Source organism: Mastigoproctus giganteus, chromosome 11, assembly GCF_048544385.1.
Source record: "Mastigoproctus giganteus isolate SK-2022 chromosome 11, ASM4854438v1, whole genome shotgun sequence".
Lineage (NCBI taxonomy): Eukaryota > Metazoa > Arthropoda > Arachnida > Uropygi > Thelyphonidae > Mastigoproctus > Mastigoproctus giganteus.
In genome coordinates, this window is record NC_143585.1 from 109,078,620 (window position 1) to 109,964,086 (window position 885,467).

An 885,467-nucleotide genomic window follows, 5' to 3' on the forward strand; every position below is an offset into this window, starting at 1 on the left:
ATTAATACATGCCGGGATTTTACTGTATATTGTTTAATTTTCTCTTTAAATAAGTACTGTATTTTTCTTGTTGTTAATTTTCCATTCATTTTTAGTTATTTATTTGGTAATATAAATAATTTTTGACAAAGTACACATAATAATATAAGCAGGGCTCAGAATGTATCGGAGCGCATTGGAATTGTTCCTGTGTGCTCACATGCACAGACAATGTCATGCGCATACTCTATTATTCGAAATAGGAGCTCATTTCGTCAAAATTTTGCATTACGGTACTTGAATATAAGGAAATTTCTTATATTCAAGCATTCTTGAGTATGAGAACTGTTTGAGGACCCCCACAGAATCTGAAGCTATATGCTGCACCTCCCTTCCGAAGCATGAAGAGACGCACGCAAGCTTTCTGTATCGACAAAAGGAACAAACACGGAAGCCTGTCAGACCTCGGTATTAACACGGCCTTGGTTATGGTAGTTGCGTCACCGTTACATGTGTTCTTACTTAAGCATGCTTTCAGAACCTAATAATTGTGAATACAAATTTGTCGAATCTTTGCATGTTGGCGCCATCTATTGGTAACTATTATAAATTTCCATGTTAAGCACATTATTAAATTTGATAAGAACAAAGTGATCAAATAATGCTAAAGTGACCATACCCTCTTAGACTCTTCACACTTCGCCTTAAATCACCGAGTGGTCCCTTCATCTTGGTCCATCTTTGTTCTTTACCTCACATTCCGACCACTCTACTCTTACTCTAATTTCTAGTGTGCTCTCTTCAACAAAAAGTTTTTTTTTCGGTAGTAAATAAGTTGTGGAGGTCAACAAAAACACAATACTACAAGTTTGCTAATTTTTGAGAATAATATTACGAAGAAATAGCAAATAATGAAAAATTATTAAGAAAAATTCACTTAGGGGAAAAATATATTTAATTATATTATTTAATTTCTATTGTTTTTATTGTTAAAAGAAGTATGTATTTTTATTTATTTATTATTATCATTTCACAGAAATACCTGTATAATATAGGTATTTCTGTGAAATAAAACGATATTTATGAGGGGAAAAACAAAAAAATAAAATAAAATAAAATATATATATTTAAATAATGACATAGTTAGGAAAATTATGAAAATAAAAAATAAAAAAATAATAATTAAGAAAATAAATAAAGCTATCATTAGAGGCAGCAAAATACACAATCCTCCACATGATGCCCAATGCATAACCGATATTAAGCATAAAATTAAAATATATGCCAACAGCATGAAAAAACTGTTGAGCGAAAATTTAAAATTAATAGTTAAATTAACATAAAGGTTAAATCAACGGGGAGGGGAAAGCAAAGGTAACAAGACTAAAATTGTAGCCGAAAGTCTCCGAATAATTTAGAAAGTCAATTAAAAATCCAATTAAAAATAATTCCATTTTAAATTTTAAATTAAAGCCAATTATATAGAAATTTAGCGGCGCCCCCTAGTAAGGTGCAAGTTCCAAAATACGTGAAATATCACCAATAAAGACTAAACAAACTACGAAAATAAAACAAAGTAACAAAAATAACAGACTGACCATAATACCCCATATCCACAGAGGACCACGAGGCCAATAATGGTTATGGAATTGCTGCATTTCAATCGCTAGACAAATCGTCGCAAAGGCGAACCGATCGAAGGACCAAACCACTCTCTTATCTTCCGATCGAACCACCAATGCAGAAGATTTGAATAACCGTGGTCCTTATGCAGCGAAAAATAAACTATAGAACAGACTAGCACTCTAGAGCAGAGCCACACCACTGACATAAAGAAAGCTTAACTAGCTTATATATACAGAATTTCTGTTCATATAAGCTAGTTAAGGTGTATGCTGGTATATACCGCACCAGGCGCGGTATGCCTAATATACACGATGATTCACCAGATAGATTCACAGTCCACCACTGTGCATAAGGACCACCGTTATTCAAATCCTCTGCACTGGTGGTTCGATCGGAGGATAGGTTTGGTCCTTCGATCGGTTCGCCTTTGCGACGATTTGTCTAGCGATTGAAATGCAGCGATTCCATGACCATTATTGGCCATGATAGTGGTCCTCTGTCATTATGGGGCATAATGGTCAGTCTATTATTTTGTTACTTTGTTTTATTTTCGAAGTTTGTTTAGTCTCTATTGTGATATTTCACGTATTTTGGAACTGGTACCTTACTAGGGGGCGTCACTAAATTTCTATATAATTGGCTTTAATTTAAAATGGAATTATTTTTAATTGAATTTCTAAATTATTCGGAAACTATCAGGTACAATTATAGTCTTGTTACCTTTGCTTTCCCTTTCCCGTTGATTTAACCTTTATGTTAATTTAACTATTAATTAATTTTAACTCAACATTTTGCCATGCTACTGGCATATATTTTCATTTCATACTTGATATCGGTTATATATATATATAATGTGATGTAAAAGTTAGGCAAAAGTAATAAAAATAAATAAATATGAAGCTATCATTAGAGACAGCAAATGCACATCCTCCACATGATGCCTAATTATATCTGATAATTAAAATAAATATGATAATTAAAATAAAAAACATCAGCCAGTAGTACGGCAAAAATGCAGAGCGGAACAAAACGCAAAATAATATAAAATAAAATAAACAAACAGGGAAGGGAAAGTAGAGATAAGACAAAAAGGTAGTCGATAATCCCCTGTATAATTTAGTCAATTTAAACCCAATTAATAAAAACGATATAAATTTAAAATAATGCCAATTATATATAATTTAGCGGTACCCCCCTCGAAGGTACCAGTTCCAAAAGACGTGAAATATCACCAAAAAGGGGTTAAAGAAACTACAAAAACTAAAATATCAAAATCATAGACTGACCATCATGCCCCATATCGACAGAGGACCACGAGGCCAATAATGGTCATGGAATCGCTGCATTTCAATCGTCATACAAATCATCGCAAAGGCAGAAATATCGAAGAACCAAACCACCCTTCCATTCCATTCCCCGATAGATCAACCAATGCAGAGGATTTGCATGGCTGTGGTCCTTATGCAGCGAAAAATAATCTATAGAACAGACAGCACTCTTGATCAGAGCCACACCACTGACATAATGCAAGCTTAACCAGCTTATATAATAGAAAGGAATAAAAAGGAATAGAATAGAAAGAAAATATAATAGAATATATATATATATATATATATATATATATATATAATACACACAAAAAAATACACACACATCTATATATATATATATATATGTGCATTTTTTTAAGAAGTGTGATATTTTATTTTATAAGTTTAGTTCGAAGACGTATATGTTTTTAATTTATATTTCGTATGTGAAGATATTTTTATATCTTCACTTCTAGGGGGCACAAAGACGAATCCGAATCACATAGCATTGCAGGGTCCGAAATGCCTTCGTCATGCGGTAGAGGACGTTGAACGGGAGGTCGCGTGAACAGCGATCCCGCTGGAAGTCAGCATTTGCGAACCGTTTCTGTTGAAGAAACCAAGTAGCAAAAGTCCTCCGGAGTGGATAATCCGCAGACTCCAATGATTGGACGCGTTTCAGATGGTATGAACTCATTTGGTTTGTTGACAGTATCCTCCATACAGTGGATTGGGAAATACCCAATTTGCGAAAATCATATGATGAGGAGCACGCCTGTGCGGGAAACGTTCCTGGTACAAGCGCAGAGCGGCATGCCCGTTACAGTCCGCAGCTCCATACGCGAGGTGCATGTCGGCCAGTTCAACGTTTGAATACTCGTCCATTCTACTGCCTCGGGAACCGGTTCGCAAATGCTGACCTCCAGCGGGATCGCTGTTCACGCAACCTCGCGTTCAACGTCCTCTACCACATGACGAAGGCATTTCGGACCCTGCAATGCTATGTGAATCCGATTCGTCTTTGTGTGCCACCTACATCTCCTGCAAGTTTGTCGCACAGGTAGTTAATCACCTTGTATATTTAATTTTCTATTCAGGGTGTGCGCTCGTCCTTTTTTAAGTAAAATAAGGGTGCACGACCAAAAAAGTTTGGTGACCACTGTGAAAGACCATCGGACCACAGAGTAGTTACTACTTTGTGCAACAGACTTGCAATAGGTCCTTCAATAGATTTCAATAGGACTTTGTGCAATAGGTCCTTGAGGTTGTCACAGACATTCTCTCAGATATGCCAGACAAGCTGTACTTGCTACCTGGGAGTCTAAAACGCTGATGGAACTGATATTCGGGTGACACTCAAATCAAGTGGACCCAATTTCGGTGAAGTCCGGACGGTCTGTGACAGCCAAATCCTCTGCTTGCACCTTCACGATGCTGGGACTATTAGTAATCCTGGGTATAACCTCCATGCACAAGTACATGATGGGTGCCTCCCAGGTGCGAACCAACGTAAGCAGGGATCGAGGTGTGGCGCCCACACCACATGGAGGAATGCCGCCCTCTATGTTACCAGGCAGTACTAGGTGGTAGATGACTCTCATCTACTGGTGCAATACCACCACTTTGCTTATTGGAGGCTTGAAGTGGGTGAACCCATGTTTAGTGTGTAGAGCTAAGTTCCGGTCAACCCTTCCCTATCTCTTCCATCATGCAGTATGATTGATGAATTTTAAGGTTATGATGAACATCGTGGCGAGATCCAATATCCCTTACATTTCGAGGGTACAGCTCTAAAACGGTGTTCGCAGGCCGGCCGCTAGTTAATACACCGCACCGAACCTATTGGTAACTCTCTAGGAGGCTTCCGGATCAGCTAGTGTATAATCTTGCTACCTCTACTCTGCCAGATAGTGACTGGAGGGAATCCGAGTAGTGTGTATGTGGGGAGCATTGTCGAGGCCACGTTATATCAAGGATCTGGGTATATTCTTACCATGTGTACGCCATATCCAAAAATTTCATTACATCATACAGCATGTCCCACCCACTTTTTCTTACTATTGAATACACAATGAATTGTCAAACTAATAGAGCAAGCTTATCTGCGAAAAGATCTACACCTCCCAAGCACTTCCTAATTCATTTCACAAATATACGTGGTCTCAATTCTAATCTCAACGATGTCCATTTCCACTTGCAGTCTGCCAAACCCCATGTACGTTTTCTGACAGAATCTCAGTTATCGGTTGATTCAACTGCTGCTCATCTCAGATGCCCAAATGATTCGCTGTATGATTCCTTTCGCCTCAAAGGTGATACTTGTGCATATGTCCATTCTGATATTCCCTGTCAGAGACTTGGCAATTTGGAATCTCCTCTCTTTGATCTTCTCTGGCTTAAAATCTCTCTACCTCATTGTATCAAATCCATCTGTTGTCTCTACCGTTCTCCCAACTCCACTTATCACTTGAAGCTCTTTGACTTCCTCTCTTTACAACTTGACTTTTCTCCAGTCCAACTTTCCTAACAGTGGGGTAATTTTCCTTGGTGATTTTAATGTTCACAACTCCAGCTGGCTTCTGTTTTCTAGTCACACCGACCCAGCAGGTCGAGATGCTGAGGCTTTTGCAATTACTAATGACCTGGCACAGATTGTTCATTTACCTACAAGAATACCAGACAATCCTAATCATACAGCCAAAACGCTTGATCTTTTTCTCACAAACAACCCTTCTAAATACACGGTCGAAGTGAAAGGTCCTTTAGGCACTTCAGATCACAACTTGGTTGTTGTTGTTGTTGTTGTTCGGTTTAACGACACAAGGGCTACTACGGCCAAATTGTGTCTCTTCAAATTGGGCCTCACAACTTGGTGATTGTCTCTTCTCCAATGGAACGTTTATTTCATGCCTATTCCCAACCTCGTGTTATTTGGCATTACAAGAATGCAAAATGGGATGACATGCGAGATTTCTTTTCTTCTTTTCTCTGGTCGGATTACTGTTTCAAAACTTCTGATGTCAATGTTTGCTCAGATCGTGTCAGTGAAATTATTCTTGCAGGAATAGAATCCTTTATCCCACACTCCACTTTAAAATCTCGTCCTGTATCTAAACCTTGGTTTTCCAATAAATGTGCTAAAGGCTGTTCAACAGAAGAATGTTGCATATCGTAATTACCTTGTTTCCAGTTCTTCAGTTTCATTTTCTGCCTGCACCAAAGCTCGCAACAATTGTAAAGCAATTATTAATCAGTCCAAACTAGAGTTTGAACAGTCTAAGAGTAGAAAACTTGCTTCTTGCTCTAATGGTAGCCTAGCATTCTGGTCTCTTGCCAAAGCTATTGGCCGTAATTGTTGCCCATCTCTGCTCCCACCTCTGTCCAAACCAGATGGTTCTGTTGTCACTTCAGCCAAGGATAAAGCTGACCTGCTAGCATCCCATTTTTCTTCCAATTCATGTATTAATGATCTTGGAAAAACACCTCCCACCATTCCCAACACGCTCCATTCAATGCCTCCTGTGGACTTCCCTCAAAAGGATGTCAGAAGGATTTTAATGAATCTCGATGGTAAGAAAGCTCCAGGTCCTGATGGTATTTCTTGTTCTCAAAACCTGTGCTCCTGAAATTACTCCTATTCTTTGCCGCCTTTTTTCACTTTCCTATTCCAAAGGTGTTTTTCCTTCTACTTGGAAATTTGCTCATATCCAGCCAGTTCCTAAAAAGGGTGACAAATCCCTCCCATCCAATTATCGTCCCATTGCAATTACTTCTACTCTTTCTAAAGTAATGGAGAAATCAATTAACCCCCAACTCTTAAACTACCTAGAAACCTTCCGTCTGATCAACAATCGTCAGTATGGATTCCGTCAGTGTCCTTCCACTGGTGATATTCTGGCTTATGTCACCCATTTATGGACTAATTCAATGGAAAGGTTCGGTGAAACACATGTAGTTGCTCTTGACATCTCAAAGGCTTTTGATCGTGTTTGGCATAAAGGTCTTCTAAACAAGCTTCCATCTTATGGTTTGCCAACTGTTTTTTGTAATTGGTTATCCACTTTTCTCTCTGATCGTTCACTGAGGGTGATGGTAGATGGCTCTCTGTCTTCTATCTTCTCCACTAATTCTGGTGTCCTCCAAGGTTCAGTTCTTTCTCCCACTCTTTTCCTTTTGTATATTAATGACCTTCTTCCATTGACTGGAAATCCTATCCATAGTTTTGCCGACGATAGCACATTGCATTCCACTTTCCATTTTGAGAAACCTTGTCCTGCTCAATCAGCTTCAACTTCTCGAAAATCTGCTACCAATTCCTTAAATGCCCATCTTCAGGTAATTCTCCAGTGGGGTAAAGACAACTTAGTTGATTTCAACCCTTCTAAAACCCAGTCTTGTCTTATATCTCGCAAAAAGGATTCTTCTGCTCCTATGATTATCTTTAGTGACATTCCGATTTCTAGGCAAATTTTATATCTCTTTTGGGGATTACACTGACTTCTAATCTCTTTTAACATAGCAGATTACAAAGATTGCTTCCTCTGCATCTAAAAAACTTGGTTTTCTCTTTCGCTCTTGGCGTTACTTTTCTTCCAAACAGCTGCTCACTCTGTATAAATAGCAAATCCGCTCTGCCATGGAATATTGTTCATACATCTGGGGCGGTGCCACCAAAACCTCTCTCAGGCTTCTTGATTCCATTCAGAAGAGGGCAGTTAGGTTAATTAATGATTCATCTCTAACAGAGACTCTCCACTCGCTGTCTCATAGACGTACTGTTTCTGCTGCATGCCTCTTCTACAGATACTTCCATGGGCACTGTTCTTCTGAATTGGCTTCTATAATTCCCACTCCCTCTTTCAAAACAGTCCGAACACGTGCCGCCACCAGCCAACATCAATTTACTTTCCAACTCCAAACTCACAGAACCAACTTCTCATCTTTCTCGTTTATTCATTTAACTGCCGTTTTCTGGAACAACCTTCCTTCATACGTATTTCCTGAAAATTACAGTCTACAGAAATTCAAGTCCAGTGTCAACAAATATTTTCTTTCGTCTTCTCAATCTCCAACCCAAGCACGGTACTAAGTACTATAGGTTCTAATACCTCTCGTGGTTGTGGTTTACATATAAAAAAAAAAAAAAAAAACTAGTCACTAGTGCAGGGGCGGGCCGTTCCCTGGGTGAAAGATGTTCACTGCACCTCATCGCAAATGTTCAAGAGGCGCTTCAAAACCTGAAACTTACATTATTATTATTATTATTATTAGCTGTATGGTGCAAGGAAGCTTGAGGCTTATGCTGCACCAGCCACAAAATAAAATTCCCGAGTTACCTTGAGAGAGAGAGAGCGAGAGCGAGAGAGAGAGAGTCAAAAGTAGAAGGGAATCACCAAGAAGAGAAGAATGATGATATCCAGCTCAAGACACTGGGTGTGCCAAGTCCACAGTCACCAAATGTGACCCCCTGGGGGTACACATATGAGGAAAAATTTAAAGGGGGCACCAAATTTCAGTTGGCACTCGGGCGTCACATACCGTAGTAACGCCCCTGGACTAGTGGTTCCCAAACTGTGCTCTTCGGATAACCGTGAACAGTTCCTACGGGATCCGTGGATAATTTCTCTAATGGCTACTTTTAAAACAAAATCTAAATATTGTTACAGACTGGATGTCCCACCCGAAATGAGAATTCAGTTGTCTAGAATCACTCCCAACTTTAAAGGATTTTGTGAGACTAAAAAGCAACGCCATTCTTCATACTAGTAGCCTATGTACGATTGATTGTATACTCAAATAGTGACATTTTATTATTCAGTGATTTTGCATATTTCGAAGCCAAAAGGAACTGCGAGCAAAAAAGTTTGGGAAACACTGCAGTAGACCATTCTTCAATTTATAAAAAACACACCGTAGAGGGCGCTAATAGCTATTTACTGCTGTTCTGGTTTAATGGCGTTAGCGTTTTCGGAAAATGATGTTGAATGATCATTAATAAATTTGAAATCGTCTGGAGTCTCGTGACAGTATATAGCATATTCACACTTTAATGGGTTTGTTTGGGAAAACACCAGAAAGATCTCCGAAAGAGCAGGTTGGTAGCTAAACAATTTTGACTAAAGTATTCACATTTTGTATCATAACGCGGTTTGCCTACGTACGACATGCTTATGTAATTGGCGAAATCGAATGATGCTGCCATCCAAATACTGATACAACTTTCTATTAGTGTTTAATATTCGCGATTAGTGAATTTCTAATTAAATTTCAAGGTATAAGATGTGAAAAATTTTCAGTTGAGCATTTTTTAAAAGTGAACCCTTTAAAGCAGGAATTATAATTTTTACATTGGAATCTGAATCCAACAAGATTCTGTGTTGATTACCCCCTACAGATTTTTTTTTTTTTTTTTTTTTTTGAATCGTGCCTATTATGGTCATAGCGTCTCAAAAAGCCTAAACTTAAGTATTATTAACCTGGTTCATGTAAAACTTAAATTTGTTCTTAAGCAGTTGTATCGAGAGCTAACGCGCGCCCTGGTGCTAAGTTCTTGAAGTACTCTCCAACCTTGTGTGTATGTATGTATGTATGTATGTATGAGGGTTACAAAGCAAGAAGTCAATTCTTAAAAAAAAAAAAAGACTAGTTTTAATGAAAAAATTATGCTTTAATACCAAATGGTCAAACCAATTTACTAAATATAACGAATTTTGTCATAAAAAAATAACACCATAATAAGTATATAAGTTCAAAGTAAATCACCAACTAAGTAAAACACAAAATTTCTTCAATTTTTCATTTCTTTTTGTTTAATTTTTTTGGTCATACAAAAAATAAGAAGGCTTTGTGCAAAGTTTATTTTTGCTGTGTATGAGATAAAATCAAATGCTGTTACACCACTTAGGTAGTTAGATTTATGGGTAAACTATGGACACTGATATATAATTTTGCACAATATATGCATTTTTTTGTTACTCATTTAACTGGAATTGAAAATATATCATTATTGTCTTAAGCTGAAAAAAATTATACCTTTTTTGGGGGGGGGATATCTATATATACTTACATATGCTTCATTTCATAATTGTAAAAGCAAATGAACTGTTGATCGTGGAACATCTTGGAAATTATGATTACATATGTTTTTTGATTGCTCTAAAAAACTGCTGAAAGAAAAGTTTGAAATAAAAAGCTAAGACTGGAGAACAGTGCAAAACTAAGCACTACAACTTGTGTTGAGTAATTGCTTACAGCTTCAGCTTTATATGCCAACTAGTATTCTATACAATCACTCATCTATAGTCCTTAAGTTTACACTTCACAGAGGTTGAACCACTTAGATGTTTTTCACTATTTGCCATTTCAATTTATCTGCACACCATGCCACTAAAACAACAACTAAATTGAGACTAAAATAAAATATGTCCTTAAAAAAAATTTTTATACCTTTTTCGGATATGGAACATATATTTCCCATATGCAGATTTTCTTTTCCACAGGATTTTTTCCAGTTTATTACTTAACTGAATTCACATTTAATGCATTTAGATGTGAACAGCGGAGCACTTGTGCCCGTAAAGGAGGCACATGATAGACTTATATTCATTAAGCTTTCATTATATGTTAATTGCAAAATAATAACATGAATTTTATTGTCAGTGTCAATCTGTTTCTATTTCTGCTTCTATTGGAATGAGCAGCAGCCTGGAAAACAAGATGCAGGATATTTTAGAGACTGCTGGGAGTCATTGCGGTACAAGTAAACACATGGGTTGTGTTACGGTAGCTAAGAATAGGAACAGGTGCATGTATACTTGCGTGTACACCAGTGCTAGGAGTTTGGTAAATAAATTTGATGAATTCGAGGTATTGCTCAAAACATCAAAGGCAGATATTGTTGAGATATCAGAGATGTGGTGTCACACAGATAAAAGGAATGCAGAACTGGAATTTGGAGAGTACAATGTGTACAGAAAGGATAGACAGGATAGGAAGGGAGGAGGTGTTATGCTATTAGTTAAGAAACACATAAAATCCAAGGAAGTGAAGCCAGTCGACATCGCTGGACAGTTCAGTGTCGAGTCAGTTTGGTGTGACATAAGCACTGGGAGATCAAAATTGAGAGTAGGAGTGTGCTATAGGCCTAATGACTCTGTAGAGTATAATAAGAAACTGTACAGGGAAATAGAGTGGGCCAGTAAATCAGAGTCTTATAATGGGGGATTTTAATTTCCCAGATATTGACTGGATTTTGTGGGTTGGTCACTCACACACTAGCAAGGCTTTTGTGGATTTATTGGATGATTGTTTTCTACATCAGCATGTTCGGAAGGCAAATAGAGGGAATAATACTCTTGATCTGATTATCAGTAGTGATTCTTCATGCATTAAGAATCTGCAGATAAAGGAACCACTGGGTAGCAGTGATCACAGTGTGCTGAAGTGAGATTTACTCAAAGAGGTAACTACCATCAGGGGTAAAGGGAAGGATTTTTGCTTTTGTAAAAGCGACTACGATGGTCTGAGACAGTATTGAAATTCTATACAGTGGGACCAACTGATGATGTTACCAACAGCAAATTCAAAATGGGAAGCATTCAAAGAACTTATCTTGGAAGCTACTAGGCTTTACATACCGACTAAGAAATATTGTTCAAGGTTTAGGCCTAAATGGATGTCAGATGAACTAATGAGACATATGTCAGAGAAGAAAAATGCATGGGATGCATATAAATTAACATGTGACACAGAAGCCTATGATAGATATAAGCTGGTCTGCAACCAAGTTACAAATGAGGTCAGGCAGGCGAAGGCAGATTACGAGAAATCTTTGGCAAAGGATGCAAAGAAAAAGAGCAAAGAGTTCTTCTTTACTTATGTAAACTCTAGAAGGAAGGGGATGAATCAGATTGGTCCACTTGATATCGATGGTTCAACTGTTGATGATCCTGCTCAGGTAGCTAACAAACTAAATGAATATTTTGCATAGACATTCACACATGAGGAGTTATTCAGCGAGGGGAATGCCAGAGGTATATTCAACTCTGGCAGTAAGCTAGATAATCTTGTAATAACTGAGAGTAAAGTGGAGGAGAAATTGTTGAAGATAAACACAAGAAAGGCACCTTGGGTGGATGGGATCTATTTAGCTATATTAAAGGAGGCAGCAAAGGAAGTAAGCAAACCCTTAGCCATAATTATGAGAGCTTCCTTGGACTCATGGGAGGTACCCCTACACTGGAGATGTGCAAATGTGACTCCAATTCACAAAGGAGGATCAAAGGCTTACACAAGTAATTATAAACCTGTGAGTTTAACTTCTGTTCCAGGGAAATTAATGGAGGCACTGGTTAAAGAAACACTGCAGGATCATCTAGTCAAGACTTCAGTTATAGCTCGGACACAGCATGGTTTTGTTAAGGGGACGTCTTGCCTGACCAATTTGATTGCATACTATGATGCAGTCACAAAAGAACTGGATGCAGGGAATAACTTTGATATTATATATTTGGATCTTAGAAAGGCTTTTGATACTGTTGCACCTGGAAGACTGCTGCAAAAATTGGAGCAGTGTGGCATTGGAGGCAAATTGCTGCTATGGATAAAGGGATGGTTGAGGGGGAGAAGACAGAGAGTGGTAATCAATGGACACTGCTCATCGTGGACTAATGTTATTTGTGGAGTCCCTCAGGGTTCAGTGTTGGGTCCATTATTGTTTTTTGTATTTATAAATGATATTGATGATGGTATATCAAGCTTAATGTCCAAGTTTGCAGACGATACAAAGGTTGGCAGGGTTGTTAAGGTCACTACTGAAGCTATGCTGCTGCAACAGGATCTGGAGAGGTTGAGCAGATGGTCTGAGAGGTGGCAAATGAAGTTTAACATTGACAAATGTAAAGTACTACATATGGGAAACAGCAACCACAGAGCAACATATCAACTCTGTGGTACTACACTGACAGTGGTAGAGAATTAAAAGGACCTGGGGGTAATTGGGCAGGCAGATATGAAGTTCTCTGAGCAGTTCAGACAGGCTGCAAGAGTAGCTCATGGTGTCTTGTCAGTGATATACAGGAATTTTTCTAGCAGGGATAAGGAGGTGATTATTCCCTTGTACAAGGCAATGGTCAAGCCACACCTTGAGTACTGTATACAGGTCTGGAGGCTTAATTTCAAGAAGGATGTAGAGCTGCTGGAACAAGTACAGAGAAGGGCAACAAGATTAGTGAATGGAACAAAGGGTTGCTCTTACGAAGAAAGGCTTAAGTTTTGCAAATTACGGTGTCTGGTGACTACGCGCACCAGCGAGGTGATCTAATAGAGGTGTATAAAGCCTTGAATGGTTTGAGCATGCTCAATGCCGATGGGATTTTTCCTCTTGCTCAGAATAATCACCTGAGAAGGCATAAATTCAAATTGAGGAAAGACATGTAGGATAGATGTGCGGAAATTTGCCTTTAGCCAGCGAGTAGTTGGTTGGTGGAACAGACTTCCATCCCTTGTTGTGGAAGTTGATAGCCTAAATAAATTTAAGGCTCAGCTGGACAGGTATTTTGAACGAATGGAGGGGTGAAATGGAAGTGTTTTTTTTTTTTGGCTGATGCTGCATAAGCGTGCTTTCTTGCATCATATGCCTCTACTAATGCTGTTTCCCTTAGCCTTTGTGACATTTGTTTGGCATTTATTACATTAAATGGTTATGTAGCGTAGTCTACTAATTTAATTTAAAATTAAAAAAGCATTTTCTTATATGTGGTCTGAAGATTTATTTTTGGTTTCAGTTCTTCTCCCACCTTTTTTTTTTTTTTTTTTTTTTTTTTTTTTTCCCTCCTGGATCCAGTACATTTTCTCGTGGGAGGAGAGATTGTTAAGATTTTGTGTTTCACTGTCATATACAGTATATGAGTAAATGTTTTGAATGTTTAAGTTTACTGCATATAGCTTTTAGTGGTGAGAGAGAAAAAAAAGAAAGAAAGGATTTGTGCACTTGAGTGTAGTGTTAAGAACTGTATTCATTAAATTTTCACTGTAAGTTAGTTGTATATGATAAATATGAATTTCATTTTCATATTATTTCTCATAGCCTTTAACACCCCTGTTTGGTTTTGTGGCAAATATATATATATATATTTTCTTTTGGCTTTGTTATTATTTGAAATGACTCGTGTATTGAAATCCATAATATTTAATTAAAAAAAAATTTCCAGTTTCAGTTCCCCCCCCCCCCCTCCAATAGCATTTCTTCTCTCAGATTTTTTTTGTATATAGATATGTATAAAATACACACAGCATGGCTTGTTAATTGATATGGAGGAGTTACACTTTCTATTTTGTAGAAACTCAGGATTTTTTAATCCATACTAACAGGTATACCATTCAAAGAATATATTCAATTTACAGGCACAATTCTACAATGCCTCGAGGTAACACTTGAACTAATTATAAATTTAGTTGCCTCAGTGCTGAATTTGAATTTGCATTCTTATAGTAGTAAATAATACAGAATGATCCTTTGGTATTTGTATTTAGAAATCTATTCTTCAGAGTGCAGTGTAAAGTTATCAGAAATGTGGTATATCTTTTTAATTATAATATATCTTTTATAATATATCTATTATAATAAGATATTATAACTGTAGTATATCTACTAATGTAGATACTTGAGCATAAGTTCAGAAATTTTGGACTCTTCAAAATCATAAAATATGGGGTCATTTATATTATATATGGGTCATGTTAGTTTTTATATACAGAGAAAAAATTATGTTTATAACTAAAGTTAATTGAAATTTTTTTTTAAATGTTATTGGGAAAAATCCATATTGTTCTCAGTTATTTTTAGAGTGAGTATAATACAGATTAGCATGTTTTATATCTAGTTGCCACTAATCTATTGCATAATGTTTTGTTGAGCAATTCCAGGTGACAGTCTGCATTTAAATTTTATAGTGTCTACATTTTTTCTTGTGCAGTAGTCGGAAATTGATATTAAAGTGCCATTGTTTTTATCAGAAGTACACTTGACGGTACTGGTAATCATGTAAAACCAGCTTTTAATCCTTTCATAAAAAAAAATTAAAAATGTGAGCTGCAAAGCTCTCATTTATGAGAGCTTGAAGAACAGGGTAAATGCCCTCAAAGGAATTAAATTCAGAGGCCTATCAAGCTCTCAGCTGCCCACATCAACGTCAGAGCTTGCACTTGAACATCAGGCAACACAACAGCAATCCTCAAGGCAAAATGTGCTGGTCTTACAGGAACTAGTTGTTGTTGACTCTGTTGTCAGGGAAATGGGGAGTATATTGTGCAAAAAGGATAGATGAAACAGGACCAGGGGCAAAGGTTGATGATATTGTAGAGTAGATATCATTTTTTAAGGGAACAAAAGGAGATATTGTTGTACATATTGGCACTAATGACATTAAGAGTAGGAGAACAGTGGAATTATTTAACAAGTACAGGTCAAAGTTGAAAAAAAAGCTGCAAGTTAGGGTTGAATTTGAAAGTGTCTGCAATTCTTCCTAGACACGATAGGAGGGAGTATATGAGGAGAGCTTTGTCAATCAGTTTGGCCCTGGAGAGATACTGCAAGGGTCATGGGGTAGAATTTTCTCAGTGTGGTCTGTGCTTGTTAACAGGAGAGACTGGCACCTCTGTAGCCAGGTGGGCAGGAGCAGCAGTGATTAGCACACGCTTCTTGATTAGACTGGGGTTCGAGCCCGTGACCACCAAATACGGAGGATGCGGAAAGGTCAGGAATGACCACCGCATATCCCCGGAGAAATATGGCCTTAGTTGCTAATGCTCCTAAAAACCAAATAACAAACAACAACAAGAGAGAGACTGCTTCTATAGGGATGAGATACATTTAAATAGAAAGGGTGCAAGAATATTTGCTGATGCTATCGAGACAGTGTTAGGTTGGTTGGCAAACTGCTAGCTTGTGGGGTGTACATGGACTAACAGATTAACAGTAGCTGCTGGCAGAGGTGCAAGTGATTGTTGCACTGCTTTTATTGGAATGAGCAGCAGCCTGGAAAACAAGGTGCTGGGGATTTTGGGGACCACTGGGAGTCATCGTGGAACAAGTAAATAAATGGGCTGTGTAAATACATGGCTGTGTGGTAGCTAAAGAATAAGAACAGGTACATGTATTTTTGCTTGTATACCAGTGCTAGGAGTTTAGTATTAAATTTGATGAATTTGAGGTGCTGATCAAAACATGAAGACAGATTGTTGGGACATGATGTCAAACAGTTATAAGGAATGCAGAATTGGAATTCGGGAGTAAAATGTGTACAGAAAGTATAGTAAGGGAGGAGGGATTATGCTGTTAATTAAGAAAAACAAAATCTAAGGAAGTGCATCCAGTTGACATGGGTGGACAGGGCAATGTTGAATCAGTTTGGTGCGACATAAGCACTGGCAAAGAAAAATTGAGAGTAGGAGTGTATTATAGGCCTAATGACTCTGAGTATAATGAACAACTGTACAGAAAAATAGAGTGGGCCAGTAAATCAAACTGTCTTATAATGGGGGATTTTAACTTCCCAAATATTGACTGGAACTTGTGGGTTGGTCACTCACACACTGGCATCAATCACAGTGTGCTGATGTGGGATTTACTCAAAGATGTAACTACCATCTGGGGTAAAGGGAGGGGTTTTTGCTTTTGTAAAAGTGACTGCGATGGTCTGAGACTACTGTAGAACTTTTAATTTCCTGCTGTAGAATTTTTAAATTCCATAATGTGGGAGCAGCTGATGATGTTAGCAACAGTAAATTCTAAATGGGAAGCATTCAGAGAATTAATCTTGGAAGGTTTTCATATCAGCTAAGAAATGTTATTCAAGGTTTAAGCCTAAATGGATGTCAGATGAACTAATGAGACTTGTGGCATAGAAGAAAAATGCATGGGGTGCATATAAATTATCAAGCAGCAGAGATTGGATATAAACTCGTTTGTAGTCAAGCCACAAAGGAGGTTAAGCTGGCAAAGGCAGATTACGAGAAATCTTTGGCAAAGGATGCAAAGAAAAACAGCAGAGTTCTTTACTTATGTAAACTCTAGAAGTAAGGTGATGAATCAGGTTGATCCATTCAATATTGATGGTTCTACCGTTGATGATCCTGCTGAGGTTGCTGACAAACTGAATGAGTGTTTTGCATCTACATTTACACATGAGGAGTTATTCAGGGAGTAGAATACCAGAAGTTTATAAAACTCTGGCAGGGGGCCAAATGATTTTGTAATAACTTAGAGCAAAGTGGAGGAGAAATTGTTGAAGTTAAACGTAAGAAAGGGACCTGGGATGGATGGGATCTATCCAGTTTTTTTTTTTTTTTTTTATGAAAACCCCAAACATGAAAGGTATCAAAACCTATAGTACTTAGTACCGTGCATGGGTTGAAGGAGAAGTATGGGGGATGCCGGAAACTTTGCTCTAGAGACTAAACATGGGTTTCACCACTTCAAACCTCCAATAAGCAAAGTGGTGGTATTTCACCAGTTGATGAAAGTCATCTACCACCTGAGTTATATTAAAGGAGGCAGCAAAAGAAGTAGGCAAACCCTTAGCTTTAATTATGAGAGCTTCCTTGGATTGAGGGCAGGTTCCCATGGATTGGAGAAGTGCAAATGTGACCCCAATTCACAAAGGAGGATCAAAGGTTGACACAAGTAGTAGTAGTGGCATGTGATTCAAGAAAGCAAGTGTATGAGCTTATGCAGCATCAGCTAAAAAAAAAATTACACCATTCCCTCCAAATGCCTGTCCAATTCCTCCTTAAATTTATTGAACCTATCAATTTCCACAACGACAGATGGAAGTTTGTTCCAGCAATTAACCACCCGCTGGCTAAAGGCAAATTTCTGCACATCTATTCTACATCTGTCTTTTCTTAATTTGAATTTATGCCCCCTTAGGTTCGTAATCTGAACAAGTGGAAGGATCCCATTAGAATTCATCGTGCTCAACCCATTCAAGGCCTTATACACCTCAATCAGATCACCACGCAGGTGCCTAGTCTGCAGCCACTGCAATTTGCAGAACTTAAGCCTCTCTTGGTATGAGGATCCCTTCATTCCCCTCACCAATCTTGTTGCCCTTCTCTATACACACTCAAGCAAATCTACATCCTTCCTAAAATGAGGCCTCGAGACCTGTATGCAGTACTCAAGGCGTGGCCGGACCATTGCCTTATACAGTAATTACAGACCTGTTAGTTTAACTTCTCCTCTGGGGAAATTAATGGAGGCACTGGTTAAAGAATCACTGCAGGATCATCTAGACAAGACTTCAGTTATAGTTCAGACACAGCATGGGTTTGTTAAGGGGAAGTCTTGTCTGACCAATTTGATTGGATACTATGATGTGGTCACAAAGGAACTGGATGCAAAAAATAATTTTGATATCATACACAGGCACTCGCTGACTTATGTAAATTGGACTTTATGTAAGTTTTTTGCCGGCCAGTGCAAACCGAAAAAATGTGGAAACGTATTTTGGATTAGAATCCTGTAGGAATAAATGGTATTGTGAAAATATTGTAATGTGAACTCAATAACACATTTTTTTTTTTGGTAATTCATTCCAAGACCTCGGAAATTGAAATTTTCGCTATATAACTAAGCTATTTAAATCTCTAAAAGGTCATTTTTTATAATTTACGTTGTATTAGTTTTATATAAATTTATGTCAAATAATCAAGCACAATACAAAAATAACTTTTAACTAAAGGATTGCAAAAACAAAATACGTGGGCAACACTTTCACAAACGCTACTATTGGCTGAGAGGAAGGGCTACACAGTGTGGTCGGAGAATGCACTACACTTTTGTTGTTATCATATGTTCCATTATAAGAATCAATTTTGAACACCCTTGTGATATTTTTCTAAAGCATATTTCTGAATGTCACTACCATAAAACAATAAAAACAATTTTCACTTTCCAGTTTATTGGGCTTTTTGTTAGTGAAATCTATTATAAAAGGATGGTAAACTCTATCTTATTGCATTTCCAATAATACTGATAACTGGAATTCTGGGGTTTTATGTTATTACAGTGAAATGTGTTTCCCCTTCACTGAAATCTTCAATCATATAAAAAACAAATTTTCATTATCTTCTCTTCATTCCTATTTACTTATCACAATGATGAAGGGAAAGTGCAATTGGTGGCAATGCTAGGAAATGAAACAAAATTGATTTAGAAATGAAAATGATTAAGCAGTAAGAAGCAGGACAAAGTTTGTCATCTATTGCATGGGGATCAGGTCTCACTGCTTCAACAGTGAATACTATTTTAAAGGACAGTGCATGTATAAAAGAAGATGTTAAAGGATCAATGCATTTAAGATCAACGGTGATCACAAAACAGCATTCAGGTGCTATATTGATACTGCTGCACATGGAAGACTACTGTACAAGTTGCTACAATGGATAAAAGGATGGTTAAGTGGGAGAAGACATAGTGGTAATCAATGGACGCAGCTCTTCGTGGACTGATGTTATTAGTGGAGTACCCCAGGGCTCAGCGTTGGGTCTATTGTTGTTTTCTGTATTTATTAATGATCTTGATGAAGGTGTATCAGGCTTAATGTCCAAGTTTATAGACAATACGAAAGTTGGCAGGGTTGTTAATGACACTAATAACAGTACACTACTGCAAGATCTAGAACAGATGGGTTGAGAGGTGGCAGCTGAAGTTTAAAATTGACAAATGTAAATTACTGCATATGGGTAGCAGTAACCCCGGAGTAATGTATCAACCGTGTGGTACTAAACTTAGGGTGGTGGAGAATGAAAAAAGACCTGGGGGTAATTGTGTGGTCAGATATGAAGTTTGAGCAGTACAAAAAAGCTGCAAGAGTAGCTCATGGTGTCAGTGATATACAGGAATTTTTCTAGCAGGGATAAGAAGGTTATTATCCTCTTATATAAGGTAATGGTCAGGCCACACCTTGAGTACTATATACAGGTCTGGCGGCCTCATTTTAGGAAGGATGTAGAGCTGCTGGAGCCAGTACAGAGAAGGGGAACGAGATTGGTAAATGGGAAAAAGGGTTGCTCTTATGAAGAAAGGCTTAAGTTCTCAAATTGCAATGTCTGGTGACTAGGCACCTGCAAGGTGATATGATTGAGGTGTACAAGGCCTTGAATGGTTTGAGCAAGCTCAATGCTGATGGGATTTTCCTCTTGCCGAGATTAATCACCTGAGGGGACATAAATTCAAATTGAGGTAAGACAATTATAGCATAGATGTGTGGAAATTTGCTTTTAGCCAGTGGGTCGTTGATTCCTGGAACAAACTTCCATCTGTCATTGTAGAAGTTAGCTTAAATAAATTGAAGGCAGAACTAGACAAACATTTGGAGTCAATAGATGGGTGAAACGGGAAGTTTTTTTTTTTTTTTTGGTTGATGCTATGTAAGCTTGCTTTCTGGAGGTAATTGTGCCTATGCTAAAAGTTCAAATATGGCTGAAATAATAAATCAGAAAAGTGTCATATGAAGCTGGCTTTGAATTGAAAGTGCTTAATCTTGTAAAAGCCACAAATAATTGTCCTCTACAATTAATCTTCCGTAACTAATGTGATGGAAGATGACACGTGTCATTTGTGTGATACTCCTTTTTGTTTTATTTGTAAAGATTTAAATTAAGGTTTTTACTGAATTCAAAGCAATGATCTATAATTATGATATATCAAACACAATTAAAAAATATTGAACAAAAATAATCAAGAAACCAATTAACAGAATTTTATCATATTTTTTAGAATTTAAGGTTGCTGATTTTCTAGATTGAAACCCAGATGTTCACATGGCATCTGCCAGATGCAATGGGAATGTCTGTATTTTTGTCAGCTGTTTTTGATTTAGCTAGCAAAATCAAAGCTCTCTCTGGCAAGATTAGACACCTCCTGTGTCATAGATCCCATGTGGGAATGGGAATTGCCTAGAAAAATACTCTTTTGTTCACCTGGTATCTGTTAACTGCCACACAAAAAATACAGACCCATTTAGAGAGTATTAGCAATGGCCACATTGTGCAAGGAAGAGCCTATGGCTTATGCTGCACCAGCCAAAAAAAAAAAAAAAAGAAAAAATTATAATAAGAAGAAAATTTTAAAAAATAAATAATTAATAAAAGAAAAGGAAATCTAGCATTTCCCTCCTCCCGTAGGTAATTATCCAGCTGACCTTTGAATTTCCCCAAACTATCAGCCTCTGCCACCCATGTAGGTAACATTCCTGTAATTTGTAACTCACTGGCTAAAATAAAACTTCCTGCAATCCAGTCTAAACATCTCTCCCCATAACTTGAAATTATGGCCTAGTTCTAGAATCATTTATAACCGTAAAAATTTCTTCCTCATTCGTTTTACTTATGCCTTTCAGAGCCTTAAACACCTCAGTCAGGTCTCCTCTGAGGTGCCTAGTTTCCAAGCTCTGCAACCCCCATATTGAAGTCTTTCCTCATATGGATGCCCTTTTGCTGATCTCACCAGGCGAGTTACCTGTCTTTGGACTCTTTCAAGAAGCTCAATGTCTTTCTTTAGGTGTGGTCTCCATACTTGAACACCAGTAAATTAAGGTTACTGTTCCCATTAACCTTAATACCTTACACTTTGCTGGATTAAATCATAACTGCCATTTTTCTGACCATCCCTGAAGTCTATCTAGGACCATCTGAAGAAGCTCTACATTGGCAGTGAGCATTAACTACTGTACTGATATTTACATCATCTGTAAATTTAGACATCATGCTCTCTATCCCTTGATGTCATTTATGAAAATAAAAAACAACAGTGGTCCTAATACTGAACCTTGAGGAATCCCATTTCATACATCAACCCAATCTGAGGAATAACTATTTATCACAACCCTCTGCCTTCTGCTCCGATGCCACCCTTGCTATCCATCTAAGGATTTTCCCTGTGACTTCAACCTGTTCCAGCTTATAAAGTAATTGCTTGTGAGCAAATAAAGTAACCTTTAGAGCTTATAAAGCAACTGCTCATTAGTGGGCAAAATGGCATCTGTCAGACACCCTATTAGCAATTGCAAGGCTAAATATTCTATTCATTTACTATCAAAAATTGTTTTGGATCAAATAATTTTTTTTTTGCACACTTTACCTATTTCATTATGCCGAAATATATCTTGAGCAGCATTGGCTATGCCTCAGAGCATATTTTGTAATATTAACTTGTATCCAGGTCAGTATATTTTCAGATTTTTCAAGGCACAGAGCTAAGAGTCGACTTGTGCTCAAAGTATCTACAGTGTGTTAAATTAATTACAGTATTTTATTTTAACATGGATAACTATTCCAACTTCTATTTTAACATGGATAACTATTCCAACTTCTATTTTAACATGGATAACTAAGTCCAGTTTCCTTTCATATTTTGATAATGATTTTGAAAGTGGATAATAATAAAACAAACACTAGGACATTTGTAATAATTTGAATGATAATAGTAAATATATACTGATGACCTTCAATTTCGCAGACTAATAAGAGGAGGGTTGTCTGAAAAACCCAGAGTCCAAATTTTCTGAATGAATATTTAACGAAACATTTAACTGTATAGTATTCATAGTAAACATGAGTAATATAATAAGTAGTGTACACACAATGCACATACATTACTTATAAGGAATGTAAGTAGTACAATATGTAAAAATATACTAGAATAAATAATATAACAAAAACAAAAATCAAAAACTATTTTCTCTTACCTTGATGGAGATAGAACTGAGTTTGTCATGCCATAATCATACAGTGGCACTCAGAATAATTTATTCTGTGTCAGCAGAGCTCCCTAACTCCACTGAAGTGGCCTGCTGAGATGATCAGGCAGGCTGGGGTGAAGATGGAGTAGGAGCAGCAGCAGGTTTGAAGAATGTGTCCAGCTTCATCTGTTTACCTCCCTTATACTGTTCCCTTATGACAGCCTCTCTTAACGTATATAAATGGTGGTAGTGGGGCTGGATTTCACTGTTGTCTGAGAGGCTGACATACTGAATGACAAGATCAAGTGCCTCTTGTACTGCTGTCCTTTTTGGTGTGTTAATAATTTCTTCCTCTTCTTCATCACTGGACACCCCCTCAATGTCACCTGCTCTCACTTCATTATCAATCTCCTCTGGTGTAACCCTGATATGCATCACTTTCCTCTAGCCAGTCAGTTATGTCCTCCACTGTAACATCTTTCTCCTGCATGCTTAACATTTGGTGGAAGTCGGCAGGCTCAAACCCTTCAAAGTCAGGGTCACTGTAAAAAGCAGCTTCTTTCAGCTATGAGGCAATGTAGTGGTTTTACATCATTCCAAGAGTCAGCAAAGTTGTAAATTGCTGACTTGATGTTATAGTTTTTTTATGTTTTGCAGAGTATGCTGGCCTCTTGTGTCTTCAATTAGGTCTTCTTCCTTCTCAATGATGACCAAAACTTCATTCCAATACTGTTGCTGGTAGAGCCTTTTGCATGAAACCATGACTCTTTGATCCATGGGTGGGGTTGTATTACAGAGGTTGTATTAGGAGGGAAAAACATGATATGGATCTTGCCATCACTGCTGACTAATTTCTCAGCAGCTGGGTGAGCAGGTGCATTATCTAATAAAAGAAGAGCCTTTAAATCACTGGAAGCCACCTTTAAGACCTCTTGCTGATATCAACGTACTTCAGGGACAAAATTCTAGAAAAACTAGTCAGAATATATGCTGATGTTGAACCATGCCATTCTTTGAATGCTGGTAGATAACAGGCAACTGCATCATGTAACCTTTCCAAACATGCTGTGCCCACAACAGTCATCTTCAGGTAATGGAGGCCATCAACACTTGCACAGTATAAAGTTGAAAAATGTTCCTTGCTCATTTTCTTTCTTGGAGTTTTGCTTTTGTTTCTGAAGGCTTGAGTTTTTTTTTTGGTAGGGACCACCAGAATAACCCAGTCTTGTCTCCATTATACACCTGGGATAAGAGCAGGCCCTCCTTTATCAATTCATTGAGGTGGAGTCTGAACGGCTCAACTGAATGTGTTGTAGCAGACCCATCTTCACTGTGCTCTTTCCTGTTATACATGCCATGACACCACAGCCACTCATCACTAGCTTTGAAATTGTTAATGCCCATATGTTTAGCCAGTTTCTCAGCAGCAGTGCTTAAGGTAACACCAGTAACATTCACTCCACATGATCGCTCCTGCACGTACCATTTGTAAACAGCTTCGGCTAAGGTGAAAAAAGCCTGCACGAGAAGCATGCAAAATTTCGATGAAATTTACCAGTAAAAAGTGCTTTGCCGTAACGGCATTTGTATTGTTGCTCACTCGGTAAACAGACTGTGGGTGTTATCGGTCTGGAGTAGAAGTTGAATCCTACGGGAGCTTGAAACCCTCCCATAGTGAAGGTGGGAGTAACCTGACCTTTTTTCTTTAGAATCACTAATTGAATTAACTAATCACTAATTGAATTAATTCAAAATGTTCGTAACGTAGTTTCACCAGTAAACCTTTTGGAAGTTTGCTGTGCTTCTCGTGTGGGCTTCCTTTGCCTTTTTTTTTTTTTTTTTTTCTTAATAAACAATTTATCCACTAGTCCACCAGTGATTCTAAAGAAAAAAGAAAAAAGGTCAGATTATCCCCTCCACTTGGGAGGGTTTCAATCTCCCATGGGATTCAATTTATATTCCTGACCGATAACACCCGCTGTATGTTTACTGAGCGAGCAACAATACAAATGCCGTTAGGGCAAAGTACTTTTACTGGTAAATTTCATCGAACTTTTGGTTGCTTCTCGTGCAGGCTTTCTTTACCTTCGCCACAGCTTCTTCTAGATATTTATCTTTACTTACTTTCATGTGCTTTCTGTCACTCACGGAACCCATACCTTCAGTATTATACCTTAATGCAAAGCTTTGGAGCTTTCCTTTAGCCTTGCGAATATCAGAAAGTTTGCTTTTTAACTGCATACTGCTCATAAACACTGGCCACTGAGGCACTACTCTCAAGTTTTTGACCGACACTCAAATGTACATTTTTTCTTTTAATGCTTGTTTGTTTTGAAGCCATTGCTGGTCAAAAAAATGATTTGAAATAATACTAACAATGGGTATCAAAAGTGCATTGGCCTCTTTTTTTTTTTTTTTTTTTAAATACGAAAACCCCAAACACGAGAGATATTAGAACCTATAGTAATTAGTACCGTGCTTGGGTTGGAGGTTGAGAAGACAAAAGAAGATATTTGTTGACATTAGACTTGAACTTCTGTAGACTGTAATTTTCAGGAAATACGCATGAAGGAAGGTTGTTCTAGAAAACGGCAGTTGAATGAATAAACAAGGATGATGAAAAGTTGGCTGTTTTGAAGGAGAGAGTGGGAATTATAGAAGCCAATTCAGAAGAACAGTGCCCATGGAAGTATCTGTAGAAGAGGCATGCAGCAGAAACAGTACGTCTATGAGACAGCGAGTGGAGAGTCTCTGTTAGAGATGAATCATTAATTAACCTATATGCCCTCTTCTGAATGGAGTCAAGAAGCCTGAGAGAGGTTTTGGGGGCACCGCCCCAGATGTGTGAACAATATTCCATGGCAGGCCGGATTTGCGATTTATACAGAGTGAGCAGCTGTTTGGAAGAAAAGTAACGCCGAGAGCGAAAGAGAAAACCAAGTTTTTTAGATGCAGAGGAAGCAATATTTGTAATGTGCTTGTGCCAAGAGAGATTAGAAGTCAGTGTAATCCCCAAAAGAGATATAAAATTTTGCCTAGAAATCGGAGTGTCACTAAAGATAAGCATAGGAGCAGAAGAATCCTTTTTGCGAGATATAAGACAAGACTGGGTTTTAGAAGGGTTGAAATCAACTAAGTTGTCTTTGCCCCACTGGAGGATCAGCTGGAGATCTGTATTTAAGGAATTGGTAGCAGATATTCGAGAAGTTGAAGCTGATTGAGCAGGGCAAGGTTTCTCAAAATGAAAAGTAAGTGGAATGCAATGTGCTATCATCGGCAAAAGTATGGATAGGATTTCCAGTCAATGGAAGAAGGTCATTGGAAGAAGTCAATGGAAGAAGGTCATTAATATACAAGAGGAAAAGAGTGGGGGAAAGAACTAAACCTTGGGGGACACCAGCATTAGTGGAGAAGTTGGAAGACAGAGAGCCATCTACCACCACCTTCAGTGAGCGATCAGAGAGAAAACTGGAGAAAACAATTACAAAAAACAGTTGGCAAACCATAAGATGGAAGCTTGTTTAGAAGACCTTTATGACAAACATGATCAAAAGCCTTTGAGGTGTCAAGAGCAACTGCTTGTGTTTCACCGAACTTTTCCATTGAATTTGTCCATAAATGGGTAACATAAGCCCGTATATCACCAGTGAATTGACACTGACGGAATCCATACTGACGATTGTTGATCAGACGGAAGGTTTCTAGGTAGTTTAAGATTTGGCGGTTAATTGATTTCTCCTTTACTTTAGAAAGAGTAGAAGTAATTGCAATGGGACGATAATTGGATGGGAGGGATTTGTCACCCTTTTTAGGAACTGGCTGGATATGAGCAAATTTCCAAGCAGAAGGAAAAACACCTTTGGAATAAGAAAGTGAAAAAAGGTTGCAAAAAACAGGAATAAGTTCAGGAGTACAGGTTTTGAGAACAAGTGGAGAAATACCATCAGGTCCTGGAGCTTTCTTAGCATCAAGATTTATTAAAATCCTTTTCACATCCTTTTGACGGAAGACCATAGGAGGCATTGAATGGAGCGTGTTGGGAATGGTGGGAGGTGTTTTGCCAAGATCATTAATACAGGAGTTGGAAGAAAAATGGGATGCTAGCAGGTCAGCTTTATCCTTGGCTGAAGTGACAACAGAACCATCTGGTTTTGACAGAGGTGGGAGCAGAGATTGGCAAAAGTTGCGGCTAATAGTTTGGCAAGAGACCAGAATGCTCGGCTACCATTAGAGCAAGAAGCAAGTTTTCTACTCTTAGCCTGTTCAAACTCTAGTTTGGACTGATTAATAATTGCTTTACAATTGTTGCGAGCTTTGGTGTAGGCAGAAAATGAAACTGAAGAACTGGAAACAAGGTAATTACGATATGCAACATTCTTCTCTTGAACAGCCTTAGCACATTTATTGGAAAACCAAGGTTTGGATAAAGGACGAGATTTTAAAGTGGAGTGTGGGATAAAGGATTCCATTCTTGCAAGAATAATTTCACTGACACGATCTGAGCAAACGTTGACATCAGAAGTTTTGAAACAGTAATCCGACCAAGGAAAAGAAGAAAAGAAATCTCACAGGTCATCCCATTTTGCATTCTTGTAATGCCAAATAACACGAGGTTGGGAATAGGCATGAGATAAAGGCTCCATCGGAGAAGAGACAATCACCAAGTTGTGATCTGAAGTGCCTAAAGGACCTCTCACTTCGACTGTGTACTTAGAAGGGTTGTTTGTGAGAAAAAGATCAAGCATGTTGGCTGTATGATTAGGATTGTCCGGTATTCTTGTAAGTAAATGAACAATCTGTGCAAGGTCATTAGTAATTGCAAAAGCCTCAGCATCTCAACCAGCTGGGTCGGTGTGACTAGAAAACAGAAGCCAGCTGGAGTTGTGAACATTAAAATCACCAAGGAAAATTACCTCACTGTTAGGAAAGTTGGACTGGAGAAAGTCAAGTTGCAAAGAGAGGAAGTCAAAGAGCTCCAAGTGATTATTGGAGTTGGGAGAATGGTAGAGACAACAAATGAATTTGACACAATGAGGAAGCCAGAGAAGATTGAAAAGAGGGGATTCCATATTACCAAGTCTCTGAATGGGAATATCAGAGCGGACATATACACAAGTACCACCTTTGAAGTGAAAGGAATCATACAGTGAATAATTTGGGCAACTGAGATGAGCAGTAGTTGAATCAATCGATAACTGAGATTCGGTCAGAAAAAGTACATGTGGTTTTGTGGACTGCAAGCAGAAATGGACATCGTTGAGATTAGAATTGAGACCACGTATATTTGTGAAATGAACTAGGAAGTGTTTGGGAGGTTTAGATCTTTTCGCAGATAAGCTTACTCTATTAGTTTGACAATTCATGGTGTATTCAATAGTAAGAAAAAGAGGGGGGGACATTTTTGGATATGGCGTAAACATGGTAAGAATATACCCAAATCCTTGACATAACGTGGTATTGCACTGGTTGATGAGAGTCATCTACCACCTCTCATGGCCATGGCCAAGTGTAAAAAAAAACAACACTGCCATTGTGTGCACTGGTGAACATCCCACGAATTACGGTCGGCGTCTGGAAAATGGTGGTATAATGGAATTTTGATTATCCAGAATTTTGTCCAGAAAATCTGAAATCTGAGAAATTGAGGTCTGCAAAATTGAGGGGAAACAGTATATCTATCTAGTTCTCTTAATCTTGGCAACCATTACAGTTAACTTATTCCAATATTTTGCAGTTGCTGCGCAAAGGTGAACTCCATAATGTTCAGTTCTTCCCAGTGTAATGTTCTTCCCTAAGATTTTATAATTGTGCTCACTGGTGATGTCTCACTTACCAGTGAGAATATTCCTCTCTATTCAGTTTGCTAATTGCCCTTGGAGCCTTATACACTTCGGTGAGATCTTCTCTGCTGAGGGTTCAATTGCCAATACCTGCAGACTGCATCTTCTGATTGTTCCTTATAAGGATAATACTTAATGCTCTTCACCATTCCAGTTGCCTTCTTTGCACTGTCTCTAGAAGCTCTATCTTTAGATGCAGCCTCTAGACTTAGATACAGTATTCCAGTCACACAATCCTCTTAAGAGAGAAGTAATGACCTCCTTTCTGTTACTTGCAAAATTCTGAGAAATTGTTGAACAGTGTGTACCCTTGTTGCCTGCTTATGCTATGTGCTGAAGTTCCTGTCCTGTATCATAATCTCAAAGTTTTTTTTATTCTTCCCATTCTTTAATTTGTTTCCCCCCCAATCTGTAAACCACTCGTGTATTTCTATTCTCCAAATGCAGTATTTTGGATTTGATAGTTGCCATTTTTCAGGTCATACTAGTTGATCCAAATCCTTTTTGGAGCAGCATAGCCTGGTTCTGAATATTAACCACTCTCCTATCCTTAAGTCACGCAAACTTTTCTAGTTTTCCCTGTATTCCCTTAGCAGTAAATAATACCCATTTGTGGCCACTTTGTATCTCCTGTCTGCCAATGAACCCCAGTCCACTAATGGATATTCCCTGTCATCCCAAACAATAACCTTTCATGTGGAACTGAAAGTCTTGACCAAAATACATATGTACAATGACAGAGCTGTTTTTTTACATCAACTGTTTGTCATCATGTTAATTTACCAGATTAGTCAGGCATGATCTCCCCTTCTTGAAACCTGCTAAGACTCATTTAGGATACCATTTTGTTGAAAAGGTCCTGTATTGTATCTTTAACTATAATCTTAGATTCCATAATTTTACCAACCACAAATTGGTTTGGCACTTATTGATGGTGGGAAAGATATGTGACCCCCCCCCTCCAGAAAATGCAGAGTAAGTTTGCTTCCTTATAAACATTATGCCATCTTAATACTAATATATGAATTTGCTTGGGATGCGAATGCATCCTTATGCCTTCACCTGGTTGTACTACTGAGATATAAAAAATACAAAAATTAGTAATTTTTATTAAAAAGGATTTTTAATTAGATGCTATAAAAGGTTAATTTGGCAAAATTTGTATACAAAAAAGTTAACAAGATTACACAATAAATTAGTACAACCAATTTTCATACACAAAGTTTTTTTCTACAGACTTTGAGTTTTATCTTTGACTTTTCTCACCTTGCTCCTTTGAGAATTGTTTGTTAGGTAGTTCAGAAAATTTGATGATAATAACTGATGTCAGAAAGATATTTGTTATAAGGTTTAACAAACTTTTAACTGTTAATTTATTGATATAAGTTAGCATCAAACACGATTAAAAAAAGTATCACAGCAGCTGGCAGCTATTTCTATCAGTATATAAATTCACATAGAGATACTGTGGATGATCTTTTAATTATATAGGCTAGAAATATATTTGAACAGTTTTAAAACAAAAACTGTTTTTCTTTATATGCTTTGTTTTAAAGAATAATATTTAAAAAATTAAATAATTTGAAAGCAAGATTTTCCCAATTTTTTGTGCTTGCCAAATTTCTAAAATGAAGTGCACATATGGGAATCAGATCACAAATAAAAATTGATAATAAATCCACAAATGAAATCAGTAATCTTGGATGCTGATATTATAATGGTTTTCTTTATTTTGGACAATAATTTGGGGGCTCACTTATGGCACTGGACAAGCACAGAACTGAAGTGTCAGTGCAATGTTAAGGAATTTGCATATCGGCATCCATCCAGTGACTTTGCAGTGACCAGTGAAATTTGATTGTTTATGTGCTGAATACTAGTACTAGGAAACTGACAAGAAGACTTAAAAAATCAGAATAAGAATTCCACTTATATGATCAGCTGTGATTAACATGTAGTCCATGATTATTATTGTTGATCAGAAGCTTGTAATCTGATTTATTTATCCACCAAGAGAATTATAATCCAATTAACACACTTCAAACTGACACAATGACATGCAAGATATGAAATCAAAAATAAATGATGCTAAATAAATGCCTATGGTCCTCTAGAGGTGATTTACCTCCCCCAAATCTGTAAGGTTCATTTTTGTTACAAAACTTCAATTTTTCTTAAAGAATATCCCTTTGTGCCCTCACTGCTCTTCTTTGTGCTCTTTCTTACAGGGTCTCCAAGCCTATGTAATATTCAAGATATGGCCCAACTATAGCTTTATATAATTGAATAGACACCTCTTTATTCTACTGGCAAAGTTACTATATATCACTGACAAAATCTCATGAGGTGTCCTAGCAGTTTGTGTACACCCTGCAGAAAACTTCATATCTAATTGTATCATTATTCCAAAGGCATTTTAATTATCTACAGCCTTGTTTGGTATGTTACTGTAAGATCTATCCAGATGTAAGATCATAATTTTCCAGTGTTGGAATTTCAGCTGCCCTAACTCATCTGAATAATTTTTCCGAAGTAGCATATCCTGGTTATACTAGCTACCCTGTGCACCTTTGTATTAACAATGAATTTAGACATCAAACTCTATATGCATTCATCAATATCATTAGTAATTGTTGAAAACAGCAATGGTGCTGTTTTCATTAATACTAATAACATTAGTCCATGAAGTGCAATGGCCATTAATAACTGCTTTGTCTCCTGCCACTCAGCCATCCTTTTATCCATAGCAGTAATTTGCCCATGATGCTATCTTGCACCAGTTTACACAACAATCATTCATTTGAAGCATTATCAAAAGCTTTACTGAAAGCCAAGTAAATGATATCAGAGTTATTCCTTCTATCCAGTTCTTTAGGGCAACCTTATAGTAGCTAATTATATTAGTCGGACATAATCTTCCCATAAACTGCGATTCTTTTTTCCATATTTGCTGAGATGATGTTGTATTTCATCTTTAATCTGGCAGTATGAGGTGGTGCACCTCATAAGTGTCCCTCAAAAATAATGTTCATTCCCATATTAACTGCTAATCAATGATGAAAAATCTGAATGTTTTTTTTCCTACCTTCTTAGATATAGTCAAATTTTCACTACAGTAGTTCTGAAGTGATTTTTCTTTCAATTTTCATATAGAAATTTTGTGTGAGAACCTATCAGGTGCTCCTGCCACAGTTTGTGTAACTATTTGGATTCTGTTTGAAGACTGGCATGGTACTGGACAAACACTGATACTGTGCTTGTTTAAAATTTCAATTTATTTTTTTTTACTCTCCCACTAGGTCAGTAAACATCTACCATCTTATCTTAGTTGTTTTGGTAAGATTTATTATAATTTTCGTAGCATAATGATGATAACACAAAACCCACTATTTTCTCAGATGGTGCTAAATTTGAAAAAAAGTTTGAAATAAGCCTGAAAATGGAAGAAACTAATAGTATAAAATATATGTAAGTTTTTGTTTACTTTTTTAATAATATTTATATACATAATAAGCAGAAATATATGTGCATGCACAATTTGAAATTTCACAGACTTAACAGGTTTTTTAAGTTGGAACTAAGAGACTGATGCTTCTATTATATCAAATACATTTTTTGTAATTTTAGCAAAGTTATTATTTATTATTTTTTAAAAATAAAATTACAGTTACACAACAATAAGTATTGAAATACATTAAGAAAAGATAAAATACTGAAACACTGTTCAAGAGGAACTTAAAGAAAAAAAAGTTTTAAAAAAATTAAGAAGGCACCTGTGCACTGTTAGGTGCCTTGCTATTGTTTTTCATTACAAATGTTAAAACGAGGGTGCCACCACTATTGGATTAACTAAGGACTCCATAGTCTTCCCTGGCATAGAGTCTAAACTACTAGCTATGTAGGTGCTTGTTTAACCATTGAGTTGCTTTTGTCAATAGGTGAAGACATTTGCACATCTTCAGCCTGTAGGAACATTGTCTGAATCCAGGAATGCTCTCATTATAACAGTCAAAGATTTGCTTTACATCCTGTAATATAACTAGATATACTCCATCAGCTCCTGTGCCTTGTTCACTTTTAATTGTAATAATTGATTCTGATTCCTTCTCATTCTTCATAAAATCATTTAATTTCCATTAGTGTTAGCTAAACCACTGGTACTTTTAGTTTTAAAACTTTCTCACATGTGAATGTGAGTGGAAAATATTTATGCAGCTTATCAGCAACCAGTTTAGCCCCACCTTTACCACAGTTGTCACAAGTGGATGAGTATATTTGATTCCTTTCCTTTATTTTTACTTCTGATATAAGCAAAGAAATTCTTGTTACCATTCTTTACACCCTTAGCTAAGACTTTTGTAATCTGCCTTAACATCCCTAATTCCTTGAGTAATTTTATTACAAGCTAATTTATATTTACTGCATGATTCAAGGTCTGATAGTAATTTATAGTCATTCCATATATCTTTCTTCTCTGACAATAATGTCATCAATTCTGGTCTATACCGTGAACAATGAAGGAAGACCTCCTAGAAAGGATTCTAAGATGGGAAAGCAGATTGGTGATAGGTGTGATGTTCACATGAAGAACAGCCTAGAAGGTATGGACTGCAAAGTTTGGTGACTAGGCATCTCTGGGTAGACCTGCTTGAGGTATTTAGGTCTACCCAGAGATGCCAAAAATGAACAAGAGAAGTATATTTTCACTGGTAGGAGATATAAGAACTAGAGGTCACACATATGAAGGCTGGATCTTGTGAAGTTTACCTTCTGTATATTGTAGACTGCTGGAATAAATTATCTGCCATGGTAATTGAGGCAGAGAAGTTAAAAGAATTGGGTAATCACTTCTTAAATGGGGAAAGTGTGGGAAATTGAGAATTTTTTTTTTTTTTTTTTGCAGATACAGAAAGTCCCACTTCTTTGCATCATTTTAGTCATTATGATGGATGGTATAAAAAAACTACGTTGGTATCTTCCAAAATAATGTCCTTAAACATTTTCCACTTATCTCTTAAAGTTACCATTTGGTCCTACTAAAAAGAACTTATACAAAACATGAGACCAGCTACAATTGCATTTAAAGTTTACTTGTAATCAGTCTCATGTAATTATAAATTTAATGTAATTTACAAATACAGTTTTTTTTTTTTTTTTTTATGAGAACCCCAAACACGAGAGGTATTATAACCTATAGTACTTAGTACCGTGCTTGGGTTGGAGGTTGAGAAGACGAAAGAAGATATTTGTTGATATTGGACTTGAACTTCTGTAGATTGTAATTTTCAGGAAATACGTATGAAGGAAGGTTGTTCCAGAAAACAGCAGTTGAATGAATAAATGAGGAAGATGAAAAGTTGGTTCTGTGGGTTTGAAGTTGGACAGTAAATGGACGTTGGCTGGTGGCGGCACGTGTTCGGACTGTTTTGAAAGAGAGAGCGGGAATTATAGAAGCCAATTCAGAAGAACAGTGCCCATGGAAGTATCTGTAGAAGAGGCATGCAGCAGAAACAGTGCGTCTATGAGAAAGCGAGTGGAGAGACTCTGTTAGAGATGAATCATTAATTAACCTAACTGCCCTCTTCTGAATGGAATCAAGAAGCCTGAGAGAGGTTTTGGGGGCACCACCCCAGATGTGGGAACAATATTCCATGGCAGGGCGGATTTGCGATTTATACAGAGTGAGAAGCTGTTTGGGAGAAAAGTAACGCCGAGAGCGAAAGAGAAAACCAAGTTTTTTAGATGCAGAGGAAGCAATATTTGTAATGTGCTTGTGCCAAGAGAGATTAGAAGTCAGGGTAATCCCCAAAAGAGATATATCATTTTGCCTAGAAATCGGAGTGTCACTAAAGATAAGCATAGGAGCAGAAGAATCCTTTTTGCGAGATATAAGACAAGATTGAGTTTTAGAAGGGTTGAAATCAACTAAGTTGTCTTTGCCCCACTGGAGAATTACCTGAAGATCGGCATTAAAGGAATTGGCAGCAGATTTTCGAGAACTTGAAGCTGATTGAGCTGGACAAGGTTTCTCAAAATGGAAAGTTGAATGCAATGTGCTATCATCGGCAAAACTATGGATAGGATTTCCAGTCAATGGAAGAAGGTCATTGATATACAAGAGGAAAAGAGTGGGGGAAAGAACTGAACCTTGGGGGACACCGGCATTAGTGGAGAAGTTAGAAGACAGAGAGCCATCTACCATCACCCTCAGTGAGCGATCAGAGAGAAAACTGGATAACCAATTACTAAAAACAGTTGGCAAACCATAAGATGGAAGCTTGTTTAGAAGACCTTTATGCCAAACACGATCAAAAGCCTTTGAGATGTCAAGAGCAACTACTTGTGTTTCACCGAACCTTTCCATTGAATTAGTCCATAGTTGGGTAACATAAGCCAGAATATCACCAGTGGATCGACACTGACGGAATCCATACTGGCGATCGTTGATCAGACGGAAGGTTTCTAGGTAGTTTAAGAGTTGGCGGTTAATTGATTTCTCCATTACTTTAGAAAGAGTAGAAGTAATTGCAATGGGACGATAATTGGATGGGAGGGATTTGTCACCCTTTTTAGGAACTGGCTGGATATGAGCAAATTTCCAAGCAGAAGGAAAAACACCTTTGGAATAAGAAAGTGAAAAAAGGCGGCAAAGAATAGGAGTAAGTTCAGGAGCACAGGTTTTGAGAACAAGTGGAGAAATACCATCAGGACCTGGAGCTTTCTTAGCATCAAGATTCATCAAAATCCTTCTGATATCCTTTTGACGGAAGATCACAGGAGGCATTGAATGGAGCGTGTTAGGAATGGTGGGAGGTGTTTTACCAAGATCGTTAATACATGAGCTCGAAGAAAAATGGGATGCTAGCAGGTCAGCTTTATCCTTGGCTGAAGTGACAACAGAACCATCTGGTTTGGACAGAGGTGGGAGCAGAGATGGACAAAAGTTGCGGCCAATAGCTTTGGCAAGAGACCAGAATGCTCGGCTACCATTAGGGCAAGAAGCAAGTTTTCTACTCTTAGCCTGTTCAAACTCTAGTTTGGACTGATTAATAACTGCTTTACAATTGTTGCGAGCTTTGGTGTAGGCAGAAAATGAAACTGAAGAATTAGAACCAAGCCAATTACGATATGCAACGTTCTTCTCTTGGACAGCCTTAGCACATTTATTGGAAAACCAAGGTTTAGATAAAGGACGAGATTTTAAAGTGGAGTGTGGGATAAAGGATTCCATTCCTGCAAGAATAATTTCACTGACACGATCTGAGCAAACGTTGACAAACAGTTTGCAGTTTAAACTCAATACATCTTATAAACAATTAAAATAATACAGCATACTACTGTAAAAAGATATGTGCAATTTAAAAAAGGCACATTATTTCCTTTGATACACTCTGTCCAGAATATTATACTACAACATCCAGATGTAGTCTGCCAACATACATTAATTCCAGAAACCTTGGATGTGATTTTCCATTGACTTAATGTCTTGATGGAATTTCCTCCTGCTTGTCACTATCCTGCGAAGATTTTCAAGAAAGAATTCTAAATGCAAGAAATGATATTTCATTGACATGCCACATACCATGTATTGATATATCGAACAGTTTCTGAACTTATCTTTGTATGCAGGAGCCCCAAAAGGTTTCCAGAGCCACAGAAGCTTTCTGATTTGAGGTTCTGCTTTCACTTTCATGTCACTGATTTTTGGAAGTTTGTCACTTAAGTAATGAAATTCTCTAATTCATTTTGTCCATCACTTTTACAAAACTTTTCATTATACTTCAAGTTTAATGTGGAGAGGTAGAAGGAAAATCTTCATTGCATCCACTAACGAAACGTACTGTACACTACTGCTTAAGGAACTTTGTGTTGGAATGTACAGCTTTTCAAGTGCAGTACCTTGCATTTATCAATGTTAAGGCTTAATTGCTACTTCTTAGCCTATCTCCCTAATTTAGGTCTTCTTGTTGTTGGGGTTTTTTGTCAGAAGGGCCTCTTGGCTGGCCATATTGTGCTTGTTCATGATATTCTTATCACTAATTTCACATGTTATTATGATCACAGACTATTATACAAATTTATGCCTTTCAAATAGTTAAATAGTTTGAAATTTGCATAATTTCCTAGAGTATGTGTTAAAGTTAGGGGTTCCTGCAAGTTGGTCAGTGAGCTAAAACTGGATTTCCGGGTAGTTGAACATTGGGTACATTCAATAAGAATATGTTTTATTCTGAGCTGCAACTGGCAAAAGAAACACTGAGGAGGATTTATGGGAGAGAATCCTCCCATAAGCAAAAATGGCAAAGGTAAAGAAAGCCAACACGAGAACCATGGGAAACTTTTAGCGGTAAACTGCGTTTCCCAGTACTGCAGCTTTTCCCTGCATTCTTGGCAAACAGATGGTGCGTGTTATCGGTAATGTCAGTAAAAGTCGATAACGATGTATTGATTAGTTTTTTCTCATTATTAAAAGCAGATTATTGGAGTTCGTGCATGTAATGCCTTCGCAGCTGAAATTTACTAATGGGTACATCTCCCAGACTGCCTCAGTCTTAGAGTGTTTATCCCCCCTTCCCGCTGTTTTAACCCGATAGGAAAATGACTTCTACTGATAACATGCACAGTCTGTAGAAGTTATTTTCGTATTGGGTTAAAACATTGGGTAGGGGGGATAAACACCCTAAGAATGAGGCAGTCTGGAGGGTGTACCCATAAGTAAATTTCAGCCCGCTCATGAACTCTGATAATCTGCTTTTAATAATGAGAAAAAACTAATGACTACATCGTTATCGACTTCTACTGCCACTACTGATAACATGCACCATCTATTTATCAAGAATGCAGGGAGAAGCTGCGGTACTGGGAAATGCTTTTGACCGGTGAAAGTTTCATTGGTTCTCGTGTTGGCTTTCTTTACCTTAGCTGAAAAAATAGATGAGTTGGATGGGACTAACCAATGTGGAGTCTTGTCAGAATTGCTTCTTTTCGTCTGCTTCTCCTGAAACTAGATGCTCAAAGTTGTAGCCTTTTTTTTTTTTTATCTGCAGCAGTTTATTTGATTTAAGTTTGGTGGGATTGGGACCATTCTTTCCTACATGTTGTTTTAATAATGGATTTATAGTCAGTATATGTAACTTTCAGTTGAGAGGAAGATCCAATGTTGGGATGTTTAGCAGTGTCATCTACACATTCATCACCTTGGGATGCCGACAGGACCAGGGATCCAGCAGAAGATAACCTTTTGGTTGGTTGTTGTTATTGTTGTGTTCGGATTTAACGACACATGGGCTGCTAGGGCCATATTGTGTCTTTCTAATGGTTAATAGGAAATGCAATTTTAAATACCTGTTATATTTTATGGTATTTTTCTATGTTATTTAGGAAGGTAAACAGTTCTTTCTTATTAGGGACATCTCCAAGAATCTGCAATAATGTTACTGATAACTGTGCATTGGCGTATGATTTAAAACTGTTTGAGTGGATATTGAGAAGGTGAGGACAGTCCACTAATAAATGATGAATAGTCAGTTGCACATGACATGATGTGCATCGAGGAGTGCTGTCGTTCGTTAATGGATAAAAGGTGTGTGAGGCAAGTATGCCCAATTCTTAGCCTTCCTAGAATTACTTCTTCTCGTCTACTGCTTTTCTGAAAGCTGAACAGCCACAGCTTTGGATCTGGTTTTATTCGGTAAAGTTTGTTTCCTGGATAACTTCTCCAGATTATTGACCAGCTATTGTAACATGCTTTAACGATGATGAGTTTGAAATCGGTATATGGAACTTGACAAGTCTTTAAAATAGAAGTATGTGGTTGTTTGGCTGCAAGGTCTGCTTTTTCGTTTCCTGCTATCCCAGAATGCCCTGGGTTCCAGCAGAATGTCAGTTTGGTTTGATTCATTGCACACAAGTAATTTAGAATGGATTTGTTTTATTACAGGTTGAGAGGAGTTGATATTACTATTTATAGCAGAGACAGCACTGAATGAGTCTGTATATTAAAGCAGATGGAATTAGATGTTCAATAATGTGATTCAGAGCTAAGTTTATAGCATAAAGCTCAGCAGTGAAGATACTGGATTCTACTGGTAATGAGACAGAAGTGGGGAATGATGGGAATATTACTGCAGCACCTACATGGGTCTCAGTTTTTGATCCATCTGTGAAGATTTCGCAGGCCTGTGAATGAGAAAGAGAGTAAGCTGCATTTAACTAGTAGTAGTAGTGGCATGTGATGCAAGAAAGGAAGTGTATGAGCTTCATCATCATCATCAGCCATTTTCAATCCACTGCAGGATGAAGGCCTCTCCAGCAACTTTCCAGTTCCTTCTGTTTTGAGCACTGGCCATCCATTTACTACTCAAAAACTCATGAATTTTATCTATCCATCTCCGCCTTTGTCTTCCAGGTTTTCTGCTAGCTCCTCTTGGGTACCATTCTGTTATTTTCTTAGTCCATCTGTCATCATGTCTTCGAGCTATGTGTCCTGCCCAAGACCATTTAAGTTCTTTAGTTTTGATGAGAATGTCCTTTACTTGAGTTTGCTGCCTAATCCATGTGTTTCTCTTCTTATCTAACAGTCTGATTCCCAATATAATTCGTTCCATTCTTTGCTGTGTAGTTCTTAGCATCTCTTCCATTCTTTTGATGAGTGCCCAAGTTTCACTTCCATAAGTCATGGTGGGGAGTATACATTGATTCATTATTTTACGTTTCAGACAAACTGGGATATTGCTCTTCAGTATGTGACTATATTTCCTGAATGCTATCCATCCAAAATTTATTCTTCTCTTGACTTCCAGCCATTTATCATTATTACAGCTAATAACTTGTCCCAGATAAGTATATGACTCCACCTTTTCAATTACTGCTCCTTCAATCATTATTTCCCTTTCCGTGGCATACTTGTTCATCATTACTTTTGTTTTAGCCATATTCATCTTTAGTCCAAAATCCTTACTAACTGTGCATAACTGATTAAGATTTTCCTCTAATTCTTTGGGATCGTGGCTTATGACCACAATGTCATCTGCAAATCGTAAATGGTTTAGGTACTCTCCATTCACATTGACTCCTTTCTGCGACCAGTCTAATCTTCTGAAAGCTTCCTCAAGGGCAGCAGTGAACAGCTTCGGAGATATTGTGTCTCCTTGTCGAACTCCTTTCTCGATTTTAAATTTGCTACTGTCTTTGTCTAATCTAATAAAGGATGTAGCAGTCTCATATATTTTCTTCAAAATCATAATATATGGAGTATCTATGCCTTGTCTTTCCAGTGCCCGAAACATTGCCTTATGCTGTATGGAGTCAAATGCCTTTTCATAATCCACAAATGCCAGGCATAATGGTGTTTTATATTCATTTGCTTTCTCCATTAGCTGTGATATTACGTGAAGGTGATCCATAGTTGAGAATCCTGTCCTAAAGCCAGCTTGCTCTTTCGGTTGATTCTCATCAAGTATTCTTTCTAATCTGTTAGTAATGACCATTGTGAACAACTTGTAGATATGGGATAACAAGCTAATTGGTCTATAATTTCCAATTTCTGATTTATCTCCTTTCTTATGCAGCAAAACTATGATTGCATTATTCCACTGCTTAGGCATCACACCTTTTCTAATGCACTTTGTGAAGAGCCTTGCCAGTTTTTGTGTTATGTCTCTTCCTCCCAATTTTAACAACTCTACAGTAACTTCATCTTCCCCCGGGGCTTTCCGATTCTTCATTTTCTTCAATGCATGTTCTACCTCATCAGGAAGAATATTGGGTATGTTGTATGTGTTGCTACTTTGCAATCCATCTTCCCCACTGCTGGTATCATTCCCTCGCTCCTTGTATAATTCTCTATAGTAGTCTTCTGCTATTTGAATTATGCCTTCTCTGCTGTTTATAAGTACACCATCGCTATTCTTCAGTTTCAGTATCATTTGTCTTTCTGTATTAGTGCTCATGGCTGCTGATTTAAATCCTTTGTTTTCCTTTAATGCTTGTTCTACTTTTCTTGTGTTAAATCTTCTTATGTCCTCTCTGAGTTTCTTTCTAATGGCTTTGCATAACTCAGTATATTCTATTTTCTCCCTGTCAGTGTTTCTCTTCATTTGTCGTCTTTGGTTCATCATGACAAGTGTTTCTTGACTAATTTTTTCTTCTTTGGATTTCTGTTTCCCTATAGGTTTCTTGGGCTTTATCACTTTCAGAAAGTTGTAATATTCCTCGTCGATACCTTGGTCCTGAGCAGTCTGCAGAAGCTCAAACTTGTTCTTAAGTTCCAGTACATACTGCTTTTTCTCCTCCTCTGTTATTTCAAAGACCTTTGTATTATTTACTCGAGTCAGTTTTTTCCTTTCCTTTCCTACATCTATATCAAGTGTACATCTTACCATTCTGTGATCACTTCCAACATTTACCTTATTCAGGACGGTAACATCATTCACAATATATCTTCTGTTAGTGAGGATGAAGTCGATTTCATTAGTTGTTAACCATTTGGACTCTTCCATGTCCACTTTCTGTTTACCCTTTTCTTGAAAAAAAGTGTTCATTACTGACATTCCTTGAGATTCTGCAAATTCCACAAGTCTTTCACCTCTTTTATTTCTTTCACCAATTCCAAAATTTCCTATAGTTCCTCTTTCTGCGCTGTTTTGCCTTTTTCCAACCTTAGCATTGAAGTCCCCCATAATAATAGTGTAGTGGGTTTTCTGCTCATCTAGAAGACTCAATTTCAGTGTACATTTCTTCAACCTCTTCATCATCATGGCTCAATGTTGGTGCATAAATCATTACAATCTTTAGCCTGTACCTCTTAGAAATCTTCAGTATTAGTCTTGTTGACACCCTTGGTGATGTACTTTTGAATTCCAAAATGTTGTTTTTAAAATCTTTATGGACCAGAAACCCAACTCCACCTTCACTCCTTTCACTGTTTCCATTGGTGTACAGCAGATTTCCACTTGATAAACTTATAAGTGATTCATTTCTTCTTCTTGTTTCAGCCAAACCGATGATATTCCAATTCACATTTTCTAATTCCTTTTCCAGCTCTAATATCCTGTCTTCACCGATGAGTGATCGTACGTTATAACAGGCCAAGTTCAATTTCCGTGCATGGCAGCCTGGTCGTACCCAGAGATTCTTAGCACCCTCTGCCTCCACTCTGATCCTCTCGCTGCCGTAAGAGGGAGAGTGAAAGCTGCTGGGGACTGAGGGCCATTTGTATTGTTGTGCTCTCATTGCTGGAGGGTTTGGTCTTTTCCTCTTCACGCTGACCTGGCGTCTTGAAGAGAACCACTCTACACGTTCGTTGCCACCTAAGTGACGTAACAGGGCTTACCATCGAGAAGGTGTGCATGAGTGGATTTTAGGGAGGCAGGCCAACCAGACTTCTAAATCTTCTGTAATAGAGAGATATTGGATCCATCAGTGTTTTAGGCTGAGTGTCTGATAACACACAGGATACCTGTTCCCCTCTAAGCCCCTGTATGAGCTTATGTAGCATCAACCAAAAAAAAAAAAAATTACAAAACAATCCCCTCTAAATATTTGTCCAGTTCCTCCTTAAATTTATTTAACCTATCAACTTCCACAACAACAGATGGAAGTTTGTTCCAGCAATTAACTACCCGCTGGCTAAAGGCAAATTTCCGCACATCTATTCTACATCTGTTGTTCCTCAATTTCAATTTATGCCCCCTTAGGTTCGTAATCTGAACACGTGGAAGAATTCCCTCAGAATTCAGCGTGCTCAACCCATTCAAGGCCTTATACACCTCAATCAGATCACCTCGCAGGTGCCTAGTCTCCAGCTGCTGCAATTTGCAGAACTTAAGCCTCTCCTGGTAAGAGAATCCCATCATTCCCCTCGCCAATCTTGTTGCCCTTCTCTGTACACGCTCAAGCAAATCTATATCCTTCCTAAAATGAGGCCTCCATACCTGTACGCAGTACTCAAGGCGTGGCCTGACCATTGCCTTATACAGAGGGACAATCACCTCCTTTTCCCTGCTAGCAAAATTTCTGTATATCATTGACAACACCCCATGACCTGCCCTGGCAGGCTGTCTGCATTGCTCAGAAAACTTCATATCTGACTGCACAATTACTCCCAGGTATTTTTCATTTTCTACCACCTTAAGTGTAGTACCACACATTTGGTACATTTCTCTGGGGTTACTTCTACCCATATGCAGTACTTTGCATTTTTCAATGTTAAACTTCAGTTGTCACTTCTCAGCCCATCTGCCCAAATTTTCTAGATCCTGTTGCAGTAACACACTGCCATTACTGTCATTAACAACCCTGCCAACCTTTGTATCATCTGCAAACTTGGACATTAAACCTGATATACCTTCATCAATATCATTGCTAAATATACAAAACAACAGTGGACCCAACACCGAACCCTGTGGGACTCCACTAATAACATTAGTCCATGAAGAGCAGCACCCATTGATTACCACCCTCTGTCTTCTCCCACTCAACCATCCTTTTATCCATTGAAGCAACTTGCCCTTAATACAATTCTGCTCCAATTTGTACAGTAGTCTTCTATGCCCAACATTGTCAAAAGCTTTCCTGAAATCTAAGTATATGATATCAAAATTATTTTTTGCATCCAGTTCCTTTGTAACCACATCATAATAACCAATCAAATTTGTCAGACTAAGACTTTCCCTTAACAAACCCATGCTGTGTCTGCATTATTGCTGCAGTCTTGTCTAGCTGATCCTGCAATGCATCTTTAACCAGACTCCATTATTTTACCCGGAACAGAAGTTAAACTAACTGGTCTGTAATTACTCGTGTCACCCTTCGATCCCCCTTTGTGAATTGGGGACACATTTGCACATCTCCAGTCGGTGAGGACCTCCCCTGAGTCCAAGGATGCTCTCATAATTATGGATAATAATTCTCATAATTCCTGGATAACCTCTCCAGATTATTGATCAGCTATTGTAACATGCTTTAACGATGATGGGTTTGAAATCAGTATATGGAACTTGACAAGTCTATAAAATAGAAATATCTGGTTGTTTGGCTGCAAGGTCTGCTTTTTCATTTCCTGCTATCCCAGAATGCCCTGGGTTCCAGCAGAATGTCAGTTTGGTTTGACTCATTGCATGCAAGTAATTTAGAATGGATTTGTTTTATTACAGGTTGAGAAGAGTTGATATTACTATTTATAGCAGAGACAGCACTGAGTGAGTCAGTGTATATTAAAGCAGATGGAATTAGATGTTCAATAATGTGATCCAGAGCTAAGTTTATAGCATAAAGCTCAGCAGTGAAGATACTGGATTCTACTGGTAATGAGACAGAAGTGCTGAATGATAGGAATATTACCGCAGCACCTACTTGGATCTCAGTTTTTGATCCATCTGTGAAGAATTCGTGTGTGAATGAGAAAGAGTAAGCTGCATGTAACTGTGCGATATTGTGTGTGGGGGGGAGATAAGGTGTTCTTTCCCCACTGTTGAAAATAGTCATCATATATAGCACTGATATTTGTCCAGAGTGGATCTGGTGGTGTCATGTCATGAAATATATTACAGATTTCTATATTCCACGATTGAGTCAGTTCCTTAAATCTAAGTGGAGCAGGTCGGTTTTCATTTGGTCTACTATTGTAAAATGACTCCCATTCGGTTTTGTATAAACATCTCCAACTATGATGAGAGGGAAGACTGCAAATTTTTGCATGTTACAGGAGAAGCAGTGGCATAGCTACCTTGTAGGCAGGAAAGACAATTGCCTCCGGGCCTTTTAGGGGCCCGGCATCTTTGGCTGTCTCCTCTTTTTGCAATTTTCATTAATCAAGTAGGGGCCCGAACATGTTCTTTGCCTCCGCCCCCGAAAAAGGGTAGCTACACTACTCAGCAACTCTCCAAGCACTGTGCTGGATGGTATTTAATCACTCTAAAGTACTTTTTCTCGCAGAGTCATACAGTGGCAAACCATGGTCCAAGAGAGACCTGATGAGAGCTCTATAAAGATGGATAAGGGTATCTCATTCAGTGCCCCCATGACAAGAATGACACACACCGGAGGATATTCAACTTCTTCAAACAGATAGTTCGAAGATAGGCCACATGTGCTTGAAAGTTCAGTTTCCTATCTAGTATCAGGCCAAGAAATTGGACAGTGTGAGCAAGAGGAACTGGCAAGTTATTTATCTTTAGCTCTGAATCAGGATGAAGTGACTGAAGTTTGTAGAAATGAGTGGTAGTGGATTTCTGTTCAGTGAAATGGTATCCATTGCTTAAGGTCCAGGATTGAATTCTGGTTAGAGCAATTTGTAGCTGTCTTTCGATAGTATTCATACTTTGCGATTGGCAGGATATGGTGAGGTCGTCAGCATACATGTATACTTCAATCATTTTTGGAACATCTTCCAATATATTGTTGACCCTAATTGCAGATAGGGTTGGACTCAATATGGAACCCTGTGGGACACCCTCTTCTTGAATGTGAGATGCTGATAGCATGTTTTGATATCGGACTTGAAATGTGTGTAATTTTAAAAAGTTCTGAATTATTAAAGGGAGGTAGCCTCTCAGTCCTAACTGATGCATATCTTTAATGATACCATGATGCCATGTGGTGTCAAATGCTTTATGAATATTCAGGTTGACCCTCACTAGATGTTGTCTCCTGACGAAGGCGTTACGAATGTTGGATTCAATTTTTACAAGTAAATCAAGAGTGGACCTGTTTTTACAGAAGCCATATTGTTTATCAGAAAGTAGATTTTCAGAGTCCAGAATCCAGGTGAGCCTCTTATGCACCATCCTTTCAAATATTTTGCCCAAACAGCTCGTGAATTATATCGGTCTATAATTCTGAATTTTAGATGGATCTTTGTCGAGTTTTGGTATGGTGCAAATATAGGAATGATGCCAAGAGAGAGGGTATGTATTTTCTGAAAAGATCTGGTTGTAAAAGAGCAATAATATACACAGATTGGCTTCACATAGATGCTTCAGCATATTGTAGTGAATGCTGCCTGGTCCTGCTACGCTAGATGGAGATTTGCTCAGGGATTCTTTTAGCTCAGCTTAAGTAATGGGCAGGTTATACAGAAGTGAGCGACTAGTTGAAAAATTCAATTTAATACATTCTTCATTAGTTTTAATGCATTGAAAGGAGGGCACATAAGAGGAAGAGGTGGAAATATTATAGAAAGATTCTGCTAAAGCATTTGCAATATTAGTAGGAGAGGATAAGTCCTGCCCATTCCATTGTATTATTGGAGACTGCAACAGTAGAAATTTCCCATTGAGTGCTTGTATTTTTTTTATTTATTTTTTTTTTATTTTCAGATAATCCGAGTGTCAGTATTTTTGTTAATAGTTGAGGCAAAGTTAATCCAGGCATCATGCTTTTCTTTTTTTCTAATTTGTCTTGCTCTGGCTCTGAGTTTTTTGAAAACAGTTAGGTTGGCTGTAGTTGGTAATTTTCGAAATTGGTTCCAAGCAAGGTTTTTTTTCTCTTTTCGCTTTGGAGCAATCTTCATTCCACTACGGGTTTTGGTGTACCCGTTTGCACTGGTTGGGTTTTGGAATGGAAATTTCGGCTGCTGATAATATATGGCTGGTAATGTGTTCGGTTACGTCATCAATATGTTATTGCTGTACATACTGTTTGTTGAGTAGGACACAAGTAGAATAGTTTTTCCAGTCTACTTTGTGGAAATTCCAAGAAGTACAGGCTTTAGAGCATGACACATCCTATTTGAATTGAACTTATAATAGGAAAATGGTCACTGTGGAATAGATCATTCAGCACTGACCATTCCATGCTGGGAAGAAGATATGCTGAACAGATGGATAAGTCTATGGCAGATTTTGTACCTATAGTTAGTTGAACATGAGTTGAAGAGCCAGTGTTTAATACAGTCAGATTATGGTTATCTAGGAATGTTTCATTTAATTGGCCTCTCCTATCCATGGTGGAAGATCCCCACAATGGATGGTGACCGTTGAAATCACCGAGTAAACAGACAGGAGGTGGCAGTTGTGTTAAAAGGTTGTCAAGTTCAGTCTGGGAACAAGGATAATTAGGTGATATATAAATAGATGCAAGGGTCAGTGATATTCCCATTGCCATCCAAACTACTACAACTTCTAAGGAGGTTTCTAGTTGGAAATGTCTTGATAGTATGGTAGTTTTGACAAAAATACCTACCCCTCCATGAGAAGAGTCAGAATCCCTTTCTCGCCTAAACTTTGTATAGTTTTTGAATTTGAGAGAAACTTTTGGTGATAAAAATGTTTCCATAAGCATATGCCTACAGCGTTAGTTTGTATGAGTAAATCATTTAGGTCATGTATATTGCTGTGTAATCCTCTGCAGTTTCATTGTAGGAATTTGTACATTGGTTGGGTTTATTTGAGGAAGACTGATCTGACTATTTTTTCTGAGAATGTTTCTGTCTCCGTAGTTTTGATTTTTCATTTTTGGGAAAGGTTGGGTGTCCTGTGTCCATGGTATCATTGGCATGTAATTCTAGTATGTATGGTCATTCTCTGACTGAACCTCCATTTCCATGTTGCTATAGCGTGGTTTCACTTTCTTCTGGCCATTCTCAGATGGCATCGCCTCGGCATGCCATCTGAGAATGGCCATACTTATGGCACTTAAAGCAGCAAATGGGATTTGGGATGTAGGGCCGAATCTTGCAGTTTAAATAACTTGCTTTAACAGAAGATGGAAGAGTCGGAGTACTAAATGTCAAAATGATGGACCTGGTTGGTAGTAAGTTGCCATCTTTTTCGGTCATCATTCTCCGTGTATAAGTCATTTTTTTCCCCCTGAGTTCTTGTATTATCTCTTCTTCAGAGATGGATAGTAAATCCCATTTGCTGATAACGCCTTTTGAGGTGTTCAGAGTGTTATGTGGCATAACTGACACTGGAATACTGTTAAATGATGTTAATTTTAACAGCTTCTCTGAATGAGTTGCCTGAGGAGTTTCAATTAGAAGGTCTCCAGATTGAAGATGTTTAACCATTTTAGGAGATGCACAAACTGATTCTAAACATTTCTGTATTAGAAAAGGCGATAGTTTGCCAACAGGTTGCATGGATAATGAGTTCATTATAAGAAATGCTGGCATGTCTTTATTCTGATTTTTCATCCGTAGTTGCTTCAGACGATTGGAGTCATGGTCGATATCAGGAATTTCTGATCTTGAGCTCGATGGCTCTAAAGGTGGATAATTATTTATATCCATCATGGCTCCTTTTGGCCCTGAGGGTTTGTTTTTACCACCCAGGTTACTGGCCCCATTGCAAGGAGGCAGGAGCAGTATCTGGTGTGACCAAGCATAAAGTAGTAGGGGCTAGTAATAGAACTATCAGAAAAAGAAAGGTGGCTTTCCTTTCTTGCCCTGTACAAGTACTTTGTAACAAGAAATGTTATTAAAAAAATATATTGCTTAACGAGAGGAATGTAAAAGAACTATATATTGCTTTTAAGAAATTGCATTTAAAGCACAGAGAAATCACTTAGTCACAATCACTTGCCACTTGGGGCCCTGGTTAGCTGTTTGATGGTGATATCATTTGGATCAGATCTCTTTATGAATGGGAGGAGAGGCAGAAAAGGTAGATTGAATGGCAGTGATTGTGCTTAGAGAGTCGATATATATCAGAGATTGCTTCATATACGTGCTTGTTTATGTTATCTAGAGCTAGTTTTATTGCAAACAATTCTGTAGTATAAATACTGCATTCAGTAAGAAGAGATACAGCTACTGAGAAGACAGAAGTAATTGCTGTAGCACCTACAGCTGAATCTTTTTTGAAGCCATCACTGTAGATATGTACTTTCTCTGAGTTTTCCAAGGAATGTGCTTTATGTAGCTGTTGAAAGCTGGTGTTTTATATGGAAGATTTTCCCCATCTTATAAAGAAATTGTTGTAAAGAGGTGAGAACTGAGATAAGGAAAATTCAGTAATAGCACCATCCTAGAAAATATTCTGAAAGTTAATGAATCCCAACTGAGTTTTTAACTGAGCAGGATCTCTTGCAGTTGAAGCCATGCGGGGTGGGGCAGTTTTCATTAGGTTTATTGTGGTATAGTGTGGAATTATTGAGGGTCAAACAGATACTGCCTGCTGGGATGGGATGGAGTGGAATACTCTATCTTTGCTGCATAGTTACATAATAAGGATTTTCTCCTTATATAAAGAGGGGGTTCATTTGCCTCAGTATACAGGCTGTGGACTGGAGATGTTCTGAAGGCTCTCAAGCTATCCTAAGGGCACTGTTGGATGGTGTTCAGACGTAATAGAGAACTTTTCCCAGCAGAGTCGTAGACCAGTGAGCCATAATCCAAGCATGATCTTATTAAAGCTCTGTAGAGATGTAGGAGAGAGCTTCTATCAGCACCCCAGGACATAGCAGCGACAGCTCTTAGGATGTTCAAGGTCTTGTTGTATAGCATACCCTGATTCCTTCCATTAATCACCCTGCCAACTTTTGTGTCATCAGCAAACTTCAACATCACACTTGACATTTCTGAATTTTTCAACTTCTCAAGCAAACTGGAATTTTTAATCTTTTCTGACTTTACAAGATTTTTCTCATTTCTTTATGTAATTAATGAATAGGTGCATCATAGCCAAAATATCTTCTGTGCCATCAAACACCCACAACAACATTAGCATTAGTAGAGGCATTTGATGCAAGAAAGCAAGCTTATGCAGCATCAGCCAAAAAAAAAAAAAAAAAAAAATAAAATAAATAAATAAATAAAAAATAACCACTTCCACTTCACCCCTCTGTTCGTTCGAAATACCTGTCCAGCTGAGCCTTAAACTTATTTAGGCTATCAACCTCCACCACAAGGGATGGCAGTCTGTTCCACCAACCAACCACCCGCTGGCTAAAGGCAAATTTCCGCACATCTATCCTACATCTGTTTTTCCTCAATTTGAATTTATGCCCTCTCAGGTGATTTCTCTGAGCTAGAGGAAGAATCCCATCAGCATTGAGCATGCTTAAACCATTCAAGGCTTTATACACCTCTATCAGATCACCTCGCTGGTGCCTTGTCTCCAGACACTGTAATTTGCAAAACTTAAGCCTTTCTTCGTAAGAGAACCCCTTTGTTCCATTCACTAATTTTGTTGCCCTTCTCTGTACTCGTTCCAGCATCTCTACATCCTTCTTGAGGATCTCCAGTAGGTCTTGTAATACCCTAACATAGTGATTCCTTTCCCAGTGATGCCTAATGCATGAAAAATCACTGTTGATAATTAGAGCAAGAGTATTCTTTCTTTTGTTGCCTCTGTAATGTGTTGATGTAGAAATGTTCTTTACTGTGGGAGTGACTAACCCATTCCACTCAGTATCTGGATAGTTAAAATTTCCCATTATAAAACATTCTGATTTACTAGCCTACACTGTTATGTATATAGTTGCTCATTATAATCATCAGTCATTTGGCCTGTAACATATTCTTCCTCTTTTTTTTTTTTTACAGTGCTTACATCATATCAATCTAATTCAACATTACACTGGTAATCTAACTGGGTGCCCTGTCTTAGATTCTGTGCTTCTTAAGTTTGAATACACATTGTATTTAAACTGCATGTCTGCTGGGATTGGTACCATTTTTCTGATATCCCTGTAATCTGCATTTGATGGCTTAATCAATACTTCAGATTTGTCAAATTCATTTTCTGTATATGTATCATTAGTTTACAAGCAGATGTGTGCTTTTTTTTTAATCTGATTATTCCTAACATAGCATGTATATTTGTTTGCCACATGAGGATCTCCAGTAGGTCTTGTAATACCCTAAACCTTGCTTTCCACACTGCTCTAGGGCATCTGCTCACATTTTTAGTGATTCAGTTTCAGCTAGCATTGTACCTAGTTTTAGATTGGTATGCCTTCACAAGTGGCACACAAGCACAACAACCATCAGTTGAACCAGGATTATCTACCAGATTTGCTTTGGAATATATGCTCCAGGCTGAACAAGCAATGTACTTATGGTGCACAGGGGAATTGTCTTCAGACCTAGTCTGTCATATCTTTGGTTGCAGTATTTGAAGTCAATCTTGTAGCAACCATTATTAAAGTAAAAACTTAGAGAAAATATTACAGAAGTTAATGAGATAACAAAAATTGAAGTGCTGTTGAAACTTAAAAATAATACAGAAAGATAATCTTACAAGAATTAACTTTATGAAGGTAAGAAATTTAAATTGATAAAATATTATGTAAATTAATTTTACAGGATTTCAAAATCATATATACAATATTTACCATTCAGTCTCTCTATCTATATATATAATTGGATGAATTTGAGGTATTGCTCAAAACTTCAAAGGCAGATATTGTTGGGATATCAGAGACGTGGTGTCACACAGATATAAGGAATGCAGAACTGGAATTTGGGGAGTACAATGTCTACAGAAAGGATAGACAGGATAGGAAGGGAGGAGGTGTTATGCTATTAGTTAAGAAACACATAAAATCCAAGGAAGTGAAGCCAGTCGACATCGCTGAACAGTGCAGTGTCGAGTCAGTTTGATGTGACATAAGCATTGGGAGATCAAAATTGAGAGTAGGAGTGTGCTATAGGACTAATGACTCTGATGAGTATAATAAGAAACTGTACAGGGAAATAGAGTGGGCCAGTAAATCAGTGTCTTATAATGGGGGATTTTAATTTCCCAGATATTGACTGGAATTTGGGGGCTGGTCACACACACTAGCAAGGCTTTTGTGGATTTATTGCATGATTGTTTTCTACATCAGCATGTTTGGGAGGCAACTAGAGGGAGTAATACTCTTGATTTGATTATCAGTAGTGATTCTTCATGCATTAAGGATCTGCAGATAAATGAACCACTAGGTGGCAGTGATCACAGTGTGTTGAAGTGGGATTTACTCAAAGAAGTAACTACCATCAGGGGTAAAGGGTAGGGTTATTGCTTTCATAAAGGCAACTCGATGGACTGAGACAGTATTTAAATTCTATACAGTGGGACACTGATGATGTTACCAACAGCAAATTCAAAATGGGAAGCATTCAAAGAACTTATCTTGGAAGCTACTAGGCTTTACATACCAACTAAGAAATATTGTTCAAGGTTTAGGCCTAAATGGATGTCAGATAAACTAATGAGACATATGGCAGAGAAGAAAAATGCATGGGATACATACAAATTAACACGCGACACAGAAGCCTATGATAGATACAAGTTGATCTGTAACCAAGTTACAAAGGAGGTTAAGTAGGCGAAGGCAGAATACGAGAAATCTTTGGCAAAGGATGCAAAGAAAAACAGCAAAGAGTTCTTTACTTATGTAAACTCTAGAAGGAAGGGGATGAATCAGATTGGTCCACTTGATATCGATGGGTCAACTGTTGATGAACCTGCTCAGGTAGCTAACAAACTAAATGAATATTTTGCATAGACATTCACACATGAGTAGTTATTCAGCGAGGGGAATGCCAGAGGTATATTCAACTCTGGCAGTAAGCTAGAGAATCTTGTAATAACTGAGAGTAAAGTGGAGGAGAAATTATTGAAGATAAACACAAGAAAGGCACCTTGGGTGGATGGGATCTATCCAGTTATATTAAAGGAGGCAGCAAAGGAAGTAAGCAAACCCTTAGCCATAATTATGGGTTTCCTTGGACTCAGGGGAGGTACCCACAGACTGGAGATGTGCAAATGTGACCCCAATTCACAAATGAGGATCAAAGGCTGACACAAGTAATTATAGACCTGTGAGTTTAACTTCGGTTCCAGGAAAATTAATGGAGGCACTGGTTAAAGAAGCACTGCAGGATCATTTAGACAAGACTTCAGTTATAGCTCGGACACAGTATGGTTTTGTTAAGGGGAAGTCTTGCCTGACCAATTTGATTGCATACTATGATGCAGTCACAAAAGAACTGGATGCAGGGAATAACGTTGATATTATATACTTGGATCTTAGAAAGGCTTTTGATACTGTTGCACCTGGAAGACTGCTGCACAAATTGGAGCAGTGTGGCATTGGAGGCAAATTGCTGTTATGGATAAAGGGGTGGTTGAGGGGGAGAAGACAGAGAGTGGTAATCAATGGACACTGCTCAACGTGGACTAATGTTATTAGTGGAGTCCCTCAGGGTTCAGTGTTGGGTCCGTTATTGTTTTCTGTATTTATAAATGATATTGATGATGGTATATCAAGCTTAATGTCCAAGTTTGCAGACGATACAAAGGTTGGCAGGGTTGTTAAGGTCACTACTGAAGCTATGCTGCTGCAACAGGATCTGGAGAGGTTGAGCAGATGGTCTGAGAGGTGGCAAATGAAGTTTAACATTGACAAATGTAAAGTACTACATATGGGAAACAGCAACCCCAGAGCAACGTATCAACTCTGTGGTACTGACAGTGGTAGAGAATGAAAGGGACCTGGGGATGGTTGTGCAGGCAGATATGAAGTTCTCTGAGCAGTGCAGACGGGCTGCAAGAGTAGCTCATGGTGTATTGTCAATGATATATAGGAATTTTTCTAGCAGGGATGAGGAGGTGATTATTCCCTTGTATAAGGCAATGGTCAGGCCACACCTAGAGTACTGTATACAGGTCTGGAGGCCTCATTTCAAGAAGGATGTAGAGCTGCTGGAACGAGTACAGAGAAGGGCAACAAGATTAGTGAATGGAACAAAGGGTTGCTCTTACGAAGAAAGGCTTAAGTTTTGCAAATTACAGTGTCTGGAGACTAGGCACCAGCAAGGTGATCTGATAGAGGTGTATAAAACCTTGAATGGTTTGAGCATGCTCAGTGCTGATGGGATTCTTCCTCTTGCTCAGAATAATCACCTGAGAGGGCATAAATTCAAATTGAGGAAAGACAGATGTAGGATAGACATGCAGAAATTTGCCTTTAGCCAGCGGGTGGTTGGTTGGTGGAACAGACTTCCATCCCTTGTCGTGGAAGTTGATAGACTAAATAAGTTTAAGGCTCAGCTGGACAGGTATTTCGAATGAACAGAGGGTTGAAGTGGAAGTGGTTTTTTCCACTTCCACTTCAACATAAGCATAAGCTTGCTTTCTTGCATCAAATGCCCCTACTAATGCTAAATATGCATTTACACATTCCTGACTGTATGTTTACCCTGTAGACTGGGATGTGCAGAAGATGAATATCTTTTCAGAGTTTTATATGAAAAGCAACAAACCATAAGTAAAAGAATGGATGTTACTAATGTATGGGTAAAGTAGTACCGTTATGTGGGTGTCAATGTTTCTGCCGAGTTGCTTGGATTTATGGCCATCTTGTTTACACAATAAATAAATCAGGTGATGAAAAATGAGAAATGTATGCACAGTTCAATAACATACACCATGCAGTAGCATATATTGATATTCCCAATTTCCTGTTACTTGTCTGCAAAAATTTTGTCTTGCGAGAAGGGTTAGGAATTGTCAGTTGATTCTTCAAAGCAAATTTTCTGTATGTAGGTGTGTTTTTTTTTTTTTTTTTTTTTTTTGACTAGATGCAGATATTACAAATCCATTCCAAGAATGGAATGAATTTGTAATATCTACATCTAATCAGATGAAAGCTTCATGCATAATCTTAAGTTGGTTTCTTGGGCAATTAAATGTTATTAGCACTTATCTGTACAGCATTATTCAAGCACTTGGGGGGAGGGAAGAGGATTGTTTTTTTTAGTTATATTATTTCCAACCTAAAAGTTCATTTTCTCCCCTGCCAGATAAAAGAAAAGGTCCATTTGAAGATTGATAGAGAGTTTGTTAACTTCTTTTCTAAATTACTTGTTTTAATTAAATACATGTAGTATGCTTCTATTTATAATATTTTAAATTAAAGTTTCTTCTTCTTCCTTAGGTAAGAGAATGGACCTCAAAGTTACGTAAAGAACAGTTTCAGCTTGATAGACAAATCAGATGTAAGTGAACATTTATCTTCCTGCTTTATTCTTATTTTAAAATCTAATTTAAAATAATCAGTGAAAATGCAGAGATCTATTTAGGTCTCTGCATTTTCACTGATATATGAAGACTGTTCAATAAATAATTATTTTTTTTTTCACAACACACCTTTATTAATCATCTATATTTTGATATTCCTTTTCAAAGTAGTCTCCATTTGATAAAATGCATTTATTCCAACTTTCCTGCCATTCTTCAAAAACATGGTGGAACAATTGTGACCATTCATGTCTCCGATCAAACAGAGAGGGGGAGGTAGTTTTGTAATAATGCATCTAAGTCTTCATAAGAGACATCTTCTCTTGGTGGAATGTATACTGAACATATGATTAATAGGGATCCAGCTGCTATACAAATTGCTATCACCTCTAATCGGCTATTTACATGCAATTTTTGTGTTGGTATGTATTCTGTCATTTACTAAAATAGAAACTGCTACATGGGTTATACCGTCAGTTATTCAGTCTCTTCTATGCATTGAATAGTTCCTGATACTGAGAGTATCTTGCTGTTTAAGGTATGTTTCCTGGAGACAGATACAGATTGGTGTGTACTGTGTGATCAGATACTGGACATCATCAAAATTAGTTTGTAATCCTCAACAGTTCCACTGAATAATTTTATCCATTATTTATATTTGCTCAGCCCCTCGAGCTGTTTTCGTTGGGTGGTTGTCTTTTGTTTTTCTGTCCTTTATCTTTTTTGGGAAAGACTGGTTTTCCGGTATCCATATCTTCTTCTTCGGCATGGATTTCCAATACTTCCTCATCTAACTTTTCTGTTTTCTCAAATTCCATAAATTTGGAAGTAGGTTTGTGATTACATGGTCCTTCATTACTCTTACACTGTTGCAAGGTTGGAGAATCTGAGGGGATTGAGATCAGTGTGTTTACAGTTTTCTCATGTTTATCTTGTTTTGCTTGGAGCAAGTGTTTGACTTGTGGTGAGAAAGATTCATTTGGGGGAACTGAGATTTCAGTTTGACATTCAACTGATTTAAATCTAGTTGCCACTTGTGCATATGTTGGTCTACTGGTTATAGTTGGTTGGACCATTTTTTTTGCTTCTTGGTAAGTAATATTGTGGTCTGTTTTGTATTTCTTTTTCTTTTTTCCATCTTTCACATGTTCTGGAGTAAGCAGGATGTTCTCCTTTACAATTTGGACACTTTGGAGTTGGAGCGTGGCAGTCTTCAATCTGATGTTCTTTGGATCCACATTTGGCACATTTCGGTGTATTTCTACATGCAGTCTGCGAGTGTCCATATTTTTGACATTTGAAACAGTGCAAGGGATTTGGGATATATGCTTTTACTTGGCAGTTCAAATATCCTGCTTTTACAGTTGGTGGTACTTTTGGCATTTTAAAAGTCAGAATTAGGGTTTTGGTTGGTATTGTATTTCCGTTTCTCCTAATAGAAATCCGTCTTACATTTGTCACTCCACTTGTCACTTCAGTAACATGTAAGAGATCCCATTCGGAGATTACTCCCCACAGAGAGTTTAAGGTGTTATGGGGGGGGAGTGACCACTACTGGTATACCCAAAGTTTGATACATTCAGTAACTTTTTTGAATGTCTGGTACTGGACGTTTCAACTAACCAATTCCCAGATTGGAATCACCTGACCATTTTTGGTGTTCCAGCTAGTTCTTCCAAGACTTTTTTGAATGAAAATTGGGGATTTCTTTCCTAATGTCTCCTCTCCAGTGGAGTGAACGATTAGGAATAAAGGCATTGGTGATGGTTTGGTCTGTCCTTTGCCAGTATTTTCTGGTTCTTCAGCAGGTCGATTTAGTGGGATCTTCTCTGAAGTCCCTTGTGAAGTAGTGACTTTACTACTCATGTTTTGCTCTTTTTTTAGCCCTAGGAGTATAGCTTCCTACTCCCAGGTTTTCATCCCACCCACGAGGAAGCAAGAGCGGTGCCACCAAGTGACCAAGCAGCAGCTGTTAATTAGTAGGGTTGGTGGTTAGTTTGAGATAAGAGAAAAAAAAGAAAGGTGACTTTGCTTTCTGATAGTTTGCTAGATCCTTTTAGCAAAACCTACTTATGAAGTACTGAAAAATAAAGATCGCTATAAATATAATAAACTAAATATAATTGAGAAGCACACTCTAGAATCATTTTAAATCACTTGATCACTTGGAAAATGCTTGCCACTCCTGGGGGCTGGAGAAAACTGTGCATGCTTCCTACTGATATTCTCAGCATCTCTGCCAGTTGCCTTATTGTTATACAACAGGCTTCTCACACTATTACAGAAGCCGTGTTTATGGTTTCTGTGGTAACAGCAGTAGTTGGAGCTCCAGGACCATTAATTTTTGTGATTGAATTGCATCCATCTGTAAACATTCTAAACTGCCTGCAAGCTGTGCTATATGGAAGCATAGATTCACCATAAGCTTCTATTAGCATTTCATACACTTCAGCTTATGATATTTTCTTGGAATGGAAACAAAATTTGAGAGCAGCATACTGTTGTTTGTGTGTCACATCCATTGTTATGTAGGTGAAACTGAACAGGCATAAACTTGACTGACCGCCAAGGTCACACTGTGCGCAGTGTGACCTTGGCGGTCAGTCAAGTTCAACTACACAGTTCCTATGCGATGCAACTTGGTTTTGTCTTAAATTCCACAGCTCAGCTATAAATAGCAAACAGCATGGTTGTTCATGAAAAATTACGATCATTCTTTATTGAACAGCCCTCGTATTTAGTTTTATTTAGTCTTTCACATATAATGTGAAATATATGTTATCATTATATAGCAAATATAAAATACCAAATCTTTAATCAATTTCCTAATCAGATACGGTATGAACCTAATGTAATATTTAGAGGTAAGATATATTTTATATATAAGTAAAATGAGAGGATGACCTCCTTGTTCCGTCATGATAGTTCCCTCCGACTGCATATCTCTTTGGATTCAATGAGTTATACTTGATTTTTTGCTTTCCACTTCTGTCAGATCAGCCAAGAAATATATGTTCACCATTAGCATTAGTAGAGGCATGATGCAAGCTTATACAACATCAGCCAAAAAAAACCCCTTCCCATTTCACCCATCCATTCATTCCAAATGTTTGTCTAGTTCTGCCTTGAATTTATTTAAGCTATCAACTTCCACAACGACAGATGGAAGTTTTACCCACTGGCTAAAGGAAAATTTCTGCACATCCGTTCGACAACTGTCTTTCCTCAATTTCGGTTTATGCCCCCTCAGATTTGTAATCCGAGCAAGAGGAAGAATCCCATCAGCATTGAGCTTGCTCAATCCATTCAAGGCCTTGTTATTATTATTATCATTGCTATATGGTGCAAGGAAGCCTGAGGCTTTTGCTGCACCAACCAAAAAAAAAAAATTCTGAGTTACCCTGAGAGAGAAAGAGAGAAAACAAGAGTCAGTAGTAGAAAGGAATATCAAAGAAAGAGAAGAATCATGATATGCAGCTCAGGACCCTGGGTGTGCCAAGCCCATACTTACCAGATGTGAGGTGAACCCCTGGGGTTATACACCTCAATTAGATCGCCTTGCAGGTGCCTAGTCTCCAGATGCTGCAATTTGCAGAACTTAAGCCTTTCTTTGTAAGAGCATCCCTTTGTTCCCCTCACCAGTCTTGTTGCCCTTCTCTGTACTCGTTCTAGCGACTCTACATCCTTCTAAAATGAGGCTTCCAGACTTGTAATGGTCAGGCCATACCACCAGATGTGGCCTGACCATTGCCTTATACAAGGAGATAATCATCTCCTTATCCCTGCTCACAAAATTCCTGTATATCAGTGACATGACCTCATCTCGTAGCCTGTCTGCACTGCTCAGAAAATTTCATATCTGACTGCACAATCTCCACTACCTGAGTGTAACACCACCCAGTTGGTACATTTCTCTGGGGTTACTGCTACCCATATGCAGTACTTTGCATTTGTTAATGTTAAACTTCAGTTGCCACGTCTCAGCCCATCTGCCCAATTTTTACAGATCTTGTTGCAGCAGCATATAATGTTATTACTGTTATTAACAACCCTCCCAACTTTTGTATCATCTGCAAACTTTGACATTAAGCTTGATATACCTTCATTGGTATCATTGATAAATACACCTGTGCTTGCTTCGACGTTTAGGCCTAACTTCCTATACAGGCACTCCTTGACTTATATATTTAATTTTTTTTTTTTTCATGTCCATAAGTGCGTTTTGTACGTAAGTCCAATTTCGGTCTTATAGATACTAAAGACATGTACAGTACAACTCACCGAGATTATAACCCCCAATAAACTTCACCAGACTGTATGTACAGTATTGTTTAAAGCATTTTACAATTTGTAAGCAAATTAAGTGAGGCTGAAAAAACACACTTGAATAAGAGAGAGATAATGCAAGTGCAGTATTTATTCAAAAGTAATTTAATTTAATACCTGTAAACAGTACTGTATAGTGTATAAACAAGATACAATATACAAGAACAAAAATAAACCAAGAGGTTTTTTTTTGGGGGGGGGTCGTAAAATTTAAAACAGTAAAAAAGATAAGCAATCAATTACATGCACAAATTGCAACTAACACAGATGTGCAAGTGAGAAGAAGTTTACAAAGCTTAAAAAATATAAATTAAGAGAAGATTCTGAAAATTTATTTATGTTTTTATATGATTGAAGATTTCATGGAAGGGAAACACATTTTACCATAATAGCATAAAAACCCACAGAATTCCAGCTATTATTAAAGCAAATGCAATAAGATAGTTTAATACCGATTTATAATAGACTGCTAACGAAAAGCCCAATAAACCAGAAACTACAAATTGTTTTTATTATTTTATGGTAGTGACCTCCAGAAATGTGCTTTAGAAAGATACCACAAAGGTGTTCAAAATTGATTCTTATAAATAAATATAGCAATAATCAATGATGGAGTTGTTGGATTAGGGTTTTTTTAAGGAGCATTAGCGACTAAGACCATATAGCTCCATTTATACTGTCTGTAAATTGCACTGCTCTGTGGTCGAATTTCTGTTTGCTGGTCAAAACACCCGAGTTTCTGGGACAATAAATGGTGAAAGTGTGGTGCATTTTAATGTTTTGGATTGGTTTTTTTGAAATTTGATTCTATAAAGCAGCGAATTTTAGTGATCATGTTAACGGCACCTACTTAGTTCAGGGCTTACGATTATCTCCGACTGGACCACGTAGGTTTTCCTCTCAGCCAGTAGCAGCGTTTGTAAACCTGTTGCCCGTGTGTTTTGTTTTTGCATCCTTTAGTTAAAAGTGATTTTTGTGTTGTGCTTATTTGACATAATTATATAAAACGAATACAATTTCCATTTTAAAAATGACCTTTTAGAGAGATAAACAGCTTAGTTATGTAGCGAAAATTTCAACTTCTGAGGTCTTGGAACAAATTACCAATCGAGACACCTTTCCTGTGCTCGCCCTGTTTAGCCCAGCCTGGCAGTTCCCAGCCGTTTTGTGAATGTGACAGTTTTACAATGCGGTAAAGTCTGCTATCTAAGCAATTTCAAAAACACAACATACAAAATATACCAAATGAAGGCATTCATAATATGAAATGTAACAATAATGATGCCATCTCACCTACTTCAGTGATTTACTACAAACAAAAATGATTCTTTGCACTAACTTATTTGTCTATTGTTCTATAAAGTTAAAATCTTAATAATTAATTGATAAAGAGAAAACTATATTTACTTTTCATTCTTGTCAATTGCAGGGGAAAAAAAATTAAAAAACTGTCAGGTGCAGTTCCAGTTTTTGTGGGTCTAATATAATGGATCTGTGCAGGAATTTGACATGGATACAAACTCAAATGTTTTGCCCCTTATTAAGTATAAATTTGTTGATGAGATTATAACAAGTTTATTATCAAATTTTTCAAATTATGCAAAAGTTGAAAGATTGGTTAATAACAGTAATCATGTTTCAAAATGACTGGATGAGTGTTGAGATGTTCTGGAAAATGGCATCTAAAACAATCCTTACAGTTGCAGAAGGCAGTGGAAAAATTTTGGTAACCTATACAGAATATTCCTGTGACCAATGACTTGCCTTTCAGCAGAGTGCTCACAATTATCATTAAGGCTCTTCATATGATCTCACAAGAATTCTTTTTTTGTGTAAACCAGAGTAATTTATTGTTAATAAGAAACATAATAATTAAATGGATAAAAAGTTGGTTATTTGGAGACAGGTAGTACTTATTTGATAAGTGAATTTAGGAAATGAAAGACATTATCCTGAAGCACTTACATTTCAAACGAAAGATAGTATAAATGTTTGGAATAGACTAGTCATAAGTAGGGGGGCTGTAAGTTTAATACTTGATCCATTGCTGGTTTGGTATTTGTTGAGAATATAACAAGTTGATCAAAGTTCACAAATTATACAGAAGTTGGAAGGATGTTTAATAATAGTAATAATCATATTTCAAAATGACCAGATGAATTGTTAAGAAGGTTTAAAAATGGCAGCTAAAATACAATTCTCATAAATTTATTATTTTACATTTAGGTATAGCAATCATAGGTTAACTTGTTAGGGGAGTAGCAAACATGTTACTTGAAGTGGAGAATGAATTAGGGATAATTAAACAATCTCACATGAAGTTCACTCTGCGCTGCAGAGGTTGTCAGACAGTACATGGACTTCTGTGATATGAAAAATTTTGTATTGTATGATAAAGTGGAAGTTATTCCATTGAACAAAGAATTGGTTATATAATTTCTTAAGTATGATGTAGTGGTTTGGAAATTTAAAGTTATTGAGAAATAAGTTACAAAAATTATTGAGAAAAAGATCTTGAAACAATAGCTAATTGCATCCTGCACTTTGAGATCCATCCAAGTGGTCTAAACCAAATTGTATTTTATATATATATAAAATTATTGGAAACCTTTGTCTTCTTTTGTCATATAAGAAAATGATCTTAAAAGAACTATTAACAATTTTGCAGATGTATCAGTGTTTGGCCATGGCCAGATATAAAAATAGCAATTACTCAGCAAGTTTGATCTAGTCTGTAACATGGCTAAATCCTTTCTCATTTCAGCCATACAAAGAGAAGAAGAGAAAGTAAAACGGTCATTAAAAGATGCAGCAAAGAAAGGGGATGCTGATGTTTGTAAAATTCTTGCCAAAGAGGTTGTCAGAGCAAGGAAGTCAATTAATCGCATTCATACATCAAAGGCCCAAATCAATTCAATTATGATGAGTATGAATCACCAGCTAGGTAAGTTAATATCAGGATATGCATAGCTAGCACAATTCCAGTTATTGTGTGGAAATCTGAATTTCTTGTTTGCTGTACTGTGTTTATATAATTGTAAAATAATTTTATTCTTCCCCATTCTTTTATTAGGTAAACTATAGCATTTTTTATTAACTTATAGGTTATACTTATATCTGTTTTTTGAAATTTTTATGAAAGGAAAACTAGAAAAAGTATTTTTGATTGTGGGGGGAAATTAGACTAGAAAATTTAATTTTCTGTTGTAGTTTCTGCCTGTAAAATATTAAGAAAAAAATTTATTGTGCAGCTTATCTAAAATATCCTTTCGAGATATTTTAAATATACTGCATAACCCTCTTCAAAAAGGATTTCTAAAAAAAAAGACCAACACCCTTGCTTGCTTTAGCTGTTTATGTTTATTGCCTTTATCCAAATGCTGAAGTGTACAGGTTTTTTACTGCTTGTTTCTTTCAAGTTTTGTCCACCAACAGTGAAGATAATGTCCAAATACATGCATTAAAATATCTAAAGCACATGAATAAAGCATTGAGAGTTTTTTTTAAAGAATTAAAAATATACAAAATAAGTATTTTCAACATAAAAAAAAAAAAAAGTTTTTCACAATTGTGTTCATAATAGATTGAAAATAAAATAAGAGTAGCTTCAAAAAGTGAAGAATTCTGAAATACAGTAATAATGAAAGCTTGGACCCAGAGGGTTTCTGGATATCAGGTCCTTAGTAAGAGAAGTTAGAACACACATGTGCAATAAAGTACATGTTAATATAAGATTTTTAATTATCTAAAAAGTGTTAGTAATACAAATTTTAATGCTACTAATCAGTAGATCATTATAATCAGTAGAATATAAAAAATTTAATATATTTATTTACAAAATGAAAATTAACAAAGATATGCCATGACTACCGTCTTCATGACAGGGGACCTCAATGTAAAAAGAGATTATTTGACCTAAATTTCATTTTCAGCCATTTGAAGTGAAATATCTGTTTGCATGTTGCCATAACTATTCCAAGTTCTCCCTCCATAGGGTTGGGAAGTTTGGGTTTGGGTTTTATTGGCGCATCAGCAACTGAGGCTATAATGTGCCAAGGTTGGGAAGTGGGGAGTAATTGCCATGTGACACTGTAGCTGTTTATGGCAGTTGTTTTACAGTATGAGTATTTGTCCCCTGACCCAGTTTGTTTATTGGATAAGGGGGGGGGGGGGGTAGCAGTGACCAAAAAGACATCTTACTTTTTTATTAAGGGTGATTTTCTTAGCTATAGCGAGCTATTTTCATTTATTAAATAGCAAACACAAATGAAACATCTCCCTTTTCAATCTCCATTTGATACAGCAAAGTAATAAAGCTTAATTTTAGAATAAAATGTATCAGCATTCAATACTACTGTTCTTTTCAGAAAGTAATTGTTATAATTTTCTTTCAGTAAATAAATTGTATGACATATTAATGATAAGCAGAATTGGACAGTAGTCCTTCTGAAATCCTTTCAGAACTCAGAAACTGAGTCTTGAAAGGGATTTCAGACCAAAAATTGGGATGTAGAGTTTTAATTAACTTTAAAATTTAACCAACAGTTGCAATGTAAAATTTTAACTAAGAAAGAATTACACATTCCCATTACATTACAGAAAAAAAAGCTCTGTTTTTGTCTAAGGCAATGTTCACACTAGTGGCATATTTATTGCCCCTATAAACTAATAATACTTAAGACTTTCATACTTTTCTCCATTCTGCTCCCAATTGCATGCACCAGGAATGAAAGATTTCTGTCTATTACCTGTTCTGTTTGCTATAAGAAGGGTGAGGCAGTTTAGCAATGTTTTACTTAGAGTATATTGATGAGTTAATTCATCCTGTAATGAGCCCATGGCTGTTGGGAGTTTTTCATCTGAATTTTCAAAATACAGTGAGATATCAACATAAATTTGTGCAGGTGAAAACAGTGTATTTGTTATAAATGAAATTTCATTTATAACAAATATACCGTGTATTTTTCATTGAAACAGTAAAAAAAAAAAAAAAAAAAAAAAAAAAATCAGAACAGTAGGTTACAATATTGCAAAATGATTATAATGAAGCTTACTTATTAAATGTAATTTTATATTTTCTTTTGTAAAATTTTCTTTGTAAATTTGTTTTTTCATGTGTTATATTCAATGGGACAAAAAAATTCTGCCTGGAAAAAAAAAATTACATTTATCTCTCCAATTAACAAGGTATTTTTAAGCATGAAATGAATAACTACAGACCTGTAAATGGGTTCTATGACAAGTAACACTAGGGAATCAGTTATGGTTGTAGGCCCAGATCACTAGGATAGGACAGGAATGGAGTTACAAGAAATCACAGAATTAAATATTTGATTATTTTATTATATTTATAATTTATTTAGGCTTTTGGCACAGGCCCACACAAAGTGACTTTTTATGTAGGTTGGATCATTGTAAATGGTTTTTGTATTGAGTGGACCCTGTGTCACCTGAGGAATTAAAAGGGCTAGTGTTGCATTATACAGTTTCTAATGTTTATTAATTCTTTCACAAATGAGGCTTGCTGTAGTTGATGAGCCTCCTTGCAGTAAATTTTTGATAGCGGGGGGGGGGGGGGGGGGGGGGGGGGGGGCTCATGACTAAGTTTCTTTCTTTTTTTTTTTTTGTGAAATTTTTTGAAACTTTGAAAAAAAAAAAAACTTTAGAATATTAATTTGTTCTTGAATTTATTGCCCAACACTAGAGTAAAATTAATGTTGATAATCCAATTGAAATTAGAAAAATTGCAAATAAAAACTTGTTACCTTTATTTATTTTTTTCTTTTTCATGATCATTTAATATTATTGTCCATATTGTATACAATATGGATAATAATACTAAATGATCTATTAAAAGCACTAGGCTTTTGCCTGGCAAAAAATTAAAAAAAATAAATAATTAAAATAATAAAATAAAGCAAATAACCTATACTTCAATTATCCATGGAGGTAATATTCCAGTAATAACTCACTGGCTAAAAGAAACTTCCTGCAATCTAGAATAAACATCTTCCTCTGAAATTTGAATTTATGGCCCCTAGCCCTGAAACATTTATAAGAGTGAATTTCACTGTCACTTGTTTTACTTCTATCTCTCAGAGCCTTATACACCTCAGCCAAATCTCCTCTGAGGTGTCTAGTTTCCAAGCTGTGTATCCATATATATTCAAAAGTATTTCCTCATACGGATGCCCTTTTGCTGATTTCACCAGGCAAGTTATCTGGTCAAATTGGCAAAAGTTGAACTAAACACAATAAAAGAAAAGGATTTGGTCCTTATTATATGGTTGGCTATGAAGTTCTTCAGGCAGTGCAGACAGATGGTAAGGAAGGCCTGTGGTGTTCTATTTCTACAAGCAAATGGCTGATAAATTGCAGAGAGGACACCACAGACTTTGCTTACCACCTGGCTACACTGCTTGAAGAACTTCATGTAATAAGTGTATAAGTTATTCTGAGGTTGCTGTGCCCAAGTGTAAGACTTCGTATTTTGCTACATTAAAACATAGCTACCACTTCTTTGACCATCTAAAATCTGTCTAATCATCTTGAGCAAGCTGTGCTTGGGCTGATCATTACCTACTCTACTAATCTTGATATCATCTGTAAACTTTGACATTGCATCCTTTATCCCTTTATTGAGGTCATCCAAGAAAATCAAAACTTATGTTAGTCCAATCTGAAGAATAACTGTTAGTTGCAACCCTCTGCCTCCTGCCCTACAGCTATTCTGTGATCCATATATGGGTTTTCCTTGTGATTCCATGTTGTAGCACATACAGTAACTTCTTATGTGGAACTAGTCAATTGCTCTGCTGAAGTCTAAGTAAATAGTGTCGGTTATTTTCTATATCCATATCCATTAGGGATTCTGTCAAAATAGCTAACCAGCTTAGTTCATTTCCTCATAGTTGTGCATAATCCTTTAGAGTAATAGAGGTTATTAAATGTAAATAAAAAAAATTTTTCCAGAATGACATCAATATCAATTTTAGTATTTCTCAAATACTGCAATTCTTTTCAATCTCCATCATTAATTAATTTGTTAATGAAGAAGTTTGGCCATAAACGAATAAAATAACATATTTTTGTTAAACTTAATGTGTGCAGTCATTACAGATATGAATTTTAAATTAGCATGGTCTTTGTGTTCAATACTGACAGGTCGACTACAACCATTTGTTTTAGGAGCAACTTGAATAGTTGACACACACCACATGTAAATACTGGCGTCCAATAACAAAAAATGCTGGAGTTTTGTTTTAAATGCAAACATGGAATGCCCATGTAAACAAATTGAATCAATAATAGAGAATATGGGAGTTTTTACAAGTGCTGCGTAAGTGTTTTGCTAATTCTTTTAGCAAAAAATTACTTCTTTCCCAAAGAAGGGAGGCAAGTTCAAATATGAACAAACATGCATGCCCCAATGGTTTTATTTAAAAAAGTTTTCATTATTTAAAAAAATGCATTGTTCACAGGTATGTTTACAATAGATTGAATATATAGAGTGGCCTAAAAGTGGACAGTTTTGAATTATTTTCAATAAAAGGTTTTAAAAAGGTAGCATGTGACAGAAAGAGTGTTCCTACTGTGACGGTGGTGGCTGTGCCTATTGAAAGGTTAAACATGATCTTGTCTTTACAAAACCATGCTGTTTCCTTCAGAATTCCATTTCTGTCTAAATGATCCTGTATTCACTCGTGATCATTACTTCCCTGATTTTCCATACCACCGAAGCCAGATCGACTGGTTGGTAGTTACCCACTTCACTCTTAGAACTGCCTTTATGTGTTGCTGATAAATTGACATTTGCCAATCCAACAATCTCTCCTGAGTCCAGTAGCACCTTCATAATTGTCTTTAATGATTTGATGCACTCTTGTTGTCTCCCTCAAAATTACCCTGTAATTTTGAGGGAGGCAGCAAGAGTGCATTGGAAAACAGATGCCATCAATTGAAGGAGCCTTATGTGCCTTCCAGCTCAAAACTATATCTAGTGAATAATCTTCTGAAATATGCCAGAGTAGGTCATGGGGTCTTGTCAATGATATACAGGGATAAGGAGGTGATTATCCCCTTGTATAAGGCAATGGTCAGGCCACACCTGGAGTACTGTTGTTGTTGTTATTTGGTTTTTAGGAGCATTAGCAACTAAGGCCATATTGCTCTGGGATATGCGGTGGTCATTCCCTGACCTTTCCGCATCCTCCGTATTTGGTGGTGACTGGCTCGAACCTGGGTCTAATCAAGAAGTGTGTGCTACACACTGCTGCTCCTTCCCACCTGATTCGGAGGCGCATCTGGAGTACTGCGTACAGGTCTGAAAGCCTCATTTTAGGAAGAATGTAGAGTTGCTAGAACGAGTACCGAGAAAGGCAACAAGACTGGTGAAGGGAACAAACGGGGAGGGGGGGGGTGCTCTTATGAAGAAAGGCTTAAGTTCTGCAAATTGCAGCTTCTGGAGACTAGGTACCCGCTAGGCAATCTGATTGAGGTGCATAAGGCCTTGAATGGATTGAGCAGGCTCAATAAAAGGTTTTATAAAGGAAGGATCCCATCAATGCTGATGGGATTCTTCCTCTTGCTCAGATTACAAACCTGAGGTGGCATAGATTCAAACTGAGGAAAGACAGTTGTAGAATAGATGTGCAGAAGTTTGTCTTTAGTCAGTGGGTAGTTGATTGCTGGAACAAACTTCCCTCTATTGTTGTGGAAGTTGATAGCTTAATTAAATTCAAGGCAGAACTAGACAAACATTTGGAATGACTGGATCAGTGAAATGGGAATGTTTTTTTTTTTTTGACTGTATTATAAGCTTGCTTTCTTGCATAATGTGCTTCTACTAATGCTAATATCAGTATCACTAATTTCATGATGTCCAGCTTCACTTTCACAAAAATTAAACTTCATCATGAAGCATGTTTTGTGTGTAAATATTAATGTAATGTACCTGTTCAGTTCATCTGTGATATCAGCTCGACTATCTGAGACTTTCTTGCATCATTATAATAGAGTCTGATCTGAGTCATTCGCTTTTATGTATTCACATAGATGAGGAAATTTTGTCTCCACCCTTTGCTCTCTTAGACAGAAATTTATCAATCTGCCATTGACATCCTAACCTTTTGTGTTCTACTGATAGATTAATTTGTAGCCATTATAGGCTTCAGTACTTTTTGTTGTTCTGTAACTTTTCATTTGTTACTTGACATGGCTTTATCAAATTCTGGATCTGAATTCCACAGAAATTCTTCAATTTTGGCTTTTGTAATCCCAAATCAGACAACTAAGGTCAAGCATTATCATGTCTTATGGTTTTCAATTCAATTTCAGTTGCTGCGATTAGTTAGCTTAAATAAAAGGGGGTAGCATGTAATAGAAAAAATTAAAATAATCCATACATTGAAGGACACAGTTTGAAATAATCGTAAAAACAGATTAATTAACTTGACTAGTTAGGTAATATGTGAATTGTATTGTAATTCAGTTGTTTAAATATTCTTCTCAAATATAATTTTTTTATATTACTTCTACTTAATTATTTTTATAATGGCATTCTAAATCATTCATTATGAAATAAGTGATTATAATCTGAGATATTTTTATACTTTATTTAAAATTATTTCAGTTTGTCTCAGTTTTTACATGTTAATCAAAAGTAGATTCCTAGGGTCCTCCAATTTTTTTTTTTTTTTTCAAAAATTTAATGATACAATGATCTATCCAAATCATATCTGGTTCTGCCAGGCCATCTAAATTTATTATACTTTAAAGAATATGCTGTCTGTGACACTCAGATGCACTGCTTGAACAGTAAAATGAAGTGTAACACAAATGTTGTCACTTGGCCCTGTGCTTAAAAAAATAAATTAATTAAACAAAATGCTGTCTCATGATGATTAATGCATTAATATGCAAATGGCCCAACATATCTTTCTATAAGAACCAAATAAAATTTTGCAAGAAAATCTGTTCAGAGTATCCATGTCTGGATGGATGGATGTTATCTGGACAGGCTGAAGCTAATAGTTCTGGTACATTTACAAACCATACCTAACAATAACCAAGTTGTATTTGTTCAACAAGACCTAGATTTATCTAGGTCTTGTTGAATATCCAGGACTAGGTAAGTCTAGTCCTGTGTATTCAATTGATCTGATCTGAAAAATACTGTTTTTTTTTTGTAATACAACAATCATAACTTTACTTATCACCTGCAATATTTAAAATAGTTCTTTCAGCAGTATAAAAGCAACCTATATTATCTTAGTTCTTTATCATTTGGATGCTCATTATTAAATTGTTATAATTTATATTTTCAGTTTTTGTTATCTTTGTAGGTAGTGGTCATTTAGTGTACAGTGTATTAATAAGTATTCGAAAATTAGTAAATTTCAAATATGTTTGACAATAGCTATAAGTATCAGTAAATAATCATACTGTAGTAGACATACAAGTTTGATCCCAAAGTTTCATGTATATTTTAAATGTCAGTGAACTAAAAGTGTAAACTGTTTTGTGCAAGAGATCAAGTTTTGATTTTAATTGAATTTTCACCTAAGGTCTATTCAAATTAGGCTTTTGTCTCCTGCTTGAAATAATTTACTCTTTTCACTACTGGACTTTCAAAAAAATATTACTTTCTTTGGAATTAACATTCTATATAATAATAGAAACAACTACAGGAAAAAATTTTCATATTTAGATCCATCTGTTTCCATCAAGGGTTGTATGTATATGCATTGTCTGTCTGTAATTTCATTTTCCAACAAATCATCTGATTTTTCTTAAAAACATTGAATCCATTGTTGCATGTCTTCTTGCTATAAATCTGTGGAACCTTATATGCCTGAAATATCTGATAATATTGGTCAAAGTAATGCTTGCACGTATCTCAAGAGTTCTTGTTTGTTACTGCAGCAGAACATATTAGCAAGATGTTCTGAAGGCAGAAACTTTCAAATGAGCAGGTAGCTAATGCCAGGGAAACGAGCTTAAATAACTTTAAGGGGTGTGTCAGGGTAGTTAACTATACAAGAACGCTAAGCCTTAATTGTTTATACAGTAATGTCAGAAGTGTCTGACATTATTTGACATCTGAACTGCTGGTTAGGACAAGTAACACTGACATAATAGGGCTTTCAGAAACGTGGTGTCACCCGGAGGGTGACACCACGTTTCTGAAATGTTTCTTTGCCATGGGTCAGGACATGGTATAAAAAACACCTGATACTGAGCTCCGTTAGGTAGGTGATAGATGTCAGCATGCCTGGCACATGGGTATCCCAGCTGAACATCGCCCAAAGCATGACACCCATCTGAAGAACTCTTGTTCTTCATATGGGAAAGGCAGTGGACTTAAGCGAGTTTGACAAAGGCCAAATTGTAATGGACAGTGCGATTCATCCACTTCCTTCTAGTGTTTTCTTAAGTAAAGAAGGCCTTTTTTTTTTTTTTTTTTGGAATCTTTGCCAAGATTTGTGTCATCTGCTTTAGCTTGCCTAACATCCTTTCTGACTTGTTTACAGACTAGTTTATATCTGTCATAGGCTTCTGTATCACCTGATAATTTGTATGCCTCTCATATATTTTTCTTCTCTGCCACGAGTTTCATTAGTTCAGCTGACATCCATTTAGGTCTAAGCTTTGAATGGTAGTGCTTGGTATGAAAAGCTTAGTAGTTTCTATGATTATTTCCTTGAATGTTTCCCATTTAGAATTTGATGATGGTAACATCATCAGTTGGTCCCACTGCATAGAATTTAAATACTGTCTGAGAGTGCTGTAGTCACCTTTACGAAAGCAAAAGCTTTCCCTTTACCCTTGATGGTTGTTACATCTTTAAGTAAATCTCAAATCAATACACTGTGATTAGATCAATACATGTGAAAAGAGCCATTTAGTGGTTTTTTATCTGCAGATTCTAATGCATGAATAATCACTTATTACTCTTTCTTGCCTGTAACATGCTGCTGTAGAAAATAGTCATCAAAAAAATCCTTGTGAAAGGAACAGTATTATGTGCAAAATCTTATATATACACTGATGAGCCAAAATGTTATGACCAGCGAGTTGTTATGCAAATCAAAGCAACTGCAGGTGAACTACAGCGCGTGCATGGGTCAGGACATGGTATAAAAAACACCTGATACTGAGCTCCGTTAGGTAGGTGATAGATGTCAGCATGCCTGGCACATGGGTATCCCAGCTGAACATCGCCCAAAGCATGACACCCATCTGAAGAACTCTTGTTCTTCATATGGGAAAGGCAGTGGACTTAAGCGAGTTTGACAAAAGCCAAATTGTAATGGCCAGATGACTGGGTCAGAGCATATCCGAAATGGCATGGCTGGTGGGATGCTCACAGTCAACCGTGGTTAGTACCTACGGAAAGTGGTAGACACATTTAGAAATATTGTAGCGTCCATGCCTCGCCAGGTATGAGCTGTCTTGGCTGCACGTGGAGGACCAACACCATATTAGGTAGGTGGTCATAATGTTTTGGCTCGTGGGTGTGTATATACATATATATATATATATTTTTTTTTTCCCTTAGTGTCTCATCCACTAATTTAACAGCAGTTTTTTTTAGACTTTCCTTTATCAAGAGTCTCCTGAGCATCCAACTTAGTTTTCATAGAAACAATAGCTCTCTTTCTTTTCTCACCCATATTTAATTACATTACATACTGTAATTACAATAACAGTAAACTTACTGGTGCAAACATGGCTTACTGGACCACTGCCCATAAGCCCACTGCAGTGTGCCATGAGCATTAGACAGTGTGTTTTGAAGGGGGGGGGGGATTGGTTAATCTGGTCAAATTGGTGAAGTGGGGGTCAGTTAAGAGGGCTTCTGCTGTAGGTAATATAGGAGGTGTGACATTAAAGTTTCCTGAATGGTACTATTCGTTGAGTTTGAAAATAAACTGAAGTGGTATGTTGTAGTTCAGGCCTCCTCCGGCCGACCGGGCTAGCCGAGTGGGTAAAGTACCTACCCGGCAACCCAAAGGTCGCGGGTTCGATTCCCGCCTCGGGCTTGGATCAAAGTACTGCAACAACCTTGGGAGGTGCAATATGGCCACAGAAGCCGATGCGCCAACAACTACCAAATCAAAATCAAAATCAGGCCTCCTCCAATGGTTGGTGGTACAGAGATTGTCCAGTAGGCTGACAGGTTGCAAGTAGAATTCAGTTTCATTAGTAGTGTTAATGTTCTTCTTCATGGTTTTGCAATGGAGCAACGGATGAAAATCAAATTCTGCTTTAAACTGGGAGGATCTGCAACAGAAATGTATGAAATGTTAAAAACTGTTTATGGTGATGAAACATTAAGTCATACCAGTGTGTTTGATGGTATAAGCAGTTCAAAGAAGCAAATGAGGATGTTCATGATGATCCAAGAAGTGGGCACCTGTCAACCTCTTGAAATGAGGACAGCATTGCAAAAGTTCAGGAAATAGGGGCAAGAGATTGTCACTTGATCCTCAGAACAATGGCTGAGTTGGATAAGCTGACAATATTAAAATTCTGCATGCTGATTTAGAGAAAAAGGAAGGTCTACAAAACTTGTGCTGCACAGCCTCACGGATGAACAGAAGCAACAAAGAGTGTCATGAGATTATTTCATCCAAACTTATCAAGACAATCCTAATTTTCTTGACTGTATTGTAACTGGAGATAAGTGTTGGGTATTTCCTTACGATCCAGAGACATTGTCAGAGCATGCAGTGGACTTAATCACCAAGGCCCAAAAAGTTTTTTTGTTTATGGCAATAAAGTTTCCAGTCCAGGAACTTTATTGCCACATCTCATATGTAGTGTGTTACATTTCAGGTGCCTTAGATTTTTACTTTAAATTGAATGTTTTCTTTTTCTGTGATTAATAGAAGTGAAAAGTAAGTTAAAACCTAATTACCTTGTCACCAATGAATTACTAATTAATTAACTAATAATATCCAAAAGTAATTGTTTTCACTTTATTATACATATTTCCCTTCCCTCCCCATGTAATATTTGTTTCATGTTTTGTAGTACTTTATAATCAGTCATCAATATCCATCCACCGAGAGTAGAGTTATTACATACAAACAGGGCTGTATACACTGTATACCCTCCGCATTTTTTTAGGTGAATAGCATATACCTTCTGGTTTTCTATCCTATGTGCCCAAAGCGAATTCGATTAATAAGTCTGATATGCACAGTATACTTTCTGCTTTTTGTAATGTTCATAGAGTATATCTTTGGTTAGTTTTATGATTACAGCACTACATACAAATAGATAGATGGATGGGTGTGGTGAAGACAGTAGGCACTTTATGTATATATTTTTATGCTGCTTAATGCATATAATAAAATAAAATGACCAATAACTTAAATTTTGACTTAATTGATATTGGAATTTTGTCCTTCTACCAGTGGGGCATAATAAAAATTATCTCATGCCTTGCTTTTAAATGCAGTATATATTATTCATACATTTGTAACTGGGATTTATTATGTTGTGTGTTAAATAAAATACACTTGTTTAATAGTATATGATTAATTTTATGAAGAAAATTGCACATTTGTAACTAAACAGATTTTATTTCTTTGCATTAAAATATAGTATATAATGTTGCTTAATCCCATTTCAGCAACTGTCCGATTGGCTGGCTCTCTACAAAAAAGCACAGAGGTGATGAAAAGTATGCAACAATTAGTCAAAGTGCCTGAAGTAGCTAGAACAATGCAGGAGCTTTCCAGAGAAATGCTCAAAGTAAAAATTTCTGCATTTCGAAACCTATTTTATTATAATTGAGCAGTTCTTAAATTATTTGTGTTTGGGCCTAGCCCAGCAGTACTTACTATTTCCCTTTTTTTTTTTAATAGGCCTTGCCACTGAAATCCTTGGAAATTAGGTGGTGGAGCCTGCCAGAGTACTTAAATAATCTACTGGGTGCCTGATCTGCCTCCTCATGACAAAGTGTGGACAACAGTGGGTCCTAATAGGGGCTATGTTATGTTATGTTATGGGTTTTTAGGAGCATCAGCAACTAAGGCCATATTGCTCCGGGGATATGCGGTGGTCACGGACTGGAACCCCAGTCTAATCAAGAAGCGTGTGCTATGCACTGCTGCTCCTGTCCACCTGGCTACGGAGGCGCTCCCAGTAGGGGCCCAACAGCTAAATGGTCAGAGAAACAACAGAACATAACGCTACACAATAGACCACTCTCCACACACTTTTTAAATCTCTGGCCTCCACAGAGTTCTGTGTCACTCATAAAGAATACAACACGGAGATGTGGGGAACCCGCGGTGCTGTCAGACAACTAACACACTTTACACTTTAGTACTTACTATTTAAAGAAAATTAATTTTTATTTAAAAAAACAAAATTCTGTTAAATTACAAAAAAATATTTTAGACATGAAATAAAAACATTAGTCTCTCAGTCTGCTCCATTTTCCAATATAAAGGATGTTAAATTCTTTAAATTGGAAATTTCAAACGTGCATGTGCATAATTTCTGCTTATTGTGTATATGCATATTATTTTAAAAAAAAATTTAAAACATATATACTATTAGTTAATTGCATTTTCAAGTTTATTTTAAATTTGAAGCTCTTCACAGTGTGCAAATTTGAAATTGTTGGTATTAATAGTGGCAAATAATGCAAGAAAGCAAGCTTATAAAGCAGCAACCAAAAAAAAAAAAAAAAAAACTTCCCACATCACCTGTCCTCCTCTCCAGTAATAGTCTAGTTCTTCCTTGAATTTATTCAAACTATCCACTTCCACAACAAAAGATGAAAGTTTGTTCCGACAATTAACCACCTGCTGGCTGAAGGCAAATTTCCCTGAATCTGTTCTGCAACTGTCCTTCCTTCCTCAGTTGGAATTTATGCCCTCTCATGTGTGTAGTATGAGCAAGAGAAAGAATACCATTCAAAGCCTTAAGCATTTCAATCAGATTACCTCATTAGTGCCTAGTCATCAGATGCTGCAGTTTTCAGAACTGAAGCCTTTCTTGGTACACCCCTTTGTTCCTCTTCACTAGTCTCATTGTCCTCTGAACCCATTCCAGTAGATCTACATCCTTCCTAAAATAAGGCCTTCAGGCTTGTATGCATTATTCAAGATGTTACTTAACCATTGCCTTACACAATGTGATAATTTCCTCCTTAACACTGTGAGCAAATTTCCTGTAATATCACTGAATAAAACCCCATGTGGCCTGGCAGCCTGTCTGCACTGTTCAGAAAACTTTATCTGATTACACAATTACCCTCAGATCTTTTTCATTTTCCATTACCCTTAGTATAGTACCACAGTTGGTATTTTCCAGATATTGACTGGGATTTGTGGGTTGGTCAGTCATACACTAGCAAGACTTTTGTGGATTTATTGGATGACAATTTTCTATAGCAGCATGTTAGAGAGGCAACAAGAGGAAGCAATACTTTTGATATGATTATTAGCAAGTTTTCATGCATTAAAAATCTGCAAATAAAAGACCTTCTGGATGGCAGTGATCATAGTTTGCTGACGTGGTAGTTACTTATAGACATAACTACTGTAAAGGGAAGGGCTTTTGTAAGGGTAACTACAGTGGTCTTAGACAGTTTTTAAATTCTAGACAGTGGGAATATAATGATGTTACCAACAGCAAATGCTAAATGGGAAGCATTTAGGGAAGTAATCGTAGAAGCTACTAGGTTTTTTACACCAACTAAGAAATGCCATTCCAGGCTTAAAACTAAATAGTTGTCAAATGAACTGATAAGACTTTTGGTAGAGAAGAAATATGCATGGGATGTATACAAATTATCAGGTGATACAGATGCCTACAACTGATATAAACTAGTTTGTAATGAAGTCACAAAGGAGGTTAGGCAGGCTAAGACAGATTACGTGAAGTCTCTAGTGACTAATGCATAGAAAAGCAGAAAGACTTCTTTACTTATATTAGCAGTAGAAGGTAGGGTTGAATGACATTTTGCCAACAAACTGAATAGGTATTTTGCATCCATATTCATGTTTTAAGACTTCTTAATGTAGGGGAATGCTATTTGATCAAAATCTAACAGGGAACTAAATGATTTTGTGATAACTGAGTGGAAAGTGGAAGAGAAATTGTTGAAGCTAAACTTAAAAAGGCACTTTGGGGTAGATGGAATCTATCCAGATATATTAAGGGAGTCAGCAAAGGAGGTAATCAAACCCTCAGCCATTATTATGAGAACAACCTTGGATTCACAGGAGGTCCCTATAGACTGGAAATGGGCAAATGTATTCCTCAATTCCTCATTCACAAAGGGGTATCAAAAGGTGACATGAGTAATTACTGATCTGTTAGCTTAACTTCTGTTCTAGGGAAAATAATGGAGCCACTGGTTAAAAAAAAAGTAATGCGTGACTGTCTAGATACATTTTTCTAGATAAGAATGTGATTATATTGCATTCACAGCATGAATTTGTTAAGGGACAGTCTTGTCCGACCAATCTGACTGGATAGTGTGATGTGATAACAAAGTTACTGGATTCAAAAATAATTTTGATCAGGAAAGCGTTTGATAGTGTTGCACATAAGACTACTGTACAAATGGAAGCAGTGTGACATTAAGGGCAAGTTACTGCTCTGGATAAATGGATGGTTGAGTAGGAAGAGGATAGAGTGGTTATTAATAGACATTGCTCTTCTTGGAATAGTGTTATTAGCCCAGTTCTCCAGGGTTCAGTGCTGGGTCCATTGTTGTTTTCTGTATTAATGAAGGTATATTGGGCTTAATGTCACATTTACAGGTGGTACAAAGGTTACAGTGTTGTTAATTGACAGTAATCAGAGTAAGCTATTGCAACAAGTTCTAGAAAAATTATTAGGCAGATGGGCTGAGAAATGGCAGTTGAAGTTTAATGTTGACAAATGTAAGGTGCTGCATTTTTCAATGTTATGTTGCTTTTTGCAGAGCGGCAGCCATTTTGAGAAAATATGAGGTTTTGTGTTATTATCATCTTTACTATGTGAAGACAATAATATATCTTTCAAAAACAACAAGGGTAAAATGGTAGATGTGTATTGAGTTAGTGGGAGAGGGAAAACAAGTAACCTGAAGCTTTAAACAAACACAGCATCAGTGATTGTCTGGTGCCACGCCAGTCTTCAACTAATATGCTTACGCATTCATTTTGGTTCAATGGGATTTATCCATGATTTTTCTGCAGGTGTAAGAAGAAGATGCATTGTGCACTGTATACTTGCTTAATGTGGCTTTACAACATATGATTTACATGCAAAAAAAACATACAGCTAATTTAATTCATCTCTCACACAAAAATGTAACATGACAATAAATCCTCTGTACTCCCATGGCCACCCAATGCCATACACAATTTCAAGATCTGTTGTGAGAGTTAGGGACAGGGTCTACTTAGAATTGGAGAAAACAAAAGAATAATACAAGATAATCATTTTTAAACAACTTATCCAACTTTTTTCATCATAGATTGTTATTTATTGATTATTAATTTAAATAAAGGAGGGCTTTTCCTACCTCTTTAAAGACATCAACATAGAATAATGCTTGCATGTCATAATTTTATTATTTAGAAGCAGGTTTTTCCTTATTTTAAGATGTATTACAGCCTACATGCATTTTAAAGATAGTTTAAAATTGGACACAAAATTGCGAAACCAACATGAGTTTTTGAAGGTATTTCAAGTGATAAGAAAAAATGTTTGGTTTCTTAATAAGTGAGTTATTAGTAATTAAATATTACAGAATAAATTTTAGGATAATATGATGTATTCTTCATTTTTATTGAAATAATTAATTTTAATAACTAGGTCAATATGATTCAAGATTTCCTTTCTCCACCATGTAGGATAGAGAAAAATGTAAATGTACTATATATACAAAGTATATATCTGATTTTTTCTATAAATCTTTATCAGTTTATATTTTTAGGCAGGTATTATTGAAGAAATGATGGAAGATACATTTGAAGGGCTTGATGATCAGGAGGAATTGGAAGAACAAGCTCAGGAGGAAGTTGATAAAGTTCTCTGGGAATTAACTGCAGGTATGATGAATTTTTTCATTATAATAAATAATCTATTATTAAAAAAAATATATTATTGTTGGAAATCTTTATTAGCTTTGAAGTATAAACAAATGTTTTCAGAATTGATTGGTTAATTTTCAAAAATGCTGTAATTTTTCATGGACTGACTAATATCGTTTAGCACTTCAAAGATTTTTTTTTTGCCTAAATATAGGCAAACTTACCTCAACTTCTTGCACTGTATGCACTATGCAACACCCTATTTGTTGGTTCACACATATAATCCTTTGGTCACACAGCTCTTCTAAAGAATAAAATGAAAACAAAAGTAACTGTTTTTTTTGGATATTTTAATGTAATGAAAAGTATTTTGTACCACAATTTTGTTTCTCTTCTTTTATGCATACATGGAAATAAGATACTTAAAATTGTTAACCAAACTGAATTGAGAAAATTTCCATAGGCAGTTTTATGTAGTACATCTTATTCACATTTTTTTTATTATCTTATGCCATGCTAAAGCTATTACCTCGGTCTGTATACACCTTATCTGTGAAATTGCTTACAGATACATTGACTTATATAGTTTAAACTTTGTGTACATTGTATCTTCCCTCATCCTTACAGTCATTCAAATAATGTTGGTATCTTTTATCTCTTTGTACATGTGGCAATCAGTTTGAGTGTCTGTCAAGGTCGGTCATGTCAAGAACTTTCTGACTTTGAACATGGAATGATTGTGGGGGCAAGAAGTGCAGGTGCCAGTACCTCAATGTCCAGTCAACATGGTTAAGTGCTCCTATTCTGTGGTGTTGCAACTTTACTGTGACTGCCTCAAAAGCAGAAACAACCAGCCAAAGGTTACTCTTGGGGAAGTCACATGTGGTCAATGCCCATCATATGTTTTGTTTCATAACACAGCCTATTACCCCAGCTAACCACCCAGGACAATGTAGGAATAGCAAGAAATCATATAGTCTGTGATAGCAAATGGCTGTCACAGGTACCTATGCCCACTGTGCCTTGTGTGGGCACATTAGCACAAACATGGAACCACTGATATAGAAATCTGTTGCCTTGGCTGATGAATCCCATTTCCAACTCTATCATGCTGATAGCTGTATCCACGTTTGGAGAAAGCAGTGTGAGGCCATGGCACCTGAATGTCCTCTTGGTGTTCAGCAGGCTGGAGGCAGTGGTGTTATGATTTGGGAGCTGTTTTCATGGCATGGCCTGGATCTTCTGATCACTGTTGATTAATAGCTTGATGGGGATGCTTGCCTTTCTATTGTTGCCAGTGCAGTATACCACTTCGTGATGACAGCGTATCCAGACAACTACAGCATCTGTCAACAAGACAATGTGCCATGCCACAAGGCCCTGCAGGTTTTTAACTTGATTGTTATGTTTCAAGAACATCAGGATGTTATGACCATCTGCCTGACAGAATGCAGCCATTACCTGGATACATTTTGCAATGCATGGGTAGTAGTACCACAGGACACCTTATAATACCTTGTAAAACCCATGCCAAGATGTGTACAGACTGTATTGCAAGCAGCAGGTGGCCCCATGAGGTATTAGGTAGTTGTTGCCAATGCAAAGCCATCTCTCTGTAATTTACAAACTTTTATGGTATTATTAAAACTAACTCTAAATTTTAAAAATGTGTTTGGGAGGCAAAAAAGAAAAGAAAAACACACCTAAGTTTTAGCCATAGTGGTGTAGCTGAAAGTTAGATGGCTTATAGAAAATTCAGACTAAGCAAATGTTGAGGAATGGTGCACATATCATGCAACTACCTGATGCAGATAAAATAGAGAACCCAGTTTTCTGTAGATCTGGTTCTAAACATTCTGTGCACTTCTATTCATCAGAAAATTCAGATTTTTCACTCCCAGACTGAACAAACAAGCTTCTATCTTATGAGAGTGATGAAATATCCTGTGTTTTATAAGCATTTGCATTTAATAGGTTTTCTTTGACAATTAGTGTTTTTCTGGTTGTGAGCAGTTTCTTCTCACCAAGTCATTGAGAGTGAGTAATATTGTGGATTGCTTTCTCTTGGAATGAGACATTCTTTTGGCATTTTAAGTATATGTATGGGCAGTACTTTTTGAAACTCCTTGTTAAGAGTGATAATGTGTAGTGTAGTCTTACTTGTTGGATGATTTCCATAGAGGACTGATTATCACCATTTGAACAAGTTAGGTAATGTATACATTTCGTTCCACTTTCAGGTGTTTGATTATTAAATAATATGCCCAAAACCTTCTCTACCACCAGAAGTGTTTACTGGAACATTTTGCAACCTGATTTAAACTGTTGTTAACTATTTACTTTCTATTATTATTATTATTTGCTCAGTGCAATAAAAGCCTTGGGCTTCCTTGTACCATATGGCAAATACTAATAGAGGTGAGGAAGGGGGAAATGAATGTTGCCATTAGACAAGTTAATCAGAATAATGAAATCCCTGTTTTGGTTAGTGAGATTAGCAGTTCTGTTTTGTTGAAGGAGGGACAGGGGAAACATGCAGAGAATATGAATTGATATTATGTTTAGTGCAAAGGTTCAGAAGAATAGTTTGAAATGGGTTGGTTGTTTTCAAAATTTATCCAATGCCTCCTTGGAGGGGTGGGCTGTGGAATTGGACCTTGATCCTTTACAGTGGCTAAAAAATATACTGAAGATTTGGTGTCAATTCCACTTCTCATTTAGTGGTACCCAATCATAAGAAAATGTACTGCCATTTTTGTGTAGAGAATTCATTTTTACATAAAAAAAAAAAAAAAAAAAACTCTTGGTTCAATCTTAGCTAAATTTAGGGTTGGTTCAAAAACTTTCTTAAAGATATGGACAGATGGATGTGAAGCTTTGCAAACACTCCTAAAAATTAGGTTTGCAGGGTTGAAAACTTTGAAGATCTTAATGCAGGAATTCAATCAATTCAAAGGCAGAAGATGAAGAGTTATGAATAATGGTGGTTTACTCTTTGGATTAGTTTAATGTTAGAAATGGGATCCTGCAAGGATCTGTTCTTCGACCACTGTTGTTTCTGATTTTCGTAAGTGACATTGAAGAAGGCATACGGTGTGATGTCAAAGTTTGCAGATTATGTGAAGATTGGGAGAGTGGTTCAAAATGATTCAGACAGGATAGTCAGAAAAGTGGAAACTATATTTTAATGCAGCAAAATGCAAGACCTTCCACTTATGGAATAGCAACTCTAAAATAACTTGCCCACACATGGGGTTGAATTAAAAACAGGTTGAAAGGTATTTGCAAATCAACATATGGTCATATATGAAGTTCTCCAAGCAGTGTAGACAGGCTGCAAAGAAGGCCCATGGTGTCCTGTCATTGGTTTATTGAATATTTGCTTCTAAATCCAGGGAGCTCATAAATGGGGAAGACTCTGAATGTGTGGCCTGGAGAGCCTAAAGCCACTTTAGAGGAGACCTAATTAAGGCATTAAGGTCCTGAGAGGAGAAAGTGAATTGAATGAGAGCAGAATATTCACTGTTATAAATGATTCTAGAACTAGGGACCATATATATAAATCATGAGTGAAGAGGTTTAGACTGGATTGCAGGAAGTTTTCTTTTAGTCAGCAAGTGGAAATTGAAGGAAATTGAAAGGTCTGGTGAATAAGTACCAATGAGGAAGGGGAGAAGTAGTTTTATTTTATTTTACTATTTATTTGTTATTATTTTTTGCTTGGTGCAGCAAAATCCTCAGACTTGCTTTCCTGTACCATATGGAAAATACTAATAGAGGCAAGGAAGGGGAGAAAATGAATATCCTGTTAGCCATTAGACAAGTTAATAAGAATAATGAACTGCCTGTTTCTCCAGTAAACTGGTTATTAGGAAAGGAAAACATGGGTGACCCAATGGAAATGGTCCAAAAAAAAAAAAAAAAAAAAAACTTGTGATAGCTCTGAATAGAATATGAATGTCTAGACTCAAACATAACTCAAAGTGAATTATACAATTTTGTGCATGATTTAAATAAAAGCACAGGCAGAGCTTTTCAGAAATAGCAAAAAAGAGCTTTCTTGATATTTAACTAAGGAAGGTTCACTTTGCCACTATAATGATGTTGGACTACTTGAATCTCTTAGGAGAGAAGAGAAAAAACAAGGTTTTCTTTTTCACTCTTGGAGTTGATTTTCTTTTAAACAACTACTCCTTTTCTGCAAATCTCAAATCCATCCCTATCATGAAACATTGTTCCCTACATCTGTGATGGTGCCTCTCTCTCTCAAAACCTCTCTTAAGCTTCTGGATTCTATTCAAAGGAGAGTAGTCAGGTTTCTTACAAAGTCTCTTCACTATCAGTCTCATAGATATTCACTTTCTGTTGCCACCTTTTCTATGAATACTTCATGTCACTGTTCTTCTGAATTGATTCTCTAAATACCTCATTCATTTCCAGCCGGTCTAAACATTTACCTCCACTTCAGCATCCATTCAGAAGGAATAAATGAGAAAAAGTTAGTTCTGCTCTCTGGAACAAGCTTCCTAGACATGTATTTCCCAAAAGTTAGTCTTCAGAAATTCAAGCCATACACAAGTATCCCCTAATTTCTCAGCCTTCAACAACCCATGTACAGTTTAATACTATGGCCCCGGGTGCCAAGAAAATTGTGACACAGGAGATATATCTGTGTGATTTTTCACTGAGCAGTCTCTGTAGAGAGACTAGTAGTAGTTCTGAAGTTCCCACCTTTTCTAAAACTCTTCATTTGATAGAAACTCTTTTAACAAAATGTCCTTGTAGAGAGCAAGAAAGGAAAACTACTTTTCTTTATATATTTTTTTTTTTGACTACTAATCCTGACTATTTCTACTTAGTACACAGGCACTGCTCCTGCCTCCCTGTGACAAGGCCGGATACCTTGGCAGAAAAATTGATCTGCCAAAGGAAAAAGAGCAAATATGGAACACTGTTTCCCTCTTTAGAGCCAACAAGCTCTTGGCCAGAGACAGAAAATGAACATGACACATCGCAACCAATGAGGTTTAAAACAAATTCCTCAGTGACAGATTTTCCTGCAATTTTTAATATTGCGCTTGCTATCAGACCAGCCTCTGAGTAAACTATCTCCCTTCCTTATCCATAAACACCTGGAAAGTATTGTAGGGTCTCCCAAGATTGTTAAGGGACTGCAATCATGGGACTTACTTGTAGAAACTAAATTGCAAGCATTGGAAGAAGTTGGGACCTATTGAATGTGACAGAGGATGAAGTAAACCAAGGGCTTCAGGAACAAAATGTTATTGCAGTCAAAAGAATTATGATTAAAAAAAAAAAGACAAACTTACACCTACAAGGAATATTATTCTTACCTTTAATACTCCAAACCTACTCTCATTATTAAAAGAAAGCAAATTATCTACTTTGCCACATTCGTCCTTACATTCCCAATCCATTGATATGTTATAAGTGCCAAAAGTATGGCCACTCAAACCACATGCAGAGGAAACCTGGTTTGTCCCAACTGTGGATCATCTGATCACATTCAAAGTGATTGTTTGGTGACAGAAACAATCTGTCTCAATTGCAGAGGCAACCATCCTGTTTACTCTAAAACTTGTGACAGATGGAAGACTGAGAAGAAAAAAAATTGTAAAATAAGTTGAAACAAAGTAAGTTATCAAGAAGCAAGGAATTAATTGTACTCAGTATGCCTAAATGTACCTATGCCAATATTACAAAAAAATATCAACCAATTGCAACTCAAACTAATGTTACAGTTCCATAAAACGTGTCGGGCTGTCCTCTCTCAGCAACAGTCCAATGTTCCTAAGCACTCAGACCAGGCAAGTAATACTCCTCTTACAACACCAGTGACACCTTACCCCCCCTCCTCAGTGATTGCTACTTCAAATAATCCTAGTGTGAATTCAAAAAAAGATTGTTCAGGACATCTCCATAGATACAGATTACTCCTCCAAACAGGAAGAACCAGTTCTGGAAATATATGTAGAAGATATGGATACCGGTCAGCCTTTCTTTCCAATAACAGACAAATCGAAGCCTGAACACCATATGACAGCCACTTTAAAAAAGTAGTTTTACAGCTTCTTCTACTAAATTCAAGTAATGCCTTTTATTTTAGTGGAATTGCAGAAGCTTTCATGGCAATGTTGACAATATTCAACATTGCCATGAAAGTTGGCTAGGAAACATATTTAACTTCTCAAATTTCTGTTTCTGTAAAAATCTGTCCAATCTATCGACGAGATTGCAATACATCAGATTTTGCCCGTGGTGGTGTAGCCAGTTGGCACCTCCATAGCCAGGTGGGAAGGAGCAGCAGTGCATAGCACACGCTTATTGATTAGACCTGGGTTCGAGCCTGTCACCACCAAATACGGAGGATGCGGAAAGGTCAGGGAATGACCACCGCATATCCCAGAGCAATATGGCCTTAGTTGCTAATGCTCCTAAAAACCAAACAACAACAACAAACAACGTGTAGCCAGTTTGATTTGCTTGGCCTGGGATAAAATCCCGGGCCAAGCAAATCCCTCTCCAAACCAAAATTGAAGTATTTGCTGTGGTTTCCTACCAAATCATACTTACTCTTACAGTGATCTTGAAGTGCTTTTCATATACCTTCCCCTGTCTGCTAGGAGATTTCAATGGCCACCACCCTTTATGGGATTCCCTAAATTAGATAGATATGGCCAACTGACTGAAACCTTTCTAGATAAACAAAACCTCACCATTCTTAATACACACACCTATATACAGTTACCTACTGGACAGACTTCTGCAATTATCCTCTCAATTTGCTCCCCGATACTGTTTTCAGTCATGCAGTGGTGTGCTATGGTTGATCCCATTGTCAGTCACCATTTCCCAATTGTTTGTAATCTGCTCATTACACAATCACCAGTACACTAACCCTGCAGGAAATGGAAATTCTCTCAAGCCAACTTGGCCAAATTTCAGTCAGTAATCACTCTGGCAAAAAAAAATTATACAACTACAGCTCACAGATGAAGTCACCGATTATATGAGATCCTGTCTTTTATTTGCAACTAAATACTCAATTCCATTATTAAATCCCCCGACCACCAATAGCACTTCAACTATTGGTGGTCGAAGCGAAGAAGATAAAAATAGAGTGTGGAATTTATTTTGTCAATCTCCAACTGCAATTAATCTTATTAACTGCAAGAAGCTAAGGAAAAAAGTGCATATCATTCAAAGACAAGTCAATAACGATTCTTGGACTCTGTTTGCATCTGCTATCACTAGAAATACTGCCACCAGATTAACATGGAAGAAAATTAGGCAAGTTTCTAACCATCCCTTCCCCAATTCTTTCCTGCAGTGGGCAAAATCTCTCTGCTCTGCTGGCTATAGCAAATGCCTTGGGGAAAACCTTTGCCTAAGTCTCAGCTTAATCAACCTATACTCCAGAATTCCAGAAAAATTAAGATGACCGCTAAACAGAAGCCCATCAACTTTCAAACCTCACTATCACTTCCATATACAGTAAGACCCCCGTATCCACAGGGGATACGTTCCAAGACGTACCATGGATGGTTGAAACCGCAGATATAAGCGAACATTTGCTGACCCCATATATAATGTGATTTTCTTGTACATACATATGTATAATAAAGTTTAATTGATAAACACACAGTAAGACATTGCCAACGTTAAATATGGTAATAATAAAGTACAGCAGACTCTTGATTTACCGGGATTGGATTAATTTTTACTGGGAAGCAGATTAACCGGGACTCTTCATGACTCCAAATTAAAAAAAAAAAAAATCAACCAGAAATCATAAAATTCAAGTAATAGCTAGAATAGGTATAAACAGATATTTTGCGAGTCGTAAATAAGCAACAAGAACCGGTGTTATAAGTCGTCATTGGGAGATTAGCTTACCTATTATCTTGCAACCCCCCCCCCCCCCGCTGTCTTCACACCTACCACTCAGAACAAAAAAAAAAAAAAAGACCAACTCTTTAGTTTGATTTAGTGCATCATGTCGGATTTTTTTTTGTTTAGAAATTGCGAAAATGATGGGCAAACACAAAGTTGTGCTTTCAAATTAAACAAAACTTGAAATTACTCAAAAGTTTGAAAACGGTGCATCCGTTAAATCTTTAAAGAACCATTATGTTAGTGACCAAACCATATGCGACATTTTAAAAAATAAAGGGAAGCTATTCGATTTAAAATGAACATTATAAAAAGTAAAGGGAAGCTATTCGATTTAAAATCAACATTGTAAAAAATGAAGGGAAGCATCGTATTGGACACACAAGTAGTATGTGTTAAGTTTTTTCATTTTTTTTTTACTGTGGTTAACCGCCGGTAACTGAATCAGGGGATACGGGGCACAACTGTAATCAGCCTCTTAATATTGTGAACTTCTACAAGCCACCAGAACAACACACAACATGCCTCTGGGCCAGAGGAATATATTGTCATGTTGCAGCATCTTGATGACAAAAACTTACAACTGCTGCTAGTCTTTTATAACCGAATCTTCCTGGAAAATATTTATCCCACTTCTTGGTACCATGCTACAGTTCTGGCCTTTTTTTGAAACCTGGAAAGGTTCCTCCAGCCCTTATAGTTAAACTAATCATCTGTCTCTGAAAAAAATGATCCATGTTAGGCTTGTTTCGATCATTGAAACTCAGAATCTACCGAGTAATAGTTAACATGGCTTTCGCCAGAACAGGCCTCCTTAGATCTGATGATCAAGGCTAAATCTGAAATTCACAATGCCTTTTGTGAAAAAGGCATTGTGAATTTCTATGGGGACCTTGTTATGGTCCCCATAGATATAGAGAAGGCATTTGATACTACCCGGTACTATAACATTGTCAGTGACCTTCACACTTGTGGTCTACAAGGCAACCTGCCTGTGTTTATTAGGAACTTCCTCCAGAATCATCTTTCGGGGTTCAGTATCAAAACCCCCTTTCTATTTCATTATTTCAGGTCCTGAACTTCAGATATCAAATTCTACCTTTCTGATTGCCAACAATATCAGCTTCTCAAGATTAATCCTTGATAGCAAGTTGAACTTCTTTGAGCTCATTAAATTTGTACTACTACTACCTGTCTCAAAAGCTGAACATGTTGAGAGCTTTATTTGCCCTGTCTTGGGGAGCAGATCATATGACTTTGCTGCTCTTGTATAGAGCTCTGAGTAGATCCCATTTGGATTGTAATGCTCCAGTTTATGATTCTGCCCAGAGTGTACCCTCCTGGCTGGATCCTATATAACACATTGCACTGTGAATTAGACTTGGTGCTTTCAGGACATCTCCAATACATGGTCTATACATTGAGGCTCATGGGGACTTCTGTACCTCCACAGAAGAATGCTATTACTTAAATATGCAGCCAAAATACAAAGTTGCTCACCACATCCTATTCAGCCTTACCTCTTTAATCCACTACTACTCAATCTCTATAGAAATAAACCTAGTAAAATAAGACTAGCAGATCTATGGCTCCTTGAAATATCCCAGAATTGGAATGTTTCCCTTCACAATAGGCATTAGATAAAGAATTACTCTTGCCCACCATGGACTTCCTTCCTCAACTGACCTGTGATACTTATTTTCTTCAATGGGGAAAGAATTGTCTGTCTACAGACTCTCAATGTGCAACAACTCCATGCAAGCTATATTCAAAACTATGCTGACTTCTTGTCAATATGGATGGTTCCAAATCTCATTCAACTGTTGGAGTAGCAGCAGTTTCCCTCTGCTGTCATATTGGCTTCTCTTCCACCTGAGTACAACAGCTGTTCAGCATAACTACATGCAATAAAATTAGCTTAAATAATTTGACTGTACCCATCTGCAAAATAGTTAGCTTACACAGACTCTCTCAGCTCAATTAGAGTAATGCAAAATTCCTCTCATAAGGATCACTCTGTTTTAAACCAAATCTGGAGTTTGCTATTGCAAACTGAAGATTGTCAGCAGCTAGTGAACTTTTGCTGGATTCGAGCACATTTGGGCATAAAAGGAATGAACTGGCTGATATCTCTTCTAAAAATCCATGAATTTTAGACTTAACCTCTGTCCATATTCCAGTCTCCGATTATATCATAACACAAGCAGCATGCATGCATTGTGGATAGAGCTATGGCACAACCAAATGAATAATAAACTTTTCTAATTGAAACAGAACCCAAAATTTTTGGTACTTGAGCATTCAGACATTGTGGTGAGAAGAAGTGGTACTCACACAGATTAGAATAGGACTTACTCGTCTGACTCACTTTCATCTACTAACAGGTGATGATCCTTCTCAGTGTCCACACTGCTCAGAACATCTAACAGTCAAACATATTTTGATTGACTGTCCACAACATCGAACTTCAGTACTTCTTTGGCTAATCTCCAAGAACTGATGACCTTACATCATGTTATTGGAGAGGATGCAAATATTAATGAATTTTTCTGTTTTTTTGAAACAAATTGGAATGTATGATCAATTCTGAATAGGGTTCTGAACTGAAATGGAGCTGGCTTCACTTCTTAATTATTAATTTTCTAACACATTCCTGTGAATAAGTGTACTATAGTCATAGCAGCTTATGCACCACTAAACACCCACATACTAAATACTACAACTTCTAATACCTTTTAAGGGAAAATAAAAAAGTTTAGTGCTAATTTACCCATCTGTCAGAATGTTTTGAAACATAGCAGGATCAGAATTCCCCCTCCCCAGGACAGGTTAAAAACCATATACTGTACCTGATACAGGCTGGAGAAGTTTATTAATAATCAGCTTCTGATTTTGTTAGTTCAGGCAGGCTTTTTGTAGATTGTTATAAATAAAATTAACAGAAAATACCAATACATGTGATTGTACATATGCATCACAAGCACCAATTATACTTTGTCATGGTTACTCATTGTTAACATGTTTGCTGTGTTGACATGTATAAGCATTCAGTAGTAATTCAAGTGCTGCGATGTAATGCATATAAATGTTACAGCACAGCACCCAGCATGCATAGAGATAATCGACTTACAAGTAGTGAAGAATAAAGGCACCTGAAATGAACTGGTCAATTTTGTCAGCACACTGATTGAACTCTGGGATATTAACATCAGTGAGTCGTTTTTGTTTATAGCTTGGTAAACATCTTTATTTGTTTTTTTTGCTTATGTTGAGGTTAGTTTACACAGAATAAAATTTTCAATTTTGTTCTTTTACAGTGCTCAACCAAAAAAGTAAGTGTTGGCTTTTAGCTATGAGCCCTAGACTAACTTTTCAACAATTATTTGTGAATTTGTGGAATTTATTTCTCAATATTCCAAAAATTGTGGCACATAGAATTGCTTCTCAAATATAGGTGACAGCAAACATGTTAAATAGTGATCAGAATCTGTAAAAACAAGAAATATTTTAGCATTCCTGTGTCACAGAAATTTGGGGATATTCTTTACATGTTTCATTTATTGAATTATAAATGTGCTAATTCTTCTGTTTACAGAGGAAAGTTGTATATACAGTTAATTTAATAGTTATGATTTATATTTTAGGGCAGTTAGGCAAAGCCCCTGCAGCTGTATCAGATTCTCTTCCACCTGTGAAAGAGCCCGAAGGTGCTACAGCTATGACACATGACTTAGACGATGATGTCACAGAGATGCAGGATCGCCTTGAGGCACTCAGGAGTTAGGCAAGGGTTGTGGCAGTATTGTAAATTACAAAAACTAAATAAACAAGAATTATAATAATTTTGTAAATTATATATATATATATCAAAATTAAACTTGTTTTGTGTGAGTGAAAGGAAGAATCATTTCTATAAAACCTATGTATTATAGAAATGATTATTGTTTGGGATTAACATAATGCCATGCTATATAAATGCTTTATGCTGTAGAAAGTTTAGTATGACATTTCAGAATCTTTACCAATCACATGCAAACAAGTACTTAGGAAACATTCGGAAATATTATACTAATATTAGTATGCTACAGAATGAATCATTTATGCATATACAATATGAAGTTCATGTGTTATTTTCAAAAAATATGCACATGATCGGTGAATAATGGCCTTCCTATACTGAGTTCATTTAATTAAAATGACTTTATGAAATGAAATATTTTATATCGATTCTTAAAAACACTGTAAACATTAATTTATGTAGACATTTTTTTTAATAACCCTTCTTTTTTATGTATCCAGCTGTGATAGTTTCTTCTTGGTGGAAAAATTAAATTTGAAGATGTGAATCTTTAACCTGTATAACAAATTTCTCTTGAATGTCCTAACTGTATGTAACAGGAATAGTTTGATCAGACTTTAAACTGAAGGTTAATATTTAAATTATTATGGCCTTGCTAAATTTTAGTAGTATTGTGCATCTGTTAAATGCACAAACTACAAATACAGCTTTCTTTTTCAAGATTTTTTTCACTTATTGTAAATCATTAAATTCTCTGATATAGCTTTAAAGTGGCAACATTGTTGTATGATTAAATTTTCACAAGCTACATTTGATCTTAAATAATATATAGAATTTTATTTTTCTTTTAATTTAAGAATATTCCTTCTGAACTTGAATAATTGCTATGCTTCATTTCATGCCATTTTTCAATTATTATTCAAAGTTTCTATCTCATATTTAAGAACATTTCCAAATTTTTAAAGTTAGTGATGTTTATCAAATAAGTGATAAAAATCTATTCCTGTATTTCAATAAACAATAGAAATTAGGCTGTCTCCCCCCCCCTTTATTCTAGGCTTGGAAGGGAAAATGGAATTATGCATTACTCAGGCTTTCTGTGGTGCCTTGCACTTGGATTGCAGTATATACATCAAATGGGTGGGGTCAGTGTAATTTATTTTTGGTTTCTCAAAACATAGCTAAATAGTTCCTAATTTAATGAAATTTATTTTTTCGGTGCTTGAAGAATGAGTATTCATTGTTGGCAGCAGTGTAGTATTCTGGATAATAATTCATGAATTGTTCTCATTACTAGTAATTTACTGGACACTTGTGATTCAGTAACTGTATAGTTTTTGTATCAGTGTATAGGCTAAATGTGAAAAATAAATTAAAATTTTCTATTGGATTGTAGAATGTTTGCATTTATAAGGAAGAATCCTACTCTTAAAATGGCAATGACAGAAACAAGTAATAAAAAAATAATTTAATAACCAAACTGTTTCGTACTTTATATGTATTATCATACTTTATCATTTTTAAGATCATGGTATGTCTAGGACCAGAAATCTGGCTCACCTCTGGTCCCAAGCTTACTGGTCCAATACATGTACATATATTTGCAGTTATCTATATAGTATCGGTGTAAATATGCCATAGTTAACCCATAAATTTGAACTACGTAAGTAGCGTAGAAGGCATCGTTTTAATTGTATCTCATATTGTGGTTGCCTTCACAACGAGATAGTGGTATTGCACTACTTCAAATGAGATACAATTAAAACGATGCCTTCTATGCTACTTGCATAATTAAAATTTATGGGTTACCTATGGTGTATTTACACCGATACTATATAGTTAATTACCAAAACCCATAAGAATTATGCCTTGTGCATTTCATTTTCAAATTTGCAGTTATGTAGTTAGTTTCACATCTTTGGTGCACTATGATGTTATCTTTTTAAATAACTACTGTAATTGTACAAGCTTCTGATCCTTGCACTCAGACTATAAATAAAAAAAATTTATCATTTGTGAGATTAAAAGCTAATGTGCCTTGTAAATGCAAAAGCTAAACAAAGGTTTTTGTATTGTTTTGGCAGTCTCTTACACATCCCTGAATGCATAATCACTGTGCTGATTACACACATTATTTGGTGGTACTTGAGCCCCTCTCCAGTCCAGTTCCAGAGTTCAGTGATGTTCTCATAATTTATCTTAATGATTCAATGCTCTCTTACTACTTTCCTCAAAATCACTGGCTATATGCCATCCACTCCAGAAGCAGCCTTACTCACCTTTAGGCTCAAAAGTTTTTCTAATAAATAATCTGGAATTTCAACATGACCAATTCTATGCTTTCCAGTTTCCCCACCACACAAAGGGTCTTTCACCTGAAAATATGAGGTGATGTACTCAATTCATCTGCAGTGTCAGCTGGGTTATCCAAGACTCCCCAGACTTTTTATGAGTCTGATCTTATTTTTTTTTTCTTTGTATTCACATACTTGAAACTTTGTCTATCCCAGTTCTTCACCCTCTCAGCTAGTAGTAGTAGTGGCATGTGATGCAAGAAAGCAAATGTATGAGCTTATGCAGCATCAGCCAAAAAAAAAAAAAAAAAAATCACACCATTCCCTCCAAATGCCTGTCCAGTTCCTCCTTAAATTTATTCAACCTATCAACTTCCACAACGACAGATGGAAGTTTGTTCCAGCAATTAACCCCCCGCTGGCTAAAGGCAAATTTCTGCACATTTATTCTACATCTGTCCTTTCGTAATTTGAATTTATGCCCCCTTAGGTTCGTAATCTGAACAAGTGGAAGGATCCCATCAGAATTCAGCGTGCTGAACCCATTCAAGGCCTTATACACCTCAATCAGATCACCACGCAGGTGCCTAGTCTCCAGCCACTGCAATTTGCAGAACTTAAGCCTCTCTTGATAAGAGGATCCCTTCATTCCCCTCACCAATCTTGTTGCCCTTCTCTGTACACGCTCAAGTAAATCTACATCCTTCCTAAAATGAGGCCTCCAGACCTGTATGCAGTACTCAAGGCATGTCCTGATAATTGCCTTATACAGAGGGATAATCACCTCCTTTTCCCTGCTAGCAAAATTCCTATATATCATTGACAAAACCCCATGACCTGCCCTGGCAGCCTGTCTGCATTGCTCAGAAAACTTCATATCTGCCTGCACAATTATTCCCAGGTCTTTTTCATTTTCTACCACCTTAAGTGTAGTACCACACAGTTGGTATGTTTCTCTGGGGTTACTTCTACCCATATGCAGTACTTTGCATTTGTCAAGGTTAAACTTCAGTTGCCACTTCTTAGCCCATCTGCCCAAATTATCTAGATCCTGTTGCAGTAGCATAACTGTCATTAACAACCCTGCCAACCTTTGTATCATCTGCAAACTTCGACATTAAGCCTGATATACCTTCATCAATATCATTGATAAATATACAAAACAACAGTGGACCTAAAACCGAACCCTGTGGGACTCCACTAATAACATTAGTCCAAGAAGAGCAGCACCCATTGATTATTACCCTCTGTCTTCTCACACTTAACCATCCTTTTATCCATTGTAGCAACTTACCCTTAATACCATTCTGCTCCAATTTGTACAATAGTCTTCCATGTGCAACAGTGTTAAAAGCTTTCCTGAAATCCAAATATATGATATCAAAATTATTTTTTGCATCCAGTTCCTTTGTAACCGCATCATAATATCCTATCAAATTTGTCAGACAAGACTTTCCCTTAACAAACCCATGCTGTGTCTGAATTATTGCTGCAGTCTTGTCTAGATGATCCTGGAATGCATCTTTAACCAGCGACTCCATTATTTTACCCAGAACAGAAGTTAAACTAACTGCTCTGTAATTACTCGTGTCACCCTTCGATTCCCCCTTTGTGAATTGGGGATACATTTGCACATCTCTCAGGAACCTCCCCTGAGTCCAAGGATGCTCTCATAATTATGGCTAAGGGTTTGCTTAGTTGCTTTGCCGCCTCCTTTAATATAACTGGATAGATCCCATCCACCCCAGGTGCTTTTCTTATGTTTAACTTCAACAATTTCTCTTCCACTTTGCTCTCAGTTATTACAAAATCATTAAGTATCCTGCTACAATTTGATAACCTTCTGCCATTTTCAAACCTTAATAATTCCTCACGTGTGAATGTAGATGCAAAATACTCATTCAGTTTGTTTGCTATCTGAGCAGGATCATCAACAGTCGAACCATCGATGTCAAGTGGACCAATCAGATTCATCCCCTTCCTTTTAGAGTTTATAAGTAAAGAAATCCTTGCTGTTTTTTTTAGCATCTTTTGCCAAGGATTTCTTGTAATCTGCCTTCGCCTGCCGAACCTCCTTTGTGACCTGATTACAGATTAACTTATATCTGCCATAGGCTTCTGAGTCGCTTGATAATTTATATGCATCCCATGCATTTTTCTTCTCTGTTACGAGTAATTCCTCATAATCAGCCTTTGCCAGCTTAAACTTTCTGTGGTACTATTAAAGATCAACTTGTAGCTTTTTATAGACTACTTTTCATCACTCTGTAATTTTCCCATATCATCTCTTTCTAATCTGCTAAATTGGCTAGTTCATTTTTCATCAATCTCAGCCTTCTCATGCTATATTTTCTTAATGGCATATGTGCATTCTTGGCTTCTGTGACTACTGCTTTAAAGTTATGCAATAATTCTAATTTATTCTCCCTCCATTTGCTAACTCTCCTCTTGATGGGAACATATTATGTACAACTACGAGGAGTACTGCGATCTACGAATTGAATCTCAATCGGAAACGGATTAGTAATCTCAATCTTATGGCAGAAGGCTGCGAGACAATTCTAGTTGATAAACAGGAGAACTTCTTGGCTTTCCAAGCCTTTGCAACTGCAATATTTCTTCTGCATCTGGAAGCCTTGGATTTGTAATGTGGTATGGTGTATGCAAAATTACCTAGAATTCTGTGAAATCATAGAGGCTTGAGTCTGCTATATCCACTGCAACTCCAGCTCCTTGTGCTCAATTACCTAAAGTGCTATGAAATCATGGAGGCTTGAGTCTGCTGTATCCACTGCAACTCCAGCTCCTTGTGCTGGCATGTCTGTTTTCGGCAGCTCCTTGTGCTGGAATTTCTGCTCTAAGCAGCTCTTGGCGCTGGTATTTCCCTTCTCGGCAGCTCCTAACTCTGCTGGCTTTTCCAATGGAGTTTGGACTTTGTCTGAAATTTAATTATATGTGTATTTTATTTTTTTATTTTTGTAATTTGATTATTTTTCAATTTGTTCATATTAATCTTTTTTGGTCATGGCAGGTTTTTTCCCTCCCTGTACTTGGGAGTATATAAGAGTACTGCTAAATTATGTGTAACTGACAGAGGGGTTGCCATTGATTGGCTGGGACTGCTTTAAGTAATAAATATCAATATCAATCTTGATGGAGGCCATGTAGCCTTCTCCTTTCCCAAAATTAAAAGCCATTGCCTTATTTTGCTTTAAACAGCTGCTACTTCTTCCCTCATCATCCAGCTTAAACTGTATGGTCAGTACAGGAACTAATGGTTCCTGTTCTGTCAGCTCCATGATGTCATCTGGTTTGTGGGTGATAATCAGGCCTAGATTTGGCAACTGTGTACTATTATGTTAACATTTGCTGAAACAACTATACTACAGATTCATCAAATTTATTAACTATACTTCTGACATATTCACCATACAAACATGTCTGCCTATTTTAGGTTTCTCCTAATGCCAAGGCATTCTATATATTGTACTTTAACACTGCCATAAGTAAGTACTGTGGTATATAGAAATTGATTTACTCAATTCAGATAGCTTGAATTATTGCAAGTTTTTCAGCCCATGCACAATTGCAAATTGCCTTATGAACATACACTTACATAGGATAAAACATTATGATAAAAATCACACCTTGCATCATATGAACTATATTATGACCAAAGTAGTGTGCACTAAAGAATGCCCAGATGGCAGGAAGCCTGAAATGTTTTAATTCTTGGCCAGCTTGAACTCTGAACACTCTTATCTGTTTATGCTGTTGCTGTAATCTTTAAATTAACTTTCTTAACATGTTTAAGGCTCCATTCACTAGCCTATGACTTTCCTGAAATTATTCTGCCAGTAGCTATCCACTGCCCTGAATCTGTCAGTGTCTAAGTTGATCCTCCATTGATCTGTTATTAAAATGTTATTGTATCTATGGATTTGCTTAAGATAGGTGAACAGTTCATCTACGTTTTTTCTAGCTTCAAAAACCTGCTGTATAGTCGCAGTTAAATATATATGAAGGGGAGTAGAAAGCTATGGTTCACTTAATTTGCATGTTCTGGATTTTAAAATCATATTTTAACACTGTATTAGGCTTCATCATGTTAAATTACATAGAATATCAAATTTAATGAAAAAAAAAATAAATTACATAATTAAGCTTAAGGAAATTAAACACAAACATGGTTCTGTCCTTAACTTTTATATAGCAGTATATTTCTTATTTTATTTTTACATAGAATAAAATGAAATATAATTATAATGGCTACATTTATGGGGGGGGAAATCATCCCATCTCATCTTTTAAAGCTTATAAATGTTTATAAAACATTATAAATGGTAGCAAATAGATATTTATTTTGGTAATATTTTTGTGGTCAACCTGCACATGTATGAAGGATATGTGATGTCATTTTCAAAAAAATTGCATTTAATGAAATAAATGACATTCCAAAAGTAACCAGTTTTTTCCCTGTTTCCCTCCCAATTACAGTTATACCCCGAAGTTACGCGATAGGTGGGTCCAACGAAAATCGCTTAAGTCGAATTTGCATAGTCGGGGTACAACTTTGCATATAAATACATATAAATTTTGTTTAATTGGGACCAAGGACTAACAAAAACACTAGTTTAGAAGAAAAATATTAATAAAATTGCAGTTCTTTATACATATTAATACAAAATATGTATTAAAAAAATAAATGACTTACGTAAAAAATTTATTTCGATGTCGATGGCTTCATAAAATCTAACAAATTCGTCTGACGACACAGAGACTTCTTTTTTTCACGCAGAATTTCTTCGTTGTGCTTGTTGTTGTGCTTGGATTTTTCTGGTGCAAAGGCTACTTAGGCCATATTGCACCTATCATAGTAGTTATTACTATGATAGGTGCAATACTAATTGTACCTATCATTTTAGGTACTAATGATAGGTACAATTAGTACTAATTTTACTGGCTTCTACTAATTTTAGTGGCTTCTATAATTGGTTATATAAACCTATTCGTTTCAGAAAGGAAAAAAATTCTGTAAGGTTTGAATTTTCGCCTATCATATGACGAAGTGACAATTCTTGTAAGTTTGACAGAGAAGTGAATGAAATTAGACGGGAGTTGTTATGCAAGGTGCATTCCAGGAGTATGTGTTTTATTGTGAGTGGCCTGTGGCAATGTGAACACTGTGGAGGGTCATTACCTGATAACAGAAATAGATGGGTCAAATGGGTGTGGCCTATTCGGGCTCTGGCCAGTACAACCTCTTCTTGTCTGTTTGTGCGAAAATTGGAGGCCCATAATTGGGGTATAGGTTTAATTTCAAGGAGTTTGTTATGCATCTGCGTTTGCCACTGTAGTGTCCATCGTTCCTTACATATATTTCGTATATGGATTTTGTAGTCACTGAGCGGGACCAGAAAATTCATTGCGGATGTGCTGGATGGATGCTTGGCAGCATCATCTGCAATTTCGTTTCCTGGTATTCCAGTATGGCCTGGGATCCAGCAGAAGACAATGCTTTGCCGATGATCTCGGAGACGAATCAACTCTGATCTGATTTGCTGTAGTATCGGATGACTAGATGGGGAAATCTTTTGCATTGCTAATAGGGCACTTTGCGAGTCTGTGTAGATTATGCTCTTTTCGATTGAGAGATGGAAAATGATTTCCAGAGCAAGCTTTATGGCATATAATTCAGTGGTGTAACTACTGCATTCTGTTGGAAGTGACACAGAAGTGATAGTGTCATGGAATACCACTGCTGCACCTGATCCATTCTCGGACTTTGAACCGTCAGTATATATTTTCGCGAAGTCGGGATAACATTGTAAATGTGCAATGTGGAGTTGCTGGATGTTAGTACTCGTTAAAGAGTGTTTCCCCCATTGGTGGAAATAATTATCACAACACGGCATGATGACAGACCATGGAGGAACGTAATCTATAGGTTCTTGGTGGACTTTGAGTTGTATGTTCCAGTTTTCTGCTAGTTCCATTAACTTAATACCTGCAGGCCTAATTGCTTGTGGTTTGTTTCTATAAAAGGTCTTGAGTGGCGGATCATTAAATATTGACCAATTGGGATGGTTCGACTGGCTTTGGACCTTGGTTGCGTAGTTCAGTAATAACATCTTTCTTCTGATGTTTAGAGGAGCTTCGTAGGCTTCCACATAAAGACTTTGCACTGGTGATGTTCTGAATGCACCTAAAGCTATTCTTAGAGCTGAATGTTGAATAGGGTTCAGACGAGATAAGGTACTTTCCCTAGCAGAATCGAAGACAGGTGCGCCATAGTCCAGACGAGATCTAATTATGGATCTATATAAGTGAAGCAAGGTGTAACGATCTGCTCCCCAGGTTGTTGCTGATAAGGCTCTGAGTATGTTCATTTTCTTTTGGCAAGCTGTCCGGAGATGTTCAATGTGTTTATGATAGTTTAACTTACTGTCAAAAATTAAGCCAAGCAGACGAATACTATTCGCAATTGGAATAAGATGGTTATCTAATCGGAGTTCAGGATCAGGATGCATTTTACGCATGGTGCAGAAATGAATGGCAGATTTCTGGCTGGATAGTCTGTAACCGTTTTGTGTCATCCAAATCTGGATCTGATTTATTGATATCTGCAATTGTCTCTCAATGTAGTTCATGTTTTGAGACTGGCAGGAGATTGTTAGATCATCGGCATAAAGATATGAGTCCACTGTTTTCGGAATAATTTCAGTTAAGTGATTAATTCTAATTGCGAATAGAGTAGCGCTGAGAACGGACCCTTGAGGGATTCCTTCTTCCTGAACAAACTTTTTAGAGAGAGTTCCCCGGTAACGAACTTGAAAGGATCTTTGTTCTAAAAAATTTTGGATGAAATATGGCAAATTTCCTCTCAAGCCAAGAGAATGTAGATCCTTTAAAATGCCAAAACGCCATGTGGTGTCAAAAGCTTTCTCAATATCCAGACAGACCATAACGAGATGCTCCTTTTTGATGAATGCATTTCTGATATTTGCTTCGGCTTTAATCATAAGGTCCAACGATGATCGATTTTTTCTGAATCCAAATTGATTGTTATTGATTAACTTTTGGGACTCAAGATACCAAGTCAGGCGGCTGTGAATCATTTTTTCGAGGGTTTTGCTCAGACAGCTGGTAAGTGAAATTGGTCTGTAGTTTTGAGGAATAGAAGAGTCTTTACCAGGTTTTGGGATTGCCAGAACGTAGGAATGACGCCAGGAGCTTGGGTATGTATGTTCAGTGAATATTCGATTGAGGAAGAACAGCAGTGATGACTGTGACTTTGTATTTAAATTTTTAAGCATTATATAAAATATCCCATCAGGGCCAGCAGCGCTATTCCTTGTGTTGGTAAGAGCATGCTGAAGTTCAACCATGGTAAATGGTTGGTTATATTTTAGTGCACATCTGTCAGTGAAATTCAGTTTGGATTTTTCAGTTACACCTTTAATTTTTTGAAACGACTGGTCATAAGAAGTTGAGGAGGACAACTGGGAAAATACAGATCCTAGTGCATTTGCGATTTCTGCAGGAGTAGAGAGTTCCTGTCCATTCCAGTTAATTAGTGGAGTAGATGTTGGAGGAATTTTGCCATTTAACAATTTTATCTTATTCCAGATCAGTCTGATGTCTGTATTTTTATTAACTGAGGAAGCGAATTTAATCCAAGATTCTTTTTTTGCTTTCCGTCTGATATAACGGGCTCTTGCTCTAAGTCGCTTATAATTAATAAGATTGGAAGTGGTTGGATGTTTGTGGAATTGATTCCAAGCTTTGTTTTTCTCCTTTTTTGCATTGTTGCACTCTTCGTTCCACCAATAATTTAATTTTCGCCTTTTCCTGACTTGGTATTGTGGAATTGCAGCGGTTGCAGCTGTTAGAATTTGGTTTGTAATATGTTCAGTAACATGGTTGATAGAAGAGCACTGTATGATATGGTTGTCGAACGAGACAAGCATGCTATATTTTATCCAGTCAGCCTTTGGAAATTTCCATTTTACTGGATTGTCTGTTGGTAATGAACAGGAAGTTTGAACTTTGCATATTATTGGGAAATGATTGCTGTTGTGAGGGTCGTTAAGAGTTGCCCACTGGATACTTGGATAGAGCACTGGAAAGCAGATGGAAAGGTCTATTGCAGAGGTTGATCCGGTAGGAAGATGAACATAGGTAGGAGCGCAAGTATTTAACAACGTTAGATCCTGTCTATCTATTAACATTTCAACAAGTTTTCCACGCCTGTCTAAGCTGGATGAACCCCATAATGGGTGGTGAGCATTAAAGTCACCTAGTAGACAGAAGGGAACTGGTAGTTGCAACACGAGACCTTCGATTTCCTGAATAGAATATGGACGATTAGGTGGAAGATAAATTGAGACCAATGTAACGGTAATTCCAATTACTATGCGTGCGGCAACAGCTTCTAAAGAGGTTTGCAATGGAATGCATCTGGAAGGAACTCTTGAGTCCAATAGGATGGCTACTCCTCCATGAGCACTATTAGTGTCAGATCTATCTTGTCTGTAAATAGTGTAATTTTTGACTGTAGTGGAAACTTGGGGAGTCAAGTTGGTTTCCTGTAGGCACATAGCTACCGGATTGAAGCAGTGAATTAGTTCATTAATATCATCGATGTTGCTACGAAAACCTCTACAATTCCACTGAGTGATGTGTTCCATTATTTGGTTTTGTTCGTGGAAGGTGTATCTGACTGTTTTTTATAAGTTGACTGTTTATGACGGTCCGGTTTTGGTTTTTCTTTTCGGGGAAAGTGGGGCGTCCCGATTCATTGCTATCGTCCATATCATCTTCTGCATGTATTTCAAGCAGTTCTTCTTGACCGATAGAATCATCCGTATCCATGCTTGTTAGACCTGATACTTTCGTCTCAGCAGAATACGATTTTTGCAAATTTTCTGCTGCCTTACGATGAGGAAGTCTCTGGGTTGGAATTGAGAGTGGCGTGTTATTGCTTTGGTCTATTGAATTCGGTTTAGATGGATGCTGGATCAAGAGTACTGATCGAGCCCAGTCTGATATTGCTATATTTGGAGAGATGGATACTTCAGTTTGACATGCCACTGATTCCTGTCTGAGAGTGGTAGAAGCATAAGTGCGTTTTGGCATACTTAAGTTGATCTGTTTTTTCGCTTCTTGGTAAGAGACTTTATTTTCAATTTTATATTTTTGTATTTTTTTTCCTATCTTCCACAGTTCATAGTCTTTAGAGTAGGCTGGATGTTTGCCACTACAATTAGGACACTGTGGTGTTGGAGCTTTGCATTCTGCTTGTGTGTGATTCTTGCAGCTGCAGTTTGGACATATGGCATCTCCACGGCATGCTGTCTGAGAATGGCCGAATTTTTGACATTTAAAGCATCTGAGCGGATTTGGGATATAAGGCCTAATGCGGCAATTCAAGTAACCTGCTTTGACAGAACCCGGTAGATTTGGAGTACTGAAAGTCAAGATTATGTTTCGCGTGGGAGTTAAGTTGCCGTCTTTTCTGATCATGATACGTTTTGCATGAGAGACATTTTGATCTTTTAGCTCGTGGACAATTTCTTCCTCAGAAATGTATAATAGATCCCATTCAGAGATCACTCCTTTGGAAGAGTTTAGTGTGTTGTGTGGGGTGACCTGAATCGGTATTCCGCTTAAAGAAGTAAGTTTTAGTAGTAACTCAGAATGTCTTGAGTAACAAGTCTCTACTAGTAGATCTCCTGATTGGAGATGTTTAACCATTTTTGGTGAACCTGCAGCGTTTTCTAGGCATCTCTGGATGATGAAAGGTGAGAGCTTGCTCACAAGTTGGGATGACAAAGAGTGTATTATTAGGAAAGCTGGAGATTCCTGCTTCCTAGTGTCTTTTTTAAGTCTCTTTGAAAGAGAGAAGTCATGGTCGGTGTCATTGTCAAGTTCATGTTGAGAGCACTTTGGCTCTAAACATGGAAATTTGCTTGTTTCCATCTTTGCTCCTTTTCGCCCCGAGGGTTGGTTTTTCCCCCAAGTTACCGGCCCCGCCACGTGGAGGCAGGAGCGGTGCCACCAGTGACCAAGCGGTTGTTTGAGTTAGTTGATTTGGTTAGTGATATATATAAAGAATAAGAAAAGAAAGGTGGATTGCCTTTCTGGGTTCTTACTTTTGACTTCTAAAGCACAGAACCACTTCAAGTGAATAAAATAACAGCCGCACTGGAAAATAAAGAAACTATATCACTTTGGAGATCACTCTATAATCACTGGAAGAAAATCGCTTGTCACTATCGCTTGGCACTCGGGGCCTATTTCTTCGTAGCAAGCTAATAATTTTTTTATTCCTTGCTTTGTAGCTATAACGCGTTCTTCGTTGTAGTCTGTTTTCTAAAATTTTTAAGCCCTTTTCAATTGAGCTGAGACCTTCTGTCAAGTTTGCAATTGTCATATGCTTTTTGCCGTTGCCTCATTTAGGCCTGTAGCATGTGCAATATCACATGGTCTTTCATTTCGCTCAAAGCATTTCACAATTTCATATTTTTTCTCTATCGACAGAGGCCGACTGGCCATAAGCCTTACCGGGGAAACCCCAGTGGGCCTGTGTGATTTTGGCCATAAACCATAGTATAAGGCTACTATAAATTTTTGACCCAGTCCGCCTCTGTTTATCAATAATTGCTTTTCTTTTTCTCTCTGAATCTGCAGTGTCTTCACCAGTATGCTTCCTTTTCACACCTTTTAAGTATTTTACTCATTTTTAGGGAATAAAGCACAATTACAAAACAATTACAAAATGATATGCATAAACAAAGCTGCACGCATGTAGCAACTGAATAAACAACACCATAAAGGCAGAGATACACTATTAACACCTCACATTTCTAGGGTTTACTACCATAAAACAATAAAAATCCAGTTGCGTTTCTGCTAGTGGAATCTGTTATAAACTGGTAGTAAACTCGATCTAATTGCATACCGATAGCTGGAATTGTGTTGGTTTTTACGTTATTATGGTGAAATGTGTTTCCCCTAAAACAAATACATTTTCAGAATCTCCTCTTCATTCCTATCGTGTTGCATTCGGTTGGGGTGATTCTGCATTCGACTGCCATTTATTGTAAACACAAAGGCAAATCGTGCATAAGCCAATTCGGTTCGTGTTATATTATAAGATATCATTACCGTATTTATAAATAGTGTATGATCGAATTCGTGTAGTGTAAACACGTGTTATACGAGGACTGACTGTATACGGCTTGACCGATGCGATCCATTTCTCTCGTGAAAAAGATGTAATTTCTGACAAATGTTGAGCACGAATTCGAATGCACACATATAAATATGACAGTTGGAATACAAATTCTTGTATATGTGTGCAGCTCATGCGTAGCAAAGTTGAATTTTGTTCATCTTTCGCTCTCACTCTCCGCCGTCGCACCGTATATCGATAACATATGAAAAACGACCTTGAAGATAGTGGGCGGCAGTGTTGCCAAACGAAAAAATCAAGAACCGCGTAGGTCGGGGTATTACTGTATAATAAATTATAAATAGTCCAAGGAAACTTGAAACTGTTTAGAAAATCCTTGACTTTTAGATTTGTGTTTGCAGATATCATTTGCAAACACATTATCATTTGTTAACAGGTTAGAATTATCATTTGCTAACCTGTTAGCAAATGACAAGTCTCATCTTTACTTTTGCATGTCATATGTTTAAGTGGGCACGTTTGCTTTCAGGGATTAGCAGTGGCATATTATCAATTCATGGGCTAACCTCATTTCTAGCTTGCCACATTTCATCTGTGTAAACAATTTGTTTCCCACTTTTTATATTAACTTATAATTCTCACATTATGTTATTTTACTTGCCAGCTTATGTCATTTTTTCTTTTAAATTTCAAAAATTGGAATTGCATTTACTCCATTTAAATCCAATCCTTTTTATAATCCTTAAACTTGGGTCACCATTTAAAATTGTCTTTCATTGTCCTTTTGTTGGAAACAATTTCTCACATGAAAAATTTTTATAGTTTACATTTACGTTAAAATAAAAAGTTTACGTTTAACACATTTATGAAAAATCATTGTTATTCAGATATGAGATGAATATGATCCTGCATTTTAGGAGATTTAAAAGGCTTGCTGATTTCATCCAACTTTCTTATTTGATATGCTTTGTCCAGACCAGTGGTGCACAAACTATGGGGCACGACCCCCAGAGGGGTTGCGGGATAAATTAAAGGGGTCGCGGCAATTTTCAAATAAAATTAGTTTTTGTGTACACGAAAGACAAAAACCTGTTGTTAAAATTACTTTTTCAATACTCTAAGTGTAGAGACCTTACTACTCGAACGAAGTCTGAGATATGAATGAACCCTATTGCCAGTCTTTATTTTTTAGGATGGTTTCATGCGTGATGCAGATGGCTTTCTTACTTATTGTCCTTGTGGATAATATGGCTTAATTTGCTCACTGGCTATTAATACTTTTCAGTACTACTCAATTGCTGAACCGTAATCCCTCTAGCTTTTAATTCGTGCTTCCTACAGCAAAAATTTCTGAAATTGCCTAAAGGCCAGAGGTGCGAATATGCGGTGGCAGTAAATAGCAAGTCTGTTGCACGCAAACTTTATTCTGCATCGTAATTCGGTGCTTTCACGCAGTCTAGATGTGTTTTTCATTCTTCTGCTACTTTTTATATTATCTTTGTTTTTAAGAAAACAAAAAAATTTACACATTTTTATATAATTTACCATGGACAATTGGGTAATCAGAACAAAACAGTCGAGGAGTGATGACAATAATGTTGCTACAGATACATCAGAAACTAAAAGGGTAAGAAATGTATCATGTGAAATTTTGGACACTAACGTTACTTCAAGTGTAGTCAACTCTTCAACGTGATTCCTATAGCAACCACCAATTTCTGGTAAAGAGCCATCATATATATGCATCCCATTTTTCTTCCAACTCATGTATTAATGATCTTGGTAAAACACCTCACACCTTTCCAAAACACTCCATTCAATGCCTCCTGTGGTCTTCCGTCAAAAGGATGTCAGAATTATTTTGACGAATCTTGATGCTCAGAAAACTCCAGGTCCCGATGGTATTTCTCCACTTGTTCTCAAAACCTGTGCTCTTGAAATTACTCCTGTTCTTTGCAGCCTTTTTTCACTTTCTTATTCCAAAAGTGTTTTTCCTTCTGCTTGGAAATTTTCCCATATCTAGCCAGTTCCTAAAAAGGGTGACAAGTCCCTCCCATCCAATTATCGTCCCATTGAAATTACTTCTACTCTTTCTAAAGTAATATAGAAATAAATTAACCGCCAACTCTTAAACTACCTAGAAACCTTCCGTCTGATCAATGATCGGCAGTATGGATTCTGTCAGTGTTGATCCACTGGTGATATTCTGGCTTATGTTACCCATTTATGGACTAATTCAATGGAAAGGTTCGGTGAAACACAAGTAGTTGCTCTTAACATCTCAAAGGCTTTCGATTGTGTTTGGCATAAAGGTCTTCTAAACAAGCTTCCATCTTATGGTTTGCCAACTGTTTTTTTAATTGGTTATCCAGTTTTCTCTCTGATCACTCACTGAGAGTGATGGTAGATGGCTCTCTGTCTTTTAACTTCTCCACTAATGCCGGTATCCCCCAAGGTTCAGTTCTTTCCCCCACTCTTTTCCTCTTGTATATTAATGACCTTCTTCCATTGACTGGAAATCCTATCCATAGTTTTGCCGATGATAGCACACTGCATTCCACTTTCCATTTTGAGAAACCTTGCCCTGCTCAATCAGCTTCAACTTCTCAAAAATCTGCTACCAATTCCTTAAATGCCAATCTTTAGGTAATTCTCCAGTGGGGCAAAGACAACTTAGTTGATTTCAACCCTTCTAAAACTCAGTCTTGTCTTATATCTCGCAAAAAGGATTCTTCTGCTCCTATGCTTATCTTTGGTGACACTCCGATTTCTAGGCAAAATGATATATCTCTTTTGGGGATTACCCCGATTTCTAATGTCTCTTGGCACAAGCACATTACAAATATTGCTTCCTCTGCATCTAAAAAACTTGGTTTTCTCTTTTGCTCTCGGCATTAATTTTCTTCCAAACAGCTGCTGACTCTATAAATCGCAAATCCACCCTACCATGGAATATTGTTCCCACATCTGGGGTGGTGCCCCCAAAACCTCTCTCAGGCTTCTTGATTCCATTCAGAAGAGGGCAGTTAGGTTAAATAATGATTCATCTCTAACAGAGTCTCTCCGCTCGCTGTCTCATAGACGAACTGTTTCTGCTGCATGCCTCTTCTACAGATACTTCCATGGGCACTGTTCTTCTGAATTGGCTTCTATAATTCCCTCTCTCTCTTTCAAAACAGTCCGAACACGTGCAGCCAACAGCCATTTACTGTTCAACTTCAAACTCACAGAACCAACTTTTAATCTTCCTCGTTTATTTATTCAACTGCCGTTTTCCTGGAACAACTTTCCTTCATACGTATTTCCTGAAAATTACAGTCTACAGAAGTTCAAGTCCAATGTCAACAAATATCTTATTTCTTCTCCTCAACCTCTAACCCAAGTATGGTACTAAGTATTATAGGTTCTAATTCCTCTCGTATTTGTGGTTTACATACAAAAAAAAATATATATATATATTCCAAATCAAAAGGAATGATCAAGAAGAATTTATGAAATACAGCTTTACTTTACTTAGTGTTGTTGATGATGAGCAACGTCCTGCGTGAATAATATGTTATGAAAAACTGGCTAACGAAAGCATGAAACCTATTAAATTAAAAAGACACTTACATACGAAACATCCAGAGATAATGAAAAAAAAAACTGAATCTGTGTTCAAAAGACGATGATGCCATACAAGGTCTGAAATCTGTCATGAAGAAACACTGCAGTTCCTTGTAAAGCTTTTAGAGCATTGTTGGAAGTTTCATATTTAATAGGAAAAAAATTGAAATCACGTACTATTGCTGAATCCCTTGTTATCCCTGCTGCAATAAAAATTATTTCAATTATGCATGGAGAAAAGTACAGCAATGATTTAAATACCATTCTTCTATCCAGAGACACAGTTATCACAAACAACATAAAATTCAGTTTATTAAATCAATTGAGAGAAAGTCCAATTTTTGCAATACAGTTTAGATGAATTCACAGATATTTAAAACCTTACTCAACTATTTGTATATGTCAGATACTGCTACGAGGGAGCTATTTTGGAGAATTTCTATTTTGCAAAGCTTTGGATGGAAGGAAGAATGATGGGAGAGATTTTTGATGTTGTAAACATTTTCTTTCAAACAAATGTTGTCTAAAGTGGAACAATTGCTTTGCGATTTGTACTGATGGTGTGGCTGAATTAACAGGATAAAATAAAGGTTTGAAAGGCATAGTAAAGGAAATTGCTCCAAATATAGTTTTGAATCATTGCATTATACAGTACATAGGGAAGCATTAGTAGCAAACGAGATGCAAACTGATTTGCACAAAGTTTTGAAAGATGCGATAAAGGCGATCAACTTTATTAAACAGTAGAAGCTTAAATAGCAAACTTTTCACAATTCTTTGTAATTAAATTGGATGAAACGCTTCTTTTAGATACGAAAGTGGGGTGGTTGTCCAGTGGACAAGTGTTGCGACGTCTTTTTGACCTTAAACATCAAGTTTTGTTTTTATCTATCGGATAAAAATCGGAACCTTGCTCAATTGTTTACAAATCAAAAATGGCTTGGAAAACTTAGTTCCCTTGCTGATATATTTGAAAAACTTAATGATTTAAATTCAAGTCTTCAAGAACAGGGAACAAATATATTAATACTCAGTGATAAAATAGAAACTTTCAAAGGGAAGCTTAACCTTTGGAAAACTGAATTTGATCGTAATAATACTAAAATTGAAATGTTCCCATGCTTTTCTAATTTTGTTATAATATTGACATTTTACAATTTAGGGATATCATTGCCACCCAACTAACAATGCTAATTAAGAATTTTTCCAAATGATTTAATGTATCTCCAGAAACAAAGTTATTGGATTTGCGATCCCTTTGCATTTGATATTCCTTCATGTCCCAAAATTATTTATTTTATTTGCTGAATTACCATTCAGCAAAAGGAAGATCTCATCGACCTGTCATCTGACGAAGCATCGCGTGCTCTTTTCAAGACTACTTGGGAAAATTTTTGGCATTCTTTTCAAGACGAGTATCCAGAATTATCGAAATTGGCGATACAAACATTGCTGCCCTTCGGGTCTACATATTTATGTGAGGTTGGTTTCTCAAAATTAATAGCTATAATGACAAAACAGCGTTCCAGACTTGATCCTGAAGATGCCATGAGATTAGTAATTTCAAACATTGCGCCAAATATGGACCAAATATTATCAGTTATCCAGGCTCGTCCTTCTTATTGTTTTGTTTTGTAATTGTTCATTTTTTATTGTTTTGTAATCTTAATTGAAGAATAAGATTTGTTGTTTTTGCTGTATTCAGTTAAAATATTAAACAATTATTGTAACGTGTAAATTAAAAAGGAAAATTGTTTTTATTCCTTTATCAGTACTCACATAAAATTTTCTACTTCATAATTTATAAAATGCCATTTTTCTTCTAAAAAAAATCTGGTCATCCTACATCGGGGTCAGTACTCACATAAAATTTTCTACTTCATAATTTATAAAATGCCATTTTTCTTCTAAAAAAAATCTGGTCATCCTACATCGGGGTTTACATTGGGGAGTCGCATTAATTTTATATTTAAGACAGGGGGTTGCCAGCAAAATAAGTTTGCGCGCCACTGGTCTAGACAATCCAAGTTACTCTAGAAGTCTGTTCAACTACTTTGCAAAGGGGAATCTTAGCTTCCTTTTCACTGTTTGTTGCGTAATGCTATTACACAACGAACAGTTTTTCTTCCTTGACTATATAAAACTTAACTTTTTACATCCCCTTTCTTGGCAAGTTAACTTTGGAAACAAATAAGGTACACTTTTAGCTAACACTGGACATCCTGTAATTGCACATCATCCCTTTCAGAATTAATGGACCAGATTATAGACTCAATTCTGATCAGATGAACTTTTGTACATTTACATTTTGTTAAGTACATGCATATTGGCATAGATCGTGTAGAATATTATCAGGCAAGTTGCTTCTTCCCCCATACCAACTGATTAATATGGCAGTGGTCATTCTCCCAATTATAATAAAACTAATTGTATGGTTGTAAACTAAATGTTGGTCACCTGACAGGTGACCAACATTTTTTTTTATTTTTTTTTATTTCGAGAAAAAGTTTTTGTTTTTTTTAATTCTGCTTGCAGTGTACCAATGCTTGACCTTTTTCTGATGGATGGCAAAACTTTTTAAATGTTTTATACATTTTAATTTATAAATGTATTTAAAAGGAATTTTTTTTTTTTTTTTTTTAACACCTGCTATTTTTGGTGAAACCAAACTTTCAATTCTTCTGGAGAGGAGGGAGAGAATGGAAGTGACTATTAGTCATTTCCATTTGCAAGGTCTGTTAACTGCACAAAATTTGGAGAAGTCCTACACAAGAATTGTAACAAAAATGGCTTCATGGATCATGACAGGTGTTTTGCATATATAATTTAGATTAAACAAACTGTCACTTCCAAATTGCTCAAGTGAAACTGTCTATATCTAGGAAGGTACAGAATATTAAAGCCATCATTACTTGATGGCTGTAATATTCTGTACTCAGTCATTCACTTGGTTCCCACCATTTTTTATGTAGTGGAAACCAAGTGAATGACTGAGTTACCTTTTGTTTTTCTCCTTATTTTAACCACACACCTAACAAGTTATATAACTAGTTATAGTTGCAGCAAAAAAACCTTAGCTGTGTGGAATTGAATCCATCATTTGTAGTTACCAGTAAGTTGCCATTTATGGAAGAAATTTGTTGCATATTTAATCAGGCACACATTTTTCCACCTCTACCAACACTGGGCATTTTATATCTCCCTTTGATCTGAAATGTAGCTTTAGCTGTATTACAACTTTGAAAACTCTGATTTCATCAGGTGATAATGGGGTATGGTACCAACAGAGACATTGAATTATTAGAATAAAGTATTAAATTGAAGAGTTTGGACTTTTGGTGAGTAGATCTTTGAAATTGCCATCCTCTATTAATAGCATATGGGCTAACAGAGGAGGAGTTTGCTAAGGAATGCAGTGCTTGTTTTTCAAGGGTTGGCAGATGTGATCATAGAAATTAGATATTAAAAATAAGCTTCAGGATCAGGGACCTATTTGACTACCATGTGCTACAAATGTCTCCATTATGGACGGATGCTGTTATGTGAAAGAAATAGTTTGTTCTCACTGTACAAAGAGGACATTCCCACTATGAGCATTTATATAAGGATATAAAACAGACTTGTGCTAATTGTGTAGTGATGGGTTGTCCATCAATGCATTCTGTTCACAGTATGTCATGTCTGTTGTTTTAGTCTGTGCTTCTGTTGAGTAGAACTAGACCAGAACTGTTTAGTGTTCTTCAATACATACAATGGATGTCTTACTGCTCCTTATTGAGCTTCTACTAAAGTTTCGATGAGCATGGTAGGACATGAAAATTGATATTTTGGATCATCCCAAAGATGAACTTTGTTTAAGCCTAACGATGCCAAGCATTCCTTGAGAGTTTACGCTCAGCAAATTCACATGCCTCCTGCTTCTGCACTGTGCATTAGCTGATGGCACAGCCTCACTGGGGGCACTGAAAAACAAACGTGAAGAGTGGGATTTCTGCTGTCTCATAAAAAGTGCCCCATTCTCTTTTGTATCTCATTGTGATGTAATGCCTTAACTGCAACTGGTGATTTTCCTGCATTTCTTTGTGATGTGGTGATTCCCGTATAGTATTTTCTTTATGTTGTCTTGCTGCAATCATAGTGAGCATCCTATAGTGGACATAGTGTTTTTTGTTATGCGGTTCCCGTGGTTTCCCACAAATCCGCGTTAAATACTCTGTTAACATAGCAAAGCCAGTCAGTGTGGGTTTATGTGTGAGTAGTGTGTTGTTTGTGTTGTTTGACTAGCCTCTTCGTTACTGGGAGGCGCGATCACCAGGAAGGAGCCTCCCAGCATCCGTCCACTGCCACGAGGAGCCGGACCAGGGAGTAAAAGACATCTGACGGGCCGTCCACACTCTGAATTGAATCCATCTTTGGATTCAATTCAGAGTGAGAGTGTTGAAGGCCAGGGAAAGAGCAGAGAAGAGACAGGAAAGTGGAAGACAGACAAGATAGCGAGGATGACAGAGCGTAGGCATCCTCCCAGGCGAAACGGAGCAGGAAGAGTGCTAGGTGCAGTTGTGGGAGTCCTGGAGAAAGACTGTGGGTAGGAAGAAGAGAATAGGTAAAGTTCAAATTAAAGAGTCCAGGATCATCACAATGGAGAATCACGGAGCGGCGTAGACAGGGCTGGCCGCCATTTGCAGTTTCATGTCTGGAAGTTTCCAGTGCCGGTTATCAGTTGCTGTCTAGAGGAGGTTATCCAGGAGTAGTGTTCGGTAGTTGCAGGTGATGCCAGCGACGACGAAAGACCTCGTTGGCATAACTGGTCAGTGCACGGAAGGTATCATTAGATTCCAATAACTTGGTTTCTGGCCGAAGTGATGTAGTGTGGAGGTCTAGGAGTAGTTGGATTCTTAGATCTAAGTATACGTTGCATGAGTGCATCACGTGATCCCAGTCTTCAGGTTCTCCGCAGGTACAGAGGGCATCCTCGACTAGGCTGAACTCTAGAAGGTGTCTCTTGAAGGACCCGTGGCCAGTTAATAGGAAGGAAGCATAGACGTTAGGGAAGAACCAAGTGGAACGTTGTTTGTTGAGTAGAACTAGAAGGAAAAGTTTAGTAATTGCACCAGTTGTGGAGTTATTCCAGCGGGTTTTCCATAAGTTTATCAATTCTAGCCACACACGTTTATGTTCCTGTTTGATGTCCGTATCGGTACGGGTTTGAATAGTGAGGAATTCAGCTTCCTTATTCTTCTTAATTGCATTAGAGAGTCCGATAAAAGCGACGTGGAGGTCCAAAGGGAGGCGGCCTGTTAGTAGCTGTAGGGCAGCAGTTGATGTCATTCTACATGCGCGGGTCATTTGTAGTAGCATAAGTCGTTGAATTTGCTGAATTTTACGTTGAGCATGCACTAAGGTCATTCGGTGGTACCAAACTGCAGCTCCATATGTGACAATTGGTATAAATACTGCTGACTATAAAAGGCATTGAGTTGGTCCTTTAAGACCCCCAGTCCTTGTGGGTAAAACGTGCTAACATAGTGATGTAATTTTTTATCTTTTCTTTGATAGCTTGGATATGGGGGATGAAAGTTCTCCTGTCGTCCAAAATTACTCCCAGGTACTTCACCGATCGGTAGTTTTTCAGTGGGCGGCCATTAAAACGTATGGTTGGAGGTCTGGAGAAGTCCAGTTTGCCTTTTAATAGGAGGGTTTTGCTCTTCTCAGTGGAGACTGAGAGTTTATTTTCATTGGCCCATACGGACAGAGCAGAGAGAACAACCGTGGCCTGGGTTTCTATGGTGGCGCGGGTGCGGCCCTCAATGATGATAACCATGTCGTCGGCATAAGAAAGCTGAGTAGTGTGTGGGTAGTCCCTCAGGAGCCAGTCGTCGAGTATCATATTCCAGACAGCTGGCCCCAGGAACAGCCTCGGGTTAGATGTCGGGTGATGCAGTGATATTTTGTTTTGATGCTGACCTTGCCGGTTAGAGAAGTAGCTTTTGAGGCAGTGGTAGAAATTCCAAGTACAGTTAGAGACTCTAGCCCTCTGAAGAACGCCCGGCCACCACACTGTGTCAAAAGCTCCTTTGAAGTCAATGAAGATTGCCAGTACACAAGTTGCATCCGACTGTTCTGCAACTTTGAGGGGTTTAGATAGAGCATCAATTGTGGAGCACCCTTGTTTGAATCCAAATTGAAGCGATGATGCCAAACCACTGGCTTCATATCGGGGTTGGAAGCGGGAGAGCAACAGTCTCTCAAAAACCTTGCCGAGAATGGGAAGCAGCGCAATCGGGCGATATGCCTTGGAGGTACCTGTGGGATCCTTAGGTAAGAGCCTCAGGTTAGCATGCTTCCAACGTGATGGAAAGTTACCCTCATTCAGACAGGTGTTGAAGAGCTGAAGAAGTATCATTGGAGCTATGGCCCAGAGACGTTGCACAGTCTCGCCTTCAATAAAATCCAGACCAGGAGCTTTACCTTTTTTGATTTTTTTAATTGCTGCATCGACTTCTTCCTCTGTGAATGGTTCCTCCATAATGTCTGGCTGGAAGTTGGAATTTTGTACTGCTATCTTCCTGTGGATGTCATTGTCAGAGTTGGTGTTGTCCTGATATATTAGTTCATCCAGAATCCGGTTGATTGTATCTTCCCAGTGTGTAGTCTCAGACGAGTCATCAGAGCGGACAGAGTGTATGACATCCGTGGATCCCAGCTTATTCCTCACGAGTTTGTGGACCCCAAAAGAAGTAAACCCCACGGATTCCGGTTCCCCTCAGTCTCGACAAGGGAACGCCAGGAGCTTTGCTTGGCATGGTAAATTTTGTTAGTATATTCACGGCGGACTGCTTTGAATCGGTGTCTATACTGTTCTGCGATGTGAGCAGGTTCAGTCCTTCTCTTGCGTTGGTATTCTTTCCGAGCGCGCTTCAGAGAATTGCGCAGGTTAGTGAGTTCCTGCGACCACCATGGAACAGATCTTGGTTTCCTGAAACATTTTTTCATGGAAGCCTCTGAAGCTTTGAGGAGCAGACTCTGCACAAAGTCTGTTTTCTGCGCACTGTTCATTGATTGGTAGAAGTTGCTAGCTGGGTCATGAAGAACATCTTGAATTACATTGTCAAACTGGTCCCAGTTCGCTGTTTTAGTAGAGAATCTTACAATATCCTGGATAGGCACTTGACGAGGGAGGGCAGAATCGGTGACACTGTAAGTGATGAGGCGATGGTCGCTAGTAGTGGCCGTGTCATACACCTGCCAATGGAGGAGTCTATTGCGAAGAGAAGAAGTAGTCAGTGTGATGTCCAGGTCTGTTGATTTCAAGGCCGCGTGAGGCAATGAATTCATCTAACATATCTCCTCTTGCATCGGTAGAAGTGTTGAACTATTGTGTCGACCGGGCATTCGAATCTGCTGCTATGATGACATCAGTGTTCTCCAGGAGGTCAAGAGCTTGTTCTAGTCGAGCTATGTGCGGGAGGATATCTGTACCAAATTGGAAGTATGCTGTTAGGACCGCAATACGGCCGAAGCTGCCTTCTATTGTAGCCCCCGCTAGGTGGGGAGTGCAGAGTGATTCTATCTGTGTTACTACTAAGTCTGGATTGCGGACGATGATAGCAGCGAGGCACAATTGGTTTGTCATCTGGATTTTCCTGAAAGCCAGGGGGTAACCAGAGACCCTTCCACGGACGCAGTATGGTTCCTGAAGGAGAAGAATGTCTAGATTCAACTCGTCCATTAGAGGATGAAGCTGTGTTGCCACTGAGATGGATTTTTGGCCATTGATCTGAGCTATATGAAGTCTGGGAGAGGGGGGGGGGTTGAGCATCCTATTTTCCATAGTTAGTCTTATTGCGTACTATATCTGCTGCTCTTCTATATACAAGGCATGCTCCATCCCGCACAGAGTGATCGTAGGGTTTGTTAATTGCTTTGCAATTTGAGCATTTAGGAGGCGAGGCTTTGTTGGGACAGTCCTTGTAAAGATGCCCTGCCTCAGCACAATGCCCACATATTGGTTGTTTTTTAAGACACTTAGCAGAGGTGTGCCCATAACCAAGACATTTGTAGCATTTCAGGACTGGTACAAAATCTCTGAATCTGTGGGATGACCAGCCCAGAAAAATTCTATCCTGGCTGTGTAGGAATCTCCTTATCCTGGGGGACACTTTTATAACCCAATTAAGTCGACCACGAGTCCGTGCATTGGTGGAAAATTGAATTTTCATCTCCTTAATGGCTTCTTCTTTGCTCATGGATTCAAAGAGATTTCTGTTATATACTTCCTCCAGTAGGTCAACTTTCTGGATTGAGCCATCTACATCAAACACAATTAAACTTGGTCCCCTGAGCGTCCTATAGTGATGTGGACACTGGTTCGCTCATTCTTTTCTTCATGTCACTACACATAATCTACAAGATCTGCTTGCAGTGCAATGGGTTCAAGCCGGACTGTTCTTTCCTCCTTCTGTATGATATCAACTGTGATTTCAAAGCATGCCCTTGCAATGTACTGATTTAAATGCAACTAGCAGACTTATCAGGAATGTACATATCAGAACATTAACACTTCTCTATTTCTTTTTTTTTGTGCATGATACATTTTAGCAGATCCCTGGTCTGGCTAAGTTGATTAAAATTCTTGGCTCAGTGTGCCAGGGATTTTAATCAACGAATGCCAGTATTATTGTATTATATTATATATATATTACATTTATCATTTCTACGGTATTTTATATAGGTGGCGGGGTTGCCAGGAAAGCTGACTGGGACTGCTAAGTTTAATAATAATAAAAAAAAAAAACCTGCTTTACTCTTGTCCAAATTATGACAATCAGAGGAGCATCCTGATCACTAAGATTGGCCCCTCTGCCTTGAGATAATGAACATCTACTAATAACAGAAAGTTATTACATAGCCTTTTTACAGTTTGCCCAAGAGGTTTTTTAACTAAAATGCCACACTTTAAGAGAGACATTAAATGCTGTGGCAGTCGCTGGTGCACTACAAACTAACCAAAAGTGACAGCAACAACCTTAAATTGGCCCTCTGGATTTGGCAATACCAAAATGACTTAACATCTGATCAGTTTTGGGGACCTGTTTGTGCACTGTACTGTACTGTACTATGCTTGCCATAAGTGTGCTGGAAGTGATTGAATATGTGTCTCTATGATTTAGGTGATTCTGGATGCATGCTGGAAATGAATATAAAAAAAGCTGTAAAGTGTGTTTAGGGTTCTCGTCTGAGTGAACAGATGAATGAGTGTGAGTGAATCTTTTGTGTTTTTTATGGATATTTATCTCCTGGAAAGAGTAGATGTAAGGACTATGTGCTAGTATAAAAGTTCCTTATTTTTATTGAGATGTGCTTAATCTTTGCCACAGAATGCCATGAAGTTTTAAAGTTAAGTATAAAAATTCATAGCATGAAATGATGGCATAAAATCCAAAGACAGCTTGTGCTCTCAAGTGCTGTACCCTTTTAATAGTTAGGTCCGAAAATACCTCCTCCTGATGGTTTTAGACCTAGCTTGAGGAATAATTGGTAAGTGACAAAATTAGTCCCACTAGGTGTATAGACTATGAGAACCCCAATGGTACCCCTCATAGATAAAAATGGAACTTCTGGTTCCATTCTAATATGTGGTTATTCTAAAGGGATCCCTTGCTTGGTTCTGGATAGGGGAACCTGGGCTCCCTCAAAATTACAGATGGGGCAACTTTTGCTGCTGATATAGATTCTTTATAGATATAACTTTTGCTGCTGATATAGATATAGGGCCCAAACTTCCTCACTTCTACTTCCAATATGTGTCCTGAGGTTCCCATGTAAATCCATGACATCCGCAGCAGGGGAAAGCATGCTAGCATGAATGTCTCAGGTTGTCTGGATGGGCTAGGATAACTGCCTCTCCTTGTGCAGACCATCATGAATGATTGTTAAATCTGAGTGACCTTACCCTACAAAAAAAAATTGTTTTATTTCCACAGTGCTGTAAGGAGAGGAACTGAATGAATGCTTGAGTGAATGAGTTTGTCCCAGTCAAACATTATAAATGGAAAATTCCTTCCCCCACCCCACAAAAAAACCCATGCAGGCTAAGAAGCATAATTGTACTATGATTTAGTCATGTGTATAAATGTTGTTATGATCAAGTGAGCATGGCAATAGTAAACAGGGGGGAGGGATTCTTTGAAGTGTTATGTTCACATTCAGGTTGCTGTCATTTAGTCTATGTGCAAGAATGAGTGAAAGATGGCAAATGGGAGTGTGAGTGCATATTGTTGTGTATTGTCTGTTTTTTGTGCACCCTGAATATATGTACAAAAAAATAAATAAAACTCTGTGTGCATGTAAGTATGATAGGAGTAGAGCTTGTTTCTGTTGTGCACTTTGTGGATAGCCGGGGAGGATAACCGATTTTGAAAGCCCCTGAACTGCCTTTGCTGATGCCTTGGCATCAGCAAGGGCAGTGTGAGATGCTGGTTTCAGCTGGCCAGTGTGGGAATGTCATATTCTTCTGACCATACATATATTTTCAAGATGGCAACCAGAATTCCCTTGCAGAGCACCTTACTTTAATTCCCTCCTATCCCAAGTTAAGCCCCCCCCCCCACCATGGAGGATAGATTGCCTCTTCAGGGATGCTTTTTCTATTCCCTATTCTCCAATCTCTGGTGGTCCAAACTATCCCCACACTCCTTCCCAACAAAAAACGTTTTTTTTTACAGCTCTTTCTGGTAAGCTTGGGTGAAACCAGGGGGAGGGGTGGTCACCCAGCCATAGGATCTAATCCCTACTACCTGGCCCATTCCTGGTATGTTAATTAGGGATGGTGATTTTTCACTGTCTCCTAGACTAAAAGGCCAGATGAACAACATAACCCTACATAAACCACACATCACTCACTCTATCTGGCTTTTAGAGGGTACTGTATTCAATGAGAACTTATCATGGAGTTGTAGGGGCTGTTGATGCCACTTGACTGTAAACACAATGTACTATACTATATGTTAGCTCATGTTGAGTAACTTCTTTATGGTTGTTTTTTCTGCATGTTATCACTAGAGACTATTTACTACGAGGGACCAGTTAATCTTGAAACAGGCTGTCATAGCAGTCTCATCTTTCAAAAAAAAAAAAAAAAAAAAAAGAGACCATATCATATTCGTGTGGACATCTTTGTAATGAGTTGCCCTGGTAATGCAATACCAGGCAACTCATTACAAAGACAAATTAGTTCTGCTTTAAGAATTAAGACCATTGCATTATCTATGCAGTGTAAATCCTGCTAGTCACAAAAGTCCAACAATTATCTTATAATGAGAGAAATGGCACCTTTTTTTGCATGGATTCTTAAAGACATACAATCATTGATGTGAGTGCCAGAGTTTATAGAGATTACTGTACTACTTTTCATTGAAACATTTTATGTACATATATACAATAAAAAGTTAGGATAATGAATAATTTACCTGCCTGCTGATTTAAATAAACTGGGTGTATGTGTGTGTGTGGGGGGGGTGACTGCACAATGTTAACATGTGCATACATGTTTGAAATTTAGGCACAACTATAATTTGGAATGTTAATAATAAAAATAATAGTTGAGGTACCCTGGCAGCTTGCTGAATGGTTTGAAGTGATTAATAGTTGCATATGATTAATGATATCACAAATTTAAATAACAATTAAATGCAGTGCTGTTCAAAATTAATACTCTGTATAAATTAATTTTTGTCAGTTTTATGTTGATCCATGAGTGTTATAATTATATCAATGAAACATGGTTATAATGCTTGTAACTCATGCATTATATTTTAAGCAAAAATACACTAAGTAAAAAAGAGAAAAAAAAAATCAGACATTTATTATCACCAATTTCTGCTGATCATACGTACAACATAATCTAAAACCACATACTATACAAAAATCATCTGACTTATTTTAATTTTAGAAATCAAAATATTTACTGCCAAGTGTGGTAATAGCAGTAGGATATAAAGAACTTAATCTGCACTGTGACAAAATAATAGCAATAGGCATGTCACTGTGACCAGATTTTGGACAAGTCAGGAAATAAAATCAACAATATACTACATCTACACTTTACATCAGCTGTATCTTAAATAATTTTCATGTATCCCAGTGTGTTTACAGCAGACACCTGTTGTGTAAGAAAAAGTTTATGTTGATGGGACAACAGGATGAGCAAGAAACATGAACTAAATGCAGCACTCAAATGTACAAAAAAAGTTCATTCACATAAATATGCAATTATGATGAAAAAATTACACAAAGCTGAATAATGAACATGTATTAAAAGATTCACATGAGGGGGATATAGGAAATTGATAGGTATTAAATTATGTTCCGTTAGCAATTTGTGAAAATCACTGATTATTTTACATGGACTTCAACTTAAACTATCACATCATTCATGACAGCTTGTTCTGAATCTAAACTGATTATCATATTTGTGACTAATATTGAAAAGTCAGTATTATTCATCAAAGAGATTAAACTGTTGTGCATGGAATAACTATACTACCTTTCTGTAGATCAGAATACTCATTGAAAGTGCAACATAGCTGTAGAAAATAATTTTAGAAGAAATTAAGTGCACATGAAAAATATCTGTTAAGAAATAGGTTTTCATTTTTGGAGGGAAAAAAATAAAAATTCATAACCCTGCAGAGGAAAGACAGTAGTATGTCACAATAAGCTCAGATCAATAAAGTCATTGTTCAAAGATTTGGTTATAAACAAAACAGCAAAAGGTATGAGTTTTTTTTTTTTTTTTTTTTTAAGGTGAGCAGAATTGACAGTACAGATACTGAAAACACAAGCTGTACAGATGCTATTACTTAGCAAAATTCTTTGATCACACAGTGTTATTTGGTGAACTCTACTCTTTCACTCAATTCTTTCTTTTCATCATTGTCCTTTCAGCTTTAGTACATCCATAACAATCTAATACAAAGTATCCTTTTAACAAGCCTGCTGACTGGTTCAAGAATATGATACATCGCAGTTTGTCTCAGCCAGCTCTTTCAACAAGTCTGAACAGACATTTCTCAAAGCCCGTTTTGGGGTATTTTAGGTAGTCTACAGCAAGTGTAACATTTCACATAAACACCACTTATGATACAAGTTTCATACAAGTGGCCAACCAGCCAGAAGTTCTTTTTGTGCATTACTCAAAATATTAAGTAATTGACTTCAGAAACCCCCTTAAAACAGCCACTTTTTTATATACTTATTTCTATGTATATAGAAATCAGTAAACAAAAATTTCATTTTCAATAATGAAAACTACTTTGCACATATTAAAAAAAAACTGTGCTCTTAAAGAAACTTTTTATCTTGAATAAAAGTTATTGTTCTGCAGAAAATAAATTTTTGTTAAAAAAAGCAATTCCTTCAAGCAGTGTAAAAAAAAAAAAAAACTTGGCTATATTATAAAGGAATTGCTTACTAGATACATAACTTATGGTTTTGGGTTATAGAGAAATTGGCATTTGGAAATTGTAATTTCCATCATTGTAATTAATGGATTGAAATGAAAAGTTTTACACGATGTGTTAATCAAGTAAGAACATTGATAGTACCTTCCTAACACTTGAGATTCAAATAACCCCAATTTGAAAGTGAAGTTTTAAATGTATACATATTCACTTTTCATTACTGATCATAGTTCTTACATTTAAAAATGTGCAAAATGAAATATATTTCATTTGGCATAAAGTTTCAGAATGCCAACGTTTCCTTTATCACATTTCTTGTAAATCTTTCGTAACAGCTCTTTGGTTTGTTTCATCCTTAGCTTTTTAAATACTGGGGAGTTCTATAAAGCACATAGTGCTAAAAAGTCATGTATATTAATAGTTGATGAATGTAGAAAATTCATCTTACTGGCCACACACCCCTGCTAAATATATATATATAAAAGCTCTCAGTGCAGTACTAAATCTGTTGCTGGTTTTTGCACCATAAAGTATGCAACTAATTTTGATTTGTAATGAAAAAAAAAAAAAATATCATTTCAAAAATAAAACTGTCTTCTAACATTTGGAAATATTTATAAATACAATTTAACCATAATTCAGAGTAATATGTGCTTGTATATTATATTTTTCAAATAAAAAAAGTGAAATTGCTCCACCATATTTTAGTAAAAAGATATATTATTAGAACACAAAATTAATTTTTTATTTATTAATATATTTATGTTATCCCTTTCTTTTTATCAGATATGGTGGGAATAGTTAAGTAAAAAAAAAAAAGTCGATTTTCTGACATTTCTTATAATTTACCTAATTAAAAAAAAAACTGAATGTTATTGTTTGGAATCAGTGGGAGCATTTGATATTTATCAGATAACATTTAACATATCAAATAAATAACATTACATGTAGTCTGTTTGAATTATGTTTGCAACCTTTAAGAATAGAAACTGGATTAATTAATCCAGGAATATCATTAAAAAACTGCTCTGTAGCTTGTAAACCACTGTTAGTATAGTGATGTAAGAATTCTGTAAAAAAAGTGTTGCTTTTCATCTTGTATGAAGTCATGTTCTTTCGGCTCTGGGAACAGATGTCTTCAGAATGATGAAGCTGGACGCAACAAGATTGGGAGAAACCCTAGTACAACAGCAGGAGAAGAATATTGTACAAAAAGATACATCACAAACTTCCAGAAACATCTGTAAAGGAGTTCAGCATTTCTGTAAACATTTACATTTCCTTATCACCTCTACTTGTGTTGTGTATTTGGTACCATTTGGACACACCATGCGCACACTCCGTTTCTTCGTTCTAAGTGGACGACAACACTGGTCACCACATGATCCAATACACTGGGCTATCTTGAGTTTCTTGGTAGAACGACAACCATTTTCTTCTAGGAATTCCCGATACTGTTCTTTTTGACAGGTGGGAGCTACAGAAAATAAATTTATCTTTTAATTATTAATAATAAAATTTAAATACTTTTACTTGTGCTCCAAGGAAGAAAATATAACTTTAAATTGTTTTTTTTTTTAATGCTTGATGTTTTCAACATAATTTCTATTGGGGGAGCACAAAATATAAACACGAAACTACTATATTCAGAAAATCAACAAGTGATTCACTAGCTTTGCTCTGAATACCCTTTTGCCCATATGATTTGTGGTACAGACTGCTGAAAGTAAGCATTTTCTTCTTTAACTAAGAGTTTATTGATGAGAAGTTGGTGGTATAGTGTGGGTGCAATAAGAAGCTAACGAATGACCTTGACCCACCTGTTGATTTTTCCTGATTACAGCTACTTCCGTTTCAAATTTATAAAATCAATAAGTGCACAACAAATTCAAACTAAATGCATGCACATGCAGTACTGAACTAATTTTTTAGACAAAAAAAAAATTAGTTCATTCATTTGTGAAATACTACATAATAGAAAAGAGAAAAAATTAGAGTAGATGGAATCATTTATATTTCTTGTAGTATCACTTGAATCACCATAGTATCTAGCAGCAACAGGAACTGGTTTGTTAAAGTAGGAGTTAGTGCCATTTGCTCTCTCAAAATGAGCCTTTAGCCTACTCCACATGCCTGAATACTTCAATGAATCCCATAGTTGAGAGAGAGGGTGCACAGTTGGGAATTTTCCAGAACTAGAGGCTTCACAAAGACTCTCTGCTCTTGCAGTTCCATGTGCTCTTCATTGCCACTTTCTTCCATATCCTAAAGCTTCAACTCTAACCTTAATTATTTCAGCATTGCTATGACTTCAGGTGTTGCTGTTTCCTGATTGTGTTTGACATTTTGGAACTCATTTATGAGAATCAAGATCACTAAGATGTTCAGGAGCATTACTGAGAAGTAGCAATGCTTTAAATTCCAGGTCTTTGCTTTGCAATAATTTGTAATAGCAGGCACAAGTCAGTCTATACTTTGGCAAGAGGAGAAATATATCCAAGCATAGATTTTTCCTCTTGAGTGATGCTAGTTCTGGTAGGCATCTTGAATATCCCTGTCTTCTCAACATTGAAGACTTGCTTTGAGGAATACCTTCCCTCTTCAATAATCTTTCTCAGCTTTTCGAAGATGCTTCAGCCACCAAAACATCTCCTTGCTGTTGTTGTTGTTATTGGGATTAACGACACAAGGGCTACTGAGGCCAAATTGTGTCTGTTCACAGTTTATTTACAGGCAACGTATCATTAGAGATGTTAAATTATATGCTCCTGTACAGGCTAATATGTTTTAAATACATGAAAAGTTCTTGTATATCGGCTTCATTTCCTATTATATGAGACAAATTAGATGAACTGTTCAACGTTAAGAGTGACTGGAAAGTGTTTGAGAGAACGGTTGAATATAAGGGACACTCAACCAGAAAATGAAGAACCGTAAGTTGCATCTGACAGGATGAGCACTGAGATGGGTTTTCTCCCAGTAGCAGGAAGAGATGGGCATGGTGAGTGTGTCCAATTCTGAGCCTTGCCAATACCACTTCTTCTCATCTGTTTCGTTGGAAGCTAGAGAGCCACAGCTTTGGATCTTCTTTTATCTGGTAAAGTTTATTGTTGATGTTACCTTTCCAGATCTGTGACCATTTATCATAGCACGCTGACAGACTTCTAGTCGCTGTAAGGAACCTGAGAGTGTTGTGAGAAAGAGGGTTGAGGATGTTTAGCGGCAAAGTCAGCACTTTCATTTCCAGGAATGCCAGTCTGGCCAGTGATCCAGCAGAAACTGATTGATTGATTGATTGATACGCTGGGGCAGAACAGCTGGGAAGGAATCTGTTTCAAGATAGGATGAGAATATGAGAACTTCTTTATGGCAGAGACAACACAGAGGGAGTCTGTGTAAATTATGGCAGGTGAGATGGAAAGCTCAATAATCTTACTAAGCGTTAACTTAATGGCATATAATTCAGCTATGAAGATGCTGCAAGCTATCGGTAGTGTGGCTGAAATCGTACATGAAGGAAAACTGCAGCAGCACTTACCATTTTGTCAGTTTTGGAACCATCTGTATAAATTTTATATGTTCATAGTAGCATGAACTGAGTGTAACTGTGATATTGCAGGGTGGTATAATATTTTTCCCCCACTGGAGAAAGTGCACATCGTGAGAGACAGACACATAAGTCCAAGGTGGAACAGGTGCAATTGTGTCCTGAAAAATTTCATTTAAATTGACATTCCAACTCTGAACAAGCTCTTTAATCCTGCGTGAAGCAGGTCTATTTTCATTTGGCTTGCTCTCATTGAATGATTCCCACCAAGTATTATAGAGATACTCCCAATTGGGGTGCGATGGTAGACTCTGGATCTTAACAGCATATTGGAGCAGCAGTGTTTTTCTATGCAGGTGTAATGGGGGATCATGAGCTTCAATATAAAGACTTTGGATCAGAGAAGTCCTGAAAGCTCCTAGGGCTGTCCTCAAAGCACCGTGCTGTATGACGTTCAGCTGTTCTAATGTGCTTACCCTAGAAGAGTCATATACTGAAGAACCGTAATCCAGGTGTGAACGGATTAGGGACTTGTACAGGTGTAGTAAGGTATAACGATCAGCTCCCCAGACATGGACAAGACTGATCGAAGTATATTCATGTGCTTTAGACAAGTAGTTCTTAAATGAGTGACGTGAGCTTGGACGTTTAGCTTGCTGTCCAATACCAGTCCAAGAAATCTAACAGTATTAACAAGTGGGATTGGAGTTTTGTTTATTTCTAGTTCAGGATGGAGAGCCCATAACTTGCAGAAGTGAGTGGCAGTGCATTTATTTTCTGACAGTCAGTAACCATTCCGTGAAGTCCAGGATTCTATTTTGGTTATGGCTAGTTGGAGTTGCCGTTCAATGGTGTTCATAGTTTTAGACTGACAGGAAATGGTAAGATCGTCTGCATACATGTAGGTTTCAACGGTTTTTGGGATGTTCCGTGTCATATTGCTAACTTGAATTGCGAATAGTGTTGGACTAAGTATCGAACCCTGTGGTACGCCTTCAAGAAATTCTGAATTATTTCAGACAACTGTCCCCTTAGATCTAGATGGTAAAGATCCATTATAATACCATGACGCCAAGTAGTGTCAAATGCCTTTTCAAGATCTAAGTTAACCATGACTAGCTGTTGTCTCATGACAAAGGCATTGCAAATATGAGATTCAGCTTTGATAAGCACGTCTAGCATTGATCTGTTCTTCCGAGATCCATACTGATGGTCTGGAAGGAGATTCTGTGACTCTAGGATGTAAGCGAGTCTTGTATGAATCATCATTTCGAAAATTTTCCCTATGCAGCTGGTAAGAGATATTGGCCTATAATTTTGAACCAGAGTAGGATCTTTGCCTAGTTTTGGTATGGCGATAATGAACGAATGAAGGATAGACATTTTCAGAGAAGATCTGATTGTAGAAAATCAACAGGGTACACAAGTCCTCTTCATGTAAATGCTTTAGCATAATGTAATGAACACCATCTGGCCCTGAAGCACTGTTGTGAGATCTATTTAATGATTCTTTCAGTTCTATTAATGTAAAGGGTTGGTTGTACGGAAAGGAGCGGTGCATTGAGAAGTTAATTTTATACCGTTCTGCATGATCTTTAATGCTCTGGAAGGAGCTTGCATAAGAAGCAGAAGCAGAGCTGATGGCAAAAGATTCTGCTAAAGCATTGGCAACTTCTTTGAGCATAGACATGTCGTTTCCTTTCCAGTGAAGTATGGGAGAGGGTAGCCAAACAAATTTGCCATTTAGCACCTGTATCCTTCTCCATATGATCCGTGTGTCAGTGTCTTTTGTGATGGTTGATGCAAAAGCAATCCATGAATCGCATTTTGCGTTCCTTCTAATTTGCCTTGCTTTTGCTTTAAACCTTTTATAAGCAATTAAGTTAGAGGTAGTAAGATACTTCCGGTATTCCATGCACAGTTTTTATCTTGTTTGGCAATAGAGCACTCTGCATTCCACCAGTGATTTCGATGAGCATGAAATGTCTTGGATTTCGGAACGAAAGCATTTGCCGCAGTCAGAATCTGATTGGTGATGTAAGTAGTTACATCATCAGTATGTTTCTGTTGGACATAAATTCTGTCTAAGAGCATTTGGGCAGAATAGCCATCCCAGTTCGCCTTACTAAACTTCCAATTGGATCGTTGGTTAGGATTTTGAGTTACTGCTGTTTGTATTGAGCAAATAATTGGAAAGTGGTCACTGTTAAATGGATCGGATAATACCGACCATGTCAGGATTGGAAAGATGGATGGAGAGCAAAATGACAAGTCAACTGCAGAAGCAGATCCTGTAGGTAGGTGGATGTAAGTAGGAGATCCAGTGTTTAGTAAATTAAGATCGCTATTATTTATAAATTCTTCAATTAACTTGCCTCTTCTGTCCATTGTAGTGGACCCCCACAATGGGTGGTTTCCATTAAAGTCACCGAAAAGACAAATTGGAGTTGGTAGTTGTGTAATGAGATTGTCAAGTTCTGAATGGGGAAGAGGCAGAGATGGTGGAATATAAACGGTAACAAGAGTAACTGATGTACCAACTGCAATACGAGTAGCCACAGCTTCTAGATTTGTTATTAACTGGATCGACTTGGATGGCACGTTAGAATTAACCAGAATGGCTGCTCCTCCACGAGCAGAAGATTCTTTTCTATCTCAACTATACATCATATAATTGGAGAATTTTGGCGAAAATTGGGGTGGCAAGAATGTTCCCTATAGGCATACAGCTATGGGGTTGAATTGAGCTATTAAATCTTTTAAGTCATCAGAATGGCTGCTTATTCCTCTGCAATTCCACTGTATGATGTTACGCATTCTTTAGGTTTATTTGAGGATGATTCATCTGGCTGTTTTTTGGATGTGGGACTTTTTTCCGGTCTTTTTTTGGGAATGTGGGGGCGACCAGTATCCATATTGTCATTGGCATGCAATTTTAGGATGGATTCCTCATAATCCAGGCGTACATCCACTTCCACACTGTTTGTTTGAGGTTCGGCTTTCTTACAATCTTTAGTAGTTTTCATTCTTTCAGTGTTCTGCGAGACTATTGGGGTATCAGTTGGGATATTAATTGGGGTGTTTGTGGCTTCACTGGTTTTAGGTTTTGGAGTATCTTTTCTGGAGGCTGATAAGGTTTCTTTAACCCAATTTGCCAAAGAGGAGTTCGGTGGTATTGACACGTCTGTTTGAGCTGCAGTTGAAATATAGCTTCGGGTGCAAGACATAAGATTGACTAGGCATGGTCGACATGATTTGTCTGCGTGCTTCAGGATATGTTACTTTATGTTCTATTTTGTATCTCTGAATTTTCTTTCCAGTTTTCCACATATCGCATGATTTAGAAAACGCAGGATGACTTCCTTTGCAGTTGGGACACACTGGAGTTGAGGCTGAGCAATCTGCTTGTGTATGGTCTTTAGAGCCACATATAGGACAGATGGCATCACCTGCATGCCTGCTGAGAATGGCCATATTTCTGGCATTTAAAACAGCGAAGAGGATTCGGGATGTACGGGAAAATCCGGCAGTTTAAATAGCCAACTTTTACAGTGGATGGCAAATCGGGAGTGTTGAAGGTTAAAATGATGGATCAAGTTGGTACAAGATTTCCATCTTTTTTAATCATTATGCGCTTCGCACTGATTACTAAGTTCATGGACTAATTCCTCCTCAGACACTGAAAGCAGGTCCCACTCTGTGATGATGCCTTTCAATGAATTTAAAGTATTGTGGGGAGTAACAGATACTGGCAACCCACCAAAACCTCAGGGGCTCACATCAGGTGAGTATGGGCTTGGCACACCCAGGGTCCTGATCTGGATATCATTATTCTTCTCTTTCTTGGTGATTCCCTTCTATTTCTTTTTCTCTCTCTCTCTCTCACACACACACACACACACACACACACACACGCGCACAGGGGTAACTCAGGAATTTTTTTTTTTTTGGCTGGTGCAGCAAAAGCCTCAGGCTTCCTTGCACCATATGGCTAATTATAATAATAATAATAAATAATAATAAAATGTTTTTGTCTTTAATAGCCACTCAAAACGTTTGGCAGTGGCTGTTTAAACCAGAAGATCTTCTGATTGTAGTCTCTTCACCATTTTTGGTGATCCTGCAATTGATTCTAAATATTTTTGAATCATAAATGGTGATAGCTTGCCCACCAGCTGAGCAGACAGAGAGTGTATCACCAAAAAGTTAGGGAGGTTATGACACTCTACTTCTATTCAAAGTCTTTTAGGTTGGTTTGAGTCATTTTCATTAGACATTTCTGACCTTGAGCTTGATGGCTCTAAAGGAGGAAAATTATTTAAGTCCATCTTTTCTCCTTTTAGTCCCGGGAGAGTAACTTTCTTCTCCCAGGTTACCGGCCCCGCCACGTGGAGGCAGGAGCTGTGCCACCAGTGACCAAGCAGTTTAGGAAGTTAGTTGGGTTAGTATGAATTAAATAAATATATATGTATAAGGAAAGAAAGGTGAATTTCCTTTCTGGATTCTTACTTGAAAGCTTTTAAGTAAAGAATCACTTGAGTAAAACAGGAAGAAGAGACACTAAAATAAATATAACTTATTCGCTGAGTAAGAGCACTATATATATGGCACAAAAATCGTTAGGTCACTATCGCTTGGCACTCGGAGCCACATCTCCTTGTACTCTGATATTTCGGGACTGATAATGTTTTCTGAAATGGTTAAACAATCAAGTGTTTTCTTTAAGTTCCTCTTCTATTGCCATTGACAGTCAGTCACACTCTTTAACCATTTTGTAAAGGCTTAAAGCTTTAGCCTTTATCACTATTAGACTCAAATCTGGTTTCAACACCAGATAAATAAAAGCTTTCCCATTTAGTAATATGTGAATTGTGATTCTTTATTCTTGTCAATGTTATGATGGTAGAATTCTGAATTTCCTCAAGAATTTTATCCTTACCCATATAGTAGCAACCAAACTTAGATCCACATTCAACATGCTTGATATCTCCATATTGTGGGTACTGTTTTCACACATTTCTATGACTGTTTTCTTTATGTTCAAAGGAGATGGCCATCCTTTTACTTGCATTCTCTTCAAGTGGGTAATCTGAGCAAGAGGAAGAATTACTTCAGCATTGAGCTTGTTCAAACCATTCAAGGCCTTATACACCTCAATCAGATCACCTCGTAGGTGCTTAGTCTCCAGACGCTGCAATTTGCAAAACTTAAATCTTTCTTGGTAAGAGCAACCTTTTTTTTTTACTTCACCAGTCATTACTTTCCAAACTAATTATTTTTAGGTGGATATTAAAGGAGTTATTCCTCAACATTTTTAAAATTAGGCCATGGAATGCATTCTCTTAAATACAGCTGGCAGCAAATAAGTAGCAATATACTTTTCTATTGGAGCAATGCTTTTTATTTAAAATGCATTGTGTGATATCAAGGTAACTGTGGTGACTAACCTCCACAATATGGGACAGATGTAAAAAACTTAGTTTGCTCGGTGGTATGTACAAACTGAAGCTATATTAGTGCAATAAAGTAAGACATAATTAGAAACTCTGCACATAGTTGCAATAAATGTATCGTACACCATTTCCTAGATGAGGTAACATACTTCATTAAAAAACAATGTTTAGTAGGGTTGCAGTGGTGTAGACTTCATTTATAAAACATGAATGATAAATATTTGAAAGTAACCCATGGTTTAAAACTGGTTTTACATTTCATATTAACTTGACAATGCTTCTCCAGGAAATATTAAAAATATTACAGTAATGTAATCCAGAAGTAATTTTAAGATACTAGGAATTTGGATAATAAAATACATACACAAATCTTATCTGATCAGTTTGTGCTCGATCATTAGTAGAACTTGTTGGGAAATATAAAAAATGAAAAAAGTTTTCAGCTTGGAAATTTGAAAAAAATTTTCCACACACTTCTTCCATCTAGTTAAAAAATAAAATAATTCCAGTTTTTTATCTTATTTTGTAAATTTCAGGCTAATATTTTTTATTTCAGTTCTTTCATTCCACTTCTGCATTGTTTTCTCACAACTTTTAGTAAATTACCAAAAAAACTTGTCAGGCATGATCTGTATACATTCAATCTCAAATCTTTGAGGTGGAAGATTTGAAATTGAGCTTATACAACATCAACAGAAAAAAACCAAAAAAACCCACAATTGACCTCATCTGTTCATCTCATCTAATACATCAGCCTACTTCCTTAAATTTATCCAAGCTACTCACTTCCACCACACCAGATGGCACTTTAATTTAAAAATCAATTACTCTCTGGCACTGTTCAGAGAACTTCACGTCAGACTGTGAAATTACCCCTAGGTCTCTTTCTTTCTCACCTTGGTATGCTATTCCGTGATTACTGCTGCCCATATGTAGTACCTTGCATTTACCAATTGCCACTTCTCAGCCCATCTGCCTAATTTTTTTTATGTCTTGCTGCAGTAGTATGCCTTGATTCCTGTCATTAACCACCCTGCCAACCTTCATATCATCCACAAACTTAGAAAAGCTTGATATGTCTTCATTAATAAATATTTCTATCTCTTAGATACTTTACAATTAATAAATATTGTAAATAATATGTAGAACAGTATTTGTGTGGAACAGTGGCAAAAGCCACTGTTCCACACAAATGGCTGCTGAAATCTAAATATATGATGTTAAAATTATTGTTTGCATCTGGTTCCTTTGTTACTGAGTCATAGTAGCTAATCAGATTGGTTAGACAGGATCCCACTTATAACAAACCTGTTCTTTGATTTCCATATAATTCCACGTCATTCTCTTCTATATACTATACAATTGTTCTGCAACATAATACAAATAGTATATATTATTTGTTGACCCATCATTGGAGATTTCTCCCCACCCCTCAATGTTAGTTGACACATGGGATGGGATAAATGTTTATCACTTATTCAAATGCATACAGTATGGCTGCTTAGGAATTTTTCTCATTATTATTTATTTTTTTCCAAGTGAACAGCATCGTTAATACTCTATTTTTTTTATTTAATATAAAATTTGATTTGATTTGGGTTTTATTGGTGCATTAGCAACTAAGGCTATAATGCGCCAAATCCAGGTTATATATAAAAAGTTAAAACATTTAGTGACCTAATTAATTAGGCCACCATGTTGAGATATAACATAGATATAAAAGTAAAAAATATATCAACAGGAATAAATTTAATTTTAAATACGAGTAAAAAGTTTACTGATTTTAAATAGCTAAAAACAGCAGACACATTGTCATTGTCGGATAAAATCTGACTGAGTGTATAAGGCTCAGCCAGATGACTAAAAGTGGTAAAATAAAAATCATGTTAGTGTCTAAAACATGGACATTCGGTTAAAATGTGACGTATACTTAAATAGGTGTCACAGTTCTCATACATAGGACAGTCATCTGCCCTCAGCAGAAATGCATGCGTAAGATGACTGTGTCCTATGCGGTAAAATAAAAATCATGTTCGTGTCTAAAACGTGGACATTCGGTTAAAATATGACGTATACTTAAATAGGTGTCACAGTTCTCACACATAGGACAGTCATTTGTCCTCAGCAGAAATGCATGTGTAAGATGACTGTGTCCTATGCAGTGGCGAGCTAAAACAACTTCCTCTCTGCAATTCCTGTGCAGACTAGACTGCCAATGTCGGATTACAGGCTTTATCTGATAGAGCTTGTTTGTAACTTGCTCATGCCAAGATTTTTGCCATTGGGACAGTAACGTATCATGTATTAACTGCCTGTAGTCTGCTGTATAGGGGACTAACAGGCAATAAGTGTTGTGGGGTTCTGGTGACCTGGCCGCAGCATCTGCCAGTTAATTTCCCACAATCCCAATGTGGCTTGGAATCCAGCAGAAACGAATGTCAAAAGAACACTCAGACAGAGAATGTAGCGTCTGCTGAATCCGAGTCACAAATGCATGAGAATTATACCTCATACCCGATAAAGCCTGCAGTGTACTTAGAGAGTCAGTGTACACCGTACACCTTTGATACCTATGGGTTTTAATGTGGTCCAAGGCTAACTCTATAGCATACAACTCAGCTGTGTATATGTTGCATTCTTGGGGAATCTTTCCAGATATAGAACAACCTGGAAAGATAGCAGCAGATACAACAGACAACTCCGACTTCGACCCATCCGTGAAGACAGGCAAAAAGTTGGAATATTCGGCCCGGTGGGCAGCGTAGAGTTGGTGGTAGACAGAAGATGGAGTAATGGACTTACCCCAATTTTTAAGGGAGAAGTCGCATGATGGTAAGCGAGCATACCTGGATGGAAGTGGTTGCCTTGGTGACTGGGCAACATTGTCTACCATGATGTCGAGCTCTTGGACACGGATACCAAAAGGCCGGTTGGCAGTCTGAAGAGTGTTATATAGGTTTTCCCATTGTGGCTTGAAAACGGATGTCCACGTAGGATTGTCTGGCAGGGATTTTAATTTAAAGGTATATTTTAAAGACAATTGCTTTCGTCGAAATGACAGTGGTGGTTCAGTTGCTTCAACATATAAACTCTGGACAGGGGATGTTCTAAATGCTCCAGTAGCAATACGGATGGCTTGGTGGTGAACTGGGTCCAGCCATCTAAGTACACTCTTTCTAGCCGATGCGTACACTTGGGACCCATAGTCTAGTTTAGATCGGACAAGTGCACGATAGAGGCTGAGCAAAGTGGAGCGGTCTGCTCCCCATTTATTGGAGGAAATAGAGCGTAGGAGATTCAACTCTCTTGTGCACTTTGTCTGCAGTTGACGAATATAAGGTAAAAATGTCAACTTGTCGAAAATGAGCCCCAAGAATTTTGTCTCGGGTGCTACTGGAATGATGTCTTGTCCAAGTTTAAGTTCTGGTTCAGGGTGAAGGTTCCGTTTGCGACAAAAGTGAACGCAGACAGTCTTCTGTGGCGAGAACCTAAAACCATTAGTCACTGCCCAAGAGTTGACGTGGTCTATGGCATGCTGCAATTGTCTTTCAATGACCCTCATATTGCACGACTGCAAAAAGATGCTAAAGTCATCTACAAAGAGGGCACTGTTTACGATTGGAGGAAGTTGTTCAGTTATAGAGTTAACTTTGATAGCAAAAAGCGTAACCTTAAAACTGATCCTTGTGGAACTCCCTCTTCTTGGCAGAATGGCCAGGAGGGGGTGGATCCTACACAAACTTGGAAAGACCGATCTGTAAGGAAGTTTTTGATAAAGAGGGCAATGTGTCCTCTAAGACCAAAGTTATATATGTCTTTTAAAATTCCATATCCCCAAGCCGTGTCGTACGCTTTTTACATATCAAAGAAAACCGACACCTGGTGCTCATGTTTCAGGAAAGCATCACGTATAGATGTTTCCAAGCAGATTAAATGGTCAAGTGTTGACCTGTTCCTTCGGAAGCCACACTGTATCCTGGAAAGGAGGTCGTTAGCTTCTAAATACCACAAAAGATGAGCATTGACCATTCTTTCCGGGATCTTGCACAAGCAGCTCGTCAGAGCCATAGGACGGTAATTTTTTGGTATTTTTGGATCCTTATCTGGTTTCGGAAAGGGAAGGACGGTTGCCATATGCCATGAGTCTGGAAATGTCTTCAATATAGATTCTATTATAGAGACGGAGCAAACGATCCATGGATTCCGATGAAAGGTGTTTAATCATCTCATAATGGATGTTGTCTGACCTAACAGCACTCGCCTTGGATAGTGAGAGTGCTGCTTTCAGCTCCCACTGTGTAAAGGGCTGATTGTATTCCTCGCGATTGTTAGAGGACAGCTTCAGGTGATGTTTTTCTGATCTTTGTTTGAGTGCGAGGAACTCTGGGGGATGCGATGTTTCTGAAGACATTTTAGCGAATGTCTCCCCGAGAGTATTTGCAATTGCAGTTGATCTGCAATTGTACATCCATTATGTTCCAGGATCAATGAAGGGCGTGAGTTGTATTTGCCCTTCATTTTCCGAACTTTGTCCCACATGGCTTTGGGATTGGCGGCCCGTGTAAGGGAAGATGAAAATTTGAGCCAAGATGCCTTTTGGCTCTGACGTCTAATGTACCGTGCTTTGGCACGTGCATGTTTGAAAGCTATTAAATTATCTGTGGTGGGGTAGCGACGAAATATTCCCCATGCTTTGTTTTGAGCCTTCCTGGCTGCTGTGCATTCTCCATTCCACCATGGTTTTGGAAAACGTGGAAAGCGGGACGATGTCCTTGAAACTGCAACTGCTGCTGCCTGGACTATACTTTCTGTGATGTGTTTTACTGACTCATTAATTGGCTCCTGGCTGACTATAGTGGTATTGAACGTTGCCATATGACGAAAGGCATTCCAGTCGGCGTGATCGATCTTCCAATGTGGTATTCTTGACTGGTGACATTGTCTCCCATTTGAAATGGTGGATAACACAGGGAAGTGATCACTACCATAAAGGTTTTCTTCAACCTCCCATGTACTCAGATGCAGAAGGGAAGGGGAGCAGATGTAAAGATCAATGGCAGTAAATGTACGGGTAGCCGTGTGGAAAAAGGTGTTAGATCCCACATTTAGAAGGGCCAGATCATTGTTTTCAAGCAATTGCTCGATAATCCGACATCTTCTATTGATGTCAGAACTACCCAACAGCGGATTATACCCATTGAAATCCCCTAATAATAGAAAAGGGGGTGGCAGTTGCTTAATGAGATCAACAAGGTCTGCCTGGGTGATGTCGTTCCCAGGTGGCAAATAAATGGAGCAAACAGTTAAAAGGAACCCTACTGTAAGACAAACTGCTACAGCCTCTAGATTAGTGGTGAGAAGCACAGCTTGAATGGGGTTGTGGTTACCCACAAGAATAGCGACTCCTCCGTGGGCAGGTCCATCCCCCGTTCTGTCTCTGCGAATAACTGAGCAGTTACGTAAGTAAGGGTCTTCATTTGCCTTTAAATATGTCTCCTGTAAGCAAAAGCAAGTTGGTTCATGCTTACTCAGGAGAGCCTTGATGTCATCTGTATTTCTACGAAATCCACGGAAATTCCATTGGAGAAATTTAAAGGTATCCATTATTTTGATTTATTGGGTCCGTCTGGTGGCTTCCGAAGGGCTGAGGGCTTCATTTTCTCAGTCCTGGGTTTATCTCTCTTTGGAAAGACTGGACGTTGGCCAGTATCCATTTCTTCTTCTTTCGCAAAGAGTTCCAGAACAGACTCATCCTGTACCTCCTTATCTTCGACATCCATTGTCTCTTGGATTGTAGATGCCTGTTCCCCTTTCTTTGGAGTTTTTTTAGCACTCCGTTTTGGAAGTGGTGGAGCACTAGGAGGTACGGATATAGCAGTGGCGGCTGACTGATTTTTGGGTGGGCTTTTGAGAACTTAATAAATAACGCGCAAGGGGGTAAATGACTCCCTTGGTGGAATACTCATATCAGTTTGAGTACCAATGGTACTTTTCCCAGAAGCTTTCTGGACGTATGAGGGCTTGGCGCTATTTATAGGTTGGATGCGTCTTCTGGCTTCCTGATAGATGTTTAGCTCTGTTTTTAGTTTTTGAATTTCCTTCTCATCTTTCCACCGCTGTCATGCTCGAGAGTATGCAGGGTGTTCTCCTTGGCAGTTAGTACAACTTGGCTTAGAAGCTAAACATTCCTTGCTCTCATGGTCTTTAGCACCACAGCAAGCACAGGCAGAGGTGCCACGACAAACTGTTTGAGAGTGGCCATACTTTTGGCATTTAAAACACCTCGGTGGGTTCTGGATATAAATCCTCACTGGGCAGTTTAAATAGCCTGCTTTTATGGAACTTGGAGGCTGTGGGGTGTTGAATGTTGCGATGAGAACTCGGGTAGGGACGAGATTCCCATCCTTCCGCATTGATATTCTTTTGACAGCCGTCACTCCTTGGTCTTTAAGTTCAGAGCAGATCTCTTCTTCAGAAACGTGAAGAAGATCCCACTCTGATATGACACCGTGTGAGAAATTCAAAGTTTTATGGGGAGTAACGATGATGGGTAATCCCCCTAACGATGTGGCTTTCAGTATTTGCTGTGCATGGTTTTGGCTTGCAGCCTCAACTAAAATGTCTCCAGAATGTAGCCTTTTCACAGATTTTGGAGATCCTGTCAACCCTTCTAATCCTTTCTGGATGAAAAAGGGTGACATTTTCCCGAGTGCCTACTCTCTGGTGGAATGGAGAATGAGGAAAAGCCGTGTCACAGATGGTGGTGTATCCTCAGTTCTGGCTCTTTTTGCAGAGGTGTTTTCTGTGGTTTCATCTCGATTAGGTAGGGGCCTTGTTGGGGCCCCAGAAGAAATAGAATTTAAATTACTCATATGAGTAAGGTAAAAATTTCAGATGCCCTAAGTACCTCACCCACCACGGAGCCCTACGAGGGGACGCCCACTCGTGAATTAGCAGGTACTGCGTACACGAATGGGACGTCAAGTTAGCTTAGGAGCACCATACCCACGTTTCCAATAAGCCTTGATCCCGCCCCAGGACCAAAGGGAGGGAGACTTATTGGAACGCAGTTGACCCTAGCAGTAAGAACCACCCGCCGATTGATCCCAGTCGGGCTGGTCCGGGCCCACCTGTCTTGTCGAAGCAGGGGCCAAAGTGGTGTATCAAGGCTGGGCCCCTCAACCACCAGGATCCCCCTTTCCAAATTCCACGGGTCGCGGCACACGGCTGTACAGCCGGATTCCAACGATGTAACCCTGGAACCAAGGTATGGGCGTTAGATCCCAGTGATGCTAATCTGGAAAACCAGCAGCATCACTGGGAGGTCCCCTTACACCACGTACAGGTGCCCACGTTGAGGGGTTGGATGAAAGAGTCTAAGAACATTATTTTTAAAAACTTGTATTTAGCTAAATAAGGAATTGTCTAAAACTAAGTAATTTTCTTCTCTTGTTTACAGTGTAATGCACTGGTAAGTCTGGAGGCACTCTTTCAGAAAATACAGTTGACCTCCAACCTCTCTTGTAACAGCAGCTGTAGTCATTATGAAAGAGCCCATATTAATACTCTCTCATGTAAACAGTAGATTAATTATAAATGAACACTTTCCTTAGACCATAAAACTATTATGAAAGTAAATCAAATTCAGTTGTTTTTCTACAGTATATTAAATTACAAATAGCTCTTATACTTTCTCACTTATTCATCCCTTTTTGATCTTTCACCTCTTCCTGTGATTCACCAAAATTTTCAGAAAAATTTTTCATTTGAAAAAGAAAACCACTCCTGGAAAAAATATTTCTGGTTGGCTACTGAAAAAGATTTGCTCTGTACCTTGTTATCACAAATGCTGCTTCCAGTGGTCCAAACATGTAACTATGAGGTGCATGAGAAAAATTATAGCACTTCGTGCCTGGTCTAGCCAGTGCAGAGGTTTCAAGTCAGTCTACAGAATTTCTGTAAATTATCTTCAAACTTCCGCACTTACATATGCAATCTACAGATAACACAACACCATGAATGGTCTCATTCTGATATGGACGTTGACTGCTTAAACTGCTAAAAATCATGTCTTGCATCTCTGCCCTGATGTGACATCACATACTGCCATGTTGAAACTGACATAGTGAGTATGCAAGTACTGCACAGTCCATATCAGCTTTCACAAAAGAAAAAATTAATTGTGGTTTGGACGTGTGTTATAGGAAAATAAATGTTTCTATTTGATTCAGCTCCATACGTGAGAGCAGAGTCTACTTTTGTCTAAACAGTGAGTGCAGGTAACAACACAAATATATCGTGTCCCATGGAACTGTAACCTAAAGTAGATTTTAGAATATACAAATGAACAAACACTTTTTTCTGTAAAACATTAGTGTTCACTGTTAAACTGAAATGCTGTATGCATCTTTGAAATATAAACCAATGCCAGAAGCTATAAAAACAGTGTTCTGAGGTCACCAGTCACTGCACATTAAAATGTCTGAAAAATAGACAGGGTCTCAATGAGAAAGAAGTTTTTGTACAAAAAATGGTTTAAAAAATCTGGAGTAATATTTTATCCCATGCACCCATGGAATTCATTTTATTCTTAAATAATATTTAACTGGTGATTAATGTTTTTGCATATTTTCTCATATTTTATTCCACCCACACCAAATCAACAGTGATAGTCATACCTTGATCACAGAAGGGTCCACTCCAGCCTTTGTGACAGTGACATTCGTAACTGTACCGATTTACTGGAACGCACTGACCTTTTTGACACAGGTCATTCTTGCAAGGCTTGGGATCATCATAATCTGAGCAGCCGGGAGATACTCTCTGTTGCTTTCTGGCTACCATAATATCTAATGGTTTGCCATTCACATACATCTCCTTCATGCAACCTATAGTAAAGATATTTAAAATACATATGTTATATATCAAGAAAGTAGATGACAACATTTTTTTAAATTTTATTTTAATGAGAAATTAAATTTGGGGAGAAGAATAAACCGAACGAGGATTATCAAAGTTTTTTTTTTAGTATAGCCAGTTCTTCTTGGTGTCATAATTGTGACTTTTATCAGATTTTCCAGTAATAATGTATAATCTGCAGATGCATTCTTGAAAATATAATCAGACCACTACAACCTCCCAAAACATAATGTATGCTTACCTTCCTAAATCAAATAATATCAATAATCAACATAAAATGAATATAACATAAATTTGTTGTGTGTGCTCTCTCTCTGGCTTGCAAACATGCATGATGACATACATTAGGAATGATATTGCTTCTTATATATTTCTGATTTATGTTTATTAAAAGGTGAAATTATCTAATCAATACACTATACACTGAGTAGCCACTTTATTAAGCACATGCATCTATCCTTTTTGTGAAATAGGGCATTCCTTCAGCAATATCATGTGTTCATACTATATGATGATGCTGTTTTAATGGGAGTTAGCATTAGCATTAGCATTAGTAGAGGCATATGATGCAAGAAAGCAAGCTTATTCAGCATCAGCCAAAAAAAAAAAAAAAAAAAAAAAAACACTACTCCCATTTCACCCCTCCGTTCGTTCAAAATACCTGTCCAGCTGAGCCTTAAATTTATTTAGGCTATCAACTTCAACAACAAGCGATGGGAGTCTATTCCACAAACCAACTGCCCGCTGGCTAAAGGCAAATTTCCGCACATCTATCCGACATCCGTCCTTCCTCAATTTGAATTTATGCCCTCTCAGGTGATTATTCTGAGCAAGAGGAAGAATCCCATCGGCATTGAGCATGCTCAAGCCATTCAAAGCCTTATACACCTCTATCAGATCACCTCGCCGATGCCTAGTTTCCAGGCTCTGTAATTTGCAAAACTTAAGCCTTTCTTCGTAAGAGCAACCCTTTGTTCCATTCACTAATCTTGTTGCCCTTCTCTGTACTCGTTCGAGCAGCTCTACATCCTTCTTGAAATGAGGCCTCCAGACCTGTATACAGTACTCAAGGTGTGGCCTGACCAATGCCTTATACAAGGGAATAATCACATCCTTATCCCTGCTAGAAAAATTCCTGTATATCATTGACAAGACACCATGAGCTACTCTTGCAGCTCGTCTGCACTGCTCAGAGAACTTCATATCTGCCTGCACAATTACCCCCAGGTCCTTTTCATTCTCTACCACTGCCAGCGTAGTACCACAGAGTTGATACGTTGATCTGGGGTTACTGTTTCCCATATGTAGTACTTTACATTTGTCAATGTTAAACTTCATTTGCCACCTCTCAGCCCATCTGCTCAACCTTTCCAGATCCTGTTGCAGCAGCATAGTATCAGTAGTGTTCTTAACAACCCTGCCAACCTTGGTATCATCTGCAAACTTGGACATTAAGCCTGATACACCATCATCAATATCATTTATAAATACAGAAAACAACAATGGACCCAACACTGAACCCTGAGGAACTCCACTAATAACATTAGTCCACGTTGAGCAGTGTCCATTGATCACCACTCTCTGTCTTCTGCCACTCAACCATCCCTTTATCCATAGCAGCAATTTGCCTCCAATGCCACACTTCTCCAATTTGTGCAGCAGTCTTCCATGCGCAACAGTATCAAAAGCCTTTCTAAGATCCAAATATATAATATCAAAGTTATTCCCTGCATCCAGTTCTTTTGTGACTACATCATAGTATCCAATCAAATTGGTCAGACAAGACCTGCCCTTAACAAAACCATGCTGTGTCTGAGCTATAACTGAATTCTTGTCCAGATGATCCTGCAGTGCTTCTTTAACCAGTGCCTCCATTAATTTTCCTGGAACCGAAGTTAAACTAACAGGTCTGTAATTACTTGTGTCAGCCTTTGATCCTCCTTTGTGAATTGGGGTTACATTTGCACATCTCCAGTCCATGGGTACCTCCCCTGAGTCCAAAGAAGCTCTCATAATTATGGCTAGGGGTTTGCTTACTTCCTTTGCTGCCTCCTTTAATATAACTGGATAGATCCCATCCACCCCTGGTGCCTTTTTTATGTTTATCCTCAGCAATTTCTCCTCCACTTTCCCCTCAGTTATTAGAAAATAATCTAGCTCACTGCCAATGTTTACTTCACCTACGACATTCCCCTTCCTGAATAACTCCTCATGTGTGAATGTAGATGCAAAATACTCGTTTAGATTGTTAGCCACCTGAGCAGGATCCTCAACTGTTGAACCATCAACATCCAGTGGACCAATCTGATTCATCCCTTTCCGTCTTGAGTTTAAATAGGTAAAGAACTCTTTTCTGTTTTTCTTTGCGTCCTTTGCCAAGGATTTCTCATAATCTGCCTTTGCCTGCCTAATCTCCTTTGTGACTTGGTTACAGACCAACTTATATCTATCACAGGCTTCCATGTCACCCATTAATTTGTATGTATCCCATGCATTTTTCTTCTCTTCCATATGTCTCATTAGTTCATCTGACAACCATTTAGGCCTGAACCTTAAACAATATTTCTTGGTTGGTATGTAAAGCCTGGTAGCTTCCAAGATTAGTTCCTTGAATGATTCCCATTTTGAATTTGCTGTTGGTAACATCATCAGTTGGTCCCACTGTATAGAATTTAAATACTGTCTCAGACCATCATAGTCGCATTTATGAAAGCAAAAACCCTTCCCTTTGCCTCTGATGGTAGTTACCTCCTTGAGTAAATCCCACTTCAGCACACTGTGATCATTGCCACCCAGTGGTTCCTTTATCTGCAGATTCCTAATGCATGAAGAATCACTACTGATAATCAGATCAAGAGTATTACTCCCTCTAGTTGCCTCCCGAACATGCTGGTGTAGAAAACAATCATCCAATAAATCCACAAAAGCCCTGCTAGTGTGTGAGTGACCAACCCACAAATTCCAGTCAATATCTGGGAAATTAAAATCCCCCATTATAAGACTCTCTGATTTACTGGCCCATTCTATTTCCCTGTACAGTATCTTATTATACTCATCAGAGTCATTAGGCCTATAGCACACTCCTACTCTCAATTTTGATTTACCTATGCTTATGTCACACCAAACTGACTCGACACTGCCCTGTCCATCAATGTCGACTGGCTTCACTTCCTTGGATTTTATGTGTTTTTTAACTAATAGCATAACCCCTCCTCCCCTCCTGTCCTGTCTATCCTTTCTATACACATTGTACTCCCCAAATTCCAGTTCTGCATTCCTTATATCTGTGTGACACCACGTCTCTGATATCCCAACAATATCTGCCTTTGATGTTTTGAACAATACAATGTTTTGAGTTCACTGGCACAAGGGCAACTAAGGCCAAATTGTGCCTATCACAGTTATTCTGAAAATGAAATAAATTCCCCACCCCCTTTTTTTTTCAGTCATGTGTCAGATAAGTTCATATAAATGAATTTGTTTTAAAAAAATTAAATAGGTCAGACAGATTTACAATTTCACTGAGAATGTGGTTCATCTCTATTGAATTGTTTTGGGTTAAAGCTGATTTAAAATTTGTTAATCAACCAGCATGATTGCGGGGATGCTCGAGGAGGATATGTTTTACTGTTAGTACACTGGGACAATGACGAAGTGAGGAGGTTCATCACGTGCCAACAAGTGAAGGTGCGTGAGATGGGTGTGTCCAATGCATGTCCTTGCAAGGACATGCTTTGGGCACACCCATCTGTTCTTATCTGTTTAATTGTGAACTACATTTTCAGTATTGTGGCTTTTTCTTTATTGGAAGAATTTATTATGAGTGTTGCTGCCATACTGATGCTCATTGGTCAATACAACTGTTTTACGATGAGTTTGCAGTCCATATAAGGAATCAAGGCAAGTGAAGATATGGGGTTGACTGGACTTTTTGCTGCTTGATCTGCTTTCTCATTTCCCAGGAATCCAGCAGAACCTTACCACTGTATTGTATTCTGTGAGATTAATTAACTGTGCTCTGATTTTTTTTCAAAATAAGATGAGTTTGGAAACTTATGTTGTAAAGAAGCTACTGCACTCAAGGAATCGATATAGATTATTATCTCTTCATCAGACCTGTTGTTGACTTGTTCAATAGCCATTTTTATTGCATGGAGTTCAGCAGTGTAAATATTGCAACTAGGAAAAAGTTTTTCAGAGATAGAACAAGTAGGAAGAACCACTGCAGCACCTATACCTGTATCAGATTTGGATCCGTCAGTATATATTTGCAGACAGTGCGTGTTTGCTGATGCATGGGTTCATAATATATGATATAAAGCAGATGGGTATAAACGTGGGGATGTTGTGTGTGTAATTCAGTGCATAAATGGGAAAGATAAAAGATTTAAGTGACTTTAAACATGGCAGGATAGTTGATGCCAGGCAAGCCAGTATAGTATCTCAGAAACAGCAACCCTATTGGGGTTTTCATATACAGTTGTTGTGGGAGTATTCAGATTAGTCCAATAACCAAATAACATCCAGTCAGTGGTGATCTTGTGGTTGGAAATAGCTTATTGGCCTTAGAGGTCAATGGAGATTGAAAAGACAGCTAAGGTAAGGAAACCAACATGGGAACCACGGCAAACTATGGGAAACTTACCGGGCAAACTGGTTTGCCACTACTGCAGAAATCCTTGCATTCTCGGTAAACAAACTGTACACGTTCTTGGTAGCAGCAGTAGAAGTCGAGAATGATATATTGATTGACACATAGGCGTGGCAGATAGTGTAATGGTTAGTTTTTTCTCATTATTAAAAGCAGATTACTGGAGTTCATGAGTGTTTTTGTTATTAAAAAACCACATTACTGATTTCTTCGTACGTTTTTAAGGTTAGGTGTCCTAACCTAACCTTAAAGGTTAGGTTAATCAAAAAAGGAAAGGTTTCCTTACCTAACTTTTAAAGTCAAGTTAGGAAATAATAAGAAAAGAAAGTAGAAGATTCTTTATATATATGGGTATCATAACGTCAATCAATTACTTAACGCTATGATATTATCATCTGTTGTGTTCACATACCAATCAGTACATTGCCTGTTACGTCTACATATCAATTAATATCATTCTTGACTTCTACTGCCGCTATTGATAATACATACTGTCTGTTTACCAAGAATGCAGAGAGAAACTGCAGTAGCAGCAAACTAGTTTGTCCAATAAGTTTCCCGTAATTTGCCATGGTTCTCATGTTGACTTTCTTTACCTTTGCCGAAAATACTTGTGTAGAGCAACAGGAAAGCTACAGTTGGTCGAATAACCAAATAGAACAGTGATAATCAAAGAAGCATTTTGGAACATACAATTTATACCTTGTCACAGATGTTATATTGCAGCTGACAAGTGAACTGGGTTTTCTTGTCAGCAAAAAACCAAGAGATGTATGGATATGGTAGGCTCAATAATGGCAACACTGCACGGGAAAGGATTGGAAAAACGTTTTCTGATCCAATGAATCCTAGTTCCTACTTTTTTATGCCGCCAGAAGGATCTGATGAATACAACATGAGTCTATGGATACATTTTTGCCCCAAAGTCATAACAATGCAGACTTGTGTAGGGAATGTTTCTGTGGTGCACAACTGGTCCCTTGATACCAGTGGAGCAAAATTTGGATGCAACAAGTTATCTGTAAATTGTTTCCAACCAAGCACACTCCTTCACAGCTGCAGTCTATCCATCTGCATATGGGTTCTTCCAACCATGTCACAAAGCTAGGGTTGTACAGAACCAGTTCCAAAAACTAAGAGTGAATTCAGCCTACTGCAGTGGTCTTTCCAGTCACTAGATGTTAGTCCAATTGGGCATTTTTGGAATGGGGTGCAACAAGCTCTTTGGAGTAGATACCTGCAACCATCCAATTTGCAACAACTGTGGGAAGCAGTTGAATCAAATTGGACTAGCACCCTGTGGTATATTTCAACATCTTGCTGGGTCTATGGCATGACAAATCCAGTCTATTCTGTGGGCTAAAGCAGGGGGAACTTTTCACTACTAGGTAGATATACCTAATAAAGTAGCCACAATGTACTTCTACCAGATTGGGTGTTGAGCCTAACACAAGATGAATGCTGCACAGAACTGAAGAGCAATACAAACAATAATGTATTTGGGCAGTGCAGGCACCCCCTGCTTAGTCTTATTAACAGGAACCATAAATGGTGAATCAGTGTTAAGTGGGGTAGAATAATCCATAGGAAATAATGTAAATAATTTAAAACGATTGGCATGACCAGTGGCTGATTTTAATTCAATGTTTCTCTATATAACAATGTTAAATGTAGCAGTAATATTTAAATCATTAAATATAAACTTTAAATTGTGCAATAAAACATAAATACAGTATATGTTCAAGAAATGCAAGAAAACTCCCGTTAAAAATATGGAACCTTATATGCATACTATATTTATATAATTCACAAACAACAGCTTGCAATACTGTTAATTTTCAGATCACTGAAAGTAGCGTAAATTTAGTGCTCTCTCTCTCTCTCTCTCTGTGTCTGTCTGTCTGTCTGTCCTTTTATAATTTCCAATTTAGTTACCAATGACAAGTTTTTACTGATAGCTTTTCACCTTTTTCGCAATTATTAGCTAGCTGAATCAAATCACTTCATCTCTTCAAGGTCATTTTTTTTTATTAAAAATAGAAGTTGAAACTACCTACCCAGTAAACTAAAATCAATCACATGGACACAAAATGCACATAAACAATGTGTAAACCAGAAATGACAAAATGAAAACTAAATGGGAAAACAGTAGTGCTACTGAGCAGTGCAGCTAAAATCAACTCTCTATCGTGCATTGAACAGTTCCTAAATAGTTTTATAAACAACACTTCAATAAACTTCATTTAATTAACATCCCACTGAGCGGGCATTCCCTTACCCAATGCCAGAGTGGGAGGAGGTATACAATGTATATTTTTGTGATATGCAAGAAATGGTATATGTGATTACAGCATTTTACAGCCATGAACAAAGGAAACATGCCAGTACAAACAGCTACAGAAAAGTACAGATATAAATTAATCATGGGCATGAAAAATGACTTTTGGGGAAAGAAACAGAGCTCTCAAAATTTATTCTTGTCATAAATTGAAAATTCTGTGGGCTAAAGCAGGGGGAACTATTCACTACTAGGTAGATATACCTAATAAAGTAGCCACAATGTACTTCTACCAGATTGGGTGTTGAGCCTAACACAAGATGAATGCTGCACAGAACTGAAGAGCAATACAAACAATAATGCATTTGGCCAGCAATTCAGCTGGCCAAACTGGAAATACTGAAAAGTTAACTGTAAAGTTATGTTAATAATATTATATGTATTGTAATATTAATTACAGTATCAATTAAAACTCAATATTTAAATCAAAGAATTTCCCAATTTGAAGGAGCTGTGAATAATTTGTTGACTGGAAAATTGATTAGAAGAACATTATAACTTGTTTTTGATGGGACCTCTCAGGCACCCAAACACCTGCTAATGTCTATCTCCTCTCAAGGTGTTTGGAGTGAATAGCACAATAGCAAACAAGCACTGAGTGAACTGCACTATAGCAGGGGACAACTTCTATAGTCTTAGAGAAAAAACTTAACACAAATACTAATTACTATATTTAATAACCACTGTTATACCACATGAAATTAATTTATTAAGCTTATCGTCCAAATCACAATACATTTCAGTTATCTTACCTATACAAATAAACAGGCTGTTAGAGGTTAAAAAATAAAAAAGGATTACCAATTTGAATTACATTACGATAATTATTAATTGAGTATTTCAACCCCAGAGGCTCACATCTGGCGAGTATGGGCTTGGCACAGTCTGTGTGTGCCAAGAATGATGATATCCTGAGCTGGATATCATCATTCTTCTTTTCATGGTGACTCCTTCCTACTTCTCTCTCTCTCTCTCTCTCTCTCTCTCTCTCTCTCTCTCTCTCTCTTTTTGGCTGGGGTGAACTTTGCTCTCAAACTGTGACTGTGATCATATGTGGTTGTTGTGAAGGCTCGTTCTAGGGGTTGTATGTGGGCTGCTCTTCTTTCTGGTTATCTAGACTATTTTCTTTTCCTGTTTTTCCGTTTCTTCTTCTATATCCACAATATTTCCACCTTGTTGAAAAGGTGGAAATATTGTGGATTAAATTCAACTCCTTTTTTTCTGTTAATTGATGCTCTGAATTGTGCCTCATCAATTTAAAGAAGCCTTCTTCATTTTTATGAATAAAGCTTCTTTAAATTTTCTTCTGTTGTAGTGATTGTCTGTAGAGAGGATTCTAGTGTTGTTGAAATCCCATGTGTCACCATATTGGAATGCATGTAGGGCTCTGTCAAATTTTAGGATTCTTCCATATTGTACATATTTTTTTATGTCCTTTGATTCTGCAGTTGAGACTTCTATATGATTCTTCTACGTATGTACCGCCACACCTACAGTTTATCGGTAAAGTTTTTTTTTAATCTATGAGATTTTTATTGTAAGCATCTGTAAGTATTGCTATGTCTTGCCTGATTTGTTTAATTCTGCTGCGCAATAGTTTTAAAGCGCAATGTTAATGATTTTCACTGAAAAGTTATTTTTAATGGGATCTTTGATGTTAAGACTGGCTGCAGTAAGTTTTTCATTTCTACATGTAACTAGAAGTTTATGTCTACATTTCAGTTTAGTTATTTTTTTGCTCGAATTTTCAAATACACAAATGAGACAGACTGGTTGGTCCATCATCAACAATGATGATATCTTGGTATCATTTGACGTGGTCTCTATGTTTACCGCCATGCCTCTAGATGAAACCAAAATATGTCTCCTTGAAGCAGTAGACCCCTACCAACCTCAGAAATTTTATATCTCATAGATTTTTCAATAGGAAAACTCTACTTCTCATTCAATGAAGAATTCTATATGCAACTTTCTGGCCTCAGCATGAAAATGCCCTCTCCCCACTCATGGCAGAAAACTTCAAAATTTGAAGAATTCCTGGAAAACCAACATAAAAAAACCAAAATTCTGGAGCAGGTATGTTTACAATATAATAGCAATCTGGAGCCATGGAACAGAAAAATCTATAAAAATGTTTTGAAGCACTTAACAACCATCATCATAAAATCAAATTCAAAATGGAAATAAAAACAATAGTAGCCTTCCTTTCCTAAACATCCTGTTCACCAGAAAACCCCCAAGGGTTTATGGAAGTTTACAGGAAGCCTACAGACTTCCTGTAGACAACTGGAATCATCTTAAACTACAAATCCTGCTCAACAAAAGTCTGTGTTTTCAAATCCTTCGTTCTCAGAGCATACAGAATTTGTAAAGAAAAAGAAACCTCCAACAGGAACTACAAACAAAAATCGGGCTTGCCTTGAAGAACGGCTTTCCTCTACATTTATTAACAGAGCAATATAGACATCTCCAAGACCTTCACACAACCCCAACCCAGCAGGGAAAAGAAGAACCACCATATGCATACCTTATATACTAACAATCAGTACAAAAATAGCAAAAGAAGCTAGAAAATATGGAATCACCACCTTTTTCAAAAGTTTCAGCCTCCATTAAGCAAATCCTCTACTTACATTCCAATGTGGTGACACATGGGATTTCAAAAACAGTAGCATCCTCTCTACAGACAACCAGTACAACAGAAGAAAATTTAAAGATGCCTTCTTCATAAAAATGTTCAGAGCCTCATCAATTAACAGAAAACAAGGAATCGAATTTAATCCACAATATTTCCACCTTTTCAACAAGAAAGTAAAAGAAGAAATGGAAAAGCAGGAAATGAAAATAGTCCAGATATCCAGAAGAGCAGCCCACACAACCCCCTCCAAACTCTTAGAACCAGCCTGCACAACAACCACAGATGATTGGAGTATGAGAGCAAAGTTCACCCCAGACTTCTACTCCAACAAGAACCACTAGAAAAACCTGGCATCATTCTGTTGGTTAATAAACACACACCCTCACCTATAAATTAACTGTTGGCAGCATCTCTTGCCATTATTCACATCAGGTTCTGGTAGCAACAGCAAGCAGGAGTGTGTCAGCAGGTAAAAATGTAATCTCTATGTATTTTTATCCGTATGTATTTACTTATTTTAATATTTGTATTCCATTTTAACCAAAATGGAAATTTAAATACTCTAGACTTAAATTTCTCAATAATTATTTAATATAATTTAAATTTGTAACCCTTTATATTTTTCTACCCCTAACAGCATGGTTTGCTGATGAGTATTGGTAAGATGTCAGAAACATCACCTTATGTATAGTGGTTTGAGCAATAAGCTGAGTGTACATCATAATTTAAATTTTACCATCATACTTCTTATCATTACAAAAATTGAAGGAATAATTTTGATAGCATATATTACTGTTAAAGATTATTCATAACAAACCTTCAAAACTGGATGTATTCCACAGATGCCATTGTCTGAGAGCACTGGTTGCCATATCCTCTGTCACGCCTCCAATATAGAGTGGCGTGATGACTTCCATGTATTCCTGGCTACCTTCGTTGACAATTGTGCGAGAAATTCCTCTATCTACTCTCATTGTGAAATTCTTTTGTATCACTAAGAGCTCAACTGTGTGGTATTCTCCATCAGCAACCATCTCATAACTAAACATGGTAGATACTGGATAATTCCCTGCATCATAACTGACTCGAATCCTTCCTCTGAATAACTCAACAGCAAGATGCTGAGACTGGCCATTGTATATCATAACTCCATGTTCTTGTCTGGTAGCAAAAGTGATGGTGATATTAGCATTTGGACGGGTTTGAAGTGGATCAAACTCCAAATACGATCCATCTCTAAAGCTGACACTTGATAATGCCTCACATCGCTTCCCTGTGAAACCTGGAGAACACTTACACTCATAATCAGATGCTCCACTTGGCTGAAAGCAAACACCATGTTTGCAATCATGCTGCTGGCAAGGGCTTGTTTGAGGATATAACATTGCCACCATGGGTGCAAGATCACAGAATGTACCAGCAAAACCATCAGGACATTGGCAGTGATAACTATTAACACCATCAACACAAGTGGCACTGTTCTGACAAAGATGTTCAACACAGTCATCGATGTTCTCAGAGCAGTTCTCACCAGCGAAACCTACAGGGCAGGCACAACTACAAAAGAAAAAGCTGAATTAGTGATGTGAAATAAAATTGTAAAAAAAGTTAAAGATTATACTATAGCTTATTACTTATTCATTTTAAATTTTATTTTAATATTATTTTACTTTTTCTTTTTTTTTTGGGCTGGTGCGCTTAAGCCTTAGGCTTCCTTGCACAACATAGCCAATACTAATACTAAACTATAAATTAAAATAATGTACACAAATTGCGTATGAAGCTAAGCTCACAGAGAGCAAACTACACTAGTGTGAACTAAAAGCCAAAAAATAATTCTATAAAATAATTTTGTCAAGGTGATGGGGGCAGCAAGGATATATATATTTTTTAATTTAGATAGATATATTATATTTGTCTAAATTAATATGACATTCAATGGATATGCAGAATCCAAGCAGATTTATGCTGGTTATTGCTATCTAATGGTGTACGGTTCATTTAGCACACATCCAACTTAAATTAAAAATTGGCAATAAGATTATAAATACTAGGTAGGTTTTATCTTATTATTATATAAGTTAATTTTCCTTGTGGGGTAGACTGGCATCAAAATTTGTGTGGTCTTATTTAGAGGATGCTTATTCACTAACTAGCTTTATTTACTAGCAGCCCCTTTTTTCAGTATTTAAAAAAAACATATGGCTAATTAAAGCCAGTCATGTGGAATTACTCATATAATCAATTCACCTATGAAAGAAAGTTGAAATTTTTTTTTTAATAAAAAATTGCACTGGTTAATTAATGCCCTGCCATTTTATATCAAGGACACTAAAGAAGAATTTGTCAGCTTCACACCTCAGTTATCTGTTTAAACCCCCTGTCTTACATCCCTATTTGTTACTGCTAAGTTGACAGCCAGAAATGGACATACTAGTGCTATATGTGGTCTTACTGACCTTTTATAGGAATACACTACAATTGAAATTCATCTTGGTACTTGGAAATTCATCATCATACTTTACCTGTAATGAGTGAAGTAGTCAATGCATGATGCTCCATTTTTACAAGGATTGAATTCCTTTGAACAGAAATTTATTTTCTTTTCACAATAATTACCTGTAAGATAAATATTTCTCAGTTAATGTATCAGTAGGAAACTGTAAAGGACAATGCTGTAAAGAAATTAATATATGTTAGGCAGCATAATGATAAATTGTATAACTGCTCAATCACATAAGATATGAAATAATTTAGAAATACTTAGTATTAACTATTTGTTGCTTGAAACTAAATCCACTTAACCTTAAATGGAGACATAGATTAAGAGATTAACTAAAGCCACAGACAGAGGCAAGTGTGATTCATGCACTACTTCTATTGTAACATGCAGCAGCCCAGAAAGCAAGGAGTCAGGGATTTCAAGCTATGCTGTGGGTCATCACAAAACAAGTAAAGACTGTGTAACAAGTTTACTTGTTACACAGTCTTTACACAGTCAAGTAAAACAAGCAAGGGACTGCTGTTGTTGTTGTGCTTGGATTTTTCTGGTGCAAAGGCTACTTAGGCCATATTGCACCTATCATAGTAGTTAGTACTAATTTTATTGGCTTCTATGGAAGCAGTTAGAAACGGTTATATAAACCGATTCGTTTCAGAAAGAAAAAGAATTCTGTAAGGTTTGAATTTTCGCCTATGATATGGCTAAGTGACAATTCCTGTAAGTTTGAGAGAGAAGTGAATGAAATTAAACGGGAGTTGTTATACAAGATGCATTCCAGGAGTATGTGTTTTATTGTGAGTGGCTTGTGGCAATGTGAACACTGTGGAGGATCATTACCTGATAACAGGAATAGATGGGTCAAATGGGTGTGGCCTATTCGGGCTCTGGCCAGGACAACCTCTTCTTGTCTGTTTGTGCGAAAATTGGAGGCCCATAATTGCGGTATAGGTTTAATTTCAAGGAGTTTGTTGAATGTGCGTTTGCCACTGTAGTTTCCATCGTTCCTTACATATATTTCGTATATGTACTTTGTAATCCCTCAACGGGACCAGAAAATTCATTGGGGATGTGCTGGATGGATGCTTGGCAGCATCATCTGCAATTTCGTTTCCCGGTATTCCAGTATGGCCTGGGATCCAGCAGAAGACAACATTTTGCCGATGATCTCGGAGACGAATCAATTCTGATTTGATTAGCTGTAGTAGCGGATGAGTAGATGAGGAAATCTTTTACATTGCTAATAGGGCACTTTGCGAGTCTGTGTAGATTATACTCTTTTTGATTGAGAGATGGGAAATGCTTTCCAGAGCAAGTTTTATGGCATATAATTCAGTGGTCTAACTGCTGCATTCTGTCATGGAATACCACTGCTGCACCTGATCCATTCTCAGACTTTGAGCCGTCAGTATATATTTTTGCAAAGTCGGGATAACTTTGTAAATGTGCAGTGTGGAGCTGCTGGATGTTAATACCCGCTAAAGAGTTTCCCCCATTGGTAGAAATAATAGTCACAACACGGCATGACAACAGACCATGGAGGAACGTGATCTGTAGGTTCTTGGTGGACTTTATTGAGTTGTATATTCCAATTTTCTGCTAATTCCATTAACCTAATACCTGCAGGCCTAGTTGCTTGTGGTTTGTTTCTATAAAACATCGTGAGTGGCGGATCATTAAATATTGACCAATTAGGATGGGTCGACTGACTTTGAATCTTGGTTGCGTAGTTCAATAGTAACATCTTTCTTCTGATGTTTAGAGGAGCTTCGTAGGCTTTGCACTGGAGATGTTCTGAACGCACCTAGAGCTATTCTTAGAGCTGAATGTTGAATAGGGTTGAGACGAGATAAGACACTTTCCCTAGCAGAATCAAAGACAGGTGCGCCATAGTCCAGACGAGATCTAATTATGGATCTATATAAGTGAAGCAAGGTGTAGCGATCTGCTCCCCAGGTTGTTGCTGATAAAGCTCTGAGTATGTTCATTTTTTTTTTTGGCAAGCTGTCCGGAGATGTTCAATGTGTTTTTGATAGTTTAACTTACAGTCAAAAATTAAGCCAAGTAGACGAATACTATTTGCTATTGGAATAAGATGGTTATCTAAATGGAGTTCAGGATCAGGATGCATTTTACGTATGGTACAGAAATGAATGGCAGTAGATTTCTGGCTGGATAGTCTGTAACCATTTTGTGTCATCCAAATCTGGATCTGATTTATTGATATCTGCAATTGTCTCTCAATGTAGTTCATGTTTTGAGAGTGGCAGGAGATTGTGAGATCATCGGCATAAAGATATGAGTCCACTGTTTTCGGAATAAGTTCAGTTAAGTGGTTAATTCTAATTGCGAATAGAGTGGCGCTCAGAACGGATCCTTGAGGGACTCCTTCTTCCTGAACAAAGTTTTTAGAGAGAATTCCTTGGTAACGAACTTGAAAGGATCTTTGTTCTAAGAAATTTTTGATGAAATATGGCAAATTTCCTCTCAGGCCAAGAGAATGTAGATCCTTTAAAATGCCGAAATGCCATGTGGTGTCAAAGGCTTTCTCAATATCCAGACAGACCATAACGAGATGCTCCTTTTTGATGAATGCATTTCTGATGTTTGCTTCGGCTTTAATCATAAGGTCCAATGATGATCGATTTTTTCTGAAACCAAATTGATTGTTATTGATTAAGTTTTGGGACTCAAGATACCAAGTCAGACGGTGGTGAATCATTTTTTCGAGGGTTTTGCTCAGACAGCTGGTAAGTGAAATTGGTCTGTAGTTTTGAGGAACAGAATAGTCTTTACAAGGTTTTGGGATAGCCAGAACGTAGGAATGATGCCAGGAGCTTGGGTATGTATGTTCAGTGAATATTCAATTGAGGAAGAACAGCAGTGATGACTGTGACTTTGTATTTAAATTTTTGAGCATTATATAAAATATCCCATCAGGGCCAGCAGCGCTGTTCCTTGTGTTGGTAAGAGCATGCTGAAGTTCAACCAGGGTAAATGGTTGATTATATTTTAGTGCACAGCTGTCAGTGAAATTCAGTTTGGATTTTTCAGTTACACCTTTAATTTTTTTGAAACCATTGGTCATAAGAAGTTGAGGACAACTGGGAAAATACAGATCCTAGTGCATTTGCGATTTCTGCAGGAGTAGAGAGTTCCTGTCCATTCCAGTTAATTAGTGGAGTAGATGTTGGAGGAATTTTGCCATTTAACAATCTTATCTTATTCCAGATCAGTCTGATGTCTGTATTTTTATTAACTGAGTAAGCGAATTTAATCCAAGATTCTTTTTTTGCTTTCCGTCTGATATAACGGGCTCTTGCTCTAAGTCGCTTATAATTAATAAGATTGGAAGTGGTTGGATGTTTGTGGAATTGATTCCAAGCTTTGTTTTTCTCTTTTTTTGCATTGTTGCACTCTTCGTTCCACCAATAATTTAATTTTCGCCTTTTCCTGACTTGTTATTGTGGAATTGCAGCTGTTAGAATTTGGTTTGTTATATGTTCAGTAACATGGTTGATAGAAGAGCACTGTATGATATGGTTGTCGAACGAGACAAGCGCGCTATATTTTATCCAGTCAGCCTTTGGAAATTTCCATTTTACTGGATTGTCTGTTGGTAATGAACAGGAAGTTTGAACTTTGCATATTATTGGGAAATGATCGCTGTTGTGAGGGTCGTTAAGAGTTACCCACTGGATACTTGGATAGAGCACTGGAGAGCAAATGGAAAGGTCTATTGCAGAGGTTGATCCGGTAGGAAAATGAACATAGGTAGGAGAGCCAGTATTTAACAAAGTTAGATCCTGTCTATCTATTAACATTTCTACAAGTTTTCCACGCCTGTCTAAGCTGGATGAACCCCATAATGGGTGGTGAGCATTAAAGTCACCTAGTAGACAGAAGGGAACTGGTAATTGCAACACAAGACCTTCGATTTCCTGAATAGAATATGGACGATTAGGTGGAAGATAAATTGAGACCAATGTAACGGTGATTCCAATTACTATGTGTGCGGCAACAGCTTCTAAAGAGGTTTGCAATGGAATGCCTCTGGAAGGAACTCTTGAGTCCAACAGGATGGCTACTCCTCCATGAGCACTATTAGTGTCAGATCTATCTTGTCTGTAGATAGTGTAATTTTTGACTGTAGTGGAAACTTGGGGTGTCAAGTTGGTTTCCTGTAGGCACTTAGCTACAGGATTGAAGCAGTGAATTAGTTCATTGATATCATCGATGTTGCTGCGAAATCCTCTACAATTCCACTGAATGATTTGTTCCATTATTTGGTTTTGTTCGTGGAAGATGTATCTGACTGCTTTTTATAAGTTGATTGTTTATGACGGTCCGGTTTTGGTTTTTCTTTTCGGGGAAAAGTGGGACGTCCCGATTCATTGCTATCGTCCATATCATCTTCTGCGTGTATTTCAAGCAGTTCTTCTTGACCGATAGAATCATCTGTATCCATGCTTGTTAGACCTGATACTTTCGTCTCAGCAGAATAAGTTCTTTGCAAATTTTCTGCTGCCTGACGCTGCAGAAGTCTCTGTGTTGGAATTGTGAGTGGCGTGTTATTGCTTTGGTCTATTGAATTTGGTTTAGATGGATGCTGGATCAGGAGTACTGATCGTGCCCAGTCTGATATTGATATTTTTTGGAGAGATGGATACTTCCGTCTGACATGCCACTGATTCATGTCTGAGAGTCGTAGAAGCATAAGTGCGTTTTGGCATACTTAAGTTGATCTGTTTTTTCGCTTCTTGGTAAGAGACTTTATTTTCAATTTTATATTTTTGTATTTTTTTTCCTATTTTCCATAGATCACAGTCTTTGGAGTAGGCTGGATGTTTGCCACTACAATTAGGACACTGTGGTGTTGGAGCTTTGCATTCTGCTTGTTTGTGATTCTTGCAGCTGCAGTTTGGACATATAGCATCTCCACGGCATCCTGTCTGAGAATGGCCGAACTTTTGACATTTAAAGCATCTGAGCGGATTTGGGATATATGGCCTAATGCGGCAATTCAAGTAACCTGCTTTGACAGAACCCGGTAGATTTGGAGTATTGAAAGTCAAGATTATGTTTCGTGTGGGAGTTAAGTTGCCGTCTTTTCTGATCATGATACGTTTTGCATGAGACACATTTTGATCTTTTAGCTCCTGGACAATTTCTTCCTCAGAAACATATAATAGATCCCATTCGGAGATCACTCCTTTGGAAGAATTTAGTGTGTTGTGTGGGGTAACCTGAATTGGTATTCCGCTTAAAGAAGTAAGTTGCAGTAGTAATTCAAAATGTCTTGAGTACGATGTCTCTACTAGTAGATCTCCTGATTGGAGACGTTTAACCATTTTTGGTGAACCTGCAGCGTTTTCTAGGCATCTCTGGATGATGAAAGGTGAGAGCTTGCTCACAGGTTGGGATGACAAGGAGTGTATTATGAGGAAAGCTGGAGATTCCTGTTTCCTAGTGTCCTTTTTTTGTCTCTTTGAAAGCGAGAAGTCATTGTCGGTGTCATTGTCGTGTTCATGTTGAGAGCACTTTGGCTCTAAACGTGGAAATTCACTTTTTTCCATCTTTGCTCCTTTTCGCCCCGAGGGTTGGTTTTCCTCCAGGTTACCGGCCCCACCACGTGGAGGCAGGAGCGGTGCCACCAGTGACCAAGCGGTTGTTTAAGTTAGTGGATTTGGTTAGTGATATATATAAAGAATGAGAAAAGAAAGGTGGATTGCCTTTCTGGGTTCTTACTTTTGACTTTTAAAGCACAGAACCACTTCAAGTAAATAAAATAACAGCCGCACTGGAAAATAAAGAAACTATATCACTTTGGAGATCACTCTATAATCACTGGAAGAAAATCGCTTGTCACTATCGCTTGGCACTCGGGGCCACAAGGGACTGTGTTAAAGTAACTATGAATAAGAACAAGTGCATGTACACCAATGCTAGGAGCACAGTTTTGATGAGTTTGAAGTGTTGGTCAAGCCATCAAATGCAGACATTGTGGGGATATCAGAAACATGCTGTTGTTGTTGTTTGGTTTTTAGGAGCATTAGCAACTAAGGCCATATTGCTCCGGGATATGCGGTGGTCATTCCCTGACCTTTCCGCATTCTCCGTATTTGGTGGAGATGGGCTCGAACCCTGGTCTAATCAATAAGCGTGTGCTATACACTGCTGCTCCTGCCCACCTGGCTACGGAGGCGCCAGAAACATGCTGTCACTCAGATATAAGGGAAGCAGAATTTGAATATGGGGAGTACTATGTGTACAGAAAGGACAGGCAGAACAGGAGAGGAGGATTTATGCTCTTAGAAGCATATTAAATCTAAGGCAGTGCATCCAGTTGACATGGTGGCCATTACGAGTCAGTTCGGTGTAGAAAAAGCACTGAGATTAGGAGTGTTATTTTTATTATTATTATTATTATTTTTTTAATGAAAACTGCAAACACAAAAGGTATCAAAACATAGTTTGTCCATGCATGGAGATGGGGGCAGGGGAAATACTATAAACTGCTCTGAAGAAGAAATATGCATTTCACCACTTCAAGCCTCCAAATAAGCAAATTGGCGGTATTGCACTGGTTCATGAGAGTCACCTACCACCTAATGTTAGTATTAGTCTAGTAAGTATTAGTACTATATTATAGTACTGTATTATTAATGTTATTTTATAGTAGTATTATAGTAGTTAGTATTAATACTAATAGTACCATGCATGTGTTGAAAGAGATAGGGAGGGTGACCTGAAACTTTGTTCTGGAGACTAAAAATAGTAGGAAATTTCTGCAGGATTTGGTCATTCTTTGCCTTTAAATACAGGCCTAATGATTGTGATAACAAAACTATACAAAGAAACAGAGTGGGCCAGTAAATCAGAATGTCTTATAATGGGAGATTCTAACTTTTCACATATTGACTGGAACTTGTGGGTTGGTCTCTCACAAACTAGCAAGGCTTTTGCAGATTTACTGGATGACTGTTTTCTATAGCTGCATGTTAGAGAGGCAGGACTTTTACTATTATTATTATTATTAGCCATATGGTGCAAGGAAGCCTGAGATGCTGCACCAGCCAAAAAAAAATTTCTGAATTATTCTCAGAGAGAGAGAGAGAGAGAGAGAAGTAGAAGGGAATCACCAAAAAAAGAGAAGGATGATGAATCCAGCTCAGTACCCTGGATGTGCCAAGCCCATACTCACCAGATGTGAGCCCCTGGGGTTAATTTTTGCTTTCATACAAGCAACTACAATGGCTCAGACAAATTTAAATTCTATGCAGTGGGCCAACTGATGATGTTACCAACAGCAAATTCTAAATGGGAAGCATTAAAGGAAGTAATCATAGAAGCTACTAGGTTTTTCATATCAACTAAGAAATACTGTTCGAGGCTTAGACCTAAATTATATCAGACAAACTGATGAGACTCGTGGCAGAGAAGAAAAATGTGTGGGATGCATATAAATTATCAACTGTTGTTGTTGTTGTTGTGGGGGTTTCATGGCACATAAGCTACTTTGGCTAAAATGAATTATCAACTGATACAGAAGCCTATGGTATATACAGATTAGTCTGTAACCAAGTCACAAAGGAGGTTAGGACAGCTAAGTCAAATTATAAGAAGTCTCTGGCAAAGAAAAGACTTAAAGAATTCCTTGGGGAATTGAACCCATGCCTTTCTAATATATTGCAGCAGGCAACAATATATCAGCTGACTAAGCTGCCAGGGAGGGTAATTTGCAGGAAATTCCAAAAAAAATTAAGTGGAACATATATATATATATATATATATATATATATATATGTTACTATTTATCATTGTATTTGCTTACACAAAAGAAAGATATTATTTAAAGACGAATCTGGTGGGTTGGGGAAATGAAAATTAAGGGAGCAACTTTTGTGAGCAAAAGTGAGAGCAAAACTATAACTCTGAGGGCATAAATGGTTTTATGTACCTCTAAGTAAGCTTATGTTGACTACTCTTTACATTTTTTTTGTTTCATGGATGAGAGGTTTGAGAAAATGAGTTCCAAAGGTATAAGGTAAGATGAAAATGTTAATCAGCACTTTTAACACTGTCACGATCAATATCCAAGAAAATGATACACTGAAGATTAGTTGTTGCATCATTACAAATCAAATAAACAAAAACCAATGGCAAAACTAAATCAGGGCTCTCTCCCTCCAGATTGCCAAATGACACTCAAGTGATCTTTAATACCATGCCACTGACACTGGCAAAAGAAGATTCCCTGAAATTAGGTCATGGGATAACATATCCCACTCATATCCAAAGTTCTTACAGCTTTTTCTAAAGTGAATACTTTCCTGTATGGTTTGTTAAATGAGAAAATGTTTTCAAAGAAATCCTGAGTAGACCAAAACTTGTCAAGTCCAAGAATTGTAAACCATGGATTTATTTTATTGGACATATGTTGTAGTATTGAAACAAGGTATTTTTCAATTTCTTTGCAAAACATATACATTTGAAGCTATGTTTGGCTAGAATTAATAGTAAGAGAGATGTTCAATAAGTAAAGTATGTAGTATTTTCCATCTGTAAAAAGAAGGGTTTATTCAATACCCCCACTGGCGACCTCGCAGTTGGCACTGAGTAGGGGAGAAATCTTCCCTGCTCATGGTCAAGAGACATGTGTTGGCGACACAGTGAGATCAAAGTTTTGAAAGCTGTGATAGGATGAATGGTGCGTGCCCATTGCTCGTAGTGATCGCAGAGTGGTTGTCTGCAGTACTACAACCAAAATTCAACCGGATGTTGGAATCAGCTGATTCCTGATCAGGTTGCAGACTGGGTGAGGTTTCTCACTCTTTGGCAACATCAGAGTTGATTGTGATCAATGCTATGACCTGTCTGCGACAGATTTGCTAATTAGTCATAGCAGTTATTACCACAAATTGTATAGTTAAAATAGCATAGTGATGGTTTTGTTGGGGAGGAGGGGTCTGCTGATCCTAGGTCTCCGATATAATAACAAAACGCCGAAATCATTAAGGTAATGTTATGATGGTTGTATCAGAGTGGGAGACTGCTGGATTGGCAGACTCCTTCTCATGTCTTGGATTCTTGGTTGTGGAGGATCAAAACTGATGTTACCAAAATGACATTCAAAATAGCTTGTCAAGAATTAAGGCGATGCCAATGTTAGAAAGTAGAGACCTACCTCCTCGTGGTGGGGATGGTAACTTGTGGTGGGGGTGTGATTTCTCGTCCTCACCACAAGGCTAAAGGTCGAATTAACAGTTTAACTAACAGTCTATTGTTTGAGTTGATCTGCAGGGTCTTCGTATTTTATTTTAATTGTTAAATTAAACAACCTACCGATTGGTAAAAGAATGTACGAATGAGACAGTCGCATATAGGTGAGATCCCCGGTGGCCACTTGGGATGGAAGCTCACTCAAATGACAAATGACTGGCTTGAACAGGAAGTGTTTATTAGCCACATAGTGGTCACCTCAACAATAAGTGGGTAGGTAACTACCCACTCACTAATGAGAAGGGGTGAGAATAAAGTTTGCCCAGCCAAAAGAGTTCTCTAATGCAGTAATGTCCAACCAACAGCCTGTGAATAACTTTTATATGGCCCATACGGCCACGAAAATGACTTTCTTCAGATCTACATATGTTCGCGAGCAAATTTTTTCACATATGAAATCAAATAAATATTTAAAAAGAAACAAAATAACAGATGAGCATCTTCATTCCATATTGAGAAGTGGCATCACAAATTTTCAACCAAATTTTGAAAAATTATCTAAAAATATCCAGCCTCAATCGTCTCATTAAATGTTACTGTGTATTGTACCAAATAAAATTTTCGAATAATTTCAATTTTAAGTGTATCATTATATTTATTTATTCTTAATATGGAAAAGCAGTGATCCTTTTCTGGTTGCAAATTTTCAAAAGTGCCCATTTAAAAGCCAAAGTAAGGTATTTAAAAAAAAAAAAGTATATTTTTTTTAACAAAGTGAGCTATTTTTTTTAAAAAAACAAAAGTATATTTTTATAATTTTAATAAAATCTGAAAAAAGAAACCAGATTTGTTGCCCATAAGTGTTGGGAATTTGCATTTTTTCTGGCCGCGTTGTTAGCTCGGTAGCGCAATATCACAAGCGTTTTTCCGTTGATCCTGTTCAAGTCCATAATTTGCTAAATATGGTATTGACTGTTTTATTGCCAAAATCATTAGTTGTACACAGAGGCGGATTAAGGTCGGTTGAGGCCCCGGGCGCAGAAGAAAATATTTGGCCCTTTAAAAAAAAGAGAGACAGGGAAAATAAAAATACATGTTAACCATTTTTTTTTAAATAAAAAAAATATTATGTACTATTAATGTTTTATTTCCAATAAAATTTGAATATAATATATGTATAATATAATTAATAATAGCATAATAATAATCACATAGTTTTGAACTAATAGTTGAACTTATGTAAAAGTATAATTAATGATAGTATACGTATAATAGGAGTAACAATCAGAAATTTGAACAAAAAATCATAAATTTTACTTGAAATTAAAATTACAAATGTGAAAATATTTAAATAAATTTTTTTTCTTGCTTTTCGTTTTGCAAACTTATTAGCTATCCCATCACAATCAATAATTTTAAGTAAATCGCTCTCTATATATAAAATAGCCATATTATTTAGTCTTTCCTCTGAAATTTAATTTCTTAGATAATTTTTTACTCTTTTCAGACAAGAAAATGAGCGTTCCCCGATGCGTTTGAAATTGGCGGGGTTAACAAAATTTTCAAATTAATTTCCACATTTGGAAAAGTTGCTTTCATATCTAATTCTTTTTTGTATATATTATTAATTGATCGCTTGTCTTCTTCATCTAAAAAGATTAAAAACTGTTCCAACTCATCTTTAAAATTACTCGAATCAAGGTCATCTTTATTCATTTCTATTAACGCATTTTTTCTTTTCTTCTACACACAATGTAAACAGGAAAAAAAAAACTCTAAAATTACTTATAACATTTTCATAGATTTTTCCGCGTCTGTTCAGTTCTGCTATTATATGATCGCATATTACGTAAAGTACATTATGTAAAAAAAAAATCCTTTCGATTTTCTGTACATGTTCGCTCGCGATCATCTTCAAATGTTTTATCTGTTAGTTCTTTAACTTCTGATTCGATTTCGCTGAAATTATGTCTTATGTTTTCATTAATAAAAATTTCTAGACTTTTTAATAACGACGCACCTTTAACAATTGTGCAGTCAATAGATTGTAAAGATTTACTCGTTGCATTGATTCTTTGCAAAATTTTATTCCATAGGACTGTCATTACAACAGTTTCATAATAATTCATTTCTTTAAGTAATGATTTTGCTTCAATAACAACAATTTTTTTTTTTCTTTTGTGGAATTGCATATCTCATCTAATGCCTCTTTTATATTTTTGTAGCCACATTTTAACGCTAAAACGGAATCAGCCCTGGCAGACCACCTTGTATCTGACAATTTCTTTAATGTATAAGAACCTTTATCCAATTTATTGCATAACATGTTCCATCGAAACGTTGATGCGGAGAAAAAAACAAACAAAATTTGCACGAATAAAAAATATCTGGAAGCATTACTACAACTTTCTGTAGCAACATAACCAACTAAATTAAGTGAATGACTGGAGCACGGAATAAACGTTGCTGATGGAGCATGTTATCTTATTCTTGTTTGCAGACCATTGTACTTGCCCGACATATTTGCTGCATTGTCGTACGATTGTCCACGGCAATATTTTATATCTACTGGCAAATTTTGCAAGGTAGATAAAACTGTCTCTTTTAGATACTCCGCATCATGTCTTTCTATAGGGAAGAACTTTAAAAATCTTTCTTTAACATCCCCATTTGCTGATAAATAGCGCACTACAAAAGTAAGTTGATCCACATGCACAACATCGGGTGTAGAATCTAAAATAATACTTTAATAGTTTGCGCATTTTATTTCCTCCACAATGTGTGCCATAAGATAATCGGCAATTATTTGCAAAAGTTCATCATACATCTGATGCGATAAGTAATTTACATGTCCGCTACCTTGATTTCCATACTTTTGTAAGTGCAACTTTAAAAAATCGTCATATTCGCTCAAATACTCTAAACTAGTCAAATAATTGCCTTTTCTCAAAGAAGTTGCACTCTCATTATGGCCTCTAAAAGAAATGCCCAAACTTGCGAGGAATTTTATTGTGGATACAATTCTTCGCAGAATCTCTCTCCAATAATTTTCTTTTTGCAATGTAATTTGCAGATTTTGAACATCAATGCGATTTATGTAGAGGAGCGCTTGTATAATGTACACATTGAAGCGACGTGCTCTTTTGACATTTCATGCTCGGACAAAGTTATTCCAATATTTTTCCAATTTTGGAACCCTGTAGTCAACTTAGACTTTGAGCCCGAAAACATTTTGCATGGGTAATAAATTGATTTGGATGTTTCGGAAAAAATTAGCCACGTCCTTTCTTCTTTTTCACCATTCTCAATTTTTCTGTAAAAATGGTCTTTACACAAGCCTCTGTAGTAAATGCGATCACTGTGTTTATAGACCGATTTAAGCGTAGTTATATCGCCTATATTTTTTGGTTTATTTGAAATTATAAATTCAACCATTTCATTAGATAAAACGTTAGGCCAGAGAGCAATATCTTTTAGTGCAACTTCGAGTGGGATATTTTCCGTTTGCCTTTCAATATTTTCTAATGGACTTTCTTCTATATTTTTTTCTACTGGTTTTTCACCTGGTTGACTTCATCATTGTTGCTTTCTTCTATACCTTGGTTTTCAACTTCAACTAACTTTTTTTTGTTGACTGATGGAAGCTCCTTGTTCTTCATCGTTGCTCGAATTATGATGGCCTGAATGGCCAGGGCCAGTTATAAATTTGTCCAATGTCCTTTCTGTTGGTTGGCAACTTGCTCGCGTCTTTTTTTAATTTGTCTTTTTTCAGCCCCTGATAGATGTCATTTCATTTTTCTAGCTACCATTGGTAGCCTACCAATGAAAAGAAAAATATAAAATGTAATAGTCTGAATGATTAGAATACTAAAGAAGAAGAGATTTTTCGTTATAGTGCAATAAATTAATGATTAATTAAAATTCAAAAATTATTCATAAACTACGAAAATCCAGGCGCTGATGTAACAACAGGAATTAATTTTATCTTAATATAATTTCAACAATATACGATATACGCGTATTTCGCAAGTCTGCACTGCAGGAAAGCCTTTGTAAGTACAAAGTAGCAAATACGATTCTATTGCTCCGATGAGCGGTAGCGCAGCCGCTCGGGGCCTTTGTATAGTATGCAGCGTAGTAATGAAAATAAGCGAATATAAACATACTATCAGGTTTTGCCGCCGATTGTAAACTTGTACGTAATTAAAATTGCACATATGAAACCAAACTCGGTGTCATTAGAAAAAAGTGTAAAGTTGGGGTTTTGCGGGGCCCTTCAGAAGTCGAGGCCCAGGGCGCCCGCCGTTAAATCCGCCTCTGGTTGTACACTCCAATGACGTGATGGTGTCGAGAGTATAAAAGATTTCGCTAATTATGTAAACAATATACACATTGAATCCCAGGGGCTCACATCTGGTGAGTATGGGCTTGGCACACCCAGGGTCCTACGCTGGATATCATCATTCTTCTCTTCCTTGGTGATTCCCTTCTTCTCTCTTAGGGTAAATCAGAATTTATTATTATTTTGGCTGTTGGAGAAAATCCTCAGGATTCCTTGCACCATATGGCTAATAATAATAATAAGATTAAATACCATGTACGTAAACATCTTAGCGTATTAAAGTTGTATAGATAAACAACTAGAACAATCTGCTTTAGGACGATGTGGCCTGCTATAATAAAAATATCGAGCAATGTTAACTTCAGGCGCTAGTAACAGATTATTACTTTTGGATATTCAAGGCAAGCAAAAAAAAAAAAAAAAAATATATATATATATATATATATCTAACTTATATGCTATCATAAAATAATTTAAAATGATTTACCTGTGTAACCGGGATAACAACTGCACTCATATCCTTCAATAAGATCCACACAAGTTGCATTGTTTTCGCATTTGTTCACAATACAATCGTCAGTGTTGGTCTCACACCTGTCTCCTTCGAAGCCGATTGGGCAGTGACAGCTGAAATAAGTTATTATTCCCCGATTAACAGACGCATCAAACTCTCATTACAATCAATTATTAATTATCCATAGCTTAGCAGAACTGTTCAACTAAACTTTGATTGAAACTGTACTTTAAGCATCAGTACAACATAATGCGTGCGCATGAACGGCAACAGATGTTTCGACCACCGATTATGCACAATGGCTGCAAACCAAGTGGAGGGTCCATAAAGTTTTAGGGTCTGCAACAAAGTCTGAAGTTGAGTTCACACACAGAAACTTACTATCTAAATATTAGCGAACATTATAAGAAAAAAATATATATAAAAATTATTGTATTATGTTATAAATTAACATCAATTTTTCACAGCTGTTAATGAAAAAGGGGGAAAGATTTGAACGCCTCAACGATAGACATAGGCGTTTGTTATTGAATTCTATAGTTTAAATTTTATTCCATGTTTTCTTTTAGAATTCTTTTGTTCTGTTAAATCAAAGGCAAGGAAGCAGTTTTATATGTATTTCTAGGTATAATACTCATCATAGAATGGATGAATAGCAGATAATGCACACGACTTTTCTCTTTTACAAGAGCTAAAGGAACAAAAATCATCCTTCTAATCCAGCGGTTCCCAACCTTTTTTGACTCGCGAACCCCTTTTCACATAATATTTTTTTCGCGAACCCCTAAGCCTATATTCTCTGAAATCGTATAATAGCACTGAATTTTTATTATAATATATTTCCAGTACTACGTTTTTACAAGCGTCATTGCGTAATAATAATTTTTATTATTGAGTATTATTTATACTTTGTAAAGCAGTTATTAATCAATCCAAACTAGAGTTCGAACAGCCAGGTGGGCAGGAGCAGCAGTGCGTCGCACACGCTTCTTGATTAGACCGGGGTTCGAGCCCGTGAGCCACCAAATACGGAGGATGCGGAAAGGTCAGGGAATGACCACCGCATATCCCCGGAGCAATATGGCCTTAGTTGCTAATGCTCCTAAAAAAAAAAAACAAATAACAAATAGTTCGAACAGGCTAAGAGTAGAAAACTTACTTCTTGCCCTAATGGTAGCCGAGCATTCTGGTCTCATGCCAAAGCTATTGGCTGCAACTTTTGCCCATCTCTAATCCCACTTCTGCCAAAACCAGATGGTTCTGTTGCCACATCACCCAAAGGTAAAAGCTGATCTGCTAGCATCCTATTTTTCTTCGAACTCATGTATTGATGATCTTGGTAAATCACCTCAAACAGTTTCCAGTACACTCCATTCAATGAATCCTGTGGTTTTCCGTCAAGATGATGTTGATCGTTTTGATGAATCTGATGCTACGAAAGCTCCAGGTCGTGATGGTATTTCTCCACTTGTTCTCAAAATCTGTGCCCCCGAACTTACTCCTGTTTTGTGTCGTCGTGTTTCACTTTCTTATTCCAAAGATAAAATCTTTCTGTTTGGAAATTTGCTCATATCCAGCCAGTTCCTAAAAAGGGTGACAAATCCCTTCCATCCAATTACCGTCCCATTGCGATTACTTCTACTCTTTCCAAAGTAACAGAAAAATCAATTAACTGCCAACTTTTAAACTATCTGGAAATCTCTCATCTGATCAACGATCGCCAGTATGGATTCGTCCCACTGGTGATATTCTGGCTTATGTTACTCATCTAAGGACAAATTCAATGGAAATTTTGGTGAAACTCAAGCCATTGCTCTTGACATTTCAAAGGCTTTTGATCGTGTTTGGCATAAAGGTCTTCTAAATAAGCTCCCATCCTATGGTTTGCCAGTTGCTCTTTCCAGTTTTCTCTCTGACCGCTCACTGCGGGTGATCGTAGATGGTTCTCTTCACCGAGTGTCTTGGGTGACTGGCACGTTTATTTTGAAAAAATTAGAGTGCTTAAAGCAGGTAACGCCAGAATAATGGTGCACGGAATAATGGAATAGAACCTCGGTTCTATTTTGTTGGTTTTCGGAACACGAGGTAATGATTAAGAGAGACAGACGGGGGAATTCGTATGGTTCTCTGTCTTTAACTTCTCCACTAATGCTGATGTTCCCCAAGGTTCAGTTCTTTTTCCCACTCTTTTCCTCTTGTATATTAATGGCCTTCTTCCATTGACCGGAAATCGAAATCCTATCCATAGTTTTGCTGATGATCGCACATTGCTTCCCACCTTCCAGTTTGAGAAACCCTGCCCAAGCGCTTCAACTTCGAGTATCCACTGCCAAATCCTTAAATGCTGATCTCCGGGTAATTCTCCGGTGGGGTAAAGAAAACTTAATTTCAATTCTAAAACTCAGCCCCGTCTTATATCTCGCAAAAAGGATTCTTCTGCTCCTATGCTTATCTTCAATGACACTCTGATTTCTAGGCAAGATATTGGGGATTACCCTGACCTAATCTCTCTTGGCATAAAGCACATTACAAATATTGCTTCCTCTGCATTTAAAAAACTTGGTTTTCTCTTTCGCTCTCGGTGTTACTTTTCATCCAAACAGTTGTTTACTCTGTAGAAAAAGCAAATCTGGCCTATCATGGAATATTGTCCCCACATCTGCGAGAGGTTTTGTACCCAAAACCTTTCGCAGGCTTCTAATATTAGATTCCATTCAAAAGAGGGCAGTTAGATTAATTAATGTCTCATCTGTAACAGTCTCTCCACTCTGTCTCATAGACGTTCTGTTTCTGCTGCATGCCTTTTCTACAAATACATCCATGGGTACTGTTCTTCTGAATTTGTTTCTATAATTCACGTTCTCTCTTTCAAAGCAGTCCGAACATGTGCCGCAACCAATCAACATCCTTTTACTGTCCAAATTCAATTCCACAGAAGCAACTTTTCTTCTTCCTCATTTATTCATTCAACTTCTGTTTTTTGGAACAACCTTACATACATATTTCCTGAAAATTACAATCTACATAATTTCAAGTCTTCTTTCATGTCAACAAGTATCTTCTTTCATCTTTTCAACCTTCAAACCATGCACTGTACTAAGTACTATAGATTCTAAAAAAAAAAGTACCTACATACATAATGATGATCCTTGAGAATGAAAAAATAAATAAATAAATAGTATGGAAAACATTTATTTTAAAAAGGTTGTTTAAGGCACTTCCATCATTTCTACTACCCAGGTAGTATGCATACATAAGTTGATTATATCTCATATTGCGAATACTTCACAACGAGTGGCAACGAGTGGCCGAGGTATTTGCACAGTTTTGAATAAGTAACTTCACCAGCAGAGAAGACTAATGTTACTCTCGGCGGATACTACCACCCAGATGGCACCGCTTCACAGTTTGTTGGCTTACTGATCGGTGGGTGGGCAGGTACCCTGTTGTTGCTATAGTGACAACCCGGTTATGAAGTATAACTCCACAATATGAGAGATATTTGTTGGTGTGCGTGGTTTAATCTAAAACTATTTCTTGGCTTAATGTCTAAGAGTATGAAAAAGGTTATTTACGCATGGGTAATGCACTTCCATCATTTTTACTACCCAGGTAGTATGCAGGTAGTAGTTTGATTATATCTCGCATTACCCATGTATAAACAACCTTTTTCATACTCTTAGACATTTAGTCAAGAAATAATTTTAGATATTTATTTAACATGATATACTGTAAGATAATAAAGTAATTATAAGGAATTGTGGGAGACGTGGTTTCTTTCTTTGGCAATTGTTTACGTTTTATTTTATTTAATTTTACTTTATTGTTTATTATTAGTTATATTTTGTAGTTTACAATAATATATCTATGTAAATCTAAGCAGACGCCATTACAGAATTTTAGTGCGAACCCCCGGTTGGGAACCGCTGTTCTAATCTATATTTATGATAAACTGTTCTGGAGGCGACACAAAGAACTTCCGAAAGGATTCAAAGAAGGGCAAAAATATGGTAAGGGATGTTAATCGATGCCCATATCATTGGTGAACCCATTACTTCTTTTGGACTTCACTGAATTAAGTCAGCTAACGTGGATTCTTCTTTCTGGTGGCATTTTTGTTAAGTCTAAACTTCATAAATATGCTCACTAAAACGCCATCATTCCATCATAACTGACGGAGTTTTATTAACTTCTTATCTAATGGGGTTATAGTTTCCGAGTCTTTCACTGGACTGGACTAACTGGACCTGTGTATTTATGTATATTGTATACGTGGATTCCTGTATCTATGTCTCTAAGTACGATATTATATAATATTACTGAAATGTCAGTTTTTTGGCAGTGAACGCCTAGTATAATAAAAAAATATAAAAAAAAAAAAGGCAAACGGCCTAGAAGTTACAGGCTGCAAAGTTTGGCAACAACTAGACATTCTGGAAGGGGTCTAAGAAAGGTGTATATAAGGCCCTGAATGGAATAGGTAAAATAACTTTACACATCAATATTAATACTAAAAAGACAGACAAAAGCTTTCTCGATTCCCTGAAAAACATAAAATCGAAATTTTATTATATTTGGTTTAACCATACTAATCTAACCTTTAGACATTTAGTAACTGAAAGCCTTAGCGCTATAACTTTTCACGTTAATATTAATATTAAAAAGCTATAATTAAATGAAAAGCTTCTCAATCCCCTCAAAAACATAAAATCAAAATTTTATTATATTTGGTTTAACCACACGATTTTAATTCACAATCACAAATGGGAATGTATATCCAAATATCAACTGTTAACTGTTTTTAACAAGCGAGACATCCATATCACGACTTAAAGGAATAAACTAAATATCAAAAAATAAAAGCTGCTTTTACCTCTGTTAACAGACAGAAACCATTCACAAATTACATTAGAAAATGAGAGATAAAATTCTACTACGCGTAGGAGTTGATGGAGGGGTGATCCCCCAAATATTACATAATTGGATTATTCATAAAAAAAATTGAGCGACTTGGGGTATTATTATGTTAAATATTAATGGGAAGGGTTGAAGCAGTTGTCACGAAGTGCTAAGGGGGAGAAGGGTAAGTTAAAAAAATTAAAATCGCGCTACAGTCGTAACGCATATTTGTATTGATTTTTAATTATAATCATGATGTATTAATTTCAATATAAACAGTATAACTATACAGTAGTAATTAGTATCACTGAACAGTGGTAGCTGAAAAAAAAAAAAAAAAATTCTAGTAATTTTTATGTCTAAATTAATTTTCGACTATAAGGTAGTTCTTCCCCTTTGCAGAACTTCAATCGACACGTTCGTTGATTTACAGATTTAAAATAAGTCATAAAGAAGCTTATTTTGTAGCTGCTTTATGATTTATTTTAATAATTATGACCTCGAACATTAAGTAACTTGTATAAACAAGTCAAGGCACGTTGAGTTTTTCTTAAATTTATTTTTTTATATGAAAAAAAAAAAGTTCTCCTTGTCAATAAATTACTAAGATTACTTAATAAAACTATAGTTTTACGTTCTCTAAATTTAGACGTTCAGTTTAATTATAACTGTATACTATTTATTACTCTACGCCCGTATAATCTGTGTTTGTATATATCGAAATTTAATATTATGTACTGTATTATGATTTTATTTAAACTATTCTTGTACCTGGCACACTGTTAAAGGGTGCTACATCTGTAATGTGCCTAATTCAAACAAACAAATCTTTGTAGTGCGCGGGAAATTGTTTATTGTGATGCTAGGATTAATTCCTTACCTGAACCTTCCAGCTTCGAGTACTTTGCACGTACCGCCGTTTTCGCAAGGGTTGCCATAGCAAGCATCGATAATGTACTCGCAGTTACGACCGTGATACCGTGGTTCGCAAATGCAATGGTAATCTCTCAGGGGTTTGGGGACGCACGTGGCTCCATTCTGGCAAGGAAAGGTGTAACATGCGTCGCATTTGGCCAACACGTAAGGCTCGAGCTTACCTGAAAAATAAATATATAACGTGCATCTTCGGATCTAAAACTTTAAAAGAAGCATTAAAAATATTCACAACACAGAGAGTGGCGTAAGGATCACTTTCGAATTCGTATTTAAATTATCATTTGCGATTTAAAATAAAGTCAAATAATCGTAACAATTTAATTTTTGTAAATTGATCTGAAGAACAAAACTTTACAATTATTTACCATCAAAATGCCTACGTTGCTAACTATCTTAATTTAATCACGCGTTAATACGAGATTAATCCAAGATATTTAACAATTACGCATCTCACACCCATAGTTTACACTTGCGGGAAGCCGGTAATTACCATCATGGCGACTGTGCTAGTCTGAAATTAGAATTATTATCAGTAATGGCAAATGATGCAAGAAAGCAAGCTTACACAGCATCAGCAAAAAAAAAAAAAAAAAAAAAGGCTCAATTTCTCCCAGTCCTTTCCATTTTCTACTACTCCGAGTGTAGTACAGCACAGTTGGTACGTTACTCTGAGATAACTGCTACCCATATGAAGTAACTTGAATTTGTCAATGTTAAACTCCAATTGCCATTTCTCAGCAATCTAATTTTTTTTTAGATCTTGTTGCAGCAGCATACTTTCATTACCGTCATTAACCACCCTGCCAACTTTCGTATCGTATAATTTGCAAACATTAAGCTTGATATGCCTTCATCAATGCCAAAATACAGAAAACAACAATGGGCCCAACATTCAAACCTGTGGGACTCCATTAATAACATTAATCCACGAAGAGAAATTTCCAACAGTAGTAGTAGTAGTGGCATTTGATGCAAGAAAGCAAGTGTATGAGCTTATGCAGCATCAGCCAAAAAAAAAAAAAAAAAAAAAAAAATCACACCATTCCCTCCAAATGCCTGTCCAGTTCCTCCTTTAATTTATTCAACCCATCAACTTCCACAACGACAGATGGAAGTTTGTTCCAGCAATTAACCACCCGCTGGGTAAAGGCAAATTTCCGCACATCTATTCTACATCTGTCTTTTCTTAATTTGAATTTATGCCCCCTTAGGTTCGTAATCTGAACAAGTGGAAGGATACCATCAGAATTCAGCGTGCTCAACCCATTCAAGGCCTTATACACCTCAATCAGATCAAGGATAACCACTTTCTGTCTTCTCCCACTCAACCATCACTTTATCCATAGCAGTAACTGTCTCTTAATGCCACAATGCTCCAATTTGTACAGCAGTCTTTTATATGCAACAGTATTAAAAAATTTCCTTAAATCCAAGTATATAATATCAAAAATATTTTTTTTTGCATCCAGTTCCATTGTTACTGCATCAAAGTATCCAATCAAATTGGTCAGATAATTGTTGTTGTTTTTGTAATAGGGTTTTAGGAGCATTAGCAACAAAAGGCCAAATTTCTCCGTTTATACTGTCTGTAAATTGCGTGTGTTCTGTGGTCGATTTTGCTGTACGAAAAGCCATGCTACCCTCACCTGACACCTATTACTCAGCCATGTTGTTGAAACAGGCCCATAAAACGTCCTCACATCATCGACGGGACTCGAACTCGGGTCTTTTTCATTGATCAGACAAGATGCTGTAACTGAAGTATAACTGCACTCCTGTCTAGATGGTCCTGCATTACTTCTTTAACCAGTGACTTCATTATTTTCCCTGGAACAGGAAGTTAAGCTAACAGTGTAGTTACTTATATCACCCTCTAATCCCTCCTTTATGAATTGGGAAGACATTAGTACATATCCAGTCCACAGGGTTCTCCCCTGAATTTAAAAATGCTCTCATAATTATGGCTAAGGGACTGCTTATTTCCTTTATTGGCTTCCTTAATATAACTGGATATATCCCATCCAACCTATGTGACTTTTTTTATATTTAACTTCAGCAAGTTTTCATCCACTTTCCTCTTCGTTATTACAAAATAATTTAGCTCCCTGTTAGACTTTGACAAACTTCTGGCATTCACTTCCCTAAAGAATTCCTCGTGTGAATGTAGATGCAAAATGCCTATTCATTTTTCACCAACCTGAGCAGGATCATCAACAGTTAAACCATCGATATTATGTGCACCAATGTGATTCATTCCCTTCCTTCTAGTGTTTACATAAGTAAAGAAGCTTTTGCTGTTTTTCTTGGAATTCTTTGCCAAAGATTTCTCATAATCTGCCTAGGCTTGCCTAATCTTTATGAATTGATTGCAGACTAGTTTATATCTACCATACGCTTCTATATCACCTGATAATTTACAAGCATTTCATGCACTTTTCTTCTTTGTCCCGTGTCTCATTAGCTCATCTGACATCCATTTAGGTCTAATCCTTATTCTTTGTATGAAAAGGCTAGTACCTTCTATGATTACTGAAGACTACTTCTCCATATTCCAACAGAAGCAGTGCAAGAATCATTTTCACCTCTACCTGCGGCCACTGTTAATCTATTATTCTCTGTACCCCCACCCCAAAGGAAAGACAGATGTAGGATAGACGTGCGGAAATTTGCCTTTAGCCAGCGGGTGGTTGGTTGGTGGAACAGATTTCCATCCCTTGTAGTGGAGGTTGATAGCTAAATAAGTTTAAGGCTCAGCTGGACAGGTATTTTGAACGAACAGAGGGGTGAAGTGGAAGTGGGTTTTTTTTTTTTCTTTTTTTTTTTTTTGGCTGATGCTGCATAAGCTTGCTTTCTTGCATCAAATGCCTCTACTAATGCTAATGCAAGCTAGCAGTTTCTGACCCACTTAGCACTGCTTTGATAGCATCAGCAAATATTCTTGAATCCTTTCTATTTAAGTGATCCCGTCCCTGTAGAAGCAGTCTCTCCTGTTAACAAGCTGAGAAAAATTCTACTCCATGAGCCTTGCACAATCCCTCCAGAGCTGAATGACTGACAAAACTTTCATCATGTTCATCATCATCAATTGCTTAAACTTAATTAGAAAAAAATTGATGCGATTCAAGGTAGGGGCGGATTAAAAATTTTAATGCTGTTTTTCCTTTAAACTGAAGATATGTATAAGTTAGAATTTCTTTAATCTCATCAACTTCTATAACGATATGGTTGCTCTACTGTATTTCAATAAAAGTCTTTTACGTTTTCTCGAGTTTTTAAGATTGCTTCATAGAATAAACATCATATTTATTGCATTACAGAATAATAATGGAATACTTCTTAAACCTGAGAAAACAACGGGGTAACAGGGTTCCCCCCTTCATCTTATGCGTGATTGCTTACAAAATGGCTTCTGTGAAGATAAGAGTGGCCGTGAGAACGCGAGAAATTGCGAGTCTTATAAAAGCTTCCAATCACAAAGAATAACTAAGGGGAAAAATGCAGAAGGAAACTGACTACAGAAAAAAAAAAGCAGGATTAAATTTCTTGGAGGAGTTATTTTCTTCAGAGTATACAGCTCAGGTGTTTCAGTCCACCACTTCATTAACTTTTTTCGTCTCTGTGGCGTGCGTTGATCGTAGCTTCACTATCAAGGCGAAGCGGTCCGCTAATTAAGTAGTGGTGGGAAAATTTGTAACTGGCACGAGGTAGTTATGATATATATCACAGCTAGGAAAGAAGTCAATATTCTAATTTGGTTGGAATTCCAGAGGAAATGAAATTACGCGAGCTAAATGGAAGGGCTTAAAAGATAAATGAGGTATCTATCACAGAATGCCTTTTTTACATTTCTCTGCTTGTAGGGACAAATGATATTCTTGAAGTGCGCTATCATCCCGAATTTTTTTTGTTAACACCTAAGGGAGCAATTGGTGAAAACGAATATTTAGAATAACACTGGAGACACAACAAATGTCAGAATATCCAAAATCTCGAATGAAGTTTGCATAAGCTAATTTCTTTCAGGTCTTATTGGTCTTATTATTGGTCTTAATTTCTTATTGGTCTTCAACTTTACTTCCAAATTTCCATTTTCTTCTTACAAACTAACAGTTTGTATTTATTTTACACTCAATACAATTCTTAAAGGAATTTTTAAAAAGATTTATCTGCGATTACTTATGCGCTATATAATATAAATCTAATAGTTGTCTTATGTCTCTTTGACTTTATAGTCCAATCAGCATCTTCCAACAGACGTGTTTGCCCATTCGAAATTGAAAACCTATATGCAAATAAAATTATTTGCATACAAATTTACCTATCGGTTTCACCTGTCATTAATGGTAACCTATCTGGCTTGGGATGAATGTGGCTTCTGTTTTCCATTGACATACGATGTTTCCAGGGACTGATTTAGGTTGTCCCACTTTTTTTGCAATCTGCCCAATGGATACGTCCGTTATGTGATAATTTACCATCACAACCCCTATTGAAGGGATATAACTCCTCTTAAATAAATAAATTTTCAGTTTATACTCCGAGGTGAAAACACAAGGTAAGAAGAGTTCATAAGGCAGAGAGCGAGGGAATACATTATACTGCATTCAGTATTCATACGGGCATTCATTTTTGTACCCTCGCACTTGACCACTCGGCTATGAAGGCCTGTTTCCAGCATGTTCGGGAGTGTGAGGTTCTAAAATCCTAGATATAGTTCTCGCTAAGGAGCATAACTGTGTCAAGAATTTGGCAGTGTGGGAACCAATAATGAAAGTAAATCCACTAGGTCCTTTAAATGGTTGCAGCGGAAGGTCCACAGAAAAGCCAAGAGAAATGGCAGATGAGTTGAACGGATAAATTTCATCGATATTTACGGTCCAAAGCAAGTTCGAAACTTTATGAAATGTTAAGATATCAGACTGCTGATTTTACAGCAGTCTTATTTTAAAGCGATAAAATGATCTCAGATAAGGATTTTTTTGAAAAGCTATTGAGATTACATGCGATTACTTCATTGAATATATATCATATTCAGGGGAGTATGATATATATTCAACTGTAATTAAAAAGTCTGCATATCAGTGTATCAGACTGTTGGAAATATTAATGAGAGAGCCACTGAACTCCCGGAAGATTCTTTCGAACTGAAGAACTGCTAATGTCTCCCAAATTCACCTGGCATGCATCGTCCGATTTCTAACACTTTCCTGCCCTGAAGTCCTTTCTGAGGGGAACGATTTGCTGTTGATGATGAGGTGATTTCTGCTGCCAATTCGTGGTTTGAAGGACTTCTAGAAAACTGACCTTTGGACGCGTATTTGAGAAATGGCAAAAAAATGTCATTTTGTCTAGTGACGATAATAAAAAAAAAAGTGTAACACATGGTGCCTGTTTTTACTTTCCATCACACAACTACTTCTGGGTGAATGCAATTTTTTTTTAACGCCCTCGTACACAGAATCTTGTCTATGATTTACAGAGCCTTTGCAAGTAGGGAAAAGGACATCATTATCCCTCTCTACAAAGCGATGGCTACACCGCATATGTAATATTTTATTCGAATCTATAAAGCATACCCAAAAAAGGAGCACAGAATTTCTGGAGTGAGTTTCAGAGAAGGGCGACCAGTTTGGTGACGAGTGCAAAGCGATGCATATATGAATAACAGCTTAGCGGGAGTGTACTGCTATTTGATAACCAGGCATCTAAGGGGAGATCAGATCGAGGTATAAAGCGTTGAAATAGTTGAATAAAATGAATGATGAAGATTTGTTCTCCCTCGTGGGAGAAACTAGAACTATGGACACAAATATAAAATCTCGGAGAATAACAAAAGATTGTATCTCATGAAGTTCCGCTATGGGCAGCGGTTGTCGAACATTGGAATAAGTTGGCTGGTGGGGACAGAGTTCGATTAAGTTTAAAGCAAAATTGGATAATTACATTGTGGGAATGGGAATAATACGAATATTCTATTTTATTTAATCATTCATTTATTGCTGATGCAGGAAAAGTTCGCTTCCTTGCATCAATTGCCTTAGTAATACTGAACTCCTCTGATCTAATGCGCCTATCCCGGGGTATAAACAAACAAAAATATATATTAGGTGCTGTTCTGTTCGTCAAAAAATGTATGGAGCAATTAAATGGTTAAAAACATTTATTCTTCTTGATTTGTCTATCTATAAGTTTATTATCATGTTTATAGCACACATGTCGCTAGACCAAATGATTGTGATGCTGATGCTCTCAGTATTGGTAGCTCATATCTTGGTGCATGCGGATGCCCTCGAAACGTAATAGATATCAATTTATCTTGAAAAGAGCTGGAAAACAGTATAACCCATTGAGAATACAGTACTTCTAATAAAAGTCTCGGGTAGTGCGTAACACAATCATCCTTTAGTTTTTTTTTTTTATTTATGTTTTTTTCCGAAACATATTTGCTGTATCTTGTTTTCTCAATAAAATCAATACATACAAATGAAACTACTCTAAATTTTGTATATCTTTTCATACAATTCTAATGCTCTTCCTACAATCCTGGACTATTACAATCAAGTTTTAAGACATCTATAAACAAAAGATTTTTTTTTCTTAAAAATTTTTACCTGTGCAGACGAAACTATTTGAAGGAGCCGTCAATACCAATTTATCTTTCAGAATACGTGGTTCTGCACATCGGGCAATCCCAGGTTCGATGTAGTCCTGTTTAATCCAGTCAGACAACCATCTTAACGAACAGTCGCAATACAACGGATTCGCTCCGAGTGCTCTACAAAGAGAAGGAGACAATAAATTCGACTATCATTACTCTCGTGAGGGATCACGTCAATTGAGTGTAAGACAATTCGTCGTAAGAAAGTTCGGTTTACGAGACAATTTGGTGAAAGACAATTGATGGCTACGACAGATTGGTGTATCACATGCAGACCAGAAATCAATTATGAAAATCAGTGAAGTAAAAGGTTAAGAAACAAAGGGAAATTTTGGTCCCATACACAAAAGGAACACAGAAATTTAGAAAATAATATATATATATTTTTTTTATCAAGTTATTTTGTGTAAAAATGTTCAACCCTATCCAACTCGTACGTAAGTTGGAAAGTGGTTATGCGCCACATATCTTCAGCATGACTGTCCATCCATATTTTAACCACAGTACTTCACAATATAGACGAATAGCTATTCTGAAGATAACAGGCATAACTCAATAAATCCATTCTACTATTCTAGGACCGTGCAATGATACCGGGGGCCGGAGTGCCTGGTTGGGTTTGGAGCTCGCTCTTTCTTTTGTTATAACTATGTTACACTATTTAAGTAACTCTTTTGGTGACCCTTCTGTGTCGGAGTCCTGATTGTGTTGCATCGAATCCCATCACGACGTGATTAATTATTATGGGTGGGTGGATAGTTATCCTCCCCACCGGATAATTCTAGCTCTTTTTCTTTTAATCAAGCAAAGAAGACAAATCAATAATACAATATTTTAAATTTATCCGCTGTGTGCAGACATCTCTCGTCGTTAGTTGTTTGGTGGAAAAATAAACGCCCTTTTAACAACTCTTAATCATGGGCATCTAGAAAGTCCGCGGGGCCCTGAGTAAAATGGGGCCAGATTACCTTTCCCTATACTATTTTCAATAATAATAAAGTATAATGTGGGTTGCAAAATGAACGTCAGAAGACTCGTATTAAGCAGCCCGTATCCATTAACGATCTCCACTTTCGAGTTCCGGAACAACTTACCTCCATATGAATTTCTTAAAAATACAACCCGCAGAAACCAAAGTAAAGTAATCGAAAAGAAGGTAATCGTTTCCCAGTCATTAACCTATCCGTGATATATTTTTTTTATAGATCTCTAAAAAAGTAGAATGTGCATTAAAAAATGAAGATGGTTAGTGCATCCTATGACAATTATGAAGTGCACCGTGATCACAATTTTAGATTCCATTTCGGTCTTTTTGCTTTGCTTTGTCATACATGAAATTGTCGTACTCATTAAATTGTCATATACGGCGAAATGTCATGCACCGAATTGACGTGAAGACAAACCTCTCTCTCTCTCTCTCTCTCTCTCTCTCTCTCTCTCTCTCTCTCTTGAAAAAGTGATAAATACAGTTTCTTTTCTGTCTCATATTTTTCCATAAAATGATTACACAGCAACTAGTATAAGCAGAAAGTGGAATCCGAAATTTCGGGGTAAAGAAATCAAAGAAAAGAATGAATCGCATAATTTGCTTATTAAATCGAACTTGGAACAGTGACAGAGGCATCTTTAACGAAATGGAACTGGCCATACAAATAAAGAAAACTTGCTTTTTATAGTAAAAACTGGGATTTCTACATGAAAAGAAATTAAGCCTGAAAATGACTTTTTTTACACTGGCCAGTTTATTCGGTGAGTGGCCTTACTAGTGTACACTTTATAAGATATATTTAATAAGGACTGGCCATTTATTAATAAACTGGCTATGGACAGTTTATTAGGTATACCTCTATCATCCAAGGAATCGATTGCTCCGTCTATGAAGGGGCAGTTGATTCCTTGGTTGATAGGGTAACCAATATTTTCCATCAGCTTGTACTAGACTCGCTTGATGGGGATGCACCTTTATTTAGTCTAGAACAAGAAGGGTACACGTTGCTTGTATTAGACTCGATAAAGCAGGGAGTCCGATACCAAAGGAGTGTTATGTACGCACGCTCATTTCGGCAAGAGAATGGATCAACAGCGCGAACTAAGTGACTATGAATGCAATATGATAAAATAGTGTGTGTGTGTGTGTGTGTGTGTGTGTGTATATATATATATATATATATATATATATATATATATATATATATATACACACATACACACACACTGTTTATAAACAGACTTAGGAAATCTGCGCAAATACGCAGCAGCAAATGAAATCCAACACTGACATTTGTCAAAGATTTTAACTTCAATTTGATGAAAAAACAGACGCATGGAGCATCTATGATGATTGGCAAAAATAACGGATCATTGCTCTCTTAGGCAGAACAGCGATTCTTTTCCAGATGTCATCGCTTTCCTTCGTATCATTCACCAAGAAGTTCTGTTGTAAGACACATAACTTTGACCATGTGATGAATATTTTTCTTCAAAACAATTTTTATTCGAGTGTCATCGTCACAACATTTCAAGCACTTTTGAATTTAGCTTTCTTCATAATCTTTCTTAATGAAATTAAAGGCTTTCAGAAATCTAGAAATTAAGAGACTGAAGAGCTCATATACGAGATTTTGGGTTACTTACAGATTTAGCTTTTCTCACGACTTTGCCCACTGAGTAAATAATTTAAACTGCAGAGAAAAGGAAAACATACATTGCAAAGGATAAGTGCTATAAATTATTTTAGACTGAAAATAAGTTTTACTGAAGAAACAGATTAAAAAAAAATCTTATGGACATTTTCCTCAAATGCAAAAAAAAAAAAAAAAAAAGTAGAGATAAATGATCCTTTGATGCAAACCATTTGACAACGAAAGCTAAATTTTGAAACAGAATTAAAGCCAGCTGTTCGCAATTATTGAATAAATAGCATTTTTTAAACTTTTCACTAAAAATATAAATTAAACGTGGCGTAATCAAATAATGATTTATATAATTAAACACTACTGTAACGCGTATAGGAATTGCAGCAAACTAGAACAAGTAACTGTTGAAATTTAAAAAAATAATAATAAATTAAAAATAAATGAATTAATATTACATGAAATATCAGAAATAAAAGCAAGTGATGGTCTGCACTAGGAAAGCATAGGGGCATTCTGTGTAAAGTATTGCGCAACTGCTGCCTGGAAACACGCAAGGAAATTCCCCACTGCACCAAGTTAATGGGCATATACAGATTCCACTAAGAAGAAATATAAAACGAAAGAAAGTTTAAGGGAAACACAGTGGCTGCTTCTTCATGGAGTAACGGCCCTGTGGAAATGCCCAAACACCCGCATTTCTGTCATGACCTGCCAAACAGTAAAATGTTTTGCTTCTATAAGGTGACAGTTACCACAATCATCTTCAGCATTACTTTTTTCAATTTTCTGCAAATACTATATGTGGCACAATAATTTTTGTATTGAATTCTTTCAACACGATAAACATGATTGATATAGTCACATCTTGTACAAATCTGTAGCTGTTATCACTTTAGGAAATAGAGAAGGGATTTTAAAGCATTAAATTTTTAGGAATTTCAACTATTTTGAATAATAATATCGATTCGAAATTATTTTCTTAAATGTAAATACTCTAATTAAAAATAAATACAGGAAACAAGACTGGCTGATGCTCATTTAGACAACTGTTTACGGGCAACCGTGTTCCTTGTACATTCCCAAATTCAACGAATTTGTACATGACAAGAAGGAACTTCATGCAGCACATGAGATTGATTTTAATGAAATTTTTTGAATACTATTTTCATTAATAAAAGGAACCTATTTGATAAACATGTTTAATTTGATACAGAGACCAAAATACAAAAGAAAGTTAATTATAATTATTTTTTTGTATTTTTAAAAGCGACAAAAATGAAAATAAAATTACATATCTGTTATTTTAAGATTCGCACATATGCCCGCTGCTAATTTTAGAAATGCCGGTGCGCTCATAAACTGTGTTCATCCCTGCATCAAAAGATCATGAAACAACAAACAAAAAAGTCATTAAATTGAAATATATTGGACACGTCCCGTATTGCATGTCGGTTTAGTTATTTAATTATAATGGATAACAAGAATGAAGACTCTCACCAACACCATCGAAAGCATTTGAAATACATTCTCGCATAGCGGACAGCTAAGACAACAAGCAGATATCTGTTACACCACGAACACACACCAAGTCTCATATCTAAACCAGAGAAGGGCCATTAACCCTCTGTCTCTAAAAGCTAGGCAAGCTACAAAGATACTTACATGTGTGTGATGGAGACCAGGTCCCGGAAGGCTCCCTCAGGAATCATCGAGATGTCGTTGCCATGGAGAGATCTGGATGTTGGGAGAGAACAAGTAACGATGATTAACATCGGCAAATGGATGCTGTCTAATGTCATGAACGAACGCAACGATTTGCATGGTTGCATTCATAATCGTAGCACAGCAGCAACCTTCTTCCGGTCTAATGATAACCGTCATCGACTGCAGAATCAAAATACCACAGTGCACTCCCCCTCCCCATCACAGTTGTCTTTAATATACCTAACAAATTGCTGCGTACACTGATGAATTATTTGCTTAATGAGATCATGGGATTTAAAATTCTCGCTCCGCGAAAGCTAATGACTCTAAATATATGCAATTTCTGAATTAATAAAATTTAGTTTCTTAAAGGATTAGCGAATTTGTAGGGGGGAAAAAAAAAAACAAACTTGATACGTCACTTTATATACGAAACCTTAAAGTTCCTTATTTAGTGGTTAAGAAACTTTTTTCGTCGGCTTTATAAAGCTAAATAGCGTGATTGTATTAATGGAAAATGGCGAGGTTTTACTGTTGGCACTGAATGGAGTATCGTTTATGATTCTTTGGTAAAGTGATTTAGAAAGTGAAATAATTATGAGCGTAACAGATATTATGCAAAACTGTTTTCGTATCATGCAAATTAAGTTGTTCGGTAAAAGGCCTGATGTGTAATTGTGCCCATAAATTTTAGCCAATGGTAACTTAAAATCGGGCATTGCATGAAAATCCACAAAACTATTGGATGAAGGTACAAACTTATAAATGAGATTTAAGGCAATGTTTACCCATTGCTGTATTCAGAAGGGAAGAACCCTTTCCATAAGTGGGAACGTGGTTTGAATTATGTTACTGCTGATGTTCCCCATTAGATAAACCAAGGAAATAAACTTAACAGACTGCTTCTTTACGCTATTTTTGGATAAATGCTTTTGTACGAATTGTTGATATCGCTATATGAGTATATATGGGGAGGGGGGCATACTTATGAAAAACCTCACGACCTGGAATTATACAGCTCAGAAATTCGCAAAGAATACCTCGTCTAAGTTTTTCCGGAACTCAGTTGCGAAGACAGAATGTGACCATGTCTTTAAGACTATTGTAGAAAATAGGATGTTATTAATTTAATATAAATATTAATTGAAAGAAAAGAAAAGTTCATATAAGGCAAGAAGTATAATTTTAATTGCTGCATCGATATGTTGTACTTGCTTGGTGGTTTAAAAGCATTATTTTTTTTCTTCAATAGCCTGTCGCGGAACACAAACAGGAATCAAATAAAAAATTTCTCTGCCATCAATAAGTTGTTGCTGCTATGCTGGCTATTATACCCGCCGTGTACCCTTAAAACATAAAACAAAATTTACAATCATAAAATAATTAAACTACTGATTTGCAGTAAGGAATTCTTTTCCATTACAACGCAGTACAAATCTGAAGTAATATTTTAATTTAGCTATCCATTAAGTCAGAAAACTTTGAGCAAGCATACGATAGAACTCTTAGGCTATTCTGCTGAAGCATCACGATTCATATATCTAGTTAAAATTTTTATTGCAAAAGTTGCAATTTTTCATGGATTTCGTTGGTTTAGGTATGATTCGCAGCTACCAATATTTTTGAGGAAACAAATGTATCGTGTTAATTTATTTATATATATTTTTTTGAATAATGTAACCTTTCAATAAGGTATGCCATGGCTGACATGTCCAGAAAAAAGGTAACAGAACTAATATCAGAACTTGATAACTTATGAAATTTATGACAGGCGTTAAAAAAAAAAAAAGTCACTGATAAATCCGAGGAATTTATCAGTGACAATTTTCTTAGTAACTAATATTACATTTATTAAATTTGCTCAGTCATTATCACCTCAATGACATCAAAAAAAAACTTATTATCATTAAATTTAGTATTACTTGTAATACTAGATTTAATGATTATTTTTTTTAAAATGTGTTTAAGACGATATACAGCTAAGAGGATTAATATTCATTTTGTTTTTAAGTTATAATTACTCAACAGCTGCATAATTATGTGCGAGCAGCGATGTGCTGACACGGGCTATTCGAACTTGTTCTCAAAATAGAACAGTTTGTCGATCGGTTGTTCAGACCAGTGTGTCATGAATAACTGGGCTCAGAATTCATTATTTTATATTACAAGCAAGACCATTGCTAACTCCAATGGAAGTATTCAGCTTTGTACATCCTATTATAGGGCTCCACATACAGATTAATCTCCTATATAACTAACCCTAACTTCGTGAAGAATGTACGTGCTTCAACATCCAGCCCAATTCATAATTATCTTCCATTTATTCACTTCCATTCCGATGGTGCACGTAATGTCATCGTGCCCTCATCTTCTTTCTAATCTACTGAAACAGATTAGATACACAAAAAGAGTTTAAATGATCGATTAGGTTCAATTTCTGTTCGTGAATGTGTCACTTTACGGTTAAAATAATAAATTATTTGAGAGAAATAATGAGACAAATCCACATTAAAATACCGAAATAACAAATAGCAATAAAAATAGGGAGTTAAAAATTTTAATTCTAATATTTTGTATTTTGCGAAAACAGTTCGAGGCCATCCTGTCAGAAGTGATTGTAACTCATTGTAGGTTATGGCCTCAGTCGTATCGTACTATTGTATCCACTCCCACTGGACGTCCAAAAACCTCTCTAGTATCAAACAGTACTTTGTCATCATTTCAGAAGTCTCCATCTGCTGAACTGTGTCTCAGTTAAATGAAATTATACAAAATTCTGGGCTACATGATCTTCTAACTTATCACCATCAGGCTTTATGCACAGCAGCTCTCATGCGTAAGACGATAGACATTGACTTACAAAACAAAATTTCCTGTCGTTGAATGACAGGATGAGGAAATCCATAACAAATGCTATAAAAATCACTGGATTCTCCGAGGCGACTTCATGAGTAACCCATTTCATGTGTTCTCATGAAATCTAATTTCTTGCAACCATTTGCAGCCCTGTCCTTTTCAGTGTTACAGGTCAAAATGAGATAAAATAAATAAAATTTCAGCTCATGCTCTAGGACATAGGAGCAGAAGAGTTTACAAGAACATTTATCAGTGACATGGGTTAGATCCACGGGAAATTCAAACTCGTGTACTACTGTACCAACAGGTTTGATTATTTATTCAGCTACGGTGAAATAATTTATGAAATGATTTTCTCTCTTTCTTGGGTTGCTGTTTAACTTCATGCTCTTGTCATCTTCCGTACAGCGTCGCTAAGTATGTGGAATGGTTTTCATTCCTATACCTATTCTCATTGGTATGAAATCGTTATGGACATTCCATTTCAAACTCTTATCTTTTACTAAACTTTGGTTTTCCAGAAAATCTGAAAATGCTATTCAAAATAAAAATAACGGATGTTAACTGATATATATCAAATTCTTCAACTTCTTTTTTGCTGCCTATACTAGAGGTTGCAGCACGTGCAAACAACTTGTGCCCAAGGCAGTTAATATACTCAGTGCGCTACATTTCAGAAGCATTAGCAAACAGTAATTTGCTAATGGTTTCATGATTTACAACAACACAAAAAAACGTGCAAAAAGCAATGACTTTTATGCACGAACCGAGAACATTTTGTTTCTGTGCATCTGCCTTTTCATTCCTCCAATCTGTTCATGGCAACAAAAACTGTTGTACCTCACTGCAATATACAGTACTGTATATGGATAGCCTATGTGATATACACAAAAAAAAAAAAAAATAAATAAATAAATAAAATAAATAAATAATAATTGCCGGATTTCTATTCTTTCGATTATGATGAAATTTGAAAAGGGTTGGCAAATCTTTATGAAAAGTCCAAATGTAAAATTTCATGAAATTCCATTAATTGCGAGTGGAGTTATTACATGTGGACGGACGGCCAAAGAAATAATAATTTTCAGATTTCTATTGGTTCGATTTTAATAAAATTTGGGGTGGCTTCGACAAATCTTTTTTAAAATCCCAAAATATAAAATTTCATGAAATTCATCCACCAGGAATCAGATTGGTACATGCAGACGGACATGGTGGAAACAATAAGCATCATACGCTGACGCACCTAAATCCAAAGTAAATTTACAAAATGTCTAGAAGCATGAAGCATTGCGAAATGGAAAATAGTCAATTTTGGCCCCTAACTAGAGCCACTGGCTGCAATTTCTGATTATCTTTACACCTTTTTCGTGTGTTCTTGAAGCAAATTTCGAGATCCCCCTTTTTTTAATAACGGGCCGAAGTTTTAAGTAAAATGGATATTGTACATAAACTATGTACGAAAGGTGTATTACTAAATTAATTTTGGAAAAACTCATTAATAATGAGTAAAAATAATGAGTAAAACTCATTATTACTTTGAATTGGCATAATGGTAATAATTGGTATAGTACGCGTAATTTAAGCACCCTTCAAAAATAATTAACTAAGCTCATATGCAGCATTATTTTTAATGACGTTTGCATACAATATACTTCTGTACATAATATCATTAAAAACAAGTATGCTTACAGAATTCTCAACGACTTAAGTCCCCGAAAACTATCCACTTGTAGGCACTGTAGTTTGTTATAGCTCAGAATCCTAAAAGAAAGAGGAGGAAGGAGAGAAATAAATAAATAAATAAAAGCAGAACATCAGCTATTGCAAAGAAAACTACAAATATAAGAAGTGCATGATTACAAAGAACTAAGTTTAAAGATGTCGGAAGGGATCATTAAGCAGTAATTTATTTGTGGATGGGCAGCAACCAAGAGAAGGGAGGTCATTCATAACGATTAACTGCAATGGGCGCTTCCATTCATTTCAATTTTCCCCGTGAAATAATTAACAAATTACGCGCTGTCACGAGGTTACGAGAGGCCCGCTTCATTTTGCTGTCATCGTCTGCTCGCGCTGAAAACGTTATTGAGCATTTCCGCGTCCTGGCTCCGTCTTCCTTCGCGTCAACTTTCAACGAGTTCATAAAGCGAGTCCGAAAATTCGTTAAAGCCCAGGCATGTAACCGAAGCAATTTTAAAACCCCCGGAGTGGTTATTTATGAAGAGTTTCCAAGCCATTGGTTGCTACCACAATCTACACTGCGTGATAAAATTATTGCCATATTTTATTAAATATCGCTTTCACTGACGCCGTTGAAGAGGTGAAGTTATTGAGGAGATAAGAAGAGCGCTGCTTCTCCTCTTTAATGCGTTCGCTTGAGCAAAGATCAAGAGTGCCGAAATCATCCTTCGTCATCTATGGCGAAAACGGGAGCTTCCCGAAGTGTCATAATGTCATCATTACAGATGTATAAATATCATAAAGAACCCTTGGGACGACATTACTACAGGAGTTTTGTACGCGCACGATTTTTTATTACTTACATTTAAATCAGCACGGGTTACTAATGGTAACACCAGGTTATTGAATGCCTCTTCATATTCCAGAAGCAAATTCATCCGTTGTGTGTCATCCTCAGCTGGAATAAGCGGAATGGTGACATTCATCGAATAAACTTTCAGTTTCAAGGGCAATGATTTGCAGCGTGAAAGTGCTGTGCTCGGGAACAAGTCGAATATCTTTAATTATTTATAATTTTTAATAAAACAAAAGGATTAAAATCGTTCAAATTCCGAGTTAAGGTTTTAAGAAATCGTGAAAAGCAAACTGAAGCGATTTATCTAGCTGTTTCTGAATTGAGAATTTTGTAAGGTTAGAAGTTTAAAAAAATCATTTTTTTTATTTATTTTATCAACCCCTAATATTTATATTAGGTATAGAATAATATTTATTTTATTCATAAATTTTATCAATAAATTTACTTAATACGTGACCAATTTCAGAAGTCTACTGACCTTCCTCACCAAAACTTTCTATATATCCCAACAGAATATTCTGGAAATAAAAATATATTTTTCTAAATTTAATTGTAGCATTTGAAATATGTAAATATTAGTTTACCATTTTATCTCAACTGATTATAGCGCCCTCCTACAACACGACGGATGAACCGATAAACCTCATTATTAAATATTTTTATTTAGAAAAAAAAAAACGAACATAACGCTTTTGTTTAGGAAGTGTTTATTATTAATTCACAAGTATTTCATAATTAAAATTTAACCATTGGTCGAAGTACATTATTTTATAAAGCCTTTTTCCTTTTATTATATTAGTTTATTGGATGAAAAAAGGAAAAAAAAGTTAATTCACAAAGAGCTTAAAGATGGCTTCTCATCATTTAATATTTATCTACAAATAAAGAACACAATACTTACAAGGTAGATAGCTTCGTCAGGTTGGAGAAGATGTTGTTGGAAAGGATTGTTATCTGATTGTTGCTGAGATCACTGAAAGAAAGACAAAAGGGCCACTTAATAAGCAAAAGATTTTTTTTTTTTTTTATGAGATTACTTACAACACACAAGTTTGGAAATACAGTAAAAACCAAACAACAACAACAGAAATTTCATTATAACAAAAATATATCAAGTCCTGGACGACTTCCTTTATTATTATTAAACGGGCCTTAAGCTTTGTAAATCTCGTTTGAATAAAATAGTTTTGACTTTACTCTACAATAAATTAACAGTATTTTAACTGTACATTAAGGAATATCACTCCCAAGAGTTACAAAAACATTCACACATCTGAAAGTTTTCACTTCATAAACTGAAAACAAAGTGGTAATTGTTTGTGGTACAAAAAATGAAAGGCTTTACAATTTAATATTGTCTAAGTAGATTAAAACAGACGTTAAAAGAATATTATTTGAAGGATATACTTACAGCCTCTGGAGTTCGTGTAAAGCATTAATTTCTTCAGGAATTGCCGAGATCTCATTAACGTCAAGATACCTAAAGAGATGAGAAATCAATTATGAATTATCTTAGAACTGCTCACAGACCTTAAATACCATTTCATTAAACAATTCTTAAGCATTAATAATATTTAACTTGTTAAAACGTTCATCGTGTCTGGTCATCATTTACGAGCTTGCAAAAATTCTTAAAATCCTAACAGTGCACTCCCTTTTCTACGATGTTCCTGCCCATTTAAGAGAAACCAACATGTGATCTGGTTCCGTTAATGGGCAGAAAAGGATTTTCGCATTACTAAGAAGGGATCATATGACCGCTCTTAACTCTGCTATTATTTGTGACCTGCATAAAGATCTTATTGAGATACTCAACTCCGCTTGATTTATTAGCGGATTTGCAGCGCATTATTTATTGGTGTATGAAATCACCTTGGAAATGACTCATAAACCTCAAGTTAAAGTGATCAATGTACTAACAACCAGACAGCTGCATTCTATATAAACTACTATCATTTTTCTATCTATTAAAATTCGTGAAATTAGGCAGCGTTGTTTTTCTTGAAAATGAAGTCTAATAATTAATCCAAATCTGTTTATTGCTGCAATTTCGTTTCACTTTTGAAATTTGAAATTAAAATTCGTGTGAGTTAAAGTGTAATTCTTTATTGACGAGACATTGGAAATTTTCTATGCGAATTTTTATCGATGACATGCCTATATGAACAAATTTAGGTGTTTATAGTTTTAAATCGGAAGTAAATGAATGATCAGCGATCGATAAACTTAATAAATAAGCAGACTTGAAGTGAGCGGGCATAATTAGATAACTGAGCAATACGTTGTACATAAGGCGTTTATCGATGCTTGCTTTAATTAGCACCGAGATCTGATTTTAAAGCAAAATAAAACCTGGGTTCATAAATCAAGCCCATCCCAGTTAAAGTTGAGAAATAGGAAGGCATTTTGTCTCAAACGTGAAGTTGTAGAACACGTTTCTTCATTACATTCACAAAAAGACTGCTTCATCGAGTGGATTTTCACCACTGTCCGTTTGTTTTATAAGGTTGAAAAAAAACCGAAATGTCTCAGTGGCAGAATCCACATTATCTACCTGAAAGGTATTTGGATTTAGATGACCCCCCCCCCCCCATTGATGAGATTCTGACCAGGACCGGAAAAAAACAGCACAATCACCCTGCGAATCTTCACAAAATGTAGGCCGCTATTATTTCAACTGTAACGGTGCCATACACTACAACATAAATAAATCACACAGTATGTATTAGCTCTTGATTATGCGATTAATCATAGCAGTAAATGAAATTTCTCTCATGATGCTCTCTATACAACAGTTCGTGATTGAAGTGGCTTACGTAAACGCTTGATTACACAGGTCCCCTTCAAATATTATTAAATATAAAACTTTTTTATGTATCATGATATTCAAACTCGATGGGTCTAAAGCGAGGAAACTCCTCCGCTTTCCTCAAAAAAACTCTTCAACAAATCCTCCGATATTTTGTTCTTGACCATCAAAACATTTAAAAGTTATTTGCGCTACCGCAAAAAATGAAAACATTTTTTGCGATAGTACGTTTGAAGATTTTATTGCGGTAGAACCAGGGTTTTTGGTTCTTCCTTTCTTGTGAAGATAGTTGCATCCGTAATTTTTTGTTTCTTTAGTCACAACATGGAGAAACAGCGAGTTTTGATTGCATGGTTTCTACAAAATGCGCGAAAATGTGTTCCAATAAAAATTTTCAGGCTACGAATATTCCACGCATTGTTCACGTTTTTTGTTCTTCGCATCGGTTCCAGAATTCATAATTCGAACGTGACTACATTTGATAAGAAAATTTTTTTTCATCTGAGATGGAGACTGACTCTTCAAAATAACAGCTATCAGTGATTTCTCAAGTGCAAATTTCAAAGGCGTAAGAAGGAACCTTATGCTATCGAAAAAACTTAATTGAGGCGTCACACACAAATCTCGCTGCTTGAAAGATCTGCCAAGCATCAACTCCTTTGCCGTGAATTTCATTGGTAGCAATTTCAGTATCAAGTCCATCATTGACGAGTATTCGCTTCGCAGTTGTCTCTCTTCCGAACATAAAATAACCTAACCAAGCCGAACTTTCTCTAACATAAGTAGAGATAGCTTAGGATACTTGAGAAAATTACCTATTCTGAAAACGAAATATTAGAATGACTTTCCTTTTAATAGCCACAACAGCTAAAGGAGTTGACAACTTTTTTTGTGAAAACATACTCAATCTCGCAATATGCGGCCACTCTCAGTGAATATCAACACCAGGACCACACCAACCTATTAATTCGCGTCTAACATTTGGCAAATACAGATTAGGTAGTAAAGATGAGTGGCAGTAGCTATCAATCATACCAATGGAATTCATGATGTACGAAGCTGCAACACAGACGACTTACAACATGCAAAAGTCCGTCTTATCATTCTTTTGCCAAATTTATTTTTGATGTTTTAAATAGCAAAATATTTTGGAATTTTGCATTTGGAACTTATTAGAGGTCCATTACTGCTATATTGATGTTAATCGCAAGCTAGTTATCTAACATTACTATTATATCACTTAAGGGATAGTATTAGAAAGCGCGGAAGTTGGCCGTAGTCTGCGAACTAATGGTCGTGAAAATATAACTATACACCTGGTCGTGTTACACCCATTAAAATTAGATAAAGGCAAGTTTAATGTTTCTTAATGTTTACATAATTTTCTCGGAGCCAACAAGTTCCCCATTAAAATAGGAGCCACTGGTGACGTTGGCATCCATACTACTCTACACAAGTCTCACGGTCTAATTGCTTCGGAAGCCTAAGGGATTGCTTTAGTCATGACACTCCGAGTCTAGGAACTGACTACAAATTATTAATGAAGTGAATTCGCTCAGTAATGTACCACGCTTGACAGCAAGTCAAGAATGACAGTGCGAGTTAACTATTCACAGTGACATATTGCATATCGTAAACATTTCTGCATTTAGAAGATCAAATTCCTTTTGTAATAGTCCTAAAAATCAGATTAATGAAGTTCCACATTAATGACCATCCGATACTAATTTGAATGCTGAATTGAACTAGTAATATGCTAGTCTGTTAAATAGAAGCACTTAACCATGTTAATATATTATTCATACTGTTGTCGATAGGGAGAAAGAGGCGTATGGCAATGTGAAGTACAAAATATATACCAACCCTGCTCCCAACGCATACACTCCTCTCTCTGAATTAAATTTCAAATGCCTAAAATTTAAACATGCAAGTTTCCAGCCTCCCTAGCTTTGAAATTTTATTCGTTTTCCCCAAACTGACAACTAGAATGAATAATATATAATTATTCAAGTGCATGCAACTAATGGGATAGCATATTATTCATTAATAAGGCATTTCAACCGTAATTCGGTACCTCTTCAATCATTAAGCTTCTAAACTCAGAAAATAAGTTGAAAGCTATAACTAATGAAAACAATTTAAAATTATTTCTAATAATAATATTATTCTATCACATTATCTGCGTTCAATTTATTAAAGACACGTTCTTCTGAGTGCCATTCTTGTAAGTTTATTTATATTTATTAATTATTATTTTATTTATTTTCACATATAATGATGCTGCTCTCACTTCCTGTGCTTTTGTTGGATACTGTACGGTAATAAGATTCCTGAGAGATCTTAAAGAAGAACACACATGCTGAAAGAACTTTCACTTCTGCCAAACGTTCAGATTTCTAAAAAAACCATTAATATCGCTTTCTCGATATTAACTTTAGAACGATTGATGAATCGCATTTCACCAAGACTTGCGTAAATCGATCATTTAAAGACAAGCCACTTTCAGCTGAAATAATGCACTTAAATAATGCAGTATCGTTAAGTATCATAAATCATGGCTAAAATATGCTAAAATGATAACTCTCGTTATATTGAAAATGTCACCAGGATACCCGTATTTAAAAGGATCTTTAGGTTTTACAAATAGAGTTGAGCATTATATAGTATGAGGAGAAAACATTTTCTGTACTTACAGTTCTGTTATGGTAGGTGGAATGATCTTCGGTACTACCTTAAGCTTTTGGCGTCCACAATGTACAACTGTACCAGTACAGCTACATCTGGAGGGACATAAAGAGTCTGGTCCACAACTGTCCAGCATCTCCAGCTCTAATGAAAACGATACACCCCATATTATACATTGTATATACATATATAATGTATAATGTGGAATATTTTATATATATATATATATATATATATATATATATATATATATATATAATGTATAACATGAAATATATATGTATAGAATAAGAAATTGGTTGCAGAATTATGGAGACAAAGAGCAAAACCAAGAAGTTTAGTATTAAGAAAGAAACAAATCAAACATTGGTGATACGATTATTTTTAAGAAATGTTCTATTGCTCATCTCTCTCTCTCGATGTGAGAAAAGCAGGTGTTAAGTCAAAACTACAAATATATGGGGAACGCTTAAATTGTCTCCCTTCCCAATATATACTCGTTTCATTAGTCCGTTCCGCTCAATCTGAAGTCAACTGCGCAGCGTGTGATCGTACATTTTTGTGTCAAATGATGACTTCATCATCAAGCAGTTGGAGTTGTTTTCATTTCTCGTTAATGATGAGTTCAATTTCGGAAAAATTAACAGCAGTGACTAGTGTTCGACCATTCTTCATCCTGCAAGTTGTGTTGCATTTCTTAAACAATCGACATAACGAATTTTTTACATATTTTACAATTTTTGACATTGCTGCTTCACCATACATGGCAATGATTTATTTGTTGGGTAGCTATTCATTTCTTCCTTTAGCCCATTACGAAACAGTTGACCACTCGCACTAATTTTATGTACTTGTTTATGGGATAGACCATTTGTAAAACTCCTACATTCCTGAACCGTCAATTTGGAAGTTAATCAGATCAAATTCAGCTCATTTGTCATACAGCTTTCTCTACTTGCTTTCCAATCTGCCTTCGTATTTGTCATCTCAGGGAAAAAATCATATCAAAACGATGACTGTACACATAAACATAACTTATCTGTTTATACTCCAGAACGATTCAGAAGAATTTTCAAGGTAGACAACACATTACTGTATTTAGTAGTTATGTGGTCTGAAACCACGGTAAACTCAAATCCGTGTACTACTACACTTCCGAGTTAATAGCTATGTCCCAACTAAAATCATTGTTATGACAGTACTTTACCATACGTTTCTGATTTTTTTTAAAACTCAAACATCAGAAAAAATGGATTAATAGATCTGTCCCAGAATAGCCATGTTATATACATTTATGCACAATATACAATATTTTATAATATTAAATGAAAGGCTCTCTTACATTATTCTGTATGTAGTCTCTTTTATTCGCACAACTAGATATTTTAAAGGTTCTTTAATTTTCATATTATACTAAAATATTATACTTCATGACAAACAGCCGAACAAAGTTTCAACTGTTGTATTTTTTTTGTATCCATGCTTCTGCTAATGCTTGAGAAAAGTAGTTTATCAGACAGGAATACACTTCAACAACGAATGTTCATTGTGTTTTATCAACGGTCGACTCAAATCAGGGCAAGATAAAAGAAATATAGTATTACTAAGAACAGTTTATAAAAAAAAAAATCTTACCATCACACTGAAAATCCTTTTGTTCCACGTCCTGGATCGGGATATCCCTGAGGGTATTCGGAGTCTGACAACGAGGATTGCCTGTTACAATATTGTGCTTCCTTAGCCAATCCGACAACCATCGAAGGTGACAGTTACAGTTGAGAGGATTTGCAAGTAAGTTCCTATAACAGAATAAATTCAGTTTCTTTAAACATAAGAACTTTATCTTTTGCTATGAAATGCATGCGAAGAGTTGGAAGTATCTTGTTATGTAGAGTAACCAATTACATTTTGATATACATTTTTTAAATTTATTTTATACTTTAACGTAATCATTCCATAAAATGAGAAGCGTTATCAAAATTTCATTTACAGAATACTTACAATGTTGACAAGGCACGCATCCGTTCAAATGAGCCAGGCATGATACAACGGATCTTGTTGTCATAGAGCGACCTGGTTTTAAAAAGAAAAAAAAAAAAAGGAGTATTGATTACATAACGGAATAATATCAATAATTTCTTCATGGCTCAATATAAAATCAAAAAATAACACGTATGTAACAAATAAATTTGTTTGTATTCAACTTTGTGTGCAGAATCCAACGGTATCATTAGGTTTTTCTCTAATATCAATATTTTGGTGGCAACTGAAGGTTATATGTTTTGACGATATTTATATTTTTGCATAAGTACATACTGATACTGTGATACAGTATAAAAGCCTACAAATATACATAAAAGGACTTTATTTTTTTGCAGTTTGCTATGGAAACGTGGTCTGAAGTAGGGGAAGCATAATATCGTTGGCGGTACCAACGATGAATAGCGAGTCTGTTGTAGTAATTGCAAGACAATATTAGAGGGATGGTTTCGTGGAAGTTTATATTAAGTGTATGCCTTTTGTCTCCAATGTGGAGAGAGCTCACAAATCACCGTGACGATTGCTAATTTTACATGATGGACAAATCAAGGTTTAAAATGTCTGCGGATCGAAAAGCTGTAGTGTATTCCCAACATGTCACCTTCTATTGTTCCGATGTCGCACAGTGAAAACTGGCAATTTCCAATCCACCTTCCCCCACAAGTCTTCAGAATTGGATAACCAAATTGGTTGATTAGACGATGAATCTAGTGAACAGAATAAATGGGATTACACCTCAGAGGCCTCTTTAATAAAGCGATACATTTCGTTATCAGCCAGAATTAAATGACTTTGTGAAAGATCTGGGCCCAGCCAAATCCAATGCAAACTCTTACCATCTCATTTAAAAGAGTAGAAACTACAGATCGTTTCATTGCATTTGGATAGCAGCTACTGTTTTTATTTGATTGATCTTTAAAAAGAAATTGTTTTGGAACGTACATACATCGACTTCTATTGAGCACTTTGTTTTTATTAAAAGGGACTATAGAAATATTAAACGTGTTAGTGAAGACCAAGTATGACCAATTAGAATGAGAATCTGCGGGTATTTCAAGATGCTGGGATTCCTTCTGGATTTACAAGGTGATTTCATTAAGTTCTGGGACGGAAGGACCAGTAGACAAGATGTACAGGGGGATAGAGAGGGGGGAGAGATGCCAGCATTGAATTGCAGTTTGTTGAACACAATGTAATAAACAGTCTCTTGATTCCAAGATAGCTGGGACTGGTCAAAAAATTTGAGAAACCATTAGATCCTTAAGGCGACACACCTTCAAACGTATACAGTTGGTTTCTAATATTCTGATGCAAAAGCAAAAGGTTGCATTGATCCAAATGTTAAGCAACTGTTGACCTCACAAGTTCAAAATGACTGATGCTGAGCGAAATGCTTGGGGGTCGTTTTGCTTTGCAGTGAATGACTTTCTTGGTAAAATTAAGAGTAAAAATTACAAAGAAATAGTTTATGTTGATCGAAAATTACGAAAAAGAAGTCGTGTGTGTTGTCCTATGTAAAATGACTTCTGAACCTTAGTTCAACTAAGGTTCGGAACCATAGTACACTCTGAAAATGCATAACTCTGTAGAATAACTAATGAGCACAGTGTTATGTTTGCGTAATGCCCATTGGACACCAGGGAGCAGCTATCACTGGGGTGGCTGCTGGTATCTGTCCACGCCACAAGGAGACAAACCACAACTATACTCTTACTGTAATATAATAAGAAACCCCACAATCGCGTAGAATCCTATCATAAGACAGAAATCTCATATATCCACAGGAGGAAATGCAATTCCAACGGATGCCAGTAGATTCCGTATCACGAGGAGCCTAACCCAGTGGCACCACAAAAAAAAAAAATAAATAAATAAAATAAAAATAAAATGTCTCCAGAAGAGCTAAAAACTAGCCAATTCTGCGGCCAAAGAAGCGATCATTAAAAAAAAAAAAAAAAAAGGATCAACTATCGTGAAAAGACAGTTAGGAATAACTATCCTTTTTCACGATTTCGTCTCCTCGACTCTGTGACTCAGAAGTCACAGAGTCGAGGAGATGAAAACAGAAAACATAGTCAATATCCGTTGTCACGTATCCCTAATCAGTGACTTGCATCTGAGTTCTATCAGAATTCAGTCAGGGAACATAATTTTAAGAGGATGTAGCAAAATTCGAGGTGGATTTAGCCAGAGCAAAAGCCAATCAGCTTCCATTACTTGCACCTGTATTTTTTTATATATATTTTTTCAGACCAAATCTGGGCGCCGTTAATGCAGAGAATGGGAAGAAATTCCACCAGGACATACAGTCAACGGAAAAGAGCCATTAAGGAAGATGGGATGAAAGTCATGGGCGCCTATATTTGGTTCTTCGTTTGTAATAATCAAACTGGCCACAATAAAAAGAAAAGAAAACCGTTCAAACGTATATTTTTAAGGAAATATCTTTTGATTAACCTGAAAATGGTTTATAATTTTTAATTTGCATTTTTTAGCTTACTGTTTAACTGTAAAAAACAGTAATACTCTACTGTGTACAGAAGTTAAACATTATTAATAGATCTGACGAGTATTATTACACATGTATTTTTATTTCACTTCTGAGCAAACCATTGATGTTGTACAAAAACGTAGGACATATTCGGAATCAGTATATCAGAATTCATAAATGAACACCAAAGAAATATGCAGATAAACAAAATCTTCTTGAAAATTTGTTATATAGTGTAATCAACAAAAGCTAAGTAACATTAAATAAAAGCGCACTAAAATAATTAATTACCACAATTAGAATGTTATTTATTATATCCCCGGAGTCCAGTGATTAAATCTATTCAAAACAGCTTATCACTCTCTTCAAAATGAATTAAAAGAGATCTTGGCGTTATTTGCTTACTTTTATATATTATATTATATGAAATTTCCGCGAAAATAAAAAAAAGCCACGATTATTTTAGAGAAGAGTTTTACTCACAGCAGACGGACCGAATCCAGGTCAGCAAAGGTGTCGTTAGTAATACACGTTAGTTGATTAGTTCGCAACATCCTGAAATAACAAGAAACCAGGTGTTAGTGAAGAAAGTCCCTGGAGTTCTCATAGGTATCATGCAGTGAATTTAATAAATCATAAAAATATCAGAAGAACAGATAAGATGCGCTAGATCGTAAGAAAAATATCGAAAATTATCATATGAAATAAATATAGAAAGCTGTTTTTCATGATAGTAAATAAACATTGGATTAAATTTTGATTTAGATAATTTTAGATTTATTTCATTTTCTTAAATATTTAAATTTAAGGAAATTGTTCCATATTGTTAGGGTCGCTTACTTATTTTCTGTATTAGAATATTGTTCTAAATAATATGTAATATCTGGTACAAACAGTTCTATTACTAAAAACTTTGAATAGTCCCCTTTAAAATGTGACAGTAAATTCTCTCTATATATAAAAAGGAAATATTTTCCATAACTGCATAAATTAGTTTCCATAGCTGCGCGAACATTCATGCGCTTTTTTCCCATCCTGCATTTTGAAGTGGGGGAAACCTAAATAAACGCTCTCAATTTTTTAAAACTGTGCTACAATTTGCACATGACTGCGAATAACATTTTTATATTACCCAGAAACTGGGTAAGTAGGAGTTCCTTATTTTAGATAGTAAAATGATTCAGCAGGTGGGTGGGTTTATTACCAAATTTTATCAGAAACAAATAACTTAGTTAATTGGAAAAATGGCATAAAATTGGACGCCAAAATTAGTCTGTCTAGTTGAGATAAGAAAAGCTATTATTTTCGGTATAAGAAAATAATCTCATTACACCTCTAAAGTTGTTCCAAAAAATATTTGTTCAGAAGTTTACAAAATTAGTTGTGAAATACCCGATGCAGTGGCGCCACATTTCTGCTAATGTTCCATCGTAGACAAATCAATACTTTATCCTATGCAGCCAAGATATTCTCTATAAACGAGGACTCATGTTGTAGGGTTAGCAAAACTCTTAACGAGTTTTCATTTTGGTGTTTCTTCGAGTAAGGACATTTTTTGGATATTTACTGTCTTTTTATTAACCGAAAGTAAATTCGGCTTCTTTTGGACTCAATAAATAAAATGATATGAGCAATTATTTCAAGATATTTTCCCTAGACTATAAAACTATTTCTAAAAATAAATAAATAAAAGAAAACTGAAGAGAGCACATTTCATTAAAACATATTTTAAACAAATTTGAACAGATAATTCAAATACAAAACCATGCTGGCTTTCGACGTTTTCATGGCCATTTTAGATTATACAATGGTGACACGCTGCTTTCTAAATGATTATTTAGATTTGTAACCTAGATACGCAACCGTACATAAGGGTTTTAAAATTAATTTATCCATTTAACACCCACTCTTATATGATAAAGATATTCGTTTACTTCAGTTAAGAACAAATTTTAATCCAACATTTTAAGTTATCCTTCGCAGAACAACACTACCTGGATTTGGTGCATTATAGCCTTAGTTCCTAATGCGCCAATAAAATCCAAATCAAATCAAATCCTTCGCAGAACAAGCGTTTACTCCGTTATTTGCGGATAAGAAATTTGTTCTTAAGAAATAACACTGCGATAGTAAATGGCAGTGTTATTTCTTAAGAACTTGGCAGTGTATCCTCGTAATGTTGTCAAAAATAACGATATTGTTTTTAACTTGCTATCTGTATCTCAAAGTATGGTATGAGTGTTATTTACTAATTTTGTTGGTTAGAATCAGCAGTACACAGTATTTTCAAAGATAGCTTAACATTCACTCTTTGCAATGTATGGATGTTTCTGATACTAAGCAACCAATACTTACAGCGTTTTTACATTGGCTAAGCCAGCAAACATCTTGGGTCGTATCTGCTTTAGCTTGTTTTCCGTCAGCAGCCTGCAGGAGAAAAGAAAAGACAGAACAGAATGATTAATGGTAAAAAGAATGCAATCGTACATCAGAAGGGTTTTTCCAGAAAATTAAGCACGCTACTACCCGACGCCATTACGGTCCACTAAACATCACTTGTGTAGGTATTGCCTGAAACGGGTTAAGCGCTTCCAAAAGGTCTCCCTCAAACGACCAACCTTGTCGGTCTGCTAAGGCTCTTAAAATTCTGTGCCTAAATTTTCCTATTACCTAAAGAATGCAGATCTCTTTAACTATGCAAGAGGGAATTACACCGAAAGTTTGGAGAATGTTAAGCGTAATTCAAGGTAATAGGGACTACGGACATTATGCAACTTGGGATCGAGAAAACTGCAATTTTAGTGCTCGTCAACTGGAATGTTGGCAGATTTTGAAGTCTACATTCCTTCAAGAACCAAGAATGGAGGGAAAATTAATAAAAATACTTCGAAACAGGTGTTTCCCTTCAAGTAGCAATTTCTGTTTTAGTAATGGCTTGTGTAATGATCAAACTTTTCCAAGTGTATTAGTTGACTAAAGATGTCAGTCATTTTATTATGAACTTGGGTTTCTAAGAGAGGAAACTACAGAATGTTTACAACTGTTAAATATACGGGTTAAAATCACAATGCTTCACGATGTTACTGATAACTATCTTTTATTCTGTAAGGAATTCACAAGCATCCATCAGATTTATCGGTCTTTAGGCCGATGAATCTGAGCGATGCAACCTTTGGACGATATAACATTTTGTCACTAAAGCACGATTAAGTTTATTTCATAAATCACTATTGGTATAAACTGAAATTCGATGCGTCTTATGTTCTCATCCGACTAAAATCTCTTTGGTAGAAAATTGTACATTAAAAGTTAATGCACAGTCATCAATGCCATTTTCAAAATAAAAAATTCTACGGCAACCAATACTAGTATTCGGTGGTTAAAGGGTCAAGCACTTTTTTGTGGCGGATGTTGTTGTTGTTGTTTGAGAGCTATTGGCGCAAGAGCAGCTTAGGCTATAGTGCGCCTAATCTAGGTTAGAGTTTCATATTTCGACATTTTTTATTATGTTGTTCAGATGGGAAGCCAAGATTTTATTTTATAATTACGTAACTTTTTGGTAAATGTTATACTATTTATTTTTATATGTATTGGTAGTATCCGATTAACTTAAGGAAAAAGAAAACGTCGGTAATATTTGGCCGGTTATCTAAAATTGTTTTGAGCGTTAGGTTGTTTTGTGCGTTCGTGGTTATTTGAAAGGCTTTTATACGTTCTGAAGTAAATCTTGGACAGTTCACCATGAAGTGATGTACAGTGAGTGGAACTTGACAGTTTTGGCACTGAGGAGGGTCTTCACCTCTGAGTAGGTAAGAATGGGTCATATGGGTATGCCCAATTCGCAATCGAGCAAGGATCACTTCTTCGTGTCTGTTGGATCGGCAACTGGTAGTCCATGGTCGGAGTGTTTGTTTAATTACACGAAGTTTGTTGTTACTTTGATCTTTCCAATGTTGTTGCCATTGTTTTAAACTGCTTTGGTGGATTAACGACTTGTAATCGGTATATGGTATTGAGCGGAATGCATAGTAAGAGGTAGCAGCTTCTCTTGCCGCTTTATCTGCTTTTTTATTCCCAGTTATTCCTGTGTGGCCTGGAATCCAACAGAAACTGATCTTGTGATTATTTTGCAATAGCTTAGATACTGTATATTGTACCTGTTGTAAAACTGGGTGTGCTTTAGTATTGGCATTCTGTAAAGCAATGACAGAGCTAAGCGAGTCCGTGAAAATTATGCTGTCTGCTATCTGTTCATGTTTAATTTTGTTTACGGCCATCAAAATGGCTTGTAATTCTGCTGTAAAGATGCTGCATTCTTTTGGAAGTTGTTGGATGAGAGTACAGTCTTCAGAGTGAATCGCAGCTCCTACACAAGTTTCTGTTTTTGAGCCATCTGTGTATATGAAAGTTGAATGTTCATATTTTTCTTTGTATGCTGCATGTAGTTGCTGGTAGTTTGTTCTCGGGAGATTTGTTTTCCCCCAAGATTGGAAATGCAGGTCACACACAGGTTGAATTATGATCCATGGTGGAATAATGTGTGTAGTCGTGGTAGCTATGCTATCATAATTAAGCTCTCGGCATAACAGTAAATCTTTTAGTCGGATGTTGGAAGGGCGGTTTATTCGTGGATGGGCTTGGTATACATTTTCCAAGTACGATGAAAACAGAACCTCTCTATTTGGATGGTCGGTGATGGATTTTATCTTTGCAGCATAGTGTAATAATAGGTTCTGTCGTCTAAGTTGTAGTGAAGGTTCATGGGCTTCTGCATATAGGCTTTGTACAGGTGAAGTGCGAAAAGCTCCAAGTGCTATACGGAGTGCACTGTGGTGTATGGGATCTAACCATCTCAGTGCACTTGGTCTTGCAGAGTCGTAAACTGGTGCTCCATAGTCCAGCTTGGAACGCACTATTGCTCGATAAAGTTTAAGTAGTGTCTGTCGATCTGCACCCCAAGTTGTTGCGGAGAGAACTTTGAGTAGATTTAACTTCTTGATGCAAGAATGTCTTAGTTGCTTAATATGTTCAAGGAATGTCAGTTTTTTATCTAAGAGAAGTCCTAAGAATCTTATGTTTGGTACAACTGGGATCATATATCCATCTAGTTTAAGTTCAGGATCTGGGTGTAGGTTTCGTTTCCTACAGAAGTGTATACATGCAGTTTTCTGTGTGGAAAACCGGAAGCCATTTGTTTGTGCCCATTGACTTATTTTATTTATTGCTCCCTGTAACTGCCGTTCTATAGTTCGCATACTCTGAGAATGATAGGACATACTGAAATCATCAACGTATAAAGCGGTATCAATAGGTTTTGGTATATGCTCAGTTATGGAGTTTATTTTGATAGCAAAGAGGGTTGTGCTAAGCACAGACCCCTGAGGTACACCCTCTTCTTGGGTGAAAACTTTTGAAAGAGTATTCTGCAATCTAACTTGAAATGACCTGTGGAGTAAGAAATTTTGAATATATTTAGGAAGATGTCCACGTAATCCAAGGTGGTATAGGTTTTGAATAATTCCATAACGCCACGCAGTATCGTAAGCTTTTTCTATGTCGAAACATATCATTACGTGGTGCTCTTTTCGGATAAAGGCATTCCGCACACTGTTTTCTAATTTGATCAGTAAATCTAGTGTTGAACGATTTTTTCTGAAACCATGCTGTGCTGGATTGAGGAGGTTATTTCTGTTCAAAAACCATGTTAGACGAGCATTGATAATTTTCTCCATAACTTTTCCCAGGCAACTGGTTAGAGCAATTGGACGGTAGTTGCGTGGGTCAGAGAGGTCTTTCCCCGATTTTGGGAAAGCAAGAATTATTGCATGACGCCAACTGTCTGGAAATTGGTTTTCTAAGAAGATTCTGTTATATAGTTCTAGTAATGCCATTTGGGATTGATCATCGAGTTGTTTTAACATCATATAGTGGATTTGGTCTGGACCTACAGCACTTTGCTTTGTCTGGGATAGAGCGTGTTTCAATTCGTAGAATGTTAAGGGTAGGTTGTACTCTTCATTATTTCTTGTGGAAAAATTCAGTTTATGTCTTTCCATTCTTGCCTTGTATATTTGAAAACTGGGAGTATATGAAGTGGTCGCTGATATTCTGGCGAAGGTTTCGCCCAGTGCATTGGCTATTTCTGATGGCTCTGCAGTGACTTGTCCATTCCAGTTTAGGATCGGAGTTGGGGTAATCGGGTATCTGCCACTCATTTTGTTAATTTTATTCCAGACAGTTTTAGATGGTGTGGAACTTGTTAATGTAGATGCAAATTTTATCCAGGATTCTTTCCTACTGGCCCGCCTAATATATCTGGCTCTTGCCCGTGCCTTCTTGAACAATATGAGGTTCTCTAAAGTTGGATATCTGCGAAAAGTATTCCAGGTTTTGTTTCGCTCTTTCTTAGTCTGCGCACATTCTGCATTCCACCATGATTTTGGATGTGTTGGAAAGTGAGACGATGTTTTTGGGATAGAGTGTTCAGCAGCTTGAATTATTTTATTTGTTATATATTGTACTGCTGCATCTAACGGTTTTTGCTTGATGGTATCAACATTTAGTTTTGCTAATGTTTTATAAGTTTCCCAATCTGCTTCATTTATTTTCCATCTGGGAGTTTTGCGTGACTTGCATGTGGTTCCTAGTGCCATGGTGATGATTATTGGATAGTGATCACTGCTGAGAGGATCACTGTGCACTGACCAATCAAGTCTTGGAAATAGTATTGGAGAACATATAGATAGGTCTATAGCTGTAGTATTTCCTGATGGAAGATGTGTATAAGTATGTGTGCCGTCGTTCAACAAAGTTAAATCATTCTCGTCTATCCATTTTTCAATTTGTTTTCCTCTCCGATCTGTGGTTGTGTTACCCCACACAGGGCTATGCCCATTGAGGTCGCCTAGTATACAGAAGGGGGTTGGCAACTGCCTTACAATGTCTTCTAAGTCCTGTTGTAATAAATTTTGGTTTGGTGGAACATAAATAGTTATTACTGTTATGAGGGATCTAACGGCTATGCGTACTGCAATCGCTTCAAGGGTTGTGTTTAGCGGGACAATCTGGGAAGGAATGCGAGAATTTATTAGTATTGCCACACCACCATGGGTTGTGCCACCTGTTACTCTGTCCTTTCGGTATGCTGTATAGTTCTTTATTAAGGTAGAGTCTTGAGGTCTGAGGTAGGTTTCTTGTAAGCAAAGACATAATGGTGCATACTGTGTAATCAGGTCATATATATCACCTATGTTAGTGCGGAGTCCTCTACAATTCCACTGGATTATGGTTTTCATTATTTGATTTTGGAGAGGTTTTCGGTCTGTTTCCTAGATGCTGTTTTAAGTCTTTCACACGTTGGTTTTTCCTTTTTCGGGAAATATGGTTTTCCGGTGTCTATATCGTCTTCCGCGAAAATCTCTAATACTGGTTCATCTGCTTGGTTGGGTGCTTCTGTCTCCATTTGTTCGGTTGCTTTCTGACTTATGACATTATGTTTTCCTTGAGGTGCTTTCGATTCTGAGTGTTTCTTATCGGGAGGCACGGAAAGTGGTGTGTTGGTGAGTTTCTCTTGATGTTTTGGCTGGGAAATTGTGAGTAGTGCTCGTGCCCAGTCTGAGATAGATTTCTTTGGAGGAACTGTAAAATCTGTTTGGGTTTCTATTGTACGACAATTCGTTATGACCTGCGCGTAGGAAGGTCTGTTTAAGATAGTCGGGTGTATAGTTCTCTTAGCTTCTTGGTATGTGACAGAATGTTCCACTTTATACCGCTGAATCTGCTTTTCTCTTTTCCAATATTCACAATTCTTGGAATAGGCAGAATGGTCTCCCTTGCAGTTTGGACATTTCGGTTTCTCGGATGAACAGTTCTGATTGCTGTGATCCTGGGACCCGCAGTTGGAACAGATAGCTACACCACGGCATGCCATTTGTGAATGACCATACTTTTGGCATTTAAAGCAGCGGAGAGGATTTGGAATGTATGGTCTGATGTTACAATTTAGATATCCGGCCTTCACAGTTGTAGGTGGTTTAGGAGTGTTGAACGTTAGTATGATAGTTCTGGTTGGGATAAGTGTCCCATCTCTTGTAATTTTAATCCTTCTCACAGCTATAACGCCTTGATTTTCAAGTTCATTTTTAATTTCTTCTTCGGAGACGCTGATAAGGTCCCACTCAGAAATTACTCCTTTCGATGTATTTAGTGTATTATGGGGAGAGACCTTTACTGGGATCCCACCAAATGTTTTCATTTGAAGCAGTCTTTCTGCGTGTTTGGCATTTGCTGTCTCGACTAGAATGTCGCCTGATTTTAGTCGCTTAACATTTTTTGGTGTTCCAGCCACACTTTCTAAACATTTCTGGATGACGAATGGCGACAATTTTCCTAATGGCTGTTCTGTCGTAGAATTAAAGACAATAAAGGTAGGTGCATTAAGTGATGCTATTTCCTTTTTTTGCCTTTTGGTTGCAGTAGTCACATTGTCCTCATTTTTCCGACTCAAAGGAGTCAGATCTTTGGGATTCGTGGTAATGTTTGAGTCATTCATGTTTGCTCCTTTTGGCCCTGGGAGTGAGAGCTTTTCCTCCCAGGTTTCCGGCCCCGCCACGGGGAGGCAGGAGCGGTGCCACCTAGTGACCAAGCGGAAGTAGATTAGTGGTTAGTAGGACTAGAATATATATAAAAGAAAGGTGACTTTCCTTTCTTAGGAACCTTTACACTGATACTTTTCAGTAACTATATATATTTACAGAAGAGAATTAACTTTAAACTCTTGATATATCTAACACTCTTTCACTATATGAATCGCTTTAGAATTGCACAGAAATCGCCTGATCACTAGAAACGCTTGGCACTCGGGGCCTTTGTGGCGGATTCGGACATACAACATGCATATCTGTAGATCATATAGTTGCCCAAAGATTACAGCCAAGAGTAACAGTAATAATGGTATTAAATCAGTTAGTTTCCATTCTGGATTCGGGATTTCTGTTTAAATAATAAATAAAAGTGAAACCAATTTTCAACTCACTCATAAGAGTATTTATATATCACTGAATTCCTATAAATGAAGTCATTGTGTAAAATATGTGAACTAGCATTATTATGGGTGGATGGAAGTTCACAAATCAATCTTTAAAGAACTGTTATAACTATTGCCTTAATTATTAGAATTTTTCTCAGAATGGTACGAATATATGGCGAGAGGAAAAAAATCTGAAAGTGAATGAAATCCATTCACTTTCAGATTCTGAATTTTTATAAAAACGTTCTAATTTGGAGAACTGCCTCTCGTTAAATTTTACAGGTTTGTTGGCAAAAGTAATTAATACGAGATTGTCTTTCTTTTGATAGACAATATGAACAAATCAAAACTCAAGTCCTTCATTGATACTGCCGATCGCAATCAATTATATGACCGATTTTTATTCGGGTGAAGCTGGATAACTAATTTCTAAATCAGCTAAGGAGAGTGAATATAAACGGCGGACAGGAATATTATCCAGTTTTGATTTTGTCCAGACACAGAGCACGAAGAGTCTGTATTATGATATCCAAACATTATTTAGTTAATTAATCCTGAGAAGGGGTTCAATGTTTGTTGAAGAGCCATTCATTAAATTTAAGGAATAAAGTATACGGATATTTCATTACGGTTTTCTAAACAACTTCCCTTAATGAAAAATATAATTTAAAAGCCCTTACCACTTGATTGATTCATTCTGATTTTAACCAGAGAAATATACTTAACTTATAATATACAAAATGACGTTAACCACTGTCCTCCCCCACCGGATGGAGCAGGCCTGAGTTCGAAACCCGTTAATGACGCGAAGAATTTTTATGTTTTTTTTCACAGCGTTGCTGATTTAGTTGGTCTCAGGTCGAGGGTTGCATGGATTGTGACCCAGGAACTTGGGTTTTTCATCCAGCAAACCGACCACGCGATTAAAGACAGTACACTAACGCCTCATAGCCTTAGTCGTCTTGGTGCTTAACAAGCATCCAACCTAATTGCTCTTTGAATTTTTATTCTGACTGAACCTTTAGGCTTATCAGCTTTGTTACATCAATATGCATTAGTAACATGGTCATATCTTACTAATATTTAAACTCTAAAATACGTAAGACCATGGCTAGACATTAAAATTTTAAGCATGCATTGACTTAAGCAATAACAATCCGTTGTACGCATGTCAGTAACGCTCAAACTCATTAACGCCGTCTAATTAGGCTCAATGACCTAAGTCTATTTCAGACTTAAGAATGTTTTCAACATCTTTTACATAAGAGGGATGCTGAATCATTGTACCACATGACTAGGTTCACGTGATCCTCCTATTCTAAATCCCCATAATGGTTATTTCATTAGGAAATGAGTCGTGTTGTTACTTGATTTGTCTTAGAACATTAACTAAGATGAGAAACGCACACATCCCCACCGAATTAATCGCCCACGAATCTTACCTAAATTAATGAATGAGTAATCTGCTTGTTTTATCGCTTTTTGATGACCAAAACAATATAATGATAATTAACTTGCCATTAGCACTGCTTGAAGGTGTGGGATACGCGTCCAGCTCTTACATAGTAGATTTTCTTTAGGATAACCTCCTTATACCATTAAAATTGACTGCTATCCCACCTGATTGTATAGGGCGATTCAAAAGTCTGTCATAACAAATATATTTAACACATACAAGTATACTTAATACGGTTAGAACATTTACCTTAATTTCAATACATTTTATTGAGTGAAATTTGAATTATCATTAGTGTGGACTTTTTAATCTCAGCAGAATCAATTTTTTTAACTTCGATTTTGAACTAAAATTACTACAAAATTGGAGTATATTTTAAAGTACCTTAGAAGTATAAATAATTTTAAAGAATTTTCTAAAAACTTAACAATAATCAATGTAAAACTAACGGCGAATAATTTTTAATGGCAGCCATCTTTTGCTATGATTTTTCAATTAAAATTGTTTGATTTTTGTGAGATACCAGGCTGTTGGTTACAATAGTTTCGATCTGTGCAACAATATTTACTGTATTCACTTTCAAATTGTGATATCGATGAAATACGATTAGAAAGAAAATTAAAATAATGAAGGAAATAATTAGAATAAAAGAAACATCTCCAAAAGAATGCGGATATTCTGGATCGTCGGAAAGAAAAAAATGAAGAAAACTGGAAAATGAAACAAGGAGCTTTATGGAGATTCTCTCTTCTACCAATGCATGAATAAAAGAAAGGCGAAAACGCTGAATATAAAATGGAAGGCCATGTTAGTTCTGGTGAACACATGATCGCCAGAAAATATCTAACATAATTAAATAATACTAAATAAACATTTTGGTAATGCCATTTATTTGAAAGTGGTGCAATACTATGGCAACTCGTGGAAATTATTTAGACATGTGATGATTTATAAGATTTTTTTCTACTGCTTTTTTACTTAATTTATAATTGCTTATTAATTAGAAAGCAATCTTACCTAATTTAAGTCAGCTTATATTAAATCGGATCAAGTACAAAATCGTTTTTTTTAAGGTTAAAACAAAGAGATAAAATTGAAAAAGAAACTAAAAAAATTTAGAATAATTAATAGAATTACCTTCCAAAATATTACCTAGCTAAACATTAATTAGGTAAATTTAGATTATCTCTTAAAAGTGTAATAATATTTGTAAAAATTAAAGACATTCTTATAAAAAAGTTTGAAAAGAAGGGATAAGGAATTTTTTTTTTGACTGATTTCAATTTTTGTACACTTTAAAGACAACACACAAATCGTCAACAGAGAATATACAGTTAGATTGTTTTTTCATTCATCGAACCATTCAATTGCATATATTTTTCTAATATATGTTGTCTCGAAATTGAAAATTAAAGGACTCTAAGGTATACGACTTGAATTTATGTTTGCAACTTTGGAAGAAGTGTCCCATTTAACCACAAACATCATGGCAGTTTGCAGCAGAAAGTTTTCATTGTGAAAGCGATTTTATTGAGTTAAAATATGTTCAAGATATGAAACGCGATCTCTCACGAGCCAAATAAGAAAGAGGTGGTGGAACGACGTCTCCACTCACGTCTACACCAGTGGTATTAGGTAATGGCCACCTTGTCATTTATGACTGGGCGTGATGTAAAACAGTCACGTAACGGTGAGATCAGGTGATACAGCTCTGCTCGAAGGCTGTGTGTGGCATGTCTCGCGATGTTGGCTTTGTGAGATCTAAAAGTGGTCACGAACAAACTGACCGTAGGTATCAGAAAACTTAGGAAATACCTAAACAAATATCTGGCTATTTTATTGTGCAGTGCAGTGAGACATAAAAGGTACTTTTAAAGCAAGGATCGGAGAAAAGTAAACATTTCTGTGCTTGGATGGACAAATGTCTGTGAGGACGAATCAAACAGACGCAAGCTTTAAAAATTCTGAGTTTAAAAGAAACAGAAAATTCCATCCAGTAAAGCAGCAATGTTCGTAGTTAATGTGATAGGTAAATGAAGATAAGGTATTCTGAAAAACTTGTTTTATTTTGCCTAATCTACAGATTAGTTATTACAGTTCAGTGTAACATATTTTCGTGTGCATACACGTATTAATCGAAACATGTCAAGATAACGTCCAATAAAATAAAATAACAAAATCTACTTTTCTTTGAGTTAGCAAATATGAAACATTACGTCACTGGGTTGGCTGGTATATAGTCCAGACTGTATATAGTTCAGACGGTGGCCATACTCTTTAACACTTGAATTGAGGATTTAAAAAACAAAATGGCTACAACAATTTATACCTAGCAATAATACTTTATAAAGCCAAAATGGAGAACAGCAACTAATATCTAAATGAGTTTAAGACTCAACTGATATCTTCCCTAAAATTCTTGCATTGTTTCTATATTTCATTCACACCGAGATATATGGACAGTTGTGCGCCTTTATGTGCTATCTTTATTACTCTGGATGTTAAAACGAAGCTGCTAACTGTGATTTTGAAATGACTAAATTTGAAAACTATATATACCGTCTGGGGGGGGATATAACAACTTCTGGGCATTTCAATGCTTCCATCTTCTTTCACTGAAAAACGAACAGAAACGTTCTACAAGATTTTGCAACTATTGCGCTTTAAAAACTATAACGAAATAAAATAGAGAAAAACAGATTTGATGTGGCTGATAAAAAAAAAAATAAGATTACTTTGAAAGCAGAACAGAAATTGATCCAGTAACCTTTAGTTCATAAGAAAGTTCACACTTTACTGGTACTTGAGCCATAGAACTGAGAACTTTAAGAGAAGTACAAGGGTTGACAAAATAATGGAAACACTTGATATGAAAGCAGCAGTTTTTGTAATGGCTGCATGGTGTACGTATTTATGAACATGCTGTGATGATTTATTTTATTTCTTGCAAGTGATACTTCATAGTATCACCTGCAAGAAATAAAAGACGATAAAGGCTGATGTTTATTTAGAGGTGATATAAGAAGGCAAATGAAAAACAAATGACTGAACTGTCTGAATTCCAAAGAGATCAAATTTTGTTGGTGCACCTTTAGCATGGGCATCGGTGACTACAACGGCCTATATATATACATTTTTTTTTAATTTATCCAGCGCAACTGAATTGAAATTGATATCTGCATTCACCAAGCATGCAAAAACAAAATCTGACAGGACGATGTTTGTGGCAGAAAATCGAAGCTGACTGAAAGAGATTGCTGAATACCGAAAAGGATTGTGGCCCGAAAACATAAAACTACTGCTTCAGAATTTAATGCGTCTCCTGCTTGCTTCCAAAATAACTTCAGAATTTAATGCGTCTCAGAAATTCAGTTTCTAGCGAAACAGTTCGGAAAAAACTTCATAAAGCTGAAATTTATGGCACAGCCGCCATTTCTAAGCCACTTGATGCTGGTGATAATACTAGAAAGAGGATGCAATGAGACAAGGAGCACAAAAACGGTCACTTGATGAACTGGACGCACGCAATATTTTCATTTACACTTTTTCCAACGTTACAGAGAGTTTATATTCGGCGAATGCCAGAAGCGCATCATCCTGACTGTCTTGTGCCAAATCTCAAACATGGAGGAGGCTCCACAATGGTTCGGGCAGAAATAACTTGGTATTCTGTAGGTCCTATCATTACCCTGAACGGCGAATTACTGCCACTGATTAACCTGATATTCTGAGTGACCAGGTTCATCCCACGGTGTAAACATTGCTCTCACAAATGGTGCCATGTTCCAATACACACAGCCAGGTGTCCAATCTTGGTTGGATGAGCGTAAAACTGAAGCCAAATATCTCTCACGGCTTGCACAATCATCAGACAAACGTTACAGACCCACCGTGGGCATATTTGGAGAAGAGTGAGAAACAAATTTAAAGCACTCGAACCATTTCTCCATGAAAACGGTCCAATATTCCTCTTAAGACAGTTCAATATTTATTTGTATTTATTTCACATATAATATAAAATGTTTTAAAAGCAAAGGGTGGATTGACACCATATTAGTTCATACCTGTAACACTTATCACAGGCATTTCCATTATTTTATCCACCCGTATTGGTGTAATCTGGGAGCGATTCTTTTGAGAAACACGACGACATCACTATATTCTTAGGAAGTTACTAGTGATAAACTTCGATATTTAAATATCAAGATCCTCACCAGTACATTCTTACTGTATAATACTGATTGATAATTTAATTAAAATAATGAATAAGGATTCATTAATTAATAAAAATTATACCATAAAAAGTTATAGGAGGAGAGAACTATATGAAATCGAGTACATTCTAAAAATTAGAATGTACTCGCCTTTATATAGAAAGGGTATCGGCAAAAGAAAAGAAAAAAAAAAATGGTCTCACCATGCCAAAGACGAGGAGATAGCGAATACTAATCCAAAAGAGGAAACGTTCAACATACCATATCCTTGGGGTCCTCCGCTATTTAGTGGTAACAGCTTCTACCTGTTGTGTGGAATGTAACTGGGTTCGAATTCCAGCCCAACCTTTTTCATTTACTTAGTAAGTTGTTTTCATTGCTGACAAAGCTACACAAAAGCCATGGGATAACGGGTCGATATGTCTGCAAGGTTAGTTTTCTGTTTACATGATGAAACAAGTCAGTTAATGTACGCAGTGCGTCACATTTCAGGCGCCTTAACAAATACTAATAATAATTCATGATTGATAACAAAAAAGGAAAAAAAAATGAACAAAAGTAACGACTTTTGTTCGTTACTTTTGTTACTCTTGTTCCCGAAAAACTTATATACATTTCTGTCCTTGTGTCATGGCCCATTTTTCTGATAGAAAAACAATTCGTAGATGGACCTTTCAGCCATAAAGGAATGCTCCTGGTCGGATAGAATTTCCAGATAACTAACCTGTGGTATCCAAATTCTTATTCACTGGCATCATGGGGCTCAATGTGCGCCACGAAAATATTTTCTCCACATTGTAATACTGTCAAGCCTGCAATATTGACACCTGGCAGAGTGCTCCATAGACTCATGCCGTTTTCAGCATATTTCTGGTCCTGCTATCAGCACAAAACAGAGATTGAGGAACGGAGATTGAGATTAATCAGACCAAGAAGCGTTTTTCCAATCATTTACTATCCACTGATGATCTGCTTGTTTTTTTTTTTTTTTGTTTTTTTTTTGCCGAAGAAGAATGGTGGAACCCTGTTGTCTTTGGCTATGATAATCCATCCCTGAAAAAGTACGAGTTCTGCCTTGTGAAATGCTTTTTTTGGTTACTACTGCTATACTGGGTTGTTACTTGACTGGCTGTAGCCTTTATCTTACCCTGTACAAGTCTTGTGAGCCTCCCTTAGCCTCTCGCACTAATGAGCTGCTTCTGACCACGCGATTTACGTTGTCTAGATGTTATTTGATTATTGGAAATCTTGATGCGCCCGAAACACTGTCATACATGAAAACCTTAACAAGGTTGCAGTTTCCTAGATATTCATAACGCGGCTGACTATAATACCAAAGTCACTTAAGTCTTTCGCCTTGCCCTTTTTTTTTTTTTTTTTGTACACTGAATTGCACATATCCAGCATTCCTAGTTAACTGCCCACCTGCTTTATGGTAAGAATGCGCAATGTTGTTACTGAAGGAGTGCTCCCCTTCATGAAATGGGGGTACCTAATAAAGTGGCAACTTAATGTATATTTAAGCGGTGGTTCTCAAAATGTGACCCCTTGTGTACTCTTTAGAGCTAAAAATTCTATGCTGGAGTCACATCTTTGATAAGCTTGAGACACACTGTTATAATATATCAACAAGGAACTGCACTCCTTGTGTTTTAAGCTATCACCATGGAAATAAACATAACTACATATCTGTCGATTCATCCAGTCGGGGAGTTACTTTGTTCATCTTATTTCTCTACTTATTTTGCATACGAAAGTTCAAAATGTGGATTATTTCATTCATTAAAAAACTAGTTTATTTGTTGGTTTTGTCATCTCGTAGTTACCGACATTCAGCAATTTCCATAACGACTACATGGGATTTCTCTACTTGCATACTGTAGATAAGATATTCATGACTGATCAAGATGAGCCCTCTCTTCATATCCAGCTTGGAAAGAGTACAAAACGGCACGCCTCGTGTCACACTTCTTTTTGCCATTCCCTTGTTGGCTATTTCGTAATGTCATAAAGCAATTTCCATGGAAACAACATTATTGTGTATAACAGGGAATTGGAGTTTGCATTTTTATCACGTTTTGAAGATAGCATTTTTCCCCCTAAGCTCAGTGATGATTTTCTTCTAGGGAAAAAAAGACATCAAATATATATCGAATGATGTTTATCAGAAAGAGGTAGAAGAGAGATTTTTTTTTTCTTAAAGTAATAGCATCAAAAGGAAACTTTCACAGATGAAAAAGATCAAACATGGTATCGAATTATCTTTTAAATGTACTAAGTTTAAGCTAACTTCTGAACTCTCGTCCAATTTAACATTATTTACTCAGAGTAAATGATCTTCATAACGAAAATTTAATATTTATCGAATGCATGAGAAACTAACTTACAAATCGTTGAGGGCACTGGCTCCCTGGAAAGCACCATCTTCGATATCGGTGATATCATTGTGACGCAAATCCCTTTAAATAATGAAAAGCATTTAAAATTTAAGTATTGTCAATTCGTACCTTATCTAAAAAGCAATTCACTCTTTTAAAATATTAATGAAATATGTAATTAATGTGCCTATACGTTAAGAAGGTTGCAAGTGCAGATAGTCCAGCTTTGCGAATGCCAACAAATGTTTCACTAACGCAATGCCACGACTATTTAGCATTAATAATGATCTAGTTTCGAGGCATTGAATAACTAATGGTTACTGCCATAAACTATTGACTGCGACATGCACAAAGTACTCTTAATATCCCCCAAACTATTCGCCTTCTGTTAGTGTATGGGCAATCATTTAAACTATTTTTGAAAGAACTTGGATTGTTGTTTAATATGCAGGTGATCCACTTAATTATGTCATATTTTTATTACGTTCTTTACATTTTCATTTAATTTACCACAATTGGTAACCTTCACCAACGAAATATGGTAATCTATCGTGACGTATTATAAAGACAGATGTCTTGTACTAATTATGTACAGTATTTTATCATACATTTTCGCAGTCATCAAATTTATCAAGGGCCAGAGTTCGCGTACCCCTACAGTAAGCCTTATGAAGCAGTCAACTCTCAGATCGCGCTGATGAATAAGAGTTGCCCCTTTCATTAAGAAATAATCGAATTTTACAATTACCAGTTTAAATGAATTATGAGAAAATGCAGGGAATGTCCTGTTATGACTTTAAAAAATAAATCTTAGAGGGGGAGGGGAAACCCTGACGCTTGCGAGTGCTTTCTGTCGTATAATAGAACCGATATATAATTGTCAGTGTTTATCATGCTGTCATTCTCTGGGTAACATTCCTATAATGCAGTTACCTAAACGTACATTATCGATGACAGATGAAATAGTGCGTGGGGGGAGTAAAAGGGATGAACAATAAAAATTCAGAGAATAAGGGGTTGTCGTAATGAGGATACAGGATGACGAATTGGCTGCACTATAGTTATTAACAAAAATTATTATTAAAACCTCAAAATACTTCCATTCGATTCTATGCTGGTAAGGTTGGTAGCTGAACGAATACTTAAGAAGTCATAATATAGACAAATTACCATCGAGTCTTAATATTCCTAAGCCAAAGTTTATTACTTAATTCAAATTCCTTTAACTAGTATAGGAACATCGCAAAAATGTACTTACAATTTATTTAGGTTGGGTAGCTTCTTAAAAAGTCCATCATTCTTCACCTTGAGGATGATGTTGTCGTTGAGCCGCCTGGAAAAGCCAACAACACCCATCCTATAATTTAGCATGGCAGTAAATTATCGAGCAATTATTCACACGCGAAATAATGACAGAACCGCCCTGACGGCGGTGAAGCAAGAGAGTGTTACATGACTAACTACCTGGCTCGGCCACGACACACGTGATTTACACACACCACTATTATTTAATTTACATGCCAATATTAGGAGGCCCGTAATTAAAAGATGTAATCAAGTCTTGAGCCATTACACTGGTGGCAACCCCAGATCGGGCGAACATAGGGTTCTCTTTGCTTAATTATCTGGAAGGGTTGTGACGGGAATCGTTAGGGGCTTTAGAGATTCACGTATCACTCTTTCTCGTTGTCTCTCTCTGGAATCTCCGAGATGCTGAAAGGTGACATTTCTGTCATCCTTCACGTGAAGAATTATCGCCACTGCTTTCTGTGTTTGCAACCAGCGCCATCTGAAGCAAGAAATGTTAAGGTTCCAAAGTACCAAAATTTATCCCATTTAATTTCAATCGTTTCATTCCAAACACAAAGAAATAAGGATGGTAGTAATCACGTTTGATACCAAAAAGTCAACTCGGGCGTTTACAGGAAATGAAGATGGACGTTTATCTAAATATTTATCTCGAAAAAAATTGCAGTGGCTCTACCACAGATTAATAATGAACAGTGCAAGTAATCCAGCCTGTTAATTCTTTAATGATGAGCCATAAATTAAAAGAACGAAATGTGTAAACAAGACCAAAACCGAACTGATTAACACGAGGTAATTAAAACAGTGATTCCTATTATCTGATAATTTTTTTCGAGCTCATACTGACTTGCGTAAGGTGAAAAAGTAATTAATTATTAGGCCTCCTGCGCGCATTTTTGCGCATACTAATAACGTGATGAAAAAAATAATAATAATAATTACCCATTCAAGCAGCTAAGGATTTAGTTCTATATAATAAAAGAAATATCACACGATCTCCACCAGCAGTTAACACCATTAATTTCCCCCAACCTTTAGCTTGCGATTTTCAGAATATTATCTTAAAATGATGGAAGAATAAAAATAATTTATTCACTAGAATTAAGGATGGAATGAATTTGCTTTACGTTTTTTAACATATTTTACTCCTCTGTTATAGGTATTTCAGGAACTACAGAAAAGGTCCTCTCAGTCCAACGGACATGCTGCTGCTGTGAGACAACGTGTGTGTATCTGTATATGTGGCTTTTCAATTATACTCTAAATAAACTGTCTGGCAAAGAAATTTTCTGGACCACTGACTTTTCTAAAAAGTTAAAAGTCATGAATATGTATAAATCGGGACATTTTACATGCCTACCATGGTACTCTCTGTCTGGATAAGCATGCAGAATGTTCTATTCAATGCAGACATATTCGTGACTTTTGACTTTAAGAAAACTCAATGGTTCATTTCTAATTCTAAACTATGGAAGACTGGTTACCTCCAGACAGTTAGCCAGCTAAAGAAGCTTTCACTGAAAGTTATAGAGATCAGCTTAGCCTTCGATGAAATACGAACGCGAGACACTTTAATGGCGAAAATTTAACGCTCACAGAATTGATTTGAGTGCAACTCTACTTTTTCCCCAAAAATATTTCAAACAACTTTGAATAAGAACTCCTGTATCCAACAGTACTGTAGGTTCTTGGAGATTTTTTATTTAGTTTTTTAATAAAATGAGCTTTATGAAACGAACAAAAGTGTAACACTTACAACTCTGTAGTAAACATGGGGATATCATTAGGGATTTCCCGTAGTCTCTTTCGAGAGCAGTCCACGATTGTTCCATCACAGACACAGTTCTCTGGACAGTCCTTGTCAATGATGCATTCGCCTGCTCGTTGGGTTCGAAACTGTTCCGAACCTAAAAGAAAACGTAATTGTTTAAAATCTTGATTTTGAGATGCCAAAGTGCATGTGCATTTTATTAATTGACACTCTAAAATGCGGTCTCTCTTATTTTTAACTAACTTTTTCACAGAATAATATGATATTTATAAGGATATCTGTAGAAATGATCATATCTTAAGATGAAAATGAACTTCTCGGTTCTATTTCCAGATTTGGAAACAAAGTATTTTGGCATATTGAGTTGAAAGACGATGGTCGTAATTCTTTAAAGATTGCAGTTCTCTTATCATCAAGAAAGAAGACTTTGTCATTACGTATTATCCATTCTCCTCTTCTAGAGCAAAAGTAGCCCAGAATATTTCTGCATTGTTCTTATTGCTAGTTACGCTCAACTGCAGTAACATCTCCTTATCCAAACTTATTCCTAAACATTCAAATCGACCCATACTGTAAAAATAAAAATTCCATCGGTGAACCTTTATTTATTAAACAATATTTACCTTTGCATTTGAACTTGTTCTCCTTCATCTGACCTATCCGACGACGATGCATCCGACGAGGACCTTCGCATCTTGCCCCACTGGTTTCAATCGGATTGGAATGTAAGTATTCTGCTAGCCACTTTAGATTGCAATCACAAATGAAAGGATTCCTCGCAAGATGCCTGTTAAAGAACAGTCATTAAATATATAATTGAGGGTGACCAGGAAGCCTCTGGATTTTCTTATTATGTCACACTTTTAATATATGTACACAGTCGTACATCTCATCAGCAAATAAGTAATTTAGAACATTATTAGAACAAGAAAGAATAATACACAGAAAAATGACAGAATACTGTTGTGTACCTGACTCATAACCATCACTTAACCTGCAGATCTTAACCCTCACTTAACACAAAACTATGTAACTGATTCTCACATCGCTTGCATGGCTTATTTAATAGTTTAAAACCTAAATCTGATACGTCATAATTATGTAATGATTGAAATTTTTACTTTTTCTGGATGAGTATACATGTATATTAGTGAACAGAAATGTATACAGGCTGCCTTGTTCATTAAAACTCCACTGTCAACGATTTCGGTTATAAATACTTTTACTTTGAGATCTCTATTCATTCATGCGAATCACACGAAGCCTATTAAGAAGCTGTCAAATTGGTCAGATTAAATTAAACATTATGTATAAATGTTTTCTACAGGAGGATGTTCGTCTGTGGAGACTTCCACATTTCATGTACTCGGACATCAGTAGTGTTGCAAGAACTTTCAACGTCCGCAAACAACCTTTGGAAACTGAACATACCAAACACCATTTTCTTCCTCTACCTTCGGTGTACCGCTTCACGTGGTAAATCTTGATGCAGCCGCAGCATGCGTCCTTAATCAAAACTGGCCTGACTCTCGGAGAACTACGCCATTAGGTGAGCGTGCTGAGAACAGCTACTCGTTAACCCTTTATCACTATCGCCCACCGCCGACACAGCTGGACAGTAATCCCCTATCAATTAGCACACGCCCTGCTCCCAGTGCGCTTAAGGATTAAAGAGGACGCAGATTCCATAAACAATGACGGCAGAGGTGAACCACCCATCGTCTTGCAACTCGGTATCGAGACACGACTTATTTGCTGTCATGACCATGAACTTTATCCCTCCCTCCATTTGTCTATCTACTCGTACTCTCTCTCTCTCAACCAAAACACCGTTCATATCCAGTCTTCAAGCGTTCAGAATGCGAAGCAAACTCCGCCAACATCACGGAACTCCACAGCAAGTGTCGGCAGGGGACAAGATTTATAACTTCTTTACAGTCCGCGCTGTATTTAAGTACACGAGACGCTCTGCTGTCGCGCTGTTTGGAAACAGCGGGGTCGAAATGTGATACAATGGCTTCGTTTGTTGTTCAATTCGCAAGCGGTACGAAGGGTTAATCGAAGTGTTGTTCTTTGAGCAATTACCGAAGACTGATGAGTTTGACACGAATGCCCTCTGCCCAGTAGGATCGTTCTTTTTCTACTACCGTGTCCAGCACAATCTGCTAATCTCAACCACCGAAGTCGTGATGAGAAGAAAGAAGAGGTTTTACTCCACAAATCTCGCGAAAGTGTGATGGAACAGATCCTACTTTGGGCAGTTGTCTATGGACTGGTGACCTACTTCTTATACTGCTAATATCAGATAATACAAGGAATCGACTTTACGAAAAAAAGAAGACTTCAATATTTCACGCTACTGAAACAATTTTTTTTTTTTTCGAAGATGAACTTCACGTGTTTTTTTTTTTTTTTTTCAGTTATTATAAGATGTAAGGAAAGCAAGGATGTTTTAATTACCATTATAAATATTCTCTAATGTGATGAATAACAGTCTTTGTTTGGGAGAAATTGAAGAATTTCTAATGTTCTTTCCGGGTAGCCACATACCAGCAGATCGCGTATTTTTGTGACGGTGTGCTGATTCGAACACACACGTTATCACAAGACTTCCTTTGGCCTGTTTTACTTTATTTGGCTGGTATGAACACTTACTGGCCCAAGAGCTATTAAGATTAACTTGCACCTGTTGCTCAATTTAGCATAAGTGTCAAACAAACTCAAATAACAACTGTCATCTTGCTCCATCAATGATTATACCATGCTGCAACGATTAGCTACAATTTATGCTCTTATTATTTGCTGTCATCATAGTCGTAATTTAAAAACAATGGGAAGTGTCATAAGATATTTAACCCCCCATATTTTCTATGATGATATGCTTCTCCTTATTTTTTCTGAATCCTCCTACTTTATGCCCTTTTCACTCAAATTACGCTTCAAAAAACCGCACCCAAGTGTCAGAGGTGGGATCAATAAAATATGTCTCTCGTGACTGACCCGTAAATTATGTGATAGATGGTGCCATCCCCTTATCTGTTACGTTATGGGATAGTAAGGGTGTGTGCATAACATCGGGGATGGAGACGTTGAAATATAAGTGAGGGGTGTCTTGCCCAACGGTGGGGGTTGTAAAATATGCATCGCACTCTCGAGCTCAGAAGTGTGGGTTCAGCCACTTTTGCTAACAATCTAATCATGGGATGGAATCTAGTTTTGGTGAACGGACAGTTTGACAAGTTTCAGAGAATGATAAAAGCCGCGGATCAACGAGCAAATGGCGTTACGTCTCTCATTATCTGTCACGATAGGAGGGACCGGAGTTTATTACATTGATCAGCCTTGACAACCATTTTGAAAACTGGACGCTGTTGGTAAGTGATAGCAGACAGTGATTGAGACGTATCCAAAAAGAGATTTAACAATTAGTGGTTATATGCATTTTCAACACTGTACTTTTATCTGTATTTTAAAGCACTCTACTTTTATACAACTTCATGGAACATAAATTAAAATGCTTTTTAATTCATGTTCCACGAAGACTGGATAGTCAGAAAGAGTATGAGGTTAGCTGATATCGTTAGGTCTATGCTTATTTGATGGGCAACATCTGTAAACCTTCTGTGCCTCATAAATGAAAAACAAAACTAATTTAAATTAAATTACCCATCTTCGTAGAGAAATAACAGCAGTGTAGCCAAAATACCCTGATAAAGGTTGTGGCCCTATGCTATGAAAAGCAAGCAGGCTGACCAGGTAGATATCCTGTGGATAGCGTTTTATTAGGGAAGTTCTTTTAAGTTCGAAGTTCTACAGGACCAAATAGAGCTCAAGAAAGAGATTGACCACCTTTGGATATTATAACTCTTGGCCAACCTTGGATGCCTACATCCGGTCGCCTGATGTTGAAATTATCATTCTTGAAACGTTTAAGACTCTAGCCATCATCCTGCCAATAGCCATCCGACCTTACAAACCTAAGCTGAATTCCACAGAAAGAGAAACATCATCATCATATTCGTTATGCATGGCATCTGTCCTGGTTATCACGTTTAGAGTCCCTCTGATTTTCGTGTTCTGGAACTTAATGCGATGCGGTCATATTCAGATTTATTGTATTAAGTTATAACAGGACTTTTCAAAAGTATATTTTCAAATAAATGAAAATTTCATGTAAAATTTTAAAAACTACATTAAAAATGGTTGTATAAATTAACTCGGAGAGGGACACTAGTTTAGCTTAGAAAGTTGGGTCTAGAAATTTAGTTTCAGGAGCGCAAGCTGCTTGGAAGTAAATTATAGAATTAGAGCCATGTTTGCATCGATTAAAAATTAAATTTAAAAACTAATTTTTATATATTAATGCGCTAAAAATAAAATTAAATATTTAAAGCTACACTCTCGCTGACTGTTATGAGAGATTAGAGGCAGTTACAGTTTTCTAATTAATTGGAGATTAATTGATCAAAATTTTATATCTGAATTGAGTCACTCATCTGTGTACACAGGATATGAAGTTGAATCGAAACATACAATCGAAGTTGTAGGGCTAATGTGGGATTTGAACAGACCAGCGAATGTGATCTGAGTCCACTTAGCACCAATCACCGCTAGGAGTAATTGTGGTTGTACCATCAGTGGAGCAATGATTTCCCCCACTTTTCCTAGGGTGTCATTCTGATGGGGAGAGAAAATCGCTTTCATTAGAGGAAGAAGCTTTCCAATAGGTGGCTGGGCCATCGCACTCACAAACACGGATTCCCTTTCTGTATGCAATTAAAAGAGCACTTAAGCAGAATGTCTTGCTTGTCAGGGCGCAATTTAAATTGTTAATCTCAAGAAGACTTTCCTAGCAGGTACACGCCATTTTCTTTGCACGAAAATTAAGTACGCGTTAAGAAAAAAATATAATAAAAATAAAATAAAACGGAGCACATACAATCTACAAGTGCGATCGCCGGTCGTATTGCCGTACTATCCAACAGAATTCCATTCGAAAAAAAGAGAGAGAGAGAGGAGTCGGAGAGCGAGCAAACGCTGCAATCTGATCCACGTCAAGTCTTGACACATAAAGTACTTCCTGGATTACGACCGTCCGCACTGATTACAGCTGTATTTTCATATCACCGTCCGTTGTCTCGCACCATGCCCGGGAAAGCAATGTAGCTTCTGTCAGTCTCCATCTACGAAACTCGAGGTGAAAGCGCAGTTTTTAATATATGCACTCGAAAAACTACAGCCTCGTGTTGTTCTTTTGACAGAGAACTTGCTGACAAGTTTTTTTTGTTCTTTTTCCGTCTTACACTTGAGTCACTCACATCTTTTTAAACGGATCTGATTACAATTGTTGTGTCCTCATATTTTCTTCCACGATAAGGCTCAAAAAAAAATAATTAATAATAACTTACAAGCTGTTTGACGTAATTTGCGCTTGGTAGTAATTTTATACACGAGGGATGTTTAAAAAGTTCTGAGATTGGTCACACTTAAGGCGATGCAAGAGTGGCATTGTTTGCAGTCGGATGGCAAACAATACCAGGAGATAAGGGTACTGAATCATAGCATTCAAGTCATCATTGAACCTAGTTGTTTATCCCTACATCGTGTATAGCGTAAAGTGCGTTTTTCTATGGCGGATGCAAACGATATCGTAGACTGATGTCGAAAATAATTGATGGGTCAAGAATAAATATATTTATTTTGTGGTATCGTGTGGATTCGAACTACCGCTGAAAATCATAACCCTTGGAATCAAATAATGACATCTTACCCATTCCTGAATTCATCTTTGCTCATCAGCTCCCATTCCAAATGTACCTAAGACAAAGAGTTCAAGTGGTAACCTAAACAGGTTACCACCCACAACTGGAGGAGTGATCCAGGGATTGTTATATATCTCCATCTAATTTATTAAAGAATATAATTTAAATACATGTTTTTACAAGAAGTAAAACAATGGAAAAAGTCAGTTTTTAGCTCTTGTTTATAGAGTATAATAATTCGACACCCGTACTCCAAGTCTAATGGCAAGTATGAAGAAATTATTCTCAAGTATAATTTTGAACGAATCACTATAGCACTGCACAACAACAACAGATATATCGTATACTTTGCGTGCAACAGAAAGCGAAGGATGTATTGTTCCCCGTTGAATATATGACGCTTCTTTTATGTCGAACTACTTTATGTGACGAGGTTGGCAGCAGTCTCGAGAGAGAGAGAGAGAGAGAGAGAGATTAAAATAGCAAACTTAAAACAAAAGAAATAGAGAAACCATCGAGCTATACTGCTGGAGGTAAAGATCTCCAGTCGACACCACAGTCTATACGACTTCGCCCTAGAAAGGAAGTTTTTGTTGGTAATTTCTTTGAAATAACGTAATTTTAAATCGATAGGCCTCATCGATCTGTTATCGTAAAGAGCGAGTTATTTCTTTCTTTGATTTCATACTTTATTTCCCTCATGTCCTCGAACAAACGGAAAGAAATCCCTCGAAGGAAGAGATTCATACCATCTTCAGGAAATAGCAGTGCAGCCAAGAAGGGGATTAAGTTTGCTGCTTTTATTATGGCACGAGGAACGGTTGGAAATTTTGACTTTTCTTCTCGAAGCTATGTCACGTGATCGTCGGCCTACCCTTTTACGTTTGTCGCTCTGGGAGTTTACTTACAAGGATCATGCAAGCAAAGCATCGCTGGAAGAGACCATAATATCGGGATGATTTAGTATCGCCGTTCTGCTGGGATGTAGTTTATCTAGACGTGTACTTGGCCGAAAAAATACCATGACTCATCCTGTTGCTTTCTTGACGTCTCTATGAAATGCTTTTCAGACAAATAGCGGCTCGTAAAGTACCCAGTAAAAATGGACGTTATGGCTTTTAATGTCCAGCTTTAATGGACATTGCAATCATGGATTTATTTCCGTTGTGGGAATACCGAGATAGATGGGCATGGATAAGTTTTCGCGTTTTTCAGTTTGGGAACAAGAGGGACTACAATTTATCACGTTATACATTCTTTGAACAAAAAAGAGGCGCTTTCACAAAATTTTAAGCAGATACGCGCGCCTAATTAACCTTCGAGTTCAACTACTTCTATATTAAATTCGCCGAACTTTAAACTTTGAAACCATTTCTTTTAATTTTTATATTTTGTTTTCATTTTTACAGTTAATTGGAGCAACATTCCATAAACGGTTTAATGAAATTCATTCGCATTATTGGTTCAAAAACTCATCGAACGGAGACAAGTCTGTGACTGCTGCTGATTGAAAGTAGAAAAGTGGAGTTTCCTATTAAGCGTGATAATGCTTTTAGGAATTCTCTGCCATCTATAGCCCGGGGGAAAGAAAAGCTCAATTTTTCGCAGCATTGCAGCATTTTAGAGCAAACCTGAACTGAAATAAAAAAAAAAAAAAAATAGAAGGTTACTGTGGCTCGCATCGTTCTAGTTTTACACAACCTCTAATTGGCATTCGGACACCAATGTTGAGAAAAAAACAAATTCTTATTAAAAGAAGCAGTAATGTATGGTGCCAACAGCATTACTGCCTGTTGGAAGCTCTTCGACAAGTTCACGATAGCAACTGGAATTCGTCGTTCGATGCAGTCGATTCTGATCACACTTACCTCATTTGATCCATCCCAAATATGCTTTATGGGATTCGGATCAAGGCTCTAAGACGGCCAGGCCAATTACGAACATAGTTTTTTATAGAACGGAGCGCTATCGTGCTAGAATATTGCAAGGTCCAATTCCACAGAACCACCAGAAACAGCCTCGATTTGTTCTTCCCAAAATTTAATTGTTGAAAAATCCTGTTGAGATCTGGATTTGCGATGTAAAGTTTGTAGGGACATATACAGGGATGATGTAATCATATTTTTTGGGATTTGGTGATCATACCGAATTTTTTCTTGATCTATCGTGTCGCGATTAGTTGCTTTATCATCCTCCATCTTTTCACAACGTCAGCTACTGTTTTCACTTCGAAAGGCTCAAACCGGTATGTTTTAGCATATATCGAACATGGTCATACTGACAAGTATCCATGATATTTCCAGCACATATCAGGCTGCAAGTTTGCTATCCTCGGAAGGCGTCGGCACAGAGAAGATAGCGTATATGTCATATAAAATTGTCTCGAAAGCCCTCCTTTTCTCTTAGAATCTTAAACTTGCTGATCGCGGAACGTAACTTCATTTAGGGACGGTCCTAAGATTTCTAATGGGTGTAAAGCAGTGTTCCAAAATATCCTTTAACCATTATGTAGTAAAAAAAAAATCCACATTATTGTGGATTTTTTTGCCTACCATAGCAACTTCAAAGTGCAATGGCTACAAGTGAAGTGCAGAACAGTCCTTCCGTGTCCAAAGTTTTTCACGTAGTGCTGTTCTTCTGTTCGTGAATATAAAGCGTTCCTTTCTCTATTTTTTTACGTGTGATAACGTTCCATTGTTTAGTTGTTCGGTTAGAATCCAATCAATCACTTGTAGAGGGACGATAGATCAAACAGTTCATTCAGTACACAGAAATTATAAATTGCAGCAGCAACAATCCTCGAAATGACAACTCACCAAGAAAGAACCAGTATGCAGGAGGACACAAATTATGCATCAACCTCAGTTGTATTCCGTGCGTGCGAGTTCCATATAGAACTGTCAAATCTGTTATCCTGACGATGATGTACTGCACGTGCTAGAGCGTGTCCTGATGCGATATAGTTTATTTCCACAAGGAAAAAAAAATAATAAAAATGGTGTTATTTGAATGAACGTAGTGCAAAACATTACGCCCCGGGGAAGGGGAAAGAGAAGGGGAGAATAACGACTACCAAAAGCGGATAAGACAGCCGGGAATTATGACGTCAATAATACCACGTTCTCGGGGATACCATCTGTAGCAGCAACCGCTTCCCATGTTAAGTGAAAACCTATTCACTTCTGGACCGCTAAGCAAAAGCAATTATGTGTCGCTCTACTAACCGAACGAAGCATGAAATAAGGGAGTCATTCATTGGCATGAGTCCATGACACGCGATTTATCACTTGAATGTCCGTTCGTCATTTTGCTGGTGCTTTTCTTAAGTATTTTTCACTTCGTAATCGGTGTGGTTCGAATTCAATATAACTACTTGTATGTGCAAATGGCAACTGAACTGTCATGTTTCATCGGATTAGTTCTGGCGTGAAAGGAGTATGGCGACATGTGAGGAAACGGGCGGTTATATTACAGTTCACACAGGTGACGTCACGGATGTGTAGAACTTCACTGGAATCGAAAGAAATGGCACTTGATTTTATCCTCTGGGAGAGATAAAGAACTCGCGATACATCAGCACTATCAGTGGATAAGAAATGCAGCCTACACTTCAGGAAGGAGGAGGGGATTATATCGTACTATAAATAGTTCATGAGGGAAATAAATCCATATTAAAGCAATCTCCCACCAGTACTGGTCCCATGGCTCATAAATCAGTACCACTAATTTTTGAAGAAAGTGAGTAGAAGTCACAAATTCACTTTTTTTCTGCCTGTCCTCTTCCTGAAACTCACAAGAAGCTTTATAAAACCAGATGAGAGGGCGCCTCCGTAGCCAGGTGGGAAGGAGCAGCAGTGCATAGCACACGCTTCTTGATTAGACCGGGGTTCGAGCCCGTCGCCACCAAATATGAAGGATGCGGAAAGGTCAGGGAATGACCACCGCATATCCCGGAGCAATATGGCCTTAGTTGCTAATGCTCCTAAAAAAAAAAAAAAAAAAAAAAAAAAAACCAGATGGGAGATAACAATATCCTTGCTCTTTCCATCTGTAGAAAAGCAGATTATTTCCTCTCCTAACAGACTCTCCTTCTTTGAACTGAGTAGTATTGCGATTCAAAACATCCCAAAGAACCACTGATGGTTCTACGAAATAATGGAACAGCATTAGGGGCGATCAGTTCACAGAGAACCGTGATATCAATTTATCTGAATAAATACATGGTGGTGAAAGAGTCGTAATCTCTTTGGTGGAAAAACTTAGAATCATTTCAATATTGCTACTGTAAATACTGTTAATTTATTTCAATTTTGAATTTCGTATCGGTGTGACTTAAGTCACTCGATTTGATTTCTGTCCGCCGGCTTCCAACAGCGAGTTATTCTAAGTTCTCCTCTCCATAAATAATCAAACCACCACGAACAACACTCAGTTCAGTGAAAGCAATACTCATTATCATAATAGTTTCAGGCGCACAGTTTTATTTCAAAGAAACAAACAAATGAGCAAAATAGTTTAAGTTCATTCTTTGACAAATAAAATAAACATTTTACATGACATGATAGAATGAACAGCGAGATCTCTTTTCAGGTTGTATAGGAGTACATAATTACTGGATCATGCAGATATCATTTCATAATTCAAGATTTTTCATATTAAAAATATTAACGAGCAGATTAGACAAACAATGACAGCAATTACAAATTTGAATACAATAACTGTTAAGAAAAATTTAAATTATTTAAATGATACACTCGGATTAATTTTCGTAATTTCATATGCTCTTCATTTTCAAGCGTTGCTCAAGAAGTGTTCTTAATTATACTGCGATTGGATTTTTCCTACAGCAGATTGCAATATCATTCAGTTTGCCACCTTTGTCCAATAAGCACTGATGGGCGAGGGAAAAATAGAAAAAGAAAATTTCAAGCTTTTTGCAAGATTTCCACGAATGCCAAGGAAAAATTAATTTATTTTCAGTAGCTCTGAGAAAAAAAAATTATATTCTTACTGCTTATGTATAATTCAACTGGTGACGCATGATATCTTGAATAATGCATAATTCAGGATCAGTTTATTGCAATTTTCCTCAGCTACACACAACCGAGTGTGTAGATGAATAGGCAAATAAGGTCCGAGTTCCACAAAAAGCCAGATCATCATTTTGTGGAACTCGGTCGAAGTAATGGTCCTTGTGTTCATTGGGGAAAAAATGGACCCGAAATAAAATCTAGTTATCATGGCTCTAAGTAGTTTTCTTTTAACAGTCAAGTGGGTCTTCGAGTTGCGTTGCCTTCTCTAAACTCATTAAAGGTCTGGTCTGAAAGTCAATTTATGTGGACTGGAGATGAAGTCCGGTGACGAATCCTGCAAAATCCTGGTAGCATTTATGCCGTGTATTTTATATATGTATATAAAAACTGACAACGTACAACATTGAGATCGTAGTAGGGTTCCGATATCGCTCCCCGATGGCCCCGAGAATCTCTCTCCCCTGCTCCCAGTTCAGCCGTTAACAAGCTATCTGGAGAACATCAAGTGAAGGGAACGCCCGCGCTGGGTTAAGTGGAGCCGTTCATAGTCGTGTCGATGGATATGTCAGCCTCTTTCCTCTCGTGTGGTGAGCAAACAAGCAGATGGGGGGAGAAGGAAAAAATGGGTTTTTTTTTTTTTTTTTTTTTTCCTGCGTTGTTATCTAACTACCGACCACAATCTAACCCTTAGTAAATGGGCGAGCAACACCTACGTTGGAGCTCGACAGACTACTGCTTTAAACTGGTGTGCACTTGATTTAACCTGAACGACAAGTCAAGGAGTTTCCACAAAATAGATGACCTGAGTGCGATGGAATTACTGAAACGTGCACCCCCACACCCGGCGGCTAGACGTCGTTTATTATAGCCTCGTTAACATGAGGTGAACATGTTACTTCCACTTGTAGACCATTTCCATCTTCTTTTTCTGGAGCTTGCTAAACTAATGATAATGAGGTCAACACTTCTTCCTCTACATTTTTTTTGTTTTAATCAGCAGCAACAGCAGAGAGGGCCACGATCACCAGCCATAAATTATTTAAATATTTGGAAAATAATGCCAAGCATCTAAGTGGTTGACAAACTGAAACGGTAATCGGAAAGACTAAGATGAATACAGCAATTTTCGATGTTCGGATGATCAGCAAAAATAACATTCAAAACAAAAAAGGGCAAATTCATAAGACAAATACAGAGAATATTTTTATTTATTTGGGGGAGAGGAAGGAACACCGTTTGTGTATAATCCCCCACATTTGATCTAATCCTCAGATGAGTGGTTTTCATGTCTCAACAAACAAATCAACTGTTTTCTCTTTTTAAACTATCAGCAATTAAAACTGGAAAATAACTATATGATGCAAGCTGGGACAAGGTGACGAGATCATCAACTTCTCCCGTTATCTTTCCTGTAGTCATTTCTTAAAGAAACAAATGCTTAATTACGAAACACAAAATTTATAAAGGAGACAACAAATATCAACTTTCTGTCATAACACGCGCTTCTTTGCAGAAATCTCAAAGGAAACTATTTTACTTTCTGAGCATCCGTTCTGAGTTTCAATTACTTTGGTGTGCTACTTACCGAAAAATATTTTAAAAGCTTGTTTGTAACCTTTTTTTCCGTTTCGTTTAATTAAGAGTAATTTCTATATAGTTCCTGAATTGTACTGCAGTTTTGTTTTATTTCGATTTTTGCAAGTTTGTATTCTCGGACTGTTTTACTGAATCTGTGATAAATATGAATTTTCGAAACGAGTTAGTCTACGACCATAATTTCTCCTAACTATCAATTTTAGAAAAATTATTATAAACTTCTAATTTTTTCAGTGTTACTATAAACAGTGTACGTCCTCATCTGGGCATAGGTCAAAGAAGAGCTGAGACAAAAATATGAGGAGGAAATGTCTGTTTGTCGAAAATAAAATAATATCCGTGTCTTCTGAGCGAATGGAACCTGAGTCCAGAATCCGAGTCAGCTGTTTCATGGTGTTTCTTAAGCCTCACTACCCTTTAAATCTTCCCTGTGATAAAAAGAACGGAAGTGTGTAGCGAAGGCGCCCACCACATCGATATTACTGAGAAGAGACAATTTTAAGTAGAGCAATCACAGATTCTGGAGAACTTTCACTTCCTGTTTCTTTGCAAGATTAGATGCCTCTAATCCCTTCGGAAGAACTAGTGGTGATGGAGTGCTACGTATGTGTGCAGTTGGGAGAAGGCGAAGAAACAGAGAGAGAGACTTACGAACCCTCTCTTATTTCTAGAAGAGCTTAAAAGAACGTGCAAAAGATAGAATACATTCCTGTATTCTACCACTTGGGAACGTTTTCCCATTCCTCCTCAGATGTCTTAGCATTGTAGGTATTTCGTAGTTAGTTTCTTCTAGTTTCCAAAGATGTTTTTAATTCCAAAGAATTATAAACATCTCTTAATTTAGGATGTGCGTTTATCTTTCGCCTGTTGGGTTGCCTTCTGAACTACACGTCATTAAGCACGTTCTCCAGGCTTGAGAGGTGATACTGAATTAAAAATAAAACAAACTCACCCCAAATCTGTTCAGCAAGGGGACATTAGTACGCGTCTACAGTTTATGTTATTTTTTTTTAAACTCAGTCGATCACGTGTTAAAGGAAACAAAGATGGAGTGAAATCGAATGGGCTCAAAATGAGCCAATATCAAACAAAAACTTTATATCTTACTGAATATATTTCGAGAATTTTTACTCTTCCTCAAAGTATTAACAATAACAAGATGGAGAATATCATGACAGATGAATCCACCTTGCTCTGAGTGGTCTAATTAACGTAATAATTACAATAATCATCGTTATTATGACGATTAAATCCTTATATGATGTAAAATGCTTCTGCATCGACGTCCTGCACATTAAAGACATTTTGAAGATCATCCAAGAAAAGTTCATCCAGTTCTGATTGCTCTCGTTAGATGGCGTGTTTGTCACGGAGTGAAAGAAAAGACGCTGGGTGAGATACATACGAAGACGACTTCGCTCATCATCGATTGGTTTGTAACCTACCTGTTGTTATTTCCCGAGACGCACGAGATTGCAGCGGGGAGTTTGCACTCTCAACTTAGATTTACGATTGATTTCCTCCAAAGAACTTCGGCGAAAAAGAGGTGGGAGACAAGGAAACACAATAGATAGGCGTGATGACTTCTCCAAGTACTTATAATGGAGTGATGGCGAGTTGAACTGATGCCCTTCCTAAATTAAATCCTGATTATCGGAGGAAATTTCTTTTTCTTTGAATGTGTACACTGAAGGGACCGAAGAAGTTCTTTGATCAGTCAGGGATAAACAAAATTCATTCTCAAATGAAAGTTTATTCGCAATTTTGTCGCTTTCATTCATTAAATATTTATGATTAAATGATTAGAGAAATTTTAGTGGCATTAGAATATTTGCATAATGCGTCTGTTGTCTTCATCATGTCCGTCCGTCTGTCTGTCTGTATGTAACAACTCGACTCCCACTGAACGGGTTTCCATGAAATTTTATATTTGGACCTTTTAGAAAGATTTGGGAAGCCAGTCCAAATTTCATTAAAAGCGAACTAATACAAATCCGACAGTTATTATTTCTTGGTCCGTCTGTCCGCATGTAATAACTCGACTCCCAATAAATGGATTTCTACGAAATTTTATATTTCACTCTTTTAGAACAATTTTTCGAGCCTCGCCAAATTTCATCAAAAACGGACCAACAATCCAGCAATTATTATTTATTTGTTTCATGCATATCGTATAGGCAATGCAATGTTTGTTGCCATACGCTGGTTGGAGGAATGAATGGGAATATGGCAGATGCGCAGAGAAGTTTTCTCAATTCGCGCATAAAAGTCGCTGCATTTTGCTTTTTTTTTTGTTATAAATAATGAATTATTACTGCACCCTAAAGCACCTGAAATGTAATGCACTGCGTATTTTAACTAAGTCGTTAATACTAATGTTGGCACTGATCACAAACAGTAAATTGACTACATCCATAAGATGGAGGACATTGTGATGCATGTCTTTCTCTGGGTATGCTACGTTTGCATCACCAACGTAGAAAGACAACGAAATGTAAATACCATGAGCATATGCTTGCTGGTGTAATTATTGCTTTGCAAAGCTCACTGTGGAACTGCTCAAAGAGATGGTTGTTTCACAAGATTTAGGTAACATCAATTCATCGCTTCCAAACAATCGCTTTCCCTTGTCTTTCCTCAGATCTTAACCGAGATTCTTGGTGGAGGAAAAGATTAATTCGAAGCGTGCCTTTACTAAATGACAGAGCCACACACTTATATATATATATATTTTTTTTTAACGATAATAAGATTATATTACAATTAAAGCTTACAAGGGATGGTTATAAATGAGACGTCTCTCATATTTTCCTGTAGGATAGAATAACTGCTTGGGAGGGGTGAATGTAAGGTGGGTGCTAATACCCTTTATATTCGGGGAAATTTTCTCAAGGCCATTATGGGAAAAATAAAAGAACATCGGAAACAGATACATACTGGCCACAGCTATCAGTCCCATACTAAACTGTACAGGGAGTTTTTACCAATACTTGATACTTTCCTCGAGAGAGGGAGAGGTCTCATCTATTTTCTAATCAATCAACTCCAATTGCACTCTCGAATAACATTCCTGCAACTCACCAGACAGGCGAATTTCTAAGAAGCACGATCTCAGGTTACAAGAACGCCCCAGTTTGTTCCAATACGCATTTTTATTTTTGGATCAAGGTGAAGGACAAAAAAGGGAAATCTAAATAAACCTTAAGAAATCATTGAAACATAAGTTTCAAAATAATACTAACATTTGCCTCTGACAGGGCTGTGACATGATTAATGAAGTTTCATATGATTCAAGGTTAAAAAACAAAGATAGAAACAGCTGATTTTCTAGTAATCGGTTATTATAACAGTGAATAAGCGATGGGATAAAATAACCCATCGAAGATGGGTTATTTTATGTGACAGCAAATGGGAATTTGCTGTCACAGAACAGCAAATTCCCATTTCAAACTGCATTTGGCGATATTGAACAACTGGCAGAAAACCCAACTGATTTTCTTTTATTAAAGATGTCGCGATGATTTTCGAAACACTGAATATTTGACAACAGCCATAACTTTCCATAACAGTGCAACGTATTGCACATGTACATCCAATCCCTACAGAATTATGATCTAATTATTGGAAGATTAGCGCTTCCAATAATTAGTTTTAACTCTGCATACCTCACAACGTTTCCCATCGCATGACGCTATCGGCCGGATGCATACCACAAGGCTTCGGAGATGCAGGGGGGTTGGGAGGATATTTATCCATTTCCTTAAAGGGGGAAGTTCCGAAATATGTCGAGGTAGGAGAAAGAGTGGAGAGTAAAGGAAGGCAGAGTCAACCAGCAATTGAATATCATTGATGTCGTCTCATATGATAAGCTACTAATAATTATATTGCGACGAACAGGCTCATTCTGGCTAAATGATTACTCCGCCACCACCCATAGCACATGCGTTTCAGTTCACCATGATTCTAGTTATGTGCCAACAGAAGATATTTACTAATTCGTTGTCGCAGTCTGCGTATAGATGTTATATGTAAACAGTTAGGTGAAACCAGGAATGTAATTCCACAGGTTCTGAAGGATGTGTACGAGCGTATTTTAGATGGTTTTCAGAGCTCGTTGTTAAGTCAATAGAAAGTGTGCGAAGAGCAGTTGGCCTTGGGGAGCACACTGTTAATTTGAATGGCAGCTCGGCAAAAGCTTAATAGATTATGTCCCTTATAATTAGCAATGATATTCTCCTTCTTATAGCATTGGTAGAAGAAAGTTTAAGCGTTTGTAGTGCTCGAGGTGTAGTCAAGCTGAGGCATTGTCCAAGTAATAATATTAGTATTTTCGATATAGATAGTACTTTAATTTAACCAACCCAGAAAACACAAGCATACTTCACATTTTTATATTTAATTAAACCAATTGCACAGCAACAACGTAGGACGGATTTCATTTATACAAGCATTTTGTACACATACACACACACAAAAGTTTTGATGGTTACATTTGAACCTGAGTTATATGTCAGAAAATTTTGAACAGTCTTGCTGAAAAGAAAGCGCTTGGTCCTGATGGTATTTCTCCACTTGTTCTCAAAACCTGCGCTCACTCCTATTGTATAACTTTTTACACTTTCTTATTCCACTGTTGTTTTCACTTCTGCTTGGAAATCTTATATCAGCCAGTTCCAAAAAAAAGGTTACAAATCCCCCCCATCCAATTATCGTCCCATTGCACTTCCACTATTTTTGAAGCAATGGGGAAATCCATTAACCAACTACTAAACTATCTAGAAACCTTCCATCTGATCAGTGATCGCCAATATAGTGTCCATCCATTGGTGATACGCTGGCTTATATTGCACATCTATGGACAGATTCAGTGGTCAAGTTTGGCGAAAGACAAGCGGTTGCCCTTGACATTTCAAAGATTATTCATTTGATCATATTTGGCATAAAATTCTTCTAAATAAGTTTCCATCTTATAGTTTGCTAACTGTTTTTTTTTTTTAATTTTTTAATTGGGTATCCAGTTTTCTTTCTGATCGGTCACTGCGGATGTTAGGCGGCTCTCTGTCTCCTAACTTCTCTACGAATACTGGTGTTCGCCAAGGTTCAGTTCTTTCTCTCACTCCTTTCCTCCTGTATATTAATGATCTTCCATTGACTGAAAATCCTATCCACAGTTTTTCTGATAGCACATTGCATTCCGCTTTCCAGTTTGAGAAACTTTGCCCTACCCAAACAGCTTCAACTTCTCGAATATTCACTACCAATTCCCTACATGCCGATCTCCAGGTAATTTTCCAGTGGGATAAAGATAACTTGGTTAGTTTCAATCCTACCAAAACTCAGTCCAGTCTTATATCTCGCAAAAAGGATTCTTCTGCTTATCTTCGAGGACACTCAGATTTCTTGACAAGATCGTCAAGAATATCTCTATTAGGGATTACCCTGACTTGTAATCTCTCTCTTCGCATAAGCACATCACAAATATTGCTTCCTCTGCATCTAATAAACTGAGTCTGTTCTTTCGCTCTCGGTGTTACTTTTCTTCTAAACAGCTGTGTACAAATCTCAAATGCACCCTACCATGGAATATTGTACAGACAATGCGGGCGGTGTCCCTATAACAGGCTTCTAGACTCCATTCAAAAGCGGGCAGTTTGGGCAATTAATCACCCATCCCTTACAAAGTCTTTTCATTCTCTGTCTCATAAGCGTTCTGTTTCTGAGATAGAAACCAACTCAGATATTTCATCTGAGTTGGCTTCTATTCCTCTCTCTCACTAATCAGTCCGAACACGTGCAGCAACCAGTCAGCATCCTTGTACTGTCCAAATTCAAACTTATGGAACCAACTTTTCTTCCTCCTCATTTATTCCTTCAACTTCCGTTTTCTAGAACAACCTCCCTTCACACGCATTTTCTGAAAATTATTATCTACAGAAATTCAATTCGAATGTCAACAAGTATCTTCTTTCATTTTCTCAACCTCGAACCCGCACAGTAATAAGTGCTACAGGTTGTAATATCTTTCGGGTTTTGGGTTTTCGTAATATATATCGTTTAGGCTTGAATTTGGATGTGTCGAAATGCTGGGATAATGAGAAACTGAGTATTTTATCATGGTTTTCATATTTAAGATCATGCTTGTCCTGACAAACAAAATTATATCTCAGCAAAATTTATTCTGTGCATGCGCATTTCATTTAAGTACTTTATCGCGAGAAAATAAAATTGACGTTGAAATATAAAATCCAAGTTTCGCTTTAATTTTTGTTGTCCCTTACGCACCCCAAAAGAGAACAGACTCCAAGAAACACGCGGATAAAGCCTCGTTTTTGTGAAGAGGAAAGAGTATACGGGAATTTCATACAGGAAGTAACCTTCTTGAACCGAGATAATCCATCACTTTATCAGAAACGTCAGTCGTGGAAAGGGTGCGAGGCTTTAATGCCACACTGTATTCCGAGAAACATCCGGGGTTTGTAACGACATATATGTGACAAAAGACAGATACCTGAAGACTAGGGAGTAGGATGAAGGGCTTTAAGGAGTATTCGGAGAAGCTCATTGCACTTTACAAATATCAGGCGATTCATAACCATGATAGCGGCAAAACACTTCCAAAGGTGGCGGGCGCCTCTTTGAGAGGAACATAATGTTCCTCTTAAAGACGTTCTTCATCTTGTTACAAATCATCGATATCAGTAGTTCAAAAATGAAAAAAAAACAAACAGGACAAAAGAAAGTTAATACTCTGCCCGTCTGCAATCTCAGTGTAAGATGGGATGCATCCGGACATATTATTATATGAAAATACGTGAAGCTTTGCTAATAAATAAGGAATTGTCCAATAGAAAGATTTACTTCTTCCTCCTCTTATGCATGCAAAGATTCCGGATGAAAACACACAGGGAAGGAGAGTTATTTATGAAAATTATCATCCGAGGTTTTCTGAAACTTTTCGATTCTTTAATATCTTCATTGTACCTGCTTTGAATCTTCTTTTTTTATCCTTTCCCTTGGATTGTTATAAACATAAGAATTAGTCCAACTCATTTAGATTAACAAAACTGTAAATATCTGATTAAGTTTCACATATTGATCCGGATAGTTGGGCAGCACTGCCTTTCATTGTAGGCGGTCTCAAAATGCGCAATTTTCACTATTTCGAAAAGAAACCGAAGGAAAGGTATGCCTCGTTGAAGTTTACATGTCATTGGATACTAATGCGATTCAAGATGCAAAATTCATATTCCAATATCTTTTCGTTCTTTCTGAGATGGGCGTGACTGTGTAACTAATTTAGGCCAGTCAATTTTCGTATGCGTTGCCCAATTACTGCATGATTAATGTAGGTAAGAATAAAGGTATAATTAAGAAGATTTATTCCCAATTTGTTTAAAAGAAGAAAGTTACAAAATATTGTTTTATATAACGATTTCCTTATTTTGGGAGCTTTGTTATGAAGTATTATTTTGTTGAAGCAATATTCTTATTGGAACCAACGACACAGGAATTGACTTCAATTTTGGAGTAATAAACTAAATGCCTACATAGAAAGAGAATAATAAGAGAAGGAAAATGCCAAAAACTGGTGAGACAATATGTTCTCTTTGCAGGCTTAGGATTTCCAAAAATGAACACCGAATCCCTTCTTCTTCTTTCCGAGGTATTTCAATTGATGCTTCATTGGTCAATCTTCACTTCAACGTCTGATAACTTTTATCAATCAAGGAGACATATCGTCCTTATTTTTAGAGCAGTGCACTGATGATTAAAAGAAATAGAATCAACTAAAAGGAAATCACAAATAAAAAGAAATAAGGCAATTGAAAAAATAACGCAGAAGAATGCCATCCTTTGTAGGTATAAAAGGTACGCTAGAACTACTCAAGTTACGAGTTCGAGAACACGTTCCACCTTTTAATGCACTCTGCGAATCATGTTTCACTTAATGCACATAAATCTGCTACTCGGATCCAGTTCATAGATCGAAAGTAACCGATCAATTACGTCAAACGACAAATAAACACCTCCCTAAATGATTTTCGAAACGGATGACATTTATGACGATGTCTAACGGCGACACTCCTCAACAAGTTCTGCTATCTCCGCGGAACAGTCGTAACCTCCAGTAACCTTGCGGTGTAGGCGCCATCACGTACTTAGGACAAACGAAGAAGAGAAAGACGTGATTTCTTTAAGAGGCCATCGTTGTCCTCATTCTTTTGATGCGGACTGTCGTAGTAAATTTTTGTGCAGTCTTGTCGCCTGTGGCGGGACATGAGGGTTGGGTTAAAGTTCCCTCGCCAATCGCCTAACGAAAGGAATGCTGGGAAAGTGTACGAACTGTCGTGTGGAATCAAGCGTGTGAGTTTGACGCTTTAAGAAATGTCACTTTGTAAAGTCAGAATTGCTACACAGCGCGTGCAGATTTTCTTCAGGAATCTGCGGTATGTTTGTTGTTGTTCGGGGAGGGGGGGGATGACGGTAGCTGACGAATGTGAAAAGCCGATCTGAATGCGAAATGACACACAGGACCGAGTTTTTCAGAACTCGGCATTCCAAACTGAGATGGCAATGAATTTTTTTGGTGGCTTAATGAGCTTGAACTTAACTTGGAATGAATTTAATAATTTTTGCGATACTGTATTTAATAGTAAATACTTTTTATTTCACTCACAGGTGGCAGCACCTGTACAACTGGAGACAAAATGGCCTCCATATATTAAAACTCACTTTAGATGATAAAAGTAGAATGGAAAAATGGAGGCCGTTTTTAATTTTTTTGTCTATAGCTGCTGCAATGCTTGAAATACTTTGTTAAATTGTGGTGTTAATTATAAAAAAGTGCCGGCAGTTTATTTATTATTACTTTATCATGTATGGTAAAATGTGTGCGCGTGCTGTTTCATGCACATAATGTAGGGGAAGATGTATATGCAGGCTGTCAGGAATTAATCTTTGATATTTCTGATCTAATGCGTATAAACCCTTTGGATCTATAAAAAGACGTTCTAAAATTGAAATGGCACACATTGAAATATGTGCCAAACAGAAATGAATTTGGATTGTTGCTGGATTGTTTCTGGCCCCAGAAACAATCCAGCAACATCACTGCGGGATGCAGGGTTATCACCCAGACGGTTGTTGGTATATGATTTTACTGGTGCATTAGCAGCAATGGCTATTGTCGTCAAGACAAGGTAAAAACAGGTTCTGGTAACTTGAAAGGAGGTTACCTGGTCAAAAGGTTATGTATATGTTTAAAAAGTACCCAGATGGAGGTCCCCAATACATGAGAAGTAAGCGCAAAAATACCAGTTGATCAATGAAAGTGTACTGTATTACAAGTACGAACCTCCAGGGCGTACTTGAGACCCAGACTCACAAACTATACTGGAACTGTCCCATAATAATGGACAAGAAGATCCCGCACAACAGACTAGATATAACCCTCATCGACAAGGTAAAAAAATGGCTACCTACCTGATCGACACAGCGGTGCCCAATACCAGCAACAGCCAGAAAACCTACGAGGAAAATATCGGGAAGTCAAAGAAAAGTAGCATATGGAACAAGTAATGACAATCCAATCCGTGTCAACCACCGGTGGTGCAAAAGAGCCCCCATAAGAATCCAGCAGCAACAGGCCTAGCGGAGAACACTTCGATGGAACTTCAGAAGCCGCGATTTTGAACATCTGTAGGAGAATTAGAGAGTTCCTCGATCAATAATAGTAACCGAACATAACAACCACCCCACGTATCTGGTACCAGTACCCGTCACAGGATGGGTAAAAACCCATTGGGAGAAGAAAGAGATAATATTCATCCAGACGGGGGAATTTTTATGAGTATTTTCATACAGTGATGGAGTTAATGGACAATGACCACATATTCCCCCTCCCCAATTTCCGTTTTTTTTTTTTTTTTTCATTCAGAAAAGTGTTTTAAAATATATATCCTTCACCTGGATTGGCCTTGAGTACGACATAACCTTTGGTTGTGTTGTCCTCGGCTTCATCTCAAAGAACTAAGCCTCAACTTAAAACAGTATGGCAGATATACCATAAATTTTCACATTTTTATTCTTTTGCAATGAGGATGGGGAAGATTTAATTTTGTTCACGAAAGAATGTAGCCGAATGCTCAAACGCAAAAGATACGTATGCATTTCAATGGTTTTAAATCACGAGGCTGCTAAATACGGCGATACGCTTATATTATCTTGTTAACTCCTCTTACCCTATGAAGCCAATCCACAGTATAAACACGCTCAGACCGTGTGTCGTCATTTAAATGTCCTCAGTAAAAGCGAAAGATTCAGCAGTTACGCACAATGAAAGGACCCATAGAGGGCATTGGGCGGTATGTTTCCATTTTCATTTTTAGATGTTGTAGAGCAAAACGGGCCCCCCTTGTTGGGTTACCTGTCTAGCGAGACACATTATGGTCTGTTCGTATGAGGAAACTCGATCGGATAACGTTGTTAAAACATTCCTCCACCCAGTCTTGCTATTGGCCATATTTTCTCACACGAGATCTCATTCTTTTAATGCAACTGCTCTTTCGAGGTTCCGTGCAACGGACAAAAAACAAAAAGAAGGAAAAGTTATTTCCGTAACAATCGCGGACTAACGCGCAGTCGTGTTTACTAATCCACGGAACAGGCTCCACCTTGGGCTTCCACTATTAGAGCTCACCCTCCCCCTCGCTTTCGCTACCCCCATCCAATCGCAACGGACGTTTCCAGTTTCAACAATGATGGACCAGACGTCAAGTGCTCGTGCAGCGAAAGAGAAATGGAATGAGGAGGAATTGACATTCCGAAAATGGCCGTCACTTGTTTCAGCGGGAAAATTGTTGCGTCCTGACAGCGTGTCAATCAACCCTCGTTGCACGTGGCAAAGCGGAGCATAACGCGCAACCCCGTCGCTGGCGATGCCAAAACGACAACCGCAATTCTCCCGCGTTGCTTGTCCAGAGGTTAACAATTAATTGGCGGTGGGTCGAAGAGAGTTTCCAGTCACCCTGAGTGTCGGGGCGGGCCCGAGTAAAATGAAGCGTGCTGCCTTCAGTGTCAGACTCCGAGGGTAGTTGTAAGAACTCTCTAAAATTTTAATGGCCCGTAATTTTCGGAAGCAACATTTAACGACGTTCGAGTGCCATCTGCTGAGAGAAATCTGCACCTACTGCGAACGTGTGCTCCATTTATTATGTGGGGAAGGCAGGGCCCCGCATTCCTCTGACCCATCTTCTGATCTCTTACCGAGCAAACGTGATTAATTAGTTGGTCAAAACGTAAGCCAGTTCAGTGCACTTTTGCGCTATCCAGCCGTACTTAGCACACGCTCGTGCAACTGAGAATATCGGCAGAAGGCAGCCTCCGTTCATGCCCCTCGGGTGATAACGTAAGAGTGCTTTCTGAGCATGCAGCTCCTGAGATTTTATTATTTGGGAATCAACGGGAAATTAAACAAATCGGTGAAAGTTAATTAATTGTTCACATACTCGGTTTTGTATGCAGAAATTTAAACAACGTAAATCATTGTTTATGTTGTTTAATGGTGCCAACTACCATTCTTTTCCAACGAACCAACCTCCGTGGCAGTCCAGTAAACCGGCTCAATAAGCAGATTCTCAATTCAAATTTTCTCAATAAGAAGATTTAAGTTAAATTACTTCAACGGAAAGGGTTTCCGTAGCCCAATGGTCAGGAGTGGGAGTGCAGTAGCACATGCTCCTTGAGTAGACCGGGGTTCAAGCCCCTGACTGCTAAATACGGTTTATCTGCCAACCCGCACTGGACCAGCGTGGCAAATTATGGTCCATTTCCCATATATCCAATAGAAGCGTGTGATTCTCCCACTTTTAGCTAAGATATTCAAGGAGCCTGCTAGCTCCTTTATTACTCGATGAGTGGCACTCATGGAGCTGTTGGCTTGCAGCGTACTTAGAGAATCTGAGAAAATTGTACTGTCTTGGATTTGGAGAGATTGATGTACTTCAGGGTGGCCATCTAAACTGCTGATAGTTTTGATCTCGTATGGCAGCTGCTTGGCCAATAATGTTAGGGAAAATTACGGCCATTCCAACAAGAGTTGTATTTGATCCATCAGTACGCACTAAAACGAAGTTAGGAAACCGATCTACTATAGCATAGTATAGTTGCAAGAAAAATTCTTTGGATAGTGCAGATTTTTTTCCATTTTGGAGGCACAAATTACGTGGTGGAGCCAAGAAGCAAGGAAAAGTGTCATCTTAAAGAGTCTTCAGCTGCCCTATGAGATGTTTTTTTGAAAACAGTAATGCTTTGTTTCATCTATAAACAAAACAGTTGAATTTTTTTATCTTTTTTGTTGGATTATGATGTATAAGTTCGCTTCCTTGAATCATTTTGTTGCTGCTAATACGCACTAAAGCCTTTTTTTAAAAGTTAATTTAGGGCAAGGAGATGCTGATGGTGTATAATGCACATTATTAAAACTCAGGTCATCCTGGACTGAGTTTTAATTCCGGAACAACTTAAACTAAAGATGGTATTTATATACAGATTGCAGCAAAACAGAATAATGGAGAACAGTTTAAATTCGAAATGAACGTTTCATGGTAATTTGCAACCTCAAACCGATCTAAATGAAATAATATTCAATAAATCACCAACTTAGATCATAATCAGAGTTTAGATGAAATTTTCTCTCGGAGGAATCCTTGGAACTTTGACCCATTCTGTTTCAGAATGGATCAAAGTAAAACTGAAAACTTCAGCAGAATCTTGCTCTTGTCAAGAAATGTTCGTTGGATTTCTTTTATTAACTAAGAAAGTACAGATGTCTCTACCTTCACTCCATAAAATCTCTTCCTTTTCTCTCATTTCCCGCATAAACCAAACCATAAGTGGGTAAATTTCGATTCAGTATTATGAAAGGTCAAAGGATAAGATGCGACATTGACTCATAAAACAGCCTATTATCATAAGAATCTTTTCTATATTCAACTTATCGCCAATAAAACAGTATTTCTTCCGAAACGGGGAAGCTACCCCACCATTTGAGCTATGCAGCCATCCTTGGTTATAAATATTGATGGGAATTGGAAACTGTGTCCTCTCCCACCCTGACGTTCTTCTGCAAAGGAATGTAACTTAAAACTAGATGAAAGGGACGCCATGATAAAGAAGAAGAACCCAATAAATATGGATTTTTTTTCCAATGCTCTGAGCAACCCGAGTAATCGGATGTAGTCCGAAGGAAATATTCTCAGACGATATTGCGCTATTGCACAACACACGTATACGGTATTTTATAACACCGTGTCGTCTTTCACTGAAGGAAGGCCAGGACAGCGAGCGCCACCTTGTGTTATGTATATATAATAGGAGTCCTTCACAAATGGTAAAGTTCTGACATCCTTTAGAAATGGGGTTTACCATGACGAGAAATATTATTTGCCCGACACTAATATACGAACTCAGCAGCCGTAGTGGGAGGACATCACAATGACTGTCTTTTTTTTTTTTTTTTTTTGAAGACTGGTAACTTTGAATTAGTTTTCAAGAGATAAAGCCCTACTACCAGGGCTGCCACTCACAAATTTTAAAAAAACTTAGATTGCAACTTAAATAAACCCAAAAAAAAACCTAGTTTTCATCATATAGTATAGCAACACAAATAAGATAAAACTTACCATGCAAAAATATCTTTTATTTAATTGTAATCAGAATTTTCATCCCATTCAGTTCCCTCCACATTTATTTTTTGAAGTTCTTTCATTTTTTTCAAACGTTCTTCGTATCTTTTATGACAAGTTCCTTGTATGACTTCTTTTACCAATTCTGATTTAGGTTTCCATGTATAGCAATTTTGATTAGATCTATTTATCGCCTGTTTTGCCATTAGTCGATTTTTCACAGTTTCTGGTTTAAGGGAGTTTGTGGCTTTTGTTTTTATATGGTTTACTTGGGAGAAGATTCTTTCTACTCTTGCCGAAGGGTGAGGTAAAATAGCTAGACTGGTCATAAAGTTAGATAAAATCTCATATTTAGAATTATTAAAGCCATCTTTTACATTACGTAACAGATACCATAACTCAGGGATGGTTTTGTAAGAGAAATCTAAATCTGGATTTAAATGAAATGATCTCCATTCATCATCTAGAAGATCTAGTTTGTCTTCAGAAACAAGGTGAGGGGATTGCATTGCTAAATGGAAAATTGAGGATGGCGAATTGGCACGATCATGTATCACTGCTGGGTCAAGAACATTGAGACTGGCGATAATTCCATCATCATTTAGAGGAAATCTTTTTCTGATTTCCATACAAAGTTCAACAAGAAATTTTAAACAATCATTTTTAAACCTGCTTTCACTGTCACCAAGTGGTGTTGAATTTAATAAGGCCATACAACAGCCTCCCAAATATATTTTATTCAGAGGCTTATGATTTATTGCATTGCTTGGATCAATTTCAACCAGCTTGCACGAAGTAATGACTTCTTCTTTTATGAAAAAACTAAGAATATTTTTATACTCAATTGAAACCATTGAATGAAGTAAGTGCAATCTGAAATGCTCAGATTGAAATTCAATATTCAGGCAGTTTATTTTCTCCAGTACATATCCTAAAAACAACAACATATGCTTGGTTCCTTTGGTGATCATAGTATTGTAAATATTTCCTGCACCATCGATTTTGTCAATTTTTGATTGAGACTGAAAATAAAGAACTAACGCATCCCACTGCTCAATAATAATTTTTATTACATTGCCACGGGATAACCAACGTGTTTGTGCTAATTTGGGGATTTTATGCTTAGCAGTATCTACAACATCTTGAATCATTTTGAACTCGTTTAATCTTTTACTACTACGGGAAAAATGACAAGAGATATCTTTTATAAATATTTCTAGATATGATGGCAGTACCTTGACTGAATGACTAGCACATAATGCAAAAGAATGGCAAACACATGCCATTATAAATACTGATGGTACATACTTTTTTAGCAATGACTGGAACCCACTCTTAGTACCCATCATAGTGGCACAATTATCACTTCCAGAGCCAACGAGATTACTTATTTGAATGTTTTTTTTTCTATGAAAAGATCTTTTACAGCTTGATAAAGTCCTTCTGAAGTACCATTTTCGACACAAACAGTGTCAAGTAACACATCTACAACATCAAGTTTTTGAATATCAAAATATCTAACAAACAACAGCTAGAACTTGCGATAAAGATAAATCTGTACTTTCATCTATTATCATTGAAAACTTGTTGTTTCTGCATATGTTAGAAATGTATATATTTTCATGATAGGCTATGCCATCTTGTATAAGATAAGAGACTTTAGTCGCCTTCATCTGAACTTGTTTTGCAATATTGCTATCATGAAATGCTTTCTTACATGCTTCTATAAGGTAATCACATTGCGCAAATGGAATATTATGCTCAGAAATGAGTGCAGCAATTGTTAACTCTGCCTTTGCTACTTCTTCATTCTCCGTAGGTTTATGTTTTGTGAAGAACGTGTCTAACGTTGAACTTGTCTTAGCAATATTTGCACTTTTTTTTATGTTTAACTGTATTTTTCTGCAATAGTAACATCGATTTATTGGCATTCTTTAATTTCATTTCACAACAAATACAGTAAGACGCACCTTTTTCATTACTGTCTTCTTTCAACCAATCCTTTAATTCCGGATCTTCTAACCATTCATTTCTAAAATTGAGTATACCACCGTTTACTCATCTTTCTCTGTGGGGAACAAGTTTCAGACATTGTGGGCAATTTGTGGGTATGGCTAATTAGCAATTATCTTATTTAAAATGTTCTATAAAATAAAAAATAAATCACTAATCCATTAACATAAAATAGAAATAGTCACTACAATTTAAATTTATTATATCACTATATGTAGTACACGCATAAATGTAAAAATCACACCAAATAATGCAATAATACCACGAACGATCACGAAAGACTGTGCAGTAAAGACCGCCTTCCGCCTGCTCAATAGGCTGTGCATACATGTTAGTAACACGAACATGTATGCTTACATGTATGAACATGTAAGCGTAATTTCATAATGTAGAACCCTGCGAAAACTTTGAAATCCTTTTACATTTGTAGTATTTTGTACAAGCACTTGAGATATTACAAATTATGATCAGTATTGTTAGAATATAAGATTAAGAAAATTGTAAACTGTTATTAAATGTATTCAATTTTATTGTATTTACAAGAAATAAAAATAAATTTTGACTTAAAATTAAAAATTACCAAAAAAACCCAGATAATGAGATATTTTTGTGAAAAAAACCTATCAACCCAGACGACAATCAAAAAACCCAGATCTGGGTGGAAAAACCCAGGAGTGGGAGCCCTGCCTACTACCCAAATGAAAAGGCTCTTCCAGAGATTATCTAAAGGCTGAGAAAGGAACTAAACCTCACAATTCAATAATAGATACGTAAAAGAACTTCATATGAACCGAGTGGGCATTATGATTACGAGCGAAACTTCCAGAATGATGTTGTTGTTGTGGGGGTTTTCTGGCGCATAAGCAGCTTTGGCTATAATGCGCCTATTCCTTTATTGTAATAATATATAAGAATTTCTTCTTATGTCAGAAGAGGCAAAAATCAGAAATGTCTATAAACTCCAATTTTCTTCAGAAAGTTAAAAAATTCAGGGATATTTGCATTGTCACCAATGACATTCTCTAGAGTTATTGGTTTGCGAAGGTTAACCAAAGATAGCAGGGTTGTATTTCTGTCTTGATTATAGTGTGGGCATTCGATGAGAATGTGTTTCACAGTCAGATTTAGAAAACAATGTGGACACTGTGGTGGATCATCTCCTGTGAGTAAATGAAGGTGAGTCAAATGTGTATGGCCTATTCTTGATCTTGAAAGGAGTACCTCTTCTCGTCTTGATGAACGGACACTGGAACGCCAAATTCTAGGATCCTGTTTAAATTGAAAAAGTTTGTTATGTGTTTGAGAGTGCCAGAGTGCTGTCCATTCTGTTAGGCATGCGTCACGAATGATTTGTGGGTAGTCTGATGCTGGAACAGGGATAGTGGTTAAATCTAAGGTAGATGGATTTTTTGCCGCTTTATCGGCCAGTTCATTACCAGAAATTCCAGAATGGGATGGAATCCAGCAGAAGGTGATCATTTGGTGGCGCTCTTCAATCTGCAGTAATAATCTTCTAATTTCATTTAGAAGAGGGTGAACTTTATCTGTGCAGTTAGATAATGCCATAATTGAGCTGAGGGAATCAGTGTAAATAACAAATTTTAGTGAGCAGTCAGAACAGAGGTTTTCTAAGGCTAGTTTAATTGCATATAATTCTGCTGAGAATATACTGAATTCAGGTGGAAGGGCTGCTGAAATAGTGGTATTTAGGAACACTGCTGCTGCTCCAACATTTGAGTTAGATTTAGAGCCATCTGTATAAATTGGAGAAAAGTCAAAATATTTGTGAGTGTGAATTGCATGAAGTTGTTTCACATTTGATGCTTGAAGAACATTTTTTCCCCATTGGCAAAGGTAAGTGTCACAGGTGGGTAGAGGAGTAGGAGTCCATGGTGGTTGAGTGCATGTTACTACTTCTTGTACAGAATGAATGGGAACTTTCCAATCTTGCATCAGTTCAAGAAGGCGAAGACCAGCTGGTTTTACTATACTAGGCTTACTTCTGTAGAGGTTTTCTAGTGGTGGATTAAATAAATATGACTGAATTGGATGCGAGGCACAGCTTTGTATTTTGACAGCATACTTCAGTAGCAGTGTTTTCCTACGTAGTGTTAACGGGGGCTCATGAGCGTCAATGTAGAGGCTATGTGCTGGTGATGTTCTGAAAGCCCCAAGTGCAGTCCTCAAGGCGCTGTGCTGAACTGGATCAAGCCAGCGCAAAACACTTGCTCTGGCAGAATCATAGACAGGAGCACCATAATCAAGACGGGATCGGATTAATGCCCTGTATAGCCGAAGTAAGGAGGTGCGATCTGCACCCCATGTTAGGGCGGATAAAGTTCTGAGTATATTTAACTTTTTTAAACAGGAAGTACGTACACTTCTAATATGGTCTAAGAAATTTAATTTGTTGTCAAGGATTAATCCTAGAAATCTGATGTTACTATTGACTGGGATGGAGAAGTTGGAAATTTGGAGTTCAGGATCCAGATGGAGTTTGCGTTGTCGACAAAAATGGATGGCGACTGTTTTCTGTTGTGAGAGTCGATAGCCGTTTAGGTTGGCCCATTGTTGTATTTTATTCAGTGATATCTGAAGCTGCCTTTCAATTGATCTCATGCTTTGGGAATGGCAGGAAATGAAGAGGTCATCAGCATAAAGATATGACTCAACTGTGTTTGGAAGCTGTTTAGTGATGGAATCTATTCTAAGAGCAAAAAGAGTGGCACTCAGCACAGATCCCTGAGGAACACCTTCTTCCTGAATGAAAGTTGTAGAGAGCTCATTTTGGTATTTTACTTGAAACGATCTAGTGTATAGGAAGTTCTGTACAAATATGGGAAGGTTTCCGCGTAGACCGAGAGAATAAAGATCACTAAGTATGCCATGTCGCCAGGTGGTGTCAAAGGCTTTCTGTATATCTATAGTAACCATAACCAGATGCTCGTGTTTAACGAACGCATTGCGAATGGCAAATTCAGCCTTGATCATGAGATCTAAGCATGATCTGTTTTGTCGAAAGCCATGCTGACTATTGCTCATGAGATGTTGTGACTCTATGATCCAGACGAGTCTATTGTGGACAATTTTTTCAAGGATTTTGCTGAGGCAGCTTGACAGAGATATAGGTCTATAGTTATGGGGATTGGTTGGATCTTTTCCAGGCTTCAGGAACGCCAAAACAATAGAGTGGTGCCAAGAAGCTGGATAAGTTTTTTCTAAAAAAATACGGTTGTAAAAGACCAGGAGGAGGCGCAAAGCTTTGTCATCAAGATGTTGCAGCATGATATAATAGATCCCATCTGGTCCGGCGGCACCATTACGAGCTGTTTTAATGGCATCCAATAATTCAGGATATTGTAGAGGTTTGTTATATGGCAGAATGAGGGCAGTTTGGAAGTTAATAGAATACCGTTCTCGACTGTTTTTAATTCGTTGGAAAGATGTAGTATAAGCTGATGTTGCCGAGATCTCAGCAAAAGTATTGCCCAAAGCGTTAGCTATATCCGAGGGACTAGTTAGATCTCGCCGATTCCATGAGAGGACTGGAGAGGGTATGGTTGGAAACTTGCCAGAAAGCTGTCTAATTTTTTTCCAGATTAATTTGCTGTCAGTATTTCTGTTAATTGTTGACGCAAAACGAGCCCAGGATTCTTTTTTGGCTTGCCTCTGTATGAAACGTGCTTTTGCCCTTACTTTCTTAAAATTTATCAGATTGGCTGTGATTGGATAACGCCGAAACAAATTCCACGCTTTATTTTTTGCTTTTTTTTGCTTTGGTGCATTCCTCATTCCACCAATAATTATAGTGCTTTCGACCCGGTGGGTTTGATAATGGTATTGTATCTTTAGCCACATTTAAGAGATGCGCCGTGATGTAGTCTGTCACATCATCAATATGATGGAAACGGATTTTTTTCTCATCGAAAGAGATTGAGGACTGAAATTTTGCCCAGTTTGCTCTTGTAAATTTCCATTTCCTGCAGGGTTTAGTTAAAGGAGTCTGTGCTATCAATACCTTGCATACGATTGGGAAGTGATCACTGCCCATAGGGTCGTTTATAACATACCACTCTATGGTCGGGACCAGTACTGGAGAACAAATGGAAAGGTCTATTGCTGAAGTATTTCCAGTTGGGAGCTGAATGTGAGTGTGCGTGCCAGTATTCAGTATGGTGAGGTTTAGTGCATCTAAAAGTCTTTCAATGAGTCGACCACGTGTATCCAATTTAGAAGCACCCCATAGGGGGTTGTGCCCATTAAAGTCCCCTAATATACAGACAGGTGGAGGTATCTGTATGAGGAGGTCTTCAAGTTCTTTTAAAGAATAAGTATGGTTTGGCTGTAAATAGATTGAGACTAGTGTTATTGCAATATGGAGAGTTATACGAACTGCAACAGCTTCTATTTCAGTTCGAAGTGGGATATGCTTTGTTGGGATCTTTGGATTTATCAGGATTGCTACACCACCGTGGGCAGTATTTGCTGTATTGCGATCTCTTCGATAAAGGCAGTAGTTCTTTATCGATGGAGAAATTTGCGAGGTTAAGTAAGTTTCTTGGAGACAGAGAGCAACTGGAGAATACTGGTTAATTAGATTATGGATATCATCTGCGTTGTAACGAAAACCTCTACAATTCCATTGTACAATGATGGCCATTATTTGTGTTTAATTGTTTGAGATGAATCTGACTGCTTTTTGAAGGTGATTGGTTTATGACGTTCCAATTTTTGTTTATCTTTTTTTAGGAAAACTGGCCGACCAGTGTCCATTTCTTCTTCTTCTTCTTCGGCATGAATTTCTAATATTGGATCTTCCGGTAGAGTAGGAGATTTTGCTGGTATTGTAAGAGGAGTGTTACTTGCCTGGTCTGAATGCTTGGGGTTACTGGACTGTTGCTGAGAGAGGACAGCTCGAGCCCAGTCAGAGATTGATATGTTTGAGGGACGGTAACTTCAGTTTGGGTGGATACTGTTTGTTGTTTTTGTGCAACATTTGCATAGGTACGTTTGGGCATGGTAGGAGCAATTATTTTCCTTGCTTCTTGAAAGCTTACCTTGTTCTCAACCTTATATTTAACAATTTGTTTCTCAGTTTTCCATCTCTCACAAGTTCTAGAATATGCAGGATGGTTACCTTTACAGTTGGGACATGTCTTTTCTGTCGCTAAACATTCAGACTGAGTATGATCGGAAGATCCACAGTTTGGACAAACTGGGTTTCCTCTACATGTTGTCTGAGAGTGACCATACTTTTGGCACTTGTAGCATCTCAAGGGATTGGGTATATACGGGCGAACACGGCAAAGTAGATAGCCAGCTTTTACTGTTGATGGTAGGTTTGGGGAATTAAATGTAAGAATGATATTCCTGGTAGGCATAAGGTTATTGTCTTTTTTAGTCATGATTCTTCTTGAGGCAATAACATTTTGATCCTGAAGTTCTTGAGTTAATTCATCCTCTGTCACGTTCAACAAATCCCAACTAGAAATCACACCTTTGGATGTATTTAAGGTAGCATGTGGGGTTACTTTAATTGGTATCCCAGCAAAATTTGAGAGTTGTAAGAGTTTCTCTGAATGTCTATTTTTTGTTGTTTCTACAAGAAGGTCTCCAGATTGCAGCCTTCTCACAGTCTTCGGAGATCCTGCAATACTCTCCAGGTGTTTCTGGATGAGGAAAGGAGATAATTTGCTGAGAGGTTGTTCCGAAAGTGAATGTAAAATTAAAAAGGAAGGAAACTCTTTGGTTGTTGAATTTGTTTTCAACCTCTTGGGATGTGAGATGTCATAATCAATTTCAGTATGTGGCCGAGAGCTTGTCGGCTCTAAAGATGGATAGTCATTTTGCTCCATCTTTGCTCCTTTTCGCCCCTGGCAGATGAGCTTTTCTGCCAAGGTTTCCGGCCCCGCCACGGGGAGGCAGGAGCAGTGCCTGGTGTGACCAAGCGAGTAGTAGTAGGGGGTTAGTAATAAGACTATGAAAAAAGAAAGGTGGCTTGCCTTTCTTGCTCTGTACAGGTACTTTTGTAGCAAAAGCAGTTATAAAATAAATAGATTACTTAACGAGAGGAACGTAAAAGAACTATATATCACTTTTTGGAAATCGCACTATAAGGCACAGATAAATCGCTCAGTCACAATCGCTTGGCACCCGGGGCCCTTCCAGAATGACTTACCGGTGTAAACTTTACTCCCTCCACCTGAGAGTCATTAACAATTCCTCTAGGATTCGATGGAATTACAGTGGCGGACAAAAAAAAAAAAAACTGCATCGCTTGTGAATTTTGCATATAATGTGTTTTGCGCTGCATTGTGGGTTGCAGAAATGTTCGAAATGCATTTGTTAGATGGGATATATATCTCTGTGAATGAAATCCGATAAAAAGACTCCACCAGATATACCTAATTGCCATAAATATCTTCCCAAAGGGTAAAATGCGTAATTAATGGAAATATGAGAAATCATGCAAATGGAAATCATCACAACCAAACATACGTACAAACGTATGTTTGGTGTACAAACCGAAATGACAAGTTAACGTAATAGTATTATGTACTGTAAATCAGCAAAATAAGTCCTCAATATTTTGTTGTTCCTCCTCGAAACGAACTGGAATAGAGTTAATCATCTTCAGGATATACGGTTGCCCAATTTTGTGGTACCACACCCTTACAATGCTCTCCTGCAGCTGAATCTTACTTGTTGGCTTCTTCTGAGCCATTGTAGACAACATTATGTACCAGCAATTTTCAACAGGGTTCAAATCTGACTGTTGCCCGATCAGTCCAACACTGTAATGCCAGCATTTCTGAGGTGATTGCACCTTAAGGGAGGAAAACGAAGGAAAACATTGATGTAAATATGTTTTAAGCCTTGTGAGACAAGGCTTAAAGTTTTAAGCCTTGTCTTAAAATATGTTTTAAGACATGTCTTTAAATATGTCTTAAAATATGTTTTAAGCCTTGTGAGACAAGAAGACAAACTCATCATTAAGTAGCATAAAACTTACCAATTTTGCTGTTTGGCAAGGTGTTGAGTTCTGTTGAAAAATGCAGTTTTGGACGTCTGTGTGGTGATCCCTAATAACGGGTTTCAGGCACTCCTCCAAGATAGCAGTGTAGGTTTCTGCATTCGCCATTCCGTTAATAAACTTAATTCTCCCAACCCCTTTGCTTGTTATGCATCCGCAGACATCTGCTTGGCAGGGAACTTTACAGTCCGTGTTATGCAGTCAGGATGGTATGCCTCCTGTCATATTGCTTCCCATCCGAGAGCCATGCAGGTTGAATTTAGATTCGTAAGAAAAGATGACGGTGTCCCACTGCTCTTTTTTGTCCATGAAACATGCGTTTTAGCCCAAGCAAATCGCTTCTTCTTCATGTGTTGGATCAACAAAGGCTTCTTCTTCTTGGGCCGATAGGCATGCAAACCACATTCAGAAAGGCGTCTTTGGATAGACGCCTTTCTGACATTTCAACACCAGAGGCCATTTCAAAGTCCAGTTTTAGATCAGGAGGACTAGCATGGCGATTACGAAGGCATAGGCGTTTCAAATATCGATCTTGGGAAGGCGTAGTCACTCTTACGGCCTGATTCAGGTCTTCTCTTCACATCACGTTTTAATTTCAGCACCCACAGGCGCCTCCGTAGCCAGGTGGGCAGGAGCAGCAGTGTGTAGCACACGCTTCTTGATTAGACCGGGGTTCGAGCCCGTCACCACCAAATACGGAGGATGCGGAAAGGTCAGGGAATGACCACCGCATATCCCGGAGCAATATGGCCTTAGTTGCTAATGCTCCTAAAAAACCAAATAACTAACTAACTCAGCACCCACCCGGGATACTGTTGACTGCTGGTAGCCTATTTTTTCAGCGATAGCACTCGCAGAAAGTCCTTCCTGGGACAGAGAAACAGCTACACTTTTTTTTCTTGGTATCAATTGAACATATGGAGCCATGCTTACACCTCCGCAAAACTGGATACTAATGAGCGTGTATACCTTTCCAACACCATTTATAGAAACGGCTGTTGCAATACCTTGCAATTACTGTCTGATGCAATAGAAGCATTATCTGACGCAATACCTTTGCTTTGAGACAAAAAAAAAAAAAAATGAAATGACTGTAATTAAACAATATGTTATACGTTTCACTACAAATGTTACTTTTTTTTAAGGTGGTGCAGCAGTTTTTTTGTCCGCCACTGTAGAATCAAGTGTTATGTTGTAGGTATTTGGTTTTTAGGAGCATTAGCAACTAAGGCCATATTGCTCCGGGAATATGCGGTGGTCATTTACTGACCTTTCTGCATCCTCCGTATTTGGTGGTCACGGGCTCGAACCCCGGTCTAATCAAGAAGCGTGTGCTACGTACTGCCACTCCTGCCCACGGAGGAGCCCCACACGAGTGACAAGCAACTATATTGTCACTGAAAACAATGCAGTACTGAAGACAGATTGAAGTTTTGCATTTATTTTACCCAAGCTTATAGCATGATGTTCTTTTCGGAAGCTGTGGGAGAGTATAATTTAAAAAACCCTACGATTTAAGAAGTCCAGATATGCACCGATTTGGGTGGACAAAATCGACCTATTGTATGAGGTAATCTGGTTCATAATTTTATGATTTCTAGCGACACACGATCATTGGGAACCTAAGGAATAATTAACTCAATTATTATCGCGTTTCAGTCACTCATCAGAAATAAGGTCGAGTTTGTTGATGAGGTAAAAATGGGGGTATATGCGATACCTAAAATTAACTTTATTGTCAGCCCAAGCATCTACCAACCATCAGGAAAACAAACTCAGCATGATTGATAACCCATGGAGTCAAAATACTGAAATAAGGCGATAAAACAATGCCGTTCACAAGTTTCGCAATTGTCAGTGAAACAAGTTGATCAACATCACATCATTTTCATCTCTTTAGTTGTCTCCTGGTATTGAAATATGTAACTTACAGTTAAATAAGATCTTTTGTTTTCTTTAATGACATTGAAATCAGCCATGTGTCTAATAATCTTCTTCATTACACAGTTATATTCAGTGAAAAATAACCATTCCAATTTGGTAACATGGCCGAACATCCTATTTAAAATAAACATGCAGCCTATTACAGTATAATTAGGCTATTCACTTTTTCTGTTTGTTTTACTTTCATTAAATCTAGTACTAAGAGAGTGCATGTCCTCTTGACTGCCAATATCTCGAGCTAACCAATGGACAAGCAGACCACACTTTGTCAGCCTACCATACCAATAATGGGCAAGAGAATTTAGTCTTCTCTGAAGCTTGATATTTTCAAGCTGTCAAAAAAAAAAGAAAAATTATTATTTTACACTAAATATAATGTTGAAGCCCTCGTGAGCTAGGTCTGAAATCGTAAATGAATCAGTCAGACGCTTCATGAAGTGCAGCAAAAAAGACTCTCAAGAAGCAGCCAATAGTTCTCGAAGCTGTTTACAAATTGGAATTCTTGGGATCGACTTATTATTGAATGTGGGCAGTTGATCAACTTATTGTGATGTAGTTTGTCCAATAACTGAACTTGAAGACCTCAGTTATTACACCAACCCACAATCACAATCGATATAAGGTTTCAACAGTATCAATATAAGATTTCAAAACAAAATAATTCGAGCCTAATCCCTAAGAAACTCAAGAAATGACATGAACAGCCCAAGTTATGTTAATCTTACAGAACACCCACCGACAACTTTCCACCCTCCGGTCATCCAGTTAGCCTTGAACTGCATGCATGAAAAAATAAAATCCTTCGTTTCATCTTTCTCCACGTGAACTCCAAGCCACCAATAACTGCATCGCGTCGAATCTTGGATTGTGTAGAGTGTACGCGAGTAAAGCGACACCATACGAGCAGCGGAGGGGCTCCGCTTTGGGGACATAAAATTTGTTAGCGCTGATCATGTGGAGCAATAATAATGAGGTCTGACAGGTGGGTCGGGTCAGTGCGAGCTCCGATACCAGCTCCTCCTGTAATTAGTGTAGCGGTACATAGCGACTCTTACTCTGATTTCTAGTGTCCTCAGATTGAACTTTTTAATCCCTTCCGAGGCACTGATTGACTGGAAGTAAAGATCTAAATAAAAATTATATATTCTTCGTCTTCCAAAAAGATCATATCGTTTTGTATTGTAGGAAAAAAAAACGAAGCAATATCTGTCCACAGTTTGATACCACATTCCTGCTTCTAAGACAGATATCCATTAAAGCACGTAACTGGATTAAGGACTGAACTTTGTGTCAACCAATGTATGCAATTTTAAAGGAATACTTTCAAGGACCTGGAGAACTTACTACATAAACGCGTACTGGTGCTCTCCAGTCCATTTCTTGCCCTGCTACAAAACTTCATAAAATTTTCTTTTAAAATTTAAAAGAGTGTCACCACCTTGAGAACTGGTGGTCACCTCATCTCAACATTGGTCAAACAGCTGGTTAAAAAAAAATATTTAAATTCATTCTTACGAAAACGTAAAGCAAGAACTACAAAATTACTATAAACGTAGTCGGATTTTAAAAAAAAATCGATATATACTTTGAGTATAAAGGAATGCGTTATCGTTAATGAATTTGAGCGAAAATGAACAAAGAATGACAACTCCACGAAAAGAAATTGTAGATGGTGCAGCAACACAAGAGATTAGTCAAAGAGAAATGAAAAGCGGAAGAAGATCATAAGAGATTACGAGATCATTAGAGAGAAGCCTGTCTACGTGATGATGCAGACAAACAGAAATGGATACGAAGGTGCAGAAGGTTAAGGGATTAAGATCGGTGAGCCTCTAAGCACGTGTTTATATGCACCGTGATGAGCAACGACAGAAGAGACAAGTCCAGGACAGGCGTGTTATCTGTCAGTGGTGTGGTAGACCGTGAAGCTATTGTCTGAGAAGAAGCCATGGTAAGGATGGCAATACAACGATGTGGAAGACCGATAAAAGACTCGGATGTTGCTTTACCCTTAAATATATAAATAAATATTCCATTTATGCTCCGAGAGAGGAAGAAGGGATACAAGAACGTCGTAGTTAATAGCCACCTAGGCTTGAATTATGAAAGACTTAAACTTCTATTACTGTACGCTTATGCTTGGCATCTAGGCTACTGACGCCCTTTAAAATGTTCTGTTTCTAGTCTGGCAAAACTGCCTAGGTCAGAGAAGTCTACAACTAATCATTCTGGAAATAAAACATTCAATACTGTATTTGGCAGTCAAGTGGACTCGAAACTAAGGTCAACTTAAATTTCTGTGTTATTGCTCTCATGCTCTGCCCATTCGGCTACATCATGCCTAAATAACTTAAACGTTCGCAAGCAGAAATGAAAGAAACAAGCCTTATTATAAATCCGAACACGGCTATTAAATATCCCTTTAACAGATACTGTGGGGCCAGAATAACTCCTGCGTGGTTTTAAAGATGAAAAATCGCTAAAATACCACAATTTTATGCATCATTAAATTGAGATAGCGCCACCACCTTGAGGTTTGAGAAAACCAAGACATATAATCTCTCAACTGAATAAGATTACCACCGCTATTAGAGATATAGTCTTATCTTAGTATTCAGGGTCATTACAACTGTCAGGTCGTGTCGTCTGAAAGGATGGCTGTCTTTAATCTATTCCCACCTGTGTTCAGATAGCGAGAACTGGTTCTATACACACCGCAGTATTCATTGTCGGGTGATGAATAGCAACGTCAGTAATGACCCATATCTTCATACTTCTAGTCGGTGGCACATCCACCAGTTGGGTCGGTCGGGGGCGGAAGGACAACATACTCCTAGACCACCACTGGTGACGGATGTCACTGTCACGGATGACCTTGTCGGTATGTGTGCCGATCTCCTGATTGGTGGTTCATCAAGAGGCCACCCGCGAGCCAGAATGTCAGGTGCACGAGTAAAAGATGAAAAATCAATCTCGAAAGATGACCGTGTGTTTCGGCGGTGAACTGAGGTTGATATGTTTGCTGGGTTGACAGTGAAGGAAAGAAACTGACACTGTAAGATGTTTGAAGTAGTTGTTCCAGAGATTTTTGGAGGGAGGGGAGAGGAGTATGGGTCTGGTTTCCTGCCGAAACACTGATTCGGATCATGCAGTAATACATCTGTAATGAATCGAAAAGCTATATATATATATTAGAAGGCTAATTTATATTTTCCATTGCGAAAAACAGTATCAAATTAATTCGGGGGAAAATGAGGCCTAAGCTCAGTTAATTTTATACCGAGTAAAACCCTACAAAAAGTTTCCGAAGCCATTTAAGTGATTCGGTCCCGTGACCAATTGGGTCAATATCTTAAGACGTGCACGTACAATGAACTTCATCCAGGGGAAAAAAAGAGTCATTTCAAACTTTCCATAAGCTAACGAGAATGCGTTTTTGTCTGACCATTCTGTTTGGATACTAAGTTGCAAGAAGAAAGGAACTGGACGCAAAAAATAATTTTGATATAATATACTTAGATTTCAGGAAAGCTTTTGATACAGTTGCACATAAAGGGCTGCTGTATAAACTGGAGCATTTTGGCATTAAGGGCAAATTGCTACTATGGATAAAGGGGTGGTTGTGTGTGTAAGATGACAGAGTATTTATCAATGGACGCTGTTCTTCATGGACTAATGTCATTAGTGGACTTCATTAGTGGACTCCCCAGAGTTCAGTGCTGATACTAGTGTTGTTTTCTATATTTGTTAATGATATTGAAGAAGATATAGGAAGATTAATGTCCAAGTTGTCAGATGGGACAAAGGTTGGCGTGTTTAATGACAGCAATTAAAGCATGCTACAAGAACAAGTACAAGGCAATGGTTAGGCCGCATCTTGAGCACTGTACAGACCTGGAGGCCTAATTTCAGGAAGGATTGTAGAGAAGCGCAAGAACGGTTGTAGAGAAGGGCAACGAGATTGAAAAAGAAAAAAGGGTGTTCTTACCACGAAAGGCTTCGCTTCTGCAAATTGCAACTTATGGAGACTAGGCATTTGTGAGGTAATTTGAACGAGCTATTTAAGACTAAATGGATTGTTGAGAAACTAATGCTGATGGCATTCTTTCTCTTGTTCAAACCACACACGAAGAAGAATGGCTGCAGGATAGATGTGCGGAAGTCTGGCTTCAGTCAGCGAGTGGTTGACAGTTGGAACAAACTTTCATCTGTTGTTGTGAAAGTGAATAAATTTTAGGAAGAATAAGACAAAAAACTGCAGCTGATATGAATTCAATCAATTTAATTATAGACGAGTGAAGTATTCTCAACTTTGCTTACTACTGGACTAAGTCTGTTGGTGGGCATGAACGTTGGTGGGCATATTGAATGTAAAAATCATCACTTGACTGTTTTTATAGCACAATAACGCGAATTTGTTCACTGATTGCATTTATGATAGAGTAATTAGAAGTACGCAATGCAGTTGGTTTAATACCCGGTGGTATCGAGAGAAAATAGCAAAGTACTGGGTAAAGTTACATTTTTCAGAATTCGATTCGGCAAACTGAGTCCGTCCACCACATTGCTAATACGAATCGCGGGGAAGTTTCGGCATTAAAATGCATTCTTCTCACCTACGCCGATTCTTATCTTAAAACAATCTTTAACCTAGTACCTCGTCTTCAACTAAACACCCACGAGCGTCTGTAATCCAAAGTAAGAGCGCGAGAACTCCATCTGGCCGACAGCTATTAAGCGGTATTCAGTAAAATATTGGAGGGCATCTAATTATCGAAGTCCGCCATGTCGTGTTGGCGTGTAAGTGGGTTAAGTTGGGGTTTTCAGAGAGGCTTCACAACTTATAATTACTTTAATTTCTTGGACGACAACATAATCTACCAAACAAGAATAAGAGACTGGATGACCAGAAGATGGGAAGGGAGGGAGATGGTGGAATTGCTAATCATTAATCTCCGTGGAATGCAACTGGAGGATGAAAGGGTATTTAAGTAATTATAAGGATCTTAAAATGGGTTAATAATCAAATTGAAACCTATTAATAGTGTGGGAAGCAACATCTTATTCCAAATATAGTATCAAACTGAATGGAAGGCAGATAGAAAAGTAGTAATTTTTTTATTTTATTTTAATAAAATTAGCAACATTTAATCATAAAAAGCGGGAACCGTTATTACCCTAACGTCATCGGTGTACTTCCGAAACGAACGTAAATCGATTTTATATGAAAGAAAAAACATAAATGCATAATTAAATAAAGGAGAACTTTATTTGGTACTAGAGTATGTACTTCTTTTACGTGGAGTTAACGTATTCATCGGTCTCTTTAGCATTCAACTTTGACTCTATCATACGAAGTAATTTAACAAAAATATTCAGATGATAAATGCTTGAAAATCTTAGAATATTTTCAAAGAACAGCAATGTCATTGTTACCATTGTCGGAAAGATTTATTAGCAAGAAATTGGAAACTGTACACAGTTAAAAACTATTCTCTTCAAAATTGTTCAAATATAGAATTGCACTGTTGTTTGAACGCCTAGTATCACACGCCAAGACAAAAACAAATCCAACTGTAGATTAATAGATGGACTGGACGTTTGAAGCGCTTTGAATGAAAATGCAAGTTAAGGCTATTCGCAGAAATATACGTTATAAAACTATGCTGTCATTTATTTATTTATTTCATTGCTGCATTTTACAGGCATAATCTAAATTTTCTTTCTAATTCAGAATTAGAAAGAAAATTTGCATTTTGTGGCTGCTTACGATTGAAGACAAACCCTCCCACCTAAGGAGAAATAAATATAATATGAATTTCGTTAGTTATTTCAACTTTATACTTTTCTTTTATACTTTAAATTAGTGGAAACAACTGCAGATGGTAAGTTTTTCATGGTTCCAATTACCCTTCCTTGTATTTATAAATGAGGAATCAAAAACGGGCTATTAATGAAGCATCACTAAAGGCATCATGGACACCCTCTACAGGTAGCTTCTTGATCACAAAGGAACCACAACAGCACCATCCCTCTTGTAAATAAACCCCACAGTTCGGAACAGGGCGGGGTACCTCTTAGATCCGGCACTGCTATGGCTATTTAGACTGTAGACCACAAAGGTAATTTGGAAGCAGGGAAGCGTTGCGAGAGAGCGGAGGAATTATTACGTTAGCGGCACTTCAGAGGTCATCCGTCACCGGCAGAAAGGGCAGCCTTAATAACGGTGACCTTAGGGGGCCACGGCCCTTTCTTCCTGTACCTGAGGGTAGCTTGATGATGGGATATCTACCAAATAAGCCAAATTTATGGGGTCGCGTAGAGATTTGCGCGTTGGCGTCTTATGAAGTGTTGGCAGCGGTCTTGGACAGATTATTACGAAATGTTCTTATACTTCTATCAAGAAAGCAATAAGGGCCTTGGTACACAAGTGTTCGAGTCACAGTCATTTTTAGCGTGTCACGCTGTCTGCTAAATTTCATCGATTTATGGCACTTTCAGGGGTGTAGAGAAGCAATACAAATACGGCGTTTCCTTAAAATATCCCCACCAGGCTTAAAACCATTAATTGTACCAAGGAGGAATTCACAGAGACTAATGCAGAATATTTTGGTTAGAACCTCAGAGGATGAATTAGAAAAATTAGCATTAATATGCAATATAAAACAGCAAGTCCGAAATGGCTCTTAAAGGTTAATTCAACAGTCAGCTAATTCCCGTAGGTTGCCTACCTACTGGTTATACGCGCTGCTCGGACGAGTTCCCAGAGAGTGGAAAAATATCAAAATAAAAAAAATATATACATTCATGTCATGAATAATAACAATCTCTGGAAGTAGTCGACAATAATAGTAAATATACTGATTAAAGTAGAATATGTAGCAACCCCTTCCCATTACCAAAATGAGAAGCAACCCCTTCTCATTTTAGCAAGCTTCATCAGGGGCCACACTATGACGGTCCATTGGGGCCATGATGTTTCGTAAATTCCTGGCGATTCAAGTAGAACAAAATAAAATATTAAGAAAAGCAAACAAAACAAAATACTTTGATTTTTAGAATATGCATAGGGAAAAACGGTGGTCCAGACGCTGTGGACCGCATGCTGATATGTTAACAGATAAAATATTAAAATGAGTAGTAAATTATTACGAATTAAATTTGATACAGTACCCTTATAACCAATTTTGGGTAGATTCAGGTACAATAAGAGCTCGGCAGTTGATACTTAGTTTAAATTGTTTTATCACGTGTACTCCTGCATATTTAGTATGGAGGGACACATCTTGAATTCATTTTCCTTGCCATTACTTATTAGTTTGGCATTGTTACTTTATTTAATTTTAACTTCTAAATTCTATTAATAATTCCTTGCTATTAAACCAAAATTTTTGATACTTCCAATTATACATGGAATTTCTAGTATATGTCTTTCTGTTTTATTTTATCTTATGTATTTTTAAAATTCATTCCTTTCAAAGAACGTGTACTAAACATCAGTGTATTAACTTTTCATTTCTTATTAAACCTTTTCTCAGTCAAGGCCTTCACTTGTAGATTGGAATTTACTGGTTATTTGCTTCACTTTTCTATTAATTTCCTTTGCATAGTCTAACTACTTTTTTTCTTACTTACATATTCGTGTACCAATTCTAGGGACTACCACTGGAGGATGGGCTTTATGATCACAGCTTACCCAAGTATAACAATTTTTTTAGCAGGTTCTATCTGTTATTTTTAGCAATATTGTTTATACCAAATAGCTAGATATCGCAGAAATAGAATCTTGCCTCGCATATTATCGATGCAAATCTTAACAGCTGAATTATCTCGGCTCGTTACAGTTATTTCCAAAATGTTGTTTGAAGAAAAGAAATGGATCGAAGTTATTAAACATTCAGTCAACACAATTTATACTTAGAAGGTAGACGCGTTAGATCCTGTGATTCACAGTTCATGAAATTCCCATTATTACGTTTCCCTTTGTCGCCCTGGACAAGTTAAAGGCAAACTGTATGTTTTAATTGTATGGGGCTATCTAGGGAGCAGGAGGAGGAGGGATAACTCTGATACTCCTTTTAGTTCTCCGTATCTGGCTACAGACGAAACAATGAGAGAAACAGCAGGAGGCTAACAGCTTGGGAGGAACTGCTTTGTTCTTTTTAAAATGGGACTCAGCTGGATACTCCGTCTTCTTCCCACCGACTAATATACAGCCAGGAACACATGCCGGATTCTCTATCTATCTCTCCGAGGCGGGCATTCGTTCATCTCACAGTCGTTTAATGATCTGTCACTGGTTAAAGTTGGGCAAGCAGTGATATAGGTTACATCGAACCGTTTCAATCAGGTGTGTCACTTACAAGATAGCAACACCCGCCAAAGCAAATCGAAAACACAATTTAGTTAAGCAAAGAGTCGCTCGTGACTAATTAAGTTACAGAAGGAAAACCGATCCTTAAAATTAAAACCAACCTTTGAACCACAATAATTAATGGCAATTGTGTGCGATGAATCATTTTGGAAAACTCATTGAATCCCAACTCATCAATTGCAACGATACAAATGTTTTGTTTATTCATTTCTATATACAGTGAACACTTCCCCTCCAAGGCCAAGTGCTGCATTAGGAGATAAATCCTTTCTCTCTCCGAAATGAAAACTTAAAATAGATACAAGTTAAGCAATCATTTGCACAATGTCTCAAGGAAATCTCGACACCCCCTTGTAATAGCTGCCAAGGTATTTCTGGTCCTCTCACACTATGCATATTCACGGTTACGTTTGACTTAATCGCATGAGTACTTCTCGCAATGTTATTCCATTTTTTATTGATATTAATAGCAAGCTATAGAAGCAAAATTCTTCAATCTGGCACGTGTCTTTTGTCATCATGGAAACACAAGTCGATTTAGTTATTCAAATTGCAGGAATATAACTCTCTGGGATTGTGCTAAATCGGTCTACTGAAGAAACCCTCAAGAATGCTGTCTATTTTGAAATGACTCATGCAGTAGTTTGTGAAACATCTGCATCCGCATTCTTCGCAAAACCCTTCCTTCCTGCTCTCATTTCATTCACAGTCAGTTGTTTGCAATCTTCTGAGATTCCTTTGGTTTGCATCCAAGAGATTTTATGAACACTAACTTAAAGATGAACCAATTTTATGTGACAAAAATCGTTGATGTTTTATTCTAGTGCTCACTTCTCTTGACGATAGCTTGAAACTTTGGTGAACAGTGAAAAGGAACCCCAACATGAAACCACCTAACGTGAACGGCCCGGGTTCAAATTCTAAGTAACATTACGTGCTCTGCGATGATGCCCGGGGTGACATACTTCCATCCAAAAAAAAAAAAGAATACACGAGAACTACTTCAGAGGCTGAAATGTTCTCATTGTAGTTTACTAAAGTTTCCGTGGGATGATTTCTTATCAGAACCCCAAAGCAGACATCCCCTTAATTAGTCATATCTTATGATACAGGGGAGGGGGGGGGAGAAGAGCCCTCTCGCTAACCGATGAGTGAAGTCATTAGTGACGCCTCCCAGTTATTCCCTGCAGAAACTAAGGACTTTCATTTCAATCTTCCAGTAACAGTTTTTTTCGAAGATAACTTCCACCATTTATTCTCCCCCCCCCCTCCTGGTATGAATTTTTCCATTTCTTCAGTAACCGTTAGCGAGGAAGACAGATAGACAGAAAGAGAGTAAGAAAATTCCTTTAGAATGGTGTTCTGTAGATAATGCGCGCTGTTTCTTAAGTGTGTTCATCCCCCAAGGTGTGTACACACACGGTGCACGGCAAATTGAAGAGATCAAAATCGAGAGCCTCTTGTGCACACCGATGTCCTCCCCGAGGCTGCCTGATACGACACACTGTTAGGGAAACGATGAAATTTTCATTAATCTCTGAGGCGTAGACGGTATCTCTGGCAGCAGCAGAACTCGTCGTTTGCTAGATGGGATATGTCTTATGGGAGAAGAAATGTCCAAAGGTTATGGGGAGGAAGGAGACAGACAACCCACAGCATGTTCGACCTACATAAATCTCAAATGATATTAAAATGCTGCAAACATTGAACGCGTGTGTCGATCCGGGCTACTCAACTTCGTACAGCAATAAGTACAGGGCTGGCAGCACTTTGTAAAGGTAATTTTGTCGGAAAGTGTCGCGCGTGATACAAACAAAAAAAAAAAAGTTACTGATGGAATTTGTATTGATCCCCTGTCGGTGAAAGTTTTGTGATGCGAGGAATGTTTATTATTTCGCTCCATCTTCAATGTGGTTTGCATTTTAAGTGGCTTTTTTAGTTCCTTCTTTTCTTCTTGCTTTCATATTACCTTTGTCAGCATCCATTCCGAATTTAAGTGACGAACAAGATCAGAGCAGAGCCTGCAGATTTATTGAGCACAAATAAATTGTGTACGAGAAAATTTCTCGTGCACTACCTTATCGTGTATGTTACATAACTTATATATAAATATAAGTTATGTTCAAGATTAGGGATTATGCCCACGCATTCGGGTAACAGAAGCTAGGAACATTAAGGATGGACAGCTGGGTTAAAGTTAGCGCCAAAGTTACTCTGGGCCAAGAGGCATCCATGTGAGAGTTTGATCTTTCTTGAGGAACGAAAAATTCCAAGGGAAAACTTCACCGGAAAGAGAAATCTTCCAGGAAATCTTCATTAGGCAATTCAAATCAAATTCCATCATTGGTCACGACGTTCAAATCTATTTGGGAAATTTTCCACAGATTGGAACTTGGTGAGCACTTTGTATAATATTCGAGCTCAGAATATTTTTAAATAATTACTTTATATAAGAAACTGAGAAAAAGGCTGTCGATGTTTTTATTGGTTAGGTTGGCAGGCTGTCAATGAAACCAATCTGCAGTTCTGGGGAATATGAACCACTCCTGTTCTCTTCTTTTCTACATTCAGTTAGTTGTTCCATGAAACAGGTCTCGCCTTCAAATTTTCATGTTTAAACATATTCAGCTATTTTTCTGCTCAATCGGTGCGTTTTTCTAACCAATGCCAGCAATGTCCTTTCATCGGTGGCACTGTTTCCAGATGCAGAATTCGAAAATCCTAATATCCCTCCGTATGCACGCGCAAATACAATAACTCGGCAAACCCTCGTGACGTATTCACGCTGTAAAAATTTCTAACGTACTGTACAATGGATCTAAGTTCAGTACCCTTAAAGGTTAATGCCTTTGTTTAAGAGCCGTTAAAATGGCCGACTTGTAAATGTTGGAGATGTTTCGGAGTCGTTTTTTAAACGCATTTTTAGCAGTGCTGTAAACGGAGTTATTATTATTTTTAGACTTTTTCTTTTTAACTGACGTTCTAATTCTAGAAAGGAAATTCTAATTAGGAATGATGAACATTAATCTAAACAACATAAGAGGATTAATCTAATTTTTTTTTCTCGAAGAGAATAAACAAACATGACTCAAAGGTTGTTAATTTAAGACGTAGAGGCAGTGAGACATTTCTCAGTTAACAAGGGCAACAGACAGTTCTTACAATTACGCCAGTTCGTCTGTTATCCTATTAATAAGACAGCCCCCTTGGCCCGGTTTTTTGCCGGTGCCTCCTTGCGCTATTCTTTGTTTATGCCCTTTGTTATTCTAGTTTTGCTAAATCCCTACAACAACAATTTCAAAAAGAGCACTAATGGAAATTTTAGGAGCACGTGGGATTATTTATTATTACAACTTTTTTTTAACACTCTGTTGCAGTCATAGATCAGAGAAAAAGAGACGGAAGACGTGTTGAATCCTTTCTTTAAGCTACACAATATTAAACTTGTACAAAATCCTAACTATTTAAGCCAGCGTAATTACAAAAGTAGATGCAATTTGGATCAGAGTCCCGAAAACGATTGTAACTGCTTTCCAAATTTATAGTAGTATTTCTGTAAGGGGAAGAACTGAGGGGCTGGCTGTGGAATCGAATTTGGAATAGTTATATTTTTAAATTTAAACAAAAATATTTTATATTAAAATTTAAAAATATGACTGTGAACTGGCTTTAAGCAGTACAAAACATATACCAACGCCTACATGAATCGTAAAAGTTACTCACAACTGAGAACATTACATGAACACCAATTGTATCCATCTCACAGAAGTAGGTGCAGTTACTGTCCATGTAATATCCCTACAAGAATTGTTGTCGCGAGATATGAATAAACGCAGGAACCTTTGTGAGTGGCTTATTTTGCAATGTACACGTGATCCTCATGTTATCAGCCATCTTCTACAAGGAATGGAATGGTCAACTTATGAAACACTCATACCTGGATGGAAGAAAAACCACACATAATTTTTAGTACTCATACAAACATACGTTTTCTTTTAATGTTAGGTGTGGTGTCTTAGAGACAAATTTACTGATTCTCATTTTATCAGTAACGTATTTAAGAAAGGGATACCAGTGTTTTCTGTGATACAGTTGGTTGAAACTACGGGAAGACATTTATCGCCCAAGACGAAGTGAAAAAATCGCATTTTGGAAGTTGCTGAAACCATTAAGAATATGCAGACGTGCATAGAATCTCAACTAAGGCGGCTCCTAAACGCCAGCTAAACTCCGCCATGGTGGAGTTGTGGTTAATGCAGAACTCCGCAATAGGCCAAAAATATGTGCAATGCTATGTTTCTGGCCACTTTACTACCTGAAAGCCTGTCCGGTACCCGTCTAAGCCACGTGGAGGCGGGCCGCAACTAAGCACGAATCGTAGCGAACCTCATGACAAACATGAACTGAATGTAAAGAGCGAGTTTGGAATTATTCAGAAGAATCCCGCGCGTGACGGAAAGCCAATTTGGCGGCACCAGCACGCGCACAGACTCACCCCATTAAGAACAGTTCCGAAACGATAAGTGATACAAGGAATTGTGGATTCGTCATGCTAAATGCCGAATAGAAAAAAAATGGAGGTCATTTTGAACAGCTGCTTTAGATGCTCATTTCTTTTCCTTTTTTATGTTTTGTAAAAAAAAACTTTTGAAACATATGTTCATAGGAACTCCTTTCTTATTCGTAGCTGTAGAATACGCGTCTGCATTTTTTCCCATGCAATTTTTGAACATCTGTTTGTATGTGCTATACTTCATTTTATCCAGAATACTTTGCTTTTCAGTCGCAAGTAAATGTCTTTAGCAATATTGCTGAAAGGAAATGGAATTTGGTAGCTCCTGCGCTATATAGTCTAATAGCCCAGAGTGTTCAAATAAATAGACAACAGAAAACTATAACTATATAAAATGATCCCTTTATGCTCAAGTTTTCGGGTGAGTAACTTCGCGCCATGGGATTAAATTCTTCTTTTATATACTTTAAACTTTCTGTTATCTAGAGCAGGAACTGTGCATTTATGTGCTCAAATCTTTACCTGATTTTGCCTTCATTCAGCATTACTGCTGGATATCTATCAGTAAGCCCATGGAAAAGTTGTTGTTGTTTGGTTTTTAGGAGCATTAGCAACTAAGGCCATATTGCTCCAGGATATGCGGTGGTCATTCCTTAACCTTTCCGCATCCTCCGTATTTGGTGGTGACGGGCTCGAACCCCGGTCTAATCAAGAAGCGTGTGCTACGCACTGCTGCTCCTTCCCACCTGGCTACGGAGGCGCCCAATGGAAAAGTTTTCTAGCCAGACTGAAGAAGATAAACATATGCCACAATAACATGGATTAGAAACATGGTCAACTGCAAAACTTAGCAATTTGGAATGACAAGACAAACCTGTCTAAAAGACAAAGAATCATGAAAATCAGTCGACTAGGAGTAGAGCTTTTTCATGCGAATTACGAACATTTCCTTATATCAGTTTAATCATGAATTGTTTCGCCACTAGACACCCAAATGGGTTTTATACCCAGTAGAAATTATTTAGGTAAATCGCACTGATCAAGGCCAGCTTATTTCTCACCACAAGGGGACCAAAATGTACTCTATACGTTCACCTATGGGTCCCATTACTAATATCATAAATAATGTACTTTAAGAATTCTCCTGAGCAGCGCATGACCATCTGGTGGGCCGTTAATGGGCAGCCCTAGTACAGACAGATCCTGTATCATTATTCAGTGGGAGGCGGGATGTGCCAAGCTCTTCAGGTTGGATTCAAGATTTACTCAGATCTACGTAGAATGGATAACGAGGGTTAGCGAAAGGGGAGCGAAATTTAACGTTGATGGGTGGGTGGGATGATTACTATATTCGCCGTGGGCGCAAGAAACGGTACCACCTCAACTGGTACTGATGGACGCACTCTACTTAATGTGGGTAGCACGTTATTTCCCCCATTTTGCAAAAACAGGAGGTGGATGGACTATCTAATTAAATAATTCAATAATTTTCGAAATCGCTAATCCAGGAAAAAATAAACAATATTAAGATAACAGCGCTGTTCAATGAATCGTTAATTCAGTCACGTTCTTTCTTTCACCATTCTTCCTCCCTGCAAAAAAAGGGGGGGGGGAGCAAACAAGAAAATAGAACACAAGCTAAGGGAAACCAGAAATAACCGGAGGAAAATTTTAAGTCACCTTATTGAGAAACCTGTACACCGTTAGGGGCTGAATCGGGTGTTGTCGTCGGGCATTACGGTATTTACCCAAACTTGCTGAGTCCACTACTAGTGCAACGATGACACGTTAACTACGGCAGCTATTTAAACAAACAGACGCAGTCGTAATTCAGACTCTCCCCTCCGTATTTGAGCGAGCTCTGACATGCCCGTTGGCCAACTGCGCTGATTAGACGTGCCACTAGACTCGCGACATTTGGTAGCAAGATTAGCAGCCGACAAGGTTATGTGAACTTGGGTGTTACGGTCGTGAATCGGTCAGAGGTGACATTTATGGAGAGAGCGAGCATCTTGCTCCGCCCAGCACTACACCGACCGAAGTGACACAAATGACATCTGTCCTAATTGTGGCTCTCCTGAAATGCTGCAGCTTTCCGAGGTCCAATATTCGTGCGGCGCAAGGGACCTTCAGCAAACGATGACCGTAACTCTTTGCACGGTCGGTAATACCGTCCAGAACCCGTCAGCAAGGGCAACACACGGAGGAGAACGTGGTTGTGACGACGGCTTAACCTCCTGGGATGCTAAACTATTCAATCGTAACTACTCCGGTGGCGGTCCGAAATACCTACGTGTGGGCGGACAACGGCCGTGAAAACGTACGACTCGTCGTTGGTGGGGTTAGACATGTTGACGAGACGTAGAGTTATAAATCTTCTCAGACCATCTCTCTCTCCCCGCCCCCTCCGAAGCGGGCACATTTAAGTGTAGCGATATCTCTCCTACCTCTGCTGACAATTTAAGTAGCTGGCAGAGTGACAACAGGAGTTTATTTGGTTTGGTATTCTACAGGGCGCATTGCAGCGCACGAACTTTAATCAGTGTGTACGGTGAATGTAACCGGAAAAAAAAGTAAATTAAAACTGCTTAGTGCGTGCACAAGAGGTGTTTACAAATGAAATTGTTTCTGCGAGTTGGGTGATCATTGCCCACTAACAACGTACACCCTTTTCCTACTTTTATCTACCACTCATTATTGAACAAGAAGCGAAAAGAACACGCCATTATTTAATCTCCAGTCTTACAAATATTAAATTTTATTTAAATTTAATATTGTATTGTTTAATCAAAAGAAGGAAAACATTTAAAACAAAGCCGGCACTGAAAATAGCCTAACTTTTGAAGAACCATCAAAAATGTTATAGGGATTTCGATATAAAGGAATTATTTTCATAAAATTACGAGCTGTTTGCATAATAGAAGAAGCAAAACACATCATACAGAATGACCAAGGTTACCAATGAGAGTAAAGTAAAATCATTTAAAATTAAAAACTTAGTTTTGAGAACAACGTGGAACTTTTAAAGCGATCCGCAATCTTAGGGGATTTGTTATAATGAGGGTAGTTAGACCATGCCACAGTTTAGAGAATACAGCAAATAAGGCTTGTTTCAGAGTGAACAAGATATTCGGCTTTTGTGACGTGGAAGATTTTATTAATAAATAGGGGTCATAACCTAACCAACCACCTAAAACTGTCACCGCAGAAAATCTTTTGGAAACTGGTCGATTGCTTATCAATACTAATACAGCGATCTGACTTTGCAATATACTTAACGGTCAGTTAATCAGGTATACAGACCTAAGAGAGAGTCTCACTTCCTTTAGCCCTCAGAATATCTTCAAGTCACGGGGGGTATGGACTCCATGAGGTGTCAAAAGCGTTCAACAAGGATGCTGGGCCCATGGAGACTTGATTGCATCTGCCTCACAGTGGAAAGCGGATCCCTGCCGATATGCGCAGTAGGGATCATGGATGGTTCCACCTCATCTCACGATACTCATCATCATCTGATCATCGAGAAGGCCAGTGAAGAATAATAGAGTCGCTCCCATACTCCTATAAACAATCCCGAACAATCTGTGGCTTGTGGCATGATTCTTACAATTATGAATGGGCTTGAACTTGTATATTTATGGTTTCAAATTTTTGTCACCATTCACGTCTAATTTTTCGCATGTTATTTCTCCAGTCTTGCATTTTTCCTTTAGTAACTTTGTTCAGGCGCCTTTAACAACTAATACTCGGCTGCCCCCATCTTCTTAATTTTTTGTGGGAAGGATGAAGACCAGATGATGGCCCCATATATCGCAGTTGGGTAAAAGCATATTTTATAACGTGGAATTACCAGATGGTGTTTTGAAATTATAGTAACTCCTCCCTTGACTTGTTAATCGACAATAATCACTGGAACTGTTTGAATTTAATTTTAAAAAGTTAACTTATTAACCGGAACGGCCTTTTATCTCAACTGGAGTATGGAAATTATAATTCCTTAGTTCTCTGGTGGGTAAATAAATAATTTTAGGTGAGCAGGCGCATTGTGCCCCATTAATTTTTTTAAATAAAAGCTTAAAACCTTATATTTTAATTTAATTCCTGACTTTTAACATTATAATAGATATAAAAATAGTTTGTATACCAATGAAGGATATTATTTTAAAATAAATGTTTAAAAAGTGTCTGCTGAAGCACTCTGTGATTTGCGCAGCCGTTCGTAATCACGATAATTTTAACTACGTAACGTTGGGTCCGTTCTTAATTTTTATAGGAAACGTGTCTAAATCAGCTATAATTAATTAAATTATTTTTAACGATTCCTGTAGGATAATATAAATTATTAATTGTATACACACTGATGGAATCTATTATAATACTGCCATGTAGATTTATTTTGATACTGCCATTACTGGCTGCGATTTGCTACTCGAACCAGGTCTCGCTCCATCTTTAGGCCGGCCCTGGCTGTTATCGTGATAATATTTGGAAACTAAAAGAGCATTATAGCAGCCACTCAGCCAGCAGGGAATTTTGAAGGAATATAAAGATGTTGCAACTTATACACACAAAAGAGCACCAGTCTTAATTACAATATAGGTTTATTGCACATTAAAGTCAATATGATTATGACAAAGTATAAACGAGAGCCTGCAATACTTGACTAAAACCAAATTTTCTCACCACGCGACCATGTGATTTTGAACGATTAAAAGGTAAAAATCAATCCAAATAAAGTTTGGTTGTTTGGATTGGAATAAAAGAAACCATAGCATAAACTGCGTGTTCTGCAGGATTATTTGTTTTGCAGGATGAAAATCAGTAATTTGAAGTCCTAGAAAACATCTCTTACTTCATCCACGGGATCCAAACCAGTGATTCGCAAAAATAGTTTTATATACACCCCAACGTGTCACAAAATTATTCCAATGGCATGGCGGAATAAAATTCGAAATAAAATTGAATTAAAATTCTTGAATTAAAAAAAAATATAAATATATATATAATCCAAATTTCACACTGAAGTTTATTTAGTAATGCAGGTTATTGGCAATACTAAATGAATGTTCCTAATTTAATTAAATACTATCGTCGTTTAAAATATTTCATTTTATTTTCCCCTACATTAATTTCAAATTTATTTATTCCGCTTAGGAATAAAGCGGAATAAATAAATTTTAAACTAGTATCAAACCACAGGGTGGACAAAACGTAGGTATACAGTACTGATAGGGCCATGGTATTTTTATTTTATATGGAGTTTTTGAGAGGAAGCCCCACACAGTGGACGAATTGAAGGAGTTCATCTCTCAAGCATTTATCGACATTGGTGCCAACCAGAATTTGTGTTACTGTGTGTCACAGTGTCGGGGACTGGGTCCAGGAATGTTGCAACATTCATGGAGGCCATTTTGAGCACCTAAGAGACTAGATATGACCCGATCAGTACTGTATACCTACTTTTGGCCCACCCTGTAGTTTTCCTATCCCAAACTAGTAGTCAATACTGAAGTGAGCTACTTACAATCTTGTGATATGATTTTTGGTGTTTGTGTAATGTAAATAATTAGCAACGATCTAAAGAAATTGGACTCATGTTTGTTAGCAATAGTAAATTGAGATGTTTTTATAAGTAATGCATTTTCAGATTACTATTCTGATAGTTGCTAATGCAATGAACAAACGAAATGAGATAGAAGCTATCCCAGATATACAAATTACTTAAGTTTATCCAGTATACCTATAGTGGGTCCGCGTCAGTTCGTTGCCGGATGTATGTGACAATCTGGAAGGTGTGAGAATTCGGTGCATGATAAAACAAGCCGAAAATGCAAATTTTAACATGCCATGCTGTAAATGGCCAATTTACTGACTAATAAAATTATGCCGGTAAATTGTTCTGGATTCCAAAGTAAAGATCATTCGTGGACACTGGCTAGTTAATGCGTGTCTTCTGCAACCAACCTGATTATTTCTTTTATTAAAAGAAATTAATCCTTCAATCAAGCTATGGTTCTAGTCTATAACCAAAGCTGGATTGAATGCAGGATAGTCGAGAGGAAGGTCTTAGTTTCCTTGGGCCAGAGAATAGTGGAGAAAAATTAGACTTTCAGAAAATTGAACATTAGTAACTTTTTCTTTCTTGCTATCTGGGTCAATGAGTTTCTTTTAACTTTCTAACTCTCAACCAATCCATACTAGTAGGATAGCATTGGCTTCGGCAATCTATAGGGAAAAAAAAAGCACACCACTTATCATCATTCATCTAGTTCCTGCATCTATAAATTTCTTCTGCCTCAACCATGCTACTTGGACAGCAGGCTTCAAGTGTGTTAGAAAAAAAAAGCGAAAAACATGTTCAATATGTTCATCCTAAAGTTAATAGACTCAAACGTTGGGAACCCTCATCCCCATAAGAAATATCATCGTGATTTACTCTTGCATAAAATTGTCACACGACGAACTGTCTTAGATCCAACTGACGTGATCCTGCTTATAATCTCCGATGGTCTGTTTTCATCTAGTTGCGCAAGCGGTCATGCACGCTTCTCATATTACAGTAACTCTTATCTGATAACGCAACGATCTTTTTTTAACTTACATTTCAATACTTACAATGTCTGGATGTTGTGGAGGGAGGAGAACGTGCCATTGGCTAAAGACTGGATATTGTTGTCATATAGGGACCTGCAAAGAAAAATAGCGAGTGAAAAATTAATTAACTATCACCAGTAATGATAACACTATGCCAAATTTGAGATAAAGATAAAGAATAAGCGTAACGTAGTAATCTAACCATAAAGGTTCAACTTGAGCCTTTATGATACGCAACCAACTAGCCTTGGGAAGATGAAAAAACACTGCTATATGAAAAAAAGGCAATGTCAAAACTTCTGCTCATAGAAAATGATGGCGACGGGTCATATAAGTTTAAAACTACTGCACAGTGGACCATATTTTAGAAAAATCATTTATTTTATGGTAATCATATCATTCTTTCTCCTGTAAAGAACTCGGCAAGATTACTCTACCCCGGCACTGATTAAGCTGTAAGGAATAGTCCAGAATGTACTTTTTGGGAAAAAAACTTGTACAGCCTTCTCGTTCAAAGTTTTCTTAACTTTTAAAATATAAATATCTGATCTATCCTTTTAAGATACAAATTAATAGGTGAAATTAGTTCACGAATCTTTTATAAACATCAGTATTTCTTAATTAAAGGATTTTATTCTTTCAAATTAACGATGCGTGTTGAAGACTGTCTTGTTAACAAGTTGGTACCTATTACCATCCCTTCTTTTTTTCAACTTCTGTTGCATCAAAGGAAAATGATGGATGAGGATGCGTGATTCTCGGGATTCCAGTTCTGGAAAAAAATCTAAAAGATCTAATATGATATCTAATACGGGATGGCATCAAACTTAATGCCGAAGGCAAAAAAAAAAGCTGAAGTTAATAACAGTTAACTGTATATATATATATCAAGATAAAATCTGAAGTGGATGACGAATAAAACAGCACAACGCATGAAAAGCTCCGCTTACGTGGGGATATTTTCCTCCGTATAATTCTCTTTTCATTCCCTACACAAACAAGCGCTCAACTATCGACGATACATCTAACCAGCACCAACTAATCATTTTCTTTCGGCAATTCCGGCCAACTACAAAACCACCAGAGCACAACGGATAAATGACATGACAGCGATGATCCAGCGGGCTGCCATAGCAACGAGAAACATTAAGTCATTGTGGTTCTCTCGAAGGTGGGTCATTTACGAAAGAGAAAGAAAAAAAAAAAAAAAATCCAAAGTGGTTGGTGTGGAAAGCTGGGCTCGGATTTCTTAGTACTGAAGACAAAGATAAGAAAAAAGAAACCATAGGAGCGTTTCACTGAAGTTTGCTTCTAACGATCTGCTGTGCATGTGCAGAAGGGGAGGTGGGGGAAGGGAACAAAGCGATCAGGTAGCGAAAATTCCGAAAACCGGCTCGACAGGACACTTGAGCTTGATAAATAAACTATCAACAACGGAAGAAAAAGGCTCGCTCAATTACTGACGTTGGTGGATCCGCCGCAAAGCAGCGGACTGTCACCATGGCAATCCCATTGTCATCGGTTGACAGAGAACCTCTTGTGAGGTGCAGCGCTCCTCGAGAAAAGATTGTTGTCTCTTCAGAACGTGTCATTCGAAGCCCCCTCCATTCCTACTACAATCAGCAGCGTATAGCGGCTCACAGAATAGCTCTCTGCGTCTCGCTGTTAGCGCGAAACGCTTTACAACCCTCACTTAAGATACACCACTTCCCCTTCCTGTGAATGACCCTTTCTCCTTTTAAATATAAAACTACAGTAATTTTTTTTGTCCACAATTATTTAAAGAAATCGTGATTAAGACTAAGCCTACCCGCAACACCTTTCATCTAGCCCACAATATACTTACAGCAAATTGAGGTTGTGGAGATCCGTAAAAGTGTCTTTCCGTACGCACGTGATCTTGTTGGCATTCAGCAACCTGAAAATAAGGAAAAAATATCTTTTTACACGTTGGCTATTGCATTTAAATAATTATTTTCATCACTTTACTATGGATTGTAATACGCATTGTGAAATTACCAAAAAAAAACTGTTTGAAACATGAACATGTGAATTCAGAGATCACTCGCGAAATTGATACGCTATTAGAAACCTTTTTTCCCTACTCAGTCACATTCCTTGGGCGGTTCTTAAATTTCTGTCACTCGAGATGGCCTTCCATACTCCAGGGTTGGGACTATGTACTAAATAAATTCAGATGGTTGAAGAAATCGTCATAATCCCAATTTTAAAAGTCTTGGAGACGTTTCTAGCCTTTCCCGTGTGTATACAATTGTATCGAGAAGCACAAATCTACGCTAATTATGGCCACGCTGGAGCTAATTTTAATTCAATGCGGTTTTGATTTGCTACTGATTTTGTACGAAGAAGATTTTATAATAAACTCCAGTAATCAGCATGGAAAGAACCAGAAACAAATGCCTGAAATTTAAGCTGCACAGACGAAGTGGAGAAAGTGGCTCGACTGTTCTCATTAGATCCGAAAGCTGTGTTTGGGCCAAGCAGTTTCTATTTTGGTCTCCACGCGAATTATTCTGACACGGGGCTTGATTCACCTAATGAGGACAATACGTTGGAAAAAAGAGATGAGGATACTCCTGGTAAGCAAAGGCCAGTGTGTTACGCATTAACCGCATTTTTATTGTGCTTGAAACGCTGCGTGAAATATTGGAAGAATATTTCTTCCAATTGAAATCGCATGCTTGCAGGTTATTGCGCCAAAGTTTTGAAAACCTGGTCCAGTTCCTTTTGATTTGTGAAAAAGAACTGTACTCACTGAACTGTCGAGTCTCTGATCACTTCGAGTAATCTTTGAATAACGCACAAAAAAGGTCTGATTTCAGTTAAAACTAATTCTGGACACTCTCGCAAAATGACTGGCGCTCATAAATCTAAACGGTTTTTGGTATTGAATTCGCTAAGACGCCCAAAAGAAAATATTTACTTACATTTGAGAAAACTGTTTCCCCCTCTTATCCAGTCCATGTCTCACGAGTCGTCATCACATAAAAAAAGGGAGGGGGACAGCAACGTCCCTATTCCCTCGTCATCACGCATCATTGATTACTCAGTGAAGCACAGCGTCGAGTGCTGTATCGCAGAAGAAGCACAATTGGTAGTGTTTGTCTGTTGAGGCTCGCAACCACGTGATAAAACAAAAGCAGCTTTCCGGCAATCATAGAGATAATAGCAAAGCGAAGTCGTCTGGAGAATAGGTACCATTTAATGTTTAAAGAGTAATAGGGGGATTGAGGAAGTAGCGCACACTGAAAGATGGTTGGGTCAACTGTTCGTAGAGGATCAGAGAATTTATGATGGATAGGACGCTTAAAGTAAGAACACATCCAGTGGAAAGTCAAGACAAATTTCGAACAATAAAAGTTAATGGAGAAGATCTCTCTCTGACACTCGGATTTTTCTGATATCATCATTTGTTGCTCTCTTCTTCGCGTCTCTCTCACTATCCTTCCATCTGTGTATCTACCTAAGAAAATAAATTATTGTAGGCTTATGTGCCAAGCAATTGAATGTATATTGAGTCTCTGCTGTCACTTTGTTTCTTCTACAAGTGCTTATCATCTTTACGAGTTCACCGATTTTATTTATGCGCTCGGGGGTCGCAAACTCACTTCAGTGTTTCTATAATCGTCGCGTGACTTGAGTAGCGATGGTGTCGCGGATTGGATTGGTGTTTTTTTTTGGTGCAAAAGCAACTTTGGTAAACAATGATGTTGCTTAATTACGATTTATATCTGACTGAAATGTTTTAAATAAGTTAACAAATTTTCAATGTTAGAGATATCGCCTATGATTTGTGATAAAGTCAGGGAATCCTAAATATTCACAGGGGGATGGAAGGCTGTTTGTCTTGCCACACACTGTGGACATTCTATAAGGAAATGTTTCACAGTGAGTTGACAAGAGCAGTGGAGGCATTGTGGAGGATTTGATTTTGTAAGCACAAGTGTGTGAGAGGAACATGTCCAATGCTCAATCTTGTTAGAATGACTTCTTCGTGTCAATTCTTATGGAGACTCGAATTCCACGGCTGAAGTTCATGTTTTTTTTTTTTTTTTTTTTTTTTGCAGAAGTTTATTGTTTAGTTGATTTTGACAGATTTTTGACTACTGAGTGTTGAGAGTGATGATAAGTCTGCAATCGGAATGTGTGACTTTATAAAGTAGTAGATTTGTATTTGTGGGATTCTTTGCTGCTTAATCAGCACTTTTATTTTCGTCAATGCCTGCATGTTCTGGGATCCATCAGAAACTTACTTGCCTTCTTTTCTTTTTTGAGCTTCACATGAACGTGTATCTGTTGAAGTATGGGATGAGATGGTGTGTGCTTTCATTGGAGGGCACGAATCTGTGTCACTTAATGAATTTGTGTATATGAGATGTTTCAGAAGAGGAGAGGTTTCAATGCATTTCACAGCTATTAGTATTACAAACAGCTCACAAGAATAGCTACTGCCTTCGTTTGGGAGTAACTGCGAGATGGGTGAAAGGACCATTACAGCACCCACTTGAGTATCTGTTTCAAAGCCGTCTGTATATATTTGAAGATATTCAGAGAATTGTGAAGAGTAGGCTGCTTGTATCTGTTTTATGTTGCCATTTATCACAGAGCTTTTTCCCCACTGTTGAAAATAAATGTCACAGTTAAGAGTGAAAGTGCACCATGGTGGATTCGTCATGCAATTATCCTCATATATTTTGTCAAAGTTTAGGCTTCATTTTGAAACTAGTTCTTGTAGTCGTATTCCAGCTGGTTTTATGTACAGTAAGTTTGTTTCTGTAGATATTCTCCCACTGTGTATTGAAAAGGATACTGCTAAGTAGGATGATGAGTAAGACTTCGGATTTTAATGGCATAGTTTAACAACAGCATTTGCATCCGGAGATACAGTGAAGGCTCATGTGCCTCCGCATATAAGCTTTGTACAGGCAATGTGCTGTATGCACTTTGAGAAATTCGTAAGGCACTGTGCTGTATGGAGTCAAGCCATTTGATAACACTTGATCTATGCGAGGGCTCCGTAGTTTAGTCTTGATCTGATTAAAGCACGGTATAAACGAAGCAGTGTACCGATCAGCTCCCCACATCACTCCAGAAAACTCTACGAACATTTAGGTTGTTCGGAGGCATTTGATATGTTCCAAGAAGTAAAGCTTTTCATCAAGAATCAGGCCAAGGAAACGTATGCTATTTTGCTAGAGCTATCAGCTAATTTTATAGTCTTATTTCTGGATCTGGATGCATTTTTTGCTAGAAATGCATGGCTATTGTTTTTTGTCCACAATTCAATTTTTTAACTGCGATTTGTTCCCGCTTAATACAATGGAAATCCTGAACCGGTTTCAAGTAAACTGTAAAACATTATGCTCCAGCAAGACCCACAGAACGACTATCTTCCAATAGGGGATATTCATGCGTTGTTGAGGCGGATCCCAGGGTTTCTCCCATTAGCCACCGTTGTACATCTTGTGTAGAAGCTTACGCCAAAACCGGCCATTTTTACGTAGTGTGTTGGATGTGTACACTGCCCTACTATTAATATCCAACAAATAACTGAGTCACAACAGTACTAATTAGAACACACAGTCTCTTGCATGCGGTACAAGTAAAAATTTAATTGGAAAGCTTGCCCACTGTTGAAGGCGATCCCAATGCGCAGTTCTCTCAAAATATCTCTGCCGTGGTTTCAGATGTCATTTTGGAGGTTGACTGCCTAGCAACACAACCTTTTTGCTTCTCAGTGTTATGTTGCCATCAAGCACTTCGTGCTCGAAGTTTGGTAAGCTTTACCTGTTGTGGATACCCCTCTTTGAAATACCCAGCATGTAGGACTTTTTTTATTTTTAAACTGTCAATTTTTTTGTATATTTATTCTCTGAGTTGTAATTTTTTATCCTCTCTAGTTTGCACGCTAGACAAGGGCCGATTGTAACTAGCAATCAATTGAATAAATGAATAATTGCCTTTCAATAATGCTCATGTTTTGTGAATGGCATGAAATGGTAATGTCATCTGCATAAGGAACGTTTCAACTGTGTTTGGTAAGTCTTTTGTAATCGAATTTATTTATTTTTTTGATTGCAAACAAAATAGCACTGAGCCCTGAAGAACTTTCTTCCTCTTGACTATATGTTTGTGACAGATTCTTCTGGCATTTCATTTGGAAATTTCTGAGCTCGAAATTTCGGAAGAGATTCCAAGCCTTATTCTTCTTCTCTCTCTCTCTCTTAGCTATACTGCATTCATCGTTCCACCAAGTTGTGGCATGTTTATGACATTTTCCAGAAGACCGAGGTACTGTAGCTTCAGCTGCCATTAATATTTGGTTTGTGACATGAGTTATATAGGCTGAGTAGTGATTATTTGTTCATTTATTGTCGCAAGAGTTGTATATTTTGTCCAGTCAGCATTATGAGATCTCCATCTGTTTTTGGCCATCGTGATGTGTAACATTATTTGTTAATATTTTGCAGAACACAGGGAGATGGTCGCTATTAAGTGGATTATTCAAGATTGTCCATTCAATACGTGGGCATAGGACTCGTGAATGGCAGAGGCTGTTCGTGTGTAAATGGATGTATGTCTCAACACCAGTGTCAAGGAGTAAGAGATTTTGCTCCACAAATAGTTTTTAAATTAATTTTCCACGTTTGTCTTGGTGGCAAGACTCCCACAGAGGATGGTGTCCATTTATATCTCCCATGAGTATATAAAATGATGGACACCAGTGTAACTCAGCTGCCACCCCATTGGTGGTAGCTGAGTTACTAACGCTTTAAGGTCTACATATGCATACTCTTGATTTGGGAGAAGATAAAGTGAGAAGGTTAACTAGACTGAGACTCGTACTGCAATTGCTTCCAAAGATGTTTTCAGTTGGAGAATTTTACAAGGAATTCTGGAGTAGATTAAAATTGTCACTCCGCCATACGCTGGAAGGAAATCAGTGTTGTCTGTAGGTATCGTAACGCTTCACTGCTATGTTCACTTGTGGAGTTAGGTTAGTTTCTTGAAGCAGACACCTACCGGATGACGTTTATCAATCAAATCACGAATGTCGTCAATGTTAGTGCGAGACCCTCGACAATTCCACTGTATTATTGTAAGCATTATACTGGTTTCGTATTTGTCTGTTTTCGAATGGTAGTCTGCTTCTATCATTCAGGCTTCTCTTTTTTGGGGAAAACTGGACGAATATCCATCTCTTCCTCAGTATATATTTCTAAGATCGGTTCCTCCAAGGCTTATTTTTCATATGTATCCATATGATCATGGACAGAAGGTTTATCTTCTGTATCAATAACTTTTACATTTGTGGTTGCTGCAAGAGGGAAGACGTGTGTGGCGGAATTTTAACTGGTGTGTCAATGGCTTGATTGGAAATTAGAGTTACTAAGATTGAGCAAGCCGAATCAGCTATAGAGATGTTGGGAGTAAATGTAACATTACTTTGAACCGCTGTGGTAGTGGTGGCAATAGTAATCTGTTTGCGTTGTTGGAGGTGGTAATAGCAGTTGTCTGTTTTTGTTGTTGGACAGTTGCTGCAATTGGTGATATTTGTTTCTTTGCTTCAAGATAGGTACCTTTTTTATGCTCAACTTTGTACTTCTGAATAATTTTTTTCTCTTTTCCACGTTTCACAGCCTTTGGAATAAGCGGGGTGATTGCCTCTACAGTTTGGACACCGTAAAGACTGTGCAGAATATTCAGTATGGATATGATCTTTAGACCCACACAAAGCACATGTTGCAGTCCCTCAACATACTGCCTGCGAATGCCCAAATTTCTGACATTTGAAGCATCTGACAGGGTTCTGTGTATATGGTCGAACATGACAGTTCAGATATTCGGCTTTTATAGAAGTTCGTGGATTTGGCAAGTTGAATGTCAGTATGTTTCTGGTTTGCTGGAAGTAATGAGCCATCCCTTTTAATTAGGATTCTCTTGACCTGAATAAAATTTTGATCCCAAAGTTCTTGTTTAATTTCTTCGTCAGATTCATGTAGAAGGTCCAATTCTGGTATAACTCCTTTTGAGCAGTTTAAGGTGCCATGAAGGGGACACTTGTATGGGGGAGGGGGTTCCTTCAAGCGTTTTCAATTTAAATAACTTGTCAGAGTGCTTGGGTTGTGTTGTTTCGACAAACAGGTCACCTGATTTTAGTCTGCGAACCATTTTTGGTGAGCCAGCAGCATTCTTTGAACATTTGTGGATCAGAAAAAGGGACAGCTTACTGACTGACTGGTCAGTCAATGAATATTATAAAGAAGTGAGGTCAGATATTCTAGTCTTTATCCTTCTTTTGTCTTTTAGCATAGGAAGAGGAAGATTTGTCGTCTTCCTGCAATCTAGAATGTGATGGGATATTGATTCCGCAAGAGTCAGTATTGGTATGGTCCATATTTGCTCGTTTCAGCCCTAGGCAGATTAACTTTTCTGCCAAGGTTTCCGGCCCTCACAGGAAGGCAGGAGCAGTGCCTGTGGTGTGACCAAGCGAAAATTAGTAGGTATTAGGTAATAAAACTGTGAGAATTAAATAAAGGTGGCTTTCCTTTCTTGCTCTGTACGACTTCTTTTGTAACAAGGCTGTTATTAAACAAATAGATTTCTTAACGACAGGAACGTCAAAAACTATAATTCGCTTGACACCCGGGGAAAGCGATGTCACGGAAGAATATAAATTCATCACTCCGCTGCTAATATGTTTATTAGCAGCGGAGGTCCTGAAAATATTGTACAAATGACAATTACTTCAGCAGCGCAGCAACACAGAGTTCAAGAGAGAGCAAATACTATGATGAGGGAGGAAAATCGATAGCAGGGACACAATTGGATGACCAATAGAGGTCTCCAGCCACAGATAAGCAAATGTGTAAGGATGGAAGAAAAATATAAGGAAATAAGGAAACTAGAAAAATAGAGGGAGAAACAGCTTTTTAAAATAAAGGTGAAAGAATTGGAAAAGAGCATATAAACATTTTTTCCTTCCAAAATGCAATCGGCTTTGCAAAATGCAATTTGGGAATTACAGAAGTGTTTTTTTTTTTTTTTTTTTTCTATATTGTAGTATCAGAAATAGATTGTAGGGGATCGTTATCTCATTCGTTCGATTGATAATATATGTGGAATAACAGTAATGGGAGATAGTATCATTCATCAATAATTTTTTTGACATTAAGTTGTGAAAAATAAATAAATAATACTTCATATGTGCAAATCAATGCAAATATGAAGGACGGCTTAAGAGACATGGATTGCAATGTCTGACAACTAGACATTAAGGAAGAGATCTGATTGATAAGGCGCTTGAAGAGTTTGGGTAAAATGAATGAAGAAGATCTGTTCTCCTGCGTAGGAGGGACGAAATCCGCGGTGCACCATAATAAAATCTCAGAGAATAACAGAAGACTGAATCTCAAGAAGTTCGCTTTTGGGTAGCTGGTTGTTGAAAACTAGAATAAGTTGCCTCTAACGTGGTAGAGGTATTGAGTCTAGTTAAGTTCAAAGAGGAACTGGATGGATACCTTGTAGGAATCGGGATAGCGTGACTATTCCGATTACGAGATGCTACCAAAATTTATGAAAATGGGCACAAAACAACGCTACCTGATAACAATATGCTTGCCCCCTCCTTACCTTTCTGATCGTGTTCCCTGAGACTTCTTTTTCCAAAGATGGAGCTCAGAGGAAAGATTTAATGATCTGTTAGAGATTCGGCAAAAAATTAGGAAAAATGTTATTTCAGACATGCTTCCAACAATGGTAGAATCACTAGGCTCAATAGATTAGGTTCAAATCCAGGTTATTTTGAAGCCGTGATGCAAAATTAGGTTAAGTTAAATGAATTTTTGTTTTTAAATACATTCTCATAACTTTTTGGGAGTTGCTTAAGCGAATCACTTGCAGAAAATTTTCATCAAAATTTCATTATCCGAATGTTCATCAATTTTTATCTTTATTGCTTATTTTAAACTAGAATTTGTTTAAGAGGTACTATTTGCAAGGAAAGTACAAAATTATGTAGGCAGAAAAACATTTCCTTTTCCTGTTTAAATAGTATTTATCAGCCGGTCGTTTGAAAATAATCTGTACAGAAATACAGTAGAAATATACTACAAATCCTATTTCACATCGGGCTATTCCTAATATCTTTTATTCAGCACTGAACAAAAATACCAGGAATAGCGTGATAATAGGATTGTTCAGTATTATTTGCTACGTGTTTACAAGAAAATTAGAATTTGATGAAGAGAAAATTACTCGATTTAAAAGCACAAAGAGCTATCTATCTTTCTACCTTTTGTTTAAGTGATCCTAACCATTCATTTTCAATACGCTTTGTGCATTTGGCCTCTAAGATTTCAATGTATTCCATGTACCGATGCCCCTTTCACGATATTATCTAGAATGAGTCCATTTGTGGTTATTCGTTTTGGTTAGTATGCGTGTAAGATAAACAGGAAATATCAGTAGATCCCTCGCAGAATAGAGATAATATTTTCTCAAACGAATTCCAATGCAATCAACATAAACCCTTTGATCGAATAAAGAATGAATTCGAGCAGTGGCGCTTCAATAAACACCATTATAATAAGAATATCCCTTTTGTGACAGTTAATACACTTTTTCCTTTCTTCTACTAATAGCCCGTCGTAAGGATCCTTACCACATATAATGGGGGCGCTGTCATCGCCTGTTTAGCAACTTGTGTCGCTTAGTTATCGCATCATTATAGCCTACTTCATTATTCATCCTGTCCAAGAAAATCCGATTCTAATACCGTTTTAATAAACTTTAAAATCAGCGAACCACACCTTGTTACCGAAGTGTTGGTGTAAGAGGGGAAAGGTGCGGTGGGGGAAGAGGAGGTTATCGCCGCAAGAAATATTGGCTGCTGCTGGCGGGTAATATTAGAGGTGCCAAGGAGCTGTCAGGCCAGGGACAGAGATCTCAGAAGTCCATAAATCACCATCTCTCTATACGCAGTGAAGATAGCGTGGTCAACAGTGAGAAATGATGCAGCCAACACACGATGGAATGTTCACAGGACGGCGTGGTTCATCCTTTAGACAGTGGTAAGGCCGTCAATCAAAGAAGAAAATCATATTCCACGATTAATACAGTCATTTATTTTTATTTCCCAATAAAGCCCCGTCTCGCTGTTTGATATTCAGTTTCTAAACAAGATAATGTTGCCCTCGCTGGTTCATATTTTTCCGTTTCGTATCTCAACCTGTCTGTTCCGATACTATGGTTAAAACCAGAAAAATCTTGCTGCGAACTGCGCCACTCGTATTTTTATAAATAGCTGGAGGCCTTCGCGAGAAATCTGAATTTAATTTATTTTTGTTAAACTTTTCCTAATTTTAATTGGTAACGAAACTGAAGAGTGGTAAACAATGGTTGAAAACATCTAAGTGCCTCAACTATGGAAGGGCGTTTGCTACAGAAATTGAAAATTCCCAAATGCACAAAGCGTATTGAATCTGAATGGTCAGGATCACTTAAACAAAAGGTAGAAAGATAGATAGCTCTTTATGGTTTTAAATTAAGTAATTTCTCTTAATCAAATTCCAGTCCTCCTCTCAAAACGTAGCAAATAATGCTGAACAATAACGGTATAGTATTTCTACTGTACTTTTTCAACAACCCGAAAAGTCGTAGTTAAACTACTTGTCCTTTGCCACCTTGGACTCCATGAACTTAACAATAAACTTCTTTTGGATTCTTTCTCTACTCTCTAAAATGTTTCTACAGACAGACACACCTTTGAATTATGTCCACCGACAAAGGCCTACTTTAGCAAATCTTGTTCGAGTATCCGCATATATGTGTACCCACTTTGGTTCTAAATCAACGCCTGTGAAATCCACTCTGCGACCGCATCTGATGTGGCATCAATTCTAGGATGCATATTAACATACTCGAATTGACTATCGTAAACAACCATCGCGCTATTTACTTAATGCAAGAGAAATCCAATACCTACCATTAGCTATCATTAATGACTGCTGTAAATTCTCATAAGTCTCCTGCAGGATTTTGCAGTACTATTAGCGATTTTAGCAGTCAGGAGACGACCATATAATTACTGTACGCTTAGACACAGGCGATGACATATCGTTCGCTATTTAGAAATGAAACGAGAGAAGAAAAATAGGTCAATATTTCGTGTTTATTCATTAAGCCCTGCGGGACGCGTACAAAGATGTGGGCGAAGTGGCGAGAGACAGAAATAACAAAAGAAAAAGAAAGCATCAAGCCATGAATCAAGCGGCATGAAGGAAAAGATTTGATTTAGACACTAGATGCCACTAGCAAGGCCATCTAATACCTAGGTGCCAAATCTGGCTCAGATTATGGCATTCTTTTCTAGCTTCTCTTCTTTTAACAAAAGCTGGTCGCTCTCCATCTCTCGGGTTTCAGGTAGTTTCAATAGCTCGAGGAGCTCGGGCTGATTAGACAATAATGAGGCAGCGTTCTTCACGACTGCGAATAGCTCGGCGTCACCTTCCACTAACGGACTCATTTGTCATGTTTGGCAAGCCACACGGTCTTCCGTCTCGCGGTAACATACAGGATTTCTCCCCCACTAGATTGGCGATCATGTGGTGTGAGGGAGACCCTCGCGAAACCATAGCAACCCACGTAACTTTCTTATGATTGATTTCTAAGGTACATTCTCCGGAGAAACAAGTCAGCAGAATTTGAGGGGGAGGGAGGAGGAGGAAGAGAAAGAAATTGGTTTGAAATGATCCAGAAGACTTTTATATGAAGCAGTGGCTGGAAAGAAACATGGTTGGGGCAGCGCTGGGGGTGGAGGACAGGGGAAATAGCGTAGTTTTCTATGGCGACGTATCCTTTAGTGGACTGGAATGAGGGGTCATCTGAACCGATCCAAACTAAAGCTACATCAAACGGTGGGATGTCGTAAAACCCCGAGCACGAACGACAATCAAACTTAGGACAGCTTCGCTTATCTTTAATCTCATACTTAAACTGCTATTTCAGGGTTCTGAAACTGAGGTCGCACAACCTTCGAAAGAAAGAAAACGGAAAACAACCGACTGCAATTACACGATCCTTCCCGGCGAGAAGAGTTGGGTTCTTTCAAATTAACTCAAAGGCAACCGAAGTCACGATGCAGTCATGGCCTCAGTTGCCTTTGGGACTATCATGATAACAGTGTAAATTGCTTGCGTTCACTAGGACGGTTTCTTTGTTTGTTCTATTAAAAAATAGTTTTTTTTTTGGTCAGTCCAAGAAGCATAATTGCTTCTTGGACTGACCAAACTTACTTGGGATTCAGATGTCTGTAACAGAAGTTAAAATGGAAAACATTTAGGAAACATGAGTTTTTTTCTTTTGAAAATCTTCAATTGTAAAGGCCGGTTTCACTGTTTTTCAGCCTGAAAACTCGAAAATTAACTAGTAATTTAATTCATGGTGTTAGGAGACTTGCCATCATTCACCGAATGAAGAATACGAGGAAAATTCGTCCCTTCATTAATTAATCGAATTCAAGCCCACGACTCTTTATGCAAATTGTAAAATCCAGGGACCACGAAGATCTCTTGCCTCAAAAAATCAGCCAATCGTTCATTGGCCTGAAGCGCTGTACAGCAAACTTTATGTATCTGATCAATTGGCTTGGAGTATTAATGGAAAAGTGACACCTGGTGACTTTCTAACATATCAGTGTAGTTTCAAATATTAGCGTCGGGTTACCCAAAATGCAGTATCGATTACGTTATGTTATTTTCGGTTGTGTCATGTCAATTACAAAGATTCAGGTCAATTATAAGAAAGCCAGGTTAGAATTTCAAAGGTAACGAACGTACTGTATCTGTATATTGTAACTTTTATGTGTCCATATTCTGGGGTCATCCAATTACCACTAATTATTTCCCTTTATCCTAATATGTTAATGAAATAAAAGAACAGTCCAACGAATGGCAGTCCAACTAAGAATACTCTTGCTAGTGATGTCACTATGAAGCGAGCCTTATTTGTAGAAGTACGAACAACACCGGCTGAATCACCCCATGGATTTCTGTCTACTATTAGAGACACGAAGGGTTCAAGAGAGCATCGGCAAAAGAAATATGCGAAACGAGGTCCCACAAACGTAATCCAATTAATAAAACTCGTCTCAGCCCACTGTCCAGATCAGTCAACGAGCCATTAACACTTTTTCCAACTTCCTCTCAATAAGAGAGAATATTTACTCGACTCTCCACCTTTGGCCATAAATAAAAATTTGCCGTTTATTCAGGCGGCACGGGAGGTTCGTTCCGTCTGCCGAGACGTCCCAACTTTTAACAAGACCAAATGGAGCGGACAACTTCCACTCAAAGATTTCTTTCGAGGAGCGACATTCATTTCCCACAAATGGCCCCATTTCGCAACCCTCGCGCTTAGCGGCCACACCCAAGGCATACGTCAAAAAAAAAAAAAAAAAAAGGGAAAGAAACGCGCACTCTCACTCTCTCTCTCTCATTACTGCCTCTGCGGAGGGGTATGATTTGTGAACGTGCCATTTGCTGCCGACCAAAACTCCTACTTAGCCCGCTTGCATGTGGAAATGCAATAATGTCGTAATGGGATTCACGACTGACTTGTTCCTTTTTGTCGTGGGCTCTGATTATCGAAATAAGCACCTGCCCCTGTACTTAGAGGGGTTTAAGGCCCCGTTGTCATTACGCGAGGCTGACATGTGCCATAACCCCTCCTTAATCACTCTCGCCACCGAAGGAATGAGAAACTTCTTCCACAGCTTCCTTCAACTTGCCATCCCGCAGCTATTTTTGTCTCGCTCCAATTACGGGGTTTGCAAAAAGAGCGGGGGAAAAGAAAGGCAGACGACAAATGTTCCGAAACATGGTATCTTCCGCGGAATAGCTGTCAAAACACCCAACTGGTAGCGCGTTATCAAAGGGAACATGGCGTAAATTTGGGCTCGTGTTGTTTTTGAAAATGTCATTATTACGTCACTTCCTAGTCGACTCTCGGCATAACCCCCCCTTCCCCCCCAGAAGCCAAAAAAAAAAAAAAAAAAAAGAAAGAGAAAATTGACTCAAAGAGGGGATTGCTTCTGTATCACGCGCTTTTATCCGCGTGACTCTTAATAGTTTCCAGATTTCGAGATCTTCAGATAGACAGGGTTGTAAAGCCGCACGCGATTATTAACAGCAACACTTAGCGTCCCTGGAGACTGTGACCGACCGATAATGAACACATGGCTGAAAATGACATTCTTGTTTCACGCTTCGCTTCCCCAACTGGGTACCCTGCATTGGCAAATCGGGGCGCTCGCAGTTCGCTGTTTCCCGAACTCACGTGCGACATATCACTTTTTCCCGCGAAAACCATTGTGTCTGCGACACTTTGACGGTAATGACTATAAATAGCCTATTTTTCGAGAGGTAGCACGCCATTTTTCAGAATGCTCTATTAGGTGTCGTGTTAGAATTGTGCGCATACAGCTCACATTTAACCTTCTCACAGGTCAATCATGCAGTTCCTTCACTTTCTGGTGTCGGGGTACTTAATTAAGCTGTCCAACTTGGGCGCAAAAAATGCGATAACGATACGAACTTAGAATACGGAAACACCCCTTTTCTAAATATTTTGACATTCTGTGGCGGATCTAACGGACGACAATTGCCGACCGGGCCCCTCAACCCACGGGCTGCACCGAGTTAGGAATCCCAAACCAATTCATTTAAGGAAGTAAATTATATTTTCGACTTTTTATTACCATACAGACTTATGGTGTTCGGGACAAAGTTTCTTCTTTAATGGAAAAATATTACTCGAAACTGGAGTGATCGGAAGTTGAGTTCAAAGAAAAGCGATGTTAACTGACTGCATGAGTTCCGATGTTCTGTCCTGAAAACTAGTCTACCAAATACGACGTCATAGAAGGTATTCGTATTTCTCTGCATAATTCAACAGAGTCGGGAGCTGAGAGAAAGATTATCTTGCGATGTCGAAGTGTCTGTGGTAAAATATTGTCGTACCTTGCACAATACGCGGCACATCAAACGAGTGAGAGAATTTTGTTCTTTGGAAGGTGGAACACATACGCCATAGACGCATTCAAAAACTCGCTGGTTAGATTTATACCAAACAAGCAATCGATTCAGTATTAAAATCTTTAAAAGTATTCGAGGAATATTTTCTTGTAGAAAAGGGGTGCCGAAATTTATTTTAAAATTTCTGTACGGATGTGACCACATAGCGTTCGCAGCTCTACAATACCTTGAAAGAAGTCTGTGGTGATCAGCTGTGGACCAAGGCAGCTCTCCATGGCAGCTTATTCGGCACCATACATCGCCGTCTTCTATTAGTTTCGAGAGGTCTAGGTTCGATCCCGTCGATGACTGGAAGAATTTCCGAAGCCCTCTTAAATCGAAGGTGTAATTATCTTACCTCGGGTGGAAGAAATAGGAATTTTCAGCCTTCACAGGGTGGAAATTAGCTTGTGAACACCTAAAATATACATATAAGGATGGCAAGCCCCAGTGCTGTCAAAATACTAGTTTGAATTTGTGTGCAAAGTAGAGTATCTCGCTTCTCCAAAGGTCTGGATTCGAATACCTATATCGGGAGTATTAAAAAGACGCATGAAACTTTTTATCCGTTACATACTCGCTCAACTGTTATCCTGGTCCTTATAATATCTCAATTTAAATCGTTTCATAGTCATTTGCACAAAGGCATCAATTGCTTAATTTCTGTTTAAAAAGTTAAACAGACTTGAGTTCGCTCCTACCGATATGCAGTAGGTCTTGCTTATATTTAACATTCGAATAAAAACTAGACTCGAGGCAAGATTTTTAATGAGGACCATTACCAGCTATGAATTTTGGATTCGAGATTTCGAACGAAAACAAGTCACAGTCCACATAGTAAATCTCTTTTGTCATCTGGTCTATAAAAAAGTATCGTAGACAACAGCCAAGTGAAGCAAAACGATGTCATTAAAATGATACCAGCATCATCATAGTGATTGATCAACAAAGGATTCTATCGACTGCACACTATAAGAATTTTCTCTGAAACAACTTACGAACAGAAGGTTTATAGAAAATATCGGAACTATTGATGCTTTCCAATGTCATCAAGCTCTATGATTAAGAAACACCTCATGAGAGAACAATTTTGAGGGAACTATTAGAAAAACATGGACGAGAAGTGCTTCTACATCTACCACACACAGTCGTAATATCAGCCAATCGAACCTCATTTCATTTAAGCATTCAATTCGTAGAAAGCTTAAAGAACCACTTGGTCGAAGGCGTTTTCCGAATACGAAGTGAGCTCAGATATCTCAATGTGAATTGCCGGATAACTGGAATGAAGGAGTAGTCCATCACTGGGACAAATCATTAAAAAGAAAGTTAGCTTTGAATAAGAAAATTAAAATTACATTAAAAAGACTTTCGTCTTACTCACAAATAGAATAGAAATAAAGGACTCTACCCATTTCCAAACATAATAAGAAAGAAACACAGATCTAAGTGCGCTGAACTTGTAAACCCGGTCACTCCATTTTCCCCATTTAAGAGCCAGACACCTAACAATTCTCATACAGTTGCTGCTCTTTTAAAGAATTCAGACGGTTGCCCAAAACAGCTTTCCGAAATGATGATCGAAAATAATCTTTAGCCAGAAGTTATTTTAAATGAGCAATTTTAATGCCGTTGGGTTGAAGACTAAGAGAATTCTCTCGTCCGCGAAATAATTTCGAATACAACCGTATCGTAAACAATAACGTCATTTAACATCTTAAAGTTGAAGTCAGAATTTCAGCTCTATATACACTTCACCTCCTCTCTCTTTCTCGCGAGAGAAAGAGCGAGACTTTCTGCGTGAAGAAGTCGTTAAACTACTCCCCTAGCTGAAATTAAAATCAATAAGTAAATAGCTAAGTGAAGGCTATCCAAATACGTGTGCAAAACTCTTTCAAGAAAATTGTCGTCATTTGGCTTTCAAGAAAGTACCCGTCCAATTTGGTACACGGGATTTCTCAGCCATGCCAAACCGTCTATCTGTAACTTGAGCAAACAAGTAATTACGGTGAAAGGTAGAAATATACTCACAGCAGTTGTAATGACGTGAGGCCTTTGAAGATCCCCTCAGGCAGATCGGTAATCTTGTTCCCGTACAAAACCCTGAAACAAAGATAAACTGCCTATAAGCAAGAGTCCAGCTATATTAACCGCTCTGAACTTAATTCGTGACTCGCAGCAACCCCAAGGCAGCAATCTAAGCTCGAGAAACAGCAGCGCTTAAGGAAGTAGAGGCCTTATTCGGTTGGAAATACCCTTAATGGTATGTAGTGGGTAGAACAAACAGAGCTACAGAATGACAGCTAATGAACCAGAAACACCAATAATCTCTCCGATAACTACCTTAAGTTAGATGTAAACAAGCAATTAGACTGATGTCTGCTACGGCTGCTGTTTCCAGACGCTGCAATCAGCTACCTTGAAAGGGGTTTCCGAAGTCACGCGCTACTAAAGTAATACAAAAGTTAAGTGTACGCCAGCGATAACTAATTTAGCTCTTCTCAATAAGTGTTTCCATTTCTCGAATATTTACAAGTGTTGCATAAAAATTAGGTGGATAAATTGTTTAACAAGTTTCAACACAGAAATATTTATGAGGCGCATGGCTGGACGAGTCCTTTGGTATCTCAGAGACTTGAATTTTACCGTTTAAGTGCTCACACAAGGCACGACGTTTCGATACGACTCCACAGTCCTCAGCGATGTCTCAGAGGTGGAGTTGGAGACTAAAATGCAAAAGATAAACAAAACAACAATCATATGTACGATTTACAGAAACACTTGTTTTACTTACAGAGAAGTGAGAGCCTTCAGTCCATTGAACGCATCCCCAGATAGCCTTGCAATCTGGTTGTTGCTCAGATCACTGTTAAAAAAAAAAAAGATGATCTCGTTACTGATGCACATTCAATAAAAATGAAAGAAATCATTAAAACTACTTAAATCAATGTCTTACATTAAGCGACAGCATACGATTAAATTAATAAAGACTCACCTTAACCCAAATCGCAAACTATTATTGAAATTTAAATTAACAGGAAAATTATTCACGAACTAGCAATGAGAGAGAGAGAGAGAGAGAAAAAAAAAAAAAAAGAGAGAGATTAACAATGATGGATTTACAATTCTGATCTTTTCTAAATAAAGTCGTGTTGCAATTACTAGTTCTGCTCTCGTGGCTGTCAGATTAATCCCCAGAGTGAACTTCAACATTTTGTTCTGTTGACAAACAGAAAAAGCAAAAATTCAAAGGTACGGTTTTAATTTCGCTGGTAGAATCTTGTCAAGCGTGGCGCGATATTCTTTAAAATGGAGAAAGCCTCCTGACAAATAATGCCTTGATAAATTGCTGTTAGATAACATCCTCACCACTCACGTGTTGCCAAGGTGATTAATTATGAAATATCACTACGAGTCACTGAGTTCATTCACTACAGTAACGGCCTGCATTACCGGGGCTGCAGAGAAATACAAGAAATCTATCGGGCTTCCCATCGTGACGAACAGCAAGCAATACAGCTCACCTGTTTATTGAGTGTTTCCACTCTGTGACATCGCAAAGATGGATAACTGTAATGGCCCCGTTAGCAATCACTGTAACGAGTAATAGTAATAGAATATTGCGGTACTAAGATTAGTTAGCCAGTATGCAGTTGGGTATAAAATATTCAGGTGTTAGATTTTCCTTTTAATGAGCAATGTCCCATGGTTCTGTGCAGCAAGTGAGACCATTCCAAATGGCATAAATTAACCTTTGACGGGTACAGTAACAGAGCGTATCAAGAATAAGATGCAATATGAGGCAGGCCACAAATCATGAGATATTTTATTTTTGTCATAATATTGTTTTCTACATTTAATGTCTATTTATTGTTTCAGGGAACTTGAAAACATTCTCAAACAGTTGAAAGTTAAATTGAATAACTCAATTATAATCCTAATTGCGATATACTGGACAGAGACTTAAACTATTGAGGGTATGAAGTATTAAAAAGAATGAAAGGCTTTTGCATTTGAATTTAAGCGCGTCCACGTAAAATATATCTTCATATCAGCACAGAGACGAGACTGAATCACAAGTCAACTCAATAGCGAGGAAATCACAAAAGTTAGGTTACTATGATGCAGTTTATTTATTTTTCAACAACGCTGGTGTGAGAAATACTATTTCAAATTACAAAATGTTCAAAACCACCCGGGCTTTAAAACTGCGCAAAAGAACGCGTGTAATTAGAAGCAGTGAATGGTTGTCGATATACCAGAACCTAACAACTGTCAAGAATGGAAATTTCAAGGTTATGAAAACAGTATCGTGAGACAAGAAGGGTCTCTCTGTCAAGCTGGAGGTCGACCAACAATTATATTTCAGGATGACAGGTAGTATCTATTCCTAATACGTGATCGCGGTCAGGCAGCTCTTTTTAGGGCGTTCAGCGTCTGCAGGAATGGCAGTTTGAAGGGAAAGCCTCAAGACAGAAAGCTTCAGTAAAAGGGACTTTATGAGACAAAAACCATGGTTCAAATCCCCCGTATCGCTTTCGCAGGAGTGCTAGCGTAACTTGTTGCAAATACCATCGTCTCTGGAGCAAAGATCAAACGGCCAATATTTCTCTACAAACCAGTCGAGATTAAATCTTGAAGGTAATTTTCAACGTGTTGTCATCTGGACCAGCGTTTCCCAACCTGTCGCCCATGTAACTTATAAAACAGAGCTCTTCTGCGGCTGGAAACAATCCAATAATAGTGATCAGAAATGCAGGTATGCCTTAAGTATTACATTTAAAATGTTTTTAATATTTTAGTATGCACAGCTTAATATTTTCGTGTCCTTGCAGCCTCTATATGAAATGCAGAGAAATATAGTCTATCTAAAAAACAGTTAGGAAACAGTGATCTAGAGAATTTGTTCTTGTTGTTGGGTTTTAGGTGCATCAGCGACATAAATCACGTTGCACCATTGTGGGTTGTCTGTACACATGTGGTCATGAGCCGATTTGCACGTTGTGCGGGATGAAAAACCGGAAATAAATAAAGGGGGAACCCTACTCCCTCCTCCTGAGATTCGTTAACTACAGCCCCGTTTACAGAGGCCCTTAGAAATTTCTCCAGTTTATGAGATTATTATTCGTGCTATTCGTGTGGTGTGACCTGGGCTTGAACCCAGGTCACACCACACGAATAGCACGTGACGAAACCACCATACAGTCATAGAAGGCGTCTTGGAGCACACTCCATAGGAGGAACATACTCGATATGCGAGTTTACTGAGATGCCATACGCTCTAAATTCATATTCACGGACGACGTTCTTCCACAAAGTTCAGCTGGCCAACGATTTTCTTCTGAGATATTCTTCCGGAAGAATGACCAGCCAAATCTTCGGAGATGAATCCGATTGGGCATGTCTAAAATCCGTAGAAAGACGAGCTGCGGAAAGCTGATGTCCATAACCCCACATACGCAAATATCTACTCTAGAAATAGTGGGATATATATTACCACAAAGTTTTATCATCCTGATAACTCTGTATTATGGTTATAACTTAGCCTTTAGAAATATGTACAAAAGTAAAATTACAACTATTAATACCAGAAAAAATAAGTAACAACTGTTGTGTTTGTACATTTAGCTAAGCTTAACAGTAGTAAGATTAAGAAATGCAATTAAGATTAGCTCCTCCACATAGTTGGAGAAGTGGAGGAAAGAGAATGCCAAAAGGGCCAAGAAAAAAAAAAAAAAAAACACCAGTGGTTAAAAGGAAATAACCAAATTAACAATCTCTACAGCGTTTTGTTAAAATTACTTTGGGATTACTATCAGGATCATAACAGGATTCATTCAACACACACTTTTGGCTAGTGAATGCAACAACAGAAGAAGAATAAGAAGAAGGAGGAGAGAGAGAGAGAGAGAGAGAGAGAGAGAGAGAGAGAGAGAGAGAGAGAGAGAGAGAGAGAGAGAGAGGATACTACAGAAGCCAGTTCAATAGAAAATTGCCCATGGAAGATCTATATAAAAGGCTTAATCTATGAGAGAGTGAATGGAGAGACTGTTAGAGATGGATTATTAATTAACCTAACTGCCCTCTTTTGAATTGACCCTAGAAGCCTGGGAGAGAGACGTTATGGGGCACTGCCCCAGATCTGAGAACAATATTCCATGATAGGAAGGATTTGAGATTTGAGAGTGAGTAGCTATTTAGAATAAAAGTAATGCCAAGAGCGAAAGAGAGAACCCAGTTTTTTCGATTCAGGGGAAGCAATATTTGTGATGTGCTTAAGCTAAGAGAGATTAGTAGCCAGGGTAATCCCTAACGGGGATATGTGATCTTGTCTAAAAATCTGAGTGGCATCGAAGGTAAGAATAGGAGAGTAGAATCCTTTTTATTTTTGTTAGATATGACAGGACAGAGTTTTCAAAGAATTAAAATTAACTTAGTTATCTTTGTCCACTGGAGAATTACCTGGAGATCAGCGCTTAAGGAATCGGTGGTGAATATTCAAAAAATTGAAGCTGTTTGTGTAGGACAAGTTTGCTCTAACTGGAAAGTGAAATGTGTGCTATCATCAGCAAATCTATGGATAGGATTTCTAGTTAGTGGAAGAAGTCCATTAATACATAGAATAAGAAATGAGCGGAAGAAACTTGGGGAACACCAGCATTAGTGGAGGAGTTAGAAGACAGTGAGTCATCACCCGCAGCGAGCAGTCGGAGAGGAAACTGAATACCCAATTACAAAAAACAAATCAGCAATCCAGAAGACAGAAGCTTGTTTGCAAGACCTTAGAAATGTCAAGAGCAACTGCTTGAGTTTCACTAAACTTTTCCATTGAATTTCTCCATAGATGTGTAACGTAAGCCAGTACATCACCAGTGAACCGACACTGACGGAATGCATATTGGTCATTGATCAGCTGGAAGGTTTCGGGACAGTAAATATATGCTATAACAAGAATAATTACAAATGTACCTAATTATGTTAAACTATGGAAAGCCAATTTGAGAAGACAAAAGTCGATTGTGAGATTTCAGTGAACAATAAAAGAGAACAAGAACGTCCATAAGAAGGTTTGTTTCTTTGCGGGGTTTTAGGGCACAAGGGCAATATGGCCATAATGCGCCTAACCTATGGTGAGGAATCCTCTGTTCAATCCTCTGTTTTTTTTTTTTATCGATATCAATTGCGGTTGAAGGTTGGGGTGGTTTATAGAGTTGTATATGTTTGAGGAAAGCATTTTAAACGCATCCAAATTAGTCGAAGTTCTGAAATGAAGACGGATTCGAGAAATTGATAGATTTTTAATAAAAGTTTTATGTAATGAGCGACAACAACAAATTTTCACAACTATATAGTCTGAGAAAACAGTAAGTTAAATTCGAATGCTAATTACTGTAATTGTGTTGGTGCAGCTGAAAATATCCACTTTAAAATTTTCTGGGGTTTTATGGGGGGGAATTCAGAACTTTGAGGAAAAGGTATTTATTAAAAAGTTACCTGAAAGTGGATAGGTCGTCAAAGACCAACTGAATGGTTGCCGGAATCATTAGATTTAATTTCAGCAGATGTTTTTTTTTCCCCCTGTGGGATTATTTAAAAGTATAATGCCATGAACCCAGGACTGAAGTCTGCTAAAAACTATAACCGTATTAAAAATAAATGCAATCTAAATTTTAAATTTAGACCGAATTTTAAGTACTAACTTTTTTAATAAATAGAAATCATAAAATTTCAACACACGTTTCATTATACTGCCATAATCATTTTATGTATTGAAATGAACTGTTGTTTATAATTAAAAATAAAATATTTCATGGCTTGTGGCTAATTCTCACTTCTCGAAAAAGAAGTGTGATGCAATAACCATTGCATCGAAGCCCCGGTTGCTTCCATGAAAGATCAATACAATTTAAAAAAAAAGCCACTAAGAAAAATTTAAATTAATGGTAGTCCCACACAATGTATGGGACTAGGGCAAAACATACATCGCTATTAGAGATTTAGAAGCATCAGCGCTATTGAACAACCTCTGAGATGTTCTGAATTACATCAAAATGTAATCCCATAAGAAGTAGACTGGGGGAAAACGGTGTTACACCAAGAAAAATTACTTGTTTAAAATCTGAATTCCTCTGTGTAGAGCGAGTTGATTCCAACGCGCCTCTTATGCAGTGGACTTTAAGTAGGCATGTGTATATTTCATCATCGAGCGCGATTGGTATTCATAGAATTCAGCTGTTTTGCAGCAAACAAGGACACGCAGGAAGGCGAGTACATAACACATGATTGATTGGTAATTTATCTGCTAGGCAACGAACAGCCCGCTGGTATTTGAAGGCTCGAATAGTTTATGCTGTCCAAATATTTGCGATTTCGGAATTAAACCTTCTCACGAGCGACAAGCGCTACGCGTGTGCCATTCAAATCCACACCACATGTCATCAGATGAATTAAATCGACAGATCTATTTTCCAAGTCTGCGGGAAATGCCAGTTCAACATCTATTTGGCGCCTGCACGTGACACCAACTTGCTTCTCAACTCTCTAGCGCTCTCTCTCTCAATGTTTACCTACTTATCTCTGTATCCGGATTAACAGAGGCGATCAATTTCGTGTTAGCTAACAGAAAGTAAGATTTTTGTCGACTTACATCCTCCTCAGCCGCCGATACGGTACGAAAGCTTTGGGAGGTACTTCGGCGATCTGGTTTTGCTCCAGCCTCCTGCAAACAAAGAAAGAGAATAAAGTTAATGACGAGCAAACCGACCTCGGACAGCTTAATTCCCGAGAGATCATCGTTTTCTGCCTCCCTCGTACCAGCAATGATCTCGCGTGTTTTCTTAGGCTTAGCAACTTACCTGAAGTAGTTGAGAGCGGTGCACAAATACAAGCAATTTAATTAAGCTGTTCGAAGACAACAAAAATGAAACTAATTCAATATAAATAAAGTTTGCGCAAAGAAAAAGTCCACTGCGTTTATAATATTAAAGAAATTTCCAGTCATTAATTACTATTAGCTTTAGTTAAATTAATAAAATTAAGTGATTTTTTTTTCATATTTATAATTAATAGTAATTTTGATATTTACTAAAAGTTCAGAGAGAATTTGTGACACGAAATTTGACTCGAATATAAAGAAATTGTCTTTAAACAGCTCACTGCCGAACTCTGCATGAAGGCTACATTTAAGTCCCTTTGGATTTCAAGGTCAAACCCAAGTAGAGTTGATTAAATGATAATATAATGTAATCAATATCATATAATACTTTCTTTTTAATAATCAGAACTTCACGATTAATAAACAATCAGGACTCGATAATCACAATTGCTGCTCAAGAGAATTTTATATAAATTTCAAGGATTTTCCGTGACAATAAAATAGTGTTTAATTCATTATTTAAATATTTATTCAATTAATAACATAAATCGAATTTTTTCAGAATGCAGGCGTTTTTAATATGCGCAGTGCTTGAAGAGAAAATTATTATTTTCTGCACAGAAACAGCGCACTACGAAGAGTTCTTCATCCCGGAAGACTGTAAACTTTTAGATGTTGGAAAATCGGGAAGAAACTGCGCATTTTATAAGCACCTATACATAAAGAAATCCGGTCGATAAATACACCGGATTTTATGAAATACTTCAAACTTTATATTCTGAAATGAGGGGGTTTCTTTGTTTACAGACAGAAATTAATAAGAATTTTTATATGATGACATTTAAACAGCAAAAACATACATACAGTTGATAATTATAATAATCTGCCTTTATTTTTTTAAGTATAATTAGTTGAAAAATAAAGACATTTCAAAACGAGGCAGCTGAGGCGAGAGAAGAGGTTTCAACCCTTGTAAAGGGTTGAAAAACTCCATATGCACATTGCAGTGGTTGAATTTACACTCAAAAAGGTTGACAGAATAACGATGACATGTTAATCGGGACAATTATTACAATTTGATCTTTCATTTTGACTTTTAAGATAGAATGGGTCAACGCCAACATGACTGGTATCCTCTCAGTTCACTGTAGCAGTCACATTTACACGAGTCGTGACATGCGCTGGTATTCAATACTAATAATGGTCAAATATTTCACTTTACATTTGCAACGACTTCAACCAGAGCACTGCTCCATCTCTGTATTCGCCACAAGCGGAGTATTCTTACTACGTCTCTCTTTCACTCAAACGATGTAATATATTTTATGCTGCTTTAAAACAGTCAATTTTTCTTTCCTTCGCGTAAAACTGGCTGTTCTTTATCCCTTCTATTGTTTCTGTATATAAGACCTCATAAATTTATGAGCCTATCTACAAATCCACGAGTGTCTCCTTCATCCTCCTCCGAAAGAACACAGCAAATATTTAACCCACTAGAAACATTCATCTTACAGAACGTGATTGATCAACATTTTATAAAAAAAAGTGGCCATATTTTACTTTTAATGACCGATGCTCCGAGTAGTTGAATCTAGATAACAGCTCAACATGCTGCCTTAGCAACTGATCTAGATGGCAGCTTGTGATGCTTCACTAACTGATATAGATGCTGCCTTAATAAGTGCGATAGATGGTGGGATGCCAAAGGTTGGTTGGGATTGCCTAAACAAAATACACGTAAATTTAATGTAATTTCAAATAAGTTACATTTCTATCGATGATATCGACAGATGTGATAAATGTTTGCTTCCTATTATTGATCCCCTGCCGTTTCCGATGACATCCCCCTCAGAAAAAAAGAAGACGAATAGTTTTAATAATAATGACCAAGCTTCTGCCCAAGACTCAATCACCATCGCATTTTCCTCACGTCATATATTCTTCGGACCAACCCTGGTAACGTGCAAACCATCCAGGAACCTAAACAAATTTCATAGAAACCCGACTCCAATTTTGTCTATTTTATATTGATTTTTATAAGAAGTTAATTAAGGAATCGTAAAAACTAGGTGTAAGTTAGAGGCACTGTAACTATGCAAAATTGATCGCACGCTTCGAAGGTTGTTAACTCTTCGGAGTTGACTCCTCTGTTTACAAATTGCAATGAACTCCACTGTTTGTTGTACTATTAACTCTTCGCAATAAACGAAATGCAGAATTGAATCAGGTGTAACACGAAACTAGCTACATCGTGGAAAAGTATCTGTACTAGCGAATAAGTCTTGTTTTGGCCACAGTTAAAATCAAGTGTTTGGTAGAAGAAATTGTTTTCACTTATCCGATTTGTTTGCTGTATTTTCCAAGCCAGAATCCCCTTTCTGGGGTATAAAAATCAAGTAAATCGTCAATTTTTTAGTGCTTGCGTTTATTTATCAGGTGAGTTATTTTTCCTAAAAAATGATATAAGTCCGCCTTCTTCGTGAATAAGATAGGAAGAGGAATTTGGGCGTACACAAAATACATCGCAGACTTCCAACTGAAAAAATTAACTCCGAAATAAGTCCTGAAAAAAAGAAAGAGTGAGTGAAGTGGGCTCACGCTTGCCAACCTCACACTCTAGCGTGGCTTAACTGCACTTGAGCATGCAATATGTTTCACAGCAGGGAGACCAAGAAAGGTAAAACTAGAAGAAATTTAATCTCAAGAATCTACTGCAAAGGGAAGATATAAATTTTGATGCCATTTAAGGGTTTTTGCTCCTATTATTTTTTTTTTCCTTCAGAGAATTCGCTCTCTACTTACATACCCAACCAACCAAACAGAGAGGGCTGTATTTATATTCACCAGAGCTTTGTTTTTAATAAAAACAACAAAAAAAAAAAAAGACTCTCGCAATCAAGCTTATGAGATCTTTTAATACACAAATCTTGCAAGGACTTCTGAAAGAGCTCACTTAACAAATTCAAGCTTGAAAAAAAGAGAGTTCTTAAAACTTTCTATTGCCGGCATCTTTCTTTCCACAACACTGAATGCACTAAAATTACGTTATTTAAGTTAACCGTTAAACATCCTAATTTAACAACCGAAAGAAGCAGCCAAACTCTTTCATTATCTTGCTTAAGACGAAATCGTGACATAAGTTTGAAAATCAGGTCATCGCCACTTTTTCATTTGTCAGTCTTTTCGTGAATGGAGAGACCAACAAACAGATTTCCTGTTTGTTGGTCTTTGTGATTGATCCATCACAGATGGATCAATCACATGATTCCATGCAGAGGAAGACGGAATTTCAATGGATAAAAGAGCAGAGCAGCGCAGGACTTTGAAGCAGTTAGACATTAACAGTATTTTGTTCTTTGAATACGAATTCTACGCAAGATTTGCAAAGAGACAAACTCAAAGAATCGGCAGTTTTTCACAAACGAGCAGATGTGCTTAATTAGGGCTAATTAATTAAGTGCCGCTGTGACGAAGAGGAGACAAAGAAGAGAGTTAATTTATTTGTTCAACTCACTTCATTTACTTCTATCCTATTATTCGTGTATCAGGTTCGGACGTGTGAAGTGCAAATGGTCGGTGATAGGCGATTTCAGTCCGTTTAATTACATCAGGTAACGCTGATTACTGCCCGTGCAGGCACTGGCTGCCTTTTGTAGTGAGGATAATTAATACCGAACGGAAAAATAGGGCGCAAAGGTAGGGCGCTAAATACGAACAATGGTGGACAGATGGCGTGATAAACAGGGGTGTTTGTGTAATGATGGCACGAGAGGAACCGAGTAAGGAAGGCAGCGTAAGGACAATGGTGGGTTCTAAGAGGCTGGCCTGCTGTGATTTGTCACGGTTCCTTCAGATTCAAGGGTGGGGACTGTATACCAGCTCTTGAAAAGCTAAGAAACCCAAAGACAATATTAGAATCCACTTAAGATAAGGATGTTGCCGAAATTAGGATCGAACGGGGCAGAGTCCTCTTTAATGGAAGATAAGGAAGCCCATCTTTGCTAAAGAGAAACTTACACAAAAGCCTACTCTTTGTTAACTGTTTGCAGTCGGGTGGGATTATTTTTAATGTGGGTTTACTTGAGGGCACACATAACAACACGGGGTAGCTTAAAACGTTACGAATGCCAGAAGCGTGTGACGGAGCATCGAGAAAACTACTCTCAGAAAGTCAAGTTTGCATGATTTGAACCTTCATGTCAGGTATATACGAAAGAGCAAGTACAAGGAATTTTTTTTAATTACAGTCATGTGGAAAGTTTTCTTTTAATACGATGTGCAGTCATCAAACTTTCACGATAAAAAAGCCCTGCAAAATAAATGGTTATTTGTAGCGATTTTAATAACATCTCATCTACATCCAACAGTTTCATCTACCCCTGAAAAAAGGTTGTGGAAATGAACTGAAGTTTCTTAGCTAATCAAATTAAGAAAATATTTACGTTTTATTTAAATAAAAATCATCACATAACGAAAACGGCTGGGATACCTGTTATTAAAAAGGGAATTATGCAGAAGTAACGGCTTCACGGGGACAAGAGTTAAGGATATAATGGTGCAAGTTCATAATTATTATAGTTAGATGGGAAGGAGGGTGGCCACAATTCTGAACAGTTATCCCGAGCGCAGAAATACCTCTTCCCAAATACCGAAGGTACTCAATAATTTTACTGATGTTTAAAAGATTGGGGAATATGTTTCTCTACATCCAGAATGCCCAGTATACCAAAACTAGTTAAAATTCATGACATTTCTGTATCCATTCTGTTATCAAGTCAGAGGAAATATCAAAGCGGCCGAGCTATGAATTCAGTGTGGGACTGACTTGGAGTGGCATAATATTGTATCGTCGTCAACATAAGTTGGTCATCAGACTTAGAGGTAAAAAAATGTCCATAAATAGATGGGGCCCAAAAGAAGAATTGAGATTCTCATCCCAAGAACTTTGGCTACGCGCATTCTTGATTTTACTACTGCTGATTAAAAGTTACTGTTGAGTTAAAGGCGTATCGGAGACTTGGACCATGTTGAGTCATTGTGTAATATTTCTGAACAGGTGTGTGTTCATGGGCCGATTTACGTATTGTGCAGGCTAAAAAACCTGGAATAACTCACGGGAAGATCCTACTCCTTCTGCCTGAGATGGGTCAATTTTTAAAGAGAACTTTAAAAATTTTCTCGGGTCATAGACGGGAATCGGACCCAGACCTCTCCAAGTAGGTAATACGTAGCGAAACCACTATACTACCAGGAGAACTGAAACCTAAATATTATTCTGAAATCCTTTCTTAGTAAAGATGATTTATGATAACTTTTTTGGATTAATTTCTAAGCCAGCTGAACAAGAAAAGTCTGCAATGGCAACATCTGTGAAGCGACTTCTCCAGAGTTGTATCTTCTTATCACACCTTGATGCTCCTTAGCCGCGTGGTCAGGAGCTAGAATGTTGTAGCACACGCTCTTTGAGTAGACCGGGATTCAAGCCCATGATTGCTAAATGCGGTCAATCTATCAACCTGCACTGGACCAGCGTCGCGGATTATGGTCCGTTTCCCTCAATTCGAATCGCTGAGGAGGCTTCCATCCTGCAGTGGATTGATAATGGCTGCAGTTTACCTTTTTTCTTTTTTATCTTATCACATCTAGGAGAGGCGAAGTATTCATTCTTCGCACAGAGCTGAAAATCGGCCAGCAACAGCTCTGGCAGTGTGACATAACGTTTGAAATTAGCCAATCACTGATTATTTCTTTTGAAGCGCGAATTCCTTGTTCCCCTTCTGCAGCCAGTGATGTCCATCATTAATCAAGTCGGTTATTTTCCTAGGCTCATGTTTAACATGGATATTCGATGTCTTAAATATAAATGGACAGAGGGTGTTTTTTTTCCTCTCTCTTTCTTCTTTATTCAGTTAGGTAGAAGGGTTTTTCTGACCATAACAGTGGCGCACACGATATGCAAATCGCACCAGAACTCAGAACTGAGATAAACCTTGAGCACCTTAACAAATTAGTGTACACAATACACACGTCATACTTTCTTTCTCTCCTTTTGATTCATGGCTTAGTGCTATCGTCTGCTTTGAACAGACCCAGAAGAAGGTAAAAATAACGCTGGAGACGTAAGGCACAACTCCGTTTATTAATATCACTGCCAGTTTCGAAGAGAAGCCGTTTTCCCCCTTCTCGTGCAGATAGATTAAAGGTCGCAGGTGCACGTGTTTAATGACGCTAATAAAGAAGAGAGGAAGTGGGAGGAGGTGAATGGAAAGAAACGGTTAATTAAGGGGGAAAGGGTTGAGAGGAAGAGAATCTCTTTAATTGGTTAAATAACCTAAAAACTGCCCTCTGTTCGTCCTTCGTTTGCAGCAAGGTTTTAATGAACGATTACTGTTCCCCCTAAGATCCCTTCCGCGACATTAATATGGTGATAAATAATGGAGTGTTACCGCGAGACTGCTTGCTTTGCACTAAACTTTGTACCGGGGAAGGAGGGATGAAAATTTTAACTTTCTTCACACCTGCATGAGCAACACACGTGCTAACCTGAGGAAGCAAAGTCAGCAGAAAGACAAAGACGCGTTCAACTAAAGGTGCTACTGCGATGTGAAGGGCCAAAAGTTATTTATTAAGCAAAATTTTGTTAAAACAGATGGGGCCATTTAGGTGTTCCGGACATAAACATCGGTTGAAGTATTAATTACACAGGACAACTTCTTTCTGGGGAAGTGAATTATCTAACCATCCATTATCGAAAACTTACAGTGAACTCTGGTGGCCTTAAACTCCAATCTTCGGGTATTAGAAAATCCGACTATAAGGCCATTAGACAGAGGGTTAATACGTGCACAAAAATAATAGCATAATAAAACAAACTAACAATAATTTTCTGGATGAAAAACCTAAAATAGTCGCGCGTCCGATAAGCTGTTGAAAACTGAGATAAGTTGCCGACCAATGGGAATAAACAGCTATAGGAACTGCTTCAATTCTTGCAATGTCCATCTTACTATTAGAAAGTAAACTCCCGCCTCCTCAGTCTATTTCTTTTGCCCTGTATTCACATAGTTACCGAAATATAACCATAAAGTTTTGTAATCAAGACTACCAGACACTGTGCCATATCTTGCAAGTATCATTCAATAAAACAAATTGGAATTCGCCAAGTGGATGAAATGTCCAAAAACTTCCGTTCTGAAAATGTTCCTTTAAAACTCTTTTAAAGGAACGTTTTCAGAACATTTTATTTTGAGCCACAGAACAAACTGTCGAAGTCCATCAGTAGGTTAACGAAATATCCTATGGCTATAGTCAGGCTGATCAACCTGCTATCGTGGTATCTTCCGGCTACTTCAGATGGAGTACACTTCGACATGCAATAATTGTCCTTCTTACTTTGCGCCTTGCCCAATAATTACATCCGATAAAATGCCGCTGTCGTCCGAGAAAAAACAAGTAAAATAATAAGCCAGGTGTCATAGAATTATCAAGCCCAGTCTGGAAAATACGTGTGGGATTTTTATCCAGGTTCTTTATCATTAAACAAACTCTGGCGGCCCAAAGATCGTATCTTCACACTTTCCAAAGAAACTCTCCCTCTTTCTCTCTCTTTCTTTCCTTCCTTCCCCTCCTAACAGCAGAAATAAATGGCTCTCTAGCACGTGCAATCGTTCCTCCACACCCGAGGGTAGTCACGAATGAATACAGGAGATGCGGGATAAGACATGATGCATTCTAGTTAAAGACAGTCAATCAGTCACGCAGTGTTTCAGTTCGCTGTTTGTGGGCAAAGACGGCAACGATATGTAGGGGTCGGTGAGCAAAAGAAGCCATTATTGGATGAGAAATGTGAAGGAACTAACTAACACTGCATCCTTTAATACCAAATAGCGTGCGAACTGCAATAAACAAGTTCACAAACGAACACCAAAAAATCATTCCTGTTTTCAAAGTAGTGGAGCGCATTATCAGTTTAATAAGCACACAAAAAAAGTATCGGTTACGCCAAATATCTCCTGACAAACAGTAATTGGAACTGATGGTTACAGAAAAAAGGTACAGTTACAAACTACAGCAGGGGCTCATAAGAAAACAAAGCGGTAAACGTGTGCACTCCAAGCTTTTGTAAAAGAAAAACTACAAGGTTTTTTGTTGTTGTTTTTCCCCCCTCCGACCAGCATTATCTTCTTGCAAGCTAGTAGCATTTCCTTACTAAACAAATAAGAATTTGATTTGGTGCCATCCCACATGCTTATGGTCCTTTGTAATGGGTTTCATGGCCACGAGAACGTACACGCGGCAAATTATTACACATGTATGTACTGCAATTCTGCCAGGCACGCATATGCCATTCCTTCCCCGGACAGCATTCTTAGGGCAGCAACGCGTCGCACGTGCTCTGCTCTATCTGTCAGCCCGCCTTCTGTAACAACGACAGGGAGGCGGAACCGACTCGCTGTCTGAAATGAATGTGACTCTAAATGCATCGTTATGGTGGAATAAATTCGATTAAATTATGTTGTCTCTTTCTTTCTCTCTCTCTGGCAAAACTTCTGGTTATAGTTTCTCTTTTCTGCGACCTTTCTCAAGTTATTGATACAGGAGTCAATAAATTGAGAAAAGGTCGTAAACAGCCCAGATACTGCCACTTTCTTACCAGCATCCTCTCTTCCTTTCCCTTTTTATAGAGAACTCTGCGTTATTACTGCTCATGATGATGCTACATGTAAAGTGAAAGCCAGACCAATCGTGCCTCTAAGTCCAGAGAGAGCCCAACAGAAAAAAAAAGTTGCTCTCGGTTCATCGAACTTGGTATACAAACTTCCAATCTTAGAATCCATGGAAGTTTATGGTTCAATGAATTCATAACGGTCTACTGAACGTTGCGCATAAGCTCTGTTCATATATGATGCTACCACTGCGTTCTACGCAGACAAGTTAAGAAAAAAAGTGGAACTATTTGATGGACAACGTATACTGCTCTAAAAAAATATTGGGATAATGCCATTAACGTCAAGATGAATTAGAATTGTACGTGGCACTGAATCTCACAAGCCGGCACGAACTTGCATAGAGGTATCCTGGAAGATAATAGCCTTCAGGATTTTCATATTCGTCGAAGGTTGATGTCGATCTCTGGTTCGGTTTTTTTTTTCAAGGTAGTTCTACAGATCTGGATTGAATTCAAATCCCAGAATTCTGAGGAATCCAGATTATTTTAATCGAAGTGAAATTTACAAATCTGCAAAATGCAAATTCAGCCCTGGAACAGCACAGTGCTGTGGGGTAGGGATAAAGCCGCATTGTATTCTTAGTGCGCTTGAAATCACTCACATAATCTTTGCTTTGGGAGCAATGTCATTATATCTCTAGACCATTGCAATGTGGTGACTCGTTTAAAAGATGACCATCGTTCTAGATCATTTGACCGCAATAATGTTCTCGTATCCTCTATTCTGCAAACGTCCTCATGTTGTCATCCCAGAATATAAACAAAAAATGCGAAATAGGATCCATTACCTTTAGATCAGCTTATAAGGACACTTTCCGCGAAGTTTTGCTGTCCTAATTGAACTCAGAATTTGCTCACATAAAGTTGTCGATCCAAGTAGTAGAGTACCTTCATCCAGACTGACTTGCCACAGCCTATATCAAGACATATCACCTTCACTGTTACTTCAAGACTGCTTGTACTGAATGGGCAACGACAATCAAAGCTTTTGGAGAACTCGTTGCTAACCCCTATCTTTCTCATGGGCATTAATGACGAATCGACGGTATGTAGACTTATAAAAGAACCTACCTCGTGTAGGTAAGCCCATTTCCATATTGGAGACAAATGATTATTGGAAAGTACATGTCCATGCTAGTCCAGACATTGCCATATCTGTCAATGCCGACTACATACTTAACGTGGTACGATATTACCAACAACGAACGCTCCATCTGTAGTTGCGCAGTCGATTTCGATCAATCACAACATTTGGTCTCCACTGTCAACGTGTAGAGATAGCAACACCGCGAAATCGTGTAAAACAACCCCTTCATGTTACTATCTCTTAAGTTCCAATAATTATTCCTCGCCTCCACACACACCAAAATAAAAATAAAAAATTGGTTAAAAAGAAAAAAAGGATCTTGGAAAAACGGATGTTTCATCACTCATTTTTAATAACCGTGTCAGGCTCTTCCTACGTGAGGAGATTTCTACGTTGAGACAGTGGCGGAATGAATTCGGAAGGCATGCGATATTTTTGAACACAGGTTCGCCACCCTTTCCCTACCCTCGCTCCCATCTTCCCTCGGCGACAGCTGTCACTGACAGGTTGCTGGGGTTCGGAGGGGAGAACGGACGTGCGTTCCTTAGTGGGTGCATTATTTCCACTCTGCAGCGGCGGAAATGTAGAAATATGCGATTAAGAGCGGTTGAATATAGAATGACGGAAAGATCGTATTTCAGGAGCAGGCATTCTCGAGAGGAGTCGAATTTATCATCTCCTTTGTGACTTCATATACAGTGGAGTGGCGGCCATGAACACCCCTCGTTACAATAAAAAAAAGACCCCGGGATGACGAACATTTATGACCATCATTAAGTGGCTACGTGAAGTATTGCTGGAATACGACGAAATAACATCATTGGAGGGCTTCGTTTCTTATATTTGTTAACACATGCCATTCACATAATTTCAGCCACAATTCTTCGCTCTCTTAGATACCAACTATAAACATTGGAATAAAACTATGGGCTTCGACTCAAAGTTCAGTATAATTTAGAAATAGAGCTGACCCATTTGAAATGTAGGATTTAATTCTTCACTGAAAATTTTTTTAAATATAAAACCTCTGCGCATACGTTAATAAAGATGAATTAGTTTATTAAATATATTTTTTAAACACAGTTAAAATAACATGTTTAATTTAGATTTTATTGGGGAGGAAAATTCATACACATCTGTATGATTCCAATAACTAGAAAGCAGCCTTTATAGAGAATTCTACCATCGGTCAGAGACAAGAATCGAACATCATCTTTTTTTGTAAATGGGTACAGGGGGTGGGACACTGTGTTAACACGAAGGCTGTTGACAAATTACGCACAATGATCCTGTTAGGGAATATCTCTCAAGGTTTTGCCCACACCAGATTCTTCTCAGCAAAAAAATTGCTTAAGAAAAACAGAAAATTTGTTTATAATAATAGTCAAATTACGTACTCCCTCCCGGGGAAAGAAAGAAAGGAATGGAGGGGAATAACGATTTCACAGGAAGGTTCCCTCCCGCCTTTAATTTTTTTCTCCTTAATCTCCCTTCTCCCACTTCTTCTTGGAGTCCTGTTTGTCTGCTACACTAACGATCTGTTCTGGGCCATCTCTATGACCCTAGAATAGACAGTTGTCCGACGCAAAGTAAGCGACTTTACTGGTTATAGCCCTCAGTTCTGCTTAAGATGCAGAAGCAAATTCATTAGAGTAAAATGAATTTCATTTAAGGAATTTCATTTTCATTAAGAATTCATTTTGATGAAAAATTCTTACTTCATATTAAAAAAAAACAAAAAAAAAAAACAACAACCTAAAACCTCCAACTCCTAAAAAACATGGCTATTAACACAAAATCCGATTCATATAAATAATTCTGCTTTAATCTTAAGAAGTACGGTGTTTGTGTACTCTTCCCAATCTATACTGCTCTGAGGTTTGATCTGGTACTGCTCATTTCAATATGAAGAACCTTCTTGGGTATAGCGTATAAACTAAACTGGGCCAACCTTGAATTTGGTTTTGATTACACGATTTCCAGACCCCCCCCCCCAAAAAAAAGCTCCAGACTTGAGTTTATCTGACCCAAAGAAACTGATTATGATGAAATATTTCCTGAAATATTCAAAGAAATACCATGCCCAAACCCTCTCTTGAATAGCCCACCTTCAAAAATGTGTCTTTCTTTGTTTCAAATTATGCAATTTAAAAATGAAGTCTTTCCGTATATCTGTCTATACAGTCCACTCGATACATAATCGCGTGTACCTAAAGGAAAAATCGTCTCAACCAGTACCTGTCGAAATTAGTATGGAGAATAAGCTTATATATTTATTTATTTTTGTTATCTAATACATTTTAGGCACACATAATGAGCAGAGAATTCACCTTCTCGCGGACCCTCATGGACCACAGTTTGGTTGCTACTGTTCCAGAGTACTGTTCTAACCACGAGGGATGCACGAAAAACGATCATTCGAACAAGAGGTGGTCAAATTCTGCCCTACCTTATTGTTTGCAGTTGAACCAATGTCCTCATCGGTTCTTGGGTTATTTTAACGCTTATTGCATAGCGAGGAATTCTAATTACAGAGAACATGTTTTTGGCCAGTCCCAGTTTAAACCTCCACGCTGTACAAAAGAAAATATCCGAGCATCTTGCAGCAGATGGAACTGAAGTACCAACTCGATATTACAGCGCAAAATTGGGTTATGAAATGCTTTATAAATGAATTCCTGTTCGGTCCTTTTAATGCAAAGATGATAATGACTGTTTCCCCCTTCCAAACTCTTCACAAGCTCTTTAGCATCTGAATAGCGGATCTCCTCAGATCGAAGTTTTTTCCTTTTCTTGTCTGCAATCCTTTCCTAAGAGTTCATTAAAATATATTCAGTAGCAGACTCTTTATCTTCTGTAAATGCGGCGGCAAGAGGCAGGGTTAAGTCGATCCCTTTCTCAGTTTCCCGATATCCCAACAAGCTATGAAAGCCCTTCCCAAGCAAACGCTGCTTAAGTCCCTTTGTGAGGTGTGTTTCATTGACACAGTTTCCGTCGCAACCCTTTCACACCGAACTGAATGCTTGTCGGGCGGAGAGAACCCCACTTTCCTTTTTTAATACAAGCAGACACACCACGAGAAGTTCACGGTCTAGAAACTGAATAAAAAGCCAAACCCTGAATAATCATTTCCTGGGACTGCAAGATAGAAAAAGAAAGAAAAAAAAAACTTGGAATATTCACACAAACCTAATCTTTACTAGATTACCGTCACTCGCTGAAGTATTTTAATACATCTGATAGCTTAAAACAAACTTTTGAACTTTCATTGACATATTCATATACTTAATAGTACTAAAAGTACTTTTAGTACTGTTAAGCTTCGCAAGAGAATGAGTTCTGTATGTCCTTTCCCCTTAGTAGACAATCTCTTTCTCCCTGCAGGAGCACTGCCACTTTCTCTCGCACACACACAAAGATAAACCACATCATACGGTTACCATTAACTGAGTCTCAACAACTGGGTCACGAGGAGATACGGAGTCCACATACCCAGCGTCGTTAAATTTATTGAGCCAGAAGAAAAGCTCCGCAGATCAGAAGTATTGATTTTTTTTTGTCCTCTTCTACTCCTGATCCAAGAAATGTAATGAGATGTGTGCTTTAACATCTGGTCCAAGTAACGTGCTCCTGTCTACGGAGACTTAAGTGGGATTAAGTAATAAATTTTAAGACACGGGAAGAGAGGAGGATGGATTTCTTCCACTGAGAGAGGGGCGTATTCAGCACATCACCACAATTTCCTGAATTGCTGCACCGTTGCGAGAAGTGCTCAGCTATTCACAAGTCCAATGAACTACAATACGTTCCAGCTGGCATGACCCTTCATTTCATCTCACTAGCGGATGAAAGCGTTGTGGCTTGCGACACACTGAAAGGGTAAACATATAACGATGATGATTCTTATTGTGCAACAGTTTCAAAGTAAATATAGCACGCGTGTACGAAGAGATATATTTCATTGCGTCTAATTTTTAGATTTCTGCCACTAACTCGGCATCATTTCCGGAAATGAACTGCTGTTTATATTAAAGACAATGGCAGATGTTGAAACCTGCAGTCACTGAAAGCTAAATCACTTCAGGCGATTTCCATTTAACCTCTGGCTTCAAGACAGTCTTCTTCTGCACACATTTGCGAAAATTACCAGTACAAAGTCAGAAATTCAAATTTAAAGTTCTCTCTGTCCAATCAAACGAAAGAAATTTTTGTGTTCAATAATATTTGAACACAAAAATAAAAACAAAACCTTCTAATGCCCACTGTTCTCTATAACTACCTTTAATGGTCACTTCTAGAGGTGTGGATTCGTTCCTCCATTGTGACAAACCAAATAAGGATACTCATTCATTGACACCGCTCTCTTTGTGCAATGATTTCCTGCCAAGAATAACAATGCCCTGGTCCTCCACCCACTCCCATATTCTTCAGATCTAACCCCCCTGTTATTTATTTTATTTGGCGAAGAATTAAATTTTAATTCAAAGAGATATTTAATGATATCCAACAAAAATCGAAAGGGACAATAGAAAACGAAACGGAAATTCCAGAAGTGGTTCTAGGAAGGGCACAATCGATGAACAAACTGCATCAGCTCGCAGAAAGACTGCTAATCGTTAGCTGAAACCATTTTCTTTCTTCCACTATAGTCTGAACTCTTTTGGGTAGCACACAGTACTTCATTCAACTGTGAAATGGTTGTACATCATCAGTGTTTATCACGTTTAAAGTGCTTTCTTTCTATTTTATTCTATACAAGAAATAGAGTCTTGACAAATGATTCCTGTCTCGGTTCATGAAGAACGAGGTCATCTCCTCAGGTGATCTTCACAAACCGGCTTCTGAGCAAACGTGAACTTAACTGAGTGATGCAGCGTAGGATATTTCTAAAAGTATATACCCGTATTAAGTATATTGTTATATTTTTAGGTTTCTTTGATGGGACAGGCATAAATTTTCCCGAGGGATTAGCTTCTAGTTTTGATTTCAAAAGCAGATCACTCATTGATAGACGACTTATTAATTGCGTGTATCTTTGAAAGAATTGGATTTTAATTTTATTCAGCATATTGTGATAATTTTTGTAATTAAGTTTAATTTTTAAGTGGGACAATTTAAAGCTAACACATCGGTGCTTATTTTGACATTTCTGATATTTAAATATTAGTTTAAAGTAATTATTTTAACTGGATAAAGTATGTATGTATAACATGCACAGGAGGTTAAACTGATGGGGGGGGGGGTTTGTCACTCACAATTCATCTCTAAGTTACTGCTGTTTTCTTGTACTCGCTGTTACAGGTGTACAGAACTTCCAGTAGCCGAAGCAGATTCTTTTCTGTGCTACATATAGGGAGTGCGACAACTTAAATTAAAATTCTGTGTGTTGTTGGGCGATATTGAGTCTCTGAGAGCACGAGTTGATGCACTACCAAAATACCGAACTATGAGTTCGACAGAGACAAAGTGTCAAACTGCTGACTTAGTGAAAAAATATAAGGCCATGCTGGAAAAACGGTCGTGAGAAGGAGAAGGAATATATGATGAATTCCGTTTCAAGGCTTGTTGGCCTCTCCAGCGGGTAGGTATCCTAGTGTTGCAATAGTGACAATCTAGTTATGAAGTATAGCTCGACTATATGACAGATGCATGATGCCCATTGGTGAAGCGTTACTTATTTGAGGTAGAACAATACCATGCCAACTCGTTGTGAAGATATTCACAATATGAGATATAATTAAAGCGATGCGAATTTGTCTACTTCGGCAGTTCAGTACGAAGAAAACACGGTGCAATGGTACTAACCTGTCCACTGAATCTTACGCGTAGTCTCATGCTTTATGCATGAAATCACCTTAGTCAGATTGTCAAGAAACGATTGGTTTAATTTGGTGTGTCATCAACGTTGTTCAGTCCAGGATGTTTGCCATTGTTATATATTATTATATGCAGCTGATATGTGGCCACAACTATATAGAAGTTTTTTTACGAGATGAGAAAGTGTGAATTAATAGAAAGAGTGATTTTTCTGTTTGATTAGCCAATTAATTTTCTCTTTTTTTCGTGTTCGGGAGAGATGGAGAGGGTCGAAGAGGAGGGACTTGTTAGAGTAAGCGGGTTTAATGCTGCACGGGCTACTATGACTAAATTGCGTTTTTAGGTAAGTAAAAAGCTCCGATAAATTGGCCTCATCTCCAATAATATGAATATTGCAGAGGTTCGTGTAAGTTATGCAGTGATCTGAAGGTTGCGATTATCCGTCGTATGACTAGCTTGCGTAAGGAAATTGGATGGAATCAAAGTCAGCAGGGTGCCTTGCTGTTTGATCCGCTTGCTCGTTTGCTGGTTTTCCAACAAATTTGGACAGTCAGTTGATTTTCTTTGAGATGAGATCAAGTAACTGAGATCTAATTTGTGTCGGAAGAGGGTAGAAATCCTGCAATTTATTTTGTAGGAACATCATTGCACTTAAGGAGTCCGTATATATTATGACCTATAAACTTAAAAGGTTATTAAGAAGAGTCGAAGCCATCTGTATATATATGAAGAGTTTGTGCATTGGCTGTAACTCTCAAAAATTTTGGCCTGCCAAAACATGGGTGTTTCCCTTCCCCTACTGACAAATAGTTATCGCAATGAGTTATGTAGTGTCCATGGCGGTTGTACTGTGTCTGAGGCTTGAGAGATATTTGTAAGATGGATGTTCAATTGTTGCGTTAGTTGTTATAACCGGATATCAGCAGGTTTGTTTTTATATACGTTTACCCACTGAGGATCGAAAAGATATGTCCAAATGAGGTGAGAAGTGCGGCTATGTAATTTGGCTACATTACATAGAAGCAATACCTTTAACCTAAGATGTGACACAATTTGGCTTCAGTAGCTGTTGTGTCGTTAAGCTTAATACCAACAACAACTTATCCTAAGATGTAGTAGGAGTTCATTGGCATCTATGTACAAACTTTGCGCTTGGGATTTCCGGAAAGCTCCCAGGGCAATCCTGAGAGCACTATGCTGGACTGGATTGATCCAAACCAATGAAGTCTCTTCGTGAGGTTCTCGCCACACTCTCTGCCTACCATCAGTGCAAAACAAAGTGTATATCGTGATTCGTATGACCACATTCTTTCTTCCAATTTCTTCTGTCCAATCAAGACGTTCTTGGCACCACCGCAAGCGGATTTTTCTGTTTTTCTCTGAAAAAAGTGCTTCTGAATAGGCAGGCGACTGCCAATACTCAATTTATTCGATTCACTGCGCATGATGCGGATTGAAATAGAGCAGTTCTGGGCTTGATTGAACTCGGATATTATTTTCTGCACACTGGATGTCCTATTGTTCCGTACAGTCCTCCTTTGAGTACGTCGGCTTCGCTCTTGAAGTATTGTTTTCCTGTCACATTTACGCCTTTGAGATGTGGAAGAACCACTTGCTTCCGAGTCTTTAAAGACCTTTGAGATGAATGCTTCTGAGTTATATCTTTCGTTTCTTGAATCGTGGCGCCTGTTAAACGTGCACCCACAATAAGACCTTTTTCAAAGTCTGAGAGATCACGCGTTTCTCCCATTTTGACTTCAGATTACTGCAATCGAACAGGTACAGTCTTTTACTCAGAAGAAACAGGTAATCACCCCACTTCACAGTTTTCTTTGCACATATTTGCATTTCTTCTACCTGCGGCCGTCCTGATACAAAAGGTTCGTATATTTTTGGCCAGAGCATTTGTAAGTGATAATTATGATTTTAGAGATTGCGCAAGTTGTTTAAAATTGAGAAATAAACTTTACCTTCTAGAATCGAATTTATAATAAAAGGGTAAATTAGCTTCCAGTGGAAAATTCTCTGAAATCTTGCCACTCTTGTTTGGTCAATTGTATTTATATGAGCAGGAAGAAATAAACGTTTGTTCAGAATTGTCTCCACTTCTCTCCTTTGAACATTCATCTAAAGAAAGTAAACAAATTCGGAGAAGCTGGAGGACAGTGGGCGGGATCCAAACAATCGCTAGAAAATGCTGTTGTTATAATGCAATTAAGCAACACAAATAATTAAGAAAAAGTACATCCTTTATTCGCATTTCTCTGTCGCTCTAAATCGTTTCTAGCAATCAGAAGAGTCAAATTCAAACGACGTAGCGTGGACTGGAAGAAAAATTTAAAGAATACGAAATAATTGGACCCAAAGAACTTGGCACGTAAATAAAACAATTGAAGGAAAGAAATACAGTGAACAAGAAAAAATACGTTTTTTTTTTAAATTTAAGGTTTAGTTTAAACGAAGTAGGCAGGCATCCCCACAGACTTTTCATTTAATTGAAAATTTCATGCTGTAAATGTAATCCGCAGAATAAACATCCAGACATTCTTGGACTAGACTAATGATAAGAGTATTCCATTCGAATCCTATTCAATTCACTTTTCGTCATACGTTTTGGGGGAAAAAAAAAAACGATGTCTTGTGCTCCTTGACAAATGCAAAGCAAAGATAATCTTTTTTTTTTTTTTTATCCTTGGAGGAACCAGAGATACAACATGGTATAAGTGACCGTAACAAATCTACTAAAATGCAAACGATTGCTTCTCGACGACAGAAGATTAGAATCACCTTATTCGTTCATATAACTAAAGGGGGTTTAGTTGTTCCATCTTTCCTTCTACTGCAAGAAGTCCGACTTTTGGAGCTGGACTTTCTGGCTAAATAAAGTAGAGCAAAAAAGGTTAAATTAGGTTAAAGGTTAAAAAGGGTAGTAGATTTTTGCAAAGGCACTGTTAGATGAACTCTTCTGTTATGGAGTCGCATATCACGAACACAGATTTTGAAGAATCACGAGTCACAACTGCCACCGAGATCAAATAATATAACTTCATTTTATTTGTGTTACTTCGTTGCTGTATAGTGGTTTGGCCAATTGACACTCGTTTGTTGAAGTCTGGATTCGATTCCCGTCAATGACTGGAGGAATTTCTCAGTTCCTCTTCATTCTGGTTGTAGTTAGCGGATATTGGGAGAGGGAGCACAGTTTACTCCAGTGAATAATTGAGTTTTTCATCCCACACAACATACAAATCGGCATATGAACGAACACTTTTACATAACATACAACGAGGCAATATGATTTAAGTCGTTGATGTTCCTATAACCAAACATTTTATCTGAAGGACACAACGTTTATTCACCTACCAGCATAATAAAATTTAGGACCCTCGAGCCCTCGTGGGTAGCATAGTTGATAGGATTGCCATCCTCCCCACACCGGGTGGAAAAGACCTGAGTTCGAAACACGTCGATGAAGGGAGGAATTTTTATGGGTCTTTTTCACAATGGGCTGAGGTAGTCAGTCTCAGGCAAAGGTAACATAGTTTTATTTTAATTTTATATCCTGGAAACTCGGGTTTTTCGTCCAGCAAACACACGCAATTCATAAATATATTTTAATGGCGCAAAATGACCTCATTGCATACGCCTAAACCACTACAACAACCATCGGTATGAGCATTTCACCATCCTACTGGTGTGCCACAGAAAGGAATGGTCTTTGCCGTCTTTTTCCGGCAGCTCTTGAATCTTTTCTGTTTACCAACTCAAATGTAGAGTACTCGCTAACGATTTAAATTGTTCATTTGCTGTTGAAACCCTTCAAATCAAATGTGCCACAATTTGGCTTATCTGACAGGAGCTTGTTGGAAGACGCCTTAAGCCTATTATATAATGTAAATTCCATTATATGGACCTCTGCCCTTCCCACTTATTCTAAAAAGCCTTTCCACATTTAGTATCTGAACCTGGTGCTTAAGGAAGGTAACCCAAAATCCGTCCAACGTCAAGTGACTACTTGCAAACTCCTGTGCCCACATGGGTCAGAGAAGAACACTAGTTCGTCTTGCATGGCAAAATAGGGCCACGGACATCAACTTGATGGTGGAGGAAAAATGCTTTGCTTTCCTTACGCCGAAACCATGTTATTCTGAGAGTTCATATATGGAGAGGGGTACTGTTAGCAAATAAAACCATTTGTACCTCGCGTCATTGACGGGATTCGAACCCGGACCTTTCCACCCGATGTGAGATGTAATGATGCCACTGTGCTACCGCGCAGACAGTACATTATATGTTGCCTGCGCAGTGAAAAAAGGTCCAGTGTTCGAAAAAAACAGATGCCTCTGCTAAAGAATCCTTTTTTGAGGGTTGAAAGCTCGCCGCCATTCTTCCACAGCTGTTATAAATCAGGGGGACGTTCGTGGTCAGCGTTGATCATCGTGTCTTCCAACGTCTTTCTTGTCTCGTACTTGAGAAACCAAAAAGAAGAATGGGAAAAAAAAAAGAGGCTTAACAACATAGTTAAAGAAGCAACCTGCACACGCTGTAAAGTGCTATCAGAACTTACGATCCACTCGTGACATTAGTCCAGATCACGTGCACGCTACGGGTACAGGGAGGGGAGGAAGAAGTAAAAAAGGTGGCCCAACACTCTTCTCCGAGCTACAGCTGCTCGTCTCAGGTGTGCGTAAAACATTCTCTTTCTTACGCCTCGCAGCCCCGAGATGGGCAGCGAGAAGTCCTTGAGACATCGCCAGGCTGTTTTGCCGCGTTCATATTTCAGCCTGACAGTCAACCTTGACGTGCGGCGTTCAGGTACACACGTAGGCTTACGACTTACGACGTGCAGGATTTTCGGAGGGACTGGATGATTGAAGAGGAGGAGACGGTAAGCCTACACACGTGGGGAAGATGGAGAACCCCCGTAATTAATTGTCGGGTGCACAGATCGTGTAGCGCGGGAAACTGGATACACTGGATTAAGAAAGCTAAGGATTATCTGAGAAATTTAGATGTAAGCCCAAGAAGGATTGCCCGCGTTACTGAGAGGAAGGCAAAATTTATTCTTTCATTTATTACCAAGCGTTACTGACAAGAAGCAGGGGCATGCAGAAGCTCCGAAACGTCGTTGACAGGCAGCATCGGCAATTAAATTTGATAGTGCGAGGGTCAACCTGTTTCTGTTCTTATTACATTACAGCAGTCGAATTTATCCTGATCAGTATTTCATCTTGGTAACAGATCTAAATTTACCAAAGAAATCTGCAGAACTCCTTGGTTCTAGACGTAAGTCAAAAAATCTTCTACCGCATGAGATATTGTTCTCATGGTACAGGCACAGAGAGAACGAAAACTAGTCTCCTACTTTTCTTAGGTCGATTCTATGTTTTTTTTTTTTTTTTGCAGTAATACAAATGTCAATGAATATTTAGGAATTATTTACAATCCTACACAGTGGAGACGTTTTATTGACTCATCAAAGAGAAGTCTCAAAGGTGCGTTGCTCCACAATGGAAATAAATATTGGTTAATTTCAGTAGCTCACTCTCTGCATCTGAACGAAACGTATGAGAACTTGAAGAAGTTGCTGACAAATATTAAGTATGAAGAACAAGGTTGGTTAGTCTGTGCTGATTCAGACAGTAAACTGTCCAAAGATGGACAGTTTACTGTCTGAATCAAAGAACATAGATCATAAACCCCAAAATTGCTCTCCTTTCAACCGTGTACATCAAACTGGTTTGATGCAACAGTTTGCTAAAGCTTTACTTCAGGAAGATCTCTGCCTCAACTACCTTTGTATTAATTCCCATCCATCACCCAAGACAAGATAACACAACGTGTTTTTGTTGGACGTTAAATTTGCGAACTCAAGAGGGACTAAAAAAAATATTTTGAGGGAACTATAAATAAAAGAGAAAAACAGGTATGAATTAGCTTCAGATCTGTTGTTGAGAACTTCTTAGGGAACAACAAGGATCCAGACTACAAGAATATAGTTGAAAATATGTCGGAAAACTTCAAGAAGCTGGGCTGCATCATGAGTGTCAAGGTTTTTTTACACTCCCATATCGACACTTCCCAGAAAATCTGCCCTCGTATTTCTACCACCGGGTGGAAAAGACTCGTGACCAAGTCCCTTCGATGAGAGAAACTTTTATGGGCCTTTTTTACAACGTAGCCGAGTTAGTCGGTCTCAGGTGAGGGCAGCATGGTCTTTCTTCCGAAAACTCAGGTTTTTTGTCCACCAAGAAACCTTATACGCGGAGTAATAGCCTTAGTTGCTGATGTTCCTAAAACCTTACTACAACTACTACCACCAGAAAATCTAAGAAGTGTTAGTGGAAAACAGGATGTGAGGTTTCACCAGGACGTTAAAGACATGGAGATGAGGTAATAGGGGAGGTGAAATGCCAACATAATGGCTGACTATTGCTAAATGCTGAAGAGGGAGTGTAAAGTAGAAGGATCGGCAAGAAAATCAAAAGAAATGAAAATCAGACCCATCGTAGGTTAGTTTTTAAAATGATAGGATAGGCGAGTGTTTAATGGACTGCCCTTTTTAATTGTTTTCAACATCTAGTAAAAGTAACATGTTGTATATAATTTCAGCGCACAAATTCTGGAAAAATTAATAAAAATTCGTGAAAAATCAAATTCTTTCCTGATTTTTGAAGAATCCATCACGCGAAGGAAACAAGTGAAAGTTATTTTTGAAGTCAGCATTAGAAAATGATTCAGAAACACCCTTTTCTGAGAAAACATCGGTGAATTTTTTTCAAAATGCGGGGTAGTGTTATAGTAAGAAAATCAAAGATTTCCAATTGAAATGCGAGGTCTGCACATCGAGACGTGTTTACGACTCATCCCCATTACCTTCAGTCATTCGTACTCAATGTTTGAAGTCGATGTTTTTTGTGATGTATCGTCACGAACCACGTCCGAGAGTAAATGTTACATGAAAATCACTATGGTGACGATCGAAACTTATCGGCAGACACTTGGAGATGCATCAACGAACAGCACACGAATTTCAGAGTGACTTTGACGTTTTAAAGCGAACGAATTTATGTAGACAGCAACTAGCCGCGTGCTCGTTACTGTCGGCACCCTTTAACCTGCATGCACGATGAATTGCTAGTTGAACTATAATTGATTGCGAAGTGGCAGAAAAAAGGGACTATTCGTGAATTCCGTCGAGGCAGGCATTTCTTATGGCGAGTGTCAAGTCGATTATTTTTGAAAGAAGTTCGTCATCGCCAGGTGCACCTGCCAGTTCGGCCCGGCTCTTTTGTAACAAATTACAGCTATAAAAAGGTATTCCACAAATCAGATAGTCCCCCGCTCATTAGATAAGGCCTTCTTCGACTGTTTATTCTGTCCTTTAAACTCATAACCTTGAAAGGCAAAACATTTGGAGGTGGGGAAAGAAACAAATATGACGGAGTAGCTTTTGACAGTTCTAGGAAGTGAGCCAACATTGACAGGAACCGCAGAAAAAAAAAAAATAAATGTACGTCTTCAAAGTAGAAGGCTACTCCCCTTTTACTTTGAAGGGAGTAACCTTTCACCACGATAGTATAACGTTTTAGTTTTCACGGATTCTCAGCACTGTTTTAATCAGATCAGACCCCAATCAGTGACTAAAAGTTTGGTTGAAATCATATTTTTCTTATTATTTATTTAGTTTTGAAACGTAAATGCAGAACATTTCACATAAACCTTTATTATGCCCTTGTGCAAGCTAAAATGATTAATATGTTGCCAAAAAAAAAAAAAACTTGCTGGGGACAGAGATCTGGATAAAAATATCACACGGTCAACCCAGTATATTAATTCAATTACCCAAGTGTATAATGTTCGTGTTCTCTGGTCGACTTGCCTGTTTTATTGGACGAAACACCTGAGACCGACTAACTCAGCCACGAAGTGAAAAAACCCCATAAGAGTTGCTCGCGTCATTGATGGGATTCGTTCCAGACGGGCCTGTTCCAGCCGGTGTGGGAAGGACGATACCATGCCACTGTGCTACACGCACAGACTAAGAGATCGGAATAATGTTTATTATCTGAATCAGAGTTAGGAGTGGGAATCAGGTTGGCTTCAAAAACATTGCGTTACATTATATGGAAATTTCCGTTGAAATTATTATTTTTTTTATACTATAATTACATACAATAATTCTCCTTAACCGTCAACAAGACTCCTTTCTTGGAGGTGAGAATACTTCTTCTCCACCTTCTTTTTAGCAATTAACCAATGATTATCCGTCTGGATTTCTCGTTGCACGGTTGGTTGCTCATCTCCCGAAGCACAGATTGGTATAGCAGCTCCAGTTAACGTTTCTCATTCTGCAGCACTGTTAGGAGTTTCATAACTCGAAACTAAGATAAAGCACCGAAGTCCAAATATCAAAGTGGAGACAGAGCCGCCGCCGTCCTCAGTGAAAGCGCACAATTTAGACTTAGTCCACGGACAGAGAAATCTATGCTTCTCGTTAAGTATAAAGTATTGAAAAGGTTTAAGCTACTGAAGAATCATATTCGTTTTAAGACTGTGCCCTTCTCACATATACGTAAAAGCGTCACCTGGGCATGAATATAGGAGGTGAAATCATACAGCTACCCAAAAGAAAGCCATTCTTGTTCAGCACAGAACGTGAATCAAACTGATCACATCACCCGTCATATTAGGATCACCGGAGATAGAACTCATCTGCCTATAAATTGCTCAGGTTCTCCGGTTGACTGTTTTTGCTGGACGAAAAATCCGAGTTTCTGGGGGAAAACCTTGATAACGACTAAGACCGCGTAACTAGGCCACGGAGACAAAAATTCACAAAAGTTCCTCTAATCGAAGAGGACTTTAGTGGGCTTTTTTTTTTTTTGCTATGCCCTCCAGCACACCGCCTGACCAGTGAACAATTTAATCAAGATCCAGCTGACTTGTCAACAGGTCTATACCCAATTACCGCTCCAAATTCCAACCACAAAATTCATCTCCTTACTTGTCGGCTAAATTTTTAAACAGTTCTGCCTACCCGTAACTTTCATCATCACCTCGTTAATTAAGGCCTTGGAGTCACACGCTTAAAACAGTATTCCTACAGAAAAAACATATTTTTACTCTTCAGAAAACCACTGATGACCACCTCCATATTTTTCAATTGAATCAAATATCGGCATTAAACTTTACACGCATTCAATGCTGGACAGACATCGTAAATCCTAGAGAATTCCTGTTATCTCTTGATTCAAATATATAAGTTGACCATATCAACGAGGTGCTTCATACTAATTGCTTAACTAATGCAGCTTCCAGACAACACAGCCCAGAGAGAGATTCGAAAACTTAATCGTGGGTAGGATTAGGTTTTCGTACATCTGTATTTTAGTATTGTAGTATTTTCAGAAAAACAACTCACAGCAATAATTAACGGCCACATCCCCCTTAACAAGCCGTACAGGCAAACAATAAGGAGCTCATCAAGTACTGCACAGGATTCACAATGACGTCCTGAAGAATAATTAAGTCCTAACAATTGGAACATTTGCTATGTTCAACCTGTTCCCACATGCAATCATCAAGTCTATTGAACACTTTTAGAGAAACTGGCACTCAGACTGGTCCTAACGAAACAATTTCCACCAGATGACCCTCCCTGAATCTACTGCCCCATAACTATTTAATCTTGTGGCCACAACGGGCATGATACTTAAGGCCACAAAGCTGAAATGGCCATTAACTTACCGCAACATAGTCAGCTACGGAGACCGGTGACATTAATGCGCTCCTTCATTCCTGCCAGCGATATCTACCACGTGGAAGGGCAATCACTAGCAGTTCTCAGTTTCCTGAAGGACTTTTCACTCGCGGCCGAGTTAATCGGCCTTATGCACAGATGTAGGATTTACATTAGATTTATCGTCATGATATTCGGCCCATATATTCAGAATATCAAATGTTTCTCAGTTCTCGAATAGGCTTACATAATCTCCTCCCTTCTACACAAAACGTATCATTCACTTTAAGTAATAACCCACACAAACCAGTAAGTACGCTGATCAGAAAGTTATATGGGAAAACAGTTTGTGGACAAGGACATTTTCGTGCTAAATCAATGCTTCACTTTTATTATACCCTTACAGAAAAATACATAACAAAGACTAACTGTGGACCAGATAATATTCATCACTTGTGTTGGCCAATTTCTATTACTTGGCTTAAGGTTCAGAGGTAAAATAAAATTATGTCCCACCCATTTTTTTTAAAACCAAAATTACATATTTTGCCTTCTCTATCTATTGACTTTTTTTGTCTTTGTCTTTTATATTCTTGCATGTGCTGGCTGAAATAATATCCACCATGACAGTCTGCAAATATCAAAAACTAAGCGACTGCATTTCTTCGGACAGCCAGTGGCATCCTTGAATCTCAGTTCTCCATTCTTTCCATCAATATCCCCAAGGATCCCGATATTGGCGCAAGCTCTTATAACCCTCAAGAGAATGCCTACTGTCTTCGCATTTCCTTACTCTTCATTGGCAACTGACGCTGACTGCTTCTCCGTTCCCCTTCATGCACGTGCGATTGTTTCATCTAATCACCTCTGTGGTTCGTGTTTCCCAAAATGCCCAGTCCTCAGTTCACTCGCTCCCAACCTAGAAATAGTTAATATTAGGCAATTTGTCTTTTCGGAAGGATGGCTACCTAATCCAGGACTTCGATCCTCGTCAGAGTATAAATAACTCTAGAAGTTAGAGAAATGGAGTTATTGAAATCACTTGAAATAAAGTGCAGAATAGAAACTGATGTCTTTATTATATCTGGAATAATCTTAACCACTTAAAATTCTTTGCAGGTAGGTGGAAGTTGTACCCTAATTGATGCCACAAGAGGGAATTTAATTCACTTCCTTTGACAAAGAAAGCCAATGAAAAATAACGTCCCTCTAATGGGATTTGAAGTCATAATGTTAATCGTATTAAAAAAAAAAAACCTTCCTTTAATAAACGGGCACGATGGAATTGTTTTTCATATCCCCTGCCATAATGATCCAGCTTCAACACGCAGAAGGGGAAATTACTTCTACTGAAACTACATAAATATAACCCTCCATTTCTTTCACCTTTCTTTTTATTTATTTTTTTGTTTGAATTAAAAATCCTCCCGTTCAGTACGAGTTCATTCCAGGCATTCTTTAACCAGATCTACAGGCCTTAAAGGGGAACCGACAGAGGAAAAGGGAAGATGATAAATAGGGTTGTTAACTGCTCTCTGAGAAAACAGTTTCTTCTTCACACCCACAGCACGAAACCCGATCCCTTAGTTAACACAGGGCGCTGCTTCATTGCAGTAAAATGAAGAGTTTGCTTTTTTTTGCTGCTTCCTTCTCCCCCCCCCCACCCGACTCGTGAGGAGGTCCATATCGATGCAACCAATGACATCCGCCACCGTTCTGGGAGCCTATTTAACGGCCTGTTTATTTTGGAGCATCCCATCTGGTCTCCCTGGAGACTGTCATGTGCCACTCGCGTTCCTTTGTGCCGTGATTTCCGTTCTAGTGGTATGTGCTACTGGCGACTCCCATTTTTTATTTTTTGTTCCCCATAGGCGCCACAGCGTACAAACCGCAGAGGAAAATACCCCACACTTGGAGAAAACTTTTTCGATCAATCACTGGTTGTTGATTAATGACGAGGTATTTTTTTTTCCTGATCCCGTGGAGTACGATCTTCCGGCACTAATTGGACCAATTTCCTGAAGACGATGGGCGGCCGAAAGGCGTTTTTTCTTTCGTCCCATCATCATCACGACGAAGAGCGAACAGCTTACTTAGAATGGATGTCAAAATATTGACTACCATCTGCCAAACTGATCGCGAAGTGGAAGTCCCAGATATGACGTTTTTACCGTTGACACGTGCTGCTGAGAAATACGTAAGAGTGAGGACATAATATGAAAAATGAAATAAGACTTCTCATCAGTGTAATAGCGTTTCGTTTTGCTTTCCCTTCGGACCAAGAGAATCTTCTTCAATACGTTTATCCAGTCCATTCATGAATGAAGGAATAAAGTGACAGTCGGTGAAAGTAATAGTCACAAACTTTCTGCTAGCGTTACTAGTTACTTAAGGGATATATGCCCTTGGCAGTTAAGAAGGGGGTGGCACTACTTAATCGAAGTCGCCGACATTACTGAATGTCCGGAAAAGACATAGTGGAAGCAGTCGAAAGCTTAGCGGACTTTGTCCTGACAGAAGACAAAGTACAGGAAAGAACACGGCTTGTCCATTTCCCGCACCCTCCGGCCATCCGTCAGAGCCGGACGTGTGTGCGCTGAACTGCTAATGGATGTCGGTAAAAACCCTTTCGCTAAAGGCCATTGAGATGAAGGTTTATCCAGTTGCCATAGTCACAGCTTCGAAACGTTGTTTAGTAGGAGAGAATAACATCGAGCTCGAATAATGCGCTCGCGGTTGACTTAATACATGGACGGGGTTGTTTTTTTCAACTAGTAAGTATGCGCATGATAAGTCCAACTTTACATCTGTATGAGAATTCATCCCAAAAGGAAATTAGTACACGGTAATGATTTTCCACCAGATGAACAGTCTTGATGGAAAATCATGAATCCGGTGCATCTACCCGAATTAGACTGAAGGGCCATGGTGCGTGGATAGCAGACAACAAGAGGATTTCGCAAACTGAGAAGTACCATACGAGACAGTTAAAGCTGTAGATGGGTTTAATGGTGATTTCTACTTATCGGTAACAACTGTGACTACTCCTTAAAAGAATCGGTTACTTTTATCGGGGACAAAATTATTCTTAAGCTTAAGAGTGAAGATTAACGGTTGTGGCCATCATATTACATGTTACCGGTTACACATATACATTGGTGTAATTGGTACTGGTATTCATTTTTCATCGATTACACTTCAGCGATAAATACGTGATTTTTGACCCATCTCCAGTTAAAGCACTAAACAAGCCAATGAAAAATTAAGCTACCAAAGCCAAGAACTTCGGAGTTCCGCGTGGATGCAGTTGAAGTACGTATTTCGACATTGTGAACGATAACTCTAGCTGGCAATTAGTAACAGTTCGCTGCATTGCACTCACGCTTATCTATCCCTCTGTCTCGCGCACAACCTGAAAACGTGATCTGGTTTTATCATATAAGCAGATATCGATGCTAAATGTTGATCCGTACGAGTGTGTCCTTGCTGTGTGACTACCGGTAGACGATCTCTCCCACTCCAGAACACAATGGCCGCGTCAAGATAAAAGTAACCGTCGTGTGTGATTACATTGTCGAGTGCGTGACCTTTAAATACGCTTCTTACGCCGCAATTAAGTTTATTTGAGGGGTTGTTGCTAGGAAACGGAATCACAGCAACGCCGATCTTCTTGATAGATAATGAGATTTTTGTGAACAGCAAAAAGTTAGGGATTTCTTCTATAACAACCAGCATTAGAAACTCCTCAATCTTCCCTAGAGGTTGGTTCAACTCTCAAACCACTCCAGCTTGTCTAAGTTGGGACTCGAATAGTTGCAGAAAATAGGGCAAATCTGTGTAATGGTCTTTCTTCCGCCGTGACTGTCTGGTGACACTTTTGTCCCTCCAGTGACAGAGCTTTATGTTGCCATTGCTTAGAGTGTTAAAACTTTAGAACTTGATCACATCTACTGTGCATGAAGGAGTTAAAAATCGAAGCGCTGTGACACAAATGATCTAATACATGATTGAAAGTCAAAGAAATGGTTTTGTAGCTTCAAGAGTTAAGTTCCCAATTAAAGTTCAACTTACAGCTCGGTCGTTGTATCTGGTATGTGATCAGGGATACGGGTTAAACCTTTATCTCGACAGTCAACTACACCATCATAACAGGAACACGGATAAGGACACATTGGCTCCCTCGTACAACCGGTAGGGGTGGGATCTTCAACACCTAGGATGAAAAAAGAAAAGAGAAATTTAGTTTCATATGATGACAATAAACTTTGATCAACTCAGCTTCAGAGAGTTCCTAGAAAGTCTAAAATTAATCACCAAAATGAGGTAATATTTCTATTATATGTATAAAAGGCATGGATCCATTAACAAAATGATAAAAATTGCAAAAATTACATTCCATGCTTTGATATAATGAAGTTGGAATGAAAAAAAATGAGGGTTTGTAACTGGTACAGTGTGTTCTCTACTTTGGTTGTCGGTAAATCCTAATAACGCTACAAACGATATTCCTTTAGTCCATTCCAATGAAAAATCCGGATTACGAGCAACCCATCGCCACATGAGCTATCAGCCATCTCTTAGGTAAATATCATTATCTGAAGCGATAATAAACAGATCGGTTTTTTCCTTAACCAAAACATCACTGATTCAATTCGATGAATACATTTAAAGACGTCGGAGGAAGAGAACGCATCAACTACTTGAAACCCGATATCTTCTAATAAACTTTCATTTCTTTTAATAGTCTTCTGCAGTGTAACGAGTTGCAATGAAAAAAAAGAAACCGCTCGCCTCACCTTCTTCAATGACAGAAAATAAGCGAGGAGCGAGATTGAAATAATGAACATTCATTTTGCCCACTACGTTCATGAGAAATATTACAAATAACACCTGGGGAGGAGGAAGGGGGAGGTCGACAAGAGGTAGATACAGTGGTGCGTGTCGGCCACTTATTATTCCGGTGAACATGAATTACGAGGAGTCTGCAAACTGTGAGCAAACTTCAGCCTTCTTAATGATCTCCAGTAATGAGAATCTAAAAATAGTTTCGTATCGTCGTCTGTTCTTTATCCGTTATCTTCGATAGGACACCACGTGGCTGAATGCGCCGCATCTGAGAATAAATCGGATGTTACGGATGGTGCGTGATCTTTGGAGTTCGTCTTGGGTGGAAGTGCGGAGGTTGGCGAACTTTTCGCGGATGATTTACGAAGAAAGCCGCTCTGGTGGCTGATTAATAAAGCACGGAGGTTTGAAATGTCCCCCAGATATAGATGAAGGGGTTAGTAATATTCAACAGTTCTATTAATATTGCTAATTATTACTAGCACGTTCGCTTTCTTAAGACAAACTTTTTATTGTCTTAGAAACAGCAAAATTTATGGTTTCTTATGAACTGAATACATTGTACAGTACTGTATATTCAGTTAAGGCCTCAATCATAGAGTGGTTATCGCCTTTGCAGGTTTAAATTAATTATATAAGTTATAGAAGAAATGATTTTTTTCCCTACATCACTCAAAAGATCTTCCACGTAACTCCAAGATGGCGTCCATAACTACATACTAGAGATTTCTTCCCCCCCCCAAGGCCCGTGCCACGCCCATATTGAAATACATCGAGTTCGAGTTAGTAGAGTGTCTGTATGGTTTACTATGGACAGCATCGGATGTTGGGATCAAGTTTATTCTGCTTTATTTCAATATTTACAAAACTAAATGAACACGTGATAATATTTATAATGCATATGGCTTATTTACTTAATACTTAGAAGTGGTTGTATGCGTTGGTTAAAATGTAGTTTTTAATGTGAATGCACCCGTCAATGAATGGTTTTAGTTAAATATAAACTGAAGAAGAATGAACATGTTATGCTGAAATTTATCCATCATGGCTTTAAGCCAGGGGCTTATATTAGCAATTATCATAATAATGATAATACGGTGATAATTATAATTAGGATAATAATATAATAATAACAATCGTAAATTTGGACAACGATAACAATCGTAAATTTGGACAACGATAACAATCGTAAATTTGGACAATGATAACAATCGTAAATTTAAACAATAATAACAATCATGAATCTGGACAATAATAACAATCATAAATTGGGATAATAATACATTAACGCTACATCAGTAATACAGTATTATTTACACCGATGGCGAGGAAGACAATCCATGGAACACATCATTTGTTTATACTCATCAATTCTAACTAGCAATCCTGGGGGGGGGGGTCCTATATAGAGGAATGCGCATGAGACGGTTCTAATTAAACCACTAAATGTGGATGCATGTTCCTCTCTTAAGGCGGCACCTAAGTATTTCCTTATAATCCGCCTTGTATTACTTTAATGGGCTTCTTTACATAACCGGTCATATATGTTTATATGTTTAGTGACATCGTTGTTTTGCATGACCGACCTCTTAGCAACCATCCACTGGCTAGTGCCCGTCCTTATTGGAGGAGACGGGCCACGTATTAAGAAAATAAAACTCCGTCGGTTATTCCACCACCGTAGAGTATTGGAAAGTTAGCCATTGAAGATTTTGGGGAAAATAAACAAGGGTGATAACTGAAAAGTGGAAAAAAATAGACGACAGATGGAGGCAGAAAGCTGAAATTCATCCCAAGAGAAATTATACATTTCACTCTTTGAATCCTTTGTTCACTATTAAATTACCATTAGTCATTTGGCTTCATTCGGCCATCTGCACTTCAAAAAAGACAGAAAACGGAAAGGAGAACAGAAGAAGAGGAAAGAGAAAGGTATTGGGGTGAGTATAGAATGTCTATACTCACCCCCAAAACCTGTGGAAACTTCCGAAATTAGTAAAACTCATTGATAAATGTTTCTTAATGGATGCACCTTCTACGTCATACTTTAACAGAAAATATAGATTTTTTTTTTTTTGTAACTCTGCTAATAAGTTTCTTTTCATTAAATATTCTTTCAAGTTTTCGACCTGAATCACTAAATGTAATATCCATTATCTTATTTAAATGGAGCCCAATAACCACTTTATTATAATTAAAATCGTTAATCAGAGTGGCTAAAATATATAAAAAGTATGATCTAAACCCAAGCTCACTATATGCAGCATCAGTCATGTGACTTTCTGTGATGCCACTCTATTGTTTGCTTCCAAACCTCGCGGAGGGCATTATGACACCATAATGGATTACTCCAACGAAACAAAACTGTATGTCATGTCGCTAAGGGTTACTCCAAACATCATCGTTCTTTTGTTTCTGTTGTGTTTTGTGCAGCAAGCTGTCGCTGGTCTCGAAGGATGGCATTAATTATTCAGGTAATTCGGCGTAGACCCAAGTGGAAACCAAACTGGCTCCATGTGTCTGCCGAAATAGATTTCTTTCTCCGTTAGGCTTGTTTTTCTTGGTGAAATTACTCCTTAACGACTTCGACATTAGAAAGGAGACTAGTGAGCTGACAAATCTGCTAGTAATAGACGCTGCCAGGACAAGTTACAATGGGATTGTGGTAGGAGATCGTTACAGTTTCTCACTGCTTCTTCTTTCGGAGTTGTTCAGCCTTTTGTTAACGTAAGAGGCAATGAAAATCGTGAGAGGCCATCTGAGGTTAATCCACGTGCAGAAACTGACTTCCTCTTATTTGTTTTAAATTTTTAAATCTGAGAGAGGAAAATAAGTTTGGTTGGGTTGTTTCAGATTATCACTCTAGTCAACCCAGGGATGTGGGGCATCACTAAATTTTACACTTTAGGATAATTTTTAAATAAATGAATATGTTCATAATTTTTTCTTTCAGTACATGTTTACTGCTGTTCTTTTCCCTCTACATTACAGTTGCTTATACACATGGACGGTTACTTTACAAGTTGGAACAGGTTGGAATCACAGGGAAAGTCCTTAGATGGATAGCAGGAAAGCTTCAGGGCAGGAGGCAGATGTCCGGTGCGTCAATTTGACCGTTGCTAAATTTTGAATGGGTACTTGTAATCTCGTACGTTTCCAGGGCTTAAGGTTGAGGTTAATGTGCAACATCGATCTCGACTTGTGTTAGGTTTGTGCGTCACTTTGTTCAGCCATCTGAGTAGCCAGTTCTTTGCTGCCAAGATCTGAATTTGTTTAGATGTGGCCGATGACCATATAACTGCGTCACACACAGCAACCCTGTAAAGACACCTCTCCATGTACGTAATTATCAATTGGGATTTTGTCAGAGCTGTCAACTTTTGTCTGATAGCCCACCAGGCTTTGTATAAGTTTCTCTTTAATTCCTCTATGCTTGTTGAAAAAGTTTCGAGTCCCAAATAAGGCCTAGATCCTTGTGGTGGGAAATTCTCTTAACAGGCTCTCCGACTACTGTGTGTAGATTTTTATATTTAATTCTCTTAAATAGTTTTACACGCTTTTGACTGTTTGGTGTGGCTCTACTGAAGAACCTTCTGATCTGTTGTCGCTATGGAGGTTTGATGGCGCATAAGCTGCTATGGCTATAATGCGCCTATTCACTTCTGATCTGTATGTTTATCTGAATATATATATATATATATATATATATAAACTGAGATCGCCTGCATTGTTGGTTTGGTTCGGTCGTGGGATGAAAATCTTGACGAGAGGATTTAGCCACTTATGGGGCTGGTACTAGAATCAAAATACGCTGTGGCAACTCCCCCATCGAACAAGTGAGTAGCTTTAAATATCTAGCGAAGATCTTTATAAATAATAATGACCAGGGTACAGAAATCAGAAGCGGAATTGGTATGACCAAAGAGGTATTTAAGAATCTTAAGAACTTCTTCTGTGACACGAAACCGGGTTTCCAGAAAAGATATCGAACGGAGCACTCTCATATATGGTTATGAGACCTGGGTCATGCGGAAGGCGGAAATCGGGCAATTGGCAAGCCTTCGAGATGTGGGCGCTCGGAAGAATGCTCAAAATTCCATGGATAGATGGGGGTCACGAATGCGCGGGCCTTTAAGAAGGCAAGGACCACAAGAACACTACTAACTACAATTGCAAAGAGAAAGACTGCCTACCTCGGACATATTATAAGAGGCCCACAATATGACCTGCAGAGACCAATCCTGCAAAGGGAAGATTAAAGGCAAAAGTTCAAAAGAAAGACAAAGAAAAAAAGTGGCTTGATGACATCAAAGAAAAGACAGAGGTCTTCCGACACAAGAACTATTTCACAAAACAAGAGATAGAGTTGGCAGGAAAATGTTGATCTTCAACGTTCAAATGGCACACGGAACTGAAGAAGAAATAAGAAGTTGCTGGTACCACAGGTTTCAAGCACGAAAGCCATCAACAAATGCAGACAGGTGTGCCCATATTCACATTTAATTTCAAAGTGAAACACCGTTAATGTATTTCAAACACAGAGCTTAAAATGAGCACACCCATTTTTGCAAAATATCAGAAGGCTGTTTAGTGGCACAGAGAACCCCGAAAATCAAAAATTTAAAAATTTTCCCCAGCGACTCCAACTCATATTCAACATCTGAATGAATTGGCATCAAAGTTCACATAATAGCAGAAAGTGATACACCAAACTCTGAAAGGTTTCTGACTCCTGCCGTTGACCAGGGGTCAATAGCAGAGGAACAGCCAACGAGTAGCCCATTCTACATGCATAACAAGTAACGTAACTAATCGATCGTCAAGAGACCCTGTTCATTCCTCCCCTTCCAAATGGTAATTACTTTTATACTCATGAATACTCGTATACAATAACGGTAAAAACTTGTAGTTAATACAGCATTTGATAATTAAACTCTTCAGCGCCTCAACACCATGGTAGTAACTGATTATATGGATGCTTTCCTCTCAGATATCTTGTTAGTTTTATACCAATAAGCTGTAATTACAAGATATTATAGAAAATGTAAACCAACTGCGTTTCATAAGTAGCGTCACATATCATGAAAGGCATCGGTGAATTAGATAACCATAATGTATCTCGGGTAATACTGCATTATTAAAGTCCTTCTTGAATGTTTGCTCACCATTTCGTCCTCGAGTTTTGCATCTAGGACATCTCGCATATTTCTCAAAAACTTCTTAAATGAGTCAGTCTGCTGATTTATTTCTGTATTTATCTCTTAACTACCCGCATTTCATTTGAAAGCGATATTACCATCCATATACACAGTTGTATTGTAATTCAGCAATACGTATCTTTCCACATTACAGAGGATAGGTTTTGTCAAGAATATTTCAAGGACAATAATGAAAACGTTCAGAGAAAAACTTCAAATTCTTTACTGTTGAAAATATCTTTAAACTAATAAGGATGAACCCTTCTTCATCTTCACCAGTTCAAGATGTTCTCAATAATTCTTTCAAACTATTGAAGAATATGGATTTTTTGCATTAAAAAGGATGCAGCTAGGAATGGTAATTTTGCATAGTCCAATATTAATTGAACCTAATGAATCTTCTCCAAAAGTTATTATTATAATGGCTAAATGATATCAGGAGGCGAACTTTTGCTGCATATGCCAAAAAAAAAGTAAAAAACAAACTATCTTCATACCTTCCTCGTCACCAAAAGATGCCTGCCCAATTGCTCTTTGAACTTGCCACCGCTTACCAATCTCGTTGCCCTTCATTTTAAGTTTATAAAATTATACAGTAAAGCAGGCTCCTTTGTCAGAATTTATAATAACTGTTCATTACCAGTGGCAATGAAATGAAATAAACCTGTCATTTTTTGGATAACCCTCAACACTGCTCATATAATAGAAGCGTCAATCAACTGACTTTCCTTGACTCTATTTATCTTCTGCACAAAGGGCAGTCCATTAAGGAAGTTCCAGCGCTTTGCAACCATCGTGATTTTCTAGCTTATAAAATGAGAGAAAAACTGATTTCAGTCTGAGAGACGAAACCCGCGAACACGTGCACAATGAAGTGAGCAACGGTACAAACAAACCGTTGAAGAGAGTGCAGACACGTATTGCAGTTGTGAGCAGACTTGTCTGCTGCGTGTATACGCCAAATTCGTCCTCTATCCGTATACCTAATGACATTTATTTGCCAGTGTGTGGACGAACTCCAGTAGGCTCAAAGAGGTCTGGATGAAGTGAACGTCGGGCCACGATGTAGCAAAAGGAGAGACGAAGTCTCAAAGGGAGTAGGGAGGGGGAGGTCACCGAGAGTTTTTCGCGAACACCCGCGAATGATAAGAATAAAGAAATTTGTTAGCTCTGCCTAGAGTTCATTGTGCGTTCTGCAAGAGAGTTTGAACTTCCCCATCAGGATCCATTCAGTTCGTCGGACGACACACAGGGGAGTATTGTGCTGATGAATGGAGCGTCTCTTAGAACGCCACGGAGGCCCGAGAGCCGGGGACAAGGCTGCATCGATTCAAGCTGTTGCCAAGGCGCACTGTGGAAATGATAAGGAAATGCAGCTTCGCCTCCATAATTGATTATGGAGCCAACAAGATTGATTCAATTAGTACAAGGTTCGAACATGGCATCGCCGGGAAGAAAAGCCAACTGCGGGGGAACGACAGAAGCAGTAAAGGCGGGGGAGGAGAGTTCCCTTTAACAGCGTGTCCTCCGCAAGATTTGAACGACAGACGATCCACAAGAATGTCCGATCCAGATAATCAGTTTACTCGAAACTCAATTTCCTGATAAGCGAAATTCACACTTAATAATTTAGGCTCGTTCAATGGAAAGGGGGACTGTGAATGAGGACGTGACAAGGAGGTGTTCCCGTCTCGCACTACACTACACGCGTTGTCATGTAAATTCGAGGTTTTAGAGGATGACAATCGTCGCTAACGAAGTAGTTGTGTGTGTGTATAAGGGAGAGAGACGCTCCTGTCAATAAACGAAAACAGAGTGTTTTAGGGATAGCGGAGCATATTACGTGCAACGGCGAGCAGACGCTGAAGAGCCTAATTAAAACACGATTAATGTTTCAAGGCGACCGTTAACAGTACATGTGTAAGTCAGTCGGGTGGGAAGACAGCTCATCAAACGTGGCCACGATGGAGGGCAGTGGGAGTTCTTTGTGCTCGCTCTGAGGACGATGAAGGGTGAATCGCATTCAAATGATGCAATTGTACGCCATTCTCCACAGTAGGTAACATTGTCCACGTGAAAACGCGCTGCGAACCAAACGGACTGTCTCAAATGTTCCTCAAACTGAGTTCCGTTTAATTACCGTCTCCACTGAAGGAGACAGTTTGGGTCAATTGGGTCAACAAGCGAACTGCACGCGAGTCTTTAATGGAGACAACAGTTTAGACGCGTCTTTCAGCCAGTTACGTTTATTCGTAATGAGGGGGAAGAGGGCGTTTAAATAAGCACGCTGATTACGGACAATGATGTCTTTCGGTATGACGCTGCATGTTGCTGGAAAGGTCGCAGAGAGGTTTCATGAAGGCGGATGTTTTCATAAAACCATTGCACCACAGCATGATGCAACGCAGCTGTCACAGTGTGGAACCCAGTCCCTGCGCTACATCATTCCATCTGTTAGCCAACAGAATTTGAAATTGAATTGAACCGAATCCCCCCTCCTCCTTTATAAGACCCTACTAGCAAGTTTTTAGCTTAATCCAGAGAGTGGATGGATAAACAGTGACATATTCCTCACGTGGCTTAAGCATTTCGTCAATAATGTTAAATCGGGCAAAGATTAAAAAAAAATTATTTTACTGGAAGGACATGCTGCCCATACTAAAAATATTTCTGCACTATAGAAGCACCTCGAGAAAATGGAGTAATAATGCTGTCATTGCCTGCACATACCACTCACAAACTACAATCCCCTGAAGTTGCACTTTTCCAGCCCCTCTCTTTCTACTTTATTGATGCCACTGTGAAGTGGGTTCGTGCTCATCCAGGCCGGTGCGTTACACAATTTCAAACATGTTAGTTGTTTGGAGAAGCATACTCCAAGTCTGCTTCAATTTCTGTTGCCATGAATGGGTTTGCCAAAACAGAAGTTCGGTCGTATTTCAAGATCACCATTTCTCTCCATCTGCTGTGCTCAGCAATCTAACAGAAGGATCTTCTATCCAAGAGTTTCTCATCGCAGTCTGAACAAGATATATCTAGACCTACATTTCTTGACTGTGCCAACAAGAAGCTTAAATTTGATGTACATACACCAAAAAAAGCAATTTCTCCAACAACTGCTGCTGTTTTTTCAATGAAGAAAAGAGGAGCACTCAGCCTGTTCTTGAACTGACAAGCAGCCCTTACAAGGAATATCTTCAGCTGAAACAGCGAATCATCTGCATTATATATTCCATTGTGTATAAAAAGCAATATTTTATGATTTTAGAACAATTCAACCTCTGGTCCAATCAAGGAGCCAAATTCCTACAGTGGACCATTTCTACAATTTCAGAATTTATTTATTTAAAGTTTTTCTAATACAATTACGCATATTACTATTTGGTAAAAGTGTTTATGATGATTCACATGATAAATTTTCAAAACATTTTACCAATTAGCTTGCAAAATTAGGGGGACCAATTCAGGCAACTTTTCCCTATATCCATACACGCTCACTGCATGCACGTACATGAAGATTAACGTGGCATCCTTCAAGGATGTCCCAAAAGTTCTGAAACTTTGACTCTACTCCATATGAGGAATCCTTGAATTCTTAGTAAGGAAAAAGTTTGAAATCATTTTCTCCGGGTACTCTAGTTTTCCTTCACAAAATAACAACCCCTTAGTACTGTACTTTGTTTTTCTGAAAGTCACAGCATGCTCATGTTGAGCTATTTTATTTTTGCATTTTCTCTTCGACATCAAAATAACCCGAATGCATGTTGAACATCAAATGAACTTTTTGCTCCAAAACACTTTTTTTTTTTGGATTCTAATGCTTAACTGCTGTTGTTAAAGTTTAATGAAGCTACTCAGACCATAGTGCGACTGTCACAGATTGTTGCAATAATGTGCATTTCTTTGTTGTCAGCATGTGGAATTTGATGATAATGTTGGATAAGTCTTGGGGAAGGAAGCCACCAGTAATATGCTATCAAATTTACGTGCTCCTGTTCTTATCTCTCTATTCAATAAATGTTTGACTAAATCTACTTTCCCCGGACTTTGAAAATTTTCTTTACTTAAACAAATCCCACTGTATTAAACAATTGTAAGACCGCACACCTAAAAAAAAGGCATCGTGCTCCTTGAAAGGGACCAAAGATGGGCAACTTGCTTGGTGAAATCTGCGAAAGGGCATCCGCATAGGCAAAGATATCGAATATGTGGACTTGGCAACCAAACACCTTGGAGGGATATAAGGTTCTGAGAGATGGTGTACAAGTCTCTGAGAAGAAAACATAAAGTGAATAAACACGAAATTTTCGCGCTTATAAATGACTCCAGAACTATAGGCCCATAAATACTAATTTCAGGGCAGAGAAGGAAATTTTCTTTTAGCCAGCGTTGTGGCTCTTCAAATGATTGTGAGCATGTGCTTTATTATTGCCCTCTGTACACGGATTTGCGACTAGCTCTTTTTATCTTCCCCAGTGTTATTGTTTGAGGTTCTGAAACCATCTTTCCGAATTCCAAGGAAACTTTCAACTTCAGAACTTTTTTCAAAAGCTTTTCGCCAGGAGAAGACAAGTGTCTATACTGCTGAATGGTCCTCCTGTCCACTCCACTGATGTTGTCTAATGCTGGCACTGACTTTAGTTAGTGCAGGATTTCTTACTTCTTCCTTTCACACTTATTTTCTTTCATTTTTCTTCTGCCTACTGGGGATGCGAATGTCGTATGAGTCTATGGATTTGTGGATGTACAGGCACTGCCTTCTGCCGGTGAGGGATTATTCTACTCTTTCTCCTTACTTTTATTCTTCTCTATTGGGTGTGCAAAAAGATGAATGAGTCTGTGAATGTCAGCACTGTCTAAGCCGGTGCTGGATTCTCCTTGATTGCTGCCTGGTTGGAAGATCAATCCCTGTGTAATGGAGGCCTGTCTCCTCCTAGCAAAAGTGGAATCAGGAATCGAGTACCATAGCGGTTGTCACTTCTGTATTGCTGAGTTGACAACATATTAACATTTCCCCACATGACTAGCTTACAGGATTCTGTTTTTAAACAGGCTAATGGACGCGTTGAGGTGCCTCCCTATCTTAGACACATCCATAAATGCATCTGACAGTGTACCAAATTTACAGTGATGTACGTTCCATTTAATCTGAAAGAAAGAATATTTTTTTGCTAGTTTGGGCCTGCCTATGTTGTTCTTTGGCTTTGCTAATGGTTAACATTAACTCATTTGATTTTCAAAACGCTCTTAATATACAATTTTGGGTTTTTAGATTGTCGCGCAGCATTTCAGCTTCATCGAAGAATTTTTCTTCGGTTTGGCCTTGCCCTTAACACACCTGCATTCGATGTTCAGCCGCGGTCCCTCTAAAATATATTCATTCAGATTATCAGACCTTTCCTTACACGCACCATAGCTTACTGGACAAAAAAAAAAAAAAAAAACTCCAGCATAAGTAACTTTTAATGGGGAATGCTAAAATGTCACCACCGTCCTCCACCTGAGCTTTATTTACTTCTAAGCAATATCAACCTAAGTCCGATTTGCTCAGCGAGTTGCATGTTGATTTTAACAGCTTCATCTCTGAATTCGGTTGTTTGATTATCCCCATGTACCATACTTTCTGCCTCCAGCGTGCAACAGATGAAATTATTCTGATGATTAACCATCTCGGAAGAAAGAACACTGCAACAGCATTTCGTAACCATTGAAACATATAATTTCGTGGTCTTGTGTTGATGTAATACTTTAGTGCTCGCGGCCACGGATCCGGCCGTGTTAGTTGTAGGGATTAGCGCGTTATTTCCACCCACGAATGCGGCGATTTAACCGTACTGTGACTACTACTGAAGCTGCACCTTGACACTCGCGAACACGGATAGAACGTATGCAAATAATCGAAGCTAAGCCGCCTAAATGCCATCTGAACAAACAAATCAAGCACGCGCACTTGTACGCACTTCACGAATCTCCCCAAACTGGCAGCGAAAACAGCACTCGCCAAATCTTTCTTCCACTGGCTACTCTTTGGAAGCTGCCTTTTGTGTTGTAGGCCATTGTTTTCTCAGCTGCTGGAAAATACGGAAGTGAGTGTTTTTCTACCGGGAAATTGCCAAGAATACACGGATAGGCGTCCCCCCCCCCCTTTCCTGCAAAGTAATAAAATGTTCCGTACATCGTACCCGCTTCTCACATAAAACCAGAAATTATGGACAATGATTTTGTAATGCACAAATATGAATATGCATACTATCAATCAGGTGCAAAAATTAATAAATATGCGGCGGGCAAGGGGTTCCCATTCCCCCACCCCATCTCCGCGTTTTATGCATTGTTGTGAGTGTCACAGTTCACTGTTAAGGCCAGAGATTTAAAAGTGTGTGGGCTATGTATATGTGCAGTGTTATGTACCGTTGTTCTTCTGGCTATTTAGCGGTTGGGATCCACCGTTGCCCACACCTGGCCTCGTGAAGGCAGACCAGGTACCCAATAGCTCTATATTTTACTCTGGCAGGCCCTGTCACCTAGTTTCCCACGGTACGATGATCTGTTCGATGTACCGCATACAAAAATCAGTAGTGTCCAATGCTATACTGTGAATATCATCCATACACCATCAAAAACAGTGGTCTCACTGTTGAGATGATGCAGTCTACATGGAAGTATTCTCCTGGGCTGAAGCTAGTAAATGCGGATGTTTCCAGAACAGAGAGCATCCCTTCCAAATCTGTCTGGATAAAGAAGAGTGATACGGTTCCCTATGGATTTCTGACTTCTATAATGAAATATCAAGTGTCGAGGTGTTGGACCATATATCACTTTGGTTCTTTCTCTTTTTGTAGAGGTACCGTATCAGAGTCAACACTAAATTTTCTTGCAGGCTTCGTGGTGTTTATTGAGGCCAGACACTAAATAAAATTTAAAAAATATATTTTATTTAGCGTCTAAGGCATTGTATGGCAAACAATAAATGCGCTCGAGAGTGGGAACACCAGGATTACTCAAGCTCCATCCTGCACATCTTCCAGCCTGAATTTTATCCCTTGGACAACCAAGGGACAAACAAAATTCACTGACGTGTCTGATAAGTCCACTAGCCTATTAATCCTGGAGAGCTACTCCAGCACATCCAGTCTTGTTGAAGCTGGAATCCTCAACTACCAGGATTTCGATTTACGAATTTCCACGGGTCACTGTACATCGTTGGATTCCAGTGATGATACTCTGGGAGATTATCGTCACTGAAATACAATGGCTGGACATACCACCAACCACTCAATGTGAACACAATTCACCATTATCTAGTGATGCTGCTATGCAGATAGCGGCATCACTGGATAATGTGAATTGTGATATCATATTAGAGGCACTCGAGAATTACCTCATCTAACCATGTGCCCTGTCTGTAAATTGTGTGCTTTCTATCCTGTTTGCCTTTTCGTTGTACAATAAAACTAGAATTTCCGAGGAGGTCAACCATGATATGCTCTCCTGAGACTGATCCCAGCCTCAGCCACGGTGTGAAAAACAGTCTATAAAAGTTGCTCGCATAATCGACGAGATTCCAACTCGGGCTTTTCCACCCAGTGTGGGAAGGCCAGTAATTATAATCACGATGCTACCCGCGAACACTGTGAATACTAGCAACTACTCGAGTATCAGTCGCCTACAGAAGGTTCCTTTGGTGGAATTTCTTAGTTGGGAATAAGGGCTGAACACCATTGCAACATGGCTGTAAAATGTGCTCTGTCTCGATCTTTCATGGTTGTTGTAGGGTTTTTTTTTTTATGCGCATCAGCGACTTAGAACATATTGCGCAGTATACAGAGGGAGTATCATAACATATGGCCCACTTCCGGGATGGATTTACGACCTAAAAACAATAAAAACAAAAGTTCATGTTAACATAGGTCTGATTCAAATGCTACATAATCGACCCCCTCACTCGCTCAAAAGTTCCAGGTATCTATTGGATTTGTTGTGCTGATCGGTACCATTATCTGAAACTCACTCGTTTTCTAAATGAACTAGTTTCGGGAAAGGCGTTCATCTATTCTCTAAAAGGTCGTCTTATTTGACATATGAAGTTTTCTGCATATACACGTCTTGCCTCGGCTGCAGCGCATCTAGCAAGCCCATACATGAGATGAATATCTGTCTTCTCTCGAATTGAATAAGCCTCCATTATCACAGCAAATGCACAGGATCAAAACTTTAATAACAAGCTCCATATGTAGTACCCTTGTCAGGAGAACTAACTGAAAACATTCAGAGAACACTACAGCATCTTGTTTACATAACAATAACATCAGCAAAGCCCTCTGTGAGATGTTGAGTATTGTTGTAGCAGAGTTTCAGGACATCACGACTAAAGCCATATTGCTTTAGTGTATATTGTTTGTAAATTGCGTGTGTTGTATGGTCAAAAAACCTGAGTTTATAGGAGAAAAACCGTGCTATCCTTGCCTGAGACCGACTAACTCAGCCGCGTCGTGAAAAAGGCCCATAAAAATTCATCACGTCATTAACGAGACTCGAACTCAGGTCTTTTCCACCCGGTGTGGGGAGGACGGCAATTCTACCAACGAGGGCGCATTGTTTATAAACATTGAATGGAGCCATCTATGCTTATTGCTGGAACACAAAAATGGTTGTAACAAGGCGAAATCAGGCGTATGTTTGCGTGAATCTTTTTGTTTTTAGGTCCTAAATCCATCCCTGAAGTGGGCTCCACTACATGTTTTGATAGACTGTATTTTCTGTAAAATGCTTGTTTACTCTGGTCAATTTGTCTGTTTGCAGGACGAAAAACTCGAGTTTCTAGGAGAAGGGGGGATGGGGGCATGCTACCCTCGCCTGACACCAACTAACACAACCACGTTGTGGGAAAAAAAAAAAAAAAAAAAAAGTCCAGAAAAATTTCTCACGTCATCGAGGCCCGATATTTCTTGATAATTATGTAGTTGAGTACCGAAGGAGAAGTGTCCAGTGATTTGATATGAGGTTCTTGAAGGCAAAGACAGATCGGAGCATATTTGGTTAGAAGATCTCGAATGTCTCCTATATACGGAAGCTTCGATAGTTACATTGAATGATGGTATCTATTGTTTGCTTTTGGCTGCCTTCGAAGGGTTGATATTTGTCAATTTTGAATCTCTTTCTCTTTTATATGGACCGTAGAGTTTCCGACGTTCATTTCCCTTTCTGCAACTATCTCTAAAATCACTTCATCTGACTGATCCTTTCCATCAATGTCCATTTTATCTTGAATGCTGGAGTCTGATGGTATAAGAGTCTCCTTATATTTTGGCGCGTTCGCATACATACATATATGCACCTGTTGTCTTCAACATGTCCATCTGTCCAACATCAGTCTAAGTGATTTTGGCCTTCCTTTCACCCACATCAACAATTACTCGAATCACTAGAGTTGGCTGGGGAATAAAAGGTAAGGCGCTGAACTTGCTATATGAATGTGTATTTATCCCCATGGTAACGTATCGTGCACCAATTTGGTTTGAGCGTGTAAGTGGAAAAATATTTACTAGAAAGCTCAGTTCCATTCAAAGAGTAATGCTCCTTAGGATGTGCATGGCATGCAGAACTGTGTCAACCCCAGCTTTGCAGATTGTGACTGGAAAATTGCCTATTGATCAGCATTTATTGTATTGTGCATTGGCTTACTTCATCCTCCGTGGCATTCCCACGGAGGATGAAGGTGGATATTTTGGCAGATCACAGGAAGGAAAGGACAAGAATCTGGGATGCTTTGGTAAAAGTCTGGCAAGAGAGTTGGAGTGTTTGTGATAAAGGGCAGATTACACAAAAATGTTTCCCAGATTTAAGAAATGCAGCCTCGATAAAATTCAAATGGTTTGTCCCAAACTTACAAGCTATGTTCTTATTAACTGGTCATGATTTGATTAATGCAAAGTTGCATGATTTAGGAATTAATGAAAGATCTAGTTGACATTGTGGCGAAAGAGAATCATGGGAACATATGTACAACTGTGAGGAGTACTGCGATCTACGAATTGAATTGGTATTTCGGATTAGTAATCTCAATCTTACGGCAGAAGGCTGCGAGATAATTCTAGTTGATAAACAGGAGAACTTCTTGGCTTTCCAAGACTTTGCAACTGCAATATTTCTTAGGCGGAAGACTTTTCTGCATCTGAAAGCCTTGGATTTGTAATGCGGTATGGTGTATGCCGAATTACCTAGAATTCTATGAAATCGTGTAAGCTTGAGTCTGCTATATCCACTGCAACTCCAGCTCCTTGTGTTGGCATTTCTGTTCTCGGCAGCTCCTAGCGCTGCTGGCTTTCCAACAGACTGTGAACAGATGCAGATCTTTCCAATGAAGTTTGGACTTTGTCTGAAATTTAATTATATGTATATTTTATTTTTTATGTAATTTGATTATTTTTAAATTTGTTCACATCAATCTTTTTTGGTCATGGCAGGTTTTTTCCCTCCCTGTACTTGGGCAAACAGGAAAGGGAGTATATAAGAGTTCTGCTAAATTATGTGTAACTGACAGCGGGGTATCAATCAAATCACCCACATCAACAACACCTGTTTGACCACTGACCAGGACGCTGATCTGATCACTCGCAGGCTACAATAGTTGCTGTATATTACAAACCAACATATCTGAGGATCGACACACAGGCCCAATACTGCAAGGTAGGATACCTGCCCAGGCCCTTGGCATGCTGTGACTCCTGCTCGTTGTAGGGTCCTAGCCACATGCGACTGCCATAGTATCATCATACAAACTTGTTATATCTAAACTTAGCCTAATACTGTATACCACATTATCAAGCATCTGCTTTAATCGTTGTTGGCTGCTTTGGTCAAGTCGTGCTAACTAGAATTTTCTTTTTCTCTCTCTGTGTCTGTTGTCTGTCTGCTCTCTCAATACAAGCATTTCTTAATCTGTGACACTTAATAGGCTCCATCCAGAGATCACCCCTTTCAACGTGTTAAGTGTCATGTGAGGGTATCAACTGCGACTGGAAGACCTCCAAAACTTGTTTAGTGAGCAGTTTTTCACTGTTCTGAGCTAGTAGTTTATATTAAAATATTCCCTGATCTTAGACGTTTAACTAATTTTGGGATTCCGGCTTTTGTTTCTGTTTCGAAAGGGAGCTAGTTTTCTTACTATCCGTCCGTTGGTAGCATTCGTTGATATCTTAAGCAGGCGCTGTATTTAGGTTCATTTCGCTCTTATTTCGCAAGGATTTTATTAACCGATGTCATTCCTTTGATTTTTCTGGATGATTTCAGAAGACCCAGAGAGTCTTTCAGATGCATTTCATACGACATGTGTTGTGTCTTATGTAGGTTAGCTTCTGGATGTTTGTTGAACTCCGCTGTGGTTCCCTGTGATGATACTGAATTCTATAAAATGGCCAGAAATGAAATACCTAATATGTTTGCGCAGTATTCGTGAGTATGTTGTTGTGTGTTTAGTTATTTCTGGCCAATGAAATGATATGCTTCCCAATATCCATACATGCCACGAAGAGACGGGACACCAAAATCGCTTAGCCTGAAGTTGGACAGATGGACATGTTGTAGACAATATGTATGCACACATGTATGTATGCAAACGCGCCAAAAAATAAGGAGACTCTTATACCGTCAGACTCCAGCATTCAAGATAAAATGGACATTGACAGAAAGGACAAGCCAGATGAAGTGATTTTAGAGATAGTTGCAGAAAAGGAAATGAACGTCAGAAATTCTACCGTCCATAAAAAAGAGAGATTCGAAATTGGCAAATACAAGGCTTCGATTGTTCATATATACTATCTTTAGTGCAATAAATCCTAAATCCATTGGTGGTAAATCCCGCACTATTGGCACCCAAACAATGGTATAAGCAACTTGAGAGAGATAAAATGATACAGAATATGTAAATGAACCCCTTAGACGTGTGCCCATCAAAAAATGAATGGCCTGCAGAAGTTTCTTCAATATGATAAAACGGAAGAATGTTATAAGGGGAAAAAAAGAAAGCCGGCGAATCTGCTTCATACTCCTACGAGAATGAACCTCCGAAGAATTTCAGATAAATATAGCGCATTATAGCCTTAGTAGCTAATGCGCCAATAAAATTAAAACCAAACCAAAAAGATAAATATACAATTTAGTATTTGCATTTAAAATGTTGCAATGTCTGGTTTTCCTGCTTCTTCCATTTAGCAAAGAATGAATCAAATAGACGTCAACATTATTTTACCTCGAAAGATTAAACCTCAGCAGTGGCGTCTGAGTATACGAGTACTGACTATAACGGTTTCAGTTTGGTTTGCCTACTATCATATTCCAAACTGTACGATTGCTCCACAGTTTACTTGTCGGACTGGTTGGCTTTGCGGACAATACGTTTATCTGACAGATGGCATTTAGCGAGAGTACGCTGGAAAATGGCATCAGAGTACATTGGACACAGATGCCATTCAAGATAATTAAAACTAGGTATTAATAATCAAATTACATATCATTCCAAATGTTTGATGGCATATTTGGTGTGTCCATTTCAATTTGTGGGTGGTTTTAGCCTCAATAACATATTTTTTCAAATAATGGAGTATTTCATGGGTACAGTATTTATAGATGCTGGTGATAACGACAAAGCCCTGAACGTAGGTAAGGGATTGTTTACTTGCGGAAATAATATAGCACAAGGTGAAGATTTTATGTTGTACATGATGGGATTTTATGTGGAAATACAAGGATACATAGTTTTTAATTTCAAGGTTTGAAAATCCTAGATGGAGAATCACTGTGTGTCGTGTCAATCAACTGCATCAGTTCTCAAGTCACTTTCTTTGCTTACGGCTAAAAAACGTGCACCTCTGTCTGATATTTGTTGACTCATCCTCTTTGAAAAGGCCTCAAGGCCTGTCATGATGGGTTAGGCAGCATACACACTGCCTACGGTGGACAATGAGAAACTAGAAACAGGGAAGCGTTAACAGTGGCTCACCCACAGTGGGTGATGAAAGAGCTAAAGCTCCTCCCCTCAAGAATGTCTTCATGAAATGACACGTTGGTTAAATTGTGTGTATTATTTTAAGGAAAGTTGGGAAAAATAAAAGCGAAAATACTTTGAATAATCGAATAACCAAAATTCCACTGTACCTACCGTAGACATTTTATCAACGGTTTTTAGTGGAATTGTTTAAGTATTTAATTTAATGTAAATTATTTAAGCACTGTATTATTAAACCAACATATAATTGAGTATTGGCCAACACGGATCAAAAAGCACCCATTGGGTAAACAATGGAAATGAAACTCCATGCGCAAAAGAAATGAGACCAATAAAAACTATCGTGATGAAAGATGGGAAACCATGAAGGCAGAGAAAACAAATGTCAGATGGATAATGTTATTATAAATAAGTGTTCTTCGTTTTAATAAACTGGGTCAGTGTCTCCAAAGAGAAATTCCAATTTTAAAGTACAAAAAAGAAGAAAAATCACCAATACAGGGTCAGCAAACGAGAAGTTCGATCGGGAAAACACTGATGTCAGGGTAAGTGTAGTGTCGGCAAATTGTATCTGTCCATCAAGTGAATTGGGGGCAAATTAGATTGGTCTGGCCAGCGTATTGTCAGAAGCGTATTTGTGGGCTAACAGATTTCAGTCCGAATTGCCTTATGCAGCTAACAATTTCGACTTATAAGGTTAGTCTGTTCGCTCTGATTTTGGGTATTTCCTTGTAATACGACTTTTTTCCTAGCAAGTGTTTATGTCATTGGTGCCGGTGAAGATATTTTTAGCCAATGGAAAAATTAATTTCAGTCATTTTTTGAGACACATCAATTGCCAAATATTTTCCCTTTCAAATCGCTCCGTGAAATTATTATTTGCTGAAGAAGTGATTAAAATATGTAATTGTTAATCAAATTTAATTATGAATCAATTCATTTTAGTTATATTTCTCTTTTTTGGCAACACATTTGAATGACTGACTAGTGCGCAGACTAGTTTGCTCAATGCTTTAAAAATCTGCAATTTCAGGAGCACGTAAATAAGTATGCTGCAGCATCTTGTCCGAACTCCTTGATAAGCGATTTTCAACAACCGAAATCTCCAGTAATCCATGCACAGCAGTTCATCAAGCAATATCAATTGAAAGCGCAAGGGCTGTTCTTGTATGGACTAAACAAAACACTTTCCAAAAGGCAAACGTCTTTTATTATATCGAATATTTTTTGACCTGCAAGTACGCTTAAAGGTATACATAGTAGTTGCTCTAATAGTAGTGATTCCGTTGTCTGATCAATGCCATTAAATTCGCGGTGATGAAAGTGAAGTGATTTTAATTTCATATTCTCTGGAAAATGCATTTCATTTTCATAAGAGATTTGCATAGTTAATACTCATCAAACGAAATCGTAAGTCAAAAGCATGCACAGAACCTTTCTGTGCGTGCTTGTGAGATTTCTTTCCAATAATATTCTTTGTTCCTCGAGGTACTTCTCATTATTCCGAGTGGACTGAGTGGGGTTTGAAATCAATAATTAATATCCTCCGGGACTCTGTTAAATCATGAGATCTCGCTTCATATCTGTACACTTCTGATGGAGGACAATTTTACAATTTCTTATCTTCATTCGTCTAAAAATATTGGTGTCGTTCAGGACTTTTATCCACGCACAATGGCGAACTTTCATTTAACAAGCGGATGATATGAGACAGAGCAAAGAAATTTTAATCCTGTTTTCTCATCCAGATAAGAAAATTGCTTAAAAATGTGATATCTGTACTGTATTCGAGAAATACGTAACTTACACGAAGAACTAATTCATTTATTTTAACATATAGAACGTGAGCGCAAAGAAATCAGATCTTCTTTATAATGTATAAGAAATCAGAAAGAAAGGTACGGTTACTATGTAATAACATACAGAATAAAATGCGATGTAAAAAAGAAACGGGAATTTTTTTAAACTCTTGCAGCACAATTAAAAACAAAGTTTTGTTAAGCTACAAGCAAACAACAGTATGTGGCGGACTATTAGGCTGGATAACCAATCCAACAACAGAATGAGACGATTGGAAACCCTTACACGTATTTGTTTGGTGTTTATAAGTACACTACTCGACAAAATTAGAGCAATAAGATGTTTTTCATGAATCGTTTATTGTGAACAGTGTCGCCAAAAGCGAATATTTCATATAATAGGCATCCTGGCAAGCAAATTCCGAGTATCCAATAGAAATCGATCTACCACTTACAGAGCCGCACATGATGCAAATTATTCATGCCTATAAAAACAAGGGTTGAGACCCCATCACTTCTTTCCCGTTTTTGGGCTTGCTCAGTGAGATAGCCACATCACCAGTATTCAGGGTGGCAAGTCGTCGTCGTTTAGATGATTCTTTGAGGTGGCGGGGCGTTGGACGACTTGAAGCCAGGCACTGCAAGCGGAGGTGGCACCTTGGTTTAATGTGTCACGCAGTGTCGTCTCGGCACTATGGAAACGATTTCAGAGGACAGGAATCATTACAAAAAAAGCTAGCCAATGTTGCCCAAGGGCTACGTCAACCAGAATAGACCGCTATCTGGCTCTAACAGCAAGACGGACCCTACTATGTTCTGTCCTCAACTGTCTCTTGAGGTTGCTGCGGCCACTGTGAAAATATTTCCAACCGAACTGTGTTAAGAAGGCACTTTATAAGTGGATTCTACGCTAGGAAGCCAGTGGTTCGTATCCCAATCACCCCGAAACCACCACAGAGCACGTCGAAACTGGTGCCATAAACATGTGACTTGGAGCCCTGGCAAATGGGATGGAGTTTCTTTTTTCTGCTGAGTCCCGTTTTAGCCTCCAAACAGATTCCAGAAATAGTTTCATCCGGAGAAAACGAGGAATGCGGTACCATCCCTCGAACATCAGAGAAAAGGACACTTACGGTGGAGGCGATGTTCTCGTGTGGAAAGGCATAATGATCAACAGCCGCACCCCCACTTTCATAGGGGTACCAGGAACAGATCCTCTAACCCTATGTGCGGCTTTTCAGGGGATGCGGTTGTTCCACATTTTCTTTTCATCCACGACAACACCACTGCACATAGAGGTGAAGTGGTGGAGGAATATCTTGAAATGGAAGATATCCAATTACTGCGTAGCCAGCACGATCATGACACTTAAATCGGATCGAATATGTGTGGATGCCCTTGGGCGTCGCAGTGCACGTCAACAGTCAACTAACTCCTCGACCACTTGGTCTGCCGTGGTGGAATGATGGTATTTTTTGCCACAGAGTCTTACAGACCCCTTATATCGAGAATGGTTCACCGCTGTCAGGCTTGTTTAGCTTAGAGAGATCATATGCAGCACTGATGTCATGTGACCATATTTTTGAGCACCTTGTATCGACTTCTGTAACCTCTTTGATCATTCTTATGGAACCCCTATAAATGGTCCTTATAGCTGTCTCCTCATTTTATCGACATTCGAAGGTCCACTACGATACCAAATTTTGTCCAGCTTCATCGCAAGCTGCACGAGTTACACCACGTTTTCTACGTGTTCTGTTAATTTTGTTGAGCAGTGTATAAATCAGTGGAATAGGCAAATCCAAGAATCCTCGAAATATAATTCAGATAAAAAGGCAAAATTGGGTATTAAAAACATTTCCAGTTAATGTAGATAAATGGAATCCATTTCGCAGGTAGTCTGAAAGATAAAATAGCCATGTAATGCTTGATGTCATCGGCACAAAACTGGCATTAAATTAAAGGTAGGAATACTCGCTAATAACCTCTAGCACAGCACACGAGGAAATGGATTTTTTTTAAATTAATTATACTAACAAATCATTTTTAACCTTGGCAACATTCTCTACCGCAAACAAATCGAATTAATTCCTTTGTGTTTTCTCAAACAATCCAATTAAAAATTAATCAATTTTACTTCACGAAATGTGTAGCCGCTAATTTAAACGTGCGTTGTTCCATTTTTTATATTTTTCTTCTTCTTTTTTTTTTTGTTTTTCCCTTCTACATTTATCCACTCCTCACACTCGTAGCGCGAGATCCAATGGCCGTTTGAATGGAAACAGTTTTTCCATAACTGGAGGAGGGAGGTTGAGGATGTAGCTATTAAATCAAACGCTCTTTGACGTGGAACTGAAGTGAGTGTCGCTTTTAGTAAAAAGGGCAATACTCGTCATCGTCATTAACGGGTATTAAGTGTCTTTAAATAGCTCGTGAAATGCGGTCTAATCCGTTGAAGACATCCGAGTAAGTAAAGCTTCCAAACGTGCGCTAACGACAGGGTTGATAGCGCCTCCGGGTGCAATGTGGCAGTAACGTGATGTTGGAGAACGAACGAGGCTCTCTGGCGTAGTTTCATTGGCTGGATGTTCTCGAAATTGTAAATGTTTAATAAGTCCCTCTTCCCCTGGATATTTTGATGACTGGCAATCACGCACTTCTAGGCAAACAGTGACTCATTCATAGGCACAGGCCCACGTAAAGGATTATACATGTGGCATGATTGTGCAGCACAGTTGTGACCTCCTAAGGCGTTTACCATTGTCGAAGGCAAAACAGAGCCTCTGGTGGAGTGAAATGAAACTGGCGAACCAATAAGCTGTTCGTCATCTCTCTCGTGCACGACTCCAAAAACATAACAAACTTGGCTTCCACTAGCGACATCTAGTGGTAGTCCGATGATATGATGTACAAGGGAACTTGGTAGTACCGATGTCATCCTTAAACCCTTGTTTATCAATAAATTATTTCATTTAAAACGCTTCCTTAAATGCAATACTTAAATCGTTGTCCGGGACCAAAAAACCAATAAATAAAATAAAATGCCATAAGCTGGAACCTAACTGAAGTGCAAGACAACTCAATAGTCCGTTTTCCTCTTGCAACGATTAATTTTGATGGCAACCAAATAATTTTCATCATTCGTTTCTTGCTGTCCTGTCTAGGATTATTTGTCTTGGAAAATATTTTCCGCAATTTCCTGTTTCTCTGTTATTTCACAATCCAGCCAACCCAGCAGTCTTCCTATTTTTGTACGACTACTTGATCCTGGGATCTGATTCTCAGTTTGTTCGCACATAAACGGATTTTTAAGGAGGCGATTGGGTTACATCTTATCTCATTTCCGTTTCTTTTAAGTTTTTCTGGTAAGCAATTATCTTCAAACCAGTTTGTCATCTCCTGGAGTCAGATAACATCGTTGTTTTAATTACACGAATGCGTCAACAGTTAGTATTAATAGAAATGTGGTTTTAAAACTAAATTACGCATTTATTCTGTATTAGCTTTGTAAGTTTAAGAGATTGCACGCATATAGAACCATCTTCATGGAGGCAAAAATACATATTTTTAACTCGAGGAAAAGAACAAATTTAAGTTTTCAGAGAATTCGAGATAAACTTTTGTATAATGCTTTGAATAGAATAAAGCATATCGGCCCAACTCTTCAGTCATCCTAATACTAGGGTGCCTGAGAACAGAGCTCTTATAATTAATATTTGTAACTTTGTTCGTGAAGGGAGGTTGAGTATGTACCGTCCAATACTCATAATTGGCAAGGTTCATTCACATTTTCTTCATGGATTTTTTCAATCCAACATGGCTGTCATCTTTGACTGAACTCGATTGTTCACTAATTCTCTTGACACGTTCTTAAGATGGAGAAAAGTGTGGAATAACTATTATTACTATAAAATCATAACTATTTCAATGTCCAAGAAATGTCTTCATTTGGGTCATCGTAGCAGTGCATCGGAGTTCTCCAAAATCTTGACGTTGAGATTCCGATGTTTTTAAGCAACACCGATTGGATCTTACATCCAACCATTGTAAAGTGCACGACCACCTGCGATACTTTATATCAGAAATGCACGTATTCTTCGTACTGTAAGAAATTAGAAATTGTTAGTGAAAATGTTTGGAGCATGTCATGTCTCTCTATGTATTTTCAGGTGGATTTAGAAAGGGTGTATAGTGCAATACGATGGCCAAACTTGCAACCCTTTATAACTGTTGCTTCTCCCTTAGGTAAGAGATTCTATTACTACTGCACTGCCGGACACTAAATAAAGATGTCAAAATTTGTACTATTTTGGTGCTACTTGGGCAACGTATTGTTATTAATAGTTAACAAAACACCTGTCTAGGATGCCTGCTCTACTTTGATGAAAATATTTTTTGTATAGGCGACGCTATGGAGGAGCGGTGAGGGGGAGCACACGCCAAGATGACAAGCGGAGGGGAAAGCACGGACAAAACACTCATTACTCATGCAACCTTGAGAGAATAGAAAGATTTCGACTAAGCTTCCAATTCGAGAAGCTTACTTGCGTTGAACTTCAGTTTTTCAACCTTTCGGATATCTCACCGAGAGACACCAACCTTCCGAGTTGCACGGGCCCTCTTAACTTCCCCCTCCCACTTCCCTCCGCGTAAGATCCTCCAGATCAGCAAAGTTCACTCGGTGGTTGTCGACATAAGGAAGAGTGGGATTTCCACAAAGCCTTCCCCAAAGCAAGAACAGCTGCCGCGTGCTGTCTTTCGTTTTCCCAGCTACACTCGGGGGTAATACGGAGGGTGTGGGGAGGAGAGACACAAGATAAATGGCATCCGATTGAAGGATTAAGGCGCTACACAAACATTTCGAATCTGCGCGGCAAGCAACGTTCCCCATCTCCTATAAAGCTCGGTCCTCGAAACGGAGGCAGCTGTTGACGCACTTCACGAGCTGCATATGGCTCTCGGTGCTGCCTGTGAAAATGGTACGAGTGTGCCATTCCCGTGTTCATCCCTTCGCAGTTGGTTGGAGGTGGTGCGAAAGCAGTGGCGGACGATCCCCCTGTGATATTTAGTGATGTTTGCCTTGAGATTCTGTCACAAAATCTCTGCGGCAAAGCTCCAAGGCGAGTTTAGAGGTGTCTCGCTCTGCAGATAGAAGTGAATTCGTTAGAGACCGACGTCCTCGGAAAGAGTAAGAATGTTCTATAAACGTGAACTATTTTTGTGCACTCAGGTAACTCCGCACGTACTGTATGTAATTTGTACAGAAATACTTTCACGCAGGCTTCAGATTATAAATACAAAGAGTAAATGCTGCGGTGACAAACTGTGCTGATGTGGTAAAACATTATATCTTCTATATAGATACAACAATAGCAATATATAGAACATCTGAGTGATTTTAATTCGGCTAATGAATTTATCAAGAAAAGCTCTTCATGTTTTAATGATATAGTTTACAAAAACATTACTTTCAGATCTCACTCTACTTCTGACTCCTGTACATCGGTATAAATGCTCTGTCTTCAAGTTTACCAACCAACCAATCACCACAGTTAATTAACAGTAGGAGAGACTTAAAAATGGCAGTCGCTTTATGAAATTCGTCACAACAAAGCAGCTGTGCTGTAGTGAAAGTTTTTGGAAAATTAACTTGGAAAAATTAACTAATAAACAACATAAAAGTTCACAATATACACCTCTTTTACTTAAATAGCGGTATTTTTCGAATTATGTATATTCGAATTAATACTGACAAATAAAACGGTTTCAAGTTAGGATTATTCTATTAAATTCAATTCAAGAATTGTTAATGTTCGTGGATTATTTAGAAATGGGCCATTTCTGTGATTCCAGCTCGGTATGTGTTTAGCAATTCCAGTTAGGATAACTGTTATGACTATAACAAAATTTAAAGTTCCCAAAAAAACCTGGAACTCCTCATTCTTTTAATAAAAGAACGTCCGCATTCTTGCAAAGCATCATTCATGTTGACAAGGCGAAGAAATGATGAGTCTGGAGAATACTGAGCTATAAAACTTTCTCACAAAGGATGGAGATAAAGTTATATTAATAGAGGCATAAATCATCGGATGACGGGGATCGACACTATTTACCATACCGCTAACGTATGCCTAAACTTCAAAGCATATTTGCATTGAAAAGGTATTTTCCCAAATGCCTTTCATGGTTTATCAGAGTTTTCAATAAATCGGCATCCAACTGAGAAAGGAAAAAGAAATCTCGGAGAAGTACATTTGTTTACTGTTTGTTAGATGTCCGAAACACATGGGACCAAGGATGGGCCAACTGTGACATGTTTTGAACAGAGTGTTAAGTTTTAATAAATTATTAGGAACTGGTTCCCATGAAATCAAGCTTCTCGTTCTAGTTTTTTTTCAATTTCTGTTTAAATCCTTGTAGTTTGTTTAAGACCCCCTTTCTTCCACAATCCTCTTTTTTACTATTTCCTCCTTTATATCAAAAAACATCCGATTCCCTTCTTGTTTTAAGTATTCAGCTCCTCTAAAATCAATTCTAACCCTCATCTCCATATTTTTGTTTAAACTTCCTCTTCATATACTCAAATTCTTGTTCAACTCATCATCATAAATCACTTTTCTGGACGTGATCATTTTAAAAGAAATGGCATGTAACTATCGAACAAGTTTTTTCAAAGCTGCACTTTTGTCGATATCCATCAAAATTTCGCTATGATATTATTGAATGGTTTATTGACAGTCAAATTCTGTGATGCGCGTTTGTCATCCATTAATCCAAATCAGGATTGAAAGCTACCACCAATCAAATCGTACAGACGTAAAAAGCAAACTTCTTTAACATTTCAGAATGTAATGCTATGGCGTTACTTTAGTTTCAAAATACCAATACTATTTCACGTTTTAGGTAACCTAACCTTCTATATTTTAGAAGAAGATTAGCTAATATTTGATAGAATATGGCTTAAAAACAGTCTAGGATAATCCACTAATACGTAAGTGTCAAAATTGTTATTATTATTTCATACTGACACGCATTTATGTCTGTACGAATGAATAATTTATAATTTAAGTTTACGTATTCGTGACAAAATTTATTTAACAAATTAATCACTAAATTTTTAGATAAAAAACGAACAAAAAAAAACTTAGATGATAATAAGAAAAATCTTTTCATTTAGTAAGCATATTCTGTTCACATTTCATCAGCTTTTCTTCTTCACTCGTTCAGTTTTTAATTCAAAAAAAAGCAACAGAGGTTTACCAGTGTTTTCTCAACTCTTTGCTTGTCATAAAATAGATTTTCCTCGCTGACTCCGTTCAAATATTAATGGTTCATATGCCTGGAAAACTTTCGGGCAATAAAAACAGAGATAAATAATGAACGCGGAATACGTACTGATTTATGTTTTTGCAGTGTGTGATTGTAATTCAAATTAGACCATTAAACCTAATTTGATTGTAATTCAAAGTACACCATTAAACCTATTCATCACGTAAACAACAAGGTCGTGTAGGTCTCGAAGCAACAGTGGTTCTTCCAGACGCTCTCTGAACTAAAGTGCTGGAATTCACCACTGCACGGCACTGCTATTCGATGGGTGAGCAGGTTCTGCAGGGGAAATCAATAGTACTCTCTAGCACGAAAAAGAGAAGTACAAATATCTTCGTAATGCGATTCAAAAGCAACTACAAGCACATCATTTCTGATAGCTCAACCAATAACAATTTTAACAAGTCAGCTAGTTGAAGCCCTGATAATTTAAAACTATAAAATACAACGTGTGCTTTAAGAGTCAACAAATTTCCTACTTGTAATGCGCCATTAATATTTATGTTCTGATGTAATTATTAGTGTAGAGAAGCCGATGAAGACGCATCTAAATGGAGAGAGAGAGAATGAATCTAAGCAGTTATAACAACAAAAGGTGTATCAGACACTTACCATTACACCTGAAGTCGGACTCGTAGAGTTCTGCGATGGCTTTATTCTTAAGATAAAACGGAAGAGTGCACTTTGAAAATAGACCTAGGCGAGGATTTCTTCGAAGCCATCCTGCCAGCCAAGACAGGTGACAATCACAGGTAAATGGATTATCGGATATCCGTCTGAAACGAAACCAATGCCACTTATAAGTGAAACATTCCTTAATGCCCTCGTCAGAAACCACTTAAGTGTACATAGAACTATGGTCCTTAGTATAATCTGCTGTACGAACCGATAATTACTAAGAATACAAAGTGGGTACAGGTTTTTGTTTCACGTGTTATCATCAGTTAACGTAAATGGGTGTTTTATGTCAAGCTGTGGTTTCGAAATACTTTGAAAATACATCATTTTCAAAAACGAAATAGTGGTATATTACCTCAGGGTTCTATTGATCCATTTGTCAATGAACACGATGTTCCCTGCCTGGTTATGCATCCAGCGCCACTCCAGCTAAGTTTATGAAGCGCCAGTAAGACGCATCTGTAAATTGAGTGGATCCATAGTCATATCCTGTTTGTGGAATGAAAACATGAGGTTTCTTTTTTTTAGGTAAATTTGCTGGAGTTTTCGTTTGCACATGAATCTGCTCTGGTCAACCTTTTTCATCATATAAAGCGGAAGTGAAAGCTCATTGGAAAATCTCGAGCCAATGAAGGCATATAAAAACTGAGAACTCTAAATGTATTTTGACAGCAAAGATATATAGGGCCCTGTATTTTCTACGCATGAAAATTGAAAAGAAACACGCATTTTTGAATCTTTTCCGTGAGTTTTTGTAATAAACGGCCTAAAAATTTCAAAATTATGTTCGGTTCAAGTAAACTTGATAATCACAGTTTACGACTGGATTAAAATCCGAGCCTTTCCTCTTTAAAGTAGTTTTTCGAATCTCCCACTAACTCAATTTGTTTTTTTCGTTATAAACCAATCTACCAGGATCGCTAAGAGAAACTAATCTTAACAACACTTGTCTAGCTATCATCAACCTCCCCCACCTGCCTTGTCGATATCGATCAACTCGACCTGGTCATCAGATGAAAGTCATCCTTTGCAGTAAGAAGTACGGAGAGAGGTAAATAGAATGTATCGTGGTCGCATATTGACCCACGAGAACAGACCTGTCGCGATGACAAACTGCGCGGGGTTTAAGGCTGGGGGAAAAATGGGGATCACAAATGTTTCTTGAGATACTCAAGGAGGTCAACTGCCCCTATGGGTCGCAGTTTCTAAGATTACCTCCAATTCCTAGAGGGGAAGACTAATGCTGTTTGTCCGTTTTCATCACAGCTGGGAAGATGGGTTGTAAGTGTACCTGGCGCTGAGAAGCACAGACGCTACTTATCAGTAGTGACGGTTGGTGCTTTGAGAAAAAAATCAAACATCGATAAAACAGGAAAGAAAAACAAATATTAAGTAAATGTGTTCTTTTGTTTGTAAGTATTCGTCTCGATACAATTCAAGAACCTCCGTCAGCTGCTGAGGCTGATGGAACTCCTTCGAGATAATGACTAAAACAAACCTTCAATCTCAAGGGTTCATAAAGGAACCGTCTAAGATTGATCAGAAACTTTCTGAGAACATGTTTTTACAGGTATATTTGAATTAGCCATATAGTGCAAGGAAGCCGCAGTCTTTTTCTACACAGGCTAAATAAATAATAAAGTACAAAATAATGAGTAAAAATAAAAATAGAATAAAATAAAAAGAATGGTAATAAAATGAAAATTAATAATAATTAACAACAATAACAAAAGAATAAACTAATAATAAATAAATCAAAAATTGCAAGTAGATAAGAAAAGAGACAAATTATGCGCTTCCTTCTTCATGTAGGATACTATCCAGTTGACCTCTGATTATCTTCAAACTGTCAGCCTCAACTACCTGCGTGGGCAACTTCTTCCAGTAATCAACAGCTTGCTGGCTAAAAGAAAACTTCCTACGATTTAGTCTAAATTGATTCTTCTGTAATTTGAATTTATGGCCCCTACTCCTGAAATACTTTATAACTGTCAAAATTCCGCCTTCATTCATTTTACTAACCCCTCTCGGAGCCTTATAAACCTCAATCAGGTCCCCTCCAAGGTGTCTGAATACCAAGCTCTGTAACCCACATAATCGAAGTCTTTCTTCGTACGGTCGCTCTTTTGTCGATTTCACTATGTGGATTGCCCCTCTTGGATATCTTTTCAAGAAGCTCAGTGACTTCTTTCTAGATGAGGTTTTTATACCTGGCCCTCATGGGTTGCACAGTTGGTAGGATCGCAGTCCTCCCCACAGCGGGTAAAAAAGACCCGAGTTTGATTCTTGTCGATGATGTGAGGAATTTTTATTGGCCTTTTTCATAACGTGGCTGAGTTAGTCGATCTCAATCGAGGATCGCATGTTTTTTTCTCCAGGAAACTCGGATTTTTCGTCCAGTAAACAGACCTCAAAACACAGTTTACTCACAATATACAAGGGGCAATATGGCCTTAGTCGCTGATACTCCTAAAATCCCACAATAACTTTATATCTGGACATTATTCCAGTGCGGTCTTGCAATTTCCTTATACATTGGGATTATAGCCTCCCTATCTCTACAGGATATTGTTCGATAAATTATCGACAAGGCATCATGGGCTTTCCTGTTTACACTGCACATAGACCTTCATATCCGTCCGTACCTTAACTTCTAGTTGCCCTTCTTCCTCTCCTGATTTTAATTTAACCCCATCAATTTTACAAGTTACTTTGGGATTGCTATTCCCCATAAGACCTTGCATTTTGTTGTATATTTTTACTGAGTGTTTGACGTATCCTGCGCATATCTTAGAATAAAAACCCAAGTTTTCGAAATTTGCACTTTTCTGCTTGAGAGCAACTAATTATAGCCCTGAGAAAAAAAAAAGGGATTTTCTAGACAACTCTTAGGGATTTGAACCTCAGGCCTTTTCCAAGCGAAAAGCGGAAGGGATACCTACTACTCGGACGCGATGACCTCGACTAACATGCATGGAATTACTGCTATTTAGCTGTGAATCCCCTCCACAAATCTTCTGTCTGCATATAATACAGAGAGAGAATCTAGAAACCTAGACAGAAAACAATTTGTTTTCAATGTATTTAGCGAGAAGAGGAAAGCTGTATCCACTAACGAATATGAAGTCAGTTTGTACGAGGACTGCTAAGGAGTCCGTGGCGAAATTCTAATCTAACTGTTGAAGACCAATTACAGAATTAATTGCATTAATGGAATGGGTGGTACGAACGTATGACACTGAGTCGCGCCTCTCTGAATGCACATATTAACTATTCATATTCTTTTGAAATGAAACGGAGTCGTCTACAAGCCCAGCAATAGAGGCGGACTACTGGATCGTATCTTCGAAGCGGGACTCAACCAAAAACACTAATGTTTAAACAGTTCGCTGAAGAAATGCAGGTGTACACTCGACAAAATTACGGATGTGCAAATGGAATATTTTATGAGTGGAAACAAACGTATTTTTCGGCAGGATACACAGACAATAGCATTCGCTGCAGTGATGGTGATTAACTACACCTGAGGCCCTTTATGTAACAAATATTATCTATAGTTCATGCAGGTTTACAATTTTAGTAAAATATACTCACAGAACTCGAAGCTTCTTCATACTTTCGAAGAGATCCCTTCCTAGCGTCGTTAGGTTGTTCCGATTTAACGTTCTGAAAAGAAGATGGGTAAAAAGTTAAAATATTCGGGATGAATAAAGGGTAAATGCAGAACGGTGCCATAATATTAAGAACTCCTACCTAATGACAAGCTATCCCTCAACCGGGCAGCCTGACTACCGTACTGCATGAACTTCGCGAGGATTTGAGATATTTGTGCTACTCAAGCACCACTCTATTCTCCAAGTGGAATTGCCATTTAACAGTTGTAATTGGATGTATTCGAAATGGCATTTTCCAAAAAAACCGTGCTAATTTTCAGTACGACTGATAATAGTGGGGCCTAATTTCATTAGACCACAAAGGCTAACAACCGAGGTGTCTAACTTCATTAGACACCTCGGTTGTTAGCCTTTGTGGAATAAACAATTTATTTAATGTGACCCAACATATAAAAATCCAAAGGGTTAAGGCCAGGAGAACGTGGCGTCCAATAAATAGGATCTCCGTGACCAATCTAGTCATTCCGGTAACGATCATTTAAGAATATTCTTAATTGTCACCCAAAATGCAGAGGCTCTTCGTCGTCTTGAAACCACATATGGCATGTATACTTAAAGAAACATATTCCAGAAGAGTTGGCAATATCCTCTGCAAAAGCAGCAAGGAATGAACAGCATTTAGGCAGGCAGGCAGGGAACTTGTGGTGGATAAAGTTATTCGCACATATTGACGCTAAACCCCATTGGAAATGGGATGGAGGATTTTCCACTGACCATGTGTGGAGATTGTGCACGTTGAATATCCCATCTCGTATAACCGTTGCCTCGTCGGTCCACAGAACATTGAAAGAAAATCAGGGCTGTTGTTAATACGATTAAGCAGCTATAAATAGAATTGTTCACGTCCAAGGATCTCCTGCTTGCAATGCCCAAACTGTTTGCACATGTATGCATACAGCCCGTGTTCACGCAGTGTGCGCTAAACAAAGGTTTTGGGATGACTCATCCTTGCAGAAACTCTTCGTGCGCTGGTGGAAAGATCTAATGTCACGATACCCAGTACCTCTTCTTCTTCTTGTATAGAATACGATCGGGACTGGCCTCGGTCGTGAAGAACCATCCGTTCGTTTGGTTTTCATTGAATTATTGTGTCGGTTTGATACAATAAATATTGTATTAAGATACTGATTAAGTTTTATAACATCCCTTTGACAGAAGACCACAAATTGTTTTGACGAAGTTGGGTACTTTAAAGTAGGAGGGAGAGGGTTACTTCCAGGGTTCACACTTAAAGACAGCACCCTTCTTTTATGAAGGTAACTTTTCGATATTTAGTGTCCATGCGATTATTTACACGTGGTGCTTTAGAAGAAAGAGATGAAAGTAATGAACACTAATGAAACTAAAGTTTACTTTTAAAAAAATTAACTTACAGAATTTCCATGTCTTTCAGTCCCCGGATGGCACTGTCGTCTACGCATGTCAGTTCATTGTTGTCAATCTGGCTGTAAAATAAATAAACTTATTTATACTGTTAGTATTAAAATAATTTTAATAAACTGAATAAAGGTAATAGAGCTATGAAATTTTACGATTTATTCACTACGATCTCAAAGTGTTCGTACAACACCAACTTTTCATTAGAACAGACATTCAGAAAGATGTACAGAAAATAATAACATACGACTCCACATCTGTGTTCTGAATTTCAGTTGATTCTTCTGATCAATTTATGGTGGCAGGAATTTGGTATTTTACTCCACTCACCCTCCCTCTAAAGTAATTACCAGGTGCATATTGGCGAGGAGAGTACTGGTCGTCTCCTGATTGGCGTTCTAATTCATCAAAAGATGATTCACGGGAGTCAGGTTATAGCTTTGTTCTGAAGCGTCGCTTTAAAACTAGGCTCCTACAAGCGAGGCTTTGTAGATCTGACCTCAGTGACAAGGCAGTGACAGTTTAACGTAGTAGTTGTTGGTTTATGGACGCATTAGCTGTCGTGGCCATGGTTGCGCAATTCAAAAAAGTTATGTTAAATTTCATTAAAGCGCTGTATAAGCTTCAAGAAAAAGATAAGACGTCAGTAACATAGCATCTTGTATAAAACATACTGGAAGGTCATGGTCATATTCCTCTCTCATGCGAGTGCATGAGAGGGGAATATGGCGTCTAGTCTTCATGTAATAGAAGGGGGACAGAGGAGTCAAGGATAATATGTTTGATAGTAACAACAAGATCAATGGATGATATTTGATGCAAACGGATGCATGTAAGGCAGGTTGTTTGTTCCTGATTCGGCGTCTTGCAAGTATTGCCTTCTTCCTGCTTGTTCAAAGAGCAGTCAATTACAGTGCGGTCATTATGGTGTAATTTGGAAGAGTTTATCCTTGGTCTGATCCTCCCATATCTGTTATCAATTTTTTTTTACCTATTTCGTACTCTGAATTTATAAGTCAGCATATGGAACTTTAAAAGCTGCTTTAATGGTAACAGTTCAACCAGTGTGATCGGCATATTCATGTATAGTAATTTTAATATGTCCAGAACATTATGACAACCTGGTGTTTTCTTTAAAGCTTCTAATGAACGTCTGTATTTTTTCTGATATGAGTAACACTCTTGTGAGGATATAAATACGTTTCGTAGTGTATATCAATCGTGCGGTAGAAATTGCTGCGATAATGAGAAATTTAGAAAAACTGCAGCTGCACCAACATCTGAATCTGTACTTTAAAATTTTATATGTATACAGGATGACTCGTGCGTGGACTGAACTGGTTTCCCTATAGCAGACACGATGGAATAGCTCATCAACATGTTAAATTACTAAACTTTATTCCGGATGTCACCTTCCTCAACAAACGACTTTACAACTGGTTCTATATTAATGTCTACACATCCTTCCTTTTGACTGGCCATGGATCATTTAAAAGGCGCCTTCTCGACTTTGGTCTCACGGAAGATGCTTTTTGCATCTGTGGAGAGCCAGAGGACTGGAACCATGTGATGCACTCTTGTTCGATCTCTCTTGACCTAGACAACCAACTTCTTCTAGCCCTCAGTGCACCGACAATCCATCCAGAGGCTAGGATATTGGAATCAAAATGAAGCTTACAAAGCAATCTCGACCTATGCCACCGTGATCTTCAACAGACGCCGCTATCACTCACAACCTCCAACTGGCACACCTATGACCACAGCAGCTCATTATGTCGACTAGCTTCCCCACTGTCAGAGATACACCAGAAATTAAATACCTTGTCAGCCATAGGGATATACCAATCCCAGTAATTATTCTGTGCTCTACAGGACGCACTATTGCAATTACATCACCAAATCTGAATTATGTGGCCACTCGAGAGCAGTCTCTAGCTTGCCCTGTCCATCCACAGTAACTTCATCTTCTCCTGCAATGCTCCAAAATGTTCCCTGCTGCTCCTAGGAGACCTCACCGGGCGATATTCAACTTCGCTTGACAAAGCTTCCACCAGAGATTCTTGCCGACGCCGACACTTCTCTCTGCAGGGGTTGAACCAAGGGGATTCCTGCCGTCATCTCTTCTCCTTGAAGTTCCTTTGCTGACGCCGCCTCTCCACCGGCGTGGGATTAGATGCTTTCGGGCTCTTTTGCTTGTCTGGGACACTCCCCAGGCGGGATTTTAACCACCCTCGATGAGTCCTCATCGAAGGGGTTCTCTGCTGACTCTGGTCAACTGACAGGCGTGGGATCAACCGACCATTTGGCCCTCTGCTGGGGATAGCCTTTCGCTCTGCCTACCCCCTGCTCCCTTCCCCTTTTATCTTTCCTGTCCAACTGGCTCCGTTCCTCTAACTTGGCCCCCTCTCCTCTCTCGCTTTGCAAGTGGGGAGAGAGCCCGTCAGGCGTTCCTTCTACCTTCCTGGACCGGCTCCTCGTGCTGGTTGACGGATGCTGAAAGGCTCCTTCCATGGTGATCGAGCCTCCATGTAACTAAGAGGCCAGTCAAACAACACACTACTCACGCGTAACCTACACTGACTGGCTTTGCAACGTTGTGCATACATCACAGAGTACTCAATGCGGATTGGAGGGTAACCACAGGAACCGCTTGACAAAAACACTATGTCCACTATATGTATACAGGAGAACCAGTGCAGTCTTCTAGGTGATCCAGCGAGGTCCACCGAGAGGAGGCTCCTGCTTACATGCGAGATACGAAAGATACACAAGGCAGGCAATACGCAGAATATCGTGAAGGATGCGATGGAGCCATTTTAATGCATCCAGCCCGAAAATGAAATCCACATCGTGACACGAAAGCTGTTTTAAACAGAGTGTCGGGAAGATGCACTGTAGCAAGTAGTTTGTTATTAAGAGCATTAGCAACTAAGGCCATATTGCTCCGGGAATATGCGGTGGTCATTCCCTGACCTTTCCGCATCCTCCGTATTTGGTGGTCACGGGCTCGAACCCCGGTCTGATCAAGAAGCGTGTGCTACGCACTGCTGCACCTGCCCACGGAGGCGCCGTAGCAAGTAGTGTTCTCCGGGAGAGTTTCCAGGCTATCTGGTTTGAATGAACCAGTGCGACCCATCACTCGTCGCCATCCATCGGATCAAGGACGACGAATAAAATGCCACTAAAACTGGTGGCGATCCGTATTCATTGGAGTTATCTTGGGCTTTATTTTGATACACGTGAATTATTGTTCTCACGTTTCATGAAAACAATAATTAACTGTTTGGCTATCGAAGAAAATGTTATGGCAGTTGTTTTTTCCCTTATTTTATTGAAGGAAATAACCAACCAAATCATCGATAGGGACCGTAGAAAGTGCTTTATTTATGAATGTTAATTTTGTATCAATATATGTCACAGGGGGTGTGCATTGTGTTAGGTTATGTTAAAATAAAAACAAAACTCTGCTACCACTGTGAGGAAAAAATTCCTCTATGTCCATCCCAACGAGAATCGAATCCAGATCTTCTGCAAATCTGAGTTTGATTGATTCCAAGAAGAGCGATCGTCACCCTGTGTTAGTCTCCGCTCTGTACACCCGTAGACAAAGGAAGATAATCGGTTAAATGAAAAAAAAAATTAACGAATGATATCCAGACGCAATATCTGTTTTTCAATTTGTTAGATAATTTCATATTGCTCCAACACTAAGCAATTAACACGCTAAGCCCACTGAGAGAAAATGTCTAATGATAAGCTACTTCTGAGACGAATTTAGACCTAATAAATAAAGCAGACACAGGAAGTAGTTGTCTAATGAACTATCTGCTCGTGTTCTCTAAATTCGTGGCATACTAAAACCAGCTTAAAACCAAATTAATTCTAAGCACAATGGATTTTGTAAAAATATGAGGGGCTTAAATTTTATCCTTTTTCACTCGTTCGCTAATTAGATCAGGCTGGTATGAATTACATAAATACGATTTCACTTTAAGTAATCCTTGTATTTGAAGTCCTTAGATTGAACACGAAAACCGAATTCAAAGGTAATTCTCTGAAAATTCTCACGAATATGATTATTGATCAGTTTCCTGATCATTACGGATTGTGCCAAACAGTGTAGTTGTAATTATAAATTGTTGGAAATTAAATTGGTACCGTTACCCTTTAATGTTTGAGCATTCTTTCTAAGAAAACGAAGCTAAACATTTCGTATTTATAGGAATAGTTAACAGAATTAGCAACAGCCAAAAAAGTTAATCCCACGAAACCAAATTGATTTTTTTAACAACTTTGAATCGCGAGGTCGCATCAGATGGAAGTTGCTTCCAGCTGATTACAGTACAGATCGAAATCTGTTATTAGGATGGAGTCTCTGCGATGAAGAAAAACAACAGACTTATGCTAATTATCAGAACAAGCAGCGGATGGAGCAGTTCTCTCTTAGACCGGAATACTCTTCATTATCCTGGAATTTAACAACTTAATCCCTGTACTGTGGAAGCAAATTTCCCTAACAACCCCGGAAAGTAAATAATTTCCCAAGAATGTTTTCTCTGGAAAACCGTTCGCATTTGGAGTTCGGTCTTAATGTCCATCGTCGGAGCGGCCTCTTACATTCATCCTCGAGCACGTACACACTCCAACTACCTAATTCCCGACGAAGGCAAGAACGCCCACGTGCTTGTCCGCACATCATCGAACGGCGTGCGGCGTAGGATGTCCATTAAGGCTTATCATTTTGCAATCCAGACGCCTTTTGATGGACGTCTTCAGCGTGAGTTTTTACTTTCCCCCCGCTCTCCCCTTTTCTGTTTTGTTCCATCAAGTCAACATTAAGAAGCAAAGGGATCTTATCCCGACTTAATGGATTACTAATCTAGCTGGAGGATGTAAAGTACTTAATTACAGACCACTTAATGTGTCTCGCAGCGCAAACGGAGGAAGGTTTCTTGCACAACTACCACTAATTGGACATCTGACGGGCACGAGTGCTGTTGAAATGGTTAATAAGAATAATTGGCGGAAAAGTTCTTGTAAGACTGGATCATTAGGTCCAGCTTAGTTTAAGTCGTTTCGTTCGAGTTTCGTCTTTTTTTAAATTCTCTTTATGTTGGTAGGATTTAACCAATTAGACTTGTTTTATTTAAATAATCGTAAAAAAATACTCTTCGCAACTTTCTTAAATCTTTTCCATTACTTCGCTCACAATTAAATTTTCTATAATTCTACAGTACATCTACATTATCTTCCCTGTCTGTCTCCACTTGATGTTACCTATCATATGTTTCTTCCATTTTATTTCGGAATGCCAAACCCTCATATAAAACCCGGATCTGTAGTATTCGTCACAAATTCTTGAACTTGTTTAAAACATGGTCTACAATGAGATATATCAACCAGATCCATCAAGATGTGCATCATACAGTTCCATGAGCCCTTGACTAGCCAAAAGCAGCCCCAATAGTTGAGGATTACTTTATTTTTGCTTTTAAACCAGCGCGTCCAACAATTTTTCTTCGGTTTATTGGACTTAGACAATAGCCGCGGTTTCGACATGAGCCATCCCCATATCTTTAGTAGCGATGGGCATAATCTAATGGTTTCCATAATTGAATTATTACTAATTGAGAGTCAATAATCGAAATAACTGAATGATTAGTACTTAACTAACTACTAATCATTAGATTATATTATTCGAATGATATGAGTATAATCGAAATAATCGATTACGATCTCTCGATTATGCCCATCACAAGATGGCATAGACAATATAAATCCCTCTATGGAGGTCTTGAAGATTCCAGAAATCAATGAAAGTTTTAATATTTATTAATTTAAAGATAATCATAATTTTTCTCCATATCACCAGGAACGATTCAACTGTGAAATACTTTTGACAGGTATACCTATGCTTGTTAGCATGAGCAGGGTCACGTTTACAGTTCCTGCTCCCCAATCTGTTACGGTTCCTGTTACGTCGACACCTCACAGGTATTATAAGAGGATGTCTTGATATATATAACAGTAAAATAAAGGTATCGGTTCGGTTCAGACTTTTCTCCCGATAATTACGGGTTTTGATTCAATTGGATACCTCGATTTAAATGAATATTTATATCTAATGACATCTGGGCAAAACGCCTGTGAACCAGCAAGAAATTTTCATTTACAAATCATTAAAAGGTAACTTGAAACAATTTATTCAATAACTAACAAGATAATTTTTACAGCGTGTATATTAAATACACCCAAAGCCATTTATCTGTAATATAAGCAGGTAACGAATGTTTGGCTCTACTCAAGGCCACTCTATTTTCTGACCAATTACACACGTTAATAGTAAAGTGTGTTCAAACGACAGACATGTTTTCGTGGTAAGGAGCTCTGAAATTACCCGAAACATTCTCTATACGCATTAGCAAAGTTTTTTTTTTTTCGTTAAATGCCCAATTAAACTGAAAATAGATCAATTAGAGTTAATATCGACCATGTAATGGCCCTTAATTACAACAGACGTCAAATGATCATCTACAAGAAATTCGAGGCAAAGATTAGGAGGAAGAAATAGTACTTATTATACTCCTCCCCTTAACGCAGCTTTAAATTTTAACATTTCGACTGTGTTCTAAGGACCACAAATGCCAAGGTGGTATTTATACTTGCAATGAACAAAAAGTCCGAAAGATTTCTGTATCAATTCTTTTATACAAATTCTAATTGATGATCGTCTTTTTCATTATTTTGTTCCTAAAAAGGGCATTTTATTTAACGAGAAATGGCTAACTCATGTTTCCAATTAACCTAGAATCCTTTCATAAAGATTTTACTACACCACTCGTTAATAAAATCCATTACAATTATATATTAAACGTGTATATATACACTACTATTAAATATCACCGCAGTAAAGTTGATATTACTGACACTTCAGAAGCAATGCATTCCAGAGAACACCTTTAACTTCATGAAGAGGAATTTCTAGAGAACGTGGATTATTAAATTAATAAACAATATCAGTTTCCAAAAAGATCAATTATGCTGACATTAATCAAAGAACTATAAATATTCTTGTTTTCAACTTACAGGTTCTTCAGAAGGGGCGCACCACGCAGTGTCTTCCTTCCTATAACTACCAGTTTGTTGTGGCTTAGGTCCCTGCAAGATACATGAAATGAATGAGACTCATCAAACAGCAATTTGGAAGCGCGCAGTACATTTTAATTCCATTACTACAACAGCCCATTTAGCTTCTGCGATAATAAAGTGATTACAGTTATCATCTGATAGGAGAGTTGGGGGATATGAGAAGTGAAGTCTGCTAGCAAATTCACTGGGGGACATGCAGCGTGCAATTGGTGATCGATGCCATTAGAACAGTAGATGGGAGGATCTGGATATCTTGTTATGGGAAATTCACGCAGGAATTAACTTTGTTATAGCAGTGCAGATATTGGTATTACCTTATACCTCTTTATATTAATTTATTTAATTACTTCTCGTGGGACTAAGCTAGCTTATCTTCTCCTGCATTTGCTAGTGAACGTTCCTACCATCTACTAAGATTCGATTCTTGACTAATATTGAAGGTTAATTAAGTATTACTTCTAACAGACTTCAGAGTGAAAATATGCTACGTTGCTGAACTTGGAACCAGCAAACAGACACAAAAAACATGTTGTTTATTCAAGTACTGCGAAACAACTTCATGCATAAAGTATGGGAAAGAAAACATCGAAGGAAATAGTTTAGCTGGAGTTCGAAAGAAGCTACAAAAATAGATTGCTACCTACTAGACAGGTGGCTGGCTTACAACTCCCCAGATAATACACAGGCGCGGATTCCAATACTACTGCGCAGTTTTTGAACAAATCCTTACTTGTTAGAAAATTCGTTTCTTAGAAATAATTTTAAAAGTTTCACAAAGAATTTTTTATTCTTGTCAACAAACTGCCAGATCGATTAAGTCAACGGTCAATCAATTTGTCATGATTATATTATTGGGATGACATCGATGGTTCGTCTTAAAAAATATTTTGTTCCTCAGGAGGTTAACCTTAAATAGAAAGAGGTTCTTAAGGCTGATACCATTATTGAATGAGAACGAATTTAAGTTTTTAGAGTTGGACTGAGTGGTTTTCAAACCATCCAGAACGTAATAAAATTGAGCAAGGAGTATTTTCTTTGTATTTTAAGTTTGACTTAGTTATAATACAATGCAGTGAAGGGAAGGATTGTTCTGGATTGTCCAATCAGCACCGGAACACCAACTTATAACAGACGTAATACAATATGTCCTCAGTTGGTAATATGATATATTGTATATATGAATAGCAGCAGCAAATAATCGGATTAATACTATGCACCCCTGCATAGTTTGCAATCGCTGGTTTAGAAATATAGAAGCGTATGTCCGATTTTTGGACGGAATCGGTCCCTCCCACCACCACCCCCAAAATTGACAATGTCTTTAAACACAGTCATTGACGTGAATTAGATTAGCTTGTTTGTTACATAATCTTTTAGATCCGCGTATCTCTGGACATTTCATTGAATGAAGTGAAATTCAAATACATCCTGGCACTTCCAGTTGCTCAATGACGAAGAAAAAACAAATTACGAATTTGGATGAGATATTTTTTTCGTTTTAACTCATTAAGCTCTCATATCAATGGCAACTCTGAATAATTCTACGCGCAAGTGCGTGCGTTGAAATCATCGTTTATCGACTAAGGGTTAATGCATCTACAAGAGAATCGCGCCACCACCAAGAAGTGTGCATTTCTCAATTTTAAATGCAAAGACATTTAACACAAAGATTAATTCCCATCACTCCAATCAAACTACTGCAGTTCGATTGTCCGGTGTAATTTGACTTTGCTGTTTAGCTGACCCTCGCTGCAACCGTACACTGAAGAAAAAAAAAATGATGCGTAAAAAGAATATAAAAAATAACAATAAAAATAACAATAAATAAAACGCTGTGTGTGCCATTTCCGTTTCACGAGCTACGATCGCCTCCAGGGTTTTGTACTTTAACGTCGAGTCTCCGTGGCTGTTAAACTACGCCGTGTCATTAGACCTAATGGGCCACATAAACCCGCCAGGAACGCGGGTTGTTCTTTCTGTTATAAATTTCGGGACGGCCGGGAGCCTTAATTTATTCATGCGCCCCTAGCCGTATCCATTCAGGAGTCGTGGCAAGATGGAGTCGGGAGGAGAGAGAGGGGAGAGGAAAATATGCCTTAGTAAGTCGTGCACACAACTCACGGGAAAGGTAAACATGTGGTAACGCCGCTTCCCCCCAAGGGAACAGTGTCGAAGGAAGAAAACGAGCCTGTAAGTCTCAATTATTACGTAATGCAGTCAAAAAATGGTCGTTGAAGGCAAGCGAAGAGACAAGGGGGGGCTTTTTTTCATGGGACCGCGCAAAATGAGAATCGAGAGACAGATAGAGTTATATTTAACAGCGAGGTCATTAATATTCACTTACGTTTTCATACAACGACAAAATGGCTTCTCCAGTAATGCTCTCTTCTGCAGTTAAATTCCGATCGGCTAATATATGCCAGCGTTTGTCTTACAATTTATTAAGAAAAGTTGAGACATCTTTTAACCCCAGACAGTCTTAACTGTTCCTTGTTTTAATTTGTGCGAGTGATGGTCGTACGGAGACAGAGCAAGAGGACGGTAGGGAGCTATTAGCAGCGTTTCTTGTGCATATTTCTGGGGTTGGGTGCGTAAATTTACAGTAAGTTAGGAGAGATTAAATTCTCTTTTAATGGCGAAATTAAATAAGACGTGCCGTAGCCGGCTATAAATGAAAGCACGTGTCGCGTCTTACACGGACATTCCTGAAAGTTTTGAGATAAGATTCCTAACAACTCAGCACTGCACTGCGTTGGTTGATAACGAACACTTTGGGACTAATTTTATAAATAATCGAGTTGGGTTCAGTTCCTCCTGGAGTGAACTCGCTTTGGTACGATTTTATTGAGCCTCAATGGTGCGGAATTCGGACAGCCAATGGACATTCATTACTCTCCATGGATGCAGGATTTAGCAAACTAAAAACAGTACGCATGTATACAGTTGGGCCAGCCTCCTGTGGCATGGACTGGTACTGGGAATCAGCCTTCCTGGTAGCAAAGTGACCAGAAACATCTAAAAAGCATGCACTGCACAACGCTCATTTCTGGCCATTGTTATACAGTTCTGTATATCATCACATGGTGATTGAAATTAATGGAACTTTTATCCATTCATTTCAATTAAAAGAAAAAACTTGGGGAGGGAAGCACCGAACGTGTTGCATTGCTGATAAAAATATCCCAAACTCAAATTTTCAGTGTTAACACTGCAAGCTGCGCCTTCGTGTTGTAAAAATTACAAAAGAAATTGCAGATCAAGCATTTCTGTTCGATTATACTCATAGTTTCAAACTAAATGCAGTTTACTTCCAGACTTTCTCTAGAATGCAACACTAGTTTAGTTTCTGGCAAGAGAAGAGAACAGGAATTATAAAATTGAAAGCACAAAAAACCTTAATCCAATATTCTATTGATGCATTTTTCTGTAAAATAATAGCTGGGAACCCTAATCTAGTTTGGAGTGGAATAGAGAAAGCGAGGAAAGATGAATGCACTTATGTGTCATCTTTGATTGGGTCAAAGACATGCACTAAATTTTGCTTCGGTATCCAAATCGCATTAACAGTGGAAAATGGGGCCCCTGAAGGATGGATGTAGAACACATGGAGATTAAGTGACAGTCCAATTTGAATGAAATGTCAAGTGCGATTTACACGTCGTTATATTGTGTGATTCAGCATTAGCAATAAGCATTGAATTTATTAGGATATTAACAGGTGATGGGTTTCTTCAATATAATTTCAGTTCAATATAATTTCCAATTGTTCGTGTCTTTAACAACGACAACAGTTATTGCCGTTTTTAAAGACATAAAAAAGGTGACGCAAAAATCGCCATCTTTTGATAAAGATGACGATTTGATAAAGATGAGGATCACCTTTAAACGCAAAAGATGACTAGAAAAATTGTCATCTTTTGCCTTTCCTAGCTCCATCATACTGACCAAAAAAAAAATAATAAATAATAATAATAATAATAAAATAAATTTTAAAAAAATAAGAACCTTTATTCGGTATCAAATCGGGCCACCTTTGTTTCGAATAACATGAAGTGTGCAGTGAGGCATGGTTTCTATAAGGTGTTTTAGTCTAACTGTAACCATTCTTTCAGCAAAACATCTCGTAGCTGCAACAAAGTTTAAGGAAGCGGAATTCTTGCCGAATAGCGCTCTCTCTCTCTCTCTCTCTAGCATATCCCACACACTCTCAATAGGATTGAGATCAGTTTATTGTGAGTGCAAAAGAAGATGGTGAATCCGTGTCAGGTTCTCCGAACCATTCTTACACAATTCTGGCAGGATGCGCTGTTATTCGTAAAGTGACCACCACCTTCACGATTAAAGTACAATATTGCAGAATGCAGTAGATCTGATACAAAATTCAGGTACTCCATGGATGATATTCAACCTGCCAGCAGTATCAACGGACCCGGTCCGTCCCAACAAAACATTCCCCATACCATGTTACCACTTCCAGAAGCTTGGGTTATCTTAACAAGGCAAGCAGGGTCCATCGCTTCGTGAGATTCTCGCCACACTCTTTGCCTACCTTCAGTGCAAAACAAAGTGTATCATAATTCACTTAGCCACATGACTTTCTTCCATTGGTTCACGCTGCAATCGTAACGTTCTCAACACTACTGAAAGCGAATTTTTCTGTTTTTCTCTGAAAAAAAGTGGCTTCTGAATTGTCAATGCCCAATGTATTCAATTCCCTGTGCATAGCACGGGTGAAATAGGCAGTTCTGGGCTTGGTTCAATTCAGATATTTTACTTGCTGGACACTGGAGTCCTATTTTACCTTACGGTCCTCCTTAGAGAACGACGGCTTAGCTCTTGAAGTACTCTTTTTTTCTGCCACAGTTACGCCTTTGAGATGCGGAAGAACCGCTTAATTTCTAGTCATTGAAATTGTTTTAGATAGATGCTTCTGAGTTCTGTCTTTCATTTCTTGAATCGTGGCTCCTGTTAAACGTGCACCCACGATAAGACCTTTTTCTAAGTCTGATCCATCACACATTCTGGCTTCAGATACTGCAGTGAAACAGTAGTATCTGAGTTCTGTTTAGGCTTCAGATACTGCTGTTCCACAGCAGTATCTGAAGCCTAAAAACACATCCGGAGCAATAAAAAGACAGCCTGTACAGTCTTTTTACTCAACGAGGCAACATGTCATCACCCTACATCACAGTTTTCTTTGCATTTATGTGCATTTATTTGCATGTCTGCGGCTGTCTTATTACAAATGTTAGTATTTTTTTCTCCAGTGTGTGTACACTGAATTATGACCACCCTTATGAAAACTGAATGCTACCCCTTGACCAAGGGGTAGCATTCGGAGTTAGTCGACCTACGAATAGACAAGGTGTCAGTGGTTCAGTAGGTAGTAAAATTCCGAGCGTGATGGGTAAAAGGAAGGGTTTATCGAACTTTGATAAAGAACAGATTGTGGGTGCTCGACGAACTGGTGCCTCGATTTACCAAACGGCTGAACTGGTGGGGCGTTCGAGAGCTGCCGTAGTTAAAGTGTACCAGGACTGGTGTCAAAATGGTCAAAAAACGACCCGACGGCAAAAGTGCAAAGGTCAGTGAAAAGTTTGTTAGAAATGAGCGCCGGGTCCGACGAATCGTACAGGCGCAGCACTGTTGAAGAGTTGAACAGGACTATTATTGTTCGCGATGCCAATCGGCGCTACACCAGAAATATTACAGCTGGAGTCACATAAGGTGGGGTCCTCTCTGGTATCTTGTTCTCAGCTGTTCTTCTGCCTTTCCTGACGGGCCGAACTGATATCTCCTTCGCTGATGATATAAAGCTGTTCACTGCTATCAATCCTGGAGACACTGCTAACTACACAAATGCCTTAATCGTACGGAAAATCCAGAACCTCGAGACCTTGTTTTTTTTTTTTTTTTTTATTTGGTAGTTATTGGCGCATCGGCTTCTGTGGCCATAATGCACCTCCCAAGGTTTTTGCAGTACTTTGATCCAAGCCCGAGGCGGGATTCGAACCCGCGACCTTTGGGTTGCTAGGCAGGCGCTTTACCCACCCGGCTAGCCCTCGAGACCTTCCTCTCCGGCCTTCACAGCAATCCTGAGAAGTCAAAACAGTTGACTTTCTTGCTCAAACTGAACCCAACAATGATGCAACCCAATATAAGAGGATCCGCGATTTCTGCTGTTCAGCAACACACCGATCTGGGCGTTATTTTTGACCAGAAGCTCTCCTTTCTACCACACATAGACCACCTGCAAATAAAGTTCTGTCGACTCCGGTGGATGCTTAAGCAACAACTTATGCATGTCCATGACCAGGCCGTTCGGTGCAGATATATTAAGATATGTGTCTATCCGGCCATACTTTATGGCGCAGAAGTCTGGACCTCAACTGCCAGAACGCATCTGAGACGGATTTTTGCTTCCGAATTTTTATTATACAAGTGAGTCATATGGAAATTTCGGCTTCCCCCTGCACCAAGGACCACCCAGATGGCGGCAGCTCTAAACATCAGACGTCTTCCTGACATTATCCATGAGAGAAGACTCGTCTTTGCTGTAAAAATGATGGTTGGCATTATTTCGGAACCAGACTTCTGGGCTAACTGCGGATGGAGAATCCCACTACCAAGCCTTCGGGCCAATCCAGTCCTTCAGGCCGCTCCAAACTGGTTTAAGTTATCCGATCGGTTCTTACCCGTGCAAATGCTGCAGTACATACGCTCCTTGTATGGCTACCGCTAACAAGTTCACATTGGATAAAAAATATAGGCAGAACTTACTCCATCGACTTCCTTCTCAGGACATTAGAACCTGTTCCCGAGGAGCTGTCCATCACTACCATGGATCCCTCACTGCATTGTTCCAACTTTCTGCTCCTGCTCAGATGACTCCAGCACTGTAAAAGGACTGCTCCCTGGAGAATAATTTAACTTGATAACGTGCTGTTGGGTATATATTTTCATAAGTAAATTTGCAATTTGTTTTCTCCAATGTTTAATCCTACACTTTTATAATTAGTCATAATAATAGTTTTTTTGTCCTATCTTATCCTTGATTAGCCTTTACTCTAAATCCCTGGCTTGTAGCCGTGAAGGGTATGTGTACGGCATGTGCCTTTTGTATGCAATAAAGAGTTCTTCTTCTATCCAATACAACATGGGCCAACCCGGAACAATATCTGGCATGACCATGCATCGCTCGCACGTATGGGCTATACCAGCAGACGACCCCCTACGGCATCCTCTCCTAATCATCAAGGTTCATCGGCGTAAAAGACTCGCCTGGTGCAAACAGCATGCAAGTTGGACGTTAGAAGACTGAAAGAAGGTGTGCTGGTCGGATGAGTCACATTATTTAACTCCACACCGTGGATAGTCGTGCACGGATTTGGCGTCAACAACATGAGGCTCTTCGTCCATCATGCATGGTATCAAAAGTGCAGGCCGGTGGGTGGAGGCGGTTGTATGGTGTGGGGCATGTTTCACTGGCAGGAACTTGTACCCCTGGTGCACGTGGAACACTATCGTCATCTGCTTGCTGACTGTGTACACCCCGCTGTGTTACACTTTTTCCCGAATGGCGATGGTGTCTTCCAAGATGTCAATGCGCTGAGCCATCGGGCACTTGTTGTGCAGGAATGGTTTGAGGAACAGTTCTGACTTCCAGCATATCGATCAGCCTCCGAACTCCACCGACGTCAATCTCATAGAGCACTTGTAGGTCACTATGGAAAGGCACATCAGGCGTCTGGATACACCAATCACCTCCATACCTGCATTGCTGACCGCATTACACGCAGCTTGGTTGGCCATACCTCCCGAACGCTTCCGACATCTTGTTGAATCAATGCCACGTGGGATAGCTGCTGTAATGAGGTCAAAAGGAGGACCTACGAAATATTAGGTAGGTGATCATAATTCAGTGATCACTCAGTGTATATTATATTGCATAATAACTTCTTACTTTGAAAAATCTGGGTGTTCAGTTGTTAGAAGCCCACCATTTAAGTGCTGAGTTTTTCGACCTTACCCTTTATGTTAGGCATGCATGCACTTTGATATATCAACAACGAAACTGAATTTTGTAAAAATTATTCTAAAAAGTAATAATTATTTGAAAGAGATAATGTCTACTGCATTCCTCGGAAGCTGCCCGAAATTCCTTTTTAATTCACGATGTTAGGGTGAAAAATTAAGACTTCACATGCGAATAAAAGAAGGTATCCCAAAATATATCGGGTTACCTCCAGTCCTCAAAGTGTTTTGTCCTATTTTCAGTCTCAGTAGTTACATGACGATTAATGCTGAATCCCTGTGTGTCACATAATTTTTATGTCCCATTGGTGAAATGTAATAACTTTACAACTGTGTGTGTCGGTTTAGTTCATGTTCATATATTAAATTACAGCCAACTTTCATATATCCCACCATTTACTCTTCAACACACGCCTTCACTTATCTTTGTACAGTCATATATGTACGTTCAGCGTACGAAATATCTTTGCTGTAAATTAAAATTAGATTTGACAGAAATTAATCATCTTAAGAGGTGCAAAAAATGGGATGATTAATTTTGAGGATCGAAGGAAACTTTTAGACCCGCGCGTTTTCTTTACTATGAGATATGTAATACTTTAAAATTGGATTTATTCGACAAAATTTTAATAAATCTATACTGAAAGTTTTTAAATACGGATTTGATTTTATTTGTGGCTTATTTTTAATTTTACACCGTTGGATTATTTTATTTAACTATATTTTGGTGTTTCCAGTGAACTCAGTTCCATTGATAGCGGTCGCATTCAATCGTTCCTCGTGTTCCAATTCATTAATTTGGAAACTCTTCGTCAGACGTCAAGTTAAGTATGAAATGCAGAGGCGTGCTGTCCCACTGGAACAAGATATCCATACTTTTCGATAATGCAACACATCAGAGAAGAATTCCTGCATTATAGCCAGATACTTTGCCCGTCACAGTATTGTAGAAACTGTATGGTCCCACTAGTCACCAATCCCATTTCTCTGCTCACACCATTACTCGGTTATGTCTTTTGACACGGCCATTACGATAAAACAAGGTTTAGTCAATAAACAATATTGAATGACGTTCATTATTCAAGAACTCTGAAAAACTGTAGTCCCTTTTGCTTTACGTGGTCACACAATGCTCTTTTTCGAGGTGAATCCAGACGGATGGAATTCGTTACTTGTTGAATGCGATGGATACTACAGCGACTGGTTCCAGCGTTCAGAGAGCATCCTGACGGGCTCTTTGGACTCGTTACGTTTGTCCAAGCACAGCTATTGAATTTTCTTGATTAGTATAACTTCTTGATCTACACTGTGGGAGCGGTCGTGATACATTCAGTTTCCTAGAAGTGCAATGTTCCTTCCATCCTGTCGATGGAAGTAAATAAACACTGGAACAAATAAAAAGAAATTAGAAACTTTACTGTTTTCCCTTGTAGTGTGTGAGATTTTTGGATTAATCGGTATAATACTAAATGCGAGTAGGAAAAAAAAAAACTAATATATTCACACCAAATATTAAATACAATCGTTCTAAAGCAGTAATGTTTTCCTATTTATTCTTAATATACTTCTTATGACCGTGTTATACAACTACCACTTTAGAGAGAAAGAGTAATGCAAAATTCCTGTGTACAGGACCTGGATAAAGGCAAGAAAGACTACCAGCCACAAGTCAGGGATCGAATACATACAGAGTACTCAGCTAGAAAAACTGCCAAAAATGCAGTGGCAGAAACTGCCAGGATGCGTATATTTTAATAATACCGTACAGGACGATTAATTTATTTTTAGGGAAAAAAATGTGGGGGGAAATGTTTGCGAAAAACTCGGAGTAAGTGGAGGAACGGTTGTATTAATTTGCTAGCATGACTAATCTTTCACCACACAATGTCTCTCTCTCTCTCTCTCTCTCTCTCTCTCTCTCTCCGGCAACTGTGAAATATGAAAACATACACTGTAAAACAACGCCATAAATATTTTAAATGCCATCGTTCCTTGGAAGCACTTCATTTGCAGGCACGTGTGTGCAAAAACCACCACCAAAAGCATCCAATTCCTGCGCGCTACAACGAGCTTACGAAGCTGATAAGCAATTTTAATTAACACAAAGCCTTGCTGAGACAGATCTCGAGGGAGTTGCGCAATACAACAGCAGAAACAGATTGCAGTTGAAAATTATGGCAAAACCCAGAAAGGAAGATAAAACAGCGACTAAAATGAGTATCTGCAGTCACGAAGACTGCAGATACTCAATTCTAGAGAGGAATACTTTCACGCATAGTCGTTCAAACGAAAACTTGATTTCCATTGCACGAGATCCTGTTTTATTAGCAGTAATTTATTATTTGCATGAATCCGCCAGACTTGAGCCCACAGAGGTATGTCTGTTCGATGACAAACCTGTAGGCTCATATGGAATTTGATAGGGGAGGAAAGGCTGAACTGATTGGACATACTTTTTTTTTTTTATGTGAACCCCAAACACGAGAGGTATTAGAACCTATAGTACTTAGTACCGTGCTTGGGTTGGAGGTTGAGAAGACGAAAGAAGATCCTTGCGGACATTAGACCGGAATTTCTGTAAATTATAATTTTCAGGAAATACGTATGAAGGTACGTCGTTCCAGAAAACGGGAGTTCAATGAAGATATGAGGAAGAAAAAATGTTGGCTCTGTGAGTTTGAAGTCGGACAGCAAAAGGATGTTGACTAGTCGTGCCACGTGTTTTGACTGCTTTGTGGGAGAGAGCAGGAATTATAGAAGCTAATTCAGAAGAACAGAAGAACGGTGCCCATGGAAGTATCTGAAGAAAAGGCATGCAGCAGAAACAGAATGTCTATGAGACAGAGTGGAGAGACTCTGTTAGAGACGACTCATTTATTAACATAACTGCCCTCTTCTGAATGGAATCAAGAAGTCTGAGAGAGGTTTTGGGGACACCGCCCAGATGTGGAAATAATATTCCATAGTAGAGTGGGTTTCCGATAGTACAGTGAACAGCTGTTTGGAAGAAAAGTAACGCCGAGAACCAAAGAGAAAACCCAGTTCTTTAGATTCGAAGAAAGCAATATTTGAATGTGCTTATGCAGAGAGAGAGAGAGAGAGAGAGAGAGAGATTAGAAGTCAGGGTAATCCCCCAATAGAGATATATTAGCTTGCCTAGAAACCAGAGTGGCACCGAAGGTAAGCATAGGAGCAGAAGAATCCTTTTTGTGAGGACTGAGTTTTAGAAGGATTGAAATCAACGAAGTTATCTTTGCCTCGCCGAAGAACTGCTTAGAGTTCAGCATTTAAGGAAATTGTAGTGAATATTCAAGGAGTTGAAGGTGTTTGTGCAAGGCAAGGTTTCTCAAATGGAAGGTGGAATGCAATGTGCTGTCATCAGCAAAAATATGGATAGGATTTTCAGTCAGATGGAAGAAGGTCATTAATATACAAGAGAAAAAGAGTGGGAGAAAGAAATGAACCTTGGGGAACACCTGCATTACTGGAGAAGTTAGGAGACAGAGTCACCTACCATTACCGGGAGTGAGCGATCAGGGAGAAAACTGGATATCCAATTACAAAATACAGTAGGCAAACCATAAGATGGAAGCTTATTTAGAAGACTTTTATGCCAAACACGATAAAAAGCAGCTGCTTTCATCAAATATTTTCATTGAATTTGTCCATAAGCCAGAATATCACCATTGGCAGAATCTATGCTGGCGATCGCTGATCAGATGGAAGATTCTAGATAGTTTAAGAATTGGCGGTTAATAGATCTCTTCATTACTTTAGAAATGAGTAGAACTAAGTGCAATGGGATGATAATAATTGGATGTGAGGGTTGGTAGGGTTTTACTGTGGGATGTTATCGAAGAATAGATTCCGTTTCAAAACTTATTCTTGCAGTGGTATGCCAACTGCTTTATTTATTGAAGATTTATTTCTGTGCAGATTATCCTATTGAAGATTAAAAAGGTACTTCTAAATAGGATGAATAGGTACGATTTTCACGGCGTAATTAATAGTATCATTTATTTTCGGAGATTTAGCAGTGGCTCCCAGGCTTCTGAATAAGATACGGGTGTTCAATATGCACCTGCGATACTTCATATAAAGCACTATGATGTATAGGCTCAAGCCATTTTAGAAGAGCAGTAGATAGGGGGCTCCATAGCCCAGTCTGTCTGATGAAGTGCAACAGATGATTGATATTCCAAGTTGTTACGGAGAGAACTAGTACAGTATTTTTTTTAACAGGTTTTAGAGAGATCATCCGCATAAAGATACACAAATACATTTCAGTGCTCTTCGTTATGGCTTGATGTGGTTCAGAGTGGCTGTGATGTTCCAACAACCAAATATCCTGATTTAAGTTTCCGGCAACTTAAAGTTCGGCATTTTTTTGGCCAGCAGTATTTCTGAATTAGAAACGGAGAAGGGCTACTGACCAGTTTTTTAGTTAGTGAATGAATCATAAGAAAGTGTTCTGGCCTGCATCCCCTTTTTCCAAAAGATGGGTTTTCTGAACATCTGTCGTTCAGTCAAGCGAGATGGATCAGTGGGCCCAACATATGAAATATTTGTAAAGTTCACGTTTTCCCCTTTTGGTCCTTGGCGTGAGAACTTTTGTTTCAAGGTTTCCGGCCCCTGCAAGTGAGGGCAGTAACAGTGCCACTACACGACTAAGCGGGTATTACATCAGTGAGGAATTAGCTAGAAATGAAAAACTTTGCGAAAGCATTCGGCTGAAAATTAAAACTCGAATATTTACGAACTGTTCTGTTTGTGTATGACGATTTTATTTCTCTACTAGACTGGAACCACTTTCATTTTTCTGAAGCAGGTCGAGTCCGGGAGAAAAAAAAAATCGGCCTAGATTTTCTCATTCCTTTCTGGAAAATTAAAGAAATGGGAAAACCTAGACTGAATTTCAAGTGTGTTTCTAGCTCGTCTGGTTCGCTCTATCGAACTGGAAATACCTTCGAGCAAGGAAAGATATAACGCGGATCGATGTCTAGACTGATGGATTTAATACGCGGTTAAGCACAATTAGAGCCACCCACGGAATAATAAAAGAATGCTTAATATTAGGTCTCTCCACCCAATGACACTGGTGATACGATCACAGCATGGAATCCATTTATTTGGTCTTTTGTTCTTTGAGACATTTTAAAGACTCCATTGAGGAAGATATTTGCAAACAATGCCAAGTCGTTCTTTAATTTTACGAGAGGGCGCTTTTCAACAGAACGATGTGGTTACACGGGCACACGTCCGGTAGGGAGGAGTGACAATACCCTCGGTGTCTATTTGCTAATGAAGCGCATTCTGTCTGGTTACTTATTACAATGACGTCCACGGTCACAATGGATGCAATATCCACTCGCGCGCTACCCAAATGAATTTACCCTTTGATCGGCAGTAAATTGCGATGAAACCAAATCTTTGCTCAGAATGCCACGTTAAGAGAGGAATTACAAATGACAAAAGACTCGGGATAATAAACTATTCAACGCTTTCTTCCACCGCAGGAGATCTCAAATATCCAGAAAACGAGTTAATAATTAGAGAGCCGCAACAATCACCCCCCTCCCCCAACAGCTGTAAGAGTTCCTTTGGCTTCTCATTTACGCAGTTCTTATTCTGTCAGGCACTTCAATAAGCAGCTTGCAAAGGAAGGCGGGAAGTTAGTTAAAATGCATTTTCACACATTCACACACCACCTGTTCGGTACATCCCGGTTTTCCCCTCGCTAATTAATAAACGACCGAGGCACGTGTCCGCTCCTCGAAAATGTTCCACGTCACAGCCCGCGTCTGTCTTCAGCGCGCGCGCTGAGGGCAGACGAAAAGCTTCTCTTCAAAACGGCGCTTGTTACTCGAAAGCACGTGTTTCCGCGTGGCAGCTTGCGCCATGGGCACGCGGTTTGTAAAATTTCACCGCAGAGTGCTTTGCACGTTGCTCGCATGCGAGAAGGCACGAGACCGTGACTGTCGTGTGTTGCCATAGTATCGTCTGCATGCATATTTGTCTCGAGTCAATTTATAACGGTCGGGAGGGGGAGGAAAAAACTCGGAGACGTACAAGACACGAAAAGAAGTGGCAAGGAACAAACATTTGCGACAAATTCTCTCATAAAGAGCCGAAAAATCAATACCATAGGCACGTGCCTAACAACGACAATAACAAGAGAAAACGCAAGATTTATGGACACGAGAAATGAGAGAGAGAGCGTTTTCACTGGCGCGAAGAAAAAGGCACATCCGAAGTTCTGATATTACTTTCATGGACCAGGAGGGATCACAACTTCCTGGAGGGCAAAGTGCAACTGATTACGCGATAGTCAACTGCACAACGATTCCAGTATCTCAATTCCAGAGTCAAGAACTTAAATGTACTGTATAATGAAAGATGGAACTTATTTTGTTTTAAAAAAAAAAAAAACATCTTGGGGCAACTATTTTTCATTCATATCGCAAAAATCACGAGTCCATCTTATAGGAAAGATGATCTTCGTCCACCATCAATTAATAGCCCATAAAAATTAAACAACTTTTCGAAACAGAAGAGAGTTTTCGAAATCAGTACCTTTTGTAATAGAAAGCCGTTATTATTTCTCAAGGTCACTTCGAGATTTCTAACCGCGCTTTTAACACAAAATAAAATACAGCTGGAATGGATATCTTCTCAACAAAAACCTAGGAAAATTGCCCGGTGGCTTCTGAAAAAAAAAAAAGACTTCAATCAAGCTAGCGGATCATGTTACAGATAATCGGAGCTTTGGTGGAAGGAAGTACATTTGGAACAAGTCTACCCCTGGAGGTATGCGATTACCATCGCGCTGAAGTAAAGAGGAGGTGGTGGGTGGGGAAAAAATAAACTGTGGAAAATGGAAGCAGCCTTTTATCTTATAAGTCGTGTCCGATGACAACGTGATGATCGGAAGAAATTACAGCGCCAAGCGAGCAGCGAGGAAGAGCTGCCGTTAATTGTTAACGAACGCTTATTCACAAGACAGATTACGGCCGTGGTTACGGCACGAGCTCGTACATCACCCCCTTATCGGGGATAGCAAGCAGGTTTCTTCCTTACCCTTGACTGGAGCTTGTCATATTCGGCTTCCTTAACCACGCATGAACGAGGCAGTAAACAGCGCGAGCTCCGTCAGCCACTTCATCATGGGGCAGTGAAAACCAACAGGAGGGTCAAGACTGAGGAAGACGCAATTTCTCCGAAAATTAAAAGCTATCACTCGTGGGATTTTACATTACCCGTTACTGGGTATTCCCTAGTTAAAGTATCCCCCATTTTGCGGATGAAATCAGCGCCACCTTATGAAGGCCTTTGCCGAAGCGCTGAAAAAGACGTTCCTAAAACACCACCTCGATTACAGCCTCACACGCGAAGCGTGCCCGGAGTCAGTTCACGAACATACAAATGAGATCTCTTTAGTTGTCACGCTACACTTAAAATGCGTCCAAAAAACAGATTGTCGAATCTTTTTATTAAATGAATGGAGGCAACTTTGCTATGGCAATCTTGTTCGGTGTTTAAAACCACGACTCGATCAGTTACGAGTTAGGATAGCAAGCAATCGTGGTATCTGAGCAAAACCTATTCTTGTTCAGTGAAAATGAATGCAACCTTCACCCGAATGCCACCAGTTTCAATGGAATCAGTGGGAAAGGCGATTAAGACCTCATGTGGGAAAGGGAGGTTTCCTCCCACGCATTCTGGCATTTACTAAGCTGGATAATGAAGAGAAAGTCCCAGAAGACTTTTTACCATGACTTCACTAAAATGGTAGAGAATATACAGTATTTAATTTTTAATGAAATATGCCAGTGCAGCCTTTAATCGCTTGCGCGAATGAGCTTCCGTTAAGTGTGGTCCAAGCATCGACTGTCCGTTATACACAAATATAAACGGCGGTGAAATTAACTCAGCCCTCTGCTATGGGTCGTGAAAAGCTTTCAAGCATGCGGATATTTCAACAGTAATTAAGTTGTATGCATTTTTTCCAGGAAAGATTCCATTCCAGTGTCATAACCTATAAGCCGTCAGATGTTTGTTTGACTATCCTGTGACACCTTCGACATTGCTAATGACATATATTATGAAGTGTTAAGTTAAATCCTAGACAACTGTTGTTCGATTGGGAATTTTGTGGCACAAGGGCTACGAGGACCAAACTGCACAGTTACTTTGGCGTGATGACCAGCCAGTGGTGCATCAGTAGGTGCAAAAATGGCTGTACAAGTTGATCACTTTTCAGATGTGAAAACTCATAAATTGCGTCATCTCCAAAAACGTGACTGAAGTTTTCGTCAATTAGCTAGGAAGTCGTCATTAATCTTCAACGTAAATGCAACACCGCATCAAACAGGAATGTTCAACAAATGTTGCAGACGTGGAGTTGGGAAGTCAAGAGCAACCACTGTATTCCTTATGTGGTTTACTTTTATTGGTTTGGATGGAGAACCACTTCGAGAATACCGGACTGAATCTGCAAATGTCCAAGAATCATTACGTCGTCGAAATTAAAAGCCTTTATCGCCGATGGAAGAACTGAGCTGACATTGGTGGTAATTACGTTGGGAACGGGATAGATGCAGATTGTTGTAGCATATCATTTCTATTTATTGCTTGCATCTATAGCATATACTAATCAAATACAACAAAGCTTTGAAATGGGCCTCCTAATTTTACTTTGACAACCAATGGTGGTTGGCAAGCTAGAGGGACGTTGTCACCAAGAATAACACCTCGTTGGTTCTATTTAAACGTATAACAATAACACACATTATCTTTGCTTAACCACACCACTTATAAAATACGTGACTAACTGAAGTATACAAAGTAAAAAGATTTCTCGCATTTTAGCACGTGTAAAGAAGACGATATTGAACAGATAAAGAGACAAATAAAGCATTCTCATTCAATGTGTGGAATCTCAATTCAGCAGAGTTAATCCATCGTATATCCATGTCAAGACACTTTTCTTTTCACTCCGAATAAAATATTGTTCTCTCATCTGTCTCTTAGGAAAATGTTGCCAAGTTTTCAGAGGTTTTCTCAGTAATGCCTCACTTCCTTGAATGGGTTCGACAAGAGATGGTGTTATGAATCATCTAGTGAATACTCCTAATCTGAGCTACCCCTAATCGTGTTGAAGGATTCATTGACATCAGATAGACTGTCATCTACACCGCCTTGTGAGACTCATATCAAAACAGGAAATTCCGAAATAAATATCTTAACGGTTAAAACATTCTATCGTGTCTGAAACAGGGGAGAGGAAATGGGATACAAAATAAATCAAAAGCATTTTTGAATAATAAAAATTCAGCTTAAATTCTGCTTTATCTTTCAGAAGGATTCGGATGACTTTATTATGAGAGTGGAAACTCTGAGTAATCTTACGTCCTCCGCATAAGAGAGGCTCAAATAATTTGTCACTGATGACAAAATGTGCAGGATGTATATTCATCTATGAGCTCTCTTGAGTACTGAACCCTTCGTGTGCTCGAGGCAATATAATTTGTTTTCTGGACCAGTCTCTCAGCGGCCCTAGCAGTTGAGTTCCTGCGTTACATTGCACTGATGGTGTAATGTTAACCATTACGACGCTATAAATCTGTAGCAAGTTGACAATCGTGTTCGACTCTAGTGGCGGAAGTGTTTTATATCCTGGCTTCCCAACGTTTCAACTGTAAAACAGGGACATGAGTAGGCAGGCTATAATTTTTCTTTCTTTGTTCAATAAATTAAATTATTTTTGCAAAAGTACGTTTGATTCGCATAAAATTACATTTCTTTTCTGAATATTGCCTTCATGGTTGGTTGGTTGGCAGTGGCTGTTATCGCTGTCATTCCATACTGTTTTAAGTTGTGGTGTTTCCAATAAGCACTGTAGGAGCTTATTCTAAACACCACAACCCTTTTCCTTTAATGGGTTTATTTATTAAAATACAATGGGTGAAGAGTTGGAGTTTTGTGCGTGTTCTGCTGAATATTCAAACTCCAGCATAAGGACCAGTACTGGTTTATTCTGTACTTCTTTCTCATTAATTATAGCGTATATCCTAAGTGTGCTTTTATATCGAAGAGGGCTAAATATAAAATGCAAAGAATATCTCCCTCCGAAGAGGGCCTTTTCCAACATCGCGTGCGCGTGTAAGGGCTCCTTCTGGAAGGTTCCCTCGGAAGAGTTCAGCATACAGTTTCTGTCACATGCTGGAGGTTTCAGTTAGATGTTCCTTGCATAGCGGAGGAGGTCCTTTCCGAGGTTATTACTTTTGGGAATTCCCTTCACTCCATTCCCCTGGCCGATGTGTTCTCCTCAACACCATAACTGCGCTCCGTCTTATTCGGCCGTTTTTCGCCGTCTTTCTGATCAGCAGATGATCCGTTAATGTTTTCCAGTAGGATGTTTCAACCTTCATTCCGAATGACTGCGCATTTCTCACAGCCGAATCCGCAACACCTCCCCGCACTCTTTAAAGTGAGCCTCACACCTCGGCAGCCACACTCCTCTAAGTGTGCCGTACAGCCGATACACGAAATGACCTTCCGACACCGTCATACAAAAAGCCCGTCACGCTACTTATATAATGCCAACATCCATAGCAGACAACCACATCTTGGCGCCTATTTTTCATCATTTTCTCTAAAGCGTTACAGGAATGAAAGCTTTCTACGTGTTCGCATAGATCGAGCCAAAAGGAGAGACAAATCGACGCATCAACGGCGTCACTAAGAGATTTTTTTCTTCGTGTCTCTTGGACGAAACCACATTTGGCATTCATTTCGTAGGGAAAGGGAGAAGGTGCTATTTCGATGAATTCAGAGAGGCAGTTTAAAGGAATACATAAAAAGATGGAGAAGCCAACTCATCACAAGCAGGAAGAATATTGTAGGGTACACTCAAAAGACTCCGTACCACCCATCCCCCACTCAATCTGCGCTTATCCTATTTCGTCATTCAGACCTACGAATGCTTGTATTGACACTACTAAAGGGATTTAACGAGGCCTGCACTTCAAATATTACTGTCAGTTTGTTTTGTTTAATATCTTCATTAAACTCGCCAATTCGTTAGAAAATTTAGTTTCTCTGAAAAAGAGTGAAAATCCTGATATTTCTGATGTAGTGGTAAAAGATCTTGATATATATATTCTCTAGAAGAAAAACCATGCCATTAGAACTTTTATATCAAGCGTTTAACACTGTCTAATACACTATACGGAGGAGGCAATCGCAGTTAATTTGAATTTAGAGTGGTATCCTGTTCCCTTCACATTTCTGAATATGGAAGAACCGACAAACAGAATAATTAGACTAATTATTCAAAAAAAGGTGTGTGTGAACACCATAAAAGTATTCTTCTCAGTTGAAACACAAACTTCTGTGCCATGCTTGGAAACATCTCTGGAAATCCTTTCCTTTAAGTACCATCGCTGATCTCCTTTTTCGAAATTAAAGGCATTGTCCATCACAAATATGTGCGTTCACAAAAAAACATTAACCAAGCAATCAACTTTTGAAAAGCTTTACAAACGAATGTGGTTATGATAATATCATTGAAGCTCATAGTTGCTATTTTCCATCAACCGGAAAAGTGACGTCATTGTTGGAAGATTAACCTCCAACAATGATACTTTTAAGAAGGTAAATCAAATAACTATTTTTCTTATACTTTTCTCTTAAGGGTCTCTTGGTTGCTGTTGGCACCGCCGATTTACGGCTGCCTCCAATTCGTTTGTGTTGGAATCCACGTCCTAATCAGATCACTTTTAAGTCTTCCAAATATGGATGAAGGTGTAAACAGAGCCACGACTGACATCCAGCTCCATAACTATTCATCAGATGTAGTACACCGATTCTCCTGATGACACTGTCTGTCGAGACGATTTTCTTCTGTGACAACCGTCTGAGTTTATCCTAGGCAAGGGTCGTCCAACATGTAGAGTATACAGTATAGTATCTTATATAGGGAGAACCTCAACGTCAGTTAACTCTGCCGAAAGAGTCATCCACCAGAGTTTTTCTTAATTTGGTAACAATTTGACCATTGGTACACTCGTGGGTGTGACATACCGTTATTGACGTATGCCGTTCCACACGCTGACGAATTTCTGCTGGAGAGAAACTCTTTGCTGTAAAAAAAAAAACTGAATAATAGTGTACTACAGTAACTTGGACGCAGTCGTCACTATGAACACCATACTGTCTGCTTTCGCGCAAACAGGACAGTTAACGTGGCCTGTCGTTCAGTAAAACGGGGCCGCTAGGAGGCGAAGGTCAGTGAGTTACTGAATTATGTGCTCCTAAAAATACTCAAATACCTAAGTTAAACTGAAAGAATCATAAATGAACTGCATATTGACAGAGAGCTTATGAGAAGTGGAATCTGGATATAGTGTCTACTAATGGAATCCTGAACAGGTAATATGTCTAATCTTGATTTTAAGCATTCATACTTCGTGTAATAGTTGAAAGGAACGGTTGGTTTATAGCGATTCAGTGCAGCGGAACATAGCAATATTCTGCTTAAGGCAATACGGCACCTAAGCTCTGGACAAGGTCAAACGGTGACAAAGTTAGGGATTAAAACCTCCCCCATTTCCACCTGCATATTTCATAGGCTAGTCATCGAACGATAGAAGTGCCCTATCTTGTTGTACTAAAGACTACCTTCCTCGAAATTACTGAAATTCCAGCCCCCATTTGCATTTCAGAATGACAGATTTCAGCGCATCAGCCGTGCCGCTTACTTGCTGCATATGTCTGACCAATGATGACTTCATAATTAAATGCGTTACTTGTCACAAAAACTATTGCAATAAGCCTGATTGTACTTCTGTAGATATTAAGAGATTAAACAAAACTAGAAAACGCAAGTTTGAATGTGACGCTTGTAGGCAACAAACAGGGAAAAATAATGAAGAATTACCTAATGAAGTCATTTGTGAAGATTCATGCACAGAACAGATTAATGACCTTGAACAAACAACAAGAGAAATCCTCTCTCAGACTGACCTTGGAAATGGCATCTTGGGCCATCCTGAAGGATCAATTTTTGAAACCTTGGGATGTGATATTTGCCCGGAAGACTGCGAGCACTCTGAAGGGGCTTTCGCTAGACAGAGGAGCAATCATAGCCCGGATGAAAGGCAGGAGGAGAACCGTAAAGAATATGTCTCGCGTACGGAATTAAAGGATATCCTTGCAGACTGCATCAGCCCCTTTTCGATGCAGGCCTCGCGAGCAATTTCATCCCTGTACATAAAATGCTACAGGAACTGCAGGAAGAGAATTTTCTTCTCAAAGAACAAAACAGTAAAATATTGCACACCCTTAAACGACTGGAGGAAAAGCTAGGATGCTTTGAATCAGTCCTCGTTGCACAAGGTGGCTCAGCGGCCCCCGTAACCGACGAAACTTGCTATGCGAGGCAGAGCTACCCAAAGAAAAGTAGAAGTGGTATGCATGGATTGTACAGGATGACAGAAAGCATTCAAAATCAGAAACAGAAGACAAGAAAAGAATTGAATTCGGGGGAAAACATATCAGAACGAATTGCAAAACTACAAGACAGCCAAATAATATGTGAATTTCAAGCCCAGCCGGGAACTGTCTGTTTGCAGCAGGACCTCGCAAGCAATAGCACCAAATCCAGTGAAACTTTAGGGGCATTACAAGGAAATGGCTCCACACATTCCACTAGGAAAAGTCGAAACCAAAATAAAGAAGTCTCAGAAATATTAGGACAACAGGAATCAACTGAAATGATTGGGGCATCCATGTATTCCAAGAGTACGATCGCGAGAGTTACATCTTCCCCCTCAAATCATGTTCCTGCAAACCCACTCACTTATGCGCACATCACTATGCTACCTAAAAAGCATAACACGTTTGAGAGTAGAAAAACCCGCCCATCCCAAAATTTCATGCCTAGTCTTGCCGAGGATAGCCGACGACATAATCCAGTTCACAGAGAAAGTATTAATGTGTCTTCCTGTAACACACCAGAAACAAACAAACGGTTTTCTGAAATGTACAACATTACTTCCGTTGCAACCAGAGAGCAAATTTTTGTATCAAGGCTGGGACCCACAACACAGCCCAAAAATATTAAAGCCATGTGTGAGGGCGAACATGGGATAACTGTGGAAGTAAAGCAAGTGAAAACACGACACCCAGCTTACTCCTCCTTTATAATCTCTTGTCCACCAGATAAGGCAACTCGCCTACAAGACGTAAGCGCCTGGCCAGTAGGTACCTTAGTCAAGCCCTACAGAGACAGATGGGCCAGACCACTGGTTAAAAATGATGCAAGGAATCGGGCTCAATAGCAATCAAGAAAACTACCCCCAGCTGGGGATGCAGAACATCACATCCACCTGTTTGCACAAAACGTGAGGAGCATCTCAAATAAGCTCCACACCCTACAAACGATGATGATGTACGGGGACCTGGATTTCATTTGCCTAATCGAAACCTGGTTGGGAAATGGAAAACAGTTAGATCGGCTAACTGCGGCAGCAAACTGCAAATGTGTGGGAACCGGAAGAACAGATAGGCGAGGAGGGGGAGTTATAATTTGCTATCAAAATAAATACCAGTCTATAAGAGAACGAAAAACCAATTCAAATAATTTTGAAGGGATTTGCGTTACCTTTTCAAAAGAGCACGTGAAAATACAGATATGCATCATATACCTCCCACCTGAGTACACAAAGGAGACAAGAAACGAACTCTATGCTTGGCTTGCTGCAAATCTAAAGCCATCAGTCGACACAATAATAGCGGGAGATTTTAATTTGCCTCTTCCGAAACACAGGGAGGCCAAGAAAGAGCTGGATGCTACATTGGGTGCATTGCACTTGACGCAGCTTCCGACACCAGTAACAAGGGGAATGCAGCAACTTGACCTGTTGTACCATAGTTCCTTAGACATAAGGCTAACGCAAAACTGCATAAAATTTAAGTCGGACCACAATCCCATTGAAATAGAAGCAGCACTGAAGATACACAAATACATGCAGGGTAACCACACGAACTGGGAAAAGCAAAGTAAGTATCTTTTCTCCGTGAAGTATATTAATGCAGAGGTCATTCTCAGTCACCTGACTAGTTACAACTGGAATGACCTGCAAGAAAAGCCAGTAGACGAAGCTTTAGAAATTATCACTAAAAAGCTATACCAAACAGCATTGGAAGGAGCAGCAAAAGAAATCAAAATATCTGAGAGAACAAAAGAATGGTTTAACCCACAACTGAAAGAAAGTTTCCTCAGGAAGCAAAAACTGTATAGAAAATGGCAAAGAACGGGTCATCCTGCCGATCACATTCGTTATAAGAAAGAAAGAGCACATTTCATCAAAGCAAAACGACAGGCACACTGCAGTGTTATTCATAACAAACTAAAACGAGCAAAAAGAATTACTAGCAATAGAAATAGCACAGAGAATATGACAGAATGCATTTTCAAGGAATGGGCTAATAACACTTTTAGTAACCTGCATGGACTGAATCAAATTGAGAACACTGATAATGGTAACAAAATTTTGGAATTCCTGAAAGATTTAAACAAGCGAAACTATTCGGCAAGAGAGGAACCAACAAGACCTCCATTGAGTGAAATACAAATCACCAAAGAGAGCGTAATGAAAGCAATCAACGATCTGCCCAATAAGGCCACTGTTGGACCAGACAAATTTCCAATGTTCATCCTTAAAATAAGTAGCCCATTTATAATAGATCTATTACTGCACATCTATCAGAAAATCATCAGGTCAGGAGCTTTCCCGCAAGCTTGGAAAAATTACATTGTAACCCCAATACCAAAGATTAAACACCCCAAATTGGCTAAGGATTACAGACCAATTTCTGTTAGTTGCACCCTACAGAAGGTATTCGAAAAAGCGCTTCTTCCCACCATCAATCAACACTGCTTCAGCCATAGACCACCACATTTGCACTCAGTTATTTCGGGTAGATCAACAATAACAAACTTACTGGAAACCCTTTTTCGCGTGCAGAAAGCACTAAATGAGAAAAAGCAAATTGATATTATTTTTTTGGATATCTCCGCAGCCTACGACAACGTCTCAATTCCAGCGCTCATTGCGATTTTGAAGAATTATTTTAATGTAAGAGGAAATCTGTTAACTATAATAACCAGCCTGCTAGAACATAGGAAACTTATTGTTAAGCACCAAAAGCTACAATCTTGCTTTACCATCTCGCAAGGAGTGCCTCAAGGGGGAGTTCTTTCGGCTACTCTCTTCGCGGCCGTCCTGGAGCCGTTTCTTGCACGGTACTACAATTTTATAACATATGCTGACGATGTAAAATTCTTCATCACTTCCAAAGACCATGAATCAGCAGAAAGTATTTGCCAGATGGCAAATAGCACAATCCGAGAATTTGAGAGCTACCTGGATTGCATCGGGCTCCGTATTAATGCACAGAAGTCTGCCCAAATGACCATAAGTTACAAGCAGAATAAAAATGACATCTCAATCTCTGTGAACGGGTCTAGTGTGGAAAAAGTGCACTCTCACCTGGACCTGGGTCTTAAGTGGGATGACAGACTCACCTTTGCTCAACACTTCGCCCATATGAAGACAAAAATATTCGCCGCTTTATGGGCTACTAGGCAGGAACTGGTAGGAATTAGGGATCCTCAGCTAGCGACCAAGTACATTTTAATGTGTGTCCTGCCAATTGCAATGTATGCCTCGCAAATCTGGTCTTCAGCTCCAGATTCACATTATAAGTCCGTCCTTGGGATCGAGTACTGGTTCTTGCGATGGCTTAACAGAGTTGCTGGCCACCCTTTTACTATCTCAAGGGCCATTCTCTACTCAAACCTTAACATCACACCCTGGATGCAGCGGACAATTAACAGGAACATACACACTCTCGCACAAATGCTCACAGGCAGAGTGGATGCTCCAGTCCTGGATAATATTCTAGTTAAACCGCGTGCCACTGCTAGACGTTGCGGAGAACTAAATAATCCACTGCGTTCAGTCCTGAACAATCTTAGTAGCCTGCAAAGATTCTTCCCATCAAATGCAGCGAGAATATTTAACTCACTACAGATAGATGCCGAAAAACTGTGTGAGGATGCAACATACCGGAAAGAGATCTTCCAGGATTCGTACAGACTTACCGAAATATGAATCGGCCGCAAAGTACTAAAGAATTGTGAATAAAAGTGAAGCTTTCTGCTTTAAGAACAATAATAATCTGTTGACTGTAAAAATATACCTTCTGTAACAGTTATGTTAATATGTAAGTTATATGTGGAATTATTAATGAATTGTAAATATATGAGCTGTATAATGTTTGTACACAATCATAAATGTGTAAATACTGTATGTATTAAACATAAAATGTGTATATAATATTTCGGGACGAGACTACGTGTTCAGTATATGTAACCCACTGCACGTAGTATCTCGTACCCTGATATGTACTTAGCACCCTCCTGGCACTTTGCCGTCCCGGGGTGGTTTCCTTATGGAAATAAACAGATAATAATAATAATAATAATAATAATAATAAAAGCATTCATTAGTACAAATGAATATATTTACGTCCATGGTGGAGCGCAATTTGAATTTAGACAACAGAAATTAACCCACCCTCGTATGGATTTTGACCTTCAAGAATAATACGGCTTAACATCACATCATTCAGTTAAGGTCGCACTTAAACTCCGATAATCTCAAATACCTTAATGTTGAGAAGTCGCTCAGAAAGATGAAGAATTGATTATGAAGCCATAACAATCTAAAACTAGAGAATTTAAGTTTATTACAGCAAACACTGAGAAGAGGAGCAAAATTATTTTACATCAATTGTCCAAAGCTGTGAACACTTAATTAGTCCCATATAATGTGCTTCGACATCGTCCCACCTACTCTGACGCAGAAGATGAACACTTAAATCTGCCATCCACTAGCAGAGAAAACGCGGTGTCCTAATCTCTAACAATTTTTTCCTCCCTCCCTCCCTCCCCTCTTTTTTTTTCTTGTTCTCATCAGTATCATTTTCCTACCGGTTAATTCTTGCCGCCCGTAGAGCGTGCCAAGACCGCACTAGCACTTAGCGAGAAAAGAAAAATCCTTTTAATTAAGTGCATCTCCCTCGCGTTGGGTGTGGACCACCTCTGTCTCCTTCATTAGCTTTGGTAAGGGGTTTTTAATTAATTAATCATAACTACGGTTATATTACGCTCTTTGGACGCGCAAAAACTTCCATTTTTAATGCAACACGAGGCAAAAGGTACAAATTGGGGGGCGGTTCTCTTTCATGGCGCAATTAAGTGGACGCAGATTGACCTTCAGGAGTACGAAATTTCCATTTTGTACAGAAAGCGGTGAACGAACCCACGAAAATCGTCATCTCCTCCCCCTCCCCACCAGAAACTTCCAACAAGTTTTTTTCCACTTTTCGCTCTCTCAAAGGCTCGCATTTTAGTGTGTGGCACGCGCCTCGAAAAGAAGTTCCGAAATGAAAAGACATTTGCTGTTGCGTCAAATTATGCAAACGCTGTGTACCGGCCATCGTAAACAGCGAGAGAAAATAAAGCTTCGTGGAAAAGAGGCAATTTCTAGGGAACTTCAAGAATAATCTAGCTAGAACAAGATAAAAAGGAAAAAAAGAAAATTCCTGCGCATTTATTATAACAAAACGTAAAATGTTACAAAAAGACAGGTGCAAAATTAAGGTTATTGCAGACAATGCACCAGAAAAGTGTGCAAAACAATCATTAGTATTATTATTACAGCATCTGATTATTTCCATAACGATAACAATGACAGCACAAAGTAGGCAGCCATTTTGTTCATAATTCGGCTATTGTTGGAATGATGTACTGAAAACTTTTTGGAACAAGAGGAAGACTATGCCAGGTTTGGCGCACTGGCATAGTCTTCCTCAATTCGTACCGTGCCGTTTTACTTCTCCTCCCCTCCCACCCACCGTTATACCCAAGGGATGCTGAAGACACTTTCATATTTCAGATTATCACAAGAGGGTATTACTATCGTGCCGGGAATAGCTCTTAATTAACAAGAATCACGTGACCAGGCTCAGATGTGGACGTGGCAACAAAACAGCGAGATAAGTGTGCTTCGTGGGTGCGGTGTTAGTACAAAGCCAATTGGTTTGTCTTCATTTGCGGGGTGTATTCAAGAAGTTAATTAAGTTCATTAGTTTTCTATCGTAATTTTTAAACCCCTTATAGTGGATAGTGTTAACGGAATTTTCGATTCAATTAATCCTTGGAATTTTATCTGCTTAATTAACTGGCTGACTTTTATAGTTTTGAATTATTGCTTTTATTTCGGTGAGCATATCTGCACCATCCATCTCTGCAGACGAGTACGTGGGGTTTGACCAACCAGAGTTCGTCTGACGTTGGGATTCCTCTGAGGAATGCTTTCAGGGATATTTTTTCCCCCGAGATATTGCGTAGGATGCAAGGTTCAAGGTTGTGTTGGTGGATCGCAGTCATAATTATGAACTGCGTGGTTTATTCTCCTCACGATTATTTCGCGGGGATTTTCAGATTGAAAATTAATTGAGGTGATCAACGACGAAGACCTTAAAATTTACTGGATGTCGAAATGAAAAACAAAAAAGATGCCCTCAGAACCAGAAAAACAAATGCAGTAATTGTAAACTACATTGAAGCTATGTGTAAAAACAAAGTCAATTTGTAATCTGATCCGTCTCTATCTTTAAATCATCCTCGTCTTAAAGAACAGAGAAGCTTAATTAATTTTATTACTTCTTTGTCAATTAGTCTGAACATTAAGAAAATAATCCTGGGATTAATATCGCTGCGAAGCTTTGCGCTAGAAGTAATTAAAGAAGATATCTTTAATTATAAAGCATTATTATTAAAAATGCTATGGAGTGCAGTGTTCGCATATATACGAACACCTTATCTTTCTCCCCCTCCAGATTTCCCCAGGGGGAAAAAAGTTTGCACTAATGACGAAAAATGCAGATACGCAATATTTAACAAGAAAACAAAGAAATTAAACGTTGTTTCTAAGCTAATACTGAAGATTCTGGTAATTGGACAGCGACTTTAAATTCAACGCGACAAAGAAGGTAAAAACATTTTTAATCTTCATAAATATTACATACAATGAGAGTTTAATCACAAACAATGCAGTTCACAAAGATGCAATTAAGAGCTCATTTAGTGGAACTCGCTTGCAATTACCAGGCCATGGTATCATTTCGAATAATGTTGCGCTAAAATTAATATGAATTCAAGCGATTGTCCAATTCAGAGAGCACGAGAGAGAAATTTCATGAATATTGACCAGGAAGGAAAATGTTAATTGTTTTCGCATTGCTGGTTTATATCACATTCAAGCTGTCTTCTAACCATGTTGTAATGGTCATTATGGAATTCCTTTGTATGATCCATCTGAATGAGTGAAAATAGACGCTTCTTGATGAAGCTTGAATGATATGAACTCCTTTATTAGGCCAAAATACAAAACATACATAGCTCCACCCGAAACGAAAACTTCCAGTGGGGTTAATGTGCGTTAAATTCCAGGGTCCACATCTCATTCTACGCCAAATATAAAATTACACGAAACTCCATTCACTGGAAGGAGTGGAATTATTGCATGGAGCAGACAGAGGGACAAAGACATAATTGCCGGATTCTATTTGTCCGATTTTAATGAAATTTGGGATGGTTATACAAATCTTTCTCAATGGTCTAAATATAAAATTTCTTGAAAATTGCGCTCCTGGAAGTCGAGTTATTACATGCGGGCAACGGAAGGACGTGGAGAAGACAATAGGCGCATTATGCATATACGATAATGCACCTAAAAAAAAAGGAAAAGAGAAAAAATCGTATTAGATACTCTACAAAACCAATGTTAAGCCATATATCAAATTTAAAGGAGTTTTTATAATAGTTTTTCTGGAACTTAAACTTCACTACAAGTACAATACAGTGGAAATTATGAAGGCACTGATGTCAACCATGAAAAACGAAATAAAATGGCATTATCATAATTAATATTATTCCAGCAGCATTAGAATAATTCTAGATGTAGATGTAATTCTTACTGTTTAAGAAAATGTACTCTCTCTCCCACAATTTTCTGGGAGAGCAGCTGTTTTTTATTATTTTTCTTCTTCAAGAGGAGTGTTTCCATTTACAATCAGTTTCCTCGGCCTACAAGTTATTTCTTGTTAGGAATTTAAAGTGCGGTTCTGGGTGTCTTGGTCGGTTAAGCCTCGGGCTGTCATGCACTCCCGTACTCCATCCATCCATGTCCTTCCAGGTCTTCCTCTTCTCCTCCTTCCAGGAGGTATCCATTCCAGGACAGCCTTTGGATATATGTTTTCTTGTATCCGTTTTACATGTCCATACCATGTTAGACGTTTTCTTCGATGGTGTCAATAATAGTATTTTTCACTTCCATTTTTTCCCTTATGTCTTCATTCCATTTTCTGTCTCTTCTAGAAGTTCCTGCTGAGCGTCTCCAAAAATCCATTTCTGTGGAGAGCAATTTGTTTTCCGCTCGCCTATTCAATGTCCAGGTTTCCGCTCCATACAATAGAAGACTTTGTACAATCGTTTGAAATATAAGTTTCTTTGTTTTATTTAGGATATTTTTGCTCCACAGAACAGAGTTTAACGTGCCGATAGCTTTTCTGCCATCTGCAATTCTCTTATTGATCTCTGCTTGGGATGATCCATCACTTTGTGAGATTGATCCCAAATATTTGAATTTATCGACTTGTTTGATTTTAAAACCTGCAATATTTAGAACGTGTCCTGGCCCTGAAGACAACATTTCAGTCTTGCTAAAATTGATTTTTAGACCCCTTTGTTTATATTCCTCAAACAATTGACGACATGCATACTATGCCATCTTCTAAGTCTTGTGCTATCACCACCTGATCGTCGGCAAAAAGTAAATTGTAAATATAGTTGTTCTTATTAATCGGCAATCCCATTTTATTACATTTTTTTGACCAGGATCTTAGGCAGATGTCGATATAAATTTTTAAAAGTGTTGGTGACATACAACAGTCTTGTAATAAGCCGTTTGAAGTGTGGAATTCAGGTGACAAAGCTGATCCCACTTTAATTCTGCATCTATTATTCCTGTAAATTGCCTTAATGTTAATCAGTTGTCCATCAATATTTGCCTCTTTCAGTGCTTCTCACCAAAAGAGTTTTCTTGGAACACTGTCATATGCCTTTTTCCAAGGTCAATGAAAATCATAAAGATTTTTTCTTTTTGATTGGCATTTTTCAAATGCCAATCAAAAAGATGTCGTACTGTTCAGATATGGCCTATACATGATCTCCTGGCTGAAAAACCACTTTGTTCTTCTGATATCTCGATTCGGGCTTCTAAATGATTGCTGATCCATTTTCCAAGGATCTTTAACAGCGGCGGGTTCAGGACGCATATTCCTCTGTAATTCGAACAGCTTTTCCGATCGCCCTTCTTACAGATTGATGTAATATATCCTGTTATCATTTCTTTCGGTATTTATTCTCTCAGTATTTAACAGTTTTTGTATCAGAACAGCTACTCCTCTTCCTCCATATTTCAGAAGTTCCATGTAAACTCCTCCAGGTCCAGGTGATTTGCCATTCTTTCCTTCCTTCCTTTAGGAGTTCCACTTCCATAACAGAAACTGTTAAGCCCGAGTCTTCTACACCAAAATCCTTCATCGTCTTGAACACTTCCCGGTCTTCTTTTAAAAGTCCTTCATAGTACCTCATCCTGTCTTTCAAAGGTATTAATTGCAAACCAGCGTTGTGTTTATTCTGTTTTCTCAAGTCTTTAAGGACCTTCCACGATTCCGCTGATTGCTTGAAGCCCAATTTGCTATTAATAGTTGCGCATTTCCTTTCCCATTCTTCGCTTCTACTATCAACCGATTGGCTATTTTCTTCTTTTCAACATAAATGTTCCTATATGCATCATTCCTATCACCCAGCCATTTCTGATATGCAAGTTTCTTTTCCTCTACAGCAGCTCTTACTCTCTCTGTAATCCAGGTCTTTTTTGGTCATTGGCTCTTCTTTTTGCCTAGGAAATCATGAGCTATTTTTTTAAACAGTATTTTTTAAATTTTCGTAGATTTCTTCAAAGCCTTTTATCTGTATGTTAATTGCAGCATCCAGTCTCTGGATGAAGTTGTTTCTAATGCTGTCGTCCTGGAGTAGGTTAACGTTAAATTGATCCACTTGTAGCATTTCTCCTTCCCTGCATTGTTGGTTGTCCACACATATTTTCTTAATCCAGTTCCACCTCAGTGTTGTTTTAACAAGAAAATGGCCAGATCCACATTCGGCTCCTCTATGTGTTTTTTTTTTTATTATTATACAGAAATTCTGTTATTAGTGATCTTCCACCTGAGTTCCTCACCAAACTCTGAAGAAGGTTCGAGAACAATATGACTTTCCTTCCTACCATGTTTTCATTCAATAAAAGAGAGCTGACTTTAAAGTAATTGTTAATTCTCGGGGTAACTGCAGGCGGCCATTTCTAGCAAGGCAATTTAAAATGCTAATTCTTAGCAAAGCCTTTATTGTTATTACGATTAGGAGCCGCTTATTAAGACAATTTTTGCTTTCGAACCTGTCGGGAAATGTTATTTCAGAATTTGTATGCGCGGTCGCCGGCAACAGTTCACACCCTGCATCAGTGCTTAATATGCTATGCCGAAGCTCCCTGTGAACTTGCGAATAATATACAAAAGCCTAAATTCCTCCTCCTCTAAGATGCAAGCTCTTCCTCGCCTTCTCTTCAAATTTGTCGGGATGAAGAGAACAGTCAAAGAGAGCCAAATCACATCTACATATTTTCACCTTTCAACTGCGGCGGCGAATATGCAAGCGTTGGTTGCCAGCACATCAAAGGAATCTTCCACAGAACAGACGCACATGCCCCCCCCTTCCCCAACACATCCATACTTCTAACAGAGATGCAAAATGTAACAAACAGAGCCGCACCCCCTGAGGAGCGGGTTGAATGCTATAAATATTCAGCCCACGGGTCTGCCTGGTGGTCTCGTGCAACTTGTCCATTCCTATTTGCTTCAATAATTCACTTTATCGCCGCTGCCGCTCGTACTGCGAGTGGGACGTGCTGTGGCGCTCCGTGGATCATTACAGCCAAGGAAATGGCTACCGTGGTCGGCCGCTTAGCATGCCCTGCAAGTATAACCCTATCACTTGACATGGAGCGGTTCGCTTGTCTCGTTCCCCACCCCCCTCTTAGTGCGGATGTTTCTAGAGTAGTAAAGTAGTGCACACCTTAAACACCAGGTGTGATAAAGGTTGCCGTAACGAGTCTTGCTAGCGGCACAGGTGTGAATTATTTACTTTCGTACACTGCATTTTAGAAATCATAAAAGTTCCTTTCCCTTTTATGAACACCTTAAGACCCTTCCATACTGATGTTTCCAAAACAAAAAAACCTTTACTTCTTCCACCTGCCAACCTCATTAGGTCGGATACAGTTAGAAAGTATCTGTGCCATGGACACATCATGGACGTATCGAAGTTTGTCCTCATTGGAACGAAGGAAAAGTTGTTATCCTTTTGAAGTAATAAGGGCCAGAAAGGCTCCTTTCCCACGAAGTTTCAAATATGTTTTCGAACCATCAAGAATATTGCATTCCTAACCGAAAAAGGCATTTTTCAAGATGGTTGCGAGATTGAAAAGTTAAATTGAATTGAAACCGATAGTACTTAATATTCTAATATTACATTGAGATTTGTTTCTTTGCAGAACATGTAAAGTGGACTGAGCCTAGAATAACAAGGTTATGGTGAACAGACAGCTGATTTTAAATGTGAGAACATTAAGATATTACAAACATAAATTGATAATCATATTTGATAACGCATCAAATTCATTTATACCCATCAAATTCATGAGAGCAGGTCTTCTCTCATGTTTCCCAAAAAGTATCTGCAACGTGGTTGTTGAAATGTTTAATTAACGCTGAATTCTCTCATTTATTTGTACTGCACATGGAGATGAACGGAGATTGGTAGAGAGAGAGAGATTGAGAGGGAGGGAGATCTCAGCAAGCGTGAAAGTGAAAAGGTGGTTTCGCCACGAGAATAGAACAAAATGAATGCCATCTTCACTTCTGTTTGTTGCTTTATCGATCTTTAATTTGCTGATATATAAAGGGCACGCAATCGAAGACTTTCTTTTAATTCTCTCATCTTAACCGGAAAGGCAAACGTACCATGAAGAAAAGTTTTAATCACAAAGGAAAGACAGGCAGGAATCTTCTGCTTGATGAGTTGAGAAAAGACACCTGAAGATCATTAGAACAGATGAAAGCCTTACTTCGCAATTCTCGTCCCCCTTTCTTTTAAATCCTGCAGAAGATGGCTTTCTTCGTTTGCCCTCATTTGATTCTGTCCGTTCTATTCATTAATACTTCTCCGGTGAGCTACTTCGTTAGCACGAGCAACGCTAACAGCGCAAGTTTTACGCTCGTTCCTGTTTCCTAGCGACAAATGTTACTGTAACAACCGCGTGACTTGTAGTAAGGCTGTTAAGATAGCTGGAGTTTCCACACGATGACTAGCCTCTGTGTGTGTGTGTGCGTGCGAGCAGCCCACATGCCCGATAAACTCGCCAGGCAGGCTTGTCACGTGGTTTAGATAATAGTCAGACATTGCTCGCATTTGCCCTATCTACTGCGGAGACGGAAGGGGGTGGGGAGGAGGAGGTACGAGTGGGGTAATATCAAAGAAAAAAACCAAAGCCCCGAATCTGGGCACTCTATCTACCTTATCTAGCACAGTAGCATAAGAAGGGGATAATGCTGACCCCCCTGACTCTTTCTTTATCCTTCCGTTCCTGCTGCGTGCATCTCCCCCTCCTCCTCTTTAACCTTCCTTCCCTTAGAACACACGCAGTGCGACACGCGTTCTCTCGCACACATACAAATCACGGAGATAGTTGTGCGAAATGGCGGAAATGTTCTAAATGGGCTGAGCGGTACACGGCGACAAGATAGCCACTGCATTTTGGCGCCGTGGAGATACGGTGGGTGACACTGGTCGTTGACCTGCACACGTTGGAGGCACAACAACTGCCTCTACAGAGGTTGCTGTCTAAACGGAGCCTTCTGATGGAGTTATCCCCTAATGGAGATTAATGGGAAGAGAAGGATAGGGATTATGTCCCTTGGCGAGGTAATGGGCATCTTTAGTTTACGGCTGAACTGCAATGACCGTAATCTGCAGTAAGAAACACCGTCTTGTACTTATGGCACTGCTTCAACTCTCCCGACCTGGAGCCTGCAGGGTTTGCAGATGTCGAAAGACCGGTGGGTCATCCCCCCCTTCCCTCAGTTCTGCATAACAACAGAGCCAAGGGGAACAGGAGGTAATCGCTGAGCGACACATTACTGTCATCAGATCACTTCTGGTAAATATTTGATATCCTTATTTACGAGCAAAGAGTTTTTCGTGAAAATCTGGAATTTATTTTTTTTCCTTTAAGCGTGGCATCCGCAAAGTAAATTGACATTGACTGTGATTCGAGAAAACCCGTAGTACATTTCTGCGTGGACATGTTTAATGCTATCTACCCAATGCTTCATTCAAACTGGGTGTACAGTGATGATGATGGAAACATTGATGTATTATGAAAGCCCACAGAAGACCATGTTAAAAAGAATAATGAACTTTATTGCATAACACACGCTGGAATAGCCATTTTGATCTTTTCGAGTGCAACAGACATGGAGTGTCCATTCACCGTAAGCTTGCTGGTACCAGACAGAACTGGATTCGGATTTCGGTACTTATGGCGCTGCTTCAGTTGTAGCAGAGTGTGTTCATGGGCCGATTTGCAAGGGGATGGAGACGTATTTTTATTATATCGTAATAATAAATATCTCCAGACTCCTGATTTCAGTGTTGAAAACTCCTGCTCGTAGAGTAAAAAGAAAATAAAGTTCCAATGGTTCGAGGATGCGATGAATAAAGTTAGTTTTGTAGAGATTCCTTGGCTCATCGACTACGATGTCAACGCTTGGTTTCATTGTATTAGTAGACTGGCTATGTGTCAAAGAGGAAATCGCGGACCTCAAGAGGAACCCCAGCTCCCTCTGTCTGAGATTAGTTAAATTGCAGCCTCGATTAAAGAAACCTTTGAGAACTTTTACAGAATTTGAATCCAGACCTCCCCACATGAGTGGCATGGCGAAACCTCTGTACTCTACTATCAGGCAGGTTCCTTGACTCGTCGACTACAATGGCAAACATGACATATTGTCTGTTTCACGTAAACCAGGCGAGGTGTATCCATCCGTGACAGTCAAGTTTAACGATTTCATGTTACCTTTAGCATTACTTTTCACTAAGAATCCATGATATGATTTTGAAATGTCCTCCAATGAATACTAACTACAAATTTAGAAAAATCAAAAACTTTAAAAAGACTTAAAGGAGGATTCTGTCAATTTTTGGTAGTTCAGTTTCTATTGCGCACTGAAGAATTTCAACAATTCGAAACAGATGCGAATTTTGTACCACTTCGACAGAATATGGCGTTCTTTGAAAAGCTATTTGTTTATTTATATAGCAATATAAATAGACAATTTTGTAAGTTTTAGTCCATCAAAAGTCCAGAACAAAACTGGAGATCAACGCCACAATTAGGAGACTGAATAAAAAAAGGATATTTAAGAGAGACTTCTAAAAATTCAATAAACTATCTCCAGTTCCTTCACCACCGCCGCAAAGCTTATACTGTGGCTATTTATCCTCAGGTTAAAATATGTTCCGGTCTTTGGGTCTGGATAAGGGCACTGTTGCTCTGCAGCCAAAGCGTGACCGCTGTTTACTGTTCCGAATGTGGCAGAAAAAGACCAAAAAGGTTATCTAAAGAAGCGGAAACGACTTTGTAAGCAGCGTTATCTCGATCTAAGTGGCTTTTCCGAATAAAATGATCGCGCTTACAGAGAAGAGAACGCAAGCGATAAATTCCCAATGTTTTGTTCACTGTAGCATGCGTGCATGAGCGTGGCATTGGGACAGTCAAGCCATTTGCTACTAAGGCGAGGAAAGAAATTTCGATTATTTTTTTAAGATCTTTTTTGGAAATTTCAACAGCTTCTCGAATCCAAATTACACTGCTTCATTTTGCCCGAAAATCCCGTGTAGAATCTTTTGTACGAAAAACGGTAAATTATTAAAATTTATTGCAATCTTCTATAGCATGTACGTACGTTGGAAAGGTGGGACTCAGACTGTGTTGAGCCATTGTGTGTTATGCTTGTAGCAGAGTGTGTTCATGGGCCGATTTGCAAGAGGATGGAGACGTATTTTTATTATATCAATCATGTAATAATAAATATATATATTTTTTTTCAGACTCTTGATGTTTAAAACTCCTGCTCTTAGAGTAAAAATAAAATAAATGCATTTTGCGAGCAGGAGTTTTAAACACTTAACCCAGGAATCTGAAAAAAAAATATGGTCAAAGTAGTTTGCATTAATCATTTTGACAAGAATACAATCATTACGGAATTTAGAAGTTATGTAGGCTCGAGCCACAGTAAAGTGTCATATTAGAGCCACCCGAGAACTAACTCATCTGCCCATATGTAGTATGCCCATAAATTGTTTGTGTTCTCTGGTCGATTTGCCTGTTTTGCTAGATAAAAAACCCGAGTTTCCAGGAGAGGACCTTGCTATCCACGCACTCCGTGAGTAACTCAGTCACGGAGTGAATAAAGCCCATATGACGGGATTCGAGGTCTTTCCCACCCACCGGTGGGAGAAGACGACGATTATAACTGCTGTGTTACCCCATGCGGATATAAGTCCTCGGAGTTCATTGTAGAGCTAACTGAAAAAGTCGGTAATTTACATCTAAGGTGTATATATTAGCATTTTGGATAATACTGTGTTATCAGAACTCTTCAAATTCTGTGGAACTGGATCTTTCATGCTCCATCACGATAACTCTCCATTCCATAAAGAAAGCTTCTAGGCATCTGGCTTGGAGCAAACATTCCACAATTAGTTTACTCGTTTCAGAGTCCCAGTCTGAGTTTCAAAGAGCACCTTTGACTCCAACTGGAATATTAGAGTCCAGTACAGCCAGCTTTAGCTACTGCGATGGCGACCGCATCGAAGAGGAATGGTGTGAGATTCCACCTGGTTGTTATCATGAGTTGTTCGGAGTCTTCCGTGCAAGGTCAAGTGTTATTCAGAGCAAAAGGTGGACCAACGCGTTAAAATACATTACTGGCGTCCGAATACTTTTGAGAAGATAGTGCATGACTTGCTTATTGGAACTTTCGACAATTTAGATGATCGACTGAGCCCCTCTCAAAAGTTATGGATAATTAATTGACTCCCCTGCATACCACATATCCATGAAAATCAATGCTCAAGGGAAAAGAAAAGTTCCAAAGCCTGAAATCTGTGTTCCATATTAGAAACTGAAAAACTCGGTGGAAATAAACTGTCTAAGTTCTATTTGAATTAATAAACTGTTTACACGTATTATTTACAGCAGTTGGAGCCCACTAAATGGGACAACACATTAATTACCAATTCCAAATGCTGTATGATATACTCTGACTGGTCAAACTGTTCGGTGAAATAGCCATCCGTACCTAAATTTAGCTTACTAGGAACATATCCTTCGTTGATAGTGCCTCAAAGCATAATTGGTGATGTCTTAACAGCATTGGTTATAATGCTATCCTCGAAATTGGCCAGAATTTAACTTTTTACTGATAGACTTTGTTCCGGAGGCATCTCCGCAATTCAAGTCGCATGGACTGCTGCGCTTATGCGAAATTTGTTTTCGAGCTTTTGCACAATTGTTTGAGTTGACGCGGTCATCGATTAATACATCAGGAAGTAATACGTCACTTAGACAGCAATATGAGGTGTTACACCATCCGACATGAAGACAGATTGTGTGCACATTAACTCTTCCAACGTAAAGAGGTTATGATCGTGGAAAACATGTTATGTTCCATATTAAACTGCCTGGAAAAAGAATGGCCCAATGATGAAAGTAGTTGTCAGCTTGCCCATATAGTAACAAGAAACGAATTAAGCGTTATTTTGAACAACTCGCGATTATAACTTTCCACACAACCAATAATTATGGGTGTTCGTCAACCATGCATAAAAAAAGGAAACGCCGTTCTCCACCTATTCTGCTGGGTCCATGATGTGAATGATTTCTACCATAAATTTTGGAAAGGTGGGCGGCTGACCAAGCCTAGAATCGTGCCCGGTAGATAGAATGATTTGAAAGTATAAAAAAGATTTTATTCATTATAAATTGCTTTGTTTATTTAGAGGAGTGAAGAGTTTTTGGGTTACAAGTAGACACAAATATTGAATTGTGTAACAAAAACTTAGGTTGATTTTTCCGTTTGTTTCATAATTTAGAATAATTCACAATATTTGGAAGAAATCACATATTCGGACTCGTCACCATTTCTGGCATGTACGAATATGTTGCACAGATTCTTTTAACATGAATTTATTCAAATAATTCATCAGTGCGTTGGCCCTCCTTTGATGGCCATAAGGACGGCCTCGCTACTCGTGGAGGACTGCTGGTGGCGCTCTACAACTCCTTTAAAACAAGAGCGCCCACTAATAACTGAGACGCATTAAAGTTGAAAGATTCAAGTAGGGTTGGACAATCCACCTTAGCGGTAAAAAGTTTGTACAGAAAGTATAAGTCGATGTACTTTCTTTTGTTGTTGCAAAAGCTAAGCCTGAGGACATGGCCCATGTCTGAATAAACTTCGGTTTATTATGTGACCTTTTCTGATACTATTCTACTAGTTAGGTTCAATCGTTCACTGATGATCATTTACAACTACTTGGATGCCCATTGAAATAATTGATACAAGGACATCTCCAACTATTGCATTATTAAGCACAATAAATTCATTTGGTTAACAAATCCAATATAGTTTGACCTCCAGTAATTGACGGCTTCATAAGCACAATTCTTGAAGACAGATATAAAACGCACAAACCATATCTCTTATCCGATTATAAAATTCATGATCAAGGATCCAAGCACCTTCCTTACTAATCTACTTCTATTTTCAACAGATGTTTGGCTCAACATCTATCTAAAAAGGACTCTAGACAAAAATGTGATGATGAGATGTCTATTCTGTTATATTTTAGCCATTCTTTTATATTTCATTTTATGTTGATCCAAACATAGAAAGTACTTTGAATGCTTCTCTTAGTAATAAAAGATATTTTTTGCTGTCGGATGAACCCCGGAATTTTAAAATCGTTTTGCGTTGGAAAAGACATTTCAAAGCTAAAGACCACTGCATATCAACAAGTTCTAACTCTGCAGCCGCTACTTCATTTTGATTGAAAATTTGTTCCATGTTATTGATTTCAAAAATTTCTGTTATTTATCAAATTTTGGGAGGTGCTCTTTCAAGTATTCAAATCTTTCTTGGAATTGGTCACTAATATCTTTGATTACATTCATTAAATGCACTCCCCAGCAGTTTCCTCCAGACATTTTTTAAGAGTAGGAAAGTGAAGCAAATTTCCTTTTAAAACTTGATTCTGAAACATTTGAAATTTTTTTCTCAAATGAAATAATCTCCTAATATAAAACTACCAAAAATTTATCTTTTCCTGTAGCCTCAAATTTAACTCATTTAAATGGCTGAAGATGTCAGCCATGAATGAAAGTGTAATCTTGAAATCTTCAGTAAAAAATTCATTAAGAAAGGTTTTCTTTATTGCTTTCTATTAGAAAAGTTTTTACTTCCTCAAACACCACCCAAATTCTGCAGAGTGTCTTTTCACGACTGAGTCAACGAACCTCTATAGAGGTAATAAGATCAGAATTCTGTGCTTGAAGATCTTCCAGAAATATTTTAGAAGTGGCTTATTTAGGGATTTAGCAATAAAATGGTTGATGACTTCGAGACATCCTATAATTTCTTTTTTGATCTTTCATTTGTGAACGCAAGGCCTCAAATATGAATCAAACAGTGATAACGCACAAAATTAGGCATCCTTTCATCTCTGTTAAGATAAGCAACAAGGCCTTTGTTTTTACCTATCATGGAAGGCACGCCATTGATAACGATTGAACCAAGTTTACTCAGATCAAATTTGTTTTTTTCCCCCTCATTGTGTTCGTTTCGGTTTCTTTTTAAAAACTTATCCATTTTGAAAGGATTTAGTAACTTTAGTTAAATCAGTTAGCGCAACTGAGAAAAACTGGTTTTTGAGATTAAAACGTCGCGAAATATATAATTAGCGAAGATTGGCATGGATTTTTGGAGAATATTTGGTAGAATTTTATAGATGATCCCATAAAAGCTCTATTGCATTTAAGTCAGGCGATCTGGGGGTATTGCACACCATAATTTGCAATATCCTCTGCTCTTATTTAGTTGCTAGAAAGTCCCTGTGTATTCTAGCAACTAAGAGCTGTGCTTTGGGTCATTGTCTTATTATAATATAAAAGTTCTTCCACAAAGTCGATATTCAGAGGATATTGCATTATACTAAATGTTTTAGTCTTCTTATCTTAAAATTCCTTAAATTCTGACGATGTCATCCACTCCAGAAAAACAGAAGCAACCACAGATCATGATGGAACCACCTCGTGATTGACTGTAACGTGGCGCCATTTTTTATTCAATTGATCGTCTCACAAACTCTACACTTGGATCCAAAAATTTCAAATTTGGACTGGTCCGTCCACAGTAAGTTTTTCCACTCATCAATTGTCAAACGCTGATGGCTCTTAGCCGAAGCCAACAGTTTCTGTCGATGTTCTGTTTTTAATAAGGGTTTTCAGATCATGAAGCCCTGCTGGTTTAAGACGACGTTTTACAGCGAATTTCGATACGGGGGGGTTTCTTTGTTCTTATTTGAACTTATCTCGGATTTCAAGTGCAGTAACGTCGTTTTCGATTGAGTTTAGAAAGCAGCGTTATAGTCTTATTTGTGCTTTCGTTACGCGCGATCGTCCTGATCATGGTTTGTCCTGTAAACTCCCAGTCTCCTTGAATAAGTCGAATGGTAATTATGTACTCCTCAAGGTTTTTCTTTATACAGGGTTATAATAGCACTTCTTTTTGAAGCACTCAGTTCCTTATTTCTCGTCATGTTTATCACGAAACACACCAAACCCTTTTTCGGAATGACGGGTGTTCGATTTATGTTACAGCTCTTAAGACTCCTCAAATTTATATTATTGAAAAACACTCTAGAATCATCTACAATGTTCATAGTACTGAAACCATTCTCGAAATTTATAAAATATTCCAGAATCATCATCATCTACAACATTCAGGAATCTTCTATACGTTCCTGGAATATTCTGGAAATTTCTTAGATATCTCATAAATATACTTCTTAGATACTTCATAATAGAAAATATTTTAAAATTGGCAACCAAGTTGATCCTATTTTAATAAAAAAAAACCTTGAAAATTAAAAACAAAAACGCGATTCCAAACTTTTAGACGGGAGGTACCTCGTTTGATATTGATGCAGCATGCTTCACGCACACTGTGTACACTATTTCTGATCTGTCTAGCTGCGAAGGCAATAGTCAGATGTGTAGAAAAACAAATCTCGGGAAACTTCGCAAAATGCACACTGATTTTAGTACACTAGTCCAGTGGCTAATGGTAATAATCAATCGTATTTGAATGGTTGTCTTTAATAGCAGTCGTTGTGTATCATATCCAGTTTTTGACCAGTAATCTCATGCCATTGTTACTTGCAATTGTATTGATGTCAGATGTACGTTTTAGTTTTTAATATTAATGCAGATATTTTAGAATTTTACAATTCGTTTTAAACTTTCAAAAGATGCTGAAAATTTAGGCGCTTTACGAGTGGATGGAGGGAGGGAGGGAGAAATCAAAATTGATTTGCTTTCAAAACACACCAGGAGCAGAAGGAATTCATTCCGATAATCAACATTTCGACTCGCTTTTCGAAGGTTAGCATCACAGCTTTTCTACGCTTATCTATCAAATACAATCCACTTAGCGCCTTCAGTCTCTGTCGCATTTCTGCTGTACTTGCATGTGTATGAAAAAGCCTTGGAGTGATAACGTCTAATGCAGCTTGGGAAGCGGAGTGACGGGGAGGGTGGACAGTAAAACAGATCGTTTGAAGCTGTTACAAAGACTAAAGTTTCACTTAGGAATTGATCCTCAATTCAGACCCGCTAATCCACTCTCGCACACAGTTCACTAACGCCACATGGTGCCAATGAGAAAACGCTGTTTCGAAACACCATTCACCTCATTTTCCTCAGCCCCAGGGTGAAAAGCCAGGGGTTAGTAATCTATCTGACCCATCTGTTCACCATATGGCAGTCCTAACGAGGAAGACCTTTCGAAACTGGCAGCCTGGAAGTAAAACGATTTAACCTCGCTCAAGCATCGCTTCTCAAGTCCACTTACAGATCACTCCCTCCCCCTCTTTGTCTCCCTCGGTCACGACCCGCCGCTCTACTGGCCAAGTGTTCTCCACAAAGACTTACCATTGCCAGGGTGATGATGAGTGATGAAAAATTATCTGCTGTGACAAGCTCAAGATACGAGTGTTGATGAGGGGGGCAGGTCCCTTTGAGAACACCGAAACCATCTTCGTAATTAGGGAGGACAGTCTGTGGAAATATGATAAATGACGGCTGCCATATCGACTGTTCTATCGGCAATAATGAATAGAGTTCTTATTCTACACACTTCTATAATTAGATAACGCGACGTCGGTCCATCACCAACGTATCAGGTCTCCTGATTTATTCGTTTCCTGCCTTCAGTTTCTTGTTGTTGGCGGAACGTTACAATTAACAGCGGCTGTAATTAAAAGATCCATTGTGGACTATTTCGCAGAAAAGAATATGCAGCTTGATTGATAAGCACAATAATATTGAACGTGGCAGATGGACTGCAGGGTTCGATACACCAAATAATCCAATGAGAAATAAGAAGAAAACCACTGTACTTCTAAATAAGTATTGCATACGCTGAATTTTTAAAAAGGTGGAAACATTTTAGATTAATAGGAAGCGTTGTTCTTTAAAATGTGCATAATTTTTAAAGAACAAGCGAATCTATCTCGATATCAACCGTGACCCCTTACTAGTACGAACTTCAACTTTTCTGTTCAACTGTAGCAGCCAATAATGGGTGTTTTTAAAATGATCCCTAACAATATTCCCTAAAGCCATAAAAAAATCAGTATCTCGTGCAAATACGAAAAAGCTGTTTCTTTGTAGTTCGGGTTCATGTCGAAGAAAAATCAAAGTCATTGATGTCGTGGATCACATTTTGCACCGCGCTTATAGACTACGTTTAGTTTCTTACTCTCTCTCTCTCGGGGAAGTCGCACTTACCCAAGCAATTGAGAAACCTTGTACTTGGAAGCGAACTTATTTCATAGGCCCTTAGCGATTCATAAACACAAGTGTAACAAGGGCAGGAACGTCTGGGAAAAGTTCGCTTACCTTTGAGGACTTATCTGATTTGCATTCTCCGCGCTAACATAAAATCTGAAGGGAGAAGGAACGAGAGAGAAAGTCAACGAGCAGTCCTCTCTTTTCTATCATCTCTCTCCTTTCCCCCTCCATCGCAATCGCTTGATGTTTTATTGAAACCTCGCAGAAGCATCCTCCGCCGGAACTGGTCATATCTCCCATACATTATTCACATCTCTGTAAGTTATGACAAGGAATTGAGTTCGACTAGGTTCGCCAGGGATTCTCTGATGTTTGTTTAACTTGCACGCCGGCCTCCAAATGAGAACAAAGGCGCGTTCGTGGCTACCGTCGCTTTTATAGCGTGACCTTTATTACGGACATTCCGCGCCATCCGTATCTTATTTTTCGAGAAGAAAACGATCTCGCTCCATCTTCTCCATTTATCCGTTAAGATCCCAGTAGATTTCCCAAGTCCGCAATATTTGGCCACATTCCACTCCCACCCCCACCACAGCGCCCACCTCCATTCTCACTTCATCTTCCTGCGAATGATGAACGACGCCACAACGGCCACCTTCAAAACTGCCTACCGCATTTGACACCTCCGAACGGCAGAGGGAATGACACATTGTCGACGCCTTACCCTTTTCCGTAATAACTCTTTCTTACCCTATTACCACCTATTTTCGTGAAACAGGACTCCCAGGCGGCTAATGATCCTGCCGTTTCCATGGAGACACGAAAGATTTGTTGACAATGGCTCGGATCACCACGCTAGCGGAGACTATGAATTAGTGTTAACGCCATTCTGCTGGCGGCCAGGCATTCCTCCGCTGTGTCATGGAAATTAAGTCCTTTATGTCGGCCCACCGATCATTCGCCGCTGTAATCAAGTTATTATTTGACTTGCACGTGCACCGAGTTCTCTCGGTGTATCATATCTCGTGGCCTGCTTTGCGGCCTACCAATGACCTGAATGATTGGGTTACACTTCATATGCAATGCAGATTATGACAAAGACGGTGTCAAAATCGCCCACATTAGAACGCCATCTGCAGCGGTGTATTTTCCCGGCACGCGCTGTCAGATTTGATTTGCTTTTCTTATCTGCATCTTTGCAAGAATTAGGTATTCCTCCATCCACCATCTTTTTTTATCTTTGTTGTCGTTGATCATGCTTCAGTTCAACAGAAAAGACAAACAAGCAAAAAAAAAAAAAGGGAAAGAAAGGAACCATGCCTTCTTTCAAACATCTCACGAATGTTAACAGTCCAAAACAAACAACGTTCTTTAATTTGCTGCACACTGATAAAATAACCTTTTTTCCAGTTTGTGTATATTTTGTCCTGTTTTTCAGCTGTCTGGTATTTGTGCGCGAAGAGGATTCAGTAAAGCCACTGCTTATCGAGACAAAGCAATACTTTTAATAATGGTTCGTTCCTCTCCTTTTTGAGTACACATGTTCCTGATCACCACTAAATAAATGTTGATTTAAGGACATAAATCCGCTTATAACGTACTAATGTACTCTATAAAAAATGACTAAAAATATTCAAACATCGAGAAAGAGAAAAGCAGAAGGGGAGGATTTGGGGTATCTAATTGAATTCCCCATTCACCCATGAATTTCCATTGCGTTCAGTTAAACACAAATATGAGCCGTTTTATAAAAATAAAGCGTTGATTTTAAATTATTGATACAAATCGGCCACCCGTATAGCGATAGACGAGCAAACTGGTGGTAGGCCATCCATGACCACCATTCCGATGGAACAAATGCACGATCATCGCCATCTATGACTAAAATTACTTGCCCATTAAAAGCGTTTTAGTTCAATCTCATTGAAACACAAAATACGAACAATTTCTTATTCGTCAACATGACTGTTCACGAACACACAGAAAAAAAGAGGGAGATGCCTGTTTGGCTTCTTCCTCTAAGTGCAGTCGAATAAATAAAGTTGTTTCAATCGTCATTGGATGAGGCAGTTAAAAATAACCGTGGCTTTAGTGAATTTGCGAGCGAATATACTAAGTTAGATGTATTTATTGCTGTTGTAGGGGTTAAAGACAAAAGGGATGTTAGGACCAAATTGTGTATATCCAATGGTTAAGAAGAAAGAAAGAGGAGTTTTAAACATGTCATATTATCAAGCGAATCATCATTAACACATTTTTCCAAGATCAGGGACAGCTTGCGTTTGGCAAACGCCAAAGGCGCGCATCACCCTGACTGTCTTATACCAGCCTTTAAACACTGAGAGGATCAACAATTGTTTGGGCAGCAATATCTTGGTATTCTTTAGGTCCTATTACAGCCCTGAACAGGCGAATTACTGCCACTGATTATCTTGACATTCTGAGTGACCAAGCTCATCTCATGGTGTAAACATCGTTTCCCACGTTGCCATGCTTCAATATGCTAATGCTCCAATACTCACAGCCAGATGTGTCCCAGTCTTGGTTTGAGGAGTATGAAACTGAGGCTAACCATCTCCCATGGCCTGCACAATCACCAACCACTGTGGGCATTTTTGGAGAGAAGAAAGAGTAGCATATTTCCTTCCCCTTCATCGCTCAAAGAGTTTGAAACCTTCCTCCATAAAGAATGGTCGAATATTCCTCTTAAACCGGTTCAAGATTTATTAAATGCAAGCCGTTTAAAAACCAATGGGTGGCCCAATACCTGTAACTCTTATTACAAGTATTTTCATTTTTTGTCCACCCCTTGTAGGTTCCTTTGAGTTAGAAAGGAAATGATCTGCACGTAACTGCTTAGTATCTTAATTATTTATTCTTTTCCCACTGTTGAAAACAGTTATCGTACATTTCAGGGATATTGATCCGAGGTGGATATAATAGGGTTATGTCCTGTAATATTGTTTATTTAGATGTTCTAAGATTGAGTCAGTTCTTTAAGTCTAAGTGGAGAAGGTCGGTTTTCATATGGCAGGTTTTGGTTTACTGTTATCGTTCCTCTTCACTCCAGAAAACTCCAATGGGACTCTTTTGCGTGCAATATCATAAACTCTGTTATCGATTCTCCATCTCTTCCTGAACAAATCCTTTTCACTACATCCTGCTTGAGTATCATTTGTATTGAATATCTAAGTATCATTTATTATTTTTCGTATTATGTTGTATAGCTTGGATAGCGCCAATGGAATCTGCATATACTGTATAATATGGTTGTTGAATGTATAATTTAAGGCTATGTGAATAGCACAGAGTTCTGCAGTATAGTTGCTACATTCGGTAGGGAGTTTTTTGGCTATGGTAATAATGGGAAATAATGTGCTGCTGCTGCACCAACATGACTGTCAGTTTTAGACCCATCCGTGGAGATTTGTGTACTCACCGTGCTGAGTTCTAAATGTAGCATGAATTTGTACTTTGTGCTGTTGGGACAAGATATGTTTTCCCAAGGCTGTGAATGAAAGGTCGCACAGCAGGCTGTGTCTTACTAAGGTCAAGTTGCCAGTCAGCCTGCAATGATTAACATTAATGTTAAGTTTCAATTAGTTTTAGTTATGTAAGCATCATCTAAATGTAACTAGGATACTCGATTTCCGCTTTATACCAGTTTTCTGTGGTTATATGAAGAAATAACCACAGAAAACTGTGGTTATATGAACAAGAAATCTATATAATAATTTGCCCATGTCCCTCTGTCCGGAACGCTCTTTGAACTTGAATAATTCAAAGACTGAACAAGCTTTTCACCCGATTACTTTTGAAATAGATCTTATTTAGCAGTAAAATTGAGGGAAAAAAGTTTGTGTGGATATCCAAAAACTTTCCGACCGATCTCGAGAATTGATTTAGCTCCCAGTGAAACTAACTTGCTGTTTACTTTGAAGAGAAGATAATTTCTTAGCTTTTGTCATCACGATCAACAACTCTCAGGGTCACATTTTCAACAAATTTGGCGGTTTTTCTCATGGACAACTCTGCGTAGCAATTTCCAGATCCAGATAATTTTTGTGCAATAATTGTAATTTTTTTGAAGGACAATATAGTCATACATGTAAAAAATTATCAAATGGAATTTTTTTTACCACAGTCCGTCCTATTACCACCTTAGCTATCAGCGAAGGGAGGAGAGGGAAAAGTTTTTTCTAATTATTTAGATATTAATCTTTACTTCTAAACAGTTTTGGCGAAATATTCACCACTGAATATTATCCTAGAATTAAAATAATGCACCTAATCCTAAGTGACGAGGAAGAATGATTCAAGAAAATTCAGCTATCGCAGCGGCGGGTACAAGATATTTTAGCACGTAACATGGTTAATGGTTTTTTTGCCCTTTGTTTACCAATGCTTACTTGTTAAATTAATAGATAAAGACCCTGGATTCTTTTTCAATATTCACCGAATTCGTTGCTTTCTCACTGGTTATATATATTTTAAAAATTGTACAGGATTGTCAGTTGGTTAAATGTACTAAACTACAATAATGTTCGCTTGGTAATGTCATCATGACAATCTCCTGTATTGAACACTTTCCTCCTCCTCCTCCTCCTCCATTACTCAACAAACAGCTTCTCTGTAATAATAATGGATCCGTAATTCTGTCAAAGATTCTTCATTTAACACCTCGAGGTGGTGAAGTAGAAAACGTAAATGCTTTAAAATGATGAAAAAATAACTCTCACAATCTAAAACTGATGTAAAATGAACCGGCAACACAACAGTACTGGACGTAATTCCAAGTCTGATTACTTTAGATCACTATTTCATGACGTGCATGCCTCGATGACATCAACTTCATGTTTCGCACATACACCCTCACAAGTACGATATCTCATTATGATGAATAAAAATGAATGCTGTAACTACAACCACAAAATGCCCTTCTGCGTACTTTTTTAAAATAAGTATATCCTTTCCTTCATTAAGATGTCTAAATACGTCTTAATGCAGCCAGTATGCACCTATGACATTTCATAACCGGCAATAATACACGGGCGTCTCTGGAGTGAAGTACATTTTTTTTTTTTTTATCGAATGATGTGTTGATAAAACAGAATTGGCATGTTCCTGGCTGCTTTGTTTCTGTGTTCATCCCTCAAGCATTCGGCGTACAGTGCTGTATTATGACTGACGCAATCAATCATCTAAGCTCGTCCCTTTCTTATCATTAAATCTTCAACCATCACTCACATGCATCAATGTCATGCTACTACACGTAAGAACTTCAATACAGTTTATTTCATCTCTTGCAATCCTTGCTCGGGGTATACTTGGGCGGTAGAACTGCAGTTCCGCGATTTTTAAAGTGTAAATTTGGTTATACTGTTCTTCGCTTAATTTTTGACGTCTATCAGAGGCTCTTAAAGATGCTCACGCATTGCCACATTAGATTTGTAGCTTTGCAACTCTCCTTTTTAAGCACACGTGTCCAGTACATAGCATATAATATTTGTTTTTTTTTTAAAGGAATCTACGTATGCATATATATATATATATCAGTTTTAAAAATAACTGAAAATTGTATAATTACGAGTACGAAATTTGATAATACAGCATTGATAATGCCATATACTTACGCATACTCATATAAAAGGGTTGTTGTAGTAGGACTTTAGGAGCATTAACGACTAAGGCCATACTGCGTATATTCTGAGGTCAATTTTCTGTTTTCTGGATGAAAAATCCGTTTCCGGGAGAAAAAAATTATGCTACCCTCGCTGAGACCGACTAATTCAGGCACGTTGCGAAAGGGGCCCATAAAAATTCCTCATGTCATCGATGGGACTCAAACTGGGGTCTTTTCCACCAGGTGTTGGGAGGACGGCGATTCTAACAACCGCGCTACCACGAGGCCCATATAAACGAGACTCGATAGCGAATTTCTATCCATGTCGTGGTATGAAGTTTCGAGACAACAGAATTTCCATAATGCTTTTTTATATTATGTGAACTAGAATTACTGTGATATATATAATGCCTGTTTTCTGTCTTCACGCGTATAAATAGTCAACGATGGCTTTTATTACAATTTATTAAACGTAAACATTCCTCTAACGCACACTTTCTAATCCGAATTGAAAAGAATTTTCTCCACATCGTTCCTCCCAGTAAACACCATAAAAGGGAAATCCCGAATTCTCCCATAAACTTTGCTGAAACCTATGAGACTTCCACTAAAATCTTCAAAGAACTTATCCCAACATACTGATGAAGCATATACAAAATTTCAGCATTCTGAAAGCAGAACAAGATTCTTTTAGTTGTAAAAGAATAAAGAACTTGCCATGACCGATCCGATTTCGCAGTACTGCTGCACAAACATGAAGAGCAATATATCACTTATCCCTCTTCTTAGATCTCAACAAAAGCCTTGGACAGAACAAATATTCTACTATTCTCTGCGAAACCTGAATAGTTGAGAGGAAAAATATTACTCAAGACCACTTTTCAAATAACCCACGAGTTACAAAGGTCAACTATTTCGCAAGAATTTTTTAAACCACATAATCCAAAGAGGAACTTCCTGAACGCTGACTTTAAGAACCATTATTGTTAATATTATACATAACCGTCCTGTTTTAAAATCATATTTGCAGATTAACATCTCCATTCAGGTCTTAGACCCTGATCCCATATATTATACTCGGATTAAACTTCAGTAACTGAGAGATTATTCGAAATCAATAACTGCAGCTAACTGCCTAAAAAAAGAAAATTCGTCATCCTTAAAAATAAAACCACTCAATACAAGAACCGAATCAAAGAAGTACAAAAAGCAAAGCTCACGGGAATTAAAATTGAAGTAAACTTCTAGAATATCCAAGCCAAAGAAAATAAAAATCAAAACAAAAGCTATTTCACTTGGTGGTATCTGTCCTGGTCAGATTACAAATAGCAATCAATGTCAACAAACAAGTAAATCGGCTGTCATCTATCTCCATTATTCCTGTATTATGACAAAGTTCAACCAGCTTTCAAGCTCAAAAAGGCAAGGATCATACTCGATCTGTCATGGAAGGAAAATGTAAAGGAAAGGCTACAAAGAATTTTGCATCCTTATTAGCCAAAAATTTAACAGTAGCCCACCAAGCCCAATGTACCCTTAACTCCTATGACTGTATTTTAGTCTGCTCCATATATTTCTAATATTCAGTGATAACATTCCTTATATCAAATATTAGTACGGTAAAATACTAAATAAAAAAGTGAAAAGAATCTCTGAAATATTTTATAGAGGCATAATGATCCAGGATGCTTCCTATAAGTCAAACAAGAGAAGTCTAAAGAAATGCCACTTTAATGAGCATATCTAGGATACTTAATGACCATTCCAGAAAAAAAACGCTAGGAAACTGAAATACTAGCCACCCCTTCCCGCAGTCCCAGTCCAGATAACCCAGTTCTTCGTAAAACGTACCGATTAAAACAAGAAAACTATTCTAGATCTTGCCTCAATACAATATCTGTCTAAGAATGTGCAACAAACTGTTTCTCTATAATTCTGAAACCAGTATTTTTACTTAGAAATCCTCTGTAAATAACGATAATCCAACCAAACAACTCTGCGTTAGTCTCAGTTGTCTTAATATAAGCAGAAGAAAATTTGAATTTACGAGGGAATTTTGGAATGTCACGAAATCCATCATAGATCTGTTCCTCCAAAATTGGGTTACCCCAGGAAGAACCAAGTTTTTGGTCGATTCAGGACCTGAAAATAATGGGGAAAAGTGTATAAAAACATGTCTGAAATTTCTTTGTTTCCCAGTTACAACCGATTGTGTTCTAACCACCTTATCCGCCTCAACTTTCAAGGAAGTGTTCAAAATCATCGCCTTGCGCGTGGATGTACGCCTGAACATGATTCATCGTGGACTGCCTGAAGCGTTCAAGAATTTCAGGTGTTGTTCGGATTTGCTAGCATCTTTGTTCTACACTTTGGTAAAAGATTACAGTGTTGTCAATGGGTGTCGTGTATATCCTCACAGGTAAAAATTGAGTGGATCCAGGTGAGCAAGGGTGCAAGAAGCCTACGATCAATCCGTTTATCAGGACAATGCTCATCCAAATAGTCTCTGGTTACCCGACTAAAATAAAGCTAACAGCCAATGCGATATCAGAAACCAAGGGGTTCTTCTTATCGTCCGACCGTTGAATACGATTAAGGAATGATTTACTAGATGAAATAAATAACGTAAATAATTTTTTTAAAGAATAAGAACAGAATTCTTCGGTTAATCTTCCAGGCAAAACAGAAAGACTGTTTAAGCAGTCGGCAGCAATTCCTGCGCATACATTAATACTAAATTGTCTGGTTTCGTGACCAGATGTTGGCATGCGGACTCTCTTCTCCCCAGTTTTGCGTATTGTGAAAATTGATCACGCCATTCCAAGTGGAGCCAGTTTCATCAGAAAACAACACGGAAGGTAGGGAAAAAAAGAGGGGGAAAAAGAAGGGAAAAAAAAAGAGGATCGCGAGCACACAGATGTATGAACAGCTTCTCATGATGGGAAATCATCTTCAGTTAAGGCTTAGTATCTTTGAATGTAGTACGGATAAAGCTGTTGTTTCCATTAAATTTACCACACAGTTGCGTGTCCTATGTGCTTGTTGCTGTCACCTGGATTTTCCTCCTGGAAATCCTCAACTTCAGGACCCGCTTCTCCAGCTTAGCGATTCCGTTGCTAATAGGGAACTCGTTTGTTCAATGATCTTGTATTGCCTGTTTTCTGATAGGTCTTCTTATGCACACGACGATTCGGAAACCATTGAGGGTACAGACGTCTTGCTGTGGAAAGGTCATACATATGATGCACGTCCGTCATTTCTCTGAATAAGCCTCCATTTTCACTTCAAATGCACACTCACTTAGCAGCACAAAATCTTAACGGTTCCCCACCACCACCACCACCCTCAGTGACCGTCTTTTAGAATTGAATAGACCTAGGCTATTGCAATGTGATTTGTCTTCCCAGAGAAGATGTCTTTTAGGCGCGTTAGCATATATGTATAAGCACCTATTGTCTTCACAGTGTCCATCCATCCGCATATAACAACTCGACTCCCAGAAGCCGGATTTCAATGAAATTTTATATTTGGGCTTTATAAAAAATACCTGTCAAGCGAGGTCAAATTTCATTAAAAATCAGCAAATAGAAATCCAGCAATTATTTTAAAAAGAAATTCACAGATTAAATGTAGTTTTAATGTAGTACTGTTAGTTTCAGACTTAAAAAGTAAATGGGAGAAGAGTAATAAATATTATACAGTTATAATTAAACTGAACGGCTAAGTTTTTTTAAACTATAAGCTTTATTAAGTGTTCTATAAAGTTATAATCTTTGTAATTAATTAATAAGAAGATAACTAAATTTACTTTTCGCTTCAATTAATCACGGAAAAAGGAAAAATTCAACTAATGTTAAGAAAAAATAGAATGTGGCTGAAATGTAACGTGCTGCGTACATTACCTAACTTGTAATGGAAGTATGTTATCGAATATTTAGAAATTACTCAAAAAAGTTCAATCTATATTAATATTTCAGCGTATGCTTCTTTGGTCAAAATATAAAATATTTATATCTTGTTATTCAACTCCTCATCTAACTGAGGGATTCTTGGGAATGGTTTTAAAAAATACATTATAAAACTTAAAATTTAACACAAGTTTTGCGTCCAGCTGATCAATATACTGGTTGTTGAATTGACTCTCCGAAGCAGAGAAGTCACAAATTTCGAGTTTCCTTTAATTAAAGAGAGAAAAAAAATCCTGCATTTTCTTTTAAGCCATAAATGTAGAATTCGGATATTTCCGAGAAGGGGGTTTTTTGGCCGTAAGGCGAAAACATGTAGCTTGCGTATTTAAATGAAGCACTTATATAAAATGCAAATATAAACTGACAAACATGCGTTTTCCAAAAGAGCACCATCTGGCTCTTCAAAAGTACAACCGTTCTTGCGAGATGCAAGTTGAAAATCCTGTTCTAAAAGTTTTCTCGATATAGCTGCTTCATGTAAATAACCAATCTCATGTAAAAAGACAGATAAAAAATAAACGACTGTTAATTATCATTCGAATCTGATATTATGCAGTGGCAAGTTCACAACCAGAAACTCATTTAAAAAAAAAAACATTGAGGGTTAGGAGAACATCCGATGATTTACAAGCATTTTCTTTTACTTAATATTGCTTAATTTTAGTATTTCTTTAATATTAAAACCTTACATCAACGTTATGTGGAAAGACGAGTTCGCTGTTCAATAATTTACAAACGAACGATGGTAAAGAAGATAACGCACCACACACACAGATAAAACTGCTTCCAGGAGAGTCACTTAAAGGCGGAAAGTGATTTTCACCATATGATGGTGCTCAAGTGGAGATTGTATCAGGCTGCTGACTGAAGTGACACGCTCTTTCATCTCAAATGAAAACAAACCGATGTGACAGAGTTGTTAGGGCGCACACGTGCAATTGCGTTCATTTCTAGCGGTCATTCCTATGGGAGACATGTCTTCTTTGGTGACTGAGTTCGGGATTTTCCTGAGGGTGAGGCAAGAATGAAGGCAATCGATAATACTGCCCGTGTACTTTTTTTTTATTTTTGAAAAACCCTACCAATGTATTCTGCAACATGCATGTCCCTTATAATAGCTTGCATCCCCACCAAAGAAACGCGTAAGAATCCCTTTGTCCCTCCCCACTAAGGGTAGTTCTCAGCAGTTCGAAAGTCAATACTTCAGGGCTATTAGGCCTCCAATATACGTGCCCTAAGACCTCCGCGACGGCCTACGCAGGGTCTAAATCCCTCCTTACAAGCCTTCTTTCTTGTTTGACTTATCCCGTTCAGAGATGCAACCGTAGTCGCTCAGGTCATTCAAGGGTCTTCGTGCTTGTCTCCACTGGAAGCACCATTCATTTTTGTGACAGGAAATGCCGATCAGAGACCCACACTGTCACAGCCACTCATCGAATACTGCACGTGGACCGATGTGTCCTTAGAGATTGCGGAGATTATTCAGAAGGCTTTGCCCCAAATTCCCCACCCTACCCAAGAATTTCATAAAGGTAATGATGTCCCCCTCAAATGAAATACGTAGTAGACTGAAAGATGTAAAAAGGGAAAGTTTTGAGCTTGATTTCTTCCCTTTTATCTTAAGAAAGACTGTAGCTTCTATTCTCAAAATCAGAGTATTGCAGAAACCTTAATAACTTTGAAAAGAGAGTGAAAGATTTACAGAAAATTACGATGACTAACAAAAAAGATATTAATCTAAGAACTTTCTCATCCTGTGAATGAATTGTGTAGACCATGTAATATGCCTAAGTTTCTTTTCTTTTAAAGGACGATCACTTCGGTTTACAGGGAAAAAATCCAAAGTTCTCAAACTGTAGCCGATTGAATTTCTTGTGAAACTGATCAAACCCTGATCAAATCTCCGGTCTGTGAATAGAATCAAACCCGGATCTTTCAACTCACCTACAGTCGATTAATGGCATCATTTTAAAAGATAACAGAATGCCACCTACTTGCAATTAGATTTGCAAACAATAAATCCATCTTGGAGATTCTTCATTAAAACAGGACTCTTCCCTACTCGAAAAGAATACAAATACTTAGAATTTTTGAAGTTCTAATACGTGGATTTCGTATTCAAGCCAGTGGACACATCAGTTGCTAATAATAACTAGGAATGATTCGATTCAGGGAATATCTGTTGGTGACCAATATCTGTTGGAGAACCAGGTTCCTTTAAAAGATAAGCGAAAACACCCAAAGCCGCTTACGAGCGATCTAATTATTCTCCAGAAAAAAATTTAAGGCAGCCCAATGATCGATTTGAATCTACTAGTCAAGCTTCCAGCATTACGTGACTCTTTATGACCCTCTCCTATTATTTCTGCATTTGCCAGGCAGTTGTATTTTGTTTTAACTTTTCAAGCAATCGTAGTTCACCAAGTCGCCAATTTCACCATAAATCAAATAATCGCTTGTCAAAAAACAACGAATATTAACAGATCCAATCCTCCCACTCTCCCATACGTGCAGGCATCGCGTCAGTTTTTGTTATTTTTATTTTGTCGAAGTACGTGGTGAACACGTCGATTGCCAGGTAGCAGTGGCAATGGGCTAAGCATCTTGACCGCCTTTCCTCTTCTCTCGGTCGTATCAGATTAGTGGTGATAAATGACTTCATGCTTCTCTACATAAACTCCTCATACGAACCAGTCATACATCATTCTTATTAATGATCTGGGAACGGCGCGCAGGCTTTAAACAGCGTTTCATCTATTTCGCGACGCACAATAAAGAATGCGATCAAATAGCAAATACGTCAACAATCTGTCTTCAATGCAGAGCAGTCTGTTTGTTCTGGTATAATCTGTCTGCAGCAGAAAGTTAGCAATCATTTTGATGCAATCTATCCGTTGAGTTTTTCTCTTTATAATCCGTCTTAAACACGGTTTGCTGTTTGTCAAGAGCGCGATTCAAGTATTTATTTCATTGCAGTAAAACTGGAAAAGAGGTTTTGGCTGAAAACTTCAGCGTGAAATGGCCTGCCGAATTCTAAGATTTAATAAAGAGAAACGGCTCCGTCTAGCAATCTTTTCAACCCGATTTTATCGTCCTGACTGCGCTTTTAATGGAGACAATTGAAGCCATCGCTGAACCCACTAAGGTAATGGAAAAAAATCCGAAAATTTTCAACCCTTTCTGGTGACATCGTCATCAGGAGGACCGAAGACTTTAGTTCGAGACTGGATCGAAGAACGTATTCTGAAACAGACTAATGATTCTAACTGTACCCAATTAATCGTGATATATTAATCATGGGAAATACTTCGGATTGAGAACGTAGGACAATTTGCTTTCTAAAAAAAATCCATCTTATATCCTAAAAAATTCAGCAATCCACCAATACTCCTTACGAGTATTTACAATGTCATTTTCAAAAAATGAAAATACGCCGAATCCTGGTCATATTGTATTCTGTATGTTGTACACCCGAATATATATCATTATCTAGCACAATACTCATCTCTCAACTTCTCTTCAGCATTATATTTCATTTTAACAAATAAAAGATATTTATATGGTCAGTGATTCACGAAACACGAGCCATTAATGTAACTCGTCCAAATGCTGACTCATCTAATGTTCCCAATCGTGTTTACTCTGATCTCTCGACGTATCCTGTCTTCACATACTGAGGTATACAAGAAAAAACATTTCGATGTTATTTGTTGGTATTGATTTTTTCCTGGTCTCCAACCAAACACAGTAACATCGGGGTCATTAAAGATATCGCATCCACGTGAAATGATAAGTCGTAACCTCCTATTCCCTGTAGCTATACAATCTCACGGAACGCTGAAGAAAAGCAAACAACTTGACAGCTAATTCTCCATTCACCGCTTGAAACATTTTAATCGTGCGCAAGTAGCCACAACCACACTGACGCACCAGTGGAACGAGTCTGCACTGTGGGAGGTCGATGCCACTGATTTGAGTGCTGTTTGATGTCCCACAGCTGTCTTTTTTTCTTAGTAAAAAAATGCAGGAGACCATTAAGGTCATTAAAAGTAATTACGCGTTTGTTTTGGAAACAGGTTGCGCATATTACATATTTTATCACTGTTGCTGGAAGACTGGACTGTTTAAGATAAATGCCGAGTCAACTAAGGCCATGAGGAGCCGGTACATCGTTTGATATAAACTCGCGTTCAGACGGAATACATCGTGATGGCTTCGTCACAAATAAACTTATCTAACAACCACTCTTCTGCATGCAGAGGTTGCCATAGATGTGGTTTTATAAGAATTGTGTATGGTTACCAAAATGAGAGAAATTAACTTTCATTTTGGGTTGCGCGAATTTTGAATCACTCTGTAGGATGCATAGTGGATGCTATCGATCCTTGTCATTTAGAAAAACCACATAAATCTTGTGTAACAGTAATTTCTAAGTATGAACAGATATTAACGTGCTCTTACACAGAAAATTCTAAATGAGAAATAAAATTACGTTGGCCACTTTTAATCACAGGTGTGACTGACTGACTGCTTAATGTAAATCAGAGTAAGGGAACACGGTGTTTGATTCCCACATGAAACATGATTTTAGAAGAATGAGATGGTTTGAACAAACGTAACGCGAACTATTCAAGAAGCAATCAAGATTGAAATAAGTAAAGTTGAGCTTCCTGTTATTTGCTTTTGTATCCATCAAGGTAATTCCTTTAGATTGTTCTACATGAAGCTGTTCTCTTCTGCCACACAGTTGAAAGCATTTAGAAAGTTCAGCAGCGTTCATCGAGGGAATGAACAATAACATTTAATATCAATGAAAACAATGATCATGGTCTTGTTTTGATTTGATTTATTGATTCTTACGTTTTTTGGACACTGACAACTCGCCGTTTGGACTCTGACAACCCGCTCTGTCTTTTCTTCTCGTGATCATGATAAAATATCCATGTTTCGTCTCTGTAGAGATGATACTGAAAGATTGCGTCTGCTTGAATTTTGTTAACAAGATCAATTCAGATCTGTTTACTTCTCAGTCTGCCAAGAGTCATGACCACGATAAGTTCATTTAATATTTTGTGGTACACAAAATATTAAATGAACAGTATGGTATTGAAACCGTCACCATTTTAGGAAGAAAGGTTTTTCGAAAGAGATACTGTTTACAATAAGTACGATTATAACTGCATCCATATTAAAAATAAGAACATTCTTGGGAAGCTTAGAATAAGAAAAAAAAAACTGTTTATGTCGAAACTGTTCAGAATTTTTTAGTTTAATTACTTTTTAAAATAACTTTGTTTTAACGAAAGGCTAGGAAAAAACATTCACCTTGTTGACACCAAACTCGATGACTCTTTATGACTGTTTTCATCGTTACTGATTAACGATTAAAACCATCCTATTTAAATGATGAGCCTAGCTGTTACATCAAAGCGATTACAATATTGATAATACTTAAACTGATAATAGATGCAGAAGTACCTTTAAAGCCCCTACTAAAGCTGTTCTTCCATTTACACCCAACAGCACACCGAGTATTAGACGTTACAGCCCTTTTCGGCAGCTCGTTAACCTACAAGGAGGCTTCCCACACGAAAATCCACATAAGAATGACCCCTTTTGTCGTGATACCAGGTGGCGAAAACAAACGCCCAACTTTTCTTTGCAGAAAGAAAAATTAAAGGGTGGAGACGAGGGATGGCGGGCGGCGACAAAGTGCCTCCGTGCTTCTGCCTCTGCGTCAGGGTACGGCTTGTACGAAGATCTTCAGAGGAGATTATAATCCATCTAATTCAAGTAAATTCGCACGCCCTCAGTGTGACTGTTTCACCACAAGTACTTCCAATATTTTTACTATTCAAGAAGTCTCCACAATGAAGAGTACTTAGGTCTTTTTATTTACTTCGATTTATCATTAAACATAATGAATATTCCGGGGGGGGGGGACTTTAAAGTATATACTGTATTTATATTAAATACCACTGCGCAATTCTTGGTTTTACTATTCTATATTAAAATTCACGATAAATGCAACTTTAACAATAAACACCACCTTAAATTTTCTCAGAGGTTCAACGGAAATTCCAATTCTAAATGAACTATGAAAGGGACCATCATTTTCGTCTTCACTGGGGTTTTGTTTGTGCTAAATCTTCTGTACCTGTGCGTGTTACTATAAATAAAAGCACCCACTAGACAGGGGCCGCTTTTGCTTTATTTTGTGGTACTGCTGAAGTCATTGACATTAAGATTTTACACTCTGCAACACCGCATCATTGATTGGAACCCACCATCCATTTTCTAGACTGAAACGAAAACAACTGCGTGTTTTGAAGTTAGTTTGTTCATGTCGGGATGAAAAACCGCTGCAGGATCTTATACCTCCATTTCTGACTAGTTAATCCTGCCTGAAGGGACATGAAATAAGTTTCACGGTCATCGACGGAGAAGACTGAAACCGCAGGAGCTTAAATTCAAACCTTTCTGAAGGGTTGAGAAATGGCAGCGCTGTTCGTGAGGCAAATGCTGAAGGAAAATGGTTGACAACGAAAAGTTGAAATGCTCTTGCGAAAGTAAACAAAAGAGGAAAGGAATTTACAAATTACAGTTTATGGAACTAGTAATTAATTCGAAAAGAAAAACAAGATTTTAACCTTGAGTTCCCCAACCAGATAAAAATTTGTATGCAAGGAAGGTGACTGTTTCTGAATAGCAAAAGTAGAATGACGAAATCGGGCGCTCTGGCAGAAAAATAACAACAAAAGAGTGAGTATTACAAAACAGTTTAATATATACTACGATTGTAAAAAAGAAATAACTCCTACAATAACTAGCGTTCTTAAAATTTCACAGACTTTGGCCTCTTATTTTACTAACTCTGATTAGAATTTCACTTGATCCTGTTGATCACTTTTCTGTGATCAACAGGCCCGAGGGGTATTTCACGTGCCATCCCTGAATTTTTGGTTTTCTACAAGCCTTTGTTTTTATCTTTTTAAGCTCATCGAATTCTTCGGATTCGGTTTCTTTCAGTGAAAGAAGACGAGCTGTTTGCTCCAGCAGAGAATCATTCTAAAAATATCTGGCCAAGTCAGAATTACAACACTAACTTTGCTTTCAGAACCAATTCCCACTTGAGCTTTCAAGATAAATAACTTTGTTCTGCACCTCAGTGAGTTTATGGAGACTTCTCCATATTTGGGATGATGAGAAACTGTGCTGTCTAGTTTCATATTTTCTGCATCAGTAATAACTGTATTGTAATACAACTTTATTTTAGTAACAGTTAAGAAGCCTTCTTTAACTGTTCAAGGCAATGTATTTTGCTATTAACTAATCTCTTTTGAGTTCCATAGCGCAATCGATATAGGATTGCTGCAGGACAACGAATCTAAAGCATTCCAAATGCTTAATAAACAGAAAACAATACTTTGTCACAAATAATGTACTCCTATAAGTAATCTCTATGGGGATTTCTTTGCAACGTTGTACAGAAAGAAATGAGACGCTATGGGAGAATAGAATAGATTGCGGCACAATCTGTATCAAGGAGGAATGGTGAAGAGTTCCCCCCTCTCTATATTCCGGGACTTTTCCTGGTATTTTCATCTCATAACCATTCAAATTAACATTATTAATGTCGATTATAATTGATTTCATTAAAGGAAATCGATCATAAACGACATTTATCAAAATTATTTTAGAGGGCTGGTTTCCAAAAATATCTGGGATTTTAAATAACCCAACATTTTAGAAAGCAGGTTGAGGAACGGCTAATTTCGAGATATTAATGCAGAGTGACTGAAAATTACGCTACCACTTATGAGAGAACAGTTATTAATTTTATCATTAATTTTATTTGATTTATCAATGGTATTACTATTATTAATTAATAATAGTAAATACACAAGTGATAACTTCGTGGTAATACGTGATTACCACGAAGTTATCACTTGTGTATTTAAAGAGCTAGGTTTATAAAATACTGCAATGAACAATAATGTCATTATATCATAAAACCTTGTTAACCACCTGTTAGTTAACGTTCTGCTAGATTTTACAGACCTCAATATAGGAACTAAGAATTAAATTAGCATGGAACAAACTACTCCCACATGTAGTTTAACTCCTAAACATTGGAGGAATATTGGAAAACATTTTTTGTTTAGTTGTTTAGCGTGTTGTGTATAGATGCAGAAATTAAGCGAAAGTAATTGCTTTGCAAGTGCAGATAACTACTCCAAAAGGCATCCAAATCATGAACTGCAGCTTCGAATCGTTTGCTCAACTGATTTCCCTCAGGTCATTACAGCAACATTCCCCACAAAACTTCAGAATTGGTATATTATTAAAGCTTCGGCGGAAAAAAAAAAAAAAACAAATTTTTTACTTCTCGCTCAGAGGGAGTTGGAAAGCAGTTTAGGCCGAGCTGTCCTGTTACGTAAGTCCCAGCATGAGTGAAATAAAGAATGGCAGTAAAAATGAAGGATGACTACCTTAATCGGCTCGTGTTTAGCTTCCGATGGCGACTGCTCGGGTACCTATCCTAATTAGTCCGCTTTTTTTTCTACAGTTATTTTCTAAAGCAGCCCGGATGATCTCGAGAGCGACTAATCCCTAGGATGACAAATATCTGGATCTGATCAGTCATTTTTTCCCCTAAAACGATTACAGTTCCGTTCTAACTGGGAATAAAACTATTCCTCTACCACACTTTTTCGACCCTTTCTGCGTATGTCAAATTGACGGGTATTTATATAATGGGGTCTCCCCGAGAGTTCCGTGTCTTTTCCTCCCGCTCTGGCAAAAGTACTTCAGTCTCATTAGAGGCAAACTAGCCCTCATTCAAGCGAGCACGTGCTTCTGTGTATCCTCGGCGTCTTCTAACTTCGGGACTCTGAGACCTCCCATTGTCCTCGCCAAGCGTAGCCCGTCGCTTCCACCAATTCCTCTGGGCGAGTTGTTAAGCCTAGCGCTATTACCACTGCATTAACACAGCATTTGCATGTCTTAAAGCTCCATTAGGATGCGACTAGTCGAGGCCTCTTTTGCCCGAACGGACATCGTCGAGGTTATGGAGCGCATCGCTTTGATGGATAACAAGCCTGCGAGCCGGTAGCTACTATTTGACATGGGATCTCTCTCTCTCTCTCTCTCTCTCTCTCTTCCTCCGCCCTCTCGTCTTTCCCCTCCCCCCGCTTCCGACCCGCGTTCCGTAATTACCGGCACGGTAATACATTTGCATTTAAATCGTGCTTCTTCGACTATGGCACAACGAACACTTGTCTGCAGCGCAAAATGGAAACTTGGTTCTCGACTGCGCTCGCTTCAACTCTTACAACTAACTTACCAGTGGTGCCCACAAGCCCTTCTTCCTCCCCCATTCAACAGGTACTGTGAGGTATAAGGTTCGGAGTCACCAACCTAAGTAGGAGAGTTTCTGTATTTTTTATGTAAATCAGACCAAAGAAGCAATCCCTTGAACTTTCGAAAAAAATGGAATTTATTTTGGCTTATCTAAATAAATATCGGTTTGCCATGTAAGGGCACAGTTGGTTGGAAAAACCGCAATGCTTAGCTGGAGACGTCTGATCTCATGAAAGTCTTTTGGAGGACTATCGAGAATAATTATCTTGTTATTTATTTACAGTTTTTGCAACGATCATAGAGGATAAATATCGAAGCAGTTTCTCCTAAAATGAGAATTTTCTTGCTTTTTCTTTACTATCAAATTTCTCCTAGATGTACAATATGAGCTGCAGCTCCGTCAGCCATTGTAGAATTCCATGAAAACAAGGCTAAGGCCTTGTTTGAAATCAGTGATTGCGAAATCAGTCAAGTAAAACCACTTCTTAATAAAAAAAAAATATGTAAAGGAATGTGGTACTGTGCAGAAGGAGTCTTCCAAAAAAAGGATAACACAAATATGGGGAAAAAATACAGGCAAAGCGTAAACTCCTCATGAACATAGGGGGGAACAGCAGCAGTAGAGACATGTGATGCAAGAAAGCAAGCTTATATAGCATCAACCAAAAAATAACAAAATTGCACGCATCCATTCCCTCTAAATGTTTGTCCAGTTCCTCCTTGAATTTATTTAACCTATCAACTTCCACAACGACAGATGGAAGTTTGTTCCAGCAATTAACCACCCGCTGGCTAAAGGCAAATTTCCGCACATTTATTCTACGACTGTCTTCTTCAATTTGAATTTATGCCTCCTTAATCTGAGCAAGAGGAAGAATCCCATCAGCGTGCTCAATCCATTCAAGGCTTTATACACCTCAATCAGATCACCTCACATGTGCCTATTTTCCAGGGACTGCAATTTGCGGAACTTAAGCCTTTCTTGGTAAGAGCACCCCTTTGTTCCCCTCACCAATCTTGTTGCCCTTCTTTGTTCTCGTTCTAGCAACTCTACATCCTTCCTAAAATGAGGCCTCCAGAACTGTACGCAGTACTCTAGGTATGGCCTGACTATTGTCTTATACAAGGGGATAATCACCTCCTTAACCCTGCTAGCAAAGTTCCTGTATATCATTGACAAGACATGAGCTACCCTTGCAGACAGTCTGCACTGCTCAGAAAACTTCATATCTGCCTGCACAATTACCACCAGATCTCTTTCATTTTCTACCACCCTAAGTGTAGCACCACACAGTTGGTACGTTTCTCTGCTATCTGTCCAGATAAGATTTTTTTTATATTATAGAAAGGAAACTATATCGATAATAATATAATTAAAAACTGTAACAGCAAAGACCATACATTTTTTTTACGCTTCCAGTAACGTTGGAAAGTCATTTGATAAAATTAAAAATAAGACTACGAGAATAAAAGAAATTGTCAGGGCAACCAAATGAAATCATCTTTCTACTAGCTACTGAACACACACACACAAAAAAAATCCTCGCCAAAATGGCCCCAAACAACTAATTGCTGATTTTGTAAAGACAAGAAAGATGAATTTTTAAATAAGAACTGAATTCATAAAAAAAAACTTAAAGTTGGTACATCAAAATAAACAATTTAGTAATCTATAAAACGTTAAAATTAGGTTAATTTAAGTTAATGTTTGCTCATTATTACTTTGTTCCCCAAACACAAAAAATGTACATTATAAATAATACTTGAAGAAAATTATAAATAATACTTGAAGCAAAGGCATTGGAGTTCTGAGATGTTGATAGTATCTACACGGAGACAGCGATCGTCATTGTGCTATTCAAGGGCCGTAAAGGCTAGAGTGTGGTATTTAAGAATGAATAACCAAACCCAAACAGTTCATAATCCAAGGGGTTTTTCCACCTTTTCAGATGAAATAGGCAAATTTTTGCTATGCGAATCTTCAGTATGAGATAGCAAAATGGTACATTCGAGACGCAAAATGAAATAATTTTTTCTCAGTGTAAGGGTCAAGCATTCTTATAAAGGGACAATGCGTGAAAAGATGGAGAATATTGGGTACGGGTCGGAATGCATTCGTTAAAGGTTAACTTTATTCCAACTTGCTCCACCGTTTAGGCATTACTGTAATTTTGCAGAGCAGCCTGTATGGGTGTGTTCTATATATGTGCATGAAAACATAAAACAAACTCCTCTGCAGACAGTTTGAAAGTGACCAAACTTCTGGCAATCTACCTGGTTGAATTCCAAATACAGGATGTAATTTTACAATTTACGTAGCCGGCTTTGACAGATAATGGCAGATTATTGATATGGTGGGGAGAAGCATTCCACTTCTTTTAATCGTTATTCTTTTGATTTGGATTAGGTTGTGGTCTTACAGCACGCGATTTATTTCTTCTTCGATTTATTTCCCTTCGGCTATTACACTTTCAGAGGAATTCAAAGTGGCATGAGGTGTGACTTTAGTGGGGATTCCACAGAAGGTAGAGATTTTCAATAACTTCTGAATGTTGATGCTGTACCATTCGACTGGCAGCTCAACTGATAGTCTGCGGACCATCTGAGGGGAATTATTCTCTAATATTCTCAGCAATATTCTCTAAACATTTCTACTCCAAGAATGTTGAAAACTTGCTGGATGATTAGTTAAAGGATGATTACTTAATGAGTGCAGAATGAAGAAGAGAGGAACTTCTACTGTTGGTTGTGTCTGTTCTCTTATTTTGGCGTTAGATGTTTCTTCTCTTCTATATCCTTTGATGAGGAAAATCCATGTGGTTCAGATATTAGTTTGATTCACATTTGCTCCTTTTAGTCCAAATGGATTAACTTTACCGCCCACGTTTCCATTCCCACCATGTGGTGGGCAGGTGAGTTTCCACATAGTGACCAAGGGGCTGGAAGTTAAATGGTTAGGGATGTCTTCTTACAGAACAAAGTAACACATACAAAAAAGGTTTTCTTCTAATTCTTTTGTTACTTTTCCTTTAGGCTAGTTTTCGTATGTAGCACAGTTATTGTAATTGTCGTCCCCCCACACTAGGTAGAAAAGGTCGGGGTTAGAGTTCTGTCAATAACGCGAGGAACTTTTATGGGCGTTTCTCATTCCGTGGATGCGTTAGTATGTTTGAGATGAGTGTAGCAAGGTTCCCTTCCCTGCAATTCGAGTTTTTTATCCAAAAAAAAAAAACAAGCAAGTCGACGAGAGAACCCATACAATTTATAGATATAATGCACACGGGTAGATGAGGTAATTCTCGGGTGGTCGTAATATATTTTTAATAAGAAAGAACATGACATTATTGATGAGTGTGCTGAATCGATTTAAAGTGAAAACATGACATTTTTTTAATGAGCGTTCGTTTCATAAAATTTTCCATTTCGATCCCTGCACCACAGTGTTTATTGAACATCTTTATCTGATGAACCATCGGCATGCATGGTGTTGACTGAATAAGTTAACAGTCCCGATTCTCGCGCCAGGACTTCGACTAACGGCTCTACAAAGAATAACTTCATGCTGAATCTATTCTTTGCCATACTGCACTTTATTCTACCAAGGTGAGGGATGTTTTTTTTTCCACAGAAAAACTCAATATTGTGGGATTTCTTAGTCGTTTCTCGTTAGTGACACCAGTCCTGTCAGTCATCACTTATTCCAGAGAGAGAGAGAAGCAATTTTACAATTTTAATAATTCAGCCGTTTATTTTAGAGTGCACTTTTAAATAAATTCCACGATTCAGCTTTTACGTTCGTTCTGCGTCCGGAAATGAAACACTTTATGGTCCAAGTCAATTTGGAAGGAAATATAAGTACTTGAATTTGTGAGAGTGATGTGATTCTATGCAGATATATTCTGTTGTCCACAGACCCAATACACGAACTTCTGAAGTAACTTCACCAACCCATTCAATCTCCACCGATTCTACTTCATCAAAGTAAATAGGTAAAGGATATTGAATAGGAATATTGTCTGTATATTGAAAACAGTTTTGCGATATATGGACAGAAAAATTACATTATATTGGACGAAATACCCATATCGTACTGTTTTCGATGCAGGGTCAAAAATGCCCTTCAGACTGTCTCGGAGTGCGTCAAAAATGTGCAACTCAAATCTTTTCTTAGAGGAGAGAGAGTACCCCAGATGAAACGATTATCATCTTGGCTGAAGGGTGATCCTTCCATCTGAGATCGCTCAATCAAAGAGAACTACTGTACTGCAATTTAGACACCCCTCGCCATCCCAAATATCCTTTTACTTCGAGTTGCGCGTGGTTGTTTACGATTGGCAAAAAGGCAACTGGAATAAAAATATAGCAGCGATCCATATCACCTTATGATTTCAGTTGCACCACGGCAACGAATCCTGTCTGTTAACTGAAGTTGATATAAGCCAGTTTTTCCAGGATGAAAAACCCTTGTACATCCTCTTGAACCCTGTTAACTATGGCCCTCATCGGACCATTTTAAAGTAGGGCTTAGTTAGAAAAAGCAGCGCAACAGAGATGACAGCGTAACTTTTGCGTTATACATTCCAGCCTGTAGTAATGAGGAAGGGGGATCAAGAGAAGCGCTTTGCCATACTGTAGCGAAGAAAGAAGGCGACATAACATCCACAGTACGTGGATGCTTGCATTACGTAACATCCTCTACCAAATTCATTGTTCTTTTTATTTTGGCGCTGCATCACCCTTGATTTTATCTTGTACAGTCTGCTATCACCGGTCCGAGAGTTCCTGTGTACGCAGACATAATTAGACCACCAGCGGAGATCAAACAGGTGTCGATTTTCCTCCAGCAGGTGCCACGTGTGTGGCCAAGAAAAAAACGTGATTGGCCAACTGTGGGCCCAGAACCTTGACGCCCAAGTGCCGAAACTGACTCCCAGTATGTTTGCACAGCGCACACAGGTGAGCAGTCACGGTCACTACAATCTGGAAGTAATTAATGCTGCTGGAAAATTTGCGGAGACTATTTTTTAAAATTTCACGGGGACCACCTTCAATCCCCTTCCTGCCAACATTATCGAGCAAATTACAGCTTCATTCTAGTAGATGTCGAAGACGTGTGTGGGATATAAATGATTACGCAAATTTCTTTATGCAACTTACTTGTAAGAAATTTCGTGCACGGCACCCCTACTCCGTCACACTTCGTAGGCGGGTTCCTGAGACGAAAGACCCCAACAATAAAGACCTCGCACGCACTACTACCTACGTTCCTGTAACAAAATCGCACTTTCAGAAGCTCACCCGCCCCTTTGAATTTCGCTGTTCCTTTATGGTACAAAGCAGTGAGTGGAGGTGGGCAAGGTGTTCTCTTCATCAACATTTGTCGATCTCACCAGCGAAACTTGTGAGTCAGCCAGAATTTAACCCTTCCCACCCTTGTAAACGTGATACGTATATCGCTGAAGAATCGTTTGTTTCCCCAAAGCAGAATTCCATTGATAATGGTTTTCAAAAAGAAGCCTTCTGGACATACGAAATAAATTGCCTTTAACATTCCTGTAATTCGCCTGTTTGTTTTCTCTTTCTGAATCATGAAAACATTTCAGCATTAAAGAGAATGTTTGTTTTCCTAATTAATTCATCCTTTCATTTCCGCTCTAACAGCAAGGTTGGTCCTTCGTCAAATCAATTTCAGCTGTCCCAAAGCAATTTCTTCCTCTTACGGTTGCTAATAATTATTCCAATCGTTTTATGGAATGGAATTCTTAGCAGTCATTTTAATGTGAAAATAGCGTGTCAGACATATAAGTTAAGTCGATTTTTTAACCTTTACATGTCTAGCTAGCCTTTCTGGGGGATTGGAAGGCTAATTTTGTCTTTACCGAGCACGAACTATACTCGTAGTCACATAAAGAAAAAAAAAGGCTTCGTTGAAAATTTAGTACGGAAGGTCACGGAGTCCATTACATCTGATCAGACAGACTCCATTCATCTCACGTCTTAGAAAACTTTGTTCTTTTTTTGCACGTAATACCTTTCTTAATTTTGGAGAGCGGCATGCGATATATTTGGATAATTATCTAATACAGATGGTTGGCTGGGGATTATTCGGTTTATGGTCTAGAAACTCAGACTACGAGACGCGTGGTGTCACTGAAGTTGGTGTTTTCTGTGGTGAAAAAGAAACATCTCCAGAGGAGGGACGTTTTTCGTTTCTCTCGCTTGAAAAATCTAAAATCCCTCGCATCATTTGCTGGATTCCAGTCCGAGGATGGTCTGAATGCTCTTGATTATGTAGTGGTGGGGGCAGCTTTCGGGAAACTAAAAATCATCCACGGGAAACTGGTTGGAGACTGCTGGAAGGAGATTCTTTAGACATAATAATGAAAAATTATCATATAAACCTAGAGGTTCACGTAGGCACTTATAACGATTTATTAGGCAATCGGAAGGCCCTTCAATTTATCTTTATGAAAGGGAACCGATACAGATGTTTCCTGAGGAAAAATTTTAAAAATAAAGACAAACAACGTAACTTCTAAGTACCGATAAGTATGAACTGGACCATGATTTGTCAATTGATTGCATTTTTACCAAATTACTAATGATAGAACGTCAGTTAAAGTTTCGCAACAGATTCTACGATGCACCATGGCCGAAATGTTGGCACGCACTGTAATATCAAGGGAAGCTTTTTGATGACAGTAAAGCCATGACCTGTAGCCCGATTTTCTGCCCGCGTGCATCGATTCATTACTCATTGCGAAGAGGTACGGATTAAGACGTAACACTAATTACTGCACCTAGCATAACACGCATGCAAAACCCTCATAGTTGGACTCGGCTGCGAGCGATATCACCTAATGGACCCGGAGGATGGGAGGGGAACGTCTACACGTTGTTTTGTCAGAGAGAGAAAAGTCGGAGGCAAGCAAAGAAAATGGTGGAACGCGAGAATTTTCGACCAAGCAGAAAATCAACACGGCAAGCCGAAAACTTTGTGTCACATTGCATTACAGTGTGCACCCAAGCACACGCAAAAGAGACGCAAACTTGTAACCTGGTCGCCTTTACGGTCTGCAAGCCCGCTACCCTCTCTCTCTTTCCGTGAGTCCCGAAGATAGTCGGCCAATGTGGCGGAAGGGAGCAGCCGACTGTGAAACAAAAACACGATAGCGGTGACATTTAGAAGTGAAGCTAAGTGGCAGGTGCTCGCCCAGCCCGAACTTGTACGATACGCTTGCCCCCGTAGCGCCTGCACGAGCAGACTAAACAGGGCTGAAACAGAAAGTACGAAGGAGGAGGAGGGGGGGGGGGTCACATCACGCATGGCACGAAAGTCCTGTTAGCTTTTACAGTGATCATTGTTGCGGTAGATTCCCACCATATTACATAAGGGGAAAGTCGTGGAAGTCCATTACAGAGTGTCGAAATGAACGGGGGAGACACGAGACGCTTCCCACGCGCGGCACAATGGTGACAGTACTGGGTACGTGAGAAGGATTTGATGTTGTTATCAGTAGGATGGACAGCTGCTGTTTCATGATGCGCGTAGCAGATCGTATCTGAACATTAAATCGGGGTTGTGCAAGAACACGGGAGAAAACGCGCAGATTTCTTTTTATATATCGTACTTTTCAAATGAATTCCACAGCTGGAAAGTTTGGTTTCATATTCAGCATTCAAGTGATGCTGGAGAGGAAAGGTTGAGAGTCCTCATTGTTGCGTTAAAATGCGGATCTTCGACACGCTGCATCGTTGATGTCATTCTAAAATTCAAAAACTGTCAAAAGGAATTTCATCAAAAAGATTAGCGGGTGACCTGCGGTTCGAAGGTGATATTATTGATGCCACTAATTAGATTTCTGTCAGGCATACTAAGGAAATCAGATACCAAACAGCAATTCCTCCTCAACATTTTTATCTACCAAAAACATTCAGTTGTTTAAACCCTGGCACAACTACAAAGGTCAGAGGAGTTACAACTAATCATTTTCATAAGAATACAATCATTTAGACTTTAGGGTATTTAAGAGTCAAATAGGCCCGAAGCCCAACTCAAACGCGTGTACTAAACTTCAATTCAGATGTAAACACTCAGGTGCCATCCATCAGACCACATTATATCCAGAACTAAAAATATCCTGCTCTGTGTGTGTGTGTGCGCGCGCGCGTGTATTGAACTTGTGGAATTTTATGCGCCGTTTCAAACTTTAATCAGCATAATAAATGTATACCTTCCTCTACGACGCACTCTCTGAATAATGACCTAGAATGATAATTTCCTTTCACTTCCCCCCTCTGATGAAGTTGTTCACCAAAATTACCTTGTAACGATCTAAAAGAATCAATTATTAAAACCATCGTTTTCATTCTCAGAGGGGCAAAAGAATCTTTTCAAACCTTGACTGAAACAGGGTGTTATCAGGGATGGACCGGCTCCAAAATGTGAAATATTTCTAACAGACCATGTGACCACCGTATAATTAGACCGGCCAATGGGGAATTCTCCACATGGCCAACCCGCCCTTGACTTGCAAAGAGAATTTCCTCACTGTTGATTATGACTATAGCACACTTGCTGAATCGATGTATATCGTATCTTTTATCATTGGTAACTTTTGTATGATCCGAGGCTAGTTCTATTACCAGCTCGGCAGACAACTAGTGCTGTGGGAGCCTTCTCCGAGATATTGAGGGAGGGGGGAGGAGTTACAAATTGGAATTTGGGGCATGTCACGGTGGGAGGAATTTCCATGGTGACTGGGCAACGTTGTCTACGGTCATGTACGTTCGCTTAACAGCCCTCGGGTTCGAATACCAAAAGGTCTGTTGGCAGTCCGATAGGTGTAGAGATTTTCCAATCGTTCAAAAACTGATGCACAACGTGGGATGTTCGGGCAGGAACTTTAATTTAAAAGCGTATACTACTGCTTTTGTAGAAAAGAAAGAGATAGCTCATTTGCATCAACACAGGGACTTTTAGACAAGGGACGTAAGGAATGCTCTAGTAGCAGCGGATGGCCTGTTGGTGGACTGGATCTAACCATCGAAGCACTATCTCTAGCAGAAACATAAACCTGGGAACCATAATCGAGTTTAAAATGAACAAGAGCCCGGTAGAGCCGCGGTAGGGTACAAGGACCTGTACTCCACGAAGCTGACGAAAGGGATCGTAAAATATTGGGCTCCTTGTCCTTAGCTGGCGAATATGCTATTGAATTGTCAGCTTCTTGTCAAAAATAAGTTCTGGGAATTTTACTTCTGCTGCCACTGTGAATGTTATTTTGCCCAAGCCTTAATGGTTAGGATGAAGGGTTCCTTTGAGGAAAAAAAAGTGTACAGAAACGGTCTTCTGTGACAAAAACCTGAACCCATTACATCATTAGAATCGAAGCTGCATAAGCCAGATTGCAATGATGTAGCTGTGGAACGAAAGTATGGACGTTGTTTCCAGTGCTGCTAATCTGGAAGTCCCTTAGAAGACCAGAGTGTACCAAAATAAACAATGCGGTGGCAACCAAAAGAAATGAGGAAAACTGAAAGAAACACGCAGAATAAATAGATAAGAGTTGGAAGTAGGTCAAGGGACATCTGCTTAGATGGAAGAGTTTCCTGGATGGCAGGTACTGTACTCAAAGGATTAAAATGAATGGATTAAAAGGATTAAAAGGATTAGAATGAATCTCCGCTAGGTGGCGAAGGTCAGTGAGTTACTGAATTATGTGCTCCTAAAAATACTCAAATACCTAAGTTAACCTGAAAGGATCATAAATGAACTGCATATTGACAGAGAGCTTATGAGAAGTGGAATCTGGATATAGTGTCTACTAATGGAATCCTGAACAGGTAATATGTCTAATCTTGATTTTAAGCATTCATACTTCGCGTAATAGTTGAAAGGAACGGTTGGTTTATAGCGATTCAGTGCAGCGGAACATAGCAATATACTGCTTAAGGCAATACGGCACTTAAGCTCTGGACAAGGTCAAGCGGTGACAAAGTTAGGGATTAAAACCTCCCCCATTTCCACCTGCATATTTCATAGGCTAGTCATCGAACGATAGAAGTGCCCTATCTTGTTGTACTAAAGACTACCTTCCTCGAAATTACTGAAATTCCAGCCCCCATTTGCATTTCAGAATGACAGATTTCAGCGCATCAGCCGTGCCGCTTACTTGCTGTATATGTCTGACCAATGATGACTTCATAATTAAATGCGTTACTTGTCACAAAAACTATTGCAATAAGCCTGATTGTACTTCTGTAGATATTAAGAAATTAAACAAAACTAGAAAACGCAAGTTTGAATGTAACGCCTGTAGGCAACAAACAGAGAAAAATAATGAAGAATTACCCAATGAAGTCATTTGTGAAGATTCTTGCACAAAACAGATTAATGACCTTGAACAAGCAACAAGAGAAATCCTCTCGCAGACTGACCTTGGAAATGGCATCTTGGGCCATCCTGAAGGATCAATTTTTGAAACCTTGGGATGCGATATTTGCCCGGAAGACTGCGAGCACTCTGAAGGGGGTTTCGCTAGAAAGAGGAGCAATCATAGCCCGGATGAAAAGCAGGAAGAAAACCGTAAAGAATATGTCTCGCGTACGGAATTAAAGGATATCCTTGCAGACTGCATCAGCCCCTTTTCGATGCAGGCTGTGGAATACGCTGAAAACCTCGCGAGCAATTTCATCCCTGTACATAAAATGCTACAGGAACTGCAGGAAGAGAATTTTCTTCTCAAAGAACAAAACAGTAAAATATTGCACACCCTTAAACGACTGGAGGAAAAGCTAGGATGCTTTGAATCCGTCCTCGTTGCACAAGGTGGCTCAACGGCTCCCGTAACCGACGAAACTTGCTATGCGAGGCAGAGCTACCCAAAGAAAAGTAGAAGTGATATGCATGGATTGTACAGGAGGACAGAAAGCATTGAAAATCACAAACAGAAGACAAGAAAAGAATTGAATTCGGAGGAAAACATATCAGAAAGAATTGCAAAACTACAAGACAGCCAAATAATATGTGAATCTCAAGCCCAGCCGCGAACTGTCTGTTTGCAGCAGGACCTCGCAAGCAATAGCACCAAACCCAGTGAAACTTTAGAGGCAGCACAAGGAAATGGCTCCACACATTCCACTAGGAAAAGTCGAAACCAAAATAAAGAAGCCTCAGAAATATTAGGACAACAGGAATCAACTGAAATGATTGGAGCATGCATGTATTCCAAGAGTACGAACTCCAGAGTTACATCTTCCCCCTCAAATCATGTTCCTGCAAACCCACACACTTATGCGCACATCACTATGCTACCTAAAAAGCATAACACTTTTGAGGGTAGAAAAACCCGCCCATCCCAAAATTTCATGCCTACTCTCGCCGAGGACAGCCGACGACGTAATCCAGTTCACAGAGAAAGTATTAACGTGTCTTCCTGTAACACACCTGAAACAAACAAACGGTTTGCTGAAATGTACAACATTACTTCCGTTGCAACCAGAGAGCAAATTTTTGTATCAAGGCTGGGACCCACAACACAGCCCAGAAACATTAAAGCCATGTGTGAGGGCGAACATGGGATAACTGTGGAAGTAAAGCAGGTGAAAACACGACACCCAGCTTACTCCTCCTTTATAATCTCTTGTCCACCAGATAAAGCAACTCGCCTACAAGACGTAAGCGCCTGGCCAGTAGGTACCTTAGTCAAGCCCTACAGAGACAGATGGGCCAGACCACTGGTTAGAAATGATGCAAGGAATCGGGCTCAATAGCAATCAAGAAAACTACCCCCAGCTGGGAATGCAGAACATCACATCCACCTGTTTGTACAAAACGTGAGGAGCATCTCAAATAAGCTCCACACCCTACAAACGATGATGATGTACGAGGACCTGGATTTCATTTGCCTAATCGAAACCTGGTTGGGAAATGGAAAACAGTTAGATCGGCTAACTGCGGCAGCAAACTGCAAATGTGTGGGAACGGAAGAACAGATAGGCGAGGAGGGGGAGTTATAATTTGCTATCAAAATAAATACCAGTCTATAAGAGAACGAAAAACCAATTCAAATAATTTTGAAGGGATTTGCGTTACCTTTTCAAAAGAGCACGTGAAAATACAGATATGCATCATATACCTCCCACCTGAGCACACAAAGGAGACAAGAAACGAACTCAATGCTTGGCTTGCTGCAAATCTAAAGCCATCAGTCGACACAATAATAGCGGGAGATTTTAATTTGCCTCTTCCGAAACACAGGGAGGCCAAGAAAGAGCTGGATGCTACATTGGGTGCATTGCACTTGACGCAGCTTCCGACACCAGTAACAAGGGGAATGCAGCAACTTGACCTGTTGTACCATAGTTCCTTAGACATAAGGCTAGCGCAAAACTGCATAAAATTTAAGTCGGACCACAATCCCATTGAAATTGAAGCAGCACTGAAGATACACAAATACATGCAGGGTAACCACACGAACTGGGAAAAGCAAAGTAAGTATCTTTTCTCCGTGAAGTATATTAAATCAGAGGTCATTCTCAGTCACCTGACTAGTTACAACTGGAATGACCTGCAAGAAAAGCCAGTAGACGAAGCTTTAGAAATGATTACTAAAAAGCTATACCAAACAGCATTGGAAGGAGCAGCAAAAGAAATCAAAATATCTGAGAGAACAAAAGAATGGTTTAACCCACAACTGAAAGCAAGTTTCCTCAGGAAGCAAAAACTGTATAGAAAATGGCAAAGAACGGGTCATCCTGCCGATCACATTCGTTATAAGAAAGAAAGAGCACATTTCATCAAAGCAAAACGACAGGCACACTGCAGTGTTGTTCATAATAAACTAAAAAGAGCAAAAAGAATTACTAGCAATAGAAACAGCACAGAGAATTTGACCGAATGCATTTTCAAGGAATGGGCTAATAACACTTTTAGTAACCTGCATGGACTGAATCAAATTGAGAACACTGATAATGGTAACAAAATTTTTGAATTCCTGAAAGATTTAAACAAGCGAAACCATTCGGCAATAGAGGAACCAACAAGACCTCCTTTGAGTGAAATACAAATCACCAAAGAGAGCGTAATGAAAGCAATCAACGATCTGCCCAATAAGGCCACTGTTGGACCAGACAAATTTCCAATGTTCATCCTTAAGATAAGTAGCCCATTTATAATAGATCTATTACTGCACATCTATCAGGAAATCATCAGGTCAGGAGCTTTCCCGCAAGCCTGGAAAAATTACATTGTAACCCCAATACCAAAGATTAAACACCCAAAATTGGCTAAGGATTACAGACCAATTTCTGTCAGCTGCACCCTACAGAAGGTATTCGAAAAAGCACTGCTTCCCACCATCAATCAACACTGTTTCAGCCATAGACCACCACATTTGCACTCAGTCATTTCGGGTAGATCAACAATAACAAACTTACTGGAAACCCTTTTTCGCGTGCAGAGAGCACTAAATGAGAAGGAGCAAATTGATATTATTTTTTTGGATATCTCCGCAGCCTACGACAACGTCTCAATTCCAGCGCTCATTGCGATTTTAAAGTATTATTTTAATGTAAGAGGAAATTTGTTAACTATAATAACCAGCCTGCTAGAACATAGAAAACTTATTGTTAAGCACCAAAAGCTACAATCTTGCTTTACCATCTCGCGAGGAGTGCCACAAGGGGGAGTTCTTTCGGCTACTCTTTTCGCGGCCGCCCTGGAGCCGTTTCTTGCACGGTACTACAATTTTATAACATATGCTGACGATGTAAAATTCTTCATCACTTCCAAAGACCATGAATCGGCAGAAGGTATTTGTCAGATGGCAAATAGCACAATCAGAGAATTTGAGAGCTACCTGGATTGCATCGGGCTCCGTATTAATGCGCAGAAGTCTGCCCAAATGACCATAACTTGCAAGCAGAATAAAAATGACATCTCGATCTCTGTGAACGGGTCTAATGTGGTAAAAGTGCACTCTCACCTGGACCTAGGTCTTAAGTGGGATGACAGACTCACCTTTGCTCAACACTTCGCCCATATGAAGACAAAAATATTCGCCGCTTTATGGGCTACTAGACAGGAACTGGTAGGAATTAGGGATCCTCAGCTAGCAACCAAGTACATTTTAATGTGTGTCCTGCCAATTGCAATGTATGCCTCGCAAATCTGGTCTTCAGCTCCAGATTCACATTATAAGTCCGTCCTTGGGATCGAGTACTGGTTCTTGCGATGGCTTAACAGAATTGCTGGCCACCCTTTTACTATCTCAAGGGCCATTCTATACTCAAACCTTAACATCACACCCTGGATGCAGCGGACAATTAACAGGAACATACACACTCTCGCACAAATGCTCACAGGCAGAGTGGATGCTCCAGTCCTGGATAATATTCTAGTCAAACCGCGTGCCACTGCTAGACGTTGCGGGGAAGTAAATAATCCACTGCGTCCAGTCCTGAACAATCTTAGTAGCCTGCAAAGATTCTTCCCATCAAATGCAGCGAAAATATTTAACTCACTACACATAGATGCCGAAAAACTGTGTGAGGATGCAACATACCGGAAAGAGATCTTCCAGGATTCGTATAGACTTACCAAAATATGAATCGGCTGCAAAGTACCAAAGAATTTAGAGTAAAAGAGAAACTTTCTGCTTTCAGAACAATAATAATTTGTTGACTGTAAAAATATACCTTCTGTAACAGTTATGTAAATATGTAATTTATAGATGGAATTATTAGTGAATTGTAAATATATCAGTTGTATAATGTATGTACAGAATCATCAATGTGTATATATATTAAACATAAAATGTGTATGTAATATTTCGGGACGAGACTACGTGTTCAGTATATGTAACCCACTGCACGTAGTATCTCGTACCCTGATATGTACTTAGCACCCTCCTGGCACTTTGCCGTCCCGGGGTGGTTTCCTTATGGAAATAAACGGATAATAATAATAAAAAAAAAATAAACAGAAGTAAATTCTATAACACTGCGTATTGCATTGATTTTATAAATCAAGTCTTTTAATTGTTTATCTATAGGTCATTTGTTTGATTTTTCTCTTTTACTATTATTTACATTATTTGTACCATATAAGGAATGTATTATTTTAATATCTTACTGTTTCTTTCCAATTGAAATGTAAACGTTTCAATTGGAACCTTCCATTCGCACGTAAAAATGCTTCAAATGATGTCATCAGATATTTCCAGAGTTACACAACTGCATAATCGTATAACGCTGGAATACAAAGAGTTCCTTTCCTACAGCGTCAGACTCGCAATGTCTTAAAAGAGAGGTAGAATCCATTAAATAGGATGTTTTTTCAAAATCTGTGTTAGTCCGCATTCGTTATTTCGATCAATGCATTTCACTAGATGTCGGTAGACGAACAGAGCGCAATCTTAGAAGAATGGAATCCTTCTGTAAAAGCGGCTCAGTTATAATAATTGCAGCCAAGACGACCGTTAGTAAATTTTTATTAATCTGCATGAGCAGACCTTGTTAATAAGCGCGTGCCGAAGGAGGGAGACTGATCCGGAGAAACTGTCCTCCTAGTCGGTTGGTTCGCGTTCAAGACCCGCTTCTTCCTCCTCCTACGGCAGGGGGAAAGCGAGCAACCTTCGTACAAAGGGTCCTATTGCCGGAATAATACCACGAAATCATTAGGGTCGCCCGTTATCACGAGGAAAGAAATGGCCACAGTACGTTGCTCACGCACCAGAGAACAATGGATCGATTTCACCTGCGATCATGTTCCAAGTGCATGTGATTTAGAAGACATGCTTCGGGGAAGAGGGGTCAAGCAAACGGCGTGTATAAATGCGCCCAGCCGCAATACACTTTAGCAACAGGAATCAATGACAGAGAGCAATAAACAGAACGTGAAGAAAAGGTACAGTTGCACGAGCGTGTGTGTTTTCTGAGTAGATTACCTTTAACTTTTATTTGGAATAGACGCTGTCGATGGAACGCTATCGTGCATTCCACAATAGAAGACGGTTGTGGAACAAATGGGCTTTGTCAAATTACTTTTCGTTTGAACTGGAAGTTGCTGCTCCAAATTGACAGAAACTTTTTAAGTGGTCCCCTAACAGAAAATTCATTCATAAAATCCCAACAGGTCCTCTCCATTTTTATTTTGAATTTAATTTACATCCACACTGTCAATGAATATAGCGTTTTCGTTGGAATACAATTATTAATATCGGATATTCATCGCGTTTAAATCACATCAGATTAAATCGCATTTAAAAATGTGCATGCCACAGTGGAGAGCACTTTGAAAGACTTCAACTTCACTGAACAGCGATAGTAACATAATAGTCTGGTATCCTGAGCGTGGTACCATTGATTAATGCTATATGACATCCTGGTCAATTTGGCTTACCGTTACTGGATGGAAAAGAACTCTACTTATTTCGTCACGACAGTAACCCGAGTAGTACAACCTGGTCTGAATACACTCCCATGGGAAAACTTGCCTTGGTAAGCTCGGAGGGCTGATCGTAATCCAGCTGAACACCTCTAGTATGCGTTGGAACAGAACCCGAAAGTCGACGCGAGACCACCACATTCCGTGAATGAACTGTTGAGGGTAAAGTGCAAATTTTGGGTGTATTGTAGAAGGATGGCGTATACATCCTCATTCAATGTATGATATAAGCGTTTTTTGTTGTTGTTCTTTGACTTTTCTTTCAGAGAATTTCAGTTATTTCAAGGCCAGACACATCAGCTATCTCTCCCGCTGCATCTACCTCTTCCTCCCGCTGTCTGTTAAATGTGTGTTCCAAGATCGGTTGATTAAGGGTGTAACGGAGGAAAATCCAACATGTCCGCCTCAGCCTGGCTAACTCATTCTTTTCTCAATCGCTAATAACTTACAATGGGATTAAAAGGATAATCCACGGAAAGCAATTAACGGCTTCTGTAGACAACTATTGCTTCTGCGGAGTAATCTCGGCTCCTTGTCACGCGGAGAGTACGAATACCGAATGACAAACGCGCTTAAATGCCGGAAGTGATGTCACACGTTTCAAAGTCCTACTCCTATCGCGCAGGGCGTGTTAACAAGAGGTATTTGCTGCATGCGAGCGGCGATTTCGGCAAGCGATACTTTTCTTATCATCGTGCATCGCTTCCTGTCGCACCAAACATCCCTAATCTAGCGGCGCATCCCCATTTACGTTCTCGCAGCCAGTTGTCATCTATTTGCCTGCCGCTATCATAACCATTACATCTCCCTTCGCGGTCGTCTCGTCGCCGTGCCAGAGCCAAAGATGAAGGGGTCTGAATCACTGCACGAGTGCATTAAGAAACGCCACTGTGCCACGAATAACCTCTAAAATATCGCCGCGCTCCGCGTGCGCGCTCGCTACCTTCCATTTATGAGTCAAAGGTAACAAGGAACGGCGCTGGGAAGAGAGAGAGAGAGAGAAAGAGGAGAGAGAGAGAGAGAAAAGGCGCGGACAAATATCGTTGTGCCTATCGTTAAAGAAGAGGGTCGCGTATATAAAGCCGTTCCGTCCTTTTGGCGTCTGTTCGACGCCACCAACACCCGTCATTGCTCACCGTAGCGGCCGAGGACGAAATGCATCGTAATATAATGACATCTCTCTCTCTCTCTCTCTCTCTCTCTCTCTCTCTCTCTCTCTCTCTCTCTCTCTCTCTCTCTCTCTCTCTCTCTCGCTGTCACTTTATATTCCAACAGCCGCCTTCCCGCAGCATACAACCATTCACTCACGTGCGACTTAGGCTCCCTTCCTCTCCACATCGTTACTGCCACTGTTTTTTTTTTTTTCTCTCTCTCTCTCTCTTTCCCCCCTTCTTTCTCTCGCTGTTATTAATTTCGATATCCCGCCACGGTGCTGCTTCTACTCAAGGAAGGAAGAGGTTCGGTTGATGGGGTGTTAGTACCGGATGGATTACCTAGGTGTCACTAGTGATATTAGCTCATGAATTCGTCGGGTGCCGTAAAACAGCGCACCAAGTACTCTTCAGCGACCGGTTATTAGCGGCGGTAGGCACTCCCCTCCTCCCCATCCTCCTCCACCACACGGTTAGAGGAGAGGAAGATGAAGAGTGAAAAGAAATCTCCTTCTGTGGCATCACTCGTATTTCGATAATGTTTTCTTTTTGCGTCAATTTCGCATATTGTCAGCCATCGCTCCAATATTTCGGATCAGTCGTTATTAAGCTCTTGTTTCCCCTCCTGCGCTCCCCCTTGTCCTTTTTCCTGCCTCCTTTATCAATGATTAAGACCGATATTTTAAGATAATTGCGCCTAAGTACGCACTTTTTTTTTTTTTTTTTTTTTTTGTTGCGCGCGGCAGAATTATGGTCATGCCCACCCCTAAACGACTTCTCATTTGTCTCCGGTGTGTGTTATGACAACCGCGGCACATTCCCTCCGTACGCGCTACAAAAGCAAAACGCTCGGAGCCGAGAAGCACGTGCCTTTCACGCACGATCTGCCGCTGCACGAGAAGCACGCACAGAGTCGTACCGCAGAAACGTGAGCTGTTATAAGTGGTCAGTTACGCACGTGCAAGTATGCGAACGTTAAAGCACGCGTGCAACTTGCACGCTAAAACGCCGCGTCATGCTTCTAAATGCACGAGAGGTCTGAAATAGTAGACGCGAGACTATGAAAGGGTGAAAGAGAAAATATTACCTTCTATTATTATCTTTTTTTTTTTTTTTTCAATTATCCCCACCAGAAAGCAATTTTCCTCGCTAAGAAATCGTATTTCATCCCGAAATTCACAGAAAGCATTTCTTACATTTCCTTCAAATGCCATGTTTGTTCCATGTACAGTGGCATCCAAGAAAAATATGATATTCGCTGCACACAATTGTTATAGTTAAGTAGCCACGCGCAGAGTATCTTTCTCGTTCCTTTGGGCGAAAAGAAACAAAAAAAAAAAAAACAGTCAATGAAGTTAAGAAAAGTTTTGTGTCATTTTTCAGTCCACGGTAGTCACGGGGGGGGGGGGGTGAAGATGCTAACTCCAGGGTTCAAAAGCTTAGGGGACCGAAGTCCGTATGACGAGCAACCGTCTATCTTAAAACTTGCATTTACAGCAATACGTTTGAAAGTGTACACTTAAAAAATGATCAAGCTTATACTCAAATCTCAAACTATTATATTAGGGCCACCCATAATTTCTTATATAAGCCCATATATGTATTGTCTGTAAACTGCGTGTGTCCTTTGGTCGATTTGCCTGTTTTGCTAGACGAAAAAACCCCAGTTTCTGGAGAAAAACCTTTCTATCTACGCCTGAGACCGACTAACTCGGCCACGGAGTGAAAAAAGCCCATTAAAGTTCCTCGCTTCTTCGAAGGGATTCGAACCCCAGCTCTAGATTATAAATACGATGGTTACTGGAGCACTACAGTATATAAGCGCTGGATAACAAAGCTTTTACCGCTATCTGAAATATTTAATTTTGAAAAAAATCATGTTTATACTTTGGGACGAGCACATAAGATCAGAGGAGTTCGAAGATAGAGAGAGAGAATACAAGAACGTCATTGTATTTAGTTCAGTGAAGGGTGTTTAGTATGGCGAAATCTTTCCAGCAATTACATTTTTGAATGCCCAATAAATTTCCATTGCAATGCGACGCACACATCGGTCAGTGAATAAAGATGGGCGATAATTCCAGATGTCCTTCCAAAACCAGACATTGGAACTTGAAATATAAACAGGAATTTCCATAGGTGCGTGCACTGTCCTTACACAGTCAGAGGTTTAGGGGTTTTTTTTTTTTTTTTATGAAAAAAGGCTGTATATAGGCGCGTGCACAGTGGTAATTTCAAACATTTGTATAACGAATGTTCCTTTGGTTTCGGGGTTAAATCATGTACTTTGATGGCTTAGTGGACGAGCTTCCTAAATATTAGGTCAGTATATAACTGGATATGTATGTGTAGTGTAGCAATTTATACACAGAGGTTATTTGAAATTATTTATAACAAAGAGAACCCATCGATGAACCTTGGGATGAACAAAAGAAAAGAGATATTCACTTAAGGAGGGATGGACTTCTATTCACTTGGATAAAAGATTTAAGAATACACCGCAGTCGCTTCTTAAAACAATCGTAAATCGAATCGACGGGCAATCACTTGTACTTTCTGTTATTATTGTGAATTGGGTCGTTAGAAGGTCTAGCAATAAAGGCTTTTAGGACCTGATGACCAAAATAGGTGAAAATTGAATATTTAAAAGTTGTTTCTGCATCTCTCCATTCTTCATGCAACGCGCAACTTAGGGATTTCAGTTTTTCACAATTTTTTTCCGTTTAGACATGTTTAAAGAAAACAACGAAAAGAACGAACAAAAAACATCAAGAAGAAGAAATCAATAGTGCAGAAACGGTGACATTGACTGATGTGGACAAACTTGGAAGCGCTGGGAAAGGTCGGATATTGACAAACTTTGATGCGGGTAGATGAATCATATCATCTACAAATGTAACTGGAAGCAAACATTCTCAGTGCCCTTGGTTGAATCACGTAACATCGAAAGAATTATTTCCGGTGGTTGCGCTCATCTCGGAATTCAAAATGAGCATGTGCAGAGAGATAACCGAAGAGAAAATTAATAGAAAACTTACTCCATCACTGAACAACACCGAAATATGCAGTATTCTTTGGTGACGTTCAGCAAAGGAGTAGTAACTTAGCTTGTAATTTCTAATTCACAAAGACAATATCTTTTGTCTTTGTGAATAAAACTGGACTCACTACTAGTCGTTTGAATGAGTCTGGGTTCGATTCCTATCGACGATTGGAAGAATGTCTAAAGTCCCTTTCATTTGAGATTATAGTTCGTCGATGATTATTCCCAGTGTACAGCAATGCACTTAAGGATATGAAGGATAAACTCCAGTTCCGTTAAAATAATAATTTAAATAAAAAGTACTCAAAACAGAAACAAAACCTTCAACTAACGTCATGTTAAAACACAACAATTCGCCGAGTACACAACTTTGGAAGCCTTCTGAATTTGGGAAAGGGGAGGTTAGCTAAGTAAAATGATAATTTTCTAGTTGAGCTGAAGGTCACAATGGACAGTACGGGAATTTCGAATTATCCAAACGGTTCTACAAGAATTTGTTCAGTATTAACAGCCAAGTCATTTAAATTATCTAGATTTGCAACGAATTATACCGGATGGCTTGCTCACACATTCGTTTTCAGTTTATGGTTAGACATACCTTAAGTTTCAGAAAATAGGTGGTCAGAATACTCACTGTAAATTAGACGCTGAATGTACTCCAATTCTGGGAAAGCTTATCACTGACCAAATCGATGAAAACGGATCTCTCGATTAAAGATTCGAACCCCACTACTAACAGAAGCTAAGCTTCAACTATCATCGATCGCATCGTAATCTGTTCCTTCACCACAACTTGCAGTAGGCAAATAAACTCTTCATCAGCCTCGAGCGACTCACCACCGGTCAATGCTTCATGAACCGCACTCGCTGGCTTCCACAGACTTGCCCCTTCTGTGATCATCAGCGTACCCAAACTAAGGCTAGCCTCAACGCTGGCCCTTCGTGACATATAATACGTTCGCCACTTGTCATTCGTTTGGAGAGGTCTGGGTTCAAATTCTGACGGAGACGGGAGAAATTCTTAAACGCTTCTTCAGTCAGTATAGTCACCCTATTCCAGGCGGGGGAAAAAAGGGTTTCTAGTGAGTTATTACGGGTTTTAGCATGCAAGATATGTAAATCGGTTCGTGAATGCACGCGTGCGCGCATACAAGTACAGATATATTACAATATACCATACAAACTGTAACACTATGATCAAATCCAGTGATCTAATAAAAAATAAAACTGCCTCTCCCTGAAATGCAATAAACGCACTTTCTTGGATATCTCACCGAAAAGATGGTATAACAAAAAAAGAAACAGACATTGGCTTGTCTGTCCATTCTTACTGCTTGTAACTAAAGACACCACATAGCATAAGATGTTAACTCTTCTCCTCTCCTGTGCATGGATTCTACTTATGCGCCCTTTGTGGAATGTTCAGATGGACGAAAACCCCGATGTTCAGTTAAAGCTTGTAAAATCGGCCAAAACTACACAAATCCATCTGTGTGGTTTTGGCTAATCATCTTGTCAAATTTTTGAGTCTTTTTTCCTTTTAGTTTCAAAAGAACACACACAATCATTATTAAAGTTTTATTTAGCCATTCATTCTATCCTATTGTTCGCATTTGCTGTCCGTGAGACTTTGTAAAATAATAAATAAAATATTTATTTACTCAACTATGATGAAACGACATTACAAACCGACATTTTTCACGTTAAACAGAAATTTAAGTTTCTGAGGTGAACAGTACTTTTTGCTTTATTTTATCACGGGAATTGTATCTGACAAGCTACTGCATTCAGCAGATATTTTGCTCACAACATCCCCTTGTTCATTATGGACTTAAAAGGAACTTTAGCAGCTTAAAAGAACTCTAATCCTCTATTAACGTTTTAATTACCGCAGAAAATGTGACTTCATCTGCACTACTCTGAAGCTTTGCTTTTTTATTTATTCATTTTCCATGATACGTGCGTACTGCGATGCAAATTAACGACTCCTGGCTAGCAAAATTAAAAGTAATTGGAGGGGGAAGGAAATGAATTGAATGAGGGTGGATTTCAGAATGGAATTATGCGCCATAATTAGCTATAATCACTGTGTCCCCTTCTTTTACCATCGTATTCGTTCTTTATTTCAGTAATAAAGTTTGCTTGAATGCAACTTCCTTTGGTAGGACTGCTCTACGTACAGATACATTTTTGTCTTAAAAGAGTAAATCGCCGATTCTTCTCTGGTACCTGGAAGTAATCTGTCGTTAGTGTCGATTATTTTTAAACTAACCATCAAACTCGGTTTCAAAAACAAGGGAATAAGAACTACTTATTTAGAAACTTCTTTTGCATACACAGAGTTCAGGGTCATAAACTGCATTACTTCTGCTCGACAATTCCCCTTGTTGGCGTGCACAACGTAAGGCGCACCAATCTTAATTTCCCTCAATCTGATTACAAATGTACCCTTTTGAAGGTTCCAGCAAGGCACTCTAATATCCTAAAGGAAAATGAAAGGACCTGATATTGCCTGGGAAATGAAGCTGATATTCACATCTTTCACAGATGAAATATGTAAATATGTTGGCACCCAACTATTACCAGCGATAACAGTTTCAAAGCTGCGAAATTCCCATTGAGCAGAACGTTTTGGTGAACAGCTAAATAGATGAATAATTTCGATTATGAACTACTCCCACCACCACCATCTGCTTCCGTCATTAACTTGTTGAATTGCAGCGTCAGTAGTGGAGTGCGCAATACCTGTCTGAGAAGTGTACTTTAACAGAGGTTAATGACGTATCACTGTCAGTTTTCAAGTCAGCCCGACGACTTCAATCAGCGTTGCCTTCGTCAGAATCCTAAAACGAGGTTAGTATTAGTCGCTAAACGTCATTTAGTGTCATCACGTATGCACAGTTGGCACCCAAGTACTCAGTTCTCACTTCAGGGTTGTCAAGAATCATTTTGGCTGATGGAAATTTGCATTTATACGCGTCCTCGAAAGGTCAAAGTATTGCTGTTAGACCAGTTCGGAGATACTTCCCAACACATACAGTTTAAACCAGTCAATCTGGTCAAGGTAGGAGCGAGAAGAGAGAAAGTCCTTCGTCAGTTAATGACCATTGAGATTAGTGATCTTACTTTCAATCAGCAAGTGCAGATTTTTTCGAATCTTTCATTTCTCTAGCTCAAGAATGGCCAACCAGTCGATCCTTTATATTCGTAAAATATTTGCTTTTGAACGTGAAACTGTAGTAAATACATTAAAACCTTGTTAATTCGAAATTTTAAGATATTTTGAGATATAAAATAACAATTTTGTGCAGAATAATGCTTCAGAACTCCTACAATTTGAAATGATTTTTCACTTCGATGTTCAAACTATTAAACATATTGGCTGGTAAAATTCGAAAAAAAATTCGTAAGAATGGGACAGTACATTGCACTATGTGGTCAAGTGCAAGGTTATCCTTCTCTTCACGACATACTTGTGCCTTTACTAAATTGGTGACCTGTAAACATCGATGTGTTTAACATAACGATCATATGTTTAACATAACATAACATATCGATGTGTTTAACAAACCCCTGACCATCAACCCCAACAGAGTTTTAGAACGATGGGAATCAGAGGTGAATATCCTCGTCAACAGTTGGCTGAAACAAGGGAAGATCACACAGTCAACCCGTAATCACCTCCGTGCTTCCGGATGTCAGATCCCACGGTTTTACGGCCTACCGAAAGTGCACAAAGAAGACACACCACTGAGACCAATTGTATCCTGCTGTGGATCACCGACTTACGAGCTGTCTAAATTTGTCTCGAGACTTCTTTCTCCTCTGGTTGGCAAGACCGCCCACACCGTTTCCAACGGTGTTGAATTCATAAAGAGGATTCGCACTGTATCCATCTCGCAGAATCAAGTTATGGCATCGTTCGACGTCATATCGCTCTTTACCTCCATCCCTGTGGAACTTGCCATTTCTTGTGCAAAACAACTCTTGGACAATGATAGAACCCTCAACGAAAGAACTGGTCTCACACCCGATGACATTTCCACCGCCCTCAGACTGTGCTTAACAGGGGGTGCGGTCATATTTAATGACTCAGTCTACCAGCAGATACATGGCACGGCCATGGGTTCCCCGGTCAGCTCAGTCACAGCAAACATCGTGATGGAGGAGTTAGAGGGACGTGCGTTTGCACACGCACCTGATCACATCGCCTTTTGGTGTCGCTATGTTGACGATGTGTTCGTGGTCATCCCTAGAGACTCAGGTCAGCGACTTCTATCATACCTCAACTCACTATCGCCCTTCATAAAATTCACGATTGAGCTGGAGTCGAACAACTCTTTACCATACTTAGACACACTTGTCCGACGTGAAGGCACATACCTGAGGACTACAGTTTATCGTAAGCCCATGTGTGCTGGCCAGTTTACCAACTTCCGGTCAGCACACGCGCGAGGTCACCTCCTCTCCACGGCCCGAACCTTGCTTACTCGCGCCTGGACACACTCCAGCTCCGCTGATGAAAGACGCAAAGAGGTCACTAGGGTCAAAGTAGACCTTACGAGGTGTGGCTACCCCATTGACGTCCTCGACAGGTGTGATCTACAGACACGTGACATCGTGACGACCAGCTACAACACCAACAGTGACGAGCCATCCACAAGGGCATTCATCCCATACTACCCCAACCTGTCACAACAGATCGGTAGAATCCTGAGAACGCACGGAATAAAGTGCATCCAACTCCCAGGCAGGAAACTGCGTTCTTTCATTTCCAACGTGAAAACACCTGTCCCCACCCTTCTGCAGAGCGGTTTAGTCTACCGCATCTCTTGCCGTGACTGCACTAGCTGCTACTTCGGAGAGACTGGACGTCGACTCGAGAAACGTCTCTCGGAGCACAAAAGAGCGATCCGTTTAGCGGATATAGAACACTCAGCTATCGCCGAACATGTCTGGACAACCCACCACGACATCGACCCACACCGCGATGTCGTGGTGGTAGACAGATCCCACCATTACCTAAAGCGTACCTGGTTGGAATCGCTAAATATAAAATCTTCGGATAAATCCTTAAACAGGAACAGTGGTTGCCAAGTCAACGCGATCACAGAGTCAGTAGTTCTGTCATTGGACAAGCGCTGGCCACGTCATCATGCGTCACAGCCACAGACGTCAACAAACAATTAAACCTCGCGTCTCACGCACCTGGCAGTGCACATCTTCATTCCAACTGCCATTCATGTATTTTAATTCTGATGAAGGCTACCATATAGCCGAAAGCTCATATATTTCTGCTTTATCTGTACGCTCCGTGTTTAAGCTACAATAAATTCATCGATGTGTTTGTCTCAGTTACCATTGGGAATTTGCCTTGTTTGTGTCTATCTATTAAATCCAAATAACGGACATCTTTGATTGATAATCATCATCTGAAAGACTGTCAGCTTCAGTTGTGATTTTAAAATATTGATTCACATTTCGCACTAATTTTGATAAATATATAATTGAAATTTTTTAATTATTACTATTTCTACAATAATTAATTTTAAGGTACATTTTATTAAAATATACATTTTTAAGAAAAAAAAAATCATTCTTTTATAGATGGACATCAAAATAATTGGGGGGAGGGGGTGGACTGGAATCGCTCTGCAAATTAAAAATAAAATATGGCTCTCTCGAGCATGTAAATGTTGGCAACCCCCTCTGTCCAGCGTGTGAACAAATGTTTCTGAGGAAAGTGACAGGAAGAATATTGGACCACTCTTGTAACGAAAACTGACCTCAGTTTCTGGAGTTACGTGGGCAGAGATTGTGGTTGATGAGCGTGCCTTTCTAATTCATCTCAAAGATGTTCAATTGAGGAATGCATATATTTCTCGAGTGCTACGAGTCTAGAAAGACACAAAGTTCGAACTTTCATCATGTGTCATCCAATTCGCAGTTGACATCCAAGGAAATTAGTCACTATTTCAATGATCATTCAATTGCTAAACACAACTTCGGGAACTTTTTTCGGGACCCTTGAAATCCTTAAGAACAAGAGGTCTGTCTGAATTTTATATTCTACGCATGGTATGAAAAGGAAAATTCTAAACAAGCAGTTGTTGTTGTTGTTGTTGTTGGGGTTTAAAGTGCAATGGCTACTTAGGCCATATTGCACTTATGGAAGTGATGCATACAGTCTGTGTTTGTTGATTTATAAGCAGTTAAATACGGTTATACAATCTTATTCGTTTTAGAAAGGAGAAGAATTCTGCAAGATTTGAATTTTCGCCTATGATATGGTGAAGTGACAAAGGTTCCTTTAAATTTGACAGAGAATTGAAAGACATTAGTCGAGCATTATTATATAGAGTACAGTCCAGAAGTATGTGTTTGACTGTGAGTGGTGTATGACAATGATTACACTGGGGAGGATCATTTCCTGACAAAAGAAACAGATGGGTTAAATGAGTATGTCCAATTCTGGCTCTGGCTAGAATTACTTCTTCTTGTCTGTTTGCTATAGAGCTAGAAGCCCATAATTTTGGTAAGGGTTTTAGTTGGAATAGTTTATTTTGGAATTGTGTTTGCCACTGAAGAGTCCATTGATCTTTACATATTCTTTGTATATTCATTTTATAATCTGTGACAGGTACTAGCGAATTCGTTGGGGCTGGGCTGGATGGATTTTTGGCAGCATCATCTGCAATTTCATTCCCTGGTATTCCGGTATGGCCTGGAATCCAGCAGAAGATAACCTTTTGCTGATGCTCTCTAAGTCGTATCAACTGTGTTTTGATGAGCTTTAATATCGGATGAGTAGGTGGGGAATTGTTTTGCAATGCTAATACGGAACCTTGCGAGTCTGTGTAAATTATGCTCTTTTGAATTGACATATGGAAGACATTTTCTAATGCAAGCTTTATGGCAAATAATTCAGTTGTGTAGCTACTACACTCTGTCGGAAGAGATTGAGAAACTATTTTATCAGGGAGTACCACTGCTGCACCCGATCCACTCTCGGATTTCGACCCATCTGTATATATTTTAGCGAAGTCAGGATAATGTTGACCATGCTCAGTGTGCAGCTGTTGGATGGTAAAGTCTGATAGAGAGTGTTTACCCCACTGGTGGAAGTACTTGTCACAACATGGCGTGATGTCAGACCATGGAGGGTCAGGATCTATAGGATCTTGCAAGATTTTATCGAAGTGTATATCCCAATCTTCTGTTAGATGTTTTAGCCTAATACCAGCAGGCCGAACTGTCTGTGTTTTGTTTCTATACAGGGTCATATACAGCGGATCATGAAGTATTGACCAATTAGGATGGGTTACCTGGCTTTGGATCTTGATTGCATAGTTTAACAGCAACATCTTTCTCCTGATATTTAGAGGAGGTTCATGGGCTTCGATATATAAACTTTGCACTGGAGATGTTCTGAATGCACCTAATGCTGATCTAAGAGCTGAATGTTGGATAGGGTTGAGCCGAGATAAAACACTCTCCCTAGCAGAATCAAAAACAGGCGCCCCGTAGTCCAGGCGTGATCTAATTATGGCTCTGTATAGGTGAAGCAGGGTTTTACGATCTGCTCCCCATGCTGTCGCTGATAAAACTCTGAGTATGTTCAGTTTCTTTTGACAGTTTGTCCGGAGATATTCAACGTGTTTTTGGAAGTTTAACTTGTTGTCGAAAAATAATCCTAGTAGACGAATACAATTAGCTATGGGAAGAGGTTGGTTATTCAAGTGGAGCTCGGGCTCAGGATGCATATTTCGTCTGTTACAGAAGTGTATGGCAGCAGATTTCTGGCTGGACAGTCTATAACCATTTTCTGTCATCCATGTCACGATGCGATTAATTGATATTTGTAGCTGGCGTTCAATGTAATGCATGTTTTGAGAATGACAGGATATTGAGAGATCATCTGCAAAGAGGTAGGAATCTACAGTTTTCGGAATGAGTTCAATTATGTGGTTCATTCTCATTGTAAATAAAGTGGCACTGAGAACCGACCCTTGCGGAATTCCTTCTTCTTGGGTAAAGATCTTAGAGAGGGTTCCCCGGTAACGGACTTGAAAGGATCTCTGATGTAGAAAATTTTTTATAAAGTATGATAAATTACCTCTCAGGCCAAGAGAATGCAGATCTTTTAAGAGGCCGAATCGCCAAGTAGTGTCGAAGGCTTTCTCAACATCAAGACAGACCATTACGAGATGTTCCTTCTTGACGAAAGCATTTCTAATGTTTGTCTCGGTTTTGATCATGAGATCCAATGAAGATCGATTTTTCCGGAATCCAAATTGGTTGTTGTTAATCAAGTTTTGGGACTCCAGGAACCAAGTGAGACGGCGATGTATCATTTTCTCTAGGGTTTTGCTTAGACAGCTGGTAAGGGATATTGGTCTGTAATTTTGCGGAACAGAATGATCTTTACCGGGCTTTGCAATTGCTAGTACATAAGAATGACTCCAGGAACTTGGGAAGGTATGTTCGGAAAAAATGCGATTGAAAAATATGAGCAGTAATGAGAGTGATCTCTGATCCAAATTTTGCAACATTACATAGTATATCCCATCTGGGCCAGCAGCACTGTTTCTTGAGTTGTTAAGGGATTGTTGCAGCTCAAGCATGGTAAATGGTTTGTTGTAAGGTAAAGCGGAATTGTCAGTGAAATTTAGTCTGGATTTCTCTGTAATTGTTTTAAGTTTTTGAAATGTTTGATCATAGGCGATAGAAGAGGACAGCTGAGAAAATGTGGTTCCCAGTGCATTTGATATTTCTGTAGGGGTAGAAAGCTCCTGTCCATTCCAGTTCAGTAGTGGGGTGGATAAAGGAGGAAATTTACTGTTTAAACATTTTATTTTTCTCCAGATTAATCTAATATCAGTATTTTTATTCACTGACGAGGCGAATTTAATCCAGTTTTCTTTTTTCGCTTTACGTCTGATGTAACGAGCTTTTGCTCTAAGACGTTTATAACTAATAAGATTGAGGGTGGTTGGGTGTTTGCGGAAAAGGTTCCAGGCTTTGTTTTTCTCTTTTTTCGCATGGTTGCAGTCCTCATTCCACCAATAATTTGTTTTTCGTCTATTTCTTGCTTGATATTGAGGAATGGTAGCGGATGCGGCTGACAGAATTTCATTTGTGATGTGCTCAGTAACACGACTGAATAATGTAGTTGTCAAATGCTATGTGCGTTCTGTATTTTGTCCAATCAGCTCTTGAAAATTTCCATTTCATTGGATTTTCTGTTGGGAAGGAACAGGATGTTTGAATTTTGCAGATTATGGGATAGTGATCACTGCTATAAGGATCGCTTAGAGTTACCCACTCTATACTTGGAAAGAGGATTGGGGAACAAATGGTAAGGTCTATTGTAGAGGTTGTACCTGTAGGGAGATGGATATATGTGGGAGTGCCAGTATTTAGTAAAGTTAAATTTTGCCTGTCTATCAACATTTCAATAAGCTTCCCTCGTTTGTCTGATATAGGTGAACCCCATATTGGATGGTGGGCATTAAAGTCTCCTAGGATACAAAAGAGAGATGGTAACTGCAAGACAAGATCTTCGATTTCTTGAATGGTATATTGATGATTTGGTGGAAGATAGATTGAAACCAGTGTCAGTGTAATACCATTTACAACGCGAGTGGCAACAGCTTCTAAGGAGGTTTGTAAATGGATGCGTCTGGAGGGGATACTTGAATCCACGAGTATTGCTACTCCTCCGTGAGCACTGTTAGTGTCAGCTCTGTCTTGTCTAAACAAGGTATAATTTTTGATTTTGATTGAGATCTGAGGTGTCAAATTCGTTTCCTGCAAGCACATTGCAAGAGGTCGGTATAGGTGAATTAATTCATGGATATCATCGATGTTGCTGCGAAGGCCTCTACAGTTCCATTGGATGATCTGTTCCATTATTTGGATTTGAAAGAGGGAGATGAATCTGACTGCTTTTTATATGTGGGTTGTTTGTGACGATCCAGCTTAGGTTTTTCTTTTCTGGGGAAATTGGGGCGTGTTGAATTATTGCTATCTTCCATTTCATCATCTGCATGTAATTCAAGGAGGTCTTGGGTAGTCGTATCGTCGGTATCCATCCTTGTTGAGGGTGGTTGATTAACCTCGACATTATCTGATTTTTGAGGTTTTTCTGTTACTTTACCTTGGGTTATGATTTGGGTTGGAACTGTGATAGGTGTATTCATACTTTGGTCAACTGTGTTTGGCTTTGATGTAGGCTGGGTCGATAGAACTGATCGAGCCCAGTCTGCAATCGATTTATCTGGAGAGAGTGACACTTCCGTCTGACATGCTACTGATTGGTGAGAGTGGATAATCGAGGCATAAGAGCTATTTGGCATGGTTAGTTTAATTTGTTTCCTAGCTTCTTGATAGGAGACTTTATTTTCAGTCTTATATTTTTGAATTTTTTTGCCTATCTTCCAGAGGTCACATTCTTTAGAGTATGCTGGATGGCTTCCCCTGCAATTAGGACACTGTGGAGTTTGTGCTTTGCATTCTAACTGGGTATGAGTTGAGGAGCCACAGTTTGGACATGTTGAAACGCCACGGCATGCTGTCTGGGAGTGACCAAATTTCTGGCACTTGTAGCATCTTAGGGGATTTGGGATAAAGGGTCGAACACGGCAATTTAAGTAACCTGCTTTGACTGATGCTGGTAGATTCGGTGTATTGAAAGTTAGAATTATGTTACGTGTTGGGACTAAGGTACCATCTTTTCGTATCATGATTCTTTTTGCTTGAGTTACATTTTGTGACTTTAGTTCTTGTACTATTTCTTCTTCAGACACGTTCAGTAGATCCCACTCAGTAATCACTCCTCTGGATGAATTCAGGGTGTTATGCGGAGTGACTTGTATTGGAATTCCGCTTAGAGTGGTGAGTTTCAGTAGTTGTTCAGAGTGTCTTGGGAGAGAAGTCTCTATTAACAAGTCCCCGGATTGGAGACGTTTCACCATTTTTGGAGATGATGCTGCATGTTCAAGGCATCGTTGGATGATGAAAGGGGAGAGCTTGCTAACAGGCTGTGCCGACAGAGAATGGATAATCAGGAAAGCTGGTGATTCCTGTCTGCCTGCATCTTTTTTCATTCTCTTAGAGGTAGAAAAGTCATGGTCGGGTTCACGATTGTCATATTGAGCACTCTTGGGCTCTAGACGTGGAAATTCATTCGTTTCCATTACTGCTCCTTTTAGCCCCGAGGGTTGATTTATCCCCCAGGTTACCGGCCCCGCCACGTGGAGGCAGGAGCGGTGCCACCAGTGACCAAGCGATAAAAGGTTAGTGGTTAGTGTGTTAGAAAAGTAGTTATATATACAAAAGAAAGGTGTCTTTCCTTTCTTGTAGGAGGCTTCCTTCTTTATTTACAAAGAGCCAGAAAATAAATAACTTTGAAAGTAAAGCCTTTGGAAATCTCTTTATCAACTTCTCTTTAGAAAAACGCTTTCAAATTCGCTTTGTAAATCGCTAGATCACTCGCTTGGCACTCGGGGCCTAAACAAGCAGTAAAATACTTCGAATAATGGTGATTATGAAGAATACTGCATACGAAGAATTCAGATGTTTTTGTTCATCGCCAAGGTAAATCAAGTGGTGGCTCATAAGGCATCAGATTATCGTGACTGTAAAGTGGGTGTGATGTGCAAGGCCGATTTCTCTGTTTGTAGGAATTAAAAATTAAAGCGAAAATAAAGAAAAAAAAGCAGATTCTGGCTGAGACCCGGCTAACACAACCCAACCCAGGAAGAAAAGTTTTCATAAATTCTGTAAGTCAAACACGGGATTCTAACTGGCCTTTCCTAAATGGCTCTCAAGTAACCGATCTACTCTTGTATTGGTGGCCGCTTTTAATACTTATTATCTGGCCATTTAATTAGAACCAGGAGCTGATAGCGTGTTAAACCGCCATTAGCCCAAATACTGCTCTGACACAACAAGGCATGAAACTAATAAATTTTTGAGAGTGAAACGAAGAATATTGTACCATTCGTGTAACGAAAACTATCCTCAGTTTCTAGAGTAAAGTGGGCAGGGGATTATGTTGATGAGCAGGACCTTCCAGTTCACCTCACACATCTCCGATGGAATTGAGATAAGACGGATCACGCAGATGTTTGAATTCTACTTCTTCTTCTTTTTTGAATTCGTTGCAACCAGCTGCGGCACGTTTGGTGCCGCAGTTGGTTGTACTGTCACATTGGGAGTAGTTCTGTTTGTAGGCATAAAACACGCAACACTGCCCAGTGTACTTTATGTGCAACGATGTTCATATATTTGCTCTGATGTTACTGTACCCTCCTGAGGATCAAGGTATGCCACGAGAACATGCTCCACACCTCCTCCAGCAACTCGTACCGTCAGAACACAACATGATGCTTCTAGTGGCTCGTATGGTTCCTTCCATATGCGTACTCTTTCACTGGTGCTGAAAAGCGTAAATTGGGACTGATCTGACCATATGGTTTGCCTCGACTACTCGTGCATTTCTCCATCTTTTACATTTCTGGCACAGACCATGCAGCCGTTCTTTTCGGTTGGTGTCCATCATGATTTGTCAATATTGACAAATAATGATGTATTCAGTAGTAAAAAAAGGTGGGGAGGACATGTTGTATGAGGTAATTAAATTTATGGATATGACGTACACAAGGCAAGAAAATACCCAGCTCCTTGACATAATGTGGCCTCCACAATGCCTCCCGAATCAACACTATTCGGTCTCTCTCCAGTCACTATCTGGCAGAATAGAGGCAACGAGATTATACACTAGCTGATCCGAAAGCCTCCTAGAGAATTACCAATAGGTTCGGTCCGGTGGACTATCAAGCGGTCGACCTGCGAACACCGTTTTAAAGATGTACCCTCGAAATGTAACGATTACTGGATCTCGCTATGATGTCCATCATTGCCTCAAAAGAAATCAATAAAAGCATGAGGGAAGAGACGGCAGGCTTGCCGGAGCTTTTCTCTGGAGACTAAACATGGTTTCACCACTTCAAGCCTCCAATAAGCAAAGCGGTGGTATTGCACCGGTTGATGAGTCATCTACACTTAGTATTGCCTAGTAACAAAGTGGGCGGCATTCCTCCGTGTGGTATTGGCGCCACACCTCGATCCCTGCTTACATTGGTGCGCACCTGGGTAGTCACCTCCAGTATACTAGGTGCCATATTTCAGGACTTACACATGGGAATTATATCCAAGGTTACTAACAGTCTCACCATCATGAAGGTACAAGCAGAGGATTTGGCTGTCGCAGATCGATCGGACTTCACCGAAATTCGGTCAACTTCACTATCAGTTCTATCCGCGTTTTAGACTCCCAGGGAGCAAGCCCACTTTAACATACCTGAAAGAATGTCTATGACTGCACGGACTTAAATGTAGTTAAAAAGAATCCACACTAAAGAAAATATTTAATCCACACTAAATAAACTATTTCATATCCTAAATTTTTACAGGAAAAGTCATTCTTTTGCTCCTGGAACTTCATTAATTAACCCTTATTAATCTTTCACAAAAAGAGTCCTCACCCAAAAGACCAGAGCCTTATAGAGATTTGCCTTTGGGAGATGGGGAGTAACAGTCCATAGGCTAACTGCTCAAGTACTAGATGCGAGCTAAATCTTCGATTAACATACAAGGTTAAATAAAGGATTTCGTCTTAATCTAACTTTGAAATACTCTGTATTCACTGTAACATTATGATTATAATAGTACATAATGGCTGTTCATCCGCCGGTCTATGCCAGAACAGCTATAACGAGGAAATCCTCTATAAAGTGTAAAGATTTTCCCAGTTAGTAATTTTCTTCTGGGCAACTGCTAATTCTATACAGATGAAGTAATATCCTGAACGTTATCCTCACATCTGCTGCGATTCTCCTGCGACTCCTTTCAGATTCTTTGACACCCTCCAAAAGGCAGAGATTAAGTTAATCAAAGATTAGTTGGAAGTGGGAAATTAAGGTCTATGTTAGATGTATGTTATGTTACACGTATTTATGGTAATAAACTAAATAAGCGATATTAAATCTACCACATGAAAGATTAAGCTGTTTTATTGAAAATATTGAAATGCACCTCGACAGAAATGCTCACTGTTCGGTGACAATTGGAGAAGGCCTCCTGGTTTGGCTCTTGGATCGATGCCGACTGAGATAAATATTAGAACTACTGGAACTGACAAGTTCTAGCGGTTCAGTCCACATCAATCCAATAGGCCTGACGACGAGAAACAGTGATCTCTTGAAACGTTGTCAAACAGTTTAAATGTTCCATCTTCTTGGTCGTTTGTGAAATGCGATGCTACTGAAGAGATCTTAAGCGTAATGAAACTTGAATATTAATTATTTTTTCAAACATTTCATATGAATATTTCTATAAAAGTTTCGTTTCGTTTGAAACAACGCTGAACAAATAAGCATTAAAGTTTATTTTCGCACACAGTTTTAGGCAGAACGAGACACAGAGCAAGTTTATCAGTTTGGACTCGTGTTATCAAATACTTGAACTCGTAATGATCACTCATCATTTGAAAATTAAACGAAATTTTAATTTTCGTGTATTTTGTTCAACTTTACTTTTCGAATTCCAGAATATTTTACTTTATAGATGTTTTTAAACTTCTAACAGTTAAATAAATTTTTTATGAGTGAGACATTTCAATACAAAAAGTTCTAATAAATCCACCAACTGTGCTTTTCGATTTATCCGAAATGTAAGGTAGAAGCTAACCACCTCTGCCTTAAACAGAAGGACTCCATATGATACCAGTTTCACTTATCCACGCTGCATCGTTCTAAGCAAACTAATTTCTCACATTACCCAGTTCGGTGATTGATCACCTTATCTTCGATAGCTTATTTCTCTGGACCCTAATCTAGAATTATGTTTTTATCAGAGTTTTCCAAATCGATACTGACGACTGCTTCAAATGGTGCCTTCAGAAAGGTATCGTATTAACCGGTTATTCGGAGTCCGCTTCCGTGTGCGCTGTTATTCCTTTATCGGGAAATTGATTGGAGAACGGTATAACGCTTTTAATTAATCCCTTTAAATTGACCCTTCATATTTACAGTATCAATATTTCGTTTAGGCCGTTACATTAACCGATATCCTACGGTTAAGTAATAACTTCTCTCGTGTGCGTGTTTACATGTTCTCTGAATCCCCGATTTCAGTAAATAATGGCACTGTTGACCAGACAGACATGCAGAGAGTGGGTTTATAAGGGTGGAATGCCACCTTCATCAACATGAATATTTACTCTCCAGGAATGCGAGCATCTAGATAAATATTAGTGCTCTTTAAATGTAAGGGACATTCCTCAATAAAGGCCCAAAATGCCTTTCGTGAATGTTTGAAGGCTGCCACTTGTGATTCCTGAATAACGATCCTGTAGAAGCACTAAGAATTCAGGCCGACCGGGCTAGCCGAGTGGGTAACGTACCTGCCCGGCAACCCAAAGGTCGCGGGTTCGATTCCCGCCTCGGGCTTGGATCAAAGTACTGCAAAAACCTTGGAAGGTGCAATATGGCCACAGAAGCCGATGCGCCAACAACTACCAAATCAAAAAAAAAAAAAAAACTAAGAATTCACTCCTATTACACATTACCGATCCTACATGTCTTATGCGCAGACATAAGGATGTAAGCTGTAAGATGGGAATCCAATTCTATGCAACATACCATAAGCAGGGCCTCGATCAATTGTTCAATAGCCAAGTCCCACCCCATCTCCAATCGTTATCCTATTTTTTAACTGTTTTTCATCTGCAAAAGCGATCCTCTTCAACCGGTAGCTCCAAAACTCCTTAAACTTCAACGACCTCAAGGAATTGTGAATAAACTACGTCTTTGTAAAGGTCACCGTGGATGAACTCTGATATACTCCTTCTACAAATCTACTTCTTTGACGGAGATCAACATTAGTTCATCTATTTTGTCAATTTATCTGGTAATCGAAGGAACAGAGGATGAAGATGATGTAGAGATGTGTCCCTTTATGGCTTCTATTGGGCACTGCAAACTGAGGGGACTACTTTTAATCCAGCAGTATTTCTACGCTCCAATGCCACCGACTACTTTCTCTACACAGGTCGACCTTTCCTCTGTTCGCCTTTAAAAGATCACAGCGAACGCATACCCCGGCCATACATTGCTCCATCTTCGTCCATGAGAAGAAATTTATTGTCAACATTCCACCGCGATGCCTCGAAGAAGAAAAATAAAATGCTGTCGCCCGAGTTCAGTTAGAGAATATTACATTACGACGTCAATGTGTTTACGGCCATCCCCGTGCATGTCAGGAATTTTCTATTACTTCCTGCAACGAGGGCGGCAGCAGCTTTGTCGCAATATCTTTTACACGTGCCCGTAAGCGATATTAAGATGTTAGAAAGGGGGGGAATGGGGGCACGAGAAGCTCTTTCCCCGAAACTAAACATCATATCTAATATCGAGTCAGAATTGCTTAAGAGAATTCTTCCGTTGCTCAACACATAGAGACGACATGGTTAGAGAGCGAAAGAAGTTTGCATTCCACAAGTACAAAATTTAGGCCCGATCTCCTGAATTGTAGCACGGAATCGGCGACTTGTGAGGATCATTTAATCTTCCTCACACACACACACATTGATTCGGAGCTCCGATGTTGTCGTAAGTGTAGCCAGATGAACAGGAGGAGGGGGAGGGGGTGAATGCGCAAAAAAAAGGAGATAGAAAATTGAAACTTAAGTGCGTGCATCGCTTCCACTATAGAAGGAGAAAGACTCACTTAAGAATAATAACCTTGCCATGAAAGGTCAAAGTGTCGATTCATAAACGGATTTAGAACTTTCTGAACCTACCTGAGAATAGCTTTGTGACCAATTCAATGAAAGAAAAAAAGGAATGATTATATTTCTTACCCCTAGGGTAAACTTAAATGGTACTACGTTCACTACAAGATTGCCCACCGTTAACTGACTAATGCTATGTCCTAGTGGATATAATTCCTGGTGAATAAGACGGTGGATAACTGTTAATCAACAGTTATTCATCAATAACATGTGCTCTATAGGACCCTACATATCGTGACCATTAAAATTTACATCATTTAATATCATATTAATTGATTCTTAGCTAAAAAAAAAATAATGCTTAGAGCAAACTCGAGTCTCGTCTTTTTGCAAAGATTTCACGCCATGTATTCAATCATTCCATCGTATTTTTTTACCCTGGAATACAAAACAGCCTTTGGTTCTTCAGTTCCTTGAAGTCAATGACCACTCAAGAACAAGTTTTTTTTTCTTTTTCTGCAGGTATGGGTTTTGCCATCTTCGTTAGAAGCCACTAACGGTCCAGCCAGGGAAGGCAGGATTCGAAAAATCCAGTACAAACAACTGATCCAGAAACGGGAGAGGAAGAGTCCTACATTTTGTGAAGTTTCATCTAGAGGTCACTATTTAAAAAAAATAAAAACTCACGGAGAGTTCTATAGACTTTATGGTATTCGGGTACAATGTCACGCTTTATAACTGGTAGATGTTGCCGATTGAACCTCAACGACCATGAGTGGGAGGGGTAGAACTTATCATCTATCTACTCAAGATAATCACTGAGTAGATTCGAATAATCATTTTGTGCTTTATGAACTATTTGAGAATTCAAAAATCCATACGAAGTTTCATTAAGAAATGATGGTAGCTATAGCCGTTATTATTTCACATTTTAAATCCAGCCACACTAACTTCCTTTTATGTTTTTCCCTTTGATATTTCTTTATCAATTAGCAATAAGTTGCCTGTTTTGTTCCGGCTACAGTTACCAGAAGAGCAAAGTTCGATAAGGAAAGATTTTGTCGATGAAACTTCCATAACAGTAGCAAATTCCAATTTACTTTTACAAAGTGTTTGCTGAAAACCGATGTGGGGTGGGGGGTAGGGAGGAGCATGTATGTTTGCGGCAACTGGAAGTCTCTTTGAGAGCCACAACAAGACTATCTTAAAAAGTATCCAACTACTCCGAACTGTTCAGTCTGTATTGCTAGATAAGAGGGATTAAATCTTTTTACCCTCTTCAGACAATAGCCTCCCACAGCAGTTAGCGAGTAAAACACTCTGAAGAGAAAAGTATTGCAGACAAACAACAAAGATTTTGGCCAAAGTTTCCGCATCTTAAAGAAGTTTGCTGCAGAAGTGGTTTATCTTAAACATAGAGCTTGTGTTCTAATCGAGAGGGCACGTCATCTGTAAGAGATGAAATGTTTTCAAGACGTGTACAATGTGGTATTAGGACTCGTGACATTGTCAAAAGGAACTAGAAAAAAAGAAGGGATGAAAAAAATTAAAAATATGATAGCAAAGAAAGGTTTAAGAGATACGATACAAGGGGCAGGAATACATTCCAATTGAGAAATATACCCAGTGGAATATAGATATACTCATATAAGCTGCGAGTAAAAAATTAATTCTTCTTCAAAACTGGGAAAACTTGTTAGACCACACTTGGAATACGAATTCAAGTATGGGGACCGCGACTAAAAAAAATACATCGAGCTTCTTGAAAGGATCCAGAGACGGATAATTGCATAACTTGCTTGATGATATCGGCAAAAGGGCATCCATATGAGGGAAGACTTAGAACTGTGGGTTGCACAGCTTGGAAACCTTGTAGGTCCCTTAGAGAAAACTTGATTGAGGTGTTTAAGGCATGAGGTTTCTTCTCCAAGCAAAGAATATTAGGCGGTAGTGTGTGCGTTAAGCGTCAGAGAATCTGAGGAGCCAATATATTGTGTGCGTATATTCTTCGGTCGGTTTGGCTGTTTTCTGGACAAGAAACAGTTTCCAAAAATAAAACCATGCAACCCTACAAAAGACTACAAGTATATGAAATGTGGGCAGCAATAGTCTCAAGAGGCGGTGAATGGAATTCTTGCGAAAGGAGAGTTTCTTCTATATTGTAAGAGAGAATTAAAAGCGTATCAGTATATTGTCAGAAGTTTGATAACCTGGAGGGTGTGGGATCTAAACGGATACTGATCGAATATTATTAGAAAAATATTCAGTTGTGTTCAGATGGGGGAGAAGAACTGCACATAATATTTGACAATATCACGAAACAAACTCCCGAAGAAAAACCAAAAACTGAACAGAATCAAAAGATCACGAGTATATACCACATCATTGACTTCGGTCACCAAGATATGGCAATCATAAGATAGCGTACCTTGTGGGGGATGGCTCGGATAAGAGAAGGAAGAAAGGAATAGCGAGATGCTATTGAAAATAAAATCCAAAGCATTCACAGTAATTATCCCTGACAACTGCATCAAGCGTAAACACGAGCCATTAGGAATGACAAATGATGCAGGGATAAAAAGATATGTCAACAGTGGGACATAGCAGAAGTGAGGATAACAGGAGGCAAATGAGGGAGGGAGGGAGGGAGAGAGAGACAGAGGAATAATTGAAAATGCGAGTGTAAGTCTATTAAGATAGATAGGGCATATCTTGAAAAGGTAAGGGATGGGCCAGAAAGGAGATGGGAACGAATTACTTGAAAAGTGCAAAGAAGACTTAGATAAACAGTGTTGTATTCAAAATATATGCAAACGGCGTTGTTTTAAGAGGATTTGTCTATTTCTCTAAGCTATTCAAGAAGAATAGACAGGGTTGGAATGGTTTAGATTAAGAGCAGAGGAGTTAAATAGGCTTATCAATTGTGTGTATTTGTGGTCCGAGTGGCAGTTTGCGGAAGAAATCATGTAACCTCATCCGGATATTTGTACAAATAGAAACAGATGAAACTCACAAAACTGACTGACCGTAAGAAATGAATCTCAAAGGCGTGTCATGCTCCACCCGTGAGATATATGATATGGATACAGACCATTTTGTGGACCTTATTTGACGTGGTTTTCCGTTATTCATATCGAGTCGGATGTAGTACGGAAAAATTACTGAAGTGATCAAATTTCGCTAATTTTGGCAATTTCAGTAATACAGAATTGAATATCTCGAAATACTAGGCGCTTAAACTATTTCCTGGGATTAAATTTCATTCGAGATTACGCTATACCAACCATCCATTTATTGAATAATTAATGTTCATTAAAACATGCCTCCATTGAACATGATCTTCATCTCCTGAAGGGACGTTGAAATGGAAAGAAAAAGAGTCGAGGGATGGAATATTTTAAACCGTGGCTGAAAAATTTAATAGTTCTTAATAACAAGACATACATCATCCCAGTGCAACACAAACTATTATCGCTGGCACTTCAGCCACCAGACTATCTTTAAGTCTTGGTGATAATCTGAATGATGTTGTGTTCAGTGTTCCTCTTTTTTCTCCATTTCTTAATAAAAAATATAGCAGTGAGGAAAACAGCTAAAATATTCCTCTCCACTGATTAACACTTAATATTTAAAACCTCGATAGAGAGCAGCATATGTGGCAGAAAGGAACTCACCTCACCCTAGATTTTAGACAACTACATTACTTTTATTAGACTGTCCAAAGAACAGTCTTTGCTCTTCCCTAAAAAAATAAAACAGGTGATACCAATGGACAGAGGTACGAGTATTTAAAAGATGCTGTTTTCCTATTATTTCATTTTGTTACATTCTTTCAAAAACTTCGCATCTGTTTAGTCTATTTCCCCTTTCACAACCAACAAATTCCCATTTATGCTATATTCAGCAATGGCAGTCGTTATTTCAAAAAGAACAGCGAAACGCCATTCATTTTTAGCGGCGTTTTTTTTTTCCTTTTGCTCTCAGCGTCTCCCCCTTTTCCCCTTTGCTTCAAGCCTTTGCATGATCGTGCGAAGCAGTTCCCCCGCGGCTTACCTACCAGAAGACTAGCGGTGATTCGGACAAGCTGCAGCCATTTGCCAAGACTGCTACTCGGTGAAAATGGACCCCTTGGGTGCCGATGACTGCACGTGGAAACGTGTTACTCAGGCAACAAGCCACATTACCACGGAATACAAACCGAAGGCTCGAAGTGAAGAAAAAAAATGAGAAATGCGACACAGGAGAAAATAAATGCCACACGTCATGATATCAAGTCGATCATGTTCAGGCAAAGAGTGAAGGACGGGGAATTGGGACAAAAAAGATAAAAGCGGGTGAAAAATACTTGCGCAGTAGAGAAGGAGATGAAAGCCGAGGGGAAATAACAAGAGATTTCAATTGCAATCAGATAGGAAGAAATGCCGGAAAACAAAGTCTGAAAGTTGATCATAACTTCTACCCTCCCCCACCTTTTGTATACTCTAAGATGCTCTCTTTAAAATATATAATGCTCAGTCACTTTAACCTCTAAGGTAACTGCAGTAATGCTTATAACAAATTATACTTTGTAAAATTTATTTTATTTATTTGGGTAAAGAAAAAGTTGCATCCAGCTCCAGAGAGCATCCATTTGTTAAAAGAGCATGTTGTTGTTGTTGTTGTTGTTTCGTAAAATGTTGATAAAAAGAGTAAAATCGTAGCTAATTTCCTTGGATCCAACACGGTATTCGAACCAGGCCAATTCCAAAAAGATGGCGATAGTCCATCCGCATCTTCTCTGTTATAAGCATTACAAATATTGGGAATCAAGCTTATAACTGCACATGAGTATTTCTAACCCCATTCCGTTTCCTGGACCTTGAAAGAACTGAATAACCATTCTTCTCATGAGCTTCTACTGCAGAATCGTGCACAGTAAAAGGTAGACAATTTTAGGAAAACCCATATCATAATGAGTTTTATAATTTTGTTTGGGTTAAAGAGATTCTAACTACAATGCGGTTGGTTTCGTTACAAAGTTAGTGTTATTACTTGAGCTGGCATCTTTTATTCCCACAAATTTTCTAACAAAATATGAGGCCCCTATTTCATCATATAGCGCTATCATGGTATTTTCTTATATTGCAAGAAAAGATGGAGTTTAAAAGGAGTTACTTTTTGATAAGCAATATTAAACTTTGTGGTTCTTCGTTCTCCTCTTCGGGAATATTTTACCACAAAACAAAATTCAAGGAGGAATTGATTAGATCATTTTTAAAGACGTCAATGGTGATTATATTTTGGCAGTTGCAGAATAATTTCGCCTCCTTGCATAATTATGCCATTTAGATCATCACTATTAGCAATTTCGTGAATTAAAATGATTGTAATGACCCAAAAAGAAAGTAGCACGTGGCAAGCTCTGCCTTTTACCTATCCCTTAGAATTCTCTTCATGGAAGGCTTGACTGATGACGGCACTACTAATTGACTCATAATCCAATTAGAAATGTAATGATCGCGCACACTTAAAATTCAGGCATGAACTTGCGGGCGTGGCTGAAATTTTAATTGCCACATACACACTTTCCCAAAGGACGAAGAGATCATTGTAATTCTAATCCATTCGGTCATCCCTCACAGATTGCCAGAGGTGTGTAACTTGACACTGGCACGAAATCAACCTCTTCCTTAACCAACGTTTTGAATGGATGTACTACATTGATGGTGGACTCAGATAAAAATTAACGTCTTCAGTAATCGTAGGTTTATGAAGTTCTAGAGATCTTTTCACATTAAATTCTCTTTCAGCCATCAACAGCCCTTAATTCTTTTTTTTTTATCGAGATGTTAAAAAGTGATCATGGAGCAGACACAAAAGAAAACTTAATAAAAAGTATCATTAATTAAAAGAAAAACTTTCAACTAAAATGCTTCAGAGAAAATGTGGATCGATTAAAAAAAGAAATTTTAACTGAAATTCAAATGAAGAAAGAAAGAGCCAACTTTGAAAATTCTAAATAAATAAAAACGTGGGTCTGTTGGATCTCTTGCAACCTCACTAGAGACCAAGGCCTGCGCTTTCATATTGAAATACTAAACCTCTCCTAGTTTTTCTATCAAAAACAATCTTCCCTCTATCAGTCTCGCGAATGTTACCATGGATTTCAAGGTAGATAACAGTTATGATTACGTGGGTACTCAGATTCGGCTCGAATTTCCTTTCGGATGAAAGAAATGCTCCACTTACATGTCTATTTAGAATGGGAAAGATAAAAAAAAAAAGGCAGAATTACTTTAAAAGCAGCGGAGTTACATAAAAGAAACCTGCGAAAGAAATATGAAAGAGCAAGTTTCGGATTTAAAATTTTATGGCTGATTTCGTAGGATTCTTTAAAAGAATGAGGGGTACTCATAATTCATAAGGCGTTTTAATGCGCAAAAATGTAAAAAAAATTAATCTTAATAAAGAAATTTGGTGTCTTTATAGATGAACATGAGAATGCAAAATTGGGATAAATATAATAAACTTAGAGAAAAAAGAAAATACTCTTTTGTTTTTATTTCTTATACTTAGATATTTTCATAACTAACAGGAAAGAACCAAGTATTAGTTAGCTTGTTACATAAATACGTATTACCTATTAATAATGGGGAGAACGCCTCATATTAGTATGTGACCATTCACTAGAATAATGTTCAGTGGAGGATTGGTCAGATACCTCGTTAGGATAGTACATGTATAGTTGTGGCCCGCCTCCTTGTGGTGTGGACGGGTACTGCAAAGCAGCCTTTCTGGTGATCGCCGCTTCCCGGTAGCAAAGTGGCCAGAAACAACAGAATAAAAACTCACACACGCACACTGCTCTTTTCTAAAAATTTTACAGAGTTCTGTATCATTGGCGGAGTTCAACTAACGTTTAGGGGTTGCCATAAATAACACAAAACATATGTCCACAAATGAAACCCATAATAGTATTCAATCAAACGGTTAGTTTAAAATTTTAATCAATGTAAATCTACATTTTCTTTCATTGACATAATTTGAAATTCTGTCTATTATTATTTTCTTTTTTGTTGACTTCTCTCTCTTTAATCGAAATCTAAAATTATGGAAGAGATAAACTGTTGATTGTGCATTCATATGCTCAGCATTTCTATATACAGCTGAATTCATTATCACTGTAATATATACATGCTACCAAATAAATAAAAATAAAATATACACTTATGCAAAATTAACAAGAACAAATATCGTTCTTTCTAACTTATATTTCTGTCGATTCACTGACTAGCATCTCCAGAATACCCATCAGAAGAATCCGCTGCCATTTTTATTCCTTTGCTTAAAAGAAAATAATCAAAAGGTTATGAGAAATTATTCACAGGTCTCACTAAACACGTGGAATTTATTTTCAGAATGGAACTGTCATGATAACAGGTGGGAACGTTTCGATCCAGTGATATGATTTCAGATGATTCACCAACAGGATTTAACCCAGAACCTGACTGTTCTCTTGCCAAATGGATCAGCCTCCTCTCTTGAAGCTCGAGAGTGGATTGTAGAGGATAATATGGAACTCAATAATGGTGATCGGTTTTGAATCTTCGCTAAATGACAAGACAATGAAGGCTACGAGGCGTCAGTATATCGCCTGTTTCCAGTAGGGGAAACACCGATCAATATTCACCAGTAGCTATGGTTATACTGTTATAAATTTGGAAATTCCTCTTACAGTTATTTCGCTATTTTCGTCTTAATCACTTGTAGAAGATGCTTTTTTCTAATGAGTGAAACGAGTTGCTGACCATTGTTGTGGGAAAAGGAAATATATACACCCAAGGAACTCATTTTGGGAAAGTTCATTCTTCTTGTAGGTTTTATTCTATCTGTATGAGAGGAGCAAATAGAGCGAACGAATCAAATCCACTAACGAGAACAAAATGAGCGGTAGTCATGGCAACTAAGTACTGCGGGTTGATAAAAAAGAAAGAAAACAAAAACTAATGTATACTCCAATAAGGGATTACGAATGCTGAATTTAAACTTTCAAATCGTTTTCAATGCAAGAAGCTTACATCAGGATTTTAAACCTTTAGCAATCCTATTTTAAAAATATGTTGTGTGGTGAATGAAAGCCAGGTAACCCAGAAAACTTTAGTTTCTAAGTGAAAGTCGAGTTACTGTAGAATATTTTTTCAAAAAAAAAAAAAGTAGCTTTCCCTCACCTTCCAAAGAGCGCAAAGAGAAAAGAGGAAAAAAAAAAAGGAAGAAAAACAAAGTCTTCGCCTTTCTTCAGTTCGCTCACAATTGCCAAGATTCGCCCTTCCATGGAAATATATACGTCATTACGAGGTTGATCCACCCAGGGTACATTTGGCAACAAAAAAAGCGGAAATCCGATTTCTCTCATAAGTGCTTCCCTCAGCTCGTGTCGAGTCACCGACCCCTTGTTACATTCCCCTATGTGGAGATCGTATTCGGCAGAGAGAGCCAACCTCTTCCTTGTTAGAGTCGCAATGGCAGCTCAGCGAATGCTTCCACTAATGCAGAAATGGAGGGAGGATGCGATGAGGTTCAGTGGACGGATTAGTGTCCACTTGTTTACTGCTGATAAGTACGTTGTGGACGTGCTTGTTTTATTCTCTCTAATTATTTTGTTTTCCCTGTTGTAATTTGGTGTGCATCTTCTGGCAACTCACTGAGGTGCATCAATTAGAACTATCCATCAATATTGGTAAATGTGCTGACTTGTAAATCGCAGTTTTCACTTCTCCCATGAGATTATCTAATCCGGAACCTTGACCCTCCCAACCCATACAAAACCACACGGCTTTCAACCTGCGTTGAGTCTTTTCTCGAACTTTGAATAGGTCAAACCGTAACAATTCAGCTGTCATGTTTCAAGTGATGTTTAAGATTCTAATCTATCTTTAAAGCTACACTAGTTTTTAAAACAAAATTTAAAATCTGAATTGAAACAAAACTGAAGGTATAAATTTTCTGAGTAACCTATAAACCTCGAAGGAAATTTATCAAAAGCAATGGTTTTAAAAAGGTACTCGTGTTGCAACAGAACAGGTTAAAAAGGTCATTATATTTCAGGCGGATTCTATTTTTCTTTCTTAAAATTAATTGAAATGTATTTTCTTTTTCTTTCGAACAGACAGAAGATGGACATGGTGAAGGCAATAAGGCTCTTAACCCGCCTAATGAAAATGCACATAATCGTATATACTCAACGTTTAACGTGGAATTGAAAATCTTGTCAGCAATGCATGTGTGCAGCGAACCAAATCGCAAATATTGAGAACAAAGTTGGTGGGGTGCCTTAAAAGGCCAGCCGTTGCTGAGGAATGAAATGTCCTGTAAATAGGAAATCATTTCCCCCTTAGCAGATGGCGTAAATGATTTTCTCATTAATTCAATCACGAACATACACGATGACGTAAACAACTGCGGTGAATATGGAAACCTCTTCAACAGTGTGAACTCAGGCTCTGGGACCTCGCCTGTCTTTCAAACAGGTTGCTTGTACATAATGAACACCAGAGATTGATTAAACAACTTACAAATAACTGCGCACTTTAATGTGTCACTTGGTGCACGTATTTTTGGCGAATATCAAAGATTTGCTATTGTTATTTTCATATAGAAAGGTGGAGACGAGTTCTTTTCTACAGTGCGATTTGATTCTTAAATAGCAAAGCAAATCTTCTCAAAAAAGCACTGGTAGATTCCGCTACTTTATTCACAGAACTTGGCAGACATATGCACGCAGCTGCCACGCTTCTAGTCAAAACTTTCTGCTCAATGCAGCACAGTTGCCTATCACACAAACAGAGAGCAGATGTTGTGATTCTTGAATGACATACGAATGGACAACGTCCTTTCAAAATAAGAGGGTTAAAAGTTTCGTTTTTGATTATTAAGTATACTGGCTTTAAATTGTATGAATAGATAATTTCGATATATTTTAATGTAATTGCGTGCATATTAGAGAGTATAGGAAATATACTCTATAGTATATGTGGAATTTAAAGCAATTATAACTCAAAACGAGGGTCATGGATTCTTGTTTGCTGCCAGAACAGTCAACGTCGATAAGATGTTTTGAGGGCAGCAATGTTTCAAATGAGGGAAAGATAAAGGTTGAGATACAAACCTAAATAGCTTCAAGGGTGTGTCAAGGTAGCAAACTACAGAAGATTAGTCTTGACTGTGCCTACAGTAATGTCCAGAGTGTTTTCAATAAAATTACTGAATTTGAACTCTTGGTTAAGACTACTAATTTTGACATAATAGAGCTAAGAGAAACGTGGTGCCACCAGGAAACTGGTGATGGCGAGTTCGACAACGGTATGTATAATGTATTTAGGGAAGACAGAAGGAGCGGAAGAAGAGTCATGCTTCTTATCAAGGGCAGCCTGAGCGCGAAAACAGCTTTTGCTGAGTCTGAAGTTACTTCTTCCAGTACAGAACCTGTATAGTGTGAGTTGGAAGCAAAGGAACAATGAGAATGAGAGTAATCTATAGACCAGAAGATTTTGAAGAGTATGACTAGAGTTTTTATATGCAGATGGAATGGACAAGCAAGCGTGAATGTCTTATTATGGGCGACTTTAAAGTACAGGAACCATTGTCAGAAAGTCATCATGCATTTGTCAGTTGGAAGATGAAGAAAGATGTTGCAGTAGTTAATGGTAAAGGCATGGGTTTTAACTTCAGAAGAGGGGACTTTGACAATTTAAGGTGCTATATGGCGTATGTGACTTGAGCGGATTACCGATGGAGGGCAAATAAATTTGAATTATGGAATACTGTTAAAAGCAAAAATCACAGAAGCCATGACACAACATTCCATTAAGAAAATATTGAAGGAGGAGGATGCCGAAATGGATTACTGCGACGCTGGCTGGTTACATAGAACAGAAAACGATAGCATGAGACAGTTATAGAGCGATGAAAAGTACTGAAGCCTACACAACAGGTACAAGTTGATCTGTGATAGTACTACTAATAAGTCAGAAGCCAATGCTGAGAGTATGAGAAGCATTAGCTAAGAGAGCAAAGAGTGAGGACAAGAAAGTTTTCATGTATGCGAATACAACGAAGAAGAAGAAAGCTAATCAGATTGGACCCCTGTGCAGTGTGTGTGAAAAAATCTTAGCTAACCCAAGTGATGTTGCGGATGAATTGAATAGGTATTTTCCACTGGTCTTTACTGACGAAATACCCATCATGCTAAGAAGAAGAAGTTGAGCGAGGCCGAACCATATGAAATTAGTTAATTCGTGATTACAGATGACTGTTTATTGGAAAAACTTTTGAGCATAAAGGCAAGTAAAGCTCCCGGAGTTGATGGCATATAACCTATAGCTTTGAGGGTGGAGCGCGAGTGAGTGTATTGAACCATTGAGGTTAATTATGAGGGCATCTTTGGACTTGGTGGATATTCCTTTGGATTGTAGAAGCGCCAATACATAAAATCGGTCATAAGAAGGAAGTTGGTAACTACAGACCGGTTAGTCTGACTTAAGTGGTAGAAAAAATCTTAGAGGCAATGATTAAGAGTGCAATCCAGGGACACTTAGATAGATGTGGCATTCTGAAGGACACACAACATGGTTTTGTTAAGGGAAAATCACGTTTAACTAACTTAGTAGGCTATTTTGACATAGCTACTCATGAGCTGGAATTAGGGATCAATTTCAACAGAGTTTATTTTGATTTTAGCAAATAATTTGACTCGGTCTCTAATGAGAGGTTACTGTATAAGCTTGAATAGATTGGGATTACCGGTAAGAATCTAAGTATTTCTAGGTGGCTGCAGGGCAAAGGGCTGTGACTAATGGATATTCTTAAGATTGGTGTGGAGTCAGGAGTGGAGTCCCTCAAAGATCGGTTCTTGGACCACTGTTTCTCATTTCATAAATGAAATCGACAAAGGGATAAAAGCCATGATGTTAAAATTTGCAGATGAATATGGCAAATACTATTATAAAAATAAAATATTAAAGAACAAGGTGGTATTCTTTCACGAAAGTCATTCTGATGTTTAAAAATTAAAAAAAATTCTCCATACGAGTGACTGTAAAAATGTGGATGAAAAAGTAAGATAACATATCAACTCAATTTTTAAAAATAAATATATGGAGTATCTATGAGCTACAAAGCGGAGAGGCTGCAGAAAATGTACAAATTTATTTTTAGGTGGAGCTAATATCAATCCCACGTGGAACATTATTACAGGTAGACTTACATAGATCAAATTCCCAGAAATTATTAAAGTGCCGGCTAAAGGGAACTCTCAACTGAATATTTATTTATCATATTACTGCATAGGCGCTAACAGTGAGCTACGTTTCAATAAATAGTCGCCTGAACTGTGGACAGAGGCGTAAACTCCAAGTGGTTACTTCCCTTTAAGAATCATACTCTGGAGGTACAAAAGTGAGCGTGTAGCGTTCTGGAATCTTGTACAAGACAAACCCAAGTGACTCATAGTAGCACAATTAGCTTTTTTTTTGGCTCAAAATTGCAATAAAAATATATCAACGTATAGTGAAATTCCACTATTGCCAGAGAACGGATAAGATTAAATAAAATATACAATACATCGAATTATTAAGCTAGTTTAAAAGAAAAATGCACTTCTTCACCTGATGTTTTAAAATTATTTATTGATAATCGAGGATAAAACGTTTGCACTTTTTTGACCAAATCAATTCCATATCCATCTTAAAATAGCGATGTTTCTGAATTTCCTTTTAATTTTGCCACGCCATGGTTCATCAAAGAATTAAGCAACGTAACTATTTTAATACAAATACAGTAAAATAACTTTACAATGAATAGAGTTTAATGAAAATTTCGATATAATGATGGTATTTAGGTTCCATCCACTTCGCCTATTATTAGTGCTTTGTAAATCTCGTTGAACGCAATACTTTAGACAAAAAAATACAGTACATCGAATTATTTTCAAATTCGTTGTATCCATAAAATGTACTGATGTATATCAAAAGGAAAAACCTTTTGAAGTTAGAATGACAATGTGTAGCCATATACAAATATCCGTGGTCATTATAAATAAAGCCCTTGTGCAGTTCCTTTTTTTTTTTTTTTTTTTTTTTCAGAATTAGGCTTGATCAAATGGCTTCAATAGAAAAGAAAATAAATTGTGTGCAGTGGTTGGCCGAGTTAAAGTCTGCAATCGGAGTATAAAAAGAATTAGAACCCATTAACAACAAAGATGCAACCACACAGGAATTCCATAACTAACTGGACGAAAAAGTTTAAAGAAACAGGTTCCGTCAATGATAATCCACAATCTGGAAGGCCAAGGACGGGTTGTTAATAGTGAGTTATTTGGAAATGCTTCAGAATTACTTTATTCCTGAACTACACGTTTAGGACTTATAGGTGATACAGTGTTTCAGCAATATGGTGCACCTTGTCACTTTGCTGCAGTGTTACGCAGTTTCTGAATGAAAAGTTTCCTAACAGATGGATTGGAAGAGGTGGATCGATCCCTTGGCCACCACGTTCATCAGATTTGAGCCCATTGGATTTTTTTTTCCTATGGGGACATGTTCTAAGACTATTGTTTATTCAACAAAACCTCGCTCTTTAGACTAGGGTAACTAATGTGATTCATGGTACAGGGTATTACTGAAAATCAACTGCAAAACGTATTGTAGAATTTCAGAATCTTATCTGAGTTTGTTTACGTAATGACGGTGGGCATGTTGAGAACAATCCCAAGATTAAATGTATATAACACGGTAATAAATTCTTTCCCTTACCCTTTTTACAGATCAATTTATCATGTATAGAATGGAAGTTTTGAAAATTTAAAACTGCACAAGGACTTTATAATGTCCTTGTACTTGAAAAAAAAAAGTGGAAGTTTTTAAAGGATGCGGAAGAATAATTCCGAATCCCACCCAATACGTTTTCTACATTTTCAATGATAATACTTTTTTTTTAATCTCCTGCGGCGTACCTTTTCTCACACACGACGAATTTGTGTCCTGATGGTTAAAGTATCACTAATTGAAGAAAGAATACAATAAGCAGATCTGGGGAGCCCATAAGCAAAGAGAATTCGTATTTTCAGAATTTAAAGTCTTTCGATTCGGATACAATCATCGTAAGAGTTAATTCTGCAATAAACAGTTTTAAAATCAGTAATCTAATTCAACTAAGTTAGTGCAATCTGGACCCACACATTTCGATTTTACTTGAGGTGATTTTCCGCATTAATGCACGAAATAGATTTCATAACTCCTATATAGATTTCATAACTGAATACTGGGTTGTGCGTCTAATGTGTTGGAGCCATCGTAACTTGCAACTACATTCCTTGGAGTTGAACTCTCCTCTCATCTCCCGCCAACGCTAATTCCGTTACAAAAGATAACAAAAAAAAGAAATGAAATCTAACCTATAAGCTCGGTGCTATTATATGAAGCCACCACATCTCGCTTGCGCGCGAGTGAGTGAATATAAAGCAGAATAGGAGATCCACAGTGAGTTCTGTCACTTAAAGAAAAGTCTCAATCTTCGGATCTCCACGTAATTTCATCACCTCCAAAGTGCCAACAAGGGAAATTCCAGGAGGATATTACTGCCTGCGCGCTCTTTGAAATTCATTCCTTAGGTATTTATGACGTCACAACAGTACCGACACCAGAAAGAAATGTCGAAATTAATGAAGATCTACAGCTTTTCTAATGCCGCGCCAGTAAACACCACCGGTAGCGAGTGTCTATTAAGAAAAAACTCCAATGCGCTGGAAGTGATATAAAGAAATATACCACCTCATTTAAAAAGAAATCTCGACGCGCATTTAATTCCTCTGAAATCTGTTACATTAACAGACATACGAGACACTGTTAAACAAAGTCAAACAAAGCACTGGCAGTGCTGCTATTTACTCATCACAGATCTGTCGTCATGTCTCAAAAGGAAGGAAGAAAAAAACAGAAGAAAACAACATAAAGTAGAATGGTGATGTATGAAGTCTGCAAATTCTTCAGACGTTTTCTAACGCTCAAGCATGAAGTCAGTTTTCTCGATAAGTTCATCCTCTTGGGAGGAAAAGGAATATACACTATTTTTCTTAATGTTCCAAGACACTACGCACAATAAATATCGTAATTTTTGGGAAGATATCTCCTAATACCAGACATTCATTTCGTTGCTCTTTATGAGTTGGAAATTTCTTATTTTATGAAGGTAATGAACTAGCTGATCCTATTAGCAGATAACGTGAACTTTTTGAATAAGATTATTATTTATAGACTAAGTTATTTAGTTCATAATGTGTCGTACAGGTCAGAATGTATCAATTTTGCACTGACGTTAACAAAATCTTCATTGTACTCATTAAATATCTAATTTAGGGAACATCATTTTTTAAAATTAGTAATTCTTGAATGGTTCATAATGAGAACAAGTTTGGTTGGTAAACTACTTGTTTATCCTGTAGTAATTAGATATTTTTACCCTTTTCCCGCATTCTATATAATTATGGTTAAATACTTAGTTATTTTTCAGAGAATGTGTTTGTTAAAATCTCTTAAAAGATTCAAAAAGAAATCTAAACTTTTGTTTGTTTTGTTTCTTGCCAATTTAAATTAGCGTCATCTATAAATCATTTTAAGCTCTTTCTTCACCTTCACCCACTTTCCGACAAATGCTCGTGGAGTAATCTCTACATCGTTGAGATTATTTTGGTTCGCAACAGGATTATTACAGAATATAAATCAGCTGAAATATTTCTCGGTTAAATCAGTAAAAAGAAAAGAACTGTGTACCTAACGATCATCTTAAATACAATTTGAAATTATCCGTCTTTCAGATAGTGTATCAAGGCACAAAAAAGGCTCGGACCCGGTTTTGGCTGATTTCAGAATGCATCTTTAATTACTCGGCGTTGTACCTTTTAATTTTGCGTTCAAATTAATTCTAGAATTAATTCAAAAACATCCTTAGTTAAATCTTTCTCATTCAGACTCTTTCTGAACTGCGCATTAAATATTAAGAAATTAAAATCGCAGAAATCAACCGCGCTTACTTTCAAGAGTTACTACCTTAAACTGGTTTTCCATTTAAAAGTCTTTCTAAGAAAGTAAGCGTTTGCACACCCCCACCAGACTACAGGTTCCCACTGAAGAGAGAGACAGCAAACATTAGCTGCGAACGTACAAAAAATATAGAAAAATCAGGGCACAAATGTGCTTAATAATTAAAAGGTATCGCATTCCCACCAGCTTTGAGTGTTCTTTTCAGCAAGCAATTAATTAAATTGCTGTACGATAAAAGCCACATTTAATGTATTGAATTTTTTTATTGTCTTGTCACCGAGCGGTCACTCGAACCGAGCTGATTGGATATAACGATGTTGAGAAGCAACAGCAGACTCGCAAGTGACGAGCGAAGGGAGGGAGCCGAATTGGAGGGGAGGAAGTTTAGTCAGGGAAGTCTGGAGAAGACAAAATGACGATTTAATTAAATATGAGCCTGAACTTGGGTTAGCTGATCTAATTGACTGGCACAACAGCTTGCTCCTGACATGGCGCCTTTCATCTCTCCGAAATCAATAGACGGAGAGTTATGTAACCCGCTCCCGCTGAAACTAAACTGTCAACACATGTCCATGGCAGGTTCCTTATGAAAGATGTCAAAGAATGGGACCTGGTTTTGTCATCGTTTTAAAATTTTACGCGGCTTCACCCTTTTGTTTTCACAAATAAAACCTTCCCAACACGACAGCTTAATTCTATAAAAATGCCCACTCAGCTCGTAATCGGTTCTATTTCAATTTCTCTCTCATTTCATATTTTTTCACTGTCAGCGAGTGTTAAATACTTTCATTGTTTTTAAAAGCTATTAGAGGAAAAGAAAATTAATCTGAAAGGCTAATTACGAAAAACAAACCAAAACTGTGAAAGAACACATTTGAAACAAGGTTAGTTGTTAAAACGTAGCCTGCCCATAAAGTAAAAATTACATCGATATAATTTTCCCCTCGCATGTAGTCCATAAATTTAAGAAAATCATTTTCGACGCTACTAGGTATTTTTACTTCCCATAATAATTTAATTTTACTTAATTAAAGAAGACCATGGCAATTTCATCCAAGAATTGATTATATGAACAGAAAATATGAAACGAGTTTATATTTCTTACCAAATATAAGGCTTTTAGGAAAAATATGAAAATCTCAGTATTTTTCAAAGTTACAATGCAAATGTCGGCCATTATAATAGTTATAAAAGAGTTGAAGCTGGAGGGAGGAGTTGCTATTGGCTTCTTCAAGAAACTGGTTCGTTGTTCCCACCCATCTCATGAAGAAACTGTTTGTCTTTAAACTACTTGCACGCTAGTTGCCGGCCTGTTTTTGATTAACACAATTTCTGGGAGAAAACCATGCACCCTTCGCCAGAGACACTGGACCACACTGTGAAAAGGGCCAATGAAAGTTTCTCAGTCCTGATGGGAGTTAGACTTAGCTCTTCTCCTGAAAGGTACTGAAGAGCAAGCTGATAGTAATGGCTGCATACATGCGATGTCACAGATGGAATATAATGTCAATTTTATCAAGAAAGTGAACATAATAACCATTTATTCTTCTATAAGCTATGACAAGGTTAAGCGACAAAACGATTTCCATAACCATGAATGGATTAAAATCCAAACAGCGAATCAGCAGAATACTAGATGAAATACACGGTCATCTTTGCGGATTAATAATTGCGCACTATTTGTAGATAAATCCCTAAAATATCATATCTTGGGAAAATAAAATTAGACAAAGTGAAACCGGTAAGAAGCAGAACTTATCATTTTTCACGAGTAGCCATAGTTTAGAAGAAACGTCCGAGTGCACAAAGTTCTGCAGTTAAAAGAAGTTTAAACGATCAATCATGCGGGGAACCAAATAGTTTACATGCATTTCTAAAGCGGCTGCAGTATGTTCAAAATCACATGAATCGACTACACTGAGGAGAGAAAGTGGAAGAATGTTCGCATTACCCCAATCACTAAGAAAGCCAAGATGGCTTAAAAGTAAAAGAACTTCTAACGAATCTAAGATATAAAATCCATGATTTTCACTTAGTGAATAACGTGTGGTTGTCTGATCGACCGATCTTTAATTACAAGGAGTAATTTAACTTGTCTAATTATTATTTCTAATAATAACCATAACAACAAAAATTAAAAAAACAAGTTTATATTCAGGGTGTCCATGAAATATCTGAATAATTTCATTCAGATCCCACCCGAAAGGGGGAAAACTAAGGGATTTCTCCCGCTTTCAAATTTATACAGTTATTAATATAACGCTGTCTATATCTAACTATTCACTATCGCAAATTCTGCGGTTATCTATATGACAACTACAAATTATTTGTTTCATTAAGTCTATGTTTAACGAAGATGGCGGCTTCACTGCAGCACAGAGGAGTTGTACACTAAAGTTACATGAACAGGGGAAAACAATGGATATGCAGATTCTGCTGAAACATGTTCTAGATTAGGGGATGGTAAAGATTTTAATTCACACTAATAGTGTAGCTGAAACAGGACCGAATATTTAAAAACAATATTCCACATAACAAATCCAGCTAAAAGAAACTAATTTAACCCATAAGATTACGTTTCTTTCAACTGTTGTAAGATTATTTTTAGAATAGGAAAATAACATTAAATATTGATTCCATTTGGTGTTACTTGGTTTTAATGGATTCTTTTATTTACTTTTCTAATTTCAACTGGCAGTCGCGAGCCACACACCAACTTTTTAATAACATACGCATTAAATAAAAATTAACTTGCCCAATATTTAGTGCGAACTTCATTTTTAATCAAGTCAAGAAAATTACTCCGCTAAGGACATAATGCCTTCTTCGACAAATAAAAATGTCAACGGACACAGTATTTTTTTTCCCTTATGCAAATTAATTTATAGGAATGGAAAATATTAAATCCCATTTTTATCATGCTACGCTGTTTGCTTTATCGATTCATAAAAAGTTTATGAAAACTTTATTAAATATAAATTGTTATCACGTAATTTAAGTGTGTTTATTAAACAAAAAAAGTGGATTAAATCCTGTCTGTCTGTCTCAACATGGGTACGAAGTACATCCGCATGTCATTTCTTGTAGAGATTATTAATCGGCTGTGGAATCTGGATAAACAATTCAGTTAAGTGAACGCCTGAAGAAATGATAAATTTTAATATTTATGTTATTGTAAGTATAAAATATTTGTTCATAATATGTGTTTATTTACTTAATAATACTAGTATTATTGTATAAGTAGTATAACATCGATGCGTTATATTACCTACATATGCGATACAGAAGCCTGTTCGTGATCAGACTTAGAATACCGGTACGACAGACTTCTCCTTGTGTGTATTAATTTCTACTGGTGCTGAAAGAGCGTTGATGAAGACTGCAGAAACATATCTGAAAGGCTATTTTAATGGCTTGAATATCCACATCTTACAAGCAATGTTCGAGGGGAAAATAACTAAAACACTGATAAATACAAACTGATACAGAACAATACTGATAAACACGCAATTTTGTAATTAACATTTTCTAGAAAAATATTCATCACAAAATTAGAACAAATATCCACGTTGCCTCCGTAGCCGAGTGGGCAGGAGCGGGAGTGCAGTAGCACACGCTCTTTGAGTAGACCGGGGTTCAAGCCCCTGACTGCTGAATACGGTCGATCTGCCAACCCGCACTGGACCAGCGTGGCAGATTATGGTCCATTTCCCTCAGCATGAATTGTTGAGGAGGCTTCCACCCTGCAATGGGTTGATAATGGCTGCACTTTATTTATTTTATTTTTATCCACGTTACTCGGTAGCTACGAAATAAAATATTTATTTAAAAATTACCAATGTTCAAGTTTATTCATATTTAAATACGATTTGTAGAAAATTATTTCTTATTTCAATAACAGCCAGTTTCACCTAAATATGTTTTGAGCGCTTTTCATACATGCGCAAGATTTCCCTTGTTTCTACCTTAACAGACCATTTCAAATAACTCAATTATAACTGAAGAAAAACACAGTCCAGAAATAAATTCTGCCACAGTTCCATTCTGCATTTTCTCACAAAATCTTATTTGACGTTGCCTCTATTTCTGGGAAGAGCGGATGCTTATTATTTATACCCGCTTCTCAGACCCTCTAACTCCTGATAATCATTTCAAACGCCAGGATGGATTCCAGATGCACGAAGATAATAAATTATAGGTCTTATGTGATGGTCCACCGTAGGCTGGCACGAAAAGCACGTTGATGCACCCACATAACACTTTCACAGAAAGCTATAGAAAAGATATCCATGCTTGGTCCAGGAAATTCTAGACGGTCGACGACAGCAAACAGCCACAAGAAACCCATAAGCGGAAAAAGGGAAAGAGAGAGAAAAGATGGGATGCAGCAATCTCCAGGGAATTGGTTGACTAATAGGAATCAGAAAAGCAGAGTCGGACGATTTATTTGATTCATAAGGTCTTCCATATAATGAGCTGCCGGAAAGATAAAGCCACTGGCCTTCCGTAGAGGAGTAGAGAAATACAGTTGCCTCTTTCCTTTATTTTTCTTCTCGGTTTGCTTCAGCCGAATTTCTTTGACGGCTTCTTTTCTTTCATCTTTATAAAACTGAAAGTCATTATCCTTAAAAAAAGAGGATTTTTTTAAACTTCCAGTGACCATGTTCCAGTTTTTATGAAAGACTTAAAATTTAAGCTTGTTCGCAGTCTCAAGTAAAGTTTCACTCAAACGTTTTTTGTGCGAAAGCCACTTCCTTATGCATGGCAGTTTTTCTTCACACGATTTTCCACTTATAATACATTGTAATGACTCAAAAAAACCCTTTGAAACTAATCAAACACGTCGGAACCAGGTAGGCTCATCACATCTTAGCTCATATAAAAATTATGCTGGAAGTTGAGCCTCATATGATTTGAACATTTGATATAAAGAAATTGAGTAGTTAAAAAAAAAAAAAAAAAAAAAAAGCCCAGGTGTTCTCAGATTTCAGATCTTTCATGAGTTCTGAGAGACTTTGGTAAAAACTACTAGGAACCAGTCATGAAACCTTTATAATTCAAATTTTCTAACAATTCTCTACTGTTTGTAAAAAAAATCATTTGGCAACAGATAATTAAGAAGACAGGAAGTTGTTCTCCCTGATAATACAGTAGCTATAAGAAATAAAGAAAAAATCGTGTGATTTCTTATACATTTCTATTCCATCAAGGGGTTGAATAGGACAGCAAATGATTACTACTTATCTCCAAATTATTTTCGTTTCACCAGTGATAATAAACAGGACGGTCATTCGTCGTCTGCAGCAACCTCAATCATCATCGTACTTTGTATTTTGTCTCAGCGAGGAGTCTGAATGTTGGATATTTTGGGATTTAAACGATCAAGTAACATTTTCCATCTTCATCTGGTAAACGATAGGCGCGCTACCTGTCGCCTTTTCAAGATAACGAAAGAAAGACCACCCACTTCATTCCCTCCCTTTTCAATTTAAATGTCACGCGTTCAAAGTCAATTCTTCATAGAGACCGTTTCTTGTTGACAGCCGTTCGCAAAAAGTCGGGACTCGACAAAGACCGCCTCTTTCTTCACCAAAGCAGGAACAATGATTCTAACTATGGTCCCAGTGGAACCAAGCTCCTAGAAACACGTAAATTAACTCCTCTCTCTCTCTCTCTCTCTCTCTCTCTACAAACTGATGGTTTTACCATAAGTTATTCTAAACGAATAACCGATTCTCATTAGTACGCTCCGTTTCCCACATTTATAAATTTCGAAGAACTTAATACTTTTCAAGGTACCCTCGTGATATACTGAAAAAGAATTGGACACTGTTGAAAGATGACGCTTCGAAAGGAAAACGCTTCTAAAACCGTTGCTAAAAGACTGAGTGTTCAGAGAAGACTTTTTGAGAATGAAAGTAATTACACATTAATAGGCGATGCTGCAAATTACTATTTTTTTTAAACAAAGAGACGAACTAGTGATCGACTTGGTTATCATTATGAACTAGTTCATCTCTAGATACATTTATTCTTCGAATCAATGTTAAGAAGGATGTGCAAACTGAATGGGGGTTGTTCTTGTCTACTTAACATTTGTATAATTAGTGTAGCTTGTTCTTAAACTTTGAATCAATTTCTTCCACAACCCTTTGAGATATATCTATAGTATTATTAGTATTTGCAAAATAATTCAAGGAAGCAATCTTATACAGCTTCAGACAAAAACTTAACACACAATTTGCGGATCCTTTCCATTTATTCAAACTTTCTACTTCTACAACGTTAAGTAGAAATTTATTTCAACAATCAGTTGGAATTTCCGCACAGCTATTCTCTACAACCATCCTTTTTCAATTTATTGAGTTCGTCGGATGAGAAAGCGTGAAGCTTAGTTTCCAGATACTACAATTTACAGAATTAAGTCTTTCCTTGCAGGAATACACTTTTGTGGTCCGTAACTAGTCTTATCGCTCTTCTTCTCCGGATTCTCTTCAACAGACCTACAATGTTTCTAAAATGAGATCTCCAAAACTGCATGCAGTATTACGCATGTGGCGAAACTATTTCTTTATATAATTCGATAATCAACTCTTTGTCCCTATTGGAAAACTTAATACCCTTATATTTTATTGGCAAAACCGATAAACTGCCCTAGCAGCCAGTCTGCGCTGCACAAAGAACTTCATTGACGGATTACACAATTGCTACGTCTTTTTCAATATCACTGTCTTGAGTTTGGTGCCACCCAAATGATATGCTATTCCGATCGCTGCAGCCCAAAATCCTGCGTTTATTAACGTGAAGTTTCAAATGTCTTTTCAGCTCACCTGCATAGTTCCCATAGATCTGTTTGAAACATACCCTGATTAATATCATTAGCCACCTGCTCACCTTTGTATCATCGGCAAACTTAAACATTAAACTTGAAATACCTGCATCAATATCATTAATAAAATCAAAAAAGAATGCATGAGTGGTATCTCATTCATAACAATAGTTCAAGAACAACATTGGTCAGTTATAGCTATTCTGTCTTCTAACACTTAACCATCGGTTTATCCATATTAGATTGCTCCAATTTTTGTAAGCATCAACAGCAAGTTGATGGTTGTTTGGCATACAACAGTCGTTCCTGTGGCAGTAGTAGTAGTGGCAGTGGCATGTGTTTCAAGAAAGCAAGTGTATGAGCTTATGCAGCATCAGCCAAAAAAAAAAAAAAAAAAAAAAAAAAAAAATCACACCATTCCCTCCAAATGCTTGACCAGTTCCTCCTTATATTTACTCAACCTATCAATTTCCACAACGACAGATCGGAGTTTGTTCCAGCAATTAACCACACGCTGGCTAAAGGCAAATTTCCGCACATCTATTCTACATCTGTCCTTTCTTAATTTGAATTTATGCCCACTTAGGTTCGTAATCTGAACAAGTGGAGGGATCCCATCAGAATTCAGCGTGCTCAACCCACTCAAGGCCTTATATACCTCAATCAGATCACCGTGCAGGTGCCTAGTCTCCAGCCACTGCAATTTGCAGAACTTAAGCCTCTCTTGGTAAGAGGATCCCTTCATTCCCTTCACCAATCTTGTTGCCCTTCTCTGTACACGTTCAAGCAAATCAACATCCTTTCTAAAATGAGGCCTCCTCCAGACCTGTACGCAGTACTCAAGGCGTGGCCTGACCATTGCCTTACACAGAACGACAATCACCTCCTTTTCTCTCTAGAAAAATTCCTATATATCATTGACAAAACCCCATGACCTGCCCTGGCAGCCTGTCTGCATTGCTTAGAAAACTTCATACCTGACTGCACAATTACTCCCAGGCCTTTTTCATTTTCTACCACCTTAAGTGTAGTACCACACAGTTGGTACGTTTCTCTGGGGTTACTTCTACCCATATGCAGTACTTTGCATTTGTTAAGGTTAAACTTCAGTTGCCACTTCTTAGCCCATCTGCCCAAATTATCTAGATCCTGTTGCAGTAACACACTGCCATTACTGTCATTAACAACTCTGCCAACCTTTGTATCATCTGCACAAGTGGAAGTATCAAAAGCTTGGCTTTGCTTTCCTTTCCTTTCAGTTTCCTTCTTACGACCTCGTATTTGCTAATCAGCCTGGTTAGGAATGAGCTCACCTTAAAAATCCACGTTGCGATTGCCTTATAGCTCCATTAGTAGCCATTTGATTTTATTGATCTTGCATAACTTCTTTAACTATTAGCCTCCATAATTTTCTGTGGCACAGAGGTCAAAGTTACAGGTCTGTAATTGCTCACTATACCATTATAATCTGTAAGGAACCTCTCTTGAATCCAAGAATACTCCCGTTATTCTATGGCAATATCTGTCGACCTCTTTTGCTGATCCTTTAATGTAACCGAACAGATTCTATCAGTCTCGCAAGTCTTTTCAATTTTAACTGCCATGATTTCTCCTCCAGTTTTCTTTCAGTTATCATAAAATCACTTAAGTGCCAGTCAGTACTCAGCGCAGTGTCCTGGTATTCTCGTCAATAAAAGCTTCTTCACATGAATACAGATGATTTAATGCAGTTCGTCATTAGCTTACAGGAACGTCTACAATTCTGCCAATCATATCAAGAGGAACAATGTGGTTCTTATCTTCCTTTCTAGATTTAATATAAATAAATAATTCTTTGCTACTTTTTGCCAAGCAGCCCCTTTCCCTTAGTAATTGATTACAGATTAACATTTATTGAAGTCTGCTAATTCAGCACCCGGGGAGAACAGTTCATACTTCTCCCTACATCTTAAAGTCTGCTATATTTGCGCCCCTAGCAGAAATAAAGGATTTTCTGTGAGCATTCTAATTGCGATCATTGATTCGATCTCTTGATTCATTTACTCAAGATTTTTTTTCAACCTTCAGATATCCGTACAGCTCTCAAAACATTCTGAGCACAGTGAAATTTCGGGGAAGAAACTCTTGCTTCTTTTGATCCAATAAAGAACCCATCCACTTTTGCTTAAAAAATTCCGTAGACCATCAACAGAGAAGCGCACGTGTAGGCTTTCTATGGTTCTTGTCAAAAAATTTTCAAAGACATACTTTTGGAGAGCTACTTTGAAGTAAACTTCTTCGAGATTTGTACATAAAGTAAGTAAATGAGACCGAAAGGAAATGTGATCAACTATTGATGAAGTAATAGAACTCAGATGACCAGATTCAACCCTATTAAGCAAACAAATATTTCCTTGTTTGGTAATGCTAACAACGATCAAATAGAGCTTTAACAGACAGCTTGCGTATGCTTTAGATGCAAATATTTGTCAGCAGCATAGGCGAGGGTACCCAAAAATACTGTATATAGAGAATTTCAGAATTTTCTTTATTATTTCTCTTAAAAGATTAAAGGTCAAACGAAACTTTACAGTTTTACCAATGTTTACCTTTATTTACTCTACCCCATACTCTTCTTAAATATTGAAAGCAGCCCCTTTAACTGTGCAATCAATAACATTTTTCTTTTTTCTTCTTCAGGTTTCGCTTTTCGTCTTTAAGAACTTTTCAAGCGTGAAGGCAAGGTTGGAAAGTTCGAAAATCTCAACAACGCGAATAGCATTGGTGGATGTACGGGGAAAGAACGAACTCTGTACGCACCATCTGCCAGACTGCGGGAAATGACAAGTCAGCCCAAAGAAAACATCAAACACAGGGCTTGGCGTAGTGCAGGAAATGATGCAGGCACCTCCATCGCTACAATGCTACCGTCAACAGATCTGAATACATGGACTGCATCAGGAAATAAGGCAGAAGAGACTGATGTTTTTTCTTCCTGCGACTTCGCACGCTGATCCGGATGAACCATATTTTAATGTTTGCTAAATCTAGGGAAGTTTCTCGAAAGTCATCCTCATCGAACAGAACAACAAACAGATAGAGGTGAACGGTTAGTAATGAATAGGCAAATATGCCTAATCGTGCCATACATACTCTTAAAATGAAAGCAGGATATGAGCATGAAAATATGCTGTGACCTGGAAATGATGCGGTTTATTAAACCTAACTGAGTGCGCACTGACAGCGAGTTGGATTGCAAGGAAATCATATCGCTATCATTGCTACGCGCAACACTCCACATTAAGTATTGTAGCAAGAAGGCTTTCAAGATTAGTATACCTAATGTTTTGAGGAACAGTTTGAGAAACTATTAGTACCAGCGTTAGTGGCATATGACTCAAGAAGGCAATCTTGTAAAGCATCAACCAAAAAAAAAAAAAAGAAAACTTCCCACATCATCTGTCTATCCCCTCCAATGATTTTTCTAGTTCTTCCTTGACTTTATTCAAAACTATTTGAAGACAAAGCGCTTGAAAATCGGCAGATGTGGTTTATGCAGGACGGTGTACCAGCCCACTTTTCTCGTGATCTTTCTGACTTTTTAAAAAAGGGATATAATGTCCTACGGATCGGTCGGAACCAATCTTTTATAAGGGCCACACCGTCGAATAAACTGAAGATTTCATGTGATCTCACATGGAGTAGGGTCACATGAAACCTAGACTTTATTTTATGTGTATTACTACGCAAGACGAACTGGAAAATCGCATTCTGGAAACTATCGAAACCATTAAGAATAGTCCTGAAACGATAAGATATGCAAGGAATCATAGACCGCTGCACTGAACAAAATGGTGATCACTTTGCTGTTGCAATAAGGTTTTAGAAGGGAATTAGGCCATATTGGTCCGTGTATATTGTCTGTAAATTGCTTGTGTTCTGAGGTCGATTTTCTGTTTGCTGGAAAAAAAAAACGATTGAAATAGTCGGTCTCCCTTGCCAATGAAACCCCATGAAATTCCTCTCTTATCGACGGGACTCCAACTCAGGTTTTTCCACCTGAGTTGAAGTGTGGAGGAGGAGGGAGGGCGATCTTATCAACTGCGCCATCCACGAGGGCTGATCACTTTGAAACTGATTACTTTAGATTGAGAGTAATGTTTGATGTTTCAGAAATAGACTTTTGAGACGCATATTTATAGATTTGTTTTCTATAGAAAATGCTCTGAAATTTATTCCATTCAAATCTAAAACACATGGATGTATGTGTGTGTGTTAGGGTCCTTCTTCATTGGGTCTGATTAAATAAGACACAACGATGAATACTTATTGCAGAAGGGACTATGTGCTGACTGCAAGAAAATTCGGAGGTTTTGAGAGGAACAACAGCTTCATCTGTATGCAGGCAATAGGTGTCTAAGGTAGAGCGCGGCTCCACGATGTTATTTCAAGAAGCATAGCAATATTCAAGTTATCAACGAAGAGAACTTTTTACTACTGAAGAACAAGTGAATTTTCCGATTTACAAAATAAGAACGTTCCGAGTTTACAAGACCCCGAATAACTTTCTGAAAAGAACGATTTGAACTCATCAGTTCGTCAACCATGGATAGAGAGTGAATGATCTGCAGCAGCTTATGCACAAACAAAATTCAGTATCAGATGATCACAGATGCAAACAGTGGACAATTTCAGCGTGGTTATACTGAGAGCTACTTCTGATGATTGGACTGCTCATTTGATGGACGAAATTGAACAATCTTGAATGTTGCGTGACTAATTACCTACCAGAGCAAAAAATATAGAATAATAAATAAAATTGTTATTTTACAAATTTAATTACTCATACGTAGTCCAAGAACTTGTAGTACGATCGGAAGTTGAGCTATTAAAATTCGTCATTGTACGGGTTAATGTAACAGTTTCACTTTCCTAAGCAAATAAGTTTGCTACGAAAGCCATCGATCCCATATTGTGGAGAAACTTGCCAAGAGTTTGCCTCAATACTGCACTAGATACTTTAAATAATAAGTTGAAGTGCCAATAAGAGCCGAAACGAAAATGCAATGAGTAGAGATAACGTTAAGAGGTTCACAGAATTTACAGCGTGGCTTCCCTTTCTTTTCCTTGGCGTACTTTACACTTTTTTCTGTTCCTCCGCAAAAAACACAATTATTCATACTTTTCCTGCCACCAAAAAATTACTGTCCAGTTGTGCTTTGAATTTAACAAAACTCTCCCCCTCTCTGCCACATTGGCAATTAATTTAGTCCAATGATCCATACCAAGCTGCTCAATGGTAAATTAATGTGAAATCCCTAAAATTTGAAAATTGTCCCCCCCCCCCTTTAAGCGGTTCTTGTCTCTCCTCCCAGTAAGAATATATACCACCTTCATTTTACTCATCTAACAGAGCCTTGTGCACGTAAATTAGATCCCCACTCCCAAGGTATCTAGTTATCAAGCTTTCTAACAAAGAAACCACCATCATGTTGAAACCCCCTCCCTTGAAATTTCGCATATGGGCACATTAAGTATCGTTAAAGAAAAGTCGCTAAAAACACAATTTTTAAGACTAAAAATTTCAAAAAGTTTAATGAAAAAAAAAAAAAAAAATAGTATAATGCGCTCGGTTTTCATTCCTGCTAGCTATTACGTATCACGTGCATTTGGCATGCCCATCTTTCACTACGCGAACACACGAGCATAAGCAAAAACAGAGCGAGCGACTCGCTTTGTGGAGTAGTCCTTGTATCGGCAGCTAATTTTTTTGTTTATTATTCTTTTCGAAGCAATTCGGAAAATATTTTTGTCTTAGGTTGATATTAGCAGCTAATAATTTGCATATTTTGTCCTCTTTACAGTATCTATCGACGTACGAAATTTAAAGGTGGGCGGGGAGGGTACGAACGATGATGTTGAAGTCATAAGTCTTTTTTCATATGGACTTCCATTAGAACTCCTAAATAGATGCCTTTTTTAGTATAGCAGAATGTACCTCCTCCAAAAGATCTTAAAAGATTTTCTATCAAAATAAAGACTCTCACTCTCCCCTCTTCTCATCTCTCTCTCTCTCTTCCTTCCTTCCTTTTTACTTTCCTCTGGAGAATTATTTTAAAAAATTGCTTCAGAACAGTGCCCACAGCAGAATGGATCAGCTGAAGGAACCTGAAGAAAGGGTTGGGTTCTTTGAGATCACGTACGTAAATTACGTATATTCTGTGGCCGGTCTATCTGGAATCCAGATAAAACCACCCAATGCTGGACGGAACTTGGCTAACTCGACTACGGCGTGAAAAATGTATTTTATTTCTATTGGTTTGATGGAATAGAAGTCAGGTCTTTTCACATGGAAAAGAACAGCGATTGTAGTCACTATTCTAAACGCAAGACCCAGGTAAAGAGATATTTGCTCTTTTAATACGCGAGACGTTGCTTCAAATGTTCCATAAGACATGATTTTGGACATCCGTGCGCAAAGAACACACTGCGTTCAGCCTTCCATTCTGGACAAGAGAAGACCACCGAGTGCTTTATGATTTTAACTGCAATAAATATCTACGCATCGAGAGTGGACCCTGGTGCCAAACAAATTCGAGGTAAAGCGTTTCCAGAGCGAATTACCTAGCGATCTTACAAGCGATAAAAGTTCTTTTTAAGTTATATCGTTCTCTCAGCAGTTTATTTATAAACTAGTTCTATACTTAAAGTCGCAAGTACGAGGACTAGTACGAAAGTGTCTCCTAATTTTTTGCTTTCAAATGTGTTGCTGTAGATCATTTTACAGGTCACTGAGTGGTCACTAGAGGTCTCTAGTTTCACCATACTGAATGGTGCAGTGATCGGTCTCGTGAGTGCAGCCCAATGGTTCAAAATGGTGGATGCTACAGATATGCGTATCAAGCAAAGAGTGGCGATTGAATTTCTTACCAAGGAAGAAGTGACGCCTATCGAAATCCATACGCGTCTCAGAAATGTTTATGGTGACAATAATGTAGATGTGAGTACGGTTAGACGTTGGGTAAGACACTTTCAGAGTGGGGAAAGTGACATTGTTACCAAGCCCCGAAACAGCTGGCCAATAACGTCAGTGACAGCAGACAACAAGAGCTATATCGATGCGCTGATCAAAGAGGACTGCCGCATCACAACACGCGAATTGTGCGATGCAGTAGGTATAGGAAAACATGCTGTGATAACCATCATAAAGGAACTAGGCTACAACAAGGTTGAAAATGCATATCTATTGCAGATTGGGTCCGATCTATGCTTTCATCATCGACGAAACGGATTCCTAAGGAACAAAAAAGTAATAGACAGAGTCAACAATACTCCAGTCACTGTTCCACCAACTCACCACATGGACCTTCTGATGTTACAAAATTGAAAACTTATTCCGCTCCAACTAGGAAGACAAAAATATTACTTAAAAAACATGAATATTCATAACAATAGATGAACTTGCTCTATATTTTCACGCGGAAGATGATATGGGTACCCAATCTTTCCAAAAAGAGAGAAGATGAAGTTTGATCGCTATAAACAGTCTGGGAATAAAAAAGAATCAGCATCATCCACACGTACCAAAATCAAATAATGCATCATATCATACAGTGGAACTGTAGAGAACTTCGCAATAACATCGGTGATATCTACGAGCTAATCAGTTGTTATCATCCTGTTGGCATCTGCTTACAAGAGAACGTCAACGCCGGATGTATTTCTCTCGGTTAAAAATTACACGCTTTTCAGGCAAGACAGAACTGTTACAAATAATGCCTATGGGAGAGTAGCCATATTCCATGACTCACGAGTACCTTGAGAACGCATGCCTTTACAAACCTCCATTGAAGCTGTTACCACGCATATAGTGCTTGCACTACTTTGACACCCCAATCCATCCAGTCACCCCAATACGATTCATGAACTTGAAGATCTTATTCTACAGTTGACAACACCTTTCTGTTTATTGGGCGAATTTAATGGACACCATCCATTGTGGGGTTCTCCCAGTGCAGACGGACGAGAAAAACTCTCACTGATAGACAAAACCTAACTATACTAAATACTGGCTCACCAACCTACATCCACCTCCCCACAAGAGCAACCTCTGCAATAGATCTCTCCATCTGCTCTCCGTCCCTCTTTCCTAGTATCGAGTGGACGGTCCTTCTTGACGATCCCTCAACAGTGATCACTTCCCTAGGATATGTAAAATTCAAACGCCGCATTCGATAATCTCATAAAACCACATAAAATGAAAATTTTCAAAACATAGTTGGCAAAGTACACTCTTTTCACATGTCCTTTGACGATCAGATCATTGAAATCTGCCCTATCGACACAGTTACTGACCACATTACAAAACAAATACTGGCAGCTGCATCTATTGCGATTCCACGATCACAGTCAACCATCCACAGAACCATAAATTATTGCTGGAACGAAGAGTGAGAGTGCAAAAGATAAATAAATAAACCGAGCGTGGAATCTGTTTCGCAAACATCCTACCACCATCAATCTTATAAACTGCAAGAAACTTAGGTCCGTCACCATAAGAACAAAGCTAAAAGATGGAAGTTGTCATGTTCTGTGATGAACATGAGAACTTCCATCCAACACAGAATTATCACATTATTATGTTCCATATCTTGACTACAAATGTAATATACGAAGAATATGTAGGGAACAATGGACACCACAATGGCAAGCTCAAACGCATAATAAACTCCTTCAAATAAAACCTTAACCGCAGTTTCCTGCCGTTGCGGTTAAGGTTTACTTCCAGCTTCCGTCTAAACCAAAAGGAGGAAGTAATGTAGCCAGAGCACGAATTGGTCACAGTCAGCTAATTCACCCTTATCTCCTCACAGGTGATCATCAGCAATGCAACTCTCCACTTACAAAGAAGCATATTCTTGTTGAATGTACCTTGCACACTCAAGCGGGGCAAGCCGATAATATGCCTAAGGTTCTTGTATCAACTTTCCTGCGAGTATTTGTGAATAAATACTGTCCTTACTCCAATGAAAGTTTAATTCACAATGAGGTTTGAGATTATTAGCCCTCCCCCACAGCGATTAAATTATTTGAATGTTGGTCTTATCAATTCGAATTAATTTTATTTCACGTAAAATTCATAAATCGTCTTTCCCAGCTATGGTAGAAGTGCAGGGCCAATCTTGCAGTTTCAGTGGTTCTTTAATCTATTATTATTCACCAGATCCACAGCATCTTCTCTATGAATGCAAGAAAGAGGATTCCCCCAAGGAGAATCCTCTTTCTTGTTTCTTGTTGAATCCCCTTCAGTTGCTCCCTGTGAGATTTATGCACCACGCAAAAATGGATGACAAGGAATATCTTCATATTTCCAAGATTCGCGCAACACTCTTCGAAGTTCCATAACAACTAGAGAAAATACGAAAGTATAAAAGTTATCTGCGACCAAAAAAAGTTTTGACTTTTTTATGGGTTACGTCGACGATGTGTAAAGCGCAGCCAAGATCTCATTGAGATGAGCCATCCAATATTTTACGCTTTTATTTAATATTAAATGCTTGATATATTTTCCAATATCCGTTTAACGCGAGACACCGCCTCCAGCAACATCGCGTTCGCCACACGCTCCATCTAACCCGAAAAAGAAAATTATAAATGGGGCAATTTATCTCCAAAGTCACGTCATCGAACAAAGTTGGTAAATAATGCAAACACGAGAACACAATGAACTCAACCATTCCGAAATGACAGATGCAACAGTTAATTCGGACCGCCACTGCAAATGTTGATTCTAAAGAAATAATGGTCACGTGTCTGCTTAGCTCGTGACTGGAAACGTGGCTTCTTGCCATTTGGAAGTGGGAACGATTTTTCATTGCGGGCTCCAAAGCCGCGAACAGTTGCAGCCAGTGGTGGCGGCAATGTGAATAATAAGTGTGACCCAGATGTTACGGCAATATCGTTGAGCAACCTGGGATTTTCTCGAACAAAAATAATCTCGAAATGAGATTACGGAACTTCTAACTTTGTCGGTATCAAAGCGTGCAGTCGACTTACTCTATAAATATACGCTAATCCCCTCGATATTCCAAGAGCAGGAAACATTTTACAGGCTTAGGCTGCGCCATTACAGATACTTGCATAACAAATATAAAGAGGCGCTTTGCCTCACCAACTGAGCACTGGAAATACTTTTACATTTCGATTCGAGAAGAAAATTAAAGAGAAAACGAGTGTTAAATATTGAAACTGCTGTAGTGCGGTACTTTCTACTGCGTGGTTTACATTTTTACTCGGTGGCAAACGAATTACCCTCTGGCAGGTGCAGATGCAAAAAGGATCCTTTTTATTTTTTAATTCCGATGAAAGATTCCTGCTCAGTGGCTGCTGCCACGTTTCCCTTTTAAGTAACCAATAAATACACGAATTAGATGCTGTGGTATGCCAGAATTTCTTTATAAAATTCGCTCTTATTGCTTTTGTCTATTCAAAGCAGTTCGAGCTTCGAAGATTTCATTTCTTAGCGTGATTTGATAAGAGAGGGACTTCTCAATTAATTAAATTTCTTTGGGGGACTGATCAAGAAAGCAAATTTCAGTCAGAAATTTCTAACTGACGTCGATTTTTTTTTTAAATTGCCTGAATCTTGTGGGTTGAGTTTAACAAGCATCAAAACTGTTATAATTTGAAACAATTTTGTACAGCTTAATATAATAATAATATTCAAATCGAATACTTATACTACATCAGTAATACATAAAGAAAATTCAAAGATTTAAAGAAGCGCCTTGGGAAACATCAGAATTAGAACGGAATCTCAAGAAAAAAAGAACCCAATTTTCAGGATAATTCTTTTGCAATTAGTAACTGTTTTAAGCAAACTACCTAAAACTTCATAATAAACACATTGATGGAATGCCATCAGTGGGCCTCTTTAATGTAATTTTGAAGAACTGAAAAATGATTGAAATGTATTACGGATTTACAAAGTGTTTCATAAGTAATCCCCTGTTTTTAAGTTATTGTAACCTCCTTAGTTTTTGACCGAATTTGATGAAAATAACGTTAAATGAGTCGCCGTTTTTTGAGTTTCAGAAAGTTGATGTTAGTTTATTTTATATGATAATCAGTCAAATTATATGGTTTCAAAAGGTGGAGGCACTGGACGTGGAATCCATGAAACACTGGACGCAAAAACAATAAAAAAAATTCCATCACACGTTAATAACAACAGGCTGTATCACAGGAAAAAAACAGGAAGGCTATCAGCCTCGCGGAACTGAGACAGCGGCTGATGTTCTCCAGGAGCTCAACCATCCTCAGGAAAGAACTTCTTTCAAACCATAGAAGCCACAATTTTCTCCTAATGACTGCGATGGAATTTGAATAAATTATGTTGGGATGGGAGGAAGTGCGGCCAGAGCTGTTTGAGAACATTGTCTGGAGTAATGAGGCTGTGTTCCACTTTGGCGGTTTTGTTAACCAGCAGATCTGCCATTTTGGCACAGCAGAAAATCCGGTGGATGTCGAAAAGGCTGAGGATAAATTCAAATGGTAACAGTAAGGTGTGGTACATATCATTCACAGTCGTTGGATCTTTCATTTTGCGAGACACAGCGAATGCAAAAGGATACCTCTAAATGTTCAAGAATGTATGTTGCCAGTTACAGTGGAACAACAATCAATTCTTAAATTTATGCAGGATGGAGCGTCTCCTCATTTTGCAAATGATGTCCGTACATGGTGAATAATCACTTCCCAAGGCGATGGATTGGTAGACATGGTGTGCACGAATAACGTGCCCTTAGCTCCGATCTTAACGCTTGTGATTTTTTTCTTTTTTTAGTATGATGATGGGACAAGGAAGAGTTAAATGTAAAAAAAAAAAAAAGCCACGCAAATTGGACGAAATGGAAAGGACAATCACCAGTATGCTCAAGGACATTCCAATTAACTTTTTGCAATCAGCGGTAGCGAACGTAATGTGTCGAAAAAGCTGAGGCCCAGGTAGATTAAGATGACAAAAAACCAATAAATGAATCATTTAACAACATTTTCATCAAAATGATTAAAACTTAAAGAAGTTACGATAATTTAAAAAAAGGAGTGACTTAATCAGACACCCTGTAGTATTTTTGCCACGAACTTGCTACTGGACACAGGATTTTAGCCGAATTAATTATGATCCAATAAGGAATATATTATTCAGATGACAGCCGGTCATCATTAGATGAAAATGAGCCAAATGAAAATCATCTCAAAAGTTGTTAATGCTTTAAAGAAAATAAAACTCACAACATTAAGAATAACTCAAAGTTTACTTTTATTCATTGAGATGAATAATTGTGCCGTATTATGTAATGAACGAAATCATTTTCTTAAATGGCCGCTTGTAAAAATACTAGCACTGCTTCAGTCCACACACATTTTTCAACACCAGTATCTAATTTTAAGGCATTAACTTTGCGCTCGTACAGCTTTAATAATTTGTTGCTTAGCATCACCACGTTATTACAGGGTGTGGTTTCTTATGAAATCCAATTTCAATTATTTATTCACTTATTAGAAACTTTAATCACAGATAACCGCAATGTTTCTGCCACGTGCAGCGAAGAGTGATAAATAACACTAATGAAGAGAATTATTTAATTAATAAATAATGAAATATTTTGAAGTAATGTGTGCTGGCTTTAAAAGTTTACGAAACTGGAGACTGGCAATGTTTTTCAATGTCACAGATTCTGAAACACTGCCACAGGTTCATATGATCGATAGAGGCCAACAGGATTACCTACGAACCGCCACCACTGTCTGCAGGTAATCCTGATGGCCACTTCTTTAATCTATGGTGAATTGTGTTTTGAATTAGCGCCAAGAAAATTCGTGCTGTAACGTATCAGCGACACGCTAACCCTTATTAATAGTCTTCTCCTACGCCCAGGCACCTCGACTGCACATGAAAAACTCAGTAAGTTCCTTGTCTTATCGACGGAATTTGTACCATGGGACTTTTCCTAATTGATAGGAAGTGAATGTAGAATAAGAATTGATAGGAAGTGGCCATTATCCTCAGAGAAAAGTAGGTTGAACGGAAAGTAATGTGTCAAAAGTTAAGTATCGGTAGCGTACCATAAGACTGACAACCATTATTCCTCTCCCCAAAACAAAGTAGCCAAATGGTCAGTACAAATGTACAGAGTTGCATACGCTGAGTGTTCGAATCCGCGTTATGCCACAACCATTTTTGTAGTCCATTTTGTAAATTCCCCTGAACTATGTGATCTCATTTAAAATGAGATCACATAGTTCAGGGTCTCATTTAAAATGAGTGATTTTACTGAGCAGCGAATTTGCATCAAATTTTATTTAAAATTAGGGAAAAGTGCAAGAGAAACCCAGAAAATGTTAAAAACCACTTTCGGAGAAGAAATACTGTGTCGTTTGAATATTTAACAGTGGTTTTCAAAGTTTAAAGAGGGCCACTTGTCTGTCAAGGATGACCCTCGCTCTGGCCGCCCTTTGACTTCATAAGCAAATGATTCAATCGCTCGTGAAAACGATCTGAATAGGGTTGATGGACATTTAACTGTACGCGAAGTTGCTAGTTAAAATGGCATTTTTTTATGGAATTTTAACAATAATTTTAACACGAGATCTCGAAATGTGACGCGTTTCAGTCCAGTTTGTGCCTCGCATCCTCACTGATGATTACAGAGCTGCGAGTTCTCGTATATCAGGATCTTTGTTAACTGCTGCCGATAACCCACATTTCGTTTTTTCTATCGCTACTGGTGACGAATGGTAGTCGCCTGCCTGGCAACAAAGGCCCAATTTTCTCAAAGGAGCGCTCTATCCTCTCCAAGCCCAAAGAAGCAAGTCAATCTCTACTAAATGTAAAGATCATGCTTATCGCATTTTTTGACTCACGGGGCATTGTTCATTATGAATTCGTCCCTCATCACACAGTGAACCAGAAATACTACAAAGCAGTTCTATGGATATTGTGCGATGCTTTTCGGAGGAAACAGTTGGAAAATGAGGTCGGGGAATTGGCGCGTGCATGAAGAAAACGCCCCTGCGCTTTCCATTCAAACATTTCTTGCATAGCACTTTATAATTGTGGTCTTCCATCAGCCATAGTCAGTGACTTTAGCTTCCTGTGAGTCTTCTGTTATTTATCAAACTTACAGCTTTCTTGAAAGGTCGCATGCAATGAATGAGGAAATTTTAGAATGTGGAACAGGAACTATTAACAATTCCAAAGGAAGCCTAGCAGAAATGCTTCCAGAAGTGTTGGAATCGGTGTATACAGTATCCAGAAGAACGCTTCAAGGAAATCCGAATAGCTAAGTTTCACCATTTCCCAAGTATCAGCAGTCTCCGAACTTTTTGACATGGGGGAAGAAAAGAACAAAGGAATGAGTTACTGCACCCTGAATTCACAACGCAATGATTCAGTGACTTAACCCAACCATTTATCAATTCCTAATTAGCTCAAATCAGAGGGCTCTCTAGCCTATTAACTATTCCCAGAAAACATTCATCTACTTTATGTTTGCATTATATTTTAAACCTGAAATGTTTTAATATATTAATTTATAACTTATTGAGTGTAAAATAAAGCCAAAGGAAAAAGGAATTCCTTAGCCCTTCAAAGTATTAACTCATGCAAGTGACCGGAAGGTGACGTAATTCTCTAAACTCCATCTAATGGGTGAGCCGTGATGGAAATATTCAGTTATCAACAGAAACGGGTAGAGTGTGTCATCATCTCCAAGTAACTTCACCACCTGCCTTCCCTCCATCGGTAACACCTGCTGTAGTCCGCCTTCACTCGACGAGAATGTTTATCTGAAGGACGCCAGCTCATGCGCTTTAAGAAAATCACGATCTTCGTTAGATAACCGCTATTCAACATGGTCACGTGATAAGCTTAAGCGACTCTCGGCAACCCGACCTGGATAAGGCTGAACTAGCATCCGCGAAGGCAACTGAACAGACTATCTCGAGATGCTACAAGATGGTTTTAAATTTTTTTTTTTTTTTTCTTGTACGATACCACACCTCTAATGAAATACCGACTTCGTTCGCACGATATGCTTGAGGGATAGAGTAGTATGGACTATCTTAACACTGCTGGCCATTAATTATGTTGATAGAAAGGAGTCGCCAGCTGATGCCTAACGTCAGACACGTTGAAAGTCCCAATTAGGTAGATCATCACTCAACACAGTACTCCACGGAAGCGGGTGGGGAGAAGATGTTCAGTGCACTCGTACATTTCGACACTCCTTCCTGGCACTACAACAGAATAAATTACCCTAAAAGTCGAAAAACAACTACAGAAAGACCCACAGAAGAAGATCTTCCATTTGAACACCAGTCGGTTATACTCCCTAAACAAGCCACAAGACTGATTTACTCGAGAACAGCACCGAGTCAACGACTTCGGCATTACGAGTTCCCACGGAAACACTACTTCTAATTGAGATGATGTAACGATAGTGTGCAGTCATCGATCAAGCGTGAAGCTTCGCAACTGCAAATGCCTTACAGCAAAAGACGGGCACCTTTTCGGGACAAGGCCTGAAAATGGGGATGATGAAGAGTTAAGTCAATGCACACTATAATCAAATGGTTTCTCGATTACTTTTCTGTTTCCTTATTTATAAGCATCTCATTGTTGGTACAAAGACATCATTTTATTGAGAGAGAGACGTGGAAGAAGAAATTATTTTGCAGATTCCAATCATAGCGAGCTATTATGATAATTTCCACATTTAAATTATCCTTCTCGATATCAAATACTGCTAACGTCAGCCAGTGAGTGGTGGATAAGCCCTTTGAAACGCGTCCTCTATTCCACTTCACCAAATACGAGGCAGATAACCGTATTTGTTCCGATGTTTTCGTGTATTCTGATAAGCTGAACATGATTTTATTCCATGTTTACCAAATAAGAATTACATTATTCATGATCGTGAGAGCCATCTTTATCCTCCAACTATATCTACTTCGTCTTGATATTTCTCCTTTTGCTTTTTCCCAAAGATATATTTTGAAACGATGCAAAACTCGATCCCCTCTCGTAAGTTTGCAGAAATTCCCATCGAAAACTTTAAACTGTGGAAAGTTATTAAGTATTTGCAGAGGTTACTGGATCAGTTGCGCAGAAATTCTTCGAAAATGCGAGACTGGAAAGCTGTTTTAAACACAGTGAGGAATCGCGGACAGTTCTTACACTGATTGTTTGAGGACTCGCTCACGAGGGATCGAAAGCGCACAATTTTAGTTTCGAAAACGAATTTACAAATACTGTTTACTTTTAATTCTGCTCTAATCCGCAAATCAATAACTAACCCAGCCCGTGCATTGTTTCAAATCAACACAGCCGCGTTTTGCGTGGGGTGTACGCAGATGAATTTCTCCGCACAGCTACAAAGACTGGCTCACTTTCACTCACAGCTGACTGCCACGTCAGTACACGTCACTTCCAGTTGTGCGCTGTTCTAGAGACAAACGGTGTCTCGCTAAATTAACGATAGACACGTGCACGCGTCACTACACGATGCCCTAAAACTTTGTTAAACGGTGACTGAAAAATAAACAAAGGTTTTTCTTTTCTGTCTCTCTCTGGCGCTCTACTTCACTGTTAGGGTAAATTTATTGACTGTGGAACTTTGGTATTAGCATAAAAGTGGAATGTGAGCACGGCAATATGTTTTTATAAAGCAAAGTACAATTATTACAAAGAATTATTGCAATTCAAGTGATATGACAAAGCATTAAGTGGTCACTCAATTGCAGCAATGCTAACTCCAACCCATATACTGGCACTCCAATCCAAATTGAGCCAATTAAATTATAAGATAAACCTTCCATTTTCTGTAGAGGTGACTTAGAGTCTTCATCGGCTAATTGAATCCACAAACCAGCTTTTGATCTATACTGATTACAACACTCTCGCTGCATCACGCTCTTTTGGATGCAGTTTCATATTGTCAAAAACTGTGTGTGAGCATGAGCATTTTTACTGTTTACTTTTATTATTTATTGTATTATAATCCACCATTACCTCTCTAGAGTATACTATGCTATCAAAGGGGACAATCCTGTACCTTTGTGCTGCTACGAACTGCTTACAGTATTCAAACATGAATAAATAATAATAATAGTCCAAAATTCACTCTTTATGGCACACCACCCGTCTCACAGAGAGAGAGAGAGAGAGAGAGAGAGAGAGAGAGAGAGAGAGAGAGAGAGAGAGAGAGAGAGAGAGAGAGATGGTGGTTGAGCCCGGTTGTGTACAGTACAGAATTCGGTGCCGTGCTGAGTTCACTCTGTTAAGGGAATTCTGATGCCAATGGTGAATTTTGGAAACCGAGGTGGAAGGAGAGTATACATGTAGGAAAATTATCCGTTATCTTTGAAAAATAGATGCGCCCAAGGTTTTTGGGAGTTTCTGAAGTCATTGAGGGAGATTTCACTTTGAAATTGAATTATAACAGGTCCTTATGGCGACTTTCATCGCTTGTCATCCTTGGCACAAATTCGGCAAGTTACAGACTCCCTGATAAATATTAATGGCAAATTATGTAACAGTCTAAAAGAAATTTTCATAAATATTAAAATTACTATCAAATGTAAACACAAAACGATCTTTATTGTAATAACACACTTCTTGCAGGAAACTGGGAAAAGAGACGATAAAATTGATTCTGTTTTACCTATAATGAGATTATCCTACTGCACTTCACGGAGCGCATGAAAAATCAAACCGAAGAAGGAACTTAATGGATTGCAAAGCGTAATAAAAGTCTAAACATATACTTCATGATTTTCGAAAGATTTAACCTTATGTGAAGTTAAAGCCTATAAATTCCAATATTACTTGTTATTGTTTTATTGGAGATTTATTGGCACAAGGACCTTCGTGTATTATTTGTGACTATTTCTTCAACTTTATGCATCTCAAGTAGTGAAAAACAGTTCGTTAAGATTTGCGTAATTATCAAGAACTTGTTATAAGGTTAACAGTTCCGCAGTCTGGATAGAGGTAAAGCTGGATTTCCGGATGTCTGCCTGTTGGGGACATTCAATAAGGATGTGTTTGATTGTTGGGATTGGCAAGAGGATTCTCTCTCTCTCTCTCTCTCTCTCTCTCTCTCTCTCTCTCTCTCTCTCTCTCTCCCACAAGTAAAAAAGGATGAGTTGGACGGGAATAACCGACTAGGGGCCTCCACAGCCGAGTGGTCAGGAGCGGGAGTGCAGTAGCACACGCTCTTTGAGTAGACCGGGGGTTCAAGCCCCTGACTGCTAAATACGGTCGATCTGCCAACCCGCAATGGACCAGCGTGGCAGATTATGGTCCATTTCCCTCAGTATGAATTGTTGAGGAGGTTTCCATCCTGCAGTGGGTTGATAATGGCTGCAGTTTACCTTTTACCATTTTTAATCAATACGGAGTCTCACCAGAATCATGTCTCTTCTGTTTCGCCTGAAACTAGATGACCACAAACGCGGTTTATATTTTATCTGCAGGAGTTATTTCTTTGACTTTGCCACAACTGAGACCAGTGATTTCTGCACATTGTGGCAACGCTCTTGTAATGTATGTAAGGTGCTTTCAGGAGATCCAGCTTCGGGTTGTTTCGCAGTAAGATCCTCACGTTCATTCCATGGAATGCCAACATGACCTGGTACCCAGAAAAAGGTGTCGATTTGGTTGCGATGTTCGGTTTGCAGATCCAAACTTCTTTTTGGAAGCTAGTTTTCACATTTCTTCGAATATTTGGCAGATAAAGTTGATTTTTTTAGTCTTTGTTTTATGACGTTTGTAATAAGGTTAACATTTAGGTCAGAGACCTGCATACAAACGTTTTAAAAGGGAGAATAGACGTTAAAAATGCACAAAACTTCATAAGATTGACTAAGGAACCAGAAGAAAAGAGCGTTAAAAGCGGAATTATAATTAAGTAATTTGTTTCCTAAATTTCGCTCTGAATATCCAATTTGTGTGTGTGTTGTATTGTTCATTGTATGCTTTGCTGTTCTACTGTACGAGTATTGTAAATATTCACACTATAGGTGATAGTTGTACCAAGTTTAGCAATTAATGCTAATAAAACTGATTTTTTAATAATACACCCTACATTTCTTAAAATCAAGATTTTTCTGTCTGTTCCACTGAGGGATCATTCATAATTTTATAAATGATTTGAGAACAGCAGATGTGCAAGCTTTTGAACGTACAAAATAGATTTGATCAAGTTTTAAAATGAAACCAAGTTTGCTTTAGATATGCTTGATATCATTTTCCTTTGATAACGAGCATTTGATATTTCTAGGATTTTTTTTTTTTTTTTTTCAAATAATACTTGCAACGTCAGCATACAATTAGTATTTCCTAATGAAATATAGAATTCGATATTAATGGAATTGAGCAGCATTTTAGCTAGATTGTATTATAACTGAGTTCCATCTCCATCTCATCTGATTAGAATGGATAAAAAAATGCGACCCATCACGAGGAATACGTTAGCCAATACTACACATTCAACACCCTTTTATTATGATATTCACAAACAATCTTCAATGTGCCAAAGGGAGGAACTCTTCCGTCCCAACCCCTCAAAGCCCACTTTGCACCACGCCAGCCGTGTTTCGTGTCGCTACCATAAACAAAGACAACAAGAGATTCTCTAAAAAAGACGCTCTATATACGAGCGCATACACAACACCGACCAGTTCTTGGTGCTCGACTACAGCTGCTGCTGCCTCGGCAAACCTCCACCGGAGCAGTTGGAGCATGGGGTCAATACCGCAAGCGTGGTCAGCCACGACTGCATAGCACGTGCACCCGACCATAAACAGAACATACCTCATTGTGTCAAACGCAGACGGAGAAGGTTACTCTACCGGATGACCTCCTTGGATAACACGGAAATGTTTTCCGTTGCTTGTCTGCCTTCCACGTATCCTACGCTTGGCGTTCAAGTCCAAGAGGGCGCTTATTTACTTCTTTTAATTGGGGCGTCACACCACGAGAGAGTAAAAAAATAATCGGTGCGCAGGCCTTAATGGGCAGATAATTGCATTAAATCGAAGCTTGAAAGAAAATTTCTAAATTAGAAACTTTTTATTTTTGTTTGTAGCGCATGAATGGTGGATACCTGATATAGAATAATTGGCGCTGGAGATCATACACTGCCCTTTCGCTGCAATATCTCCATCGTTGACATCCAGTACTCGAACTTCTGGATTTTGTACACAGAAATCAGGAGGAAATTTTACTCAGATTTATTGCATTTCTTATTTGAATCTGCGGCATCTGTATATGGGTATATCAAATAAATCAAGCCGACATCGTATATTCCGATTAGTTGTGTGTGTTTGTAATCTCAAACACAACAGCTTCGTAACCACAAACCATAAAATAAAATAAATAAAATGTCAGATGCAATAATATAGTTTATCGCAAGAAAAACATCGCAATTTCTCTGGCACTGTGTTTTTCCTGTTGTTATTGGGAACGTTTTACTGAATGAACTTTATTGTGCCATTCTTCCAAATGGAGATTCTAAAGAAATGATTAAAAAAAAAACATATCCTAACTTTCCAGCTCCATCACAAGTCTATGGTCGTTTCTAATATGTAGTATTTTTCTTTCGCCATCTACTGTTGAGCATCTGCAAATAGCAACTTCAAGTACCTTTATGTGAAGCAGAATAGCTTTCTCTCTGGATCTTGTCCTTCTCGAACACCTGGGACAGAAGCGACTCTAATATTTGCGGGTCAGAAGTGCGAATACAAAGTACAACATTAGTCGCCTGGCCACCCTCTTTCGTTCGTACTCGAGGCTCGAAAACCCCAAAGAAGAGTAAAGCAAAGATCTTAAAACACCGCGATGGCGCTATTCTTCCTGTACCTCTATTTGCAAATACTAGCATACTGAAGAGGGACAAAATAATGGAAACATCTGAAATGAAAGTAGTATTTTTTGAATCGGCTGTATGAAGTACTTATGAACATACAGTGATGATTTTTTTTTTTGTTTCTTGCAGGTAGTACTGTGAAGGAAATACGTTTATAGGGGTATCGGTTACTAAAACTGCTGATTTGTTTAATTATTGCAGAGATCGAAGGCAACTGATGTATGCGTTCATCAAACGGAAAAACAAAATCTGATAGGACGAACTGTGGTAGAAAATCGAAACTGATGAAAGAGACTGCCGGACACAGCAAAGGACTGTACCTGAAAACAAAAAACTACTGGCTCAAAAATAACTGCAGAACCAATGTGAGTATCACCAATCCAGTTTATAGCAAACTTCATAAAAATGAAATTTATGACAGAGCTGATTTTGCCAAGCCATTCGTTACTGATGGTAATGCTAGAAAGAGGCTGCAATGCTGTAAGGACCATGAAAACTGTAAGGAACATAATCATTGATGATTGAAACATGTCATATTTTCACACGAATCATCATTCACACCTTTTCCCAATATCAAGGAGAGTTTATGTTTGGCAACTCCCAAAGGAAGCGCACCATCCTTTAATGTCTTGTGCCAATCGCGAAACGTAGAGGAAGATCAATATGGTTTGGGCACCATTATCTTGATGTTCTTTAAGTCCAACGTAACTTTGAAAGGATGAATTACTGCCATTGATTACCTTGATATTCTGACTGGCCAGGTTCATTCCATGATGCAAAGATCGTTTCCCACAAACAATGCCATGTTTCAAAATAATAATGCTCCAATACTCCAATACCTAGATGTGTTCCGACTTGGTTTGAGGAGCAATTCTCTATTTATCTGGTGATTGTGCAGGTTATTGGGCCATTGTGGGCATATTTGGACAGGAGAATGAGAAGTAGATTTTTTTTCCATCTTAATCACTCAAGGATGCTTGAAGCGTTCCTCCATGAAGAATGATCCGATATTGCTCTTAAGGCAGTTCAAGAGTTATTTGAATCTATTCGACGTAGAACACAAGCTTTTTTAAAAGCCAAGGGTAAATCGACACTGTATTAGTGCATACTTGTAACCCTTATCACAAGTATTTCTATTATTTTGTCCACCTCCCATTGTAATTGGGTCACGTATCAGGAAAACACAGCAATATCCTAGAAAAACGAGAGAACTTCCTCACAATAAGTATAATAACCATGTACTAAAAGAAGTGCCAATGTTTATTATTCGATAATATCCAGTCTTAGTGACATTTTAGATTGAATAGAGCATAAGCAATCTTCATTACAAGAGACCTAAGAGATTATAAAGAAAAAAGCAACAAATTATCTGAAAAGACAGATGTACTACTGAAACTCTAAATCAGCTCTCAAGAATGGCAAATGATATTTTATCCATGATTTATCGGAATTTCACAACCTTTCGCAAGAGAATTTTAATTTATATTTCGCAACAGAGAGAGAAAATGGAGGTAATTAACCTTTTCTGTATTTAAAGAAAAATATGGAAATTGTGGTCCAATGAAGGGTGACTCGTTAGCCTTCGTTCACAACGTTCTATAAACTGCCTACAAGGGTGGCTGAGGCGAAAAGTTTGGAAAAATTCATGGAAGAATTGAATAGGCCCTTCTTGATGAAGAAAATAATGTTTTATTTATTTTTTTTCCGGCAGATGCAGGAAAGGTTGGTTTTTTGCACCATTATGATACTAATTCATAATGTTCCTTCCCCCTTGGCTACTTTTTGTTTTGAAGTTCGCTATATTTTATAAATAGCACCAATGCTAGCAACTTCGTAGGTTAACAAATCTTAAAAAAAATTTTTCTTCTTTCAGTTCATATTTTATGATTAATTTTTTCACTCAGTAAGGTTCACTTTTTGGTTTGAAACCTTATTGAATCCATGCACTTTTCAAAGAGTTTCCCGATGTTATTCAATTCAAAATATCAACAATTTCATTCATTCCATGCAGGCTCCTACAATACATCCGCTACTAAACCGCCTTAGACTTCTTGGAAAAGTCGATGTTCTCAGCCCTTTCTGAGAAACCACGCACAGCTTCATTATGGCCTTAAGGAAGATTTCCACAACCTTCTTAGAGGCACCAAATTTGCAAAAGACACTTCGAGGTACGCAACACAATATCAAGGGGAAGATTTCGGATTTAAGTATGATGAGGAAAATAGTATCTTTAAAAGTGTAACGGAAACCCATAAAAGCATTTAAGCGTGGTTAATTTTTCCATGCTGCTCACTGTAATTTACAATGGGTCAGACTGGAAAATACATTATCATTCATTGCTTCTGGTGAAACTCTTTCGATTATGTCAAAACGAAGCACGGTTCTAAACATAGGTGCAGTGTCCTCTTCCCTTAAAAAGTACTGGAGAAAATCCAGTACTTAGAAAATCAAAAAATCTCGCGACATTCTGGTTGCATAACATTGGTCTAATTAAAATGTAAAGGACCTGGGAGTAATTGTTCACTCTGACCATTGTCTTACACCATTGTGTAAGATAATGGTCAGGCCACACCTTGAGTACTGCATACAGGTCTGGAGGCCTCATTTTAGGAGGCATGTAGAGATGCAGAGAAAGGCAGCGAGATTGCTGAGGGAAAGGGGGGACCATACCAAGAAAGGCTTCGGTTCTGCAAATTGCAGGGTCTGGAAACTAGGCACCTGCAAGGTGATCTAACTGATGTGTATAAGGCCTTGAATGGTTTTTAGCAAGCTCAATGCTGATGGGATTCTTCCTATTGCCCAGATTAAATCTCCTGAGGGGACATAAATTCAAATTGAGAAAGGATGATTGCAGAATAGATGAGGAAGTTTGCCTCCAGCCAACGAGTGGTTGATTGCTGGAAAATGCTTTTATCCGTTGCTGCGAAAGTTGGTAGTTTGAATAAATTCAAGGAATAACTAGACAAACTATTGGAGGAGATGGATAGGTGAAATGAGATTTTTTTTTGTTTGACTGATGCTGCATAAGCTTGCTCTCTTGCATCATTTGTCACTATTCCGGTCAGCACACGCGCGAGGCCACCTCCTCTCCACTGCCCGAACCTTGCTTACTCGCGCCTGGACACACTCCAGCTCCGCTGATGAAAGACGCAAAGAGGTCACTAGGGTCAAAGTAGACCTTACGAGGTGTGGCTACCCCATTGACGTCCTCGACAGGTGTGATCTACAGACACGTGACATCGTGACGACCAGCTACACCACCAACAGTGACGAGCCATCCACGAGGGCATTCATCCCATACTACCCCAACCTGTCACAACAGATCGGCAGAATCCTGAGAACGCACGGAATAAAGTGCATCCAGCTCCCAGGCAGGAAACTGCGTTCTTTCATTTCCAACGTGAAAACACCTGTCCCCACCCTTCTGCAGAGCGGTTTAGTCTACCGCATCTCTTGCCGTGACTGCACTAGCTGCTACTTCGGAGAGACTGGACGTCGACTCGAGAAACGTCTCTCGGAGCACAAAAGAGCGATCCGTTTAGCGGATATAGAACACTCAGCTATCGCCGAACATGTCTGGACAACCCACCACGACATCGACCCACACCGCGATGTCGTGGTGGTAGACAGATCCCACCATTACCTAAAACGTACCTGGTTGGAATCGTTAAATATAAAATCTTCGGATAAATCCTTGAACAGGAACAGTGGTTGCCAAGTCAACCCGATCACAGAGTCAGTAGTTCTGTCATTGGACAAGCGCTGGCCACGTCATCATGCGTCACAGCCACAGACGTCAACAAACAATTAAGCCTCGCGTCTCACGCACCTGGCAGTGCACATCTTCATTCCAACTGCCATTCATGTATTTTTAATTCTGATGAAGGCTACCATATAGCCGAAAGCTCATATATTTCTTCTTTATTTGTACGCTCTGTGTGTAACTATAATAAATTATTAATTTGTCACTATTAATACTAATCAACAATCAAAGCACTACTATTTACCACCACTATTACAATCTTTAACTTTGAAGTGAACGTCAAGAAGGTAATGATATAATAGGACATCGGCATTTGATTCATTGAGCAAAACTATCTTTCTGAATCTCAATAGGTACTTTCATATTTAAGCTACCTTTCTACATTTCCTAAAGCAGAGAAAAAAGCAAGAGGTGGCTCAAAGTCATTCTCACTTGGGGCCTTCTCTATAGTAACAGTAGGAATTGAGCGACTTTAAGTTTTTTCTGCTTATTATAGCAGAAAAAACTGATTTTTTTTTCTGCTATAATAAGCAATATTATAGTCAAACAAGAACTTGGAGAACCGGCGGATAAGAGTAAAATTAGCCAATTTATAGGTAATGCATACAGAAGACCTTATAATCGCAGTATTACCTCTTAATGATTATCAGCACACATTTTAATATATATCTGAATATTATCGCCTTTTCAAAAATATACAAATGGTAGTTGAATATTTTGAAAAGATATGCGAATTTATTATTGATAAATAACATAAAATAAAAAACCATTAAAAACAGTATTAATAATATAAATACGTACAATGCTCTAATTTTAGTTTAATTTGATTATTAGGAACATCTTTGTAAGAAATATTTCTAATGTGATCTTTCTTCGGTGGACGGTTGAACCTAACTTGTGTGTTATTTTAAATCAAAATTTTGATGCCATTTCATGTAGCTGTTCGAAAATGCAACAAAATTAACCAGGCTCAGCCAAACGAGCAAACACTGGTTTGAACAGATACACTGACTTGCTGCTTTACTGGGTGTAGCCCTAATCACCAACGAATCAACGGCTCCGTCAAAGAGTGTCACATATCCGTACTAGGACATATAAAGCTGTTACGATATAATAATACATAGCTGTATGTAACACACACATCCCCGGGTTAGATACTGGAGATTGTGTGTGTGAGAGAGAGAGAGAGAGTTATAATATCAGAAGCACGCGCAGCAATTCAGCAAGAGAATGGTTGACCAACAGGGCGACCTAAATGATGCGAGACTGACGGAGCGTGAAAAGAATTGCAGAATCGGTCAATGACTACGAAATACAACATTGGTGTGCATAGTACATCGGAACCCGCAAGACAGACCCTGTCACATGTGGTTCCTCTCTTGTCAGCTAAGCATAGAGCTATGAGAACGGTGGGCACAGGAACACTCATACTGGACATTCGAAGAGTGGAAAAAAAGGTCATCTGATCGACAGAAGAAGAAGCATGTACTATAGACTTCTCTTATAGACTAGTCCAGCCTTCCTTCAACTTGTCGTACGATAGTTAATTGGCAACTATGGCCATAATACGCTAGCATGACGAAGTAATCCCAGTTAACTTTAGATTTGTCTCCGACTCAAAGTGAACCTTTCAGGTGCACATTAATACTTGCAGTATATAATTTGTTCCCTCAGACGACAGGAAAAGGACATTCTTACCATCATTTAGACACTTCCAATTTGCAAAAGACATCTGGTACCTGCTGTTCCTATAAACCAGCCTTCTTACCAATCGCAACATATGCAGCTGGTGCCTGATACAAAAAGGCCAGCACAGCTGCAAATCTAAGAATACTTGATTCCATACATAGAATCATGCTCCTCACGCCGGCAGCACAGTGAGCACACACGCTCTGCAAGTCATCGCTGGAAACCTCCCCTTAGACCTAGAGGTGGTGAGGAGAGGCATCCTTCACGAGCTCGCTAAAGGCAATGCTTGTACACACCTTGACTTCAACGAAGATCCAGGAAATAACAGCATTGCGGAAAAAAGAAGACTCCAGACCCACTTGCTGCAGGCACGATGGGATGTCTCCATCAAAGGTCGGATAACAAAGAAGTTCTTTCCAAATGTAGATAGATTCCAACCTAAATTACCAACCTGGTACGCACCTGGTCTGTTTGTGACATACCTGCTCACAGGACATGGTGCCTTAAAAGCCAAACTAACAACTATGGGAATAATTGAAAATCCAAATTGTATTTGTGGCGATCCAGAAACTTGGTCGCAGCTAATGTTTGACTGCCACCAAATAAGACGACATCCGCTGCCAGCTGTGACAAGATTGATTTGGTAGTTGTTGGCGCATCGGCTTCTGTGGCCATATTGCACCTCCCAAGGTTTTTGCAGTACTTTGATCCAAGCCCGAGGCGAGAATCGAACCCGCGACCTTTGGGTTGCCGGGCAGGTACTTTACCCACTCGGCTAGCCCGGTCGGCCCTGTGACAAGACTGCAACATTCACCCAAAGACCAGGAGAAATTCATCCTGGACGATAAAGAACCATATATGGCATTCACCGAATTTGCACAGAAACTGTTTAACAGACGCCGAGCCACACTAGCCCAACGAGCAAATAACAACAAAACTGGAAACTAAATGGAGTGACAAATGCAGAAAGACCCGCAGACCAAAACAGTAGAGGAGGAATAAGTAACAAAAGGCAACTAAGAATGGAACAAGCAACATAACGACAATATAAAATGGGACAAGCTACTATTCCCACAACAAATTCCATACCTCCAACGAGAAAAAAAGGACATGGTCTACAACTCTATGACTCACTGAACCCTAAATCTGCAAAAGGGCCACACGGACCTGAACCATGCAACTTTACTGCCATCAAAGCCTCGTTGGGGATCTGAATCGAGCACTTGACTCGATTCCTTCCCAACCCTACCACGGCAGGAAGGAGACACCAGCCGAACCCCCACTTTTCCTCTTTGATGAGGCATAGGCATGCCTCACTGACCAACTGGGAGCACCTCCTCTATCGCTCCCATACTTCTATCTTTATCCCCAGTCTTCTGTCTCCCCTCCTACTCTATCTATATACAACGCGAAAGCCCCACACACAATTTAGTAACACACAAATAATCTTCGCCCAGTCTCGGCCTACCATCTACGTAATATCAACCCCCCCACCAGCGGTGTGTACGGGCATACAACGTATGTTGTATGCAGACAAGCGAAATGAGTATATACATGTGTATGTACACATACATATTATGAATTGTTTTTTTTTTTTTTTTTTTTTTTTTTTTTTAAGGTCCTAACCGCAAATCTCAGGAAACTAAGCGGCAGGACCTGCCAGAGTAACTAAGTCTACTGGGTTCCTGGTCTGCCTCCACGGGGCGAAGGTGGGGCAACGTTGGGCTCCAGCAGGGGTCCAGCGGCTACATGACCAGATGAACAACGGTACACGAAATTACACATGTACAATACCCACACACTTTTAAATCTCTGGCATTCCCAGCAAACTGGTACACCCACAATGAAAGCAACGCCGAGATGGGGGAACCCCTGGTGCCGCATGACATCAATATACCTTACAAACCTCCACATCATAATGATCGATGGATACTAGAAGTGGATGACAAACACCGATTATCCAAAGAACCTTACACAGCCGAAATAGTAACCAGCATCTGCTATCAGGGTCTTCGATGCAATATTAATACTGTCAGACAATTAACTATTGCAAAAATAATTGGTCGCATAAATCCCTTAAAGCTGGAACACACCAATTTTCCAACATGACCACCGCGAATAGATCGCTCCACTAAACATAGACCTACATTGTATTAGTGGATGGCCGAATGCCAAACGCTCCTACTTGGAGCTATTCATAAATAAGGAAACGCATTTTTATTTATATTTTTAGAAATGTATTTTATAAAACGTATTATTTTGTCAATACTCAAAATCTATTAATACCACAGACAGCGTTATGAAAAGAACCTTCAAATACAACTACTTGTCGTCCATGGGTTATGTTTTATAACATTTTCTGAAACTTCTACTCTTCTCTCTATAACTAATGTACGGGTAAAGTTTTAGACTGCCGTTGAAACTGCAATTTCATTAACCTTTCTCTTGTTTTTCTAGTCATAAAATGTGTTTCCATACTATAAAACTACAAATAAAGATCCGCAATATTTTTATCATATTCGAGATTTGGTATAAATCATAAACGGTCTAATTTCGATTTCCTAGTACGATTTAAATGAAATGGAGTGAAAATTTATCACAAAACAGAATTTATTGCATCAGTGATATAAAGCATACATTCAACTGAGGGGATTTTTAATGAAAAAAAGGTTTCCCCTAGCCCTATTATGTTTTATTTCTGCAAGTTTCAGCTGAGCCTGACGATTTTGACACTCCGGAAACATTTCGATGGGAAATAATAGGACTGTAATAGAATCGATAAGTCAGAGAGAAAACCAAACTGTTTGTGGAGATTGGACAACTATTCACAACGGCCGCTATTTCTCCATTTCACATGGATGACTTGAACTGAAAAGAAATGTTTCCTGTCTCTCTGATCATGTCACCGAAACCGGTTACATTAGTTGCTTTCGGAGGATATTTTTTTCTATACAGATGTTACTTTCTCTCGGCAGCCACATCTCAGCACTGGAAGACGAAGGAAGGGGACAGAAAACTTGGACTTTGTATGGCTATAGCATAACACTTCTTGGACCAGCATAAAAACTTCTCAATGTGGAATAAGCAGCTTCTTTTCTCCTCCGTTTTCATCGGATGACCTGATGATAGGAACGAGAAAAATTGCCAGAATACAAATTTCCTTGCACTGGCCACTAGAGATCACAGCAGATTACGTTTGTACCAACTCCGACTTCTTCGTAGTTCGGCATTACCTGAGAGTACTTTGAAAGTAAACAATTTCCACGGAGATACGAAATGAGCCGTCGGTTTATCATTCTCTTCCCCCGCTGGCTTTCTTTCTCTTTGTCTGGTGGTGGTGGGTGGGTGGGTGGGGACGGGGGGGATTATCTTTGTTCCTAACAAATGACTCGTGAACACCAAGACGACAGTGACGCAGGTGTACAGCGATACAAGTAAGCCGGTGTCTCCAGAGATGGTCGAACTAATGAATACGACTTGTGTTCACTGTTTGTTTCATTTACGTTTGTCTTTCGTCAGCATCTTCGCTTGGCCGCTTTCAGCTTTACTATTCTGGCATTGAATAAAACCAATAGGTCAGACAGACCATTTGTTATTTACTCCTTGAGATCTAGTTAAAGCGTGCAGGTGTTCGACAGAAAAGCTTTGAGGAACAAACACGTTTATTTACGAAGGATGTGTAAGAAAGGAGATATTTCGAGATAACCCAATGCTAATGTGAAGCAGAGATATTCACAAAAATATACCCCAAGGAGATAAACCACCGGAGTTCATTTAATTGTAAAGAAGAAATACGCGGGTAACAAATTAGAACTAAATAGCGTCCTGGGAGGGAGGATATGATCCCCTCGAGGTAAGAGATAAGAATGGTTCTGTACATTGTTCAAGACAAGCTTCTTCTCATAAGGCCTCATTAAAGATTAGCAGAAGTGGAAATGTAGTTGACAACCAGTACATGACGAGCTGGTTGGCTTACCCACCATTCACATTTTTTGTCAATAATCTAGAATGCTCCCAAACTACTTCCTCGATAACGAAGTTACACATTTCTTTCTTGGCACTAGTTCTCATGGGTCAAAGAAGTGTTGCTCTTATCTGTGTATTGGAGTATGGCTAATAAACAGTAGCTCTGAAAAACAGTGGAAAATGTAGCTTTTCAATAAAGCTATTGTAGATTATTATCGGCGATTACTGGACAAATTTATGATTATCTTACGAAAACAGTGGTCCAGTGAGTTTATCAACTTTCTACCCCCTCACCATTTTTAATTCAACCCTTCCAAAAATAATTAAACACAAATTTATGCAAAAGCACAATAAGAAAAGTTCCTCATGATTCATATAAAATAATGAAAGAGCACGATGGTGTCAGCACCACAGCTCAAAGACTATAAAGTCCATAAACCTGAAATTCTTAGCAAGTTTGCTAAAAGAAATAAATTGAAATCAAGGTGTTTGCTCGGAAAAGATTAAATGGAAAATGATTACAGTGCCACATCCGGAATTTCTACAAGGCAAACGAGCAATTCACTCAGTCTTCGAGTCGCTCTTAAATTTAGCAGATAAAGGAGGCATCAATCTGTAGCATTTCCAGGGGCATTGGAAAAACAACACAGGGCCTCGGTGAGCGCCAACTCACTGTCTGGGATAAATGCACTGTGTAGACAAAAAAAGCAAGCAAAAGAACAGAAACTGAAGAGGATCTTTCCTGTTAGCTGGTAGCTTTCGCCACACTGCCTCATTCCACATGGAAACAAAAACCGATGAACTGAGAAAAAAAGCATCATACATTTGAAAGCCTAATCGGCACTTCTGTCTGACGATAAGAAAGGATGCATAATTGGTGATGCATCTGCTGAAAAATGTTTTTGAACTTTAAATGCATCTGATAATTAAGGTGGAACTATTTCAATGGAAACGATTGCTAAGGCTGTTGCAACACTTGAACTGAAATTAGTATTCACAAATGTTGAATGCTACTTCCATAACCACAAGTTGATTTGCCCGAAGAGTCATCCATCCTGGAACGAAATAATAGTCAATGCCAAAACAAATAGTTCTGTCAACAGCTCAGTATTGTGCCAAAATAAAATGTCTATTGATGCTTTCGCAAACACTAATAAGACATTCAGTTACCCAATAGAGTTTCTCAACTCGCTAAAGCTACACCTACCCACAATCTGAAGCTCAAGATTGGTTCTCCCATCATGGAAATCCAGACATACCAATATTTATAAAAATGTGGAGTAGATACAAAGATGTATAGGCTACAGGTCAATGAAGGTTTATTGGTCGAGTGCTGCACCAAGGTAACTAAGACAATGAGGAATCAGCGTTTTGTTCTGAAGCTGAGTAATTCTATGGTTGGTTTGCCTATTTTGAGGCTGAAAAACTTCAGCTTCCGAGAGAAAAAAAAATGTATACCTAAGAGCGCGACTAACTCATTCGGTGTGAAAATGCCCAAAAAATTCTCATCTAGACAGGACTTAAACCGAAGATTTTTTCCACACGGTATAAAAGAAGAGTGGTCGTACTACGATCACTCTTCTTTTACAGTTAATATAAGGAGAGGACGAATGCAATTGATGCCAAAATCTTAACTGGCCAGCAGCAAGTCAAGACCTTGATTCCAAGAGTACTGGTCATTCCTACGATCTTCCATTTCTATTTAAGAGGATATAGTTCGATGCTCGCTTACGTCACAGGGAAAAAAGTTCAGAAATTTGGCCCCAAGATCTGAAAGAGTCCATTTTTTTTCTCATAACCATCTGTATGTTGGCTGTTCGAGGGTTGGTAACGGGAAAAACCTTTTCATGCTGTCGCCAAATAACAAAACCTGCATCCCCGTCCAAAGGGGAGTTTTACATTAGTAAAATATTGTCCATCGCTGTAACAAAATGTAGCATAATAAATATTTTGTTTGCAATTTAAATCTTAATTCTCATAAATTGTCTTGAGCGATAATTTAAGGTATATTTGTACGATTTAGAGCTGTAACACAGATTTAAAATTTCAAGGCGTTAATTCTATTTAAAATTTAATAAGTGGGTAATCGTGCATATTTGGAACGGAAGAAACATGACAAAAAAAAATGATGTGCCGGCCAACAGAAACTTGAAGATTAATACACGAAATGCAAACCGGCAATGTTGAGTCTTTTAGCCAAATGCAGTAACTTGTAGTGTGAAGAATACTTAAAATATCTATCCATGTAAAATTTAACTTCTGATCTAATTTTAACGTCTGTTAAGTTGCGAAACTCGCCTGGATCTTTTGAAGAAGACTGATTGGCCAAATCGGGGCAGAACTCCGATACTGAAATAACAATTAAAGCAATTGCCAGGTTTATTTATTTAAAGGTTTAATCAATTAAAACGCAACCCAGTTTTCGATACTGTAATTTAAATTTCAATACACGTTGAAACAAAACAAAAAACTTTATTAAAAACGAATACAGAATTTAATTAACGTTGTTGTAGAATGTGCTGAAAGCGTCCGCCTCGATCGTGTAGCATTCATTCCCTCGATGCAGAATATGTTCATAAATTGCTCGATTTATTTATATAAGCTTTATTACTCGGATGCACCTCATAGATAAAGTTCCAAATTAAACATACGCATTTTGTGGTGGGAAATCCATATTACGCGAAGCATAGTAAGCGTTGTACTTCTGAAATATCGCGGCTGTAACAGCGAAACGGCCATCCTCTCCACGTTTAGAAATATATCACTCCTGTCCAATGATATCATAAGTCCTTCTACCATAGTTACCACCATGTACAGAGTTGACCAATGGTTTATAATAAATGGACTACCCTGGACAGTAAACCAAATAAAGATGAATCGAGTGAGGTGTGTTTCTTCAAAAGTCCTAATGCTCGAATATGATTTATAATTCCTGTAATAGGTACAGACTCATTTGAGGGTGCCATCTGCAGTAATTTAGTTACTACAGTCACAATGGTAAGAGTTATCGGCTGAACTTATTTTGTACTTCAAAGAAGTTCTTATGTGAAGATCAGAAAAGGATGTTTAATAATATTTCTCGATGATAATTGTGAGATTATCCTCTAATGCCCACAGATAAAAAGTACCGATACTGGACTGTAGGGATGACTTATCGTTTCACCAAAAAAAACCTAAATTTCTTCGTCACTGGAATACGGGTGGTAATGTGCTGTTATCAAAAAAACTAGTAAGTCAGGTTTATACAGATAATGGTGCCAGGGCAGTACCTGTCTTCATTTGAAATATAACACAATTAACTAAAACTATATACTATCTGATAGGTTGCACTTCAACTTCAGGCTAGGAGAGGGTCACGTAAACCGTAAGCAAGGATTTTTTTCGGGAGAAAATTGTGATCGATAGTATAAAATGCTCGTGAGAGATCAGCATAAGTATCAACACTAATATTATCTTCATCGAGGACCACATAAATTGCGGATATGTCAAAAGGAAACAAATTGCGATAATTGATGTCCCAGAAAAAGGCATTTTTATTGATGAGCAAGAATGCGATTAAAATAAAGTTATCTTATCAAAAATAATAACGTAAAATTTTCGACAAAGAATTTAAAACAGGAATCGGAGGTAATTTGGTATTTGGTGCTTCTGATCTCTGCAATGCATCAAAACGAAAAATCTAACTTTTATTAAAACGAAAGTTAAATTCCCAAACACACAATTACCATTTCGAGAAGTTACAACTGCCCATAGATATATGACTCTGTTTATACATTCTCTTTAGGTTCAAATTTGTAATAATGCATTTTCGAATGAAAGAGATACATATTTTCACTGTTGCAGTCTAGTTGCCGTGCAGCGTTGTCTTTAATTGAATTCAGTGCAACCAAATCTTGGTTTAATGAATTGTAACACTTATGCTGCAATTTACGGGTACAGTTGTAATGGATTGTTTTGGGGCGATCATAAGGCCAAGTGGTGCCACGCAGATGGTGTTCTGCTACCTGATAAAAAAAGCCAAGAACGATACAACTGCACCTTTTTGTCAAAAGACTAATTTGGTAATCTACTCATTATCCAATTATTGAAGAAGAAATCATCCAGAGAGATGCTTTATAAAAGGAAAGAGACAAGGATTTTCGACCCTTAGTGTACTTAAGATTCCATTTGAAGTTAATCATTTAGTGACGCAGAATTTCTCATCAGGTTATGCAAGTTAGGATTTCTCAGGCTAAGTGAAAGAAGCTCGGCTAAAAAAATTAAAAATTTGTCATAAGGATCATTAGATTTAACTATGAATTATAGAAATAAAGCACGAAGAGCTCAAAAAACCCCAGAAAGCAATCAAATAGTTAAGATCCAAGGGAGAAAAAAAAAGTGCCTTTTAAGTTAGCGTCCTTTGATGTCTCAATTTGCACAGCAATGAACGCTCTTCGTCCAGTGATCCCAAACTTTTTATCATCCCGAACTTTTTTTTTTTTCTTTTCCGTCCGTGCATGCAGCAGGAATCATATTACTCTTTACCTCTTTTTCTTCTTTCGAGATTCCGGTATCTGTTACCATGACAACGGCCAGCTTCCCGCACAATACGTAACAGGTTTGCGCTAGGGGTCACTCGCCAGCGAGGAAAGTGATTGAATCCATTTTTCGCGTGTGGCCACTGCAAGCGAGATAATTTCGATGGCAACGGGCAAGAAACAGAAAGTTTGCAAGAGTCGAAGCGAAAGGAACCACAATGTTTTCGTGGTTACAAGTGTTATAACGGACTAACATCCTCCCGCACGCTCAAGTACCGATTGCAAGACGAGATTACAAGCATTAAAAAGGAGCCGTTGCTAAACAGTGTCAGCGGCGTCGTTTTGAGTGCGACTCTCCACTTGAAGCTCCGCTTTTGAAAATTTTTCTAACCCAACTAAACATAACCAAGACTTACATATGGCAAGGTTAGGGCAACATATATCGCAAACATTTTTACTATTAATGTTGCTCATCGAGATTACAATAAAGAAGAAAGGAATGGATGTCATATATAATTTTACGATGTGTTTTGGATGGGAGAATTCAGCATTCTGCCTTAAATCGTCTAACCCTCTTAGTGACTTGACTGCAGATCCATCACTTTTCATGGGATGATAATTTATAATCATCTCATGCACTTCTTCGCTACTAGTCTCATCAGTTCATCTAACATCCACCCGAGAATAGTATTTCTTGGTTGGTATAAAAAGCTTAGTTTCTATGATTAATCCTTTGAATGCTTCCCATTTAGAATTTTCACTTGGTAATGTCAGCAGTTGGTCCCACTGAAAAGAACTTCAACTGTTTAAGGCCATTGTATTCGCCTTTGCAAAAGAAATTTCTTTCCTTTTCTCTTTGACAGTAACTATATTTTGAAATAAATCCCACATCAATATACTGTATTATGATCACTGTGTATAGTGGTTCTTTCATTGGAGATTCTTAATGAATAAACAGCCACTGCTGATAATCAGATTAAGGCTATTATTGCTTTGCTGCCTCTCTAACACGCTGGTGTAGAAAGTAACCATCCAAATTAAGAAACAATCTTAATTTCCGCATCCCTTACAAATGAGTGGCACCACGTTTCCGATATCCCTACAATGTCTGCTTTTCATGACCACTCAATAGTACTTCAAATATGTATTGGGTAGTGCTAAAAGATATCATTTTAATACATAGTATTTAAATGCCTTTGGGCACTGCCCAATACGTATTAGTAAATTTGCGCAATCAGATGCCTAAAAAAGGCCATAAATGTATCACCAGTACTTCAAATTCATCAAATTTGTTTAATGTATTCCCAACATTGATGTACACGCAAGTATGCGTAAGCCTGTTTTTTGCTCCCTAACACAACCAGTGAAGACCCCTCACTCCACAATCAGACCTTGCATTCTCCAGCATTTTGCTTTTCAGGCTGCTGTATGTCCCAATAGAAGCAATTCAAGAATCACTCCCATCTCGGCTTGCAGCTACTGTAAATCGATTGTCTCTCTATTCCCCACCCTCTAGATGGCTTCTAAACTAACCAAGACATTTTTATTATTAATAGAAAAGTAGTAGTCCGAATAGCTGTCTTTCCTGTCTTCTTGTAATCAGACCAAAACTCTTGTTAGAGACAACATAATTCCCACCAATTTGGTTTAATATTTGAATTGTCTCAAATTTAAGATTTCAACTTCACGTAAAATTTAATAAGAATATTTTTTGCTAAAATATTACGATTAGTTATTTTTTACATCGCAAAGAAAAATCTTGATTTTTCTTTGCGATGTAAAAGACCAGTAATGAACGAACACAGGTAATGACTGAGGTTTGGTGTACATCAACAAAATTGACTCAGTTTTAGTAAAGACAATAATTCGGTAAACAAATCTTTTTTTACAAAAACTCTGACTGGACGTTACTAAGTCGAAAACATAGCTTATAACCAGTTAATACTTTCACGTAATTCATTTTCTAAGAGCCGCCACTGCCATGCGGTTTCCCTTTTTTTTAAAAGAAAAAATGGATTTTGAGTCTGGCGATTCCTTAATGCAAATCGACCATCTAGGTGGATTTGTTTCCACAAGTTACTTTTAATATGCGGGGCATAAATAATCCAAATTTTCATTTCGCTTGCCAATTCCAGTTTGTATTCCCACCGCATATTTAATACGCAAGTTCTCACTGGAGTGTGCTTTGTCACACTCCAATGAAAAAAACTCCATAATGCCAATTTTAACTTTCGAGAAGCCCGCGCACAACCTCAGACGATGTTCAATAAAACATCAAAAGCAGAAAAAATTAAGAGTCAGGAGCAGTCTTATTGGACTCCGTTCCACCGATGGAGAGTATGGAAACATTCTTCCTGAAAGCTTTCGGGTAATATTACGGTGTATAGGAGGATAACTGGAATTAAAAAAAGAAAATCGTTAATATCGTTCTACAGTAAAGTACGTTTGTTCAAAGGGTAAAGGATTCCCATTGCCTGTTAATTCAGGATCTATATATACATATGAAAGTGATGATTCATGTTTTGAAATATGTATATGTAATTGAAGTTTACTTCGATTTTTAATCTAAATCCTCCCATTTAAGTTTACTGATTGTTTACGTTTTAGTACCGATTAGCATTTCGGATGGTGAACCCATGGCAAGCAAGATATTTGTGCAGTCCGCTACAGATAATATAATCATGTCATAATTTTTAGGTATTAAATTCGAATAACATTTGGACATCTTGAAAATGAAGGGCGCCACAACGGATAGATAAGGAAGGGGATCGGAGAAGAACCATCTAGGAGGATCACTAAGTGGAGTCCATTATGCTCTCTTAGGTATTTAATGTCTGTATATTCTGTTTCTTCTTAGTGGGAGAGGAAATGTATAGACCTCCCAGCGACTAACTTGAAAACAGCGTAAAAAAAAAAAAGACCACAGAAGTTATGAGTCTAACAGAAAGTATCCTTTACCATCGTCAGTGTAAGAAACTGAACCCCAGGCTCTTTTATTTACAAACTGTTAAGGAGAAATGGGTAACTTTGCTCTGCTTGGCAAAGAAAGAATTTTTGCAAAATGGTAACTAACATTTGTTCAAAGGGCAAACTGAAGAAGGACAAGACTGCCTAAGATTAAGTCGATCACATTGATCGGATTATGGCATAATAACGAGCAGAGTTGGTAACTAAACTCTACTGGTTTAGTTCATTTCTGTTAGGTGAATAGCGGTATAATTCCACGTCAGAATAATAAATTGATTAATTCATTCTTCTTTCTAAAAAAATAAATACTCACAGTCTGTGCAGGTTCGGCATACTGGCAAACACCATATCCGGTAGCGTCCTTAGATGGTTGTTGTTCAAACGCCTATTAAAAAACAATCTAAGATTAGTTTTGTTCTGTGAGGATTTAAAGAAAACATTCATGAATCGAGTAAGCACAGTCAGTTGAGCATCTCCACTTCATTCAATTTAAGAAATAAAACTTTAAAGAGGGTGGATCAAAAACACATTAAAAAAAGAGTGCAGAATAACAGAAATAAAATAAAGAGCAAAATTATAAAACACTTCAAAGAGAAGGATCAAAGAAGCTTTTGTGACAACGGCTATTTCGTAGTATAACTGAAAATGTGTTTAAGGTAGAACAAGACCCCTGAATGAGGCTGACGGTGGTGGGGAAGAGGGGAGATTACTCGGTAAACTTTAACAAGAGGTCCTGTTTCGTTTTGAAAATGTTTCCTAACAGTGAATTAATGATCTGCATTTTCTCTCAGTAAATGGACTACACCCCGAGTTCCCAAGAGTAGATTAACTTCTCCCGGACATCTTGGTTCACTAGGCGCAATATATTTCATGTCGTAGGAGTTGCGTTTGGCGGAAAGTGGAGATTTATTTCTTCGTGTTGTTACGTGGCTTTGCCTGCCGACACAGAGGTGTTAAATAACTGTCACAACTGCTCATCTATCTGAGATGTTCGAGAGTAACACTTCTCTTTCATCCTCCTTAAATTCAAAGAGAAAGAGAGAACCCAACGGCGGCACCAAACGGCGGCCGCGTGCGAAGAGGAAGCGCGCGCGTCTGTTCAACAGTTTGTCCCGCAACATCCGCCATACGTCATTTACGGACTGTGGATAGCGACTCGATCGTCAGAGATGCGGAGTAATCACGATGCCGAGTAACAGCGTGCCAAGAGGCAGCCCCAATTTCATTAACTGCTACAGCTCGCCCTTCAGCCAGCCATCTGTGCAGCTATCTCAAGAATGTTCGCCCACCATTTCAACACCACCCCAACAGGAGCATCGATTTTTTTTTTCCCCCTTCTGTTTTGTTCCAAACTGTACAGTAGGTCTCGATATAAAATGGAGCCACTGCGCACGTGCCTCACGCTTGACTAGATACACCCTCATACCCCATTTAACTACGGAAACTAAACGTGAAAAGATCACGTTTCGGAATACCGAGTGGCATCCCCGTTAAACGGCGTGGTGGAGGTTTTTTTTTTTTATTATTCCTTCCTCCCCCTTCTCCCTTAACGCTCCCGTGATCTCGGTTCGGAAAACGGGTTCTTTCTGCTGCATTGGCTTTCACCTGCTGGCTTCTCCGTCTAAGATCACTCTTACTCGAGCTACTGTTGCGTGTACGGATGAACTCCGAGATTAGTTGTAGCATCGCTGTCCTGTTCTGTCTGTTGCTGCTTCTGAAGCTCTGATAACAGAGAGAGAATGTTCAACACGGGGCAGTGAAACAAATCATTAATTCGATTCAAATGACTTTTAATTTGTGAAAGGTTTCGAACCACATTTGAATTTCCCTGTTTGCAAAGGCAGCTACGTCCATCCAAATCAGCTGTCTATTCACTTCTACTAAATTCTTAGACAGGGAGTGTGCAGTCAAGCGTGAAAGGCAGTTCTCATTCGTAGGAGCCCATGTTTTAAAACATTTAGTATTTAAGATTTCAGCATTTGAAAGTTACCTAAGACAAACTTAACTTTATAGAAGAAGACCCAAACTTTGTTTAGGAAATAAAAGTAAAAAAAAAAAAAACTTTCACTCACATGTTCTGCACTCTTGCGTAGCTAAAAAAAAAAAAAAAACTTTTCCTTTTTTTCACACCGCACGATTTTTATTATTTTTCCCCTTCTCTGGAGTGGGCCCCAAGAGGAATTTGGCCGACCTTTTGGCAACATCGGGTGGATGAGAGTCTTGAATTGAGACAGTAGAACCTCCACTGGAACTGGCCCACCTTCCCGTGGTGTGGACGAGTACCCAAAATCATCTTTTCAGTTGATTGATGCTTCTGGGTAGCCAAGAGGGCAGAACAGAATACACACACACATCAACACATTTCTGTCCCTTCACAGAGTTACGAGATGGAGTTGAACTAACGTTCTAAAAGTCACCCCTTAAAAAAACATGTCGACACCTGTCCACATAGACTAAGATTCTTTAATCTTTTAAGGCATAGGGTCGCGCCGTTTTTGGAATTTTACTTGTTATTCCTATTTCTGTCTTCCTTTTATGTAATTCCATTGAATACGTAATTAGTACGAAACTTCGGTGCAAGCAAATTTTGAAACAGTTGATGGCAACAAAATAAAACTGCATCAAATATAACTGCGCATGTACATTCGAATCAATCCCGATTACTGTTATAATCTCTTACCCCTTGTGAATAATAGATAAATTATAATATTTTACCATAAGAGTTGTGGTTGGTTTGGATATTTTTCATTGCATCGACTACCTACCGATTGTGGCCATGTCGTATAGTTTTTGCATTGCACACTGTGTGCATAAAGTCTGAAATCATTGTAAACTTTTTTTAATTATTTTTATTTTAAAACAATCAAATTATCTGCTCAAAATAGCTACCATCAACATGTTTTTGATTCTCTGAATATTTGTAACACCCACACTGACAGACGCAACTGCCTGCCTGGCCAATTCTGTCCTCAAGCTGTTGCAAGTGAATGAACTTTTAAATTTAATAATCCCATGTTGCGAAATCCACGAGAGTCGAATCTCGGATTCCATTCCAAAACCCTTGGGACTCTTCAGCGAGGAAAATTTTCGTCCAACCAGTGTCGAATGGTAAATACATAATGGCGTGGTGTTCACTCTTGCATACACTCGTCAGGTTTGCCTCCCAAGCCATCAAAAGTTGAGGCATTAATTCATTGCCCCAAGAATGTTCATGCAATCCTCTCCAGCTATGCTTTTAAAGAAAAATGGTCCAACAACGATTAATTCCATACCAAGTCATTACCTTCTAGAACTACAGAAGATTTTATGAACCGTACTCTTTAGAATATCCAGCACAGCTTTCTTTCCTGTGGCCTCGATGAATTTGTCCTGGATTGACTGGAAAGAATTAGGCGGGGCATGCTAATTCATTATCTGCTAGAATTGCATGACAATAGTTACGTTCTTGAAGGTTTTTGAAACTAGCCCAATGCGCAGAAACGTCTAATTTCAATAAATTTCTACTTCTGAAATTAAGAGGTTCTCAAGTGTTCATAGGACTCATCAACACTAGAATATTTTCCTCTCTTCTTTTTCTTGGAATCCGTTAAAAAAACATGTAGGAAATCAACACACATTTCAGGTTAAAAACTGGTGGGTCATTTCCTTAAGTGAATCTGTACTTAATGCGGTTTGTTCGAATAAAATATTTAAGCAAAGTAAATTAAGTCGCTAAACCCCCTTTCCCACGTAAAGGACAATTCTAGGCTTTCGTCTCAAAAGAAAATAATTTTAATAAAGAAAGATGCTGCTTAAAACGTGTTCTCATCATCGAGACGAATGAAACTTACTTTGTCTATTAATTGTAGCAAGTAAAATGAGAGACAAGACACGTGAAATAATTTCGAGAGAGAAAAAAAAATCACCGATTGGCTGCACCCCACGAAAACATTCATTACAAAACTGTCATCTCCTACCATTCAAGTAACTGTAATCTAAGAATTTAGTGTTAAAATTGGTCGTTAGATTCAGTAATTCTGTATCTACGTAATCAACAAGAATAACGGCAGGTCTGAAACAGATGTTTTACCCTTAAGTGGCTTCTTACGTACTTCGCCAGTCCATCAGAATTTCCATTCCGCAGTCTTCCATCTCATCGTAGTAGGGCTCACGCAGGGTCATACCTGCCATCAACTGTTCCTTCGCATTCAATGATAAATGAACTTCTTAAAGACATTTAACGTTATTAAGTATGATGGGAACTCTCTATCATCAATAATGACAACTAGTCCTAGCGCATTATACTCCCTCCCGTAGCATGATGCCCACCCACAGTCATTACGAAGCTAATACACGTACCTTAACACGGGCCCTGGATTTTCAGTCGTGGTGGCTACAAACAGTCTCCTTTATTTTAACATCGTGGACTTTTCAAATGGATTGAAACCTCATTTCTGAGAGTCGTCATGAAGGTCTATTATTTGCAGATGACTGAACAGTAAAGTAATACTGAAATCTCTTCTCAGAGTATGGCACCACTCTCTCTCACCCTGTTTTAGCTACAATTCCAATTTCTCATCAAAAACATCTTGAAGGAAAATATATGTATAGCTTCAAGTCAAGCATTTAAATGCTGATATAGAACAATCTTAGATAATCATCACAAATAGATCTGTCAGAATCGCTACAAAATGTGCGATGGAAGTAATGACGGATCGTTTCTGTGGACTAAGTTTCATCCGATTGACTCATAACCATACCAAGGGATTGGTTGATTCAATTTCTTGTAACATAACGGGGCAATTGCCAACTTAAATAAATATGGAAGCAGCCTCTAGAAACATCTCTATTGCTTTGGGTAGAAAAGAAATAGGTGTGAAAACTTAAGCACCGACAATAAAAGAATCGCAAAGCTGTCAATAAAAGGAATTATTAATCGTCTTATTAATTTCCATAATATAAAATTTCATTTAATTACAGTACATTCCATTATTCGAGGTGGTTGGGAAATAAATCTGCCTGGATAATCCCGAATATCCAGCAAAATGAAACCTTTTAGAAACTTTTTTTTTTATTTGTATTGATAAGCTCAAGATTTTACAGCAATAAAGAAGCACTGGAAAATGTAAACAAACAACACCTGTAACGGATTCTAAATCCTTTTAAGAATTAATGAACTCGTACTTTGACCCATTTATACTTGCCTGGACATCGTAGAGATCCCGGTTAATCCACAACTCCATCTACCCTCAAACAGAGTCTTCTGTAACTCAAAAAATCCAAACTTATTTAATTCAGAATATATTGATTGTTTATTTGGGAATTTTTAGGCGCATTGACATCTAGGGCCATAGTGCGCCATCATATAACGTGTAAGATCTGAAAATCTTACAAAAATAAAATATTTTTTTAGACCTTGGAAGTCAGTTTTCCTTTTTGGATTCTTGCCGTTGGTAGAATAATATGGTAATAGCATCAGTTTCAATAACAAGAATTATTCATTAAGAATTGTAAAATTAAAAGGTAGTAGGAATGTAAACAGAAAAATTAGCTTTACATCCGTTAAAACTGAGAACTGTCAGAAAATACTATGGCAATACCCAGCAGGGGGTACGGTGCGACAATCAACTTAGGTTTATGAGAGGTCACGCACCGGAAACGCATACGGCAAAACGCACACTAGTTTCTAAAAATAGATGCTATAGTAGCTAGTGTCACAATTTGTGGTTTTTCTGAAGTGCTATAGAGACAAGCTGTGATGACACAGGAGGAGGTGTTTTGATGCATTCGGCCTACATGAAAGAGCTCAACGGATGTTAACAGGTAGGAAATAAAAAAGGAGAGGGGTATTGTGAATCACGTGCCACTAGGCTGGCTGACCTGCCAAAAAATGAAAGGATAAAAATGAATATAGGAAAGAGGTGATTGGAAGAAACCCACTGTGGGGAGGCGTGGAAAATTCAGGAGTAAGAGATTGTTTTTGGTCGGGTGAGTGGGAGAAGAAGTGCGGAGGGCAGGAAGAAGAGAGTGGGTCAGTGTCAGTGAGTTGGGCAGCAAGATGAGAGTGGGTGAGTGTCAGTGAGTTGGACAGTAAGAGGAGAGTGGGTCAGTGTCAGTGAGTTGGGCAGGAAGATGAGAGTGGGTCAGTGTCAGTGAGTTGGGCAGTAAGATGAGAGTTGGAGAAGAAAAGAAAGGAATGAGTTTTTTTAGATAGAGTAGCCGGTGGAGAAAAGTGGCTAAGTTCTAATGTGTAGTGAGTATGAGGGGTAGATAAGCTTTAAGTGAACAGTTAAGTCAGTGATCTAATAAGTAGTGAGAGAAGCAGTCGAGTAAGTGGGAAGATGAAGTTGGAGCGCCGAAGTCGGTCAGACAGTCAGTCAAAGTAGACTGAGTTTCGAAGTGAGAGACGAACACGTGCCATAGAAAAGAGGGAAAATTTTTCAAGATCCTTAAAGCAGATGAGAAGGAGTCAACTCCATTATGAAGGAACGAGATTGCCTGATATTCTGAGAGCAAGTACGCTGGAGCTGATGAAATCCGAAGCCGGACAAAAAGAGTACAGCCATTCTGATCAGATGAAATTAATGCGTCCATAAAGAAATAAAAAGGTACCCAGGAAGGAATCCAGCATCTTATGTCGAACGCCCCCAGTGATTGTGAGATGCGACCCAGATAGAAAGGATCCCCTACTCGCTTAGAGAAGGATGTACCGTGAAGTCTGCCAAGTTATGTCAGTAAGTGATTAGTTTGTTTAAGTACTCTCAACATCACACCGACTATAGGCACTCGATAACCAGTTTATCAGAACTTTTGATTGAACACATATGTATAAGTAGTACTATATTGTAATGAATAAGTTAGTGAATGATATGAACTGAAGGACATTACCCAGGGCAAGTCATATATATACATAAATAGATTTTGGAAGGGATTAGATATAAAATTTTTAAAGTGATTGATACTTGTTAATATTTGAAAAAAAAAAGGTGAATGACTAAGTATGAATTTTGGAAGGGGATAGACGGATGTCAGTAACCCCCAAATGTGCAAGTAGTTAATTGTAGAAATTTGATAGTATTGATTACCTAGATCAGAGAAGGTTGTAGGCTATAATCTGTTAGAAACCAGAGTAATGATTTATACTGAAATTAAGAGTATCGGAGCTTTATCAATTTGGAGTAGGAATTGTTTTGTAATGAAAGGAGAATGTTAATAGATTCTTTTGAAAGTTAATTGAACTCAGGAGTAAGGAAGTAGAAACATTTTGTTAGTTTAGAGGATTTTGTTATGATTTATGATTTATGTAAAGGAAATAGCCCTCCTTGAGTTTGCTCAATAGGCAAATTACTTTGCTCATTTACATTCTGTTATAAGAAGATGAAATTAAATCTATTTGGTCATGAGTTTAATAAACTGTATTTTTATTATACAACATTTGTGTGTCTCTTTGTTATTCTGAGAAAAAGCCTATCCAAAGGGAATTAAACACATCAAGGAGATTTTCCCCTAGAACTTGGAATTTTCTGTGAAGTAAAATAGTCAGATTGCGCAAGTGGGGAGTTATTATAAAGGGGAGTTATTATAAAGGGGAAATAATAAATAATATATAAAATAACATTATCATAAAAACCACCCCCCCCCCCACAAACGAAAGAAGTGACGATACTCCTTGAGTAAAACATCACGGCATCAACAAGAAACAGCAGATTATAACTGAATATATACAATGAAGGTTCTTCAGTGAGTACATTCGCATTTGATAAGATCTTCTTTGCGCATGCTTTTTTGTTTGTTTTTTTCCGTGCCTGATATTGTCTATGACAACCGAGACTTGCATAATTATGGTTATAATGAATTCCCCTAATTAAAGTGTTTCGTAATCTGTTAATCATTTGTCAAAGTTGGGTCGTTTTCTCACACTTAATTCACCAAAAAAAAAATCACGAAAATACAAAGCTGCAGCGTCGAAGATCTGTCTTTATGTCCAGAATAATGCGAGAAAAAAAAATGTACGTGTGTGTAAGAGAGGAGGATATTAACGTTGACTCATACCTCATGGAAGTTAACGACAATGCAATACTCCCTGCACAATGCACATCCGTGAAATATTCTACGAGCTTCTTTTTTTTTTTCAATTTTTTTTCCACGAGCCCATCGTTTAACTGGGCAGAAAAGTGAACAATAACATGACACAGCCACAGACCCATGCTGAAAGAGCAAGGGGAGTGGGCCGGATGAATCGCAATGGGACAAACTTACGGCATTTTAATAGCGACTTGCAGTCTCGCATTCAACACGAACGAGGATTAAGATAAATGATCGTTGGTAGATGGTTAATGGAGAAGCTTAAGGCGCGAGTGTCGTAAAACCCTTGTATGGATATCCCCCAGTGACAAGCTTGACACTAAGCTAGGAGCTCTTTCAGGCTGCACTCAGCCGAAGGTTGGCGGATTTAAATAACCACCCAGCTGGTCGAGACAGACGTCTCTTCCCCCCCTCCCCACGCTCGCCAGAATTTTAACCTCCCATGCCTAATACAGCGAACTCCATTCGTGCATATGCTTCACCATTTTCACGTTGGAATTGCGTCGCTTGTGACGCGTTCGATCTTTTACATCGTAAGGCTTAATATGGGCGGGGGGGAGAGCCGAATCATGAAGCACGAGGGTCGAAGTTTCCCGCTGAGTTGGATGACACTCTCCGCCATGTCAGAGCGATCTCTCCTGTTGTGGGGCAACTGTAACAGACGCCCGAACAAAACGAATTTGTTCCCGATCTGCACTTAAATTAAGACATCCCTATTCCTCTCGTTCGTGGTAGTAAGTGCGCATGGGGGGGGGGAGCTTTCACTGCCTTTCGTCCTCTATTTCGTTTAGGCGTGTGCAGTTGGTTTTCTTTTTTAATTTGATGAATGAGAAAGGTCTGGGGAGTTGTAGCGATTAGCAAGACTGCAACGAATGAACTGCAATTTGTTCTTTGGGTAGAAATTATTAATTAACAGCGTAGTATCGATGACAGCTATAAAATCTTCAAAAATAAGGTCGTGTGCTGATAGAGAAGTAGCGAATTAAAACTTTGTAGACAACACTCGCTGTTCTTTCTAATTTCCACCTATGATTACAATGCGACTGCATTTCTCTCCATAGCTGTTGCCAAAAACACAAGAAAATGACAGATTAAGTGTCCGATTTTTCCAGTGGAACAGTATGGAAGGATAAAGGACAATTTGAAAACCTATTTCACAGCTTAACAAAAGATATTTTTGTATCATTTCCATTCCGCTACAATTTTATCTTTATAGAAAAATTAGTAGCTGGAAACCACGCTATTTCTTCCAACAAAAAATTGAAAACATCCACCATGTATTAAAGAAAGTCGCAATGAGTCGCTTGCCACACCAGAATCAATCGTCACCAAGTCAGCCTCATTATGAGTTACACACTGCTTCTGACGGTGCCAACGTTTTCTTTTTTCTTAGTACTGTATACCTCACATGAAAAATTCCAACAAGACTTGTTCCTTGTATCGTTTCTAACAGCTAGCAACCATTAGAAACCAATAAAGCTCATTTAATTTCATATCTTATTGTTCCCTCTCTTGAATTAATCATTGTGTATTTTTGATCAATTTTCTTAATAGAATTTCTTCATTCGATCTCCTTAAGACAAAAACGCAGTCGAGGACTGTCCCACTCAATACTCAGACAGATGAACGTGGAAAAATATTTATCCTCGCCCACCGATTCGCTTCATCTTCTAAACGCAGCAGGCGACGACAGACCTGGAAATTAGCCTAAATCTAAAAATAAAGAAGGGTGTTCTTGGACCTCCGGGGCAGGTAATTCGTAAAGTGTTTCCGCCATCTGTCAAATGTGTCTGGATTTCTTGCAGCTCGCGCTGTCGGACTTTTGTGGATGGGTTACCTAATACGTCAGCACGTCGCCTGTCACAACTCGACCTCAATTTTCAGCGTCTTCCTTCGCTCGCTGTTTACAGATTTAGTTTCAGGGAAAAACAAAAATAACTCGCCACCCTTCTGCGAATCGTCGTGTACACGTATTATTCGCTGAGGAGAAGCGGTGTTAATTTAACGTCTCGCTAACCTGCGATGATGATATTTATATCAGTAGATTGTAGACTATCACAAAGCATGCATTTATATGATGCGGGGCACTTGTCAATGGTCTTGAGAACCTTACAAAGGCGATAATCTTAGAAAGAGGCATCCTGCTTCAGCCCTAACTTACAACAAATCGAACTATATGAGCGCTATTTAACTGTGGGAGATTTCAGTTTACACCTTGTTGAGTGCAAGGGAAACTTGTCGGGGACAAGATTTTTAAATCAACTAAATGATTATTATCTTCATCAGAAGGTTAGAGTTAATATTTTGGACCTGGTCATCACCCGCTATCCTGAGAGTATCACAGGTTTCACAGTTCAGTAATTCACAAATCTGAGGAAGAAGTTTAATTACAGGACTATAATTACTCCAAGACGCTATATGGCCTCTAGACTGGAAAGATAGCTAAAGAAGAGCGAATACTGGTGAATTAAGGAATAACTTAACAGTCAGAATCACCGGAACGCGAATGAATATATAGTATTAAGAAAATACAGCGCAAGGAGAATACCAAAATGAATGAACGACAACTGGCTAGTTTAACAGATACAAAAAATAGAAAGGTTCATCTCTGCAGCATGATGACCAAATGAGTAGCACTTATGTTTTAATGCAATGAAATGTAAGGTAACAATTCAAAAATAGTAAAATAGTAACAATTCAAAAATCTCCAGGTTCATTTTCTGCCTACACCAAATCTCACAACAGTTAGCAGTTATTAATCAATTTAAACTAGATTTTTTGAATATGCTAAGAGCGAAAACTTGTTTCTCCTCCAAACCATAGTCGAGCATTCCAGTCTCTAACCAAAGCAAATGGCCACAACTTTTGTCCATCTGTACTCCCACCTCTATTAAAAACTGATAGTTCTATTCCAACTCAGCTAAAGATAACTTACTAGTATCCTACTTTTCTTCTAACTCTTGTATTGGCGATCATGTAAACCGCATATACTTCACCCAATGCTTTCTGTAGTCTTCCGTCAAAAGTCTATCAAAAAAACTTAATCTTGATGCCAAGAAATCTACTGGTCCTAATGGTATTTCTCCACTTGTTAAAACTTGTGCTCACTCCTTTTTTGTATCGCCTTCTAACACTTTCTTATTCTACTGCTGATTTTCCCTCTGCTTGGAACTCTGCTCATATTTAGCCAGTTCCTAAAAAGGCTGAATGACAAATTCCTACCATCCAATTATAGTTTATTTCACTTACTACTACTCTTTCTAATGGAGAACTCCATTAACTTCCAACTCCTCTCTTAAAACCTTCCATCCGATCAATAATCGCTAATATGGATTCCATCAGTGTCAGTTCACTGGCTTATATTAATATCTATGGATAATTCAATAGTAAAGTTTGGTAAAAACTGAAGTAGTTGTTCTTGACATTTTGAAAACTTTTGATCGTGTTTGGAGGTCTTCTAAATAAGCTTCCATCTTATGGATTGCAGACTGTTTTTTGTAATGGTATCCAGTTTTCTCTCTGGCCTCTCACTGCGGATGATGTTAGATGGCTCTCTGTCTTCTAACTTCTCCACTAATGTTCGTTTTATTTACGGTTCGGTTCTTTCTCCCACTCTTCTCCTCTTGCGTATTAAATAACCTTCTTCCACTGACGGTAAATCCTATCCATAGTCTTACACATGAGAGTACACTGCATTTCACCTTCCAGTTTGAGAAATCTTGTTTTGCACATGTTGAGGCCTCTGGTACGTCTAGACGCATCTCTGAGCAGTCCAGGTTACGTGTCCATCCTTACAGACCATCTGCGTCCCTTCATGGCCATCGTGCACCCACAGGGCAATGGACTTTTCCAGCAGGAAAATGCGCCACCCCACAGAGTCGTGGGGACTAGAACATGGTTCGAGAGTATTCCGGAGATTTTACCACCATGGAATGGCCTCCCCGTTCATCGGACATGAACCCTTTGGAGCATATTTTGAATGGTCCGTTCAAGCTTTAGATCCTCAACCAAGGAACGCGACGGAATAATGGACAGCGGTGCAGCAAGCATGGATGGAAATACCTGTGGAGCGCTTTCGTGAACTCAATGCCTCGCCGTCTCACTGCCCCTATTCAGGCGAAAGGTGGGCCTACCCGTTACTAGGTAGTTATCCTATGATTTCTGTCCACTCAATGTATATTGCTATATGAAAACAATGCTATCTTCATAATTAATGCGCAGTGCATTCACTTTTCTTATCAGACAATAAAAAAGACAATGGCGGTCGATGTAATTAAAACCTGTAACCAATGAAAATCGCGACAGCTCTTCAATCAGTCTGACATGTGAATCTCCAGCAGACTAGAAAAAAGAAAGTCAGTATTTTTGGGGGAAAAAAAAGAAGATATTTATATAGCACATACAAATAACTTTTGTATGCGTTATACGAATATCTTATTTATATACAAAAAAAAATAGCATTTCAATATGAAGCATAGTGTCATTTTAATCAATTTCTTCGTGAAAATTTATGCTAATTTTGGAATATGAACCCCCCTCCCCTCCCCAAAATGAGAAGGTTCTCTGTTCTATCTTCCACAATGATAATTTTGCGAAGTCCTTGCAAGTAGCTCATAAAGGCAATTTAAGAAGGCAAGTTGATATCTGAGAGGATGGCGGCCATTTTCACTCGATTCTGAAAGCCCCTAGCGACACCCATATTAAATGAAGGAGAAAAGCCATCGTCCAGAAATAGCGCTACAATTGTGGCTTTACGGTAGAAGAGAGCGCATGTCGAAAGCCAAGAGGACGCTATCTGATCCATCGCCTTGTGGGTCAAGTAACAGGTCAATCCCAAGAGATAACGTGCAACGGTCGCTAGTTGTTACAAGCAGATATTTAACTCCCCGGCGAATACTCGCACACCAGTCTGCTCGATAACTGTCGTAAAGCTCCAAAATAGCTTGAAACCGAACCACCCATGTGTGTTCGTCCACGTAGCATGCATCCGCTGTTATTATAAGGAAGACAAGATTCGTTTACTCCGCCTAGATCGCGAAATAACCGCAATAAGGCGAGTAATTAATAAACGAAAGCTCTAAGCGTGACGACGAATTTATGCTGCTAAAGTGGACCGATATTGACATCTACGGTTGGTTGCACGATAAGCACGAACTGCGCCACTGTTGCATTACGGACAGCGATACGGAACGACAATTGCTCATCGACGGATATATTCCCTCTCGTGTCACTTGTCAGAGAGAGAGAGAGAGAGAGAGAGACTTCCGACGGAGATTTCGTCAACAGATGAGATCCTATTTCAGGTGTTGGATGGAAGAAGACTGCGAAATGTCTTCTGAACGCTTTCAGTTTAAGAAGTGATTCTGGTAGTCTAACATCTTTAGGTACTGTACTCCAAACTTGCATATATTCGCTTTAATCTTTAGCCGAGTGGTCATGGGCGAGAGTGTAACAGCATACCCGTCTGAATGGACTGTGGTTCAAGTCGCATAACTGCTAAATACGGTTAACGATTGTATTCAGTGTTGAAACGAATAATTGTAAAAACTCTTCTGACCTAATGATGGTGCTGGAGTATAAGCAGAATATATAGCTGAGTGGTTAGTTAAGAGTGCATCAGCGCACGCGTTTCCGTTGAATTTGGTTCAAACCCGTGTAACTGCTAAATACGGTATTGACTGCATCCTTGTGAAAACGATTAGTTTTGACAAGGATGCAGTCACGTACTCTAAAGCAACTTTGGTTTCAAATAAATAAATAGCGTGTTCCTTTCGAGAGTTATTTCAACTACCCTTTACTTTTAACTTGACCATTAAACAAAACAACGTCGCCATATAATTCCTATCAAATGCACTTCGACCTTCAAGGGCCCAACTTTATACTATCTTGCCAACTGAAAGAATGGCTGAAATTCCAATTATCAACTTTGATACTAATTCAGTTTTTTCACTCTACAATAGCTTCCCATATGCATCTCTGCAAAAATTACTATCAGTTGACGTGTGGTATGATTTCGTCTTACGTGGTTTGGCAGTTCGTTGATTTTTATCGATAAAACCATTAATGATGATGTCTACTGCGATATTTTGAACAATTCTGCTCTATCACCTGTTTTTTGTCTATTTTTTTTTATTTATTAAATTTAGTGGTCCTCCCAACCAGCTTTCTTGGCAATCCCGCCACCTACACAAAATTGATGCAATACGTATAATATAATACAATAAATGGTATAATACGTACTACCAGTAGTTCGTTAAAATCCTCCACGGTACGTGGAGCCGGACCAGGGATCTGTTATCTGGGTACTGATAATACCCAAAAAGAAATAGGGAAGTGTTCACGTTGTGATATGCACATTATCGATAAGTCCACTGGTTGCATTTGTCATTGCATCGCAAGGGGATGCTTTGATCAATAGTTGGTATAATACAGAAGGAGGAAAGAACAGTCCAGCTTGAACCATTTCATCAGGAGTAGATCTTGTGCAGTGACATGCAGAAGAAAATGAGTGAACCAGTCCACATCACTATAGGATGCTCACTGTGATGGTTGCAGCAAGACAGCATAAAGAGAATACTACACGGGAATCGTTGCAACACAAGGAGATGCAAGACAATCCAGATACAGTTAAGGCATTGTATCACAATACAAAAGAGAACGGTACACTTTTTTTGGAACACAGCAGAAATCTCCACTTTTCACCTTGTTTGTTTTCCACAGCGCCCTCAACGAGGGCTGCGCCATCAGCTAATGCGCAGTGCGAATACTGGAGGCACACGGATTCGCCGACTGTAAACTCACAAGGAATGCTTGGCGTCGTTACGCTTAGACAAAATTCATCTTTAGGATGATCCGAAATATCAATTTTCGTGTCCTACCATGCTCATCGCAACTTCAGTAGAAGCTCAAATAAGGGGCAGTAAGATGTCCATTGTACGTATTGAAGAACACTAAACAGTTCCACTCAAATGAAGCGCAGACTGAAACGACGGATATGGCGTACTGAGAAAAGAATGCATCGACGGACAACGCATAACCAGACAACTAGTACAAGTCGATCTCATATCTTTATATAAACACTCATGGTAGGAATGTCCTCTCTTTGCTCAGTGAAAACAAACTATATTTTTCACATAACAGATAACCCCATCACATAACCCCATCCATAATGGAGCCATTTGTAGCACATGGTAGTCAAATAGTATCTCTTAAACTTATAACTTTGACAACATAAGAAATTCTGAGCAAGACACTCAAGTAGGTCCCTGATCCTGAATCTTATAATGAATATAAAATTTCTCTGATCACGTCTGCCAATCCTTGTAAAACAAATACTGCATTCCTTAGAAAACTCTGTTAGCCCAAACTCCATTAAACACCGCACATATAATTCCTTCACCAAATCTGGATCAACGTCAAAAACAACAACACGGGTGGCGGTTTCAAAGATCTACTCACCGAAAGTCCCAAACTCTTCAATTTAATATTTGATTCCAATAGCTCAATGCCTCTACTGGTACCAACCTCCATTATCACCCGATTGCATTCCTTTATCCTACAAACTTTTAATGTGCGCAGCGACGACCGAGCTTCTTCCACTAAAAATTCTAATTTGAATACCACTGACAGATTTTGTACTATTTTATTTTCAATTTTAAATACCCTCGTATTCCGGATGACATCGTTATGGGGATTTATAGTATTCTTACCGTTCAAAGCCTGAATAGTTCTTACCTCACCCGTGTAGCTGTCATTGTGATGACTCTCGAAATCATTATTCGGATGCAACACATCACTAAACAATTTCCTAGGTTGACATGACTTATCCCCCTTGCAAATGCGTACCCATATCTACAGAAGTAGGTAGCATTCCAGATGTATTTTTTCCCTTTAACGATGTAGCCAATCTCTTCACAGATTCAACCAGAGTCGCATTTTATCGCTCCAAGTGCAAGGTAATAGTCTCCCTTGACTCCATCATCTCTGAAACCCATTCAGTAGCCGCTGGCGTGCTTGAAAGAGCTACCTTGTTCAACGATCACCCTTGATCAGTGATGTTCTACCTACCAGAGTTGGAACTCTCATACTAGTCAGCAGTGTGTGTGTGTGTGCTTCACGTTAGAGTGAACCAACTCTGGGTTCTCAAAATATTTATCGTATAGTCGTCTGGTAGCAGATGCTCTCATATCAATGGTTGCAGATTCTTTCATCATATTATTTGAACATTGATTCTCATCATGAATCAAATTGCTACGAATAAGCCTCGTATCATAAATCTGCACACCTTCTTCCACCTTGTTAAGAGAGAGAGAGAGAGAGAGAGAGAGATAATCTTTATTACCCTTCACGGCCATAAAGCCAGGGGCTTACAGTTTCCCAAACTTTTTTGGAAAATTGAACAATTATTTACAAAAAGGTAATTTTCTCTCTCTTCCAAAGTGGAATAGCCCAGAGACAAAGCCCATTAATAAGTTTCATCTACTCAGCACAACATTATAAATGTTATATCCTTATTCAAGCTTATTTAAGAATGACATAATATTATTGTTCAAAACATCAAATACACAGTTCAATTTGAGATTATACAAATCTTTAGAATCCAACAAAGGAACTTCCGATAAAATAAAATACTCACGTTCCTTCTTCTTCTCAACAAACAGCTATCGCAATGAATACAATATTTTTACCGGATCCAAAAGGCCAGCTATTGGCAGCTTAATATTGATAGTCTTAGCGTCCAACATTCAATTTTCATCCTTATTATGGAAATTTGCGCACTATTAAGATCACACCATTAAGTTTTCAGTCTTATCGCTATCATTTAAGTTAGCATATTCAGCAGACTTTATTGTTGTAACTTCTCCAGCAGCTACCATGACATCAACTTTTGAAGAACAGCCATGGACTGCCGTTCATCACATTCACTCTGACCATCCGCACTCGTTGCGAACCTGATTCTGAACAGCTTATTTCGGAATCTGTAGAATCTGAATATAGTTTATGCAATTCATCTGAATTGTCACATTTCTTAGATACTCCGCTGCGTTCATCAAACGATCGAAGGTCGCCGATACTTCCCTGACAGTCTTATCTGTACTGTTTGGTTTTCCGGAAGCAGCACCTGAAAATAAGCTGCCATCATTCCTATTTTTCCTTAATAAAATTACTCAAGTGTATACCTGCAGAATCTGAATGTGTTTTTTGGGGTTTAGTTAAGCCCCCCTACATTCCTTCAATACTTCACTGCCATCTCCATTAAATAATCTAAGGTTACTGATATTATCCAGAACATCTTCCTGTTCTGGGTAATACCATCAAGTACCCGTAGAGTTCAAGAACGATCCGGGGTAAGGTATCCGTCTAAACTGTCCGGATATCTTACCCCGGATCAGGCTTCCTTTCTTTTATTACCAATTTATTTTTTTCTGGTCATGTTATTATGAATTACCATGATTAAACACAATTCCAATGGATTACAAAAAAGTCCACAACACCTTGATCAAATTTAGCTCAGATGATATCTACTTAAATCAAGAACTTCAGCTTGTATGTCTTGATATTCCCTGCCTCCTTCCTCCCAGATCCAAATAACCCTTCAACTGTTATCTATTGTAGATATGAGAATTAACAAACATATTAAGCAATTTATGCCGTTTTGCTAGTCATCACTGCTGTAGTTCTTTTAACTCATGAAGGAGAAGTCAAAATGGCGGATTCAGTAGAATTACAGTGACTTTGAAATTTTATAAAAATTAACAACTCAGCAACAAATGAATATTTTCAACTACAAATAGGTATCCTGGAAACCTCTACAGCAAACCTATCAAGTAGCACTACTCTTCTGCTAAGAAGTTCCAGTGACTGATCATAGTCCCTTAAAATTTATCAACCTTAATTTCCTATGCTTTTTCTAAACTGTATGATCATAACAGTATATGATAGCCATTATTACAGCTGAACCACATAAAAAAAAAGACTAGTTTTTAAAAACGTTCACAGTCGGAAAATTTAACCACCCTTAGGTTCAAAATCTTATCCTATCACTCACCAATACTTATTTTATCTAAAACTTTATTGATCAACTTTGTAGGACCACAAATTCAAGCTAGCATACAGCACTGACTAGCGACATGATCAGCCGCTTTTATGGCAAATCTTTGAATTGAGACCGTGTTTATACCATTATAAGAACATTACGTGCCAAATAATGTTGTGAACCTGCCATTTAGAGGCAAGAGCTAATGCCATTGGCAAGACTATAGTTACCTAGGAGCAGTATAGTTGCTCTATGTCCTTAAAATTGGGCTACTTAGGGAAATGTAATTATTATTGGTCTACAGGTCCCCCGCACAATTATTTTAGAGCCTCTATAAATATGTCCGTCAAGTTTCCAAACTATCTAATTCCGACACTGGTAACTTGTGATATTTCGGAACACCAACTGAGAGCTAGAACAAAACATATCGTCATATGTTTCTGGACTTATATCCAATTAAGAATCTCTGTTTTTTCTAACTACATATTATTTCATTTAGTACCCTACGCTCTTACATGTTGGAGTGTAGCGAAGGGTGGTGTCGCAGAACTGTAAGATTTCTACCTGTACAGTCTGGTAGCAGTAGCCATTTAACAGTGCAAGATACTTGACTCAAGTGCTGTCGATGGATAGTTTTTATTGTGAGATATTAACGACACAAGGACAAAGACCAAAATGTGTCTTTCTATAGAAATACAGTTGAATTCACTGAAAGAACAGGAAAAGTTCATCGACATTTACTTTACCTCTAAGAATGTTTTCTATTGCTGGAGGGTTCTGTAAATTGGAAAGTGTTTAAAGTTGCAACATCTTTCACTTGAGAAGTGTGATCAATCAATTAAAATATGTTTAACATACTTGTGTTTGATATAAAGAGTACTGAGGAGCACTATCGTATCCAAGTATCATCGTAAGGGAGGGCATGACGACTAAATGACCAGGTTTTTGGGTGGTTTTTTTTTATAGACCTAGGAACACTTTACGCATGGATAAGGGGGCACAGGCCTCCGTAGCCGAGTGGGCAGGAGCGGGAGTGCAGTAGCACACGCTCTTTGAGTAGACCGGGGTTCAAGCCCCTGACTGCTGAATACGGTCGATCTGCCAACCCGCACTGGACCAGCGTGGAAGATTATGGTCCATTTCCCTCAGCATGAATTGTTGAGGAGGCTTCCATCCTGCAGTGGGTTGATAATGGCTGCACTTTACTTTTTTTTTTTTTTTTTTTTTTTTTAAGGGGGCACATGCCCTCCTCTGCCCTTCTTTGATACGCCTCTGCTCAGGAGGGTTTTTGCCCATGAGCAAATGGCTGAGTTTGTAATTTATTTCTGCACAACACATCTGTGAGACCATTCCAGTTTGCATGCCTTTCTGATTTGTTTTATAATCTGTGTAAAGAACTAAAGAGATTGTGGAAACGAACTGGTCTCTTCAGCTGCACTATCTGCTTTTTCATTTCCTTGGATTTGGATACCAGAGTAGCCTGGTATCCAGCAAAAAGTTATTTCTATTTTGTGTTCTTGAAAGTAGTGAAGTCTAGACCATATATATTTTAGTACTCGATGGCAAACATATAGATTATTTTATATAACTGATACTGCATTAAGGAAGTTTGTTTAGATTACCGCGGACCATAAGGAGAGATTACGTATTTAAACCGAAGATAAATAGATTGCATATAGCTCAACTGTAAGTATACTGCATTCACGAGGTAATGACACTGTGTCCGTGAAGGATGGAAAAACAGCTGCTACTGCAATATGATTGTAATATTTGGCACCATCTATGTATATTTTACTTGGATTCTCTAAAGCATTCGAAGCATGCAGTTGTTGGAAATTATGATATGGTAGTACATTCCTGTCCCACTAGGTAAAGGATAGATCAGAGTGAGGGTTCAGACTCTTCCATGGTGGATCAGGGGCATCGGCATCCTGATGAACGTTACTTAGATTCAAACTGCACTTGTGCAAGATTTCTCTGAGTCGATGACCAGCAGGTCGAGGTTCACTAAGTTTAATTTCATAAAGCGAAAATCACTGGGATTCATAGGTTTTTCCAGCTGGGATTGTGTGGGAAGACTGTATGTTATCTGCATATATACGCAAAAGAGTTATACTTCTGAGAATTTGTAGGGATTGATTTGCCTTCATATACATACTTTGCACTGGAGAAGTTCTAAAAGCTCTCGTGGCTGTCAGAAGTGAACTGTACTGGAGAGTAGTGAGATGTTGTAATACACCCTTCTTGGCTGAGGAACAGAGTGGAGAACTATAATCTAGCCGTGATCTGATTAATGATCTATACAAATGTAGTCGATATTCTCTGTCTATTCCCCAAGAAGTAACAGATACTAATCGAAGGATGCTTAGTTTTTGAAGCAGTTAGTGCGAAGTTAGACTTCGCACTAACTTGTTACATGTGCCTGAAAGTTAAGTTACGTTTATTATCCAATATTAATCTTAAAAAAAATTATTTATTTGAAACTGGAATAATACTATTCTTTGTCCTTAGTTCAAGGTCAGTTCTTAGTTTTCATCCGTAGTTGTGCGTACCTCCATCATATTTTGGATAGCCTGTATCATGGTATCTATTCAGAGGACAAATAATGTCGCGTTTTGAATAGACCCTTGCGATACCTTGCTCCTGAAAGTTCTGAGAGCAAAACGAGCCCTGGTAACGAACCTGAAAAGTTCTATAATAGGGGAAGTTTTGGATCAATTGGAGCAAGTATCCTCTTAAGCCTATATTGTGCAAACCATGAAGTATGCCATTTCTCCATGTGGCATCAAAGGCTTTTTCAACATGAGTTTTAATATGCTAGAAATATGAGTCATGTGTAGTAGAAGCTGATATTTCAAAGAAAGAATCGGCTAGGGCTTCTGCTATTTAAGCAGGGAAGGATAGAACACAATTTCTCCAGCTCGACAAGGGATTCCTTTGATATTTTCCATTCAAAACCTGTCTTCGGTAATAGCGGAAGCCATTTTTTCCCCCAAGAGTTTTGTTTAGCTTTCCTAATAACTCGCAGGACTTCAGCTTTGACTATCTTGTAATTGATAAAAGTATTTGTGAGAGTATGATGGTTTTTCCCAGCAAAACAGAAAATCGACCTCAGAACACGCGTAATTTAGAGATAATATACACGGAGCAATATGGCGTTAGTCGCCGATGCTCCTAAAACCCTACTACAACAACTGTAGTGAGACATTTACGGAATTGAGTCCAAGCTTTAACCTTCCGTGATTTGGTAAGGAAACAATCTCTATTCCACCAAGGATTGCAGACTCGTGGTCTGTTAGTGGACGAATTTGGTAGCACTACAGTAGCAGCTGCTAATATTTGGTCAGTGATGTGCACTACATCTTCAATGGATTTGGAGAGAATTATCTGATCAAATTGTAGAAGTTTTTTGTAATATTCTAATCCTTTAGAAAAGTTCCAGGCAATGCGACTTGTGGAATTAGAGGTTAATTGCATTTGGATTTAAGTACGTTTCTCGAAGCCATAACCTTTAATGATTAAATTGTTCTATTAAATCTTCCAGTTCGTCTCTGTTGCTGGCAATCCTCTGCAATTCCTCTGTTGCTGCGCAATCCTCTGCAACTTCTCTGTTGCTGTTTAATCCGACTGTTTTTTAGAGGAAGTTACTGTATATCGGTCCTGTTTTTTGTTTATTTTTTGGAAAGATAAGGCGGCCATCACCTATGTCATCTTCTGCGTGTTGCAACAGTATTGTATCATTTTGATCATCTATTTCTGTATTAGTACAATCTAATTGTTTCTTGTCATTAATGACAGATTCTTGTAATATTGGCTCTTTGTCCGGTGCTATACCTATCTGGGCGTTTGTTTTCTCGTTAACTGTGTTTGAGGAAATAACTGCCTTGGTAGAAGAGTATTAATCTGGCCCACGTAACAATAGAACCATTAGGAGAAATTGAGACATGTGTTTGGCTATAAACTGTTCTGTAGCTTTTGTTACTTTGGTTTACACTTGGTATTTTTCGATTTTTTTACCAAGTTTTCATAATTCACACATCTTAGAGAAGACCAGATAATTTCTTTTACAATTTGGATAGTGTGGGGAAGTGGCAGTACAGTCTGTTTGGTTATGTTCTTTGGATCCACAGTGAGGGGCAGAATGCGGAGCCTCGGCATGTTGCTTGCGAATGGCCGTATTTTTGAAATTTATAATACCGGACTGGATTTGGTACGTACGGATTGGGCATAACAAATATCCTGCTTTAGAATTGGGATGCTGAAAGTGAATATAATGCTTCATGTAAGAAAATATTACCATATTTTATGGTCATTATGCGTTTTTGCCTGTAAAACTCGTTGGTCTCTCAGACCTTGTACTATTCCTTCCTCTTAGAGAGAGCTTAACACATCCCACTACATTATTACTCGCTTGGAACTGTTTGGATAGTGTGAAGAGTGATTGTCACAGGAAGTTCAACAAAAGTCATCTGTTTTAATGACGGTTCTGATTGTGAAGTCTCATGGTCTTTTTCGCTGGTTTCCAGGCTAGAGCATGTTGACTCCATTGGTGGAAATATCATAGATTCCATTTTACGCTAATTTTTGACATTTAGGGTTTTATTTCTCCACTCAGGTTGCTGGCCCTGCCGCGGGAAGGCAGGAGCATTGCCATAAGTGGGGGGCAAGCGCATTGTTAAGTTAGTTGGGTAAGTGAAAAACAAAATAAAAGGCAAAGTCGACTTTTTTCCTAACTTCGACTGTTACTTGTAAAATTGAAGTCAGGAAAGAAAGTCACCTTTGCTTTTTATTTTGTTTTCCACTAAAAAATCCCTTTAGAAGACGCAGTCAGATCGCTTAGCAATCGGGTCCTCGATGGACAGTAAAAATTTATTTTGTTTATATTTTCAGGAGATAATAATATTATCTTTAATGAATGCAGGTAACAATCAGCTAACTGTCGTAACATCATGATCGTGATCTGCTTACTTAGAGCCTGTTCTAGGATTTCAGTCAACTCGTTATCTCCACCTTCTTCAATCGTGTCCATGAAGTGCTGATTTGTCTTATCTTGGTAAATCGCAAAGGAGCGAGAGGCTACATTGTTGTCTGACAATTGTTTATCTTAGGAAAGGAAGAACCGGAAAATCTCTCTTGTTAAGCAATACTTTGTACGGATTTCCTTTTGAGAACAACCACAATTCTTTGATAATCAGCCGTATTAAGAAGCAAACTGAGCAAGGGGAATTAAAGCAAAACAAGCAATGAAAAGAATCTTGTATAAGTCGGTAAGATTAGTAGAAAGCGCAAACTGAGAGATCGCGACCCTTTTGTGGGTCGCCCAAAATAGTTTCAACAGTCAGGGAAGGAAAATATTTGTGTACGCAGATCTGGAGTCACGTTTCAGCCTTTCTCAGTCTAATCAGATCGACAACCAATCATCCGATACCTTTCATATAGAAATTGTTTATTTACTAAGAATTCAAAAGATTAATTCTATATGCAAGGTTAGAAATATTTACAGAGTTTATAATTTCATTTTAAATTTTATTAATTTATTTCATTAAAAGCAATAACTTCGTTCCTGAACATCAAGATACACATGTTTTATTTTTTTTTTCTTATTCGTCCTGAATATCCTCACGGCCTTTTAAAAAGCTCTAGACATTAACTCATACCACCGATTAACCACAGTAGCTTTAGGTAATGTTTATGAAATACGGTATATATACAGTAAACCGTCAATTTAACAGCCCCCGATATAACGGATTTCAGATTTAACGGACCGGACAAATAATAATACAGTAATGTACATATTAATCTCAACCATATTTTTTTTAGGTTATACGAAACTTCAGTGTTATTATTATTAATTAAAAATTAATAATAATTACCTATTTCCATTTTGATAATTACCTACTTTTATTTTTATAATCAAATTCAGGAAATTGTTTTTTATTCTTTTTGAAAACGTGTTCAAATAGCAGTTTTCCTAGATTACAGATAAGAGCAGGCAGTGAATTGCGAGCTGAACGTGACTCGGGAAACTAAACTGCAGGTCTACCGACTCGCTTTGTTTCGGTCTCAGTCTGCCTCAAGCTATCGTGAGGCCAAGTCGAATGCAGAGCGTTTCTGTGATTTCTGAATTGTGACTTTATTTATTAAATAATTTTGCAACCCATACAATTTAAAATGGCATCAAGTGATAGAGGAGTTAAAAGAAAGCGTGTGAACTTAAATGTGGCACAGAAATTAGAGCTAATTGAGAAATTAGAACAAGGCGTCTCAGTAGCACGTGTTTGTGACATTTACGGCTTGAAAAAAAAAAAAAACACTGTTTCTGATATCCGTAAATCAAAGGCCAAATTGCAACATAATTTTATATTGTACAGCACAGTATATTGTGTTAAATCTTTTTTTTACATTAAAAACAATACAAAATTCCCCCCCCCCCCAGATTACATTCGATTTAACGGACTTGCAGCATTAACGGACACCCCTTCTCCCCTATTAGTCCGTTAAATCGAGGGTTTACTGTGTGTGTGTGTGTGTGTGTGTATATATGTACACACACTGGTGTTCAAAAAAAGTGCATCATCCCAATTGTAATTGTCGTCTGAATAACGTAAGTATATGGCAATATTTCTTACATATTGCATCAGATAAGATTCACACGCGTAGATCATGACGTAATATTGCATCAGCTGTTACTTTCAGCTACATATGCACGCTGTTTAAGAGTTGCAGTCATTCCTTGCTTGTGTCAGGATGGCGAGTTACGTGCAGTTGACGCCCCGAAGAAAGAGTGCTTTTGTTGCTTTACGTGAGGAAGGATGTTCTTCCCGTCATATTGCTTATAGAGTGTCTTGTAATCAGTCGACAGTGAATAGATTTCTTTCCAAACTCAAGAATACTGGTTCTGCTGACAGGAAAAAAGGAACCGGACCAAACGAGTCTCTACGCCAAAACAGGACCGCGTTTTGAACTGCTTATGCCTTTTTTTTCAGCTCAGACGAAGACATTTCTGTAAAACGTCTTCGTCTGAGCTGAAAAGAGAATGGGAAGAACATACAGGAGTGGTAGAAAATGCAGTAACAGTCAGAAGACGCCTCTTCAAAAATGGACTTGTAACCGATCGTCCTAAAAAAATATGGTTGAGATTAATATGTACATTACTGTATGAAGCCCCTCCTCACACAAAATGAAAAAGGCCCGATTAATTTGGTGTAAGGAGCATTTCAAATGAACCCCCGAGCAGCGAAAATCAGTTATTTTCTCGGATGAGAAGAAATTCAACCTGCATGGCTCTGATGGGAGACAAACGATTCGCCGTAGATGTGGGGAAGAATACCATCCAGACTGTATGGTGTCTACAGTGAAATTCCCTAACGGCCAAATGATATGGGGGTTCATTTCGTATCACATGCAGTTTATAAAAGATTCCGTAAATGCCTATGGATACCTGGCTATATTGGAAGGCAAATTGCTGCCAACCATTAGGGACCATTTCAATCTGCCAAGTAACTGCATCTTTCAGGACGATTCTACTGCTTGTCATTGGGCGAAAAGTGTAAATAGGCACTTCTGTAGTTACTTTAGCTTCATTTCTGCATTAGAGGTTCGGCAGTAATGTGTTTACATTTGTTAAAGGTGAAAAAATGGTTGGAAGAACGGTCCATTACAACTGACCAGGAAACAGCCTGGATGGACATGAAGCCTATAGAGAACTGTTGGCATGCATCGTGTGGAATCTACAGTTTCCAGAAAGAAACCAGAGGACCTTCGTGAACTGCAGGAAGCCGTAATTAGTGTTTGGAACCACGAACTATCAGTTGATTATCTTCAGAAATTGATCTTGTCAATGCCTCGACGGTGTGCTGCTGTCATCAGGGCAAGAGGCGGTTCAACTAAATATTAGTTTGCACCTGGTGAACTTTTCATTTTGTTTTCCATTTAAAATGATAAACTGGAGGCTTCTGATAACATTTCATCCACAATTGTCGTGTTAACCAAAACTGTTGTATAAAGGTTGCAAATGCTCATTTTGGAATATTTTGAGAGCATCTGTCAAATATTACTTAGCTTGGCCTTAACTATTAATAAATATCTTTTGTTTATATTTCTCTTCGTGATGCTAGTCATTAGTGTAACATACCATCGCGAAAAAGGGTTAGAAATGTGAAATTCTTAGGGGATGCACTTTCTTTGAACACCAGTGTATATATATTATTAATAAAATATAAGTACGTAATCTGGATGCAGTTTATCACACCAGAATTAGTTTGACATTTTCAAGGTCATGTAGACAGAATTTAATTAGGAAATACATATTAATTAAAGTAAGGTCGAAACGAACCATAAAGTTAGGTCGAGAGTAATCATGAGGCATAAGTCAATAAGAAGCTAATATTATGACAAAGTACATCCTCGAGCCAAAGTCCTAGACGTCACTTCCAGTCGGAGGCTTAAAATCGATGTACATCCGGGGACGCCCATGTACCGGGTACTTTAACAGTTCTACAACAGCTTTTTAAGTTCACACGTGACCAAAAATTAGAGATTATTTTTTTCCACTGTGACAGAGAATAAAATGCATGCTTTTATATTGCAATTAAAAGCTTTTGTCAAGTTAACCTCTTATTTCTTGATGGGAATGGTTAATTTTTAATGTACAAAATGTCTGTTTTCATTTAAAAATTTAATTTAATGCGAAAGGCTCCAGGCCCAACCAGATGGCGGAAAATTGATTCACTGACACAGTAGATCTGAGTTGTGGTACGCCAGCATCAAAGAATTTTGTGGTATGATAATTATGTCGCCAAGTTTACCGGCCTATGATTTGAATGGAAAGATATTATATGGAAATAGCAACACGCATTATATATATAGAACACGTACAGTACTGAAATAAATTTTGCTTAACTCAATAGGTGCAAAGATACATGTACGAAAGCATTAATATAAATTATAAACAAATGTTTCTTGGCATGCTCAGAAGGATGTTTAAAAGTTCATAATTAATAGAAACAATGCAATACTTACTTTTAAAAGAATGCAGAATTCCAGAGTGGAAAGAAGTGTAGCCCAGGGTCTTCGGTACATTCCTGAAAGGTCTCCTTCACAGGTAAGTTTAATCCACAGACATTGAGTTTATATCACGGCAAATATGTGGCGGACCTGCCATTTCCTCTGCAGCTGAAGCAGAGGGTGGGGATAATGAGTCGTATTTATTGCATAACCTGCCGTTCGTTGCTTAGATATGAACAGTTGATTTTAAAGTTCAGGAGTCTGCCACCTGTTGCCTTCTATTCCTGCAGGAGTTGAGCCTGAAGTGATAATTAAGAATCCAGCCTTCTCTTAATAAAAGGCACGGTCTCCTTACAGCACAATTAATTAATTTTTTTGTGCCTTCGATCAACATTTGCAATGAAGCGTGCCCTCAAACACTTATTCTGGAAGAAGAGGTGTTGGAATTTATGTATCATCTGAAGCATCGAAATGCCGGCTTGGTTATCACATCTACGTCTGTGAGAGGAATATTTAGTACCAAAGTTTGTTTCGGTAATGAAATAATTTTCGAATTTGTTTCATCCTTCAGGGTAATTAACTGTTAAACATATATAGATGATAACTTTTTTTATGTCTTACAATTCACCAGAACCGATTACAACTTCCAATACTTTTAATCAAGTCATAAAATATCCGCTGACTAATAGGAAGCAGCATTTGTTCGTGATATTTAAACATCTCTCGAACAAGATGACTGTAGTTTAACAACGCACACATTAGGATAACAGCTTACGAATGAAGAAATTGTATTAAACAAAGTCAAATACCTCTTGCAGACATCCATACAGAAAATGTCTGTGGGCTACAACGTCGAGGGTTTTGGAGATGTGGTGCCAGAAAGCCAAAAAAGTTCAGACATGTGACCTTCCTTTGCAGAATCCTTGGTTCTGCCCAGAACAAGGATATAAGTATCACAGTAAGGTTTTTTGAATTATTTTCTAAATTTATATCTCACAGATTAAATGAGCCAATAATTTTCATTTGGTGAATGGCCATAATACGTTTAAGGTCGTCATCATCATCATGAACTTGGTCCGGCTTATGTCTTTTAAGATCTGTTCCGTTGTAGCTCTTGGTCGCCCCATATCTCTCTTGCCTGTAGGTTTGTAGTTAAAGGCTAATTTTGTGATCCGGTTTGGGTTCATTCTTTCTAGGTAGCTGATCCATTTTTTCGGATACCGTTTTATGTCATTTAAATACATTTGGTATTATTAATTGGCATTTCTTATAAATTATATTAGGAGCATATTCCTCCTGTAAACATCTTTTATCTTAATTTATCCACCTCCTTTCTTTCTGTTACGCACTAGGTTACTTTCTATTCGTCACTTACTTGGCTTGCCATATGACTGGCATAATTTTTTCATTTATAAAAGTTAAATTAACGCATGATACTGTGTTTATTACTTCGCATCTACGGACGTTAGTTATACTAATTTTCTTCTCTTTTTTCCCCCTGTTTTTGTTCTTTATTGTGTATTTTTATTTTATATCGTAGTGCTGTGTCTAGCTGCTAATGCGCAGCTCATATTGCCATCTATAGCTTAATTTTTTTTTCTGGTAATAATCATAAGTGTATTATGTCCGAAGAAGTGAAGGTTCACCGATCCATTTATATGATGCGGGGGATGAAAAACTCGGAATAATTGAAGGGGGAACCCTAAGCTAACCACTTGAGATCGCTTAACTACAGCTTTGAATGAGGGGAACTTTAGAAATTCCTGCATACTTCGATAAGACGCTTAGAGTGGCAGATAAGAATTGTAATATGGTCTGTTTGCCTATTTCGCTGGTGGAAAACCATGGAACTACAGCCCGACTAACCACAGCTACAGTGCGAAAAAGGCCAAAAAATTTCTTCCATGAAAAGATGCAACGGACCAAAAGACAAAGAATTATAATCTTGCTCTAACTTCAAGGTCCGATTTCACGCTCAATTAAATGAATTTTTCACCCAAGAAAAATGCCAGATGGAAAAATCTTTGTAAGGTATTAAAGAACTTTTATAAACTAACAGACGTTTTCTTCCGGACATTTATCTCATTTAATAAAACAATTCACCACATTTACAATACTTTCATTTCACATCTTAAACGTAAATGGAAAGATGGATCGTGGAAATGATTGCCAGGATACAGTTGACAACGATGTAATCTAACAAACTGCAGGTATGTTCTCCGATACCATCAGTTCTGTAAGCGTGAAAATACTGCTGCCCGCATTTCAATTAAGGAAAAATGAAGCAGAAATATGTTCGTTAACTCGAACATCGTGCGATCATTATCTGCGACTCGTGTACAGTTCGCGTTTTCCATTTTTTCTTCTGCAGTGGTGGTATCTATGAGAATTTCTCAATTACACTTAAAAGAAAAAAGGCAGTCACAGCTGGAGAAAGTTAATGAAGACATACTGAGCTGCATAACAAGCTTTTATTTAGTCAACGCCTCTGGGATAGAGCAAAAACATACGTATTGACTTCATATACATTTCTTTCTTCCTTCTTGTTCTTATTAAATAAGACAGCGAATACCTTAAAAATAGAAAAACATTACTTCTGTGAAACAAGTTTCAGTTTTTCAAGCTTCATTAAATCAGTAAGCGTGAGGGATACAAACCAAGAAATTATACTTCTGTAAACACGGATAAAAACAAATTCGATTTTTTAACAGTTCATGGTATGTCGCGAGAATGTCCCATCTAGCTGTCTGCAGAAAACTCGCCAAAAAAATGAAATTTTTCTTTCATGGACTTGAAGAAGTTATCCAATCAATACTCTTTACTGAATAACGAAGATTAAATCTTTGTCCACGGAGAAAGATGGGAATTATAAAAATAATTGTTTTCGAAATCTAGCGAGGATTTTAAGCTTCTTTCGGAGATTAACAACAACAACAAAAAATGTACCTCGCGATATATAATAACTTAAGTCTAAATTGCCAACAAACTAAAATTGTGGGCGTATTTTAGAGTTTGTTGTAGCATCCAAGGTCTGTGTTTGGAGTGACGTGTCCATAACTAACGTCGAGTTAACAAATAGTCATAATTCATCAATTACAACAAAAAAAAAAAAAAAACGAACAAAAAGCAATAACTTTCATAAGTGAATAAAGACAATATTTCTTTTCTGCGCATCCACCACACTGACCATTCATTCCTCCAACCAGCGCATGCAATAAACAGTACTTCGGCTAAAATATAAGGTATATGGATAGCCTATGTGACATGTATGAAAAAATAAATAATAAAATTGCTAGATTTCTATTGGTTCGATTTCAATGAAATTTGGAATGGCTCGATAAATCTTTCTAATAGACCCAAATGTAAAATTTCATTAAAGTCCGTCTACTGGGAGTCGAAGTTTTACATGGGGACGGATGGACGAACATGGTGGAAGCAATAAGTGCATTACGCATATATGCTAATGCGCCTAAAAACAATATCCAAGAACTGTAAATTGTTTGCAGTGTGTTACACAAAACGCAGGTGGTTAAACCTTAACTTTTGAATTCATCGATTAACTATAACGCAGTTCAAAAATTCGTTTCTGACGCAGGCTAGTGTGAGCAATACACTAGTTGTTAGCAATACGCGCTGAGGTAACTAAGGCTATTTATGTATTGGTTAGTACCTATAAATTCTATTTTCGGTTACAAAAGTATTGATCGTTATAAAAAACACTAATCCCAATGGGGTTAATAACAAAAACACTAACAACGAAATGAATTCTCTCTTCACGAACACATCTTTGTTCAAGATTTCGAAATCCTAAAGAAGCAGTAATACCAAAGTAATACCAAAATACTAGCAATACCAAAATAAGTACGTGAGTAGTTATAGACAATGTTACAACCTAAGGAACTGCATATGCTTGATGTAAAGGAAATTCACTTTGTGGGCACGTGCCAGACGTTGCGAAAGCACAATCTAGAAAATTAGCGAGACATTCCTTTGTAATTGGAGATCAAAGGAGACGTTAAGTAATACTTCTTCGCCCATGCTTAACGCAACGTTTTGACACCTACGCGTTAACTAGAAGAACAGTGACTAACCAATAAATATACTTTATGACAGCTTTGAACGCCATATAGACAGGCAAACAATTTCATCTACTTTTAAACCTCAATGAAACTTAGAGGAACAATCTGAGTGGGGCAAATTAGTTTGGAAAGTTAGGTAATTAGGAACCTTTTCCTAATGAAGGGTTTTCTCAATATCGGTAATCAAAATAATGATATTTCGAGTAAAAGTTATTGCCATTTGACGTATTTTCCTTTCAACTGCTCAAGTCATTCCCTGATGGCTATCACGACTCGGGAGGTGTTTAGTAAAAGCCAATATGAAAGTGCAGCTGGAATTTCTCACCAACAGGAAAACGAAATTGTGTATCGGAGATTAAAATGGAAACTATTTGTTAGAGCCGATTGGAAAGAAATATTGTGGGCAATGCGACATCAAAACAATCTAATCGGGCTTGCAACAGACAGTCTCTAGATATGCTCTTCGCAGCTGGAGCAATTGGAAAGGAACATTGCGAAGAAAACACTTGTGTACCGCGAGAATAGTTCAGGGAGCAACAAAACAAGTTACGATGACGATATCGCCTCACCTATCTTGAAGGGTCGAGGAAGAAATGTTTTAACAACGCCTTATCTCAATGACTCCAAAGACAACAGGTGGGTAAGCGGGAAGAATCGCAACCGGAAATTATAAGAACCCAATAGAGTTACAACAGCAAGCAGAACAAAAATTGCGAGTGCTCTACGCAGTTGTGATCAATTGCGCGTTTTTTCTCCCTCTCTTTTCTCCTACACATCTCCTTCCATGAATTCTTCCACACACAAGAAATAGTCCTCATCTTGAAAAATAAATTCTTTACAAAGTTCCGTACATATCAATTCACAGGAGAAGCAGCCTTTCGAACTCAGGCCTCTCCAGTGAGAGCTAAGAGGCTTGGAAACGTTTTAACAATTCCTTATCTCAATGACTCCAAAGACAACAGGTGTGTAAGAGGGCAGAATCGCAACCGGAAATTATAAGAACCCAATAGACTTACAATATAGAGTAAAATGAGAGAAAGCGATATTTTTTAGTAAATAAAAAACGAACCTGTCTTTAAAAGAAAAGCAATTTTAGATTCAGTGTTAGATCAGTACACAAAGAACTTGCTATTCGTGTGATATTAGCGGCCACCACCCTATGATGCAAGTCTTTTCACTTACCAAAATGCTTTGTGCAGTCACTGATAAATTATTACCATGTTAAGAGAGCCTGGCACAGGTGTGGCATTAATTAAAACATAAATTTATAAATTCTTAATATGAAGGTTTTTCCCAATTAATTTACGATTATAAACCAAAACTTTTCCCACTGTAATGCACAGAAGATGTAATATTTGGGGGGAAAGGACTCCATATCTAAACTTGCTGGACTTTGCGCCTTCGCTTTTACCATAAATATAGCGGTATATAAACGGCAGTAGCATTACTTCAGAGGGAAAGTTGTCCCATTAATAACAGCGCGCAGTAGCATCAAGTTATCTTGGCCATATGTGGACGAAGGCGCACACAACTTATAGATCGAAAATACAGTTTAAAACTCGGGATTTAAAGGGGAAAAAATTAAAGCGTGTGCGAGAGATATGACCTTCGGTTTTCAGTCATGGATGAGATGATTACAACTGAGATATAGTTCCTCTGCTGAGTTTCCTTGAGAACACGCTATCGCTCCTACTGGGCGACATATCGCTTGTGGCGTCTAGAGATGTAGTCCCATCACGATGGAACACCTCGGCTTTATGAAAAGCGGCCAAGGGCTTGGCTAAATGAAAATTTCACTCAGTGATGGATTGGTCTGAGGGAACAAGTTACGTGGCCTTCCAGCTCTCCCGACCTAATTCCATTAGAACTTGTGAAGAAAGTTAAAATAAATAAATTTCCATTTATAAAGCCAAAGAAGTCAAGGTGCTTTAACAGCTTCATTGCAACCGATAAACGAGCAGAACAGTTAACAATGGGATGTACATTTTTTGTGGATGCGTACTACCTCTATCTTCCTAAATGCGTACTCTTAACGTAATCCAAGGACTACAGCGAAGCCTTTTCAGAATAACTGGCAAGCGTATAAAACCGAAATGTCAAATCAGGACGAGTTATTTCGGCGTATGCATCATAAATAAATGTTGTTGAAGATTACAATGAATCCTACAGCAGGTGCCCCGTCTGACGAATCACTTGTTATTCGATGCTGAGAAGCAAGCATCCCATCTTCTTGTGAATGACCCGTCTTTGAAGTAGAATGTCATAGTTAGCTTCCATTTATAACCATATACACTGTGTAAAGTTACGATATAGGATTTGATTTCAATGTAACCATCAGGTTACATTGAAATCAAATTTCGTTCGTGTTGAAGTTGCAAATAGCGGTGGTGTAAACAGAAAAATTAAGGAGTAAAAAAAAACTTTTTGCTCCTTCGCCGGATTTTTCGGCATTTAATTTTTTTTTTTGACAGTTTGTTGCACCAACACAAATTTCATGATGCCAGACAAAACAAAACTGGCACCGAATCCAAATCTTCTATAAGACTTGCGGTCTTACAAATTAATTTATATACAGTAGTAGTGAGGAATACAGAAAAAAATCATCATAAAAAACAATCTTTTTCTACTTTATGGGGTTTTTTCGCACCGTGACGGGTACTGGCACCAAGTGCATGGGGTGGTTGGTTGTGTCCGGTTACCATTATAATTGCTGTTGGTCGAGGAACTCTCTTAGTATCCTACAGGTTTTCAGAATCGCTGCTTTCTGTAGATCCATGTAACTGTTCCCTGGGAGGCCTATTCTTATGGAGGCTCTTTGGCACCATGCCGGTGGTTGACACGGTGATCGGGTGGCCATTATTTGTTGCATATGCCATATATCCTGTCTTAAGTCTGAATATATCATGATCTTTTCTTCTGGAGGTTGCTGATATTGGGCACCGCTATGTCCATCAGGTGGGTAGTCCTTTCCTTCTTGTCGATCACTGTTATGTCTGGTCAGTTGTGCCAGATCATCTTGTCCGTTATTATGGCACCGTCCCAGTATAGTCTGTGAGTAGAGGTCTCTAGTGGGACCTGAGGCTCATACTTGTGACAAACTTTCTTTGATCAACTGGTATTTTTGCGTTAGATTCTGATGTATTATCCTGGCCACGTCTGTGAGTGTACTCCGTCTGGGTGATCATCCAGCGGTGATGTGCGGGATTGTTTGTGGGGCCAGGTGGTATCGACGAAATGTCATCTGTTACTCAGGGGTCCTTGGTGATGTATTTTCTGTAGCTGCTGGTGTTGATTACTTAATTATTATAGTATTAAGTATATTATGATTAGTAGTAGTTTTTTCTATTGGAGGATTTAAACTGAATAAAAATACAGAGAACAAAACAGAACTTTCTAACATGACCTTAAATAGCAATTAACTCATTAAGGACGTTCAATACGCGGCGGTGTATAGGAAAGGAAAGTTACTATGGCGCGGTTAGTGTGGAAAGAACTGGCAGTTGGAATTCTAGACAAGAAAAAAAAATATATGTTCGGTTTCAAAAGGAGCTGTAAACAAAATAATTATAATAGTGAATGAGACAAATTATGATAAAATGTTTTCAGCAGTTTAAGCACAGAAGTTAAGAGGTTGGAGCATATGAGATGTATGATGTCCATTCATAATGGAAAAACTTTTTGCCAGTGTTTTCTGCTTGAAGAAATGGTTTAACTATAAAAAAGGTTCTCTCGTTAATTTTTCTTTCACGATAACTGGGATTGAAGGTAATTAACCATCAATCGATTCCTTAGGCATACAAATGACATCATCGCATTACTTTAAAAAAATAGTATAAACAAAATTATTACTTCATTCATTTTCCCTCATAGAAATATCCTTATTTTCTGTTATTCAGATTAGCAGGGTAGGGGGAGATGAGTTTCGCAACCGTTTTAAAAATACGCACCTCCACCTTCAACAATTTGCTCGCAGCCAATCTATAAATCATACAGCCTATCCAGACAGTGATAATTTTGATCATAAATTAAAACATGTATTCGCAGCTTTAATCTTAAGGTAAGTTTCGGGGCCCACTTTAAATTCTCTTCATTTTCTTCTATTAAATATATTTTAGATGCAGTAACTTCTTAGAACATGAAATCTGGAACTCTAAATGATTTCTTATCTCACTTAATCTACCACCGTCTAAAGATGGTTTGGTCCTGCTTGACTCCACAGTGCTTTGAATAATGAAAAACCAAAGCCTGTGGGAGAACAAACCATATTACTCTCGCCTGAGACGTTGCTCAAAAACTTCTGACGCTATTCGAACCAAGAACTTTTCCTCCGGGTGTGAAGAGGACGATGACTGCATGCATTATGCTACCTGCGAGGGGGTGCGAAAGAGGTGATCGGCAACTATAGACTGAGTTTGACTTCAATAGTGGGAAAGGTCATGGAATATTTTATTAATCATACAGAGAGAAAGATACAATACCAAACCCTCTTAGTAGGAAGAATATTCTTTATGGATCACAGCATCGGTTCGTGAAGGGGAAGCTTGCGTGACCATAAAGGGTGGTCATAAATGGATATACTTAAGGGTGGATCAGTGTAGCAAGTGGATTCCCTTAAAGATCGGTGTTGGAGCACTTCTGTTTCTTATCTTCCTTAATAACATTGTGCAGGAAGTTTTACAATTTCTGTTTTACATCTGTAGAACAGAAAAGAGTTACTTATGAGTTGGAGAGGAAGAAGATAAATGAAAATTCAGGACAAAAAGGCTTAGGGATTACAATTCACTCAGACAAAATTTTTGGGGAGTAACAGAAGGCTGGATAGCATGAATTTTACCTTCGGGCAAAGTGTTGCAAATCACTGGAATGAACTGCCTGCCATAGTGACCGAGAAGGATAGTTTGTTCAGAACAGAATTGGACAGTCACTTTTTGGTGTTAGAGAAGGTATGAATGATAGAATTTTCTCCTTTTTTTCTTTTTAGCAGATTCAGAAGAATCTCACTTCCTGGCATCATTTAGCAATTATAATACTCACTCTCTCTCTCTGCCAAACTGTTCCAATGCTGTCGATGCACGAAGCATTTATTGTAAAATTCTGTTTAGGGGCGGAGCGTGTTAAGGGAGCGTTATCAATTTTGGTCAGTGCACTAACCATAAAATGCGTTCACTTCATAACACTAAATAGAAGTTCTTAATGACACAAAACAGCAGAGACTCTTTTACTTTATGCTGTGAAAGACGCAAAAAGAGGAATTTGATTCAAACACAAGTCCAACTAAAGGTCGTTCAGCTATCTGCATCCACCGCATTCACACGTCACGAATTGTATATTAATGTTAATTCGCTCCTCCGTGATTGCATCTACCTGAAGGAATTCTTGCAAGTGGGCCTGCACCTTCCATTCCTTCGGATCACGATATCACTATCAACCGGCCGTAGTCCAGCTCCCCTTCAGAATCCCCGTCCTGTTAAACTTCCTAATTACGTGTCTGGTGTAAAAGAGATACGCTAGCGGTGTCTCGAATTTACAAGATTAACTGTCTGAGGTCAAACTCCTTGTCCTTTCTTATTTTTACATCTGCAAATACTTCAGTTCGTGTTGGCTCTATTTTCATTCCAGTTAGTGTGCCGATGTCTAATCTTTGGTGTCATTCGTCACACAGCTCAACGAGATATATTTAGCCAAATCAGCAGATGATATTTGTTTATAGTTCACGGGGAGAAAATTTTGCTTATAAAGTTTAAAATTGGAAAGGTGATTACCTACGAGTGACTTTGTCCGACCAGTATTACAGTTCCGGTTAAGAAGCCTAAATCTAGTGGCATCACAGGGATATTCATTACCGCAAATCACTCCAAACATTGGACTTTACGATGCAAGCAGGCTAAGTAACATCTGGAACTGTTTACACTTTCTCAACATCCCATAAATCTCTGGGAACTCCATATAAATGTCACTCTCCGAAGGATTGCGGAGAAGGGAACGAAAAGAGCCGCCTTGCGCTTTCACCAATACGTTATGTGTTTAGCAGCTCATTATAAAGACATTAATTCTCTAAGGGCCACTTTTCCTTTTCACCCATCTGTAGAAAGCAGAAAATCAATCCGTAAAGTAAGCATGGCAATTATTCGTTAATGAACTGTTCGTGTCTTAAGTGGCTATTATTATGTGAAAAGAAGCCAACTAACCCCTTGCAACAGGGTAGTGGTCTCTATTCATGAGCACAACCTAAATAAAAAACCACGCAATATGACAATTTGACATGCGCATGAAGAATTTATTTCATCGTAAAACTAGTGTAAAAACGGGATTTATTTCTTAAAGTCCATGAGGTGTTTAGAATCAGTTTCATGTAAGTGGTCATCACATTAAACTAAACGTTCAGCCACGAGGAACTACACGCCTAGAAACACCACCAATATTTAAGAAAACAAGCCTTATTAAAACCTCAGAAGTCTCCCAGTATTGCCCAAATTGGGCGATTTCAGTTGTATTAAATCCTGAGCATCCTATACACCATCCGTTCAAGTGTCGTAACGAAATAATCAGAATAAACCAAACCTACGTACCATCGAGAATCACTCTAACAGACTGGGAGCTTGTCCCGGAGACAAATCTTGAAACCCAATTAACTGTACGGTTAACGCACGCACTGTGTTGGCTTTAGTAGCGCACAGTTCGACTACAGATTCGCTATCGAAGCACCTCGACTCACTCGTCTCTTCTGATTCTCTCTGTCTTGTGGTAAAGTAGTCACAATCAAGTTAAAACAGCAGGCCCCAAGCTACACAGTTAGAACAGCACGACTGTTGACAGACTTCATTATTATCCCATTAAGGTTCACAATCTGCTGTCAGCTTATCAGTAAAGCTAACAGAGCGGGATTTAGGCAGTAAGAGTCGTGTCTCCCTCTTTCCTAGTGTCCTTGAAGAGAGGGAACGTGAGGAAATGCGCAAAGAGAGGGGGCCATTCCTTCTTCAAGTTCACTATATCCTAAATACCTGTTGTAAATTACGTCCACTTGGCTGACATGAAATCCATTACGCTGATCGTCTTTCCAAACCCCCCCCCCCCCCACCTTTAACTTTTAAAATACTAAATTAGCCTTGTAATCTTCTCACGTCTGCAATTTGCGATTTTGAACCCAAGTTAATACTTCCAGATTTTAACTCGCGGCTATGTATTCTATCACTGTAAAATATCCGGAATCTCTAGAATTCATATAAATTCTAGAGATTCCGGTTTATGACAATTAGAGTCGCAAACCTAACCAATACAATTTAGAGAACCTCCTGTGGTCCTCCACTCGAACATCTATAACATTCGGTCCTACAGGGTAAATGCTACCCAGGCGCCCTGAACGACTTCAGATTTTACCTTGTGGTATACTTTACAGAGCGGCTGAAATATCACCTCCTCTCCTTATACGTCCAACGAATCCCTTTGGGTATCATCATTTTCGGGTTAGAGAGTTAGATGTACCGCCAAGTCAATTGCGGCATCTTTGGAATGAAAAATTTAGAAATCTGTATATTTGCCCTTGATTAATCTTCTACAAGATTGTATCAATCACGAAGAAGTCAAAACTGCGTGAGAGGCCAAAGATGGTGGTGACGGGACTATTGGAGAAATAAAATCATTCCATCTGCACGGGAAGATTTCATTCATATAACACAACAAAGTGTTAACATTCAAGGATACTGGGACTTTACTGATGATGCATCTTTATTAATGATACCTCATCATAATTAAGAAGAAACCCCCTCTATACATAACCCATTTGTTGAACGCACATAACGTGAAATAACTACTCTGACTACCCAACTCAAGTGCTTGCAATCAGCGAATTAATTTTACTTCTTTCTAGAGATTTAATCTAACGCCATTGCACAGTTGTTTATTTGAGTTTTGCAAATTTCTGATATTTAAATATGTATCAAATCTTAAAACAGTTTGGATTCATTATTTGAGATCTTTTCGAACCGATTATGGTAATTACATACAGAGAATTACTGATCTCATTAAACAAGTAAGATAGAAAGTGGAACCTTTCTTAGACTCGTAAACTTTTTAAAAATTATTTTGGTCTTTTGAAATTATGATTCAGTGTCATTCTAGTACAGTATACTCTTTTATATTTTAATATGAAACGTTTGAATCAAATGAATAAACAAATAATAATAAAATTATCCTTTCGCGGAAATGGTTTTCTTTATTGAACGATGGGTAAAACGGCGCCCAGAATCTAAGACTTGTCTTTTCCACAGCAATTCGTGTCCATATTGGTAAGGCTCGCATGTATTATGTATGACCATCATTGTCACTGCTCAATTGAACACGTATATGATATGCTTTTATTATTATTTCTTTACACAAACTATATAACAACGCTGATGGGATATGGCAAGTTTCTGACTATTCTGTAATATACCTTTTGGAGCTTTTTCGTTAAAAATACACTTCGACTTTCTCATCCTGCTCGTGAAGCTATGCAATTTTTAATAGGGTATTCTGACAGAAAATGTTTTGACCATCGATTTAAGAGAACTCTGAAAATGGACGCCAACAATTACTGATATTCAGATCGTTCAATTACAGAGGCAACGCAAACAGGAAACAGTGAAGAAATATTAAGTAATTTCAGGGACCATGTTACCGTCGTCATTCCTAATATGTTCAGGGAGACATCTGTCAAAGAGAAACAGCCAAGTAGGGAAGTAAATAACAGCGTTCACCTTTCTTTTTCAAGCCAAAAGAACGAAATTAAAAACCAGAAGAACGAGGGAACCTCATCACTGTGAAGGTGCGTGCAATCTAATAGCCCCTTGTTGTAAACAAGCGCCCGCAGAGTGCGTGGTCAAAGTTCAGAGGTGAAACAACCTAAAGCCCTGAACTATGTGTGTGACATGGGGAGCAACAAGCGGTAGACAGTGGAGGAAGGAAGAGCGGACAACGACGCTGGAGAATGTGTGGCATCCTTCAGCTCGCCTACAGCTCGTGGTGGATTATGAGAGAAACTGAGGAGTTCGCAAGTGGTGGAATTCCAGTAATCCTCGGCCAGAGACTCTGGAATCCAGCATGAGCAGACGGCTTATATTGATTCGCAGCACGTCTCCAGAGGCCGGAGACCACAGACAAATTGTCTATTAAACACACACAGTTCTAGAGATCGATAGCCGCTGGCTCATTTTTCTTCTATCTCATCTCCGTTAGGGCTCACTTCGTTGACAACCTTGAATGTTTCGGAAGCTACGGAACATCCGACACGCTAAGGGCAAATAGACATCACTCGGGCTTGTGGGAACTGCAGAGAAGTTCCTCCTGAAAACGGCATCCAATAAATGGCTTCCTCGCAATTTCTCAATACCTAGGGGGTGGAGAAAGGGGAGGAAACTCCCGAGGCTGCTAAACGGACAGCTAAGATAAATGATAGCTGGACAGTGTCCTGTGGCACGTGTATGCTATTGAGACCACCGCTACGGAGAAGTCGCAGCTTATTGTTTTCCAACTATAGATGACTCCGAGTGGTGTTTACGAGGAAATTGTAAGCGATGATTTTCGCAACTTCGAAAAAGGCCGCTGGTCTCCATGGCAACGCAAAACAGAAAAGTGGCGACGGCAGTAAAAGTACAAAGACGAAGAAAGGAGGAACAAAGCGGAATCCTTAGAAAAGAATAGAGTAAAGCTAGCAGAGCCAGTTTTAGAAAGAAGCCAAGAAGGTGAACGCGCAAGGAGACCAATGGAGGTTATAGCACTGAATGGCATTCCACAGGTAATACTCCAGATCACAATTTTAAGAGGCATTCTATATTCGAGTCTTTCACACTATCTTTTGATCAATAATGTTTTCCTCAGAGTTCTAATAGTTTTACCTGAAAACAAAAATTTCATTCTGCCAAGAACACGGATACCATTTTGGACATAAAGCGTTACAACAGCACTTTGTGGGGATTTCCTTCCCCGATATCGAAAATAAAAAGTTCGGTGACCGATCTACTCAATTTTAAGAATGAAAGGGTAACAAGAATTAATGTTTCATTGCAACGTTAATCCAACCCTAAATCTTCTATCTCATCTCCCTCTCCAAAAAATTGTTCAGATTGCTGAAATTTTTCATGTTGAACTCCACGTTTTTTTTTTTTTGTTGTTGTTTTTATAGAGAACGTTAAATTATAGACAGTTATAAACTATGGATAAATTATAGGATTTTCAGGATGAGAAAGATCTGAGGATTATGATGAAGAACAATATGAAGTTCAACTTTTAGTGTAAACAGGTGGAAAGGGGGGCAAGCGGTATTCTGTCTATAATTTATGGGAATTTTTCAAGTAGAGAGAGAGAGAGAGAGAGAGAGAGAGATGGAAGCCGTTACTCCTCTCAATAAGACGATTGAGGCCACACTTGAAATACTGTATTAGGGTCTGGAGGCCGCATCTAAGACGTAGAATTTTTAGAGAAGACACAAAGGGGGACTAGATCGGTGAAGAGGACTAAGCATTATCCCTATGAGGAACCGCTTAAAAGATGTGAGCTAAAGGTTTAGCACGATACTTTGCTGGAAGTGGGGAGGGGAATTTGACTGAAGTGTATGAGATCCTGAAGGGGGAAGAGCCGAAATTTTAAGGAGTAACGGTCGACTAGACCTTAAGAAATTTACCTTTGGGGGGTGTGTTGTGCTAAGTTAGAATAAGCTTTCAGCAAAGTGGCCGAGGTGTACAGGGCAAACTGCAACAAAAAATTGTACACTTGTTTTTTTTTTTTTTTTTGACGATGGAAATAATGTGTCTGTTCCCCTCCCCCTTTTTGCAGATGTCTAGAATATTCACTTCCTTGCATTATCATGAAATTTTAATACGAATACACGTAAAAAGTAAATATACGTTTATGCGTATGTTTTATTTGCTTTATTTTATTAATTCTTATAATTTCGTACAATCAAAATAGCTGCATAAATAAAATGGTCTGTTTTCCAGGGGATTAAATCCAATGAGGGCTTCCCAAATTGCCACTCTTATGGAAAGGTTCGAGCCACGCCTACTACATGAGGAATATCTTAACGGCTTTCTCACGAGCTGTATTTAACTGGTCTTAAATGGAGGCCCTTAGGATTCTCCAAAGTATTCTCCACTTTTGGGAATGACCTAGGCGAGTGATGAATTTTATTTTGAGAATTCATCACTAATCAGGGTTATTTAATATTCTATTAAGTGAATGTGTTAGTTGAGGATGCTCAGATTTTTTAAATGCGGGATATTGCCAATCTTAAATATGTTCCTCGGGCCCGCTTAATTAAAATATATCAGGACCTTCACTAAAACACGCAACACTTTAGCTCCTGTTGTTTTAAAAAGTAACTGGTGATCCTGAGGCATTAATAATGGCAAATGTTTCTATAATCCTATTTGCCGGTTACAGTTGGCAAAAAGAAACCAGTTGGAGCTATGAATATTAAAGTCCTCAGGAATACAACTTCACTGGAAGTTAGATCAGACAGTAGAGATAAAAGGAAAAACGGAATAGGTTTAAGAGTTGAGGAAGTGAGAAAATTAAGCTTTCTTCAGATAAAAATCAAAAAAGAGGATGTTGATTAATTACTGACTGATAAGGAATAACTAAGCGGATATTTGCACAAAAAATATCGACATTAAAATGAACGAACAATGATTCTTCTCATTTTAAAGGTGGTTAAAATATAAGGAATGCGGTGTGAAGTGAAGAAATGTTTAATTATACAACACATGAAAAAATTCTCAGCCTTAGGATTGGGTTGGGTACGCTAGCTGGCGAATCTTTTGAAAATTAATTTCAAATCTGTACTTGGGAAATAAATAATGCAAGGACTGTTGATTCTCGACAACACTGCCTGCTGTAACTTCAACTCTAGTCACTCAGTTTATTACTTATTATTTTAACAGTCCCTGGACATACCCAAATCCAGGTATTTATAGAAGTGCGTGTTCACGGGTCAATTTGCATATACCCGCACTTAAAAAAAATAAATAAAAATAAATAAAGTAAGCATCGAGGTTCTTGAAAGGCCCAAAGACGGGTAATGCCCCTGGTAAGATTGTTAAAAGGGCGTCAATATGAGGAAAGACTTCGATTATAGGTCATAGAGCTTGACTTGACTGACGTCTATAAAGCTTACAGAGGAGAAAGTAAAATGAAAGAAGGCGAAATTATCACTGTTATGAAGGATCTTGGAACGAGGGTCCGTAAATTCAAATTACGGGATAGAAATAAAGACTGGATTATATGAAGTTTTCTTTTAGTCAGCGAGTTATTAATTGCTGGAATAAGTTGCCTCCATAAGAGGTTGAGGCTGACAGCTCGGGGACAAATGTCAGCTGGATAGTAACCTACATTAGGAGGAACTCACATAGGTAGTTTATTTTGTATATATGTATGAGGTTAATGAATTATAATTAATAGCACAGAAAAGATAAAGATTTATATATTGTTTCTTTCTATTTTTTCTATGTTATGAATTGTAATTCGTTTAACTTCATACTATTACATTAATTTTTATTTAACTCGCTGCTCCTTATACAAAAAGTAATTGATTTATTAATTAAAAATTGTTTATGCTATATTATTTTACTACTCCCCCACCCCCCCTCTCGGCTATAGCTGCTTAGCGCTCCTTGGAGCCCGGGTACCATGCCTTCTACATATTCGCCATATTTTCAAAGCCGTTCCACGCGTTAACCATACTTTTGTTTTCGTAAAAAAAATTTAAAAAGCCCTTCTAGGGCTTTTTAAATCTTTGCCTACCTCACCCCCACGGTTCTTTACACTGAGGCAGGAGCACTGGTGTTTCACTGTACTAAACCGTAACTTTTCAACCTCCTGAACCCATAAAAAATTCTTATACTATAAAACAGTAATTTCTATATACAGTATAAATCACCGTTCGCCTAGTACCATCAGCAACTCAACCTTTACCATATGGTGTTAGATAATATACTTTACCCCATGGCAATGTTAGTTTATCCCTTTGTAGTATCCTCCAATATACTCGATATTTCATATGATTTCATTTGGACGATATATCCAAGGATTATTAACACGCCCAACAGAGGAGCTTATAGGTAAAGGATTCAGTTGTCATTATGTAGTCCGACTTCGTTAAAATTCTGTGCTCACAGTTCAAAAAGATTGTAGTGACCCATTTTCCCATTTGTATAGGTGTATTACTATTTTAAATTTATTGTTAGTTATTAGTGTTTTAACGATATCGCAGTCCAGAAGACTTAAGATCTACAAAAGGATTCCGCGGCCAAAAAAAAAAAAAAAAAAAAAGCTTGAAAAATCTTGTTTTGGAGTTCCATTAGGACATCCGGATTGATACACGATGTATCGTACAGCCCTCCGGAACTTCGAAAAAAAATCTATTCCTCTTCACTAGATTCCATTAAATCCCTTCACTAACATGCATCTTTACATACTTGCAAATCACTTTGGTTCTTGCTTCACAATTAAACTGCAGTGCACTATTATGATTCCTTCTTCCTCCACACCATACTTATGAGCAATTTAAACCATCTTCTTTAAGTGCCATCTGCCAATAGGTGTTTCAAAAGAAGAAAAATTCTCTTTCAAGAATTCTACCTATGTTTTCTTATATAATGACTTGGAGGAGGTCATCAAGGTCTGCAGTATGCTACTCACTGGCCACCATTCTTTCAATTACTGAGCTTTGCCATACTTTTCCACGTCCACCATTATGTCTCCGTGCCGAGATCGTTGTGCACGTGTCAACGTCTTAGCAACAGAACAATATCTACTGTAGAGTTAGCAAAACACTTTGCGCTGCAATTACATGCTGCGTGAAACTGCCGTGAAAATGAAGACTCTCCTGATGGAATTCTTCCCGAGTCATATACTGTAGTCCCAAATAGTCCCCACAAGTGCATCGATGAGCCTTGTAATGATCTGAGGACAAGTTTCTTTATGATGGCTATTAATTATTGATTTGTATATGGTCTGCTGCTTAATAATGAGTGAACATCGGTCTTACGAGAATATCTGTTCTTGTAAGGGATATAAATCTGGCAAATGTCCCATGGTTGCTGGGAATAGACAAAGTAAGAAAAACCTTTCACATTTTTCCCCCTTAAGACTCCTTTTTGCAAGTGGTGATTATAAAATGTTTATATTACTGGTTCTCAAAGCGAAGAGTACAAAGAATCGGTTAGGGCTCTATACGTTGACTGAGCGAAATAGTCTAGAATCCAGATCCTGTCCATGACCAAAGAACTAAGATTTTTCTCGCTTGTGGAGTAACAATTTACTATAGGAAATCCCAGTTTATTTGCTCCACAAAATTGACATCAGGAATTCAGAATATACACAATTTTCAGTTATCCTTTGAGTTAATGTTAAAAACCTAACGGAAGATTCAGGAAATGGAGAATTTTCTGTAAAGGTATTAGAGGGAAATTTATCAATAAGCTTGAAAAAAAATTACACGAAAATTATGCATGATGTTGAATACTCTTGGAAAGTAGGGGATATGATTTTCTTCAATTCTGGAATTGGTCCTTGAATAATACAAATTCTTGTGGCTACTTAATTGTTGGAGAAAGAAAAAAGCTACCTTGTTTGGTAGCATAGCTCTAGAACTTGTTTAGTGCTAGAACAACACAGAGCTCTAGTTTAACCAAAAAGCCCATTCTTTATGAGAACAATATTGTACAATATTTTAAGAAAATATTCATATGGTGAAAACTAAACTCAATAAAGTTCAGAAAGCAATAAAAAGGATACAAAAATTATCCAAATTGGAATTTTATAAAGAAGAAATGGGATCAGTGTCTAAATTATAAAACAAAAAATTAATGGGCTATGAAATTAGGCAGTGATGCGACCAGCCTAATTACACAGTCCATTAACCAGTGTCCTTCCGCTCAATTTTCCATATTTAGAAGCCATAATAATTTCATATCTTTTAAAAAATACTAATAAAAAGAAGTTCACAATACTTCGTCAACATAAGAATATATTTTTAAATAAAATATTAAATTATTTATTCATAAATATGTTTATTTTGGTAAGAAATATTTGGAAATTTTTCAAAATGTGTATTTTGGAATCCACTGTAAAGTATTTTTGGTAATATTTCGTTTTAACAATAAATAACTTTATAATAATGTTTGATTAATTAAAATTGAAGTAAATTCTTCCACCGATAATAGTTGTTTAAGACTGATTTCACAATGTTCTTAAAAATAGCTTTAAAAAAGGAAATAATTTGATAGATAATGCACTAGAGTATAAATATTGGCGAATCTAGAGCGAGCTTAAAAAAAATCCTTAAATCGGATGAAGTGTTTTTAAACACTTCTTGAGGATTCCTAGTTAAAAAAAAATTGTTAAATTGTGGGTTCTCTTTTTAAAAGCTTTTTGCATTCTGTATCTACATTTTAAAATCCACTTTGTACGCATTAATTTTGCTGTTCAGTGCATTGGCCTCATTTCAGGAGAGGGTTTGATGCCTCTGACTTTTGAGACCGAACTGGCATCCGCTGAAAACAGCATATAGGACAGGCCCGTGTGAATAAATTAAGTATTCTTATATATTTACCAGAAACACCTTGACACTAGTTAAAGCTAAAAATATTCGCGAAAGGGATGGATGCCAGGCTATCCAGTTAAGCAGTCAGCTTTTTTGCAAATTAATTTCTGCCACTTCCTGAGCAGTACTTTTCGCGACTGCGTACTCGTGCTGGGTGTACATGTTGTTTCTTTTAGCCTGAGACGGTGGTTTGCTCTGAATTTCCTCCAGCTAACAAACAACCCACATATACGTTTCGATCACTAAAAAACTTTCTACTCCAATTCGTTTTTAATGCATTTTTTAAGTAAGAACTTAGTTATGTGTGGAGCGGTGAGAGGATTGCTTATGTTTATGTCAATTTGGTTGGTGCTTCACTTCAGTGATAAAGACAAAATCCTTTGGGAAAATCTCCGCAAACTCACATGCTTGTCTGCACAAAAGTGCGGTGACTTCTGCCCTTTACTTATGGGCATGATATCAGGAGATGTAAGAAACCGTCTGGGTCTTACTGAAAACCAAACAGAATGTCAGTCACTGAGCAACTACCTGATATTCGTTGACTTTTCTCAATTAAATCGAAGTGACATAAATCTCTTAAATTATCTAATACCAGTTGAAAATGATTTGAGTGCTGTATGATGTCAGCAAGAGAAACGTTTGGTATATATCATGATACATTTCAATGGATAATAAGTAAACACGGATGCCCACATTGCGATCGCTAGATCCTAAGCTACTTAAAAAAAAGCCTATGGTTAACTGCTGCTCTGATATATGGGCTAGAAGAAAGATTTTTATAATGTATAACTCCTCTAGCTGTATTGAATGCAAACCAAATTTAATTTAATGTCTCGAGTAAGCAGTAAATCTGTAAGCATGCGACGTGACTTTTTAATCCGATTCTGTCTAAATGGAAGCATTCGTGTATAAGTGAGTAAATGTCGCTTCTGAATTATCTCTGTGTAGAAGGATTTTAAGCCAACTAGCCGCTTTCTTCTTATTTTTCTTTTTTAAGATATGATGGTAGCCATCGACCTCATCACCAATAAAGCGCACATGTCTTTTTTGTGGATGACAGGAATCCCGATAATTCTAGATTTTTCAAAAAAGGGAAGGGGGGTGTGAAAAAAGTAGTTAGTTAAAGTTAATGGCCAATACAGGTGCAGCGTGTCACGGGCATCCCAGTCAGTGATCTCAATGCAAGATGGATGCAGTTCACAACATTAGGACGGGAGGCCCTCGAACGGTTTCTATCCGCTTTTCTCTCTTCACCTGGTTTCAGACACCACCTGTTTAGCACCGGAATACACCTGCCCACGTGTCCATGCACTTGCGTTGTTCCTACCGTGCCAATCATTCACGCATTTCGTGACTCACGACCAGCGGATGTGGTATCTCCCCGTGCTGTACAGCCGCATGGAATCTGTGTCTGCACGTGACACAGGTCGAGTGTGAATATGGGCAATTAGACTGCAGCGTTCACGTTCTTCAACGAGTATTCCCCTCCTAACATGTGCACTATGCCAGAATCCTTCCATTCCTGATGGAAAAAAATCGTGGATCAGGAAAGCACAGAACTAAAACATTCTATACACACTTCCTTGTCCATTAAACTTGTTATTAATCCTTGTAGCTTAAATCAGAAAACAGATCACCCTAACCCACTTCACCAAAATTTCTTTCCTCCACTCTTCGATCCAAGAGTATGGAAATTTTCAAATACATTTTATTCTCCTCACTCACATATCTTAAGATTTTATTGAGTTCATGCGAATACGTTTGAGAAACTTCATTGGTGAATCCTAAGAATGTTTGGGAGAACTCAGTTGCAATCCACGATGGTGGAGTCTCCCTCTGAGAATTCCTATTTCATTTTCCTCTTCATAAAATCCAAATTCACTTTCAAAATTCACATAATTTAGACACAAATGGAAGTTCTCTAAAGGATATTTTGTTTTAAGTGTGCGTTGTGATCAGAGACGTCTCTAAAATTTTACATTAAACAGAAAAAATATTGTCAAAAAGGCAGTCTGATGCAATTTTATCCACTACAGCGCTAATTACCTTACAGCGCTACCTTCAGAATGATGCTAGCTGTCGCAAACATGTTCTGATTAACGTTTTCAAAAATTACGAATACAGTAATGAATTTAATTTCCAACTTCGTTATTTTTGCTATTATCTTCAGCAACTAGAACGAAAAAAAAAAATTGAGAGAGAGAGGTTTTCTTTGATCGGATGATACAATAACCTTCTGATCTAAGGGCCGCATACAAATGGATCTTGGAGGCCTGATGAAAACCAGAGGAATCTGCTCGTTCAGCAGCAGCAACGGAATGTTAATGCCATTCTGTTCCTGTGAACTCTTCTGCTTCAAGATTCATCGCACTCATCATTAATCAGCTTTGTCCATCTGTCTTTCGGAGAGGAAAGAGGCACGATGACGTCACGCTCATTACCTCCTGGCTGATAGATGTGCACGCTTACGTCACTCCACCGAATCAGTTACAGGGTTGAGAAGCCTCGCTGGATGTTCTATTTGTTTCTTTATTCTCCCCTCCCCATTCTGGACAAGCCTACCATTTTGAACGCTAGGAAGGGGAACCGATGATGAATGAGGTCACTTTGTAACCTTTCACATCTCTGCTTACCTTTGACCTTTCACTTCTAAGTCACGAAAATTTTTCTTAAGCACGACCGCCAAAATGTAAATTGATGGACAGGGTATTAAGAGTAGAAAAAAAAAATCGTAGAAGGCCCAACGAATGGCTACTTCGTTTATTTTTTATTAACAAGAGCGTCACGTTTAATATCAAAGCATCATTTGGAACATTAAACCTTTTTATGCTTATATTGCTAATGTAGTGCCTTTCCACGACTTTTATTCGTTGTAATGTACGGGTGGTCTCTCCACTGCTTTTAGTGGTGAGCATTTGTTAAATCGGTGTGATGATCACTTCAAACATTTACTACATCGTTTCTAAGAAGAGACATACTGTATTATGGGAACGGGTAAGACGTACTTGTGGTGTGTTCTAATACAATTTATCGCAATAAATCCTTCCCTTTCAAATCAAATTAATATTTTATTATTGTAACTTCCATAAACCTCCAATAAATCAAGGTGTTTGCAGGAGTGGGTCCTTCAGATGCTGTCAAACAACTCTTTGTGTCTTCAGAAAAAAAAAGTATTTCAGAGAATAAGGCTGCCAGAAGCAGCCTCCTTTGAATGATTGCTCAGGACTTTGTAAGACTTGCCTTGTCATACACGGGTTGATGTCGAATGAAGGTTCAATATAACTTGGTAAAGTAACTGTCTATACTCTGAGGTCGCATTTTTCTGTGTGAGATTGTTATAGCCTTTTAGCTGTGGTATTAAGAGAAAAAAAATGTTAGAAGACCCACCAGATGGCTCACGTTTTTCTTAAATTTAATTTTTACTGAATGCCCTTGTAATGAAGTCAACACCATCTTCAATTTGTATGGGAACAGAGTTTGGAAATTGGGACTATTAGATCGACAGCTCAAAAAAGTACGCCCCTTTTCATGTATAGCAGACAAGCACAGCATTGTGGTGTAAATCTGAAACCAGAATATTTAATTAAACTGATGCCATTACCTTATATACGAGTATGGTATTTCCTGCGTTGAAATCTTCATTTTGTTTCTCATTCACTGTGAACTCAATTAAATATTTAGAATGCCATTAGTGACAAAGAGATTATCCAAGCCTTTGAAACTTCCTTCCCAACATTTCGTCACGGAATGAACGCAATAAGTAACACTTATTCCTTATTACATTGAGCATTATCAGAAACCCAACGTGTATTTATAGTCTTCTCTCAGATAAGCCTGCAAGTACTTTAAAATTCGCTACTATCATTAAATACTGTGTATAAAAAGATTCTTGTGTACTGAATGGACTCTGTGCTTTTTCATTATTATTTATAAGTCGGGGATAGCACTACAGTTGAGAATTTCTTTACACATCCAGCAGTTATTACAAACTGTCGATTATCCGCTTTTTTGTCGTTAGAATAAACATGTCCATATTCTATCCCGAGTTCTGTAATTTTTAAAGGAGAAGGAGTTAGCACTTTCACGATGGAAAAATAAATAAATAAAGCGTACCACAACCGACATATTTCACGCAGCGTATTCAGCTTTAGAAAGCATCTTTTCATGTGAATATTCCAAGGGAATAGCAACTGAAACACTTTGATTAGTGTAATTAATTCATAAGTCGTCGTATTTTATTCGTCAAAAATATCTGGATGGAATTAACCATCAGTCATCCGATGTTCTCCATTCAAGGAAGTGGACTTTTCCAACGAAGTCCACAAGCTCTTCGTGGAAGAACCTTGAATTTGGAGGAGGGGGAAACCAATATCCAGTGGCAGGATCTAATGGAATAAAGATAAAAGAAAGTTGATCGATGCAATCTCAAAATTCAAGAACCGTTAGACCGTTTTCCAGTTGAGAGCGCAAATGGAGCACCATGTTCAGAACCATTAGAATATACATAAGAAAATATGAAGTGGTTTTAGAGTGACATTGATAATTTTATTAAGTTTGTCAGAAATTAAAATTTTGCTGATGTTGAAGGAATGATACTACTGTCAACACAGTTTGTGTGAGGGCGTTTTAATGTTACACACGGGAACGTTATCATGGAGTACAGCTTGCTGAGTGCGTCGGATCAGACGGAGTGATCAGTACACTCTCGCAGTTTATCTTCAAAATCCCAAGTTGGATGACGCAAAAATTCAGGAATCGTATCCTCAATAAGTAACGAAACTGAAATATATAAATTAAGAATGCGTTGGCAGAATGGCAGAGTAATTAATATGATGTTCTGTTTATACTCAGGCTCGAGCAGATAAGTCGAGAATTTCACAACTAATGATTTTGACAAGAACACAACCATTAATCGTATTTAGCAGCGACGTGAACGAGAAGCACAGTCAACTCAAACGCGTATGCTACTGCCTTTCCGCACTGACCACAAGGTTTCGTTGTTCCATGTTTTATTATCGAATAAAAAACTTTATTGTTATTTAAGTAAAATTATTATTTTAATTTGAAATATTTTTCTTATCATTTTCAGGATCAGTGTAGCAGTTTTAATCGAAAGTAGCTTATATATGTTTCTAAAAAAACCGTCAAAATTTGTTAATTCATGTAGTTAAAGTTAATTAAAGTTAGTAATATCGGTGAGAGATAATCAAATATGCAAAATGAATTGAGTTGTACATAATTAGATGATTACAGAATTAATTTGTCACTAAGCAAACACAGTTTTAAAAAGTCAGAAAATTAATTAGAATGTGCCAGGCAGGAGGTTACAGATTAAAGTAGGAATAGCGAGTGTTTTCAGAGAAACGAATGTCATTTAAATATTGATTTGTTTGATATAATATGATGAAATACAACTCAGTTGTTGGCTAGCGGTTTTGGCGAGAGGAAGAGAGAAAATATTCGAGTTGTTTATTGAGTACAACTGGACAGACAGGATGACACCTCAGAATTTCAAGTATCTGTACAATTTCAATCTTTTATTACTCGCATTACGTTTAAAACAATTGAAATATATACAGTCAGAAAGATATATATTTCAACAAAGTTTCAATTTAGTGCCTAGGTTGTAGCCTACTGCGCATTCTGCCCCTATGTAAAGTTGCATTGCTCAGTATTATGAAATGGCATCGGAACCAGAGAAAGCGTTTTGTGTCTGAGATAATAGAAAATTCAAATTCGTAGGATATAAAGAAATAAATTCTCTCTCTACAACCAAGGATGAATCACATAGAATCAGAGGAGCTTACAAAATAGAAGTTCAGAATATTACTGCATTTGCGGTAATATTCTTGTACTACTTAAGGTTTTTTTTTTTTTTTTTTTCATTAAATAACGACTGTAGTGAATAGTAGTTAGATGCCAGTAGACAATTATGCACATCTCGTGTTCCTGCACTGGCTATAGCACGTCTCATTTTAGATGCGCTCGAGATTTTATTAAATGAAATTCATTTTCCGTTATTATGCTCGTAGAAATGAAAGTAAACAGCTAACTTTGCGTTAAGTAATTAATTACTCATAACTGATAAAAACAATATGAGTGTGTTTTCATTTCACTGCAATACTTCACAACAAAATATCCACTGTACGTTTTATACAAGATTTGAATAAAAAGAAATAAAGCACTACAATTTCTATGATTAACAGAATAAACAAATAGCAATAATTTATTATTTATATATTTAATAAATAAACAACAAAAAAAGTAAACTGTACAAAGTGAAGTCATTTTAGCATGCGCAGTGCTCGAACCGAGAATTTTCTCTTCTGTACATTGACCATATTGCCTGTTCATTCCTCCAATTAGTGCACTGCACAATTTCCAGCATTTGTGCGATTTTAGTTTAAATTTTGATGACTCGATGAAGAATTTTTTTTCACTTTGTCGTATGAGCCGAATAAATATTCCACGAAACTACCGTTCACTTAAGTGTGGTTGTTACATATCAACAGACATATTTATGATAATGGCACTTTATGCATTTGCTCAGGCTCCTGAAAGTGCTGCTACTAATTTTTTTGTTTTTTTTTATATAAGATTTCGCACACTGTTTTATATATTTCAGTTATTTACTGACAAATCCTCATTACACAGGTAAATACAAATTCTCCAATCTAAAGAGATGCGGTGCTTTCATTCTTCCATTTCCCCCCCGTATCCATAATGAATAGGAAGGGAGAATGAAACCACGCATATGCTGCTAATCTTCCGTGCAATCCAATAATAACAGATCCTCTTTACACCCATACATTTAAGTTCACCGGTAAAATTTAAATCTTTTTTCCATGTACTGGACAAGTAAAACACTATATTTTCTTCTGTTGCAACATTCAAAAATACAGAAAGTCTGGTAGACGGAGTTAAAACAAAAAATACTGTTCTGTGCAAGTAATTAGAATTCCTGGATTGACAAATGAAAATGCTTAACTCATTTTAAAACAGTTGTCTGCTTTTCTTCAACAATAAATGTCACTCAAGTGATCCGAGAACTACCAACTTGTACTTCATAACGAAGTACTATGACGTCACCCAGACACTTAGTGCAGGTCGAGTGAACACAGCTGCTATTGTGAACGTCTGAATGCAGACAAGTGTCCGGTGGTTAGTCTGCATCCAAATAAATAAGACGTCTTACCTGAATCAGTGTATTAAATAATGACTTCTCGAACAAAAGCAACCGAATGTTGATAGTGTAATGGAAGAAAGATTCAACAGACAAGAAATAATGAGGTGGTGGTCAGGGTTTATCTGTATGGAGGTTACTGACGATCCTCTCTCTTTGACAAGAATCAGTCGACGTCGTCTGATCTTCGTGGGGCTTTCATTTATTCTCGGTTCTCACGTTAACAGACCGTTACTGCTCAATCAGCTCCGGTCTGGGTGGCCAAAGCTGCAACCAAAATCAATAGCGCCTCTGGTTGAACACTGTCCAAACATACGTGCACGTAGGTCACGAGGGATGGGAGAATGGGGAGTTGGGAAGGGAAAGCAGAGTAAATGAAGGGTATTAAAAATTCCGGTCTCTACTTACAGCCTCTCCATGGCAACCAGATCTCGAAAGGCTCCCTTCTCGATCGCTCGAATCTCGTTGTCCATCAACTGCCTGAGGGGGAAAAGAGACAGATATGTTATCACCATCGGCACGTGCCCCAGCGTTCCTACACACTTCACAATTTCACCCTCTTCCCATTCTATTCCCCTTACTTTGTTCCAACCCCTATTTCTACCCTCTTTCCTCGTCCCAATCGATGTCACGCCTTATTGATGAGGGCAACGCTGACACGTCACATGTGCGTCAACAGGGTCACAACAACGGACTCTCTGCCGTTCTTTGTTGTCCCTTTGCCAAAGTTATAAACGCGATCAAAGCGTTCGCGTAGTGTCAGCTCAACACAAGGCGGCTTCATCATTTCAATTGTCAACTGCTATTTCTGTTCTTTATCATTAAACCCAGTCCACAAGCAGTAAAGAAAGCTGGGGCAGTCACAATTGTACTACTGCTAATTACCATTTAATTGGGCTAATTGTTAAATTATTACAGCGATAATTATTCTACAAATCATTACAATCACATTTCCATAAACATCAAACTACCCCGTTAATATCGATGCAATATGTTAATAAACTGTATTCTAAATTCAAACGTCTTATAATTTAATTAAAAATTTCAACATACAAAAATTCACACACATAAAAATCAATTAAATATTTTTTGTAAAAATATGTTAAAAATCAATATTTTTAATAACTAATTCTTCAATGGTTACCTGATTTGTTTCCAATACCGTACAAGTGAAGCATTGCTATCAACTTTACCAGATGATATCAACTTCACTGTTGTACTAACCTTCACCAATGCATATAATTGGGAAAGGCCCATTAAGTCACAAGCCCAAAAAGTCACAAGCGCTATGATGATTACAGAATAAAGCGCAAGGGGTCGGTCAAAAAGCAGTGCCTATTTGGTTATAAACAAGTTTTCTGTATACAATAATAATAACAGAAGAATAAAATGAGAAAATAACAATAAAAGTAGGCCAGGAAAATTAAGCGAATATTATTATGCATAAATTAAACAACTATACAATTTGTACAAATTATAAAGTCCTCTAATCAGTTTATCTGTACATAGTCGTTTGTAGAACTATGTATAGATAAACTGAAATAAATAGAAACCTAATAAACAGGAGAAACATTAATTAAATATCAGTCGCATTTAATTAAATCAATACAAAGTGAGAAAAACAGAAGCTGTTTGCAACGAAGAAGCCTCTTGCATTTTTTTAATTTTTTTTATGAACGCCCCGAACACGAGACGTATTAGAACCCTATAGTAATTAGTACCCTACATGGGCTGAATGTAGAGAACTCAGTTATTTTAATGCGAAGAAGCAGTATTTGTAATGTGATTATGCCAAGAGAGATTAGAGGTCTGGGTAATCCCCAATAAAGATTTATGATTCTGCCGAGAAATCAGTGTCGTTGAAGATAAGCACAGGAGAAGAATCCTTTTTGAGACAGGACCGAGTTTTAGAATAATTGAAATCAACTAAGTTATCTTTTCTCACTGGAGAATTACTTAGAGATTAGCACTCAAGGAATTGGTAGCGGATATTTGTGAAGTTGAAGCTGTTTGTGCAGGGCAAGGTTTCTCAAACTGGAAGGTGGAATGCAATGTGCTATCATCAACAAAACTAGGGATAGGATTTCCGGTCAACAGAAGAAGCTCATTAATATACTAGAAGAAAAGAGTGGGTGAAAGAACAGAACCTTGGAGAACAGCAGAATTAGTTGTTGTTGTTGTTGTGGGAGTTTAAAGGCGCATAAGCTACTATGGCTATAATGCGCCTCAGCAGAATTAGTGGAGAAGTTAGAAGACAGAGAGCCATCTACCATCACCCACAGTGAGCGATCAGGGAGAAAACTAGATAACCAATTACAAAAAACAGTTGGCAAACCATAAGATGGAAGCTTGTTTAGAAGACCTTTATGCCAAACACGATCGAAAGCCTTTTGAGATGTCAAGAGCAACTGCTTGTGTTTCACCGAACTTTTCCATTGAATTTGTGTTTTGTTACCCATAGGTGGGTAACATAAGTCAGAATATCGCCAGTGGAGCGACACTGACGGAATCCATACTGACTTTCGTTAACTAGATGGAAGGTTTCTAGGCAGTTTAAGATTGGCGGTTAATTGATTTCTCCCTTACTTTAGAAAGAGTAGAAGTAAGTGCAATAGGACGATAATTGGATGGGAGGGATTTGTCACCCATTTGAGGAACTGGCTGGATATCAGCAAAAATTTTCCAAGCAGAAGGCAAAACATCGTTGGAATAAGAAAGTAAAAAAATGCGACATAGAGCAAAAGTAAGCTCAGGAGCACAGATTTTGAGAACAAGTAGAGAAATACTATCGGGACCTAGAGCTTACGTTAGTTCACACCAGGGGTCACCTAGTAAACTAGGTGTCGTATTCAAGACTTGCACATGGGAGTTATACCCAGGGTTTCTTACAGTTCCACCATCGTGAAGGTGCAAGCGATAATTTGAAAACTTGATGGCATCTGCGAGGTGGATAAAACTATTGCCTGTCTCAAATCAGAAATTTTCTGCACTGAGAACCGTGCAATATGTCGTCATCCGCTATTATGGTGCAGTGTAATTGGGATTCCTACCAGACATTTTCGATTGTCTGTTGAGGCTCTATTTACTTCATTAATTTAGGCATGTCACTCTTCGTTAATGATGTCACTCTTCTGTAAAAACCTTGGCTAAACTCGTTTTTTTCCGGATGACACTCGCTGGACATATCCGAAATCGTCAATCACGCGCTGCAGAAGGAAGGATATTCGTATTTTCAGCCAGACCGATAAGACAACCTCCGGCATCTAAAAGGTCTGCAGAGGATATTTCCCGCTAATATCACCAGCTTCTTTGGCATACTGAGAAAGGAGAACGACATCCTTTGCTCTGATAAAGCTTAAGAATGAACATCCTCCAAAATTTGTACTAATTTATTCAGTGATAAACTCTCAAAAGAAATTAGTTAACTGCAATCCAGTTAGCCCAGTGATGGATTTGTGTAAATAAGATGAGCTCTAGGCTTGGGCATCCCTGTCATTTATGTATCCTCGAAGTTTTTTCTTGTAGTTTTTGTCATTTATTTGTACATTCTCCCATTTTATGAACTATTAAGGTTAATTCTGAGAAGGAATTTTTCTAGTATCACGTGCTGGTCTTTTTATTTATTTTAAAACCACTAACATAGCTAGTATTCTCTTTCCACAGGCATTATCATTATTTGGTCAAAATAACAGTAGTGCCATTTTTAGAATCTTCAGTATACAGTCTGACCAAAATTCTGAACCCATATCTCTTCCAGTGGCCAGTTATAATTATTATACCTTCTTTGGCAAACTTAGCATTTACATCAAGTGTTCCATTTTCAAAAAGTTGTTAATTGTATTAATGGGGTAATAGACAACTGATAAAGAGTTTGCATCATCTGAGGTGCGATTAATATGCCAAACAGTCCAGATATAAAATGAATCGAAGAAGCAACTCTTGCTGTTTTTCCTACGGATGAACTTATTCTTAAGTGTCCAGCGTGGAAGGCATCTCTCTAATGCCAAATTGAATAATACCTTCGCAAGAAGAGAGATAGTAAAAACTTCGTACACTAGGAAGTTACCACAACATGTCCTCTTGGTATCTGTAATAAAGATCTAATAATAACAAATCCACAAAAACGAAATTCTTTCCTGTTCTAAACACAGATGTCAAGCTTTTTTTTTTTTTTTGAGTTGATATCGAAGTTTAAGAACTTCGAGAAAAAAAAAATTTAGCAGTGAATACATTCTACCAAGGCTTTCAGCAACAAATCTCTGAAGTTTCGTGTTTCAATCTATCGTACAAGATTTTTACACTCCGACAGTCATTACGTTTAATACCAACCTTGTATAAAAAGCAAGAGCAGTTAAACTCATCACGCAATACAGATTGCCTATAATCTAAATCTTTTTGTCCCTTAGTTGATTAAATTCACTGCAATAATTCAGACCAAGAGGGTTTTTGGTAGGAGGATTATTTTGAAAAGCTCACAACACTGGAATTTAAAGAATAATTTTCTACCTATGTATCATAGGAAGAGCAAATACAAATTCCCCAGGGTAAGAATTACTATGGATTTTGAACACATGATGGCAAAATAACGTTGTAGAGAAATAATCTTTTGAAATAGACTATACTTGTGCACAAACGTTAAGGTATAAATGGTAAAATTAAGGACAAAAATACAACAGTTTCTAAAATGACAAATCAATGACATTTGGTATGGATACGCATGATATGACCAAACAGAACTATGCAAGGAAATATGGATTAATACATATCATTATTGAAATATGAAAATAATGATGTCATTACTAAGCAAATTAGATAGTGCGTAAGTGAAAATGAGTATCCAGCAGAGGAGGTTGTTGACCTTAACAGGAAATACATTTGCCTCAAATAGACAAGCAACATTCAAACCTGGCTCTCAGGCTGTTAATGATAGTATCCAAGGGTTCTGGTCGTATTGAAGCCCACGCTTCCGCGAAAACAGTTCCTAACTCTTTCAGGTTCTGAGAGAAATTGTCAGAGTCCGTCAATATTTTTTACGATTCGAAATTTGTCTCCGGGGAACATCCCTGCATACTCAATGGGAATCAGATCTGTAAACTTGGAGAATAACTCCATCCGGAAATATCCTCATTCGAAATTTCTCCACCATTCGCAATATACCGAGGGTGGGGGAGGATTTCGTCCATCAGAAGAAACCTAAGGCCTACCACCACTAGATATAGGGCTGAAGGATTTCTTCCCTAAATTTTATCAGCAATCAGTTCCTCTCTCAAAGATGTGCAGCTCTGTAAGCGCATTGCACATCATTATGCCTCTAAGATCATCAGACATATCCCTGTCTGTAGAAGATCCCCTTCCCTAATATGTATGGGTTTGCATTAAGGGACCCCTCTCCATCTTCTCTGAGATGAAGATGCGTTGAAAATCGGGATGGTACAATAAATCTGGACTCATCTGAGAACGTAATGTGAAATCATCCATTACATAACGAAACAGGCCTACGCGCTCTGGATTCATTGAGGAATTTATTGTAGCTTAAACACAGAGCGTACAGATAAAGCAGAAATATGAGCTTTCGGCTATATGGTAGCCTTCGTCAGAATTAAAATACATGAATGGCAGTTGGAATGAAGATGTGCACTGCCAGGTGCGTGAGACGCGAGGTTTAATTGTTTGTTGACGTCTGTGGCTGTGACGCATGATGACGTGGCCAGCGCTTGTCCAATGACAGAACTACTGACTCTGTGATCGGGTTGACTTGGTAACCACTGTTCCTGTTTAAGGATTTATCCGAAGATTTTATATTTAATGATTCTAACCAGGTACGCTTTAGGTAATGGTGGGATCTGTCTACCACCACGACATCGCGGTGTGGGTCGATGTCGTGGTGGGTTGTCCAGACATGTTCGGCGATAGCTGAGTGTTCTATATCCGCTAAACGGATCGCTCTTTTGTGCTCCGAGAGACGTTTCTCGAGTCGACGTCCAGTCTCTCCAAAGTAGCAGCTAGTGCAGTCACGGCAAGAGATGCGGTAGACTAAACCGCTCTGCAGAAGGGTGGGGACAGGTGTTTTCACGTTGGAAATGAAAGAACGCAGTTTCCTGCCTGGGAGCTGGATGCACTTTATTCCGTGCGTTCTCAGGATTCTGCCGATCTGTTGTGACAGGTTGGGGTAGTATGGGATGAATGCCCTTGTGGATGGCTCGTCACTGTTGGTGTTGTAGCTGGTCGTCACGATGTCACGTGTCTGTAGATCACACCTGTCGAGGACGTCAATGGGGTAGCCACACCTCGTAAGGTCTACTTTGACCCTAGTGACCTCTTTGCGTCTTTCATCAGCGGAGCTGGAGTGTGTCCAGGCGCGAGTAAGCAAGGTTCGGGCCGTGGAGAGGAGGTGGCCTCGCGCGTGTGCTGACCGGAAGTTGGTAAACTGGCCAGCACACAAGGGCTTACGATAAACTGTAGTCCTCAGGTATGTGCCTTCACGTCGGACAAGTGTGTCTAAGTATGGTAAAGAGTTGTTCGACTCCAGCTCAATCGTGAATTTTATGAAGGGCGATAGTGAGTTGAGGTATGATAGAAGTCGCTGACCTGAGTCTCTAGGGATGACCACGAACACATCGTCAACATAGCGACACCAAAAGGCGATGTGATCAGGTGCGTGTGCAAACGCACGTCCCTCTAACTCCTCCATCACGATGTTTGCTGTGACTGAGCTGACCGGGGAACCCATGGCCGTGCCATGTATCTGCTGGTAGACTGAGTCATTAAATATGACCGCACCCCCTGTTAAGCACAGTCTGAGGGCGGTGGAAATGTCATCGGGTGTGAGACCAGTTCTTTCGTTGAGGGTTCTATCATTGTCCAAGAGTTGTTTTGCACAAGAAATGGCAAGTTCCACAGGGATGGAGGTAAAGAGCGATATGACGTCGAACGATGCCATAACTTGATTCTGCGAGATGGATACAGTGCGAATCCTCTTTATGAATTCAACACCGTTGGAAACGGTGTGGGCGGTCTTGCCAACCAGAGGAGAAAGAAGTCTCGAGACAAATTTAGACAGCTCGTAAGTCGGTGATCCACAGCAGGATACAATTGGTCTCAGTGGTGTGTCTTCTTTGTGCACTTTCGGTAGGCCGTAAAACCGTGGGATCTGACATCCGGAAGCACGGAGGTGATTACGGGTTGACTGTGTGATCTTCCCTTGTTTCAGCCAACTGTTGACGAGGATATTCACCTCTGATTCCCATCGTTCTAAAGACGAAGGCTACCATATAGCCGAAAGCTCATATTTCTGCTTTATCTGTACGCTCTGTGTTTAAGCTACAATAAATTCCTCAATGAATCCAGAGCGCGTAGGCCTGTTTCGTTATGTTCGTACTATTCTTGGCCAACCAGCATACGACATGGTCGTGAGACTACAGAAAGATTTTATCTTCATAGCCGTAGTAGACAACACCTGAGGTTTGCGCATAGGTGCAAAGCTAACGAGATTATACCGAAAGGGTTTCGCTACAAACAACCGTTTTCTAATGAGCGCATGAGACGTGCCTGTCGGAACTTCGGCCTCAAAACCCTACGTATATGGATCGGCTGCCTCCATCATGACATACAACGTGCTTCAGCGAGCAAGGCAACCCTACTAGCCGACCTTAAGACTCTGATTCCCGATCCCGTTTACACCGATGTGGTCAACACTTTATGTCACCAGGCCATCAGAGAATCAGATCTTTATTGTACCCGAGAGAAACGTAAGTTTTGTAATTTGATTAATGAATCCCGTCAATTGCGCAGCCAATGTAATACCCCTCTCACTAATTCCACGGACTTCGTATTGAACCTAAGCAGCAAACAGTTATCTGCGGACCAAGTAAACTTATTGACTCTTGGCATGACGTTTGCCGTTCTTCCTAAGCACCCGCCGATCACCGACATCGCCTTAGGTGTGGAAGCCAGCTTATCACGCCTCCCAGAAGATGTAGCCAACACAATCCGCTTGAAGACTGCAGCAGTTCTACACCGTGCTCGCCCCGTCTCTTCTAACCTCAACCGTACACAGTTCTCTGCCCTCAAGGCATTGAAACAGGATTCGTCCATCGTCATTCTACCGGCAGACAAAGGCCGCCGTACGGTTGTAATGGATCACACTGATTACATGGCGAAAGCGCTACTACTTTTACGGGATACTACTGTATACAAACCCCTGACCATCAACCCCAACAGAGTTTTAGAACGATGGGAATCAGAGGTGAATATCCTCGTCAACAGTTGGCTGAAACAAGGGAAGATCACACAGTCAACCCGTAATCACCTCCGTGCTTCCGGATGTCAGATCCCACGGTTTTACGGCCTACCGAAAGTGCACAAAGAAGACACACCACTGAGACCAATTGTATCCTGCTGTGGATCACCGACTTACGAGCTGTCTAAATTTGTCTCGAGACTTCTTTCTCCTCTGGTTGGCAAGACCGCCCACACCGTTTCCAACGGTGTTGAATTCATAAAGAGGATTCGCACTGTATCCATCTCGCAGAATCAAGTTATGGCATCGTTCGACGTCATATCGCTCTTTACCTCCATCCCTGTGGAACTTGCCATTTCTTGTGCAAAACAACTCTTGGACAATGATAGAACCCTCAACGAAAGAACTGGTCTCACACCCGATGACATTTCCACCGCCCTCAGACTGTGCTTAACAGGGGGTGCGATCATATTTAATGACTCAGTCTACCAGCAGATACATGGCACGGCCATGGGTTCCCCGGTCAGATCAGTCACAGCAAACATCGTGATGGAGGAGTTAGAGGGACGTGCGTTTGCACACGCACCTGATCACATCGCCTTTTGGTGTCGCTATGTTGACGATGTGTTCGTGGTCATCCCTAGAGACTCAGGTCAGCGACTTCTATCATACCTCAACTCACTATCGCCCTTCATAAAATTCACGATTGAGCTGGAGTCGAACAACTCTTTACCATACTTAGACACACTTGTCCGACGTGAAGGCACATACCTGAGGACTACAGTTTATCGTAAGCCCATGTGTGCTGGCCAGTTTACCAACTTCCGGTCAGCACACGCGCGAGGCCACCTCCTCTCCACGGCCCGAACCTTGCTTACTCGCGCCTGGACACACTCCAGCTCCGCTGATGAAAGACGCAAAGAGGTCACTAGGGTCAAAGTAGACCTTACGAGGTGTGGCTACCCCATTGACGTCCTCGACAGGTGTGATCTACAGACACGTGACATCGTGACGACCAGCTACAACACCAACAGTGACGAGCCATCCACAAGGGCATTCATCCCATACTACCCCAACCTGTCACAACAGATCGGCAGAATCCTGAGAACGCACGGAATAAAGTGCATCCAGCTCCCAGGCAGGAAACTGCGTTCTTTCATTTCCAACGTGAAAACACCTGTCCCCACCCTTCTGCAGAGCGGTTTAGTCTACCGCATCTCTTGCCGTGACTGCACTAGCTGCTACTTTGGAGAGACTGGACGTCGACTCGAGAAACGTCTCTCGGAGCACAAAAGAGCGATCCGTTTAGCGGATATAGAACACTCAGCTATCGCCGAACATGTCTGGACAACCCACCACGACATCGACCCACACCGCGATGTCGTGGTGGTAGACAGATCCCACCATTACCTAAAGCGTACCTGGTTGGAATCATTAAATATAAAATCTTCGGATAAATCCTTAAACAGGAACAGTGGTTACCAAGTCAACCCGATCACAGAGTCAGTAGTTCTGTCATTGGACAAGCGCTGGCCACGTCATCATGCGTCACAGCCACAGACGTCAACAAACAATTAAACCTCGCGTCTCACGCACCTGGCAGTGCACATCTTCATTCCAACTGCCATTCATGTATTTTAATTCTGACGAAGGCTACCATATAGCCGAAAGCTCATATTTCTGCTTTATCTGTACGCTCTGTGTTTAAGCTACAATAAATTCCTCATCCATTACACTTGGATCCGATTGACATGTTCTCGACACTAGTCGGTAGAGGTTCTTCTTTACTATCAAGTGAGAGGAACAAAAATCAAAGATCTTCAGGCTCTCTCCCACAGTTTGATACAATTCAGAGGGAGACATTTCCGCTCCGATGTGGCAGCAAATTCTGAAGATTTGCTAGTCGCTATGCTGAAATCTCTTGTGATACATGGAAGTTGGGAACAGATATCGCAGATCTGTTGGTGTTATGACCTCTGGCCAGTTTTGTATGTCTCCTGAAACAATATCCACAATCGGATATCACATTTGGGTAAACATTCAGAACCCTTGCTACCTCCACCTGTAACTGTCTCACTTTTCCGACTACTCTCCACCGCATTGAATTACTCATACGGTATCTCGCCGCCATTGTATCATGAAAAATGTACTTTGCTGCTGAATTTTACGGCACAAGAGCAACATAAAGGACATTCTATAATGATGTGTTTCACACAGTTAAGCATTGGAGTAAATCAGAAGAATTTAGCACGTGAGAGTTTAGTGCGTTACTTGAGATCTTTTTATCATTCATTCTTAGGGTATTCCAAATGTACTTGAGTAAAGTGATTGTGGTGTTTTTCCCTCTGCTGTACATCTTGGACTGCACTAATTGAGTCGTATATATGTGCGATAGAGGTTTATTATAAATGTCGGTTAAAGCTATTTTGATCGCATAAAGTTCAGAAGTATAACTACTACATTCAGTTGGACTGTTTCTAGCCATGGTTATCTTGGGAAAAACCGCAGCTGTGCCAACGCTTTTAACAGATTTGGGTTATCTGTGCAAATTTGAGGTATGTTGGGCTAATAGGGCAGCATGCAGTTGTTGAATGTTTTGTTGGAGGTGAATATATTCCCCCTTCTCAATATAGTAGTGAAAAGTGACATGGTGGAATACGATACGTCTTGGGGATAACTGCTTTAATATTAGGGTGTTACTGAAAAGAAGATAACTTGCCAATCAGCTAGTAAGCCTTCAAGACATACCGCTGTGAGTTGATTTATGGATGGGCAACCTCTAAAAATATTTTCCAATTTTGAAAAGAAGAGTGCTCTGTAAGTTCGATGATTTGGTTGCTCTTTTAACTTCTTAGCATAGTTTTAGAGGGGGGGTGTTTGTTTATGCAGTTGTAGTGAAGATTCGTTAGTTGCAGTATATAAACTTTGATTCATTTCCTATAACTCCATCGCTCCTACACCCGTAGTATCACAAGTTCCGAGATTATTCCCTCCTACTTTGGCATAGGAGTTCATTAACCATCCTATATAAGAACAAGAAAAAAAAAAACCACTTTGGACTCTGTAGATAGCTGTTCACAATCCTTTCGCCTCGAGGGAAAAAAAACACTGAAATGTCTTTGTTTTATTGAAAAAGAGAATATTGGTTAAACCGGTGATTCCTAAATGGCCATGTGGAAAGATTAAAAGTAGCAGCAAAACAAAAAAGGGCCAATCATGTTGTTAGCTCTTATGATGCATTAAGCAGTTATTTTTGTAGGGTGCAGAAATTTCTGAGCCCCGTATTCAAAGGTGTGTGCGTGTTCACAAAACCGTTAAGCTGAAAATGAACGTCATTATTCATTATTAATTTTCAACAGAAATCTTTCCTTTCGTTGCACAAACCAAAAACTGAGTTAATATATGTTATCTGACTCCGATGATTTTGGAGTTTAATTTTTAAGCAATCTGGATTTTGAATGGACAAGATGGATATTCTTTCTTAAAATTCGAGAAATTGCAATGAACTTTTGGGAATGCGTAATTCTGCTCACATCGTCAGTTTGACGTTGTGGAACACGTTCAAAACTTTTTCCTGAACCATCTGAGTTGAAAACTTCAGCTTGTTCAAAGACACTCACAGATTGTGGTACGTTTCGGAAGAGATTGTGGTACGAGCCGTTCCCGAACGAAATTTGAAGATATACCGTGGAATAGCAGAACGTGTGTTGAATTTCAATTTAAGAGCGTTTATGAACATTTAAATTGGTCTTTGCATTTATTTCACAATATTACATCAAATCGTGCCACTTTTTTTTTGTTTGCTTTTAAATTCCTTCTTTCTAATTTTATTCATAACTTTGCTTCTTACTGGTAAAATAGTCAGATGTGGGTGTCTTATGGGGGTGTAATTAACTTATATTTTCCGACTCCAAATTACAACGTCTCGACTCAGGTCCACACCAAGATAATAACGAGCCCAAAATTACTCAACATTACTAAATGTCTAGAAGCAGCCACTGCAATTCCTTGGAATGCACTTGAGCAATGTAATAATCAACTTGCCTTAGACCTTTTAACTCGCTGGCTCATCACAATTTCTAATTATGCAGCCTCAAAGAAAATAAGGATCTCTGAACGTACGAGAGGATGGTGGACTCCTGAGCTGAGTAACAGTTTTAAGCTTAAACAGGAATTGTACAAACAGTGGAAAATGACAGGACTAGCTCCGGACCGAATTGCGTACTCCAAAGGACGAGCAAGCTTCAACCGCCTCAAGTCTCAAGCCATAAAACATCACATTGAAACCACACTTCATAAGGGCTGTCCATCATACCGACAGAAATACTGTGAACTCCCTCCACAGTTTGATCCTGAAAGGTGGATGGACTTTATTGCACGAGTTCAGCAAAACCAACTTGAGCCCAGTGATATTCCCATGTCTGATGATGATGTGCCCAGAGATGCACTTGAAACCATTCAATTAACAAGGCAAGCCCTTTTATCTGCGATTAATAAGTTGCCTGCAACTGGTACAGCGGGAATCGACAAAGTACCACAATTTATCATTAAATGTTTGAGCCCATTTCTAAGTGATCCCCTCCTAATAATTTTCAACAGCATATTAAAAGGAGAATTTTTCCCTCCAATATGGAATTTATATTCTGTTAGGCCACTCCCAAAAGTTTCCCAGCCAACTGAAGCCAGGCACTTTAGACCCATCTCTCGTTCCTCGTGTCTATTGAAATTACTTGAAAAAACAGTACTGAAAACACTTACCACGCACATTCTCCCGCACAGGCCCCAGCAAATTCATTATTCGTTGCAAAACAGATCAACAGTTAGTAACCTGATTATGACTACTAATGCAATCCTTGGATCATTTGAGGAGAAAGAAGAAATGGCAATCACATATCTTGATTTACAAGCTGCGTTCGATAGTGTTCACATCCCAGCCTTGCTCAAACTCCTTCGAAATTACTATCACATCACAGGCCCAGTATTGAAGTTTCTGACATCCTTTCTTCAGAATAGAATCATCCAAATGTACATAGGAAAACAAAGGTATACTAGACAAATACATGCAGGCGTTCCACAAGGAGGAGTCCTGTCCGGAATTCTTTTCACTGCTATCATCTACCCACTAATACACAATAGAACAGATATGATATCATATGCAGATGATTTAAAGATCTTCACAAAAATAAATTTGACCGATGAAGCCAAAAACGCCACAGTAACCATCAACAAGACCTTATCAGAAGTACAGCAGTACCTCAAGAATTTTGACCTGCAAGTGAACCCTGAGAAATCTGCCATCATGGTATTCTCTCTTAAACCCATACCAACCATAATTCAGCCTGCGATTGACGGAGTCCCGATCCCCTGCGTTGAAAAGCAAAGAGATCTGGGTGTAATCTTCGACAGAAAATTACGATTCCATCACCATATAGAAGAACTCTGTGCTAAATTCAACAAGAAACGGTGGGTTGCCAAGCAGCACTTGCTACACATTCACAACAGAAACCTGATAAAAATGTATATCAGGATGATGATTTTTGGAAGTGTACTGTATGGAGTAGAGTTGTGGGGCTCAGCTGCAGACACCACAATTAAACCATTAAAAGCCGCTGAATACTGGCTCCTGAAGTGGGCAACCTGGAAGTGTCATCTCCCACCACAGCAGCGCACAACACCGATGGCCAACGCGCTGAATTTAACCAGGTTTTCAGCATTAATGCACGAGAGAAGACTCATCTTCACCGTAAAAATGATTGCCGGGAGAGTCTCAGCACCCAACGTTTGGGACACCGTGTGCTGGCGAATTCCCCAACCAGGTCTCCGCTCCACTCCCAAGCTTCTTGCTCTTCCTTCGAGACTACATTTGAAAGATCGGTTCCTCCCTTATCAGAAGCTCCACCTGGTTCAATCCCTGGATGCTGACTTATTTAAAATCATAGATGATAAAAAGTATAGACGGATCATCCTAGATCTGCACGTGGTCTCCAGAACTACCAACTGATCTCAGATCGTTATGGCGGGGCAAGAGACTCTCAGAAAACTGGACTTGAGGAAAAGCTTTTGTTATCACAATTTGTTATTTTTGTTATTTTGTATTAGTTTTCCTTTCAAGTCAATGTTATCTGCTATGAGTACTTTTTTTTTTTTTTTTTTATATAATTTGCTTATAATTAATCTTTACAATTCCTTTATTATCTCTGCCGTTTGTTAACCCCTGGCATGGTGCCGTGAAGGGTATTGTATGGTCGTGGTACCTGCGTGTACCGGTGAACTGTACAATAAAGATCTTATTTATTAGGAATCTTCTGTTTATTGGCATGTCCACAGAGGTTAAAGGGGTTTACAAGGGTTCGCAACTAATTAATTTATTAGCCACGTGCGCGCAAACCACTGCACTCCGGCGCTGACCACTCAACGACAAGAATTATATTAATTTTGTGAAATCATCCAAGCAGCGCATGTCTCGTAGTACGTATGTAAGTATTATATAAGTTCCTCTCATAACAGCATCTGTTCAAGTATCCTATGGAAGAAGTACAAGACTTAAATGCAAATACCAAGAAGCTCAAGATTTATTTTATTCTGATTCACTATAATTATTCGATTTTATAGGATATCAATAATTTAAATGATACGACTTTTGTTAAAAATTAGGCTGTATCAATATATAATGATTTTTAAAAAATGTTTTATTTAGTTCCATGTTTTAATTTCATTCATGAAATTTATAATTTGGTTTCAAGTTCTATTTAACTATCTTTCTCTTCTATTGAGCAATGGAGAGATTTATCGGCAGATCATTCAAATTTATTTATTGAAAAAAGAATTTTTATTTATTTTTTCTTTACAATATCAACTCTCTTGATATTTTAATGAAATTAAGCCACAGCTGGATTTCTTTAAAATGAAACAGGCTGGACAGCATACTGGTTTCGCCACCTTCTTTATAATAGTCGTAATACTACTCTAATTTTCCCTCTAAGGCATACAAAACTTGTCATATTTTTCTTTTTTTATTTCTTTTTTTTTCCCCTGGCAAACAGAGCGTAAAGTATTCGCCATCTCTGGCCTACCGGATGGAGAAGTATAGAGCCCGGCTCCTAACAGTACTGCGCCATAGATGTGAGGATAAACAATTTTTAGATGTGTCAATTATTAATGTTTCAGTTAGCCATTACAAATAAATATCTATTGAGTTTTTCTAAAAAAGCTGCAAAATGTTTGATTAAAATCCAACAATCATACGCAGACTGGCTAAATAAACAGCACAGAGGCATTCCACATTCTGAAATAACGAATGTGTTGTCTTGGCAACATTGTTCTACCTCTATTTACCCTTTATATCCTTACATCAACATTTCCTCCACTTTCACATTTACTTTTGACTTCATTTTCGTGACGACAGCGAAACTTTTGTTTTCCCCTGTCTGCCACAGGGGGAGTACAGTTCGACACAACTTCCCTCTACAATAGCTGGCTTGTCTTGAGTAGCCCTTCCATTCATTATCGCGATCCTTTCATTTCTCCAGTTCTTTCAGACAATCTCTTTGTAGCTCTGTCTTTCAGTGCCGTATGTAAATCGGTGCTACTCCTATTCCACTCCTTGGGGACACGCACACCGATGTACTGTTCTTTATTCTCTTCCTGTAATCGATACCATTGCGTTTAATTCTTCCTTCGTGCCACTTCAATTCTTCTAAATCCGACCTTTTTTTTTTTATAACCGTGAAAACGTTTGAACTAATTGCTGACAGCACACAGAGTGCTTGAAGTTCACAGCTAAGTGAAGAGTTCTTTTTTTTTCCTGCCTTCTAAAGTACTTGCTCTCAAGAAAACACCACATTCGCATTGAATACGAATCATCCAATCCACTGCAGTCACTAAAAAGTCTTTAAAATTCTCCTGCACTAAACTAACCCATTTTAAATTTGCAAATTATTGGTTTTAAAAATGGCGAATACTAATCAGTCTTTACCTAAATGACCAGTCAATAATAAAAGCTTTTTATTTCCTTTTTGTGTGTGTGTGTAATGCTGCGGTAACTGAGGATAATGTGGAACTTGAGTGAACTGGAGAGAGCTGAGAAAAATAACTCTAAAACGTATAACTTCATTATCTATTTAGCCTTGCTCCAAATTGCATGAGAGGAGAGATCCAAAGAGGTGATTCCAGATATTAAATTACTCTTCTGATTGTCAGAATAGCAAACCAAATGAGATAAAGAAATTAAGTAAAAAAATCTTTTAAAATGGATCTGAAAGAGAAATAAATTACATTAAAAATCCGCTCTTTGTGAACTCTATTCGCTAATAAGTCCTGAAAGTCTTCAAAGCAGAGACTTCTTTGCAATCGATCTTCCCTGATAAATATTTCTGTAAGATGGGATAAAAATATATCTGTCTGTATATAGCTTTTAGAAAACTCGGCTTGCAACTTTGTACATCTCATATTATTCAGGTACTTCGCCACGAGTTGCCTTCGTATTGCACTACTTTAAACAAAAATAACACTTCTCCAATGGAGTTGGTTGGTTGGTTGGTTGAGTTTTATTGGCGCATCAGCAACTATGGCTATAATGCGCCAAAACCTTGTCATAAAAGGTAAAAAAGTTTCAGTGACCTACTGAATTAGGTCACTACGTCAGGTTATAAAAACAAGTATAAACTGTAACAGACAAATATCAGTAAATAAGTAACAATGGAAAATCTTAAAATAATAAGATTTTTAAATATGATTAAAAAGGTTTACTGATTTTAGGAAATTATAAATAGCAGACACATGGTCATTGTCGGATAAAATCTGACTGAGTGTATACGGCTCAGTCAGATGGTTAAAAGCGGTAAAACGAGCATTTCTAAAACTGGTACAGTCAACTAAAACGTGTCTGATTGTTAAGATTGTGCCACAGGACACACACATAGGAGGGTCATCAGCCCTCAGCAAAAACGAATGTGTCAAATGACTATGTCCTATGCGGGTCCGGGCAAGAACAACTTCCTCCTTACGATTCCTGCGCAGACTAGACTGCCACGGTTCAATTACAGGCTTTATACGATACAGTTTATTCCCAGTCTGTCTATTCCACAAATCCTGCCATTGGGAGTGTATCTTCTGCTGTATAGTTTTCCTGTAGTCTGTATAGGGGACTGACAGGCAGCGATTATTATTAGGGATTGCTGATTTGGCTGCGGTGTCAGCCAAATCATTTCCCCTAATCCCAGTGTGGCTGGGAATCCAGCAGAAGCGGATATCATATTCACGTTCATGGAGAACGCGAATCTTCTGCTGAATGCTAGACAGAACTGGATGATCATTATATCTCACAGATATTAAAGCCTGTAACGCACTGAGAGAGTCGGAATATAAAATGAACCGATGGTATTGGCATTCACTAATGTGATCCAAGGCTAACTTTATAGCGTGCAGCTCTGCAGTAAATATGCTGCATTCAGAGGGAATCTGCTCCGATGTAGTGCTGTCTCTAAAGACAGCAGCAGATCCCACATATGATTCCGCCTTCGAGCCGTCTGTGTAGACTGGCGCGAAGTCAGAATGTTCAGCTCGGTGTGCTGAAAAAAGCTGCAGGTAGACAGACGATGGAGTGTCCGACTTTCCCCAATTTCTAAGGGACAAGTCACATGCCGGGACATGAGCATGCCAGGGTGGAAGGGGTTGCTTTGGTGTTTGGGCAACCCTGTCTACCTTTATATTAAATTCTTTGAGTAGCTCTTGGACACGAATACCAAAAGGACGATTGGCAGTCTTACGGGTGTTATACAAATTTTCCCATCGTGGCTCAAAAACGGTTAGCCACGTAGGGTGGTCTGGCAGGGATTTCAGTTTTAGAGCGTAGTTTAGAGACAACTGCTTACGTCGAAGCAATAATGGCGGTTCGTTTGCTTCGACGTATAAGCTCTGGACAGGAGATGTGCGATATGCTCCAATAGCGGTACGGAGAGCCAGATGATGGACAGGATCGAGCCAACGAAGTACACTGTCTCTGGCCGAATTGTATACCAGGGACCCGTAATCCAGTCTGGATCGTACAAGTGCACGATAGATGCGTAGTAGGGTGCATCGATCCGCACCCCAAGATGTTGAGGAAAGAGAGCGCAGAATATTTAGCCCTCTTGTGCACTTTGTGCGGAGTTGACGGATGTGATCCAGAAAGGTCAGCTTTTTATCGAATACGAGTCCCAAGAATTTTGTGTCCGCTGCTATTGGAATTACATGTTGTCCGAGCTTTAATTCAGGTTCAGGATGAAGATTACGCTTACGACAAAAGTGTACGCAAACGGTCTTCTCCGGCGAGAACCTGAAGCCATTAGCAAGAGCCCAGGAGTTGAGGCGATCAATAGCTTTCTGCAGTTGTCTTTCAATAACCCTCATGTTGCATGACTGACAAAATATGCTAAAGTCATCAACATAGAGGGCACAGTTTACAGTTGGAGGAAGTTGTTCTGTGATTGAATTCACTTTGATGGCAAAAAGCGTGACACTTAATACTGATCCTTGTGGTACTCCCTCCTCTTGGCTGAAGGAGCGAGAGAGTGAGGATCCCACACGAACTTGGAACGATCGATTGGCTAAAAAGTTTTGAATAAAAAAGGGCAGATGCCCTCTTAGGCCTAGGCTATGTAAGTCTTTCAAAATGCCAAATCTCCAAGTTGTGTCATACGCTTTCTCCATGTCAAAGAACACCGACACCAAGTGTTCCCGTTTTAGGAAAGCATCCCGGATGGATGCTTCCATTCTAATAAGATGGTCCAAAGTGGACCGGTTCCTTCGGAAGCCGCACTGGATGTTGGAGAGAAGGTCATTTGACTCGAGATACCATATTAAGCGAGAATTAACCATTCTCTCCAGGATTTTGCACAGACAGCTAGTCAGAGCAATAGGACGATAGTTGGTGGTGACTTTTGGATCCTTTCCTGGCTTAGGGAAGGCAAGGACGATTGCCTTTCGCCAGGAGTCCGGAAACTGCCCCTCAGTAAAGATTCTGTTATACAGAAGGAGCAGACAATCCATAGATTTTGGTGAAAGGTGTTTAATCATTTCATAATGGATGCCATCTGGTCCAACAGCACTTGCTTTGGAAAGAGTGAGGGCTCTTTTCAGTTCCTCTATAGTGAATGCCCCGTTGTAAGGATAGAGGCCCTTGGTCTTAAAATTAAGTGCCTGTTTTTCTAGTTTATATTTCAGGACCAGGAACTCTGGGGAATACGAAGATGTTGCGGAGATGTTAGAGAATGTTTCCCCAAGAGCATTGGCTATTGCAGTTGGATCTGCAATAGCGCATCCATTATAATCTAGGATTGAAGAAGGGTGGGATGTATATTTTCCCTTCATTTTCCGGATTTTATCCCAGACTACCTTAGAATTGGTAGCCTGGTTAATAGATGATGTAAAACGGATCCATGATTCCTTTTGACTCTGACGGCGAATGTAGCGTGCTTTGGCTCGTGCACGCTTGAAGGCTATTAGATTAACAGTGGTAGGATATCGGCGGAATATCCCCCACGCTTTGTTTTGAGCCTTTTTTGCTGCTGTGCATTGGGAATTCCACCAAGGTTTGGGAAATGGTGGAAACCGGGCAGATGTTTTTGGAACAGCATTCGCAGCTGCTTGGACAATGATTTCTGTGATGTACGTTACTGCGTCATTGATAGGCTCCTGACTGACTGTACTGAGGTCAAAATTTGCCTGATGTTGGAAGGCATTCCAGTCAGCCTGATCAAACTTCCACCGTGGTAACCTAAAAGGAAGACACGGTCTCCCACTGTGTAACAAGGTTATCACAGGGAAGTGATCACTTCCGTATGGATTCTCCTCCACTTCCCAAGTGAGTGAAGGGAGTAGAGAAGGGGAGCAGATAGAGAGATCAATGGCAGAAAACGTACGGGTAGGCATATGGAAGAAGGTGTTTGTTCCAGTATTTAGAAGGGAAAGGTCATTGTCATTGAGCATACGCTCTATGACTCGTCCCCTTCCGTTGATGTTAGCACTACCCCACAGGGTGTTATGTCCATTAAAATCTCCAAGAAGTAAGAAAGGGGGAGGCAACTGCGATAAAAGATCATCAAGGTCTTCCTGGGAGATGTCAGTCCCAGGTGGCAAATAAATAGAGCACACAGTTAATAAAAATCCCACTGTCAGGCGAATTGCAACAGCCTCAATGCTGGTTGTAATTAGCAAGGGCTGAACTGGGGTCTGATTACCCACAAGGATAGCCACTCCTCCATGAGCAGGACCATCCGCAATTCTATCCTTACGAAAGATTGTGATGTTATGCAGGGTGGGATCATCATTTGCCTTTAGATAAGTCTCCTGCAAGCAAAAGCAAACTGGCTCGTGCTTTTGCAGGAGGGCCTTGATGTCATCAGTATTTCGCCGGAATCCACGACAATTCCATTGTAGGAATTTAGCCATTACTTTGGCTTGGTGGGTCCATCAGGCGGCTTCCGAGGTGCTGAGGGCTTACTTTTGTCAGTCTTGGATTTATCTTTTTTGGGGAAGAATGGACGCTGTCCCGTGTCCATTTCTTCCTCCGCAAAGAGTTCCAAGACAGATTCATCCTGTACCTCCTTGTTCTCTACATCCATTGTTTCTGTTCTTACTGCAGGCTCTTTACCACTTGGTTTTGGTAGTGGTGGAGCGCTAGGAGGTACGGATATAGGAGTGGCAACTGACTGTGTTTTTTTGGTGGGCTTTTGAGAACTCAATAAATAGCGTGCAATCGGGGTGAATGACTCTTTTGGTGGTATAGTCATCTCAGTTTGTGTCCCGATAGTGCACTTAGCAGAAACCTTCTGGGCGTATGAAGGTTTCCCGCTATTTACTGGTTGGATACGTTTTCTGGCCTCTGGGTAGGAGATATTCAGCTCTGTTTTTAACTTTTGGATCTCTTTTTCATCCTTCCACCGCTGACATGCTCTAGAGTAGGCGGGATGCTCTTCTTGGCAATTGACACAGATAGGTTTTGGAGCTGAACATTCCTTGCTCTCGTGGTCTTTAACACCACATCGAGCACAGGCAGGATTACCACGACAAGATGTTTGTGAGTGGCCGTATTTTTGGCATCTAAAGCACCGCAGTGGGTTTGGGATATAAATCCTCACTGGGCAGTTTAGATAGCCTGCCTTTATGGAACTTGGAGGCCGTGGGGTATTAAACGTTAGGATGAGAACTCGGGTAGGGACGAGATTCCCATCCTTTCTCATCGATATTCTTTTGACAGCTGTCACTCCTTGGTCTTTTAATTCAGAGCAGATCTCTTCTTCAGAAACATGAAGAAGGTCCCACTCTGATATGACGCCACGTGAAGAATTTAGAGTTTTGTGAGGGGTTACGATGATAGGTATTCCCCCTATGGATGTAGCCTTTATGATTTTTTCCGCTTGCTTGGTGGTAGAAGCTTCGACCAAAAGGTCGCCAGAACGCAGTCTTTTTACAGATTTTGGTGAACCTGCCAACCCTTCTAATCCTTTCTGGATGAAGAAGGGTGACATCTTTCCAATGGACTGCTCTCCGGTTGAATGGAGAATGAGGAAAAGCGGTGTCACTGATGGTGGTGGTGTTTCCTCAGTTCTGGCTCTTTTTGCAGAGGTGTTATCTGCGTCATGATCTCGATTAGGTAGGGGCCTTGTTGGGGCCCCAGAAGAATTGGGATTTAAATTACTCATAGGAGTAAAAAGAAAATGTCTGATGCCTAAGTACCTCACCCACCACGGAGCCCTACGAGGGGGCGCCCACTCGTGAACTAGCAGGTACTGCGTACACGAGTGGGACGCCGAGTTCGCTTAGAACACCATACCCACGTTACCAATAAGTCTTTATCCCGTCCCAGGACCATAGGGAGGGAGACTTATTGGAACGCAGTTGACCCTAGCAGTATAATACCACCCGCCGATTGATCCCAGTCGAGCCGGTCCGGGACCACCCGTCTCGTCGAAGCAGGGGCCAAAGTGGTGTATTAAGGCTGGGCCCCTCAACCACCAGGATCCCCCTTTCCGCTTCCACGGGTCGCGGCGCACGGCTGCACACGCCGGATTCCAATGGTGTAACCCTGGAACCAAGGTATGGGCGTTGGATCCCAGTGATGCTAATCTGGTAAACCAGCAGCATCACTGGGAGGTCCCCTCACCACGTACAGGTGCCCACGTTGAGGGGCTCCAATGGAGAAGTGCGTATTTAACACGCATGCTACTACCTAGACCATGGTTTCGATCCTGACTGGGATCCCCTCTGTGGATACGTAGTTAGACATCTTAAACACCGATGTATCCATCTAGGAGACTCCAATGGTCTGGGTAGACGAATACACTTTAAATACACAGTAGTATACTTCTCCATTGGAAAAATTGTTGGTTAATGAAGAAAGATGGCTTTGAAGACAATTTGATAAATATCAAGTTATCAACTACTTAAAAAGAAGCAACGATATTCAGACTACAATGCAAGCATCGATCCAAAAATACCGGTTAAGATATGATGTCGAGTTAATATTCAGTAACAGAACATTTATTATTTTTGTCAACGCTACTTTTGATGCCCGGTTTTCCTACATTAGACTCCTCGGAAAAATTACATCACATTTATAAAATAATGCTCTGCCGCGTGTACTGCTGAAGCATTTGAAATCAGCACATAACATTTCAATTTCTCCAGCGAGTCGCGCATCAACCAGACGGTTCTTGCTTTTTCTGTGCCAAAAAATGAGACAGCACGCATTTGATTACTGTAAAGGCTTTATGGCAAAATATTATTGCTCTATAGGCTCTCAGTTGCAATAAAATTTGAATTTTAACTTTAGAAAAAAATCAATCCCAGAGAACGTCGCCCAGAGAATCCAATTAAACTGAAAATGATTTTACTTCCAGGCAAGAGAAGAAATACAATCATCTCCAGCACATTTTTTTCAGCGAGACAAGGTTCATAACACACTAAAGTATTTGTTATATTCCTTCGTTTACATCTATATCTCCATATGAATTATTTAAGAAATTCTTTCCGTCTGAGGAACAAGATATCTCGACCGAAAGCCATGAATAATTAACAAACACTGGAACATGCGAATGTTTTCTTTTATTTTCCATTAGTTATTGAAGGAATGCATTTTTTGGCTTACTTTGTTATATTTGGAGTTAGAGAAGTCTAGAAATGTGATTTGTGCTTCTTCTGAAAGTGAAAAATTGCAGCTTTATGTAAATTGCGACGTGACTTTCACAAGGAAGAAGATTTCAATAAAATCCCGGCGGCTACAGTTTTGTTTCTCGCAATTTATCCTGCAATCGAGTCCCATGCAGTAAATACAGTGAAGGAAAGCGTGTTGTGTGAGCGTGCGTGCGTGCGTGCAGGGGGTGACAAAGGTATATTCAGAAGCGCGTTACAGAAAGATGATAAACAGAATGGATTTAGATACAATCAGTTATGCAGGATTATTTTTAGAAGAAAATTTGGTACTTCAAAGTCGAACAGTCTGGGTATCATAGGGCGCATGCGCTCAAGAATGCCACTCGTGCAGTTTTTGACACTACGGGACTAAGCTCGCACACTTTGCATAATCATCGAACTTCTTTCCACGCCGTTAGAATTATAAGCAAGAATCTGGGATCGTGAAATTATTGTACCCAAAAAAGCAATGCCAGGACCCAGGTTAAGCCAAAACAGAAATGACCAATTATATTAATTGCGGAGGCAATTAATGTAATTGGTCAGCTTAAGACTGCAGGCTGCGAACAGGAGTGTTTCGAGCATCTGTAAGAAAGGTGGTTTCAATTAGAACCCGAATTTAGTAACTCTTTATAAGCTGGAACAAGTTGGAATCACAGGGAAAATCCTTAGATGGATAGCAGGATGGCTTCAGGGCAGGTGTAAAAAGGGTTGTGATAAATGGTTATTCATTCCTCAGATTAGGTTGATGTAAGAAGTGGGGTTTCCCAAGGATCAGTATTAGGACCACTGTTGCTTTTGATTTTCATAAATGACATTGATGAAGAGATAGTGATGTCTAAATTTCAGATGATGTTAAAATTGGTAGAGAAGTTAATGATCACCGCCAAGCAGAGCTTCTTCAGAGTGACCTAGATAGACTTCAGGGATGGTCAGAAAAATGGCAGCTATGCTTTAATCCAGCAAAGTGTAAGGTGTTACACTTGGGGAACAGTAACGCAAAAATAACTTATTCACTTGGCGGAGTTGAATTAAAGCCAGTAGTGGAGGAAAGGGACTTGGGTGTTACGATACGGTCAGACTAAGTTCTCTAAGCATTGTAGAGAGATTGCAAAGAAGGCCCATGGTGGTCTATTGATGATGTATAGAACAATTGCTCATAGAGATAAGGACGTCATTATCCCATTATATAAGGCTTTGTTAGACCACACTTGGAATACTGTGTGCAGGTATGGAGACCGCACCTAAAGAAAGACATTGTTCTTCTTGAAAGGGTCCAAAGACGGGTATCTCGCCTGTTGAGATTGGCAAAAGGGCGTCCATATGAGGAAAGACTTCGAATATGTGGGTTGTACAGCTTGGAAACTAAGCACCTTAGAGGAGACTTGATTGAGGTGTTTAAGGCTTGGAGAGGCATAAGTAAAATGAATGAGGACAAAATTTTCACGGTTATGATTCTAGAAGTAGGGGCCATAATTTCAAGTTACAGGGCGGATTACAGAGGCTGGACTGCAGGAAGTTTTATTTTAGCCAGCGAGTTATAAATTACTGGAATAAGTTGCCTTCATGGGTGACAGAGGCCGACAGTTTGGGGAAATTCAAAGGTCAGCTGGATAGTTATCTACGGGAGCAGGGAAACGCATAGGTTGTCTATTTCCTTTTCTGTTATCAATTTTTATTTATTTTATTCTTCTTATTAATTTAATTATTTATATTTTATTATTATTTATTATTTTTATTATTTTATTTTTATTTTTTGGCTGATGCAGCATAAGCCATAGGCTTCCTTGCACCATGTGGCCATTGCTACTAATACTAACTCGGCTTTTGGATTTAATTCATGTAAAACACGAAAGAACCCAGAACCAAGCCACAACAAATGGTATTTGATTATACGTGCATCGTGTAATAACACCGCAAACTACAGAGTAGTGCACCATCTTGGAAGCTCAGAAATCAGGCTATAGAAATCAGGCTCCAGGGATGGTCAGAAAAATGGCAGCTATGTTTTAATCTAACAGAGTGTAAGGTGTTACACTTGGGGATCAGTAACGCCAAAATAACTATTACACTTGGCGGAGCTCATGGCGGCTATGAAAAAGATCGTTCCTCCTATTACTGTGCGTCGATCGTTGCATTAGCGGGATCTGCGTAACCATATAAATATAAGTTATCATAACCATTTTCTTGCCATCTCAGTTGATTTCGCTGGGTCATTCGATGCCATTTGGTAGCCGAGCGTTCTAGCTAGACTGAGAAGAGCAAACACGCCTATGAATTTGCACAAAGTTATGGAATCCTACCTAACCAACAGAGAAATCCAGGTAATAGCACTATATAATAAGTTGACCAGATCACTCCACAGGGGCTGCCACCAGGGTTCAGTTCTAGGGCCACTGCTCTGGAATACGATCTAAAAATTCTTGGCCTTGGACCTGGGGGAGGTAAATTTCCAGGCCTTCGCAGACGATTTAATACTAAGAGTCACTGCTGAAAGCCGCGCACAAATGAAAGTCCAACCAAAACAAGCAGTTAAGCTCCTTCAAGACTGGGCCACTGTCCACTTCTTAAAAATATCATCTACAAAAACAAAATTTATACCGTTGAAAGGCAGCCTGATCTTAAAAATACCACCACAAATTAAAATCCATAGTCAGACAATCTAACTAGTCGCCGAACTGACGTATCTAGGTATCATTCTAGACACCAACCTGTCCTTCCACCCTCATCTCAAATACTTGAGAGAAATAATAAGATATGCCAGATTAATAGCCAGAATAACAAGAAAGGACTGGGGGCTCAAAAAACGCACGCTAATACTGTACTATAAAGCCTTCTTTACCCCGGAAACTACGTACGCTTCCCACGTGTGGTTCCATAGGGCCACAACTATGGTTAACAAAAAGATCTTGGACATCATACAACGCTCAAAGACCACCGGTTATCAAAATTGACACCTCCATAAGGTTATACCCAGAAATCAAGTATTTAGGAATCGTCTTAGATATGAAGCTTAATTTCCATCCTCACTTGAAATATATGTCAGAGAAAATAAAAAAAAATATTCGGCCATGATCATCCGTATAAGCCGTGCAGACTGGGGCCTTAAGCGCCGGGCCTCATTTATAATGCTATATTTGTCCCAATAGTTTCTATGGAGCCTCAGTATTGTGTACTAGGGCCTCGCTCGACCAAAATCGTTCGTAAACAGCGTTCTATGCTCCTTGCTGTAACTAGGGCATGCTGTACAGTTAGCACAACTCTACAGGTGCTAGCTGGATGTAAACTCCTACACCCAGAGGTAATAAGAAGAGGATTGTATCAACGATTGAAGAAGAATATTCCCATCGAAACAGCAGGCATCACTCTTAACCTTGATAACAACCCCAAACAGGAAAGGAAGAAAATCACCGAAATTATGTACAGGACCTGGCAAGAGACACGAAACACCACCAATAAAGGACCAATAACCAAAAAGTTCAGTCCCTCTGTGAACCTCATCAGTCCAAAGCCTCCCCCTCCCCCCTGGTACTCACCAGGCCTCCAAACTACATTTCTATTGGCAGGCCACGTACCCTTTAAAGGGAAGCTAACATCCCTAGGCATAGAAGATGATCCACTGTGTCACTGCGGGGCTGAAGAAACGTGGGATCCCGTAATGTACGACTGCCATGAATATGACACGTTCCGGCTAAGGTTTGCCATTAAAATCCAAGGTAATCCCCGGCATTGTGAGTACCTGATTATAATGGACAGGCAGCGCTACGCCGCCTGTACTGAGTTTGCGCAGCCTATCTTCACTGCTAGACGGGTTAGGCACTCAAACACCACCCATTGAAGATCAAAATAAGAAACTTCCTGGATATGACCCCTCTCAGAGAGAAAAAAAAAAGACAAAAAAAAAAAAAATTCCTTCCTTGGTTCGTCCCAGGAGTGAACGAGCCACCATCCCAGCTCAGTTGCTGCCATTAGGCCTTCCTGGCCACCTCCCTTGCGTGGTCCTTTGCCTCCACTCCCCGGGTTTGGTTTTTTTTTTTTTTTTTTTAGGAGCATTAGCAACTAAGGCCATATTGCTCAGGGAATATGCGGTGGTCATTCCCTGACCTTTCCACATCCTCCGTATTTGGTGGTGACGGGCTCGAACCCCGGTCTAATCAAGAAGCGTGTGTTGCGCACTGCTGCTCCTTCCCACCTGGCTACGGAGGCGCCCCACTCCCCGGGCGGGTGGGGGAGGTGACCTCTGGTCTCCTTCCCCCATCGCCGCCCCTCTTTTCCCTCTGGTCCACACCAGCTTCATTGATTTTGGGGTCATCTTCTCTATGGGCCCCGTATCCGTTTTTTCCTCCAGTCTAGTCCCCTCCCTTTCTCTAACTTAGAACTAGCGTCCGAATCATCTCTAAATTGCTTGAGCCCTACACCAAAAACTCAATAACATCAAATCGCATAACTATTACTCCTTTTGGCTGTCTCCTATCTATAACGTTGTTTTTTTTGTTAGGTCCTTGCCACTGAAATGTCAAGAAACCAGGTGGCAGGGCCTGCCAGTGAAAATTATAATACTGGTGTACCTGGTCTGCCTCCACGGGGCGGAGTGGGACCCAGCGGTTAAATGGCCAACGGTACACGACACTATACATACGTGCACAAAATCCATAATCCTTTAAACCTCTGGCATTGACAGTGTTCTGTTTCACACCCACAATGTGTACTACGCGGAGATGGGGAAAACCCCTGGTGCCGTTTGACACTAAACACACACTACACTCTCCTGGCCATCACCCTTGACTGCCGCACTGTTAGTACGCATTCCCTCCAAGTCCTGGCCGGGATTCTTCCCCTGTACCTAGAAGTTATACGCTGCGGAATGACGTACTACATGACCAAAGGATTACCCTACACTCTGGGGGAATAAACCATCAACCTAGCAGGGAACAAAAGAGAAAAAAGGGCCGGACTTGAGAATCAAGTGCAGCAGGCATGGCAGGAAAGGTGTTCTGCTTCAACAAAAATGGGAAATTACCAGGAAGTTCCTTATAATTTGCCTACAATCGGATGCGTGTCTCCTATAACCCCCCTCCTGGTTCCACCCAGGTATATTTACAACGTTTCTCTTGACGTTATTCGAAAATAGTTCAACGCCAAGTTAAACTATTTTCGAATAACGGACGACCCCCTTCTGCACAGTGGAAAGACAGAAACATGGTCCCACATTATGTACAGCTGCGACCATTATGAGGACCTCCACTGTCGACTTATGACGGAACTCGCATATGTACCAGCAGGACTGGAGTATCACCTTCTAGACTCGAGGGAGAAGTTCCTAGCCTTCACGAAGTTTGCGCAAGAGGTGTTTTCTAGGCGAAGGACACTTATTGCTATTCATCACAACTATAACCAGTAACTGAATGAAACAACTCAACCTAATTGAACAGAGATATTCAAACGGAAAGATTGAGTTAACCACACTAAGGACCTTCTGCAACAGGACCAGAACCGGACACGGAATCGACAGAGTCCACTGCTCATCTGTCTCAAGATCCCTCTGCAGCGGAAGACACCAGTGATCACCAAGTCAGACTTGTCTTTACTCATCTTGAACATGACACCAGCTGCTGTGACCTCTGCGACATGACTATTGCTGCATCTTACTGCCAAGGCCATTGACCTCCCAATACCAGTGCACTCTTGCACGGGACTTTCTTCCTACTTCCTCGCCACCCCATTTTCTTCCCTCTGGCAGGGCATGCCTCACTGATCATTTGGGGTCACCTTCTCCATTGATTCCACCTCTGTCTTACCCCTAGTCTTCAGTCTCCCCACCCTCTCTCTAAGTTTGCAACCGTGTCTAATGAAATCAAAATTATTCCAAACCCACAGTCAAAAACTTAAGTCAACCATAGAACAACCTTATTACCATTCGGCCTACCCCCCCCCCCCCTTTCAGCATAAATTATAGTAACTTTTTTCTTTTAGGTTCTAGCCACTGAAATTTCAGGAAATTATGTGGCAGAACCTGTCAGAGTAAATATAACTATACTGGGTGTACCTGGTCTGCCTCCATGGGATAAAGTGTGGGCAACGGTGGGTCCCATTAGTTGTTCATTTGGCCTTTTAGCCCAATGGTACAAAACATTACACATCACAATATCCATACACTTAAATCTCTGGCCTTTCCAGTGTACTCTATCACACGACAATGTATACTATGTGGAGATGGGGGAAATCCCTGGTGCCATTTGACCCGAAAACACTTTACACATAATAATATAAACAATGCAGCAGCACGCGTTGTCTTGAGAAATGGTATATTTTTCTCAGAGGAATTCAGGTTTGCTCTACAGATTAATAAGTGCATCGATTACAATCGATGCATTCTCATCACAAGCGTAACAGGAAGCCACCTTCTATGTTTGTCATGGACTATCCATCAATGTAAAGCGACACCAGGATGAGATCCTAGATCCCGGAGGAGTTCGATTATGTCAGGGTACAATTCAGCGAAAGCTCTTAGGGACAACGCTCCTCCCCCTCACGTTTTTTTTTTAAATAGCGAATCTTCACAGATGCTCAAGAATACAGCATTCACTGATGACGACTTTGCATCGTTTCAAGGGGTGTTTCCAAGACTGCTAAATTCTGTTTTCTGGAATTTTTCATATGTTGCTAATTTGTGTTTATCTCCATTTACTCCAAGATATGATAGTTTTGTCGTACTAAAGCGCCTGCTTTTGCAATTTTTATTTATTGCTTTGCTTGAATTTTGAATATGAGAATAAAAGCTTGGTAGTGACTTGATCGCACTGCTGCTGCGTACAATGCGTTCAGATCCTTAATCGTTCTGCGTTGAATACCGCTGATTATCAAAGAGCATGAATGGTAACTGGGCTAAGAAAAGAATGGTTTCTTTATTGGTAAAGCTCTTAGTTGAGGTCTTTACCAACCTTTACCCTCAACTAAGCCATCCTCAGGCATTTATATTTTGAAACACGATCGTTTCTCTATAATAACTCTGTACACATTTAGTCAATGATATAATTCGATTGATACAGCATCATTTTTTCTTGGAAGGGTAAGTAACCAAACATCCACATTTTTACAAGAGTGTAGAAAGTAGGGAAAGGGAAAAAAAGAGGAGGAAATACATAAAACAGTTTGTTGTGAAAAGGGCAAAAAAAAAAACACCCTGCATGCTCGTGATCTCATATACTTTGGCAACTCAACTCTTTTGCTTTTTTTGACTTTTTTTTTTTTTTTTATATATAGCATCTTATGTACCAAGACGTATATAATGTTGTTTGTCTAGTGCAGAATGAATCAATGAGGAATACAATATCCTAAATGCAGAGTTCGCTGCTGTCACACCTAAGTATCGAATTTTTGGCAATTTTAATACAAAAAACTTGAATGGTAAAATAAACTATATTTAGCTTAGTACTAAAATCAAATACTCGTTTTCTAATTTTCTTTTTCTCTTCAGCTAAGTCGATATTTCTAGTTTAGTTTTCACGAATTATCGCGGGTTCAAAATCATTTTACAAGCTAGACGTTCCAGTCGCGTTTTAGAGCCTGAAGAGGCTTAAAAAGTTGGTCGATAAGTGTTATTAACAAATGACTAGAAAAGGTCGCTTTTATTTCTTCCAAACTGAAATTTCAAATACAAAACATATTCAGTATTTGGTTCAGTAATTCAATTCTCGGCTGACTTTGAAAGATTACCTGTGGCGACCCGATTATACAAATTATCTTGTAACTACCGACATTACAGAACCCTCAAAATTTAAGTTTTTCTTCTTCATAATCCTCTATTCTGTCGACTATACAAACTCATCAGCGAGCATTCGTTTGATTTTAATCATCTCAATCGTAAGGCAGTAGTTTTATGAGTTCGGTTTCTTCGTTCTCTGCCATGGACATTTCTAGATCAACTGTAATTGAAAAAGAATAGTGTAATCCATTTCCCAGAAGCATAGAACGAATTCAAATTTGCTATAGCAACAAGTATGGGTTTAACAGCAACGACAAAGACTAAATGCACCTTCCGCGACAATGCATTTTCACTTTCTTTATACGTCAAGATTCGTTACCTGTTCTCTGGAAATTGTAAATCAAAAAGAGATGCAGGAACTGCAGAACAGAGGATAAATCCTAACGAGCACATTTACTGTTTGGAAAGGAGAAAGAAACGAACGGATACTTTTCAGTAGGCGAAATTACAAACAGCCAACCAACGGTGAAGTTGGTATTATTTCTCTAATTAATTAAGATGGACAGCTTTGCTTACTCGCGAAGAATAAATATCCTCGGAAAGAGCGAGATGCAATACAATCGGCGAATTTAGCGCTAATTCTGTTATGTGCGGATGCGAAGAGAAACAACTGCGTGCGTAATTCCATTTTTCTAATCAAGAAAACCAGGGTGACCTTTACCATGACCAGATGGAACACTAATATTTCTATTAGAAATCCAATCCGAGACGCCGAGAAGGGTGGAGGGGGGGGAGTGAAATTGTACTAAGCGCCGACAAAGTAAGCGAAGAAATAACTTAAGGGCAAAGAAATACCAAGATGGGGTTAGCCTGTCGGTTTTATAGCTACTCCTCTGAGATTACAGCAGCTAATTGAGAACGAACCTTCCGTATGTCCGTCATCGTGACCTGGAAGAGGTTCGGAGACGCAGAAGGTAATTAAAGTCGGTCATCTACCTTCTTGCAGTGGCTGTAGCATGCTCAACGTGTGGAACACAATTTGCTAATCTTTATCGCGCGTGAAAGTTAAGGGTACCGTGGAAATAACAAAGCTGATTACGAAAGGAAACAAACCAGCAAGAGAATTTTGCTTATTAACAATCCATTCCGAATAGAACTTTATCCCTCTTCACAGACCGTTTCTGGTGGCTACATTATACAACTCATTTAGTTGGGAGGCTTTCAGATGTACAGTTTGGACGGCATGTTGCGCAAGTTACGATTTAAATATTAGAAATAAAATCGCTTCATTATTAATACGAGTAGTAGCTAACAACTCTCCACTCTCCCTGACCCTACTGTAATCAAGCAGGGTCTTTCGGTGTTTTGTAACAGCAAGATTGCAATCACTGAACAAGTTTTTTGATTGATTTGGTAGTTGTTTGGCGCATCGGCTTCTGTGGCCATATTGCACCTCCCAAGGTTTTTGCAGTACTTTGATCCAAGCCCGAGGCGCGAATCGAACCCGCGACCTTTGGGTTGCCGGGCAGGTACTTTACCCACTCGGCTAGCCCGGTCGGCCACTGAACAAGTAGGAGAGGAAACATCCGCCAAATTTATGGCTGTTATCTTCTCTTGGTAATAAATACACCGGTGTTCAAAGAAAGTGCATCCCCTAGCAATTTCACATTTCTAACCCTTTTTCGCGATGGTACGTTACATTAATGATTAGCATTACAAATAGAAATATAAACAAAAGATATTTATTAATAGTTAAGGCAAAGCTAAGTAATATTTGACAGGTGCTCTCAAAATATTCCAAAATTAGCATTTGCAACCTTTATACAACAGTTTTGGTAAACACGACAATTATGGCTGAAATGTTAGCCCTCAATTTGCTTCAGTTTATTATTTTAAAAGGAAAACAAAATGAAAAGTAGTTCACCAGGTGCAAACTAATACTTAGTTGAACCGCCTCTGGCCCTGATAACAGCAGCACACTGTCGAGACATTGACAAGATCAATTTCTGAAGATAATCAACTGATAGTTCGTGGTTCCAAACACCAATTATGAAGTTCACGAAGGGTCTTTGCTTTCTTTCTGACAACTGCAGATTCCACACGATGCCAACAGTTCTCTATAGGATCCAGGTCCGGCCGGGTTGTTTCCTGTCCCGCTAACAGTTGTAATGGACCATTCTTCCAACCGTTTTTTCACCTGTAACAAATGTAAACACATTACTGTCGAACCTCTAATGCAGAAATGAAGCTAAAGTATCTACAGAAGTGCCTACTTACACTTTTCGCCCAATGACAAGGAGCAGAGTCGTCCTGAAAGATGCAGTTACTTGGCAGGTTGAAATGGTCTCTGTTGGTGGGCAGCAATTTGCCTTCCAATATAGCCAAGGTATCCATTGGCATTTAAGAACCTTTTATAAACTGCAGGTGACCTACTCCATGATAAGAAATGCACCCCCCATATCATTTGGCTGGTAGGAAATTTCACTGTAGACACCATACAGTCTGGATAGTATTCTTCACCATGTCTACGGCGAATAGTTTTTCTCCCATCAGAGCCATGAAGGTTGAATTTCTTCTCATTCGAGAAAATAACTGACTTCCACTACTCGACGGTCCATTTGACATGCTCCTTACACCAAATTAATCGGGCTCTTTTTCATTTTGTGTGAGGAGGGGCTTCTTCGGACGACGGGCTATAAGTCCATTTTTGAAGAAGCTTCTTTTGACTGTTACTACACTTGCTACCACTCCTGTATGTTCTTCCCATTCTCTTTTCAGCTCAGACGAAGAAGCTTTACGGTTTCTAAGGCACAAGCGCTTCAAAACACGGTCCTGTTTTGGCGTAGAGACTCGTTTGCGTCCGGTTCCTTTTTTCCTATCAACAGAACCAGCATTCTTGAGTTTGGAAAGAAATCTACTCACTGTCGACTGATTACAAGACACTCTACAAGCGATATGACGGAAAGAACATGCTCTCTAACGTAAAGCAACAAAAGCGCTCTTTCTTCGTGGCGTCAACTGAACATAACTCGCCATCCTGACGCAAGCAAGGAATGACTGCAACTCTTGCAGAACATGCTTATATAGCTGAAAGTAACAGCTGATGCAATATTACGTCATCAGCTATGCGTGTAAATCTTATCTGATGCAATCTGTAAGAAATATTGCCATATACCTACGTTATTCAGACGATTGCAATTTTAAGGGGTGATGCACTTTCCTTGAACACCAGTGCAGATTACAAACTTTACACAGGTAAAGTGAAGTGCTTTTATTTCAAGTACTGATGATGGTGTTCACAGCTAACACGTGGTTTATATTAAACAGGAAAAAATTAGAGTCGATCTCTTAGTCTGCTGATAGCTCCTCGAGCATTTCGTTGATGAAAAAGTATAATACAGTGAAAAGTGACACAATTGAGACTAATATATATGAATAATATATTTATTAAAAATCTTTCTAACAAAAAACCGTCATGAAAAAAAAACTAAATTGCATTGCTTTATAATTTGCAGCACTTCAGACCTCAGCTAAAATTTCTTAAGGTACTTTGCAGGTGGCTTCTAAAAATCTGATACAATGAGGATTACGTATTAATAACGAATCTAATTTAATCACAGCACCCGCTTGCAGTTGCACCTTGTAAATAAGAACTTACAGAAAAGTACAGATGTTTGAATAAATGTGCATCTAGAAACTATTAAACTTAAGAAAATGAGCTTCCGTTTCATTACCAGCAAATTAACTTAAAGAAGCCAAACCAGTTTTTCTAAGAATCATCAGATAAAAGAGACAGCCGCGTTACCTCTTGTTGATCTAAATGGCATCGTGTCGAAGGGAAAAAAGCACAGTAGAAGTACACATAATAACGTACACCATCACGCGATGAAAAAAATGTTATAATTGTTATTAATGTTGATAATTAACTCAGTATTTCATACTGAAAAGGTATTTTATTCTCAAAGGCAAGTTGTGTGTTAATTATTCATTTGCTATGTCATTTCTCTGCTCGTTCTCAGTATTACTCCGAGAAAGTTTGAAATGTAAACAAAGGAAATATGGTAGAGGAAAAAATTCTAATTCTGTTGAACAAAAGTTCCAAGTGTATAAAGAAAAAATACAGGAAGGCATATTGCAAAGTGGAGTGGAAACTTCCTGTCCCATTGTTACCTCAACGAGTGTCGAAATAACACCAGGAAGTATCAAAGAAAGAAAACTGACTAAGTATTTTTTTATAAATAGGATACGATGTGATGAATAATGAAGACAGCATCTGCAGGAAGTGTAGCTCCCCTAATAGAAAAATCGTTTTAAAAAGATCTTGCATAGAACTTCATAATTTTGATCAGCGACAGAAAACGGTGGCTTTTGTGCATAGTTGGCCGATTTTCACGCCCACCGCCAGTTACCAACTTCCTCCGTGTGTGGAAGGGAGTAGACGCAACGTCAACGCTTGTGCGAAGGCATCCTGGGAAAAGGAGTAGTGAGGAACAACATGTCAATCCATGAAATGCGTTTATCACGAATCACTATTAGTCCTAAGTTACTGCGCAGGTAACGTAGAGTGTGAGTGGCACTGGATGAAGCGGGTTAAAATGTGGTTTGCCCAAATCCGATTGAAGCCTTTGCCAACGTTGTTCCACCATCACTGTTGATACTTGCAAAGAGCGAATGAGTTCATTGCTTTGAACCACTCGAATTATCAAGCCGGTTAGTTATGCTTAGGCCATGTCTGGACTGACTCGTTCATTAGTGTTCTCGCAACTAAGCTGACATTTCCTAACAACATTCGGTTTCGCTTCATGTAACTCGGTCAAGCAATTCCATACATTACACGCTACTCCAGCACCGGTATTCTACTGCATACAAGTAAACACACGTGTGAGCTTGCAAGGCGTTTTATTTACACGATGTTCAACTTCCGTTCACAGCCTTGTAGGCTACTTGGTCAATTTTATCTTTCTTTGCAATTTTCATCCTTAACCTCCGCCAAGTGATGAGTTTTACCACGAATTAGTTGTTGGAATGCCAAATTAGAATTTAAATGAATTTTTGTAAGTTTTTACAATATATAATAATAAAATACCACGAAAATATATGTACCGTATTTTCTTAAGAGAAGATCAAGTTGGATTCGTGCAATTAGCTTACAGGTAAGTTTTCAGACAGTCGATTGCGTCGGCAAATGCTAAAGAGAGTACATTGTGTTTCTTTATGTCCATCCGCATGTAACACGTGAAGTCCCAGTAGACAGATTCTTTTTGTAATTTTATATTAGTGTCCTTGCAGCCACAAATGCAAATTTGAACCAACATTAGTTCGTGAGTCCAAGTCCGAGACTCAGATATAGGTGGTACTTACTGTTGGTGAGAAGGTAAGTTTCTTAGAGAATGGTAGTGTAGTATGTTTAATTCTCAGAAACCTGTTCATTCGATAAGGAGGCAGTTGATGTCGAGCACATTATACAAGAAAGTCCTTTAAAGATATTTGGGAGGATTCCATTTAAGAAAAGTAGAAAGATTCCGTTTTGTAGAGATCTGTATGAGTTAGGTGGCTGAGTAACGATTTCCGCCTTGGAGAGTACCTCTATTCTAGGGCACAAGATCAAATTTTCCAGGGTGATTTTCCAGGTCTACATGAATAAAATTTGTTAAGGGGGATTTCCCTCTTATAAAAGTGTATAGGATATTTTTGGTGATATGCGAAGGACCTTCCAAAGGAGCGGTTTAGCCAGTGGAGGATCCGAAATTCGACCACCAGAAAGTATTTAAACGGCCTCTGAAACTAATCGTTGGTGCAAAAGCCCACGTCATAGAAGCATTATAAGGCTAATGGGAATACACATCCGACGATGTATGCGAGATGAGTGGCGGGCGAGAAAATCCCGTGAGCTCCTGTTTTGACTGTCCACTATGCCTCGAAAGTTTTCTTCCTGGCGGTGGCGAAGTGAGGTCCGAAGGTTAGTTAGTTGTCCCATGTGGAGATGCTGCTGGACTTTTTTTGATAATGTGACACTCTAGGAAGACCAATGTTGGCCTTGAACCTTTTCCTTGCAAAGGTGACTTCAGCGGTTTCTGCTGGATTTAAGTTCACTCCTATAGTTTTAAGGAATACAAGTTCCGAGATCAGCAAGATGGCATCAATGGAGGCTTACACAATATTTGTTGAGTCTCGTGAGCAGATAAACATCTTGAAGTCATCTGCATCGAAAACCGAAGAGAAAAGAGGACAATATTCCACCTTGGAGAACTCCTGTGCCTAGGACAATGATAAGCTCAATGTGCTACTTTGATTTGCCCTTTGTCAGCAGTGCACCGAGAACGTCAAGAAGTGGGGGAAATTATGTAGAAATGATTCTGAAGAGCTGCGAGCAGGTTATTCACTTGAGGGCCTATCATAAGTGGCTTAGATGTCCAAATAGATGACTTCCATCTGGTTCCTCTTGTTCAATGCATGCATCCCAAGTTCTCAAGCAAGTCGGTTATAGTTGATCTGCCTTTCAACGTCGAAAGAAGGTAACTGAGTCTGTATCTAAAACATTGATTGGAGGGAGAAATGTTTTAGTGTGGCCTTCTCAAACTCTGAGTTATCCATATCGAGAAATGAAAGTATGCTTCGGATTCTTTGGCATTACTCGAGAAGGAAAAGTCGACTCAACGTTTCAGTATGTTCGTTGGGTTCCCAGGAAGGATTTAGACCATAGCCATCGCATGAACACTATGCATGCAAGTACAACAGTCTTTGTCTGTCTGCAGGATACTTCGAGCTATTCCCAAGCCTAAACTCTAGGAATAACAGATAGCAGATATCGCAGTCTAATGGTGCCCATATCAAAAGAGACCTTGCATAATAGTGACCGTCTTGTATCGCAGTCATTCTGTTAGCACTCCACCCCAAGATTTTCTTCCATTTAAAGTGAATGCCTCTCAATAGTAAATCTAAAGATACCATGCATATAAGCTGTTGTTGTAGATAAGATTCTATAAATATGATTATTTAAATAATATGTTGTAAATAAGACTCGCGTAAATAATTTAGCAGGTGGGGTTCACATGTATTGCAATATAACTTCTCGTGCATATGATAATTCGCACCCAAGTATGTAGTTATCCTCCTATTCTATGGCTGTCCAGGGGTGAATCCTGTAGGATTAATAAAGTGATAGTAATAAAAGCGGTGAGGTTTCGCTAATCGCCTCTTGCACTTCACGTAAATTTGGTACGAGTCAATTCAGACAACTAAAATTTGACATATGCGAGCATACGGCATCAGTAGTCGAGTGGTCAAACGTGAGGGTACAGAACTCTATATGCAGTAGTCTCGGTGATAAATTCTTGAGTATAAACACTTTTTTTTTATTTAAACCGTATGATCAATGGTAAATTTAATATGCTCTGCAAATGGATGGGTTACGCATTAAAATCCCCAACCTGGAGAGAGCTCCAAAAGTAGAGAAAGTAAAAGAAGCTTATTACTTTTATTTTTTATCGATGGTTGTTGAAGCCTATACAAGGATTGACGATGAGTTAGGGTTGGGGAAGGCCACATCTGGCGATTTTGGATTTTACACTAAGACAATGAGGGATGTTCAGCGTATTGTATCTCTAACTGGATTCATTATTGTAAAAAGTTTCTGTTTTCCTGGATGTAAACGACGATATTTAGAGAGAGAGAGGGGGGGGGGCCTTGAAACTCCTGCACAGTTTTCTCTTTTGGATGGGGCTCGAAACCAAACTCTTTATATCACACTGAGTGGAAAGACAACAATCATAGCCACTGCATTAACCGCGAGGCAGACGTGAAGGTTGTTCTGTTATGCGAAGCTGCTGAAGGCTACAATATTCTAATAAAAAGGGAGACGTGGATGGTTTAGGAGGAAGAAGAAACTTATTGACACAGTAATTACTTATAAAGAATAAATGAAAAGTTACTTATTTTTTTATGCACAGCTGCTTACACTGTTGATGCACTAATACCACACCATGGATGGAGTAAAAGTTGGGAAAGAGAAAAAAGAAACTTGTTTAACACAAACACCAGGCATAAAAAGAAAGTAATTTTTTATTAGTGACTGTTGAAGGTTGCAATAAAAAAAATTGAAGGTCGAAAATTGGAGTGGGAAAAGTTCTCCATAGAAAAACATTGACATTCTTCATTTCCTGAAAAATCTGTCTCTATGTCAACAAGTTTCTTCCTTCAACTCAAAAGGTATTTCACACGCACTTCCTTTAAGAGCTTTCCATAAACGCTGCTAGACAACCAGTAGTGATTAAATTCCAAACAGACTAACTTAACTTCTATTGTCTCATTCGTTCTCTCTGGCACTGGAAAAAAAAAACTTCCTCCATATGAGTTTCCTGAAAATTTCCTAAATAATTTCCTTTTGTATTCAAATCTTCAATCCATCTATTGTACTTTTTTTTGGTGATTACCACAAAAGAAAAGTAAAATGGGGATCGCAATATGAATTCCATTAATGTTATCTTTTGCTACCTCTCTTCACATCTACCAGGAACAATGAAAAAACTCTTCTGAATTTTCTAATTTTACTTTAGGCTCTCGGGGAACCGTATGGAGGCTATTTGGTTTTTTTTTTTAGGAGCGTTAGCAACTAAGGCCATATTGCTCCGGGATATGCGGTGGTCATTCCCTGACCTTTCCGCATCCTCCGTATTTGATGGTGACGGGCTCGAACCCCGGTCTAATCAAGAAGCGTGTACTACGCACTGCTGCTCCTTCCCACCTGGCTACGGAGGCGGCTACCGTATGGAGGCAGCAAAAGATGAATATAAGGATTGAAATACTCCTAAAACTGTCCACTTAACTAAGATATAAAATAGAGCAGAAAGATTATATTCTGTTCCTCATTTTTAGATAAACCTTTTGGGTACAGAATGGTTTTGAGGTAAACAGGCACAGGAAGAATGTTTTTCTTTCAATTTCCTGACGTAATTTCTCATTGTAGTTTCAGAGTAGATTATCCATTGAATCTAATGTAAATGACAAATTCTTGAGTGGATGAACTTCGGAAGCAATTAGTGCCTTTCACTGTGGTCCAGAATTCTTGGTCCCGTTAGTTTGTGGATGCAATTATAATGCAAGCCAGTTCACCAGTAAGGGGAGAAGACTATAGGATGACAGAATCTCAACAGCAGAAGTCACTGAAAATGGGAGTGGCTTTGCAAGAAAGAGGGATTCTCCAATTATTAGGAAATAGTAACACGAGTTCTGTTCCCTTTTTCACGTTCCTCGACCCTCAAGGTAACACAGCATTAGAGGGATCTTTCTCTCTCTCAAAAATGAAATGGTTGATCTGAAACAATCCTCTAACTATCTACTTGATTAATGTGTACAATGAACAGAGGGACTGGATACTGTTCTTAAGTTTTAAATGAGTCATCAGAATTTCTGTTCATTTAAAGGAAAAGTGTGCCCATATGCACAATACAGGAAGGGGTGATGAATTGGGCCAGAGGGAGATCGATGGATAAGCTCGGAATCACTGACACAAGGCGGTAGAGCGTCTCACAATGCAAAATATCTGTTCTGAATATGTACGGATACCATCGTTTCTGCAAATGATTGTTATAACCGTTAAAGATATACGACCTGGTATGAGGAGGTGATGCAAACCAGTTATCTCTGAAATTCTGTTTGTCTGTTTGTTCATTTGTCAACGTGATATTGTTCGCAGGAGTCAGAAAAAAACTTTTTTAAGGCATAATATGACTAAAGAAATTCATTCAAAAGGTGGTTGCAATGCTCAAAACTGTAACCATTCAATTCTCTTGATTTTTATCATGTTTAAAACTGCTCAACAGAAACTTTGATCCATTTATCGATGAATGTGGATACTAGCACACTGCTTGAACTAGTGACTGCATTTTTTCTTATCTCCAGCGCATCTGCAACAGACCCAATGGTCGATGGCTCTTCAAAATCAGGGAATCTTTTTTCTTCCAATATTAGTAATTGTATTAAGGTTTTTTTGTTAAATCAGGAAAGATGACTATTTTAAATGACACGATTTTAAAATGTAAGAATAGATAGGTCATTTTAATTCAACAAAACCCCAATATAAGTGTGTGTTCAATTTTGGAAAAGCAGTTAAACTAATGAATAAAATTAGATTGCCAGAAATCTAAAAGATTAACGCAATATTTGTCACCGGATGAACCAAATAAGGCAGCAAGCTAGAAATGGAATCTTGTTCAGAGAGTTAGACGACGGAAATGAGTTTTTTTTTTTAATTTATGTTTTCCTCCGAATAGAATCCGAGAGGAGGAGAGAACTAAAGGGAAAGAATCCAAGCAACTGAGGCGCAATAAATCTCAGGGGCCTTCCCTATGAATTTTAACGATGCAGCGCTTCCCCGAAGAAAATTAAACTTATTGCCTCGTGATCTGGGTTCCCCGCACTGTGGAACTGCCTTTGGTAAGCTGTCAAACATTTCTGAGGACATCAATATAATGTATTTTTTAGTTAATTTCATATATTTATAAAATGTTTTGTTATAATTTGCAGTTCCACTACTTTGCTACTCACTTTTATGGTAAATTTTATTGAGTTCTCTCCAGAAATACTGGTCAACGTACGCCATTTAGCATAAATTACCAAACCAGGATCTGGTAAAATCGTTAGACTAACATAAAACGGCGAGAACTTCAGGTCAATGCGTAATTAAATGAATACTTGCCTTTGGATGGGGAAATTAGAAGCAGCCAAAAATGAGGCCACCCATCTGGTCCTCATAGTCTCGTAATGGATAAATAGGTATATACACACACACCTTTTGCAAATGTTTTTCAGGTTCCGTTTATAACAGTGTTGGAGGTCTTTGGCAGCAGCAGGTTTGTTCCACGCTTTCTGCCGGCCTTAACCCAGTGTGCTGTATTCAACACCCCATATACTCAGGAAGTTCACCCCAAGGTTGGTGTATGTATAAAATAGCCACTCCTATATTTACATTACACAGGAAAATGTGGGCCAGGAGCACGAAATAGCGCGCCCTATTAATTTGTTTCCCATGACATTAAGTCTGAAACTTTTGACTATGAATACGAGTCATTATAAAATGTTAATAAATAAAATTTCGTGTTTGCGCAAACGATTGAAGATTCCTATCTCGACAAACAGCGGGAAAATCCTCAGTGCGCAAATCAAAGGCACGTGAGAAGCCGGCCCATTTGTGTCTCATCGAAGGAGAGAAAAAAAGAAACGAAAAAAAAAAAAATCCAAATTACACCAGCCGTCATCAACTCAGTTCTCGGAAAGCGTAAAGTGACTTCTCATCGAGCTAGCGTATCTTCAATGACGGTTTTCAAAAGGCCACTACGGAGGTCGAGGCGTCTATAGCTGAGGGAGAGCATGCAAACTTCCGTGACTTGAGTAAATTGCGCTAATTGACAGGCCAGCTTTGCCGACGATATTCTACGGTCATCTTTAAGATGTCTGCTGATGGATATCCGTCTCGTGCAACCTTAATTACCCTCGTCCACGGTGTTTTCTATGGTGACTGTGAGGGAAAATTATTAGTGGGAGTGACCAACGGAGCAAGGGGCACTTCAAGTTCGCGTGATGGCACAAGGCACCGAGAGACATTCATAGAGGCCCTCCGCAAGCACGAGATTCTACGATGACCCTTGTTCCGACGATTGCGGGTGCCAGTAAAGAAAGAGACAGACACACAGACAGGGAAGACAGAATAAGTGGCTGCGCATTAAAAGACAACGCTAATGACGAGAGTTTTAAGGCTGTTTCCGAGGATGTTTCTTTAATGAGGTACTTGTGGGTCCATAAAGGGGGAAATATTTGCAACTCCGCTGACCTATTATTACACCACACTGAACTGCGTGTAATCTCAGCCAGAGCGTCATTACTTCCCTTCATTAAGGAGAGGATAATTTTGAGGAAAGAATGTCGAATAATTCGCAGATTTCAAAGAAACATTAGTCCATTTTGTGCTTCACAGAGACGGAGAATTTTATTTTGCGTTATAATAAATAGTCCTCCCTTGTACATAACTCGGCAGCCCATGGATTCTGTAGAGTCGTGATTAATATGGAACACTAAATATTGTGGTATTAATAGAACCATTTCCATTCCCATCACAGTGCTTTAAAGGAAGCTTAAAACGTGTTTTTGGCTATTGGCATTCTTTCAACGTAAATTATCCTCCTGGTTTGTGGGCAGAATAGAAGACTGCCACTTTGGCTCGAATGCAATTCATCCTCCTCCCTCCCTCGACTAACTAATAAGGGATATAGGAAATGAAACAATAAAAATCAAAAACAATCAACAAAAGAAGGTGGTAGTCATGTTACCTGCCATATGACCACATCAGTAAATCACTGATGGGCATCAGGCATACACTGGCAGAAAAGCGTCAAGCAACATATCTATAATCAGTTAAAATAATTAAACACAAAGAAAAAAAATGCCGAATACAATGGGAATGAATAAGTTTCGCAAAAAAGTTACTTCAAACATAAAAACTAGTAGTATACAATTTCCTTTATATTGCCACACGTTAACTTCGTTTTATAAATCTTCTAAAATTCTTAGTCACCATTCTTAATTTCGTTTCTAAAATGTGCCTCGTGGCAACATCAATTAGAGGATATTCTGAGGTAGGGAGAATGAAAGTCATTATAACATAGCAATTTATTATCACATAGTAACTGATTACATTCTTTCAATATAATCGTCACCCATCTCTATAACGTTTTTCCCATATCGATGGTAACTAGGAAAATCCGCAAGTTACCGGTGAATGGCATTTAAGATATTCTGTCTGTTTAGGAAATGCCAAAACCAAAGAGGCTCTGTCGTTTTGAGGAACAGGCTGAAGTCAGCGGGGACTTATGTTAGCGGATGTTCCGATGTTTCCCAGTTCAACAAATTGAGGTCTTTCTTTAGATGCCGTCCAATGGCATTCCAGACAACTTTTGGAATGAACAAGCAGAAGTACTGTGCATTTCCCGAGGTACTGCTCGGCATGGTATGACGAGAATGGTACCCTCGTAGTCACAGATAACAATAAGCATCGCCTTTCGCTTTGTTTAGTTCTCCCCATAATTCCTACAGTCCAGGAAACTCGACGGAGCCTGGAACTCTGACCTGTCCCCGAGTGAAATAACACTCCTCACGTAAGTACTTTCCACTTGACCCGTGAATGTCTTTAAACTGTCAAACTATATGCGGAGACAACTTGTTCCAGTAATCAACAACTCGTTGGCTGAAAGACGTTTTCCTGTAATTTGAATTTATGGACACTAGGTCCTAGAATTCTTTATAACAGTTAAAAGTTTGCCTTCATTCATTTTACTAACCCCTCTTAAATCAGGTTCTCTCTATGGTACCTAGTAGCAAAGCTCTGTAGCCCACATTTCCTCGTAGCCGTCTTTGGAAACTTTCAAGAATCTCGATGCCTTTTTCCATACCGAGTTCACACTTGGACACTGCATCCCGAATGCAGTCTTACAATTGCCTTATAGAGTGGAATTATGATCTCCCTATCGCAACAGGATAAGGATATTAATCGATAAATCATCGATAGGACACCATGGGCTTTCTTGGTCAGAGAATTTCATATCCGCCAGTATCGTAATTCTCAGAACCCATTCCTGCACTACTGATAACAAATCCCGTCCAGTTAATTCAATCCTATCAAATGTATAAGTTATTTTGAGGGTACTGCTCTCCAATTGTAAAAATTGGCATGGCTGCCATTTTTTGACCATTCTTGAAGCCTGTTCAGGTCATCCTGCAGGAGTGCTGCTTGGCACTGATCATTAATGACTTTCCCAATCTTTACAATATTTATAACTTTTGATAGCACGCCCTCTATCCATTCATCGATGTCGTTAATGAAAATCAAAAACCACAGTGGCCCAAGAACAGACCCTTCGGGATCCCATATTTTATGTTACATCAATCTGAAGAATATCCATTAATCACAACCCTCTGCTTTCTGCCTTGTAGCCACCCTGCGATCCATCTTACTTTATTTCGATTTTAGCAAGGCTCATGAGTGATTCGGTCATTCATGAGAGGTTACTGTATAAACTCTAACATACTGGGGTTACTGGAAAGATTCTATGTCTAATTTGTTCCACACATTCAGCTCATGAGTAAATGTATCAAAATAGCTTACTAAATTAGCCAAATATGATTTTTTTTCCCTTAAGAAAGCCATGTCGTGTCTCCTTAAAAATGCTATTTATATTTAAATGTCCCCAGATCGCACTCTTAATCATTGCGTCCAAGATTTTCCCTACCATTGAAGTTGTACTAACCGGTACGCAGATATCGATATCACTTTTAGAACTGTCTTTATGTACTAGCGATACGTTGCACTTCTCCAATCCAAAGGAATCTCTTCAGAGTTCAATGGTACCCTCATATTAAATTTAAAAACAAAAATTTTGTCTACAAGTCACCTGGCCTTAATCCCGTCCAGTTAATCAGCCAGAGCTAACCCGAAATACGCTCCCGCTTAAAAGTTTGGAACCACGTGTAATTTTCCTTAATTTTCAAAGTTTTTTTTTAATTAAAATAGGCCCAACTTGTTTACAAATTTTCCTTAAAGTATTTTCTATAATGTAGAAAAGTCAAAACACTTAAATAATATTTAACAAATTTCTGGAATATTTGAGAATATTCCAGAAAAGTTTAGAAGTTCCTGAACGTTGTAGATGATTCTATAATATTCTAGAAAGCGAGATTGCTTCAATATTGTAAAGATTTTAGATGATTCTAGAGTGTTTTGCAATAATATAAATTGAGGAGTAAGAGCTGTAACTTAAAATCGAACTCCCGTCGTTCAGAGAGAGTGTCTGGTATAAGTTTTGTGCGTTTTGTGATAAAGATGGCAAGAAATAAGGAAACTAGGTGATTCAAAAAGTGCTATTATAACTTTTTATAAAGAAAGTTATTCCATGAGAAGTAGTGGCAAAAAACTTAGGTGCTTCGTTTAAAGAAGAACAAACTACCATACGACGATTCAAGAAAACTGGCAGTTTAAAGGACAAACCACGATGAGGATGATCACGCGTAGAAAGAAAGTACAAGTTAAGACCATAACACCGATTTCTAAATACAATCAACGATTAACTGCAGCTGAAATCTGAGCTGAGTTCAATAGGAACAGAGAAACTCCTGTGTCTATATCCACTGTAAAGCTTCATCTTAAACAAGCAGGAGTTCATAGTCGCGTAGTGGTCCGAACACTCTTAATAAAACCGGAAAATCGAACGAAGCAGTTGACTAGGAATAAGAGCCATCAACATTGGACAACTAAAAAGCGGCAAAACATACTATGGATGGATGAATCCAAATTTGAAATATTTGAATCCAAGCATACAATTTATATTAGACAATCAACTAAAACAAAAATGGTGCCACATTTTTTAGTTCCTACAGTCAAGCGGTGGCGATTCCATTTTGATTCCACCGTTTTAATCTTTGGGTGACATCGTCAGAATTGAAGGAATTTTAAGAAAAGAAGGCTATAAAAAACATTCTTGAGCAGGGGCTTTCTAGCAACTAAACAACAGGAGAGGCTATTTCAAATTATGGTGTGGCCACCCAATCGGCTGACTTAAACCCAACAGAGCTTTTATGGGATAATCTGAACCATTAAGTCCTGAAATTTGTCCTCCGCAAAATTTATGGGAAATTTTGCAGATCGCATAGAATAATGTTAGTGAAGACACTAATATAACACGAAATTCCACGTCTGTGTAAGGCAATGATAAAATCTCTTGGAAGATATTTTGATTAAAAATTAGTATTAGTTGTTATATTAATCGCTTTAATATTTTTGCTGTAAATTTTTCAATGCTTAATAAAAAAAAATCTTAAAATACGTTGTAGTGGGTTGTTTTTTGTATATTAAACCTTACATTGCCATATTGAATTCAAAAAATACCCGAAAACTACTCTCATACGCTGTGATTCGAACTTTTAGGTGGGAGTACACGTCTGCTGTTTTCTACTGCCTACATATTCACGGCAAGATTTCTTCATTTCAAATAACTCAGCTAAATCTAGATATTCAAACAAAGTTCCATCTATCTGAACTTATCGTTTGTTTTTAGACAGTGAGAAAAAAATGGAAGAAATTAGATTTGGTAAAGATTTTTTGAGATAAATTATTAAAATTTTATTAGGAATCCAGGATAAATATCCAAAATAAAGTTGTCTTTTTATAATTTAATTCGTACACGTGCTGTACGAATGATAATTATAAAAAAAAAAAAAGTCTTCGAATCTGTTCAAGGGGTTCAGATTGTAGCCGCCTTCTCTTCTTCCTTTGTAGGAAAAAGGCCACTATGTTTAATTTATTATTAACAATAGCTGCTTCTGAAGACATCAGGATTCCGCAGAAGACTCAGATTTGCAGAAAGACTCCATGACTATAAAAATATTTAAAATCTCTGAACTAGAGAATTGTAGTTCAGTGAATAACAACTAACATTCCCCTAGATAGACTCGAAGCGCGTTGATATAGTGGAGTTGTTGCTGATCTGGACCTTACAAAAACAACAGGAACGCTGTATTACCGATGAGTGGCTGGAAGAAATAGTCATACCCAAGAATCTCGGAGGACCTCCGTGAATCCGCTAGGGCGAGTAGCTGGTAGGGTAGATATCTCCTGGAATTATTAGGGAACTGCTTTTCCCAGTGGAATAGATAACAAAGAACTACGCCATGCATTTCTAAAGTTACCTTCCCATGAGTTGCAGTGATAAGCTTCAGAGAATTGTCGAAAATGCCTAGGGATCGATTAATCTGCATTTAAAAGGAAATTTTGCCTTCAATATTACACATTATTTTGAGAGATAGCTGCAAGGTTTCATTTAGTGCAATTAAAAAAATAATGGAACATCTTTAGAATGTTCTTGTTAGGAATAAATCAAATTCAGTTTTGTAATGGTATTCATATGATAACGGAGAGATTATTGATAACGACTTTTCTCATGAAGTCAACATCTTTCTTCTAGGGTGGAATTATAGCAAACCTCTGATGAATTAAAATAAGTAAAATAAAGAATACCGAGAGTGATATATGTTAAATATGATGATGGTAAAGTTTACGTAAAGGCTATTTAAAATATATAACGCAGATAATAATTATAAAAAAAAAAAAAAAGTCTTCGAATCTGTTCAAGAGGTTCAGATTGTAGCCACCTTCTCTTCTTCCTTTGTCGAACCATCAAAAATTACTTAATCAACTGAATACTTCCCTTCACTGAAAATCTATTTTTGCAATCTCAATCTATAAATTTAATAAATGAACATCACAGAACCACGAAAATTAATACTTCGGTGGTTTAATCCCCCAATTGGCCTGGTTGAGGGCATTAAGGTCACCGAAATAGGAGTGACTCTGGCATCAAATTGTTCCTTTAGATCATGTATACGAACACGCTTCAAAGGATTTTAAAATGTTTGAGTTCGCGATGAGATGCAGATAAATTTATTTAGTTCTCTTAATTTACTACTTTAAAGATCACTTGTCTTTTACCATTTACAAACAAAAAAAGTTATTAAAATCGCTCATATTTGCTTTTTTGATGTAAAGATCTCCCCGACTGCTCACTGAAAAAGCTGAGTACCTTCGAAAGATAGAAGTACAGACTAAAAGGCTTAAAACATACGAAATTGCTTGCCATTGGATCTTCCCAATCAGTATAATCTCCAATACCCTCATAACAAAAGGATCTAGGAGGTTCTCGCTTCACATAAGCCTACAGGCTTCTTCATATAATGAAATCTTAAATTTTGATCTTTAATAACCTTTAATGTTAGAGGAAGGAATAAGAGATCAACTCACACTTTCAAGTTGTGATATCGTAAAACATAAGGGAAAAAAAGCCCTCTGAATCAAATGTTAGCAGACTTTGTCAACTGGGACATTGATTCATTTGTTCATTCTGACATATTCATCCTGTATCTTTTCACGCAACTTTCATTTAATTATTCTAGAACAGCACGTGCCTTTTAATTAAATCTTGAATGGCTATAACCTTAACCCATAATCGTTATACACTCGCGCTCAAAATCTAAGGAACAAACAATGAATGAAGGAACGAATGCCCTTTCAAATACAAAAAAAAAAGAAGAAAAGAACTAACCAAATCTTTGTCTGATCCCGTAAACAAACTGTGCACAGCGTGTTACAAGATACAAATCGAGCACCTAGATAAAAACAGACATTTTTTCTGAACTGGTCATCTTTATATGGGTACCCGATTTTCCTCTGCATTTTAACCTTTATCTCTCGCACTATCGATTTAGAAATATCCATTACAGTGAAAATTCCACAAAGATACCGTGTCGATGAGTGTGCACGAATCTTTTAAGTAAAAAGAAATAAGGAGAAGGAACACAAGACAAAGCCAAGCAAAAATGGCCAGATTGCTAAATGTGACTCACAGCACCGAAAGAAAATTGGGAAAACAGTTCCAGAATATGGTGCAAGCGAGGGAGCTCTTTTGATCCTGTGCGAGGCCATCCTCATGTCATCTCTACGCAAGATAACTTACTTGACCCTATACTGCGAGGCGTTATAGAGACTTCACAGCATAACAACTTGCTTCAGAGCTTGTTGAACCTACAGGAGGTTTGTATCCGGGAGAACCGTCTACCGAAGGCTTCATTAGAGCGATCTTTATGCAACGATGCTGTACTTGTGCCTTTGATCCTTATGTAGAGAACTCGATCCATGGGCAACGGACCATGGTACTCTTCTCTGATGAAATGAGTTAGTGTTCTTTCGGATTCTCGAAAGAATTTCATTCGGTAGGAAAAGGAATCTGTTTTTTTTTTTTCCTTCTGTTTACATAATGTTTGGGAATTAATATTCAGTAGCTATCTCTGCCATTTAATCCTTTCTCGATATTACTCTTTATTATTCTCGCCTCGCACGAAAGTGGCTATCATTTGGTTCTTCTTATGGTACTTAAGCATGGCTCTCAGAGTGCTTGCTTCTTCCTTGTTTTCCTTATGAAAACTCCTTCTGCAAAGTAGCTACACTTTAAAAAAGCTCTTTTCTTCAGTTTTCTCACACACACAATTGACTAGATTTCTTCTTGAACTATTTCTGTCCGTTACCGCACAGACCACTAAAACAGGCATCCAACATACTTCAGATGGCCAATAACATTGATCCTCGATGCGGTGTTTATTATCGTCACGTTCCACTTCTGCGTCTTTCCTTATCCATATACAATAAAATTACAAAAAAATAAATAAAATACACGAAGCTCACAGTTTCGGTAGAAAATTCCCTTTCCCGGCGTCATGCAAGTCAAGTTGTTTACTCCTTTTCTGAAAGGATTCAAAGGTTTCTTTCATACAGCACGTAAGACAATTCGGTATGTGTTTTAGGATGTGACAAGTGCGAAGGCTCAGAACAGAATAAGAATGTCTTTTCTTGCTGGAACATCTTTCGTGACTTGTGTTCCCAACAGATATATTATAAAAAAGGCGCATTCCAAACTTCCTACTGCTCAGTTTAAAGACGCCCTGTTGGTATTCAGAAACACGTGACCCGCAAGGCATACCAACGGCACGACAGCTGAAGTGGTCAAAGTTTCTTGACAGAACGACAAGCTTATATTTTGTCATACGTTCTGGATGCAGATGGCATATACAAAATAAAGACTGGATGGAATGGGTTACAGAAATATTTCCACTCGGAATAGTTCTTCTGAACAATGATACTCATCGTAGAATTCAGGATATAAAAAAACACCTAAATACAAACGCAACCTGTCTATCAAAAGGTCATTTCCACGTAAACCTGGGCAGCAAAAATCGGTGGGTTTCCCAATTTTCTGTATTATTTTTATTACTTCTTTCACACTATTTCTATACACCAAGTACTGAGATTTGCGCAAGTGTTAGAAAGAGTGGCGAATGTAGCCAACGAACAGAAGCAGTAAAACAAAGATAAACAGATCACTAAAAATAAATTTAAGTTAAACTGCAAAGTCGAAAAAGGATAAAAAATACAAATAATAAGAACCACGATTTAAAAAAAAAAAACAAGAAAAACAAAAAAAGTAACGAGCGGCTGTGAGGAGATCGGAAGGGGGCTGAGAAACTAAATCTTATTAAGCGAATGCCACCAACACTCTTCACTGTCTGGTAGCTTGAGTGACAGCGACAGTTATTTAACACACCTTTATAAGGGAAATTGAGAGGGGGAAATGGCGAAGCGTTGTGACCAGAAAGAAGGTGAAAAAATTCTAAAAAGGATATTACACGGCTCAGGAAGTTTCAATGAGCCATCTCTTGTTTGCGTTCCGCAGCTGGAGTATAATTAATTAGCGTTAAGACGTCCATCTGTCCATAAAACGTAAATCACGCACTTCGTGGCTCTTTAATCTCTAAAGTGAAGAAAAATATTTGGGCAACTGCTTGCTTGCCTGTCTGCTTTCGGTTCTGACTGAACTCTTCCACAGAATTCTCCTCCGCTGCAAACTTGAATTTTAATTTACCATCACACGCATAGGTTAATCTTCAAAACAACCCACGAAAAGGTCTCGTTTATGGACCTATCTACAAATAACGCCAGAGATAAAACGAATATGAATAAGCTACTTTGCATCTTTACTCCTATTTCTACTGGCTAACAACGATCCAGAAACACTTTTTAGACCATTTCGTTATTATATGCCACAAAAAAACTTTTTTCCATCACAATTAGCATTGCAACAAAGGAGAGAAATGCATACTAATATCACACGAAAAAGAGTAGAATTTAGAAAGAGTTTGTTTATTCATTAACAATAAAACATAACAGTAAAGGTAGAGTCCCTCACAAGGGTACATAACGCTTGTAAGGTAGCTTACATAATAGTAGCTTATTTACATTACATTAAGAATGCACAGTTCTTACAGATTTGGAACTCCAAAAAAAAAGTCAGAAATTTATGCATAAAAAAGTTGAAGCTAGAAGAATCCTATGCCATCTTCCTCCATCTATAACGACCCAGCCAGCCAATTTAATATTGTACTTCAGGTGGATCACTACGGTTACAGAACTACTTGCTATGACTTGAAAATATTTGATCAAAAATAGGCAGAGCACTTCCATAACGATCATGTTGTAATCAATCAAACACAACTTGGCAACCCCTTGACAGCTGTTTTGTCGTAACTCATCACAGATAGGAGGGGGGGGGAAGCCAGTCAAGTCGAGAATAGCAGACAACGGCTGTCGACTCACCCTGGTCTTACGTGAACAGTAAACAGAACTAGTTTCAAGAAAAAAAGCTTAGGTCTACTTGTTACAGTATTGAAGTTCTTTTATTTTCAAAAACATCGCGAGATTTTACTTCCCATCAGCTAATAAAAACAGCAGGCCAAATAATGCAGTAAAATGGGATGAATTATTTGGTGGTAAACTCCAAAAAAGTATGGCTATGGGTGTCAGTATTTAGTGTCTATAAATTAATTTTGCTATGGTAGTTTGCATGTTTCTAGGATGAAAAACAGAAAACGCTAAACCTCTATACCAAACCGATTAATCCTGTAATCATAAAAAAAAACAAAAAAAGGGACTTATTACAGGTCCCTTCCCTCAAGACCGGATTTACCGTGGCGCAGTTACTTTAGGGCCACAAGACGGTAGGTGGTGGGGGGTCTCCTGGACCAATGCAAGCAAATACTGTAAGGTGCAGTTTAGATGGCTCAGGGAAGACTCAATGAAGTTACCATGCGGATCCTATGCAAAACATTTGACTGAGGCCCTCATGAGAAGTTATTGTATAAGTTGCAACATGTTGAGATTACTGGAAAGATTTTAAGATGGATTGCAGGGTGGATTCAGGTCAGAAGGCACAGGGTTGTGATCAATAGATATTCTTCAGATTGGTGTAACGTCAGAAGTGTCCAAGGATCGATTCTTGGACCACTGTTGTTTCTGATTTTCATAAACGACATCAACGAAGAGATGGAGGGTCAAAATTTTAAGAGTACGTAAAGACTCGGAGAGTCATTAATGACCAGTGCCAAGCAGAGCTCCTTCAGGACGACTTGAGCAGGCCTCAAGAATGATCAGAAAAGTGGCAGTTATGCTTTAATGCATAAAAATGCACGGTCTTGCACTTGGGGAATAGCAACCCCAAAATAAATTACTTCTTATTTTTTAATTCAACCCCACTTGTTGGAGTTTAATTAAAAACTTCAGAGAAAGAGGAATCTAGAAGTTACGATACGGGCAAACATGATATTTTGAGCAGTGTAAACAGGAAAGCCCATGGTGCCCCTGAGACGAATCATATCCTATAGAGATAGAGAAGTCATAATCCCTCTGTATAAGGCAATTGTAACACCATATTTGGAATACTGTGTCCGAGAGTATGAAGACCTCATCTAAAAAAAAAAAAATTTCTTCAAACGGTCCAAAGACTCGCATGAGGAAAAACTTCGATTACATGGGTTAAAAAATTGGCAACCAGGCGCCTTAGAAAAGACCTGATTCTAGTTTACAAGGCTTTGAGAGGTTACTAAAATAAAAAAGGCGGAATTTTCACTCTCATAAATAATTCCAGAACGAGGGGCCATAAATTAAAATTACAGGGATGAGGTTTAGACTAAATTGCAGAAAGTTTTCTTTTAGCCAGTGAATTGATGACTACTGGAACAAGTTGCCTCGTCAGGTAGTTGAGGCTGACAGTTTGAAAGGTCAACTGAATAGTTACCCGTGTGAAGAGGGAGGCATATAATTTGTATTTTCTTATCTACTTTTTTTTTTTTTTTTTTTTGATAGGTCCAATTCTGTGGTTTCCTTGCACTATATGGCTATACTAATGCTAATACTATTTATGCAAATTGTTCCGGGGAAACATAATTGATTCTTTTCGCGGATTTTACTTCCCATATACATCTTGTAAACGGCATTCTATAAATAAACAATCGTTAGCCTATTAATAATTATAGGAAGAATGTGGGAAATTTTAATTAGGAATAAAAATATAAAATGGAATTGACATTAAATGAAAATAAATAGTATCAAGATGATTTCCGGATAAGCACAAAATGAGTTCGATATAAGTTTAGTATGAACGTCTAGCGTCTGGATCAAGCACTAGATGTTCATACTGGATCAGACATTCATATTCAAAATTTATAAAACTTTATCCAATATCTAGTAGGGCTACGTTTTTCCCGAATTACAACTCATACATCATGGTAAGGTGGCTGAGAGAGTCTGGATCCATATTTGACCATTTTACCATCAAGATATTTGTCAGCTGCTGTATTGTGGTTGGTAGAAAACTGCAAGTCGAACTGTCCTTTCAAATGTATTCCAGACATTCTCAGTTACATTCAGATCTGGAAAATTAAACGGACAAGATAGATTTCAGAAATCTTGGACTGTTCCTCGAATTATTCGGATACAATTTTTTGAACGGTGTATAATTGCGTTGTCTTGAAAGATTCCATTGCAATGCGGATAAAAATTAAGCAATTAAGTACCGGGGCATAAAGTTGGTTGGGTAAGACATTCTTTGGAGGTAATATGACCTTCTCACGGCATAAGTGGACCCAGTCTGTCCCAACAGCGCAAACCCCATGCCACGATGATACCACCTCCAGCCGCTTAAATTGTGGAAACGAGACTGCACTCCAGTCTTTCTATTTTTTTTTTTTTTTCAGAAAAAAAAGGGATGTTCGTGTAGGTACATGACTACCAAATCCCAGATGCTTCAACTCTTGCCACATAGTTTGGTTGGAGATGGATCGAGAGACGTATCTTTGTCTAAATTGCATTTTTCAATCATTTTCTGCGCACTAGACCTATTCTGATACACAATTCGTTTTTCATTAATGTAACTCGGAAACTAAGGAAATCACTGGTGTGCAGACTTTCTGCCGCGTCCTTTTTCTTTAGAGCTGCATTCTCCTTTCACCCTCAACTCCCATACTTTTGAGATGGTTGCTTTCGGCGCACCAGTGATTTCCTTAGTTTTCTTAATTGTGGCTCCTGCTAAACGTGTTCCAACAGTAATACCTTTCTCAAAATCAGAAATATTACCTTTCTTCCCTATGGCCGCATCGATTGAGAAGCCCCAGGAAAGTGTATAGTATTTATCTGATACCAAGTAACTCGTCACCACACCACGTGACAATTTATACTTATCTTATTATATGTTTAGTTATCTGTTGATGCCAATTGCAAAAAGCTTCTAAATTTTTTGGCCATTAATGAGTGTATAAGTTCAAGTTGAGTTCGTTGATTGCCTCAAGCTTATAAAAAGTAGCAGAGCAGCCTGATTGGATCAAGTATTCAACTTAAATTTAGATCTGCCAGGTGGTCTGCATACTGAGAGTACACAACAGTCATCCCAGAACTCAGGTAGAAAAATTGCAAGTTATCGTTATAAAGGGGGGAGCAGAACGATTATTGGGAGTATCTGTCCAAGGAGGAAACGGTTGGCGAACATAAGGCGATTTTTGATTAGATGAAGCTTTGCCAGTGTCTAGAGAGCGGAGGATGTATCATTTGCTTATATCCCAGAAAGTGGGAGTGGTGATCCGAACTACGAACGTTTTCGCAGCAGATGAAATACTTCTAAAGTTGATTATATACAGAATTCTAGAGATAACTGGGTGCCATAGCAAGGGCTATTACTGTAGAGAAGATCCGTTTGTGAAGGACCGATGTAGAATCTCAGATGCTTCAAATCTTATCTTAATCCAATCCCTAATCCAAAATTGTTAACCACGAGACATCCAGACTTTGAAAGAATATGCATTCTTTCTGCTTAGTGATGAAACAGGAAAGGCTAAAAGAAACTTTTGAGTGCCCTTTCTGGAACAATACTACAGAGACAATAATTCATTCTCGATGTATCTCGATATGTCCGGAGTAGAACAAAGGAATCAAATGACATCGCAACATTGAAGAATGGTACGACATAATTCAAAGAAGTGAGACAATAACTGTTTGCCATAAAACTTTTGACGAATCTGTTGATAAAACTCAACATGCATAAAGCTTCACTTGGAACACGATTCAAAATATATTCCATACCAAATTTTGATCTAGTCAAGCAATTTTGAATTCATAATTAATGTTTATAAGTTCGAACCGCCTATCAACGAATGGCAACACGGTATTTGTAGGTATTTGATTCCAATTTGTTGACGATGGACCAGTCATTAAGATTCAGTAGTGTATCTTAAAGCAGCCTTTCTCGATCGGATTAATAAATTCATGAAAATTCTTTACGCCGGCTGCGTGTATGTGAATGACAACCTATTTCGGAATTCAGTCACAATATTGATGACAAAAATAATTCTATGGTAAAGCTTGGAAACACTACACTCAAAATGAGACATTTCTGAAAATAACAGTTCTTGTAGACCTCCATAACGGTCTTCAAGGTAGGTGGTATCCTTTACAGGACTGAAAAACCATATCGTTGTACCCTTCCCAAAAGTGAATGACGATTAATTCTGTAAAAGAGTGTGGGGGAGAGAAATATGTATAGATTATATCTCTTCAGTTTTCTGCAGTTAGAAATGTATTATCTAAATAAGCACTTCAGTCGGTGGACACAGAACGAAAACATATAACTCCACATTTAAAAAAGGAAGAGAGTTTAAGAGTTTATAACGTAAGTATAATTGCTTTGAAACTTAATTGTTATTAAGCTGTTATTATTTATGTTAACTGAAACCAGACCATATTTTCAATGAGTGTTTTTCAGATACATTTTTAATGACAGGTAGAATGAAACTAAAGATGGTTTCCTGACTCAAGGGCAATGATTCAGAATTAATGGATTTATTACAGCTTCACGTCAAGAGAAGATTACGCAATCAGTATATTGAGGGATGAACGCCATAGTGCAACTCCTTTAACAGCTGCGAAAAGCAGCCTTATAGACAGAGTGCACTCACGCGGATGCGGATTTCGTGGGGCTGTTGTGAGCCAGCTTGCGAGTTGCTAAGACAATCAGTTATGCCTATAACAAAACCGAGTGCAAATCTTATGACGGACATAATTATCTATTGACCTGGCAATTAGTTCAAACATGATGATTTGTGTTATGAACAGCTGATCTAAGTTAAGGAGTCCGTTGTTGATCTAAGTAAAGAAGCCCTGATTAGCAGAACACCGCTTGTACGAGTCGATTTCGTGAAAGGGCTGACACTAGAGTTTGTGACGCCTGAGGCAAAAAACCTTGTAAAGGCACCTAATTCATATCATATCTTAATAAGCATATATATGCAGTAGCGCATCTAGCAGCGCCTATTTTAGACGGCGCCTGTGGCAAGTGCCTCACTTGCGGACCCTTAACGCCAGCCCTGTGTACAACTAAGAATGGAAGTTCAGGCTACCCATTATCACATGAGAAAGAACCGCAAAATATTTCATCTACAGAAAGTGAATGAACAAAGAGCCTTAGCCTTCTTAGATTAAGCTCTTTTGCTTATTCTCTAGCAATTTATTTAGATACTCTATGGAAATGAAGTATTAGTAAAACACTGGGGATGAATGCTTAATAACATTCATTATCCCTTGTTTACAAGTTGGGCATTCATTAGAGCAAAGGTCTCTGTAGTCCTCTAAACTCGTCAATATTAAGTTTGGGGGAAATACAGAGAAAACAGTTGCAGCGTAGTAATGCGACACAAGTTAGTTGAATCCGGTAATGCGATATTGAAATATAAAATATTTATCACGCCATACAAATTACTGATGCCACAGAGTATTGTCTCTTGGGTAAATCTTTCCCAGAAGTATCTGGACGATGAAATTGAGTTCTGTAACATAACCGTCGAATTTAACAGATTCGGAAAAATGAATGCTATATTTCGGCAAATTTTATGTGAAATTTCTGTTCAACTTCACAGAAATATTCGTTATTTGTGACAAATTCTCTTTTTCAACGTTATAAAGGTTGTAGTTTGTATGCACTTCAAGACTTTGGTTAATGAGTTAATGGTCCCTACAACTTGGACAAAGACCTAACAGTGGTTTATGGATACACCACTGCTGAAAACATTCAATAAGGATGTGTCTGGACGTCGGGATGCGAAGCACTGAGGAAGTTTCCTCCAGTGAACATTTAGTTTCAAGCGAAATAGGAGAAAAGTAGTATTACATGTAATATACTAAAAATGTAATATATATATATATATATATATATATTACATTTTTTTTTATGAAAAACTGAAACAACACGAAAGGCATCTAAACTTTAGTACTGCGCGAGTTCATGGTTTAGAAGAGTAAAGAAGATACTTCTTGGTATTAGATTTAAATTTCTGTAGTACTAAATTTAAACAAATACTTGTGAAAGAAGTTTGTTCCAGAAAACAGAAGCTGAAGAAATAAATGAGAAGAAATATTGGTTCTGTAAGTTTGAAGTTGGGCAGTAAAAGGATGCTGAGTGGTTGTGGCACGTGTTCGGGCTGGTACAGAAGAGAGAGTGAGAAATATATAAGTCAATTCCGAAGAACAGCGCCCATGTAAGTAGCTACAGAAACAGATGGGTCATTAAGTAACCTAATTGCCCTCTTTTGAATAGAGTCTAAAGCCTGGGAGAGGTTATGGGGCACCACCCAGATGTGGGAACAATAATCCTGTCATGTGACCTCTGTAATTAACCATTACTTTCGAGGGGTAAGGTGTCTTTGGTTATGTGGAGGATAGCATACTTTTGTATTAGTTATAAAAGTCTTAATGCCCTCACGGTTAGCACAGTAGCTACGATCGCCGTCCTACCACAGCCCTGAGGTCGAATCCACTCTCAACGGGAGGAACGTTTCTGGAGTTGGTCAGTCTCTGGCAAGAGTTCTATGGAAATGTTCTTTTGGTTTAAACTCCCAGAAACTTAAGAGTTTTCGTATAGAAAGAGCAAACCGACTGAAAAATAAAAGCTACAAGTTGTCTCACCCAACGTTTAGCTGTGTAAGCTATCAAAGTATTGCCTTGTGATAATTTAAATTAGTAATAAATGTTTTTGACTAGTCGGTTGTACGCAAAGATATTTGAAAATAAGTGTTAAGTTTATTAAGAATTAGCTACGATTACACATTTAGTAGGCTTCTACAAGACACATATGCAAAGAATAGTCATTTTACTTCTCGGAGGATTCTCTGATGGATTTGTCTGTGATATTTGTGATCCAAGTGAATCGCGGAATGTCTTGGTAGTTAGTTACTAAGGTTAAAATTAAGCTTCCAGACTTTTCAAATGATATTCCAATGATTATAGACTTTTAAGGCTCTTTTAGAATTTTCAAATGATATAAGATTTATTTTTGCGGATTGAAAAACAGAGGCCAATATCGTGAACAAAGATGGACTCAAGAACTGTTTTGATAATATGATAGATTAGAGACTATACACTGATTCCTCGTGGTCTTGGTTGCCTTTCCGCTTAATGCACACCAGCCGCTGGGGTACAATTCGAATTTTATAATTGTTCATTACGGTGTTTAAATTATGTTTAGAGTATTTCATACACACGACCTGCCGCAGCAGCAGCACTATTTTCTGTACTCTGCTCTGTGATACGACAGAGTAAATGTGATCAGGTACCAGATTCTTCGTTCTAGTATTGAATCTAGTGACAGTAGCGAAATTTTGAAATACAAATTCTAATGTGCAAGGAAGCTAACCACCTTTATTTACAATGAATTGTTCACACAGGTGAGTGAGGTTTTCTGAAATGCATACCATCAGCTTCATTTTGAAATTTTATTGGAACACAGTTACTTCCGACTTTATGGTTGCCTTCGTTGTAATGTAATATCTTGTAGGATGATTAAATTCGTTTCATAGTATCATTACCCGGATGCAGACTTTGACACAAGTGCTGTCATTTGTCGACGTAGTACACTACACTCCACCTTCTAATTTGAGAAACTTTGCCTTGAACTAACACCTACAACTTCACGAATATCCACCACATATTCCTTCAGTGCCATTTCCAGGTTAATTCTTTAAGGGCAAAGAAAAAGTTTTGGTTAACTGAAATCCTAAAGCCCAGTCCTCTTTTGTTTCTAAAAGAGTCCATTGCAGACATGCGCATCTTAGATGACATCCAGGTTTCTATACAATATCACATTTCTTTTTGGGATTACTCTTAACTTGTAATCTCTCACTTCACAAATATTCTTTTCCTCTGCATCTAAAAAACTGGGCTTTCTCCTTCACTGTTGCCTTTCTTCTAAACAGATCTAAAATCCGCCCTACCATGGAATATTGATCCCACATCTGAGAGGGGGAGGGTAGTGCACCCAAAACCTCTCTCAAACACCTAGAGTATTTAGCAGAAGGCCATCACAGTTTAATTAGTGACAATTATCTTAAAAGGTCTCTCCACTCTATCCCACAGACGCTCAGTTTCTGCTCCATGCCTTTTCTATAGATACTTCCGAGGGCACTGTCCAACTCCAGACTCACAGAATTAACTTTTTCTCTTCCTCATTTATCCCTTCTATTTCTGTTCTCTGGAACAACGTGCCTTCACGTGTATTTCCCAAAAATTGAAATCTAACTCAAAGCATAGTGTCTTCTTCAACCTTCAGTACTATAGAATCTAATACCTTTTCTCTGTGCGATTTTCATTTAAAAAAAAAAAGCAAAATGTCTATTACTATGCCCATAAGGGTTGATTACAATTTTTTGTAATGTTAATGATCAATTTATGGGTATAATGGAAACCGATCTTGAGAAGAGTAAAAAGTGCGTACACGAATATTTCTTATTCAGATTTTGAGAGAACACGCTGGCTGGAAAGTGTTATCAAAATGTTTTTAAAAACTTACATTAAAAAGAAACCACTCGGCAATGAGCTATATTTATTCCTGGTTAACGTTAAATATTAAATTATTTTTACAGTATTAATAGAAATAAGTATTTTCCTATTATGTAAAATTAAATAAGGAAACTGCATTTTAGAATTAATTTTACATCAGGAAGAGCCATACTAATTAACTGTTGAAATGGGTTAATTACTGGGTTCTGCGGGATGTGAAATTTAATTAGCAGGGTTCCGTGGAAATTTTATTTCAAAGAAACGGGTTTCACCATCGCAAGAAGTTTGAGAACCACTGCTTTAAGGTAATTCCTAATTAATTTTCTTAGAGTTGGGTATTATTTTCTTCGAAAACATTCCTTTAAATACATTAAAAAGACTGGTGGAATTTCTCAGCAAAGTATACTTTAATTAATATCATAATTAATGTCCAGTATCATAGTTCTAACAAACTGACACTTCTTGTACAGGGCTCTGGTTTAATCGTTTAATTTTTAATTAAATTTCCAGTCCAGAGAAACCATAAAATAGACTACTGGATTCCAATTTCTTTTTTTCTTTCCTACTGCTCTCGACAGTTTTTTCTTTAACTTTTAATTCAATTGCTACCATTCCTACGAAAAAAAATATACAGTATATATACATAAAATACAGATTTCAAAATATAAGAGCAATGAAGCCCAATCCTTCCTACTTTTAATAATATTGTTTAAATATAAGATACCTTTTTATAGGAAATTTCTTCACCCAATGCTCACATCAAATTTATCCGGTTCATACACAGTATAAAAGATCTAAGTGAATAACGCGATATTATCCATACTAAAAAATAGTTAATTTATACGGGTTTCATAAAACTTATCTTACATTCAATTCCCAATGTCTACTCACTGCTACCAAGGAAGAGCAAAGCGCAGCCGATGTACAAACCACCCAAAACTAAACCCACCAGCAATAACAGACTGGAAAGTTCAAAAGCACCTGTCCTTTTTGCCCTCACAGATGCCTGGCGTTGTTAAAATCGCATCAAAAGATAATTTTCGGTAGAACAAAATATAACGTATATTGTAAATTTAAATTTTACTTAAACAATGGTTGCTACAATATTCACTTACAATATAAAGTCCTAAGACATCAGGATTCAGACGGAAATACCTTTGGCTATTTCCGGTGAAAAAAAAAGTTAATCAGATCGGACCCTTGTGCACTAGGTGTGGAAAATTCTTAAACAAGCTAGCTAATGTTGCGTATAAATTGAATAGGTATTTTGCATGCATCGATCTTTATTGACGATAAACTCCGTGTTGAGAAGAGGCTGTGCAAGTGAGGTTGAGCCATATGAAATTAGTGATTTTGTAATTGCAGATGACTGCTTATTAGAAATATTTTGAGCATAAAAACAAGTAAGGTTCCGGGAGTTGATGGCATATACCCGGTGGTTTCGAGGGAGACCACAAAGGAGGGTACTGAACCACTGATGTTAACTATGAGGGCATCTTTGGACTCGGGGGGGGGGAGATTCCATTGAATGGGATAAGTGCCAAAGGCGGATCCAAAAGTGAAATTAGTAACTACAGACCGGTTAGTCCGACTTCGGTGGTAGGAAAAATCTTAGAGGCTATGATTAAGATGGCAATCCAGGGACATTTAGATAGATATGGCATTCTGAAGGACACACAACATGATTTTATTAAGGGAAAACATTTTTAACACAGTTACTCATGGACGGTAGAAACAATTTTTGCATAGTTTACTGGGATTTCAGCAAAACATTTGACTCGGTTGCTCGTAAGAGGTTACTGTACAAGCTTGAACAACTAGAATTACTGGTAAGATTCTAAAATAGATTGCTGGGTGGCCACAGGGCAGAGGATTGTGATTAATGAATATTCTTCAGATTGGTGTAACGTCAGGAATGGGTCCTTCAAGTATTGGTTATTGGACCTGTTGTTTCTCATTTTAATGAATGAGAAAAACGAAAGGATAGAAGGTGTGATGTCAAAATTTGCAGACGACGTAAAAATTGGTAGCATCATTAATGATCACTGCCAAGCAACGCGCCTTCAGGATGACTTGAACAAGCTTCAGGAATGGTCAGAAAAGTGGCAGCTAAGTTTGATGTAGCAAAATGCGAGGTCTTACATTTGGGGAAGAGCAACCCCAAAATACACTGCTCCAAAATATTCACAGAACACGTAAAAAAGGTGGTGTAACTAGTGCAGCTTGAGATGAAGCGGGACAATTTGGTATGATGGTGTACTATAGAGTAACGAGGAAATGAGAAGACAGCGAGAAACTTCGGGTACGTATAAAGGACATTTATAGGAGTTGTATAAGAATTACCAAGAAGGTCACATTACAGAAGTCGATACAAGATGCTCGAAAACATGGTCAAACGAAATCAGTATCGCGTATGATCCTCTCCAACGGCTAAACAGGCCTGATTGCGGTGAACTATGCTCGATATAAGGGTGTCTCTATAAGTATCTGGAAACATCCCATGCTTCACCAGCGCAGACCAAGTGGACGAGGAATTGGCCTACGACGCACAAGGGCGTCCCACAGATGCTTGATCGAATTTAAGTTTGATGATCGTGCTGGCCATGGCAATCGTTGGATAACTTCAGTTTCAAGATGTTCCTCCACCACTTGAGCTATATCCAGTGGCGTTTTCGTGCATGCAAAGAAAATCTGCTCCAACCACATCTCTAAGAAGTCACACATAGGATTCGAGAATCTTCTCTGTACCTCTGTGTAGTTATGACACCCCTTCTAAAAACATGGCGAGGAATATAGCCATTGATTATTATTCCGCCTCTACCCTAAGTCTGCCTTTCTCTATTATATCAAATATTTGCCTTTTGCGACACTGTTCACAATAAAATATTCATTAAAAACATTGTTCTTTTAATTTTTTCGAGCAGTATAAATTATACACTGGGTGAAGTTGAATTAAAAACAGTAGAGGGAAAAAAAGGGATCTGGGAGTTGTGATACGGGCAGATATGAAGTGTTCTGAACAGTGTAAACAGGCAGCCAGAAAAGCCCATGGTGTCCTATCGATGATTTATCGAACACTATCCTGTAGAGGTATAGTGGGATTATGACGCTGGAAAAAAAAAAAAAAGACAGTGACCCTCTTGAAAGGGTCCAAAGACGAACAACTCGAATGGTGATATCGGAAAAAGGACGACAGTAAGAGGAAAGGTCCGATTATGTGGGCTAGAGAGCTTGGCAACCAGACACTTCAGAGGTGACGTCAGTGAGGTTTATAAGGCTCTGAGAGGTGATCTATCTATTTAGTGTTTTTTTTTTTTTTTTGTTTTTTTTTTCCCAGAGCAGAGAAAGCCCGTGGCTTCCTTGCACTATATGGCAAATAGTAAACTCGCAAGACATTTTTCTGCAAAACATACGTGTTGACTAACCACTGATTGGGCCGAGTGTACCAGAGTAGGAATAACCAAGCTATTTGACTGTAAAGTCAAATAGCTTGGATATTTTCTACGCACATCTTTTAGATATTTTAAGAGTATTTATTTTTTTATTTTTATGAATAATATTATTAGTCCCAGCTTTGTGAAATTTCTACCTTCCCATCGACAGCTTAGAGGAACAGTCCCGCAAACCGCATTCGGCATGGACCCAGTATCTAAAGGAAGGTCTCTATTTTTTGCAACTGATGAGGCTCTTTAAAAAGTGAAGACGTTTTTTGTGAAAAGACATGCAATCACAAAACAATGAAAAAACAAACAAATAAGGGCAATTAGAGCACTTCATCGTGTCGACGAGCAATATCAAATTTAGAACTTTTCGGTCCCTAAACAAGAATACCTTTAGGGAAAATGTGGTATAAAAAATACTCGATTATATAAACCATTTTTCCCAAAATAATGTTAAAAGTGTTAGCTCTTCACACACTGTCTTGCCTTAGATATATTGAACTTATTCGGGTCGGCTAAATTCTGAATCCCTAATTGGGCGCTTAAATTCCCTTTTGCCAGTTTACTTTTCGGCACAGTCACCCACTAAATTCAGACGCTTGTCCTGTCGAAAGATTCAACCAGCTCTTAACGTGATCAGAAGTGAGAGGATCGAGACTGCACTCTCCAATAGACGTCCTTAAAGCTGTAATCACTATGCAAAAGAGAATGTGGGGGGAGGGGTTTTGCATTTTCATGCAACAAAAGCAGCTCTCCTCGAAGGAACACAACTCGCAACCGCCGATGAATTTTTATGCAGAAATGGATATCTGTTTCAAGAAGAGCAGCCATTTTGGTTTATTCGGTGGCAACAATGGCGTACAGCTTCCTCTAAAAAGAAGAAATATGTTATATATGTGCTTTAATAAATTAAGGCGACGTGTCGCTACTGGAAAAGAAATAGTTTCTTTCCAAAAACACCGGTTACATTACTTTTTAAATAACTGATATAAATTTGCATCTATCAGATGATTAGGTATATTTATTTTATAGTTTGTAAGCAGTTCTCCGAAGAGACAAACAATGTATTCATTCCATTAAACTCGCAAGCATTTAATAGTTTGAGAACGAGAAGGGAATTGTTAATACGGAATTCTGCTCACGCAAAATGCTCCACCACTTGCAAGAGTCTCTTCACTTCCAAGCAATATTTTCCACAACGTATCTTGTGTGGTGGTCATGCACTCTATTAAAGCTCGTTGTTGCCCAGGCAGGCATGAAACTTTATAAACTGATAAAGTTTAAAGCATTTTTGAAAAGTGCGTTCTATTTAACTTGTTGTGGTCAGAGCAAAGATAGTAAAAGCATGCGAGAAAATTGAAATTATAAAACGCTGCCTTAGTACCTAGCACTGGTATCTCCAGACCAATGGAGTCCAACCTTTTTCTCCGTTACTTTCTGTATATATATAAAAAAAAAAATACGCAACAGTAACCTTTTAGTTTTTTGTATATAAAATGTAACAGGAAAAAGGTCAGTTTGTGTGTTAAATTTACATAATTTTCTCTGCAGTATTTACCTAACAGAGCGTGTTGTGGACTGTCCTTCGTGCAACAGCTGATCAAAGGGGCTTTGTGCAGAATTCTAAGAAGTTGCCGCATGGAAAGTTGTAAATACTATGTCAGCTTTTTAAAACTGCATTTTTCTCTCTCTTCTGTGCTGACAAATAGGGTAATTTTCAAGAAATTAAGTGAAATTTTGTGAGAGCACTGCGGATAATTTGGGCACACACAAAATATCTTTTTAGACTAATCTTGGAAAAAGAGCGATATTCTTAAGTAAAATGCTAAAAGTTTACAATCTTCTTTTTGCTTAAAATAAGAAAGTATAAGAGAATTTAGTAAATTTGTTTAGAATAAACCAAACACTAGTTTTATGAAATGAAATGAGCGTCTCAGGATCTGCAAAAGCTGTCAACATCACGTAGGCTTATTCTTATATTTCCGTTATATTTTTCCCTGGCTTCATATTGCTGGAACCAGGAAAGAATCAATAACTTCAGGAGAGCCCATTCTCGGCAGCTCGACCTTTCGCTTGGTATATCGTATACTGGTTAGTTTTTTAGAATATGCAAAATATAGATCAAATTAAGTCATATAATATAGCCTAAACCGTACAAGTTAGGTTAGGATGGCTTATGGCTATTTATAGTGACTCAAATAATATTAAATTACACGATTTCCTATCCAGCTAAATAATGGGCTAATTTTATCAGGGCAACTACGTACAAAGAGCTGGGGGGAAAATAAGGATTTCACTTGCTGCTCTTATCTGTCAATACCTCGCACTAACCAATGAGGCGCACACCATTAGGTTTGTTGATAACATGCCAAGACAACGAATAAGTGGTTCCTCTGCTGTAGGAACCGCACTCGCCAGTGTATCAAAACTTTTAGATTGCCGTACTGAATTGCTGCTAAGCGATTCAAAACACGAGGTTGTGTACTGTGTTTAATTTTCTTATGTTCTATGGGCAGTTCAACTGTAGTAGGAAAAGCCTCAAAACTGCAATGAAAGGCTTCAAAATTTTTTCATTATAGACCAGAATTGGAACTATCTAAAAACTGGGGAGGGGGGGAAGGCGTAACCATTCAGCCAGGGAAACTCCCTAAAATAATATAACAAAGCATTAAGATCTAATTTCATTTCTTGGGCGATTACGCCTCAGTATTTTGAAATTAAATTGAAAAACGATGACAGTGCTAAAGCAGGAAGGTTGGCGAATTTCTCCAAAAGAATCGCTGACGAACCTTTTAGAAATTTGTATACGCTAACCGTTCAGTTCAATTACAGACGACCGAAGATCGTGTATTCTGAGATCAGTTGCCTTTGAGATGATCAATGTCCTGCCGCAGAGTCTGCAATATAGATCGACCCTAAGTGACCTGCTGAAAATTAAAAGAGAAGTGATCCGCCACTCTTAAAAATGAAACTGTATTATCCTAGTTAACTGCAACGATGTGTTGACAAACAATGTTCAGTATACAATCAATTCAGTATAAAAATCCTATACTGAAATTGCAAATGTATTCCAAAACCATTAGAACCATCCCTGTCTTCACGAGGAGCAACATCCCACACACCTATAACTGACGTTACCGATCGGCGCAGCATATCTATTGACGGCACTAGTGACCGTCAGTATGATGTCCGTGCAGTGGAGAGAGTTTAAATAGGGAATGATTTGAGGTGCTAGGAAGCCGAGGACCAGTATCTCAACAACTGTAGGCATTGTCGGCTGTTCGAAGTTGTGGCAAGAATGGTCCAAAGAGGGACACAACCATCAAACCTTCAGTGAAGATCACCACTTGATGATAGTTGAGATGAACGGCAATTGGCACAGGCTGTCTCTCCGAGACAACAGACAGTCCACGACCCCGCAATTAACAGCAGACTATTACTAGCGTACACAAATTTTCCGAGCACACCATCCAGCGAAAGTTCTTGCGGATAGATCTACTGAGGAGGCGACCTGTTCATGTGCTCGTGTTGACCGACTGAATAGTTGGACGAAAACAGGCCGGCAGCAGTAGTATCATGATTCGGGGATGTTTCCATGGACATCACCAGGTCCCTTCACCCCCCATTAAACACACTTCAGTTTGCCTGCATGGTAATTATGTATCGAAATGGCACCGGACTCTTTCAATAAAACAACGCCCCATGTCACAAGGCCAGCACTGTGCAGTAATGGTTCGAGGATAATGTTCGAGCATTTCGTGCGTTCTCCTGGCCGCCCAATTCTCCGACATCAATCCCGTAGAACATTTGTGGGATGCGATGGAATGCACCATTCGCCAGCGCCTTGCTCCGTTGCCGAAATCTGGACGTCCTTCTGTCCATCTGGTCCAGGATATCCGAGGACACCTTCTGCGGTCTAGCGGAATCGTAACCACGCCGGGTGCATGGCGGCCCAACACGCTATTAGGTAAATGATGATAATGTTTTGGCTCATGAGTGTACATTTGGGTTGGAGAAGCTAAACTGATTGTGAGAGAGAAGAACGAAATGTAAAGACTGAACAGACAAAAAATAAATAAATAAATATATTCCTCACCATGAAAATCACGAGGCTACAAGAAATTCAAGTGATGGATGAGCGTGAGACAGCTAACAAGGAAATATTTTTGACATTAAAAATAGCTGTCAATCGCTTAGAGAGAACCACAGGAAAATCATGGGAAAAGAAAATAATGGAAGTAAAATAAGTGTGAGGAGCAAGTGGTAAATATGGGCAACGTGGCTTACAGCTCGCTAACTACTGCACATTTGTAGGATGAACGTGTCTTACGCAACTGCCTGCAAAACACAAAACGCCAATTCCTTTCCCAGTGGGCATAATCTGCACAATAGTAGCAAATCATAGGAGCAGCAGATGTCCGTGACTGGAGTGCTGCCACGATACTAGCGCAGAATTTTTATTCAAATGCACCTTTTCTGAATAGCAGTTGAAACATTCAACTCCCATTAAAGAACAACTTTTAACACTGCGCCGCGAGACTATCTTTTTCCCTTGCCCACTCGCATCCTTGTGGCTTGACCTTAAGTGGTTCATTTGCTCGAATTGTTCATTATTTTTAACCGCGAATCAGTATTCCCACCTGAAAGAATACTTTCCTGTTTTTTTGTGTCCGTTACATTTTCGAACAAATTATAAACACAAACAATCTGGTACTTTTAAACTTTCTTTTTTTCCTAACACGTTTAAAATGAGGAATGAAAAGGAATCTTGGCTGATTTAACTCGTTAATATCCGTTGTCCACAATAAGAACGACTTTTGAAAAACTGAGCGATTTCTGTCCCTGCAAATGTTAACGCAGATATGATTTTAAAACTTAAATCGAGAGTAAGACGTAACACTTCATGAGGTGGTAGTGAGTGGCACGCATTTTTCTTGGGAGGGGAAGCTCATTTCAGCAGATTAGGAAAGCTGTTAATTGCTTATCGCTTTCAAACAAGGCTAATAACATGATTATCTGTATAATTTCGTTTTTAGTTGAGAGATTCAACACTTTTACCAAAGAGCTTCAACTTATATATTGGTATTGAACTGATTGATTGGTTTCGAATTACTGAATTGCGTATAATCTCGTACAACTTCTGTTCTTTCAACATGGAGAAGGAAGAACAGTTCCAAGCACTGAGCTAGTCGTGAAGGACTACCAGAATCATAATAAATTAAGGAAAATACTCCGAATAAAAGCAGTTAACAACAATGTCCATGTGAAACTTTGGTAAAGAAACGTTTGCTGCAAAAGGGTCTTTCGCAGCCAAGTTTGTCAAGTCAGCACACTGAAGATAGCCAGCTCATGCAACTCCACAGACAAGGGTGATGAACATGTATGTCATGTAATACCAGAGGCGAAACATGCATTCTTGGAAAGACTCAAACAATCTGCTACAGCGAAATTTAGAATGACATCCTCTTCAAAGAAAATCAGAGCAAGAAGGTTAAACGAGGAAACTCCTTGTTCATTTTTTGGGAGCGAAGCCCCTCCCGGAAAATGTCCAGGACGGTTGCACATACATGCGAAGCCGCCCAATGCAAAGTGAACTAATGAACAACAGTGTGGCTAGATAAAAAACTTGAACAGTCTCCAAATTCTACCCTAGCACCAAAAGACTTCCATCTCTTCTGTTCGATAGCAAAACATTCAATTGATAGACGTCTTGCAAATAATAATAAACTTCATATCTCTCACAGCTTAACCAATCTCCATGATGCAACGATGAAAGTTTGGGGAAAAATGGCGATGTTCATAATTCACGTTTTTCGCTTATTTTTACTTTGATAATCATGTATTTGTTTTCCTTACTTATTGAAATGTCCTCGTACAAAAGAAAGAAAGAATCTTGCTTCTTCAACATAATATTGTACATACTTTCGTCATTAAGACAAAACAAAAATAAAAGCATCTAAAGAAAAATCTGTGCAGTTCTTTATAATCTTTAAAAGACTATAAAGAAAAATCTTTATAGTCTTTTAAAGTCTATAAAGAACTCTACAGACTATAAAATGGCCGTTTTCAAATAGAAAAACTAAATTCGTCACCTTACAAGGAATATTTGAAAAGATCGAAAGGTATTCCACTTGAATATATTCTCGAAGAGCGGGAATAAAGACAATATTCACTGTTTTGGTAGAAGTCAGATTTAAATTTTGAGCCAAAGAAAGATCTCAATGTTTCTCGTTCTCTTCCTCAAAATAATTCACCACATTGCGAAGTCCCCAGTATGGGATAAAGTGTGAAAAGGAAGGGGGGGGGGGAATGAAGCGAAAGACTTAACTGATATTGAAGAAATGTAACGTTGTTTCATTATCTTGTGATGCGAGTGGAGCTTAATTCAATAACAAATAATCGATAAAAATAATAATAAAATCCTTGTTTCAGCTAACTTCGATGACTCTTTCAAATGAATTCTCTAAGATTAAACTTTTCTTCGTTAACAAGCAAACTGTTATTTTTAAAGTAATAAAAGAGAGAAAATATAAAAACAGACTTACAATATCCTTAGCTTTTTCATCGCTGCAAAGTCATCTCCCCTTATCACAGTGATATTGTTCCCTTCAAGATTTCTGCAAAGAAATAAAGCGATGTATGAAACAAGCTTTTGCAAAGTACGATTGAAAAACAAATTATTCATAACGCTACGATAAGTCACACACAGCTGTGGGATGGCCGCAGGCCCTGCAGACATTCCACAACGTAATGAAGTATTAATCATTCAGGAGATTACTTTGTCTAAGGTTTGTCGTCGTGAAATATTTTACTGCTCGCTCACTCTCCGTTCCTTCTGGTCATCTCGCCGAGCCCGGGTGTGTCAGTAGTGCCCTCTACAATGTTCATTGGTCCCACAGGAGGGACCGGCATGAGCACGTTTTGCTTCTTTGCTGACAGTGGGACATAAAACTTGTCCATAGTCTATATTTACGGGCATTGGAAGGACGTTAGGCCTACGGAAACCTCATAAATACATAACCCCGGGGCAAATACGCGGAACTCCAAGTAACTGCCCGCGAACTTGCTCTTCGATTTCTCCCTCCCCTTTCGCTGGGAGAATGGGTAGCGCAGAAGCTTAAAGAGAAAGAAAAGCGCTCGTTTATTGCTCAAGGAAAAAAAATCTATTTTACAGGTAACACGGATATCAACCGCTGTTTGGATGATATTAAATCGAATTCCACGCTCTGAACCATTTCCTTACCACTTCCAATTGAAATTCTCATCGCGACCCTCAACATTTAGGTACTTCTTTAGACATCGCGATCCAACATCGGTGAATTTTTCACGCGAAGTACACTGCATTACAAAAAGTTATGATCGACGTACATAACGGGAAATCAATATTTTGCTGGCTGCAACAAATCCTGCGATCAAATATTGATTTATTAAGCTGCGTTTGTTCACGATTAGGATATGATGAAAAGTTTTTTCAGAAAACTTTAATAATTGCTTTATCACGGATAATTAAATATCAGAAGACAAATTTTGAATTCGCCAGCAACTCAATCACCTTGCATAAAGCGTTATCGAACTGTTTCAAGATATTATCGATCCGACTTTCCATTTTTGTTTGACTTATTCCAAAGTGGCTAAATGAATTAAAGCCAATCCACGAACCGTCTTTCATATTCGCTATGCTGCAAGATTCACGGTAGTGTTCCTAAGGGTTGATACTTGTATAATTAAGAACTTCCACAGTAAACCTCGTTATTCTAAACACAGATATAATTTAGGGCTAAATTTCATGCGTATCAGAATGAACAACTACCTAAAGGGCAGCGGTTTTGTGTTTTCTAAGAAGTTGAGCAGAACAAGAGCGGCTTCTTCGATTAAGATAATCTTCATAGAATCAGCACTAATCTTTCATATATCAGGTTTAGTAATAGTAATAAACATATACTAGTTTCCCCAAATGAAGGTGTCGAAAAGCACCAAAACGGCCGTCTGGGAGGAGGCTATAGATATTTATGAAAATCCCAAACACGAAATTATTAGAACGTACAGTACTTAGTACTGCATGGAATGAAAGCTGAGAAGAAAAAGTACCCGTTGATACTGAACTCCAATTGCTGTAGATTCCAATTGTATTACCAACAGATTACTTATTAGAACCGTGCGAAATATGGAACATCATTTATAGATCTATGGGAGGAACTGTAGAGATAAGAAATAACAGTTAAAAACTTTCTCGAAAACTAGGGAAGAATACCCTAAAATCTGGTAGGAACCAGTTTTTCCTACTAAAGCAAACCCAAAACGTACTTTTATTAAACGTAACTCGAGATATGCATGAAAAAAATAATAATAATAAATAACTAGGGAGATTCGCCCCTGCTCGCCAACCTCCGCGCACGCTTTTCGACTTAATATGTAGAGGTATGACGGAGTAAGTCAAATATTTTCTACGTAAAAGACACACCTGTCGAAATGCACTGATCGATATCTAATCTAATATATAAAAGAAAATAGAAAGTGTAAGAAAAAACTATAAAAGTAAAATTCTGTGAATGTTGAATGAATGAGTTATTATTAATTGCATGTTCTGTCTAAGCCTCTTCAGTGGACAGACTGATGACTACGCAAGGCCCCATGGTTATCCAAGCTGACACCATACTGTAGCTTTTCCTAGCTGGCACTGGCCGTTAGGGTAACTCCCAGGCCAGTTTGGGACAGAGCTGCAAAAAGCATGCTCAACCAAAGGAATCTTTCATTCCTACTACCTGGGGTCATTGTCTCCTTCCCCCACTCTGGGTGGCCCCTACCCATTTTGCGTGGTGACTTACTCTACCACCTACTTTCAACTCCCACCCTCTAGACAAGGATGGGCTTCCTGTACCAGGGGTCCCTTTACTGTCTCCCTTTCAAATCAGGCGAGGGCCTCAACTATTGCTCCCCCTCTGTTTGCTGCTCCTTTTATCCCACCCTCTATCTCCCCATTATCTTCTTTCCAATTTTTTTTTTTTATTTGGGCTCTCCTTGGATGCCTAGGCTACACCAGGGTTCACCCCGCCAGAGCTTTCTTCTTTCCTAATGTGTCCTGGCCCGCCTCCACGGGGCAGTGATGGAAACTGGGTGTGTTTGTGGCTCTCCACAGACCCCGAGGCTAAGTGGCCAGGGGAAAAACACAACCCACACTAATACTTCACAAAACACCTGATGAACAGTGCACTGTTGAGTCAGTTTGGTGTGACATATGCACTGCGAAAGCAAAAATAAGAGTAGGAGTGTGTTATAGGCCTAATGACTCGAATGAGTACAATGAACAATTGTACAGAGAAATAGAGTGGGCTAGTAAATCGGAATGTCTTATAATGGGGGATTTTAACTTCCCACATATTAACTGGAACTTGTGGGTTGGGCACTCACACATTAGTCAGGCTTTTGCCGGATTTATTGGATGATTGTTTTCTGCAGCAGCATGTTCGAGAGGCAACCAGAGAGAGTAATACTCTTGATCTGGTTATCAGCAGTGATCATTCATGTATTAGGAATTTGCAGATAAAGGAACCACTGGGTGGCAATGATCACAGTGTACTGATGTGAGATTTACTTAAAGATTTAATTACCATCAGGGGTAAAGGAAAGGGTTTTTGCTTCCGTAAAGGTGAGTACAGTGGTCTCAGACAGTTTTTAAATTCTGTACAGTGGGATCAACTGACGATGTTATCAACAGTAAATTCTGAGTGGGAAGCATTCAAGGAATTAATCGTGGAAGCTACTAACAGTTTCATACCTGTTAAGAAATATTGTTCAAGGTTTAGGCCTAAATGGTTATCTAATGAACTAATGAGACTCGTAACAGAGAATAAAAATGCATGGGATGCATATAAATTATCAGGCGACTCAGAAGCCTATGGCAGATATAAGCTAGTCTGTAATCAGGTGACAAAGGAGGTTAGGCAGGCGAAGGCAGATTACGAGAAATCCTTGGCAAAAGATGCTAAGAAAAACAGCAAGGATTTCTTTACTTATATAAACTCTAAAAGAAGGGGATGAATCTGATTGGTCCACTTGACATCGATGGTTCGACTGTTGATGATCCTGCTCAGATAGCAAACAAACTGAATGAATATTTTGCATCTACATTCAGCACTCACCTCAGGAAGTGAGTGCTGAAAATTAAGCTAAGCTATACATACGATCTAGACCAGTTAGTTTAACTTCTGTTCCGGGTAAAATAATGGAGTCACTGGTTAAAGATGCGTTGCAGGATCATCTAGACAAGACTGCAGCAATAATTCAGACACAGCATGGGTTTGTTAAGGGAAAGTCTTGTCTGACAAATTTGATAGGATATTATGATGTGGTTACAAAGGAACTGGATGGAAAAAATAATTTTGATATCATATATTTGGATTTCAGGAAGACTATTGTACAAATTGGAGCAGAATGGTATTAAGGGTAAGTTGCTACAATGGATAAAAGGATGGTTAAGTGGGAGAAGACAGAGGGTGGTAATCAATGGGTGCTGCTTTTCTTGGACTAATATTATTAGTGGAGTCCCACAGGGTTCGGTGTTAGGTCCACTGTTGTTTTGTATATTTATCAATGATATTGATGAAAGTATATCAGGCTTAATGTCGAAGTTTGCAGATGATACAAAGGTTGGCAGGGTTGTTAATGACAGTAATGGCAGTGTGCTACTGCAACAGGATCTAGATAATTTGGGCAGATGGGCTAAGAAGTGGCAACTGAAGTTTAACCTTGACAAATGCAAAGTACTGCATATGGGTAGAAGTAACCCCAGAGAAACGTACCAACTGTGTGGTACTACACTTGAGGTGGTAGAAAATGAAAAAGACCCGGGAGTAATTGTGAAGTCAGATATGAAGTTTTCTGAGCAATGCAGACAGGCTGCCAGGGCGGGTCATGGGGTTTTGTCAATAATATATAGGAATTTTGCTAGCAGGGAAAAGGAGGTGATTGTCGCTCTGTATAAGGCAATGGTCAGGCCACGCCTTGAGTACTGCGTGCAGGTCTGGAGGTCTCATTTTAGGAAGGATGTAGATTTGCTTGAGCGTGTACAGAGAAGGGCAACAAGATTGGTGAGGGGGAATGAAGGGATCCTCTTACCAAGAGAGGCTTAAGTTCTGCAAATTGCAATGGCTGGAGACTAGGACTTGCGCGGTGATCTGATTGAGGTGTATAAGGCCTTGAATGGGTTGAGCACGCTGAATTCTGATGGGATCCTTTCACTTGTTCAGATTACTAACCTAAGGGGGCATAAATTCAAATTAAGAAAAGACAGATGTAGAATAGATGTGCGGAAATTTGCCTTTAGCCAGGGGGTGGTTAATTGCTGGAACAAACTTCCATCTGTTGTTGTGGAAGTTGATAGGTTGAATAAATTTAAGGAGGAACTGAACAGGCAATAGGAGGGAATGGTGTGTGTGTTTTTTTTTTTTTTTTTTTGTCTGATGCTGCATAAGCTCATACACTTGTTTTCTTGCATCAAATGCCACTGCTACTACTACACACACCCTGGCCTTATGACAGAGTATTGTATTCTACACAGAGTAAACACGACGTTGGGGGAGACCTGGTACCGCCATACAAAAAAACACTGTCAATATGATCGATATCTAATCAGGAAATGACCTATGTAATTATTCACCTGTGCATTTGTGGTGCGCGGCATTATCAAGGTCGAATAAATATCACAATGTAATTATTTACCCGCGTTTACAAAGGTCACTTAGGGAAAACGCCTTTTGCTTCGGGTTTCATAATACATGAGGAATACTGTTGCATCCCAAAGAGCAGGGCTAAAATATTTCACTGAAATATTTACCAACTATACAAATATTTAAAATATTTACAAAATACTAAATTACTGTATTTAAAAATATACAATATTCATTAATATACTAAAAACGTTAAATGGAACATCAAATGTTAGACAGGGAAGCGCGTACACGAGGTTTGGTAAATGCTATGGAGGCAATTGTCAATAATTAATTGCATTTGTAGTGACGTAATTGCCTCGCCCTCTTCTCCCATTGGCTCAAATAAATATCACTAGGAGGAAAATTTTTTTAATGTATAGAGAGATAAGAAAATAAATGCGGGATTTCTACTGGTCCAACTTCAATGAAACTTTGGATGACTACAAATCTTTCTTAGAGATCTAAATACAAAATTTCGTAACAGTCCCTAAGTTCAAATACGCCAAGGAAGAACACGGTGAAGAAAAGGAGCTTTACAAATTTATGAGCACGCCTAAAAATTGCTCTTTATCACCAGATCTTATTTTTTCGTATCAGGAACCTAAAGAAGAAAAGAAAGTTCCAAATTGGCTCGAATAACGTCCATTATTAAAGCTTGTGTTTGAGTCTCTTAGATGGACTTTAAGGTTCTGTTTTCTGCATTCACTTGTAACTTCAATTAAGTAGGTTCTATAAGACATCTTAAGAAATCCCAAAAGGTTTTCAAACTGAATTTTTTGGAGGATCCATCGAGTTACATTCTGAGCTTAACTAGAACAATGAAGAGCTTCAACTCGGAAAAACTTAGGTCTCAACGTTCGTTAGAAGAAAGAGGGCATCGTTTTGACTCGAAGAAAAAAGCAAGCTTAATACTGAATGAACTCTCGACTCTTGTCCATTTAATTCTAAGAGCGACTTCTTTCATCTCATATAGTCATGCTGCAGTAGTTTTTGTTGATTGATTTGATTATTTCATTGCGCATTGGAAACTTTAGCTATGATGCGCTAGTAATTGGATTAGACTATACAGGGCATATGTATGATGGTAGTATATAACACGTCACTAGTTTACCCAGAGTGCATTAAGTATACTTTACTTTACTTCTACCTACTTGTTTAATTACTCAAATTTGGTCGGTTGGCTAGTTGATTAATGAACAACTAAACTGTTTGTTTGTTTTGTGCCACGGAAACGAAAGCCCTGAGACATCAGTGCAGTGTTATTCTTTGGTCAATTTTCCTCTTCTGTCGATGAAACCCTCCAACCCTCCTTCCCATTACGACTAATTCAGCTAAGGCGTAAAAACCACCATCTAAAATAGGAAGCTAACTAGGACTTTTTCAGCATGCTAGAGGCTGTGTGATCGTTGTTCTTGTATGCAAGGACAGCGATCAGTGTACTGGCCTCTAAGAAGACTTTAATCAGAAGGTGAAACGGAGATTCATATGATTGTTGATATTTGTTCTGAAGATTTTTGGCAAATCTATATTTTGTGCCAACTAAAACAACCTGAATGCGAGCCTTATTCCGGTTTATAAAACATTTAGACTTATTTATCAGTCTAAAAACTATTATACATACTACTGGGCTGTATAGCACTCCTCAGGTGGGTGCGGGATTGGTGCCAATTCGCACAGTAAGAGCTACAGTGGACCCAGGTTGGAAAACGTGCCTGGGACGGGCGCCGGAAGGCAGCTGCCCGGGTGGCCTGAATATAACATTCAGGCCTTTATACAGAGTGTATATTAGACAATAATACTAGGTGGCTTTGGACGAGAGTCCTGGGATTACCATAGAACAGAAACACAGATGAGATGAGACTGATACTACTGAGAAGGTGTGCTGGTAAGGTATTTAATAAGGTTACCTTTGCAACAAAATATTACTTACTTTCATTGGCATCTTTCCAAAAACAGGAAAGCAGGCTCTTTCCCCTTCCCACATCCACCTAATAATGTGCTAATAGTTCTGTCGAAACTAAATTTATAGTATATGTGAGCGGACATTACGAAGCACTGAAAGGGGTCGTTTTTATTTCAATTCACCATCTTGGAAGAAAATGGTACAATTAGGTGGTGGTCAAAAGACAATTACAAGCATCCTCTTTGCTTGTAATCAATAAAATCCAAATTAGAGACCAACGAAAACCAAATTTACAATATATGTGAGCGAATTCGCTACGGGACACGTCTATTTCAATCCATCATCTTGAATTATGATGGTCGCCACTCAAATTATGCGCACCTCCCCATCCGAAGCTCTGCAATACACCCGAATTTTCATCCGTTATTTTGGAATATGGCCACTAATGAAATTACAGACTTATATACCACCTATTTAGAACTGCTGTTTCTGCAATCCAGTCAAAATCAAATTAACTATACATGTGAGGGAATCCAATGGTATCCTGATGGAACTATTTTTACATCTACAGGCTATCTTAAAACGAGGCGTAGACCGCTCAAATTATAACAGACAACTCAAGTGTTCACAAAATCTGTCTTAATCCGTCTCAGGTAATGGTTACATGTTTAAACTCGGATTTTTCGTACAGAAAATCGACTGAAGAACACACACAGTTATAGCTATAATATACTGATGCCTCGTATCCTTAGTTGCTTAACACATACACCTAACTATTAAAAGACCTGGAACTAAAATACATCGGTGTAAATATATTATTATTTTTTTTAACCTCTTATGTTTTATAGTCCGAAAGTCTCCATAAGTTCATAGACATTATTTTTTTTTTAAATCGCCTTCAGAAATGTGGGTGTGTCTATGTTTCTGTTCGTCTTATAGTCCGGTAAATTCTCATCGCTAATCATTAGTAAAACACCATCAGTAACGATATTCAAGGGATTCGTAGTTTTAGGAATGAAAAATAAAAAATCAATATCAAGTTAATTTATCAACTTCCTGCGTGATTCAAATGCTAATGAAAGCGTTAATTTGTCCTTGTAGACCGTTGTATAAAATGAAATGATTTTTGAGAGATCCAGACAGCGAAAATTAATGTAATTCAGCAGATCAAGGGCAAATATGTACTCCTTTTTAATTTAATGACAGCATTTCAAATGCAGCGTTGTCTATCTCCACTCCAAGATAGTAAGATCGAAGAGATGACATCACTCCACACAAGGTTTAGTTGAGTCATGGCCAGAGAGAGAGAGAGAGAGAGAGAGAGAGAACTAAAAAAAAATTCATCTTCACAAGAAGTCCAGACAACGTAATCATATTCCAAAATGGATAGCACAATTGCCGTATCCATCCCGCATAATAATAAAATATCCAAATGTCTAATGTGATCCTCGAATGGTATGCGAAAAGTAACTCACACACATATGATTCTTAACAGGTTCTTTTTTATTTTATTTTATTTTTTTGGTCCAATTAAACAATTGGTCGGCGTTTCAATATCAGCGTGTTCATTCAGTTCCGTGTAATTCAGTTTTAGTTTAAGCCATCCTCTGTTTCCAGTAACAACCTGGAGACTTCATTAATTAACCGCTTCCTCCTGTTTCAGCAACCCCACGAATCAAAATAAGTTCTTGTGGTGGACATCGGCTTTCTCGTTTATTTTTGAAAGCCGTCCTTCAACTTTGTTGGTTTTTCTCTCCGTACTGTTTTCTTACTCATTCCACATTGGTCAAAAAAGTAATGATCCCTAGGTCAGAAGAGATTACAATTTTTTTTTTTTTGTATTTAGCAGTCAAGCGACTCGAAGCGCGTGTGCTTCTGCACTCTCGTGCTGATCACTCGGCTACATCGATTGAGAGCAAGTGATCCTTTATAACAAACTGGCACCTAGAGATTAAGATTGGCACCTATAGTTTAAGATTTACATTTCAAATTATCAAACGTAAATGGAAATAATATTTTGATATAAATATTTTGATTTGAATAAAAGAACCATTTTTACGGCATGAATGCTTTTTGGAGAAAAAAAAAGAAACAAGTGGTTCGCTGAAAATTAAGTAAGATAATATGAAAATTTAGAAGTCCACAAATAAAACTGCGATCGCAAATACTATTCATTGGTTTAAAAATAACCTTTTTTAAACTTAAAGGTTTAGTCACGCTTCTGTAAATTATGGGAAGCATCCTTCTTGGAAAACATTGGGTGAATCTTCTTGTAACCACAAATAAGTACCACCTATCCTTTCCATCGAAAGTATCAGCTCTTTAAATTAATTTCTCCCACGTGGGTCGTGAGTGTACATTGGACCCAACCTAAGTTCTTCAACCTTTCTCCAAATACACTTTCAAAAATAGTAGTAGTAGTGGCATGTGATGCAAGAAAGCAAATGTATGAGCTTATGCAGCATCAGCCAAAAAAAAAAAAAAAAAAAAAAAAAAAAATCACACCATTCCCTACAAATGCCTGTCCAGTTCCTCCTTAAATTTATTCAACCTATCAACTTCCACAACGACAGATGGAAGTTTGTTCCAGAAATTAACCACCCGCTGGCTAAAGGCAAATTTCCGCACATCTAATCTACATCTGTCTTTTCTTAATTTGAATTTATGCCCCCTTAGGTTCGTAATCTGAACAAGTGGAAGGATCCCATCAGAATTCAGCGTGCTGAACCCATTCAAGGCCTTACGCACCTCAATCAGATCACCGCGCAAGTGCCTAGTCTCCAGCCACTGCAATTTGCAGAACTTAAGCCTCTCTTGGTAAGAGGATCCCTTCATTCCCCCTCACCAATCTTGTTGCCCTTCTCTGTACACGCTCAAGCAAATCTACATCCTTCCTAAAATGAGACCTCCAGACCTGCACGCAGTACTCAAGGCGTGGCCTGACCATTGCCTTATACAGAGGGACAATCATCTCCTTCTCCCTGCTAGCAAAATTCCTATATATCATTGACAAAACCCCATGACCTGCCCTGGCAGCCTGTCTGCATTGCTCAGAAAACTTCATATCTGACTGCACAATTACTCCCAGGTCTTTTTCATTTTCTACCACCTTAAGTGTAGTACCACACAGTTGGTACGTTTCTCTGGGGTTACTTCTACCCATATGCAGTACTTTGCATTTGTCAAGGTTAAACTTCAATTGCCACTTCTTAGCCCATCTGCCCAAATTATCTAGATCCTGTTGCAGTAGCACACTGCCATTACTGTCATTAACAACCCTGCCAACCTTTGTATCATCTGAAAACTTCGACACTAAGCCTGATATACCTTCATCAATATCATTGATAAATAAACAAAACAACAGTGGACCCAACACCGAACCCTGTGGGACTCCACTAATAACATTAGTCCACGAAGAGCAGCACCCATTGATTACCACCCTCTGTCTTCTCCCACTTAACCATCCTTTTATCCATTGTAGCAACGTACCCTTAATACCATTCTGCTCCAATTTGTACAATAGTCTTCCATGCGCAACAGTGTCAAAAGCTTTCCTGAAATCCAAATATATGATATCAAAATTATTTTTTGCATCCAGTTCCTTTGTAACCACATCATAATATCCTATCAAATTTGTCAGACAAGACTTTCCCTTAACAAACCCATGCTGTGTCTGAAGCATGGGTTTGTTAAGGTAAAGTAAAAGAACCAGCATTCATGGCTGCTCTTTCTAAATCTACTAAAAAGACATTCCCCTCGTGCTCAGCTTTTTCTTGAATTCGGTGCAGCAGACGAACATCCCGAAGCTTAGTAGAAAGTACCCAGAACATCACTTTCCACGTATCCTGTTTGAATAAGCGTGTGATATAATTTTGAATGTTCCATCCATGATTAGTTTCTCACGACAGCATAATTTCTGAATACTGTCCAAGATTTGAAAACAAAGAAATGAGAGCATAATTAATTGGTAACAACCAAATCACAACATAAGGGCAATATTTATTCAAGTGATTAGAGGAGAGAGGAACTAAAAATTAAATTACCATTGCATAATTTACTGATGATTTTTAATATACTTGAAATATGAACACTGAACGCATCACAAAAAGTTTATGGTATTGTTTTATAGGCAACTTGCAGTACTTGGAGGTTTCTTTTTCTACACCTCTGCGAAGACCACTGGCTGATCATGAAGAAAGTGATACAAACATTATTTTTTTAGGAAAACAACTTACGATCGAACGGTTAGTTCCGTTACCCGCTTAACGTGCTATAAATATCCTACAAGACTGGGCCACCCAAAACCACTTAAAGATATCCCCAACAAAAACCTGCTCCATCCTACTTAAAGGTTCTCTCAATATCAGAAGGCCTCCCCAGAAAAAGATTCAGGAAACAACAATTAAGCTTTCCACTGAACTTAAATATCTTGGTATTCTGCTGGATAAAAATCTGTCATTCACACCCCATCTTACTTACCTCAGAAGCAAAATCAAAAAATACTCCGCACTAATAGCTAGAGTCACTCGTCGCGACTGGGGACTTAAGAAGAGGACCCTAGCCCTCTTCTATAAGGCAGTCTTCTTACCAGCAATAACATACGCATCAGGAGTCTGGTTCCACAAGGCGGTAACAGCAGTTAACAAAAGGAAGCTAGAGACCATTCAACGTTCAGTCCTACTAACAATCTCGAGAGCCTGCTGTACTGTAAGCACCCACGCCCTCCAGGTCCTCTTGGGTGCTCTCCCCCTGGACCTGGAGATCGTCCGCTGTGGGTTGCTTTATCAACTATCCAAAGGCAAATCAATCACCTGCCTAGACTACACAACTGATCCGGCGAACGATCGTAAACTAGAGAAAAAACGCCTTCTCACCCACCTACAGCAGGCCTGGCAAACCCGCTGGACGACTTCGACAAAAGGGGAAGTCACCCGAAGATTCATACCGGATAATCAACTAGTGTTTCCCCAAAGCCCAAACTGGTTTTCACCGGGTCTGCTGACATCTTACCTGCTCACGGGACATGGCGCAATAAGAGCAAAACTCTCCAGTTTCGGATTGAGTGACACCCCTCTCTGCCACTGTGGATAGCCAGAGACGTGGGAGCACCTCATGCACCACTGCCAACTATATGAAGACCTCCGCTGCCTCTTAATAACTAGAATACGTTTCTCACCAATAAACCAAGAACAATATCTCCTGGAGAGCGAGGACAACTATAAAGCCTTAACGCAGTTTGCGCAGGATCTTTTTACTAGAAGAAGAACATACCCACAACCTTAGCAGGAATTTTCCCACAAACTAACCACTCATCATCCATAATAAAGATCCTTAGATGTGTCAACCAAACAAAAACCTAACAGCTACAATCTGAAAAACTAATCATTAACTTAACCTGGATCTGACCACTGGCTTAAACTGGAGTCATTATCTGGATTTGACCACTCACACGGACGGAACAACATGTCCCAGGAATGGCGTACGAAGACCTGACAAAGACATTATGCAGTTTGCTGCCGAAACATCATTAGGCGATCTGAACCGGGTACCCTCACTCGGTTCACTTTCTTTCCCTTTCCTTGGCAGGGGATGGTTACTCTGTACCCTCCCCCCTGCCATCCCCTATCTTCACCTGGTGAGGCATGGGCCTGCCCCACCGACTTTTGGGGTTATCTTCACTATTGACTCCATATTTCTGTCTTTCACCCCCCAGTCTTCAGTCTCCCTTCCCTCTCTAGCTATCTTGCGACTAGCGTTTGACCCTTGCCAAAACTACACAAGCCCCACACAAAAATTTAAAAAAAAATAAATAATAAATAAATAATAATAATAATAAAAAATGAACTATAACCCGTATAACTTATATCTCTTTCGGTCTGACCCAATTTCTAGCGTTTCTCCTCCCCCTCCACTTTTTTTTTTTTTTTTTTTTTTTTTTTTTTTAGGTCCTAGCCACTGAAATCTCAGGAAATTAGGTGGCAGGACCTGCCAGAGTAAATAGTAAATTTCTAAAATACTGGTGTACCTGGTCTGCCTCCACGAGGTATAGTGTGGGCAACGGTGGGTCTCATTTGAGACCCAACGGCTAAAAGACCAGATGAACAACGGTACAAAACATTACACACTACAATATCCATACACTTTTAACCCTCTGGCCTCTACAGTGTTCTGTATCACACCACAATGTATATTACGCGGAGATGGGGGAAACCCCTGGTGCCGTTAGACCCTAAAAACACTATACACTATACCCGCTTAACGAACACAAATTTCCACCGACTACGTTTTTCTTTACCTTCCTTACACTGTCCACGAGACACTCTTTATGGTCACAAGAAGATTCAGCTGTTTTTCGTCAACAAAGCCGCTGTGGGCTCCAAGAACATGTAAAAACTAAACAAATCCCTACGTCTCCTTGTACAGCTCTTCGAAAATATACCGATAAAAAGAGTAGAGATCGCGTGACTGAGAATGACAAAATTGAAAAATGACGTTTATCATTTTTCAGTTTAAGAATTAGGAGGGCATTCTGAGAATGCTTAGGAGGGCAGGGAAAACATCGCTTCTTAGGTTTCAAGATTAAATAAGGAACTTCATCGGATATTTCCAATTTTATATCTCATATTTGGGATATAAAATGACAACTGTACACATAAATATACATAACTCAATCCACAACAAAGTGTAGCACAGGTCTTACGATATCAATATCAACCATATTATTTCTGCCAACGCGAAAAATACTAAAGCTTTGAATTGCATCAAATCTGTAGGACGAATGCTAGTTTTGACGTTAATGGATGATCTTTACTACCTACGACCCAAATCCTTAAGTACTTGCTTGTTATATATGATATTTCGCAGAAAGAAAGAAAGAAAGAAGCTTTCTCTTTTTGTAAGCCGCACTAGACTACCACACATTCTAATCAAGGTACAATTATGTCTGTTGGACGAATATCAAAGCCACAAATGTAAATGTTTGGGAAATATCGTTTGCCGAATTCATGAATGCCGAATGCGTTTTCCTGTTTTGTAAATGGCAGATTCCATCAGAACAGTCCACAGCAAGCGCAAGAGAGAAGGGCAATAAAAACTCTGATTTTCACCAACGTGACGTTTAAATATTTCTCTTCGATCAGTTACGTTATTCAAATCACTGGAAGATGGTGAGCTCGGGGCCAAAATATGTGTTTAATGGTCTCCAGTCAGACTGATAAAGAGACGACAGAATGGCATGCAAATGGCGTTCATTAAGTGCTCAACAATTCTTCCGAACAATTTCATTTTTAGAATGATGATAATCGTTGCTATGGAGACAGGCCACACATACAGACGGCTGTTTCTCCGAAGGGCAAGTTTGAGTAAATGTTAAGTGCGTTATCGCAGTAAGGGTTAACTGAAGCGCTCCATAGAAAACTGAGATGCTTTTCGAGTTCACCATTCGCGATTAATTGGATTATTACTGAGTTCCCCCTACAATGCCAACTTCTGAAGCAACAGTAGACGCCCGCACACACAGTTTCCATTAGTTTTTCCTGTCAAAATCGGTCTTTTATAGCTCTTTGCGTTTTCATTAGTCCTTTTTATTGAATGGTGCGCAGCAATATCTTCTTCCACGTGTCATCGTCCCATTTCGAGGAGATCGTAAACATTCAATAACAGTGGATTCACGAACAAAGCTGCGAATTAAACAATTTATTTCGGCCCGTTTCATCACTGATATTTTCATTAGCGTAAGTCACCAAAGAGGTCGGCCATTTGCCATCGAAAATTCCAATTCACGCAATAATTTCTTTAATTTTTTTGTTAATACAGCCTCAGATCTTCATTACTTAGACTCCAATGAATTAGCACCATCCGTGCTGGATAATACCCATATTAAGTTTGAATTTCGGATGCAGCTAATAGAAGCACAAAACAGCATGGAATCAATAAAGATGGATAAATGAAAGTAAGGGGAATGGTGAATAGGGCAAAGGAAACTCTTTATATTCAAAATAATATACGAGGGCCCCCCTCGTATATTATTTGATATTGCATTATTTTGAGTTTCAACTTGTAACTCAATGCATTTAACAAATAACCATTTTACTACTTAATATACTTCTATAATCTGCTATAAAGTGTGAATTATTAGATGTCTAACGGCCCCGACGTTGTGTACTCTGTATGACACAGTACTCTGTGAAAGGCCACAGATTTTTAAAAAAGTGTAAGTGTATGGTTATCGTTCCTCTGACCTTTTAGCCGTTGGGATAATTTACTTCAGTATTATTTACTCCCACGTAAAAGTAAACGCAACGAAGTGGCCCTGGCAGCAGAAGCGAAACCCAAGTTCTGGGATCTCGAAATTTCAGAACGGTTCACACGAACCTCTAACAACCACATCCTCCCACTCTCCAACCTTTCCTGAGGAGGAGGACCATACAGTATGAGAGCTTCACCACTGCCATACAGACTGGTGTTGTGTTCATACAAGTAAACAGAACGCGCGCAGGATCCATATGTCTGAACTTCTACATTCAAATGGGATTGCCGCTGAACACAATGTCCACACTATGTGCAGGCTGACTGCACCCAGCTTCCCAAGTCCTAGCATACGAGCGTCAGAGTCATACAATTCGGTTGGGTTGCTGAATGTTTATAACTCAATTGCTTAGCGTTTGTTAGGCACGTCGCAGTTCCATATGCCATCGCATGGACGAGACAAGTACAAATTACGATGTTGAAAATGTCAATGTCTTAACCACGATGTTGACACTATCAAGTTTCAAAATCAAATGAGACTGCGACCACAATTTTGTTATACCACGAGCTGCCCCCAACTAAGACATATCTATCATTGGAAAGGTCATGAGGATGAATCGTGATCTTCGTATTAACTAGAATTGCGTGAATTAATTTTAAGGACGTAATTACATACTTGAATAATCGCTTTTGTTTCCAAGTTTCGCAATTTGTATGCTCACGATTGTGGCGTGGCAGCAGACCTCGATGAGTAAAATTATGAAGCATAAGTATTTTAAATCTGTATTTCTACAGAAAGCATGATACTGACATCAACGATTTTTTTGGTTTTTTTTTTAGGAGCATGAGCAACTAAGGCCATGTTGCTCCGGGAATATGCGGTGGTCATTCCCTGACCTTTCCGCATCCTCCGTATTTGGTGGTGACGGGCTCGAACCCCGGTCTAATCAAGAAGAGTGTGCTACACACTGCTGCTCCTTCCCACCTGGCTACGGAGGCGGCGTAACATCAACGACAAGCCCTGGTGCTGTTAAAATAATAATTTGAAATCATTATTTGTCGTGTATGGGCAGAAATAATCTGCGGCTCTCGTTATGCCAACAGGAGTGCAATTTCAAAGGCAATCGTTATTAATTTTAAATTAGAAACAAATAATTTTTTCAGTGACCCTTTATGACTAACGATAATCCTTCCAAGTTATTGGTAACAAATATGGGAATCTCTTGTAACTTATGAAAAAAGAAAAGACAAAGTAAGTCACGTTCAGCAGTGCGAAAGCACGATACCCCGTCGAAGGAGACGCATGCCCACATCCAAAGAATCATCGCCACTTTTAAAATAAATATAAATTAGGAACTGGGAACTCATAAGCACTACCTCTTAAAAGGTATATACAGCCTGTGAACTCCAAAAAGTTTCGTATTGCAATCATTGAAATATGATTCACCGTTATCCAGGAATGCCAATGGATGTCCCTATACGATCCGAAACAGATAGAAAATAAAGAACAGAACTCAGGATTATAAAACGTGTCATGGGTAACTCGTGGTTTGTTCTGTTGTGAGCAATTAAGACCATCTAAAAAATAAAAGGGGGTAAACTGCAGCCATCATCAAACCACTGCAGGATGGAAGCTCCTCAACAATTGGTGTTGAGGGAATGGGGCCATAATCTGCCACCCAGTGCGGGTTGGCAGTTCGACCGTATTCAGCAGTCGGGGGCTTGAACCCTCGTCTACTCAAAGTGCGTGTGCTATTGCACTTTCTCTCCTGACCACTCGGCTACGGAGGTCAAATGAGAACACCTACTAGGGAGTTAAATCCTGTCGGAAAAACATAACTGCCATTCTTTAAAAATTTCGAAAAGACCCAAACAATATTAGGTATTTTATAATTTCGAAGTTATGTGCAATACTTATACAGTAGTTTGCGAAAACAGCTTTGACTTTTAATCGTTCCATTTCCAAATCAGAAAGTGTAATCATCAATCTTATCTTTTAAGATCTTTATCCACTGCGTTCACATTCATTTGAATTAAGGATTAAGTCTCCCCACCGCACCTCATCTTTATACTGTGTAAGGCGATGAAGTCCCCAAAGCGAGATGTGCAAAGATAAGATGTGTAGGCAGAGATGTGCGAAGATAAGAAAACTGCATTTCTCTTGTAGTGCGTTGGCGAAAGGTTTTCATACTAAGAAAGCCGTCTGCAATACCCAACAGGTCAAGGAATTCCGTCCTTGGGATCCTTTTAATTCTCGTCTTTAACGAGTCAGTTTCTTTCATACCCACGCAGACCACGCTCTTCAAACCGACGCCTCCATGTGTACACTGTACGAGTTTTTGTTTATTTTTTCTATTTTAATTGAGTATTAATGATTCCAGGTCGGGGGTACGCGAACGACTTAACTATTAAGTTCTGAATCAGAAGGCCTCGAGCCATGCAGAGAGTGGCTATTATGTTCTGGGAGAAAAATTACACTCAAGGTGCGAATTAGGTCACTATGGAAGTTTGGAACCAGTCCAGGGAGCGTGTTTGAACTTTCCCTATTAACGCTGGACGAGAGAAGTTAGTTTTTAAACTGTGCTGTTGCGTTAACTAGTAAAGTGAGTGCGCAGAATTAATCATCTCTTGTTTATATTCCACATACGGAGCTGGCAGAATTCGGAAAAAACAACGTTCAATACTCGCATTTCTGGGAAATCAATGGTTTGGGTCACACCCCGCCCAACTCTCTCAGAAGAGAAGATGTGAACACAGCAACTAGTTTCCCTTGTCCATGGCTAGGCAGAAAAGCAAAAATGTATCATTCGATGCAGCTAGAAAAAACATCAGTTAAAAACAGCAGGAAACAAAAAGACAGAGCAGTAAGATGTTATCTCGGTTTTTAAAGCTCGTAAAAGAAGTTCTGGGATCAAAGAAGGCTTCCAGCTTATCTCTAGAAATGTTATCGCTCCATTTCGTTTTATTAGCTTGTCTTTACATCGTATCCTTTTGTTTAATTCGATAAAGGCTTTGATTACCTTTGTCCAAACATTTTTGCCACGTATCCTAGGTCAGCGTTTCTCTGCTGGTTGTCGCGAATCAACGCGCGATGATCGTCAAAAATTGTAACAAGTTTGCAGGTCAAACCTTTAAATATGCTGGCTCGCAGATACGAGTCGTAGAATTGACAGACATTTTCCCTAGCGCGACCAAGGACGGAAATTTGAAGGCGCATAATTATCCTTAACTTAATTTATAAATAATTGACCTTAAATTGGATAAATCAATGGTTTTGAAAGCTTCTGCGTTATTCTTAGAAACGCTTTGATCGGATCACAGAAATCTTCGTTTTGGTACCGGAGATTACAATCGCTAAGCTGTAGGTATAGATTATTTCTTTTTTTTAGTTGCCTATCAGAAAGGCGAGTTGTAAGTAGTGTAGCGATTGCGATAATAGTCTGTTGGGTATCTCGCGACGGATGGAGTAGAACCACTATCCCAGGAAACTAATATTGTGTCCATCCTGCTGCTCAAAGGGTCCATTGCAAGAATTAATGTTGCAAAAAAGGTATATTAAGAAGGAGCACTCCTCCAGAATTGAGGGCCACCCCTTTATTGGGATTTGGAGAGCTTTTCAGTCCGGGAGTCATGTTCCTTGGGGCATAGTACCACGGCCTCACCAAGGACCGGCCTGTGTGGATGGGCGCAATGTACCTGAATCCCAGATTTAGAAGCTCCCCAAATCCCAAGAACGAAACCACACCGATCTAGTTGATTTTTCAGCTCGTGAGTGACTTAGCACACGCGCTTGAGTTGACAATGGTTCGAGCCCGATTACATAATTAGTGTTCATCATAAAATGAACAATTCTAAACCCTTTTATTTATAGTGCCTTAGTATAAACAAAGCTTATCACAAATTGCGGTATCTGATCGGGGGACTGTACTTTACATTGTAATGTATTTAACTGCGTTTAAAACAAACAAAACAAACTTAATAATACATTAACAAATTAGAAGACTTTGCTCGCCAATCCCCGCGCACGCTTTACTACATAAAATGTAGAGGGATGACAGATTAAGTCAGATCTTTTTCTACGCAAAAGACACACCTATCGAAACACACTGGTAGATATCTAATCAGGAAATGACCTATGTAATTATTTACCTGTTCATTTGTAGTTCCCCTCCCCACTTATATCACATCCCTCTTCTTCCATTGGCTACTCCCGACCACTCGGAATTCTCAAGGTCGAATAAATATCACTATGTAATTATTTACCTGAGTTTACGTAGGTCACTTAGGAGAAGGCCCTTTCCTTTGGGTTCCCATTATTGTTGCATCCAAAACAGCAGGATTAAAATATTTACAAACTACACAAATATTTAAACTATTTACAAATATACAAACTATATTGGGTCTCTTCATTATCTGACATAAATATACAAAAAACATTACAACAGAACATCAAATGATGCCGGGCATGGTCATGTATTAGACAGTGAATCACGTGCACGAGGTTGGTGACCATGAAGGCAGTTGTCTTTCAATGTTATTATTTGCAAAATAATAACATTCTACTAATATTAGAACGCACGCACTGATCGAAATCTAATCAGGAAATGGCCTATGTATTATTTACCTGCGCATTTTAGTGACGTATTTGCCCCGCCCTCTTCTCCCATTGTCTCGAATAAATATCACTAGGAGGAGAACTTTAATGTATAGAGATACATAAACGCTACCCACCCCACTATCTATCCTCTTCTAATAATATATCTAATTCTTCACTAAATTTATTCAAACTACCACCTCCACAACACCAAATGGAAGTTTGTTCCAACAATCAATCATTCTCCGGATGAAAGCAAATTCTCGTACACCCTATCCTACAACCATCCTTTTTAATTTAAATTTGTATCCATTTGAGTATGTTGCCAGAGCAAGAATTAGAATGCCATCCACATTTAATTTACTGAAACCATTTAAGGCTTTAAACACTTCAATCAGGTCTCCACGCAGTTGCCTAGTTTCCAGACTGTATTTTCAGAAATACAGTTTTATGGTAAGGTTACCCTTTTGTGTCTCTGACTAATCTTGTTGCTCTTCTCAGAACCCATTCTAGCATATCCACATCATTCTTAAAATGAGGCTGCAGACCTGTATGCAGTGTTCAAGATGTTGCCTAACATCTCGAGTACTGCAAACAGGTCTGGAAGCCTCATTGTGTTATACGAAACAATCTCCTTTTTGTCCAAGAAAAATTCCTGAATATCATTGACAAAAACCACTTGAGCTGCTCAAGCACTACACAGAAAACTTCATATTAGATTGTACAATCACCTCTACGTCTTTTTTTTTTTTTTTTTCTTCATTGCTTTTATTCCAGTATCACGCAATTGGTATGCTATTCTGGGATGACTGCTACGCACATGCAGTACCCTCAATTTTTTTTTTTTTTTTTTATATATATTAAACCTTAATTTCCACTGTTCATCCCATCAGCCTAATTCTTCTAAGTCTTGCTGCAGCATCATATCCTTATTTCTATCATTAATCACTCTGGAAAATACAGCATCATCTACAACCTTGGAATTTTGCAAACTTCCAATTACCATGATAATTTCATGTTTCTCAATGAATAGATAAAATATACTTCACTACCCGGAAATATTTCAATGAATAGCAATTAGGGACGTTCGGTTATGTTTCGGCAAAATATGCTTGGCCCCTTTCGCTTTTTTAATATATACACTGCATGACAAAATTAACAGAACAAGCGCAAAACGTAGTGTAACTTGTGCGGCTTGCGATTAAGCAGGACAAAAATTTGGTATGGTGATGAACCACAGAATAACGATGAAATGAGGAGACAGCGATAAACTTCGGACAGATGTAAGGGACTGTATAAGAATTACCAAAAATGTCACATTACAGAAGTCGATACAAAATGTGATCACATGACATCAGTACGGCGTACCCACAACGGCTAAACAGGCCGGATTCAGTGAACCATGCTCGATATAAGGATGTCTATAAGACCTTGTGGCAACAAATACCATTATTCCACCAGCGCAGGCTTTAGCTCACCAAGTGAACGATATTTGGCTGTCGGCGTGCAGTGCGACAACCAAGGGCGTCCCATACATGTTCCATCGGATTTAAGTCTTGTAATCCAATAGGACTGTGCTGGTCACGCTAGTTTTTTGGATATCTTCAGCTTCAAGATATTCCTTGACCTTGGGTTCTATTAGCAGTGGCGTTGTCGTGAATGACGAGAAAATCTGGACCAATCATAAAAAGTCCCACATAGGGATGGACGATCTGTTCTCGGTACAGTTCCGTACCACTATCAAAAAGATGAAAAGGGATTTGGCCGTTGATCATTATTCCGCCGCACACGAGAACACCGCCTTCTCTTCTCTGATGTTGGATGGATGGTACCGCATCGTCTCCACATGAAATTACGTCTAGAATCTGTAACTAAACCGGGACTCAGAGAACAAAACTATCTCATTTGTTAGGTTTCCAAGTCACAAGTTCATAGCACCATTTTCAACGAGCTCTGCGGTGATTTGGGGTTAACGGGATTTGTACTTTGTTGAGGCCTCCAGGGTTAACGGAATACAAACCACTAGCTTGCTTGCGTAGAGTCCACTTTAATTGAACCTTCTTTACACAGTCCTATTGGAAATGTTTTCACCTGTGGTCGCAGCAACCTCAACAGACAGTGAATGATAGGATCGTAGGCTTCAGTCTTGCTGTTAGAGCGGTCTGCTCTGGTTGACGCAGCCCTCGAGCGATCTTGACCAGCTCTTCTTGTAATAGTTCCTGTCTCCTGCCTACTTCCATGGTGCTGAGACGACATTGCGTAACATATTAAGCCAACGTGCCACCTCTGCCTGCGACTGTCCGGCTTCAAGTCATCCAACGGCTGGCCGGCCGGCCAACTCAAAGAATCATCTAAACGACAATGACTTGTCATCCTGAGTACTAGAGTTGTGGCTATCTCACTGAGCAAGCCAAAAAACGGGAATCAAGTTATGTGGTTGCAACCTGTGTTTCTATAGGCATAATGTGCGGCTCTGTAAGTGGTAGAACGATTTCTATTGGATACTCGGAATTTGCATGAGAGGATGCCCTTTGGCGACAATGATCACAATAAAATATTCATGAAAAACATTTTGTTCTGTTCATTTTATGGAGCAGTTTAAAATAGTTTCCTTTTCGAAATAGCGATCTTGGTTTGTAATATACATCTTGAGATGTTCTTTCCCAGTGTAGAGCAACCTTTTTAGTGGCACAGAACTATCTGCATAGGGACTCGGGTTCCACTCACGAAAAGGCTGGTTTATCCTCTAAAATTAGAAAAAATTTAACCGAAAAGTCCGAGGACCTCTCTCTCATATTACTTTAAATTATACGTTTAATTTTTTTGTTATTTTTTTTTAAATTTACAGTTTCAATTATATAGTTTCTTTAATTCATTATTTTTTTCCGTTTTATATTAAATATTTCCAATTTTATTTTTCAAAAATATTCCCAAAAAATAAAAAACTATACTCCAAAATCCCCGAGGAGATTGCACAAAATCCGGGGTGGTCATTGCCGACATAGGATGCTTATTAGTACATTGAAATACACTTTTATACGTTTCATTTTCTACAAAAGAAGAAGAAAATTTTCTTTAGACAAAGCTAAATTAATGATTTTTAATTTTAGTTAGAAATCACTTCTCTCTCTCTGCAATTTGCAGAGTGAATTTTTGCTATTTTTGGATATGCAATTTCAGTGCGGCATATTGTGGCCGTTGAAATGGGGGTGCATTGTATGCGCTGCACCAGGGCCCTCGATTTAGGGGAGCCAATCAAGGGAGCCATTAGAGTCTGAACATAAAAAAAACGAGGTCTCTTAACCCCCATTGCATCCGAGCCACCAAGTACCTTTGCACAGTCCTGCTCATAGATACTTTTTCAAAGTTTCTATGATTCACAAATTCATATCATCTATGGGGTGTTTCTGAGTTGAAAGTGTATGAAATATCGTTTGCATTAACCACATCAAAACGTATTTTACTTTCTATGCCAAATGCAACTACAAACAACTTTTGATGGATCTCTGGGCTGCTAACTAATAACTAGAAGTACCCGTATCATCGCCAAATGATACATCTGCCGCCTCATTGCAGTCTCAGCGCCGCAGTGTGGCCAGTGTCAGAACTTTTATAACACTCTCATACATATTAAAACGTCATAAATTTGATTTTTTTTTCTGTCTTTGTTTTTTCTCGTATTTTCAGGATTTCTTTAATTTATTAACTATCCCTCCTAGTCTTAAAAAAATGTTATCCTTTTGAAATATTGAAGGCAGGAACGCTCTCAATGGAAAGTGAAAATTTCAAGATTAAAACAACTCTCGACACCTTTCCCACAAACTGTAAAAGATTTATTCTTGTTTGTTACAAGATTAAACTACGAGGAATGAATATATTATGTCCGTAAACTGTGTTCTACGGTTGGTTTGATTGCCGATCCATAGATGAAAAATGCGAAGTTCCTAAAGAAAAACCCTAAAGTGGAAACCCATATATATGTAAGGACTCTAGATTACACACTTTAAGCTAAAGATCTCCAAGTTCCTATCCTGAAGAAGTTGTGTGGTAAGCCTGGACAGTGGCCTTAATAATAATTTTAATGCGTGCTTTCCTTCCGATAACAAAAACTCTTTTTAATGGCGTGTCCCAAGTGTTTCGAGTGTTCAATCTCATATGAAAGTCCAATTTAAAACTTACACCGCATCTGTGATAATAGGAGGGAAAAAACGCCCCTCCACCCCTAGACGAAGTCACTTAATTTCCTTCCACTTTAGCGCTGGGTAAACACGACCGTTTCCCTGAGCAGTCTCCATTTTATCGCCGGCAGTAGCCCACACAACGCTCACCGTGTGTAAACATTTAATCGTGATTTTACAGACGCACAATTAGGCTCTTTTAACCCACCTCCCTTCCGACACGACATATATATCCCGGCTCCTATCCCTCCCGACTCCTTAAGTAGCTTACTCCTCTTATCGCACCAAAAATGGCGCTATTGTATTAAACAAACAACAACCGTTTTTAGTGGGTTTTTTTTTTTGTTTTTTTTGTTGTTTTGAATGTGTGGAACGGCCACAATATGAGGATGCGACGCTACCTTCAACGATGCAGAGAATCGTGTAATTTTAAAATTTGTATTTCACACTGCAATTCTTTCCTGTGTACACGATTTTTTATTCTAAATACTGTTCAGTGATTGGATAACATAAATAATAGTTGTACTTATAGTTAACTAACGCAAACTATTTTAAATATGTAGCAGATTTCCATCACTGATCTCCAATTTTTGAACTGCCGACTACTTTTCCTCCTCTCCCCTCCCTGCTAGTTTCGGGGGTTTAAGTTTCAATGACTCTTCTGAAATAATTTTGAGATTGGGATTTATTCCAAAATGCGTTATGTTATTTATTTCCAAAGGAACATAACATAAACGCAAAAAATGTAAAGGATTAATTAACATTCTACCCCTATTTAGGGGTAGAAATATCGGTATATCTGTACGAGCACTGGTCAACTGATCGTGCATCAGTTTCCTCTCTATCATTTAGAGTGTATGTCTCAGCATAATGGGGACGATCACAAATGGCGCCCCTTGAAACTGTTCTTTAAAATTCTGGCTGAATTTCTTTCATTTAACCATAAAAAGCGACCCCAAATTTGGCGCCCAGGGCACGTTCTTCACCCTAGTTACGCCACTGCCTCCAATCATATCTTGCTGCAAAACTATAATCATAACTTTTATCCATTTTTGTCCCTCTGCCGAAATACTATACAGTTTTGCACATCTCCTTGTAGTCTGTTTGTACTTTTACTGAAATCACCTACACAAATAGGTACAGGGGCTAAATCCATTTCCTCAAAAGTAGATTGTTGATACGTAAACACAGACATGGTGCGAAATTAATCCCAAAAGGCACATTACTTTGTCTTTGAAAATAAATGGTTAGCATGGTCCTAATGCACTGACTGCAACCTCCCTCTCAAATACTTGCTTCTTTTAAGAATGTTGTCACGGTATAATTCAGTTTCCCCCCACCATTTGTTAGCTGAGAAACATCAGAGAAGGTTAATGATCCTGGAAGATTAATTTTAAGTCAACATTCATAGAATGAAGACCACAAATCCCCATTGTACAACAGTGTACACAGTTCATTGTTCATTTCGAAACTGTCTGTGAAGTCTCGAGTTTTTAAATTATCTAATTTAGCAAAATGATTATGTAATAACCGGGCCATGGGAAAATAATTTTAAAATGCATTCTCTTCCAACTAAATGCGTATAGGGTTGATAAGCCCGTCTCGCTAAACTAATCTGTAAAGAAATTCTAAATTTCTAAAAAAAACTGGTGCATAAAACCTACATAGTCAGAGGAAATAGTTGTGGAAAGGAAACACAATTTAAAAGAGATAATACTGCGGACCTTCATTATAGATGGCAGCATTCAATCCAGTGGAGAATCAAACGGATATTTGTCTGAAGAAATACGTAAGCTTAATTCTATGATCTGGATGGCAAAATTTGACAACTCTATGACATTTGATGCAAACAGAATTTTTGTAATTTGTTCTACTTGTAATGGCAAAACTACGATACTGCCAGATCCAACCTAGCAGGGAGTCGGAAGGGTCAAGAGGGAGCCCGTAAGGCTGGTTTGGCATGGTTGCTAAAGAGCACGGGGAGCCTGTTCGTGAATCTTGCTGGGGGTCTAGAATTTGTGGTTTTGCCCCTGTGAACATGTCATATTTTGTTTAAAACAGTGCAGTTAAACCTGTTACATTAAAGTTATGTTCTCAACTAATCTTGGAAGTTATGATGATTCATTATAATTTTCGAAAACAAAGGAACATTTCAATTAATGGCATAGCATCAAAGCTGAAACATTAAGTTTTCATTTGAATGCACTAAAGCCATTAAAAATCATTTGGAATTTATACGTGTGAGGATTCCATATCAGCTTAGGTATCTGCGCAATCTTATCACTTATTTGGCGTGAGCAGTAGTGTTTAATTTGGTGATTTTTATCTATGATTTCGGACCTAACCAAGATAATAATGAACTTTAGGAAGACCAGGCTCAACAATGCCAGTAGGCAAATCACATACTTCTATATCAAAAGTCTTGTTCCTTTACTTTGAACTTGTGCTCGGATCACAAGATACTTTGCAATGGACTACTACCATGCCGCCAACCAGATGGGCTAGACGTAATAAAAACCAATGACGGACCAGCAGACCTCTCGATATTTCATCATCGCCTTTCTTCATAAGAGGAAATCTAACACCAAATTCTAGATTACGCCCTAAATCTGTTGAGGATTCAGTTTAGATATTCGCATCGTAGAGCAAAGATTTAAAAAAAAAAAATCTTGTTTATACTCCGGGCACTAGGTCAGAGTAGAGTAGTTTAAAACAATCAATTCAATAATTAATACAATCGTAAACTGCATTTAACAGTCATGCGAACTTGAACCATGGTCCACTCAAACCCGTGTGCTATTACACTCTACATTTGACCATTCGGTTACGTCGGCCAGTCAATGTTAAACCACCTGAAGCTTACGAATCTACATTGCATTTCGGCAAGTGCAAATATTATAAATAAAAATAAAATTTTCTATTTATTACTTCAGAAAGCCACACAGAGGAGTTCACAAGATAGAGATACAAGAACATTACCAAGTTAGTACTAACACAACCTTGAACCACGATCACTCAAAGTGCGTGCACTTCTGTAACCTCGTGCTTGACCATTCGGCCATGATCGTTCGTTCTAACTTTTAATGTGATTCTCGATTTGTCGAGTCAAGAATGCCAAAGAGCTTCTCGCAATGCTTCTCTTATAAATCTCTTTATAAGAGATTTATAAGAGCAATGCTTATAAGCATTGCTCTTATAAATCTTTTTGCCATTGTGATTCTTCAGATTCTTCAAGAAGATGTGCTAATTTCGGTGAATTCATTCAGTTCTAATAATAATAATAATATATATTTTCATTCAGCACATACTGAGTATTTTTTATTCATCAATTATTTTCCTTCAACAACTCAATGTAATTTAATCACGGTCAGTACGATCATCGGTTAATGTACCAACCTAAGGTTTCGTCATAACTTTTCTTTTCCCAGCGTATCTCTCCCTCCACGACCACCACACCATATTCTTTTATGAATGGTATCCTACGACAGGGTTCTTGTGCAGTCCACCATTTTAGAAGACGATAAAGAATTAATTAGTCTCGTCAGAGTGTTTAATTCCTTTAGTAGCCATCCGAAGAAAGTTAAACTTCGTCGAAACCACCACGCCCACTTAACGCGTAAGGTAGTGCACGTTTAAAGTGTCTGATGGCTCGTTTAGTGGAGATGTGCTTAATCCCACCTGGATTAAGTCGTGATGCAAGAGAACAATACTACGACACACCTTATTTGTTTACATATCTATGGCAGCGTGGTGGTCACCGCCATGGGACTTGTTGTTTATCTCCCTCGAACAGTCACGCTATCTAAGCAAGCGTGCGAGCCAGATGATGCATACGATGTCTCATTACCAGCAGATTACTGCTGGCCTGTCCTTTATCTCAGTCTCCCATTATCGCCATCCTCTTCTAATATCAACAACACGCATCTTAACCTCCCAATGGATTGGCATTAATTTAACATCTCGAACCACTCTTAAAGACTTCTCAATGAAAGTAATGGAAATTATGCTGGAGTTCGTATAGTGACATCTGGTGAAAAGTGTGCGAAACTTCCGAAACGAAGCATTTTGTATATATTTCATTCTCAAATTGACACGGCTAACAATGATTTTTTCTTAATTTACCTATAGTCATCCTGCCACGAGAGTGAACTCAAGGTTTATTTTAGTTGTAAAAGGATTCTTCGTCTGGTTTAAGGAAGACCAACTGTTATCTAGAGTGATTTTCAGTTGTTTAAATATGTAATATTAAGAAAGACTATTGCAGCACCTACCTTAGCATCTATGCATCTATTTGTGAGCCGTCTGTGTGTATATCTGGGAGTAACGGGAGTGCCGTGATGTATAGGCTTCATGTATCTGTTGAATGTTTTGGTCAATAAGATTGTTTCCCCCCTTCCTGGAAGTAATCAGTCCAGTGACTATGTTTGCCATGGTGGCCTTATCATAGTGGTTTTTTGCAATTAACTATCAAGATTCAATCCCCATTCTGAAATAACATTTTGAAATTTTATTCCAGCTGGTTTATTCATCATAGGTTTACTTCTATACAGATGATCCCATTATGGACTAAAAAGTGCTTGCTCCAAACTCTTCAGTGCTGAAATGCTGGTTATATGGGAATTGCTAAGTTGAATTAAATTTTTTTCTTGCATTTTTCTTCTGCAGTTCTTTCTGAAGAACTGTACATACGAGGATGTTGCTGTTAACTTTTCAAAAGTTTTCCTAAGAGCACTTGCAATTAGGTCGGTGCAGTAATATTCTGTTCATTCCAGTGTATTATTGGAGCTGGTATAGAAAAATATTTACCATTCTTTTTTTTTTTTGTTCCAAATTACACGACTGCGTATTTCTGTTGATGGTGGCATCCAGGCAAAACGCATCCAGGCTTTTTTTGCTTTAACATCAAACACTGTGGGCTTTAGCTCTTACACTTTTTTTTATAGTTCATAAGATTGTACCTAAGTGGGGTGCTTGCTTTATTCTTCTCTTTTATGCTGTGCTGCATTCGTCTTTCCACCACTATGTAGCGTGTTTGTGTTGTCTCATGGATGTTTTTGAGGGACTTGCAGCTCCTGCTGCCATTAGCATTTTACTTGTTATGTTTATTCTATTCTACGTAAAAGTCCACAGATTTAGAAATTACAACCTATTCATCTAATGCAGCCAGAGATGTACGCAGTACTGCCATACATATTGTCACAAAAGTAAGACTCCTGTAAAAATAGAAAATGATAACACAGAGCTGTGGATTTTACCTCATGTGTAGTACTAATTAAGTTTTCTTTAACAGATCATCATCTAGTAAAGGAAGCCAGAGAAAGTGGAATAGGGAGATGAAGAAAACAGGACTACTGTCATAGATCTTCATAAGGCAGGGTATGATGCACCTGAAATTTCAAATCCTATTTCAAACATCTGAAACCACTTGGAATAAGCCCAAGATTTGTCTACGGGGCAACTTATAGGTACAATGAACAACAGAGAATTGATGACAGGACCTGGTCCGGCCGCCCAAGAACTGTGAGGACCCCTGCAGCTATCAAGGCGGTGGAGAACAGAATTCGTAGAAATCTCCTACGAAAACAAAAAATCATGTCCAGAGAAATGGGAATATCACCAAGATCGACGTCACCATAATTAAAAGTGATCTAGGGATGAGTGCCTACCGCAGGAGAACAGGACAGTTCCTAATTCCAGCTCTGATGGAACGGAGGCAAAAAAAAAAAAAGATCAGAGGCACTGCAGCGTTGGTACGCGAATGGTAAGCATCGACATATACTCTTCACAGATGAAAAGATTTTTACTATTGAGGAGAGTTAACCGTCAAAATGACAAGGTGTATTCTATGTCCATAGCTCTGCAGAGGCATGTCAGGCCGTTAAAAAAGGGTTGAAAGGGGTATCATCCAGCATCATTGGTGGGAGTCTCCTATGAAAGTGTAACAAAGATGCATTTGTGTGTTCAGGGGCGAAAACCAGTGCAAGGGTGTACCTGAATGATATTCTGGAGCCGAATGTGAGACCCCTCAAATCAGACTCTCTTCAATGGTCAGCACTGGGTCTTCAAACAGGACTCAGCGGCTGTCCACAAAGCAAAGATCACCCAAACATGGCTGACAGAGAATGTGCCTGAGTTCATCAAGCATGACCTCTGCCAGCTCAGATCTTAATCCACTTTATTACTGTTTGTGGGCTATTTTGGAAGGGATGATCTGTGGTAAAAGGCATGCTACATTCGAGAGCCTGAAGAGATCACTGGAGAATGCTGTGGCCAATTTCCCGCTGGATGTTGTGCATTCTTCTATTGATGAATGGCCAGAATGTTTGAGGTCTTGTGTGAAAAACAAGGGACGGACATTTTGAATGAAGATTGTGTTGCTTCATGTGTTGCGTGTTCAACAATAAATCCACAGAGTTTTGAGTTCCTGTGTCTTTTTATTTTTTTGGCTACATGCAGTGACACATGTGACAGTATTTATGGTAGTACTGTGTATATTTCGCCCAATTAGCTTTTTAGAATTTCCATTTTGTTCTTATATTATGCTGAGGAGCATCAACTGCAGATCACAGTATAATGCAGGATTTGTACAAGATAATCACAGGAATGATTTGAGCAATGCGGGGTTTTTACAGGATAAGCACGGACATGTCTTTTTAACCCACAGTTAGCACATAGTGACAACCCTCTGCATACTGTTTGCGAACGCCCAAACTTTTGGCATTTAAAACATCATTTGATTTGGGATATAAGGACGAACTTGACAATTTAGATATCCTGCCTTTTTACTGGCTAGAGAATTTGGTGAACTGAAATCGAATATAATATTTCGAGTTGGTACAAGTGGGCCTTCGCTTTTTGCAGAATTCTCTTGCCATCTATGACATTTTGGTCTTTTAGCTATTGGGCAATTTCATCTGTTACATCCATGATATTCCACTCTGCTATGATATCCTTTGTAGTGTTTAAGATGGTATGAGAAGTACCTCAAAAGAGTGTTTTCAAAGGCAGTTCGGAGTGTCTATTATTATAGACATATGTCTATAATAAGGGAGTCTACTGATTTTAATGGTCGTACCATTTTGTGAACTAAAGTGCCTAAAGAAAGTGCCAGCATTCTTTAGGCACTTTTAAATTAAATTTTAGCTTATTAGCCGGCTGCACTGTAAATATAAGAAATAAAAGATAAGAAATACCTTCTCAGTCTCGTTATTGTCCAGCAAGTTCAATAACGAGCCTGAGAAGTATTTCCATTTATGCTATCGCAAAGTTGTCTGAATAGTATCTTCTTTCTACCAAACAGAAAATATTAATTTTCTTTCTGGTAGTTGCATCCGAGGATCCACATGCTCAGTCTGTAAAGTCTCTGTTTTACCCCAGGAGTGAGAGCTCTTCCTCGTGTATTACCGGTCCATCCAGGAGGAAGCAGGAGAGATGCCACCTAGTGATCGTGCAACTAAGAATTAGTGGATTATTAGTAGTTAGTCTTTGTTGACGAACAAAAAAGGAAAAAAAAAAAAAAAAAGAAAAAAAAAGATGGTTTTCCTTCTGCGCCTTTCCATTTATGCTACTTTATGTACACTGCTTGACCAAATTAACAGAAAAAAATATTTTTCATGAATATTTTGTGAACAGTGTCGCCGAAGGTGAACATATGATATAATAGGCATGCTGGAATGCGAATTCCGAGTATCCAATAGAAATCGATCTACCAACTCACACAACCGCAAATTATGCAAACTATTCATGCCCACAAAACACAGGTTGCTACCAGATCACTTCATTCCTATTCTTTGGCTTGCTCAGTGGGATAGCCATAACTCTAGTACTCAGGATGGCAAGTCATCATCGTTTAGATGATTCTTTGAGATGACTGTTGGACGACTTGAAGCCGGGCAGTCGCAGGCGGCATTTTGGCTAAATGTCTCACGCAGTATCATGTCGACACTATGGAAGCAGTTTCAGAAGACAGAAACCATTACAAGAAGAGCTGGCCAAGGTCGCCCGAGAGCTATGTCAACCAGAACAAACTGCTATCTGGTTCTAACAGAAGACGGAACCCTACGATGTCATGTCATCAACTGCTTCTTGAGGTTGCTGCAACCACAGGTGAAAACATTTCGAACCGAACTGTGGTAAGAAGACTCAATTGAAGTGGACTCTAGCAAGGAAGCCAGTGATTTGTATCCCATTAATCCCAAACTGCCGCACAGCTCGTCGAAACTGATGTCATGAACATGCGACTTGGAGCTCCGACAATAGGGTACAGTTCTGTTCTCTGATGAGTCCCGTTTTAGCCTACAAACAGATTCTAGACTATTTCATCTGGAGACAATGATGAATGCGATACCATCCTTCCAAAAACAGAGAAAGGGACACTTACGATGGTGGCTGTGTTCTCGTGTAGGGCGGAATAATGATCAACACCCGCACCCCTCCATGTTTTTTTGTTTTTTTTTTTTTTTAAGTGAAACTTCTTTAGGAGCGCTCCAGGCAGTTTTCACATGGGAGTAACTTGCGTTGGTGGAAATCGCGACGAAAATGCGACACAGCATAAGTAAACGCATTACAGGTACTCTGAACAGCAACCATCATACTACGCTGAATTAATAATTATTAATAGATTGATTGCTGATACAGGAAAAAAATGAAGAAACTTTGATATTCATAAACTAACTTCGCATTATCGTAAATCATGATACTAGTGGAATTTCTTTGGAAAACTGAATGAAGCATTCGGTATCATATATTAATACTGCCTGTTAAATTAATCTAAGACAGATTTAAATTGCCAAATGGAGAGCGGAATAATTACGAAATGTTTAAATCCACTGAAAATGTCACAATTAATGATTGCATTTCCATTTATGGTAACGATTGAAAGAGTGAAGTATGGTAAATGCACAATCCAATGGTCGCCAACACATTTTATCAAAACAATACACCTACACATTGACTAGGGTAGAGTATAAATATGTTTGAAATCGATATTTAATTATATCTTTGTTAGAGAAAACAGATAGTCATCAGAGATCATTAGAAGTAATATTAACTCTATTATATATCGATTATTGGAATACAGTAACTTAGTATGACGGTTTTATTGATTTGGAACATGAACATCCACCACATAATCTATTAGTCTTGCGATCTGAGAATACCATAGTTGTATTTGAGGAGATTGGAGAGAAAACTGTATTTATTGAAAACCTCTCTAGCCTCGTGAAAGTATAATTATTTGAAGCTTTGATCAATATCCGAATAGGATTTCTTTAATGTGCGGTTGTGTGATTTTCTTCGTTTTCTTCAGGTTAAGAGGAGATTGATTCCTTTTGAAGTGAAACTTCTTTATGCGCGCCCCAGGCATTTCAGGTTGGAGTAACTTGCGTACGTGGATTTTCAAAAATCGCCACGAAAATGCGACACGTAATGACGTATGTCGTACGTTGCAGCGATGCATGATGCAATCAGCACCCCTACAGCGCGGCCACGGTGCAATTCGCACGCGTGTCGCGTTGACATTTTAAATCGCTATATATCAGCTTCTAGCAGTCCGATTTTAAAAATTTATAAACCAAAATATTTCTTTCACCATTCTCTTCCATATTTCATAAAACATTTCGACGGGAAAAAAAAAAATGTATAATTCAACAAGCCGAAGACTAATATTGAGCGTTGTATGGCGTATAGAGCACGTATACGTGCAATGGGACCACCGAAACCACCTCCAGTGAGTACAAAGAAGAGATCTGTCAAAACTTTTGAATAAACTTGTAAAACAATTGTAAAATATTAAGCCACTGTAACATTGAAATAATAAAAGATTCTAAAGAAGTTCCACTTAACTTCCGCTATATGTGCTCGGCACACACACACTGTTTTTTGATAGGTGTACCGTAACTGCGCAGAGGTACTGAGAACAGATCATCGAACCCTATGCGCAAATTTTTAAGGGTAAGGCTAGCCCAGATTTTCTTTTCATGCACGACAATGCCACTGGACATAAAGCTTAAGTGGTGGAGGAATATCTTGAAACTGAGGATATCCAACGACTGCCATGGCCAGCACGATCAGCAGACTTAAATCCGATCGAATATGCGTAGGACGCATTTGAGCGTCACATTGCACGCTGACAGCCAACTACTCCGTCAATTGGTAAATTAAGGTCTGCGCTGGTGGAATAATGGGATTTGTTGCCACAGAATCTTATAGACAATCCTTATACCGAGCCGCTGTCAGGACTGTTTAGCTATTGGAGGGGATCATACTGATGTCATGTGATCATATTTTCGAGCATCTTGTATCGATTTCTGTAAGAGGCCTATTTTTCGATAATTCTTATACAACCCCTATAAATAAATGTCCCTCATACCTGTCTCAAGTTTCTCGCTGTCTCCTAATTTCGTTCATTGCAAGCTGCACGAGTTACTTCACGTTTTCTACGTGTTCTGTTAATTTTGTCAAAAAAATGTGTATATAACTGGTCATTAAAATGCTTGGCACTCGGAGCCCACGTATTTTTTTATAATTCTCATAATTAACGGCTATGGTAGCCTACAAAATGTATCAACATAGTAGGGGCATAATAAAAAGACCATCTCCAATTGCATCTTGGTTGCAATTCGCGGTGGTCTTTTTTATTTTTCCTACTACTGTGAACAGGACTAGCTGCAGAGCAAGAATTTTATGCTATCAATGTGAAGATCCAGTTGCAATTAGGTCAGTATTCTTTCATTCCATCGTCAGAGTTATTTGAAAGTACTAGCGACGTAAAACAATCTTTGCTTAACAGTAACACTTGTAGCCTTATTATACATAGCAAACAGCAGTAAAATTCTGTTATTTCTAGCATTTAATTATATAGTCTCTCTCTCTCTCTCTCTCTCAATTATATGTACATAATTCACTATAAGCACTTCCTCCTCCATCACATTCACCTTAAGATGGTGGCGCACTATGGCCATAGTTGTCGATGCGCCTAAGAAATCTCTAAATCAACCAACCTTAAGATGGACAAAGAAGATAACACGATCTGTCAAACTGATGCTTGAAATGCAAATAATATTGACTTATAGCTGTCAATATTAAGTTAACCGACTAATAAAGACTGCTCATTCCATTTCTGCTACATAAATTCCTCTGATGTAACGTATACTCAGCAGTTAAGAACCTTCTTAACTATTTATTTTAACAAGCGATTTATAAAAATGTTTTTATTATCACTGTCATTTATTTTCACTGCCATCAGTGCATTTAAAGTAATCTTTAGTTTAGAATTCCAGAAATAAACGTGAAATACTTATATAGCAATTTATGAATTGCTATATAAGTTTATAAACAATTCAGTGCTGCAATTTATTGAAACACGATATGAATAGAATTAAGTAAAGAATTAGATAAAAGAAATCTACTGGAGCATATTTATACAAATAACATTAAAGCAAGTTGAAGCACTATACACATACCATTAATACGAAATCTATGAATAATTAATGAAATGTAACATCCTTAAAAATACCCTTGAGTGTACAATGCAGAGATTCTTAACTGTGGTGTGGCAAGACATAACGGTGTTGCCAAAAAACTCTTCTTATTAAGTGGCCAAAAAACTCTTCTTATTAATTGCCCAAAAAAAATTCAGTACACTGGATTTATGTAACACCGATCGTTGGTTGCACATTTCTGGTAGAGTGGCTGGTTACCTGCTGGAAAAGGTCTGAAGGATGATTTCCTTTACAGATCGCAGGAAAGAAGCCTTTATCTCCATAAAAGCTTCTTTCATTCGGGAGTCTGTGGTTAGTTGGAGGTGTTTATGGTTTTCTCCCGAAGCATCTCACTGCCCCCGTTGCTTCAGCATACCTTAATGTCATTCAACTCAACTCTACCGTCCCACCCACAAGAAGACGAATCATATAAATTAACTACCAATAAAATATATTGGTCGTATTATAATTTTTTTCTCCAAAAAATTGTTAATTCGAGTTTAAATAATTTCATAATACTGAAATTCGGCAGTTACAGCAGCTGCAGGTAAGTTTCATACTTATCAAAGAAATTGCATCACTCCTTAAAATTGTAATTGTCGTCCGAATAACGTAAGTATATGGCAATATTTCTTACAGATTGCATCAGATAAGATTGATACGCGTCGGTGATGACGTAATATTGCATCGGCTGTTACTTTCAGCTATATAAGCACGCTCTGCAAGAGTTGCAGTCATTCCATGCTTGTGTCAGGATGCCGAGTTACGCGCAGTTGACGCCACGAAGAAAGAGTGCAATTATTGCTTTACGTGAGGAAGGATGTTCTTCCTGTCATATCGCTTATAGAGTGTCTTGTAATCAGTCGACAGTGAGTAGATTTCTTTCCAAACTCAAGAATGCTGGTTCTGCTGATAGGAAAAAAAGGAACCGGACGCAAACGAGTCTCTACGCCAAAACAAGACCGCGTTTTGAAGCGCTTGTGCCTTAAAAACCGTACAGCTTCTTCGTTTGAGCTGAAAAGAGAATGGGAAGAACATACAGGAGTGGTAGCAAGTGCAGTAACAGTCTGAAGAAGCTTCTTCAAAAATGGACTTGTAGCACGTCGTCCGAAGAAGCCCCTCCTCACACAAAATGAAAAGGGCTCGATTAATTTGCTGTAAGGAGCATGTCAAATGGACCCTCGAGCAGTGGAAGTCAGTTATTTTCTCGGATGAGAAGAAATTCAACCTTCATGGCTCTGATGGGAGAAAACTATTCGCCGTAGACATGGTGAAGAATACTATCCAGACTGTATGGTGTCTACAGTGAAATTCCCTACCAGCCAAATGATATGGGGGGATGCATTTCGTATTACCTGCAGTTTATAAAAGATTTCGTAAATGCAAATGGTTACCTGATTATATTGGAAGGCAAATTGCTGCCAACCATTAGAGACCATTTCAACCTGCCAAGTAACTGCATCTTTCAGGACGATTCTTCTCGTTGTCATCGGGCGAAAAGTGTAAGTTTGTTACAGGTGAAAAAAATTTGTTACAGGCGAAAAAAATTGTTGGAAGAACTGTCCATTACAACTCTTAGCTTGCCAGGAAACAGCCCGGCCGGACTTAAATCCTATAGAGAACTGTTGACATGCATCGTGTGGAATCTGTAGTTGCCAGAAAGAAACCAAAGACCTTTCGCGAACTTCATAATTGGTGTTTGGAACCACAAACTATCAGTTGATTATCTTCAGAAATTGATTTTGTCAATGCCTCGACGGTGTTGCTGTCATCAGAGCCAGAGGCGGTTCAGCTAAATATTAGTTTGCACCTGGTGAACTTTTAATTTTGTTTTCCGTTTAAAATGATAAACTGAAGCAAATTAAGGGCTTCTGATAACATTTCAGCCATAATTGTCGTGTTTACCAACACTGTTGTATAAAGGTTGCAAATGCTCCTTTTGGAATATTTTGAGAGCATCTCTTAAATATTACTTAGCTTTGCCTTAACTATTAATAAATATCTTTTGCTTATATTTCTATTTGTGATGCTAGTCATTAATGTAACATACCATCGCGAAAAAGGGTTAGAAATGTGAAATTCCTAGGGGATGCACTTTCTTTGAACACCAGGGTATATCACTAGTACATTTACACGACGTCGGGCTGTTAATGGAATCTCGAAAGAGCCTATTGCAAAGTAGCAAGAAACGAAAGAAAGCTATCAAGCAATCATAGAACGATGAAGAATAACTCTCAGAGAGAGACCATACCAATTGCATCTCGAGCTGTGGGTTACATGGGAGACAAACAAGTTGTGACAGAATTGCTATTCGAACCCTCCAAGGCAATGTCCAAGGATTTACTGAGTCCACATAATCTACTTTGGCAAAAGAATGTTAGCGTGGTGCGCTTAATCTTCGTCTGGCCAGAATAGAGCAACTCATTCTTTATAATTTGCTGGTAGAAAAGACATGTCGTTAGTGCAACTTAAGTAACTGTATCGTGGCGATATTCTCACAATACGCCATCAATCTCTTCTAAAAAGCCAGCAGAAAGCGAGTTAGCAGTTGTTTACACTAACGTTCGCCTTTTATGACTAGCTTCCAAAAATAATAAAATAACATTTCCGTATGGTCCCTTGTGTATTTGAGGGTTTTTCTGAGTCCCACGATAGGCAAGTTGCCAAGTGTAATCACGCCTTTCTAAGCTTCCCAACAGATTTCTCGTTGGGTTTTGCTACCCATTTTGCAATGTTTGGTTCTTCCCTTATTTCAGTCGTATATGCCAAAATACTACATAACAGAATCCTATTTGGTGTCTTTAAATGGAACATGCCTGCCTGCCTGCCTGCCTGCCTGCCTCTCTCTCTCTCTCTCTCTCTCTCTCAACCTTCGCAAAAAAAGAAGCCAAATTTTAATAAACTGAACAGCAGTAGACCTTAAACTGTAAGGAAGTTTAAGGTCGATACTGTTAAAATTAATAACATTTTTTCACAATTCTTTGGCTCTTACAAAAACAAGAACAGATGTAATGAAATGACGCGACACCCCACACTACTTAAAATACATCAATGATAGACGAAGAGAATTATTCTCTTCGTTAAGAAGCACTTAGAATATAAGGCAGTATACCCGGTTGACTTGGGCTTCTAATTAATGTCAAGTCAGTTTGGTGTGGCATAAGCATGGAAGACCCAAATTGACAACAGCAGTATGTTATACGCCAAATGACTGATGAGCGTAATGAACAACTATACAGGCAGATAGAGCAGGCCAATAAAGTAGAAAGTCTTCTCTCATGAGTGATTTTAATTTCCCATATTTTGGCCGGAAGACGTGGGTTGGTCACTTACACACTAGCAGAACATTACCGGATTTATCAGACGACTGATTTCTCTACCAGCATGATAGAGAGGCAGCAAGAGAAAGAATCCTCTCGATCTCATTATCATCAGTAACCTTTCCTGCATTACGAATCTTCAGATAAATTAACCAATATACGGTAGCGATCACATTGTACTGGTGTTGGATTTATTTAAAAATGTAATTGCTGTCAAAGGAAAGGGAAGGGAACGGATTTGTTTCCTAAAACACGATTACAATGGTCTTACACAGTTTAAGTTATTTTCAGTGGGATCAACTGACGTAAACAACTGAACATTAAGTGGGGAGCATTCAAAGAATGCAATCGTAGAAGCTACTAAGCTTTTCATACTAACTACGAGTTATTGTTCAAGGATTAAACCTAAATGAATGTCAGATGAACTGGTAGAAGTGTCAGAAAAGAAAATTGCACGAGATGATTATATAAGCAATCCAGGAGCACAGAACAGGAAGTATAAAATAATCTGCAATAAAATCACTAAGGAGGCTAAGACAATTACGAGACGTCTTTGGATAAGGCGAGGAAAAGTAGCAAAGAATTATTTTCTTATACTAACACTAGAAGGAAAGGAATGAACTACATTGGTCCACCAGATATGACATAACTATTGATGATCGTGTCGAAGTTGCGGACAAACTGCACAAATATTTGGAGTTTGCATTCATGCGTGAAGAAACTCACTCATAGAGATACCAGATGTATTCGTAATTTAACTGGGATTTAATTGATTTTGTGATAATGGAGAGAAAAGTGGAGGAGAAATTGTTCGAGCTGAAAGTAAATACGACATCTGGGCCTGATGGAATCTATTCAATTACATTAAAAGAAGTAGCAAAAGAGGTAACCGAACCTTTAGCTATAATTATGAGAGCATCCTTGGAATCAGGGGAGATCTATACAGATCGGAGATGTGCAAATGTCTTCCCTATTCACAAAGGAGGATCAAAGGGCGAAGTGAGTAATTACAGACTTGCAAGTTTGACTTCTGTTCCAAGGGAAATAATGGAGACTGTGGTTAAAGAGACAACCAAGGATCACCTTGACAGAAATACAGTAATACTGTATTTCTGTAATACAGTAATATACAGTAACACTGCAATCATAGCAGGGATTTATTAAGGGGATTTGTCTTACTAGTCTGATGAGCAATTATGACGTAATCACAAGGAAACTGGGTGCAGAGAATAACTTTGACATAATATACTTAAATTTTTGTAACGCTTTCGATGTTCCACATTAAAGACTGTTTATACAAATTGGAACAGTGTGGAATTAGGGGTAAGTCACTGCTATAAATAAAAGGATGATTAACTGACAAGAGAGAGAAAGTGATTATTAATGACTACTGCTGTTCAAGGACTAATGTTATTAGTGAAGTCCCTGAGGATTCAGCGCTGGGTCCCCTTACTGTTTTAAATACGTATTAACATATTGATTAAGCATATTAAGTCTTGTCTAAGTTTGCTTGATGATACACAAGTTGCCAGAGTGGTTAATGATACGAATCAGGATAGGCTACTGTCCAAACCATCACCCGTGCGTGCGTGTGTGCGTAAATTGGGCTCAGAAATGACAATTGGGTTTAACACATAAATACAGGCACTGCATAAGGATAGCAGTAATCCCAGAATAACATACCATTTGGGTGGTGGTAGAGAAAAAAAATCCAACGGTAATTTTACATCCGATGAGAAGTTCTCTGAATAGTCGAGACAGGCTGCTAGGAATTTGGCAGCAAAGATAAGGAGTAGATTATCCTGTCATATAAGGCAAAAGTTAGGCCGCATCTTGAGTACTGCACAGATCTGGAAACATCATTTTAAGAAGATGGAAATGGATCTGTTTCAACGGGTACAGAGAAGAACAACGTGATTTGTCAACATGATTCTGCAAATTGTATCTTGTGGAAACTATATACCTGCAAGGAAACCTAATTGAAGTGTTGAAGGCTTTAAATGGATTGACGAAACTAAATTCTGAGTATCCGTACTCTTTTTCCGACATCGCACGCAAGGGGGCAAACTCTGAAATAAGATAGATGCAAGATAATGTGCGAAAATTTTCTTTCTGCCAAAGAGTAATTTGAATATTTTTGACTGAGAATGCTAGCTCTTTAGGGCATAACACAAATACAGAATTCATTCTTGAAATGTTCATATTTAGGTCAAGAACAATTGAATGGACCTCAATAAAGTGTCCCTCATAACGAAGGAATGTCTCGTTTTCTCTTTGTAATACGCCATTTTATTTTTTTCTGCCCTAAAAAATAAATTGTCCTTAATAATAATTTAGGTTGCGATAACTAGAACTAAAAATCTACACTGACTACATTCGCACATCTTAATATCGAGTTCTTTGCAGCAGTCCCACAAATTCGAAGATAAAACTGTGATTATGCAATGCAAAGAATAGTTTTCACAGTCCGTCTGATAAGGAAGAGATGGGCAAAATGGCCTCACACGCTCGGAAATTTCAAAGGCGTTTACTGGTTCTTCAGGTTAGGCTTCTTCTCTGATAAGTATAAGCCAAGTCAAGGAAAACATGTAGAAGTGAGATGTAATATGAATATCAAAATTGCACAGATATATTTGGAATGGTTCATAAAACTTGACACAAATTGTAAAACTGGAAACTATAAATATCTAAGCAATTTAATAACGTACCACGTCTAATATCCTCCTTTCTTTCTCTTGTTTTTTTTCCTTGACATTCACTTGTAAGCGAACTGCAATTTTGTTTTTATAAATTATTTCTTCTCCAAACCTTTTTTTTTTTTTTTTGGCCAAGAAAGGGCCCATCTCATTTTGGGAAACAGTTTTCATAACTAACCAAGTCTTTTTCACCAAAAGCGACAGCAAAATGCCTTATAATCGTATAAATTAAGAGACAAACCCTTGACAACACTCTCGTGGTGAGCTATGATAACAAGTAAGGTATGTATTTATCATATTTCCTTACGCGTTACAATTAAGAAAATCCTTGGAGATGTTCACAGAAAAGACAGAAAATTATTAATGGCTAGCAGCATACACTGTGTCAAGTTCGTTTTTTGAAAAAAAAAGTATTGTTTTGGAGAAAAAATGTATTCTTAATTGTCGAGTTAACTTCCTTAATTTTAAATTGTTTTTATTTTTCTTTAAATTTAAATAGTTACAAAACGCATGGTATGCTTAAATTAATTTAGATTTGTTAGAGTTTGTTAAAAAGAAGGTTGGAAAGTATGTTCACTGAATCTTTGAAAGCTAATTTCCTTTAAGTATCCAATTTTACTTATTAAAAAAATCGTAGATCTAATAAAACAAAACTGTTACAAATAATAGTCACTTTACAATTCTGTTTTTATCTACACAAGTTGTGAAAGTTATTTTACCACATTAAGTACCAGAAAGATAAAGCTAACAGGAGAGACTGCTTCTACAGGCTTTCTATTTAAGGGTATGGAATACCTTTAAATAGAAAGGGTCAAGAATACGTTCTGATGCTATCGAAGCAGTGTTAGGTGGGTCGGTTGGGGGATACAGACTAATAGATTAACAATAACTGCAGGCTGAGATGAAAGTGATCCTCGCACTGCCTCTACTGGAATGAACAATGGCCTTGAAACTTCAAGGACTGCTGGGAGTCAACATGGAACAAGTAAATACATGGGCTTGTGTTAGGGTAACTAAGAGTAAGAACAGGGCACGTATGCATTTACACCAATGCTAGGAGTAGAAAAAATAAATCTGATGAATTTGAAGCGCTAGTCAAGGCATCAAAAATGCGGACAATGTTGGTATTTCGGAGACGTGGTGTCGCTCAGACATAAGGGAAGGAGGCTTTGAATATAGGGAGTACAATGTGTACAGAACTGCCAGAGGAGGGGGAGGGTTATGCTTAGTTAAGAAGCACAAAATCTAAGGCAGTGCATCTAGCTGACATGGATGGCCAGAACAATGTTGAGTCAGTTTGGTGTGTCAAAAGAACTGGGAAATCAAAAATGAGAGTAGAAATCTGTTATGGGCCTAATGACCCTGATGAGTATAACGAACGGCAGTACAGAAAAATAGAATGGGCCAGTATGTCAGAATTTCTTATAATGGAGGTATTTAACTCAGACTAGCAAGGCTTTTGTTGATATATCGGATGACTGTTTCTACAGCAGCATAGAGAGGCAACAAGAGGAAGTAATACTCTTATATGATTATCAGCAATGATTATCCATGGATGAAGAATCTGTAGTTAAAACAACTACTAGGTGACAGTGATCAGTGTATTGATTTGGGACTTACTTAAAGATGTAACTACCATCAAGGGTGAAGGGAGGGGGTTTTCTTTTCTAAAGGTCTCAGTGGGCTCAGACAGTTTTTAAATTCTATACAGTGGGCCCAACTGATAATGCTATCATTAGCAAATTTAAATGGGAAGTGTTCAAGGAATTATTTATAGAAGCTACTAAGATTTTCATACCAAGTAAGAAATCCTCTCCAAAGTATAAGACTAAATGAATGTAAGATGAACTGATGAGACTCGTGGCATAGGAGAATAATGCGTGTGCTGCACTAAGGAGGTCAGGCAAGCGAAAGCAGATTACAAGAAATCTTTGGCGAAGGATGCAAAAAAAATAAAATAAAATAAAATAAATAAATAAATAAATAAATAGCAAAGACTTCTTTACTTATGTAAACACTAGAAGAAAGGGAGATGAATCAAATTTGTCCACTCGATATCGATGGTTTTACTGTTAATGACAAACACTGAATAAGTATTTTTCATGAGAAAGTCGTTAGGGAAGGGGACGCCGGAAATTTATCAAACTCTAACAGGGAGCTAAATGATTTTGTAATAACTGAGAGGAAAGTGGAAGAGAAATTGGTGAAGTTAAATATATGAAAGGCACCTTTCGTCAATGGAACCTATCCAATTATATTCAGGGAAGCAGTGAAGGAAGTAGCCAAACCCTTAGCCATAATTATGACAGCATCCTTGGATTCAGGAGTTCCCCGCGGAGTAGAGATGTGCGATTGTATCCCTAATTCACAAAGGGGGGTCCAAATGGTGTCACGAGTAATTACCGACCTTTTAGTTTAACTTCTGTTCCAGGGAAAACAATGGAGTCAATGGTAAAATAAGTAATGCAGGATCATCCACACAAGGCTGAAATTATACCTAAGACAGCGCATGGGTTTGTTAAGGGGAAAATCTTGTTTGACCAATTTGATTGGATACTACGATAGGGTCACAAAGAACTGGATGAAAAAAATCAATTCTGATATCATGTACTTGGATTTCAGGAAAGCTTTTGCACATAAAAGACTGCTGTAAAAATAGGGGCAGCGTGGCATTAACGACAACCTGCTTCTATGGATAAAGGGATGGTGGAGGGGAAGAAGACAGAATAGTAATCAATGGACACTGCTCTTCGTTATTAGTGGATTCCCTCCATGTTTCGGCTTCTGGCCCATTTTTGGGTGTTATATTTAACAACGATATAAATAAAGGCATATCATGCTTAATCTCCAAGTTTTCAGATGATACGGAGGTTGGCAGAGCAGAGTGGTTAATGACAATATCCTACTGCGACGGAATCTTGGAAGGTTAGGCAGATGGGCTGGGGATGGCAATTGAAGTTTAACATTGAAAAATGCAAAGTGCTGCATATGGGTAGCAGTAATCCTAGAATAACGTAGTAACTGGGAGTACTACACTCTGGGCAGTGAAAAATAACAAAGACCTGGGGGGGGGGGGGTAATTGTGCACTTAGATAAGAAGTTCTCCCCATTTGTCAATGATATATAGGAATTTTGCTAGAAAGGATAAGGAGGTGATTATCCTGTTGTATAAAGCAATGGTCAGGCCCAATCTCGAGTACTGTATATAGGTCTGGAGTCTACATTTTAAGAAGGATGTGGAGCTTCTGGAAAGAGTGCAGAGAAGGGCAACGGGATTGATGAGGAGAAACAAAAATACATGCTCTTACCAAGAAAGGCTTAAGTTCTGCAAATTGCAGCGTCTGGAGACTAAGCACCTTTGAGATGATTTGATTGAGGTGTTTAAGGCTTTGAATGGATTGAGCAAGCTCAATATTGATGGGATTCTTCCTCTTAATCAGACCACACAGGAGAGGGCACAAATTCAAATTGAGGAAGGACGGTTGCAGAATAGATGTGCGGAAGTTTGCTTTTAACCAGCGTGAGATTCACTCCATCTGTCGTTGTGGAAGTTGATAGCTGAAATAAATTTGTAAATTTAAGAAAGAACTAGGAAAACTATTGGAGGGAATGAATAGATGAAATGGGAGGTTTCTTTTTTTTTTCTTTTCTTTTTTTTTTTTTTTTTTTTTTGCCGATGTTGTATAAGCTTGCTTTCTTGCATTGTTTCAAGAGCTGTTACTTAAAAAAAAAAAAAAAGGGGGGGATAAAATTTGTTTGAAATGAACTGAACCGATGATCCGAAATGCAAGTAAACGGCAATGATGAAATTGGAAAATTAGAAATATACAATAAATTCCGTGAATATTCCTCTATCCATTCGTGTTGAATTTGTTTGTTCAAACTATTTCCAATTCAAAACAGAGATAATCAAGCACACTAGAAAGGCGATTCATTCACTTGTCGTTTTTAAATTCAGTCTAAAGGAAAGAGAAAAATTTGAGGAGGGAGTGAAGTGATCGCGTGATCAGGTCTTTATCCATAAACATAACCGTTGAAATAGCGAACTGATATCATACTTTGCTTAAGGTAAGCACTGCCACTCTTTCGTGGAGGAAAGGACGATGATGATAAAGGAATACCAGGTTGGATATTATTACAAGAGAGAGACCTGTACTATTAATTTAAAACGTCGATGAAGTTTTAAGTTCATTACAATCACATAACTTCTGTTTAAGACATTTCCTTCCACAACCTCATATTTATTAATATAAATAAAAAGGAATGCAAAATAATTCTTTCTGAATACCCAAAAGTACAAAAAGAATAAATACTCGATAAGAAATCTCATTATATGAAATGCAAAAATTAATGTATCAAACGTAGTACTGAATCAAAGAAATATTTTGGACTCTAAACGAGCAGTACGCGCTACAACATGGTTCTTAAACCATTCGCCTTTCAATTAAGCACATTTTATGTGGACTGGCATTATAAGCAAGGCTGTAGCTAAAAAGAAAGAGCACACCAAAAACGGCAAAATGTATATCGTATGAATTTAAAATTAAAATACCCACTCTAATGGTAATTAATTAAACAGCCAGAATATACGTTATTTCCTCAAAAAAAAAAAAAATTATATAAAAAAAAATAAAGGATACGACATATACCCTCCAATACAGCCTTGAATAGAAATTAATCTTTATTGCAGCCGGAAGATGCATACTCACAAAAGCCTAAAAAACTATAGGTTTATCGGAGACAATAATAATAAAATAATGATATATAGTAATAAACAATTTATAAAATCGTGATGTTAGATTCTACCTACACCGAATTTATGAGCATCACATCACAAGTAAAAGTAAAATGTGTCGAATTATTTGGACACGAAAGTCGCGCAATACCACGACAGCACAAACAGATGTATTCACAATTCCAAAGTTATGTCGTGTTTCCCAGCAGATTTTTCCTGTTTAAACCCAATGGAATTTAAACAGGGAAGATCTGCTTGAGAGTTTTGAGTTTACACCCTTTGTCTGTTGCAAATTTTTTTGGGAGGTGCAACATCCAAATAATTAGCAAACAGGAGCATTTGAAATGTAAAGAACCTATCAAACAGATACTATCGATGGAGACTCGGACTAAGTGCAAAGAAGAAATGCAAATGCGCCAGTGATATATTATCCCAAAAAAATCGGTGTAAGGAATTATTCGAGTGACTAGTTTGGTGGTGGTTTCAGGGGTCGGGTTTCAGTGAAAATTGTAACACGTGGCAACTGAAGCGATTGGAACCATATCACTGATTCGCCGCTGGGAAAGAAGATGGCGTTTTCAGCGAACCCACTTGTGCAACCAAAGCCCGGCTGTTAAAAAAAAGTCGCTTTAAGTGAGGTGGGGGACTGAAGATCCCAAAATCTCAGTAACACCGATATATTGCATATTTTGATTCTTTTTAATCAAAAATAAAGCAGCATTTGCGGTTTGTTCTGGTTTCCTTATGACGTAGAAAAATTTGTTAATGTTTGGAAATGGAGCGGTGAAAATCAACAATCCGGGTATAAAATTAAATGAAGAAATGAGAGATTATTTTTAAAACTGCAATAGACGATGGCCCCCTCTCTCGCAGGTCTGGATTTCGAGGTCAGCAGAAGTGCTGACTACTGACACAAAGGTGAACACTTTCTAATTAAACCTTCGCGTTTACGTCGCCCCTTTAAATTCGAATATTACAAAGCACAAAGAGAACTGTGTCCCTTCATAAGAACTGTATCGATCCCTTGTCCATCTTTAATTTACGATTTTTAGTTCTTCCACAGCACCTGTAAAGGCGAAACGAATGACATCATAAAAATGCGGATCGTTTTAATTGTGTTGCTAGATGCAGCTCAGCAAACAGTTTTTACAAGTAAGATACTAATAAACCTCTTTTGTTAAACGCTTAAACTCCTTGTCAAATATTGAAAGAAATATGGGAAGCCACGTTATTAATCTCCAGGCGATACTATTTATCAAGACAGAAAACTCAGTTATTTGTCACAGGATTTGTACACGCTCACTGCAGGACAGGGCAATTCAAATGACTGCCTTAAGCCTATAGTCTTCTTATGGCATCCCCAACACGGTTCCCGCTTACGCTGGCTTCCCCGCTATTAACATTCGCCTTCCAGCCTTCTGGAGTAGCACGTCTTAAATGCAAAACATTCTTATCCTTGTCTTGAATTTTCCTTTGGACTAATTACCATATCGATGGGAGCGAGGACTCAACAAACAGTTCCTTTTTATTTAAGAGGAATATGCTGGATTTCTCACCAATTAAGTGAATGAATCGGGGGGGGGGGAGGATTTCCTCCATTTCAGGCGAGTTAACAAATAGTAATAATTCATGATTTATAGCAAAAAAAAAAAAAAAAAAAACATGTGTTTGCTCATCCGTCACATTGTCCATTCATTCAACCCAGCACATAGCAACAAACAATATCCAGTGCTTCAGCTACAATATACGATTGTTCGCGAAAAAGTTAAGATTTTAAAAATAATGAATATATTCTAAATATTAAAAATATCGAGAGTTGGTTTAGGTGACGTCGGACTCAAATAAAAGAATTAATAGCAAACAAGATGTTCTGCTAAAACTAAGAGGCAAGAATAAAAGTCATAAATGAGAAACAGCATACGGTATACGAACCTCGCCAAAAAAACTCAATATTTTCATTTTTTTGGTAAGAATTCACCTGAAAATTCGATAAATTCCTTGACACATGGGTATAGGCGATTCTTCTCAACGTCCCACGTACTGTCCTAAAGTAATTATTAGCGTTAAAATCCGATTAAGCAATAATTTCCACCAAGTGGTGCTCCTTTTTCCTGTGTCCCGGACAGAAACTAATACTATAAGAATATAAAAGTACAGTATATAAGAATTATATGCGTGATAATCGTACTATTCAAAGGTTATCAGTTTTTTTAGTCCCTCTTTGGTATGCTACTGGGCTTTTAAAACTTCATTTTACGAAATAAATTTCGATGATTCCACTTTTAACAAAGTTGTGTGTGGCCAACGTGCCTGCAATGAACAGCGCCAATTCAAAAAATTATTACAAGCATTTTTAAAAGAAACGGAGTTTCTAGCTCACATTCGTCATGCATACATCTTTTCCTAAAGGTATGTAATCACTAGCCATGGGCGTGTTGCGTGGACTGGAAATCCCTGTATAACTAACGGGGAAACTCTACTCTCCCTGCCTGAGATCGGCTAACAACAGCCTGGAATGAAGAGGACTTCAGAGTGCCTCAAGTCATGAATCCAAACCTCTCAAAACGAGAGGTTTGGATTCAATTTCAAGCCTCTCTGGTAGACGGCGATGTATTTGGTGTAGACTAGATTGCCACGGAGGACTGTTGCCGTAGTCTCCAGCTGTACTGAGATGTTAATGGAACCAGCGAAGCCGATTTGTGCCCCTATACAGGAGCCAATATCTCTGCACTCGTTTACTCCTCGTTTTCAGTATTATCTTTATTGAATTAATTCGATTAAGAAGCAAATACTTCGCTAAAATTAAAATCTAACACAGTCGATCCAAGCTTACAAAACATTTCTTCGTAGCAGTCCAAATAAACAAATGTTTTCTTAAATAATTAAGTAAACGTGAAATTCCTCGTAAACGGAGAGAAAAGTGCGAGTTTTACTGAGGTTCTAGACAATATTACAAAATTAAATAAAGTAAGTTTATAACAAGAGACCCCACTACAAAACGTCGTTATATTTGGGAAATACCACCCAAATATGTTTCGATTCCTTTCTAGGAATCATTTAAGTTTAAAGAAAACAGGAAAAAGATTGAGCGAAAAAGTCAGTATGAAATTTAAATCAGGAATTTGAATGTGGGTATAACATTTTTTTTTTTTTTTTAAAGTAAAGGCCAAAATTGGTTCAACGTAAAATTATCGCTGTTGACAAGTAGATAATAATAATAAGATTCTTTATTAACATAAATTGTATACAATAGTGATTCCTTACACAAGAAAGCCAGAGGAATCTTACAATTCGTTGTTTATACAAGTGATTTTGTTTTATAATAGAAAAAAAATGAAATAAAGTAATAATAAATAACTAAATAATAATTAATAGATTAAAACAAAGATAATAATAAAAATGAAGTAGTAATTACAGCGAAAAAGGACTACGAGTTGAGCAGAACATGAAATGACATCGGTTAACTAACTAAGATCGGCACTTACATAAATGTCCTTTACAAACAGCAAGATAGGATGCCATCGCGATATGCCTTGTCTATAGTCGTCAGGTCGATGTCGAGCGAGTTGAGAGTGCCCAGAGTCACATTTGGAAAGTGTCGCTTGAAATTCTGTAACAAGGAGGGGGTACTACGCAGATGTCTGCCTGGCAAAGGCCAACCAACCGTGTTCCAGATGTAGATGTGATCCTGCTTAGCTGAGCACAAATGAAGGAATGACTATTTTTAGCACATGGGCTTGGACTATGGGCGTATATTGCAGGTTGCAGCAGAGAGTAGATTTAGATGTCGTGTAGATCTGGTGCGACCACAAGTTGGCCCACTTCAGCACACAGAATTCGAGGCCCCACAGTTTCCTGAGGCTAGTGGGTGGTGCCGCCGACCAAACTTCCACGGCATAGGAGAGCACACTACAGAAGTAAGTTGCAAGGTATTTCTTGATTATTTGCTTATTGTGCGTTTTGCACAGATCAATTTTCATTCCCCAGAACGCTCTCAGGGCTTTGGAATACTGAGCTTGGATTTGTCTTTTTTTTTTTTTTTTGGTGAGATTGGCATCAAGGATTACTCCTAGGAATTTGACACTGTCTGTGAGAGTCAGAATATTTCCTGCAAATACCGGAAGTAGAGAAGATGCAGTATCAGCAGAAGTCATCCGACTTGGCGTAAAGATGAGATAGTTTGACTTCTCTGGATTGACTGACAGGCCAAAAAATTTGGCATACTTACAGAATGTATTTAGGTAGCTGTTTACAAATTCAGAGGTTTGTCTTTCTTGTGAATCACCAACATGGCGTTTGCATGGCAAGTAGCAAACAATATCATCAGCAAACGATAGGAAAGTTGGAATTCGATCCATTAGTGGAACGAATATTGCTGCAAAGAGAACCACCTTGTGGGATCCCTACTTCGACGCTTTTAGAGACTGTAATGCCACTGCCTGTGAAGTGAAGTATTCTCCTAGATAGTAGATTATTGAGGATCTCTAGCATATTTCCGGATATACCGTAGAATTTCTCAAATAAGGCAAGAACGGGTGTTATTTGGACTGAGTCGAAAGCAGATTTCATGTCCAGAAAAATGGTGTGAAGATCTTCGTTGTCATTCCAGGCGTGAAGTATTTTCTGTGATAAGGACTGTAGGCAGGTTACAGTAAATCTATTAGGTATGGCATAATGGGTATGTTCTGGCCTTTGCGCAAAGATTGCGAGTGCTACATCATTATAGATGCACTTCTCAAGGCATTTCAGGAAGGGAGAAGCAATTGATATTGGCCTGAAGTCAGCCGGTCTATTCGCATGAGGCTTCTTCGGAACTGCCACGACTCTGTATGACAACCAGCTTGAAGGCACCTGTGCAAATTTGAGTACTCTGTTGTAGAGTTGAGTGAGCTCTTTGCTGATGAAATAAGAAGCAATTTTTTAGACTAAAAAGAGGTATTGCGTCAATTCCTACGGTGGACTTGTCAGGTAGTGAATTTATTATTTTTATTAACTGTTCTTCGGAAATTTCTGTATTACTAGAAGGTGAAGAAATGTTAAACGCTTCGTTCCAAGGATATGCTCGGACACACGGTGATCTCGCTTAAAACGTAGCACATGCTCACACCATTCCTGGACATCTAAAGATAGAGGGGTGCAAGTACGACTTGTGGACCACACACGTTTTCCCCTGGATAGCCGGCCGTTCATGAAACTGTCAATAGCAAATTGTTTACTCTTCTGGAAATCCATCCTTGCTTTGGAAAATTTGGCGTATGACTCTCATGAAGGCGACTTCTTGTAGGAGGCATGGGCTGCCTGTTTTTCCCTTAGTCAGGAGGTCATTCCACCATGACTTTGAGTGGGGACTAAGGATGCAAGTTTTGGACATTGCAGACGTCGCAATGAATTCCATCCATCTCGAAAGCCAGTAGGCAGCCTCATTTATGTTAAGCTCAGCCAGTATGTTCCATGGGTAAAGTTGGAAAAGGGTAATAACTTTTCCAACGTTGACGTATTTTGGATCGTATACTCTCCTAACAGTGTTTGTAGTTTGTACTTGTGTACGTTCATCCTTAGGTGCCTGCAGAGATATCGTAGCAACAATCGGAACGTGATCGGACGGGAGGAAGTTCTTAGTTATGGCCAGGGTTTCCTTTACTAAACAATTTGAGAAGATGCGCTGCAGGGTGGCATCGCCATGTGAGGGAGGAACATGAATAAGACCAATGCCCATTTCCGACATGTTCAATGACAGTGTATCTAGGAGCTTCTTTGTGGCTGGCAGTGGAAGGTTAAAGTCTCCGAGGATAATGAGCTTTTGCCGATGATTGATTGTGGATGACAGCCGTGCTGTCACATTAAGGACAGAATCCTCAGAAACCGGTGGAAGGAAATAAAGGACACACACAGAGATCTACAAACCAGCAATTCGGTAGATTCCAAGAACAGTTTCTATGTCACCTCCTGGATAAGTGGATGCCTTAATCAGGGGGGAGTGAACTCCTTTGACAGATTGCTACACCGTCACCTCGTCTACCAATTCTATTAGCAGCCAGCGTGTGATAGCCATGATTTGAGGTGAAGGCAGCTGTTAATTAAGTAAAATGTTTGTTTGAGAGGTAATATGTTATTAAAAAGGCAGAACGTGGATTGTAAACAATAATTCAGAATTAAACTTTTTGCTCCAACTGTGAGCTGGAGTGATCAACATTCAGAAGCTGGGTTAGTTTTATTTTGATCTGAAGACCGAATACCAAATTGACAGAAAGTGGATTCCGAAATGTAGCCAGACAGATACCAAGACTTGGGATGCGTAAATATTTTTTGTACGTTTGGATCATTTAGTTCATAATAAATAAATTACATAAACGTGGTGTGTAAGTGTTTTGTTTCTCTCATTTTCTTTTATTTAATGTTGAACTATTTGAGAGGCAGTAATTTAAACAGGGGATATGCATATTGACACCAGTTAAGAGATTGAAACTACATATATTGAGTGAAATTTCTTATTTTTTATTTTAAAATTGTCACTTCGTAATGGTTTATGAGGTCGGCTAAACAAAATCTTTCCCTTCACAAAACCGTACTGTTCCTTTGAGGATACCATTCCTATATAGAAAACTGACCCTGCATTGCTTTACAAATCGTCTTCACGATTTTTCCTGTTACAATGCTAAAGTTAGACTAATCAGCCTGTAGTTAGTCACTTCGTTCGTGGAACCATCTTTACGATTAGGGATACACTTGAACTCCTCCGAGCCAGGAGAAGTATTCCCAAGTCCAATGAAGCTCTCATTAACCTAATGGTATGATGCACTCCCTCGCCACTTCCTTCGAAATAACTAGGTATATGCCACCTACCTCAGGACTTCTACTTACCCTCAGGCTCGAAAGATCCTCCACTAAATAAATGTAGCTGTACTGTGTAATTTCCATTCCGCTGATTTCAGAGTGTTCAGGTTCACTCGCATAGTTTGTTTTTCCCGTGAGGAGTTTTCATATCTAAAGATCGATGCGAAGTACCCATTCAGTCACCAGCTGGGTTACTAATGACTTTCTCCCATCTGTTGCATAACGGTCCAATTTTATTTGCTCTTTTCTTGTTTGTGTTTACATAACTGTAAAAATTCCTTCTCACTTTTCATTGCATACTCGGCCCACTCCAGTCTGACCATTACTTGGTACTATTACAGACCAACTTTAACTCGTATTATGTGTTTCTGGATTTTCTTCGATCTATAACTATCAAAGGCTATCACTTTTGCGTTATTAAATTAGCCATCATTTTTCATTATTAAATTAGCTATTCCTTATTCGCAAGGAATGGCTATTTTAATAATATGTTACATTTTGTTAATGGCATTTGTGACTTTCGCCACAACGGCTTCAGTTATTCGATAATTTGCCAGTATTTGAACTTCCTTTCCGCTGTCTTCCAAGTAGATTGAATCCATGTAGCGTCTTAGGCTGTTGACCTCCAGCAAATACTTTTTTATGAACATCTACGGTTGATTTCATTCTATTTATTTATCTTTAATTTTTGAGTTGACTGCTCCATACTGCAAAAATGACATATTGGCCCGTAATCAAAATGGCGACTAACCAATAAGATCAACCAGCGAAACCACAGGTCATACAAACACTGGCTCCTAATGGCTTTAGTTGCTTTACCACAAACGAAAAAAAACCCAATTAGGAAAGGAAGTTGCCTGATAATCCGTTAAAAAATCCTACAAAGGTCTGTGTTTTACTGACGAAGGTAAGGTTATGACGAAGGTAATACGAATATTAGAAACTACGCTTCAGGGTACAACTTCCCTTTTGTTGAAGAAATTTCACCTTAAGGTACATTCAAAGAAAGGTAAACGCCATAAATTTACCTTTTTATGACTCTAAATGGGGATGCTATTCCGGGGCTGTAGCTGGTGGTGTCAAAGTAACAGTGTAGATATCATAGCTCTTGATAACCTTCATCCCCCTCTTCCCTCCATACTAACGCCAACAATAATTTGCTAAGCTACATCACAGCTTAAAGGACTAGTGGGATATTCCCTTGCACGTGCATGGCTACACCTGCTCTTTTTCCCCGTCCCACAGGTGACCTTAGCCCAACGTTTATTATGGTGGTGTTTGTAAATAGCAGATTTCTCTCTCGGTCACCCTCCAGGTGTCGCTTTTATGCGAATTCTTTCGTGTACTTTCCGGATTATGAATAAGAAATATTTTATAAAAGGAAAGGGACACACGCAGGGATCTATTTACAGGCTAGTTTAACTTTCTTTTCGAAACAAATGCATGTGCATTGGAGCTAAGAACTTTCCTTGGAGCTAAGAACTAACTGCGTCGTTGTACTTTAATCTCGACAACGGACGGAGGGGCTTTCAAAAGTGAAAAGACCACTGAGAGTGTGTTTAGTCATTTCTTTTCTTAATTTTATAATTCTAGTGTACCGTATCGTAAGTCACTAAGACTGCGTCTCCTCCTAAACACGAAGTTGGAGAGGGGGGAAGAATGGCTGGGAAACTACCAAAACGTTTGATGGATTGGTGGACTGAAAAATGGATATGAAAAATAAAGACGGTAGATGGATTGAAAAGTCAGAAGACTTTTCAATCCATCTAGTTCCCTTAGTTTAAAAGAATTAAAACTGTTCTACTTCCATTTGAGCAAGAGTCGTTTTCTTCCGTTGGAGTTTAACAATTCCATATCAGGGGCCCGTGTTAGATAGAACCCTAAATTGTGTATTATTTTGCCACAGTTGCGTGGCAGTGGGCACACAAATATAAATATACTCAAATAGCTGAATTTTAAAGCTAAAAAGAAATCCCTCACTATTCCATAATTTTATACTTCGAATTGATTGTATGAAGGACTGAACAAGTACAATTAAAAAATTAGTGTACTGTTAATATTTTACAAAGTCACGAGCTAACATTTTTCTCTTCGCTCGTATCAATTTCTTTTTTTTTTGAGACCACTCTCCTCTCGAGCATTTTCTTAAAATAATATTCTGCAAATATTAAAAGTTGTATGCTTAAATGTGTCTTTTCTCCAACTCACCTTTAAGTTATCTCCGGGTCTAAAAATAAGTTAGGTCGTTTCAGATTAAGCCAAGGATAAACAGGTGACGAGGTGTATCTTTAAAATTTCTAATTTTTTTGGAGAATACAAAAAAAAAATCAGAAGACAGGTGAAGACTGTTGTAATGAATGTTTCTCTAAGAAAATATTTAATTTTGTGAAATTAATTTTTCTTTTTAAAAAGTTTTCCAGTATAACTACAAGTTGTATTTTTTATTTTGTTTGCTTCTGTAGCAACAAAATAACTATTCAAAAGAGGAATTGATCGAGAAATGGGAAGGAACAATTCGCGTCTAAAATGTGACACTACTCCACGTACGAGAGATGTCTTAACTTCTCCGTATGGTAATTCAAGCTTGAGGTTAAGCGCATGTCAACAACTTAACGGTGTCGTTCTTCAACCCTTCAGTGAAGGTCGTGGGAAAGAAAATTACCGAAACAAATCCGCAGACCTGCAGAGAACTCTATCGGCACTAAATTCGTTTTAAACTTAATTACATCGAGTGAGCTTAACCAATTAACCAACGTCAGAACGCCTCGTCCTAGAAACGAGCCAGATAACTGGGGTTTAACATATTACCTCTCAGAATCCTCCCCGCCACCAAAGGACATATATCAAAGCGTGATCCAACCATCTACACGTACTCATCTACCATCGCTTGGCATATCGAGAGCAGGTGATTAGTCTGCCACCTGGAGACAGACTGGCAGTTGAAGTTAATTAAAGTAGACATGCTGAGTCGCTCCTTCTCTTTTGTGGATCATTTGAATGCGAAGTCGGCTGGAAACGAAGCCGAGACGCATTAATTTTCCAGTAGGTGAATTTTCCTACGTCAGCAATAATGAAAAACGACCACTGCACGATGTTAATCCAAGCTAGTTAAAGTAGTCAGCTTATTTCTTTCAAAAAGTGTCATTCATTTTTTTTTTTAATTCTAAATGCAGTCATTCAACCCCCACATAAATACTGAACTTACGATTTAATGAATAAAAGAACTAGATGCATTGAGCAGAAAAATTTTGTGATATATAGCACAGAAAAAACAGGTTGGTATAAAATGAATACAAACTTCTACAAAGAAGTAGTCATTCTAAAATGAAGCTGATTATATATAATGGACTACGAGGAATGTTAATGCTCGTATATGATATGATATCAGGAAAAGGAAGGTGATGCAAGGTAGGACCCAATATGCTAAGAAATAGGAGAAGAAATCACAGCCAGTCAGGCTTCTATTACATCTACTACTGTTCCATTCTTATGAATTTTCCCATAATATAAATAAAATTAGACTTGTGGCAGTGCCTTGTTAATAAAAAAGATTTAATGTAATCGAATAATATGCCACAGCTTAACAACCCCTCACCAAGATGTAAGATTTACCTCTGGACCCAAAAGACAATGTAAAATAGAGAAAATAGATGTGGTGCAAAAATCGCAGTGTCGTGAGATGAGAAGTGTTTGTGTGTTCGCAATTCTATCCACACCTGACAAGAGACATTTCATGGTGAGAACACCTTGTGGATTAAATCCAAGAGCACGAATTATGCTTCATAAACATAACTCAGAGCACCTGCAGCACCCACTCGCACTTCGCCTTGTAGTGAGACAAACTTTTCACATCGCTTACCAAAATGTCCAGTTGCTGTGTCACCGTCCTGTATCATTTTACTCACAACCTCAGTCACCTGAATCTTGTGCATGTACAAAGCCACTACTTCTGGAAAACCCTCGTATTTAACTTAGTTGGTTTGAACATGTCCCATTCCACTTAGCAATAAAAAACTTTCGTTATCCGGCACGCACGGAATATAAAAAACATTCCATATTAAATCCTGTCGCCAAGCCTAATTAGCAAATATTTGATGGCTGTTTCTAACTCAACAGAGTAGAAGAATATCCTGTAAAGTTAAGGACAACAAGCGTATCTTTTTCTGGTTAGGTCTGATGACAAGATTCAATATGGAATCACAAAATGGCGCCATTCTTAAATAGTTCTATTGTGTCCCAGTTTAAAGTAATACTCCTTGCACAACAAAAGCTACTTGATTACAACAATTCACGTGGTTTAATTAGCTTTATTCAGATTTAATTAGTTCATTGTGGACAACCACGTTATATCCTTCTCTCAACACATCAATTCTTTGGATTTGCATCTACATTCACACATCAAACTCTTAAGGGAAGGGGATGCCAGAAGTTTATCAAATTCTAACAGGGAGCTAGGTGATTTTTTTTAATATCTGAGAGGAAAGTGGAAGCTAAACATAAAAAAAGTACTTTGGTTGGATGGGATCTAACCAATTATATTAGAGGCAGCAAAGAAGGAAAGCAAACACTTGGCCATAATTATAAGAGCATCTTTGGATTCACGGTAAATCACTGCGAACTGGAGATGTGCGAATGTATCCCCACTTCATAAAGGGGGAACAAAACGTTATGCGAGTAATTAATTACAGATCTATTAGCGTAACTTTTATTCCAGGGAAAATAATGGAGTCACCAGTTAAAGAAGTAATGCAGAATCATCTAGACAGGAGTGCAATTATACTGCAGTCACAGCACGGATTTATTAAGGCGCGATAATTTCTGACCAATCTAATCGGATACTATGATGCAGTAACAAAAGAACTGGATCCAAAAAAATTAACATTAATATCATATACTTGGATTTCAGGAAAGCTTTTGATATTGTCGCACATAAAAAAATTATGTACAAATTGGAACAGTGTGGCATTAAGAGCAAGTTACTGCGTTGAATAAAGGGATGGTTGAGTGGAAGAACACAGAAAGTTGTTATTAATGGACACTACTCTCCATGTACAAATGTTATTAGTGGAGTCCCTCAGAGTTCAATGCTGGGCCCATTCTTCTTTTCTATATTTATTAATGATATTGATGAAATTATGCCAGGCTTAATATCTAAGTTTGCAAATTATGCAAAGGTTAGCAGGGTGGTTAATGACAGTAATCAAGGGACGCTACTGCAAAAGATCTAGAAAAATTACGCAGATGGGCTGAGAAATGGTCAAAGGAGAATTTGACAAACAAAAGGTATTGAATATAGCAGTAATCCCAGATTAACTACCAACTGTGTAGTACCACACTCATAGTGGAAAATGAAAAAGACCAAGGAGTAATTGTACAGTCAGATATGAAATTCTCTGAGCAGTGCAGACAGGCTCCAGTCCATGATATACAATAATTTTGCTATCAGGGTTGTTGTTGTATTTGGGGAATATAGCGACACGTAGGCTACCAGGGTCGTATTGGGTCTTTCTAATGGTTAATATGATATTTTAACTTTATTGTAATAACTGTTATATTTTATTATACATTCCAATACGATTTAGGAAGGTAAACAGATCTTTTTCATTAAGATCATCTCCAAGAATCTGCATTAATTTTAAGGATTACTGTGCATTAGTAATTGATTTAAATTGCTATCAGGGATAAGGAGTGATTATCCTGTTGTATAAAGCAACGTTAGACTGCATCTTGAGTACTACATATAAGTCTGGTGGCCTCATTTTAGGAAGGATCTGCTGGAACGGGTGCATGGGGAGAACAAAAATAGATGCTCTAACCAAGAAAGGTTTCAGATCTGCAAATTGCAGCGTCTGGAGATTACATACTTGCTTAGTCTCTAGACGCTGATTTGATTGAGGTCTTAAAGGCTTTGAAGAGATTGGACAAACTCAATGCTGAAGGCATTCTTACTCTTGTAGCAACAAAAAAAGCTCCATATGAGGCGGGGGGGGGGGCATATATTCAAATTGAGGAAGTTTGCCTTTGGGTGGTTAATTGCGGGAACAGACTCCCATCTGCTGTTGTGGAAGTCGATAGTGTGAATAAATTCAAGGAAGATCTAGGCAAACTACTGAAAGAGATGGACAGGTCCTATCGGATTTTTTATTCCTTTGGTTAATGCTATATGGGCTTGCTTTGTTTGCATCTTTTGCAATTACTATTTCAATTCCTTGTATTTCACGCTAAAAAATACTTTTCTCGAAATACTTATTTGACATTTGATATATAAAAAGAACCAGTGAATGTATTATTTTGAACGTTGAAAAAGGGAAAATTAAAAATGATAGTTTTGTCTAGAACTCCCCACCAAGATTCTAGCTATCATTAATATCCAACTAAAGCAGCACATCAAATATTATTAAGTTTCACGGTACAACATTTGGAATCTGTTTATTAATAAAGTCAAAGAATGATACGTTTCACAGATTAGGAGGTCACTATGGTCTTCTTGTTTTCTTTTTTTTGTGACGGTGTAACAGTAAGATTACAATCGCCGAAGGAGAAGAGGGAAAATGTCCACAAAAACGTATGATCTTTTGAATCTTAAGCTTACACGGAACATATCTTTTTTTTCTCACTGGATTCTAACTTACCACCCGAAGGGAACCAAACTCAGAAGACAATCCGTTTCCTGGTTATTTACCCAAAACACGTGTAGATGGACGGGTATTATCTCCGCGATCGTTCTTTCAACGTTGATACATCTGTTGACATTCAATGTGATTAATGATCTAATTACAAGGTTGCAGTCTTGGTGACCTATCGTAGTTTACCTCAAAACATTTTGATCAGTCTCCAACTGTTTTCAGCCGGACTGTCCTTAGTCCCGTGTGTGACAAGCGACAGAGGAAGGATCTGAGCTTGTGTGGAAGCGAAGAAGACAAACGATGCCCTCTGACATCTCCATTTGTCGCCAGGTGTAGAGGGGGAGCTTGCAGCGATATCGACACGACGCGAAATGTAGAAATTGTTACGGAAATCCAGCCTAACCTGTAACAGCACGCCACCGTTTTTACTTCTGTGCGCTTTCCTTCTCTGCACGTAGTCGTGACCGAATTGAACATGTTTGCGATGTCAGACAAACTTGTCGTCCGTATTTCACAATGAAAAAACAAGGAAAGCACGCAGCAAGAGGGAAGAAAAAAAATGCAAATCTGATTGAATCACGCTGAAAATTAATATAAAGCGACAAAGTGAAAGTTACTTCGCCACCTTGAAATATTTCCTTTGACTGATGCCACGTCTAGCCGTTGTGTGCACTTAATCTTTTTACAATCGAGTTAAAGTACAATACACATACCATTAGAAGAGTTCCATTAGTTTTATCTACGTTTCTAAAAGCTCTCCCATTCTGTAAGAATCGCACATACGGTTTTTATGGACTCTCCCAACCACCTTTCTACCCCTCCCCACCACATTCTTCGTGATTATCTTTAAACTTCGTTTCACTTTAAAAATCTCAAAAATCTGAGTGTTTTTCTATAGGCAAAGAGTATATTATAAAAGCTCCAGCACAAACAAAATCGAAGCATTGATTGGAGAGGTTCGCAATATACACGTCAGCATTCTTTCTCATTTTTTTCATACTTGTAATCAAAATAATTTTCATTTATCACATTAGTACTCGTTAAATCGAACGCATTTGTAAAGAAGAGAAAATGGAGAATATCAAAGTTCATCGAATAATATGATGACAGATTTGAGCGTCGCCTTCACTCCATTTGGGATATGAATTCTGGGGAGGAAGCGGGAACAGTTGCATGATCACATACAAATCGATTTTTCATCAATGCCATAAGCAGACAGTCAGATACAAAAAGCTCGATTTTTTGTTCTTAACATTTTTCGATGATATTTAGCCCGCTAAGCTAAAACAAAACAAAACAAAAAAAAGGTAACTAACTAATTAATTTTTGATTTATGTACAAACAACCTTTCCATCTTTTCGTTAATTAAATACTGTTAATTCCAGTAAGAAGATTAGTAGTAAAGCTTAAAAGTTAATCCACTAGCAAGCTCTCTGGAACTTGGATCTCTATACTTAAACCTCTTGGAAAAAAAAAAACAGATGGGAGCACCTTCGTAATATCTCATTGAATGTCTCTCCTGTAATCCAGTTCACTTTACCATTGCGAAATGTCAAAAACGCGCAACTTCCGGAGAGAAAAGGATTTTAATTATCCCTAAACTAGCTAAACATTTTTCTAAAATATCAACAGATGGATAACTTGTAAATCACAGTTTCAAACCCAGATGAGTTGGGTAAACAAATGAGGCCGTATACCACCCACAGTCTACCTTTCCATCGCTGTCCGTCGCCATTTAAAGTGACTTTACAATTTGAAGTAGCTGGCGGAAAGTGAGAGAGCGCACGAGCTAGGAAGACAACCCAAGACATTTCGCGCTGTTGATAGCCTTGCTCAATAGTTCAACTGAGTGGCGGTAGCGTGTCGTCTTCAACTGATAGCCACTTGCGGCAGCCCGTTAGGCGGCAGACGTAAGCCAGAAGACAAATATTTGGCGCGGAACTAACTTCCGCCATAAGGATAAGCAGAAACGTTCGGTGGAGGGTACCAGGAAGGAAAAGAAAATAAAAAAAAAAAAATACGCTCGGGGTTTCGAGGGAAAGAGACGAATTATTCTTTGAGTTGCGCGTGATGTACAAAATATTTCACCACTCACTACATGTCTGCCGGTAGTCACTCGGATTCTTCCCTTACTGACGGACTACCGAGGGCCAGATGAAGATAAAGTAGCAAAATTCTTCAAAACGAGAATACACTTCGCCACCCGATGCTAAAAGGTAATTCCGCCGCTAGACAAGATTAAGTAGCTCACTGAGATATTGGCATCCCAAGCAAAGCACTCTACTTTCATTCTCTCAGTACACGGAGTAATAAAAGAGGAATACGGGTTTCGGCGTTCATATGCCCTTTAGAGAAGTTTGGAACTGCTCTCCAGAGGGCACCGACGTTTCATAATTGTCACGAGAAAAAGTCAAAAGTTCTCGAAACCGGGGATTAGTTTGAAATAAACAAAGGGAGGATAATTTCGACCACACAGGCACTAAATATCTATAGGTACGGTTGTTTCAAGTTGATACACCACGGAAAATACATTGGAGTTATTCCACTGCAAGAATGTCCTTGGTGTCTGTCATCTGTTCCGACACCAGAAGCATGACACACAACATAACAGCATTCGCAATGAAATTTGAGAACCACAGTTTCTGGAATTTGTGATCAAAGACAAGCCAGAGTGATGTCAGCACTGCTGAGCATGGGTATAGAGCAAACTACGTGCTATAAAAAAATATTTGGATAAAAAAAATATATGGATGGCCATAACCATATTGTCAAAACAAGAAATATACTAAGATTAAAAAAGGGTGACATCACCCTTGATTGCATATCACGGTGGTGAACAATAAAATTGATTATTTGTTTACCACCGTGATATTTCTATATTATAAATTGCAATAGAATATATAATACGAAAAGTAAAATATTTAAATTAAACTAAAATAATTAATTTAAGAATGTGGAAATAATGTTATTTTCTTTAGCGCAATAAGTGCATTTAATAACCGATAATGAAACGTCACATAAAAGAAGGCACACTTGCGGTATTTTTTTCACATAATCACCCATCACATTCAGGTTTCGTTGCTGTGATTGTTCTACGACGTAAGATCTCATTCCTGCACTCGATCCACCCCGTCAACAGCGAGGGACTTCCCATTAAACCAGATTTCAACGTAACCTTTACTTCCATCGGCATCATCGAATCGGTTCCTTGTCAGATGAAAGTCAATAAGACCAAAGTCGGACTAAATGTTGGATGAACAAGCACTTCCATCAGCAAGACAGTAACCATTGGCAGATGGGTTAATATTGTGTGGGAACGATTTGTTTCTTGGACCATACCATTTGACGCTTGCAGTTGGAGTTCTATGGATTTAGGCTTATCCTTTAGCATGCAGAATTCGAATTACTGTACACTTTATTTCTTTATCATTACCAGCACATTCCCGGTTACAACGTGCAAGTCCTGTTATGTATAAGTTTGAATATTTTTTTAATTCAATAAATCTACGAACAGATGGCAAATCTTACATCAAAATAAAAACAAATACATTCACGAGAATGAATTTGTTGACATGAAGAATGTATTTGTTTGTATTATTCGGATTCTTATAAATGGATCCAAACGTTACATATGTGCGTTATGTGTGCAACGTTTCACTATCAAGGAAAGGTACGGTTTCTTCTCCAAAACATCTGTTAACTTACTTTTCAAGCAGTCCTCGTACTTCAATTTAAAGTTACTGAATCATGGATATATATTTCACCATTTCTAGTCTATGAGTCTCTCTCTCAGATACGTATATTATTTTACCGAAACGGATGGGGCTGTAACAGCAGATAATCTTTGAGCATTACGACGAATCAGCAACTAGGTGGGTGTAAATGCGGAGTTAAGCTAGTCTTTATCAAAGATCTGCAGAATTTTAATTTATTGGACGGCTCCTACCGATTACAGCAAATTAAATCCCTACCCTTCGAGACATTTTTCGCGATGCTTTCTTCTTTTTTCTACCAACTGCATTTCACTTTACATTTCACCGTCATTTTAAATTCCCCAGATTGTGTCTATTCAATATCCAAAAAGGTCCGAACCTTATGGAAAACGTAGCCAAATACTCTCAGTGTTCAAATCCTTTCAAAGAAATTTTCTAATCTGTTATGAAAGTGAAAGACGACAGGTCTATCAAAACCCATTAAAAGTCATCCGAAGACAAGGTTCCACGTATAAATATTGTAAACAATGTTTATACGTGGTTTCGTGAAAAGTTATTGTAATATTTCACCAGAAGCCTGACGGGTGTAACAGACTTTTTAAAAAGGCATTTGCGATGCAGTCTGGGTAAGTGACAACGTGTCAAACTCTGTTTTCAGATGGACCTCACCGACAAAGCAGAGTTAAATTGCATAATCTATTCCTGTAAAATGTTTCATATTACTTTTTACCAGCACAAAGACGCTTTCACGTCATGCTTCACTGACTCGCACGGCGATCAGGAAAGTTCCCTGAACACACACACACAGTGACAATCTAAAATAGCGCCTTTTTTATGTAACCGCTTTTCTACTATTTAAAGAGAATCATCTTCCTTTCCAAAGTGTTATTGTACCTTTAGTTCCAACAAGATGAATAAAGAGAAACTGCACTGAAAAGAAAATTTGAGCAAAACACGCCATTTTAATCGGTACAGCATGTTACAGTGGAAAAGCTAAAATCAAAACAGATAGTGTATAGAGGGGAGAAGATTCGCAATATCTTATTTACTTTATTAAGTCTGATGTAAACGAAGAAAATTAATAACGAATTTTTTCTTAACCTTCTGTCCAAAAAGAAATGATAAATAAGACATCACTGAGAGAATAGTGGAACGACCCTGATAACGAAATACTGTTTTAAGACTGTACAAAAAATAAGCTACGGTGGACTCCAGAAAAAAATGAGTCTTCCTAAATAAATCCGTCCCTATAAGCAAACATGCAAATAAATCTCCTACACACAGTCATGGGCTTGCAATAATAATCGAGTTACCGTGTATGACCAAGATCACCAAGTGCGCAGCAAGCAGAGATTAAGACGAGTTTCGTCTCTTCCATCTAAATCAAGCCTCCAGAGTCCACGCGTGGCATCATTTTGCTAATGACAGCATCTAACTTGTTTCATAAAATTTAAATGGCTGATAAATGTCACATTACTTTCCACGTCTGGTGCTTAGCTTTGCTTAATTAATCTACTTAAGAAATTCAGTTTAACTTAAGTCGTATATCTGGAACACAGTTAGATGTCTTGACACATTCGAAGCGTGACGCATTCCGAAAAGCAATGAGTTACCCACTAATCTGTTTGGGTTCTGATGGCAAAAGTTAAAGTAAAAAAAACCAACTTTATTTCCAACTGATTAAATGAGACAATCAGTTGGTCCTGCGAATATGCAATTTACTTCACAAATTAGTTAAATGAAACAGTTTCGATAAACGAGTTTTGTCGAAAACTATTTTCGCTCGGCTATCGGACGTACGAGATGAGACCACAAGTAATGACAAATTTTATAACATACCATTATTAGTAACGCCATCATCTCCTTCAAATTAGTTCCCTTGTCAGATGCTGCATATTACAGGACCATTGAACACCCAATAATTATTTTATGGAATGGGGATCATTTTTTTTAATCATCACCCGTCAGGAAGAAGGCTGAATTTCGATAAGAATTTTGTTCTCATTGTCCATCTCAGAATACAGTGGTATCTATGGTGCCACTCTTATTTTAAAACATTGTGAGAAGCTGCTCTCTCATGCGCTTCTTCTAATACGATAGAAGATGTTTAAGCCAAGTCCTAATCTTAATACATAATCTCAATACATCCTAATCGTAATACAAACTTCAAGTTTGTTTTCAAAACACTGCAATGCCACCATAAGCTCTAAAATGCAATTCTTGAGAGGTTTAGAATCTATTCACCGTGGCTTGCGATGTCCAGCCAGCTTCTTACTAATAACTACCCACCACTTCGAATCTTAAATTCGTGACGTTGCATTTTACAGAAAGAGAAAACTTCAAGGGATGTGTTCTGCACCCGGTTAGTAATAATGAGGGATGAGCACCTCTATAGCCAGAGTGATTTGCATTTTTCGTGCTTAATCATAATTCGACGTCATATTTGAATTTTTTATGCCTATTTACAAGATATTAAGTTTCAAAATATTAAAACCATGATTGTAGCTTAACTTGTGGACACTGATGTAAATTATTCGGGGTGGTTATAAAGTTTTTGATCATTTTAAAATGGACTGGCGTGCCAAGTGGTGGAATAAAAGAAAATGTAGAAAAAATAGATGCAGAAAGTAGAAAAGCGCGCTCTGTATGTTTTCAACTTTGTACTACGATGCGAGGGAGGTGATTCTACTTATTTAATTTATTAAATCAAAGAAGATCCATGAAATACGTGCTGTATTTTCATTTTTTTTTCATTTGTGTTTATAAAGGATTACAAAAAGTTGAGTGAAGATTACGTTGTGAGGCAATGAAATGAAAATAATTATGATAAATAAGAAATTAATTACTTTTCTATATTATTAGTTAATTAGTAAATAATTGGTACAATAAGATAATTAGTAAACTAATTGTGTGTGCCTCTCAGAAAAAGAAAAAGTTTAAAAAAATAAAAATCGAACACACTTGAAACGTAACGCGCTGCATACATCACCAAACAGTTTTTTTTTCTTTTTCACCGAGTCCCTTTGGAAGGATGAAGCCTGGCAACCCCGGGAGCATCCTTGTTGACACGTGCCTGAAGCATGTTACCGAGATTAGCGCAAACCTCGCATCGAATATGAGATTTCAGGGAATGCAAAGGAACGGGTTCTCCATAAATGTGCCCTTTCAAAAAACCCAAACCAAATGTGAGGCTGGGAGGGAAAATCAGATATGGTGAATACGGATTTTTTCATTAATTTTTATATATGATCGAGGAATTTATAATCTTCCTATATATGAAACGTCGTGATGCAGTTGAGATGCGTACCATCTCATCCTATGAGCGCAGCTTTTAGTCACCATGCGTCATTCTAAGTGTCTTTTTTTTTTTTTTTTTTTTACCATATAAAATTTATTCGAAGCCTTATAACCGCAAGCAATGATTTTCCCGTTAAAGTTTAATGGGTTTTGTCTCGTCTCCTTTAATGTATCAATTTTGAAAATCTAAAAAAAATTTCATTAGATTCTCAGCGTTCTTATTTAGGAAATTCATACTCAAAAATTCATATTTCATCTTCGTTCCTTGTTGCAATGTCCTTTTCTTTATCATCCACTGCTAGAAGATCCTGCATTAATAAACTCCTACTTCCTTTACTTTCTCATACTTTGAATAATGCGTATTATGTTTTCATTCATCATAGGCTGCAATAATCTGCATTTCCGCTAATAATTTCATATTTTTACTATGATTTTCATGCGGAGACTGCAGTGCAAAATTATGACCAATAAACATCGTGTCTTGCAACATGCGCCAACATATTGCATTTGTCTTTTATCGTTATAAAAATTGGCGCAGTTGTAGGTGGGGAAGGGGGTGTTATACAGAACAAGAAGCAAACGCAAACTGACAACTATAATAAAAACAATATTGCCAACCGAAAGTCTTGTTTGGAGGAAAAAAAACCGATGGTAGCAAATAACATTGAAAAATTTTACAGGAATCAGGTTGAGATTATTGCAAATGGTGGAAAACAATTTCTTCGTGACTTTTTCAACGAATTCAATACACTGAAACAAGTATTGGCAACTCTAAGCACACAAGCTACCACGTGGTACGCCAGTGGTATGATAGATTTTAAATATTCCAACTACAACTTTGCATATACTAGTGGCGCGCTTGAACCTTTTTATAGTTATAATGAACGTAAATGGAAATCACGAGGATAAAGCTTGCCGACCCATGCACTAGACAATCCAAAAGGAAAAATGCTGGGGAAAAAAATCTGATTATGTAAGCACGAGACTTCAAAGATCCTGTACTTGGAAGTCCTGAAGCCGAACTAAGCACAAATACTCAGAGTGGTGGAGGGCGGGAATTCAGTTACAGATACCAAAAGTTTTTCTCTAACAGGATATGCATATTTTGTTTTTAATGACGCCAGAAGAGTTTTAACTGCTTAGAATTAATGCAAAAAACATGTTTTTCTAAACTAGAAGAGGGTTGGATAACGTTCAACTACTGTCCTAATATCCGGTACAGGACTCCCAAGTCTCAAAATAACACCGTGAAGTTTTATATTTAGCAAACGACTGAACATTCATTACCTAACTAAAGTACAATAAGGCGCAACACCTCACTTGCGTCCCTTCTTTATCAAGAGTATCATTAACTGCGAAACATTCCCTGGCGAGAATTGCGGCGTTTCTTCTGTAATTATACGAAGAAATTCAGTTGTGTTACAGCGAAAAATATCCTTGAAGTTTGACTCCCAATCTCCACTATTAGTTGTCAAACAAGTAGGTTTGAAGTTTTTGAAAAAGTTCCTCGATGGCTCGAGGAAATTTTTGCAGGCGTGGTTTTTCTCCTTTGTCCCCGCGCTAAATACAGAATTCTCCATCTAGAAAATTCGTTTTTTAACCTAGCAAAGCAGGAGAACTAACTTTTGTAATTCGCGTAATTTACTGACAATTATACATCCTTTTCAGTGAAGTGCAGCCGGCTAAGTCTTCATTTTAAATCGACTGCAAGCTGGTGAGGACAGCCACTACGACGGATGGGTTAGCCAACTTTGCTTCCTTCGTAAAAATATGAAACAGTGGATGATGAGCGGAGGGTGCCAAATGTACTTTTATATACGCCTCCCCAAAGCGTTTGATCAGCGTTAATCACAGTAGGTTTTGTATAAGCTTCGACAGTATGAGATGTTTAATCTTCTACTGTCCTGTTTGAGGATTTCTTTCCCAATAGAAAGAACTCGATTGGACCGGAAAGTCATTGTGAATACACTGTTCAGAAGGTATCACTCATACATAGATATCATTGAGAGGGAGCCGCTCGGACCTTTATTATTCAATACTCATAAGTTAAATTGATTATTATATGCAACTGAGAAGATTAGGCGTCAGTATATGATATCTATCAATTGCGCCACACTACAGTAGAGTTATATGTTTGCAGGATAAAAGACTAGACTTTTCGGGAGTAAAAAGCATGTAATGTTCTCTGAGAATCACTAACTCGGCTCCGATGCGAAAAAGAGCACGTGAAAGTTATTCTCGTCCGAGAGAAATCGAATTCGGGTCTTTTGCACACGAAAAGCGACAGTCGTAGCCATTATGCTGGCTTCAACGACTACCTCCTAACAACTTTAATAAAGCTTAAAATGAACGCAAATACTACTGTGGCAACTGTATAATTTACAGTTAATATCTGTGAAAGTTTAATGGAGAAAGTATGCAGTGTAAACTCAATCCACAAAAACAGAATCCTTAATAACAGAATTCTAATTGTATTCGTATGGAAACTAAACACAACAAAATTTAATATCACTTTTTCATGGAAAAAATTTCTGGGACACTCGTAAAATAAAAAAAAAGAAAAATAAATAAATAAACCCAAACAGATACTTCTTTCTATGTATTAAGAATATTTTAACAGCGACTGATATGAAAATAGATGGGACTTAACATAACAACAGCGATAAAGGATCAATCACCCAAGGCCAAGTCCACAAAGGGGCGCCGCCATAGTCGTAAATGCCGCTGTGATCAACGCCGTACATGCCACACTGTGCCATTGCAGCGTTTCAATATAGGTAAGTCGTAATCTCACTATAAAGGAAGAAATTGTACGACTGCACTTGGAACGCTGTGTCCAAGCATGGAGACCTCATCTAAAAAACAAAAAAAAAAAAAAACTATTGAGCTTCTTTAAAGGGTACAAAGATCGGTAACTCGCATTGATCAGATCGACAAAGGACCTGATTACGTGCTCTACAGAGCTTGGCAACCAGGTACCTTAAGAGTGTACCTGATTGAGGTTTAAGGCTCTGAGAGGAGTTAGTAAAACGAATGAAGGCAAAATTTTCAGTTATAAAGAATTCCATAATTAGGGGCCATAAATTCCAATTACAGGGAAAGAGGTTCAGACTGAGAAAGTTTTCTTTTAGCCAGCCAGTTGATTACTGGAACAAGTGGCCTCCGCAGGTAGTTGAGGCTAACAGTTTGAAGAAATTCAAACTGTTAGCTTGTGAGAAGGAAACCATAATCTATGGTTTCCTTCTCACAAGTCTACTTTTCACTTTTTTTTTTTTTTTGCCTGTAGCTTCCTTGCACTATATGGCTAGTACCAATAGCTCCCAGTTCAAGAGTTATTACTACATGAAAATTTCACCTTTTGTCAATTTTCTTGTCCTCACTGCACTCACAAAACCTTTTAAAGTTCAGTCATGTCGCTTCAAGCTTGGCATCTGGTTAACAGGTTCTGTAACCCACATATTCCAAGTTTCACCTCTATGGTGCCTTTTGTTAATCTATCGACTGGTCCGTCTTTGGACCTTTCACGAAGCTCATCTTTTTCGCATGGGGCCTCCATATCTGTATGTAGTGGTCTAAATGAGCTCTCACAGTTGCCTTTTACAGTAGAATTATGATCCCTCTCTCTATAAGTCGATAAATCATCCACACAACACGTCTATCTGTATCGTAACCAAAATCCTTCAAGTGTATAATTACTTTGTGGTTACTTCACATGTAGAATTTAAACCGTGTGAATTTAAACCTGATTTTCAAACCTGTTGTATCATTTTTCTTCTTTACGGGTTTTTTTCCACTCACATCGGGGGGCGTGCCACCCCTGCTCTAGAACTACCGATTATACAGCTAAAAAGACTAGTGATCATCGAGCTAGTTTGAAGCGCATAGTGGAACTGTTTTTGACTTGGGCGCAACGAAAGACTATTTTATTTATTTTTTTTTACTTTCTTATTTTATTTATTTATTATTTTTTGAAGTGCTTTAGTTGCGTTGGATTACAAATTTTCAGAAATTTATCGTCTAACTATCCTAGGCTTTTTTTTTTTTTACTTTATCAAACTAGTGAGTTTCTTATTCATCCACCTCGACGTCCTCTTCGTGCCATATTTTTTAATGTATATAATATATACATATAAGACTTTCGTGGCAGGAGCTATCAAATTATTCAATAATTCTCTTGAGTTCCCACTCTGCACTCTTAGCATCTTAATCCACTGCAATGAAAATAGCACACCTGCCCCAACCTTTAAATGCCAAGACCTCATTCGTCATCATCAACTTTAGTACTCCATGATCAATCCCCGCTAAGGGGATCTGTTCTGTCAACCCTATGATACTATCTGGATCACAGGTGATGATCAGACTCATGATAACTTTGTCCCCAGTACTTACCCTAACGTGCTGATATTGATAACAATCAAGTTCATTTAAAAATTCTTACCCACGATGCGCTTCCCTCAACTTTACCAATCAACAAGGAGTTGATTGAAGATAATAAATTATCATCTCCAATCAGAAGTAAATAATAATAATTAAATTAAATAATTATTAAATTTAATAATAATTTAATTATAGAAAAGCCTCTAGCTTTTATAGTAATTTATTTATATAACAATTGTAATGAATTTTAAAAATGAATTTAAATTCAGTTATTCCGAGGCTCTTCTTTAACTCCATTTGGCGCCCATGGTGAATCGGCACCACCAGCAAAGAGCCACGTTGGCCATACCGTAGTGACGCCTCTGTCCATGAGTAAAAGCCCTGTCATTAAAGCAAAGCAATAACGGTCTCGTGTCATCCGGCCCCATAGACAAAGCTGCTTCTAATGAGAGTCTGTTAACTCCCACCCCTCCCGCCACATACTCAAACTTTGGTTTGATCAAGTTTGGTAATTAACACATTCCTGCCTGCCAATCAAGGCACACTCATAGAAGCATGTGGAGGCACATGCAGTGAAAGCGGAGGGAGAGAACACCACTAAATGCACTTGCAATCACATTTCGTTGCGTGTTCTTTGAGAACATGTAATAAAAATCTGAAAGAAAGTAGCAAAATGAAAAATCAAGAGGTGAAGATTTCAGCTGCTGCAGAAATTTTCAGATGTTGAATACGGAAAACTTTTATTACTTCTCAAAAACAAGTGTGTGTGTGTTGCTTCTTGATTGGTAGGAATATGTTAATTACCTTGACTCAAACTAAAATTTGAGTGTATCATGGGTGCTTTGTAGTAAGTTTCGAGTTCCTTTTGCTTATTCCTTCCAGTGAATAGAGTTATCCAGTTTGATTCATAACAATTTCAGTTCCAGATTAAACTGGCTTCGGGGAAAGAATCCGAATGATAAGTAATGTTTTTAGTATAAAGGTCGTGCCCGCACAATTGGTATAAAGCTTCAAATGTCCATGAAAATCGCTTGGTTTTTTTTCTTTTTCCATGGACATAATCATACGAGCAAAGGACCATCGTACAAATGAAGCAATCACACGACCTTCTTTTTCTATTTTGACAATAAAATGCTTCATACAACAAAGCAAACAGTTTTTTTGTCGTGCTCATACAAGAAAACTTTTCCTTATTGTCTCCCCCCCTCATCAAACCTATCTCCAAGCTCATTTTTCCCTTCTCCCTCTTCACTTGTCTCTGGTGCTGCGCCTTAATTCCAGTGCACACACACCGACAACAGGATACACGCCACTGATCTGTTAGTGAGCAGCACGCACTGTTTAAGGAAGCCATCCATTTAGTATCCATCGTCTCCGCATGGGGTGCCATGGTGGGTGTCCATTTACCGAATTCTGTGGGCGACAGAACGCAACAATCCAATCAATCAGTTATGATTACATCTTCCAAGTTAGATTTAATTTGGGGGCCAACACCCAGTGCGTAGGACGACCAGGTGGCTAAGATTTCTTGAACTCACAATTAGCGCCATTTGTATATTAGCGCCACCATGCGGTAATTCATAAGTGACAAGAAGTAGCTTAATTAGGCAGCTTAATATAAAAGCCAAAAAAGACAGGACTTTGATATTGCTCTCTGTCTACTTTGCAGCTTCGCTATTCCAATTATTTCAACGCAACATTACTGTACGAGTGCTTTCTAAATATCATATTTAGATTATTGTGCAATCCATGGCTTAATAATTAAGATGAGCTGTTAAAGAACTCCACTAAAATGTTGAATAAAGAATTTCGTTTAAATGCAGGATTTAAAGCTCAATTTCAAATTATTTCCACTCTGATTACCGGTGCCTTCAGTGAAAAGCTGAGGCTGTTTCTAAATCAAACTCGTCATTCATGAGCCGCTCCACAAAGATGCACCATACTTCGTGCCAGAACCATTCAATTCCATCTCCTGTATCACTAGCTCCTTTTCCTAAGAGTGCTTTCTAAATTCTTTACAATCATTAAAATTATCTCCCTCGCCTTGGTTTATAAATTGTCTTTCTGGCCCAACAGAGGTGAAGAAATGGTACCTTCTCGCGACAGAAGAATCATGGAGGTGCGAAATGGAGGGCAATCTTTTTGTGGAGTACGAAGAAACACGCAGTTATCGTTAGCAGCAGCCGTTTTCTTCAACACTGTGGATACAAAATATCCATCTCCAAACGAAGTGAAAATGTCAGAGCGTTTAGCAACACGCCGTCTCGTGTCTCAAGACTGGAACAAAGGTTCTGTTTGTGCTTAGGATGTTTCGGGAACGCTGCCAAGCCACACCACACGTAACCCGAGGCGAACAGTAAAAACGAAGACTTCTCTGTAATCTTGGCTCAGATACACAGCGATAAAAAAAAAGGTTTTTGTTGCTTCACTACCACTGACGTCACTGTAAGGTCTTTACCTGGTTAAAGGTGGAGGACGTCTTAGCATTAGTTGCCGGTGCAGTTGTAATTAACCGTAGGTCAGGGAAGCCGTAGCGAAGCTCAGTGTTTATGCACGAATATTTTTCATCAAGCTTCAGAAAGAGGTGCGGTGAGAAGAGTTGCACTGCTGCATTCTTTTCAAAGATTTTGAAAGAGTTTGGCTTATGTTTACGAAGATTCTCCCCTCCTTCCGAAAGTTTCACACGTTAGGCACTTGTAGATTTATTGATGAATGTTTTGTTGAAATAACGAGATGAAGATGCACTTGTATTAAAAATAAATATTTGAATTTACATTTCAAGGAGAATAACAAGGGACTATTGAAAAATGCACCTCGTCCCCATCTAGACACAGGACTTGTACCACATAATAGAAGTGTACCGTTTCTAGATCGTCTCTTTCAAGATGGATTTCTACTATCTCTAGTGAACCCCAATTTGCTCCCCACCGCTCAGGAGGATATTATTCTATGTTTCATTATTAATTGCTATATTTGTATGTACAACTAATGTTATTCGTCAGTGAAAAACATAATTTGTACGTGTTCTTATATACGTTTTGTGTTAGTTCTGTATAACATTCTTAACAGCCTATTTGTTACTTCCAGGCTATGATACATTCAATAAAGATCATTGTTTTATCGTTATTATAACATAAATTAAAATTTTGGAAACAAGTCACTGTTACCCACTGGGTAACGTCACGCTCTGAAGCAAAGGAAAACAATGAATCTGATGAATATTAATTTCTTCAACAATTCTCAACTTGGTTTTCTGACAAACCGTTCGTGATTATGCAATAGTCTGATGCCGCCACAAACTGGATTAATAATGCTGATCAAGGCCTGTTTAGTGGATGTTATCCATTCCAACATTGCTAATATCATGGCTATCAGATCCCCCTCCCCACAACAAACTCGTTCAAAATAAATTGTTCCAGGTCTAGAGAGCGTCAACCATTAACTGGGTTTATAACGGCCCGAATGAGAGAAAACGGTGTAAGAAGGTCTATATTTTTCCCTAAGCCGGTTGCCTTGACGTTTCTGAAAGTTCTAACCGTTGAGCTGCCAATCTTCGACATTCTTATGAATGCAATTATTTAAAAAAATCCACATTCCAAGTATTCCCAGTGTAACGATGATTTAATATTCAACCATAACAACATCCAGAATAACTAATTTCTTTGACAAATGTTATGGAAAAAAAATTAGAACAATTACTGTTTTTAATCTACTAAAAAATAACCCCTAGGATATTTCCACAAAATATTTACCCACAAATGAAATCTTCCATCAAGATAGCAATCAGTCCATTTTTGGCTCTATTTCAGATTTGAATGCTGTAATCAGATTTCACTTTCATAAAGATCACCAAAGTTAGTCCAGAGGACTACTCGCATCGGTTTTCACTTATCTTCCTCCCTCATTCTAAAAACGTTCAGGTATTCAACTATCACTCATCTCCCAACTAAAGAGATGAGTAAAGTGGCCTAATTTTTTTTAACTTTTGAATTAGCATATGCTGATCAAGTACTTAAATCTCACCCGTCACTGAGATTTTTCAGGCAAATTACAGTACTGACATGAGGCATCATTCTAAATGTCTGAAATTTCCTCGGACGTAAAAATAACCTTGGCTTTTGAGGCGGGAACTACTGGAACTTTTTCCCACCTAATATGATACAGTTTGTTAAAGTAACAGAACTTAAAATTATAAAATTTGCGAGGTAGTCATTCACGAGCACAATACTGCTGCTGCTGTAATAGTTATATCATCGACAGGATACCTGAAGTATTCAAAATTCGTTTTGTAATCTAGCAGACAAGTATTACCTTAAATAAGAAAAAAAAAAATTCACGTTTGTTCACTACGAATTGTCAGAGTTAGAAAAAAATGCAGATCTCTTAATTCAAATAAATCTAGTACCTAAATCTCAGCCAAACGAATAAGTTCTTGAGAACTAAATTAGCTCGTATTTAGATTATTTTGAAAAATGCGTTTCAAGAAGCCTTTAATCATGTTCTAGCTGCTCTCTTTACAAAAGAATATTAAATAACGTTGAAAATGTATTTGCGTTTCTATGGTTGCAATTTCATCTGCTTAGAATCAGATTGAACGTGTAGAATATAGTTCTGCAGAATGGGAGTGTTGATACATTCTTAAAGAAAGTTCTCTCGATATAAAACTCCCTTAGTAAAATTTAAAAAAAAAAAAAGGTTGATATGCTATAAACAGTGAGAGAGAGACAAAGATACTACATAAACATTTTAAAAGTATGAACAGACCTCGGTGAGGGCCCAGAACACTACATCATGGAGTGTCTGAAGATAACCTCTCTTTGATGTTCTAGCGGACCATTGAGTACAAGTTGTTTTCCAAATTATGAAGTTAAAAATTCATTAAAAGAGCAGTTACATTATATTCAGGACGGCATTCACGAAGAACAATCTTTATCTACCATAATACTTGACGTAGAGTCAAAAGCGATTCCACTGTGGGCGACAAAGGCTATGAGAACAAGTGACAAAAAAAATGAAAGCAACGAATTGATAAACTTGGACAATTAATCCTTTGTCATGAAGAAAACACGTAATCCGCTAGCAAGTTTCTCCCTGCACATAGAGGATTACTGCCAACAGTTTATCACAAAGATTTCAGCCGAATCAGATAAGCAACGGATAAGATTTGAGAAGCGAAAATATGGATAATCTTCCTAATAATGGTACATTATCGTCATAAAATAAACCATACAAAAATTAGATATTAAAGGTGGTTCAGAATCTTGATGAATGAACTAATGGATTAGAAGACCCTGAAGTAGACGTATCTTGTGTTTAATGACCTATATTCAGAAATGATAGCGCATTTCCAGTGTCTTTCTCCTAAGTGCCAAAGAATTCATAAGTTGGCTATTCCAGGCTTGATGATTTCAGACACGGGCGCTTTTATTTATTCAGCAGCATTCAAAACTGATACCCAATCCAAAGACGAAGGGCCAGAAATTTGAAAAACTATCCGTTCTGGTGAAATCATTACCCGAAAAACAGTTTTTCTGTGTCTGTCATAATCAGCTCGAAGAATGCGTTCTGAAAATGACTGACTTCACTTGATTATGGAAAATGAATTCCAAAAAATATTTGCCCTTTTGCTATTGTGAGGAGACGAAGGAAAATTTCAGGTCCAACTTTCACGGAAACCATGCATAAATGTGTGCGACGTATATTAAAATTCAGGGTTACTTTTTTTTATTTATTACAGTATTATTTTTGTAGGTAGCTAAGGTTTTGTTCTGGTCGAAATACGGTTAAGAGTTTTAAAAGAAATAGTGTCTTAAGTATCAAGTTGCTCATAAACCAGGTTTTAATGAATGGTTTCCTTTAAGCATATAAATGCGGCTATTAATAACGCGAGAAGTTTTACTTTCAGTGTGGTATTGTGAATGGGATTCACAACCTTCAGAAGTGGCCAAAGTTGCTGGAAGAACAAGATAACCTCATCTCCCAGATCCCCTCAGGTTGCGCGGAGCCGGGGATGAGGTTATACAGTCCGTTAGACATGCCACTATAAATAAATAAACTCAATCTGTACTCTGGCACGACCGCATACGCTGGGCGTTTACAAGATTCACTAAAAAAAAAAAAAAAAAAAAAGTTACCAATTTTGTGACGTACCGAGCACGTAGTGTTCCCTTATGTAGATCACGAAAGTAGAAACATACAGGTATAAACGACGACGTGGCATCGCTCTTATTGATACAATAGGTGTACGTGGAAGGCTTCGATTTTGTAGTCGTGCCATCCATGTTGCCTATTTAGTACTGCACTGAAAATTGGTTTCTCAATAAACAAAGCCTCAATAGGAAGCACATGTCGAGAACATAATTCTCGACGAATACCATGAAAAGTTCTCTTAAGAATTCTAAAAATGTGAGAAAATTAATGTTTACTCATATGTACCACACAATGTCCAGTGAAAACATTAAGGCCATCTACTCAATAGTGGGTAGGTCCTCCTCTTGCTCCCAGCACTGCTGGTACACGGCGAGGCATGGACTCTAAGACTTTAAATATTGCAACAGGTACGTTGTACCATGTCGCCAGGATTGTGTCCTGTTGATCTGCCATAGCCCGTGGTGAAAGATCCAAACGCCGGGTCTGTTGTTTGGATCTTCCACCGTAATTCCAAAGATGTTCTATGGGATTTATATCCGACGAATTCAGCGGCCAAGGTAGCACACACCTTAAAATCAACTTTGTGTTCGGCGAACCACTCTAAAAATACCGTATCCTGCTGAAGAAGTGTACCTGATTAGCCGCAACAAATACGCAGTTTTTGGCAATCAGAATGCAGTCTAGGGGTACGAGAGCTCCAAGAGATTCTCAGGAAAACCATTCTTCATACCAAAACACTGCCTCCCACCATTTTCCTGTTTTAGATGTACCAGGGCATTGGAGTGATTCTCGCCGCAGTTTTTCTCGGTACACTGCATCTCCCGTCCACACAGCATGGATACCTTGACGGGGCGCCTACTCCATGACGAGTTCGTTGGATCGTGGGGAAACACCACTGGTCATCCCATGGTTAAAGTTCATGGTCAGCCGTTCCACCGTTTTCCTTCTATCGGCTCGCACAAGGCGGGACCAGCCTACGTTCACCACAAATACTGATGAGGCGTGGGCGTCCTCCATTGGCTCAGCGACTGCTCTCTCCACTCTTGGAGCACCTTAACTACACCACTCCGCGAACAGCCCATAAAATTCACAAGTTCCGTAATACTGCCACCCTTCGATCGGTAGCCGAGAATAATCTTTTTGTGAAGTCCATCGGATCACGTCCCATACCCATGTCGATCACATATTTCGTACAGACTGCATGCCACGAACCTGCAGTATCACATTAACTGATTCTAACAGCGACGCGTGTGCCACGAGGTGGGGAAGATCGGCCGATTGCTGAAACACGGGGGGTGGTCATGACGTTTTGACTGGACTGTGTGTAATGAATTGTAAATATACCGGTATTAATTCGTTCTTTTTAATCGGTATTAATTCTTCTTTCTTTTAACTTGAGCGCCAGGCTTTAAAATAAGTTTAAAATTCGAACCTAGGTTTTAGGGGATTTTCTGGTGCTTTAAAGCTCGACTTTTTCCCTAAATATACAGTATTCACAATGAATACGTTGTATTATTGTTGCGAAAAATATCGGTTTTGAATTACACAGAGAAAATAAGTCACGAAACACAGTGTTACGAAACGCTATTAGTGCTTTTCTCACCGAGCTAACTTTCACATTCAATTATAGCACCCAGTGGAACCTCAGTTTTGCGAAACCACTTAAATCATAAGTTCTGACGTCAAGGTATCTAATGATATCGTTTTTTACGTAGCTCTTAAGGAGGCTTAAGAACAGAAGATAAAATTTGCTCCGCCTTTGGGAAAGATGGAGAGAAGGAATAGCTCGTAGTCGAACAAAAGCAAAAGAAATGAGTAGCCCGGCTAAGATGGTTCCCTGAATCAACTAGTTTTTCCTCGCATTCAGTGAAAGGAAGTAAAAAACTGTGTTGGCTCAACACTTTTCATCAGCCATGCAGTCTCTCAGGATTTCCTCTGCTCTAAAGCAGTTATCCAAGCGCCCTCTAGTGACTGGGTGATTTACATAAGAACAGAAACGTAATGCGCACCTCAAAAAACATGGAATTCTGCCGCTGCTAATCACTACCCTGAGGGAAATTCTTTTATAATTTTATCTTTCTTGGGATCCTCTCGCTATTCTTCAGCAAGAAGATTCGTGCGTACACACTACGATCAACCAAGTTACTTCCAATAAGCTTACAGGATTAAAGCAATGTTTGCGACTACAACTTCTTCAAACACTGATTTTAACTTAAATCGAAGTAAAAATATAGCTACAAATCAATTATTGTGTTGTCAGATTCAAACAGGATTTACATCCAAACTTCCATTTGTTTTGTTCAGGAGGGAAATACCATTTCACAAATCAGTATACGTTTTAATTAAAAGTTGCGCAATGATCAACTTCGCTTCCAGGCGCATACATGGTCTTGAAAAAGCACGCACTGGTGGATTTGAATTTATGTCCAGACTTAAATGCATCTACACTTGTCGTCAATTCCCCAATCTGTCAACCATCCCACACGTAGTCTATGGCGGTCACCCACGCAATTCCCTTCTCATTTCGAACCTCTTAACCGAGTTAATTAGATGAGAAAATTGAGAGACAAGGCAGTCTCTTGATTAAAAGAATTCATAAACACCTAGAATAAAAGAACTTACCAGAATTCTACTCGGAAGAATTAATTTTTTTTAAAGAGATTTGTTTCCTTAAATAGCCGGTTATGACTTGACCAGTGATGTGCTTGTTCTCAACCAACTGGAACAAAGTGATCTGAGTTAAAAATTACCAAAACTATTCCAGTCACGGAAGTAAATCTCGCTTCGATGTTTACAGCTCGCTTCTATCGAACTATCGTGGCAACGTGTAAAGAAGGTCAGTATGTCGCTAGGATAAAACAGAGGAATTGTTTCGACTCTTTATAGACTGCTTTTCTCATTTATCGATGTGTGTCCAATTGATATACTAACAGAGGACTTAACTCAAACGGAACGCCAATATCTACTTCTATTGAAGAGATTCTACACGCGATTGAAGGCCATTCAAAGCATTTAAGGTTAAATGCATACATTTCTCTCTCTAACAGTCCGCTGTTGTATATGTTGACGTTTCAACAGGAATTTTTGGCTTAAATCATGTCTTTAAGTGAGATAATTTCTTCGCGGGTGTTATCCATCCAGAAATGAACCATTCACACGCACTTTGTACACCACGATAAATAATTTAATACACGAGCATTACGTTACAAGTCACAATAACCCTCGAATAATTCTCGATTATTAAAATTATCTGTCGTGGTATAAAAAGTGGACGAATACTTGGCTCAACACTTAATTTTCTCTAACTAAACTTCTTTTTCAACTAAGCTTCTTGCTCAACTAAATTTCTTTTTTTGCCAATCCCATTCATACAATATGTTGTAATCCAATCCTTTTGGAACAGCTCTTCCTCCAACCGCCTGGATAATCTTTACTTATTTCTGACCAGTTGTGGACTTCGCCGCCTTGCTTCCGTGATCTCACGAGATGTTCTCGCAAATACTGATTTCAGTTACCTCCGGAACCAGCCAAAATTGGAAAATTTTTCCTAATCACAGTATCTGTCAGCAGTCTCTTAAACAGCACGAGAATATTCTTGTGGAGAGCGCAATGTGTGAGAAGATGCACTCGAGCTAAGTACCGTTGTTTAATTCTAAGTGTATCCTCGAAACGATCAGGATATTCCTTAGCTTCAATCTGTAAGCATTCAAATTTTCTTGAGTGGGTGGGTGGGTGTGCGCGCCCGTATTTCTCTGACTTTTCTTCGTTCTCCACCTCCTGATGGAATTGCTTTATCCGGTGAGTTAACAACTACGCAAATATAAAGTGTGACACTTTCAAGAATTCAATTGTTTGATGTCAGATTCTTTTCACCGTTTACTCACTATTCCGGCTTTCGCTGGAGAATGCTTTGAGGAAGTGGAAACTTATGTTTACAACCAGTTTCCAATTACATAGCGATGCTTTGCCCGGAAACTAGATTTGTACACCAACACATTATTTTAACATTTTGAATGTTTCAGTTTAGGAATACTTCTCCTGTGACGTTTTAAATCATATCCAGTTAGTGTGCGTCCCTTACTTTCATTTCGGATGCTTCCAGCATTCAAAAGAGACGAAAGCGAGCTAACCACGTGTTTATTCACATTATATTTCAAAGACAGTTCTTATTCATCACGAACCAACAGTCTCACCTTTCCGTGAACTGTAACCCTTAGACTAAGTTGGCCTTATTCGTCCATCGTGTAAGACTGAAAAGGAGCTAAGGGCGGCTCAAGAGACTAGCATAAGCAAGAGAGGCGAGGTGAAACAGGCAGGTAAGACGACAGGTGAGATTAAGGAAGAGTCTCGGTTCTCGCTTTGCATGACAATAGTTGTCAGGGGAAGAGTAATGAGGGGCCGTATAATTAATATTATCGTGACAGCCGGTAGAGAGAGATGGATGACTACAAAGATAACATGCTCTGATCTTCACCCTCTGCAAATTTTCCTCTGGATGTTTGTCTTTCAGCGTGAAATTTAGCATTTCCCGGATAGTTCCCCTTCGTGATTGCTTGGACGCCTTTTTGTTTCTTGGAGCCACCGTTAGCATCTTGGTTAGGTTCGGGACTGCAGTCTCCACAATCCCCCTCTTTGCAATTAGAAGTTGGGTGGCATGAAATGATACTGAAATAAAAGTATCACGTCAGAAAATACTCGCTCTTCCCTTCGCTTAAAACATTTTTTATCTATTTAGCAGCAGTGGATGTAAATCCTCCAAGTAAACCTATGAGTCTTTTTTTTTTTATTAAATAAGGCGGTCCCAGGCAGCTTTTCTGGCAACCCCACCATCTATTGCAATACTATACAGGTAATTTCTAGCATAACATTTACTACCACTAGTTGGTTATCAATCCTGGCGCATGGAGACGGCCAGAGATCGTCTGCAGCGTGACGAGACGGAAGATATTCGGAATGTGAGCCATGAAAATCCTTTATGTCGTGTGATACGTTTGCCTGCATTAAGTTCCAGGTAACTCTCAATACAACAGGAAAAGTTGGTCTATTAAGACACAGTAGGGAAACCATTACATTTGGAATAATCTCCAAAGGCACTGATAGATTCAACTGTGCTACGAACCTGTCGATGTTGTCTACAGAAGGATTTTGGTAGTTGCAGTAGTTTTAACTGACCCATAACTTTAGGGTCATTCAGCTTTTTAGTTCTCCAAACATTTGATAGTAGTAAAGCAACAGTTCTGGATTGTATTTGTAGAGAATCGATTGCCATTAGCAGGTTAAACTTAATGAAAAAAGAAGCGCTATCTCAGTAAATAAATCCTCTCCACGCATGTTCTTCAAGACTGCATGAATGGCGCCTGGCAATGACATTGCATACTCACTCTTTCTCTGCTGCTTGCAAATTCAACAAGAGATTATCTCTTGTGGTCAAAGAAAAATGTTAAGACAGTCATCACTGAATTGCATCGATTGTCTTCATCAAAGCAGCCATTTCAAAAATTTTGAAACGATTGCCTTGTTGAAAGACAACCAAACCTAAATGCCAAATCACCATTTTCGTTACCACTTTGTCTTGCACAATTATATTCATCTTCGCTAAGCAGTTCGCCCTCACTGTTTTACTGCCTGTTGAGGGCGATGTTCTGCGCATTTTTCTGTAATTCCTTTTATTTGAATCCTCATGTTTGGAATTTGATCATATGTTTATTTTTCGCAAGTGCATACTTGATTTACTAGAGGGCTATTTCTTTGTTAAACATGCATTAACATGCGATTGTTAGATTGATTAAACTTAAAATGTTTAGTACACGATATATATATAGTTATTTTGTGCACTTAGAAATTCTATACAAATCTAGTTATATATTCTAGGTGTTCAGTCACCCTTGTGATATTAAAACCAGTGAAAGTTCAGTTTTTCAATCTAACATACGAAAACGTGGAGTGGTATTAAACCTTTGTCAACTGGAACTACTCTAAAACCCCATAGAGGCAAAGTCCTGTAGAGTGTAGCCAAGTCCAGAAAGTCCTAAACTATTATGATCATCATCTTGCATGTTGCATTTTCTTCTTCGCAGTACTAATGATGCCATATAGGAAATTAGTAGCCATGCTTTAAGTATATTCTATATTTAATAAGCTATTAAACATGTACTGAAATAAAGAGGTGCTCGTATTCAGCAAAATATATGTGGAGTAGTTTTCAGTCTCCAATCACCATTGGAGAATTATTATAAAATTACCTCTGAAAATGAGTTTCGCGCATAGTTAAAAAAATATCTTCCCTCCACTTGGAGGAAGTATGGTAATTTCTGCTACAATTCCTTTTATGTAAATATATTGAAAATTTACACCCTCCTACACACATCGAAGTGCGATATGGAACATCACATACACACAAAGTGACTAGTCGTCAAAGTATTTTGATTAGTGGCGCGGAATGTCCCAGAAACAAACCCCATATTCCATAGGCAACTTATTCCATTTATTTAGATATCATTTATAAATTCTTTTGACATGAATGTTAACAGCGGCATAAATACAGAACGTCTTATTATAGTTCTTAACAGCGTTGCTTGACTAGATTTCCTCAATCTAGTCATTACCATTATTTATAGTATCTTCGTGACAATTCAGTTTGGCTACTCAACTTACGAGTACATACGCAGAAATGTCAGTGAGTTTTTATGTCAAAATCGTGACACAGACGTGCAACAGTTGTTGCACTGAATTTTCATTCCATGACCTCCTTGTATTAAATTCTTTCTCTAAAATTTATCGGATATATGAAAATCAGTGAGGTGTTCGCACTCATTTAAAGAATATACGTGATAAAAAAAGTATTGTAATATTGCTTGAATCCGAAATTTCTCTTCTTAAAAGCTCTCACAGGGCAGTACAGTGAACAGCATCGCTACTCATTCACACTGAGTTCGATTCCCATCGCCGGCCGAAGTTGAACAAGACATCCAGTCAGGATAGGAAGAACTCTGTCGTAAGTCCCCCCTCCCCCACCACACATTGTGGATTCCATAGGTTCTCTCATGAAAACCTTTCATCCCACAAAACAGAGAAGCCAACAAAAAATACACGCAACCTACAGACACGATATACTGATTCCTTGAGGCCTTAGGTACCTCGGTGAATATTCTAAACATATCAGCTGAGCCTCAACGCAAGTTGAAATCCGTTTCGACATGCGTCTGATTTCAGCAGATTGGTAGTTTCTTAACAGATTGAAAAGAACATCACCCCCCCCCCATCACAGGGACAGGAATTCAATTAAACTTCCATCTGATAAAGTAATGAGAAGTTAGAAGTTCTATAGAAGAGATCGATTCGCAGATAGATAGAATGAAAAGCGATGATTTTCAGTATAAATCAGTTTAGAATATCCGAAGAATGTGCCACCAAGCACAGTCGCAAATCAAGCCAGTCTAATTGCTGAACTTTAAAGGGTAAGCGAAGATCTATTTGTTGGGGGAGGCGGTTTCAACATATTTCACGAAGAGATTGAAGTACCTTGCGTCTATTAGACCATTTTTGCAATCGGATCATTCTAAGTTGTACGTAATTGAAGGAATTAAAAAGCCTCATCTAGATATTCTAGATTGAGCCTTACTCGCAATTGTAATTTTAACTTAAGTTCTAAAATCATATAAAGATGCAAATTTAGATTTTTAATTTCAAAATTCTGAAGGAAGAACTTGCAATGGTTGGTCGGGGAGATCTATAATACAGGCTTAAGTTTCTTCAAACATTGCTCCTTACGATAAAATACATAAAAACTCAATTCTAAAGGTAGAATGAACAATTTTTAGAGAGGTTTAGATCTGGATCATTTTGAATAAATAAATCAGCGCATTGTATCCGTAAACTGGATGTGTTTTGAGGAATTAAATTCTCGGAGGGCTTGTTAGATCCCCCTCCCGTGGGGGGGATATAACCATGAAATAGGCTGGCCAAGTCATGAATCAAGAGAATTCGACTTCTGAAAGTTTGCGCAAGTTTGGTGGAAACAAGAATTTGACTCAGTCAAAAACGTGCTCCATCCTTCCACTATTAATCTTTCAACAGGTCCTACTGTTCAAGGTTTAGTCAGAGTGTGAGGGAGGGTAAGCGAGTTGATTCTTCATAAGGCGGCTTGCTGTAACCCAACTAATAGTATGCGCATACAGAACTTATTCTAGCAGTCAGTTCACAGCCTTAATAGCATCCTTTTCTTTGTAGCCGCTAACTCATATTAACAACCTATAAAACTCATTCGTTGTTTCTCAAAGAAAGAATCCGTAACCGGAGCTTTCCCATGCAATTATTTTTGATGGTGTTTTTATGTCGTTATTTCATCAACAAAAAAAAAAATAAAGTTAGAAAACAAAGTAAAATAAAAGGCAGCGGCACAATTGGGACAAAAAAATCCACCGATGAAAGCAGAAGCAAGGTTATAAAGAATTTGATAGCTTGTATTTTTTTCTTTGATATGATTAAAGTTTCTTTGTTTAGCTGTAAAGTTCCGTTTAATTTCCTGTTTTCCCATATATAAGATTTTATTGCAAATTTGATGACTGTTTTTGCGTAAAGTAATTCATAAAATTTCTTTGTCCGGATGGATACTTTCTGGGAGAAACCTATTTAATGGCCGAACTATTAATGTGGTAGAACTACATATGGCCTCCTGTTCGAACGAGAGAAAAAAATGAAGTCTATAAGAGACTTAGTAAGAAATGAAAACAAGATTACGAATTGTTCTCAGTAGATACAACAGCAAAAAATAATTGGATCAAATTTGCTAGTCTAGTATTTCTTATTTTTAAGCAGATCGGATCATATTCGAAATTGTAGACTCCAAAGAGACGATATTTCAGTACATATTAACCTACTGCTGCCAAATGGAATAACGAAGAAGCCTGGAATCACAAGCATTATTTAATTATGCATGAAATCGTGTTGAATGAATTGTCCCAGCGTAATTAAGTGGTCAGAGTCACCTTGGCAGTATCCACTACATGCTAATGAATGCAGCATTTGTGAATTGGGAATTGTACCAAAAATAACAAAACCGTGATTTGTTAGTATGAAAGGGTGATGATTGTTATTGCCAGGAGAGTAGGTGCTTGTCCTCCTCCGAGGGGCAACAGCGCATTTAGTAGGCTGTGTGTATGTTGTGGACTGGCAAACTCAGGTAGACATCCAGAAAACGACTCCATCATCAATTCGTACTGTCAGGGGTTGCATCTCTCTTTCTACCCTTCCTCCCCCACAATACACGCAAACAGACAACAGGATAGCTATTTATCTTAGCAAGCCATCACAAGCGATCTGGACATTTAGTGAGTATAAATGAGCCAAAGACAATTGAAACACTAACCTCGGAACAGAATAATACAATTTACTTTCCACTGGTTGGGCTACAACAGCGGTATTCCAAGTCGATGTCCTATCTGGCTAATCTAGTTACCATTTTTTCTTGTTCAAGTCCAGGCAAAAAATGCTCTCAACTTAAACGATATGGATAACAAAGCCATACTATTTTACATCTCCAGGGACAAAAGAATTAAATAATTAGATAAATGGAATTAGTCATAATTTTAATTATAAAAAACAATTAAATTATTTTTTTCTAATTTAGTAATTATAAAATAAAAGCGGAATGGCCAGTCCTCCTCATTCCAGGTAATTGAGACAGTCCTGGCTGTTTATATTTTTTGCGGCAAGAAGAATAAATAGTACTTAGTTAAGCGAAGTAATATTAATGGGTCAGAGCACAAAAAGCAAATCTGGGCCTCATAAGAAATCACCCTAGTATTGCTTTACTCTCAAAGAAATCACATCTCCAAAGCTCAATCTGAAATTTAAAAGATGAGGCAACGACTAAATGGCATTTTAAACATTTTGGCGATCGCGCTACTTTCAAACAAACATGTTTGACTATTTCAAGTGGGTTCTTGTCTTTTTTTTTTTTTTGCAGTGTTAAATTTCTAGGGAGAGAATCCCATTGACAGCAATGGGAAATTCAAGCGTGCCCATAACAACCTAACGTATACTATTTACTGTAAGGAAGCGTACATATTGATTGTATTTAAAAACTAGTTATCAATAGTTTAATGTATAGTTTAATATTTTTGTGGTCAGTGGCCTTTGACCTCAAATATAAAAGAGGTCCGTGTCTGAAAAAAAAAAAAGGTTGGGAAACACTGGTTTAAAGTATATGATGATTTGCATTTCCTGTGAGTTACCTTTCCAGGGACACATTCTAAAAATCGGAGACGTTTGGTAATCCAAGCCTAACCCCACCTCACCGACAATTGCAATTTGCTTTCCAGGCAAATTGCAAGTCAGGAACGTTGTTACTTGACAGCCGACCAAGAAAAGATACGCTGGCGTGATAAGTTAGTTTTCTTTTGTAGAATGCCAATAGAGAAAAATTTGTGGTAAAAAGGCAAAGAACTCGAAATGACAGAACCATAAAAAAGAACCTAAACCATATCTAAGTATAGCTTAGATATGGCTTCGGTTCTTTTAGAGTAACTATAAATCAGGTATAATATACAGTGTGTTTGCCTGTATTATGGCATGTCAAACTGAATTTCGTGAAAAAGTGCAAGACTGATAACAGAGTCATAGTCTTAGGAATGCTTTCTTGGAAGTATTTGAGTCGTTTTTTACGAGTGCAACGTCTAGTAACTCTGGACTTTGAACACTGTTACGGATTTAGTACACTTGAATGCATCTTTTGTTCCCAATGTAGAAAATGAAATGTTTTCCACTGAGCTAGTTTACATAAGAATAAAAAAAAAAAAAAGTACACTGGGGCCATCCGGAACTTTAGTTGAACTACTCATGTTCGTTAATTGCGTGTTTTACTGGACGAAACACCCGAATTTCCTGGGGGGGGGAGTACCTTGCTATCTACGCCTGAGACCGCCAGACTCAGCCACGGAGTGAAAAAGATCCATAAAAGTTCCTCGCGTCATTTACGGGGGATTTGAACCCGGGCCTTTTCCACCCGGTATGGGAAGGTTAGTGACGATGGTACTACATTACCGCGCAGACTTACATAAGAATAAGCCTGCATAATCGCTTTAATGTACTTCTATATCCATCTATCTCGGTAGTTGTAACTATACTTAAATTTGCAGCAAAAATATGGCCGCCGAGCGGTAGCTATTGTATTCATAGTTTGAAAAGTATTCAACAAAAAGCATTTCCCTCATTGCTCTGAACTGAGGATGCTACTGTTTTTCATAGGCGATACACCATTTCATTTTATGTTTTCTATCTTGAAGTTACTTAATAGATGTATTTTAATTAATTTCATTACTTATTTATTATTAATATCTGTATAATTCATTTTAGTATTCGCTCGATATATTATATTAAATAAACAAAGGATCCTACTTGCATAATACCCAGTAACCTAATTCTTTACTTTTTAACGCCACGGTTACACGTAAATGAAAGGAGACATTTCATAAATGTTCTCCTACATTCATTTTTTGCAACAAAAAATAAAACGTAATATATAGGTTACTAGCATTAGTAGAGGCAAATGATGCAAGAAAGCAAGCTTATGTAGCAACAGCCAAAAAAAAAAAAAAAAAAACTTTCCCATTTCACCCATCCATTCACTCCAAACGTTTGTCCAGTTCTTCCTTCAATTTATTTAAGCTTTCACAACGACATATGGAAGTTTTTTCCAGCAATCAACCACCAGCTGGCTAAAGGCAAATTTCCGCACATCTATTCTACAACTGTCTTTCCTCAATTTGAATATTTTTTCAAATTGATGTATTTTAATTTCATTTAACTTACTTTTCTTGATTTCTTGCACACGTGGCCGCTAGCATATTCCATAAATACTTTATATTAGACTTATTTGAAACTTTTTCGTAACTTTCCATTGCAGTGCAGACCCCCCCCCTCTCTCTCTCTCCCCCTCAGGCTTATACCAACTCGACCTCAGTAAGTTATCCACTTTCATTTTAACCTTTCACTTTGCATTTCGCCTCTGTCGGGTCAACCATGAACTATACATATGCCTTATAATTTAAATTTCAACCCTTATCCTCTATACCGGCTTTTCACATCTTCATATATTTCATGTCAGAAACAGAGGCCTTACTTTTTTTCTGCTTTTTCCTTTGATTGCGGCGGTTGGCCCTCGAAGAAGACGTTGAAATCTTAGGCTACGCAGCACTGAGTACTTCAAATTACTTCTTATTAACTTCTATCCCTTCAGTGTCGTTACAATTTCAGTTCCGTTAGCCCTTTACCACTCTCTACCTACAAACTTATTATATATATATATATATACACACACACACACACAGACAGACTGTGACTAGCAGCCAAAAACTGTACATATCAACCAACCTTCTACTGTGTCACGCAGGAAATCCAGCATAAAATATTGTACGTCCAAGTACACTTCATCAATATCGATATCCAGAGAGAAACATGTGCCCACTACAACTTCATTTATCTTTTGCTGTGCCAAACCTACAGAAATATGCTGGAACGCTGAATGTAATCGTAAGTGACTCGAGTTCCACTTACTAAAGAGAGAGGAGGGTGATTATTTCAGAGAGGAAAATTGTAATATGCGAATTATAAAACTTCTTGTAACCAAGCGATCACATCCGATTATTTCGTTGTTTTAATTCTATTTGCGACAAGACATTTAAGATGGCAAGCCATGCCTGTATATTGTACAATCGCTCTATTGATTTTTCGAGGATGACAAACCGCAAAGCTTCCTAGGAAAAGAAGATGCAACTCTCTTTCGAGAATGATCAACTTATTTTTAAAATATAAGAAGAGAAAACATACAAATTCCCAACACAAATCATAACGATATCTTTACCACACAATATGATGGAACAGTCTTTGTATTTACTGCGAGTCACAAGATCTGATCACACGGGGGTCAATGTTTTCACCTTCAACGGCGTAAGACCACAGTTCTATGGTTTGTTTCCTGCTCTAGATGACGTAGGACAAAAAATATCAAATGCTTATTCTATAGATAATCCTAAAAGTTACATTCATAAAATTCATTTCACTCAGCCGAATTTGAAAACGGGTAACTGTACGAATTTCATTAAAATATACGGAAAACTGCTCCAAGTATTTAAAATGATTAATCTGCGTCGCAGAAGTAACCTTCATCTTTATGCATGCAGAAGACGTCCTTGGTCCTTAACGGTATGGTCAAGGAAGAATCAACCCTTGTCTAGGAAAATAGCGATTCGTTAACATGCAGAAACGTGACAGAAATTAACCTCAGATCTCCGAACGAGGAAAAGATGCAAAAGTTTTCTTCACGCATTTTTTTAGCCAAAAGGGAGATGGAGACTAAAGTTCTGTAGGTCATTATAACTTTACGAGATCGATTCTTCCTATCTGTTACACGTTTCTTAGAACTGTTTCAAGCTGGTATTACTTTGTATACTAGCTTATCTCGCCATTGTATTAGAATACGTCCTTATTATTTAATTATGAGATTATTTTATACATAAATTTGTATTTATTTTGTATTTATTATATAAGACAGCATTTTCCACATTAGTTGTATTATTTTCTTACTGAAAATCAGATTTTTTTCAAAAAAAAACTATTCAAAAATTTTTAATTTCCTGATTTCAATCAATACCTAATTTTTAAGAATTAATCGAGTGACCATGACACCTGAAACAACAAACTTCTTGCCTTACTCAAACACACGATTTACAAGTCCCGGAAAAAATATTTTCTGATAAAGTACCTGTAGGTATTTTTTCGGAGAAGTAAAATACCTGTAGGATAAATTACACGAAAAACAAGTTGGAAAAAAATTCGTAAATGGCCACGTTCGAGGGCATTTTTTCCTGTAGGTATTTTTCTCGGGGTTAATTTTTCCCCTACCTCATTTACAAATCTCCTACAGTGCTGGTCCAACTCAGCACCTTCGGACTGGCGCAAGGAGAAAGCAGTCCGAGTCCACTAGGAGTTCTCAACCTGTCAGTAGCAAGTAACTTGGGTGGGGGGGGGGAGAGTTGCTTTTAAATTTTGCTTAAGGCAAAATTCACTTCTGACTAGAGTATTACTAGGCTTACGAATCAGTTTTCTATCCGCTTACTTTTCTTAGCAGGGGCACAATTCTATGACCTGCAAACAATATTGTATTCTTTAAATTATTATTTGTCAAAAAATGCCATTTTGAAATGAACTTTTTTTCCTATTCACATACCTATTATTTTACAAAATATTTAATTTTAGCCTTTAAAATTATGCATTCGTGTCAAAAATATCGATAAACGGATATCGCGATTTCCCATGATTAAAGAAAAACCTTCACTGTATTCAACAGCAAGTGGCTTACTTCTTATCCATCTCTAACAAAAATGAAATCATTCGTTTTATTCATAGAGGAGGAGGGGGGTCGTAAAAATTCGTTTATCATTTAGATCGCCTATCGCAAAGTTCGAGAATATTATACCATTAAAAATAGCTGAATGCTATTCTAATGAATGGCAACACTCCCCTAACCATTACATCTTTGTCTCCTATTCCGTTTAACTAACATTTATGCGACCACCCACAAGCCATCATAACATTGTCCTGTATCTCCCATGGAGATACAGGACAATGTTATGATGGCTTGTGGGTTATATGTTATGTTTTTTCCGATTTTAGATGTCACACGTCTTTATTTGGGAAAACTTCTTAGAATACGGAATCGATCCTTTCTTATTCTTTTGCCATTGTGAACACAGCTCTGAATTAAGACGTGGAGTCAAACAATCTACAATACAAAGATCAACAATTAGGCAATGAAATTTGCCGTGCAACTCAATTTCATACTAAACACGTTTCTCATTGAATATTAAATCTAGTTCAGCAAGAAATGATATGGCATGTTAAATTACGATTTATTCCTTGTCTTTCATTTTATCTCAAAAATCTTCATCAACACGATCTAAGCATAAATTTTTAAACGCAATTTACAGACACAACATAAGCTGACGCCTCCATGACCCTACTGTAAATCTATTGAATTACGATAGAATCAAAGTAATCACATCAAACCTCAGTGTATAGACAGCATGAACTAAATAAAGCTCTATAAAGTGATGTTACTTTTTCGTCCTATTTAAAGAGGCGCAATTAAAAGAACGCCACAAGCATTTAATGCCAACTAAAAAACCCGCAGCCAAGGAAATGGCGTCTTAAAAAACTTCCACAGGATAGTTGGGTCTTACTCTGCCAGCAGTAAATCATAGCAGGGAATCATTCGGATTAAACAGCATTAGAGGGCAGCTGGTTTCTTGACTTTAAAAAAAATTAACTTACGCAAAACTGCCTTTGAAAGTATTTTATTTACACACTTTAAATCAACACTGAAAACATTACAATTACGCTAATTAAAAAAAGCAGGAGGCCTTCCCATCCACAAATACTCAGAAGAAATAAATTAGAAACCACTATGAAGATAGCGAAAAATTGAGGACTTACCCCATGTATGTGAAGTCTTGAAAATGTCTTAGAATGATGTGGAAGTCAAGAAAGCAGAGAAGGAACTGTTGTGGAAATGAAAAATTAAGCACGAAAGACCAGCGCAGTTCCTCCACTCGCTGAAGGCTTAAACTACGCGTAATTACAAACATATTAACTAAAGATAATTATGCTAAATAGGTGGATAATGAAACGGTAAATTAATATTTTACTACGAAACAGGCAGATTCTGATCTCTGGAAGCAAACTCCGAAGTCTAGAATTCATCAAGCAAGAATACTAAATTATATAAGCTATTATAATGCAGACCAGTTTGAGATTTGCAGATATCAAAGTATAATGAGCTCTGTTACAACGGTTAGCGCAACGTTCTGCCATATAATAAAGGCTAGCAATTCAATTATTTTAAGCCGAACGGTTATAAAACGAGGGGACTGCTGTCTGCTGAGTGCAAAGAAAACACTAAACCTATAATTAGGTTTAATTTACCTTTCTCGAAATTCTAGCCTTCTAAATGGGATATGAAAAATGTTAAATGCACGTAACATTACTAAATGGTCATTCTGTTCTGGTTTCACTACAAGGATGTTTTGGTTCTTGATCAACTGATAGCAGGTAATTGAGATGGATTCCAGTATTTTCAAACTAGGGTTCACATTTATCATTTTGAGGGTGAGAAAGTATTTGAGCTGCCAAAACGACTTGTTACCTAATTAAAAAAAAAAAAGTCGTAAATATGTAGAAGTATCTGAATATAATGAAATTAAATTGACTATTAATTATCGCATTGTTAAGGCTCATTTCAGTGTACCTGAATTATTAAATTCCTGTTTAGTAGTATTATTAACATTTAGTAATATCAGCAATTACGTACTTCATAGCACATACTTATAATGAAATACATCAATGAATCCATATCTAGACCAACGTTTTTCAACTGAATCTCTCTATAAATTTCTCAAATTCTTATTTACACTATAGTATTCCCAACAGTAAATCTGCCAATGTAATATTGGGAATACTATTTGGCAGTATCTGCCAAGTATCAGAGGAACAGATCACCATCTGCAAGCATGACGCTGACTAGTTTCACTATGTGGGCGAATACTAAGTTTTCCGCAGTTTTGCAACGTCGTTCATAGCGATTAATCTCTGTAGCCCCTCTGCAATCATTTATAATCTAATTAATTAATGCACCAATTTTCATATTAGTTTATTTCCTTTAGCGAGCTTCCCTCATATTTCGCATCCTACCTTATCGCAATAAAAAGAAAAATCTTGTCTATGTTTAAAGGTTGGTTTGAAAATCCACGAAAATTTCACAAATAATTATTCCAAAATTAGTATTAAACTGACATAATGATGTAAGGAAACGAACTTAATCTGCATGTGATAAAAAAAAAAAAAAAAACGTATTATTCCCATTGTCAAAACGTACCTATCTAATTCTTCCTTGAATTTTGCCAAAACCACATGCGCTAACCATTGCAGACAATTTATTCCAACTTTCAATAAAGCGTTAGCCGAAGATAAGCACAAGGTCAAGGTTCCTTAGTTTCACCAGCAAAAATATTCCTCCCTCATTTAATTTACTAATACTCCCTCAGAGTCTTGTATTCTTCAATTCACTATGCAGACCAAATCGTCTATACCGTTCCTCATAGTGATAATGCTTGGCGTTCTTCTTTGCAATTTCTCCCGAAGTTCTATATCTTTCGTTGGATGCTACCTCAACACCTGGATAGACTATTCCAAGTGTGATCGCAACCTCGTCTTACAGAGAGGGATAATAACTACTCTCTTGCAAAATTTCAATAAATCATAAACAGAACACCATGCGCTCTTCTTGCCATCTGCTTATACTGCATGTTGAAATGTCGTTCGTTGAAATGTTAAACTGTCTTTCGCTATCGTAATTCCGAAATCTTTCTTTCTTAAACATCCCTTAATTTCCCCCCTCTCCCACACTACTAGTCCATAAACTACACTTGGGTCCCTGTTTACCTGATGCAATCTTGCACATTTGAGTGTTAAAGTTCAGCTGCAGTTTTTCAGACCATACTTATGGTCAATTCAATTCCTTTTGAAGCAGATTATTCCAATCATTAACTTCCCTCCCAACCTTTAAACAATTAACAAACTGAGTTTCCACTGTATTCCCTCATCACATCATTTAGGAAGATAACAAACGAGAAATATTTGAGTGCTGATCTCTGAATAGCGGACTGGCTATTCCGGGCCGCTCTGAAGAATACCATTTATAACCACCTTCCGTCTCCTGTCCTTCAATGCACCCTTAATCCACCGTTGGATCTTCCCTGTTATTCTGACTTCCCCTAATTTATGCAATAATTTCTCACGGGGAACTGGAACAGTCTTACTAAAATACAGATCTCGCATCAAAAACTGCTTTATAACCACGTTTTAGAAATTTGCCAGGTTAGTTTTCCCTGCATGAAATTAGGCTGAGACACATTTAGGATACTGTTTTTGTCCAGATGGTTCTGTATTACGTTTTTAACCAAAGAATTAGCAACCACGGAAATTACTCACTAATCGACAATGGGCTATCGCTCTTCCTTCATGGATTTGGGAGACGTCGGCACCTCCAGTCCAAGGGAACAATCCCTGAATCTAATGATTATTTCACTAACATTACGAATGGTTGGAAGTACAACATCCACAACTGAAGCTGAAATGTCCAATGGCTGCAGTTGGCTAAGACCTCCTATAACCGCAACTAACTTTGTCTAAATCAGCAAACTGTCCTTTTTGTTGCCTAGATTGCTTGTGATCTGAACTGATCACATACTAAAACACCTAGCTTTTTTATAAGGCCACCTGGACGTTTGGACCATACTTTTTCGCGCTACTGATAAAAACGTCACTTAGTGCACCTATTATACATTCGGATCAAAAGACAAGAAAATTTTAGGCAGGATTTTCCAGGGTAAACATTGCATATAATGGCACCTACACCTTAAGACCGGGAAAGTACAATATTAAAAAAATTTCAAATAAAGACCATTTTATTTTAATAAATAAATCTATTATATGATTACTCGTGAATTAGTGGATTTGGTGACCTTAATTCTTGAACCTCACGTTCGATCAATAAGATTTATGTATCATTCCAAACTTTGGTAATTAGAGGAAGAAACCTGCTATTGTAAAAAAAAAAAAAAAAATCACGATTTTTATTTTTTGATATTATGCATAACTACTATTTTAAAAAAAGTTCAATATTTTAATCTGCCTTTACTTTATTTGGCTAAACTGATCAGTCTATCTGTCTAAATTTCAGCTGTTAGCATCTACACGAAGCACATTGCAAGGTTTCAGAATATTTTCGGTCACAATTCTTAAATAGTTATTTATTAACTTCAGTTTTGAAAATGAAAACTCTGTACATAAAGTCTGTATGGTAAACATGACCAGTAATGTATTAGAGACTGTTGACCGTTTATGATTACCAGTGTAATGTACAGTCTCTGTACATTACGGACTGGTAAACACGCGTATTCTTAATGCAATTCCAATATCAGGATATAATTCAGTTTCTCTAAGATTCACTAAACAATGCGCTGTAGGTGTTATGCAAATTAAACTAGTGTACATTATATTTTAAAACAATTTTTATGAACATTTTTGCCTCCGATTTCAACTAAATGAAGCTTGTTTGTCTCCTGGGAATAAGACTAACTTCTAGCGCGGTATTAATTTCTGAAAAATCAACACCATTTCCACGCATTTCGATTAGATGCATCAAACAGGATGCAAAACTATCCACCCATGTGCTTTCAACAACCATATAAACCAATAACCAGGCCCTCTACGCGGTGGCGGAATGGTAGTTCAACAATGATCAAAGAATACCTGTCTACATTTCCTTCTTTCGGCTAGAAATGTTATTTCAAAGCATTCTCCATAAGAGTCTTAGCAGTTCCTTACCCATTTTAACATCTCTCAAGTTTATCGATACATTTCGTTCCTGATGTCTTCCTTTAAAATCACTGGTATCAGGTGATTTCCAGGACCGACTGGAAATTTTGGCCCAGGTGACTTCCAACGATTCTGGTCCCATTTCATCACTTATGTCATGATAATTAAAAGATGACTCAAATTCGCTTTATCATATATAACCCACGCGACGATCTCGCCTGAATCAGTCTGCCCTTGCTGATAACCTAGTAGGGTCAGCCAATGGTAAAACCGTCCTCCTCCTAGATTTTTTATAACTACTTAAATTCAGAACTTAGGTTCTGTACAACTCGTGATCTCACATTACCGAAATAACAGCGTTGGTATTAGTTACGAACACATGTGAAACGGACTCATTCCGATTTAAAGAAGAGGACATCTCCCAGATCATAACTTGAAACAATCTTACAAAAATCTCTGTTGTAAGACAATGATGTTGACGGATCAAAGTCGAGTATGAGCACATAACAACACACACGGGGCTATAGGTTTTAATACCTTTTGTGTTTTTGAAGTTTTCATAAAAAAAGTTAAATCATTTCAAGTTTCTATGGAAAAATACAATATAACATCACAATTCTGGATGAATTGCATTCACTAAGATTCATCTCAGAAGACGTTGTGATGTTTTTCGTCCATATCAAGTTAAATTCATCAAATATTTATATTATATTTGTAACGGTTACTTTTCTACATCAGATTTTATGTTCTTTTATCAGTTTGTAGATAGTTAAAGTGCACTTGTAGAAGAAGTCTTGCTCTACACTACAAATGGTGGCTCCCCAGATAATACATTACCTGGAGAGCCACCATTCGAGTTCATATATCTGGCACTTGTGTGTCTCAATATTACGTCGTGAAGACCAAAGCTAAGTGAAAATTCACGATACATTAAGTAGATGGTATGCTAACATACAAAATGGAAAAATAAAATATTTAAATACTACCGGCAAAAGCAAAATCCTAAGAAATTCTAAAGATGTAAAATTTACTTTGCCAACATGCATACCTCCACTTTTGTATATTATTATTTTTAGGCGTATTGTGGAAAGAAAATAACGTTAGGCAATGCTAAACAATTGTCACATTCAGTGCAAACAGGCGTTGGGTTTTTGCCGGTGCAAATACATTAGCCAGGCTGTTTGCACATTCTGTAGCAGTTGTGTGAATATCATTGCTAATCCATTACGAAAAAAATATACATTAAGGCATATCAATAAGTGTGAAATAGAAACTTAAGAGGCTAACTGTGCCACTTATGACCATCTGGTCTAATCTATCTTGGCCTTGTCAAGTGGTATTAAAAAACATTTCTCCGACTCAGTTCATTAGCGTGGCTGTACATCAGCCATAGTCCAGCAAGGATAAGATCAACGTACGCCTCTTTAAAAAATAAAGTAAAACGGTGCCATCTCAGATTTTCATTCCATAATGGCTTTTTCAGAAATACCGTTAAAATACTCCAAACTGAACTTATTGATTTACTATAAACTTGACCGCGGAAGGTTTCATCACTCTGGACTTAATAATAACAAAAAAATTATAAGAATAAGAAATGTAGCTCGATTGTAAGAGAAATAATGCGCATGTCTTACTTTCGTTAACTATGCTCCCTCCCCAATAGTAACGTGGTGTGGTACGCTTTCTTCATTCACTCTTTATTACAGCAGCTGCTTCGACCAGACAGTTATTCGAGAGATCAGTGGGGGACATCATGAAAATGTCCTAAAAGATTCACTTACGATGGAGTCGATGGCAATCCCAATGGGAATAATTCTTCCCAACAGCCTCATGGCAAAATGGTTATTGTGTGGGGAACAATGGCTATTAGCAAATCAGTTGTGCCGTTGCACACCGGTTGTGGGTAGTTGTAGCCAATAACCACTACCATCCTCTCAAGGGCACGTTTATACAGAGAAGTAAATATCACTGATACAGGTGGGTTCTCTTTACAAGGGCAGAATTTTCTTATACAAAAGGTAAAAAAAATTAAAGCTGTTATACTTCAAAACAATTCAGACATTATAACACTTGACCATTTCAAATTACGGGCACGTATTTCACTGCACACAATCAGCCAGCAGGCAATAAAAATCCATCACGGCCTACAGGGATAGGGGGGTCACTGATGTATGAATATGAACCCAGCTTAGCATACTTTGTGTTAAAGAAAAATTCCAATAACTCTCACAATGGCATAGAAATCTTAAATCAACAACCCTTGTCAAAGAAGGCTGTTTTACTGTCATCCGCCTTATTTTATTCAAGAAATTAAAACAAAGGTAATTCTTTTCAGGTTGCCACTCATTTCTGACATTGTACAGACTGTTATCAAGTTGCATAAAAATTAATATTCCCTTCTAGTAAATAAAATACTTTGCATCTCTATCAACTTGCACTTATACAGCCACAAAGTTGAATCGCTTTTATCTATTTGAATCCTGCTGAACGCTTCCTAATTTTCTCCGGTTCCTCTTATTCCTAGAAGAATTTATATTAAAATTAGGTGCATTCCTAGGATTACTAAAAAATATATATAAAAGCAGAACAGTTGCGAAATGCACTGGTAAATTTTCAAACGATTAAGAAGTACATATCGCGTCAAGACCAGAATCCCCCATTCGTTCCTGCCAAAAATTAGTGAAGCATTTTCCCCCTTAGATCTTCCTCGCTTTTTATGAGTAATGGGCTTGTTTTATGTTAAGATTCAAATTAGTTTAGTACGATATTCAAAAAAAAACCTACGGTTTTTCATTTCTTTTGCAGTTTAATCAAATTTTGTTTCAGAAATGTGATAAAATTGCGAATATAATTGACAAAATATCTTAGGGATTTAAATTTCTAGAATCAAAGTTTAGAGCAATTCCTATCAACTTCAGTTATTACAAAAAAAAGCACACATTCAGCTTTTTATTTGGGAGAGGCCAGCCGGTTAGAAGGCTAATGATGTTCTCCCCGTTCCAGTGGTCAATATATGTTGTCTATATTACGCGTAGATCTATGTACGAATATGAATATAGAAGCTTTGTATTTGCAGTAAAATCCGGAATAACTGCTGTGGGAGTCTCGCTTCCTCCGCCCGAGATCGGAAGACTTCAATGGGGGTTGCAGTTTAATGATCTCGCACAATTTTTCTAGTCCCAGACGAGAACCAGAACTCTCCAAAGTGAAAAGTACTGAAACTACTTTACTGTCAAGGATAACATCTGCAGTTGTGAAGTTTACTGTAAAAAAAAAATAATTCAATATAACTAAAAATATCAATTTTGTTCACGAATCAGTTCAGATATGATCGCCTCCTACATAACATATAAAATTCAAGACCAACCATAGTATTCAGTGCGTTTTATAAACCGTGTAATACACATACATCTTCTTAGTGTTATTTATCCTATTCCTAGTATTTGTGTAAAAAAAAAAAAACCTAACTTTGCTTACTAAAACATAGTAAGCAAACAGCAGAAATTAGATTGTGCTGTACAGAATCATAGAAATTTTAAAATACATTAGATAACAACAACTCATAAAAATGGCAATAAATTCAAACTATGTAAATATTTTGTAATCATGACAGATAGCTGAAACGGACCCAAAAATAATAAAAATTCGAGATGGTAAAGTACTCTCAGGTCTGTCAACTATTCGTTATTTAACACGAAAATTGATATCAGTATTCTCACTTGTAGGACTCATTTGTTTTCAAACAATCGGGGTTTAAATGGCAAACCCACCAGAAGTGGGTCGTTCAGAATAAGCCCCGAGGAATACAAGGCCATGGGGGGGAGGGGCATATCAGTTCCTGTAAAGTGAAAACTCCGTGCTTATATCGGGGGAAAGTCACTTACCAAGACTTCTCTCCCAATGTTTGTATGGATTGTGGAAGCCAAATGAGTGACCTTGCGCAGCCTATTGTTTTTCGCCCTATTGCAGACGACAAGATAGTGTGGTAGCACTCTACACCACTCAAATGGCGGCAATAATCATTCGAATAGCCGGACCTCAAGGATGTAAACATCAAAGGACACAAGGGGAAAGAGAAACATTTCACATAATCTTTACTGCAGATTCATAATAAATCACTTTACAACAATTATCTGCTAGCGAACCTAACAAAAGAAGTATACGTTATGAACAGATAACTAAACCAAGATTCATACAGCAATTATATTTGCAACAACCGAGAAACTTCGAGACAAAATTAATGAAGGAGAAATGAATTAAGAATAGCTTAAATCAAGCAAAGCAACAGCATCAAAATCCAAGTTATGTGGTAATCCTCAGGAGGAACACATTATGTCTAGGTCTGCTTATTTCGCAAATAACAAGGTTCTGTACGTCAACGTACTAATATGTTGTGATATTCGCTAGTTGGCAATAACAAATACCAGTTGGTATTTATGATAACAGGTGGAGTTGACTGCGTGCTGAGGAAAGAATAGAAAATTATGCAATTCCATTCTACATGACGGGGTTATAAATCAGTAAAAAAAAAAATCCTTGAAGCAACAAACAAGTCTAGAACAGAGTGGTGTGATGGGAAAATCTTGGAAGGAAGAAAATATTTAGTGAAGGAGCGTGTACTGTATGGTTACAACGGAGGAGAGAAAGAGATTCCTTGCTGTGACCTTGAGCCAAAGTCATTCTATTTACTTCTAGAAATTCTGAAGATAGCTGCTCTCGATAAAAGTGATAGAGAAGCTCACGCACGTTATGAAACCCCACTGCGTTGCAGTGGGCCAGCCAACCTGTCATTCATCGTCAGCATAAAGACTCGCCACTTTTAGAAAAAAAATAAAAATTGCCAGGAATATTTTAACTGTGAACGTGCGCAGTTTCCGTTAACTCCACGCAAGCAGCCCCTGAATATACAACGTAAATAAATAGCGGTACAAATGGGGAAGTTAACTTAAATAAAAACGTCCACAGGACGAAAATCCAATTTCTAAAGGAACAGCCGACGAAACCGGAGAATAACTTAGACTCCAAATTTTGCTTTATTCTTCTAAATTTGTAATTTCGGGATAAAAAATGTGTTCTGAATTTTGCTCTGTAGTAATATGGTTTCTTATAGAGATATACTACTTAAACAACAAGCATCGAAGACCAAGTATCTGCTACCTGACAAATCAAAGGTCTCGCCAAACTTTAACTTTAGGGAAGGACCAAAAATTTCTCGCAACAGAATAATAGATCTCGAAAGAGCAGCACCATTTTAATTAAACCATCTGTGTGGAAAGGCGCTGCGGAGTCAGTGAGTGGTTGGCAGAGAACTGTTTTCGTTGAGGGTCTGGCAAGTACATCACGAAGCGATAAAGGTTGACATCGAACTGAGGTACTCGACCATCCCGTTTGCACCCGTTGAGTGCGTCGTTGCATACAGCAGTAAAGAAAGATCGAAAGAGAGAGAGAGAGGAGCAACTTCGCTCCATACTTACAACCTCCTGGCTTCCGTCGGCAGATTACGAGGAACGAACTGTAAGCCGCGGTTACCGCAATCCAGGGTCAGCCCTTGGCAGTCACATTCGGCGGGACAGTGAGAGAGGCGCGAGGCACGACCGGGCGCCAGGCACAGAAAGAGGGCGACCGCTGCAGCCACGTGCAGCAGGGTGAGCGGGAACACCAGACGACGGGCCATGCTGAGCAGGCCACACGGAAACAACTCCACATAGAGCGCGGCCAAGACGGCTAGGATGCGGCGGCCAACTCGGCGCACACTGCTCGCCCTCCGATGGAGTTTGTAGGCAGAGGGGAGGGCCTGCTCTTCTTCTGCCGCCAACACGGTCACTGGGGGAGCACCGACGACTGGCGGGAAAGGGGATGGAGAACTTGGCAAATGGCTGACCTCGTCCACGAGGGACCTTAGTAAAGGTCCATGCGAGCTTTGTGATAGTAGCCAGCCCACGTGTTTGTCGGAACTGTCACACACGCATTCAGACACACGCACACACAACTCAGCGCATTGAAGAGGTCACCTTCCTCCGGACGGAACCAGGAAGGATGCGAGATACTCCAGACCGGCCCTCGCACACACGCATTCACGCACACACATACAAAGGTCCTCGTTTCACAGCTTGCACATCGTTCGCACGGACACTACAATACCAGGTACACTCGCGTGCTTCGAAACACTCCCTACACGAGCGGCGGACTTGTGCTTCTGAGCAGACAAACTACTCAACTGGTGGAGTCGACGGAGCCGCAAGAATGACTGAGCTACGATCACGCGCAACGTCGGCTCCTCCGATTCGCACAAAAGGGAGGGAAGGTAGAGCGAGACTTTCGGAACAGGGACAGACTAGTTCCGAAGGTAATCCAGAGGCCATATTAGGCGCGTCGTGCACTAAGAGCGCTCGGACAATAAACGCCGCTTTCATCGACAAAACAGCCGATCCGCTACTCGCCACAGGAGTGGTAACGTCATCGTGGCCCTAAACGGGTCGCGACGGGAATATCGTCATATGCAAACTAACTAATCAATCAACCAGTTCCTCTGGAGGTTTTCCAGTACCGATCCGTGGATCGCACCTGGGAGAACGCCACCCGCACCTCCATCCCGCGGATAGAAGTGTGCATCCGTTCCCAGAGCGTGAGAATGCGTCACGTTCTGCTCCCGATATTGTCCCTTAATGCCAGCTGCTTGGGGGATGCGGGCCTCTAAACGCTCTGGGAATACATCGCGGTAATTATTCATTTGATCCAATGGGCGTTTTGCTGAAAATCGAGGAGAAGAAAAATTCGGAACCAAAGGGAGTTCCGACTGAGTGCAGGGGTAAAGCGCGTGGCTGGCTAGACAACGTATCGAATCTGCTCTTCAGCAGAACGAGGAAAGTAGCCACCAGTGGCATTCTTATCGCACTCGTGAGTGAATTCCACTGTAAATACCATTTAATCACTCGCCATTATGTTCGGCTTAACGCAACACAATTAAACTTTACGACTAATGACACAAGAAACTTCAGAGAACTGCCAGCCCACCCCTGCGCGAAAAGAAGGATAGCGCACGGAACCTCTTTCACTACCTCTCCTCTCCAGAGCTACAATACGATTTGCATTCTGTTACAGAAACTGTTTTGTTTCTCGCTGTGACACCTGAAGCGCAGAGCCGAGAAGCTTTTATTTTTCTCGCGTAAACGAAGTTTTTCTGAATCAGCAAACGCATGCACGTGCACTTATTCTGCTCCTAACGTCGTTTTTTTTTAAGCAATGAGCGCAATAAGCTAACGTTTCCAAAGCGCCGTTAATTAAAACGTAGTTTATGCGAGTTAACATCCACCACGAGACGAATACGTGGAACTGAGAAAAACAACAAATCGCATAACTACCAGCAGTTCGTAATAAGCATCTCATCTCTGTCCACAAATATTTCCAATGTAGGCATTGGGAATTCGGCAGGAAAATGTAAAATAAAATGTGTCGTGTGGTCTACTCAATGAGGATCTTTCGAGGATTCCTCGCCATGCTTTTTTGTCACTGAACAGATTTTAGTCGTGTGTTCGGACTCGATAAGGGAGCCCGAAGAGTTTCCGAAACGTCATTGGATTTAGGGAAAGATTATCTCGCTATTTGGAACTTATTTCGCAATAATTATATTACACTTAGGAACCAATAAACAATAATTATTCGGAACAAAGTCTCCCAAAATTATTAGAGCATCCTTGGATTCAGAAGTCCCCACGAACTGGTGATGTGCAAATGTATCCCCAATTCACAAAGGAGAACAAAGAATGACACGAGTAATTACAGATCTGTTTAACTTCTGATCCGGGGAAAATAATAGAGTCAATGGTTAAAGAAGCACTGCAGGATCATCTAGACTAGACTGCAATTATATTTTAGACACAGCATGGGTTTGTTATGAGGAAATCTTGCGTGACCAATTTAATTGGATACTATGATGTGGTCAGAAAGGAAATCGATGAAAAAAAAATTTTCTGATATCATATGCTTGATTTCATGAAAGATTTTAACACCGTTGCACATCGAAGACTGCTGTACAAATTGGAGCAGTATGGCATTAAGGGCAAGTTGCTACTATGGATAAAGGGACGGCTGAGTGGGAAAAGGCAGATAGTGGTAATCAGTGGACACTGCTTTCGTAGGCTAACGTTATTATTAGTGGAGTCCCCCAGAGTTCGGTGTTGGGACCATCGTTTTCTATAATTATCGATGATATTGATGAAGGTATAACAGGTTTATTATCGAAGTTTTCAGATGATACAAAGGCTGGCAGGGTTGTTAATGACAGTAACGACGGCACGCTGATGCACCAGGATCTAGAAAAGTTGGGCAAATGGACTGAGAGGGAGCAACTAAAGTTTAACATTGACAAATGCAAAGTACTGAATATGGGTAGCAGTAATTTCAGAATAACGTATGTGTGGTAAAATACTCAGTTTAGTGAAAAGTAACAAAGACCTGGCAGGTAATTTCTCAGTCAGACATGAAGTTCTCTAAGCAAGGTAGACAGGCTGCCAGAGCAGTTCATGGGGTCTTGTCAATTACATATAGAAATTTTGCTAGCAGGGATAAGGAGGTGATTATCCCTTTGTATAAGACAATGGTCAGGCCACACCTTCAGTACTTCCTACAAGTCTGAAGGCCTCATTTTAGGAAGGATGTAGAGATGCTAAAATGAGTATAGAAAAGGGCAACGAGATTGCTGAGCGGGAACAAAGGGGGTTCTCTTACCAAGAAAGGCTTAAGTTCTGCAAATTGCAGTTTCTGGAGACTAGGCACCTGCGAGGTGATCCAATTGAGGTGTATAAAGCCTTGAATGGATTGAGCAAGCTCAATGATAATGAAATTCTTGCTCAGATTACGCACCTGAGGGGGCATAAATAAATTCAAATTGAGGAAATGCAGTTGTAGAATAGATGCGCGGAAATTTGCCTTTAGCCATCAACATTTAGCATCAACATTTAGCAAAATTTGCATTTAGCCTTCCAGCAATCAACCGGGTGGTTGATTGCTGGGAAAAAAAACTACATCTATCGTTATTGAAGTTGATAGCTTAAATGAATTCAAGGAGGAACTGGACAAACATTTGGAGCGAATGGATGGGTGAAGTGGGAAGTTTTTTGACTTATGAGCTTGCTTTCTTGCATCGTACACCTCTACTAATGCTAATGGCTCAAAATGTTAGACACAAAAATTATTTAAATTATTAAACCTAACTTTTTCAAATATCAAAAATAAAAACGTAGATGTCATTTCACCCAGGAAGCCATGCCCACATTTAAGATATTTTAAAAAATTATCCAAATGCGAAATATAGCATAAAACCAAAAGAAAAGCCAAAGTTCTCGAAATCTGTTTCATAAAATTTCCACACGGCGAACAGCTTTATTGCGAGCTGCCTTTAGTGTTGCTCTCTATGAAAATCTTAAATTGGAACACGGGCGCACGTGTCTGTCTTTGTCGCGACTTTCGAGGCAATGCCTTGTTGGAACGATTAAGTGAAATAGTCTGGTGTGCCACTCGGGAAAGAGGCGGCTCTGGTGTTTCTCAGATTACCGACCCCTGAACTATTGTATCCTCTCCTCTCCTGAACATTTACGGTGCCATTGTACAGAGCAAGAGGCATCCAACTCAATTCAGTCGGCTGCTCGCACTCACAGCATCTAACCGAACGACATCTCTTTTCATCGTTCCACATTTCCGAAAAGCCAAATTTAAGTTGTAGACAGTCGCAATTGAAAATCGACGCTGTTATTCGGCACAGACTTGTTCCTAAAAAAAGAAAAGGTAAGGTCCAGATGTCAACTCACGTAGATGACCAGAAAAGCTTGAAGTTTTTCACCTGGTAACGAGTTAAGCAGTTTCCAGAGAAGGCAGTAAAATTTGTCATTCAACAGAAAGATTTATATCAATCTTTAAAACACACTACCACAAGGTGCGTCATGGCCTTTTAAACCATCAAAACACACTGACTTTGAATAAACACACTGACTTTACAAATATGTAAAGGAAATTTGCAATATTTTTAAAACATTATTTCGAAAGTTTTAAAGATGAAGTAAAGCTAAACAAGATTCAGCGTACAAGGGATGGCTAACAGGAATTGGACAGAGATAAGAATATTACCGTATCATGCGGTTTCGAACACATGATACTGCAAAACCATAAATCTGATAATTTATTATTTACAATCCCCTAAAAAATCCTGGGACCCGCTCCAGAACGAAAAAAGATAGCCCTAAGATTTTATAAGAGGATGACCAAAGAAGTGCTTCAGGAAATCATCACGCCTTAATCATCATATAACAGTAAAAAATCCACATTATTTTGATCATGGAGGGCCACAGTCCGTATAGACCCTACCTGAGACTGCCTCCTGGTCATGTGCAACTTTTTACGCTGACCAATCCATGATCGTGCCGCACGTTATTCATATGCCTTTTTCTTATGTTCCAAAGTGAAGTTGTTGTTCGGCACACTGGGTTTATTTTGGTTCCCTTGTCTTTTCCGATCAACCTCCATCGTTTACCGGAGTTCAGTCTATATAGATAATGAATTCCAATAGATCCTACTAAATCCAATAAAAAATTCCAACGTAGGTATACACCAAGCAGTGCTAAAAGCAACACATGAGCATATGCACACACTATTGTAGCTTGGGTGGCGAAAAGCATGCAAGACTGTTAATGAGCTTGTTGAGCGTCTTTATGTCACAATGTTGGCGTTCCAAAGTATTTAAAAATTAATATGTAGTGCCAAGAAAAGGTGCACTCATGTAAAAAAACTTGGCATACTCGTTGGCCAAAAAATTACCATTCTTTATTCGATATCTAGTAGGGCCACCTTTTGGCCGAATTACATTAGTTGTCTGAAGGAGTTCTAGCTCCAGATTTTCCATTTTTATGAGGATATTTATTAGCTGCTGTATTGCAGTCAACAGAGAAATGGGAAGTCAAACTGCCCTTTCAAACATATCCCAGACATTCTCAGATGGATTCAAATCTGGACAATTAGGCAGCCAGTGTGGATGGTCGTAAATCTTGGGCACTTTCCTCGAACCATTCAGATAAAGTTTTTTGCACGGTGGATAGCTGTGTTGTCGTCTTGAAAGAATTCGTCGTAATCCGGGTAAAAATTAAACACTGCAGGGTGAAGTTGCTTCAAACAATATCAGAAAGATATTCTTCGTTGGTAAACCGTTCAGGGAATATCTATCTGATATTATTTGGAAGTAAGACGACCTTCTAACGGCATGAGTGGACTCACTTCGTCCCAACACGGCAAACCTCATCACCATGATGACACCATTAAAGATCACCTGTCTTTCCCATCACGTGGACCAAGTTCCAGGAGAGGTCGTATCACGTGGCAACTTACATTTGCATGCTGCACGTTTAATTATCTGTTGACGCCAATTGCAAAAGGTTTCAAACCTTTTCCTCCAGCACTTCGTCAGCCTTGTGAACAAAATTGATTTACCTATTCATTACGCATAGCTGTATATTTTCAAAATCCAGTACAATACCTCAAATATGGTCAGAAAGCAACTGGATGCAGGGAATAACTTTGATCTTAGAAAAGCCTTTGATACTGTTGCACATGGAAGACTTCTGCACAAATTGGAGCATTGCGGCATTGGAAGCAAATTGCTGCTATGGATAAAGGGATGGTTGAGTGGGAGAAGACAGAGTAGTAATCAATGGACACTGCTCTTCGTGGACTAATGTTATTAGTGGGGTCCCTCAGGGTTCAGTGTTGGGTCCATTGTTGTTTTCTGTATTTATAAATGATATTCATGATGGTATACCAGGCTTAATGTCCAAGTTTGCAGATGATATGAAGGTTGGCAGGGTTTTTAATGACACTAATGACAGTACGCTGCTGCAATAGGATCTAGAAAAGTTGAGCAGAAGGGCTGAGAGGTAGCAAATGAAGTTTAACATTGAAAAATGTAAAGTAATACATATGGGAAACAGTAACCCCAGAGTGACGTGTCAACTCTGTGGTATCACACTGACAGTGGTAGAGAATGAAAAGGACCAGGGGAGTAATTGTGCACGCAGATATGAAGTTTTCTGAGCAGTGCAGATGGTCTGCAAGAGTAGCTCATAGTGTCTTGTCAATGATACAGGAACTTTTCTAGCAGGGATAAGGAGGTGATTATTCCCTTGTATAAGGCGATGGTCAGGCCACACCTTGAGTACTGTATACAGGTCTGGAGGCCTCACTTGAAGAAGGATGTAGAGCTGTTGGAACGAGTACAGAGAAGGGCAACAAGATTAGTAAATGGAACAAAGGGTTGCTCTTACGAAGAAAGGCTTAAGTTTTGCAGATTACAGTGTTTGGAGACTAGGCACCTGCGATGTGATCTAATTGAGGTGTATAAAGCCTTGAATGGTTTGAGCATGCTCAATGCTGATGGGATTCTTCCTCTTACTCAGAATAATCATCCGAGAGGACATAAATTCAAATTGAGGAAAGACAGATGTAAGATAAATGTGCGGAAGCTTGCCTTTAGCCAGCGGGTGGTTGATTGGTAGAACAGACTTCCATCTTTTGCTGTGGAAGTTGAGAGCCTAAATAAATTTAAGGCTGAGCTGGACAGGTATTTGGAACGACTGGAGGGGTGAAATCGGAGGTGTTTTTGCTGATGCTGCTAAGCTTGCTTTCTTGCATCGTGTGCCTCTGCTAATATGACTAAGGTTTCAGTTTATTTCTTCAAGTGGTCTAGCACGAAGGGACATCAGTACACATGTTTGAGTTGAACGTGGTTAAAGCCGATGTAAATGCTAAATATGGTGTCGTCCTTGTATTCGCTCTGTCTTGTGAGCTGTTCATTCCTCGGAACTATTATGTGGCAGTTCAGGGGTATGAACAGAAATTTATTATTATTATTAAACATCAGTAGATGTTTAATACAGTATATGGTACCAACGCTTTCATTCATTTATTTGTACACACAATTATTACATAAATATATATACAATACTTACAAAAAAAAAAAAATATATATATATATATATATACACAATTTTATATACATTAACATTTTCGTTACACATATATAAGACTTTATATTATACCTCCTGGTGCACTTCGTACGTGTATCTCAGAATCAAGGGTGGCTCCTAGGCAAAAGCCCATCTCCATCTGTTTCATATATTTTGGCATAGTTCATCTGTTTTGGCGTAGAAACTCAACAAATCTAGCCTAAAACATGTGCGAGGTATTTTACCACCGCCAATATAAGCCAGCTATTGCCCCATGCCCTTCTCTAGCCCAGGTTTATGTGTTGTATTTGTGCTAAATGCACAAGTCCCGCATCCACCAGACGTAGTGCAATACCAGTGGGTGTGGACAAATGAATTACTAGTGGAGAACTTCCATAAATTATCCTCACTAACACCCAGTAATAATTATATTAAACAGATATATACAATACTTTATTTTTTAAATAGCCTTTTCCTTCGTACAGATATGGAAGGTATTCATATTGTATTCATCGCATAAAGTTGCATCTCGATTAGTAGAAAAATATTTCAGCCGAACGGATTTCTATATTTTATTATCAAACAAATAACAAACCGAAATACGTTCAGACAAAAAAAAATGCTGTTATAGACATTCATCATTAATACTGTCAGGCTATTTATGCAAAGTGCTTTAATTTGGTAAAAATAAACAGGTTTATATTTTATAATTCACCAAAAGGGAAGTATAAAATACACCCAAAATTTCTGCTTGAAAAGGTTTGCATTCGATGATAAACCCAGAGCTTGCATAAGCTCATTATGAAAATATAAAACTTTTTTTTTTACAATCGCAAATCTTAAAACTCTCGTGGATCTGATTTAAGATGTGCAATTTATAGTGGCGCTCGAAAGCTAAGAAACAAATATAAAAACGCGAATGTGTTTTTAAATACAAATAAAACTAAATATTCATTTATGAAAAAAAAGCACAATCCTGTCTGACCCCTTAAACAGTGTTGTGCACAATCTGTTACAATATGCAAATTGGATAAACAGATAAAAAGAGCCTATCTTCCGCCTTTATCTCTTACACCTTCGATTTATTTCCATCATTGTGAAAATATCACAGACACACCGTTTAGATGCTTCTTTGCAGTGAAGAGAGAAAGAGGCAAGAAAAATCAAGCTGATTATGACTGGCAACATTGTAAGCAAATTATGGAACCGGTTCTCCTTTTAAGTCCTCTCCGAGGCCGTCCTCATGTTAGCAGTCCCCACCAAAACTTCTATCTGGCGTTAAATGAGAGGCATCTAGACCTCACAGCACGGCAGCTTGCTTCGAAGATCACTAGATCTGCAGAAGGACCTGCATTCAAGCACAGCGTGTACAGAAGGCTTCAAAAGAGAATCTATCTTCATGACAACAAATAGCTGTCCGTATTCCCTTGAGCCTTGCATACAGAAGAGATCAAAGGAATACAGACTTGTTTGAATTGCACCGATTGCGTATCTACTGATCTGGGAGCAATGAACCATGGTCCTCAATGAGTTGAGAAAATGTTCAAGCGGATTCGCGAAGCACTTTCATCGAGAGAATGAATTCCATCACGCTAACAACGCGAAAAGTGACACGTTTGAATATCGTGGTCTAGGTTAGTTATTTTTTTTTTATTTTTTTTTTTTTTTTGGCACGTAGAGCCGAGCTCATTGATTTCAAGAGTGTTATTATGATGGGATGCCACATTTCTGGAGTGTCGATCACTTCCCATTCCGATTAGATAGATGGACCGGCGTGGAACACACGCAGAACACCTACTGCTAAAGTGCATTATGCTAACAATGAAATTCAGACGAGTTAGGTTTAGGGAGTGATGCTGTTTTTTTTTTTTTTTTTTTTGTGTGGCCTAAGACCTCTGGTGGTTGTACTGGAAACCATGAATACCGACACCTACCTTAACATTTTAGACAATTCCATACTCCGTAAGATGTGGCAGTTCTTTGGTATAGATCCATGTTAATCACAATAGAATAATATCCACGCCATAACGTCGATTCTGTTTGAGAATGGTTCATGGACATGAATTTACAAACGTTGAAATGGTTGGTTGGTGTGAGTTCCGATTTCTACCCTACAGAACACCTATGAATATACTAGAATGTCTGGTGAGGGCCAGAACAATGAAACCCACATCGGTAGTTCAACTGGTAAGTGTTCTTCAGGAGAAACAGTGGATATTATATCCACCGTTCCTCCTGTTCTTTGGTAGAAAGAATACGCAGGAGGTGAAATGTGTCATAGCGGGCAAAGAGGTGGACCAATAGGTTACTGGAGTGCGTGGCAGTAACGTCGATGTGAATGGAGGGTATGTCCGAATACGTTTTTTGGAGGAGAATATATTTTATGGATAGAACATCGATCATTAAGCAGCATACTATATTTTTTGTTGTTATCTCGAGTAGAAAATACGAAGACTAGATTTACATTTCTCTAGAAAGTGGAAATCTATTGTATCTTCAAGGAAGTTTCCTTCACACTAATCTATTTGTCCCATCATATGGATGTAGTGTAGGGTGGCCAGACGCCCCAGTTTACAATGTTTTATCCCGGTGTCCCGAAACTTTTATTTAGGACGCATATTCGTGTTACTTAAAATTTTCGATGTTTACCCAGAAGTTTTTATCCTCTCTGTTCTCAAGAATTTATTTTCAATCTCAAACTATATCTACAAAATACGACTTCAAAAAGACATTCGCATTTCTCTTCATAATACAGTCGGGAGATGAGATTGTGTTACGATATGGAAGTGGTCGTGGTAAAATACTGTCATACTTTACAGCATAACATACACTGGTGTTCACAGAAAGTACGTCACCTAGGAATTTCACATTTCTAACCCCTATTTCGTGATGGTATGTTACATTAATGACTAGCATCACAAATAGAAATATAAGCAAAAGATATTTATTAATAGTTAAGGCAAAGCTAAGTAATATTTGACAGGTTCTCTCAAAATATTCCAAAATGAATGAGCATTTGCAACCTTTATACAACAGTTTTGGTAAACACGACAATTATGGCTGAAATGTTATCAGAAGCCCTCAATTTGCTTCAGTTTATCATTTTAAATGGAAAACAAAATGAAAAGTTCACCAGGTGCAAACTAATATTTAGTTGAACAGACTCTGGCCCTGATGACAGCAGCACACCGTCGAGGCATTGACAAGATCAATTTCTGAAGTAATCAACTGATAGTTCGTGGCTCCAAACACCAATTATGGCTTCCTGAAGTTCATGAAGGATCTTTGGGTTCTTTCTGGCAACTGAAGATTCCACACGATGCCAACATCAACAGTTCTCTATAGGATTCAGGTCCGTCCGGGCTGTTTCCTGGTCAGTTAACAGTTGTAATGGACCGTTCTTCCAACCATTTTTTCACCTGTAACAAATGTAAACCCATTACTGTCAAATCTCTAATGTACAAATGAAGCTGAACTACAGACTTACTGAAGTAACTACAGACTCACTTTTCGCCTGATGACAAGGAGCAGAGTCGTCCTGAAAGATGCATTTACTTGGCAGGTTGAAACGGTCTCTAATGGCTGGCAGCAATTTGCCTTCCAATGCAACCAGGTATCCACTGGCATTTATGGAACCTTTTATAAACTGCAGGTGACCTACTCCGCGATACGAAATGCACCCCAACATCATTTGGCTGGTTGTGGATATTTTAATAAGTATACCAGTTTGGCAGAACGTATAAAACGTGTAAATATATTATTTATGGGCAATTTCAGAATGACAGGCTTATTATTTAGGCAGATTTCTTTGCTTAAAAGTTTCATTTTAAAAGACTGAAAGCGAAGAATTAGACTACTAGTCAAGTTTATTCGTTTGTTTTTTTTTTTTTTTTGAGTTTGTACTTCAAGAGCAAATAAAGATGAAAATTCGGAAATCACAAAATATGGCTGTTTCTTTATCATTCCTCACGTAACGGAAACGTTGAAAATATGTATTTTCAGAAATAATGTTTAGTAGTGAGGTGAATGAAACAATCTGAACGTAAAAGTAATTAACTTCATTGCTACCTAAATTTAACGAGTAGAGATTTTTAAAAGATGGTCAAAATATGATTAGGCAAGAAGTTCAAAAAAAAATTTCAGACTAAAATCTTCAGCTATTCATTTATTTTATTGCAATACTGCTTAATTATTCCTCAAAAACTATATGAATGCAAAAGAAAGACTGAATATTAACTGGTTCGTTTGACAGAAACGCTTTTAAGATGACCAGACTGTGTGAACAGTGCATACCGAATTCAACGAGTTTGGACAAGGTTGCACAATCGAGCTGCCTGGCTCACCGAACAAATTGCTGTTCATCCTGTACGAGATCGTAGACAAGTTGGTCAATGTTGCCGTCCAAGTTCTGGAGAACCCAAACAAACATCGGATTGAAAAGATGGATAATACGTTGGTAGATTGAACTTGCGAATTTATTTTCTGAGAAGGAACACTGATGATGTTAATTTAATTTTAGAACATACAGTATCAAAATGCATCATTACGAGATGAGCAGAAATGCAAGATGACAACGTTTTGCACTTCAACCACTCCGCCTCACCATAACTTTTCGAGCTCAGCGACTTCGATGTTGCAGAGATAACTGAAGGACTGAAGAGGGACTGAAGAATAGAGATAATTTTTTAATAATGAGTTAAAAGTTAGTTTGATGAGAAGGATCCGAGCGTAACGAAAAAAATCGTGCAAGAAGGTTTGTGCTTCATTCAGGAAACGCGCACAAATTAAATACCGCTAATCATGATACGGGGTGAAATGTCTAATGATGGCCGTTCACCGCTGGTTTTTGGTCAGGGTAATATTGAAAGTAAACGTTGCTTTGAAATTGCACTTAGACCTGCCTTTTTTCCTTTTGTGCAGCAGCAGCTATTGACTTTATTCCAACAGAATACGCTCTGCTACATATGGTTAATGTTGACAGAAAGTTTCTCTGCAATGTCTGTATGTTTGCCTAACCTGCTAGATCCCCAGTGCGTCTTCCATTGAGCATGTACAGGACATGATGAGATGGAAACTTACAGCTATGCTTGAACTTTTCCAAATCTTATCTATTTTAGGTTAACAATTAACTCAGGCATGGAAGGATATTTCTGAAGAGATTCAGCCACCTTGAATCAATGCCAAAACGCATTAACGGTTTGCACTATTCTAGTTTTCAGTATTATATAATGATTTTTTGTTCCGGTGGTATGGCCATTTCTAGCCTTTATCCTTACTTACTGTATTTGTATACCACAGCTCATATAAATCAATTTAAAGATGAGATAATTTTTCAGACATTGGATGTAGTTCCACGTTAAAAGTATTCCTTCAACTCTCTTACGCAAGCTGGTAAACGATACATTTAGATACATTAAAGATAAAACTTAGGCAGGGATGTGAGGGGGAATACAGTGGAAGTTTAAGCAAAACTTAATTTGAAAAATACCATTACATCGCAGAATAAAAATTCAAGCCACTATACATGCTGTCAAAACCGTATTCAACTACTTACAAATAAGAGAATAAACCTGGGTAATCATATACGTTTTGATATATATTATATTAGCTCTTTCTCAGAGTAGAAAAAAATAAATTGAATGCTCTAAAGCGCTACAGAGAGAAATACGTGCAGAGAAAATGCTTTTCCCTCCACAGTCTTTCTTAGAAATGAAACTGCTCTACCTCTTAACTATCGAGCCCACATAAAATAGCTCGAGACACCTTCAATTACTCACGTTTATCGTTTTATCCTTGATAGTTAAAATAAAGTTTTAACGCAGTGAATAACGTATTTCTCATCCGAATAGTTCCTGGGCATTACAAGACTCAATGATCATTGTAGTTCCATTTAATTTCCAACATGGTGGGAAAGGACCTTCGATCGCCTTTTTTTATTTGAACGCAACAAAATGGCAACATAAAGTGATCATAAAAGCAGTCGATGTTCCGGCTTAATTTTTATCACAATTGTTTCCCCTTCTGTCTCGTAGCAATACCCGAAACAGTTTTTGAAGTGCCAATAAAGCGCAACGCTATCCTGAAAGGCACTAAACTGCTGCCATTATTTTTTTTAGAAAACTTCACTTAACAAGGCGCGATTGATCGATGAAGCGGGAGAAAAATCTGGATTGTTCCACCGACAGATACACTAGTGTGAATCAGCTGAAACCAGTGCAAACTGACGTAGACAACACGTCATGCCTTTTGTCTTCAATTGATCATTTCAGCACGTACGTTTTTTGTCGAAAAATGAACGAGTCGAGAGTAGTTTCGATTTGAAAAGCTGTCGGACACGCAGTTGCGCTCGTCTTATAAAAGACCTTTCAAGTCGCTTTAAAAGCTTCCTGATGGTCGATTAGTTATTGTTGGTGATTTATTTTTTACTCAATATGTCGCACAAAATAGATCTCTCTCTAATAAGGAAAAAAAGCTTCCAGAATTAACAAAGACAAGTTATTTTTAAGTTAGTGGACAACATTACGGAAAATAATTATCGGGTGTTGCACCGAATGGAGGTCACTGTTGTACCAAACAGCCGCACGCTTCACAGAACTGAAGAGCCATTCAGCTTTTTCAATTAATATGGAATACCCCCCAACAGCGCACGAAACTTGTACATATGCAAATGAAGACACACATGCTAGTATGGAGTTTGACACGTTATTCATGAATGAAAAGTTAGAAGCATTCGGGGGTTCTGCATCATTCAACCATGATCCGAGCATGTAGCGCAATTGTTTTTAACTTTTTACAACCCTTCTGTGAGGAAACCGAAATCTCCTTATTGGTTATAGCCAGTTAAGTTCTTTTCTTCGTTTGAAACGCTGTTTTTTATTATCTGCAGGATATCCTTCGAATTCTCAGGGCTCGCGCCACCCCCCCCTAACTAATTCTGCATACTATCAAAGATTAAAAGTTAATCTGACATAGTTAACCTAACTGAAACGTTAAAAGTCCAATTTCAATTTTTTTTTATATAAAATTAGAAGATTATAGATCCTTACTTCCATGTTCCAGGAATGAATATCGTTATTATAGTTCTATTCCCTTAAAGAGACGAATAAAATTCGACGTTTCTTAGTTTTATGAAACACTGGCGGCTGTGCATAAACTCAAACAACTTTAAACAATCTACAAGTTATGTCCTTATGACAGAAGTCGGTGGACACTGCTATATTAGCAAACTAGAGGGGGGAGGAGTAGATAATCATTTTCTGAATTACACAGAAAATGCTGATACACGAGTATTCAATAACTGTAATATACTCCGAGCTAATTAAAAAGCCAATTTGTATGAGCCACGCTCTTAAATTAGAACTTTGTGAAATTCGAACCACAGAAGCTTTCCCCACCAGAACAATACTACATTGATTTAGTACTTGAAGAGGAGAATCGCAAACAAACCCGAAGCCAAAGGGATTTTAATTTTTTTTTTTTTTTTACTCCATTAAATTTCCAATGGTGTTTGGCGTTTCATACCACTCTCACTTGAAGCTTACTTTAGCACGAGCTGGAGTTCGGCTATGTATACCACAGCATGCAGTTTACAGCTACTAACCATCATATATTGAGTTGTGGTCGACCTGTATTTGCAAAAACGTAAACAACCCCAATAAGCAGAGCACTTACACAAACCAGCTACATTCTCTCTCTTAACTGTCATCTACTCCAGTAGTTTCAACCCCTGTTCCGCGGAACAATGGACTTCCTCAAAGAGGTTCCTGGGTCCATACGTATTTTATTATTGTTATTTTTATAATTTCCAAACATTACCTCTTTCTGCTGGAGTTCAGTAGGTTTGAAAAAGGGTTTCCACGACTGAAAAAGGTTGTAAACCACTGCTCTACATGTTTATGTTACCAAGAATATTGGAGGTTCAGTGACTTTCACTTTCGAAAGTCATAAGAAGGGTAAATGCCAAATGAGTTTTGTAAAAATTTGGGATAACAAAACCCGTGCGTACACGTTTTCCTTCCCGTTTCAGCCACGTGTTAAGGAGTGACTCTTTCTGACCCTCGAAGGGAGAAGTTTTCATTTACAATGGTGTGTACTGAGGAAAAGAAACGAGAAGTTCTGGTTACAACACCCTGAAGGCAAATCGTCAGATATCGCCGTGACAGGAACATCAACTTGAAGGTAATTCCATCCCTTTCGTGGGGTAAGATATCCTAGAGAAAAAAAACAAGTGAAAAACTAGCTTAGGCAGCGTCCAGTTTAATAAGTCAGAGCAGCGCTGATGGGGGGTGGGATTATACCGCTTAACTAGGAAAGGGCGATTATTCGAGGACTGCATGAGTGACTACCAATAAGACAGGTAGTTGAAATTGTCAGAAGACTACTGATCATCCTTGTATATTCGGTTCCGCAGATAACCTACCAATGTTGGCTGTCGACTACATCAAAAACAAGCTTAGTTGGTTAACAACAGGGCTGTTGTCACGAGTGGAAATTCAATACACCCACCTTAACTAACGTGTTAATGCCGCGAAGAAATAACCACAGAACTGATTCTTAAAAGTTAAGATAACAGATGGTTCTATTTTAAGAGAAATATTCAAAAGGATAATGGCATTATGAGCTACAAGAAATTCAGAGCGTTGTTTATTGTTAAGTGTGTTAGTTGTCAGACGGCACCAGGGATTTCCCCATCTCCGTGTCGTATACATTGCCATGTGAAACAGAACACTGTTGAGGCCAGAGATTTAAAAGTGTGTTGATATTGTATGTGTGTTGTGTATCGTTGTTCATCTGGCCATTTAGCCGCTGGACCCCTGTTAAGACCCAACGTTGCCCACAATTGGTCCCGTGGAGGCCGACCAGGTACACCAGTCTTTTTATTTTATTTCACTCTGGCAGGCCCTGCCACCTAGTTTCCTGAGATTTCAGTGGCTTGGGCCTAAAAAAAAAAAAAGAGAAAGAGGGGCGGGCGCTAGAATCTAATTAGGCCGAAAAAGGTCTATATGTGCAGTTTGAATTTGGATATTTTAAATTTTACATTGTGTGGGGCATTCGCTAGCAATACAGGTAGAGTAGGGGGAAGACTGAAGACTAGGGTTAAGTTAGAAGAATGGGGACAAAAGGGAAGGCGACCTCGAGGATGATCAGTGGGGCAGGCCCATGCCCCACCAGAAGGAAAAACGCGGGGGAACGGAAAACCGTCCCCTCCCCCCAAGAGAAAAGGAAAGCCAGGAGCCAGGCAAGATGTCCGGATAAGAACGCCAATATAGCCTGTTCGGAGGTAATGTCATCCTCCACGTTAATTTCGCTGTTTTATTGTATTTAACTCGGGCACAACATCAAAGCTAACGCCAAACCCATCTCTGCATTACAGACAATACTATTAACCTCACGTTTGAATAGTTGGTAACTGGCCATGAATCAGCAGAGTGCAAATGCGCTACATATTATCATAAAAGCTTTTAATAAAAGGAGATATATATTTAGTTTCTTCAGCATTGACTACGTTGGTCATTGTTCGCTAGCACATGTTATGCGAATTTAAAAAGTATGAATAACTCAAGGTTCCAGACGTGCACACTGTTTCTGTGCTGTTTCAGTTTGTTTATATTATAAATTGTTATTTTTCATATTATATTTCTAAGAATGCATAATTTACATTCTTTTTCTGAATGCAAAGTATTTTTAAAAATGCGAATTATTTTTATAAAAACGTAGTTTATAATAAAGAACGCTTTTGGTTTATTGCGGCGTCATTACTCTTCCGAATAAAATATCAGAGATTTTTTTTTATCTTGCATACTACGCGGCTAGCATTCATAAGTCATACTGTACCAAATTCCACTCACCTTAAAAGAACCTTCAGATGTCTTAAAACAACTCATTCCTGGCTTTCATTAATTGCATGGAGCTTGAGTGATGCCATCTGTAGAATGACTGAAATGAATCCGTTTCGCAAATATAACCTTCACTAGAGCAATAGTTATTACTGGTACGTGGTCACATAACTGACATGAATCGCCACTCTTGGCAGTCAGCCTGTCCTTTAAGAATAATGATGTAGGCATTTCAGGGGAAAAAATGGAAACCCCTCATTGAAAATCCAAAATTTGAGCATACTGAAATGGCTAATTTTATCATCCAGATCACGAACCCTGATTGTTTTCGATCATTTCTCTACAGTCCTTCAGGGTCCTTTCAACAGCGATGCAGCTAATCAAACCCGAATGTGGATGCCCATAAAGTAAATTTTATTTTGTTTTGCAACGCAAGTTGTTTCTCACAGGGCCTGTTTGCTGTCGAGTATCAAATTCCATCAAAATTCAAAAAACACACACGCACGTAGCTCATGCCCTGAACAGGTCTAGTTTTTCATGTCCTTCCTATCTGTATTTTGTACAGAGTAATAAAAATTAAGCCTTCTATAACTGCTGCACCGTACTTCTTAACATACATACAACGTGTGTAGAGCCAATCACTTATTGTGTACACCTTTGATGGATGCGAACAGCCGGCAGAAGAACTGCTTCTCAATGTTGCGCACATTTTATGAAATGGATTTTTTGTCAAGAATGCTTCATGCACTCTTCATTGCCCATCAACTTGTTCCTGCGGTTTAAAGCCCTCGGGGAAATCGATCATTTCTCTGCCATTTGGTGAGGTACACGACTCTGCTCCCCCTTGACACGTGACGTGATCTGTGCTCAAGTGTACTAAGCGTTAATGATCGCGCGTGACGCGCATGCGTACACAGTGATAACTCTAGTAGCTGTTTGTGAAAACACGATTCGAAAAAAAATTCTCGTTCGCCTAATTTTTTATGAACTGAGTTTTAGTGCGGGCACGGTATACTACGAAGGTAAAACGAAAATCGCTCTTCTAAAAAGAAGTGATGCCAGCAGGGTTCGCAATGGTGAAAGTGCCTCTTGTTCTCTTAACACAAACTGTCTCTTCTACCGATGATGTGGTCCTCTCAGACAGCTAAGTGATAGCTGCTATGGCTCTCTCTCTCTTACACCGTGAAGAAAAGGCCTAAGTACAATTCCGTTCAAAGTCAAGAAATGCTTCTTGACGAAAGAAGTTTTTTATGGACCTTTGCACAGTGACCAATTAGTCAGTCTCCAAGGAGGATTGCGTGCATTTTTCTCCAGGAAATTTGGGTTTTTCATTCCGCAAAACTGATCAGAGAATACGCGCAATTTGCAGATCCGATATACTGACGCCACATGGCCATGAGTGCCTAACACAAAGCAGCTGCATATAAATGTGTATGTCTTTATTATACATCTTTATTACGCAAATCGCTTACAGTCCATGACTAGGGGCTTACATAAAGGAGAGGATCTCCTTTTTCACATCTCCCATCGAGATAGGAGGCTATATTTGCTAATTGATTCAGCCCAACAGCAAGAAACATTTCCAATAAATAAGGAGGAATTTTCGATTACGAAAAGGAGAACAAGAAGCAGACAGAAATCCTTTCTCTTAAAATTCATTCGACCATGTTCGTTTCCTGTAACTATGAAAGACTTCCATAGTTTTTCATCTTCCAAATATGGCAGTTGTTAAAGTAAAATCAAATATACCCAGTGTTTGAAAAACTGGGTAAAAAACATCCCATCTTTAAAGTACGGATTGATTTATCTGAGTGTTGTTATATATAACGATAAAGGTAAGAAACGAATAAATCATTGGAACCAAAAATATTTGTTTAACGTGGAACATCAGTACGAAGTATAGCTCCACCCCTCCCCCTCTCTGGTAGCAATAAAAATAATCATGCGTTTTGGTACCGAATCAAAAATGTGTATGCGTTTTGGTACCGAATCAAAAATGTGCATAATATCCTCTTTAGGAATATCCCTCCCCCCCTTTTCTTTCGTTAACTGTTTCATTAAAACCACTATAGTTTGGCTCGGTTGAGATGAGGACTAAATTGTGGTTCTATCAAATTACAAATAAATGAATGAGGGTTCTTCAACCGGTTAGGATGGTATGTTGATACTGCAGAGAGACTGTTTGGAAAACGTTAATGGCATAGGGACCAACATTGTCCTGTGGAATAAAGGGCAATGTAATTACAGGAGAAATGGAAAAGGGACAGGTTTAAGTACAATTTCAACTTAATGCCAATTAGAGAGATTAGCACACAACAAAAATCAGTGGTGACTGGCTATCTTAAAACATGGCAACCCATATCATAATTCCCGATGTTCAGTGCATATGCTTTGGATTCCTATCATCGGGATCCACCTCAAACCTAAACTCCACTAAAAGCAATCTCTCTCTCTCTCTCTCTCTCACACCATTCTTCATTCCAGATGGTTCTAACTCTGCAGCCTTAAAGTTTCTGTACCCGATAAAATGTGTTGAGAAGAAGTCTATAAATCGTCTAGTTTTACAAGTATAATTTTTATATAGTATCAAAAGAGGGAAATATCTTATCATTATTATCTGTTCCTGTATAATTCCATAATTAAATATATAAAGATTTATACAAGAAGGATTTAGATTTAGGTAAAAATAAACGGTCAAAGAACTGAAGCGGCGAGTTTACGTGGCAAAACGAGAACATGTATAACTAACATCATGCTTATTATTCATAAATACTTCAATTCATAATACTGTACCTTCAATCCTGTTATTCACAATACCTATCATTCATAAGGAAAATTAACTTTCGCTATTCAAAGGTAGATTTTAATAGTTAAAATGCTCTTCACTTCTTTTTTTTTTTTTATGAAATCCCCAAACACGAGAGGGACTAGAGCTTATAGTGCTTAGTACCGTAAATGGGCTAAAGGTTGAGGATGAAAGATGATCCTTGTTAACATTAGACTTGAATTTCTGCACACTGTAATTTTCAGGAAATACGGATGAAGGACCTTCCCTCCAATGCTGCCTTTTTCATTTCGTGCTAGGCCGTCCTCGCTATACGAAAAGGACGTCCCTTGTTTTCCAACTACTGTTTAAGATGATTGTTCCAGAAAATTAAAGTTGAAAGAATAAACGAAGAAGAAGAAAAGTTGGTTCTGTGAGTTTGAAGTGAAACAGTGAAAGGACGTTGGCTAGTTGCGGCACCTGTTCGGACCGCTTTGGAATAGAGAGCGGGAATTATAGAAGCCAATTCAGAAGAAGAACAGTGTCCATGGAAGTATCTGTAGAAAAGACATGCAGCCGAAACAGTACGTCTATGGGACAGCGAGTAGAGAGACTCTGTTAGAGAAGAATCATTAATTAGCATAACTGCCCTCTTCTGAATGGAATCTAGAAGCCTGAGAGAAGTTTTCGTGGCACCCTCCAGATGTGGGAACAAAATTCCATGATAGGGCGGATTTTTGGATTTGTACAGAGTGAGCAGCTGTTTGGAAGAAAAATAACGCCGAGAGCGAAAGAGAAAACCAAGTTTTTTAGATGCAGTGGAAGCAATATTTGTAATGTGCTTGTGCCAAAAGAGCTTAGAAGTCAGGGTAATCCCCAAAAGAGAGATATCAACTTGCCTAGAAATCAGGGTGTCACTAAAGATAAGCATAGAAGCAGAAGAATCCTTTTGGCGAGATATAAGACGAGACTGAGTTTTAGAAGGATTGAAATCAGCTAAGTTGTCTTTGCCCGACTGGAGAATTACCTGAACATCGGCATTTAAGGAATTGGTAGCGGATATTCGAGAAGTTGAAGCTGATTGAGCAGGGCAAGTTTTCTCAACATGGAAAGTAGAATGCAATGTGCTGTCATCGGCAAAACTATGGATAGGATTTCCAAAGAATGGAAGAAGGTCATTAATATACAAGAGGAAAAGAGTGGAGGAATGAGCTGAACCTTGGAGGACACCAGCATTAGTGGAGAAGTTAGAAGACAGAGAGCCATCTACCATCACCGTCAGTGAGCGGTCAGAGAGAAAACTGGATAACCAATTACTAAAAACAGTTGGCAAACCATAAGCTGGAAACTTGTTTAGAAGACCTTTATACCAAACACGATCGAAAGCCATTGAGATATCAAGAGCAACTGCTTATGTTTCACAAACTTTTCTATTGAATTTGTTCATAAATGGGTAACATAAGCCAGAATATCACCAATGGATCGACACTGACGGAATCCATACTGGCGATCGTTGATCAGACGGGAGGTTTCTATGTAGTTTAAGAGTTGGCGATTATTGACTTCTCCATTATTTCAGAAAGAGTAGAAGTAATTGCAATGGGACGATAATTGGATGGGAGGGACTTGTTACTCTTTTTAGACGTGGAAAAAGGAGCGGTAACAAAAAAATTTATTCCCCAAGTAACCAAGCTGTATCCCAAGGCTCCCGCATGGCTGTACCCAGGCCTAAACACTACTTTTCTACTCACCGGCCACGGGCCTTTCAAGGCCAAATTAAATGCCATGGGCATAATCGAGGAATCACACTGTCTCTGCGGCGAACTAGAAACATGGCATCACGTTATGCATCAGCGTGAAATATACGACGACATCAGATGTCAAATGATCACGAGAATTAAATACATCCCTAACACCCAGGAACACCATCTCCTGGACACACCAGAAGAATTTGCGGCTTTTAGTCGCTTTGCCCAGGACGTCTTCTCCAGAAGAAAACGACAAATAGCCATCCACCAAGGCCAACAGGAGTAATGAAACCAAATATGGACACCAAGGAATACGAGAAATTAAGGACGGGGATATCAACCAATGATGATGATGACCAAAGAAAGAGGAACACAAGTATGCGGCTTGCCCCATGAGTGACAATGAAGAGAAACAGACGTGAGACAAAGGCCATATTGGAGACCTGAAGAGGGCACTCTAGCCCTCTTCACCTATAATTCCTAACTCCCCGAGAGGAGGGACGGCCACACGGTCCCCCCCTTCTCGCCATCCCTTGTTTCCTCTCTGGTGGGGCATGGGCATGCCCACTGAAACTGGGGCCGCCTTCTCTATTGGCTCCATACTTCTGCCTTTTCCCCCCAGTCTTCTGTCTCCCTCCCCTCTATCTTCACGCTAGCGAAGTCCCACACATCAAAATTAATACATCAAAACCGCCATACGCCCAGCATTGGCCTAAGAAATTAAAGCGATAATATCCCCACTTCAACGCAAATAACAAAAAACACTTTATTTTATTTTCTTGATGACCATTGGAATATGCCACCCAAAGTTTTTTTTTTTTTTTTTTTGGTCCTAGCCGCCGAAATCTCAGGAAACTAAGCGGCAGGACCTGCCAGAGTAAACTAAGTCTACGGAGTTCCTGGCCTGCCTCCACGGGGCGTAAGTGGGGCAACGTTGGATCCCAACAGGGGTCCAGCGGCTAAATGCCAGAAGAACAACGGTACACGACATTACACGATCCAAGATCAATACACTTTTAAATCTCTGGCATTTACAGTGTACTGTAATACACCACAACGTAAACTACGCGGAGATGGGGGGAACCCCTGGTGCCGCTTGACCCTAAAAACACTTACACTTAGGAACTGGCTGGATATGAGCAAATTTCCAAGCAGAAGGAAAAACACCTTTGGAATAGGAAAGTGAAAAAAGGCGGCAAAGAACAGGAGTAAGTTCAGGAGCACAGGTTTTAAGAACAAGCGGAGAAATACCATGAGGACCTGGACCTTTCTTTGCATCAAGATTCGTCAAAATCCTTCTGACATCCTTTTGATGGAAGACCACAAGAGGCATTGAATGGAGCGTGTTGGGAATGGTGGGAGGTGTTTAACCAAGATCATTAATACATGAGTTGGAAGAAAAATGGGAAGCTAGTAGGTCAGTTTTATCCTTGGTTTTATCCAGTTTTATCGCTCGGCTACCATTAGGGCAAGAAGCAAGTTTACTACTCTTAGCCTGTTCAAAATCTAGTTTGGACTGATTAATAACTGCTTTACAATTGTTGCGAGCTTTGGTGTAGACAGAAAATGAAACTGAAGAATTAGAAACAAGCCAATTACGATATGCAATATTCTTCTCTTGAACAGCCTTAGCACATTTATTGGAAAACCAAGTTTTAGATAAAGGACGAGATTTTAAAGTGGAGTTTTGGATAAAGGATTCCATTCCTACAAGAATAATTTCACTCACACGATCTGAGCAAACAGTGACATCAGAAGTTTTGAAACAGTGATCCGACCAAGGAAAAGAAGAAAAGAAGTCTCGCAGGTCATGCCATTTTGCATTCTTGTAATGCCAAACAACACGAGGTTGGGAATAGCCATGAGATAAAGGCTCCATTGGAGAAGAGACAATCACCAAGTTGTGATCTGAGGCGCCTAAAGGACCCCTCATTTCGACAGTGTACTTATAAGGGTTGTTTGTGAAAAAAAGATCAAGCGTGTTGGCTGTATGGTTAGGATTGTCCGGTGTTCTTGAAGCTAAATGAACAATCTGTGGAAGGTCATTAGTAATTGCAAAAGCCTCAGCATCTCGACCAGCTGGGTCGGTGTGACTAGAAAACGGAAGCCAGCTGGAATTGTGGACATTAAAATCACCAAGGAAAATTACCTCACTGTTAGGAAAGTTGGACTGGAGAAAGTCAAGTTGCGAAGAGCTCAAAGTGATTAGTGGAGTTGGGAGAACAGTAGAGACAACAGATGAATTTGACACAATGAGGTAGAGAGATTTTAAGCCAGAGAAGATCGAAAAGAGGAGATTCCAAATCAGCAGGGAATACCGGAACGGACGAGTACCACCTTTGAAGGCGAAAGGAATCATACAGCGAATAATTTGGGCAACTGAGATGAGCAGCCGTTGAATCAACCGATAGGTGAGATTCTGTCAGAAAAAGTACATGGGGTTTGGCAGACTGCAAGTGGAAATGGTCATCGTTAAGATTAGAATTGAGACCACGTATATTTGTGAAATGAATTAAGAAGTGCTTGGGAGGTTTAGACCTTTTCGCAGATAAGCTTGTTCTATTAGTTTGACAGTTCATGGTGTATTCAATAGCAAGAAAGTAATGAAATTTTTGGATATGGCGTACACATGGGAAGAATATACCCAGATCATTGACGTAACGTGGCCTCGACAATGCTCCCCGCATACACACTACTCGGACTCCCTCCAATCACTATCTGGCAGAGTAGAGGTAGCAAGGTTATACACTAGCTGATCCGGAAGCCTCCTAGAGCAGCGTTTCTCAAACTGTGTTCCGTGAGATGTGAACAAGTGTTCCGCGAACAATCGTAATTAATAATTAAAAAAAAAAAAAAAATAAATTTTGTATATTTGTAGCGGACACCACTTTTGTATCATTATAATTTTTAACATTATTTTTTTTTTCGGTTATTAATAAACTGGCATAGACTAATAATCGAATAGACGGCGGACTTTATGGCGGACTTTGCATAGAAAAGTATGCGTAGAGGTAATGCCATCTACGAAAAAGTAGTAGTGTAGTGATCTAATAAGCCATTGGTATGCGATTTAGCCTGGAGTACACGGGTTGAAGGAGAGGGAGAAGCGAACCGATATCAAAACTAAACTCACTTCCTCGTTTAAATTTTTTTCATAATTACCAGTATTTCGAAATACTAAAATAAATGACCATGTGGATTTGTGGTTACAAAAAAGGAACTTTAAAGCGAGAAGCAAGTACTTCTAGTAGTGCAACTGTGGTCGATGAAAAGGAACACAACATTGTCACACTTCAAAGTCACACTTTTTGTTCCCCAAAAATCCGAATTAAAAAAACAGAAACGAACTAATAAACGACCAAAACGAAAGTATGACGACAGTTATTTGAATTTCGGTTTTACATGTGTTGGAAATGAAGATGCTCCTGATGCACATTGCGTCGTATAATAAAATATTACGAACAGTCTTTGGCTCCCGCTAAACTTGTGTTTCGTAAGTGTTCCGTCAATATGTTGTGAGATGAAAAGTGTTCCGTGACTAAAACAGTTTGGGAAACTCTATCCCAGAGAGTTACCAATGGGTTCGAGTTACCAAACTAGCGGCCGGCCTGCGAACACCGTTTTCGAGCAGTACCCTCGAAATGTAAGGAAGTTTGGATCTTGCCACGATGTTCATCATAACCTCAAAAGTCATCAGTCATACTGCATGATGGAAGAGATGGGGAAGGGTTGACCGGAAGTGTAATAAGAACTTAAAAGGAAGAAGAATTAATTGCGCAAGTTCAGTATGAATTCATTCGCATTTATTTACAATGCGTAGCCGAATGGTCAGGAGCACGAGTGCAGTTGCACACGCTCTTTGATTGAACCGGGGTTCAAGCCCGTGACTGCTAAATACGATTAACGTTTGTATTGATTGATTTATTGTAAACTTCACAGACCTGGTGGTCGTGCCGGAGTATAAACAAGAACATTCTATTGGTTAGAGAGCATTGCATTGGCAAGATTTGACAGACATTATATAGCTATATGGACCGAATTTTGAATTGAAAATATTGTAATGGCCTCATGAGCTAAGCGTCTCATCACTGAGTTGTACGGGTGTCGAATAGGTTCCTGCGGCATTTTCCACCAAGCCTCTTGCACCTGATCCCCACAAAATATCCATGGTCTGCGCTAACAGCAGGTGGCTAAGTAGAAGGCCCCAATCATGATGCATACGTGCTCGATGGCGAGAAATCCTGGCTAGCCAAGGCAGTACGTCCGCATCGCTAAAAACACTCAGATGAAACCCCTACGGTATGTGTTCGGGCATTGTCCTGCTGAAAAATGTCGTCAGGCACTGAAATAAGAAAGGGAAGAACGATGGGTTCAAGAATCTCGGCGACATAGCGGCTAGTGGTCATATTGCCGTTGACGAACACCAACGACGACCACACACCATAACACCAGAAGGGCGTGCAATATTGAGTTCAACAATAGCTCTAAGATCACTGCTATCACCACGTCGTCGCCATACGTTTGTGGGTCAATCATCGGGTCCCAAGCAGAAGCGGGATCCATTACCGAAGACCACTTGACGCCATTCTATGTCCCAGGTGGCCCGTATGCGGCACCACTCCAGACGGGATATTTTTATAGCACATTCCAGTTTTCCGTCTTTGAAACGGATACAAGTAAAATGTTTCTTTCAGCTGCGGCAAGCAAAACGAAAGAAGGGATTTAACCACAGGTGGATACTCGCGTAAAACTCACATCTTCTTCGGTAGGCAGCGACTACTTCGCTGTATCCTCGTGAGGTGAAAACTAACGTCCCTTCAGTTATAGGTGACTATTTCTTCCTGAAACCACGACCTACGCAACATAATATTGAAAACAATTTTCACCATGCAGTGAAAAGGTGCTACAATATTTTCTTGAATGATCCTTAGTGCATGAATTGATCCTCCGGCTACGTCATATTGAAATTAAAATTCCAAGGAGTGGCCAGTTCCTACAACACGATATCCTTAGGTGAGCTGCTTCACTTGGGGATCTTTAGATTACTACAAAGGGGTCTTTTCAAAAGTAGTTTGTGCTGTGGACGACAACTGTGCGATGCCGTTCCTTGTACTGCAGGCACAAGGTTTGATCACTGAGTGGTCTTTCAAGTTCCAGTACTCGAATAGGATAGGTGTACTTATTGGTGTACATTTTATCACTGATTGGTCTTTGAAGTCAGTGTACTCGACGAAGCCACTGGAAACATTAACGTGTAACTAAGCATATTTCAACGATTATGAAGATGACGCACTTGCAACAGATCTGTGTTCATCTTCTGACTGAAATTTACTGATGAAATTACTTCCACAGTCTCATTGTAATTTACTGATCAGAATACTTCCACGGTGTGGAATTCAACTTTCCGGATTATATTTCATTTAGTAAAAACACTTTTTCCTAAACTGGACATCACACTAGGATTGTATGATCTGACTGCAATTTCTTACTAGCTACTTTTCGTTGCAGAGACTTCAAATTCACATCACCTGAACTGCAGGGCTCAATGCCTTATAATGGAGAGGGTACATGAAGTGCAGAGCTTCGATATGTTATAATGGAGCGGGGGTATTAGTGCTATAAATCTGTAGTTTATACAGTATTGTAAATAGTGGCGGGTATGCCAGGAAAGCTGGCTGGGACTGCCTAGTTCAATAAATAAATAAATTTCAATGTCACAGAGTGTACATATGCAAATTGTTTTGTTGTATAATAAATGTTTTGTCGTTCAGCCTCAATTTTTTTTTTTTTTTTTTTTTGCCAGCCTCAATTTCCCATGAGATATAAATAATTCTGATCAATACATGTACATATTTGTGAAAAATAAAATAACACTGTGACCAGAAGATACAAGAGGATCTTCTGATCATAGTGTGTATTATAATGTAGCAGTCCTGTTCCATCGAGGAACTTTGTGCTTTCAGGGTGATGTTGTCCCAAAGACAGACAATCAACAGTTGTCTATCATATCATTGGTAATATACTAAATTAAAATCTGTAGAGCAAACTAAAGAAAGGGATTTAAAAAGGAAAGGTAGTTTAGAAAAAATGAAGCAGAGATAAAAATAAAGGTCAGTTAAATATAACCCCCCAAAAGTCGACAGAAAGCACAAACTACGGGAACACAATTCTGCTCCACCGCCTATCTACTAATGGTACTTCTTGATATTGGTGCCCTAGTGGGTAGCACGGCTGGTACGATCGTCGTCCTCCTCCCCACACCGGGCGGAAAAACCCGAGTTCGAATCCCGTCGATGACGCGAGGAATTTTTATGGGCCTTTTACACAACGTGGCTGAGTTAGTCGGTCTCAGGCGTACAAAGCAAGGCTTTTTCCCCAGAAACTGAGGTTTTTCGTCCAGCAAACAGACAAATCGACCATAGAACACACGCAATTATTAACAGACATAAGACACAACACGGCAGATGAATTTAATTATTCGGGTGGCCTAAATATAATAGTTTGGATTTTTTTTTTTTTTTTTTTTTTTTGGTACTGTAGCACTTCTTCTATAACTTCAAAATAGCAAAATAGTGGAATTTATCCTTTAGTGCTTATATACTTAATAGAATATGGATTAGTCAACAAGTACCTATTAGTAAAGATTAATTTTAGCAGTTTAAATGAGTTAATAATTTAGTTAATAAGATTAAAATTTAATAAAATTAAACACACTGTCCATAAACTGATATTTACCCGTGAGATCTGCAATGCCTTGGTGTGAATACTGACAGCCATAAGACCCATCATTCTCTTTCAAATCTTCTTCATTATTCAGCGTAACGACTTGATAATTGGGATCCCTCTAGGACTATCTGAATCCAAGTTGATTTTCTGCCTTATTTAAAGACAATATTAGTTAATGCAAACTTCGCATCCTTTTAACCTTGAGGCTGACTAGGAGAACCTTTTGGTTCATTGTACTGAACCAAACGCTTGGTTTGATTCAGTACAATGAAATCAACTGCTCTTTCTTCAAGTCGGCTATCACTTTCTTCACTTTACACAAATACCCAGTCACTCTGTGTAATCTCTTTTAAATATATATACTGTATATCTTATGCAGGTGGGGTAGGAGTTTCTCGTAGAGTACCTTATGAAACAGCAGAATCACATTAATAATAAATATATATTTTTTTTCTTTCAACGCGTTGTAACAGCTATCTGAAGCTTCTTAGCATTCTGTATAGGTTTCTGTCACCCCATATTTCATATCTTTGACAGTTCAGCAGCCCCACAGGTTAAAACACAATCAACAGTTCAAAACTCCACACCCATGCAATTGTTCGGCGCATTTCTATTCACTTTCTCATCCTGTTTCTTTCACACTGACTATTGTTTGGTTCACGCATTCTCTTTCATAAATACCACTTACCTTCTGGGATACACAGTTTTATTTTTTCTTTAAATTGCATTTTCATAACCTTTCCCTTTGTCACTGCTCCTACTACTACTAATTCTATCATCCCGTGAGAAGGTGAGAAATCGGATTTTCAGTTTCGCATGGCAATATGCTAATATGAATATGGGAAAAATAAAGACTACTGACCTATTTCTCCTATGCATTGACGACGCCCAACATAAGACAACTACACTATAATAGCAATCAAGCATAAAACAATGATTCGTGGAAATGGGCACCCTTTCTACAATTTGCCCATGTTTTTATCCAAACAGTATTTCTCAATCATTGGTCTCGAAAAGTCGGGGGTTTTCGTTCAACCCAAACGAACAATACTCGCAATTACAGACACAATATACTGACCTCATAACACATACCTAAACTAACCTGATCTAACCCCCCTCAGAATTTCCATCAACTTCTATTCACAAAAGTGAACAGTTACCGGATCGTTTACAGCTCTCAAAATGAATTAACGTTCTTCTCAAGTTTTTAGGACTTCTACTGCGATCTATGTAACAGATACAGCAACATCTTCATGTTGAGTTCTTATCAATGATCGTCCACTGTGTACGATGCCTTCTGTTTTTCTGAAGAAGCGCTTATGCTTCCATAGTACTTCATGCAGCATTATACTTCCTGTTGAACTAGGCTGCTGTATGCCAACCTTTAATTTTTATTAATGTGACAAAACAACAAATATAAAAGACAGATAAGTTATTGGGCGGGTCGTGGTAAGTGTGGCGTCTATAAGTAAGGAGGTTGTGGGTTCAAGCACATACTCTGGTATGAAAGTGCATAGCCCGTTGTGAACTGTGGCACCAAAAATACGACACCCCTTTTAATAATTAATTCAACATACATGAGTCACAATGAATATGTAAGCTATCTGGCCTCAGCTGTACCAAAAATAAACAGAATTTATTATTATTATTAATCTACTCTTTTTCGAAAACTCCATTACCACATATTTGAGATTTTAAATACATAACTGGAAACATTAATAGTATTATTAGGGAATAGTAATAGTATTATTATTAATACAATTATTATTATTATACTTGAATATCATTGTGTTACTGCGGTAGTATTATGATAAGGTGCTGCAGATATAAATTATACCCCAGACTAGAGCAGCAAAGCATATGTCCCAGAGCAGTCAGGATGGCTGGGCTTGGACTGAAATTGCCAAATGCGTGCCGGATGTACAGTAGAGTAGTGTAGAAATGCGCCATTTCCCTCGTATGAATTAAATCAGGGAACTGATCAAGTTACTCAGCTACCCAATCCAACACCAGAGCCAATCGTCAAGCATTTAGCTGCAAGCATGATCACAATGAGCAGAAGGCGCTGGTCCCACAGGAACTGATGATTCTACTGTCAAGGAAACTGAGAATAATTTATGCAATAAGGATAAGTGGAATAGGGTCTTTTGCCAGGAAAAAAGTTAATGTTACTGTAGAACAACTGTTGTCATTTTTAATGGCATAAAAGGCAATATTGTTGTTCATGATGTTACTAATGATATAGGCAGCCTGGAGATTTACTTAACAGGTAAGAAATGATGTTCAGAAAAAAAGCAACGAGTTAGGACTGAATTTTAAAGTGTCTGGAATTTTGCCAAAGCACGATGCAACTCGAGCCTTTCAATTAATTTTGCCCTGAAGATTGTGCAAGGAGGCTCACGGGGTAAAATGTTTCCAGCCTGGACTGTTAATAGAATGGACTGTTTTTATAGAGATAGAATACACTAGAAAAGGATATAAGACTATTTGCCGATGGTATCGAGGTAAAGTTAGTGGTTCAGAAAACTGCTAGTTTGGGGGATACACGTACTAACAGTTTAATAACATCCAAAAGCAGAAGTAGAATAGGTTCTTGCATTCCATCTCACTGTTTCATAGCTGAGATGGAATCTTAGCTATGGAACAGTGAGATATTTGTAAAATAATAAGAGAAGTCTCTTATTATTTTACAAATATTGATATCAACGTAGAACATATTGAGCATTACAGCTCTGGTTCATAGTATCAGAAACAGTGAGATGGAATACAAGAACTTCTGGAGGTCCACACAGGACTAGCAATTATATGGACTGTTTAGAGTCACTAAAAACAGGCACATATTTACTTGCACAGGAGTGATTAGGGTATTTAATTTTTTACGATGTTTTATCCTGAAAACTAATTGATAATCACGCAATATTCTAAAAACTTCTTCTTTTAACAGTGTCAAATCGAATCTAAACTATCGATATCTAGATGAGAAGTGTAGAGGAATTAAATATTGGAAAGGTAGGAACAATACCAGTGTATCGTTGTATAGTAAATAAATTTGATGCTGAAGTGTTGGTTAAGTCATCAAATGTTGACATTATAGGAATAAGAGGAACATAGTATAACTCTGAAACTGGGAATGCAGAATTTGAACAAGCTGAGTACAGAAGGGACAGACAAATCAAGAGGGAGAGGAGAAAAAGTTATGCATTTGGTTAAGTAGCGCATTGATTCTAAAACAGTACAACCGATGGACACAAACTGTCAGTGCAATACTAAGTCAGCTGTGGGAAAACAAAAATGAGGAAGACTGGGACTATTTATTGGTTAAATAACTGCGATGAGTATAATGAACAACTATACAAACAATTACAGTAGGGCAGAAAATCAGAATGTCCTATCACGGGGAACATTAACTTTCCAGATATTGATTGGTAGTAGAACATTTCTGGATATTCTAGCTGACCGCTTTCTGCGACCAACATTTTAGAGAACCTAAAAGAGAAAGCAATATTCTTGATCTGATTATCAGCATAGTTCGCCGTGTATTAAGAATCTTTGAGAAAAGAAACTACGAATCCGCAGTGATCATACCGCGCTGGCTGAGAGTTTACTCAAAGAGTAAACGAATGAGAATTTGTTTTCGCATAGACAATTATAACGGGATCGGACATGTTTTGAATTCTTATCAGTGGGACTAACTGATACAGTAAAAAAAAAACATACTAATGTCAAATTGGGAAGTATTCAGGGTGGCAATCATACAGCCTACTAAACTTTTTATTCCAACTAAGAGATATAATTCAAGGTTAGACCAAAATTGATGCCAGGCAGATGGGCTGAAAAATGGCAAATGAAGTTTAACAGTGATAAATTCAGTCCGACATGAAGTTCTCTGAGCGGTAGAGACATGCAGCTAGAACAGCTCATGAGATTCTGTCAATGATACTTGGGCACTTTGTCAGCAGAGACAAGAAGGTCATTACATAACGCAAAGGTTAGAGCACATCTGGAATATTGCATGCAGGTTTGAAACCTCATTTCAGGTAAGGACATGGATTTGTTGGAAAAAGTGTAGAGAAGTGCAACGAGATTAAGGATATACTGTACTTACCAAGAAAGAATGAAGTTCTATAAATTGTAGCTTCTGAAATTAAGCATCTGTGCGGTGACCTAACTGAAGTGTGTAAGGCTTTAAAGAACAAAGTAAAGTTAATGCGGATGGCATCTTTAATATTTCCCAGGAAACAAAAAAGAGAGGAAATTTGAAAAGGATGATTGCAGAATGTACGGAAATTCGCATTCAGTCAGCGAACGTCGTAATAAACTATCACTTGGTGTTTTGTAGAAGTGAATAATTTAAATAAAGTTTGGGAAAATTATTAGAAGTAAGTAAACGAAGTGGATAGAGCTATATAAACTTCACTTTTGCTTCCTTGCATCATTTAGCCAATAGTAATGCAAAATCCCGGATACCTTCTTAAATAAAAACATTAATAAAATTATATAAAACTATGACTCGTTTTGTATATGAAATAGTATTTTGTCCTTTGAAGGTTTAATAGAAAAACTGATATACCTTGATTCAAATTCTGTCTATTCGTGAAGAATTATTGTCAGCTTTTTTTCAGAAATCAAACAAATTGATTGAAAAATACATCTAATTATGGACACCTCGTGTCACTTTAGACAAAATCAAACCTCTTCTTCGAGAAGTAATTTAACCCATTTTATTCTTGTTAAATTCTTAATGCTGCACTATCAAGTTATCTGTTCCGTTCATATGAATATTTCATTTACAGAAAAAAGGACGAGAGTCCAGCGAAACATCGCAGTTTTTAATATTCCACCATTTATTGCGGCTTCTTTCGTCATATTCATCTGTAGCAACGCTGAGCCCTGTCTTTATTAACAATTGTGCAGCTGCTTGAATGAATTATTTCAAATTACAAGCCACAGATTACAAGGAAACGTTCTCTGACTTCGTATATCGAAGTGCAATTCATTCTCTCCACGTAGGCATTTCGAAAACACCCCGCTAGCCAAGTTAAGAATGGGATATTCCTCAGGACAAGAGTACTTTAACCTTGAGTTTTCTCGGTCTTTCAGGTCTGATCGTGATGACCTCATTATAGCGATCTAAACAGATGCACTGTAAAGGGTAGTGTGTTTTCCTAAGGAATGTTTCCTGGCATCTCTCTCGCTCTCCGTTTCCCGGCCATGTGCGTGGGTTATAGCGATGTAACAACAGTACAAACACACCCACTATTTACGGCATGAACAGGATATTATGAATAGGTGGTCTCTTTCAATTTAAACTCTCTTTGTGTAGACACATTCATACATTAGCATTAGGTTTGTCATAATGATTAGCAAACAAGCTGATTGCGATCCACAAACACTGTGTGAGCAGATGATGGTGGTGGCCCACCTGCACCAGTAGAAGTTCGCAATCTGTAATATGCGGTTGCTCTTACTGTCTGTCAGTAGAAACAACAGTTGCATACTTTTTTATAGCGAATTTGTGTTTTTTACGCCAAAAATATCAGAAAATCAACTGCACATTCTTCTTCCTTCTAGTAATTGATTCCTTGATGTCTGCCAAAAACCTGAAACTGAGTTTTACTGTTATTGTACGCTCCGATAAACCACTTGCTAAGTGCGAGAACTGCTGTTGCATGAAAATTGTGTTGAAATCTGATATGGACGAGGGGAAGTTCTATCGACCTTCAATCCCACAAAGCCTTGACAAATGATCCCGATAATGATCCCGTTTATCAATGGCTGTGGTATAATAGCCGAAATGTTACCGGTATTGTAATTTACTTAGTTAAATTAGTGTTAATTTTTGTTAATGTTTTAATTGTGCAGACAGATTAAAGTAGTGAATATTCGATGTTGTTTCTTCTCGAATTTGAACTTTCACAACTTTAAATTTGTAAGTGTATTGATTACAGTCAACATGCGCTGACAGTGTTAAAAACAAATGAATTTGAAGTTTTCATACTCATTTTTATTAATTGCTGAAGTAGTCATCTGTAGTAGCGTTAATGTAGAGTATTACTATTATGAATGGCCAAATGGTGCAAAGAAGCCTATGACTTATGCTGCACCAAAAAAAAAAAAAATAATAATAATAATAAAATAACAAAAAATAAATACAATAAAATAATAAGAATATAATAATAATTAGAATAAATTTTTAAAAATAATAATAGGAAGAAGATTTTTAAATAATAATAATTAATAAGAGAAAAGGAAATGGAAAACCTATGCATTTCCCTCCTCCCATAGGCAATTATCCATCTGACCTTTGAATTTCCCTAAACTGTCAGCCTCTACCACCCATGTAGGTAATTTATTCCAGTAATTTATAACTCGCTGCTGGTTAAAATAAAACTTCCTGCAATCCAGTATAAACATTTCCCCCCGTAACTTGAAATTATGGCCCCTAGTTCTAGAATCATTTATAACCGTGAAATTGTCGTCCTCATTCATTTTGCTTATGCCTCTCAGGGCCTTAAACACCCCAATCAAGTCTCCAAGTTGCACAGCTAGTTTCCAAGCTCTGCAACCCACATATTCGAACTCTTTCCTCATATGGACGCCCTTTTGCCGATCTCACCAGGCGAATTACCCGTTTTTGGACCCTTTCAAGAAGCACAATGTCTTTCTTTAGGTGCCGTCTCCATACTTGAACACAGTGTTCCAAGTGTGGTCTAACAATAGCCTTGTATAAAGGGATTATGGCGTTATCTCTACTAGCAATTGTTCGATAAATCACCAATAGGACACCATGAGCCTTCTTTGCAACCAAGTATTCAAGTGTTGAGAAGCCGACTTCAGGTTTTCCCACATTAGCCTTTCCTTGCAACCAGTCTAAAATGCTCAGAGAACTACATGTCTGACGTAACACCCAAGTCCCTTTTCTCCACTACCGGCTTTAGTTCAACTCCGCCAAGTGTATAAGATATTTTGGGGTTACTGTTCCCCAGGTGTTAAGACCTTGCACTTTTCTGATTTAAAGCATAGCTGCCATTTTTCTGACCGTCCCTGAAGTCTATCTAGATCACTTTGAAGAAGCTCTACTTGGAAGTGATCATTAACTACTTTGCCAATCTTAACATTATCTACAAATTTAGACATCACTATCTCTTCATCGATGTCATTTATGAAAATCAAAAGCAACAGTGGTCCTAATACTAATTCTTGGGGAACCCCACTTCTTGCATCAACCCAATCAGAAGAATAGCCATTTATCACAACCCTCTGCCTCCTGCCCTGAAGCCATCCAGCTATCCATCTAAGTATTTTCCACGTGATTCCAACCTGTTCCAGCTTATAAAGTAACCAATCATGTGGGACTGAGGCAAATGCTTTGCTGAAATCCAAATAAAGAATGTCGAAATTATTCCCAAAGTCCAGCTCTTGAGTGACATGTCAAAATAGCTAACCAGATTAGTTAAACATGATTTTCCCTTCACAAAACCATGCCAAGTATCCTTGAGAATTCCACTTCTATCTAAATGATCTTGAATTCCACCCTTGATCATGTTTTTTTTTTTTTTTTTTGATTTGGTAGTTGTTGGCGCATCGGCTTCTGTGGCCATAGTACTTTGATCCAAGCCCGAGGCGGGAATCGAACCCGCGACCTTTGGGTTGCCGGGCAGGTACTTAACCCACTCGGCTAGCCCAGTCGGCTTTGATCATGGTCTCCATGATTTTCCCTACTACTGAAGTTAGACTGACCGGCCAGTAATTTCCCACTTCGCTCCTAGAACCGCCCTTATGTATTGGAGATACATTGGCACTTTTCCAATCCAACGGAATCACTCCCGAGTCCAGTGATGCTCGCATAATTAGCTTCAATGGTTCAATGCACTCACTCGCCGCCTCCCGTAAGATTACAGGGTATATGTCATCAACCCAATAGTGTTTTTTCATTAAATAAACATGTGAAATTTCAACATCATTAATTACATTTTTTTTCGACTTCACTCCCAGAATTTCTCATTGACATAAAGGATTTTTCTTATGTAAACATCGATGCAAAGTAACTGTTAATTTCATCTGCAACTTCAGCTGGGGTATCTAATACTATCCCACAGCCATTAAGTATGGGTCCGATCTGGTTTGTCCTTCTCTTCTTTGCATTTATATATGCGAAGAATTCCTTACCTCTCTCTTTGCAATCTTTGACCCCACATCTCTTTGATAACGCCCGAATAACTTGAAGAGGAAGATCACTCACCAGTGATCGACAAAGCTACACCAGCTCTGTTATAGTTCGTCTAGCAAGAGGTTGACTATCGCTGGGATGTGTGCCGCATTACTGCTGTAAGTCATATCGAAATGGTGTAACTATTACTTCTTCCACTGCAACTTTGGGTTTGTAGTAATTTTCTCCCAGTACCATGCTTCTTCTATGTAAACATAAAAAAAATTATAATATACTAAATGTGCAAAGCTACTTTGAGTTATCCACAAAGCTTCAGATTTATCCATTCACGCCTTTTGTGTTACTTTTTTTTTTTTTTTTTTTTTTTTGGAACCGCTATCCCTCATTTCACCACTTTATTAAATTCGCTTATTACTATTCAGTAAGATGATTCATACTGCTAATGATTATAATACCGCTGGCTATTCACTTCCATAGAAGTGAATGGAATTCCACCAACTTCGATATTTCGCTCTCTCTCTCTCTCTCTCTCTCTCTCACTGCATATGTTCAATATAATAATCTACTACAGATCAGAACTAGCAATGGTCGAAACAGAACCCCATCTCTCACCGAATATACATTTAGTAATACTTCGTGTGAACGGGATTTAAAAATAAGAGTTCACATTACAATCACAATTTCTCTTTAACAAAGAGAAATATTTTATGGCAGTGTAGGTTTAGGACGTTCATCCTTTACTCTTGCAAAGTACGTTTGCGGATTTAAAACGTTTCTATTGTGTGTGTGTTTGTGTGTGTGTGTTACAGAGCACAGATGTAGTTTGCGGTTGCCTCATCAACGCCATCAGTGATTAAATGTACAGCTTTCTCTACTGGGCTAGCCAAGAATGGCAGAAGATAGAAGATGTACACATCCCTTTCTTGATAAGGCGTCTTCCATTGACCGAGGCACCCACTAGGTGCCATTACTGCTAACAATAAGTTTCCATCATGTCTTGTGTGGTCTTGTCAGAACCGTTGCTAGACCTTCCACTCCTTAGTACCTCCCCCAAGAAAACAATGTCAGCTGAATTTTCTGCCATATTACCCTCTCCCCCGAACACGAATCCGGTGCCAAAAGTTAAAGGCTGGAGAAGGTGCGGGAGGGGAAAGAGGAGGAGAAAAAGAAACGATAATGGGTTTCCATAAGCTCTCAAGCTAAGTGCAGAGAGCGAGCGAAAGAGAGAGAGAGAGAGAGAGAGAGAGAGAGGGGGGGGGGGTTGTCAGAAAGAGGTGTAATTCGAGCACGATGCCATCGTCAAGTTCGGTTTTGTGGAAAACGAGTCATGAGCGATGTACGCAGCAGGATAGGGAAAGAGGTCCATTACGATTCACTTTATGACCTCGGGTCCTTTTATGGCCGCCTACATCCGTAGATGACAGAGAATCGTCCTGGGTAATTAGGTCTAACATGAATCACGTTATCGTTGCACAATGTGATTCCTAAATTACTGCCTTTTGTGCTTTGATTATCGTCTCAGCACCGCTCATCTGTACCGTTTAAAAACCACCCTCACATCACAAGGACCGCTGCCACAATTCGACTTCACAATGCTCTGCCATTGTGCGAGTCCATTGGGAAGAGTACTTCTGCCCTATATAAAGTCTGTACAGCGCTGATAAAACAATCAACACACCTAGAACTACTGACTCAAATTTACTTATTATAATCGGTGTCTCCATAACGTGTATTAGTGTATCAAATAGATGTAAAGATTTCAAAATTACTATATATGGAAGTTCACTAAAGAAAGGCGATTTGGTAGAGTTCCAGTGAGAAAATTTTCGTAACTTCGGGGTGTATGGAGGGGATAAAAGATTTCGTTCGATCGTTTAATCCGGAGAGTGACTTTTTTGTGCATTCCTCATCAACCAACCCCTGACTAGCTCGTATTGACATCCGTATGTTTAGATAGAGCCAGAAGCAGGGCCTTGTTATAAAGCACACAGATCGTGGATTCATTGAGGCCGAGCGAATAGTCACGAAATAGGGAGTCGGGCAGAAATTCAAGAACGCCGATGTGTGACGACAACACAAACATTGATTAACCAGCGGATGAAATTTTGCCAGTTACCCACTGCAAGTACAGAGTGTAAAAACAGTCGTTAAACCTGACGAGTGTTTTTAACGACGTTGTGAAATTTCACTAACCGTGCTCGCACACACACCGCTTGAAGTAGGATAACGCAACAGAAATCCCTATTCTTCCATTTCTCTGTTCATAATCTGAACGCTAATGGTGTACAGAACCAGCGAGCTGATGCTTTCAGTCGCCAGTATTCCTGGAAATCTGATGACCCCCGGCCCATATTTGAAGCGAAGTGTACATAAGCCGCATTACAATCTATTACATGTCCTAGCAAACTACCCCATCTATCCATCTTGGCTGTCTCCTGCAAGTGTGGTCCCATATTGTCGGCTATATCGTTAACTTGTCATTAGCTCAGCAGTTTTCCATACACAAAAACACCATCGCTCAGGCACCAGCAAGGGTGGGAAAGGAGGGGGTAAAGGCGGGGGGAGGAGCAATATGTCGAGGAAACGTCTAACACCGACTCCAACGGAGACATTCTTGCAGGAACTCCTTTATGAATATGCCTTACACTTCATTTTCCAGCAGGGAGTATTTATTGATATTGGTAATTTAGTGTATTAAGAAAAATGATTTTTCTCCCTCCCCCCCAGGAAAAAAAACGACGTTCATATGATTTAAACAGACTTACGACTGTGCATTACCGGCTTGCGGTAATTCAGTCAACATATTTGTGAAGCCAAAAAAAATACTCTGGCATTAAAATCACATTTTACTTCATGTTATTTAATATTTAACAAATACTGTCGCTCTGCTATTATCTATAAAGTTCTTCGAGATTAACCAGTTATGACCCGAGGTCATAACTGGTTAATCTCGAAAAACAGGAATTAAAAGTACAGAAATTAGAAATCCTCGCCAAAGAAGAATTTGTGAAAATTCCCAAAAGTTACACTGATTCAATAATATAAATATTTTGCAACGCACTTATTTTTTCATCTTTTTACATCTTGAAAAGGTTTTATATCTTACATGTTTAAGGGTCTTGACTAGCATCGTCGAGATAAACAAAATGAATAATAAAAAGGAAAACTCCATGGATAAAGAGAGTCAGCATATTAGCAAGACAAACCCATTAAACTTGAGGTTCAAGTCGTCGTACAAAGGAATCATAACAACAAGAACACCACATCACAGCCATTTAAACCAGTTAATTAAAAAAACAGCAAAGATCAATTCCCCTTTCACACTCCCTTGAAAGCTTGATAGGCTACTGCAGCGCAACTGTCTGAAATACACGTAGACGATATATTTGTCAATAACATGATGGTCACGCGAATACAAATATTATCACTGCTGGCTATCAGTAATAGTATTTGTCAGTACTATCACTATTGGCTTAGTAGACACGTCCTCCCCACACCAGATGAAAAGACCTGAGTTCGAGAACCGTCGATGACGTGAGAAATTTTTATGAGCCTTCTGCACAACGTGGCTGAGTTAGTCGGTCTCAGGCAAGGGTAGCATGGTTTTTTCTCCCGGAAACTAGGGTTTTTACGGAGCAAAATAGCCTTAGTCGCTGATGCTCTTGAAACCCCACTACAACTCATTTTAAGGAATTAAAAATCATCAGTGTTGCCTGGAATAGAGCCTTCACCCATTCCTCTCGAAAAGTGTTTTGAACAATCCATCTTGTTACTGTATATCCACAATACTTTCGTGTTAAACTGTATTCCATATACACTAATTCAGCTGGACAATATGCCACAATTCTAACCTGTTATAACTCGTTCTCTTTATACCTGAGAATAGCGAGTACAATTATTTATTTATTTATTTAATAAATAATTGTACCATGCAATGTGGCATCGCTGAAAGGAACTATTCAGTTACACCGTGTGGAAAACTGCAACAGTGTGAATTGCGCATATATTCAAAAGGGTCTTTACATCTTCATCTTTCTTCAAATAATCAGTGAAATTCATAGACTAACTCACATCGCGAATTATCCTGTTCGTAATTCCAGTCAACGCGTTGGGGACGCTATTTAGAACTCCCGGCAGAATAAATCACACACTAATCCGAGGTGTCAGATTAACCGCTCTATCTGTGCGTTTCCTGGATGGGTCATTTCTCACTGCCAGGCATTGTAAGAACGACGTTTTCACCTTTTCTTCTGTGATATTCTTAGCGTATGCGTGCTACATTTTCAAGGCTACAAAAAGTCATAAATTCAGTGCTTAGTTTATTATAAAAGAAAGTAGTGGTTATTGCAATGCTCTCTTTCCCAGTTCCACTTTGTGATGACCAAGTGCTTGCAATAAGGACTAATAAAGAGAGAGAGAAAGATTAAAAGTAGTCCGACGAGCAGGTGTAAGAGATTAAAAGAAAACTGTGCTCTCCGCAAAATCCTTATGTCCTGACGTTTGTAATAAAATAAAATTTCTATCATCAGTAGTTGTTTGTACTAACTGCTGATCATAGAAATAAAGAAATTGAACTCATTTCTATCCTGTTAACATTAAAACACGAGTGTTGCATAGAGTAGCCAAGTTATAATGAAGTTGCATCACCAGGTATATCTTAGTTGCAGATGTATCTTAAGGATCGAATAATACGTTAAATAAATTCGATTAAAGAATCATTCACAATATGCTCCTCAAGAAATTAAAGCCAATAACTCAACAAATTCGACTAATTTATATAATGGAAAAGAAGGCATCTTTTTTTTTTTTAAATATCTCTACAGAGCTTCAATAAAACACCTGATTCGTATATCTTTTTATATCAATCGAATGATTTGAAGCCAGCTAGCCACAACATCAAAAGATCAAAGCTCCAGTTACCAGAACCTACAAGAATTGTCTTGCTTTTCCACTCATCGAAGGCGCGAATTTTTATACTGCTTTCACATAGAAAAGTATGTAAGGGTTCGAATTCAGTAATATTCTTGTAGTCTTTATCATACGAACTCGTCTGACCTATGTGACCGTCCCGGAGTATAACAGAAAATTCAGTTATTGTTTATAGATGGTTGATCTGTTGTTCCTTGGCGCATCGACAGTGTTGGTCATAGCACGCCAGTTCATCTGTGCAGGTACCCCATATTTACTACAGGGATGTGTTCTTAAAAAGTATGAATTACAGTTATTTTTCCATTAAAATAATTGGTATAAACAAAGGATGCGTTCTTGTAAGATGCTATTCGTCTATAATTTGTCGTGTTGTCGATTCATTTTGCCATTTGTATCCAGTGGTGTAACAATAGGAAGGCAATGGCTGCAAAACGCCACAAATCCAAAGGATCCTGCTTCTTAACCTCTAACTTTATAGCCCCTTGATGGAGGATCATCAATGAAACTTTACCCTGACTCATTCTGCTTCTAGATGCGCCATTAGTTCAGCCCACTTAGAGTGGAGTGATGGTAATAAGCATTGAACGCAACAACCAACTCTGGACTGTCAGCTGTAACAGTAAAATGTTTGTTGGCAAAACGCGACTAGAGCATTAAAAACCATATCTTATAAGATAACTGGATGGCCAAGTGTTTTTTAAGATATCCAAGATAAACACGGTTTTGCTGCTCAATTTTTAATTTCCACAGTTATCCTTGATGAACATGGAGAAATATCATGTTATCGAAATATTATGTTCAGATAAAACTTGAAAATTATCATTTTTTAAATATTGGTGTTACTATTGATAAAAGATGCAAGGAAGCAAAGAAAAATAAATTAATATTCAAAAACAAATCGTCCATAACCTGGTTCCTTTCGTACATAATTCTGCCAGACTATCAATTTGTACGTTTTCGGATAAATGCCAGAGTCTTTCATCCCGAAATAGTACAAGTTTTTAAGAGTGCATAAAACGTACACGTTTTATTAGTTGCAAGTCTTTCCCCAAGTTACCAATTTTTCTCTGGATTAAAAAATGCAATTCTCGCCTGGAGAACCCAGTGGTTGCACAGAGGTCGTTACAGCCCTGATAAACAACCAACCTCAAACTATAAGCATCAGTGAAACTAAAACACTAAATAAATTCATATTTTCTTTCATTTTGGTATAAAAAATGTAATTTTTCTCACATTTCCTGTATCTTTCTCGAAATTCAGATAAAACTTGAAACTCAAGGGAGTCCTATACAAACAGAGAATGGAGGATATTTTGGTGGGCTCTACGAGGTTTAAACAGTAACTTTGGTTAGTTTTGGTCCCATTGTGGTTTAAGTATTTCGGGAATTTCGTGTTTATACGATCCTTGTGGCTTTTCAAGATCTACTGAGCCCATCATTCTTAATTAAAAGGCCATCTTTAAAATTCAAGGAGGCACAGGGGTGCGTAGAGCCAGAGGTAGATGATTAATGCTCGTCCAACGCCTAGATAACGCGAGAATGTATCTGTGTAGGTGTCCCTTTGAGATCCATTAAGTTTTCACTTCTCTATTTCACAGAAGACCGTACATTATCCTCACACTGGCTTCATCTTCTTCTTACCTAAACACATTTCCCAAATGCATAAAAAAGCAGATACCGTTTTGCCTTTGCTTATCTTTATGGTTTATCTCTGAGGATTGCCTCTCCCCATTTTATCACGGCGGACAAATTTATTCAAATAGCCCAATTTACATTCCGCGAGGCGACCACGGTCCACCGCACTGAGTTCGCCTCCGGCGTGCCGTAAAGGAGAAGCCACACTTCTTCACGTGGTGCGTTTGGACAAGGCATAAATATGCGTGCTCGGTAATGAGGTCCTAAATGAGGCGTGACTTACTGAAGGGTGACATGTCCGCGGTGCCTCGTGCAAAGTACGGACCTGCAGTTATCACGAGGATGTCAACTATACCGCTCCAAAGACTTCAGATGTCGTGTCGTTGTCAGTAAACAATTAAACACGCTCATCTTCGCCACACCGTCAAGGGTACATAGAGGCACACGATTCGTGCGCATCTATTCGTTTGCTTGCGAGTTTAGCAGAAGGAAGAAAGAATTCAAAAGTGACCCCCTCTCTCTCTCATAAGATGATTCGCTCAGAACTGCAAAGAAGGACCTGCCAGAGAACCCAAGGTACGCTCAGGCGTAACCAGATATATTTCTAGGGAAGGGAAGAGAATATTTTTATGCGAACCACATTTTTGTAGGATCATACTACGTTGTGAAAGAGTTTCTGTTAGTTTGACAGTCTAAAGCAAAAGGATTAGAAAATAAATAAGCTTATTGTGTTAAAAAATACAAAATGTGTTTATATAATAACACAAAATAAGACAGTGTCAGCCTCTTTTCCGCAAATGAAGGGTGTGTGAATTTATTATACGCTATGACGGGATAATCTGAAAGAAGTCTGTTTACGTCGATTTTAAATTACGAAATAAAATGGCCGCTACTTGAATTATAAATACCACTCATTTGGAACTCTTATGTTTATACTCCAATTCAAGAAATTTACAGTACACATGATTCCAGGTTATTTTAAAGGAGGTATTTTTAATTTGTTTTCTTTCATTTTAAATAAGAGTGGCCTCACTTTTTGGAGCCTATTAACCACATTTACGTTCAGAGCCGGAATGGGCATAGGAACCAGGGGAAGATCGAACTCTGCGGGGGGAATGGCATCGTCACCGTCCTTCCCACACCGGCTGAAAAAAGGCTCAGGTTCGAATCTCGTCAATGATGCGAGGAACTTTTATGGGCTCTTTTCACTCCGTGGCTGAGTTATTCAATCTCAGGCGTAGATAGCAAGGTCCTCCCACTTCCCCGGAAATTAGTTTTTCGTCCAGCAAAACGGACAAATCGACCGGAGAACACACTCGATTCACGAACATAATACGCTTCGGTAGTTGAATTATTGTTATTATTTATTTAGGTACAGGAAAACTTACATCCACCACCTAGACAGCAAACTTTTGCTAGGAGAGTAAACATAACTCTAATAGATAAAAACAAATCCTTACATACATACATACATATATATATACTGTATACACATATTTATTTATTTAGGTAACAGCAAGACTACGGGACAACATAAGGTACGGAAGTGGGAAGATAGGCGAGGGGGTCAGCGTGCTTACCTTTGCATTCCTGGAAGTTGCCATATATATAGGGTTGTTAAAATTAAAGTATCCCTATGTAGAGGGCTCTGGAGGGAGTTCTAAGGCTCGTACCGAAGATAAATTTATACAACAGGTAAAATAAAGAATGCGCTCGCCATTTATTGGGAAAAAAAATTAGTTCCAAAATTTGTTACTGTATGGCGCTTAACTATCTTAGTTACGATTATGCAAATAATTTACGTAGTTAAATTATTGCCACAGCGCCACTACTCAGCTCTACTGTACTGTATAAAAGCAAAGGATTCCAATATGGCAGCCGTTCAGCGTGGACACGTTATTTCCAGCTCCTGATTTGGTGTTCTATACATGTGGTTTAAGTGCTTTCTGTTTCAGGCAAAGTGTATCAAGTGTTAAGGAAGCATTAGCGGATTCCCTAGGTGAGACTATTTTTACATCTATTGGGTTATTTAGCAGAATACAAGCGTTTTTTACCTGTTCCCTTTGTTGGCAGACAGGTCACTCACCATGCCGCTGACAACAAGGAAATAGGGAGGGTGACCAAATATTCCCGGTCAACACGTTTGGATCCTGCATTTGACTTGGGAGGGAGCTTCCACCTGAGTAACTTTGGACCGTGATACTGTCCCAACATTTTGTGACTGAATGTGATAAAAAATTGACAGTTTTGAACTATTTTGCGAAGAAATCATGACTATCGAGTTCCCCCCCCCCCTCTGCCATAGACTTACAATAGACAAGCTACTGTACTGACCATACTGTGGAATGTGTAGTATTCCCCTCCGGCGCAGGGATTAGTCATCTGACATTTATTAGCTGTGACCTTGATTGCAGTTCACTCTCTGTGAAGCGAATGTCCACGGGCATTGTACAGAAAGTAACAGTATCCTTCTAGGCTGATCGTGGAATAACATAACCCCCCCCCACTATTTTTGGAGGGGGACAATCCAAAAACTTATTGCTCTGCTGCAAGGCTAATAATTGCACTACAAACACCTAGCTAGTGTCATTCGACGTCCCTTCCATTCCTCTCTTGAATAAAAATAATACGGACTCGGTTATCCGAAGTGAACCCGATAATACGAAAATGATGGAAAAGGAAGCGATATCAGGAAATTCTGGAGCGCCTATTTCGCAGACAGCTCACAGTGATGACCCGGTCATAGTGGACTGGTACGAGGACTCTGAATCCACGCAATCTGGAGCTTCCGCCTCCAAGCGGAAGTACAAGAAATATGTTGTACCGAACACTGATAGGAAGACTCGCTCCCAAAGTGAAAACAAGGAATCCACAGAGCAAACTACCACCCAAAATGGCAAAACCTCAGGAAAGCCATGGGATAAACTACAAGAGACCCCTATGGACCCAGCTCTCCCGGAAGGAACCATCCTGGAGCAATCCCTTGCTTTGTGAACTGCCCTGGAGAGTCTCTTTAAGGAGCCAACCAACAGGATTACAGCTGTTCTCCGCGCAGAGATCGTCTCCATTTGGATGAAAATGGAGACCATCCTGGTACAAACTCAGCTAGAGAAGGAAATTGCCACAGCAAAATTGGAGGTCCTCCAAAACAGTGGGGCAAACCACATGCTACAGCGCGCTCCCACTTATTCACAGGCGCTGAGGAACAACATCAACACTACAAATGGAAACCGTCCTACAGGTCAGGCTGGAATAGCCCCCAAGAAAACCCCGATCACCAAACCACACCTAGTAATATTGAAACCAACGTCAAATGAAGCCCACAAAACGAGTGAGGAAGTGAAACAAACAGTAATCGAAAAGCTTAAGGATGACTTCAAACACACGAAGATTAGATCTGTCAGAAAGACAAGAAACGTTAGAGTTATAATACAGACTGACACAGAGGAAGATCTTCGGGAAATACTACAAAATCCTAAAATACCCTCCTTAGGCCTCATAGCTGAATCTCCTAAAGAGAAAGGGCCAAGCATACTAATAAGGCATCGACAAAGACGTGACCCCAGAAGAACTTGTTCAGGAGATTTATACCAAAAACTGCCGTCAACTACCCACAGGTGATGAGCCACGACAACATATCATACCGAGGTATAAAACAAAGCCCAGAAATGGAAATTCTGATAACTGGATCATTGAACTGTCTCCGGCCGCTTGGAGAATCCTGAGCCAACAGTCCAGAATCTATGTAAACTGGGGCAGCCACCGTTTCAGAGAGCATGTGGCTGTTCCCAAATGCTTCCGGTGTTGTCGCTTTGGCCACACGACTCACACCTGCAAGCAGTTGCAACCCACTTGTGGTCATTGTGCCAACACTGGGCATGAATATAACAATTGCCCAAAAAAAGCGGAAACCCCGGTTTGTGCAAACTGTAGAGCCATGAAGTTACCATCGGATCATTCCATCAGGGACAGTAAATGCCCTGTCTACATTAAAGCAAAGGGTGCGCAACAATTGAGAATCAATTATGGAGAGTAATAACAACTACTATAACATGTCAAAGGTGAAGATAGCACAACACAATGCGCAACGCTTGGCCAAGGCGGTCGTAGCACAGCTAGTTAAGAAAGCTAAAGAAGAGAAGCTAGACCTACTTCTTCTACAAGAGCCCTATACACATAAATATCAAGTTAGAGGGTACCCACTACAGTTTAAAATTGTCCAAGTGGATGGTGAAACTCCTTGGGCTGCCATCGCTGTTTGTAATCCTGACCTCACTGTAACTAAGATAACAGACCAGTGCACAACCTGGGCAGTCTGCGCCCATATAGCATCATCCCTAGGGGAATTTTACGTAGTGTCCATCTACGCCCGACCAGGAGAAGACATACTCCCTACAATACAATATCTTCAGAATCTGCAGCAACAACTACCAAACGCCAAACTTATATTAGGCCTTGATGCGAACTGCAGATCACCTGCCTGGCACAGTGAGACACCAGAACGGAGAGGAACAAACAAAGGCCAGCGCCTAGAGGAGTACATATCAAGCAGCGACCTATCCATTCTAAACAGACCAAACCAGCCCCACACCTTCTCGAACACTATGTGGGAAGCTAATATCGACCTAACCCTTGCAAGTCATTCCATAGCAGGACACCTCTCTCCTTGGGAGGTAAATATCTTTTATTGCAGGCAGTGATTGGATACATGCTTGCCTGATGCAATGTTACCCACAACAGCGACAATGCTAGGGGTACAACAACACTGGACCACTTCAGATCACAGAGTGTTAACTTACAACCTCCACCGGTCACTTCAAACGCAACATGTCACACGACTTTTATTACCAAGATACGCGATATCAAAGGCGGATTGGAAACTTTTTAAGCAGCTGCTGACGGAGAAAGCAGAAAACTTTCACCCCAATGAATACAATCTAGACCGGCATCAGCGAGAGGTAACAAAAATAATCACAGAAGCAGCAGATATAGCCATCAAGAAGAAGATGCCTTCCCTCAAAGCCGTTCCTTGGTGGTCGCCAGAGCTCACAGATCTCCGGAAAAGGGTAAATAGTGCCCGCAAGGTATTTCAGAGGGCGCGTAGATCCTGGCCACAGGCAGAGATCGATGTACTACGGCAACAGTACCGTGAGGTCAGAAATGACTACACAGCTAAAATAAAGAAAAGAAAGAAAGCCTCATGGGAAAACCTAGTAAATACAGAAGGAAATGCTAACCCCTGGGGAGTGGTGTATCGGGTCTCCACAAACAAACTCCCCAGAGGGGAAGTCGTAACGGCAAACGAGACAGCTCAGGGAACCTATACCAGAACATGGAAATCCTCTATAGACAATATCTTGGACCATATCTTCCTTCCTGCAACCGAACCTCAAACCCAGGAACAAAGAAAACTATGTGAGAACAATAACACATACACAACCACAACTGTTGAACCTGCCTTCACACAAATGGAACTCAGCATAGCGGCACCCTTGAGCATCTCGGGCTCAAATTGAGCCCGAGATGCTCAAGGCGGTGGTAGAAACTATACCGAACACAATATTGGGACTCCTCAACCGATGTCTCTCGGTGGGCCACTTCCCGGCCTCGTGGAAAACGGCACGAATAAAACTCATTTTAAAAAACCCGACGAAACCACAAGGGATGCCAGGGTCGTATAGGCCAATCGCCTTGCTGTCAATCTTCAGCAAGCTCTTCGAGCGCCTTCTCTACCAAAGAATCGAGAACCACTTCCAAGCATCAAACCTCATGTCGCCTAATCAATATGGCTTTAGGAAGGGGCGCTCGGCTGTAGAGGCTCTGGAAAATATTATTGAAACAGCTAAAAACTGCAACACAAAATACTACCTCCTAATATCGATTGACTTCGCAGGAGCCTTTGATTCTCTCTGGTGGCCTGCTGTTCTGGCCAGGCTCCGGAAGGCTCATATCACAGGAGACTTATATCGATGCCTCAAATCCTATCTTGAAAACAGGCGAATCACTGTTACCACTCCATATGCCTCTGTTTCTAGGCCTGTCCACAGGGGCTGCCCTCAGGGTTCTGTCCTGGGGCCACTCTTGTGGAACCTGGTCCTAGACGAGTTCCTTAATTTGGATATTCCAAATGTTAAAACCCAGGCATATGCGGATGACCTGGTTCTGATGCTGCAGGCTGACAGCCGGGAACGACTGGAGACCATAGCAAACCGGGCCACTAGCGACTTGCAAAATTGGGCTAGTGCAAATCTCCTTACTATCTCCTCAGACAAAACAAGCTCAATTCTTCTCAAAGGATTCCTTGACCCTAGAAGACCACCGCAGATTAAGATAAACGGTAAAACCATTAAGTTGCTAACAGAAATAAAATACCTCGGAGTGATACTTGACAGAAACCTTAGCTTCACACCACATCTCTGCTACCTGAGAACAAAAATAAGAAGGTATGCGAGCCTGCTGGCCAGAGTCACAAGGAAAGATTGGGGCCTGAAAAAGAGGGCCCTTGGCGTCCTCTATAAGGCATTCTTTATCCCAGCACTAGCCTATGCAGCTGGGGCCTGGTACACAAAGACTAGCACAGCTGTCAACAAGAAAAAACTAGAGATGACACACCGATCGATACTACTGATAATGACAAGAGCTTGCTGCACTGTGAGCACGCACGCGCTCCAGGTCCTGGCGGGATGCCTTCCCCTGGACTTGGAGATTGCGTGCTGGGGGTTGCTCTACCAACATTCCAAAGGAAAAATAGTCTCTCATATAGGATTCACCACAGACCCAACAAACTCCAAAACCGTGGAGAACAGACGGATTTTGCAACACGTAAAATCACTATGGCAAAATCGCTGGAACCTCACTAACAAAGGCTCCATTACTAAGAAGTTTATACCGGATGTAGGACAAGTTTATCCACTCTCCCCAGCCTGGTTTTCGCCCGGACTCAAAACTACCTACCTATTGACCGGACATGGCTCATTTAGAAAGAGGCTATATGACTTTGGAATCTCAGCTACTCCGCGGTGCTCCTGTGGACAGGAGGAGGAGTCCTGGGAGCACCTGGTATACGAGTGTGACCAATACGAGGACCTCAGATGTCAACTATACACCAAGATTCACTCGCTTCTTCGAAACCAGGAGAACATCGTTCTACAAGAGGAAGAGACCTACAAAGCATTCACACTTTTTGCGCAAAATCTGTTCACAAGACAACGGACCCTCCCTTTCCCTTGAGTGGAGGTGTTCCAAAATTTCACAAATCCATGAATAGGACAATATCAATCACGAGACAACAGCCATCCCTCAATGGAAACACAACTAAGACTCTGACTCAGCTTGTTCAAAGACACCACAGAAGACCAGAAGAACCCCATCTTGCCTTGTTGAGCACCTGGACTAAAGGACATCCAAGGTTGTCATATGACTCAACATACACTGTTTCTCTCTTGAACGGTGCTTTCTTTCCCTTCCCGTGGGGAGAGGGGGCTTTGCCCCACTCCTTCCCTTCCCCAAATCTCTTCCCTCTGGTGGAGCACGGGCCTGCTCCACTGAAATTGCGGGGCCATCCTCTCTATCGGCCCCTTACTTCCTTTTCTTCCCTCCAGTCTTCAGTCTCCCCACCCCCTTCACTGTTGACTTTCACAGCGTTTTCAGCCCTACGCGTCCAAATTTAAGTACATCAAAATTTCCTGCCCGATCCATTTAGGCATATAGAAAATATTATTTCAGCGTATAGCCCCTCGCAAGCATCTAAATTATTCTAACAAACGCTAATAACTAACCGCGAACAGCACTTTTTTTTTTTTTTTTTTTTAGGTTCTAGCCACTGAAATCCCAGGAAAGTAGGTGGCAGAACCCGCCAGAGTACTATACAGGTAACACCCAGTCGGCCTCCCCGTGGCGAGGTATGGTAACGTCGGGTCCCATTAGGGGCCCGGCGGCTAACAGGCTGGATGAACAAGGGCACAACATGCTACATACCACATGACCCATATACTTTTAAATCCCTGGCTTGTCCGATACAGTGTATATATGCGGAGATGGGAGAAATCCCAGGAGCCGTTAGACCCAAATATACCTATACCTATACCTATAAAAGCAAAGCAGTCTCTTCAAAATCATACAGCAGACGTTTGCCTGCACTACAGCAGTAATGCCAACAACGTTGCAGGAAAAGGCGCTATTAGTGAAGCTGTACTATCAGAACAGCAACGTTGCAGGAAAATGCGCAATTAGTGAAGCTGTACTATCAGAACTGCAACAGTGCAGCTGCGGCTATCAAAGAATACCAGTGTCAGAAGCGCATAAGGCCCACGTGGACCTATGACTGTTTGTGCTGTCCGCAAAATGATTGCGAAATTTGAAGCGACAGGACATCTTGGTGTTCAACCAGGAAGAGGTCGAAAACGAGTGGACTCCTCTCGTGTAGAAGATTTGGCTATGGCTGTCGTGAAATATATCAAGTCAATCTCCATGAGGCAGCGCAAGTGTGCCAGCAGTTTCTCGTGAAGTGGACATGCCGTATTCCACTGTAGGGCTAGTAATGCATCAGGTGTTGCTGTATTGTCCTTACAAGATGCACATGCTACAGCAGCTAAAGCATGGTGATGCAGGTATTCGTTTCACATACGCACTTCAATTTCTGGCGCGAATGACAGTGGATATCACTTGGCCATGGAACATCCTTTGGAGTGATGAAGCCCACTTCTGCTTAAATGGACAAGTGAATACGCACAACTGCCGCATTTGGGCAGCAGAAACCCCTCGAGTTATTTACGGCCACATTCATGATTGGGCCATAGTTTTTTGAACAGGTAACACCGACTGGACCCCGCACCTGTTCCGACACTGGACAGAAGCGCAAAAGCGATATTATGAAACGTTGGAAATTAAGTAATATCAGAGCTGCAACAACGTGAGTGCCTTCAGGATCCATATTCATGCAAGACGGTGCGCCACCCCACATCCACCGTTGTGTCCAAAGATTGTTAAGGCAACACTTACAGACGAACGGGTCATCAGCTGTTGTTTCCAGACATCTTGACCACCCTAATAACCGGAAATCACCCCATGCGACTTCTGGTTGTGGGGTTTTTTGAAGAACCAGGTGTATCGGGAAGGAAGTCAAACTCTGGCAGATCTGAAGGACAGCATTAGACGTCATGTGCTAGTTGTTCCAGTTGACATGTCACGTTCTGCTGTAGAAAATGCTGTTCTTCGAATGGAAACTGTTGCTGACCAAAATGGAGTACACATTGAACAAATGTAGCGCTGTTCAAGTGATTGGCACAGCGCCGTATAGTGACAAATTTTGTAACTAATTTTTTTTCCCAATAAATGGCGAGCGCATTCTTTATTGTACCTGTGGTCCAAATTTATCTTCAGTGCGAGCCTTAGAACTCGCTCCAGAGCCCTCTACATAGGATACTTTAATTTTAACAACTACACACACACGCGCACATATATATATATATGCGTGTGTACTCTCGGTTGGAGAGATCTTTGTTCGATTCCCATCGGCGACTAGAGGAAATTTTTAAAGTCCTCTTTACTCGAGACTGTAGTTAACCGATCTCAGGCGGAGGGTGTAGGGTTCCCCCATGAGTATTCCACGTTTTCCAGCCCACACTACATGAAATCGGCCCATGAATAGAAACAAAAAAAAAAAAAAAAAGAAAAAGAAAATAAATTATTCGTTTACTTCGGGATGACCACAAAAGATCACAAGATAGAGAAATTATAAGAACATAACCGTATTTAGCAATCACGCGAGATTGAACAACGGTCACTATAAGCGCGTGCAGGTGTGTATTCTCCCGCTTTAACACTCGACAATGGCGGTCTCACACTTACGGCTATGAGCGCACGCTTGGGGGCCGTTAATAGCAATATTTATTTGTTTTTTTTTTAATACTTATATAGCCTTATTTTTTAAAAACTAGAAATGGCTTCCTCAGTTGACCAGTGAATCTCTCTCTCTCTCTCATTAAGAAATAGATAATGAATAATCGCAGTATCTACGAATGAACGTACATCATTTCCCGTCCGTTTCTGATTACGGTAAGGGGGTCACCTGTATCAACCACTCGCTCGTTGCACATTATTATATAATCCTCTACAACGTGAGCCTGACTGCAATTGTGCCCCTCGCGATATTCCTGTTGTACAACACAGCACTTCCTTTGATCTGTGTCCCACCACTTATTACACATATCCTGCTACTACCGGCTAATTAAGAATGCCCTGATAATACTTAATTGGGTTCAGTGAATGAATGCACACATTTGCAATTATAACCTACATACGAAGAGGAAAAACATTACTATAACATTTCCTGGAGGATCGTCGATTTGATGGAGTCTTTGTTGTGCCACACCGGATGTTTAATAATACACCAAGTGTCACTGGAAGTTAACTATTCTCTAGGTAACAGTGGCAGCAGTAGTACACTTGGCTACAAAAGCACTGGACAAACATATTTGGCTTCAAAGAGAAAATATAGCTGCTGTTTATAAACTATCTTTTCTACCACCTTGTGAAGGTTGTTTCCCGTTTTTCCAGCAGAACAGTTTTTAACTGGAAAAGTAAGCTACGTTAGTTCTCAGTTGGATATTCAAGACTCCTTCTACCTCCACCTATTACTGGTACACTTCCATCTGCTGAAACCGCACTCACTCGAACAGTTCTATGTGAAACCACCCGTATTTTCACATCAGGGCAATTTACCTGGGTACTCATTTTCAGTTTGATTTTGGATGTTTGCAAACCGAACTATAATAAACTTTTGGTTACCATTTCATACATGCGGAAATGTTTAAAATTCAAAAGTCAAAAGTTTCAGTGTAAGTTATAAATTCGATCAAACAACGCTATTTGTGTAAAACAAGAGGTTAAGGTAAGGATCCCATTCGGTCTATAACCGAAACAATAGTTAATGCCTGGAATACAAAAAAAAAAAAAAAAAAAAAAAAAAAATCACATCAAAGGACGACTTTATCAAGATGGAAGTGCGACTGATTATTTCCCTGAATTATTAGATAAACATGGCTTTGTTGATTAGTCGATCTTGTTTTCTCTAGACAAATATTCGGTGAGCTGTAATGTTCTCTTTACGTGCAGGCTTATCTTATTGACCCGGGAGTAGCGCACGAGAAACCACAAAAAACTATCTCGTGACCCTTCAAGACGGCGATCACGTTACCTGATGTGATAACATAATGTGTTTGGATGGCAGGGAAGACAAGAACCACTTGTACGCCCTCATTCACGGTCTCCTCGCTTTATGAAAAGCACGGCGACTTTATTCCCCGTTTGTCATCAATAAACGGATGTTCTGTGCTGGGGAAGGGGAGGAGGAGGAAGGGGGGAGCGGAGTAGCTTCCCGTGTTCATTACAGCAATGCAATGCACGAAAAACTGAAGAACAAAACCTAAAGCCAATCAGTTGCTAACAAAAACATAGCAAGCCATGGCAAAGAATCCTTTGCCAAATACAACCAAAAATTTGTTGAGGTCCCGCAATTTTAACGTGTTGAGTTAGCACTAAAAAAGTTAGGGCACACCTGCAAATTTTAAATATTGTTTTTCGAAATAAAGCAATAGAAGCCGTGGATTCAATAAAGACTTAAATTTAACTGAATTACCTCATTATTTGGTTATCAATATTTTTTTTTTTCCAAAAATATATATAAAGGGATCTGAGACAGTCTCACGTTTTCTAAAGGGATATATATTTTCCAAAAGAAAGAAAATAGGAATTCAATTGGCCTACCAACCAGGAATCCGGAATTTTATGACATTTACAATAATGTCATAAAATTCCGGATTCCTGGTTGTTAGGCCAATTGAATTCCTATTTTCTTTCTTTTCATCGTTATGCACGAGGATCACGCCACATTTGATGCCCTCTATTTCCTTTTCAAAGATATTTTACAAAATATATGCTAATAGCAACATCTTCCTACATGTGGTGCTCCTGTGGTTATCGTGAAACGTGGCTGCCTCTGTGAATAGAAGAAGTAACGTACTCTTATTATGTCTTGGAGCGCGAGAAGGGAATTTCAAAATATTCATAAACAACTATATAAGTTAAGAGCTGCAGTTGTATAACGAATAAAGGTTCAACAGTCACAGTTGGATTAATGCCCCTAAAGTCACCTACGAGAATAGTCTGCTTGGAGTGCCCTCGCAGCCATGCAGATCAGCATATTCGTCTTCTGGGAGGACGTTATCAGCTTTGGTCTAGCCATCAACTGTGCTTCGGTCAACAGTTTCGTCCCCAAACACCTTCCATAATCGCTTAACCATGTTTTCAATAGTGTCCTTCTCTCTCTCTCACACACACACACCAAGAATTCAATAACAGTGCACTACTTCTGACGGGCATTGATGGGAGAATGCCATTAGCATAATAAGAGGCAGAAAGCATGTGTGTATGTAGTGTACAAGTAACGGGTTTAGTATGTTTTCCGAAAATTGCATTCCCGAAGGTACGATTGTCCGATACCAATTTCCCGACAGTACACCTGCCAGACAATGTCGTTTGCCGACAGTTCATTGAACAGACAGAAACGGTTTGCAGAAACCATATTTGCCCGACATGAGTGTTTCCCCGATTTTACCATTTACTTCCAGTTTGCTAATTTGTACTCATTATTACTTTTCTTTGTATGTGCTAGAAAATTGGAATGTCTTTGTTTTTTACTGTACTTTTCTTTACTATTTACTTTCCTAAATAATAAACTGTTCGATGAAAATAGTAGTCATGTACAATGTTTCAATTAAAAGGCACCGAAGTGTACCTCGCTTATTTTTAAGTTTAGGCCATTTTTGTCTGATCATTTTTTGTCATATTGGGCTGAAATTTCTAAATTTCCTGTTAAAATTGGTCTAAGTGTTTTCAACTGTTTTTTCTCAGTGGGGAAGTTGTTCCCCGTCATAGGTTTAGCTTAAAAACATCATCGGTACGCGTATTTAGCTGTACCAGCTTTTTGTTTGTTTTTTATACCGTATATACACAAGCAGTTTAAATTAGTTTCAGAGGTACACCGATGATGTTGGCAGACTAAACCGAGGAGGGAACAGCTTTCCCATTGAGACAAAAAAAGCAGTTAATTAGGTAACATTTAATTTTAGAAATCGTAAACTCTAAATAGTAATACTTTGTCCAATTTTAACCTCGCTGCTTTTTAATTGGAATACCCTGTGTATTGGTAATACTGTAGCAGAAAAACACAGAAGATAGGTAATGGATTTACGCGCTGAAATAATGCAGTGCATGATGAGTTTTATACGAGTATACTGCATTTTTAATCTGAAGATTTGATTTTCAACAAAGTCAAATTTTCAAAAATATTTTATTACCAAATTAAAGATATGAGTAATTATTGTTAATCAATAAAAGAAACAAGAAATTATTTAAAAATAAGAATTAACAATACCCTCTACACAATGCTTGAATATCAGTTCAGTTTGGTTATTAGCAACATCTTTCGCTGGAATGTGTTGTTACTTTATAAAACCTCTTGATGGTCAATATTTTCAGCGTACACTTTCCTTAACTGAGGTCTGAGTCTGCCTTGACATAATTTAATTTGGTAATAAAGGCTTTTAAAAAGTCGACTGTATTCAAAGATATTTTAGCATGCTTGCTAAAAATGTTCAGATTTAGTAGTATAATATACAAGGTGTGGTAATAAAGTTCCCGGACTGGTGCAATAAAAAGAACATAAAATGAAGGAACTGCAAAAGGATTTTATATATTTATTTGAAGTAATCACCACCGATTGAATGCACTTATTATACCATTCTAAAAGTTTCTGAAAAGAGTCAGCGAAGGCGTCCTCAGACATGATGTTTACTTCGACGGTTACATTTATCTCCTCAACATCCTGAAATCTCTTTCCCTCGAGGACAGTTTTTACCTTGGGAAAGACAAAGAAATTCGCTGGTGCTAAATAGGGTGAGCAGAGTAGATGATTGATCTGTACCATGCCATGTTTTGTCACAAATGTCTTCACAACAAGTGTGGAATGGAAGAAGACATTGTCGTGCAACAAGAATCAACTGCCTTTTCTCTCAAAATTGCAGCCTCACCCGCGAAATTCGCTTCAGCAGTCTTGGAAGCGCCTGTACGGAGCACGCATCATTGACTCTCCCCCCACTTCGTACAAATTCCTTGTGAATCACACCCTGTTTGTCGAAAAACATGATCACGCCTCATTTTATTTTTTAATGAAAACCCCAAACAAAAGGAAGTATTAGAACCTATAGTACTTAGTATCGGGCATGAGCTGAAGGTTGATAAGATGAAAGAAGATACTTGTTGACATTAGACTTGAATTTCTGTAGATTGTAATTTTCAGGAATACGTATGAAGGAAGGTTATTCATATCCAACTCAACAGCCATCAATCTGAAGTTAAACGACGATCTCTTGCCACAATTTCCCGAACTTTTGCAACTCTGTCCTCATTTTGAGAGGTTGACGGACGCTCACTTCCTTGTTCATCGCGAACCGTCTTCAATTCGCTTATACCATTCAAACACACTGGTGCGGCTGAATGTTTCAATACCATAAACAGTTTTTAGCATTTCTGTTGCAGATTTTCCGAGTTTAAAGCAAAATTTGATATTTACGTTGTCCATTGCAAAATCTTCAAAATCTTGATACGAAACCTTAGCACTACTAAGAAACTGGTTGTTACTTGCAAGTCAGCCTACTCGACAATTTCTGTACCACCGTCTGTTGAAGGAAGTTTTAACTACAACATATGACTTCCGTTTATTTTCAAAGTCATCGAACAAGATTGCGATAGCATCAGTCCAGGAACTTGACTGCCACACCTCTTATAGTACTTAATATACTTCTACAACACAAATGCAAAATAGTCATTGTACTTTACCTGGAAGTTGTTGTTGTTGTTGTTATTGTAGGATTTTAGGAGCATCAGCGACTAAGGCCAAATTGCTCCGTGTATATTGTCTGTAAATTGCGTGTGGTCTGTGGTCGATTTTCTGTTTTCTAAACAAACAATCCGATTTTCCAGGAGAAAAAACCATGCTACCCTCGCCTGAGACCGACTACCTCAAACACGTTGTGAAAAAGGCCCATAAAAATTCCACCGGGACTCGAACTCAGGTTTTTTCCGTCCGGTGTAGGGAGGACGGCATCCCGAACTGTGCTACCCATGAGAGCTACCCGAGGTATGTCGAATTCTGTGATAGATCTGTCTGTGATCTTTGTGATCCAAGTTGATCGCAGAAAGCCGGGAGGTTGGTTATGAAAGTCAAACATAAGGTTCTAGTTTAACTTTCAGTAATTAGTTTATTTAATCAGTTAATTCCCTTCGAGGTAACATGTTTTTATCACTCATTTATGTCACTTCGTTCAATTTTTTCTGTCAAAAGAATCAAAGAATAGCTAGAGTTAAAAAGCATACGCCTCCATTTAAAGCAACGGAAATACATTTTAAACTGATATTTTTATGCTTAAAACTCTAATTTCTATTGCCAATTAGCCATTTGCGAAAACGCCTCAATTACTTTAATTTCGTATTTAAAAATTAACTCATTAAATGTAGTAAGTTTAATCATAGTATAAGTGCCAGTCCTAGTCTGCTGATGTCATCTTATGTTCTGCTCAATTTTTAATCTTTTTGTTTTTATTACCATTATTTCTCTTTTCTGATATTTTTGTTTTTGCCTTTATTTGTTATTGTATGCAGTTGAACCTTTTCACGTTGTATTTCTTTTAATCAAACAGCCAATGAAACTTTTGGTAAGACCATCTTTTTGTAAATGGTGCGATACCAAAGCAGCTCGTTTCAAAGGAAAGTTTGCTGTGAGAATTAGGTTTCATTATCAATGCAATCTCTGATTTTATCTTTATATAGACCTACTTAAAATTAATACTGGCTTCTCCGTTATTCTGGCCGGTTTTAGTAGGGTCTTAAATTTAACTTCTGGATGCATTCTATCATTCATCTGGAAACATGGGGTGAGCAAAGTTCTGAAGGATAACTTCTGCTGTTAGGGAATAGCCCCTTTTGCTGGCCTTCTTTCAATCTATCACGAATTTCAAACGAATAAGCCCTTCTAATACTAGGCCATAAAAAGCCAAAATACCCCGCACCCCTAGCAGTACGCGTACCATCGTTTGAATATCACTGCTTTACAAAATCTAACTCTATCGAACACGTTTGTAAGTATTGATTGGTTTTTGTATATGCAGAAGAGAAATGGAACTGTTACTTCTCAGCCTCTGAACACCAAATACAGATACTGATAAAAAGTTAACGTGCATTGCAGGAAGTCCAAAGCTGTCTTGAATATCTTTCCTTTAATCCAAAAGCAATAGTGGATGACTTAATATCACTGAGGTCAAAGACAGAGACAATGATGCATTTTTATGCTTAAAGAGAGCCTTCTTTGTTACGGATCCAGTCGACGACACAAAAGTTTTAACACCACGGGAGGTGCCCAGCTACACGATTTCCCCCTCTTCTCTAGTACTGCCATCGATCAATCCATATGACCTCACCATCGGCAGGGGATTCCGTACAAAATTTAACACTCGTAGCTATCCTCATTATCCTGGGCCGGTCCTGTTTGAGTAACTGTGGTTACGATTATACAACATTGCCTGCTCCTCACGGCATGCAGGACTGTTGCACGTGCGCCGTAGGATGACATCATTTGTTGAAGCATTGATTTCTACCCATCGCTATTAGCATAAGGATTTCAGGAGTGCAAATCAAGGGGGAGGGGATTGGGAAAGACTACTAGAAAAATGAGAAACGCAGTTACTGAGAAAAACAACCGATTAAATTAACAGATAAGATTTGCATAGCGCGAAAGTTCACTAATTAAAGAGAATTAAAATAAAGCCCTACAGATAACGAACCAGTCGGATGGACACCTCAAAATTATCTCAATATGTTCACACTGTTAAATTGATTAAGGTAAACTTTCATAGAAGAATATATTGAACGAATGCATGTGCATCAGGCCAAATTGCATATGCTTAATTCGATTAAACATTACTTATTATATCCTTTATTAAGCTCAGAAGTTTGCAAAATTAAAATAAGAACAGTTCACAATTAAATATAGTGGGAGCTTCGCAGTTAAGGAACAAACACAAAAACATAATTATCTGCAAATTAGAAACATGTTTTTAGATTAAAAAGTGTCTCACTGACGTTTGTTGCGATCGCCTCAATAATGCACAAAGACTGGACAATTTTCGATCTTAAATGAAGATTAATGCGAGTGGTTTAATAAGCTGCCAAAAATAGCGCGGGTGTTGTGAAAACATGCGGTTTCGTCCATTGAAAGAAGTTCTGTACCAATTGCTTCAGGCATATGAAAAGAGAAGATCCTTGATCTTTATGTTTGCCGTTTTGAAAATCTGTACGAGCAATGACAGACAACAACATTAAACCATTGCCTCGAAACGTGTCTCTTACCACAATGTTACCCGATTCCCCGTTCCCTCCAAATGAAAGTGCGTTGAGGATGCGATTGAAGATCTCATCATCTCAACTCATCCATCAAAAATATCACGAACCATTGCTTTTCGATCCAGTCCACATTGTGATCCACACAAATGCAGATTGGCTTTTTTGCGTAATAAGTGTCAATGGAACAGAGACAGCCAGCAATGTACATAAATGCCCTCTTTCCAAGCCTTTAGCCCATATACCTGACATGATCGATCGCAAAGCATATTTTGGTCAATAGCGGTGCACAGAAATAAAAATATAATTTTATTATAATAGAACAGCAAAATACCAAAAATCTCATTAATAACTTGCCTGGTTTAGTTTTTTTTTTAAGTTTGCTTCAAAATTTTTATGTACCTACTTAATGTCCGTTTCAAATAAAAAAAATATATAACAATTCTACAACTAGCGTACTTAATTTAAGATAGCGTTACAACTGTAAAGAAAACGACCTTGTGCATTTTGTAAAGTAGTTCATATGGTGAAATAAATTGCCCGCTTCTGCTTTATATGGTACGCTATGGACTCAAGTCCTCCTGTAGATGCAACAAACGCTGAAGCAAGTTGTGCTGTGAAGTCTCCATGATGCCTCGCAGTTAAGACCAGATGGTCATCTTGCGTGAACGGTCTGGACAAGCACTACAAGAGACAGTATTTGTTTCTTCCCTCCCGCATTTTTAATAATTATTATCTCTCTTTTCCAAATGAGTTTTCCCCCATTCCGCGACGGATACTGGTACCAAGTTCGTGGGGTGATTGTTATACCCTGTTACTATTATTGGTCGAAAAACTCGCTGACATCCTACAGGTGTTCAGGAAGGATCGCGGCTTTCTGGAGTTCCACGTAAGTGTTTCTGGGAGGCCTATTGCTGCTAGGTTCTTATGGAGGCTCCTTGGCAACGTGCCGGTGGTTGACACGGTGATCGGGATAGTCATTACTTGTTCCATACGCCATATTTCTTTTGACTTTCTGTCTTAGGTTTTCTGCAGTTTGCTGGCGTTGGGCACTGCTATGTCGATTAGGTAGGTAGCCCTTTTCCTTCTTATCGATGAGGGTTATGTCTGACCTGTTGTACGGGATTGTTTTGTCTGTAATTATGACGCTTGTAATACGATACATCTTCTTTGAACAAGTGGTATTTTTTGCTCTAGCTTCTGATCTATTATAATGGAAACCTGTTCACGTCTATCAGTGTACTCCATCTGGGTGATAACCCTGCATCCCGTCGTGACGGGCTGGATTGATTCTGAGGCCAGGTGGCATCTGTCACTCCAAGATCCTTGACGATGTACTTCTTGTAGTTCCTAGTGTTGATGACCTAATCTTAGATGGCGAGCATAAATCCTTCGGATTCGGGGAACAGCCTCCCATTCGTGAACCATACGCTCGAAGCCATCTTATGTATGTAGTCTTGATGGAGTCCACTGTAGTCTCTGCCTTGGACTGCCTTCTTCACCCATGTCTTTGTTTCCTCTTATTATTATCTATCTATACATTAAAAAGGTTTTCCTCCTAGTAATATTTATTCGAGCCAATGGGAGAAGAGTGTGGGGAAATTACGTCGCTACAAATGCGCAGGTAAATAATTATGTTGTTGCCTTCCATTGGAAGACCACTGCCTCCATACTGTTCACCAAATTCATGTACGTGCTTCACTGTCTAATACATGACCATGCCCGGTGTCATTTGATGTTCCATTGTAATGTCAGCTGATGAAAGGATCCGATATAATTTGTATATTTGTAAATAGTTTAGTATTTTGTAAATATCTGTATAGTTTGTAAATATTTTAGTTAAATATTTAAGTCCTGCTCTTTCGGATGCAACAATATTCCTCATGCATTATGGAACTCGAAGCAAAAGACATTTTCCTGAGTGACCTATGTAAACGCAAGTCAATAATTACTTGTGATATTTATTCCAACTTGAGAATGCCACGTGGTGAGGGTGGGTAGCCAATGGAAGATGAGGGATGTGGGTCACATGGTACAAGTGGGCGGGGCAATTACGTCACTACAAATGCGCAGGTAAATAATTCGGGAACAGTTACTTCGGATGAGACATTGAGAGGCAATGAAGATATTTTGGCAGTCAAATGCATGTGCAGAGAACCCTCCAGTCTACTTTATTATTGAGTTAAGGCTGATATCACTCATGATTAGACAAGCGTGTCAAAACTCATGTCCTGCGTTCATATACAGCCTCAATACTTTGTATTTTTTTTTTTCATTTCCTGATCAAATATCAATTAGTGCGTTTAAACAGGCATCTCTTTTACGTAGAAAGATTTGACTTACTCCGTTGTACCTCTACATTTTACGTAGAAAAGCGTGCGTGAGTATTGGCGAACTGAGGAAGGAGTCCCCTAGTTATTATTATTATTATTATTATTCAAATCACTATATTGCAAAATGTTTTCACTAGGGGTGGCCTTGTTCTGGCCAAGGCCAAGTTGTCGATGGGAAGTCTGGAAATATTGCAAGAGCGTATTCTAGGATACATTAGTCGCAACAAAGAAAAATAGATCGGGAACAGTTACTTCGGATGAGACATTGAGAGGCAATGAAGATATTTTGGCAGTCAAATGCATGTGCAGAGAACCCTCCAGTCTACTTTATTATTGAGTTAAGGCTGATATCACTCATGATTAGACAAGCGTGTCAAAACTCATGTCCTGCGTTCATATACAGCCTCAATACTTTGTATTTTTTTTTTTTTTTTTGGGGTAGTTGTTGGTGCATCTGCTTCTGTGGCCATAATGCACCTCCCAAGGTTTTTGCAGTACTTTGATCCAAGCCCGAGACGGGATTCGAACCCGCGACCTTTGGGTTACCAGGCAGGCACTTTACCCACCCGGCTAGCCCGGTCGGCATTACTTTGTAATGAGGATTGATGTTTGTTATCCACTATTAAAGTATCCCAGTAGTATAGTTATATATTGAACACATTTTAACAACAAAAATATAACAGAAGAGCAAATTAATGTCCAGCAAGGTTCCACTCACATCTTTAACACTGTATCAGTACAAAAAAATCACTGTATACCACTATAAATGTAATGGATGAATACTTTATGATTTTGTAATACCATATTGGGTATTGTAGAATATACAACTGAATTTGTTCTTTGTTGATACTCCATCTCGGCCATCTTCAGAGGAAAGAGCTCACAAGAAATAATTGTTTCGACAAGAATACAAATATTACCATATTTAGCAGTTATGTGGGATCGAACTAAAGCAAACTCAAACGCGTATGCTATCGCACTCTTGCGCTAACTACATTGTACGTTTCAATAAGAAACTACATAGTTAACTTAAAGAATCGTCTTTTCATAAATATATTCGAATAATGAACAAGACAGGGATTCTGTTCATTAAAAACGAACCTTACACAACATATTCAACAGGCACGATGATGTCTGAACATTCCAATTTGCATTCTTCCTTAGTTTTCAGAACTGTAAACTTACGCATGTCACACGGATTCAAGAATACACGTCAGTCTTTGCAAATAAATACGATGAATATTTTTATTCGAAATCATGTGCTTGATTATTCGTTTTCCAGAGAAAAAAAGTTAGTAAAGTTTCTACTAATATAATCAATATTTTTTACTTCAAGAATAAATTGATGCATTTAGAGACCAAGGTTCCTGCTTAACTAGCTCGCATTTCTAAATAATTTTAAGAAACAAAATCGAAAGTCAATCCAAAGATACCTTAAAGTTCAAGAACCAAAGCATTTTCAAAAGCTGTTTCATAGAAACTTGGTTCGTGCCTCCTCGTAGTTCTACTGCCTCTGCATCAACAAAAATTCACCATTTTACTGTAAAGGAAATCCGCCCCCCTCTCTCTCTCTCTCACACACACACACACACACTTCATAAACCTTTTCCACACTGTTTACACATAAAAGCTGGTATACCTAAAAAGAAATAGAGCAAACATCGAATTGTTTTCATCACCAAGAACACATCTTCTGAATTTTCTGTCGACAACATCTGCAAATTTCTTCTTGGTTGTTCGGTAGCCGATAAAATTGGCGAGACATGGAACGATGAAAATCTGCACTTTACGTTTACAGAAACTTCGCAACGAAACCAGCTGGTATTTCCTCATCTCTTTCACTGCGCCAGCAAGAACGTAAAGAGAATAAATATCACGATTGTGCTTAGGGAATTGCACACGTGATTTGCAAGTGACAACAGGTATTTCGCGCTACAAATGATTCGAAATACCGTTAAAAGTTAATTGTGCGTTCATGAAGTAAGCTGAAAGACTCGAGTTTTACTGGTGCTTCAATGTCTTTTCATTTCCCTTCTCCCCTATGAAAGAAAGTACTAAATAAACAGGTACTTTAACTGCAGTAATTCAGTTCTAACTGCTACACGTGGCCTTGGAGGAATAGCTAACTAACTACGGAGGATTTACTTTGAAAAGGTTCTCTTGTTTTTTGCTTGTTTTTCTTGGGGGAGTTTCGGCTTGCTTGCTTTGATTTTGCACCATGGCAACTAACGCTCTAACAAGCCAAGTAGTTTGTCTGTAAATTGCTTGTATTCTGTCAGCTTTTCTGTTTGCTCGATCATAAACAAGAGTGCCCGGATGAAAAGAAATCATTCAACCCTCATAAACATAATAATTGAAATGTATTCTCCTATACTTCTTTGTGTTTACGAAATATGGGAAACGTATTTCGATTAGAAAAAAGCTCTAACAAAATGTATGTCATTTTTTAAATCAGCAATGGACAATGAAAAATTTTTTTACAAATCTGTGTTCTTTAAGGCTCTTGTGACCATTGCACAGACATTATCAAAGATACAAATTTAAGCAGAAATCTGTATGCATACTCGTAATAAAACAGGCCAAAATAACGAGAAGAAATTTTGCACTGAATTCAATGAATTGCACTCACTAAATAGAATTATTAATTACGTTCATTATTTTCCATTTTCATCCTGTACCATCAGACGAATTCAGTGCATTTCGCGCTCGCCTCCGACGGATGACATGTTTTCCTAATCGGGAATAAAGAGGTGATGCACTGGAAAGAGCAGTCAAGAACCTAGGATTATAATGTGAAGGTCATTATTGAGAATGACATTAAAAGAAAGCATAAGCTGGGTTATGTGTCCCTTAATCACCGGCAGATAATGGAATGTCTATTGATTTACCACGCAATATTGGTAGCACAGCTGGCTATTGATGTGCCATGCAATATTTATAGCACAGCTGGCTCTTTAAGTTGTGGATCTACGATGAGATGCCTTTCGTGGCATTATACTACATATCATTATTCTTCACTATTAATCTGGGGCGCTTTTCTGTTGTTGTCTACGAAAGTAGAGAGAAAACAGACGCAGAATAATGTCAGTATGTAAAGAAAGTGAAGTTTCTCCGTACAGCACTGAGACGGGCTTAAAATTTTCAGTGCACTCCTTAAATAGAATTGAAGATTAAATAATTGATATTTATCTTCCTTCTCTGCCAGAACGCAGCAATTCTGTTAGTTCTTAAACTAAATGTGAATCTTTATCTACCCTTCTGTACAGCAATTCCAAGATAAAATAGAGTCCAGTAACAACTGCTACACAGTCTTTAGATTATTTATGGCACTTTAGGTCAAATAACGAAACCAATTTTATAATTTTAGCAGCACTTTCTTGTGGAATACCTCACAACAGTATTTTACTTCGTTAAATATTGAATCCAACGGATATATGTAATATATCTCCTCTGGGCGGTTAATGTGTTCACATAAAAAAAGATTGATATTAAAGGTATTAAAAAAATAACTTTTTACCTTTTCTCGAAGATTTATAAATCTTCCTTCCCACCTTAGTAAGATTGGTTAAGAAGTTAAAAATATCTGGATTTACTTTAACATTACAAGGTACACACATTTGACTTTCCTATTAAATGTTTTAAAATATTAAATTAGTACTTCAGAATCGATGGACCTTGAGGAAAAAATTGGAAACTATTTAGGGCAACCAATGCAAGCGCTACTTTAAAGTTTTCTAACTTTAAGAGGAGACTTCTCCTTTACTCTGCCACGATTCGTAAGAGGGCGCTATGGATAGCTTCGTTACAAATAATGACTCGACCTTGTAATCTTAATTATAATAATTTTGTCACGTGATCATCTGAGAGCTGCCAAAGAATACCTAAACAGATATTTAGCTGCATTACATAATTTGTGAGTGATGTGTAGCCACAGAACAGCACTCTAGCGAGAAGCCTCATTCTTGTTTTTCATCCTGACAGTTAATAAAGTACAGCCATGAATAATGGCAGCCCTGAAGAACTTGCACAGTGCTTTGTGGTAAGTGGCCTAACTTCCTCGGAATTGCGTTTAGTCAGAACAGTAATGATAAATGAGATAATTGGCAACATCTACTCTCTCTTTCTATGAAAGTAATTGTGCGCGTGCGGAGTGTTGCTAGTGCCATTCCCCATCCCTAGTAGTGACCGCCAGTACTGCACACACTTAACGATTAAAAGATTATTCAGGTAGAGCTCGTACAGTTGCATTTACATTTGATAGAAATTCACCGTCATCTAAAATTCAAACTGTGATGTTCCAATTTAAAGATCAGTCGAGTGTTTTTGAAAATATGCTGCTCAATTGGAAGAAAACTATGTTATATAACAATATTCATGTTCCCAACTGGTGCTAGTCAAGAAAAATCAAAAATAAAAAAAGTTTATCCTTTTAGAATACACAGTGCAATAGTGTCAAAGAAAATAAAAACATATGGGTATCCGGGTTGAACTTCCGATATGAACTCCCCCGATGGTATCCACCTTGTCGCGGTGGGGGGCGGGGCTTGCTTGTCCCGATGACCCGGAGAGCCAAGCCGAACAGGTCAAAGGGTAGGGGCTAGACTAAGAGAGATACCCTGGTCCTCCAAGTTGGGAGTTGCTGCAACGGGCCTGCTCCTCGTTCAGTGTAAAAAATACACAAATACTACAAGACCTACAAGTAGAAATTTAAACGGACTGCACTTTCGAAAACGATTTGGCAAACGGAAAAGGACAATGATTTTGGGATGCTGGAATTTCAAGGTCTTTCAACTAAAAGAAACTTTCTTCCGGATGAACTGCAAAAATTCAATTTAGACGTTGTGTTATCGGAGACAAAAGAAAAAGGGATGTGGAGAGGAGAAGACTAATGTTACTTATTCTCAGATGGATACCACCACCCAGAAGAAGGGCCAAATAGCCCTGAAACGGTGCCGTCTGGTTGCTGGTATCCATCTGAGAATAAGTAACAGTAGTCTTCTCCTCAGGTGAAGCGTTACTTATTCGAAGTAGTGCAATATCATGGCAACTCGTTGTGAAGGTATTCACAATATAAGATATAACTTAAAACGATGCCGTTTTGCTAACATTCTGTTAATTCAGATTTGGCTATGTATTTTTGATGCTTTTGCACTATACTTATACATAGTCTAGACTTTTCCATAGATTGAGGCTTCAGCCCTAAACGCTTTATAGTCTTTATTATTATTTAAATCAATTTATTTATAAACCCACTCAGGATAGCGCCCGCGGGCTGTCAGGGTCTACATAGAATTAGAATAGTTACAATTTAATGATTATACGTATATTACGTATTTATATAATATTTATAATAACCAACATCTAATAATCAATGATAATTTAAGCACAAGAGAGAGAGAGAGAGACAGAATTTGAAGAGTTCCAAACAGATGGAAGTCGTTACTAACAAAGCAATTACGCTAATATAAAAACCATGATCAGAAACTAATATTTAGTCTGTGAGTTTAAAGGGTTAGGAGGTTATATTTGTTATCTTCAAACCTTTTAAAGATATTTTCAGGTTAATGTGACATTAATCAGTACCATTAACATGGTGAACCACGATATATCGATGTTTTCAGTAAGGATTCGCAGGCGGTGCAGTATAGCATCGCTAACTCTCTTACGCCATGTGAGAGACAAAGGCCTGGGTTCGATTCGCGTAGCCAGCCAAAGTTACAGAAAACTTGGGATTTTCATCCCGCAAAATGTTGACCATAGAATACACGCAATTTACAGATGCAAAATAGTGACGCACACGTCATGACCTTAGTTGCCTCGTCACTCATCCTCTTAGGTCGTACAGTGGTTATTATCACTGCCGTTCTACACTATTGAAAAGGCCTGGGTTTGGATCCTATGTCCACAGGAGGAATTTTATTGACCATTTCACACAGTGCTTCGAGTAGGTTGACTTGGCCGAGAGTTGAATGGAAATTTCAGGTCCTCCGTGCGGTATAGTGGGTTCACCACTTGTTCACTCGTTTGAAGAGGCGCCTCCGTAGCCAGGTGGGAAGGAGCAGTAGTGCGTAGCACACGCTTCTTGATTAGACTGGGGTTCGAACCCGTCACCACCAAATACGGAGGATGCGGAAAGGTCAGGGAATGACCACCGCATATCTCGGAGCAATATGGCCTTAGTTGCTAATGCTCCTAAAAACCAAATAACAAACAACAAACAACAACTCGTTTGAAGAAGTCTGAGTTCTCCCTTCAGAGAATGCAGGAATTCTTAAAAGCCCCTTTATTGGTGAATGTAGTTAGTGGATCTTAGACGGAGGAAAAGGAATTTCTTCCTGTGAATAAACTTTAAACACTTTGTACAGATATAAGACACGATAAAAGGCCACGCGAAATGGTTCACCGTTTCATATGACCAAAATCGAAGCGTCAAGATATCTCCAAACGTTCTGTACTGGAAAGATCAGATCTCGTGTAAAGAAAATCAAACTACGTTCAGAAGTAACAGCTGTCACCGTTCTTGAGATCAAGAAACTAATAGTGAATTTTTCTGGTGAAACCTGTTCTAGATTTTCAGAAATTACAAGAGGGAACAGTTCCGAGATCATCTTTACCGAGAAGCTCCAAAAAAAAAAAAAAGCTGTCATATTAGGCCACCCAAGAGCTATCTTATCTGCACATATATATTATGTCCATATACTGCGTGTGTTCTCTGGTCGATTTGCCCGTTTTTCTAAAAGAAAAACCTGAGTGTCCGAGGGTGAAAAACCTTGCTATCCACTCCACAGACCGATTAACTCACCACTGAGTTACTGAGAAGCTCGGCGATTTTTCGCAAGCAACACACAAAATCCTTTCGACGCTTTGTAAAATGTTTTGTCGTTCTCTGTACCAACTGCATCCTGAGTCGACATTAAGTGGGGTTACTCTGTCGTTCTCGCAACACGGAAATGCTGTACATCAAACGATTGTACAGAAAGATTGCGGGCGACACAGAACGTCTTATTATCGTACTCCAGTAGCTCACCAGTCAGTTCTGGGTGGCTGAGGACACGTGTATTGCTCCAAGGAATCCGTTAATTCTGAGAATAGTAATTAGCGGCTCCATCACTCACGTGCAGACAGAAGCGAGCCTTCGGCCATTTTTATAAGTAGTCGGAATACCGAACGCGGTCTCTGACTGGAGGAGAGCTGTAATTATACCGTTACCAAATTACAAATCATTGCTAATGGATGCCGAGCTTTCTGAACCCTCTCCGGACCAGTGAATGAATGTTAAGTGACAGATGACTGACAAATTGCGTTCGTGCCTGTGAGAGTTCCTGTTATGTAGTAGCGATAACTGCGTAGTAATTTATTCATTTAGTCAAGAAAAAGTGCGCAAAAACAAGTTCCTATTATAGATGCATAGATTAAGTTTTTTTATTATATGAAGTTGGTAAGCAGAAGGCAGTAATGCTGAATTTGTTGCTGGTCTGTTGCTCCTTTGGACTGCGCTTTTTAAGTTTATTTTACTAATACACAGATATTTCCTGAGGGCCGTTTTTAATTTTAATGCTTTCTTGTAGGAGCAATTTAATCATTTCTCGCTTTTTTTTTTTCTTTTCTATTGCGCTTAATGAACCTTTTTAATTTAAATTCTCCACTTTTGTGAAATAACAAATGCTGAAAGTTGCTCATTGAGGTGGGTGGCGTTTATTTATTTATTATACGCGTTACTTTTTGTGACAACTTAATGTAACTTCTGTGAGAGAAGTATAAGAATCGCGAATGAAAATATTTTTGTGTGCTAAAAGGGTGTGCGAATTTTCTTCCTTTTTTAAGGAAGGAAAACAATTTAAACAGACATACTCGTAAATGCATCCAATCGCTCACATCTACAAAAATCACGAACGACTGTATCTATTTATAATTTTATATCTCATCAAAAGTAGGCATGATGGAGGTAACTGGAGGGAGGGAGTTGTTTGAGATCAGTTGTTGAGTTCAGTTGCTGCAGTAAGGTTTTAGAAGCATCAGTGACTAAGGCTATATTGCTCCATGTATATTATCGGTAAATTGCGTGTGTTCTGTGGTCAATTTTCTGTTTCTGGACGAAAAACCCGAGTTTCCGGGAGTGAAAACCGTGCTACTCTCGCCTGAGACCGATTAACTCAGCCACGTTATGAAATTTCAGATCAGAGGCAAAATGCAATTTAAGCAGAAAGGTGTTCATATATCCTGCCAGTAAATTACGTGTGAAAAACAAAAATTCCTAAATAAAACTATTTTTCTTTACGGTTTTTTTTTCAGATCCTACATAAAACTATCAAATTTTATTCAAAATTTTCAAATATTCAAAATTTTATTCAAATCCTATATTCTGTTATATTTTCATATTTAGAGAATGACAAAGATTTTTTCTTCTAGTTTGTTCCGTTTTTCGATTGGTGAATGACTAAGATGTACGAGCATTTTTTATTTCTAGTTAAAATGAATGGCTTTTTCAATACGTTCTAAGAACCCTACAGTTTTTAAAATATTCGTATTTTAATCAGCAAGGAACAAAGATTACTATTAGTAAAGTGTGTTTAGGGTCAAACGGCACCAGGGGTTCCCCCCATCTCCGCATAGTTTACATTGTGGTGTGGTACAGTTCACTGTAAAGGCCAGAGATTTAAAAGTATATGGATCTTGAGGTGTGTGATATCGTGTACCGTTGTTCTTCTGGCCATTTAGCCGCCAGACCCCTGCTGACGCCCGACGTTGCCCACACTTCGCCCCGTGGAGGCAGACCAGGTACCCAGTAGTTGTAGTTTACTCTGGCAGGTCCTGCCACCTAGTTTCCTGAGATTTCAGTGGCTAGGACCTTAAAAAAATAATAATAAATAATTAAAAAAATAAAAAAATAAATAAAAATTTACGTTTGCGTGGATTGAACGCTTGATTGAAAGACCGAAATGTGCGCGAATTTAATTTGGAACTATTAAATTTTGACCTGTGGGGTATACGCTGGCGAGCAGATAGAGGAGACTGAAGACTGGGGAGAGAAAGACAGAAGAAATGGAATCAATAGAGGAGACGACCCCATTATAAGTCAGTGGAGCATGCCCATGCCCCACCGGGAGGAAATCTGGGTTGGCGAGTAGGGAAGGAGGCAGGAGGGACAGCCTCCTGCCTCCTCCCTTACCGCCGAGGGAGGGGGAAAGAAAGATGGGTCCAGCAAGAGCGCCGGCACCGATTGCCATTATGGCTGGTATATGCAGAAAGCTCTGCGGTCTCATTGGGTTGGTTGGAATTCAGCTGAGCAGAAAGTCACTCATGTGGCTGCGTCAAGTCCGGGGGAGGTCCTCATATCGGGTGTGCACTTTTCGTGGGTTAGGTCCGGTTCGTGTGATCCTCTTATCATGTTTTTTTTTTTTTTCTGAGGCAGTTAGATGTTGGTTTGTATTGTTTGCTGTCATATGTTATTCATTTTATGATTGTTGCTGTTGTGGTGGTGGATGCGGGAGAGTCCACCTTCTTGTGAAGAGGTCTTGCGCATATTGAGTGAAGGCACTATAGGTATCTTTTTCAGTTAGTATCAGATATTCCTGGTCTCGTAGCATTATTTGGGTGGTGGTTATAAATCGACAGCAGAGATCCTCGTACAGTGGGCAGTCGTACATCAAGTGCCCCCATGTCTCGCGTAGACCGCAGTGGCATGTGGGGGTGTCACTCAATCCGAATCCATAGAGTTTTTCTCTTATGGCGCCATGGCCGGTCAACAACAGGTAGGTGGCGAGAGGTCCAGGAGAAAGCCAAGGATAGTTTGGGTACACCAGTTGGATATCGAGAATAAATTTTTTGATGATTTCGCCTTTGGTTGATATCTGCCAGCGGTTTTGCCAGCTCTGGTTGAGATGTGCGAGGAGACGCTTGCGTTCCACTTTGTGGTCAGTTTCAGGGTCCACGGTGAAGTTCAGGTGGTTGGCCTCCCGTCCCTTGGAGAATTGATATGTTAGGCCACGGAAGACTATTTCCAGGTATAGGGGAAGAATCCTTGTCAGGGCCTGAAGAGCGTGCGTGCTTACAGTATTGTAAGCTCTTGTTATTGTAAGTAACATATACCGCTGCGTGGTGTCCAATTTTCTTCTGTTGACGGTCTTGGTGGCCTTCTGGTACCACATGCCAGCGGCACTATTCCAGCGGCAATCTATTCCTGCCTGCCAGCGGCAGGCAGGAATAGATTGCTGGTTAAAACAAGTAACGCGGACATAATATGGCTTACGGAGACGTGGTGCCACCCAGAAATTGGGGATGATGAGTTTCAGTACGGCTTGTATAATGTATTTAGGAAGGATAGGGTAGATAGATAGGTGGGGTAATGCTTCTTATCAGAAGCAGCCTGAGTGCGACGATAGCTTTCCAGGATTCAGACGTTTCACATGCTAGTATAGAATCTGTATGGTGTGAGATAGTTGGAAACAAAGGTATAATGCGAGTAGGAGTAATCTACAGACCAGGTGATTGTGAAGATTATGACGAAAGCCTTTACATGCAAATGGAATGGGCAAGTAAGCGTCAATGTCTTATTATGGGTGATTTCAATTTGTCTCTAATTGATTGGAGTAAATGGGAAGGAAACTCGACATGGGGAACAAAATTTTTAAATCAACTAGCTGACTGTTATTTGTATCAACATGTCAGGGAAAGTGCTAGAGAAAAAAATATCCTAGACCTCATTATCACCCATGAATCAGATGACATAACAGGGCTGACAGTAGAGGAACCAGTAGCAGGAAGTGATCACGGAGTTCTACGGTGGATGATGAAGAGAGAGGTAGCAGAAGTAAAAGGCAAAGGAATGGGTTTTAATTTCAGAAAAGGCAATTACGATGCCTTAAGGTACTACATGGCCTCTATTAACTGGGTAGCTATCGCACAGAGAACGAATACAATTGAATTGTGGTACGCTTTTAAAACATTAATCACAGACTCCTTGAATACGTATTTACAATTAAAAAATACTCCACGAGAAGGTTTCCAAATTGGATGAATAGTGAAGTTGCCACATTACTTGAGCAGAAAAAGGTGGCATGGAAAGGTTACAGAGCAATAAAAAGTACTGAAGCCTATAACAGCTACAAGGTGATGTGTAATAGAGCCACAGAAAAGGTTCGACAGGCAAAGGCAGTTTATGAGAAATCACTAGCAAACAGAGCAAAGAGGGGGGGATAAAGAATTCTTCACATATATAAATGCCAAGAAGAGCAGGACAAACCAAATCGGACCTTTACGTAAGGGAAAGGGGATAGTATTAAATACACCAGCTGCCGTTGCAGATGAACTCAACAGTTATTTTGCATCGATATTTACAAATGAAAAACCTTTTGTGGCAATGGGAAATTGTGGGAGCGAAGTTAAAAAATATGTAATTAATGATATTGAAATTTCGCAAGATTATTTAATGAAAAAAGGCCAGTTAGGCTCCTGGAGTTGATTAAATATACCCTATAATCTTAAGGGAGGCGGCAAGTGAGTGCATTGAACCATTGAGGCTAATTATGCGAGCATCACTAGACTTTGGGCAGATTCCCTTGGATTGGAAAAGTGCAAATGCATCTCCCATACATAAGGGTAGCTCTAAGAGTGAAGTGGGAAATTACCGACCTGTCAGTCTGACTTCAGTGGTAGGGAAAATCATGGAGGCAATGATCAAGGGTGGAATTCAGGATCATTTGGATCGAATTGAAATTCTCAAGGATACTCAGCATGGTTTTGTAAAGGGAAAATCATGTTTAACAAATCTGGTTCGCTATTTTGAAAGAGTCACTCACGAGCTGGATTTAGGGCATTATTTCGACACTTTATTTACATTTCAGCAAAGCTTTTGACTCAGTCCCACATGAGCGGTTGCTTTATAAGCTGGAACAGGTTGGAATCACTGGGAAAATCCTTAGATGGACAGCAGGATCGCTTCAGGGCAGGAGGCAGAGGGTTGTGATAAATGGCTATTCCTCAGATTGAGTTGATATAAGAAGTGGGGTTCCCCAAGGATCAGTATTAGGCCCACTGTTGTTTTTAATTTTCATAAACGACATCGATGAAGGGATAGAGAGCATGATGTGTAAATTTGCAGATGATTTAAAATTGGTAGAGTAGTTAATGATCACTGTCAATCTGAGCTTCTTCAGAGAGACCTAGATAGACTTCAGGAATGGTCAGAAAAATGGCAGCTATGCTTTAATTCAACAAAGAGTAAGGTATTACACCTGGGAAATAGTAATCCCAAAATAACTTATTCACTTGGTGGAGTTCAACTAAACCCAGTACTGGAAGAAAGGCACTTGGGTGTTACGATACGGTCAGACATGAAATTCTCTGAGCATTGTAAACAGGTTGCAAGGAAGGCCCATGGTGTCCTATCGATGATCTATCGAACTTTTGCAAGTAGAGATAGGGACGTGATAATCCCATTATATAAGGCTTTCGTTAGACCACAGTTGGAATACTGTGTTCAAGTATGGAGACCGCACCTAAAGAAAGACATCGAGCTTCTTGAAAGGGTGCAAAGACGGGTAACTCGCCTGGTGAGATCGGCAAAAGGCGTCCTTATGAAGAAAGACTTCGAATATGTGGGTTGCAGAGTTTGGAAACTAGACACCTTAGAGGAGATTTGATTAAGGTGTTTAAGGCTCTGAGAGGCATCAGTAAAATGAATGAGGACGAAATTTTCAAGATTATAAATGATGCTAGAACTAGGGGACATAAATTCAAGTTACGGGGAGAAATGTTTAAATTGTACTGCAGGAAGTTTTATTTTAGCCAGCGAGTTATAAATTACTGGAATAAGTTGCCTACATGGGTGGTAGAGGCTGACAGTTTGGGGAAATTCAAAGGTTATCTGGATAGTACCTTCGGGTATTCGGTTTTTTTTTTTTACTGGAAAAGTGCAAACCGCATGGCGCAGCATAAGCCATAGGCTTTCTTGCACCATGCGGCCATTACTAATACTATTAGTATTACTAGTGTCAAATGATGCAAGAAAGAGGGCTTATAGAGCATCAGCAAACAAAAAAAAAAAAAAAAAAAATTAAAAAAAAAAAAATACCCAGCATACCGTTCGCAACCTCCAATAATTTGTTTAGTTCTTCCTTGAATTTATTCAAACTACCCACTTTCACAACAACAACAGATGGAAGTGTGTTCCAACAATCAACCACCAGTTGACTAAAGGCAAACTAACCATGTGCACCTATGCACCCCTGCCGACCGGGCTAGCCAGGTGGGTAAAGTGCCTGCCTGGCAACCCAACGGTCGCGGGTTCGAATCCGGCCTCGGGCTTGGATCAATGTACTGCAAAAACCTTGGGAGGTGCACTATGGCCACAGAAGCCGATGCGCCAACAACTACCAAAAAAAAAAAAAAAAAAAAAAAACCTATGCACCCTCGTGCCTGACTACTCGGCTAAGGACGCCGCAATGATTACGTTTGAAGAGTCATTTCCAGTGCATAAGAAGAAAGAAGTCATTCCTGTCATATATATATATGGAAAGAATGATATAAATCATTAGGCTGTCCCAGGGGTAATTCCAATGATGGTGAATGAACAAATCTCATTCTTTCATTCTAAACTTCAGTAGTACAGTTCTGGTTATGAACTTTCGAAAGTTCGAACCATATCTGCAGCACATTTGCAAGCTTAATAAAATCACTTTAAGGGCTACAAAAACATTACCATTAACATCGCAATTTTAATTCCGATGACCAGAAAGTAATGGCTCGCCTGCTGGCATTCGAATAAAAATAATTATTACCAGACATCTGTTTCACAGTCCGAATAGCCATCCAGTGACAGGAGCAGTTGTAGTCACTGTTAGAGTAAGGACTGGTTAACAGTGAATCTGTTTATTGGTTGGTTGTTTTAGGTGCATTAGCAACTTAGGCCATATTCCACTGTATGTATGTCTGTACATACCCGGGCCAAAAACCAGAGTTTCGGGGAGAAAAAAAACAATGCTACCCTCGCCTGAGACCAACAAACCCGCATTGTGAAAAAAGCAAAGCCTATTAAAATTTCAGGCGTGATGGAATTCGAACTCAGGTCTTTTCCACCCGGTGGATGGTGATTATACCAACCCATGAGGCTGTCTATTTTTTTTTTTTTAATTCACCACTTAATTTCAGTAACTGACAATGTACTTTATGCGTGTTATTCTTTCATTCTCGTGCGTGTTTTGCCCTGTAGTTCTGTCCCTCCTTCCTTTCGCGTTGCACCTCGATCAATTGAATGAACGGCAACAGCGGCAATAACAGCTCAATGCAAACCGTGTCCACTTTTCGCATACAAAATAAGCGGATAATCCAAATTCTAATCCAATAATACATATGCAAATGAGAAGAGCCGTGCGCAGTTGCGTTCCGCACTATAAACATGTGGGGGTTTGTTCCGGACAGAGCCGAGTTAAGATAAGGGATAGTGAGGCGAACACAATCTCTCCGATAAATCTCGATAATTAAGCTTTCGTAAAGATCCGCGCCGAGTCCATAATAAAGGTCTCTTGTCACTCTAACAAATAGCAACGCAGTCGTGAAGTGAACTCGCTGAAAATGGAATTTACATAGCCGTAATTACAGCGGCATCACCGCAGCACCACCACCAGCAGCTTTCAAGAAATCGTTTGTCAAACGCAGCCTTTGTTTTAAGTTGTAGCTGCAGCCTATCAGATGAAATAACGAACTTGTCCGTGCGCCCTGTAGCTACACTAAAGTACGAATTGTATTACGCGGGCTGAGAATTTTAATTAACTTTTAAATCAGCGACGACACGAGCGTACCAACTCGTCGATGTAAGAGCTGCTAATAAAGTTGCGAGATGCGTCTCAACATTTGTCAGTTATTTCGGAAAACAAAGGCCAAGAATGGATTACAATCACGTGTCCGAACAATCTGGGCCCACTTATTTGTATCATCTGTACGCGTTGGTCAGAGGAAGGCAGATGTATCTTCCTGTTCCCAGTGTTGTAGAAGAGTCAACTAACTCCTACACCAGGACAATTAATATTACTAATAAAGCAAAGCTTAGTTTACCTGGCCAGCCCATCCTATCTGCTAGCAACGATCAAAAGTTCCAGGAGTTTTTATATCTTCAGAGTTTTGTTTCTCGTTAAGTTTTAAAATAAATAAATTGTTGGGAATTGGACAGTAATTATGAAGTACTACTATGGACGACCCAATTACTTCGAGGGCAGAATCAGATCCGCGAGCCACCAGTTGGCCATCGCTGTTTAACTTTAAACAGGTTACAAAATCATTCGTGAGTGCCTTGTCCAACCGAGTTTCAGAGGCGCCATCTACGAAAGTCCACTAAACTGCGGCTGCCGTGGAAACTTCTAGGAAGTCGTGACAAATTTGTTCTTTCGGAGAATGTCATTGGCTGCGGGACAATTTGTGTTATCTAATAGGGACTTGTTTTTGGCACGCGACCCTTGTATTTCCTATAGTTTTATTGCCGAAAGAAATACCGTTCGTGTGAAATTCCACTCTTTAAAGCATCGGAAACATCGAAATGAGGGTGCTACGCGAGGTCACAACTTCAATAAAAGCAGCTCTGTCGCCATCGTATGCACGAAACTGTAATCAAATGCCCGAACAGTGGAAAGTTCTGTGGAAAGTTCAGAGAAGAATGATAACGATTACAGATTATAAGGGGAAATTAACTGCTTTACCTTTGGGATTCTTATGCTGGATGAAAGGAGAGGCGGTGGCAAGTTTCTATACTCGTTTACTCAGAACAGTTTTTTGTTTTTTCTTTTTCCTCACAAGGATATTTCAAAGATCGCTACGTTACACCTCCGATTACTGATAAGACGGATATTTCTTGTTACGGTATATGAATCTTTCTTTCAAAGACGGATCGCCAATTACCACACAGAATCAAAAAATGCTCGTCCCTCCACCTGTTTATGATGGGAATTGAACCTGGCCTCTCCAAACGAGTAACAAAGTGGCAAAAACTTTTAAATGTTTATCTAACTTTTGGATACTGGCATAATAATTTAATCTCTCACAACCGGTTTAACTGAGTGGTAAACTTAGTGGTTGTAGAATGGTAAAAAGTTTCCAATGCAGAAAACGCACAGGGAGAGGGGAAGCAGAGGCGAAACTATTAATTCTGGGCCCCCCTTGCCAGACTGTCAAACAACGTCATGTAATCTTGGCAACTACCAAAACAGCCATCGCCACCTCCCTGTGTGGACGAATACCCAGAATCATCTGTCCAGGTTATTGCTGCTTCTACACACAAATCTACACCAACGTATTTCCGGCCCTTTTACAGTTAACTCTGTTCTTCTCAGAGAGACACGGGGCAGAGTGAACAGACGTTCCAGGTACCGCCCTATACATATACACACACACACACACGTCGCCCCCCCCTCGGGATAGTGAACCTAGCGGTACAGTAGTTTCACCACTGAGGGAAAGGGACACAAAGAGACACAAACCACCGAAATGGCTTTACACTGTTCTGATTTTGCTGATTAACTCGGACTGCTTATAGTCGACATTAAAATTAAGCGAGAAATCAAATCAACAAAAATGCCCGAATATGTAATTAAAAAATAAAATTTTAAATGACGCAGCAAATTAATGTACAATTTTGAACGAACATTAATTGCTGATCTTCATGAACGAGCGAACATTTATAGTAAGAAATATAAAAACTTCTTCTTGCTAAACATAAAAAAGAATTTCGAGTATAAAAACGTCTCTTTTAAATTATATATTACGGTTAGTTAGTATATGAAGTTAAGAAAGAAAAAAAAAGAATTTCCCTTCGAACTATTTAAGAAAACTAGAGTCATATTATATGAGAGAAAAGGTTGAACAAAGTGGTTTAGTGCGGTGATTGGCGTAAGGCTTGAACTTCATCCGAACCACGATTCTCTTTTTCCCTTCTGCACAGCATGGGGACGCCTTCTCTCGCTCCATGTTTCTGTATCTAATTCTCCAGTGGAGATATTTAATTTACGCCAGAGATTCGTCTACATCATGTTCCGTCTACCAACACCAACCTACCAATAAAACAGGATTAGTAGGGGTTGTTATCCCTAACCACGTTACCATCGCCCGGGCACGTATGTCCCCGTCGACGTTTCCTCGCGTATCCGTTACCTTGGCAACAAGCTTCGAAGCTGTCTTACCTATGACAGCTCCATATATCGCTCGTTCCACGTGTATTCATAACGCCAGGAAGATAATTAGACGCACAATTACCGGTTTATTTTGGTTATCGGCGCATCAATATAGCTGCCGCCTACGTTACGAAAACGACTTACCGTGCTACTCGTATGGGCGGAAACCACGGCGAACAGGAAGGCGATGAGAGTTACATTAGCTGACATTGCATCCGCTGTCCTGCGAGCACGAACATCTCACGAAAGCAGTTGTTTCCCTTCGTTTGGAATTTGGATTTGTCCAGTTGGAATACAACGATGGATCAGTCCAAATTACAGTCGAACGGATTCTTCAGGAGGGATTTGTTCAACTTCTTCAGATGAGACCTCCGTGAAGCGAGAAACCAGTTTTTTAATAACAACTTGGTTTGTGGTGAAATTCTTACATCACTGAATTCTGACAACGAGAGAGAGAGAGAGAGAGGGAGAGAAAGTAAAAAAAATAAAGAGTGCTATATTTTTCCCGAAAGGTCGCCTGTCCATTTACATAAGGATAAATCCTTTTCCAGACAGCCTTCGGATCTTATAATAGAATATTTAGTAGATGCAGCAATACAGTGGTTATAATTTCCGTTCTCCCATATCGTGTAGAACAGGTCTGGGTTCGAATTCGGTCAATGACGTGAGGAACTGTGATGGACTTTTTTCACAAATGACTGTGTTAATAGGAATCGGGAGAGGGCAAAAAGGAAAATGGGTTTTTTTTTCTCCTGAAATTTGGATTTTTTTCGAGAACGCGTGCAATTTATAGAGAGAGAGATAGAGAGACTTTATTGCACCACATCTGGTTGTAACCGGTTACAAGATTAACTATTGTTGCTTATGTCCCTTCACGGCCTAAAGGAGAGGGATATACAGATAAGAAGTTGGCATTAAATGATATGGAGTGACATAGAGCTTTACAATGGCGTTAAGTTACATAAAACGTTAAGGCGACGTTACAAAGATGGCGTACCATGAGATTTGAAACATTAAACTTAAATAAACAAAATGACAACTGATACATATACGATTTTCAGTACTGACTAGTGTCCTCACAGTTCGTGGGAGAGAACAGCAGGAACAGTACCAGGCTCATTCCCTGTTACGCTCATTAGTTAATTCACAGGGGCCTCCAAATGGTGATTGAACGGTATGCTGTCTTGGGTGTGATGAAAAGACGGCTTTTCCTTGTGCACACTATGCAGACCAAAGAGTATTCCTTACTGCGAGCAACCGATGGCAATTTCGCTTGTGTCTAGACGGTTGCGATGGCGTGTAACGCTTTGCTTCAAGATGGTGGCGACGCGTCTCTGGGGATCGCTATTCCCTCCTATTTCGTTTAAAAGGTTAGGTGATTGGCAGATGCAGCTGGCAGTTTATGAGGTGTGTAAGGTCAAGTATCCTATAGTATTGGTTGGCGGCAAATTTCTTAAGGTCGGCATATCGATGTCCTGGATTCGTCCGAGCATCTGGTAGGATAGGAAACGATCTGATAAGTGGAGGCATGATTGAAAAGGGCAAGTTTTGGGATGGCTCTGAGCTGGGCTGGTGGAATCCTCCTGCCACAGAGATCCCAGAATGAAGGAGATGTGATGAATCCGGTCAGCATCTTTATCATGATTACCAGTCTCTTTTTTCATCAATGAGAAAGGGCATGGCCCAGGGCCCGGGCCACATTAGTCGTATGGACATGGGGTGGTAGCCTGTGCTTGCAGGTTACCCATTTGAGGAGCCCATATTCCGCTGCCCAGATAAATTTTGTGATCGTAAGGTGCTGCTGACGCCCAGATTTCAGCTGCATAAAGTAGTGGGAAGTATATGATGGCCCTAACATATTTTATTACATGTACTGTGACCTTGTCCAAGATGTAATTCAGGTATTGTTTCGCTCTCCATTTCGGGTACACCGCACAACTGATGAGTTGTCAATGTGCTGGTTAAATCTCAGTTTTGTGTAAAAGACGATCCCCAAATCTAAATGATATGGAATAGCCTGGATGGAAATCCACTGACGTTAGGCGAAATGGTTGTTGGTTTCTTCCATGCCAGGGGTTAACAAGCGGCAGAGATAGCTTCGCCGGGAGTATAAAGATTAAATTATAGCCAGATTATGTATATATATATATATAAAAAAAAAAGTTCTCATAGCAGATAATATTGACTTGGAAGGAAAACTAATACAAAAAATAAATAACTAAAATAATACAAATTGCGATACCAAAAGATAGTTCCCCTTGAGTCCGGTATTCTGTGAGATTCGTGCCCAGCCATAACAATCTGAGATCAGTTGGTAGTTGTGGAGATCACGTGCAAATCTAGGATTAACCGTCTATACTTTTTATCATCTATAATTTTAAACAAGTCAGCAACCAGGGATTGGACTCGATGGAGCTTCTGATAAGGGAGGAACCGATCTTCGAAATGTAACCCCGAAGGAAGAGCAAGAAGCTTGGGAGTGGAGCGGAGAGCTGGTTGGGGATCCGCCAGCACACGGTGTCCCAAATTTTGGGCGCTGAGACTCTTCCTGCGATCATTTTTACAGTGAAGATGAGTCTTCTCTCGTGCATCAATGCTGAAAACCTGGTTAAATTCAGCGCTTTGGCCATCTGTGTTGTGGGCTGCTGTGGTGCGAAATGACACTTCCAGGTTGCCCACTTCAGGAGCCAGTATTCTGCGGCTTTTAATAGTATAGTTTAATTATGGTGTTTGCAGCCGAGCCCCACTCCATACAGTACATCACCGAAAATCATTATCCTGATATACATTTTTATCAGGTTTGTGTTCTGAATGCGTAGCAAGTGCTACTTGGCAATCCACCGTTTCCTGTTGAATTTAGCACAGAATTCTCCTATATGATGATGGAATCTTAATTTTCTGTCGAAGATCACACCCAGATCTCTCTGTTTTTCGAAGCAGGGGATCAGAACTCCGTCAATCGCAGGCCGAATTATGGTTGGTGTGAGTTTAAGTGAGAATACCATGATGGCAAATTTCTCAGGGTTCATTTGCAGGTCAAATTTCGTGAGGTATTGCGGTACTTCTGATAAGGTCATGTTGATGGTTACTGTGGTGTCTTCATCGGTCGAATTTATTTTTTTTTTTAAGATCTTTAAATCATCTGCATATGATATCATATCTGTTCTATTGTGTGTTAGCAGGTAGATGATAGCTGTGTTAGCGGGTAGATGGTAGATAATGTAAAGGCTAAATTGTCTGAGGTAGCCCGCTAGTGCGAGGCGCACTATTAATTCCTCCGTGATCCTGGTGGGGTTTACATCCGCTTGGATGGTAGTCAGTATTTTTAAATCATCCGTATAAGACAATATACATTCGTCTAGGCATGGATTCTTCTAGGTATGGATTGAACAAAATCCTGAAAAAGTTGTGCAGGAATGGAGTACCATGCAGACATGAGTGTGTCACGTACTTCCTTGAGATTCGACGGAGGTGTAGGTCTGCAGCGAAAAGCCTTTTCCAGCTCATCCCAAAGATGTTCAATAAGATTGAGATCCGCGGACTGAGCGGGCCACTGCAGCAAATAAAACTCATTGTCATGTTCCTGGAACCATTCCATAGTGATTCGGGCTTTGTGCACCGGCGCATCATCCTGCTGGAAGTAACCATCTGACTGATGTTAAATTGTCAACATGAACGGATGCATTTAGTCAGCAACGATGTTTAGGTACAATGTGGCATTAAGATGTGAATCTATGGGTATCAATGGACCCAATGTGCTAAGAAAACATTTCCCACACCATAACATTACCCCTACCACTTGCACAGTAGTCGTCAGACATGACGGGTCCATGAATTCATGTTGTTTTCGCCAAATTCTGAGACTTCCATCAATATGATGCACCAAGGACTTCGACTCGTCAGACCAAGCAACTGTTTTCCAATCCTCGATAGTCCAGTGCTGGTGTTGCTGTGCCCACAGGAGGCGTGCTCTCTTGTTCTTCATTGATAACAAAGGTACGCGATGTGACCACTAGTCGCAGTCCGTTGCGATCTTTTGTTCTGCGCACCAAGGTTGTATTCTGACGTGATGTGGGACATTGTGGCCCGTCTGTTTGATTGCACAATTCTAGCCATCCTCCTCTGACCCCTCTCATCAACAAGCGATTTTCTTCCACAGGAGTGCCTTTCAGAGGATGTTTTCTGTTCGTTGCACCATTCTCGATACACCCTTGAAACTGTGGTGCATGAAAAGTTCAGGAGAAATGCCGTTTCAGAGATGCTTTGTCCAGCACGTCTTGCACTTACTACCATGCCACGTTCGAAATCCATTAGATCACTCCTTTTCCCCATTCTTGCTACAATTTGTACACTTAATTGATACTAGAAAGGTTGTTCTGCTGCATTTATATCCACAACTGTGGTCATGTGACTTGCAATGTTGTGGGACAAACCATTTGTGTGCACAGCAGGGGTGCACCTAATGAAGTGGCAGCACAGTGTATCTGATCTCTGGCTTATAAAAGGGATGATAATGTCGGTAAAGAGGAGGCCAGAGAGGACTTCCTCTTGTTGTACTCCTGCGGATATTTGCTTAGTATAGATTTTTACGACAATTTACTATGGGTAAAGATCACCGCTCTGCTAAATTCTTCTAGAAACTAGCTCTTTAACTTTCAGTGGATCTTTTGAAGTATCGCACTGTTGCAAAGGGATCGCCAATTCGGGGAATTAGAAAAACAACGGTTGTTTTTACGCAGACAAAATCAACTTCTTTTTCCTTTCCCTGGGTCATCTAATAGTTTCAGCATCACTCTGCTTCTAAATAGCAAAAATGAATGAGAAATTAAGTGCCCTTTCGGGTCATTTGAAACTGCTATATATCTCTTACTCAGTGCCCATCGAAGTATTTAGCTACCCTGGACACACTCACACAGATAACCGGAAGGTGCCCATTATACTCCAGTGCTCTGTCGTCCAGCTTGACGGTATCTCAAGTCAGTCTTGCTCTCGCCGAAGCCTATTCTAGCGTAGCTTCTTGATTCCACTTTGCGCTGACACTATAAATTTTCGTGATGACAGTAGATTGCAGTTAGCGAACTCATCGTTAACTGACTTAGTTCATTGATTAACTGTTTTGGGGTTTTTTTGGTGCATCGACTCCTTTGGTCGGGAGGCACCAGTTATTACGGTATGTCACTCCATATGGTCTTTATAGTGTCTGTGCAAGTGCCGAATATCGTGCGTGATAAAAAAAAAAATCGCTTTTAAGAATTTCTCTAGTCTCCTATGGGATTTACATCCAGACATCTCCAACGATTAGTACGTACCGAATTTAGGGACAGTAGTAGTAGTAGTGGCGTGTGATGCAAGAAAGCAAGTGTATGAGCTTATGCAGCATCAGCCAAAAAAAAAAAAAAAAAAAAAAAAACACCATTCACTCCAAATGTATGTCCAGTTCTTCCTTAAATTTATTCAACCTATCAACTTGCACGACGACAGATGGAAGTTTGTTACAGCAATTAACCACCCGCTGGCTAAAGGCAAATTTCCGCAGATCTATTCTACATCTGTCTTTTCTTAATTTGAATTTATGCCCCCTTAGGTTCGTAATCTGAACAAGTGGAAAGATCCCATTAGAATTCAGCGTGCTCAACACATTCAAGGCCTTATACACCTCAATCAGATCACCGCGCAGGTGCCTAGTCTCCAGCCACTGCAATTTGCAGAACTTTAGCCTCTCTTGGTAAGAGGATCATTCTCCTCACCAATCTTGTTGCCCTTCTCTGTACACGCTCAAGTAAATCTACATCCTTCCTAAAATGAGGCCTCCAGACCTGTACGCAGTACTCAAGGCGTGGCCTGACCATTGCCTTATACAGAGGGACAATCATCTCCTTTTCCCTGCTAGCAAAATTTCTATATATCATTGACAAAACCCCATGACCTGCCCTGGCAGCCTGTCTGCATTTTCTGGTATCCCAGAAAAAATATGTATAATAGCTTTAAGACTGTCGTAATAACCTAACTATTCATCGAGATAATTCGGTATTGAATGTGTTACTTTTGAATTCAACTGTTCATTTACCACTTACATTAATTATATACGGTATCCATGTGGTGAAATACCTACTAAGCAACAAGGAATCCAGCATTGCAACATAATAGTCATTATTATTATTCTGGACCAAGAGATTAAAACTATTAAGTAATATCCAGTCTTCGCTTAAATTCCTTCGTTTTACCTAATATTAAATTGAAAATAATTACAGTATCAGGTTTACTCCTAACTCTGACAACTTCAAAATAAAATATGCAGAACTTTAGCCTCTCTTGGTAAGAGGATCATTCTCCTCACCAATCTTGTTGCCCTTCTCTGTACACGCTTCTCTGTACACGGAAAAATTATGGGGGAAAAAAAAAAAAAATCAGCTCAATTTACTCAATGCTTCCTTAGGTGATTATTATATACATTCTTTTACAGCATTTCCGTCTATTTAAATCAGTTTAAAATATTTATAATCGTTACTATATTTTATTATTATTAAGTTGTATTGCATTTAAAATCTGGACCGTTTAAATAGCTTCATAAGACTGTTTAATAAGTGTAAACATCTTTATTTTATAATGTAATTTAAATGCATTATTGCAGTTTGTAAATGAAAAAAAAAAATAATAATAATAATAATACGTATATATATATATTTCTCCTTTTTTTTCCTTTTACCTCAGTATGTTTTCAACAGCTAACAGAAAGAAAGAAAGAAAGAAAGAAATTCCATAATGTTTAAATCTTCTACAGCTTCGTCAAAGTAAGTACTTTTTATATATATTCTCTTGTAAAATACAGAATTAATATTATGTTAACGGCTCCCAAGGATAACTTATATCAATATAAGTGTATTATGTCTGTAAAACAGAGAGGGAGAGGGGGGTTTCGTTCGTTTAAATAAATAAATTTTCTGTTTATACTCCGGGACGACCAAACGGTCAGAGGAGTTCACAAGATAGACAGAATACAAGAAACAGCACCGTATTCAGTAGTCACGGGCTTGAACCCCTGTCACTCAAGGCACGTGTACTTATGCACCCGCGCGCCTAACCACTAGGCTACGGTACGATTTGATATTTTGCCTGAATAACTCAAGGGAAAATCCCATCCCTTCGCCTAAGATCTGCTAACTACAATCTTGATTGAAGAGGACTTTAGAAATTCCTCCGATCGTCGACCGTAATCGAATGCAGACCTCTCCAAAACAGTAAGACATGACAAAACCACTGTACTGTCACGGAGGGGTTGTAGAAAACAGAAGAAAGAGTCATTGAATTAAATGGTTGAATTCACATTGGAAAGATGCCAATTGATTATTAACTATCGTCAGACATGCTCTCTGTAATGCCTTGATAGCGACTGTGGTGAAATATTCAGATTTAAGGAAATCGTCGACTCGGAATTAACGTTCAACTACCATCTTCACACACTGCTTACTCGAGTCACTCGCTACAATGTATAGCTAAACAAAATTGTCCAAATTGAGAACAAGCACATCCACCTATGTGTATTATGTCCATAAGCTGCGATAGTTAATAATCAATTAATAAAGAATGTTCTCTGGTCAGTTTGCCTGTTTTGCTGGAAGAAAAATCGAAGTTTCCAGGAGAAAAGAAACGCGCTCCTCGCGTGAGACAGACTAACTCAGCCACGGAGTGATAAAAGCCCATAAAAGTTGTAAAAACTATTTCTATATTAGTCCTGAGAAATACCAAAAAATTAGTAATATACATTACTAATTTTTTAAGCATTTCTGTTGTTTGCATTTTGTATTTTCCAACTATCTTAAAACTTAACACTCCTTCACCCTTTCCATTACTTTAAGGGTTTATCTTTCGAGGTTTTACCGATCGCGAGGGTTTCCTAAGGGGGAATTCCCCGCGAAACATTTCCAGCACTCCCGTGTAACTTCCATTTCTGTCATTTCATATCCATAATTTAAAAGTCAAAACTTCGAATACAAGTAAAAAAAACTAATATAGGTAAATTCCTTTCAGGGTTATTATAAAAACTACTATGTGTGTGTTCACCGGCCGATGGGAGATAATTTGGGAACAAAAATCTGATTACTTCTCCTGTAGTAGATAATGGAATTGACCCCCTTTCAATTTGAAATATTACAGAGGACGTTATCTCAATTTCCGTTGAGCTTAAACTATGGTTCTGACCGAGGTCCCCACTGCCTTTTGTAATCACTGTTTTATAGTATTGTGCGCTCATTTGTTACACTGTATTTGTATTAAGAGTACATTTACCTCTGAGTTGCTCCGCCCTAGACTCATATTAAGTTTATTTATTCCCACTTTTAAAAGGGTAAAATGGAACCCCATTCTTATCGCCCTAACTGGTTAATAGCCTGGCTAAAATTATAGAGGTGACTACCTTTGATCAAATTTCCGTATCCTTTTCCATAAATATTATTAACGAAGAGCATCGTGGTTTACTCAACGGTAAATCAACCCTGACTAACTTACGTCTATTTGACACAGCGATACAGAAGTGGTTAAATAATGGGCAACAGTTGGATGAATTACATCTGACTTAGCAAAGACAGTCAGTGTATATAACTTATCGGGAAAACTTGCTCCATAAAGTGTTGAGTTCGGATATTACTTGGCTGCATAGCTCTTCAAGAAACAGAGTTCTAATCTTTAAAAATAATAATAAGTTTTTCTCCTATTCACTCTTTTTTGGAGAGTTCCTCAGATATCGATTTTGCGCCTTTCTTTTTAAAATTTTTGTTAACTATATAGCCAGTGTTCTTAATGAGTCTGAGGTGAATTACTGCAACTTACTCCGATAATTTGAAGATCTGCAGACCAATTTCTTCTATAAACGACTGCTATTTTTCGAACTGAGCTATATTGGCAAATGAGATTTGATTAAAATGCAGTAGCCTATTCCTTATCCTCGCAAAAGATACACCAACCCAACTTCAGAATATATTTAATAAACAAATATACAGTTAAAATCAAAATAACATTAATTAAAAACGTACGAGGAAAATACTGCAATAAAATATTTAACATATGTTAGGTTAAAAACGAAAAAAAATTGCAAAAATACAGGAGCTTTTGGCATTTAGTGATACCTTTATCAATTATAAAAGTTAGAACATGATGATGATGATGACGAGATGTCAGAAATTTGAGGGTTAAAACAGGAAAGTATGAAAAACTGTAGAAGTGTCAGACAGAATAAGAGTGGAGGAAGGGAAAAGACAGATGGAAGGAAAGGAAGTAGTTCCCGAATGTCCCGCCCGAGATTAATGTAACCTCCGGGTCAGCCATGAATTACCGGAAGGAAGGAAGGGGTAGAAAGAGCAGACTGGCTGCGACGTGCGCCCAAACTCGCGAAGCACCAGAAATTCAAAGATGGGATGCGTGTGCACACCAACATTTCTGCTCAGAATGTGTCTAATGCGAATTCCAATCTTGAAATCCTGCGCACTGTCAATAATTTAGACATCATTTGGCAGGAGGTTATGTCCCTCCTGCCAACAGTGCACGGCTATCCCTAATTCGGCAAATTCAGCATTATCAATGAAGATAATACAGTATTTTAAGCTGTTCTCCAGATGACGGATGGTATATCTCGCATTGCAATCTCTACGTCCCCTGCTTAAATAAATCCCCTACTTTTTTGCATCAATGGTATACGGATTTTTAATGGGGGATTAGATTGTAGTTTTCTAATAGGAATTTGTACAGTTTTAATATTGTAATTGCGCAAAATCCTGGCAAATTAATTGGGATACCCATAGAAAGGAATGCAAGGAATATCAAATGCGATGCATATCGGATTTGGTTCGAAGCCGATCCAAGAGAGTGTGGTAACGGCAAAAAATCAGCAATCATGTGCAGGAAGAGCAGATTGACGGCGACGTCAGGTAATTTAAAGTTTGTTTTGGAGAGTCGCACTTCTGGAGGGCTGCCCTGACTCTTTATTTTGGATTCAAGGGAGTTCTCTATAGAATGGGGATGTGCACACGTAACCCAAACTCACAAAGGAGCTCAAAGAGTGATATGAACAACTACAGACTTGTCTGCTTTACTTCTGTTTAGGGGAAAATTATGATGCCACTGGTTAAAGAAGTAATAGGGGACCATCTAGACAGGAATGCAGCCATACTACAGTCACAGCATGACTTTGCTAAGGGGCGATCTTGTCTGACCAATCTGATTGGACACTGCGATGCAGTTACAAAGGAACTGGATGCAAAGAATAATTTTGAAATATACTTACAGTGGCGGACAAAAAAAAAAAAAAACGGCATCACTTGTGAATTTTGTAAATAATGTGTTTTGCGCTGCATTGCGGGTTGCAGAAACGTTCGAAATGCATTTGCTAGATGAGATATATGAATGCAATCCAATAAAAAGACTCCACCTGATATACCTAGTTGCCATAAATATCTTCCCAAAGGGTAAAATGCGTAATTAATGGAAATATGAGAAATCATGCAAATGGCAATCATCACAACCAAACATACATTTTATTGCATTTACGTATACAAACTGAAATAACAAGTTAACGTAATAGTATTATGTACTGTAAATCAGCAAAATAAGTCCTCAATATTTTGTTATTCCTCCTCGAGCTGCAATTACAGCCTTGCAACGATCTGGCATAGAGTTATCAACTTCTGGATATACGGTTGCAATGTTCTCTTGCAGCTGAATCTTACTTGTTCACTTCTTCTGAGCAATTTTAGACGACATTATGTACCAGCAATTTTCAATATGGTTCAAATGTGGACTGTTGCCGGATCAGTACAACACTGTAATGCCAGCATTTCTGAGGTATGACTGCACCTTAAGGGAAAAAAACGAGGGAAAACAGCCTCGGTGTAAATATGTTTTAAGCCTTGTGAGACTAGAAGACAAACTCGTCATTAAATCTAAATAGCATAAAACTTGCCAATTTTGATGTGTGGTAAAGTGCTGAGTCCTGTTGAAAAATGCAGTTTTGGACGTCTGTGTGGTAATTCCTAATAATGGGTGTCAGGCAATCCTCCAAGATAGCAGTGTAGGTTTCTGCATTCACCGTTCCATTAATAAACTTAATTCGCCCCACCCTTTTGCTTGTTATGCATCCCCAGACCATCTGACCGGCGGGGAACTTTACAGTCAGTGTTATGCAGTCAGGATGGTATGCCTCCGATTTTCGTCTTCTGACATATCGCTTCCCATCCGACCCATACAGGTTGAATATTTTGTCCAATCTCTCCATCGGGACCAGGTTAAACAAGCTCCACATAAATTCAACTAAATCCGAAATGACGATCTTCAAGAACAAACTTCACCTGCGGAGACCCCCGCAAATCAAGATCCCTGGTGTGCAGCTGCTTTTAATTACGCAAGCAAGGGTCTTAGGGGTCACTATAGACCACAAACTCTGCTTCTTCCCACACCTCCAACATCTCAGCACCAAAGTTTTTCTGCCTCCATCCTCAGACCATCAACATCTCAGCACCAAAGTTTTTCTGCCTCCATCCTCAGAGTCTCTCGAAGTGATTGGGGTTTGTCGAAAAGAACGTTATGGCTATACTACAAAGCAGTATTCCTACCCATTGTAACTTATGCCACCAGTGTGTGGTTCCACCGTGCAGTTATTATAAAAATGAGAAACAAACTGAACTCCATTCAAAGAGGAATGATCCTGGCCACCCACCGTATATGTAGGACTGTCTCCACGGCATCTATTCATGTAATTGCGGGAACTCTACCGCTTGATTTGTTTACAATCTTCCGTGGGCTCTGATTCAGAATCAGAAAGAAAATACCAACCTGTATTCTGGATATTGAGTTTAATCTCACTGCAGATGATAGGCGTGAAAAAACACGATGTTACAATGAACTGGTCAACATCTGGCAAACCAGGTGGAATACGACGCCACAAGGCACAGTAACCAAAAGGTTCCTCCCCGAGGTAAAGTTCGCAATGACGAAAACTGCAAGATCCTGGTTCTCTCTCAGCCTTGAGACCTCCTTTGTGAGCGGCCAGGGCTCCCTGAATGAAAAGTTGTACCAGCTGGGGCTTCTCGCTACCGACCTATGCTTTTGTGTAGCCAAGGAAAACTGGTACCACCTTCTTTTTGACTGTGACTTGAACGAGGATCTCAGAAATCAACTTCGGAGAGATATTCCGAACTTCTCCCCAAACCATGTGGATCAACTAATCCAGACTCCAGACAATCTTTCTTCCCTGCAGGCCTTTGCATCTGGCCGCCGTAGCCTAGTGGTCAGGCGCGCGGGTGCATAAGTACACGTGCCTTGAGTGACTGGGGTTCAAGCCCGTGACTACTGAATACGGTGCTGTTTCTTGTATTCTGTCTATCTTGTGAACTCCTCTGACCGTTTGGTCGTCCCGGAGTATAAACAGAAAAATTTTAGGCCTGACGTAGCCCAGTGGTCAGGAGCGAGAGTGCCTAGCACGCGTTCCTTGAGTGGACCGGGGTTCAAGCCCGTGACTACTAAATACGATAAATATTTGTATTGACGATTTATTGTAAACTCTACTGACTTGGTTGTCGTGCCGGAGTATAAACAGAAAATTTATTTTATTTTCATTTTTAACCAGCGAAAGACCTTGTATGCCAACCAAACAAACAATCCTACAGCCTAGATTTCACACTTGTGAACGGGGAAGGCTAAATTCAAAATTTTTATTTTCTATTTTTTTTTATTTAATTTTTATTATTATTATTTTTTCTTATTTTATTTTAATTATTTATTTATAATATTATTTTATTTTATTATTTTTTATTATTAATAATATTATATAAATAAATATATAATATTTTATTATTTATTATTTATTTATAATATTATTTTATTTTATTATTTTTTATTATTAATAATATTATATAAATGAATATATAATATTTTATTATTTATTTATTTATAAATTTGCCATACGTATCAATTTTTATTTTATTTATTATTATTTTTTTATTTTATTTTATTTTTTTATTATTTATTTATTTTAGTTCGTTTTTTTTTTGCTAAATTTGCCATATATATCAATTTTTATTTTTCATATATAAATATATGACTTTATTTTTACCTGCACTACTAGCTTTATTTTATTTTATTTTATTTTATTTTTTAATTATTATTTTTATTTATTTTTTTATTCTATTTTTATTTATTTATTTATTATTTTATTCTTATTATTTTTTTTTTTTCTTTTTACAACCTGCACCACTGGTAGTTTTTTTTTTTTTTTTTCCCCTCTTTTTCCCTCTGGAAGGGGTCCCCAGAGGTTCCTGTGGCCACCTGCTGACAACACTAGTTGGGTCAGAGTCTCTTTCGAGACGTTACGTGTTTTACTGGGACTACGTCATCTTCCCGTGGTGTGGACGAGTACCCAGAATCATCTGTCCAGGTGACTGATGCTTCTGGGTAGCCAAGAGGCCAGAACAGAACAACAGAACACAAATCTACGTTACACACACACATATCTGGCCCATTTGTAGTGATACTGTTCTTCACAGAGATACGAGGCGGAGTTGAACAAACGGTCTAGATGCCGCCCTTATATATACACATGTCCACATGTCCATGCAGGTTGAATATCTCGACTGTCAACTTAAAATTTCTGCAAGCCAATGCTCACCATTCACGCACCGTGGCAGATGAGCTACGTCGTGTGTCTGAGGAGGAACTCATTGACATTCTTATTCTTCAAGAACTATATCATAGTAAAGGACAAACTGTCGGTTAACCTTGCTCTTCTCGGATTTTACAACCAACTCATCCAGATCCTAAGGTAGTCATCGTAATATTTAATAAAAAAATGTTGACGTTTTACTTTTGTCCTGTTTAATTTCACAGCATGCCATCTCCATTCAAGTCGTGAGCCCTAATCACTCGACTTAGGTTATCTCAATGTATTGCCCTCCATCATCTGACATAATTTCTCACTTACACTACATCGATTCCATATAAAAAAAAAATTGGCTGCTTAGGACGACCGAATTTCAAAATGTGTAACAACTTTCATATGCCGTTGACCTTGTCATTTTGGTGAAAGGAAACTCAAGATTTGATTTAGAACTCTACGTCAATAAAGCACTCCTTAAACTATCGTCCTGGTCCTCTAAGAACAAATTAAAATTATCCCAAACCAAATCGAAGATTATGATTTTTAAACACAAATTAGACTACGGCAGACCACCAGTTGCAAAACTTGACAAGAAATCACTTCCACTTGTCCGAAGCACCAAATTTTTCGGAGTCATCATCGACGACCGCTTTTCCTTTACTGCACATATTCAACACCTGTCCGTCAAAGTTAAGAGTTTTACCGCAATGCTGCTCCGAATTACCAGACAAGACTGGGGATTGAACACCAAAACCCTACATCTATTTTATAATGCTGCCGTAATCCCAATTACAACCTATGCTGCCAGTCTTTGGTTTAGTCGTACTGCACTCAAAACTGTAAAAACTAAGTTATTCGCCATTCAACGTTATTTTCTCCCTGGCCTACTTCACGTTTGCCGAACAGTATCAACTCCAACTCTACAGCCTCTTGCGGGCACTATACCACTTCACTGCATGTTGTGTTTAGGGGTCTTTTGTTTTTATATCCGCAGAGACATTTCTATGGAATTTCAGGGAATCATGGTTAACCCTCGGGCTGAACCCAAAACTGAACGAACCCGATTATGGAATTTGTTAGTCAACACCTGGCAAAATAGATGGAATTCTACGAAAAAAGGAGCCACTACAAAAAAAATTCGTTCCTGACGTAACTACACTACTTTCATCATCCACCAGAAAATTGTTTTCACCCTCACTGTTTACATCCTGCATACTAACTGGATATGGCTCGCTGAACGCAAAACTCTACCAGTTCAGACTTTCTAATACGGTCTCATGTCGATGTGTGCTACCGGGAGACTCTCCTCACGTCCTTTTTGAATGCTCCATTTACGAGGACCTACGATTGGCTCTTAAGGCAACAGTCCCAAACTCGTCTCCAGGATATGAGAAGATACTCATATCTATCAATAATTTCCAGGCCCTTCAAACCTTTTGCAATGCTGCTTTTAATCGCAGGAAGACTTTACCCTCAATGTTAATTCAAGAAATCAAACTGAAAACGAATCATAATACAACCTGTTGCCTAATGACGTCATATACAAAATTATTGTGGTTCTGGCTTTTCTGGCTCATCCTTTATGAAGGCTCTCTACAACTAAATCCTTCCTCTGCTCGGTGATGCCGTCATCAACCAGTGACTTCTGATACCACTCCAGATTAACAGAATAGATTTTATCTAGAACTTGTTCCTGCCTTGCAAATTTTGCTTTTCGATGACATTACTAATGCTGTTGAACCGTACACCTTTTATCTTTGTGGACTACTTTGGGCATCACTGGACAAAGACATTTCTTTTTTATTTAAATTTAAATTTGTTTTCTCACTTTAAGCTATTTTCTTCTTCATTTCTTCATCTTCTGCTGTCCTGTCTCCCAGGAATGTGTGTGCGTGTGCGTGCGTGCGTGCGCTGTTGCCGGCACGGGGTTCTTTTGAATGACTCCAAACTCGCTTTGGACATTCAGTGCGTGACTGTTGAGGTTGGCCATGGTTCATGCTAGTTGTGGTCTACCTCCCGTGGTGTAGACGGACACTGGGCAGGCTTTCCAGGTGATCGCCTGCCTGGTGACAAAACGGCCAGAAACAACTAAACAACACACACACACACACTGCACGAACATAATATTACACACATTTCTGGCCTGTTACAGTGCTCTGTAATCATCACAGTGTACAAAGGCGAAGTTCAACTTTCGTTCAGGTGCCGTCCTGCACCTGAACGAAAGTTCAACTATACATGTCTACATGTAGGTTGAATTTCGATTCGTCAGAAAATATGACGGTGTCCCATTGCTCTTTTGTTTATGAAACATGCGTTTTAGCCCAAGCAAGTCGCTTCTTCCTCATTTGTTGGATCAACAAAGGCTTCTTCTTGGGCCGATAGGGATGCTGTAAATTGCGTGTTTCTGGTCGATTCGCCTGTTTTGCTGGACGAAAAAACCCGTTTATGGGGAAAAAACCTTGCTATCTACGCCTGAGACCGACTAACTCAGCCACAGAGTGAAAAAAACCCACTAAAGTTCCTCGCGTCATCGACGGGTTTGAACCCGGGCCTTTTCCACCCGGTGTGGGGAGGACGGTAACGAATCTACTGTGCTAATGAATCTACGAATCTAATAGGGAGAATGGAAGCAAAAAAAAAAAAAAAACGGCAAGCGGAAGTTACTGAAAAGAACTTACGGCGTTATAAGCAGATTGAAACTGATTTCAAAACATGCAAAGTGTATCTCGAAGCCTGTCCGAATCCGACCTCATGTCTCCTCCATGCAGGACAGCCATTATCTGGAATTAACTGCAGGCATCAGAGATATTTCACAGCATTGCAACTTGCATTAGAGCTTGCTGTATCTAAGGAAAACTAGTATCCAAGTATATATACCGCTATAGGGGGGCTTCGTGAGAAAGTCTTTATGCACGACGACCAGCTGACTGTATTCTCTTGATCCCTCATAGAAAAGTCCGTCTGAATTGGTACTGATATGAGGCGGAGGCTGTAATTTATCGAGACGAGATCTTTTGTTTTCCTTTTAGCATGAGTAACTGATCCGAATGAAGATTTTAACAGATGATAATTCATATCCTCAGAGTTCTCCTAGAGAACAAATACCTTCAGTCATGTTTCACACGAGCGAATTTTTATCGCACTTCTTTTTCGCACGATATTAGAATCGTACAAGGAGAGTTTGGTCTGTCACACGGTCACATACTATACACTGCCCGTATGATTAGATTAAGATGTGGAAAGGTTAACTAGATTCCCAAAGCTATTAGTGCATACCTGGTTCACGGTTCACTAAGCTTGCGTCATCTCTTTCAAAAGAATGAGAAGTGATAACCCAGTACTAATTAGCTGCCTTGATAGAATCAGACGGAGAGGTCATATCTAAATTGCTACCCACGGAGATTGCACTCCTTATTAGGGTGTGGCCATGGATTATCGATGCTGATGAATTCATTTGCATAACTTTGTACTATCATAACTAGTTTTGTTCTCTAGGAGAACTCTGAGATATGAATTATTAAAAGAATGGGATCAGTTACTCATTCTAAAAGGAAAACAAAGGATCTTATTTCGATAAATTACTGCGTTGAGAGTTCGGAACACAGAGACCTTTACGACCATGACAGTCCACACCACCATCTATAAACGAGTCTCCTTCCGCTTGATGGAATTTGGTTTTCCGTTCCCTCCAGATGAAAATGCGCCGAGAAACCATTGAAAAATTATCGTTTCTCTACTAATGCTAATAACAAAATTTGTCCAGTCGTTACACATTATTAAAACAAAAAACAAATTCATTAAAGCTTTTATATGTTTTTAAATAAAAGTTTTTTTTTTATTTATTTACGTTTCTGCATTTATTCTTTAACTTTTTGTGCCAGTGTATAATGGGAAACCACAGTAGTGGACCGGGATTTCGATTGCTCTTGCCCATGTATAGAAGCTAACATTTAAAAACATTAAAGCTTGGATTAAGTTCTGTTGTAGCCACATACCCTAGTTGGTTTTTTTTTTTTTTTTTTTTTGTTGCTGTTCACTTCATACTTTCAATATCGTCATCGACATCAATAATGAAAATCAGACACAATAATGGGCCAAGCACAGAATTCCGCGTGATTCTATTTGAGATTGCACACTTGAAACTGTGCCCATTCATAGCTACTGCTTGTCTTCTATCTGTTCACCAACCCTTTATCCATATAGTATCTGCTCTTAATAACACTCTTTTACAAATTATGCACAAAACATTTCTATGAGTTTTGGTAACTTTCATTTTATAACATAATTTTTATGTCTTTTAATACAATATTTTATTTTATTATCTTATTAATATCTTATTTTAAAATACAAGAATACCCCTAAAGTTGCGCTGTATTTCATTAAATTAATCCACAATTTTAACACATCTGGTGAGTAGGGGCTTGCACACTCAGGGTCCTGAGCTGTATATCATCATTCTTCTCTTTTTTGGTGACTCTCTCTCTCTCTCTCTCTCTCTCTCTCTCTCTCTGAGGGTACTCATTTTTTTTTTTTTTTGGCTGGTGCAGCATGAGCGTCGGGCTTCCTTTCACCATATGGCTACTAATAATAATAATAATAATAAATCAACAAATTTTGAGTATTTTTAATGATAACATAAACTAATATATATTTTTTTTAATTGGAACACAAAAACAATGATGTTTCAGACATATTAATGAAATAACGAACTTGTTCGCCACACTTCTTTTATCTCTTTGTTGATAAGATCCTTATTTTATTTTTCGCATCGAAATAAGTACCAATCCTCAAAAAAGCAATCGTTAAAATCTGTAAATCTTATTGCACCTTCCCAGGACAAAATGACCGTTTCGTCCTACGATTATGGCCCATCTGCTTATCTCAAGGCAAGCGATGAAAATTTATATTGCTCCTTATTAAGAAGAAAGCAGTATCTCAACGCCATCTGGTATCAAAATATGGAACATTTTACAGGTTGGATTTCTCGGATTAACCATTCTATTTGCTGCATTTTTTATTTTATTTATTTATTTATTACTTATTTTTTTTAGTTTTTCCTATGGATGATGGCTGTCCATTAAAGTTCCGAGCGATTCCATTCAAGGGTGCACCGGGAAGTGTGTGTGGGGGGGGGGGGGAATCCAGACATGCATAATATTTTATAAACATAGACTTTTTATGACTTTTGACAACATTAAAATGAAATGCATATTTTCCTGCTGGGTGTTTTTCCTTTCCCTCAAAACATCGGTGGCTCCGTAGCCAGGCGGGCAGGAGCGGCAGTGCATAGCACACGCTTATTGATTAAACCGGGGTTCGAGCCCGTGACCACCAAATACGGAGGATGCGGAAAGGTCAGGGAATAACCACCGCATATTCCAGGAGCAATATGGCCTTAGTTGCTAATGCTCATAAAAACCAAACAACAACAACTCAAGACATCTCCCTTCGGAAGATCATTAGATTAGATAGCCCCCTTAACTATCAAGTGAAATATCTATTTTTGAGATCCCCCTCTACAATTGAGGATCTCGGAAACGGGGCCTAATAAGCCCATCGGAAGAACGGTTCTGACTACGACAGTTTTATTTATTTAGCTAGCTATTTTATTTTTTAACTTAATAATAAATAAGTTAAATAATAAATAAAATAATAAATAAGTTAAATAAATAAATAAGTTTTACTGACATTATTCCGAAAAATTTTGTAACGAAAAACCGTCATGCGAAAAGCGTTATGGAAATTGGACTGGACCAAATTTAATGAAATTTTGCACGCAGCTTCATCTTAGCTCTATACTAGAGGAAAGACTTTCAAACCTCTGAAATCTGCAGTAGTTTTTCCAGGATAGTGCAAAATATGAACGTATGATCAAGGAACTTTTCTCACGTAATAAACGTGATAATGTGGACGTATAGCATATCGTTGGAAAGCTAAGTAATTTAGAAACAGAAATATTAATTTTAAGATACAAAACAACTTTCGGAAATGCGTTAATTCGAAAACGCATATGGTTTCAAGTCACCTGGTATTTTCAGATTGAATGTAATTTTTTTCTTTACAATTAAATTCTGAGGCTGAAAAAGAGTTGTGCACATTTATGAAAACATTCTTCAACTTGAACATGTCATCAGATCTTTCGATAAATCGTAATGGAACAACTATAGGTGGTGTATTTAGTTGTGAACTAAATAAATAAAAAATAACCACTTCCACTTCACCCCTCTGTTCGTTCGAAATACTTGTCCAGCTGAGCATTAAACTTATTTAGGCTATCAACTTCCACGACAAGGGATGGAAGTCTATTCCACCAACCAAGTTCCAAGTGTTTCAAGATTTTTGAGGTTCTGTACTTTGAAACCCTAACGAAATGTACTTAATTTCATTTCATGAGAATAATCTAAATGCATTATGAAAGAATTACATTTATTAATTACCTGATTGAAGATCCTGTACTTAGGAAGTTAAATTCAGTCTAGGGGAATTTCTTTTTATAATTATGTTCACGTGTCGCTCACTAATTTTCACCCATTTTAATTTAACCGATATCGGATGCAGTCTGAAACCAGTACACATTTGCCTTGGGTTGCTGGCGCGGAATCCGAGAATATAAGTTTACGAAAACTGCAGCTAGCAACGAATGGCGCTATAAAAATGAATGAATAGAATGGAGAAAGCAAATGAACAGATGGATAAAATTAGATTTTAAAAAATCTTTAAAATCTTTATATACATTAATGAACGCATTTACCAGTGGCTCATAAATCATTACGTGAGATAAGTTTAACTTTTTAATTTGCTTGAGAATATTTGAACTGAATGATGAATGAAAAAGAACCGGAAATGGTAACAGAACTGCATTCAGCAATTTACAATAATGATGGATATAGTCGAACGAAAACTGTCAAATCAGTCAATTGCTAATAATAGTATTAGTTTTAACAAGGGCAAGGAAACCTGGTTTATTCAGAATGGGCTTTGGAAAAAAATATAGTCAACTGGTTACATGCAGGTACTGTCCAAACATTACTTAAATTTACATAGTTCAAGAATTAACTTGTAATTTATTGGAACAGTTAATAACCCGTTAGCTATGTATAAATATAGTGCAAGCGCATCAGAATATTAGTAAAATGGCATCGTTTTAAGTTATATCTCATATTGTGAACACCTTCCCAACGAGTTGCCATGATATTGCACTACTTCGAATAAGTAACGCTTCACCTAAGGAGAAGACTAATGTTACTTATTCTCAGATGGATACCACCACCCAGACGGCACCGTTTCAGGGCTATTTGGCCCTTCTTCGGTGGGTGGGTAGGTACCCGAGTGATGCGATGATGTGGAGTTATACTTCATAACTGTTTTGCCATCATTGCATCACTCGGGTAGGTACCCACCCACCGAAGAAGGGCCAAATAGCCCTGAAACGGTGCCGTTTCAGGGCTATTTGGGTGGTGGTATCCATCTGAAAATAAGTAACATTAGTCTTCTCCTTAGGTGAAGCGTTACTTATTCGAAGTAGTGCAATATCATGGCAACTCGTTGTGAAGGTATTCACAATATGAGATATAACTTAAAACGATGCCGTTTACTAATATTCTGATTTATTCAGATATAGCTATGTATTTCTGATGCGCTTGCACTATATTTATACATAGTCTAGACTCTCCCATAGCTTGAGGCTTATGCCCTAAACGCTTTAGTCTAACTCGTTAGCTAAAATAGAACTTTCTTATATATACTCTACAGTTATCTTTCCTTACTTAAAGGGCATGTCCTCTAATTAGCCTTTTAAAAAGGCTTTAAAAGTCTTAAATACCACAACCAATTCCACATGCAAACATATAGACTCCAAAAGCAACTAACATTATTACTTTTCGCTGAACCTTTTCCAATGGATTCACATCCTTACTGAAAAAATGAGTTTCTGGCATCTAGCCTATAAAATACTCAATATGTAGCCTAACCGAAGCTTCATACGATGTAGACATGACAAGTCTACATTGTAAGGCTGCCGTAGTCGAGTAGTCACGCAAAAGAGTGCATAAGTACATGTGCCTTGAGTGACCGGGGTTCAAGGCTGTGACTGCTAAATACGTGCTGTATTCTCTCTCTCTCTCCTGTGAACTCCTCTGACCGTGGGGCGTCCTGGAGTGTAAAGAGAAATTTTATTATTATTTATTAGACATGTACAGTACCTTATATAAGAAGACAACTGACCATTAGTTGAACTGCGCCTTAGTTTTACAGAACTCTGTAAAAGGCCAAAATGTGACGTAGTTGTACACGTTGGCACTAATGAAGAAAAAAAGCCGTAAATTAGGGTTGAATTTGAAAGTGTCTGCAATTCTGCCCAGACACGATAGGAGGGAGTACATGATGAGAGCCCTGTCGATCAATTCGGCCCTGGAAAGATTGTGCAGGGCTCAAGGGGTAGAATTTTTTTCAGCCTGGTCTGTACTTGTTAACAGGAGAGACTGCTTCTACAGGGATGGGATACACTTAAATAGAAAGGGTGCAAGAATATTTGCTGATGCTATCGAGGCAGTGTTAGGTGGGTCGGAAAACTGCTAGCTTGGGGGGAGACAAAGACTAATGGATTAACAGTAGCCACTGGCAGAGGTGAAAGAGATTCTTGCACTGCTTCTATTGGAATGAGCAGCAGCCTGGAAAAATAAGATGCAGGATATTTCAGAGTCTGCTGGGAGTCATTGGGGTACAAGTAAACACATGGGTTGTGTTAGGGTAGCTAAGAATAGAAATAGGTGCATGTATACTTGCGTGTACACCAATGGTAGGAGTCTAGTAAATAAATTTGATGAATTTGAGGTATTGCTCAAAACATCAAAGGCAGGTATTGTTGAGATGTCAGAGATGTGGTGTCACACAGATATAAGGAATGCAGAACTGGAATTTGGGGAGTACAATGTCTACAGAAAGGATAGACAGGATAGGAAGGGGGGAAGGGTTATGCTATTAGTGAAGAAACACATAAAAACCAAGTAAGTGAAGCCAGTCGACATCGCTGGACAGTGCAGTGTTGAGTCCGTTTGGTGTGACATAAGCATTGGGAGATCAAAATTGAGAGTAGGAGTGTGCTACAGGCCTAATGACTCTGATGAGTATAATAAGAAACTATACAGAGAAATAGAGTGGGCCAGTAAATCAGAGAGTCTTATTATGGGGGATTTTAATTTCACAGATATTGACTGGAATTTGGGGGCTGGTCACTCACACACTAGCAAGGCTTTTGTGGATTTATTGGATGATTGTTTTCTACATCAGCATGTTCGGGAGGCAACTAGAGGGAGAAATACTCTTGATTTGATTATCAGTAGTGATTCTTCATGCATTAAGAATCTGCAGATAAATGAACCACTAGGTGGCAGTGATCACAGTGTGCTGAAGTTGGATTTACTCAAAGAGGTAACTACCATCAGGGGTAAAGGGAAGGGGTATTGCTTTCGTAAAGGCGACTACGGTGGACTGAGACAGTATTTAAATTCTATAGAGTGGGATCAACTGATGATGTTACCAACAGCAAATTCAAAATGGGAAGCATTCAAAGAACTTATCTTGGAAGCTACTAGGCTTTACATACCAACCAAGAAATATTGTTCAATGTTTAGGCCTAAATGGATGTCAGATGAACTAATGAGGCATATGGCAGAGAAGAAAAATGCATGGGATACATACAAATTAACACGTGACACAGAAGCCTATGATAGATACAAGTTGATCTGTAACCAAGTTACAAAGGAGGTTAGGCAGGCGAAGGCAGATAACGAGAAATCCTTGGCAAAGCATGCGAAGAAAAACAGCAAAGAGTTCGTTACTTATGTAAACTCTAGAAGGAAGGGGATGAATCAGATTGGTCCACTTGATATCGATGGGTCAACTGTTGATGATCCTGCTCAGGTAGCTAACAAACTAAATGAATATTTTGCATCGACATTCACACATGAGGAGTTATTCAGCGAGGGGAATGCCAGAGGTGTATTCAACTCTGGCAATAAGCTAGAGAATCTTGTAATAACTGAGAGTAAAGTGGAGGAGAAATTGTTAAAGATAAACACAAGAAAGACACATGGGGTGGATGGGATCTATTCAATTATATTAAAGGAGGCAGCAAAGGAAGTAAGCAAACCCTTAGCCATAATTATGAGAGCTTCCTTGGACTCAGGGGAGGTACCCATGGACTGGAGATGTGCAAATGTGACCCCAATTCATAAAGGAGGATCAAAGGCTGACACAAGTAATTATAGACCTGTGAGTTTAACTTCTAATTAATTTTGAATTAGAAGTTAAACTCAATTTAGAATTAATTTTCCCGGAAAATTAATGGAGGCACTGGTTAAAGAAGCACTGCAGGATCATCTAGACAAGACTTCAGTTATAGCTCAGACACAGCATGGTTTTGTCAAGGGGAAGTCTTGCCTGACCAATTTGATTGGATACTATGATGCAGTCACAAAAGAACTGGATGCAGGGAATAACTTTGATATTATATACTTGGATCTTAGAAAGGCTTTTGATACTGTTGCACATGAAAGACTGCTGCATAAATTGGAGCAGTGTGGCATTGGAGGCAAATTGCTGCTATGGATAAAGGGGTGGCTGAGGGGGAGAAGACAGAGAGTGGTAATCAATGGACACTGCTCATCGTGGACTAATGTTATTAGTGGAATCCCTCAGGGTTCAGTATTGGGTCCATTATTGTTTTCTGTATTTATAAATGATATTGATGATGGTATATCAAGCTTAATGTCCAAGTTTGCAGACGATACGAAGGTTGGCAGGGTTATCAAGGACACTACTGACACTGTGCTGCTGCAACAGGATCTGGAAAGGTTGAGCAGATTGGCTGAGAGGTGGCAAATGAAGTTTAACATTGACAAATGTAAAGTACTACATATGGGAAACAGCAACCCCAGAGCAACGTATCAACTCTGTGGTACTACACTGACAGTGGTAGAGAATGAAAGGGACCTGGGGTGGTTGTGCAGGCAGATATGAAGTTCTCTGAGAAGTGCAGACGGGCTGCAAGAGTAGCTCATGGTGTATTGTCAATGATATATAGGAATTTTTCTAGCAGGGATAAGGAGGTGATTATTCCCTTATATAAGGCAATGGTCAGGCCACACCTAGAGTACTGTATACAGGTCTGGAGACCTCATTTCAAGAAGGATGTAGAGCTGCTGGAACGAGTACAGAGAAGGGCAACAAAATTAGTGAATGGAAGAAAGGCTTAAGTTTTGCGAATTACAGTGTCTGGAGACTAGGCAGCAGCAGCGAGGTGATCTGATAGAGGTGTACAAAGCCTTGAATGGTTTGAGCATGCTCAATGTTGATGGGATTCTTCCTCTTGCTCAGAATAATCACCTGAGAGGGCATAAATTCAAATTGAGGAAAGACAGATGTAGGATAGATGTGCGGAAATTTGCCTTTAGCCAGCGGGTGGTTGGTAGGTGGAACAGACTTCCATCCCTTGTCGTGGAAGTTGATAGCCTAAATAAGTTTAAGGCTCGGCTGGACAGGTATTTCGAACGAACAGAGGGGTGAAGTGGAAGTGGTTATTTTTTATTTATTTATTTTACTTTAATTTTTTTGGCTGATGCTGCATAAGCTTGCTTTCTTGCATCAAATGCCTCTGCTAATGCTAATGTGTGTGTGTGTGTCACCAGGAAGGCAATCGCTTAAAAAGCCTGCCCAGTGTCTGTCTACACGAGAGGGAGGAAAGCCACAAATTTGCATGTACAATTGCCAACCTCGACAGTGTTGCACAAAATAAAGAACTCCGTGCCAGCAAGACGAGCACACCATACACACACACATTCCCTCTTTTACCCAAGAAACAGGACAGCAAAAGAAAAAGAAAATGGCATAAAGGAAAAAAATGGAATACGATAAAGGATACTTATCGACCATGTCCTTATCCACTGCTACCCAAAGTAGTCCACAAAGAGTAGAAGCCTTCAGTCAAACAGCAGCAAAAACAAGATCAACAAGGCAGGAACAAGTTCTAGATGTAAATCTATTAATCTGGAGTGGTATCAGAAGTCACTGGTTGATGAAGATATCACTGCGGAGGAATAATTGAGTTGCGGAGAGTCTTAATAAGGAATCAGCCAGAAAAATGCAACATCTGTTAAAACTTTCTTCTCATATTCTTGAAAAACCAGTAAAATTTTGTATATGACGTCATCAGGACGACAGATGAGGCAACAGGTTGTATTTTCATTTATGACGTGTTTTCAATTTGATTGCTGGCATTAACACAGAGGTTGAAAATCTTCCTACAATTAAAAGCAACATTGCAGAAGGTTTGAAGGGCCTGGAAATTATTATGATTATTATTTTTTCTTTGTCAGCTGCCTTAAATTTGTTGCTTCCCGAGTAATAACATAATCTTAGATTACTGTTACTCAAATGGAGAACCTTATACTTCAACTGCAATTTTTCAGACTAACTGAACAATTCATCTGGGCCTTGTTAAAACAGTTAACAGTTAAGGCGGGATTATGATTAAAATCGAAATTTCTTTTATATCTTCTTAAATACAGACATTTATCAATAAAATAAATCTTCTATTGTTTATACTTCCATACCAAATACCTGTTTAAGTATTCTTTGTAGTAAAGATTTTATCAGTTTATACTCTGATAGGCTTCAGCTCCCATATATTTAGAAAATAATTTAGTAGGACAGAAAGGTGCAGAATACAGAAATTCCCCGACTTACGTAACATTCGACTTACGTAAATTCGACCTTACGTAAGTTTTTGCCGGCCGGTGCAAACTTAAAAAAATAGTGGAAACCTACTTTGCATCTCGTAGGAATATATGAAGGTATCGTGAAAATATCGTAATGTGAACCCAATAACGTTTTTTTTTTTTTTTGTAATTCGTTCCAATTCCTTGGAAGTTGAAAATTTCGCTATATTACTAAGCTATTTATCTCTCTAAAAGGTCATATTTATAATGAAAATTGCATTACACTTTCATCGTTATCATATGTTCCCGTTATAAGAATCAATTTTGAACGCCTTTGTGATATTTTTCTAAAGCACGTTTCTGGAAGTCACGACCGAATAACAATAAAAATAATTTGCACTTTCCAGTTTACTGGGCTTTTAAGTACGGTGAACCCCAACCCAAGTTCGTGGCAAGCAACGGGTGGTTTAAAAGGTTCAAGCATCGCGCTGGTTTCCACAACGTTAAAGTAAATGGTGAAGTCGCCAGTGCCGATTCTGCAGTTGCAGAGAAATTTTGTGATGTGTTGGAAAAAATTATTGATGAAGGTGTCAACGCAGCAAATTTTTAAGATTGACGAGACTGCTCTGTATAGGAAAAAAAATGCCGGATCGAACATACATTGCCAAAGAGGAAAATACAATGCCAGGTTTCAAGGCGTCAAAAAATAGGGCCACGCTCTTGCTTGGGGCTAATGCAGAGGAAGATTAAGATTAATGCCACTGCTTGTGTACCATTCTGGAAATACTACTCGTGCATTGTGCATCAATAAAGCCACCCTACTCGTGCATTTCCGATCGAACCAGAGAGCATGAATAACAATATCTCTCTTTGAGGATTGGTTTAAATACTACTTCATTCCCAAGGTTGAAAAATATTGTAAAGACAACGACGTTCCTTTCAAGATTTTGCTTCTATTAGATAATGCTCCTGGACATCCTACGCAACTAGATGATTTCAATTCGAACGTGAGAATCATATTTCTACCGGCAAACACGACTTCACTCATCCGACCTATGGATCAGGGTGTTATTTCGAATTTAAAAGCATACTATTTACGCACATTTGCTCAGGCATTGTCTGCAGTAGACAATGAGAAAAATTTTACGAGACTTTTGGAAATCTTACAATATTTACAACGCCATCTTGAACATTAATAAGGTATGGGCGGAAATTACTAAGAGTTGTTTAAATGGCGCATGGAAGAAAATAATATGCCCACGGCGCGTAAAAGCTTCGAAGGATTTGAAAAAGACGAATCATATGAAGAGGTTACAGATAAGATTGTAAAGGTTGCAGAGCTACTTCAGTTGGAGGTTGATGCCAAAGACGTGGAGGAGTTAACAGAGGAAGAAGAGAAGGAATTATCTAACGAAGAACTATGTATATAAAGTGCTTAGCATCATAAATACATAGTCTAAATTTGTTCGCAGCTTGAGGCTCTAGCCCTAAATGCGCCTTAGTCTAACGAAGAACTTATTGACTTGCAGGCAGCGGTAGTGAAAGAAGAAAATGCTGACGAAGCTCCAGATGAACCAAATGAGGAGCCGAGACGCTTCATCACCAGAGAGATGGCAATGGCATTTCGTGAAATTCCATTGGCAATGGCGAGGTTTGAGAAGATGGATCCTGACAGCGAACGATTCTTAAAAGTTAGCAGAGGGGAGAAGAGAGGTTAACAAGGTATGCCTGCTTGCTACAAAGAAAGCAACGATGAAAAGAAAAAAAAAAAAAGCCATCGTCCAGTCATCCATTAATATGTTCTTCTGTAAGGTTGAGCGGCCGAACCCTTCTAAATCTCCACAGCCCTCAACCTTCGCAGTTCTGGCAACGATGCTGGTGAAGTAAAACTTATTGACGTTATGCCTGTCTCCTCTCTTTTTTTTGTAATTTTATAAGTTTGAAATTTTTTTAAATTGCACGATTTTGTAATTTTTTCTGCACATGATATAAAAAATTGAATAAACACAATAAATTATAATATTTGCATGTTCGTAGAACATTTCTTTTTTGATTCAATCAATTCAGCGAGCACAGTTGCGAGTGCTGCATAAGCATGGGGAAAATTCCGACTTACGTAAAATCCGACTTACGTAGCGTTCCGCGGACGCAACCCTTAAGTAAGTCGGGTAGTTCCTGTAAATTGACATCACGTGTTTCTGATCGATAACATAATAAATAAAGAGAAAAGCGCAATCTAGCAATCTACCAAATTAAACAGTTTATGTGCCAATTCAATGCAAGAATAGCATTAGAGCAATTTGAATCAACTGAACTTAGCCTATTTCTTTAGAAAGCCAAATCAGATATACTTGGCTAGTCTTCTGTTTTCAAGTCTTTTCTCTGTGGAAAAAAAAAAAAACATTTTATCTTCAGCCAGCTTCCCACTATTGTGCGAAATTACATCGTTATCCGTTGGTAAATTACAGAGAACGCAATTTGACTACTTCCTTCCTATTTCCGGAGAGCAACCTGAAAATTACCAAAAAAGGAGGCAGACCATAGAGGAGGACAACGAATGGGAATGTAATGGACAGGTCATGATGTCGCGAGATGTAGGTAAGTGAGGACAGCCGACAAATTTCAGACCCTGTAATTTAGAGATAGGGTGGCATTTCTCTGTCATTAAAAGTCCATTTTCCCATCTGCTGGTTAGCAAAGTTAGGCGGCAGCTTGCTATTTACAATACTGATCAGATAATGTCTTTGGCGTCTCCCGAAAGCTATCCATTATTACTGGTGACCACGATTACACTAATTAGCTCATCATGTCCATCCCCCCGCTCCCCCTACACAGTTCACTTCTTCCTCATTCTGATTTTCCTCCCTATTTATTCCCTGATTGTCATCATGATCTCCCGAAGACTTTCCGAACAATTTATTCTGACTCATCGAACAATATGTTTGGCCATTAAGTGTCACGGAAATATTGCCTCAAAGTTTGTGGTTAACAATGGTTAACCTTAGATGAAACGTGAATACTCCTTTGAAAGTCAGAAGGTCTGTCTCTCTCTCTCTCTCTCTCTGTCAGCTTGCCCAATGTTCTCTCAGTTTACAAGGTTAATAATTGTTTAGAAACAGAATAACGAGAGGAGGGAAAGAGAAAACCAAGAAACTATTGATGTGATGATTATTCAAAGAAAAGGTGGAGGTTGATATTATTTGAATTGGAGAAATCTACTTTGTTCTAGACATCTGGAGAATCACCCCTGGATGAGTAGCAGCACACTCAGGAACGGACAAAATTAGGGTCCAACATCTCAGAGCAATAGCATAGGTGGAACACTGACGTTCTTATGGGATTGATGGTGCGATTCCCGGGGAGCAAGTTTTTCCTATACGAGTACTTTTGTCCACAGCAAATTTACAAAGGTGTCCATCTAGCTGCTGTATGAATTCACACATTTGTGTAAGCAGAAACCTATCCGATGAGCCCTCGTGAGTAGCCCAGTTGGTGGGATCGTCGTCCTCCCTACACCGGTTAGAAAAGACGAATTCGAATCCCATCGATGACGAGAGAAATTTTTATGGATCTTTTTCACAACTTGGCTGAGTTAGTCGGTCTCAGGTGAGGGTAGTGTGTTTTTTTCCTCCCGGGTAGTGTGGTTTTTTTCGTCCATCAAACAGAAATTCGACTTAAGAACACAGAAATTTATAGAAAACTATATCTATCAAAACTATATCTATCACTGTATACACGGAGCGACATGACTTTAGTCGCCGATGCTCCTAAAACCCAATAACAACTACAACAACAGCTATCCGATGACGGAGCTTGATATAGGGAAAATAAAAAAAAAATAACATAGTTTAAAATTGTTGATAAGGATTTACTTAGTTCACAAAGAACTAGGGCTCACAATACCGATCAAAATCTTAATACAGGTATTTCGGTATTTTTAATTTATAAAACCGGAATACCGGTATTCCAAAAAAAAAAAAAAAAACATTTTTCGCAATAAATTTTGATGACAATTAGATGCATTAAAGTAAGGAAAAAACTAGTAATTACTTGAATTCACGTTTTAAATCAAACTTTTATTACAATAATAAATATTCTAGCAAAAATTATTAAACATACAGTTATTCTAAAAACCAAAAAATAAGAATCCACACTACCTGTCCGAATAAAGTTAGCTCTTAAGAAACTCAATAGTGTTATCAATAATCGTTTAAACTGGATCTACTCAATACTACTCAATAATCGTTTAAACTGGATTCTGATCATTTAAACTGAATCTAAACTGTTTAAACTGGATTCTGTGCTGGTTGGTGCTTTTGTACTGAGATAGCTGTTGACGAGTTGCAGTTTACCCCCCCTCCCTTATTCCCTCATCTTCAAAAAATCTTAATTCCTTTTTATCAAAAAAAAAAAAAAAATTTCCTTTTTGACTTTTTATGACACTATATCCGTATTAACGAAAGAAAGGGTTAAGCTTGGTGAGGAAAACAAATCTAAGTTGTGGAGGGGGTTATTAATTTTTATTTCCCTGTACCTTAGTATCGCCATCAGTGGCCATTGTTATGATTTTCGTACAGCAGCTCCTATCAAGCACTAAGCCCCACAAGCTACCTGACTGCGTTAAAAAATGAGAATTTCTAGGAGCTGAGGGATATTCCCCGCCCCCACACACGAGTATATATCGTATATATATTATATGTGAGCGGTCAGTTTCTCAAGAGCAATGACACAAACATAAAACAAGTCATTTATCATACAAATCTACTTACAATACATAACTGGTGTTCATTTACATCTAATCTATTCATTTTTCTCATTTAATCTGTTAATACACGCTATCATTTCCATAAAATTTCTCTCAATTAACAATCTCGACTCTCTCTACAGCTTCAAACACTAAACTAATTCAATCTTATCACTTCCTCATATTTTTCTTAATCACCAATATCAATTCTCTTCACAACAGCAATCCATAAATCGCTAACTTAATGCTAACAATTATGTAATCTCTCTTAATTCAGCAATATCAATTTTCTCTGCAACTTCAATCAATAAACCAACTCAATACTAAACATTTCCTTATTTCTCGTGTTTCTTCAACCTTACTCTAAAATAATCTCCCACTTTATTTAAATACCATTTCCAAAACAACACATTTCAGAGGACTTACCTTCTTTCTCTTTCACGGTGGGATTCCTTTGTGCAGTGATGTCTCTCTCTTCTTAGTTGATTTTTTTTTTTTTTTTTTTTGATTTGGTAGTTGTTGGCGCATCGGTTTCTGTGGCCATATTGCACCTCCCAAGGTTTTTGCAGTACTTTGATCCAAGCCCGAGGCGGGAATCGAACCCGCGACCTTTGGGTTGCCGGGCAGGTACTTTACCCACTCGGCTAGCCCGGTCGGCTTCTTAGTTGAACTCTGAATCTCTGCTTTTCCAGTGCTGTCCTATTTACTGGCTTGTTATTCAACTTTCTACTTCACTATTATAGTTATTCACTATATAGCTGGACACTCCCAGAACTGGACCCGAATTGAACCCAGAACTACCACTGGAAGTCTGCAGCCCTCCGAACAACAACCACAAATCCCTCTTTTAGTGCGAGCACCTTACTTATTTCCTTCCCATTTATTTATTTATTGAATTGATTGCAAGTTACTACTTTTTTACTACTTACTACTACTTTTACTACTACTTTTTTACTACTTTTACCTTGTACTACTTTTTTATACGCAAGCTTTTGTGCAAACAAAAAAGCTTATGTTTGCATATAAGCTGGGTTTGCACGCATTTACGTATCTCCCCCTACCTCATTTAAACCTGAACCAATCACGGTGTTATTCTTTAAACTCATTCTTCTTCCATTGACAGAATATTTTTTCCCACACAACTAAACGCTTTCATCTTTTACCTCAAAAGATCACCTGTTCACAATACCTTTGAACTGCTCCACACCGACACCCTTTCCCAAAATGCACTAAGTGTCGCACCCTCAAATAGCGGTGTAATCGATGGATTAAACTATTTTAGCTTTTAATTTTAACCCTTCCGCACCTGCCATACCATTGTTTACCATGTTTCTTAATTGGACTGCCAGGCCTACTGCCACTAATGGAAATATTTCCGTACTGATGTTTTCGTTATTCCTTCAGTGCTTTACTTCCACACACACTGCACTTACTAAAAGAAATATATTTATAAGATTTTACGTCTTACAGTTTCATGACGTTTTCAGGTTTCCGTTACATTTGTACTGTGTATAACAATCCCTCATTTGCAAATTCAGCAGTATTAAATTTGTTGTAGATTTTATAACCTTTATGTGAATAAATCATGGATAATTATTTTTTTTTAATTAGTACCGAAAAACCGGTATTTTTGTATTAATACCGGGATTTGAATACCAGAAAAAAATGACCGGGATCCCGGAATCTCGGTATTGTAAGCCTTAAGAACCAATTACCAAAGCAACAAACCTACTTGTGAGTTGGTAGAAAAAATTAGTTCACGATATTTTTCTCGTTCTGGAGGGGGGGAGAGAACCTTCTCAATTGCTTGAAAGTTTTCTAATGCATAATAAAGAGCGTGTTGTGTTCTCTTATACATATTATTGTATTAAGACAGTTACAGACAAAAAAAATGCAAACAAATGCAAAGAAAACTAATGAAATGTGACATGGCCGATGATGCGTTGCCACGTTGAGTATAAACACTACACAGGCTGTTCGACTGCAATAATCTCAAGCCAGAATGGGGGAAACGTGTGATGTGTCAGCTTTGAAAAAGGTCTTACCGTAGGTGCACGTTCAGCAGGAGCCACGATTCAAGAAAGGAAAGACATAACTAGTTTCTCAAAAGCGTCCATCTCAAAGGTTTTTAATGACTGGAAGGCAAGCGGTTCTTATAAATCTGAAAAGAAGGCGTAATTTTTGTAGTAGAAAAATACTACTTCAAGAGCGAAGCCGTCGTACTCTCAGAAGGACTGTACGGAATGATAGGACATCCAGTGTGCAGGAAGAGGAGTCCTGGGGGCACCTCATGTATGAGTGCCCCAGCTACGACAACATTGGGCTTAAATTCCTCACCACAATACAGAGAAACCCTCGTAATCAAGAATCCACTCTGCTACTCGAGGAACATACCTATAAGGCATTAACCACCTACGCGCAGGAAACATTTGCTCTTAGGCGAGCTAAGATTGCAGAACTCAGAGCCCAAGAACTAAACCGGACCGGCGTGGGATAACTCTCTATTCCCCCGGAAAACGCAGACATAATCATGCAAACCCTAATAGGGTAGGATCTATTGCAGGCACCATCCAAGGTGCGGGATGCTGGCGCTCCTTGGAGTGCGGGATTGCTGGCACTGACCTCAGTGCGGGATCTACAGGCAACTATGCCATTGACAATTACACAGGGGCACCTGTACCTGGAGAAAATGGCAAATGGAGCACTGGTAAAACTTCAGAACTGGGCAGCCCTGCACAACCTTACCATTTCAGGAGAGAAAACAAAGTCCATACTCCTTAAAGGCAGGCTACAAATCACAAGACCACCTACAATAAAATTAAACTTTATGCCCATACGGCTGCACACTGAAGTCAAGCTCCTAGGTATCTTCTTAGACTCGGGGCTTACCTTCCACCACCACCTAAAGTATCTAGCCAACAAAATTCAAAGGTACAGTGCTATGATAAGGCGAGTCAGCAGGGCAGACTGGGGGCTGAAGCACAAAGCTCTTACTCTGATATACCAAGCGGCATACGTGCCAATTGTGTGTTATGGTGCCTCTATCTGGTACCGAAAAGCCATCCTAGCAAGAAATAAACGTAAGCTGGATTCAATCCAGAGATTCATGCTCCTTTCAATTTGCAGGGCGTGCCGCACCGTCAGCACCCCTGCTCTGCAGGTATTAACTGGATGTCAGCCACTATACTTAGAAGTGGTTAAAAGAGGGCTTTTTTATCACTTAAGGAAGGGAGTTCCAACCCAACTGCTAAATTTTCAACTTGACACCACAAACGGCACCAGGCAGGAAAGACAACGGATAACCCAACATCTACAAGAGATATGGCAACATGACTGGGACACTACAACAAAAGGGGCCATCACAAAACGATTCCTTCCATCCATAAGCTCAACTCACCCAGAACCTCCACCCTGGTTTTCGCCTGGCCTCCATGTGACCTTTATCATCACCGGCCATGGATCCTTCCAACAAAAACTGACCGCCATGGGAATCGAGAATGATCCACGTTGCCACTGCGGCGAAGAGGAGTCCTGGGGGCACCTCATGTATGAGTGCCCCAGCTACGACAACATTAGGCTTAAATTCCTCACCACGATACAGAGAAACCCTCGTAATCAAGAATCCACTCTGCTACTCGAGGAACATACCTATAAGGCATTAACCACCTACGCGCAGGAAACATTTGCTCTTAGGCGAGCTAAGATTGCAGAACTCAGAGCCCAAGAACTAAACCGGACCGGCGTGGGATAACTCTCTATTCCCCCGGAAAACGCAGACATAATCATGCAAACCCTAATAGGGTAGGATCTATTGCAGGCACCATCCAACGTGCGGGATGCTGGCACTCCTTGGAGTGCGGGATTTAAGTCATCGCAAACCCGAAATGGGTAGGATATACTGCTGGCACCGATCTAGGTGCGGGATTGCTGGCACTGACCTCAGTGCGGGATCTACAGGCACTATGCCATTGACAATTACACAGGGGCACCTGTCCCCTGTGACTTTTTAAACCCACACTCTTTCCTATACTTCGCCCAATTAGGGTGGATTTATTCTCCACTGTCAACCCACCCAAATTCATTCCCCCTCAAATCCTCTATTCTTCTATGCCCCTCTCTCTCTCCCCTTTTTTTTTTTTTTTTTTTTTTAATCTATTACTTTTTTACTTATTTTATTAATTTATTTTTATTTTATATATATATATATATATATATATATATATATATATTTTTTTTTTTTTTTTTTTTTTTTATTATTATACAGTATATATATATATATATTTTTTTTTTTTTTTTTTTATTATTATACAGTATATATATATATTTTTTTTTTTTTTTTTTTTTGGTCTCCGTCAGGAAGCTCAGGCAACCCTGGCGGAGGCCAGCCAGAGTATAATGGGCAGCCTGGTTCACCTCCCAGAGGTGGTGGCGGGCAACGTGGGGTTCCCTTAGGGGCCTTGCGGCTAAGCAGCCAGAGACAGAACAACAGACCACAGCACAACTCTGTCACAAACCAGACACCACACTTTTTCTGGCTTTTACAGAGATTCTGTAAATCCTTCACAGAGTACTATGGTGCAGATGTGGGAAACCACCGGTGGCGCCTTCCACAAAACACTATGCCACTATGCCACTATGTCCCCTGTGACTTTTTAAACCCACACTCTTTCCTATACTTCGCCCAATTAGGGTGGATTTATTCTCCACTGTCAACCCACCCAAATTCATTCCCTCCCCCTCAAATCCTCTATTCTTCTATGCCCCTCTCTCTCTCCCTTTTTTTTTTTTTTAATTTATTTTTATTTTATATAATTTTTTTTTTTTTTTTTATTATTATATACAGTATATATATATATACATTTTTTTTGGTCTCCGTCAGGAAGCTCAGGCAACCCTGGCGGAGGCCAGCCAGAGTATAATGGGCAGCCTGGCTCACCTCCCAGTGGTGGTGGCGGGCAACGTGGGGTTCCCTTAGGGGCCTTGCGGCTAAGCAGCCAGAGACAGAACAACAGACCACAGCACAACTCTGTCACAAACCAGACACCACACTTTTTCTGGCTTTTACAGAGATTCTGTAAATTCTTCACAGAGTACTATGGTGCAGATGTGGGAAACCACCGGTGGCGCCTTCCACAAAACACTATGCCACTATGTGCAGGAAGTAACGTCTGAATGAATTGCCCTGTTTCAACCAGTGCCATGCGCAGGAAATTGAATAAATTGGGTATTAGCAATTCGGAAGTTACTTTTTTTCAGAGAAAAAGAGAAAAATCCACTTTCAGTAGTGTTGAGAACGTCGTAATTGGACAGTGGAACAATGAAAGAAAGTATGTGATCGGACGAATCACGATATACTTTGTTTTGCATAGACATTAGGCAGAGAGTGCGGCGAGAACCTCAGAAAGCGATGGACCCTGCTTGCCTTATTAAGACAACCCAAGAATCTGGAGGTGGTAACATGGTATGGAGAATGTTTTCTTGGCACGGACTGGATCCGTTAATACCACTGGAAGGTTGAATATCATCCAGGCAAGGAGTGTCTGAATTTTGTATCCGATATACTGCACCCTGCAATGTTATACTTTTATCCGGAAAGTGATTGCCACTTCATGATGTTAGTGCAACAGCGCATCGTGCCAAGATCGTGCAAGAATGGTTCGGAGAACAATAAAATATTTAAGGGCAAAGTCCTCATGCTACGAGGTAAAATGACTAACATATAGATTACTGCAAAAGCATCATTTTAACGTAGCCATCTACCAAAATAGTTAAATTAAAAAATTAAATTGGCATCGTTTTGGTTATATCCCATATTGTGAATACCTTCACAATGAGTTGCCATGGTATTGTACTACCTCGAATAAGTAACACTTCACCAGTGGAGAAGACTACTGTTACTTATTCTCAGCGGATACCACCATTCAGAAGGCACCGTTTCAAAGCTTGTTGTGAAAGCATTCACAATATGAGATATAACCAAAATGATACCAATTTAATTAATTGATTTAACTACTTTGGTAGATGGCTACGTTAAAATGATACTTTTGCATGCAAATGATGCTTTTGCATTAACCTATATATGTTGGTTCGGAGAACTTGATACGGATTTCTACCGTCTTCCCTGGCACCCACATTCATCTGATCTGAATCCTATTAAGAATTTGTGGGATATGCTGAAGGGAGCTATTCGGAAACGAAGTCGTCTTCCTTTAACGGTTACACGATATTTTTCTGGAATAATGGTTACAATTAGACCAAAACGCACTTCAAAACCTTATTGAATCCATGATGCGCCACCTACTGGCTTTATTGGAAACAAAGGTGGCCCAATTCGATACATTTTTTTTAGTATTTTTGGGCCAGTGTGTATTCTACTGTAATAATAATAGTAAAATTGAGTTAGAACACAAGGAGATCAAGACCTATGTGAATAATACCACAATGTTCTAACCGTTCAGAGCTGAATGGTGAGAACATGGTCACAGCCATAAACACTTTTGCGGTCGTAGTACTAACGTACTCCTTCGAGATCGTAATCACCTACAACTTGGTGTACAAGTTGTAGGAGATATTATCCTACATAATCCGCCAACATCAACCGAAGTCGGCCATCGAGAGACTGACCATAGCCCGTGAAGAAGGAGTGAGGGGATTGACTGACCTCACTGAACAAGAAACGAAGGCGATTAAAAAACTGCAGAATTACTCCCACGAAGACACAACACCAATCTACCAAGCCATAAAAAAGATAGACAAACGACACACAACATTCAACCTCAACAAGGAGACCACACTCACACAGACAGAAGAAACAAAGACAGAAAGATGGGCGAAGAAGATACTCCATGGCAAATACTACAATGACTACCATCAAGACTGCACAGATAAGATGACTTCCAACGCATGGTTCACGAGAGGGAGGCCCTTTCCCGAGACCGAAGCATTCACGCTCGCCATCCAAGACGAAGTAATTGACGCCAGGAACTACATGTAGATTTGTACACATGTATAGTATCTTACTTTTACTTACAGTACCTTATGAAGGGCGTCACCCGAACGTCAGTTCAACTCCGCCTGGGTACACTTTGATGCATACAATTTTGATGCATACAAATTTGATGCATATTAGGGCCACCCGTAATTTCTTACATATACCTGTTTATATATTATGTCTATAAATTGCGTCAGTTCTCTGGCCGATTTGCCTGTTTCTCTGGACGAAAAAAAGCCTTGATATGTACCCCTGAGACCGACTAACTCAGCCACGGAGTGAAAAACCCATTAAAGTTCCTCGCATCATCGACGGGATTCAAACCCGGACATTTTCCACTCAGTGTGGGGAGGACGGTAACGATACCATTGTGCTACCCGCGCAGACTCTCAGATGCATACAGATCTTTGTAAAAGGCTAAAAATGTGTGTAGTTTCAGTTTTAGTTGTTTCTGGCCATTTAGTCACAAGGGAGGCGATCGCCTGTAAAGCATGTGAAGTGTCCCTTTACACCACGGGGAAGTAGGCCGCAACTGCGCATGTACCGTGGTTGCCCTCGAAAGTTTTACTGCTCTTACTGCCCTGAAAACAGAGCAATAAATAATAAATAAATAAAATAATAATAATAATAAATAAATAAATAAAATAATAATAATAAATAAATAAAATATAAATAAATAAATAAATAAAATAATAATAATAATAATAAATAAATAAAATAATAAATAAATAAATAAATAAATAAAATAATAATAAATAAATAAATAAAATAATAATAAATAAATAAATAAAATAATAATAATAAATAAATAAATAAATAAATAAAATAATAAATAAATAAATAAAAATTTAAAAAATAGAAAAAATAAATAAATAGAATAATAATAAAATTCCGTACCCACTGGAAGAAGTGTTAGACCAGTGGGTTCCATCAAAAACATTGATAAATAAAAAATAATATAATATAATAAATAAAGTAATACATTTTAAGAAGAATTAAAAAATGTTAAATAAAATCCCATTCCTGAAGGTAGTGAAAGGCAAATCCTGTGACCGACAGCAAAATAAGTAAAAATAAAATGACATAAAAATAAAAATTAGATAAATAAGTAAGGAGATACAGCGATAAATGTTAATTGAAGTTGGGTGTATAGCTAGAAACTTTACATAGAAAATTTTCATGTAGTGAGTTTAGTTTTAAATAGTATGTGAACGCATATATAGAATTTTCTAATTTACTGTAAGGAACTGGAGAGAGAAAGGACTGCTGGTTTTTTAGTAACTAAACAAGATGAAGTAGTTAATTAAGAGTTTTCATTGGTAGATGAGGAGAGTGAATTACTCAGTAAATTTTTTAAATGAAGGAATTAATGATTTGTGGTGGTTGCTTATTATGTACAAATGTAGATACCTTTTTGTCTTATTAAATGTTTTGTTAGTTATTTTGTGTCCTCTAAACTGCTCATAAGTTACGCATCCATTTTGCCCAAGGAACAAATTTAGTTAACGCTATGCAACAATCATTGTAACTAATGTACCTAGAAGCTTCTGATGAACAAAGGTATAAGCAGTCAGATAGTTTGTGGGCAGGAGTGTTATGGTTACAAAAACAATAAGAAAAAAATAAGAAAAGGAAAGCACGCCTCCCTCCTACTGTCCCTTTACACACATGAAACTGAATCTGAATGTGACTGATCAGGATTGTCTCAAACAAGCAAGGTTCCGCTTCAATGTACTTTGAGAAACTTGAAAACATATCTCAAACTACTAAAGAGGGAACGGTGAAAGAAGTGGCAGCCTGATAATATTCCATTATTTTTATTTTCTTCTTCAATAGCTCTCTGCATCGACTCTTCGGATCAGCTTTGTCGGTTTGTTTTTCTTTTATGCTTTTGTACCTTATCACCTATAAAAAAAATAATAATTACCTTGAGTAGCCTCATAAATTAGAAACAGGGGCAGTTAACTTACACTATATGCAAATTTTTAAGAAAGAAAGGCAATCAAATAATTTTAACATCTCGATATGCAGTACTAATCCAATTCATTACAAAATTATTATTGCTAATGAAATAAACAAAAAGGCAAGATGGGGATGACTCATAAGTCTTACCAATGGGCACCTTTGATACTAAGCGAATAAACACAGCGTAATTTTTTACCAGCTACCAAAACAAAAAAATAAATAAATAAACTCCTTAGATGACTAATTAAATGAAAATACTGAAGAAATGAAACATTAGAGCACGTAGCATAACTGCTAAAAGGCCAAAAATGACAAACAGCGTGGGAAGACTACACTATAAATAACATAGTGGGAGAAGGAGGTGATTGTCCCTCTGTATAAGACAATGGTCAGGCCACGCCTTGAGTACTGCGTACAGGTCTGGAGGCCTCATTTTAGGAAGGATGTAGATTTGCTTGACCGTGTACAGAGAAGAGCAACAAGATTGGTGAGGGGAATGAAGGGTTCCTCTTACCAAGAGAGGCTTAAGTTCTGCAAATTGCAGTGGCTGGAGACTAGGCACCTTCGCGGTGATCTGATTGAGGTGTATAAGGCCTTGAATGGGTTGAGCACGCTGAATTCTGATGGGATCAGAATGGAACTTGTTCAGATTACCAACCTAAGGGGGCATAAAAAATTCAAATTAAGAAAAGACAGATGTAGAATAGATGTGCGGAAATTTGCCTTTAGCCAGCGGGTGGTTAATTGCTGGAACAAACTTCCATCTGTCGTTGTGGAAGTCGACAGGTTAAATAAATTTAAGGAGGAACTGGACAGGCATTTGGAGGGAATGGTGTGATTTTTTTTTTTTTTTTTTTGGCTGATGCTGCATAAGCTCATACACTTGCTTTCTTGCATCACATGCCACTACTACTACATCCTCCGACTTGGTTTTCATGAGCTTGGACTACAGTGATTTCCTGGTAGGTGGACGCACTGCAGAGAAATAAGCACTAATCCCGTCTTACCCCCACCTCCCCTGTCGCCGTGTCGTTCCTGCAGTACCTTCACACAAACCAAACGCCTGAGGTCCACCTCTCACCCATACTTTCCATACCGTGCTTCCTAATGTTTATTGTTTCCAAAGCCGAAACTGAAATTCAGTGGAAATACAGTTAACGATGCCGTGGAGATTCAACAAACATCGCAGGAGATAATTGACAGTATCGTGAAAAAGAATTTCCAGAATTCTTCCAACAACAGCAGAATCGTTGAGGTAAATCTGAAGGAGAATTCTTTGAAGGGCGACATGATGCAAAATTAGACAAGTTGGACATTTGTTTTTAAATATACATTTTCATAACTTTTAGGCATCAGCTCATTTATGTATGTATGCAAGAGTGTTAAAAATAAGTATATCTCGTTTCCATAACTAACAACTGATATAAGTAACGATCTTAAGTTAATTGTGAAAGATTTGGGTGCAACATAATCTCAATAAAGAAGTGTCTGATCATTACCTTCATTATCACTAATTCTTCGATCACGCAGCATTTGTTTTTTTTTGTTTTTTTTTATCTACGAGATACAAAATTACCTTTCTATCTGAACTTTCATGGTGTACTACGGAACGAGGCAAAGAATGAAGTATTATGTGTGGTCACGTTTCACTTGGTAGATTCTATAGGTGTCAGTTGAGGCGCGGGCATACTCAAGTCAGATTAGATATTCGAAAATCTTCTGTTACAGCGACTAGGCTTAGTAACCAAAGAATGGTATAGACGAAACCATTTAGTGACTAATGAAAGCGAAATAATGCCGCAGCCCTGACTTGTTTCCATGGAAACTGGTTCCTGTTTTATACATAGTCGGAAAGGCTATGTGACCTCTGGTCAACCGGACGTAGGAACAGTGGAGCGCAGTGACTGGCTATGAAAAATGGTTCGCCTTTCTTGATGGATCGTTGATGATTATTTGCAGTGTTTAGTGTTTTCTACGTCAAGAAAGAATTTAGCAGAAATACTATTAAAGTGGAAGATGCTGCTGATAAAGTCTATAGAGCACTTTAATGATTGCCTGAAACATGACAGAAAAGAGTATATTAAGTCAAACAAGACGGATGAGAAAATGGCCAATGAATGCTGCTATTTAAAATGTATGAACTTTTTCTTATCATAGGCAAGTAATGGCTTAATAATAAAAACCCGCTCTCTCTCTCTCTCTCTCTCTCTCTCTCTCTCTCTCTCTCTCTTAATTAATTATGGAAAAGTTGAGAATACTAAAATTTACACAAGTCTGATATTGTTAAATCTCCTTTCGAATTCAATTGCTTCTCTGTTTAAAGTGGTTAACTGTTTGTGAAGAATACATGAAGAACTGCAAGTACAAATTTATCTTTCTGTCTGTAATCAGTACCAAAACTATCACACCACTAGGTCCGCCACCACGGGGGAGGTCTGACTACTGGTTTGGAATGGTTGTTAAAGGCCTGTGGTGGGGGCGCCCAAAATTTGTAGTTTCAAGACTCGTCTCGCATTTTCATATGCACGAAATCGGGACGATGTGGGAAGGGCATGTAGACATGTATAGTATCTTATGTAAGGCGGCTCCAGAACGTTAGTTCAAATCCACCCAGCTACTTTGTGATGACACAGAATCTCTGTAAAGCGGTCAGAAGTGTGTGTGTTGTTTCTGGCCTCTTTGTCACCAGGAAAACTATCACCTGGAAAGCTTGCCCAGTGTCCGTCTACACCACGAGGAAGTGGGCCACAATTAAATGTATTCCTAACCACCAGGAGGTGGGTCGCCTACAATCTTAGTCTGTCCTAGAAGGGACGAAAACCACGCCCACTGGCGATAGTGCTATACCAGTGGGTGCCAGCAAATCCTGTACCCACAGCTGCCCAAACCGGGGTACCAGCAAAAAAAAAAAAAATAATAATAAAATAATAAAGAAATAAATAAAATAAAGATAATTTTTAAAAAAAAATAGAAAAAGAAAAAATAAATAAATAAAAAGGGGAGAATATAAATAAAAATAAAAGAAATATAAAAAAAAAAACTGGAAAAAAAAGAACAGAGGGTGAATGTAGCAGTGCATTTTGAACGGTTTAGAATTAAAACAGCAAGGATGCTGTAACATAGATAAGATTGCAGCAGTGGAGTTGGTTCCTTGTTGTTGAGATGACAATAGACTCGAGAGAAATGGCTTTCTTTTGGTGAAAACAGCAGAGGACGATTGTTGTAGAGCTGAGAACGATAGAGAATTTTCAGTCAGTACCACTTCATTTCCTTCAGAAAATTTTCTGACAGCAGTTTGTAGTTTAGATCTGCCATCGTGGTATAGGTTGCAACGGTACAGAACGTGCGTCCAGGTTTCTTCTGCACCATACAAGCATAGATTAGTGTCAAACCAAATTGAAATAGTTTGGAGTTGATGGACCGTGCCCAGTAAGTATATACGACGTTGTTAAGCTGGGAGAAAACCATTTGCGAACGTTCTTTGTTGAGAGGAAAGGCAAGTACAGGCACAAAAGAGCGGGTGACTTGACCAGTAGCACTGGAATCCCATCGTGATTACCACACATTGGTAAGTTCATCCAAATTCTCTATTTCTCCTTTTTGATGTCAGCAGTTGGATTACACGAGATGCAGAGAACATCGCCAGGAACTCCGCGCTTTAGACGATAATACAATCCTTTGAAGATGACATGCAGGTCTAGTAGTAAGACTCCAGCAAGAAGAGGATACCGTCCTGCAAGCCCGGAGCATAGCAAGCAGCATAATCCCTTAAATGGAGATAAGCTTGGAACGAAGTTTAACATTAACGGCTCTATGAAACCAGACTCCCGAAATATATGCTGTTATTGAAACGAATACTGCTGGATAACATCGTAAGGGAGTCTTTCTTTTTAGTGCCCGGTTCGATTCGGAAATGCGGATAATTGCTGCAGTGAACTTCTTAATTTTCAAGGAGAGGTAATTAACATGAGAGGAGAAGGTTAATCTATCATCTAAACTTCCACCAGGTTGTTTCACTTGAGGTACCAGAGGAGTTGCTTACCGTCTATCTTTTTCAGTCTGCGCGTGTAGCACAGTGGTATCGTCACCGTCCTTTCCCACAGCGGATGGAAAGGTCCCGGTTTCGAATCCCGTCGATGATGCGAGGAACCTTTATGGGCTTTTTTCACTCCCGTGGCTGAGTTAGTCGGTCTCAGGCGTAGATAGCAAGAATTTTTGCCCAGAAACTGCGGTTTTTCGTCCAGCAAAACAGACAAATCGACCATAGAACACACGCAATTAACAGACATAAGACACATAGCATGGCAGATGAATTTCATTATTCGGGTGGCCTAAAAATAATAGTTCGATTTTTTTTTTTTGGTCTCAGGCATACAGAACGATTACCTTTGTGATTAAGTCTTCCTCTCCAGACACTTCTTTTCCTTTGCAGGACCTTCGCCGCTTTTCCCTTAAACGTATATTATGGCCTCGTTTTGATGATGCTCTTCAGTTCTCATTCATGGACTCTATGATAAATACTATTGTTAATTATTCTACATCTGAACATGCAATGTATGTCCAGGACGCTTTGTTTAAGGCCTGCTCTCGTGCTGCTAAGAGGAACGTGCTGCCTAAACATCCAACACCATAGTGGCGTCACGACTTGTCCATCTTACGCCGTCGTGCTCGCCGGTCCTTCTAACGACATCATACGAGCTGGCCAACTGAAGACGTTCAAGAAGCTTAAAAATGAATATCGCGACCTCAAAAGGCAATATGCCAAGGCCATAAAGAACAGTAAAAGATCCACTTGGAGAAAATTTGTTTTAACCTCAGGTAATTTTGACCCTTGGGGTCTGGTTCATCCTCTCCCTAGAAACAAGGTTCACCCCTCCAGAAATTTACCAGTCTGTTGACTCTCTCAAAGCTAAAACTCTGACTTGGACTAGCACTGTCAATGCCATACTTGATGCACTTGATGAATAATGTCTGAGCAACCAGTTTTTGAATATTTCCTTCGAGGATAATGTCTAACTGATCTAGAATGCACTTCGATATTCCGTCTGTCGTTTGGTTTTCCTGAGTGAAACAAATAACAAAAACGCACAAAAATGTCTCCATTCAGTTCATATCTCAGAACAATTACCATTTGTATATGTTCTGAAAAATGTCTCCATTCAGTTCATATCTCAGAACAATTACCATTTGTATATGTTCTGAAACATCTGTTGTGTCATCAGCCATGACAGCTACGAATGAAGCTTCTTTAATTTCTCCTTTTATTTCACCCCGGCATATTTGCAGCAAACAGTCAAGAATATCATTCTGAATAGTTTTTGAAATGCCTTTAAATGCTGCATTACTTTCTAAGTGGTTCTTTAAATTGGAGTCTACAAATTCGCCTTTAAATTAGTCTTTAAATTCGCCTGTACATTTTAATGTACAGGCGAAATTTATTAATCCTCTGAATATTCCTGGATATTTAGAATCGTCTTTTTCGTCATGTCCACTTAAAGGAATTTCAAACTGTCCACAAAATTTAATGCAGTCTATTATTTTAGATAATACCTCACGATTCTTGATAGCTTTTCTGTTATGTTTGCAGATCGAAAGTCTGTAGACCTCACTAAGCTGTTCTTTAATTTTAAGCTTCCTAAAAGCGATAGTGAAATCACATTTCATGTTTCTTCGAATCTCATATATATCATGTTTTAGATATCATGTTTTAGAGTTTTCACTTACATATCATGTTTTAGAGGGTTTTTTTTTTTTTCATTCTGTTTGTGTTTGTAAAGCCACTTTTTGTCCACGTTAAGTCACCTCCGAACAGTAAACATGGAAAACAAAACAAGGAATTTTTAATTTCACGACCACAAAGCCAACTTTTCCTTTGGTACCATTCAGTTTTAAAACTGCGAATATATTTCTTATTATTACTTATTCCCCGCTGAGAAATTTGAATCTTTGGTGTGGGGGGGGGCCTTATTTTTTAATCGCATTTTTTTCTTGGATATAATTGTGAAAAACTAATTTGATGCAGTTTATTCACTGTCACGCAATTTACTTCATGGGGATTAGTCTGCGCGTGTAGCACAGTGGTATCATCACCGTCCTCCCTCCACCGGGTGGAAAAGGCCTGTGTTCGAATCCCGTCGATGACGGGAGAAACTTTAATTGGGCTTTTTTCACTCCGTGGCTGAGTTAGTCGGTCTCAGGTATAGATATCAAGATTTTCCCCCAGAAACTGGGTTTTTCGTCCAGCAAAATAGACAAATCGACCATAGAACACACGCAATTAACAGACATAAGACACACTGCACGGCAGATGAATTTAATTATTTGGGTGGGCTAAAAATAATAGTTTGGTTTTTTTTTACTTCATGGGGAAGCATGGAGGTCGTGATCGAATGAAATTTCACAAAACCGTGTGTCGTAGAAATAATGTTTTACTTACATATCATAATATAACTTCAATTTACCAAGTTCAATCTCAATTCGCAATTAAGCTGTAATCACATAATTCAACAGAATAAAATTGTACTGTTGAATGTTGAGTATTGACTTAACACTGATGTTATTTAGTTACTTAATGGGAATTCGGGAAAAATAACAAAAAGACACCGACATTGTGGCTGCACACCCATCACGGTCAACGATGAAATCTGCACTGCGCGCTTTACATTGATTTTGATTCGTTTCACTATAAAAAATGAATATTGACAATATGCTGGTTGCCAATGGCAATCAACTACCAGATACAAAGGGTACTAGGAAAGTTTTGCAATATGACGCAACAATGAATCACAGGAAGCTGCTTGTTGCTGCATGTTGAGACATGTTCATACGTGCATAGTAGCCGCCGCGCCAAGTCGATGGGCTCAGTTATTCATTAGTAGTGAGAGTGTAAAGTGCTTGCGATGGCATCGTGGTCACGAAATGAGATAAGGACAGTTTTGCGGTATAATTTCGTGCGTGGTTTAACCATAGACCAGTGCTTAGAAGAAATGACTCTTGCACTAGATGATGATTGTCCACATAGTACAACGATATTCAGGTGGTATAGAGAATTCCAAAGGGGAAATTTCACTCTGGAGGATTCTGAGAGGCCGGGAAGGCCACGAACGTCAGTTACGGAGGAAAACGTTACTGCTGTGAGGAAAATGCTTGACGAAAACAGGGGAGTGACCTACCAACAGATAGAGGATACTTTGGGCCTAAATGCACCAGCAATTCGTTCGATTCTGCAAGATCATTTGCACGTGAAGAAACTTTGTTCTCTCTGGGTGCCGCATCAACTGACTGAAGAGCAGATGACACGACGTGTGACTTGGTGCCGGGAGATGTTAAAAAAGTTTGATAAGGGACAATCTCGGTATGTGAACAACATCATGACAGGTGACGAGACTTGGCTGTACTATTACGATCTGCCGACCAAGGCTCAAAACAAAGTTTGGGTCTTTGATGATGACGACACACCCGTAATTGTCAGAAAATCCCGATCTGTAAAGAAGAAAATGATAGCTGTATTTTTCAAATCGAGTGGAATTGTGGAACGTGTCGTTTTGGACACGCAGAAGACAGTCACAGCTAAGTGGTATACTGAACAATGCCTGCCTAAAGTCATTGGATCTATGAAGAACCTGCGGCCAAAGTCAAGAATGGACACCTGGTACCTCCATCGCGAAAATGCTCCAGCTCACCGCGCCAAAGCCTGCGCCGAATATTTGACCACGACAGGACTGAAACTTCTCGAGCACCCTCCCTACAGTCCAGACCTTGCTCCCTGCGACTTTGCACTGTTCCCGCATGTGAAAATGAAGCTAAAAGGGAGGCGGTTTTCCAGTGATGAGGACCTTCTACGGGCTTGGGACAACGAGTGTGCTTTACTCCCTAGTGAAACTTGGCAGAACTGTTTTAAAGATTGGTTTCGGAGGATGGAGAGGTGTATTGAATGTAGAGGAAATTACTTTGAAAAAATTAAATAAACAAAGCTGTATTGCAAAACTTTCCTAGTACCCTTTGTATTCACTGGAATGCAAAATGTGTCACTGCCTGCCACACAGTGAGACCTACGGTTAATTTCCAACTTAAAAGTTGGAAACGATTTCGTGTTTTTATTCGTTTATTATTATAATGATAACTGGAAATAGATGATACGCATACTATATGCGGGTTCTGTTAATAAAAATATTCATTGCGTTCCATTGTTCTTCACAAAATTTCATATAACTCCGTTCACTGTATATCTAGATTTAAATAGCTGGGGGTGCTGCAGTGCCTATGGACGAGCCGCCCCTGGAACACAGTACTCCAAGTGTAGTCTAACAATAGCCTTATATAATGGGATTATGACGCCCTTACAACTACTAGAAATTGTTCCATAAATCATCGATAGGTCACCATGGGCCTTCCTTGCAACTTATCTACAATGCTCGGAGAACTTCAGGTCTGACTGTGTCGTAACACCCAAAAAAACTGACTCGAGTAAATAATACAAAGGTCTTTGAAATAGCAGAGGAGGAGAAAAAGCAGTATGTACTGAAACTTAAGAACAAGTTTGAGCTTCTGCAGACTGCTCAGGACCAAGATATCGACGAGGAATATTACAACTTTCTGAAAGTGATAAAGCCCAAGAAACCTATAGGGAAACAGAAATCCAAAGAAGAAAAAATTAGTCAAGAAACACTTGTCATGATGAACCAAAGACGACAAATGAAGAGCAAGAAAAACACTGACAGGGAGAAAATTGAATATACTGAGTTATGCAAAGCCATTAGAAAGAGACTCAGAGAGGACATAAGAAGATTTAACACAAGAAATGTAGAACAAGCATTAAGGGAAAACAAAGGATCTAATTCAGCAGCCATGAGCAGTAATACAGAAAGACAAATGATACTGAAACTGAAGAATAGCGATGGTGTACTTATAA

The 885,467-nt window shown here is 38.5% G+C and overlaps 2 protein-coding genes across 5 annotated transcripts; one reads left to right on the top strand and one right to left on the bottom strand.

Annotated features, from left to right (window-relative positions):
• Nucleotides 1–8,859: 8,859 nt before the first annotated feature.
• Nucleotides 8,860–89,601, top strand: Vps24 (vacuolar protein sorting 24). The gene is made up of 6 exons (XM_090385381.1): nucleotides 8,860–9,009; nucleotides 54,370–54,430; nucleotides 61,543–61,722; nucleotides 73,420–73,541; nucleotides 77,734–77,848; nucleotides 89,389–89,601. Exons 1-6 carry the CDS (start codon nucleotides 8,965–8,967, stop codon nucleotides 89,526–89,528), a joined length of 663 nt encoding a protein of 220 aa, XP_090241507.1. The 5' UTR covers nucleotides 8,860–8,964; the 3' UTR covers nucleotides 89,529–89,601.
• A 31,393-nt stretch (nucleotides 89,602–120,994) lies between these two features.
• On the bottom strand, nucleotides 120,995–836,718 carry LOC150078344 (protein slit-like). 4 transcript variants are annotated; one of them, XM_090385081.1, is made up of 34 exons: nucleotides 836,643–836,718; nucleotides 654,016–654,087; nucleotides 583,527–583,598; nucleotides 529,487–529,558; nucleotides 368,515–368,586; nucleotides 361,425–361,496; nucleotides 359,972–360,043; nucleotides 356,312–356,475; nucleotides 327,594–327,735; nucleotides 297,921–297,992; nucleotides 292,068–292,139; nucleotides 291,305–291,376; nucleotides 275,026–275,097; nucleotides 273,201–273,272; nucleotides 217,256–217,419; nucleotides 216,618–216,768; nucleotides 214,812–214,886; nucleotides 213,563–213,634; nucleotides 198,833–198,904; nucleotides 196,961–197,032; nucleotides 193,948–194,019; nucleotides 193,582–193,745; nucleotides 191,955–192,090; nucleotides 187,864–187,932; nucleotides 187,354–187,425; nucleotides 185,606–185,677; nucleotides 181,016–181,087; nucleotides 176,671–176,834; nucleotides 170,004–170,220; nucleotides 164,198–164,337; nucleotides 150,172–150,265; nucleotides 148,464–149,203; nucleotides 137,779–137,988; nucleotides 120,995–121,577 (listed from the first exon to the last, which is right to left on the bottom strand). In XM_090385081.1, the coding sequence occupies exons 2-34, from the start codon at nucleotides 654,033–654,035 to the stop codon at nucleotides 121,354–121,356; spliced, it is 4,098 nt and encodes a 1,365-aa protein (XP_090241207.1). In that variant the 5' UTR covers nucleotides 654,036–654,087; nucleotides 836,643–836,718; the 3' UTR covers nucleotides 120,995–121,353. The 4 variants fall into 4 exon arrangements, with proteins under 4 accessions (XP_090241207.1, XP_090241204.1, XP_090241206.1 ...); XM_090385078.1 differs by lacking the exon at nucleotides 836,643–836,718 and adding an exon at nucleotides 756,237–756,978; XM_090385080.1 differs by lacking the exons at nucleotides 529,487–529,558; nucleotides 836,643–836,718 and adding an exon at nucleotides 756,237–756,978.
• Nucleotides 836,719–885,467: the final 48,749 nt, after the last annotated feature.

Coding starts and splice junctions, on each gene's coding strand:
- Vps24 (XM_090385381.1), top strand. CDS start 8,965: ATGGGTTTGTTTGGGAAAACACCAGAAAGATCTCCGAAAGAGCAG. Junction 54,431..61,542: donor GCTTGATAGACAAATCAGAT/GTAAGTGAACAT, acceptor TTCTCATTTCAG/CCATACAAAGAGAAGAAGAG. Junction 61,723..73,419: donor GAGTATGAATCACCAGCTAG/GTAAGTTAATAT, acceptor ATCCCATTTCAG/CAACTGTCCGATTGGCTGGC.
- LOC150078344 (XM_090385078.1), bottom strand. CDS start 756,436: ATGGCCCGTCGTCTGGTGTTCCCGCTCACCCTGCTGCACGTGGCTGCA. Junction 654,088..756,236: donor CCGACGGAAGCCAGGAGGTT/GTAAGTATGGAG, acceptor ATTTCTTTGCAG/AAATCTTGAAGGGAACAATA. Junction 214,887..216,617: donor CCCATGTTTACTACAGAGTT/GTAAGTGTTACA, acceptor TGGCTTTTCCAG/GCGGCTCAACGACAACATCA.